This window comes from Venturia canescens, chromosome 3, assembly GCF_019457755.1.
Source record: "Venturia canescens isolate UGA chromosome 3, ASM1945775v1, whole genome shotgun sequence".
Classification (NCBI taxonomy): Eukaryota; Metazoa; Arthropoda; class Insecta; order Hymenoptera; family Ichneumonidae; genus Venturia; species Venturia canescens.
In genome coordinates this window covers 8,049,381-9,202,813 of record NC_057423.1, presented here as the reverse complement: position 1 = coordinate 9,202,813, position 1,153,433 = coordinate 8,049,381, and the positions used below count along the sequence as shown (strand labels likewise).

Sequence of the window (1,153,433 nt, the reverse complement as noted above, 5' to 3'; positions counted from 1 at the left end):
ACGCTCAACATGAGCGAGCCACACCCGATCGCGAGGTGTATATCCCTGCTGGACGGTGGTGCGGTGCGCGCGGTTTGGCCACAGGCTCTCGAATCATCGTCTTGAGGTCGGAGGGTAGTGACGTACGTCAATAATCCGATGATATTCCTCCTCTCGTACCACGCTCCACAATCAACACTACCAAACGTCACGTATTCGTATGTGCGCTATATATTGAGACGTATATACATTAAGGATGGATATTACAACGTACATATACACAAGCAACATAACCCTACACATACCAAGCCCACGTAATGAGGCCTCCGAAGGCATCACGTTTCGAAACAGAGCTCAGAATGATAGCCCTACACGGATCATGTAGTGGGAGGCTGTGCGAGGATCATTACATTCCGACTCGACGAGCTCGGGGCCATTGTGGCGGCGTGCGCTTCGCGAAAGAAAAAATAAAAATGAGAATACTTAGTGTTACGGCGATTCGCAATCGTGAACTTGATCGCATTACTGTCCAATCTTCTTGCCAGCTGATCTCGGTTTTCTAGGGGGTCCAAATCCGCTGTAAATAGGTCACATTTACTCTCTACGGTCTCTGATACACTTCGATTTCGTATCTATCGTTTTGGCTGCGCGCAGGAATCGGATAATCAATTTTATTCTATGAATTATTTTGTTCGGAATTTTGAGAGAACCAAATGACTTTGGTTGCTCGATCAAATGATTCGTTGAATGCGAAAAAATGGAGCGACATCCTCGACGATTGGAAATCGTCGTGAACCACTCGTTGATTCAGTTGACAATGCTTCAGTCGGCATGAAAATAAATTTACGATTTCACTGTCGAAGAAAATCATGATGCTTCGGAGAGCTCGATTAGTATACCGGCCTCCCTATGTGCGTGTTCGTGTGTGCTATAAACGAGACGGAATGAAAAAGAAGGACTCGGAGACTCATGCCGCTGAGAAGCATGAAGAACGGATGAAAAGGGATAGCGGAGCTGAGAAAGCTTCACGTGCATTATCATGCCACCGCTATGTATATACACGTTACGGCCGCGTGCGCGTATTGAGAGGTCACGCTCCGGCAGGTGGCATGCGCGTGATTCAGACGGTCGCCGCCCGAGAGATTCTGAGTTGCATCTTCGTTGGTCGCACACTCCGTAATTTCCGACTATTCCGTACTTTCTTATTACGACAAATTCTCTTATTAATGCGAATTTCGTGCATCAAAATAATGAGAATTTCAACTCTTTTTGGGAATAAATGATCCGAACCTTTGAAACAATTCCGTTCTCTGATTTACAATTGCAGATTTTTTATGCTTCTGTCAGGTACGTTGAGCACACAATTTTTCTTTCATTCGTAGCCAAATCAGCGAAAAAGGAGTTCCGAATATAATTTCATTCGCCGAAGAATGACAACGTGACTGTCCGCAGGACATGATACGAAGAGCTCGTAAATCTCCTTAAATATGCTCACTGTAATATCCGCTCATAATGGTGGCGAGTCTGATATATAATTCTTGATACAGCATATACAAGCGTACACGGGAGTTCATGACGGTAGAGCAAAGCTTTCTGCAGAATGGACTGTGAAATAATCTTGGGGCGTACAGCTGCACACGGCCGCGCGCGCGCGCTTAAGAGTTCTTGTAATGAGCATGCAGCGCGCGCGGTGCGCGGGAGTGCAATCAAACTTCATCTCGTTGCACCGGAGCTTCCTCATCTTTCCTTGAGACTCAGGCTCGACGCTCGGCGGAAAGATGTGCAAAACGTGCTCTGAGGTTTGCAGTGCACTCGCGACGCTCATTTTCATCATTTCTTCACAGAAATTTCAATGGCAGCTCCGTTATTTGTTAATTGAAATGAATCGAAAGGGAAGTAATCCGACGAATTTTACTTCTCGGGTGACGAATTCTTGGTCGGATCGCAAATGCCTCTTTCGGGCGATTATTCTAATTGGGATTTTCACAGTGTGGACAATTATCGCTGGCATTGTTTAAACGGTCGAAACTCAAGTTTTGGGAACTTCAGCTTCGAATCCCGGCAAAAGTTCTTCTCATAATGGGCCCACAAAATGAGCGACGAGGACTCGATTCGAATACCTGAAAAGCCTAATTTGCTCTGACTTTTGAACTCTTTCAAGCTTCTGATCTAATTGCCATTCTTTACGTGCCTACCGTGCGTATGCACCAAGGTCGAGCCTCATTCTCCGCTGAAAAACCTCCTGAAGGTAAGCCTCAATGGTCAGGTTGAGTACGACACGGTTGCAATTGCCCGCGCGCTCACGGATCTTCTCTGTGCTCTCTTCATCCGCTTTTTTCTTATTTTCTTTCCGCCTCTTTCTTCTCTGTACACTCTCATTCCCTCCTGCGGAGTCGGGTGCTGCACAGATACGAGAACACCTTTCGCCTCTCTCATTGCCGGTGTGCACTAGTGCATACTCTTCTTGGAACAATCACGACGTCTCGGAGTACTCGAGAGGCGTCATATGGGAGTTGTTGAGTCCCGTGGAGGCGCAGCTGTGCAGGAGCGCAGCTTGTGCGAGCAATACTATTCTCGTAACAATTGTGCGAGTGCGCTTTTTTCCTGGTGTTTGTCTTATTGTTTCACGCTGGACGTCGTTATCTGATCCATTGATGAGCTTCGTTCATTTTCTTCTTAGAGAAAGATCCAGGAAAACGTGCCTTTGCAAGCTCGAACATGAAATCCCGGATATCCATGACCGATCTTGGGCACTAATGAAAAAGGAACGACCTCGCAAGCCAAAAGACAGAAGACATTTTTTTCTCGTCGGGATGGACCACCGAGACGGAGAAAGGATGGCGCGGAAGATTCATCTTCCTTCGTGACCGAGACACGGGGCTTGACTCCGGATGGTTTCGTTCTTTAACCGAGCAGAATGAGAAAAGATATTATTGTCACCTCACAGCACACGAAAGCCATCTAATATCCAGCAGTTTTGTTTTCACATCTCTGAGATCTTTGATGCAGAGAGAGAGAGAGAAAAAAGAGCAGGTAGGTGCATCGCATCTTTCACCGTAAAATGGCTAATGGTTCTCCTCGAGGAGTCTTCTCGTCGCACATTCACAAGTAGTTGTATCTCGAGATGCCATCTGGCTCGGAACACCGGGACACGCTGGGTGGCGTTTTGCCTTTGAGGAAGATATCCAATTGGCGAATCTAGAGACTGACGTTGGCTGCTGTTGTTGGTAAAACAGAGGGACGACGGGCCGAGTGCTTTTGTGTCTTGTCACGGCTGGATTTTCTCGCTCGTAACTTAGGCGAAGCCAACCCGCAAACTTCTCACCTTGCCGCGGTGACGTGCTTTGTTTGCTCGAAACGAAGAAAGAGAGCGGTTACATACACGACATTACGGGGGATGGGGATGGTGCGAGAGCTCACGTGAGGACGCGCAATTCATATTCCGTGGTGAAGAATTGACGTGAAAAATGCGTTTCATACGGTACGTATGCAGGCAGGCAGGCCACGAGAGATGGAAGCGAGAGGAATACGCGGGACGGCAGCATCCTGGCATCTCATGGTCCGCATATGCGATCCGGAAAAAAATAGTGGACTTCGATGCCCTCGCATAAAGTGCCTTTAAATCGCGTGTGAAACGTGAGTATGGCATTAATTATTTTCCGGCGAGAGAACCGCTCTGACGGTACATACAACTTAATTCCCCCGAAGAGTTGAGCTTCCTTTTGATAAATAGGGGCTAAGAGATCGGGCACGTGAATGTGTATTGGTCAGGTAATCCATAAAATCTTGTATCTCGGGATTTTTTCGTCTAGACGCGAATGCTGCTGCGAAGTGGTTTTAATCATCCCAGTTCCATCATCACCGACGCGTCTTGGGGAACTTTCATTGTGGAACTGAAAAGTGTGGATTCACGTGTACGACCTCGAACTAAGTAAAGTCGCAGAGATCGGCGACCTCTGTCCTTGGACTGGTTGAGGATTTGCGTTTTTTACGGTCTCTGTAACTTTAACGAATCGCTAATCCTACAGTATGGTCACCATTTTTATTACGTTTTCTTCCACATGGTGTGCGGTGCCCGATATTCTTCTCCGGCATAGGAGCCCTCGAGGGCCTCCACGCTTTCATTCTTTCATCTACTTCGCTCTCAATCCTTCTCTGGCTTTCTTTACGTCATCGATATATCTCGCTCTTTTATTTCCGCGGCTCTCGAAGCCCGCGCGCTCACTTACCCACTCACCGATTCAATCCTCTTGTGGTATACACGTATAAAGACGATAAAGCTGGTGCACAGGGCCGTTCCTCTTTCACCTCTTAGAATGGCGAGAGAGAGAGAGAGAGAGAAAGAGAGAGAGAGAGAGAGAGAGCAAGAGAGAGGAAGGGAGTGAGCACAGGCCTCGTGCGAGCCTCTTTGCGGTTAAAGAGAGGAGCACGAGCCAGCTATACATTGGCCGAACGACCGGTATTTAAGTCTTTGTAATCTGGTGAAGTTTTGCGGGGGAGCCAACGCGGTGAGTCATGGCAGGTGGTGCACTCGGCGCGATCGAAGACCGAGGCTCTTCGCGAAAAAATAAGGCAAAAAGAGAGAAAGAGGGAGAGGCTAAATAAAAAAACGGTACACACAAGAGAGTCCGAAACCCGAGGAGGAGCAGGGGAAAGAGGAGAGAAGATTCGGCGACGGAGTTCTCTTCAAAGCCAAGAGCTCGTGCACGAACGAGCGATCGACCGATCACGACGAATGGGCCCTCTCCTGCGTTCCCGTGCAGGACGCGGTGAAATCTCTAGTTAAAAAACGAGCCTGAAAAACAATAACTCCACCCTTCACCCTGCTCCTTCGGCTCATGCGGATCGCGCGCGGTCTCGAGTGTCATCGTTTTTGCCCGTTATACCTCGCGGCCGAGACCCGCCGCCGCCCCGTCCGTTTACCATTTATTAGTTCCTTATTCTTCACCGAGATGATAATTCTCCGAGTCAGCGAGCAAAGCCAATAATTCCAAGGACCGAGAAAAGTAGGTCGGTGGCGTTTAACGTCCGGTCTTTCCTCATCCCTCTTCACCGTGAACACGCACACTGTGCCGTACGATGTCTGACTTTTGGAGACGCACTTTTTTCTATACACATACATTCCCACATAAAACATACACGCGCGTATACGCCTGATGCTCTTGGGCATGGAGGAACGCGAGACGAAGCGCGTCGAGTTGTCGTTCTGCCAATTGATACGAATTCTCCTTCGCAAGCGGACCGAGTCCCTTTTTCTACGTCGACAAAAACGAGAATATAAGCCTCGGATAAGAAGGGAAGGAAACAATTATCCGGTGCAAGAGCAGCTGCAGAAATCAGGAGTAAAATATATCAAGTCGTGAGATGATTTTAGCTTGTAAACAAGACTAAATTTCCAGGGGAAAATCCCGAGCCCAAATTGCACTCGAGTCCCAAAGTTATCATGATTTCTCGCGTCGACTTAAATCCAGAAATACTTTGGACTTATCAAGCTACCTGTCGGTGGGAAGAAAGCGATATTTCTCTGCCACCGTGTAAGGAGTACATAACGTTGTTAACGTCTCGAGTGAAGGAAAGAAAAAAAAAAATACGGACAATCGACGGTGCAGTTTGGTGTATGCGTGCGTCCTTTTTTTCTTTTTCAATAACAAGATCTTACCGCAACGCAACCACATACATGTACGAGAGTAGTTATACGGCGGACCCGCCCGGCGCTTGGCGCAAAATCAAAGGGGAACGTCCGCTTTCTCTTTCTCTCGTTCCTGCTTCTCGCGCGTCCTCGCATGCGAACCTCACTCTGTATTGGCATTACTGTATGGGGTAATGTATCGCATACGCTCACGTAAGGAAAGACGCTATGTACGTATAGATATACGGTAAATATGCAGAGGAGAAGCGCAGAAGGCTCTCCGAAACGCAGCACGCCGGGTTTCAATCAGCCGCAGTCAACGACAACGAGCGAGTCGCAACGGCCGCAATACTATCTGCAATATGGCTAAGGCCGACAGTCCGTTAAAGGCTCGTCGCGCAAACGTGAGACTCACGGCAAGAGTGCAGAAGCGAGGTCGCCGCAATTATTCGACCATTTTTTCTCTCATTACCCGCCGCTGTACCGCGTCCGAGAGGCGCACACACGCACACGACGCTCCGAGATGAAGTGAGAGAACGACGCGCATCGCTACCTTTGAAAGATCACGAGACAAGAGATTCTCAAGGCGGCGGAGAAAGATGAGAAGATGAGCCGCATGCATGACCCCTAGCTATGCAGAGACGCATATAAACAGGGATAAAACATACCTGTATATGTGCAATCGAGCATAAGGAGCAACAGCATCTTGCTGACGCGAATGTTGCATCTCGCCTTTTATTCTATTCTTAGTGCTAGGATTGAACAGGTGGTTGGTGGTTGCACGGACGTCGTTCTCTGGGCTTTGCGATACCGAACGATACCAACACTCGCGTGGATCGCGCAGTGCCAAATCAAGGCGCTTTTCGTCTCACTCGCTGTGCGTGCTTTCACTCTTCATTAATCATCCCCAGTTTCAATTAACCTATCGACAATTATTCCTTATCGGGTTTTCATTAAAGAGCTCGTGCTTGGATCAATCATTCTGTGATGCGCACTCAAATATACATTAATTCAAGTGGGTATGCATTCGACATCGATGGGGGGGGAAACGTGATTCAAACCTAATCACGGGCAATCAATGACAACAGCGAATGCACATTTTCTTATGATTTCGTTTTAATGAGTTGGATTGCTTCAGGATTAGTAATTCAATATACGGATGATTAATTCCCATTTATACGAGCTCAATAGCAGCGTGGGCTTTGGCGAAGGAACTCGGCTCTGTTGATCCACTCTTATTGACATTGTACGGGAACATTGGGAGAGAGAGAGAGAGAGAGGGAAAAAGAAAATAGTGAAATGAAAAATGAGACGAGGCAGAGTCGCGTCTGAGTTTCTTGTCGGAAAAGTTGAGTGACTCGGTTATGTCAGCCTCGTTACGGGTCTTTCAGTCGAGCCTGAGGACTTTAAAAGTCCGGGGGGACGCGAGAATAAGAGAGAAAGCAATGAGCCGGTCCGTGGGGTGCCTGCTAGACGTTTGTTCCGCAAGACTTTGTATGTATTCTTCTTCGTGGTCTTCCCTCGTCGATGCCAAGAGGGGAAGGTGAGTCTCCGAGGCACACCTATAGTAATATCCTACCGGGTGGTCGCACCCAATGCATCGGGCACCGCTACGCCAGCTTAGGAAACTCGCAAACGTGGAATATTTTGCCCACATTGTGGCATTTAGACTATTCCTCAAAAAAAGATACACGGTTGTCATTTCAGAGCTACCAGCGTGAAGAATCTTGCTCATCAAAGTTTTCACTTTGTCGTGTGAACGCCAATTTCGAGAAAGAGAGACATCACAAGGCTCCAGAACCGAGAATAAAGAGATTTTTCCAAAGCGAGGCACACTCGTGGCTTAATTCAAATGTCTGACCTCCCACGAGACAATTAGATTCGCGCGGTTGTCCAAAAGTTGTTCCAACATTTGGACGGGTCATGTATTCATTGTCCGACTAACCGAGTGGACAGAGTTTCGCCAAACGAAGCTTCGTCGTTTCCATGCTTCTTCTCCTACATGCTGACAATCGACTCGACTACACTAGTGCAGACACATGCACGTTTAGCTATAAAGTGCGCCGTACTATGTGGCATAGAATACCAAGAGAATACGACTCACTCGCATTGTGGTATAAACCACAGAGACTTCTGGATCTGGTGCCAGTCATGGGCATAACGCCAAATCGTGTTTCCCATATTTCTCGCTATGCTCTTCTCTCTCGTGCTCTCTTTCTCTCATTCTCTTCACCGCCGTTGTTATGTTGGTCATGTGGAATAACTCGATTCAACAAACACGAATTGTGGGACCAACTCTCAGCGTGTTTCTCTCGTCATTTTCTATCCACGAAGTGCAGTCAAAGCCTCCATTCCTCTTATAGTTGTGTGTACCGCCAATGAAACTAAATTATGTCGAGAGAAGTAGTGATGCTTTACGTGCGCTAGAGGCTGCTCAAACTAAGCGCAGAGTAGCCACGAAACTTGTTTGCTGAAAAATATGTCGCGACCATTCATATAAAAACAAGGGTCCCGAAGCATGAAATATGACGATTTATAAATAAAGGCTCGGATCTGATAGCCCGAGAATCTGCCCCACGTTGAGAGGATTAATAGGGAAAGTCCTTCGACAAAGTCGTAGGACGTTTTACACGATTAGACAAGCACACGTGGGTGAAGAGGAAAGTAGTGAACGATGTTGCTGGAGAAAGGATTCTTGACTTTTGGACCAAGAAAATAACCACAGCAGGGGTTACAACTGATGTTTACACTATTTCGTCGGGACTCTCATTCGAGAGCTGTGACCCGACGAGACATCAACATGTGGGAAACTTTCGTGGATGCTTAAAAGAAAACCAACCCATGGCAGGCGAGGCGCGTAGGGTATTTGGCAGTCTGGCATCGTCGGTTTCTTAATTGTTTTCCTTTCAATCAATAATGCCGAGGGGTTCGCGAAGCAAGAGTCTTTTGATTTCGTTGAACGCCGAGGAATCCGTCGCTCAATGTCAATGAAAACAAACATCCGAAGGAACTTGGGCGTTTTGCATTATTTTTTTCTGCGTGTGGTACGTAAATGGTGGAAGATCCAAAAGCCTTCGGACACGGAGGGCTGCGCAATCGGACATGAGAGGAACGTCACGTTCCTGGAGCCTAAAATAACCAAAAGCATTGCTGAACTCCTGCTCGATTTGGCCACCCGGACGACATCCAAGTACATCCCCCACAGCGCACTGCAACCGTCGTACAGAAGTCTGTCTCAAGAGAGGACTCGAAAGAGTCCGCGAGCGAGAGCGGACATTGGAGAGTGCGGTCACGCTCTGGCCTTCGCAGGCTGGCCTGACAAGCTCTCGATCACGGCGTGAGGTCCCCGTGTCCAGCCTGATATCCTGGAGGATTTCTCCGTCTCGTGTATTGCCACGGCTGCTGCTCCTACTCTGACCAAGCATCGCTTTACTCCTTGTCCACAATGCTGCTGCTGCTGCTGCTGCTGCACAATGACCACGGAGCAGTCGATGTAGGTACCCGATGTGCAGCGTCACGCGCGCGCCATCCTGTCGCCCGTTACTCTTTCACTGCGTGAGGTCTTTTCGTCGACGTCTTCGTGTATTCCTCTTGGTATATAAACTTGCGAGTATGTACGTGAATCCGAACGAAACATCGACGCCGTACTAACCTCCGGTAAACTGACCAAATAAAGGCAAAATCGTTGCTGAATTGACAATGTCTCGATATTTTCAGTAACAACATTCGATCCTGAAGGTAACTCGACTTTCACCGTGCAATGTTATTGCGGACTATTTTCCAGTGAAATTGCTCTACTGAGTGGAAGGTATTTAAGGTCGTCTCACGACGAATTCTATCCTTCGAAGCCTTTGCGCGCGATGGCACTTTCGATTGATTCTGACGCGACGAAAGGTCAAGTAGCGTGGATCGAAGGAGGAATTTTAAAAATTCACAAAAATCAAATATTCCTCGTCTTCCACCGTAACTCCTGGCAAAATTATGAGAAATTTTTGAGCCACGTATACTCCTGGGCTGTTAAAAATGATTTTAATGTGTCGTCCCGGCTCGCACCGAGCCAAAGTGCATCTCGTTATAACATGGAATCTTAGGTGAACGATGCACAAAAGGTTAAAGAGCATAGCGATATAACGATGTGACGACTGTGTGGGAGGACAATATCTGTAGTCTACGTCGAGGCTGTACACACAGTCGTCGCATCGTATCGGTGCACGCATCGCGTGTATACACAATATCTGTGCAGTTGAGACTGCGACGAAGATGACTCTCGGCGCAGCATGACTTCGTATTATTTGGTGCGACCAGGTCGAAAAGCCGTCTGGGCGATGGACCACGCGGTGACGGAGCCACCAAGTCGTTAGCCACCATTCAAAATCACCTTAAGTCGCTATCAAGTAGCGATTATTTTTCTTTCCCGCTGATGCTAGTATAATGATGATTTTTAATTTTCACACACAACTGGCGTGCTGCGTGTGCGAGAGATCACGAAGGATGCTGGGGAGCTTGACGTTTTTACTCTTCATATTTCCCGATGAAAGTTGGCGAGGAAAAAATACCCGGCGACGACGATGTGCAGGGGTCACGTGATACCACGAGTTATTCATAATATCTGCTTATATGCAAATTGCCTTAAAGTATAGACGCTCGACTCTCGTTTTCGACAAAATGCTTGTGATTTTCTCCACAACATCATACCCCATATGTATACACACAGAAATACATTTGATTTCCCATTGAATCCTTATAACTGCGCTCCGAAGAAATACCACCTCCGCGATTCTTCTTCTTCCTTGTTATCGAAAGTGAATAATGATGAGGCTCTCGTTTGTGACTCTTGGCTGTATCTTTGTCGTCCCTTGCGCGCGCGCGTGAACCCACGAACGAAGAAAACCGACGGAGAAATATTTTAATGCGGTAACGGAGCTCACAAAAGACCCGTCGACGAAAAGGAAAAAATAAATGAGAATAAAAAATATATTGGTCTCTTTCCACCGGGCCGTAAAATATACAGGCTCGTAACGGGTTTTACCTACGTTGCATGAACTTCTACTGGACGATGAGTTGTCAAATATTTTTTAGTGTTTTCACGTGATCTCATGAAATATGACGCTTTTATGTTCTCATTCTGGGAACGTATATTAAAAAGTATCGTTTTAAAAATCGGCCGAAAATTCTCATCATATTTTGTAAGAAGCTCTTCCTCGCGGGTTCATCGCGAGTTTAAGCACTGCTCTGGTGGAATTTCGCACTCCCGAGCACACCGAACACAAGCCCTCTATTCATTCCGTCCCGGGCAGCGTTACGTCCGCGGTCCATATAACAAGATGAATCTTTATGCTGCATCCCTCGTGTAGATGATGAGAAACATCGAGCTTGACGATGCCCAGTTGATCCGGCTACGCCGCGTGGGGTGCGAGCACCGAGACAACGCTGGTCTTTCAAACCGTCGGAGAACACTAAACGAAACGTCATACGGATCTTAGTACGAGAAGGCAGCTCGAGAAGAGAATACAGGAACGGACAGACGTCGGCACTGTGCCAACTGGATTGGGTCACGTCGAGGGTTCGTCAGAAACACACGACACAGTCGCTCGCTTCCCCGTGTCGACGCGCCGCGGCTACGCCATTAAGCCTTTCAATTTTAAGGCAGATTTCTGGTAACTGCATAATCCGAACTGTCCACGCTCAAGTTAACGAGTACAAATGTTCTCAAAGCTCTTTTACTTGGTATTGGAATCATAATTGGATTTTACTCCCGGCCAGAAATCGTAACGAGGTCTTTGAATTTAAGGATTCTGGGTTATTGGATCTTTCCCTATACGCTTCCGTATGCTCGGCTCAAAATCCTGATGAAAACTCATTCCAAGCACGTAACTACTTATCGATTGATAATTGGCGAAGGCATAAGATCCGTGAGCAACACAACTCTGGATATCTTGCTTCGATTTGTATGAGCAGTAGGTGCGGAAATGTACGTGAATGGAATTCCATTACGGAACAAAAAGTGTCGGTTCTTTGGGTGTATTCTCGTTGCGGTTCATGGATTAATCCAGTTGCTGCAGCGTTAGAATGAGAATTGAGGATTAAGAAGTTGACATGCTCAATTGTAATTGAACATGGAAATTTCTCCACGTTTTGACAGAACCTCGATGAGCATTCGCGATCAAGACGTTTTGGCAATCTGCCAAAAAACGAAAAACAAAATATTCCCGTTGAAATACGATGCGATGTCACGCCAGCTCACATGCCAACCGTCATTTGTCAAGCCTTTGCCCTCAGCTACCAACTGCATGAACGACACAAGTAAAAGAAGAAACCATAAGATTTTATTTCACTCGGAGAAACTTGATTACGCAATCCCCTCGGACGAAGCACATGACACGGCCGCTCGACCGACGCGTCAAAGAGGCAATTCAAAGGGCGCAATTTCAGGACAATACTACAGCACGTATAGCCGAGATCTCTTCTCGTCGTTGGACAATGCAGCGAGGAGCTCTGGCCTTTCCCTCCCCCCTCCCTCTGGCTCGTCTTCCGTGCACAGATATCCGACGAAATCTCGTGGAACTACTTTCGTTTGTGCCACCTGTGTGCCGCTCTTCAAAGCCGGTTATAAAAAGAGATCGACTCGAGACTTTTTTCCATTAAAAGTAGAGAGGATTTGAGGACGCGCGACTAAATACGAAGAGTGGGACAAATGTATTCGTAAAGGTTTATAGACGTGTTTGGAGAAACACGAAATATATGGGATGGTCGATGAAGAATTGTTCAGCATATTAGAGCGAAGGAAACTAATATCGTGCGTGAGCGTGCTTCCCGCTCGACGGGATTGACGAGCGGCACAGTTCCAAACTTATATTAAGCAAAATATATCACTTGCATAGCAACTACCATTTATACAGGTGGCAATGTCAATATAAATAGTAAGCCTCGAGCAACATATTCGACAGTGAGTCCATGTATACCGAGGAGAAAGACCACCGGCACTGAAACAGGACGACCCATTCCCCCCTGAACGCGCGGATGTGTTTCGAATCTTGAACCGGCTCCTACAGTCGCGCGTGGAACCCGAATAAGTTCAATTCATCCTCAAATCCTATGATTCATCGTGAGATGATACGCGATTCACGGGCTTCCACCTATAGCGCAATGCGATCGCGCCCTGCTCTCGAGATTTCGATGAGATAAAGATATGAAATCGTTATTAATCGAGGGGATTGTCGCAATTCGAGCCTTATCCAAGGAATTATAAAGCTGTATTCACGAGATATTAACCGATATTTTACCTTTTGCAAGTCGTGACTGCACGGAGCGAAGCGAATTTGGAACATCAGCGACTTCCGTAACTGTCAGTTTTTTTGTTGATGACTGATTGAGGAATAAATGAATTTGTCAGTACGTTAAAAATTTATTTTCCTCGAGAATGCAATCGCCACGGTTTAATGAACGTTCGTGTGTATGTGTGTGTGTGTGTGTGTGTGTGCGTGCTGTCGGTGGAGCCAAACACGCATATCCACGTATCAATAACTCGACCGAGAAATTATTTCCGCTGACGAGATTTTACGAGTGCGTGCGAGTCGAAAAAATTGTTCAAAATAAATGTGGCAATTAGGGCCTCCCGGCTGTCGTCCACGGAGATCTCGAAGCGCAATAACATTTTTCCTCTCATTTTTCGGCCCGGTCCACACGCTCTGCTTTGATTAAGTCGTGCGCGAGAACAGCCTCACGGCGCACATAACGTGTGCGTACGTGCGTGATCGAATGTGTCCCCATCTCGTTCGCAAATCTTCGAGTCATCGTGTGTAACTTCGAGGGCGCGTGTACACGGAAGATACCACGTGCCTTTTCGAACGGAAATGAAAAGCACGAGATTTTACACTCACCCGCGATCCCCAAATAATGGTCCGACGAAATAATCAGCCGGTTTCGAAAGTACAGGGAACCAACGAGAATGCTATTCAAAGTAGTCCTCAAACCAGTCTGCTTATAACTTCATCTTCATGAGTGGACAAGTTCTTCCGGTTTTATGTCAATGAAAAAAGTAACGAGGAACGAGATCGTCAATATTTGGGGTAGAAGGACGAACAACGTGTAGAAAATAATGTGTTTGGTGCACTTCATTTGCCCAGTTCGGGCAGGGCTTAATATGTCAAATAAACAAATTTTAGCGAGCGCTCGATATTTCGAAATTTTCAATGTTGTAATATCAGATTGGAGAAAAAAATAAGTTATTCGAAAGTCTTATTTCCGATCGACTATTTAGCAGATTACGTGTTTAACCGAATATTCCTTCGTTGAATTCGTATTTACTCGAAAACATATATTTCGATAGTTTTCATTTCGAATGCAATTTTAACAGACCATACGAATGTCAAACGTTCATATTTTCAACAGATCAGAATGTGGAGTAGGAGAAAATCGAAAGTGAATTTATCGTGCCTATAAAACTTGGGTATGCAGAAAAGCGATGATAAGAAAAGGCGAAAATCAAAATGGCGACGTTTGAAATTGGAGATCACCGGTCTGAGTAAGTGAGTGAGTGAGAAGCGTGTATTTTGAGCTCCGCTGCTCAAAGTTGACTTTTTAACGTTGCGCCATTTTGAGCGTTCGATGGGCGATTGTTACATTCTATTTTCGATGTAAGCGTGCTTCGAACCTTGAAGTTTCTACTTCATTTATTATCGACATTCGAAGCTCTAGTCAAATTGATCTGTCTCCATGTTTTCATTCAAAGTTTATAACAATTCGAGATTTTACCAATTCGAAATTTTAGTAATTCTAACATTTTACGTTGGACGTGAAGGCATTAAAATAGTGTCGCTATCAGTAGTCAGTCGAGTATATAAGCGCGTAGAATTCGCCAGAAATGATCCGAAGCGATAAAAAAAACGATCGATAAAACTCGAAGATCATATGAAAAATTTACGAACCGTCAGCTATTTTGGGGCGGAATCGCGTAGCCGGGAGAATACAGACAGGGTGGAAAGCAATGTAGCGGAGAATTGTTTCGTTGCTTGAACTCCGAGGCGGAATTCCAATAGATGAAACGTGGAACGTCTTTACAGGGGCGAAGAACCGAAGGAAACTTCCTCCTCGAGATGCCTTCGTTCTGCTTTTAGTTGCAAGTATAACTATGTTCGTGTAGCGAACCATTACGTTCTTCGCCCGTTGAATTTCGCTGCTTTCCCCAGTATACTTGAGGAAAAAAGTAGTACCGCGTGCACCGGTTGTGCCAAGAGCAGCGGCAGGAACAGCCGTGTGGCACTCAACCCACACAGGTCTCGGGTTTATTGAAATTCGTGGCGTTAAAAACGTGCCAGCATTCGGTGTTAATGGGAACAACACTCAGCTGATTACAGAGCGGCGGAAAAAGGGATGCTTCGAAGCGCGAAACTGCTCAAGTTAAGGCGCGTTCAGCCGAATATTCACCGAGGCCAACGCGAAGAATGATAGAGTGAAGAGAGAAAAACGACCACACGGTAATATAGACCACCTACCGGTACCCAACGTTAAGTCCTCTCTCTTTCTCTCTCCGACCAATGCCAAGAGGATCCCCCAAGGCGCAACGAAGTTTTAACCAAGCCAGCGGGGTATGCGATGTGCACCAAGCCATTTTTATACTCGCACTGTACTCCTCCCTATCTCGCTTCAACGCCCTCGCCCCTCCGCACTGCCCCAGAACCAATGTATAATAAGACTTGAATCCCTCCAGCGCGTCTGCGGGCTTACCACCAAATAAGTGTCATAATCTCTGTTTAGGTCACCCGCAGCTGCCAAATTAACCAGCCAGCCTAATAAAGTGACTAGTCCAGTGGAAAATCTTCTGCTGGTACGTGGAAACCATCGTCCAATGATTTTCATTAAATGCTTCGTGAGTTGTCTCAATACTTCCCCATGGGTATTTCGGACCCGGCAGAGAAATGCTCGCTTGCACGGTAAACGTACGAAGTGCCTCGAAATTTCAACCGGAGGCTTCCCAACGCCGAAGTTCGCCCATTTTGATGAATCTTTTCAGCAGAATTTTTCAATTATTTAAAGGCGAAAGATCACTTGGGTACTTCATTCAGGCGTTTCTCAATTTCCCAGCGTAAATTGTTCAATGCTCAGGAGTAGTGCGTGAAATCCACCTTAAGCCGTTTTCCGCCGATTTCTCGATATTGATGCTCCATTGAGAAAAGTGTGACAATCGTCCACCGTTCAGTGATCACCTGGTGCCATCATGGCATTGTCCACCTGCACGGAGTATACGTTCTAAGAATGAATGCAAGAGTTTTCAAGATACAGACCTTTGGTACTCCTCCGTTAGTCGAGAGGTATTATGAGAGAGCTTCCGGAAATCTGTATAAATTTCAATGCCTCGTGGAAAAAAGCGCGAAGCTTACTGAGACGGTGGCTGGACGATTGACCGGCACGTCCGTAGTTCATTGTAATCCAGTAGCGAGCACTCGATAGAATGACGCTTGTCACCGGAGGTATCTTACTAGCGGACATTCTAACATTCTTACACGAACTTCACTTACATTTGCAATCTACTGGAGAATACCAGAAGCCTTTGAAAAGCCTTTGGCATAAAGTAGCGTATACAACGGGGTACGAGGACGACAAGTTCATTGATGAGAAAAGGAAGGAAGGCAGTAGGATACAATGGAACAAGCTACGACGTTCGCTCCGGCACGCCTATCGGGTTCGTATACTATCTAGGCAAATCCCGAGTGAAATAGCCCGTTCATTGAGAAGCTTTATACCTCGGAGTGTGTGCACCAATGCTCACGAGCAATTTTCTCTCGAGTCTCCCGCATTGAATCGTCTCGTTGTCGTCGTCGCGGAGGGCATTGGCACAGCGTCGTTCGGGGCTCTCGTGAATTGGCAGGAAGCCCGCACCGCTTAACTCCTAGGCTCTCGGATCGTTCCATCTCGTTCCTCGCCGCCACTTTTTTCTCTCTTGGCTCAATGAGATTATGATCTGAGAGCAGGCCTTCTCGAGCTCTCCCCTTCTCACGAGCAGCCCATGACTCCTCTCTGGAGACTCGATTCTACTACGACAATATTCATTCATCAATTCTTCACGGCTCGTGAGAGTAGCTCGCGCCCCCGAAGCACCGAGTCGACTCGATATTTCACATTCGTAGATCTGAAGCCTTTTCGCACCCGTCGCTCCGCCGATTTGTGGCTGCATCCTCGTTCCTCTCGTCGCGTCGAAGTTTTCTCGAGGCTAAACAACGCAGCGGAAGCTGATGCGGTCGCGGTGGTGCGACGTCTCCATGCCAACTGGGGGGGACCACCTGTCTCGCTCGTGCCTAGGATGTTGCTAACTAATCTCACCCACGAATCTCGCTTCGACACTTCGCTAAGGCTTCAACGATCGATTCCTTCGTCGAGCACATCCAAGTTGAGGATTTTTCCTTTCGCTCAATTCGCTTGAAATACTTGTGCCTCTGCCATGCCAACAAGCTTTCATTTCGCTGTTTATTTCCACCTCCGGATTCGCAGCGAGTAGATGACCATCGGTGTCTGCTATGGGAGAAAGAGAATTCACGAATGCGTGCACCCCGGGGACGCTTGCAAGGAATTCTCTTCATTTATCAGCTTGCAAAAGGTGAAATGCTGCGACCATGGACCAAGCTCCGGATAAACAACTTTTAGACTCGAACACCCGGCCACTTATCGCGCGAACGTTTCTTGTGCTTAGCGCGATTAGCACACCGCTGCTACGAATTCGCGACGCTCTTTCTCGCTCTCATTCGATCTCGCATCGTTTCACGTGTTTTCTTATGCTTTCTCTCTCTCTCTCTCTCTCTCTCGCTGTTAGGAGACACTGCTGCTTGGGTAACTTGACCGGCTAAATAAATTAGTGGCAGCCTCTCGTGTGCGTGTGCGCTCCGTGCCCGCGTTTTATTTTTTATTTATTTTTTTCTTTCACGTGACCGTAGCAAACGCGCTAATGGATTCGCGACTGGCTCACTGTATCTTTCCGTTTCGTTTTATCTCGCATAGCAAGCTATCTGTGTTTTGCTACAGCGCTGCACATCTATATACGTGGAAATATACTATGGCAGCGAGTCCCGTGCATCGATTAATTTCTATGGTCGACGTCAGTTTGCCTGAGCATGCCTTCTCCCCGTGAGCGTGAGAGGGACAGCTACCAAGCCCAGAATCTATCAAGCTTTATCGCGCAACGACACGAAAACCGCCTAACCTTCGGGTTTGGTCCAGTGGTCAGATCCTTCGCAGAGTGGTCAATAATGGCGTGGGTAGGTTGGAAAATGAATTTGTTTTTCGGATCCCGAGAATTCGCATACCTCCGAGGTGCTCACCATTTTTTATATCGTAATTTTGTTTCCATTAACAATGTTAATTAATAAAATGATTCGTAACCGAAAGACTTTGAAGAGTTTGTTCACGATAAGTATGAGCTTGGTTTCTTGAATAATTTACTTTGCCAAAGTATCCATGAAAGCCGTCAAGCGCGCGAGTTAAATTGAACAGAAAGTTTTCCGTGCACCCCGAGGCAGCTTCCGGAGCAGGAAAATCAAGAGAAATTGTAATTAAACAATGAGAAGTCTCATGGAAGTCGTTGAGTCGTGTTTTCTGACATATCTGGCTGGATCGCGTTGGTCCCTAAATGCAAATGACAGAGAGAGGGGAAGTTATCTGCACGCAAAAGCTCATGTTGGCCAACTGGCTTTCGTGGGTTGACTCTCACACGCGCAGGCCGGGTTTGCCGACTGTGACGCGTTGTTCCTCTCATTTCAGAGTTTGTTAACGAGGCGGAGCTGCGCGCGCGAGCGCAGTAGCATGCAGCAGAAATCGAGATGAAATCAGAAGGCGAGCGGAACTGCTGTGCCCACTCGCGAATTATAATTGGTACGTAATTAATGATACCTTCGGTTATTTGACAGGCATTCGACGGCCATGGCGGATGTGTGGTACGCGCGGTTACGCGTTCACTCCGAGAGTATCGCTTCTGCTCGGTTCTACAATCTCGCGCCGTCTCTCTCGTCTCGCCTTGCGGATCGTCCCTCGCAACTTGCACACACGTTAATCGCGGAGAGTCTCTATAGCTATTTTCGGAACTCAATTACCGAAGGTGTTATTAAATGGACGGAGTACGAGGGATAATGTAATGTCGTTTCGGGATAACACGCTGACGAGATGGAGAGAGAGAGGGCGAACGAGAGTGAAAGAGAAATGAGGGGCTCATATACTCGTCGCGTGTCTCCGTTTAATGAAACGTGAAACTTTGCGGACCCGCAGAGAGGTAAATGTATGGCGTGTCGATACGATCGATACACGTCATGCGCGATAAGTGTCCCGCGCGGTTGCTCATGTATGCGAAAGAGCCTGATATTAAAATGCCACTGATCCAATCAGAGATTGATCGTCGTATAAGTGCAACAATAACAGAGTCGTTTATGAGCTTGCAAGTACCAAATTAAAAAATCCTTTTTTTAGCCCCTCGCACCCTGTAATTTGAAATCTTCATTCAGGAAAAACCAGGATTCTTTTTATTTTCAATCATACTTTAAATACAGTTTCAGTCCTTTAATACTATTAGTTATCAACAGAAAAATTTATCACAGGATATATACACCAACAGATATGACACGCTATTGATATTGGCATGAAAAAGACTTTTTTTTCGTTTATTTTTATTTTTTCAAAAAGCGTAATACACATTAGAATAATGTATGGAGATTTAAGGTGGAAGGATTAACACCATCAACTATTGTATAATATAATGTTGTGTATACTCACCTAAAATCGTTTGGTAATTGGTAAATGGCTTAATAAATTTGTTTATGTTTTCTTGTCGGTTGTTGTAGTTTGTTTCGTAAGTTAATGTATGTGTGTCGTGTGAATATGTTTTGCGTGTGCTCGCGTGTGGGTGTGTGTTTTCTCCTATGATCATCCGCACCGTGAACATTATCATCGTCATCATCATCATCATCATCATCGTCGTAATATCACAAATACCATATTAATAGTTAATGAATTATTTAATTTCGTAATGATCAAGATTGCCTTTGCGCCGCCTCAGTGCGGTCCAATTGGCACGATTGTTTTGCGATATTGAACGTCTTACGTTTGCCCTGTACTCATCCTCGTACGCGTTGAGATAGAGATTTTTGAGTATTATTTGATTATCTAGCTCAGACGCTGCGAGAAATCTCTTTGAGCGACTCTGCTGCTGAGCCTCCAGTCCATTCAAAGTAAATTGCTTCGATTTAGCCTCGAGGCTGTTACCTTGATAGATGTGTGCCACTGTGGATTTGGGCCGTATATTGCTCAAGGGTGAATGAACCGAAAGCAATTTCCTATTCTGATAAGCGACGGTCGTTTCCTCCACTGCATTTCGTATTCGCTTTGTACGATGTTTCTTCACTTCATGCTGCTGCTGCTGCTGCTGCTGCTGGTCGTCATTCGTTCCTATCGTCGGTATCTCATTTCCTAAAGCAGACTCTCCGCTGGTTGATATTAACGTGACAGTCGCCCGGGTTGTACTCGATGTTTGATTATCAATCGGTGCAACAATATCCTTCGATTCGATCGTGCTACCAGTTGTCGTGGCACTCTCGACAGCTCCATCCACAATATTCAATTTATTTTCTATGATATGTTTGAAAAATGCGTATATCTCACCGATCGTGAATGTCGTGCCGTTTCTCACGGTGAACTGATCGATGTTCATTCTTCGCATGAGCTCGTCCGTGCCATTTTGCGTCTCGAGTATTGACAACTTTTCGTTCACGTAACCATTGATAAACTCGTAGAATCCCTTGTAATAGCTCTTGGTTCTGTTGCGTTTCTTCTTTTTGTCTTTGGCTGTTCTCATCTTCTTGTCACCGTGAGCATCGTTCTTTCTCCTCTTCGACTCTCTCCGACTGTGCTTCTCGCTCCATCGCAATGATTTGTTGTAGAACTTCATTATCCTCTCAAACTCTCTCTTCAGCTTGGTAAACTCCCGCTGATTCTTAACCTCGACGCTCTGGTGACCGTGACTCGAATTGCTCTTTCTATTCTCCGCAAGATTAACGTTGAAGAAATTTTGACTCATCAGGTTCAAGAGCTCGTGCATGCTCGTATTCGTACCGTTGTTATCCCGCCTTGAATCTATTCGACGGAGCTTGCGATAAACGATTCGCAAAAAGTCGATCATTCGTTCGTCCTTCGATCGTGATTTGTTTTTATGGCCGTTTGGCTTTTTCCGTATGATTGACTCGACCGAGTTATTGCTCGCTGCTATTTTCAACTCCTCATCAATTTTCACATCCACAGCATTGTGGTTCGTCGGAGATTTCGAATCGGTCGAATTGTCGGGTGAATTAGTTGACGAGTTGTTGGGCTCAGCCGTCAGCCTGGAATTTCGTTTTCCACCGGCCCCACGAGCCTTGTTGAACTCTAGGTGCAGCAATTTTTTGCCTATTCTCCGGAAAAACTCAATGAACTTTTTGTAACCCGTCGTTGAATTACTCGCACTTGTATCATCGATGGATCTACGTCGCCGACTCCATCTCAGTCGGGGATGTTGACCTGGAAGACAAGCTGGAAGTTCTTTGGGGCTCCATTTACCACCGATACAAGTTGCACCCGGTGGCCCCTCGCTCAGCACGTAGCCCTTGTCACAGTCGTACATTATTTGTTTGTTGTTCGGAACCTTTTTGACGTAAGGACGATAGTCGTATACACCCATGTTTCCCACGAGTAGAACTTTACCGTTTTGAATATAACCGGGAAAGGGACAGTAAACTTCGATACAATGTGGAATATCACCGGTCCAATTACCGTACCGACACTCGACGTGTGTCGAAGAATTGTCTGGACCACCTCCAACCAGACTGAATCCATCTTTGCACTTAAAAACTGCCTTCATCCCATGATCAGTCTTCGGTGCGATGACCATCCCGTTTTTCGGCGACTTCGGCATCTGCTTGCACCTTGCAGGAGAACACGAGGGAACTATGGACCAGGTACCGTTTCTACAAACTACCGGTGTACTATTCGCAGCGAACTCGTAATTTTTAATGCAGGAAACTAAAAGTTTTTCACCATGTTCGACAACCGTCACGTTATTGATGTGATCCCGCGAGTGACTCGCCACTGTTATCCGGCCTTTTTCGATTTGCGGAACTACGCAGGGCGCCCAGCAATTCGGAAGCGGATAACGCCACTTGCCGTCTGCCTGACAAACCGACGACGTGTTCCCTTCCATCTTCATGTGCTCTTTGCATCGAAAGATTACACTAACCCCTAGTCCAGTGCCTTGAGAAAAGAAAAGAAAGAAGATTCTTTTAGCTTCAGAGCTTCAAACCGCATGACTACAACGAACACTAAATTTGAATGATTCAATGTCCTCGGGAGGAAAAAATGTAAATCACTCTAATGCGGGACTTGGGAGCTCTCATATTTCTTTCCTTCAATCAGCAGGTGTGACAAAATTACCAGATGAAGAGATAAAATGGGAAAAATAAATACGAGTAACGTGGATCTGGTCACCTGGCTCGTTCTCCTCGACCCAGCCGTTGTATAAAATTCCCGGTGAGCCGCAATTTATTTCTTGGCAAGTTGGAGCTTTACCGGACCATTGACGATCCGCACTGCATCTACGTGTCACCTGACCCACTAAGCTATAACCGTAGTTGCATTCGTACGATACTATTGAATTGTAAGCGGTTGAGGTATAAACAGCTTTTCCATGATGTGGATTCTCCGGTTGGGGACATTGAACGGATGTGACCTTTTTGATGGAATTTGAGTGGAACAACAAAAAATAACAGCTAATGAGATAATGCACGATTCGTTTGACTCGATGCGTTTGAACGTGGTTCATTGATTCATACCTGCACACACTGGGGAAGTTCTTTGGGTGACCAGGTACCATCGGCGAGGCAAATTTTTTCGGTTTTTCCAACAAGCTCGTATCCGTCCACGCAGTGATAAGCTACTCGGCATTTATAGATGTAACATTCACCGGCGTGCCATCCGTTGGGAATGTCCGTCGGAGCTCCACAGCTTCTTGGCTCACACTTGATGTCCGGTCCCCACCAACTGGCGGTTTTGTCCATCATCAGACACTTGGCTGTCGGTGTCCCGGTCGTTTGGTAACCGTGGTCACAGAAGTATTGCACAGTTGTATCGAGATCAAAGGACGTTTGATCCACGGATGCGTTGTGTTTTGCATTATTTATTTTTATAGGACTCGAGCAAAATGAAGTTTGCTCATTTTTGCAGGATGGCGTCGTCCCCGTCCATTGCCCGTCGGCTCGGCAATTCCTTTCGGTAAGACCAACCGTGTAGTAACCCGGATCGCAGGTGTAGTGAGCACGATCGCCGAACAATTTACCGGTAAATGTCATTTTTCCGTTGTGGATTTCCTCCAATTCGGGACATTCGCGCTCCGGCTTGATGCATGACATTCCACAGGCACCGTCGCATCGGCACTTTTTCTTCTTGCTCTTGCAATCCTCGTCGGTTGAACATTTTCTCAGACACTTTTGCCCGAGTAGTCCGGCTCTTTCTTCGTCTCTTGGGCACATGGCCGAAGGAGAATTCCGTGGATTTTTGTAAATTCTACCGTCATCGTCGACTTCCGGTCTGCCGTAAGCATTCTCATCGTCGTCGTCCTCGTCCCAATCATCGTCGTCGTCGTCCTCGTTTTCATCAGCTACTGTTGCCTGTTGCTGAAGCTTCGCTTCCGATGATATCATCAGACTAAACGAATAAACCACTAACAACAGTATTACCGCGCTCGGTTTCATGTCAAAAAATTATTCAACTTCCACAAGCGAGTCTCTATCGGATTTCAACTGACTCTTATTTGTTTATTCTCATGAATAATCGTCAATTCGCACCAGACACGAAGCTCACATGGCAAACGTGCGCGATCGCTTCAAGCCGCGTTGTCTTCAAACTTTCTTGTAAATACTTCCGTTTGAAGTGCGATATTTGAATGATAAAATTCCATTTGAAATAATCGTACGAACGAGCGAGTCAATTCGCAAATAGTATTTTTCAAAAATTCATTATTTCAGAAGGTCCGATCAACACCCGGCAATGATCCCGATCACGTCGGGTACACGAGACGAGGATTAATTCCACTCCGTTATTGCTTTCTGGGCGGACTAACGTTTTTGTCCAGACTGCGGGGTTCTCCGAGAGCTTGCGAGGTCTGGAATTCTAGGGGTTGGCAAGCGCAACCCGCTCTGCGCATCGGGGCTGTTCAATACATCTCAAAGTTCGCGCAGCTTCCAGTAGGTGGCGAACAATATATGTTTATAGGCTGCTTGTTTAAAGTAAAGTGCAATGTTCGTGCGGAACGAGGGCACGAGCGGGGTTATTCACTCGGAAAAAGTGTCTGAATTTTTCACCACTTTCGAATGAAAACTGATAGATTCTGGAGGAGAAAGAAATCCGAGTTTCCGGTAGGAGCCTCCTAGAATTCCTCGAATATTAAAACTTCTTTTTGCATCGTTTTTATCCAGACTATTCCGCGTGACGTCTCCCGTCACACAGTCCAGACAAAATCGCTCAGCTAAAGGCAAACCCGAAGGGTTCGAAGCGACGGCGTAGTCAGCCAGCCACTTTGAGGGTGGCATTCACTTCGTCATTCTCGGCAAACAAATGGGAGGAAGTGGAAACATGCGTCGGAGTGAATACGCGGAGAGGAAGTTTGGGCCATTCAAGCGTTTCACCTCCATCCCAGTATCTCCGTATTTGCCTTCCTAAAATAATCAATTTTGCAAAGGCTTTTGCACCGATCGATGAAATGTTTAGCGTCGATATGACTTCTCCGCTAGGTGGAATACACATTTCTCAAGGGACTCGTACAGAATATTATTCACGGTGAAAAGGATACGCGGCTGGAAAGAAAAGCCCTCGAGGTAAGGACGAGCGATCCTATTCCCATGGCGATGCATCTCGCGCGGTTCATTCGCTTTGGAGATACCTCACTCCGATCTCCATGGTGTTTTTTCAATTTAACATTTGCATAACGACGATTTGCATAATAAAGTACCAATTTGCCTACCGGTTGGGAATAAAGTGCATGGGTATGTGTATTGGGGTGGGGAGGGCCACCGGAGAAGCAACGTGAATCGTGCTGCTGCTGTGCGTGGGGTCTTGTTTGTTCTTTGGGAAAGGATCGATTTTCACAGGGCTGCAGAGGAGGCGGAGGAGCGTTTATGCTAAAGTTTAAAGCTGCGATCGCGTTGTTTGGTGCGATGAAGTTCGATCGAGAGCTCGCTCGTCGACTCGGAGGATAAACGTTGATTATTGTATCCACGCATTGAAACGGCTTCGTTGTTAGGATAAGCTCTTGTCTCGACTATTGTCTCCGTAACGATCGTAATCAATTGGTTCACGGTTCAACAACACCGCAGCTGGATGAGCGTAGGCGAGAAAGGCGGGCTGTGAGGGCGATGCACACGCACCTTTTATTCTTATCCCCTCGTTCAATCCTATCGGCTCTCCGGAGCCACAGCAGCTCTCGACGACGACGCTCGAGTGTTGTCTCCTCGATGTCTTCATTTGTCTTATTCAAATGAGGCACCTTGAGCAGGAGGCCTTCGAATTCCTCGCTTAACTTCGTGCTGAGAGAAGTTGAGAAAGCTCTTTTCTCTTATTCCCTCTTACTGCCAGCGAGACCGTTATTCCTGGGCTCCGAAGCCCTTTTGTTCTTCCTCGATCCGAGACCGTGGCATCCGCCAATATGAAAATCGGGAGCCCACAAATAATTTCTCCTCTCTTCGACAACTACTCGACTCGAGCTTCCTCAAATGAAATATCAATCCTCCTTTCGCGTTATTCATTTCGTAGTTTTCACCCTAGTTATATTCCGATATAGTTCCATCTCTCTTCACCCTTGAGATAAATCAATGTTGGATACCGCGCGGATGGAGTTTCGGAGCAGGAAGAGTATCGTGAAATCCGTCGTCGTAGGAGCAACAACACCGACAGCAGGAGAAGTCGTTTTCGCTGGCGGTCTCTGACAGCAGGGCGGTAGTAACTCGGTAGCCAAAAATGGGAGTGGCAGAAAGACAAGAAGACAGGGCTCTCTGGCTCGGCGACATCTCTTCGGCGCCTCTCAGCCGCGCGAATCCGTTGCGATACTAAGGAGACACGTGAGTGGTTCTCAAACTGGTTTTTAAAGAATTTTCAACTTGACGCCCTTTGACGCGAACGACAAAAACATCACCCCGACGAAGTTTGTTTTTTTCGTTATACCAAATGTCCTCGTCCCTCGTCCTCGCAGTCGGACTATCAAAAACTCCTACACCAATTGCATCCCCATAACTTTGAGTTACTCGGTTCTTTCAAAAAATGAGAAACCCTTCGCACAGATCCGATAACAGAAGCGGATGTCTCTTTTATCTCAAGGTCGGTGGGACCTCACGTGCCTGCCCCCTTAACCGCTCTCCGCGTCGATTCTCCAAATATCACGACGTGCCTTCGTCGTTATACGTCTCGGCGTGTAGATAAACATCTTTTCACCCGAGTACTGTGTGCGTATACATTATTTTCTTCTTCGACGTGAGACACGATCAGAGAAGAGAAAATGATTTACGGGCGAATAGACCGGCTCGTTACTGGACCATTATTGACGACTTCCTAAGCCACATCATTCTCTATCTTTCTCTCATTCTCTCTTTTTATTCTACCCATGTACCCCTGACTCTCGAGGCCTATGAGATGACGCGGAAAACCGTGCGAAACGTACCGCCACGAGCCCGCTCATTCTTTCCAGTCCCAATGACATTGCGAAATGTGAGTGATGCGGCAGACTTCGCGTTGTGGGAGCTGACGGCCTTCGTCCAATCAATTTGAAATCTTTGTCGTTAAGACTCGGTGCAACAGCCAGCTGGTGGATCAGAAAAACATCTCACCGTCACTGGTTAACTATAAAATGATGGTAGTCGTGCTTGAACTCGCGCCGCAATCCTAAAACACCGTGCAAATAATATCTCGCGAGAAACTCGAGTTTAAAGCTCGTCAGGGAACGTTTAATTGGTACAGTTTCCAAATGTTAACGCTACAATTGCATGCTTAATGAAGAACCTGCGAGAATATTATGACGACAGTTCACGAAAGAGTTTGAATTTACTTAAAATGCAGTTAAGTTTCTGCAACAATATATATTCGAAAGCGCAGCATCCTATCGCGCACAGTATATTATGTACATTAAACGGAGAAACGGGAGTTCGTACAATTTCGCTTTAAGTAGTTTCGAGTGCCAAGCTCCCCGGGCTTCACGGAGAAGGCATCGACGAGCAAGTTTTCCGTGGCATCCGCGTGTGCTTCGATTATTCTCTCTTCCTCTTCTTTCACTCTCTCGGTGAAGCTTTACACGGGAGAGAAAAGTCCTGTGGAAGTTTGCGCGAAGGGAATTTCACGGCTGCGTATATCTCTCGAGGTCCTTTCGAGTTTCCCTGCGAGGACTTGTCTTCTTGACAACTCCAAGTGTTTCTTGTATCCGAGTTCTTCTCATTTCCGGTTTCTATTCATTTTCTCTACTCCTTAAAGTGTCTACTTTATACTTCACCGAATGAAAGCAAGTTGCACTAGGAGTTTTCACCTTAAAAGTGTTATCGCGCTGCAGACTTTTTGCCACAGTGAATTCGCTTTATTTTCTCGTTTCGTTCGTTCGCCAATAGCCAGGGCTAAAGTCTTTTCCGTTTGTTTTTTATTTTCTCTCGGTTGATTTCGCAACAACGTTGCTCTTCGCTGAAGCTTCGTTGGACAAATGCATCAAGTGCTTCCGCCATTGAAGTGCATCGAGGCTTGATAACTTTGCAGTTCATCGAGCCACGTTTTACACCTCAGCGTAGCACACAGATCCAAAAATCCATTCGGTTTATGTCCCGACGTGAAAGCTTACAGCGTCCGCCTTCGGTTGTCGTCCTCCTCGTCCGGCGACGATTCGCAGACGGCAATTGAATTCACGTTATCATCCATTATGGGTGTCCGGAAAGGATTACGGATTGCGAGCTCCACAAAGGGCCTCGTAATGCTGACGTGCAACGGCGGGAAGCGTGCTGCATTCTGATTCGGCCTTCGCCAATGGAGCATTCAGATGAAAAAAGCTTGAAGCCTTTCAACCTTTTCAATGGCTATCTCCTGAAAGAATTCAAAATTCCCCGCACCCAAAGTGTTACGGGGGCTCGCAGAGCGACGTTGAGGCCACGGCGAGTTGGGAATTTCAGCCAAACCCGAACTCAATGGCTCGACTGTGGTAATCTTCCACTGGCTTTCCACGTTCCTCATATTTTCAGCGCAAATGTCAGTCAACAAAAGAAGCGCACGTGCTCAGAAAACGTGCGGTGAAAGTCCCCCCGGTCGCTTCTGACGCGAAGATTGCCAGTTTTCTTGACCGTCAACGTTCGTGCGCCCTCTCGTGTCAAGTGTGCGCACACTGGGTCACGATACATTTCGTCGCCGCACGGCTGCTCGACTGCTCGCGCGACTCTCTCGAACAACACTCTCCCGCCGCGGCGTGGTGTCCCTCGCAAAACTGGAGCACCGTGAAGTCTCAAGATCATAGTAATTATGAGGCGGCGTGCAAAAGCGAATTCACACACGCCTGCTCACCGCCGCATACGTATACATGCGTGCGCATAAAACGTTTGAGCCCAGTGCAATTAAGCCGTCACACGAGAGTTGCCCGATGAAGAGAGCGCTGTATCGTCAAGCGTTTCGATGCGCTCTCACTTATTCCTCAGAGAAGCTTTGTCCTTTTTATTCTCCACGGTTTTTTACAACCCTTTTTTCATGCCCGTTCGCGCAATTAACGTACGCGATGGCACGCGTGTGACAGCACCAAAATTTGCGATTAATGGATCTCCCGTAATTGACGAACGCGTCTCGCGATTAATATTTCACTGTTTGGACATTCGTTAATAGAAACGGCAGCTCCTCCGATTGCTTCCCACAGGTAAAACGATCCCGTGAACTTTGACGAATACTTTTTATCGGTATCTTCGATTAAGGGGCCAAGTCGTAAATGGAGTACACCAATTGCTCATTTCTCGCCTAATTTACAATCGTTTTTCAACGGAATTTTAAAAAGTACATTTACATCTTAAAATTCGATCCACGAATGCTTTCGGTTCACTACATATACGTCCAGCTTTGAATCATCGCGTACTCGCACACTCCTCGCTTGAAAATAAGCTCGAGGAATAACAATGGAGGAAAACGACGCGACGTGTCAGCTAACACGTTTACTGTCACGACGAATTCAATTTTTTTCTTGTTTTGTTTTGTTTTTTGTTTCTCCACCGCTACCAATCGGAAGACCGGATCACGCCGAGTTCAGTATTTCCGGTTTAAAGTTCCGCATCATTGTCCACTCGTTAATTATCCATTCAGCATTACTTCCTATATATGCGCTCTGCGGGGCTTGTTCGTGCGCGGATGTGACGTCTCAACCGCGGCGCGGATGAGCCCGCGTGTCACGTTAAAGATGTTTGATGCACGATAAGGAATATGCTTATTCGTATTGTGTCATCGAAATATCGCACTTCGTATAAGGTCTTCGCGCGGTGATGCCTCGCGCCACCGGACATTTGGCCAGCACTTGTGAATTCATAATTTCATTTATCATCTGCTCATTTTTTTTTCGTATCACTCTGCAGCTTTCGGTACTGTAACTGCTTAATGATTTATTTTCAATAAATTCGTGTCACCTGCGAAAAGAGAATACGGACGTAGGAAGCACGATGATGATCACTATGTGCAGATTTTTTTAACGACATTTTTAAAGAGCAACGCAAAATTGTACTGTGCACCCAAGCGAGTCTCACTCATTTTTCAAGTTAAACAAACTACTTTTTCTCCACGGAGATATTACTAAGAGAAAGAGAAACTCCGCCAAATTACTTTCTCGGTAAATATTTCAGACAGTGCGTTATAGCGTGGCTCGCACGCCCCCAACATGTTATAAGCGACGGCTGATTATCTACTTTCGAGGGCTCGCGTGTCTCAGACTTCGGCCACTGGCGCGAAAGCCTCCCTCGATTTAACAATCATTTCTTTGCGGACCGGAACATTCATCTGTAACAAAAAAATTTTGACGGAAGAATTTTTGTTTTTTTTTTTGTTTTTTTTATTTTTATTTTATTCAATCATGATGGAGCCAATTTCTGAGGAAAATACATTTTGGTGAACTCCCTTGAAAAAGAATACGAAGAAAAATATTGACGAATCTCTTCTGACTCTGTGATATTTTAAATTGAGAGAGACTTTCGAACACGAGAGCAGAAGAAAATCTTCGCTTCTGATCTTCTCAGACTGTAAAACAAAAAGCAGCTGTCTCGGGTGAATGGAATTTTTCTGTTTTCTTGCGATAACTCGACAGCGGCGGCGTCTTCTGTATCGATATAGAAACAATGTCTCCGGCTGAAAAGACATGCTCACATTCTTACATAAAAGTTCTTTGTAAGGAGAAGTAACGTGTCGTATTTCTCTTCCATTATCGTAGATTTTTCACGATGGCTATGCGTGCGTCAAATGTCTTACAAAATTCTCTGGACATAGCAAAAAAAATGAATATTTATAAAAATGAATTGAAATCGTTTTTTTAAAAAAAAAACAAGTCATCAATTTAACAAAAAAAATCAAGTTTTCGTTTCCTCAAAGCTTCAAGCGATTATTTACACTCAGTAAAAAGGAAGAGAACGAAAAAGATTTTCTGTTCAGGATGATCGTGCACGGTTATAAAATCACTATGGCGCACGCATCGAAAAGCTCGTAAAGTGTGCTCTGCCCGATAACTAAAAGAGAGAAATATATTAAGGTTATAACACACACGAGTAGCAGCGAGGCGATGAAACGGATCGAGGAACGAAGAAAAGATCATCAAATATTTATGAATACGAGAAAGTTAACAGCTCCGGATCATGCAAGCTTTTCGCTTCTGTAAAAACGAGAACGCCAAGTGCCACCAAGTGTGTTTTTGATGATGCTGTTTGTCCCGAAGTGGAAGTTCTCATCAACCATCGTAATTTCGAAGTCAGCTTTATTGGAAAATTGAGATTCGATGCTCGTGATGAAAGAGAGTGAAAAAGTACGAGCACCTGGATCGATTAAAGCGCCACACCGTCCGATACCCGTCCAGCAGCACCTTCGCGAATCGTGCATCCTTTCTGACCAGAGTGAATAAAAGAAAGGATAAAAATCAAGATTCGTACCAGAGAATGTTTTTCTTTGAGAGAAAAAATTTCTCGATCCATATGCAAATGAAATTGAATCCAATTAAAATTGAATAAATCCTTGCTGCCAATTCACATCGATTGTTAAATTTGATAGGGACAGTAGAAATAATTTTGCAATCGCCCAACACCCAGCCCAACACTTGAACCGAACCTGAGTTTTTTTCGCGATGCTTTTATTTCAAAATCGACGACGGCCGCAGTTTTTATACAGCAGAATTTGATCGAATTGAGTAGTAAAGCAACAACCCGATCACCGGATCGATGATATTTCGAGTAAAATAATGATTGGATGAAACCGTGCAACGAAGAAATGTTAAAAATCGCAATTTTTCTGTAACATCGAACCGTTTCTGTTCCTCGAGCCCAAGATAAGTGTGATCGCAGCACATGTGAAAAGCTTAAAACGCACGAGAACAAAAAGCAAAGTGGATTGACACAAATAACAGAGCGTGTTGCCCGGAAGGATATAATATAACCCTGCAAGTGACTCAGCCAAGTTCACATACGTACACAATTGCCAAACAAGTTCATTTCTTTGTGGCAAGCAAGGATTTTACCGTTAAGCACGAGCGAAGCGGTTACGTCCCGAATGTTTCACTAAAATCGAGACAAGGCACTGTCGAAAAAAATGTTCCACATACGAGCGATTATACGCGGTGTAATCACAGGACAATGTACGATGCACAAGCACACCCTGGACCCGAGGGAAGTTCATTCGCTCCCGACCCTAACTCGCGTGTACACATGACCGGGAGACATGCAGAGAAAGAGTTTAATTTTGTCGGTTGGAATCTGTGGACCAATTTCTCTGGATATCAGTTATTATCCGATCGTTTGTGCTCCGAAGCATAAAACCGATGTGTACAGCAATCATATCGTACCTCCATACGTGGATAAGTACACGTATGCATTTTAACTGGGTGAATATCGGTTTGTGAAGTATGGCGAATGAGAACAATAAAAATAACAAGCTCAAGAGAATCGTTAACGCTTTCCTTTGAAGAGAGAGAGACGTTGTTGCATGAATTATGAAGAAAATCATCCACCAGTTGGAGAAATAACCGGGAGCAATTTCTTCGAGTATTTATGTCATTAAAATAACAAGCTATAGTTTTACGTTAAATACACCGTTGCACTAGCTCAACTGAGTTGTTACAATGATGAACGATAGTTTACTTTCAAACGTAGTCCAAGTTATTTGCACAACGTAATTCGCACTATTTGCACCAACTGTTTATTCCAATCATCGCAACAATTAGCCAATAACATATTTTACCTGCTCTCGTTGCTAAATACGATACTTTCGTTTTTTTTTTCAAATTACGAATCGATTGTATAGCGCATCGTTATTGGTCTGTTCAAATTATAAAGTTACGAGTCGTAACTAGGTAGTTTTTTTATTTGAATGCAACAGCACGCAGCTAATTAGTTAATTATTTTCTACAAACTGCTTAACTATGTTAATATAGAAAGAATAATAATTCAAGGAAGATGTTTTTTTCCTTTGAGCCTTTGGAGCCTCTGTCAAGCCAGTTAACTTACAAAACACGTGTTATCCACAAGTGTCATCCGATCCTCCTCCATCCATCTTTTCACTCTCCCTTTTTTTTATCACCTCGTATTACGCGCGTACAAACACATCCCGCATTAGAATTCTCATCGTTGAAATAAGCTGCGAAGGTCTCGAGAAGTCTGTTCGAGTCGTCACACACTTACTGTAGTTTATTTTTCACACACGATCTTTTCCCACATAGCATTTCCGCTTCCGGCTGTAACACACGTGCATCATCGGAGACAACGGCGACCGATGGTGCGTGAACACCTGAGCTCTGTTTTTTCTCACTCCTCTTTTGAATATCGTTTCTAGCACTTGGGAGTGTCGAAATGATTGTAATTTCTTCGAGGCTTTCGGAAGCCTCTACGTGCTTTAAGAATGCAGCAACCTGCGACGAAATAATATTCCTGATGAACTTGAGGTTGACCTATCGCAGCAGCTAGTCAAGAGACACTATTATTTTTTTGCAAACTTTAAATTAGCCATAGATTATGGATTTATATATTATTTCATTGGTATTACGAAAGTCCATGACTTTTCAAGTGTGTGTCGCGATGATTTATGGAACGTAATTTATTATCAAGTTTTTTAATGTCATTCATTCTGATTTCACTCGCATCGTCCAATCAGCCATACTCCTAATACATATGGCAACGCTGTCTCGTTTGCTTACCATTTACCATCGCTTTTGTTTGACTATGGATCGACACAATGTTCGGCCTGACCAGAAACATTTTCTTCAAACGAATTTATTTTTCCTAGCATTCTCTTTCTCGGATAAGAACCCTCAATTCCACTATTCGGTGAAAACAGTTTGATGGTTCACATATTCGAATCCGTTCCGTGTTATTCGAGGTTAATAAGCAGCATTGCCATGTCTACGCAGCCAGAGCGATGGTAGCAGAAGAGGCGACGACACACCACGCAATACTCGACTGAATCGAAGCTTTTTGTTTTAATTATTCGGCAAATCTTTTTTTTTTATTCCAAAATGATCCTTATCATTTTCGTAACATTTGAGAATTTTTTTAAAAAACATATCTAGTCGGGAAAATTTATTCATGGCTCCATCTCTGTTGGAGCGCGGTCTCCATAAGCTGTGTGTTAAATTTCGAAATTTTATCGATTGTCTATTGTTACAACCAGTCGATGATGCGCCCAAAAGTTCGCTGGCGTTTTCCTGTCGATTTTGACCATCAAATAAAAAGATCTCAGGTTTGGGTATCATCTAATAATGAAATTTGCGATAGGTCGAGCTTAAAAGAGTGCGTTTATATGAAATGAAAAAATTGAATCGCGAGTGCGCGCCTAATTAATACGTCGAATATGAAACGCTCTTACGAATTTGCATTCGTCTGCGCGAGAGCTACTGGAATCGAATATGAAAAAGGTTATGCATAATTAATAATACATAACGGGGAGGGGTGGAATCGAATGGATTTGCATCTGCAAGGCACTTGGACAGAATTCATTTACAACTCATATACATATATATGTACTTACGTCCAGATATTATGATGCCTGTATATTAATTAATTGCTGGATCGTGGCGAGGTATGTCGAAAAAATAGCAATAAAGTGCTCTCGGGACTGAAGATACGCGCATTGTCGAAGAGGCGACTCACGACGGAGCAATCAAGAAAAATTTTTTGTTTGCGCGTCGCAGGAGCACATATTTGAGCCACACTATTCGATCGTACGCGCGACCAAGGTCGATCATTATTTCTTTTTGAATATGTATATCCGAGAGCGCCGATTTCTTTAATGTTCTCGTTGCAGTGAGGCCAGATGAATAATGATCTGCCAGCCGATACAAATCGACGTAATTCACCAGTAAGAAAGCACACCGCCGTCCTGCAGAAAGTATCGAAAGAGAATATGCGAGCGAGAGAGATAAAACGGATCAACGATTCTGATTCCAATTAAAAAAAAGTAATACGCCGAGGGTCAGTCGCGGATGGACCCAACGAATCTCCGCGCATCTTTGTGCCCCTCGATCTTCCCTCTCGCATCTTTTGATAGGCCAACAGTCTCTCCCAGAGGATACGTCCCGCAGGGCGATCGGTATACTTTCCTTTCGATCGCTGCGTTATTAGTCATGCGCCCAGGCATAGGATATCGTATTGCGAGAGTCTTTGGAGGCATTCAAAAATTGCATCACCACCAAAAACTAATCAAAGTCTTGTCCGATTCGTTTTCATTTTTAAATACAAATCTTTATCATGCTCTTCTCCATTAACGTGGAATAATGGAAATGAAATATGTTCTGATCCAGAGATAATTAGAATATGAGATAGAAAAATCCGAAAATCAATAAAAAGGAAAGAAAATCAGCCACGATAGTTGCGATCACGCGAATGAATGTTGAAATAGTGTTTTTATTCAGCAATACAGCTCTCGTTATACCCAGCCCTGTAACTGATCGTGATTAACAAGATCTCTCGCATGCCGCGTAGATTTATACAAGGATGTATCCAGAGGCAAAAGGAGCAGCAACAGCAGCAGCAGAACCAGCATTCGGGTTCCTCCTCCTTTGACAATTTATAGCCTTTCGCCCAGTCCCTGGATACCCATTTAATTTCCGTGGATAACGAAAAACAAACTCTCTGCGGTATGCACATATATATACGCGAAAGATAAAGAGCGAGAAAGAAAAATTGAGAAAAAGAAGGAGAGAGAGAGAGAGAGAGAGGGAGAGTGAATGAGAGTCCGAGAGATTCTCGGTTCGGGTTTCCAACGAGGCGTAGGCGTACGTAATAATTCCTCGTGTGGTTCTCCGAGAGCAGCGTGTGCCTCGAACTTAAACGAAGCAAGCGTATATACCGGCACACATGAACACACAGCCGCAAAACCGAGGCGAGTCTCCGAGACTCCGTGTTTATCGTCCGCGTTCGAGCGAGAGAGACGGAGAAAGGTTCAAGTTGGATGGCCTTTTAACCTTATAAGGCAGCTGCACCTGCCGCCCCATGCGAGCTGGGACATTTTTTTCCTTTTATAAGCCCCCCTTCGCTATCGAAAACCGCGCATCAGCCGACGAATCAATGCTCGATTCACTGCAAACCAGACTCTTGCCAATTGCAACATTTTTTACAGTTTCATTGACGATTCCGAAGCAAAACAAACATTTCGAAGAAACTTTCAGACTCGATGCTCCACTCAAATTATTTCATGCGAATCGGAAACTCATTTTTTCTTCTAATCCTCCCATTGATTCTCAATTATCTTTTATCGCCTTGCTCCCAACATTTATTGTCTTCGTGTAACGAAGTAACACCCCGTTTTTAAGCGTGCAGCATTCACAACCCACATTTTACAATTCAATTTGTCTCGTAATCATAAATATACTCTCAACATGTGCGAACAATATAAATATTTTATTGAAGCATTTACCATTATTTTACAAAACATTATTTTATCAAAATGAATAATCGTCATACCCGTTGGAGAAAATTAATTTTCACTACTCTCCACTAATCCGCTGTTTCGATTCTTTCGTTTCCGTTAGTAGAGCTCACCGCTTCAATTGCTACTTCCCACAATAAACAGATTATACTCAGAGCCTTTGAGAAGCAGCACCGTAGAAGATTCGTTTTTTCTCAGTTCTCAATTTGGAACTAGCCTCGCTAAAAACAGGATCTTGTGGGAAAACGCGGATCTAAGAATAGTACAGTACGTGGATGTATATAATACAGAGAAGAAGCGTTGCAGGTGCTCCGTGGGCAAGTTAGCCTGGAACACACAGGGTCAGGGTCAGATTAACCCCGATCAAGTTACTCCGGGCGTGGGAGTGTGCTCGGCAAGCTCCACGCGGAATAATAGGAAACGTATACGTGTATTATAAAAAGAAATGAGTGTGTGTACGTGCGTGCGTGTGCGTTGCGTATGGGGCTGATTGAGGTTAGTAGAAGATCCAGATCTCAAGAATGGATGGATGTTCTTCTCGGTCCACGATCGTTATAAACGCTCTTTCATCGCCTCGATGATTTATCTCGAGATCTCTCATATGTCTCAACGCGATTGGATCCAACGTCCGAGTGGAACGACTGGATCAACAGAGGCCGGTTGGTAGTTCACGTATACTCCGTTCGATCTGGAGCTCTATAACAAAACTTTTCAAATCTTTTCAAGCTCGAATACTTCAAAATGACATTACATCTCGCCTCCTTGTTCCAGGGGATTAAAAATCGATGATTTTGCCAGCATAAAAGACGAGGGCTGGCGAGAAGATGTGCAAAAATTGGTGATAATATTTTAACTTCTCCCACATAACAATTATTATAGCGTAATTTATTAATAGCCCTTCGAAACCGTTACGATGAGGTCTCGACTCAAAAACAGTTTTTATAGGTGCTTAGCATTAAAGTATAACAATAAAAAGAGAATTAATTTGTGATGGTCCAAAGGAATGAGAAAGGGGGGGAGGAGGATTAAAAAAATTATTACGAAGCAAGGAGAGGAAGGAGGAAGATCGAAATGAAGCCTCGGTGGTGTATCCCGCCGAGAAACTCGTCAGATTAATTTCGTTTTATACCCAGCCAACTTATATGTATATTATGTATTCATGCTCGTGTATATACGTTTGTGCATATAACTATAGGAGTTTGAGCTTCCCGAAGCTGCGCTGCGTTCTCTCGCACAAAGTTTCTCATCCTCGGTAAAGCCTCAACACGCCACACTGGCTTCGAAATACCTTCTCGGCTGTGCGCTTTACACGTTTTCTGGCTGAGCCGCTGTTTGATGTTGTACAATTTTTCTTTTTATCCCTCTCCCCCACCCTCCTCCTCTCGGTCTCTATCTTTTTCTCTTAGTGTATATACAAAAGTGATGCTTCTGCTCGTGCTGGGGCTCTCGTACCATCGAATATGACATGACTTGGGGTGGCTTGTACTCCGCGGGCTACGATCTCTATATTTCTCTATATCAATATTATACGTATATACGCGCGTATCTTCAGCGAAGCAAAATCGGATGAAGACTTTATCCCCTTGTGCATGTGTTTGTGTATTCGCTGCCAGAGTGGATCCGGCTTTTTGTATATTTTATGTATTCAAACATGTGTTAAAAGCCTGACGAGCGAGCGGCTTAAATATTGACCGCGTTCTATAAATTCATCTGTCTGTACTTCTCTTAAAATCAACAAATCTCATTGGAACAGAGTTATTCCAATATTTTCTAGTCCATGAATGTACTTTTAAATTATTAAAAAACTTGAACGCATCCAGTTTTCTTTTTACTTCTCTATTTACAGGTTTTTCCTTGCAACGAAGATTATTTTTTCTCTGGTATTTACTAGCTACGAAAACACGATGAAAAATATGTTTGAAGAGAGACGAACAAATCAAATGGTCCATTGGACAAAATATTTACAACGTATTCGACGAATTTTAAATACTAAAATACTTCAGGATCTCCGAGACTGCATATAGAGAGAAAATTTATATTCAATGTCACATACGTTCTCACACAATAGCATTCCTGTCACTTCTACTAAATTTATTCTTTGAGGATTTTTTGTGTGTGTTTTTTTGCTTCTACTGCAGAATTAATCAAAGAATATCGATACGAGGGGTCGTGCGAGAGGCAGACTGACTGCGTGTGCACAAAAATCAAGGAGTGGTGAGAATGAAAGTTTTTTGATTATCGAACAAATCTACTCGCGCAACACGTTTACGAGCTTTGAGTTCATAATTTATGAAATCGTGAAAGTGAATTTCTCAGTGTTGCCAGAAAGTTACACCTGTTGGCTCTCCCTCTCGTGCTGGCGATCGAGCAGATCTGAGATTTATAGTGAAAAAATTAAAATCATTTCGTTGTTTTTACCAATAGATTTCCCTATTTTACAATTCGACAGTTTTATTTATTGATTTTTTCTTTATAAATTCATGTTATAACGACTAACGCTGGAATACCCGACGCACATTAATACGTGTTTTTGAATAAAACCTCGCGGATTTACGTCTATCGAATACATTAATAAAATCCATCCTCAATAATTTTCGGGCAAGCGGAACACCGCGGAATAAATTGCTCCCATCGAACGGAACGAGAAGTGAATTGAAATTCCATGCAAAACACATATTCCACCATTACCTATGTAAAAAACGTAAAATCATTTGAAATTCAACAAAAAATGGATCAGCAATGAATGTACATTGTTTGGGTTTGTTTATAAATAACGAGAATCGAGTCAAACGAGATTTCGAGTATTGAAACAAGGCTACGTTTTGTCATACATTTTGCACAGCGACAAAACAGCGGTTGCAATTTCGACATTTTGAATAAGTAAACTCTCGAATGCCTCTCACGTTCGTGGGACAATATTTTCACAACTGCGCTTCCTATCCGATCAATTTAAGTTATTCCTCTATCCGAAACGTATGAAAATCGATGAGCGTGAATTGTCTAAACATTACGAGAATCAAACCGCACGATATTCAAAGTATCGAAACAACAGGCACGTTGAAATATGACAGAGGTTTTAAAACGTTTTCAACAAAATGAAATATTTCGTAAAATGGTGAAATCCGATAAATCTGAACGCGAATTCCTCCCACGTTAGTTTGGAAATTCAACTGAAATAATAGTACTTTCCATACAATTGTTTGCATCTCATTTTTCATTAGGATCTCGCACGAGAATCGAGAAACCTCGTGTCTTTTTGGAGCAGGTCGCCTATACTGAGGGGGAAAGAGAGCGAGCGAGAGGCTGACCGGGAGGAAGAATCAGAGGAGAATGCAAGGAAGGTTCGAAAAGGCGTGCACCGATTTCGCAATGAGAAAGGAGGTGTGCCTATCGTTGTGGTCCGAAGTGCACGTGGCATATCTATACATGCATTCAGAGAGAAGCTGGCGCCGATAATCTGCTTAAAATTCGAGCAGCTTCGCGTTGGGTCAGGCAGCGCGGAGCGGAGAACACAGTGAGCGTTCTTCTCTCATTCAATCTGGAGTTTCGATCGGTAAGGAGAGTGTATTTCGAGGAGATGTATTGAGAATGTACATAAAACGTGCATATACAGTTGGAATATACCGCGGTAGGTTGCAGAAGCGAATCGCGGCTTGATGCACTCGCGCGAGCTGCCAGCGGCCTTCTTTTGCCCAAGTGTTCTTAATCGGCCGTAAATAATTGCATTTATAACACCTCGATATAGCGTGTACGGCCGGCAAGGGAGCCGCCCCGAAGCCGGTGAAAAAAAATCGCGGATGCGCTCCTCCGCGGTTTGAGATCGCGGGTGCACATCGCAGAAGCTCTTCGCGAGCACGAACAGCGAAAGGTCTTGGCGATATCGCTCTCTCCCCTCGCTCTCTCGGCCCTGCCGGATTTCTCGTTCTCTTTTATAGCGAAGCACATCATCACCGGGGGATAAAACTTTGCCTCAACAAAACCGGAGCCTCGAACACATACGTTGCGAGAAAACGCAGCGAGAAGCGCGCTCCGAAGCGCACCAATACACTCCCATTTATATCGTAAAGCCGTTTATATTTTATACGGACTCTGTGATCGGCAGATAGTTTCGAAATCGTTAAATCACGAGGAACGGCCGAGGAAAAAGAGCGAGAGAGATTCCAGCCGGGCAGTTGGTGCGTTAAAATTAACGGCGTTTGTAATAATACGTGCGGGGAATACGAGGAAGTCTCATCCGGGTCATCTCGGGTTAATCATTTTTTTCTCGTTTTTTCCAACAACTTTTTGCCAGGAAGTCTCTTCGGGCTTTTTTCTCCAGCGACCTTTCTAGATTACTCTAAATTTTGGAAATGAGGAAGCATCGGACGCGCGAGCCCGAAAATATCCTGTCTGAAACGTCGATAATTTCGAATAGCCGAATTTTTATTTCTCCTCATCACAGTCATCGAGATCGTGTCCATATAAAGGTAAAAAACTCAGGACTATCGGGGAGGGGAAGGTCGACAAGAAACGCACCCACCGATCGTAAATAACTTGAAGTTTCTCTCCGCCGTTTCCTTCCTCCCGCGCGCACCCACAGAGAGAGATTGGCGCGCGAAATAAGAGAACAGAAAGTAGGGGTGTGTATCGCGTGCGATTGTTCAGAATGGGTTCTTCTCGCATGTTAGTAAGTATTACGTAGATATAAAGTGTACAAACCACCCACGACATAAAGCTCGTCGAGTTATTATTCGCAGAGAAAAGCCCGCCTGGAACAAGCCCACCGCTCGGCGAGGGACACGAAAGCGAGTCAGCGATGGGCCGGAGACGAAAAAACTTGAGGCACAATGATTCGCGAGTTTATGTAGCTTTTTCTATACAATGAGATACTGCAGGGTCGTTAAATGGCGGAATCGCCAATAACTGTAAAGCCCTTTTTCACCGTACATTAACTCGAAAGGCAAAGCGCTGGATATGCTGAGCAATGGAAAATATACTCGGGAGGAGATGACCGAGAGAGAAGCTTCTGATACTCTCCTGCTTCGCTATACAAGATTCTCTTCCAACTAAAGGGCTCCTTCAGAGAATTTGCCAGCTTGGACCCTGTATAGATTATGGGAAACACCATACCCTCGACGTTTATGGCTGTGGAACTCGCGATCCGGGAGAGGCACTCAATCGCGGATTTGATACAACTTAATCGTGCTTGCCTGATGCTCTCTCCTTTATTTTTCTCTCTCTCTCTCTCTCGCACACTTCTTTTTTCTCAATAGCATCGCGTGAAGGACACGAGGGATAAGGAATATCCGCGCGTTCCTTTTCATCCTTTCGACTACTAACTCTCAGTCCACATTGCTCTCTCTTTTTCTGCTGCTCCTCCTCCTCTGTGCTTTGTCTCTCTTCCACTTTCTTCGTATTTTCCCTCTCGAGATCTTCTTCCTCAACCTCCCTGCCCGGAATCTCTTTCACGGTTCTTCCCGAGGATATATATTTTCCCCCACCTTTATTCCCGGCAACTTCGTGCCGCATGAAACGTGATAAACAATGTGGAGGATCAAACGTTTTAGCGGATTTACGCTTCGAGGGGTAGCAAAACATTTCGCGGTATAAAGTGAGGCAAGAGTGCAATTGTACAGGCTGCAAGTATTTTAAAAAATTGCAGTTAAGCCCTCGAATGAAATAGAATTTTATCGATATATCGATTAATCTTGCTTAATGGAAATTAACGTTATGAAATAATTCTCGAATTAACACGTCGACTTCAGATTTTCACCACCGAAAATATGTACATCGTCACTAATGTTCGCCCTTGCAAAAGTTGAGACCGAAAATACATTTTTCAGACTCAAAGACATTTAAGGCGCTCATAAAGCATAATAATAATTTGTTAAAATTGAAAACTTTGCAGCCGTGGATTAAAGTTGTAAGAAGATTTTTTCAATTCATTACTTTTTCGGTTACTACCGTATCGTAAATTTGTGAGATTATATTGACCTTCCTCGTTGCCTCAAAAGCTGCAGCAGTATTCGTGCAATCGTTCAAACTGCATTCTCAAAAGACGACTACAATTGATCGTAAATTATGTTTAATTTTCCACTTTTATTTCCTCATTTTTTTCATATTGCCAATAAGAAGATATCTTTCATATAGACGTGTAAAATGTAAAGAGGATTTAAGCACGATGAGTGAGATGCGAGCTTTCAGATATGTGGTCAGGACACATTGCTTCAAGCTATAGGTATCTGGGCTCGAACACACTCACGCGCACGTACGGCGGTTCCCTCATTCACGATACCCGAGTGTCTGGCAATACATCGCGATGTATGGCTTCGAAATATTTTTCTCTCATACATGCATCCGTAAGTAGAGGCTCCTACAAAAGATGATTCAGGTGAAAAAAAAAACGTAGGAAAAGATGCACGATTCTGAGGAGACAAGTCGCTGCAGTACGTTGAAGTTTCCAACTTAAGATTCCAACGAGATAAAAGATAAAAAATGTCTTATTCCTCAGTTTTTTATTCCACGATAAAGTAGATTGAAAAAGTGTAAACAACAAATTATGAAGAGAAGAGAATTGGATTTTTCGTTCCTTTCCGACGACCCCGGCAAACCTCAGTGCCGTTTCGTCAGAAATTTCTCTAGAAACAAACGTTGACTGAGCAATCGCGACCGATCAGGCAGGACTGAGACCGAAGATTTAACCCCCAGAGTAATTGGGACTAGTCACAATTTCACAAGTAATTCAATAATCGTCGTCCAAAAAAGCGAATTTCCGGGGACTGTTATCATCCGAATCACGCCATGACTTTTAGAAGACTCTGTACAAGCGCACGAGACCGGAGCTCGAGTATTTGAGTTAGAGAGAGCGAGAGGAGCGAAAGAGCGTAAGAAATGCTGCCGCACGATGCAGATATGGTTTATGTACCGGACCTCATTGTAGAACGCCTTTAACTCTCCCGTACCTCGCGCATTTCTCCATCTCTCTTGAAGCCTCTCTCTCTCTCTCTCTTTCTCTCGTTTGCTCCCCCACATCGTAGCGTGTAGATCACTCGCAGATACTCCTCTCCTTCTAAAGAGTTCTCTGCTCCGCGCTGTACTAATGCTCCAGTTTATAAGGGGTTATCTTCAGTCGCAATCCCCCGCACGCGGCAAGAGGGAGAGAGAAGGGATGCTGGATGTAGCGGAACGTACAACCGACGCAGTGGAATAACATGGGGAGATCGTGCGCCCACGAGACTGCACGTGTGAAAGAACCCCGCGGGATCTGGACCGCGAAAAATGACGTCTTTCATTCAACTTAACTTTAAACGAGTCATGAAATATTTATTCGAATTGAATACAATTTATTAAAGGGTCTTATATCTCACTGTTTGTGCATCGAGGATCGATTAATCATTATTTCTATCTTGAATGTTGCTTTTGACAAGGAGTTGAATGTGCTTTTTGATCAATTTTTTGGAACACTCCAGTGTATACGGTTCGAGAAGTGATTTTGCTTCTCGTTCGCAGTTATCGATCAAAAAATTCGGATTGATACACGAAAAATACAAAAAAAAGTCAGAAAAAAATTATTATTTTAGGGCAGAAGGAAGAATAAGTTTAAAACAAAACCGGCCTTGCTCACCACCGCCGGTAGTAACCAAATAGTTGTGAAAAAGAAGGAAATAGAGCGAGAGAAAGGAACTGTATCGCCGTGCTATATTACTCTTGTGGACGGTAAGCGGTGCCCTTTTAATTACACCTCATTCTAATTTATTGCGAAATCTGCACCGCGGTGGCAATTCGATCAGATAAAACCCACGACCATAAACCACCGCGTCATATAAAACTCGTTTTGTTTCTATCCAGCGAGGTCCGGGCAGGTTCTGGCGGTTCGTTCGCTGTCTCATCGGAGAACATCCATTCGCACAGGCGTGTACAGGATGACTCAAAAAAAGCAAAATTTGTTAATATAGAATCGAGACCCCATTCGACTCTTTCGGATTCGGCTCAGTCCATTTTTATCCTTTCTATTCGACAATTAAAATACAATTCCAGACAAGATTTCCCTTTTCAAATATTTTCACAAAAATGTTCATGCAAACGAAGGATATTTCATAAATAAAAACTCGAGGAACTCAAAGGATAAAGTAATTCAAATTAATTCTCAATGCAGAGCTTTTTCATTGGGTTTTTGACGTCTGGAAAGTGGTTTTTAACAATGCCCTCGGAACGATGACGAATTCGACATGCATTTTAGCGCAAAGCCCAGCAACTGTGCATCAGCCTCTACGTACGATATCCAATACAGATTTAGCACGTCTGTTTATGTACGCGAATCCTCGCGATCCTTGGGCTCCTTCTCCACACACACACACACACACACAAATTTCTCGTTCTCTTTCTTACTCTCCTTCGTACGTTGAACACGAACGCATGTACACATATACACATTGGGTCTCTCTTTGCTCAACGAAAGCCGAGCCCTCGCGATCTTCTCTGTCCTTCGCTGCTTCCCATTCCATCGGGCGTCCGCGAGTTCTCTCTCATCAATCGGTCTCGCTCGTACGACCTTAATCTCGTATATCGGTGTCTCTTTCTCGGGACGTGCGTCCTGCCTGCGGCCGCCCACGCGCCGACCCGACGCTTTCCCCCATACTCATCTCGTAAGACTCTCCACCCGCTGTTCCCCCCTCCCGGCTCCATATTCCTTTTGCCAGTGTGACCAGACTCGCGAGTGCGCCAGCCTCGTCCCTCTCTTTCCTCCTTGAGTGCGCTTTTTCTCTCTCGAGTTGCGTTCTCCTTCCAAAGTACAGAGCGTTTCATAATTATCAAGAAAAGAATTCTTCAATTGTTATTGAGAATTTGATGAGCATTGGGAACGCCAAATTCGTCATAAATTCGAGGTTATTTCGTTCGACTTCCGATGGAAATGCGTTCGGCACACGTTTGCATTGGCCGGTGTTAAAAAGTTGATTTCCATCCCGAAAGTTGTCAGGTTCGTCTGACTTTAATTCCGCCAGAGTAACGAAATGCAATTAGAAAGAACAGAGCATTAAAATTTAAACAGTTCAAGCTCCGGGGTTGAATCGTCCCGAATAATTTGGTGCTTGTCGATCGGGAGCTCGATTTTCATGAATATTTCCGCGCCTGATGCACCGTAAATTCGATCGAGGAGTTCGACCTCCGACGTGGCTCATAACACGTGAGACTATTTACATAGCAGCTTGCTCAGGCACATGAACGACAGTTTTTGTTTTGATGGAGTCTCTCATTAATGGACATATATCGACCAGGTGCGCCCCCGGGTGGGAGGACTCGATTGAACCAGTCACCGAGAGCTTCCATTAATAATTCAAAACTCCCATATGCATCGCTCCCATCTTCTCAGCATTCTCTTCCAACGCCAGCGAACGTTCGACCCTTACTCTTTTGTAGAGCAGCAGTGCCTTGATTTACAAGTGCCTATATTTATGCGGACACGTTCATATACATGTATATACAATGTGCACTTAACAGGTACGTCTTGTACATTTATGAAGTAGACAGCAGCAGATGCACTTTAGAATTCTTTTATTCTCGTCCTCTCCGTCGTACTTTTATCCTTCGTACGTCACGTGAATATTTCATTATCCAACGAGCGTTGATCCGAGAAAGATCAAACACGAATGAGCTTTTGAGCTTTTTTCAGGACTTTCATTGCGATGGAAGCTTTTTAGCAACGATGAATAGATCATTTTCAGGAATTTATTCGCTCGCGTTAGTCGCAATTATTCGAGTTGTCTTGATTCGATTAATGTCATTAAATGATGGCGGAATTTCACTAGATTCGTTGGATCCGAATTCGTTTCGTTCAGTTTGATTTCATTTGCTTTCTTCATTTTTCCGTTTGTTCTTCATTTTTGTGAGAGAACTAGGGTTTTATATTCTGGAGGGTTTAAATGAATGTTTTAGTGCGCAATAACATTGAGCGGGATTAAAGTTACTTTAATAATTCGGTAATTAAAGCTCTTGCTTCTGTTATTTTAATTTCGGAGTTTCACTCGTCTCTCCTCAAGGTAGAGTAGTTTTGCGCCGAGCGATCGGCCATGAGATACTGCACACGGAGAGTCCGGTTTAGATAAGAAAAGAGGACACGGAGCAATTAAATTCATTTGTCAATTATTTAATGAATGTACGCCGCTACGCGTCATCGCATCCTCTCTCTTTCCTGCTCCGGCGATTCATTCCCCGAGATTAAATTTACAATTAAGCTTGAGTACTTTGCTGTCGAGGACCAGTACGGCCTCCGCAGAGGTAGTTAATTGTCGCGAGCCTTCTCTATCCCTTTGTGTCCTCCCAAAGAAAACGAAAATTCCACGATCATGATTAAATTTCGTTCTTCCATCGCCTCCGAAGTGAAAGCCTGTGAAATATCGCTGACGTTGATACTAATTTTTCGCCTTGAATTTGCCCTCGTTTTTCGAATATTATTCCGGACAAACGAGCCTCCAATTATTTTATTTTCAATCGATCAAATTATTTCCGTATTTCATAGTGCAAAGCTTTTTCTCCCCCTCGCGATTATCACACACTCGTAAAAGGGACACACGCTCGAGTCAGCCGGCTCGCTGAAGCTGAAAAAAAAAGAAAACGGAAAAATACTCAGCACGAATCGACACGCCCGCCATAGAGATCTAGTACGCGTCGAGATCGCTGTCGCAAGTCCGTCTACGTGACATCGAGTTTACGAGGGCTCCGAGCACGAAGGAGCGGAGATTTTTTTGTCTCGAGTTGATGATCTTACAGATGGAAACGATCAGTGTCAATGACACTACTTTTTATCGTGTGCGGACAGAATCGATTACCGCACAGTTGTAAGAGGCCATTGAAAGAGATTGTTGTTTTTGAGTAATTGAACACTGCGAAATGTGCGAATGTGATTGAGCCTGCTATCAGAAAAAAGCCTGAAGATAGATAACGAGTAAAAAACGTCTATTCGAGAAGAGTAAAAACGGCAGAATTCTTTAACGAAAAACAAAAAATCTTTTCTCACATTATTTCGTCAAAGAGAACAATTGGCCAAGTAGCCAAGAGTAAGATATCGCTTTCCCGTCCGTGCGAAGGTATTCGAGAAAGCAATCGGAAAATTGCTATAAGAAACTTCTGCGAGCTCGTGTGTGCGTCTGTTTTTTTTTTTTTTGACGAGTCTCGAAAGCGTTCTACCGGGAAACGAGAAAAATCGCTGAACCTGCAAAAATTGTCTACCCGAGAAAATACGTGAGGTTCGGATCCCGGACGTCCTGAGAATCGTTTTCCGCGTGCTGCATGACGTATTATCTTTCTCTCTCTAGCTGTTACAAGCTCGAGCGGTAGCTTCTGAGCTGCTTCTGCTTTTAGTGACTTTTCTGGTGGGATTGGTGAAGACGAGGCAGCACCGGAGCCCGGGAACGTGCTATCACGTTCCTCGGTCTTATGGGGGTCTCGCGAGTCACAGTCTCTCGACTATCTTCACGGCGCCGCGCATCGCTTGCCCCGAGGAATGCAGCACCAACGTTCGTGTACGACCGCACCGGTGTGTGAGTGCGTGTCTCTTCGTATAGTTACGTGCTCGTCCGTTTACGAGGATTCAGTGTTTGCGCGTGTGTACGCCAGGTACTGCAGCACCTGGTCTAAAGAGCTTTGCCTCGAGCACTTTAGTGCATGTGTATAAAAGCGTATGGGCGGGGGGAGGGGGGGGGGGGGAGGCAGGCAGGCAGGTATCGAGGTGCATTAAAAAGGGCGTAACTCCTGATTGGAAGCATTAGTTACTAAGTACCGGATTTTTTTGTAAATCAGAAGTTGTTAATTAGGTATTTGGAATATTAATGAAATGAGTGCACTTAAAATTTCGTTGGTCGTCACGAAAGATCGATTTGGCTCGAGTGAGAGCGCGGGCTGGAGATAATAAAAAAGGATCGCTGCCCCGCGCACAAACGAAAATTCTATATATGCGAAGATGAGACTCGAGCTGGATGAAAGAGCGAACACTACCGGCTCTTGTCTCGTTCCAAGAGCGAAAGATTGCCCGACGCCAAAACCAATAATTGCGTACGAGATTGGCCCGGAGCACGAAGCGCACGGGCGCGCGAACCCAGAACAGAGTATATAGGATGATAAAAAAAATAAGTAGGCGGTCGAAAACAGTTGGTTTCTTGCGCGTCGCTGACCGTATACTGAGTTCTGGTTTGAGGAAGAGCGAGGGAGAGAGAGAGAGAGAGAGAGAGAGAGAGAGTAAAGGGCAATTTGCGGTGTGCCGTGAATGTTTCATTACCGAGGCAAGTCCGCGGGGAGCTACCGAATTTCGAATGAGCTTCTGCACCGACGTCGAACTCATTCTGCCGTCTAGAATTCACAGAGAAAGAGCGGCCGAGGGGTAAGAAGAAACGGGGAAAAGGGAGGGGAGAGTCCGTCAGAAGCCTGTGAAGCTTCGTAATTGAAATTCGCTGGCGTTCACTTTCTCTGTTTCGCGATTCCCTCGCTCTCTTTTTACTTATTTGAGTGCTCGGTTTATATTTACTTGGCTATCCCTGAGGATGAACCGAGACCACAAATCGCTCGAGCAAACGCTTTTGTTTTGGTTGGCCATCGCAATCTGCATCCTTGTCCGTTGCCAATTCCCCTTCCATCTACATATATATTGCAAAGTTAGGAGAGTCAAGCCGCTGAGATGAGGGTGAAGACTACTCAAAGCTTCACAGTGTAGCGGTCAACTTCAACGAAAGCGCTTTTCGACCCTCGCCATTTTCGACACGAGCTGGTCCCCGATTTTTCGACAATGTTCATGGGAATCTCCGCATTATGCTGACCATCGGCCAATCACTGCTCCGCGAATAATTCTCATTTCGAAAAGTATGATCCAGGAGTCCGATTAAACTTTTGATGACCTCCTCCAAGGCGATGATGATGACGACGATTATGTCGAGAGGATTCCTACGTGCGTAATGATCCCGCGGACCCGCTTCTTCACTCCCACAGCGTACTTCGTCCGCAGAGGGATGCTCAAACTTCCTGATGCCAGTTATATCTATAGAGCCAACCAGTAATTCGACCTACGTGGACTATAATATTCGTAAGACATCCGCCAAAGCCGAGTGGCATAGCAACGGTGTATTATGATATATTGTGATATTTAATACGAGGAGGAGAGTGCCTCGAGAATTCGTGTAACCAAGGATTAGGTAAGAGGCTGAAACAGGTAGATCCTGTGAGAGCGGAGATGCAACTGAAGCCATTGCCCCCGTTGCGGAGGCAGCTACGTTTTTCCTTCAGAAGGGGGGGGGTCGTCGTTACATCGTCGAATGTCAGGGATCATTACAAGGATGAAAGGGACAAAGGTGTATCGAGTTTTGATGGATTTTCATGGGGGAGAAGCCGAGAAGAATTATATTCCTGATTGATCAAAGTACTCGCATGGGATTCCTCGACAAACTTTTTCTTCGACTCATTGTCCGCGATCGGACCAAATTCCAGATGCTTTTTTTACGGTTAACCGCTCCACGGATTACCGAGATTCACGGGGCCCAGTTTTTTAGGCTCTCCCTCGCAAGCAGCCTAATCTGTACGGAGTGAAAAAAATCCACCGCAAGACATTGCGTCTTATGTTACATTGCTCTATAAGAAGATTTCAGCCTCGTGGGACACGAGGAAATTTAATGATGGTGGATTCGTGAAAGATCGCTTTGAAATTTCACTACGTGACTCGGGGAAAATTGTTTTCTCGAAACGAGCGTACACTTCGGCGTGCCGCCCTCCGAGAACACGAGCGACCTCGCGCTGCATTTGCGTGCGAACCCTCAGTCAGTAATGACCAAAGTTCACACTGCAAAGAGACCGTCGAAAGATCGTTCCTCGTCAGCGCGACTCCCGCGCTACGACTTCTCAGATTTTCTGTTGGCGCAGAAACTGAGACGGTGCTGAATTGTCATCGACGACAGATGGACGTCGAATGTACAGCACACGTTGCATCTTCGCAAACGACGAGGAAAGTTGGAGGAGTAACGCACACGTGACGTTAAATATGTTCCCTGTTATGTGCGCGTGGCGTTTTGTCTTCGTAACAGAAAACTCTCTCTCTTTTTCCTCTTCTTTTGTTCCAGAAGGGTCTGTTGTATCGAGTATCCAGCCGACGAGTCCTCCCGTCTATAGAAAAAACTCACTGGAATTTCCGTCGTTAACGTTCCCCATCGTTAAATCCCATTCGCCTGCGATCACCGCTTAAAACGAATTCCGACAAAGTTTCGACGAACAAATTTACGCGTGATTATACGAAATAATGCGATGAGGACTCCGGGAGATTGGATAAAAGTGCGTGGTGTTTAAAAAGTGCATATATTGTTCACCACTTATGCATGACTCGTCGTTTATCTTTACTGCGTAACATTTCCTGATGAGCCATGTGAGTGAAGTAATGATCGGGGCAAGGGAGGAATAAAATGAAAGGAGGCGTGGGAGAAAAGCAGGTGGAGGCTGTTGAAGATGAACGCACTTAAATGTGTGAACGTCAGTAAAATACCGAAATTCAAAAGCTAAAAGTTGGAACCATAAAGATTCGGTGCTTATCGCTACTTTTCTGCCCGAGCATTTGTCCTGAGTGGCTGTTTATCTCGTTCGCGAGAGGAGGATGCCTGTGGGGAGGGAAGTGCGAGAAGGAAAAGGCGCGCCAGTAAATGTCCTGTAACCTAACGCTGTCGTGTGAGCGTGTCCTTACGACGGACAGATAGCGCGGAGGGAACGATGAATGGCAAAAAGAGGAGGAGATTTCGTGGTCCGAGGTGCACAGATCTGTGCTGTAGCCTCAACGAAGACAGGAATAAAGGAGAGAAGAAGGAGAAAAATCAAGTGGGAGAAACGGACTCGTTGCCGGCGGTCCGAGTCATCCTCGGAGAGTGTCCTCGTGCTTGCTTCCCGGCTCTCACGTATCCCGCCTTTTTCTCCCTTCTTTTTTTACCTTTGGAAGGATTTCATCGTCGGAGAATCCGAAGCAGGCAGATAGACGAGTGAAAGATACAGAAAAAGATGAGAAAGAAGCTGGGCGAGAGAGAGAGAGAGAGAGAGAGAGCTTTCCACCGGAAAATTTATGCATCCGATATTTTCCTAGGTGTTTTGAATACCAATGTGAATCCTTGCACTCCATTTCCTCTCCGAGTGTGTTGTATCTTTTCCATAAAATCCGATCACGTATCAGAGATGAGAATCACAAGGAAAGAGGAAAACCTGCTACGAAAGAGTATTTGAAAGAGATTGTGTCACAGAGCACATGTGAAGTGCTTATAAATGCAGCGCTATTGTTGTCCCCGCGGTGCGAGAGCGCCGGAAAAGGATCGGGCGATGATGAGCATTGTCGAAGAAAAACACAGCATAATGAACCTCCAACCTGGACGGATAGCCTGAAAATTTCGTATTGACAGCTCGCGCGCTCGTTTTTCCGTGCTCTTTTCAACGCGCGAGACACAATCGCGTACGTTGTTGATTCGCGCGACAGGTGTGCGCGCACACTCGTTGCGAGGAGACGAAACACACTCGCTCCCATAGAGCATGATCTCTCCTCGAGCCAGGCAGAATAACAGCTACAGAAACTTGAGATCGCGCGCACATACGCGCACAGAAATACCTGTGGCGAGGACAGCGAGTGCTTACGGACCATGCGAGGCTGCTTCGAGGGGGATTGAGAGTGGGTGACGAGGCAGAGCTCGGAATAACCGGCGTGTTCTTCGCTATGGTGTTCTTCAAACAGGCCGAAAGAAACAAAAAATTGAGGGTGGAGGGAGAAGAAAATGAGTCTACTAAAATAGAGACGATCGTACAAGAGCTGCGGCGGTGTTGGACTCATCGTCTAGTAGACACATCGTTTTACGATCGATTAAATACATAAATAGCCGATTCATCAGGCCATAGAAGCCTCTCGATGGGACACGGAGTGAGCGCGAGGTCTGTAGACACCACAGCGTAAAACACGACGCTACACCGTTTTAACCTCGGTGTACAAGACATTAAGACAGCGGTGGCGTATAGAATCGAGCAAGAAGAGACTCGAGCCGAGTATATTACCGCAGTGCCCTGCTGGCACATAACGCGCGCCGCTACGTATCCTCATTTGAATATTTTATTGTTACGACTTTTCAATAGCCCCTCCCCCCACGCCCGTACTTTCGACGCTTGTATACGTTCCACGTTCATACGTGTGCGTATACACAGTACGTAGCATTACGCTGATAGGATGTGGAAGTCTTTATGGTCCAACGAGACGGATTCGACTTTCATCGTATTACCGTACTCGTATGGCGAAGAAAAAATACAGGCATGCAAAAAAGAAACACGTTTCTTACGCTCACGCTGCGTATTCGCTTATTATGCACGAACGCGTGAGAAGGACAGACGGAAAACAAGTTGGATCGCGACCAAGTTTGATACTGTTCCATTATCAGATTGCGTGTAGGCGTTACAAGCGCGTGTCTTGTGACGTGGCAACGAGAAAAAAAAAAAAAAAAGCAAAGGAACGAGAGAGCCAGAGCAGAGACAAGACGTGCGAAATATCGTCGTGAGAACTCGCGGATACAATGTTGGAAAAGAAACACCCTGCGGATTCCTGGATAGAGAACTCTGAAGTATGATTTTTATTTTTTTTCACCAAGTTTCCATAGGGCTCGAAGCTATCGCGAGTTGACGAAGCAGAGGGGAGTGAAAAACTGTGTTTTTATCGTTCCGTGATACTGAACCACTCACTGCTTTATGATGCTTCTTTGAGATGACACAAAAACGCCGCCAGAGCCCAACCGTGTCAACTGCCCGCTGCATGCGAGCGCAGCGTCAATGAAAGTGTCAAAGAACTCGATGAGAGACACATTCTAACGCCAGATTTCCACTTCTCGAGGAGGCCCGTGAACAGAGACGCCTGAAAAGGTGTCACTGGAAAAAAAAAAAAAACAGTTTTGTGTCTGCGCTTTGCCAAAAGATGGCAGACAAGAGGAGCGGGGCACTTGAAATAAAAACAAGAAATATGGAAGCACTCGACGATCCGGATGTCCGTTCCAAGGGCTCCTGGCACGCTCGCAGTTCACAACTTCGACGATTTTCAATCCAACAGATTTCCCTTCACGCTGTAACTTGGCTTGGCCAGATTTCGCAACTTTTTTCTCCTTCTCCTTGCGCATCAATGATCTCATTCGAAAATCTGACATTTCCTTCCACTTGAGATAAAACAGTTTCAAATATCCTGGGAATACCAGTCGCGGAGGCGAATGGATGCTGAAAGTTTAGCTATGCAGTGGAAAGCAGCGTATGCGAGAAAAGAGACAAAATGTCTCATTGATCGGGGGCGCACCGTCTGGAAAGCACACCGACGACTCGCTCCTCCGAGACACTTCCTGCCTTCCACCCCCGATATATATTTATCTATTTTTCCTGTGACATCGAAGCAGCACGAGAAAGGAAGAAAAGAAAGAAGAGAGAAAAAAGGAACCCTTGCCTAAACTAACACCGAAGAAAAAGGGCTGTCCTTGGGGAAAGGAATCTCTGGCCTGAATCTAGAACCCATCACCAGATCCAAAACAGATCGTATCCCCAGTATATATAACCGACAGTTCCGTTCCAAGTTTCGAGCACGTAAGAGTCTGTGTGCCATTCATTAAATAGAGAGACAGAGCCGTACGATGCCATCCGCGCCACATCCCTTTCCGTTTCTCTCTTTTCCAATTTACTTTCTCTCCCTCCTTAACTTTCTCTATATCTCTCCCGTTCGTCCGACGTGCCATCAGATTTTTAAGAATTCACGTCTTCTTCCAAGAGGTCTTCTGACACGAGAGTGAGATCGTTCTGATCTGTCGAGTCGGAGGAAAGCTCGTGATAATAATTTCATTGAAAAATAAACTTCCACCTGCGCAAGCTTGCGCGCGTGCGCGTGCCCGGTTGATATCGAATTCCAGGATGGCTCTTGTTCCGTGGGCGGACTACACCCGGCGATGCGGTGCGGTGTTGACCAAGCAAAGCAGCATCGAAGGAGGCTCATCCTCGTCGTTCCCTAAGGCTTCGGAAGACGGTCCGCATGACGAGAGATACGGCGTGCTTCGGCTTGTTACACGCAGTGTATCTATATCGGTACAGCAGGGGGAACTACACCCACGCATGAGGCGAGAGCAACTAAAGAAAGACCACACACGACGGTCTCGCGTCATTTGTTGGACACCGCGCACAGTCATGTTGCGTTGTGTGTGCAGTACGAGAGAGGCAAGAGCCCGGGATGAGCGCCGGGGTAAACGCAGCATTGTACACCTCTTCCTCTTTCGCTGACTCGCGTATTCGCACCGCCCGACGTCTCCCAGCGTGTCGTACCACCATGGACCTGGTGACTTTATGGTCGCGACCTATTGCGCGCGACTCAAATGGCACACGAGCAAACGCCTCTTGGTTGTGTCCCGAGGGGGAGCAGCCGGCAATTCACAATCCGAAGGGAAGAAACGTCCAGTTTGCAGACGGCACGAATCTCTTTGGCCGGAGATTAAGATACGTATTCCGCGCTCTCCGTGCGCTGTTTTCCCCCATGAAGCTTTCGCAGGATCCCGCATCGCTGTTGGAATAAGTCGCTCGTAGATTCATGCCCCTGCCGGAGAGGTTAAAGCAGATAAGCGAGAACGGATGGGCTAGAAATATATTATTCCTGATGCTTGCTGCAGGACAGCCATTCTAATCTGGCCTTTTGCCCAACGTGACAAATCATTGAACACTGAACGATCACGCGAATGGGCGATTCTTGGTGATTTCGAAAAATGCCTGACAGGAAATGTCCGTTGGCTCGTCGCCGGTTTTGTCCGCAACTTTAATCAGGACTTTTGTTAACGTCCGTCGATACAGCAGCGCATTTGTGGTTGTCGATTTGTCTTCCTAGGGCCTGTAGGAGTTCGATCAAAGTCAGCAACGAAGACTAGCACGAAGGACGAAGGGCGCGGGAGCGATACCTTCGACCAACGGATCTCGAGATATAGATCTACAGTCCGGGGAAGAAGCGCAAGGGGGTGAAGCCGGCATTTGTAATCCTCCGCGCGAAAGCAGCGGAGCCAGCTTCTTCTTCTTCTCTTGTGAAAGAGCAGCCCAATTTATATCGCCTTCTAAGGGGCATGGCCGATTAATCCTTATGACAGAGTCGCAAGACCACCCAAGTGAAACTAACACCCTTTGGCTCCTCTCACCCCGCGACGCTACTCGCACGCATCGTAAAAGTCTCTCGCTTTTTCCTCTCCTTCAATCCAATAAAAACGCTTATATACGCTGTATCCGAAGGGAAGATACGAGCGTGCTCTCGCGTGGTCAGCGCTCTAAACATCATCAGAGCCGCGGACAGGGCGCGAGTCAACCTCGGAGTCCGGGGTTTTTAGAAGGCGGTTACAAGAGAGGCAGCTGCCACTCGAACTTCTTTCGTTGACGACGTTTTTTTGCGCTCACTCTCGAAGCCTCTTCGAACGCCTCGATAATATTGGATATGCTCTGTCGTAGGTTTTTATTTTTAAGCAATTTCCAAAGGGCCCTAAATCACTCAGGGGAGATAACGAATTAGTCATTTATTATTTTTTAAACGAAATATATTACGTAAGTGTTTTCTTTTTTCTATTGGAGCTAGCACATGTGGTTGGAGAAAGAGATTTGAAAAAACGTGCCGGGCGTCAAAGAAGGAACGTGACGAGTACGCAGCCGCAAGAATCATAATTCCGGAGCCACGTACCGCGTCATTATGATAATACACTTGCCTGGCAAAAGCTTTTTTCTCATTATCGTCGATATGCGGACGAAGAAATATAAGAGGGAGTTGGACGAGGTGAGGGTGGGCGAGAGGTTGAGGGCGCGCGTGGACCGTCTGCTAATTTGAATATTGAGTTTGCGGGGGTGTCGGTAACCGGGCAGCTGCACAACTCTCATAAACCATAAAACGTCTCTGGAGAGCTCTGGCGCGTGTGTGTAGATACTTCGAAGTGTTCCGGACGGCTGAACGTGGGTGCGACTCATTCGGTACAGCCAAATACCAAAGGAGAAGAGCGCCGAGGAGGAGATGGAAAAAAGGTAAATAAAAAAACGAGAAAATAACGATAGTTCGAGGGAGGGTCGAGATCTCCTTTCGTTGTATTGATAAACCAGCCAAACCCAACATCCGCACTCCAACGAAAAATAACAATATGCATGTGCATGGAAGTAAGGATTGGCAGACATTAACGCCCGGAGATTATTTTTCCTTCGACTGAATTATTTTCTAACGAGTAAATGCCCATGAGACATCGCAACCTTCTTCCGCAACGTCCACAGCCCCGTACAAGAACACGGGGAATCTATCGATTAGCGGAATCGGCAGAAGTTTTTACGAGGTGTATCTAATCGATGCCCCGAGCCTAACGGTGTTAATATTTCCCCATCAAACCTGTTCGAATATTACCAATGTATCCATGCAATACCTATGTTAGTGCGCATTCGCGTACAGAGTTATATACACACGTTGCGTAGTGCCGAGGAGTCGATACGCAGGTCTAAGGTTCTTTCTACATCGCCCCGGGTCAAAGTTCATCCTTTCTCGACAGGCTAAACCTGCACCTACGTCTACTACAGACTCTTGGCACTACACGTGTGCACCTGCTTCTAGTATCATCAGCGAGAGAGAGAGAGAGAGAGAAAGACACTGGGAGGATTGGCTTGCCAGCTAATTTTAGCGGTTCCCTCTCATCGATGGTAAACGCACGCTTGGGCCACATACCGATATCTGTTCTACCTTAATACCAACTACTTATCGTTCGTTATTTATAGACTTCTATCGGAGTTCATTAATATTGAACGAATATTTACAAGCCATGCATATATGTTGTCCTCACGGGTGTAATGATATGCGGCAAAGCTATAAAAGTACGAGGAGTTACGCTTTTGTATATGCGCGGATGGGAGTAGTGCGTGGGAAATAATAAAGCCCTCCCGCATTGTCCGAAAGGAGGATAATGCATGTGCTACCCAGTTACAGCATGTTGAAGCGCATTCCGAAAACGATTATTTAAACTGTCAAATATATACTGACGGTGTTTATGCAAATATTGTTTTTTGTTCGCTCGGCCCCTCGACCGCACGCCACATTCGCCGTTTGCTTCACATTCCAGTTCTTTCATTTGGTTTATTTTTTGTTTTTTTTTTCTCTCAATATTATTATTTTTTATATTTTGAAATCCATGTGTGTCCACGCGGTGCGAGCGCGCAGCGATCATATGGGCTTTGTCGTGCGAGAGAATTCCCGCAAAGCCTCCAATCATTCAACCCGGAACGTAATGAATGGCTGGCATTTACATAGCAAGATGGCGAGTATCTTATTACCAGAGAAGCGCGCTCGCTCGGGAACCCGGCGCGCGCTTTCTCGCAGGGGTGGCTTCGCTCGCTCCGCGTGTTCTGCCTCGCTTCGGCTCGTCCTCGTGGCTATCGAGCAACCAACAAGACCAAGAGAGAACCACGCCGGACCTCGGAGATTCAACGAACAATGCTCGCCAAGGTGGTCGCGATGGTAATGGCTGAACGACGCGCCGCTGAAGACATGATTAACATCCGTTAATAAGATGGATGCGCGTGACGTCCATTGTTAACCGTCTTCTGCGCTTGCTGGACTTTCAATTTTATTCAGGTGGAGCATAAGTTCGCTCGAGCACATCGCCTTTGGAGAGGCTCGCTTTTATTATCGGCGCCTCATTCCAAACTTCTACTATTTGGACGCTTTGTTTTTTACATTAAATACACTTTTTCATTTTACATTGCCCGATTGAACGACGGGAATGCTACTATAAGCAGGGCATCAAAGGATTCTATTTCATTACATAAAAGCTTGAAAAACGCGAAGCCATTTTCCCAAGACTCTGCTAAAGACACCGCGCGCTTGCCTAAGGATCTTATGAAATAGGATTCTCTCCGAAGGAATGGAAGTTCGCCGAGATGCATAACTATCCCGTTGCGTGTGTGGCCAACGGGGATTACGGTAAGATGGAGAGAGACAGAGATACCGGTGTCCTTTTGCCACGGATGAGAATGTTTCGTGTAATTAACCAACGAGAAAAATCATTGAACGCCATATGCCGCGCGCGCAAGCCTTCCTTTAAAGGGTATATGCGTGCACTGAGAGTAGAGAAAGTGCGTGCGTTGTACGAAGATGAGTATTACGTACATGGGTGATTCTATCGGTTACCGAAGCACGTGGGGGGCTTCGAGGTTACTCGAGATACGACTCAATAACCCAAATTGAAAAAAAAAGATTCGCGAAACGATCTTTTGGCTTTTGGATCTTTGTCGAATATCTTGTTGAAATTATTCTTCGAAACTTGGAAAACGTACGAAATTATACGGACTGAGCTGGAAATGCAATCGCCTCGAACTCGTGCCAAGAATCCTGGGGCCTTGGAATTTGAATAAAAATTCGAGCGTCCCAGAGTTGAGAGGAATTTTGAAAAAAGGAAAAATTCATCGAAATTGGCAGGATCGGGCGGCACCGGTTGAGGTCGCTCATTGATGGAACCACCCGTAGAAGAATACATAAATACGTCGGGCACGGTGAAGCCAAAGCACACGGAACGCGCTATCACGGCAACAGCTGCTATGCGAGCTGAGTATCCACGTACTTTACCCGCGCTATCATCGGATCTTGCGGTTTTGCGTGGAACCCCCGAAGGGACTCGTTGGTGCTCGATTCTCGCGTTGGCTCTCGCTGCTCGCCCCGATGCACGAAGCGCCCAGCGCGGAGGAACGCAATTGGGAAAACAAGGTGGAACCGCCTCGAAGAAGAGGCAAAGCCAAATATGCAGGCTCGGGCATGAGGAATTTAAAGGGGGTTTGTACAAAGAGCGATCTGTAATAATAAACCGTTTTTGTGAAATTAGTGCGAGGCCCCGCGCAATAACGAATCTGATACCCGCGGAATTTCGTCCCTCCGTCAATTTGGATGCGATGCGGAGACCCGAGGGACCATCATATCTCGATGGTCACAATGCTTATTGACCAATCTCGAGATGAATAGACCCGCATCATCGTCGCGCAGACCATTGTAAGATGGAAGAGACCGTGGGCCGGAGAAGGGAAGACGTTTGTTGAAGAAACTCGGCTGACGTGTGCGCCCTCATGGGATCTCGTCGCGTGGCATGTTCCCCTAGTTCATTTGCTCGTTTTGGCTCGATCTCAATGGAGGTGCACCTGGCTTTGGTACATTGCGGAGCATTAATTCGGGGACAATAATTCTCCCTTCTCAACGAATTAATCGAAAGAAATTCCAGTGACGAAGGAGAGAGAACGGAACCGCTCGCTTCTGGATCGCCCATCTCCAAAACGCCTGAGTCAGCTACAAAGTTGCAAGATCCTCAAGATATAATTAACTCTTCGGTACCGTGTATGTACGAAATTCCGTGGAAATGACTCCTCAGGATACTTCCAGAAGGCGCGTAAAACCGTATCTCGAAGACCATATCTAGTTTTTTTCATCGCATGTTTGCTGCTCTTCGAGGCAATCGAACAGGACACGGTTTTTCGAGGACTCGCGTAATTTCCTCTTTCCAGCACCGCGTCTCCCCGACTTAAACTCCCGGGCCTGGTCTCGGGCTTATCGATCGGTGGCTCTGTCCATTGACAGTGAAAAATGCGAGGGTGAGTTTGCAATCGAGCTTATGTTAGGCGAAAAGCCAAGTCCTGATTGCCTCGCTGCTCTTTTAGTCTGTGCTCTACCACGAACGCGTTTTACATGCCTTCGATGTAGGTGCACAAACCCTTCGGAGTGTACGCACAGAAAAGAAGCGATCGAAGCACACCCCATACTTGCACGGAGACGACAAGAAAATAAGATATACGAGCCCGATACACGAGGACTGTACAAGCCTCGTTAAGGTTGAACGCACGCCACCTCGTCGCTGTTGTACGCGACTCAGTTGATCGGGGTAATACGTGTACTTACTGGGCTCTTCATACGGTAGAGACGGAGAGAAAAACGTGGCCTTGACCAACGTCAATAGTTACACACTCGGCCGACCACCACCATTTTAAGGTTTTCCATTCTTTGTTTTTCTTCCTTCTTACACACTCAACCGAATTCGGAGCTGCGTCATCAACGATGTTTAACCGTGGACGACGCGCGTACGCGATTCTCAGCGTGTCGACTTTCTGTACTTGCCTCCGAGACTCTGATCGAGCCGGACGTTGGCTGTTGGACCGAATCGTTTCCGCTCAGTCGCAATCGCTTCGACGTGTTCCTTTCTGGCAATGGTACACATGACGAAACACCGACCTCACACCGTCCTGCTTTTTTACGAGTTTTATTATTGCAGATCCATGAGCGTGAGAAAATACTCGCCGAGACGTCTCCCAGACTCCGCCAAGATTTCGCGCCCTGTCATATCATCTCTTCCACGATGTTCGTCATTTGGATGGATGCAGAAAAATATTCTTCCAGTGCTTGCGTGCGTAATCCCTTGACTCGCAGCTTTCAACATTTGTGGGGAGAAACACTCAAAAGTTCTAAAAACCATTGCAAAGATGACGGAAACTGAAATCCAAAATTTTGGGATCGACTTTATTTGAATTGCTCATTTGTAAGCAAACTTCGAAGGTTTTCGTAACACTTTTTTAGTCGATATTCAAATAAATGACGGAATTACATTTATGAAAGAGTTTGCTCCAAGACTCTACGCGAGGGACTGCGCATCCGTTTTTAGAAACAGCCGAAAAATGTTTCTGCAGTAAATAAATAATTACAGCATTTCGGAGGATGTGGCGGGTTCACATTTTTTCGATTTCTTTCCACCGTGACCACTTGGAACTCTGTGTTTTGTTTTTTCATTGGACCGAAAAATTCAGCATTTTTTGCGCCCCCAACACTGACTTTACAATCGCACTCGCGTCCCAACTTATTTAAAAACATTTTCCCTGTTTCTTGCGACTTAGGAAGTGCAGCAAACTGCTGTTCGAGGGCTACGTATTCCACAGGTTATTTATGAGCAATTGAATTTCAGTAGATCATCAAAGGCTCAGGTCCAAAAATGAGTGTCGAAAATCTGCGCGTAAAGGAATGAGAAATTTGAGGGTGGAGTTTCGTGTGCCGCGAGTCGGCGATGGGTAGCGCGAAGGGAGTGAAAAACAGCGAAGGGAAAAAGCAGAAATGACGCGTTCGAATCTCGTGTAGAACGCGCGTGAAAATTGATTGCGCCGCGTGTGGCTCGAAGATCCGAGAGATCGAAGAAATAAATGTGGAGAAGAGAGAGACTTTATTATGGAAAGCTCGTCGAATCGATAATTAGCGTGTCAATTAGCGGTAATACGCCGTATAATTACGTGTGCCGGAGGAGATTGGTGCGAAAGAGATTCGTGTGGCTTGCAGCGGTTCCGCTGCCAACGTCCGTGTATATATTTTCCACAGCGTTCTCAATCGCGCGTATTTTTCATCGTATTCACGTCCGTGTATCGCACGTACGAAGTTTTATTCGCGCGAGATTTTCGGCGTGGAAGACAGACACGCTTGGTGCATGTGTCCCGTGATGAATAAACCGGCGCGCCCGTCCCGAGATATGCAATAACCGTGAATTAATTGAATATACCGCGGTTGTCCGCGAAGTATCGGCCACAAAGATTGCGCCTGTTTTCACCATCTCGAAATGTTGTGAACTCTCCTTCGTACCTCCGATTCGTTTCACGCTTCGAGGACGACGATTTTCTATGATTTTCACGATTTATCAAACGCTGCGAATTTGAGGTACTATTGGGACGGGACGATAAAAACTGAAGAAATGAGAAAAAAAGAATCGCTTTTATTACTGTGAACGAGGCGTTGATTTTTTTTCGTACGTCGTTACTCTGCAATGTTTCTTTGGACTGGTTATTAATTTTTTTCTTTTTATTATTATTCTCGAGAAACTCACAATCAATTTATTACAATGTAAATTGAAAAATTCGCAATATGAACAGAATTATTCACAATTTCTCAATGGCCTTGTGAACTGCAATTAGTGTCACGTCTCACACGTGCTGTATCCTCATCTGTCAATTTGCAATTATAATTTTTCAACTGGCCAGTTTCTCGAGGAACGCGTACACGAGGCATGGTACTGAATCATATTTTATCATCTCCAGAGCAGTTTGGATGGCAGGTTCTCTCTTTTCTCTCTTCCATCAAGATGTTTCATCTCGTATGAAATTTATAACATCTGTGGCGCTTGTTTTGTAACAAGTACAGAGTGCTCGTTGTGAAGGGGGATGGCGCGAGGAATCAAGTACAATGCTGAGGATGCGAGGAAAGCGTACACTAAAGTTAAAGAGAGTAACTCGTTAAAAGATCGAGAAACGAGAAAAGATTTCTCGACATCTGGCCTTCCTGGCGGGATTCACGTGCAACGCGATGAGAGAGAGAGAGAAAGAGTAACGAAAAATTGGGGTGACAGCAGAGCGGGGAATAAAGAATTTGAAAAAAGGAGGCGATCGAGTCAGCAGTTCTTACCGATTTTTAGCCCGATTTCTTCAGCATCCCCTCGACAGACGAGCGAAACGAATTTTTTTGCGATATTAAAAATAATGGTGACATACATTAGTTTTAACGAAGGAGCGAAACGCGAATGTCCGGACACGCGAGCTATTTTTTTGCTAACCGTATTTATGCCCTTGGTCATTTGTTTTCCGTAGCTCTCTCGAGAGCGAAAAAGCAGCGAGCAGAAGTTCGCTGTTATGTGAAACAATGGCGAAGGGATCTTCGAGAAAACGAAGCCCTTATACCCGCCGAAGCTGGGCCTGAAAACATACACACAAGCATTCGTGCACGAAGAAAAAGCGGAGAAAGGACAAGAGCGGAGGTAGGAGAGAAGATTTAAAAAAAAGGAGAGTAAGAAACGCTTTCGCGAGCGCAGAGAAGCGACGACGCGAATTCTCAGGGCGAGAGGAGACTCGCCACCGTCGTGTATTTTTGTATTATTCCTGTGCAACAACCCAGCGAGAAGGCAAAATGCACGCACGAATTTCGCTGCTGCTCCGTGTCGCAATTTCAATTTCAAATTATCCCAATTCCAAAGGGTGTCGCGCGCGCGGGCGCGCGCGCGCGGAATCGAGAGTTTATAGCAGGCGTACCGATCCCTATCGTCGCGTAAGCCACCGCGTCGTCGCATTTTTTGCGACGACCATTACCGAAAAGCAGGCTGCTTCGCCTACTTAAAAGAGAATGCGCGAATTTTCGATGCCGTTTCTTCCTACGCTTTATTCCGAGCCTCCAACATTCTCAAGGCGAGCAAAAAGTTTTCGGCATCCGCGATATTCACGCTCGTACATCGCTGTGTCCGCGCATTTGAATTGACTAACGTTTCATAGTTGCACAGACTGAAAGGCAAAAGGTATGAATATTCCAAGTAGCCCCGTGCCCTTGTGACCTGCCGAATAACAGTGGGCGGTGCTGCCGCTGCGTCTCGGATTTACGAGCGCATTCGATGGGTGGCTAGTTACAGAAAATGACGAAGAGCGAGCTCATTGTCGAAATATTATTCGAAGAATACGGGCTACGACTTTAGTGCTGCTGACTCGAATCAAGAAACATTGAAAGCTATATTACCAGAGGGAATTAGTTGGTCGACCGGTAGGGATAGCAACGGAACTCGTGCGTATAAAAACGAAATGAAAAAGTTAGCGAGGCAACAATGTCCAGAATCGACGGAAGAATTGAGAGCTCTAACCCGTTTTCGCTACCGTCTGCTGAACTTGCCACAAAATTGACGTCGTCGTCGCCACGGGTCACCAAAATCCCTCCTGAAAACAAAACGAAAGGGTTGACTCGCTGCGCGGGGAGCATGCCGCACATTGTCGGATTAAGCGACTCGGCTAATCCCACAATATTTACGGCAACGTGTCTCGCCTCATCTTTCGGTAAACATGGAAATTCGGTGATTCGTTGTTCGTTAATGACAAAGGGGACGAGAGGCCTGAGAGAAAAGGAAGGAGAGAGAAAACAGATGGAAAAAGTGCTTCCCCACGTCGCAGTCTCTTTCTCGCTTCCTCTCTGTCTTAGGACGAAAGACTTTCGAGTGAACGAAAGCCACGACTGAACCACCAAACGAGTGTGACTTTACGACTTTGGTCCAGAAATCTCGTCATAATCCCTTTAGTGCTTTGTGATGAAGACATCATTCCCGAATAAACCTTCGGATAATCCCTCTTCCTGAGCCACCATTTTACGAGCATGTTTTCTCCTCAAGCAAATAAACAACATGTCGCCTGAAGAATAACAACTTTTCTCGAGTATGTGCGCGTCAGTACCGACGCCGAGTGCAGGCGAGAGCGGGACGAGATTGAGTTGTGCCGAGTCGAGAAACTTTTTCCTTAATCCTTTGGGATAAATGGAATTTGGAGATTGACGCCGTTGAATTTTTCCCTGCTTCGGTGTAATATCGTAAAATTTTCGAGGAGCCAGAGGTGTGTCACCAGCGCGCCCGATCAAAGGTCAAAATAGATTTACGGCGAGCCGCGTGCCAGAAGGAACGGGTTGTGGTGATTCGGCTCGCTCCGAAAATCGCACCCGGAAGGAGCAACGCGACACACGTTCCCTCGACAAAGTGTGAGCCGCGCAGAGAAAGGAAAGAGCAAAATAAGCTCCAACAATCGTGTAGTCCCGTCGAGGATGCGGTTTTTCTCCATGGCTTCTGCCTTTTGATATGAAACGAGTAAGAGGGGCTTGATTTATTGCCGTTTGTCGTCTCACCGGAGCGTTTCGGCTTAACCCTTTCCTCGGGATCGCCGTTAAAATGTACTGCTAGTCATCCGCCCGGCGGAAGCCTTTGCCACAGTCGGAAATTTCACCTTCCACACCAAACGAATTCGTACATTTTTACTGGAAATCTCATTTCCAACAGACACAATCTCAGCTTCAAACTTTTCGAATCTCCGCCACTTGCTTCTGAGAAAACAAATCAATTTATAGCTACGCACATTTTATGATCGACTTGTACCCCTCACACGTGTCCATCGAGTTAGAAATTCTTGTAATTATTCTACCAACGTCGCTGGCCTGCTAATAGCGGAAATATAAATCGAGAGGGTCGTGCCCGCGTGGACATAAAATCGTCTTGCACGCCTCGAAACATTTATAATTATGAAATAAAACGTACAGATCGTGTAATAAAAATGGAGCCTCGATCGAGCCCGAATTTTCGCACTTCTTCGTACAGAGAATCGGTTCTCGATCGTCTGAGAATTTATAACTCGTTTTTTTCCTCGCGAGCTTAGACCTCACTAAAATTTATAGAAGAAACGAACAGAGATATTTTTCGGTCATCAAAGAGATTCCTCGGTAGATTTTTATGGGTACGAGGGGAGAGGAACCAGCGAGTCTCTACTATAGGCGAGTAGTAAAATCGTTGAAAAAAATGATGATTTTTCTCCCATTTTTAGTCTTTTAGCCCGCGTCGCCGAAGTTAGTGGCTGCTGTTGATCGTTCGGAACAATACGAAAGTGTGTGCACACGTGCAGGCAGACTGCGAGGTTTAATATTTAGCAGAATGTGGTGGCGCACGAGCCTCCTTACGCCGGCTAATAAAATAGTCTGTTCACTGGGAGGACGCGTTGCGCACGGGGATCAGGTGGAAACGTTAAGGGGGGAGGGCGATAAACTAACGAGAATAGGGAGCGAGCAAATAAACGTTTTAAAGGAAAAGTATCACCGGCGTTTTATCGCTTTAGTCACGTACTTACGCACCGCGTTTAATCTCCCTGCAAGTGCGCATGCATCGCGCTGAGAATAGTGATTCGAAATGGTTTTTCTCATATCGGGACAGTCTCTCCCTCTTTTCACGTCTCCTAAGTATGCGATCTTCTAACAAAGTGTGTGTCAGATTACACTCGTTTATATATAAAGAGTGGCGAAAGTTACTCTGGAAAATAAATTAGGAACAGGAAAGTTCACAGGGAAAATGTTTTCAGTGATTTTTTCCATTAGCCAATTTGTGTAATCCCGAGTAAGCTTAACGCGCCGGAAAATTAACTCTCATTCGTGGAAAGAAAAGGTGTCTCGCGATATCGACTTTTCGCTGTGGAGATTAACCGTCTATCTGGACTTCGGAACGCAGCCTGAATCGTGGGACTCCCTGTAAGAAATGGTTGAATTATTCCCGTGGTCTCGCGCGCGAAACGCAAGAGACCGAGGCCTCCGTATAAAAGCATCTTGGTGAACGTGCGTGTGTATTATATTCCGAGGAAGGGAGAGAGCGAGAGGCGCGACGCTCGTATTTCATCTGAACGCCTCGGGATAAGCTCTCCGTACACTCGCTGCTTTGATGACGGTAGAGAAAACGCACTCATCGAATATCTCGATCGCGCGCGCTGCTTTACAGTGATGGAGAGGCATGGAGCAGCGAGCTTACCGCGTGTGCATAAAGACGTATGGCCAAGATATCTACCGGTATCCTCGCATCTTCGTCTAAATACAGTAATATTCCGAGCTCCGTAAATGCCACTATGGATTTATGAATCGATCGTTTCCCTTTTTTTACGTTTACTTCTGCTCACTCGCATTAACTCACCGTGCTGTTAGCTGCAAATGAGCTTAACGAGTTGTTGCGTAGACTCTTGGAATCGTGGAACGGTCCAATTAACGTAGTTCATGCACGAAACGATTTTATTAAGAAAGCCTTGAAATTTGCACAGAATTTAAATGGCTAGTCGACTGACGCGCCTATCAAATTTCAAAAGGTTCGTCTTATCGATTGTTGAGATAAACGTGCTTAAATATGAAGAAAAATACACAGGGTTATAGGAAATATGCGAAAAAAATCGTTCATCTTTCCATATGACGAATGAACGCTTGTTACGAAGTTTATGAAAAAGTACACATTAACAATGGAGTATATAATGAAGGTTTGGGAACAAATTCGAGTCGATTGTCTTACTAGTAATAAGGATATATTACCTTAAAGATTAAACGAAATTGGTAATGAGCACTCGTGTAACCTCACATTTGCTAATTTAGGCATTTTGTTTCTTCATGGCTGAGCCCATTCCTGTCATAGTCTTCTGTCACACTTTTTTCTTGATCCGTTTCCCTTTGGGTTTTCTCTTTGCGCTCTCTAATGCGATTTTTTACATAAAAAAGGCTTGTAATTTCACTCGCCAAAAGATAAGCTGAAAAAATATATTTACAATTTTGAATGAATAACTCTGACATCTGATTTAGAGTGATAATATCTTTAATTAGGATGTAAAAATCGAACCAATTCAGACACCCATAAAATACGATCCTTCGGACATGATCTACCTTAAGTATTTTTCTATCATAAATCGACATAATCAGCGAGAGTGAAGAGACGAATCAGGTTTTTCGTTGAGTGGATTTGATTGGTTGTTTATCTGAGTGCGAATTGGGATGGGAAGAATTTTGGATTCGTTATTCGAGACGTTTTTACTCAGCAGCGTTTTTTTTCCGGTTCTTTTCAAAAGTTTCTACATAAATTTTGATGTTTATCCTCTGTTTTGGTAGAGCAGGAATAACGGAACGAATTGGCTGCAAGCAAAAGAAATAGCTCAAGCGTGTTTTTGCTTTTAGTTAATTGGTTAATACCGCTCTACGAAGGAAATCAGTATGACGAAGACACAGGGCTTCCGGTTGAGTAGCGCAGAGTCGAATTTTCAAGGTCGAAGTGAACTTTTCAGACGAAAAAGGTCGGCGGAGCTACCGAAATATGTGGAAAAGCGTGAAGCGGAAAAGGCCAAGTTCTTGTTAAAGGTTTCCTGCTCGGTTGATTCGAGCCACAGGAGAGTATGGGAGGCGCGCTGCGTGCAGACACATCTGAAAGGTATAACGGGGCGACTGCGCGCGTAAAACTTGTCATATTTTGGCCACGACATCGTTGTATTTATGGGCCGCAAAAATATGGCCAGAAAACGTTAGGAGGTCGGTAAACACGAAGGTGCGTGTTGCGCATTTCTGAGGATGCACTTTTCTGCGGGGGGTGCTGCGTACATGAGAAAAGGAAATAGAGAAGAGAAAGGACCGGGCTACCAGCACAAATTTTTCACGATCTTCATCTCGATGGCACCTTTCAGTTCGAGCGCCTCTTTTTTCCCATTGGAATGAAAAACACGGGAAGCTTTTCTTGAATTATGACGCGCGATCCTCGCAGGGATCATTCGTAGGCCAAAAGTTGCGTGAAAATCTGAAGAAAAAAAAGAGCGAGGAACCTTCGCGAGGCTTCCTGCGCGGAACCCCCTCGCGCCCTCTCGCCCCCTCGAGGAAGAAGGTAGCCTCGTAAACATACTACGTTTTTTTCTTCCTCTGCTTCCCTCTCATCTTCCTCTTCGTGCTCTTTCCTCGTGAAGCCAGTCGCGATTCATCTCCTGCTTCCACGTCCCAGAGAGTATCCAGAGACCGCAATAAAATTGCATAAGCCCTCAACATTAAAATGATATACAACCTCGGACGAGTTTCGATTGTCGCACCAATGCCCGCTGACAATCCGTAATAATGTGGTCATATTTCCAAATTGCACTGTACGCGACACACACACACTCGTAACAATGCTCTAAGCAACCGACTATCCTGCATAAAAACTCATCCTCGTACGTGTGTCTTTGCGGACTTGACACACACACACACACGCACAAAATACATCGAAGATTTTACTATTACCCGCGAGTACAACTGTAAAGTAATTTTTCCAGTAGTCATAAAACGGCCATTCTCGGGCCGAAACCCTGAAATATTTATGTGTCCAATGATCGGACCAAGGCTAACATTAAACGCTGTTCCATACACTCTTGCACGAACGTAAGTACGTTTTAAGGAAACTCTTGACGACGAAGGATTTTCCAATTTCGAGATTTCTGCCTATCTCGCTCGCAACGTTTTCGAGAACTATTACATTCTCCTCATAATCTATCCTCAAGGACCAGCAAACTCTTCTTCGCTGTACTTCAAAAGGATATAAATGTAACGATTTCCGCTACTCTCAGTTTTATTACGCAAGGGATGAGAATGGAAGGATTCTTCTTCATCTTTTCGTACTCCCTTCAATTGGAAACCCGCTATTACGCAAGTACGTTAAGCTCTTTTTCACGTCGCAATAAAACATCACAAATTGCCCACATTCTCGTGCTCTTTCCGTTTAAAAACTACCTGCTGCAGACAATGTCACTGTGAAGTACTCGCAAATAGATTTGTAAAGAAAAAAATCGACAGTTTACATCGTGCTATTTTGTACAAAGTCTCTTGGAATCTGCAGATTCAATTTCACGAAATGGACACTAAAGTGTAACCGATTGTATCGTTTTATTAAGAATAATGAAATTCTTCGTTGGAACTAGCAAACTTGAGGAAATAGAAATCGAATGTGAGTGGTTCCGGAATTGATAGAGAGGGAATATTTATGAATGAAGTTTAGGAAATTCTTGTTGAATCGCGATTGTGATAAAGTTTATTCGATCCCCACAGAACCTGAATTCCTTTGCTGCATCGCGAGACGAATTTGAACGTGCAACAATTGGTTCGAAGACGGTTGTTTCCAACAAGGGCTACAACGCGTGGTGAGCCATTGTGGGTGAATCCCCCGTGAAAAATGTGGAAAACCCGGGCGAATCATGAGCGGATCGCATCTGCTAACAAGCAGAATGAATTCGTGAGAGAGCGTAACAGCGAAAGAACGAGAATTCCTGAGAATGGTGAGGCTACCGCAGCAGGGCCATGTTTGAGGATCGAGCATGTTTACTTCGCGGTAAAATCGAGGTGTCTCGAAAGGTGCGCGGAAATCGTATGAATGTTGATCCAAAATGCGTGACGGTCCCGGCGATCTCTCGCGTCTTTTCAGAGTTTCGACCGAATCAAATCGTCCCGGCGATCTGCTGCACTTTTCGATGCTGAGATGAAATATTTTACATCGCGAGACCGGAATTATTTCGAATGATTTTGAAAAATTATTCGTACCCTTCGTGCCGAGGATTCAAATCCGCCGAGTACGTCGTACCGAGCGATAAAAAATATCGATAATTATATGCGCGTTCATCAACGATAAAACGACAAGCGAGAGTCAAAACTTCGGCGTGGCTTGTCCTCGATGCATATGCATTCGAATAAGTTTTTCCAGAGCAGCTGCCACAGGACGGAATAAGAAGGTGAAGAACTTTTAACGAAGGAACATTGTAAAATCGAGGACGTGCTGGACAATCCCGTTTTTCATCAGCGTAGGAGAGAAACAGCGAGAAAGAAAAAAGTTGGAAAGAGGCTGAGAGGAAAGGCGAGGGGAAGAGGACTGCTGAAAGTGTCTTGTGGGCGGAGAAGGACGCAAAAGCCGCATCGGTCTCCGTGAAATCGTTGATTCGACGCGGTGAACGATGTTCTATGCGTCGAGGCCTCTGCTGCTCGCGCGCGAGCGCGCGACAGTCTCGACATAAGGGGTACTTCTTAAGTAGCTTTAAAAGTATCGTCCTTAGCTCAAGATTCTCGTATGCCGAGAGAAAAGCCAGTTAAGAAAGAAGAAAAACCAGAGTCTCTTGAGCTTGTAACATAAACTATGGTAGGCTGTGCTAAAACGAGAATGTTGCATGCTCAAAACTTGCAATTTGCGATTACCGGAGTGCCAATAAATTTCTCTAACAAGATCATAAGATTTTAACAAAAATTTGTCCATAAACTTGAAAATTTTGGGGTTTTTTTCGCAGTGAAAGTACGTAACGATTCAAAACAGCTTGGAAAATTCGTAATGTTAATTGAGTTTGAGAAACTCAAGTCGATTCTTGCTCAATCGCTCACAATATCCAATTTTTCATATTATCACAAGGCTTTGGAAACTATCACAATTTAAAGTTTAATCGTCCTATGAATTGCCTATTCCGAGTTACTGAAAATCGAGCGTTTGTGCAAACGCCACATTTACGGAGGAAATTCAACTTTGACATTTCAGAAAATGGTTACCGCGCGTCGTCGCTTAATAAAATCGTAAGAATCGTCAGAAAACTGAGTTTCTTCGCCTTTGCAACGAACTGCAGAAAAAAGTAGTTTCAACTCGAATAAAGCAAAGAAATTGAAACTTCCGTCGCTTCGATATCAGGACACTTTCGACATTCATACGGATGCTCACGTCCCTTTCAACTTTGTAGTCCAGAAAAGGAGACTCTTGTATTTTTAATCTTCCCGAAGTTTTGCTAACGTCACAGACCACACGTCAAATATGAAGCAGAAAACAGATCTAATTCTTTTTGTACAAAAAACGTGCGTACACCGATCGCCCAAAATCCTTTGCATCACGTGTAGTTAAGGCTGCGCGAAGCCTCGATTTTTTAAAAAGCTTCCAACATCCGGTATCATGGAGTTGTTAATATTGACTGAAACCATTTTCACGATTTCTTGTTTCAGAATTCTGCGACCGAGGCCAGCGACTAAACAACATTGCGAATAAGAAACAGAAGGCGAAAAACGTGAGTCAGCTCGAGGGTTAGGTAGAGAGTTCGAGGAAGCCCATTCATTTTGGTGGTAAGCAGGAAAATTAAATGTTGTGTACAAGGATCAGTAAAGCCGGTCGAAAAAACCACCTTAAAGTATCGCGTACACACGTCGTGCACGTCGAAAACGTTGGAAGGTTTGTAACACGGACAATACTTGTCCCAGCTGAATGGATTCTGGACCCCGGACGGGGACGCGCGTTCACGATTTGACTCGCTCGACCCTCTCTCCCAGGGACGAGCGCACTCGCCATACGATTTTTTGTTATCTCTCTCTCTCTCTTTTCCTCGCTCGTACTATTGTCGTCGTTTTTCGTATTGCAGATCGCGCTGAAAATCTCCGCATATACGGTAGCAAACCAGAAGGAAGCCAGTCCACGAAAAGTCAAATGCGAACTCTCCTTAAGTTTTGTACGTGCTGGCACACGTATTACGTGCGTATCCGATCTCCGCAGTCGCAAAAGACATGTACGCCGCTTTTACTTCTCCTTTTTTCCTTCCCTTCCTCGCTTCTTTCCCGTCTATACACTTTTTATCTCTCTCCGATGCTCTCCTTTGTCGAGAACTTTCAGCGGACTTCTTGAATACCAAAATACCCGCGGCAGAGACCATGTTTAGTCTTCCGGCAAATGTTGCAATGCTGTGCTTATGAATACACCGTCGGAGGCTTCTGTCCATTTTCTTGTAAAGGAATAACTTCGACGTCGATATCATGCACGAGCAAAGCACTGGTGAAATTTTTATGTTTCACAGCTGTATCCTCTTCCACACGGTTCTTGTGCCTTTGTTCCTAAAACCGCTGCTTTATTAAGGTAGAAGAAAATATTTTTTAAATGTCTGTCCAACTCGTTGTCCCCGCAGTCGCTGCAAGAGCGTTTGACAATGAAACCTTGATTTCGGCCGGAACAATGACACGAATAGCATGCAAAAGTCAAGAAAATTATTCACTTTGAATCTACAAAAAAGTGTCCCGGAATAATTGTCATTAAATTACTCGAATACCACTTGAATAGTAGCAACAATGATTTTCAAATTCAAGCATCCAATGAAGCAGATAAATAATCACAAGTTCTAAACGCATTTTTAAAAGCTTCCGTGCTTTGACACAAATGATTCGTGACGAATGTCACGCGGAAACCGACTTTTATGTACGGGTTAGAAAAATTTCACGAATATTTTCCGGTGGAGAGGCAAACATTTTCCATGCTCTACGCCCACTCGATTTTATGGGATCGTTTGCGCTCTGAATTTTTGAATATCGTTTCTAAAGTGTTTTCCATCTGTCATTCAGTCGCGTTTCCCCTTCGTATTTCCTCACGATTTTTCCCCATTTTCCTCTCCTTTCTCACTTGGTATCTCGAACAGCAGAATCAAAAGTGTCGTTGACGCGCGATGAGCTACACGTGTGCGTAAATGCACAAGAGCGCGATGACTGTCCTGCCTCTGCGACAGCCCCCAGCGCCTCGCAATAATAAAACACCCCATGGGCCGAGGCGCGCATCGTCTTACAATTGACCATTGTCCGTTATTCCATGGAAAGCTGACTTCAATTAAATTTCCGCACTCGGTTGTGTGTGCCGGCGTGAGCGGGCTCGAAGAAAGTATGAAATACACGTCAGCGCCAGAGAGCGAAGTGCAGCCCAAAGAAAATATGAGCAAAGCTTCGCGCGCGCTCTGTGCTCTTTACCAAAAGAGGTTCTCCGCCCATCGGCGAAGCTCACTTCGACGTCGATTGTTGTTGCACGACTTGCTTTCAAGTCGTGGGAGTGAAGCTGATGAAAAATTCCGTTTGTATGCATAGCAGGCCCAACGTCTTGCGACGAGAACGTTTCAAACGATATTGTGAAAGACACTTTGACGGGGGCAAACGCCGCCTACTATTTGCGACGGAGCAAGCTCGTGAAAACTTGCAGAAATTTATGAAAAAAGGCGAGGAAAAGGAGGCGGGGATGGCGGGTAGTTAAAATTGAGTTTAGAAAAAAAAGCGATCGTTAAACGACTAGAAATATGTTTGACGAAGGCAGCTTCAAGGTTTCCCGAACTTTGCATCGTCCCACGAACAATTAAATCGAACTTCCCTATCCAAGTGGCTCCGAAGATTCTTCGATTCGTAATCCCCCCCAATCAGCCTTTATGAACCCGATGTAAATGTGATTGCATCGCATTTAGACACGTGCGCCGCTCTCCGCGGGAATCACAGAGGTCATTGGCGCGCAGTAGCAGCTGTTGGGGCTGCACAATATCCAGAAGCACGCATACGCGATAATGGCCTGGGATCGTAAACATCGCTTAACACTGTCATAACGATGCAAATTGTGCCAGAGCCTCGCATCGCAAATAACGCCAAATGAGCTCGTGCCCTGAAAAAACATTTTGTCGAGAAAGTGAGATCGCTGAATTTTCACGAATTAATAAAACCAGCGAAGAATCACGCCCCCTCTGGTGCTGGTCCATGAGCAACGGGAAATAAAAAATCGGTTGGAAGCAGTAGCCCAAGGAGTGTATACGACTGGAAAGAGTTTTGGGTGCGGAAGGCTCAGTGTGACTCATTCACACGCCGACAAGGATTTGCCTCCAAGAAAAAAACATATACATACGAAAGAGCTGGATGCTGTAACTAAGAAACGCACCGGGGAACACTCCTTTCAGAAGGAAAATCTCTTTCAAGTCACCGCCTTTTAGTGCTACTGCAATGACGCCGCTCGCGCGCCCTCCGTGCCCTGCTCCGGCCTCGTACACGCCGCACCGCTCTGGCTAACGGTCCGGGCTCTGTGATGAGTCTTTTGTAATTTACGCTGATTTTTTTAATTCTAAAGCTTTGGGGCTGAAGAATTTTGGAAAACCTGCTCGTCGACGATCGCGTGAAATTTTCCGCTTAGTTTCTCAGCAAACATTGAACTCGTTGCGGGAAACAATGCGGAGGGAAAGAAAAGCAGCTCTCTGTTTTAGCAACGCCGAAAAATTAAGGGGAAAAGGATGTTTTAGGTAGCGAATCGATGACCGCGGAACTCAGCAGCTGCGTTTGATCCCAAGTTTCGAGGAAGGGAGCGAGGGAGATGAGTAGAGATTTGGGAAGACCCGAGAGGCAGGTATATACATGACCAGAAACAAGGGAAGCAACCGGAAACAATCGAAAATATTTTTCCTTTTGGAAACGATTGGAGCGGATTACAAGAGTTTCTCTTTCCTTTCGTTCTCTTCTTTTTTTTGAATTTATCGGCGCCGGAAGATGCTCGGCGACTCTCGTACCCTGCCTCGAAAGATCGAAGCATGTAAAACGATATCTGAAGTTCGGAGAAGTGTGGAACGTTTGGGTAGCTAAGAGACTCCGATGGGCGCGCCTTATCGTCAGCATTTATCGGATATTATGAGAAGCGTACATGTGTTTGATCTAAATTAAATGGCGCCGGGCGTAAAACCGGAAACTCAACACTCGATCCCTTTAACGACTTAACGTTACGAGCTCGTGAAATGATAACGAGAAACTCTACACCCCATGTTTGAACGAAAAAACGTACGCGTGCGCGTTAGACTGCTTCGAATTTATTTATGTAATTGGCCCGGGCGCGTGCACGAAAAACCTTTGGCTTTCGGCTCCTCGCACGCCATTTTCTCTTTCACGATAAATATATAAGGACCGAAACTTCATCGGCTGCACAAGACGATGGAGAGAGAAATAAAAAATGAGAGAAAATAAGAGATCAAAAAGTTTTGGTCATTGGACAAGAGCAGAAGCTGCGAACACCCCCGGTGAACGCATCCACCGACGTAAACGACATCTGCAAACGCAAACATGCTCACGCAAAGACTCGGAAAAAAAAGAGATCAAGGACTGAGCTAGAGAGGAAAGTGTGGGCGCTGAAAAATATTACGAGCTGTTACACACTGACACACGCAACTGCATCCATTACGCTACTGTAAATTGTCAGCCCGGATCCTGCTTTGCATGTGGTTCACATAAGATGGAAAAAAGATTTCCTTATGGGCTTTCCCTTCCGACGAAAAAGCTGGCAACGATGAAATCTTAATGAATCTGTTCTAATCGGCGTATTACGAACCCGAATGCATTCGAGGCGGAACACATTTTTCCGGCTGTTTTTGTCAACGTGAAAACGTGCTTTTCGTCATCCATCGTTAATGCGATCAGTAATTTCAGCCTTCACAGCGTTTATTAAATACTTGGAGCCTGGATAAACGTTCGATTGTGCCAATTCTAGTCCAGTCATTACGTCGGAAAATAATTTGAGAAAAAGAATTGTTTTTTCTTTTAATCACCCTCTAATGTGGCGTTTGGCGGCGCTGCGGTCAAATTCACGGGGCGCTAGAGATCGTAATTTTGGTTGAAAATAAAAAACAAAAAAACGAAATTGTAGGTCTAAATACGCTCTGCAAGTGTGATAATAAATATGTTTTCGATATCTATCAAGAGAAAAGAAAAAATATTAAAAAACCAATTTCACTTCCTAAATTTTGGACTATTTCGACCTATATCTCAATAACCATGAACGATAGGTAAAAAAGACATAGAACTTAAATTGTAGGCAATAAGAAAAGCAACAAAAAAGGATTGAATCAAAATTTTTGTATCTCAACGGAGAACCGAGTTATAGTAAAAAAATTGAATTTAACCCTTTTTCGAGATGGCGAAAAATGCGCATAGGAAATCTTGGTCGACAGTTTGAAGTTAAGCTTGTCTAACCCCCGCCCACGTCATATCAAAATTTAGCCTTCTCCGTTCACTTGTATTTGCAAATGTATATAATGACTGGACTATTCTGGAAATCGCGAACATCAAGCCTACAAAGTGACAGCAAAAAATTATTTTTGGGTAGAAAAAAGAACGGTTAACAATTAAAAACGAGAATTGGTTGTTCTGGCGTAAAAAATAGAGGATGAAAAACAAAATTCGATAAAGAAAAAGGCGAAGAGGTTTGATCCTGAATAATAATAAGTACGAGGGTCTCGCAGGTCGCGAATGAAGGACCTGGCACGTATCGAGCAAGACCGAGGCCAGTTATGCGTTTCACTCTCTCCCTGAGGTATGATTGCGAGAGTATAAAACCGCGAATTGCGAGTCAATGATGATAGAGTCGAGAGAATCACGCTAAGACTCTCGCAGCAGAATGAATTAAAACTCTTTCTTTCACTCTTGCTTGGCTTCGAAAGGAAAAAAATGAGAAGAATTGAGGGAGATGAAGAGAGAAAAAACGGAAATAATTCGCGTGAATCGACGGTACGAGGCCGATCTTACAATTGCGTATGCTCCGCATCTTTTATTGCCAGAAGAAACGATTATGACTCGCGTGTGAATGTGAGAAAGAGGCGGGATCCGAAAATCGGGACTGATAATAATACGACGCTTTGTAAAATATTATAGAAAGTGCGAACTTTGTACGATCAATTTTCGTTCTCCTCTATCTCGACGCTGAGGATTATCGATCGTTAAATCAAATTTCTTTCCAAGAGACAATTTGAAAATTGAAATAATCTCCAACAAATGGTGCATACTCGAAGAAGCTGCAAAGTAAATCACCTCGGAAATTTCATACCCCGAAAAACGAAAATCGAATCATCAGTTACGAGTTCCACGATTCGCTCGATGATTTATCCAATTTTACAGTCGAACAAAAATTGCCAGGCGAATTTCTTACGCGTCCAGATCACTCGCACACCAACGACACGCGATGCCAACAACATGCGTGAATCCGCGACCAGCGAATCGTGCGATGTTTCGCTAATTACGAGTGTGCAAGAGGTTTTTACAGGAGGATATCGAAGGGATGAATCGATACGTGGAGGCTGTTTACGTACGGTTTACACACTCGCATATGTACGTATTAAGGAGGGAGGAAAGGCTCGAGAAGATAATGCTTGCGATTACGGGCGGAGACTAATGTGAGAAACACGGTTGTAGGATGTAGGAAGAATCGAGTGTACGTACGCGAGCTGTGTGCACAGAATCGCAGTATTTTCGTGGGTACTTTTTTCCTTTTTATATATTTGAAAAAGAGGCGCGCACGCGAATTCGAGGAAAGGCAGAAAGGCGGAGAGAAATTGTGAAGTAAAAATAAGTGAAAAGGAACGATAAAAAAAGGAAACGAATGAACGACGAATCCGAAAATGAATCGCCTCGCGTGAATCTAGACGCTAATCTTAATCGTGAATCTCGCATCATGCCGGCGTGTGGGCTACGACGGGGGAACGGGTTTAAGAGGGTTGAATGATCATGAAGAAGGACGGGAAGAAAGGAGGAGAAAGAGAGAGGGAGAAAGTCGAGGAAGAAAAAAGATGGACACGCGTCGAGTCGGGCAGAACGCGTGGTTATCGCGTGAGCCACGTGAGACGCTGCGCCTGCTGGTTCGTGACTCAAAAACCCTTTTCTTAACGCTTTTTTTCATCTCTAATTCTCGTTTTCTCAGATGTCTTCTCGGTGTTATCAGTTTGGGGAGAGTTAACGATGTCTAAACAGAGTTAAATAAAGAAGGAGGGGGGGGGGGGGGGGAGGGGGAGAAAAAAGGGAGCTCGCGGTGACACACGTAGCCTGCCAATAAATTGGTTCGTCGTCATCACCGGAGCGGGTCTCTTGCTCGCTTTTCTTGAGCTGCACCAAAATATGACGAAGGAAAAAATGGGACCGGAGGGAAAGAAAAAAAGGAAAGACGCGACGCGTGGCTACGGTAAAACGAGAGCACGCTTCTGCCAGGCGACCGAAAAAATTGGTCTAATAATAGTAAAAACTGGAGTAGCCGGGAATTTGTAGAAGAAAAAGAATCGCGGTCGTTGAACGTGAGACACGAGTGCGTGTTTATACGAACGCTCAACGACGGCGGTGAGAAAGAAAACGCTGACAAAAAAAAAGGAAAATGAAGAAAAAGAGCGCCTGGTCATTTTTACTGGTGAGCCATGAGACCACCGTCCACCGGGCCCCATTTTTTTCATCCTCTTCGTAAAAATGTTCCTTTCAAACGATCGTCAAAGTATAGGATTTTTATTGGCATAAAGAAAGCTCTCTCGTTATGCTTTCAGAGCCCACAAAAAATAGGAAAAGAACGAGAAAGATGGGAGGCCCGAAAGCGCGTTTCCGCGCTGCCTCAACGCCACTGTGCATTCCGAAAAATACAGTTTTACGAACAGCCACATTCTGGGACGCTCCTACTGCGCGATTTTTCATTCGATTTTTGCACCCCAATATAACATTACGAGCGCGTTTCCTTCAAAAATAGTTCGAGCGGCGCGGAGACGTTTCGTTCTCGTGTTTTATTTGGGTGACCGTAATAACGCGGAAACTGTACCGAAAAAGGTCGCGCGAAATATTCACGAGGAAACGGAAACATAGAAAAAGAGAGACGAAAAAAGGAAAGAAAACAAACGGAGCAGGAGCGAGAGCACGCACGTTTTTCGTTTCCCGAAGAAAAATCTGTTCTCGAATCCGCTCCACAAAAACGTTTATGGTGAGCAATGCTTTTCACCGTAAACGCGAGCGTTTTTCGGACCGACAAAAATCATAAAAATACGTTCCCAGAACTTGTTTTTACCATAAAACGCTCTGCTCCCGCCGCTCTCGGGTGTAACGCGCCCAACAAGTATTCTCTATGCTTACATCTATATTTATGCCTGCATAAATACGCTCAGCTCATCATCCCTCGGCCCAAGTTCATCCCCAGATATACCGCCAGTCTGAATTACATTTGCCCGTATTTGTATCAGAGCTCGGCGTAATTATTGGTTTATTGCCACCGGGGCTCCGGCCAAATTGATGTCGAAGGTCGACCTCGTAGACCGACGATGGTCATGTCGCCGCGGTCAAAATCTTCCCTTCGGTACTCCACGCGCACCTTCGCATTTTTCAAATCGCCTGTTTTACCATCTTCCTAACAAAATCATGCTGCTCAGGTATCAGCGTCGTGGCAATGAAACGAAAAAAAAAAAAAACACAATGCGCCAGTGAAATAAATGGCCCGAGAATTCGAACGAATTTCAGCGGACGTCAAACTGATTTTTCTTCGAATGAACACTCCTCTGGATTGGAATTTATTCGAAATTACTTTCTTGTTAAATACAGAGTTTAATACCAAAACGATTGAGGCTCGAGGCTCGTTATTCCGCAGGGATTAAAACGTGAGAAAAAGGAATAATTGACCCTTTACATTCAATCAGTCGGGGCCTGGATTTCTTTTTGTTTTCCTCATTAAAGGAGGATTATTGGACGGAAGTTGAAGAAATAAATATTCGTACTGGTGGAATAAATGGAGTATATAAAATGAGGGTGATTCGAGACTTCGCGCCGGAGTTCAAGCTTACATGGCTGAATGGATTGAACAAACTGCAGCTTGTTATCTCTTTCAGTGAAAGTGTACGAGAGCGAGAGAGAGAGAGAGCGGCGAGGAGGGTTGGACGAAGAGTTGGCGGAGTGCCAAAGACCTTTGCTCGCACCGGAAGCTCAGTCTCTCTCTTTTTCTTCGATACATTAGCCAAGTTTACGACACTTTTCGATAGAAAGCGAAGAGCAGATAGCGCGATAAGGGGCGAGAGAAAAGGGAGCAAGAGAGGCTGAGTTGTACGAGTCCGAATGGGACTAGAAGTTAAGCGAAAGCTCCCGCACAGTTTCGGGCACAAGACAAACTCGAGAATCAATCGAGGCGGAAAGTCACGAGTTCCGGATGCGACGCTGCAGGCATAATTTACGACGAATTCGAGGGAGAAAGAGAAGAGGTAAGGAGGGGCGGGGGGAGAGCAAGAAATCGCGAAATGTGAGATACTGGATGGAGCGTGCTGTTGACTCTTCACTTCGTAATATACAAGTGGCATTGTTGTACATCCCGTTGCGACGTGGATCCTGAAGTGTAAGAAAAATGAGGAGGAGAGAAGAAACGGAAGAGTCGAAAGTCGGCTAGGGTTCGTCGGAGTCCACCCTTTTAGAGAAACGGGCAAAGATCGAGCCTTGTATTGAAACGAGGCATGGCTTCAAACTCTTATTTACAACTGGAGCACTCCGAGTAACGAAGTGAAACCCTCACAAAAGACAGGAGAGAAGAGCGTGGACGACATTTGCGTAGCTCACGCGCGACTTGTGCTCTCGTTTCTTCCAATTGCGCCAATTGCTCTCCATAAAACTGAAGCGTCCAACAAAAGCGTTTATTAAAGAAAGAACGCGACGCGGAGGAGCGACGGAGAGGCGAATAGGAAAAGGGAAAATAAGCACTAAAGGCCAAGAACCCTTCGACGTCACTGTTCAAGCCTCGTCCCCCCATCCATCATATATTTCTTCAAAAGGGTGAACATTTTTAACCCTAGCCTACAATTACGTCGTAAAGACGATATTCGTGCGACAATGCAACGAAGCGTGCTCCAGTTGCATAAAATAATAAAATATCCGAGAGACCCCCATTGGACCTCAGGCTTCCAAGGTTAAAACCCTTTTCCAGAAATCCATTTCGCAGCCCAGCATGACGTCTGCTCGACCGGCCACAGGCCGACAGCCCAAACGCTAAATGTCTCGCCGCTGACGAACGGAAATGACTGTTATACAAATGTGTATCGTACATTTGTGCAGAAAGCCTCGGGGAAATTTCATATTTTCGGGTTGCGGAACCGATTAAGGGTGCTCGCGATCCTCGCTCTTTTCTCACTCAATATTTCATACCTGCTCCAGTTAAACGTCAGGTTTCTACGTTCAACGACCTAACGGGAAGAAAAACGGGCTACTGTTAGACCAGACCTCGACGAATAACAGACACCGTTCCTTGGAAAACTCTTTCTTAAATACACGGACCTTTCCAGACTTACGATCCAAGAAATACTGAAATATTCTCGGCCTTTTTCACTCTACATTTTATCCAGAACTCTCAACTCCAAATATTCTTTGTAACTAGCCAATGACTAATGCATTTATTCGTATTTCGAGATCAACAAATCTTTCCTAGTTTTTTTATCAATTCTTTCGTTCGAGGACACGGAAATTTAATTAATGGCATTATACACCGAGAAAAAAATCGATGAAACAACTAAATGTCTTTGGTTGATATTTTTGTTGCTTGTTCTAACTAACATCCGCTTGCGATAAATAAGGAATTTATTTATCCGAATCACTAATTTTTGTTTAACATTTGTTTATTTCTACTTAATTCACATACACTTTTATCATATATTTATTTGAATATCACGTGTATCTAAACGGTTTTGTTGAGAATGATAAATATTTTGTAAATCGAATCGCACTGGTCAGTTCAATGTAACCCAAAATTTTTTGAAATTTATTATTATCTCAGAAAATATGATTTGTGAAAAATCACGAATAATTTTGATAGGTGGATTTTTTTTTCATGTAGCAACTAAATCTTGTCGATGACGAACCGAATAAATTGTCTATACGAATGTCTACCTCGAAAAAAAGTTTAGCATATTTTATGTATAATTTAGTTGAACGGTTTTGCTTATTTCTTTCATTAACTAACTAAATTTCTGCCCGATGAAATAGTCGATTTTCTTTATTTCAATTGCTAGTACGAAAAACTTTTTTTGTATGTATTCCTAGTTTTCGGATGCACTAACTAACCCAAATATCGTCACCCTCAATTTCGTTAATGCGAATCGCTATTTATTTGAATCGTTATCTAAATATTTTGTCGTGCGTATGGGACTAAATATTTTCATTGAATTGAACGTTTTTCAAGTGTTGCAACCAAATTTTTTCTCAGTGTATTCATTGGAAGCTTGGTTTCTTTATTACGTTTGCTTGATTCTGAAGTCGAAGAGTGAATTTTAATTCGAAAAAGAATTAAATTGAAAACTCTTAAAAAATGTCTCTCCACGAAGATATTTTCCGATGAAATCGACACTAGAGATTTCAGGCGTAACGCAGAAAAGAAAGGTTGGAAAATGTGCGGTTTGTTTGGCTGAAAATGGGAAGGATTTTTACCGCTTTTGCGTAAACAGAAAGGACCTGGTAGGTTTCCACGTCGCTCGCTTCGTTTTTCTGCTCCAGTTATAAATTTTCTTCCGCAATTGGTTTACGGTCCTTCAACCCTTTGGCTGGAAGATGTTACAGTTACGAAAATAGTCCTAAGGATTTTTACGGTTTTCGTTTACGTGCTGGGGGACAGAAAATAATTTATGGTATTGAGCCGTAACGAGAGCGCACGAGCGCGTCTGCTTCTCTCGCTGCGACTGTTACATTTTAAATCGAAATCTCATTGTCGCCATAGTGAGGCGCAAGTGTCGAGAGTAAACGAAGAATTTACGATTGTCCATGCGCCGCTTTTGCGTTCGACGTTTTCTTCCCCAAAATTTCCACCATCCGTTTCGTTTTATATTTTTTTTCTTCTTTCCTCCCCTGGTGCACCTTAAAACGGTGTTACACTTTAGACGAGATGTTTTGTGAACCGGGCCTGTCCGTGGTAATTGTTTTGAGTCGACACCATTTTCTACAGCGAAAATCTTTTACCCGAGTGCCCAAGTTGCTCGCAATTTTTGTATATTTTACGAAGATCCGACCCTCTGCGGGGCTCAAAAAAGAATGACTTTTATATTTTACGTGTCCTCGTGACCGCGGCCGCCGGTCGTAACTGGAGTGAATTCTTTTTCTTCTTCCTCCGCGCCTCGTTTAGCACGCTCTTGTAATGCATATTTTTCGCCCAAAAATACCATCGACCATAAGCATTTCAACGCTTCATTCTTCAAATCTTACCCCCGCCGCATTCACTCGCTGCTGTACGCTTTCAGCATTTACTATTTTTTTTCTAAAGAAAATCCGGCCCCGGAGACCAAAGTAGAGCAACTTTTAACAGTCGAATTTGTATTATTTTACAGCGTTATGAAAAACTGAGACTCTCGCAATTCTTGCTCGTCCTTCGAGATCTCCAAAATCCCATCCGTTATCTCCAGCACGTTTCTCTTTTTATTGCGACATTCATTTTTCCCTATTTCCGAAAAACGATTTTAGAAACGAGGCCAATTGCCAAAGTAGTAAATTTCTAATATTAATCACAAAACTGAATAAATTTGTTTATTTTTCTAATGAAAAGACGAAAAATTGCGAGTTTTCCCATTCCTCTGTTCGCCTCGGATCTTCCTACGTCACATTCGCAGCGCAATATCATTGTCCGAGCGAACTCGTGGCTGCGAATTCACCAACGTCTTGGCTCCGGCCACTTGTTTTCCATTTATTCGCTAAGGTCTGTCGCCGGGCGCTTAATTTATTATTAATTCCGTGACGCGGTTTGCTTGACGAATGGTTAAGGGAATGTCAAGCAAATGCGTTTTTGAGTGGTTCACGCGTACCCTTTTTTCTCTCGGTTACACGCTAGCGCGCACACACAGATTTTTATACACGCGTTTATACCTTCGCATGTGTGAATTAAAGTGAATAAAACCGCAGCGAGATTTCTGGCGCGTTTGTGGCATCAAAACTAAGCGCGTTATCTCCCCTCACGTGTATGCGACGGGCCTTTGGCCCGCACTCTTTACACACCTCTGAGCGCTGCTTCTCCCGCGCCTCCTCGTGCTCTCTCTCGTCTTTGGTGGTCCATCCACGAATATATCTGCCCTTCTTCCCGGTCGCATCAGAAAACGATGAGCGAGCACACAGCCGGAGAAAAAAAGCAAAGGAAAGACGTTGCACGATGTACAATATACGTCCGGCGTAACGATTAAAATTACGATACTTTTATGTTCTCGACTAACTGAAAGTTAATGTGCATCCTGAATGAGATAAAAACGACTCTCATTCCTCTCCCGAGATCGTCAGGCCCCTTTCTTCGGCTCGTCTTCGTAAACGATCCAACATCCTCAAGCGTTTATGGGATTTCTATCAATTTCAGTGCGCAGAGAAAAGTGGGCTAATTATACGATCGTCTTGAAGGAATTTTCTTAAAACCAATCACTTTTTCAGATTACAGAATCGATTGGCGGTTCATTCCATAACTTTTCATAGCTTGGATGTCATTTCCCATAAAAATTTTCACGAACGACAAAACAATCGCTGAATATTTTACAAAAAGGTGGGGCAATGACTTTTTTTCTTTTTTTTTTTAAGAATTAAGATCCACATGCTCCCGTATTTTATTGAATTTTTTGAGTAAAGTTCTGTTTTTCGAATTTGTGGACGATGCACAAAAATCTCGGTGAGTTTGGAGGCAGTTTTTTCCCCACTGACCAGAAGAACGTAGCCTGAGGAAAGGTCTTAAGAAAATTTGTTCACGCTCGAAACATCAACTCGTTTACAGTTAACTTTAGCTGTGAAAGGGTTGAAGAAAGGTAGGGTTAACGGGGGCACTGAGAGGAGTGAGCTTCCGAAAAAATGTGTCAAAATACAGAATCTTCGTTAACTCGACGGTTAAGAGGTCAATTTTTTTCTACAATTTTTTCTTGCGCTTTGCGTGTGCTCGCCCGGTCAGCGGATTCGAGTCAAGGAAACGCGGAATAGCACAGCCTCCGCGTAGCGGTACGCGCCCAGCAATAATCCTCGTTGGATACTAAAAAAAAAGAGATGCTGACCGGCTCGGAGTGAAAAATAATAAAGTCAAAGACGGTACTCCGAAAAAGTTCGAGTAGAGAAAAAACGGCGGAGAAAGTTTTAGGCAAAAAATTTTACAACCGCATCGGACGCTGCTGCGACGCTACGAGCCTGCGTGTCAACTCTTTCGCGCCCGCCTTATTATAACCCTTCTGAAAACTGTTTTCCTCGAGTTTACGGGATTCCTATAGTAAAACACTAAAGTCAACTGTGCGCGAAACGGGACGCAGCGTCGCCCGTAGAGCCCCGAGCAGAGGATAAGCCTTTTTCTCTCCCTCGGACTCGATGCACCGGAGTCAACCCCTTCGTCAACGAAACCCTTTTCGCCCTCATGAAACATTGAATTGAGCGGGGTACACCGTCAATAAAGCAATATTTTGACTTCCGTGTGGTTCACGGTGTTTCTTCGCATTCGCCAACCCTTCCACGGTCCCGTGCAGGCCAAAGATTTTTTGTAAGGGTTAAAAATACATTCGTGGTACACTCGCACCCTCGTAAAACCGCCACTGACTTAATATTTTTACCCTTTTCGGGAAAGGATTAAAAGGAGCAAAGTCGAGGGGAAAAAACGTGGAGCACCGAAAAACTCGCCGATTTTTCAGCCCTCAAAAATACCCCTCGAGTCCTCTTTACTGTTCAGAAATAAATCACTATTTTCGTTTCTCATGCCATCGTACAACCAAACATTTCTTCGCTCAACGGACTGGAAAAAAAACGCGTGAAAAAACAACTACCGTAACTTAGCCCAAAAGTCCAGATTTTTCGAGAATACCAAACGTGCCTCGACCCGACCAGCTATCCGCTTACCTGACCACTTCTGCCAAAGTTAACTGGACAACTTTTTTTTTAGCAACTTTACCGTAAGTTTAACGCTCGACCTTTTTGTCTAGAAAAACTCGGTTTTTCGTATTTCGCGGTGAAACAACTGTATTTTTTGCCCTTGAACATTCATGGAAATTGAAGATTCATTTTAATTCTTTAAACAAAAATTATTTTCTCATGCATAAATTTGTGTTTTGTGTTCCAGTGTAATTATGATGTCTTTTAAGGGCGGATCCTGCTTTAGGAGGCCTAAAAAAAGCGTTTCTAGGGGACTTTTTTTTAGGACAGAAAAAAACAAACGAGTCTAGCGAACTTTTCAGATTATTTTATCAGATATTTGAGCATTGTAAAAAAAAATTTTTAACAGAAAAATATTCAAACCCGACCGATTTTTATGTACGTTTGTACAGCAAGTGCATTTCCTCCTCCGTTCTCGCATCTCTTTTTCCTTAGAAAAATGATGAAAAAATGTTCACGAAGTAAGTTCAGTTGCGGGCTCAAAAATGTCAAATTTTGTTGTTTGGAATATGGAAAAAGTTCATAAATCGCAGAAACGTGGGACAGCGCAGGAAACTTTTTTTTTACATCAATCACAGCTTGGAAGAAGTTTTAAAAAATGATGAAACGATACGAGAGTGCCGAGAAAAACTTTTTTTCCTGTAAGTGACTGCAGAAAAGAGATTTTTAATAGGAAAGATCGAAAAATTTGTTCGCCTCGCTCATGAAATTCGCCAAAGATAAATCCTTTCCTGCGCGTCTGGTTGAAAGGCTCTAAAGTTCCTTTCTAACATAGGCGATGATGCTGGTCGTAAGGTCAGAGCAACGTAACTCAAGAGCAAGCTTCGGTTAAGTGTTCCGAGCTCCAAGAAGATTCTCACGTCTGGTTAACCCTCTGACCCATGCGTGGAAGCGTCGCGTGGGCTGTGGGCTCGTTAAGTTAATACGAGCCTCGCACGACGCACTACCGCGACTCTGGCGCGAGTCACGAGTCATCGGGACTCGCGACTCGCGATTGAGAGACACACACCGCCGTTCGCAATAAAAGTACCGCGATACGGGTCAAGAGAGGGAGAGAGAAAAAGCGCGAGGAGAGTCACGAGAGCAGATACAAATATTTTGCGTCCTTTTATTCCCTCAAATTTTTTCATTTCATTCAAACAACCTTTCTGCAACTTCGGGAAAACATGAACTGGGAGACGGAACATTTTAGATTGGCTAAGCAAAGTGATTCTGTGGCCCTCAAAGGAATTTGCTCATTTTTCGAGTAAAAAATCCTTTTCACTTTTGCTGAGTTCAAATTTTTCGAAACACGAGCACGACTCTTCATCGGTTTTCAAAATTCAGTCTTGAGACTTCGCCGCGTTTAAGTGAATTAGCAACAATTTAATGCCATTGTTCCAAAACTCTTGGAGCCAGACGGATTAAAATATACTTTAAGGTGATTTTTCGTTCCTCGGAATGTATTCTCGCGTCTCCCTCTCGATTCAAAAGAGCCAAGAATCTCTTGGCCCGTGTATTATATTTCCCTTTCCCCTCACATCTCACACACGTTGGATCGGTGATCGCGCGGGATCTTTTAATCTCTTGCGCAGCAAAGGAATAGTTTCGGTGTCATGACTCGACGCAACTACGTTGTCGAGTGCTCGTTGCCGCTGAGGAATATTGAATGAGTATGTACAGCCGAGGGCACACGAACGGGCGCGTTCTCGAGGAGGGTATAGAGCGAGGAATTCACGCCGTAAAGTATCCGTCCGCGGTTGGGATCGCGGGGCATTTATCGAGTCGGTACGCGGCCGCGTGCCGCGAGTTCCGATCGGTATCAGCCCCGTTCGATCTTTCTCCGATCGATGGTCTCTTGTCAAAGCTGCGGAGGGGGAGTGAAAAAATTCGAAAACGAATAAAGGGAAGAAAAAAATGTGGAAAAAGCTTAGCGTGCATACACACAACTACGAAAGTATCAATTTATTTCGAATGCCAGGCGGACGTGGGTCGAAGTAATCGCGGTGGAAAATAAGAAATTGAAGAGACCAACGGTGAGCGAGGAATGGCGTCTCAATCCTCGCAAACCCTACGCGAAAATAAGGAGGCTTTTTGTTCGTTGAATTCTTAAGGGAATGAGACAGAGGACGGAGGAATCGGGCGGCACGTTGAATCGAAATTCGTGTATGACGAGGTCTCTCCGGCGCGCACAAGAAGGGAGCCGCGACAAGCAAAATGTGTGTGAAATGGAATAAGAAGAGGAGAGAAAAAGAGATCCCGTCGTCTACGGGAGTAATTAAAAGCTCGCCGGATCAACGCAGTCTCGAGGAGTTATTTTCAGCTTGGTTCAATTAAAAGACGCGGGCGTGCGCGCGCGCATATGCGGAACGACTCATTGCCATGCCGGAACGAGATGAGTCAGTTCTCTTTAATCTCCGCGTACGCACGCATACGCTCGTACTAATAAATACACATTCACGCGCGCTTACGAGTATGTTTACGTTGACGAGGATTGTACGAGCTTTGCGTGTACTTCGGACCCTTGGGAGATCGTCATCTCTCCTCGGGCCCGAACGTTGACGTCACGGGGTGGCGTCATCGGTCTTTCAAAGCGCTGCGCGCGGCCTCGCAGCATTTCCCACACTCGGTGACCCCGGTAACCCCTTTACTCGAATTTATCAGGAAGTCTCGCCAGCTTTGCTTTCCCCGCGCAGTTCGTCGCGTCATAAACTCCAGAATTCTTGAAAATTATTTTTCTCCAATTATCCGCAAAGTTTCATTGGTGCTCCGCGTGCTGAAACGCTCGAAGGGATGTTTCATAAAAGCGTCTCATTAAAGCACTAAATGCTCCTTGAATTCTTCGCAATATTCCAAAGTCCTCGAAACCCGAGGGGCTCGAATTCAACGCGGCGCTTATAAAAAATAAGTCCCCGAGAACTGCAGAGCGATAATTAGAACAAGGCAATTAATTAAAACGAATGAATTACCAATGAAAAAGCGACCGATCTCGAGCAAAAATCAGGCAATTTCTTGTCTCGAAAAAGTGACAAAAAAAAATGGAAGGCTCGTTCCATAACGAAGTCTAATCCTTCGCGAATCCATTAAGATTTCGCGACACACTTACACGCGCGCGCACAAAAGTAAATCGTAGTCCGTAATTGGAGGTCCATTCTGCAGGCTTCGGAAGATTCGACACGGCCGAGGTGGGCGCCCGCGCTTCGCGGTTCTTCATTCCGAATTCTCGAATCGGGTGAATAGTTTTTCGAGATCGCGTTCGCCAGTGCGCGCTGCTGCTGGTCTCTTATTAGGAAAAAATCCTGGTCGAGCATCATCAAACGTACGCAAGCCGCGGCATCGCAGCTCCACCACCACTCGCGCGGTTATAAATATCAATTATACACTTCGTAATTCCGTGTATTAGCATAATTCACGAAGGGAACAAAAATTTATGTCGACCACCCAGTAGAGGAAGGTTCTACTCCGCGAAATCGAGAAAAAAAGGACAAATGCGAGGAGGGCGAGGAGTAGGAGAGGGCGAGAGAGACGGGGGAGAGAAGAGGACAGAAAAAATGGAGCGCAGGCAAGAGTTTGCGACGAGGACGAACGAAACGAACCAGAAAACTTTCGAGTTCAGGAGCGCATTGCGTAGAGGAATTCAGCGACGAATATAATCAGTGTGTGTCCCCGTAACAAACATAATTACAGTCGGAATCCTCTCCTGGGCGTTTCGATCGTTAAAAAACTCTTAAAACACGAAGATTATATGAATTGGAAATGGAAATTCGCGGTGTGTCACCACGTGCACGCGATGTATTACGATGCCGCCATTATGTCGCGAATTTCTTTTAATTTTTCACGTGTACATCCGCGCGTGTGCGTCTATAATGCGTGTTTTTTCGCTCCAGACACGCCTTATCTGCATAATCATTCGTTAGCGTTTTATTCAAGCGCGTAACACTGATTGTAGGTGGCAAAGTACGCGCCGAAGGGAGAACAGGTGGCAAGAAGATCGATCATTATACTGCGCCGACTATGCGGAGGCACGTGTGTTTCAGAGGATGCATCGAACCGTCTCGCTCTTCCCTCATCAAACGTTCGTACACGATCATTACTTCAATCGTACAAATGCGCGAATTCGCAGCGAGTGCAGCGAATCCCATTGAAGAGAAAACAAAACAAAAGAAACCTGAAAAAACATCGAAATTTTATCTCTCCTGTTTTATTCGAATCTCCGTTGCACTTCGCAAAACGCACCCCGTGGAAAATGCATTCGATAAACACGTTGATGCTGAACGCAGGAAGCTCTCTCAATGGATTAATGTTCGCCAGCGAACAGAATGAAAGGCTCACAATAATGTTTCTTCTATTTTCTACGTGTGTTGGTTAAATAAATCTTACGGTTGCGCACCTCGTCGTTGTGCATGGATTTTCTCTCGTGCGGCGCGAGACGATGATTGTCCTCGTAATTCAATACGCAAGTCATAATATCCAATTAAGCCGAATAGATTCTAATTTGGTCGATAGAGGGCCCCCCGACGCAATCTTTATATGCGGCACCGCGCGCGCGCGCGCGCTGGTGCTGCCGTAATTGAGGGAAGCCGGTGAATGTGCGGGAGATGAAAGTGAGAAGGAATCTTCGAGACTCGACTGATATTATACGTAGCGATACAAAAGGAATGAGAAGTTGGACCGGTTGGATCGAGAAAGTACGCGGGAGATGGGAGACCGGGGAGAAAGGGAGATGGAAAGTGCGCACAGTAGCTGATTATTCTATATTGAAACGAGCCCCCAGAACCCCGATTATTCGCGCGCCCAATCGAAATCGCTAATACCGATGTATTGGCTCTCCCGTGTCAAATTTACTGCTGACAAATCGCATTGTCACTGTAAAATATTTTTTAACCAGTTTTTAAAATCTGCAAAATCGCGGAATCTTTTTCCTTCCCGTCAGTCGAAAGCTCGAATTTTTCGTTGCGAATAACACAAAAAGATTTTTCTCGTCTTCAGGAATTTCGTTTTGACTACGTCGTGATGTGATGTCAAATCGTTGGTTGCGGTACTGAAATTTTCTATCGAATTGAAAAACCGTATGTTTCCGGAAGAACTGTGTGCTCTGTGGAAGGGCTTCGTGGTTTGTACTTTGCGTACGGAAATCCCTGTGGATTAATACGCCCAGATCGACTCTCTTCTGACTCCTCATCCCCAGACATGCAATCTTCCGCAAATTCCATTATACTCTTTCGCTCTGACGAGAGCGTAGGAACGGCCGTTACGAGCAGCATAAACACACTGATTGGGTTTATAAAAATGATTTCGATTGGGAATACGATGCGCGAGAAAAAGAGAAGAGCGCGGGGCGCAGTATGCAAATCATCACGCGGTGCACTTCCCCTCGCGATTTCGTTTCAAATTCGTTATTCGTTGCGCGTGAATGTTTCAATAACCTTTCGGTCAAATATAAGATTGAAAAAGCTTTTTCAATAGTTTCAAAAATATTTTTTGTTTTTCAGCCAAAATCAATTAACCAACGAAAAAGCTCGTTTTGCCTCGGCTCATGGGGGAAAAAACTTTTTTATTTTTTGTGCTGTGAAAAAACTCGAGCATATAGCGAGCCCGGAGAAATGATACGCTGCGAAACTTCAAAAACTAGTAAACCTCGAAGGGAAAATCTCTCGCCCGAAAATGGTTATTCGGAGGCGTTTAAAATAATGTTTTGTCAGCAGATAGATTGAAAAATATTGCAGAATCGCGAGTACATTGCACCGCTTCGGTTGAAGCCTTTTGTTTGATCAATCAAAATATTTGCTCGAGCGTATTCGACGACGCAATAAAAAGAGGTAAATAAATAGAAACGAGAATGCGAAAAAAAGTAAAATCGAGCTCGTCAACACGGAGGATTGAGCAGAAAACGAGTTTGCAATTTCCATACTTCGAGTGTATTTTTCAATGGCACTCTTTTCCATTTTATTTCATCTCGTCTCCTCTCTATATATAGACGGACGGGAGAATTCAAGAAGAGTGATAACCGTTAGCCTCTGGGGAAATTTTTCATCGAAACTCTCCGTTCATTAAACTTTCACTCGATATTTGTCTCTCTGCCTCGCTCCGCCGTTATCTCCTCGCGTATATACCGCGCGGCGCGGTAGGATTAAACTTTTTTGACGTACACGCACGCTGACGTTGAGAAATGATTAGTCTTGTCGTTGAAACCTACCAGGCGGAGCGTCGTTTCCGAAAGAGGCTTTTTTATGGTGGCTCTTTGGGTGCATTGTCTTCGAATTTGGCTGGGATAGAAAAGGGAGGTTTAACGATTTTCTATCTTTTTCTCTCATTTTTCATTATGATGATACATAAAAAGCGAAAGATTGAAGTTCGTACCTGTAATCCCGATGGCTTCACGTGTGCATGCAAAGATCCTTGACAATTAGCATCTCGGGGCAGCGAGAGGGGGGAGTTAAAAGTCCCTTGGATAGTGAAGGGTGCTCGAGCAAATATTGACTGCTTCGGCGACGGGGAATTAAAATAAGAGAACAAAAAGTACGGCAGCCCGATTCAGGGTGGTCGGAGCTCTGACTCTTCGTCAAACAAACCCTCTCCGGGTGCTTTTCCTCTCGTCTCTCTTTCTCTCGCCAAATTATCATATTATTTCTATTAGACAGTTCGCTACCCACAATTAACGCGGTCGACTCACGAAATTAACGAACCGAGACGCTTCTCCCGAGCACCGCGCTTGTCACAGTCCCCTTAATGTTTTTTTCCCCATTTTTTTTCCACCCAGCAGACAAAAAACCTGTTCTCGTCTGGACGTTTGTTGCTCACAAAGCAGACGACTCAAACGTACGTCGCGCACATACGTATAAGCACGCGATAATACGTGCGAGGTTACGAGGGTACGTGTCGGTATAACGCGGAACCCCAAAGACTCGACAAAGTCTCGGGGATGGGCGCGTCTTTTATACGAAAATATATTTTGTTTTCTTTTATTTTGCTTTCTCTCTCGCTCCCCTTAACTTCCGCTAATTAATGCTGTGCGAGGAAGGACCGTGAAGATAATTGGAATTATGCTAGAAGACACCCGCAAAAGAGCCTTAAAGAGCCGCGAGATGAGACGCGCGTGAGAAAAAACGTTTTTCGCTTTTTTGCCCTTTGCCCGAGACGCGACGGATGTAAATGACGTCACGTGGCGGTTTTCCACACTCGGTCATAATTCAATTCGCCGCTGTTCGAACCGAGGAGCTGAAGCCAGAGTGTCTTGTTCCAGCGACGAATGTTGAAGACGCTCGATTATTTCGCGTTCTTTCGAATAACCAAACTTTTACGGATTCAATAACGCGCCGCATTTTTTCGAAACGTCGCAATCAAAGCTCGACGAGAGTATCAAACTTTCCTGAACTTTAAACGCGAACGAATTCCCTTCGTTTTCACTCGGCTGTCCGCCCGACATTGAATGGAGAATTGCAAGAATCATTTTTTCCTCCAACGTCCAACGTTTCGATCGAAAAGCCTCGAGCGATCGTATCAGAGATTGTCAAACCTTCCGACACACGTTACCAATTTATTACTAGTTTACGAATAGAAATTACACACATATAGTTTGTCGAACGAGAGATAAATTGTGAGCTCTTTGATTCATGGATTTGAGCACGTAAATATTCGTATAGAAACGTACGTGCGTGTGTGTGTGCGCGCGCCTATGTTTTTAGAGGATTTGTGATTACGAGCTTTGCGTGGACACAGTATCAGACACATTTATGTAAAAGCGACTGAAAGTAGAAGACAAAAATAAAAATGAAAGAAAAAATAACATTGAAAAAGAGGACAGAAAAGATAGACCCGGGTCGGGAGATTTTTTCGTTTCCCAGGAGCACGTTCGCACTCCGTCAGCCACGCGCGTTTTTCCCATGGTTTTTAACATGCCGACGGTTAGCATAATCGATCCATTCCCATTCAATATTCAACCGGAGACAAGAACGGAGGAACACTTCGATCAAGTTTAACCGCACCTGTACCGAAAGTTCGCACACGCTTCTCGCTTTTTCTCTGCGTCAATAGTTTTTCTCTCTTTCTCTTTCTCTCGCAGATAATCGTAGATTTTCCTCTGGACCGCGAGCGCGGCTCTGAGAGCGGAAATAAATTTTGATGATCCACGATATCGTGAAAAGTTGGCGGGAATTTGCATATCGAGCTGTCGTGACACCTTGTTTTATTACCCCTTTTCGTGGAAGTTAAAAAATAAATCCTACAAAACACGATCATGTAAATGAGAACTCGTGTTACATCACGAGCGGTCGTTCCTTTGACCCTTGCTGACTCGTGGACGCGCGTGGCCTGGCATTTACTTCGAAGCCATTTTCACGAAAGCAGAATACAAAATTCGACAATTAACAAGAAATTGCACGAGAGAAAAATCTAGATTTCAACTCGACGCAGAGCGATTCGAATCGTCCACAAGCTGCTCCCTCGAGCCCCAACTTTCGTTACAATTTCGCAGTATTTTCAGGAGTATTCGGAGCTAAAATAATGACCGACTCTACAAGTCTCTCTCGCCAGCACGATCCCAAATTCCACGAAAATCGAGCTCGTCGTTCATAGACGCGCATAACACAAAGGCGTTTGCTTCAACCCCACCGGATCTCAAAAATATCCTCTTTTTTACAACGCTCAGAGCAGGGAACGGCCTTAAAGTACTGAATAAAATTATTATGATAAAACCCCGATTAATTTGGAGCTCCAGGCAACTCCGGTAGTAGAACGGAGCGTCGAGATCCTTCCTAAGCCTCGTTTGAATAAGGCTTACGAGATAAAATAGATATACATTTGTGTCCCAGTTTATGAGAACGCATATGCACAGAAATGTGCATGTGAATGAAGAATCGGACGTTACTATGGATGGAAAAGATATATTTTCACGAAAGAGCATGTCTCTCGCGTAGTGCGAGTTAAAAAGACGAAAAAATGAGCGTTTAAGGTGGATATTCAGGGACGATCATTAATAATGTCGGATTAAATGGCCGGGAGCATTAAACCCACCGTGAGATACCTAAACAAAATCACCCAATCCTATTTCACGTTTGATACGCACTTGCAGTCGTATAGGACAAAGGAGTCTCTCGAGCGGACGAGCTGGGCATGCATCATTTTGGAATGTCACTGTCATCGTCTTCGTGACGCAGCTTCGTCGCATTTCTTAATCGAAAATAAGATCTCATCGGTTCTGGAACGCGAGATCAGAGATCTTTGGACGGGAAACTACCCTGCCTTAATCTCTCGCATTGGCCGGAATCGATAAATCGTTTTGAATGAAGTGCTGGGCGCAGGGCGAGGGGGCAAAGGATCGAAGAGCGAGATGGGAAAGATTCGGTAAAGATGTTTAAGGGTATTTTGACAAATCGTGATGTTCGAATGTGTCGGGGCTTCGATCATTATTCATATTTTCCAGGTCATTTTTGTCACGATTAACGTCAAAGCCCACTTTTGTACGGTTTCGAAAAACCTGTTGTTGGATATTTGCAGTTATCGTCGCTCGATATAAAGTTTTTTTAATAACACTTGGAAGTTTGGAAAATGATTGTGAGAGCTTTTTGTTTCTTCGATTTTTCAAACATGAGTTGAGCTTTGATCACGCATCGAACAGAGCAGAAAGATGAATTTCGTGGCAAAAGATCGAGCCAATGATTCGAGAAACCCGTAAGCTTACACAGCCGCAAAATGATGGGAAAAAACTTTCTTTTTCTACCTGTAAAGTTGGCGTCTCCAGGTCAGAGCCACCCCTCCGACGTCTGTCGTCTCACTCGTCGAGTCGAATGTCACCCTCCCTGTCCCTCGTGCGAGGAGAGTCGTTCGTGTACCGAGTAGTAAAATTAATTTTGCAAACACTTTATTGTTCGCCGTTTCGTTTTATAGAGGCTCGTGCGAATTACTTTTATGATAGACGAACGAAAGGGAAGAGAGAGAGAGAGAGAGGCGATGTGCATGCGACACGAGACGCCATGAAAATTGAAATCGTTTATTCGTCCGTCGCGTCATCGGCAGCCTAAATTTTCCGTTTTCCCGGAGCACAACGTCACGACAAAGGGCTCTCTTCGTCGAAAATTTTCCCTGTTTGACTGGAAAATTATAACATCGAATAAAAAGTCCAAAGTCAGTGATTTATCTCAATCGAATTTTTCATTAGAAAAATTTTCATCGATTTTACTAAACGTATTGCCATCGAGTCGCCAATAAATATCGACTCGATCCGAAACAAATTTATTACTGACAAAACCTCATAGCAGTGTACGCCGTTGCATAAATTTGGTCCGTCGGGAAAAGTGAAAAAGTGCCTCGAGCAATTTAGCGGTCAAGCAACCGCGTGCAGCTTTATCAGCCTCGTTATAACTGTGTTGTTTCAAAAACGAGATGCCCGAGGCGTAGTTTGGCTAATAATGAGACCGATAAGGCTCCATGTGTAAACTCAGTTCCATGATTTCCTGCGCATTAAAATTACACGATCAGAGAGTGGACCCCCCTGGGGAGGCACGAACCAATATTATCACACAAAAATAGAGAACCACCGGCAATAATAATAAGCATTAAACGACGAAGCAGACGAGAGCGAAAAAAGCATGAAAAAATGAAGAACGAAGCATAAAGATCGCAATCGCGGGAGGCCCATCCTACTATATTAATGAATTCTTAGATGTGTTCGATTCCTGGGAAAACGTGACGCGAATCTATCGAATCTCGTATTACAATTTATAGCACACGATGTTTGCGTTGCGTCTATACACAATGTTTCATTTTTTTCGAAAACGTTTAATTATGCAAATAGAAATAAACCGGGGGAGAAAAAAGTAACGAAAAAGGCGGAATTCCCAGCGGGAAACAGAGTCTGGTTTAATTAACTGCATCGGCATTTGAGATCCGAAGGATTCTCGCGGCTTGATTTCTTCTCGCGAGCCAGCGGTACACCGCGATTAGCACCGGGATCACTGCGAACGGGCTTTCCAAAAGTGCGTGGGTGCGTCCGAGAGTTAACACGGGATCGAGTACGTGTTTTTACATACTTATAGACAATACATGCGCGTGTATACGAAGATCGATGTATCTTCGGTATCGCACATACACCGAGAGCTTCGTCTGTGCGCGTATAAAATCGTGGATACGGGGACTCGCGCGCGCGCGCGCGCGCGCGCAAGGCGAACAGAACGTATCGTGTATCTCGCGTGGATGCGCGCGTGTTCCCAAGGATTCCCATGGTGTGTCCCCCGAGAGAACGCTATCGACGCGATTAGGCACGAGAGTCCTCTGTCAGCGGGGGGGCCATCCCGTATCTCACGCGGAGAGAGAATAAAACAACACGAAGATAGCGAGAAAGATGGCGAACGTATTGCGTTATGGGCAAGGTGTAAAAACCCGAGGTGATTACGGAGCCGCGAGGGAACCTGGATGCCCCCCGCACATCTTACCGACTATTATACGCGTGGGCGTGAATTACTGACAGTCGTACATCCACGTTCTACGAGAAATTCTCCCGGCGTGTGTTCGTCGCCATTTAGCGAAACCTTAGCGTCAATGTTCCGCTTTTTTCGTCTTCTTTATACACGCATTTCTTTTTATTCTTGGCTCGACTCGAATTTGTGCCGCGCGGGGCTCGGAGAAAAGGTCGCGGAGAACTGTTCGCAAGTCAGGAGATATGGTGATTTGGACAATTCTTTAATTTGCTTCTTCATTGATTTTCCAAGTCCGCTGAATGGAGAATCGAAGGAGATTCTTGACGATTCGATTATGACGGATTTTCGATGAATCTTTCTGTTGGATTTTATCCTGTTGGCTTCTACTTTCCATTCAACAATTAAAGCGCATGCACGAGGTACCTTAAGTCCTGGAATTTAGACACAGTTTCAACGGCTAGTCGACTGACACGCATTTCGAAGGGTTCGTCTTATCGGTTATTGAGACAAACGCGCTTAAATATCAAGAAAAATATACAGGATTACAGGGACTGTGCGTAAAAAATCGTTTATCTTTCCATATTACGAATGAACGCTTCTTACGAAATTTTTAATAGCATTGATTATTATAATAACAATAAATAAAAGAAGAGCGACTTGAAGAGCAAGACAAGAGAGTTCACTAATAGCTTCCGAAAAAAACACACGTCATTATATTATCTTTCTGTTCGATAATGTAGAATAAAGATAAAAGATTGATTAATAATATTTCTTCGTGTCCAATTATTATACTGACATTATTTCCTACAAAAGGTTAAACAGGTAATGAAGGTTTTGTCTTACTAGTAATAAAGATATATTACCTTAAAGATTGAACGAAATTGGTAATGCGAGTACTCGTATAACCTCACATTTGCTTATTTCGGTATTTTGTTTCTTCTTGGTTAGCCCATTCCTGTCACAGTCTTCTGTCTTTTTATTAACACTCTTTTCTTTATTCACTTCCCTTTGTGTTTCTCTAAAGTGATTTTTTACATAAAAAACTGTAGTATTTTAGCGAGAGACGAATGAAATTTGGGGTTCAGTCAGTGACGAATCCCCGATTAATTAATCGCTCGTAATTTGCTTCGCCAAAAGATAAGTTGAAAGGATGTATTTACAATTTTGAATGACTAACTTTGACATTAATTTAGAGTGGTAATATCTTTAATTAGGAAGTCAAAATCGACCCAATTTGGACACCCATAAAATACGATTAATATTTAATATACGTATTTAAATACGGTTAATATTTATCCCAGATCCTTTGAAACTTAAATTTTTCTGTCACCGATCGTTTCATTCGTTTAAGTATTTTGTGATTCCTTTGATTGGAATAAATTCTAGGGAATCGGGACTTGGAGCAAAAGGGAATTTTCAGTGAGAAAAGAATCATCGACGAAATGAAAAACGAGTCTCCGTTACAGGCAGGCGTCGTAGTAATCGCGAAAAAAGGTTTCTTGGTCAAGGAGAGAAAGCTCAGCTCAAGGTTTTTTGTCATTAATCGAGAGGGCAACCTGAGATGAAACAAACGAAGTGCAAATTCACGAGGCCGTGAACGGGAACGAAACTTTGCTTCATCGAGCACCGAAAGTACGGATGTATAAGTAACTCGTTCGGACGTGAGAAGCAACGCGATACGTCTGCGCAATCCGTCCTGCCGACGAAATAAAAATGCGTACATAACGATCGGGAAAGAAAAAACGAAATGATGGAAAAAAAGTCATCGCACAGGTTTCGGCTCGATATGCGCTTGTCACGTACCGAGCGGAGTCGGAATCGTGTCAAAAGAAGTCGAATACCTTAACGTGTTAAGTATGCGACCGTATGAAAGTCCCTTCATTCGTGACGATCGCTATTTTCCCTGATTTCGTTATCCATCTTTATGAAAGTCGATATTTTCCTTTATTAAATATAAAATTGTCTTTATCACGTCAATTTTTCGTATGAATTGTTCTTCCGTGATCCAGTTTCCTCCCTATTTTATTTCCGTGTCGATAAAATGTCGATTTCTCAGTGAGAGTCGAAGAATAACAGTTTTTTCGTTTTAATGCAATAAACGAAATTGATGTCGTTGATTGTTGAAATTTCAGGAGATTTCCAACATTGTAAATAATCCTCCGAATAAATCTGACAAACGAGAATCCGTCATTCGTTGGTTTTGACTATTTACGGTGTCCGAAAAGATGAGCCTTTTTGAAGGAGCGAAAAAATGTAAAATTCGCGTGGCACTCGCGCGGTCACTCTGCTCGCGTGCCACGTCTCATGATGTTTCATTATTTTTTGGAGTTTGACAATGCGTAACGGAGAACCCTTTAAAAAATACAGCACAGCATAAAAAGGGTAAATCTGTGAGCGGGTTGAGCTGAAAGCATTTTCGCTGATCACCAATAAAAGGGTTTACTCTTCGACTGGTTAGAGTGGTCGAAGGATCAGTGAAAACCTCCAATCCTTTTGAAGCGCTGGCCACGAGTAGGCAAAGTTCTCGTCACCAAGGGGTTGAAAGTGCTTACAACCCCTTAACAACCCTTGCAGTTTCATTATTCTCAACGGGTTTAGTCGAAAACTCATCGCGTTCGTTGGCGAGAGGAGCGGCAAGAGAAGTAAAAAGTGAAAGTATCTGGGAGAGAATTTTTCGGCGGAGGTTTGTACCGTGCTCCATCAAGATTTTTACAACTCTTTTTACAGTCGCTGGAAAATAGCGAACGTGAGCGTAGGGCTGGGAGGGTTGGAAAAAAATGAAAAATTCGTTTAAAAAAACGGGGAAAAGGAGACGCAACTCTTGCTAAGCAAGGGTTTATGGGTTTCCTTGGAGATTTTTTAAGCGAGCTTTATGGAGCCTTTTTAAAGGCGTGTTTGCGCGACTGCTTTAACCGAGTAGCCCAAGCACGAGTTCCACCCTTTTACAACCCTTGCAAACTTGACCCTTCTAGCTGCATCTTCTTTTTTCTTCTTCCCTTTTTTTACGACTTAATTGCCTTCCTCCGAATGTCCAGCAGAAAATGGCTCTTCGGCCAACCCCTTGAACCGGGGTTTCTCCCCTTTCCGATCAGGTAAAAAAATACACTGCGCGACTCGCAAAAATTTTGCGGTTTCACCAATACTACGTGTTTTATTGCCAACTTGCAACAAGTCTCCTTGGCAGAGCCGACCACTCTTTCCGCTTGTACCCCTTAACGAACATACCGTTTTTCACTCACGAGGCAAAATAGTGGTTTTTATGGTGGCCAAGCCTTTTTACGAGATTCTCGTTGAAGGTCTTTCCTCGTAACGACTGTGTATGCATTCTTTTCTCCAATGACACTTTACCCAAGCATCATTTTTCTCACTTTTTATCTTCATTTTATTTTGACCGTTTGAGGACAACTCAGTGGTCTGCTGATGTTTGAATCTTCAGAACTGTCTTTTCTAATAAAAATAATACAAATTTTTAAAAACCCTCAAATTGCTTGCCAGCATTATTCCAAGAATTTTCAATAATTCTTTATCTCGAAAACCTTCAAAAATCCTCGAAATCCAGATAAGAGCTTTCGATCGCCTCACCTTTCATAATCGTTAAGCGTCATTGACTCTGATTTTCAATATCCAAAGTTTTCGATCCCTCGTTCCCGCGTCATCTATTTTACCTTGTTTGGACAAAACAGAGGAAAGCAGATAACCGAGCACATTGGAAATATTGAGTTTGCATGGATATCGAGTCCGGTGATCCGGCATGGTTGAGTGAAGGGAAACACCGCAGGGCCAAAGGCAGAAAGGAGGCATCGAACCCACACCGTAATCCATCAAATTTACAACCCCACCATTTGCATACCGTTGCATATCCAACTCGAATATATATCCATGTACAAGAGTCTCCCTTACTCTTTTGCAAAGGCTTAAGAATTCGCCAAGGCCGAGCCACCACTGAGTTTTATGATTTAACCCTAATTGAAGAGGTAAGTTTCGCCAGCTTTGGACGATCCGAACCCTCGCAGGGAGGCAGTTATTCAGCAAGAGTTGTAAGACACTCCGTGCCAAATTTTCTTCGCCAAATATACTCTGCAGATGCAAATTGTTGTCGAGTTGACTCCACCACGTGCACGTCGTATAATTTTCTCTCTTTCTTTCTCTCCGTCTCTTTCCCTCTATTTACCGGCGTTTACAACTCCCTTGAAACGTTCGCTAGCGCACAAATTCGTTTGGCATTCCTCCATATTTACGATATATTTCAATGTCAAAGTTCAAATCTATATTCCAGAGTTTAGAGTCACATCGGCGAATAATCATTCGGTTATATTTTCTCTACGCGTCGAAATGGAGGGTGACGTTGTGACACGAACACCCTCCGAGTGAAAGTCTCCAAATTTTCAGCAAGTGGACAAGCGAAGTCCGCCATTTCAATGCATTTGTGCAAGATTTTTTTTCCTCGTAGGACTACTTCTTTTTTTATTCGGAGCTCTGACCATTTTTCCCCCACGAATTTATCTGCTTAATCCGCTCGGCCCGATGTCTCGACCGAGGACCATCTGGAATCGACTAATTTATGAATTAATTGAAATATAAAAGTGTCGCCTGAACTGGAATTATTCTCATGGGGAAAAAAAAAACAAATTCACGAACCTTTGCAAGTTTTTTTTCTTGCAATATTTTTTGCTTTTACTGGAGTTGCCAAATAACTGATTGAACACAAACAAAAATTTATACAACAGGTTTGCATCAAGTTTTATTTTGACTGATTTTGTGAGTTTTTCTACTTCGAACAAAAAGGAAAAAAATTGACTTTATTACCTCAAAACCTACTCTTTCGAGTATGCAAATTTTCAAAGAAATGAATAAATATAATTAGGAAAAAAATTCTTGGAAAAGTCACCGAAATGGGAAATTTCTTCTCAAAATTACGGTGGAACTATTGAGAAAGGTGAATCCAATGAAAAATCTTTAATCTATTGCCTCGATCATTGCACATTATTGTTCCGACCGAGGACTGTGGCCACGCGCCGCTCAACCCTTTTCTCGTAATCCGTACCACGGGTATAACTGTTTCTCCGCAGGCTTAAACCTTTCCAGGGAGATCCCACTGGCGAGGATAATGATGACAGTGCACCGAGGATTAACCCTTTCCGGACTAAACAAGACCTCCTTTTTCGATGGAAATGGAAAGTGAGAAGTACCATTTGCCCATGGGATTGTATCGAAAGGAAAGCATTGAGATTCTTTCGGTTGAACGGAATCATTGATTTATGAAGAAGAGACGACCATTTTGTCTTTTTTATACGAAATAATTGAAACGTCCGATAATAAAAAAAGGAAAACAACGACGATGAAAAACGAGTTTTCGTTCTCAGCGTTAATAATTATGAAAACGAGAATTTGCATCGAGAGTTGATAAATGGAGAAATTGCGATTTTTCAGTCACCTTCTCGAACGTGGATTTGAGAACGCTGGAAAAGTGAATAAATCGAAAAACCTCGACGACCAGGAAAAAGAATGGGAAGAGCTCGAAAGGGTTGGCGGTTCAGGGAAAGGGTTGTCGCGAAGACTCCCCGAGCAGAGGCTTCTTCCGGTGAATAGCACATTTTCGATCCACGTTCGGAGGAAGCCGAATGGTCGATTCCCCCCTCCCTCGAGACTAATGACGGCCAATTAGATGGGTCAACTTTTTCACGCTGAAAAGTACGAGCTATAGGCAGCCTTCGATGTTTTTTCATCTCAGAAATCGTGCTGTTCTCGCGCGTCTGCAGCGAAGGAAAAAACTAGAATTTTTTGCTCTCTTCCCGGGGCCGCGAAAGGGTACGATTTTTTTCTCTATCACGCTCCCGAAACACATTTTTACGATGTTGAGCGCGTAGACGTTTTCCGGAGTCGGGGCTTGAGAGACGCGAAAAAAACGTTCCTCGAACGTTTACGATTGAGCTTTGTGTGCTTTTTTGCAGTTGTCGTTTTATTTGATAAAAAAAAAAAAGAGTAGGAGTGAAGTTTATTTTCTTAAAACGACTAAAAAGACCGGAAAAATACAACGTCGTATGATCTTTGAAGAGTAAACACAATAATACGACATCAGGGCTCCGAGCATAATTTTTTTCCTCTTCGCGCAGTTAAAAATGCGGAGAAAAATGTGCGTCTTTTTTTTTGTTCTCGAACAACAAATCTCGTGTTTAGGGTGAGCCGAGGATGTCAGCGCGAGGGAGTTAAGAATCGTAAAAGACGCAACTGCGTGTCGGCTATTTGTCGAGAAAGACGAGCACAATCGTATGTTTTTTTTCCCAAAAGCCCGTTCTCGAGAAAAACTAAAATCAAGCGAGGAAAAATATACGAAGGCGAAGAAAAATTCGTCCAATAAATCACATCGGATGCGCGCTAAAATTGAACGTACTGCAACGCTTTTGCTTTTTTTTCCTCCAACAATTTCCGCCAGGAGCAAACGCTAGCGGGAATTTTAAAATAGCCTAAAAAACCCGCCTCACTTTGACGTGTCTGCACTGCCTCCAGGAAATTATTCTTTTCCTAGGAAAATATGGAGGAGCACCGTAAAAGCGGTGCACACACGAAATTAATTGCAGGAAGGACGTAAACATGTGTGAGCCTCGTCCTAATAGGAATATTTCGATTCGCGGGGACGCCAGTCGTAAAATTGCCTCGGGTTCGCGAGTCCCCCAATTTATCCCGCTGGCGACGCGTTCCCGATCGTATTTTCCGGCGCGGCGTGCGGACGCGCCGCTGCGTGACTGGCAGAAGAAAAACGATCGATAAAAAATCAAAAGAAGATAAACCCTCGAGGATTTTTACTATTTAACCGTCGCAATCCATCGCGCTTTGTTTACTCGAATTTAACATTTATTCCAAAAGAATTTCTCGCTCCTCACAATAAAAGCAAGATAAAAATGGTCAGAAATGTCCTGTCGCATTTACGCCGCGCACTTCCGCGCCAGGAAACAAAACCACTTAACTCATATATATAAATAAATAAACACATAAAATATATCTCACATCTCTCTATACATATACAACACGTACATACCATAAATACAGCAAATAGTCGGAACATTATATTGCAGTAATTCCTCGCGACAGACACCCGTCTTATCTCGGTGAGATCTCGTCAGCCTCCCGTGGAGCAAGAGCGCTATCAAAATCTACGTCCTCGCACGTTTCACGACTCCGTGTCTCAGTATTAAGCGTTTTGTCATTATTCTTCTCATTCGTGTGGGACACTAGCCCGAGGATACACGTACGAATACACGTAGTCTCGTTTGACGCGGAAGTTTCGTCGTATATCAGAAATTCGTGATCGGCCTTAGTATTTTAAATGTGTATAGTGCTTAACACATGTATGTGTTATTAACGACGATGGAACCCCATGGAGTTTCTCAAAGTATCAAATTTATGCTAATCAACACGTTTCAAATTTCATTATTTTTTCCTTACGTTATTTACGATTGGGACGCATTAGCCGGCACGAAAGGAATCGAACTTTTTTCATTGTTGCTTTTTTCTTCCCCTCTTCCCATTTTCGATGGGAGAGGAAGAAATTCCTGGTCGCTTGTCTCTCTCGCTCGCTCTCTTTGGACGATCGTTTCTTCTCTCTCGGGGAGACGCACTTCAATCTGATTTAAACACACAGTTGGAATCTGTGAAATAGGCAATCGATGGTCCAGACTCCCAATAAAAGTTAAAAAAATTACGAAATAAACGAATTTAAGTGATGCGAAATTATGCTTCCTTATCGAAGATCATGATTGGTTAGCACTTTTGGCCATTAGTTACTCGAATATGGAGAATCTGCTTTCGGGGTTTTTTCTTCGTCGATACTTCAAAATTGGTTTCGTCATTGTCGCTCCTCTACGAGGACGCTAGTTTTAGGAGTTCACTTGAAATGTACTCAGATCCGGAGATAAATAATCTCGGCAAATATTTACAATGCTTACTTTCGCTAAAAGTCGTCCTAAAACTTTTCTTTCAGCATTATTATCAATGAAAAATGATACGGGCGTCAATTTTAGGAAGGGGGAAGGTACAAAAACCGAAAAATATAATTTTGAGAGAATCCTAATGAAATTTCAGTTTATTCGCAACAGCCATCAGTGCAACAGTCCCAAAATCTTTGGCAACGTTTAATATTGATAAAAAATTATATTACGATTAATTTCAAGAATGGTGAAGGCAAAAATACACACAATTTTGTTTCTATGAACGAAATTTCGTTTCTTATCAATTTTAATGCTTAAAAAATAATTAGCCATGCTTTTTAACAAAAGTGAGTATCGTAAATATTTACCATAATCGAAAATTAGAGATTAATAATCGAGATAAACGATCCCAAGTAGGCAACGTTTCCTTTAAGGAAGTTGAGGCATTAGAACGAAAATGATGTCATCGCTTTTAAACCGATAGCATCTTATAAAGTGAAGTGTACAAAAAAATCAGTTAAATTTTCAGACAGTTTAGGAGCGTCGTTGCTGAGAAAAATCAATAACAATTTGGGCCAAATAACACGTTATCTTATGGAAGTCAAGACACATTCAGTGATATCTCTGTTAAAAATGATGCTTAAAATATGAAATTTTTTGGGCAACATGAGTAAGGCTTGCTGAATAATGTCAATTTTTTCAGATTCTGTTTCCCGTGCAGTTTTTTGAGGCCAGGATCGTCACCGTCCGTGTTTTCGACTGAGCTTTCACCAGTTTTTCGTCTTTTTTCCCCAATTCTTCTTCAAAGTATATGCAACATTGCCGAACTGTAAACTGGCCTAACTTTTGAAAGGTTGAAACTTTTGGGCAAAAAAAATGACTGTACGGCCTCAACTTCCTTAAGACTGAGCGGAAAATTGGCTCGTGCATAATGTGACGTTACTTATGCATACACCGAATGGCGAATACGTGCTATCCGTTCGTGAATTTATTAGACTCCGTATTGAGCGATCAAGACATCGCGATGTCCTCGCGTGTGTCTAGTCCACGCTTATATGGATTGAAACGCTGAGTGCGCGCGTGGCAGCCTTAAATGTCGACGGACTGCATATACAGTTGTCATTAAAGGTGAAGGATGAAACTCTTATTTATGACTTAATGAATTGCCTCATTGTGAAAATGTAAATTGAATAACTGGACTTTACTATTGTGACTCGGTAGAGTTCTTTGACTGCGTGCAAGTTTTTTTTTATCGATTTAGTTCTCGTTGCAGAGTTTAACGATTGATTTTGAGAAATTCGAATGAAAAGTTCATCTTCATGGAGGAAAATGACGCGTTTGCAGACGTCCAAAATTTCCGATGACGTTTCTCCGCAATCAGATGATTTTTCTTTCAACAATTCCATCGAGCTCGCGTGACCAACTCGCGTCTATTCTAACCGAATTGTCCGTGAATTTTTATTGAAATCGCGACAAATAAATTGTCTAATGAGCAATGTGAGAGGTGTCACGGCGCACGTAAACTGCTCCGTATTTTATTTATTTATTGCGTTCTCGCGGAAAATCTGCTGTCCGAATCTATGCAGGGCCGGAATCCGCAAATAAGATGGCATTTCTAGACATTTTTTGTATTCGCGAAACCGGTAGAAACGGATTTTAGTTTGATTTTTGGACACTTGGGGCTCCGCATACGATCGCTCGATGACAAGAGTTTCGTGGTCCGTTTGTGTGCGTCATTATAAGCAAAGAAAAAGGAAAATTAGTTGTTGCTCGGTGTGGAAAAAAGTGAGAGAAGAATCCGACTGACTCACGTTTAAATACCGAAAGCGTCGATAATAACTCGGAGTAATGATAGTACGGTCGTGACTACATTTACGCCGAAGCCGATAATTAAATTGAGATAAATGGATCCCCGGCCCCTGGCCTCCGCGGAGCTGCATTCTCGTTTGTCTCCTTCGGAACTGTGGCTGTTGGCATCGACGAAGAAAAGGAGTCGGCGAGGAGAGCGAGAGAGCGGGGGGAGGTCGCGTGTGCGAGAGATGCGCGGGGCTCGCGTGATTCACGCGGCCTGCCGCTCGCTCCAAATAAATTCGTGCGAGTGAGCGAAACAGGTAGTTCTGTACTCCCACTCGAGGTGCGTCCTTCCCCCACGCGGGGGAAGCGCGGTATCACGTGCTGTCGCGGAGAGCGACGGAGAGAGCGAGCGTCGCCGCCGACGGTGGCGCGTCTCTCCTAAGCCTTTCGAATCACGGCGTCCCACGCGACGGTCGTCCGTCCCCCCACTTGGAGCCGGCGCGTATGTGTCTACGGCGATTTACTCGACACACACGCGAGCGGATGATCTCCGTACGTTCCTTCGGTCGGACGCTCTCGCGGAGCGAGAGCTCGATCGCGCGATGGAAGGAGGGAAAAGCGCAGCGGGGAGAAAAGGACGGGAAAAATGTGAGGGAGCGAAAGACGGAGCTGGAGAGAATACGAGAGGGAAAGAGTCGCTTCCCCACCACCCACGAGTCTCGCAGAGCCGTCTCTCTCGCGCGAGCGGCACGCTCAGTCTCGACCACGCACGAGCGAAGGTCACGCCGCGAGTAGGGGGCAAGTGCGGTGGGAGAAAGAGGACGGGGGTCTTGACCAATGAGGGAGCGTCGGTCGCACGCCGGGTCGAATCCCACCGGCTCCATTGGCGGCGAAGCTTCGTCGCTTCTCGCTCGCTCCAAAGCCTCGCGGAGTCCTCGACTCTCTCGCTTTTTTTCTTTCTGTATATCTGTATATACTCCTGGGAGCGGAGACTCTCGCTCTCTTGTTCAGTGTCTCACGAACTAGTGCTGCCGCTGCGCGGCAGAATGCAGACGCGCTTACTCCTTCTCCCCCTTCCCTGTCTGTCTGTCTGTCTGTCTGTCTCTCTCTCTCTCTCTCTCTCTCTCTCTCTCTCTCTCTCTCTCTCTCTCTCTCTCTCTCTCTCTCTCTCTCTCTCTCTCTCTCTCTCTCTCTCTCTCTCTCTCTCTCTCTCTCTCTCTCTCTCTCTCTCTCTCTCTCTCGAGCCTCTTTTTACTTCTTCTTTCACAGCTCCCTCGCACGATCGTCGAGCTCGCTCTAGCGTTTAGAGAGGAGAGCAAGAGCCCGAAAGAAGAGACTCACGCCAACTCTTCTGGGACCTGCCGCCTCGTACGATGTGGCCACTTTTTCTTCTACTATTTTTCTCTTCTTCTTCCTCTTCTATCCGTCCCCCTCGCCACCCCGCGACCTCTCTTCCACGAAGTCGCAGCTTATCCCTCCTCCTAGAGCACGCACACATCCCCGCGCCCGTGGCGACCTTTCCCTTCTCTCGCTCGTGGGCATCCTTCCCAGGGATCACGTCGATGGAATGTTCCAAGGGTTGGAGAAGGGGTGGCTTTCCGGAGTTCGAGCCCATTTTCCTCCCTCCTCTCCTCCGAGACCACCCTCGGACTTTCGTGAGGGAAAAAGGTACAAAAACTTTTCTCTCGATCGCGACCGATCGATTTGCACTAGCGCTAGGGAATCGCGAAGGGTCTTTCAACTACGCGAAGACGAGTGGCGCCACGCGTGGAAAGTGACGCGCCTAAATATTTTCTACGATCTAATCCGACTTTTTGAATCGAATGTATCTCGGACAGCCGAAATTCATCGTCATACGAACGTGCTTGAGATCAAATTTCAATCGAATCCGACGCTTTCGTTCGCAGATTCGTCAGTCTCGTTTATTCGCGATCGATGGACGAAGAAGTCTACAAAAAGCACGTTCGAACAGTGAAATCTCATTTCCAAGGTCGATCATACTTTTCCTCTCTCTGGTGTGACGTCAAGTTTTTCGTGCGTGTCTGCCGGAAAGATTGCAGCGAGCGCGTCAATCGAAGGCGTTTATTACGAACGAGAGAAAAAATTACGATCGGACAATCGCGCTCGATCCCTCGAAACTTTTCGCGTAAGAGAGGCCGGGATAAACGCCGCAATTCCTATTTGTGTTATTGCATACGTCGAAGACGCGTGCCAGAACGAGCAGCGCGTGCGTCACTCGCGTTCCTCGCTGTTCGCTTAAACTTGCGCTATTTTCGATGGAGGCGTGTGACAAGAGACGCACACGCGAGTCCGCGACGTTCGTTCGCTCATACACATGAACACACGCGGGCACACATGCGCGAGCCTAGTTGTGAATTCCTGCGAGATATTGGCGAGTTCGCGTGTCCCCGATACCACGGAATTATCGTCCTACCGTCAGTAGCACACAGAGAAACGCATAAACAACTCGCGCTTCGCTGGCTCGTTCGCTCCAAGGCGAGACTGAGTGCGTCGAGCGCTCGTGCACGCGGCGGGAGAGAGACGATCCCGCAAAAATAGCGCTGGCGCGAGAGAAACAGCGGACGGTGGCTCGCCTCATAATCATTTACCGGCATTACGAAGATAGAGCACGCGACTAGAAACAATTGCTAGCCCGTCGAATGCAGCCACGTTCCATTATTATACGAATCGTGTTGCATAAGCGTTCGAGCGACCGAACCGTTTCTCAAAAAAATCTCCACCGCTTCGAGATACGAATAACAAAATGTTTCTGCACAGCCGAGCCTAGAGTCCCCGAAGCAACGAGCACGGGCGTCCCGTAATCGTCATTATTCAACAAAGTATTTGCCTGATAATCTAGGAACCACGAAAATCATCGAAATAAAAAAATGTTCATATTCCCCCGCTCAAGCCGTCGAGGAACACACTCCAATGAAAAATGAAAGAGTAAGTTGTTGAATCGCCCGGAATCGGGTGCGCGATACGAGCCAAAGGTTTCCGATCCTCCAGGCTGAAAAATCCTTCGGAATCGCCGACACGCATGCCCCAAGGCCCTACGGGGGTTCCTCGCTGTGGCTGCTGCACGACCGCGCGCCGTTTGGGGCCCAGCCGAGCCGACTCACGAGCAGGCACGTCGAGAGCCCCGTGGTGGGAGAGATCGACGGTAGCGACGGTGGGGACGAGCGCGCAGGGCCTCGCTCCGAGGGAGTGGGGATTGGGTCCTTTCTTCAGGGAACCGAGTGCCGGCGTCGGGTCTCCCGACTGTGGTGGGGGCAGCGGTCCACTCCGCTTACAGCCGCGCTCTCTATCTATATTCATATTAATTTATGTCCATAGGCTCGAAGCGTCACGCGCTATCCCCACTCGTGTTGCTCCGCACGTTCCCTCTCCACCGTTCGATAAGCGCGCCTTCAACGTTTCAACCACCGCTTCCACCACCCGAGTGAAATTCCAAGGCTCTCGAGAGCAAACGACCACGCTCCTCTCGCACGCCGAGAGCCACCGCCAAGGGACAGAAATCGTAGCGCTCTCGTACCGCGAGGAGTCAGTCGAGCTCTGGCGCGCTTTGCGAGAGGTCGAACCTCCTTACGAACTTCGAGCGGTCATACGGAGCCTGAGTTTGCCAAAAGAACATTCTGTTTTTACGACGTTCGAATAACCAACTTCGGAGTTTAACGAACGACCCGGAGCACGTCTCCCACTATTAAATCGTCGTTTCGATCGATCCCTGCGACGATCGATCACACACACACCTTGGATTACATTGACTTCAGTGTTGTTTTCTTCGTTATTTTACTCGATACTACAACACTTTTGGGTACACAGTGCTAACCCGGCACCCTCCACTGGATTACACCTGTGAAGTGAACGTTTTTTTGAGTGACCGAGTGCCCTCGGTTTTACCTTCGGGAAAAAGCTCTCGCGCTTTTTCTACTTCGATTTACATTTTTTTCTGTGATTATTGTTGTTGAACTATGGTGACCGGAGTTGGTGCTACGATGCCGACCGGCGGGGTTACCGTCGGTGCAACCCCACCGGCTGCCCACGTGCCTCAAGAGGCTGGACAGCCACCTGCGCAAGCAACCACCAACAATAATTCCAACTCCACCGCGACGACGACCACCACGAGACGATCGGGCGAAAATCGACGGGTCAGTGTCCATTTTTTTCAACTACCAAATGTTCATATTCATTGTTGAAAAAAAAAAATAGAAATGAAAATAATACCGAGAACGAAGAGACGAAATTGGAGCGAGTCTTTCGCATGAAATATTCAGACGTTGGACAACTTTCAAATTCATTGATCCGATCGAACACTTGGCTCGCTTAGTTTCCATTGGAATTTGAAAATTTTACAATCTCCTTACAACTCAACTTTCATTGTTAGCTGATGACTATTTATGAGCTCAACATTCATAATAGATGTTTTTGGAACTCGGCTTTACGTGTATTTGTATATGAAATGTTTGGCGCTCGAGCTAACGACGATATCGAAGTATCGATCGCGTTCGACGATCTTTGAACACGAGCCATCCGAGTAGTCGAGTCAGAAACAAAATTCAACGGCTTTTCCAACGGAATATCGACGACTCGTCTAACTTTATTCTTATTTTATTGTGTTACAGAGCAACAAACCAATCATGGAAAAAAGACGTCGAGCTCGAATCAACAATTGTCTCAATGACTTGAAGACACTGATCCTCGATGCCATGAAAAAAGACGTAAGTTTCTCTACTTCGAATTAGCTTTAGCGAAGCTTTAAATTTCTACGAAATTGGAGTAATTTTATTTGGGAAATGAAACTTTTGAGAAAACTCGTTTCTTTCGCCTCGCAGAAATCGGCACTTTTGGTCCCACGCTTTCATCATTTTTATCGATTTTATTTTACCGCAATTTTTATTCGACGATTACTCATTCCGATGAGCAGTCGTGAAATCCTTGGGTTCTCTCGTTGCATCGATTCGTTTTCGTTGATTGAAAATTCTACTGAAAAATTCGATTCTCGGCACCCTTCGAAAGATGTCATCTCGAACTCTCATTTTCGTATGAATTTTTTCGATCGTTTGGAAAAAAAAAAAAAAAAAAAAAAATGTTCTCCCTTTCGCAAAACGAATGTGCCTCGAGTCTTTGAATATCATTTTAGAGAATTGATTTTTTTTGAGATCTGTCGAAAACACAAGCTCTGACCGTCCGATATAATTTTGTGCCAACAGCCAGCTCGCCATTCAAAATTAGAGAAGGCGGACATTCTGGAGATGACAGTGAAGCATTTGGAGACGTTGCAGCGTCAGCAAGTGGCGTTAGCAGCAGCGACAGATCCGAACGTGTTGAACAAGTTCCGAGCGGGTTTTACGGAATGCGCGAGTGAGGTCGGCAGATTTCCGGGTTTGGATGCATCGGTGAAGCGCAGATTGATGGCACATTTGGCATCGTGTTTGGGTCCGGTCGAGAGTGGCAGCAGTAGTCAGAACGGTCAGACGACGACGGCGGCGGCGGCGGCGACGACGACGACGACGACGACGGCGAGTCAGCAGATCGTGCAGCAGCCGGCTCAGTCGACGACGACGCAGCTCCAAGTGCACATTCTGCCGCAGGTTGACGCGACGCCGCGGATTCAAGTGCAACAATCGAACGGTATTTTCTTCACGAATGCGAATGGGACGGGACTTCAGTTGGTACCGACGAGGCTGCCGAACGGTGACATCGCGCTGGTCTTACCTGCGGGTGCAAAGGCGACGCCAGTCGCTTCACCGTCGTCCTCGCCGGCCCCGACGTCCCCGCTGCCGACGCTGATCCCGATACCCCAGAGAACCGCGTCGACGGCGTCGGCCTCTTCGTCGGCGAGTTCGAGCGCCAGCTCGACTTCGACATCGGCCGCGAGTCCAATCGCCTTCGAAGCGCCACCGGCAGCATTCCGCGAGCAAACAACCGTTTACACGACGACGACGAGCCATCGAGACGTCGCGACGTCCCCGGCGAACGGCTACACGAGCGACCCCGAATTCGACCCGAGAATTTACAGCCCACCGTTGCAAAAACCCCTCGCTCTCGTAATGAGGAAAAGCGTCATGCCCGAAATCGAGGGCAAGCCTTGGAGACCGTGGTAAACAAAAACAAGAAAAACACTTTTTTCTCGTCTCGATGAAACGAGAATTTGAGCAAAAAAGCGTCCCCGATACTCGTGCGGGTGAATAAGTGCAGCTTTTCGTAAAACTTCCAAGAGAGTACCGACGAGACACTTCCGAGGTGCGTGTCTCTCAACATTGCTGGGGAATCGTGCTGTAAATGCAGCCAAACCTCAAAGCTTCCTGTTTTTCCGAGCAGCCCGGCCAGTAACGTCCCCAGGGCTGTGCCTTCGAACAGTGCCTTTGTAAATATATTCGGCGTCGTTACGTTTTCTCTCTTCCTCCGTTATCGAGACTAGAAAACGACTCTTACACTTTGAAGAGGGGAAAAAACGAGAGGAAAGTTCACAAGTCGAATTCGCTATTTTCCATGCGATCCACCGACCTTTTCCCCCCTCCGAATCGTTCCTTTGTACATATACGATGAAGCATTAAGGACGTGAATGTAAATGTGCATATAGAAACAAAAATATATAAATTCATATATTTTTATTTTAAGTGCCTTACGCAACAAGAATCACCGAGGTCTTCCATTTTTTCTTGTAACGTAACAAAAAACGATAATTCAACGATCCTCGATTTACTCTGAGCGTATAAATGCGAATATGCGAAATTAAGTAAACGAGATTTCGTTGAGTTTTCATCGATACGGTATTAGCTTGTAATTTATAGTTATTAAGTGATACGAATGTTGGCAAGAGTGTGATAAAACCCAGAGCCTACCAAGAAGTGAAGAGAAAGAGAATGAGAGAAAAATAAATAATTAAAAAGAGTGTCCTATTTATATTTATGAATGCAAAGATTGAGTTTATTATTCCTCTCTATTGTGAAAAATAGAAACGAAAAACAACCACGCTTACTACTATAGGAGCATCAAAATAAACATTGATCTCTTTATTGAAACTTAAACAACGATTTATTCTTTTATTTCGTACGTTTTTCCCAATCCTCTCGTCCTTCACTGCAAAATGAGACGTCAGCCTCGAAATTTTCCTCGATTTTTCTAAATTCAAGTTTTCTCAGTCGTGGCAATCGTCATCAGGTGTTAATTTTCTTTCGTCTCGAACGAGTGTTCAGAAGTTTTTTCGTCGATTCGAATTCAAGTTTTATCGAATTTTCTAAATACTCAGAAATTTCGGGTTATCTTCGAAGCATTAAAATCTGGATTACACTCGTTTAAAATCGAACCTTGGAGAGTGACTTTTTGGAGTATTTCGATATCAGATACAGAAGAAGGCCCTTTTGCAAAGTGGTGCCATCGGACGGACCTCGCGAAAAGTGTTCGAGCCCTTAGCCTCGGACTTCAACCTCCTGAAAGTCCCTCACTCATATTCCAGACTCGAGATCCTTTCGTGCGAACTCGATCCTTCGCCGTACGGATTGGGCCCAAGAGGGACCGGGACGGCCGAGGATATACCGCCACCTGGCGGAAACCTGCGGAACACCGAAGAGGGCGAGCAGAGCCCTTCGCCGAGTGAATCGGTAGTCGTAGGGTCGGTATCATCGCAGTTCATTTTTTTCCTCGACTTCCTCGGTAGTTACAATGAGAATGAGATGGAAATTAAAAAAAAAAAAAAAAAAAAATCATGAGGCTTTGCACAGCTCTTTTCCAAGTCGACGAACAAGTTTCTTTTGAACCCGACTTTTTTATGGCTACTTGTCTAAATTCTTGATATCATTGTGAAAAAAATCATGTAGTGTTGGATCTGGAGGAGCGAATCAATCGTAAACCGTTTTCCTGATTACTTCCATTCGTTTTTGCTGCTTTGACGTCATCACATCAAAATCTTCCGATTAGTAATGTGAGCTCTCCCTCAAATCTAGGAATGTCAACCGAGCAATGAGATCATTTCTTTCAAATATCCGATGACCCTTCGCCGTTTTTTTCGTTACACAATATCCGTCTCGTCTGTCGAGCGTGTGACACTTTTGCCACTTTCATGACCTTCCTGTACCGCGACGTATAAATTACGCATCGAAATGGATTGCTCGAGCAAATGAAAGTAAAAGTTTTCAACGAAACTGCGCGATTTTCGTTTCGTCAAAGTATTTCGGGTAGAATTCAAATGATTTTCTTTCTAGATTTTCTTTTTCTACTCGTTGCATGAGAAAATATTAAAATTGTAATAAATTCGGTATTTCGTGAGGTTGACAGTGACCAGGCCGGAATTTCTGGCACGTTCTCACGTGATTTATTCTCATTGACAGCAAAAACTATTTTTCTTTCCTTCAGATTAGAAATGCCCCAAGCCTCAAGCACAAAATACAGCAAACTATTCATAGTCGAGTTTTTTTCTGATATTTTTTCATCAATACCAAAGATAGTGAGGGTAAAAAACAGGCTGCAATGAATCTCAACAATTGTGAGGAGTCGAGTTGTGCTCGTCTCGATTGTTACTCGCCTCTTTCTCGGCTTCTACGTTATCGTAGAATTTATCGAGCTTCTCGGGCATTCGTGTCTCGTACAGTTACGTAAAAGAGTGGATAAACTTCTCAACGAGATAGCGACGAGGTCCAAGAGTCTCGTTCTCCGGTCACAAACGTTAACCAGCTCGTACGTTATCCCGGGGACAAAAAATGTGGATCTCGAAAATGAAAGAGAGTGAAAACACTCTCGCTTGAAGGGGTCTTAAATTTTCTCCAATTTCCATTTTCATATTCCTACGATAAATTCTGAAATAAACATCGAAAACCTTCATTTTTACTGCCAGGCTGACGGGATCCTGGATCGGTTTTAAAGAACCTACTTTTTGGACGAAGTTCCGAATCATTCACACGATTTTCGACACTGTATAAAAATCACAGTAAAAAGAAAGAGCAAATTTAAAAAGTGTTGAAAAGTCGTTGAAAAATAAGTGAAAATCGAGAATGTGGATGAATTCAGAGCTAAAGAAAACGAAGAAAAATCATAAAGCCATTGTATTAAAATACAAACAAAACAGCGTAAAAAAAAGCGATTGCGATGCAATCTGGAGCGAGTATCAAATTCGAATCTGTTGCGGAAAGGACGAGTGGGCGACACACACGGGTGTGATATGAGTTGAGCCCATGTACGTCGTTGCGGTCAGCGCACACGTGCTTTTCGTAATGTAATACGAAAAAGTACGTGCGAGTGTACGTGTGCATGAGTAAACACGGTCTCGGTAAATACCTGAGAAACGTACAAGGCAGTCTTTCGAGTTGAATCACGAGTTTCGATTCATCGAACTGTGCTCGAGCTTGTGAGGGGGGTGCCGACGAAAAGTAATTTTTTCCCAGTTTTTTGTTACGATCATTACGTTGTATTACAAAAGCGCTGCGGGATATCACCGAAGTCCGTAAGTGTTCGAGTGTGTCGAGAGGATCGTTTCGATTAAAACGAGTTTTTTTTCTCGTTTCTATTTTTTTTTCTTCATTTTATTGTCTTATTTATTTAATTTTTTTCACATAACGGAGCAGCAAATCCGTCGAGATGTAGGCTGCTCAAGCCCGTCGAAGAACGCAGCGTGATATCTCGCTTCTCGAAAATGTCCGAGGGATGAATGAATAAAATTGTTTTATAAGTACCCGACAGAAAAAAAAAAACAAACAAGAGAAAAGTATGGAAACGAAAATAAAAAGCACGAGCTGATTCGAGATTGGGATTCCTGATGAGCGAGCGACGATCGCGACAACGCGGACAACCGTGCGTGCTCCTCGAAAGATAATCTATCGCACGTACCCAGGTTCAGTACCGTCGAGATCGGATCGCGTATCAAGCTTTTATTAATACCTGTAAGCGTGTTGGTAAATCATGAAATGTGTGAATCGACGAAAAATCTGCGGCTGAGCGTCCATTGATTTTTCGTTTTTATTTATTTCGTGAGACGTTACCAATGGTTCGAGTAACAAATGGATTTTCAATTTCTTTGAAAAATCTCACTTGTGAATAAGCGCTCAAGCGCTTTGGGATTCGAGCCCCAAATATTCGGCGCAATAAATTCAACGACAGGAGCTCTTTTCAACCCGGATCTAATTGACCTTTCACTCCATCGCTCAGACTAATATCGCTTCCCTGAATTCCTCCCTCTAACTGGCCAGCTCAGATGATTATTAATTAGCAAGTTTGGAGTAGCGAATATAGAGTTTGAAAGGAAAGAATTCTGTCTTGAGCTGGGAGTTTTGCGGAGTGGGTTTATCAGCCAATTTGTTGTTCCCATCGACCGAAGTTCGATGGAACGAAATTAAAGTATTTTTGTACGTATTTTTTCCACATTTTTGAAAACGCCTAAAGCCAGAAATCGTCTACTTAAAGTTGATTTAAAAAATCGAAATTTTCGGAGCGAACGACGGAGTTTGCAACAATTTACTTCCAAGTCGTCCCTTTGGCTAATCCCATCGAAAAATATTCTTCCCGAGCCCGGTTCGAGATCCAAGATCAAACCCAACTCCATTCTTTCCTGAAAATCGTCAACCGCTATTTTTGCGCCCAAATTTACTTGGTATTTAATTGAAAAAGTGCAACGCGTGGAAGGAGTAAAAATAAGGCTCGAGCTCAAAAAAGAAGGATTGACAAGAAAGCTACGAGGAATACTCGAAGCGTGAGTTTAATAAGCGCGTTGTTCTTGGCACATAAGCGGTCGCGGTCGCGTGGTTTCAAGGACAAGGCAAGGTTGACACGCGCCGAGCTCTCTGAGACTCGCTCGACCGTTCGGGGGCACTCGAGTGGGGGGTCCACTCGACTCTGGACTGTCTCGGTCTCGTTCATGCTGTGGCGTATGCGAGTAAAGTCAGCCATACGAGAGTGCATGGGTATGTGTCGTCGTCGTCGTCGTCGTCGTCGTCGCCGTCGCCGTCGTCGTCGCGTGTATGCCGTAACGAAGCGTTACGTCGTCGCGCTCTCGTCTAGTCGTCGTACTTCGGTTCTTCGTCCGCGGCCGGGCTCTGGCGATCTTTAAACCGATTCAACACGTGTCCCATTTCTGTCTCGCCTTCCAACTCGTTTATCGACCGCATTTTATAGCTCATTATCCTTAACTGCTCATCATTTATCGATTCGAACAAAACAAAAGAGAAAAATTATAAGAAAATAACAATTCATGCTTCAAATCAGTGGGAAATCATTAAATTTCTTCGCGAATTATTCAATAAACTCCTCAGTTTCTTATTATCCGTATAAACACATTATGCATTCGACGAAAAATTCTTTGAAGTCGAAGAAGCATTAAAATTTCTTTGCCAAAGTTTTTCACAAGCGAACAATCTAGACAATATTTTTATGTAATAAATTCGTAATAACTGTAATACCTTAACGCGATGAATAGCGAAAATAATAATTTCAACAAAAATAAATCATTTCATTCGCCGATTCAAATTCAATGATTTCGTAAATTGAGTTTGGAAAATAGACGCGAAAGGCAAACACATTTGTTTCGGAGACTTTGGGCTCGTGTGCGAGAAAGAAAGAAAAACTGACGGCTATTCCATCGCTGTGATTGGTGTGAAAAATGAATTGATGCCTCTCGACTCAAGCTTGGTTCATGTGTAAATACGCTTGCGAGTGCGAGCACATACACTTGAGAAATAAAATTAGAATTTTATAAATAGAATACATGAATAAGGAGACGCTCCATCACCGTGAAAACGAGGCAAATAAACTCAGCTCATATTGCACCGATGTGCTGACAATGAGAAAGCAAAAAAAAGAGAGAAAGAGAGAATTCACGCGTGTGTCTTTCAGCAAAGCACGGCTGTATATTTTCTCATGCCTCGTGCGTTATACCCGAGTCTTATAATCCCCGTTTACGTGTACGTTAAACGACGATACTGAACCCATGCGCATTGGAAGATACAGAGCATTAAATCCGAGCTTGAAAATGATAATTGTATAAAAGTACGGAGACTTTGGTACACAGTGCTCAAGGCTTTCAAATAAAAAATGGGAAAATAAGGAAGAGAGAGCTCCATGAGACCGAAAACGAGATAACCGAATTTCTGCATTTCCGAAAAATCATTTTCATCACAATTTTTTCGAAGATAATCGTTTCTATGACGAAAAGAGAGTAAATAAGTTTTCACTGCATTTTGGCGATTGGAGTGATCGCCTGCGTTGTTCGAGAGAACAATTAGGAGTTCGGAATTTCCATGTGTCAAAATTAACATGACCCAGTCGCACTTCCGACCTTGGGATGGAAAAAAACAACTTATTACCAGAGCGATAGGAAATCGCAAACGACCAGGAAGTTTCTTCAAGCACAAGTACGAAGATAATACACGACACGGCTGCAAATTTATGGACACGCGTCATTGCGCGTCGGCACTTTGTCGCCTCTGCGTACATGTTCAAGCAGCGTGTGTTGTATACGACGAGTTTATCGAGCGCGAAAAAAAAATCATCTAGTTTAAGGTGAATTTTATAGTCCGTGCCGTTGAAAATGTGCGTAGAAATACAGAATGGTACTGAAGAACGTGACGTGATGACGAGCAATATTTTAATATTCGAACACACAAAACCTGCCAATTTCGTTTCAAAATGCAACCAATTAATTGAGCATAAAATTCTGAAGAAGAAAGTCCCTCGTCATTTTATTGTCCGATTAATCGTTTTTGAAATATTGACTCAAGAGTGCTGGGCCAATCAGAAGTGTCGCTCGACAGGCCGCGGAGTGGGAGAAGGACGCTCGGGCACGTCCGACTCACTGGATAGGCTGACGAAAAATCGACGAAAGCCTCACGATCCACGAATCCGATTTAAAAATGTTCGAGCACTTTTCTTTCAAAAATTCAACGAACTCGCTCTTCCCGAAAAGTCGACGAGCGCGACTTTAGTGACAGCTTGTATAAAATTAAAAAAAAAAAGAAACGAGTATAACCGACTATTCATTCATGAAGGCGGACTGCCACGTAATTCAGGTTAATCGCCCCACAAAACTATGACTGCAATAAAAAGGAATCACGTAGAGCGATTTATTTTCTGTCTTTCCATTTTCCCTCTCCTATAAGTGAGTTTGTAAAAGCGCGTGTATGTAAATCGTTGCAATATGGAAGCGCCGTGCGACTAATACGAATAAAATTATCGTGGACGACTCAACTGCGGAGAAATGATTTTAAACATGCAGTTTCCTTGCGTGGGCATCTCTCGAGAATGACTGCGAAACCGAGTCTTATTTATGAAGAACGTCACAAGGCTTATTACGCACACGTGACTGCGCATCTGGAAATATTTCACACGCTGAACATCGCGTTTGACCTATTTCGTTACTGCTCTAATGAATAAACAATCGAGAAACTTTGAAATTTTTTTCCTCTCGAAAAATAGAGCGCAGGTACGAGAAAATGAACTCGCTACTGGAACTTTTTTGAGTTAAAGTAGTTCGGCTGTTCTATGACTAGTCAAGTTTGCAAATACTTCATGTTGATTTAATTCAAGTCTAAATTATTAATAAAATTAATAAACACTCACATCGAGAATATTTTTGTCACAAGAATGTAATAAAATGCTTTAAAGATATAAAAGATAAAATTTACACTTCAACTTGACTAGTTAATGATTGAGTCGGTACCGGCGACACTTTAAATACACGTAACCTAGTGAAATTTTTTATTGTTTGAAAGAAAGTTTATAAAGGTGTAACGCCACTAAGAAAAAGTCTATCTCAAAAAGAAATTTGATGAAGTTCCCTCGATTCCTGAATTTGCCTGAAGTGCAATCAGCTGTTGCCAGCAGTCCAACGCAGAGACTGACATCCGCTTCCGACACGTCAAAAACTAGAGTTTTTTCATGTTTTCTTTCTCAAAAGCCCCGTAAGATAGTGTTTTTTTTTTTTTTTTTTGAAGAAACGGAATCTGTGATAAGTTTTATTCACGACATAAACTTTTCCGGAGCTCGAACACCGTACAATATTTTCACGATTAATATTTTAAATTGTGTTAAAAATTTTTAATTGCGAATGAAATAATTCAAAATTATGCCCCGTAAGAGGCCCTGGAAGCGTGCTTATCGTTATCAGGGGACCTTAAACTATCATTTACCGCAAAAAAGTGGACTTTCACCGTGTTTTATCGAAGGGCCGAACGAGTTAAAAATCATTCAGGAATTCCGAGCTCTTCGAATAACATCGCAAAATGAAATTTCGTGTTTCTCTCTCTTTCTCACTGGCTCTCGCATTCGTGCTCGACTTTCGGATGACGTGACCACACGCCAATAGTTCCGAGGGTTGGCTACAGGAATAAATATTTTGGAGCTCGTTAACGGCTCGTAAATACGAAGTGCATAATTTTCGAGAGATCTCCAACTCTTCGCAAACTGCCACAAGAGCAAGGAAGAGAGAGAGAGAGGGATAAAGAAAACAGTAAAACGAGGGATCTCGAACCGCGTGCGAGTTAGTTGAGATTTCTCCCCTGTATCGAATCGCACTCTGAAGCTTCCCATCATCGCTAACACGCCAATTCGATCATCTCGTTCGATTCTCGTAAAAACATCCCAACTAATTAAGACCTTTGGCAGGTTCGACAGGAACGAGCTCCTTTTTTCACTGCCCAATAGATCGACGTGCATTTACATTTCGATGCAATAAACAACACAAGGTATTCCTTCTACACAAACGTACGTTTTTTTTTTCAGAAATACCGTACATACGTGATTTTCGAGGTTTTAAATTCAATATTTTTTCCCTTTCCGAGCCCAAATTCAATGTCACTCCAACGCATAATTAATGACCGAATTCCTTGGGAAAAAAGGCACTAAACAGCAAACGAAATCGATTTTTTTATCTCATATTAACTGTCTGGATATGTGGACTATCGTAAAAATAATTGAAGAAAAAAACATTTTTTTTAAATAAGGTCAAGTATCTTCGTACGTCTGCACCAAAATGCGGATTTCTCGACACATTTTTTTACGTATTTAACGAAAGCAGTCGCTCGTATATATCTATACAGAGATAATTCTTCTCGTTCAATCACCGCCTAGTAGGGCCTTCGTATATATATTTAAGATGTAATTAAGACTTAATCACAGCGCCCGTTCTTCGCAGCAGCCCAAATCTCATTGTTATGCATAGAGCGATGCGCATTCTGTGCTCGCCAGCGGACGACTCCAAGCCATAATTATTTTTATCTGGACCATATACGTGTATATATAAGCGTATATCTACACGTAATGGGATTTACATACGCTAATAGACGGAGATATATTATTTTTTTTTATTCTTTTTTTTTTCTGGGACTCAAAGATTTCGACAACTTATCGAGAATGAAAAAATTTATCAGTCGTGGTTATTGGTACGCTGCGAAGAAAATCTTGTCGATTAATCGAAGAAAGTCTCGCTTAATTCGACCAAAGTAGATTCGATTAGAGTATTTTTTTTTCTAATGACAAGTGATTTGGTTCACTTAAAAAAAAATGTTTGGGTCCGACTCAACGGAGTTTTGTTTAAAAACAAATTTTTTTTCTCAGTTCATGAAAAATGTACGGATTAATTACGGAACGGTGGTGTCGAGGAAAATCTTGTGGAATGCAGTTGATTTAAAAATTGCAGTCAATGATGCAGTTTAATCGTAATTGGATCAAAAGAATATTAGGCTCGGACCCATTAGAGTGTTCTTTGGACTTTTTATATTCGATGCTTCGTGCATGTGGCCTCAACGAAATATAATTTTAGACTTTATTACTTCGATAATATGAAAAATCTTCTTACGGTTTTTATTTCGAGGTTGAGATGTTGCTCGTCTTGTATTTTTCTCATTCCCGATCGGGGTAAAAATTGACGAAAAAGAATGGTCTCGTGAAAAATTGCATTTCGGCGAAGATGAGACGCCGTTCTCCACGTCATTAACGCACTACTTGTCGTTTGCTAGAGGGCCCTATGTCCCGATTTTCAACGTGGCAGCGGCTGCTGCGCTTGTGCTTCTGCTGCTGGCGACGTTAAATTACAGGAGGTGACACGGCGTGATTTAAGCCCCGGCTATCATGACTGTAATCATCATATATTGTCCCGGCTGTGAGGACACGTTGAGAGACTCCCGCGGCTTAAATGCCACCGCGTAGGAGCATTTACTTACCTGCGCGCATATTTTTTTCATCCCCTTCTGTTTTTACCGTTTGCTTCGTAAGTTTTTAAACCGCTTTTTTCTTCTCGTATGAGCCCGCATCTTGAAACGTCGCGTTAAACCCTTCCATCAACCGACACGTGTGTGTAATTATCGGGTCATAATTATCGAGCGATTTGTTACTCTGGATATTTGCAAAAAATAAAAAAACACGTCGCTGCGGTAGCAAAAGGCTTCTGAGGAACGAGCACTTCATCGATTACAAATTGAGGATCGATTTATTCATTGTGTCTCCAAAGATTTATAGTCCTCCGTCCTTTCGAACAGAATTTTCATCTGCATTAATACGATTTCTTAATAACGAGGCCGAAAAGAAATTCGAGCTTGATATAAATCAGTGAAAATCGTCATGAAAATTACGATTCTGACGACGATTATTTCTGTTTTCCCCTCCCATTTTTTTATCTGGCAAATTTCGCTAAATTTAAAATCGTAATTTTACCATGGGAAACTTGAAAGTTTGAAAGTATTATCGACGATCCGAGGCACGAAACAATGGAATGAGAAATTCTGCGATCGTGATCGCCAGACCCGATGCGGTTGTTCGTCAAAAAGCCAGCAACGCGGTGGCTTGCAAGCGCGTGGCCAGCGGGTCGTGGGATCCCCCGGATCTGAGGGCCGCGCGCGTCCCTCTAACTCCATAAGGAGCGAGCTTCGGGGATCTCAACGGCAGCCGAAGTGAAGATTTCTTTTTGCCCTCTCTCTCTCGCTCTCGCTCTGTCTCTTCGAGCATGCGAGCAGGAACGCCCGGTAGACCGGTAGCGCAGACACGCAAACCGAACATGGTCCGTCGTCTCGATATTTCGTCCCAAAACGAAAAAAAAACGGCTCTCGACAATCGCTTATACATCTAATCATGTTTTTATTTATTTTTTAAATTTGGGCGTTTTTTGATGAAACGATCAGATCAAAGGATCTAACGATTTTTTTTTAGTGATTTTAGCTGTAAATTTATGCTGATCTCTCGAGAAATAGACTGTCACGAATAATTGAATTTTCTTGAACAAAAGTTTGCAGTTTTCCGCGTGAAATAAAGTGTTGATCATTAAGGTAGATCATGCCCTTAGGATCGTATTTTATGGATGTCTAAATTTGGTCGATTTTTACTTCCTAATTAAACAAATTATCACTCTAAATTAACTTCAGAGTTATTAATTAAAAATTGTAAGAAAATTTTTTCAACTCATCTTTTGGCGAAGGAAATTACGAGCCATTAATTAATCGAGGATCCATCGTTGACTGAACCCCAAATTTCATTCGTCCCTGCGCAAAAATAATATAGTTTTTTATGTAAAAAATCACTTTAGAGAGCGCAAAGGGAAATGGATCAAGAAAAACGTATTAATAAAAAGACTAAAGCCTATGGACAGGAATGGGCCAAGCCAAGAAGAAACAAAATGTCGAAATAAGCAAATGTGAGGTTATGCGAGTGCTCATTAACAATTTCGTTCAATCTTTAACGCAATATAACTGTATTACTAGTAAGACAATCGTCACGAATTTTTTCTCAAACCTTCATTATATGCTTAATTATTATTGTGTAGTTTTTTTACAAACTTCGTAAGAAGCGTTGATTCGTTATGTGGAAAAATAAACGATTTTTTACGCATAGTTCCTATAATCCTGTGTATTTTTCTTCATATTTAAGCACGTTTATCTCAATAACCGATAAGACGAACCCTTTAAAATTTGAAATGCGTGTCAGTCGACTAGCTATTTAAACTCTGTGTAAATTTAAAGACTTTCTTTCGAGAAAATCGTTTCGTGCATGCCTTAAATTTTGTTTTTCAATAATTCGTCGTTCAAATCGCCCAAAGTTCGAAATATTTGTTAATACATAGATTTATAAAAATGAAATTCGCACCAAATTTTCGCTGCATTGAAAAAAGCATTGAAAGTCTCAATTTTTTTAACTCCCTGAATGAAAAATATTGAGTCAAGCAGTTGAAGAAAACGGATGTGAAATACGCGCCGGAAGACGAGCGCAAACGACAAAGGGACATATTTGGTGATTGCCTGATGCCAGTGGCTGTGCTCAAGCCTCCCTCTCTCTCTCTCTTTTCTTCGACACTGCTGTGTAGAACGTCCCACGGTTTAGTGTTGGCTCTCGGAGTAAAAAAAGTGAATAAATATTCGATGAGAAGTGGGAAGGACTACTTTTTAGGCCGCAGCTTATTCGAGATCTCTAACGACATTTACACCGTGGCTACTGCTTTGTAAAAAAAACCTTCTCATCATAAAACGAGAAGGTTTCGAAATGACTTTTTTCGTCTAGTTTCATTTAAATTAGTGCTCACGAGGATATGCCCAACCGTTCGAAATTGCTCAATTTTCTCTCCTTTCCCACGCCGCATTTAATAACTCGAAATGTGCAAACAAAATAAACTCTTCGTTTATTCTATTTTCTCTATAAACAGGCTCTAATTATTCATTGTGAAAATTCGTTTTTGAGAAGCCTCCGTCAAACTGCGATCGACACACTTCGAAACTGACCTTGAACCTCTTGACAAATTTTTATAATTTCCATTAATAAATGATTTTTTAATAAACATTCTTTTTCGATGAACTTCTCAATTGCGCCTAAAATGTGTCTAGTGCTCGTGTATTTTTCAAGTAAAATTAAAGTCTTCGAAGAACAAAGTACCAACGTGAACTCGAGCGTGTGCGAGTTTCGCGGAGGTTTCGATCGTCGATATTTCTCGGGGTTCGCGACGGCTATCGTCGCAGCAAGAGGCAAGGAGGGAGCGGAAGGATCGATAAAAAGTTGAAGGAATGTGAGCGGTGGCGAAGACAAGTCCACGAGAGCGGAGGAGAATCGCGAGCCGGAGGGATGGGAGTCTTTGGGGTTGAGAGCGATTGGAAATCGTTCGAGGGCAGAGGAGAAACCTCGCGCGTGATCTCTCGTCCTCGCGAGCGCACACGCTCACGGGAGTCTGCTTCTGTATCAAATATTGCTTCGAAAGAGCAGCTGCCATTTCTTTGTACTCTTCAGCCCTTTCGTCTGCCCGGAAAGCGTCCGGGGGGAGGGATGACAGTTAATTTCGACATTGGCACTTTATTCGTACCAGTTTTGATGCGATCGATCGCGGTGAGACCAAAATTGGAGCTGGCATCGATCTGCATAATTTTGATCGCTTAGTGATTTCGACCGTTCCTTTCTCGTTGGCATAACTAACGATGCGCTCAGAAATTTCATCAGGAATAACCGTTGAAACCCCGTCGAACATGAGGCTTCAAAGTTTTGCTTCCTGCTCGCTCAGAAAACAGATCAGTTTTCATTGACCGCGTGGAAAGTTCGGTGGAATAATAAATGAAAAAACGACGATAGAAAATAAGCATGAGCTCAGAGACTCCGTATGTTTCCCGTGCGAATTCGCAGCGAGAATAAAGTTCGAAAAAGTAGGTCGAGCGAGCGCGTAGGTTCAGGATGATCGAGAATCCCCCGCGCGCGCGATCGTCGATACATAATAGGATGGCGTTTCAACGATATGGAACGCTCCACAGACACAAACGCTTGGAAACGAGTGCTGTGGCGACAAAACTTTTTTTCTCCCCAATCCGTAGAAAGAAAAGAGTGGGAGCGAGGGGAGCAGCAGCGAAAGATGGAGAAAATGAGTGAGAAAGAGAGAAGGATCGACGCACGTGTGGGTGACAATAAAGCCGACGCGCGAAGCCTTGTACGGCGTTCGATGTGGGTCTCTGTGCAAACATCATTTTTTTTCGCCAACAGAGAGTGTAATGTTCGCGATGTCTGTCTATCAGTCTTTCGCTCTCTGAAAACACAGCCACTCACACATCCGCAAACGCGCGAATATTTATCGAGCTCGTGAGGTCTCCGCGAGCGAGAAACTCGCCTGGCTCGTGGTCGATTTGAACAGGTGGATTTATCGTCACGTAAATAATCCTTGATGGCAATAAAAAGAAAGACGCGCTCGCGTATTATGCATGCGAACACATGTAATATTTGCAATTCGTAATTTCGCCTGATAATTACGTAATTTTTCGTGATTATTAACTGGAAATATCCGGGATGAATCTCATTAATGAAACACGTGCCAAAATTCGTAGTTTTTTATAATATTTTTATTTTTTTATACACACATTTCTTTGGGAATCCATTATCGGGTTACTATGTAACTTGAATTTTCTGTCTGACTGCACTCGATATATCCCTCATTTTTTCGCAGGCGATCGTCTAGTCATCGACACTCGCACATTCGGTCGCTCATTCCTTCCTAACGCACAAACATTATCGATCAATTTCTCAACGTCGGAAGTTATCGCCCGAGCTCAAAATTTATCGTACTCTTGTGCCGAATTCACGTCAATAATTACTTTATTTCACGAATCGTACACTTGCGAACGATCGTAGCCGGTCGCGTTTATCGGGTTGAATAAACTCCGTTTCAAATAACCTCAGAATAAGAGATGATAAAATTTTCATCTTCGGTTTTATCGAGGCGCAGTTATTCGCGATCGTTGATCTACATCGTCGTGCGAGCGGGGCATCGAGTACGTTTGGGAATTCACGCAAGAAGTTTCTTTCGTTGTAATTGAAGAATTTCAACTCATCTTTTGGCGAAGCAAATTACGAACCATTAATTCATCGGGGATCCATCGTTGATTGAACCCCAAATTTCATTCGTCCCTGGCAAAAATACTATAGTTTTTCATGCAAAAAATCACTTTAGAGAGCGCAAAGGGAAAGGGATCAAGAAAAACGTATTAATAAAGAGACTAAAGCCTATGACAGGAGTGGGCCAAGCCAAGAAGAAACAAAATGTCGAAATAAGCAAATGTGAGGTTATGCGAGTGCTCATTAACAATTTCGTTCAATCTTTAACGCAATATATCTGTATTACTAGTAAGACAATCGTCACGAATTTTTTCTCAAACCTTCATTGTATGCTTAATTGTTATTGTGTGCTTTTTTACAAACTTAGTAAGATGCGTTCATTCGTTGTATGGAAAGATAAACGATTTTTTACGCAAAGTCCCTATAATCCTGTGTATTTTTCTTCACATTTAAGCACGTTTATCTCAATAACCGATAAGACGAAGCCTTTAAAATTTGAAATGCGTGTCAGTCGACTAGCCATTTAAACTCTGTGCAAATTTCAAGACTTTCTTAAGAAAATCGTCTCGTGCGTGAACTACCTTAAAAAAGACATCGCAATTTCATTTGATTCTTAATTTAATCGCAAAGTCCTAGAAAATGATCAACCAAATAACAAAATATGGTTTCTTCATTACAAATACGATGTGACATCGCGTGTGAGCGTACCAGAAAATATGCTCGAGCGATCACCAAATACGAAACGTGTCTGAAGAGGGCGAACCCACACTTGACGAGCCCACACTTTTCTTTCATCGCTGCTACACGCAAGAGAAGAAAAAAAATGAAAAGAGGAAAAAGAAAAGGAGCAGCGGGGGGAGAGAGAAAAATGGTCAATGTCTCTATAATGACGTTCGTGGATATTGCACGAGTGTCCATAAAGAGAACGATACAGTAATGATTTGTAATAGGCAGTAGCGGCGGCCAACGGTCCCTCCAATCTCGTCTCTGGATTTGGTCAAATCGCCCGCGTTATATGCTAATATTTGGAGTAGGACGTAGCACTCGCTCGCTCGAGGGGTTCATAAACGTGGTACGGAGGTGTCAACCATTGACAATTCGTCTGCCGTTGAGTGGATGACCATTTTTGTCATCGCTTTCACCTATTTTTATTTTATTTTTAACTGACATATTTTTATCTGTTAATTTTAATAAATTCAGTTTCCGTTTCTTCAGTTTTGCTGGTTCATATTTTTCTGAAATATTTATAATTATTTTTACACTTATTGCCAGAGCGTGCGACATTTCGTCATGAAAATATTTTCACCAAGTATTTTCTCGAACTCATAAGAATATAAATTATCGCGTCGTTCCCAATTGATTTTCTTGCTCAATCACAATTTTTCCATGTGTTTCTTCGAAGCTGGTGAAAACGACGATTCTCTCTCGCCCCAGATGAGGTAACCTCGCGGCCAAATGGATTCGCAACTTCTCGAAAACGACTTGGCGGCGCGCTGCAACTTCTACACTTCGCGATACGACTAGCAATAATTTATTAAGCAGAGAGCAGCGCATTTATTCGCTCCAAGTAAACGCCGAACGTCACTATTCGTTTACCTTTTCGTGAGACAATTTTGCGCACGGTTTAATGAGCCCATAACCTCACAGATTTTATGGATCGTTCATTTTCCTTGGCAACGTCTCAGCTTTTTCCATATAACCGTAGAGTTTCGAGTTCGAAAATAGTTTTTTTACGAGCCCAACGGAACCGGCGATTCTGACTTTGTGCTATTTGCTTGTGTGTGCATGTGCTTCGGACTCTGTCTCGCTGTCGCACATTTGAATGGACGCGGAGTAAATATGACTGGAGCCGCGACCTGTCACTCGCCAAGTCCATTCCATTCGATCTGATAAAACAATTTCCGAATTTACGACCCCACGAATGAGAGTATCGACAAAAAGAGCTCAAATCCGTGACCCTCGTTGTTTTATCCCCGAGCAAAAGCATACTAAATCCTCTGAATGGTCCAACCCCAAAAGCTTCTTCGAAAAACCCTGAAAAATCATATTCCATTCGCCCAATTTCCAACCATCGAACATCGCTCGTCCCCGATGCTGAACGTCGAATAAAAAATCACTATTACATGTCCGCGTAACTCAATGATTTTGCATCCACGAATTCCAGGATGAACGCCCGCGCGAGGGGGAATCCTAAATCGTAGCTGCGTGGCACGTTACGAGCACGATCGAGCCTCAAACTGTTATGTTCACGCGCGATCGCCTTCGGTTATTAATAATGCGTTTTACAAGACAGTTCGGAATGTCCGTATACGATCGTATATCGATTCACTTATGTATACATAAATATACGCGTGTAGAAACGTAGCGCTCGCAGGAGGAGCGCGCGTTCCTGCTGAGATCCCCCCATGAAAGCAAACGAGCCGGCCAATTAAGACATCAAATTCCTTAAACGCGCATATACGCCAAGCAGACGAAGAGAAGCGCCGCGGCGACCGCGTGCGGCAAGAGTCAGGAGCATGCAGTTTTACCCTCTCGTCACGGTTATATCTGTACACATAAAGGTAGAGCGTCGTGCAAGCCTATACGGATGTAGTGCGCACGACGAGATTGTACTTATAAAGCTTTTGCGATGTGAGAGAAATCGCGGAAGAGTTGTGACTGGAGCGGCCTTTCCCGCGGCAAAATCCGCCAAACTTGGAGTTCACAGCTGCCGCTCAGATTTGCCGGTGGATAATTGCCTGAGTTTTCCACAAATGGGTACGGAAGATGAGCAGGAGCGAGTGAGAAACGCGGCAGGGAGGGGGGGGGGGGGGAGCGGACGCGAGGGGGGGAGCTTCTGTCGCGAAGCGTCGGGATGATGGACCATTGTCTCGTAAAGAAGATTGAGAAGTATAAAAAACGTGCTTAATTTCGTTGATTTTCGGGACGACTTTTCGTAGGCTTGTCGCGCGAGGTTTCGTACATTTTTTCCTCATTTTCAATCGGTGCGTTTTAATGAGCTTTCGATGTGCGGAATTATTCGGCTTGGGACATATTTCCGTGTCGTGGTCCGGTGATAAGTAATCTTAGAATATTTATTCCTTAATTCCGAGGGTGAATTTGCACCGGGTATTGCAGTTTTTAATTGGGATTCTCCGGACCGTCGAATTATTACCGTAAATGGATGAATTTTTAGGAGGGATTTTAATGACGAAAAAATGGTGAATGTTGATTTTATGATTTTCGTATGTACATTTTTATTGTTGGATTTTATATTTTTTTTTCGAAAAACGGCTCTCCAGCTCGTGGCCGCAGAGGCAGAACGGCTACGGGGTTCTCGAGAATTTCCAGGGCTTTTTTATCCCCGAGGAATTTAATATTTAATTTATCCTCTTGTTAATTTTAATTGAAAGTTTTTGGCGTCGCCGTAACAAGAAAAAGGTGTCGCGATCGTTGGTTCATGCGACGATTAAATACCTCGGGTATTATACAGGTGGAAGAGAAGCAGCGAGAGAAAGAGCGGTTTCGAAGGAAAAATACGGCGAGCCCGAGGCTTTTGTGTGCTTGTTGCACAGCGGTGGTCCTGATCTTGTAACCCGAGTATCCGCTGCCGCTGTCGTTAAACTCAGTACCATTGATTCGGTACACTTATCGAGCTATTTTTCGTCCTGTTTCCCTCGCGCCCTGCCCTCCCCCCGCGGCCTCCCTTAAGTCGACGAGAGGAGCTCAAAGATGCTGGGGAACGTTGTAAAAATGGTGGAAAAGTGGGCTTGAACGAGAGGGAATGATGGGAGAGAAGAAGACAGAAAAGTTTATCGATTTAAATGGAATTTTGGCCTGGACAAGTCGGATGTTGAGGAGTCAGAACAAGAAAGAGCTCGAGAGGAGAGAAAAACTCGACTGAACGATTTAAGGAGAATCCGATACGGGCGCGAACGACTCTCGTTTCGTCCAAACTGGCGTGTGCACTCTTTTCCCTCTTTTGTCCCTCCGTCCTCCCCTCCTCTCGCTCATTCCTTTTTATTTTTTTCAATTCTTCTTCTCTCGCGCCAGCGGAATATAAAAATATGACCAATTACATGCTGCAAATATGGTGTATCTCACCGACAGTTATTCCAGCCGTCTTTTTATCGGACAGGTGTGCTCAACGCGTTGGCTTTTCGCAACTGATGAATCGACCACCAGAAGTTCGTTACAATTCCCGTTCCTACCCTGAATTCTTTCTCTCTCTCTCTCTCTCTCTCCGTACGAATTTTTCTCTAGATACGCGTGTACCCTGCCGTGCTTTTGTACGAGTGTTTGCGTGTCTGATGATCGCGTTCAACGACAGGGATAATTACGAATCCGAAAGGGAAAAGGCATGCGAGTACTCGAGGATATACAGCTATACCAATTGCACGTCGGTATTACATGGGCTTGGTATGAACTCACGTTTTTACGTCGGGCATCGCATCGAGGGTCGATGCACCCGCTCGTTTAGCAGGATTCAATTTCTTTTTTATATCAACCGAATTCTTTCAAAGTGTTTTTCATCATTTTTCATCTTACAAAGTGTTTTGAAGCGCTTTTTTTTAATCAGTGGGATTAAAAATTTGATTTGACGTGCTGAACTTTGAGTAGAACATTATGGTTTTTAGTATTCTGAGAATTTTCGTTGTTTGAAATATCGAATGATCGTGGCAAATGGATGAAATAATCAGTCCAGCTATTGGAAAGGGGCTCGATGGTAAAAATAATGTTTAACTATCAACAATCACTGCTTAATGCGAGACCACGATATTTCGCCTCGAAGGGATAAATCAAGAGCGTTTGCTAACGGAAAGTGCAGAGTGGAAACGAACGAGAGAGAAAGAGAAAGGAAAACGAGACACGCCTTGAACCACTGACATTGAAAGATGCATGCGAAGCACAATCGTCGAGCTATATTTCAATATTAGTTTAGCCATTGTGCGGAGCCCCCTCGATACCCTCAGCGAACCGCGAGCCCTCGCATCGACGTTATTCGAGGAGCGAGTGCGAGGCCCCTTCATCTGCAATAGGATAATATTTATGCTTGATTACTTGTTAACTCTCGTCCCACTTGTCCTCCAAATGTCAATGCAAATTGGCTCTTTGACAGTGAAAAATAAAAATAACGAATATCACAAATTTCCGGTGATTAAGCAGGACTTGAGGATGATAAATTCGAGGAATAAAAAGCAAATGAATAAATGAAAAACAAATAAAATGAAGGAGGAGGCGAAAAAGAGGAAGAAATAAATCCTGGGAAAAGATACAAACCTTTTATCCAAGATGCAATCGTGCTTTTCTGTTAAATTTTTAGAAGAACTTGCAAAATCATTCAGAGTAAAGGAAACTTTGTGTCAGTATATCGGTTATCTCGTCGACAAAAAGGTTCATTTACGAACTGGCAAACTATAATTTTTCGATACTTTTTTTCTGCAGATGAACAAAATTGAGCCAAATAATTCGTGTAAAAATCTGCGAATAAATGTGCGAGTTTTCTCAACTGTGAAAATAGTCGCGTCACTATTCGCCGCAATTCTGCAAATGAGATCGAATAAATGAGCAGAATGTACGAAGACTGAAAAAAGTGTGAAAAAATTGGAAGCCACTAGGAAAAATTTTGGAGTCAGCATATACCGAGAAAATGTTTTTGCACGCAGCAGTGAAGATAACGAGGCTTCCTGGAGCAGGCTGAAGCACCCAGGAGGGCCATAAAGAGATCGAAGAATCGTCGGTGCCGATCAGTATGGAAAAGAAAAGGTAGAGGAGTAAGATGAGGAGAAGGAAGGAAGGGCGGGGGGGGGGGGAGTGCATCGGGAATGCATTCCCACTCGAATAAGCTCTCGCGGTGGCGTGCGTGAGGAGTGCGCTCGCGGGCGTTCGATGGGACGCGACGCGACGCCGGAGTGTGCTCGAGCGACGCGCGTCGGCCACGAGGAGGCACGAGCCGACACGTGGGACTCTAGGCGGCTCGACGAGACACACTCACCACGCTCGTCCCCACTCTCTCGACGCGAGGATCCTCCATCCTTTTTCCCTCGTTCTTACTTTGCCTGAATTCTCTCATTCTTCGTCGTTTCTTCTTTTCTGCCCTTCCACTTTTCTCATCTTCTTTCCTTCTCCACTCTCGTTTCGTCTCCCTTTTTCTATTTATTTTTCTCTCTACGCGCGCCTCCAGCTTCCCTAGTTTCCGTCTCGCCGTCTCGTCGCGCACACACACAGGAAAACCCCCACGCAACTGAGCTCGAAAGAGCCGGGAGTGTGGGTAGGTGCGCCAGACTCGCGAGGGTGTCTTTCTTCTCGGTCCTCCTCCACTTCCCATTCTTCTTCTGCTCTGCCATATTCGCTCTGTCTGGCTGTGTGAATGCGTGCGCATTTCAATGAGTGTGTTAACTACGAAACCGACAGTCTCACGTTCCCTTTACCAGCCTAAAAGAAGAAAAAAATTCAACTTGGTTTCGTCTTTCTGGCAAATCTACTGCTGCTCCGGAGTCTCCCGCGTGGGAGAAACCCGCTGGCCTGCTCTTCAGCCAAGCAAATCCTGCAGGATAACTCCGATACGGAACTGGCGCCTCAACCTTTCCGACTAGACTATCTCCTTCGTCCCTGTCGCCAAAGTACTTACGTACTTCTAGAAACCAAAAGGAGGAAAAAACTAGACTAAACGACGAACTCGTATACACTCAGATTGGGGATAATCGACCTGCTTTCGAGAAGGCTGGACCGAGGGAAAGTGCACCTCTTGGGTAAATGGAACTTGATGGAAAAGTCATTTAAAGATGAGAAAAAAAATTTCGTTTTCGTTCCTTTTTCAGACCTTTTCCTCGTTCAGAGATTTACACGCGATCCTATTATTATATTTTACAACTATTTTCAACATTTTTTCATCGTGATTTACTCCTTCAATTGCTGCCTGGGTTTTTAAGACTGTCTGTTTTTTCGTCGCTGAGGTATTTTGTAATCGCCTATTCCGAGTACTTTTCGATCCTGTCAGAAACGAATGATCGCCCATCGCGGTTCGTATTTTCAATGAAAATTTGAAAATATTAGCAAATTCGATTAGAATTATTCGCAGAGTTATTCGAAAGCTTTCCCTCGTATTAATACGCGCGTGCGATCAAGTCGCGGAGATAAGGAACGAGGTCTGTCAACGAGCAAAGTCATCCTCGTCATCCTCACTCTCGTTCGTTCCGCGTCTAGAAGTCGAGCGGAGAGAACGACAGTGAAGACATAATAACCGTCGTCACTCGCGCGCCACGGTCTTACCGCACTCCCGTACCCACGCTCTTCCTCGTCCATTCACGGCCCCTCTTTTCCTGGCTACATTTTTTCAACTCCCCCTCCCCCTATTTTTTCTCTCTTCATCCTCCCTCGATACACTCCCTGCACAGGCCGACCGCAGTAATTCCGTAATCATAATACGCCGAATAATACGTCATTATGCGCCCTCCAAGACGACGACGTTTGAATTTTCCCTTTTTTTCGGGTGTGGTCTCGAGATGCGTTGAATTATGGACTTTTTGTGCATGCGCGCCCGTGGAATTACCCTCCCCACGCGGCGGCGGGGAGCGTCTTTTCAGTTTTTTCTTTCTCAAATTTTTCATCACCCCCCGGCATCAGGCTCCGCTTCAAATCATTCAATCTTGTCAGTATCAACGAGAAATCTTGCATGAAATCGAACAACTTTTTGTATCGAAACTATTTTTTATTATTTAGATTTATGAACGTGGAAATAAAGCATTTAACACGGGAATCGGGCACCAGGGCGTTCTCGATCGCCCAAAAGCTAAGATTTTTCCTCCCTCCGTTTTTTCGAGCTCCGAACTTCCCCCTTCCTTTTTTACCTGCCTCGAGAGTGCTTGATTTCTATATAGAGATCGTGAAAGACCTAAACTGATGCGCATTTGGTAAGGAGCAGGAAAACAGATCACTTCGAATAGATCCGGGTTTCGTTTTCTATCTTAGTAAGATTGGAGAAAAACTGTGAACACTCGAACCGGAGTTCTTTGGTTCTTCGTATTATTTTGGTGAGGAAGAGCGAGAGAAAGATTGGAGATCTACGTAGGCTGATAGTGGGAGTTTCACTTACGAGTCGAAAGTCGCAGTTTCTCAATAAGGTTCGTCTGGTTTGAAAAATCGGAGATAAGAAGTTTGAAATTTTGGTGTCCGCACATTCGAGCTTGTATGATCGACGATGGAATCGAGCGCAGGCCAAATTAGTTCGGAAGGTGATTCGCGAATCCATGTTTTTTAAAGTGCGAGGGCGAAAAAAAGGATAAAACGAATGCTGCGAAGGAGTGAAGACATTTTCGAGTTTCTCAGAGCCGAGCTTCCGCTCAACAGGTTCATCGAATAATATATGAGACGAGGGTGTTATTATTATAGTCGGTCGGAGGGTTGATAAAAATTCGGCAAGTGTTCCGCGCCGTGGCAAAAGGCCAATCAAGAAGGCGTATAATCATATCCCAAGCGAAATATGCATGCAGAGCGAGAAACAGTGAGAGTCGATGCGGGCTCGTGTGAGTGGGGCAGCAAGAGAGAGGAAGAAAGAGGGCGAAGAGATTTCTATTCGTCCCAACATCACGAGGGACCGGGCAAGCCGAAAGGGGTTCCGAGAGCCGCGCAAACTAGACGAAATAGCGTCTGAAAATTTAAATTGGCCTAGATTAAGTTTCATCTCCCAACACGTAGCTTCGAGGGAGCAGCGCAGCAGGCTACGCATTATAATATAGAATTTCTGAGACTGGCGAGAGTGTGTCTCTAATACAAAATTAGTAATACACATCGCGAGGACGCAGACGAAAAATAAAAAAATGAGATGGAAAAGAGAGGCTGCGAGGAGGAGCGCGGTAGGAAATTAGTGCGAGGGAGAGCGGGCACACGTAAGCTTGTATATAAATATATAAAGGCGACACTGCGTTGAGGCGAAAACGGAGGGGTTATTATCTAACTCGAGAAGGGGAGGCTGAAAAAAAGCGGGAGGGTAAAGAAAAAAGGGCGATGTTGCGAGCCACCGAAAAATTGCCAACGAAATACCGCGAGAGATTTTTATGGCCTTTGATTGGAGCGCCGGTAGCAAATGTAATTGCCACGAAATATTTAGAATGTCCTGCGCGAACGATGTGGCCAGCGCACACATCGAAAAAATCTCTCCTTCTTTTTAAATACGAAGAGCATCGTGCTCGAGAAGGGCGCGGTGAAGCTTCAAGAAACGGAGAGCAAGAAGAAGACCGGCTGGAAGAAGACTTTGGTTCCGCGCGCGCTGACGCGCCTTCATTCTCGTTCTCGTCGTCCTCTCGTCATATCCTCGGCCGCCAGGGATGTTGCCAAGAAATGCACGCTCGCCTCGTAAGCCCAAAGACGCGCGACAACCTCGGGCGCGAGTCTGTGTTCTTCGCTCCCTTAAACTCTTTTCTACCCAAGCACACTAAACCACCTCCGCGAAACCACTTTTTTCATCGTCTCACGTTTTCACGCTCGAAAATTCAACTCGGGAATGGCTTTTGATCTCACTCCTCCTTACTCCGCACGCTTTTTTCACTTTTTGCGGTAGCCTCTCCTCTCGCACTCCAGAATTTTAACCGCATCAACCATTTCCCGTCTCATAACTTATCTTCAGAAAATACATTTTCCAATAAGATATCGTTTCAATTTCAATTCCCATTCCAACATCTCCCGAAAATTCACTTCTTCCACGCTTTTACCAAAAAATTAACAATCGTCACTTCACCACGCGTGATCATTTTCCAGCCACTCAATCCCAGCGAATTTTATTCTACCGGAGTTACAAAGATGGTCCAAATTAACACCAAAATGTTTTCGAGACCGTTGAATACAAAGAGCGAAGGTATATAAGGGCACGTACTACATAGCCGCATAAAAGCACGATGACGGATCGTGGAGCGAGGGAATCGATGAAAAAATTAATTGGTACGCGATTATACCGCGAGGTGAGAGCCCGAGGGCGGAAGATCGTTTCGAATCTGCTGGCATATTAATGATTACACAGCCTCTGGCGTGGCTAATTCTCATATTGGATGGTCCCGGTGCATCTCCTCTATAAAACATTTTATAAAAGACTGTTACATAATGTATAGGAATATATAAACGTAGATACAGTGTAATGGGACTTGAGATCGCTGTCTATTACAATAGATTATTTTACAGCATGTAAAAATAAAAATATAGAAATGAATGTTTATGATAGATTTCATGGAATGTAAACGAAAAATGTCAATATTTATTCATAAAAATGCAACGTAAATTTTCAATTTCAAAAATCGTCTTTTTTCGTCTGTTTTTCAAATGTCTAAAACGCGACCGCCATATTGGATTCCAGCGTGACGTCACTCCGATGGTAAACAATCTAGATTTTTATCGTGGGCTCTCTGTTTTATTTTGAAATTTTACAAGTTACCATCACGTTTGTGGACTTTTGTTATTTATTTTATTAAAATCGCATATAATGGAGGAAGGTTTTGTGAAAGCAGAAAGTACGAATCTACCAATGACAAATGCGTCGAGGGTGGCGACGAATCCACAATTTTTGTGGCGTTTTTACACTTGCATTATTGCATTCAGGCACAAGACACCAATGATGTACATTCATTGTTTTATTATTTCCTCGCGAAAATTCAAAATCATAAATAAAAAATAGTTCTCAAGAGACTTTTCGGTCTTGTAAAAAAAAGATGAAAATTCCACTGGTTCATTACGATCTCAGGATTAATTTAAAACAGTTTAAAAAAAGGGGCAACCCATTGGTTGCAGCGAAAATTGCGAATCGAGACCCGGCTCGATAGAACGAGAAAAATGGAGGTCGCTCGAGAAAAATAATCTTGGGATAGACATTCGGTCCCGAGGCGGGATTCCTCGAACGGATGGTCCGACTCAAGATCGTTTCCTGTGGCTACTCCGAGTGAAATTTCCCCCGAATCGATAGCGATTTGGCAACGACGATGAAGAGTCTCCTGGAGCGGTGCAAATTCGTTAGTCGAAGGATTGTAGGAGCGAGGACAGATGTTTGTGGTGCACTGTAAAACGATGGCGCTTATGCGGTGACGCGGTACGAAAGTGAGCGAGAAGGAGGAAGAACAGTGAGGAGAGAAAAAAGACAATTCTATGATTTATATTTATGTCTTACCGTTTAATAGCTCCTGTGTGCTGCAGCGGAGAGGCTGCGGTCTCCGGGGAGTCGCAACGAATGTAAAATGAGTGTGGATTATCGCCTCAAGGTTTTTCACTCGTTTCAGCAGCAGCGGCCTCACAATCAGCAGCTTTGCGCGCTCGTATTTAAAAGTCGTCATAAACCGGTGACGAGAGAAAGAGAGAGAAAAAAGGGAAGATCGATATTCACGGGCGATGAATTCCGATGTTTCTGAGCCTTCGGCAATCATTTTTTATTCTATCCGGCAATAGTGCTTTGGAATTCTCTTGGCGAAGTCCGCTTCGTTTGCAGCTTCCGCGCAGTACTTTAAAGTATCGGAAGATCGACGAGTTTTCAACGTGCTCGAAGAGCTCAAGGACGGGGAAGCAGGTGCTTTTACCCGCTCCCTTTAACGTATTCCGAGTACCTTAAACGTGCTCCAGATTCGATGAATCGACGCGCAATCGTTCGAGGGGGAGGAGAAAAAACTTTCACCTTTCGGGGATGCTCGAACCCTTTGCCCAGCATTTGCATCGCGCGGCCACTTTCTCTCGTGTAAGCGAGAGATCCGGGCCCTTTTTCATTCCCGGCGATGAGATCGAGAAAAGCAGGACGCGCGGCATCCGCTCCCAGCCATTATCATACACACTTTTTTCCTTTCAACTTTCAACCCACATCCACTTCAACGAATTTTCGCTCATCCAACGACGACCGCCCTTTTTGACACTCTCCCTCGCACTTGCGAGCGGAAATTGGTTTTATAATCCCTCCGCGCAGGCGGTGCACGAGCCTCTCGTAATCGTTATGGAAAAGAGCACGACGAAATGAGGAAAGCAGGCTGCACATTTAGAAAAAAAGCAGCACACACCGACGTCCTCTCCTCCAGGCCTATTACGTTTTTGTCAATAAAGAGCATTCATCTTCCGCGACCGGGATTCTCTTACAAATCACTTTCCCTGATTGACACTCAATGCTCTCTCGTGTTTTCATCCCGCACTACCTCCCGTCCCGGCTTTTCTTCACCCAGACATCCTCCAGAGACTATAATCATAACAACAATAATGTTTATTATAATAACAATCATAATAACAGCCGCTTTCATCTCATTCTGTTTTTCCCTTGCAGTCTCTTTACCTGCTTCGTTTGCACGCGTACTCCTCACCGAATGCCCGCACGCCTGCACGCGCTCAAACACGTGGAAAAATTTTTCGAGCCTACATTTTCGGTAGTCAAAAAATGCGCAGGAATAAAATCTTGCCCCATGATCTGATGGACGAAATTCCAAAAAAAATCGAGCTGAGAAGAAGTTGCCAAAATTATTTTCTCAACAATGATTTTGTTGAAATAGAAATAGAAATTTGATTAAGGTTCAGTGATTAGGAGGCAAAATATTATGATTATTGATTCGGAGCGAATCTGAGTTAGCGAAGAAACACGAATGAGCAATCGAACAGAGCATAGAGATTATCGTACACAAATGCAATACGATTATTCCAATAAAAGTGTAAATTATAAAGAAACGTTAAGTTTTAGTAGATTACCCGACGAAATCTTGATTAGCTGTAACTCAAGCGAAGGAAAAAATGTAATCCATTAATTCATCTCCATCACTCGTCATTTTGATCGCACAGAGGTTAATTTCGTCACGTTAAGAAATCTTCTTGTTTTTTGGCAGCTCAAGTAGAGCTTTAAAAGACGTAATTACAACACAAAATATGGATATTAGATAAACTGATTGAATATTTCCATGACATAGACTTTACGTTCTTTTTCACCGTTCGTCGGAGAAAAACTGTCTCCGAGTAAACAACCTCCTTCACTTCGTTTGCTCCTTTTTTTCTCTTTTATATCAATATTCATCTATGTATCCGAACTAGTCAAAGACAGTGTGACTTCGAAGAATGAATTCGAAGAATTCGAAGAATGAACCATTGATCAAACAACAAGTTATTCCTTTATTTTTATAACATCTTTTAAACAATGATCGATAATTGACAAAAATAAAACGTGACTTGGAGCAAGTAGCCAGACAGAATGAGAGAGAATTTTTAAAATTTTTCTCCCCTTCACGGAATTTTAATGACTGCGTGAAGAGCGTTTACAGGGAAAATCCCATGCAGAGTAGTTGCTTGTCAACTAGGATTGGAATGGAGGAGCCTTGATCGAGTTCACCCACTCACTTACTCGGTATTCTGCTCGTACTCTTTCTCACACTCGCGGGAGCATTTCTCTTTTTATTGTATTTTCATGGGACCCCGCCGCCGCCGCCGCACAAGAAATAGTTTCACCCCTTTTTTTCCGGCACCGAGGTCGCAGCGATCTTGACGATTCTGTTCGCGATGCCGTTTCGAAAGAGCGGATGGCAGGTGCATCATATGCTCCCTTGTCGTAAATGTGTGTACGGATACATGCGTTGATCCTTGAAAAAGACGCGTGTCCTCATGTACGTACATCTTGTGCGACCTGGTAAACTCGAATTTGTTCACAAGCTTGTTTCAGTCTGATGGTGAGCCTGTCGCAACGTCGATGTTCATTATTCGAACCGAACGATTCAAGGATCGACGGATCGAATCTGATTTTTTTATTGCTCGCTTCGGAGGATGCAAAACGCGTGTAAAACCGAGTGTGGCGTGACGTTTAAACGAGTGTGGTACAAATGTATTATGAGCGAAGAATCTTGTTGGACGATGAGAAAAGAAAAAAAAGATAAATCAGGACGAGGAAGAATGATTTTATTGAGAAATAAATAGTCACTTCGATGCTTGATTTTTTCTTCGGTCGACGAGACACTCGGATCGAGATTTCGATAAAGTTATTACCAGACGAAAAAACATACAAATTTAATGGCCGATCCCAAGGAAGTGCAACGAAACTGGATATTTCGTTAATAACATATTTTAAAGGGCCATTAGGATGGCGACCACACACAACCGCACACCCACGACTAGAAAACGAGAGCACTTTCACTCAACGTCGAATAGAAGTTCGAAGAGTCCAAAGTATCTGATTTGCCCGAAATTGATTGACATGTCGGCTTAATAACACATTTTTTTCTCTCCGAGCAGAATCCACGCTGTAAAACGCCCTCTTCCTTGATGCCCTTTCTCCGTCTGCTTCTGGGCCTAATACAGTCCCGGGCGGCGGCCCCACGGGACGACGCCGCGCCCACAAGATCTGTATCTCTTACCGCTAAATCCGTGTGCGTGCGTGTGGCACACAAGAGCTTGAACCGTCGTCTAATAACTCCTTCAATACTGCCAATTTGCTATGGACTATCTCGCCCTAGTCGAACGATTGTTTTTTCTTTCCTTCCCTTTATTCCCTACGTCAAAAGACCGGCAGTCCATCCTCCCTTCATTGAAGGAGGATTTAAGTTTGTCAGGTTTTAAGGAATAGGCCTATAAAAAACTTACCAATTTTGACCGCAATGCTCCAATTTTGCTTGCGGAGCGTAACACATCTTTTATAATATATTAAAAGGCCATTCCGAGTGCCCTTCCTACTGCGATATTTCCAGCAGAGAAACCAGAGAGACTTTATTTTCGGACTTTCCCATGGAATTTTTCAATGCTGGAACGAAAAAAACCTCAAAACCGTGCAAATCGAATTTTTTTCGATGCGAGAATTGTGAGAAAAAAATGCAGACATTTCGTCGCCCCTTCGAAACTCCTCTTTGCTCATAGACGCAAACGTAAAACAATTTTCCAATCGTCGTTATCGATGCTAGAAGCTCCACGTCGCGGTGGATATAAAAACATGAAAAATCATGTCGCAAAAAGTCATTATTGCCGCGCCCTCATGAAGACAGAATAAAAATAATAACTTTAAAAGCTGAATTTTGATGAATTCGTCCCGCAATAATTACTATTATTTACAAAATAAAATAGCGTAATTACCACCGCTTGAAGAATCATTAAAAAATGATTCTAAATACGAAAGTCGAGGCTCCATCAATTAAGGTGGGTGGCTAGCGACGATACAATGTTGCCGCATGCTAAACCATGTTAAATACGTTAAAAATTTCAAAATGATAAAAATTTAATAAAATTTGGTGAACATATTCTTTAGTGCCAAATTCGACGATACAAATTTTTTATGATTTTTCTTCTGTACAGTTATCGAGTAATTGATCACTAAAGTTCACGTGTGTATAAGAATAGCGTTTCCATATATGTAGGTATACATTCCAGACATAAGAAATCTGCTTGAATGCGTAATTACTCGATAACTAAGTAGAAGAAAATTTTGAAAAAAATTGTGTCTTCGCACTTGATGTTGAAGAACATTATCATCGAATTTCATCAATTTCTTATCATTTTGACGAATGTCGCCACCCTCCTTAAGGTAATAAATCGAAACTACTGTTTCAAAAATAAAAGTACCCTTAATGGCTTTTCATTGGAAAAGCCCGACGATTTGAAGGAGCCTCCGGATGGGCTGAGTGAATGTTTAACAAGAGTCCCCCGTGGCACATGTCACATCCGGTTTCTTCTTCCAAAAAAGTGGATCTGTTTCTTCTCCATATTTAATAGTGCGCAGTAGCGTTGGGAAAGCTAAACGGTTTGTAGGTTTTTCTGATATTATTTTTTCCTCCGTTGCGCGTCAAAAAAGGCGTGTGCGGTGCAATTCGATCAAAGGAGAAAAAGCCGCACCCTCAACTCTTCCGCCCACCCTTGAAAATCTCGTAGTTCCTGTTTCGGATAGAGAATGCAGCAGCGCAGTTGTACGGCGAGTCAGGATGGTCCTGGAAAGAGGAAGAGAGAGAGAGAGAATGCGAGGAGCGAGGGGAGGAGGCATGTGGAGCGGAAAGCATGAACGATTCGCAGCTTGGAGGGGAGAATAACTACTCAAGTACATTATCAGTGTGGTCCGTACAAGAGAGTCCCGATCTTCCATGGCATACGTCCGCCCCACGCGACCTCAATTTATTCGACACCTCCCCTCGCCCTCAGCGTTTTGCGAGGAAAAAACTGCTCTGGTTGTTGTTTCTCAGCCTGTCCGAGGGGCTAACCCCCATCGGTAGACATTTAAGGTACATACGTAAAAATACACTTTTATATCGGGCGCATGTAGCCACGTGCAGAGGCGCATTAAAGTTTATATTGTAGAGAGGAGGGGGCGAAATGCGCGGAGGTTTCGTGGCACCGCGAAGGTAAAAGAGTTATTATGCTAATGGCGAGACCATCCCTAATTACCCATTCGGTGGTCTTTCAGAGCCACGTTGCTCAATCGAAACTTCAAGGGTGAAGGGTGGGCTTGTGCGCGCGGAGCCTTTCCAAGGAAATCAAGTGGCATAACTCCGGCCCGATTTGATGGAAAATCCTTAATTATCTACCGGCTACACAGGTGCACCTGCCAAGACAAGAATTCTCGGGGTTTTTATTTCTTCATTTTGTGTTTTCTTTTATTGCTTTTTTTTATGATTTTTCCTTCTCTCTTTCGCTCCTCGGCCGGATTGTCACGGCTGAATGACTCGGAAATTTCTACGTCTTTTTTATCGCCGTCACAAAGCTCCATTTCACCGCGCTACGGGATACTAAATATTATTCTTGTTTAACCCTAAATTCATTTCTGTGAATGCCATAACCTTCGGTTAAATTAACACACTCGTTCGTAGAAATGGACAAGTTTGTAGTTTTTTTTGTATTCACCAGCGCACGGATTATACGGCGCGTTATTGCAGAGCATCCGAATCGCGGCAGATTGGAATTCGAGATCCTCCGAATCGTGGAATTTCTTTCATCCCGCTCGTTTACCATACTGTCAACTATTCTCGCCCCGCACCAATGCGTGTGCCGTTTAACTTCCTTTCTTTTCGTTTCTCTCATTCCCTGATTCCCCGATGATTTAAGCTTCGCCGGGGAACGAGTGTTTCAAAAAATATTTGCGTCCCAGGAGACTGGAAGAATGCAAAGTATTTCCAACCCTTTCGGTTGCCACGTTTCGTCGTGCTCGGCCTGCTTAAGCTCGCATTTAGTAAAAAAAAAAGGAACAACGATTCAGAACTTTCGAACGTTCTTTCGCCTTATTTTTTCCGCATTCTTGCCGTTTTTTTTTCCCCCCCGTTGCAGCAGCCCGGCAGGGTACGCGCGACGAAATTTCGTCTCCGGGGCGGGTCGTGCGCATTTCCCGTTTCGGTGAGCCTGTTCGGAGCTTCGAGGGGAGTAAATACGCCTCGCGAAAGTTGGCTTGCACCATGTGTTCAAGTGGGGGTTTCCTTGGCGGGCGCCACGTGTTGGTGGTCCCCGAAAACCGGGTTGCTCTGGCAATTTTGGTCGTCCACTGCTCGGAGAAGGAACTCATCGTCTCCGCGTCGTCGGATGCCGACAAAGTGGCATGCAGCAGGCCACGCCGTAGGGAGGGTCGAAGAGGAGGGGGAGAAACTCTGCCCTCGTCCTATTGTCGGGAGCTTCTGCTGGCCCACGGATGAGACGCTGGGCATTGTCATGAGCGCGCAGTGTTCATTTGACACGCGTAATAAGAAATCGCACGAGCGTATTTTCCTTGGAAAGAGAAATAAGCTAAATCCTCTGGAGGATTTGAAATTTTCCAGACTTTTTTTCCAGCTCCGAAGAAAGAAGAAAAAACGCCAACGAATCTCTCCGCGCGGCAATTCGCAATCTCTTCCCTCTTCCACGTACACGTACATTCGAGACAGCAGATTTCTTCTCCCGTTCTCTTTCCTGCGCTTACTTACGAAGCTCTGGATACAGAACAACGAGAGCACGGGGCGAGAGGATGCTATATAATTAAGACTGTCCGCTCTTCTTGCTCCACACAATAAAGCAATCATAATAAAAGCGGAGAATGTTCTTATTTGACTTGCCAGGGTCTCGTGCGCGCATTTCAGCCCGGCGAGAGCTACTCACCGAGGAGGTGCTCTCCTCGCCGTTCTTGCAACATCAGTTGAGTATCTTGTATATGTAGTACGTATATAACGTGCCTTCATGTGCGTATATAAACATATAAACATGAATATGTATAGCTGCATGTAAGAAAGTAAGGAAGACGATGCTGTAGGAGAAGAATTGTGTTGGCTAGCTTGAAGCGTGCCAACTTGGGAGGTCGCGAGTCTCCCGCAGTGGGGGATGCCTCCACCATCCTAAATATGTTATTAGTTCGGTCGTATAACTGCTTCATTTTGAGTGGATGGCCCGAAGGGGATCATCTGCCTGGTTCCCTCTGCCCCTTCGGCTCCGCTCCGTTTTTTCCCCGTCTCTCTTGCTTTTGGGGCGCTTCTGCTGCTGTGCACAAGTCACATGCGATGCTTTCGAAGTCGTCTCGCAGCATCTTTCTTCTCGCTTCTCGCGAAACTCCAAACTTTTGCGAGCCCCGTAGAAAGAGTGAGAGGACCGGAGCTGCTGGGCCCTCCCAGAAGTTCTACCAGGGAGGCCTAGATTGTTTAATCGTCCCCCCCTAATCAATGTCTCGCCCTTCCTACCCCCCTCCTCCCGCCCCTCCCTGTAATTTAGATAAATCGCTATGTGGATAGCGACTGCTGCGGGGAGAAGCATTTTTCTCACAGGAAGCAGCGCACAGGACATCGAAAGTCTTGCCATCAGCGGATTATTGCGCGGCGCAACATCCTCGAAGGGCGTTCTTTCGGGGCCCTGGAACGTCTTAATTTGGTAGCCCTCCAGCTCGAAAAAGCCCGCGCTGCTGTTCATGTTAACTGCATACAAACCTCACTCTCTTCGTTTACTTCCCTCTCGGTCTCTCCCTTCCTCGGGCACTGAGACATCGTGTAAATGGAAATTTGATGGATTTACGTGGATTGAATTATCGGCACGTCATCGCCATTTTTACCTCTTAATGGTATCTTTTATACATGTTTTCATACATACTGCGAAGGACAAAAACGTCGCGGGACCACGACGCGGAAAGCCCACTTCGACGAGGATGAGAATCGGCCAATTTGCTACGCTCGCATTTTATCGTATGTTCAAATGACCCGCTCGCTTTTTGGAGCCTCCGATTTCGAATCTATACATATACACACTCTTTTTCTACCTCCTCGCATCCCCGCTCACTCAGACATTTTGCTCCAGGGACGTCCGTGCGACCGAATAAAAACTACGCGGTTGTATTTCGCTCGGGAACATCGCCTCCAATCGTAAAACTCTCCTACACGCAATATGTATAGACGTATATGCTGCTCTTGATCTCGAAAGATCAAGGCTTTCAAAGCCTTTTGAAACTTTACGTCACATTGATTACAGGCGACCCGTGTGCCGGCTCCTTAATGTCAGTACCTCCTCCTCCTCCTCCTCCTCCTCCTCTTCAATGGCTATTAATTTACATCTTTGTAATGCGAAGGAACGACGAGGTTGCAGGAAAAGGAGCATAAACATTCGCTTAAATTAACGGCTATCTACGCAATAAAGTTTTCCTTAAGGATTGCCCCTTTCTTATTGGCGTTATTGTACGCTTTAATGAAGAGCAAGAACCGTGTAAAAGCTTCAAAAGGGCGGGCAGGATGCAAACGTAAAAGGTCCTGGAATTTTTGCTCGACCATACACATGCGCTCGCGACCTTTCAAAGTTATTTTTAAGAGCTTTTGTACGAGTTTACCGTTGAATCGATTATCGTTAATGGGGAAACTGAAAAAAAAAACGAATTTCTAATCGTCAATCGTTCCACAGTGCTGCAATTCCTGTTGGGATATTTTGTGCACTTTCATTTTGATTTTCTAAGATAGATTTAAAATGAAGAAAAATAAATTGATCTCAACGAAATGTGAACTGAAATTCCGTTTCAGCCCGAATGATTTTCACTTTTTTATTATTTTGTATTTGTTGTAATTGGAGAATTTCTGAATGATTTGGTTGCACAGCACATTGTTCTATTTTCTCATTGCAAGATTGAGAGGGATAATCGCATGGTCAACGAAGATTCGTCTTTCCACAAGATCATCAATTTTTCGGTTCTCGGTTGGTGTGTTCGTTCGGGGCTGGGCGAATAGAAGGAAGAAGAAGGAGAGTCCTGCTTGAAAGTGCGGAGGACCACACATGCGGCAGGAAGGTCCGAAAGCCACGACTTTTATGGAATCCAATTCAATTTCGTATCACGTAATTGCGCATCGCGTGCGCATCTCAGGGGCACACACATATTCGCTTCTCTTCCTCTGCGTACCGTTGTTTTTTTTTTTTTTTTCCATTTTTCATCGGCGGATTCGCTTTCGGAACGTTTCCTCTTTCCTGGCGAGTCCTCTGCGGAGATCCGTGAAATTCCGAGATTGAATGAAGCCGAGCGAGCGGTTTGCGTCTTGAATCGTCAAGTTTATATCTCTGACGAGTCGTTATTATCGTTATTAAATGAGGTTGAATGATAAAAATATCGATGAAAATCAACGCGACGTTAACAACCGCGACCTTTTGAATGTTTTTTCTGCTTGCGCTCGAAAAAATGCAGTTTGATCTTGCGAAATCTCAGATGAGAAAACGAAAGGAGAGAAGCACACCCGAAGTCATTATGCGAGTGTGCGCTTGCCATGTGTGTATATTTATATGGTCTGGAACTGGTGAGTGGTCAGACGCGCACCTGGAGAACGCCTTATCGAGCTTCTTACCTTCCCTTATCTCACTAATCGATCCCAGTTAATTTCCAGCAAAATGAATCGTCCAAAGTATTTAACGCGAACAAAAATGATATCGAAAAATGGGAAAAAAAATAAAAAACAGCAACTACAAATACCTTAAAACTGGACAAGCGTGTGCTCTCGAAAGGAACTCAAGGATCGCCCGCAGACCGCCCAGGATGAGAACAAGAGTTTACCGCGTCGTAGCACACACGAAACTCTCGCGGATCCTGCATGTGCTGCGTATCGTACAAAAGTTTAATCCGCCGCTCTGACCGCCGGCTCTCGAGTGCCAATCGACCAGTACTAAAATGCTAATTGTGGAATCTTCCGATCTTAACTATTACTTTAATATTCATATATATGGACATGCAATCCATGGGTGCGTTCGTACTCCTTTAGTACCCGCATTTTCGACCACAAACAAGAACAAGATTTAGCAAACTTGTTGCGACCTCTGCACGACTTGGACTCGCAGGTTCCTCAGGAGCATTCTTGCCGAGAAACTTTCTCGAATTTCTCCGCGAATGCGATCGAAATCACGAATTTCCCCGAACAGCAAATTATTCCTAAATATTTGATAAAAATTCAAACGTCATTTCCGTTCGATTATATTGTAATATTTTTTAAGTTTTGTTAGATTTATCATCTTTGCCGTCGAGCACAAATGTTTTTACGATTATCCATTCTGGAAGGCCGAAGGTCATTAATTCTGAAATTCTTGAGTGCGCGCTTTCTCTGCCCTTTCTCTCTCGTCCAGCAAGGCACCGATCCCAGGCTGTCTCATTCCCGCAGTCTTTTAACATGTTTCCACTTATAATAACAATCCTAAATGCGTAAATATACTGAAGTAGCTCGGCAAGTGGCGACTCGTCGCGAGGGGTAAGTTTTTTTCTGCTCCGCTGTAGGTCGACCCATGTCCAGTCAGCGGGATCGTCTCGATACCCCTCACTCATGTCTGCTCGAGAATGAGTAGCAATTTGGAAAAAATGCAACTCTCATCCTTTCGAACAGAGTTTTATTCATCGTAGGTCCGGGCTAAACGAGTCTGATGCTCCGGGGCCTCGAGTCATCTTAGGTCGTCTTCGACAGTTAGAAATCACCTGTCCGGAATGGGCATGAGTGTATAAATCATGGACGTACAAGAATTCATGGTTCTATTATACATTTTGTTTGCATTGAAACTCTCGATATTTTCAAGATTTTTTTTCCGTTAAATTTTCCGTTTTCTCAGGCAAGCTTCGTTCTGAAGTCGATCGAAATAATAATTTTGCGAAATTGGAATAATTTTCTTTCTGGCGAGAGCTCGTAGATCGAAAAATTCGTTTCCGTTCCTCGTGCAGTCACTGACCGACCATTTTTTCAATTTTTTTTCTAAATATGGAGTTTGTACCACACGGGACCGTAAAATACGGACTTTAACGGCGGTCAAGTCGATACCGATATGCTAATTAAAGAGAATCTTATACGCTGATACGTATCGAGGTATTTTTTATCGTTAAGATTTCACTCGGTGTATTTTCCCCAAGTATAATTCCCACTATAAACGAGATTATTATTTAACTTGCAAGTTTCGTTTAATGGGATAAGGTATGGTATACGGGAGCGTATAAACAACCTCTTTCTTTTGAGAAAAAAATCTTGCGACCGACGACAATCCACGGGCCCACAAAAAGAGATCATAAAAATACCGAATTAATTTTCGTGCGAAGAAAAAACAGTTTGCGCCCGCGATCCCTCGAGCAGCTACTACGCTCGAGGAGTACGACGCTTTTGTCACTTTCATATAAATTAAGATCCAATTAAGGAAACAGAAAAAAATGGAAACGGAATGGAAAAAGAACAAAATAGACACACAGTTGGCCACGTGTGTCTAGGATTTTCGTTCGACTCGTGATTTATAAAAATAAGAAGAAAAAAAAAACGTTAAATTAAATCCCAAGACATTCCCATCGGCTGTATACAGGAGCCCACTATTTCACGATCTTCGTCGCCGGAGATAGATCGTTGGCCTCACACTTTTCTCTGCAATCTCTATCGATTGGGAGATGAAAATCTCCCACGCAGGAGCACGAAGAAGGATATAATTAAAAGCGATTCTGAGATAAAATAATTATGTGTTTTTACACTATAAGAAATTCCTCTCTAATTTGGTTTTTAGGTTTTTGTATACACTGCGCAATGATTTATTTCTCATGAATATTAATATTTTGACAATATATTCGCCCCTTTTTTTCTAATTGAAACAAAATTCCATCGGAAAAGATATTCTTCTGAGATTGTTGGATTTTTACAATAAAATCGAAATAAATATCATTCCCGGATTATGGTCGTCTAATATTTTCCAGCTTTCGAAAGATTTATTAAAATTATTTATTTCATTTGAAACTCTTTGCGGCTGAAGCCACTGCGGAACTGAACCCCGTCACAAGGACAATAATGGAACAGCGAGACGAATCGCGAGAAAGAAAATGGTCACAGTTGTACCCGTGACGATGTGAAACACGTGGAAAAAAATGCTTGCTATACACTACATTTTTGACCAGCGCCCCCCGATTTCTTCTCATGATTTCTAACGTCCAGCATAACTGACTTTTGTGTACGAAACCAAATCGTGTCACTGAGGAAGAAATTGGCTGGTTTATTAAAAATCTTGTTGGATCAGTAAATTAATCCATAGACACCACACTGGTGCAAATTTGCACGCAGGAAAATAAAAAAAAAAAAACAGCTTTTCAAAATTCCATTCTTCAATTTGGCTATTTTTCCATAATTAAATTTGATTTTTCAATTTTTTAAATCATCGTTATCGATTACTATTGAAATAAAAAGTTTTGAAAAGTCCAAGTGTAAGCTCTGGTTGGATCAACGAATTTTATTTAGTCCGCTACAATTTATTGATCCAACAAAAGTTTCGTTGGAATTTCTTGTCCCAGCATGGAAAAAAAAATTCTAACAGAATCCTCGTTTTTTTGGGAAACTAAAATAACCCTCAAACGTCCTTGCCTATGAAAATACTCTTCATTCGACTAATTACATTTCGCTCTTTTAATCAACGTCCCAAGGTAAAAAAAAAAAATATGTTTTTTCAGTGTAATTCCTGAGGAAAATAAAGGTCGGAAGAGCCACGTCGAGTGAGTAGAGCACACGAAAGAAAACTCGCTCGAGTTCTCGTCTCGTCCGCATGACAACCTCATAATGGTTCTCGTAATTGCTTAATTTCTGTTTTGTCTCCCGTGCCTTGTTTCTTTTGTAGGTGTGTGCGTGTGCACGTATATCCGGTTGTGGAGGTATGCTGTGAAATAGGACACGGTAAAAAGAAAGCGAGCATTTGTGGGCAAAAGTTGCAAGCCCGCGCAAGGGACCGCTTATTAAAAATCTTAAAGACAGTCTCGTTGTCTTTTTCGTTCCCAAATTAGCTAACTTCTACGGAGCCGGAAGGGCTTTTAAATACCGAGAAGATTTTTTCCTTCCTTTCTGTCTCTGCCATTCGCTCCCCGTCGCCAGTACCCACCCGATTGCCTATTATTTCTCTGTTTGCGGTCACGTCGACGCGAAACCGCAGATTATATACGTCGCGCCACAATTTCTCGGTTCTCGAAGCATTCGACGTGCCTAGGAATGAGTCTCTTAAGTGATGAGATGTTTTTCTGCGGCTGTCGAGAACGTTCAATATTAAAGAGACTATTCTCGCTGCGGCAACGATTCAGAACGATTATAATGCGAGCGTTCATTACTCCTCGTCGCAGCTGCTAGCTCGCTTTTTTCTCGCACTTATTCCAAGATAAATTTGGAGCATTGAGCTGTTCGCCACAAAAGACATTTCTCGGGAACGGCTCCCCTTTGCCCTCGCTCTTCTCGCACCCTTTCCGAGGGATTTGTGCCGCCTTGCACGAGAAATGAGATACCTGGAGCACACGTAATCGTTATTGCCCGAACGTAACGAGCCTAAATATTTATTCTCGAAGGGTTAAGCGCCCGCGAACTAAGAGTTTTCGAGTTTACGTGAAAATCCGACCAGAATTATCCTCGCCGTTCTCGTAAGTTCCTCGGTGTGTTACGACGGTTCGGGTTTTTGTCATAATCGTTTGGAAAAACGCGCTGAACCGCTTTTGCCTAAGACCAAATGCGGATTACGACCAACGACGGGTTCCCGCTCGTAGGATCGCCGCCGGGACAATAAAATCTCGAGGTCGTTCAAGCTCGTGTAAGGAAGAAATTTCTTGAGGATTTTTCGAAAATCATCAAATATATTTCCAGCTGGAAAGCACCGGAGGAACGCCTAACGTTTACTTTCAGCAATAAAAATTTGTAGAACTTGATGAAATTCCAATTACTCACCATTGAGGAAAGTGTCAAATGAAAACAAAATTTCGAAAACTCTCAAAATAACTGGGCATTTGAGTTCCGATGACTTTAATTTTCTCTAGTTTCCGAGAGCCATTTGCATATGAAAAATCATCGAAGATTTTACAAACTCGTCGATTATTCCCAAAATTCCTTTCTCAGTTCCTCATACGAATATTCCAAGCAAACACAAAAAATAAACATTCGCCGTCTCGATCCATCCGCGATAAATCATGAAAGCAGAATTATTTTCGAATTGCGAGGGCACGATAAATATGCGAGTGGGGGCAGGTGTATGTGGGTCGAGATGGTTTAAAGGGTGCGAAAGAGTTACGCGAGGTTTATTCTGGCCAGGGTGAAATGAGTGGAACTGTAACTTCTTAATTGCAATACGCGCTCGGGAGAGCTCTATTTCCAAAGGGATGACTACTGTTTAGCGCTTCCGGGTGTATATACGCGGTCCCGTATCTCGTTCTCGCAATCCGATAAATTGTTGGACCCGTCCGAATCTTAATACCGTGGCAAAATCAATTTATCGTGGGTGGCTGGATCTGCGCGGATGGCCGAGGTATAGCGAGCTTGTAATTAAATTGTTACTTCGGGCAGGGACCGCACGCCAATCGACATGGGCGGCCACTGAACACCCACACATTTACTCTCTCCCGTTCTCTCTCCTTCTTTATCTTCCCCTCTCTCGATTTTGCGTATTTATTGGCCTTTTATTCCGAAGCTTGTCCTCTATTAATAACCTAGTGTATTAATGAGTCCCAACAGGCACGGATAAACGCGCCTATATATTTATACAGGCGAGTGCTTTTTTTCACCCCGTGTCTTTGGCGTTTCATGGGATGCGTGGGTGGCGAACATAGCCGTAGGTGTCTCGGAACTCGTGGAAAAAGCATTGCGCGTTGCATTGCGCGAAAGGTATTCGGAAAAAGACGTTTTTTTGCTTCCTCCTCAAGGAGGATCTTTTTTTTTGCAATTCGCACGATTGCACAAAGAATCGCGTTGGAGACCCGTATGGAAATCTCTTCAGAGAAATAATATATTTATCTCCGCATCATAATTATTATGTGTACTTTATTCTCGAGATACGTACTCTCTCTCTGGCGACCAGAACATGTTCTTTCCTTACCTCGCTCTCTCTCGCTCTGCTTCCCTTTCTTGTCCACTCTCTCGTTCCGAGGCTCGAACGACCAGCGGTAAAAGATCACAAAGACGCTCGAGAGAAAAATCCTGCTTCATTTCGTAGCAGACAGTTTTTCCACGATAATTGGCGGCTCTCGATTTACGATCGTGTCCATCGAGAATCGTGAATACCGATGAGTAGCCTTACAAAAAAGCTTCCAGATTATTATTATGCTCGTGCGCGCTCGCACTGGCACAATTTATCAGTCGTCGAGGCCACCGATCCTAACCCAGAGACCACAAAAGCTTCTCCTCCCTCCCCGCTTTGTTACTCTTTTTCTACGGTAATAACATACTCTTCGAATCGTTAGCAAATTAGGGGTGGAAAAATCGATGCTCTCAAATGAACGGGGAGGGTCGCTTTCACTCGATGCATTAGCGCACACATGTTATTTTGTCGTCCTCACCTTTTGACCCACGTGCTCGTAAACCCCGACACGAATGATACGAGTTTTTATTATCTCAATTACGTTTTTATGAAAAACTCGTGTAAATACGTATTTTTTATGGAGTATCTCGTCAAATAATATCAGGAAATTCTTGTTCGATGGCTTACATAATTCCATGAAATATCACACTGAGAAAAAAATTTGGTTGAAACGCTTGAAAAGTGTTGAATTTAACGAAAATATTTTGTCTCGTACGCACGACTAGATATTTAAAAGTAATGATTCAAATAAACAGCGATTTGGATTCACGAAATTGAGGATTATGTGACGATATTTGGGTTACTCTAACGTCATATTTTGTTGCTACGAAAATGTTAGTTAATGCATCCAAAAACTAGGAATACATACAAAACAAAAAGTTTTTTGTACCAACAATTGAACAAAGAAAATCAACTATTTGACCAGGCAGAGATTTAGTTGGTTAGTTAAGAAACAAGCAAATCTGTTTAACTAAATTATACATAAAATACTGAAGCTTCTTTTTAGGTCGACATTTGTATAGACAATTTATTTGGTTCGTCATCGATAAGATTTAGTTAAGCTGCACGAAGAAAAATTCGACTATCAAAATTATTTGTGATTTTTCACAAATCATGTTGGATAATATAATAATAAATTTTAACAAATTTTGGGTTTTATTGAACTGACCAGTATGATTCGATTTACAAAATATTTATCGTTCTCAACAAAACCGTCAAGATACTTCAGTACGTGATACAAATGAAAATTCAGTGATTCGGATAAATGAGCTATTTCTTGTTTATCCCAAGTGGATGTTGGTTAGTTCAATAAAAATATCAACTAAAGACATTATTTGGTTATTACGCAGCGATTTTTGATCTCAGTGCACGGATTTTGTGGATGAGTTTTATGCACAGAAAGCGGAAAGGAAAACCCAAAGTATTTCGTTGTCGAAAGGCTTCCGCAAGGAGCAAAAGTAATTAAGCTTGCTGCGTCAGGTCTCAAGAGCACGCGGGAGGGTTGAGCGAATGAGAGGCGAAGAGGGAACGAATGAGTGCGGAGTTTGGTAGCGCTCTCTTTCTTTTTTCAAAGCATGAGCGCGCGCGGGAGAGAGGAGAGTGAGAGTGTGCTGGCTGTCGTTGGTTTGGTCAGGGGGCAATTTCGCGTTGAAGGGACAAATAATTGGCAATAATGAGCAAGAGGCTGCGGTCGCGAGAGCTTCTCGTTGGCTCTTTTCGCGGCTGGCGAACCCACCGCGTGGACGTATCGTCCAGACAAATTGGACGTTTGCTCTCTTGCTTCCGCCCCCCTCGGTCCATCTTCCTCTCTCACGAGTCGCTTCTTGAAAGGATGTCCTGGTCCAGGATCCGTAACGAAAGAGGGCGAGAAGGGCACATCGGTGCGTTAAAATCCTTTCGGCAAAAGCTTCACGACAGAATCGCGCGCGCGGAAGGATAATGAACGTTGGCACGCGAAAAAATTCGCAACGCGCAATCCTCTCCTGTCTCAATGTCTCCGAGACTTTTCTCCTCGCCCATTCGCCATCCGAGAGAATGGAATCTTTGTATTTTCTCGTGCATTTGTCCCCCCCTCTCTCTCTTCCTCGTTTCCTCCCGACCACCATCAGAGTTCGTCAACTTAATTAGACGTTTCGGTTGAAAACAAGTTCGTCAATTAGTAGATGCGATCTTTGTTTCCTGGGGCTCAACGTGCCTCTTCGTGCGCGCGGTTTTGTCGCAACGTTTCTGCCGAATTTGTCCCATGAACCTGACTAAATGCTCTCTAAAAAGTGCAACTCCAGTTTTTCTCATTCCGGCCTCTTCGCTCTGCTCCTCCTATTTCACAAAAGCAAATCCACAAAAACTGTCCGACCCGAAAGTCTGGGTAATCGAGCAAAAAGACAGGACAATATCGAATTCTCTTCCACGATTAATCGCCTCGAGGAAAAAGTTAACGTGAGCCATTGCGACGAGAGAGCATCGACGAGGAATCCACCTGCCAAAGGCAATAAATGGTGGATCGCCGTCATTCACAAACATCCACACGATCGCTCTCCCTCCCACTCATTTCTCTCTCACTCTACCCTCCATTAATGAAAGGCGAAGTAATTAAGTCAAGGGACACTGGGAGCCGAGGAGCTCGGTAGACCTCCTCAGGACAAATATCGCCGATTATTTTTCATTGGCTCTGCGACGCGGTGCATCGAACTCGCCCGAACACACGCTGAATCCACTTTGATGATTTATTATCGATTCTTCGTATCGTCGCTTTCTTATATATCCGGCTGTCCGTGCGCATGCGCGTACACACGCGAGGGTCGCATTCTTTTTATTCATTTTCAATTCTCCCGGCAAGACAATATTTTCGAGTGAATTAGCAATGGTGATATTTGCAATTAATCTTCCACTCTATCGATGTGCCGATCTTTCGTGCCCAGCTATGTGCAGTTCGACAGATTTCTCAGCTTTTTAGTCGGCCCATTTATTGCCCGATCCGTTGATATGAAAAATATCGAGACCACAGACGCTTCTCATCTGCAGAAACAATAAAAAGAGAAACTTGCGGATTTCGAAATCGAGTTTTTTCATCGGCGATCGACGCTCACGGTCCGGGCCGAAATAAAAAATGGCACGAGCCCGAGAAAATTGAATTTCATACTTTCGATATTGATGATCCTGAGAATTTTGACGCCCAGTAAGAAAACAAATGCGAGCGATCCCAAAGATAATTTGAGCGATCGTCTCACCGCATGCTCAACCCCGGCGTCGATCGCGTCCATTTTTCTTCCATTCCGTTTCGTTCCTAAATCACCTTTCGTTCCAAGTGGTCGCCTTCATTTTAATTCGCGCGGCGCGTCATCACGTGCGCGTCAAGCATCGACAGGAACGATTTAGCCGCTCTGTGCAGCATATCTCGCGCATGCGTCTTCTCTCAAAGGGCATCAAAATTGACACAAAAACTCATTGCGAACCGAGAAGCATCACAGGGCTCAAAACATCATAAAATAAAGGAGCGTAACGCGAGCTCAAAAAAAGCAATTCCATGGAAGTTAATCCGAGGACTCAAACGACTTTGAGCATCAAAAACACCCTCGAATAAAATGATTCATTCATTGGAAACGTTGAGAACAAGAATCGTGAAAGAAAATGACGGAAGGTAACGAGAAACTCTTTGAATGATGACAAGAACCAAGGGAACAGACAATTTTGCAGAAGCTGTTGTGTCATTAAAGAATATTCGACGAAAGAAGAACTCTCCTCACTCACTCTGTCGTTTTAACAGCGCGTCTTTACCCCTCGTCTCCGTATAATTTCGTCGTTAACTGCGCGACCGGTTGAATCGCGGCCTTGTACAAATGTACCTATATCTATAGATGTTAACATAATTTTTCTTCATGCATATACATATATTCATACACTTTTATCCACGCAAGTAACAACATCTCGTCGATACAAACTTTGCGATTCGCTCACGCATCAGGTAGCAGCCACGGGCAGTGATAAAGTGACGGATAAGTATCAATAATGATGAGCGTAATTAGGTGTCAGGGCTACACTTTCGACTCGCGCCACCCAGACGCGCCAATTTTTCCACAAGGTCCATCGATGAGGCGCTCAACACATTTATCACACGAAATTACACAATTTCCGAGGATTACGAAAATCGTTGCGAGTTAAATAGTAGGGGAAATAATATTTTGCTATTTTTCGTGCAAGCCTTCGCGGCTCGTTCGTCCGTCGCCTTTTTTCTTTCATTCGTTTCGTACGCCGAAAATAAGCGAAACGAGCAATCATCGGAAGGTCCTCTGTGATGCTGCGGACGCGGGTTTTTCTTCGACTGTTTTCTCTCTCTCTCTCTCTTTCTGTCTCTCGATAATCGGAATTTATTGGTACCCCGAGAAGGCTTCTTCCTCTTCCATTTACTTCCTGCTTTTTCTTCTACCAACGCGCACCTCTTTTTGCTCGTATGCGTCCTTCCGAACCCAGTGACGCAAGAACTCATGCCTGCACCGTCAAAGACTCTCGCAGCCGGGTCGCTCTTTCTCGCTCTCTTGCACTGTGCTCTGCCAGCCTCAAAGCAGAGGTACTCTTTTTCGTCGTCGTCGCGAGACCCTTTCAGCCTCGTTTAAAGGTTCCTACGCAGGCTTGGAGTACCAGAAAATTGTGGAATTCTTGTGATCAACGAGGGCTAACTTTGCTTCGGGAAAGAGGAGAATCACGATCTCGTGGAATGCCACGAGCAATAAATGTCTTTAGGCCAGCTGCGTGGATTGCTGCCTTTTTCTTCTTGTCACGCCACCTGTACATAAAAACATTTAGAGCTCCATTTGCTCAAGGAACAACATGATTGCTGCCAAATAATTGTTATTCTTTTCTCATTGTTAAAAAAAAGTGCAAAAATATATTTACGGAATGAATAAATGCACTGCGAAAACGTCTTGTCCAACACGATTACACAAACTTTTGGGTCCCATCTGCGCACTTTAGCTGCTGCCAGCGTCTTTTCGCGAAGAGCTTATCCCCTTCGATCATTATTTACGCTTCAGGGGGGATTTCAACATCACGCTTATCTGTATTACGGCTTTTACGCATTTTGTGGATTTCTCGGCTCGAGCTCGATCGACTGATATTCACATGTGGTCTCAAAATGTCGTATCATATATTTCTGAAGCTAAATTGACTTTGAGAGATCGCAGGATGGAATAAAAATGTGTAAAAGTCGAGAAATAAGAATAAATTGTAATTGCAGAGGTTTAGGAAGATCGACTGCAACTGAGGATTGAAGTGCTGGTCTAAAATTCACGTGGGACGTTTCGATAATGAATCACTTTGATTAAAACAACAATTTAAGCAAATAGGAAGGCACGAAACGTACCTTAAACGTCAGCGAGTGTTGCTCCTTAATTTGTTATTTCAGGAAAATTTGGTCTCGCTGAAGAGCAAATTAATTTCGGTGTTCCCCAAAATAATGAAGTCTCCCCCAGCCACAATGGGATTACACGCGTCTTGATGAAGGTTCGCGAAAGCCTCGGGAGTACGAAGCATTATTAGACGCGTGTGCGCGCGGGTTCCTTTCGGCGAATCTGCGAATTAGCGTGGACCAGGAGAGAACGTATCAAGAGAGGAAAAAAATCTTGACAAATTGGTCACCTGGCCGGGTGCGCACGAGCTTTACTCATCGGGAGACACACTCTCAATTAATTCCAGTTTTCTGCTCGCGCACGCGTGGAGCACGCATCCCCGGCTATACGAAATTAGCATCCGGTCGTCAAATTTCGGCCCCGAGGTAACCCAATCCAAGGAGTACGACGCGCAGAGTGAGAAAGACAGGGAAGCGAGCGACAGAGGGACATTAAACTTTTGTTCTTCGTGGCGAAGCCACGAGCCACCGAGTTTTTGACCCCTTGCCACTTCACGCTGTAAGACAATGCAGTCACGCGATTCGTCGTTTCTCCGAAGAGGAATGTTACTGGATTAGACTTTCTGGTGAGTAAAAATGACTTCGGTGAAAGTGGAATCCTCGAGCGTTTTTTCGGGCCCAAAAGGCCAATGGAATTCGATTGTTTTTCCTTCGGTCATCTCTCGGCTCATTAATTTAGTTCCCATCCCGATTGAATTTGTCTCTTCCCATCGATTTTCGCCCTCCCTCGCTCCTCGCCTGTCTCCTCCCCTTCTGTGCATCGTCGATTTAATTCTTGACTGTTACTCACCGACAGGGGGAATTGTGCAACAAGACTTGAAGGGCTGCAGCCAAAGGGACACGCTTAATTAATAGCAAAGTGAATGGAGCACTGGGATGAGAGAGCGCAAAGAAAAGGGGGAGACGAAGAATACAGCGGAGCGAACGGGAACTCGGGAAGGGCAGCCAATCGTAGTATGTGCACTTATGTACAATCTCTGGCGTATGAATAGCAGTGAAAAATATATTCGAAACGTCTGCTCGTTAAAATTTAGGGACGACGTGTCGATTTGACTCGGAGGCTTCTGCATACTCGATCACCTTTTTTAATTTGAACTTTTTTTATTTTCTGCATCTTCGGCCTCCCCCGCCTTGGCTTCGTCCTCGTTTTGTACTGAGCAATTACTTATTTTCTCATTTATTTGTATGCGTGTAGAGACTAGATTACGAAAGTTGATAAAAGTGGATCAGGGACCGTCAAATCGAATTAATAAATCGGTGTTAATTGAAGCAGTTTGTCGTCGCCCGAAGTCCTACTTGCTATTGCGAGTGCGCAGATAAAGCAGGGCCGAAGGAAAGTGATTTTGGCCTGACCCTGCGACCGGGAAGTCTCGTTTCCTTTCGGGAGTCTTCTCATCTTCGGTGCATTTCATTGGCACGTATCCGCATCGCGCGGGCATTATTCCGGAGGCCGTCGAGTCGATAATTGCTCGTGATTGGTATCGATTTCGTGAACTCGTGATGGGAACATCTGCCACGTGCGGAAGAAGCGAGCGCTCGACGTGCGAGCGTTTCCTGGAGCCCCGGATTCCTTCAGGTCCCTGCGAGGAGCAGCTGAGCCCGCGAAACTCTTTGACGAAGGACAAAGACGCGGATAGGAAACTCTCGCGCGGCGATGACCCGGCTGCGAAGCTGCTCGTACGGTGCTGACGTTTGGGCCGAAATTTTGTGGAAAAACGGTCTCGTCCCTCATCGATATTTCGACATTCCGATCGCTCACGTCCAGATATGAGAATTTTCGCTCTCTCAGAGCTCCGTGAAAAACGAGGCTCGCTGCGATCTTTACCTCCAGCGAATCGTCTGATAGTGACACACGTCCGGGTTGTCACAGATCGCACGAGATGGACCTTTTCGACGACTGAAAGTGTGATTCATTGCTGAGCCAGTTTCACTGCGCAGACCACCCAGCTGAAAATCCTTCGCTTTCCTCTCACTCTCGCTCCGACTCTTCAAATATATACACGCTGGCCAAGAAGTGCTCTGTTCTCAGATCGATACGGCGGGCCTTACGTGGGCGCCCACGCTCTGCTTCTCCAACGCACGATCTCTCTCCTTCGCTCTCGTTCCTGCTCTCCTCGCGTCTCGTCTCCTGCTCCGCGCTATCTCGATCATGCAGCCCGATGAAAAGAGACGAAATGAGTCTCGAGCGTGTAGATCCGTAGCTCGTTCTATATTCTCTCTGCCCTCTCTCTCTCTCTCTCTTTTTATTTCAATGCTCCAGAAGAGTTTCGATGTTGTTGCTCGCTACCTCCCGAGCACGGGGGTAAAGCCACCTGGGATGCAATCGCTCTCGGAGATATCGGGATAACTTCTCGTCGGCGGCCGAATTAGAGAACTCGCGAGGCCTTTAATTGAACCTCTGAATAATGATCGTCGATTCAGAGATACGACCTGTCGCGAGGGTGGTCATGATACGTGCATGCGTGTCTGCACACATGCGATTCTACTCGTCGGATTCAACGGGAACTTTGCCTCGAATTGTACGAATATACTCATCGAGTATTGTGAAAACAAATAAATAAATATGTTTTCCAACTGGTTATCCTCCGTAATTAGAAAACTCAGCAACGCTCCGATCATTAGAAACCTCCAGAGCTTTCGACTCCCACGCGCAAGAGCGCTCATTTTTTCACAATTTTTCAGACGAAAACGTAAATCAAAATAGCGAATGTACAAACGAAATAAATCATGCGAACGAACACACTTTTTTTACACCTCTCGTACATCGTACGGTACAGGCTCCATCCTCGGACGTATACGTCGATGATTATTCGATCGGATTTACAGGATATTTATGCCAGTATTAACGATTATGTATCGCCTCGATTGGAGATTACATCGTACGATGATGGTCTATATAAACATATTATCGAAAGCCACCGGGCCCGAATATAATCGTTGTTACCATAAATCATAGAACAGACCAAGGAGAACGATCCCTCGTTCCCGATGCGGTGTAACGTATGAAAGGAGGAAGGATAAAAGTACTGTGGGAGCATTAAATCATTTATATACTCGGGGGAGAAACGCCTTAACTCTGCAGGCTATAAGCACTTTGATATCTAGATCTTGTACGCACAATCTATATCGAAGTATTGAATTGCAAAGAAAAGACGAGGGATAAACGTATGCATCGAATTAAGGTACAAAGTAAGTTGCCAGGAAAGAGCAATACACACAAATAAATAATTCTCAGCGAGAAAATACGTTCATTATAAAATATATACAATCGACCATTCGCGCCGAACACTTTTACTATTTTAACTGGGATTTTCTTTCTTTTACCCAGCACCCCGACACATCCGCTGTAATTTCCACGAAGTGATTGAATATACCCCGAGGAGAAAACGCGTCCAGCGAATAAATATGAATCTGCGAATTCCGCGTGGCACCCATAAAACGAAGCAGAGAGAAAGAATTTAATCGCGGTTCCGTTGCGCGCGGCAGACTCGAAGAAGCGAGCTTCGACTGCCGATGAACCGTCATTGACGATGCCAGCGCACGCGGTGAAAGAAAACCTCGTCAAACTAGTACCGATCTTAATTTAGCTTCTTCCATTATACCTCGCGGGGCATTTTCTCGCATTTTATAATCGTAGCCTGGAACATCTCCGGCGTGCACAACTTTATGCCCATTCATTGAATCCACTATATTTACACGATTAATACTCGCGCGTCTGTGTTTGTTCATTGAATACTTGTGGAAATCGCGCTCCACGATCGCCCCGCGCAGTGATATCTCATATCGTTTGGATCTTGTACATCAATCGATGTCGGCTTTTATATGCGCATGAAACGACTAATGAAAAGCACCATTAGTCCACGACATAAATAGTCTCGGCATTCACGGGGTGTCCGATTTATCGATTTATCAAAACTGCGACAAATTCAAGGAATGCAGCTCTGCTTTTTAGTATTTCAGATTCTGACTTTCCTAGAATCTTTCTATTTTATATTTGGTTGCTTTTTTCGGTTTGAAAGTTTGTTTTGTACAGAGAAATTGAAATGTGTTATACGAGATCTGTGCTTGCTGGGAAATTTGGCGAAAAATGGTGATTTCGCGCTTCCGAATTTCGTTTTTGGAAAGTTCAAGAGTTTCGATTCGAGGATTCAGTTTTTTTTTCCCCATTTTTTTTTTGTTCTATTTGACGTTTCAGCTGAAGCGTCACACCCGGTAGATTCGTGTGCGTGGCTCTGGATGAAACCTCGATGCTCCTAATTACGAAGCGACGTCGATTCTACGATTTTTCTCTTCGAGCATCATCGACGTCTAGTCGCAGTGCGTCCACGTCAGGCGCACGCCCGACTCGTCGCTCGCGTCTCTTCCAGCTAACACGATCGGCCCAACCCGATCTCGGTCTCTCATTCGTCCACGAAGGATTTTCTGATTCTTCATCCCGGGCATTTCTTCTTCCATTGACGTTCGGAATCGGCTCGCATGAAGCGAATACTCGTCGATTTTACACTCGAACGGTTAAATAATGCTGGCTGTGACGAGCGCGCGTGCCTCTCGTCTCGCTACGGCGCCGATTCACCTTCCCTCCTGTGCCGCACAGACTAACGAGAATTTTTCTTCGACATCTGACGCGCGTACGCACTGGAAATTCTGAAATAACAAAAAACTCGGAGCTCCCCTAACCTTGATACAACTCCGCTATGCCGATCGAGCTCGATTTTGTTTTCATGTACTCCAACGTCCGGCAAAATGGAACAGTCAGACAAGAGATTGCTGTTGAAAACATACGCGTTTATTTTATTGCTTGAAAATCATCGAATTTCGGTGCTGATTCAAGTCTCATATTAGATAATTTAATGCAGTACAATGACAAGTAATTATTGAAGTAAATTCGACGTTCTCCGGACCTTTGATGAGGAATTTACCGTCATTTGGGCGAGATCCCAAAATCATGAAACATTTTTTCTCATCAAAGTGCTCAAATCAACGTTTGCTCTTTATATTTTTCTGGATTAAAAAAAAATATTATTTTATTTTAAACTATCGAGAACAAAAAATATTCTGGATCGTAGTAGTATTTGCTTTCTAGTTTACGTAAAAGGGTAAGGTTAGTAAATTAGATAAAGTAATTACACACGAAACATCATAAAAATCTGGATTTGCCATTTGAATTTGTAAATTTGAAACAATTCGAGATAAAGCACAGTTGATAATATACAGAACAACGTTGAGAAAAAAAATAAAATAAAAAGTGTTTCAGGTCGTTCATGCACGAAACGATTTTTTTAAGAAAATCTTGAAATTTACACAGAATTTAAATGGCTAGTCGACTGACACGCGTATCAAATTTCAAAAGGTTCGTCTCATCGATTATTGAGATAAACGTGCTTAAATACGAAGAAAAATACACAGGTTCATAGGAAATATGCGAAAAAAATCGTTCATCTTTCCATATTACGAATGAACGCTTCTTACGAAGTTTATGAGGAAGTACAAAATAACAATTAAGCATACATTGAAGGTCTGGGAAAAAATTCGAGACGATTGTCTCACTAGTAATAAAGATAAATTATGTTAAAGATTCAACGAAATTGGTAACGAGCACTCGCATAACCTCACATTTGCTTATTTCGGCATTTCGTTTCTTCATGGCTGGGCCCATTCGCCTGTCATAGCCTTTTTATGAAAACTTTTTTCTTGATCTCTTTGTGTTTTCCCTTTGCGCTCTCTAACGCGATTTTCGACATAAAAAACTATATTATTTTCGCCAGGGACGTATGAAATTTTGGGTTCAGTCAGTCATCCATCCCCGATTAATTAATGGCTTGTAATTTCATTCGCCAAAAAATAAGATGAAAAAATGTATTTACAATTTCGAATTAATATAACTCTGACATTAACTTAAAGTGACAATATCTTTAATTAGGAAGTAAAAATCAATTAGACACTCATAAAATACGATCATACGGGCATGATCTACCTTAAAAAATTCAACCCCAATTTGGCTTTTTAGTCAATAATTTTTTTTTTTACAAAATCATTAGTTTACGCTCGATTATTTCACGACTGTTTAGCCAATTTTTCATTCTATTCCATACGTTACATTTTATTAATTAAGATGTAACTTTATGGACTCCAGTGGCCCAAGGCCGCTTACAGCCCGGTGTGGTTCGTAAGAAAATAAAATAATTCGCAGCATGACAAAATGTTATGGCGAAAATGTATATTGGTGAGGAATGGCCAACCCATGAATCTTGTTATTATTGATATAATGGGTTCTATAGAAGGGCCCCGGGGGGTAATGCAACATAAGTAATTGCGATTAGATTTATTGAGCCAAGCGTTCAATTCCCCCTTAACGTATTTGGTAACGACTGCATGTGTGTGTGTATACACGAATAAGTAAACATTTGTACGGATAAATTGGTGCTAAGGATCATTTCGATCTGGTCCAATTTCAGCGATAATTTATTAGCTCGCGCTTCCCGCAGTGTACTCGAACGGGTCCCGCTGTGCCGTTAATTGGTAAATTAATCTCCGACGTTGGAAGTTTTGCACCGAGAAATCCTAGTGTTCGCGTGCACGCGCGCTATTCGCCCGAGCGCACGGCACGTGCAAGCATCTCTTAGACACGTACACAGTTTTGGTTTAAGCGCGGGCAGGACGCCGACGCGGACGATCCCGAAGACGCCGACGACGAGCGAAAGGTAGGCCAAGTATTTCGACGAAATTAACTTGTCGCCCGCGAATGTTTCTTTTCTTCATCTTGTCAACTTTTTAGTATTTCATATTTCGTTTTTTATTATTTTTTCATTATATTTATTTGTTTTCTTTATTTCTCTCCATGACAAGTCTGCCACGCTCTCGGTTACCACGTGTCGTCGCCTTGCTCACTATCAATCCTTAGCGGACTCTCGTGCGTCTGTCCGCGAGCCCGGCTCTGAAAACTCTCGAGCGCGTGCGACCACCCGAGAGAAATAAAATTGAAAAAGATTCGAGAAGCTCACGCTCACTCATTTCTCTCTTTCTTTATTCCCTTTCCTTTTTCATCTCCTTCGAGAAACGAGCGATGAAAAACGAATCGCGTTCTTCCCATGTTTATATAGATGTATGCCTGAACCAAGTGAAATTCGTGGTTCTCTCATCTCCCTCCCCCCCCCCCCCTCTCCGCGCCCCCGGGCTCACGGCGACTCTTCTTCCTGCGTCTCGATGCGATTGCGCCAGACACGAACCTGAATTTCTTCGTTCCCTATTAATCATACCTCCTCTCACATTAATCTCTCTCTTTCTCACAAGCCAAGAATCTCTATATTTGCATTCGCGAGAATTTGCCGAGAGTCTCTTTCTTATCCTGGATCGCTGCTTTTTACCTCTCCCAAATGTGTCAAACCTCCTTTTAGTGGTGCTTCGCAGTGGGGCTGGAGAGACAAAATATCGCGAGTTTTGCAACGCGGTAGAAATACGGGTGAGAAAAATCGAGTCGATGAAAACCAACACGTCGAGGTATGAAAAACTTTTTTGACCTCGTCAAGCCCATTCGTAACGAACCATTCGAAGCTTCGAGCATGAGCCATTTATTTTTTATGAAAATCGATAAAAAACAAAATCTCCAGACGCGTTATTAGTTTTTGAAAAATATCGAACTCACGTTTTAATGTTTTTGTCGAATTGAGGTTTTCGATCGAACTGTACGCGATAAATATTCACAATAACGCTCCACTGCGTTTCGTATGAATGAATGTAAATGTATGTACAACCAACACACATATCGGAGGAGCTTCAATTGCATCGGATACGCCTCGTCGAAGATGAATCGTTGCTACGGCGCAAAGTCGTCAACACGCCAAAGAGGATAGAACCGAAGAAGCGCATTTTTTTACTCTCAATTTACCTTTTTTTTCTTCTGTTAAATCGAGTATTGGAGTACGAAGTGGCGAACAAGAAATTCCCTTGTGATCACCCCCGTTGAGACCGAGGGCACTTTAGCGAGAGAATTTATGCGTTTTTGCTGTTACGTACACGAGAACACGACACGTCGATACGTTTCGTGTTACCACCCATTAAATAACACACGACTTTTCAACGTGTGTACGCATACGTTTCGCATACATGCTCTAGAAATCTGTTATAATAAATTCTTGTACAAAACGGCTCATGAGCACGAGATGAGGATATTATGGTATTACCATTTATCAATTAGCCATTAATGTAACGATCAATTTCTCAATGTGATAACTCCGTTGGTAGCGAAGAACCCGGTAGCAAAAAGCTCCGCAATAATCGATAAAGATCTAAGTCAAAGTGCGTGTCGAACTATCACGAAACTTCTGCTCTCTCGATTCAAATAAATGGAGTTTATCGTTTGCATATTTTCTCTGCACGGAGAATGAGGCTTCGTAATAATTTATGGTGTTAAGTACGTAATTTGGATTAGGAAAAGGTACGGAGGGGAGTCGATCGGATTGTTGAGAAGTTGTTGCATGAATAGTGCTTTCAGGTGCGACCCTCGAGGTCATATTAAGGTACGAACGAGGGTACGAACTACGTCGTCAAAGTTGGTTCGAGTTACCATGAAATATGGTGCCTCGAGTGACACGAGTCGGAGGATATCATTTATAAAAATGATTGAAAATAAAAAAAGGACAAAAAAAAGGGTTTTTTGACACTTCCGCAGGTGAGCCAGCCTCGATAATATTAATGGATATTCCTCTTGAGAGAGCTGACCACGAGCCAAGATTAATAGATGTCTCGAATTCTCGGACAATCAACTTCTTCGCGAAACCGACGACACACCTCGAGCCTTCGTGTACCACGTGCATGGCTGTGGCACATGAAAATGTTTTACCGTCTCGTTGACGTACTACTCTGAAAATAAAAAAATTTATACCGAAATGAAAGGCGTACTGGAATTATACTTCGGTGTTAACACGACGCGGGAGTTATGAAAATTGAGACATCAATGGGGCACGGTTTAATGCTGGTGTTTTATCGAACTGCTCGTTAAAAAGGGGTTCGAACTTTTTGTGGGTGGCTGCAGTAAAATATTGCAGATTTCGTTCAGGATTTTGTTTTTTTATACACGATTGCTCACACGTTTTTGTGTAGGTTTTGTTTTCCGGCTGAAAATCCTCGGGCATTCGGGGCTTGGACGTTTCTTTCATGGTAAAAAATCGCATGGAAAAACACGTTTCGCATTTTGCATTATTCGCAAAAAAAAAATTATTTGGGAGCGGAAATTTGGTTGGAAATCACGAAACCACTGGATTCGATTTTTTTAAGCATTCAGCGATGTTTACCGCTGTTAGTGATTCCGATCAGGGCTACCCGGGCTACGGGAGTTTCGGATGATTTTCCACACGATTGAAGCGACGCGAGACGCTTCCTTATCGGGTGTCCCCACCGATTGATTGTATCCATTTATCAGTCATTGATCCGGCGCGAAAGCGTGATAACGTGCACAAATTTCTTCAAATTTTTCACTCGACTATAATTTTGCTCTTTTCTGATACTTCCCTCCGAAAATAATCGGGACGGAAAAATAATAATTCAAATATCAGCACGAACGTTCACGATTACTAAAATTTTGGAGACTCAACCTCAGCACGGCGCTTTGGCTTCGATCTTTCATTGCTCGAACTTTCGTCGTGCACAGGCTCGTTTCATTTCTCACACGATTTTCGGGATTTATCGAGCAAAAAACCTCGACAAGTGTTTCTGACGAATGTTTCTGTCGAATCATATTCCCAAGTTGAAAATTTCCATATTAGATTGACAAAAACTCGTCATCATTAGAGCTTGTTGAGAATTTCACGTTGTGCTCAAAAAAGCCTCGTTGATGCCTCTATTTTCCTTCGTTCTTTATCCGAACGAATTCACTTCATCGTGGAAACTTTTCTGCTGAAAGCTCCTTTCAATCGAGCTTGTTCGAGGAGTCCAAAATGATAAGAGGCAACTTTCGTAAGCAATTGAGAAATTTCTCCAGTTGAACAACAACCGTCCGATCCAAAGGTAAGTACAGTGCCAAAGTTCTTAATATTTTCGTGATTTACAACAAAATACAACGAGGAAAAGAAAACTGATTTTGAGAGAGAATTGAAAAAGTGGGAGAGCTTACGACGGAGGAAAAGACGGTCCGGGTCTGCTGCTTGAGTGAGTTTGCGTTGAGGAAGGCAAGTGAGGACAAAGTTGGAAAGAGAAAAGAGAGATGTTCGGCACGTGCCGCGGGTGTTGTTCTCTCGTCGTGTCGGTTTTTCGACTCTCATGCTCACGAGGATGAAAAAGAGAAAGAGGAGTCTCCCGTAGCGAGGGAGCACGGGGTCGTAGGAAACTATTTCCGCGTGACGCCCCCTCGTCTTATTGCCAAGAAGAAACGCTATACGGGAAATTGTTTCTGCTGATATGTACTCGGGGCGAAGAAAGAGAGGAACGGAGAGCGAGGGAGAGCTCGAAAAGAGAGTTTGCACTGCGGGAGATGCGAGTCGGTTGTCATTGTCGTTGGCTCGCAGCGGGGGGACAAAATTCGTGATCTTTCCTCGCTCCACATGGAAAAGTATCTCACTCTCCGTTTCCTAAAAACGTTTCATCTCCCAGCGATAAAAGAAACTTTAATCGAACGACGAAAAATATCTCCTGAATTTATGTCGTTTGGCGGAGCCAACTTTCCCGTCTACGGGTACAATTTCCTGGAGGAGAATGCTGCAAAAAATCGACATCTCGATCGGGAATTTTTACGTTTTCGCGGATTGCTCGTTGCTACGAAAACTCGCGACAGAAAAATCAACGATTATGCATTTATGGGCTCGTTCTAGCTAATAATCGAAGTTTTTTTCTCAATTGCCCCTTTCCCGCCGCGAGAATATAACGATCGGTGCCAGAAGTTTCCGTCAAACCTCGCTTAAGGGGTCGCGCTCGTCGCTGCAGACGATTCCACAAACCGGCAGGGATATTTGTGAGGATTCTCGGACGCGGTGAAGAAACGAGAAACGAATTCTGCGCCTCGGTGTCCATCGATTCAATGACGACGACAAGATCCCCGGGGGCGGGGAGCGAAGCCAGTGAATCGAAGCGCACTTGCATCCCGCGTATATCTGTACCGATGTATTACGATGAAATGCCAGTGGACAGAAAATGTCGCGAGAGTCGCGAATCCGGATAAAAAGTGGTATTCGTCGAAGAAGCGATCGGCACTCCGTCGTCGCGTCGCCCTCCCCACGACTCTTCGATTCTCCTGGCCTCCTCGTCGTCCACTCTCCGCCCGCGAGCCTCTATATCTGTAGAATTCTGTGGAAGGATAAAAATCGTCGAATGTTGTCAAACCGCAGGTGACACAGAGAGATATTTTTCGAGAGACCCGCGAAACGAATTAGCCACAGAGTCTCCGATCGTGGTAAAAATAACATTAAAAAACCAAACACACCACACATCGTTTTCTCTCGTCGGGTCCGCGCCTATTTCTAGCTCTCCCCCAGAAACTCTCCGTCTTTCTCTCTCCCATCCTCCCGCAGCATCTCAGACAGTCGTGCACTTCTTCCCGCCGCGCCTCCGTCCCCGAGTATCGTGCGGTGTCCACTCCTTTATATATCTCCCGGGTGGCAGGTGCTAGTCTGAAATACGAAAATTTTACCTATGCGCCAGAGTTGTTCAACGAAAGAACCGATAATATACGCGAATAGGTCTTTACTGGATATATGAGAAACTTCGTGATCCCACTGCCCCCGGGGAACTCTCATTCATTATGAGCCACACTATACTCGCCGAGCCACCAGAGATAAACGAGTTACGCTCGCGTACATGAGGCGTTCGATGCGAAGTGTCGGTGTTTGGCTTCGGTCTCGAGAATATCAGAAATTCACGTTTCTCATTTGCACTATTTCAAATCGATTTTCTATGTTTTTTTTTTGTCAATGATGCATCGCTCTTATTCGAAAATATTTGAAGATTTTCGATGATATACCTTCGGAATGATTTCGGAAGAATCCGTGGAATTTATCGAAATTCATTAACGAGATGAAATATTCAGATGCTCGAAAGATGTCTGAGAATAATGGAAGGTGTGAGAAAAATTCAATTGGAGTGGTTGGAATTCGTTCGAACGTACATTGGGAAGAGAGTTTTTAGTAATTTTTATTAAATTGAAAAGTTCGATGTATAATTGGGCATAATTTCATTCCCTGAAACTTTATTTCATTTCGATGCTGCGTCCGCGAAGAATCACGAACGGCAAAAGTTTCAATTGAGAAGTTCTATACCTGGAATACATTTCGGGTTAAAAATGGCACGCACGCAACGGATTCGCGAATGCCAGCAAGTTTCGTGAACTCTCAACGTTTCACAAAAGCCGCGCGATGAATACGATCGCGGCAAATCTGCAGGTGCCTAGTTTCTTGCTCTAAAAGACACTCCGACTGCGCAAAAAAAACGAAAAAAGGAAATGCAGCGGTGGATAGACACGCGTGAAAGAGTGTGATTCTCTCTGCGTTTTCTGCCGTGGTAGATTCGCCCGGCTCGAAATCTCGATTGCCGGTTTCGCACCACTCGCACGAACATCGAGACGCTGCGTTCTTTGCATTTTATTGGCCGCGTAGTCTGGCGAGATTTGATGATTCGGTGTTTGAATTCGAGAGTCAAAATGCGAAATGCGAACGATTAAATTCCGAGGATCGTGAAAGGTAGGCCGATCATTTTTCCAGTGCTCAAAAACTCCGCGCGATTCCTCACTCTCGAAACATTATTTGGATAATTCACAGCGAAATTGACACTGAAATATCGAAATATTATAATTCGAATGATTTGAATAATTCTTTCATTACTTATGAAAGTTCTACGGTCCAATTCGACACTAAATCAAATTTCACGATTAATATATCACACGCAGAGCGAGAAGGGAATCGAAATTCACGAGTAAATATTTGGATTTCTAGGAGCCGTGGCGAAGCACACTCTCCTTTTTTATCATAATCATCATCATCGTCTCATTATTCCGTAATAGAGCTCCAGGTTTTCGGTTTCTTTGTTACAACGATTATCTCTCGAAGAAACTAGAGAATCCTCGGTATGTTTCTCTTTTTCGGAGCATGCTTTTCTTCCCTCTCTCTCTCCTCTCTCTTTCCCTTTCTTTGCCATCCCTTTCTTCCTATCCCCCTCGTCTACGCGAATTTTTCGATTCACCTGTCGAGGAGAAGGCGGCTACGAGAGACTCGTCAGAGGACGCGCGCGGTCGAGCAGACGCACGGACTAGGATGAAACTGTTGAGGAGAGGATTCATCCTAGGCATTTGGTCTACAAACTTTTTGCCAGTCTCGACGGGGCTCTGCGGCGAAAGAGTGAGAGAATTCGAAAAGTAGGAGAGGGTAGAAAAAATATGTGTATATAGATATACAATAAAAAAGTATCTACTAATACGTTTGCGGATCGAGAGAGTCTCGGGAGAGCAGAGAAGACGGTAGGATCACCTGCCGAGAGCGCGCAACACCGCCCTCGTCCTTGGATAATTGCGTCGGTTTCGGGGATGACTAGTTTGAGAGCAGCATCCCAAAAGGAGAATAGAACACACGTGGCTCGCGATCCTAGAACCAATATAACAAGCCGTCTTTTCTCTAGCACGAAACACTCCTTTTTTCTCATTTGGTGTTTCGAGAAATCCACCGGCCCTGGGAGCCAAAGGCGTCGAGCTCGAGTTTTGTACACATTTACGAAATCCCCCGATCTCCCGTAGTCCACGGAGTGTATAAATATATATGTTATGGGTTTGCAGTTTATGCTCGATTATCCGCAATTAAGGGAAGAAAAACGTAGAACTCATGCCTCAGCCTCGCGGTTTTGTGCTCTTGTTTTTCGGGGCAAACTCACAGGTGTAAAAACGCGTCTGTTCGTTGCCCCGAGCTCGCTCAAATTTCCTCGTCACATTTAATCCCAGCCCCCGCAAAATTCGTAATGACCTATGTGAAATTTTTCAGCTTCGTGATCATCGTCATTATATTTCGATCATGTTGTACACTTTGAGAAATCGCGCGAGACTTTTGGCTGACACGTCGATGAATTTATCGACGTCGAGGCTAGAGTGTGTTTGCTTCTGTCGTTTCTATAGAACGTCGATTCATTACGACGCTTGGACCAAGATTTGATAAACACAGTTTTTGTGGAATCACAGGATTTCGAGTCGCATCCAATAAACACGGAAATGCAGACCGAAAGGATCGGGAAATCGGTAATTCCGGAATGGCTTTCAGCTGTGAATCGATCATCCCCGTGAAATTATTCGCCTCAAAGGTTTGCACACTTTTGAAGGCAGCATGGTGTAAATTCTCTCACGGGTTTTTCGCACTACCGTATTACTATGGATCGCAAGCTCGCGTGCAGCTTTGCAAATTCCTGCCACCCTCTCGTTACTCCGACAATCTTCCCTCACGCATTTCGCAGTCTTGTTCTCTCCTCGGAGGGCACTCGGAAGAGGGAGAGATCAAGTTTCTTCTCGTTTTTACCGTTATTACGGGTCTTCCAGGCTCGTTGGGAGTTATCTCCGATAAATTTTGCCCGGCGGTGGTACCGCGTGCGTCAGGATGACGACGACGACGAAGCTTGACGCGGTCCAGCCGGATAATCGAGTGAATGGGCCCTCGGGCGTTACCGAGTGTTTTGAAGCCTCCCGTTTTGCAGGTTTCTCTTCTTACTCTCGCATATGCAGATTCGTAACTCCGGTTTTCTCTGTTGGAAATGTTTCTGGGAGAAGAAGGGAGATTAAAATGAGGAAAACTGCCAAAACAATGTTTAGAATCTCTTTCTCGATTTCAGCTTTTTGGTCCTTTGATCTTCGGCTTCACAAACCACGCGCAACCGTTTCCCTGCGTTCGTTCCCTCCTCTTAATTCTCTCAGCGTGAGGCACGTGCCCAGCGTCAACTCCGAAATTTCCATCGCTGGTTTATAATCCCGAAAAATCCCCGAGCGCTGTGAACCATCGGAGATATGACAAAAGATAAAACAAAACTCTGGCTCTGTGGCTCCCCGATGACTCGTGGGCGTCGTCGCAGACCTTTCTCAAAAATCCGACAGCCAAAGTTGTCCTCGCGTGCGGTCGAGCTGAAAACAGAGGCGAAAATTGTTCGCGCGCTCCTCCGCACGCAGTTGTGCCTTCTCCCTCGGACCTCCTACCGTCAAAAATCCCCGGAGAATTTCCTCCGGTGACTTCCGCCCGCACGCCCGACCATCGCCTGCCACCCTCGTTGCAGAATTTTTCAAAACCAGAACAGAGAGATCCGTTCGTTATTCATTCCATACACAGGCGTGAAAATTATTATTCATCCAATGCAAGGAATCTCGCACTTTTGTCTGGGTGGCCTTTTGTGAGCGCCAAAACTGCATAATTTGTTGTAATAAATTGGCGGATCTCATGGCTTGGAAGAAAATCCACAGCATCCTTCTTCTCGGAGATACAAACCCAAATGAAGCAACAACCTTTGAATAAAATTCCGAAATTGGGGAAAAGCGGGGTAATTCCGGACGCATGGTAAATACGGAGACCGCGATAACTTAATATTCCGAAAGACCCACTTTCACGCACTCACGCGATAGCCCTATCGATGTTTAGTGTGCTCACATTGTTCGAGGGGTGAAGTGATTTATTTTCTTCGAGGTAAGACGGACCATAAAATTTCGTACATTTTGGTATAATTTTTGCCTGTACACATTAAGTTGATGAAACTGCGGGACAAACGGTCTCAATGTTGTTAAAAAAATTAATTTAATATCCTTATTCCATACAAGAATCATTAACGCAATTCAAACTTGGGCTTATCTTACTGTTTTTAAATAATTCATTAATTCGTGAAATTTCGCAGTTTGGGGTAATTTCGGACGTTCTGCTCTTGCCCGATATCGATTGATTTGTTTTCAAATTTCAGTAACGTCGTAAATACATATGAAAGTAAACAGCAACGTATGATATTGAGTGCTTAAATGTAGCAGTGAACGATGTGAAAACAAAAGAGTTATTTTTGCTCGCAAAGTTGCACAAGCGAAAGTACGAGTCGAAAATATATGTTTGCGAAATGTGTAGCAATTTCTGATGCAATCTAGATTCAGCCCAAGGGCTGTCCGTTATTGTCCCGGAGGTTCGGGAAAAATCCGAATTTTCCAGAGTGTTGTTTTTTGCTAAAAGTCCAGCAATTTTTCCATCTACTCGTTAAAATTTATATGTGAAGTCGTAAACAAGATATCAAGAAGTAAAATAGGTCGAAAATTCATTCTATAATTTCATCACGTGGTTGGTTATTAATCAATTTCTCTTAGGCCATTTCCCCCCTCCATGTTCTCTCTCCCCAGCTCGAGCCTTCAACTCATAAATTGAACGCCCAAGAATGAAGATTTTAATGCCAAATAAGTTTCATAAATTTCACTCGCTGACTTGCGTTTCCACCGAAAAATTCGACCGCGTTCACTGCCGGACCATGAGTCTCCATTTTCCCATGACTCCGCCTCAGTCCCACAGGGAGCAGGAAATTTCGGAGTAAAATAAATTTCGTATTCTCCGGAATATGATTTGCGGGATGGCCGAGCTCCTGACGGCTCGGTATAATCGTGTTAGTATAAACGAAAGAGACGTCCGAATGTTTCTCATACACCGAGGTCAGTCAGCGCTGATAGAAGCGACGTACATAACAATACATGCTTACCTATTCATCACTGTGTTTCGTGCTCCCAATAGTTATGCTAATATTGGAGTACTGTGGGCTCGTTTCGAGTCAGTGTTCACCACGAGCCGATACGAGCTTCGGGCAATAATCTTTATCTCTTTCTCTCTCGCATGCAGAGGCTGGACTTCCGCTCGCCCTCGCATAATTACGTGTCTGTATATCTGTACGCGAGCTGGACGAGTGTGAGTACGTCGCACACGCGTGTAAGCTCGCACGTGTTTCATTTGCACGAACGCTCTTGGCGAAGCTGGAAAAAAGCTCGTGCGCGGTCGTTTTGTGCGTGCAAAAGACAGCGTGAAGGCGTAACGACCAAAGATCGAGATCGCCTGGAGCCGCCCCCCCCCCCCCCTGCTGGTATTTCGATCGACGAGAAATCCGTGCGAAATTTCCATCCCTCGTCATCTTTTTGTTCTATTTAATCCGTCTTCGAACGGTCGATCGTCGATCGCGATTCTAGGGAAACACACACATCGAGAGGCTTAATTCTCTACGATAAGGAGAAATATCCTGACTTCTCCTCGCCGCCATATTGTCGTTTATAATTATATCTACCTCGGACACGTTCACGTGGAAGCCGAGACGTCAGGTGGATCCGCGAAAGAGGAAATAAATTGGCTCCCCTGCGCTGGAAAGCAGCAGCCTCGGAAGGGGGACATTCTGACAAACGTCGCAACTGAAATTGTCGCTAATGAACCTACAAAGTAACGAGCTGAGGGTCCGCGTCGCGCGTATGCGCTGTAAAGGAAGAATCCGGGCTAGCCTCTCGCTCCTTCTCACTTCTCCGGCACCGGCTGGTACACATAAAGCCTGATGAAAATGAAGAATCATAAAAGTCTCAACGGGAAGAAGGACATTAAAATCAAGTGAGGGAACATTGTAGCAAACGTAATGGTCGCCCGGGGCTATCGAGACGAGGAATACGATCAAGCAGCAGCAGCAGCATTCGTAAGAAAATAAGAAATCGTCCTTCTGTGCATACTTTTACTCAAATGACTGTTTTTGCTGCGCGAACAATTTTCAGCGTGCTTTTCTGCGTTGCTGAGGAAGAGAGCCTTTGGAACGTAGCGACCGGCGACAAGCCCGTTTCCCTTCGGTCTTTCAAACCTCGCTGCTAAATTTTCCTCCGAATTCTGTCAAATTCGTTCCATGTACTTCGAACCTGCTCGGGACGTTTCGCGTGCTCACAGTATTCGAAAACAGTTCCAAATTTTGTGAGCATTCACTATTTTTTACGATTCTCGAACGCGATCGCAACAAAGCCTGCATTCGAACCACATACATTTTTATGCTCCAACTTTTTTCTTCCGCCAGAAAACATAAAAATCGCCTCGACGATTCCTAGAGAAAGAAAAAAACACGCACGCGTAACGTCACACCATCGAGCCTATAAAGTGTCTCACCACTCGGCAAAATACTATTTCATATATCTTCCCGTGACAACTCGTAAACTGAATTTCGCACTAAAACACACGTATACATAACATTAGACCCATCGGATTGGGGTCATAGTCTACGAGATATAAAAAAGTTTTCAGCGCTGCGAGAACCACGAAGAGAATATTATTTTTTTCTCGCCCGGTTTTCGTCATTTTTTCCCCTTTATTTATCGGCTATAAAAATGTTTTCAATGTATCCTCACTTAATATATGATTAATGTCATCATTATTCATAAATTTATCATACCTATTTTTTTCGCACACGCATCACATTTTTGCGATTAAAATCCGTTGGATCGATGATCCTTTGTACGGTCGTTGAGCCCTCGAAATTTGTGACCTCGTTCCTTGCACATTTTGGAACCAAGCGAAAATCTGTGAAGTTCGTAGTAAATTTGAAAAAATCGTAAATTTTTGCTGCGTCGTACTGCGACGAGATGTCCGCGGGAACGAATAAAGTATTTTTAACGACTCTTAGTAAATTTGGATCTAATTGTATGAAATTTTCATGTACATTGTGAAAAACAAATTATAGATAATAAAAGAAGTCTCCCCCATTAATTTTCGCCCTCATTAAGGTAAATTTTTCATGCTTCCGGTGCACTACGGTTGGCGTGTTTTGGGTGCACATTATCGGAGAGAAAAAACGGTATTTCGAATAACCCGAGGCGCGATGCATGCAGCGTGGCGCGGTCCGAGGGATTTTTTTGAGCGCGATGCGTACGCAGGCTCCGCTTCCCGTTTCGGACTCTGATGTACGCGGGCCATTTTGGACAAGGGCGGATTCGTTTTTCAGTGCGGCGAGTAACAGGAGGGAGGATGAGGATTCTTGCGGAATCGTTGGACGAAAACGTATTTGTAAATTTAGCGTCTCGGCGCAAAGAGCGGCGCGATCTTTTCTCTCGCGGGAGCGCGCGTTTGGTCAAGTTTCGTTCTCTCCCCGAGAAGAACTTACTCTTTCTCCTCGTCTCCCTCTCTTTTCCTCTCGCTCTCGTTCTCTCTCTCTTTTTTCATCGTTTTTTTCGCATAGAAGTATCTCTCGCTGCGAGCTCAGACAGTAAAAGTCCAATGTACTTTAAACGGCCAATTTGGCAGCCGTAAAAACAACATTTATTTATGGCGGTTCGCCCATCGACGTGAAACAAAAAAGGGAACACAAGACGAACATAGAGGGAAAAAAACATCGAGCGAATAACCAATGTCGAAGAAAATTATGCTTCCTAAAAAAGGCGTATTACCGTCCAAGTTGAGCCTTTTTTTAAGAGCCCTCTCGGACTCTCCTGTCCAACTTTTAGCTTTTCTTCCTCCGCGAACGCTTTCGATCTTTTGTCTTTACGAGTTGAAGGATATGGCCAGATACACAGATATACAAACCCATGAGACAGGATCCCTCCAAAAGAGACTAATTTACCAAAACCGCAATTATATTTCTCTTTGATCTTCTTCTATAACTTTTGACAGCTAGCCTCCTCCCTCCTGCTGTCGTGAATTCAATCCTTCGAAAACGCTCACGAAAACCGATTAAAGCCCTGCTCCTTTGATGGGATTTGCATAAAGGTCATAAAAATTCTTTCGGTAGCATAAATATTTGATGTGACATCCTCAAAGTTGATGTTACCACGGCAAATGTTCTGGTACACTTGGATATAATTAGAGAGGCAAATATTCAAGGTGCCAAGATGTTCCGCGTGTGGTGAAGTTATTATTCGGTAGTGTGTAGCATTGGATACGCGCTTGTAAAAAGCTCGTGTCGGTATAGAGAGTTGAAATGAAAAATTGACGTTACACATGCACGGATTCTTTATATTTCTGGTTGATCGTTCGAGAAAAGACCGATCGAGCGTAAACTGCATGAAATTCTCGCGCAGCTGCGCATATACAGACGTGATATAAAGCCACTAACGCTCAACCTTCGGCTCTCTCACTTCACGGTTTTCCCTTTAAAGAGGCCATAAGTTCTCCGTCTCCTGTGTAATATACCGTCATAATCAGCTCGGCAATTAGGTACCTTCGGGATTATTAATTGGCCAACGAAGTTATGCACACGCGAAAATACGTCCGAAGCCGAACGATATCGGAAAAGAGGGAACGGGGAGAAAGAGCGGGGGAAAGAGCGGAGCGAGGGAGGCTCAAGAGAAAGAGTGCAACTGCGCGAGAGCTGGGGAGCTCGTGGGAATTTACCAGCGGCATATGTTCATCCACGAGCCGAAATATTGTCGGTCGAGCGAGAGATTTACAAACGAGATACTCACCGAACCGAGGCTCGTGTACGGGGATTCGTATAAATATTCTATAATAATTAACGTATGGAGAACACAGTTCAGAAATCAATTGGCGCGTGCATCGATCCGAGAATGGAACAAAAATTAATGGGAGAAAAACCGGAAAAATGTAGGATCTCGCCATCGAGAGGTAAATCGAGAAAAACAACGTTGATGGAGAACTTTTTTGCAATCGGGGAAGCGAAATTCATTTGCGATACTAAATAGTTATGATTCGGCTTCGAGTGCAATTTGTTTCGACACGAAGCCACGAGGAATATCGACACGTGGAAAGGGCGTTGATTATTCTAAAAGCGGACTCCCCGATTCCGATTCGCAGCGTTTTTTACGATCGACACTGGGGCACTTTTTCCAGCGGGATCCGTACAAAAGAGAAATAATCGGAGGGAAAAATGTTTGACAATTACGAATGTTTCCCTTTCGCGAAGATAGCGCGTGTGCCGAAGATGGAAGAGGGTCTCGGCGGTGGTAAAAAAACACGAGAGGAATATACGATATCGCATTTGTGCCAAAATTGTTCGTATTACGATTGTACGACCTATAAAATAAGATAATAATGGTTTTGCGGGTTGAGGCCGCGCAGCGATCAATAACTCATGCATTTTTACAGTCCGTACTCGCGAAAGCGGGCCTGATTGGCCCCGTAATATATAGTCGTGCGCGAGCAAAGATCGTCGAGAGTTTTGAGATTGAGGAAGAAAAAAAATCGTTGCACGCCGATGCCTCGAATATTGCGCTTACACCGTCCCACGGACGCGTATGCGTTTGTGCACACACACACACACACACACACACATATTTTTATTGTACGAAGTTGTTCACGGATCTGCTCGATCTCATGACGGCGCCGGACGAGAATCAAGGCCGGAGCAATATAAATTCATCGAGATACCATAAGCACTCGGGGATTTTCATTACTCCGTGACACGAGACCCGAAGCGCGCAGATGCGCGATCAACGCCGCGCTCGAGCGTCCGCAATCCAGATCTTCGAAACTGTCTGCCCGCTCGTCGCTTTGCGGCCCTCCGCTTCGATGGATTTAATTGCGCCTAATTAGTCGCTCGCTCTCTCGTCAGCGAGTCGAAAGTTGCGCAGGCTTCGCCTTCCTTTGCTGTTCATACTCACGAGCCTTCGCGGCACCGCTAAAAGGAGGGAAGTGCGCCGAGAGACTAAATGTTTTCGATATCATATTTCCTCTCTCCGTTTTCCTTCCACTTTCTCCCCCATCCCTGCCCGCAATCGAGAAAATTAGTGAATCTTTTTTCAATCATTTCGAAGATCGAGCTCCCTCGTCGATTTTCTCTGCTTTTGTTATCTCAGAGCTTTTAGAGTAGATCATGACCGAAGGATCGTTTTTTATGCGTGTCCGAATTCGGTCGATTTTTACTTCCTAATTAAAGATATTATCACTTTAAGTTTGTCAGAGTTATTAATTCGAAGGTGTAAGTACGTTTTTTCAACTTATTTTTCGCCGAATGAAATTACAAGCCATTAATTAATCGGGGATCCATCGTTGACTGAACCCCAAATTTCATTCGTGTACTGTAATTTTTTGTGTAAAAAATCGCTTTAGAGAGCGCAAAGGGAAAACACGAAGGGAAATGGATCGAGAAAAAGAATTAATTAAAAGACAGGAATGGGCCGAGCCAAGAAGAAACAAAATGCCGAAATAAGCAAATGTGAGCAAATACGAGTGCTCATTACCAATTTCGTTCAATCTTTAAGGTAATACATCTGTGTTACTAGTAAGGCAATTGTCTTGAATTTTTTTACAAGGCTTTTTGTTATTGTATACGTTTTCATAAACTTCGTATTTTTCTTCATATTTAAGCACGTTTATCTCAATCAAAAGTGTGAATGTGCAGTCGGCTGCACATTCACACTCTGAGTAAATTTCAAGACTTTCCTAAGAAAATCGTTTCGTGCATGATCTACCTTAACGCTTTTATTGTTTTAGAAAAATGTTCAACAAAATCTACCGCCTGACTCGAAGACAAATTGTATTGAACGATTGTTAAATGTAAAGAGTCGAAAGAACGCGAATATGGAACGAGAAAAATAAATCTTCGTGTCAGTGAATTACGGGTTTAATTTCTAAATAATTGATTTACGCGTTTAAACGATTTTTTGACGAGATTAATAGCCGTTTTTTTTTAGAGATCGGTCGCGCATTAACGTGCCCAGTTAAACCTGTTGCCGAAAAAAATATTGGCCCCGCAAGTGCGTGCGCAAACGATAATCGTTGCCAACAGCACGGTGCGGGGAAAAACGGGTGCATCGCGTTGCACCAAAACGGCTGTAAATCATGCAACAATATTACGAAGTAAAGTTACACAAAAAAGGGAGCGGAAGAGCGGAGAGAACGAGCCCTTCTTTATGCGCGGAACATGCGTTGCGCGCTTTGTGCATGCGCGTATAAAGTTGAAGAAAAGTTGGTAGTGAGAGTTCGAAGCCTCGTCGTCGAACCAAGCATTATGCTAATTTCAACAAAGTTTATTAGCACCGTAAATCATCGCCATTGTGAGACTATGCGTACGCAAATATGTACACGTAGTGCGAACCCCTTTTCTTTCAAAATATCCTAAATTACTGGATAACTTTGAAAACGTGGAATAAAATAGCTACACGAATTTTTCATTCAACAAAACTTTCTTTAATGTCGTTTCCAAATGCTAACAAACAGGCGACGAAATTCATTCACTCACTCCCTTTATGAAATAGCTGAAAAGAGTCCCGAAGCCTTTGTGGATGTCAAACGTACAAGGGCATTTTGCAATATCGAAAAATTCATCACCGATGGGGGGTCTTTCGTAAAGTTTCAGCAAGCTGATCACCCAGTTTGTGTTTCAAATATCCCCTTTCGAGATCCATCAAAACCGTGAGTTTCCCCTCGTCTTTTGACTCAAGCAATATACGTTACATCGGCCATATGGCACTCGAGTTTATCGCACGAGACTACCGTCTTACGTGCCCACCTGTCGGACTCTCGGTCTCGTTCACGTGTTTTCTATCAACCTGTGCGCGCCTGAAAATAATACGTGTTGATGCTAACACTATACAGGGGGATTGTTGTGAGCCGATGATGCTGATTTATCGAGGATTTTTGTCGACGAAAAGAGTCGTTGGCCAAGGAACTTTGATCGAGTACTTTTCGGTCGAGTGGGCCTGACGAAAGCATTTTAAGCTGATTATCAGCCGCGGAGTGTCGGCACTTTGTGAAATTTCATGTTCTGAAATTAAGTTTGTTCGTAAAATCATGAAAATTTCAAATTCCCGTGACAAAATGAGATCGACTCGGTTCGTCGGTCATTATTTTTGAATTCGAGTTTTCAAATTTCACTGAAACCAAAATCGTGAGACGTCATTCGAAGGTTTATTCGCGTTGGTTCCCAGCAAACTCGCTTCACGAAGTATTTGTGCAAGAAACTCGGCATGAAAAAGGCCGAAAGCGATCATGAAGAGTCGCGATACTCCGCGTTTCCACGAATATTTGAACCCTCCCGAAAGTAGCGGATCTTGCGGTTTCTCAATTTCTCTCCGTTTCGAAAAAAGGACGAGAAAGAGAGTGAGTAGGACACGAACCGCGTAATGCGCCGTGTTCGGCACACACACACGCCGCTTATTTGCATTTTTTTCGCGAGGTTTCATTAACCTCTGACCTACCACCGAGCCACTACATAAATATATACATGGACATTGGTGTGTCTGCATAGCCTGGGGAGCAGGGTTCGGACACTGAGCGGCGTGCGAGTGTAAGGAAGCGGTGAGTATGTGAAATAAAATGCTGGCCGAATATTCATATCGTACCGACCGTAAATATAACTGGCGACGATAAATTCCCGGATTCGAAAAGCGGTGGCGAATTATAAGTAAACGAATGGGAGGGGAAGAGCGAGATCGGTTAGAAAATTATTTCACCGTGAGAAATTGAATTCGTTGTCCGCGAGAGGAATCCAAGCGGTAACAAAGCATCAAAAAATTCGTTATCGCTTCGTTCAATGACATCTTTTTCTGAACTCAATTCTTTCAGGGATACACTTTTTTTTATTAAATAATGTTCAAAAGATGTTGTAAAATAAAGAAACTTGTTGTTCGACCAATGGTTCATTCTTTGAATTGTGATTATTAATATTATCGATTGGTCTTGACAGTGAAGATGTGTCTTTGACTAGTTCGAGTACATCGATGAAATAGATATAAAAGAGAAAAAAAGGAATGAACGAAGTGAAGAAGGTTGATCACTCGAAGACAGTTTTTCTCCGACGAACCGTGAAAAAGGACGTAAAGTTTGTCATGGAAATATTCAATCAGTTTATCTAATATCGATATTTTGTGTTACAATTACGTCTTCGCTCTTTGAATTTTACGAAATGTGACGAAATTTGTCTCTGTGTGATGAAAATAACGAGTGATGGAGATGAATTAATGGATTGCATTTTTTCCTTCACTTGAATTACAGCTAATCAAGATTTCATCAGGTAATCTACTAAAACTTGACGTTTCTCTATAATTTACATTTTTGTTGGAATAATCGTATTGCATTTGTGTGTGATAATCTCTATGCTCTATTCGATTGCTCACTCGTGTTTCTTCCCTAATTCATTAAAGTACCTGGTCAATAATAATTATCATATCGACAGCCTCAATTCTACAGTCATGTCTCATCGCAATGAATTATCGAATTGTCAAACTGAAGCAAGACACGGTACATCATCGTCTGACACGAGTCTCGTGAAAATTTTCTTCTCGTGTGACATTAGTCTCGCTCCGAATCAATGATAATAATATTTTTCCTCCGAATTACTGGATCCTGATAAAATTCCTATTGCTTTACAGAAATCCAACATTTTCTTGAACCGAAAGGGTTTCATTTTAACACGACGTGTTACGCGATTTCGATACGTACACCGAACAATTATTTCGCAAGAAATTTGCACGTGCGCATGGAGCACGAGGGTAAAATTCACATAAAAATATTCCCCCCGGTATCTCGTGAATATGTTTGCTGCTCATCGAAATGAAAAAGCGAATGTTGAAAAATCGCGCGTATTTTCTACATTTCGTACACGAGAGTTGGACGAAAATTTTCATCGCCGATGAAAAATCGCACGACCCGCGTGCTAAGAGAATCCCCCGCATCCCGTCTCCCTTCTGGCTGCGTGTGTACTCGCGATCTCTCGCACCGAGAGAGGCCCTCCGCGTGGAGCATAAATCTCGAAATTATCATGTCGAGAATTTTATACATCGCGGGTGAACGCGGCGAAAACGCTCGCGGGCGAGGCGATCCCAAGCGTTTATAGAACCACAGGCGCGGGCGCGCGCGCGTGAACGTGAAAGTCGTCTGCGAGGCAATATAAAGCACACGTTGTTCCGTTCCACACTTGTAAATTTATATACAGAGGTGCATATGTGTAAATATATATTAGGCAAAAGTGTGTGGATATTATGTGCGCATGAGAAAAATAATTTATGGTCACCGTGTAGTTACATGCATATACAGACACAGCCTGTATTTGCGTATTAGAGGTGCGTTGTGTGCACATAAATATATAAAAAAGTTTCTATGGGATTGCGCAGTGTTTGCGCCCTGAAAAATGTTTCCACGCGTGTTTTTAGTCGGTCATTTTTCCGCTTCCCTTTCGCTTTGTGTTTCTCGATATTTTTTCGTTATTTCTCTTTGCTTCACGCCTGTCAGATTTATGTGGGAAGAAGCCTTAATATTATGTGGCGTATGGTGTACGAATGCGTGCCAGTTTGAATAAAAATCACGCTCAAAGTTGGAGGTGCCATGTATATGTCGCTGGGGTTGTGTGAATATATATTCACGCATTTATTGGCATGAATATACATAAGAATTTATGGATCGCTGAGCGTTGCGCCTCTCATCGATCGTCGTAAAACGTGCGTGCGTGGTTCTCAGGAGGAGAGGGTGGATCGGATGTTTCTTTGGGGCGATGAAATTGAAGGTCTTTACGTCCATTTCACCTTCCGATTTTTTGCTCAGCTCCCCAGCCACGCGTACAACCCTGTGCAAAGAGCCCTACAATTCCTGACCGCAGTTGCGAATCGTTTCCTTCGCGCATGCCCTTAAGACACAAAAAACGCTAAAACGCGCGGTCGTTAAGGTACTAATGGAGCAAAACCAGGCAGCCGCCATTTCGAAGTGCATTTTCTCGCGCCCCCTCGAACTTAAACGCACTTGCAAATAAATTCGGTTTTTGTGAAACTGGCTGAGGCAACAACTTCGCTGTCATTATTCTACGTCGGGAAATATTATCTTCGATCTCGTTAAATAATGATAATTGCGTGCCTCGTCTGATACGGAGGGGCAAATTGTCCTGTGGAAACTACTGACCTACATAATATCGATGCACATGCGCGTATTGAGAGACGGGAGGGAAGGAAGAGCTGATATTATTTCAAACACGCGATTCGAGGCTCTCGAGAACCTCTTCAGCATGATTATAACCTGTCGAAATTTCGTTAATCGATCGTTGATCTCCGTCCTGTTCAATCGGGCACGAACCTTGTGGAACTCTCTCTTTCTCTCTCTCGCCCTTGCTTTTCTTCTCTCTTGCTCAGAACCAGTTTTACTTGCATTCTTATAGGTGGATGTTTGCTATTTTTTCAGAGGCACAAATCGTGGAATCTCCGATTACACGCGCCGACTCGCTTTTCAGTCTACACTCTTGTGTTGCTGACTTTGGCTACGTTATATCGTCTCACGTCCATATTTCCCCTTCCATGGGCTGATAAAACGTCAAGTCCAGTCGCCAGGTTTCCTCGCGGCTGAGTCTCCGGTTACGCGCTCATTCGCAATGAGCGAAATTCCTTTTGCTCTTCGAATGCACTTCTTTTTTTCCGCCACAGCCTCAAGCCTGTAGCTGCTTTCCTTCGGAATGGAAACCTGTGCTTAGGCGCTTCTCTTCCACTCTTGTTTTCCATTCCACACGGCTGATGCTCGTTCCTGCTTCACGTACAGCCGCATCGGCTCGCAGATAATGGCAACCGAAAGTGATGCTTCTCGTCTGCGCTCTCCCCATGCGCTTGGAGAAGAGCTTTGGAAACTGAGCATTATTGCAACTGGTCTTGCGAAGTACGGAGACGAGAAATTCACGAGGATTTGCTTCGAGTCTTGTGACGTCAATTTTTTTTCACTTTCCAATAATGGAGTTTGGATCGTCCGGACTTAGACGTTGGCCTAAGCCACAGGCAGGCTCTGCTCTTCACCGGATTTCTGTATCCTCCGCATATCCCCTCGGAACTTCATCAGCTGCGAAATTATTTCCCGAGAAAAAATAGTTGACGAGCCTCGTCCACGTACGCCGTAAAGGAATTTTCATTCTTCCGTTCCCCGGGACGAAGCAAGCGATATTCGCCAGGTATTTTATAGGCACGTCTACAGATATATATTGAAGAGGGGCTCCCGAGTCGAGGACGCTGGAAAGACCACCTGTAGTCGGACGAGGGCGCGCTACCACTCGGGCAAACCACCAGCAAACCACAGGACGCGGTAATTACGCCGTATTGCGAGAGAGCCTAAAATTCGCGTGAGCCGGACCACGCGGACGCGGAGAGGCGAGTGCGTTGGAAGAGCGCACGAAGCAGGGGAGAGAGAGTGGAGAGAAAAGTGACGGGTAGGTCGAGAGCGAAACGGTGAAACCGCATAAAAAAGCACTTAAACTAAGGGAGAAAAAGGAAAGACGTTGGGGGCCGAAAGATGGTCATACATGAGTGACGTGATGGAAAAGGAAAGAAGAGAAGGGAGCACAGGCCGCAACAGAAAAAGAGACGAGAATGAAGCCAAAGGAGAAGCAAAGATGCGAGAGGAGAAAGAGAACAGGAAGAAGAGTTTTGCGGGCACGGGTGCACCGAGCGTGACAGTGGGTGCAAGTCCCGAGCACCTGCCCATTCCTGGAGAGCTTCGTCCTCGTCGCTGCCCCGAGACTTCGTGAGTGCTTCACAACATTGTGATTTAAGGGGAAACGAACATTGAGGATGGAGAGGAAGCTCGGAGACGCGAACTAACGGCAGCTTTCCGCTCATTTCCGAGGGCAATTTTCCTGAACGCCTTCATCTACTTTTCTTTCGATGATCCGAGAACCTCACTTTGAAGTATTAATCGGTGCAGCGTAAATCCTTAACTGGGCCAGCACACTTCGGGGTTTGGTTCGACAAAAATCGAAAAAGAGAGGGAACGAAACGAAAACACAAAAAGTTGTATCAGGACGACCTCCATAAAAAGCTACCAACATACGAAAACATTTGCGCAAATATGCGATTCAAGATCCAAGCACTTAAGGTACTGTATGAACAGGAAGAATCATTTCGATATGAAATTATCAAATGGGCTGGTTTAACCACTGAGAAATCGACGGTTTTCTTCAAGTTTGTTCTCCGTATACAAAGTACGCGTTAATGCAAAGCCTCGCGGAGGCAGGAGCCCGGGACTGTATCGGGCAACATTGTCGCCTGAATACTGACGTTAAATTCGGGTTTGAATGCAGCCTCGCCTTTTCGGCGGACGAATTTAGATATCTTTTATATGTAAATTTATAGCAGCTCGAGTGAATAACGGAAAAGTATGTGGTACGTGGCCCGCAGTCGTAAAAGCAGACGAAGTAATGCGATAAAGAGAGAAGCTTCTTCCTCATTTCCTTTTCAATACAGGACACAGAGAAAAGAGTGAAAAAAAGAGCAGAAAAGTCGTCACGTGATCACGGTTATAGTTCTCGGCGTGCTAAAGGCTTTTTCGCAGGATCTTAAGGTCCTCTTATTACAATATAGAGTGTCGACACCTCGGCACTGGATGATGAAACTTCGACACATAAAAATACCCCCTTCAATATCCCCACGTGCATTTATGTCCGTGTACACAAAAGAATACACAATAAAGTCGTAGAAGTGTCGATGTAGATGCATAAGAATATCCGCCGTAATAACGCCATCGTACGTTCGAAAATATATTTACACACATAAAGTGTATCCAAGATGTTTTCTTGCCACTTCCTCAATGAATTATTCCTGGTCCTATCCAGCTACGGATTTGATCACGCCGGATATTAAAGTATTAATGGGATGATATTTATAGTCTCGAGGACAATGTTGTGCTTCAGAAAAGCTATAAAAATGAACAGCGTCGAGAAACTATCCGCGAGCCACCCTCGGGGTCCTGGGATTTAATTTACGAGTCTTCAATCTCCTCCTGAGGCATTGGCTCGTGATGAATACTGGAAATAGCCCTGCTCAAGTGCGATTTCTATCAATCTGCTTCAGGATACACTCCGCCGCACTGAGAACGTGATTCAGTAACGATTTTTCTATCCGCTCATCTCAACGTGATTTTGTTACGTCAATGAGGAGCGATGTATTTTGGAATTTAATGCAAAGAATGAAAATCTTGGATATTTTTCTTATTTCACTCTCAGATAAAATCCTAACGTAAAGTAGGCGCCAGAGGGTTTTTCCACTCTTCGTATGTCGACAGAAAAATTGATACTGTACTCACCTTAGTATCGAATGCTCACCACGAGGAGAGCTCCTGATGGCTTACTCGCTGCAATTTCATCCGAGTAGCAACTCAAAACTGCGATCCAAAATCTTTGGAATGAGCCGAACCGAGGGTCTTAAACGAATGGGCATCAAAAACGAGACTTTTCAAACGATAATGAAATAAAAAAAAACAGACTTTACAGATACCGAAAGTCAGGCCGGCAACTATAAAAATCATCGAAATTTATCAGAGATAAATTATCGGAAATCTGGGAACGAGATCCAAATCACATGATTCCACACGAACAAATAAGTAATCCCACATATTAAAAAGCATCCTGGACCATTCAGCTTCCGAATAATTTCCGTTATCAAGTATTTATCGAGCATTGTCGAATCGTATTGTCTAGGAAAGTCGTTATTCACTTATCTTCATTCCAAAATTCCCCGGCTTCGAGCAATCATAGTTTTAACGTAGCTGGCTCGTCATGAGTAGCGACATTCTCTTTGCTTCGGAATACAACAAGCTGTCGTGAAGCTGGGGGCCCTGAGTTTCCGGAGAGCAAAGGGCTGGGCGCCCACGCGTGAATCGGGATACTTAGCAGCACTTGCCGGTGGTTATTAACGGTTATTACGTTGCGGCGGTTTAACGATTAAAAAGCGGCGAGTATATTTTCTGTTCTTTTTTGTATAGCGTGGCATATAAACCCAGTGCCATGGAAGGAGCGTGGCCGGAGGGATGAAGGGTTACAAGGCGCGATGGGGCTATGATGTTGTTTCGGTTCGGACGTTGGATACATCAGCGAAAGCGATATTCCTGGTGTCCGTGTACTTCTCGGATTCGGGCGCATGTGCTTTGGGCCAGCGAGAATACATGGACGGGCCCTTTGTATAGGCTCTGAGAAAAATTAATCGTGTCGGCAGGGATAAATGAGGCGAAAGGGAGAAGGAAAAGAAAGAAGAAGAATCTCGTTCGAGATGTTACAGCCCACAATCCCTTGTTTCTCAATCATTATGACGCAATAAAGTTTCCGAGTTGATCGTAAGCTTCACAAAACGATGTTTGGACCGCGGCGAGTCTGTCGCATGAAGAATGATGCTGGCGCTTCGAGACACCGGGCGTCGCATTTTCACAACAAACTTTTCCTCGTTAGTTTAAGAGTATGGATCAGTCGACTAACCTCACTTGGAATTTTCGAAATCGAAATTCTTTGAGACAGTTTGATCTATTAAAAAAAGGCTACGTCAGCCTACGCAGAACAATGGCAAAAATCGACTGACAGAGCCTTTTTTTAACCGGTCAAACTGTCTCAAAGAATTTCGATTTCGAAATTTGCAACCATCTCTCTCGCACTCACGGTTGCGATATACCAACTGATCCATCCCCTTAAGGAATGAATTCAGTTTGGACACGGCGCGTCATCGCAGTCTCGGAATAACTGATTTTAAATAATAGTAAAAGTGCGCATGCGAATGGATTGTTGAAATTTCAGCTCGGGTTATCGAACATTTAGTTAAGAATAAAAACTAGAAAAATCGGGAAATTTATACGGGAGCTTACGGAGATCATCGCCGAATTTCTATTCAACAATTCATATACCGAATAATTCTAAATTCTATGAAACATGAAACTTGAATCGACCAGTTAAAAACGTCGAATCTCGAAGCGAAAGGCAAGGTGACTCGTACGTGTGCTTTTACCGAGGCCCGCCGGATTACGACACCGCGGAGCCGGCTCGTGAGTCCAGATTTTTCTGAGTGAGGATCGTTGATAAGTGTTGCCCTCTATAACGAGAAAAAGAACAATGAAAGAAAAGCAGGAGGAAACAATGCGTGGAACAAAAGGCGAGGGACGTGTGAAACGAAACGTCGAGTCACGCGACGTCGAGATCCCCTCTGATCGAATGATCCGACAGGTCTCGATGCTCCGAGAGCTTAGCTCGCACACGCGTATGTGCCAATGGAAACATACATGTTTATAAATATATCGAGGAAAAAGGTTTCGCGTGGGGATGCTCGCAGAAGTGAAGATACAGCGCAATACTAAAGTATGGATCTGGAGTGGCGAGGGAATCAAAGTACGAAAGAAGAAAAAAGTAATACAAAAAGTTCGAGGAGGAAGAGGAGGAAGAAGAAAGAACCAGAGACACGTACCATCGTCGCACGCGAGGCCAGGACCTCGGGGCATTTACGACCAATTGCAAATCCCGCAAAGTAATGACCGTGCACGCGCTTCCTCGCTGCATATACGTGTATACATTCGTCCATCCCTCTCGCTCATTCTCTCTTTTAGTTTTCTCTCTCTCAGTTCCTTACATCGGGACACGCCCACACAGAATGCACGAGGGCATTAGCGTTACAACTGGACCAAAATGTTCTGTAGGAAGTGTGCGAGTGTGCGGATTCTCGTGTACGTGTGTGGAAAATCGGCGTTACGCGGAGTGCTCCGCTTATGCTCTCTTGGTGCCGCGACTTGTTTCTCCTTTTTCCCCTCCCCCTCGCGTCCTTCTCTCGTTTCATCTGTTGGGACGCTCCAGGGCTATCTGGATTCTCGACGCGACGAACTGCTCCTCTTCGAGAAAAGTAGGCGGTGGACAGGCTTAAGGAGAAGAAGAAGAAGATGTGGGGAATGCCGAAGAGTGACTGTACAACCGGGCACGCTTCATCCTCCTCTCCTCCGCCCTCGCTTCAATACTTCCTCGCAGTACTTACTTACGATCGTCCTCGCGTAGTTTTATTCTGTCTGGACGCGTGGGCGAACGGAACAGACACCAGCTTGCTTTCCGCTTTCTGCACGACCCAACGCTCCTCTCGACAACTATTTTTTACCTCCTTTTCCCTTCACGACCCTCGCCCCCTCTCGCCGCGATTACTACCCTCAACAGTCATGCACTTTCGTTCCGACTTTCCCTCCTCTTTCGTTCGAACCATCATTTTTGTCGCGGGGGAGCTTCATCTGATTCCGCATTCGCGAAGCATCGTCTCGCTCGGTCACTCGGGAATCGCCGATTGAGCGGAACGAGAAAACGGGCCTCGGCCAGCTTTGCCTCCGCGGCCTCGAATTTTCGATTACCTCGCGTCATCTCGGTATCATCACTTTTTATTTTTCAACAGCGTTGAAAACATTCGTTTTACAATTCGCTAAAAAATATAATCGTTTTGATATTCGTCGGAGGGGACGACTGCGAAGGAAACAAAAAATTTCTATAAAAATATTTCTCCACTATTTCTTATCGCAGGTTTGCTGCTTCGATCCTTCGATCGATTGCGTTCAATGATTTAAGGTAGATCATGCCCGAAGGATCGTTTTTCATGGATGTCTAATTTGGGTCGATTTTCACTTCCTAATTAAAGATATTATCACTCTCAATTAATGTCAGAGTTGTTAATTCGAAATTGTAAATACATTTTTTAAACTTATTTTTTTGCGAATGAAACTACAAGCCATTAATTAATCGGGGATCCATCACTGACTCAACCCGAAATTTCATTCGCCCCTGGCTAAAATACTATAGTTTTTTGTGTGAAAAATCGCTTCAGAGAGCGCAAAGGGAAAACACAAAGGGAAATGGATCGAGAAAAGTATTAATAAAAAATGGGCCAAGCGAAGATGAAACAAAATGCCGAAATAAGCAAATGTGAGTTTATACGAGTGCTCATTACCAATTTCGTTCAATATCCGTGTTATTAGTAAGGCAATCCTCTTAAATTTTTTTCCAGAGCTTCATTGTTATTGCGCACTTTTTCATAAACTTTGTAAGAAGCGTTTATTCGTTATCTGGAAAGATAAATGATTTATTACGCATAATCGTTTCGTGCACGAACTACCTTAAGCTGTCCATTCATATATGATTACTGATCGAACCTCGAATGAATTTGGTTTTTCATCAAATCATCTCAAAACCCACAGATCATCGATTCCCAAAGTGTTTTTCGGTATTAAATCCCACAATGTCGTACACGCTCGTCCGTGTATCAATGCCTGGGGTGATTTTTCGTGGTCCACCAGTGCGATAAATGCAGTGTGTGCTCGGTATATATAAAGCGGAAAGTAACAGAGAGAAGCCACCTGCTCTGCCACAGGCATGCACAAAAGCCTGGGCTCGCGCGTCCACTTTATTAGCTATTATTATACGCGTGCTTTGGCTTTAACTCTCTTTCGCAAAGCCTCGTAGAGAGAATTTTGCGGATGAAGAGAGCGAGAGAGGGGAACAGAGAAACAGCGATTTACCGGACGACCAGCAGCTTTGCCCTGCGCCGTGTTTAGAAATATTTCACGGGCCATATTTCGTGGGCTTAGCAATCTTTCTTAAAATATATATGCGAACTACGCACTTATGCGCGACTTCTACCGAGTTCATTAATCCCCGAGGTTTAGCCTAAACAAAAAAGGGAACTCGAGAACTTCGGGGACTAAATTTTTCGGGGGTCCCAACGAGAATCACGTTTCCCTTCGACGAACACACACACACACACACACAAGCTTCTTCGAACTTTAGACCAATTTTAATATATATTTTTTTTAACTCCTTCATGTCGTATTTACATACTTCGTGGAAAACAACAGCCAGCAGTGAAATACACACTCAAATTTTCAAACCTTTTTTCTCGTAGAAAAATACGTCTGCTTAACCTGCTTAGTCATAGTCGCTAACGAGAAACTGCCACGAATTCTCTTCGTGGCCGAGGTGTTTTATTGGCGTCGAGAGATTTGAGCCGGTCCTCGTGAAATCCTTGCAACGTTGCAGATTATTTTTTTGTAGAATTCTCTATTACCAATCCAAATAGGCATTCGTCCTAAAGCGATAGTTGAGTTTAATCTCTCCGTCGATATGACTTAGCAAAGTTTCCAGATCTTCAGTCTCGTTTCAATGCAAATGACGCTTCAGCCTCAGCCTTAATGACGCCATGGCGCCTCGAGCCACGATAGGAGCGACTCCGCCCATGATTCGATTCAACGGAATTCCCCGCAGGCTTACGAATCGCTTCTCTCCGATATCAACCAACATTTCCGAGTGTTTCTCCACTCTTTTCAAATCTCGGAAACGGAGACTACTCGGTTTTTTGGAAGAACGTTTAAATCGTTGACAGCAGTGGGTCGATAAACTTCTCGGCTTCCCGAGCAAGTTCACGGCGCCTTGAAGCTTGAAGTCGCATGCGATGGTAGCTGCGATATTAGGGAAACGGACCTTTCGACTGATACCGAGGAAACGAGTCTAATCAACCAGACACCTCGGACCTGCACCGTTCCTCAGGGATTCACGGGGACGTTGGACGACGAGAAAGCATTTACTAATCAGGAGACCGGAAGTACGAGAGGCGCCAGATTTAGAGTCTGCTTCAAAGGCCTTTGAACGGGCTGATAATAATCAGCTAGAAAAAGACTTTTGGAGTTCTGGGATTGGAATAATCTTGCTGAGAAATTGGTCCATACGAACACAGAGTCAGCTGGAAGTAATAAGATTCTATGAAGTTGGTACATCGAGTCATTCCTGTACCTTGATAAAAAGGATTATCTATTTGTGCTATTATTTTCCCTCGTTTTTCTTCCAGGCCACAGTCCTTCGTCGTCTGTCGCTGTACGGAAACAGGAAACGATAATCTACGACAATGGGTTGCACTCCGGCACTGCAGGGTGCCCCAGAGATAGGAGCAATCTGCAAACACGAATTGCCCATTTGGAAATGCTGTTGGGAAAGGGAAGGGGAAGAAAAAGGGAGACGCAGCCAGAGGTCGGGCCTTGTGACCGCTCCTTCCGTCGCACTTTCGTCTCTGGCTGAGGCCACTCGATCTCTATATTCGCTAGAAGCAAAATTAAAGAAAAAAACGGTCAAGGATCTGTGAAATGGCGAAAAACGCGTTGGGAAACTGTGAAATAGTGAAAAATGGCGCGTCTATTCGCCAGGGACGTGATGCGTTCTGCGTCGCACCCCCCAAACGAGAAGAACGTCTTGCAAGTTCATATTAGAAGGGGAAAAAATGTAATCTAAGAGGGTCCGGGGAATGTCTTGGCCTCCGCGATGACGGAACTGTCTGGAAGCATAATACAAAGCACGAGCCTCAACGAGATACCGCATCTTAATCTAAAATTAAATCTCGAGTAAACAAAAGTTTAACTGAGCTGGCACAGGTGATTGTCATCGCGATCGGGACGCCGGCGCTGAGCGTTGGAGTAGCAGAAAGAAACAAGTCCGTTGATCCATATCTCGATCGCAATTTCGCATAAAAATTCCATTAGAAAAATTGTAAAGATAAACCGTTTTGGAGGGGCCGGAGAGAGGGAGAGCGTGAAAGATTTTGTTATTAGAGAGAAGCGTTGTTGAGCTTGTGATTCGAGCCCTGCGGTTATGAGACTCGTAAAAACTAAATTTAAGGTTCCTCGACTGTTTTGGAGCAGGGACGTGGCAGAAGATTTCGTCCGAGAGGGTGAGACATTTTATAAAACAAGGGTGAAAGTTTTTATGCAATAATTGACATCGGTTTCAACGTTTTATTGCACGATCGTCTGGCACGTTTTTTTCCTCGTTATAGCACCTTCTTTTTCCCACGGCTTTTTTCTGGCATTGTGCATCGAACGAGAAATCCCAACCTGTTTCTTCTCTCACTCAACTCCGGGGATTTGGACACCTCCCCATCGATCGAAATCGCGTTGCTTGCGCAATGAATCACTATTAGCAAGTTTCGCAGTCTTTCCAAAAGGGGACTGCGTTCAGTGCTGCTCAGCAAGACGTTTCCTAGGCTGCCGTCAGGATAAAGATCTGAAAAGTTCTGCAACCGAAGCGACGCAAATAGCTACTAATTTCATTTTCAAAGAAACCTGGAATGGATAAAGGCCCGAAAGAGGAACGATCCCTCGGATCGAAAACGTCATTTGCATCTCGTTAATACTAAAACTCGAGCATCCGTAGGCGGAATTTAGTGGCAAGTCTCCTTTCGCTGGTTCACCGAAGGGACACGCTTTTCGGTTCCCCGGAAATTTGCATTTGCAGACAAACGGAATAAAACAGTCGAGCCTTTTTTCATTTTCAAAAGGAAAGCAGACCAACTGAAAGCCCTTTAAATTTTGAGCCTGGCAATTATACTGGTATTTACTGCCGTGGATGCCTCGTGGAACGCCATTGTGCTCTCGCGCCTCCATTTGCATCCCTCATACCGTAGTTCACGCCGCACGTACACCGACTGCGTGTAAGGGATTTTGTGTGTTTATATGTGGAGCTTCTCAAAAGAAGCAGGGAGTGAAAGGGCGAGAGAGAGAGAGAGAGAGAGACAGACAGACAGAGCAGGGCACGACTGTCGATTGTTTTAATGGTCGAGTCGCTCCCGCGGGGCCCTAGCCATAAACTTCATTGTTTAGGCACGCCTTTCTGGCAGCGAAAAAGCCACACTGCGAGGAACAGGAACCAAAGTCTTACTGCGCCCCCGGGGACCCCACACCAAACAACAACGAAAAGAGGACGAGTTAACCACATCGCGAGCGCGAGAGAAATAATCCTTTGGAAATAAGGGTGACGCGATATATATATATATAAATATACGGTGTAGGATGAATAAAACGAGTCGAGTTGCTCCCCCTCCAAAATGATCGTCTTTTAGGATCCATTTACTTCTGAACAAGTTTTTTCCAAGTGACAGTTTAACTCATAAAAGCAGCGATCATCTTAAGAGCTCGGATATTAAGTCGAGCAAAAAAAGTGTTGACGTTTATGGTAAAAACGCGAAATTCATGGGGAAGGGTATGTGAAGCATTTTCTGAATTTTCGATACCCTTCGGACCACCGGGGACGACGGGAATTAGATTTATAAATTCTGGCATGGAAAATTTGCGCTCGAAAAATCTTCACGCGCGTACGAGATGCGTTATGTCGAGAAATAAATACGTTCTTCTTGGCCCTTTTGCCATAATTACTCGAAGCTTTTAATCGCCCCGTGCGCTTCTCCCTCCCTCTCTTTTTCTTTCTGGATATAATCGAAATGATTTAGCGTGGAGTCCTCTCAATGGGGTGCCCGCGTGCAACCCCCCGTCGTGCCAGCCCCGGCCAGTGCGCACGCCGTTGTCCGCGGTGAGATCGAACGGAGCTCTTTCTCTCTTGCTCGTTTGGACCCCGTCCCGCAAATGCGTGATTCGAAGGATGTCGGATATCTTCGACGGTCACCTGTGACTCACCTGCCGCTCGATATGCCGGCTTGGTAACGCCACGCAGAATCCTTAGAAACCGGAGCGAATGAGTTTGTGACGTTTGAATTTCTATATTTATAGATATTTATCGAAACGTGTAAAAGAAATGGGAATGGCGACGTGGGACCAAGACTTTTGTACGAGCTCCAAATTTTCTTGTTCTTCTCTCGTAGCTCCAAGTATTCCACTCCGTATCGAGCGAGCTCGTGAAAAAAAAAACACAATTATAAGAAACGAGAGGGCACTGTAAGAGCCACGTGGACGAAAAAATCTTCGAACAAGTTTCCAAACGGTGGAGAGTAGTCTGCGTCGAGAATCTCTGCAACGAATATCCCATAAGAGCCCGAGACTCGAATATCTCGAATGAATTAACGCCAGTGTTCTTTTATTCATGCGCTCGTCGTTGATGGAGTTGGTTTATATGAGAGATAAACTAGATGAGAAAGATCGAAGGAGTCTGTAGAGACTGAGATCCAAAGGGAGCGAGAGAGAGCGAGATGAGGAGGGAGAATAAAGCCTCGAATCTTTCATGGCGAGGTTGCGGGAGCTCCATCAGTCTGATGGGGGCCCACCTCATTATCGCATAGTCCCTTGATGAGGCATTCGGCCCGCGCAACCTCACGACCGTGTCTCATTCGTCGTTTGATCCATTGTCCATGGGAATTAGTGTCGTTTTGGTCTATCGCGTGCTCCGCTCTCGTCCCTCGCTTTCTCAGACCAAACTGCGTCACAGAACGCCCCCGTTATTTCATTTTTGTCGTATTCATATATTTGCGGAGTATAACGAAGTGGGGTGGAAGAGAGGGACAGCATTTGCTATAGAATTTTCGAATAAACGAACTTTTCGAGACTCGAGGAAAGCTGATTTTTTGTACATTTTTAATGCCTCATTTTTTAATGGTTTTCTTGCGCATAGAAAAAAATTGTTTCGTTCTCTTGGCTGGTTTAGATTTTTGACGAAAAATCTGTCCGTTGGAATTGGAAGTTTGGCTCTAAATCGGTTTGGATTCGATTCGAGCAGTCGAGTCCAATCATGGACGAGAGTTATAATTATAGCGCGCTGCATCAAAATTTTCCATGCCTCCGAGTCTCGCCATTTCTTTTTCACTCTGTCTGGATCTCTGTGAACTTGGCAGTTCATCACTTTAATCGATTTCGCGAACGCTCCTCACCAAAGTAAGAAGAAACGAGCAAAATGCCTACTGCGAGAGGCTCAAGATTGCGAGATGGGCCCCTGATGAATGGGCGAATTATCAATGCGAACCAGCCGGATTAATATCGTTAATGAGCCAATGCTCGCTCCGGCCGATGCAGCGGTTATGAATTGAGCCTGAACAAGAACGATTTATACAGAGTGTCTGCCGGACTCGACTTAAACTCGTTTGAACGAGACTCCGCGTAATCATTCATTGATTATGGCTTTTTATTCATTTACCCATGAACCGTACTCTATAAAATAAATATCACTTGGATTCGAGTTAAAAGGCTATTTGAAATTGCATTTTTTATCACGTTGCGGCCTTTATCAAGTTCCATTTAAAGTGATCGCACTTCAAAAATATTTAAAATGTCACGAATTTTTCTGTTCTTATTTCCATTTATTTGTTGTCGAATAAGTTACTTGGGCGTCTTGGAACTCTGCACGGAGAAAACGAGCCCGAAAAATGCACTAGAAATATAGTATCTCGGGAACAATATTTTGGTATTAGATTGCAGCGTTAATTCGAAGAGCAGCAATAAGAATTTTTCTATCCACCATAGCAAAATGTCCAATACCCATACCTTTTATTCAAAGAACCTCAAGAGTCTTCTTCTCTATAAGCATAGTGAATATGTTTTCAGTCACTTCAAGCATTTATATTGTAAAGCTTAATCGGGTAACCTTGAAAAAAAACTATATGTATGCTAAAATGTTACACGTATTCGGTGATATTTCAAGTGAAAAAAAAATGCAAAATTCAAAAAACACTTCAAAAAACAAAAAACACAAAAAAAAATTGTAATCATTGCCTAAATATTTATAAAATTATTGAAAAATGATATATTTTTCACTATGCAAAACGAATTCGTTTCTTCCCAGTGGATTTGTGCTATGTGCTGGATATTGTACACGTCTTTCCATTTACTTTTGCATTGGTGTAAATTCTTCGATGAAAGTGTTTGATTCGCAACTCATCGATGCCAGTTTGCATTAGTTTTTGTAAAGTTGAGCAGAATCTTTCTCGAGTAAATCGAAATCTTGTGAGAAGCTGATACTTTTTCGTCACAGAAAAATGACTTTTACAGCTCTTCGGTGAGGTTTCGTTGCACAATAGGTCGGAAGATCTGGGAAGAATTGTAAAGGCAAAAAGGGAATCGAAGCATTCCCGTTCTGTCGCATTGTTCGCTGGCACGCGTAAGACAATAGTTTGTAGCAGCTGTCAGAGCTTTTTCCTTGTCAAACCGAGTTTTTCCCAGGTGCAGTCCGTTCGCAGAATCAAAGCGTAAAAGTAAGACAAAAAGCGGAAAAAATCTTAGCACGGTTTTTGACACATGGGCAGGAAGGTCAATTTTTTCTCTCCATTTTTCCTTCCCATTTTTCGTTCCTCTTAGTTGGATTCTCGTGCGTTCGCCGCGTGGCTGTGATTGAAGCGATGAATCGTGAAACGAATTGGCTCGTAGACGAAGGTAGTTCGGTTCTTCTCTTCCATAAAATAGACAGGAGCCGCCTTCGCATTTATGACTTGACGCGATAAAAACAATGGCAAACGCACAATAGAGATCGTAAGCTTGGAATAAGTGCGAAAGTTTTCTTGGGCTAAGACAATGCGCAGGTGGCTGAAAAACAACGCTGCTTTTCTCTTTCTTCAAAGGCCCTATCGCTCCTAGCCCTCGACTTTCGAGTGGAACGAATTTGACATTTGATGTTGCCGCAAAATGAATGGTGGATGCAAACAATATCAAAAAGTCAAAATTACAAGGGCGCGCTAGTGTAAACGAGGAAAACTGAATTCCATGTTGAATCGTGCGCATTCAAATATCTTGCAAGTCGATTTCGATTATTTCGCTTCTTTGAGCTCGGAAAAAAGTACTTCGTTTTTGACCCAATAAAAATCTGTCGAAGTCGAAAAGTCGAAGAAATCGCTTAGGATTCCGGTCGAAAGTACATTTTAACAAAACCCGCTGAGATTGGTTTGAGCGAGAGATTGAATCGAGGAAATGATGCACGGGTGAGCAAAAAAGTGAATTCCAAAAGCTTTGAGTTCGCTTCGGCCGACTCACGGTGCCACGAAACTCAGGAGCGTATACAATAGTGCTCGTGCAAATCAATGTTCCGCAAGTATAAAATAGCGATTCATCCAACAGAAGTGGGAATTTTTTGACTGATTTTTACCCGATTCCCCGTGAAGGAGTTTCTATTCTGAAAAATTGGGGGAAGCGAAGACCCCGCGTGAAGAATGTGGAGAAAATAAGAAAACGAAAGAGTGTTTTTTGCTCGTAGATTCGATCGTGAGAAAAGGAGGAATGAAGGAATTCTCTGTCTCGAAGATCGAATGGCTTTCGGCTGGTCACAGGATCTTAACAGCTTTCCATTGTCGCCGATTAGAGACAAGTGGTTTTATTCCTTCACTCCGCATGTTTACCTACATATACTTTCGAAGCGGGGGCCAGAGTGTGTATCTATATAACGAACCGTCGGCGGAGGCTGTTGGGCCGTGCGGTCCCGGCATATCGGCACCTCCTTTGTGGTCGGAATTCTATCGGGTTGCCGGGGAAGTTTCACTCGAAAATACGCAGCGCGCGAACGTCGATAGATTTTATTTTAATCGGATCTTCGGAGCTGTCGAAGGCGCGACAAAATGTTCCTTTGTCCGAGGGTTTGCGCCAAAGAGGAGACCGCCCGAGAGCCCCGGGTTGCCAATTTTTGCGAGCGTTTTTTTCGCTCGCTACTTTTTCATTCTGTTTTACACGCGCGGTCGCGGGGCAGCCGCGGAAAGCAGCGAGGTGAAAAGTGTGTCTCTCTCGCTGCTGAGTTGTTGCCCCCTTTTTGTGAATTTATTTTTATTATTCGGACTGACACACTCCGACCCTTTTCCGGCGCACACGCCTTTCTTCGCATCCTCCTTTTCCTCCTTTTTATCTTCGTCCTTCGCTCTTCCTCGCTCTAGTGCTCGTTACGCGCTCTTTTTCTACTGCAGTCGGAGCACCGACGCCCGGGAGCGCGAGCGAGAGCGGCGAAAGATTCCACGTCGGTGACCGCATCACTGACTTTTTACGCACGAGCGCGCGTATCGAGCGCCCAAGCCATGACGATTCCACGCGAGAAAACGGTTTCTCCGAGCGCGCGCGGACCCAACGAAAGCAGATTTGCATCTTTTCCTTTTTTCCTTTTTGTCGCTCTTCCTCCCGCGACTCCTCGGTCTCGCTCTCTCCCTCCCTCCCGCCGCTCCGCGTTTATGTTATACAGCGACAACGGTGAGAACTGTGATCGGCATGCAGAATCCACTTTCGCGCGATTCTCCATTTCCTGGCCCCTTTTCAATAACAGCCCCGTTCTTTTCAAGGATTCTGAGTTTTCCCGAGCCACAGAGTAACGTGCGATTGTGGTAAAGAAACTTATTCCGCGAGTGCTGAATACGAAATAAGCTCAGCAAAACAATGGCGGATGCACACACCTCTGCGGAGAGAACTGTGCACTTTTTCATTTCGATTAAAACCTAAATTAGAGGCAAAAGTTTTTGTCGTCAGGTGAGAAAAAACTCGGGCCCGGAATCTCGATCACTCACTAAATTCGCAGCGAGAAGTTCCTCGCTGCAAATTTAGTGAGTATCACGAATCGTGGATACTCCGGCCTCGAGCCGGCAATAATTGTGCGAAGAAATATCCGCTCGGAGTCTCAAGCACGTATGAGCCGTTGTTCGAAAATTGCACCTCGTAGTTCGGCGTTAACTTACACTGCCGAACATTTCTGCTCTAAATACATACACCATAGATATCTGTGGCACAAAGAACACGCTTGCTCGCCGATCGTTCCACAAAATTTAACCCTAAGCATTTCATAATTAATACTTTAGGCCGGCCGCGCGCGGTGTGGGAAACGGTGCTTGCGGTTGGGAGTTTTGCAAGAGTTCCCTGACCGCTTAACCCGGTGCACCGTGAATCTCGAGGGAGTTGCTGTACCCGAAGAGATCGAGAAGCAAAACATCGTCCAAAGTCCTTACGAGGGCGTTCCAGTTTAAGACCTCTCTATTGGGAATTGATTTATCCCCTTTTTTCAATAACTCTGGCTAGGCCGTCACTTGGATTCTTGATAAAGTGAATTAAGGGGGATTCGGAGATGAGAAACTGGGACTGATTGTATTTTAAAGATTGACATTCCGAAAACCCGACATTTACGAATCCTCTTTCTCACGCGCGGTAGCAGCTAGTAATTTCGGAAAAAAACGATCCAAATGTTCCTGGAAATTTGAAAAAATGATGAAAAATTTTCTCTCCGCGAGAGGCGGCCTCCTGCAAAAACTAAAATAATGAGTGCCTGTGGCAAATACGTTTGATTACGAAGACATGTGTTCCGATGCAAAAACCACTGTGAGAATTCGTCTGAATATATGATTTATTTTTTCTTTATCAACCCCCATAATTATTCGGATGCTTCATTATTCGTGGACGCGTACGCGCACATAAAAGCGAAACAAAAAGTGCAGTCGCGTCCACTTGGCGCGATCGCTCTTCGGAAGCCCGCGCGCGCAAGAGCCCCGCTGATGACCGGAGTAAAAGAAAGAGTTGTAGGATATCTTGGCGAGGAGGAATCCCTGGGAGTCGCCCGAGGCCGATTGGGCGGTAGGGAAAGATATAATAAGCAGCGAGAGCGCAGCATCCACCATATATCTATGGAACATACATTCAGAAAGAGAAACATATACAGACATACGAATGTGCACGTTTGGAGCGCCCGCACGTACCTTAATACGAGAGCTACCGTTGGATTTCTCCTCCGCTCTATCCCTAGTCGTGGGGAACGATCCAGAAGTGGTCCAGACTCCTTGAAAGTTGTATCGAAACGAACCTCCGTTGAAACCGTACGCTTATAATCGCTGCGAGAATTCTCAAGTATGCAAAAAAAAAACGATTATTCAGGAGCCGGAGCAACGTAGCGAGAATACGGTCGAAGATATTATCAAAGATCGTAATAGCAGTTTCTATGGGAAAATACAAAGGAAGGATAAAAAATCGCCGAACCGACGACACGTGATGCATAAAAACCTTCCTTCCGATCTCGTAGACTCTCTGGGGATCGAAAATTCCCGAGATTCTCTCTAATTACGATAATCAACGTGGAAGTGAATGACTCCCAAGATTTGGGCAAATGACAGGACGAAACCACTCGTTTGTTCCTCCGCATTCAGCACATTTGTAGAACGAAAAAAACGTGTGCGATTCTACTTTCTTTTTTTTGGCTAGAAACTACTTACAACTGTATTTTTATTTAATTTCGGAGTGTTATTCCATTGAAAGGAGCCGTTAAAACGTGCGGACGAGTACGATATGAAAAAAGGAACGAGACGAAAAAAATGGAAGATAAAACAGTGGAGAATAATGAGATTCGTCCGATAAAGTAAATGATTAATTCGAATCTTTCCTCGTCTCTTCTCCCGTCCCACTCACCCCTCAATTTCGTTCCCCACGCGATATAAAGTGACTAAAAGAATCATAATATCCTTGAATCCAATCAAATATGTGACATCATTTTCACGTGGACAGGAACAAAAGTTTGCTCAGGATACGAGTGAGGCTGGAGCTGGAGCTCGTTGCAAATTCATCTCAGCGATATGCACGCTGTTCAGGGTCTCTCGTCTTGATTATTCCCGTCTGATTCGGGCGGGCTTGTGATCGATCTCGCTTAATAGCTGGGCCTTAACGAACACCACTCTTCTTCAAACTTACGTTTCTCTCCACATACACACTGGCCACTACGCGAATCGCGAGGGGCGGTAATTAACGTTCCGTACGTTTCAATTCCCCAAGAGAGCGAGGGTCGGGCTTAAGGGGAAAGATTGTTGTGTTATGTGCCAGAACTTCAGATGCGCATGAGATGTTAGAGGTGTTAAAATCAGGCATTGTGAGGTTAAATAATCGAAGCCGATTAATCAACGACGAGCCTTTCAATATGACGTCGTGTGAAACGAGGGTTGCTGGGTGTTTAAATATCTGTGATATTACGAGGGCTTGGCATCGATCGCCTTAATTTCCACTCAACGTACGATCTTCGTATTCACATGTGCATTTTCATAGACGATCCTGCTCGTGGAAGAATTGTGGAACCTAAATTCTTGGAGTAGAAAGCCCGATGTATCGTGACTCTTATCTTGAATCAATAGCTTCCTTATTGACGTTGAAAAGAGGCTGACGAAATGTACACAGTGTACGTATTCGTGTGACTATTTGATGGGCAGGTCTCATTTCCCGATAAAAATACTAATAGCGAAGATAGCCTACTGCGGGGGCGTCTCCATTGCTCCCTCTGTCGACGCACTCGAAGCGGAGGCGAGATTTCTCCTGATCTTTGTTCCGATCTTGGCATACCGATGAGCTACTTTTTCTGTAACTTTCCTCCTATTTTTATCGCTATGTCAAAATATCAATCGTTTTGGAAGTTTCACCTGATGGAGTGTCAGTTGACATAATGTATTTGGAAATTCCTGGAATGAATATTATTTTATGAATTAATGAAAAGTTGAATGATGAAACGTGGTTTATTTGGCACTGTCGTGATGATCAGATAAATACAATGATGATAAGTAATATTCAGTTTATAATTGAGAGAGAGATTTACCACAATTTCAGAGGGCGAGATATGCGAGACTCACACGTTGAGATAAAGTTTCAAGATCGAGATTTATACAAACGTGTGAGCTGACAGTTATCCATGTCTCGCACATTACAGTCTAAAACTCAAATTAATTAATGTGAAAAAAGAAACTCACCTCGTTTGAAAGGAATATTATATCAATGAGCCAACACATTCAAAAGTTGGGTTGTTTTTCAAAAGAGTTTCCTTGGTAACCAGGAATCATCTACCTTGTTTCTTTTATTAGGTGTCGATGTTCAGGTTGAGTGTGTATTTGTTAAATATATTTAAAAACACTAGGTAATGATAATCTCTAAATTTGATTTATTATTCAACAACTATTTTGAACAGTTTCACTAAAAACCATCAAGTCACGGCGTTGATGAGACTTTTTATTTTGAAATAAAAATGGGTTTTAAGGGAAAATGATGAGCTGTTGATTTCATGATTTCTGATTTATCTCCAGCCTTATTTTCGTTTGTTCTATTTAAAATCGATAAAGAACCGCGCCGGCTAAATAATATTTACGGTGAATATTTTGTTTGCTTCGCAAACGTCGTCGACTCGGACCGTTAACATTCGGGTTAATTGACGGCGTGGCTGAGTAATCGGCTCGCTGGCGTTCTCGCTGCGCCCACATGTACACGCGCGTTCCATCATATCACAGCTCGCTGCAATTCTTCAGGGTGTTGCACACGCTCGGATATCTCAAGGCGCGCGTTTCTGCTCTACCAGAAGCAAGAAGCAAAGTGAACCAGCAGAGGAGCTGCGAGCTCTGCGGCAATTACAGGACGCAGATCGCGTTCCGGTTAGTGTCACGGTGACGCTTCGAATGTGCCCTCCAAACGTCCGATGTGCCTTCGGTCCGCTCATTAACCCTCGGTCAGTGCATGCGCTTGTAATTTGCTCTCAATTTCTTGTAGATTTTTTAAGATCAGACTTAAAAAAAATTACGAATTAGCAACAGACTTTCGTCGTGTAAACACACTAAATTTTCTAAACATTCCCAACGTCAAACTCGCAACAATTTTTCCTGCACTCGTTTATAGATTTTTTTTTGAATATCAAATTCCACGAATCGGAGCATCGAAAATTCCAACATTAAGAGTAGAAATTTGGAAATATGCTAGAATTATGCAACACCATGATCTGCATACGCATATAAATAGAAATGGCTGCTGCCACATTTTGCTTGACGATTTAACGACAAAAGTATTTTAACTGCTATTATAATATTAAAAATTGATCAATCTCAACAAATAATTTACAAATAATTTTAATAATCGTGAGAATAAACTTTAATCGTTTCTTTGGTCATGAAAAGAGCAAAAAAGTTCAGCTGCTTTTTTGAATCACAAGTAACGCATCATCTTCCCCAAAATATGCACTTTTCGAAGCCAATTTTGTCGTCATGGAAATACGGTTATTGGCTCGTTTTTTATGACTGCAAGTGGGCAGACGGCCTCGATGAACACAAAGCAGGCTGAAGTCAATTAACAGATATATCGTGCACACACTAATTTGGGAGGTTCAATAATGTTATGCAGGAGGGAAGAGAAAGAGAAGAGTCCACTATTTAGTATTCTCCTCCAGATATTCTCTCTATTTTCTCGTCACCACGAAGCTTGACCGTCGGGACGTGCCCACTAGTAAAATAAGCGTAATAATGATCGATGATTCGGTTCGACAGATCGTGCACGAGGTGTGCCCCCAGGTAAGCAATGGAACGTTGACGAGCGGAGGATCGATAGCTCACAATCAAAGAGGCATCACCGCGCCAACTTTTTCTGTACCGAGCGATCTCATTGACGACCTTTTTCTTTGGTGCGCGATACATCGGAGATATCTCGTTGCCCGAGGGAAGTTCGCCTTCCGGGCTACAACCGGATACGCTCGGCCAGTTGGCCTAATAGTCGACGAGTGAGCGGGTGAATGAAAAAATGAAGAAAAGAATAACAAAAAGTAGTCGGAACGTGGTTGAACGGGGTGGGGCGTGATGCACGAAAAAAATCACAGTCAATTTGTATTGAGAACGATTGTAATGGCGCGGAAAATATTCGAGATAAAACTCCGAGACAAAAGAAAAGTTGGGTTTTTATAAAACAATATTCATACGAATTTCGGGGTTTCCGCAACCTCGGAAAGCGTGGAGGAAAGTTAGATAAAACCTGCTGCCGATTTTATACGTTTCGGCTTATCTCTCAGCAGGAACCCAAACCGCCCGAGCAGGCCCGATAACATACCGATATAAAAAATTTATTTTTACAGAGAGAAATTTCAATGTCCCTCGGTCCACGCAACACACGTTTCGGAACTCACGCGTGGCAGAGGATTCACACCGCTCGACTCCGCTGATAGATACCAACGCAGAAACGCTCAGCGACGACGACGTACTTCCGTCCGTCAAAACGAAGGCTCTCTATATCCACGCGCGCTCAACAGTCTCCGACACATACATATTTATCATGAGCATAACATGTATACGAATCGCGCTTACTTTATACATATATATAGCCAAGAGTTTTTCGCGCTGACGCTCGCGATACTATACATGAGTGTATATATACGTATGCAAATACGATAGACGCGAGAGATGGTCGCGATGACTGCGTCATGGACGGTTCCGGCTAGTGGTGCGCAGTTCCTTTTCGGTCCCGTCTAATTTTTTCTTTTTTTTTTTTACTTCTCACCGGCTCTCTCTCTCTCTCACTCTCTGTCCATTTTTTTCTCTTCTGCTCGATCATTTTCTCGAGCTTGCGACTGTACGAGCTACTTAACTATACAGAGTGTCCGGACATTCGAATTTGGCTCGATGCGGAATTCAGATTGTTAAGGTAGACCATGCCCGAAGGCTCGTATTTTATGGGTCTCTAAATTGGGACGATTTTTACTTCCCAATTGAAGATATTGTCAATTGTATTGAAATTGCAAATGCATTTTTTAAACTTATCCTTCGGCGAATGAAATTACAGGCCGTTCGTTAATCGGGGATCCATCACTGACTGAACCCAAAATTTCATTCGTCCCTGGCTAAAATACTATAGTTTTTTATGTGAAAAATCGCATTGGAGAGCGCAAGGGGAAATGGACCAAGAAAAAAGTATGTTAATAAAAAGACAGAAGGCTATGACAGAAATGGGCCAAGCCAAGATGAAACGAAATGCCGAAATAAGCAAGTGTGAGGTTATACGAGTGCTCGTTACAAATTTCGTTCAATCTTTAATGTAATATATCTTTATTACTAGCGAGATAATCGTCTCGAATTTTTTCCCAGATCTTCATTATATGCTTAATTGTTATTGTGTACTTTTTTATAAACTTCGCAAGAAGCTTCCATTCGTTATATGAAAAGATAAACGATTTTTACCGTATAGTTCCTATAACCCTGTGAATTTTTCTTCATATTTAAGCACGTTTATCTAAACAACCAATAAGACGAATCCTTTAAAATTTGATATGAGTTTCAGTCGACTGCTCATTTAAACTCTGTGTAAATTTAAAGATTTTCTTAAGAAAATCGTTTCGTGCACGAGCTACCTAAAATTCTAAAGAGAAATGGATTCGTGAGCTTATTTTTCCTGGGAATTGTTGCCGAAATTTAATTGATTAATGAGACCAATGAAGCTAGGGAACGCCACAACCCTCTGATCGGCTCTTCCCACTGATCGTCATTGATCAAGAAACTCGTCAATGCCTGAAAGCAGATAATTTTGGCTCCAGATATTTTCTTCGGAATTTCATAATCTGACAGCTCGTATTTCGAGCTCGATTTTGGGGACATCCTGTACACGGTAGTATCGAATAATACGACGGCAGTCGTTGGGCCTCATGAGCGAGAGTGTTGCACGTGTACGGTCAAGTACGACGTGTATTTATACGTATATATATCGTTAGTAAATACGTGTAGTAACAGGGCACAAAGCGTGCCACGTTCCGGCGGGCGTGCTTCCTCCGGGTGTCCGCTCCAGTGGGCCAAACCAAGCGACCAGCCCCGAGACCATCTCTCGAGCGGCGCGTCCACGGCGCGATCCCGGCCAGAGACCGAGACTCTCCTCGGGAGACCGCATTGAGATTGCCGCTTGGCGGATCGACTCGCTCCAGTCGCGACGATGTTCGGCCATGGAAGACCGAAAAGTACGAACATTTGTTCAACTCTCTTTTGCGGAAAGCAGAAAAACTTCGATTCAACGTATCGAGTCCTCGATCAGTTCGCATGCTGCGATGCTACAGAACGCATATTTCGAGTAAAGAAGCCTTAAGGGGGAAAGAAAACATAGTAAAACGATTGGCAGCTGAATAAAATAATTGAGCAAGTTAAAAAAGTGTATTTAAAGGTCAATCGAACTCGGCGCACGCATCAATCACCGAATGCATTCATGTAGTCACGAATTTCCAAAGTTCTTTCATATTATCGGGGTCAGTAGCACAAAGATTAACGTATCGAGTATCTTGGCACTGGAATAAAATTTTCTTCCTCCGAATGCATCGTCGTTTTCAAGGAAAAAATCAACATATTCGCTTTGAATTCTGGCTCGAAGATATTTAAGTGCAATGTGAAGAATCTGAGAGGCGCACGTGCGCCGGGTTTCGCTCCCGAGGTCGATGTCGTTGCGACAACGCAGCGCGACGATGCCGAGGAAGATGCATACGAATATCGGCCGATATTATGTCTGGCAAAGTTCTGCCAGATTTAACATATATTTATGAGTATATGACCGTACATGAATATATATTTGCTGGGAATAAGTGCATATTCAATGATTACAGTGATCGTCAACAAAGGCGATACGGATTGGGACAGTACGGGAAGATAAACAAAGTGGATTTTGCCTCTGGCTGGAGGCACTTTCGTTGCCAATAACTGCAACTGCTTTGTTACTGCTCCGATACACGCGTGCGGATAAATTTAGTACGTATATAAACGAGGATCGTTGCTTGGGTCACATACTGACCCCGAGGAACGGATAGCTTCGATGCCCCCTGCACGCAACCGATAACAGACACACAGCGCAGAAGAGCTCGAAAGCCCCTGTTTAAACGCTTGTTTCCATTTCTTTTCTTTTTATCGTGTGCCTTGTGTTGCCGTTTTTTTCTCTCTCTCGCGTTCGTGGCTCAAAGAAACGAACGCGAAGCGCGCCTCTCCGAGGGAGTGAGGTCGAGAGGTCTCGAGAGATATCACGACCGCGAGAGGCACCCACGCAAGTAGCATTTTTTACCGAGTGTTTCCATCACCGCGAGAGCCTCCCCATTATTTTTTCCTTTTTATCCCCCTTTCGCGTCATCTTTCCTTTTTCCCTTCCACGAGACTGGCTCAACGGAATATGAAAGTTCACTTTTTCGTATTAACTCGAGGGATTTGTCGAGCAGCGAAGAGCCTAAGTGTCGTTTTGCCAAGTCGCTTTCCGGTTGACGGAATTTCGATGAAATTTTCGTGTCGGTTTTGTCGGCTATCGATAAAATACGCGGCGATGTACCCCTCAATATCGCCCGATCTCGATGTCCCCGCGAGAGAAGCTCGGAATGATCGTTTTTCTGGGCTGACTTTAACACCACACGCCTTAATCTAATCGCGCTTCTCTTGATATGTCTCTCCTACGTACGCTACTCTCTATAAGAACGTATCTTTTGGAGTATGTTCTTTGAAGAGATAACCTCCGAGCTCTTTGCCGGCATTAAATCTTGGCTCAAGTCTCGGGCCGGTTTATCTGTCGCATCAATAAATCCTCGGAGAATGTCTGGTCAGTCGCGACTGCGGCGTGATCGAGCGGGGAGATCGTTTCGATCAAAGTATCAGGTCCGCTTGATAAAGCTGTTGTTGATTGTATTCGAAAAATTAGAAAATCCTCGTCTCGTGATCGCGAAGAAAATATATATTAAAAAAAAAGATAAAACGCGTTTTTATTTCATCCGATAAGCATAATGACGATCGAGAAACTTCGACATTCCAATCGAATCACGTACACGAATTATACAGAGGCAGACGAATGCACGCCGCTAATTCCAACGAAATTTAGACTCATTACTTAAAACATTCCGAAAGATAAGCATACTCCCTTAAATATATCGCAAGTTAAAGAAATTCGAAGGGACGCAGGTGCTCCCGACTCGTTGAGAGGGCACTCCCCATCCTCGGGAATTATCGGTGTGCCCCACACGTCGCGGAGTAAGCGATTTATCTTCAGGACACGTAAACACTTATTGAGCTTGCACGCTCGATCGTCGTATCGGCGCATTTGCGAGCGCGCGTGCTCGCAAATATACTCGAGTATCGGAGAACCGGCCGCAAATATATTTCTGTCTTTTTCTTTCTCCCTCCCTTTTACCTCCTGCCGGACATTCGTTCGATTCACCAGACCGCGAAGTAGATTATCACGAGTGTGTGTATGTGTGCCTGGCAAGTTCAGGATAAAGAGACTGACATGACTTACGATTCGCAATCGATCACTCGTAATACTAATAAACGCGTGTGTGCACGAGTCATCATATCCAAAGGATGTCTCATCGAATTTTATGCCGAGACAAGATACATCGATATCTCATGGATAACCAACATTTTTATTTCCTTTTTCAAAGTGTATCAAGCTTGCGTTTCTCCTGGGAAAGAAAAATCACCGGAGATCCTTATCGTTGTGTCAATACACCGTTTTTTGATATACTGCTCGAGTTTCAACCTTGTCTGAGTTTTATGCACTTTTTGTAGTACCGAGAGTCGACTGTCCAATGACTAACTGCGATGATTAAGTGAGAATTAACTGGTTAAATAATCGTTTAATCCTTCGTCAGAGTTTACACTTTCTGGAATTGTATTCGATCGATGCGGTCGTTTGTCATCGATTGCTTTGGTTCTCACAGTTTTTCGAAATCCGACATTTTCATTGGATCCCGCGTTGGAATCGTCGATCGGGAAAAACCTGCACAACCATTTCCCACAGTTTCTTCAATTTTCTGTCTTCCACATGACTTTGAGTCGCTTTGTAAAATCACGAAGGAAACCAGCTCGAGGGTTAAAGTCGGTTGACCCTTTTGGGCACCTTCGTTCACCGGAAGATCCACCGGAAGAGATGTTTCTCTATTGGGGTATAAATATGTAATATTCGGAGCACAAAGTTCCTGCTTTCTCGTGGAGGAAGTGTTTATCCGTTGATTCCCCAAGCTGTGCCATTCCGGCGGGGCGAGGCGCGCACTCGGAAGTAGTGGCCAACAGAGTGTGACGGAAGGGCGCGAGGGATAAACCCTCGCTCTCGTTACTTTGTAATTACGAGAATTCGCCGGCTCTTCCGGTGTCGCATTGTCTTCGACTCGCCGCGGCGACGAAGATTTAAACTTTATTTCAAATAGCCGAAACACTTTTTTCCAATTCTTCTCATGAATCAATCCCGCCAGTGGAAAGTTCAAAATGCAATGGAAGCGTTTGACTTTAAACTCTCGTAGGCACGATCACGAAACGGCCAACGTTCCAACTCGATGCATTCTGGGTCGCGACAGACATCCGCTTCTGATTTCCGTATCAGTAAACAGGTGGCCGTTAAAAGTTCCCTTGTCCGTGCGACGGACACCGGCTATTTCCGCTTACTCGTCCATACGCTTCTGCCCTCGTATCTTTCGAAGCTTGTCGAGGCTTTCCCACACGAGATTTGCATTCCCGGATATCCCGGACACTTGTCGTCAAACTTTGACACGGAGGCGCACATCAAATCCGAGGGAAAATCGAACTCTTTTCCGACTCTAAAATAAAATGGGCGAGTGACGTGGAGACATCCCGAAACAATCAAATTTTCACGAGCCTCCGTTGAAATCCATTTAATCCAAAGTTTTTCGATCAAAAAGTCCTGCTCAAACGCTACGGACCCGCCTGCTGCTTTCATGCTGATTATTGAAATGCACGAGTTTTAAGAATTATCGCACGTTTTCGAACCCGACCGCTTGGAAAATAGGTGCGAATAAGAGAAACTTCCCGAGCCTCCAGGACGCACCCTGGAACAAAAAAATGAATTAACGAAAACGAGCAGGCTGCAGCACTTCTTCCACGACAGAATTTTTCGTACACTTCCAAATGAATTCCCGAGAGATGCGACGTCGATAACAGAATTACAAAGGTATGAGAGGATCAAGAATAAAAAGGGGGAATGAATTAAAATTTCACGGAGAAGATACGAGATGGCATAAATAAAAACGTACAATAAACGGGGAGCGATAGTACGGAAAGCGAACACCAACGTACACAGAACAGTTTAGCCAGGGGTGTTACGAGCGTGTACTTTTATTTATAAACGTATAATAAAAGTATGCTTGTATGTTTGTATACATAAATTCATGCGCGTACGTGTATTCCTCAAGTTGCATTCACACGAGCATTTAACTACCCTGCAATTTAATTATCCTCGGCGGTTATCGCGAAATCGTACCTTTCCCTCTTATTTATGAACACTTTAACCGATGGACCGAGCGGCTCCCAACGGAAAATTTATACCCAGCCTTGTGGCTAATTAATATTTGTCGCCATTACGCTCGGACGAGAATCGCTTGTAATCCTCCTCCGTGTTTGCCCGTGATGCCGCGGTGGCTTGGACATTGCCTCTGTTGACTATAATACGATACGCGTTCATAATGCAGATACATTTGCACATTACTAAACTCTGAATCGCATGGAAAAAGTGGAAAGAGGCTTCGTGCGAGCTTCGTTAGTAAAGGCAATATTACAGGCCATTTTTTCTGGGAGATTTTTTAATTCAGGTTGAAGGACACGCGATTTTGAGATAATTTAAAAATTCAAACACTTTCGGAGTTCGTATTCTAGAGAATTTTTAAGGTAGCTCGCCTCTCTGTACCGCATGCTAGTCAAATGAGTGCGAAATTTTCAAAACGCTTTTAAACCAAATTTAACGTACCGATTAAATGTATTTCCAGTAGAACTGCATTGAAGCATATTTTATTATCGTGAAAAAATATTAAAAACGATAGTTTTGCAAAACCATGAACTAATAAATGCAAATTTCTACTATGACACATTTTCACTGATATTTTTCAAAGAGTTATCTGCACTTTCTGACCGATTTTATTGCACCACGTCTCATTTTGTTCCTTAGATCCTCTACGAATCGACCATGTAGTTTTTTTCAACTTAGTCGTTTCACTGTTGCAGCTAATGGTCTATTAAACGAAAAAACTTTTTCATTAATCATTTCTGAAGGAATGAATTTTTTTTTTAAATGTACGAGGTGAATTCGCAGAGGATCGGTTGAGGAACAAAATGAGACATGGTGCAATAAAATCGGTCAAAAAATACAGATAATTCTTTGAAAAATACCAGTGAATATGCGTCGTGGTAGAAATTTGCATTTATTAGTTCATGGTTTTGCAAAACTATCGTTTTTATTATTTTTACATGCTAAAAAGATATGCTATAATATAAATCCACTAACAATACGTTCAATCAGTACGTTAAATATGGTCCAAAAGCATTTTGAAAAATTAAGACTCATTTGACTGGCACGCAGTACAGTTGCCTTAAAAAATTTTTTTTTCATCTCCCTTTTTGAAGCTGTTATTAATGGAATTCCGTCGCAAAGTCAAGAGATTGGAATTTTTCATTACTCAATCGGGACGGGACGAATAAAGCGATGAATTTCAGGACGACTTTGCTTTCGTCCACAGTGTTTCACGATTCCAATCTGAGATTCCTTTATTCTAAAATCAACTCCGAGTGCAGAAAAGTATTGAAACTCACTAACATATAGAAATTGATGAGTAAAATGGAGTCTTTGTGTGAAAATTTCCGGAAAACTTTTCCCATGGCTCCACCAAACTTTCAGCTTCAATTTCAGGCCCTTTTTTCTCCATCGGACGTGTACCGATTTCTGGTTGAAACCACGCGTTACGCCGCAAGCGAATAACGATCGAAGATGATTATCGTTCACCGAATATGAGTTCGGGGAACGCAGGGTGAGGTTGGTACGCGGCTGCTGCTTGCGTAATTGTGGGAATATCGAAGTACGAATCCTCGTGCGGCGTAGTTTTATTTGTTTTTTTTATTTATTGGTGGTTTCTCTCGGTGTGCTTTGCGAAAGAGGAAAATAAGCTCTGGTGTGGTTGCGTGTGCACCCACGCCGGTCTCAATGGCAGACGCGCATCGTGCCAAGCCCCAGGCAGCCTACGTGAGCCCTTTTTGCTCTTCAGCTTTCTCCACATACGTGTTTCCCCCGCGCGCGTGTTTGTGTGTGAATGCACACCATGAGAGGGACCAAAGAGGAAGAGATTCCTGATTCCGCTACGAGGGCGAGCGAAGCTCCCTCCACCCAGAGACTCGTATTTATCCTATTTACATCGATAGCCCTTCGTGAGCGAGGCTCAACCCGAGAGAATCCACGATCCTGGTAGAGATGGGGAAACAACAAAAAAGAACTCGATCGCGTGCCACTCGTGAAAAATACCAAGATAAATTCGTTCCAAAGAACGCCCTCGTGGAAGCGAACGTTTCAAAATCATCGAAAAATATTTATCCATCACCGCGCGAACAACAAATGTTCTCGTCCTCCCACAATATTGCGTCACCAAATCTCCAGTATTTTCCACTCAACCATAAAAACCAAGAAGCTGCACTGTAGTTTCCCAAACCCTTGTAACGCAAACTGCAGAACGCTTCAGGGCAAAAAGTGATTGAACCAACTCGAAATTCTCAATTCCCCAGCAGCCCGAGATCTGCTCCCATCCATTTTATTATCCAAGTTCTCTCTCCCTCGGTGTGTCCCCAGAATCGTATTTTTTCCCTGCATATCCACGCGTTTGTTATACCACGTATTATTATCACGACAGGTTGTTTGTCGTTCGTTCCGAGGTGCGCGGTGTGTACGGAGAGGAAGGTTGGGAGGGGCGAGGGAGAAGAAGCCGGAGAAGAAGAAATGGGCAAAGGTTGGCTGTAGCTTGTGAGCTGAATGTGTGCCACGAGTCAACACGTGGTGAGCGTATGGTTCTTCGTGAATGTTTGACTTTCCCAGACGTACGTGCTCGAGGAAGACCGCGGCTTGGTGCACTCTAGCAGCCTCGTGTATATACAGCAATACACGTATCTTACCTGTGTAGCATTGCTCTACGATGAGACGTGAGCGCTCTAAGATTCCTCAAATGTTGTCTCAGGCGGGTTAGATACGAGTGTATAAAGTTCAACCCTAGATAACGGGACCCTCCCTTGAGATTAAAGTGTTCTCTGCGGCTCTCTCTCTCTCTCTTGAACTTTCTCGAATACGAAACAGCAGCTAGGACACTCGGAGGAGGCAAAATACTTGAAAATAGGTAGAAAGAATGCTCGGTACGTTGCTTTCTTTATTTTTATGTTTTCTCCCGTAATGTCGTCCCTTTTATCCTGGAGAATATTCAGGCGACACCCGACGCTCGCCGTCTGCCGCCCGCCGTATCTCTCGCTTTTCCTTTTTCATCCCAACAATACTCGTTTTTGCTCCATGCGCCTGCTTTTTTCAACGCTCGGATGCCCTTCCCGCAGCTTCAGACTCTTACGCCATCGCGGCCAAGCGCACGCATGTACTCTCAAACAATGCCGAGAGTACAGCATCCACGGTCCCGATAAGAGCATTCTACGTTCCCGCGAAATTCCTGGCGGACGTACGAGCGAGGACGCGGAGCGACCTGTCCGCGGCATTTACCCCGCTCAAAAGCCTTATCTTCGCCGCACCACGTAAGGCACTTTGGAAGAACGCCAGCCTCTCCCTCCCCACCCTCACAGAAATATCTTCGGCAAGAGTCTTGGACGAAAAGCACACGAACGGGGAGAGCGTACTCCGTCGTGCGGGGGCCTTGGGGAATCGAGACACTCAAAATCGCGCAATCGAGAAATTTACTCGAATTTCGATCCACCGAATTCGGTGATTATTTCTTGTGGCTTTCCCCAATTTATAGCGAGACAATGTTTTCTTTTTCGTTTACTAAACATTTCACTTAAATACAGGAATCGTTTTTTTTTTCGCAGCAATATTCATGTGTTGGGAAACGAATACGAGGAGAAATATGAGTTCGAAAGAATTGCGAGCTAACGAGATAAACTGACCGAAGGGGGCAGAATAGTGTGGATAATAAAACGACTCGAAGTTTTTTACAAGGTGGGCTGCCCTCGAGCTCTCGGTCTCATTATAACAGGTGCGACGACGAGTCTCGCGGGTTGTTTGATCGGCTCTTTATTTTCATATTTGCTTTACGTGACGTTCGTGTCTAATACGCTTTGAGTACATTCGCCCCCTCGTCAGGCGTGTTCCTGACGTGGCTCCCCTCCATGAATGCTCGCAGCCAGCAGCAGCCCTCCACGTTTCCACGGAAAGCAAACTCCGCGTCGTTCCCTATTTGATAAAGAAATGCACATAATCGTGGAGCCGAGAAGATCGACAGGCCATTCTCGTGACGTCAAACATTTTGGAGAATCGATCGTGGTGAGGGAGCGAAGGAGTTTCTCGTTTACTCAAGACACTTTTTCCCCTGTTTTCTTTACATTGTTATCGCCTTTTTCAGAGTTACGGTGGAAGCCTAATTTTACATAAATTTTCAAAACTGTCATTTCTGAAAAATTTTAGAGCACTTTCTCGATTTTCTTCCTCGTCTCGCGAGTCCGAATTCATTTCTATAGTTTTCCTGGACACGGAAAGGTGGAAAAAACATTGAGCGCTCGTCGACGTGCCTTCATTGAGGAACTGGAGTTTTACACAATAAACGGGACACAAATAATCAATTCTGGGAACGAATTCGAGATGCCTGAATTAAGGGGGAATTAAGGGGAAAATTGGTTTAATGGAAACACAATAAAATCGCGGGGCCCATGAGGGATATGAGTTTTGAATAAATACGATCTCGCGCGATGGAACTGAACTCTCACGACTCTTGATTCGTTGGTCAGCAGCAGGCTGACCGGCAAGGAGTGCCACTTTTGAATCGTTGAACTCGCGAAAACTCGCGACTCCGCCTCCCGGCTCTCTTCTTTCGTGAGATCGCGAGGCTCACTCGAGGGCAGCTTTCATCGACGAACGTGATTTCGCTTTGTCCGCCTGCACTCTCTGTCCACATTGCACCTGCTTAAACTCGAGAGAAGTTACATCGCTGCGATTCGTGTTTTCACTTACCGCACGCGGCGGCAGCGGCTTGTCCTCGTCTACATGCACGTGCACATGTGCACACAACTATTGGACTGCAACGACGTCAAGGAAGGTCCTGGATTCTCTGGCACGACGATGAAAAATCATGAAGCGATCGGTGCCGCGAGCCAAACCAATCCCCGTTCGCTTGCTGGTTAACGAGAGAAGCTCATTCCCAGAGATTGAAATAAGATGACACGACGCGATCGTTCGAGTCTCGCTCTTGCGACGCGAGGCTCTCGACGAGAGAAATAACGTTTGCAGAAATCAGATATCGATTTCGATCGACGGGCAGCTGCACTGATAGATTCCGGGACCACCGAAATAATTGCCTTTTATTTAACTTTCCAATCACATTTGTTATTCCGTTGTCTCGAAATTTACGAAATAGCAAATTAAATTATAAAAGAACAAGGCACACGCTTTGGTAACGTTTTTGTTTTTCAATGAGTCTTAATTTAATATTTACGAAAATGTGAGTTTAAAATCGATCAAAATCTCGGATCCATCGATCTTTTTTATCTCAAATAATCCCTCGTGGCGCGCAGCACACTTGAAATTTTTATCAGAAAGTACTGAAGTCCCTATCTCATTGAGTTTGTCGATGCGAGCTAAAATCTTAAGCGCGTCCACGATCATTCGAAAAGTGAACGAACTTGAGTCCAATGTGTGGTAAAAAAAATTGAGAAAAATACGTTACTCGGTTGCCCAACATTTTTTCCAATCGTTTCAGCGCAAAAAAGCGTTTTTTATCATGACCTCGCTCTCTGCCTTAATCGCCTCGCTCATTGAGAAAAACATAAACGCGAAGGATTCGTCTCGATGTCAAAGAACTTTTATCTAACCTCTCGTTTTTTACTCGCGCACAGAGCTGGCCATTTTGCTCGCGACTAAGCAAGTGCTTGGGCAGAGCCCTTCGAGGAACTGCAGAGTTTCGCAGAGTCGTCTGGGAGTCTTAGAACATTTTTCCGCGTAATTGGAAAGGTTTATGACTTTTCTGTCCTCGCTTCTTCTTGGCTACTGCGTATATATGCGGCGGGCCACGGGAGGAATGTTTAGATGAGATTTTTTGCGATATCGTCTCGTCCGCGTCTCAGTGAGTTCTTGTCACATTTTGCCCGAGTTTTTTCCAGATATTCCAGCCTATTCGGAGCTCTACCGCGTAATCGTAAAGTGTTGGATAGTGTTCACGACAAAACGCTCGGGCTGAGAGTTAATCCCGGCGATAAAATCGAGCATTTACGACGAATTTCATCCTCCCAACTCCACTTTTATTGTTCCTTGTTCATTCTCTTCTTTGTCGTCAATTTAGCCGAAAATACGCGATCTCACGTTCGTTTGCTTTTGATCAAAGACAGATCCTTCCCTCGGGATACGTGACGGGCATTTATACGCGGTACACTTTTTGAATACTTGTAGAGTAGGGAAGGGGATTCAACATTCCGTACGTTTTCTGGGTAGTTAAAAGCCTCGAGGCAACAAGTGATGCTGCGAATAGATAAGAGGATAACAGAAAATAATTCGATCGTTCTCCCGCAGCAAATATTCGCATTCTCATAATAGCTGCGGAGCAATCGCCTCCTCAATGGACTAGTAATTAAGCGTTTTTCTCGTCTTCTGATAACTCATTAAACTTCTGAGATGAGCAAAATAACTGTTTATTTCGTAGCGATAGACTCGTGAACGTCGTGTGAGGCGAGCTCGCTCTACATTATTTGCAAACGAATTTTTTGGCTCATTGTAATTGCTATGATCGTGACAGGGCCGAAAAGGCTTATAAAGCAACGATTACTCGTTGCAACCACCGAGATCATGATCGATATTATTACAGAGGATGGATCGAAAGGTTGTTTTGAGATCGAAAGAACGCTGCGTGCGGTATACGAGCATTTAAGGTTCGACGCTTTCCTACCCCTTTGTGATTTTCGCTTCATCGATCTTCGTAAGTGTAAGCGCGCGTTTGTGTTTTCATAGCGTATAAATACGTGTGTCGTCGTGCGAATGGAGCCTCGCGATGATTTTGCCATACTCGCGAATCCTCTCCTCGTAATCTTTCGATACCCACACCATATTCTCTCCGGGCATCACAATTTCGAACAATTTAAGATTAGCCACACCGTGATATATACACGGGACCATTCGATATGAGCCACATTAGGCTCCAGGCTCTAATCGTCGTCAACTATCTTCGGTATCTCAATTCGCCATAGGCATCACCGAGAAACATCAATTTTTGTGGCCAATCTCGATTCTCGTCTAACAACCGAATAATCTCATTGCTTGATTTGGAGGCGAAAACTCGTCGCGCAATCCATGCAACGCAGACCACCATGACTCCCGAGAGCCATCTGCTTTTTCATTAAGGTGGAACGGTACGAAATATCAAAAAAGATGGATTTTTATGCTAGTTGGTAAATGCGCGTTCGCAAGTGGGCAAGTTGCTCGCGAAATTTTAACGGGTTCGACCATACCGTTTCTGAGAAAATTGAGTTACTTTTTCACATTGGATCTTATGGAGAAGCTTAAAAAAACGCAAAAAAACATTGAAAAATTACTGTTAAAGAAGGCACTTTTTGATGAAACGAACACAAATATATGAACCAACTGTCAAGATAACTCTCGCCAAATTTGCAGTGATTTAACCGTGTCGTTTATCTGCAATGCGCAAAGGAAAATTAATAAACGAAGTTTGTCTCTCTCTTCTGGCGGACACGCAGCTTCAGACGCGGCAAAAACTGAAAGCAAAACCCTGCATCGCAGCTTTCAAAGCAAACGTTTGATATTTTGGAATATAAAACAATAAGCTTATTTCTACCTTAAAGATTCAAGTGTATCCATTTTTTGTTGTTGATTATTCTCAAAATTTGTGAGTTTCCTCGTAATTTTAAAACGTCAGATCAATTTTTTTAGCCACCGATTGTAAAATGAGGGAAAATACGTAACAACGGTGTGTTTTAAGGAGGACATTCGATGAAGAACGGAGCTGTGTACTTTGCAACCTGCCAATGAGGCCTGTTCCAATGCCGGTTCTCGAGGAACGTTTCGCAGCTTACCGAATGAACGGGAAATGGAACTGGGATTCTGGAAATAAAAAAATTCGTTTAAGATCTTGGGCGAGCAGTGTTTTTGGAAGCCTGAAAAATAGCGCAAGCGTGTTGAAACAGCGGCAGAAGTAAAACCGGCAATTCCGGTGAGGCTATACGAGCAGCGGAAGGTATGAAGTTGATGAATTAATGCAAGTGCAACGTCGTTCGGACGACACGTCCTTTTCCTGCACGGGAAGGAAGTGGGCAAGCGAGAAACAGCTTAAAACAGCTTAAAACAGGAAAACCGCGATATTTGACTGATTGCTCAGGAGAAGGAGAGCGAGGGGAAAAAATGTTAACGCCACGATTCACGAGGATGGGCCACGGAGTGTGGAAGAGGGTCGAGGACAGGCGAGCAGTGTGGTATTGTTAATGAGAGCGCGTGGCGTGACGTCTGCCGCATGGCTTTACTCGCATCTACGTATATACCAAGTTGCAGGCTTTTTAACGTTTGGTAATTAATTCGAATTCTCTCCCTGGCTCGTCCCCTTCTCTCTTTCTCTTTTTGTGCTGCTGTAAAATATTGCTCCTTCGAGTCCATAACGCACGTATTTTATTCTATCGGACCACAGGAATTACGAGCGATAAAACTTGTCGGTTCTCTGCGTTCTAGAACACCTGTACAACGTATCATCAAAAATTATTGTGCCTCTCATCGCGAAAACACAAAGAGAGTCGCACAAATCGGGACGCAAACATTTTTCATACAAACTTTTGAATTTATTTCCAAAATTTGGAAATCCGTCAGCTGCAAAAGTGTTTTTCAATTTTCTTCAGCATCGTAAATGCAAAAGAATCAAGGCGGCTCGAGCGAACCGATAAACACGAAGACTCGAATTCTCGGGAGCTACTAAAGCTTAATCATGCATTCAATATGTTAAGTATCACGAGAGCAGCTACCGTTTTCTTTATCGAGAATAAAAAATGAATCAATGCATTAAAGATAAATGAGTGTCTTATGAGGATGAGATAATGGGGATCGCATATTCCAGGAGCGAAGTATCGTTTACGTATGCAGAGAGAATTGTGTGCCAGAGCAATTCGGAATGATTATTTTTGAAATACTGGAGTGCTGCCCGCATACGCACACAGGTTTTTCTTTATAAACCGATTTGCTTCCACGTACGAATGCACACAGGGAGATAAATTATAAATACGAATATGAGTGCACACAGCGCGAAGATAATCTTAGTCTGACGGGGTATATCGTAAAACGAGAGCAGGCGTTAATGCGCGATCTCGAATCGCAAAAGTAGTATGATAATGCGCACGTGTATGGAGCAGAACGTACTGGCCGCAGCATCCACGAGACTGGTCCACGCACGCGGAGAGTCTTGAGCCGAGACGGTTTCGTGTGACAGAAATCCATACAAATGATACGTAGAGAGGAAGCATTATTGCACCGGGGCATTTACGCGCGTGTGTGCGTGCTGCCTGAGTGTGTATATTCTGACGCATAAAGGTGTTGGCGAGCTTACAGTAATTTGCACGTCACGAGAGACCCATAAACGGCAGCGCCACTGTTAAGATAAGTCCCGGAGGGCTGGAAGCGATAGCGTGCAGCCGTTAAACGATCGTTGTCGTTGTCGCCAGCGACGTACACCCACACGAGCGCGCACACGCACACGGGCGCGGATAAGAAAGAGCCTAAGTACGAACATCATAATATCTTACTTAATGGGCATTGAGCTCGGGAGATGAAATTGAAAAATCGATATCCACCCGCTTGGCAGCGACCTACATTTCAAAATTAACACATAATATGCCTTAATTTATCGGCATTCGTATATCGTATACTTTATCGTACGAGTTTATATGAGACGCAGAATTATGTCGTGTCGTTTATGACCCTAGGATATGTAGGACACGTATGCACAATCCCCATTCACGATTTTCACTCTTGTGATTTGTTCACGCTCCCTCGACATTCGGCAGCTGATAAAAACGAATGTACGTCTTGGTATAGCCTCGTCGGAATATATATCACCCCGATTATATCAACGGCTTCGGCCGCTTTCGATATTTAATTAAGTGATTTCTGACGCTGGCATTAATGGAACACGTCGATTTTACAACGTGGGAAAATTCGATTTTATAAATTTCCTTCAATCGTCTGTGAAATTTTCAGCGCTCATAAAACCCCGTGGAACTTTTAATGCCGGCCGATGAAAAATCATCCGAATTTGCATACTCGTAGAACGAACGCGTTCAAATTTTTATCTCCACAATATTTCTAAAATATACACTTACGCTGCTCGCTTCACCGGAGAACCCAACGTGCATGCGAACCGCGAGAGAAACCGTTGGGACACACGACCTGCATATCGCTCGTGAATGACGTTGCATCGCGTACTGCTGTCGCGGTGGATGCGCCGAGGGATCTCCCGACCGAGGTAATGACTGGAGCTTCCTGTCTTCACCAACGCATGTGCTTAAAACCTTCTCCATGTACACTTGCGCCCCAGAACTCCGATTCAATGTCTATGTACATTGGGAACGCACGACCCTACGCAGGATATCCGACATTCAATCTGATTTCTGGATTATACGCCTCTCGGAGCAACGATAACAAAACATTTCACTGTCTCTTTTTTGTCTCTCTTTCTCTGCTCGTGCTCTTCATCAACCCCCTTTCACTGAGCTTATATCCACAGCGAGACTTTTCACCCCGACTACGAGCCGGGTATCCCGACGTTTCCGGCTTTTTCTCAGGGGCCCAACGATCATAACACGCCTGTACGTCGGTCGCCCTTTCAACGATGCACCCAAACCAAGCGAACGTCCACCGGAAGAGTCTAATCTCGTTTTCCTTGTTTTTTTTTTACTCGTCTGTTATTGGCGCCATTTCCGATTCCGAGATGTAACTTTCCGCCATTGGCTTTTGAACGAAATCGCGATCAACTCTCCACCGTTTCTGTCCGACGACGAGATTTATTTGTTCGTTTTTATGCAGTGATGAATTAACGGTGTGCGAAGGAACGTAGAACTTGTTTGTGGCCGTGGGGGACGAGATATTTTTCAGAGATGACAGAATTCATGTTTTTTAAATGTATAGTTGGCTCCAAAATATAGCAAGATGAAACAATGCTTCGCTTTGACCGGAATTATGCAGATAGGACGTCTCGTTTTGTCTGGTGATCGAGTTAACTCATTAGAATTCCATTTTGCTCACGCATCCGTATAAGAAATAAATAAAACGTACGAAGCGCAACGAGAACATGAAAATCTTGTTTTAGAATTATTGCTCATGGCGAGCGACATGATCTGCCGTTGTCTCGAGTTTTATATGATTGGAAAGAGATCGACGAGCTTCGAAGTCACGTGCATATGATGCTTATCGTGTTTCAATACAGTGTGCCCTAACTCGGTCTCGGGATCCCTTAACTTTTACTCGAATTATGGGATCCTGAGTGACGAACTATTTTCATTTATTTCTCGGTTGCGTTGTTGCCGTTTATTTCAACAGTGAGAGCAGGTTAACAGAATTTGATGACTCGATATTTCATCGACACTAAAACAGGTAGAAAAATGAGTAGCAACGTTTCTGTTGGAAATCTCCCACACTTGTGTGACCGGTTACATCTTCAGTGCGAATTCGCAGACAGCCTGTACGTCTACGTTGTATTCCACACGACCTGTAGTTGCTGAAAGCACGTCACGAGTCCGTTCACGTGCGCAATCCTGGCCAAAGCACGTCCTGTGGCTCGTAGTTGCTCGTCTAGTTTTATCGCCTGCACTTTTTGTGCAGTACCAGGTAAGAATTAAAGCTAGACGAGGTTACGAGATCTTCTGAAAAAAAACTTATTCATATCTGGCTCCAAGCGTCGTTGAACGAGGCAACCGGGCTTTCAGGATTTTTTGGAAGCCTTCGAATCCTCCCGACAATTAAAGCAACGAAGGGAAACGAAGCGTGGAGCAAAGAACGAGAAAGAAAGAGAGCCACGAGTCGAAACAGTCCCCTCCAACTGTGAGTGGAGGGGACTGGCGCACGACGGTCTCGCTCCGCCATCCTATGACGTTTACCCTCCCACAGGGCATTCCATGTCTGAATTCATGATTTTCGTACAGCTACGAACTCATTAATCGAAAAACGTATTTTTGTGCTTCTAAATGTTTAAAGACGTCGACGACTTCTGCGCCTCAAAAACTATTTCATTGATGAATTTCACCTCGTTGAATATGGTATAAATGAAGCATCCATTCAGTTCGGAATGCCTGATACGCGATCGCACAAAAACTCATATTCCAATAAACGTTGATTGAACTCGAAGATTTTCAACGTGCTCAAGAGAGATTCTTCGGTTCGTTCGCGCATTCCTCGTTCCTTCGTTAATCACGAGCGAGAGCCGTTACTGACGTCAAAATCGATTCCTACCGTAAAATAAGATTTAATTGAACCAGCAGTGTGGAGCATCCCTCGGGAGGGTGCAGCATGTATCGAGAGAGCAATTATTTTTATTTATTGACTGGATGGGATGAGTCTCGCGTCTAAGATCCCGTTGAGCAAGTATATAATCCAAGTTTATCCATAAAAATAAATATAAATAGTGAGCCGTCGAGTTGGCTTATTATTGAGAAGTTCTGTCGCGATGTCAAAGAAATAAATAATCGATGGGAGAAAAAAGCGTTCATTACGATCGATACTTTTATAATTCAATTCAGTTCCCAATTAAATTCTCTACGAGCCTCCGATGTGTATATGCGCATTATGATACACATACCCACAGTAGAAATGCGGTTTTATCGATTCATAAATCGCAGTCGTCACGCTCATGCACGAAAAGTCAGTAGCAGAAATACGACGCGACGACGACGGTGTCGACGAAGACGAGCTGTATCGTTTCTGACTTGGTCGTCGGTCAACGTCCCACGAGCTCGGATTCATAATGAAAGTATACGGTGGCTGCCCATGACACGTTCACATGACCCTTTTCCGCGGCGCTCAAAACGCCTGCTCACAGTTCTCATGAAACATTATCCGTGTTCGTGAATGAGATACGTGTCGTTACGATACTTCCGGCGGATAGTTTTGCTCGACACACCAAACATATCAGACCTTACACATGCAACTGTAACGAATTCGAAGGAAACAGGAAATATTCGTCGAGTTTTATTAACATTCGGAATAAGGGATCCGATTCTTTTGTAAATTCGATTATTTATTTTCTATGAAAATTTGCTTTTGAGTTTCATTGATATTTCGAAGGGCGATCCGATTCTTTTGTGAATTCTTTGACTCCCTACGAGAATCTCATTCCGTCCTTCTCGATGCTGAAGTTATTCGGTTTACGTGCATTTTCCGAATGTTTCACCGGTGCTCCAACGACGTTGGATGCGCCCATGATCGGTATTTTCCTCTGACTATCCTCGGCCGGTTGTTACGAGGTTGGACAATTGCCAAATGCGTTGGCTCACCTGGGAGTTGATTGAATGAAAATGGAACATTCGAGGAAACAAAAAACGTGCTTATCGCAACTGGCTTCCATTGAGCGTGCGATAAATTTGCTTCGCTCGGCGAGATCGCTCTATCAAATTCGAGCATTTACGAAACGAGAAACCCCCTCGCTCGTAGCTACTAAAATTCGATGTCCGCGATTCGACAATTGGCATTCCAACGATCGTTGAGAACGAGGCCAACGTGCTGACGGAGCTTTGAGTTTTGAAAACTAAAAGCCAGGTTCACGAATAAGAATTTAAATAAAATGTTTCTAGTCCCAAGCCTAACTATCACAAACGCGGAAATTGCAGAAAATCCCAACAGGATAAAGCCTCGTGTCTGCTCGCCTCCCTGAACTTTCGACCCGGATCGTTCGTCACTTTTTCCCCCTCTCGGCTCTGTCGCCGAGAATCGGAAAACACAAAGAGTTGAAAAAAAGGGAAAGAAAATGTTTGACGATAGTCTCGAGTAGAGCGTTTATTACTCAACGATAAAAAGGAGAGTTCGAGCAATGGAAAATTAACAGTTACGTAGCAGATTCGAGCACAATCGGAGCCGGCCACGCGCGCGAGCAGTTTGTGATTTTAGTCGAGAATGTTTAACTGTGTGTCTGCAAGAGGGATACAAAGTCCGTGGCGATCGTGCTCGAGGAGAGTTCATGCAAGCGTAGTAAATCTCGTTAGCAAGATGAGCTAATGAAGAATTATCGATAAAATTTGACGTGCAGAGACACTTGAAAAAAGAAGACTTTTCACATCTATATGTACGTAGATAGATTTGTGGCTGACGATTTGACGCGGCCGTACTCTTTGTGTGCACTGTTATCGCGCATAATTGTCGTTCCCCCCTGTGGCGCCGTCGGCAAGAGGTCCAAATGCAAGAGTGAGAGAAAGAGCGAAGGAGAAAAAAACGATTAAGAGAGAACGAGAGCGCGAGACTGTGGAACTTGATCAGAGATCACGAGACCCCTGGCCCGCGTGGGTCCGAGAGTGAATAATCGTACATATCTCCTGCATACGTAGCAAGAGAAAAGGAGAAAGGGGCAGAGGGCAGGTACAAATAATAGGGAGATGGAGTACGTGCGGGTAAGTCGTCCGTGACGATCGAATTCCACGGTAATTGGCACATGTCGATTGTAAAAATGAAAAATAAGGGTGATTAGAAGCGACGAATAAAAAATGCTATTTTTCAGATATATACGAAGCGCAGATAGGTTGTTATTCGGAGGATTTTTCATATCGTTCGTGGTGTGTGAAAGATCGGAAAACATTTCAATTCGCACTCTTTTCTGTACGCATTTATTGATAAACACGTACACTGTTTGTGCATCAAAGACATAATCGTAATGTAAGAAACGGCAATTGTTCATAACAAGTTAATCACTGACGCGCAGGGGAGCGCTCGTCGCAACGTCGGCATAATTTTCCACCCGCGATCGCCGCGCGCTTCTCCCTCGAGCCAACAGCAGAGAAAAGGAATTGGCGGATAAGGATAATTATCGAAGGAACGGAGCCGTCTGCGACGTCGTACAGAAGCTCATGTATTCAGGCGCGTATTTAACAACACTTTACCATGACACGTAACTACGCTGGTGGCGCTGGCCTTGCTCGGGATAATATCCGCGAGGCTTGGAATAAAAAGTACAAATTTTTCTCGAAAATAATTATTCTCTAGAGGGAAACAGTGACAAAGAGAATGTTTATAATAAGGTGAATCGTCGCGTTGTTTTTATTGGCATCGTTTACCATCGTGTTTCCATTCGCGATATCAACAAGCCTCGATTTCGCAGATCAACGGTATGCGATCAAAAGTTATCAGAAATTATAACGCCACCGCGCGTATGTATATCACGAATGCTCTCTCTCTCTCTCGGCTGAGAGACACGCCTTCGGGTTATCGAGACACACGCTTTAATAAAGTCAGCATCGTCGAACGCGTCGGGAGATACGATAACGGGAGAACTCGTTTTATCATTTATCTCGCGGTGCTCACAAGCAATACTTTTTTTCCTCACTTCTCTTCTCGTATATTTTTCACTTCTTACCTTTTTCTCTCAACTCAAAGTGTTCTTTCACACCTAACGCAACGAAACTCGCGCGTGTTCGCGAGAAGGTAACGCAACCAGACACATTTATCGGCGCAAAATCGCGATAAACGCACACTGATTATTTGCTAATTCGAACATTGTTCGTTAACCGATCAAACGCTGTCGCACTCTTTTTTCTTACCAAATACGTAATAAATCGATTGATTAGGTCAAAAGTCTGGTTCGTAAGAGAATTGAAAAACAAACGAGCTCCAGTTTGACATTACAGCGTGGAAAGAGTTTTTTATTTCAAGTTTAGTTAAAGTCGTTTCGATATTTTTAATATTGTTATTGCTTAATTTAATCGAGGATTTTGGGCATTCAATTTCATTTCTACACTTTTTAGATCCTCTTCATTTCTTTCTATACAATTTTTTCCTTAAGGCTCCCTGAACACCATTTCCGTTATAATTTTCAATCGCATTTAAAATAGTTCATACACGAACCGATTTTATTAAGAAAATCTTGAAATTTATTCAGAGTTTAAATGGATAATCGACTGACACGCCATCAAATTTTAAACGGTTCGTCTTATTGGTTATTGGGATAAACGTGCTTAAATGTGAAGAAAAATACACAATATAGAGACTATGTGTAAAAAATTGCTTATCTTTTCATATAACGAATGAACGCTTTTTACGAAGTTTATGAAAAAGTACATAATAACAATTAATTATATAACGAAGGTTTGGGGAAAAATTCTAGATGGTTGTCTTATTAGTAACAAAGATATATTACGTTAAAGATTGAACGAAATTGATAATGAGCACTCGCGTATAACCTCACATTTGTTTATTTCGGCATTTTGTTTCTTCTTGGCTTGGCCCGTTCCTGCCACAGCCTTCTGTCTTTTAATTAACACTATTTTCTTGATCCATTTCCCTTTGTGTTTTCCCTTCGCCCTCTCTGATGCGATTTATTACATAAAAAACTATAGAATTTTAGCCAGGGACGAATGAAATTTTGAGTTCGGTCAGTGATGGATCCCCGATTAATGAATGGCTTGTAATTTCATTCGTCAAAGGATAAGTTAAAAAAATGTATCTCGATTGATAATATCTTCAATTGGGAAGTAAAAATCGACCCAATTTAGACACTCATAAAATTCGATCCTTCGGGCATGATCTACCTTAAAACAAGGAGACCAATCAACGATGATTCGTATTTGGACACTATATAGTCGAACGCGAAAATTTCGGTGCTAAAATCTCGAGCATTCGTCCTTAACGTGTAAGATCGAATTGAGCACTTTCTAACAATTTCTCGAGTCGTTTGCTAATGAATGCACAAACATATATTGAGATCGATTGTGTGTATAGTGACGTGGAGAGTATCTTGCTAATTTACAAGAGAGGGGCCACTCTCATCGTCATTTCCGAGCGAGCACGCACTTGTGTCCAAAGCAAATTTGCCTAGTCCGGTCACGCTTCTCGATTGCGAATCACCAGGAACAGCTCACACTTGAATCTCTCGTACAGCAAAAAGTGTAAGAATTTATTCGTAAAAGCGGTACCGACGCACATACCCACATGTGCGTTCGCGCGTGCTCTTCGATATAATTTTTTTCTTTAGCTTTACCGGTCTCATTATTACCGAGACCAGCACGGGACTCGGGTTTACATATGCTTTACAACATGCGTTTACAGTACCGGTGCTGTAGACACGAGTTCTAAGTGGAACCAACATATGCCTCTAACACACGCTCGTGTGTCCAAGTTCTAAGAGCACAGATACAATATGCAAACTCATTTATCCATGGGCTCGAATTCCAAAAGCAGAAGCGATCAATATATTCCAATGAACGAATACATGATCAGTATCAGGTGTGGTAAACAGGTTGTTTCCATTTTTCAACCGCACACGATATGTTGTTCTGCTTTATTTGAACGCTCGCCGTCGAGTTTGCTCCGAACGGGGGACATTACAGTTGAAAATTCAACGTTTCTTAAGGGGGGTACTGCTTTAGAAAGTCTAAATAATTGATTGTATTCGGGAATGTTTATACGACAGAGTTTGTTTCGGTGCAAAGTGACAGCTTCGAAAAATTGTTGCGGTACGCTTAGAACAAGAAAATGCTGGATTTTACTATCATCGAATTGGTTTAGCCAGAAGTTACGAGACATTCGATCTTGATAGATCGTCCAGTTGCGGTTCATCGACGATTTATCTAATGAACCTCTTCAAATAAGAATACATAAAAAAATAGAGCATCGCAGACAATCGAACGTGACGAAGGTACCGATCAAGCGAACACCTAAAACTTCGATCCCCGTGAATGTCATCACGGCTCACATTCTGAGTTTTAGTATTAGTATTCTGACCATCTGGACATTCATGAGATTGCTCTCGTTCCGATCAAACTCCTGGCGGATATTCAACATCCGACTCGTACTTTTTGGCATTTCAATTTCCCAACAACCTCGTGGCAACGTCGAACCTATTATTTTCACCAGCTTGCTTGCTGCGTTTGCGATCTATTCATCAGATATTTATGCCTCCATAACGGACGTAACTATGCAGACAGAAAGCGAAGTGGAATACAACTCTTTGGCCGACCTCGACGAATCGGGATTGATACCAATACTGGAAATATGGTCGATTTAGAATCACTTTCCGCTCTTTCCGAGGGTCCGTTGAAAAAATTGGGGAAAAAAGTTGTAGTCGAGAGCAATTATTTTTGACCTGTTGATTTGGTCACTTCGCCAGATTGCGATCATGTCCAAAGCAAAATCGACGAACGTGCTCAATCTATTAAGACTCATGGGTAAGCTCTCACCATGAAATTTGCTAAATCGTGTTTTTGGAGCGAGAGTTACGCTATAACAGTGGGCAAGAGATCACCATATCGACCGATCTTCGATAAAACAATCATGCGACTTCATTCGACAGGAATTACCAAACGACATATTTCCAGTCATTCCATGTTTTAAAAAAATCCTAAATTTTCTGACATTGAAAAAAGTTTGCTGAATATGGACGCTCTTCGCGTCCAGTTGATGGCCATTAGCATCGTTGGTCTTGCAATGTCTTTTGTCGTTTTTTGTGGAGAATGTATTTATCATCGTATGTACATGAAATCGAGAACACGCCCGTTTCGCGAGGCTGTCTCTCGCGTCGTGTGACTATCGAGAAGCTCACATTCGTCGATATAGAACACGTAATCAACGATGTGAGATCAACGTTTTTGAATTACAAAATAGAAGTGAAATATCATTCAAAGTTTGACCATGGTATAAAAGAAGTGTTTGACTGTCAATTGTTAATTACGTAAATGTAAAGCTGCTACTTTTACTTATTTGTTTAAAAAAATCTGTAACCGCACTTTGTTCAATCATAAATAAACAACGCAAAACAAAAACTCACTGTAAGAATGAAAAAAATGTTCACACTTATTGAATGACAATAATTTTCTAACCTGTTTTCATCCCTTCACGTTTATCGCATAAACATACGATCATGAATTCAAACGAAAGACTGTCAACATTTTGTTTTATCGTTATTCGAATCAAGCTGAATATTTATCCAGGGTTGAATGTACACAGAGTGATATGACAAAGTTTTATTGAAGCCTCAAGAGAATACAATTGCTTAACCCTCTCAGACCGAGACCTATTTCGCGTTGACGGAAAATGATTTCCTTCATAATTTTATCTCAAAATACTTTCTAGTTTCCGAATCCATTGTGACATTTCGGTTTTTTTGTTGGGAAATATGAATTTTGGAATGTTCGCTGCGCGCAGCACCAGGTTCTTGGGGAGCAAAATCAGGAAAATTTACGAATTAATCTAGCACCGAATACCTTAAATACATCATATTAGCTTCCTTTTGAAAGGAAATAACGTTTGGAGTACGAAAAAAAAATGTATACCCACTTTTCTTTTGCGATAACTAAAGCACCTTTTCACACAACGCCAGCTCAACATGAAACGCCGACTTCATATTGATATTTCGATGAGTTAAAGCAGTTTGTATCTTGGTTTAGGAGTATCTAAGGTGCAATCTAACCTTGCTTCATGGAAATAGGCAGTTAGAACCCCGACCTTACTGACCGATGCAGTTTTATTGGGCCTGGAAGCGCGTGTTGCGTAGAAGCAACATACGGTCCGAGAGGGTTAACGTCATTCTATAAAACGAGTGTATGAAAAAATTTATTGTTTCTGAAAAACAATAGTTCTTAATAACCAAATTTTAACGGACCAAAAAACGATTATAATATATTTGCATGGAATTCGCATCGACTCTCAATTTGCGTCGACTCACGCACCTTTGACCTTATCGTTTCCAAAGTGTCAAAACAATGTCGATTCGCAATGAAACAATGGAACATTGTTAATAATTAAGACCGTCAAGCGTATTTTTCTCCGGAAGCATGAAATAGCAACGAAAGTTTGAAGTACATAAATCTGATTAGTTTAAAAAATTTCATAAATTTCCACTGGTACATGCGCTTTTTTGGCAATCGAAAATTCGCTTTTGTTGTTTCGTTGTACGAAAAATGTTTACTTTCTATCATATTTTTCTGAGTAATCGAGTCGACAATCGATCCCAAATTCCCGCGAGAACAAAAAATAGTGAACGAAGAACGGCACTAAATTTTTTGCCGCAAATTCCATGCCTCCAGCCACCACGACAGGATTGCCTCGTTTTTTTAGTCGACAGTGATTTTCCAAAGTTTTTAGAATCGATTTGAGATTTTCCGGCGAGTGTTTACCGCGGCGTTCGGGTGCGTGGCTTGATTCAGCAACAAGAGGGAGTCGACTCGCAGCAACTCCTAGTTCATTCAGGACTGTTTATTTTGTCACGAGATCCTAGAAGAAGTGTAAATTCCTTGAGATCAAGTTGAGATTTGTTGTGCATTTCAATGTGGCGTGTGTGTATTTGAGGAGTGTTGGTATTCCAGTTAAGTAAAGTTGGAAAGCCGGACGCGCGTGAGGGAACTCTGGAACCTCGGAGCCGAGGAGAGAGCTCGCTCCGAGCTTCGAAAGGAGCAGGATCGGGGGAGCGCCACGAGTTTCCAGGATTTTTATCTCCCAGCGAGCCCGCGGGATCGTCTGAGTGTAAATAAATAAACAAATAAACACACACATCTAGAGCATATCGAGCCGCGATATTCGTTTCCTCGAAAGGATGTGAACAATGTTTCACGATATGGAAACGTGCTTTTGTGCAACGGAGGTTGCACGACCGGTGCTTGTATTCGCGCGACACAGCACGTCCGCGGAAGCGAAACACCGCGTGCGCGCTCAGCGCGACGTCGACGGCCCCGTCGCCGGGCTAAGCGTCGATAAATGCGCCGCGTGTACACGTACCGTTTTCCTATAAAACACAATATATTATATTTATCGGTATCGTATATTCCGTGGGCTTGGGATAGAAAAAGAGAATCTGACGGAGAGAGAAACCGGCATCGCGGTACAGGGCGCACGGGAGTTCGTGCGTGCGATATCGCTCCGGCGTTCTCCAGAACGAAACTCTATATATACGTGTGTCGGGACACATAACGAAGCACGAGATGACTACGTGCTGTTAAATGCTCGCAACCAGGATCTTTCGCGTTCTCCACGAACAAGCTCGTTCTCTCCTTTGAACGCGACCTCCACGCCACAATCTCGATGGTTATTGTGATGCTGTGCGTGGTGAATGTTCAACGTAAGAATGACAGCGGAATCACGTTTTTTTTTCAACTCAATTTCGCATTGCTCCCCCTTTTATTACATTCCGCGGGAGCGAGTCCGTATCGCGTGGACGCATCAATGTTCTTGTGGGATTAAAAATATCGAGGGAAAAGAGATAAAAATAAAATAGAAACGCGCGCGCGATTCTGTAGCTGATCGCAACCTCGTGAAACTTACACGTGTCGTACACGGCTCCTTCGAGGCCGAATTGACGTTTTGTGATTTAGTGGAGCGATACAATCGCGGATGACATGCAATTTACTTGTCAGTTTTATTTATTCATTCGTATCTCTCAGGTACTGTTTCTAATCATTTTTTATCGCTCGTCCAACTTCCCAAAATGATCTCAAGAAGTTATGAAAGATTCATTAAAACGTTAGATTTCTTCATTGAGATCCTCTGTTTCAGGACGAATTGTTCGAAAATTTTGTAATCGAAGAGCTCCGAAAATGAACGTCGATAATTACCAAATGGCCGCGTTTCTACCAAGCGTTCGAATAAAGGTCCCAGGAATTGGAGGAACTTCGAAACGAATGAGCTCGAAACATTTGAAAAGAGATTAACGAGAGTAAGAGTGATTGATAGGTCTTCAGATCTACAAACTCGGCTGGAGGAGTCCTCCGCGTACATGTTTGCTCATAGACGAGGCGAATAATCATCGCAGGATCTACGTTCGACGGTGATGGTGAAGTAACACAGAAACACTAATATCCTTCGTACATAATGTAACTCGACGATATGTATATCGGGCGAGCTAATAGAACAAGCTTAAATTCTACTTTCGTGTCATTGACTTCATTGAGAAACATTTGTAAAACGAAGCCTTTACACAAGCTTGCTGGTTACGTTATTAGTAGTCCCCTGTGACTAGAGAATCCGTTCACTTAGCATTCCCTCGACACACACTCGCCCAGGCTCCCTTTATTTTCTCAACTCTCTTATATTCTCACATGCGTATGCTCGTGTGTGCAGCGAACATTCATGCGTGTGTGTACCTTCGTATATGGGATATTACGGTCTCGTTTTACCCACAGTGTATCAATGTCCCGAGTGTGTAGCATTGACAAATGGATTTAGCGTTCCAGCAGTGTGTTTCCTAACGACGTGGTAATCCAGCGTCCACTTAATTTGCGTGCCCTCTCTTTGGAGCTAGCGCTACGTCACGGACGCACGAATACACGTTAAAAACGCAGCGGTATTAAGGAGAAGAGAAGAGGAGAAAAAAAGACGAAAATGGTAAGAGGAATAAGGGAAAAAAGGGAAGAGAAAAAAGGAGGCTGGAGAGAACGAAGGAGGAAGAATCCCCGTGTGTACAGATGCGCAAATCCCCGAGGCGAGTAATTTACTTTTCTCCCGCACGCTGAGACTGTGTGTGAGACATGCAAGAGGATTTTTATATTTTTTTTCTTACTTTATTCCTCCCTCGTGAGCGCGTTTCTCTTTCTCTCTCATTTTGGTCCAGCGACGAGAACGAACGCAGCTGAATTCGCTCTCCCTCGTTTTGCCACGACTTTGGCATCTCCGCGAGAACTTTAATGCTCGCGAAGTGTGTGCTGCGTCTACGTGATGCCGACTCCCTCGCTGCCCGTAATCAGCCACGTCCGAGAGAGCCACAAAAAAAATGGAGGAGCAAGAGGAGGCAAAAATAATAAGAATGAGAAGATTCCTCCGAGATGCTTGAGAACGCGCGGGTGCTCGAGCGTATCAGCGGCTTCGGTGTGACTCCGCTGAAATTACACGCAACATCCGCGCGATACTTTTAGCCAAAGGATTTTACTAGCGGGAACCAACCAGCGCGATTGTAGTTCATTTTTTCTCGTGTTACAATATTTAACGATTTTGTGTTTTTTATTTTTTTAAGCTGGAAGATAAATCACGATCTATAGCTGTTGAAGCGAGTCGTGGGTCCGAAAATTAAAAATCCTTGCAACCAGAAGAACAACCCAAAATGTTAAGGTCCTGCTTTAGGAAGTCAAGAAAATCAGTTGTTTTCGGGAAGGTTTTTAGGACAGACGTAAACAACTCACCATAGCGAACATTTCGGTATGGTTTCAAGAATATCTCAAAAGGACATACTAAATATTGTCTGCAACGAAAATTCCAATTTTCTTTTCCATTTTCATAGACTTTCCTTCCATATGAACCTATAAAAACCCGAAAAAATTGTGAAATTCTTTTAGAGCTTCTTTAAAAGCGTTTTTTTTTCGAAACTCGCTAAAAACATAGAATTTCGCAATTTTTTCCGATTTTCATCGGTTCACATGGAAGGAAAATATATGAAAATGGGAAAAAAATGTGCCTTCGCATTGTACGCAGCTAAGGAACTTCGACAATAAGACTTCGCGCATAAACCATGTGCAAATGAGTATTTCTCAAATATTCAAAAAATCTTTTTGGACTCTTGAAAAATCCTTGAAACCATACGGAAAGGTTCGCAATCGTGAGTTATTTCCGTCTATCCAAAAAGATTCCCGACAACTATCGATTTATTTGACTTTCTAAAGCAGGACCTCCTTAATATTTCTGAAAGCAATATATGATCATTCATCACCGAACGAGCTTCTTGCATGAAATCAAAAAAATAAGTAAATACCCGACACGAAATTTCTCAGAATTGAAAAAAACTGCAACGAATCTGCCAATAAAAACGTTGAAAGGTCAGAAGCACTCGATTTCAAGGATTTTCATAATGTTTAGATTATTTCCTTTCTTTACCACGCCGATATTTTCTCTCCCCCCATACTCATTTATTTCTTTTCTTTTTGAATACCCAATCCTCTGCTAATATCTCGAGGATGTTGACCGTATCTTGGCCTCTCTCCTTTTCGTCCAGGACGTACGCGCCGGGCAAACGAGGATAATATACCTTAGTTAGGTACATACGCGCGCATGTGTATCTCGTATGGGCGAGAGCAGGAGACCGAAAAAACATCAGCATGGCGCACACGAGGGTTTTACCGGTAGCACACGATATGCATATTCGAGCATATACGCGTTTATGTTAATGAAATTCAGAAGCGACGAGAGAGCGTGCGCGGTACACGACGAGAGATGAGGGGCACACGCGCCCGCTCACCCCCCCCTGGCAAAAGGTAGATGATGGAGAGAAACATACCCACACACTCATCCGAATAAATGCACAAGAAAAAGAGAGAAAAAGAAATAGCAAAGGAGAGAGCGAGAGAGAGAGAGAGAACCGCGAGTTCGCTGCGGGAATATAATTTTTTTCTGTGCACGGTGTGCACAGCCAAGAGACGACGATTCTCGTGTTACATGAGGCACATGACGCAGCTTTTATATATATGGATGTACAAGGTATATTCGCATATGTATATAAATGTATATTTACGAATGCGTGTTTATGTATATTCAAAAATATATATTTATATCCCGGGGTCAAGCACATCGGGGATACTTCGTCAAAGTATTAACGATCGGAAGCTTCTCGATGCTCAACGCATGGATACAAACGAATCACTTCGAGGAAAATATAAAATTATGCTTTGATAGCTGTTAATAAAATCCATAAAAAATGAATACCTCGACGACGGTTCTGTAGAAATCTCTGATTTGCTTCTTTTTGTTGCTTTTTCGAAATTCCTGTCTTCGAATGCCAGTTAATTGTTAAAAGTTTGTCACACACCAAAGTTTCCAACCGAATTAATCATCGGTTCTGAACGATTTTCCGTATCTCTGCTTCTACGAATTTGAAAAGTGCTTGATTTCGGGGTTTCTTGTGAAAAGATACTCGGAGGAAAAATAGCGAAGCTCTAAATATTGAGTTCACTCGTGACTCACCCTCGGCAAAGTTTCCATTTATGATTATTCAACGATGATTATTTCGTTTAAAAAATAGTGTGTAGGAAAACATGTAAAAAAGATGTTCGTGAGAGAACGTGTGTGCTGGAAGATAGACACGGAACATTAGTAGCGATATATATTCGAGGGCCATAGAAATACGAGGAGAACAAACACGCAAGTAATCTTCCGGTCAGCGTGCTCTCTTTCTCCTCGCCGATAATATTAATCTTGCCAGCGAGAGTTCTCGTGTAGTGCCACGAGATCTACGACTCGCGGTGTTCGCTGTAACAGTGTAGCGCGGGGAAAAAACTGAAAGGGAGATCCGACAGTGTTTTGAGGTCTGGAAGGGTCACGAGGAAAGGCGCGGATAAAATGGGAGCAGCATCTGAATATTCTAGCATGAAATATTTAAGCACCATGAAGAATCGTTTCCTCGTTATTGCCGGTTATTGCGCAAGATATTCGCAGCTTCCTTCTCGTTGAATCAGAATCATTGATGGCCCTAAAAAGCTTGCCGGACGGCAATAATAAATCACAGAAAATTATGCAATCCTCTTGGTCCACCTGATCTCCCGGCAAAGAAAGTGAAATTGTGCACTCCGGAGAGAAAGAGTCTCATTATTATTACTTCACCGATGCCGATCGTACGCTGCGAATCTCTCTCAAGCCTTGGACTTCAAACCGACTCCCGATCACATCGCGGATTCGAACAAAAGGTTAATAAAGTACGATCCCGATGCTCGATCTTTCGAACCGTGTCCAAATTCTTTTTTGGCCCAATCCAACAGCGATACTCCCCGCTCGATTCTGAGACACGGCCACTCCATTGAGCAGGAGGTATGCGAAGCCGTCCTTTTTTATATGGTGCATGCGGTATAACGTCGAGTGGACCATTCGGTGCACGTGTGGCAATATATGTCGATAAATTTATACAGGGTGCGTCCATAATCACTGGACGTCAATAGCGTTTGAATAACTCGAAATTGAACTCCGAGTCAAGAAGCCATCGCCATCGATTAGGCAAACACCACTGATCGAGGAGACTCATTTAAAAGGGGGCTCAACGAAGACACGAACCGCATTGCAATTCTTACTAAGAATCTCGTCATCTACCGCGGCATTTTCGAGCCCCAGTCGAAGCCACTGTCACTCTCACCGGTCCGGACGGTTTTTTGGATTGAGGAACGAGTTCCAAAGTTCGCCGAAACGTGCGGAAGCCTCGATGAAACTGTACGCCGTCGAGTCGTCCACATTCGAGAAAGGATTTTCTCCGTCCCGTGAAATTTTCGGAAAAAATAGCGTCCCAACGCATTAGAAACTGGGAGCTCTGTTCAGGGCACAACGATCCAATGGCAATCGCAGCCTAGGACCGAATCTTTAAGGTACACCCTATACGTGCTCGCAAATGTATAGATGCAGGGGTGAAGACGCGCGCGAAGGAACGTTCGATCGGTAAAAAGTGATCGGGAGCGATTTATTGCACCTTTCGGACGAGAGAGGGCCACGGTGGACAGAGGCATCGGTCTCTGACTCTTTGCTCGCGGAGAGATATCTTATCTCTGAGACACACCGGCGTGCTATGCACTGTGCGCACACCACGCGGGGATCGGAGGACTTCTCTCGGTGCGCTCCTTACTGTGTTGTAACGTGTATATGTACTCGTATACGCGGTACATCTTGCCCCGTGGGCTTTTCTTTCGTTATTTCTTTCTTTCTTGATACGAGGCAGCGATAAGTATATTCTCTTGGTGCTATCAGATCAAACGTGTGGCGCAAAAACAAAAGCGACCCTCTCGCGACTCCCTCTCTCTCTCCGACTCTTATTTTCGTTGCTTTTTCTCTCGAACTTTCGTTCCTGTCTCGTTGCGGACTCGTAAAAAATATGATAAAATCCAGCAAGTATAATTATACAGGGGCGTATTGATCGCCCGATCGAAAATCCGGGGTGCTCTTCGATCTGGGCTCCGCTCCCGGTCCACAAACGCATGCGCGAAAGAAATAAAATTCAAAAAGAAAAGGAGAGAAAAATCGCGGAATAATGCGACGAGAGCCCAGCTGATCTCTGCTCCGCGTGTATAGTGACGCGGGAAATCACTGATTAATCTCCGAGTCACCGGGGTGCCCCAGAGGCTATCGCGAAAAAGATACGCAACGGTTACTTCATTTTGTGTATACACATGGTGCAAGTTTCGGTCAAGCTTTGCGATAATTCTTCACGCCAGCGATTCCTTCAATGTTGATAAATTTATGACGCAATAAATTTTAAGTGCTTTTCACAATCTCTCGGCCCAATCAAACTTTGTTAATTGCCAACGGATTTCATTGACATTCACCTCGACCCAAATTCTTTTTCATCGCTTCAGAAATCGCGCTCGCGATTAACACTTCGCGAACATCTTCGCGACAAATTCGCCAGCGCGAATAACAGAAAGGGATCGCGGCTGGGGAGAAAAGGTGGAGGAATACGAGACTCGAGGCACTCGCGAGCGCGCTCTCAACGACCCGTGAAAAGGAACGATAAATTAAACCGCCTTATCGCCAATCGTTCATGCGCTCGTCTCCCGGAGACGCGAGAGCGCAGAAGCTTACGCGTCTCTCTTCATTTTTTAACATCCCGCGAAGAAACTCGCTCCGGTTAAAAATATTCTGGTTTCTTTCTGCTTTCCGAGTATCGAATTCGTGACGTTTAATCAATTTTATATCGATCAGGCTCCGAGTACAGATTCGAAAGTCTAGAAACCTCCGAACGAATGAAGCTGCGCAGGTATTTTTCTCATTGCTCCTTCCTGGAAGTTGCGGCCAAACAGCAATGACTTTCGGAATCATCGCCAATCGATTCCCGATCAACCAGGTGTCGCATAGCGTTGATTTCGCGACGAGGATAAAAAGCCGTATCGCATCTGAATCTGCCTCAAAGGACCTCATATTTTACTGCTCCCTCCTTTTCCCTTTTTCTTCTTTCACTCCGTCTAACCCCCTTTTCGAATCATAAAAAGAAACGGACGTATTGGTTTTATGTTCTCTTATTTACGAGGGACCGTAAAGACAACTGGTCGCGCGCAGCAATTCGCCAAGTGCATCGAGAAAAAGGGAAAAAACGAGAGAGAGAGAGAAAGAGACATGGAAAGGGAGCATTGAGACCATCTCTCGCGATTTCCCGTCCCGATGGGCACCTCTTTCGCTGGCGATACGTACCGTATTCCGTAATGGCAAAGAAGCGTGAGATGCGAGAACGATATCAGGCCGGTGGTGTCTCGAGAAGATCGAGAAACCTCGTCGCCCGAGCTCGACTGATCGACCATCGCGTCTCCTCGCGATATAAACGTTCGGTGCGCAGCGAGCTTCGGGTTGTTTTTTATTCCATTGCATTCGTCATTAGCCCGAGAATAGAGATATTATTCGTATGGTGACTACTGTGACATGAATGATTGAATCATCTAGAGAGGCAACTGATAACAGAACTGCGAGCACAAAAATAGTGGATTACAGTGAGATGAATTTATAGTAAAATAATTTTTATGGAATCGTGGACTTTCGCCGCTGACGCAATGTCCATTCGAATTGAATTTCTCAAGTTTTTTTTTTCGACATTCGTAGGAATGAATATTATAAAAAAACAATCTTCACCGGAAGTTTTGTTCTCAGGAAAATTTCTGTATACGAACGTACTTTGCATTCGCGTATAAAAACGCTATGAAAAATATTTTTACAGCCTCGCTCTGCTCGTGCCAGAGAACGTACCCGCCTTCTTCGCCTTTGTCCTTCTTCATCCAAATTTTTATGATACTTTTTTCCGAAAGATCCAAATACGAGGCACACAAAACGTACTCAAGGTTTCTCTTCTTTCTTCGTTCTTGACCGCGAACACGGGGACCAAGAGACACAGAGACCTACATTGAGTCGACCGCAAAAAGTTTCGTGGCACCCGTTGGCTCGGGAAAGGAAAAAAAAGCAAGCAAGAAGTCGTGCGCGCCTTTATAGATCTTGCGATCCCATGAGAGGAACATTCTCGCGAGGCATAAGGGAGACAGAGCGAGCGGGTGTGGGTTTTCGAGGAAGAGCAGTAAAGTCCTTTGGCCGTGTGGCCACAGATTTATGCGTAGTAAAGCTGAACTCCTACTCCCGTCTCTCTTTCTTTCTCCTCCCCTCTTTTCGTCTCTCACGCTCTCTTAATACGGTCCCTGAGTTTCGGCGATCTGTTCCTTATTCCCCTCTCATCCCTCCCGCCGTGCCTCCCCGTGCAGTCAAGTTGAACATTAGTTTAGCCAGCGCGCCAGTACTTACCGATAGTTACCGCAGCATCGTAAATTATTACCCACGCCCGGGGAATTTTAGTGGCCATTCACGACTCGTGCTCGCAAACTTTCGGCGTGAAACGGCGATTCGCGAAATTTGACGGCGATGAAATCCTATTCGGGATTCCATTTTCGGCCAAACAATTCAAACATCTCGGGTTTAACTCGAAGACGAACAGTGTTATATTTTATTGGAGTCTTGGCGCACTGACAAATTTTGTTTCCCTATTTAAAAAATGAGCTTGGGAAGCCTCTTCGATGATAAAGTTGATAATTTTCAGCGGCGAGTTCCAAAAACGCTCATGAACTTGGCTGTAAGACTGCGCGGTGCTCCGCGAAATACTTTTGTTCGCGCGACCAACGACGAAATTTCCCGTAGAAAGGTCGTGTGTGCTTGATAATTCCCTTTCGCTCAATTAATAAAACGTGCTCGATAACATTAGCGAGCCTGAGACCTCTCAGGGGACGAGTACATGCACGAGTTATAAGGTAATTTATCGAACAGGGTTTTCGAACGATTAGTTTATTGCTCGAACGAATTTTCCATTCGTTCATTTAAGCAAAAGGTCGATATTTCTTGAGCATTATTCCTCGGCCATATCGAACCCTCGGACTTCCTTGTGGTGCTTATGTCCTCGATAATTCTCTTGCCCTTAATTAATAAAACGTGTGCGCTAATGTTTATGAGACCGAAGCCCTCGCGCGCTCGAGCAATGCGCGCGTTTGGAATATAATGGGTGGCGGTACCTGAAAGAGGAGGTCGTACTCCCGATAAATCGAATCAGTACAGCCTTCTCCCTACACATGCGCTGGACGAGTAAAAATGCATCCACGTTCCGAGGAACGAGAGAGAGGATGATATTACGTACACGCTGTGTATATAACGATTATATTCCCCTCTATTCCCGCCTGTTGGACCAACTGGATGCTGGAGAACACGATGCCCCACCTGGAGCCCTTTCACCTGGGCGTTTAATCAATAAGAAAATTACGGTTGTGCGGGGAAGCAATTAATATAGTAATTAGAGAGGGTGGCGAGAATGCGCGCTCGATTATACATACATGCCTTGCAATCTCCTGTACACGAACCTCCCATTTTGCCCCTCTTCGTTTTCGCCTCGCGAATGGACAACTTTTCATACCGAAAGAGGCGTTCGCTTCGTAAACTTTGCAAGGACATCAAACCAACACGACTTTTATGTGTTTGTTGTGAAAGTAAGAAGAATCATTATCCGATCCTCGCTTGCATCCTCTTCTTCCAGTTACTTCAGAGCCATGCATTAATTAATTAATTCCAGTGAACACGACCACTCGAGTTTATCGGTTGGGATTGCTCGTCGTTCGCCAGAGGCATCGAAGAAACTTTTAACTTCGGGATGATTCAAGTATGACAGGAACTTTGAATATTTATCTCAAATATTTTCTATCGACTGCAATCCCGTACAATAATTCAGCTAATCCAGGTTCAATAACCCTCAATGAAGCCCCAGAGGATGATTGAGGGATCGTTGGAAGCAGTGAATTCAGTATTCTCATTACTTTCCTTCGCAATAATGATGATATCGAATGACTTGTCATGGCTAGTCAGATCGTCACGCGCGAACTCGCATCTCTAATAAAAATAAAAAACAATCCGAACAAATAAATCTCTACAATTTCATTCAGGATCATAAAAAGTCTCAAGTCACGAAGTGAAGTTAGTGGAATGAAATAGACGCCGTAGATATTACGAGAGGACGTGTGAGAGCATTTTGTACACGAAGAAAAAGACGTGGGCACATTATGAGATAGCACGAGATACGGGCTCGATGTGCACACAGAGAAAAATAGAGTGCGACAAACCGAGCAAGGCAGAGAGAGAGAAGGAGGTTCTGGAGAAAGGAAGAAGTCGAGGAGGAAGAGCGATTGAAAAGACGAAGGGCGTATGGTGAGCAGGAACTTCAAAGATGAGACTGCACACATGCATGCTTGTGCACACAGACGTGGAGAACGGTACAAGGATGTGTGTAACCCGCGGTGGACGTGAGAAGATCCGAGTTCCCACAGGTGTCGTCAGGTATAGAGCACACGAGGAGGAAAAGTAGACACGCGTAATACGTTTCTCAGCACGACCTTCACCGTTGATGCATCCATTCAATGCGAGTATATAAAATGCGCGCAAGAGGTCTCACATCGTCGAGGCCACTCATTATGTCAATGATCCGTTGGTTATAATTATCACGTGATATCTTTATGATGAATAGCGTACGAGGTGTGTAATGATGCGAGTGATCACGGATCTCGATCCCCCGGAGCTCGTTAGAATCTCTGGTCCAAAGTAGTTTTTCACCGATTCACGAAGAATGATTATGGTTGGGACGATGCCAGGAGAATTGACAGATTTCCATTTGGATGATTGTTGAGAACGTTGGAGGAATCCCGTTTCAAATGGGGCCACGATTAAATGCTGACTTTGAAATAGAATTCGAGGTCACGTGGTCAAAGGGATTAAGCATGGAAAGAAGGGAGAGGGAGTTGAATCTAAAATATACTGCGAGAGCATGCTTGTAGCATTTACTATCTGCATTGCAATCGCTTTGGCACTGTATGGACGATAGCATCATTAACCCTACGCGCACGCCTGTTCACCGCGAACCTCTGAATAAGATCTTGTTACGCGATAACACCGAGTCAACCTCCCTCGGTTTCTGTCTCTTTTGCTCTCTCTCTTTTCCCCCCATGCTCGATTAGTGCTTATCTCTCTTTCTCTTTGTCTCGTACTTGGCCGGAATTAAAGTCTCGAATCGCTTCTTCTGCAGCCAGGACAGCGCGACGAGGGGGCCGTAAAAGGACGAAAAGGAAGATGGGGTAGTCCTATACAGGCTTGCACAATAATCGCTAATTAAACGACGGCGAACGCATTTGCGGTTCAACAGCTCGCACACGAGCTTCGAAGATACCCGATCGCGATTACTTTGTTCTCGTTGGGCTAAGGGCGCGACTATAAGACGAGGAGCCAGCCAAACCGTGGAGCGGGAGGCAGAGAAGATAAAAATTCAGCACGCGATTGTAGCTTGCGACGAAATTAATTGGGAAGCCAAACGCAACTAGGCAAACGCGAACCGCCCTCGCGCTACGAATCTACCCAATCTTTTGGTCCCTCGCGAGGCATTTCAGAAGCGTCTTCTTCGAGGACGGATGGCATTCAAGCTTTCGGGAATGTAACGATCGACGGCTACAAAGGTTCGAAAACGTCGGGGAAAAAGAGAGCACGCCTCGAGCCGCACAAACCACTTGGACGAAAGAATCTTTCCGCGACTCTTTCTCTCCCTTTGCCTCTTCACGGAGAGAACTAAACGGTCATATTTAGCGTGAAATTCACTATAAAATTTACTGGATGTACTTGGCTTAAGAGACAAGTTAACGAAAAATATTTATTCCAGTAACGCACTGCTAAATTTTCAATATTTTGCCCAATTTTCAGTTTCATAATAGTAAATATTGCAGATAGTGAAATTTACGGTAAGGTTACTAAAATTTACGAAACGTTTTTGTCACGGTAAAATGTCTTTGCCCTGATGTAGGTCACTCGTTTCCAAGTTTCGTAGCACCCCGAAACGGTGATTTACACACTTCATCGTGACGTCAAAATATACTAAATCCTGCGGTAAAAGTTGCTTCTATAAACAACGAATATTATTTTTTAAGGAAAATTCAATTTCTCTTCCACAATAATGTGGCGAATTGCAGCTCGTCACAGCACTATCGTTGCTGGACGGTAATTTAAACAATTTAATTCTCTCCGTGTTTCTTCTCCCCTGATTTGATTGCTCACATAAGTGAGGGCAAGTAGAAATCGCCGTTTCCATTTGCCCGGAGACATTGAGTACCCGTGAGATTTCTTTGTCGAGAGATACCGGACTCGGAAAAATTCCACGTCCTACAACACCGTACTCTGACAAGTCAGTGGCGTAAATGCGGGAGAGCACGGAGGAAAAAAATCGAGCAAACTGACGCACGTGAGTGCAACTTTTTTCCGTGAAATTGTTGGAATAAAAAACGACGTTGAGCGAGAGATCGCCGTCTGGTCAGAGATGGACGGGGGACACTCGAGGCTATTCAACGTCTTTCCGTATGATGCTCGACACCGTCATGGTCGTCTTGAATCTTTCTTCGTGAAAAATAAGCGAACCTCTTCGAAATGCGCTGACTCGCGCACGCGTGAGCCCGAGTAGCCGCCAATTAAAGGCGTTTACCCGAGCTAAAGGGCAGTTGAACGGTTTGCTGGCTTCGTACCGAGGCTAAAGAGGACTGCGACGATTGCGGGCTGCTTTCTATGTATATGTTGCTTCTGTATATAAATGTACGTAATATATACGTTTAACATTTTCTGTTAGCCGAAGGCGGAATCCCCGAGGAAGAAGAGCTTCCAGCAGCGTTGCACGAAGCAGAAAATTCCCGATCAGTGAATACCCGACGAGTAGCCAATCGGAGGATCATGGGATGGCGCAACCTCCATTCGAATTCCACGACAATGTTTTCATCCTCAGGACGATAAAAAAGTTTTTGTTCTCGCGTTCCCGCGCTTCTTTATCGCCCGGAGAACACAAGCCCGCGTTTAAAACTCTTGAAAAGTGTTGCTCCCGGCTGCTGATGGTGCAATGATGAAACCTCGAGAAGATTTCAGCGTGAACGATGTTCGCCAGCTAAGTTTTGCGGCGAAAGATTACGCGCGCGGCAGAAGCCGCGAAAGCAAGACGCGCTTGCTTCCCGAAGCTTGGCATTTCATGTCCCAGCCAAGTGCCGTTTTTCTTCGTCATGGAAAGGTCGTACAATTTAGCAGAGGCCATTCTACAAGAGCGACAATGATCCTTCCCCCCGCTTTATTGCCATCTCCGTACCAGGATTCCCTTCGCCATACAACCTCGCCCCATCGGCACTTTGGGATTCCACTTGATTACTTCCCGGTGAAAATCGAACAAGACTGTACCCAGCGAAAACTCGCGAGAAACTACACCGCCCGGGAATCTCATCGTTCGATGTCAACCGTAATAATGATGATGGTTATAGACCCGGTCCAGCGCTCAAGATTGCTTGGAAAAAATTGCACTTCTCTCCTCTCGCTGTGCATTGTCGTTGTGGCTTTTGACGCCTCGAGGCAATTGATACCAGCAGCTGGCAACCGCGTAGACGCGGTAATCATTGAGCAAAGATTCTTCTGTTTTCTCTCGTCTGGAAACACTGCAGGTGTTCGATTAATTTCTCGCTAATTGAAAAAAACGAGACGTCTCTCCTCTTGGAGTTTCACAAGTTTGAGGCTAAAGACCAATGGCCGCGAATGGGAAACCAAAACGATGGCTCTGCCAAGTCCAATTGGCCAATTTTTCGTTTTCCATTTTTTTTATAACGTTATAAATAAAAATGTTTAGGTATCACAGTTGCTGCTCTAATCGAAGTTCTGCTACAGCGGAGATTCAAATTCGGTCAAAATGAATTGGAAGTACATCAAAGTTCTGAGGAATCATCGTAGATTTTAACGTTCATTGGAGCATTCTTCCTCAAAATGCGTGATGCAATAATAAAATGAATCTCCAACCAAACAAAACCAATCCATCATCGATCAAGCTAATTTGATTTTTGCAAATTTGTAGTACTTTTCAACGTAAGCGTCGCATCATTGCCTCTTGAAATTTGAGCAGAGTGGAGCGAACCGGATCAGAGAAACGCCATTAGCAAGCATCCGGATGAAAGATAAGGGACCCTTCGCGACGAATCTCCAAGAGAAAAATAAGCATGAAACTGGACGGGGAGTCTCGGAAGAGCGGAGGTCAAGGAGAGAGGACAAAGTTTGGGAGAAGTGGATGACCAAATACGGTGATGAGTGGGGTTCCATCGTGAAGTTTTCTAAGATCATTAGAACGTCTTATAAGTAGTTGTGCATTAAAGCATGTTTTATAAACGTGAAAAAATATTGAAACCAATAGTTTTTCAAAACCATGAACTAATAAATGCAAATTTCTACGATGACCCATTTTCACTGATATTTTTCAAAGAATTATCTGTATTTTTTGACCGACTTTATTGCACCAAGTGTCATTTTGTTCCTCAACTGATCCTCTGCGAATTCATCACGTCAATTTTTTAATAATTCATTCCTACAGAAATTATTGATGAAAAAGTTTTTTCGCTCAATAAACAGTTAGATGCAACAGTGAAACGATTAAATTTAAAAAAAACTACACGGTGGATTGCAAAAAATGTAGATAATTCTTTGAAAAATACCAGCGAAAATGTGTCATAGTGGAAATTTACATTTATCAGTTCATGGTTTTGCAAAACTATCGTTTTTAATATTTTTACATGTTAATAAGATATGCTGCAATACAAATTCACTAACAATACGTTCAATCGGTACGTTGAACTTGGTCTAAAAGTGTTTTGAAAATTGAGCACTCATTTGACTAGTACGCAGTACAGTAGTTACCTTAACAAACTTCATTTATTCGGGTATGACACTGCGAAAAATAATTCTGTGTTGATATCCTTGAACCAGCGTTGTTTAAACACGGATCTTAAAAAGATAAAATGGAGGATACGGAGATTATCGAGAAAATCGAAAATCATCGATGCTGGATATCGGGAGGAAGGGGAAAAAAATAGAGACAAGTTCGAGAGGTATCTTTTGCTGACACGCGAATCGACAGGCGAGGTTACCAGAGAAAGAAATAAGTACAGGAGACCAAGAGAGAGCGAAAGAGAGGCGAATTATTCTGGCGTGTGCAAGCGAAGCTCCACGGAACAGACCCGCCTTGAACTTTGCCTTCGCTCATTCGCGATATGTGCCCAGAATGGCTTGCTGGCAGCTTTGAAGGGAGTGAAGGCGAGAAAGATAGACGATCACGTGAAGAAAATGTCGGTTCTTTCGCTATCTCTTCTCTCCCGGATAATAGTAAGTGCATCGATGCACGAGATATACATAAATAAGTTTGCAGTGCAACAACTTCTATATCAGTCTCTCGATAGCGTGAGTTTCAACCTTGAACCCGTTACCTCGAATCTGTACCATGCCAAAGTATAACGTCTGCTATGAGATTATTTATTTTTCCAGTGCGCGGGGGGTGCAATTATACGCTCAATTCGAACTACCTTTTTAACATCGACGTAACAGTTGTTCTGCAATTTTTGTCCAACTGATTGCATTCGTTATTTCACTGATTCTCATCCTACGAAACGAATGTGGAGTTCACATTTTTTTCTCACGAACAAAGTATCCTTAGACCTCGAAATTTCGACAGGACATTATTTTATTATTCATTACTGTACTCAAATTTTTTAAATCGAAAACTCTTTGTTAATTCGATTACCCCAGATGAACTTTCTTAAAAAGTGTTAACGAATCCATCGTTGGAAAAAATAATAAAGATCATTGCAGTGGATTACACAAATCGAATGAAATTGGTGCTCGAGCTCATCTCCAATTGGCAAAAAATAATAGAATCTATTTAAATCGTAGTTTTACAGCCTCCTTCAAAATAAATGGAAACAACGATGATGATAAACATGGATATTTGTAGAAATAATAATTTCCATATTGAATACACACGAGTATGTAAACCTTGGTGTGGCTATATGAGAGTGCTCGAGGCTGCTTTCCTTTGGCTGGACTCAAGTACAAATAGACCGATAAGTGTACCACCACTATACTCTTGACTTTGAGTACGTCCATGGGGATATAAAACATGTATATAAATTCACTCACACGCCTCTGGCAATATAGCCCACGAAAGGCTCACGTACGTGTTTCAGTAGGAGAGCTACGGTTGCAGGTTGCGGCAAAGGTCGTCGGGAGGCTCGAAGGTGCAGGGTTCCCACACTTCGAGCTCGCAGAGCCTGAAGCGCTGGACCGGCGGGTCAGATTGCCGTGCGCCTCCAGCGCTCGTATATCCTCTAACTTTATGGGCAATGTTACTCGACTCGGAGCACTTTGAGCTTACAAATTTCGTAAGTCACCAAACATCGTAAGGAAACGAAAAAGTTTTTATATGGGAATTGATATTCTTCCTATTGGTGCTGTTCGACAAGTGGCAATAATGGCAAGTTGCTATGAAAGATTTCTCACGAAAGGGCAACGCGATCGATCGTAATTTCGGGGCTGTTTATTGCTGGGAATTCTCGTTGTCGATTGTTTTACCGTCTTCGATGGAGGCCCTTTTACTATCATTACATGATCATAACCAAAATGATTTTTTATGAGTTTTTACGAGTCTATTCGATATAATTTTCTCTTTAAGGAGGAACATCAGCTTTACGTAAAGTGAGATTACGTAAATCCGAATTTGATTGTTTTTATCTAAGTTGTCTGGATTACGTAATCCTTGTTTGCTTTGTTCATACGGAATCAACCCCCAAAAACGTGTCATTTTTTGGGGAATTTATGTGAAATATTAAAAAATGGTAGAATTAAACGACCTCCAATTTTGCACACGCGTTCATTACAGTTCAAACTGTGGAATAGTACTTTTTTTTATAATCCATCAACATTTTTCATTAGTTTTTGAGTATGGAAATGTGGGGCCTGTGGAGTTATTTCCTGTGCGTAGGTGTTAAATATTTCAATTTTGGAAATTATTTACGAAAAAATGGCTGAATGAAACGAATTAAAAATTGGAGAGGCTATAGAAAATATATCCAAAAATGTGTTCTAAAAGTTTCATTAAGCTATCACCATTTTTCTCAAGCTGATGTTCCTCCTTAAATCATTAAATTTTTTGCAATTTTACTGCAACTTCTTGGTTTTGTGTCATACTCGATGAGACTAGCGATATCAAGCGATTGTCAAGACGTTCTAAAATATTGTTAATTTTGGTCTCTCGAATGGAAATGAGAATAATTGTTGAAGCGTTCTTGATTCGTTGAGACTCTGGAGGGGCTTGAGCCCAATATGCAATAAATATAAGCAGCTCAATAACGCAAATTTGTTTATTTCAATAATTCTATTTTCCATCTGCCACGCACTATTTCAGTTGAACTTCGTGTAACAGTGCCTGAAAGTGGCTCGGGGCTCGGCGCGTGCAGGCCGTGATTGTACGTCGATCCTTCTCTCTTGTAGTCCGCACGATCGCAGCATCTCTCTTCGATCGTTCCATACTCGACGCCACTCACCACTACTCATCCCCTCTTTCAAACTCGACATTCTGCCCGCAGTCCACTCTTTTCACCGTGTTGGACTCTTTGCCTCGCTGATGCAGTTCCGCGCTCTCTGCATCTTGCCTCTGCACGAGAGACGAGGAGGAAAGAGAGAGAGAGAGAAAGGGGGGATAAGAACGAGAGATGAAACCGAGAAGCTCTCTGAACCGCCTCCGCTCGATCACGATTCTCAGCAAAGTGAACCCTTGCGAAGCTTTTATTGTTCCTAGCAAATTTTCATTGGCGTAGCGATTGTTAACTACTTGTGATTCCAATCGTCAATGAAACGAGCGCAAAAACCTTTCGAAATCATAACTCAACTAAGGTTCGAACGATTTTAATTTTTTCGCCATTTTTCAAACGACGAAATTCGAGTTGATAGAAACAAAATCGAATTCAGTTCATCTCCAAATCTGCATTTTGTGTGCCCATCAAAACCCTGGATATTCACCAACAATTTATGAAAATTTGAACGACATTAATTGAAGTCTCAAAGACTTGGGATCACTGAACCATGCACCGTGGAATTATCGAGGTTATGCCGCTTCGTCGATAAACATCAAAGCTGTGCGAGGTTAGCGAAATTTCCCCGAAATCACAAAATAGCAGAAGTTAAGAAAAAAATGCGAATCGATTGAGCCTTGAGAATGGAAATAATAACGAAAATCGAATCATGATTAAAAAGTGATCTGCAATAATTAATTAAGGCAATGAGCACATGACTATAAGACAAATAAATCCAATGAAAGTATTACACGTCCCTTCATTACTGGCAATTTAAATATTTTATTAAAATCATCAATTCAAATACCGCAATGTCTTGAGGGTTGGCGCACAGTGTGACACGAGAAATCGTAGCACCAGTAATAAGTTACACATATACGTATATACTTACGCCAGTGTTCCTCTAGGGGGAGACTAGGCGCGTGGCTGGAATGCAGCGCGAGTCTTTGGTTCGTTCGGTCGCGCGAGTGGAACACGAACGCGCGTACCAGAGCGAAAGGCCAATGGGGGAACTGAAACGAGGAGAGCAGCAGTGGAAGAGTGAGGGAGAGAAAGAGAAGGATAAACAGAACGGGCGAGAGTGAGGAAAGGAAGGGAGGGAGGGAGGGGAGTTGCTCGCGGTGTAGTGGCTCTTTGAGCATATAAGCGAGTGGAGGTGGAAAGAGCGCACGGTTCTCCACGCTCCGCGCTCGCGTGAGCCACAAGACGAACGTGGAAGCGCTACGACAAAGAAAGAGGGAGAGAGAGAGAGAGAGAGAGAGAATGAAGATGAAGAAAAAAGATAAAGAAAGAGTTGAGAAGCGAGTTATACGTACTCACTGGTATAGTAGCTTGAGAACGCACCGGGGATCCATGTGCTTCCCACCGTGTGCTCTCCGAGCTCCTGGATCGAGAGGATGCTCGCGAGGTAAAATCGAGAGAAGGGATTTCAGAGTGCGATCATTGCCGTGTCGCATCCACTCTTGAGATCACCTATCTTTCTCCTTTTCCGTTTTATTTTCTTTGCCCTGTTTCTTTGACGTTCTCTCTCGCTTCCTATTTTTTCCTCGTCTTTTATTCCATTATCTTGTGTATATTATTCGCTTTGCGCTTCTCTCTTCACTGGAAGCTGGAGCCACATCCTGTTTCACACAGACGAAGATCGTGGGTACACGAATGTAATGAATGTTTGGTTCATTCGACGCCGTTGAAGGCACAAGATAACTCGTTCGGTTCCCGCAATCACACTTTCACAGAGCGATATCCGGAGCTGGTATCTCCGTGCGGATACCGATATCACAATTATTCGAAGCCTCCCATTGAGCCCTGGAAGCTGATCGATCTCTCGCATGCCCTGGATCACACCCGACTCGACTTATCGATTAATTACGACGCGGAGACCGTGGCTTTTTGTTTTTTATTGAACGATTAAGCGGTCTTCCGGAGCGCAGCATCTGAGAACGGAAACTCCATCTTCTCAGGAAGATTTGTCGGTTGCTGGAACATGATAATGGCGCTCGGTGATTGTAAATAAAAGACTCCTTGATTAGCTGTACAACAGTAGCGTCGCCACCCTCTAATGCGAAGTACAGCGTACTCAATCACGAGACAATCGTATACACGTCCACGCGAGAAAAAAACTCGATGCAGTGAAGCACGTAGAAAGACTCCGAGCTGCTGGTGCGAGAGAGAGAGAGAGAGAGAGAGAAAAAATAGGGACCGACTTAATTACGAGGATATACGAGTCAGCAGGACGTTCGAGAGGATCCTCGAACCCTGTCCAGACCAATGTCCTCCTACATATACATCTTCTAACCAAGTCCCTTCTCGGCCTACTGTGCGGATTGTAAGATCTCGATTTGCATATCCGGAGCTCCATTTCTCTATCTCTTTTTTCTCTCTCGGTCAATCTTTCTCCGCGCGCTCATCCTCGCAGAAACCTCAAGACTCTTCTGTCCCTATCTTCTGATTCTCAGAAAAAACACACACACACACACACACACACGACAGTTACGACGTTCACCAAGGCAATCTCGCCCGCGCGAGGTTCTCATCGAATGTGCCTCCTCGCAAACCGCTGCCGCGATCTTTCTTCCCAACAGCAACAGCACCACCAAGGAAACTCGGAACTGCAGTGGCCGAGGGAACTTTTGCGGTTCGCACCGTTTCCCACACCCATGCATCATTGCAATGACGCTCTGGACCACGCGCTCTTTGGGAGGAAGCGTCTCGAGATGAGAATCTCGCCCCGGTTCCTCGAAGTCTCTGCGAACCTATTTCGACCCCGTTCATGCGCCCGTGTACTAATTTTCGGATAATTGCCCGACAGCCACTTTATAACGATTCTGCGCCTTTCGTACTCACGCGTCAACATTTTCTGACCCCTTCCATAACGCAAACGACGTTACTGCCTTAATAACTAATAAAGGAACAAGGAATGAAAGTACGAACGCGAAGCTAACGTCTTCGAAAAAGACGCAACAGCGGACTAAAAAAATGGTGCGATCGAGAGAAGTGCGAGGGGGAGGGCTAGGTGGAAAGCGCGAATCATGATTTATGCAGTGGTGGCGTAGGACGCAGGGTGTATACAGAATTGTTTATACACGCGGTTATATTATCATTGTTGGCATCTCACAATGGGCCAGTGCGTCAACGAAATGCAATATTATACTCGGCGTATAAGCTTACTCTTTACGAGAGAAAAAATAAGAGAGAGCGAGATGAAACGACACGCCGTGCTGGCTGCTTATCGCGGGTGCGCTTTCGCATAATGTGTCATAAATAGGCGGCTCGCTCGCGCGCGCGCGCGCGCTCTCTTCGCTCCTGCTGATCACAAATGCATACACACGAATCTCAGTACATATACGCTGGCATACCACGTGCTGAAACAATAACCATTGTGGTGGCTGGTACTGTTTATAAATAAGGTTCTTGTAAGCACGCTGTGCGAGAGCACTCCCTTTGAGTAGCATATAGAAAAAAGACTATGCTGCTGTTCCATGCTATCTCATGCAGATATACTGAGCATACTCTGTACACAGACACACGCTCAATGTACGTACATCACATACAAAATCTTCGTTCGTTCTGTTTGCATTACAAGCTCAGAGTGTGCTGGCCAGCGCGAAATTTTTATTTTCTCGTCTCACCATCCCACGCAGATGGTCTTATCATGAAATTCAAAAGAAATTAGTCACGTGTTGATGCGAAATGTTATGGGAAAACGTTGGCACGTTCGTGCAACCCTGGTGATGATTGTTGTCGATTGTTTTTCGTCTTTCGACTCTAAAATGGCGAGTTGATGGAGGGAAAGGTTTATTTATTGGGGTAGGGGTCAATATGTCAAACGACCGAATTGTCGTACGGTCGATATTTCGAAAATAAGTAATTCGAAATTCTTATTTCCGATGGATTGGTTGGTAGAATTAATCTGTCTCCACTTTATCATTCGAAGTTCATAATAACTGAAGATTTGATCTGTTGGAAATTTTAGTTATTTGGACATTTTACCCCCACTCATTTATTGGGTCTGAAGTTGTTTCGTCTCTGTTCTTAAATAATGGAGATTCACATTGATGGGACGAAGGAAGAAAAATTCAGCAGAAACGAGGACGACTTCAGAAGGTGTAAATAAATACTCCAAATGTTTCTTCAGGTCGTTGATCAAACAAAAATATTGACGATTCTCGTACGAGAGGCAGGTTTCCACAGATATTATCCAGGCTAGTTTAACATGTCGTGGGTAGAACTAGAGTCGAAGAAGGGAGGAAGCGAGGATGGGCCGTTTCCTGGGAAAAAAAATGTTTGCAATCTCTCAAAGCGGAACACGAAATGCGGTCTCACGATTACGAAGCGGGTAGAGGCCACGGAGCGGTGAGATCCTCGCGGTTTTCTCTCTCTTTTTATTTTCTCTCTTTCCACCACATTTTGCCGGCCACGTGGGTTCCCGGACGTATGTGGTCGCTGGTCCGTTTCGCGTGGGCTGCACGCTGCTTGAGATTCTCCTCTTCTCTGTCTCCCTCTTTCTCTCGGTCCCATCTTTTAACGGTCGAAGGATTCGTTGTTTGCTGTTAGTGTTCTCGGGTCCATTATTACACACAAAACTACTCGAGCTTCGTCGAAAAGGGAAGAAAAACATGAAGATGAACAGTCTTCGGTGATAAATTCATCAATTCATCGAACTCAAATTAAAATCCCGAGCCTCATTGATGCGCCAACTCGTTCGGCAGTCATCAAACAAACTCTCACGCATTTTCGCAACGAGTTTATCACGATAATAAATGAAAAAATGCGCCAAGATTCATCTCCCATCACTTGGTAGAAAAGTCTCATGTAACACTGGGAGTTTCCCACATAAATAATGGAATTTTCTGACATCACCAGCCAATAATTCTTGCGTTAAGGCTGCAATCAATCTGAAAAATTGATCGTAAAGCTTGCGCGTATGTTCGAGTAATTAACTACGAAAAAAATGTTAGAAGGCTCTTCTCAAAGCGGTTCATAAATAACTATCGACGAAACTGACATAATTACAATGGTTTATGGATAGTATTTTGTCCAGGTATGTCCTAGAGACTGCGGCCAATGACAATAGAGGCGAATACACGAGGATGCTGTGGGAGTTTCATGGATGACCGGAGGATCCTGAGGTTGTAGTTGGTCCGCGGCTGTGTGTGGCACTTGGAAAAGGATGTGCGTATTATAAACCGAACGGGGTATTCTCGAGTCCCGTGGGAGTTGAAATCCTTTCACGGATGTTGAAGCGCGATGCTTTACGAGACGGAGAAAGAGAAAAGAGGGTGTAAAAACTTCGAAGCCCTCGACCTTGTTCCTCCGGCGAAAGGTCAGCCATGAGAACGCCGCGGTGAAGGCGCGCGCATGTAGGAATTATTAGATTTTATCCTACTGCGCGCGGTGCGCTTGGTCTGCTGCACCTTTTCCTCTGAGCGCAACACAACCTGAAGAGAGAGAAATAAAATGAATTTAAAATTAGTATTCGCGCGAGATAGAAGAGGGCGCGTGTGCTCGCGATTCGTATCTTTAACACCCAGACTCGTCAAGGTCCGAGAGTGTGCTCGTTCGACTGTAAAATCCATTCGGGAATCATCACACTCGCCTCGCTTCGGGGTTGAGATTATGATTCAGACGGAGAGTAAAAAAGTCTGAAGGGTCACGCACGCGATCGGGGTGCAAGTTCTCCTTTTCCGAGCACCGATCTCGTGTTATGTTGCAGTATCGCGAATGGAGATGGAAAAAGGAAGCGTGGATGGGGTGACGTCACGTGAACGCGAGGCCTGGAAGAGTATTCCGACGAGCAGAAATCACGACGACGGAGCGCGACATTTATCCCAAATATTGATTCCAACAGCAGGATGACATATGGAGAATTTAATGCTTAAACGCGGAATCTCATAATGTGAACTAATTGAAAAAGAAATTCAAGTTATGGCTGATTCGAAAATATGCAGGGAGTAAGATAAAGATTACATGTTTGTCGAATAAAACAGCCGGCCACCGTCACGCCATCGAGAGAGTTTCGTATGCACGTACCAATCGTAATTTCATGTTTGACTCTCTTTAATTACTTAAGTGCTCTCTGCGTCCTTGTTTCTCGTGTGTACTGGACTATCGAGCGTTAAATTCGTAAAGCCCGAGGCAGAGAAAGCTCCGCTGCGATTCGCTCGACGACAGCTCGTGTGCAGGAGGCAAAGTTTGAGAGCAATGCGACAATTTCGTCGATCGTGATTGCGCACGTGTGTCGCACGCGTATCTTTGCCTCCGCGCTCGTACAGGCCAGTCTCCTCATCGCGGTCGATTTTATCCAGGTGCGGACGCGTACGAACATCTCGAAGGAGCAGTCGTCAAATACTTTTTTCCACGCCAACTGCCGGTGCGCTGCGCGGTTCTCCGACAACGACGTTTCGCCTCTGGGCTTATCATCGAGTGAAAGCGACGATTATATGAAATTTTCTTTAATGCTTAACGCGAATGATTCATTCCGACGAGAATATATCGTCGATTCGCTGCCTCACGAACGTAAAACTGGTCGCGCGGTCGCGATCGAATCGTTACCGCGCGTACAAAAAGATTCATCGATTTTCCTCGTGGCATTGACGAATCCCTCGGTCTGTGTGCTCACGAAATTACGAATGAAATTTATACCTCGTGTTAAACTCGATCGATCCTGACGTTTGCAGGCCCTCGCGGGAGTGCATTGAGGACACTCGCGTTTCTCGGAGTGACGTTGATGAAGACTCGGAGTTAATCTTCGAAAGATCTCTTCGAAGCGGGGCTGTTATATTTTCAAACAATCACGTCGATCGTCGACTCGCTTCATTAAAATCCGCCACGTGGCAAGTTTCTAGAAATTTTCTATCCGAGATTTTTATTTCGAATCGGAGTTCTCGTTCAATTTCTCATTCCATGGGAGAAACTTGTGAATTGATCCCATTGAAAAATTCATTCGAAATTTATTTAAAAGTTGTTACAGCGAAATTAGCACCACCGCAACGACGTGGACGTCAATCTACGGAGAGATCTACGAGAGAGAACGAGAAGGATTCACGTGCGATAGCTCTGTACCTGGAATCCGTACAGGCACGTCGAGATCTGCGAGTTCCGCGCGCCGATCCTTCAATCAATTACTTTTAATGAGTTTCTCTCAATTAATCAAGGCGAGCGGACTAGCCTGGGGGATCTGTCAGGCTGCTTGATCGAACAGCTGCCTCGCTGCTTGGACGTTCGAATAGTTGCGCTCGTCTTTTATCCGGAAAGCAAAACGTGACGTGGATCTTCGAGTGTTCAAGTAACTCGTACAGCCGTGAAAGAATATCGATTTAAAAATGTGGAAAATGAGCTATAAACGGGGGAATTAGCGAAACGCCCGAGTCCTCAATGAGTCAGCACCCCCGCTGTAATACGATCGGCGCAGTTTCCTGGCGTCATCATCTCTCAGTAGAAAAGTCCTCGCAGTGGCTCCGCGTGTGTGATTCTTCGAGCAGCAGCAGCAGCATCGAGAGAACGGCACGCGTTGACTCATGTGCGTGGGCCACGGAATGCTCCGCGAGAACGCTTTTGTACACTCGTCTCCCGTGTATATAAATCGAGGAATAACAAGCAGAAGGACGCGGCTCGTATACAATTTAATACGTGCACCGATGTAACTCGTGCCCTCTGCGAATTCTAACAGTCAATATAAAGAGATAAGTATGTATGGAAACATTGTGGATCTACACGAGAAGAGAGAGAGTCGCGTGTACGCGAATGACGATATGCGCACGTATCGTTTTGTGGGACAACGATAAATCCAAGCGTACGCCAACAAGGCGTTGTAATGACGCCACCTTCCTTTGTACTCGACGAAACGAAGGCTGAAATAATTTCTCGCCTTTCGAGCAGCCTGCTCGCACCACCAAAGGGCGAAAGTCACGGCGATATGCCATGAATGCCAAGATCGCTATGCACATGAGTACGAATATGTAAATGACCACATTAATTTATAGCGTGTGTTCCATTAGATCCTTGGGACCAAGGATTTTTGGAGTAGAATGACACAGTCGGCCAGGACGAGAATAAAAAATATCGGCGAATTGGAGCCCGATAAATTGGGTCGTTCAATCACGAGGAACACCAATCTGAATATTTTTCATTTTTTTTTGTCCTCCATCATATGTCCGATGAACGATGCGAAAATGTCTCGGGATAGCTGAGAGCCTCGCGGCCATTGTCAGACGTGTAATGCAGCAGCATATGCGTACGCGGTTTGCCCTCCGCGACATTGAATACATTAGCGACGAAACGTCGTGATTAACGTCGCGCACAACACAGCGCAGGTTGCCGGAGGCTCAGATTTATACTTTAAACGTAGCGGAGCACAATTCGCTCGAGCGTCCGAGCTTTAATTGCACGAATCTCGAGTCCTGCCTCTGCCGCGCACCGTAAGTGGCAATGGCCGTGAGAAGATATCTTGCGAAATTGCATCCTCCGCGTCTCTACCGATGAGTTATGGGGAGAATTTCCTTCTGTAAATATCATGGGGGGAGGCTCGATCGAATTTAAATTTTCGATAGTGACGTCAAACTCAATTTTTTTGAAATTACCGACGCGGCACTAAGGATTTGTGGGAGCGATTTTTCACTCGACAGATTTCCCAAGAATTTCATACAATCCGATCAAATATGTATTCGCCTCCAGCCAAAGTCTCGACTCTCGATCTCCCAAGCGAACCCCCTTCGGTTCGATCGCGATGGAACGTCCGTGAGACGGTGCACGCAGGGTTGACAGGACACAGGCGCACCTTCCGAGCGCCGCGCGAATTCAACCGGAGTCCAATGTGAGTCAGTTTGTTTCGCTGAAAAACAAAGCACTCTCCGGTGATTGTACGATCGAAGAAGCCTTAGACGATTTCGAATCGAGATTGCTAGTCACGTAGCCGGGGAATAAGCGTGCGGCAGGCACCTCGGCAGAACTCTTTGGTATTACGAGGGTACTGTGTGACGGGACTCGAGAAAGAGAGAGAGAGAGAGAGAGAGAGAGTACCTTACGGACTCTAAACGTCGTCACTCACAGAGAAAGAAAATTCATGCTATTCCCATTCACCGAGCATTCGATATATCGGCAGGGAATAATTTTCTTTTTTTTCACTATCAAATTCGCATCATTATTCATCCCGCAAGATCTTCCTGCGATGAATTATTCTTACTTCATAAAAATTTCATAATAGAATTCGTCCGAAGGATCGAAGTCGTGAAATAATTGCGAATTTTTCGAGCGCACGTTTATCGTAAGCCCAGGTAGGGACGGATGGAAAAAGTGCAAGAGACTCTGATCCCAGACGTTAGCGGTAAATATAAATCCGTCAAGTGGGTTGGGTTATTATCGAATGAATTATCCAAATGATAGCAGCAGAGTCGCGAAGCTCGGCTAACTAATTTTCTCGCTGCCCCTCGCGCAGTGATGAATGATTCGACGAGACACTTCGAGGGGCAGCCTGCTCGTGTGCAGCACTGTGAGAAGATTCCGCGCACGGTGTCGCGAGATCTCGTCGTCGCGGTCGCTCACATTTTGCGCATATCTCGATAATTTCACAAGAGAAACTGAAGCGCGTCGTATACGAGGACAGAAAGAGAGAGAGAGAGCGAGGGATTCCGGAGCGTCACGATAAATCACTGTGATGTAGATGGAATGGCAAGAGTATAAGTAGCGCGGCGGCAGGAGCAGACCGGGTTCATGGGAACCTGTTCCGCGTATGAAGGAGCACGAGGACCCACCGGAGACAGAAAACGGCCGGAGCATGATTTGTCATAGGTATATACGCCTCGCGCCTAATTGTACCGAACACCCCCAATCATCTACCACTTAAAGCCAATTTGGATGATTGAGACTCTGCGTATAATCGAAGCTATCTCAATCATCCAGAAAATACGATTCGTCAAAGAGCTTTCTTCCATGTCTGTAGCGTCTGAGGATGGGCGCGTAGGATTGTAGGATGGGATCTGCAAACACGAGATGATCTAATTATCCTGCTATTACTTTATTGGAAAATCAAATTACTGGCGAGGTCTTTTGCTGCGATGCGGATGCTGGAACTTGTCCCAGGACTGTGTGAGAACTGGGTCCCTCTGTCCAGGGGTTCGTACGTGTGGGAATATGCTCGCCCGGTCACCATTCCAGACGGGAATTTTGATGCATTTATGCCCACGCCGAGTTGAATAAACTCGTTTAAGATGCTCTCCAACGAAGATACAATCTCGCCGACATCTGGATTCAATCTTATCGGATTCTACAAGAGATTCATGAAATATGTGGAAAGATGAAGGAGGAAAAGAAGTTGAGGGATGCGCGAAGGGATGCTGCACATGGCCGAGTAGACTCTTCATCGCAACATTGTGAATTGCTTCATGAACAACCCTCCCGAGAGACAGTCGCTCGTCGGCAACGAGCGATTGTCGTGGGCTCCGACCACTGCGAGAGACAAGGTTCCCATGAGTCTTGTGGACTCTCGTGCTGCTTCTGCTGCTGCTCCTCCCGACGGAACGGAGCCAACTCACAAAGCCCGCGTCTCATTGGTATTCCGCTTGTGTTCAACGGAAGGAGTGTTCTATTTTACGAGATGTTGTATATATGAGCCGGACAAATTGGTCTTTGGGGAATCGCGCGAGTCTTCAGAGGTGGAAAAAGGCGCCGAGCCGTAGGCCTCTTACGGACTGGACTTGATTGCGAAATGAGTGATGAAAGTTAATCGAACGGGGAGCTCCAGCGCTCATTTCGATTCGGGGATCAAAGCTCCATTTTATTCCAAATCCTTCTTCCGGAGCCAGAGCAGTTTTTATTTTTCAATTCGAAAAGTAATAATCGGAATCTGTGCCCATGATGCGTCATTACAGCACCTCGTCGACGGACACTTTCACAAGAACTTCAAAGTAACACGTAATTAGCGCTGCCCGCGTCAGTCTTTTTCTTCTCTACCGGCCTCCCCTCAGCGCGTGTACTTTGCCCTTCTGCGACACTCCGAATACTGCTAATAGGCCTGAGGAAACACGAAGCGGGACACCGACACAGGCGAGGGGGGCTTGAGCAGACGAGTGAGAAAGAGGCAGGAAGAAAGTCGACACAGAGAAAAAGTGTGACTGCTGATAAAACGAGGCGAGTCGGTGCGCTCTCTCGACCTTTTATTTCCTGGTTTTGCTTCTACTCCGTGCCTAATTGGCTCCGATCGCTGCAACACTCCTCGGTTCTTTAACGTCGGCTTTTCCATCGCACGTTAAACACAAACTTTCGACGAGGAATGCCGCAGTTTTTCATTTACCATAACACTCCGCGTCCTGCATTCGTGCTCGTCATTATCCGACAAAATGTTCGGACCAATTGTTCTGCAGGGACAAAAACTTAACGTCGATGCAATGCTCTGAATTAAAAAGTACACGAGCACGCCTCGCACATACGCGCACGCGAATATCCCGACACTCAAGAGGCCAGTAGTTAAATCGTTAAATTGAAGCAAATTAGAATAATCTGCCGGCCGCGTTCGAATGGAAAGAAAATTTTGCAATTTAGTCTCGGTCGATGGGATTCGAACGCTTGGTAACTCCATTCACAAAGCCTGGCCGAGTGAAAGACCGTTATGCATTCATCCCGGTTGTTTCTCCGCCCGAGGGAGCAATTGCGCAATGCTTCGTGTCTTATCTACTCCATGGCTTAATTAACCAAGATCTCAGCAATTAGAGAAATCAATGACGACGAAGATTGTTTGCAGTCTGCATTCGCTCGGGCGAAACGGTTTTCATACGAACGCTTTGTACTTTCATTCCGCGTGGTCCATCACTCAGAATCTCTGAATTATCATATTACCGTATAAAAGATGGCGAAGAATACTCTCGGGCTATTTCCATATAAAGGTAGAGGCCTGCGCGTTGACAAGGGGAAGCGCTCACCGAGAGCTTACCATTCCTCTTCTCGTAAGGAGAAACGCGTTTCATTTCCAGCTCAGCTGGCCCCGTGCACTTGGGAATCGCGCGTACGAAGAGAACCACCGTCAACGAAGGACAGTCACAAAGTGGACGCGGAGGAAGCGAAGAAAGAGCGAAAAAGGCGGATAAGGCTTTCTCGGTGAAAACAGAGCGAATGAAAAACGAAAAAATGTACGACTCGCTTGAGAAGGCCGACACCCATATCGAGAAGGTTTCTCTGACTTTGCGCGAGGTCTATATTTTATCCATGAAGTCGCTGGGTATGTAATAAAGCGGTTGTTATGTATGCGCTGTATCCCAAGTACATTTGCTCACTTGAACGCATATGAGAACCTCCCTTATGCAATATTTATTGTCGTTGCGGTAATTTCCATTTCGGTACCTGAAAAGAGTCACTCGAAGTAAATAAAAATGATGCCGCATTGTTCGAAGCATTCCAGTATATTCGTGGTTCATTTCCTCGCTGAAAAATGAGCCTCTCCCAAGCAGTTTTTGTAATATATCGATGGCGAAGAGTTCATAAAGAAATTTAAGGTGGCGAAAGGGGTATTGAGGATTTTTGTCACTCGAGGAAACGAGCTCGTGAAAAAAGCGTGTGTCAGCTGGCACTCGTTGAATCTTCGAGCCAATGTGGATGCAGAGACCAGAGTCTATGCTGCTTACGTTATAGAACTCCTCGGTAGACGGGGAAAGCGACATATAACGAAGTAACATATCATGTTTCATGGTTGCTACCGGTATACACCCTCGTTATTCGATATCTCAGAAAAAAATATTTCGTCAAGCCCCCCCCCCCCCCCCCAAGGTGCACTTAATGGAATGTTGCGACGGGAAATTCGGTTTGGGTCTAGGGGAATCGTCGTTCCAGCTCGAAGAGCGCTGTGTGGCGATGATTTCGTAACGGTATTGATTGAGTCGTCGACTAGCTCAGCTGAAGTGTCCCAGGACTTGTTCTCTAAAGCATGAGTTTGAGGTAAGTCGTGGCTTCCAGTTGGTTAGTCTCGAGGCTTTTTCTCAAAACCCCCTCGTCGGCTGCCAGTATTTGGGCGATGTCTTACGAAGGACTCCGCACCGAGGAGGAAACTCTGAGTCATTTAATGCCTCGTCCACCCCCAGGACAGCGAAGTAGACCAGCTGCGAGAGTTTATACCAGGTCTACGGCAGGTCGACTCCTCCGCACTTGCTGCGAGGCAACGTCATAACAGCCGGAGGCCTTGTATGTTTATATCCATCTCTTACTTTGTTTTATCTTGCCTCGTGTTCTTTCACGTCGTCATGTCCCTCGCTCCCTTACCGTACCTCGGCCATTCCGCAACGTCTTGGCTACTTCGTTATCCAGCGAAAAATCGGGCGCACCCGCGCACAGCAGCTCGCCTCCTCGCGGTGAGATAAAGTCTGCGGGTGTCCACCCGCTGAATGAGAAGGAGAGAGAGGCCGGTTAAAAATCTCTGTTAGAGACTGAGACCGAGGGAGTTGCTGCAGTAACAAGTGTGCGGAGAAAGGTGAAGAAAGCTGCACCGCATATATATCGGCGGGAAAGAGAGAAAGAACTTTCGGGACCAACGTGCCAGAAAGAGAGAGAAAGAGATGGCTAAGAGGCTGGAGAGATGGATAGAGATACCTGGACTGCGTGGACTACCGTATAACTGGCTACCGTAGCGATGCGATACGTCGACCAACAAGAAGTCCAATTAAGGCTCCCGGCAACGAAGCAACGTTGTACCCTATCCATCGGTATGAAACGACCACCGCTTCTTCTTCTTCTTCTTCTTCTTCTTCTTCTTCTCCTCTGTATGTATTTCGTTACTCTCGCCAGCCCCGAAAATGTCACCGGGCGAATGTGTCTTTACTCATTGTGAACGCGAGGATCGTTAAGATCCCACCTTCGAATCATTGCGATAGGGTGTGTAAAATTCCTCGAAACGTTACGTACTTAATAGCGTTTCTACCTTGAAAAACGATCACTCGTGTGATCGAACAGGCTCGTGGGAAGATTTCGGTGACCTGGTTCCGATCGTTCACGTTTAACTGACAGACTTTACGAGGCTTAGATTTTCACCTGCGGCGCACTTACTCCACCGCCTCGCCACGCGAAGATGTCGGGTAGCAATTTTAGAGGGAACTTTTAACTCGCCTCCGGCACCGATACTACTTACGAAAAACCGAAATGAAGGAACAATTTAAGCCGAGAGATAGCGCACACACGGAGGTTCCTCGAAAGATTGGACGACCGGATCGCTGGATCCTCTTGTGTGCTCAGTATGCAAAGTAGGATTCTCTTCGCTTCACGAAATTGAATTTCACCGGATGATCCAACCGGGTATATGCTTCCCGTCGATCCGAGCTGTGGGCATCCGCGTGGAGTAGGCAAGCTCGAGAAATACGAGGAACTATTAAAGGGTAATGAGCACCCTCGCTTTCGCCTCTCCTATCTACGCTCTAGCAGCCCTCGACCAATTCTCTTCCTCGCAAACGGTAGTTGCCTCTTCTTATCTCGGTTGGTATCGATTTCTCTTGCAGTATTCTCAACCACCGTGCACACTCCGGAGGCTCGCTTGTTTCGGTCCTCAGGCTCCTCGACGATGGAAGAATGAAAATAGTCTCATTCATAGTTTTTTTTGATACTTTAGCTATTCGAGGATCTTCAACGTAGCGAGAAACGATGTTCCAACGACGAGAAAATAAATCGACTCCCTCGCGAGGGGCTGCGGAGTTTATTCCTCCTGCAATAGAAGTCACGTATTATTCGACTGGGCAAGAGTTCCGAATAGATGGAAAAGATATACTCTCCGCGGTGGATTGTAAATAAAATTTCGCTCGAGTCCACCTCTCATTGGCAGTAGACGGCACAAAATGCACAGGTGGCCGGGGTAAAAGTGGTGAATTTGAAGATTCCATTATTCGATGTTGGAGTCTGACACGATCCGATTAATAATTCGAGCACGCACGGAACATCGCAAATATACAATGGCTCGTTGCAAAAAGGCACAGGTGAGGCTTTTCGGTGAACGTCGCCCGTTCTCGGGGCTAAACGGCGATACGTGAAACGGCGAGGGAAGAAGCTTTTGGCATACAGTGACGAAGGGCATACGCGGAAAGAGGGAGAAGAAGAAGGGCCATTGGTGGTACGAAGTTGGCGTCGCGGAGGAACGGGCCCGCGTCGCCGAAGATTGTACCAGTTTTTCATCCGGCCGTTTTGATACCGTACATCAGCTGAGAGAGAGAGAGAGAGAAAAATAAGGGATTTCTCAGCGCGTCCTTCTCGTCCTCGCTTTCTGGCGTTTCTCGCGTATATGCATGAGCCTGCTCGAGTTTCTTTCGCGGTCGCACGCCCGCCGTGCCCATAAAACGAATGGCCGCGCGCCTCTTGCGCTCCGTCTCTCTTTTTCTCCGTATATCTTCGATCCGTTTCTTCCGTGTTTTGTTTTATTTTTCACCGCAAGATCTCGCTGGTACTCCGCTACGTGTACGGCTCTATATGCGCGTTTTTCCATCGGAATCCAGACCGCTCGTACGACTCCACCTTCCAACGCGTTTCTCGGCATCGCCTCGTCTCCGGGACGTCCGGGAGCAGCTCTCAGCGGCTTGTTCCGGGGGAAACAAAAGTTACGGTGCGCGATCGTTTCTCCCTTCTTCGTACTCTTTCCCCTGCTCCCTCCGGTTGTAACGATTTCTTTCGCGAAAATTTGTCTCTCTCGGTAAACTCCACCTCGGCTTCCCGGGAGCAAGGTGTGTCCGCGAAGATCGTGCTCCGCGAGTCTCGAGGGAGTCGTCAACGTCTCGCGAGAAATCGAGACCCGAGGACAAGTTTCAGCCTCTTTCCGAGCTCACTTTCTTTCTTCTTCTCATACTTTTTTCAATTTCCGTTACGATACTTCCTTTCCTAGGAACTTGAAACGCTCCTCTGCCAATAAACGTGCCTTTTTTCATATCGAATAAAAACCTTTCCTCGCGTCGCTCTTAATGAATTATCCGAGTAGCGCCGCATCGAGCCGCGTGACATTTAATATTCCCCATCTTCAGCCAAGAGTAAGAAAATTCACGAAAAACCCGCCCGAGAACTCGAGAGGATCTGCATTCTATTTTCGGAAGCTGACTGATTGATCTAGTCCAACGAGATACCATTGACGTAACAAAGAACAAACCAGAATGCTCTGGCCCGACACCTTTTCTCCGTCTCATTAACACGTTCAGTGTTAATTATGTTTCTCACCGATGCAGTCGCGGTTCTAATTGCCGACAATGGACCCTGCACAAGACCCGGGCTTCGACCGAATACGACGAAACTCTCGAATCTCGTCGGGACGAGAGTTGTAGACACGAATACGTACAGGAACTTTCGGCGAGCGTTCCCAAATCACAAGAGTTCGTAGTCTCTCTTCCTCTTTTTTTCTCTTCTCGCGTCTGCCGCCGCCCCCCAAGACAAGATATAAGTTTCTTACTCTTCGGGCTCATCTCGTCTCCTTAACCCCTCCCGTTTTTCCTCTCGTCTTTTCGAACTCCTTTCTTCTCTTTATTCATCCTAAACGAGATCATCGCGCACGTGTTTACGTGCTAAGCAGCCTAATGGAGGCTGTCTTGTCGCTTCTCCTCACTTTGCTCTATCTCCCCTCCTTTTTTCTCTCTCTCTCTCTCTTACCATCGTTTTTCTTCTTCCCGCTCTGACTAATGCTCTATGGGCTACAAACAGGTTTACCGAATATTTCGAAGAAATACTCTTAGCACGAAGAAAAGAGATGAACGTTCTCTCGCTGCGCGGCGGCCAGTGGAGGAGAAAAAAACATATAAGAGAAGAAATCGTTTTCGATATATGTACCGAACACTCGAGTTTCGATGTGTTACACGCAGAGCGTGTTTTAGTGTACGCGGCAGTAAAAGCTCTGCGCACTCTCTGCCGGCCGTCGGTTTCGCAGAGGATAATTGAAGTAACGAGGCGCGAAAAAAGAGAGCGCGAGAGAGCCTGGATTTCTCGACTTTTCGAGCGAGATCCAAGTGTGCGAGCTAAATCACCGTATCTACGGAGTATAATTTCGAGGGGCAGAGACCGCGTTCACCCTCTTCTCGAGCTTGGAGCACTTCGCGCATTGACCAATAAAAACCTACCCTGCGTAAAGTCCTTTTACGCTACACGGCGTAGCGAGAGATAATAATTTTAGAAATCGCTGAGAATAAAATACGACGATAAGATTGGGGGCATCGTTTCCCAACGGCGCGATTCATCCAACGAGCGATGCAAATTTAATCGCGTCACATAAAATTCTCGCGGATCGAAGCAACCGTTTTCTCTTTTATTTTTCAAGGGACACCGCATATTTTTACGGAAGTTGAATAACGCTCGAAATTAAGAGATCATTTATTTTCAAGCGTGGTACTACTACGTCCATGTGCCAGAACGCATCTTCGAGCCTGTGTACAGCTCGAGTCCCCGGGATAAAGCCAACTTCCCGTCTGCCACTTGCGAACAGACTCGTATATAAACCCTGCGGTGGTTAGTTTTTTTGTTTCTCACTGTAAATATCCGCCCGCCGTATTACGTCGAACTTCTCGCCTCAATCCCACATGCCGGTAAAAAGCTTTACACGTTTCCTCCCTCTCTGCTCATTTTGAATACTCGAATCGGGACAGAAACGCGCGAGTGCAGTTTGTCCTCGTGCAGAAAAGAAATTTCGCTGGGGCAGTATTTTTTTCATTGCCAAGCACGTTACGCTCGTGCCACCTACGCACGTGTCGTAAATGCAAATTCGCGGTGTACTCCTCGCGCCACGCGATTGTGCAGCGTACGCGGTCTGCTCCGCGCGAGCGTGCGAAGAGATCGTGAAACTTCTTCTTTCCTGCCCAGTCCGAGCTCTGTTGCGCACAACGTACATTTATAAATCTCAATGGAATTTTTCTCGCTTTCTATCGCGTACACACTTTTGAGAAAAGTCTTCAAGGGATGAATAAGATCTCGGCGTGCTCGGTAGACCACGGTGTTAAGGGATTAAGGAAGTTGAGGCTGTACAGTCATTTTTTTATCCAAAAGTTATGATCTGTACCTTTCAAAAGTTAGGCCAGTTTACAGTTTGGCAATGTTGCATACACTTTAAAGAAAAGTTGGGGAAAAAAAAGACGAAAAACTGGTGAAAGCTCAGTCGAAAACACGAACGGTGACGATCCTAGCCTCAAAAAACTGCACTGGAAACAGTCAGTTTCCAGTGCAGCATGGGCACTGGCAAGCCTCGTTCATGGTGCCCAAAAAATTGTTGCCAAAAAAAGACGCTCCTAAACTGTCTGAAAATTTAACTGATTTTTTTTACACTTCACTTTATAAGATGCACTCGGTTTAAAAGCGATGATATCATTTTCATTCTAATGCCTCAACTTCCTTAAGGTGTGCTGATGGATTCGTCATCCACTCGCTTTTTTTCCTGACTCTTCGGCGTTGAATCTGCCTATTTCCATGTCACACAGATGTCGTTTATCTTTCCGTTGGAATTCTCTTATCGTCATGAATCACGATGATAGTCAACGATCCATTGACGAGACGTTCGAATTACAGTAGAAATGAAGACATTTGTATATCCAAATGTTTCCAAAGTGAATATCCATTTTTTCCTGAATCCTTATCTGCGTGTTCGGCTCTTTCGAGCACGCTGAGATCGCTCTTGGGGAAAGACGATTAAAAAGCGAGACTTTCCTCGTCCACATTTTTCAGAGGTTTTTTAATTTTTTTCCTCCCCCTCTTCTCCCTCCTCTTGACTACCATTATAAACGAAACACTCTTTCCTCCTGGAGGAACTTGAAGGAGATGCTGCTGCTCTATCTGAGTTTACAGAAAGATCTTCAGGTTCTTGAAAATTACAGCCCCCCCGACGAGAAACCTGGACGAGGTTGCGACGACGAGACAGATAAGACAAAGCTCCTTGTAGACCCTTTCGTGCCTTTGGCTACTGACTTTTCGGCGCCGCATGTTCCATTATGGACGTATCACTAAATCTGTCATTGTTAAGACTCTCGTTCATCCTCGTTCGTCGGAACTCTCGAAATTCTCTTTTTTTCAAGTCTCCCTCGTTCGGCTACCGTGCGCGTTTATGTGGCAGGCTACTAACGCGAGGAAATCACGATCATCTGGCTCGCCTCGGGAGAAAAAATCCTTTCTGTCATTAAGGAGAGAGGAATTAAAAATCATCGGAAACGATTCGATCGTCTTTCGCTGGTATTTCGAGCAATTTTATGTCTCAAATGAAAATAGTTATTGGAATAGCTATTACAAAATATTCTAAAATAAAAACATCCTGTTTCTCGAGGGAATTTCCGAGGAAACGGCGTCATATTGACGAGTCATAACGTCTGCTCGTTTTCGATTTATGCTCCGAGACATTTTGCACTGATACCAGTACTTAAGAATCTGTATTTCTCGTGCCAAGATAAAACAGAGATGCTCCTTTCTCACGGAGAGGTTTTCCTCCCGTTCGTGTTTTGACCAAGATCTTCATGGCAGGTGTCTGCGAAAGCGGCACGTGAATGATCGCAAGGCGCTTTTCCTCGGCGAATATGAGCTCGAAGTCTCTCCTAAACGCCCTGTTTTATACAGTAAGTTTCTCTCGGGCAACCCCGGCAACGTTTTTCCCCTCTAAAGTGTTGTTTCGCGTTTATGTTCTTGACTGAGCGCGAGAGCGAGAGAAAGAGAGAGGGAGTTCTGGTTCTGTTGTGAATTATTTGCGAGAGATGTGCGAGAAAGCCCTAAATCACGCCCAGACACCTCAACAATCGTTGGAAAGTTATATTACCCGTGCAAAGCATTATTTCTCACTGGAACATCGCGCAAGATGCTCAAAGTACGCCTCGCGTTGCACGAACTTCAAAACCTTGTGCGTTCCAAGACTGCTACCAAAGTTGCGGTGTGCAAATTGCTGCCGCGGATTTGAAACAGATGCTTGGCAAACCTGCGAAAGGGAATGTGGAAAATTTAGCCGAGAGGGAAATCGCAGAGATTGGCCCCTGGAGGCGCGCCATGTACTGCGAATCTTTCTCTTAATGATGATTACAATGCAATTGAGAACTTGGATTGGCAGCTGTCTTAACACGCTCTCTCCTCCCATCCCTTTTTTCCTTTATTTTTTCCCTCCTCTCTGCTTGTCGGAGCACAAATGGGCGTGTGAGTGTCCACCTAGCCGCCTATAAATCTTCCAATATTTCGAGCTTTTTACGGCGGCCAAACGATACAGTCAATTGGTATGCAGATGGTATTCATGGTTAGGCGAGCCCTCGTTCGTGAGAGGTCCTGCTTCGATTCGTTGAAGAGACGCGCGGCGTCTCGCGACTGCAGTCCTCTCTCCTTAAAGCCGCAAACTGTGAACGAGAGAAAGAGAGAGAGAGGGGAAAAAGAGAGATGAAGATGGTCGCGAGAAGCGACGCGAGGTCCTTGCCGACAAGGAATCGAAATCGTGAACGTGTCAAATTATTGCTAAGTATCCAACGTCGCCGAAGGGCTTTTATGCAAAGAGGAAGATCTGGTCCTGTGTTCCCCGAAGCTCGGACCGATCAGCGGTATATTAGTGCGCCTACGTACTCGTCTGGCGAGCGAGCCCTCTCCGCGGCGTCATCCCCGCGCAGAGGTGCTCCCGCGAGGGAGACACGCTCCTGAGCGGTGCTGTGTGCAAGCAAGAACAAGAAGTATCGAGAGTGAAAGAAGCGGACAAAAGAGCTTGCCGAAATGGTGAAAAAATGAAAACTTAATCGCAGTCGGGCCTCTCTGTATCATTCGAACATTTGTGCTGGGCTCAAATATGCCTCGATCGTTCGGGAGAATCACGAGAGGTGAGAGTCGGACTTTGAAGCTGGCCGAATGAGAGCCGAATGGGAGATGAAATGAGATACGAAAAAATGGAGTCTGCACGAGAGCATAGAGAAGGAGATTGCATGCACTAAAATCATCCCGAGGATAAAAATATCACGCGGCTCTCGAACCAATAAAGCCAACTTTTTTCCCTCTCTTTTTCTCCCCGTCCTGCCTCTCAATGCTTTTTATTTTGCTTCTTCAATATTCTTCTCTTTGGGGAAGCTCCTGAAGTGTGGTTGATTCGTCCGATTAGCCTCTATTAGCGATGTACCCACTTAGAGGGATGGATTGTTCTCGCGGATTCTCCCTTCCAGTCAGGAGGCAAATAGGTCTCCGGCATCTTCGTGGTTTCTTCCTTCGCCAAGTAGCTGTTTAAAGGATCTCTCACTCCATCTCTTTGATCATATCGCGTGCTAAAAAGATCCTGCGATCCCGGCTCGACGATGGACGCTATAAAATCACCTGGTACTTTTTAACTCTGTAATTGTGTGCGAAAACATTTCTCTACTTTTTTCATCACGCAAATATAACCTACGTTGTAAGAGTTGCTGAAATAACCTCACGCTTGATTAACAAGGAAACGGCATTGTTATAAATCGTCAGAATAACAACCGTCCTCTTTACCGCTCCACTCAAAAACAATGCTGCTCCGAAAAGCTCTACTTTCAAATTTGCAAAAGAATATTATAAGAGTCGCGGGTCATGTTGCAGCAAGTCAACAATTCTACTCTCAGTAAATGTATTCAACGACAGTTCTCCTCTAAAAACACACGTTTGAAGAGCAGAGTTGTTATCGAGTAGAGCTGCGATAAATAGCTGCCAGTTAACGACTTTTTCGGTAGCCACTCTCGATAACAACTGCGCTCCTTAATAACTGCGGATCTACGTAGAGAACGTCTACCCTCCTTAACATATCTATTCCGGTGTGATATTCAATCCCCAATATCTCTACTCACGATGATTTCAGAACATATCTCATCGTGAGAACAGATATTGAAGATCATGGAATAAACGTGAGTAGAGTTGTTATGGATTTTGGAGTAAAGATATTAGAAGCAGGGTTGCTTTCGAGTAGAGGCGTAAAGAGGATGGTTCTGCCAATAAATCGTCTGCAGATTTCAGAGAGAAAACAGTGATTGGAACAACGAAGTGTGGCATTACGGGGTGTCAATGAAACGTATGATCATCGCAAGGTTAAAAATGATCGAATGATGAAAATTCTTTCAGATCAAACTACAGATTCATTCTCTCCGAAAACATTGCAGTTGAATGAATAAAACTCCTCCGATAACATGAATTTCTACTGAACCAATGATTTTTTTTCCTCAGTATAGAAATTGTAAAATCGCGTCGTGATTACAAAAGAACTTCCGCTGCGGTATCATGAATCGTGCGTAAAATGCGTGAAACACTACAATCGAAAACTGGCTACTGCGAGTCTACGTATCTCGGAGCGAAAGACCCCGACACTCCATAAGACTCGCCGGCACATGTCGCGGTGGAGAAAGACGTAAGGCTCTTTAAAGTTTATCATTTTTTGCCAAGTTCGATGCTCGAGCATTTGTAGATACACGGACAATATTATGCGGATAAATTCTACGTGTACAGTAAAAGCGTTTAAAGCCTTGAGTTAGAGCGATGAAATATGGTCTGTCCGAGAAAATAGCCCATTCGTAGCCGATTGCCAATATGTACCAAAGAATTCAGAGTGTGTAGGTACACGTAAGTTTGTTTGCTGTACTATACGGAGAGATCGAGAATCGCTCACAGCGCAAACCTGATATGTTCTCGGGATATACGAGAGAGGACGTGTTCGAGCAGCAGCGTAGCCGCAAGAGTCGAACAATGTTGCTTCGTAATATGCTGGACCATTAGAAGAAAGGTCATCCTGGGAGCGAGTGGTATATGAAATCCTCACAAATGGATATAAGCGTGCTGGATATACGTGTGTACGAGGCAACGAGAAAAAGAATCGTTTATAGCCCGAACGATTTTTCATTCCTCGTGTCGGAGCATGTACCATTTTTTCTTTCTCTCTTTCTCCCATTCCGGCTTTACCGAAACGAGATTGTTCGGATATCGCCAGAGGGCTCCCACACACAAAAATACAAGAGTTCGTACACGCGATGTGGCGGCAGGGCAGGCTGATTGGATCGTAACGACATTGCGGACTATCAGGCCCCAAGATATAATACGATGAAGCGAAAACGTTTGAGAAAAGTTGAGCGAGATGGATAAAAAAAGGGAAAAACGTAAGGCGGAATATCACACGACGTCGGAGGCTCCGATGACGAAGCTCGGACAATTTGTCAGAGCTGCAAGACTAACGAACCCTTCGCGCCCGTTATCCTGCCCTACAGCGAAGAGAAACGATTCCACTCGAAAAAGAATCGAGGTGATGGCTCCTCTCATCTCTCCCCCTTTATATATACATCACGAATTCATCTACGTGTATACATATACGCGTAGCGAGATGCTCTCTCCGCTCTTGTGTGTCCTACAAAAATACTCTTCAACATCCGAAAACCATGAGCACACCGGAGAGCTTGAAAGATGAGCCTCTCTCGATCAGCAAACGTGCGCAAAGTGCGCGCGCGTGCGCGCGGGTAGAGAATGATCGACGTGCGAGAGAAAAAGAAGCGAAAATCCTCGCCCGGCTAGCTAATGAACCCATTCATTGCCGAGGGACTTTTTCACCGACCGAGAGAATGAGGAGAAGAAAAAAATTGCAGGTCCTATTCAGGGCTTTTCTTTCTTCCATTATTTCTATCCTCGCACCTTTCTCGAGCGTTTTATATATACGCCGAGTTTTCGGAAGATCGGGCAGGTACACCATTGTCCAAGCTCTCTTCCCCCTCCCTTGATTTCTGCACTTTCGCACACTCCTCCTTTGTGGGGGCCGAACAATGCGGAAAAATGAGTGGGGTGCGCCATCGCACCGCACGCAGTTCAAAGAGAGCGCGCAATCCACCTGGGATTTGCATAGTTTTTAGCATTTCGACCGTTCCCCCTTAACAGTTTAACTTTAAGGGGTGCAGTACTCTCTCGCGACAAAAGGCAAGTTCTACATCACTTTTACGACGCCGGGGAACGACTCATCGGAGCGAGAGAGATCTTCGCTCCGCTGGTCGCTTCACATCCGCACCTTTTACCTGCCATCTCACACGGTGCGTTGCGGCACGGCGAAACGGAGCACCGGCAAACCAGGCACGCGCGTACCAATAGTTTGAGCCGTGCAATGTATTGAAATAGAGAAGGGATCGCCCGTACCGTTACAAAGAAATTTTAATAAGCTCGGCCAAAGGCATTTCTCGCTCGCGACTCGACAATGGAGCAGTTTGGAAAGCCGCTCATTATTAGCTCCAACTTATATGTATATTCGTGTGCGTGTGGATGTGCGTTGCATATAAGGCTCTGAGGGAATTCCTTGCAGCATTTAAAACTCTTTGACGATGAATTCCTCCCCACTTTTCTTGCCTGAAACATTTTTTTCTCCTCAAAATTCCTCTCAACTCGTACAAATATATGCAAAGAATTCTCTGTCGAACTCAATAAACGCCACGGAAATATTACTTTTTACAACTATCCCACCTTTGGACACAGTCGCTAGCGTGAAAAGGACGCTGATAAATGTGTTTTCGTCAAACATTAAAAGAATAAAACCAGACTTTCAGAGGACAGAAAAGAATATTAAAGGGGTTCCTTTACAATGCACAATAATATTAATTGGGATAAAATTGTACGGTGTTGGAGCTCCGGAAAAGTTTATATCGCGAAGAAAATTTATCACAGATAAAAAAAAAAAACATTACCTCACCGAACTTTTAAAAAAGAAAAGATGAAAAAACTTTAGTTTTTGACGTGTCGAAAGCGGATGTGAGTCGTCTGACTTTGGACTGCTGGTAACAGCTGATTGAACTTCGGGCAAATTTGGGAATCGTGGGAATGTCGTCAAATTTATTTTTGAGACTGGCTCACGTACTTTTATTCGTCCAGTAACTACGCTTTTCCTTAATGAATTAACCACTCCTTTCTCTCGGTGTCATTACACCGATATATAAAATTTCTTTCGCAAAATAAAAATGTTACTTAGGCTAAGTGTATTTAAAGTGTCACCGTTGCCGACTCAATCATTAACTGGTCAAGTTGAAGTGTAAATTTGATCTTTTATGATATTTTTCAAGCATTTCATTACGTTCATGTGATAAAAATATTCTCAATGTGAGTATTTTATTAATTTTATTAATAACTTGAATTTAATCAATATTAAGTAGTTGCTTACTTGACTAGTCATAGAACGGCTGGACTACTTTGAAAGCCCGAGGCGAGTTGTGTGGGATCGAGGGCGCCGTCGAGTTACGAAAGCCGAAGAAAATCACAAAATCCTTCATACCGGGTTATTAATCTCACCTTAACAAGTTCGTTAGCGCAAAGTGGCAGGTGGAATCTTTCCATTTATGTATCCTACTGGATTTAAAAGCGACCATTGAAAAATTTACACTCTCCTGGTCCCATATGCATACGCGTGATAATCTACATACGAAAATATATGCAAAAAAAATAAAAGGTGGGCATGGGCGCGCGTGTGTCAACGTTGGGTGTCGTCCCTCTGTATTAACTCTCGTGTCTTTCGGTGCTGGGCTTTCTAAATGGAAAAAAGATGGGGATTCTTCTCGCGAGAGGCGAAGATTATGAGAATGAAATGCCGCTTTTAAGACGGCAAATGAATGAACGTAAGAGACGCCTTGTAGGGGAGAGCAAAACTCCACGTATTTCTATATATATTTGTATATACGTTGATATACATACGAGTAGTATTATATTCGAAAAATCTCGCGTTGCCTTAGCTGCTCGGCACTCTCCGAAGAAGGCAGGCGTGGAGTTGCTCGCGCGAGTAAATGAGGCATTCATTAGCGCCGATTAAGATGCTCAAGCCGCGTTGCTCCGCGCTTTCTCTCTCTCTCTCTCTTTTCCTCGCTGGCTCTCTCGCCTCGTTGATGACGACGACGACGACGACAACAACTCTGGACCAAGTCGAAAAGGCGTCACACCTCCGAAGAGTCGAACGTGACCGTCGGCTCATTTACTTCGCGCTAAAGAATAAATTTCACACAGCTGCTCTCGAACATGGTATCTGCATCAATTTGGCGAGCTTTAACGCTCCTTTCTCTTCTTTTTTTACCAAATTTATATATCTAAGTGTATGTTTATGCGAGTGAATTTTTTCTTTTGCGAGGGAGTTGGCGCTCGTGGGATTCCCGCTTATCCGATGTATAATGCCGAGAAGTGCGTGAAAACGATCGCATATTCAATCCCGATACTAATCTCGACGACCTCTCTCTTTCTCTCCCCCGAAAAGGAGAAAAGAGAGAGAGAGAGAGAGAGAGAGGATTATCGCGTACTTTCAATAACAACTGAAGACGCAGGTGCGAACGAAAACTGATAAAAATGCAAATGAAGCGAAAAAAATAACGGCGCTGCAATTAATAAAAATGCGTACGTGTCACGGGGAGGATCGTGACGAAAGTTTTCTCACGCGCTTCGCCAAATTTCAAATTACTATTCCATTAATCTTGTGTTAAACGCTCTGCGTATGACGATATTAAAAGTTCAAAAGCGCCCCCCCCCCGATACAAGCTCCCAGCGAGAAAAAAAAATTTCATCCTCGTAACAGCGTGTCACTAACAACCGCGCATACGTCGCGGTGCACCCTCTGCATCGTATATCGATTCTCGCGATGCAAATCTCCTCCTCAAAGCCGAAGACCTCCTCGTGTACGAGGAGAACGTTTCGCCACGCCGGGCCGTATTCTATCGGTGTCCCTGAATTCGTGATGAACGAGCATATCTCGCTTGCATTCGTAATGATCGGAAGCACACGCACACACAAGATCCATTTCACTCTGACCATGTTCGCAAACACTTGGCATCCTTTCTTGCATGTCTCACGAAAAAATTGAACGAGGCATCGGGCGCACTCTCAACCCTGCGTGTATGTATACGCCCGGACTTCTGGCGAGCGATTTTCAGGCACGTAATAAGTCGATAATAACAGTAATGGTGGCGATAAGCGGTGGACTAAACGCCCCTAAACGAGGTCTAATTGCACGGCCTCACCCACCACGAGACTCTCCCCGGCCTAAATGTATATTAAGGCCCTTTTATACAGCAAACGCTGCTTCTTTTACTCCCGTACTTTTTCACGCCCCGCGCGCTCCACCATTCGACAACCGAACGAACATTTCGCTTACAAAATGTATATCCCCCTCCCCCAACCACCGCGCTTTCGACTCAAGTTTCCCAACTACGCGCCCTCCAATATCTTATTAATTCGAGCACCTTCGGCAAATCGATGAAGTTCTCGTACTAGCTATACGAGCCCTTTATTCCCAACGAAACCTGCTCAAATCGAATTCCTCGCGCTCGTGTCTTTACTTTTTACCTTTTTATTCAGTCCATCCTCGTACACGCGATAAAACATATCGCCAAGTGGCTGATTATAGAAATCAACCGGCCGTTTCTTACCGTGAAAAAACACCGATTTCGGGACGAGAAATCCTGCGCTCTTCGAGGCTCGGAGCATATTTGAATTCCTGATCCTTCGTCAATGCCACTATAAAAAACAACCGTTTAGAACTAATAATTGCATGGATCGAAGAATTGAAATCGAACGTACGATCGAGTACAAACTCGGAGGGCGAAACCAACTTTCGGTAGATTTGTTTATCCGTTGCCATGGGCCCATCGATTCGGTGCTTATCCTGGCTGAAATAAACGTTCTTGATTCAAACTTTTTTATATATTTATATTTCCGATTTTATGTTGTTTTCGGCCTCTGCCTCGTAACTAAGAAAACAAAATGATTTTGAATGAATAATTTTGAAAAAATGATGACTAAAGCATCGTCAATTTTTCTTCGATATCAGAAGATTCAAAATTTTGCTAAATTCAAATTATTATAGACGATAAATGTTTTTAAAACGTGCCTAAAAATGATTATTTTTTCAGAAACTTTTGCTGCAATTTCGTCCAATCTATCGATAGTATCGAGGGCTCAAAATCTATCAGCTCGAATATTGACAAATGTCATTCGTCGATTCTCATGGGCGTGACGGTGAAAGGGAAAAAATGCACGTTCCAGTGTGCCAGAGGGCCGAGAGATGTACTCCACGAGCAATGTAATTACGATTATTTACCGGCGCCATAAAAAATGAGCAGAGAGAGTGTTATTTCAAGGAATTGTAGCGCTTGCATTATCGCAAAAAACACAAAAGTATTATTCTGCTCTGATTTTTACTTTTTTCTTTTTTCATTGCAGAAAAATAAATTCTGGTGAATCCGGGACGAAGAGCGTTTGGAGCAGCAGATTCGTAATTTACAAGATAAATTTGTAATTTCGACCGAAAAACAGCACCTACGAATTACAATGTGTTAACGTACGATTACGTGTCTAGTTTTTGCAACATCTGGTCTACCGTCTCGAAGACCTGGCAAAAAAGTGGTGAAAACAATTTCAGCTTCGTTTTTTATATGAAAATTGTATGCCTCCAGATAAAGGAGGTTTGAGCGTTATAGTTTCTCGATTGGTATTTCAACACCTGCCTATAAGAAGGCTGGAGAATTTCGGAGGAGGACACATTGTCGGAAGAGGCAAATTGGCCCTTGCCAAAATCACCTTCTATCGCCATAATACGACGGAGTGATCCTCGTGTCTAAACGAAAAATCGGAAATTACAAAGCAGTGAAAAAAAAATGAAAGAATTTTCATCCCCGATCCGCTTCGTTTTCAAAGCGTTCGCGAAGCGTCGAGGTTTTCGGGCCTGAGATAGGCCGAACCACCGGGCCTTATTATAAACGATTACCTGGTATTACTCGCGTATTTAGGGCTAAACACGCGGTTGTGATCGAGGTGCCCGTGTCTGGAATACGCAAACTTCGAGGAAAAAAGGAGCAAAGCCTTGGGGCCCTTCGACACGTTGCATCTAATTTTCTCTTGTTTGTCCCTTTTGCAGTCAACGTGGCCGTACCACCGCATTGACTGGACAATGATTAGGATATGTGAAACGAGCGTGAGATTACGAGCCATTGATTTTCAATTTAGTCTTGAACGCGCAAAAAGTGTTCACTATTATTTCAATTATGGTTCAACTGGTTTTATCGTGAGTAAAAAATTGAAAGAACAAGATGACGAATTTTTGTTCTTAGCCACTTCAAACTTGGGTTTTGAAATTCTTTAAGTTGTAATGTCAGATTGGAGAGAAATAATTAATTCGAAATTCTCATTTCCGATCGACTATTTAGCAGATTACGTGTTTTACCGTGAATATTCCTTCTTTGAATTCGTATTTACTCGAAAATACATATTTCGATAGTTTTCATTTCGAACGCAATTTTAACAGACCATACGAATGTCAAAAGTTCGTATTTTAAAATTCAAAATGGAGAGCAGTTGTTTTATAGACAGACCAGAATATAGAGTAACAAAAAATCGAAACGTAACTTAGAATAAAACTTAGATATGCGGAATAGCGATGGCTCGAAAAGGCGAAAGTCAAAATGGCCATGTTTGAAATCGGAGATTGTATTTTGAGCTCCGTTGCATTTCTTTATTTTGACCGTTCGACTTTATGGTGTTTCAGTATTTCAACCTCAATAATATTTAGTCCTTTCTTGTTATATTTTCGAAATTGTGAACATTCACAGTATTGCTGATTCTAGTAATTTATGCGAATTTTCGGAAAATCAATATTTTAGTCGTCGTTCTATAGGCGACTGTGACATTCCATTTTCGATGCGTAAACGTGCTTCGATCCTTGTGGTTTCTACTTTATTATTTTCGACGCTCAAAGCTCTAGTTGAATCGATCCTTCATCCCCACTTCAAACTTTTCAAGTAACCTCGAACCAGTTATCGTTATTTTTCTTACTCCTTATTCCGAATGTCCAGCCAGATCTAATAAGGAGCCGAAACTATCAAGAGTTCTCCAAGGCCAGATCAGATAAATTGTCCAAGTCATTCCCAAACATGAGACGCGAGTGACAAGAGAAAAAAAGCGAGACATTTTCTGTCCCGATGTAGCAGTCCGTGTCTATCGGTCACGATGAAAAATGACCAAGTCAGGCATTCGATCTTGAGGATTTTTCTTTCCTCGTACCTGTCGCACATGCTCTGAATCGTCACTCGAAATGGTCAAGGGGTGCGGGCCACGACAAACCCCCCTCCCCAGCTTCTCCTCGTTCCATTGAAAGTCAAAAATTTCTTGGGCGATCCTGAGAGCGAGACATTTAGTGAGGGGCCGACCAAGACGATGATCCAGTCTCGCATGACACGACGACAATATTATCGTCGATATTTCACTACCTTTTCGATAAAGATCGCCCGTCGCGGTCGCCGCTTTCCGGATCCCTTGGCTCGCAAAGGGTCACTTCGAGGGCGTGACTTTGGAGGAGAAAATTCCTGGGCCCTTTTCACCTGTTGGTCCATATCCCCGATCTCACTTAATTTCCCTTTTTTCTCATTTCACTTAGTGCATCTACGTGAATCTGATGCACCGATCGACCTAGACAATGAAAAATTTCTCTAGTAAATGAAGCAGAAGACAAATTCTTTCTATTTTGAGGCTTTCAGCTCTTTTTCTTCACTGTCTTTCAGGATATTCTATTGTATATTCTGGACAATGGATATGCGGGGTGAAAAGCCTCCGGGGAGTAGCGCAAGGTGCCGCATTGTCTCCATTGTCCACGAGCCCGAGTCTTTTTCCTTCGGCTCAGCGTGCGAACAATACTCTCTGGATTTGCACGACTTTTTCTTACCGAGAGCTTTCTGCGAAATCGACAATAGCGAGATTGCTTATTCGAGTGAATGAGCATTTGGAGCCACGAATCGGTTAATTTTCGACCGATAATTTGCCCATCGTCTTCAACGGATTGACAAAATCAACAGTTTCCAAGCCTATTCGATTATATTCAGTGACAAAATCACTTTCATTCGCTCAATTATAATTTTCTCGCTCCCTTCTTCCCGGCTCAAAGACCCCACGGGAGATAAAAGAGAAATTTGGCCGATTCTCGTGCCCCGTAAAGCGCACGGGACGAACTCTTCGTAAATAAAATAACCCTCATTAACGCTAAAAAAAATGAAACCTAATTAAATACTTGAGCCTTGTTTACGCGCGGTGCGTCTGCGACTTATCGCCTTGAGACTAATGTTTACGCGTGAGTAGTTGTTACGGAGTGTATTATATGTAGTGCGTATTATGCATTTTTCTCTAGACGTAGCCGGAGGAAAGAAAGTCTCGCGATCGAAATCGTCGGGAATAAACCAGACCGAGAGAGCAAGAAGAGAGAGAGAGAGAGAGAGAAGAAAAAATGGCCAGGTGCTGGCGAAGGTTCGTCCTCTCGTAAGAGTTGAAATTATACGTCAGTAATGGATTTGTTATAAACTATCGGTAAATCGTTTATCGATACGAGAGTGATGAGAGGAGCGTGCACGCGCAGTTGCGAGAAGATAATCCCAGTCATTTTGGCATGCAATTGTGTGTCGGGTATGGCGCGCGCGCATTGTGTGTGGTAAGCCTGCGTACACATATTTATAAAAGGCATAACGCTCTATGGATCTTTAGAAAAATATTGGAGAGTCGAGCTTTAGAATCCCGTGCAATTTCTTAGATTATTTAATGAGATAGGCTCGTCAGATGAAGCCGATATGAGGGGGCGATAAGGAAAAGGGGGTTTCTTATCACTTTCACGTCGCGTACATCAAGCTCGACATTTACAGTATAACTATACGACGGTTCGAACGTGTTCCACATTGCTGATCGCAGATCACCTGAAATATCAAGTCGAATCGTTAATTTTTTTGTTTTCTTGTGTTTTTTTTTCCGCAGACTCGTGAAAATCTGCAGTTTCTTTCTTCCCTCGTTCGCTTTACTGCCGCCGATCCTATTCCCCTTCAATAGTGACTAACAAGAGAACGAAATAAAAAGTAAAACGTTCGTAAAGTGGTAGTCGTTCCCGGACCGATAAAGGAGCAACAAATTGCAATTGCTCGCCACTATAATATATCGCAGTCAGAGACTCCTATGTTCATATATACATGTGCGCGGTTCGAACATAAAAGTAAAAGGACTCGCTTCTTTGGCTCGCGCGCGCGCTACTATCCATGGACCCGGACAGCAGCTGGTGGATACACTCGACGCTGTGGCGAAGGTCGCCCGATCCGGATTATATGGCCGAGAGTACAAGGGAGAACACCTCCCATATGCAAGTCACGCTAGCTTCGTAAAACTTTATATCGCTCCTTTTCTTCAAGCGCCAATTTTTCTCTTTTTTCCCCCGCGACAATCTCAACATTGTGATAATATCGAGTCTGCTTTCGCATCGCTCGAAAGAGCTTTGGAATTTTTCTTGGCTTCGGAAAAATGTTGGTTGTTGAGTGGCTCAAATGAAAAGTGGACTTCGCTGAGGTATCGGTCGTCGGAGACGTTCCGTACTGTGCGATTCTACGAGCTACCACAAAACTCGGCTCGAGTTTTGTGGCACCTGGGTGAAATAAAGTGGCCGCTCATTGATCAGATTTCTCTGTACGAGGGAAAAGACGAGAAGAAAGTTGAGAAAATCGCACGAGTGAGAAGTCGAGGAAAAAATGACGAAAGAATTTGATCTCGTGTGTCGTAAGAATGTTGTTAGCTTTATAAACATAACGCAGCCCGGCGTTAAATTCCGTAATCGTTAAATTAGCCTCAGGAAAATCATCAGAGAACCATAAGCGCGTAATAAACGTTAAATTTTTTCATAAATAATAATCGTACCAGGAAAATCAAGATCTCAGGCAGGCACGAGCGAGCGAGAGGATCATCGAAGACCATTTTTTCCACGGTGAATGGGATAGTTGCGTGTCGGAATGCGTGCATGCGCGCGCGCTCTCATCTCAAAGCCCATTTTGCGACGCTCAATGCACGCTATGGACATTAACGCAATTAGATCTACGTAATGACCACTTAGGACGATATTTAATATGCTTCGCTGCTGTTGATGCTCGCACGGCGTGTGTGTGCACGTGAGCGTCGCTACGGTGTGGTCGCGACACATAACGAACTCGCCGTGCCTTTTTTCCTCTGGTTTAATGATTTTGTCGTTGCGGATATTAGCGATCCGTTGAATCAAGACTCCGTACCGACTCGAGCCCGGATACGAAATTTTTCAAGAGCATCTTTTCCCCTGGGAAGAATTTTTTAAAATTTATAAATTAGCATCATTGGAGGTTACGAACGGATGGTGTGAATATTTCTACACGAGTTCAGAGCCGGTTATGACGATCGGATCAAAATGAATCTGAGGAGCTCTTTATTGAGCGGTAATTGTACGATGAATAACGAATTATCGACGTCCATATAGTAAAATGGCATGCTGAGACGTGCTCGTTACCCGATTCTAAAGCTCGTGATGAATATTCCGAATGAAATTTCCAAAGGAAGTGCAGGCTGTGATGTCACGAGCAGCAAATGGATTGGGCAATTCGCTTGTTAAGTACGCGTCAATTAAAATATCTCAAGCTCTCGAAAATCTCTTGGGATCCGCCGAAAGGATGAAACAGTAGACGAGTACCGTCAGAAAGCTCATTCATCTCTTTTTTCTCAAGCACCAAAGGAGTCGGATTTATGCTGGAACAAAAACTGGAGATTTAGTAGCGTTTTTTTCTCGAAGGACGAGAGTGAGCCGGGAATTTGAACAAAAGAGAATCATTCTTGAAAATGACGTATCGTTCCGGTCACCCTGCAAGAGAAAGAGTGAGCAGAGATCGGGCTCGCAGCTCGGCCGTATAATAACGAAATTTATTTCTATGTGAAACCGTGCAAGCGCTCTAGTGTCTCTCGTAACTAGGCAATCATAGGCTTTTCTCACGGGGCTTCAAAGCCTCCCAAGAATCACACATTTCGAATTAATAATATCGGCGAGATGAAAAGAAATTCTGCCGGCGTTAGACCTCGGGCGAAGCTCTCTGAAGAAATTTGATGCTGCGTGTTAGTCCGAGGTGTGGGCGAGCGAGAGAGGAAGAAAGAGGAGCTGTAAGAGGCGCGGATCCACCGTAATTAAAGTAGCCTGCCACTAATGACGAGGCGATGAGCTCCGAGTATATACACGCATAGAGTGAACCCTTAAACTGCGACTTTAGTCGTATTGTGAGCGCCATGTATGCGCACATAATATCGTCCGTATTATCCTGCTTCGGTGAGCTCTAATCTCTGCAGCTCTCCGCATATTAACCCGAATGACTCGCTTCCAATTTTTTTCCTCAATGTTCCATCTTATTATTCCACGCAGACGCGACCCTCCTACCCCGTACCGCGGTAATTAGTTCCTAATTATTTTGAGGATGAGTCCAGCATTATTTCGGATCGAGTATAACGAAAGGGAGACTCGACCGAGGGGCGGAGGAACGCACGACCGATTTTTCGAGATAATCCTTCGTGTCATAACGGCCGTTCCGCGATCAGTGTTTTCGCAGAGTTATGCAACGCGCTCGCATTCGAAAGGAGACCTGCGTGCAACGAAGACGGTATTCGGACGGATTCGTGCACACGGGAACCAAGATGTCAAGACTCGTCTTGCTCTCTTTCTATCTCCCGAAGACGAGAAGGGCATGGCACGATCTTCTTTTTTCTCAATCAAGCGAATTTGCTCAGCAAGCAGCTTTGGCTTTATGAATGTGCGTTGGTGGGACTCGTATATACTCATGCAGGAGGGAAACGCGTGCGTTCGGATTTGCCCCCTCCCTCCATCCCTTTCTGTATCTTTCTCTCTCTCTCTCTCTTTCTTCGCATGCTCCTCTCCACAGCTGCTCATAATCCTGAGGAAAGAAGAAGGGAGGTATGCGTCGTATTCTTCTTCTCACTGCTGCGGTGAAAGAGCACAAAATCTTATCGCAGCTCCATCAGCGATCGGAACGAACGATATTTCTAACAGGGGCCCGCGAGAGCCTCTAGTCGGGCCCGTACACCCCGTAAGATCTCTCCGGAAGATAAGACGTCTGCGGTGTCCGCGAGGCCCACACCGGGGGGCCCAACAGATTCCCCCCAGCAGCATTGTGTTTACGTCTTGTGCGTGAGTCTCTCGCCTCACCGATGATCCCTTGCTAGTAATCTTTGTACACAGTCCTCTCTTACGGTCACGCGACGCACACACTCCTCTCAGACAAGCGACCATTCGCCTTCAATCCCATTTTTTCAAATTTCAGACCCAGACCGTTCCTCGCCTTCATTTTCCAATGGGAATGACACGGCTTGTCAAAAATTCGACACATTTAAGGCACACTGACCATTCACCGGACTATTGATCTTCCCCAATCCTGTGCAGACCCGATCGATAATATCGTGTTTATGAATTACTCAATCGTTTGACTGTTCTTTATCGTTGTATTGAAATTTAAATTCCGTTCGCTCCAATCTCCAACGGTTTTGAGAAAAGAATAATGTCAAATTTATTATCGATGGAGGATTTATTATCATTTGTAGGGAAATTAAAAAAATAAGGATTTACTACGTCGCAGCTCAATGTCGATCGTCGTTTTATTGATGGAAATCATTTTTTATTATCAAATGCATTTTGGAATCAATAATATTTTGGAAAAAATTAACACGAGGAAAGATACATTTGAAATCCAAAATAAAAACGATTTCCTTGGTTTGAAGGTTTACTAGAACGGTATTTTTTAAAAAAATAATCCGAAAAATATTACCGATCAATTATTTTCCGATCGCTCATAGGACTTGATGAATAACTCATGAGACGTTCTTTGGAACATCCTCCTAAAATTTGCCTATGTTGGTAAATATTTTGAGGAAGATTTCGAATCTTTAGTGGACTCGTATCCCGACCAAAACCACCAAGAACTCTGCAACTTTTATTTCCTTCGAATTTCAAGACTGTTTGCTGTCAGACAAAAAATTCATGAACGTTGTTGCAGCATGCTTTAACCAAAGAATGCTGAATACCATCGAATCGGGCAACCGGAAGTCCCGAAACATTCAATTCTCATTAAGCATCTACTTATCCTTCGCCTACGATCCATCAGTTCGATCCCTTCGAAGAAGAAGTCACATCGTAGATAAAAATGCTTTCACCCATTACTGAAATTCGTTGTCGATCGTTATGGGAATTGAATTTGATGCCTCAGATACGGAGCATTGAACAATTGACCGGAACCGTTTGCAAGCCAATTTTGCATGCCCAAATCAGAGGCTCTCAATCCCACAACTTTTTCAATAGCTTTTGCTTCAATTTTTTGTATAATCCCCTATTTTGAATTTCAATGAAATCATTTCGATCGAAATCATGTATTTGGCGAACGCGTTCGATACCGGGTGCGTAAATGTGCTCTAAAAAGTCCTGTTTTCGGTCGGCGTCCATTCGTTTTTCATCTGAAGATGTTGGATCTTTGAAAAGCTTTCCTAAAAGCTTGTTTTAATGGTACTTATTCAAAGAGCCCAAGAGAGGCTACTTGGGAAATGAGCAGCTTGTAAATTATCGAGAAATCTCTTGAAGCGATTACAATAATATCTGATTCAAAGGTAAGTACAATGTCAACGTTTCTGTTAGAATGATACCCGTACTCTCATTGCTCATTTCTCAATGCAACAAGAAAAAATCTCGGAGATTGCTATCTGAAAAAAATAGCACGACGATAGTTTTTCTCCAGAGTGAAAGACGAGCGTTCGTGCGAACGATCGATCGTCGGATAACGCGGAGGTTGTTTATCCGACACCATTCGTACATGTACGTTTTTTTTTCTCGTTTTCGAACGCACTGGTCTCATTGACGTAACAGCATCTTCGAGATCAGCGATATGGGGAAGAAAAATCGTTACTGGATTATTTCGAAGCACTCGGTGTATCCTCGCACGCAGGCTCAGACGAATCATCGTAACAGTTTCTTCGTTCCGAGACGAATTTCCAAGGACGAAAATAAAGGAGTTTGACGTGACACACTGAACTGCCAAAATTTCGTTAATTTTTGAAAAACCTTTTGAGACCCAGTGCCATGTGAGCTGGAAATTCAACGAGGGATAATTTCGTGGTACTTTTCAGCGTTTCGTTATTCTAAAAATCACGTGATTCCAATGAGCGTTTGTTACGAAGTCGATTTCGAGAGGGGTGGAGGCCATGCACACAAAAAATCGAGAGCCCGGAAGTCCCGGACAAAGTGGCCTATGGCGAAGCTAGACCGCGCAAATAAGAAGCAGAAGGCGAGAAACATGAGTCAACAAACGAGGGACAGAGAGAGAGTTTGAGAAATGCCATTCATTTTATTGGTGAGAAGGATAATTAAATTTAGTATAACGATCGGTAAAGACGCTCGTAAAAAAATGGCCACCCCTAACCACCGTGCACACGTCGTCCGAGGCGAGTAAGCGTTAATAATTCCAGGGAGTCGCAAGATTCGAGCCTCGTACCAGATTTATGTGTGTATAGAGTTATACCCTGTAAGACGCAATTTAGAGAGTGATAGAGTTTACGATGGGCCATTAAAACGTCGAATTGGTGACAAGGCTCGCACAGTTTCCGCGGCTCGTAGCCGGGGAAATTTTGGTTGCTATCTGTACATTTTGAGTCGGTGTTACGCGTTGGAGATTCCACGATCGTAAAACTATCCTGCAAACGTTAAAGGACGGAAGAATCTCTCGTAAACGAACCCTGCGAGGCGATGGCAATGCTCTGCTTCGGATTCGAAGCTCTTATCGGTCACGTGTGTTCGTGCGACATTCATAAAAGCCGAGAACTTAATTGCGACCAAATGAAATTACAACCGAATGAGAAGAAAAAATATTATATTTTATCGCTCCACCGCTTTAACGCGCGCACCGATCTGGAAACTGTTTTTCCAATACTCTCGTAAACTTTGAAAATTCCCCCCAACCGAGCATATCGTTAAACCGAGTCCGGACGACCGGGACGCGAGGGTGCGAGGTGTCTCGAAAACAAATGTCATCATCAGCAGCGGGTAACTCTCGGCACGCTGGAAAAATAAGGTGCATAATCTTGCGTGAAGAACACGAACAAGACGTTGACGACAAGCTCACAAATAGAATCTTTCCAGTGGGTGCTATAAAAGAGCTTCTCGGTCCCAGGGAAATGGGCACGGAATTTAACAAAGTGTATTTCCGGTTTTTTTCTTTTTTTCTTTTTTTTTTTTTTTTTTTAAATGTGAAACATTCAACCTGCAAGGGCTGTCTTTGTCATCAAACTTTCGTCCTCCATCGCTCCTTGGCAAAAACATGGAGCCATAATCCACCGTGGGCTTTCCCGTGCTCCGTATCGCCAACGATCTCAATCCCTCTTGGTCGCGCGCGCGATTCTCGTGCCAGGACCAAAAAGATCTTAGATAAAGTGTTTGTGTGCGTGTGAGAGCGAGTGAGAGAGCGCGATCGACATTCGCCGGCACTCGCCAAAAGGAAATCTCCTGAGCTCTTGTCGTGTTTCGTTTGAGAAAATACGTTCAGTCGTGAATAGAATGTATTATTGGTCGGTGCATGTAAACACTTATTTATGAAAATATACTCAGGTATATAGTGGAACACGATGGGGGAATGTCGGGCTATTGCTGAACAAAAATTCGCTCGGGAATAGAAGAAATGGAGAAATATCGTCACTTTAAATCAGATTTGAATAAGAAATGTGTGCTATTTTCGAAGTGAAAAAATCTGTGGCACATTCTTTTATCGCTGAAAAAACTGTGATCGCAATGTCGACAAAAAAGGCGATTCGTACGGATGAGAGATAACGAACTTGAATGCAAATCGTGAAATGGCTGAAGCGAAGTATTAAATTTGATTCCGCGCGCAATAGAATTTCGGAAATGCCGAAGTCACCTTTCGTCCGGATACGACAAACTTTCAGTCGCAATGTCCGAATTATTTGTTGAGCGAGAAATTCGATTACTGAAAGTTTCGCCGGTCCGAATGGGCATGAGAATTATATCGATACACAAGTTTATGTACGTACTCTGCAAATATATTCGCATTGACAATGACGAATGGGATTGCAAGAGCAATAAATTCGTTGGTGAATCGGGAGAAGTTGAGAATTTAAAAAGAAATATGAAGCTTGAAATCGATAAAAGTCAGACCACTTTTCGATATATATTCGTTTATACAGAAAGTGACAGGAAGTCAGAACGAAAGAGAAAGAAATACACAGAAATAAAAACGGTCGCTGCTCTTCTTAACCGGATCATATGGGATTTATTTGTTTTGGGGTGATGCAAAAGAAATCGATATTTTTTTTCTCGGAGCTCCAACGGAATTGGTTAGCACATAAAAAAAAGTAATTTTCCCAAAATTTCAGATTTTAAAAAAAATTTAGACAGTGCTCAAGCCACTTTTCGATATTTCTCTGTTTTTTTCTCAAAAATCGCGAAGCAAACATTTTTCTTTGCTCTCAAAGCAGAAAGTGTTTGTGTATAAATCTAATAAAATTTGTATCACTCTCAAAAAAATTTAAAAGCTACCTCGAAATTTTTTTTCTTTTTTCTGTATATTTAGCTATAACCTATGAGATTAAAAAACTTGTGGCTACCGATAACTATTCTTGTCGTCCTTCCAAAAGAAGGGGTGAATGTACTTTGGGTTTGACAATGTACTTGAGAATGTAGTTTTTTGAGAGTGACAAAATATCAATAGATTATGATTATTTCATGACGCAGTAACACAGAAATTTTGAGAAAATTCATTTTCTTGGTGTGCTAACGACTTCCGTTGGAGCTCCGAGAAAAAAAATATCGATTTTTTGCATCACCCTAATTTATATAGGGTAATGTGGGGCAAAATGGACTCGCTCCGAGAAAAAAAATGCTCAAATGACAATTTAAACTAATTTTCACACATGTACAATCAAATTGGAAGAAATTTGAATTTTTGAAAAAAAAATGAAAAAATACAATTTTTCAAGTGCCCACTTTGCCCCGGGTGTCCACTTTGCCCCACATTCCCATATTCGTTGTCCTCTGAAGATTGGATTTACTGTGTAACATCCAAAAAATGGGCACACACCTTGTGTACAAGTGTTGAAGACGAAGATGCCAGCTATGAGTGCGATTTTTGTAAAAAATGAATAAAAAACCTTTTTTCCTTATTCGTACTTTGATTACTATTGTGGTTTTTAAAAATAAGTCAAAAAGGGAATAAATAGTGAGAAAGTAGTTTGGGATCTATTTCGCTCTGAAACTTGAATTTTTTGGGGATGTCACCGTGGAATTCAACAATTTACCATGATTTATGGTCAGGACATGATTTGGAACCGAAAAAAAAATTTTATGCATTTTAGGAAATTTTAGTTTCGGGAAAGTCCATTTTGCCCCGGAATTCAACTTTATGGGGCAAAACGGACACAGTGTCCATTTTGCCCCCATGTGTCCATTTTGCCCCATATTACCCTACTACTTTTATAAATGTAGGAAAAACTGTATGAAATCGTGAAGCAGATATAATAATGCGCATTAGAATAACGAAACGTCGTTTTTTCCGTGGTAAAAAAACCGATAATTGTGAGAAAATTTATTTCGTCAAGAACACTAAAACAGTTTTTTCCCGTATATCCTCGAGAACAGTTCAAATGAGTTCTAATCGTAGAAGCCACTGAAGTGAAATTACGCAAACAATGACATCATGAATAATTCGCCATTTTGAAAATTAGTTATGCCACGTTTTTGATCACCTTGCTGAAGATTCATAAAATATCGATAAAAATTCAAATTTTTGGGGGTATGAGTGTGTTAATGTCTCTTAATGAATTGATCACGTCACCAGCTAGCAATCAGAGAACGTCTGGATCACGTAGCTGCTCGAAATGTGTTTCGTATTCAGAGAAGCTCAATACTAATTTCGAATCGGTTTAATTTTTATTGAATTGGGTTTTCTATTGGGTTAATGATACGTCGTTAATGTTCGATCGAGATACCAAAAATTGCATCAGTCACCACCCTGTCACCGGTATATAAGCTTCGTCGAATGTATCTGATGCTCGTTAATCTTTAAAGGAGTAGTCGGAGGACGACGAAATGATAAAACTGAGCGTCTTATTGGTCATCGTAACCGTTATTGCGGTAAGCATTTTGCAGAATATAGCTTAGTATAACGTTTAATATGAAAAATGATAATCATTTGAAAGATATTGAATGATTTGAGTGGGAAAACGATGTTTGAAGGTTCCGGAATTCGTTGAGGGCTATTTGTTTAATGACGAAATGAAAAAGACGGTTTTGACATGTTGATAAAATCTCCGAAACTATTATCGTTTCGTACGTATCGTACGAATTTTGAGATTTTTAGTGGAACTATTTTTTTTTTGCAAAAAACCATGAAAAAACGTGCTTTTTCGTAGTTTTTGGAAAAATGGCGGGTAGTTTGTCATTTTTGAAAAAATAAAAAAATCGTATGATATGTGCTGTAACCATTTACCTATTGAATTTAAAATCCATTTTTTTTCTCTGTCAACAATTCCAGAGATTTTATCAACAGCGCACATCTCATTTTTTTTGGATTTATCTTCTCCCCCATTTTTCTGTACTAAAACTGAGTAAAATAAAAATAATAATTTTTTTCGTGTATTTTAAGAGTGTATTTTTTACGCCAATACTTTTTATTATTCTTATATTATTATTATAATTAGAGTACAGCCCTTAATAAAAATTTTGATAAAAGCTATTTAATTAAATGAGAACATAGTAAATTCGGCTGTATTTTTATGAAATGGTAAATAATTAATTCAACAAGAGAACAGTTGAATCCGCTATATTTTCAACTAAATTGGTTTCGTCCAATGAACAAAATTTGTTTCTTTTTGTTCATATCAACAGCCGATTTGGAGCAACGAATACATCTATTCACTGATGACATTACTGATAAATCAATATATTTATAGGTTGTTCATGGATGGTATGAAACAAAACGCTCTATAACGAGCGATACCTGCGTTAGAAGTATTCATTGGATCAAATATTCATTCGATCCTACGAAACATTTTTTTAACCATATTTCACGGAAGCAAAAATCTCTGGTAAGTCAGCTTGAATTTTGTATTGAATAAAGCAACTATAATTACTAACTAATTTCCGATTATTCATCAGACGAACTCGGATGTACAAAAAACACTGGGAGAAATCAAAAATTGTATGAGGAACGAACTTTCGGCTCTCATTGCTACAGCAGAGCAAATACAACCGGTGAAAATGTATTACCATGAAATTCGAGAATTTTTTTTTTCGGACGAGCTCATAGCTTGCCCTCAAGAGGTATACGAAATATCTCTCGTATTTCAATCATTCTATTCGCCCTCTCTAAAAAATTCATTACCAAGTTAAATACCATGTCAATGAGTTTCATTTCGTGTTTCACCAGATTGCGTACAAAGTAGCAAGGATTTGTTACTCCAGTTTCGAAGAAGTTACGGCCTTCGCGATCAATTACGGAAATCATCAGAGGCATCCTGAATTGGGCAAGAGTAACTACAGTGTAGAAAATTTCTGTATGACAATTAAAACATTTGTATAGGAAGTTCTTACGCGGACACGGTGTGGGAAATTTCAGATACGATTTTTGAAATCCAAACTGGGTATTGTGCCAGTAAAAGTGAAGCCCATGAAAATTACTATACTTGTGTATATGAAAATGAATGCACATGCGATGGAATTTTCACTTTTATGTATATAAACATGAAAAGTTATTTGCTAATATTAATATACTATTGTATATTAAATTTAATATACACACGCTTAACTTTAATTATCAAATCTATATTCTCCTATATTTTTGTTGTTGATGAATAGCTAAAGATACATCGAAAAAAATATTATTTTATCAATTGATAAATTATTTTTCACTACCCGTGATGGTCATCACAGTTTCTGGTACCTCTAGAATCATTTTATTCGAAGAAAAATTCCTACCTACATGGGGGATTCGTCCGATCTACCTACCTACCTACATATTACTAACTACGCACGCTACCAACTACACTACCATGACATTGATAGATGTAAAGCCAAAAAGGCATTATATAAGTTTTGTGACATAAGAGCATGGATCAGTCGACTAACCTCACCTCGAATTTTCGAAATGAAAATTCTCCGCTGTCGTTTGACTCTGTCAGCGGACACGGAAAGATGGCAAAAATACGCTGACAGGGGCTTTTTTTTATTGATCGAACTGTGTCGAACATATTCAATTTCGAAAATTGCAGCTATCTCTCTCGCACTCACGGTGGTGAGATAGCGATTGCTCCATCACCTTAACTCTTTTAGTCAGCAATGTTTCGTCTGCACCGATTTTTATAAAAATTGGTATCCGAAAGTTTTTGGGGTCGCTAACTACGAATCCGATTACAGATTTTCAAAATTTTCTAAATTAAAAATGGTGGATTTAATGACAGACTACTTGTTTGAAAATCGATCCAATTGGCCTGAAATTTGTTACTTTTACGGGGTCACTATTCATAAATCTGGTATAGATAGTTTTTTATTAAAAAAAAAAAAAACAAACAAACAAATTTAAAAAAAAAATTGGATCAGTGTTCTGTATTCTGCTCTCCGTGGATGATCTTGGGAACTACGAATTTGTATGCAAATTGGAGTAAAAATTGACAGGATTTGTAATTATCAATAACAAAAACGCTAGAGTAATTATTTTTGTGGGCATAGATTCACTTTCTTCTTTTTTTGACCGCCATTTAGAATATTCAGAAAACTAGCATCGAATTCATAATTATGCAGCATCCTCGGAAACTCCCAAGTATTTATTGTTATGAGCGTAGATCCATTTTTGAAGTTACGAATTTTGAAAATTTGACATCGAGTTCAGAAATCGACGAAAATTGCGTTACTATAAAAAAAGTCGGGACTGAAAGGATTAAAAACTTGATTACGAATCCGGCATTAGATTTTTAAAATTCGAAATGACGGTATCAATATGGTGGCAGTCAAATTCTGAAATCTCCTCAATATTTTTAAAACTCTGAACTTAGGGGTTTGCGGTGTAACTAATTACAAAAAAAATGTATGGCAAATCTATTGAAGAGTTCATAATATAATTTTCGACCGTGTATATTAATTTTTGTTTCTTATTCTCGTTTAGCATTTTTGAAAGATCATTGTTGGAACCACAAATCATGCATATCCTGAAATTCAACTTCATATGTATATCATTTCCCAAACACGTGCATATAAATTTCAAAGTTGTACTGTATTTTCAATGTTTCGTTTCCGACAGGTGGATTCATATACAAATGTTGTAATTTCCAATTGACAATATGGGATATTACATCACTAGTTCGAAAAATTCTCAAACCCGTTTTGAATATTGAATATTATGTATTGTAAATTTCATAACATTTTTTACAGTGATAAAACTTGAAAACCTTCGTTACAAACATTGATTCTATTGTCACGTGATTGCCGGAGATGAAAAAGTCTCACTCCTCCAAATTTTTCTCCCAATAAAATGGTGTACGCTTTTTACTCAATTTCCACAAGCACGCACGATTTCTTCTTCACATATCTTCAGACCGAGTGCACCATCGCCACATGTGTGATGTCGCTGACACCACATTTTGACTCTGGACGATTGTAAACGTTTTGATTATCGAATGAAGAATTGAAGCCGTATCGTATTATTGACGCGACACAGAAATCTATTTCGTATTTGAGGCTTGCAATACGAAAATTAAAATACCTCGAAATCAGTCCCTCAACGTATCTATGGGTTTTGAAACTCCGTGTACGAATGTCAACGCGCGCAAGATGCACGATCTCACGGAAGATTGTGCGAAATTCATCGGTTTCCAATGGAGCTTCAGCAACGATGGAGAGCGAGAGAAAAAAGGGGAGTAAAAAACTGGTTCGCTTGCCAACCGGATCATATTTGAATTCATCTGTATTCTCGCGAATAAGAACTTGACTAGGGATACAGTTATATGGAGTGTGGCTCACGAATGATGGAAAAACCTCGGGGAATTGCGAACAGCAAAAATACTTTTTCGTGGCACATGACAAAGTGCATTGCTCGAGATTTAAAGTGTCTCTTTCTCCGTCTGCGAGCCTTGCGGTCTCTCGAATCTTTGAAATATCAATATTTCATGTCAGCAATAAACGAGAGTGATGACGGGGAAAGAATTGAAAAAAGTTGACGTGCTGGACATTTAAAGAGTCGGTGCGACGAGTGAGACGAAATAAAAATTCTTGCTTCGCAAGCAAACGTCATTTTTTCGGCTCCCGTGAAACTTTGAGCTCGAAGCAGATTTGCATTTAAAAACATGCGCGCGATTCTCGTGTTCGGCCTCTCTCGCGGCATCCTTTACCGTCTCGTGCTTTGCTTCCCGGAATTACATACATTATGCGAAACGGACTCACGCATTTTGACCATTTCCGCCATCCGCACTTTCAATTTTTCCTACCGCAGACACTTTCTCGAGCATTTCCGCTCAGCGCAGCACTAAAACGCCGCGCGGCAGCCCTTTAATCACCGATCGTAATGACACACTCTTCGCGACTTTTCGGTTTTTCATCTCTCCCAGTTTCTTCATCCCCGACCAAGCGTCAACGGGTGATTTTTTCTTCAATTTTTTTCAAACGCTCAGTATTCATCCGTTCGATAAATACAATGAGAATAAAAATTCCCTCGAATACGTGCTTAAACCGCGTACAAAATAATGAAAAAATCCAATAAAAGGCTCTCGTTGTTCTCGATCAAAAAACCGAATTCAATGTATCGTCGCATTCCAATGGCTCAGCATTAAGGACGTGCTGCTGGGTTCGAAAGAAGTAGAAATTTCGTTGGAGTTAACGAAAAGTGATAAACTCGAAGCTTGGCAAAAGCCAAGGACTGGAGCTGGTCGCAAGAAATCAAAAAGTCCTCTTACCAAGCTCCGCGATCTAGATTACTATAACAGTGAAACCCGAATCCTTTATTTTTGCCTCGAAAAGTCCGTAGATTCCCGGATTCGAAGGAGGAACATCCCGAGTCGATAGATCCTTGTTCTATGTTGCTTTATATGGGAGCATCCCTCGTTAGTATTCGACCGCCGATGGGTCCCGTATATCGGTCGCAATCTCGGTAAAATATTGCTCCTTCGATGACGGCTCAATCTGTACACGAGAAATTACGATGTTGCTTCTTCCTCTCTCGCTTTCTTGTTAATCTTACAAGAGTTTGAGCATCTTCTTTCCCCGGCTGGTCGCTTCGTGTGCCTCGAAGAAAATAAAGGGAAAGGGAAGGGGGCAGGGAGAGGAGGAGAAAAAAATGTTCGACATCCTCACGAGATTGAGTCTGCCACACGCGTGTGGTCGTTGTGTAGTTTTCTCGCAGTCAGCACATGTACCCACCTATAGTATGAGTGGCAATATGTGTACACTGTAATGATCGTCGTCACGCAAGTAATTTGTCATGTCGCACGGTGGCCCTCAAACCTCTGCACACTCGAGCTGAGAGTGCAAGTGTTCACACGCGTTCCCATCATCGTTTCGCACCGAAGCGGCCTTGTGCTTCTCTTATTAGTTTGTATTTTAATTTTTTCTTGCATTTGAGGATCGAATGGGGACGTGCCTTTCAACGCCGACATTTTTACTCGCGAGGACGTGACAATTTTTCAATTTTTATGGATCCGACGGTCATTCGGATATTGCAAAGATTTCGTATCGTCAGCTTATAATTAGTTCAACATGGAAAGTGTATACTTAAGGACTTATACACTTGCAGTGGGCGAAAAACTTGATTTTCTTGATTATTTTTCACAAGGAAATATATGTTTATCGAAAAACTGTGATTGAAATTCATTAGTACATATGTGCTCATGCTGTTGTACAATTTTTTTCATCAAAAAATTTCTCCAAATGGCGCAACTCCAGCTGTATTCCGGGAGCACCTTTTTTTGAGCATCAGCTGCGGTGGACGTGATAATTGAAAAACTATTGATCAAATCAATGAACCAAATTTATACCACTTATTTATAATAATAATAGCTTGGGCCTGGACGAAGGATTTGTAAAAATTGTGATTTAAAAAAAATAGTGACGCAGTTTTAACGAAGAATTCATTTTTTAAGGTGCTAAATTTTTGGTTTTTTCGTTACATTTTTTTTCCAACAAAATACGAAATCCTTCGTCCAGGCTCTAACTATTATTATAATAAATAAGTGGTATAAATTTGGTTCATTGATTATTATGAATAACTTTTTATGAATGTATAGAAACATTTTCAACAACGAAAGTTTCACAACAAAATTCTTTCAATTTCAATTCAGTAATTTTTCTTTTTTTAATGTTAAAAAACAAAAAACTCGCTTACGATTGTACAGAGAATCACACAGAAAGAAATATGAAATAATTCATCGGTCCAAGAAGCGCGCCGCTGCAGAGATAGAATCCCAAGTCTTATTTTTTCGGCTGAAACCTGCCTCGAAAATAACATCTCTGTTGTCTGAATTCCGTAGTAGCTCAAAGCGAATAAAGCTACGATTTAATTCGAAGGTGTGAGTATCATTAAGAACGATGGGAAATGGCAGGTGAGATGCGTTACGAAAACTTGGGTATGAAAAGATTATACAGTGCCGAGGCACACTTCTGTGACCCCTTCGCACCCAACACACACACAGAAGAAAAATATCTAGCTAGATACGTTTTTTATTTGATTAGTTTTTTCTTTTACACGGGGCAGTGCGCGCGTCGATGTTATTCGAATTGGCACTTTAACGCGCCGATTTTAACACTTTAGCGTCGAATGTATGGCATTATAAAAGCACGAGAAGCGAAATGATGAGAGGAGGAAAAGGAGAGGCCATAACCACGAGTTGAATATAACATTCGCTATTTCTCAGGCATATCTTTGCAATAACTCGGCGCTACGCGGCGTGTCTGTAATTTATGCTAATCGTTACACTCGCTTCTCCCGTATATCCGTGATTGCCACAGCTCTTCACAAACTCTTTCTATAGATATGTCTGTAGATATGTATATGTCATATACAACCTCGTCATTACTGCTAGATACGTCCATCGATCCAATAGTAATAACAGAGCGTTCGAACTAAATACGCAGACGTCGAGATATCCTGCGCGATCTCGAAACGAAATGTCGGGAATGAAAAAAGAGAGAGAGAGAGAGAGAAGGAAAAAACAGGAATTCAATAAAATACGAAATTCCGTTCTCAGGATTTCGAAGGCTCGTCTGCCGAATGTGGAACGAAGTGGCATAGTCAACGACGTCGAAATGATATATTTCATCTCGAATACTGCTAATTTATTTAGATGAAAAAAAAAAAGAAGAAAAAAAAAAACAAAAAATATCAGAGAAATTCGAATCTCTGCTAGGTGAATGTTAATTTGGAATAAGATTCTAATTAAAAAAGTGTAAAAGCCAGATTAACCAGGATGTTGATAATGAAAACAGGTGTCGCTGATAGTTTGATTTGCGGCTGCGATTAGGTGAAACTTTAAGGGGAATATAACTCGGGAATTCGCGTGTTTATGTTTTTGCTTAATAATTCGTATATACTCATCGAAGTCGTCGGTTTTGAGCCCAGAGCTACGAACGCAACACCCCGGAGCGGAAAGTGCGTTAAGCACATAATATCGTTGGAGGTTACAAGACACACGGACTGGTGGATAAAAAAAGAGAAGGAAATAAAAGGGAACAATGTACGAAATTCATAATGGGAGGGGGCGTCCGAGCGGCTTTCGACAAGGCCTGAAACCACTCGTTTCGAGCCGATAAATCCTTGAGAGGAAGAGAGACTGGGAGATACAATGTGTAGAAGAGACGGTGAAGGGTGGAGCGAGATAGCTCTAATGCGGAATATGAAAATGAAATCTATTACAAACGCGCGCGAGCGTTCACTGTTCGCGGATGCGAGGAGCCCCTGAGCACAAAATGTGCTCGAAGCTCTTTCTCTCCTTTCGACTAAGAACTTTAGCCCGGGTCCCATTAAGCAAATTCAAAATTACGCTTGCAAATTTTCTAAATGCAAATCGCTCGGTAGTGCTCGACGTGTGCAAAATCGAATGGCGAACGCTCGCGGTAGCCACCTATATACGGTTGCGGGAAGGCGAGCGCGCTCGCGCGCGCTGCCTCTTTTGTGACTATAAATTTTCGTTTAATTGGATCGGATTATTGTAATTTCGTCGCTTATTTATGGGTGCGCTGTGGCAACTCGCGCAGCGACGTTTTTCGTCTCGAATTTCTCTCCTCTCCCGTACACATTATATATTTATTTTTTTATTATTTTCTTTATCCTTTTATATTCAATGCTTTAGCTTTATTTGTGAATTTTGCGTTTTATTCATTTTTTTGCACTAGCCCAGCGCGCCCTTTTGATTCTTCATTCCGGGGATCATTACGGAGTAAATGGGAACCCGAATACCCTGCATTAAATTATTATTAAGATACATTTTGCGTTTTATCACGGTTATGCAAAAGTCTTGGGGTACGAAAATCGGGATTGCGCATTCGTTACGCGCGCACCGCTTGTTCTTTTTGTTCACCCGACGTACGTGTGCTGCTCACTTCCTCTCTATAAAAGAGACTCGATAAACCGGTATATTTTCTCGTGATTATCAGAGACGCGCGAATTATACCCTTCGCCGTTTAATGAAGCAACTAAAATCTCACCGCGTGCGAAGGAGCCTTGAAACAAGGGCGCGGGGGGTGGGGGGGAATTCGACCGTTTCGTATACGAATGTACCGTCGTATGTTTTATCGCACTAGTCAGCAGCAGCAGGAGCAGCAGCGCCGATTTTACGGAGACGCCTTTTGGAATCTTTGCTGTAAACCGCAATAAGTGTCTTGAATCATTTATTCTAAATTCCGCTCGTATATTTTATTCTGCATGACTAAACAGAGCGAAAACTGCTCGGAAAGCCTTTTATAAGCCATCAATCAATTCGCTGCGCTTTCATTTTTGGCCATTCCCCGATCGCTGAATGAGTGTCCCGTGAATCTCCAGCCCCCGAGCTAACTATCGTCTCGTTCTCTTTCGCTCTCGCCCTTGGGCTGACTTGCAACAATGAACCCGCACCCTTGCCATAAAAGGGCGCTACGGGTACGGGAGGGAAAAAAATCGGAAAAAATCAGCAAGAAAGTTTTAATGACGTTGCTCGTATTTCGACCGTTTATACACAATAAACGTCAACATACTGGGCTTCCACCCTTCTCCCAACTTTTTTGCCCAGTCATTTTTTTATTCGGTTGCATGCGCACGCTCCACTCCAACATTCGATATATTTTTTGTATTATATATTTAACCTCAGCTCGCACATATGCAATATAATACACGATGCATTGTTAATTTCAATATTCGAAATGACTCCGTCCCACGAAACTCATGGCGCACCCTTTTTTCGAGCGATAGTATTCAAATTTCCACCAGGTTATTATCGAACCTAAAAAATACCCACGGAGCGAATCTCCTTTATTTGAGTCTCGTCCCCCGAACCTCCCGAATGACACCACGTGCGGCTATCGTGATATTCAAATTTTATTGTTATCACTCGATCGCTTTGTCCTTGTGCCAGACACTCTTCGAAAGGCTCTCCCTTTCGCTATATATTAAAATTCATGAGGCTGCATCCACGCAGGGCTCCTCGAACTATTTGTCACGCATCCAAGATTTTTTACTGCAACTGTTCTCAATTTACCCAGTGAAAAAATGATCGATGAACAACACTCGTGAATAAATCTTTCCTCTCAAAATCATGTGATTTATCGAAACTATGTGTGAAAAAAATACCGCAGAAGTACGAAGGTAAATAATGTTGGAATTCTCACATTTGAAAGGCTTTCGAGTGAAAAATATAGTTTCAAGAATTGAGAGAAACAGAAGCAAATTTCTGTGTACAAACCCATTGCAATAATCGCAGTATTCGTTGTAATGAAATTCTTCGATACTTCGATCAATGCAACTGAATCGGAGTTGATTCGCCTGAAAGAATAGGTAATAGCTTCCAGCGCGGGGAAATTCTTCGTTTTTTCTTCCCCCCCCCCGGAAATATCGAGCTGAAGTGGGAAGCTTACGAAGTGAAATGAAAAGCGTACAGGAGGGAAATCATCGAAGAATGTGAGATGTTCTTTTCTCGTTTGCACGAGTTCCCGCTTCCTGTATCCCATTGAGATGCTTATGTTACGAGGAGAATGAGCCCCTCAGGCGTTTATCACGGGTCGATGCATCGATTAACCCACCTCACTTTAGCAGCGGCCACGAGAATAGACGAGGATATATTTTTTCTCCGCTCATGAAAGCTCCTTCAATTACTTATACACGCGCCCGATCAAAGGCGCGCGCATAAGCGTCAAATGGTTGTGAGCTACGGACGCGAACTCTATTGCGCAATGTTCTAAGCATCAAAAAAAATCTGTGCTCGCACCTCTGCCGCGAAGTTTGTACGAAAGGAGAGAGAAAAGAAAAGACGAAGGAAGGCATAGATCGACGGGAATAAAAAAGTCGGAGAAGAGAAAGACGAGCTCGAGGTGAAAGAGGCTAAGAATACTCTGCGTTAACCCTCTCGTGAGTCAGCCATTTCAAACTGCGACTATAAGTGAGTGCATTACGAATTTCTTTACCCTCATGAAAGATATTACGAATCGAGTTTCGATAGGCGATACGAAAGATCGGGAATTCACCAGTCAACGACCTTCTCGACTCTTTTTTATGCTTCCGAAGCATCGCGCGTTTGCCGGAAGAATGGAATCTGATTAATCCCATAAGAGCTGGACCACGGATGCTGCGATCTGGGTCGCTCGAGTTCGTGGACCAACATTTTTTTCGTGCAAAATGCTTCGGATCCTGAACGACTTGGAGTAGCTGGACCGACAAAGGCGGACGGATGCTTTATTTATTTAAGGTATGGAAAATATTTAGCGGTCCCTATTGCGAGGAATATCCTAATAATTTTTCTGGGGCTTCATCGTCCAGGGACTCCGAGTCTTCCTGGGTCTTTATCTACTTCTGCTCGGGCTCCGTTTTCTTTTGCTTTTTTTTGTTCAATTCTCCTGAACTATATCACGGACGTGTTTCTTTGATGCTAATAAACCGCGATTTCTTGGATTATTGTCCCGTGGCTGGGCACAACGGAGGGAGAAAAAAGGCAACGCCATCCGACGAGCCGGTCTCTGGGACGCGGAAATATTTTCGTCGCCCCAAAATACCAGGAAGTCTGCAGAGAGAGCTCGGACTCAGAAGGGACTCGGCTTTCGTGATTCCGGCATTTTACGAATTTACATTTTTCGACACAACCGACCCGCTGGAATATTCTCCTCGAACACGCGCCCCCCCTTTTTGCATTAATCCAGTTCTTTTCTCCTCGGGACTAAAACTCGAGGCAAAATTTTCTATCCTACGAGCGATCGCCCTCAACACGAACGCCGGATTTTCGCTCAGCGGAGATCGATCGCGAAGTGACGGAAGCTGCTCCTGAATACGCGTGTATTCGTATAGATATAAAAACTTTCGTGAGCTAAACTCTTACGTTATTAATGATACATTCACGAATCGGTTAAATGGATCGTTAAATTCTCCTAATATTGTGACTGGGCAGAAAGAGCTTGCTAATTTACATAAGAGTTCGTTTGTGCGTCATTGAAAAGGTGCTACCTCTAATTCCGCACCGAGCAGGCATTGTTATTCAAATAAACGCGCGCGATGTTATTTTCGTGATGTTCTCGAAGAGAACGATCGATAAATGGTGAGTGATTTATCATTTATTAATGAGCCTGTGATGCCTCGTGCGGACTGATCCGATTATGAAAACAAATGTGTTCCATTAAAAACAGTACGATTTATTTATTCGCCTGAATAATCACCGATTCATTCGTCAGGTTGACTAAAAAGTTGGATCTCTCTGATATTAGTAATATGAAAATCTGCGAAATTGATCATAATGATCGATCGCGAGAAAAAAATTACTTTCAAAGTCATAAGACTATTAAGGTGTATGGAAATGTTTTTTTTTTTGTCGCGTCAGGTATTATAAAAATACACTGTGAATGGTGAGATATCGCGAAGGGTGATTTCCCATTTGGTAATCCTCGAGTCATACCACACGTGTCAAGGGGGTCACGAGACCCTTTTTTCCTCGCGGTCTCCATCGAGCCGGGACGTTGACTGGGGCCCACCTGCTCAATTTTTTTTACTCGTCACGGAACTTTGTTGTTTTATTTTTTTTCTCAAGAAAACGTTTGATTACACAGAGCTAATGGATCGACGAGGAGGACACAGAAGTTCGGGAATTTTCTGATCCTGCTCGCGGCGCTCTCAAATCTTCGTATTTACATAGCCACGGTTTTTCTATCTTCTCCGGAGCTGAGATTTCACGCTTTTTGGAGTCAACTGTCTCCGCATCAACTCGCCCATCTCAGGGAATTATTTATTATGAAAAAAAAAGCAGCGCGAGCTCGGGTTTCAGTTATCCGAAATGCAGAAGCCTACGAGACTCCCAATAAAAATTTCAGCAGGTAAAATACCACGGGGAAAAAAGAAATAATTTATGTCATAGAAACTTTTGAGTCAAAACAGTTGAACCGCCTCTTTGAAATGTTTCGTCCCGCCCGAATTAATCGAAGATTAGAGTCTTATTATAGGTCTGCAACGAGTAAAAGTTTAGAGAAAATAAGGACTCGATGGAGGAGCGATAGTTATCGAAATTATTGGGCTAAATCCAACGGTTCCGGGGAATCCTTCGTCTCGTCTGTACTTTCGACGTCTTTTATACACATTCGGGAATAAAGATCCGTTCGATCCGTAATACCCTGCTGTTTCGATCCAAAAATAAAGTGGCTACACGTGAAACTATCGTTATTAAAGCTCGTTAATGAGGCATCCGACGTTTTGAAACGCGTGGTCCCCCATATTTTCGTAATGCCACGCGAAGAGACTTTTTTACAAACTGGGCCATAAGGCTACGAGGTTCTCTCGCGTGTATTCTCTCTTCCTAGAATATCTCTGCGGAACTACCTTAACGTATGCGACGTGTGATGTCCCAAGGACCGTTACACTTATCAAATCATCCTCGGGGTACCTCAATTTTCGTAAATCACCATGAAATCTTTAAATTTTGACCTTTTCTGAATGATCATCCTTGAGTGGGGCCATCGCTTCGTCGTTAATTCGCGTTCAATCAAATTACGTAGAACATTTTTTCTTCCAAAAGCATCAAAACGGTAGTTTCATCGACCAACAATAAAATAATCTTGACTGCGAAAAGAATATCGGACTTTGAGATTTTTTTCGATTTTTTTCTTGTCGAGATTTGCCAATCACGTGGGTGAAGTTTACTTACTCTGGGCGCAGCTCTTGACGGCTTATGCAGATGACAGCATGGCCTGCCACGTGATAGGCTCGACTCGGCGACTAGAAGAACTTTCAGAAGCGGTGTGACTAAATAATATAGAAAATAAGGAATTGATTAAAAGTTTTTAAGGTAGATTGGGTCCGAAGGATCGTATTTTATGAGTGTCTATAAACTGACATGAGTCGATTTTCACTTCCTAATTAAAGATATTATCACTTTAAATTAATTTCAGAGTTATTAATTCGAAATTGTGAATACATTTTTTTAACTTATCTTTTGACGAATGAAATTACGAGCCGTTAATTAATCGGGACTGAACCCGATATTTTATTCGTCCCTGGCTGAAATACTACAGTTTTTTATGTAAAAAATCGCATTAGAGAGGGCGAAGGGAAAACACAAAGGGAAATGGATCAAAAAAAATGTTTATAAAAAGACAGAAGGCTGTGACGGGAACGGGCTAAGCCAAAATGAAACAAAATGCCGAAATAAGCAAATGTGAGGTTATACGAATGTTCATTACCAATTTCGTTCAATCTTTAAGGCAATATATCTGTATTACTAGTAAGCACGTTTATCCCAATAACCAATAAATCGAACCCTTTAAAATTTGAAATGCGTGTCAGTCGACTGCCCATTTAAACTCTGTTTAAACTTCAAGATTTTCCTAAGAAAATAGTTTCGTGTATGAACTACCTTAAGCCAGAATAGGCCAGAAATAATGGGAGCCAAAATTTTCGTAATGAAAAACAGCATAAATCGCAAATACTTAAAACAAGTATGAAAATCTTGAGAGCAGAAGAAAAACTTTTGTGACACGCGCATCTGTATCGAAAAAGTGAATTAAGGACTCGCCCCGGCATTGTGTTTTTCTTACTAGCAATCCAGACGCCTTTCCAGTAAGACGTACAGGGGAGACAATGAGGTACCGCAAACCACATAATTGTCCTAGATTATAGGCTCTGGTCGAAAGATCCTGCTGAGCGGTGAGACCCTCGTAGAATCTCTTTGGAAAGTCCTTTCCACTCCCACTATAGTGGGGCGACCAATTTCTTGTGGCTCAGTCAATTACACCTCGCAAGGTGCAAACCCGGAAAATCTTTTATTCTGTGGACGTTTTGTTTTTTGTTTTTTTCTCCGCTCATTCGGTGCTCTCGCTCAGTAATTCTAGGTTGAGTAACCGGGGGCACCAGCCGAGTTACCAGACAGTTTTTCGTCTTCGGACGTACAGCGAGAGCTCCCATTTTCGAAGACCACCGTAATTGAATCGGCTGCTTCAAGGGAATATCTCGGAGGGTTGCGCGAAGCCGAGACCGCACGGAATCACACGTATATACATGAAACTACTTCACAAATGAATGATGGGCGGAAGTGGGTGTTGCGCAAGAGTGGAAGAAGAGGGAAAAAAAGGATGAAAGTGTCGAGTAATAAATATAAAAACGAATCGTTTGCCAGGCTAACCGAGCGCAGAGTATTTATTCAGTTATCCTTTTTTTTTATGGAAACCCAAACGCATGTGGATTTCCGGGTTAAAAAGTACCTCGTAAATCGTCCGCTACTCACGGACATAAGTAATTCCGTATAAGAAGATTTTTTCTCGAGTTTTTCAGGCTGGACCGGCGGTCGTACATTTTTTCGTATGACAAATGGAGAGAAAATGATGCTCTGTTAATGTCGAAGAAAAAAGGGGGCGTCGTAGGTCCGTTTTTCGGTTCCGTCGAAGAAGCTGCGCGCTCTTGAACCTTTCCCCGTAGAACTGGATGGTTTTCGGCAAAAACGCGCTCGACCGGTCCGGCCAACCTTATGAAACTCTACTTTAGCACCCTGTAATTTCCGCTTTGGGGAAAAAGCCTGAATTTCCGTAAATTGCTGATTTTGCTCGAAGACAACCCACCGTCGTGTCTTCGGTTTTGCCATCGCACATACAAAGCGTATTCGAAACTCGTGTCCGCAGTTTTCGAGGAGCAACAGCTTGCAGAGCCCGGAGCAGTTAATTAAAGTGTCACGAGGGGAGAAAACGCTTTTCCGGAATAATTGACAGTTTTGGTGAAGCTCGTAGCGTTTAGCAGAACTGCAATCGTCGCGACGGCTCTTGGATTATGCCCATTTCCCGTGGGATTCCTAAAAACATACAATTTTCTCAATTCTTTCCTTATTTTCTCGCTGTCAATTCTTTACGCCCCCCGCGCTTTCGCTTCAAATCTATGATGAAATTCTCGCTTTCTTTAAAACGATTTTTTTCTCGAGTGCACGCATGGCGTGCGCGTCCAATCATCCGGATTTCGTGCGACCGTTAAATAGACCGAGAACGAATATAGTGTTTTTATGTCCGTGAGAGCCTTCTCCGATTCGAACGACGCCCACGCTCCACGAGCGTGGCGACAATGCTCCCAGCCATCGAGGCGTGGGCTCTGAACGGAAAAAAAAGAATTAACAAAAAAAACGTCCACTCGACGAAGATGCTGCAGTTCCCTGCGACAAATGAACACTTTTTGTACCCCGTATACGCGAGTAGCCTCGTGGCTCATTCGAACTCTCTCTCCTTCGAGAAGAATGTTCACGCGACCACGTGCAGATAATGGCTCTCGTCACCGCTTGACTTTTAATTTGTCTCGCCCCTCTAGACGTACTTCTCTCTTTCACCCTTTTCTTCGTTTTTTCTCATTGAAAGCCCTCGCCTTTTTATAAATCTTTAACCACACTTGGGACGATTTTATGTTCCAGGCGATTTGTCCACGAAAATGTAATATTTATTGCACGGAGACTGCTGCTCGAAAATGATTCACTTTCCACTCTTGATATTCTACGATTTTCATTTGTTTATTATTCTTCCTCAAAAACATTATTTTATCGACATTTTTTCTCTCAATCGTAATTTCTGTTTTTTCTCTCAATTTCATTTTCTCCTGTTAGTTATTAATTCTCCATTCGTCCTAGAATAAGCATTGGAAAGAACTTGAAGAATAAGATTTTTCGAAAGCGAATGCATACTTTCGAATACTAATTGAAGATTCCTCACTCGAAACGCTCCTGCTAATTGATTCCTCAGCTTTTCGAATATCAATTGATTCGAACGCACCGCAGTGAATCGTACATGCGCTCGGGACACAAATTCAAGTACGTCGAGGTACCAAATTTATATGCACGTCAAAAAAAAATGCGTTCGAGATTTCGTGGGCGCCGGTAAAGAATCATCACGATGCGCCGAGACGCAGTGAATCACGGAAACAGGAAACCCTCAAATTGCCCGCGTACTGAAGTATACAATCGGAATCGCCATCAACCAGAAACCAGTAAGGCGACGCGAGAAACCGGAAACCGCGCGAACCATTTTGTGGCGCCAACAAAATTTTCGATACAAAGAAACCGGTTTACCACGTTATTTCGTTTCCGTTACGAATTAAAATGAAAAAAAAAAATGAACTCTCGTTTACGAAGCATTCAACGACTTTGTGTTATCCATTTTTAATAGAAAAAAAACCAAAAAAAAAAAGAACGAAAATTGACTTTGAAGGGAATCGCCCCGTGTGCAGGCGGATTTTTTGGGGTTTTTCGCGATCTCTTATTTTAATTTTGGCTTAACATTGAAAGAAAAAAATGGCAAATCGAACTCTGAAATAGTTATAAATGAATCGAAAAACCCGAGATCGGAGTAATTTTTCCGAGTAAATGGTCGCCGACTTTTTAAATGTGAAAGTCGGTAAAACGAGCGAGGATCAAAGGAAGTAATCTAATATTTTCTTGTGCCTTAGCCGAGGTACGAACCGAGTGAGCGGAGGAATACGAAAAAAAGTAACGTTTTAACGTTTGAGGAACTGGGCTGCTGCACCGGCTGGATCAAACGAGAGAAACACGAGACGGGGATCTTGAAGAAATGTCCCGTTTGACCGCGCGCTCATCCGATTGTTTTCGCCACGCGTATGCATCTCGCAGCTTAATCCTGGCTGGCAGAGGGTGTCGTGAAAGAGGCTCGAGAAACGAAATACCAGAGAAAACATGGGATATCGAATGATGAGTCTCGGCGTGGCTTCCGTCCTGACTAACGCTCTCGAAAAAGGGACGATCGTGCGCAACGATTAGAAAATCGTTATATTATAATAGCCTCACTTTTTTCTGATATTTTTTCAACCTTTTTCTGGAATAATGGTTTGACAGCCGTTTATTGGTGGTCGTCAGCCAACGAGCAGGGAAATTCAATCTTTCGAATACTGGATAAGTGGCCACCCATGAATGAGAACAGTTTGACAGAAACTAATGCATAATTAATCGAAAATTTATACTTCATAAGCAGATTCTTTATAAAATAGGTATAAAAATTCAATTTTTCAGTCGGATGGCTCGCTTCGAAAAACGAGTGAGACGACTAATCCTCTTACCGACTCAGCTGTCATGATTTTTCGTCATCATCGTCGATCGTAGAATTTATCAATATTTTCCTTCTTCGATTAATTCGTTCGTTTTGAAATCCATTTTTTTTCGACGAACGAATACAAAATAAGATGCGTGAGCACCGACGGACCTTCTGATTAATCGATTTATGGGCCTTTCGATGGTAAATGTACAGTAAGTGCACATTAAGTGCACAAACGTTGGTTCTGAAGAATAATCGATAACCGACAATTCTCACGTTGAATGTAATTTATTTTTAAATGACGAGGGTCGACTCTGCAAGAGGGTTAAAGTTTGGGGGAGGACGTTTGACAGGCCGGTAGAAGCGTGTAGTCGAAAAGGTTCGAAGGAAAGGGGGGAGGGGGGAAGCGAGGATTGGAAAAGGAAGCGAGAGGCCTGCGGGTGCGGTGTCATTGTTGATATACAACGCGGTAAGTACGCGATAAGTAGAGCCCATAAATTCTGGCAATCAGACGAGCCGCCTCGCGAACCGGACCGGACGAAATTTATTTATATTTTATTTATACTGCAAACCAGCAGCGAATGTGAAAATATTTCAGAACGAATCATCGAGCCTGAAACGACTCCGCGCTCCTTCGACATTCGCTCCATCTCCATTTTTTTTCTGTTATAGTTTTATAGGAAAAACAACGTTAATAATAAATTCCAGTCGTTCAACGAAGAGCGAAAAGTTTTCTATTTTAGAATCTAGGCTAAATGATTTTGACCATCTCTCAACCAAGCGTACAGAAAACTCAAACGGAGAAAACGAATTAGTTTTGTATTCCGTTGAATATATCATTTTTCAATAATTCTCAAAGTATTTAGCCACCGATTACAAACAGCATAGTTTTTTTTTGAATTTTTCAATTTTTCGTCCCTTGAATTCTAAACAGTGTTAATGTGGATAGCAAAACGAGCATTAATCATCATGTCAAACTAGCACTTACTGATAAGTGGAAATGTGTTGTATAAACATTTGAAGTGACCGAAAATATTTTTTATTATGCTTACAGAGAAAAAGACTCTTGAGTCTTTTGAATAAAAGGTATGGGTTTACTGTGGTATCTTTTTACTATGGTGAATAGAACAATTGTTATTATTGCTCTTCGAATTAATGCTGCAATCCAGTTACTGTCCCCGAGATTCTATATTCCTGGTACTTTCCTCTAGAATTTTCGGCCTCGTTTTCTCCGTACACCGTGCAAACATATCGAATACACTTTCCTTAAGCACCCACGCAGAAGAATTCACGAAGAGCGAATTCGAACGACAAACAAATACCTGGCGAAATAGTGTTTGCGCGACGTGTTGAACGAACTCACATTGACTTTCGTTTTTGCAGTCGTTCCTGTTTTTTTCTATCCATTCTTTTGTAAATTTTTCACTCCAAATTCGTCTTTATAATTTTTCATTGAGCAGAGTTGACTGCATCATTTAGTTGAAGAAAAGCAATAAAATGATCGTTTCTTTTCAATTTTTTAACTTTTCATTATTTTCATTTGTTTTCTCACGTATTCATTTTCACAAGAATATCACGTTCTGCCGAAACAAGACTCGGTGACGGCAAAAAAGAAACTCTTTCGCACGCAATTTTTTCTCTCTTTCTATCTCACTTTGGCTGCTGCAGGTATTTAGAGAACTGACTTACGAGCAGTGGAAAAGAGCGGATGTGGTTATAGCGCTCATCACGTTTCGGTAATTTTCGGTCAGAGAGTTAGAGAGTGAAAGGGAGCGAGGAACAGAACCAGAGATAGAGAGAGAGAGAGAGAGAGAGTTTAGGGTCAGACAAGAAAAGTGAGCCTAAGTGTAAAACGTATATACGAAAGCAGGGGATTCGTGAGGGGCTCCCGTGAACGAGAGCCTTTAGCACCTTTCGATAGACAAAACAAAATAGAATTTAATACCAGTGCAAAGCGTTTAGGAGGGGGAGAGATAAATCGCACAGGTAAGCGCATCAGAAATAGCGAATGTCGAAAGCTCAATTTCACAAGGTCGTAAGTAACAGGATTTATCGAGTGAATTTATGAGAAGCAAAGGCTTTTAAGCCCCATTGGTGGACGTCGATGATCCTATTGAGCGATTTTGAGGTCGAAAGGTGCATCGTTATTGCCGCAGTAATACACACCTCCATTTTTTCTTTCATAATCTCGCACCTTCCGCCTATTATTCCTCGCCCATAAAACCTCCTTCCAGTAAGAACGGAAATGATACGAAAAAAAAGATTCTAATCGATCAGTCATTTATCCAGAGCAGCCTATAAAAGTATTGGTAGTGCCCATCCACATTGTTCCCACGCTCGAGCCAAAACTCAACCGTTCAAGTAACAGTAATACAAAAAAACTGCCAATAAAAACAATCTTGGATTAACATCAACTTAAAAACTCAACAATTTCTAATGAAATTCCATCAACAATATTTCATTTACTTTTTCCTTCCAATCCCCATCTACAAACTCCTCTCTTTTTTTCATCCTGCAGCCCCACTTTTTCCCCATCCCCATGAATATTTCACCACGTCTTGTATATCTCAAGAGGTGTGTATTTAACGTGAAAAAGTCGTCGCCCTCCGCCGGAGTAATATAGCGAGAGTTCATTCATGTCTCAGCACTCACTCTTGGAAAAAAAACGAGTGACAGCGGAAAAAAACGCGAGGAAATATCCCATACAGTGTCCGGTGTCATATACTCCCCTATAACTCTCGGAGTGGATAAAAAAGGAGAGATTGTCTCGCAATTACTACACCCACTGTACAGAGCGGGAGGCATGCGCAGAGAGACTTGAGTGCGTATGTGCATACATGGGATTGTCGTAGTACGTGAGTGTGCCGCGGCAAAAGGGTCCGCGAGTTGAGAGTGCTTCTACAATAATTCAACATCGTTAATCCTGTCGGCACATTAGTAATCCTTAACTTTTATGACCCTGCGGCGTCGTAATATCTCTCCTCATTAATTGCAATTAAGTAAATCCCGAAGGAGCCTGCTTGCTCGGGAATCGTGGACGAGAGGGAAGAGTGCTTGGCGAGTGCAGCATTGATGCATTATATGGGGGTATCGCGTTGCACTTTGGTTTCTCACTCTTTTGTGTATACGTATATTTACATACGTACGTGGCAACGTGGTCTCGCAGGCCAATTTTTTCTTTCAGTAACGCCGACACGTCTCTAGTATAATGCGCAGACCGTACTTCAACGTTTGTGTGTGTGTGTGTGTGCGTGCGTGTGCATTTTTATCTGTTGTGTTTGTGTGTAAATGTGCTTGAGACTGGAGTGAGGAATCTGGTGCGCAATTCCATTGGACTATGACGAACGTGGGCTCGGATCAAAGAAATTTTAAGGTGGACCAATGACGGCGGCGGTTCGATTTCTTGTTGGTAAACATCCGCGAGCACTTTGGGGACTCGTATCGATACGACGCGATTATGAAAACTCGTTTTTCTCTTTTCGTTATCCCCACGAATGGAGGTGGAAAATACTTGGAAAAATAACTATAGAAACGATAATTCCAGCTGAATTTAACTGCTTTCGTAATAGGAACGAACGGCTGATTGCTATTCAAAATTTATCCTCGTTCCAATAACGCAATACGAAAGAAAAGTCTCTTCCGAGAGTCCCCGAGATTACGAGGGAAGCTTTGCCCAGTTTAAACGCTCTCTCACGTCGTTACGCAATCTAAATTTTAAATGAAGCAAATCACGAGAAAAGCACCTCGCCCGGATCACCCGGAGGAATTCCTACTGCCCAATCGCTGATGCTCATCCGCTCTTCACACATAGAACTGTGGCTTCTCGCGAGGACCTTGGTTCCATCTGCTCTGCTTATCTTGACAAGAGAATCGTCATTTTCGACAAGCAACAGAGGCAGAATAATCTGATTTTTTTCATTCTCAAATTATCTTGTTTGGGCTTCTTCTTCTTATTTCCCTATTTTCAATTTGTTTCGTTTGAATAAAAATGAGACTTCATCGTTGTTTCGTTCCTCGTGGAACTTGAGACTCAACGAAATGAAATAAAGTTGCTCGCGAGGCTCGAAATTCTTGGTACGACGTTGAACAGGAAGACAAATTTCAAGCAATTGTAACCGCAAAATCAATTAGAGTGAGCCGTGATACCATGGAATCCTAAAGGATGTGCGAAAACGAACGTCACGCCGGGCTTCTGCCTTAATTGTCGTTTATCGTCAGATCAGGCAAGCAGTTGAATTGTGTACCTGAATGTAGAGACGCCGGAATAGTCGCTGTCAAAGTTATTGATCGAAAATAAAGCAAACACTAAGAAAAAATTATAAATTCCAAAAATTTGTGAACTGAAAATTCGTTTCTCAATAATCGAACTGTTTTCATTCGATCATTCAGAAAATCACATTTATCTTTAAAATTTGAAATGCGTCCCATTAAAACAGTCTGAAATTCAAGACTTTCTTAAGAAAATCGTTTTATGCACGAACTACCTTAAGGGACGATAACTAACGGAAAGTTTTGAACGATTCTTCGTAACGGAGTCGAGCAACTAATCGTCCTAGAAAACCGAAAAAAAGTCGATTTTTCTCACATTTCAGTTCCACTAAATTCCCCAAACAAGCGGAAGCACCTTCCTCCTAATTTTATTTTCCGCAGGGAAAAATCTGCGAAGAAAAATCATCGTACCGTATCCGCCTACCTGAAATCGTGAGTATTTGTTGCAAGTCAATGATTATTAAAAGATGCCAAATAAATGTACTGCTCACCGGTACAAGCCAGAGAGGAGCAGCATTGCTTGGCTTCCACAGCCGAGCAGTTATCCGTTCTCCAAGGGTATGTGACTCGTGGTTACGACTGAGAGAACACCCGAGAGACTCGATAGCTTTGCCGCTTGTTATATTACTCTCGCGTGTGGCTATCACTCTCTCCCTCTTTCTTTCTCTCCCCTGTGGATTGCACGAAGGAGACACAAACTCGATATGTTGAGCGTGCAATAATCCATGGACCATTAGCCACGTCCTCTCTCCCAAGAGAAAGAGTCGAGAGCCCGCCAAGGCACGCACGTGCACATATACAGGGGCGATATACACTCTTTTGCGGTATCGAATATCCCTCACTCTCCTCGAGAGCCAAGAAAATATCTCGGGTCACACGAGATACTCTCGTTGTCGTGGGCTCGCACGTGTTCAGGGTAAATATAACATTCCTTCTCTCTTTTTAGCCCTTTTTCCTATTGAATCAGTATAATCACTTGATAAATTCGCCGACGAAATTCACCAGTTTATTTCAGGTGGATTTCAGACTATTTTCCTCCGAGATATCAACCTCCGAAGCCACCTTTAACTTACTTTTATTTTCAACGAATTTTAAACAACGAAAAAGCGAATTTAGTGAGCACGTTCTTGCACACAGCCGGCTGGAATCATTGAATGTGTAACGATATTTGGGCTCGTGCACGCGAGAACTATCACGGCCAAAGGAGCGCGTCGAGAGTCTCTCGCGCATCGACAAATTGATATTTCTCCGGGCAGTTAGCGAGTTAGCGAATATCGGCGGCGCAGCGTACGCGCTTGCAAATGGCTTTTTTACAAACACACGCACACACGTGCATAAATATACAAATCGAAGTAACTCTTCCACCCTCGCAAGATATATATTAAGGTATTTACGCCGGAGCCTCCGGCTCGGTGAGAACAGCATACCACGCAACTTTTTATCTTCCTTCCTTTTACATACGCAATCCACGTTTTATATACATAGATAGATATTGAAGATTCCACTGGACATTACGCAGGGTTACACCTGCGCGTCGCGGGGCGCTGAGCGCTGACAATTACCTGGCGATCGATGGATCGCCCGGGGTCGAGATCTCAGCACCGTGCTGCAACCGCATGGGATTATGTGCGCGCAACAAACCGCTCGCCGTGCAGCTATGAAGGAGGATAACCGGAGAGGGGGTGCGCGCGCTATTGTCAGAGGAAAAAAGTGGGCTACAGGTACGAGCGGCAAATTGCAGGTAATTGCCGACCATTCATTTGCAAGAGTACACACTCTCTCGGCGATGTTGCCGATTCTCCTCGGGATTCTCTATCTACGCTTGTGTTTTTTCGTGTGAATGTATGCCGAGGGAAGGTGTCCAGAATCATCGATTTTTTGTCGAATTCGTCGAACGGGATGAGTTCGTGTTTGGAGTAGAGTGACACGGTTGTCATGAAAAATTGTAGCGAAAGATGGTGGGATTTCGTTCGGGAATCCTGTGCAGGACAAATGTGCAGACACGTGGGCTCGTTTTATTTTCATTTCCTTCTTTCGTGGTCCCGAAACTTTGGAAGCCAAACCGCGCCTCCCCTCTCTGAATCTCCACTCTTTATATGCTTCGATGAACCCTCCCTCTGCCCCTCACTCCCTCGCGCTGCGCTCGTAGATTTCGTTTTTTGTTACTTGCACGCCCACGAAATTACCGGAGCCTCGGGCAGCCGGAAATTCTCGAACGGGTACGCGGCTGCCGCCGGACATCGATCTTTTATTCGGATTTTTAGCCGGAGTTATTTTAGCCGGACTCGACACTTTTATTAGAACAGTTTCGTAGGTAAAATACACAGAAAATGGAAGATCGAGTTCAAGTCACTCTTCTCGACGCTCCGGCTCTCAAGCAGCTCTTATTATTGCGGACATAGAAATAATGCGACGAATAATTGCTCTCCGGAAACTTGGTATTTTATTTCACTACCTGCTTCGCCCAACGCGATAAATTTTAGTATTTTTCCAACGAGCCAGCTCCAATGGCTTCATCAACGTATTTTTACATTTTCTTGTTCGTGATCGAAATCCCAACGCTGAGAGAGATCCTATAACTACGAACGTTTATTTACGTTCCGCAGGGGCGCGATGCACCGGGCGAGTATCGGATATGAACGTACGTGTCTTTCGACCACGACGAGCCAATACGTCGAGTTTGAAAAAACCACGAAGTTGGTCACAAACTCGTTGAAAGTATACAAAACGTATACCGCACACGATGAACATGTTCTGCGTTATTCAGGGAAGGCGAAAAACAGTTTTGTAATGTACGACACTTGGGCAGAGATCGCGAAACGGGCACTGGCTTTTGAAATCCTTTTAGGAATGAGCGAAGAGCGAGAAAATTTTTGCATTGCGCCCTGAAGCGAGTTCACAGAGTTCTCTGGACTCGACGGAATATCGAGACAACGAGAGGGAGCGAGGGAAAAGACACGAGGAAATCGTGTCCTTGCTCTCCTCCACGAATGCGGTTTAGACTCGCGGTATTGGACTTTGGACGGATAAAGAATCGAAGCACCTTAAAAGGGTCGTCGTCTTATGACGCACACGCAAATGATCGTCGCCAAAAGGGCATGGAGAGCGAAGAACTTTATGGACCTCGATGAATTCTGAATTTAATAAGTTGCCAATTCTCGATTAAGCTCACTATTTTTGTCATATTTTTGACAACAGTTGAAATAAAATGTTGCGAATTCTGAAATATTTAACTTCAATCTCAAGTCTCATTATGTCACGCTCCGGATTGAAAAATGGCAGAACTTTACTTGAGGAGCAATAGCTTGGCCTTTGTACTAGGCAAAAGGCCACCGTTTCGTGCAACTTTGGATTAATCAATTGTGCAGCTGCATAGCGCAAGAATTATTGGAAAAATACCACCCAACGATGATCTGGCTTTCGAGAAAGAAATTTCCGACATTGGAAAAAAGAAAAAAACAAACGGACAGTCTCGGTAAATTTTTAATGACAATCGCTATTTCCTGCTGTTTCTTATCTGTTATCACTCTTTTACTCAGAATCACTTTTCGACGTAACATGAGCGAAAACTTCGCGTGATTGTTGTACCCTTCCTCGTGTTAATGGGCAACGTTACAGCAGTAGATTACTGATGAAGTATCTTGAGAAACGTTCGCTCAATGGAACTGTTGGCATTAAAGTAAATGCTTGAACTTTCGAATTAAACATGCTGACAAGTTATTTTTAGCGATGAAAAGGCTACGACAGGAATGGGCCAAGCCAAGATGAAACAAAACGCTGAAATAAGCAAATGTGAGTTTATACGAGTTTACCAATTTCGTTCAGTCTTTAACGTAATACATCGTTGTTACAAGTAAGACAATCGTTTCGAATTTTTTTCCAGACCTTCGTTACATACTTAATTGTAATTGATTTTGAACAACTCCACAATCGATAATGAGAGCCACTGCAAATATTGACTTTCCATGATCGTTTTCCTTGCTGAAATCACTTAATAATTTGGCAAAACAGAAAAAGTCCTACAAAATGTTTTCGCCCGAGCTACGTCGAGTGGATTTCGTAAAACGCTCGAACTCTGCATGTTCAGTACCGAATCCTTGACGAACGTTCACGGGATGCGACACCATTTGCACGAGCGTTTGTCCATGCCGAGTAGCCTTCGCATCCACGGATCCGAGATGATGCGAGCCTTGAAGGAAAGTACAATTGACAAAAGAATCGAGAGACTGCGGAGGAATCTCTGAAAGGAAATTCGCCGCGAGTCGCGCGCGCTTACACGTCGGTCAAGTGACCCTTGAAGATTTCTGAATAAAACGGTTAGGGCGCGCGACAAAACTGCCTTAAAAACAGTCAATGAAACGCCACTACAAAGTCACTCGGATGCACCTCTTTGCACTTTTCTCAGCTTCGCTTTTCCTCGGTACACTGAATCTCAGCGTGTTACGAGAAGAGGAAAGCGCCATTCACGAGAGATTCCTTGAATGAGCATCGTCTTCATACTTTCGCACCGGAAAAGGGGATCGCCACAGCCAGATAGACCGTCCACTCCAGTGAAAAGTCACCAAAGTTAGCCGCTCCTTTTGCTTTTTTTGTTCGACACTCTGCAACGGAAATGGTACTTGCGATGGTCCGTCGTCGAGAGGAGTCTTCAGAAAGGGAAACTGAAGTGAGAATGCACGGATTTGCCACGGGCAGATGCATTTTTCTTCTCATTTTTTTCCTTACATTTGCCACAATTTTATTTTATTTACAGCTTTCCCTCTTCCAGATTTTCCTCGGAAGTGATAGTAACGAGAAAATTCTCACGTTGTCGCAACTCCTTCAGGATTTTGCCACTTTTTATAAGCGACGATAAAACCGTCGGAAGAAGAAATGAAAAAGCCTCGAGGACTTTGTAATCGAAACGTCTTTTTTATGACAGGGAACGAATCGATCGGACTTTCTGCACAGCCAGGAAATCCCGGCAAAGATTTTCCAAACTCCCTGTCCATGCTCCGCTCAGTCTCTATCAAAGGCATTCCAGAGCCCTCGGTCCTCGAATGGCACACTCAATAACCAAGCAATAAAAACACCAATAACCATTCACACACTCGCGTTAAAGCCGCAAAGAGGAGCCCAAGGCGAAAAGGCCGCATGTTTTTTTCTCTGAAAAGTCCAAACGAACAATTACTTAGCGTATAATGGAAGACGAGGGCCATTCTTCTCGGTGGACATTCGTTTTGTCGTGACTCTCGTAAAAGATACATACACGAATCGTTTTCGATTCCCGCAGCTTTTTCGTTCAATTTTACACACAAAGGTGTTACAAAGTGGCCGAGTTTAAAGTGCAGATGGACGCCATCAGTCAAAAATGAAGTGAAAGCATCAATGAACTCGAAATACCGGAGGCAACGATCTTTCACAAGGTGCGACTTTTCATTGAAATTCACAGGAGCTTCGTAATCGCAGAGCCTCTCAACCGAAATCGACTCGGAGAGTGACAAAACTTGACAAATCTCGTCGCTCGCAGTCACGAGCTATTTGAGAATCTCTGCCCTCTCGGCGACACTGAAAACCAAGTAAATTGGACATAATGGTGAGCCGAGAGACGGCGAGCAGGAATTTTGAATAACGACAAAGGTGGAGCGAAACGACTGAGCGGAGGAGGGACGTTCAAATTTGAGTGCACTCAAGATCGAGTTTTTCCACAATGCCAAGCCAATATGACCCTCCTGAAATGGTAATTTATTAAGTACACTTCGAGAGGCAACGAGCTCGTCGATCCGAAAGCAAATGCTCGGAAAATGATATTTGATTTCGCTCGAAAGACCAATTTGAAAGACTTTGAATTCCAATTGAATTTTCCCATCGCATTAATCGATCTTCCAGGCCATTGATTCAGTTCGATTGGAAAGAAAATATGAAAAAAAGAGAAATAAATGACGCGGAGGAACACGAGAGGAGACGCTTTCGTTGTGCAACGACGAAATTCCAGCTATTAACTCGAACACAGATTTTGCGTGCTGATCTCGAGAGCCTCGTCGCCAAGATTCGAGGGACGGGGGCTTGCGCGGTGTGCAATTCCAATTAAGACGAATCGACGCCAATTATCTCGAATCACGCGAAATATTCGCAATTCTCAGGAGAGTTGGCCGCCTCAGGGAGATAAACTCTCCCGGTCTGCTCTTCCTCCAACTCGAACATTAATCTCTATTAAAGATGTTACTGGGGCACAGGAGATAGAGGGAAAGAGAGAGAAGCTCGTTGTGACCAACGCTCGGTGGTGACAAAGCTATTGGGAAAGGGAGGCCCTCCCGTACCGATATCCGACGTTTGAAATTCTTCGGAACATTCCCTGCGCGAAGCATTGCCATAATCATGTCGACGAGACATTTTCTCTGTACATAAATACATACATATTAAGCCCTCGGCGTGTACGCTCGTGAAAAAGTCCTTCGGTCATTATCAACGTCACCCAATTAAGGCTTTTGAAACAAACATTCATCCCCCTGTTTTGCTTTCTTTCGCCCGATTCCCCTTAACTCTCGAACAGACTGCGACACACGCGACTTCCAATCTTCTACAGTAATCACTATAAATCCAGCTCGCCCAGTTTCTTTAGCCTGTCTCATTATTCTCATTACGAGTTTGATATCAATGTTCTTTGAGATTGTAATTAGCATTAAATTCGCTCAAGTGCGCCGCGCGACGGAGACACTTTTAAATAATAAACGTCTCATTGTCCTTCCTTTTCGCCAATGGCCGCTTACCGCGAGAAAGAGCAAACTGGGTTTCCACCTTGGTGGAGTTCCACCTTGGTGGAGCGACTCGTCGGAACATTCAGCTGGTTCACGACAATGCTTCAAGATTTTTATTCCTACTCATACGGTGGACGAAATATTTGGCTTATATTTGTCACATTTTGGAGCAATTCCAGGACGGTTTGGTGCACCTGCCGGTCTCTCTTTATATATATAAGTTCCCGATGAAGCGAGCGGAATGAAAAATAAAAAGGGACGGAGATCGTGGTTTGCCGAAAGAGAGGAACGGACGAGCGAGCGAGCGAGCGAGTGGTGAGACGACTCGCTGCATGGTGAAGCAGTGTAGTAGGTAGTCCAAGCTCCGAGATGAGACTACTCGTCGCTTGTTCTTATTTGTTTGTTACGGCCTCGTATCTCCGAGGCTAATCGCGTCGTGGACTCCTTCCCCGAGCAGGGGCGTTAAAAAAAAGGGAACCTCGAGTTCGCGAGGGAACGACGAATCTCCATGGAATTTTTCAAGCAGAAGTGGATCTTGATAAAACAAGGGCCTCGACCACGCGTCACTCGCACTTCTAACCTTTTTGTTTATACACGCTTAGAAATATTTGTGCCGCGGTCCCATCGGAAATTCGGTTCGTCCGCCAACACGACTCTGTCAGATCACTACTCGCGATAGCGTATTTGCTTTTTCTGCTTCGAATCCAAAGAAAAACCGTCAACTCGTCACTTAAGTGAAACACGCGAATGCGCTTCTGGGGTGTGTGCAAAACTACTGATCTCTTGCCTCCGTTTTGTGCTTCGGGACATGTTTTTGTACCGTAACATCGAGAGGAGGCAAGTCTGTTGCTGGAGCATTGAAGATAATTGCATGATAATATCTCGAAATGAGACAAATTATGTTTTCATCATTTCACAAGCTCTTGAAAATTATCAACTCAAACAACTAGACAAGAGAAAGCAAAATGTTGAAAGCTCTCCAAGATCTCGCGATTATATTTACTTGATTGTTGATTCGATAAAATAAACAGTAATTTACGTAGGATGATTAAAGTCACTAGCAGGATGTCAATCGTAGACAGTACTTTTCCTTATTATGTTTCGCTCTCAGCTCTTTTTTCAATTCGAAGCATAGACGATCGCGTTGCACTCGCACGATCGAGCGAGTGTTAAAATCCCTCTAAGCTATATTCGCATTACCTTCTCAAGAGGAGTATCAGGTTTCCTCTTTGGTGAAGATGGCGACTCGGAGTTGGATGGGAGAGAACAGTAAAGTGTGTAATAACGTTGTTCCTCAGTTTGATAGAGAACGCGAAGGAATTTCTCGTACGAATTGAAACAACCCCGAAGGATATCAAGAGCACGTTTTCTCTCCCTGGCCCTTTCCTCTTTCTATCTCCCGCCGCTCGCGCGTCCAGACGATCTTTTATATCTTTAATCAGTCATCTTATTCCTCACATTATCCGCAAGACTTGAGATTCTTTTCGCCCAGCAAGAGAAGAGATGAAAAGAAAGCGAAAAGGGGGGGGGGGGCGATGATTGAAAACTCTATCTTCAGCTACGATCGCGGGGCCCATCACGCCACTGTTTTTCGGCTACCGTGCTAACAACAAAGCAGCCTCTTCTTTGCTTATATTTCCTCCGGGATCTTTCATTTCTCGCTTTCCCCTCGACCCTCTAAATAGGGAAAAAAACAATGGGAGCTCGTTAGCCCTTTTATCGAGGATACACGCCACGTCAGACCGTGAAATGCGATCTTACCTGACTTCGCGGTGCTTGTTAAATTTCGCTAAATTTTCGTCCACCGACAGTCCCCAAGAACTCTCCGATTTAACACTGCCGGATTTCATAAAAAGGGCCTGCTTGCCAAGCCGAGTTTAAAAGTACCGAGAGGAAACTCTTCCGAGTGTGAGAGTTTGTCTGGGAAACATGAACGAGGGACCCCCACAAAATTTCTATTCCAATACTGCGACTGTATTCGTAGAAAAGCCATTAAATCGGCTTCCATAACGAGCGCGAAATTCGATCGGTTTTGCGCGTGCGCGCGCGAGATCTTTTCTCTCAACTACTGCCCCTTTCAAAGGCGCACCTTTGGAGCATCAATTCTTACAGATTTTATTCATCCGTCCCTATATTATCAGAGCGGACTGCCCACGCTTGGAACAACAATACGCGCGAAACGCTCAGCAGGCCGTCCGATAAAATTGATTATTTAACGAGAGCGAAAGAGAACGAGAAAGAGAGACAGAGAGAGGGCGGGGTGGGGGGGGGGGGGGAAGAGATAGAAAAAGAGAGAAGCGAGCGAGAGATAGACCGGAGGATATGTGCCGCACGCGGCAGGGGTATATAGAAAGACACGAAGGAAACATGTGCTTCGCCTAACGAGAACACGAAGTAATAAAAAGAGGAAGGATAGAGAGACGAAAGAATTTATTTGGCGATTAGTACGATAAGGTCGAGGCAAAAGAGTCGTTTGCTTTCTCCCTTCTTTCTCTCATTCTTTCTCTCCTCTTTGTATATAAATTTTTTTTAATTCGTTTTCTCTCTCCTTTTCTCCTTTCTGCTTCTGCTGATAGGTGTACCATTGGTCGACGACGTTCCGTTACGAAAGGAGCTCTCTTTCGCTCGCTCTTTCTTCCTCTAACGCGTATTTGCCATGTGGAAGACATCGGGACTGGAACAAACGAGACCGTAAATCCCCGTAGCCTTTTATATACCAGAAGAGAGTTCCGATGAGAGCTTATTCGCTTTTATGTATATGTACATTCACATGTGAAAGAGCGATAAAGGAGAAAAAAGATATTTATACGCAGTCCCGAGGTTCGGCCGGGAACGCTCGATCCTTCCACTCGCCCGATGCCCCGCGTATTCGCCATTCGAGAACTCGCGTCTGATTGATGCAAGCTTCTCAATTGAAATATATATTTATTTATCGCATCTTGGCTCTCCTCGCGTCGCGCGATGCGATTCCCAACTCTCTTGTTCGCGAAACGGAGCTCTCCGCGCCGGGGGATGCCAGTGGCGATGCGTGGCTTCATTTTTTCTCGAATTGTTCCAAGTTTCAGCAAGAACTCGAGCGGCTCTCCTTTCTCCAGTGCTCTACTATAGCTGAGGGTTTATAAAACACATCGAGAGCCACGATGAACGATTATCGTCTCTGTGAAAGGCTGATTAAATAAAAAGCAGAATGGCAATATCGCGACCACAGTTTTCGAGACCGCCGCACAGCACTCGGAAATCAAAGAAACCTCCGCGAGTCCGGGTGTCCGAAGACCGAAGAATTCACTTAGCTGTATCTCTCGCGCGACTCTTCCCGCCAGTCTATGAAGATGTCTAAGTTTATCGTTATTCTCTGGTTCATTGCCTGTGAGAAGAATAACCCGAGAGGCGATTCAGCTCGTGTATCCGAGACGCGCTTCATGAATTAAGACGCGCTCTTAACTTTTTTCTTCGATAGTTATTCGACCGTCAGTCCTGAAAGCAGAAGATATCGGAGAGCGCAAAACTCCTGAGTAACATCTCTCTCCGGCTTCTCATCCTTTTTCTTTTATTACCGCGCTCGGTTTATATGAGTTTATAGACGCGCGTGTGCGATGCTGCCATGTTACAGAAAGCAGCCCGTTCAATCTTCCGCTCGCAGCTACAAGCCAACCACGTGTTTGACGCACGCACATTCTCACGAATGTTCGCGGCGCGCGCGATCAGCCCGAACGAAACGAAAATGAAAAGATTCGTCAAAGTCTCTCACGCCCACGCCCGCATCGCCGGGTAAAACGATGGAAACAACACCTCTCTTTCATTCACCGTTCTCTCCTGACGAGAGAACAAACGTCAGAGAAAAGTTACAAATGTGCGAGCCAAGCCTGCCGGCCGAAAACCTTATCTACCCCCGCCCCGCCCCTCCTTTATCTCGTTTTCTCCCCCGTCTTTGCAACAAGATTGATCGAGCTCCCTGATTGTTTTAGGCCTCCTTGGACACCTATGGTGGCCGGAGAGAAAGAGAGAAACGGACTAACATTCAAAGTCCAATGCGAGGAAGCATAGCGGAGAACGGATAACGAAGACCGCGTGTATACGAAGACGTCCGCCGTGAAGTTGAATGATGGGTGAAGGGTTAATCGTTGTTCATCGTCCTCTCCTTCCTTTTTTCTTCACCGGCTTTCGCTCATTCGGTCTCGCGTTGTTTCAAACCGAGCATTCCGTCGCCTTTCACTCGCCCGTGTATCGAGAGAAAAAGGGAGAGGCGGACGCGAGAATAAGGAACAAAAAACGATCGCGACGAGTGAAGTCAAACTTTTTACATAACTTTACAACGGAATCATTAATAACGTACTTAAAACAATATCAATATTCATTGTTACTAAACAAATACTCGAAATCGCTTGCACACACAAATGCGTACGAAGATATTACAAGCTCCGCTCGCTCAACTTGCAATATCCATTGCCGTTTCGAAAGTTATGATCTCTTGTGCTTCGTCTCAGTTCTCGCGCGGTCGTTTATATTTACGAGTACGATTCATTTTAAATTCATAGACTCTCCGAATAAATTCTCCGGAGGGAAAAGACCCGGCTGGGCTTTACTCGTGCGCACTCAAACAGAAAACCATGAGATCTCATCTGGCAGCGATCAAGAACGGAATAACGATGCAGTCCCCGAGCCCAACTCCCCCCGCAACTTTCCCGAGCAGGCAAAAAGGCTGAGGGAAAAAAGCCTACAGGCAAGCAATTCGTAAACGATCCGTGATACTCGAAAGTGGCAACACTCGATAACAATGCTATTTGGAAACAGGTTAGAATATCGCATTCATTCCCCTGCGTGCACACCCCACAATGGAGATTTTTCTCCCCTACGGGGCGAGACGTTCGCCCCGAGCGCCGTAGCGAGGGGAGCGTTTGCGTATAACACTTTGTAAAACAAGTGTAACGGATTTGGATTAAAAATGTCGGAAGTGATGAAAAAAAAATCAAGCCAAAAATAAGCTAAACTCAGACAATTTGCAGGACGATTAAATTACCGACTCCGGTGTTGAGAGCAGCTGTAAAAACGAAGGAAATCATTAATTGAGAATGAGAAAAACGAGGGCCCGCTCGCCCCATCCCCAAAACAAGTTCCAACGTTTCTAAGCCCACTCGAGAGGTCCGGCAAACTCGAGCAATTTCGCGGTTGACAAATGACCCGAGTATTCAAATACTTGCAACCCCCATTGATCCGCGTTTTATTATTCTTGTCACAAGTCCATTTACCTCGAGTGTTGCCCCGCGAGTTCATTATTTTTTCCCTGTAACCTTTGACATGTGTACGGGCAAGTTGTGAATGACGCTCGTCGGTGATCAACTCTCTTCAGCGTGCGCTGAAAAACTGGGCGAGAAATAATGAAAATAAACAGCATGAGACGCAGTGTGAAGAAGGTCGGGAGCAACGCATTTGCCTTCACAAATTCTGCTACGTTTTCTCGCACGCACCCAGTCCCGGACTCGAATGCTCTTTGAATTCTTCGCCGCCCATGCGTCTCGGTAGCATTCAATGCAGCCTGAATAAGGGAGTGTGCGCAGCCTATGAGAACGGGAAATGTACAATATTGAAGAGAGTCAACCGCTATTCTTCGTCAACGTGCGTGTTGAAGACGCGCAGCTTCGCTGTAGGTTAGGATCGCGTAACAGCTGCCGGCTGAGATTACGCTGCGCGGAAGAAACCACTGACGACGGGGGGTGTCCGGGACGTCATCGCGACAGCAGAACCAGCAGAATAGTAGAAAAGTCCGAGGTTTCTAGGAGCAGGAGCTGAAGAAGAGCAGCAACCCTTCGAGCAGCCTCAGGTGGTCAGATCGTCGACTGTTCGCCCCCTGAACGCTCTGAAAATAACTGAAATACGTTATGCAACGGTGAGCTACATTTCTCCGGGGACATGTGCCTTTTCTCACGACGTGCGAGAACGTTAAAGACAAGAAACGTCCACCACGATTGCATCCCCCTTTGAGCTCGCCATGTGCCACGGCACTTAATTCTCTCCCCTTTCACCGCGGACGTTTGATTTCTTATTCAGATCTCATTGTCACGAGAACGATAAAAATGAAGGTGGTAGCTCACGTGGAAGATTGTCTCGGAGACCCCCGCTGGCTCGGATAAACCCGTTTAATCGAGACCGTCCTTAGTGTCCGCTGCGGAGAGCAAAAGTCTCGCGGTTTTGTTCGGTGCAGAATGCAGTTTGATGAGATGGATTTGCGGGAAGGTGGTGGTGCGCGCGCGCACCGACCAAGAAAATCCGTTATTGGATCTGTGACAAATTCCATTATTTCGATAGTTTAATCGCGATGAAAATTTTTTAGGAGACGAAAAATATTGCGATCGAACAGCAGACTCGTTGTTCGACGTATTCTCTCGTCTCGATTCTCGCCTTTGTTCTCTTCTCCCGATCCGGCCACGGAGAGATTCGCATTCAATCGTGTCGCCGCGACGCTGGGAGAGGGAAACTGCGGGGGGAGTGGGGAGCGCACGATATCTCGATGCAAGAGAGAATTGGAGGTGCCACTGCGTGTTAAGCGTGTCTAGACGCTGTCTCGTCAATCCGTGCTGTGTGAGTCTGGACGTCCACACTTAAAGCAATTGACCAATCGCCGATATAACGAGGGTGTTGCCACGCGGAGAAGAGCGAATAGCGGAAATGAATATTATCCGTCAACGAGGAACAAGCGACAAGAGAAAGCCGAGGGATTCTGACCGCTGGAAATTCTATGAAGCGAGCGGGGAAGGGTGCAAGACACGAAGACTTCCTGCGGGCCCTGGGTACACGAATCGTTTAAACGATGCACAGATCGTCAGCGCAAACGAGGCGAGATTAATCTCAACGCGCCGCCGCAACTATGGAAGCGAATGAATCGCAGCTTTTTTCGGTGCCTTGCCGAAATCGCACGCTTCGGCCGACGCCTCTCTCGGAGATTGGCGTTCGTACGGGCCTTGCTCAAGGATAACGCGGCGGAACACATCGCAACTTCAAGGACGAGTAGAGACAATGGGCTCTTCAGCATTCTGCGAAGATAGACTTCCTCTTTTTTCCTTTCTCCTTTTTTCATTTCTTAACAGTTCGCTTTGTTCCGATGAGGATTGTGAGCGTATGACACATCGATGAAAGGGAAAAAAGATCGTCACGATTCCTGCTGCTACGAGCGTCTGCTCGCTCGAAATTCATTCGTTTCTTCCCTTGGCCAATCCCGTTTTTACAACGCGATAATCCTATCGAATTTTCGTATAAAAAACCTGGCCCCATTTTTCGTAATTCCTTGCGAAAATCTTCGTGCTCATTCGTACTGTGCGGAAACGGAACACGAAGGAGAAGACGCATTCGAAATGTGCTACGTTCACATTGTAAAAAGCAACGATAAAAGGAACAACTCTTTCTTAAAAAATTATTGGAAGTTAATAAAAATAAAATACCAAGAGAAGCGACAGTTCTGTTGGTGAATCTCGGAAAACGAAGTCGTCAAAATATTTTTGTTCGTTCGAAATTGCATTTGAAAATAAAGAATTTATAATTTATTTCGGAATTTGAAAAATTACCGTCCAGTAGCGATAGTGCGGCGACGAGCTGCAATGATATTACAATGGGGAAAAATTTCATAAACATTGCATAAACATTAGTGCATTTCCGCACGAATGTTTCTGCCACGATGCGGCGTTAGTAGGAACATGGCAGGGGTATTTTGTCGCTATATCGGCCTATTTTCCCATTATTTTTATATGCTCAGTCCTTTGTCAAAGTATGTAAATCCCCGATTAAGTGTGCTACGACATTTAAAAATCGCGAAATATTGAAAATTGTGCGTTACAGGAATAAATGTTTTTTTGTTAACTTGTCCCCGCAGTAAAACACATCCGTTAAATTTAACAGTGAATTTCACCTCAAGTATTACCTTCAATTATCTCCGCGTGCAATTATTTAAGCAACAAAGACACAATCGTCGATCGTTTGTGCGCGGATGCGATCGGCAAGTGAAAGGAAAAATATGCAGAATTTTCAGATCTCACGTTCAGTATCGAAGCCCGTCGAGCTCGCGTTCCCACAAACTCTCTCGTGATCGCTTCAGCTCCCTCGCCTCGAAGATATCGCGTCCAACACGCGGCTTAGACAACGCACCATAGCGATAGTTTATGGTTTGTACTTGAGAGAGTCCGCGGGAAAGAGGGAAAAGAAAGGAAGAGAGGGAGGGAAGAGATCGAAGGAGAAACACGATACATTTCTGCAGTACACGAACAGTACAGCGTTACTATAGAACTGTCACAATCCGATATGGTGGCTCGTTTGTAAAATCGCAATAAAACCACTCATCGCATATATTATTTAGCGGTGTAAAGTATTTACTGTTTGCAAGCTTGTTTCCGCGACGCTAGTATCGCGCAATGTGTAAAAAGAAATTAATGCCAAATGAAAAATAGAATAAGGCGGAGTGAGCATTTATGGAAGCAGAATGGCATCCACACGCGACCGCGAATGAGTGCTCGAGAGTCTTTGCTGAAAAGGACGAGGGGAATCGTGACTCTTGGGATTCCGATTAAGCCACGGTGACCACGAATCCGCGCGCTTGGGAATTGAATCTTTGCAGGCAGTTTAACTCCGTTCGTCCGACGAGAGAGGCGAGGCATCGCGCGACTAAGCAAGAAAAATCAAAGTGCTTATACAAAGGAGAGTAGCGGGGCGTATGTAGGCTAGTTTTTCTTAAGAGATCACGTCGTCGCGGCGGTGAACGCAAAATGTTTGAGGACGAGACACGAGTACCAACTTGTTTTCTCGACGTACACTACGTACGCAGTTACTTTTTATTCTACTTGTCTTAATCACTCAACATACTAATTAGCATGGAGCTTGAAAAGCCGTTTTTATACCGAGCTGAATCATCGAGCATCTGGTATTTTTTGTTTATTTTAATCCCAGTTTAACACGGCTCGAAGGACGCATCATCGAAAACTTACAACCCTGTAAACTCGAGCTACGTTTATCACCGCAATTTACAATCGTTAAACTCGTCTGACGGGCGTCGATGTGAGAAAGGGAGACAGAGAAATGGCACTTTGGAATCAAGAACCCTATAAAAGAGAGTATTACCTCTCGAGGGTCTGACTTTCCCGTTGATGTGTGCGACTCGGCCCTCGACGCGAGCAGAGCCCCGCGATACGGTACAGCGCGCATCCGAAATTACTATGATTCCAAGAGGAAGAATTACTTTTCGAGTCCGTCATATATTCGCGCTTCGTGGAACTCGGACTCGAGAGTTACAGTGTCGTAAAGCATCCTTTTTGTGTATCCATCGCTCGTCGCGATTTAGCATATTAAGGTGCATACGAGGCAGAAGAGGAATGGAATCAAAAAATATCTTGCTCGCGTATATAATTGAGGATATGAAAAAAAAAAAAAAAAAAAAAAAAACACGGTTTATTCCTTTCCGAAGTATCGATCTTATGGATCGCTGGCATGGATGCGCATTTACGCAGAGATCGGGCATGACCAATTTGGCGAAAGAATCGAGGGGAAAAGGAGGGAAAGAGGGTAAGTGAGAGGAAGAAAAAGAGATAAATCTTGCGGAGATGTTGCGAGAAAGCACGTTTTCCAATAATGGTACAGAGGAGAGATGAAACGCGCGTACGAGAAGGCGGAAGATGACTCGGAGCCATCGATCAAGAAACGTGCAAGTCCCACGAAGCTGATACGGCAATAACGTAAGTGCATTATATATTTGAAAGAAAAAAGGTTAACAATGTCGTGGAAAAAGTGGCGTGGCGACAAAAGAGACGCAGGATGACAAGCCTCGAGAGTAAAAAATGGAAAAATCGGCTGGCAGGTTTGGTGCGTTCCGTTCTTAGCTCGTGTCCCTCTAGCTGCAATGTGAAGGTGGAACGAAGTGCAGTTCCGAGCGCAAATGTGAAGCGCTCTCGCGCCGGCTTACCCCGAACTCGCTACGGGGAAAGGGGACAAGTAGTCGCGACCAAAGATGGCAATGAGGAAAAAGAAGACTCGGCGGAGGACGCCGCGAAGGAAGAGAATGACGAGGATGTAAGAAGGAGGAAAGGAAGAAGAGAAAGGCCACGAGAGAGAAGGGACTCGCAATCTATACGTTTCCATCTCGTGGCGCGCGCGTGTCCGTCGAGATTCTCATCCGTGCAGCAAGTCGGGCCCCAGCGAGACGGGGCCACCTGCCGGTTAAAGGCACCTATATAGAGATTTCTGGTGGGGGCTCTTTTTCAGAGAGTCTCTTCACTCCTCTCGAGAGCCCGGCGCATTCAACTGTCCCGCTCTCTTTTCCTCGTCTCCCTTGCTCTTTTTCCTTTCTTCTTACTCATATCTCCGTCACTCTTCCACTCTCGATCTTCCCACATTCGCTCTTACCACACTTTGCCCGAACATTCTCGCCTAGCGCCTTCCATCCTTCCGCGATGATCCCCGTGAATAATACGCCGTCAGGTTGAACGAGAAGAGGCGAAGGGAGCTTGGCGAAAAAACGGAAACGCTGCTCAGCGGGGAGGGAAAATTAGTCCCAGGAATCGAATAGCGCAATTTTTTAATTTCTTCCCTCGATAACCTTTTTCCTCGGGTTTCCAGTCGCGGTCCAATCTCCGCAAACTTCACATTCGTCTTTTCAATATTACGCTCCAATAGCACTCCCCGTGCAAAGTCACGTTTCCAAAGTCAAGTTCGCGCAAAGGCTTGCCTGCTGGAAGAGTTTTTGCTTTCTGCTCTCGTGCACTTATTCTCCGGTGCGCGCTCCCAGAGGACCATTTCGTGTGTGCCTCGCAGGCTAACCGGGGAACCCCCGCCAGGATGACCCCCGGGCCACCAGCCGCAGTAAATCGCTCCCTCGCCGCTGCTATATTCTGCTCCTGATGCTCCCGGGGCATCTCGACTTTTTTGCTCTCGGTCCCTAACGGAGGGGGAAAACCGACGTACGCTCGCCCGCGCGCGCGCGCGCGCGGGGCGAGCGAGACCCGTAAATTACGTACTTTGCCAGCATGCAGAAAGGATCGCGCTCGAGTTCATAGGTCAACGTGCAATAATGACGCGAACCGGAGATGATCTATCTCGTAATATCTCACCGGGCAAGGAGGATACGTGACGTCTTTAGACGATGCCAAACCGCGCCACCATGAACTTCTACTATATAACAGTACTATAAAACGTGTGTAGATGTTTTTACGTATCGTGTATAAAATGCTTGTTAGATTTGCTGCATTCCTTCTTGCCTTCAACTTCCATCAGGGAGCAAGACTCGAATAATGACTTCCTGCAACAGAACTGAACTTCTCTACATTGCTTCTTCGATTCACTTCGCTTCAAAATAACACTTCAAAGGATGAAAATCACTATTTTTAAGTATACCATAATCGTGTAAACTTCTCGGATGAGAACTCAATCACGTAGAACATAAAACGATCCTTCTATCAAGGTAGATCATGCCCGGAGGATCGTGTTTTGTGAGTGTCTAAATTCGATCGATTTTTACTCCCTAATTAAAGATCACTTTAAATTTATGTCGGAGTTATTTATTCGAAATTGTAAATACATTTTTTCAACTCATCTTTTGGCGAATGAAATTACAGGCCGTTAATTAATAGGGAATCCGCGTCACTGACTTAATCCGATATTTCATTCGTCGCTGGCGAAAATGCTGTAGTTTTTTACGTAAAAAATCGCATTAGAGGGCGCAAAGGGAAATTGATGAAGAAAAAAGTGTTAATAAAAAGACAAAAGACTATGACGGGAATGGCCTAAGCAAAGGAGAAACAAAATGCCGAAATAAACAAATGTGGGGTTATACGAGTGCTCATTGCCAATTTCGTTCGATCTTTAACCCTACACCTCATGTGCCTTTTTTCATACCCTCAACCTCATGACCGGGGTTTGAACTCACCCCACTCTTTTTTTGTTTATAAATCCGGTCCTGCGATGCTAAACTGACTTTATCCTACACCATTTTCTTCGTTTTTTTATAACGAAAAGAATGATGTACGATAAAACTAATTTCAATTGAATTTATATATCAAAAAATCCGTCGATAATCAGTCGATAATGTGACTTGTTAGGACGGGAGCGTAGTTTGAAGTTCGCGTGGGGTATGCTCACACCCCAGTCATGCGTTCTAGGGTTAACTTAATAAATCTTTATTACTAGTCTCGAATTTTTTCCTAGACCTTCATTACATACTTCATTATTATTCTGTATTTTTTCATAAACTTCGTAAGAAGCGTTCATTCGTTGCATGAAATGATAAACGATTTTTTGAGCATAGTCCTGACAAGCCTGTGCGTTTTTCTTCATATTTAAGCACGTTTATCTCAATAACCAATAAAACGAACCCCTTAAAATTGGAAATGCGTGTCAATCGACTACCTCTTTAAGCTCTGTCTAAATTTCAAGACTTCCTTAAGAAAATCGTATCGTGCATGAACTACCTTAAGTTTACGGATCGTTTGAAACCGTTTGAAACGAATGAAAGAATGTCGATTGATATTTTCGAATCGCCTTTATTTCACGCCTTTATAAGAATCATCGATGGGATAGTAAAGTCCGATCGATATAGACAACGATCGACGTTGCACACGTTCCTAATAAGACATTGGGCTTCGCGGAGCATTGAATCTATATATATACGCGCGAGAGACTTGGTTTTATCGTCGCAGCCGGTGTGCACCCATAACATATGTGCATAAAGGAAACTTGCAGTTTCGAGCCAGATGATCGTTCACACGCGCCTCTCATACATCGCTTTTGCAACCGTATAGAAAACCCCGACGCGAATGAATGAAATCCCGTAAATATTTATGGAACGTACCAGCACCGAGCTCGCGAATCACTCAGAAAAGGAGAGAAAGAGTGAGAAAGATAAAACACGCTGAGCGAGCCGATCAGACGAAGAAGATGAAACGAACGGATGCCGCGTGCGAAATGATTGTTTTGTCGCTGAGATATGAGCAAGAGAGACAAACGTTAAGACTTCTCATGGGCAACGCTTTATATACCATTCGATTACGAGAAACTCATGAAATGCGTTGTGCATCCTCAAGACGATCCCGGGTGGCCCCATCACACGGTTCCGCAGCTATAACGACCAGTCTCTTCTCTGTTAAATTTATTTACTGTTTTCACCTCGGTTTTGTAACCTCGACTGAAACAATAAACTTTTCCTGATGATGCATCTCTTTTTTATTCACGAATTTACACTCGAAATGTTATTGAACGCCTCGACCGCGAAATATAACATTTTTAAGTGTCTCAATGTAGAATATTAGAAAATATATGTTTTTGGCTATCAAAGTAACCGCGAAATTCGAAATATTAATAGCGATAAATCATCGATTATTAACGTAACGAAGCACAGCACCATGAAATTCGTATTTTTTTTCAATAATCGAGAAAATCGCCATTTTGTCACGCCCTTTATACAACGCATTAATTTCTCATCGAAAAACGGCCCATTCTTTTGCTCCCGTAGCCCGTTTTTTAAATTGCACCTTGAGGCGTTAATAATCGAATCTTGAAGACCGGATCCTTTCATGCACGACCTGCATTGTCTTTGGCCTGCACGCCCGAGTGAAATTATTTCACGAGAGGCGTCTCATATTTTCACGTGAAAAATGTCGTCGGTGACTGAGAGCCGTTAAATTGCAAGATTTTTTTTCAACTTTTTACTCGAACCACCAATAACAGGCAGAGGTGCAATTTCGACTTTTCTTAGAGTTTGAGTTGACCGAAATTTTTGATTTTTATACTAAAGCATACCGAGCGAATGTTTAGTCATTTTTTCCACTACGAAATCCCGTTGCTTAAAACAATTATGCAAATCCTTACGAAAGGATAAATACCGAAACAAGATCCGTCCCCTCTGGCGCACGCACACACGAAGTCCTCGGATCTGTGAGTGATCGGGGCTCCAGTATGTAAATTCTCTAATGACGGATCAGTGGATGTTGAGCGTATGTGCGAGTGTACAGGCGTTGCGTCATGCTGCGAGTGGAGAATATCCAAAGAGTGGTTTTGATGAAACCATGACGCGGAGACCGTGTAGAAAAATCGTCCGAAGAACCCTTTTTACTTTGTTGCTTCATAAGTCGCGTAAATCTCATCTATCAATATTATACTCGCTCGTGTGAAAATGTAAACCGACGTGCTGGCGTCTCGTTTGCTGAGCGTTTGCATCATTTATACACCGTGATTTTATTCAAAACTGCGCTTCGACAACGAGTGTAAATTTATTCAACGACGAAAATGAGGAAAAAACGTTCATCTCTACGAGGGAAAATCTGCATAAAAAACCTTTTTTCAACCTAATGAAGCACGGGAAGAATTAATTGAATTCGTGATAAAACTGCGTCGTAAATTCGCTCGAAGAATTTTCTACTAAAAAATACACCCCGAAAGAAAGTACTCCCTGAAAAATTATCCGCCAGAAAAGATTCCTTTTTTCACTTTTTTCATCTCTACTCCCAAGACTCGTTGCACACACGAGTCTGCGTGTGTATTCCATTCGCGATAAGATCTAGTTGCGAGGGTCAGGAATCCACCCGGATACTCGCTTTGGCGAAATGTACACGCGGATGACTTTTCAAGCCAGGAGTACCCGCCCAGGCACACGGACCCGTTCTAGCCAAGTTGTAATTCCAGTAAAGTTTCCCCTCGACGAAAGCCCTTTTTCATTCGATATATTCACCGTTGAACAAAATTTTAGATTCAAAAGCTACCATTGGGATGAAACTTTGGTCGATAGGTTAATTTTCGATCATCAACAATCGCGTTATATTGTCATTCAGCGAAGCGTGTCATTGAGAAGGCTCGATTCAAAGTGAGACCGATTAATCTTTATATCAATCTTATTTATATCGATATGAAAACAGCGAGCGAATTAACGAGATCATTGATCGCTGAGATGCCTGCTTAAGATATTTGCATCACAATGCCACTGCGAAGCTATGCAGCGTCGTTTTATTTGGACTTTTAATGTATACGCACATGTACATTGCACGGGTATGAATAAGCATCGTCTAGACACCTGAACGGTTAAGGAGGGAGTCCCGAGCTCGGAGAAAGGGTCCATAAAGTAGCGATGTGAAAATGTCGTAGCAGAAGAAAAAAAAAGCATTCGAATATAGAAACGATAAGACACGGTGCAAGGAATGATTGCGGTTACCACGTAGTTTTGACTTCGTTAGTACAAATATTTATCTTCATCCCCGTTAGCATTCGCGCGCGCAGAGGGAGCTTCAAAGTTGTAGGATCGAATGATATTTTTTCGGAGGAAAGCCACACAGAGAAAGGGATAAACGAGCATCGATCAAGCCATCGAGATACATAAGTGCATTAATCTTGCTCTCGCGACGTTGAGCTGCCACGATGGAGAGAGAAGGAGAATAAAAATCTTAAGCCTGTAGAGGGGAAACGAAAATATATTCACGTTGTGTATTCTTTGCTTGGTGAATGTTGAGCTGTGGCTTATTTGCGCCTCAGCAAGTGGAGGGGGAGGCCTGAGTCAATATTTAAATATCGCGATTGACTGGCACTATGATTAATTGCTTTTTCGCACGTGGAGCCTCGTGAGAAACTTTTGAGAGGAAGATATTTTCCTGGGCAAAAAGCAGAACAAGTTATTCTCGGCGCATCAAAGAGACCAAAGTCGAAATAAATTGCGAAAATTTCTTGACGATATTTCAATCTATGCTTTTTCGCACGTTAAGCTTTATCGTAACGGAACGTTCTCGTAGCGTAACGCCCCCTTGATGTGAAAATAAACATCGAAAATAATAATCTCCGAAAATGTGAGTACATTTTTCAATATTATTTTACGAAAGAGAAAGGGATTGGATTTTTCTTCTATGCTCTCACAGCAGAGAAAAAATCGCAAACCGATAAAAAGTGGGAATTACGCATGCGGACGTTGACATATGGTACGGAGCCTGGAGAACGGACACTCGAAAGTTTCTTAGCGAAGGAGACACGGCGGGAGGAGGAGGAGGAGGTCCACGGGACTGGGACAAGGAAGAAGGGCTCTGACGTATACATATTTATCGTGTTTTCGTAGCGTTTCGCCAAACCGAGTAGAGCTTAAGAAGCAAACAAAAAATAAATGTGCATCGACAATGTGTACGATGTGCGCGAAAAGAGCTCGGGCTGTCCCTCTCTCTCTCTCGTTTTTGCTGTCGTCAATAACAAATTGCGAAGGTATATAAAAGTACCGGTAGCCCTTCCGATCGAAACTTCAGGGTTGCGCTCGAGTCTCTACAGCCAGTGATTAATTGTAACGACGCCGCTTCTTCGCCCCTCCCCCCTCGCTATCCCTCTCTCTTCCCAAAGAATTTTCGTCTCTATTTTTTACCTCCTGAATATTTGCATCTCAAGGCGGATTGATCGCAGCTTGAAGGAGGCTTGAAAGGGAAGCTGAAGAACATCGTCGTGACGATCGTCCCAGTGATACGCTAACAACAATCTGTATACACAGAGAATACGATCCATTTTAAACATCGGCATACGAAAGGGCGGGACTCCATGAAAACGAAGCTGAAAACGCGACACGAATACACCTTTTGGTTAGACACACTTGTATATATTCATACAGACAGAACTTAAGCCACTCACATTTGAATGGGAGCTCTTGGGCTCGCGCCAACTTCAACGTCCACTGAAAATTTCCATTCCCTCGGAAATTTAACTTTCAAATTGTCTTCGCTCTCTCGTCTCGTCCTCGTGTATACGTTACTCTCGGAGAGACAGCGAAACAGAGCGTCGTGCGGGACGATCGAACCGAAGATACTTCGAATATATATTTGTGAAAGGAAACAAAAATCTAATAAAAATGGCTCGAAAATCTTATCTGCGACGTAGTGCACACAGAAAATCGTGGGTGGTTACTTTTTAAAGAAAAATTGCAATTATGCCGAACGCGGATTGCTTTTTAAACACGATACTAAAAGTAGCAACTCGTAGCATCGATTCGCGTGGGGCTGAAGCTTGCAACTTTGGACTCGAAATGAATGAAACAAATTATTGTAATTCCACCAATTATTTGCAAATGGTTTTTTAGTTCGTTTCTTTCAACTACGAGTCAGCTCGAATTTTTATGTTGTCAAGTCTGTTTCGGGAAGTATAAAAATTTGTAATTTTCAATAAATTTCTACTTATACCAAGTTCCAAAGCGACATGAAAAATAACGAAGCGAAATGAAACAGGCGAGAGGCACTTTTTTTTAAAATCGTGATGGAATGTTTTTGCTTCTCTGTCAGTTCATAGGAACAACCAACACTGATAATCAGTCGGGAAAAGTTGGAAAAGTTCCACAGAATATGGATTTTAAGCGAAAAAACGATCTCCAAGTTTTTGCATTTTTCCGTTTTTCGAGCACAATCGCGGTAACAGTTTTCCAATAATGTGCTCATACGAATGAATTCATTTTCAATACGAATGTGCAGCATTCCCCATAAATTTCGATTCAGAACAAACTCAGGCGATATCTTCGCGTGGCTTCACTTTCAGAAAAGTGACTTATCGAAAATTCGCTAAAACAACACACTCTAAATTGAAGAGAAAAATCGATTTCACGTTCATTACTTTATTTTCACTTTCGACATATCGTCTTCGAAGATACTTTCGTGTCTTCCTAAAACAGACGAATCCCCGTTCACCGTCGACCAAAAGAATTTATCAGCAGATTGAATTCCCATCGATTTATACTGAACAGCGGTGAGACAATATTTCATGAGAACATATTCGGACCATTGGGAGTGCTCCAAAAGCGTATTTTTCATACGTAACAATCGAATAATAAAAATTCTACGTGAGCATAGATCCTTCCTATAGAAGGCTCGATTGTTTTAGTGAAGAAATTTTCATACGGATGATTAAGGAGGTATCTCGAGAGACTGGAGCACACGCGGTCTCGGTTATTTTCGAGATACACATCGCCGCGATCTGGTGGCTTATCTACGCAATATGCCCGTATCGATACAGCATGCATATCCGAGTTATAGAATATCGTATAGAAAAAGTTGTTCTTCTTCTTGGCTCGATGGTACATAAAAAACTGTGGAAACAATGCGACTGCACAACTCACGTCCAAGAAGACAAAGCCTCAGCGATATATGTATTATGGATACGTGACCTACACGTGCATACGTATTTCGGCGTATAAATTTATCGGTGTATGTGTGTGTCCTCCTGGCCGCGTCCGGAAGATGATATCACATATTTTACGATCGTTCCGTGGATACTTTATGCCTCCCCTTTACCCCGCGGCAACCGGCCCGTTCCCGTTCCGTCGGTCATTCTATCTCGCTTCGAGTGTCTCCCTCTTTTTCTCGTCCTTAGGTAGACTCGAGTCTGCCATCCCCTTGGGCTCAACCGGGCCATGGAAGGAAGCATGTATGGGCAAGAACGAGCGTTTTTTTCGATCGCGAACGGGTCGCCAAAGAACCCACAGAATAACGCGTCGCGTTTGCATATACGTAGGTATGTCCTTCGTGATGAAATATCCTTTGCGAAAAAGGGCGCATTCCCGTTGTCCTCGAGGACGGTACTCTTGTCGTTAGTCTTCTCGGCGGAACATCCCGTGACGACGAAAAATCTGCCACGGGTGTTTTGATAGATATTTCAGAAAGCAAGAGTTGTGAGAAACTTTTTTAACATATCTTCTCGTGTATCGAATCGTTTCTGTTGGGAAATGAAATGGAGTGGAGCAGTTTTTTAGCTCTTTTAGTGCGTGGAGAAACTTTTGTGAGCCGTCGGTTTGGAGACTTTTATCGAATTTTTCGACTTTTTGATTCTTTATTTGGTTTTTTGAGATTTTCGTTGACCAAGTTCCCCGTAGTCCATGCTCATTACGGAGGCATGCTCTTCGCTGCTGGATTCGCAAAAACGTGTAAATGGAATAAGACTTCATTCGTGATTACTAATTATCAAGTTCCAAAGAATAATATTGGACTATGAAGTATCGAAAACTTCTTATTCCCCCTACTTCGTCGTCCCACACATTAAAAGGTCCGAAAGTGCTGGCGAACACAGTCCAAGAGACTTTAAGGTCGGAGCCTGGTCTCAAAAATTGATCAATTGAAGTTTTGTGGAGGAAGATTCATTGCGATCGATCGATCGATGAGGTGGACACGTAAATTGAAGAAGAATAAGAAAAAGAAAAAGAGACTGAAGCCTAAAAAAGGGAGGAAAAAGAGAAAAATACTTGAAACAGTCTTTTGTCCGGCCGGAGCTGAAAAAGGCAAGAGAAAAGGCGATCTCACGAGAAAATAAGTCTCTGTGGATAGCCGCTTCTTTCGTGTTTACCGGGAGTATTAAACCACGGCGCAAGTATCGAGAAAACGCGGATCCCCTTCGTCTTTGCGACACGTAAACGCGACGTAGACGAACTGGAATCCTCGGAGATGTTTTGCCTCAAGTTTTCAAGCGACACAGAAGACAATGTATGCGCAGAGTTTTTACAGAATTTTATTTTCCCCGAGTCTTCTCACGAAGTGACTAAATTTTCCCGTTCGCGAAGGGATGCATCCAACTTCACCGCGGCATCATCGAGCGCACATCGAAACTTCACAACTTGATTCGCAGCGCTGCTCCTTTGTCTCTCAACTTTGAAGCAACCATTCGCGTCCGCATATGAAGAGCAGAAGTTGAAGAGCGCGAAAGAAGAAATCTTTGGTCGTCGCCGAAAGGACATAAATCCCATTTTACAGTGCGTAAGCGCCGAGAGAAAAGCGAGAGCGCAGAAGCCAAGTAAAGCCTGCGAGGCACACGTGCGTGCGTCAGTGATGTTTGCCGCGCGAGACAATCTTTCTTGCATATATGAATGAAACTCTTTGACGAGAACGCGCGCCCGGGACTGGACTAGAAGTCTAGAGCGAGCCTAGTATGAAAAAGATGGAAAGAGAGAGACGGAGCGATGATTTTCTCACTCTCCTCTGAAGCCTCTCGCTCTTCGGCGTTCATATATAAATGTGTGTATTTCGTCCATTGGAGACGAAGAGGACGAGAGGGTTCAGCCAGACTTCCCATTTATCGTCGAGGCTCCCGAGCAACTTGTAACGAGTGCACAGTCGCTTCTCGTCCATCCCTTCGTTGGTGTTCTCGTCCGTCATTTTTTCTGGGATCCTTATTTTTTCGATAAATTCCGTAGGAGCGTGTCGATGAAGAGGACGAGAATAAAATAAGAGAAATAATGTTAGAATCGAGATGAAAAAGCAGGTTCAAACGCCAAATTGTCCAATGCAGAGGCGAAGACTGTCAAAGCGAGAGAAGCAAAAAACGTGTGCTAGGAAATACATAATGAACATCATACTTGGCATTCAACGGTAGCCCCTGGACCATTTATCCATACGAGTGCGTATCGGAGTTGAGAAAAAAAAAAAAAAAAGGGGGGAAGAAAAAAGAAACGACTGAGAAGATGAAAAAACGCACCGCAACTTCTGGAATTTATTTCTCGCGTCGCCGCGAGAATACTCAACGAGAATTCTAATGATCCCCCATTCATTTGTCCCCGTGTCTATTGCTTACCATAAAAGTAGACTTAATCATACATTTTTTTGAAAGCAGACGAGGAAAAAAGAGGAACGCATGCGGTCTTTTTACCGCTCGTATATACGCAGGAGTCAAAGAAAGGGGAATTGAAGAGCGAAATAAATTGGTAACGTTGCGTCGTTATTGCTTCGAACAAATTTACATACGCTCACTTCCTACCGAATCGTCCTCTTTGTAAGCACTTTTTTTTTCTTTTTCCTCGTTCAACTTGTCTCTGCTTCGACACGACTCTCCCTCTTTATGTACATCGACAGTTCTAACTTTTGACTCTCTCGCAGTCGTTTATTAAGTTTTTTTTGGCTTCCTCTCGCCTTGCGCTATCACACCATTTTTTCTATTTCAGTCTCCGACTCACGGTTAATGAGCAATGCGTTCCGAATCCTTTGGGCTCCTGAGAACAAATCTTTTATCCATTCGGCAGAACGAGGGAGGGAAAGAGAGAGACTAAAAGTGGCAATTTACTCTCAACTATTTACTGTTTGAATGGCAACGATGATGAATGGTAAATCGCCCGTGTAAAAACGACACTTTCCAGTTTTATCGAACATAAATACCAAGAGAAAATCTTCCGTCGATTGTTAACCTCGCGGGTGGGGATAAAAAGTGTTGGAATTACAAACATTTCGAACAACTAAAATTTTTAGTTATTATGAACTACGAATGGTAATATGGAGATGAATTCGACTAGAGCTTTGAATGACGAAAATAAATAAAGCAGAAACTTCAAGGTTCGAAGCACGTTTGCATCGAAAATGGAATGTAACAGTCGCCCATAGAACGATGGCTGAAATATCGATTTTCCGAAAATTCGACCATCGCTCTTTCGATTAATAAATTTTACTACAGTCAACAATACTGTGAATATTCACAATTTCGAAAATATAATAACGAAGGACTAAATGTTACTGAGGTTGAAATACTGAAAGACCAAAAAATCGAACGCTCAAAATGGCGAAACGTTAGAAAGTCGACCGATCAAAATAAAGAAATGCAACGGAGCTCAAAGACACGCGGCTCACTTACTCAGACTGGTGATCTCCAATTTCAAACATCGCCATTTTGACTTTCGCCTTTTCGAGCTATCGCTATTCTGCATATCCAAATTTACAGGCTCGAGAAATTCACTTTCGATTTTTCGCTACACTATCTATAAACCAACTGCTCTCCATTTTGAATTAGAAAATATGAACTTTGGACATTCGCAGGATAAAATTGTATTCGAAATGAAAACTATCGAAATATATATATTTTCGAGTAAATACGAATTCAAAGAAGAAGAATATTCGTGATAAAACACGTAATCTGCTAAATAGTATATCGGAAATAAGAATTCCGAATTACTTATTTTTCTCCAATCTGACATTACGCAACTTATAAAGAATTTCGAAATATCGACCGTTTTACAATTTGATCGTTCGACATATTCAACTCGCATTTTCCTTTTCTAAGAAATCCCTCACCACGTGTATTCCTCTCCCTTCAAAGCATCAACAATTTAATTACGACCGTTTACTTTCATTCGAAAAAGAAAGTAATTAAATAAATCACTCAGAAAAAAATGTGCTCGAGTGACGAGATATCGCAAAGTGGAGAACGTTTGTTCCCCCAGGCTTCCCGCGACCGTTTCTATCCATCGCAACGAGCCATTTTCGTCGTAAAGACTTCTTTGCTGTATTCTTATAACCCCTCGCGGGGATACAAAATACGAATGAGTTCCGTTTGCACGATCACGCGTTCGGATCGCTTCCACCGAGCTACGCTACGGTGTCAATCTTCTCAACAAAAACACGAACACACGCTGGCAATTAGCACCGAACACGGTGCTCACATTCCAACTTCGATAGGGGAACTCGCAGAAAGAAATGGAAACTCAACTCTTTTCCATCAAACGTATGGGAATCTGAAAGACTCTCTCGGCTCTCCGACCGATTACAATCGAGAGTGTGTTCGCGAATATTTTTTTATTTACAAGTAAATATTTCAGTGGAAAATCCTTCCAATTTGGATGAAATAAAAACATGCGTGTTGGTGAACTAGAAAAAAAGTATCGAAGGAGGACTAAAAAAATGATTTTTCAAGTGTTCAAGCTTGGCTAAGATTACGAAATGTTTTCTGGTGAAATTTTGTGTGCAAAATTTCTGTGAACGCTTTTTCGGTACCACCAGTTTGAAGACCTGTCAAGTTCGACGATGATTTACTGAGAAACCGCAAGTTTGTGAAAGATTCGGATGACACGCCCGAAAAACAGCCAATTGGAGGTTAATAATGAAACTTTGTGGTAAAAATATTCGAATTTATTAATTCAAGGGATTGTTAATAACGACGAAAAAAACTCACTCAGAAAGCAAACCAAAGCGCGTATCGAGCGTTTACGGTCACGGGCTCAAAGTTAAAAAATAAAATCGTTGCGTAGAGAGCAGGGCAGAAGTTTTTCAAGGAGAATAATAGAAGACGATCGGGTGCGCGAAGAGTAGCCCCATTCACAAGATGACCGAATTCCAAGATTCGAAAAAAAAAGAGGAAAAAAACTCGTTCGGCAAGGGATTCTCGGTGAGTTTTTTCCTTCTCTTTGGGAAAGAAAATGGTCCGGTTGAATCGGACGAATGGGGTAAAGCCCGAGGAACGCACAATGGACTCATTGTGGCAGGGATTTTTATAAGAAATTCTCGAGCCTTTCCATTGTGCGAAAATTGGGGTTCGGTGCGCACGCGAGACGAGAGAGGATCTTCGGGACGTGATCGCGGGGGTGGAAAGGATAGCGAAACGAGTTCCTCGACCGTGAAAAAACTAGATATATATTTTTATGAGTCTATATGTTTGAGTTCTTCCCTCGTGTGGGTGGATATGGGATGAAAAAAAAGAGAAAAACCCCAGCAGCTGTACTTGATGGCTTTTTGTCGAGGCTTTTACTGTCCCAAAGACACTTGATTGAATTTTCGTTGGATGAAAACCGTCAAGGATCTACAAAGCTCTTTTCTGAAGCCATAAAACTCTCGATGAAATGCAAATTTTGGTAAAAAACATTTGTGCTCGAAACTGAGATGAAATTTCGGGAAAGATCAACGAATTGTTTTGAATCGAAATTTATTTAACGCATTCGTTCACGACTTCACGAGGAACTCTGTTCTTAAAACTTTTTCCGGCTCTTCGTGAAATCTTTGTTTACCCGAGTCGAGGCAAAAGAACAAAAAAGGGTTTTTCCCGCTTCATTCAACGTCGGGAAAGATCGATATCGAATAATGCGTCAATATTTTCAAACAAGGGTTAACCATCAACCGACGAACAGAGATCGTTTCCCCTTTCAACGCAATTTTTCGACGTGCTCGCACCGAGGGACGATGAAAAGGGATGAAAATCCTTTTTCCACGACGACAAAAGCTGTCCTTTCTTTACGCAGACGATATATAGACGTGTCATTGGACGTTGAACGCGTTATTTCAAACACAAGAAAAAAGTATCCCCGTTCGCCTGATAGATTCGCTCGAGCAGCTCGCGTGTCTTCCCGAAAATCGGAATTCACGAGAGAGCATAAAGGATCGAGATCGAGCGAAGATTCACGTAGTTTTTATTTACCTTCTATTCGACAGAGCTCCGCTGAGTTTCTCAATCCAGATGAATGCATGGCTTTGACCGGACCCTTCTCCGAGATCATTGTGGCCCAATTTTTTCATCTCTTTTTTTTACATCTACCAAAATTTTGGATCAATCTTACGTGGAATTTCCCACGCTCCTAACCAAGAAAAATCTCCGATCTTGACTCACTCTTCTGAAAATCGCGCAGGGATGCCGTCGCGGTCACGCTGCAAGGGTGCTTTCGACGTGGACGAGATTTAAAGCAGTTCGGCCGTTCAATAGAGTACGGTAGAGGTCCACTTTTCTTTGCCCTAAATGACAGTTTAAGGTCCCCTGATAACGAAAGCACAGCTCCGGGGCCTCTTACCGGCCAAAATTTTCAATTATTTCATTTACAATTTTGAGTTTTTAACACGGTACCTTAAGAGAGAACTCACAATATTAATTGTGAAAAAGTTGTACGGTGTTCGAGCTCCGGAAAAGTTTATATCCCGAAGAAAATTTATCACAGATTCCGTTTCTTTAAAAAAAAAAAAAACATTACCTTACGCGTATTTTGAGAAAGGAAACATGAAAAAACTTTAGTTTTTGACGTGTCCGAAGCGGATGTCAGTCAGTACGTTGGACCGCTGGTAACGGCTGATTGAACTTCGGCAAATTCAGGAATCGTGGGAATGTCATCAAATTTATTTTTCAGAGTCACGCTTTTTTTAAAAGAATTGACCATTCCTTTTTCTCGGTGGCGTTACACCGATGTAAACTTTCTTTCGCGCAATAAAATGTACTTAAAGTGTCACCGGTACCGACTCAACCATTAACTGGTCAAGTTGAAGTATAAATTTGGTAATTTATGATATTTTTAAAGCATTTTGTTACATTCTTGTGATAAAAATATTCTCAATGTAAGTGTTTACTAATTTTGTTAACAATTTAGACTTAAAATTAATCAACACAAAGTTAAGTCCGTTTTATAAATGAAATCATCATCGTTGTTGTTCGTACTCCATTATTTGAGTCTCGACACCGCGACGTCGAAGTACATCCTCGTAGATACGGGGATGAAAGTAAAATCGACGGTGCTCAAATCGTTATAGACCGCACTTGTTTTTCCCACCCCTACGATTTTTTAGTCCGCTCTATTCCACCCCAATAAACTAGAGTAAATGTTTTCCCGTTCCGTTTTTATTCTTTCCGTAGCCCTTCGAACTAAGCCTCAAACCCGTCGACCATCTGCTGCTCGTGGATACACTTGGACGCGACGTTGTAAAACGCAAATGCACCAAAAGCCAGCAGCAGAGGGTAGAGGGTGAGAAGAAGAAATTTGCCTTCCCTTTCGTATATGTTTATATATTATTCATTTATGAGCCAGTCTCATTTCGCAACTCGCTGTTAAAATTAATCCCATCGTTACGGACTGCCGTAACTGTCAAAATATACGGCCCTACGCGAACCCCCTTTATGTCCGTAGATAAAATGAGCGCCGGCCACCATCAAACTCTTCTCGTTCGCTGCGAAAAAATCTCAGAAGAAAACTACGAGAGGGGAAAAGTTTAAGGTGGCAAAATCGAGAGGATTTTTAAGCAAATTTTCTAGCTTTGAATCAACAAATTAATTCAATAATTACGCATCTCTGGAAACGGGCAAAAGTCATATGGTTTCAATGTGCATTTTTACGTACGTACTGGAAGTTATCGAATGAAAAAAAAATCGTTTTTCTTTCATTCAGATTCGTAACCAATTTGTTTTTCATCAATATTTATATTTTTCACTTTTCAAACGAAAGCCACCATCAGGCTTCGAAGACGTTAGAGATTTGAATCAATTAAGCATCGAGTTTCGAAGACGATTGTACCTGAACGACGCATCAGCTCCGGATGAGCGAGATTCAAAAGATTTGATGATTTGTCAGTGTAACCCGGTGACATAAATGGAAACAAACGTTTGGAGCTCTGAACATTCCCGCGGATCCGTCCATTTCGTTTTTAACGATTGGTTTAGAGAAGAAGAACATAAACGAATAGAAAGAGGATTCGGATTCGATGAAGGCCTCATACGGGTCATAAACTGCCCTGAATGCCAACGAATTTGTAATATTTTATTGGTCCGACGTATATCAAAGGTATCCAAATGTCCGTGAGAGATCTAGGCAAGAAGTGAAGTTTCTTAAGCTCGAATAATGTCCTCTCGACGCTACGAAACGCGCTCCTTCGTACTTTGTACGCGATATTATACTTTTAATGGCCACGACTTTGTTCTCGAGCGTTCTCTATCAAAGCGGTTATGCCCCCTTGCAACAGTTACATTCGTATGGCGGAGATTTATGCGACGATCACCGTTTGGAATAGTTTTATGATCGGTTCGTAGTTACAATGTCGAGTATCCCTCTTTATCCAACTGAATTTCGAGATCCCGCGAGTGTCAAAATGGATGAAAGTTAACGGGTTGGGACCCGACGAATGTCACGTTCGTTTTTAGAGTTTTTTCATCGCCGCACGTTGAACGTGTCTCTCGTCATGATGTTTACTGAATGATCATTCGTTAGGAATGGAATTTCGCGCGATTATAATCGCCATGGATTGTGCACACGCTCGGAAAAGGGCCAAAGGGCGATGCTGATGAGCCTAATTTTTTCCCACGAGCCTCACAGTTCGTCGCTATAAAATACTGTGACGAAATTCAAACTTTGCAACACTTTTTTTCTGGCTTCTCAAGTAGTTCGTGCCCGAAACGATTTTCTTAAGAAAGTCTTGAAATTTAGACAGAGTTTAAATGCGTTGTCGATTGACACACATTTCCAATTTTAAGGGGTTCGTCTTATTGGTTATTGAGATAAACGTGCTTAAATAAAGAGAAAAATATACAGGATTGAAGGCACGATGCGTAAAAAATTGTTCATCTTTCCATATTACGAATGAACGCTTCTTACGAGGTTTATGAAAAAGTAAACAATAACAATGAAGTATAAAACGAAGGTCTGGGAAAAAGACTGAACGAAATTGGTAAAATGAGCACTCTCGTAACGTCACTTTTCCTTATTTCGGCATTTTTTTTCTTCTTGGCTTGGCCCGTTCCTGTCACAGCCTTCTGTCTTTTTAACGACGCTGAAGTTTGCAACGTTGGAGTTCAACGAAATGAACGAAAAAAAGATTTATAATTCATTATTTTTTTATTTCACGAATTATTGATGTGGCTTGAAATATGACGAATTGGAAATTCGGCAGGGAACAAAATTGGAGATTTACTGAAATTATTTGAGAGTTTTGTTAGACCATTTCGTTGGACTCCAACGTTGGAAACATCAGCGTCATTCTTTTTATTAAGGTAACTCCTATACTGCATTCTAGTCAAACGAGTGCTAAATTTTCAAAACGCTTTTAGACCAAGTTCAACGTACCGATTAAACTTACTGTTAGTAAATATGTATTCAAGCATATTTTATTAACGTGAAAAGATATTTAAAATGATAGTTTTGCAAAACTATCAACTGATGGATGCAAATTTCCATGATGACACATTTTCACAGCTATTTTTCAAAGAATCATCTGTATTTTTTAACCGATTTTATTGCACCAGGTCTCATTTTGTTCCTCAACCGATTCTTCGCGAATTCACCACGTAGATTTTCCTTTAAACTCATTCCTGAGACAAATTATGAATGAAAAACGATGCTGAAGTTTCCAACGTTGGAGTCCAACGAAATGAACGAAAAAAACGTTTGAAATTCACCAATTTTTTATTTCACGAATCGTTGGTGCAGCTTGAAAAACTACGAATCGCAAATTTGGCAGGGAACAAAATAGGAGAATTACTGGAATTATTGGAGAGTTTTTTTAGATCATTTCGTTGGACTCCAACGTTGGAAACTTCAGCGTCATAATGAAAAAGTTTTTTCACTCAATGAACAATTAGCTGCAAAAGTGAAACGATCAAGTTAAAAAAAACAACTACATGGTGGATTCATAGAGGACCAGTTGACGAACAAAATGAGACTTGTTCCAATAAAATCGATGAAAAAACGCAGATGATTCTTTGAAAAATACCAGTGAAAATGTGTCAGCCTGGAAATTTGCATTTGTCAGTTGATGCTTTTGTAAAACTAGCGTTTTTAATATTTTTACATCTTAATAAGATATTCTGTAATAAAAATCCACTGACAATACATTTAATCGGTACGTTAAACTTGATTTAAAAGCGTTTTGAAAATTTAGCACTCATTTGACTAGCATGCAATACATTAACACTTCTTTCTTTATCCATTTCCCTTTGTGCTCTCTAAAGCGATTTTTTACATAAAAAACTGTAGTATTTTAGCCAGGAACGAATGAAATTTGGGTTTAAGTCAGTGATGAATCCCCGATTAATTAATGGCTTGTAATTTCATTCGCCAGAAAATAAATTGAAAAAATTTATTTACAATTTCGAATTAATAACTCTGATATTAATTTAAAGTGATTATATCCTTAATTAGGAAGTCAAAATCGATGGAATTTAGACACCCATAAAATACGATGCTTCGGGCATGATCTACCTTAATTTAGTTCACGTTCATACGATTTCTTCCTTTTTTTTCATTGTAGAATAACGAGCAAGCAAAAAATCATTCTTTACTGTTGCGTGCTTAACCGATCAGAAAACGCATGGTCCGAAGCCTTTTTCCTTGTCGAAAAATGAAGTCGATCATTTTCAACTTTAAAGACATCGAATCCGAACTAAAAAAGTGCCCACCATCGGACTACAAGATTTTGATCGTTGTCTCATTGCTAGTGTGGTAATTGGCTGCTTATGCTACTGGTAAAATTCAATTTATTCCGTGCACTGCTTCCGCTCAATAACTGAGTGACTGACTGAGCTAAGATACTAAATAATTCGTTCATCGAGGATTGACACTTGCTCGATGCTTTGCTCGATGGTGTTTCGTATTATGATTATTGTTTTGGAAACACGAATGAAACAGTCGGACGTCGAGGCAACAATCAGAATTCCGGGACAAACTTGGGCGGTCCCTTTTTGTCGTCGGTTTTAAAAACACGAGAAATGCCTTACCTCGTAGAACCCACTGGGGAGTATTTCTCTCTCTCTCTTTCTCGCTCTCATCTCCCTTTTCTTTTCTTTTCTTCTCGTTGCACCCACTTTGTCACATCTTACATTCTTCTTTCTCTGGCTACTGGACGATTCATTCTCGAGGGTATCGTTACGAACGCCCTCTTTTATGGGCTCAAATCGTACAAGTCCCTTTCATATCACACGAAACGGGAAAATGAACTTTATTAGACGAGAAACGGTTCGAATTGACAGAATCTGTTTTGCTGTTTTCTTTATATTTCACGTGAAACACTTGTGCTGAATAGTGACACTTTACTTCGTATTGATTTATTATTAAATGTAAGTATTTGATCTTTTATTTCTTTATAAGAAACTTCACTTGTGTTGTTCATTTGAGACCGTCAATTTGGTGGTTTACTCTACATAGTTGAGAAATATTTCGTGGAGATGGCAGCAGCTCTTGGACACTGACAGTAACGGCATCTTAGAAGAGTTCGCGAAAACAGTAATATTTAGATTTTACAGGTAAATTTGTGTTTTTTTTTCTAATTCAATTTGTGTCGTACTGAAATTAGTTTAGCCTCATTTAAGTCACTAAGGATCAAGCAGAATTCCACGTGTCGTATTTTGTGCTACGTTTTCACAATTTCACTGGAATCTACGAACAATAACGCGTAGCGTTGACCATCCGACGCTCACTGTTAATTGTCATCGATAAATGGTAAATTTTTACAATGGTTATGTACCGACTGAAAAAATCTTTCCACTCGACTGAGTAAATACGAACTGCTCATCAAATAGCTTCTTCAAATTAGCGCTACGAAAAACTTCTCTATATCGCGTCATTGGAGATTTGTTTGTCACCAATCAACAACTTGAAATTACTCATTGCCAGTTTCATCGTCAGATTCGTCAGTTGTAATCGAACGAAGTGTTGAAGTTTTGAAGTTTTGTAGGCAAGACTTGCCTCACATCGATCGCGATACGCTCATGATGTCAAATTTGTAATCTCGTGATATACAGATTATCGTGAAAAACAGTACTTATATATTGTCTTTCTAAAAAAAACGAAAGATTATTTAGATATCTCACGCAGTATGGTCAGTTTCCAAGTGACTGTGAAGTATCGTGCAGTAATTTTCTCTTAGTTCCTTTGTTATTCTTTGCATGTAAGTTTCGTGATTACGAATTTATAACTAACAAATTATCGTGTATGACTATGGTTTGTTGTGTTCTGAAAATGGGATCGTTTCCTTTGGTTTCTCCAAATTATTGAACATTTGTAAGAAACGTGATGAAACTATGGATTTTTTCAAATGTCACTTTCTATAATTGTCTAAATTTCATATTGAATCGTTTGTATGCATATCGTTGTTTCGACGAATGGATTAATTGTTTGAAATTCTCATTGAAAACTTGTCAATTTTTGACGCAAACTTTTGGTTAATGCAAGTATACTTGTGTGTACATTGTTTGCCTGCACGATTCAGAAATTAATAAATCTTTCGTTGTTGTAAGGGGAAAATAGTTTTCGTTTTCTAATATTCATTTCTGAATCACATTTTTAACCCTCTTATGCTCGTGTAGCTAACCTCAAAGCATGGTAACGTCTTTTGGAGTTTGAACGTCTTTCCTTGGTAATAATGGTATTGCAATGCGAGTTGCAAAGCGTTTTTTTTTCAATTAATACCAGTTTTTCGATTCGGGAATCACTGAAATACTAAAAATATGAAAAATAAAAACAAAATGAAGCAAACACTGATTTTTACAAGCATTATGCAAAGTTTAATGATGCGAGAATCATCCATTATTAAGTTTCAGAAAATTTCTCGACGTCTAGTAATTTCAGTAAAAATGATTTGATCTGTATAATTTGACGGCAGAAATCATAAGTTTCTAGAAATTTCAAACAGAAAACTTTTTGAAAAATGCAAAAACAGGAGTCAAAAAAAGCATAACCCGAACAGATTGAGCGATAAAAGTATTTGAACATTTAAATTTGAAATTCATTAGGAAATACAGGAAGTAAACTTAGCAATGCAGAAAAGGGTTAAAAGTATCTGTTCTCTGGTTAATTTATGTGCAATTTGTTGATAGTTAAATTGCTCTTAGCTATAAATCTAATTGGGCTCAAAAATTTTCCAGAAGATGTCTTGGCTTTTCGGTAAAAAAAAGCATCGGGAATCACCTCCAGAAACACCAGAGGAGCCCAACAATGCTCAATCGGAGGATTATATCATAGTGGAGAAAGAGGAGAATCCCACGCCACTTGGGCCATCGGGGAGTCTTTATCCACAACTCGGTCCAACTCCGTATCCTCCTGCAATAGTGCAGCAACAGAGCCAATCGTCAGAATCTCAAAGTTACATCAGTGGAATTCCTTTCAAGCTTAGCAAAACTCTGAACAGCGATTTTGAAGTCGAAAGGCTTAGGATCGACGAAATAACGTCATTCGTTCATCAAATAATTAACGAAGATTATGATTACGAGTTTAATTTGGAAAGGAGCGTCATCAATGAAATGGACAGTGGTGTCGAATAAGACCATGTATTTCCCGCCATAGTCACAAATAATATAAGAATGATCCAGGCGATATAGATTTCTAAGGAACCATCAAATTGCTTAATCTGTGATGATGCATTTTGACATGGATGAGAACAAAAGCGGAAATAGTAAGCGGAAGAAAGCCCAGCTAACCAGCTGGGCTTTCTTCCGCTTACTATTTGCTTCTCAACAATGCTGTACCAGTGCAATGGAATGATAAAATCAAGATTAATTGAAAAAGAATAAATGAAGAGAATTTGGTGGGATCGAGCTCTTGGCCGTAATGTTGTCATAATACAAGTTGAACTGACATAGTAAAATATAATTAAATTTGTATTCTTTATTTACAATTAATACAAGAATTCTTGTGTTCACGTATTTTAATAAGATGCAGAAGTTTCTTCACTTCGTAATACAGTTATTTTAGTTTTGTATTTTTCATTTATTTTCTTATGAGATCATTCAATTCGATGCATAATTTTTTAAGAAATTACAAAAGTCTCTAATTACCGATTGAAGTAAAACTTGTTTTTAAGGGGAGTAGCCAAAATAGAAATAAACGTTCCTTCGCAATGGAAAATTGTTGAATTACCTAAAAGCGTTGAACTCCTTGAAATATTCTATTTTCTCGTATGTCCCTAACTATATTCAATAATTGCGTAAAATTCGAGAATGTTATTTGCGCTGTGTAGATTGAAGCTTTGTGTGTACATTTTTCCTCATGAGCATAATTTTTCTGCTGCATAATGGAAAAAAAATTCTGATGTTGGTTGAATAAATAATCGTCAAGTATAAGTATACGATTTTTCACCACCTCTAATATTTAAGGAATATTTTTTAAATCATGGAAACACACAGTACAACACAATGAGACCTACGATGATCAAGAACGGTAACCAAGTCTTCAAGAAACTCCAGAAACTGAAATTGTAATCAGAATATTATAATACAGCAATATCTCGTTATATTTGAGAACGTCAAGTGACAAAAATCGGATATTGAAATCATAAAAAAGAATTTTATATGTTTGTAATTTAGAATAGAAAAATATTGTTACCTGACATATTTTCCATGGATGAGCATAAAAAATGCCAATTTGACCATATTCCAGTTAGAAGAACTTTTATAGTTCATTATGTTAAGAGCTGTTGCAACATGAGAGTGACAATTGTCACAACACAAGTTGTGCTGTAATAAATCCATATTTTTTTTGCTACGTCAAAAGTTAATATTTCACCATACCAATAGATTTATATCTAAACGATTGATCTCGAGCCTGATATCAAGAAATAAATGAAACATGGAACATTGCATATGAGTAAATCATCTCAGCATCTTGACAGAAGATATTTGAAACATTTATCGTGGTAAAAGTTCAATTCATGTTCATGAAAGAGTTTGAATAAACCATATCGCCTCAAATTCAGTTTTCTTTGAGGCGATATGGTTTATTTGAACTCTTTCATGAACATGAAGTTAGATTTATGCTGGATCGTTCAAAAGGTTGGACTGAAACAAAGTGTCGCATTATTTTTACCGTTCTAGTTTGATAAATAGCACTAGCTTCTGCAACACCCGAATCCCAACCATCTTGGCCGCCTCTTACATGATTATAATCAAGTTGCCAATATTTTGTGGGTTGTCCAAATGCCATTCTGTCTTCGGACACATGATAGGAGCCAGCAAAATCTCGTATTATACCTGTCGAAGTTGCTATTCCCATGTGACCAATAAATGGGAACAAATATCTAAACGAAGGCAAATTCAGTATAGTTTTTTTATTTTTAAACTTTTTTCTAGCGGAATACGGCGATTTTGGGGTTACACAGAAAGTACGGTTCTGGATTAAAATTTCTCAAACATTTAAAATATTTTCCAGAGAAGAAGCATAATGTATTTTGTAGAATTTTGAAAAAGAAAGGAACGATTCGAAAAATCTAGAAGAATACTGAGTGTCTCGATTTGAAGTTAATTTACTAGTGGAAACAAATTTGGGATCTCGATGCCAAATGGAAAGTCCAATGAAAACTCGTAACTCAAATAAAGAATGGAAGATTGGAGTAATTTTTCTTTTTCAATTGAAGAGGATATCATTTTCGCAGGGTTATGTTTTTTTTTAGGTTAAATACATCGAACATACGTCAGCCCAGGTATCGGAGTCCAAACAATACAGAATGGGAACTTTCTTCTGGCTGGATCTACTTTGAGATCCACAACAGACGGTGAATTTGACATGCTACTTCGCGAAGATCGTGTCAAATAATCATTGTCTTTCATCTTAATCAGCGTTGAAGTTATTTTTGACAGTTCGACCCTTTCGTTCTCAAACACGACCGACGCGACCAAACTTCGTCGCAGAATTCAAACATTTTGCATCATAACCAACCTTAATTTCTATAGTTTTTCTATTGAAATTTCCACTCAAATTCAATTCGTTGACACTCGATGAGTGTTCCCGTGGTCAGTTTGACACCTTTGACACCTGACATTTAATTTTCAAATTCATGAAATCCACAAGCAGCGCACTGTCACAGGCGAGTCATCGTGTGCGCGATCGAAGAGAATGAGTGGGGGAAAACGTGTCCGAGTTTGTCCGAGTCAAACGATTGCTTTGCTACAGCGGAGGAAAGGTCAAAACAGAGACTAACAACATCGGTGGTTATTAAATGTATACGCGATATAATTAAATAAGCGACAAATGTTTCTCAATTCGCCATTTTTACTGAGTCACAGCCTTGTTTTTATCCTCGAATTGTATTATTTATTAACACTCATATTTTATTTCACATATATTCGTTTAATTAAATGCATAGATATGCATATTTTACGGAAGGCGATGCTCCGGTACAAATGTCACTAATAAATATCGGTGTAAAACCGTGTGAATAAGGCGACAGGTTAAATAAATTAACGAGATTTCATAATACACTCGTAGCAAAAATTAATTATAAACTAACTCCCATTAAGAATCGAGCATATTTAAAAATTGAAATTCCATTAAATCCTAAGCATAGAGGGCGTTTTACTCCAAATCGTTAAACATCTCATTTTTTGAAAGCTCATCAGTGACTCTCTCACGATACTTTTTCCATAATCTCCAATTTTATTTCTTTTTAACAGGAACTTGGAAATGGTACACAAACTCCTTCAATTTTTCATTTTTTATTGCAAATTGACAACTATTTTAAAAAAAGCAAAATCATAACGACAAAAAAAGCACAAAATTTCATTTTACTAGAAAAAATTCGATTTTCTTAAATTTTTTTGCAATCAATGCGTCTCCAGGATACATCAACAAACGAAATCGATGAATTTCGTATTACAGGTAATTTACATGCATACGTTCGATCTAAACAGAAAACTGTCTCTCTCGCGTAAGGATGCCCTACAAATGCTTCCCAAACCATAATAGGGATATAACGTAACAAGAGACTCGCTACAGCAGCTAACAAAATTATAACAGCATAGGAGCTTCGGGTTTAGCAAACGCCTAGACAAACTTAGTGTCAGTCGGTGTCCGATAATGTATCGAGTTCAATGCGGTAGGTGAAATTATTAATGACTTTTACAATGGAAACGAAAAAAATAATTTTCAAGTCACTGCATTACAAGTCTTTATGTATTTTCGTGAATATATTTTGACAATAGATTTCAATGGTAAAATGACCTCGCTGCACAGGTTTGAACGAAAATTTGGCGTAAAATTATCTCGAAATATTAAAATTCGGAATAAAAATACTAAAAAATGATGAACCTTTGAAATTGCTACTTTCGAAAGTTATTTCTCTTTCGCAGCGTGAAAAATGTTTGCAGCATTCGAGTAAAAATTGACATTCATGAATTCATTTTTTTTCTTGACCGTCGATTCGTTTTTAATTCAATTTACGAATAAATTTATTAATCCGTGAATATTTTAAACAAATTTTTTTCATTTTTTATTCCATCGGAATTTTATTGTCCATAAATTTCGAGTTATTTATAAAGAACGCTTCGAAAGAAGTTATTTTCAAGGAACCGATAAACGATGATTTTTCTTTATGTTGAAAAAAAGTGATTCTGATCACGTTTTGTTGCTGCTATTATCGAGTGAATTGTGACGTCGTGAGAAACGAGGATATTTGTGGACCTCACAATGGTCGACGTTTGTATCTCGAGCTCGGTGAAAAGGGCATATTGTTCGCGAAGAATGTGTCTCTCGTCAAAAGCTCCCCGAGGCAACATCAAGCAACGAGAATTTACGTGACGAATAGTTCGCACGATCAATGCAGCCTCGAACTCGTCACATGTCCATCGTGCGTCATCACCTTGACCTTCAAAAGCCTTGCACTGTCGCATCATTGCAGCGACGGAGGGATCATGATGGATAGTCCTTGCAGGTACCTGCGTATGAACCTCGGGATAAGTGAAATCGTTAATCGTTTCAAATTATTCGATCGATGAGCCAAAAAATCGGGGGGTTTCGGGAAAGAATCGCAGAACTAAACTCGCAGCGATAAATCTAGGAAAAATCGCCACCGAATAATTTGTACTGGAATATTTCCGACCTCGAAAATTCGTCACCGAGAAAATATGCCAGCGGAAAATTCGCAATCGGAAACCTCGTTGGACGAGCCTGGAACATCTTGAGAGATGTCTTCGCTTTTTTCTAAAATAACGTTTCGAGTATCGAATGGCGGGGAGGCGAATAAAGTTATAACGGGAACAGATTTTTTTCAATTTTTAAATAAACGTCAAAACTCATAAAGGAACAAATTTTCTTTAATTTTCAAATAAATTAAAAAAAAAAAAAATTTGAAAATTCGTTCGCACAGTAAACTTTTATTATCATCGATTCATTTTCCAGCGAGATATTTTTCGGTACGAATTTTCCTGCTACTCGCAGCGACGAAATTGACGTTTTTCAACGTCCTTGCAACATTCTATTGCAATCACTTGTCTTGAGGCGTTGCAATCTCGATCTAAAATTGGCTGAAGAGGAGTGAATTTTTTCCCAGCTTTTCCAAGCGTTTGTAAAAAATGAGCAAATTTTAGATCCGGTTTGACACTCCAATGAAATGCTGCAGGTGCGATTACGTCTGGATCTCGGAGCCACCGTACGAAGACGTTTCAGGGACTCCTTATTGCGGTCTCTATTCGCCAATAACATATCGATCGAGCACGAGAACTCTTTCGATAGCTTTGCTCTACAGCCAAACACATCGGCACGCTTTCACCCTCGAATACACGGCCGAAAGCAAGTGTCACAGGCAACGAATGTTTCAATGTTTACACTAAATCCGATTACTTATTTATTTCTATTGAATCTCGTCAAGTTTTCTATCGAATCTCATTAGCCTTTGCTCAAGCTCCGCCGAGTAAGTTTCGACCTCCGTTTTTCAAATCGCAGGAAATCGAATTCACCTGAAAGGCACCAGCGCAATGCCGAGCGCTAATGCGATTAACAACACGGGCGGTGGCATTTTAATGTCGCCATTTTTCCCGGCACGTTATCCTCGGGATTTGGGCATGGAGTATATCGTCACGTGTCCGACCGAAGCACCGTCGTGCAGGGTTCGAGTTCTTTTTAGCGATTTCCAACTCGCTACCGTCTCCATTATGGAGGTTAGCTCAAAACGACAGATTCTTGAATAAAAAGTTTGCTGTATCGTGCAATTTTTTCCTTAAAAAAAAATTAAGATCAAATATTAAAAGCCCCATAGAAAATCAAGGTCGTAGGAAATCGTTCGGGAAGAAGTTTATCATCGTAAATGATTCACTCAATTTTCCGGCTCGAACGAATATTTCTACTCCAATATTTCGAAAGCCTGACAATTGACAATGACTTTTTAGTTCTACGATTGGAACGGTCAGCGTTTGGATGTGAGCAGCGGTGCAAGATTTCGTCCCCCCGTAATCGTCAGTTCGGGGCCATCGTTGCTGATACGTTTTTACGCGAATGGAGGCACAGGGCTCGGCTACAAGGCCTTTTATTCTTTCGTCCTTGGCCACATGTTCGACAAAACGGTCTCACCGATCACCGATTGCGGTGGTTACGTCGAAAACCTTGGTGGCGCGATCACCATGATGGACATGGTTGGCCAGGGGCTCAAGACTTACGACTGCGTCTGGCTCATCAGACCCCCGAAGAATTTTCTTCATATGAAGACTCACATGTACCTGAAGGTCGTCACTTTTGCGGACATGGGTCGGTTTTTTTCAACGTTTTTCCTACTTTTTCATCTTCATTTAGCTGCGAGGAATCAGCTTCAGAAGTTAACGATTCGATGCAGCATTTGAAAAGAAAAACCCAATTTATAATAAATCCTCTTCCCTTGCAGCCGGAAATACAGAATTAACGATAAAACAAGGCCCAACCTCGGCTCTCCTGCCTCTGGAAGTTTTGCGACATCCGGCGAGTCAATTGCAACCGCCTCGTCTCCGGGAGCACGTCGCGCCCGTCACAAGTGGCTTTCACGTCAGTCTGCGAGGAACGTTCGGACCGACCTCGAGGGTCGCCATTGCTTATGCGGCTTTCAGTTACATGGGTGAGATTAAAAACGAAGTTAATATTCGCTCGAGCTCATTTATCGTCGTGTTAAAAACTAGTTGAAACATCTCCCGAGGCCTTAATTAAGCAAAAGTCACTTTAGATTGCTTCACCGGCTCGGACTTCCTGTGCCAAAACCATCGTTGCATACCCAGCCAGTTGAATTGCGACGGTTTTGATCACTGTGGTGACAACAGTGACGAACCATCAACTTGCTTCCGAGGTAACGATCAATCGACTTGATTTACTACGAAATTCAATATTTTATAGTTGTTCTGGAATGAAAAAATTGAAAATTAGGTTCAGTATTAAGGAGGGTGGCTACACTCGTCAAAATGATAAGAAATTGATCAAATTTCGTGATAATGTTCTTCAACATCAAGTGCGAAGACACCATTTTTTTTCAAAATTTTCTTCTACTTAGTTATCGAGTAATTACGCATTAAAGCAGATTTCTTATGCCCAGAATATATACCTATACATATGGAAACGCTATGCTTATACACTTGAACTTTAGTGATCAATTACTCGATATAACTGTACAGAAGAAAAATCGTAAAAAATTTGTATTGTCAAATTTGGCCCTAAAGAATATGTTCACCAAATTTTATAAAATTCTTATCATTTTGAAATTTTTAATGTAATTAACATGGTTTAGCATGGCAACATTGTATCGTCGTGAAAATCCTGAAACTGACATTGACTAGGAAGTACAACCGAACCCAGACGAATTCGAGCATCAGCGACTGTGTTTTGACACGATGATTCGACACCGTTGATGATCGAATGCATTTGCAAATAAATCGAATTTGCTCGAACATATAATTTCACGTACTTTTCGTCGCCAGATTGGGAGGTTGAGCCCCAGGATCGAAAATGGCACATGAACAAGGCGAATTATTATTTTCCAAAGATCGATCGGTACCCGGATTTGAAAACGGCGACGCTCGTCTTCGTCGCGAGTAGTCTCGGGCTGATTATTCTCATATCAGCGCTGATAATACTGTTGTACAGAATGGGGGCCAGGGCTAGGCAGCAGCGGGAGTTGCAATCACGATTGCAAACGATAAGCGAACTTTTAGGTAAGAGTATTCGCTTATTATGATAAAATCGAAGAAACAAAGGTTTTCCCGAGCGATTTTAATTCCTGAAAAAGCTCTGGCCGATCTCACCGTAACATCGGGTAGTTTTTGACATTGCAGACGGTGCGAGGATCGATGAGATTACCGTTTCGGACGACCCCCCGGTTTACGAAGCACCGCCGGGTTACGACGAAGTTGTCAAGGTTGGAATGGACGGTATTGAGGTCACCAGACGGAGGAAGAGACGCAATTTATTTCGCGAGCCCCGAAGCCGTAGTTCACCGAATCAACGATCGTGAGTCATGAGCATTCGTTGACAATTCAGTTGCGAATATTTCGTCGATTCGAACGTTCTTTTTTTCAATTTTAAACCTGTCATCGTTGTTCTTGATCAGGGCTCAATGCGGATCAGCATTCCGAGGTTTCACTGTAGATTTTTTCGAATTTTTTATCTCCAAAACTCCTCGGTCCTCTAGTTTTTCAAAGTCGAGTACAAAACCAGTGATCGGAAGCTCTTCAGCTCCGAAAGAATCTCTCAATTTTTGCTGCTTTCAAGTCGCGAGCTGGAAGGTCTGCAGACATCATTGGTCGAAGGTGTGAGCACGAGTAGAAGCAGCCAGACGACCCCGATTTCGGAGGACGCGGCTCCAAGGGTGCCGGAGAGTCCACCGCCCCCGTACGTTACGCCGCCCGGAACTATTCCCAGGAATCTCGACATATCGAGCCTCCCGAGGCTCCTTGATTCAGGTAAAATGACTGTTTCGTGCAATATTGTCGAATTTTCCAGTTTTCTCAATGCAAACGTTTTTTCATCCTTTCACTTGAGCAAACCTTACCGAGTTATTGTATTTTGGTCCCTACGAAAAGCGGAGGCAGCCGAAGAAGTAAGCCCGCGTGGTCAGAGGCTTCGAACCGCTTGGTTGCGTACCGGCTTAGAGCATTCCCGTTCATTGCCGGCCGTGGACAAGGCAGAAGCCCCGCCGTTCGGCGGCCCTTCGACGTCGGTGGATGCGGAGGCTCTTGGTGCGTATCTCCAGAACTACGCATCATCGAGACCCCCCATAATGGCCGCAACATCAATAAATCCCTCCGCGGTTCCTCTTCGTTCGATAAACGAAAATCGTCAATCGCCCAATCGCTCAATGTCCCTCGAAGTTAAGTCATCATCATCATCATCATCGGCAACAGCAACATGTGCAAATGATAATTCCTCACAGCCGAACGATTGTCGAGTTGTTTCGACGCTCATGAGGCGCGTCTATGGAGAAAATGCGTGCGTCATTGGGAACGGCAAGGTCAGTCGAATAATCAACGTCCTCGAGGCCGAGGCAGAGAGTCAACGCCAAGGGGCAGGACTCGCGGGGTCGGCAATCGTCGCCGTTGATCGCCAGCGGGGTGACCACGAGGACGTGGAGATCGGACCGAGGGAGAGTTGTGCTTGCGCGGGGGCTTGCGGGTGCGCTGTGAACGAAGGAAGCGCGGATGGCGCTCGTGAGGACGCGGAAAACCATCGGAAACGGCCCAAACGCCGGAAGAAACATCGCTCCCATGATCAGCAGGGTCGTACGTCCAATGACGGGAATAACAATAACAGCGATTCGAACAACAACGCCGATTTGGGTCAGGGCTTCGATATGGAAATCAAGGCGACGGAGAACTTCGTAGAGGATCGAAAAAATGACGAGGGCGAGATGAGCATTCCGAAGAGCGCGATCATCCGACTCCTGGGAAGCTCTCGATCTCATTCTCGTAATTCCCAAACTTGCAGTCTCAACTCGACCACTCATTCGACCGCTTGCTCAACCCCCAACGGCACTTACGGACGTTCTTACTTCCGCGACATCAGCAACCCGCGCAAAGTCTCGGTTTGCTCCAAGGACAGTCGAATGACAGCGCTCTCCTTCGTGAGCTCGACCCACAGCAACGAACGACTTCACGATGACTTTGAAATCGTATCGGAAAAGGCGAGTATCTTGGGCGATGAGAACTCCAGCACTTTGGCCAGCTCGCCCATCGGCACACCCAAATTCTGTGGAATTCTACCTTCGAGTAATAACGGACACAACGGCGAGCACCTCAACAGCCGCCGAAAACGAAGACCCCGAAGCCGCAACCGACGCGCTTCCATTCGCTATTCGAGCTGCGACATTGACAGCCTTCACGAAAGCATTCAGACTCTTGACACGTTCCTGGCAAGACGCGGCCTCAACGTCAACCAAACGGGCAGCCAGTCCGTTGCCGTTATGCTCTTCGGCACACCAGAACACACGAGAACTCGCGTTGCTTCGACTCCCTCGTCGTTTTCCCCGTATCCCCAGGAACCGAACGAAGCTACGGGCTTCATCAACAGCAGCAAAAATTGGCGATCCAGCGATGACGCTTTTTCCAATTGATTCAACTCGATCAATCTACCCGATTGATCAACTGTCTTTTTCGTCTTAATATTCGAATTTAAAATGTAAAATATGTAACTCTGTTTTAATTAGCTAGTAAAGTAATAACGCTGCTCGCGAGCGGAATGAGATCGTGATTTTTTCTATTCAGTTTATCGTCGCAGCAGGTACTTTTTATTTTACTACATTCTCTTGAAGGATTAAACTTTTCAAGAAACTCACCCATCATCCTTTTTCTTTTCCCCCACGAGAGATAAATGAATTGCAACTAATTTTCAAGGGGTCTACGCTAGTTGGAAATTAAGAAAAAACCTCTTGATTACAAGTTTTGAAGACTCTTGAACTCGGGCCTTGTTTCATTTGGGATTGTAAATGCCAAAATCGAGCTCTTTTAAGCACTAATTTTTAATTGACCAAAAAATATCTAGAGATCCCTGCATATTTTCTATTTCGTTGACAAACATCGCAAGTTTCGCGTACAGATTATTTAGATTCAACGAACCTAGTGAACATTATTTCAACAAAGAACTCATCTTGTCAGTTTTCAAATTACGAAACATTTTAGGATCTTCCAAAAAGAACCTTGGACTGCAATAAATGGGAAAACCAATAAATAATTATATATTTTAGTCAATAACCAATCATCTTGAGCGACATTAATTAATCCAATTACGTGATATTTGCATAAAATTTCTTCGAGCAATGCCGACTGCGATGGAGAACTTGAATAATTCCAATTATTTATCCATTCAAATACCACAGCTCGCTTTTCAGGATCTTCATCGATCATAATTATACTTGGCAAGACTTCTTGAGCAGACGTGTTTAAGCAAACTTGGTGATTCTCGACTTGGCTGTTCTGCGCCAATGTTTATTTTATAAATCATCGATAGCTTCATTTCACTAAGTTCGATTCGATCTCTCGCGGAGGTTCCCTGTTAATTTATATAGTAAATTTTTTCAACTAGCACTAAACATCATTCCCTATGTGATCTTCTCGCCTAATTACTCCCACAGTAAGATCGTATCCAGCTTTCACAAGAACCTGTATTATTAATATGACAGAACATTTTTAGAAAGGAGTTTTATATCCATAAAATGCATTATCGAGATATCGTGAGTTGTGGGAATGATAATCCCTGATTGATCATATCCGTATATTCGTAACTAAAGTTGATTTTCTTCTGATGAATCCTTTTTACGTAAACAATTTGGTTGATATTAATTCAAATTTGATGAAAACGTGCCGGGATACTATGCGACTGCCCACCATTAATTATTATTGCCCTTCTGGTCAACGAAGATTCCATGTGGAGCTGGAATTCAGGGCGAGTGAAACCATGGGTAAAAGTTGTGGTTGAATTTTTAAGCTACGACCATGTTATTTTCCGTTTTTTAACATAATAGGTACGCAAATGTTTGCCATATCACGCGATTCTTATGTAAATAATTCATACGAGGCACAGAGAAAAAATTGGGGCAAACGAGATCGGTGATCGTCTGTTCATTTGGCTCGCCATAAATCTCGAGAAAAGTCTGAAAATAATTCCTCGATTCATTCAAGAACTTCACGACTTCGTATTGGAAGTTTCGTAGAGGAAAACACGTTTTGTAATTTATTTTCTTCCCTGTCACATCGATGCTTTCAATGGATTCAACTTTCGTGTCTATTTTATTTTAATTTATCGATAAGAATGTACTGCTGTGTCTTCAGAACCGATAAATCTATAAATAATTAGTCGTCATATCTGACTCCATATTACAACCATTTTGCTAAGCCGCAACTGAGAATCCTCGCGATCGTAGTTAATGCGAAATGGTGTGCATTGATCGTGCGATCTTCTCTTCATTCGTCTCACACTTGGCCTACAAAGTCGAGAATTCACTTCAAGGGAATTATACAGAAATATGAGAACGAATATATCGATTGAAGCATCAAAAAATTTTACGATTCTGTGAAATATTTTCATATTCAGGACTAAACAGGACTAAAAAAACTTCGTAAAAACAGAAATAAATTCGGATTCTGGGACTTGTTTTTTTTTCTGCGATCTGCATCCTTCGTAAAATATCGACAATGTGCTGAAACAGTACACGGCATCCATCCAGAAGCGTCAAACTTCTGTAGCAGCAAAAATTCTAAATAGTTAATGTTATTGTTGTTGCTAGTTGCAAATTCTCACCGGAAGTTGTACAAGAAGTGAAGAGGCTTGTCAAATCCCGCGGATTCGATGTGAATAGCTTGTTATATACCGACCACACAAACTGTGAAAACCAAATTCCAAGTTGAAAGGAATTTCGCATCATTGTACTGGTCCAATGATCAAAAATCCTCGCAGAATCTGTAGTAAAAATCTTATTTATTGCATTTATCTAGTCGCTGCTTTTCTACCGTTGTTATTATGATTTTGTTTCATCCCAAAACACTTTTGGATTTTAGATAATACTTTGTTAAAAAAAAATGAAAATAAAAAAATTATCTCAAACAACTCGAATAGAACTTCGTCCAATGAAAAGAACTACAATTACGCTCACTCAGATCCTGTAAGTTTCAAGTTGAAAGTTTAAAAATTCGGATGTCCAAAATATCGATGTTCGTTATTCAGACGCACTTTGATTACTTGTACGTAACGAAATCCGAACCCTCGATGGGAGCCATTTTAAAAAAATATGGTTCCCATAGAAAATTTAAAAAAATTGACAAACGCTTGATCAATCAATGATCGAGAAAATGACAAAAAAATATTTAAACAAGCACGAGACAACATAAATAGACAAACGCATACTAAAACCTACTAACAAGCCTCGCCGGGTGATCGAAAATCGTGTCGAAACTTCGAAAAAAACCGGATAAATGAAAACTTCAAAAACATTAGTATTCTCATTGAAATAATACGTTACTTCGCTAACGTTGAATTCCAAAGCGAGCAATTAAACCGTTTGAAATCATTGAAATCAGTGTGTTCGTGCGGCCGGTTGCGAGAAGATTTGAAAAACGAATTCCCCTCTGATTTTTTCAACCGACAAGTCGTCAGCCCCGCCGTGGGAATGCTGGATGGATAACGAAACGATTGCTAAAATAAACATTGCGTAAATTTCGCTATCAAATTCATAAATATTCGAGACTTCATTTTCGGATGTTCCGAAACAATGAAAGTGGGAAGGAGCGAACGAAACTTTATTGATAAATGAATCTTCGACCGTTTCGGAGAAACCTCTTTTATAACGTACGACAATATACGTGTGTGCATACATAAAAAGCGTGTGTGAGGCAATTCAGCACGTGGGTGCCTCACGATTTCTTCTCTCCAGTTTTTTAATACTTCTTTCGTAAAGAACGTCTTTGACCTGGTCTGCTTCGTTCATCCACACGAATTTAAGTTCGTCTCCTTTCGCCTGCGCTAGAGACTCGTCCGTTAAATCACACACACACGAATTCTGAACCCCAAATTACATTTTACTTCTTGTAAATACGAAAGAGCTGTTCTGACGTGAAAATACGATGGGACTTGATTCGAATCAATTATCAGGTTTAATATTCCTCCAGTTTTATTCGTTTTGGTGCTAAAAAAATCTTTTATCACGGTCCGAGTAAGTCGACATTGGAGAGTGATCAATGACGAATTTACTCGTGGATTTTTAGTCTCCTCCCCCAGTTTTTATTTCTCCCCCCATTTCAATGTCTCGCAGTCTGCATCATCCGGGAAAAATGGCTTCTTTTATGTTGAATAACTGACTTACGTTAAAATGTGTTTGTATATAATTATTCATGAGACCGAAAAAGAACCTTCGCCCTCCGGCTGAGACCAGAATCTCCCAATTTCTCTTTCTCCGTCTCCGTTTCTTTCGGCGAAATTTGCAACCGCGAAACACGTCACGAATCTGAGCCTTATCAAAATTAATGGACACGTGTCTTGGCTCCGTTCGGTGCTTCTCCATTTTTTCTTCTTTTCTTCCACGTCCCTGTGGATGTAAGTGCAAAAGTGCAGGTGAGAATTCTGCTTGTTTATTGCCGAGTACTCTCTTCGACTTCGCTCACTGATTCTCCAAAAATTGCGTCAGCAGTTAATGAAATTATCGGAAATGAAAAATCCACGAAATTTTTCAACTTCCCGTCGCGTCTTTCCTACGGTGAATGTATTTTTTAATTAACTGAGCAGCTAAAATTCGAGTGAGATATTTCGAAACGCTGAACTCAAATGCTTCGTAAATATATTCAAATTTTTTCGTTTAATACGTAAACGTGGCGCACCGTATCCTTGCGCTCCTTTTCCCCACTTCGCGCGACTGGGACTCTTTGGGCGTGAGTAGAAATTTCATCAGTCTTCACCACCGAGAGCCTGCTGGCCGTGATATTCTACGATTCGAGGTAAAATGTGAGAAATCCCTGAGCGTATCAAGACTTCTAAAGGTTCGAAGAGATTGCGAAGATTCTAGAAAAAGCGAGTCTGCATCGTTGATTTTTTCTTTCACAGAATTGCTCTGCCCGAATGATTCGCGAGGATCTGAAGGGGAAGGACTAAAAACACTCGAGTCTTGGTAAAAAAATATATTTGTCTTTTGATCTCGTACGTTTGCCGAGGTTCTGGACAATCGAAACTCTTCCTTTCGTACCATCACGAGAAATTATTTTTCAGTATTATTTCGTAACGCAATTACGAGAGGGAAATAATCTTGAGGATCCTTAAAATTTACGGTTGAATGACTGGGAGTCATCTTGCTCGGGATGGGCCGCGTTGTATTCGAGAGAGCGGAGGATGGCTTCGGGAACTGGTGGCGCAACTGGGAGATGAGCTCCCTGTGGCTGGAATCCATTCTCGTCGGCGACGTAGCTGACCGAGATTGGGGTACCGTCAGGTGCGGTGTACTGGAAGCTTCCTTGGGCAACGACGGCGGGTTGACCCTCCTCGTTGACGGGTCCAGGTTGTCCACTTTCCTGTACATTAATTCCGTTTTCCGTCTCGTATGCATAGTTGTAAGAACCCTCGGGCGAAATGTCCTGGGATTGGCGAAGAATGGCGACCGGTTCGTGCTCATGTCCACCCCCGAGTTGGGCGGCCGAAGCCACGGCGACCAAAGCCAATGATGCAATCTGCACACGCACAATGACGAAAATGAAATGCTATTGATGCTGTTAATTGGTCAAATATTTCGGGACGAAAAAAACGGGTTTTGCGGGACCGCGGAGCTTTGGGCTTCCGAATCGTCTGAATTGAACGACGAATCGTAGTTCTACTATTTCGATAATTCTGAGGACCATAAACCGAGAGGAAGGCGTTGAATGAGAAACGACGATCTCGAACGGTTTCATTAAATCGGTGACGTAATATCTGAAGCCTTGTAACGATGCCACCGTTTGGAACCTCAGCGCGAGGCCGCGGCAGACGTTACAATTTGTAGAATTTTTTATCTCGAAACTCTTCCCGTATTATTATAACACGTCCCATTAGCATTCGCGGTGGGCACGGAAAAAAATGTTCTGTCAAGCAGAGCGAGAGAATCAAGAATTTCCAGAGAGCCCAAGGTAGTTTTAATATCAAAAAAATCTTCCATTATTTCAGTCTGTTTAACGTTGGTGAATTTACACTCGACAAAAATCACGGTTTTGAGGGTTTTAGTGAAAATGAAATTTTTTATTCGCTCGTCTCATCTAATCCGAGAGATTAAAATCGGAATAAAATTCCTGAAGAGAATCTCAACTCATTTGACGCTTTTTTTTTGAAATTATATCATCGAGCCAACGACGAGAATGATTCAGTCGCGAGGGAATCATTTTCGTCGACGACGCTCCGTCTATTTTTCCATATCTCATAAGAAAATTCTCACAACTTCGTCTGTCTTATTCTAATCAAAGTTCCCTGCTGATTGAAATGGATGGGTCGAGATGCCCTGAACTCTCGTCATTGTTTTTCTTCTCTTCGTTCAACTTTCTATTTTTATTTTTCTACATGGGATATTTATTGAGAATTGTTGAGTCGCACCCAACGCACCTCTTCGAGACATTCGATTATGTGCAAATTACATAATGATACCTTAAATACCAGGTCAAACACGGGTACGCTCGTCGTCGCGAAAGATCGATATCGTCACGTACGTGGCCGGAAGACGAACTGTTACAAATTCTATGCTTTTAGTGTCATCTCGAAAATGGTAAGCCTCGAAAACCTTCCAAGTTTGCTCGTCGAGATCAAATCTGCCCGGCACGAATAATTGCTCCATAAAAAAAAGTTTTTGAGAAACTAAAATTCTATGAAAGTTCGAGTCTTCCGGATCGATGCCGTGTGAAGTTTTATCGCGATGCTAACCCATTTTGTAAAGTTCCGAAAACTTAAAAATTTTCATCATCGCGGCTGATGAAACAATGTTGACCGTGACAGCCCAAAACTGGAAATAACATTTTATTCCGACAAAGAAAATATGGAAATGATGTACAACCTTCGTGTGAATAAATTTCGAATTAATCGTCAGCTACCGGCTCGTACGAGTGAGTCTTCAAGCCACGAATCAATATCAGGACAATCTCGTTATTAATTCACGTATATTGAAACTTGATTAATAGTCTCCGACGTTCGATCTTGCGGTTGTTTGGTTTATATACCAAAACTTTATAGTCATTATGCTGAAAACTTTATCGAAAAGTTTGTTGCATTTTCGCACAATATTTGAGTGTATAAAATCTATTGACTCTGCAACGATTTTTCTCACAACGTGGTTGGTGGGTAAAAAAGCGTTTTTTTAAAATTACGATCCTCATCGTTCGATCATTAAATTTAGTAGCACTCGCAATGTTTTGGATGTACATGAGTTAAAAATATAAAATTCGGTGCGTGATTCAAAATTTTAACTCACGAGGAATTTCATGTTGACGCTTGTACAGGTATCGACTGACTGTTGATGGTTAAAGTGCATCGAAGCCTATTTATATGAAAAACTTTCTCGTCGAATGACATTTTTGGAGGTCCCGGTGACGTCATTATTGCTGGGGGCAGGATCGTCGATTGGCTCTGTTCTGCATCAGACATCTTTGCTATTTTATTCCTATGATGGGACCAGCTTTCCATTTTGTATTTCGCGAGTCTTCTTTCGATCGCGAAAAAAATGGTGTACTTCGAGCATGTAAACAAAAAAGGAAAACAAACGCTCGACACCATAATGGAATCCATTAATTTGTTCTTAAACCGTTTAAATCATTTGACAACCAAACGAATTTTCATGATTAATCATTCCCACGAGCCAAGAGTGATTACGAAGAAGTACTCGTTACGAAATCCAGTTGCTCAACGGCGTAACGTCAAATCTAACGAACAAGAACGAATGCGAATCAATTTCGAGGCTCAATAACGACGTTCGAAAAAAAACTAATTTCGCCCGTCGTAGGACCGCTTCGCAAAAGTCTTCGCGTCAGCGAAGCTCTCTCAGGTCTTCGTACATTCGCGAACCACGTGAACGTGACTTTGAAAATGACAGCCAATTACAGAGCCAGCTCGAAGGGTCACCGCAAACTGTATAACGATAGAAAATATACGTCGGGAAGAATTAAAATCGAAAATTGAAATCTACTAACCGGTTGGCTAGTCGACCCAATCTCACCAACACGAAAACTTTTTTATGTGAAGAATATCTTTGGTCCACAGAGATTATATTATATAACACATACGATTTGGAGAAGATGCTTCGGTAAAGGTCAGAGCTAGGAAATAAATTTTGGCACAGTGGATCTCACTGAATCTTCGCCTTCCCCTCCTCCTCCTCCTCGGCCCCTTTCCTTCGCATTTATAGTTCTATCATCATCACGAACACTGTCAAGCAGATATTGCGTCTATGCTTCGCTAAATTATGGATATCTTGGGGATTTTGAATTTGAGAGAAGGAAAGCCTACTGTGAGCATATGTAATATTCATATTGCGAGGCTATTATCCCCGTGTGTTCTGTGTGTATTTACATGCTCGTGGGTTTCACACCGATGTGAAAATGACCAAACGTCCTGAGAAAAGAGGTGGGAATCCTCTATGGTTTTTTGTATAAATACTCGCCCATCGAATCTCCAGAATCAATCACATTCTCCAGCTTTAATCGGCAAGAGATCGAACACGAATTTTATCAACATGAAGTTCCTCGTGAGTGTTTTTTTCATTTCATCGCTGCGATCGAGTGCCCTGTGGATATTCCAATGTCCGCGATCGGGCTTTCTCGATCTACAGTATTGTCTATTCGTGAACAATTTTATGGTCAACTGCATTCGATATTTCGGTTCCAATCGGTTCTGTCATTTTCTGGCCATTATTTTTTGGTGCTATTTGAAATCCACTTTTTTGCTATTTTTGTTTTGGGGTGAATTTTATTTATATTCGGGTCTCAATAAATTTCACAGGAAATAGTGAATTCGGTGCTTTGTTGCAACTTGAATTCTCAAATAAATAATCCCATAAAAACAGTGATACGCGCACGCAGGATCGTGGATATTCCGGTTGGAAGTTTGAGAACATCGAAATAGTAGTTCCGTCAAGTGGATCTTTAACGTTTTTTTTTAAATTTGCAAGTTTTTACGCTGCTAAATTTTTATTAAACTTTTCAAACATCAGCCAACAGATGGCTCATGCTTTTTTTATCATTCGAAAACTACTTACACCGTTAACCAGTTTCAATAAATTGTCGTAGCATTTAACATTTGGGAATTTGAGTACTCAAAATTCCAGCTCTGAAAATGTAATTTATTTCGATTTTTCAGATCTTAGCTCTGGCTTTCGTCGCTGCAGCTTCCGCTCAGCATCAACAACCCATCGCCATCCTTCGCCAAGCCCAGGACATTTCGCCCGAGGGTTCTTACAACTATGCATACGAGACGGAAAACGGAATTAATGCACAGGAAAGTGGACAACCTGGACCCGTCAACGCAGAGGGTCAAGCCGCCATCGTTGCCCAAGGAAGCTTCCAGTACTCCGCACCTGACGGCACCCCAATCTCGGTCAGCTACGTCGCCGACGAGAACGGATTCCAGCCACAGGGAGCTCATCTCCCAGTTGCGCCACCAGTTCCCGAAGGCATCCTCCGCGCTCTCGAATTCATCAGGTCTCACCCGTCCGAGGAATCCCGTGGCAACAGACCCGGTCCCATTCCTTTCCCTCAACCTAGCCGTCGATTCTAAGTACTGAAACTCTAAAAACGTCTCTTTCTGATTGAACGAAACTATTGATATGTACAAAAAGACATTTTTCACATTTATAAATAAACTGGACATTTCTTGAAACTTTCGTTCATCCTTTGAGAATATCTTTGAAATATCCTGGAGAACGGGACTCGAAAATCCTGGAAAAATGAAATTTTGAGAATGAAGTGTCGAATGGTAAAAAAATTTCATCGAAAAAACATGGACTGGAAGCATTAATCGAGGTGCGCAGTTCTTCGAGGCTCGTTTGAAGTCATCCTTTCGATTTCGTCATTTTTCACGATTTCAAGCCGCTCCAAAATTCATTGATGGATCAATATTATTTTTGGATTCCCATCATCGGTTCGTTCGTGAATATTGCAGAAAATCGAAAGTGAAGAATTTTCGATGAGCGAAATGGCGGACGTTTATTATCGGCGTTAAATAGTCGCGGTGAGATAGAAAAAAGCTTTAAACTGTCAACGATTTATACGATTGAATTGGCACATCGAGCAATTTGCATTTTACGCTAATTTTGCATCTGTAATTTAAAGAAGCTATCTCGATAAAAATATCTCTGATACAGCCTCTTCCAAAAGCTTCGTTCGATGTTGAATAAGGAAAAGTGAATTTTGAGCTGGCTTTTAATTGCCTCGAGGAAGATTCCAAGGGTATCAATGAACCACTTCCAAGCTCGATATCGAAAGAGTTGCAATGGATTTGAGAAAGCTTCGAATCGATTTCATTGTTGAAAAAATCATCACAATATAGAGAGGATGAAAAACTTTCTTATGTCTAACACTCGAAACGATCAGTGAAGCATTATTTCGTAGCTACGAACAGCAAATCTCATAAAATTCGATTTTTGCCTGAGCCTATACTCCGGTGGGCACTAAATATCCTTAATGGCTCGAAAAAACTACTATACGCGATCGCGTGTAATAAACTTACGAGATCCGAGTGTGCAACGTATTTCGTCAAGGCCAGTAAGATGGGTTTTTTTCACCACTTCAACATTCCCAATCTTTTACTGAATCGAATTTGATTAGACGATCCGAAAATAGTCCGGTTCTCGAGGACGAAATTTATAGTGTAAAGACGTCTTATTTTTCACGAAGGAAAGAAGAGACGGAGAAAAAAAGAGAATTCATAATTAGTAAGATTTAATTTATCTCGAGTTCTAGAATTCTGGAAATTTCAATCCAGGAAAGGCTCAGGCGTAGGAATCGTGTACAGTTTCGAATCGAATGATCAATAGCACTGCTTTCTAACTCCCTTATCATTAGCCAATGGTACCTGTACTGAGAAAAAAAATTGTTGATTCAATAACAGTTGATGTTGTTGGAACTTCATTTGACTGCAACGTTTTCGAAGAGAATGAATCTGCAGTTCGATCTAAAACTCTTTTGTTCGTTCAATCATATTTAACCTTGTGATGATCACATATTTCATTGGCACCCCGTAATGCCACATTTCGTTGTCCCGATGACTTTTTTTTCTTAGTGCAAACGCAATGACTCGAATAGTGCATTTCACTGGAGGCCTTAAATGATGAGGCATTATAATAGTTAACTCAAATGAAATGAAATGGAATGTAACAAGTTTGTAGGTATGTTGCTGAAAGGTGTCGGAATATTCGAGTCTTGATGTATCAAATCCGTCAAGCCATGAACACAATGGTAAAAGGAGTTATGGTCTATACGTTTTTCTCAAATATTCTGGCACGCATCCACGTCCATTCACCAAATGGATGTGGCATAGAAAATCGTAAAATTATGGGTTAGCACCCGAGATTTCAAGAGTTTCGTAAATTTTGGATATTCACTCCTCCAATAATTGTCGACTCACGTGTCAAGATTTTTAATGCGATAAGAGCAAAGTAGGATTGCAAGAGTCGAACATTCGATTACACTTGGGTCAGAATTTCATGCTGAATTTGAGAAAAATGTTGGATTATTTATCTTATTTAATTCATCGTTGAAAAATCGAGGCTCGAAATTCTCTATCGAGCCTGAAAAAATCGTACAAAGTTTTGCTCTCTGAATATAAATGATTGAGAATAAAGAAATCGAGTTATGATGATTCTTTTTTCAATGATTCAATACCGTTGAAGCATTTGAAAAGAATATAAAGAGGACGATCAAAAAACAAAGTATAAGACTCGCGAGAAATTTTAACACGTGTGGAATTCAACCCACAGGAATAGTAATATAATATCTTCGTGGTATCTCAACCCTCTTCTTCTCTCGGTCTCTGCTGCTCTTTCACGGTGGTCGTATCCATGTTGCCAGCCATACAATGGTGTGCGAGTATTTCGTAACGAGCGAAACAATGAATTTATGAATTCCTCGCGGCTTACGCATGTCACTTAACGCTTATATACCTCAACAACAATTGTAAATCGTTTTGGGCGAGGGAGAAGGTGCGAGAGAGGGAAATCAGAGATAAATCGAACTGAAGATAAACTACATTTAGTGGCTTTCGGAGAGTATCATTCTCGACAATATAAACGTGAAACGTTTCATATCAAATTCACATTTTAATATCCAAAGCTTGTGACCAAAATTTTCATAATTCATTCATTTTTGAGACGCAACTAAATGCTGAATCAATAATGGAATTAATCTTTTTTTTGACGTTCTAGCAAATTACACATGAAAAATATTCGAAAAAATCGACTGAATTTCAACGAATAAATGATCAAGTTGACAGAGCTGCTTAATCGTGTTCACGAACGAACGATTTTCATTTCAATGGTTGTCAAAGCTTGAGAAAAAATAGTGAATTCGTTTTTGAGGTCAAAACTTTGTTTTCGAATAGAATGACTCATGTATGTATATTAATACACGTTGGATCTGTGCGATAATCCACCCACGGATATTTCAACGTTATATGTACAATTACGTGTAACAAATCGATATTATACTTATATTAAATTTATTGAGAATATCCCTATAGGTCAAATAATTTACAAATCGCTAAAACACTCGCAATTACAACGTGACAGACATTATTACATACATAGTGGGATTCCTGTGACTCGTAACGTGGCTTATTTTATATGTTTACACCGTATATGAAGCAAAGTGGAAAAAAATGCGTGGGTGATTACTTCAGCTCGTCTTCCTACAGAAAAATGTACAAATTTATTATAATATTTCTAACTTGATTACCGTCATCGGGGTTTTTGCAATAGAATGAAGTAGAATTTTCATATTTTCAGAAAATCGATTTGCTGAGCAGGCAGAAGGAAAAAATTTCGATTTATTAAAAAAATGAAGAGACAGAAAAAAATTGGTTAGCATTTATATTCGAAACGGTGAAGAATTTTTCAATTTTTCTCACACAACAGCGAGTTTTTTCAATTTTATTTATCAACGATTCCATTCTTCTGTAACTTCTTGTTTATTTTTGTCAATAAATTTCTAATAGGTCCGATGTCAATCCGCAAACGAATCGCACTGAAAAGGTTGCGTAACGTTCAGAGGACCACTGAGGGCAATGAAATTTACGCAGTATTCTGGATCACTGAGCACAAACTACTCTTAGCTCAGGTGAACTCAAGACAAATCAATGCTTGTGATGAAGAACGCGAAAGGGTGTAACTTACAGGGTGAGAGACTCATGAAGAACTGGGAATCGTGCCTTTCTGCTGGCCAGAACATGACTCGGCTACGAGATGAAGACTTTCCTTGCTGGGATGCTGCGCTGGATAATTGGCCGAGATCAAAACGAGAGGAATAAATAATGAGAAGAACTCGGAATAATTGGAGATTCGATGGGCCCCCCCGTGTTCCTGTCGATGAGAAAGATTCGCCTCGTTGTACGCACCGGGCCCTGTGCAGAGTTGAAAAATAATCTTGGAAATGCTTTTTTTTTCGTTTACGAAAATAGGTTAAAATAGGTTAATAGAAAAGCAAGCAGTGATGGATTTTTGTCCAGAATCGATAGAGGATGAACAAAAGGATCTTTGAGTTTTTTTTAGTGATAAACGACAATATTAAGGAGAAGAGGGAAGATGCGCACGCGAGACGTTGCTAAACAGTGAATCGCTGAAAAAAATGATCATTGATCGTTAATCGATCGTTCGCCATCGTCCTTGCCCCAGGAGAGTGTTCTCGAGACGATCGCGCAGCGAGCCCTCGATTTTTATTTCGTTGGATTTCAGACGAGACGTAAAAGTCCAAGCGCCCATAAGTTCGCGCCTTTAATTGCTCGAGTTCCGCCCTTTTGCTCGTCCGAAGAATTACATTCGAGTAGATGCGGAGATTGGAAGAAATAAAAAGCAATCGGTGAAGTGCTAGGAGGAGAGCTCTCTTGGGAAATCTCGAACAGCACATAACTGGGAGGTTACACCTTTGCCGTTTGCTTCGATCACTTGAGAGCGCGAACGAGCCCAGCTTCGAGTCCTCCTCTTAGAGGAGTATCTCTCCTTTTTTTCTGCCTTTTTCACAACCATCACCCCGCCTCGATACTAATCCCGGAGCAGCATCCCGTTGTACCGCCAAGACAACACACCAGCATCATCATCATCATCATCATCATCGTCGTCATCATCCACATGCAACGAGCGCCACACGTCACGTCTTTGTAGAACACTTTTTAATGTCAGGGGAACTCGGAGAAACCTGAGAGAAAGAAATAAAGAGAAAGAGAGGTGGAATGATACTTTTGTTAGAGATCACACGCAGGATTAACGTCTCATAAACGCGTTTGAAATATCCCACCTTTGTGCTCGACAATAAACAAGCCTTTTCAAACCATTGTAACCGTCCGTAGCCAACTTTTTGACCTTACCTTCGTCATTGTGCAATGAAATGATAGATTATTTATACTATTTTTATTCCCTCTTTATTTTCAAAGTATTTTACTTTATCCACGAAAATCTCAAGTGTCTAGAACTTCAAAATTCCTTTATTCAATTCCGCCATTTTTCTATAATAACACTTGATTTTTCAATTATATAGTTAATGATCGTAATCGATTACTAAGGAATTGTTACCCATAAAAAGTCTCGATGTAAGACTAATTCCATACATTTGTGGAATACAAAGAGTCCAAGTGATAATTTGCACCAGTGTGGTGTCTGCGGGTTGAAACAAAAAAAATAAATATCACTGGATTTCTGTACCTTCCAATGTTGGATCATTGGCAAACTGCATGATTTTTTTTCATTATTGATGTAGGAAACCAGGCAATTCGTCTGCAATCCAAAATCTTTAAATTTCGAAAAATAATAATAGCTGTTAATTGGAATGTAAATTTTCGTCGAGATCAAATAATCGTTCTGCAAAAGTAGAATTATTCAAAATTCGCTTTGTCTGATAATCTCTCAATAGAAAATGTTAATCAACCTCATGTCTAGATTCCGATAGAACCGAAACAACAGGTGATTCTCCAGGGATTAAGGATACCTCAGGAATTTAACAAAAGGGTTTTTGCAACTTTCTGTTTCGATTTCCACAGTTTGAATTTATCGTCTCGTCAATGACAGTAAGAAAGAAGAGAAAGAATTATTGAGACATTTACTGCAGGCTGTGCAGCAGGAAGCTGAAGAGTTGGAGAGAGAATGAGCAGACGAGAAAATAAGAGAGGGAAGTCTGATATCGAATGATCGTCAGCAATAAACTTCCCTGAGAGCAGACCTTGCGTCCAGCAGTTTTTCTCATAGATAATAGAAAACACAATGGCCCTAACGATCTTTATCTTTGGCGCACATCTTGCCTCCATTAACCGAGCGAGATGGACGAATATTATTTTTCTTTCTGTCTCGTGCTCGTTGCACTTCGCATGTTGCTTAAAACGCTACTACCGATTCCACAGTCTCGTTTGTCGTTTCAAATATCTATATTCATCAAAATATGCTTTAGCCCACACACTGCATAACTCGTGTCTAAGCGATAAATCAACCTATTGATTATCCTGTTTTGCAAATAACTCGACGACAAATCATTATACAAGTTCTTAACTCGCCAACAACAATCCTCCGATTTATTCTTCTTCGTATTTCACATGTCCATCCACCACCTCTGCGAATTCAAATTCCATGCGATATTCTCATAGATTCATCATTAAATCAATTCGATCTGCAGCTGTGAACAAATGTTTTTTCCTATCGGTCATTTATAGTCGTTTTAGATCAATTACTATTCCATCTCTGTAATGAAAGAATCGATTTCCATTGGATCTCGACGCACTCATACCTCTCCAGATTTTCTCCCATTTCACAATTTTGGGTGACTCAAATTTTTATTCGAGTTCGTTCGTAGGGTTATTTTGGATGAGCTTGGCATATTTTTGAAGCAAATTCTTTATTTTTGTCTTGAACGAGTCCATGAAAAATTTGATGTTCTTGAGAATTGATTTTCATTCCTTTGTAGTGTAAAAAAAAGAGTTTTCTCGAAAAGGAATAAAACCAAATGAAATTCATGGGCGAGTGAAAAAATGAATATCACCTTGGGTCCAGTGGCAATGAAAAAATATATTTTTCCTTTTATTCATAAAAATCTGTATTCTCTGGAAATTTAAGAAAATGAAAATGGAAAATGGATCGTTGAGTTAGAGCTTAAAGACAAAATAACATTGAATAAGCCCGCTCGCTTTTATTGAATCGGAATTTTCTGAGGAGGGCTATGTCGCAAGGATCATCAGGGCAGAGTCCGCGAAGAAAAGATAGTGAGAAGTTCATCTGCGGTGTGCTGTATGGATCTGGATGGAAGCGGTGAAAGGAATACGCCCTACGATCATCCGTGTCGGATCCTTTCGTGAGATCAGATCATCTTCTCATTCTCTCTCGTCCTTTCTGCAGCAGGCTTTCTACCACCTGAACTAAAATCCTCGTGGGTTACGTTGCTAACTCAATTTTTAATGATCGGTTTGCAATTTGCTTTGAGAATGCACTCTTACAGCGAGAATTGTGGGGCATATTTTCCTGTACGTAAATATGCTGCTCTGCGATTACAGCATTAAATTGATGTTACACACGTCGATATGCACGTAACGAAATTGAACGAGAGGCATTTTTTGGGGAGAAGGAATTAGAGAGTTTACGTGTTCAAAAACATGCGATTTTAACTACCAATAAGTAATATTATTTTTCATAATCGTTGTTTGATTATTATCAAAAATTTTCCAATCCACTATTTCTGTCAATTTCCATTTGAACGGTTAAGCAGTTTCGTCTGTGACATTTTTGTACGATTCTATGTGATTCTCGTACCTTTTGTTGAACCCTTCAAATTGGAGAATCTTTCAAATTTTTTTAGTGCTTTTTTTCCACAGTTTAATCCAGATAATTCATTTGAAAAAAAATCGTTTTTTGGCTCATAATTATACAACTGTGAACCACCAATTTCGAACCAATTCATTACAGACTCTAATAAAATAACGTGATTGATACTGCAAAGTTAAAAAATGATTGCACGTGTTCGGTTCGATCGGAAAAACCAATACAAAAATCATCGTATGCGTGCTTTACGAGTGTGTTTTATTTTTTGTATTTGTAGGTCGGCCAATCAACGTTCATCCCTGCCACGGACGAGTAAGTACTAAAATCTTGTGCTCCGCCTCGGTGCAGTTTACCCCACTTTTGATTACGTGTATGCAACGTACTTCCATGTGTGTATAAGTATCGCAGCGCATTATTGTGCAATACACACGTGTATATTCATTTGTATATATAAATATATTGAGCACCCTTTCCATGCACAAGTCGGTCCTGCGTTTTTCCACTCTTGGGAGGGATTTTCCCCCTCCCTTTTCGACAACGCCTCTCCGAAGTCCCTCGAAGAAGGAAACAGCCAAGCACTCTCGGACTACTATAAATTCGCACAGGGCTCATCCTCAGACCTATACTAAACTCGAGACTCGGTCTTGTCTCAGTGTGTACCTTACGAGAGAAAGGCTGTTTTTTCGTTTTTGTTTTTTTCTCGTCTCATTTTAGTTCGTTTTTTGGAGTAAATCGACGAGGATCCATCATGAAGATCATCGTGAGTGTCTTCGTTTCGTTTTTTCGTGATACGACGAATAAAATGAGAAGGGAAAACGCTTCGTCTTAGTTTGCTCGGGGCGGCGGGGGTGAATCTTTGATCGAATTTTCAATCATTATCAGCGTTTATTTTACTAATTTTTCATTCCGAGGTTGACAAGAGTCTGAAAATGAAAACTAATCGCAGCCTCTCGGTGGCTCAAAGTTATAAAAAGTGAATAAAAAATATTGAATGTACTGTTGCTTAATTGCAATAAATTGATAGAGAATCGCCTGGTTTAAGGGGGCTAGGGGACTCTGTATTTTTTTGATAAATTGAAACTCACAACTTCTGGGAATCGAGTATGTTGCCAAAGTAACGTGATTTTTCTACTTTTAACAACTGTCAATAATCATATTCATAAAATGTGAAATAACTCAGTCACGTTATTTCTGCATCCTCGAGGTTAAGGGTCAAAAAATTGGGAAAAAATGCATTCTTTTAAAATCAGCGTTCATGCTTAATTTAGCTAAGAACAAATGCCACGTTTACTTAAATTCGTCGCTCTCGCGTGTACAGATTGCAGTAGTCTTCGGTCTCGTGACGATAGCTCAGGCCCAGTTCAACAAATTCAACCCTCAGTATAATCCTGACTATTACGGTCGACGGTACGCCATCCTTCGTCAAACTCAGGATGCAGCTCCTGACGGATCTTACGCTTACAGGTATTTATTCTCTCGCATAAAAATTCCCAATAATTCAGCTAAAAATATTTTTCACACTAAGCGCACTTGAAAGTAACTGTAAAACTCGTACGAGCATCCGACACAGATGTGAAGAATCCGTGAAAATAAAATTGAGAAAACTCGTTAAACAAATTCCCTCAAAAACGACAAAAATTTATCGATAAATCAATTTCATATTTTTTTCCAAACTCAAAGAGCATTTGCCACAAAAGTAGACGATTTTCACGCACGAGTGAGCCCATACACCCATTGAATACAAACTACCAATGTTAGTCTCGAATGCAAATGACTTTCGCGTTGATAAATGAGGAAAGATGTGCGATCTGACAAATCGTCGCTCGGCAAATCGCCGAATGATTTATACACGTTTGAAGAAGCAAGGTGAAAGAAACTCAATGAACACAGTCAAACGTTATTACGTCTGTCGAGTGCGAGTTCATTTCTTCATTGATCACTAAAAAGGGGTTGACCAACGATAATTATAATTAAACGCAAGTCATTGGGTGGATCCAGTCCCTTTGTCTCCTGGGTATCGACGCGCACGCGAACAATTCATCAGCGGACGTCGCGACCAGCGAATAAATTAAGTAGCGTGTACATTTTCTCGGGTTTGACATTATTATGGTCGTTCTCGCTTCTTCTTTTTATTTTCGTCGTTTATTTTATTGCATGTACAAAACGTGTTCGACGCTCAATCCCGTGAATTATAAGAAGCTCTCGAGAGTACAAGGAAAATCCCACTAGCAGCCCATCCACGTCTGACGAGCTCGTGTTCAACGACGTACGATGGATAATTAGCTCCGATCTTAATCTCCGAGTGCGCGCGCGTGTATGAATCCAACTCTCGTGTCTGCACTCACAGCTTCTCCTGCGTTATATTATTACAACTCTCTCGACGATCCTCCTGTCATTGCGCAATTTCGTGATTACTATTGACCCATCTACTCGTAACGTAATAATCGGTATAACCGCGGATGCAAGGTGTCATATCCGCACGTTTTTTTATCTCTCACCAATTAGCAAAAAAACAAGACAAAAAGATCTTGAATAGATGAATAAAGAGCTGCGATCTCGTCGATCAAAAGTCCCGAGAGGGTTATTCCTCGTTTATCTTCTACCGTTTTATTCACGAGTTAAATCATAGTCCTGGCAGTAGGCACTCTTCATTTTTTGCGCGGGATTACTCGCGTGTGGATACCAACACGGAAAACTCCTCGGGGTTGTAATCATATGGAATTAAATGACATCCTAATGACACGTTCCTACAAATAATCCATAAATTATCATTTTCTTTCCCTGCTATATAAATAACAGAGTTTTACTGTCTTTTTTCATTTCATTTGAGTTCCATGCTACGGTTTTTTCATGGTTTTTGGTCAAATGTACTTTGAAACTAAGGTTGACGGTGAATCGGAAAATTGGACGCTGAGAATGTCAAGATTTTAGGACGATTTTTGAACAGCGTTCGCCATCGAGCTGTCGAACAAACAATTATCGGGCGGCGGGCCAACGAAGCTTTTTTCTGGTCCGGTTTTTGCATGCTGGTTTCGCAAAATGAGAAGCAACGCAGAAACTACGAAGAACACCTCCCAAAGTTCTTTTTTCTAGGGTAGAAATATTTTGGGAATTGAAATTGTTGAAATTTTTGTGACCGAGTTACAGGTTGACTGCTATTTTGAAAGGCTGCAAATTTGTATTTCTCTTTTCAGAGAAATGAGATAAGGCGAAATTGAAACAATAAAATAAGTCGAACTCGCTATGAGCGCATAACGAAAGCATATCCAAAAATAGCAGAAACACGAATCCCAGTGAGAAAATTCAAATTTTTAAGGCATCTTGTAATCCTCTCATTAATAAGTTTGCAAAAATTTGTTTTTTGGATCTGCATTTGCAAAAATGATAGTCTTTTGCAATAACTATGAAATCGCGTTTACCAGATTGAATTGATGAAACCAAAGAATCAAGTTCGAAAAATTTAGCGTCCCTCTGCTGCAGTGGACCTCGCAGATCCCACAAAAATTTTCGTTCCGCATTAAAACCAAACGAATAATCGCGAACGAATAAAAATGAATGTATCGCGAATAAAGAGTCGGAGGATTAAAAGACGACGAGGTTTACGCTGATGACTAACGCGAGATAATGATTGCAGTTACGACACGGAGAATGGGATATCCGTGGCGGAGCAGGGCTCGCCGAGGAATCTCGGTGGACTTGGACAGGCGGAAGTCGTGAGGGGCCAATACAGCTACACAGCACCTGACGGTACACCGATTCAAGTTACTTACACCGCGGACGAGAATGGTTTTCAAGCTGCTGGTGCTCATCTACCAACGCCGCCGCCAATTCCAGCCGCGATTCAGCGAGCCTTGGCCTACAACGCCGCTCATCCTGAGGAGGATCAGTCGGGTCAGCCGTACAGGAGGTACTGAATAAAGATCGCGGACTCTGAGACGACCCCTTCCCACCAACAACACCAGACTGACTGATAACTGTGCGAGCCGACAGGACGATGGGACGAGCGGGGAAGCGCCAATAATTTTTAAATTAAAAAAATCCTTGAGAAATTCAAATCTCTTTGAAGTAGAAAAGCGAACTGTTAGAAGCGAGTTTAATGAGAGAAAAATTATTTTTCATCGTTGCCTTTTTCAAAACGTAAATATTCGTCGACGAATTGAATTCGCGTGAAAAAATCATGCTTCGAATGTTATTTTTGGCAATGAGAAATCCGGTGAGGGTTCATTCGTTTGTGCACAAGAATAACGATTTTATCATTGTGTCTCGGCCGGGCAGACGTAACGCAGGACCACGATTATCTTTTTTTATTCTATTTACAGTGCCAGTTCCATCCACCGAAACTCTGCTGGCACAGCGGAGTTTCGAGGATTATTTTAAGGATATCTACAACCACAGTCGCAATACAATTTTTTAAGTGACCATAAGTTTCAAGCGTTTCGATGTCTTAATCAATAATTGCCTGTGGGGTAACACAAATAAAGAATTTTCCAAGTAAAAAACCAAGGATTTCAATGATTCTCATTTTTCGACGAAGCAAACATTGGTCTCTGCTAAATTCTATCATTCTTTATTCTAAAACATGTGCAAAGAAATCGACGACTGAAAAAATCTGAGCTCGCTTTGACTCGACGAAACGCGCGACTGTGAGCTTGAAGTATCCTTAAAAATCCTCAAAACAGCTTCTCTCAACACTACGCGATATTATTTTCATCGTTGATAAAAAATAATTGCCTATCTTTCTCTCTAATGTCATCGCGTATGTTAAATTACCTCTCTCTTTGTGCATTACTCACTTTACATCATATTTCTGAGATTCCCACGCGATACATCCTCTCTCTCTCATCCGCCTGCGCATAAAGAAACACTTCACGAGCGTTCGTACACGCCTCTCCTTTCGTTAAATTGCATCGACAGGATCAAAACAGGTGCGAAAAGTTGTGAATTTTTCGTTCAATCTCATGATTTATAACGAAAAATAAAAATGCAAAAAATAAAATAAAAGGCAAAAACGATTGGTTGACAGAGGCGTCGATGGTGCGTGTAACAGAATTACCGATATTTTTATGCAACGAATACGTGAAATTTTCGTCCCTCAGGAAAAGTTCACGATATTTGATAGATCGAATAGGCGCCCGATCGAAAAGCTGTATTAATCATATATATTTAAAGGTTGTTACATAATCAAATTTATTCATTTATTCACATACAATTTCATTGCCTTATAAATATAAATAAATACGTATATATTCCATATCACAAGTGTAATGATAATAAATTAACGAATGATCCATAAATCTTTGTCTTTCTTTTCCAACCTCGCCACTCACGATACGCACTCGAACCCCGATGTTTTTGTGGTCTATTGAAAAAACCTTTTTTAAAAAACAGCAATAACAATCTTCCACAAGTTATCGACGCGAAGTACGTGCCTTCAATTGCATTCGCAGCTAATTAAATCGACGTTTAATAATTAGCTTGAGGCTCTTCCATTAATTATCCTGAATTGCCCTTTTTTTTGACGCTTTTCCTTGTATCTCCGATGATTTCCACATAAATATATAAATAAATATGTGCATTGAAGACACGAAATGTAACTGTAGTAACTACACGTTGTAATTATCCAGCAAAGTGTATAATTTATCCACGAATACCATTATAACTCGAGTCTAATTATCATGGTGATTTCGTGACTCAACATCGATACGTTATCTAATAATATCTTGTGGTATTACGAGCGTGTATGTACGTAAATACAGGCGTATTCGAATTCGAACTAAAGATGGGGATGAGCGCGTGCAAATAATCCCAGGAGCAGGTAAGGCACGAAATTTAAGGTAGAAATGCCAGCTGGATGAATGTTAATGGTAATCGTAATATCATGGTAAAGGTGAGTCCGTCGCGGTGAAAGCAAATCATAAACTGCTCGTCTATAGGACCGTGTTGCGTCATGAAATGAACTCGCCTCGAACATCCCGCGAGTTTGAACTCGAGACGCGGTCTACATAAGCGCGTTCCTCTTATCGAAAGAGGCGAGAAATCCAGCTCGAGTCCGAGTCGCAGCGTGCTGACAATTGTCAATGTTGGATCGAACTGTCGCTGTGACAGTCGTACGTTCAATCCTGCAACTCGGAGCCAGCTCGATCGAAGTTTTCTCAACGATTGAGAAGCCTTTTAACGGAGGAAAAATCGGAGTTTTACTCTGGTGGAAATTCACTCGTCTGAAAGGCTTTTGGCTTGGAGGAATCACAAATGGATGTAGATTTATGCAAATCGACTGCTCGAATAGAATTTCATCAATTAGGTAATTGAAAGTTGCTTGATTTTTCAAAGTCTTTTTATTTCTTTTGTTCGACGCGTGACCGCGATCCCAACTTCCTGCGAAAACATTTTTGCCAAGGTAGAATTGAAATAAAAAAAGTGTCGAATGAATCAGCTCATCTCGAGATTTATTGAACTGTCAGAATTTTTTCATTCACTCGATATTTTGTTTCATTCACGCTCCGCGGAAAGGTCACGGGTTCTTTATTAGCATGATGAATATAGCAGCGAAATTTCTATTTCTCTAATTTACATATTGAAAAAAAAGTCAACACGATCACAACCAATTTGAATGATTTTCATTCCTGTTATTGAACAGAGCCAATCAAGATTCGACATCTCGATGCTATTACTTTTTGTCGAGCCTTCCAATCGACGAGATCATTCTTACGAATAATCGATCTATCGGTACTACATCGAGTTACGAATCACCACAATAAAGAGAAAAAATTCTTAATTAATCTCGATGTTGATTGAATGGAAGAAATTAGAGAGACTTTGAAAGATTTTTACTGGGAAGGTCAGACGTCTGGTGGCTCGATAGATAACATCGAAAATTTCTACGTCTATTCTCTCACCATTTGTCTTATTGACAAATGAGGATGTACAATACACTGCCACTCGTCTATTATTATCCTCGAGGAATGGATCTCGCTTTGGGTGTTCCACACAGCCAAGCATACGAAGAGTGCGAACGAGACAGAAGCAGATGAAATCTTGAGAGATAATGATCGTTTATAAAAGCACACACAATAGCTGCTACGGGTATTTGGCATTTGTATTAGAAATATTGTCGGTATTAAATTTAAACGAGTGAAAAAGAGCGTTATTTTACCTTACAAATGTACAGGGCTAAGCCCTTTCGTTCGCTAACACTCGGTGCACTTGTATCGTCGCGAGGAAGATGCATCGAAGAATTATTCTCACGACCGTAAATCGTTTCGGTACTACAATTCGAGTTCCCACAATTTCTGGTCATAAAATTCCTCATAAAGCAAGCCCCCTCGTCATTTTATACTATTCGGAGTCTCCATCCCTTATAATTGTATCGAAAACTACTTTCATGCACGAAAACAATAGCGAGATGCTTGTAAACATTTTTTAATCCTTCACAGGCTAAATTATAATTCGGGATCAGAACAAAAATTGTGGGCACATTGACACAAGTTTTGAAAATTTCGCGATCATAGCGTCGCACGATTCATGGCCAATTGTATTTTCTTGGATGCAAGGAATGAGAACGAGATCGCAGAGGGAGCGAGCGCGCAGGGAAGGGGAGGAGCGGAGAGTGGGGGAAACCACGTGTTCCAACGACAGTGGCTCATGCGTGAAATTTCCCGGTCACCAAGCAGGGTCAGCGTGGGCATGCTCTACCAGTTCCACACGAGCTCTACTTATCACTTTCCATCCTGGCGATTGTTGCGATACGTACGCGATGTTGCGAGAAAGGTGCGGAAAGGACTCGTGTATCATTCTCATTTTTTTTTTCCTTTTCTTATAAAGTTGCATGATAGTCGAACCGGCAGAAAGAGATAGAGAGAGAAAGGGAGGCTTCGATCCACGAAATAATATGAATTTTGCATACAATCGAGCAACACTTTGGACCACCGGGGGCAGATGAAACTTTTATTTTGCTGCCTCGTCACGGATGAAGATATTTTGGTCAAGGCGTATCGCAGTACAGCGACTCGACATTTTGGCCGATAAAAAAATAGCCCGACGTTCGTTCAACCGATTCATTCATCAAATCTCAAGAAATTTTTGCCAATCGAAGATTTCGCGTTGAGGAATTCGTGAGATGAAATCATCGACTCGTTGCAACCGTCAAACAGTGAAGCGAATCTCCTCATTTTGTTGTATTCGGATTTTATACGCGACTTTTTCTCTCTTCGAAGAAGCTATTCCGATTGATTTAAGCACTGTATCCTGAGGATACATTAAAATGGTATTCCTCGGTGTGCGTGAAAGAGCATAAGTCGTGCGTAGGAAGAGCCTCCAGGACATTACAGCTCAATGGATTATAATGTATGTGCGTACACGCACTCGTGTACTAATGTAAGTACGAAGTGTGTCTCGGTGAGTATAGCGCATGGGAAGCAACGATGCGAAAGACCTCACGATTAAAATTGATATTTCCTGTTCAATGGGGCAACAACACTGTGTTTCATGCAGATCGCGAAGGACTTGCGCACGTATTCGGAACCTCTGAATACGAGAAGATAAACCCTCGTTCTTTCTCGCTGTAGTTACGAAAAATCATTTTTTCCTTTTTTTATCATTCACGCTCTTGGCGAAAGCCATGCAAGATTCTACGGGATATTTCACGATAAAACTACCATTTTTTTACCGACGATTCCCCAAAATTCCAACTCAATCGAACTCGCTTCAAAAGTATGAGTTGAAAAACCCCGAGAAAATATGAAATCACGTTATCAAATTCAAATGAAAACACACGAATGGAAAAAAATGTTAATTTCGTCGGAAATAACCAGCGCGTAGAGTGCACTATCTTAGTTTTATGTGCGCAGCTTCTTCATCGTTTTTTTTTCTAATATTTCTGTTTATTTTGTAACATCAGTCTAAAAATAAATCGCAAATAAATGAGCATAATTCTGTCTCTTAAATTCATCCATTCCCGAATTAAAATATTATACAATTCAATAAAACTGCTTTAGCAACGTTATTAATGGGTTCGTTATCTTTAATGGCGAGTCTCGTGTCGTTCAACTTGAATTTTACAGAGCGCAACCATGACCGTCTCGTAACGCTGGATTACGTCGATCAGTGATGTATTTCTCCGCGCGTGTGTGTGCTTATGAACGCCGTGCGATTCAGTGCACTCTATCACGTAATACGAAAGTGTAAAGTAGATTAGGTTTGTGAGATTGCACAGCCGGAGAGAGTGTTCGGACCATGACCTTCGTATAATCTCTGTAAGATCGTGAGAGATCGTTAACGACTGTTACACATAAATGGATATAAATAGACTGGGCTTGAGCCAATTGCGCCGTATCTGTGGTGTCTCGATGACGAAATTTTTCAACAAAATGTTATTTCGTGGAAAAATCATAACTGTGCAACAATTTTAGGAGTTTTAGTGAATGCACATTTCGAGGAGAAATTTCGAAACTGTTTTCTAACTTCAGATCGCGTTGAAGTGAATCATCGCGGTTAATTGATTCCGCATTTTTAGCAGCCGATGCACTCGCACTTTCGCTTTCAATGTGCTGGAGATAAGTGAGGAAATTCTCGGACTGCGAAAGACGCGAGTTATCTGAGACCGGATCGTTCTATAAAATACTTTCGCTTAAATTCAGAGGCGCAGGAGATTAGCATAAGCAACTGTCGCGAATTAGCATTCGGTAATTAACCGAGGTCTCGAGGTGTTTTTAGAGCGTGTAATTAATGGACGTTTTGAAAACGCACTTTACGCCTCTTCGCACTGCCGCACGAAATCGATTGAGAATCACGTAATATTCTTGACATTATAGGCTTGAAAAAATGGGCAAGAAAAAATGAATGAAAGCTCGGTGACTGTAACAATGAGAAAGAACAAAAGGATGGTGAACATTCCGGACTGGAATCGTAAGCCACGCGTTCCAACTAAAATATCCACACAGTCATAATACGCTCGAATCGTACATAAATTACGTTTGTATATCTGCTCAACACTGTGTAAAACGATGATAAGATTATAGTGGTAATATGACAGGTTGGAGAACGCTCGGATGCCTCATCCATCAACCACGCCTGTGCAGCAGGAGCACTCTGGAACATTGAATTATCGTTTGTTCTGGAGAATTCTCTGGCGATACCTGGAAATCTCTTTCCATAAATTCATCCAAAGGTTCTTGTGGTTTATCGTCGACTATTTTCTTATCCATTTCTCGTGGGTTTATCTCCAATTTTAGTCACGACCAAAATCAAAAAGATGTTTCCAAATATATAAATTTGCTCTATAAAATGTAATAATAATAATAATTATTATAATTACGGAGCGAAAACCGAAACTTTGTGGGCCACGTTCGCGAATGGTCTCAATAATTTTCTACGGTTTCATGGTCCATGTCGCAACTTCGAATGATCTGGAAGATGGGTGTAAAAGTGGTTACGACATTGAAATATTTTTTTCAAGATCCGGAGAAGAGAGAAAAAAGTGTAGCGTCTTCTCCCGACTGGGAGGACGCTTCAATTTCGCAACTCGACCATCAACTGCCAACCGCGATATCGATCGAATATCAGTTCATTTTAATGTATTACAAACAGGGCTATAAAAAATGGAAGATAGATTAACTCCGTCACCCCTGGCCTTTGAAATCGATCTCTTTTTTAATGTCTTTTCTTTTCGTTTCATTGTTACTTAACCTCGTTATGCCGAAGATGGTATGGTACGCAGTTGGATAATATCGAATCTCGACAATTACAAAGTGGAGATAAGTGTTCGTTACGCTACTACTAATAATCGGAGATTTTTTTTTTTCTTACGTTATAAACCTTCTTGAAAGAAGTTTTTACGATGAACAATCATCGTACGAAAATACGTAAACGTCCACTATTTATTTGTTAGAACAAGATAAACTTTAGTACAATTCACTCGCTTCTTCGTGCTCGTGATTCTCGTTAACTTGAAAAATACCGCAGAATTGTCTGGATGTATACAGGGTGCCCCAAATGGAGGTTAAAATTCCTGTAAAAAATGTGAATAAACTGAAAATTACGTGAACAAATCGTGCCCAAAGGATCGTATTTTATGGGTGTCTAAATTGGATCAATTTTTACTTCCTAATTAAAGGTATCATCACTTTAAATTAATGTCAGAGTTATTAATTCGAAAATGTAAATTCATTTTTTCAACTTACCTTCTGGCGAATGAAATTACAAGCCGTTAATTAATTAGGGATCCATCACTGACTGAACCCAAAATTTCATTCATCCCTGGCGAAAATACCATAGTTTTTTATGTAAAAAATTACTTTAGAGAAACACAAAGGAATCAAGAAAAAAGTTTTGATAAAAAGACAGAAGGCTATGACAGGAATGGTCCAAACCAAGAAGAAACAAAATGTCGAAATAAACAAATGTGACGTTATAAGAGTGCTCATTACCAATTTCGTTCAATCTTTAAGGTAATACATCTTTATTACTAGTAAGACAATCGTCTCGAATTTTTTCTCAAACCTTCACCATATACTTCATTGTTATCATAAACTTGGTAAGAAGCGTTCATTTGTTATATGGAAAGATGAACGATTTTTTAAGCCTAGTCCTGATAACTCTGTGTTTTTCTCCATATTTAAACACGTTTATCTCAATAACCAATAAACGAACCCTTTAAAATTCGGAATGCGTGTCGGTCGACTACGCATTCAAACTCTGTGTAAATTTCAGGACTTTTTTAAGAAAATCGTTTCGTGCATGAACTACCTTAATGCAAAATTCTGTTAACGTGAAATGAAATTACAACTTGAGGCTGTTGATTCTTGTGGTTTTGACTGATTCACCACTCTTTGTCGTCTCGTTATCTCTGTTCGATTGCTGGCTGCACAGGCACGAACTCTTAGCTTGCCCGAAGTTTCTGAAGCTCCCTGTACAGACGATAACACACTTGAGAGTAGAGAAACATTGCGTGAAACTGCACGGATGGCACGAATGAGGTAATTGACGGTTTTCGATAATAAGCGATCGATCATGGAGACTGGAAATGCACGCGAGTGTTAGCAAGTTCTTATTCATGGCGTCGGGCTAGCATACCGAAACGTTGATATTGAATTCTCGATTATTCCATTGAAGATCATTGGAACGTGAATATCAAAAGAGATGGTCAAAAATTTCGTGTCATTTTGAGCACAAATGAAGAGCCACATTTGTCGATTTACGATGATTCATGTGCGCACTTAAAAGCTTCAATCATACGATTTTATTATCCCAAATGGAAGGCACAAAAGTCATTTGTAAATTGAAAAAGACGAGCAAACCGACAATGAAAATGGCCGCGGGATCGGAGCGAATTGTTAACATTTAGAAGGATCATCGGAACGTACAATTATTTTTTCGCTTTATACTGCTGTAACAATCGATCGTTAAATTTAAAGCGGTAACGACACGTGCACGTGGAGAGAAAGAAGCAACTCGAGATAAAAGAGTTCCAGATCAAGAGATGAGGATGTGCGCGCGTCAAATCCCGCAATAAAAGTCGAGAATTCCATCCAAGAGTATATCGACATCGTGTACAGTCACTTATTAAAGCCACGAGGTTCTAACCTTTCTTCGCTATTTTATTAGCCATAACGTATAAAGTAAAAAGCGTGGAGTAACATCGTTTAAGTCAGACGGGCGGTTTCCAGCCCCCCTCAGCTGCTCCTTTCAAGACAATGTTTTACACGCGGTTTTCTTTGATCCTGCAACAGTCCAAGAAGCAGGATAAATCGAAGTACAATTCGAAGCTGTCAAAATTGGCAGCTGCGTTATTAAAAATTTCGAATAATTATGCTCAACATATAAAAATGATAATTAAACGGATTTTAAATAAATCCGTTTCTACTCGACCAAATTTCCCCAATTCTGCTCGAATAGTGCGAGCTTTCAATTTGGGAGGCTCGAAGGAATTATTCAACGACTTAATCCAAAAATCTAACAAAGTAAGAAATGAGCTACACTCACCACAGGCACGTTCGCTAGAGACAAACTCCTCGTAAAACTGACAAATAATTAGGATAATTGCCACGAAAGGTTATGGAGCCTCATAATTATCCTGAATGTTCTGGAGCTCCAACGAAAATGAAAACATTACGTTGAACGATCAAATTAACGAAATAGATAGAAAACGAGAAGCAAGAAACGTTGCTTCCAATTTTCCCTCTTCGTGCAACATTCTCAGGTTTCTCCGAATGCTCATTTTTAGCTCAAAATAATCATTTTAAGGAGGGAAAACATTTATTCCATTGCTGACTATTCAAAGTCCACTAACGAATCCACGTTTTAAGAGCTTTTTTCAAGGCGAAAAGGAACTCATAATTGACCTGCAAATATATGTATTCATACAAATTAATGATTCATGCACATCCAATACTGTTTACAAAACCTTCCAATCAGTAAACGCGTAATCTCAAAACTTCCATAACGTCCAATCATTATTTTTTAACGAATCACACAAGGACGAGCCTGCTGCTGCTTAATGTCTTTTTTCTTCCAAATTTCTTTATTAGATGAATGCGTACATTCGCGGTGAAGTGATTATTTTTCGATTGGACACACACTCACAGAAAGCGTCGATTTCCGAGGAGTTTGATCTCATCAATCGATCCAATTTGCTGTTACTTTATTTCGTTTATTTTCAAACCGACGAAAAATTAGCGAAAAGATTCGTTTTTTTCGCAAGTATTTCGCAAGTCCTCCGGTTAACGCGGAATATTTTTTGTGTTAAAAATTAACAGTGAATGCCAGTGCAAGGCCTTGCAGCACACGAGTTTGTGCAATTATCAATGAGAAGTTTATACAATCCGTGTGGATTCTGCCCTCAAGGTTGAAAGTTTACTATGCTGTGGTATTGTGGCATCTTCTGCCTGAAAGTGCTAGTTGATAATAATTATCGGAGTTGTATTTATCCATGGAGATTCGTTGAGTACGATAATCGGTGAACGAAACAATGTTGACGAATTACCATGCTTATTAACCCTGAAAATTTATAGCTTCAATTATATCGTCGTACGACTCGATCTTTCACGATTTCTCCCCCACTCTGTCCTAGCAATGGATTACATATTCCGTGGGTTCACATCACATTATAATAACGAGCTTTCATTTTTCTCCTGCGGTAAGATTTATCGCGAGAGCATAGGAATTTTTAGGCCAATCAGAAAAAAAAATAAAAAGGAAAATCTCGTCGCTGGGAGCGACTTCTTTATTGTCGTTGATTTCAATATTCCATGCTTTTGATTCGTTTTTTCGAATGACTTTTCTCACTCCGAGCTTCGGCGATGTTTCAATTGCATAATAACTTTCTTGTATCGAGAATATTCGGGTTTTTTTTTCATTCCAGCCGGCGAGATGAAAGACATTTTTTTGTACCTCGAGCATTGCGGCGCAAACTGCGTGCAAACACATGTGATATTTTATGATGTTATAATTTTATTCATCGTTCGGCCGCACGATGATGAATATCCACGTAAATATTCCGGACTCACCCACCGTAGCTGGTACACTGCGATGAGTCGGGAACATAAATTCACGCAATTGCACCAAACAATCTGAGAACGAGGAATCTAAGACTTCCAAATTGCCCAGGACAATATGAGAATCTTTCGCAATAAATCATCGGCATCGTAAACGATTTAATGTACTGTAAACAAATTATTGTTCACACTCATTTTATTTTCATCGAATAAACGACTTTTTGCTGATTACATCACTTTTTTCTTCAAACGTTGACTTTTCAATGGACAGAATGTTCAAAAAAGAGTTTATCTCCGGCCTGAAAGAAGACGACAGAGCCAAATAACAGAATTCTTTCAAATCTTTCCTTAATAATTTTGGCCCAATAAAAAAAAAACATCAATTTTCGCATCTCCCTGAAATGTAATGGGACCAAATTAATTACGCATCCCAACGATGCGCTATCATATTCTAAAAAAAAGTTCGCCAATTTGACAAATCTATCAATCAAATATTCAAATCAATCAAATTTTTATTTCTTTTAGGCTCTTTAATTTTTTTAATTCTTATATTGGTTTCGTTATCCCCGAACGTCAGAATGAGCGGGCTGAGAGAAAAATAACGAATAACAAATATCAAAGTTACCAACTCTGCAACGTCGCGGCACCTTCTAATGGTGATCGAACAAAAATGATAATTATCGCGAAGAAAGAAAAAGTGCCATAGGTGCAGTTTGCATTATTCAATCGCCAAAACCCGTGACATTTTCGCGAAACGCTTCAGCGTACGGACCACCTACACGATCTGGACTAGTATAAGCCCCTTAACTGTATAGTCTATTCGTTACTTAACATCTTCAGGAACACATGTCATTCACTCTTTCGTACAATTATATATACAGGATAACTGACATACTTTATGATTTAACTTATGCATGTTAGACACCTTTAACTCTCACTGACAAGAATTTAACAAACGGGCCGCCGTCGGTTCATTCGTTCGCGAGATTTATGGCTGTGTTTGTGAGACATTCACCGTCGCGAGCCACCCACTTTTTCTCCTCTTCCCCTCGGCTTCGCACATGTTCTTTCTTTCGTATGATATTCTCGTGCTAATTGAAAAGACCTCCCAAAATTCGTCTCCGTTTCTTTCAAACAAACGATTTTTTTCGTTATTTTTCTTCGGAGGGAAAACATCGTAAATTGATGACAGGAATAGCAATCGAAGAAAAGTGACATTTTTGGTGTCTTTAACGCGTTGCCGCTTGGACGAGATTCGATAAACGAAGTTTTTTGTCTGAGGGTCTTTAGAGATGGAATAATAGAAATAAAATTATTAAAATTTTCCATTTGGCTTGCATGGAACAATCTTGAAAATCAACTTTGATTTGGGGACATTTTGGAGTTTTTAACAACTCCACTGATCCCTATACTCAGCAGGAATTATTCTGCGAACAAAAAACTAGAGGATAAAATATCCGAACAAGAGTCCCGAAACAGGGAATGAAAAAAATCGCGTGAATCTTCCCGATCGTGCAATTGCGCCTTAATTTTGGGTCTCAGTTTCCAAGAACGTAATTTACTTATTCCGTGAAATTATGAAACACTTGGGTCAACCAGTTTTCAGTGAAATTATGATTTCTTATTGTGCTTTGAAATCTCGGAGCGTGCGATACAAAAATATTTGGAAAAAATCGATTCAACAATCTTTCGCAGAAATAATTTACACAAAAGTTCCTTTCATCGAAACAACTTTGAATATTTTCAAGCCAGAATTGCATTTTTCTTCCAAATCATTTCGAATCCTTCAAACTTCGTCCCAATTCATTGAAAATTTATTTTTTCAAAACTCAGTACTCTCATTTCTAAAATACCCTCCACTTTCGGGTCACGAGTCCTGCTTTCGAAGTCAGCACTTGGACTTTTCAAAACGTTTCTATTTCATCCATGAATGTATGGAATTAATCTTACCACGAGACTTTTTAGGGGTAACAATTCCTTAGTGATCGATAACAATCATTTAAAAAATTGAAAAATCAAGTTTTATTACAGAAAAATTGAATCTTCCTTCGATCTTTGAGGTTTCCCCGAACATTTGAATCCTCAACTCAATGATTTGTGTCCACGATTAAAATTTTTGTTACAAGCCATCGAGGGTAGAGAGAGAGAGAGAGAACAAAACCGCAGAAACATTTTTCATAGGCCTTTTAACCCCGTCCATTTTTTATTCTCGTGAGGTCGAGCAATTAGTCTACCTTTTGACCTACCGCGCAGTGAATACCTGTAAAGATGTGAGGGGTGTACACATAACGAGTGGCTCTCATGCGCTCCCAGCGTAGAATCGTTTCAGGCAAACACACTTATCACAGACACAGGCTCAGGATAATTTCACAGCTCATTGATGCAAGAGGAGAAGAGGGCCCAGCATCGAGAAGTGAGACGAAGGGAGACGAGAAATACGAAGTGATGAGAAAAGTGAGCGACACAATCGCAACGAGTACACACCAACACTCAAAGGGGAATCTTGTCGCGGATGGTACACGTTAGAATGGAAAGGGAGAGAGACGTGGCGAGGGAGGGATCGGGAGGATCTCGAGTTTTTCGTATAAATGCCGGGACGGTTCTTCTCCGAGATGCAGATACGATCTATCTGACGAAAAGCGCCTTCTCGATTTTGGACTCGTCGACATTGAAGCACGAAGTGCTTACGAGATACAAACGAAAATAATCAATTAAAATAACAATTAATATTTAAATCAACCATGAAGTTTGCAGTGAGTGTTTTAGTTTTTTGTCTTACCAACTCGTGGGATTTGTGCAACGTGGATTTACGTGAAGCTCGAACGAGAATGATGAAATGGACTTGTCGAGATCTATCGTTGATTTTCACGCGTTAAAAAAGCTTCGTCCAACCAATAATTGCGGCGTCTGCCATTCAAACTATCGTCGATTCAAACGAACGATCGTTGGACTACCACTTGAATCCATTAGTTTTTATGAATCTCCTTATAAAACTAGTTTCTTCGATATTTTTATGGGAACATCAAAATGATCGAAATTTTTGTATTTTTTATCGTTTATAGATCGCGATTTTGGCCGTGGTAGGATGCGCGTCCGCGCAGTTCGGCAATTACCGTGGCTTCCAGAACCAGAGGCCGTTTACACAGACCCAGAGACCTCAATATCAGCCCCAGCCTCAGCCTCCCCAGTACCAACCGATCCAGCCCCAATATAAGTAAGTTTTAATCGGCGATTTTTTCCGTTTTAATCTTTATCGAAAACGAAATTGTTCAGTTTTTCACTGGAATTAAACTGACACCCAAAAACTCTGATCCGCAGTCCCAGTGGCCCGCCAATCGCAATCCGCAGCCAACAGTCCGACGCCAGTCCCGACGGATCTTACAACTGGAGCTACGAAACTGAGAACGGAATATCCGCATCGGAAACCGGCTCACCGAAATCGACTGCCGAAGGTCCAGCAGAGGTCAGTAGATCAAATTCACATCGAGACGAAAAATCTACGAGAATTGCAGGGCCCCGATCGCGTCAAAAAAGTAGCGCGGACGACGATGCTCAAAACTCGAGACTTCTTCCCTGTTTCGAGTAATAATTCCAAATTCTGAACAAAAAATGTTCAACGAACGAAATCATTCGACTTTTATTCCTCAGCAGTTAATGAACCAGGAAAAAAACGATGTAAATCGTCAGAAGAGATAAATTTTAAGACATTTTTTTACTAAATTTATTCTTCGCTCCTTCAACCCCGATTTTTCTTTCATTCGGATCTACAGACCGTTCGGGGACGCTACTCTTATACAGCCCCCGACGGAACTCCAATAACCGTCGAGTATTACGCCGACGAGACCGGGTTCCACGCGGAGGGTGCTCACATCCCGACGCCGCCCCCAATCCCCGAGGCGATAAGACGCGCTCTGGAAGTACTTCCCCAGACCCGTGAGGAGCCAACGTACCAGCAGCCTCAGCAGCAGCAATATAACCGACCAACTTACAACCAAGGAGCTCCCTTCCGCAGATTTTAAAGAGAGGAAATAGAACGTAAAAACAACGGTTTGAAAATATTCCTCCTCTCGCGAAGACTCACGAGAAACTGGACAATAAACAATTAGCCAAGAATTTTGACGATGAAAAAAGGTAAAATTACATGGAATCAGGACGACGAAAAATCCATGAGAGACCCATCGAACACATGTGTAAATGAATTTACATTTACAATTATTAACCTGTGATTTTATACACGTGTTTTGTACTCCCTTTTGTACTTAATTAATTTTATGATTAATTTTATATTCGAAAGCAACGGAATTATCGTCCGCAATAAATCGAAACTCTTTGCAACTGCTCGTTCCATCATTTTTTTGTTTTCCCTTCATTCTCTCGAAATTTGCTAATTTTTGAAAAATCAACTAATTAGGGAAGTCCTAAAAAAGGACAAGATCTTTCGATAAAATTGATATTCGTTATTGTCTCGTTGTTAGAATTTTCAACTTATTCGATCAATTCTTTGACGCACTTGTCATTATTGCTTTTTTCTCTGCCATGCTGAGTGAGTTTTCTCTCGGATTTATTCGCTTGGCTTCTATTGCTTGTCAATCAAAGCAAATGGTTTCTACCCACGATCGAAGAGATTTCTATTCACACAAGAGAGCGACGAGGGGGGGAGGGAAGACATTTACGACTTTTCCAGCCTTGACGAATTCGTGACTGCGTCGCTTTCTGAAATTGAGTTTCATCGACTTTTCGCTATGGTTTTCCATCCATAGACTCAATTTCGTGGTTCGCGGGTACGAACCATTTTTCATGAAATCCTTAAACATTTTCGTTGATTTTAAACGTGTATCAAAAAACGTGTCAAAAGGTTTAACAATTTTTGGAATTATTAAATCGAAATAAACAGCATTTGAATTCAAGTTATTTTAACTAGAACGAAAACTAATTTCTTCTATTCTTGAAAAAAAAGTAGTTCAAGATGAAAATTGATTTTTACAATTGCTTCAATCAACTTCAATACGACGACACATGAAAAAAAAAAATGCCATGCCTCAATCATAAACCTGAATCTGCTCGTAAAACGTTGCATAATTTTCAGTGCATTTTGTTGCAATCAGACAGAGCATAAAGAAGAACTGCGTAAGATCGTTAGTCAGCATAACTGTTTGTTACATTCAAAAGTTGTATAGGATACTCGGCCTCGTCAGACCTGTCTGGAGAACTTGGTCATCCATTTAGCTCATCTTGTTTCGTGTGAAAATCTTTAGTATCCTATTAAATGTAAATCAATAAATGCAAGAAGAAGAACAGACGACGTGACATTTGTTCCAATTATGGAGTTTGAGATAATAGGAAAAATAATGATAAACAGTGAGAAAATGCAGATGAAAATTCTCGAAGAACAGTAATAATTTCAGTTAATTGATATTTGATGAAAACGAAAATGCTACAATAAAGTTTTTCACAAACAAAATGGATTTTTGTGTACAATTGAAATAACGAAACTTGATCGATGTGTGGCTAGAATATATTCCCAGGTCGACGACTCGAGGAAACGATGAAATTACGTAATTAAAGCAAAAGGATTCTCCCACTAAATAATCTGTGTCAGAAAAGATTATTTGCATTGAGGACTCGTCTTGTGACATAACTGCTGAGGTTATAACACATTTGTGAATGTTTCATCTCGGTTCGAGTAATATTAGTTATACGAGAACGAAACATTCAGAAACTGCAAATCGTTACATCAGTAGATCGAACGAGAATTTACACTCAAAAATTCACCTAGTTGGATTCGTGCTAATATTTTTATCGAGGGTTTTGAATTTCTTCGTTCTGAATTTCTGGCAATCGATTGAAAGGTCCCCGAATTTTATTGAAAATTTATCCTTCCAGCAAGAAAAGCGTCCAACTAAAAGTCAGTCAATACGAAAGTGATTTTTTTAGGCAAACCGATAAGAATTAAATAAAGTCGATGAACATTAATTGTTTTTTAATGAAGTTTCTTTTTTTTAAATTTTTTCAATATTTATTTAATATTTCAAATAATTTTAATATTTTGTATATATTATAATTCATTTATTATTATTATTATTATCATTATTCATTAAATTAATTTAATTTTATAACATAATATAATATAAAATAATAATAAAATTCATAATTTTAATAATAATACATTCAAACAAAGTTCAAAAAACGTTCAAAAAGAAATTAGTGACTGAAAAATCGTGGACATTGCAGTCAACGTAGAAGTGGGTCGAGCGAAATTCAATTGATTATTGAAAAATGAAAAAGCAACTACAATGTTGAAATAAAAACGTGAACCATAAGGAAATAATACGAGGAATTGACGTTCCCAGGTAAAAGCACGTGAATAATTTAATTAAAGTTCCTTCGCCTCGCGTCACGGGCACACTCGTTTTTATCTTCTCGATGATTCACTTTTCCTCTTTCTCTTTTGTTTCTTCGTCTAATTCAACGGGAAAAGGAGACGGATAGCGGTCGTCAGAAAAGGGACAGTGAAACGAGATTTCTGAGTCTCTATATTTGTGTGTGGTGCGAGGCTAGCAGAATTCATCGACGTACGAGTAGCGTTGGGGATGGACTAGTGGCATTTGCAATCTTCCTTATACCCTGCCAGAATGTCTGTAAAGGCAAATCCTTCGACCTCTCCTTTTACATGGTTATAGAGAGACACATCGACTTCTTTTTATGTATAATGTATATCCGAGGGATAAACTGATTATTATGGATACAGAAAAAAGAGTTAGCATTAGAATGGTGATTGAGTGAAAATAACGAGATTAGGAATTAGACGAAGCATGAGGATCGAAAAGATTGTAACGGAGATTCCCAGGAGAGGATACAATTTTGCATGCTCCCTCGGAGACTCGTTTCTCCCACAGATTAAATGTCAGTGCGTAATTCTCAAGCCCGTAATCTCTGCCACTATTTTTTATCCTTTTCAGATCGATGTTCAGCAACGAAAATTCGATTTTGCTCTTCTTTATCGTCGTCCACATCGATCGTGCTCCAAATTTATCTGCCCCATTTTTTATATCTCCTTCTCATGCTTTTTGTTTCTTTTCTTTTTTTCTTGCAATGAACATGATTCGGCTGGAATAGAACAATGGTCGTGTTGATCGGGCTGTGAAATAGAAAATAGATCTCTCGTTTTTATGGTCTGGCTCGCATGGATTGTTGAAATTCCACGACCTTTGATCCCTTTCCCTCTCTCTCGCTCTCTCTGCGATTTATTATTAAACGGCAACTACTCATCTGGCCTCTTTCACTATTCGACGATTCCGGCGAGACCAACACAGACACACACCCACACACGAAACTCCAGAATTGCATTTTTCCTCATGCGGATCCATGCGAAATGAATCTTCGATAATTCATTGTTTTTAGTCCCCTTTTCGATCATTTTTCATTCTGATGTCTCCAAAAAGTGACGAGGAAAAATGGATCTTTACGGGGTCTTTCTACCGAGGGAAAAATAGTCAAAATGTTGGGAAAAAAGTTTCATTCCAACAATTTAGGGGGAATATCAATGCGATAGACTTAAAATTGAGGTTATTTTGGAATTTTTTTTTTTTAACGGCTCCATCAAATTATTCGAAAATTGGTGTACTAATTATTAATCTAATGGAGCATACGAGGAATTTTTATTTTTTATTTTTAGTACATTTTATTGAGCAGAGGAGCGGTGCGAAAATAACGTCTCAAAACAAAAATCCTCGATGGTTAACAGCACAAGCGCCACAGCAAGCAATTGAAATCAAAAATTCAAAAAGATTATTAAATTATAATCGTATAGCTATCGCAGGATCGTAGAAAATTTGAAAATTTTGATTAAAAAAAAATGGCGACCATTTAAAAAAAATCGAATTTAACACAAAAATTTTGCAGTAAATCGTTAATAAAAAAAAGTAAACAGTTTTAAAAAAAGCCCATGATGCGACGATAGCGATAAGTTTTCTGAAGAGAATCCTTTTTGAATGAAGTCGATTGGACAAAATTTGACAGAGTTATGCTGTCAACCAGGTCAAAGAACATGCATTCGAGAAAAACGCGCTTAAAGTTTTGAGAGAATAAATTTCTTACCGATTAGTTTGCTATCCCCCGATCATCTTTTGCACCCAAGCTCTTTTTCACATTGATATTCCCCCTTAATCATGACGTCATTTGATTTGAATAATCAAACTCTTGAACTTCAGTGAAAATTCTTCTTTGTTTCAATTGACTCGAAACTTTTTTTTTTACTTATATTCGAAAATCATAAAAATACAGATTTCAATGAATTTTGATCGAACTTTAAAAAAAAAACAAATCTTCACTCGTTAATTAATTTTTTTGTGTCAAAGAAAAAAAATAGTTTTCGTGAGAATTTAACGATGCGACGTAGGCCTACCTCAAGGAGAACAGGGCGGGGCGGGAAGGTGAAAGTGCTCTACGCATCCTCCTTTATGTTATGCATTTTTTAAATTTAATATACCGGTCAAGGACTCGAGACTGTGCTATGTACCGATTGCCTTCAAAGAGTAGGCGTTAGGAAAACTATATATTTTCAAAGGTTAGTCAAACCTCAGCCGATTAAGGGGGTTCCCGTCGCCCTCCCTCCCGCTTGAATCGTTCGCATAATCCGCATCATGGGCGCATTTCAAATTGACGTGCCAAAGAAAATCAAACACTATTGATGGCCTTTCAACTTGTGTAACGTTTTCTGCCCCACCTTCAAATACGTTGGATTTAGACTCTTCGAGTGTTTGAAACTTTCGTCAAAAACGTTGCGACAAAAATAGTTCGAAACGCCATCACATTTTTAATGGGAATATTTTTCAGGGCATTTGGAAATCATTTAAACGTGGTGATCGAAATTTTTCAAAGTGACATAAAATTTTTTTTTAAATTAAAAAATTTTCCTCAAAATGTTTTTGTTGCTAAATGGAATGCAAAATACGAAACTAAATAACGAAAGTTTTGTTTGGGCTTTCGTTTTTGAAAAATTTCATGTGCATCGATTTATCTTTAAGCGCATTAAAGCGCAAGAAAATCTGTACAACTTTAAAGTCGAAAATGCGCTCCCTTTCGCGCCGCGAAATTAGTAACATTTTTCTCCGACACCAGAGCGCTCGTGCCTGGATGCGGGAAAAGTTAGAAATACCCTGACTGCTCTAGTTCTCATGCTCTCTCCATGATCGTTGAATTTCGCTTGTAATCCGTAGGCGACATAACCAACAAATCGCAATTTTTTCAGTTCCGATCTCGGAGATTTCATTGTCGTTAATTAATAGTAATAATTAGCGAAGTAAAAATGCCAGACCATTTGGGAGACGACATGAGGAAAGTCAAGGGAGAAGAAGAACAGGAAGAAAAAGAGATCAAGTGTAAGTTTTGAAACCGATGCTTTGTCATCAACGTTGACATTACACTTTTTTGTCAATGTTTTATTCTCTGCATTACTCTAATTTTATCATTTTTCAGCGCTTGACGAAGGTGACATCGCTTTACTCAAGACTTATGTGAGTACAAATGAGTAGATAACAAAAAAATTTACGTTTTTCGTATTTTTGTTTTTTAACCTCACTCTTTGTAGTGATCATTGAAGTTGTATTGTTCCATTGCTTTTTCAATTCAGTTTGAATCATTTTGGACACTATAAAATCGTTCGCGCTGAAAATCCATGATAAAAAATGATTTCTCATTTATTTTCTAGAGACATTACAATTTTTTCATTAAATTTTCATGAAATATTTGAGTTATCCCAAAAGTAAGAGATTAAAGCACCAAAGTCATACTTGTTACCTGCTGTATATTTTCTCACCCATCTTTGTAAATATTAATAGAATCCAGCATCTGTTCTGTCATCGAATAAACAGATGTGAAAATAACTTCCATCCCTTGAGTTTTCGTAGACATCTTTCAATTTGCAGATAATTCAAATTTTGATGTGTTTTTTACTCACATCTGATTGTAACTGGGTTATGCTTTTTTTTTATACAATTAATAAATAAATAAAACATGACAATTATATAAAGTAATTAGAGTTGGAAATCAGCTGAAAGTTTTTGAAGGTTCAATCTGAATGAGATTATAAATTTTTTGTAACAAAGTATACGATTTTCGGAAGTATTAAAAAATATCTCTTTCTGAATTGTTCACTGAAATTTCCACACTGAAGTTTGTATTGAGTTTATAATCAATGTATTTGAACCATTAGGGCCAAGGACAATATACAAAAACGATCAAAACGATAGAGGAAGATATACAAACGATAATAAAGCTGGTAAACGAATTGACGGGTATCAAAGAATCTGACACTGGATTAGCTCCGCCAGCACTCTGGGATCTTGCCGCCGATAAGCAAACGCTCCAAAACGAGCAGCCTTTACAAGTAGCAAGATGCACAAAAATAATAAATGCGGATTCAGACGACGCAAAGTACATTATAAATGTCAAACAGTTTGCAAAATTTGTTGTCGATCTTGCGGACTCTGTTGCTCCCACTGACATCGAAGAGGGCATGAGAGTTGGCGTTGATCGCAACAAGTATCAGATCCACATTCCTCTGCCTCCTAAAATTGATTCTACCGTCACAATGATGCAAGTAGAGGAAAAACCTGATGTCACATACAGCGACGTGGGAGGATGCAAAGAACAAATCGAAAAACTTAGAGAAGTCGTAGAAACTCCTCTCCTCCACGTAAGTCAAATTAAATATGTGAAAACATTGAAATATTCGAAACTTCGTAGTTATTTAACAATTTTATCCTTCCGCATGCTCAACTATTCTGCTACAGAAACGAATCTAACTAAATAACTACAAATAGAAGACAGCAAAGTTTTTGTTCACCAAAAAGCATAATTTTCAATTTCCATTAATCATTTCAATTCACTGCACTATGATCAAAATGATGAATGTAAATTTTTTTTGTAATATGGATGCTCCTAGTCATTCGCAATAGTTCTGATTAAAATTTTTTTTCTCTGATATGTTTGGTAAATCCATCAATATTGTTACAGCCCGAAAAATTCGTGAACCTTGGAATCGAGCCACCGAAAGGTGTGTTGCTTTTCGGACCTCCTGGAACTGGCAAAACTTTATGCGCGCGTGCAGTCGCGAACAGAACTGACGCTTGCTTTATCCGTGTTATCGGTTCGGAATTGGTGCAGAAATATGTTGGAGAGGTGAGTACAATTTTGACATTAACAACGTCAATTCTAAGATGGCATTAACAACGTCAACTCATTTATAATTCTGTATTGAAACGTTCAGGGCGCCCGAATGGTAAGAGAATTGTTCGAAATGGCTCGTAGTAAAAAAGCTTGTCTCATTTTCTTCGACGAAATTGACGCCATTGGAGGAGCGAGGTTCGATGATGGTGCAGGCGGTGACAATGAAGTACAGCGTACAATGTTGGAACTTATCAATCAATTAGACGGGTAATTTAATTAATATATGAAAAATAATTTTTATCAATCGTTTTGATCGTATATTTTTTTTCCAAAAGCAAATTTACTATCATCCTTGATGTGAAAGTGAAGTGTATAGAAAAATTGTTTTTATTTACAAAAAATGCGAGGAAATTTTTTACGGCTTTTTCGGCTGTTCAGATTTTGATTTTTGGAATTTCTTTTGTATATCAGTTTGTCACTTTGTCCCAATATTTACTCAAATTCCAATCAATGATATTTCGAGGATTTATAATTTTGACTCTAACGTATTTTTTTCATTAACAAACTGAGATTTCGTTAAGAAAAACTGGACAGTGATGGGATTGTTATTGCCAACTTCAATATTCATCATTGTAACATTGGACCCAATCAGCAAGGTCAAAATTTCGCAATTTTTAAAGTGAAAAACCCTTTTTTGCATTTTCTCGAACCTCCTGTCCATTCTAAAGCGCTTCAATCATCAAATATCTGCAAAATAAACTTTGATATACAAATTTTTTCAGTCATCAAAAAAATGATCTTTGACCTGAGTTAATTTTATCATGAAACGCGTCAACTATTTCTTCCCAACATCCTAGACTTTCCGAATTCGGAATCTAACGAAATGATATTTCGCAGATTCGATCCCCGAGGAAACATCAAAGTTTTGATGGCGACGAACAGACCGGACACTTTGGACCCGGCGTTGATGCGACCAGGACGTCTTGATCGTAAAGTCGAGTTCGGTTTACCGGATTTGGAAGGTCGAACGCACATATTCAAGATCCACGCTCGTCCGATGAGCGTCGAGCGTGACATAAGATTTGAGTTGTTGGCTCGTCTCTGTCCAAACAGCACCGGAGCCGAGATCCGTTCGGTCTGTACCGAGGCTGGAATGTTCGCAATAAGAGCGAGGCGCAAAGTAGCAACGGAGAAAGATTTCCTCGAGGCCGTGAATAAGGTCATCAAATCTTACGCGAAATTCTCTGCTACGCCGAAATATATGACTTACAATTAATCTCCTCTCGATTTGATAGAGAGAAAGGAAAAACAAAGTTCACAGACTTTGCAAACCGTTAATTAGACTTTTTTTCGCTTTTATCTTCCTCGTTTCCGAGGTGCAATTCGCTGATTATCGAATAAAATACATTTTTTTACAGCGACGATTTTGGTCTTGAAAACTTTTTCATTAAATCTCTCGTATCATCTCTCGTAAAACCGAAGGTTTATCGGCCCGTCCGGCTTGTTGATCAGCAACGAACGCCAATCGAGTTTCCCTCCCTCCCAAATGAATTTGTACCTTCGACAGAGCTGCACAAAAGTCAATCGAAAAAAAACTTGTTGACAACAAAAAAATTCATAGTTTTAGTAGCAACTACAATTAACGAATGATCAATTGTCATAGTCTTGCTCATAACATTTCCCTTCTCGACATTTTTTCATGAAAGTAAAATTGAGAAAAAAATTATTTCTGTCATTGAACTTACCTTCAGCAATATTATTTGCATATTCTGCTCCGCCAATCGTCTGGCAATGCAAGATCTCATGCCGTGTCCAAAAGGCAATACGAGATGAGGGTTCACCGGTTTCTTTATGCTCGAATCATCGTTGTCACGCATCCATCTTTCCGGTAGAAAAGAATCGGGCTCAGGAAAATACTCGGGCAATCGGCAAATGATTTGATTCTGCGTTACTACTGCAGTCTGCAACGTTGAAAAAAAAATCGATTTTATGACACGCCTTGCTCAAATAATCGTTGTCAGGAACAGGAACGAATTGCGTATTTCGAAAATCAAACGCTTCGACAAGGTTTGACTGATTACAAGAAGGCTCTGTTAGTGCACCGGGACGAAAAACTTCAATTTCGGAAAATCGAGCCGAAGAAATTGAACAAAGCCTCGTGAGAAAATTCATTTTCTGATTATTTTTTTAATAAAATGAATTTATTCGGAACTTGTTATTTCAGAGAATTTAAAAATTGAAATTTTCTTTGTGTCCCAAATAAATCATTTGGAAGAAAAAACTCACCCCTTTGGGGACGTGATAACCGCTGAGGATTACGTCATTTTGCAAGACACGTCCAACGCCCACGGAAATGGGATTGAGTCTGAAAGTCTCTTTAATCGCTGCCTTCGTGTAACTCGCACTTCGTAGAGCCGTGGAAGTCAGGGAATCTTCAGGATTCGGTAATAAAGCGACAGCTTCTTTAGACAGTTTTTCCTGAGCTTCAAGATTTCGGCCAAGATGATACAGAACGTAGGAGATGCTGTACGATGTCTGAATTTGTGGTCTTCCGTTTAACAATTTTGTCGTTTTTTGTTGTTAAAAGAGTTTGTTTATCGAGAAACCATTTTTTTCAATCATAGATTTTGTCGATTTATTCTGAAAAAAATGTATTTACCGTGTCGATTCCAGCCAGCAACATGTCACATGCCATTCCCACCACGTCTTTCACGTCCAGATTCGGATTTTTCAAATAAGTTTCTAGTAAAGATTCTTTTTCGACTTTCTCACGTTTTTCCAGTAGTTTTAGCTTTTGTGATACCATTTCAACTGCAACTCTAAGGTTTTTGATTTTTACATCGATTTTTTCAAATTCTTGAATTTATTTTACGAACGAATGTAATGAATGTCATTTTCAGGTACTTTTCCATGTACTGCTGGCTGTCGATCATTTTTCTATAAAGTGGCGTATTAAAATAGCGCCACAGCCTTGGTCCATTGTCCAATTTGAGTACGGCACTGTTGCTGATGATTGCGGCCTCGATCAACTTCGAACTTCTCGATCCCTCGGTCATTTCTTCTTTCGAGAAACTGTTGAATCTCTCGTCGAACGCGACGAGACAAGTGACTGCAAAAAGAACTTAAATTTCTTCGATACTTTCGAAATAAATTTTCTGTCCAGAGGAAACTCACGTTCGAGGAAGAGTCGCGAGAGCAATGGCAACAAATCTTCGTGCTTTTGGCGACCGCATAATTCGACGAATTCGCTGACTACTTCGTCGGCGCTCTCGACATAATTGACGATGCAGCGAGGCTTGCTCAGGTCTTTCTGAAATTCTTTTCGAATCCTCCACCACTCTGCCCCATTTCTAAATAATTTAATATTCGAAGATGAATTAATCACGACAATGATCGATAAACCAACTAGAGCGACGAGAAAATTCTCAAAATTTCATTATTCTAAAAAATCTATTGTTATTACGTTGGCAAAAGTCCTCCAGTGTTGTAAACGTTGCTCCTGTCCTTTCTGTACTTCAGAAGAGCCAAATGACTTCGTCTCTCGGGATACGAACCCACCTCCGACTTGTAAACCTCGGCAATGTCGTCAGGCTTGAATACCCAAACCGTAGATTCTCCAGGTACAAATTCTTCTCGGACGAGAGGTCCATATTTCGCAAGTTTTATTGCTCCGGCCACGTGCAGTCGGTCGAAACTGTATTCCCCTGAAATCAGAAAAACTCGTTTAACGAGAATTGGAAAAAAGATTTTTTGCAACGAATACTCAGAAAATTTGAATTATTTTATTCGCTTTGTCAGCATTCGTGACTGTTGAAAATTTTAACGAAATGTTTTTGTCGAGACTTTCTTAAAATTGATTTTTTTAAAATCGTCGAATGAACATTTACATGAATTTTTTATATTCCGTTCCCATTCCCCTTGGAATAATAAATCTTTCAAACTTTTGAACGTCACATGAATCCCAAGAAAGTTTGAAAAATAAATTGAAAAAAAGTTAATTGAGACTTGCCAATGAAGGGAAGATATTTGTGCAAAGTTCCAACGATCGGTAAAGCTTTGGGGCCAGGAATATCCTGAAAAGGGCGTGCCGTATTTGTGGCCTTGGAGTGGCAAAGTCTGAAGGTTTTTTCTCGAAAGATATTTAGATACGAACGAGGATACATTGCGTGAGGACTCTTCTCGCCAGGACTTCACGAAAGGTACTGAAAATCAACGACACATAAAGTCTCGAAATGGGTCGTAGGAAAAGATGAGAAAACGAGATGGAGGCATTCGAGGATAGCAGAAAAGCAGAGACAGCTAAAAGATGAGAAGGCGAGTTTCAGGTACGGAGTATCCCACAGCTTGAGAAGAGGCTAGCAGAGAATGAAGATCGTTGGCTGTGCTGAAACGAAGAGAGGAAAGAAGAGAGGAAAGAGATTCAAATCTCCGAAATGTTTAATGCAGTAGAACGCCACGACGCAAATCGAAACTTCAGAAAAATTTTTACCAGCTCCAGCATCTTTTTGCCATCGCGTTATAAATAAAACATTGAAGAGTCAAAATCTCTTGGCTTTAAGCTTCAGCAATACGAATAAAAACGTAACGTCGTTATTTCTTCACTCCCCATCATTCTGATTAACAATTTTGTTTTTCAAGTTTTGTCACCTCTTTACAAAAACGAGGAAAGAATCAAATTTGTAAATCGATCTGCTCCCCAATTTTTCTGATGAGCTCATCAAGATTTTTTCGAACAAATTAATTCTTTGATGGCAACTCATTAAAAATTGGATTTTCGAACCTTCCACATTTTTATGCTGAAGTTTCAACACTCATTTTGATTGAAAAAAGGAAGAAACGAAAAAAAAAAGGAAAAAAAGTCGTAAAACGTATCGTTTCATTGTACAATTCTTGGTTCAGTAAATTCCGTACTTGAGGCGGTCCGAACTCTATCTCCCTCGTTCTCAATCCTTCCTTATTGCCCCCACCTCACCGCTCTGTTATAACTGTTCTTCGCCTTCTACCAGTTGGAATACAGGCAGAGTTCACTAACGGATCGTTCAGTGCAGACTTTGTAATGTCAGTGAATTTCGAGTGCATCAGTCTTTTCTACGTCGTTGTTTAACCACGATAAAATAAGATTCGAAAAACTTGTCAAAAATTTGTACAATAGTAACAGCAAAATGAGGCTTTTTAGCGCTACGTGCAATTCCACATTACGCCTCGTTGGTAAAACGGTCGTTATTACCGGAGCAAATACGGGAATTGGTAAAGAAACTGCGAGGGATCTTTACAGAAGAGGTATCTCATTTTATAAATTGATTTTAGGCACCCAAATTCTAACACGAATCTTACGACGCGATGAAACCGACTCGACTCTTCCCAGTTGCACAAAATGTACGTCGCATGCGCCAGCGAGGTCTAATCACGCACCGTTCTCTGTACTTTTTGATAACGAAGAGAACGATGTATGACAAGGTTTCGTTGGGCCGATATGCCATGCCGGAAAACCCAAAGAATGAGAAAAAAAATTTGGAAAGCGCTCTCTGTTTTTGCCCTAATTAAAAACTCGATTAAAAATATGCCAAGTGATTAAAAATTTGGAATTCTGCGTGTTCACAACTGATACTACAATTATGTTGAGTGAATCATCATTGATTTGTGACGCAATCAATTGATTGCCAAATTAATTCGAATGTTAGTTTAGACCTTCGATGAATTCGAACAAATTTTATTTATCTTCATTCATAATTGATCGATCTTTAAGATCGGCGCAATAAATTGATTTTTACATTAAGGAGGGTGGATCACGAAATCAAAATAATCAGAATTTGATAGAATTTGGTGATAACATTCTTTGGCATCAAGTATACAAATACAATTTTTTTCAAAATTTTTTACCACATAGTTATCGCATAATTGAGCGTTAAATCGAAATTCTTATGCACGATGTAAACTCTATGCTTATACACGTCAACTTTAGCATTCAATTACTCCAGAGCTATGTGGTAGAAAAATTTTTAAAAATGTATATTGTCTTATATATTTTTAAAGAATACCTTTACCAAATTTTATGAAATTCTTATAATTTTGAAATTCTTAATATTTTCAACATGGTTTAGCATGGCAACATTGTATCGTCGCGATCCGGCCTCCTTAATTTGAATGTTCTTTCGGATCTTGGATGAATTCAAACAAATTTTATTTATCCACGCATTCATGTAAGTTTGATCGAGCGTTAAAATCTCCGTATAAAATGTTCTACAACTTTGTTACATTCTTGACCGTCCATTCTCGTGTCATTGAAAAGCAATAAAAACGTAGATAGTGGTCGAGCGAGTTATTAATGTTGCATAAGCCTTGATTATAATTCTCGAGATTTTCTTTTAGGTGCAAGAGTTATCATGGCCTGTAGAAACATGGAAAAAGCAAATGCAGCAGCCGAGGAAGTGAAGACCGTTCCACCATCCAAGTACAAAAATAATTTTGCTTCCTCAATTAACTGAAATAATATTTATTCAAAGAAATACGTCGAGATGAGCTCTCGTCCAGACGAGCAAAAAACCGTTTCTAAAAAAAGCCCTTCTAACGGTTTTGCAAAAAATTCTATCACAGACCCGAGAGAGAACAGTTCCAAGGAGATCCAGGGGAAGTCGTTACTTGCAAATTGAACCTCGCGAGTTTCGCGAGCGTTCGCGAATGCGCCAAGCATCTCATTGAGAACGAAACGAACATTCACATGCTGATCAACAACGCGGGCGTCATGATGTGCCCTTACGAAAAAACCGAGGACGGTTTCGAGTCCCAATTCCAGACCAATCATCTCGGCCACTTTCTTCTCACGTTGCTTCTGCTCCCGAAACTCCGGAGCTCGACGCCCGGTGTCAAAATTATCAATGTCTCATCGGATGCTCATTATTGTAATGCGGATGAGAATTCTAATCGAGGAAATTCGAGTGGTCGATATAATCAGACGGTTTTCATGACTTTCAGTTGGCACAATCCACTTCGATAACATCAATTTGGAACGATCTTACGGTCCGATAAAAGCCTATGCTCAGAGCAAACTCGCCAATGTTTTGTTCACGAGGGAATTAGCGAGGCGTTTGAAAGGTGAATTGGAGCAAGGACTTACCCTTTTTCGCTTTCTTTCTCTCTCCGAATTGAAAATTATTGCGAAATTCATTTTGCAGACGCCAAGATCGAGGGCATCACAGTTTATTCGCTACATCCAGGGGTCATTGCCACAGAATTAGGGCGGCATATAAATACGACCCTCTTCCCTGGGGTCGGCTTCATGTTCAACAAATTCGTTCGGCCGTGGTCGAAGACTCCGGAACTTGGAGCTCAGACGACACTTTACTGCGCGCTTGACGAAGAGGCTGCCAAGCAGAGCGGATTGTTTTACAAGTTGGTGGCTCTGTTTTAACTGCGAATAAGGAAAATATATATTTACGATCTGTTCTGGAGCGTTCGAACGAATATTTCACATTTTTGGCAATTTCAATTTGAAGATTCGATCCGATCTGATTTTACAAAGATTGCATTACAAGTTTTCTTGCCTAGGGAATGTGCGGTCACGACTCCATCAGGAAAAGCGAGAAACGACGAGCGTGCTTTACGCCTCTGGAACGAGAGTTTGAAATTCGTCGGTCTCGAAGGACACGAAAACCTTGCGGAATTATCGGCTGTCTCGACCCCTCGCGCTTCTTAATCTCGAGAGCTCCTCTAAAGCTTAAGGTAGTGGTCTCAATAAATTCACAATCGCACGTTGAAAAAACTCTGCGAAACGTTCGAAAATTCAAATGTCAAATGTGAAAGGAGGAACGATCTAATTATGGTCGTTCTCACATCTCATGCACGCGCGCTCGTGCTCGTGAATTGATTCGACGAGAAATCAATTGTTCCATTCCAAGTGATCACGATTTAACGTTTGACAATTAAAGATCGACGAATGTGACAAAAAATATCATTTTGTCCATATTGGATGAGTCTTCCGAAGAATTATAAAAATATTCAGAAATTTCGAGAGAAACGCTATGACGAGATTGTTACTTTGGTGTGATACCAAAACTGTATAGAACCTCGACACAAATCCGTCCACTTTATTAAGAACTCCGAAAATTCGTCGGTGCAAAAAAATACTCGCTCACCGACGAAGTGTCAAACTTTTATAATTACTCATGTATTTTTTATACGAAAATGTCTAACTCTTATTTCATTCGTTCTAATACTCGTGTTTGCTCAAAATACTAATTATAAACGGCTCACGTATTTGCGGGATCGTGTGTACCAACCGTCGATAAATCGACGATCATCGTTCGCGACATTTTTATTTTTAATAAAAAAAATAGTCGGAGATTACGAAAGGCAAGTTGATGTCCATGATAATCTTGTATCTTTCACCACTTCGTGAAGAAATACCATCGAGGTCGGGTGCATTACTTTTCTATCAAAGAAGCCAGTATAGAAACACCATCGATATGTGAGTGAACATACAGTTTTCTCTTTCTCCTCGTGTACTTTCTTCAAAAGTTTCATGGCGGCTAGAAAATTGAAAGTTATTATTTGAGACTCGAGATAGCAATTTTGCCTTCGCCAATGCAATTGCTTTGCGAGTGCTGAGTGATTAAATAAACGAATTGAAGGCTTGCATTTGTGTACAGAGAATATCACGATTGTTTTTCGTCGCCTAAATTTATTTTAAAAAAACTCTAGAAAAAAATTTGAAGTTATTGTTAAAAGTTGTTGATTCAAAAGAGCAAAAGTCAATAAAAAAAAGTGGCAAGAAATACAAACGTAAAAATACGTTTGAAGTACAAATAGCGAGACCGCTGATGGATTGCAAGAATTCCCCGTTGATCGCAGGACATGCGAGGTCTTCCTTTCGCTACTGAAAAAATTTAGCCAATTTTTCCAGTGCCTTAAACACAGTCTTGAGGGAAAAATATTTTTTCTCTCACTGCAGCTACGTCATCGAATGAAAAAATTCACCCTTTTAATCCCTTCCAATTTATTTACTTCCGGCTACAAATTAAATATTAGAATGAGGCAGTCTTGTGCGGACCACTTAACATCCAGCCTCGAAAAAAGATAACTATTTTCACCAAAATTTGTGATCCGCAACGACTCGATTTATCTCTTTCGAAAATGATATTTTGGCAGCTTAAAATTTAGCAGCACTCACAGAGGACGTTGCTCTCCAAAAGTATCTTAAAATCTACAATTTCAAAAGAAAATAATCATGTTTTTTTGATTCCGACTGCTTAACACAAAGTTACCTGATCGAATTGAAAGTGATTAAAAATTATATCGAAAAAAAGCTTTAAAAAGTAACTCAGGCAAATTTGATTGCTTCTTTAAATCCAGTTGATTTTAGTAATAGGGGTGAAAGAAACAACATGTTTTCGTTCAGCAGTATATGCAACAGTGAGACTCGCCTCGTCGGTAAAACCGTCGTTATCACCGGTGCGAATGCAGGAATCGGCAAAGAAACTGCCAGGGATCTGTACAGACGTGGTACGTGCATCAAAAATTTGATAAGTGAATTTTTATGGACTCGGAACTTTGGAGAATTGAAAAATCGTTCATATACACGAAAAAATCAACGTCGCCTGTGGTCGGAATTGAATAAAAATCGAATGAGCACGGAATACTAAAAATTCTTTACGAAAAAAATTTTTGGCTCTTTTGTGAAACGTCCAGAAACACGTAAAATTTGAATTTGTAATATTCGTTGTCGCAGCTTATTTTGACGTTTTGTAATGCAAAAATTTCGATCATTGAATAGAATCGTTTTTATTTGTTCTAAGAACTTTTGCTGTTTTTATGCATAACTCAATCGTAAAGTGAAAAAAATGCACCTGACTTTTTTCAGGTGCAAGAGTTATTCTGGCCTGCAGGAACGTCGCGAAAGGAAATCTAGCAATCGACGATATCACGGCTGCATCACCATCAAGGTACGAAATCAACGTTTTCCTCAGCAGCCTAAAGACCACGAAAGATTAGTGCTGGAAAAATGTAGTCTCTGACTTTGTTGCATCGTGTTTTCTGTTTCAGATTTGAGAGAAAGCAATTTCTAGCAGGTCCAGGTGAGCTCGAGGTCTGCGAGCTCGATCTTTCGAGTTTCTCGAGCATTCGTAGCTGTGCCAAAAAACTGCTAGAGAGAGAAAGCAGCATAAACATTTTGATAAACAACGCCGGAGTGGCGACGCGTTATTTTGACAAAACCGAGGACGGTTTTGAGTACCAATTGCAGGTCAATTATCTCGGGCATTTTCTTTTCACGTTGCTTTTGATGCCGATGCTAAAGAGGTCAACGCCCGAGGTGAAGATCATCAATGTCTCATCATACGCCCATTACAGTAATGAGAAGAAAATTCGTGTCCATTGAAATGACGATTTTCGACGACAAACTTTTTCGATAAAATTTTTTTCACTCTTTTTATTAGAGGGATTCGTGAACTTCGATGACATCAATTTCGAGGAGTCATTCACACCTGCGAAAGCCTACAGTCAAAGCAAACTTGGCGCTGTTCTGTTTACAAGGGAATTGGCCAAACGCTTGAAAGGTAATTTTATTTCGTCATCAATCAACGCGACGCGAACACTCAGAATCCGAAGAGAAACGTCGAAACTAAAATGTTTTCAAACGAATTTCGATCTTTCGATTTCAGAAGCAGAGGTCCAGGGAATTTCAGTGTACTGCGTGAATCCAGGCGTCGTCAGAACGGACGCAGCACGTCATTGGCATACAACTTTTTCTCGTGCTGGAGAATTTCTCTTCGATAAAATTACACAACCTTTTATAAAAAGTCCTGAACTCGGGGCTCAGACGATACTGCACTGTGCTCTTGACCAAGAAGCTGCCAAGCAGACTGGACTGTTTTACAGGTTGGTCAATTTGTCTCAATTCATCTGAGAATTTTGTTTTGATAATTTCATGAATTTTCATAGTTTTATCAATAAAGTGAAACATTTTTTCATGTACCACAGCGAAGATTTTTTATTCTTTAGCTATTTGTCGAGTTTGAAACAAAACATTTTGGAAATTGAATGTTCCTCGAGATAAAAGTTTGTCTTTCAAGCATCGTTTCATGAGTTTCATACGGAATGCAGTATACGAAGCGACTCAAATTCAAGTAATTCTTCTCAAAACTGAGAAAAATTTTAAAAGAAGACATAATTTTTTGTGTATTTTGTAGTCGGCTTTAAAAATTTTTTTTTCGGATCCATTTTTGAGTCTCAATACGACGTAATTGCTCAAATTCGATTTATCAATAATTTATGCAAATTTTGACGATTGCTCCAATGATATTTTCTTTTTGTTTTAAGGGAATGTGCTGTCAAGACTCCATCGCGGAATGGAAGAAACAGCGCACTTGCATTCGTGTTCTGGAACTCGAGTTCAAAATTGGTGGGTCTCCACGGCCAGGATAACCTCGCGAAGATGTAAAGCATTTCTTGATAAGAGGACAAACGTTTTTTCTACTGTTATGATGGAATGTATAAAATTTGTTTTTTTACGAAATAAACGAAAAATACTCCGCAAACTCAAAATTCAAAATATTTTATTAACACAACATTCTAAAAGTATCCTTACGACCCCATCGTCATGCAAAAGCAATAAATCAATCAAAATCGTAGATTTTTTTAAGTCAAAATATTTATTACAAATAGAAATGGATATTGAAGAGGATTTTTCCTCTCCTTTTCGATCGGACTCTTCACCTTTATGTCGATGGTATCAAAGACAGTCGGTTATCCAGGAATTGAAGCTGAGAAACTCGTTGGTTTGAATGTAGATGGTGCCACTCGTTAAAATTGAGATTGGTGACATTAAAAAGATCGACGAGATTGAATATTTTAAGTGAAAATAAAAATATAATCGGAATACTATCAAACTTCAATCAATCAATCAAATTCAATATTAAATATTGAATTTCGATTAATATTAATTAATTAAATATCGCATTCAATATAAATATTGAAATGTTGGAAGGAAATAAAAATAAATTGAACCTTTCGCATGTTTTTCGCCTTCGCATCTTCGTGCATAGCAATCGAGAAGGCTCTTATGGCAGGGAAGAGAGATATTATTTGAGAACATAACTATAAAAGGGAGCACCAATTGTTTCGCAAGCGAGCTGCATGGAGCATTCAAATCACCGCCAGTTAAGGGCTCTTACGAATGCGGTTAACAGAAATAAAACACCCTAAGCGATATTTTGCTCTTCACGATATTCCGTCCAAATAACGTGCCTTTTTACATTCATAGGTTTTCTACCACACGAGCGTATAATTAATAATTTCTCTGAGCACTGACAAGGACCGAGCACTTACGCTCTATATTTAAGGGGGTATATTTGAAGTGAAATAATACGAAGGGAAACGCTCGAGTCCTTAAAGCTTTTGTTTAATTTGCTTTCTCTGAATTGTAATTTGTACTTTCGGTAATCGTTCGAGCCGAAATAAAAACGGTTGCAAATGTTTTTTGGTACCGTCTCATTTGAAGTGAATCGTTTGCAATGAATGTAAAAATATTCCATCGAAAACTTGGGAATTATTTCAGTAAAATCTCATGTGATTTATACATTTTAACAGTGAAAATGAACTTCGAAGTTGGGACGTTTTAAGCACAGAAAAAAGTTGAAATACGTTCGAAAATAATGACAAAAAAGTTCTCGAGTTTTATATTGTTTTCAGAATCACTCGCAGGCTTATTTACATGAGAAAAATACACGTTTACGAGCATTACGAAGAAAAGTCATTCGCCTATCTAATACACCGTTACGTTTCACGGGTAAATCCTACGAATTTACAATTTTTCATTATCGTCTCCACCTCCTCCTCCTACAAAACTTTCAGGCGAGTTCGAAGTCAACGAACTTTGATTTGCGAAGGTGGTTTGAAACAGGCTCGGATGACAGAATGAGATTGCTGGCCTATGAGGAAGTGACTTTTGGGTACAGTTACAGTTTCTTCGTTTATTCTCTCCATTTTTCTCTTCTTCTTTTTCTCTCGGGTTCCTCCTTCACTCATCATTTATCGAGGGATATGTTACAGGGTACATTTACAATGTAGCCATTGCCATAAGAGGAGTCGAGCGTGGGATTCGTAGGAAAGGAAACTCGAGCGAATTTCTGGCGATCGAAATCACTTAATTGTTTCATGTTTTAAAATCAGAATACATTTTCTGATTTTACATCAAAAGCGAACAAAAAATGAAGATGAAAATCTCGTTACAGCAAGAATTGCTGATTTTATTTCGCGATAAAAATTTTTGTTTATTCTCGAATTTCATTAAAGCAGAAGCAGTTTCGAACCGGTCAATTGTTCAAGGCAAGGAAGTACCGAAAAGTTAGTCGACTAAAACTTTCATTTCGATTTCTCCCTGCGAATTTTTCCAATTACGATTTCCCCTAGTTCCATTTTCCCTAAAATACTGCTCACTCATTTCCGGGGAGTCGCGATCTCCTAATAAAGATCGATCAATCAGAGTGCTTCGCGAAACGGTGAATCAAATACGTCACAGGAAAAAAATGAAGCGATAATAAATCGAGGCCCTGAATAAATATTTCTTCAGGACCTTGGATTCGACTTTGAAATGAAGTGAGACAGAGAAAACTGCGAAGGCGTTAACGTCGCGACGTAAATGGTTCACGTTGGGCCCCTTTTGCTGCTCTTATGGTCCGCCAATTTATCGGCCCCCGTAAATTTTTTATTTCCCATCTAAAACTTCACGATCCCCACTATTTATTTGTCATTATCGTTTGTGATAAAAATGTTGATGTCACATTTGTTTTTCTATTATTCTGATTTCTTTTTTTCTCTCCTCGAAGCTGTTACTTTCATTAGCATTTTATGTAAGTTCTGTGGTCCATACGCATTTCATGCGACTCTCGAGCTGTGTGTGTGTGTTGGTTTCGCCATCCCTGTTAGCTTCGGTTACGATTAACAACGTCGAGACAGCCAACTCTCATTGACCGAGAATCTCTCGATCAGTTTCAATCGTGCCTTCCAATCGAACTGTCGAATTGTCAAATCCCACAATCCTCGTCCTTACAAACGTGTTTTTAGTGATTTTCAACATTTTTCCAAACTTTCAAGTGCGTGTGTTTCCTGGGACAGGAGAGTGGAGCGATTCGTCTCAAGTTTTCTTATTTATTTTTATTCGTAAAAGAAAATCGATCGATGACAGGTGACTGAGAAAATTTGGAGATTCAATCATGGAATACTGGCTCATTGTTTTGGTGAGTGACGTTCTTCCTGAAAATCTTTCCTCGTCGCGGAATCGAACGAATAAAGTATGAGCTCAGTCAGTCGATTCGAATATAAACTGAGATAAATCGATGACAATGTTTTCAGCGAAGAAATAATGATTCTCAACGTTTTGACCAAGTGATTTTCCAAAGATTCATCGTTGCAATAACTCGAAACGTTTTTCTTCGCGAGTTTAAAAATAATTGAAGAGGCTAATTTTTCAATTAGATCTGGAAAAGCACAAAAAAGTAGGAAGTAACTGAGTGCCCATTACTGCAAGGAAAAACAACTACGAATGTCGTTTTTTGTGAAATTTAATGAATTATTATAGCTGATGAAAAAAAAACATCTGCACACGAGAAACATTGATTGGTCACAGCTCTTTGTTGAGTGCGCTAAAAAACTGTAAAGCTTCGAAATATAATTGGGAGGATAATCATTGAAAAAATAAGATTGACTAACGAAGGAAGCTGCGACGTGGTATGAATTATACAGTCTGCGAGAATTTTAATGACGGGTGGTACATAGCGACATTGAAAATAAATTGAGTGTCACGCAAGTGGTAGAATAATTGGCGCGGTTATTAACCGAGGTTTGTTGAGGGGTGGGGGAAGCGTTAGAATAAAGAGGAGCCGTATGATCGTTGCAACAAACCAAGGTCGTAAACTTAATCGACTCCGGACGCGAGCAATGCCAACGAGAGGGCCTGACAAATGTGTTATTTGCTCTCACGTGTGCGCATGCATATTATCCGAAGATTACATCCGTCGCGTTACCGATTCTCAAGTTTTCTTTTCTTTTTCATTTTATTCTGAGACTATAATTCGAGGGGATAATTTAAGGTAGTTCATACACGAAACGATTTTCTCAAGAAAGTCTTGAAATTTACACAGAGTTTAAAAGGCTAGTCGACACACATTTTGAAGGGTTCATCTTATTAGTTATTCAGATAAACGTGCTTAAATATGAATAAGTATAGGGACTATGCGTAAAAAATCGTTTATCTTTCCACATAACGAACGAACGCTTCTTACGAAGTTCGTGGAAAAGTGGACAATAATAATGAAGTATTTAATGAAGATTTGGGAAAAAATTCGAGACGATTGTCTTACTAGTAATAAAGATATTTTACGTTAAAGGTTGAACGACATTGGTAATGAGCGCTCGCATAACCTCACATTTGCTTATTTCGGCATTTTGTTTCTTCTTGGTTGGCACATTCCTGTCACAGCTTTCTGTCTTTTAATCAACACTTTTTTCTCGATCCCTTTGTGTTTCTTTAAAGTGATTTTTGACATAAAAAACTATAGTATTTTCGCCAGGGACGAATGAAATTTGGGGTTCAGTCAGTGATGGATCCGCGATTAATTCATTCGGCAAAAGATGAGTTGAAAAAATTGATTTACAATGTCGAATTAATTTAAAGTGATTATGTATCTTTAATTAGGATGTAAAAATCGATCCAATTTAGACAACTATAAAATACGATGCCTACGGGCATGATCTACCTTAAGATGAGCAAATTTTCGTAAATATCCGGTGAGTGCAACGCACTACATCCAAGCTGCCGGTGAACTAATGACATTACGATCGCGTTTTACGACTTCAATTGCAAATAAAATACTTCGAGTTGAGCTAATGTCAAAATGATTGCGTCTGCGAAGGATTTTCAGGGAAAATTTATTCTCCCATCCGGAAACTTGGAAGGAGGGGCAGCCAGAGATCCGCAAAGACTGAGAAAAACATTAGGTTTTTTATCGGAATTTTTATCAGCCTGAAAAATCGCCCACGTGACCCACAAATTTGACAGAGATCCGTTTAAATCCCCAATTTAATTCGGTCCTCCTGATGAAATGAAGATTATTCGAAGAGAAATAAAAGGAAAGTTGAAATGTGCTGGACACAGCGCGTCTTAGGGCGGTATCCTCGCGGCGCTTTACGGCTTAGCGAAATAATTTGCATAAAATAACGTCATTTGTGGTGAAAGAGAATATTTTCCTACCAAGACGAGCAATAGTGGCCGGGGGAGAGTTAAAAAAGAGGAGAAACAATTCCGACTTGTATCGTCGTCCTTAATCCTCCCAGGAATCGCAAGAATTTGACGTCCCTGAGGGACCGCGAAAACCCTCGCACTCGTTGAGAGAATCTATTGTTTCCACTTTTTGCGGAGGAATCTTATAAAAAATTATTCATTCCCATTTAACGTTTTTCATCGTTACTCCAAGCAGTTTACGAATCGAATGGAATTATCCTCAAACGAAATGATATTTTTCGAGTAGAAAAAAGCCTCCAAATTTTTCAACAAATATCTTCAATGTACCTCGACGAAACATTGAAAATCAACTGCCCATAAAAACGTGAATATTTTGCAAAATATTTTTGACAAATTCCCCATCTTTTAGTTCTCGCTTTCAGACTTTTTTCTCTCCTCTCTTCATTCATTTTTTTATTTTTTAAATATAAAGGCTCGAGCAGTGCGTGTGGGTTTCGAAAGAGTGTTGAGTTCGCACACATCGCCGTACGCACCTCGATGCACGAACGAAGCCCACACGTAAACGCGCTTGTATCCTTGCACAAACGGAAAGTGACACACCCTTAAGAGCGCCAAAAGGATTGTCCGTTGGGACGCTGTTCTCCCGATACAGTTATACAGCGGCGCTACGTCCAAGTGAAGGAATAAAAGAGCGATGGCGAGAGCGAGAGAGAAAAACTTACTGAAAGTAGCACACGACATACGAGCGAAAATATACTGCCATTGTAGTGAGGCCTCCTGTGCAAGAAACACCATATACCGCATGGCAATATCTGTGCGTAAATAACCAAGCCATAAAACCAAAAGTCATTCATGCCCTTAGCCCTTTTGCAGAGTCAGAAATACGAAAAAAATTCACTTTTGTCTCTGATCCTTTCCCACTCGAAATTCTATCGTCAATGCTTGCTATTTTTTTCACCATCAATCCTGAAATTCATGAACTGATGAATCGATTGAAGACATTTTTCTAGCCGAGAAGCAATTATTATTTGATTCCCATCGACGAGGTTGTTCGAAAATAAAAATTGCTCGTAGCGCTCCTGACAAATTCAATAAACCTGAGCTCAAAGTCTGAAAGACGAGAAAAATGTTAAACTTTTTTTTCACACTGAATTATGGCAGACATTTGTTTATTTAAATATTTTGATTGCTTGACTGCTGCCAAATTTGACGCAGCATGATGATATCGAATCGAAAGGTGGATCAAGAACGAAAATCATCGATCGGCGATCAGAAGTGTTTGGTAAACCACACATTGGACCGGTTGAGAAATCAATGGAGATAGAAATAATAATTCAACTCGATAAAATTTCGATCGATCCGGTACCCCGCAACCGATATAATCGAACGTTCGAAATTCTCTCGAAGCAGAAGGACGCAATGAATCGAATGTTTGCCGAGGGTCAAAGAAATCGAGAATGAATTCCCTCCCGTTAGAAGAATGAGAGTCTGGAATCATAAAATGCGAGCACACAGACACTGCCGCACACCTTTCACAGGCGCCTCTCTCGTTACACTGCTGTTGATCTCGAGGCATCAGAGTAGTGCCTCCTCGGATCGTAAAAGTGAAAGCAATTTGGTGTGTAAAAGGTTTACCTGTGTATTAGTATTTATAGTGGTGAAGTGCGCGTAAATGTGTTATAACGATGTACGCACGTGCGTGTATATGAGCAGTAAACAAAAAAGGTAAAAAAAAGGTATACAAAAAGGTTTGTTGAAAAGGAGCCACAATTATTGAAATTTTCGCTAAAACGTAAAATCTTCGAATTCGAATTGAAAGATTTGACATAAAATCGTTGAGTGTGAAAAAGAATTTATATTTCGGAGGATCAACGATAAAAAAATTGAAGCACAAAATGCACGGAGCATCCAGAAATCGAATTATTGATTTTTGAAATTTCGTTTAGAGTAAAAAAATATTTTATAGCCAATCGAAGTGGATTTTTTCTGTCCAAAATATTTGTTCTTTTATTTACGTTTCATGAATGTGGCAGTTTTAAATACAAATTTACACGCGCGTGAGTCGTTCTGCCTCGAGGGACAACGCATGCTTGTGGCAAAAATCGCGAGCTCTCGCGTCTCGTTCCTTTTGTTTGAGCAGAGAGAATAAAGTACTCAGACTATCGCGAGTATTCTTTCGCATACAGTAACATGTGTAACGAGTCTTGTTCTGTACAACGAGAAATGTACAGATATAGATTTTCTTACGTATGGGCCGTTCCACGGAAGCCTTTGCAACCGGAATTTCATAAAATTTCTCAAACTATAAAAAAAGCGTTGAATTATAATAGTGATTTTTGAAATTCAAATGTCGAGTGAGATAATGCAGTGAAAATTTGGTGCAATAAACTTGCATTGCTTTCTGCACTGCTGAGACCATCAAGGAAATGAAAAATTTTCAAACGAATGCGATTCAGAATTGTCGAAATGTAAGAAAAATTTTGTTCACTGATTTTCCAACTGAAATGAACGTGCACTTAAAAAAATGTGACAGGAAATATCTTTGAAGATTTTGAGCAGGCTTTTTCTGCATAAATAAATTGACACTATTTTCTACAAGCAGCGAAAAATTAAGGCACATTATTTCAAAAACCGAACAGTCACTTTTGCATAGAAAGGCTTTTGTCCATGTATACAGATATGTCGTACGATAGAGAAGAACTCTCGAAGAGGAGGAATCGGGCACGCTCCCACGCGGGGCTTTGCAAATCAAGAGTACAATCTTGCTGGGACAATCTTCGAGGACTTTTTCCTCGCGAGAAGGCTTCACACAATTTTTCCATTTTACTTTCGGTTTTCTTCTGTTATTTTATAATCCCGCTGCGCGCGTCTCTTTCTCTCTCCGCAGCGGGTTCTCCATTCTTTTTCACGATTTAGTGTGCAATCGGAAAAAGGATGGATCGAGAGCTTCCGGTCTCTTTCGTTCTTGCCTCCGAAGATCGCGTGATTTGCCGCAATAATAATTTCAGTCTTTCGAACGCGCATTTCATTATGAAAATGTTTCATGATAAATCATTGATAAATTACGTAATTCACGGGCTCGAGTGATAAAAATGTAAAACGATATAGCATGGATAAAAATGAGTTTCACAAAAAATGGCAAAAAAATGGAAATTCAGTGAAACTTTTATTACCATTGAACCGCGAATCCCGGAAAAGAACTTTTTTCTTGACTCCTTAATGCGTAATTTATTCACGTCACAAGTATTACTGACGCTGAAACATCGGACATTGTGTCATCGAAAAAACATTCAAAACAATCGAGAATTCGATGACGAATGAAAAAATGAAAAACTCGATGCCGCGTGTACGTTTCGATTTTCCTATAAACGTAACTTACGAATCTGTACAATTTAACGGCTCTGACTCACGGAATATTCATCGCAGGAAAAGCGGCGGCGGTATCGTGACGCGATTTTATATTGCAATTCGTCCAACATCAATCGCCGCCTTCGATTAATTACGAATGAAATTGTTGGCGATTCCAAAAACAGTGAGGCGTTTTGAACTCGGTACTTGGCGCGATTAATAGCTCGAATAAAAACGCTCCTCGGCGCTCCGGTCTTCAACACATGCACACGAAAGCGCGCTCTTTATTCGCTCATTTACATGCGCACAAATGCACGGGGGAATTAATCCTTATACGCACACAAATTCCATAGCTCCGGAGAACGGCCTTAATAAGAATAAAAGTTCATTACCGTAAATATTCAAGCGCAATACGTGAAACACTTCGCTCTCGTGATGCGTATTTCATTACGATTAATCTTCAACGAAGCACGCTGTTTTTATTATTATTTATCAATTCTTACCTCAACCGCAGACGCGATAATGAATAAATTAAGAGCTATCGGCGAGTACCGATACGAGAGCACGACGAGAACTGATTTTTGACTCGAAAATCCTCAGGACTATTATCGACCTCAAACAATCGGAATGCGAGCATAAAAACAGGTTGAAAATCGTTCCGAAGGAGGTCGGGATGAAATGAATTATTCGAGAAGACGCATAAATCATTCGAAATTATTCAAAGGACAGTTAAACAGAGAACTGGAGGTTTAATAGCGTGCAAAATTGAGGACGAAACGAACGTGAAAATCGTTCGAACCTTTCGATGAATTTGAAGATGTAAATAATCTATAAAACATGATTTTTTATCGAGAATTTTCTCAAGCTTGAAAAAAATTTGATTTTTTACGAAGCTCAATAAAAATAATTGTCCTTCGATTAATTTTTTTCGTATTGACCACTTGGAAAGAGCGAAGAATTGGGAATGACCGACGAGCTGTCACTGTGACATGTGAAGATGGAATAACTTGAGAATCGTAATTTGAGCCAACGACTTATTCGAATAGAAGGATCGTGACGAGATTCGAAGGAGTCTCGATAAAAGCATTTCGAATAAACCGATGATGGAGATCCCAAGAAGAATTTGAATGTTGTGAAAACCCCCTTAGCGAGTCGCTCTCTCGTTGGCTATAGTCTGAAAGAGCGATAGAAAGTAAAGAAACTGTTCAATATAGAAGCAGGACGTATTATATTCGCGAAGCTAATTGGACGAAATAGATCGTAATTTCTCGGAGCAATTCCCACGTCATCGAACGCCTTGAAACCCGCAGTACGAAACAGACTCGTGAGGATTTCTAAAAAAATTTGGAGAACTTTCATTCGTGACAGAAAATTCGGTTGCGAAGTGGGAAAAGAACCGATTCGATCGCACCGGATCGTGTCTGCCATTAGATGGAACGTGTCTGCTGCTCGGACGAGTCGGGAGTAGCAGCTATCAGTAGAAATTACGCCGCGATGGACAGGTAACAACGTTAGAAAAGGGAGAAGAACAAAGCGATTATCGACGTTCCAATGTCACGCGTCGTGGTCGACTTGACTGGAGACACGTGTCATGAATAAAAATAAGTGTTTTGGAGTGGCTTTGGGAGCTCGAATGTGCTTTGACACGTAACGCACTCGGCTTGTTCTTACTTGGTTTTTTGTTGGTTTTTTTGGTCTCCTGTCTCATTTGAACGAACGTAAACGAGGTTGGACTATCGCAATAATTTGCCTCCCCCACGACGCTGTGTACCTCGCTGGTTCACTTCTGTCGCCCGACTAAACGAGCTGTTAAGATTCGACTTGCCTACTTATAAAATAAGGCCAGAGTTTGAGCAGAGGCCACGGAATTGCGAGTGAGTTTTGATGGCCCGTGGATTTAACACGTTTGTAAATCTTTCTGACACGGAGACCGCCCTTTGTCCACTATACGCCACGTACATTTGCAATCTTTCTGGCGGCTAACGGAGAATGAGAAAATGGCAAAGTACGAGAAACGATAATAACTGCGTCACGTGCAAGTTTGTTGCTATTTATAAAAGCGTGTGTGCGTACATGCACCTTTTCTTGTACGCTTAACGTGCTCGCCTCTCCTGCTGGACTTTCTGCATTTCTCGAGATGCTCCCTCGCGCGGCTCCTCGAACCTTCGATAAATATATATCCTCGTACTACAAAATCTACTTAAAGTAAAACGAGTACAGTAGAAACGGTGTTAACTCTTCGCGTTCAGGATTTCGCAGACTCGAGCATCGGTTCTTTCTCCTTAAAAGCGATTTTGTATCTTCACAGGGAATCCTCACTTCTGCAGCTCTTCGGAGCGACAAAGAAATGGGACGAGCGTGTGTCTTAACGACGGAGTTACTTTGTCGCGACGAATCCGAGGCTTGATCCTGAATTAACAGCATTCAAACCGCACCCGAGTCTCGAGTTTCTACGAAAACCAACTCATTATTTCAATCTACGCGGCGCGGTACTTTTGTCCAACGGGCGCGCGAGCTCTTTCGCTAAAATCACCTTCATAACCTCTGCGGTTATCCACTGTATGTATACGAAGATTTATACCGCGGCGGATATCTTCTGCTTTCCGTATAGACAAAGCTCGTAAAAGCTTCACGTCCCTCGCCTTTATTTCTCTCATTTATATTTTCCTCCTTGTATATTATATATTTCCTCGCGGTCCTTGTTCCTCGGAGGTGAAATAGGTCGAGATTCTGCGGCGGATTACACGCACGGAGAGAGCGAAAATAATGGAAGATTGAGTGCACTCGTGTTCCTCATGCATCATGCCAACTTTTCTTCTTCGTTTTTCTTTTGCCTTCTTATTTTTTTGTTCAATGGATTTTTTCGTCCCGCGGTTCAATCGCTCCGCCGCCGATGCGATTCTCAGCTCGTTGCCCATTTCGTACCGCGCGAGCGCGCGGTCATCTTCTTGCGAGTGACGCTCTGCTCCGGAGACGAAGCGGGAGGCATTGAAGTCACTCGAGCAACAACTTCGTCTATATCTATAATCCGAGTCAAGAGCGAGAGGAGCCAGCAGACTAAGCAGACTCGCGCGGCGGAGGTGGAGACCCACCCGACTCTCCTCCTCGTCGTCGTCGAGTGTGATAGCACTGAGGGAACCGCGAGGAAACTCGCGCTTGTTTTGTCCGATCCTCTCGCAGTCTCGGTATTGCATCCTCGACGAGCTCTTCTCGCCGGAGACTACGAAAAGAGCCTTCCGAACCGACGGCGGAACTCGCGACGCGCAGAGTTCTCATGGTCTCGATTAAATGGTTTTTTTGAAGTTTTTCATCGCGACATTTGACACGTGACATTCGGGGAAATTCTAATGAAAAGGCGAGTTCGAAAATAAAGTGAGACTCGGTGACGTCGAATTGTTTTTTTCTTCGATGAAGCTTTCATTACTCGATTTCGTTCGGTGCGGAACGTCTGTTTGAAACAAAGAAAATTTGACATTTCGACGAAGCCGGACAACGCACGTGAGCGGAAGAGCTCAACATGCTGAGGGCTGCGAGGATTATCGTCGTTTTCAGCGCGACAGTGGTACGATCTTTTTCACGTCAGACTCGTCTATGGGTTTTTTCTTTCCCGAGGGAACTTTGAACTTGGTAGTTTTGTTGAGGGACATAGGAAATCCTCGCGTTTTCGAAATAACGAAAGAGCAATCATTTCGAAATTTAACAGTCCACACTGGAAATAAAACGAGAGTGATTTCTCTGCGAGGATTTCAATGGAGAATTCGAATGCAAACTCGGGCATACGTGAACACACGTGCGCACGTCACGATACCACAGAAAAACGAGTGTGTCTTTCGCCAACAATTAGTCACGCCAAAATGCCGAAGCCGGCAAAAGATCTCCACGCGCTTCTAGTTACTCTATCAGCTCTCAGCTCTCTTTATGTGAGAGTAAAACGAGCCGGTGTCTGCGTCGCCGCGACTCGCTTCGATCGTGTCGAGGGTGAAAGAAACATTTCTATGCATGGATATTCGCATACCGCAGACAGTATTTGTTCAGTTATTCACTTATTTCTTGATATTTATCGTAATTTATACACTATTTATTCATTTGTTTGAACGTTTATTCGTCTTTTTTCTCGTTAATCTTCGTCTCATTAACTCCGTCGTTTTAACGTGCTCGAATTTTTATTTCTTTTCGTCAATTTTCTCCCATTCGTATACCCTCAAGTTCTCCATCAATTAAAAAAAAAATTCAACGGAATTTTCGTTTCCCTTCGCTTTTCGAAGTCGAACCCAAGCCACTGTTAAAATCGTCCTATTATTACGATTTTTCATAAGTTTCATTGAAATTCATCATCCAACATTTAAATGACTTTGCACTCGAAGAGTGACTCCGAGCGTGGTACAATTTTCGATCGAAGCAAGCCGGCAAATCGGGACTCTCTTTCGCTCGATCGTTTATCACTAATTTTCAAAATTCCTCGATCTCCAAATGTTGAACGAATTTCAACGTTTTTGGATGCAGAAATTCATTTTTTAATATGAAACGTCGAATGAAAGTTCGACGAGTATTTCGTTGTTGGAAACTCATCACTGAATTTTCGTAGCTTTCTTGTGAAAAAAAAACGTAGGAAAGTGTTGTTACTTTTTCGAAAAAAAATAGCTGTTCGTTTATATGGCTTTGTGGCGTTACAGAGAGCAGCTCGTGCTCCAGTTTCAGACTTCATACATTTTATGGGATTTTCTATAACTACAGTATCGCCATAATATCGAAACTCTATACAAATGTGTGTTTGTGTGTGTGTGTGCGGAGAAAGATAAATAAAAAAAAATGATACACAGAGAGAATATTGAGATAATAATCGCTGATCTCACTCCCGCACGTTAACACGCGGCGGGAACGCGAATACTCGACAGCAAGAGCAGCGAAAGTTTTAGCGATTAATGATCGGATCGGCGCGCGAGATCGGCAAGGCCCGCGCGCGCGCTCGCCGGGTCGTCGTTTTATTCCGATCAAGACCGCCCGTGATCCAAGTAAGGACAACGCACTCTTACGACCGTAAAACCCGCGCGATCTGTTACACGAACCTGACTACTTTTTTCGCCTCTTTCTTCGTCTTCTTCTCTCTTTCTTTTATATATGATCAAATACGTTGACGTAGTTACGTAAAAAGGCATTTTTATTTCCTCTCGATCGCGGCTGACTCTCCGCTGTGCCATCCGACTCAACTGGAGGAAGCTGCTGCTTTCTTCACTTTCTGCGAACTCAATAGACTGTCTAATCTTTACGTGCCTCATAATCATTAGTCAAAACAAATTTTTTCGTCACTGAATTTGTTTACGAATCATTTATCGCCCTCTTAAGTACTCTGTAAATATTCAAATCAAATCAGTTCAGTGAGCGAAATCCCATTTAATTGAAGGGGAAAATTCTCGCTCAATTATATTTTTTCCATTTTTTTTCTTCCTTTTCAATTCCATTTGAATAAGATTTCAACAGAAAAGAAATCTGTTCGACAAACATTTTTTTCTAGGCGTATCAGTTTCGATTGATAATTTGTAATCATTCATAAATCCAGTGAGAAAATATTCATTATTTTGATTATCAATAACGCTTAGTTGATGCATCCGAAAACTGGGAATACATACAAAAAAAGTTTTTCGTACCAACGATTGAGATAAAGAAAATCAAGTGTTTGATCAGGCGAATAAGCAAATCCGTTAAACTAAATTATACACCAAATATACTGAACTTTTTTTCGAGGTAGACATTTGCATGGACAATTGATTTGATTCGTCATCGATAAGATTTAGTTAAGCCACACGAAGAAAAATCCGACTGTCAGAATTATTTATTATTTTCCACAAATCATGTTGGCCAATATAATAATAATAAATTTCGACAAATTTCGGGTCGTAATGAACTGACCAGTATGATTCGATTTGCTGAATATTTATCATTCTCAACAAAACCGTTTAGATACTTCATCATTTCATATTCAAATAAATATATGATAAAAGTCTATCTGAATTAAGTAGAAATAAACAAATGTTTCGAGTTCTTCGAACAAAAGATTTGGTCTCACTCGTTCAGTCAATTCACATGAACAATAATTTGGCGATTGGGATAAATAAACTATTATTTATCGCAAGCGAATGTTAGTTAGATCAAGCGACAAAAATATTAACTAAAGACATTTAGTTGTTGCAACAATTTTGTTCTCTCAGTATGGAGAAATGTTTTTGGATTTTTTTTCTCTAGAGCGTCGATCGGTCGTCGGTTGAAATATTTCTAGTAAATTATATTTTCGTTGGATAAAATTTCATAAGGAAGATTGGGCCAGTGTTTCGTTTCTGTTTCCCACTATTAAAAGATCCTTGGACAAAATAGTTGTTTTCTGGGACCGTTAATTGACCTCAATTTCGGAGATCGCGATCGTCTGAAACGTCTCGCAAGGAGGTAGATTAAGTAAGTTTCTTCCGGCATGACCTGCTCGACTGTGCGATGACCTGCTCGCTCAAAGGCGCGTTGCATATTTTTCCTTTCGTTAGTCGTTGCTGCTCTTATATGTGCTTTTTAAACATTCAGGCGGTGCGTACGCGTTTGAAAAGGATTGACGTGATTTAGGGCTCGCGTGTGCCAGTAAACGGGCCTTTTGCGGTACGAGGAACGCTCCGGAGTGGCAGCTCGCCACAATCCGAGAAAAAAAATCTCCCCGCGGCACAACCCTTAACCTCGCGATGACCCGGAGTTACTTTTCCACTCATACATACGCGAGATATGATACTTTATTTCTGGAATACTTATCATTTTTATTCTCACGTGCAATAACTGATCTCTTCCTGCATCTCGCGAGGGTTTTTAATCTCTCACGCGCAGCATCCCTCCTCTTTCCTCTCGGTTTATCTCGCGCGCGAGGGTTCGTTTCTCAACCTCCCTTCGTTTTAATGCCGCGCGATTCCTGTGGTTAACCAGCTTGAGAGTTTCCTCTGATAATATCAAAGCTCTCGAGACTTTCTCATGCGCCAACAACTCGTTTTTTCTTTGTTTTCAATCGCGCTCGCAGACTTTGATAGGAATAATATTAGTGAAACTGAAGACTTATGGCGGTCGAATGGAGCCACTGAAATTCGAAAGTCTCCAGTTTTTTCGGGTCTGACGAGATTGTCGATTTTTTAAAATGGGTTTTCGAGTAGGTGGAAATTGGAGAGCAATACTGGCCGATTTGCGCACGGATTGTGAAAACAATCCGTGCGCAATTATCGTTGGAATGAGATTCTCAGGAATCGAGCAGGCACACTCGCTAAATCATTACTCGCGCATATAAGTACGTTTGTGATTCACTCGTTTATACTGTAAAACTTCTGAGATCGTACGCAATATTATTCAACGAAATAAAGTACACGCGAGAGGCTCGATTGCAATGTTAATATTTCTGGATCGTTAGAAAAAAAATCATTTGCGTAACAGCTCCGAGAGTCTGTTGCACCGCGAAAATCGTTATTCGTTATTTTCCTTCCGAAGCACACAAAACTTGATGTTTTTTCATTGAAATCAATAAAAAACGATTTTCGAGATGAACAGATCGAGCTGAAGTTCGAAAAAAACGCTCGTCCGAACGACGGAATCGTGACCTTAACGTTGCGTCCTTTCCTCGGATCAGGCGCAGGTTCAAAAACCTTAATGATCAAATTCGAGCAAATATTCAAGGCCCCGAGGCTAATTATGTTAATTTGCCCGAGGTGATCTTCTCCTGCTACATTCATCCGATGAGACGACCTTAACACTGAAGTGTGCAAGCTATTCCCCCGGCTCGAACGTTGTATCCTCAACAAAACGACGCCGATTTTCACGATCATATTGTTCATTATTCGATTTCTTTAGTGCGGCGTGTTCGATCTTTTATTTACCTACTCCGTCCCATATGCAAAGTAATAGCATCATTGAATGAATTCAACGTGCAGCAACGAGCACCATTGTCGATCGAATCGTGCAATATAGTACGCGCGGATCAAGCTTGCCGCTCACGCACTTCCTATTACGGTTAGATCGCGCGAAGGAGTGGGTTGGAACTTACCTCCGAACATGTGTGTATACGAATTGACGCATGTGTACGTACGCACATACGAGCTTGGCATTACGTACGACTGACTCAGTATTTATTTTTGCTACTTTACTAAGCCGTATTCGCAAACGAGTTTCCTCGGAGGGTTCCCAGGCAACGTTTCGTCGAGCTATTCCAATTTTTAACGATCATTAATAACCCCTTAATCATCAAATTATGTTTTTTATTATGGGAAATAAGGTAATTGGGGAAATGATTGTTAACTTTAATTTTCGATTAATTTGGTCAATTTGGAGCGACGACCAGTTTCGTCGAACGATGGATCGGATGGAATCAATTTTAGTATTAATTAAACGGAACCTGATAAAATCTTCATCATGATTTAATGATGTTTGAACTTCGTAATTATTGTTACCTCAAACTCTCGATGCTATTGCAGTGGACTGACTCGTATGTGAGCAACAACGGAATAATTGTCGTTGGATTATTGAGTCGATTACGTACCGGTATAATTCATCGGTGTAATGATTATTTTTATTATTATTATGAGCTATTCGAGGAGAAACTATTTCTGTGTAACGTGAGAAAAGATTGATTTACGTGACAACTATCCATGGTGGCTCATGCACGAGACGAAACGAATCGAGTTTGTGCAGGGAGAATGAAAATTATTACGGTGAAAGAATCTCTTTGATCGCCGGGGAGGCAGACAGATTCGGGTTTAATCACTCACTCTTCCTCGTAATTACTGTAATTTTATAGGCTTTTTCATAACAATGCTTTTGTGAATTTTCTAACGATATTCCGTCCAAACTCTCGTTCAATGGCGAACAATATTCGTTCGCTTTGTTCGACGAATTAAGAAAAATAACTGTTTTCTATGTGATTGATGTCTCGAAATATGCATTGTGTGTGGCTTACAAAGGATTCGAACAATTGAAATTATAACGAGAAATAAAAACGATCGAACAACTTTTTCGATCGCTGCGCCTTCTTCGACCTTCTCCATTCCCCTTCGTAACGATCGGCACAACCCCATGAAATGAATTTATATTTAAAATATATGTAGTATTGAAAAAATATATTTTATTTTAAACTTTCATTCATACAAATATACGAATCGTGTATTTATTTAATCGATGATTTTGCCAATTTCAGCATATTAATCATACGATATATATTTATTGGGTTGAATATAAATTTTTCATTAATAGTGCTCAGTGCAATGAAAATATAATTTCAGTACGAAAAAAAAGACAGAGCTGTCAATGTACTTGTCCCGAGGCTCTATCGAGTTTCTTCATATTTCATATAATAAACGTATTTCCGATCGATTTTTTATCGTGTGAAATTATATAAAAAATATTAATTCAAAATTGAAAAAAATGTATTTCATGTTTATGAAAAATTCATTATTTTTTAAATATAAATTCTTTTCACGAGGGAAACTTGTTTCCCTGTTGTTTGCACCGTGTATTATTCCATTTTGAAGATGTTTTGATAAAAAAGCTTCTGAAAAATGTTCCTTTTTTAAGGGTCTTTTAATAGTGCGACAACTAAAAACGAGATTCTCACGAAAGAGCGAGAATTGTGCAAATAACAGCGGGGTATTTTACCTCGGCATTCACCTTCACCCGCCCGCGAGGACTGCAGTTATGCTCAACGGCGGTCGCGTAATGAGCGGTAAACATTTTTTTACGTATTTTCTCGTGAGTAGCGAAACAGAGTCGCGGATTATAGGCGAGGGGGAAAGCTACTCGGGAGAATATATTTGCCGAGGTTCTGATAGCATTTCTTTGTAACTTTATGGCTAATAATCTCCAGGATTTTGACAATAAATTGTCTGGCTCGCGCGTTCTTTTGCATCCCGACACTTAATTCAATGTTTTTAATCCGGCCCAATTGGAATCTATTCGTAGAAATAAAAAAAATTCAAACACTTTTTCGGTCTTGATTTTTTTTCACACGCTATTTTTTGCTATTCGGTCTCTAGCCGAAAAACATTAATTTTGTAATGCATCAAGTCTTTTTTTATGAAACAAAAAATGCTTTTTCTACATGACCATTTTTTTTGGAGCGTCTGACGAATAACGTGTGTCGTAGTCAAATGTATTTTTTGTAACGAAAAATCAATGGACACTTCACCTTGAAAATACTTTATTCCGGTCTCATTATCAGGGCCATGGGGGCTGGGATCTATAAAAGGCGAGCAATGCTGAGAGAATATAAAGCAGCACTGTTACGAAGAAAGAAGAAGTGTTTGCAGACTCATCGATCGGAAAAACATTTATTATCGTATGAAGAATCATAGAGCGATGTCTGATGAATAACTAATAGTATTTTGACCTTGGGATACAGCTGGAAAATTTTTATACGTCGATTGTTTAATATTGCACTATTTACATATGATCGTCCATGAGAAAATACCGCATTTGTCTCGACACACGTTTTTAAAAAAGAACGAGCCTTGATACGATTTTTAAATGGAACGACGAGTGTCGTTCAGCGACGTTTTGTACGCTCGGAATTCTCGTTGCATAACCACTGCGCTCATATACAGACACTTCGTGTTTTCAGTACGATTACATAAAAAATATTTGACAAAAAAGAGCCCATGACGTAAGAGCAGGAATCGTAGGACAAAAGATCGCAGACGATACGACACAAGTGGGTCTCTTTGGGGAGTTCCTGTTTTGTCGTTTAAGGCTGAGATAAATTATGAAAAATTACCATTCCACGGAAGCAGCGAACTTGGAAGAAAGGAGGAGAAAGATTTTTACATTTCTTTTATTCATGCAGGAATCTCTCGCGATAAATTCGAAACAACTTTCCCTTTTTTCGGGACTTCCAAATATTTTTCAGCTCGCATTCCATAAACGAGTCAATGATCCTGCCTAAGGACACGATTTCTATTCAAAATTCTACAAATTTTTTTTTTAGAGAGAGCAGGAAGTTCCTGAGTGAAAAAGACGCCATCCTTCGAACAATAAACGCTCCCTTTAGAGACACAAATCGAGGAAAAAATATGGAAAGGAAATATGTCGTATCGAAATCGACGTATCCTCCGGGTCAGCATTTTTATTAGATTTTTCCAATAAAAAAGTCGTTTTAGTTCGAAGCGATGAGGAGTTGAGCCAACGCTTGTTGGAATGAATCATCAAAAGCGTGAAAGTAGCAACGAAGTGAAACAAAAGAAATGTTAGAAAAAGTAGTTTTTCAAGTTTAACGCGAATCTGCGATCTTCAGAGTTAAAAGTTTGTTTTTATCAGCCGTTTTATGCTCTTCGACTGAGGATGTTTCGCTCGGTCTTTCCTCATTTACATCCCGAGCCACGGACTCTCTAGCGCGATCGATTTTGTGTCAGTGGCCGATAAAGAGCTGACCGAACGAAACGAAAGAAATAGTCGTCCATCGGCCCGTGAAAGTGAAGCTGCCCCGTCGTCGTCGTCACTGTCGTCATCATCATTATCCTCGGCGTCACTGCGAGCCTCTTTTGAGGAACTCATTGCCTCGAGAGCTCTATTGAACGGTGCGGCTCAATAGACAATAACCGTAGCGCGACGAGAAACAGTAATTTCAGCCTCCTTTTGTAAACACTTAGCATCGGGTCGAACGAGAGGGCGTAACCTGGACCGTTCACCACTTCATTTTTCCAGACACATTGAAAAAGGATACTGAAAAAGTGTATACGCTCTAAGAATACAAACGAGTGAAGAAAAAGTTGTGAAGAAATCGGCCTTCGGAAAAAACTGGCGGAGAACACCGAGCTCGGTGGATTGCTTTCGGACTCCAATTTTCAAGGGATCCTAAATCCTTTTTTTATTTTCTGCTTCAGTTTGTTCAATCGTTTCATCCGATCAATTTCATCGATTTTTCGTGGAACGATTTTAATCCCTGGAATCAAGACGAAAGCTCGATCAGACTGAAGGAAAACCGTTCAAAATATTCCTTCGGATTTCGAGAAATATGTTTTTCGCATTTTACTCCAATTGCTAAGTTTCGAACGATTACGATCAAACCGCGGAAAGCTCCCATCGAAACCGTATTTGGGCGTGCAGGAACGTTGAACTTGAATGAGAAACCAGAAACGAGAAGCATGCGCATTAATCAAAGTGATAAAAAGTTTCTCGCGATTAATTGAATCACCAAATTCGAAATCTTTGCATATTCGAAGCCTTTCATCCAGATTAGTCACTCAGACACGTTTTCTCATAATTCGTTAGAATAATATTGAGCTGTTCGATCCCACGGTCAATGGCAACGCTCACGCACGGTGAATTTCTCCGTAAAACGTGTCTAACATTAATGTGCACGTGCGCACATATTTCTATTGGTTATAAAGCCTCTCACGATCATCAGGATATGATCCTTAAGCACATAATGGATCTTGGAGCTGCACTGGAACAGGCGAGAGGCTGCTGGCATTCTCAGCTTGTAACATCGAGAACGTCATATAATCGTGGAATAACTCGACGTTGCATTTAATCTTACGATACTTGATGAATATATATGGACGAGGTACAATAAATAAATACTCGGATAAGCCCGAAGGCTTCTCACGATCTTGCGCGCCGGTAGGAAATCATTTTTTCCTATGGTTACAGAGCCGCGGCAATATCGACGCGGCTGTTGTTCCCATTCTCGTTTCCGGGATATGCCCTTCGCTCATTTCCCGCGGAGTGCTTGACGCGCGAGACATGAAATCGATAAAACGCGATTTAATTAACGTCGGGTGAGGCCACCGCTCGCTGTTTCTTCGGATTATGAATGATGCGTTAACCTGAGACTGGCGAATCCTAATTGTATGAATATTTCTCCGCAAATCTCAGAGAAATTTCATTGCTTGCAAAAGAAAAAAAGGAAAAAAATATTACGAGCTTCCTTGTGCCAACGAATCCCGCGCCCACGCGTGCCTGCTCCCTCCGACTTCGATTCTCGTCATCGCAGGAAATAACCGACTCGCGTACGGACTCGCGAGATCGTTACACGATCGCATTAATTCGGGCATTGCTCTCGTCCCAATCTGCTCTTTCGAAGCCTTGCAGAGTTTCGGGCTTCGGAGTGACGCGTGAGTGGGTGCTGATGAAAAATTGGGCTGTTAATGCGTGGAGGTTCCATACTTACTACTTCGTCGAGCCTTTTGTAGATCGTGGAATTTCGGGGGCAGCAACAGGTTGAGGAGACAGAACTTTTGATTGCATTGGCTTGCAAGAAATGAGTGAATGACGTTTCGACTGAAATTCGCAAGGTTCGAGTCCAACGAAATGAACGAAAAGAAAAATCGTAATTTTTCGATTTTTTTCTACTTATTTTTTTGATCGCTGCGTTCGATTGCAACGCTGCAAACTTCACTGTCATTAATGTACTCCTCTCGCATGACCGTATTTTTGCTGGCGCAAATATATGGGACACTCGAAATTTGCACTGATTCCTACCCTCTGAGAAGACGCGGTCATGTACGAAAAGCTTCTGCTTCTCCCATTTTTCCAAACGTTCATATTTCTTTCAAACATTCGGTTATTCTTATCGTCGCTGTGGATTCCTCACATTTTTTCCGATCTGTGAGACAGCATTTATCAAGAATTTATAATTATTCGGTACATGAATTATTGAATAAAAATTCATGAGAAAACGGGGCCGAAAATATAGTATCTGGATTGCAGCATTAGTTCGAAGCGCAGTAATAAGAATTGTTCTATCCACCACAGTAAAAAGACCAATACCTTTTATTCAAAGGACTCGAGAGTCTTTTTCTCTATGTAAAAAATGTTTTCAGTCACTCGAAGTGTCGATATTGTAAAGTAAGCTCGGGCAACCCTGAATAATGTGATAAATGTCCGAAAAAGTCGCACGTTTTCGGTGTACAGTATTCATCATAGAATTTACTGTGCTGACAGTCAAAATTTGTGATCTACAATACATTTCCACTAATGAGTAAGTGCTAGTCCGACACGATGAATAAGACTCGAAAACAAAACTAAATATAGTTCTCACGTGCATCACTTTTTGCTGTCCACATAAAGCCGTTTAGAATTCAAGGAACGAAAAATAGGAAAATTCAAAAACGACTGTGCTGTTTGTAATCGGTGCCTGAATAGTTTGAAAATTCTTGAAAAATGATATATTCCTCACTATACAAAACGAATCCGTTTTCTCCGAGTATAGATTTAACGATTATTGAAGTTTCAATTATTTATTTAACGTTGGATAACCTGAACCGGAATTCCACCAATCCATTCGCATGCACTTTTACTTCAGTGTAATTAAAAATCAGTTATTTGTAGAATATTCGAGTTCGTGAAAGGAATACCTTAATAGGGAATGCTCATTCGATCCCAATTTGTCGGTCCATTTATTTCACGGTGGAATCGCAGTGCTCACCAATTCCGTTCCAGTCTTATTTACATACCTGAAAAGATATAAACGCGTCCTGATTTCTGATCCTAATAAATCTCGGAACCATTGAACAACGAGACAAAGAGATATTCTCGCGACGTTTCCGGATGGGAAATCCCCCATTTTCTCAAGCCCGCAGCATCGGATCGCTAGACACGTCGCGCGATTGTTAAACGAGCGTTTTACGAGTGCGTGGGAAGGATCAGAGGCTTTGCAAGCGCCTCGAAATAACGGTAAGGATCTATGACAATTCTGCAAAGCGAGATCGCGCGCGCGGGAAAGATCGAAGAGACTGCGATCGACGAGTGGGCAGAGGAGCCGGCAGGCCAAGTTGTTGCGAAGAGGCCAGAGCGCAGCAGAGGAATAAACGAATGGGAAAAAGAGCCAAGAGTCTTGGTGAACGCGTGCTGTTTCGCTGCTCAGAGGTCCTGGGAAGTCTGACTTCTGACAGATATAAGTAGTTGCAAGAATGCCCACGCAAGCGGATACATACGAGGGGGGCTTCGAAGATCGGTAGTACACGGACGATAAAAGGCGCTTTAATCGGCTAATCTGGCCACAACGGATTGAAGATTTACGAGAAGAATAAGCGAGCTCGCGCGGTGCACTAAAGTTAACGACACTGAATGAGTATTTTAGCGCCTCGCAAACCGCTCGTTTTCGCTGAGAGATAAACGAAGCCTTGATGTGCAACTAAATCGTATTGTTTTGTTTCCTCAATCATTGTTCCTCTGGCCGTGAAAAAACTTGATGAAATTAGTCGATCTCAGAAATAATCCGGCGACAATTACGTCACCGTTTCCCCCCCGATTAACCGCCGTTACAATTAGCCCCGAATTCCTTCAGCCCGGTTCGCCTTTTCACCAACGATTCCTGCGCCCCCCGCGCGATATTTATCAACAGCACCTTCGGACCCATGCGGCTATACATTAACCAGCGGATAGGCGAGTACGTGCCGAGGCATTCTCTGACGCGGGATCTCTTAATATGGACCGGAGAGACCGGCCACACGAGACTTTCCCAATCCCACGCGTTCACGATCCACGACGACGACGACAACGCCGCGAATTCGTCGAGGAACGACTCGCGCGCTCAAGATGACGAAAACGACGCCGAGGATTTACCGGCTAAGAAAATTGCGAGGGAAGGAGAAAAGGAAGAAGAAGACTGGGAATAAAGGAGAGAAAACTGCCACCGGGGGAAGACGTTGTTGAGTAAGATCGCGCTCGTCGTCTCCCTCGTCATCGAAATATAATGTTACGACGCTTGTGCGTATCTCCGTGTGTGAGTGTCCGTTGAATTCGTACGAAACGCGTTTTTTCTCGTCGGAATAAAAGTCCAGCCCCCTTTCTTTGCTCGGTAAATGCTTTGCCCTCGTAAAGTCTCGCGCAACTCGCCTTTGAGTTCTCGGCGATCCACGTCGTAATCCTTGACGCGACTTTCGTGAAATGATCAATTTTTTATCTCATTTTTCAGATGAAAGAAAATAAAAATAGTTGGCAGGGTAACAAGGTTTTTCTACAAGGTAGTTGAGCTTTGTTATTTTGGATGGAAAATCATTGAATCCGATGGCCTTGTTAAAGGTCGACGAGTTGGAGACACATTTTTTTAGTTTCTCATACGCAACAGCCACGCAAATCCAATGCTGGAACGTTGCATTAGATCAAGTTCGATATTTGAATATTAATTGCGTCAGTATTCGCGCGGCTCGAGACCGCGTGGCAAAGGACGAACGGTTAACTGAGCGACCACGCAATTCGTCTCGCGAGCCGCGTATGCGCGATAGTAACCCAAGGTTGATCGACATCGTAATTTTCGAGGGCCGGCGCCTGCCCACGTTATTTGATACTTGGAAGCGGGAGATTTTGCATATGCGACACGTTTGCTCGGAGCCTGCGTGCATGGGAGTTTATATTGTGCGTTACCTTTTGCACGGATGAGCTTCGATCCGATTTAATAAAAGAATTTCAAGATTTTTGACGACGTAGGAAATGCTCGAAACGGTAAAAGGCGAAAGAAGCTCGGGCATGCGGAGACTCAGAGGATCTTTAACGAATCAATTAATAGATTTATCCAGGCAGGAACGAGCGTATTGAAAAGCGGGGACTCGGATACTGTCTGTTAAGGGGGCGTCCTGTTCTGAAAAGTAAAAAAACCGATTTTCGGAATGTTTTTGTGGATGGACCGAAATAACTCGGCATAGCGAACTTTTCGGTATAGTTTCAAGGATATTTGAAGAGTACAAAAACATTTTTTTATGGGAGAAATACTAATTTGTACATGGTTTATACACTCAAAGTCTGATTGTCGAAGCTTCTCAGCTGCGTGGAATGCGGAGATCGTAATTATCGTCTGTAACAAAAATTCCCATTTTTTTCCATTTTCATATACTTTCCTTCCCCACGAACCTATAAAAAGCCGAAAAAATTGCGAAATTCCATACTTTTAGCGAGTTTTAAAAAAAACGCTTCAACGTGTGCTGTAAACATAGAATTTCGCAATTTTTTCGGCTTCTTATAGGTTCATATGGAAGGAAAATATATGAAAATGGGAAAAAAAATTGGAATTTTCGTTGCAGACAATAATTACGATCTCCACATTGCACGCAGCTGAGAAACTTCGACAATCGGACTTTGCGCATAAACCACGTACAAATTGGTATTTCTCACATAAAAAAATATCCTTGAAACTATACCGGAAAGTTCGCTATGCCGAGTAATTTCCGTCTATCCTAAAAACATTCCCGAAACAGTGGATTTTTTTGACTTTTTAAAGCAGCACCCCCTTTAAATGATTTTGATCGAGTTTGAGAGTTCGATGAATTGTTTGATCGACAATCGGTCAGACGACACGTGACAAATTGATCGACGTCCTCAAAGTCGTGTGACAACACCGAACACCGAACGTACAAAGCTCGCACGCGGATGGAGAAAAATAAAAGAGGAAAAGTTCGAATGTCGAATAGGAGTGAGAAGAGCCTCGCCTCGACCGAGCCCACCTAACGTCACCCCACTGTAATTACCATTCTCAATCCGCACTTTGCTTCATACGCGTTTACACCTCGCGGGAAGACGCGCGATTAACCAAGAATTCGTAACGAGAACGAGACTTTGGAATTAGGTGAATCTCGAGACCGCGGCGCGTCCCTGGTCGAGCCTTAAACGGTTACGGGGAATCAGGCACGACGCGCATTAATCTCTGATTTATTGGCGAATCAACCGCGTGCCTTTCTCAGTCAAGAGCACTCGCGTCTCGTCACTCGAATTTATGCAATCTGGACAATCGATTCCATTTTTCTCTATCTCGCGATCTCCTTCCGTTGCTGTGCTCTTCGCGCTCAACCCACTTGACCCACATACCCAACGAATCGCGTAATTCATCATCACTTTTTCAGACCCTCTGTTTTCCCCCCTTTTTACAGGTTTCGGCGCTTTGCCTTACCGCGGAAGAGATCGAAGCCGAGAGAAGCGGATGGAGCGCCACACCGAACACACAATACCACATTCAAACCGACGAGGGACCCGAAAGATACTTTCGCTTTCAAACACTCAATGGACAGTACCGGAAAGAAAAAAGACTCGAGGATGGCACGGTCATTGGTACCGAAGGATGGCTCGACCCACTCGGATATCTTAGGATCAAAGATTACATCGCTGATCGCGAAGGCTTCAGGATACTCAAGTAATTACGTCATTTGCATACACATGAATTATGGATTCGGGCGTTTTCGTTTAATTTTAAATGTCTTATGTAAGTAAATTGATGATTTTTAAGTACTTTGGTGAGTAGTTGGGCAGTAAATTTCCAGTCACAACAATTCTATGCAACTTCCAATCGAGTTTAAGCGACTTTTCTATATTTCTTGAAAGCAAAATGCACCTGAGAAACTCCGAGGAATTTAAACTCGATAAAATATCGTTAGTGGTAGAAAAATATGAAACGAAGCTTCGGAGATGTGAGAAAAACTGCCGCCAGGATGATGAAGAGCTTCACTCAATTTGATCAGAATTTATCATTTATGCGATTTAACTAACGACCGATTTCGTAGATCGAAAATGGTGTACGTTGGAAAGGATCGCCCAATCGATGACGCAGTAGCGGTAAGCAAAAACGTACCAGCACAGTCCGGAATTTTGGCGAAACCCAGGAGACCGCCAAATCCATTCAGGTATGTATTTTACGTGAATTCAGTTTACGCAAGAGCCACGAAAAATATTTCGGGACTTCCTTTCAGTCGAATAATAGAATTTAACTTTCTCGTTGAACCGATTAAGCAAAATCTCTATCACGAATTCTTTCAACTGTAAATTCCGATAAAACATGATCAAGATATAAAAGTAAAAAAATATTTATCAAGCTTCCTGAAGAACGAATATTTTTGACCGGCGTTCAAAGACACAAACGGACACAAAAATCAAGTTCAGAAGCGAAAGAAATTATACGACGCTGAAGTTTCCGACGTTGGAGTCCAACGAAATGAACGAAAAAAACGTTTGAAATTCACCAATTTTTTATTTCACGAATCGTTGGTGCAGCTTGAAAAACTACGAATCGCAAATTTAGCAGGGAACAAAATAGGAGAATTACTGTAATTATTGGAGAGTTTTTTTCGATCATTTCGTTGAACTCCAACGTTGGAAACTTCAGCGTCATGAAATTATTTGCAAACGGCAGCCCCCATTTTCCAATGAAAAACATTGAAACTGATTTGATTTCTAACGTCAAAAAATGTGCCCCGGCCCACAGGCAACCAGGAATCCAGGACGTGTCGAGCAACAGCTTGGAGTCGAACACGATAAAGCCGTACAGGCTTTACTCGCCGGTAACGAGAAGATACCGAATAGGAACGACGACCTCGAGTCCGCGAACGAATTACTACTCGAGCACGATTGATCCCCGGCCGATATTGTTGGAGGACAGTTACGCGAAGCCGGCAACGAATTATTTGCAGCCGTCGTACGATTTCCAGGCCCCGTACGAGGCGCCTTATCGTAAATCGTTTGCGTACGTGACGGAGCCCTCGGTGGAAATCGAAGCGCCGATTTACGAGTCGAACAGGGATTTGCGAACGAGCCAATCGCTCGACGTCCAAATTTCCCCGGAATCTTCCTACGGTCTTTATCGACACGACAGAAGATCCGCGCCGAAAAATGACCCAGCGAGAGAACCGATCGCCGCTAATTCGACCGGAAGTCGACCCTACCGGGGAGCCACCAATTACTTCACGGCGAATCGTCGAGGAAATCAAGCCTTTTCGAATCCACGATTAACCAGAAATCAACAAATTCACAGTCAGCAAAATCCACCGATCTCACGCGCTAACAAACGCTCCGACCTTCTCCAACCCCCTGTTTTGCCAGCTCAAACTCCCGAATACGAATTCCCCGCTTACGATGGACACCACACAAACGCCGATGGCTTTCAATATTACCTCAAAACTCACTACCACGAGGAAGAGAAAAAACCCGACGACGACAAGAGCATCGGATCTTTCGGGTACGTCGATCCCTTCGGCATCAGAAGAGTCGTTTATTACAAAGCCGATTCCCAAAACGGATTCGTCCACAAACACAACAATCGATACGTCGGACACAATGGAACTCCGTACGATCCTTTGCCACTCAATCCTCAGTGATTCCGCCCTCTCAGCGTCAGTTCTCTTAGAGAAATACGTTTCAATTCAATCATTGAGATAAAACTGCAGCAGTGATTGAACGAGCTCCAAACAGTTTCTTCAGTGCTGATTGACGACGCCGTTTTCTATCGTCAAAACGAAGAAATTTTGTTTGGATTTGAACAAAAAAGTGTTTCTCCGTCGATACTTTTCTCGGGACTTGAAATATTCATGTTTTCGGATATTTGCGGAGTAAAACAAAATGAAATCTTGTTTTGTCAATTTGAGGAATTTAACGAAAAATTTGTCGGATTTTTTAAAAAATGCAACTCGCTGTAGTTTTCTCTCGATAACAATCGAAACGTAGTTCATAAATTTTCATCGTTTAACGATTTCGGAAAATCGTGTTAAACGATCAAGCGAATATTAGTCAAATACAAAATTCCAACGATCTTACCGCACGAAAAGCGTTTAAATCTCGATTGAAGTGCTTCATTTCTACGTACTTAATAATTCACTTATTTTAATATTCGACGTGCCAGTCGATGTAGCTTTACATTTAAAAACAAGAGACTTCGAGGCGGAAGTTGCGAGTTGTGCGTCGGTCGACGAGAGCTCGTGTGAGTGCATGTGTACGGATGGATTTTCTGACTAATTATTGTGTGCGATTTTTATCGATAGTTACGAAACGCTTTTATCATTTATTCACGTACATTCATACAATTTTTGTTTAAAAGAAAGCGATAGTGCCAATTCCTAGCAGAACAGTTAAGGGGGTCCTGCTTTAAAAAGTCAAAAAATCCATTGTTTTCGGGAATAGTTTATGCGCAAAGTCTGATTGCCGAAGTTTCTCAGCTTCGTACAATACAGAGATCGCAATTATTGTCTGCAACAAAATTTTCAAAATTTTTTTCCATTTTCATATATTTTCCTCCCACATGAACCTATAAAACCCGAAAAAATTTCGAAATTCCATGTTTGCAGCACGTTCAAGTGATTTTCTTCTTTAGAAGCGTTTTTTTTTTTCAAACTCGCTAAAAATATAGAATATCGCAATTTTTTCGGCTTTTTATAGGTTCATGTGGACGGAAAATATGTGAAAATGGAATAAAAATTTGGAATTTTCGTTCCAGACGATAATTACGATCCCCGCATTGTACGCAGTTGAGAAACTTCGACAATCAGTTTTTGAGCATAAACCATGTACAAATTAGTATTTCCCCATTAAATAAATGTTTTTGTGCTCTTCAAAAACAGTCGATTTTTTTGACCTTCTAAGAGAGGACCCCCCTTAATTTTGAGGGAATGAAAAATTGGATTTCTCTTCGTCGTTAATTAACACGATCACTCGGCATCCGATAAATCCTCGATGCCGAAATCATGAAATCATTTACTTTCGTAAATGTACGCCAGATCTCCTGCTAGCACTAGAAAGAACAAAACTCATGCTGTCAATTATTTCGTTCATGCGCAGAGGAAAAAATCGATTCTCTGCAAAAAGCCACAATTTTATCGTCAATTAATAGACGGCCTTGGTACCACCCACCCACGCATTTCGTGAATGTAAACATTGAGAGGTTACGACTTAACGAAAAGTATAAATTTTCAAACGCCAGGCAAACAGACGAGAATTCTAAAACGACTGAGATTCGCTATTTTTTCAAAAAATTACAATTTACCCGGTCAAATAGACAATTCGAGGACGAATTATCGTTAAATTATTTTGTATGGAGTCGATTACACTTTGGAGAGAAAATTTTGAAGTTATTTGATCTTTGTCCTTCCCGAGACTCTTGCGATGAGCCATTTTTTCATTAATTTACCTACGAAAATATTATTTGTCTCGTTTTTCGAAAATTATGAATTTTATCGTTACCACGAAATTGGAGAACTGTCTAAAAAATGAAAAATTTTCGTTGTGGAGATGAAAATAGTTATAATTGAGAATATTTAGAATCGAGAAAAAAAGTAGCTGATAATAGTCGTGCGATTAATGGAATTCGAGTGTCTTTTTACGCTCGTTTGGCAATCGATATCTTTTCGAACGATGTTCAACCGACCCTATTTCTCCGGGGCGTCCTCATAAAAATATATGTCTTGAAATAGAATGAAAATGAAGTAAAAAGACGAGGACGTTATAGTCGGTCAAATTCCTCTCACGTTTGGACCCGAAGAAAGAGAAATGTGTGAGGTTTAGATTTTTTGCTCTGTTTTTACGGAGGCAAACGTCACCGGGAGTCTAGCAATGGGACGAGGGCCGAGCACGTTTTTTTCCTTCATTGATAAAGATCATTTTTTATCGAACGTTTCTCGCTGGATTCTTCGGTCATTTACGAAAATAAAAAAGGAGCGAGAAAAAAGGCCCTTAATGGACGGATAATGGTTGAGAAGTAACGGGTCTCCCGATGATCGATTAACCCAAAAATATATATCGCTTTTTTCAAGTCCACGTCCTGCATAACCGATTCGAGGAATTTGACCTTGATTCTTGTTTGTTTTTGCTACGCGCACGAGAACGAAAATCAACGGTATTTGGAGGGACAGTGACAAATATTTTTTGGGCACAAAAATGATTGAGGATATTGGTGGTTTCATAGGCTTTTTGAAACACGAATGGGGCTCTGAAAATTTTTAATCAATTAACACAGCAGGGTCTGAAAGAATCAACTAAAAGTGAGAGATCTCAATGTTTGCAAAAATAATTGTATTTCCTTCGAGTCGAAAAATTACTCGAATTCTACTCGATCGAGTCGAAGTTGTAATCGTCCCAAGATGCCTGGGTCTCGTAGACCCAGTGCGAAAAAAATAGGCAGCGAAAAGGCTCGATGCTCTTGGGCTAATGCAAATAAATGAAAAAAATCAGCACGAACGAAAATTCATCGATTATTTTTCAAGGGTTCGAGTAGATAATTTTTCTTGGATTTTTCTATTAATGAACATCATTCACACGTCGTTAATTCGTTGATTTAATAGTCCAATAATTTTTTTGCTAATTCTAAGATCGAATGTGATGAATGATGATGATAATCATAACAGTAATGATAGTAATAATAATAATGTATTATAGCTATTAGTGCGGTGTCCTAAGCCTGCCTTGCCGATCAAAGTACATTTTTCTCGTTCCTTATAACAATCAATCAAATAATCAAGAATCGACTCAATTAAGAATTTTTCGTTCTATAATAGATAAGATAAAATGTTTTTGAGATCAATGCACTCTGGCCGCAGGGCAGAAACGTGAAATGGTGCCTGTAAATAAAACACTTGATATTCTAACCGTGAAATTATCTGTTATTTCACCTCTCCACCTTTCGTACTTAATAACAAAATCTTCTTCAAGCTTCGAGGAAAAAAGCAAAGTTTTGAGAATTACGAGGATAGCACCGTGCGACGACGGGGAGAAATCTTCCAATTAAAACAAAAATAATAAGCAGATTTTTGTCTTACCTTGTTCGATACCAGCACCCAACCGAAATTCATTCTAAGAGTGCTCGAGATGTTGAAATTGCCAAAAAAAAACCCCTGAATAATGATTTGAGAAAAAAAACTAATAGAAATAACTTCACAAATAAAATTAACGTTCTTGACGCAACGATCGCAAGCACTTGATATTTTTAATTCTATTCTATTCGATTCACCGGTTTGTTTTCAATCATAGATTTTGTTAGCACGATCTTGCTGCAGTCTCTTTTTATTTAGTACCCACTATGCTTTGCAAATCGCAAAAACAGCAATAGGTGGCGCGCAACTTGAATTCCAGATTCGAGAAATACATGACATGGTGACATGGTTCATGGTTCATGGTTCATTATTATGATTTGTGATTGTGTTTGACGGCTCAACATTTAACCAACCATTTGCAGTTTCTGCTGCTTACTGCTTGAAATGTCGCGAATAATAAAACTTTTTACAACGATCAGAAACAATTGGAAAAAATCAGTTGTCGGCGCTGCAGCGTTTACGTATGGAGTCAACTATGGAATCGAATCTTACGAGTACGTTTTACGTTATTTTCATTATATCAGTTTATTTATATTATACTAAGATAGCCGGCTCCTAACCTATAAATATGCTGTTGCTTGAATTTAAAAAACCCATCTACAGTTTATGAAAAAATTCAGGAATGTACCAGATCAGAAAAATAGATAAAATTTGAAACACAATCACAGTTCAGAAAACCAGAGTCCGAGTCATAATTTTCCAAAAATCATAACAAACACGTTGTAAACTACAATAACTATGCGCTACAAACACCTTTAGAATTTCAATAAAATAGTCTACCTGTTGAGTATCAAAGGGAAATATTTGTTAAGGTTTAATTACTCGCAGCATCATCATGTTTTCCTGTTTTTATACGGCTATCAACTAATTTTGGGCGTTCATCGAAGCTACAATAAAATTATTCACAAATGATGTTTTTTCAATTTTATCAGTACTGAACAATTAATGAGAGAATACTGTGAGGAGGCAGCAAAATTTGGAGCTCAACCACTTCGAACAAGTATCCCACCTCGTCACGTAACAGTGATTTTGAATCCAGTTGCAAAAAAAAGGTAATTCAAGTGCGCTGCTAGAATTGCTTCATTCATTTTGTATAGCATAGCTCGATTTTCTTGTAAATCAATATCAATCTCTTTCCCATATTAACATAAATAATGGGTGATTCTTTTTTATTTCATATTATTAATGAAGGAAAGCAAAAAAGTTGTTCGAGAAGTACTGTGAACCTTTGTTGCATCTCGCTGGAATTTCGGTGACCATAATACAGACGGAGAGCGAAGGTCAAGCACGAAGCTTGATTGAAAATCTAGAAACCCCAACAGACGCGATAATCGTTGCTGGTGGAGATGGAACGCTGGCAGACGTTGTCACCGGCTTAATGAGAAAGTATAGCACAAATTTAGGAAATGTTAAAAAATGTCCTATTGGTGTTTTGCCACTGGGACAAACAAACAGACTTGCAGATTCACTTTTTGAAGATTATAACGAATTGGCTGATGTTCATAAGATGGCTGATGCCACAATGGCTGTTGTCAGGGGAGCAACAAAAGCTATTGATGCTGTTGAAGTTCAACCACTCGAAGTAAATATTTTCAGGAAAAAAAGAGATTTTGTGCAGATGAAATCAAAATTCGTTTTAAATAATTATAATTACATAATTCAACAATTCTAAAAATAAATTATTCTATTTAACAGAAAGATCCAGAGAATGACATAAAGCCTGTTTATGCAGTTGGAATAATCGAATGGGGTGCTTGGAGAGATGCAGAATCTCGAGTAAACAAATACTGGTATTGGGGCTACTTGAGGAAGTAGGTTTTCTTGCAATAGCTTCTCGTATCAAAATTCTCCGAAAGCTTATTGAATCAGTATTCAAAGAGTAGCAACAGATACATTCGTTTTTTATTCTTTATTCAGAGAATCCAAATATTTTAGCATTTATTCACGACCGGAAATTCGTTGATTGACAGATACGTAACTTATATTTTCACTGGTTACAAAAAAGACGTCAATTGGGATTGCAATGCAACAGTACGGTATTCTGAACCTTGTCACGGTTGCTCTCGATGTTACAAAGAGTTGCATTCAACTGAGGAAACAAATACTACTAGAAGATGGTGGCAAGCATTTCTTCCAAGAAAAGTAGTGCATGGTATGAACGAATAAAGTATTGCTTTTTGCTAACTGCCACTGCTGTGAAGTTTCCAATAAATCATCATTATTTCAGCCACTGGTCCGGATTACAGTAAAATAGTAAACGATAAGTGTGGTGAGCTGCACGAACTTCCGATATCTGCAACAGAATTGCATTTGACGACGGACAATATAGAAAATGTTGATCCTCACACTCCACCGTCGATAAAATTACAATTAGGTAACAATTTTATGCTTATTCAATTACTGGAATGAACCTAATAGCAAAGTCAACTGCTGGTGCATCCGATACTTGGTTACCTTCGATTGAAATATTAGCGCGAAACCTCCATTTTTTACACATCATCTTTTGGAGCATATGAAAATTTAAGTTCTACATTCACGGAGCCTCGAATAGAGTTTTATCATTTGGGTTTTCAAAATTATATCATTTTTCTATAAATCAATATGCTCCACACTACTCGACCGTTTTTTTCTCCTTATTAAAATATTTTTGGATCCTGTCAAAATTTAACCAGTTACAAACATCAAGACCATTTACATTAATACGTTTTTTGATCGTTACATATTTTTCCACTGGTTGCACTCTAGGGTTATTGTACAGTCATAAAAATCCTCTTATATTAAGTCACATTTGTAGTTATTTGATAAAATCATGATGTTTCCAGGTCCAGAAACAATAAGTTATACTGATTTCATCGCCGAAGGATGGAGACGAGTTCGTGGTGATAATAAACCGACTCTGAATGAAGCTTTGAGGGCGAAACAAATCGAGCTAATTCCCAACAAAGCGGAGAATTTCGTGAGTACAACAAATAATTGATGGAAGTAAACTTTTTTACGATCATGTCGTTAAAATACGAGTTTTTTTGGTATTCACCATTTTTTATGTAGTTGAAATATTTTTTGAAATCCAAAATAGTTATACCGGTAGAAAAATGGACCGATCGTAATCGTCATTTTAATTTTGATTGCTGGTATTTAAGTTCAGCCCAAGCTATATCTTTACACAGTCATAAAAAGAGATAAAAATTTCTTTTTTGTAAGCAACGTGATAATAACTGCAATTTATCGTTACTGTTTTCACATGCAGGGAGACAAAGAACAAATGTTTTCGATCGACAACGACGAGTTCGAGCTGAAGCCTCTCAAAATACGATTACTTTCAAAGGCTGTAACAATATTTTGTTCACAATTAGAAAGTTAGTGTTTATGATAAAAATATAATTATTTTATTGAACCTTCTTTTATAATTTAACTATTTCAACGATCAGCTACGCAACAGACGGAAGAAATAATGTTCGGATTCTCATTTTTACCAATATCCGAATCGTTCGCAGGGCTACTGTTTTGTGGCGTTCGAAAAAAAAACTATACATCACAAATTATCAGTAAATCCTTCATTTATGAAAAAAACGTTCCATTGCCCTTAGTTCGTTTTTGACCTTTCATGCAATAATTATTTCATTATTTTCCGAGAGACTGTTAAGAACACGGGCTCCAGAATAATCGTATTCGGACGAAAAAACTTAAAAGATTATCCTTAGTTATATTCCTTGAAACTAACAATAAATCGAAGAACATTTGGTGAGAATTTGCCATACAGGATATTTTTCCACAGGATTCATTTTAGAACCTCGACTGCATTTAAAATCATTAGCGAATTCTCGAATATTTGATAGGGGCACGTTGATTCGCAGTTTCTCTGGAGAGTGATCGTCCCCCCCCCCCCCCCCCCCCCATCGATAGAAGTTCTGGAGAGCTTGGGCGGAAGTTTTGAGCACTGATTGTTGGCGAAACTGATCCAGAACATTTGTCTCGATGTGTAGTTGAGTCCAGGCAATTGTTTTTCGGGCTTATTTTCCTTTGCCCATTTGTCATACGCGAAGTATGCAGCCTCAACACCTACATTATCGGCAATACCTTCATCTCGAATTCCAAAAGTTAGTAGCTGCGTAGAAAAAAAAAATTACTGAACAGTCCATTTCATCTGAATTACTCGTATCATCATCTCTAATCATAAAATAAAAAATGATTATGGAAATACTTACAGGGAATCCAAACTGTTCGAGCCCGTACGTTTTGTACTGCTTCATGAGACACTGAGTGTGTTCGACGTATGTTTTATTGCTCTGAAAATCCCACCATGGATTGAAATTACCGTTTTTGTCAATATGCCTGTTGGTCTCATCGAGGCTATGCGCCAATTCGTTACCGATAAGAAACCCTAAAGCCCCATAATTCAGAGCTTTCGGTCGATCAATATTGTAAAAATCGTTGGTATAGATTCCGGCGCCTACATCTGTGCAGGTGAAGCAAAAAAGTCAAGCTACAGTTTTCGTCGTTTTGTAAGAAAAATTATTTGGAATAATTTATTTATTAGTTTTATGAGCATCTTTCTATCCGTTTTGTCAATCCTACACGAACTCAAGGCATTTTTTTTTTATAGCTATACCATTTCATTAGCCGAATCAACTGTCGATGAAATCAATAAAATTGGCGATATAAATGAAAATTTGTGAAAGTGAACTGGGAATTAAATTTGTAACATTTTAGCATATCACAAGAAAAAAATTATGAAAATACTGATGTATTAGTTGACTATACAAAAACTTACTTAAGAAATTGGATTCTTGGTTATAGTGGGCATTCGTTTTAACGAAATTCCATTTTTCTATAATATCTCCATGGTTGGGACCTGATAACATGTATGATCGTATGCTATTTCAGGCATATCTACTCTATTCGTTGCCAACAAGGCGCCTGACAATTTCAGTCTATAAGACATAGTCGATTTTTCCATGAACTCTTCGTATGCACCAATATTGTTTTTTATTTTCTCAACTTTTTTGAGAGCACGCTCTTTCGTGTTGTTGCCTAGCCATTCAGCCTGAAAATAATGTCAAATTTAGCCACAAATAGTACTTTTTCCCCTCACTGAATTTGTGAAGAAAGAAGTTTCATTTAGGACTCAATTTCGATCTCAGACGTCCAGTCAAGTCCAGAGTCTCAATTGGTTAGTTTTTCCCATTATTTCTGGACTTTTACCTTTTTAATGAATTCGGTGAATTGTTCCTTTATATTAGTGAACGTCGAATCTTTTACATCACTTTTGTTCAAATACTGCCCATAATACAATACATCGAGAAAGAATGGGAAATCTGAACGAACTTCTTTAACGCATTTTCTCCATTTCGCTTCTTCGTCTACATATCCGTAAACCACTTGTCGAAGCTCTTGCAATCTATGCTCAACGTATCCGCTTAGTCTGTTCAAGCACGTCGTCGTCCTTCGCCACGCTGACCAATAAGCTAAAGTTCTCTTTTGTTTTCCCACTATCCATTTCTCCAAACGTTCAATAATGTCGACATTCATTGGAGTTATTAGTGGTTCACTATTTTATGAAAAAGTTGAAGAATTATTTTTTCATTTTCGAGACGAAATTGGTGAGGGATATTTGTAGCAGTAAAATTAAAATCCCAAATCGTTTTCTATACATTTCTCAAGCTTTTACACGATTTTTAAACAAAACAACTTCTCATTAAATATTAGAAAATATTTTAAAAAATGGATAAAGACAGCATTTTTTATGGTACTAAATAATTTCTCCTCTAAAATTTTGAGTAGCAGAAATATTAATTCAATAAGAAAAAACCCATGAAGAGTCGCCAATCGCTTCGATCGATTGATTATTTTCCTAACCGTTTCCTTCGCCATTAGTTGTTGCCAAGTGGACACAAAGTATGCAAACCGTGATGAGTGTGTGCCACAAAAACATTTTGCTACCAACACAATTTTAATATCGTATTTCCACTTTGGTAAATCACAACGTTAAAGTATCAAACGAATTTGATACTCAAATGAGAATTATTTTATTGGATGACACGCCTTATATACCTGAAACGCGATGTAATAATTTTGAAAAAATTCTTATCGTCTGCATAAATGTCACCTGTTTACACCTCCCACTCTTCTTATAAAAAAAAAATAATCTCTTAATGAATCCTAGTGTATCTCAAATCAATATTCATTAAGAGACTCGGTAGAATCTTGGGACAAGTACATTGACAGCCCTGTCGTCTGCTGGCACGAGGCTTGCCGAGACTATATTATCTCTGAATAAATCGATTTTACAAGTTTTATCAAATTACTTGAAAACTTCCAACATTCAATTTAGTGAAGAACCAGGTCGAAATTCGGTTTTATGTACCAAAAAATTCATTATTCTAGTGCAGTTTGTTTGTTTTTTTCTCATTTTTTAAATTATTTCGATCGATACCATTATCGGTGGCTGAAAATTTTACACGCTTCGTTGCTCCAATTTTCTCGTCTCAAACTTCAATCGTCTTCCCCCAACTTGTTTCGTATTTTAAATTGGTTAATTAAAACCAGTCGTTCTCGCTAGCAGAGGAAAGCAAATAGCAGCTTTTTCGAAAAACGTTATCTGACTAAGAAACAGAAGAACTGTCACTTCGCCTATGACATTGGATCTCTTATTCTTTCTGTGATCGTCTAAAGTTCCTCCGACACGTGCCTCGAGTTAGCTATCATTATTCGGCTAATTTTACATTTTATCGCATTTGTCAGGCTCGCTTGAAATGTAGCTATTGATTTTTAATAGTTTATCGGCTTTTTAATAAACTAACGAACTGATTATAATTGGGATTGTTAGAGAATGTGAAATAAATTTTCAGGAGCTTTTAAAAAGCAAACGTATTTTTATAATCATAAAATCACTTTTTATTTGCATTTAACACGTTTTTTTATATTAACAAAGACGAAAACCGAACCATCAGAGAGTTCGTCAAAAAATTTTATGCGAAATCAGAACTCTGAAGAGAGATGTAGAAATTTTTATTTATAATTACATTTCTCAGTTCTGACTCAAGTGATACGACCCCAGGGGCTACCATACGACGCATCTTTTCACGGGATTCATTTTAGAACCTTTTTTACACTTGAAATCTTTCGCAAATTCTGGCATGTTCGATACGGGAATGTTGATTCTAAGTTTTTCCGGAGAGTGATCATCCACAAGAAGAAAAGTTTTGGAAAATTGAGGATGGAATTTGGAACACTCGGTGCTGGCAAAACCAATCCAAAACAATTGCCTCGGTGTATAGTCGAGTCCCGGCAATTTTTTTTCCGGCCCATTTTCCTTTGCCCATTTGTCATACGCGAAGTATGCAGCCTTAACACCCACGTTATCAGCAATATCTTCATTGCGCGTCTTGAAACTACTCAGCTGGACAGAAAAAATGGATCACTGGCAGTTTAAATAACCTCAGACATTCAATAGGAAACGTCGAATCTTTTCAGAATCCTTAATATTTTAATTCGTAGCCAAACGAGAAAATGAAATTGCTGCAACGCGAGTGACCAACGTCTAATTTGATTTTACTAACTTTTTACAAATTTCTGCTTCCATAACGCACTAGAATTTTGACTCGCAACAGTGAGCAGAGAAAATCAATTTTTATGGGTTACCCGAGCTCGCGTGTTAAGGATCTTTGATTCACTTACGCGGAGTCCAAGCTCATCGGATCCGTATTTTCTGTACTGTTCAACAAGACACTTGATCTTTTCGACAAACGTTTCATTACTCTGAGAATCCCACGATGGATTAAAATTTCCATTTTTGTCTGCATGTCTGTTAGTGTCGTCGAGGCTATGACCCAATTCGTGGCCAACGAGGCTCCCAAAAGCTCCGTAATTTAGGGCTTTCGGTCGATCAGCGTTGTAAAAAACATGGGTATAGGTTATAGCACCAACACCTAAACGAGTGGAACGAACAAAACTCAAGTTCAAGTCAGTCGACGATGAATTCTGATTAAAAACGTTGCTCAAATATTTTCGTTCTACATATTCTCATCCCACAACCAAAAGTTTACAAAATTCCATAAATTATTTGTCATCTGTCAATCAAAATGATTCTCGGATCCAGATCATTTGAGATACTTACGCAAAAACACGAGTTCCTGATAAAAATTCGCCACCGTTTCAACGAAATTCCAGTTACCCGAATTTTTCCCCGCGGAATTTGGTGCTTGACTTTGGATATACGAATACATGAGGAGTTGCAGGACGTCTATTCTATTGTCTGCTAACAAACCGTTTGAAAGTTTCCAGTCAATGAGAGGCGGGTTGGATTTTCCATCGACCATGAATCTTTCGTAAACGCCAAAATTGTTTTTTATCGACTTCACTTTATCAAGAGCATGTTGTTTCGTGGTAGCGTCCAACCAATCAGTCTGCAAAGAGCATACGGACAAATGATTGGATAAAGCAGAGCTGAAATTGTCAATTAAAATTGCCTGGATAATTGACACTCAGCGCCATCCACGTTTTATAGAAAAAATGTTCACCACATTGCTGGTTGACACTCAAAGATAAAAAAATATTTTTATCCAAAGTTTCGAGTTTTTAACGCGTCAGGAAAGTGTGACGTACCTTTTCAATGAGACCAGTAAATGCTTGTGTTATATTTTCGCCTATCTCGGTCGAATCTCTCACAACATTTTCGCTTAAATACTGTCCATAGTACAAAAGGTCGAGAATTAATGGAAATTCCGAATGAACTTGTCGAACGCAACTTCTCCACTTAGTCTCTTCTCTTACGTATCCGAAAACAGTTTTTTGTAGCTTTTTCAATTTATGAACAAAGTATGAGCCCAACTGGTCAACTCTATCTGCCGTCCATCGCCATGTCACCCAAGTGGCTAGAGAGGCCCTCGATTTTCTAGAAATCCATTCGTCCAAACTGCCAATGAGATCGACATCGATTCTCATTTGAACTACAGTGTCATCGTCTCTGTCTGAACTTTCGTTCAAGTGTAAATTCGGATACTTTCTTTTGAGCTCTCCTAAAGTTGTCCGGGTGTACTGACGTTTGAAATCGTAATTCACGTTCTCAGGAAATACAATCTGCAGAAATTCGTTCGAGGTTAGTTTCAATATGCAGTTTTTACTATTGACAACTTCCGGAAGCAACGAGTTGTGGACAATGCGAAAGAAATTGTAAAATTTTTACTGTTTTTTTTTTTTAACAAATTATACAAACACTGCATATTTCGACTCGAATCTTTCAATCGGAGGCACAATTGCGTGCAGCTCGATTCATTTTCTTCGGAAATATAAGCTAGGAATTGATGAACTAATTTATCTGAAGCGTTATAAGCGTGCAATTTTTAGTTTCTGCAGAAGCCTCAGCCGAGTTTCTGCAATAAAAAATTCCGTGCAAGACGAATTTTCGTATCAAATTTCATTGCTCATACGTACTTTCGATAGTTCTATTTCGATGGATAAAACTTCCAGGAGATTTGGTACTTCCGTCGAACTATTGACCCGCAGATGGCCGATGACATCGGTCATGAACAAAAAATAAGCTTTAACCACGTCATTTGATTCGCCTTTCTCGAGATAACCCCATGGAATTGGTGGAGCCTTTATTGACAGCTGGTAAATAAAATTGAGTGTAAAATCTCATTATTTCGTTGGAAGAAAAATGAAAGTATTTTGTGCAAAATTTATTCACACCTGCAAAACTCTGTTCGTAGTGTTGGTTGCATCTAGTTTTTCATTAAAATCGAACAAGTATGAATGCACAGAGCTGTACTTGGACTGCGTCGTATTCAACGGATTCTCGAAAAGTGAGCGCCAGGTATCGACGGTTTCGGTGAGCTCCGACGCACTTTCGTCTTTCCATTCTAATCAATTCAATTGGAAAGATTCGAGCGAATGAAGTTAAATGAAGTACCGAAAATCCAAACGAAATTTTTACAATTTAAAAAGTCAAGAATCTACGAGAAAAAATACCAAAAATCTAGGCATACGGCTCACCGTCTTCCATACAATTTGTGTAAGAGTTTTTGAGATCCGCCACGACCTTGAGTCCCGTTGATTCGTCAATGTCCTCCAGGATAGCTCGAAGACGCGAATCAACCTCGAGCTGGCCGATAGCAGGCGGGTAAGCCATAGAATTTTGGTAGAACTCGAACGCTGGATTGGCGTAATTTCCACAAACGAACTTGTGAAAATCGTCGCAAGGTTCAACCCTGTCGTCCATGTTCCTTAGAATTCTGCTCGCTGAAATATTATTTTGATCAAACATTCTACTTTTTTCTCGAAAAAATATAATCTTTAAGACAACTTCAATGTTGAAATTACACGAAAAATTGCTCTTGAGCGCGCTTGTGCTGGGACTTTCAACTAAATTAAATGCATCCTCCATATTTTCATTCATTAATCAATTTGAGTGAACAATTATTGAATAGGATTTAATTTTCGATGTGATATGATTCAATTCAAAGTTGTAAAATGAAAGTTCCAAGTGCTCCAGGTGAAAATTCATTCTTGTACATTCTCAATCTTTCAATAGGGTATTACACCTTTTTTGAAAACTATTTTCAAGTAATCCTGAGATCGTAATAAACCAGTAGAATTTTTATTTCAATTTTATAAGACCGAAAACTGTCTTAAAAACTATTTTTTATTTATGATTTTCAATTTTCGTTTTTGATAATAAACCAGTAGAATTTTTATTTCAATTTTATAAGACCGAAAACTGTCTTAAAAACTATTTTTTATTTATGATTTTCAGTTTTCGTTTGTGACGTCACACCGTTAGTAAATAATACGATTGTGAAAGACCAAGTAACAAGATTTGTGAAAATAATGAGTTATAATAACTTGTAAAATTTCAAAATAACACAGAGTGCACGACAAGAATCTAGATTGTTTACTATCGGAGTGACGTCACGTTGGAATCCAACATGGCGGATGGCGTTTTAGACATTTGAAAAACAGGTGAAAAAAGACGATTTTTAAAATTGAATTATAAAATTTACATTGCATTTTTATGAATAAATATTGACGTTTCTCGTTTATTTTTTACGAAATCTATCATAATCATGCATTTTTGTGTATTTTTTTACATGGCGTAAAATACCCTATTACTCGTTTGACATGCGTGATGGCAGAATAGGATAAAAAGAAAGGAAATTCAACGAATTGAGAGTTTTAAGTGATGCTTTTTTTTCACTTACCTTCATGAATACATTCTGGTCTTGAACATTCGTCATTCGTAGGTTTCGACTCGCATCTGCATAGTTTCTCCGTTGCGTTCGTATCTACCATTTACATTAAAAGTTCAGTAATTTTCAAGATATTTGCTAAAATATTGTTAATTGAGAATTCGACATATTTCCAAACCAATACAAATTACAAAATATTTCTCGAAGACGATAAACAGGAAAGCATCGGTTGATCGACTTCGCTTACCATTAAGTTCGCCAGTGTTTGTTGCAATGCACACTGAGAGTGTGCAAATTGCGACGAGTTTTTGCAAGAAAAACATTGCAAAGAATGATAATTTTAGCGATTAATCGAAAATTTGCAAATATGACTTTGAATCGTCAAACAATGACAAATAGAAATGAGCACAGTCTGCTCGAATAATGTTCTTTATATAACTGTAATGGACCTCAAAATTCTGATAGAATTTACGAAATCTACATAATTAACACCTGTTCACACTTCGTACTAAATTTTTATGACAATTTTTCGAATAGATCAGTTTTGGTAAAAAGAACAATAAAGTATCTCAAATGAATATTCATGAAAAGATCATTCCTTCGATGTCCATAGTCAATAGACAGGGACGATCAGGGACGAATGAATGATCGTGTTAAATGATGTAGAATAACTAATCTTGAGGTACATTCGTGTACAAAGCAACCCTGGAAATCTGAGAAAGAATAATTATTTTTTAACAACGGTGGGTGGAAGTATGACCGAGTTTCCGGTTGTTTTTCTACGATTAAAAGTGTTCTGAAATGCAGATGTTCTGGAGTAGATTTTTTTATCGAAATAAAAGTATTTGACAGAGTTATTTCAGAAGAGAGAAGTAAAGAATGGAGTCGTTGCACTGCCAACGATACTTGTTTTCCATGACCATTCACCCAACAAAAAATTACGATCAATCTTTGCATCGCCTTTGCACGTTCAAATGTTGAAACATGAATTCGTTCAAAATGGATTCCGATGTTTAAACATTCTTGATCTTTCCGTCTCAAGGGAATGAGCAAATAAATTCGGCTTCGTATAATTTTTTTGCAAATCTACGGTGACTCAGTTTAAAATTGCTCTCTATTTTTAGCACCGAGCTCTGATCATCAGTCGCCCGTCTGGCTGTTATCGCTAAAACGAAAAAAAAATATCGCAGCTATTTAGATAAACGTCACCTGAACTATCAGAGAAATAATTGCTGCGAACAGTTTGATCAAACTCCTTAATGACCAGCGTTGCGAAATTTTAGTGTGAAGGAATCCTCCAAAAGTAAAAAAAGAGCGCAGATTATTAAAAAATTGCGACGCATTTTTATAAAACGACCGTTCGCTATTGTCGTGAGATCGAAGAGGCTCTTTAGAGCTCGAATTCGGTATCTCGAATAATATTCAAACGCACCAAAAATCTTTTAAAGTCTCATAATATCGAAACGTAACTGTGTCTCAAATTCCAGCTGGAAATTCAGTTATAAGTTTTCGGAAGCTTATTCAGATTCAATTGCGATTGAAAAATTTTTCGTCACCCAGAAACTGAATTATGTTTTTAAAAAGTGTTCAAAAAAATCGGTTCCCTGTCTTACCAGGCCTGATTTCTTCGCTTCTCAATTTCCATAATTCCCTCGTTCGTTCCCTAGCGGATTGTGCGACCAGGATTTCGGTCGAAACGACTACAAAAACGACCGATTTTGGTCGTGCGATGAAAAATCTCGCCCTTTTATAGGAGAAAACTCGGAAATGGGTGGGAGAAAACGGAAGCGTTTTTAAACCTTTTGTATGGGTAATGAGCTGAACGTTTGGAGAGAACGCACGTAAATTCGATTGTCAGAATGGTCTAATATTATTTTTAATAAGGAAAAGCAAACATTTATATAATAAATTATAAATTATATTTCTTGAACGTAATTAAAGCAAAATTCACGAAAGTCTACCACATGGTACACCTTGTCGAGGGATTCATTTTAGAATCTGAACTGCACTTGAAATCCGTCGCGAATTCTGGCATATTTGCTAATGCGATATTGAGTGGTAGTTTTTCCAAAGTGTGACTTTCCCTAAAATCACGAGCCCTCAGGTACTGAAGTCGATATACGTGGGCACACTCGCTGTTGGCTTTACTGATCCAGAACATTTGCCTTGGCGTATAAGCCAGTCCAGGCAATCTTTTTTCCAGATTATTTTCTCGCAACCATTTATCGTAGGCGAAGTATGCCAACTTAACACCTACGTTATCGGCAATATGCTCGTTCAAAAGCGTCATACTTTTGAGCTAAAAGACAAGAAAAATCGTTATTACATCGTACGAACTGCTGGAATCCAGTTATCAGTCGACGGAGCAACAAAAATTTGTGCAGCCAAACAAATTTCTGGCAATGCGACAACATTTTTTTAATTTGTGAACCATTTCCATCGATTAATCCTAACAATTACTGGTCAATCAATGGATGAATTACATTTGAACAAACATTTCAGGAAATACGTACAAGAAGAATGAAGAAAAATGTGCATAAATAGAAGTAAGTTATGCTAAAAGTCGATATTTTTTCAGCCTTTTCGACAAGTACAAGTAAAAAAAGCACGAAATACTTACAGGAATTCCTGTCTCAACGAACCCGTAGTTTCGATACTGTTCGACAAAGCACTCGGTGCGCTCGATAAACGTTTCGTTACTTTCGAAATCCCACCATTCTTCGAAAACACCACTTGCGTTATAAAGTCTATTCGAATCGTCAAGACTGTGAGCGAATTGCTGACCGATCTTATAACCAAAAGCTCCATAATTCCAAGCCTTCGGTCCTTTGATATTGTAAAAATTGTCGGTATATAATGCCGCACCAACATCTATAAGAATACAAAGAATATCAAAACTTGAAGCATTCCTTATCTTAATAATTCTCGTATTATAATCCCGAGAATAATCAATAGTTACAGTTTTTTCATTATATCTGTGAAGATATTTGATTCTATAACAATAAGTTTTATGTCACAAATGATTTGAGCATCAAGATTCTGCTCGTACATACGAATCGTTTGAAAACTTACTCAAAATAATGGATTCCTGAATGTATTTAGCAACCGTTTGTACGAAATTCCATTTCGTCTTCTTCTCTTCCTCGGAATTTGACAATCGATCAAACTCCGTTAATAACTTAGTCACATTGACTCTATTTTCCCTTAATAAACCGTCCGACAATTTGAGGTCACAATAAGAAGAGTCAACATTTTCATCGAGCATGAAGCTCTCGTAAACATCAAAATCGTTTTTTATCTTCTCGATTTTTGCGAGAGCGATTTGTTTCACACTGTCATGAAACCCATTAGACTGAAAAAATGGTTGAAACAAAAAATTAAGTAATGAAACAAAAAATAACAATAAAATGAACTTGTGTCTGTAACTCGAGATAAATTCTCATAAAACTTTGTACTTTAAGGGTGCAACAATTCGCAATTTATTATGAAAAAATTGGCCAGTATGAAATTCAACTTTCCAGTTATGTGCAAAAATGTATGAAAACAGAAAAATTCAAAGTGACAATCAAATCTGTTGTTTAGGGCTGACAATTTTATATGCTCAAAAAATAGCCAACTTTTCTAAGTGTGTAACGTTGAGGGTAAATTTCCCAAGCAATAAAAAATGTATCCTTCTTATAGTGAGTTTTATAATCGATTCGTAAATATTACAAACCTTTTCGACAAATCCAATAAATTGTTGTTTCACCTTAGCAAATATCTCAGAGGAATCTTTTACGACATTTGGCTTTATGTATTGTCCATAATACAAAAGATCGAGTAAAAATGGGGATTCCGAATGAACTCGCTCAAGGCATTTTCTCCACCTGGGTTCATCCCCAACATTATTGTAATAATGACGAAAGAGCATTTTCATTTCATGAGTTGTGTACGAATAATGTATGTATTTGACTTCGTTCATCGTCCATCGCCATTTCGTCCAAAAAGCTAAAGCTCTTTTAGGCTTTGTGACAATCCATTCACCCAATTTGCTGATTATGTCTGGATCGATTTTTATTTCGATCACAGAATCAGGGTTTTTTCTTAATTTTGTTTTCCGTAATAACTCTGGATACAGATTGTTCAATCCTTCCAAAGTGGTTCGAGTGTATCGGTGCTTAACGTCACGATTCCCATTTTCCGGAAACACAATCTGAATAAATTCGTTCGATATGATTAAAAACTTACAATCGATGATTTTAGGTACTTTGGTCAGCATTCGAAATTCTTTACAAATTGTAGCTCTAGATTTAATTTTGATCCTTAAAATCAATACCAATGAACATCGTTGCTATTTCAATTTCAAAATTGTTAAGTAATCAAAGCTTTTTCTAGAAAAATTTACTCCAGAAAAAGACAATGAAAAAGTGCGACAAGAAATCAAATTTTTTCCACAAAACCAATTTTTCTGTCTCATTAAACCGTTTTTCATACTTTCGCCAGTTCTATTTCGGTCGTTAGAATTTCTTTCAGGTCAAATTCCTCCAGCTTATCATCGACACCCAGATGATCGAAAAGGTCCATCATGTAGTCCGAATACGCTTGGACTACTCGGTTAGACGTGCCTTCTTTGAGGTGAGCCCAGTGAATTGGCGAAGGTTTAATCACCAGCTAAAAGATAAAATCTCGTATGAGATCGTGTACGTTCAATGAGAAAAAAATTCTGTTCAAAACTCGTTCAAACCTCCAAAGTCTTATTCCCATCGCTGTTTGTCCTTTCAAGAAACTTAAATAAATACGGATTTGCCAAGTGAGGATCGAATAATTCTTCATCCCATTGATCATCGGACAGGGATTTCCACTCCGCGGCAACGTAACCAGTCACATCGAGCGTTGATTCGCTCTGTACATTCAATTCTGGCAAATCAATAGAAATTTTTTTTTTCATAGTTCTCAACTAGACGAAAAATACTGGAGCGAATTACAAAATGTGGATACACGCGCAAGTGGAAACGAAAATAGAATGAAAATAAAACGCCAGTGATGTTTGCATGGTCGAAACGTAACAAGAGTTTCTTCACGTTTCGTTCGTATTTTGAAAACAGTCGGAATATTCAAACACACATTCGATTAGTGGATTTGTAGCAAACATCAAGCGAATAAAATTTTCTTTTATTCTCATCCAAGTGTGCAAACAGAGACAATAGAAAATGCCAATGTTCGTTACTCACCGTCCTCCACACAATTTTCGTAAGAAATTTTCATGTCAGCAAATGCCTTTGGTGCTTTTACTCTGTCGATATCCTGTATGATCCGTTGCAAACGTAAATCCACTTCTAGCTGGCCTTCGACAGGCGGATCGGTGAAGAAATCCAATTCGGACGTGGGGTCCGACGGCAAGTAATTGCCGCAAACGAACTCGTAGAAATCGTCGCAGGGATTCGCCTTGGAATTCATATTCTTCAGGATCCTCGTTGCTGAGATCAACAAACGTTTCAATTTATTGGGTTTTTGTTTAAATCGACAAATTTTTTATTCTCAGTGCGTGATCGAGGACTTTTTTTCAGGCTTTTATTTCGAAACATTCTTCTGAAGAACTCTCATATGGTCTGTTCAGTTTTAGAAATATTACGATACGAATGAAATTCAAGTGCTTGGGGGGAAGCCAGTTTCCTGAATAATAAAATCTTTTTAATACTTGCCGTCGAGACGCTGCCGCCTCTCTGGATTTAAATCATGCATTTTTCCTTAATAAATTTAATATTAAAAAAAGCTGATCAAGATATTCTGCGAATGGAGAGTTGAGAATGAAACATTGACTGGAGAAGTCATACAAAATATAAAATTTTTCAAACTTTCAATTATCAGGTGAAACACACCGTAATATTCGCACCAAATCGCTTTGGCAGTGTGATTGTCAATTTAATAAATAAAACAGTGAAAAGTAAATAGCATTTTGCTCAATATACGAATGAAAAATTTTTAAAATATGCGATCTGAAAATGGCAGTCCATTTCAACCCTACACCAGACAGTATTAAACGTTTTTAATGCCTTTTTTCCCACTTACCTGCATAAATACTTTCAGGCTCAGTATCGCAAGACTGCACTGAGCTGAACTCCGTCAGATTCCGACCTACAATCCGGTTCAAAAGCACACAATTATTTAGTCACATGGATACAAACAGTTGCAATAACTATTTATATTAGGTAATAACATTTCCGAACAAATTTATTGTAAAATATTTTAATTTACTATTCACTGGGGGCAGTTCGATAAAATTTAGCAATAATACTGAGCAATTTCATTTGAAAATATTCGAGTGTTCGGAACGTCCACTAAAAATTCATCCTCAATGAAAAGTTCGAAATTCTGTCGTTTCATTTTTTTCCTCATTCTTTAAAATACATTCGAACCACTAGACTACGATAAAAATTGAATTCGTGATAGTCGAGTCCACAAATATTTTCAGAAAAAACATGTCAACGATCGATGTTCATTGTCAAATATTCTTATTTCATGCTCACCGTCAAGTTGACCAGTGGTTACCGCGATGCCCACAAAAAATGTGAAAATCGCGGTGACTGTTGACCGAGAATCCATTTATTAAAATAACGATGTTTGATAAATCGCAAATTGAAAAAAAAACTTTGAGCTATCGAACAACTCTCCTGCTAGAGTAACGACGACGTATTCGAATGCCACTTTCCGTTCAGAAATTTGCGTTTTATACTTCGACCGAAAACGAAAATCCTGTCAGACTGCACGTTCGCCACATATAGACGTCACCTGTTCATACACGGCACGGATTACGGGAGAATTATTGGATTTCCCTTATGTTAGATATGTACATTTAAAAGTATAATAGTAAATTTTATAAAGATCGCGCTAATACGAATCGCCCAGTGCGGTACTGCGTATCTGCCTTTGTTTAAACGCGTTTTTCTCAAAATCACGATTTTGGACGGCTTGTTGATAAAATCTCCGAAACTATTCAACCGATCCTTACCAAAATTTTACCACATGTTCTTTATGACCGTAGGATATTATACGAATTTTGAAATTTTGAGCGGAAATATTTTTTTTTGCAAAAAAACGATGAAAAATAACGTGCTTTTTCGTAGTTTTTGGAAGAATGACTGCCACTTTGTAATTTTTGAAAAAATCGAAAATCGTATGTTATGCGAAATCTGAAACCATTTTTACTTTTTTTCTCCGATCATCCACTCCAGAGATTTTTTCAGCAGCGCACACCCATCTTTTTTTTGGACCTGTCTTCTCCTCCATTTTTCTGTACGAAAACTGGGTAAAATAAGTTTAAAATTTTATTTTTTATCGTTTATATCGGCCAAAAAATTCGTAAAAATAGTCTTTTTTTTGCCTGTCCAATTAAGGTAGACCCCTTAAACACCGCTGGACTGGGGACGTATCGATTCGAACTCCGGTCTATGGAAATCGGATTGTTTTTAATTCTCCCAGCGACTGCACACATAAACTTGCATTATCTCCGGGAACAATTATCGCTAAAAATTTCCGACTTTTTAAATTTTTTTATCAAGTGTTTTTATAACAATTCTGTTGCTCGATACTCAGACAACGATGAGTTTTACACGGAAAAACAGATTTGTTTTTTTTCAGTAGGATACTATTATTTTTTGAAGAATGTTAAAAGACGTTAGGCGTCGATTGCAAGAGGCACAACATTTATTTCAATTTGGGCTTTCGTCACTTGAATTCTCAACAGCTCAATGAAGATTTCGAAGTACTTTTGAGTGCTATTTTTCATGTAGGTCTGCAATTCAGTAACAAGTGAATATTTATGGAAAATCGTAAATTCTGAGATTACAAAATTTCCATTTTTATCGTGTAAAACTTAAACTGGGACATATTTACTCAGCTCATTTAGGGTTTGGATGTTTCGATCTTTCTTGAAACCCTGTCAAAGCGCAAAATTCCAGTTAATAATTTAAATTTGAAAAAACATTACATTTCGGTACATCGAAAAAAAAACTTGAAAGCGTCTTAGCAATGGATCCATGAAATGAGTTTTTTATCGTTGACTTTAGATGGAGAAATATAAAAAACCATTTTTTTTTCTTCCTCTTAAGACCGCGCTTTCGATAACGATGTTTTGGAGATAAATATACGTCATGAAGGAAACAAATACGTCAAGTATCAAAAGATTGAGGAAAAAAAATTTTATACGAGCTTCTATTCAATCTCGATATTCATACGTAATTAACACAATTTATAGAGTTGATACGATCGTAAGAAACATATGTCTGACTGTATAAATATTCATCAAGTATGATAAAATAATGAACAAACATAAAAATTGCTCTGATGAGCAGAATTTGGTAACTCAATACCGGAGAAGTTTCGTTTCACAATTTGATACGTTCGTGTCTATGTATACAACATCGACACAACATTCCTTTTCATACTTTACAAAACTAATCGTTTATGTAACAGTAACGAAATTAATGCGACGTTCTTAATCGTAGATGAAGTGTAAAAAAAAGTTCGATTCGCCTGATACCATTCTGAATAATAATTTTGTTAGATAAATATTACGAAGAAAGTTCGATAAGAAAAATAGGCCACAAAGCAATTTAGAAACGAAAAAAAATGTCAAAGAACTGAAAAAAGTATGAGGCGAAATAATTTTGAAAAAAGAGTGATCAAGGTATTCCTTTCACGAACCCGAATATTCTAAAAATAACAGTTTTTAAATTACAGCAAAGTAAAAGTGCACGCGAACAGATTGGCGAAATTTCAGGTCAAGTTATAGAACATTCAATGAAGAATTGAAACTTCAAAAATCGTAAAATTTATACAGGAGGAGATTCCATCGTCACTACATTTCTATTCAATAATTCATGTACTAAATAATTCTAAATTCCTGATACAAATTGCCTCACAAATGGAAAAAATGTAAGGAATCTATAGCAACGATAAAAATATAGGGTTACCAAATGCTTAAAAGAGATATTAACGATAAAAGTTGGAAAATGGCAGAAGTAGAAGCTCTTCGTATATAACTGCGACTTCTCACAGGTTAGGTTCATGTTTATTCTTCGTTACATTTTTAAACTCTCATTTGAAACACCACGAAAAATGGCGAAACTTCACCATACGCTACATTTTTTCACATTATTCATTTTAGAATAAGAACTGCATTTGAAATCTCGTGAAAATTCTGGCATATTTGACAGGGGCACGTTGACTCGAAGTTTCGGTGGGGAGTGTTCGGCCAAAAGATACAAATCTCTGAATAATTTTCGTTGGTATTTCGAACAGTGGCTGTTGGCATGAGCGATCCAAAACAATTGCCTCGGTGAATAATCGAGCCCAGGCAATTTTTTCTCAGGCTCGTTTTCTTTCCTCCATTTGTCATACGCGAAGTATGCTGCTGTGACACCGACGTGATCCGCAATGTCGTCATTCCGAGATGCGAAACTATTCAGCTAGACAAAAAAAACGCTTTTGTATCGTACAGTTGACTGCGTTAGGCTCGTTTCAGTTTTTCCATTTTCTTTCGTAATTTCGGAATAAATTTCCACATTTTTTTCAACCACCCCAACTTAAAATACTTACATCAAGACCAAGCTCCTCAATCCCGGATTCTTTGTACCGTTCGACGAGGCACTTAATGCGTTCAACAAACGTCTCATTACTCTGTGAATCCCACCACGGATTAAGGTTACCATTTATGTCCACGTGCCTGTTATGGTCATCGAGACTGTGCGCCAATTCGTGACCCAACACATACCCGAGAGCTCCGTAATTCAGAGCTTTTGGGTGATCGATATTGTAGTAAGGATCGGTATAGACGGTGGCACCAAAAACTGTACGGGCCGACAAACAAATTAAACATCAAAGATCGTTTCACTTTGAACGTAAGTTATTCACAATCGAAAACTTGAGTAACGATTACTGATCGAATTTTAACATTTCAAAATACGAAGATTACGATCAACATTAATTTCATTATTTTCTCTATGTTAATTTAATATCCAACTTTTTTGCGAGTCCACATTTTTCAATTGAGCTAAAACGAGCTCTCGTGCTCTGAAAAACAGAAAAAAAAAATTGAAAATTTTATGAACTTTCTCATTAAATGCTCACCCATTGATAAGTAGAGCTCAAAATATGTGGCATCTTGTAGCAAGAAATTGTCTGTTGGCCTGCTCTCGTCGCTGTCGTTTGTCGACTCACTCAAATGCATTGTAATTTTCGTTATATTTGCTCTATTTTTTGCTAATAAACCGTATGCGAATCGAAAGTCTTCATAAGACGTATTTGATTTTCTGTCGAGCATATACATTTCGTGAGCACCAAGATTGTGTTTTATTTTCCTGATTTTTTCAAGAGCCTGTTCTTTGGTGCCATTCCCCATCCATTCAGCCTGCAAAATAAAGCGTTTTTTCGTAGATTTTTCGTTCAGTATTAAAACTCCCAAGTTGTCCCGCCACTGCGAAAACGCGAATTCAACTCACGAAATATCTTGAAAAGTTTTTCGTTTCCAGTTTATTTGAATAAGCAGAAAAGCGAGAAAAACTGACGAAACTTTAGATAGATTTTTTTTATTGTACAAGTGAACTGATTCCAAACATAAATTGTCGAATATTTGAAAAAAATAGACACCCACTGGCGAGAAAACGTCACCAATGGTGTGGGGAAACTTTTTCAGCGGGCAATAAATTTCTATCGATAAAATTCGACCTATTGGATGAATGATTATTGAATCAGGTGCTACCTTTTCTAAGAACCCGATGAATTGGTCTCTGACGTTGGTGAACATCTCTGTCGTATCTTTTACAAGACTGTCACTCAGATATTGCCCATAGTATAAGACGTCCAGCAAGAACGGATGAGTCTCGCGAACTTTTTGAACGCAGCTCCTCCACTTATCTTTTTTTATCTCACCGTTGTAAAGAGTGTAAAGAAACATTTTCGTGCTATGAGTGACGTATGAATCTAATTCGTTGATTTTGTTTACTGTGCATCGCCATTGGACCCAATTAGCCAAAGCTCTTTTCGATTTTTTCAGCTTCCATTCTTCCAGCTTGAGCAAAACGTCCGCGTCTATGCTCATTTGGACTATTTTATCATCGTCTTCATTTAACATTTCTTTCAAGTGTAATTCCGGATATTTTATTTCGAGTTGCCCTACGCTCATCCTGGTGTAGTGACGATTCATGTCGAAATTCTCGTTCTTCTGAAATACGATCTGCGCACGAATCCATTTCAGATTAGCTAAGATCCAACGACACACAAATTCATTTATAGCGTTCTTAAGTACAACCATTTTTTGTAATCGAGCACATGGAATAGTGAAGAGAAACCAAAAAATCGATGAATTTTATAAATTAATGAACTTTCCTACGTTCCAACGTACCTTAGCCAATTCCAAATCGAACAAAAAAATGTCTTCGATTTCAGCCTCCTCCAAAACATCGTCGACGTCGAGATAATACAAAATTTGAAATATGTAAGCTCTATAAGCTTCAACTTTTTTATTTATTGTGCCATCGTTGAGATAGCTCCAGGGAATTTGCGGATCCAAAATCTCCAGCTGGGAAATTAAGGCTGACATAAGACCTTTCACTTTTGTTTAAAAAAAAACAACACTTTTTGGGCGAAAATATCGCAAACCTCGTAAACCCAATTGGTTATGTTTGTAATGTCTCTGCTTGTCCTGAATTCGAACAAGTATGAACTGACAACGGTACGACTGAAATCCGTCGTATTCCATTGAATTCTTGAATTGTTCTGCCACATGGTAGCAACCTCGAAAGTGTCTTGCTGCGCTTGAAGCCTTTCCTCGCTGTCGTCCTCCCATTCTGATCAATCAAGTCGAAAGATCCAACCATAAAATCCAGAAAAAACCGAAAGAAAGTGGAGTAAAAATGAACAAAGAAAAACGACTGCAATAATGAGTGAAAAGTTCAAAGAAACAAAAATGTTTTCATATCGTATCCGATTTTTCTTGATAATGAGCCAAAGAAAGTCCATCGATTTTAATTCCATTTTGCTGGCCAATGAACGAAACGTACCGCTGATTTTCATACAATCTTCGTAGAGAGGTTGAAGGGCCGGGAAATCCAATGGTACTGAAAACTCGTCGATTTCCTCTATGATTTGAAGCAGACGTGAATCCACTTCTAGCTCGCTCGTCGTAAGTGTACTAGCAAGAAGCTGTGATCCAGGATTCGCAAAATTTCCGCAAGCGAATTCATAAAAGTCGTCGCATGGCTCAACTTCAGAGTTCACGTGGTTCAGGATCCTCGCAGCTGAGATATTTTTTTTAACCATTAATTCGAATGCTGCTGTCAACTTTATCATTACAAAATTTGTTCTGACTACTGAGTCGAATTTGTCAACTTACCTGCACGAATGCATCCTGGCTGCAAACATAAGTCCTCGTTCATAGATTTCTGCGTCGAGTTCGCATCTACGATTCGGTTTAAAACATTCATTTGCCATATTAATTTCGTCAAAGCTGAACCGATCGCGGTAAATTCAAAACTACCGACGTGTAACGTAGGTGTTTTCAGCATTGAAGTGTTCAATCGACATTTTTAGTGGAATTCTGTTTCTTTATACCACAAAATGAACTAATATATTTTGGTAATTTTGCCACTGTAGCTTACTCGAAAGCTTGATGAAAACGTTTGACCGAAGGATTGAATTTTTGTGGAAAAAACGAACGTTCTTCTGGTGAACAACATTTTATGTGTGAGTCTGTCGATGGCTCGTTGCCATTGCTTATTGTAAAATTCGAAACTAATGTCAAAAGAATGTTACAAAAAAATGAAAACTCAATGAATTTTTGGATTTCGTTAACGAGCTGTCGAGTACGGATCTTGGGAAGTGATATAAATGTAAGATCAGCATTCTTGAATCGAATTTAAGGAGCTTCAACATGTCGGGAGACAGAAACTGAGTTTTTAGTGGGAATTTTTCTTGCAGAAGACACAGTGATGAAACAGCAGTCGATTGGATATGCTCACCGTTAAGCCCACTAGCAATTATTGCAAAACACACTAAAAGTGTGCAAATCGTGGTCACTTTTGACCCAGAAGACATTGAATCGAATTGATAATACTCAATGGAACTTAAATTCGTAAAAATGAGTATGCTGAAGTATCGAACACTTATAATTTCGCAATAAGAATTTTGGATACGCAGTACGGTACCGTTATATACTGAGACAAGACAAAGCCTCTATCAACGTGTCGATATTCGCCATAAATATCACCTGTTCACACATTTTGTTCAATTATCAAGAAAAAAGTGTCACAATACCTCATACGATTAACCAGCAACACCGTTGTACAGCTCATCATGGATAATCGTAAACGACTATGAATTGTAGATCGCCACGAGGAGAAATCCTGAGACGAGGATAGAAAATTTGCAATAAAAATAATTTCAGAAAAACATAAAATCAAAATGTACAAAAGTCGCATGTCATTGGGAATAATTGAATGAAAATAATTAAACTTCAACGGTACGAGACTTCATTACAGAAAAACCTGTTACAATTCCGTAACTCGGAGTCGCAAATCTCATAAGAAATCAGTTTGAGACCGTGATCCTGTGTGAAGGCTCTTTTTGGAAACTTTTTTTGTAAACTAAAGTTAAATTTTTAATAAATATTTAGTAAACTAAACTAAAAAAAAAATTAATGAACTAGTATAGTAAATTTAGTAAACTAAAAAAGTAAAAAGAAAACAGCTGCGAAATTCTTAACACATTTATTCACATTTTGAGCCCACTTTACAATCTTTTCAACTCAAAATCGTCGCTCATTGCTGAGATACGAGGCAACTTAGCCACTCATTTTGAAAAAACGTTTTTTTTTCGGTTACCAGAATTGTGGGCGTTCGTGGTAACGGTTCGAAGTGGAAAAAAAAAACACCGAAATTGATGATGAAAGTTCAACGAGTTGGCAAAAATATTTTATTTCTTTTCTAAATTTTATTTTCTTTTCTAATTTTTTTCCAATGGTTTCAGTTGGACATGCACATTATTATTCTTCACAGTATCAGTAAAAAAAAAACAATTATCTTTTCACGGAGAGGATGGAATAGTAATTCTTATTATTATTTTCACCGATAAGCTGGCAAACACATCTATTCGTGGTGAGCGATAAAGTTTGTTTTCTATTTGCGGATCATCGAATTAAAAAAACTCGATACTACACGAGTTTCACTCGTGTAACACAAATTTTTTTTCCATCAATTTATTCTACAAGCTTAACTGGGCACGAAAATTAATCAGAAATTTTTTTGCCCAAAAAATTTTATCAAGTTTTCACAAAGTTGTATTTTTCTCGTAGTCTAGAAATTGCAGGTTGTCACTTAACTCTCGTTACTGCGCGCTATTATTCTGAATTCAATTATTTCCGTGTGTGCATGAATATTACAAAAATTTGGACTCTCGTTATTTTATTTCTATAATGATCATAAGAACCGCAAACGATGATGAAGGGTTTAAAAAATCAATATTTACATTATAACGTTTAGCGCTTTATTACGTTGTTACAAAAAAAAGACGTTCGATTTTTAGAAATAGATAAATTTTCAGCCGAAACGATAACAGTTCAAATCGACTATTTTATTTTTGGTTTTACAAAATTTCGAATATTTTTGGTAAATATTTAGAAGAGCTACCTTTCCGAAAAATGTTGACTGCATTTTTTTTCTGGGCTGCTTTCATCGATTACCTCTAACGATATTCCGTCGAGGGAGGCTTAAGTTGTTATTAATTTCATAAGTTATGGAGTTTTGAAGTTTCTCGAAACATGGCACTTTTACGTGCCCAACGGTACCTCATGCACATCCCAAGATGTTATGAACTCGTACAATAATTTTTGTATATCTGAATGAAAATACGGCAAACTCGACCAATTACACACGATGGCGGGGCTCATTTTGAATTCACTTTGTAAACAAATTTTTATGAAGTACTGGCAAGAAAATATGTCATGCTTAGAACGGGCAACATCGCTCTGGCGACGAATGGATATTTTGCAGGCAAGAATTTGTTCTGATGGATTCTTCCCTTCTTTTATATTCTTTTTTTGATAATTTCAGAAAAGTGGCTTTTCTAAATATTTACCATATTTTTCGAGTAAAAACGCACGACCGAGGAGTGTGCGTTCTTTTCACTCTTTATATCACTGTAGGAGACTAGTAAACGTTCCTAATTGAACATACGTTTTTCCGTGCATCACTAAAGCTTTACAGGCACTTTGAAAAATCCGTCTTCATCGACAGAATTATCATGAAAATTGACATGTTTTTTTTTTATATATAACTTTCGACATTCTTCACTTTTTTCGAAACGATTACAACATCTTTAAAATCTTAAAATTCCTAACGATTCGTATATGTAGGGGAATAATGAAAATCGCGGATATGAGAATAGGACAAAATAAAAGTTTGGAATGCATGCGAAATGAAACATGAAAATAGTAAACTTATTGTAATTACATTATCAAAACAGATGAAAATACTCTCATTTCATCACATCTAATGAGTGGCAACAGTTTTTTAGATTTTTTGGGCAATCTGGAAGAAAAGTATTTCGATCGAGAGCCAAACAAAATTTAAAGCTCGAATAAAAATAATGTTAATATTACTGTGACGTATATGTTTAACAAAAATTTATAAAATTTTTTCTATTATTGCTTTCCTTATGAGTATACGTTCGACTTATCGAAAAGTAACGTTTTCGTTTGTACTTTTCGAAAATAAATTGTGACTTTAGAAGAACGACTATGATTGTTCATCGAGTGATCGAATAACTTTCCACTTTTTTACATAGAATTAATCGATGAGAAGAATATTAAAAAGATTGATATTCTGTCTCTTCCTCGTTTGACCTCCTTATAGTTTTTTTAAGTTTCCCTCAATCCGCAAAACAAGTGCAGATCCAATAACCTTTCAGTTTTCTCTATTCTGCGAGGCACTTGTAATTTAACTCGTGATAAATGCCTCCGTTCATGAAATATGTACACCTTACTAATGTCCTGCGTGGCGACGATATTTGGCGTGGTAATTCGCAGTTTCAATAAAAAATAGACGATTTTTAATTGCTGAAAATCGAATGAGAGTATCGTTTTTTTTTTCAAATGTATGAAAAAAAATCGGTTTCGCCTATTTTTCTCCGAATCAATGCTGGTGGCTGTTCAAATGAAAAATATCGATTCTCACGTTGTTCGAAAAGGAACGATCATCCGATCGTTCTCTCTCCACCGTTGCTCTCTACTTTTGGTATCAAACTCTGACCATCATCCCCTCTCCTCGTTCTCCTTATATAAATACCGGTTCCTATTGCCAACAAGAGGAAACCAATTGCAGCTATCCCATACAACGTCACTTGACCCAGCAACGGAAGTATCAACACGAATTTAACTTGACTCGCTAACGACGACGTCAAATCTGCCTCCTGACTAAACCACAACATTGGCACAAAAGTCCTGGGTACGTTTTTGAATATTCTGTAAACAAGAGCATAAGACATCAAATTTCGTCTCGTCATAAATAACATTTGAATATCGTATCTCAATATTTTGTTCTCATTTCATAATCTTCGCATATGCAATGTTTTGACACGTCTGATGATTTTCATTCACATTGAAGCCAAAAAATACAAGAAATATTGAAATTATATAGATTTTTCAGTGAGATCTCAAATTCCTATATTAGTAAAAAATTACTTACTCAATAAACTTGTCAGGTTGGATGAGCAAATTTAATTGAAGTTTTCCTCGTACTTGCATCGGAATACCGGTTTTCTGAAATTTATTTATTTTATCATACATTACAGGAGCTTATGTTTGATTAACGACTACTCAATCCTATTTCGTAATTTTAATTTTTTACAGTGAAAAACTTGCTCCGTTTATATTTTTAATCTTACCAAGTTTGTTGATAAAAAATAAACGTACCGGTTCAATAGTTATGGAGAATCGATGTTTTTCTTCATGCGGTTCCATGCCATCTATGGCAGATCGATAACTTTCATCAGCCAAATAAAAATGAGGCAAGCTTATGAAAGCCGGTGCTCCAAATTTGCATTTTGATACATTGAATGCACCACTCGGAATGCATTCGATACCATCGCAATAACATTTTCGTGATTCTACTAAAGTTCCGTTATCCAGCATTTCTCTGTTCGAGATATATTCTCTTCCGGTGATACCGGAATGTTCAGTCAAATTGTTAAAAACGAGATTCATTGATCTGGAAGAAATAATGTATGGAAAATTTAAATTCAGCTGATTAACCGAGACAATTATGAATTTTCAGAAACTCTTCAATACTCACGTGCAAACGTCGGGAGCAAAAAACTGAAGAGTTTCAGCATCCTTAACCGGCCCCCAAAGATCCCCTAAACTTCCGCTGATCTCACCACAAGTTGAGCTATGAAATTTCGATTTGTTGCTATAATTCCATTCTTTGAGAACACCGAGATCATGGATATTTCCATGGCCCGTTAACATGTTGAAGGTTCCGTCGTAAGGTGCTGAATTATTTCTCTGTAATAAGAAATAAAAATGACAATATTCAAACAATTTCATAATGTACATATTGCACATAATTGGAAATGCACGTAAAGCGTTTATGGCTACTCACCTGGTAAAACCAACCAAATTTGTCGAATGGAACCAATGATTTATTTAATTTTGTTGCCCATTTTAACATTCTGTCATCGTATCCATTGAATAATAATTCCTCTACGGTTTTTGTAACCGTCAAGTTTTCATGCGCTGCACGCATGCCTGAGTTTATCAACATTTTAATCATATCTATCTTATATCTCATCATATAAGCTATGGTCTGAAAATGAGAAACAAATTGTGGGTCAATTCCTGAAATACAAGTCATACTGGAGAGGAAAATTGTTAATAAACCGATCAACTCAGAAAAACTGAATGGGATAATTAATGATCACTCAGTCAAAATAATACACTTAAAGAGTTTCAAAAGTTTCATTTTTTTCACATCAAACTCCATAAAACGAATATCTTCTAAATTTTCAAAATTCTCTTACTGTAGCGACAGGATTTAAATTTGTAACTTGATCACTCAATGAACCGTTGGACATTGACTCCACAAAATGCCAAACCCTCTTCTGTTGGAATGTGACAGTATTGTTATTGTCGTTCCATACTTGATTCTCCTTAGAATCAACCTCTCTACAAAACACGTTGAAATTTTAATTTTCCTACAGCCTTCACTTCAGATATAAATTCAACATGAAGTTAATATTCGTACTTGAATACGTAAGGACCCATTTCAACAAAATGAGGCTTTATTTTAGACGACACATAGAAATCTTCTGGATTTGTCCAATTAAAGAGATGGAGCTTCAGATACATTGGTAGCGGTGTTTCTTTCCACAGGGAATAACTTTTCGACGTCGGTGTCAGAGTAAGTTGTTGTATAAGTATATTGTGGAATATTGTAGTCCACAGAAGCCCGACTGCTAAGCCTACGACCATAGCCACAAGACCCGTGGCTGACACAATCATTACCGCCGTTAGTCCACGCATTTTTTTTGGTGGTGGTGACGGAGAGCTAGAAATAAAATTTAGTGTTAAATTCTGAGAAAATAAAAGACGTTGATTATTTACTGAAAGCACTATAATTGATTTTTTGGCAAGAGTTTGAATTTTTCTTTCGCTTTTTGTTGCAACGGATTATTGCAGAACTTTTTGCGTATTATTTTTATGATTCATGATAAATGTTCCTAGGTTATGTGAATGCTAATTATTTTGTAAATTATATTTTTGAATATTCAGCAATATTATAATATAATCGATGAAAAACCTCGATTCCAATCACTCTCTTCACTTCTTGATTATTCAAATATATATGTTGTTCATATTTTCAGTCTGTGTAAGTAAAGGAACTACAAAATTTATTACTTAGACAATCGCTAGCTAACCCACGACGGACCTAATTACGAAATATAGAATGAAAAAAAACGTAAACATGTCGAAACACTGACCTCTCATCATAGTCATCGTCTAACCTCGGTGATATCAAAGATTCCGTAGACATGATCAAAATCGATTTCAAATTATTAGAACCACAAAAGAACTTTTGTAGCTCTGTTGAAATAAGAGGGAAAGAAAAGAATTGATAAGTTCTTGATGATCATGCCACTGATATGAATGTGTACTTTGAACGCATTTCGCAGTGAATCACACTACGCGCGAGTGGTGTTTTATATTTATAAGAATTGATGACTTGATAAAAATTCCGAATCGCTCATTTATCAATGGCATAATTTATGTTAAATTTAGTTTAATTGACGATGAGATTGTCACTTGAACATTAACGTGGATGTATTTACGAATGGGAAAAAAATCATGGTAATCACCGGACGATTTCTCGTTATATCCCATTTACGCGGCATATCAGCAATATCAGCTGTCAGCTGTGAACGTACTCGTAGATGACGTAGATTTTGCTTGCAACTGACAATCACGTGGTTTGGTTCACGCAGTTATAGCGGGAAATAATTTAAAAACAAGGAAAAACATTTCGTAGCGAAGCTTGCCAGATTTCTTTGAAATCTGAATTATTTAATAAGCATTCATCGAAAAATCGAACAATAATACAAAACACAAAAAATATTAGTGACAATCTATCGAAATAAAACATTTTATTCTGTAAAATCTAGATTAAGTTACTTCTTCACGATGAGTTTTTCAAGAGAAATTCGTTGAAATATCAATCACCTCGACATTTTTAAGGGGGAAAAATCGTTCGTTTTTTGAATTTTTATTCAATTTCTTACCGATTTATGGGATTTTCGGTTCCGTTTGTTTGCGCTGAAACGGCATCCGGCACCTGACTCGTCATTTTATTTCACAATATATTCGTTCCCAGCACTTTTATTATTGTAAAAAAAAACGAATCGATCCGAAGAATCGTTAAATGAAAAAATATTCAGAGCAGTATTTCAGCCGGCCTGGGCGAGTGCCTGACGATTGTTCAAGCCACAATGAACATCGATCAGCAACTGATCGGATATTGATTCTGTTTATCGAAAGAAACATTTTACAAGCCATTCTTTTTTCTACATTAAAAAAAAGGTGAGGGCAAAGATTAATTGTGTAATGAGGCACGCTTTATCATTCCGATAAAATATACAAAATTTCAATCTGGAAAATTTCTTCTGTAATCGTCTCACACCGTACAGGATTTTCGTACGAAACTGATAAGCCACGATTCGATAAATATGCACGTATATAAACATGAAAATAGATAATCCTTTAGCCTGTGTGATACCAGCATCCCTTTCTTCGTTCGGTCAATCTCTAACTCTCGTTTCATTGCCTGTTGTCACTGTTTAGTGTATTTTTGTCGCTGTCACACTTGCGAAAGGATCGCAATAACAATTATTTTTCCATTTTTATTCCTCGTTCAATTGAAATATTCCTATTTCTTCAAAATATTATCATTATTTTCAGGTGCGTTTGAACGAATTTTTTTCAGCGACGAAATTCAAGAGTTTCAGTCGACCAGGTTTCATTTCCAAGCTAATCGAAACCATCCCAAAGAAATCTTATTTTTGAAACTCAATTGTAATGCTGTTGTAAAAATGAGTTTAAGAGTTTTAAGTTGTACGGTCTATTGCGAAAATCCCTTTAAATTTATTTGCACACCTAATATTAAGGTAAAGATTAATAAAAAAAACTTCAAATATTTTTTAAATGCTACAGATAATACAAATCTATTTTATTGATGATTGTCACATCGAAATGACAGCGAATAGCAGTGACTAACGCGATGGTAGCAGAGGCACTTCGGCAAAAAGCTGTCCACCGGTGAACAGTGTAAATCGAAATCGACACGAGCGATCCTTTCGAAATTTTGCATTTTACTTCCTTGCCCAATTGACCAGGTATCTGCGAGAGCTTATTTCCAATTTTTCATAATTATTCATTTTACAATAACAAATATGTTCGCTCTTTAGGCGAAAATCAATGTTTTCACTTGCAAGTGTCACGAAAAAATGTAAAAAATCGAAAAAAAATCCTCTCGTAGATACCTGGTCAATTGTGTGAGAAAGTACCATGCCAAATATCAACAGGAACAGTCGAGTAGATTTTGATTTACACTGTTCGCCGATGGACAATTTTTTTCTGGAGTGCCTCTGAAAATTTGCTACCATCGATGCTCGGGTTCTAGAAATTCCGGAGATATTGTTCATATTCTGTAACACGATGTGACAATCAATAAAATTGATTTGTTATTGATTTGTTACACCTCATAAATTTGCTAATTCGTTTTTTATTTACAAGCTTACAATATTTTTCCGAAAAAATATATTCGACGACGAATAAAAATGAGACTTTAACGATTCAATGAAAAACGATGAATATTTACTTTAGAAAATAATAATAATACAACAGTATTAAAGACAATTGGGATTATAAAAATTGATAAAAAAGATGGGAAGAGAAACGTAAATAGAGTGTTCGGAAACTACAATGGGCAAACGATGACATAACGATCGGAGGTATTTGCGAGCAGGTGTACGAGCGGATGTGGTGAGATAATAATCCGTCGTGTACATCATGGCTACCTACGAAGTATATAAATAGAGATAAAACGTGATGAATGTGTCAAGTTTAGTGATCCTCGGGACGAAAGTGACGAGTGATTGGGTGCATTCGAGTAAATTGGACATTCGCCAAATCATTGGAACTCGAATCGATACGATCGTGTCGCAAAATCCGGACACGAATATCGACAGCGTTTTCTTCGTGTACCAGCAATCACCAGCAGCATTGTCCGCACAGCCCGTGAGTGGATCTCGAAACGAGTGGGAGCGATGAAGAGAACGCTCAACCGTTTCAAGGGAACTAGCTCAACGAGTTTGTAATAAAAATTCATTCGTTTTGCAGGCACTGTGCAACGTGAGGTGCCGCAGAGGAGCTTTGATTATGCGTCCGGAAAATTTGAATACCGATTGCCACACGTTTATATCACAGCTGAGTATAAATGGAACGAAGTAGACAATGAAATAATGAAAGAATTTACATTTTTCATAAAATTCTCCATTTCTTCGGGATTATTTCGTTTTTGGGGACTTTTTTCAACAATTCTTGTTTGTAGTTGGTAAAATTAAGGGGAACTAACGTAATGCAAGAATTGGCACACATTTAATCGTCATCGTTCCATCATTCGATCATAATTTCATTCAATCGTCATCGCTATTGAGCCAATCGTTGCAACACTGATGAAAAAACTCATTTTCAAGAATATTCTCTTACTGATTCGACGTGAGGCATGTTATTGGCTTGGTTTCAGGTAGCATAGGACTCATTTCCATTATCAGCAACGGAAACACTTAAAAATGAGCGAACAGCCGGTTTGACGTCGAGAAAGGCGCCTTGCAGTACTTATCGGCAAAGGCGACATCAAAAATGACTTTTTATTTCGTAAACTGAACGAGTACGACGTATTTACGTTGGAGAGTCACGTTTTCACCGAAAATTTCAAGGACCACGGGTACAAACGTTATCCAGAATGAGCGCACTTTTCGATCTTCGCACGAAATTCCGATAACGGAAAGTCAGTTTAGCCAGAAGCTTGGATAATTTAACGAGAAATTGGGAATCATTGGAGCGAGGCTGAAGATACGACGATCGAACGTGAATATAAAGCGCGTCGATTAACCGCCCGCCGATTAACGATCGAGAGACCGACAAAACGTTCGGACACTCGCGGTCAAACGTTTATCGCTGATTTCCGAGTGGAACTGCGATCAGAAACAATATTTTCCGATCACGAGTACCCCGCTCAACTCCAAAAGAGAGAAAAAATAAGAAAAACGATAAAAAAAACGCAACGAACGTTTGTGACGGAAAAGCAGCGAGATCGAAGTGACGAGACACGTTCGCGAGTCTTGAGCGATCGAAAGAGACTCAATCATCAAGAATTATTGGCACTTTTGGTAGTGCACTTTTGTGCAAAGTCCAACACACTCTCTGCACACTAAAATGATAGTCCTTAGAATATTTTTCTAGCGAGTTTTATCAATGGATACGTACGTGTTAAAAAAAGAGACTCTCAGTGTGTGTCATCGCTCATTCAAATTAATGTTCGATGCTAAAAGTTGGCTGATAATGAATGTGATGCGTGGACGTTGCTCGAGATAACACGAGGCCTGAAAATGCTCGTATGCTTAAAGATTAAACAATAATCGTCTGGTGGTCGAAGCAGTTACGCGATGTTCGTTGATTCGGAAAACTTTCGTTGCGTTTTTTCAGACCACAGACGCCATTTATGATAGCAAAAGTGTGGGTAAATGATTCATAACTTCGTACTCTTCGTAGTTCAACACGACAAATTTATCGAATGACGTCGTATGAACATTTCTGTTCGTACGAATACGAAATAGTTATTTTCCATCACGATTTCTTATCTTTTTCAATCTTCCATCATTATTACTGCGACGGAAAAATTTTGCATCATCCGGAATTGAGGAAATTAAAGATTTTCATCTTGTCACGTCAACCAATGAAACATTCGTGAGCCATCGAATGGAAAGCTGAATTGTCACGAAGGTTTAAACATCCCATCTAATTGCTTGTGCAATTTTATTTTCAGCAACAATTTTATATGGTACGAGAATGTTCGTTGTTAAGGGGGAATATCAGTGTGAAAAAAAGAGCTTGGGCGCAAAAGAGCTTCTGCATGGTCCAGGGATAGCAGACCAATCGGTAAGAACTTGTTTTATATTTATATTTAAGTTACATCGTCCAATTTTATCCTCTCAAAACTTTAAATGAGTTTTTTTGGAAAGCATGTTTTTTGGCCTGGTTGACAGCATAACTCAGTCAAACTTTGCCCAACCGACTTCATTCGAAAAGGATTCTCTTCAGAAAACTTATCACTATCGTCGCATCGTAGAGATTTTTTCAAATTATTTACTTTTCTTATTAACAATTTACTATAAAATTTTTGTGTTAAATTCGATTTTTTTAAATGGCCCTCATTTTTTTCTAATCAGAATTTTCAAATTTCCTACGATGCTGCGCAATAGCTATGCTATTATAATTTAATAATCTTTTTGAATTATTGATTTCAGATGCTTGCTGTGGCACTTGTGCTTTCAATCGTCGAGAAGTCTCTTTTTGAGAAGCCATTATGCGATCGCTCTGCTTAATAAAATTTAGTAAAAATCATTTAAAATTAAAAATATCCTCGTATACTTTATTGCATCAATAATTAATGCAGAAAATTTCAACTACTTTTTTTCAAAGAGTCGTTTAAAAAAAAAAATTCCGAAAAAATACCTAATTTTTCAGCATGTCACACTGATACTTCTCCTTAAATTCAAAAGAGTTGAGCCTTTATCAATGGAAAGAGAGTCAGAGTTTTGAGTTTTGGGCTTTTTCCATTTATTTGCATCGAACGACCGTTCATTAATTCAGTGAATCATACTAAACGATCGTAAGAATTATTCATTGTCAATTTCCAGTGAGTAATTTATCGTGGTTGGCAAAGATGAATCGATTGATCCATGAAAATCCAAGGACACGTACAATGAATCAAGTGTACTTTACTTTTTATTTATATTTTCATGTACGAAAAGCATTTCCCTCCTTTTTTCGTACTATTGGCTCGAAAATACACACGGAACAGTGGATGCTCCAGTTTCTCATTGTACGGCCTCTCGTCATACTGGACAGGTCTCGCTGTGCTTCCTATTTTTGTACGAAAGAATGTACTTTCCCTACAGTCGACTCCAAAAACTTTAACAATAAATTAACAAAGAAAGAATTTTTTACCCTGCGTAGAAACGGATATTGCGTCGATTTTATCGCTGGCTCTAATGCGACACGCGTGCGAACAAATTTTTACTAATTTATTACCAAATTTGTGATTTTTATGTTCTTATTTTTGGCAATGTCTCGTGACTCGTTGAATCCACTATTAAAATGTTGAGTCAACCAAAATTTAGGAGTTTTTAAACCTTCGAAATAGTTATCAGCTGATTAAAATGCACTTTGAAGAGAAGATAAGAATCCTCGCGAGTTAGCATAAATTGAATCGAAAATAATTCACTGTCGTGAAGAATTTTGCGAGGGTTCCTTTCGGTTCTCGAGCCCAAAAAAATTTCACTCAATTTGATGAATTTTTGAGTGATGAAATGAAAAAAAAAAATTTCATAATCAATCCCTCAGCTGCGTTCAACAGAAAATCCAATTTTTTAAGTTCCATTTTCCCCTGGAACTATCCCATCGGAGCCCTCCTTTGAATGGAATTGAGCACTCCTTTAAATGGAATGTTGACGATTGTTTAGTTGCAAAAAAATGCTAATCGTTACTCGTTCTGTTAGCGACTGTACACTTCATGCACGAGCTTCATTCATTACGTCCGTATAGAAACTGAAGTGTACATAGAAGCGGAGTTGGAACGGACAGAGGCTTTTGTGCTTCGTGTGAATTCGGTGTCAAGAAGGTACAAACATAAAGAGGATCCTTCGAATCAACTATTATTCTCTTAAATACACCGGCTGCCAGTGTGTCAGGAAATGGAAAGTGCGAAATTCGTTTCTTTCGTTGTAAGAAATTATAAGAGGCGAAAATTTTCAATTAAAAATTTACACCATTCGTATAAGTAGAGGCGAGTGCGAACGATTTTTTAAATCCCATCATCTCTTCTGAGAAAAGAATTTTTCCATGAAAAAAAGGTATGAATGATGAAATAAAACCAGTTCCATCGTTCATACTTTTGTTAATTCTTAATCGATTATTAACAGCAGCAACTAAATTTGATTCACACGACAATGAATTTGACTCGTGTACGGCAGTTGGAAAGCTCCTTACAAAGTCTGAATGCTATCATCAAACCCAGCGAAGATGGATCACGAGAAGAAACTGAAGGTTTCACGCTCGAAGAGTATCCGAGACATCGATAAGGTGTGATTTAAAAGATTTTGTAATGTTTAAAAAAAATAGCACTCCGAGGAATTTAATCATATCGTAAAAAGATAATCCAAATTATCGAAGTAATCGATTTGAGTGTTAATAGAGCAGCCGTTACAAGTTGAAATTACAACAGAAATGAAAAAATCGATCGAATCGACTCCCAATGAAATCACATTTAATCGTTCGTCGTCAGCTGCAAAATGGCAAGAAAAATACACTCGTGTAGTGAAAGTTTAAAGATACGTACAGATGACGACTCCCAGTCGCTTTCCAACTCCCCGAAGAAAGTATTTTTTATTTTTTATCGTTTTTTTATTTTTATCATGTATGCACTTGCCAGATAGATTTTTAATCGTTTAATCGTCGATAAGAGTCAACAGAAGATACGATATCGTGCTTCAATATGCAGATATCTTGAGGGTATAAGAATTCGCAGGTTTGTTTTGAATGATCGATTTTTTATTATGGAAGAAATGAAAAATTTTTATTAAAATTTATTTTTATATTGTTTTTCGGATTTTATCATAATTACTGAAACATCGGTGATCAATTGGACGTGAAAAGTAATACGTGCAGAAAAAACCTCGGTTTATCGAATTAAAAACGAAATAAATCGTATCTTGCGATTCAATCCGACAAATTGATACTCCGATTCCTCACAGGAATTCTTGAGTCCTGTTTGAAGACACAAAAGCAACAAATGAACACAATAAATTTCGAATTTCGACTGACCTGAAGAAAACGATTGTTCGTTCGTTTATTTTATCCAATCGCAAATGATTCGTCAATTATTCCATGTGCACTGTTACATTTTGGGTAATTTCACTGATAGAAAAAAAAGTCAAAAAGTCGTCTCAAATGTAGAGAAAAAAGAGTGGAGATAAAAATTTGCCAACTTTCGCACGATTCTTGACGTTTGTCCGGCTGCACGGAAACTGCATGTGTGCAAGTTGCAAGTTCCTGAGCAAACTTTTATTTTACAACACGATGCGCGCTCGTCGAAAAGGCACCGAGTGGCCAGGAAAGTGGGGGAGTTAAAGAGAAACAGAGAGAGGGAGGCGAAAGATGCGATGAAAAAAAGTGAAACGCATGTGAGCAAGCGTTCGTAATGAAAGTTCGCAGCACTCGAGAACACGACACGCACCTTCCCATGCAAAAACCGTAATTTGACCTGGAGCGATTACATTAATTGGTCACGATGAATAAAAGCACTGGAACAATCGATTTTCTTGTCGCCACCGGGTAGTGGTGACTAAAACGAATTTGCAAAGCCGAATAAATTTATCGTCGATCGATCCCGTTCAATTTTTTTATCTTCGCTCATCGAACGTCCTCCAAAGTAGCACTAATTTTGCCTCTATTTTTTATTTTTATCTTCGTTGGTCCAAAGTGCCATATGGCTCGCCAGGGGAGGAGGAAAAACTTTGAGTTCTGGGAAAGCGATATTTTGAGATTATTCCGTATTCCAGGCTGTCATTGATTCGAAGTGGAAATTTCATATCGATTTCGAGATTCATGAATTGCGCATTCGAAGTTAACGAGATCCAAAAATCCTTGATTTTTTAATGCTACGAAAAACACACTTTTCTACTTGGCTCGTTATAACGAAGATTAATTTTTGAAAGAATTCACTTGGAGTATTACCGCTTCGTTAAAAAATGCAGAATAATTCGGAGTAGAAGCATTCCCATGCTTTACTTATTCGGACAGTTTTTTTCCAACAAACTGTGACAGAAAAAGTAATTTCGTTATGACACTCGTTCTGAAGGACCGAGCAATATTCATAAATGAAAAAAAATGAATAAGTTGAAGAGTTATGCTCCAGATTTCATAGTCACGTTGCTACCTTCGAATATGAGACTGAAAAAATATGCACTGAGTGAAGAGCTTCGAAGGTAAAGGCAAAAAGTCCCGGTCGCAATTAACGAAGAAACTTGGAAAGCTTTTTTTAATGAACCTGTGACTGAAACGTGTGGGAGATCTTTTTCTCACAGTATTCAACGACAGAGACTGTCGTGAAGCAAGCGAGGTCAACATTGAAAACGTTGAAGAGCTTGGAAGTTACGTTTCCGGAATAAAAATTTGGAGAATTCAATTTCCGTCGATGTTTGCTCCAATTTCACTCTCTCTTTCATCGTGACGTTTTTGGCTTCGATTCGTAATGGAAAGTGACATGGTATGAAAAATTTTCGTTACGAACGATACAGAAGTTTCAGTTACAAGCTTATCGAATTCTACTCATGATCGTCCCACTCGTTGACCCAAGCATTATCTCAACAATGCACAAAGGCGTTATGCTGCTTCGCTTATTGCGCGAATGAGACTGTTATTTTACAAACAAAAGAGACGAGCAGCACTTTTTTTCCAGCACGTTCGAAGCACCGGGAAGTTTATTCGACGTTTTCAAAACGAAGCTCAAAACTATTTTCGTATCAGTCATAGAAGCGAGTATTTTGTGACCAAAACTTTGGTGAGATCACACATTTTTTACCCTCTCAATCGGACGAAGATCTGAAAAAAACGAAAAAAAAAAAATACCATCTACACCATGAGAAACGAGTCTTCCCTAACGAACTCTCGTAAAGTAATTTTTCGTTCATAAATTTTCAAGAAAATAAAAAATATGAAAAATAATCACACAAAATCAAAAAATTACTCACATTTTTGGAATTAAATTTCGGAAAATAATCACGGAAAAAACTAAAGAGCTAAACAAAATCTTCAAAATTTCGTTGGAATTTCCATTTGCACCAAGTTCTTGATTATTCCAAATGCGCACGGATATTTGGAGCGGCTCAGACCTGATTAAACTTTTCCTGATTTTTTGGGAACCACCGAGCACTAAAGTTTTCGTAAAATTATTTCGATTCACGAAACTTGCTTACGAAAATAATCTTGTTTCAAAAGAATGAAAAATTGGATGTAAAACCAGTTTATTGTTGCAACAATAATATTAGGTGTAACGATTAAAATACGAAAAACCGTGGACAAAGATTGAGATATTATGTCGGATATTAAATTTATAAATAAAATATTTATCAGTCAACCATTTTAGTACACTCTAATTACGTGAAGCCAGCACACAATTATCATTTTTACTTTAAATAATTCATACATTATAAAATATTAATTGCACACAGTATTATTATTTTGTAAACACAATTTTATTTAGAAAAAAAAATATCGTTTGTATGTGTTCAGTCAAAGTTATTGAGCCTCAAACGATTGGCAGAAAAGTCTGTTCAGATATTTACAGTCAAAACTAAATTTTCAGTACGTTCAATTGCTTCCACATTTTTGTTGAGATTCTCTGATCTCGAAATCGAATATCTTAAAATTTTCGAAATTTAAACTTTTCAGTAAAATGCTGCTCGGTTTCTAAATTAATATATTATGATTACGATTTTTCACACATTTTTGTGAACAGCCGGCAAGTAATATTTTTATCATTCATTGATGTACGTCAACTTTTCGAGTTTTTCAAATTTTAATTGAATGAAAGAATTTTTTCACTGTAGGATTTATTTGAAAATTGTATTTTTCTCCACCACTTAAATAATAGAGAATGAGGTTTTTCTTTGGTTTCGTTTTTGTAATGTATAATTCAGACTCTTTACTTTTGTTTATCACATTACGGACGGATTGATTGCTCACGTGACTTTCCATGGGAAGTTTCACTTAATCAGTGTGCTCGTGCTGTTCATATCTTCCTGGAGTTGTGTGCGATCACGAATTCTTGCGCACATCAAACTGTACTCGAGCACTCCGATTCTTACGCTCATTTCTGATATTTCGTTTTTCATTTTCGTTATCGTCTTCTTTATATTTATTAGAGGTGCTGAAAAAACAATTCAATATTTTCATTCGATTTTTAATACTTTTTCATGCAGAAAACTCACTTCCATCTGTCATACTGGATCCCCTCTCGTCCATTTCTCTCTTAATCTGTTCCAATTCTTCTGTCAATTTGTTTAGTGTCCTCGTTCGCTCTGTAACGCCTCCACTCACTTCTTTATACTGTTCTTTCACTTTTGACAATTCTTCCTGAGGAAAAAAATTATTTTAAAGCTCATGAAACTTGTTGGAACAAAACAGGTTTAAAGCCTTTGGATCATAAATCTGCAAAGTTTTTTCCATTCATAATTTGGAAAATTTGTTTTTTTTTTTTTTTTTTTAATAATCCAATACTACGAAAACAGACTAACTTTTGTGAGAAAAAGAAATTGGACACATATGGAATTTCTGCTCACCCTCGCTGTTCTCAGCTCATCCAGCCCAGGCTCGAGTTGCCTGTTCAAGTACATTTCTCTCGTGTTTATTTTATCAATCGTTTGGCCAATATCAGTGTGTAATTTTTCCAATTGTCCTTTCGAACCATTTAGCTCAGAAGCAATGTTCTCACGATGATGTTTCATTTGTTCGAGATGTGCTCGCCAATCGCGAGAATCTAGAATAATTTTGATCGAATTATACATGAAGTAAAATTTAAAAAATGAATGCAATTGTCAAAAATCCTTCCAAATTCAATTACCTGTTCTCACAGTCACTTTTAGTTGAGGAAGAACTCGCTCTAATTCGAGTTTCCACTCTTCCGTGTCTGTTTTCGATTCCAGAATATTGTCAGGCTTTAAAGCATTGTCCTGAATATGAATGTGTAAATAAAATTAGATAATGATGATGAATTTATCTCAAGCATAATTCCAATCGATCTTTACCATTTGTTCTCCGTATAACTTTGTTATGTCGTCAATATGCATCACATCCTCATCCTCTTCATCAAAGTCAGCCATCATTTCTTCTTCAACCTGTTAACATTTTTTATTCATTCAGTAGAATAAAATCTCGGACTACGTGTAAACTCTATTTCGATAATACCTTTTCGAGGATCAATTCAGCGTCATCTTCCTCAATTTCTGGTTCAAGCTCTGGTTCGTCTTCAGGAATTTCCACTCTGGTTCATGGAATCAAAAGTAATTCGTTCATAAATACAATGTATGAAATGAGTGGCTCGGAATACACCTTGACAAATGAATGTATTTTTGAAAGTTTTTGAATATTCTGAATTATATTACTTGCTTTTTCCATTTGAAATCAGACGTTTTTATAGCTTGATCAGCCAAATTATCCAACACGTAAATGGCATGTTCTCCAACACCCTGTTTTAGTTTGTTAGGAGGAAATTCTACCGGGACACCAGCATTTCTCAAATGTTCCAGAATTACCGATATTGTAGAATTTGGATCATCCGACTCTTGAGGATATTCACAATTTTTGCCAGATTTCCTTATCAGCCAGGCAGCCAATGATGTGAACATATAAAATTGATCTCCGGGGTTTGTTGGTATGACAAAATAATGCCTGTAAAATAAATTCACCTGATCAGTATTGAGCTGACAGAAAATATAAACATTCATTGTCACAATGATTACCAAAACTGCTTTGTTTGATAATAAAATGAACTTTTCTGTCAAACAAATTGGTCTGAAAGGAAAGATTCACTCTGGATTTTTGTCCCTGCTATTTTATTTTTTTTCTTCACTAATTATCAGTAAAAAATTACTGCTATTTATTTTTGTATTCTGATTTGGCAAAATTTCATTAAAAAATTGAAAATATTGAATTGAATAAAAAAATACGTACCTATTGATTGGTTTCATTTTTAACTCCTGCACAAATTCGGTATCGTAATTGAGTAATTTTAACTTTTCCAACAAATCTTCCATGCGAATATGCACGACGTAGGAAGCAGAAGGAGCGGAGCCATCCTCGATAATAACTTTCGGCGTTTCGCGATACATTTTTTACAAACTGTTTTTCCACTTGTCGCACATTAATAAACACTTTTAATTTCGTCCCGAATTTCTTGTATGAATAATTCAATTGTATCGACCGTTTACGAACGCAAAGTAAGTGTTATAATACCTCTTCCGCCTCATTTATTAAAAGTTTTCGGACGTTGGATCTTTATTAATAACGTAGAATATTTGAAAAACTTGTAATGAGTCGCACGTCATGAAATATTGACCCGTGATGTTTATCTACGACTGATGGAAATTTCTTCGACATTTGACAGGTGCTTGCGGCCAGCCAGGTGCGCCGAATGAATAGCAGAAAGGTTTGTGGAATTTACGTCCCGTGACATCTACTTTCGAAACATCGAACTAAGCAAAAGCTCGAGTACGACAGTTGGTACGGGAAAACGGTGAACAAAAATAAATGTGTAGAGTACGGTCGTGTTAGAGGCGTCTGTTTGCGTTGCGCGTTTGTATTTGGCAAAGTATGAAAGTATCGCATATTCAGATGCGGTGAAGAGCATTTGTGTTGGAATTGTTGTTGTGCCCGGGAGTCTCAGTACAGTAGAGCAAGTGATGAGAACACCACTTCTGCAGTTACGTGACGTAGAATTAAGATACCGTAAATAAAGTTTTCCCGAATGATAATATTAGTCAAACGAATGACGTACGAAACAGAGTATCATTGATATTAAATAATTGTCAGAATGGGTCTTATTTGCGAGCCTCTGTTGTACGCTTTCGCTCTAGTCGACACCGGAACCATACTCTTCGTACTCGTGTATTTTGTATCCTTTTTCTTCAACATTTTATCCACTTCTCAAGTGAAATTGTGATATTTTTCTACACAGGTGTCGAATTTCATGCAACTGTTGTTATTTTGCTGTTTCGATGTGTTAGTGCAATAGGGATATTTTTCAACGTCATGACCTTGTAATCCGGCGCTTCAAACCGGCCCGCAAAATTTAAATGTATTTTCCCCTGACTACGAACTTTTATAGGTGATAGCACTTTCAGATCTCGAGTGCGATTATTTGAATGCTCAGCAATGTTGTTCGAGTTTAAACAAGGTAATATTTCATGAAAAGTCGAATATTCGTTATATTATTTTGGATTTTTTAAAGAAAATTCGAATGAATTGTGTTTTCCCAGAAAATAATGGTTTATCTTTGCGTCCTCAATGATTTTTTGCCTTTCCAGTGGGTCATGCCAAAAATATTAGCGCACACGTTTCTCAATTTCATGCTTCTGATACATGCAGACTGGTTACTGGCATTGGTAAATTTACCAATGACCATTTGGTTGTGGTATGAATATTGCGCTGTGCCACAAGGCAATTTGGGAATATTCGATCCAACAGAAATACACAACAGGAGACAACTGAAAAAACATACTCGCGATTGTATGATCTACTTAGGATATTATCTCATATTTTTTTTCATTTATCTTTACTGGTAAGTATAACGAAGGATTTTTTTTAACGAATCTGTCTGAGCACAAGAGAATTATACTTAAAAAACCATTCAAAGAGCCGTAAATTTGAAGTTATGAAAAAATGGCTGATTTTCAATATACTTCAAAGCGAATCGAAATTTTTTTCGTTTTTTTTTAAATGGTAAAAAGAAGAGTATAAAAGTAGGAAAACATAAAAGTAGGAAAAGGAATTAATCGATTTTTTTAAATTCCAGCATGATTATCGCATTATTGAGAGGTGACCCGATAAGCAGAGGTGACGACGACTCGGAAGACTTTTAATCATAAAAATGTATAAGATCAAATCTCCACTTTTTGTGATCATTCAATTGTATACGTAAATTTGTGTGATTCGTATGTTAAAGTGTAAATCAAATAACTTATTCTTTACATTTTGTGAATAGTAATTTTGAGTGTTTTGAGAAATAATACTCTTGTCAAATAATCTGGCAGGAATGGAATGATAAAAAAGAACCATCCAATTTGCACGTCAATTTACGCGATATTCATTTTTTTCCATGGTTTTGATATATTTATAAATACGGTCATGTTGCATTGAAAATTTCCAGATTTCTAGTCTCTTCGTTTTTGAACTTCGTATCAGTTATGAAACGGAAGAATTTGTACGATTGAAATAAAAATGGCGCATTGAGAAAATTTGCGGTTGACCCTTTCCTTCCTTCTTGTCGTTTTGATATTTTTTTCAGTTTTTTCCGAACCCATTTTTGAGTGAGTTTTTATGTAAATATAGGATCGTTCCAACCTGTCATGCATTGCGATGATGTTTCAAAAAACTATAGAGTTGATCATTTTCATCGACCGTTGGTAATAAAGAGTCGGTATACAATTATCGAGCGAATTGAATATGTAAAAGAGATAGAATTAAACTGTTGATTGTTCTCTGCTCTGCCATGTACCCTTTTCTAGAAACCCTCGAAAACTTCTCGCGAGCTCCGTGTCCCATTGACGTTTCCTCGTGTCATTTTAGCCAAGAGCCTTCCATTTGATTTTGTAAACAAAATGTTGTAGCGTCGCGAGCAATAACGAAATTTTAAGAAAAAGTTTCGAACGTAAATAATCGTGCGGTACTCGTGAAACACGTACAATCATGTGGAAGTGTCACAAATGCGGAAAACCCGTTTATTTCGGTGCGAAAATTGATAATCAAAAAAAGGAAAAAATGCGCATTATAAGATTATCTGAAAATTTTGACATTGACAATCCAAAGTATTGAATTATTGGCATGTCAAAAACATCATTGTTGTTGATTTTCGCGTTTTTTTTGCTATTCGAATCGGAGTATTGTTCCGACTTGTTTTGTTCGTAAAATTAGAAATAAAAATCGTAATGACAAAGACGGGGTCAATGTACTTGAATTGAGGTTACAGCCTGTAAAATCCCATTTTTGTCCAATCTTTCATGCTTTCAAAGTATGTAATATTTTGCGATTTCAATATCAAGACGTTCCAGTTTTCACGATTTTTGAATGAATTCATTAAGCAATGAATTAATTGTGGAGCAAATGTAAAAGACAGATCAGTTGTAACACCACTTTTGTTTCTAGCGGAACGAAAGCAATCGTTGGGTTACGATTGGCATCCAGAATGTCTGCGCTGCGAAGAGTGTGGCAAACGTTTGAATCCAGGCCAGCATGCAGAGGTATTAGAGCAATGAGATTTTTTCTCATAGATTTTTCAATTGAATAATTAAAATAAATAAAGTATTCATCTTTTCAAAAGATTGCTCTTTGGTAAAAATATTCTCCAATCAAACATTTTCTACATTACTTAAGATATTCAATGACGCTGAAGTTTCCAACGTTGGAGTCCAACGAAATGATCGAAAAAAACTCCAATAATTCCAGTAATTCTCCTATTTTGTTCCCTGCCAAATTTGCGATTCGAAGTTTTTCAAGCTGCACCAACGATTCGTGAAATAAAAAATTGGTGAATTACAAACGTTTTTTTCGTTCATTTCGTTGGACTCCAACGTTGGAAACTTCAGCGTCATAGATATTCAAGTGTAATAAAAAATTCTATATCTCATGCTTGTTGGCATTTTGTCAAGTACTTTTTCTATAATATTGCAAGATTTTGTACTTTTATGAAGTGAGAAATATCATGAGTTTTGTTTTGGAGACATTTTTTATAAAAAATATGCTTCTTATTCATCCAATGGAATTAGTTGAAAAATTAGTAAATCCCGGGAAAGGAAAGGAAAACTAAGGACCCTCGTGCAAGTTCAACTGTTCTCTTCATTGTATTTTTTTTAACAAATATTAAAAATGATTTAACAAATATTTGTTTTAATAGAACTCCCAGCCAGAATTTGTCTAATTTTTAATAACATTTAATTTCTTAACTGCAAGCAAAAATCCAAGTAAATCATTTTAGATTTATTCTGACAAGGTTTCCTTTTTATTCCAATAGCACAAAGGCGTTCCCTATTGTCATGTACCCTGCTACGGAGCTTTGTTTGGACCTCAATTATTTGGTCATGGAACAAGAGTAGAATCTCATACAAGTTTTGGCAAAAAAGAGGTTCGGCCTGCGTTGCCAAGGTGAATATTCTCTCATATTCTATTGCGAATACTGATAATTACAGGAAACGTTGACATTAATATTCAAATTCTGTAGATCTCACTTGGAGACCAAGCTCAAAGTCTTCAATCAGTATTACGAGGGAAAGAGCGGTGGAATAAGAAGTCGAGAAGTCAATGGTCGCTTGATTCTTGAAGGGGCATTAAGAATTTATTGGGGTGTTAGAGGAGTGATACATTTGAAAGAGGACGATGATCAGAGGACTGTTGTTACAGCGAGGAACAGAAACTCGTGTAGGAGAAGCGTTTCAGAGGTGGGTTTTACTTATTTTTTGGTCATCCCAATATTTGTCCAATAAAATGAAAGAAATTTTACATAAACTTGAAAAAATTGACGTCGATTCACAGGAAGCTGAGGACAGTGACGAAGATAAACCTCAGGTGATAGTCAAAGATTTGTCGCCAACGGAGACCCAAACTGAAAGCGAACCCAACTCAGTGCCTGCTTCACCTGATCATTTAAAAAGTCTCACTCTTCCTATGAAACTCGATGTCAAAACTATGGAGTGGGATGAATTGGACGAACTCCTCCAGGTCAGATTAGTTTTCCCAACAGTATTTTTTTTATTTTATTTTATTTTTTTTTTCATTAAAATCTTTTTTGCTGATGAAAATTCTAATTTTTTAGGTGGAACGAAAAGTCGAAGATGGTAATAAATTGTATCAAACGATGCCAGAGAATCTTCCCTCGATAAGTTCACATTCCAGTAACGAAACTCCACCGTTGTCAAGTCAATCGAGTCTGGAGACATGCGACGGACGTGGCAACACAAGCATTAACAGTCCAACCCATCAAACAAAAATATCTGATTCCAGCATAACGAGTACACCGACTCACAGTATAGAAAGTTCCTCGAGCACTGATACGCCCAATTACCAAGGTACACCGAGCAAAAATGGAACGCTGCGACGCGTCGAGTATTTCGATAGTCTTGAAAAAAGTATCGGAAATCGATCTATAAGTCAGGATGACAGTTGGATTGAGAAAGGATTAAATCGTTCCATGTCCGGACCTGATTGCCTGCAGAGGCATCGCGCTGATAGTGATACCGACTCGGTTAATTCCTTACACTTCAGAGAAGACGACAATATGACCATGTCCACTGACAGTGGATTGGAGGTACGTTAAAAAAAATTGAATTCTGGCAAGACATCAGTCAAAAGAGAAGGGGCCGGGTTGAAGTTCCGAACGGTGAGAAATCAGAAGGCTCAAAAGTCCGAAAATCTAGCTGGGACTCGAAATATATAGATATACCGCACTAGCGAGATTTTCGGACTTTTGAGCCTTCTGATTTCTCACCGTTCGGAATTTCAACCCGGCCCCGAGAAGGCGATTCAAATTTTAACGAAAAGGGTCAATGTAATCTAAACATCAATTCATAGTTCATTGAACTTACAATCAGGATGGATAAGTCAAACCAAGTGTTTTGATTTCTTTATTCGAGAAAAATATGCGAAATTTTTATTCAATCAATCTATTACTTTTGGGCTCAATTGGCACTTGGATGACTAATTCCATTTTATTTTTCTTGTTCAGTTGGACGGAGTAGTGCTGCGACGTAAACAAGGTTCAACGGCGATTCGACGTCGTCCGGGTGGGAGAAGACAGTCTCGAAGTCGTCTCCGACGACGTTGTTCGATAAACGGGCATTTTTATAACAGAGAAACGAGCTTTTTTACCCCGCCTCACGGTTCTCAAATGTCCGTTTGGGTAACGAGTCTCGTTAGTACTCAAGAGGTCATAAATCTCATGCTGGACAAGTACAAAGTTGATGCTAAACCGGACAATTTCGCTCTTTTCGTTGTCAGGGACAATGGAGGTAAAATTTTTATGTATTTTTGCAATTATCTTCAATACCAATCTAGTTAATAACTTCGAAGAAATGAGGCAATGCAAGTCAATTCATTTGGCATTCAAGTTAGTTGTTCATTTATTTTTTCTTCAGAACAACGGAGATTGAGAGAAGACGAATATCCGTTGGAAGTTCGAGTAGTTTTGGGACCGCACGAGAACGTAGCGCGGTTATTTCTCGTCGATAAATTGTCGACTCCTGAGATAAGTTCGGACGTAGCACAGTTTTTGAATCTTTCAGTTGCCGAATGCCACGGTATACTCCAACGTTACGTTTACGAGGAAGAGCGACAAATCGTAATGCTGAAAGAAAAGTAAGCCAGTGGGAACAATCATGGATAATTAGACAATGGATCGAAAATTCAAGTTTACTGGTAACACAGAGAACATTGATTTTTTCATTGCAGGTATAAGGAAATGAGACGCAGAATAAAGCAACGAATGGAAGAGCTAAAAGTCCGATTATAGAGGAGCGTTAATCATTCGAACCATTATTTTACGACGATTAACCATTTTTTCATTCTATACGATCATGTTCAAAGAGTAATTTTTCTAAAAATATTTAACAACTTTTTTAAAGTAATTGGAACCGTTAATTCGTTTTTTTAACTTGCTAAATTTTCAGTAAAAATGAAAACAGCAAATCTTTAGTTTTTTTTTATAGAAATCTCAATATACGACAAACTGAGGCATGAAATAATCACGAGATAGTAATTCTACTGTCACACGGTGAAAACATCAAAATATTTGTCTATTTTTAACAGATTTTTATCGTTGCGAAATTCTTTGGTTCGAAAAGCATGACTTGTAAGCTTGGATCTTGTTCTAGATAACTCATTACTTTTTGAGCATCTTCATACTCGACGGATTATTCTCAATGGAAAGCGTGATTTTTATTATTACTAATAATAGGAATACGAGTTTATGTCGAACTGTTATCACTCGAATGCCAAACGCACTAGCGTATATTTTTTCCTACCGAAACATTCAATTAGCGATTTATCATTGTTTTCGAACAAAGTTGCGGCATTTAAAAAAAAAACTCCTTTTTTCTATTAGCACCAGTGCAATTTATATGGAAAAATATCGTTGCTGATCGTAGTTCATTAAGTAGTCGATTGTGGACATTAACGAGATTCTAGAATGAAAAAGACGTAGTTTTTGATAACAAATTTGTGTTTTTTTTAGATTCTAATCCTTTTTTTTTACTGAATACTCGTCCAGTTTAGTGGGATGTACAATGAAATTTTTGTTGTCAATCATTTTTTGTGCTTTGATATTCGTCCAGTTTAGTGGGCAATACAATGAAATTTTTGTTGTTCAATCATTTTTGTGCTTTGATGTTTTTCTCGAAATGATAAAAAAATATAATTTAAGAACTATTGCGCCATGAAATGCGAACATATCATTGTCTTCAATATTGAATCGCACGTTTTATTAAAACTTTTGTTTGATTGAATGTTAAAAAATCAGTGACATACATGTATGAAGTCTCGTTGATGTTCAACGCGTAAATTGTAAGCTAGAAATTTGTTGATCTCGTGTGCTGCTCACTCGCTCACAACACGGACTCGAATAATCATTTTTGTCTCTCTTTTTTTTAAATCATAGTTGTTTGAAAATGATTTGACAATCATGTGGCGGATACGAGATCGTATAATTACTAATAATTTTTTTTATCATAATAATTAACTGTAGAGCATGCTTAGAGTCCCGAATGGATTTTCCTTTGCAAATTGAAGATTTTGCAATTTTGGGATGAGCTTTATTACCGTCAGTCTCCAAGGGAAAAGGATCGTTGAAGATTCCAGCTTGACGTTCTTCCTTTTCTTCGAACGTCAACGTCTGGGTAGTCAAATCCTTGAATAACGTAGCGCCAGTCTGACTTTTCTTATATTTCGCACAATTATCTATTTTTACGTCTGTCAATGTGAGAATCGTAACGAGAATTTACGTTTGTCTTTTCGTCATCGATTTATTATTACGCAGGAGACGATGAATAATAAAACGAAAACTTCACCATGACACGAGTCGCGAACAAAATGTAAACGATATTCTGAAAGTAAATACAAGAAAACGAAAAGTGTTGATCACACGAAACCTGTCAACGAAACAAATAAAAGAAAAAAATAAAAAGATAAATTTACATTTGTAATATACGATCATGTAATTCGAATCTTTTTCTTCGAATCCAGTTATCACGACGAATAAAGTAACACTGTTTCTTCTTTGTAAATCAACTTGTCTCTTCATTCCTAAACTTCGAATTAAATTGTTCTCGATTATCCAATTTTTACTTCCACGATGTTTTTGTTTCGATCTTTTGATTGGGAGCTAAAAATTTCGATGAATTATTCTCATCGTTCGCAATGGGATTCGATGGATCTCCTCGTGCTCCAAAATCGACTTCGGCAGTTTAGGATGACTCCACAAAACTTATACGAGAACCCACTGAAATTCATCAATCAAATCACAATTCCACAAAAGATGTCAATTCAAGTCTTCGAACACGAAGTTCGAATTTCACAGAATTCATTGCAGAAATTCAGATGAGTAAACCAACAAAATTTCAGGGTTCCAGTGCTGAAGAAACTCGACAAATTTATCTTGTAAAGAAATTATTTTCGGTCGACAAATAATTCAAATATTCGGAAACTCACTTCAGAGATCTCCCTCTCCCAACATTCCTATCGATAAGTTACAATTTAAATTATCGCAGGATTACAAAAAACTCACTCAATCTACATTAGAAAAGGAAGGATCTAAACTTACCTTTTGACGAATTGAAAGACTTTGCTCTCACTTTGTCGAGTTGATGAACGTATTAAGGGAAACTTCGTGCAGGTGATTATGAGGGATTACGAAATTATTGGATCGCGATTAAATAAATGAGACTTTACGAATTGAGATTGGACAGAATGTATTTATTTATTTTTCGAATAAGTAGATTAAAGTGGATCAATGCAATGTTATGAGTAGTATGAGTTATTAATCGTCATACGAGTTGCTAGGAACGAGTATGTATACCCACAACACCGACGAGCTCAGTCGCTCTTTCCACGACACTGATATACGTTATAATTTATTTTATGTCTGTTTTTTTTTTTTTTTTTTTTTCATTTTAATTTTTTAGTCGCTAAATAATGTAACGATCACCACAATCTGGCCAGTTTGAAAAAAAAAAATCCTTCGAATTGTTACATTCCCGACGAATCGTCGACATGGATTGGGGCCTGGGCCAAAAAATGGGTTTCAACCTTTTGGCATACGTTATCAAACTCCACTCGAACTCGAAAAATTCATTTATGCAATGTAATGAATTTCTAACTCATTCGCAAAGTTTTCAATCGACTTCTGAGTCAAGTTTCTTTCTTTTGCTTAATTTGAATTCGCGTCGAGTTCGTGTCGAGCTGTCCATCCGATCGGAAATGAATGCCTGCTCAATGGTTTTGTTCGCTTTAAATATTTTCGCTTTTTTCTTACTTCTTTCCCATTCGTAAATCGCCTGTAAATTTATTAGGTTCGATGAACGAGGGAGGAGGCTCTGTGCACCGGCGATGGCTATCGACGATGTTGCGAACTCGGTTATCACAATCTGGCAGAATTGGCCTTACAAAAAATACAATACGCGCTCGCAGCATTATCCGAAAGCCAGCACACCGCCCTTGGCCCTTGGCAAATCCTTCCGTTGCAAATAAAGACGTCAAATTATAGTCGAAAACAAATCATATTTTACGATATACATATATCAATATAGGTGGTGTAGTAGCTTCGTAGGCCTGAAGAGCTTTTCAAACATTCGATTTAACGCCATCAAAATTGTCGCTCTCAAATTTGTTTATTTTCTTCTTTTATTTTTTATCCTTTCTTTCAAGTTCGTCGATGCATCAATTCCATTGACGTTATCCTCGGCGTAGTAACACGAATTTCACGTAATGATGAAAAATAAAATTCCCAATAATTCACTATTTATCAGCATCCTTTTCCATCCATTCAACTTCTTATTTCGAATAATTTTTTCTCAAATGTGTAATTTTTAAATAAGTTGCTCACCATTTACTTCTTCGACATTTTCTTATTCGAAAAGTCAACGAATAATTCTTTAGTAACGTTGCGTTGTTGAAGGGGGTGAAAAGTACACGAGGGAATGCAAAGTGATGATCAAAACTGTCAATTATTGGGAGAATTATTCGAATTAGTCAGCACAAGCGTACACATTGAATTGTTTTATCGTTTTTTTTTGTATTTTTCGTTTTGTTTTTGTTTTTGTTATTTTTTAATATATTTATTCGTTATCTACGACACGTTGACATCGAGTCCTGTTCGTCTTATTTCATTTTTCATTGCGAGATAAAATGATTAAAAAAAGATCGAGGTCGATATCATTTTTACAATGATCCTTCGATGTTTGTTCGGTATATTTTTGTCATACGTTCGCGACGCCTCACTGCATTCTTAAGAGCTACACCCGTTAAAAATCGAAAGGATTAGTCATTTATTTTTTCTTTCGTGTTTTTTTTTTTTTAGTTTTTTCAACTTTATCAATATTTTTATTATTCTTTTGTTAACCGTGCTCGCAATTGCCACATTGCAATTGTTCCTTGAAAACTCATATTGGAAATTGAGTTTCGCATTATTCGTCAAAGTCCTCTCCCCGTTCGAGGAAGTCGAAGAGCTTCGATTCCTCAATTTTTTCATCCCCGTCACGTTTTCTTTTTTATTTTCGTTTTTTTTTTTTGCCATTTTTGAGCCATTTATATTCGGCAAATACAACACATCTCCGCGTCTCCTTAATTTTTTAGTTTGACGAATTGGAATTAAAATTCGCGCTGCGTTCTCGAGGAAGAGTTCGAAAAAAGCAGCGAAATCGCGTTGATGAATCGAAGCGAATATTCGTCCTAAAATTCGATGTTCTCGTTCTCAACAATAACAATTGAATATGAATTAGAAAAATAACATTATATCGTAGACAACAATCGGTTAAATATTGTGTGGTAAGTGTACATGTACGGTTACGCACGTGTTCGTTTGTGTATATACTGTGTAATTATAATAATTATTAACTATTATCATTATCATTATTATTATTATTATTATTATTATTATTATTAGTAGTAATTTACGATTAATTACAGTATTAGTATTATTATTACGCACGGAAACACCATTGGCGCGAGGTGGTTCGCATATTTTATTTGGCATGTGTAATTTATATTTTTGTTTTTTTTTCCCCATAAACCGTTGGTCAATGAATAATAATGAATGAATATATAGCTTACACCGCGATTAAGAGGGATCGGATTTCAGTGAGGACATTCATTTTTTGTACCAGTTTAATATTATTTTATTACATTTGATCTTGAATATTCAAGTGCTTATTATTGAAGTGTTATAGATTGAGAGGTTAAGAAAGAAAAGAGTCTCGCGCGTGATTTTCCCTCATTTGTCTAATTAATTGCGAGAACGTGTTAAAACTCTCGTACTTTCATTTGAAAATTTATTTTTTCCCATCGTCGACATCGGTATGAAAAAATACTTGTGTACAGCTTTGTGTTAAAAACGGGCGAATTATTTATCGTCAATGAAGAATAATAATTGTGAAAATTCGTCGAAAAATTCGCTCCTTTCCATTGCGGTATGCAATAATTATTTATTCGTAATTATATCACCTCGCGTCATTGGACGAATTGTGGACTGTTGCGATCTTTCTTGGTACATAATCTTAGATATTTATTTTTCCGAGGGAACAAAAATTCGGAACTGTTGACTCCACACGACGCTTTAAAATTCAATATTCTTGCTTTACTTATTTATTCATGTTTTTTTTTTTTTTTTTTTTTTAATTTTTACGCTTTTTTCTTCGTTATCCTTTGAAATTAAATATACACACGTATAGCTAACACATTCATATAACTGTTTAAAATCCTATTTTTTTTTTCCTTTTTTTTTACGGCTTGTACGACAGACATCGATTCATATATTTCATATATCATTTTTTTTGCTGTTTTTTTTTTTCATATATATATTTATTCATTTATTTATATTTATCATATAATATAATAATATTTATATTACAGTTAGATTGCTCATTGTCAATTCATCAATTATCACATTTAGTACAAGTTGAAAAATATCTCTAACATCCACGTCACATTGCAATGGCCGTTAAACGCATTTTTATTTAAATACATATATAATAATATTTTTCAACTATTATACATATATATAAATATCATATGATGAACAGGCATACGGTGTTGATTATTCATCGAATCTTTCAAATCGCGGCCCTGCAATATGACTCACCATTATATTTATATATACATCTTATTTATGCATGTATATATATATATAATTATAGGCTATTTCACACATATATGTATATATACAAATATACATATACATATAAGTCTAATAAAGGTACACGATAAAACGATGATAGTACGGCCACGAAGGTTTTTTCTTATTCTTGTTTTTTTTTTTTTTTTCAATTTTTTTTCCTTTAATATTCTTGTGTTTTTTTTTGGCAGAGTGATTGCAAAATTTTTTTTTGTTTTCTTGTTTTATGTGATTGAGTTTATCCTGATTATGCCGAAGATCGTAATTGAAAGAATCGAAAACATTTGTTCTGATGATGTCTAAAGATGATGTAGTAGGAATAATTGAAAAATTTGTGATTTAAAATTGTGAGAGAGAGCAGGGTGGGGGGTATTTGTGTTTCTTCGTTATGTTTTGTTTTTTTTTCTTGTTTGCACTTTGGTTTCCATCACTCATCGTTCTTTGGTCGTACGAAACGCGACTGGCGCGTTTTCTTGTTTTTCTCTACGAGGTTTTTATTTTTTTGTTTCTTTAGTTTATTTTTTCTAACACAACTTCCGATCGTGTCTCGTTGTAAATTATTCTAGAAAGTTCGTTTTTTCTCTTATGTCGGGCTATATTCAACGAAATGGAAAATAACAGAAGAGAAATTGTGGTGTTTTGATGAGGAATCCGTTCAGTAAATTGGTGAATGCAAATGAACGACGATCGAATGGACGTGGGAGCATTTTGCAAACACACTGAATAAGAGAGAAACATTTTTTACTTTCGACACTCTACACAGACAAGGATTATTAAAATGTTTTTATTCGTTTACCTTCTTTTTATTCATTTTTTGTTTGTTTCTTTTTTTTTTTTATTTTTTCGGAGCGTTATTCATCGCTTTTTTTTATTATCTTTCGTAATTTAGAATAGACACCAAGGACATCGAGACTCGAGGAGGATGAAAAGAGAGAGAAAGAGAGATTAAGATTTTTAGCTTTGTTTTAGTTACTTTTTTTTGGTATTTTTTCTTAGATTCATTATCGTTAATTGTAATATTTATCTAATTTATGGTCGGTATCGTACGTGTGGACGGACGTGGACCACATCGCGACGATCGACGGACATCGAGGATTGAGCAAACTGCGTTATTGCACGAAACGCGTTATCTCGAGTTGATTTTGTTATTTTAATATATATATATATTTTTTTTTTTTTTTTTTTTTTTTTCAGTAACGTATCTTCATGATACATTTATTAGAGTGGACATTGAGATGATTTTTTATTTCGAGTTTCTTAGCTCCAACTTGATATTATTTTAGAAAAAAGATTCTCCTTAAACCATGAAAACCTGCAATTTACCAACGACTCAGTGGTATTTCTTAAATTTTTTTGTTTTTCGTGAGCTCACCAATTTCATGAAATTTGTCGCCCCAGTGAAAACAGAAGGGCCCGAAATCTCGCAGCAGCGTCAATGGAATCTAAAATCCTCCATTCGGAGATCACAGAAAACCACACGAAAATATTGACTTAGAAGAAAAATCTCTGGAGGAAACTCGAGATAAAAAGATCGAAGCGCAATCGCTCTAACGAACACGCGTGCTCGTTGTACAGGGACTCGACGCGCGAGCTTGATCGAGGACATATACCGCGTGCTTCCCTCAGATCCTTGTACTTTTTTTCTCCCAAAAAACTAGTATTACATCACAAATAGAATATATATATATATATATATATGTATTGATAGTATCGGAGATAATGCGCAGGAATAGATCGAACGAATGATTGGATCTTTGAACGCGCACATCAGGCGAATATTGAACGCAATATCGAGGCAACGTGTAAGTTTATTTTTCTTCGTTTTTTTTTTTCCTTATAATTTTCACTCTTATAAATTATCTGCACTGCTAGCGAATGTAACAGCGAATGCGTTGTAATAAAAAAATATTCGTTGTTCAAGTTTCGCTCTTGATGCCCCTGTACAACGCAGTACTTGGAAGAAAAAAAAAAAAAAAAAAAGAAAACACGATCAATCGCGAGAGAAAAAAACAGTTATAGATCGAGGAAGAAATGGAGATATTTATAAATCGATTTTTTCTATTTCGAATACACTTGGCCTAAAACTTCGAATATATAATATTCATATTCAATTATATTAGTATTAATTATTATTATTATTATTATTATTATTATTATTATTATTAGTTAATATCCTCGGAACATCGATAAACCAGTTAAAAACATTGTATATGCACCTATCTACCTATACACAATATATATATAGATTTAATGTTTGTATATCGTAACCATACTAATAATCGTTAATTATAATATATATATATATATGCTCGTATATATACTATATATATATATTATATATATACGAATTATGGTAAATAATTATCAATAATTATTTCTTACGCGTATATCACATCTGATCGTTCAGTCAATATAGGAAGACCCTTGCCTCCGCCACGCGCGACCTGCTTACATTGTAAACTCCCTTAAAATCCTTTCGCCTGTACGCATCAACCTCAAGCTTATTCCCTTCTTAATTAATTCTCTTCACTCAATTAGGATTCTCGTGTTTTTGTTTTTTTTTTTTTTCTTTCTTTCTGTTTTGTCGCCTCCTCCGCGCATCATTGCTTACGTAACTCTCTTCCCTTTTCATACTCGTTTAAAATTCATGCGCGCACTACTTTTATATTTTGTGCACTCGTTGAACTCACGACTGAGCTCTAGGACAGACACGCAATTTATCAATTATTTATGCTCGTTTTTATTTATTTTTATTTTTATTTTTTTTTTTATCGTTTTTTCACTTTTTTCTCATTTTTTTCCTTCATCTTTTTGGTAAAAATTTGAAACCACCATCGAATATCAATATTGTTACACTTAATATATATCCTTAAGGTATAAATATAGGAACATTCATTAAATATATTTTCTCCTCGTCGTTTCGTACCAGAGTGGCTCAACAAAATTTTCGCTTTCGGGCTACGGTCTTTCTGCTACTATTCAACATTTTTCGCGCTCTCGAAACATTGTTCCTCCGAGTTTTTATACGATATTCAATAATTTTGATAACACTGAAATGAGAATGTCGAAATAATAAAATTAATAATACTTTTTTGCATTAAAAAAAATTGTTTTTGCGAAATACGTTTAGAAAAAAAGATTATGAAGATTTGGAGTGTTTCGAACGAAATTTACTTTTCAACGATTAACGAGAATTTCGAAACGCAGAAATCCCTCGAAAAAAATGATTTTCTTGAACCTCTCTAATACGAATTTATTTACACTCATGTGCGTATTTTAATTTAATTATGCGTACGCATTACTTGGTGTTGTACAGAGATAATTACTTATATTTATATCGCTCTTTTAAAAAAATGCCCTTTCCAATTTCATAACACCTGTTTCAGGATTTTTGAAGGTTCGACAAAATATGAGAATCTTTCGTTATTTTTTTCGTTATCCGAACAATTCGTTACCGAAAAATTGTACACCGCCGTTGGAAAAATGGGCGAGGAAAAAAAATGACGAATGCACAAAAATAAGTAACGAGCATTCGATATTGTTGGTTATTCGATTGGTTCGTAGATTTCTCGCAAAATGATCACAAAGTGCCAACACTAAAAGGACCGTTTCGATAGCGAAACGTGGATTTTTCTATTTTCTTTTTTGCCCAGAGATATTTAAAAAATAAACGGTAGCGTAAATTGAGGATGATTGGAGAAATTGGACGTCGTGAATCCTCCTACATCACTTTGTCATCGGAGCCGTGACCGAATATGTTATTGAGAGAAAAATCGCATTTTCGAGCGTTATGTTTCAAGGGATCGTGTGTATTTCGTTTTAGTTCTCTCGTCATTGTGTGTCCGCCGTTTTTTCACCTGTTTTTTTTCGACGAAACGATATTCGAGCGAGCATGAAAACCACAAGTATTTGTGTCCGATTGAGTGCTCCGGCAACGCGATACCTTTTCAATCGAAACCCTTGAATTATTTACAATTATAAAAGGTGCACATGAGAGAACGAAAAAAGCTTTTTGCCTTCACTGTCATACAATTGAATGAAAAAAGGCTACAACGTTAAATTTGATCGCATACTATCGAGCAAAAGAGAACGAATGCGGTGCCCACTCTGCCGTTTATTTTTTATACGTCGCACATGCCTCTGTTTCTCTTTGTTCGCGCGTGTCTTGTGTCTTTCAATATAATTTGATTTTCCATCGAACTGTTCAAAAGGAAGTGTTATTCGACGAGGGCAAAAACCGTAAAGCCAGGTGTCATGAAATCGCTTGAATCTGCTGCCATTTAACGATTACGATGCGCGCGCGCGCGCACGCGCGAGAGAATAATTCAATCGTCTCTCGCTCAGAGAGCAAGCTTTTCATAATTGTTTAACCGGAATTCCGAGTTTTTCGTAACCATAACACGGTTTTCGTTGCTTTCTTGAAATCGTGTTTCTTTTTATGGTGGACAAGGCGAGTGAGACGATAGCACGCAAAGAGAAAACGTTTTGTTGAGCTTTTCGTGAGGAAGAAGCTCCGAATGTCGAATAAATAAAATCCGATTGGAGGCTGTGACGAATTTTCAACTCGAATTCGCGTCGAATTACATTCGCAAATATATTGCCACGAAATTGAGAACGTCTTGGGCGAATTTCGACTTTTTTTGGATCACGAGCTTCACCAAAAAGGTAGAGGGAAGTGTAGAGAGTAATGAGAACAAGGAAGAGAAGCGGCGCGGGGATCGCGAGAACGTGCCCCGAGTTTGAAGATGGTCTAATGCTTGATTTAAGTGCGGCACGTGACCGGAAACTCATCGAGTCGGAAGCGGAAAGAACTGGCGTACCTGCAGCCATTTTTCTATCCGTTAAATCCGCGGGGTAACATAAAGAGCCGGCAAAATTATTGGTCGGAAAAAGCTCCTTGAGTTTTTTCATTAAAATCGCGCGACGTAAATATTTGTTAAATTACTTAAACGAATAGAAAAACTAGAATGATTTATTTTCTTGTGTGTGAAATCGCCACGTCGCCGATTGTCCTTCGTTGCACGCGATCTTCTTGTCACTTAATAAACTACACAAACATTTCTTCTTTTTAACGATCTTAATCGAGACGTGTTAAGCCTAATTTTAAAATTACGTTAAATTAGTTTTTGGCCACTCGAACACGCCTGGCCGGTCTCGTAACTTGGAGGGAAACTGAAACATTACGTTCGACGGATTCTTACTCTTTTCTTTTCTTTTCCAGCGTATAAACAAGTCTCTTTCGCATATATATCTATCGACCTTTATACTCGTTAGGTGTGACAAATTTTATCAATTTTTGGCACAAAAGACATCGTCGATAACGTTTCCTTACTTTATTATCAGTATTTTTCATTTTTTTCTCTCTCAAAACGTTACTTTCTTCTTCCCTCTTTACCGCTTATCCCCTTAAATATATGTTATTGTTATTATGTTATTAGTATATTTCCTTCGTTGGCTGTGCGAGACGGCCGGCCGGACGGCACTCAGCGATTATTCGGACCCTTAAACATCTAATTAGCACCTTCTATCAAATTATTTGTTCACCGGTACAAACACTTGGTGTCTTCAGCACGAGAGCACGATAAGTCGATTGTGCGAGTGGAGAAAGCCCAGAGGCGAGCCAAAAACTCTTCAAAAACGAACGCTCTTCAACTCGATCGTTCGAATTTCAAGCAGACCACGCCTCGCTCAAATTTAGTATCGAACAAACTCGTTAATTGCAGTTGCAAATGAAAAGCCAATTGAGAACAAAGGGTGGAAAAAGTTTGAGGCGAAAATCGCAATCGCCAGTCGTGTCTCTCGGCCTATCCGGTGAATCAATGGTACGGACATTCAATGGACAAAGTAAAGCCATTTACAAGAGGAGCATTGACATTAAACACTATTAGTATATAATATAGAATCTACATGTACATTCATCGTTCGTTGCTTACGGTGGAACGTTGAACGATCGCTTTACAGGGGGTATTCGCGACTGTGTATAATGTTTCACATGTATATTTATGAATATTAATAACGCGTACGAACTCAGGTAATGAGATTGCAGAAAAAGAGAGTGAATTTCATTTCCCATTTTGGGGGGCGATGCTTTCGTCGTATTTCAATGGCGAACCGCCTCGAAAATGTCGAACATGTCAAAAGTCCTGTGTGCGTATTTTGCAGACGAACGAACCTTGTTTCGAGATGATTCAGCTTTTCTTTTTTATTTGCCAAATATTCGAGGGGAGATTTCAAAAGAGTAACAAACTATTCGACGTGTTACGAAAAATGACGAATTTTTCGAGTCATCGTTGAAAATCCAAATGCACACTGTCTCATTAGCAACTTTCCGTAATTCCGTTTGCGAGAATGCCCCACTCCCAGGGATACTTCGAATTCAATTATGAAAACTGACGAAAATTCGTGCTGGTATCGATTTTTTAGTGGCAACTGATCGAGCATACAGCATTGTTCGAGTCTGAACCATCTCGATCCATTTAACTGGAGAAAGAGCTTCGATAAATTTTTATCGAATAGTATATTTGTGCGGAGGAAGAGGAAAAACAAAGATAAATTATTGCAATCCACGTAAAGGGATCCGGGATTCAAAGGCACCGGCACGTTTTCCGGAAGTTTGCGATCAAAAATCATCTTTTTCTGCGTAACTTCGTTCTTTCGCATTCTCCTCTTCCCGTATTTCAGTTTGTTACGAATAAAAATTTCATTCCTCGTCGAAGAACGTAACCGTAATCCAGTGTGTCCATTTTCCGGGGCGAGTTCTGCCGTATTTTTTGTGTTTTTTTTTCTAAATTCCTTACGTCCTTATCCCCACGTTCTAATCCTCCGATCTAACACAATTACCATTATTCATTATTTCCGTTTTAATATATTCTTCAATATTTACGTAGATTCGTGTGTACGCAGCCCGTGCGATCGTTACACGAATCGACCAGCTTTTGCGTTGAATGCGTAATTATAATATCACTCGTCGTTCGAGACATAAATATAAGAGAACAATAATAGCTGAAGTGAAAAAACACAGAAATTGTGGGAAAACCATAATTACGAAAAAACAAATTTATATATAACGAAAATTATTAAGAAAATATGAACTTGCTATATCCACAAAATTCGTTGATCCGTATCAGTGGACGAGTATTTCAATAAATTCAATACTCGCCACTCTTATCGCCATGCCCTTAACGAAGAGCTTCATTCTTTGGTATTTCAAGTCCTCTTATCACAAAATTATTCTCACTAGCGCGTATATTCAATACATATACGCGCGTGTATGTGTGTGCGTGTGTGCATGTTTTTTTTTTTTTTTTTTTTTCATTTACAAATAAAACTCGACTCAACGAATTCGTTAAGAATAATTTTTTTTTCTGTTTTTTTTTGAATATTAAAACTCACCTCTTTCGAGACAAGTTACGTCGTGGATCAAACCTTTTCCTGGATCTCGAAACCGTTTGCCCTCAGAAGGAGCGGTGCGATCCCCTCGACAATCGTTTCCTTCCGCGTTCTCCATTTTGTTGTTTCTCTCCTTTTTAATTGACTTCTGATGGATTTTCGTACGCGGATGCAGAATCCTCGGTGTTATTTAAACCGGAAATGAGTGATGTAAAGCTCTCCGAATTTAGCTTCGTTCCGTGGCACCACATTTTGGGGGGTTTTTTTTTTAATATCTGGGATTTGGTGGAGGAAGCTCACGCTGATTAAAATAGTTTTGGGAAAATGAGAATTTGATTTTCCCAGGAAGCGCCGTTCACTAGTCAGGGTCACTCGTTCCAAGCCAGTTGGAAGGAGTTCGGCTCGAATGGGCGATGATCAAGGAGACGAATTCTCAGGCAAACCGTTTTCGTGTTGGCTTAATCGTAACCGGGGAATATGCGGAATTGGGTTTTCACGAGAATTGGCAATTATTTGAATTTGGGACGCTCCGAAATGAGGAATTTGAAAAATAAGCGGCTGTTAAGGCTCGAGTAACGAAAGTGTTGAAAGAATTCGATTGGGCAAGAAAAAAGTAGGCCTCAACAGCGGAAGAGGGAGATTTTGAGTTTGCTTAGCGCTGATGATTGTGATGGATGTGAGTTGTAAGATGTTTGGAAAGATAATCAGCTCGGGCGAAGCATTTACCGCACATTTCACAGTGATAAGGTCGTTCGCCGGTGTGTATCCGAAGGTGTCTCGTCAGATCGCTTTTACCCCCGAAAGCTCGTCCGCAGAAGAGGCAAACGAAGGGCCTTTCGCCGGTGTGCTTGCGAACGTGAAGCTTGAGATTTTCTTTAGAGCGAACACATTTGCCGCAGAAAGGGCAAGCGAAGCGTCTCTCGCGTCGATCATTTTCGTGGTGATGGGCTCTGCTGCTGACGAGACTAATGACGCGCTCGTTGGCTTCGGCGCTTCGCATTTCAAGCTCATCAGCGAGATTCTCAACGTTGGTTTCTTCCACGTCACCGTGCTCGCTCTCAGCTCGAACAGCGCTGGTTCGATTAACAGTGGAAATTGAAGTCCCGAGACCGGAACTGGTCCCGAGATCCATCGCTTGAACTTCCTGCAGATCTGGGTTCTCCTGGACACTGGCAGTTTCCGAGATTGCCTCGTCCCTCGCGTTCTCGCCGAAGCTTTCCCCCCGAGCGACATCCTCCGGATCACCCTGGTTGCTTCCGGTATCCAATTGCGAAGGTTCGCCTGTGCTCGAGACTTGATCGCTTCTTTCCACCCTCGATAGCAACGAGGATATCGAGGATGACGAACCCGTGCTGCTGTTGTTGTTGTTGTTGTTGTTGTTGTTGTTGTTGTTGTTGTTGTTCGCCTGTTCGCCGGTTCCACGCTGCAGACGTTCCAGCGCGTGGTTCAAACGGTGCTTCTTGAAAGACTTGAGATACCGAAACTGCATGCCGCACACGTCGCAAGTGAAAAGCTTGTCAGCCGGCAGCCTTGCCCGATGATTCTGCTCCCGATGTTTCACGTAAGCGGAACGATAGCGATAACGCTGGCCGCATTGCTCACACGTAAAGGGCTTGTCGTCGTTCGGCTGACCAGCGTGTTGCAATAATGCGTGACGTTCCAACAACCAAGCCGAGGGGAAAGTCGCCAAACAAACACCGCAGCGACGAGCCAGGCTCGCCAGACCCGCGAAACCGGCGCTATGAGCCAACAATGGACTTGGACTTGCCGAATGACTTCCTGCGCGCTCCACCAGGGCCCCCCAACCACCCGCGTCCAGACCCAATGCCAACGAAACCTGCGAACATTTGCAGCACATTGTTTTTCGCCTCTTCAGTTTTCATTCGCATTTTATTTCTTTTTTCTTTAGACTTTTTTAAGAAACGAGCGAGATTATGACGTAGGCTCTCGAAAAATTCGGAGACTAATAAAAAATTTGGCAGAATTTTGAAAATTTTTCGGTTAAATTCAGAAGACAAGATTTTTCAGAAATTTCGAACCTTTAATTTTGACTATTTTTCTCTTTTTTCTGTCGAAAACTGTACAAAGTGCACTATGATGAAAAATATATCTGAAAAGGCTTATTGAAAAAATTCCACTGCGAATCTTTTCTATAAACCCAAATAAGTTTAAGATAAACTGTTGAAACGTACGACAAGAGGTGATGAAACATTCCGTACACATCGAAGCAAGATCATCCATAATAAATGACTGATTAATAAACCAAGCGATTAGAAAAATCCAACAGCACTAATTTTTCTACTTTCCATAAAACCCTGCAGCTTTTTTCGCCCCATTCGGTATTCTCAAGCTGCAGAATCTTAATCCCAACATCCCAACACACAAAATTACACGGAAATATAAAATTTATTAAGTATACCAAAACGGTTGGAACGTTCGAAAACTTACCGATTACGATAAACTTGCGATTGGTTCGACAATCACATGGGAAAATGTGGATATGGGAAGGGATAGAAAGTCGAACGTTTCATTTTTGTTAGGCTCCTTGGAAAATACGAAAATGAAGAGAGTCGAGCTATTTTTTGTAATGTTAACACAAACAGTTTGCAGTTTTTATTTCACAAATTGGTAATTTACAACTATGATATGCATTCGTTCTTCTAAGAACTTAAAACAAATGAATATAATGATGATGATAATAATAATAATAATGTTACGTCGTAACCGAGAAATTTCAGTTTTACAGCGAGATACCGCAGCCTTTTTTCAGGATATATTGGATATTGATTTCATTTTTATTCTTCGTGTTTTGTTTCGTTACCAAATGAAAAACGTATATCGCGGCGAACTCGTGTGGGCTGACGCGTTTTGGGGACAAATTTAAAAAGCACGTCGTATTTCCTATCAGAATATTCCTTTCAGGTTACTCCCAAGAGAGAGAGAGAGTGAGAGAGAGAAAGAGAGAGAAAGAGAGAGAGAGAGAGAGGGAGAGAGAAGGAGCGATGAAGAGAGAAAGAGAGAAGCGACGAGAGATACAAATTTTTAGTATCGAAACGAGAAATTTCTCTGGATAATTATACCTTTTTTTCTCTTCTTGTGTGAATGATCCCTCTCACTCTCTCCTCCCCGTTCTCTTTTTCTCTCTCGATATATTTGTATAGATCTAAACCCCAAATAAAATTGACGAGGAGGAATATTCTCTGGGAATGAATATTCGGTATTTCGGGACGAGTTTTTCACTTTTTAGAGTTTTCTTTAGTTCCTCGTTTCCTCTTTTCGATAAATGTAAGACAACGCGTGTGAATTCCCGATTATCTGCAACAGTGAAACGATTCGCGCCTCTTTCTTTTGCGTGTCGTTTTTTCTTCATCGTTTTCTTTTACGAATGCGGCCGTGTTACTGTGAGCAGGGGCGTGATTAATCGTGGCTTTTTTAACGTACACAAAATCAACCATCTCTTCAATTGTTCGTACATGATTCCATCATTCTTTCAAGTATTGATTTTCCATGCAAATAAGATCAAAGTGACGACGGTCGAGTTCGAGTGATTTGAAAAGCTCAATACTTTTCAGCTCTCCCTAACGAATCGGCGACTGTTTTCGTCGCTCATTTTCGCGCGATTCCCTCCAACTTTATTTCATTTTATTTTCACTTTTTTCGAAACATCATCGAACGATTCTTATCTTCGCGATAAATGCGAAGGGGATTTAAAATCACGAACGCGTCCAACAGTTTAAACATTTTTCGATATCTAAGATCAACGAGGTCGAAATCAACGTCGATCCATAGTCGTATAATACAAATGCGATATCGTTTGTCTACCGGGTGTCCCAAAAGTTTAAACAACGTTCAGCAAGCAGCGACGACTCGTCATTCAAGGGCGTTGATTTCGAGTCATTTATCTTTTCGAGTGAAAATCGTCGCTCGAGCTCGTTCGTCACTCGACCGATTGCGTGTGCGTGTGTGTCTGTGGCGATGAAAGTCGAGTGTGCAACTTTTTCGTCATATTTCCTCTTCAGTATTTAGCAACGATTGATGTTTCGAGTAACGATGTTTCCTGGCGAATCGAAGGATCTGTCTTCCGGTAAAAAAGCATGAAATGAAAAAACTTCCGGTATTGTCTGTAATAAAGTTAATAAAAACTGAGCGACGATTATACATTTTATAGACAAAATTCGGTTGTGAGTGTTTGCTTATAACGCCACGAGGTACGCAGGAATATTTCTGATATTCAAAAGACACCTTTTGCTCTTCTGCTTTATTTATTTCTGTTAAAACCGTTTGTTACGTGGATTCAGTTTCTACTTCGTCGCTTGTTCAATCAATGTTTTTCCTTTTCACTATTATTTCAAAGAGACTAAATCGTGCAAGACGATATCTCTCACGGGCGATATAAATTTGGTGTGTTTCAAATTAATAAAACTCAAATCTAACACGGTCTGCTGGAGGTTGGCACAAAACGAAATGAGTTAGTCAGGTGTGTACGTGTGTGTTTCTCTCTCTCTCTCTCTCTCTGTCGCCCTCTCTCTCCTTCTGTCTGTCTGTCTCTCTCTCTCTCTCTCTCATTCTTTCTTTCTCATTCTCTTTATTATTATTTGTGTTTTCAAAAATGTTTCTTTTGCTTATGTTTGGGTTGATCCTGTCGCGCAGGGGCGTTTAAAGTTTTTACGGAGATTGCGCACGCGCGCGTTAATCCTCCGACGAGCGAGACTAGTATGAAAAATATTCCGTTGTTAACACCTTTTAAAAAAGTTATTGCATCTGGATTTACCTATGTTGTATAGGTACACGTTTATCGTAATATTGTACAAATATTGTTGTAAGTCGGTACAAACGTTACTGTAGAAAAACATAACAATTCGTAGGTTTCGTTCTTTCATCATCTTCATTTCTTCACCTTAATTCATCTTCTTTTGCTTATTCATCATTCCGTATCATCTCATCATCAATTTTCTCTTCTCTCTCTCTATTTTTTTTTCTTTTTTTTTTTTTTTACTCTTTTATATCGTTTATGGAAAGCCTATTATTGTTTTTTTTTTATTTTACCATTTTTTTTGTTTCTTTATTCATTCATTTCTGTTAAATATTTGTTTGTAACTACTAATTATGCGAGCATTCTTTCTACAGGGAGGCGCGGGTCAAACTCTCCAACACGCTAGTTAGTTCGTTTGCTTTTTTAATTTAAGGTTTCCTCGCGCTACGGAGATGAGAATTAACAATAATTTGCAGTCGAAATGAACAACGAAAGTCGAAGGAGATCGCGGGGGTGGGCTTGACAAAATCATCCATTCGTCGCCGTACGCAGGATCATTTATCGAATTACGTTGAGAGAATATAATCTGGAAATTTGAAAATTAAAATTCTGCGGGGAAGCTAAAAATGATTTTTACCTCTTAATCGACGTCTTCAATTGACACGCGAACCCCACCGTTATAAGTGTCACGAGAATCTGCATTGTTTGCAATCGTTTCAGGTGTTAGGCCCTCGAATGTGAACGAATTCGTACGATCGACAAAATCCCAAGAAAGATATCCGGTGACGAGTTTCTCAGAAATAAAAACAAGAAACGCACACGCCGCTTTGCAAATCCGTGGTGAAAGAATCGGGACATCATCAGTTTGCGGGTTTCATTGGATAGTTTACATTAGCCTCTTCCAAAGCACTGACCCAACCAGCGAGATCGGCTCGCTATATAAAACGCCTCCATTTTTATATTTCCAAGAACGCAATCCGGCAGTCAACTGAATTTACTTCACGTTCGTTACGAGCTTTGCAATGCTTGTTGAATGAAGATTAAACAGGGAACAAAAAGGATTATGAAATGATCGATTTAGAAATTTCAACTCGACCAGTAGCCAGAAGATTAGTCAGCTCTTTGAGGCTCGTTTGAAAAATTTTGATAAATAGTTACTGCGCTGCTGCTCGTAACACTCGAAAGAGAAACTGATGGAAAAAGAGGGAATAATGAGCGAGGATAAACGACAATTATTCGCAGCAACGATTCCTGCCAATTGTTCGAAATCAAAAAGTTAGTCATTGTTTTAAGTATTTTTTGACGCATTCCTATTTCCGAAGCCGTTGAAGACCTTTACGGCAAAGCTTCCTTCACCGGTTTATGAAATCCTGCTGATAAAAGCGACGTGACGAGGGCTCAAGTTAGAAAAGAACGAAGCTGAAGAGAGTCGGAGAGAGGGAGGGATTAAAGGGCGCGTCGAAGGACTCGAAAGCGCGTTCGAAATACGCGGAGGGTGGCTCGTTCAACCCGGTGACCCGATCTACAAACTTGGAAACGCGTGTTACGTCCCGAGAACTGGGGTAGTAGTGGCGGGCATTACAGCTCTCCACCCTTCGCAGCGAAGAGGGCGAGCTCAAACTCTTTCTCACTCTCCCTGCTCCGCCGTCTCTTTATCTTATACTCCACAATCTCTTTGTCAACGCGCTACTCTTCGGTCCGGTTTCGAAGGGGTAAAAATAGTGGGGATGTTTCGGGGCGTGTACGAGGAGAGGGTGGAACTTTGAGGCAAAGGCGTAGGGCTTTTTTCGTCAGATAAATCGAGAGCGAAATAAGTAGTCGCAGATGCGAGGGAATTCGGGGTCGGGCAAGCATGAAAACGAGAGAGTGTCGAAAAAAGATTACGAGCGACGGAGAAAATTGTTAAAATTCCTTAACGAGGATAAATTCTAACCTCTCATTTCAACCGAAGTCATTTATCCCTTAACTTCCTTGCTCCAAAGCATTTGCCCCCCCAAAAGCTTTGATTTCGGGAATTGAAAACCACGAAGTGGTTGAAAAGGTCATCAGAAGATCGAAGATCGAGTCGAGCTTGCTGAATCGAGAAAACCCCCGATTTTCGAGCCTCCTCAACTGGAGCCGGTCTCACAAGCCCGAAGGATGCGTAGTCGCCGAAACGCATCCGGGCCGGGAGAATTTTTGAGGGATTCGGAAGGGCGAGAATCGAAGATGGACGCCGGTGGAGGCGCGTGGCCAAGAGCCGGAGAACCGAGGAGTGAAAAAAGTCAAGTGCTGGTAGGCGCGTGAGATTGGAAGGGGAGTCGGGGGAGAGATCGAGTGAGAGGGACGGAAGAAATGAGGCAGGAGAGAGAAAGGGAGAGAGTGAAGTGGTGGGGATAGGCGTGCACAGGGGCGTAGGCATAGGCAGAGTTACGTGGGGGAGTCTTCGCTAGGGAATTTCATGGTGGGGATGTCCGGTGCGAGAGAGAGAGAGAGAGAGAGAGAGAGAGAGAGAGAGAGAGAGAGAGAGTGACGAGGGGATCGGTAATGTATCAAACGTGCTTAAGGATAGTGGGGATAGGCGTAGGCGTAAGAATTCCAAGTAGGCAGAGCGAGGAAGCGGTGCAGGGTGAAGAGAAATCTGGTAGGAAAGGCTGCAGAGCAGCGACCAGGAGGAGGGAGGAAACGAGGGTCGGAGGGGGATTTAAAAAAGAAAGTAGGTGGAGGGATGAGAAGAAGGAAGAGGGGAAAAGTCGTATAGGCGTTACCACGACGGGGGGGCAAGAAGGGAAGGGGACATCGGGTAAGGGGCAGCCTAGGTAGGCGTGACTTTGGGCGGTACCAGGTGAGAACACCCCTGACCTCGGGGCGCGTGTCGCCGAATTCATATCGGCCTTTTTCCTTCAGCGAAATCTCTCCTCTGCGCCGGCCGATATAACGATATATATATTTTCAGTACAGACAGCTTTTTCTACTGCGTCTTTCAAACCCCTTTCTCGGCCCTTTAACTCTTTCTCGCTCTCTCCCTTGTTAGCTAGAGATCAATTTTTTTTTCTTATTCCACTGTGTGTATGTGTGTGTGTGTGTGTGTGTGTGCTTTTTTTCTCCCTGTTGAACAGCTTTGTAAAACACGTCGCGTGCGTTTTGACCGATGAATTTAACGTTCTCGCTTTTCTCTGGTGAATTGTGTATTCGCTATTGTGGAGGCGAATCTATAGACTCGTATGCAGAGTTATGTCGCTCCTGTCACTTTGAAATCGGCGTACCACCCTGAGGGATACACCGATTTCTCCGATGCTTTTCTCTCTCACTCTCTTTCTGTTTTCTTTTTTCCTTCAACTATACATAGACACAGTTTTCCTGTGCCTGCACACTTTCATCGCTACTTTTTCGCTTTGTGCCTCGATCTCGTATCGCTCAGGGACGCACGCCGTCGTACACTCTTTTAATCCAGTTTTTTTACTCTTTCCTTCGGCCTCTTTCATGTTGATTTTTCACGAGGAGCTATCAACTTTTTCTACGATTATTGGATAACGTAAATGCTCATTTATCGAGCTCCGGTTAATTGCTGTTTCGTACGCAGTCAATTGGTAGTTTCCCATTTTTTTTCCTTCTCGAGGAGGTCCGAAAATTGACACGCGCCGTAAAAACGTATTTGATCAAAGACTTTTTTCCAGTGGCCATCATTTACGGGCTTGCAGCTTAACGAAGCTATTTTTCATTCGTTTCATTCGAGCTCAACGTACTCTTGGACGAAAAACACTTTACGACCAGCCGCGATTTAAAGTTTCTAGTTTCTTTTGCACCTTCGTTAATTATTAAGCACGTCTAGACGCAGTTTCAAACGGAGATTGGCTTCAACGAGAACACATAAAACAAAGTTTCAAGCACGTACAAGACCTGATGAAAAATATAAACCGCCCTTTCAAGTTATTCAATATTCCTGAAGATTTTTCAGGTATTAGTTTGAAGATAAAAATTGCCATTTACAATTCGACTCATCATCGTGCGTACTTGCCAGCGGAAAAATCACTCCCGACTCTCCCGGATTTCGAAGCCTCTCTGGCTTCGAAAAATGTAAAAAAGTTTTGTTCGACTGAAAAACTAAATATGAGTTTGATAAAAAAGGATTTTCGTGGAGCCGCACGCGTACGTTTGGAAATCGAAAAATATTGTAAAAAGTTCTCTCATCCAAAAATCCTCGCTCCGCGCTTGTAAAAGTCTCATAAATCCAGGCAAAACACGATCTTGAAGCGTAAAATGTACCGACACGGATGAGCGCATGTCATTGTAAGTGTACGCGTATAAGCTCGTCCTAACTCTGCTAATAACGAATTCATGGCCCGGTTTACCGCATTCCATCTCTTTCTCTCTCCCCCTTTCTCCGTTCTGGCTTTTGCAGCTATAGTTTGCTGGGGAGCTCCTCTTATCGAGGGAGAGAGAAAGACTGAGAAGTGCAGAGAGACGAGAGCGAAAAAGGTTAGGGGCTGAGGCTGTTTTGGCTCGACGTTTCCGTACACGAGTGTTGTGCTCATAAAATCTGTCTAACTATATCCGAGCAGGGAAATAGCGCGTGTGACGTCGATTTTGCGGCGTTGCAGTTATTTCGTACGAGTATTGCGTGCTTTTTCTTTTCCGATGCCCCGGCGCCATTTCTACAGTTTCCCTATATCAAAATGGCCCCTCCGTTCCAGCGTTACATCGATTCTCGTGATTTTTATGATTTTTTCCGATCAGGAATCGTTCCAAAGTATAATTTTCCATTCCGACAATGCAGATCCTCGTTTCGACTCGTATCCCTCGTGCACCCTTGTCAAATCCTCGATAATCAAAACCCCGATTTTTCTCTCACGGAATAAAGCAATCCTGAGGAAAGGAGACGTCGAAAAAAATACAAAAATCATGAGAACATGAAGGGTATAGAGAATAAAGAGTACTCGAGTTTCTTGACAAAGCGATTGAAACGTTGAGACGTTTCTCCAAAAAAAGAACCACGAGGTTTGCCCCTATTTCGATCTACCAATAAGTGATACATTGAACGTGAACTTATCGACTCCGGAGCCACGTGTTTTCATCATTGCGAGGCATTGAGGCTATTTCATGTCTTTTTTCTTTTAATTTTATTATTATTTTAAACTGTGTGTACAAGTGTGATTGCTCATCTGTTTTTCCTCGTAACTAATTATTTGTTTAATTGTATTTCGCGTCTCGAGGGAGGATTTATCGACTCGTTATAACCGGGACGAGAGGTGCGCCTGCGAATTTGAATCCGATCGAAGATCTACCGAGCGAACGAGGCTTTTCAGGGTTGTTTGGAGTTCGGAGGAAGCTGGGCCACCGTATCGCGCACAAAAACGTTGTGCGTCAACGCTTTATTTTAGTCCGACGCAGTTTCGAGGCGTTGAAAATTCAAAATTTCGTACCAGGAGCAACGATCGAGAACAAGTCCAAAAGTAAATGAAACGATAATCGAAAATTCCGAACGTATCAAGCTGAATATTTTCATTTGTTTTTATGAATTCCTACGAGCCATTGTTTGGTGTTCACTTCTTATAACCCCTAATATTTTTCGAGTGAAATTCGCACTTTGACTAATTATTTTTACATCCTAAACACGACGAACGTCCACATTTTCATCAGCGAGAGACCAAAATCATTTTTTCTCTCTCTCTCTTTCTCTCTCTCTCTCTCTCTCACAGTCGATGAAAATTTCACTCGAAACTTCCCTGAACGACGTCCCTCTGCGATTAGGGCTCTCGGGGGCGGGTGGGTCATTGGTACGGTTGGGGATGTGCGGTATTACGTGACTTGGAAAATCGTACAAAACGCGCGAAGTACATTATTTAGATATCGGTGAAACAATACAGCGCATTCGTGCCCAATGTACAAACAATAAAGTATATATATATATATATATATATATATATATATAGCCTAGCTAATATTCTCAACGTTATTTTGTTTCTCATTGCACTATATCCTGCCTAAATGTTCATATTATCATAATATCATATAATAATATGTGTACGTGTATTTCTCTCGTCTTGTTGTTAATTTCCCATCGTCTTTTCATTTCCAATTTTATCATTTTTCTCTTTTTTCTTTCTTTCTTCTTCTTTATCTTATTATTTTCTTCATTTAGTGTTTATAATAATGCCTATGCCTCATTTACATAATAATAAATTCTTGTCATAGCTTAAATACTCATATAGGTAATTGTAGTGAGATATATTAACCTCCTATTCACATATTCAACTATATCAATATGCTGGTGTATATAATCGTTCTATGTTATATTTTTTTTTTTTTTTTAATTTATTTTTCATTACTTTTTATTCCTCTTATTAAGTGCTGGGCGTGTTATGTATCGGTATGTAACTGTGTCTCTTTCGTGTCCCTGTGTATGTGTTTGTCCTGTAAGAATTTCTTTGTTTCATTTTTATTATATTATATTTATATATATATATATATATTCCTTATTTTGCTGTTATCACTATATCCCCGATATTCAATAGATATAATAATATATATATATATATATATATTTATATCGTAGAATAATATTTCCTATGTGTGTTGTAAATATTTACAGCGTTCGCGGTTATTCTATTTTTTTTCTCTCACTCTCTCTCTCTCTCTCTCGCTTTCGCTTTCTCTCTCTCTCTCGTTCTAATTCTTTATCGTTATAGTACATGCGCTCGCACACATTCGTTCACGCTCGCTTTTTTCTTTTCACTTATAATTTATAATATATATATATAGATATATACGTATCTATATATATGCCCTCATATATATAGATATATTTATATATTTATATATATATCACACGGTTTTTAAGTACTAAACTATTAAAATACTAGTATAAATATCTCTTGACGTATAATATATATTTTCATATACATATATGAATATATATGTATATATTTATATATTTATATATATATATTTGTTTATTTGTTTATTTATATATGTATAGTGTAGCATATCAAACGGAGCTCAGTGAAATGTCAACGGTTTGTCTCTTCTCTCTTTAAATTCTTCTCTCTTGTGTGTGTGTGTGTGTGTGTGTGTGTGTGTGTGTGTGTGTGTGTGTGTTTGTGTGTGTTGGGTTTTCTTCTCTCTTTTTCTTAGATTTAAAATCCGTAATGTGCACTTCTCGAATTATAACGATGACGCTTTGTATCACGTTACATCAACAGACTGTTGCACCTCGATCATTGCACCGCTGTTCATTGGTTTTTTTGTTGTTTTTTTTTTTTCCATTTCTTTTCTTTTCACCGTTTCATACGTTTATTGCTATTGGATTCATTGCATAGTAGGTTCTCTCGCGTGAACTGATATTTTCTTCTCTTTCGCCTTCTACGATTTATCATTTTTTTATTTCCCCCCCCTCCCCCTTCTGCTTGTCCAATGGTTAACGTTCGTTCAGGACGCTCGTAAAGGAGCAATAAGAAGTCGAAATTTTGAGCTGTTTTTGGGATTTGATGATTTGCATAGGGAACGACGTAAAATGTATCTTGAAAGACATAATTTTCAACAATTTTTGTGTATTTTGTTAAATTTTTGTTGTGGCTTTTGGTGGTTTTGAAACCCCGAACGATCGCTTTCCATTTCATTTAATCGATTACTCATCTCCTCATATTTTCCCCCTTAAATATTAATCTTTATCGTTAAATCTATTTGTGATAACTATTGTTCTGTCTCTCGCGATTCTCTCCCCATTTTAACAGCAACTACTTAACACGTACGTCGCTGTTTCGCCTTTTGCGGTTGTTTCCACAGTGGCTCGTTCAGTGAAACTTGCCAAATTTTTCTACGATTTTATGTATCATTTTCTTTTGAAAGATTTTTTAGCTACTTCGCTCAATCGATTTTCCTTTTTTTTTTTCAGGGACAGCGAAAATCGTCGATCCTGCACGAGCGATTGATGAAGTATAAACGAATTTGGAAAACGAAACGGGACTGGATGCAGTGAACATCGGTTTGGCAAATTTCACTAAACAGTTCATATATTCTTTGTGTCTTTTTTTCACCAGCGTTCATCAACCCGACGACGTTTCAGGGTTTCCAATAACTTCGATGAAATTCCCAATTCTTTACATCTCTGCTTGCTGCACCAATTTTTTTTCACAAATACTCGCTTCTCAATAATTTATTCGTTTATGTTGTTTCTCGAATGATTTCACAATTTTTTTTTCGATTTTTCATAACTCCATCGAACGTTATTAAATTTTTTCTTTCTTCGTGAATTTTCGAGCACACGAGCAGTATATGGATTCGTTCATTTATTCAAATGGAAATCGATAAAACAAACGTCGAATACGAGAGCGCCTGGTAACAATAAATAATTCGATGAATTGAGATTAAAAAATAATGAATTTCGAGAATTTTCAAAGTAGCCTGAAAAAATGGAATTGCCTAATCAAATAAACCGGAAAACTCGAAATTTAACTAATAGAGAAATCGATATTGCAATTGAAACCTTCCGAACCCGTGTATCTCTCGATGTACGAGGGTACAATCACTAGAATCAGCTCATTTTCAACGACGTGGATTATCAGGCTCGGGTTTGAGGGTTTGTGGGAGGGATGCCGACTTCGACAAGTGCATCTTGTATCAGCCAGGCGTCCTACTTGCTCGCGGCTGTGTTTTAAATCGATATACTCTTGTGGCTACAAGTTTCGAGGCCGTGACGAGAGGAATATGCAAGTATAACGATTGATACACTCAGTTAAAGAAAGTAAAGCCAAATTATGGTAAACTGCGTGTAAACAATTGAAGAAATAAAAGAAAAAATGAACTTGGACGATGAAATATTAAAAAATTTCAGTATGCAGACTGGCAGATTTCAATGGCTGACCCGATTTTGCCCCGAACTCTCTACGATTCATCGACTTCTGTTCTGGTCTCGAGTTCCGAGCATTTTTTATCGAAGTTACTAAAAATACGAGAAAAAAAAATCAGCTCAAAATTAGCTGTCTGGCCTTTTCGGTCGGATTTTAAATATCCGAAGCCCAAACGTCGAAGGCAAATGTCGAAGGAGCAAACTTATTCGTTACTCCAACCTCTTCAATAAATTATACTTTTCATTTTTTCCTGCTCCAGTCTCTTGGCACCAGACGATCTAAATTTGACTGTTATTCAATTCATTTGATTCATTATCAAACGAAGAATCGAACGTTTTCTCACAGTCAGGCCTGTATTCGAATCCTCCATTTTGCTTAATTTATTTTAAATAAATTCATCCTCATTCATTATCTAAATACCCTTCAAATTTGCAATACCCAGCATTGTCCTAGACCATGCGCCATAAGCCCAAATCATACATTACCAAAAATAAAAAAATAAACAAAAAAAAAATTAAAGAGATGATCAATGAGTTCAGAGGCTTTGACGTAGCATACAGTTTGATGGGTAGTTCAAAAAAATGTGCTCAATTTATTTTTCACTGTTTCAAAATAGGTGTTTATATTTAATTGCAATAATCATAACATAATAATAATAATAATAATCATAATAATAATGATAATAATAAAATAAGTAATAAGATTACTAATCATAATAACGCGTGTAGATGTAAACGTACTAGCAATAATGTGGGTAAAAATAATAATAACATAATAATAACATGATAATAATAATAATAATAATAACATTAATAATAATTAATAGGTACTGCGTATATTATGCTATTGCGTTAAAATAACGAAATAAATCCTAGCAAACTAGTAGTAGTTATTATTGCATGTATCGTATTCCAGACAATGATATAATAAATTTGAGAATTAATAATAATTTTAATAGTAATAATAATAATAATAATAATAATAATAATAGAATTAACGATAATAAGAGAAACAAAGCACCGTCATCACATCGGGGTAGCGTTTTTCAAAATTTCGATCGATTTGTTTTTCTATTATTTTTTTATTTTTTCTTCAAGTCTCTCTAAGTTTTTTTATACCGGCACCAAATGCGCTACCCTCAAGGAACTTTAGTCCAGAATCGTAACATAGTTTAAGCTACTCGTAAAAGTAATAATAATCGATAACAATAGTATTAAAATGTCTACTTTCGTCTATGAATAGATTTATGCGTACTTAAGACATTCGCATATTGTTTCGTTATTTATTATTTTTTTATTTTTTTGCGATTTTTATTTTTTTGCTTTTCCTCACTCCTTCTAGGATACTATTTCAGTAATTCAGAATAATTATTTTACATGTGAGACGCGCGTTTCCTTTCCTTTCCTGCTGAGAACGAAAGAGGAAAAAAGAGAAAAAAAAATGAACTCTCCCGAAGGAACGAATTGCACTCATGAGCGTATATCTATATATAAAATCATAAAATCGGGACCGACGAGCACACACTCATTCACGTGCACTGCTATTTTCGTGGCAGTCGATACGATTGTAATAATCGTAAAAATTATAACATTAATTATAATTATTCAAATAACTGTAATTATAGAACCGAAATATAATATTTATGATAATAATATTAATAATAATAATAATAATAATAATAATAATGAACAACGATAATTTGAGACAACAAATTATTACGCGAACTGACCAATTATTTTTCAACTTCAAGGCTCTCTTTCTCCCTCACTCTTTCTCTCTTTCCCTATCGCCTCGATTCGTCAAAAGAATTGAGATTAAACACGCGACGAAAAATGAGACGCGCGAGTGTAATTTTAATACTGAACGCGGGAATGATATTATAACAATAGTAATATTATTATTATTATTATTAAATAAAAGGTAAGTATACAATGGCGGAAAAGGGATACGAGACTTGGAGATTTAGTAATTGTCGGTATGTAAAAAATTGTTTTTTTTTTGTCAAAAAAAAAAAAAAATGAAATAATATATCGAGATCTAAAATGAATGAAGAGACAGAAAAAACGATATTTAAGATGAAGCTTTTGTAATGATTAGAAATACGTTATTGTTATTTAGTAATATATTGCAACCGTGGCGCTCTCTTATGTACAATCATCAGGAACAATGGCTCGAAGGAGAAATACTGTTGATTACGATGGGTCCATCGACCCGAACAATAAATTTTTATACGAAAAATGTAAAAATACGAAAAAAAAAACTATCAAAAATTTCGATCGATCAGAAACATGCTTTTCTCATGTTCGGGTTTCTAAAGCGACAGAATTTCTGAGCTTCGGAGCAGTGAATATACATACAAGTAAACGAGTTCGCGTTGATTGAATTTTTGTTTGTATATATCGATAAATTAAACGGACACGTGATTATGTGAATGCGAAAATTCAATGATTCTTTCGACTCGGTGAAAAAATCGAATCGTTTCGTTATCGAATTGAAAGATGGAAAGAAAAACCTTAAATAAATAATGTTGTAGTTGGTTACTTGTGAGATATAATTTAATGAACGAGTGAGAAAGAGGGCGCGATTATATTCTCGCTCGATCTCACGTTGTTTCATCAAACGCTAAATCGTTCGAAGGAAACTTTGCCATTAAACGATTGTACTCTAAGTCAGAGGTGCATTTCGTGGCGCCTAAGCTTAATTTCTCTCTTCTTCTTCTTCTTCTACTTCTTCCTCTATATTCGAAGCATTGCATTTATTGACCGGTTTATATTGCGATTGGAGAAACGATTGAAAAACTTGTGCTCCGAAATGACGAGCGATTATTTCGAGAGCGTTGAATTCGAAAAAAGTTCAATCGTCTGTGAAAACGAGTCGATGATTTTGTTACGAGAAATGAAAGAAAAAATTTCCTTTTTTTAATCCGTACAGCAATGAGCTGAAAAATGAGTTCAAGTTGCCGTACATTTATAAATATGTTGAATCGTGCAAGTTTTTATGTATTTTATACACACTCGGCTAGCCTGGGAGGGTTTTCACGAGTTGTCAAATAAATTAAATTAATTAATACTTCTGGCAATAATGTCCTTCCGAGCGATCGGTCGGAATTGCGTAGATTATACAAATTTTCTTAACTCCCGCCACACCCATCATTGTATATTTTAATTCTTCTAGTCCCATTAAAATTCGTGAACCTCCTTGTGATTCAACCTCAGCGATCGAAACTAAAAAAAAAAGTATAAATAACGTAAAGTATGAATTAATCACGAAATCTCCTTCGAATCGTCAATTTTTTTCTCCCTCATGCATGAGAAACCAATTTGAATAATTTCAATAAGGAACAATCGTACGAAGTTACTACAACTACACCGATGAATCACGACACGAGGCAACATTTTTCAATAAAAATGCCAAATGATCAAACGAGGCCATTCGCAAAAGTGTTTCCATATTTCTATTCGATTTATTCGAATCATTAATTACCACTGATGTTGGCAAATTGGGAGAAGTGAACATAGAATCGTGGATATAAATAGCGAGCACGTGTCATCGACGAAGTAATGATAAAAAAATAAAATAAAATAAAATTAAATTAAATTAAAAAAAAAAAAAAACAAAACAAAACACAAAAGTCACGAATCTTTGAACGTTCCATGTCGCCATCTTCGAGCAGCTGTTCAAACTTTATACTATACTTTAACTACGTACGCGTGTATTATATACATAGGACGTATGGGTAATTTCACTCTAATGAATTCACCCAATTTTGAATAAAAAAGTGTCACAAATGGCGCTCATTCTGATCGGATTTCACTCCTGCTCTTTGCCCTTCGGAATATCTTTGAAAATCTATCGTCTGACAGCTTCGAGGGTTTTTTACAGTCAACAATTTATAAACGCGAGTGAAATGAAATGAACTCGAAAAAAGGTGGTCGAAAATTGGATTCGGACTTAATTAATAGTCTCGGAAATATTTGAATGGCCTTTGCCAGAATTGGGCAAGTGATTTTGGGATGAATAGCCTGTGCACGTAACACGACTCGGTCGTCGGATTACGTAACTCTCGAATATTGGCAATCTTCGTTTCTTTTTTGTTATTTACCTCGATTTATACTGTTGTTTCCATAATGAAGCATGGAAAGAACGAGCCACGCAGCGGTCATTAGTGATTAATAAAATCTCGAAAACGAAGGAAATACGGTTTATCACTCGATTTGAGGGAGGGGCAAGGGAATAGCAAGCTCGTTTAAAAATTTCCCAACTTCGATAGGTTCCCTCATTTTTTATCGCGCTCGAGAAAACCGCAATATCAAAACGAAGGCAAAAAACTTTACGAACAAAAACATAAAATCCTTTTTTTAATTCGTACTCTCTCTCTCTCTCTCTTTCTCTAGGATTGAAAGAACTCTTGAAACACACAAAATTGAACGAAGCTCTTTTTAATCATGTCGAAAATAAATTTGGGCCGCATATTAAAAAAAAAATAAAAATCATTTTCTCGTGCCAGGATAACAGCGAATCCATCACAGCTCGTGCGTTATCACGGATCATTAAAATAATAAAAATCACAATGCCTTTTATTTTCCTTATATTGTTTTTCGAATAAAAACGCCGAGACGTGAGTGCGTGACCTGTCTGATAAATGACGTTTCACTCGATACTCCACCCCTCCCTATTTTTGCTCTCGTTGCAATGGAAATTCACGGCTTTTCCGTCGTTGCAGAGTTTTTTTGTTTTTTCACATCTCGCGTTGAGGGGCCAACTTTAAAAAAGTATTTTTAACACTTTTTTCTGTCTTTTTCGTATCTCCCTCCGAAGAATCGGATGAAAAAATTGAAACTTTGCAGGCTCCTGGGAAAATTTGATACTGCGAAAAACTACTTGCGCTCTCTTTTTGTTTTCGTAAATTCATTTTCCCGCGATTTCAGGGCGCTCAAGAGCTCGGGGCTTACTTTCCGCTGTTCATATTTTTGAGATTCCGTTTGTATGTTTTTCACAAAGTAATTTCTCCGAGTCGAGGACATAGAGACGCGTTTCCTGGCGTCTCGATGCACCAGAAGGCTTGGAATGAATATTTCAACGATCGATCGATTCCTCGGTCTCGTCGGAGAACGCTCTCGCGGCCGAGAGAGCGAGAGGCAGTCAGGAAAAAGTAGCGAAGGGACGAAAAAATAAAGAAATAGACACGGATTCACCGAGGCTGTAGTCTCTCGAAGGCAAATACACGGTCGAGAAAATTCGTCGAGTATAAAAACGCCCGAAGAAAAACACCGCTTATTTTTTCCGTGGAAAATATTTTTCAATTTATTCTATTTGAATTTGGATTGCGTCAAAAATATACTTTATTCTCTGAATCCAAAGGATTGGCTTTTTCATGTTTGAGGATCAGTTGACGATGTTTTTTTTTTTAAACAATTACAAATGTTTTTAATAAATTCTACGAGAAGTTCCAAATTTTAATCAAATTTCGTTAGTATTGTAGCAAAGACATTTATTTCGTCGTCGAACCTTTCTGTGGGAAAATTTCGATATTAAAATTTCGCAATCACAATGAGAAGGATTTGCAATCGAAATTAGCGATTAAAATGTGTTCACGACAAAAATTAAGGTCGAATTATATCGTTCCGATGAATCAGCCAATTACAAAATAAATATTCGTATACAAGTTACAACATAGCATTAAAAAAAAATACTAATAATAATAATATAAACAAACAAACAAACAAAATCGAAAATTCTACGATTATCACATTCGTCATAATTTTGTCCACGTTTAAGTAGAGCAAAAGAAAGAAGGTATTATTCTGAATACTGATTTGCAGATCACTCAAAAAATACGGACGTGTTTGCACATCGAGTGGATTCGAGAAAAATCTTTCACGAGAATCCACGAAGCTGTCTCGATTATTGTTGCAAGAGGAATAAGACGAAGAGCCACGCCTCAGAGATGAAAAATAAAGTGAATCGAAAAAAGTTTATAGATATAAATAATAAAGGCCGGGCGACTCGAGTTTGCCTGATAAAACGTTGTTTTCACCACTCAAACTAAATTTCGATATTCAAAATCTCTCAAGTTTTGTCTGTCGCTCCCTTGTTTTTCATCGATGTTTATACTTTTGCATCATTGACCCTCCGTCGATGACATATTGGCCATACAGTCATGTCCAAAAACGTGTTTAACGATAATAAATAAAATATTCCATTAGTTCTCATTGAAAACTGGAAATTATGGGCAGCATTTTGGAGATAAAAATCGATGAATTAATTTATCAACAAATCGATGGAACCATAAAATTCCATTGAGATTTAGTCGTTGTTTAATTTTCGCTTAATCTCGAACGTTAATTGCTTACTGATTATTCTACTGTCTCGCGGCGGCTACGGTATCGTCAGATGTAGAAATTTATGTGCATTAAAATCCACGTGCTTCGACCGATAAATTTTAATTTTTCGTTACCTTTCGTAGTCGACGTTAAAGTTCTTTTTTCGACAATTTTTCTATCAGAGTGAAGCAATTTTTAGAGCGTAGAGGCTCGATCATGGTCTGAAATTTCGAGAAGTCATACGAAGCCATACACTGCCAGTGTACTCGATGAAAAAAAGTTTCGCAGCAGCAGAGGCGAGAGAACTTTCCTCCAAAATTTTCGTTCCCGATAAAAACCGTCAATTAAAAATTTATGGGCCTAAAATTTCCACTGTAATGATTAGTGTCGAGAGAAAACAAAGTCGTTGATAAAGCAAACGAATAAAATGGGAGTAATAACGAACCCAAATCATCATTGACCTTCGTGGATGCTTATTTCATTGGATTTCAGTACGAAAAAAAAGGTGAATATTGATTTTTCAATCTCAGCCAAATAAACATAATTTCCTGAAGGTTTTAGTTCCCTCTCCTCATTATTCCATCTGAGAAAAGATCAAAAATTTTGTTTTCATCGTCTATCTCATTCCCATGGAGTTTGCATAATAAACGAAGTTTTATCAGTCACCCTGCCACGATATTTCCTAACGTCGTCGTCATATATTTGTTCTCTGATGTCGTCGAGAATTATTTCCCTCCCTCGTATCCCTCACCTTCTTTTTCACCTAATCTCGTTTCTTTCTCTCTTTTTCACTTCCTTCTCCTTTGCACTCGCTCTCTCTCTCTCTCTCCCTCTCGCTCTCTCTCTCACGTTTTCAACTGTATAAAATATTCTCAATCGTATCAACAACAGTCATCGTACATCGCGGTACAACTTTAGTACATTATTACAATAGTTATAGTTATCGTAATCAATATAGTATTCACAGCATTTTATCAAAATCTCTTGAAAAGCACCAACCGTGGCGGCCTCGAATTTCCCTTTTTCATATTTTTTTATCTTCCCCTCTCCCTCCCTCTGTCTCATGTCACATTCCCATCCGCTCGATATTTCTTTCTTTTCTTTTCCTCTCTTCGTTCTCTTTCGACTCTTCGTATTTCGACTTTGCCTAGTTTTTTGTCCTACGTATTTATACATTTATTTAATTCAATAAATATATGCATACGTCAGTAAAAGTCGATTTTTTTTCTATTGCAAATATTCCCAGATTGTACAAATTCTACGTAGCTTTTTAAACACTTCGTCCTTTCGTTTCTACTCTCTCTCTCTCTCTCTCTCTCTCTCTCTCTCTCTCTCTCTCTCTCTCTTCTCTCGCTCTCCTTTCCTGTTTTCACACCCTTTTCTCCGTGGTCCTTAGCGTTTCGTTTGCCTCCCCTCACCACTTTGGGCAATGTCCATACTGTTTTTCATTTTTTTATCAATCTCGTGTCGTCACTTTCTGTCTCAATTCTCATTTTATTCCCTTCATACTCGTTCAATAATTTACCGATATAAGTATGTATAATTAAGCTAAACGTTGTTTTTTTTTCTCGTGTTTTGTTTTCTTTTTTCTTTCCTTTTCCGTTCTTTCTTCACCTTTTTTCTCTCGTCTTAAAGCACTGATTAAACGAGGGAGCTCGTTTTTAACGTGTCCCTCCCCCTGAACACGCGTACACACCACCCAATCCACTAACCAAAATCACAGGACTAACTAGAAATACCTTTCGGCTTCGCCTCGTCGCTATCGGTTCTTCTTTCTTTTTTATCGTTTTTTTCTCGCTTTTGTTTTTTTTTTGTTTTTTGTATATATATATATATTTTTTTTTTTTTCATTTTGTTTTTTAATTCTGTTTTTCTCACTGCTTGATTTTTTCCACGCAACCTCCTTCTCGGCCAAAGTATTGCGGCAAGATGCAATTTGTTTTGCGATCGAACGACGAGAACGAGAGAGTTTGAAAAAAAATGAGTTTCAATGAGACTCTTTGGTGATGGAAAATTTGAAGGTTTTTTTTTTTTTTTTTTTGAAAAAATCATCGGCTGATGACCTCATCAATGATGAATTTTAACGAGAGTAGCAAGAAATGTAAAAAGTAAAATTTTTAATGATATATTTGAAAGGAAAGAAGAAAAAAAATGTTGAAACGATTTGTCAATTCTCTCGGTCTCGCGTGTTTCATTGTTGGCCCGAAAATTGGATCGCCCCCAGGAGAAATTGGGTCCCATTGAGTGGCTACAATGAGTCCGATATCGAGACGGATGCGAGCGGTTTCTCAAACGCGTAATAGCCCAGCGCGCGGATCGCGAGCGTAAGTCGATGATACAATAATAAAGAAATAAAAATGAAGTGTCGTTTGATCGCGAGGTGGATGCTGAGACAGCAATGGTTTGCGTGGCTTTTGGCCGTGAGCCAAATACAGATTCTCCCGCTTGTGTGTGTGTGTGTGTGAGTGTGTCTGGTGTGTATGTGTGTGTGTGTTTGTTTGTGTGTGTCCTCCGGCCACGATGGTACAAAACTCGGGGCGTTGGAACCGTTGGTGGAAAGTCAATAAGTTTTGTATCTCTTGTTTATTATTGGATGATGCCCCGGGTGAAGGAGGATCCGCGATTTCGGAGTCGGAGGGTCAACAACGATGGGGATTAATAATCGAATCCCCGATTAGGATTGAGGAGAAAAGTAGCGGGGAAGAAAAGAAAATAGAAGGCAGGGGGCGGTCGAGGGTGTCTCAATGGTGAGGGGGAGGAGGCTGAGGCGCCTCTTCCTCGGTCTGATCAACCGGACTCGGGGATAAAAATTTCCTCACGTATTTTGGATAATGGGTCTTTTCGTGGGCCTTAAGTATCGTTGAGCGAGAAAAATTCTTGCCGCATAATGTACACCTAAAGGGCCTTTCGCCTGTGTGAACGCGACAATGATCCTTCATATGGTGCCTGAGCTTAAAGGCCTTGCCGCAAAATTCACACTTGAAGGGACGGTCCCCCGTATGTGCCGGCAAATGTGCTATCAATGCACCAACATCGGGATAAGATTTGCCGCAAAATTTACAAAGTACAACACCCGATGTCGGGTCCGAATGTCCAGCTAGCTCAAGGTCCATCGGCTCGACCTGACCAACCGTCGGATAATGTCCCTCTTGTGGCAGATGAATACCGGTATCCAGGCCCAAATGTGCCTGGAGCTGGAGATGAGCCTGTTCGCGGTACTTGAGAGACTCGAGGCTGTGCGACAGGATGTGACGTGTCAGCTTGCTCTGATGTAGGAACGAGGCACCGCAGTACATGCACGCAAACACCCGCTCATCCACACCCATCAACTCCTGCAACCAAACAAACAAGAACGATCAACTTCTTGCTCGAGCCCGGGATTAACAGAAATCAAAAAAAATTATAACTTTCTCTCTCTTTCTCTCTCTCGCTCTCTCTCTCTCTCTCTCTTTCGCTCTCTTGCTCTCTGTCTTTCTATGTGTATATATATATATATATATAAATATAAGTATTTTTGTATCATTATAAATCTTTTCGTGAGTACGTGTCTCTCGCTCTCTCACGCTTCGCAGTCTCTTTTCCCAATTTTTCGTCTCCTCGTGCTTTCCTTAACATCTTTCTCTCGCCTCTTTATTTAACTCACAAAAACAAGGAAAGGTTACCACGTTTCGAGCAATTTGCAACTTTACGATTCTCAAATTGTGAATTTTTTGTTTTTTTGCGGTTTGCATCGTTCGTCTTTCCAATTAATTTTTTTCAGACTCTTGAAAAACGCGTTACTGAGACGGGGAAATAAAAAACTTTAGCCAATTTGACGAGACGTAGGAAAATATGAGGGTGGCAACTCGAATTCGAAGGATCAAATCGTCAGTTCTGTTCAATTTTATCAAAAACATTCGAATTACTTTGAAATTTTGTCACTCTGGAAACAAATGTTATTTTTTTTTCAGCAGATTGCGCGTTTTCGAAAAGACAGCTTGATTTTTTTTCCATTAATTGATTATGAAAGTTAAATAGTTCACATTACCAGATATAAAATTCGGTTTTAATTATCCGATTCGTTGGAAATTAATGGCAATAAGGATTTAATTGAATTCTCTTGTGCTCAGAGATGAAATAACGCTTTTCGAGAATCCTTTCAAAATGAGGAAAGATTTTAATGAGGAACTAATTATCGAATGAAAAATTTGGCACACATTTTGCAATAGTACAATCGGACTTTCAATACTTTTTTGCTGTACTGAACAGTAATTTTGGAAAAAGATGTTCGTATGTAAAATTTTGTGCTAAAAATCCTTGATTCTAAAACCGTTGCTAAGATTCCAGTGCCTCGTTTCAATATTGGCAATTAGGAAAACGAGATTGGGAAAAGAGATTGTAGCAGATGTTCAATGCTCGATTACAACAAAGATTCATCCTAAAGGTTAATAAATTTCTACTGAAGCTTTCGTTCACGCCACAGGTGTGTGATTCAACATTTTATCAATTTCAATACTTTTCATTATTTATCTTTGTTTTCGTGCATAATTCTCTAGATCTAACTATTTGTATGGCTCTAAAGTTTTATTCATTAAAAGTTCATCAATTTTTCTACTTTTTTCTCTCTCCATCGAGTTCCAATGGCAAGTGTAAATTAGAGATAGAGTCGTGTTTTTTCATCTAGGAATCTTTGATTGTATTTTTTTTTTTTTTTTACGAAAAGAGCGTTAAATATCGCTCGAGAAGTTCAAGACACTTTTCAACCGGGAATAATAATTCGACAAATAATAATAATAATTATCGTTACGTATAATTATCATCATCATCATCATCATCATCACAGAAAAAACGGCAGCACAAGAAGTTGACGCTCATTTTTGTTTGGCGCGCCCCCCACCCCCTCTAATACCAAAAACTATATGGAGTGTGTATATAATATAATAACAATAACAATACAAATAACAATAATAAGATAATAAATCATAATATTATTAATAATAATCGTAATAACAGTATTAATAATAATAATCATAAGGATAATAATAAACATAATAATAAAAATGTTAACAATAAGATTAATGTATGTTTGTTGAAAGCGTAAGACCAACGACAGCCGTTCATAAAAAAAACCAATGAATTTGAATAATATTGCTTTTATTGATCAATGAAACATTTCCCTTCGCGAATGTCGACGGAAAACACGAGTGAATCATGGCAACGAGGCAATATATTTATTTTCGAATTTTCTATTTTCCGGACAAATCTTTTTTTCGTACGAAAAAAAAGAGTTCTCCGGAAATAAAAAAAATGGAAGCGCATTACATTGAACATTTGATGAATAACAAAGAGGCTTTCGTGTTTAAATCAACAATCGAGTCGGATATTTGTAACGAAAAACAAATGCGAGCGTGATAAGATTTGAATAAAATAAGAACATTAAATAAAACAATGTTTTCGTTATTTTTTTTTCTCGTCATTTTGACGCACACGTAGGTGGATTATGAAGGTATTTCCAAATGAAAATACACAATCGTATATGTGGTATATATTAATATGAGACGTTTTTTTTTATCTATTCCTTTGAATTTTGTCATTTGAAACAGCATTTAAGGCACGACGATATATATCATATATGCGAGATATGCGCGTATATGGTAATGTAATAAATGTAATAATCGTATATACATGTATAGTTATGTACACAGGATGATTGAGCATCGAGATTTCCATTTACTTTCGTTCTGCTATTGTCATTATCATTACTTAGTAACCAGTCGAAAAGGAACCAAATTTTCATTGATTTTTTTTTTTAATGAATTTGAATTCGAGGACGAATTAGCTTGAAAATAGTTGAGTGAAATTTTTGGAGAAAGCAATTTAAGGATTCGTGAGACATCAGAATATGAAAAATACGATTTTGAAATGCAGCTTTTTAGAACTTTCAATAAAAATGTCTAATTCCAAGTGTCATAATATCGTCATTCGTCACTGTGAAAAAAAAAAAAAATATTTTACATTTTAAGGTCACTGCTAGAACAATATTCTCGATTCTTCAATCACATTGCATACATAACGAATGTAGTATAAAGAACAAAATAAGACAACCATGGCCAAAAACGAAGGTCAACTTCTCGACAGTAAGGCTAGCACAAGACAGAGGCTTTGGCAGAGAAATGTGGGACGAATGGGATGACGGCAGGAAATACGATCCTTCAAAGTGATTTGGACTGATAATGTAACAACGATAGAAAACCGTTCGTTACATTTTACCGAAGATTGATCGAACAATCGTTTGACACACATTTTTCAAGGGAACGATTCATTTCTGAACGCGAGCCAGGAAAATACTCTGTCGAACAGATTATTTGCAAATCAATTGTCTCGGCTGTGTTTTTTCAAAGGAATTGATAAAATGGAGACGATTTTTTAGGATCACTTTTCATGAGCTTTCGGATGGCCATTCCAGACACATACGAACAGTGACCGCTTATGCAATCGTGGAATCACACTGGGAAGGACCTGAGATTCGAGAGAGAGAGAGAGAGAGAGAGAGAGAGAGAGAGAGAGAGAGAGAGAGAGAGAGAGAGAGAAAAAGAAAGAGAGCAAGAGCGAGCAAAAAAGAAAAGCCAGACGGAGCGAGAGAGAAAAATAGATGAACAAACATATATATATATAATTATGGTAAATAGAATACATATATATATATACACGCAAACACATCAAAGTCATGAAGACAGAGAGTGAAAAGTGCAGATTCTCTTATGCGAGAACACACGAGAAAGTAAACTATAGTTAGTGTAGGAAGAAAAAGAGAATAAACGTCAGGACACGTTTGGACAGATGGTCTGGAGGGGCTTTTTCACAGTGAGTAGGGGATAGAAAAATATGTGAATGGTGGAAAACATACGTCATCAAAAGATATTATTTGATTTTCCAACATGCTTGGGCTCTTTAAACCGTTCGTACAATATTCTCATGAAACATCTCATGACGTTTAATTCCAAATACGTTGCTTTATTTTTTCTCACTGTAACACCGTTACTTTGTTGTAATAGCGAATTAATTTTTTTCGTTGTTTCGTCATAATAGATAATAAATCGAATTCTTTTTACCTGTTTTCGTTTCAGAGGAAAAAAAAAGGAAAAAAAAACACTCGAGATTAGAACAGCAAAGCACTCTGGGCACATGCAGCAAGCCCACATGCAGTGTCAATTAATTTTCATGTTGACTTTCAAGAAAGCATTTTTTCTTCGCTTTAAATCGATAGAGACGATTTATTAAGTTTTCAGACAATTGGAAAGGAAAAATTGGATTCCCTCTCGTTGGAATTTGACTCTTTTGCAAAAAGCTTGTTTATTTGGTTGAGCGTACGATAATTATGATAATTATTGTGGCAATGCAATATTTATAGATGTTTTTATTCATATTCACGTATATATACGAAATATCAAGATATAATAATACATTAACGAGAATAAATGTAATAATGAAGTATCGAAAGAATTCATACCGAAAATAGACTCACCGGATCTGGTGGGAGTCTGTAGTCCGTCGATATTTCGCTGCTCGCGCAACGCTCCTCGCTCGGTCTCTCCCAATCTACTTCCTTCTTCAACGACTGCGTGAATATGGAAAAAACAAATGAAAAAAAGAAAAGCCTCCATCAATTAAAGAAAAACAAATTAATGAAAAGTGACGAAGGGTGATCGAGGAAAATAATTATTCAAATTTGATTATTTTCATGCGATACGGAATTTGTAGGGCAGAAAAACATGAGTCATGTGTCCGCCACGGAAACCGATTGGTTTCGCGAAATTGTCAAAAGTTTTGAAAAAATGATGGATCGCCGATCAATCCTCATTTGTACGGATTTGAATCAGGGATTTTTCAAGAAAGTTCATTCTCGTTGATGGACGACGCTTCGTTTAGAGGCTCGACAGAAATTTTCAGGTCGCAAATATTCCCACGATAATTCCAGACTGAAAATCTATTTCCGTATTCGAAAAATCGTACGTAAGAGCAGGCTGAGGCGACGAAAAAGTATGAAGAATGAAGGAGGAAGAGAGTGAAGTACTTACAAGAGGAACTTGTTGAACCGGAGGTAGTCCGGATGGTCCGGCGAGTGGCTCTGTACTGTGGGGGGACGGAAGTCTGCTCTGTGGTAGATTAAGTGGCAAAACACCGGTTGTAGCGGCATTATTGTTACTAAGACTCATGTCGCTTGGTCCGCTATGAACGGATATTGGGCTAAGCGAACCTCTCGTTTCTTCTAAACTGACGGCGTCTTCGGAGTCTCGCCTGGGCCGATCGAGGGCAAGGGGAGCTAGACAGGGGCTGGCGGGTCCAGGAGGTGAGGCTGGACAGTCGGTCATATCGACCGCTTCGATCGTTTCGCTACTCGCTGCAGCAGCGGATGCGGCAAGAGCAGCGGCTTGATGCTGAAGGACCAATTGTTGTTGTTGTTGTTGTTGTTGTTGTTGCTGTTGTATTTGTTGCTGAGGTTGTTCATTACAGTCCATAGGATTAGAGGGATTGTTCGAGGACGATGTTGTGTTTAAGGTCGTCGTCGTCGTCGTTGTTGTTGTCGTAGTCATCGACATTGTGCTCTCTTTCTCCCTTTCTTTATCTTTTTCCCTGTCCCTCTCCCTTTCCCTGTCTCTCCCACTCTCCGAGTTCGTGTGTTGTTGATGGGACAACTGTTGTTGTCCCGTTTGTTGCGGATGTTCATCCCTCGACGAGCATCCCGAATTGATGTTCGTCATGTCCGCCAAGCCCTTGACCTTGAGACTCTCCGCGGTCTTCAACAACGCCGACAATTGGCAGTACTCGACATTAACCTCACCCTTGTACATGAAGTCAACCAGTGTTCGCAATTCCGTAAAACGTACGTCCTTCAGTATCACGATTGGATGTCGATTTGGATGGTCGAGGAATAGGGCTTGAAAGTAGCTGGAGCACGCGGAGAGGACAACCTTGTGAGCTCGTATCGAAGGTCCCTCCGTGCACGCCAGCGTCACGTCAACCAACGATTCCGACTCAAGTAGCTGACTGAACACACCCAGCAAGTTGCTCTGATGATTGTTCCACCTCAGGCAGTAATGCTCACTTCCCATGTCTGAACTGCCCCGGCAAACCCTGCTGTAAATTCGGTTTTTTTCGTTTTTTGCTCTATCTTTGCTTTTTACGGTGCTTTCGACCACAAACGAAAGAAGACTGAGCAAACACTGTTTGATAAATCTTCCTTCGTTTGTGATTAACGCGAGTGTTAGTGGATTTCGACGTTTCGGTTAAATTAGGGGTATCGAGGCAATTCTTTTTTTCTAGATTTTAAACTCGTTGGTTATTTCGAACTTTCATTTACTCGCGTCATTATTTATTCGCGGGCACTGTTCCGTCGGGCTTTTTTTAACACTTTTATTAGTAATTATTTTTTTTTATCACTCGAACGCTCTATTCAACTGGATTCTTCGACCAGTGACGCCGGAATTTTAGAAATTTTTATTAACTCCGCTTCCGATGCTTCCGATCTCTTTGCTCGGCGTGCCCGATTCATTTGGTCGCTCAAGCTGTCGTTGCCTTTGTATCTTATCAATGATCGATGTCAATCTCCAAATAAGAACCTAATTTTATCGATGAACTATCAAGTTTTGAGAGGACGGAGGAGGCGCGGAGGGGGCGCGAAAAAAATCGTTTTTCCAAAAAAATTGAGCGATTATTCAGACTCAGCTTCGTCTCGTGGCCTCTCTCGCTCGTGCGATCTCGATAAGACGGAATTACCGGAATTTCGTCGATCACGTAGTACCACGATTTACCATATGGGCGATCCTATCGTCTTATCTCAACGTTTTTCACTTTATGCGACAATTTATCAGGCACGCAATTCAATATCCACGCGGTGGTCTCCGAAATGCTCTCATTTTCATCGTTACAAATAATCATTTACTTTGCCAATAATGATTAGTAACGACGAAAAAATATTCCTTAGAAACAATAACTTGTATCACGTGCCAAAGGTCGGTCAGAAGGCAAGTCAACTTGAGTGAACTGCCTTAAAATTGATCGAGGAGGTCGGTGCAATCGATTCTATCGATTTTTCATTCAAATTCAATTAAAAAGACAATATCTTGGGATAGTTTGAAACAAAATAAAGTAACTTAAAGTCAAATAAAACTTGCGAACGTTCACATCAAGAATTAGCCCCGTAACGCGTGTTTTCTTCCACCGAGATTTTTCTTCGTGAATTATTAAATCCCCATACTTGATAATAACATAACAGCAGACGAAAACGGACACAAAAGTTGTTTTTTTTTCTTTCAAATTTTATTCCTATGTCTCACGCAGTCTCGTGAATATAACTCTTCGCGAAACTAACCAACACACTTGTGACTAATGATTATTGATTCTCGTTGCACTCGTTCGGCAGACACGTGGCGACGAGGCAAGTCTACCCGTACACGAGCACACGAATACTCGTGTGTGCACGCGGCCGATATGCCATGCAGTCGACGATACGAAATCATCTTTTATTGCTTCTTTTACAGTTTCGACGAGAGCTATTTATTACCAGCCGAGTGAACGTACACTCCGGCGCGGATTTCGTGTGCGTGTGTGCTCGTGTATATGTTTGTGCAGAAATTGCTCTTGTGCGAGAATGGGCTAATCTCGAGATGAGTTCGTGTGTGAACACGTGTCGATTCGTATCGAATCATTAGTGCGAAAATAATACAAAAAAGAGGAGAGATTATTGATACGAAAAAACGTATTAATTGTATGAAATTTTTCGACGATTTTTCACGCTTTCGTCGATGAAACGTGTGCCATTGAAAATTGTTTGGTAATCGTTCAATTTGACTTTGTCATTTTTATTTTTCATGAAAAACGGAGAACGAAATAAAAGAATCCGAGGCTGCAACTTTTAACTGGGATTTTTTTACGACTGCTCGAGAAAATGTCTGTGGAATAAACAAAAGGAGTATGGAAAAGGGTCGTTGATAATTGCCCTTGAGTCTCAATCGTTACCGTCCTTTAAGGTTCTGCATTAAGTTGAGCGTCGAGGAAAAGAAAACGGTGAAAAAACGTCGACCGTTTTTTTTTTAATGCTCGTCGTGGAAGAAGAATTGTCCCCGTGCTTCGTAACCACCAAGATTAAAAAATAGTAATAATAGGTATAATAATAATGGTGATAAGAGAAAAAGTAGACGTACACACTCAACACTGTGGAAATAACAAAGACAAAGGCTAATTAGCGAATCTCGCACGAGTCGGCGGTGCGTTTGTCATTTTTTTCACAAGTTTTTTTTTGCCCGACTGCCTCCACCTTCATTTCTGCTTTTTTCTAGGCTGCTCGTGCGGATCAATTTTTTTTATACTTTTTTTCATCCTGCAAGGCAAAAATATAAATGTTTATGCTTGTTTCGTTCATTGTTGTTAACTTTTCTATATTTTTGGCTCTTCTGATTTTTTTTTATTAATTCTTTTTGTTTTTTAGCCAGCACATGGCTGTGTAGAAATTTCGAATTCTCACCGTACTAATTTACAACCTACCGAGGGCTTTAGTTTCGTACTAATTAAAATAAAAAACATCCAATGTTTTGCAACCGAAAAACCTCGCGTCTAGTCGGTCTCGAACGTCTCCCTCTCTCATTATCATTTCGCCCTGAAATTCTTCCAACTTTTCCATCAGTGATCGATGAGGGAATTGAAATTGGTCCAAGGTTACATCGCGGCCGGTACATTAGAATTTCTCTATATACAAATATACATGCCGGAGCGTAACCTGTTGTTACGAGAGAGCGCGTTGTACCTTTAAATTTTTACGGAGCTTATCGTACTTCGATCTTGCTGAACGAGAAGCGCAGAGTCAGGTCACGAAAGTTGTAAAGTCAAGCCTCGCCACCCTCGTCGCTATTTATGCTTTAAAGTTAAAATGTTAAAATGTCATTAGCGCACGAACCGCACTCGTGCCATTATTCTATCAAATTTAATTGTGCAAACTTCCATCGAGTTATTTGCACCGAGGCTTCTTCGATTCTATCGCTGATTTTAATGACTTTGTATTTGGAACGATTCTTCAGAGTTTTTTTATGGATGGCAGACGACTCAACGACTCTACTGATTATTTATGTTTCTCCTTAGGAACTTCTCACCCAAATGGGGCGAATTTGGTCCAATTATTTTACCACAAATACCTGCAGTGGATTAGTCATTGTTTGTACTTCGATCTCTTTCACGAGCTCCATTCAAACAATCGAATAACAGAGCCCGATTCACTTTTTGTGATTGATCAATAATTTTCAAATAAAATCGATTCATCAGCAGTCGATTAGAGGCTATATTTTTTTATGATTTATCAATGATTGATTATTTAAACCGATATAATTTTTGACATCGAAATAACCGAGGGAAGGTCGATGAGTCTGCTCATCTTTTCAGCTCCCTCTCATCCAACAGCGATGAGTTTAGCCTCGAATATTGTCTAAAAGAAACAGCATTCAGTGCAGTATATAATTAGGGTGATAATTATAACTGCGCTACGGCATATTGATCGAGCGAAACGTTGCGTCTGTGGTGCGAAAATACAACTCCGTTTCTACTATTTCTCTCACGTGTGCGACATCGAAAATTGCTGGTTTACGAAACGCATGGAATTTTATCTGCAAACCGTAAACCCTCCTCCTTACGAATTATCATTAATTGTCCTTAAATAATAAACATTTGCAAAAATAAAACAAAGTTGATATGAAAATGGGAATTACAGTGAACACCGAGTGTTTATGAATGGAGAAAAGCAAGTGAGAACAACGACCCCGCGATACCTTTTCCTAAACCCTTTCATTTAAGGATTTCGACGATTTTTAAAATCCAAGTTTCAAGTTGTGACGAATCAGAGGTTTTTCATATTCTCCTATCAATTTCGCCCGCATCGAGCTCAAAAAGTTTGTCATTTCTCACAAATTTGTTCGCGCACAGATTCACGCGGAAACGGAGTAGAAATAAAATCGTCGGAAATTATCAGCGCGACAAAAATCTCGTTCGTTAATCAACCGCCAGGCCTTTAACGACTCCTAATTATCATCAGTGCGGAAAAAATCGATATTATTCGCACGACCCGAGCCGATTCGGAGGTGAAATAGTTGTCGCGAGTTGCTTACCGGGATATTTTTTCTCCGTGCACCTAATCGTGGTCTCTATATCTTCTCTCCTTCTCTCCTTGACATTCTACGCTGACGTAATCCGCGGATCGCACTAAGGATATATAGCTCGCAGCAGCGTGTGCGGGAGAGAGAGGCCGAGCGAGAGGAGGAAGAGAGAAAGAACAAAAGGGGGGAGATAAAAAGCAGGGGGGAGGAGAGACGTTATTCACCGATCGTCCTCCCAAGACCGATAACGCACGTCTCGCACTCTCGCGTTCGCGAGGCCTAGCAACACACATACATGTATTGATACCTATTTTGTCATGTAATAACGAAGCTCTAGCAGCTGAGTCGACTGTCGTTCCGAGCTACGATATTTTTATTCACATTATTTGCGAGAGCACGAACGACGTTCTCAAAACTTTTAAAAATTCGTGCAACTCTTGAATAATTGGATCGACGGAAAGTTACAAAGAATCGTTTGAAATGGTTGAAAACGATGGTCGAAGGGGCGTGAAATTTTTGGCATTTTGGAAAAAAACTTCATTCGAAAAGGGAGCAAAGTATCGCCGGTCTTTGGGAGGGAAACGAGCTCGCGAAAGCCCGATCGGAGATCATTGGATAATGAGAACGATAAAGCGCGCACGAGAACTATTGAAAAGCGAAAATTTATCGATTTTAATGCAGCATTGGAGGCAAAAATTGCAAAGACGAGAGTGAAAAAGTGCTCGTGAAAATAGACAGAGCCGAGAAAATGAAGATTGGCTGAGCGAACGAGTATTGAAAAACGAGAAGGAGAAAAAGCAGGGAAAAAACGCGGCTGAAAAGTGCGCGTGGAGGTAGATAAAAAACAAATGAAAATACGAACGCGGGCGCACGAAGAAGAAGGAAGAAGGCTATGATAAAAGAAGAATAAGAGGCGCGAATCTCTTCGACGCATCCGAGCTCTATCACATCTATAAACGTAAAAAAACACGCACTCGCACATGCAAGAATAATCGATGCACACACAAAAACACATGTAAAGAAGTTCGCGTATTGGCGTCGGTGGATTGCAATGCGTTGCGACGACGCAGGTTACATAAGCTCCCCCGCCCTCCCGCGTCCGCGGAGCCCTCTACGTCAAGTATGCGTCTATATAGATTCTTCGTAGACACGTGGGAAGACCGGGCTCATTTTACGTCTTCGAGAGTACTCAAATCATAAATATTGACTGAGAAAAGATTCTAATTATAATTTCGAGCATGCACATTTTCCTTGTTTTCTTCTCTTCCTCAACTGTTTTTAACATATTTTCAAACTTATGGACCACTGTTTTCGCACTCGATATTAGAGGAAGCGATTTAAGGGCTTGTATACACTTGTGATGGGCAGAAATCGCGAAAATTTTTTTATTAGATATTCTTCGAGTACAATGTCTGAAGAATATTCTCACCAAATTTCATTAAAATCGGAGCATTAGATTCGTAGCTATCGGTATTTCAAGCGACCGCCCGATGGGCAGGTTATCGCAGAATCGACTTTTTTGAAAAATACCTTTGCGGTGGTCACGATTACTGCAAAACTATTAATCCGATCCATACCGAATTTATACCACTTATTTATTATTATGATAGTCAAGGCCTGGACGAAGGATTTCTTATTTTGTTGGAAAAAAAACATTATAAACAAAAACCAAAAATTTAGCACCTCGAAAAATGAATTTTTTTGGTAAAACTGTCGCCATTTATTTTTAATCGAAATTTTTACAAATCCTTTGCCCAGGCCCAGGCTGTTATTATAATAAATAAGTGGTATAAATTTGGTATGGATCGGATTAATAGTTTTTTAGTTATGATGCTCAAAAAAAGGTGTTACTGGAATACAGCGTTTTGTCATTTTGAAGAATTTGTTGATGGAAAAAATAGTAAAAGCACATGAACATATGTAATAAAGAATGTCCTTCACAGTTTTTCATTAAACATTTATTTTCTTGTCAAAAAAAATCAAGAAAATCACGTTTTTCTGGCCACTGCAAGTTTATATAAGGCCTTAAAAAACTGCGCGTACCATTCTTTTTTTACCTTCGGCAGTGTGGGCATTTTAATGGAAAGTTTATTGCTTCGTGATCGAAGATCAAAGTTTCAGGAAATCGAATACGATTCTCGAAGCTAATTCAAAGCTATTCTTCGATTCATAAACGAAATTTAATGATTTACATTGAAATTATCCGAGGAAATACGACGAGTCGATTGCACTTAAAAGAGTTTCGCTATACTCACGATTTCACGATGCTGTCACATTATTTATGATTTTCATTATAACTTGGAAGAAAAATCCAGAAATCGAAAAGCCTAGGAATCCAACCCATTTCCCAGTACAAATGGTTGGTTCATTAAAACCCGAGAGCTCACGCCTCTCTTCGTTTCTCTTCCATTTTTCTGTAATATTGTTGATGCAGTTGTGGATTATTACAGCGATGTTCTATGCAGTTGAACCGAGAAAAACAAAGACTGTGGTCATTTGCTTCCTTATCGGATTTCGGATCTGTTTCGCGATCCTCGTTTTTCCATTCTGACACGCATGAAACGAGTTTGCGGATGCGTAATGAGGGAAAAAGCAAATATTAGCTTTTGAAACGTCACACGTGCGCCTCGAGAGACTTGGGCGACGCTCGATAGTCCATCGAATGCACTCGCGGCTTCCTATTGTTATTTCTGTATGCAACGACGTGCGTAACGAATAATAGGTCAACTGGAATTGACAGAGTCGTAGCTAATAAAATAATCATAATAGTGCTCGTGACACAAGCCATTTTTTCATTCTTTTCAATAACTCCTCGCGTCGATATGTTTCTATTTTAGGCGCTGTTCGCTGCATCGTATTTTTTCCAATCGCATTGGGAGTGAGGGCAGAAGAGGTTAATATTGAATCGAGCGTGGAGGAGATTTTTCGTGTTAATGAAAAATTGTATTTCGAGCACGCACTCAGCAAACTCCATTAATTTGATCGAAACGAGTTTTTGGGCAAGTACTTTTTTTTACGGAAGAAAAATTGATGGATCGAAAGTCTGGTAAATCGAGACGAATCCTCTACAACTGTGCTAATTGCAAAGGGATTGTTAAACATCCGAAAATAATTCGATCGCCATCGAAAGCGTTGTTCAGCCAGAGCTCAATTTGGATTTCGGTTAGAGTGAAAATGTCGAAAAATGCTGAAGAGAACAATGCTAATTTCGAAACGTGTCGCCCACCGACAGAAGAGAAAAAAGGTGAGATCGAACGAGTTTTATTTTCAGCTCGTACCTCGTTGCTGAACATGCCCACGTCGGCAATATTTCCAATTGCCTTTTGTACTCCGGAGAAGCCCTTCGCACATCCGCGTGTATTATTGTACCGTGCTTTTTGCAAATTCAAACAGGTAATTGTCGCGTTAACAAATGACGTTGTGTCAACGCGTAGCCAATCGTTAATTAGCCGGGTCGGGGCGGGGGGCGCGGGGCTCGAGTTCGGGCGCAATGCCTATAATAACAACACCGCGGAGTAGGTATTTCGCTTCATCGCTGCCATTATTGTGCGGGCACGCACATATTCTGGCGAACGCGCGTCGAGAGGAGCGTTAATTCATACGCGTTTTCTCGTGTCACTGAATTTCACTGTGTGTGTTTACATTCGTTCGTTTATAATACGTAAAATATCGGAGATCGAAGCGCATACCCGGAAATTTGATGCGGCAGGATCGCCGATCGGCGAACTTTGCTGTTCACGTTTTCCCTTTCTGTTTATGCGGACAGGTGAAAAATGCGCATGCAGAGATATTAATTAAAACGAATTTATGCGGGGACTGTGTGAAGCAGCAGCTACCGAAAGCGATCGCACCGAGGGAAATCGTGAAAATTGATTGATCCGGTGCTCGTAAATAGTTAATTAATTTCATTTTATTTTGTCAATTCAGGAGTGATGCCTGATTACGAGAAGAGGCCATTGAGAATATCGCAACGATACGAATTTCTGTAATCAAACAAAATCACATTTCGCTCCTCGATTTACAAACGGTTATTCCCGAATTAATATATCAATATTATCAATTTATATTCTCATTAACGAATATCATAACAATAAACCATTGAATATTGCTTATTTGAGCTACGAAATGAGTTCGATCAAAGTCATCGATGTTTGGCTATTGTCAGCAACGCATATGTCCATGAATACGATTCACTGCGGAATATCGCTGTAATTAACGTTTCCCATATTTATCCTATTTATCACGTGATCGTTTGCCGTTCGTTGTTGAGACTTGTTACAATTAATCGGGCATGCCACATTAGGAAAGCTGGGAGAAGTCGCGTGGGACGGAGCCAGCTCGTGTACAAATGCAGATGAAAACATCTTGGGAGAAATAAGGCGAAAAAACGCGTTCGTTTGTGTTGGAGAACAAGAAAATTCTTGTCGAAAGTTGCAATATGCGGATAATTAACATACGAGAATAAATTAAATAGATTTTTTTTCACGAGGATCGTAAGTGTTGTATTCCAGTTCGCAGATTTTGGTTTTTTTCGGTATATGGTTATTTTATGACTTTTCGAAACATCACGATTTGCAAAATACGTTTGTTTTGAGCTCGGTATGAAAATTCGGTATGAAATTCCAGAGTTGAAGGAATTTTGGTGCGAAATTATATTTTTTGTTCCAAAAATGCTGTTCCCTTTGACGAAATTGAGTTAGTAAACGTTGATCCAACGCGAGTATAACAAATAATGCGAAAATATTTTCAGCTTCCAATTCACTCGATAAAATTATTCGGAAATTCACTTCTACATGTACGGAATGATGTTGAAGTTTGCAACGTCGGAGTCCAACGAAATTATGCAAAAAAACTCTCCAACAATTCCAGTTATTTTTCAATTATGTTCCCTAGCGAATTTCCAAATCGTAGTTTTTCGATCGACACGAATAATTTCGTGATATAAAAAATTGGTGAATTGCACCAACGTTGCAAACTTCAGCGTCGTTGCACGGAACGTATTTTTGTTTGTGAAAGATCAAACCGCACAAAGGCACGCTTACGGTAATTAGAATCGCAGCTGGAACACCCTGTACGTATATTTTTTCCTGCAGCTACCGATCGGACGAGGAAGAGACAGATAAATAGATAGGAAATCGCGATGTAAATAATCAGAGGCAATTAAAATATTAATTGAGAAGCATGCTCGATTCTAGTCAACACGAGATGAGCATACGAGGCCTTAAGCATCGTGTGCATTCACTTCCTACTATTTTCTTCCCCTTTATTTCCTCTTATTTCATCTCCATTTTTTGTTCTTAGTCTCGCAGGTTGTATTATACCACCCCATACAACCTTCAAGAAAGACACTCCAAGAGGAACGCTCTCCTTCGATGTTCCGTTCAATTTCAACGCGTCGTGTGCACTTTGTGTCGAGCAATTCAGAATGGAAGGGAGAAAAGGCACTCAATTAAACGGAAATAAAATGTATATCTGGATGCTGGCTCTCCGGGCAGTTTAATTTATTCACGAACTACCATCTCCACTATTCAAAGTGTCTTTCCACAGGAGAATGTTTGTTTGAACCATTCTTCAAGATCAAGGAGGACAATTTTCAAATCAGATACAGTAGAGCTCTTCGTAATTCGATGAAAATTTGTGGATTCGTTGGATTTCAAGGAATTTTATGCTTTTTTATGTCAACATTCGTGCGATAAGATTTCACAGTGAGGAGAAAAATGAAAAAATGAATTTTCGAGAGTCTCGTTATCGTGGCCACGTGTAAATGCTGCAATGTTATTTAGACATGGAAATTTAGGAATTGTATAATTAAATAAAAGGACGTAAAGCTTCGAGGAAATCCTCGCGATCTGATAAGCGCGTACGGTTTTCTCCCTTTTTCTATCGTCAGAGAAAAGGGTCAAGAAACCTACCACAAACCACTAATTTCTACCGTAAAACAGTATTGACAAAGCAATAAAAATAATTGAGTACGAGGGAAGAAATGAGAAACCTTGCTTTACGGGATTGCCCGTGAGTACGGTAAGAACGAACGAGCGTCGCAATTAGCTGTAAACTTTGAGCTCCTCAAGAATCGTACAAATCACGAGTTCGCATGTATACGAAAAAAAATCACACGTACGCCATATTTGAACAAAAAATCGTTATGTTCTCGAAAGAAAATCCACTTATATGCGCTTTCTCACGGGGATACTCATGTTAATATTTCGTTTGTATTACAGAGCGAACCTTTATCTACGTCTTTGTTTTTATTTAAGCAGCTTGGAACTTTGCCACGACGCAGTCAAGATTCAATGCTCATTTTTTCTCTCTTCAAAAAATTTCTGCTCTAAATATTCATCAGTTACAACAAACGTATCGTATCTAAAGCCAAAGTATCTGATCCACATCTTTGGAAATGGGGACGAAAAATGTTCAGTTTGCTCCAACATTTTCCGAGTTGCTCAGAAATTTTCAAACAATTTCCTTCCCAATGGAAGAGAAATTATAAAAAAACAACTATTTGAGAAGTTTCCATGCTAAAAACTACAACATCAAAATGGATCCAAATCGTTAGCAAGCCTCTTGAACAACAGTGAAAATCGTTGACGGTGAATACATGTGCGTACGTAAATTGGTTCCCTCCTAACTGATCGGCATTCCGTCCAGTTAAGAGTTTGTATTATGCACAAAGATAAAAGACTAATTAGCCTGTCATAAAAGTGTCTAATAATAGTTTGCAAGCAATGAAAAAGGCTAAATTTGTTTGTTTTGATGCGGATAGGCCCATAGGTGAAAATAGGTAGGAAAAGAGAGGCGAAGGATAGAACAAGCGAGGTCTGACTCGAGCGGAGCTGTACCTAGCGGAGTCGTTAAAGTTACGGTCGCGGTTACGGGGTTCTGTCAAGCGTGTAAGACGTCTGTGTGGCCACATTTGAATGTGTGTTGTACGAAGGTACGGAGAGACATAAATAAATATCGTACACACATATAGACGAGGGGGTACGAAATATTGTGGGCGAGTGTTTACGTGCAACAAGAGGCAAAGACCGAGGACGAGACTCCACGAGACTCGTAAAGACGCGACCGATGCAACCACTGCTGTACCGCCATTAAACGGGGCTCTAGGACTCGATGCTGGGAAATCCCGAGCGAGAAAGAGGCATGTAAAGAGAGAGAGAGAGAGAGAGAGAGGGAAAAACAGATGGAATGTGAGAGGGAAAGAAAGACAGGAACTGGTAAAGGGGAAGGAATCCCTACAGCATGTGCTCGTAGGTTGAGTCTATCCGTAGCAAGGTTGTAGGTCGTGTTTACGGAATCCCGCGAGTGTACACAACGTGCTTTTTCTCCCTCTCCTGGTTCTTTCGTATTTCCCTCGCTAGCCGGCCTCGTCACTGATTCATTCGCGTTAGAATCAGAAAAGAGTATCGATGAAGAGGGGAAAAAGGGACGAGGAGGATCCGCGACGACGACGAAAGGTCGACGCTAGTGGAAAAGGCTGAGAGTCGTCAGACACTTTTTTCCTTCGTCCCCCCTCGGTCCGCCTCCATTTTCATCATTTGTTTTTCCTTTTCCTCTTTCTTCTTTGCTGTGATATTTTTTGCTTTCTTCCTTTTTTCTTTTTCCCCTCGTCTGACCTTTTTTGCCGCACTTTTTATCCCACTCGCCAGACAGACTAAGTCTGCCTGGGAGTAGGAGGAGGCGAAAAGGGATGAATCGGAAAGAGAAAGAAGCACAGAGCCATGTGACAAGCCCAAGGCAGAGGGAGCTTTCCACATCGGGCAAAGGAGGAAGCTCGACTCGCTTTTACTCGACACACAAAAAACACAGCAGTCCGGGAAGGGGCTCGTACACTCGACGCTTCCTCGCCCCTATTAACGAACCTCCCTCCACCACTCGCCGTGTACTCGCGTCTACGCATAAGTTTATTCCATTCGCTGCTTAAATACATGAAAGATTCCATCGTAATTCAACGATCTTACAGCCCAAGGTCATTTTTCATACAATTTTTATGAAATAATTATTTCGACATTTGGACAATTCGTTGATTATTAATCGTGAAAATTCTTCCATTCATTTTCATCTTCGACTGTCAATTCAACCAAGACAAAAAGTTCGGCTCCACAAATCAATCTCGATCGATAAATAATTGAAAAAATTGGAAATCTTTTCGCTTCTTCGGGTTACGAATTACTATCGTCGCATCCAATACCAATGATCATTCATTGCCTCGTTCTTTCTTTTTAACTTTTCCTAACAAAACCTCGACATTGCATAACAGTGAGGAAATAATTATCGGATTCAATTGATAGTGATGTCTCGCGAATTAAGGTGCACAGTTAATATGGTTCGGTGTGAGGGGAACAGACACGACACAAAGTGTATTTATATCCAAATGTAACAGCGCATGAGCACATTAAATGTATGAAAATATGAATGTCTCGCTTCTTTTTTCTGTTCATTGTAAGATTAATAATGCACGATTTTCAGAAAGAACGAAGTCTTATCGCGTTTTCAATATAAATGTGCGCACGCGTGAGTGTGTGTGTCCAAATAAATATAACATTGAACATTAAATGTAACGAGTTGTATTATTTTTTGAAGTAATCATTATGAACGATGCAAACAACTCGTGTCGTGAGATAAAAATGTAAGTTTCAATGTGTTCATTTGTTTTCAAAAATTCCGCGGAAATATATCGCAGTTGACACGAATCCAAAAATGATATTCGTTTTATTTCATAATTTCATAATTCGAAATAATAGCAACGAGAATCAAAGATTGTTTGGGATGAATGCAATAATAAAGTATAATAGATTGTATTATTGTCAAATTCAAATCAACTGAGGTCGAAGATTTTTGTGTTTTTGTGTTTTTTTTTTTTCATTTTATATTTTTTTTTTCGTTATAATCCGTATCAACTAATACGAAACGAGCATGCGTGCCTGAATCTTCCTCCTCCAATTAAGCTTTATAGTTACAAAAGTTCGCCGCTCGCTCGAGCTTTCAGCATCAATCACTCGACTAATTAAGAAACGTCACACCGGGGCGCAGAGCTCTCGCGTGGTCGAACGTGGATGGAAACGTTTCGCGTGCTCGTCCGTGAAGTAAAGAGAAGACTGAGAGAGCGGCGGAAAGTAAGAGGGGGAAAGAAAAGTGATCGAAAAGACTCGTGTGCTTGAATGTACGAGTGCAGACAAATATATGTAGCCTGAGTAAACAGTGCACGGCTATCTGACAGGTTGAACAAAAAAATGATAAAATTATTTATCGTTTCTCAGTTCTTAATTATCGATATTAGTGAATAGAGAAATTGACTCAGTTATTTTCAATAATGGGATCTGAATGCTTCGAGTTTTACTGTTCTTCAACGTGATCCTCGTAATTAAAGGTTTTTCAACTCAATGATAATCATTACAAAAAAATGCCACCTGCATCGGGTCAAATGTCGAAATGAACCGACATCGATAAAAAGGGAGCATTTTCACAAGGGATTTGTTACAAAAAATAAAAAAATGGATAAATTGGAAAAAAAAAAACAATTTTCTCCGGTGAGACTCGTTATAAAAGACATCACTCATGGAAATGATATTAATCACCGGATGATTTCCGAAGCCGAAAGTTCTCCTCCATACAAAAGTGCTGCCTACGGAATGATTTTGTTCAAATTTTAATTGAAACCCGCCTGCGGTCGGCTAACGAAGCGTTAATAAGCGGCAATAAAACGGTATGAAAAAAAAAAACGTTGAAACGTTAATAATCGGTGAAAATCTCTCACGTGATGCTGAAAAATTGCGGTTGAATATGGAAACACGTCGGTTTCAAACGAACCGTGATTTCCCCTGCTTTTTAATTAATAATCATGCACTTTTGTGCATAACGATTTCACAAAAAAATTCATTCGTTTCAATGCATTTATTCATGTCCACTGACAGGAATCGTTGTTTTTTTCGTACTCTCAACATTTCATTTAAACTTGAATAAACACTTTACCACAATAATTCTTCTTCAATGAATATTGACAAAATCATGAGTTAAATCCTTTATATTATCGAAGAAATGGGAAATAAAAATTTCAATGCTCTCGATTATCTCTGAATACTGATACGAATGACAAGAATTCCAACTAATTCAATCCCATACTTTGTTCTAATTTGAGTCAAGATCAATCGTTATTTTTTCAATCCTTTATCCCCTACAAATGCATCGTTACGATATTTCTCTCTCTCCTCTCATAATGAAAATTACGAGGAACTGTTATAATATGATTAATATCACTTGGAAGATGGAAACGTTTTTTTTCATCGAGTTCACTACATTCATATTTGGCTTTCATATTCATGTATAAATATAGGTACACACTTGAAGTATCTTCGAGTACAAATACGTACGTCGACTATCTGCAACTATAAAATAAGCACTGCAGATAAACTTCTGCGAGTGCAATATATACATATACGAATAAGAGTACAAATAAATGTGCGTAGACTCGAGCGAACCGAGAGAGAAAAACTTCGAGAAAGAGAGAGAGAGAGAGAGAGAGAGAGAGAGATGCGAGGTGTATTTTCCTCACTCCTCCTTGCCGCTGTTGCGACCTTCGGCAAACGTCAAACGTCTGTGTCGTGTCGCACACAGTAGACAGGGCCGTATCGCTCAGACGCAGCGTTTGCGAATGAACCGGCTGCTTGATGTCCCTCCCACGCAATTACTACTGATCTTCTCTCTCTCTCATTCTCCTTTATAGTATCAAATACATTTGAATTATTTGCATATGAAGATTAAATCGTATTTATGAGAATAGAAAAAAAAAAAATACGAATCATCTGTTGATCGATAAAATTGTACTGATCTCTACTTTTCTGGCCCTTTCGCCTCTGAATGATTTTCCTTCGAGATTCTACTCTGTCACGCAAATGTTGGCCGTCCATTAATTGTGGGATTTCGAACATTGAAATTTATCGAATTCTCATAATTGACTTATGCTCGTCAAAACTTTTCCTGAATTAAGTACTCTGCTAGAAAAGAGTTAAACTATTTGTCAAGTGCCATTGGTTCCCGAAGACTCTATCGAGGCTGAGACGAAGAAGAGTTTCAATTTTCTGCAATTTTGATTGACCGGATTTTTCGGTTCTTCGTGTTGCTCGCGAAACTGATCCAAGTGTCGCCGGGCTACAATATGCGTGGCTTTTAACTCATGAATGTAAATAGGAAATAAGCCTAAAATAATTAGCTCGGGAATTTGTTCTATTTCGCGTTTCACACGCAACTTGATTTTGTCTGTGTTTTGTTTTTATTCGCTCACCAAACCTCGTCCTCTCTCCTATCTGCTCTTCTTTTGCCTGTTCGGCGCATGTGGTACAGCGGGGAATCTCTCGCCACGCGGCGAGAGGAGGGACGATCGCGACGAAGCGCTTATGCGAGAACGATTTTGCCGCCGGGCCACCACTTGACGCTCTTCGAGAGCGACCACCTCATCTCCCGATCTTTCTCCGTCTCCTTCTCTTTCTCTCTGTCTTTCTTCTCATTTCTTTTTCTCTTTATCATTTTTCTCTCTTTCTCTTCTTGCCCGATGCGTCATTTCTCTTCCTCTCCGTTGCTCTTTCTCTCTCTTCGTTCTCTTCCCCTCTCTCTTGAGAGAGAGAGAGAGAGAGGGAGAGAGAGAGAGGGCTCGACGCGCACGTGAGATATTTTCGGATCCGCCGCCGGGCTCCTACGAATCACGCACTCGTCCCGCGTCATTAGAAACACTTTTTTCCTCGTTTTCAACGTTTTTTTTGGTAACTTTTCCCCTCGTCGCTCTCGCGTTCGTCAATTCTCAGTGACCCGGTGAACAACCGAATGATTTATTTCCTCGTTGTTTTTAGAGTTGACGTTAGTAATTGAGGGAGCAAGCGATTTGATATCCGGTCGAACTTTCGTTACGTTACTCGGAGCTTTTTGTTATTCGCGTTTCCGAGACTCCGTGACGTGCTTTTTAAATAGCTCGATTCGAAACGTCACGGACCTCGTGGAGCGTCACCGGTCTCTGTTGACTCGAACTTTTCAAAACGCTTTTATCTACGTTGACTTTTGTCGAGGCACACGCACGATTCGTCCGTTGATGACTCCATTCTACCGATTCTACTTTTGCTCCGCTAATTATTCTCGTAAACTTGGACGTTACGCAGTGACGAGAGTCTCGACGGAGGGAAGCAACATTTTTCGCAATCAACGTGTCGAGCTACTTCCGGGTAAATCGAGCGATAAACAAATGTTCGGAAGCACTTTTTCCTTCGCTCGCTGCTGCTGCTGCGATATCGTGTAATGCGAATGAGGAAATCGTGCACGAGCTTAGAAAGCCTGGCGAGCTAAGAAACAACGCACTTCGCGACTCGTCACGTGCTTTTGCGCGTATATTCGTGTGCATAAAAACGACGAGTACGCCAAGAAAATGTAAGATCCGACTAATTTATTGCGCATAGACTGAAAATGCCACGAGCACGAAATTTATCAACGTTTCTGTTTTTTTTTTTGATCTCTTATTTCTTTGCCCTCAGCCGAAAGACAGAAAAAGAGCACGCGAAATTATTCGTCGCTATAGGTTTTCCCGAAATTTGTCCGCGCGAATAATACCTTAACGTATGTATAAATATGTACATTTGAGCCGAAAGCTTTTCCAACTTCCGGCTCTTCAGGGCACACGCGCTCTCCCGCGAATACCACGCGAGTGCCAACGGATCAAGAGCGAAGAGGGGGCAACATCAAATGTGCGAAGAGAACGGGAGAGGGGCGGACGAAAGGAAATCCGTATGCATTCTCGCGTGCGAAAAATCGGAAAAGCGCGCGCGCGCGCGCGCGCCCCCAACGCCGAGAGCTCGTGCGTTGGCGTGTGATTTTTGGCTCGTGCCTTCCTCGAGACTGCGAGCCGTTTCGATATTGAAAATACGCGAAATATCGGAACAAACGAGCAACTATTTCGCGCGGCTTTTTCCTCGCACACGAGAACGCGCCCTTTTTTCTTACTATTTTCGCACTTTTCAATTTCTTCTTAGTCCAACACTCTTGCATGCTATAAAACAAATTTGACGGTGTCACTCTTCTAGAGCACTCACGTTTTTTGTCTTTTTCCGATGCAAAGCGTTTCTAAGAATTCATGAATTTTATCATTCGACGATAAAGAGGTGTTCGGAAAAATTAATGAGAAAAATATAATCCGCGCGTTCAAACAGATTTCGAACGAATACCCAAAATTATCACTCGATAATCCCTTCAGAATCACGTAAATTCGAAAGTTGCAGGACGATTGCACCGATCCTCGAAAATCTCACTCGTTTCGTCTATTCCTAAATCGTTTTTGTTCTTCCGAAAAATTCTTTGAACGAGAAATCTTGCAATTTGACTTATTACGAATGAAAAATCGTGTTTCAAAACTTTTGCACGCAAGTGCCAAATCAAATAAGCAGGGGATTGAGATCGCAAAATCATGTCCACAATTCGTAGTAGATTTTAGAGCTGCACTGGTGAAAATATGACGAAACTTTGGGTCGTGCACGATCCGAGTAAACATTCGAGTATTGCAGTTTTATGAGAACACTTCCAGCTGTTTTTCCTCTCCGAGTTACTCATAGGACGAGAAGACTTTTCGTCACGATTCGCTTGAATCGTGTCTCGAAAATCCGCTAACGAGTTATAATTTTCGGAGCTAGCACGAAAGCACAGCAGAAAAAGGGGGATTTTTTGGAGTGAGAAAAACACAGCCACAGCCACCGAGAGACTGAAAACCCCGTTGAAACTTTTATCCGCTAAATCACAAGTTCGTATTTTTCTCTGAGGAGCGAGAAGTAGATTAAAAAATGAAAATATTGAATGGCAAGCGGAAAAAAAGTCATGAAGATGCGTGCACTAAACCGACGTCAGAGCACTCGTGCAGAGGAAGGAGGAAGGAGAGAAAAGAGCGTCGTAGACGTTGCTCTCGTCTTTGCTCTCCACGCTGAGACGGTTTTCACGTGTCTCGATGCGTGACGCGCGATATATTGGCGCGTGTACACACTCGAGCTGTCAAAAAGCCACGGACGAATTCGTTCTCCTTAGTTCGGTCTGAGCGAGAGGAGGGAGGGGGGGGGGGGGGGGGGGGCAAAAAACGATAAAGTGCCAAAATAGAACGAAGCGATTTGGACGAATTTGTTTCTTATGTAAAGCGACGATTATTAAAAATTCACGAGATGCACCGATGACGGAAGGAACATCGTTGTAAATGCGTCGAATCCTAAGCTCTTATTAATTTATCATCTTCTTTCATTTATTACGATGCACAATCGTTGCACATCGATGCCTCGTTTGCTCGTCGTCACGCACGATAATACGATGCCAGATTTCTTCATTTTTTCTCAATTATTATCGGAGGATCGTGAGACAGGATGGTACGTCACGTTGCAAAAATAATGAAACAATAGAATTTTAAATACGCATGTTTAGATGGATCGATTTAATCAACTTTGCACACTCGTAGTTTAGCATGATGATTTTTCTCGGTTAAATGATCCTTTAAAACACTTTTCCTCTTGAGATTCCTCGCGTTTTTTTCCGTTCGAACGAAACGTTCGTCATTTCGAGGGTAAATGTCGCGACGAACTTGGCAAACGCGATGAGAATAATCGAAGAATCGTGTTATTATTTGTTTTAAAGCCCGAACGACGATGCAGTTTTCCGGATGGCGTTTGAATTTCATTTGTTTCGTTGTCTTTAAGAGACGAAAATATAAAACGATATTAAGCCGCGCACTCTTGTTATTTAGCTGGGAAAATGTTTTTGCGAGTTACAAGGAGATGGCCACGTTTTAAAATTAGACACCCGCATATCAATATTTACCTTGCTACATGTAAAATGAATAGAGAGAGCCTGCCTGAATCGAACGAAGGAAGGCTCAACCGGCCCACTGTGACGTCGCCGGCCTACTGTCAGCTCAGCGCTCGCTCGGCCCCGCGGTCAACTAACCTACCGTATATACGCCGCGATATTACGAACGCACCATTGATCTGTGCATACTTTTCGCTCTTTTTATAAGCCACGAAAGTACGAAAAAAACTTGAGGATAAATCGTAGTACGAATAAAAAGGATTTAACGCGACAAAATGATTGAATTTTAGGGGTTTTTTGGATTATTTTAAAGTGGCGCCACAGTCGATGCTTTGACTAGCGCAGTAGTCAGGTGTGAAACGCTCACGCACACACGTTTTCTCAACTCCTCTCTCCCTCTCCGTGTGCTTCCCTCTTGCTCATTTCCTCCCTCTTTTCTCCCTCTGTCTCCGTCGCTCTTTCCCCCTCTTTCCTCCACCGCTACGTTTCGATTCCCCTCTCGCGCTTTTACTCCCCCTCAGTTGCGTCGGTGTTCTCCGTAGCTGCTGCGGATCGCGGATCTCTCTCCGCTGAACAAAGGGTGGGAGTGAAACACCAGCGAGATATCGAAGCTCGTTTACGTGCGAAGAGGGGATAAAGGAGGAAGGAAGAGAGGACGAGGGAGTGAGGAACAAGCACGGACAGCTCTCGATACACTTGCTCCTTTTTTCAAATCGACGCGAACGAGATGAAAAACATTGAAAGTGAATAAAAGTCCTTGCAGGTGGGTTCTACAATGTTCGAGGATGATGAACGCCTTGGCGATATTCTTTTCGTTCTTTTCTCCTTCCTCGTTCCCGCGGTGAATCGCGAGAGCCTTTTTTCCGCGAGCGGATCTCTCCGCGACTCGCGCCGAAGATTAAGCGTGACTCGGCGGGGGGCAACAGTGTCGCGCGGCACGCGGATCCGCGGCGTCGAACATTCGGAAATAAAAAACCCGCGCTCGAACTTATCCTCAGTGTTCCGTAACCCAATTTCTTCCTCCCGTTTCCAACGCGAGAATATAAAGTCGACACAAAAAATCGCAATCTCCTCATTCCCGGAAGTGACCGCTTCCATTTGTTCTCAGCACTGAAACCGAGAAACTCCATATTCAGAAGACTTCAAAAATCGATTATAACTCGAAATATTCTCCCTCACATTTTTCTTTATCGCCCAAGCAAAAAAGCCTGCGCCGCAACAACTTTCCACAGCCAAATTTCTCGATATCAAAACACGATCGTCGATCGATTAAATCTCCCAAAAAACGAAAACATTTCCATTCCCCTTATCGCGATGACGGATCAAACCGCGCGGCACGCATCGTCCCGTAACCTCGATGCCCGAGAGCATTTCAGTTTCAACCAAAAAGAGTCGCAAAGCCCAAAGAGCAAATGGCATCAACGCAAAAATTTTCTGTCTCGCCGAAAAAAAGAAAATCAATCAAAAAACAAGAAAAAAAATAGAGTACAATGAAAATCGCATATTCCCGCGAGGTTGTGCGTGTCGCACGCGCGCTACTCAGTAGCTATGCGATGACTCAAGCTCTGGCATTAACTCTCGCGCTCATACGCGCTTCTATATCTGTACATAGGTGCAAATCCATACGTATATACGCACGAATGTCGCGAGCGCGAAGAACGAAAAGGGCTTAAATCGAAGGAAGAAACGCGAGGCGGCTCGTTACTTAGGCCCCTCTCCGTGTCCGGGGCTTTAACAGCGACGTATCCATCGGTATATTTGCGAGGTCTTCGCGACTTTGGAGAGCAGTAGAAAAAGTCTAGAGCCCTAGACGTGTTCGACCAGGTGGTGCGCGGAAGGCCAGCACACGGACGCAACTTCTTATCCGTGTATCCCCCAATATATCGGTTCCCCTTCCCCCCGCGCTGTGCTCCTCGCGCTCTCCCTCTCTCAATAATAGCATTCAGAGTCACATTCGCGTTTGGCTCGAGCTGCGTGAGTGTGCAGCAAAGTATGCACGCGCCAGCAGCGGCGCTCGACTCGGCGAGATGTACCTGTGTCCGTGAGGCCTTCCAGGCCGAACGAGCCCGACTGTTGGTTGCATCGAGCGATCAGAAATGGAATCTTTGCGGCGAATTTCTCGAATTTTTCACCCATTATCTTCCACGCGCGATAAGATCGAGGGTAGAGCTCGTATCGTCGAAATATTACGGCGAATCGATCCCCCCGTCGACTCCCAACGATCGCGTTCTGTTCAAACGAAACGAAATTCTACTGATAAGACCCCTTAATGAGCAGAGTCGGTGAAAGATCTTCCACAATTAAAAAATCACGAGTTCGTTGATTCTGTTGCTTCGATCGATCGATCAAGGATTTCAACACGAAACGAGCTCCCAGTAAAGTTACTAAACACTGGTAAATCGAAAGTTTTTGAGATTTCAGTTTTCCTTTGTTTTTATACTCCCCGCTCGGAAGGTCCCGTGCGCTCGAACACACGAGCGTCTCTCTCCTCGTTATCCACACTTGTATATCTATACGATGAATTCTTAGGTAACGTAAATCGCGAGCGAGCAGCGGCTCTCGTGTCTCTCGCCACATCCGCGAATCGCCTCGTCCCTCTTTTTCTATTCCGTTCCCTTCCTTTTCTTTCCCTCTCCCGGTCTCTAGACCCGCGAACTTGAAGTACGTACGTCAATTGGGAAATCCCCGGCATCGGTGCGTGCACGTGCTGAACGCATATACTCATATAAATATAAACCCGTCTCGGTGTATATGCGGAGGCATTTATATAGAGCTCCGAACACAGTTATATTCCGCGAGGATTTAGTGTACGAAGGTGTACACGAAGCGTGTGCGTGTGGTTCGATCCACACGTGCTAGCAATCGTTCCACAAATATACTTTCCTATCAGCTCGTGAGTGCGGGCGAGTACATACGTATGTATAATCACGCACGGCAACCGCACAGCGTTCGCCTATTGAAACGCGAAAATCTCTTATTTCTATAGTTCGACGTTGTCTTCGAGTGATAAAAAAATATGAATATTATTTATGCTCCGTGCAAGGCCGCTGGGGACTGAATTTTCACGTTTTGTTCGCCGATTACTTCGGTTATTTCCGATCCCGAGACTGCGCAGTCGCAAATTCTCGCCGGTTTTTTCACTTTTTCACACTCCCCCGCAGCGGGACGAGATTCTCGATCCGCGTTCGATTCTCGCTTTGAGCTCGGTTCGAGAGAATAATATTCAGGGCGAACTTTCCGGGGGGTTTCAAGGGCGAGGAAACTGAGAAAAGAGAACGCGTTTGTCGTGCATACCTCGCCAATAATCGAATCGCGTGTCGTATCGCACTTGCACTATCGAAATCGCGTCGCTGCTCTTGCCGGTGCTGCTGCAACGTGTCGACCGTGCACGCGGTCTTAGATAACGCATCGGTTCGTACATTACGTGCAGATGTATATTCATGTGCTCCCTCCCCTAATATACAGCGATGCATGATATACGCGAATGACACGTATAGATTCGTACGAAGGTGGATTGACGTGGTACTAAAAAAAGTGACTCCGTGTGTGCGCGGAGCACACACATTGCGTGGGAAACACGCAGCGCGTCGCAACTACAAATTATTTCTAATGCACCGTCTATGCCCCGCGAGCATGATTTCCCAGCGTATTTGCTAAATTACAAACTACCGGAAATCGGGGGATTATTAAAAGAGAGAGGATAAGAATGATGGAGTTCTGGTGACGTCATCGTTGTCGGACCACAAAGTTGCAGGGGGCCTTCCAAAATTGCACAGTTTTATCAATTCCTCACTAATTTTTCTCCCCACCTTTTCCAGACTCTTCCCTTCACTTCCGTTAATTTGTAATATTCTCGATCCGAGCCTCTACTTCAACTGCGAAGATGCAGCGCGTTGCTCATTGTCTCTCGAGCAAAATGCTTACGCGCGACACGTGCGTAGGCAGCGTAGAATTACGGGGATACCCTCGTCGCTCCGGGCACTCGACGCACACACGCCGTCCCTACTCATACCTGGCAACGATTCAGGCAGTGCTCCAAATTCTCAATCAAAGATCCGCCTTGTTGTAGAAATTCAAGTCGACGCCGATGAACGATGAAAAAATTATAGTTTTTTTAAAAAGCTGTTAAGCATTGGAATTGATTATACACGACGACGCCGAGAGCACTGCTTACAGTGTGAAAATTGCTCAAAATTGTACGTAAAATCTCATCATTCACAGCTTGACGAGAACCGTTTGGAATCGCCCGGACGAAAAACTGTTGTAATTGTAGCTCAATGGCTCACGGAGAAAACGGGGCCGAAAATTATAGAGGAAATTACTAGGAATGTAGGATCTCGGGGACAGTATATACGCACTGGATTGCGCAGCATTAATTCGAAGCGCAGTAATAAGAATTATTCTATCCAGCATAGTAAAAAGACCAATCCCCATACTTTTTATTCAAAAGACTCAAGAGTCTTTTCCTCTATAAGCGTAATAAAAAATGTTTTCAGTCACTTCAAATGTTTGTATTATAAAGTATGCTCGGGCAGCCCTGAAAAAACTATATCCATGATAAAATATCACACTTTTCGATCTAAATTCGTGTATTTATCGTAGAATTTAGTTCTCACGTGCATCCCTTTTTGCTATCCATATAAAGCTGTTTACAATTAAAAGGACGAAAGATGGCAAAATTCAAAAAATACTATGCACTCGATTCGTTTTCAGAGTCCCCTTTGTTGGAAGCTCCGCGACTAATCTGAATTAGTGTACGAATAGTCGTATCATTAAAAGTCCGATTATCGTTGGAATAGAAAAAAATGTGTCTTTGTTTAAATTTGTACGAGGCTGACGCATCTTTCCATTTTCTTACAGCATTAAGAGCGAAAAGGGCTGAGATTTTTTCGAGACTGTATTTTTGTAGTGAAAAAACTATATCTATGGTAAAATATCACACTTATTCGGTGTAAATTCGTGTATTTATCGTAGAATTTAGTTCTCACGTGCATCACTTTTTGCTATCCACATAAAGCTGTTTACAATAAAAAGGACGAAAAATGGCAAAGTTCAAAAAATACCATGCTGTTTGCAACCGGTGCTTAAATACTTTGGAAATTCTTGAAAAATAATATATTCCTCACTGCACAAAACGAATCCGTTTTCTTCGTGCTCTCGTAAAATGCGATGAAGATATACTAAGAATATTGGAATGATGGAATGTGTATTTTGTAACTCGTATGGGCCACAATCGTTGAAATTGTAATCTTCGTATAATACATCTAATCCAACCCGTTACGATTCAATTTCATTTTCTCTATTTTAAAGCGTGTTATCCGTCTACCGGGGCGGTTGAAATCAGCGGAGAGCCAGAATCAGAGTGGAAGAAGTGGAGTCAGCTGGTTGCCGATGCTCGCCTGCTCTGCTCCCTGCTCTCTTGAACACACAATCACGCAGATACATTTACGTACGGTATATCGCGCGTATGTGAAAGATAGAACAATCCGCGTGCCGCTATGCGGCCTTTGAAATTGCATTTACGTGCGTTATTAGGTAACCTGCTCGAGGTATTATAGTGTATTGTACGCAGGAAGGAAGGTGGAAAACAGAGCGGAGGGAACAAAAAAGAAAGAAAGTGTGACAGTGCACATTGGGAACGGTGGAGCGTGTAAGTTTTTTTTATTTTTCTTTTTGCCTTTGTATATGTTTGCTCGACACGATTATATCCGGGGACTAATGAACTTCGATTTTCAATCTAGTGACATCTTTCAACGGGTTTCCATGGGCCGACGAGCCTGATAAATATGTGCGCGAGTAACACGGACTTGAATTTTCAGTTTCGGAGGTTTTGACTCTACATTTCTCAGTGGTACACAGCTGCCGGATAAAAATGTGCGAATCAAATCAACTCCGTTATTACTGGTTTTTATAGAATCGGGCTAAAAGAAATTTCACGAAAATATAATCTCAAATGCAACAATCATCATTAAGATAATGCTTTATATTCACATTTTTTGGAGCTGCTCGGGCTTCATCCACATTTTGATAAGCATATCATTAATTATTTATAGATAACGTTACCAAACGCTCCCAATTACTGTTCACGTTTCTGACAGCTCGAAGATTTTAGTCTTTTAAAATAAAATGAAATCTCAGCCGTAAAAAGCTCTCGGGACGGTTTTGTCATCGCGTTCAGATCAAATAAATCCGCTGCCAATTTCAACTCCACCGGGGGGATAACAATAGGTGGAGCAGGTATTCCGAATTGTGTGTTATTTTGAAATAATGTCTCGACGATTTATATGTAGAGTTGTCCATCATAATCATACGAAGATTACGGTATTCAATTGTTTGGCTTAAGCTGAAAAAATGCAAATATGAGTGAATGCATTAAAAGGTGTTCCTTTCGCATGAGCGTATTTTTTGCTGGCGCAACTTGGGACACTCGAAATTTCGACCTCTGAGAAGTCACGGTTACATAAGAAAAGCTACTGCTTCTGCCATTTATCCAACTTCTATCGATAATGAAGCTGAGGCATTAGAATGAAAATGAGGGAAAATAATGTCATCGCTTTTAAACCGATTGCATCTTATAAAGTGAAGTGTAAAAAAATCAGTTAAATTTTCAGACAGTTTCGGAGCGTCGTTGGTGAGAAAAATCAATAACAATTTGGACCAAATAACATGTAATCTTATGGAAGTCAAGAAACATTCAGCGATATCTCCGTTAAAAATGATGCTAAAAATATAAAATTTTTTGGGCAACATGAGCAAGGCTTGCTGAATAATGTCAATTTTTTTTCAGATTTATTAGGAAATTTGCCGAGATCGTATTAATAATAATCTGTTTCCCGTGCAGTTTTTTGAGGCTATGATCGTCACCGTTCGTGTTTTCGACTGAGCTTTCAGCAGTTTTTCGTCTTTTTTCCCCAATTTTTCTTTAAAGTGTATGCAACATTGTCAAACTGTAAACTGGCCTAACTTTTGAAAGGTACAGATCATAACTTTTTGGTAAAAAAAAAATGACTGTACAGCCTCAACTTCCTTAATATCTCTTTTGAGCATTCGATAACTCTTTATTTTTATCGTCGCTATAGATTTCTCACATTTTTTTCTACTGCGAGACAGTTTTTATCAGGAATTTAGAGTTATCAAGTATATGAATTATTGAATAGAAATTTGGTGATGATGGAACCTCCTTTTTCAAGTCTTAATTCTTTATTAAATGTCCGCGATGACCTGATCCGAAATTTTACCAATCTATTCGCATGCACTTTTACTTTACTGTTATTTAAAATCAGTTATCTGTAGAATATTCGGGTTTGTGAAAGAAATACCTTAATTTTATTGCTTATAGGATTAATTGGAGGTCTTATTACATTTTTTCTTTCGTCGCTCATTATTTAAAATATCGGTTGTTATCGCTACGTATTATGGAACTTATCGAGGCCGTTACTTGGCCAGCTCTCCAGCTGCCCCGGAGATAAAGTTTAATTTTTGTCTTCACACGCTCGTCTCGTAAACATTTGATAAATGTCTTCTTAACTTTGATTTTTTAATTCGAGAAAACATTTGTCACAATTTTATCTCGATAATGCTCCCCGCGCAGTCAATCTTCTCTAAGACCTCTTTGAGACAATATTTAATTATGGACGCGCTCGTTCGCTATGTTCGTTTAAGTTCGGGGGTCAAAAGTCGGGCAAAATAAAGCTCAACCGCGTGCGCTATTATGAACTCTGACGTAACGGCCGACTCCGGTTCGCAAGGGCAAATGCCATTTGCCGTTTTTTTTCTCACGAGACAATCGAGAGACAGTTATTCGAGTGTCTTCGTTTTTCCCTCTCTCCCTTCCTTCCTCCTTCTCCCTCCTTCTCTCTCTCGGTCTCTTGCTCCCACAATTTTACTCCTTTCCCTCTCGGACCCGTAGCAATCCCATTGATCTCGTATCTAACTCTCTAAGCCCGATACAATTTATCGCTGAATGATATCGGCCGCTTAACGGTGCACTCACGATCGTGCTTCGTCGTTTCTCCTTCTCTCATTTTCCCATCGTTATTGCTAGATATACAGGTGAGCTGGGGCAAATCTGAACTATGACTATCGTCGTGGTACAGTCCTTCTTATAATCCTCACGACTATATTAATGCATTGGCCCCCTTGACGATAATATTTCATGGTTCAGGAGAGTTCACGTACAACGAGCTAATTCTTCGGTGTTTCAATTACATTGCAGTCTTTTGAACACAGTTCAAATGGCCAGTTAAATTCGATTCTTCGAATCCTTCCAGGGGATCAAAAAACAATTAAAATAATGCAAGAACCAAAATCTCAAAATTTCGGTTACAAATCGTAATGACTTAGTTGAAGAACTTAAAAAGCTATAAAAATAAATCTCAAGAAAATCGTATTTGATATTAGCTTTGGTGTAAGGGTTGTTTACCTGGTCGCGGTGACTGTTGCCACGCTCTCAAGCATCAGGCCACGGTAGCCAAACATACTTATAACCTTTTATTTTTATCGCCCTCTTCAGCTCGCGATATCGAAGTGTGATCTCTCTTCGTTAAGTTTCCGAGAGTGCTAATTAGGATGCGCAACTCGGTAGAGCTTTTACACCGGCGAGAGACGTTCTCTCGCAGTTGTCGCATTCCTTCCTTTTCGATGACCATTTATGTTAGCCTCTTGCCCATACTGAACTCACAATATTTGTACGTATCGGTCGTTCCGTCTGAGGATAAACAAATATTCATAATTTCTACAGTAATCAAGTTCATTTTTCTTAAGGTAACTCAAGTACCGCACAATCGTTAATTAACGTTCTCGTAACGCAGATATTCAGTGATTTCATCTCACGTTCCTGCGAGATTGTATAATTACCATTGAATGAAACTCTGCTCTATAATAAATTGGGTTTCAATTAATTGGTGGGTAATAAAAATTAAAATGATTCGATTTTTATTGATAAGTTTATTGATAAGCTCTAATACGAGCTTGTCTAGAAATTCACTTTCATTGAATAATAATTAATAAAACTAATTTATTAACCTTTCGATTAAGAAATTGCTATAATCGGCAATACTGTGAATATTCACAATTTCGAAAATATAAAAACGAAAGATCAAATATCAGTGAGGTTGAAATACTGAAACACCAAAAAGTCGAACGGTCGAAATGGCGAAACGTTAAAAAATCGACCGATCAAAATAAAGAGACGCAGCGGAGCTCAAAATACACGTTTCTCACTCGCACTCACTCACTCAGATTGGTAATTTCCAATTTCAAACATCGCCATTTTGACTTTCATCTTTTCGAGCCATCGCTATTCCGCATATCTAAGTTTTATAGGCTCGAAAAATTCACTTTCGATTTTTTGCTTCTCTATATTCTGGTCTGTCTATAAAACAACTACTCTCCACTTTGAATTCGAAAATATGAACGTTTGACATTCGTACGGTCTGTTAAAATTGCATTTGAAATAAAAAATAATATGCTTGATACTCGATCGAGAATAAGAATTTCGAATTGCTCATTTTTCTCCAATCCGATATAAGGACTTTTAAAATTTCGAAACACAACCGTTCTACATTTCGGTTATCCGACATATCGAATCCCACCCAAACTGAGTTTACGAATCTCTTCTTCTAATATCATTTCGATAGTTTTTCCTGTAGAAAATGTTTTTCTTCAAATTTTATTTTCATCATTCCGCTACAAGTTTTTATAGTTTTGTTGTTAGTTTTTTTGCACTTTAGTAAAGAATGTTTGATGAAAATTCGAACGACCGAATGATAAATAGTCTATTCGACACAGAAGGGCCCTCACATGCTTACCTGTGTGCCTGTCCGAGCAAACGCGAACGCGTGAATACGCGTTTGTATTCGTTTATGGAGAGGAAAGCCTCTTTCGGAATTACTCACAAGCGTTCGGTGAGCAAGCTCTCTCTTTCTCTCTCGCTCTCTTCTTCGCATACTCCATTTCTCGATCTATCTATACCGACCCCTCGTTTGTGCGTAAGATTTTTGTATTATAACGGTCTTCGATCTAACGGTGTATTATAACGAGCTCATTCCTATCGGATTCATCGATCTGTCCGCGATCAATTCCAGCGTTTTCCACTTAACATATATACGAATCTATTCGCTTTATAACTAACCATAAAATTGATACGAGGATGCGGAAACAATCGTGCGAGTAAGAAATTGGTTGATGTGAGAACAAGTTATGGCGAAGTCTGTCATTAAAACATTCGATTTTAACGTAATGTTTAAGCGCACGTTTTCACCGGATGCTGAAAACAAGGCGAGGAAAGAAAAACCTCCCAGAAGTTCGGCCTTCGGGTTCCCGGTTCGGTTTCCATCGATTATTTGTTAGTTCCAACGACCCGATCGAGGCTCAGCATCAGTCGAAATCCCCCCCGCCCCGCGTGTTTGTCAAGTCCTAAAAAAAATGTTGACGAGAAAAAGAAAAGGAGTCAACTGCCGGGTGGATGTGAAACAGAAAAATACGAGAGCGCGTCACAGCGTCGGGTAATTCGGAACACGAAGAGAAAGACGGTCGAGAGTACACGAGAGGGAAGACGAAGGGGTGGCAGTTCGACGGGGTGGTTTTCAGTCCGCGGAGGGTCGGAGAGAGAGGGGATTTGAGACGCGCGTGCGAAAGTGTGCAGCGTGGAGAATTCGCGAGGTTGGGCGACGGAGGGCTACCGCGGATCAATCGTGGCCCTCTGTGTGTTCCCATCCCCCGGCTGAGTCGCGCAATCTCCCCCGGAACCCGCTCTCCGCTGGCCTCAACCCCTTTGTCCTTCTAGCCTCGCTGACGACCTATCTCGCCTTCTCTTCATCTCTCACCATCTCTTCTTCCCTGCCCCTTTCGCCCGGTCTCCTTGACGCCGTCTCTTCGTGTGCAGCGTCATTCTCTTTCGCAGCGTTCCAACACGGTGGTAGTTTGCAAGCCCCTTGGACTCGAAGACCGCGTCCGACCACATTCGCAACCACTTGTACCGTCTCGCTGCGTCCTCGTGCTCGCTTTCTCTGTCTCTCGTCCTCACTCGCTCGTTTCATCGTAATCCCGAAGGCGTACACGCAGGCTCGAAGTCCGGATTCACAGAGAAATCGTTCGGAATTTCCGGAGCTGCGAAAGGCACTCGATTCCTTTTCAGAGTCCCCTTTGTTGGAAGCTCCGACTAATCTGAATTAGTGTACGAATAGTCGTCTCATTAAAAGTACGATTGTCGTTGGAATAGAAAAAATGTGTGTTTGTTTTAATTTGTACGAGAGTAGAGCTCGAGGCTGACGCATCTTTCCATTTTCTTACACCGCATTAAGAGCGAAAAGGGCTGAGATTTTTTCAAGACTGTATTTTATCATTACTGACCTCACTTTTTTCGCTGACCTTGCAAGTTTCTTTTCGTAACTCACCGATGCATTATACCTCGAACACAACCCCCTCGAGGAGTATGTAGCACGCTTATATACGCCGAAGCAACCCTCTCGCCATTGTCGTCGAGACACGCGAGCTCTTACATGACGTTTCTCCGGATAGGGAGAGCGAGAGAGAGCCAGAGGTTTTTTCCTCGCTCCACCCTCTTCAGCCCTTTGCTCGAATTCTCCGGCACTCTCCCTACATTTTCAGTCCCATCGAACCACTTCTGCACACTCAACATTTTTATTAAAAGCTGTTACAGTAGGTTAGGGATACGTTGAACTGAAAAATTTGCGTCTCTTTTTCTCTGTAGTAACAAATCGTTTACAGAGAAGAAGAACTTGAGCATTTGTTCGTGTAATTTTAACAACTCTAGAGACTTTAAGTGCTGCGCATATTTCTAGCTCCCCATCAATAATTTCATACTTTATTCCACAACATCAAATTCAATTTATCACATTTTTCACTCCGTTAACTATATCAACTTCTCCCAAAAGAAAAATAACATTGAAAACTTTCAACCCCAACGATTTTACGAAATCTCAAAAAATAAACCAAACTCTTTTCTCCCTTGAGTTGAATCTAACTCTACCGAAGAAATCTGTAAAGAGTGAGAGAGAGAGAGAGAGAGAGGAGAGAGGCAGGGCTGAGGAACGAAACAGATAAAAAGTTGCGAAAGAATCGACCGTAGCGTTTACCACTTTCCTGCGTTTGCTTGTCTCCAAGTATTTTTTATCGCTTGTTTTCTTCCTTTTGGCTGCTCTTATTCTTTTCTCTCCTCTCTCTCTCTCTCTCTCTCCTTCATTCTTTTTATGTTTTGCCTCACAACAGCAGAAGCAGCAGTAACATCGAGGAACCCCCATGGTGAGTACAGCGTCAAGCTGGGTTAGTTTATGGGAACCAGAGTCTACGTAGACATCTCACGATCTAACCTCACCCGACCTCCTCCTACCCTTTGCTCTCCTAGCTATGCTCTAGCCAGCCTAGCCTAGAGCTCTCTTACTCTCTTCCTCCCAATCTATATACACACACACACGCACACACATACACACGTTTACATATATAAATATATCTGCACAAGAATGTATGTGTACATTCGAATGTATGTGTGTTCGTGCTAGAGAGAAGTGCAGCACTCGCACGGTTGCACGGACGTCTGCCTGGTATTGATCCTCGGCTCAGCTACTGGCTACCTTCACCCACTAATAATTCTTGTCAGCCTCCAAAAGACTCGGTGGTGGCCGAGTCGCCCTCACCCCTCGCCGCCCCTCTTTCTTCGTGCCCCTTCGAGTCTCAGAGCTGTCCCCTGATTCGTCTCGATTTCACGTATCCTTGCACGCTCTGCGAGCCTCGATTTCGAATGGCCAGGTGTATTTTTCTCTCTCTCAATTACCCTTTCAATGAATTCATCGTTCCTCTCCGCATTCAGGTGCTTCCAAGCTGAATAATAAACTCGATTTTTCATATCCGAGACTCGTATATATATTGTTCGGTGCTGTAATTAAATCATCTTTTTATTAGCCCGTCGGGGGGGCAGAGGGATGAGATTGACTGGAACGAAAAACGTGATGATGCACAAAATTGTTATCGATGTAAACAATAAGTTGGTTATTGAGTATAAAAGCTCGAGTACCGCTGTGCCTCGTGTCGAGGGTGGTAGTTTCGATCTATTTTTTCCAACATTTTTCCTCCAGCACGTTACAGCTTGGAAAAATTAAATTACAATATTGAGTAGCTCGCCGTGGGTTGTTTATATTGTTATTTTTCCTCCTTTTTTTATTTTCTCGGGAGAGGCTCCTTTACGATACACATGATGAAGTATAGATTCTTGGCGTCCATTCAACGGGTTATAAAATACATATTAATTATTAATTCTCCGAGCCTTTCGCCAGCCCCGTCTTCGTACATATTCTCTTAGCTCGCTCTCGCGCGCGGACGAGTTTTTACGGAGCCCGAGAGGCATCGAGAGCTATACTGCATTATATGGAAGCTTCTTTCGCCCTTCCTCCACTCTCCTTTTCCCTCTTATTCGTGAGAACCAGGAGAGAAATGGAAGTAGCGAAGGCACGTGTGTTCTTTATATATCTATACCTCCCTCTACATCCACACACATGTGTGTGTGTGTGTGTGTGTTTGTGTGGGTAAGTTGGGCGACGGCATCCCTTAACGACGCGTCACGACGCGCCCGAGGACGCCGTGCGAGCTCGGCTCTATATCACGACGTTGCAAAATGTATGCCTCCTGGTGATAAACGGAGCCAAGCCTTACCTATCCTCTCCCCCCCCCCCCCTCCTTGCCTCGCCGCCCTTGCACGCCCTCACAACCTTCTTCCTTTCCTCTTCTTCGCCCTCTTGCCTCTCCACTATTCCAACCTAACACGCACCCCTTCCGCCTTACCCTCTCGCGCTTCTGTCTTTCCTTCTTTCCTACATTTTACACCCTCAAACGCCACTCCAAAAGACGCGTGTGCACCGGTCGATTATTCCTACTTTCTACTGCAGCGGACCTGCCTACGAATTTCTCATTTTTTGGGGTTTTGCAGTTCGTCGGAGTATTGGGAACGGGAGATGGGGAAAATTGTATTGGATCTTGGACTTGATCTAATGGATTGACTTTATCATGATGTTTTGTGATGGCAAATGATTGACAGGCGAGAAAAGTGGGGATTTTAGAATTTTTGGCGATGTCGCTGATGCGTTAAAATTGTGGAACTGAAAGTTTTGTTCGAATTTGTGTACCGTCGGAATTGGGTGATTCGGTAATCACAGTACTTCGGTGGATGAAAGGGAGAAAGAGCTTGAGCTGAGAAAAATGATTGTTCGGAAGTAGTTAACGGAGTGAATGACGCAAGGAAACATTCGAATCTCTTGAGACGAAAAAGGGCGAAGAGTCAAAGTTTTCAGTGGAGTATTTTTTCGCCGATTAATCGTATAAAACGTTTTCCAGGGTGGGAATAACGCTGATTTATTTCAAGCTAAATTAACCATGCGAATTGTCCATGGTTGCTCGCATCGAATAAATTTGCAAGCTCGTTCAGCGTGATAAAAAGGCGAAACTGGAGGAGGGAAGAGGAAGAAGAAGGTGTACGAGCGCACGGCGAATCAGGCTCGATTCCAGTAATCATGAGACATTCGTTTCGATCAGCATGCTCAGGAGGGTCAAGTCTCCCACGACGTTTTCGCCAAAGGATAAAACGCAGCATAGGAGAAGAAGAGATGATGAAAAAAGCATACGTGTATTTTACATAGACGCAAAAAAACAGCGAGATGCTGCGTGGACGCGAGGCAGAGCAGGACGAGAGCACGAGGAGGATTAGAGAGAAAAGGAGAAGAAAAGAATCACCTAGAATTATGGACCAGAGAGACGCGTACTTACGGTGCGTGGCCGATCCGTCCTGCAATTTCCTTAACTTTGCGGAACCGTGAACCGGTTCGTAGCAGCGAAAGAAAGAAAGAGAGAGAGAGAGAGAGAGAGAGAGAGAGACGAAAAAACGAAAGAGGAGGAGGCTGAGCGCAAAGTTCTCGCATCAACATCGCGGCGCAGAATGAGGAACACACATACAAGCACTAATGCTTGGCTCATAGCACTAAAGTAAATGAGAGCAAAAGAGCAGCAGGAGCGCTTTTTCGCAATCGATTCGTTGCGGGATCTCTTCGGCACAACTCTTGAGGAGGTTGAAGAAGCAAAAGGGGATGCTGAGGTAACCTGAGCGCGAATTCCCCACGACAAACTTCGGCATCCGCGCGTTCAGCCGAGGAAATTCCATCGATTATTTGTCCCCGATTGCGTACCGATTTGTAAATGTTGATCGTCTCGCCAAAATCGTGATTCCTGGCTCCCTACGAAAGCGATTTTGCCTTCGTATAATTTTGAAATCGCCGTCAATGTGTTCCACTGATTCCTTCGCACAAAGATCGCGCCACGAATCCAGCCATTTTCATCAGACGGCTTTCACAGTATTGCGGATAATTGCGAGGATGCTTGAGAAATTATTGCGATGCGTGTCCGCCGAGATTCGAGGTCGCTTTTACCACACATGCCCGCCCAAAATCTATCTTTTTCCATAGGGCTTTTTTGTCTCGAAAAATAAAATGTACCTGCTACGGACTAGAGGCGAACTAGGAAGATCCTCGTTCTTTTATTTTCCTCCGCGGCTCTCGTATTTTTTTCTATCTCGCCGTCCCTTTCTCTCGGACTCCGCGGAGACCAGGGACGCGGTTTCGTTCGCGTTTTTGCTACATTTTTAGAACGCAAAAATCACATTATGTCGAGACGTGCTCTCGCACGCATAGTGAGATCGAGGAGAGCGAACATCTCTCGTCGTTTTTCAATCTCTTGACGTACGTACGTGTGCTCACGCGAGTGTGTGCGCGCCTCTGTTATAGCTGGCGACTCTTCAGAAAGGTGCTGCTCTTAGCACACACGATATCGTCTTTTACCTTGGCGCTCGCTCGCACGATGCTTTTTGTCTGCCTGAGTTTATAATAATTACGATCGTCTAGGCACGCAGGCACAAACTCTTCTCCTCGGAGCTAAATCAACGAGAGAGAGAGAAAGAGTCGACGAGAGCCTTCGCTACCGTCTAAATTCTGACTCCCAGGCTTACGTACGCTTCTTACACGTACCGCGGATACATCGAGGATTATAAATATCGGCGAAATTATCCTTTTTTACTTACCGAGTGAGTCACTAAAAACTCAAGAAAGTCATGTTATTTCCATATTAAAAGATGCAGTGGCTCTGCGCAGTTGGCTCGAAACCCAGCCGTAAGACGAGCGACTAATTATGAAATTGCAATGCGAACTCATGAATGTTGGAATAACTGAAATGTTGAGGGAGAACGAAAACGAGGTCGCCGGACGCCGAAATCTCTCGTTTGTCGAAAATCCAATTAAATTATTATACTGAAATTATTGAATGTCTAACAATAGATTATTTATCGATACTCTCGAACATGAAAACTCTTCGTAATTCAATTTCTGCTGCTACACCGAGAAGAAGAATGGAATTCATTCGAAATATCGTTCGTTTGCCTGGAGGAGACTGCCTGATCCGTAAATAATGTAATTTTACAGTAAATCCAGTAAATTATAACTTCGAGTTAAATACTAATGAAAATGAAATAAAAATTCTAGATTCCGAGCGAGGGGATAATAAGAATCCGAAAATCTTGACACAGCGCTTCTTATTAATCGCTCGGTCGTCTTCGTGGAAAAATCCGATTGGCGCAGTACACGTACATTATATGTTTTATTTCGTACTTCGACTCACATTCCAATTTCAATTTTCCACGTCCACTTGCGTAGACGCAGAAAAATCTATGTGTGTGTGTTTATATTTTGTAATGGAGTCGTCGTGGAAAATTATTGGTTGTACTTACGCAATAAAATTTCAAAGTGTCCGCAAATCTCTCCAGGGCTCTCTCTCTCTCGCTGCCCATTTCTCTTCCTCTTTCTCTCCCATCCCCCGGACGTTGCTTCTCTTTCTTTTTTATTCACCGGATAACCCTTTCGGGAAAATTGTTTACAACATTAATAAGATTTATGTATGTACACTCGCTCGTTATCCATCCTCGGCATATTATATATTATCTTTCGTCGGCTTCATGAAAATGAGAACTCACAAAACAGGCGGAAAAGCAGCTTGAGCCATTATCCGAAGCTCCTAGATATTTTATTCCCACTTATTAGAGTCTCATAAAATTTGCTCGATTCTACTGCTTCGTATAACTCAAATAGCCACACAAACGTTTGCCCCCATAGGAATGCTCTTGAAGAAGGAATAATGTTTAAAATTTTCAGTGAAATTTGTCTCTGCATGATTCACGTGTATAAATAATTGAGATTTTTTCCTACTTCGGAGTGAAAAGAATACCAAAAATCACGCAGTTGCTTAAAAGGTCAAACTTTTGTATCTTCTACGCCAGCACGTGCGATAAAAAAAAATCGAAAATTCATATCTGTGCAGGTTTAACTATCAAAAGCGCATTAACTTACATTCGTTTTTTCTCCTGCATTGGATAAAAAATGTTTATTGAAACCAGTGACTTATGGATGCTCACGAATCCTGAGTGTTAAACGTTACGTACAAGGTTTCACAACCTCTAATTCTCATAATTATTATTAAATTGTAAGTGAAATCTCTCGTAAAGTGGACGATCATGTTTCCACAAAGTTTCATTGATCCTTGGAAAAATTTCTGCACTTTGATAAAACGGTGTAAAAGATTATTGGAGTCGCAATTGAATTACGAACTGGTGTAACTTTCACTACGATTCTTAGAAACTTTTGAAAAATCTAATATTTCCGCAGCAAGACTCGAAGTGATCTCAGCTTTTTGATGTTTCATGCCACAAACAATGGAATCTGCAGCTTTTATTCTTTTGGTTCGATTTTCTAGTGTCTTTGTAAATGAAATATTGAAAATTCTCCCTCTCTTTTAAGGGGTCTACCCTAATTAGAGGGGCAAAAAAAGACTATTTTCACGAATTTTTTCGATCGGTAAAATCATAAATATGGATATAAAAAGTTTTAAGCCTAAAAAATACATTCTTGAAATACACAAAAAAGTTTTTTTTATATTTATTTTACTCAATTTTCGTACAGAAAAATGGGGGAGAAGACAGGTCAAAAAAAAGATGAGTGTGCACTGTTGATAAAATCTCTGGAATGGATGATCGAAGAAAAAAAATAAAAATGATTTTAGATTCAATCGGTAAATGGCATAGCGCGTGTCATACGATTCTTGATTTTTTTTAAAATACCAAAATGGCAGCCATTTTTCCAAAAACTAGGAAAAAATACGTTTTTTTCATCGTTTTTTGCAAAAGAAAAATAGTTCCGCTCAAAATTTCAAAATTCGTATGACGTGCGCTACAGCTACAGTCATGATGAAAACGTGGTAAAATTTTGGTAAAGATCGGTTGAATAGTTTCTGAGATTTCATTAACGAGCCGTCGAAAAACGTAATTTTGAGAAAAACGCGTTTAAGCAAAGGCAAGTACGCGATACCGTGCATGGCTGTGCGTATTAGAGCGCGCTCATACAGCCAAGTAAACGTCGCTCAAAAGTACACTTGGAGTGCTCAGATCTTTATAAAATTTTAGTATGATACTTTTGAATACTTCATGCCTTTCGAAAAATGCAATAAAAAGAAAATCATTTTTTTGAAAATTCTAATCAGGGTAGACCCCCTTAACCGGTCACCGCGCGAGCATTTTCAAAGCTCCGGTACAAAATTCTCGAATCTTCAACAAGATTTGAAAAAAAGGTAATTTTTCTTTCGTCTTTTTACGACTATTTTTCTCCTCTCATAATTCTCATTCCACGTGAGGACAGCGAGCACGTACATTGGTTGGTATCGTGCGTGTACGTGCTCTTCGTAGGCCGCGAATAGATAACGAGTCGCGCGGTGCATAACGCGAATGTTCTCGAGTGTATATCGTCGAGTTGGTCCACACACTCACACAACGATGGTCACGTTTTTTTAACGTCTTTCCATCTCGTTAGCGAGTGATAAGGTTCTGACTTTAGAGCGTGTTCAAATCGTTCATTTTAACAGAATTGACGAATTTATAGGAAAAAACTTTTGTGTTTTGTAATTGTTGCCTGGACGTGGAAGATAAACACAGTCGTAAAACTTTGAGGAACAAAAGATTCTACGATTTCTATTTATCCTTCGATATTTGAGGATTTTTTGTTTGTTTTTTTTTCTCAGTCAAAGGCACACGAATGTTTCAAGGATCGCATTTTTTATTTGCAACATTGTTTCGTGTGCAAACTGTTTCTTCGTCCCGTAAACCCTATACCTACCAATTTATATTGCAGATCCTGATTGTCTACGTGCACAACGATTTCTCAACGAGCTAAAGACTCGAGACCCATAAAAGTGGACTTTCCATACGCCTTTCTCGCTGTTTACCTTTGATAAAGGCGTTTTAACCGCTGGTAATCGTAAGGACGCACATTTCACGTTCTCCAGCTCAATTTCCCTCAAGTTACCACCTTTTTCGTGTTAGCAGCTTGCATATATGTTGAATCCTTCTGGCTGCTCGTTAATGAAATTAATTGCTCGTGATCACGAGCGCGTATAGAGCGATCCTGCGTATTAAGGAAACGATGCTGACTGAAGGTGCCAGACAACTCATCCTTTCGTTTCTCAGTGGCTTCGATATGCCAGTTTTCTATTATCGAATCCCCCCTCGACTCGCATTTTCGCCGTAATCTACCAAAAGATTTGGAAATGACGAAAATCGAGATGAATTTTCATTATTTTGATCGATTTCGTTGATTGTGAGTCATTCGTCGAGGACAAATTTCAATTAAATTCAGGACTTCTGTGATTATACAGTCATTTTAACGAGACCGGACGAAGTCCTTTTTCCTCGATATCTTTTTACTTAATTGGAACGAATTGTTCAATTTTAGAGCTCGGATACGTTTTGATTGTACCGAAGTTTCAAATGGCACGCTTTTTCGTTCATGAACCATTCTACTGGTGTGTGATGCACTATTTTCTCTTACCTGCTTCGTCTACTTTATACAGGATGTCCGTCGAGGACACATCGGTTGATGTTTGTAGTGTATTTTATTGAAAAATTAGTGCTGCGGTTAATTCTAACGAGCGGAAATCCATTTCTCATTATTCCGATGGCAAATATTTGTCTGGTTCGGTGTAATTGCAATATCATCGATCGTAAAAGGGCTGACGATCATTCGTGGAAATCCATAATTCGATAGGCGACGTTTGCAAACGCGAAGCAAAGATTCGAGTGAGATATTTTGGGAAAAGATGAAAGAATGTCAATTTCAAAGGAATTTTATATGTTCAATTGAGTTTGTACGATTGCGATCGATGTTTTGAGACATGGAGACGGACACCCTGTATACTTGGGAATAGGCAGTAGCCGAGGCGCGAGAGTGAACGTTTGCGCTTCCGAGAGAGCTAACGAGCGCACCGGAGAACCCAGAGATCTTCGTGGGAACGCGTTTATCCGCTTCGCAACGCTCTCCCTGTCTTTCATTTCGTCTCTCTTTTCCCCCGTTTCAATCTGCACCTTTGCTCCTCTCCTTTCGATATTTCTTCGTCCGTATCGGACGGGGCTCCTCAAAAGAGAGGAAACATGCGCGTGAGCGTTACACGCAAAATTGACGGGACCGAAGAGAGGCAGAGGGCGAAAGAACAAGAGGGAGAGAGAGAGGGAAGAAAAAGAGAGAGAAAGAGGAAAAAAATTATTCGTAACTCTCTTCCACGAACGATCGACGATATAATTATGCGTCGATGTAACAACCACTACTCTCTATCGATCTCTCATCGCGTGTTTGTGTGCGTGTGTTCGTGATTGATGGATGAAAACTTACAGAACAACGAGCACACCGAAATACCAACTCACATCTACTCGTCCACGATTATTATTCCAATCGGAATGCAAGTATTTTTTTGTGATCCCCTGCTCTCCGCGGATCCATGATTATTATAGTCCGTGAGCCCGAAAAAAACACTTCAACTTGGCGTAAATTCCAGAAAAATGAGTATTTAACGTTCTCTGTTTTTTTCCCTCGTCGAATAGCCCCGAGTTTCGAGATTCTCGATTCCCCGAACCCTTCCGACGGGCCGAATCAATCTTCATTAATAAACGAATAATGACCCTGGACCGTCATCACGTCAACTTTCCTGTCCGAATTGAAAAATAATTCTCCCCAATCAATTCTATAAACACGTCGATACAAACATCGAAATAATCATTCCAATAAATCGCGGTGGAAAGGGAGGATTCCATCAGGCTTTATGAGAAAATTTGGAAAACGCGTTTGTTGAAATAGCTCCAGTATGTGGATGAAGAGATAGAATTATTGGACGAAAAACGACGTTGATTGGAAATGCTAAACAAAGAGTTTTATTATTTTTCATTAACTCTTATCGTCTCATCGCACATCGACATGAAAATACAATTTGAAATCGTATATATATATATATTATAAACATAGACATTGTGATTTATTCTGATGGACGCGTATCATGGATGTAAAATCGGCGGTGCACGGATCGTGCCACCGTTTTTTTTCCACGTGATTTTTTTATTGTTCCCTGCTCTCCCAGGGATTCGCACTCTCCGGGCCACTTTTTTCATTCGGTTGATCGTCGACGAGTTTTTGATTCGCGCGTTCGAACGAGGCGCCTGGTGTACTTATCGAGGCATTCGATACATCAGTGAAGCGCGCATACACACATGCGGTCCACGTGCGCGCCGCTGGACCGCGAGATCAATAGAGCCAGAATTATTTTAAATATTTCATTCGCCCTTTTGACCTTTACGATCGATTTATCTGTCATAAAAATGTTTCACATTGTGAGCGATAAAAAATGCGTCTATAATTAAAAAATGGAGGAATATCCATTCGGCGAATTCCACTTTTCACAGGCGAATCACGTTGTACATCGTTCCAATAAGGCAGTGAACAATTAAAAAGGTGGATAAAACGAAAAATGTAGTGGATCGAGTCGGGCTCGAGTTTCCTGATCTCTGCGAAAATCGATGGTCTCGTAGCCCAGAATTATCATGAAGCCTCTAATCGCTTTTACTCGAACCGAATATATTTCCTGGTAGAACGTAGTCTCGCCTTTTTACACTCCCCTTAACACAGTGGATTTCACGAGGGGTGATAAAAGTGAATGTCCTGATAAATATGAAAACATGAAAGGCCTCGGAGAGCTGCCCTATGCTTTTGACCACGGCTGCTTGCAAGCCATTTGTTAGTGTGTATTATGTATAAGGAATATACAAAAGGCTCGAACTCTCTCGTTATGGATAAGCGAATATAATATCGATCGGGAGTCTCGTCGCGGTGATTCGCCACGAAGAAAACCGCCGAAAGATAGACGGAGAGGATCGACATGGCCGTTGGGTTTACCTCTGTGGTTAGGGCACAGAGGTTTGAAGAAAGATGAAAGAGCGCAGGAGGCAACGAGAGAGGGAGAGGAAGAGAGGAAGAGAAAATACTGTTCAGAAGAGTTTGGGGGCGGGTTTCGTACCCCTTCGTGTTTCTAAACATGAGAGAGAGAGAGAGAGAGAGTGAGGCGAAATCTCGGTGCGCCTCGGACGCGCGACGTCTCTCTCTTCGCGTGGTATAAAATTAAAAGCGCTTACCGCGCGGCTTCTCCGCTCTCGTGCTTGCACTCTCTTTTCTTCTTCGTTCCATATTTTCTCTTGCTGCTCTCCTCCTCGCTCCTTCTCCCTTTCTCCCCTTTTCACTCTCTCGATCTCTCTCGCCTAACATTTTCGAGGCTATATACCGTTGCGCTTTGTACGCAGGCAGAGACAAAAAATCTCTCGCGAACGGAGCCTCGCAAGTTTTTCCTTCATCGAATTTAAATGACGTCAAAATGTAGAGAAAGATAAATGTTGCTCCATTGTTTTAGCGTGGCAAAAAGTTTATTTTTCCGCGTGTTCACAAACGTGCGAATATCCAAGAATCGCCAACATCTTTGTTCCAACAGACCTTGAATAATAATCTCAAATGAGACAAATCTGTGCACAAATATTTCTCGTCTCCTACGATGCAATTTTACAGGTTAAAAAAAATTCTCGCTAGCATGATTTTACCACGATCCTGTCCACGCGCTGTGCCATTTTTGCTCCCGTGTACGTGCTTGCACGCGAGACCTCTATAACGTACACAATCACCGGAGACTCATTCGAGCTTTTGCAATCTTTCTCGTTTAATTTTATCGTCTTTTACTCGCCGGTATCGTCTTGTGTGGCGGACACAGCAGCCTCCCGTGCCTAAAATCAATTAGAAAATGCCATTAAGAACATCGAAAAGTGACAAAATCGCTATGACGTTTTATTCTGCGAATTATGAGTTCGATCCTTTGTTGATCAAAAGTAAAGAATAAAAAGAAAAATTCAATTAGATCTTGAAATCAATGAAAAAATTGTTCACCAACAATCTTGACTGACACTCCGAGACATTTCGTAATCAAACTTTTCATCTTTTTATTAAAAAGTCAACAACATAGACTTTGAGCCGCGAGCATGCCGGACTTGAAAATCGACTTCCTGGAATCTGTCCACGTTTTTTCTCCAAGAGTCAATGAAACGGACTTTGATCTGCAATTCTTGCTCTTACCGCAAAAGCCCCTTTGTATACGTGGCAAGGGCGATTGCTGCGTTTGTTTGAAATCGATCAAAAGTCGATGGAAGTTTGCACCGGATAGTTATCCCCGGAGCTCCTTCCTCGCGAGAGCTTTCTCTATTCGACGAGTGTGCAGAGAATAAAAACGACGTCGAAACTCGAGAATAATATTCTTCAAATTCGAGACGTTGCGCCCTTACATTAGCGAGGAATCGAAACACGTAGTTCAGTAAATAATGAACAGAGTTCTCTAGCCTCGCTCACATTTGTATGTGCATCGTCCTCGCGCGATGAGACATATTGGGTGGACGACTGTGTTTGCTCACCTCTGTAAATATCCACTTAACCAAACGTCACGAGTTACCTCAAGCCTTATCTACTTTTACGTGTATTGTTAATACCTCTTCGTGTCTATGTCGTTATATACAAGAATATTGAGAAGGTGTTGGTATGACTTCTGCGGCGAGGACTAGAAGCGTCAATAAATAGCAAACGTAGAAATTTAATATGATCAATATCGTTGAATTTTTATTTATTTATTTATTCATTGATTATTTTGTCCATTGAAAAATGTTGCATTTGAGTTTGAATTGTTGAGGGAATGAAAATAATTTCGAGCCGAACTTTGCGGGGGGAATAAACTTCTATAAACGCCGATTCAGCACTTCCGAAGCGTGGGTTCCAACGAAATTGAGATTTTTCACCGGATTAAAACGTTTAAAAGATGTCGAAGGTTTTTAAATGAGTTTTGCTTTGAGTTGGTACGCGAGCGGGTACACTTTTTTTCAGTGCCGTTGAAAATTTGTGACGCGCGTTAAATGGAACACTTTCACGGGGAGATCCTCGAACAAGTAGATGGGAGAGGAAAAAAGAAAATTAGAAAAACGAGAGAACAACGGGGGTGACAAAATGGGGCGGGCGGACGGGGCGAAGAGTTTCACCTCGGTCGCGTGGGATGTGTCGCCACAGGTATTCTGTTGGGACCCGCTGTCGTGTTGTTTTAATTGAAAAAGATTGTGTTTTCTCCACATGCGCACACAGATACGAGCATTTATATTTGACCGCGTGTGCACGTCGCGCGTATACCGAAATTCGTGCATAAAGACAAAGTTAGCGGAATTTAAAGAGCTCACTGAACCATTGGAGGCAAACGGAAGCGTAAAACAAATTCATTTGATCGTTCGATGTTTCGGGGCACTCGGTGGAAATTCACGTTTTCTCAAAAATATCGTTTATAACCTCGTGCAATCATTTACCCTCGCGATAACAGCCAGAACGACAATGATCAATAACAATAGCGAAGGAGCAAATTCGAAAAATCGTAAGACTCCAGACTTTCTTTCTCTTTCGTGGAAATACGAGAGTCCTCGAGCTCGGCAATAAACTTCTGATAGGGCATAAAAAAACGTTAGGGGTTGAGTAAGGGTAGGTTAGCAACGCAGTGTTTTTATGGATCTAGAACGTACGTACGTAAATATACATGTATATTTGAGAAAGCAGGAGAAAAACACAAAATCATGCGACACGTAATGCGTGCCAACTGCGATATAAAGTACACATGTACACAGGCCTGTGTGTGTGTGTGTGAGTGTGTTTACGTGCGAGTGTATATATCATATGATATATAATTATGCAGGTATTCTATGGATAAATATATATAATCTTCCAAATCGATCTACGTGTGCAGATGTATTTGAACTCACGTGAACGAATTTACGAGGACGCGTTTTTCGCTTTCATTATTTTCACTTAAATTTCGTCGCATTCAATTTAATAATCGAGCCATTTGAGTCGCCTTTGGAATGGTGAATCGGGGATTTTCTCATTTTCAGATAATTATTTATAGATTAAATTCCAGATGGAAGGGGGAGGGGAGGAGAGTCAGGGAAAAGATTGTTGTCATTTTTTCTCGTTGTTACAATAACAATAGTGACATCGATTGAATTCTGTCATATTCTCAGCGGAGAATTCCAGCAAAATTCCAGCATTAAGAGTAAACTCTGCACAGCCCTTCGGCTTCACTAACTTTAATGAAATCCTTCGCTCTTCAGCCTCGAGGGGACGAATAATAAAGTGGAAATTCGACCAATTTTTATTGCTGCGTTATTCTTTCAATTTTGTTTTTCTTTTTTCTTCGTTATTCTTCATTGTAAAACAAATATTTGTATGACTGGTGCAGCAACAGACGCGGAGGACGCGGACGCGATGATAATCTTCTCTCGTTGCGGCGGGCTCGCTAGCTGCTATGCTACGTCGTTACGCAAGAGCGTTACGGAATATATATGCGTGATTGCTAATTGCCAGATCCGACGCGAGGAATCGCGATACGTATCGCCCGACCGGAAGCGCATGGCGAGCACTCCACTTGCTGCTCTCGTCTCTGCTGTATGTTCTCGTGCGTGCACATATACGTATATTCACATATATAGATTCGTGCGGTTGTACCTACGTAGACATTGTTGTGGAGGATAACTCCTGGGAATCCCAGTTTGAGCGATCCACCGAAAACCTATGCATGCATCATTTAGTCTGCACATTAATAATGCCTCGTAAATAAACATTGAAAAAGAGCACTCGTAATGAACGACTAAACGGTGTATTTGTTCGGCGCTCTTTTTCAATTCTTGATACCTTTTTTCGACGTTTTTTCTCTTTTTTTTTCTTCTGATTCAGTGGAATTTAGTACTTTTTCTTTAATGCGCTTTTTTTTAATGTTTTTCGAATTTTTCCGTTTTTTCTTCTCGTAATTCTGTGATGAGTAATTTTTTCGAATTTTTCACATTGATTTGCATTCGTATTGGAAGAAAAGGCAAGATTCAAAGTCGCGATAAAACACGAATATGCAAAAATGTCGACAAACAACGATAAACTTGAGTTTTTATTTAAAAACCATACATTTTTCACGAGCATACAAAGTTGTAACGAATCACGAGGTTCACACCTCAAATGCATCACGGCTTGATGCAATGCCGAGGCCATTTTGGCCGAGATAGGATCTCTCTTTTTCTCTCTCTTTCTCTCGGTTCCTACGCTGGTAATATAATGTGCGTGACAGTAAAAAAAGTGGGGCGAGAATATGGTGGTGTCGAGGTTCCTCACGCGTGTCCTCGCACGCTCAAATTTAGAGGCACGCATGTCCCATCAGTTCTCGAACCGCATCACGATGCATAATTCCGTTTGGACCTTAAGCAACTCGCTTGCCATTACTCGGCTTCTCGATAATTCCCGCCCTCTTTAAAAAAAATCAACGAATCTTTTACCATTTACATTTATTTATATTCGTTCAATATAAATAAAGATGCAAATATTTTACGACATTTATTCCCGTTTTCAATAAAAAAAAAACAACAACAACAACAACAACAAAAAATAAAAATTCACACACGGAGAAAACGGATTCATTTTGTACAGTGAGGAATATATTATTTTTCAAGAATTTTCAAAGTATTTAAGCAACGATTACAAACAGCATAGTATTTTTTTAATTTTCCAACTTTTCGTCCCTTGAATTCTAAACAGCTTTGTGTGGATAGCAAAAAGTGATGCACGTGAGAATTATATTTCGTTTTGTTTTCGAGTGTTATTCTTCGTGTCAGACTAGCACTTTTTTTTCAGGGCTACCCGAGTGTATTTAAAAATAAAAACATTTGAAGTGACTGAAAATATTTTTTACTATGCTTACAGAGAAAAAGACTCGAGAGTCATTTTAATAAAAAGTATGAAGATTGGTCTTTTTACTATGGTGGACAGAACAATTCTTATTACTGCACTTCGAGTTAATGCTGCAATCCAGTACGCATACACTGTCCCCGAGATACTGTATTTCTAGTAATTTCCTCTAGAATTTTCGGCCTCGTTTTCTTCGTGGATTTTCGACCAAAGGAGAAATTGCGAGATGTGTTGGAAGCCCTTATGGACAGTCCCCGGAGGGCATGGTCCCTGGTTTTTATAACATTTATCAATAAATAAGCTCGTGTCCCACATCGAAATGCCAATATATTCAAACGCGCAATATATATCTACGATAAATAGCTGGAGTTTAGATATCTGAGCCTCACGCACTTGGAATTCGCTAATAGGCAGCAGCCAAGAACAATCTCCTATGTTTCTGCTCTCAAACCTGTGGATGCATACATACACAAACGTGGATTATATTCGTGGGCTGTTTCACGAGAGCAGGTGCGTGTGTGTCTTCGTGCGAAGGGGTTGAACAAGATCAGACGTACGTGCTGGATATTTACGAGAGTTCGAGGAGAACGATGTCGGAAAGGGTTTATATAGGCTTTATATATACATACCTACGTACTATACACACGTATATGTACCTTAAGATTTAAACACGTATATACAGATGTACGCACATACGTATATAGTTATAAAAGTTCTGCATACCTACAGGGCGGATGTTCCCCTCGTTGTATCTACTCGAACGATATAATGCCTCGTGCTCTCGAATATAAGACGCGGGACGCATCGAGAGGCGTTCGGATTTACACGACGGGCTTTGAATTTTACGATCCCAACGAGAGCAGATCACTTTTTCTCTCTCTCTCTCTCTCTCTGCTCCTTACCTCGCCTGCCTTTTCCTCGTTTTTGCCCTTATCTTTCCCCCCCCCCCTACCCTTTTTTTCTCGTCTTATTTTTTGTTTTTGTTATTGTTGTTGCTGCTTTTTCTTTGTCTTTTTTATTCCCATATGTTCGCGGATATAGATACGCCGTTCCCGGGTTCCCTTCGCACAGTCTCTTCGAGGATTTTTCGATACGACAGCTCGCTCCCTCTTTACCTGGAGCGCTTCGCACAATCTCTCTTTCTCTTTGTACAATTCATTGCCGTCGAGACTTTGATGAGCAATCAACGAACCGTGATTCGAACGTATCAAATCGAGCGATTTTCGTTCACGGTAATTGCTCGAATTTTAATTGCCAACGCGAGTTGCTCAAACACGGAAACGGCCGGATGAAGATAATCGAACTTCGTCGAATGACAACGAGTTTTTGCTACAAACTCGTGCAAGTTTGGGAAAAAGAGAGCCGGAAAATAGACGGAATTTTCGAAAGCAGTTTTGAATGTTCTGCTACGAAATTTCTTCAAATTCGGAGGACGTTTCGAAACGATCGATTCGAAGATTCTGCGCAAACTTACAGCCACCCTGCGTAGCCTCCACGCAAACGTACGTTTTTAAAAAGGTTCTTATTCCTTTCACGAGTTATTGCGAATCGCGCCTCGCCTTGCCGGAGCTCCTGAGATCGTCACGAAGACTGGCACAGGAGCACAGAAGCAAAACCGTGAGCCCACACGCATTTAAGCCGTTTAAAAGTCCCCGTGCTGCTCGAGGGAACACCAATTTTTCTTTTCCTCTCTTTCACTCTCCAGAAACATCATTATAAAACCCCTGAGTGAAAAACAAAAACGAATTCGGACGATTCGAGGATGCGAATAAGAGGGAGATTTATTCGTTTCGTAGTTGTCGAAATTGTTTTAAGACGCGAATAGCTTCGAATTGCTGTTTTGTTTTTTTCAAACTCGCCGACATTCGGACTTGAGATCACGCACGATAATTTGAACCTGTCTAAAAATACAACGGACGAACATTCGAAATTTCAGCTTTCGAACGCACCTGAATACTTAATTTGAGAAAAAAAGGGTCAGTTTCATTCTTTTTTTGAGGGATGATTGCGTAGTTATGGCGTCACTGCTGTGCTAGCAGCAACGAAAAAAACCTTCGATCAGCTGCCCCGCAATAATAACCAAGAGTGGAGCTCCATTCGTTCGAATGAAAGCAAAATGTTGAGAGTTTACGCACGATTTTTTCACCATTTTAGTCGAAATTTTGATTATTTTATTTTCCTGCTTCAATGAAAATATATTATCTCAGATTGAACTTGAGCCACAATGGAGTTATCATCGCCAACGATGGATAAAAGCAGTGGCATCAATGCATCTTCGTTCATTCAATCTTTCGTTTCAACTTAAAACAATTTGTCTCCATTTTTCGTGGCGTAGCTCGAGTATTCTCAGCGAAATTAGTGCGTAAACTCCGAGCAGATGAAAAAGAAAAAAAAAACAATGAGAGGACAATGGGAGAAGTGACAGAGTACTGAACTGCTTCTGCGTCTTGGTGGCGCAACCACGCATTAGTGTCGGTACTGTGCACCCCCGCGACCATCATTATCTTTCCGTGGATGAGGATTCGTCTTTATAGTAGGGTATATATGGGAGGAATGAGAAGGAGAAAAAAGAGGAGAAGGAGAAGGAAAGAGAGGAATGAAGAAAACGAGACAACAGGAAGGAATATAGCGGAGGCTTCCTCTTCGTTTTCATCGCGTCCTCGGAGGAGAATATCCTCGTGGTAGGTTATTATTATTAAACCTCTTGGCCGCAGCTGCCGTTCTACGACTATACGCGAAGAGGACCCAGAAGGATGTGATGACGAAGCCGAGCCTCGAAAACACAGTTCACAGTGCTCTGCGCTTCAGCCCTACTGTACTTATTAAAGGAACTCTTACGTTTCTGATTGTAAGAGAGTGTCTCAAATATTCTCGATCCTTTTACGAAATCCTCAATTCGCACAAGCCTTTGAGGAAGATCATGCGTTACTTGTGATTCAAAAAAGCAGCTGAACTTTTTTGCTCTTCTGATGATGAAAGAAACGACTAAACTTTATTCTCGCAATTATGTGTAAATTATTTGTTGAGATTGATAAATTTTTAATATAATGATAGCGGTTAAAATACTTTCGTAGTTAAATCGTCAGGCAAAATGCGACAACAGCCGTTTTCTATTTATATATATGTGTACGCATATCTATATTTTAAAACAGCTGGCTCATAGTGTCGTCAAACCTTCCACCGTTTGTGTCGTTATTACTCGTTAACCTCAAATAAGTATTTTTCTTTTTCCATTCGCAAGTGATATTTTCACCGGTAACAAGGCTTACTCAAGACATCATCGATGCCTAAGAACATTCTATTTTCTTATTCTCGTTGTTGACTCTTTAAAGTTGGGAGGATCCTATTTAATTAAATCCAAATCGTCGCACAGGAAGTGTACCTAATTGTTTTCTCGACAATTAGACGGTAGATCCTCTAATAATTTCAGGAATACATGCACGCTGTATATTTCTATCATATTTCCAAATTTCGACTCTTAAAGTTAGAATTTTCGATTTCTATTAGATCCGCGTGAACTTTATTGAATACTGCGTGAATTTCGAGGGAGAAACACAATCGATATTATCCGCATTATAATTTTTTCTAATTAATTGTTGGAGTGTTAATTGCCAAAGTATTAATAGAACCGGTAGGGATAAAAGCCTGCTTCTAACGAATGTCTCGCGAGTGCCTAAGTGCAATAGCACACGCAGCACCCCCCGCTTTTTTATCAGCCCTCTCACCTTTCATTTCCGTGCAGGATATCGCGGAAAGATTTGCAAGAGTCACGAAATTACGCGGAGACACGAGACCGTGGTGAGAGAGAATAGAGAAGGAAAAGCGAGAGGGTAAAAAAGGGTGAGCGGGTGTTATGGTCTTTGGGAGCGAGGATGCTGCGCTCCAACTCCCCCACATTCTTTCTCTTTCCCTCTACAACAATTTCTGCCCCTCTCTCCAACGACATTCGTCTCTCTCTCTCTCTCTCGGAGCGTTAACTCCGCGAAGTAAGGAAAAACTGATGCTATTAAGTCGTGGCAAAAGTTTCGGTCTTTCCCCCGTGCAGGCTCGCTCTTCTTCCTTCCATATTCTTTCGCATTGTGTACACAAATATAGAAGCGAAAGTATTGACCGGCTCGTCGTTAGAAGGCAAAAAGACTCGACTCGGGTAATTTCGCTTGTCAAATTGTTTCGAATAAGCCCTTTTTGGTGCTAGCATCGATACGTGTATGCGGCTCTTGTATATCCATGCCATACCGATAATAACAATAATGAACCGGGTCTCCGGAGCTACGTCAACGTTTGCTGCGTTCACCCTTTTGCTCGCAGAGAGTCCAGCACTCTGGATACTCCGCAAGAGAGAATGAGAGAGGAACAGAGCTCCGCGGAGCTTGCTAGATTAGTTCATTACTCGGCAGCAGGCCAGGGCAACACGGAGAGAGCAGCCTCGTGTCTTCCGTTTTTGCCACGCTGTGGAAATAGATTTGTTGCAAGATCGCGCGGCGTCGTAGACTCGAGCCTCTCCCTTGCTCCGGCTCTTTCCCATTTTCTGATCCATCTCACTCGGTGGCTGCGTTTTCTTGCGTACGAGCGATGCAATATACGTGTTGTAACAACCACACAGGCCTCGGCTTTCTTCGCTTCGTGTCCCCTTCTTCACTCCGCGTTCTCATCTCACGATCTTTCTCTTCGTCTCTCTTGCTCTCTTCCGATCTCAGCCTCCTTCCGTCCTCCTCCCTTGCTCTCCCATGGCTTCTAGGACGACGTCCTCTTTCATCTTAGCACACAAACACATGCCGGGAGCATAGGAAGTGGCTACGGATCTTGGCAAACTCTTATATATTGCCGCTTCTCGCTCGGTTGGCTTTACGCCGATCGGCCTTCCTCAAAATCGCGTTAACGCCGGGTGGTCCAGACTCCGGCTTCTTCTTCTTCTGCTGCAGCTTCCCCGTGCGAATCTCTCCCTTCTTTTTTCCCTCTGCCCCACTCTTCTTCTTTTTCTCTGCGTAAACTTCTCTCTCTCTCTCTCTCTCTCTTGGATTTCGCTTCCGTGGGAGTTTGTGCAGCTTTCAACTTTTTCCTCTGAACTAGTATTAACGATTTTCTTAATACGTGCATTAGAATCTCCACGGGTTATGATTTTTATTACCACACGAAAAAAAAGCGCCTTGAGATTGCGACTTTCAATGATTCCGCTTAAACCACGATCTAGCTTATGGGAAAACGATTGATTGGAAAAAAATCTAGAGTAGGCAAAAAATCGATGAAATGAAAAATCGATGCAATCATTTTTTGCTAGGGAAGAACGAAATTTACGAAATTGCTATTTTAACTACCAATAGAACTCAGCCCCGTTTCTTCTTCTCCACTTTTTCATGGCGCTTCCGGCACGAACTTTGGCGCGAAGAATCATTAAATCATTATAATGGTGTCTGCGAAATTTATTCCCTCGTGGTCTGTAACAATGTAATATACCAAAGAGAATAGTCTAAGATGATAAAACAGTTGATGGATCAATTAAACAGAGTTGAGACATTAAGCTAGTCATTCGAGCTCGAAATTAGTCAGATTTTATATAATTGCGTTTAACATCACGGTGAGCGAGAGCTAGAAAAAAAATATCGTAAAATCTAATCACAATACGAAAGTGGTGTACGCCGTTGAAAAAAGAAAAATCATCGATTATGTTAAGAAATGCATTCCAAAACGATGAGAATGAATGAGGCATTATTATTTCGCAAAATAAAAGAGAATTTTAATTCAGGCATAATCGTTGTTTGAAAAAGTCACTTCTTCCTTTTTGTCTCGTATTCGAACAGCAGCGATCTCGAGCATGACGAGGGGGTTTGGCTGAAGAAACGATCGAACGTGTGTGAACCGATAATTTATCAATTAAGCCATTCCGTGCCCGCCCCGCTGCAATATACGCTCACATATTCGTACACGTGGAAAAGCATCGGAGTGTATGCCCCCTAAAAATAAGAAGGTTATGAACGAGCACGGAAAAAAGGAAAATAATTTTATATCCATAGCTAAAAAGTACGAGTCGCAGGAATTTTGCTCTTTTTCTTTACGCTGATAAACTATCGAGTTGATGGGTTCTCGTAAACGGGGCTGTGCCAGGCTTTATACTCACTCGATCCCTCTCTCTCTCTCTTTCTCTCTGCGAGTGCAGCAACGCTCATGATTGGCGTGCATCAAAAACTCTCGTGCCTTTAACGAACACTTCTATACGTAGCATCGGCGTACAAATAATCGTGCATATCGTCACAAAAAGCTCACACACGCTATAGACACAGCGAGCTTTACTAAGAAAGAGGCTCTACTCGAGTCCCCGAGGTTCATAAAGTTACGCCCTTGTTATCGGGAGCCTCCGATATGCGAAGAGTTCGTCGGGGCTCACTCGTGTGTCCCTTTTACTCTACCGTTGCTCAACCTCCCTTGGTCATTATCTTGGCACTCTTTTTGTTTTGATTTTTATACGCTCTTTTGCCTTTCTTCATCTCTCTCTCTCTCTCTCTCTCTCTCTCTCTCTCTCTCTCTCTCTCTCTTCTCTCTCCCTTCTTCTCGTGGACCAATGGATGCACGATATTACGCGCGTATGTACAGTTACGTGCACCCGTATGCCGATTACGCCGACGTTACACCGTAACGCCGAGCCTGTCTCCGTCTCGCTCGCTCTTTCCGTACAAACTCCGAGTAACAGTGATGGCTTAACGGAGACGCGCGTTACGACTTTGTACTCCTGGCTAAATAAAGGCTGACGTAACGTTGAAAATCCATCGAACTAACGCACGTGTGCTTACCTGAAAGGTATTTTGTGCTTTGAGAGATTGTTTGTTACGATAAGGTCATGGAAGGCCTGAATATAGTCATCGAAATCCAGGCAGCCGGAGTCATCGAGAAGAATGAGAGATGCGAGAGAGAACGTTGGCTCGGAACAGCGTTCGAGATAATAGGGTAACGTTAAATTTTAGTATTTACACGTGGCTGCAGTCGCCGGGGAAGATCCAAGTTATTTGCGGATAAGAATTGCTCCGTTTTTTGTCGTTGTTGTCGTCTCCTCGTTTTTTCTCGTTCTTTTAATCGATCCCGTCTGATGAGGAGACCCGGTGGCGATGAACGTCCTGAAAATGGGCGAGGCGGAGCTCGTTTTCGTCCTGTGGTATCCGGCAAAAGGGTAACGCGGTTATCTGCTCCAACGTTCGATGTGCTTACCAATATTCCCACGGAAGAGGGTGGTTGCGGGCTAGAGAACGAGAGAACGATGCCAGAGAAAAGATAATGTATAGATATACACATTATTTTGAGTACAGGGAGGAAAAAGGGAAGGTTCCTAAGGAAAGGGGCACGAGGAGATGAAGGGGAGGCTCGTTTTTCGCCAAAGTGCTTATCATTATCGATTCGACTCTACTCGTGCACTTCTCGTCGTCCTTTTCCTTTTCCTCTTTCTCTCTTTCGTCCCCGTCTCTTCATCTCCCTCTCTCGCCCTCTCGTTCCCATGAAGGTTGATACGCAAATGAGAACGTATTGGAAGGCTGGTGCACATGGCCTCGCAATTTCATGCCAACGAACGAGCCCTCTGAATTACCGAATCTGCTGGTACCCACAGTACTGCATCCTTTTGATTAAAGAGATTTTACTCGCGTTAGTGAAGAAAAATTAAGGAAAAAATGAACTTCTGTTCTGAGCACAACGTTTTGTCCTCCCACGAAAAGGTCAATTTCGCATTCAAAGCTCACTACGATCGGACAATTGTATTTTTCTTCAATGTCCGATCTCGAAGAGTTATCGCAACGTCTCAAGTGTCTCAAGTTTTTTTGATTATGGAATGATCATCCATGACACGAAGACTCAATCCTTGTTTTTACTTCGTATTTATGAGTATTTTGGAGCTTTCAGGATAAAAATATAATCAAGTTTTATCGTATTTTCCGGCATTTTTCGAAACAATGCTGGACACATATTTTAAATTGAGATTCCATTGAAGATTACTATACCAGGGACCCCGCCAGGATGCAGGACAGAGACAGAAAGGAAGAAAACAGGTGCACGACTCTCTCTCTCTCTCTCTCTCTCTTTTCTGCTTGCTCGCTCACTCTCTCATTGTCGAGGACCAACCGGAAGTAGTAACCTCTCGGTCCATTAATTTTCGTTATGGGACGGCCCGGTAAATGGGGCTCTAGCAGCAAAAGCCATTCGGCCTCTGTCTCTGTGTGTTCTGATGCTATAGAGTATTCTCTGGATCTGGACAAAGTGGTCCAGCGACGTTTACGATTCCGCGCCACACGCGGTGGCTTCCCCTCCGGTCTACGCTCCGGCAAAACTCATCCAGGCTTTCTCCCCGTTTTGTTCAACGGCTTTTCCCCGTCCCTGATACCGAGCGAGAGACAGAACAAGTGAGAGGGACAGACTTTCGCGAGAGTTTACGCGTTTAACGCGTGATTTACAGTCTCGTGAGTGCCAACCTGTGTCGACGAGGAAGGATGACCCAAAAATGCCAAGTGTGCAACGACAGTCCTCGAAACTTCGATTCGTACATCCATTCACATAATAAAACTGAGGAGAACCGAGTTATCTCTGTATTTTATGAATTTTCATAAAATTCCTCGACGCACATCGCGTTCGTTTTATCGAAACCAATACGAAAAATCGCTTCCTCGGAAAAGTCCATCCCTTTGGCGTACACGTGTTTGCTTTTCGCTTAGAATTCTTCTGTTGAATTGATTTTAATCAACTTCTCCATCGCAACTTCGCTTTATGCGTAGCTTGATCGAATCTCAAAGCAAATATCAAATTGGAAATGAGAATATTTGAAATTTTTCACCATCGCGTATGAGAAAACGTGATTTATTAAAAATTCTACAATTTCATAAAAATATCGAATAGACTTGAGTACTAAAAAATATGAGTTTTCAAAAAAGCTCGAAAATTTTGACGCATCTTCGTAACATCGTAAAATAATCGACGAGAATAAGAGCGAAAATTGTATTCGGTTGGAAAAATGAAACAAAACATATCTGACGCGAGTGCGGCATCCGTTGAAAAATTTCTACAGATTCGAGGCTAAATAATGTATATTTGCAAATGAAAAAACCCATGAATATAGAAAATCGTATGATATCAAGTTGAAATATGTGGTGTGTGTATAGGTTCAAATACATGGAAGAATTATGATATCGCTTTATGGCATAATAACAAGTTTATTAACGAGAGATACGATGCGAGAGATCACGCCCTCGAACTCTTCGGACATGACCAGGCTACAAGGTACAAGACTTCTCGCTCACTCCTTCCCCTGCCCCCCTCGTCCTCGCTCGCTCTTACTTTGATTAATTTCATCTCGCGATCGTATATATAGAGAGTTTCTCCCCTCTCCCTTTTCCTAACCCTTCCTTCTCGCGAGAAAGATCGCAGAAAGGTGTAACGAGAGAGAAGCCGCCGAACAGCAATAATACAAGGCGATGTTACAAGACTCGTTCGACAAGCCGAACGAGCAGGCGGCACGCCTCTCTTTCTCTCTCCCTTTCTCCTTCGATATGATACATTTTCTCGGATGCTGTGCGGCTCGTCATTTTTTGTTTCCGCATAGCTCTCGTTCTCTGTCTTTCTCTCATTTGGACTCTTCAGATTTGATTACGTTTATTTTGTCCTTTTCTTTTGCTCTATTTTTTTGACGTTTTACCGATTTCATTGCGTCGATTCCAAAATTTGCATTGAACGAATTCAAAAAAAATATATTGCATCAGTCTAATTTAATGATGAGCCGAAATAAATTGGTCGCATTTCGTGTGATTTTTCACTGGAGCAACGACATCCAAATGTGAAAATATTCTCGAAAGTTTCTCATCGACGCGCGAGGATTATTTTCTGTTTTTAAGTGTTTTTCACATTGTTTTTATTATTCGTTGCAACAAATACTTTCATGCGAGGCTAAAAAAATAATTTTACGTTGCTAACGTAGCGAGTCATTATACTCGATTTTCTTCGTTTCCGATTTTGCGCAGGCCTTGGCGTGAAAATTGCGTGGGAACCGGTAATCCGGTGACCCCGGCAATTCGCATCGTCGCACACACTCGTAAGCCGCGTATATGAGTGTAGCGTGAGGTGTTATATTATATAGCGTATAACTGGTGTGGCAAAGGTTAACCGATCTTTTTAACGCATTCGAACTAAACGCTAGTGTAAAGACCGCGTGTTCCATAAGCGGGCGAGTACTATATACGATACCCGAACTATTTATTAAAAAAAAAAAGAATACGAAAAAGAATGAATAGATAATTGAAAAAAAGAGGAAGAAAAAAAATCATATCGCAAGAGTCTTTATACAGAGAAAGATTACTGCACGAGATCGTACGTCACTTTGTGACGTTTGGAAAAAGCTCGACAATCGTAGGGAAGACATATGCCTTCGTGAAATAAATCGAGCGATGCGTTCGTTATTTATTGATATGGAAGCATTTGTACACTCGTTTTAAAACGCTTCTTTTACCATTGTATTGATCTATTGATCTCAAGCTATTTTTACGAGGAGAAACATCCGGACAGTATCGTTATTTATTCACATGTCGATGCCTATAGAATACTCTACATGGAACGAATTGATACACCGAATCGAACGATTCGAGATTTTCCTATTCGTTAATTAATAACAATTCGTCGGCATCTCCGTGATTTAGGCGTAAGTTTATTCATTTAATTAAATAACTGAGTAATTCAACTATTTCTTAATTGTTGCATTTTCCGCTCGTACGGATTAAGGAGTCTTTAGAATTTTTTTAGAAATTCAGTATTTACGTTGTTAAGCACTGGAAATGAGGCGTGATCGACGATTAGAATTTTGATCGTATCAATTGTCCGATTCCTCCTGAAACTGTTTCTCTCTTTTTTACTCGGTTTTCTCTCACCAATGAAAAAGTATCCGGAGACCTGAATCCAAATCGCGATCCCTTCACTCGCTTTCGCCCCCCCGTCGACCAAACACTCGGCTGCGTAACACGAAAAATATAAATAAACAAATATGAATATATAAAGGTAAAAATTAGATCTTTTATCTCATAAGAGGCGCGAATAGAAAACACGCAGGTGCGATCGAAGCGTGATCGGCGTATACCTGCGGCAATCACGAGAACGCGCTAGGCAAAACTCTCGCTCGCGCGAGTTCTATCTCATTTCGTTGGAGCCTCACTCGCGTTCGAAAGTTCAAGCAGGCGATTCTAATGACGTGGGAAATGCGCGCTAGCCTGTGTTATGTACCCGTAAAGATCGGCTCCCGCAGCTCTCGATGCACCAGCTCGATCGTTTGTACATGTTTTTTCGTTTTCTCCCTCTCTTTGCTTCGTTTCGTTTCCTTTTTTTATTTCTTTCGTTTTTTTTCTCTTTACTTTCATCCCCTTCCCTCGCTACGAACTCGTCTCGAAGTTCTCGCGCGGCCGGCGAGTTTTGCCTCGCTTAATGCGCGATGTTACACTCTCCACTTAATATCATAGCAGCACCGGCAAAAAGTGAGAGATCGAACAAGCCAGCCGGCCATTTCAAAGCACCCGAACGTATATCTATTCGTAAATACATGCATACACACTTTTATATATGAAAGCGAATTCAAGTATATATTTATATATATGTTGGGACGACAAAAATACAAAAATATGTGGCGAATTAGTGGTATTCTTGTCCAATCATCCAATCAACGATAATATTGAAAATTGAGCAATTTCTAGAATATTAGTAAAAACATTCGTCGCTGTTGTTCGACATGAATGTTTTTTGTAGCTTCCTATTTCAGGCAGATATGGAAAGAAATGAAATTTCGTTTAGATATATTAATATTGCTTTGATCTTCGTTGCTTTACTCAGCATTTGTAAGACGTTTTGAATATTCAATATACTCATCGAAGAGCGAATTGAATGACTGAATGATTTAAGGCAAAAAGATTATTTTCTTATAAAAAAAATCGAAATGAATTTGCCGATCTGCGTATTTTCGATGAAAATGCCACGACAGGACAACGTGCATGCGCGAATAGAACGAGTTCGATAGGAGACAGAGACGAGAAAAGCTGCCAAGAGATCGCGACAGAGAAAAGAAACGAGGGTGAAAAAGGGTGCGCTAAACTGTGAAGGGTTGAGAAGAAAGAAGAAAAAAGGTAGGGCGAAAGATAGAGATGCCAAGCTTCCCTCACAAACTCGAGGGTTCTCGCGAGTATACGTTGGTGCAGGTCGGGGAGGGTCACGTGAAATTCGGTCACCATTTTAATATCGATCTGCCCAGGGGGTGGAAGAGAAGAGAAAGAGAATGAGCGAGCAGAGGGGAAACCAAGGAAGCCTCTAGTCTCGCATTCCAAACTCACGCTCGTACGACCCTGTTTATTTCTCGTTTTTCCTTCTTTCCTCCCATCACTGCTCTTATTTTTTACACATGCACGTCCCATTTTATCCCCACTTTCTTCTTACTCTCCACCTGAAAATCCAGGATGCAAATATCTCCTGCACTCTCGTTCTTCTGTTTTTCATTCCCTGCAAAATTTCCAGGCCATTTTTTTTTTCAAGGATAAAAATGTAGTACGAGACACGATTAGATTTAGAGGACCAAGGATAAATAAATCAGGGAAATTGATAGTATAGCGAATGGGCAAAGAAAATACCATTTTTCAATGAAAGTGATTACATGAGATTACTGCACTAGTGAAAAATAATTGAAATAGAAAACTTTGGTTTTGATGGAGCTGCATAAAACTTTTCAAACATTGGAGTCAATTTTCATCAGACACAAAATTATTGCCATTTACATTTCCATTCAGAAAATAACGCGGATCATTTTCGACTGTTCGTGACAGCTGTCAATCTGAACAATTAATCAAACGCTTTCCGAATCCGATTGTCCTTAAATTCGTAGTCCACCCGGAAGTTGGCCGGTTTCAACAGACCGAATTGCGTTATACTCTTAGCGATAATGCTCAGCATTTACGCTTAATATCACAGCAGGAAAATAAAAGTAGGATCCGAGGTTTAACATGTCCCGCGAGAGAGGGAGTGCGAAGGGGATGAAAAAATTGAGATAAATAAAGCACTGATTTAATTCTGGTGCACAGTTTAACCCTCAGTTTAATTTGTCGTAGTCAAGGGAGGTTGAGGGGGGGGGGGGGGGGGACGAGAATACGAAGAACATGATATACAGAAGAGGAAGGGAGAACGTAAAGAAAAAGGGAGCGAGAGAGAGAAAGAAAAAAAGAGGAGTGAAAAGAGAGAATCACGAAGTTTCTGCATTAACGACGGACGACAACGAACTAGACTTACTGTGTAACTACACGAAAAGTGGAAAGAGGTGTACGAGAATACGACGACCAAGTACGCTCGCTAAACTCGCAATTCGCTAGTGAAAACTTTTTCTCCAGCTGCTCGTATACACACAAACGTATCTCGAACGCTGCGAGACAAAAGGTCGTAACTCCCTCGATACAGAGCTCAGAGTTGCGTGAGTCAGAGCCTTTTTCAGCATAGGTTTGAAGGAAAAAATAAAAAAATCTTTTTCTCTTTTCCCTCTCATTCGTTTCTCTGCCGATCGACGATAAAGGTCGACTGGCCTCTTCATTATGCAACACCGCACACCAACCGTACAATTTCTCATATATACGCGGACGTACCGGTAACTTCTCTCCTCGACTCTACACACGGGGTATATATTATATTTATAAATATATAGACGATAGGTAATAATACGAATTATTTCACAAGCTCAACCGTTTTACTTCTGTCATCGATAATTCTTCGGGAGAGACACCTTGACAATGTGATAAGTGGAAACGAGCATTGCCATTCAGACATTCTACTGCTGGCCTGGCGTCGAGCAAGCTTTGCGAAGTCGTCATAATTTCCCAGCTCAAAAGTTATTTATTAAGGTATTAGTTTCGCATGAGCGTATTTTTTGGTGGCGCAAATTGGGACACTCGAGATTTGGACTGATTGCTAACCTCTGAGAAATCGCGCTGGTATTAAGCATTCAATTTTCAAGTTTTAATTCTTTATTAAATGTTCGATAACCTGATTTGAAATTTCGCCAATCTATTCGCACGCACTTTTACTTTACAGTAATTTAAATTCAATTGTTTGTAGAATATTCGGGTTCGTGAAAGGAATACCTTAAGTTTTACGAGAAGTGAATCTCTGCACTGATCCAAACTCGACTTTCGGTCTTGAATTTCCATGTGGAACACAGGCCAAACGAGAAAAAAGCTTCGTCGATAACAACCATTCTTCGGTGTTTTTTTTTATCATCCCGAGTACAAGGATAACAATCGACAAAACGAAAAACGAGGCAGAAAAAACAACACGCTCTGTTTCGAAAACAATTATTTGCGGTCGATCGGTCCCCCGAGATTTTTCGTTCTGGTGCATTCGCTCGGTTTATGTACACTACCGAATGTGTCGGATATTCTGTGTCAAGGGACACCGTTTTTGGCGAGGGGTCAGCGATTTTGACGCTTTACTAGAATTTATAGACTTTTTGCAGTGTACAGAGCCCCCTATTGTCAGGGGGTGGCTTTTTTAATTGGCACCGTATACTGGGACGCCTCGAATACGTAGAAATTCGTTACTTCTTTTCTCCGGTTACACAGGAGGATTTAACCGACTGAAAAAGTGATCGTTGAAACAAAAAATATTCGAAAAATCAATTTTTTATTAAGAAACTTGACAAATTTTTATAAACTAACGTCCAGTAGCGCGTTATGGAGAAAAACTTTAACAAATGCCAGACGATTCGATACCTCTCCGAATAAACTACAACCCCCCCCCCCCCACCCCCCACCGCCCCAAACATTCTAATTTCTTTCTCGTTACAATCGTTATTTTCATAACAATTGTAACAACCCAACACGTATTGCGTTTATCCAAAGGATTATCGGTGGTGTTGAATGTTGTAGGCCGAGGGGATGAAACGAGCGATCCCCTGGAAGAGCCACGGTATAGCTTGGATTATTAATTCTTTACACGCGTCTAACCACCTACGTGTGCTGTTTCTCGGCTATTTCGTTATGCATGCTGGCTGTGTGTTCTCTGCAGTGGGAAGGTTCTCTTGGTCTACGTAAAAATAGAGTAGCCGTACAATGACACACAACGTATGGCTCCTCTTTGTACGTGTATACGTACAGGGACTTTGCGCAAAGTCCAGCAGCGCGTTCTGCTCCCGCCGCCGACGCTTCTCGCTTTCTCTCTATCTTTCTCTGTGCTCATCGCGTACCACTTTACAGTCCATTAATTTGTAATGTTACCATTATCTATTATGGCCTATCAGGGCAAGAGCTCGTCGTCGTACGTACAACACCAGGTAAGCAAGTTATCGCTGTTGGTACTACTCAACGACAACCACATGCACCGACCGTAAGTTTAACAAAACAGGGTATACACACCGACGTGTGCGGCTAAGGTCGCCGAGGAGGATCCTCCCGTTCTCCACACGTTATACGCGCGGTATGCTGATCCGCTCGGAACCCCCCTCTGACTCAACTCTTTCCCTCGTTTATATAACCCACCGCAATTTTAAAGCGACCGCTCCTCCTCCTCATCGGCGGCCTCCTCTTGCTCCTTTCTCGTCCCTCAATTTCGGCCTCGACGATGTGTAAACTGCCGGCAAAACGCCCCTCTTCGCTCACCCCTGCCGAATACCCCGCGGAGTACACAGCCTTCCGTGACGACGAGAAAAAAAGCGTATTAAGGACCGCGACGATACGAGGACTCATTTCACAACGTGCTTGCGCCATTTTTGGCGGCTTTTTTGGCGAATTTCGCCGATGCCATGGTCTCCTACAATTGGCATGGTGCACCACTCAATCCTTTGTCAAATGAATCTCCTCGACGAAGCACACTCAGAGGGATGCTTTTGGGAATTACTCCAGGCCGAGTGCTTTGTCATTTTTGTTTCTCAGGAAGTTCCCATACGTTGAAGTCTTCTCGTAGGTTTGCCTTCAAAACATAATCCATGGGAAAATGGAAGTTGATCGCACCAGTCGACTCAACGTCTTGACCATCGCAGGCCATATAAATTAATTGGTTTCCCTGACTAAGAAGCCAAAGTTGCTAACAACTTTTTCAACGATAGTTGAAAATCGCGCTGCGATTCGTTGCATTTTTTTCAAAAAATTAAAAAAAACGTCTTCGTCTTCGTTATTATGAAAAGAAAAAGAAAATGTCGAGTCTCTGAGTTTCTCGTACGCGTGAGCATGAAAAACGTTACATCGAGTAATCAGCACTGACTGGAGAGCCAGTGGCAAGAGGACGCACGTATTTACTAGTGGCAAAATGAAGCTCACACAGGGTTGACCTTTGTCTCAGGTACAGGAGAGAACGGGCTTCACTATAGCACGTGCCCAACCTGCTTTTATATCTAAATGGTTAATGCACACACACACATGCATCTATGTACGTATAATTCCTTGCTATTTGCCTGTGGAGCACTCAACGAGCTTCACGACTTGGATGCGCGCTGTAAATGTCGTGCGATACACCAACATGCACTCACCGGTACTGTCAATTTGCGAACAAAGTATGAGCCGGACGATACAAAGTTTCGTGCAATATGCACTTTCCCCAACAAACTTATTAGCTAACGCGAACAGTTTACGTTTATACCCGGTACTAACAGGTGGGATAATGAGTGAAATGAAAAATTCTCAGCCTCTCGTACGAGTTAAACTCCAAACAAAAATAAACCACTTTTCATTATTAGTCGCAACGACCTCGTCGACGTTTTCTCGAGTCTTTTGTGAGATAACTCAAATTCGAGTGCACATTTATTGTGTGCGAAGTTACAAAGGCCGTTACGGCAAGAGTATGGATCAGTATAGTAACCTCACTTGGAATTTTCGAAATCGAAATTCTTTGAGAGCGTTTGACCGATTAAAAAAAGGCTCCGTCAGCCTGGGCAGGGCGATGGCAAAAATGGGCTGACAGAGCCTTATTTTAATCGAAGAATTTCGATTTCGAAATTAGCAGCTATTCACGCTCTTAAGGATGAAATCAGACAAAATCTTGGACCTCAGGAACGATGATGTTGACGATTGATTATTTAAAATTTCTAACGAAATATGAGGAAGAGGGATTCGTAACTTTTCCAAAACTTTTCATTTTTAATTCAACCATTTTCACCCTTTGCCGTGAACGATTTACTAGGCATTTTCCCTCGACATGCTCACTTTCGTGGAGCCTTTCCCTCCTTTTTTTTCTCTCCCTTTATATTCGTTCGCGATCCATACGTACACATGCACATTCATATAGATATAGGTTGAAATTTACAAATGGACGTGTATATATACATATACACGTATGGGAGAACAGGACGAGGTCGTTGTACAGCGCACACGCCTCTCGCGCGTCGAGTAAACTCTCTCGTGAGCACCAAGACACGCGGGGGTAATGCTGGGCTCGGCTGATCGGTGGAAATACGTAGGGGAAATCGCATGTTCAGCCCGATAAACGAAATAAAAAGTTGCTCGGTAGTGGCTATATCGAAGGGGGTGGAGAGGAAGCGGAGGAAGAAGGGAATCATCCCTCGCCCCTCTTCACCTTTACGCTTTCTCGTGGATGTAACACAGCTTGGCGAAGGAATATATCGTAGATGAGGGTTGGAGGATGGGGTTGAAAACGCTAAGCCCGCGATGGGGTGGTTGCGAAAGCGCATGCAGCTACCTATAGATATATTTACACGTATGAATTCGTGTGTATGTAATGCCTACGCCGTTGCGGCGAGGTCGACGTGTGTCTGTACATATAGCGTGAGCTGCATCCACACACGCCATATACCAAAGTATAGTAAGCATATGGGCAATTCAGGAACAATTGCTGAAACCGCCCAATTTTTTTTACTACCTTCAGAGTCCCGTGGCACGAGGCAGCGAAGAATTCTACTATAATGCTCTGCTTTATTATATTTGTGGAGTTCGTGAGAGGCAGGAAAATTGAAATGGAACGTTCCTTGAAGCCAGATCATGTTTGTGGAGGATGACTTCAAACGAAACGTTGCATTTGCAACATTTTAAAAAGAAAGCTTGTCTTGAGCACACGGAAAAATAGCAACGTGTCAAAATCGAAAAGCGCGTCTCATATTTATCGAATTTATTTTGTTTTCTTATTGTCAAATCAAAAAGGTACGTCGAAAATAGTTGTATGGATTTAGTTATAAAAATTGGATGGTTGGGCTAGAACGACCCTTGGGTACGTAATGTACCAATCTTTTCCACCTTCGACGTAATACGTGTACACCTGAATAGTGCCGGTGGGTGAGCTGGTTCCTCTCTCTTCCTCTCTCCCCCTGTTTTTCTCTCTCTCTCTCTGTCTCTGTCTTTCTTCCTATACCTGGTGCACGACTAGAGGCTGCCAACTAACTTCTACTTCTTTTTGTCGAACCAGCAGCAGTAGGGCTATACCAAAAGTACATACCGGCAACCCGAGGCACAGAGACTTCACGCGCACAAGGGTCGTCGTTGCGGAAGCAAGAGTGAGAGAGAGGGAGAAGGAAAAAGGAAGCTCAAAAGCACGAGAAAGAGAGAACCCGTGCGATCGATACGCCCGAACTTATTTTGGATTATTTTCAACTCTTCACGCCGGGGGAGGGAACAGGAGAATGCTGCTCGGAGGTTGAGGGAGGAAAAGGTTTCAGCTCACTCTGGCCACGAACCCGGCCACCCCGTTTTTCTCATCGAAGCTTTACCTATGCCTGTACATGTATCGTTATGTTTTTACACGTACAGATATACGTACCGATTTTTCCAACACACCGAACAAATATATCGAAAATCCTCCATTCTTTTCTCTCATTTCTCTCATCATTAATTTTTTTCTTATCTCACACCATTTTTTCTATACAATCCTCATTTGTTGAAATAAGTCTGTATATATTCTTGATACGTCAAGCAATTATTCACATTATAATAAAACAATTTTCGTCATGTCTAGTCGTACGGAGTGTTCCAATAAAAAATTAGTGACGATATCCAAAAAAGAGATTTCAATATTTCATTGAAAAATTTGCGGCGACGAAATAATTCGATTGCAATTTGAAATCTTCAGTTGAAACCTTCAGAAAAACTTGTTCACGGAGCTTCGGTTCGGTCTCCCTCCGATTCGCTTTTCTGTTGTTTTATTCATGTTTTTCGTCTTGGAAAATAATCACGTTCGAGTTTTATTATTGACACGAGATATCTTAGCTAATTGAGAACCAGTTGGACATTCTTACGGTCTTAATAGACACGGTTGAGAAACGAGGGAAGTGATTTTTGTTTCTCGCATGCGAAAATCATTTGGATTGCTGAGGTATTGCGTCGCGTATCCCAATGTTCATTTTACTTTTCATTTTTTTCTTATTAGCTTCTTGCCAGGCGTTATCAAGGCCCACCAAGTGAGACGTATCAACCCACGCAATTAAGAGACACTCCGAGGGTTAGCATCTCCAGATGGATATTTATGGAGGCGATATATACGTGTATAGATGCGAGAGACATAACGAAGTGAATAAATCGTGAGATCGCGAGTGTTCCCAATGGATCGATTATAAATAAGACAGTAATCAGGCAATCAGCGGATCGTCGGAGCGAGGATATGACTTCCGATCCTGGATATAACTCACCCGGGGGATCGGACACATTGCTGAAAAAATGGGTGCTTAACTAACTCAAATCAATTACGGAAAAAGGTATTCAGGAGGGCAGGGAGGATAAAAAATAAAATTGATAAACGGTCCAGACTGGTCCTCAAATTTTAATGAATTCATTAAAGAGATAAATTCTCACGGGCAAATAAAATTTTTCGTAGCAGATTACCGTAATGAAATCTTGGCACGGGAACTGCGCTCGGAATGTGAAAATATTTCGAGAGTTAATTATTTTAAAATAGGCTTTCACGAATACTCGGTTGGACGTCACCCACCAGGCAAAAGTGTTCTCTCCTGGCTCTCGCGCAATTAAACTTTTTTCCACAGCGAAAACGATCGACACGTATTTCGTAATTCAAGATTCGTTAGTTACACATTCGCCGAGTGATATTCGTATTGTGCGAGCGAGGATTGCTATGCGCATTGGATTAATTATTGCGTCGGCGCTGTGTTTTATAACGTGGATCGAGGCCGAAGATGTGGCGCGACGGTTTAACTACTTCGTTGCGTATAAAATGTACACGCTCGCACATGCACACAGGCTCACCCGTATGGGCACAATCCAATGTACACAAACGTCTATACACGTGATTTTACTGGTGGGTGCCGAGGTGTATTAGCCGAATGTACAGGTGCATATTTCCGTATACGAAACGAGTGTAAACGTGTGTGTATTACGTACGAGGATCTCTCAAACGCCTGCACTCGGTTGCTAGGTCCGAGGAATTACGCTCTTCCTGTAACTCCGGAGAACGCGATGCACTGCCGTCTCTCTTCCTCCGCTTCTTCTTCTTCTTCTTCCTCTCCTTTATCTTCTCTTTATTCTTGTCTTCTTTTTTCAATCTTTCTCTCTTTCTCGCTTTTTCGCTGCACCTCACCGCCCCCGCGCTCGCTATCTTAGCAATCTCGTAATTTCTCAGGGAAGTTAATTGCTCACGCACCGCGAAGTGAGCGGTGAATGAAGGAGAGGACGCTAATTCGATCCGTCGGGCCGGAATGAAGTCGCTCCGGAACGCCCGGTGGCTATAAAACGTACGAGAACGAGAGAGATGCCTGTATATATTTAGATATAGCTATAGTATATGTGTGCCTGTGTACAGAGAGAAAGAGAGGGAGAGAGCGAGTCAACGGCAAAACCCGACGGCACGTTCTCGGTCTCCGCAGAAAATCTTCGTGTGTATGCACGACGAGAGCGCCTATATTATTATTCTCTACATTCGGACCTTCGTAATTTTCGTAAATTAGTCCGAGAGAATGGACGATAAGACAAAAAACTATAATGATAAAAAAAATACTGGATCAGAGTTCACGTTCAAGATGAAAATATTTGGAGCGAGAAATGACGGTTGTCTTGCTTCTTTCTTAGGAATAACGATTCTATAAACTCCACATTTTTTCTACCGATCGAGCTTCCAAAGACACTTTTTTCACTCTCAAAACTCTCTCTTTCCAGTTACATTTTCTGGTTGAAGAATCACCTCGGATTCTTATCGAGGGCTGAGAGTTACCGAATAAGATCGCGATCGTTTTGTTTTCCTTCTAATTGATGGCGAAACTCCATATTCATGTATTGCTGGTGAGTAATTACAAATGAAAGTCTGTGTAACTCGCTCGCGTACCAAAATCTCTGGCAATTGAGAACTAACTGTTGCAGGCTGCAAGCTTATTGTCCCGGTCTTACTTGTTCCGCTGATAGAGCGAGCTTCAAATTTCTCTATCAAATGCCCTGGAACATGGTCCCGGATCTTTTGTTTGGAAGCAGAGGAAGAGCCAGGGTAATGGAATCCGTACGCGTCGCGCCGAGAAATCTTGGGAACTCGGTATTGTTGAAAAGTGTTAGCGAACAAGAGTAGAAAGAGAGCAAGAGAAAATAGGATGAGCACGGTGCGTTTACAACTTTTTGCTGAATCGAACGAGAGAGTCTCGAAGAATTGTTCGGGATCGGTGTGCCTTGAATGCGTTTCGTAAAGAACGCCCTAAGAACGGAGAAGAAACGCGAGAGAAGGAGGGAAGATGAGAAAGAAGGGAACGAGAGAAGGTGAGAGGCTGCGAACGGTGTTACGCTTCGTTACGAGCCTCTCAGCGCTGTTATATTATTTATGTACAATAAGCTTTGCACTAAATATACAGGTATACGTTCGAACCTCAATAAGTACATACCTCGAATCGTCGACACGTCATTTCGAGGATTTAAAGATCGGTACAAAAAATCGAGGAGTCGAGATATTTCGCGTTTCCAGAAAATCCTACGCGTCCTCGTTGTTTCACCAGGTTGTTTTTCTGTATAATTTTCACTCTTGTCCTTCTGTTCGGTGTCAAGAGAGCACGCATAGCAACGTCCTTCTCTGTGGTCCAGAGCAGCCGCGCTTCGAAAGCCGTCAGGACCTTCGACAAAAGGTTTTAAACGATCGTTCCACCGGCGCGTTTCCATGGAATCGACAAAAAGCGTCGTAAGATCGTTACGGAAGTATGACCATGGCTGTAGGTACACGTATACACTCTTCGTATTATTACCTCGGAAACTGAAAAGGGCACTTTTGCTTCTTCGATATACCGACAATGGAAGTTTCACCCTTGCAAAAAAATCCTTACGACATATTTCGTGAATTCTTTTACCTCGTCATGCACTCACTATTCTTCAGGCTTATTCTCTCAATTTTTACTCCTGCTCCAAATCCTTAATTATTCTCGTCTCAATAAATTTGTTGTTGCGACAGGAAAAAATCGCTGCTCCGTATCTCAGTCGTTGATTTTCGTTCTAATGAGAATCCCTCGAACGATTATAAAGTACAAACTCTTCCATCCGCACCTATATTATTGCCCACAGCAAATGGTGCAGAGGACAAAGTGACGGAGAAATACTCATCGAATGACCATTCCCCAGCCACCGATTGTCCTGGCCGGTTTTTCTCTCATCGCTTCTTTGGATCACCGAAGCGAGAAGAAGAACGATTCGGACATTGCGGGACAGTCTTCGTTCGGGATGTGTACCTTGGAAGCTCCGTTTTATCGTCACTCCTTCCAATATTGCGTCGGCAATAACTCTCGTCACAAGTATCTTTCGTCGAAACATTCATTTTTGACGCGCGGTTACACTTTTTTAAGCATTCACTCTCTCGCCGGATGTCCAGCATTTATTCGGTTTCTTTCTTCGGTGTGTTATATTGTGACAGGCGTTGTTGAACTTTACTCCAGAAAACCGTTGCTTTTTGATATCAATTACGCGTCTGATAAATTCTATCGCAGAGTTCATCCGGATTTTCGAATTTCCCCTGCACTTCGTCAGCTTCCGGATCGCGGTGCGTTCAATAATTTCCGAGGCTTCCTGATGCACCGGAAATCTACGAAGACGTAAGTGAGCCTTGAAATTTGGAATTCCACTGGAAATATTGGATTTTTTTGAGTATCGAAAGACTTGCGAACGAACCCTCAGAAAAGTTCGTTCGATAAGAGTCCAACGGACTATCGGCAAAGGTTTGCTCAGCGCTTCGAATAATTGATGTCCAAAGTTATTTCCAAGTCGGAAAGCGCGACAGATTTCTTGCTCCGAGAGTGTTTCAAGCTGTGAAATATATTGTTGCAAGAATTATCGCGAGTGTGCACAGAGTGCGCATGGGCGCGCGAGCGCGTCTCTCGCTCTTTCTTTCTCTCATCCATCCTACCGAGTGTATATTCAAGAGCGATGCACTTGCGCTCGCGCGCGAATAACAATTACAGCTGCTCTCGCGCGTCCCGGCGAAGGAACTGGGCTGCAATCTTCGAAGGTCGGGACGCGCCACTGCTTCCTCATTGTGCAGGTACGGCCGCGCGTATACATGTATATAAAGTAGGAAGATCCGAGCACCTTTATTAACTTCACGCCAGCCCACGTAGCAGTAGTGAGACAGCGGAGTGTCTACAACGTTCAATCCAAACCAAAGACTTTACCGTCGGACATTGTCGCTCTCCGCAATCATGATAAGAACACACTTTGCAGAAGCTTCTTTTCGGCCGATGGTGCGCTTGCTACGAAAATTCACTTTAATTCGTAGTCAACAAAAAATTGTGTCTTGTCATTATTTCGGAGTTAAAAGTGCACTGGGGAAACAAAATTTTTCATTCAGTAGCAATTGATGTTGTTGGAAGAATTTTCTTGATTTAACTGCAATGTTTTCTGAGAGAATAATGCATCTGCAGTTTCATCTGAAACTATTTTGTTCGTTTAATCGTGTTTGGCCTTGTGACGATCGCATTGATTTTTTTTCTTAGTACGTCTCAAAGAATGCCAATTTTCTGAGCCTCTTTCCATTCTTTCTCGTCGATTACCTTCCTTTCAACGCACTTCATTCATCTTGGAATACGAAGTAACGAGGAGAAAGCAGAAGAAAAATGTCGCCGACATTTTTTCTTGGGAATTCGTAGAGGCAAAAAAAGAAACTGAACGCGAAGCGAAATTTTCATTACTCCGATTTATTTGTCTCGACGTTGGCGTCCGCGTTCGTCAACGGTATATAAAACCTGGTGGAATATATAATTCGATAAACATCAGAGTCCCCGGATCCTGGGCTTTCGCGATGGGGTAAAGAAAAGACAAGCAGAAAGAGGAAAATGCTTATACTTTATTTCCCTCAACTTTTTTTTCAAGATGATGTCTCCGAGACGCCTGACTCCAGTCTTTTTACTATTTCACAACGACTCTCAGGATTTTTCTTCTTTTTTTCAATGAATTTGTCATACGATAAAGTTATGAATTAAAACTTGGACCACGTGTGAATAAAGCTCTTTTTATAAAAGATAAAATATTCAGTGATAAAACAATTGGAAAAGCGAACAAAATAATTGAATTTTCTCCACTCTGAAAATAAGGGATCATCCTCATTCATTATTCAACGTTGATGTACATATTAATTATTTTTATTATTCATTATTGGAAAGAGAATGGAAGAGAATGCGAAAGAGGCGAAGTACGAAAACGGAGTCGCTGTTAACTCACGTTAATTTCCAAACGAACGAGCCCAAAATATCTTCTGTATCATGAGAAACAGTCAGGCTAGTAGTTATGTACATACCCAAGTACCAAAAATTACTTCTATCCATAACTGTATTTAAGGAAAAGGTTTAACAGTGGAGCCAGTGAACGAACGTTTCACGAACATCTCGAGAGGGACGCGGGATCGTTATTTTAGGGTTTTATCGATATACACCGAGCGCGTCTCGGGGTATACTCAGGGACGGTTAACTAAAATAGATATCTGCCAACATTTTGCTGAAATGTTCTCACCAAACCTTTCGATTGATACAACGATATTTACGGGGATTATACGTCGTCAACTTAAAATATATGTGCATTTACGAAGTCGAACGAGTGGACGAAAAAAAATGCGAATCGAATCCTCATTTGAGGGAACCAGAAAAAATATTTTATTTGCGCCGCTGAGAGTTTGATTTCCTGAAACTGCCCATAAAGTGAGTCAAAAACTGATTGGGAAGAAAGAAAAAATATTTAAATCCATTATAGAATTGGCGTCGAAGAAAAACTGCAAAAACGATTTCGATTGCATTTTTCGAGTTAGAAATATTTATGCGAGCGTTGTAAACGTTAATTATTTATCGATTTATTTTACTTTCTGAATCAGAGACTTTCACGAGTTTCATCAGTCGGATTATAAAGAATGAAACGGACGAAGGAATTCATCGAATTATCGACACAAATGTTCCCTGGCGTCTTTCCCGTGGATTTATTTGATCGAAATGTAGACACAGTGAGGGAAGGATATGCCTCGAAGTTGATATACGAACGTGGAAAAATCAGAGATTCGGAGGGAAGTAACGAAAGGTGCAAAAAAAACAAGAAATTTATAATAATCCAATGGCTACTCACGTGAAATGACGTTTTGCCAATTTTTCTCGTGGTTAAGCAGTCGAGACAGAGGAATTGAAAAAAATGGATGCACACACGCTAGGACGAGATGAAAATGTACCGACGAAGATTGCCGCCGTGAGAACTCAATAATCCTAACGAATTTTCGAATCGGTCACTCAGCATTTCTCGAGAATTGGCGGGAGCAAAATGAGGGGGTTGGAGGGCACAGGGAAAATCCATGGAAAAGAAGAAGAGCAACGTATGATTTCATCAATGGAGAGTTTCGTATACACGCTATTATCAGTTGTGAGTAATCGATGACGTTTCAAATATTCTTCGTGCGCTCTATCTTTCTCTCACTGTTTTTCACCCCCGATCCGCACCACCACCGAGAGGCTCGTGTATCCAATCACGAAAATTTTTCCGGGCACATCCTCGGGGCATCGAGCTCGAACGCTTCCATATCGAATTACGAACTATTTCAAGCTCCGTGCATAAAAAACGGATTTTTTTTTCGTCCTCACTGTCTCACTTTCTCTCTCTCCCTCTGTCTGCCAGCCGCTCTCGCTCTCGCTGGTTCGGTGAATTCTTTTTTTTTTTTTTTTTTTTTTTTCATTTTTTTTCGTTCTCTCTCACTTTGATTTTCCACCGTCAACGAGGCAGCCAACAGCGCATCGTGACGATGGGCAACGATGCCGATGAATTGATAAAAACAATTTTACACTCGATAAAAGTCGTGTGGTACGCGCGTGCATCGATCGAGCCCCGTGATATTGATAAACTACCATATACGCGTACACACTATTTTATACAAAGTATATACGTTTATGTGAAAACGTACGCATTGTAGGAGAGTTACATCACGTTCAATGATTTCAATTCCGATAGAAACATATTAGCTGTATAAAACGTCGAACGAAACTCGTCAGTTTTTCTTCGTAATCCCCCGGACTCCGAAAGCGTTGCGAAGCATCGTGTAAAATATCACAAACGTTGTGATTCATGCCCAATCGAGCGTTCTGTTTTAACTAAACGCTGCAAAAAATAAAATGGTAAAACACACGAGTCGATACTTTTAAAATCCGGAGAAACTCGATATTCCGATAGCGCAAAGACCGAAATTTGATTAGTCAAAAAAACGAATAGATCAAGAATTTAATAAAGCAGTGCTTTTTTTAAGCGAGCCAAATGTCGAAAATGTCAGGAAAATTGATCGAAGGAGTGTCCGATGAGACGAAATTCATTTTTTCCAGAGCGCGCTGCTACTCATCCGAATGAAGAGAAACAAAAAGAATAGCAATGGTTAATTAGGACACTGAAAACAAAAACGTACGTGGAAACAATGACTGCCAATTTTCGTCGGAGTTTTCGAATGAATGTAACGAGCAAATATGAATTTGGGTGGAACGTGATACGAAGATGCAATATCTGGGGATATAACGTCGTACACGTACCTGTAAATAAATGCAGCACATGCACCGGATATACGTACATATTCGAGGTACATGCGCCCTCTGTATAAAACGCATTGCATTCTTGGATCGCCATCGGTATATCTATAAATATATAGGCCCATCGTGAAAGACGGTCTTTCTCTCGGTGGACCAGGGAACGCGAAATGAACTTGGCCTGGGGCTGATGATTCAAGGGTTTTGCAACGGTGTTTACCTATCCGGACGTGTGGGCGTCGCAGCGTGCATCGCGCTGAGAGTGTCAGTGTGCACGTGTATTTGTGGATCGGTGCGGAGGGCGGCACTCTTGGCCATTCTCTCGTCGTGAGCTCCGTGCACGCGCATACTATTCTCCATATCTTGGCATTAGTTGGAGCTATATGTACAGATATAAAGTGCACGCAGGGAGTCTATAGAGTCCTCGCTCGTTCGCGGCTTGGAGGTAAAAAGGCGCTTTTCTTATTACGGGAGACGCAGAACCACGGGGAATCGCCCTTCTCTAAATAACTCCAATTCTACGACGGTATGAGCGAAGAGAAGCGAGGTGCAAAAGCACCGGACCATGGTCCAGCACAACTCCGTTCGGTGTACGTGCGATGACTGCTGGTACAGTGTTAAAAGCCGCTCGTGGGCACACGGTAGCCGTTTCGCACACACCCGCCGGCCATATCGTTCGCTCCTCGCTTCTTTTTCTACACGTATATATTCCAGCTCGTGTGTACCCTTCGCACTCTTGTATTTCAACTCCCTTCGCCTCGCGTGTACACACTTATTCGAGCTCGCGCACACACTCGCGCAGGTGAAGATGGCAAATGGCGCGGGGGAAAAAAGTTATCGTGACGGAGAACACATTTGGAAGAAATTCTATGCGTTCTCGAGGAAATTTAAGGGGACGGAGGAGAGGCGAGGTGGCAGGGCTTCGGGGAGTGAGACGGTGTGAGAAGTGGCCCGAAGAATTTTAAAAAATAGAGAGCCGATTAAAACGAGTAAAAATTTAAAGGAACACTGAAATTTTAAGTTTTGGGAATGTCGAACGTCGTCCATTGGCTCTCGTTCGGGGACATTTTTCTCAAGATTAAATATGTAATTCACCATCGTTATTATCTTCGAATTTGAAATCGATGATAATACGTTTTGTCTCATTTGCAAGTAGGAATACAAAACATTAGAAAAATGTGGTTTAGATACAAAGTTGACTTACGGTTAGTGCGAGATTTCGCGATAGCTTCAGTACGTTTATGTCGAGAGGGAGAAGCAGAGATGGGAGAGAACGAGCGAGCATTCACGTTTATGGATGCTTGGAGCATCTGTTGGTACAAGACGGACGTCCGTGGCATTACGTTACACGACGTTACGACGCATAATGCCTGAATGGCTCGAATGGGATGGGCAAATGAGAGGCCCACACACGGGTTTCTCGCATCATTCAGATAAATTTATCATTTTTTTACATTTCCCTATTGTGTTATGATCATTTAGAATAATTTGAAAATAATTTAATTCGCGTGCGGTAATGAAAATATTATAGCTCGTCGATTATTTTTGTTTGCTTCGATTTTCTGTTCATTGGAAGGTACAGATTTTATCAGAACAGTTGACAAAAATATTTGCTCCCATTTTTTAAAGTAAATCAACACGAAAATTATAACAACTTCTATAATAAAAATAGAAACGCAAAGAGTTTTTCATTTATTTCTATATTCAACTAGTTTTGGTGTCAGAAATGGAATAAATCACCCCTTAAAATGCATCGATCAAGTACGTGAACAATTGAGGGGCTAGCCTTATTAGAATTTTCAAAAAATCGATTTTATTTTTGCATTTTTCGAAAGGGTACATATTCAAAAATATCATACTACAATTTTATAAAGATTTGAACAGTTCAAGTGTACCTTTAAGCGACGTTTACTTGACTGTCGGAGCGGGCAAAAAAACGGGCTTTTTCGTAGTTTTTGGAAAAATGGCTGTCATTTTTAAAAAAATCTAAAATCGTACGATACGCGTTATATCCATTTACCTATTGAATCTAAAACCACTTTTATTTTTATTCTCCAATTATCCATTCCAGAGATTTTATCAACAGCGCACACCCATCTTCTTTTTGGACCTGTCTTCTTCCCCATTTTTCTGTACGAAAACTGAGTAAAATGAATATAAAAAAAAAAACTCTTTTGTGTATTTTAAGAGTGTATTTTTGAGGCCTAACACTTTTTATATCCATATTCATAATTTATACAAGTCAAAACAAATTCGTGAAAATAGTTTGTTTTTTTTGTCCCTCTAATTAGGGTAGACCCCTTAAGAATTGTAAGTCATCGATATACATTTAAATACGGAACGATTTGGCTGGCTGAGACTCACAGATCTAAGAGATGCGGTTGCTCCATCGCTGCAGTCTGTGCAATACTGTTCTTCCCTACTTACCTTCTCGAGTCACCGGTCATTGCCTCTCTTTCTCGTTCTCTTTTTTCATACTACGCATTGCTCCGATGTCCACGCACGCTACATGAAGTCCCCGAGTATTTCTCATGCCCGGAAGTGATTACGCTCAATCGTAATCGGTTAATTTACACGTACGTATACGTGCATACCCACACGCGTGTCCCGCACGATCGACGCAATAACGCCTACGATTTACCATACTCGATTCTTCATTCCCTTTTTGTGCTCTTTCTCACACACAATAATACTGGATCTTGCTCTCCGAGAACCATTTATTTGGAATTCGAAGTTTGGAAAATTTCTGAAGCAGCTATTCGAGGCCTGAAGTTATAAAATACACGAGGAAGGAATTTTTCGAGCAGATCCAAATTTTTCTACTTCCGGATTAAAATTGTGCACAGAAAAATTCAAGATTTTTGACCTCGACGAAGAGCCGCAATCTTGAATTTCCACTCTGTTGAATGTTCAGCATAGTAGACAACGAAGTTGCGTAAATTCAGTGCAATTCGATCGAACAGCAAAAAACGAGTGAGAGCGATCGTCGATCCCTGACCACGTTGAAAAAGAACGAGACAAAAGTGAGCTCGAGAAGATGATGTGGAGCTGAGATGGAAACACTGAGAGACTCGACCAATTCACAAAGGGGTGAAGGAACGCCTGTAGACGAGGCAAATAATCAGGCGTAGCGTGGCCGAGCTGTATACGCTTTTTCGAATTAACACAAGAATACATATATACATGGGATAGTGTGCAGTAGTCGATCTTGAGGGTTGACAAAAACCGAGAAAGAAGTCAGCGATCTAATAAATTTCGTATGGGCTATTTCACAGCAAATCGAAGAATTTGTTTCATGCTTCAATAAAAACTCGAGTATCGATACTCGGAATATATTTCGAAAAAGAAATGAAATAATTCTTGCAAGTGACTCTGGAAGTTGCATTATTTTGTCCAATGGTCATAATTTCTTAGGATTATTACTCGATAAAAAAAAAATGGGAAAACAAAAATATGGATAAAACTTAATTCGATGGCTTGAAATATATATTTCGATATCCTTTTGGCAATTAAAAAATACGTTCAAAAACAGCACGTTGAGCTAGATTATTTCTGTAAATTCGTTCAAACAAAAATGTACTGAATTTGAATGCAATTTGATGATCAACATCACGAAGAATTTAGCATTGATCGAAGAGCCCATACAAAAGTAATGTCGTTTGAAAGTTGTGGCAAACGTTGGTTCGTACCTCGAGTAAATCTCCTCTCGGTGATGAAACACGCAGTGTAAAAGGGAGTAATACAAAAAGTGTGCCAGAACAAACCGAGAAAGAATGACACCGGTGAGCCCGCGATAAATTCTTCGCTCGTATTCACGTGCGATTATAATTCGTCCGGGGGACAAAATCAAGATGTTTCTCCTGCTGTTGCGTTCTTTGCTGAATAAACCCGTTTCTTTTAGTATTGCTCATGGGGGGGGGGGCGAAATAAATAATGGGGGAGAGCTCAATGAGAGCGAGAAACATCTGTAAGCATTCGCATAATTACACGAAACGATTCTCCCTCCTTCGTCTTAAGGTGTAGATCATGCCCGAAGGATCGTATTTTATGGGCGTCTCAATTGGATCGATTTTTACTCCATAATTAATGATATTATCACTTTAAATTAATGTCACAGTTATTATTTCGAAATTGCAAATACATTTTTTCAACTTATCTTTTGGCGAATGAAATTACGAGCTATAGTTTTTTACGTAAAAATTGCATTAGAGAGCGCAAAAGGAAAACACAAAGGAAAATGGATCAAGAAAAAAGTATTAATAAAAAGACAGAAGGCTATGACAAGAATGGCCCAAGCCAAGAAGAAACAAAATACCGAAATAAGCAAAGGTGAGGTTATACGAGTGCTCATTACCAATTTCGTTTAATTTTTAACTAGCAAGACAATCGTCTCTAATTTTTTCCCAGACCTTCACTATGTACTTCATTGTTATTGCGTACTTTTTCATAAACATTGTAAGAAGCGTTCATTCGTTATATGGAAAGATAAACGATTTTTTACGTATAGTTCCTATAATTATGTGCATTTTTCTTCATATTTAAACACGTTTATCTCAACAACCAATGAGACGAAGCCTTTGAAATTTGAAATGCGTGTGAGTCGACTATCCATTTAAACTCTGTGTAAATTCCAAGACTCCCTTAAGACAAAATTGTTTCGTGCCTAAACTACTTTAACTCAAAGTTTTATTCACGAATACGAGTCGAAGAAAAGCGATGGAAATAAAGATCGATAAAAAAATAAGTGCGATATTCTTGTCTGAGTTAACAACGCACGAGAGGCCGCGATAAAAAAGCAAACAACCTTTTACCATTCACGAGTTCGTCCAGTCTGTTGTGCACTTTTGTGTATTGTTAAATTTTTTTTCCCCCCCGAGGCAAAGAAACCCACCGGAGTCTGGATGGAGATAAAGAAGGAGCTTGTATTAGAGTATCATCAGAAGTACATAGTTTCACGTATTACTTGCCCAAGGCACTGTGGAAGAGCGCGTAATACGCGGTCATGGACCGAGCTATAATCTTCTTAGACGTATACGGGGTTACACTTAACAATATTTACAATCAAAAAGGCTCAGCTCCCATCGTCTCAAAAGGAACAATGAATTTCAGTTGCGCTCTTTCGTTCGACGCTCGACTCACACTTGAGCTCTTATTTCCGCCAGCATCCTCAAGAAATTGCAGTAGCTCCGAAGATGCTACTACGCTTGCGGGTAATCTTAAACAAATTATTGCGTTAATGTTGACCGTTCAAGTAAGAGAGATAATCATATTCGAGGATTTTCCTGGTTGTAGAAATACGTTGAGAGAAGAAAGCCACTGAGTAGCTCAGCTCAGGTTTTCCGCTACTATTTTCTTCCTTGTTATGAAGCTTGCCAATAAATGCTGCACGCATTACTGTCTTTACTAACTGTGCTCTCGGCTTCGCCCAACTTTTAGTACACGAAACAATCTTACAATAGCAAAATGCAGCTCTGATTCGAATATCCGAGTGAACCCAACCTCGTCCTCTGGAGCTACGAACACCGCGTCGTCGAAAACACTGCTGGTAATAAGTTTTGGAGCTTCATTCCGAAAGTTATGAGGCTACTGGAAGTCGCGGGAGTTATTTTGGATCGTCGGAAAGGAACGATGTGGATGAACCAGAAACTTTCTCCCTCGATTTTTAATCAATTTTCAAAGTGTTTTTTTGGTAAATGGGCTTCGGGTGGGATCGGATGAAAAATTTGAATGAAATTCAAAAATAAAAAGTTCTCAAAACGTTCGATACTACAGACAAATGGCTCCATTTCGGTTGGGGCACAGCTGAGGGGCTTTCACCTGGAAGTTGTGGAATGCCTGATGCTTTCTTCCGCTAATCAAGAGCGCGAGAATAACGTCGAGGAATATCTGAATGTCGAGAGAAAAGAGGAATTTTGGAATGAGATAAAGTGCCCGGTGCATACGCCGTTTCTTTCATCATCGCTAATGGCGCTCATCAAATCTTTCTGCGTTACCGTCTCTATCTCTTTCTGCTTTAATTCTTAGCTCTCTTTCTCTTTCTCTCTGAGAACGAAAACGTTTCGTAATTGGAAGCGTACGGCAGCGGCTACTTCCGCTTACCAGCGAGCGCTATTTACGAGCCAATAAAACAAAGCGCGAGAGCAAAAAGGCAGAGACGAAGAAGGTGAAAGAGAAATGGGATGCTTGGATCTTTTAAGGAGAGAATGAATAAGCGAGAGACGAAAGAGAGTAGGGCGAAAGGATAGAGAGACAACACGAGACGGATAGAGAGGAGCATACAACTTTGCGTTTTACCGATGCTCCTCTTCCTCGCGGGGCCCTCGTGCACACGCCCCACGGGCATACAATTACGTTAGAATCGACAAACGGATGGACGTTCTGGACCAAAGAGCGTGCGGACTCTCTTCTCGACGACACGTACCCATAAACGTCTTCCTTATGCTTTTTAACGAGTTGCAATTCCACTCGTTCGCAGAGTTCCCCGCATCTTTTTGCTCTCTTTCCTTCTTTCTTTATTTGTCCTGCTCTCTTTCTCTCTCTCTCGCCCTCTCTTCCGCTCTTTCTTCATTTTGTTTTCTCTCTCGCAGTCGTCTTCGGTGTTTCTTCGACGCGACAGAAGGATTTTGCAACCGAGGGCAAAGCCACACAGGACCGGACTCTCGGTGCTCCAGGGCTCCTTATCTTCGTCACTCGGATCGAAAGATCGACAGGATCTCAATGGGCATCGAGAGATCTCTCGTGTGTGCTCTCGATCTTCTCTTCGATCTCTCTTCCCTGTACTTCGAGATACGGATTTTCACGTTGAAGCCCTCTGTCGTTCCTGTCCGTCGTCTCGTTAGAGCCGTCGATGATCCGACAGGGCTTGCTCTTCTTCCTTCCCTTCCCGACTTGTTATCATTCTTCTTCTTCTCTTCTTTGATGACTTTCGAGGCATTACCATAATAATTCGCAAATTATTTAAGCCCCCGCAACAATGCGTCGTTTATTCGAAGAAAAAATGCTCCAATATTACGTACGCGGAGTTGAACAGAGAAATAAAAATTATAATGAAACTACAAAAGTTGAAAGCTCGAATCCGTTGTTTGTTTTTCAATAGAGTTTGTTTGTTTTTCAAAAATTTGGCCATATGAAAATCCTGTAAAATTGACTCTTCGTAAAAAGTATCGCCGGGATAAATCCTGTGTGGCAACGGTTCGATGCAACGAGAGAACACCACTCCACAGAAAAAGAACAAATATCACGTTTTTTTTGCCATCCTAATTCGCATGATGGAAGAGCGAAAAGAATTTGAAGGAAAAAGTAACGTGAAACAAGAATCGTCATTACCGTCGATGTTTCATATTTTCGAGTGGGATGAAAAAAAATGTTGCACACTATGGGAGTGCTGGCAGCGCGTATAACGTTCATTTTACCGAGAAAAACGTTATTGTACGAAGCTGAGGCCAGGGAAAGAGTTCGAGGATAGGATAGACACCGAAAGAGAAAGAAAAAAAGAGGGAGGGGAGGGCTCACGACGAAAAAAATGGCAAAGTACTGTATGGACACGAAGCTGCGTGGATGTTGGGGGCTGCTTTTATATTTTGTTTTTCCGCACGCTGTAGCGCCCTTCGGTACGTACAAAATGCAGCTTATCCATCACTACCCCGCATTTGATACAGCGGTCAGTGTGGCATGTTCGAAGGACACGTAATACGCGTTTCATACATACACAAAAAATCCCCGAGCTTCACCGGGTCTCTCGCAGCCGAGAGAAACTTTTTTACGCCTCTGATAAAAATGAACGAGTGATTAATAAAACAAAAGCAACATCCACATTTGATCGTCAGACCCGAGAGGCTGACCTGAGGCCTGCGAGAATATCTCGTCGGAGGATTTAGCGACCGCTCGCCCAAGTGGCTCATCGAACGAGAGCAATTCACCTCGGTGAAGAAAATGAGTGTTATTATTTAATGACTTGTAGGGTGCTAACTTCCTTCGTGCTCGAAAAAATTCAGTTTGAAAAAAGAAATAATGGTTCCGAACGTCTCGAAATTAAATTTTCAAAAATAATGGCACTGCCTTTCGTAGAACGACGTAATCCTCATGAAGAATCGCTATCAATGAAGATTTCGATGAGCGAAGAAACCATTATTCAAGAACATTTGTCGTTGGCTCATCGCTCAAAGGCTCAACGGATCGGTAATGTTGACGAAAGTGGATAAATACAGATAAATATTTGTAGAATATGAGTGTATGAAAAACTCTCGGACGTGTTTTGCACGTGGAAAATGTACGGTCGGACTGGACGCGAGTCGACAGGCCCGTCAGCGACACTGTGTACACGCCTAAAAGGGTTTTCGTTAGATTTCATTTCACACCCAATTACACGACACAAACGCGGAGCAGGTGGGTGGCACGGGATATATGGGAGAATAAGAGGATAGAGAGAAAGAGAGGGAGAGGGAGAAAGTGAGAGAAGAACGGAGCTGGAGGGAGAGAGAAAGAGAACAGGATGAGCCGAGGCTTACACACGCGTCCCTGCTCGTCCAGCAGAGAGATAACCTTGCATGCACACAGCGAGAATCAGAGGGTGCGAGAGAAAGGTGTGTGTGTGTGTGTGTCTATGTCGCGAGTATAGATGAAGAGAGAATGATGGCGAGCTTAGAGCAAGAGGGAACATTTCTACATGGCGCTAGAAGAGAGAACAGAAAGGAAGGGGTAGCTTTGGAGCTTCGCGTGGTAAAAATATACACAAAATGCTTTTCAGGGAGATTGAGAGGAGGAAGAGCGCATTATGGGGCTCTCTATATATATTTTTCTCGTGTGAGGCCCGCGGTCGGCGTCCTCGCGCTTCAGCACCTGTCGACCCAGGGGCGCGACGTACGAGTTATATCCGCATATGAATACACGATACAGCTATATACACCTGGTCTCGATGCACATCCGTTTTGGCCGCTTATTTTCGCTCGGTTTCTTTGCGCCCTTAGTTGTTCTTTCTTTTCGCTGGGAGCATAATCTTGCATCGACATAGTTCAACTTTTGTTCGTAATTGAGAAGGGTTTAGTACAGATTTTCCTCCAGCACTGGGATGTGGTAATTTTATTTTTTTTATAATTCACGTCGCCGTTTCTCTGTCTCCTATTTTCACTTTTTATATCACGATTTAATCGATCTGATCGATCTTCCTGGCACGGGCTTCAACCCGAAGTTGAAGCATCGTGAAAATTAAACGCTACGACGTAATTTCTTCGTCTTCAATGCCTCGAACATGAGTAGCTGTGGATAAAGCGTGCTTCAAAAGTGTTGAGAATCTGCACAAGGAATTCAAACAGTGAATAATGAGACTCTCACTTTTTTCTTTGCGTTTTCGACGTTCTTCATTCTGCTTTGTTGTAACTGATCGATTTTCCAACGTCGAAGAAAAGGCATTTTCAATATGTAATTACGACGAACCCTTTCGAGAGTCTGCAGAGAAGCTGAAGTATTGACACTCGACGCGCTCCTACTTTCTACTCACTGCCACGATTCTTCTATGTTCTGTGGAATTCTCAAGAGAGCGAACAACAACGCATTTCCTTTGCGAATGCAAACTTAAAGGGAAATCGGTATTCAAAAGAGTCAACCAACATTCGAGCATCTGAGAAATTAAAAATTTTTCAATAATTCATTTCCAATCACGTCGATGATAATGTCGGTTCGACCTTATCTCGTATTATTTTTTTATTATTTTTTTTTTTTATCTAAAACGCCTTGGCGATACACGAACCAACCAAGGCAAAGGAGAAAATGGTTCCTGATTTTATTTCAGAAGAAAAACAAGGAAGAAGGCTGTGGCGCGTTTCGAATAACGCTTGGGCGATTGTGTTGCATTTTGTACCGTCGCGCTTCGCTAGGATCGAGCAAATCTAATTCCTCCCATGAGCAAGACCCTCCTGCATTCTCTGTTTTCCCATCGCTGATCTCGGAATTTCGAGAGACCCTCTCTCTATTCGAGCATCCACGACTCTTGATTTACGTCTTTTTATACCCAGCTCCAAGCTCTTTTATTTTTATCTCTCTCGCTTTCTTTCGCCCGATTCCAGAAGTATATGAGAATTTTTTATCTCCTTCCGATCTGCTCTGACTCGTCCCTTTCACCCCGATTTTCACCGATCGTCGTTTAATTAGTCGATCTTTTGTCCCCGGTATTGGATTTCTCGTTTTTTTCCGTAATTACGTAAAATTCACTACAGTGTCGGATTTTATTCACGATCGAATTAACGATCGATCAGACAAAAATTTGAAGGTTCGTGCCTCCTCTCGTTTCATTGCAAAGGAAGTGCTCCGATGGACTTATTTATTCTAAACTTGTCGAAGATTCAATCAAATGCTTTTTCCGCATCCAAATTGAAGTAGAATCTTTTGTTTTTCAAGCCGTTCCACGTGGTTTGTACTCTCGATTCATTATTCTCCCTTTTTTTTCACGTTCACAACTCCCTGACTTTGGGGATCGCATCGAGCAAGAGTGATTAAAGTTTTTGTGAGTCTGGCGTACACTGGACTTTAGTCGATCGCAATTTTTTTTCGTGCATTTTTCAAAGACACCGTTCTTCTTTCTTGATTCAACATTTAATCTTCTTCCCTGAGTGAACGTATCGCTGCTCTCGTCTATTCGGTCTTCTTGCCGGACAGAAAGAGGAGGCGAGAAAGTGAGGTGAATCTCATGGGAGATGGGGGGACACAGTGTGTTTCCTATAAGACGATCGAAATGTCAGAGGATCCAGCAGCAGAACATTTTACTTTGGGGTAGTTGGAAAAGCTCGGGCATCTCATTTTTTTCGGTTGTAGTCTCTCTCAGGCACTCTTTTCCTCGCTCTCTCGTTCTGTCGTGTCTTTTCTCGCGGGAAATTCGGCCCGGAATGCTTCGGTGTCTCACTATCCCTTAACAATTGTTACGAAACCTCTACCTTAAAAAAACACCAAAAAAATGCACTCCTCGAACCGTAGGACACTCTTCCCAAAATGCGCAAACTTCGATGAACTAAAATAAACGCAGGGATTCAAACCTTTTCAGCAATTCTTCGTGCTTCTCGTCAATAATCATTTTGCACTCACGCAAATTATGAATGATTCGAATTCAGCCGATCACTCAATAATTGCAGAAACAATTAGAACCGAAATATTCGAAGGACGAAGGCCCCTGACATTTTCCTCTCGACTGAAACGCATCCCATGAACCATAAATACTTGTCGAAAACATAAATAGACGTACGTATCGAGTAATCATTCGGTTCTGCACTTGACACGGGCTCGGTATCATCTCGCAATATAACGACGTCGAAATTCTCGAGCATGCAGCGTAGTTGCCCTCTGGAAGCTTCCTGCCTAGAACTGGCTTTCCCAAGTTTTCTTGGCTTGGGTATTATTTGGAGAAATTCAGGCAACGCCCGGACCTCTCGACAGGGTTAACGAACGCTCGCGCCGACTCAGGTACATCTTCTATTTATATATCAATAGAGTGTGTACATGCGCATCTATATACCGATGATATACACGTATATAAAGTGGAAGCGCAGACGTGCTATCTATAGGTTCGCAGAAATTCACCTCTCGACTTCCTTATGCTTCGTGTGTTCGCGTATCCATTGTGTGTTCTTCGCTATATCGATTGCAAAATAATTGTTGACTCACCGGACTAACGAAGCTATGTACGAAACAGAAAGTTCTGCTGAAATTTGTCGATGTATAGATACGTATGGATGGGTAAGGAGGAGATTGTGTCCTGCTATATTTGAGGGAGTTCGGTTGCTCGGAAGTTGACGGGGGAGTGAGTAACTTTTGTCAAATTTAGCACAACGAAATTTTTCATTGTCCCTTAGTTAGAGTTTCGAGACCTCGGGCTCGTGTGTCGTCGCTTACATTTTGTACTGCGACAAAGAAAATGACGAATTCAGCACGAGAATTTTCCTCCATTGATGTATTCCGAGCGTGACCATTGTTTTTTCTTCGTTGCTAGTTTCTTCGATATTTTTTTGTCTCAAAAGCATTATTACGTCAGAGAAAATGAATAAAAAACGGCCTCGCGGGAGGGAATCTGATAGCCGAATCGGAGAAGAGCCCGCTATGGCTCGCGAGCGATCCCGCACTCGCCTGTCACTCCAGCAAGCTGTGTACGCGTTGCCGGAACTTTGCTCTTATTCCCGGAACCCCCGAGAGGCAAAATAAAAACCTAAATGTTTCTGCTGTCGCGGGGTTTTTTGTTCAATGTCAGTTGCATCAGGACTCTCGCGTACTTTTCGCGCGACTATCACACGACACCGCTCGCCTCAGCAGAGCTCCAAGAGACGACCACGCCGCTGCTTCTCTCTCTCAATCTCCCTCCTTTTTCTTTCTTGTTAAATGTATCCAATATCGAGATTCTTGTCTCATCATTTGAAATATAGGTACGCGTGTTTTCTGCGTGTTAAATCTACGGCTACGCTTTCTTCACTTTTCCTGCTACGTGAGAATATCCAGGAAAGAAATAAAACGAAAACGCCAAGATTTAATCCACGACAATTATGCAATCACTGAGAACCGACTGTGGATACCGCGATTCCATGAGTTTCTGGTGAGCTCATTCGTGAATGCAATGATCTGCTACCTGATTTCTGATCAGAATACTGTTCGACCAGTTACTGCAGCGCTTGCGTCGAGAAAAAAAGGAATCCCAAAAAAATATTCCCATTAATTCTTCCCTTTAGGTCGATGTACTAGAAAACATTTTCCTGAGAACCAAACTTTCAAAAGTTCCACGAATGTTGAAAATTTATTTGAAATCCAGTGAAAAAATGACGATTAAACATTGAAATATCATCAACCACGATGACCTAATTTCTAGCAGTAACTTTTGATCGTAGCTTCGAAGAGTGAATGAGAAAAATGAAAGGATGCCGCTCCAGTCTTGCGATTTACAAACGCCCACACGCTCGTGTACAGGGACCAGCATGAGCAGCCAGTTTCTCGTCCATAATCTTTAGCAGTGGTAGGTTGAGGCCAAAGAAGTGTGATAAATCTTTCTCATTTTCCTCGTTCTTATCAAACGTACGTGTTTCCAACGGTTCATCCTGGGCTTTTGGAGTAATAACTATGTAAACTGGATCCCCACGATTCTTGCACTCCTCTTCGTCCCTTTTTACTCTGTGCACAGCTCCCATATGTATCTCACGAATCCTGGCTGGTGTCAGAGCTCTCCTGTGGCATCTGATTTACCCGGAGTATATACGCGCGAGCCCCCTCCGTGCAATCTCACCTCTTTTTCCGAATATCGCTCGACTGTGGAATACGAGAAAATGCGAGAGCGACGACGATGCCGAACGAGAGATATCGAAGCGTGAAATGAAGAAATAGAGAAATCAGCACGAACGAAAACAAGGGAAAGACAAAACGTGCCAAACACTCCGCTCTTGCTGAAAGTCGCTACGCCAGCCTCGATCGAATCGATTCAAAAATCATCACGTTTCTCGTTTTATTTTCAATATCTATTTCCTCCTGCTAAATCTAAACAAAATATCAAAAACTTCAAAATCTAAAAATATTCATTTTAAGTGTCCAAACCTAGTTTCAATGAATCCAATGAATAATTTTCTTAACTTTCACGAGATTAGTGGTGAACATGATTATTTGAACTCATCCATTGAACAGTGACAAATCGTCAAAATTTACCTTCCCCTTCGTGGATCATTTTGGAAGCCTTTAACATAATTTAAGTGCGTTGAATTTTTTAGCTGTCATAAATACTTCAACTCAACTGTCTCGCTAATATCCGGTGCGATGCTGACAAAAAAAATTAAATACCGTAATAAATGCAACATTACCGTGTCCAATGATATTTCAAAAAATCATTGCTGTATCTCACGTGAGCACATGGAGTTCCGCGTTGGTGAGGAGACAAAAACGGGGATTGCCAGTTTAGCGGGAGTTGAAGGAAGGACCGGTGCAACAGACGTTGTAAATTTTATCGCCGGATAACAGAGAACTTGTAGGAAATCCCCATAAAGATGGTTTACTGTACATTTACATGAGGATGGCTTTATGCTCGTGTAAGTGAATCGAACGACTTGGACGATGGGTGCTGTGAGTGCGTTCTAAACTCACGATTTACATGGTCCGCTGTACCATTGCAGTTTTTATCTATTTCCAGACAAATTTAAGCGTCGTAAATTATATTCGCATGTTTATCAATTGAGTGAATTAGTATACCGATGAGAGAAAGCGAAGAGTCGACACGCATGCTGGTGAGATAAAAACGCAATTATCGAAGGACAAATTGGTTCCAAACTGTGTGGCATTTTCACCTTTTGTTCTAGGTTAGGAAAAGGATCGAGGAAATACGAAGGAATAAAAGGTAGTAACGAAGAGAAGCGTGATAGTGGACTTCTGAAATATGCATCGCGAGTCGTCGGGATGGAACGAAAAATACGGTGAAAATGAAGCCGAGAGAGAGAGAGAGAGAGAGGAGTGAGCGAGAATCGAAGGGGTTGCAACGCCCTCCGATTCCTCGAACAATTCTTCTGTTTGTCTCTCAGTTTCACTCTGTGCTGCTGGTGCTGCTGCAGTAGCAAATATCCCTTCTCAGGGCATAGTTGAGAGCTTTCAACAAGAGAATCAACGATATTTAATTACCAATTTTCGTCGAGGTAACATCGACGCTGCAAAGTTTCTCTCTTGCCTGGTACGATCTTTACTGTATACGTTTATATCTCTTTGCAAAAATGTATGTGTATATATTTATGTGTATACACAGCCGACCGGAGAATAAGGACCGGGATGCTAATCTGCTGGATCATAAATCTTCTGTCCAGCTACGAAAAAGCGAGAGGAGGATACGAATAATATGAACACAGATATATGTTAACGCTGGAGAAAAGAGTGAGAAAGATAGCCAACTCCTAAGAGAGCTTCAAAGCCTCTCGAGTTCGAGACAATCACCGAGTGCGAAGCGAGGTTAAGAACTCGACCTGCCTATCTGCCTCTCTCCTTCATCCTCCCTTTCTTATTTCTTCACTCCTCTTAATAAGCTTCCTTCTCCCTTTTTTATTCACCGATGAATTCGTTTTTTTTTCAGCACTCCTTGTTGCTCTCGTCGCTTCCTGTCTGGCAGCCGTCTGGTAGCCTCTGCTGGTAGCAGCTCGAACATTCTTTATGAAGACGAACGATTTATAATGTACCAGAATTTAACACGCTTTTAACTTTTTATTGTTTTATATTGGACGGCCGTTTAGAGTCTTTGTGAACGTTAAAAGAGGATTGACAGGGCGACAAGCACAGTGGGCGACGGTTTCGTATTTTTTTATATTTTCATCGCATATAGCTGTGCAACGATTTATGTTTTTTCAAATTGAACAAGTTTTCAATATTTTTTGCATTCAAGAATATTGCATTTGGAAATTCCTCAATGAAATACTACGTTGTTACGTTGTGAGCGAAATAAATAATTGAATTAGTTTTTAAAAAATATGGGACGGTTATTACGCCTTCGAAATCAATGTGTTACCAAATCAAAGAAAATTTCTTTCAATCGCGATATTCACGCATAACTTTTCATCAGATTCTGATAATGAGGAGTCCAAGGCATAAGACTTTGCCATCGAATGAGAAGAGAATTTGGTTTTTTTTTAACATTAAAATCCTACGAGTGCACGAAGGTTTCTCGAATTTCAGGAGCCCTAAATGTGAACTCTCGATTCATGCGGATCCAGACTCGGAAGGAATCCTCACACGAGTGACGGTGAATGCTCATGCTCTTTGAAGAAAATGCGTTCCTCTCTCATTCCACTTCCTTGCTCACTCTCTCTCTCTCTCTCCCGGTCTCCCTTTCGGATTCTGGCTTCTCAAAGTGCGCAGTTCTATTTCTCTTTGTCGTATATTCCTGAGTGAAGGCCTCCGTAGGGTGTGCAGAGCGTGTAGGAGGGAAGTATTGGTGACGGTATAATTGACGACACTGCTTCTCATGGTTGCGCTACCGGGCGGTTTCTCGCTGTGACGTCCCGACGCTATTGTCCAAACGTCACGCAGCCAGTCGACTGATCATCGCGGGGGTGGAAGAGGGCAACCCACACCTATCCCTGGAGCGCCACTTCAAAGACGCGAGAGAGAGAGAGAGGAGGGAGAGAGAGTCCGTCCGTCCGCAACCATTACTCGTCGTCGGCGTCGCGGCCCTTTGAGGTCTGTCGTCTCTCCTGTGGAGCTCTCGATGCCACAAGGCAGAAATCACCTATATACTGTCAAGAGACTTGGGCGCACATTCACACAAGAAGTCATCTACGAGCACACGTACATACGGGGCTGCTGTCTCGTTTCTTAGTTACTCAGGCTTGAAGCTGCATGTGCTCGTGTGACCGAGATAATTAAACCCACTCCTCGTCATCCGATATATTCGAGGTTCTCACACGGATCTGTGTAGGAAAGAGGGTGTGAGGTTGTAAATGACAAAACTGATCGTCATAGCGGACTAATCGATTCTCAATTACGAGAGTCTCCAATCGGCGGTTCATCGATCGTATACCGTGTTGATAAAAACTATTGAAACCTCTCCTGCTAGTACAATATTTGATGTGTGTGTGTGTGTGTGTGTGTGTGTTTTTTTTCGTGTATATTCATCCTTGTAGTATTCTCGAATGAAGCAACTCCCATAAATCCTTCTAATAACCGAGTACGGTTCATAGCCATGCGTGGATATATAGCTATGCATACGAAGAGGGAGCGATATGTGTATAGGGAACGACAATAACGAAACGTTTTCGACGTAACTATTGTTGGTCGTGTGGCAATAGCAGCGGCATATATCCCAAATCGAAAATGCGGTTCTCGACCGGTACAGAGAGAGAACCGGGCTCTCGTTTGGAGAGGTTTGGGGGTTGGGTGACGGCGGCTCGATATTCGGGGTGCGGTCCCTACACAGAGAGAATGAGACGGAAAACGGTTCGTAGGTCCCGGGGGTTTGCGTGTGAGCCGATCCGATATACATGTATACGTATGGCATATATAACACGTGAAATCAAGAGAGCGAAAGAGAGGAATAAGGAAGCGTGGAGGAGGAAGAGAGATGGGGAGAGAGAGCGAGCGTTAGCGGGTTGAAAATGGAAGGGAACCGAAGGAAAGATCCTTCGGGCTGGCAAAACTGAGAAAGAGAGATCGAGCCCACCGTCTCTCCGTCTCTTTTTCGTGGAGAAAGAGGGAGAGAGTGTGCAGGCTGTGCCTGAGGCAGAGAGGGTTGAAGGCGTGACGAGGAAGAGCGGGTATATAACGGCGAAGCAAGAGGAGCAGAGAAAATCGTGCAGCGACCGAGAGCGGAGAGAGAAGCTCGGGACGGCGGGCGCCGTGAGACTACACGACGTACGGGGGGAGCTGGAGGGTGCGAACGGAATAGCACGGAGGAGGAGGAGGGTGGTTATAGGGAGAACGGTGGGTTGGTGGCCGTGGGCCGTCGACGGTGGCAGTGCAGCGGTGGTAGCGGCAGTAACGGACTGAGAGGACGGTTGGGGTGGGCGCCCGGGGTAGCGTAGGATGCCGACGACGACGACGACGAGGAGGAGAAAGGTGAAGGAGGAGAGAGAGGAAAGAGGGTAGAAAGAGAGAAGAAGAACGGATGAGATGTTCAGTGGATGGAAGCGGGGAGTGGACGGGTGGATGCTTGCACGCGTTGTGCAGTGCGGTTAACGGCGTGTGCGTTGCCGCTGCGCCGACGGCCAACGGGTTCGAAGCGGAGCGGAAGGAGAGAGCTCCGATGGCACCGGCAAAAGCACGAGGGAAGAGTGCGAGCGAGAGAGATCCCAAGCTGGAGCGAGAAACTTTCAACCAGGAGAGAGAGAGAGAGAGATAAAGAGAGAAAGAGAAAGAACGCGAGATAGAAAGAGAGAAGAAGACACACACGGAGTGTGCAGGCAAAGAGGAAAGAGAGATGAGAACAGAGTGTGGTAGGTCCAACTACACGCGCTTGTAAGGGAGATCGCGCACGTGGCGGGATGACAAAGAGAGAAAGAGATCGAGAGAGAGAGAGAGAGGGGCGGATGAGAAGATATATCGAACAGAGGGAATTGGAGGAAACTGCCAAGAGAAGGAGAGAGAGAAAATAGGAGGAAGGACGCGGGCGTCTCGGCTCGGCGTTCTGGCAGACGAACGCATCGATCCCAGGCGGGTCAAGCACGGAATCCCTCTCTCTTCCTCTCTCTTTCTCTCTGCTCCGTCACCCCGCTACTCCTTCTACTCCTCATCCCCCATCGCCTTTCCGCGTCGCCCCTTCAGCTGCTGCTGCTGCTGCTGCTGCTGCTGCCTACGCGAGCCCGAACGACCAGCAACTCCCCCACACTACTTTGGCCCTCACTACCAACAGCATACCGCCTATATACGGATAAAATATGTCTATGTACATGTACTTCTCATACTCACCCTCTCGCTCATGCCAAACTGTGTGCGCGCGGCCCACCTACACCGCTGTGTATGCTTCTCAGAGACGCATATATATACCTTTGCTTCCCCCCCGACCACCCGCTACTACCACGCAATTCCCTCAGCTAGCTCACCCCCGCCAGACAAAGACAAATTACGCTGCATTTTCAGAGCCCCCAAAGAGCCCTCCGCCTTCTTCTTCTTCTTCTTCTTCTTCGTCTTCTTCTTTGCTTCACTCTACCAACAGCTATTCTTTTTCTCTATTCTCTTTCTCACTCCCCTCCTCGACTCCGCCATTGCTCTACCTTTGCTCTTCTTCTATCTCGCTACTGCTTTGGTCCTTCAGACGTAAGACGAACGAGGCAGGTTTTTCGTGCGAACGAAGGTGGTTGCTGGTGCACTAACACCGACAAGTACAGTCCTGAAGAAGCCCCCTCTTCGTTCGCCCTCCTACTTCCAACGCTTTAGTCACTCGCTCTGTGGCCAACTTACCTACCTATCTCTCTCTCATCTCCATTCGTCCTTCCTGCATTACGACGCTCTCCTTCTTCACCTCCTCGAAATGCCTCCAGCGATATGCAACATTAAATGGACGTTGAACCCTCACGCACTTTTTCACGAATTTCTTCAGTTTCCACGTATTCGCCACTGGAAGCCTCATGCTCCCCTCAGTTGTACAGCGTATCTTCAAAAGGAATAAACTCCACTGAAAGCTGCGAGTATCGTTCAACCGAAAGATTCGTCTTCTAACTAATTAACGCTCGTACTTGTTGCAATACCGCTATTATTAGTGAGTCTATACAAGTTTTGAAGTAATTAGTTTATATGTGTATAATTTAATCTACTCTGTATAATTAGTCGCGTAGCGTACATGAGCAGCTGTCTGGTGAAACGAAATTTCAATGTCACGGTGTCGAGGACTTCCGAGTTTCGTTCCACATACGCGTGATACCTATCTCGCTGCTTCTTCTTCTTCTTCTCCTCCTCCTCCTCCCTGGCTCAACAACCCTCGCAACTTCCTGGCTTACCGGGAGGGTGCAAAATTGTGAACGTCTGCTCATACAGCAGGCTCCCCTCGTCACACGAATGAACGGATGTGGCATTCACGCTCCGAGAATGACTGTATAGCGTGTTTTCATCGCTATGAAACGCGCACACCCCGACGACGCACTTTTCACCCTTTCCGAACCCCCCTGTGCTTGATTCCGACTCTCAGTAGTTTATGTATCCCTATATGGGCGTAATTGCCCGTTGAGGATCCTCTTGCGGGTGTCGAAGGAGTAAATACTCCTTGCATCCAAGAGGGAATGAGAAATTGCTTGTATACTTTGTCTATAACCGGGATAAGGGTGCGGTGACTCGGTGGAAAACACCCTCTACGCACTTGGCTCGAGGCTCGAATCTACTTGTCATATCCTGCAAAGGGGTGAAACGATATTAAAAAAAAAAAAAAAAAATAAAAAAAAAATAAAAAAAAAAACATTTCAAACTAAGATAAAGTTATGTGTGGCAGAGGCAAGAAAGAAAAAAATGACTTTATAGGATTGCATGGAAATGAAGTCATCACGTAAAAGAAATACTTACTTCCGTCCGGTGGTTTTTCTTGGCAAACTTCTTTTATTGCGGAATCGAGGAGTTTCCATACCTACGTAGTACGGAAATATTAATGTACCTACACCTTACGACTTACTGAAGTTCTCGAAGTCAAGATCAAGAGAGCACGTTGTACAAACCACCATACCAAAAGACTATAGACACAAAGAAACTTTTGCTTAGGGAATTGTCGAGCGTCCACTCGTGTTCGTTGGGCGACAGTACTTTTCTCCATATTCTATGTCCCGTAACTTGACGCGGAAATTGACTCTTGTTCAGTATTTAAAACTGTTCGTCCCTAGACTGATATCGGATGTAATTGCTCGGTAATTACAAGCAAAAGTTGAAAACATCCAACCACCTGCGACGTTGAAGTAGAAACTTGAGAAAAAGTCGCGTTCAAGTAAAAAGAAGCGGTTTGAAAAATAAGATGAGAATAAATTTTTGAATTTTTTCGTCTTTCATTGCTGACCCAGAAAATAGTATCATAAGAGATACGAAATTTTTATTGTCGACCTCATTTCTCCCTTCGCTGACATGGCCAATTCGGTGGATCCTCCCAATGAAGAGTTTACTGCTCACACGTACGAGAGCAAAAGCACGCTCATCCAGCACGCGGATAGGGAAACTCTTGTCCCGAGTGTATGACAATGACCCAATTCGAAACGCTGTACGTACATCCTTTACCGCTGCAGTGAGTACACATAGTTACTCGGTTGAAATTCTGTGCGAGCATAACAACTTTCGTTGCCAGAAAATTCGCATTCCCTTGCTCTCCTCCTCTCTCTCTCTCTCTCTCGTCAACCCAGATTTTTCGATTGCTCTCCAATATCGAACATGTACATATACACTTCGATTTCTGGGCATTACGAGAATTAAAGCGAGCGAAGCCAAGAGAGGAGTTGGTTGGATTGATGAAAAAAGTGTTCTCCGAGAGAACTGATAAATTCGCAAGCCTCTTTTAATTTCGTGAAGAGTCTCAGTGTCGCTGACCGTGCTAACATTTCTTAAGAGTGTGGAATGGAAAAAAAAGGGTAGCTTCGGTATTTAGTAATCTCGTGCAGTATACGTATTCCAGAACTTTCCTTCCCTTACGACTGTCCTAAGCGAAGAGCAGAGAGAGAAAACAGAGAGTTTCTATACACATTGCCTCGTTCGGTCTCTCGAGCTTCCAGAATCAGCGATAATTAAAGACAGGAACGTTTCCGGGATTGGCCCGTAGCTATCGCTCGGATGTACAGGAGAGCAGTACAGGGGCACGAATATCGGGTTATATACTAATACCAGTGGGTGCTCCGTGCTATGCGGAAAGTGCGGACGACATCGAGGAGCCAGCACCCGAGTATGTACCATAGTCTCGTCCCTCCCACGCTGCCTTTTACCCGCTTCTCGTTCTCTCGTTCTCTTTCTCTTCGTCTCTCGGTATCATACAATTTAGTGCTGGTGGATGAGTGCGTATGCGTGTGACCTTCCATCCTCTACCGAGTTGAATGGCAAAGTATGGGGGCTTGTCTGTGAGTTCGGTTGCTTGGTCGCAAGGGTTGCAGTATAAATGAGAGCTTGCCTATATGTAACACGAATACTAGCATGTATCTAAATATACGATAATATTGAAGCCGTGTTGGTGGAACGCTCTCCACTTTTATCATCCTCTCTCACTCTCTTTCCTTCTCTCGCTCTTCTCTACTAGCTTAACAGGAGTACAAGTACCACGAACGAATCACACGAACGTCGTGGCCACCTCACCAATACATAGAAGGCTCTTCTATTGCTTCTGTACTACTTGATGCAGACTCGTTCGTAGTGTGAGCTTCGGTGCGAGTGCTCGTGATGCTAGAACCTCAAGAAGAAGGTGGGAAGCGGTCGTTGGGTGGTGAAACGAGGGTGGCTTGAGAAGAGGAGGCAGTTGAGACGAAGAGCCGTTTGGCTAGTGTTGGCACACCGACGAACCCAGTGCGAGAAGGAAAAGAAGAAGAAGAAGAAGAAGAAGAAGAAGAAGAAGGATAAGAGAAGCAGACAGTAACGAGGGTGAGTGAGAGAGCCGGTGCGAAATGTCGGTAGGTTGGGACGGTTTTGCACGAACACTGACATTGCTCTGCAAGCAAAAGTAAAGAGGGAGGCAAGAGAGCGAAAGAGGGATTGAGGGACAGAGCGAAAGGATAGGGCAGCTTGAGGATGGCCGGGCCTCTGCTTCGCTCGATAGAGGCGCGTCCCGTCGTCCCATGATTGGAAACCAAATCGCCGCACATCCATCCCCCTTTCCTTCGTCTCTCGTACCCGCGTCCTCCGTCGAGTCCTCCGAACCCTACCCTAGACCCTCTTCTCGTTGCTTCTCCTCATCCTCATTCTCCTTGCGAGTTGCTTTTCCTAGTGTAGGCAACTACCACCCTTGCATCAGAGCAGCCTAGCCACCCTTACGAGCGCCTCAGCAAAGGGAGACGGAGACCGAGAGAATTTCTAGCTTCCACAACCCTATCCCAGGCACACGCTCGCTCGCTCTTTCTCTCTAACCCTCTCCGTGCCATCTTTCCCCTGCAGCTCTCTTTTTCTCTCATTCTTCGTCGTCTATCGGAGATCCAAAGCTCTTCTCTCCTGGCTGCCTATATCCTTCGTCCCCTTCGTCGTTCACTACCTTCCCCGTTCCAGCCTTCTAGTCGACCCACGGGGACGCTAATGTCGAGCTAAGTCCTTAAAACCCCTCAGCCGAAGGCCGCTCTGCCGGCGGCCTCCAACCCGCAGACCGGAATGGCCTCCATAAGTAACCGGGTTTACACACCCAAAGACCCTATTTCTCACCGTGGAAAAACTGCACTACCCGCGTGAAACTCCCCGGCTCTCCTCTGTACCTCTCGGTCCTTTTACTCTCACTCCACAACCTCCTGCTCCTTCTTCCTCCTCTTTTGCTTCTTCTACTCACTGCTCTTTTCGATATTTTTTGCCCCCTTTTTCGCTGCTGCAACTGCTTTCCACCATCCCATTCTCCACTAGTCTTTGGACTAGGATTCTCCAAGTGCCGTCAGGCTTTTCTGGAGAAAAGCTCCGCTCATGGTATCGACGCTGCAAACCCACTCATTCTATTTCCCTCTATCTTGGCTCTATCAGTATGGCTCTCCCAAGAGAAGGATTAGGAGGATGAGAGGCAGCGAGAGAACGAAGAAGCAAAGGGGTTGGGTTGTTACGTTGGTTTCCGTCACTACACGCTCACTTGCGGCTCAGCTTCGAATGTATCTATACAACGCACACGAAATCCCACTCCTTCAACGCTCACAAGCATCCAGCTCAGCATCCACGAGAACGTGGATAATTTCTCTTCGTGGTGAGTGAAACCCTCGGCTCCCACTGCTGCTGTTTCTGTACTGCTTCACAAAACCTCGAGGCCCCCCAAACGGATGGACCGGTGAGATTGTTTCGAGCTCTCTGTGCGAGTGCTCGACTCACCCTATCCAACCAGTCCTTCGCCTTTTATTCACCAACTGTTTTATATAAATGTATATATGTGTAGGGTAGAGCACCTTTAAGCTCAGAATTATCATGCAAAAGTATTTCCTAGCTCGGAATTTTCAGGCGAAGGATCGCGGACTGGGAGACGAAGAAGTGGAAACCTCTCTTTATGCTTTTTTTTTTTTTTAATGCGGATTACACATCTTTATGTGAATCTGCCTCGACCTTCTTCTTCTTCTGCTCTTGATTCACCTGCATTATTTTTTATATCTTTTTTTCTAGATTTATTTCACAAAACCGTAACGAAACTCCATATGCACATCTTTAAATATTCATTTATCATTATTCTGCACTCCAAGAAAAAACCTACGAACCCCTGCTGCAATAAGTTTTTTTTTCCTTCACGAAGAAACTTGGACTTGGATGACGTTGCCACTTTCACTTTCGAACACTTCTTGCTTATGCAGAACAGTAGTGGGAGGCTGAAGAACTTTCTCGAAGCGAAGTAACACCCTTGCGGCAACTGAATAGCGCTACTACGACCTTCACAGCAGGGGTGCAAAAGCCAGCTAGAGCGAGGGAGAACGCGTTGACTTCTCTGACTCTTGCGCGCTACTCGAGACCGAAGGGAAAGTTTGAATCCTGGTGTACTCTACACGCCACCAAACGATAATTGACGATGTGAGAGATACTTCAATTTCAGTTTGGCAACGGGCTCGTGTGTACCAGAACTTTTGATGTCGCATGTTTTTTCCAAATTTTACAAATTATACATTTTCATGCGATACATGTTTCGTAAAATCCCAACTACGTTAACAAGTTTTATGGTCACAATTAGGATTTCAAACATGTCCAACACGATTTCATCAAGTACAAAAAAAAAATCAATGTTCCAAAGAGTTCACTCTCAAAGAGCCACAGAAAGAAACTAAAACCCGGCGAAGTTTAGTGATTCTGAAGTTTTACGAGTTAATACCGAAAGAAGTTCTTCCGCGAAGATTTTGCGGTACTTCCTCCTCCATCAGAGTTCGGAAACTCATCACCGCATATCCGACGAGAATAATTTTTAATCGTTGATTCAATTATCCAACTAATTACCTTAACGTACTTCGCTCTTGGACTTGAGGCTTTGATTGATCCAAGTGATTGCAGACTCGAAAAAGAAATTAAGCGGGCTGACCATGGAAACAAGCATCGGAACAGCTAATAATGCGCAAAAGCAAACGATCGGTGAGCTTGTCGACTTCCTTGAAATGTGAACATTTCATTGGATTCGATGCTGATGATAGAAACTTTCAAAAAGTCATGATTCTTCATGAAATACGGTGTTTCATTCGAGAGCAATAAACAGTACGAAATGTATACTTTAAAATGTGTGTAGCCGATATTTCGCCAGCTCGGCTTTCAAAGTGTCGTTTACAAACTGTACCAGAGTTGCGACGGAACACTTCTTCTTGTCAGGATAGCAACTATAGTGAACATAATATGCATCCTAGGAGGCGTTGGTAGTGGAAAGCTTCAACGTAAAGTTGCCACGAATGGCTGGTGTTGGAGAGTGCCAGTTGTGAATCTGCGACCGAGCGGGGGCAACAGGTATATCGTACATTAGTTGGCAACTCCTGCAAGTGACAAAGCTTCGAAAGTAGCTTTTTAGTTAGCCGAATTCTCGTGTGAAGCTCCGAGGTAGTTTAGAATTCGGTGCTGAAAAAAGAATCGACTGCGAAATTGATTGGAATTTTGAATCGACCATTCACCGACGTGGCTTCCAACTACTGCAATTTAATTTAGAAACATTTTATCGAATGCTGTATTTATAAGTTAATAAACCACAATGAACCCAGAAGTTCTTATTCTCCAGCAAACCGCGTAACCTCCAATTTCAAAAAACCGTTAGTCCCCTCATCTACACTTTTATTTCCTTTTCCCCGACACTCTCTTTAACGAAAGTATGTTTCTATGGCACGAGAAGGGTGTACTGTGCCCTCCAGTCGGGCAAATCTTTTTCGCCCCTGTCGAGATAGAGCGTTCGAGCTAGACCGAGGGCCGTGCACTCTTATCCGAGCGAAGTCACTCATACTTAAGGTGGGTTCGGGTTGTCTGCCAGCTGTAACTGCTAGTACCAGGGCAAAGGGTGGTTAGCACGGAAGGAGGGAGGGTTTTGAGTCAAGGCAGATAGAAGACATGGGCAGACAGGAGAGAAGTGAGAAAGTAGAGTCTCGTTGGATGGGGAACAGATTCGAGTGGAAATATAGCTAAGCTGGAAGGAGGGAGCGAAACGCCGAGAAGAGACGAAGAGAGAGAGCGAGAGGCCGCGTTTACGATTCTTGAATCTCTTGGTGTCAGTGTTGGTAGGGTGGAAAGATCGGAGAGCGTCGCACCCTACGACCGACATACAACCCTCGTTCCGCAGTGTGGAACACGTTGAGGTAGGACCTGGCCTCATTATTATATGGCGGGCAATCCCCTCGCGCGCTGCCGCGCTCGGTTATCGCGAGCCAGAGAGTACATTACAACGGAGCTTGCTTCCTCTCTCCGTATCGCGATACAGTACTGTTTAACACACTAGCTGAATGGGTTGGATAGTCCATCGAGACTCAGCCGAACGGTTTATAGGCTGGTCGTTCCGGAATTTCGAGTGAATCGCGAGTCGAGGATCACTCGATGATGACGCATCAGTCGATCAACTCGAGCGCGCTACTTCACTCTAAAACTCGATGAATATTGGATAAGTGGAGTACGTGTACGCGACTAGGATACAGCTAGCGTGTACCGAGTATTATGTAGACGGGGTGGGCGAAGCTTGTACGAGCACACACACATATGCGGATTAAGCCATCGATATGACCGATGACCAAGCTCAATTTGGTCACGTCGCGATCCACCGTACGAAAGAGGGGGGCAGGAGAAATAATGAATTATGAGAGGATCCATTCTACGACGAGGGGACCAATAATTTCATGCTAACTCTCCGGATCAGCGTAATTGTATTTCATTATTTATCTCTGGTAATAGAAGCATAACTAACTTCCGGAGGTACAGGATCGTCCTGATAGATTAAAAGGATTCTGGAGCATGATTTACATTGAAATAAAGCACTATTCGAAGGGAGTAAAAAGCCATAGGAATCGGAGATTTTCGTGTTGTCGCATAAATATACTTCTTTCCAGCTATAAATCGCTCCCTTTTGCATTACTCCGGTGCAATTGCAGCGCGGCCGAGTGAGAAAGAAAGAAAGAAAGAAAGAAAGAAAGAAAGAAGAAGGAAAGATGCCGATAAAGAAGAGGGAAAAAGTCACGTGTGTAGAGATGCGAGTGGAAAGAGATCCGAGGTGCGAGAGAAAAATTGAAGAGTGGGAAGAGAGAGAGGGGAGAGAAGAGAGGAGCGTGATGTGCGACGGAAGGTGCGCACGGGCGGGGGTGTTTGATGGAAGGTGAACCGAGAGAACTAGAGTGCAACAACGAAGAGTAACCGAGCCAAAAGTGAAGGTCCGTGGATGAGGGAGTAAGAGACGAGATGAAAAAGAAAAACGAAAAAAAAAAAATACGAAAAAAAAAATTCGAAACCCTCCGGTAACGAGACGAGGAACAACGAATTCCAATGCGGAGTGATACATGGCCCTGGCAGGGCGCCAGGGTTTGCGCTGCAAAATTGCGCCACGTCGCTAATGCGACCTGCTGCGATTCCACTCGTCTCTATATACCCATCTGTCCCTTTTTCTATCTCGCTGCGAACTGACGTTGCAATGTACACATTCTCGTGTACGGGCGCAAACTCACACATTTTTACTTTTCTCTTTCTCTCTTGCTCTCTCTCTCTCTCTCTCTCTCTCTCTCTCTCTCTCTCTCTCTCTCTCTCTCTCTCTCCACGCATATGCGCGCACACACGTACTCACTTTTCCACAGATTTCCTGCCATTCAATCTTTCTACGGATCGTTCAGATTGGTAGAACGATTTCCCGTTGATTTCTGCACTTGGTAGCAACTCGATATCGTGTTTGGAAAAGAATGAAAAAAAAGGAAGAAAAGGAGAAAGAAAAAATAAACGAGCGAATAAGAATAAAAATAATACAGTGGCAATCGATAAATATCGTCATGCAAAACTCGTGCCTGGCGCTGGTGCAAATGCCGGGAGCATTTTTGGTACGCGTTATCGGTGGGTAAGCGAGAAGGAGATTAAGATGCCGATAGAGAAAAGAAAGTCATGGGTATGCCGAGGTTATGCTAATGCGGGGTGGTGTGCACTGAAAATCTCTCCACCCGCGGCATCGCTCGAGCACTGTCGCGCCTTCTATCTTACTTCTTCTCTTCTTTCGTCTCCTTCTTCTTCTTCTTCTTCTTTTTCCGCGCAGGGTCCTCTCGTGTTCCTCTCCTCTTCTTCAGGACACGCGTTCCTGACCCGGCGCTGTCACGACTTTAGAACAATGGCGTCGATATACATGTCTCATTTATATACAAACTTATACATATACACGTGCATATCTATATAACTCCCGTGGCGTACTTTACCATTGGCGATACATCGGCTCGCAGAAAACGCTCGAGAACGCGCCCCGAGAGATCTTTTTTCCTCTCGGCTCGATCCTTTTCTCTTCTTGTCTCCCCTTTTCTCTCTCTCTCTCTCTCTCGCACTCTTTCTCTCTTGATCTTTGAGTTGCTACTGTGCTATATAAACTCCCGCTGCCGCCGGGAGGGATAAAATCCCTCGAGGGGAATACCGGCTTAACATTTAACCCGATCGTTCGAGTAGATCGCGATATACGACCTGTCCACTCTACCGTTTCTCTGGAACGTACGCATCGCCGAACGAGCCAAAATCTAAATGTAACGTCGCCCTCGAGAGAACTGGATTATTCATTCTATTCAAATCGATTTTAAAATGTACGTTAATTCTGATAACTTTTCGTATGATTGTTGATTTTTATAGAAAATTTGAGAAACAGCCACTGAGCTGACTGCTTCAAAAAACTTCGACTTATCACTGCAACACGAAGAATTTTTAAAAACTCGGAGCAGGCTTTTCTTATATTCGGAAACAACGCCAAATGACCGTGAGAATGGACTCTTAACCGTCGATTTCAACAGCTACGATCCCCATGCTCATGTTTCTTGAGTTTCGAGTTCTCGATCTCCAGGAAAAAAGGGGGAGGTAAAGCCTTGTCAGCACCCTGTCGATCCTCTTGTTTTTTCGTGTCATCGCATGGTCGTTCGGTTCGACGTGTCCTATTATTTGTGCGAAAGACTCGCATAGACTTAGATATGACGGTGCAGAACGAGTTTTGTTCAGCTTCACGTATCGTATGGTTGTTTAGCCGAAAAAAAGAAGAGACAGCAGGGAGGTAGTGGGGTCGAAAGGTTGGAGAGCGAAAATATAAGTACAGGTTGCTGCTGGCGGGGGATCTGCAGGAAAAGAGTCTTCACGTAGGCCTATATACGTCCGATGCTTGTATAAGCACGCGTACGAAAGAATAAAATAAAAAGACGTAGGAAAAGATAAAAGAAGACGCATAAATGCAGAACGAGCGAAGCTAGAGAGAGTGAGAGGGGAAAAACGTAACTTGCATCGTGTTTGTCTCGTGCAGCCATTTCTTGGCTTCGACATTCTAAGAATACTTGGCCACCCTTTTCTGCACTCCACCCAGTCTTATGCATTTTATTCTTCCTGCATATTCGATCCTATATACTCTCCTATCATTTGTTTTCTTCCAACGATTCGATGCTACCAAAACTTATTTTTCCAAGCACTTGGTCAAATCCGTGGAGTATTGCGACGCTGAAGTTTGCAACGTTAGGATCCAACGAATTTAAGGAAAAAAAAAAAACATTTGTAATTCGCCTATTTTTTATTTCACGAAATCATTGGTGTAGCTTGAAAAACTACGAATTGCAAATTCGGTAGGGAAGAGAACTGGAAAATTACTGGAATTGTTGGAGAGTTTTTTTACATCGTGTTTCGTTCGACTCCGACGTTGCGAACTTCAACGCCATGGAATATTCAACCTCGATCGATCCCACCATTCAGTCATCACTCATTTCAGAATTTGATTATTAAGAAAACTAGTTCAAACATTCAGTTACGCTTCGTCGCTTTCTGGAATACGGAGAATCATCGTGCCATAATTAACATTGGAATACTCTTCTCCAATCAACTAATTAATTTTGCATGGTTTGACAAGTTCGTGGATCAAACGTCGCGTGAACGTACAAGCTCAGCTCATATATTAGCTAATACCAGCTGAAATTCCTACTCTTCATAATCAGAATATAAAAATAAGTATTTTCTTTAAAAAATACGACAAGTACAGCACCAAAAAAGAAACGCAATGGAGTAGAGAAGAAAATAAAAAGTAAAGAAGGAAAATACGTGTTCATAACACGAAATCCGAGGATATGGGAGAGACGAGGGTATCTCTAGCAGCGGCAATTCAATCGTTCGGTAATACAAAATATATACGATATTCAACAATATGTATGTATAGATATACAGAAATATAGATTCATTGGAAGAAACTTATACGAAGGTGCCGGCGATGTAATGGTTCGCGGGAGTTCAAACGATCGTTCTCGAGCTCTCTCCCTCTTCCCCATGCTTAAGGGAGATCGCGCGCGCCTGCGATATATGTAAGAGGGGTAATTTATTAGAGCCGGAGGCACGGGCAGGCGTGCTTATGGTGTATCGTGTGTGAGTGAGCGTCAATGACGAGCGATGGAGCCTGTGTGATGGTGCATCGTTGTAGATGCATCAGGGGAGCCGCCGCCGCCGCCGCCGCCGTCGTGCAATATCGTGAAGAGAGAAAGAGAGAGAGTGGAAGATTTGCACTTGGCAAACGAAGAGGTGAAAAGGATACCGTGCGCCGCGATTCACAAAAGTGAGAAAGAGAGATGGTTTGCGGCGGATCTCGTTGCGTGTAAGAGTTCACGGGTCACGCGAGAATCGTGTGGACCTATCTCGCTCGTATATACACGTATACACTTGGAGCAATGAGTACCAAGATCGTGAATTCAACGTATTTACTACAATTATATATGAATGTTTGCTGTGTACTACGCGTACTTTGTACATAGTGAGAACAACTTCTCTGCTTTAAATCGCTCGAATTTGCATTGAAAAATAGTTCAATTTTATGTCGAACAATAATCTTACAACTGCGGTATAAAGGGAGCAAAAGTATAAAAAATCGTATTTGATTGAGTTACTTTAACGAATGTCCCTGAATTGGCATAGTTCACTCGCATCGATCGCAGTTTTGACTCGACAATGACTGCGCTCAAGATTTGAAAACAAGCATTCGAGTGCGGATTAGAGTGACGAATAGATTGTTTTTTTCTTAGTATACGAACTCGACGAAAATGAGAGTAGTAATCAATCGATGGTGATTAAACAGATACAATGAAAAGAGTAAGAAATAAAAGTTTCTAGTGTACATGGATATTGCAAGCGGTGGGTCTGAGTTCCGTGAGTCAATCGAGATTCGTCGGATTTGTCGACAGGCGAAGCAAGGAGGTCGTGTCGAATGGTTGGACTTGGTTGGATTCGAGCTGACCAAGCCAGGCTTGAGTGAGTAACGAGATGGCGAAGAGAGGAAGAAAAAAGGTGGAAGAAAAATCTCCCCATGACTCGAGCAATGGATGAGTCTGCGTTTGTGTTGTGTTATGTGCGTGTGTGTGTGTGTGTGTGTGTGTTTATGTGTGTCAGTGTACGCGTGTGAGTATAATAGGAGCAGCTCAGAGTGTGGGACACCTGGTGAGTTCACTGGGGCTCTCGGAGACGTTCACACTCGGTGCTCGATTGGTGGTGCGGTGGCTCTACAACCGACCGTATAGTCGACACGTTTCGTTTCCTCGACGTTCGTACATATACCCTCAGCTCGAGCATCGGGCTCACGTCCAACGTGTCTTATCAACCCGTGGTCTTCGTTGCTGCTGCTACTGCTGCGGCTTGATCCACAACCCGCACCTTTTCTATACCTACATTTATACAACACATGTGTAGGTCATACGACGTACCTATATAACCATGACACGTGTGTGCACTCGGTTCCATCATGGTCTCACCCTTTCTGAAGCTCTTCGCCCAGCAGCTCGACATACATACGTGCGCCGAGATACATGTATACGTAAACGTATAAGCTTGTCGACCTGTTTCTCTCATCCCCTTATCACAGACATTTACCCTTCTGCTGCGCGCCTTCCCCACGTAACTCGTCCCCTTGGTGCAGCGCGCGACTGTTATACAAAATCCGCCGGGAAATCCACGAGGTCACAAAACCAGGAAATCATGCAAGGGATTAGAGCGATCCCTGAGGTCCAGGCTACAAAATGTGCGTGCACATGGTGCCCTGGGGCTTCCAATAGTTTGGATTAAACGTTAAATAATATTTAGCCCCGTTACTTTTTTATAATCTGTGACATCCCAGCTTCCTTGTTTCAAAAGATTCTTTGTGCATTTTCGTCTCGAATGTTTTTAGACTTTGGTGAGATCGATGCTGGATGTCTTCGAGAGTTTGCTCCTGGAGTGAAATATTTTGTTGCCTGTTTTTGCGGTACATTGTTTCGTGCAGTGTGTGTGTGGGTGTTAATATCGTTCAACTTATAGCATTATTTACATGTGTTTTTTGACACGACGAATGGCTTATTATTTCTATTGTAGTCAAGCCTTGCTTCTGTGCGCTTGTATATTATTATTTTTGGCCATCGGCCTCGCTTAGTCCAGCTTAGCTTCTGAGTGGAAGAGTTTCTCCGTGGATTTAGCAAACCACACACAATTGCACGAACATCGTGATCGAGTTTTGTTATTCGAATCCTGCAACGTTCCGCATTGAAGACACTGATGCTAACCATCAATTAACATGTAATGTCTGATGCTCCGAGGGATATAATGAACGTTTAGAAAGTCAATGTCAAGGACGGAAATTACGAGATGTGGAAAGTAAGATAGTACAGAGTGCTTGACGGAGGAAAAAATTGAACGAATCAGAGCGAGATAGGAGGGAGACGCGACGCATGGAGGCAGACATTGAAAAGAAGAGACACATACGCAGGAGACAGACGCTGGAACGATACGTTATAGAGAACGGTGAAGGAGAGGAACTACGACTAAGGTGGCTCGCTAATGTCACGCCGCGTTCCAGGAACCCTCTGCACGCTGAAATTAGATTACCGCGAGATTGCTGCCCTCCTCTCTTTGTCTCGCTTCATCTTTTTTTCTCTCTTTTCCTCCGCTGCCACATTACCTCTGTCTTTCGTTCCCCCTTTGCCTCAACCCGAAGCCACTGTCTCTCGCGTCGTCTTCTCGACGACGTCATTCTCTCTCTCTCTCTCTTTCTCCCTTCAACTCCCTCTATCGTGCGCTTCTTCTTGGTTCCTTGACCAGCGAGACTAGCCGCTGTAGATTTTTCAACATATATCTATAGGGACAAAGGGCTACAGTCGTTTCTCGTCTTCGTCTGCTGATTCTCTCATCGACCTCGTCCTCTTCTCATCCTCGTTCTTTCCTGCTCTAATCTACTCATCGACGCAGGAGAGGGAGTGAGCGAGAGAGAGGAAAAAAATGATCTCTCTCTTTCGTCCTGCTAACTTCGTTCCCAGAGAGTAAACCTCCTTTTATTCCTCCTCCATCCTCTTTCCTCTCTTCACTGTACTACACCATACGGCCTCCCCCATCCCTCTTTTGCGTCGCCCGCACAGTTAGCTTCGGTTCTGGCTAAGAGGACCTACCTGCCTTCTTCTCATCTGATTCTTTCCCTCTTACTTTTTATCCCAAGCCATGCAGAAGACACGAAGATCGCTTTTTCTTCGTTCGACCGAGTCGCTCGATCCTTTCGACTGCGTGTGTGTCCATGTGCATGATCCGTGTCCCACGCACCTTGAGACAACTTACCGCGATAATCAGACCTCTGACTCGCGAAGAAGCTTCACGAAACAAACGTCAATGATGTTCCACAATTAATGCTCCATGTTGGACCAACTGGACACGATCGGGGGCTCTAATTCAATGACTTATGGCCTTCTCTCAAGATCCATGTCCAATTTATTCGTGGACATCCCAGCTGGTCAAAAATCCTTCATCCACGGCAGCAGCATCCAGACTCTCTATGTTTATAACCTTTGAATCGTTGCTCGTTTACGTTTAGAACAACGATTCAAAACGAGTTTTCCAGCTCACACCATTCAAACCACTTTTGCTCACAATCTACGACTAAAGAGTAGCAAATAATTTTTGTCATTCCTCTGCATAGTAGATTGTATCGCAGACACTTATCATTAGAATTTTTATAGCAATATCGTGCGATGCAACATCGTATTAACAAAATGTACGAATTTCCTCATCTACGTAATCGAGCAAGAAATAGGCTGACATCACACAGCATCCTTCTGTAAGAGTTAAGAGAGAAAGACACCAAGAAAATAAGAGAAAGCAAATACCAGAGAGTATATTCACGATGGAAACGGGATGACGGGAGATACGCGCACGCCATTTCCGAGAATTCACCTCTCTCGCTCGCTCTCTCTCTCTCTCTCCTTTCAGTTTCTCTTTGAAATCTCTCTCGGTGGTTGATTTTGCTGATGTGTGGAGACGCGAATCCTCGCACGCACGCACGCACGCATAGCTCACGCATCTCATCTCATCTCGTCTCGCGTTGTCCTAGTATTCGAAGCGAGCAAGAAAGAGAGAGAGAGAGAGAGAGAGAGAGAGAGAGCGATGAACGAATATGAGAGCTTTTCTCCGTCTTTCTCGGTGCCTGAGAGCAAAAGCATCATCGGTATATGATCTTAGGAAGATCCGTCGGTAACGGAAGAGAGCGGGTGAGAGCGCGAAATGGGCTCGGTTCTTGCGTTATATATGCGTGTGCGCAGGAGAGTCTGTGGGAAAATAAGTGGGAAACATTATCCATGTCCCTTGCCGTGGGGCTCTGTACCGTCTCCATCTCCTCCAGTGCCAGGAAACATACGCAGCTTCTCCGTTATTCCGTTCTATGTACACACACGGAACTCCCGGGGCCCGAGTGACGCCGGCCGCCGCTGGAAAGTACAATGGGAACGATACAAACCCAACCAAAGAATAGCGAACAAAAGAACTTGGAATAAGGAGAAAGGTTAAGGTGAAAAGTGAGTGAGGTACCGATAAATATACATACGTATAAACCGGATGGCTGGATTGCCGAGTAGATAACATTCGTAAGCGATTGTAGAAGCTCTATTCCAAGAAAAATATAAAGCACCTAATCGAAGGTAGATCTAAATCACGGTTTCGTACTTTGACGTTTTTGTTTTTGACGTTTTTATCGAAATTTAACTGCTTTATGAAAATCTTCGTTCTTATTCATCAAGGTGGATCATTCCCGAAGGATCGTATTTTATGGGTGTCTAAATTGGATCGATTTTTCACTCCCTAATTATAAAGATATTTCACTTTAAATCAATGTCAGTATTAATAAAAAATATTAATAAAAAGACAGAAGGCTATAACAGGAATGCTGGCCCAAGCCAATAAAAAACAAAATGCCGAAATAAGCAAACCCTCGTTATATATTTCATTGTTATATTGTATACTTTCTCATAAACTTCGTAAAAAGCGTTCATTCGTTATTTGGAAAGATAAACGATTCTTTACGTATAGTCCCTATAACTATGTGTATTTTTCTTCATATTTAAACACGTTTATCTCAATAACCAAGAAGATGAACCCTTTAAAATTTGATATGCGTGTCAGTCGACTACCCATTTAAACTCTGTTTTAATTTCAAGACTCTCTTAAGAGAATCGTTTCGTGCATGAACTACCTTAAGCCGGTGATAGGAGTAAATTCTCAAAAAGTCGCATCGAATCTTGTGACTTTTGGTACTTACACAGAAAATTCATCGTTTTATCTTCGTTAATTCCACTGATATGAAATAAAATGTGCGAAAATCGAATATGAAAGAAAAATTATAATTTTCCGAGTGGATAAGACTACATTTCGGATCCCCCAGACGAGATATGAACTAACGTGAGCACACGAGGATTGCTATGTGTCAATACCTAAGAGGCTGACCGTTGGGTTAACGCTTTGTGGTGAAGTTTGCGGTGGGAGCAGCAGAGAATTCAAGATAAGCAATTAATTTTCCTCAGCCGTCTGGAGTGTAACCGCGAGGGCTTTTGAGCGATTCCTCCGACAGATCTCGTCGCGGACTTGGTTCATGCACATCTTAAACCAACGGGAGCAACACCGCACGGTCCAAGAAGCATAAGCAATGAGAAGAGAACAGACAGACAAGTGACCTTCGTGGTTTCGTGGTGCGAACAACAAATACGATGATGAAGAGGAATTCTTTGATGCCGTTTAATACGATAGCGGAGTCTTCAAGCTGGATTGCATTAATTCGACGAAACAATAATTTCATTAGAATCACATGAGAATTGACCTTCCACTGAAAATTCTTGGTACACTCGTTACATCGAATGAACTTTTTATTTTTTGTCAAGAAAAAAGATTGAAAAAAAATCATTCACAAGACCCTGGGCTCGGAACCGCATTAAACTGTTATTTTATTAGATTTTTTATTTTTATCTCAGTGTCGTCCTACTTGAAACTTCATTCAACGAGTATTTTCATTACGAGTCCATTGTGCAATTCACATATGAAAAACAAAATAGAAATATACAATAACGCGTAAATGTACAACGTAAACCGCGGTGGAAGTTGAATAATAATGTTAAAATAATGAGGTGAAACGAGTGTCGAATACGGTGCGATCAAAAAGTATTTTTGACGTTCGAAGGTATGCGTTGCCACACGTTGAGCGTGGCAAGTGATAGCACCGTCGCGTGTTAATATAATCGTCTCGTCCGCCCTGTTATCTTCGTAATTTCGCGTGCGATGCGATCGGCTACGATACGAAATTCCTTGCAAAGGAAAATAAAACGAAGGTTATCCGCAGATCGTACGCCTGATACATAATATCGAATAAGATCAATTGTTTCATTCTGACGCGTAAAAAAGTTAATCCGTGATGCACATTTTATCCCGGTAACGTTTCAATTTTCGCTTTTTCAGGGATTTTTTTAGAGATGCTGAAAAAAGAGAATTTCATGAGAAAAATCTCGATGTAGGAAGCCGAAAATAAACTTGTAATTGGCTCATAAATGTTCACATGAGTTGGGGAGAGAATTTTCTAAAATTTCTTTTCCGAAGTAGTTTGAGGGCCCGATATTGAAGAGCCCAGATGAAACCTTTCCATTGAAACCTGAAGTGGATAAAATTAAATTGAGCCTCAAAAAGCCTACTTTCCACTCGACCTACTCTGGAGGTTGTGAAGGGTTTTCTAAAAGTGTGTTAACTAGTACAAGCCTCTTGAAGGGTTGCATTAACACGAGAAAACTCAAGCGCAGAACTTTCAGTTTATTCGGAAAAATGGGCTGAATGAAAACCAGAAAAATGTTGAAGCGCCCTTCTCGAGTAGTTTCTCATCTCAAAAAAAAAGTGCGTAACCACGCGGGCTAAATATTGAGCGATGGGAAAGAAGCATCGCTAGATTTCAAGGAGTCTGAAAAAGGCAATTGTTTGGATGCACAAGTAGCGCATCCTTTTACGAATTGTACGTATGTACGAGATGGATACAGAGAGTGCAGAGGAGTACAGGAGTGGAGCCGAAAGAGGTTTGGCGAGGCATTAAGGTGGGAGGGAAAGGCTGACGGTCTTCGGGTTTCATCTTACGGGTTACGAGGATCTCTTTTCTCGCTACCGTGCAACTGCTGCCGCGCGCGCCCGCGCACACACACGTACGCACACGCGCACGTAAATTTAACACAAGTTCAACACATCCCATCAGCATTGCAAGACTAGCAGCAGTTGCAAGCTGAAAAGAGGAACGAGCGAGGAGGTTTCTGAAAAGTGGCATCGCATTACACCTCCCGCGTTTCCTCTGTATTTCATATTACTATACTCACGTGTACATTCTCTCTCTATACATGTAGCGCGGCTACAGCATTGGACAGAGCACAAGGAGGCCAAATGCGAACGACGTATATACATAAACTTTGTGGATAGGACGAAAGAGGCGACTTTGCGAGATGTTTCTCGCTCGTCCTGACCGATGTGCATCACGATGCACCCGAATGGAACGCGAGGAAAGGTCATCCTTTATCTCTGACCCGACTCGTATCCGAGCCCTCTCTCTCCCTCCGCCCGGGATCCTGTGCAACCCTGAATTCCTCTTGCGCGTGCAATCATTTACAAAAAACAAAACGTCTCGAATGAGACGAATGAAAAAGTAAATTCATATTAAAGCGAGTCTTCCATCGTGCTGGGATCGAATTTCAAAAGCTGAGTAAATTACTGTAAAAAACATTGTTTGTTTACTGTCTGTACAGAATCTGGAGAACCGCGCGACGTTAGAAAAGTATCCTCAATTTCATACCGGACGTTAACGCTGCAGGGTTTTGTGAATTAAAATCCCGCAACGTCTTCCCCTTTGTATCTTTTTCTCCTGCTCTCTCCTTCCCCCTCCCCCCCACCAACGCCTCTCGCACTCTCGTGAAGCGCCACGATTTATTTGTCTTGTCAAAGATATCTATTTGGAGATCGTAAAAAATATTTGCAAACTGACCCGAGGGGGTAGGGCTTGTGGCTACAGGAGCGATGGGATGGCGTGCATCCAATAATCGTTTCACTCTTGATATACTATATGTGTAAAAGCGACGACGACGAGGACGTCGAGTGGAGAACACCAGTGCAGAGTACGGCACAAGCTATAAATACATGTATAAAGATGACTGCTAACAAGCAAAGAGCCTCAATTCACATTATTTCAGCGATTATTTCATAGGGATCGAGCCCTTCCGACTGCCAGCAAATAAAATATATAATATTATCTATAAATATGTGTATACGAAGAGTGATCCAGCAGGCGTGGAGAGTCGCGAGTAGTTTTAAAACTTCGGTTCCGTATAGCCCAGCACACGGATCCACTTACGCCTCCAAGATTGTTTATAGCGTGCGTGTCATAGGTCACCGTCTTCTGCCCGGGCTCTCTTGCTCATCCGAGACGAGAAGGAAGAACGCGATCTGCCAGCTGAGAGTCGATCGCTGAAAAGGTCGCAAAAAGCTGCTCCGCGTGCACACACCACAGCTCATAGATAACTGCAGCTGCAGCCTCTGGTCCTCGGCCTGACGAACCAACATTCAAAACGCGCGAGTGTATGGATTTTTTAAAGGGGCTAATACGAGTGTTCATGTGAATGCGCTTGTAAATCATTGCTCCGGTCTTTTAATACTGAACGTGAGTAAACCGACGTAGGAAACGTAACGCCAGCTATTTGTCATTGAATTCGACAAAGAAAAGCTTTCAACTGTGTTTTCAAGTTTCCGAACTCATTTCTCCACTCCAAAAGTGATTTTTGCGTCGTCCTCTTTACGAATTGGAAGATATCCTGGGATAAATATATATTAGTGAATTGAAGTACGAATGAGCGTACTCGTACCAATGTGCACAAATTGGCTCGGTCGTACGGGATAAACTGCGCAATACCGAGAGTTTGCAGAACGATACGCTATTAAACGTGGAAAAAAAGAGGAGGAGAGGAGACGTGGAAAATAAAAGAGAGTAAAAACGCTCAACCAGGAAGCTTAAGTGAGGAGCAATGTGCATACACGTGCTGGATACGGTGAAAATGCGTGTACTGTGCTGTCTCATCGCAACACTTCTAATTAGTGACATCTGCTGACCGCGTGCGAGCTAATCGTCGTATATTTTACACCGCGCGCGCGCGCGGCTCTCGAGCCTATATCTAACTAATCGTCCTGCTAAATGGCTGTATAGTAATATTGGCCTGATGGCCGATTAGTTCCCAGGGAAAAGAGAAAAAGAGCACGCGAGGGAGATGCAGGAAGAAAAAAGCGCGAGATACAGATCTGTCGCTCTCCCTCTCGCTTATTTTTTTCTCTCCGTCTCCCTCGATCTTCCTTCTGCGGCGGTGAAACTGCAAGCAAAAGAGATAGATACCGCGAGGATCCTTCCCTCGGATTTCTCTCGACTCGGGTACCAAAGGCGCCATCAAGTGCGCAAGTCTCCCTCGCTCTGCCGAGAAAACCTCTCACTGATTGCGTCCGTGTCTATAATAGAGATTTTAATTCCTGGTAGCAAACCGTTTATTAGAGCCTCGCGATGCGTCACGTACCCACCGTGTCTCCCGAGTTTCTGTAGCAGCAGACAGCGAGGGAGAAACACAGGAGAAGAGAAGCAAAAAAAGCATGCACATCGTGGACGGAGAAAGACCTCACGGTTTGCGCTCCCGCGATGTCCCGAGCCCGCTCACACACGACCGTTTCTACTTTAACTACAAACTTCTACCCTCTCACTCAACGCACGGGGGGAGAATCGAACACGGTGCGAATGATTTTTTTCTCTTAAAAGTAGTCGAAATTCAATTGAGAAACTCGTTATTCGACTACTTTGTCAAAGTACAACGATTTATTTTTTATTCATTTGTAACGATGGAAACATAAAATATGTATTTTGACACGTACATTTTATCCACGAGGGGATGTAAAATGTAGCTCAGTCCATACAATTATCCGTGGCTTGGCACGCAAAGAGAGAAAGCACTTACACCTAAGAAATAAATTGTTTTCGAACAGTGACAATAACAAATACGAAAGGGAAGTAAAATAAAATGGCGAAGGGAAAGAAAATACAAATTAGAGGGTTAGAAATGTGCAAAGCAAATCATAATGGCCCGAGCGCCTATCCAACGCGTTTCCAACAAGCCTACCACATCGCGATAATACAACGTGCCCTGGCCTCTCTCGTTGCGACAAAAAAAAAATCAGTAGAGTAACAAAAAGGTCCTCGTGTCCCCTTATGCGGTATAACATGTAATTTGGCGTTCTCTTGCGAAAATTATTGCTCCCGCGTCCCCCTTTCTTCACTTCTTGGTCGCGATGCGCGATGGGGGTGCCGGCTCGTAAAAAAAAATACACAAATGTACGCTTGTAACAGTTTCGTCTAAACTTTTTCACATTTACATTTTCTCTACTCATTACATGTATTGTATTCGCAACTCGTAGAATTTTTACCTCAGCGAACGATAACGTTGTTTTTTTCCGATAACAACTCGCTTGGCACTTCGATTGAACATTTTTGATAACAGTTTAGCTCGACCTATGATTATAGAAGAATAAAATAAACGCCAATTTTCTATCCATGAAACTTTCTCGTGCACTTTAATCATCCCCTTACTCTGTATTACCGTAGTTTCTACAATTTTTTTGTCCGCTGCACGCGGCCGGTATGGAACAAATAATACAGAAAGCTCGGTATCTACTAAAATTCTTTAAATATATATTCTCACATCGTTTTTCGCTCACGATTTTTCGATAAATGTTAAATTCCTGGTTTATGCATTGCGACGAGTAAACGTTTATGGAAATATGAAAAGAATGCGGGCCGGGGGGTCGAAATACGTTTCGAATCGAATGCCCCGAAAGCACCTGAGTACCCGCGAGGCTCCCATACTTTTGGTGCGTGACCCATCATTACCTCGTTCTCTCTCCCTAACAATGTCGAAGTATTACTCGGCTTCCGTTATTCAACGATGAATATGCACGTTTCTTTCTCCCGAGCCGCCGAATCAGTATACTCCGATTGCTCAGGGCTCTTTCGGGATCGTTCGAAATATTATAATTTATGCAAAATTTTCATGAACTGCGAAATTTTCGCACAGAGAGCATGGAAATTTCGAGGAAGAATAATTGTCATCGAAATAATGCATCAATCATTCGAGGTTTCATAACGGTGGGGATAAAATGTCAGAATTACTAAAATTTCAAACAACTAAAATCTTGAGCTTATAAACTTCGAATGATAATATGGAGACAGAAAGTTGACCGATCAAAATAAAGAAATGCAACGACTTTCGCTTTTTCGTGCCATCGCTATTCTGCATATCTAAGCTTTATAGTTTCGAAAAATTCACTTTCGATTTTTTAAAATTTTTATTGTTAAAATTGCATACGAAATGAAAACTATGGAAACATATATTTTCGAGCAAATGCGAATTCAAAGAAGGAATATTCAGTTGAGCACGTAATCTGCTAAATATTTGATCGGAAATAAGAATCTCGAATTACTTATTTTTCTCCAATCTGATATTACAACTTAAAAAATTTTGATATATCGACCGTTCTATAACAATTTGGTTATTTGACATATTGAACCCCACCCAATAATACGAATTTACGAGCGATTTGTCGTGACGAGAAAATCCAGCTGGAGCTCGTATATATATATTGGTGAAAAATTCGTACGAGAGCAGCACGCAGTGCACGAGTTGATGTGCAATTCGCGCGCATTCAAAGCCTTCTGAATATGTGCAGCGTTGTCGAGTCTAGAAAAAAAGAGCTTCAGAGTTTCGCGATAGCGTTTCATCTCCCTCTCGTTTGCTGTCGTGGATTGCGCGGGTGTTTGAACACACGAAAGACACAGTGGTGGAATAGTGCTTGGCATGGAAGAAGAGTAAATGAATTGCGGCTGCTGAGAGCGCGAGAGGGAGACGATGCGAGAGGGAGAAAGAGAGAGAGATTGAGAGAGAGAGAGAGAGAGAGAGAGAGAGAGAGAAAGAGCGAGAGATAAAGAGAAAGATGGGCAACGCGCACGAAGCGTATCCGCGAAGCATGCAATACCACGCGTATTAAAAGTCGGCTAATTTAAAATCGAGAGAAGATCTGCTCGCGGGTCGGAATCGAGAGAGGCCACTAAAGCGAACGGGCTCGCGAAACCGCCAACAGCACGGGCCCACTAGCTGACTCACGATCTCTCCTACAATGGCGTAAATAACAGTGGGCTTTTCAACTTTATTTTTCCACCATTTTTACCTCCGTCGCTCCATCATTTTTTCTTATTTTTTTTTCTCAATATTAACATCGTTTTTCGCTTTGTCACTTTTCCAGTCCCTGTAAAACGGCTTTCCCAGTTCTTATGAAAACAAAATATAAATTTTCGAGCCCTAAATTTTCAATCGATTTCATGCCTTACAAAAATCCAGGCGTCAAATTGTTTTCGAGCCAAAAATTGTATTTATTTTCTTTCTACGGAATCACCTTTAAATACGAACTTCGAAATTCACTTTTTCCTCATAAATCGATGGAAAAACGACGTGAATAAAAATTCAAAAGTTACGAGAGTCGAACGAACTGAACGCGATAACTTTACACAGACGCGTAGCGCGTATCGCTTTTTAAGCGGCCAATAAAAGTGACATGTTACGATAGTCCGAAATCGAGTAAAATTTATTGCTTTGTTGTTATTTGAACGAGCAATCCATCGAATCGTGTTTATACGTAGTATGAGAACTTTGCTGAAAGTAGATATAATGAGGCGAACAAGGAAAACCTGACAAATTTATCGTTAATTGGATTTATAATTGCAGATCAAACGCTGATATTTCTTCTTTGATTTTGTTAGGCGATGAGAGGGGTTTTGTTTATTCATTAAACGTCAATGAGCAATAAACCTTGTAAAGAGGTACTCGCAGGATTAAAATATAATATGAAATCGCGGTTAATCAATCGGTGACGTATTTATTGATACTCGGTATTGAAATATTTTCTCTCCCCTCAATCACGTTGTCATCTGGATTTACGTGCGATTAAGAGGCAATCCAGCGTTAGAACTTTGTAGTCGAAGAGTCGTTGTTTACCGTGAGAATTTCGTGTAAAGCGTTCTGAGACTCGATCCGGATGAGGGCGGATGAGGGGAAAGGGGCAAAAAGCAGAGGGTGAGAGGAAGATCGAGAGATGTTGAGAATGTTCGCTATGGTTGGCTCGGATGCGCATGATTCGCAGAGATTGAAGAGGGAGAGCCCCTCGCAAGAAATCGTGGCTTTTCTTGCGAAAGTCCGGCGTCGTGCGAGAGAAAACAGTGAATAAAGAGAACGAAAATTAGCATAGCGCATGCGTGTGTATCGCTTGTTCGTCGAGAGAGGCAAAACCAATTGGCGAAATGTAACGCATTCAATTTTTATTGTTCTATGAAGAGAAGAAAATACAGGGGGAAGAGAAAAGGCGAAGCAGCCGAATCAAACCAGAGACAACAAAATCACGAAGTTTGCATACGATAATTATTCCATCATTCGCTCACGCGGAAAATGATCGTTGCGACCGCAAAACAGTGAAGCTATCCGTGAATACGGTACACGAGAGATCGAGCGTATACTCCAATATTTGCAATGTCAAATACCCGTTTTTCCATTGATCGAAAATAATTTGAATTTGATTCAATTCCGGGACGATTTCAACGACAGTCTTTGTGACCAATCGAAACTGAAACTGCTAAAAAACGATGAAAAAGAATGCAGAATTGAATGCAGTTACCAAATATTCCGGCAATAGAAAATCCACGAGAAATCGATGGCCAACGAAGTTCATATTTTTTTAATGATTTTACCATTCGAGTTCCCGAAGAACGGAATGATTTTGTCACTATTTTGGAATAAGGACATTCACCCTGGCAGGCGATAATACAGCGTCCGATCCTCGATATCTCCCGGGTGAGTAAATTCTCGCAACATTGTGGCCGAAGGTAGGAAGGGATCGCCATAAATCATGGTGGCTGGTAAATCGATAGTTCAACTTACCAAGAAGAGAGTGAGCATGTACCCTCTTTAGTTTCGCCCCTCACTCTCCATTAACGATCCTGCAGTAATAGAGCTGTAGTATCGGTAACGTTATTGGTGTCCCCTTAATAACAAACCGTAGCGGGAGGCTCCTTCGCGCCTGGCTTCGCAATAACAGAGAGCACAAGACAAAGTTGAGTTATGATGGCGGGGCAGTGAAGAAGTCAGGACAGAGATGTTCTCCGTAGAGCATCCCTTGGCGGAGCGAAGCCCAGCAAGAAGAGAAGCTTCGATCTCGAATCTTGGCCGATCCTACGGCGTTTTTGTTTTTCACATCTCGACTCCTTTGCTTGGGCATCAATACTAGTGCGCTTCGTGATTTGCTCGAGGCGGCGTGTTCTCAAACGCGTGATCTTTGATCCATTTTAGTAACAATCAAATATTCCGTTCGACCTGCGGAGCCTCATGATCTGTGTACAGATCGTCGTAAATTATTCTCGCTACGAAGCCAGCGATTTATCATTTTCTTTTAAATTCCTTCCCTCACTTTTTTTGGACTGTTTATTTCTCCATTTTTCTTCTCGTTTTTTCGTTTGTTTTCGTAACTTGGAAATTTCCTCGGGCCCTCATTAACGTCAACGATCGCGAGCTAATTCGACACGACGCGAAGGGGTTGAAACGAGAGAAATGAATTGGCCAGCGAATGTACATCGAACGGTGCTGCTCGGGCCGAGGGTCAAACGACAGAGAGGAAATTCTCTTCAAAATTCCAAATGTGAAACGTTACCGAAGCTTCACGCTCTCTCCCCTGCCTTGTCCCTCCCCCGCACTCCCCTCTGTACCTCGGTTAATTCGGTAATCCGAAATTCGTCATACAATAAATCAATTGACGGCCTCGGGAATGCGGATGCTCGTGGCTACACTGCGCGTATGTGCGAAAAGGACGAAGAGGGAGGGGGAGATACATCGGAGGGCAAGAAGAGCGCGTTTATGCTCTCGGCAATTTAATGCCCTGGCGTTAAATTGTCACGAGTCCAGACCAGACTACTCATCAGACTAAACGCGTTACAGATTTTTAATGGCTTGCCAGAATGGAAGGAATGATGTGCGAGCTAAAAAAAAGGAGGTTAAGCAAAAATTGCACAGGAGCGCACGACATTATTATAATTACAAGGCGTGCGTAATGTGAAGGGGCGAGGGGGGAAAAGATTTTCTAAAAAGGAAACACGGATTGAGTAGTGAAATTTCGAGTGTCAAAAAATCATCGAAATTTCTTTTTCGTTCTATTTACCTTTGCATTGAACTTAGCTGTTGTTGAAGGGAAATTTTTCTGTGCGATATTCAATCGAGACAAATGAATTTTGGACTCTCCTTCAAAATTGTTAGATCATGTCCAAAGGATCGTATTGTCAGAGTTATTTATTCAAAATTGTAAACAAATTTTTACAATTTATCTTTTGATGAATGAAATTACAAGCTATTAGTTAAACGGAGATCCATCACTGACTGAACCCCAAATTTCATTCGTCCCTGGCCAAAATACCTACTGTAGTTTTTTATGCAAAAAATCACATTAGAGAAGACAAGGGGAAAACGCAGGGGGAAATGGAGCTAGAAAAAAGTGTTAATAAAAAGACAGAAGGCTATGGCAGGATGGATAGGCCCAAGCCAAGAAGAAACAAAATGCTGAAATAAGCGAATGTGAGGTTATACGAGTGCACATTACCAATTTCGTTCATCCTTTAAGGAAGTTGAGGCTGTACAGTCATTTTTTTTACTCAAAAGATATGACCTGTACCTTTCAAAAGTTAGGCCAGTTTACAGTTTGGCAATGTTGCATACACTTTAAAGAAGAGTTTGGGAAAAAAAACGAAAAACGGGTGAAAGCTCATTCGAAAATACGAACGGTGATGATCCTAGCCTCAAAAAACTGCACGCGAAATAGATTATTATTAATATAATCTCAGCAAATCTCCCAATAAATCTGAAAAAATTGACATTATTCAGCAAGCCTTGCTCATGTTGCCCAAAAAATTTCATATTTTTAGCATCGTTTTTAACGGAGATATCACTGAATGCGTCTTGACTTCCATATAAGATTACATGTTATTTGGCCCAAATTGTTATTGATTTTTCTCAGCAACGACGCTCCTAAACTGTCTGAAAATTTAACTGATTTTTTTTTACACTTCACTCTATAAGATGCAGTCGGTTTAAAAGCGATGACATCATTTTCGTTCTAATGCCTCAACTTCCTTAAGGAAGTTGAAGCGATATATATAGGACATCATACGAAAAATACATTAGATTTTATTATTCCAAAATAATGAATTGAAAATTTACGTGAATCTTCTTGAATAGCGCTTAATTATGTGTGAAAAATTTGAAGAGGTTTCACCGCCTAGTAATCGAGATATTCATTGTCAAAAATGACAAGGTTAAACATGGGCTCTTATGGAAGCTTTCAAAAAATTGTGAACTTCAACAATAAATATCTCAATTTCACGACGGTGAACCATCGGTATATCCCGCCAGAAGTTTAATACTGTCTTAAGCTTTCTGTTTAAAAAATTTTAATGTGCAAAGTTGGAAAATAGTTTTAACATATAAGATACGCTTCAACCTCCTGAACGTAATATATCTTTATTACTATTAAGACAATCGTCTCAAATTTTTCCCCAAACCTTCATTATGTACTTCATTGTTATTGTGTACTTGTTCGTAAACTTCGTAACTAGCACTCATTCGTTATACGGAAAGATAAACGATTTTTTACGCATATAGTCCCTATAACCCTGTATATTTTTCTCCATATAAACACATTTATCTCAACCAATAAGACGAACTTTTTTATATTTGAAATGCCTGTCAGTCGACTACCCATTTAAACTCTGTATAAATTTCAAGATTTTATTAACAAAATCGTTTCGTGCATGAACTACCTTAAGCATAATGAAGCTCGATGCGAATCTCTAATTGCGAAATTTCATTTCCGGGGCAAGGGGCCCAAAAAAAGGAGAATATGGTAGGGAGAGATTGGTGGAAACGGAGCAAACTCTTCATGACAATTTCATCACGTGTGTGTATGTGTGTGTGGGAGAGATCCTTCGAACGCTGGTCGCGAATGCCTGTCAATTAAAATTTCGTTTTAGTTTCAATTCCATTCGTTCGGGGGTGGATCGCTCGGTTAGAGTTTGTCTACACATAGTCTGGGTGTTGTGTACACATGGTATTGTAGCGTTTCCATGGAATAGCAGTGTTTTGAAAACAAAACGAAATATATAATTTGAGACTCTAACAGAAGCAAGAGAGACAGATAGCCAGAGAGGTCTGTCTGCCGGAGCGTGTGCGTGAGACGCGGAGAGAAATGGAACGCGATATGAAATCTCGTCGCGGTTTTGAAATCTATATATCGCGAGAATGATTCTGGGACCAGAAATGAGTGAATACCGCGAGCCTGATCCCTCGACCCCGGCGTACAAACCGCCCTGATATCGAGGGCTTCGACTACGTATTGTTCTCGGTCTCGCGTGGCTTTCGAGAGTACACCAATTTTCCGAATAGCGAGATTCGCGATATGGCTTTGAAAAAACGAGAAGGAAATATCGATTCGTGGAAAAAACTCGAGACCAAACACGCCCTCGGTTCTACGTGAAATAAAACAATTTTTCGCATAGAAAAATAAGTTGGACGGTGTCAAATTTCTCATACGTCAAAAGCAACGTTAAAATACTCTCTCACGCATTTTCTACCCGTTTAAATAAATCGAAAGAATATTCCTTTGAAAAATATTCCGTAAATACGTTCACCTCCCTTATCAATATTTCCGTCATGTCTCTCTTTACCCGCTCGTCTGAAAAAGCATCGAATTCGTCCGCCGTTCGATCATCCTCACGCACGATACTCCATTTTCCGAAACATTTTTAGGAGCGAAAACAAATCGAAGCAACAATAAAAAAAGGAAAGAATAAATAAATGATAGAACAAGAGAGAAAAGATACTTGGAAGAAACGCGACGTTGAGATCGTCAAGTCCCGAATGAATTCGCAATCGTTGAGGCTCCGTGTTGAGTGCGAGAAAGCTTTGCATCCCATATCTATATTTATATGTACACATACACACCTGTATAATCTCGGATATACATAGAGAGGGAGAGGTCACGATCGATACGATCGAATCGACATCACGGTCGAGCGGATTCTCTCGCTCGACAATGAAGAAAAAGCGAGAGATGAGACACTGTGTGGTGTGTAATAAGAATCGTACGTGAAAAAGGAAGATGGAAAGCTCGTGTACAGATATACACGTAAATGTGGTCCGTACTGCAGTGAAAGAATAAGAATCGAATAGTGGTAAGAGACATAAAGACGTCACGTCGGATCACGTTGAAGAGCCAAAGAGAAAGAGAGAGATGAACAAGCTGATCACAGCTCGATCTCGGTATTCTCTCGTCTCTCTCTCTCTCTCTCTCTCTCCGTCTTTCTCTCTTTATCTTTCGCCATGGAGTTTCGCTTCTTCCTCCCTTCAACAAAGGTAAGACACGAATAAAGGATCTTGGCGGAGCACTAGCGAAAGATCGAAAGATCCTCAGCCTCCTCTCTTTTCTCTGCTCGCGGAGAGTCTCGGAGTTGGCGAAGAACGCGCGCGCGGCGTTCTTCGTTTTAGCTCTCGGGGTTTGCTGCGTGCAATGCGAAACGTGACAGTGTCCGCCCTCCCTTCGTCCGCCCTCTTAACAATACCCTCGTCCTTCGCCATGCTGCCGATGTGCGCTTCATCTTTCTGCTTCTCTTTCTCTCTTACTCGTTTTTTGCTCCCTCGTGTCATCGCGGTCTCTCTCTCACTCTGGAAGACCTTCTTGATGCACCCACCGTCAATCGTATCTCTTCTCTACGATTTTTAACTCCCTTTTCACCATCTTTTCCTTTTCCATTTATTTTTTATTCCCCATAAAGTTTATCAACTCTCGGGAATATTAGTCTCTCTCCCCAGCCCGAGATCAAATCAACCTGGAGCAACAGGACTTTTTGGACGAAGTCGAATGTTTTTGTATTACCGTTCCCTAAAGTTCAATTCGTTCATCAGATTTTATCTTTCTCCAGGCGTCTAATGAAATTTCAAATATTACCGCGTTTCGTTCATTTCGCGTAAAAACGTGACGATAATTCGGCTCGCACTCTAAAACGCGATGCACGCGGAGGAAATTCGCTGAGTATTCAAAAAAAAAAAAAGAGTTAAAAGTTGAAGAATTTCTTGACTACAGAGCGCGTGTATCGCGTCTCATATTTCCAATGGGAATAAAATGACCCCTCGATATTATGCGGCACTACTTACGAGAAAGAGAGAAAGAGACTCGGTAAGGGGTGATATGAGAGGCGAACGAGGGAACGTGAACGTGACGACGAGGAGACTCGCCACCAGAGCACGTGCCTGTTAAGTAATAACGAGGGAGGAAAACACCAGAGAAACCGAAGAGGAAAATTTCGTGGAGGAATGAATATGTCCGTAGGTTCAAATTTGTATGAATTTATATTGAGGTAAGCACAATAGAATGTTTCAAGTAGTTTTGGTCGAACCGAATTTCTGGACTGAAGCAAGTGACACTTTTCAAACTGCCCTTAGAAATACTCCGAAGCGATATTTTCTAGGAAATATATTTTTCCCTCTCCTTTCTTTGATACACCGATTTAGGGCGCCAATGTGCTTATGATTTTAAGTATTGACTTTTTAAATTTAATTTTCCAAAGATGTTTTTCTTTTCCTTTAAACAGGGAGAATTTGGAGGGTACGTCGCATGGAAAATGGAAGTGAAATGTGGATTATTGAAGTAAATACGTCGATAATTCCCGTTGAAAAAATAAAAGCATCAAATAACTGAAGCTTACAAATAATCATAATAAGAATTAAGCTGTCAAATATATTTATAATAATTCAATAAATCGCAGTGGCTGCCTCCGCATCTGCTTTTTCAATTACATCCCCAATAATCGGATCACCGTCTGTTTACTAATTCTCCAGGCATAAACTATTTGCGCTGCTTTTCCGTTAATTCGTTGATATAAATTCGATACGTACGATTCTCCACGATCGGGAAAATTTTATCGGATTATGGTCGGTAACAGCTTCGCGTGACTTTTGTCGTATCTCCGTTACTGTAAAAGGGAGCCACCGCGAGCGAGACAGAGAGAGATAGGAAATCATTTGCGAAAAGCACGAATTTTACGAGCTTACGTATTCGTGACATCTACGAGCAATTCTTATCCCACCTGGTAAAGCCACCTATGCAAAGTTATGCTTGTAGAATCGCTCGTTCATTACGGAACATACAAACATGGAAATAAGTACAAAATTCTATAGGTTCGTCCACGCGAAGCATCACTTTTTCATGTAAATAAATATTCCACTGTTTTATTGCGCGATCGTCACTTTTCATGGAGAAAATTTCGTCGCTATAGATGAAGCAAATCGCAGTCAACGTTTGCTTCCCATTCTCAACGTTTGTTCACAAAAACCAAAGAATTTTTCCAATTCCCGAATTGCCCGTGACTGTACATTCATTTTTCTCGAACTATAAAAAAACAAAATTTCGAGCTGCTTTCCCACGTGCGAAAATCATGTGCTTCTTCGTCGAGCATAGAAAATAGTCGGATCGATTTTCCAATGGAATCCAAGAGATGGGAACATGAGAAAATTGTAAGCGAGGAAAATGGTTCTCCGCCGACCATGAAATGTTTATATCTATGGATTACAGATTGCAGGATACGGGACGCTGTGACCAAGAGCGTGTTCCATGAAGGATCTCTGGTGCCTGGCGACCCCTAAATTTGGACCACCCTGTAAGACGTGAGCAAGGCGTATGATGGCGACCTCTAGGCTCGCTATCTTACCTCACGATCCTGATCACGATCACGCACGCACGCGGAACCGCCCACTGCGTCCGCACGATTTCGTCGTCTTCGTCTTCTTCTTCTGCTCCTTCTTACCGTTCTTCTCGCGGTTCTGTCTCTCCTGTTTCCCTTTGCCCGAGTCTTCGGTGCACTGTATATGGTTTCTTCGGGGTCGCTTCCTCGTCCTGTTGCTCCTCGACGTATTTTTTTCTTCTTCTTTGTTTTGCTCTTCGTATCCCTCGCGCTTATTTCTTTCCCCGATTCTTTTATTCCTCATCTTCTTGTTCGTCTTCTTGTGGTCCACGTAGAGATTCTTTACGTCGGGCAACGCGCGATGGACGCACGTGCGTGTGCTGGCTGAGAAAAAAGAAAAATAAACGCGGGAAGGACGGAGCGATAAAGTTTCAGAGAAAGAGAGAGAAAGAGAGACGAGGCTACGAGAAGAAAGAAGGGGAATGAGAAGAACTGCCTTGTTCGCCGCGTTCGTCGTACGTGACCCTTGAAAATACTGTAACACACACATACAGACACATGTCCAGCGATAATCACGCACTCGACCTCTACACTCGATGATCTTGAAACGTAATCGATAAATTGGCCCCCTTCGTCGATCTACCTGCCTGCACACATGCCCTTTCCTCAACAACCATCTCTCCGCGCCCCCAGTACGAAAGTGCGCTTGCGAGCCATTCGAGAAAGCGATCTGTCCTTATTCTTTAACCTTTTTTTTCATCGGCATGATTCCTTCACTTCCTCGATATAGGTAATAGGTATCAATCATGCGGCATTACGAGGCTACTTAATATGTGACGTAGAAACTTTTGAAGCATAATAAAATTTATTTTTATTACTATCATTTTTATGATTATTATTATTGCTAAAATTCGATGGAGCTCGTCTTCCCTCTTATTTTTCGGGTCCGCTTTTCCGCCTTTCGTTGTCACATTCTCGCAAGGACCTCGCTCCCCCGTTCGATTCTTCCAATCGCCCAGGCTGTGTCTCGTTTCTTCAAGCCGGATCGCATAAACCTGGAAAACGTTGGTGAAAACCATATTTTTAATCGTATTGCAATTGCTCAATGAACACTTCGTACTCTCCAACTACCTGTTTTCCAGCTCGACCAGCTCGGTCCATGCAGCTCTCCAGTCAACGTTGCAGTCCAACCAAATGATCTAAAAAAAACTCCCGAATAATTTCAGCAATCTCCAATTTTGTTCCCTGCCGAATTCGCAATTCGTAGTTTTTCAACCTACTCCAATGACTCGTGAAATTAAAAATTGGTGGATTACGAATTCCGTTGGACTCCAACTTTGCAAACTTCAGCGTCATAATTGACAAGAATCCCAATAAATGCAATTAAGTATCTTCAAAACTCTTAGATAATTCTTCGGTTAAATTAATGAGAATAGTACATTATCTGCGTGGAGTTTCGTATCATAATATCCTTTGTACATAGCCAGTATGGTAGTACGCATAAAAGGTATATAACCAGTATAAAGTATACGCCTCCATATATTACTTAATCCAGATTCTAATCCTACGCTTATCTCTACCGCAGAGATTTCCTATCGGTTTCTGTAGCTCTCTCTCTCTCTTTCCCTCTCAGTGATCTTCCTATTCGACTCTTTCTCTCGCTTTCTCACTTCCCTCTTGCACTTTATCGCGTTCGAACGTGCGCATATCTGGCGTTTTTTTCTTAACTTCAAGTCGAACGTCGAGTACATATATACATAGATATTGGTGGACTTGGAAGAGAGTTGGCTCGGATCGAGGATAGTGTAGGAGTGGAATATACGATGGCACTTTACTCGCCGACCCATTCTATACGATTCCTACGCGTTAGCCAGATAGTGCGTAGATCGCAGATAGATACACAGTCCACGTATAGGCATACTAGGCTCGCATTTAATACGCTCGCGTTCGTGTACGTTTGAACATATACTTATGGATATGGAGGTCCGCGATGGGTTGCACACACGTGGAGGGATAACTTAGACGACGAGAGAAAAGCAGGCGCGCGGGGTAGAATCTCGCGCGCGCGCGCGCGCGCGCGCGGAGGATAGGCTGCGGGATCTCTTCCGCCACCTCGACTCTTCATCCGCCGTTTTCAACTTGGAATACTCGAACACACGTACGAGAGAAGCACACGAGATACGATTATTTATACGTCTGTTAAGAGAATACACGTACTTATGGGGATTTCTGATGCTGCTGCCAGTGGCTAACGGTTGGATACTAACATTTTTTCTCCCTGGACCTCCAACGTTTCGAATCCACCGGGCTCCCATCGAGCTCTCTCTTTTCCTCTCACTTACCACCGGGTACAAATGCTCACAGCTCGTGGAGGAAACCTCGCATCCGTGGCGTCAAATGCGTGGGTGAAATTACTCCTGGCGTTACTCTGAACTTGGCTGGCTTTGATAAGATAGAACTCGCACGTGCCTCTCCCATGTAATACGGATGCCAAACGAAGATGAAGAAAAACACGAGCCTCACCCTCCGTCCAATCGCGTACTCGTTCTATTCGTATTACAACTTCAATATTGTTGGTGTTAACCGATTGGGATTACCATATTGAAATTTACGATCGTAGGTTCAAAAGTGCGAACGATTTTTTTTCCTGAGACAATCTCTTTTGATAGAGTTTTCTTTCACCTGGTTTGGCTAAGCAAACAGAATTTTAGTGATACAATTTAGATAAGGAAAAAATAAACACGAGACTCGTTGAAGGTGTTTGGCTCAATAATCTTTCACACAAGCGAATGAAATCTCTTAACAAGCTTGTGTAAAGCAATATGGATACTTGCTGGTTGGTATTCCTATTTTAACACAATTTTCCGATACTCAAGTAGTAGACTCATAAGTGAAAGAAGTCTCGGTATAGACTTATGAAGGTAAATCAACCAAACTACTTGAATATTGAAGGGATTGAAGTTTTCAGTATATTCACAAAGTTACCTTGGTTGGTCGTATGAAATGAGATAATAGTCATATTCTTGACGATATTTAACTGAAATTGACAACCTTTGTAATCATAAATAAATCCAAGAAGTCATCAGGAACAAGAATGTTGTTTTATTTCATTTCATCACACACACACACACACACACACACACACATGCGCAAAATTAACAAGAAAAGAAAACTTACTGAAACAAAACTCATTTCCATTTTCTTTTCTTTCTCTCCATGTTGCCAATCTCAAAATCAGGTAATCACATTAACTTTCTTCAAACATGTTTAATTTCAAAATTTTTATAAATATTTTTTCATTCTTCTTTATTTTCAAGCTTTTTATATTCCCTGCGTCATGTGAATTTCAGTAGCGTTCAATATGCTTTTTTTTTTCCGTTCACCTCACGAACAAATAGTCGTGGCACGAGAACAAGATTCCCCAAAGATTCTTCTCCCGTGGTACCCAAGATGCGGTTGGAAAATGATGACAGTACGGTTTTGACCCCCCAGTGAACTTTCTCGATTATGTCTTCGCGTGTATTATGCGATTTTTACGCTGCCACATGTTGTGAACGAGAGTGAGCGAGGGACAAGCGAAAGAAGAGCGAGCGAGGAAAAGCGAGAAGGAAAGATGTCTTGAAGCGTTTATGTCCATCGCACGTCCGACCTGTCTTTTACGTTCTATATACCAAGGCCCTATCCTTCCGGACGTGTTTGGGTGACGAAGCCACCAAAAGATCCACAGCCACGACGTTGCAAACTTATACTGGGTGCATACGAATGACATTTTTACTTGGAGCTAGTTTCACCAGGAGAGATTCAAGCTTACAGCTCGAATTACCTCGGAGCATGGGAATTGAGCGATGAAAAGAGGAAATGTTTTCCCTCAAAATACGAGATAAAACAAAACGCTTTTCCGACAAACTCACTCGATTTTTCTTCCTTTCGTATCCCCGAAATCTCGAGAACGAATCCAACGAGGACTGTCAAGTGAGAACAAACAGATAATTCTTGTCACAGTGACCTCTCGACAGTCCCAGCCCGATATTTTCAACTCCCCGATCCTCCGTCGCACTTATTCCCAAATGCCACCTTCCAAATGTGTCCAGTTATCGATATTTTCATCGTGAAATCACGGCTGTGCAGAGCGCGAAGAATAATCGTCGAGAATAACGAACACGAAAGAAACTCGAAGTAGAAACATCCACCGAAGATCAGACACGCGAGGGAGATTAGACAACAATTCTTTACTCCCCGGCGGTAGATGTTTGCTTGAGAAGGCGGAGTTTGAGAAACCGGGAAGATACACATTCCACGATCCGGTTTCCCAATACAAATTGCTACTGTTGTTGGAAAACATATTTGTCGTTCTAGCTCGTACGCGCCCACCATCCATGGCCGTATAAACGTGCGTGCGTGTGTGAATACACGTACGCGGGCTTGTGTACATAAAGTGTAGCTTATAGGACGATGTTCACGGAGACGCTCTCGTTAATCGAAGCGAGTCTCGGAGATGTAGATAGTGGGGAAAGAGGAGAGAAAGAGAAGAAAATAGTAATCCGCGTCGGGGAGATGAGAGAGGCAGAAAGTATCCCGCGGTTGCTCACGGCCCGTGCGCGATCTGTCTCTTAGCTGTACGACGTTAAGGAGCGCAAGGAGAGCGGACGGGGCTCTCTTCGATTGGAGCGTCAGAGAAAGAAGGAGCACTCGTTGCAGTTGGCTCCGCGCGGAGCGCAGCGAGTTTTCTCCTCTCCTTTTTCTCTCTTCCTTTTGAAGGAGGCGCACACGGCGCTTGTATTTCCTAACGTCGCGCGCTTTGACCTCACCTGACCCACGGGAAGGGGCGCCTCTCCTCGCAGCAAGGTCTCTCCCCTCGATGAGATCCCCTCGTATCGCATTCGATAGCCTCATACTCCCGGGACACATTTATAGGCTAAGCGATGTAGTCGATGATCTTCTAACGATTATAACCAACGTTTCGGTCTGTCCTAACATAAAAACGGTTTATTACGAACGCCAGTGAACACCTTGGTGCCCGAGCCTCCCGGAAGGACAAATGGGAATGTAAAACCGCAGCTTTTCACATTGACATTTCTGCTCAGGAATCTCGACACGAATTATCAAAAGGACGAAATTATCATGATCGATGTAAAACTGCTCATAACTCGTGAATTGAGTTATGCGTAGTGATTTAATACAGAACGAAAAAAACTTGGGAATGATACCCCGTCGAAGTGCCTCGTCGCGATGACTGTTTCCCCTCCGTCTCGACGAGTGTGGGTGCCAGAGGAAGGTTCGATGGGAAAAGGATGAAAGATATACACAAGATATATAAAGGGATAAAAGCGTGTGTGTTGGAACGCGGCGCGTTGCCTCCGAGGCAGCAACATCAGGAGCGTCTAAGGAGCGTAGTCTATGCCATTGCCGTGTGTGTATCTCGCATCCTCTCCGTGTTCCCTTGGTTCGCTGGACCAGCATTCGAAGAGTAAAAGAGACGCGGTGTGTGTGAGAGCCGTGCGGGGTCATCCACGGTTCATAATTATTGCCTCGTCGTTCTGCACCCACGCTGCATGGACGCTCCTGTCCTCTCTCCTGCCATCTAATTGGATACTCCAAGTGTAGAGGAGTTCGCGCGGCATCCTTCGTCTCCCCGTTCCCCAGTGCTCTCTGGCTCGCTCGTTTCCACAGACACAGCGAGACAAACTCCGCGTATATCGACGTTGAGATGGAAGAGTGCAAGGCGAAGAGAGGCAAGACGGCAATGATACGAGAATCTGTCGCGAGTGCGCGAAACGATGCGGGAGGAGAAGGAGAGCGAGAGCAGAGAGTGAAAAAGGCAGAAGAGACAAGGCAGCATCACTCGCGGTTGCCCTCGTACAACACACTGCCCAGATTTTGCGCGATCCTCCATCGATTTACGAGTTACGATATTATTTCACGTGAATACTGGGAATCCTCGGAGCACTCGCACGAGCATGTAACCAAGTAAATAAATAAATGAATGAAATAAAAAGAGAGGAGAATGAGTGGTATAAAGAAGTAAGAGAATAAGACGAAAAGATGTCGATGGGATGAGAAAGAACATCGAGAGTACAGGACGAATGTGTACGCCTGGTATTCTCGAAGATAGCAACGAATATCGTAAATCCACTCGATCGTGCCTCCTTGTTATCATTATTCCGCTTATTATTATGATTTTATCATATAACGATGATACGTGTAAACGCACACTTATAAAACGCCGCTCTCGTTTGTATAAATCTTCTTCGTTATTAATTAACCACCCGAGGATTATTGCTAATTGGTCCAGGGGGTCATACACTGTCTATACTTTAATCGTTATACTATATTTAATTAGGAGCTGTCCGTTGAGGCAGGGAGAGAGAGAGAGAGAGAGAGCGAAAGCACCACTACGAAGGGCGAGAGCCTCGAACGCGTAGGTAAGCCATCGTTTTTTTCCAACTTCTTTTTTTCTACATTTTACTCGTGTCGTACGTATAGATACAATAAATATATAAAAAAACGTTTCTCACCCGGACGTTGGGCGTGCTGATCCTCGGAGCACTTTGCGAAAACGTATACAATATTTATGTATATGTGTGTGTGTATATTTCCCTCTCGTCTTCACTCCAATGCTCATCTTTACTCTCTTTTCCTCTCGTTCTCTCTCTATACGTGTGTTTATGTATAATGGAACTACGGTGGTGGTATATAGAGTTTACTATATAAGCGCGGTAAGGTAAGCTAAGGTACGAGTAGATCATTAGCCATGATTTGTTGTCGGGCAGGCTGCCCAATGACCTCCGAGGCCTGAGCGTGAACTCTTTCTCCCTTTCTCTCTCTCGCTCTCTTGGTCCTTCTCTTCTGGCTGCTCCAGAGAAGGGAGTACAGAGAGAACGAGATCTCAGACCCGATGATCTCTCGTACAGGCTGCTATATACCACGAGCATCGACTTTTAACGGAGAGAAAGAGGGAGAGAGAGAGAGAGAGCGCGCGAAGAAAGATAAAGAAGAGTTGAGGAGTCTGCGGAGTCTCTCTCGCGATCTCGTTGCGTCCGAGTAGTATAAATTTCGATGAGTCGAACGAGAAAGATGGAGGGACAGAGAGCGAGAGGAACGGAAGAGTGAAAAAAAATTGATCGTGCTCTCGATACAAGTTAGATAAGCGACGGACCATAATTAAGACGTTCCTTTGACGATTTATCGCTCTTATTGTTCGAGAAAATAGAAAATTCTTGTCAAAACTTAAAAGAAACACATGTATATTTCACTGATCGATCGAGCGGATCTCCAATTGAGAAAGGAGATTTTGAATAAAACACGGAAAGTAACTCTCCTCAATGATGTTCCGAGGCGCGCGATGACGAGGAAAATAAATTCTCGAGGCAAAAGAGAATCGTTCGAACCCACACCCGAATAACGGAAATGCATGAAATTGCTGGAGTGCACAACGCTTAGTAGCAGCGTCAATAACAACACAAGTATAAATATATTTGTGCCGCACAGTTGTAAAAGCATAATGGCAAGAAATATTACGCTTTCATTTAAATATTTATCTACGCATCTTCGCCTCTCTTGCGTAACGGTAAATCCGTCACATTATATTCACTCGCGGCGGGCCATCGCAGTTTTATTCTCGCTAAGCACCGCTCTTCGCAAAGGTGTTGAAGCAATTGGACGGAGAATGGGATACGAGCTGAGACTATGTGACGGGGGCAGGCATCGGGTGAGAGGAAGACGAAGTTGAGTCGAACGGGACCGTAGAGAGTGCGTCGGGATTCCGGTTTCTATTCTCTCTCGAATCTTCGTCCTATTTTGTCTCTCATTATGTACGCGCGTTTACTACGCTTGAGTAATCCCGATGATTGTGCGATTGCTCGTTCCCGCTCGTTCGGACCCGAACTGTTGAGCGTCCTACCGGTCCGCTGGGGCGCGCGAACCAAAAGAAACGACGGAATATTTCGACTCTTCTCTTTTCCACTCAATCTTTTAACGTTAACGTTAACGTTTTAACGATTCGAACTAAAAATAAATCGCGCGTTCCATTCGGGGAGGATAATTGTTGAGAAAAGCTGGAGGTTCGAATGAAAAAAGCAGATTGTACGCAGAGCTCGTTACTCATAAGGAGGGAAAAAGAGGCAGCCAATTTGGACGAATTCAATGAGCAAATTCGCTAATTTGTTTATCAGAGAATACGAAATGAGGGGGAAAAATCGGTTGGAAAAAGCCAATCGGGTTTAGTGCACGGGATGGATATCGTGCCTAATTAAATAAACGGTAAAGAAAGGCTGAAGATCACAGGCTGGTAGACGCGCGCGTTTTCTCATGCGAATGAGGCTCGCCCCCTGCGCCGGCTCCGTGTCGTGCCGATTTTACGCGCAACTTCGCGTCTGGATCACGCGGCAAAGTATCCTCAAAAGTCATACAGATATACAAGAGGAAAGTCCATAGTTATACGCGAGTTCTCTCGTGTCTGGATGCAGAAGAGGAAGCTGCTTGAGAGTACGAAGTGGAAGCAGTCCGAGAGAAAGAGAGAAGGAGAAGGTGGGACGAGGGGGGAGAAAGCCAGGAAAAAAAGAGTTCGGGTATACACGGAGAGTACCCTTTTGCTCGCGATACGCGCTCTCGATGCGCGCGCGGGACCGGAGAGAGCGCATACACAGCATCCAAAGGCGCGCTCGCTCTTCAGTTCGCGGGACGCTGATCTGTGACCCGGATCCTCCCTACCTCAACCCCGATGCGCGCTCGTTTGCCTTCTTCTCTTTCCTATTCTCGTTTTTTTCTTCCTTTCTTTTTTTCGTTTCTCCTCCGCCTTCTCTCTTTCTCTCGTCTTAGTATCGCTGGTCCGTTTCTTCTCGTTCTCTCTCCCTCTCTCTCTCTCTCTCTCTGGATCTTTCTCCATCCTTTTTCCTCTGAAACGAGCGCGCACGCGGTCCGGAACGGTGTCTCGTGCACTTGGATAGACAACGTGTGGGCTCCACACTACTTTATACTCGCGGCCTAAGTTTGAGCAAAGTCTCTTTGTACTTGCACGTATAGAATCAACGACCATCCATACTCGTATTGATTATAAATTGCTCGTTTGTGCGAGCACAGCTTTTCTATGCATGTGTACCAACGCGTACGTATATGCGCATGTGTGTATCCACCTTTGTAGGCAAAACCGTGCTGCACGCACGGTGAATAAAAAATTCGAAGGCTTCACCGGGGCTAAAGATGAGAGAGGCTAAGGAGGAGGAGGAGGAGGAGGAGGAGGAGGTGGAGAAGGAAGTCTTACCGAATACGTAATTCTACGGTCAGGGTTCGAGCAATAATCTGGTTCATTCCACGTGCATACTGTTTTACCTCTCCCCTCCCCTCCCGCTCCTTCTTTCTCCTATTTCTTTACTACTTTTACTTCTCGCGCTCTCTCATCCCTCCCTCTTTCTCACTCCATCTGCGCCTCTTTCCCGTATCGCTAAAGAATCTTCCGCGTCTCGAGCGTTCCTAGCTATGCCGAGGATCTCTGTTATACACGCTGCAATCTCATTCGAGCTTATGCTTTCGCTTCTACCTTCGTCTTTTCCTATCGTGTATATACTCGGGCACGGGCTAGCATCGCTTCGCGAGGGCAAACCCTCGGATACTTGTTTTGTTAAGTATCGGTCTCTCCGCGCGAGCATGAATTCCTCGCCAATCCATCGTCCCAGAATCATTTCACAATATCATGAGCAGGAAATCCCTGAGAGAACGAGCGACAGAGAGAGAGAGAGAGAGAGCCTTCTCGCGCATTTTCTCGGTTATTTTCTTCGACGAGTCTCGCAGATGAGAAACGCGGCCGTCGATGGGACGACACGAAGAAACGTGCCGATTTTATTGTTCCGTCGAGATTTTTTCACCGCTTTTTTCGACACGATCATTTTCAGCAAAATATGCGAAACGGTGATCAAGCGCGGGATTCCTCGAGAGATCGCAATTTAATTTCACCACATTTCGTTCGGTACAAATGACGCTGAAAATTATTCTCACGATGATCTATAGCCGGGAGCGAGAATATACGCGATTTTATAACAAGAGGGACGTTGGTCAGAGTTCATCCGGTAATCTGGTTCATTCGATGGGATATTATCGAGCACGACGATGGGACGCTTCGTGCGGAGAAAGACTCCTGTGTATATCGTGCGACGGAATCGACCTCGTACCTCCGACTTCTTCGGACCGGGTTCCCCACGATTGCATCGATCCGGCTAACGAACAAAAGGGCAGAAATTTAACGAACCAACAGTGTCCGATAGGGAGTCTCCGGAGCCCCGGTATTTCCGACACTCTCGCATATTATGCGTGCGTCCCTGATCGAACGGTACAACAACGAGGGATCTCGGCCTCGAGGCAAAATCTCCAACGAAGGGAGGATCATGAGTCACGAGATTAGAGTCGATCCATATTTATACCGGGGGATACGAAAAAAACGGTAATAAAAAAAATAAATAAATAAAATAACAAAAGTGCGGTTTGTTAAAGTCGCACGAAGAGCGAAGAACGTGAGAGTGTTTCGTGACGGTGAATTTCATTTTTCAAAATAAAACTACCATTCCACGGCTCCATTCGATGGGCACCAATTATTTTTTACACTTATCAAAATATTCATAAGTGAAAATAAAAATCAATTCCCTCCACCGTAGCAAACACCGCGTCGATTATTTTTCTCCCCTCGTCCTTTTCCCACAAGCTTATCCAACTGACTAAGCACGCGTATATTAAAAATAATTCTTACTGGGTCTCGGGTATGTATGAAACATGTACCGAGAAGATAAGCCGTGATAAGATGCACTTCGATTCTCTTGTTACCACCAACCGGTCAGAGTTGAGCCCTTATCTTTATAGGCCGATGTGCAATAATTGGCATATCTATAGATATACACACTTGGACCTGCTCGTATATGCGTGTAGGTGCCCATAGGAAAACGAACGTATCTCGAAGTCCGCATCCTCCACCCAAGGTTTTGATAGACGAAGCAACGTTTCTGAATCTGGTTGTACGAGCACAGGATCTTCGTGGTCTGAGAAACATGGCATTTGCTTTAGGATTCTGTACAAGGACGATCGCTAAATGTTTCCTCTCTGGCGTGTAGACCAATAACGAGCAACATCTAATATCCTCGATGAAGGAACGCGACCGGTAGCCCGTCCCATGGCTTTCGGAGTGTATCGATAACAACCCAGGCAAGGAAGAGAGAGCGGCGAGGGGGGGAGCGAGCAGCAGAAGTTGACTATCACGACTCCTTAGATCTCTCGTGCTGTATATGCACAGCACCAAAGCACTAGAGAGCATGTACGGCAAACCGTGAAGTCCTTTCGAGAAGCTATCCTTTGACAACGAGATATCCTTAGTAAAGGTAGACATACGAGTACCCCATTGTCGGTTCCTTATCAAAATTCGCTACCGTGGAGACCACGAGATATGATAAGGTGAAATAATCCGGTCGAGGAAGACGAAGACGTTAGTAAAAGTTCCATTATTTCTCTGCTCGATATTCGAATGGCTATTTCGATAAAATGGCTTCGCAGAATCGCTGGAAGGGGCTTCGTCCGATGAAATAAGGCGGCGATAATTTTCTTTGGTATGATGAGCGAGTAATGAACCGGCACCGCATCTAATACTCCGTGTAAAAAGGTACGAAGAAAATATAGTTTTGGCGATGAGTAAGGAAGGCAAAGGGCGATTGGAAAAGTGGTCGAATGGACGTTACACACTTATCGATTTTGTGGGAATCCGGGAGGCAACCTACTCCGGGAGGTAAGAACGTTGGGAAGGAGTCTGTAGGTACAGCAAGGTTAGCGAATATAGGACGGTTATAAATGAGGCAAGCAATTTCCAAGTTGGCAACTTGACGAAGCCTTGCAGGACTAGCTTCGTGTCGAAATGTATATACTTTTGAAAGGTGTGTGCGAGAGAGCGAGAGAGCGAGAGAGAGAGGAAGGAAGAGAAGCTCCAAGGCGTTTTCGCCCAGGGTTGAACGTCGTCTTTGGACGAGATATACTCTCGGCCCTGATGCTGCAGAACTCGGCGGTTGACGTGCACGGCTAGGTGAAAGCATCAACCCCCGTATTGCTCCGGACGTAGTAATAGGGGCGGAGGGGAAACGTAAACGAGAGATGGGGAATAGAAGATGGAGGAGCAGGTTCGTGGGAGAAGGTTGTGCGACTGACTAGACGAGGTGGGCAATATGGCGGCGATTAATGGCCTTAGTTACCGCCACCCCTAGCGATAGCCTCTCGAAGCATCTCTCTCCCTTCGTCCATCTCCGACAGCCTCCTTTAGGAGGAAACCTGTCTTTCAGTCTCACTCTCTCCAGCAGCGAGAAGGACCAAAGCTCCTATCTGTCCCGCCTGTCCTAAACCACCTGCGATATAGCGCACCATTTGTCTCTGTATTGTGTACATTTAACACTGTATATAGATTTCGTATCTGCAGATGAAACGTCCCAAGACGCTCACAGTGTCAGCTGCTTCTGCTCTTGCTCCGTTTCTATCGATGATTTCTCCGCGTCTGTGTATATACGAGCTATAACTAGCTATATCCATGGACCCCGGGTTTGTGTAAAATTGGCCTGCACGAGCAAAGTCATACAAACGTTCGATTTCCATCAGATTTAATTGCTATTTCGCGAGTGCTCCATCCTGCGGGTTGATCGTTCATATTTTTGGCCCAAACATTAATCGAATTAAGGCAGCGGGTCATTTATTGATAAACTCATTACAAAAAAGCCAATTCCACTTAGCTTTCAAATCAATTTTCATTACGAGTCATCTTCATCGAGGACACGTCTGACATGCAACTCTCCAAGTAATACAGGACGACTCCATTTTCTCATGTCCCTAAAATTCAACGGATAACTGATAACAGCCAACATATGGAATGCAAATGTTTTTTTTTTACTTTTTTTTCGTACTATTCTTCCGACGAGAAACATTATGCACATATTTTTTTTTATTTTCATTCTTCTTCCGTATTGTAGGTTTTTTGGTATTTGCTATTTTTAGGAAAAAATCTCACCGGACCTCGTGTATTATTTTGACAAAAGAAAACGAGCCGACACACAAACGTGGTTCGAGATGCGGAGCCACGAGAGAAACTCGATGACAAAAGACGAAATACGTGGAGAGTATAGGACCCTCGTATTTTACTCGGTATATGTCTAGTCCCCGTAATATACACTCATACCGCCGATTATATTCTCGTACTTTGCGGAGGATCACAATCTCCACCCATAGCTCGTAATAAATATAAAAGTCTGGACGAACTGTGCTCGGCGAGGGGGAGCGAGAGAGAAAAGACGAGAGACGAAATGGCCACAGGGGTAGCAGGGGTCCCTAGTCACTGTTGGATATAGGGTGCCAGTATATTATTTGGCGGGATTCCAGCCGCTCGTGAGGCTCACTCCATGTTTTTCATCTTAGCACTCCGTTTTCGTATTTTATCCATATATACTATACATAGTTATGCTCCTTCAATCTCTGTCCCTCTTCAGCTCCTCTCTCTTACTCTCTGTCTGTCTGTCTCTCTCTCTCTCTCTTACTCTCTGTCTGTCTGTCTCTCTCTCTCTCTCTCTCTCTCTCTCTCTCTCTCTCTCTCTCTCTCTCTCTCTCTCTCTCTCTCTCTCTCTCTCTATCTCGGACCGTCAACGAACAAAAGCCGAATCCACACTTTTTTATTATTATTCTCGATACACATGTGTGAAAGGCTTTGCCTCTTTCGAAATCCCCTCGTGTATCATAGTGCAAAAATGTACGAAATATTGGAATTGAAATAGAAAAATGACTCGCGAAAGGATGAGCCGAAGGAAGCGATTCTCGTTCTCTCTCGAATATTCGGTGCTCGAATTAATGACTCACGGAGCACGAGACAAAGTTTGTGGCTTGCTAATTCTGGCTCACTTTCCACTGTCGAGGAAGAAAAAACTTGAAGAATTTAAACGAGATATATATGTGAATATCGAGGAGTTGGCAGTGCTTGAAAAGAGGGATAAACAGGATTAATATGAAAAATAATTTTTCTAGTTACTCTCAAGAGAACTCAGTCAAGAGTTTATACAGAGTCAACGTGCATTAGTCAAAGTTATGTGCAAGAGTGTATATGGAAGGGTGTTCTTGCTAGTTTTCCGGGTTCACGCGTGACGTGAATCGCTCCTTGCTCCCTTTCTCGCTTCATCCAGCAGTGCGCGCGGGTACAGAAACGTATAAATTTCTATACGCGCGCGCACGTATATCTATGGGCTAAAAAGATATGGAAGGTACCCAAGACATCGAGCCAGAAGCATCACGTCGTGCCGTAAACTCTTGGCGATCTATGCGTACATTTCTCTCAGGAATATATACGTGTATATGTAATGCAGCATGAACAACATGCATACGAAAAGGTGGATCGAGGATAGACGGAGCATAAATACTCGCGGGAGGAGAGTTTCCACGGAGCGAAGCAAGTGCAAAGCACACGCAGCCGCCGCGTCGTATGAATCCGACTCTAAAAATCCCTAAAATTCGCAACCTTCAATTTTCGTAAAACTAAAACAGGCCTTGAGCCAAAATTCTAAGCCGTTTCGTCAGCTCTTCAAACTCGAAGCACGAACCCATCAACCAAACACTTTCAACAAAATTTCTTCAACTCCGAATGAACACGAGAAAATATAAAAAACGAGTGTCGAGTTCGTCAATTTTTAAAAACCCGATCAACTCGAACGACGAAAGTTACTGAAGCCAAGGACAAATCTTCAGGATTACTAATCGACGAAAAAAATCAATCCGAGTTGTTATTTTGCCTCTAACTCGTACAGTAGAAAGGAGTAAAAGCACAGTAGTCAAAGGAAACTCAACCTGGGCGACACACGGTCCAGGTTTCGCTTTATATGGCGGATATACGTACGCGAGAGGTGCGTGGGAACTGGAGCATTCTCCGTGTACACACGGTGAACTGCGACGCTGACTCAAAGCACTAGATAAGCGAATTATATGTACGTATATATGTGTACACATATTTTATAGCAGTTTATGCAATTTACGTTGTGTATAGTATATTGTACAGGATGCAGAGAGTACGCGAAGAGTAAGATGCGGCGGGCACGTGGACTCGTACGAGACACCCTTTCGTTCGATATAAATCACTTGGTAAGCGAAGTACCGAGGATACGGGACAGATTTTCTCATGCTGCGAGATGGGCCCACCGGATGAGCTTTTTTTCTCGGCTCGCGGCTACCGAATAGAGTTTTAGTAGCTGCCCTTAAATCCGTGTCATAAGCTAAAGCTACCTTTACGAATTCAATAAGGCGACAACGAATTCATCGATATCTTTGGTTCCGGATGCTGTTATAGTTGGTAATCAAGAAACGTCAAAATGTATATCGAGAATGAAATAAAACTTGGATGACGATTCCCTGGAATTCTTCGGGACTGAGGAGCCAACACGAATTGGTGCAGAAAAATTGGTGCATCAGAGAATTCGAAAAAAAAACCGTTTACGTCCCCTTTGTTCGCGGCTATTAAAAAAAAGAAGCCACGGAACAAATTTTTACGAGGCTCCACCTTGATGCAACGAGAAAAATGTTGTTTTTTCTTCTTTCCATGTTAAAAAAAAATCAGCTTGCAGCGAGTCAAGGCATATCCGGTAAAGGGGAAAAAAAAGTATATTATATAGGAACGAGCATCAGCAGCAACCTGCGTTATTATGAGCCTCGAAAACATTTATTAACGCGAGAGAGAGGCGAACGTGAGCGGGTGGCGCGAGAGTAAATGCGGGAGGGTGCTGCTTGCACACACGGGCTTACGTTATGCGCACAATCTTCATATCTATATATATACATGAGCTTATGTATGTGTGTATATAAATAGGTAATACCTGTACTTCGGTGTTGGCAAAGCTGTGCGAAGGAAAATGCCGACACCGCGCGCGGCAGATCGTCTTATCGCGATGCACGAAGCGTAATGATAATAAACCACAACCGTTGCTCTGCGAGGGTGGCGGTGGCTGCGGTGGCTCGTCCCATAGACACCAGCGAGAGATTTCTCAAATATATATGTGGATAGATAGATACGTAGACATATATAAGGGACATTCCGCGTGACCTGAAACACTGAATAAAAAATGATTATACTCCAAAAATGTTCAACTCATAAGACTGCCATGTGACAACAATTTTTATACTGTTTTTCTGCCACTGGGTTGAATTTTCTCTTGCACAGATTAGCTCGTAACCAAATAAATGATTTTCTCTAATCTGATCACATGACCATGCATCTGGGACAAAATATCAAAAAAAATGGTCATTCTTTTGTGAGGATGATTTGAAATAGCTGCGACGTCACGAAACCGGGATTTTCACGGATAGCTGAGTGCAGCAGGCCTCGCGATTGCTGCTTCTTTTATTTTAATACTTGGGGTCGAGACGGTACCGCGCATCTCTTGATACAAATGAGTGTCGAAACGTGACAGCAGCCACAGTGCGGATTCGAACGCACGATTGATGCAATGTCCAGGATATTATTGCTCGTCGGAACATTTCGGCACGGTTTACTTCGTCTCAGGACATAAGGGACTCGTCACCTTTCAATCTTCAATGGAGAGCCACCTTAAACGTCTTAATTTGCAGTTCAACAAAACTAATCAAAATTGGCATAAATTTTTATTTATCTCACTGGACTCGTAGTTACAACCGAATTTGAAATTACTTGGTAAACAGAATAAACACTTCAAATATGGAGGAGCGCGTGATGAGAATTCATAAGTATATTCGATGACAGAATTCTGTTTTCAGTCAACTGCCATAGATCGGTCCATTTTAATGGGAGAAGACCGTACGCAGCGAAGTCGTTATTCATTTCGTCTTTACTACCATTTCGCTCGGTCCGATGAGCTGAACAAACGGGCCGGAATAACCGGAGGAAAAAAAAACAGTTTGAATATTCGAAACCGGAGAAACGCTCTTGATTTTTTGGACGAATCTTCCTAAAAGTTGCGAGCCTCACTATCAGTTGGGAAGCCCTCCTTCGGTTTCTGTCACCAGAAATCAGTGTGGCGAACGAGCACGTTGCAGTGTACACACGTACACGTGAACAGTAGATACAGTATAATATAACGTTACGCCGAGAAAAGCAAGAAGGCATATGTGTATATAATCGCGGGAGCAGAGAGCACTTTACCGCGAGAATCTGCGCTTCGTGGCCACATTTGTCACTGATGAGAGCATCTCTTCCCCTCTCCTTCTTTCTCTCTTGCTGCCTAACGTATTACAGGCTGTACACAGCCCGTAATGCACGCTTGTTACACCACATTTTCTATCCTCTTTCGTACACACCTATAAACCAGAGTTCTCTAATGTGTGCTTCAACTGTTTTACACTGCGAGATGAAGCGTTTATACGTAATACTCTTATTATCTTTATTATCGATGTTATATTATTATTATTATTATTATTATTACTGTAACTATGCGGGAGCAGCAATTTTGGTGTAAAATATGCGGCAAGTTCGATGTTGCGAATACGAGAAAAAGAGAGCGAGGAGCGAGGAGATAAAAAGGAGGAAAGGAATGCAAAGGAAAATGCACGTGTTCACGCTGACACGAGTGAGATGCCTATCTTCTCCTATATTTATATATTCATTTGCAATGATAATAATAATAATCGTGGATGCGTACGAAGCAGTAGCTGTGCAGGTATTCTCACATGTTTTGCCATCTCCCCAGCACAGGCAAATTTCATCTATCTCAACGATAGACGGTGCGTTATACGATGCGTTAACAAATGGTTCGGCAAAGCCGCGCTAAAGAGAGGCAGATTTCGCACGTGTCGTACGTTTGTACCTGCACTTTATGGGAAACTGCATAATAACATCGTGCAAAACCCTTCGTCGACGAGCACTTTACTAGTTTCTCAAGGAGAGAGATCATTTAGAATTGTGGATTAAAGTGGACCGTTCAGGCATTTGGGATTTTGCAAAAATTATCATTTCTCTACCCATTTAGAAAGGCTCGACTTTTTTTGAGGACTTCTCCCGAATTTCAAAGACCGGAAAGATCGATTGTCGTCTATGGGACATTAATTTTTTTTATACCATAATAATATAAAAATCTACGTTGATATTCGAAAAGCAAAATCATCGCAACTCTTTATTGACATTAATAAAATGTAGATGCGTCTAAAAGAAAGGCTTTTGATTAAAAATGTATGGAAATGGAACAAACGAATATTACTTTATGTGGATAGAGGGTGAAAAAGAAGCGAGAAGAATCCTAATGATGTAATAATGGTGGGATTATACATATATATATATATGCAGAAGTTCATGTGGAGCGATGGTATAAGCAACAGTTGTCCAAGCCGGAATACCGAGAGGAGGATGGGAGAAGAGAAGCGCCAGAGAAAAAGAGAGAGAAAAATAAAGGGGGGTACGAGAAGGGGGGGGGGGCGATAAAACGAGTGAGTGCAAGAGTTATGCGCATATGTGTAATGGGCAACGCATGAGCGCGAAAAAGAGCTCTCGAGAGGCGAAAAGAAAAAAGAGAAAGAGAGATTGAGGGTGAGAGAGATGCGAATTGAGCGCAAAGCGGCGGGACCCTCTCTCGGTGGCTGCTGCTGCTGCTGCTGCTGCTATGAGAGCTGATCCTGAGAAGGTGGAAATTTATGCGACACCGATAAAATATACACGTGACACTTAACACTCTCGCGCACATTTGTAATGTATTTATTTATCCATATAACATGCCCTATACATCGTTTATTTACGATATTGCTTCTCTCGTCGTAATACGCTGATGGAATTGGTGTGTAAGTGTTTATTTCATTATTATTTTAATAATCGTCATGATTACATCAATTCAAGGTTGTTTGTGGACTTTAAAAATCATTTAAAGGTTGATCATGCCCGAAGGATCGTACTTTATGGGTGTCCAAATTGGATCGATTTTCACTCCCTAATTAAGGATATCATCACTTTTAATTAATGTCAGAGTTATTTATTCGAAATTGTAAATACATTTTTTCAACTTATCTTTTGGGGAATGAAATTACGAGCCATTAATTAATCGGGGAAGCATCACTGACCGAATCCCAAATTTCATTCGTCCCTGGCGAAAATACCATAATTTTTTATGTAAAAAATCGCATTAGAGAGCGCAAAGAGAAAATAACACGGAGGGAAATGGATGAAGAAAAAAGTTTGAATAAAAAGACAGAAAGCCATGACAGAAATGGGCCAAGCCAAGAAGAAACAAAATGCCGAAATAAGCAAATGTGTGGTTACACGAGTGCTCATTACCAATTTCGTTCGATTTTTTATTGTCAGTCGACTACCCATTTAAACTCTGTAAATCTCAAGACTTTCTTAAGAAAAACTTTTTGTGCATGAAGTACCTTAAACTCATTAAGGTAACGAGGAAAAGCTCAGTTTTTGAAAACTCTTTAAAATGTGATTCGAATCGATTTTTACATGAATATGCTTGATCTTCGTATCGTTCACAATCTCCCGGAATCGATTTTTCATACCGATCCCAAAGAGGTTTTTATCGTACTTGGGAAAAACTTATATTCCAACGGGAAAGCGCGTTCAATTACTGTCAGTATAAACCGCAGCAGGCCGCGTCGGTGCATCATGAACGCATCCTTAATATCACGTTTATATAGGCTTATTAGACGGTTCAAAGTCGACGGGGATTTTCCCCGCACATATACAGCCAGCAACGATAGTAGTTATACGTTCGAAATGCGGCGTAGAAATAAGCGCTGTCAAGAAGACGGATAATTACTCACCCACGTGGCCCATTAAGCGCTATACCAACTTCTGTATAACCAGCCTGTAAAGCAACCTGACGCATGAATGTATGGTCATTTCTAGACAAAATTTTGCCTCATTTTTTTTAAGCAAAACAGAATTTTGACATTCTTCGTACGACCTTGAAATATTGACTTTTTTCAAAATGAAGAATCATGCAGCTTCCAGGGAATACGAACGGGACTCCATTTATATGAATCGTCGAAAAATTATTGTCTAAAGAATTATGTGACCGTGGACAGTCGGAAAAGATTGCTTCGAGGTTCCAACAAAACGATAAAAAAACTGAGAAAGAAATGAGCTACTTTCGGTTTCCATAAAAGAGATAAAACTGGCAGCTACCCATGCAGTCACAATCGATTTCGTCTGGAATATCTCACAACACTGAAACGTTTACTCGAAGCGAAACATAAAGTCGCAGAAGGCAAATCAAAGAAGCTTGATTTATGTCGGTAAGAGAGATGAGCCTCGCGTATGTATTCAATTGCGCGAATCCCGCAGTCGTAGTAATAGCATAGCTATTTATTTTACGAAGTACCCAGAGTCTGGCACTCCTAGACTTCGAAATGTATAGCTCCGATGTGTACGTCCGAGAGTTCGGGATTTGATTTCGTGCAGGCATTTTCTGTCCCGGACTCTGAGAATTGAGTGCTCACAGGCATTTATTCTCGTTGCCCTGTGCTTGCGTGAAAAAACTTTATGCATCATCGAAGCGTTGACGCATAACGACTGGAAAGTATCCGGATAAATTAACTTCCTTGCAGCCCTCTCAAGAAACTGCCAAGTAAAAAAGAAACTCTGAACACTTTCGACATATCTCTACACAAAGAAAAATAGTGAAAATGTTCAACAGCTTAAACCGGATCATTTTTTCCTACGAACTTTCAGAAATCCGATTCTTTCACATCCTAATTTCTTAAAACTCTATGCCCTATTTGACTTTTTAACTTTTCCTACTTCCCTGCTCCATTAATTCGGCAAGTTCTCGCCATATAACATTAATTGCCAGGAAAAATCCGTCATGTGACATCAGTGGACAGCAAACGAAAAACAACAATGAATATCGCCTCGTAATAATATTAAATATAGCCACGTATACAGGACCGACGATAGAGCTTCTCGAGTTGGGTTGAAGCAAGTAGTTTACTCACTGGACAGACAGTTTGATAACCGTGGTCAAAGCGCGTTTGAAACTGGTGTGGATCCGGTAACGCGATCGGCAATGCTTTCCAAGCTGTGTCCGAGAGCAGCACTGTACTCATATCTGCATACATGTAAATGTCTATATGAATAATATATGTATGAACAAACGTGGATCTATACATGTAGCAAAGGCAATCATGTAATAATAGCACACAGACAAAGCCGCACAAACGTCGTCCGGGTCACGCTCGCTAGACAGGTAAATACCTACGTTTGGTGAAGCACCAGTAGAGTACGACAGTGCTCAACGGACAGGGGCGAGAGAGAGGGAAAGAAAGGGGAGAAATGCGTTGGAGTCGAGGATATGTGCCCTTACGTTCACTTTACTCACATCAGGGCATGTATATCCTCTCGCACGCGACACATAACTACGTTAGGCTCGTACATAAGTACGCGTACACGTATATATAGGTAAAAAGAAGAAGTAATAGTTGCGTGGACGAGATAGTATAGGAAAGGCCGCGACTGTAAAACACATTTCTGTAAATGTGCACCGATATAAAATAAGGAAAAATGATGATAAAGTCGTGTACAGAGAGTATTTTATTGAACAAAAAGTGTGCGAGCCATCGATATCTGTTTACGGACGCTAACCGACGAGGATATAACTGCACTTTGCAAATGTACAAGCGTATATAATAAGTTCACTGACAATACGAAAAGTATGCTTGCGGGAACATTTTACTGTGCATCGTGTGAGCCAACTTCCTTAAGCGTGACGTACTCGATTTTGCGTCACGATTTGCGTCAAAATAATATCGATCTGTTGAGAAGTTTTTTTCTGTAACGTTGAGCTATTGAGCTCTCCTGTGAGGGAGGTTCATTTTTTTTCGAGCTCACCGAAGACTTTCAGCGAGTATAGATGAAAAATCTTTGAGGAAAAAATGTTTCGTAAAAGTGTTGGAAAAGGAAATTTTTATGCGCACCGATCCAGTAGCCGGAATTTCCAATAGCACACGATCCAATAGAATTTCATCGTTTTTTTACATTCCGGGAATAGAGTGAGTAAAAACTCACATTGTCGCACACGTTTTTTCAATTTTTTTGAGTCAGTTTCATCGATATTATCGCTACTGAAATAACGAATTCTGGTACGAATTAACCATCCGTGCAATTTTCCTTCGATAATCCCGAATTACCGCAGACCCGTAAGATTCTCGAGATGGTTGATTCATCGATGATTTTTCGTGGGAGCTCCTAAAATACAAACACATCGTGTAGACCTTCCTTGCAATAAATATAACGCGCGTTGTATGCGGGAGCTAACGACACCGTTATTAGATGTTTAAGTACGTGAGCTGGCTTTATGCACGAGAGCGGGTTAAAAGCGTAACGACGGTGGGCCAAACTCATAAGTTGCACCTCTTTACGAGGCATCTGCAGCGTAGCCGGAGCATTGGAGAGCGGCGAGAGTGAGAGAGAGCGAACATTATCCTGTGAAAAGGCTCTCGGGAGTGTTGCCCGCGAGTCGTCCGTCCAGAAAGCAAGTTGAAGAGAGTGAGAGAGAGAGAGAGAGAGAAAATGAAGGATAAATAAAATGGGATGCTGGGAGAGATCAGCAGCAAGTGGTTTGCCCGCGGCACTTATAGTACGCGTTGAAAAAAAAAAAAAAAAACAAAACAAAAAAAAACAAACAATAAAACAGAAGAGAAAAAATAATAAACAATGAAAAAAGATGCTGAGTCGTTCTGAATACGCGGGTCTGAGTACGACTGCGGCTGGTGTGGACTCCGGGCATAAAAGTTTCCCCCGGGATGGCCGGTGAGCAGATGCGCACAAGAGAATATAATATACACTCGTATACGTAAGAAAAGACGAAAAGGAAGAGGAAGGAAGAGAAAGAAAGTAAGAGAGAGAGAGAGAGAGAAAGGCGAGGGTGGAATGCAGCGAAAGACGGAGAGCAACACCGATAATACGTCAAGGAGAAGAAGGATAAAGGAGGAAATAAAAAAAAAACACGCGTACACGGGGAGGGAGGTTTTGCAGGGAGTGCGCGTGAGCACTCATTGCAAGAGCGCATTATGATAGGCAGTAATTACCAGCGGCATTAATTAGCCGTTTGATATATGAGTCTAGGGTGGGCTGGTACGGATCATTAGGTCCGCATACGCACTGTGTGTGCCCCGATGTGCCGTGTGTAAAACGCGTTACGTGTAAAACATGTTCAGACATCGAGCGTATCCGCAGTCAAAAATACGTATATATATATATGTATGTATCCAATTAAATACTTTTGCGTATGAGGCGTTCCGTGTCAGATAAACCATCGATTCACTTTTCACTGTGATAATGGCCTTAAAAAGTTTTTCTTTCTCTGGGAGTTACGCAATTTCAGCATCGCGATTTTCAGTGAAACTTTTATAACCACGGAATGGATGCGGAATCGAAAATTCATTACATTATCGAAATCTCTCTTATAATTTATCGAATCATTGATAAAATGGTTGGAGCAATTGCGGTCGGAGGTACCCAATTTTAGGTCGGTTATTTCAGTGAGTTAGCGAGTTCGCGATCTCAGAATGAGTTCCATTATGAATTATTCGACAACGAGAAGCAGGACGTATATTTAGACAGTCCTAGACAGCGCCTGCTCGTTTAAAATTGTTATCTCTTCTCCCCCCCCCATATTTTTTTCTTCCCCAGTGTCTCACCCTCTATCTTGGCTTCTTCATTTTTTGCAAAATGAAGACAGAAAAAATGTGAGAGGAAGGGAGCAAGGAGTTGCGAGGCCACCTCGTCTCAAGCTGTAAACAAGTTGCTGCTGTAGCTGCTGGCTCGTCTCGGCCGGTGGTGCACCCCTCCACCTCGGCGAACATCCCCATAAAGTACGTTTTATCTATCGTAAATCGATGCGCGGCGTATTTCACCGCTAGAGCTTCATACAATGCGGCTCAATTAATGCCAAACTCTTGTACTGATTTATTTCTTAACTCGGCCTCGCTCGCACCCCCTTCGAGTTTCTCTCGTCTCGTCCTTTTCCCACTGCGCGTCCCTCTCGTCTGCTCTCCCCGTCTCACTCACCCTCGCACGTACCCAATATTTTCTCTCGGCTTCTTCTTTATTCTCTCCTCTCACGCACCATCTCGATAATCTCTCGCGCGCCACTCTCTCACATGCTATTCTCGAGTCAAGTGCGTCAGAAATGTGAAGACGGAAATAAGGCGGGCCTCGCGCAGAGGTAAGAAGCCGGTGGAGAAGAAACTCGCAGAATATCGCTCTAAATTCCCAACTCCGATTTTTATGTAGAATTAGGATTTATTCCAGTTAACTGTGATGAGGAGTTTGTGAGGAGAGTTTTGACATATATTTTTGAAAAAAGAACTTTAAGAAAGGCCACGGGATGCGGACACGTCGGCTCGGTTCGGCACTCTGACTGACTCTGACTCATTTTTTAGCATTACAGTCTTATTTATTTTATGATTTTACTGTCGCCGAGTGACTTGAGTGGTGACGGGAAAGTCCTCGGTCGTCCGTTCCCTTTTTTCAATATTCTAATCCTTAAGGTGATCCTTAAGGTTGTTCAGTCGGTAAAAATCCTGCTGCGCGTTTTATTCCGAGTAGGTTGATACTTGAAAGAAAATGTGGGTTACACGCTACTCTCATTTTATCAGAGAACAACGCGTAACTTTTATTTTTCTCAAAAAATCAAGAATGTCCGAGTAAAACGTGCAACCATTTTGTAGCTCTCGCACTCGCGCAAGTCACCTTAATTTACGGCTTCGCTCAAGTGCCACACTCGCTCATGGGTTATTCTCTTAAAACGAACTCTTGTCTCGATAGCTTTACGCCTGAACCGGAATGCATTAGAATTTTCACCGGGATCCCCTGGTCCTGTGAGACATTGATTAGCAGCTCCCATTCTCTCTAACCCCCCCATAGAGACAACGACGATTATTGTTACGTCACTATTCACCTGGGAGAAGGTGCTTCGAGTGTATGGGAAACACACGGACCTCGGAATATGTGTGTATGTACTTACCACCGTACAATATTGCGAATCCTCAAAATATCAGGTTTGATGGCGCAGTCGAAACGTTAGTGGATCTTGTACCTTAAACGTCGTAAGTTCGTATACGTTTGTACTGTTTTCGTGCTTAGGTTTGCTGGTCTCGACGCGGGAAGAAGACGTCATTCGGTGCGCCAGTAGACACGGCGGTGCGGGTGGCACTCGGAAGATTCTGCAGTATCCGGAAGAGCCGAATTCAAGGAGAGTGTCGTAACCGAAGCTTACGTACTTCTCCACATTCACTGTCCATGGATACTGCATCGCGTGCGAAGAAACTGGAGAACAAAGTTGTTTTATACACTCCACGTACTTTCCTGGCTCGCATTTTATTCGCGTTCCTCAAATATCCGCTGAGGCGAATAAATCTTCCCGGAATCCATCGGAGTGCGTCATCATGCGTGTCCGATTAAAATCCACGAGGTGAAACAGAATCGTTTCTTCCGTCATCAGTTTTGTTGAAGTTTTTGGGAATTGAAATGGAGCCTCTTGACATATTTGATGATGGATATGTAACTCGCTCCGGAATGTAAACGAAAATGAAAACGATTTATCGGGGACGATCTTTATTGTCGGGATAATGAATTGGATGAAAAATAATGATCCGGAGCAAAGTTTTTAATTTCATTGAAAAACAGTCCCCATCGGAACTCCGCTCCCAGTGGCCGCTATATCTGTATCGGACTTCCTTGACTAAGATGTCTTTCAAGATATACGTGTTCTATGTATACACTCTTCCCTCTCGAGTTTCCTCGTCTCGTACCAAGGTGAAGTCTCAGAGGACAGAGAAATAGTGGTGTCGGATGAGGAAACAACAAACTTGGACGCGCACCGCGCTAACGACGCCTCTTTGTCATCTTACCGCAATGTCGTTGGTGTTAAAGGCGGGGGACTCGCGAAGGGGAGAAAGCCTTACGCCACGCTTCTCTTCTCGTATTAACTCAACCTATCTCCAGTCCCCCTTGCTCCAAATCTCTATCCATCTCTCTCGTCACTCTCGAGTTACTATAGGAATATTACTGCAGGCTTCAGCACCAATCCTCGCGGTGTCTTGGAAACGTTCAGGACGAAGAGGCTGAAATTTGTGTGGGAAGTGCACGGAAATCAAGGCTTCCAAAAGTGGCATTTTTTGAGCGAGCGAGCCGAAACGGAGCCCCGTTTCGATGAAATGAAATCGAATCGAATGAATTTCAACCTCGCTGAATCGATCCAATCACCATGAAGATGGAAAGCGTATTTTTATTTTAATGCACTGACTGTACGCAGTATATTCGCTCGTAATGACATTACCAGTTCATTTATTCCGATTCCAACGAGAGGCAAATGGAATACATCAAACACGGAGGCAGATTAGGAACGCTGAGGGATGGGAAAATTCCCGTTTCTCTTCATCTTCCCGCAGGTGTCCGCGATCTCTGATATTCCGAACAGTCATTGTTCGGGACTGAGTGAGACGCCTCGCAGCCGTCATGAAAACACACGCACGAATACAGAGCCTTGTCTAGCCTGCTAAACACGTGGCGAAGCTTACTTCACGTAATAATAAGTCACGACTAATAATCTCTCATTCATATACACGTGAGAATATTACATCTATTTGGAACAATGGAGATACGAAGACGGAGGAGAGGCTACAATGCTTCGGCATCTCCACACAGACAATACACGAAAATTAAGGCTCATTTATCTATAAACAAAAGCGTGTGCTTCGTGCACGAAAGCGCTTGTGTATCGGATGCTCAAAAATCCGGGTAAATCACTGATTTTATTGTCGAAACATTTTTCTTGACGTGGAAAAAATGAGGTTAATGAAACCCCCGATAAACCGTAACGACGAAGCAAATGCTGTTTGCATTTTTTCGCCGATTGATCAACAGCCCGAGAGAGATAAAATATTGAATAAATTAGCATACGCGAGAGGGAAAATGGAGCGGTAACTGGTAGCGAGAAACTGATCGCGACCGGATATTAAACCGACCAACAAACAGAGATGCGGTGTGTGCAACAGATACGAGAGTTGCGATCACAAACGTGTTGCTGGGAATGCGTCAATTTTGCGTGAACGATGGATAATTATAGTGTTTCGGAGATAATATTCCAGTGGCTACGTGAATGTAGAGAATTATAATTATCTATCATGCACCACGCAAAATCGACATTTCTGCGTCCACGTGCCGAGTTGTTTCGTCATAAAACAACGCCGTCTGTCCCACGACAGAAACCATGAAAATTAATTAAGCTCGGCTCTGACACAATAAAAAATCATATTCGATTATGAAAAACTCGAAGGCGCAAACGACCGGGGGAGGCCAACGAATTTATCGAAAAAAACATTTGTAATTCACCAGCTAATTCACGAAATCACTGGCAAAATTGTTGAATCACTGCAATTGTTGGAGAGTTTTTTTCCACCATTTTTTTGTTGGACCCGAACATTGCAAACTTCAACGTCACGCAGCCGCGCATGCAATGTCCCCTGATAAGATCATTCAGGCACAAAAAGTCCAAATAACTCGCTCATATTTGCAAATTCTTCTCAAATAATCTCTGTCACGATGAAATCGTTTTAATCCCATAAATCTGTCCGTTAAACTTTCTCCTTACCGAGGGTGTATTGTATGCGTTTCACGAATGCAACAGTCGCCCGAGGTATTCCTCCCGTCTCTTTCTTCACTCGGTATACACTCTTGCTACACCTATAATACACGCACACGGTGTACCGACATAAATATATATATATATTTATGTATGCAGACATATAGATAATGGAGAGCCCCCAAGGTGTCTCGTATCCGCGTCCATCGCTAAACAGCCCGAGCGTGAAATCAGACTAGCTATATACTGATCTTCTGCATTGCATCTCACTCCTTCTCTCTCTCGCAATGTGCCATCTAAAGAAGACTATATACATTAATACCAATATAGAACTTGGTCTTGTCCGGATCCACCGATGGAGCAGGAATGGGTCGGACGGTGTGTGAGCGAAATAAGACAAGAAGAAACAAGAGAGACTACGGCGAGCCTCCCTTGTCGTGCGCACACGATAGAGAATCGAGCGAGGTGTCGGTTTGCCTCGAGTTCCACGAAAATTCACCTTAGAGGGAAGAACGTCGTGAGCTGAGCTGGCCAAAGTTGGCCCTTGATACGAGGAGGAACGCGCAGTTGACGAATGAAAAAGTAAATTTAACGCAGAAACATCCGCGGCGGGTCTCGAAATGAATGATGCTGGGAAAGGGGGAATGGCTGGTCATTTGGGCTTCGAAAAGTCATTGCTCCGAGCCAATTAACGACAGGAAGGAACGATCCTCAAATGTATTGATCCGCGGCGTAGAGGCTGGAATAGTTGTCCGAAATTTGGCCAAAAAGGTTGGAGCACCTGACTAAAATGTATAAACTCGAATATTCAACGCTGGAAGCGTCACGGATCGGCAAAGGTGAACGAGAGACTCGGAGAATCGCGATATGCTTCTGACTCTTCGTCCTTCGTTCTGACGTGTTCAGTGTCACGTTTGCACCAAACGACGCACATGGCGCAGCTGGGAGTCTGCATAGAGGCTCTACGTGCTGCGCTCCGTCTCTCTTCCCACCGCACATACCGATATATCTTCATCTATACACGCTTATATTTGTATTTATATATATGCGCAGTGGTATTGTTGTACGGGAAGGAGCGTGTGTAACGACGGCGCGTTACAATTCCCCGTGTGTACAATTCCGAAGCTCTTGGCATCCTCGCACGATCCCCTGCAGACCCCCATAAACCCTCGGTGTACGCACACGCGCCTTCGTATCCGTATATGTCGTCAGGTGGTTCAGTTGTTTTGGTGAAACGTCAGATCACGATCCACAAAGGGACGTACGAAGTTAAAGAGACGAGGACCGACCGCAGCGAGGGGAACGACCGAATTGTGCACGTCCGCGAGGTGAGCCAGGAGCCCCATAGTTTTCGCAACCGTCTCGCAGCTGTCCGAGGCAGTTCTCAATTCGTGAACTCGACACATGCCTCATTTTGGAAATGGACGCCGAGTTGTACGAGGCTCTTGAGCACACCGTTGCACGGTGAAACAAGGCGATTGTCTTTGTTGAAAAGTTCTGAAGATGGGAGACATCGATGGGGGAAAAATGGGTGGTAAATCATGCAAGTTTCACTGGGGAGATGCGGCGCGAAGGAATCGTGGCGCAAATCGGCGTGGATTTGTTCCGTTCTGTCTGCCGAGGTTGAAATGATAAATCTGTCCAACGTCGATTGCGATACCGGTGCTTTAGTTTAACACCGCGGCCGGATAAGAAATACAGAAGAGATCGAGGAGCTCGGATAAAAAGTGCATATACAGAGTCAAAATAACTCCGCTCAGTTTTCCACGATAAACTTTACTATAAGTAGCTTTCCAGACAAACGGCGATGAAGAAAGTAGTAAAAAAAGGAAAGGCAAAAAAAGCACGGGAGCAGGGTTTGAGTTTGAGTTTATACGTTAGAATACAGTGCGACGTTCACACAACGAGGAGAATCTACCTGTGACAATGTATTCGTGGATCACGGAAAATCCTCCCATCGACACGGATGAACACAAGGAAAAGGAGCAAAAGAAAAGGGCATACGATGTATAGTATTTTTCCGGAATACCTCTTCGCGCCACTCAACCCTGAAGCCAGAGAGAGAGTGTAAGCTCCTCATCCCCGCATCCCTATTTTCCCGCAGCATCATCTCGATCTCCTCGACATTCTCTTTTCTCATCTCGTCCGCTCTCTCGGTTCCTTTTCTCTCATCATGCTCTCCTCCCCCCCCCCCCGCCGTTTTTTCTTTTTTTCTTCGATCTGCGCTCTCTGACTCACTCACTCACTCACTCACTTTCACGCTTCATCCCCCTCTACATGTGGATAACTCTCGCGTGTCTCTTTATCTCTCGTCCCTCTTTTCTTCTCCGGTAAACCCGTAAGCCCCGCGCATCGCTTTCGCCCTCTCGAATCCTCGTCTTCCGTTCTTCCTCTCTCCACCGCTCTCCTCCTCCCCCGTTGGCCTCCGCATCGCCGGCAGTTGGCGCGAAATCGTGGTGCCCGGCTAGCGATATCGGGCTACGTGAGTCGAGCGAATGAACGGGTAAACGAGACGGGGGTGGCGTGCCAGGGGCGGGGGTCGGACGCTCGGGGAGGAAAGGATAGGACGTTAAGGAGGATGAGTTCGTGACGTGAGAGGATAGCTAAAGAAAAAGAGAGAGAGAGAGAGAGAGAGGCAGGCGAAGGAAGAGAGGAAGGAAGGTTGCGAAGACGAGGAGAAGAGAAAGGGGGTTGGTCGAAAGACGGGCGTACAGGGAGCACGTATAAACGCTACTCTCTACCAAGAGATGTAGTGTATCTTCTCTTCGCCTCCTAAGCCCCCTCATCTCTCCCATCCAGAAATACAGGCAGACTGGCCACAGTCGGTGTTGAAGTAATACCCAACCCTCCGAAACAGCAGGGCGTAAACCCAAAGCTATTTTACACCAACATCCGACTGGGCTGCGACCTTCAAGTTGATACAGCGAAGCCTGAACGCGCACACGCGGCCAGGCAAACTGTGCTTGTACATTATCCGCGTATGGGACATTCCGAGTCAAACTAATCTGGATTCGGAAAAATGAATATTTGTTGACGAAGATTCAAACGGAGTCGCTTACCCCAGAAGTCGGGAGGCTTTATTCCCTCGAAGAAAAAGTTCGCGAAGGAATGACATTCGTCCCCAAACCCCAGTAATTTTTTTATTCTCATCAGGATAATTGAGAAATTCCAATATCTTGAGCTTCCGTAAATGCTCCTCTTCGTATCAACCGGAGTATCGTAATTTTCGATAAAAGCACGAATCTCATTATTAATCCAAGGTCTAGGGACTTGATTGAATATTTGTCAAACGTTCAATTGATCCGCGTCAACGGTTCGGTAAATTCGAGACGAAATATCCCGTGTGCAGATGCACAGCTACGTAACTATCATAGTGATGCAACGAGGCTGCTGCTTTGGAGCAAACGCGAAGAGAGAAAGGGCCAACAGAAGGGTGAGCGGGGCACGGGGAGCTAGAGTATAGGGTATAGGGTAGATAACCCGGCATCCTAGTGCCAAGATAACCCGACTTGACCCGCGGGTCCTCCTTGCTGAATAATTACGGGTAAGGCGCGCACCAGCAGCTACGGTGTACCAGCTTCGTCCAATGTATGTGTGTGGATATACATGCGCGCGTATATAGTTTATAACTATAGAGACGCGATAGTGTCGGTCGACTCGCTGTGAGATCCAAAAGGTAGAGTGTACTTTGCACGGGGCTTCAAACTATCCAAAGCTTCAAGCTCAACGAGAAATACCCTGCAGAAAGCCTGAAACTCAAGAGCATTTTTTCCTTTCAACAAAATTCATTTATATTTTATCTACGAAACGGAAGATTTTTCGTTATCGCTGACGCGAAGGGAGTTGCTGGCATTATATTTCAGCGGAGTCGAAGCACTTGTGGGTTCAGAAGAATCGAATGAAAGTTTTGTAGAACGGATGAATCGCTGCTAGGCATTTTGGAGGGCAAGTATAGAGCGGTTGTACGCGTTAATTGGAAATTTCAATATTACGTTTCTCGTGCACATGGTTTTGGGAGGAATGTGCAAAGAGGAGGAGAAAGTATGTGCGCTCCGCTGCTCGCTCACTTTTCGAGATATTATTTCATTTTCATTCAGCACTCTAAGAATCTTTGTTCAATTATTTTCCGAGGTTTTTGCCGCGTCCAAAATAATGGGTTTCTGCTCTATTATCCTTTTCCTTCTCTCGTTGGTAGTTTCTCTGTGCGCTTGGACGTTGCTTAGTTACCGCGGCGGCACGGTGCAAGATCGCACAACGTGAAAAAGAGAGCAGTGGCAAGGGGGTTGAAAACGTGACCGTCTTTCTCTTGGACGCCCATGAGAGCCGACGAGAAAACGTAAGGAGACTGGAAACCACACACACACACAGACCGTTGGCGAGGCTTGTGTGCACATTGACGAGTCGCAAAGTCGAAAGGTTTTGAGCACACGGCTCTGGAGCTTGAAATGTGCGGTTCGTTACGTCCTTTTGTTCATCAGGCTACGCGGGGCGAGTGTTCTATTCGTTCGTCGTACTCTGGCGACCCGGCCCAGCACGCGGCCCGGACCCAAGAGTCACGAACGAACACGCACGCCGAGGATAGATCCTGTGTGTGTGTGTGTGTGTGCAGCCTCCCGCGTACCAGTTTCTCCTTTTTCATCCGTACGTTTACCTCCTTCTCTCTCTCTCTCTCTCCTTCTCGCTCCGCTTCTTCCACCCTTGGCCACCGAAGCATCGTCCATTGCGAGAACGATCGGTCCCTGAGAAAGAGAAAGAGAGCGAGAGAGAAACCCATGCAGAGATAAAAACACACGTGGATGACTTTGCGAGAGCGCGGAGAGCAAAGAGCATCGAGAGAGCGAGCCGAACTGATGCGCGCTTCACGAGGACGCGCGTATCACAGCTCCGTGTGTTGCAATAGCAAGACGAAAAGCGTCATTCGAATAAGCTGGGAGGGAAAGAAAGAGAAAGGGAGAAAAGTACGCGGAGCTGATCGCGTTTGTGTGAACTCCCCCGTCCACAGCCATAGGCCAAAGCACAAACTCTTGTGGTACTCGCACGATCGTGCCACGGGGAGCAGAACGTAGAGCAGAGCACACGATGGAGCCCACTGTGAGTGCAGATCTGCCTTGTGCTCTCTCGCCAACCTCGCTCGCACGACCACGCCAAATCGAAGACAGTGTACGAACTTCTTTCCCTCGCTCTCTCGGAGAGCCCCAGCCTCTTTCCTCCTCTCAGGCTCTCTCCGTAATGCTCGCTGTGCCCGGCACACAATGCTACTTAGACCGGGACCGAGTAGCCGCTGTAAGGCCCACGGCATTACGGAGAATTCGCTCACGGGCACAGAGTTCACGGAGCATCGAGTCCGCCGCACGATCCAGAGAAAAAAGAAGGAGAAAGAACGAGTGAGAGTACATCAAATGCGCGGAGCTTAATCCTCAACGGAACGTGCCTTTTGCCGTTTCTACCGCGGATCCTGATCGTTTTACCTATTCCCATACGTGTAGACCAACGATGCGAATGTCGCGATCGTCCGGAGGTTCCTGATGAGAGGATTGGAGTTCAAATTCACTCAAGTCTTTGGGAATCATCGGAAAATCTGTTCAATCAGCGGAGAATATTCGATTATGTTTGACCCGGTGAAATAATCGAAGAATAATATTTTTATCGCTCTCCCAATCCGACGCTGCAACCAAAACAAAACTCCAAACTTTGGGAACACGATCCGGGGCCCGTGTCAAAAGGTGAAGAGGTCAGAGCTTCTATTATTAAGAATCGCCGGAGCCGCATGTATATTAGATTGAACTAAATATTTCTGTAATGTACATCCTACCCTTCGCTTATAACTTTGACGCACGCTCGTGTTCCGGTTAATTGACGTATCGCGTATTTTTGCGTGTAGAATCCACAGAAAAATAAACTGTTGAATGATATCCTGTCAAATGTTGGATTGACCTCGTTTCGACGATCAAATATCGCCGTTCGCTTTCCCAACAAATCTGCCAATAAATTCAATCCCTCGAATAAATATTCGTGAATGATTTGCAGAGGGATATTTCTTCATTGTTATATACACCGAAAGGGGACTTGATGATTCAACTTTTAATGGGATATCTACGGGCCGTCGTGGCGAACGTGATTTTAACCAAAACGAAAATTCGTTTCGTTCTCGTTGCGCACTCGACTGCCGAGGAGGAAAAAATACGGGAAGACGTCAAAGTAAAAGGAAAACAATCCGCAGGGAAATCTCATTTTACGGGAGTCCCCGTGACTCGATGTGTCTCCGACTAATCGGGAATGCATGAGGCAGGAAAAACGAAAGAGATAAAAAAAAAAAAGGTTCTCTCGTTGCCGGATTCATCGAGAGTTTAACCACACTTTTTTCTTCCTTCTTATTTTAGGCTCCGATTGGATCGATGATATTACAGAAGACGTAAAGATTGCCACGGCGACTATATCACATCAGCGTTGATGCAAACGGGAACTCTGTACACCAAAAGTGGGAGTAACGAGGAAGAAAAGGAAAAGAGAGAGAACGCGAGGGAGAGGGACAAGTGTACAGAGGCAAAGAAGTCTGTACTATCGTTATAACGAGGCCTCGTTTCGTCCGGAAAATATACCCATACCGCTGGATATATAACCGGGTGAGGTTGCCCCGGTAATGAGAGCACCGCAAGAAGAAGATGAGCTACCATTACCGAGCTACTGTACATCCCCAACATTGGTGTGTACCGGTGTATGCCCCTCTTCCCTGCTCTCCTTCTCTCTCTCTCTCTTTCTCTCTGTACCGCCTGCTTCTCTACCATTCCCTAACCCTGACATTAGAGGATCGTCCATCATCCATTAGTCCGTCGTCGAATATCTTTCTTCGCTCGTGATGTTCGTACCTCGTGGTTGGTTTATTGGCATGCGAAATGCTCCCACAATATTCTATGGGCTTTTGTCCATAAATCGATGCGATAGGAAGCTCGGGGGAAAATAAGGAGCGAGCAATTTGAAATCGCTCCGACATCGTTGTTGCCCGACGTTTGAGAGTTCTTCGACTCCGCGTGGATCTTTCGGAGACTGGAGATTAGCCAATAATCATTGGTCATTGTTGTTGTATTCGCGTTGAAGAGATCTATTCGTCTCGAATTGGCTCGTTGGACTGGAATAAGAATTTTTTCGTATGGAATTTATCGACTTGTTCTGGACTGAGATTTTTCAATTCTGACTAATTTAGCTTGCCACGGACACTTGAAATGCGCTTACCGATATTCTCCATCCTTCTATCCTCTGCTCCGAGCTATCAGTATAAATTGCTTTATATCGAATAGTTTGAAGAGGAAACGTATCCTGTCTCGAAGGACTGGGTCCTCAAGCGGTGGCTTCTCCCGGTACAAAAGTTGAGGTAACACGTATGCGCAGAGCTTGGACTCGGGCGAAGGGACTTTGATGTCGACGGATAGGACGGCGGGCAGCAGCAGGAGAAGAAGAGGAACGTCGTCCGGACGTAACGTCGTCGAATCTCCTTGTCGACTTTGATTTTTATTTTTTTATTTTATCCCTCGGAAGAGAGCACACACGGGGGGTCATTATAACGAGGTCTCGTGTCTCGCGACGAGTGGGCTCGGATATGTTTCGTAATGGGAGATGAAGATGGTCTTGCAGGGCTAACACGCTGGGAAATAAGGTGGGAAAGGGGGGGGGGGGGAAGCGGGAGGAGCAGGGAGAGAATAAAGTAGTCGAAAGAGAGGGAGTGAGAGATGGAAGAAAGTCGTGAAAAAAGATGGAGGATGGAAATGAGCCTGGAGGAGAGACGATGAAAAGACTGGGATGGGAGGAAAAGAAAATGAGAATGAGCAAAAGGTACGAGTAGCACGTGCTTGCAAACATTCTGGATCGTGTCCCTTTTCCCTTATTATTTTTCCTTCATCTCTGCGCAGCTCTCTCGCTCTCCCTCCCTCCCTCCTTTTTCTTTCTTCATCCTCTTGCGTCCATACCCACCCATCGGCTGAACCGCCGGCTGATAGGCAAAGTGCGCGAGTTAGCGAGCAGCTCGAGAGTAGTTACCAGAAGAGAAAACTGCGACTACATAAGAAGAGGATATATAGTAGGCATTGAAAGGGAGTGAGAATAAGCCACTGTATAAGACACTTAACCATACCGTTGTACGGAGAAAAGACGTACGGTGTATGTCCTACCGACATGCAGGCATACTAAACATTCTCACACACAAATATACATGTATATATATAAAGCCACAGTGAAATATCTATAGCATATCCGTATGGAAAGGAGCCCCCGTATCTCACTGGTCAGAGCCACTTAATTGACACGCGGCGCGTCCCTAACACGTCGCGACCCCCCAACCAGGTTCCGTATGCTGTCCTGCGCGGCACCGCCACCGGCAAATCTCAACAGAGAAAGAATTCAGAGAGGCAAGACAGTGAGAGAGAGCGAGAGAGAGAGAGAGAGAGAAGGAGAAAAGAAGTATTGAAGCCTCGTACGTATACGTGTGTGCAGCATTCAACGCGGTGAGCCAACATCACGGATCTCCATCTGTCGCGGCTGCCGCCACCAACACACTCCCTAACATTAACGTGCCAACAATATACTGCCAACTGGCATACAATATGTAAAGGTCATTCCCATTGAAGTCGTAAGATTCGATGCTTTGATCCATTTTCTCTTAAACTTTCGTTATCTTCAGACACACATTTCAACGCAAGAGCGTCGGTGATGCTCAAATTCTCGTAGAGTTCTAGAATAACGATGAAAATCAGTCGAGCTACTGGTAGAACGATCCATTATTCGATAACGATGACGATTCGATATGAAAAATGGAAGCGAATGTTCCAGAATTGAAAGAACCTCCCAAAATGGTTATTAGCAAATCTTGCTGGGAAATAGGCAAATTGAACGGCGCTAAAGTTTGCAACTTTCGAGTCCAACGAATCAAAGGAAAAACACATTTGTAATTGTGTAGATTGAAAAACTGCGAATTGCAAATTCGCCAGCGTACGAAATTGAAGAGTTACTGGAATTATTGGAGGATCTTTTATGCAAAGATTTTCTTTCATGCAAATTGAATCCACCATTATACTGAGTTGAAAAAAGTTGGACAATTATTGTTTGTTTATGAAAGTTGAGCTCACCGTTAAAAAATGAAGCTATTTCGGTAAATTAGCCCATAGCTGGTCTCCCTGGTATCGAAATTACTTCGAGGTGCTACATTTGAAATTGTATCTTCACATACGGATTTAGAGTTTACGTTTTAGGATTGACAGAGTGTGCCGGGTTGAAAGCTTACGGAGAACACATACTCGCCATTTCGTTACAATCGTAGAAATTGGAACAGGCTCGTGTGTCCACAAAAGCTTACGTATCGATATATACGTATAAAATCCATACTCTCTCGTGGATACGAATCCGTCGTTGAACGAAGTATATTCTGCCCTGTCTCATACGCTTTATTGACGAGTCTACGTTAGGTTGTATATTAGCCTGGCTGGATCGAAACGTGTGATCAACGGATTGGTGAGAGCGCAACTCGAGACGGTCAAGCAAAAAACCGATTTCCGGAGCAGCGCGTCTATTCAATTGTGGACGTAGTGTGTATAAACGGAAATTGTGATTGGCACGAAAAATATATGAAAATTGACGCGTTCCACGAAGCTATTTTGTAAAGTAAGTGATTAAAAGTCGAAACTAAAATGATGAGAATGAATAAAATAAGTTGATAAAAAAGCCAAAAGCCAAACTATTTTAAAACGAAAGCAGAAGATTATTGAGTGACAATGGATTTTTCTTTTAATTTGACAGCGTTCGGGCTCGGAAAATTTGCTTACGGTCTTCCGAAAATGCATTTCGCAAGAAATATAATCAATCACCCCTATTTACTCAGGGAGCTCGGCGAGCGTCGATCAATTTATGGCCTCTCTCGAGCTTACACACACACACACACACGCGCTTACCCTGAAAAAATAACACTCTCTCAGCACATTTAGCCGACGTTCGAGCCGCAAGAGTTTCTCGACAGTGCTGTGAAGATCGTGCCGCGATGATGCGGAGACGAGCCACGTCGGGGAAAGAGCAAGAGAGCGCATCAGCCTGAGCGCATCAGGAAAGACGAGAAAGGCTCTTCTCTTTAACCGCTGAATGTCAGACAGGAAGGGCTCGCGTTTTCCATCTCTCGCTGATTGTGAGTCTTACTCTGAAGCCTCCCCCTCACCCCTGGCTTTACCTTTCCCCTGGTCTTCCTCGCATTGCTGATTTCGAGAAGGATTGCATACATATTTTCATACATAAATTACGCTTGAATACGCACCTCTGGAAGCTTTATAAAAAAAATAACCAACTGCAAAGGTCTACAAAATGGCCTCTTTCTTCAGAAAACGTTTCGTATATGAATTTATTCATTTGATATTCTGCTCTTAAGTCAGAGCGATAATTTCTTCCTCAATTTGTCTAACGAAGAGCCGCCATCCTCGAGGAAAAAAATGTAAAAGTGAATAAAGTAATTTCGAAGCTCTAGTGAATCTACTTTTCTTTCCAAATGTCATCTCCAAGTGTCACGAACATAATCTATCGAGATTTATTACGTTAGAAAAAGCGTGAAAGACATAAAAAGATATTTATTCTTGGATAGACCTGGCCCGGGGACTCGCAGACTAATTTCAACACGATCGATTACACTTTTATTCGTTTTTCCATTTACGCATACGCTCGGTATCACGGAGAGTATCAAGAAACCCGAGAAGTATATACGCTGTATCGGTGAGAGAAAGATACCTGTCGGAGGGATGCTGCTGGTGCAGGTTATAAAGGCACGAGGCCTGGAATATGCGCTCGCGGATGGGAACGATCGTTGCAACAAAAAGGCGGACAACGCGAAAAGGTATATAAGAAGCTCTCCAAAGAAGAGAGAAAAAACGAAGGAGCAAAAGATAAAGAGAAAGAGGGAGAGAGAGAGAAAAATGCTGAGGAATATGGGAGGGGATAGTTTGCTCTGGATTCCAAACGTGACCCCGCGTGATGACCCGGCGAGAACATCTCCGCGAACATCCCTACCCTCTTCTTTCTCGCTTTTCACATTCGACCAACCTATCTCTCCCGTCGTCGTTCCTCTCCGCAATTATATCCCCCCTCCCCCTACTCTTCCTGCTCGCCCGCGCTTCTTTTGCCCGTTAAAACGAAACCTCGGCAACGTTAACTCTCCGTATACCTTTATACGCTCATCGCCGTTGCGCATATACATACATACCTACTTACAAGGAAGAGAATTATCCGCTACTTTCATACCGCGTCTAATGACAGTTTTGAGAAGTTCGAAATCCAAGTTACTGAGACCACGCCGCCGCTGTTATCCTCGAAACTTTGGGACATTCGACAGTCCTATTCGGACTCAATCGGGCGCTGTACGACGCTCCACTTATTAGTGCTTTACTTGAGGAAAAAATATACATTTTTGAGAAAATTTGAAAAATATTCGTCGTACGCTTATTACTGGTACAAAGCCAAAATGTACTCTGAGAAACTCGAGATGAAGCCCTCAGAAGTATACAGAGCTACCTGTCATTTTGATTTTTTCTTATTTCATTATATATTTTCGAGCATTCTCTAGGATTGGGAATGATCAAGATTATCGCTTTCTATCGTGACTCAGTCAGCTGTGGATTTGTACACAGCCACAAACGCGAAGCACACAATGCTGTGGACTCGCTCCTCGTTCGGAGACGCGGTGATCGTGAAATGAGTGATAACTCCTGCCGCTCGTACTTTTTTATCCTCGGAGCCGAGCACTGCTGGCTCCCAGATCAAAGAGAAGAATTTTAATTTGCTGAATTTACGATAAAACGTGATTTTGCCCTCTGATGATTTTGACATTTCTGTTGAATAATCGTGGTCGTTAATAAATTGTAAAATTGCGTCAATGCTTCGTCAGGAAAATGAGAAATGGGTGAGAATTGAGGTAAAATTATCGAATCACAATAAAGGTGGAACGCCGCTACGTGCATTAGGTTGAAGTCAATTAAAATTCGTCGGATTCAATGAAAGGGACGTTCCAAGTTGAGGGAGATAGGAATGAGCAAAAGACAGGGGAAGAGGAGAAGCAGCGAGCTCGTGATATCACGTTTGAAGCGTAAGACTTTAATTGACTGTAATTTGCGTGGCGGAACGCGATCCCGAAGACTGTAAACAACTCGACGGTCCGAGTGTGCAGAGGAATAAAGCGGTGGTGGAGTCACCGAGCGTTATGTAGGTTCGCGGGTAGAAAATCCTCGAGGTTGCCGACCTTAACTCTCTCGTGTATGCCATGCACTTTGCAATCGTACAACTTCGAGGGACACAGACCTAAAAAATGAGTAATCTTTAGCCAGGCTTGATTTTCAGCTGTTTATATGAAATTCCTTATTTTCGGAGAATATTTGTTTCTCAATTTTCAAACATTTGGAGAAAGCGGAATCCTCGTTCAATATTGCAAAAATCCCCTGGGACTCGCGCCAATTGGAAAACTTTCGAAGTCGATCAAGCGAAAATACGGTTCAGCTGTCACATAAATAATGATCGACGATTGAAATTGTGACAGAAAAATTATCGATAGGCGCGAAGGAAACAGTAAAAACGTCAGAAAGGCGAGGGTGACAATTGCCTCGATTCCCACATTTGCCGCAGACGTACGGAAGTGGCTCACTTAAACGAAGTAGGAAAAGAAAAGGCTGAATAAAATGAGCGGTCAGAGAATAAAGCTCTGAATTCTCTCCAAGTTCCTACAAGTAGCCTTGTCTCTATTATGTTTTTTTAACGACGACAATCTTTGCCTCTAGGTTGTCGGAAGCTTCCCTCTTGAGGTGTCTATTATCGTAAATACTTCATGTTACGTCTCTGCTTTTCCTCACTCGATTCATTCTCTTTGGTCTTTTTTTTTTTTTTTTTACTATTATTTTCAAACTCGCGAGATTTTTTCACGACTTTTTCGACGCCGTAAAACTTGACATTCAACCTAATCCCGCCCACAATGATATTTGTGCTTTATACAAAGTGAATATTTCGTCAAGATCTATTTTTTCGTGTAAAATGAAAATCAAACAAGATTTTGGACGATAAACGGATAAAAATGATTATACGTAAAACTCCGTATCGAATTATTTCCGTGCTAACCACACTCCAACGATCCCGCTTAAGAAATTTCCTCCAGATTTTTTTATTTCGCCGGCCTCCGCTGTGTATATTCGTTGAAAAGTATTCGAAAAATATTTGAACGACTGCCACTTGTTGAGTATGGAGTTAAAACCCGGCGGAGAGGTTCGCAAACTCGACGTGAATAAGTAAAATCCTACTTAATATACCCCGCATACTGAATATATCGAAAAGAACGAGCGATAAGTTTGAAACAGCAGATAATAAAATTTTGCTAAAAAGCACAATTACAAAAATATCCTTACATCGAGTCGCGGCGAAATGTACAAAGTTCGTACGTCAAAAAAACTTTGAATTCCAGTTCGACCGAAAATGTTTATAAATCGAAAGATACGACGAAGTCGATCGATGAAAAGCTTGATGAAGAAAAGGAGCAAGAGGGGGGGGGTCGAAATGAATATCCGATATCGGTTAGAGGTTTGAATCGCTGATACAGATTGCATCTCCTTTTTTTTCGTTTCGTCTCGTGTACCGTAGTAAAAGAATAAAAAAAGCAATATATATAGAAAAGAAAAAAGGAAGAAGAAACGTAAAAATAAGAGTAGAAGTATAAACGAAGAGCAGACGCGAACAAAAAATATATAGTGGACGGTTATAGTATATCCAGACACTGGTTCGTTGCTTCATCCTTTCTCTGTTTCTCGTTCACGAAATACACCACGTAGGGTAGTAATAGCGCATTCGGTGAGCCTGGGAGGGCAAATGGAGCGAGTGAGGGGGTTGGCAAAAGAGAGAACGAGAGAGAGAGAGAGAGTCGAGGGTTTGGTACGCGAGACTGGTCTGGTCGTTTAGCAGAGAAACGAGACGAGACCCATATACGTATATAGAGACGTACGTAAACTGACATCTGTCAAGCAAAAGGGCTCAAAGGATCTCAAGTTTTCGTGTTGAATTGGCTGGCTTGCGTCCCCCTGTTTGCAGGAGCTTTTGCAATATGTATAAGTATATGGTACGAGGGTGAGTGAACGAGTAAAAGAGAAAAAGAGAAAAAGAGAAATGGAGGGTACGGTGGTGAGGTGAGGGAGTGATCGCACGGGGCCAGGTACGCCGTCTGGCCAAAGTCTGCACTTTGGTGGCCGGAGGATTGTGCAGGGGAGGGCTGAACGAAGGGTGCAGAACATTTGAGGGTGGTATATAGCCGAAAGGGGTGGCTGGTGCGGAGCGACGAAACTGCCGTACTCTCGTAAAGTCTAATGCATTTGTTGTCGGGCTGCACCACCTAGGTGAACAAGGAGAGAGAGGTGACGTCAGAGGAGAAGGATAAAGGAAGGGTGCAACGAGAAATAGCGGCGCGGGGGCTACCCTCGTTGCACCTACACCGCGAATTTACGCAGACCTCGTAAAACCGGTATGGATTGACACGTCGACGGGTGCAGTAAACGTTAGCCCACCACCTTCTAGCACCGAGACCAATATATATGTGTATAGCGACAACTGCAAGCTTGCGAAAAGACTTTAGCCACCCTGGATTCACGCGTTGAGGGTTGAGGCTGTTCAGCTATTACGGTGCAGTTTAAAAAGTCGTTAAATTTCGAATAATTACTGGTCGTCCTATTTATTATCAATATTGTTATTATTGCGACTGTTAACACCGTTTTCAGATTATCATCATTTGTATAGTATTGCTTTTATTTGCAGTAGAGACTTGATTTACAATTAGAGCTTGTTTTTTTTTTCTTTTTTTCTTTTTCATTTGTTTCTTTTATCGATGGGTTTAAGGGGCATTACGACGCTGAAGTCTGCAACGTTGTTGCTTCCCAAGGAAATAATGAACGAAAAAAATTATTGTGATCGACCAATTTGTAAATTCACGAAATAATTTTGGTGTAGGCGAGAAAAACATTTTGCCAATTCGGTAGGAAACGAAATTATGGAGAATCACTATGGAATTGTTGGAGAGTTTTTTTAGATCGTTTCGTTGGACCCCGACGTTGAAAACTTCAGCATCGCGAGGACGTTGACTCACAAGAATCTTCAACGGATACTTAATTTTATTTTATTTTCAAATTAGGAAAATTCTTTTTGAAATTGTTTCTACCGACGCATTTGATCTTCGTTTCGTTCTCCCTTGGATTCTTTTTCTCGTGAAATTTGTGTGCTAATAGAGCGTAGAAAAAATGTGAAAATTGGTGAGGCAGAAGCCAAGCGAAGCAGGCTGAGCTCTTGTACAAAAGTAAGTCGTACATTAGATGCGGAGGTTTACTGCGAGCTGTGCGAGGGTATATCGTGGCTATATATCATTCCATGCGAATGTATCATGAGCGAAAACGCATCGGACTCTTTATGGTATTCACTTATATACAGACCGATGATGCGTATGAGGTTGTGTGCGTTCTCGCGTGCACGCCGAAGTTGGAGTTAGGGGTTGTTACGGCGTAGGGTGCGCGAAGCGAGCAAGAGAAATGAAGGAGGAGACGAAGAGAGCAGAGAAGAAAGGATAGCGAATGGGAGCAGAGCGGGATAGCGATGAGGAAAAAGTGGTAGACGAAGAGGGAAAGAGAAAGAGGGTCAGGGGACAATAACAGTGCTGCGTTTTCGGGCAACGACCCCCGTCGCCATCCCTTCGATCCACCAAACGCTAGACAGAGAGAGCAGAAGGATGGAAAGACACAAAACGAAAGAGAGAGAGAGAGAGAGGGAGGGAAAGAGAAATTTGAGTGGGAAGGACACGCGGAAGAGAAAGAGGGATAAAGAGTGCGAGTGAGAACTGAATGATCCTCCACCCACGCCGTTTCGTCTAGCGTCCCGTCGCTTCACTCCCAAACCGAACGAAGAGCCTCCCGGCTGAATTCTCTCGCACACGAACCCGAGCCAACACTACTCCGCGGAGCTCGCAACCCTCCGCAACGACTCAGCCGATGCGTCCTGCACCTTTTTGAGCCTTTAACCCCTTTCTACACACACCGACCCTTGACTGCCTCCCTTTTTCGGTCTCGTATACCATTTCTACATTTCTCCTCGCGCTGCTTACCATTCATCCTCGTATTCGTCAACGACTACCCACCGAGCTGCCTCTAAATTAGTCTCCGCGTCATCCCCCTCCAAACTTTCCTAGCTTACAAATCCTCAGACTCGCGCGCCTTCTCTGTTTACTCAATAACAGAACGCAAATTCAGATTTTATATCATGAAAGAAAAAAATCGACGAATCGCCGGAACAAACGCCTCGAATATCATTCGCGAGGGTTCAGCTCCGTTCGATCGCGACTTACGAAAAAAAAAACGTTTTTCTCTATTCTCAGTTGGAATGTCAAGCTCTCGGATTCGAGGTACGCGCGTGTGACACACGAACGCGAGCCCTGCGGAACTCGGAACCCTCAACGAGTTTCCTCGTCGCGAGGTGTTCGCTCTCGGTGCAAGCACGATCATCGCTTGTTGGCGGAAGAGCGATGCGCGACCGAAAAGAATCGTTTTTTAACTTTTATTTCTACTCGTATACCAGAGTGAAAAGTATCAGTGACAGCGCTTCCCGAGACTATAGGATTTCACACGAATGTGTCGAGGGAGATAGGGGCGGCGGGTGAACGAGACGAGAATGTACAAACCAGATTGAGCCAGTTACTGAATACACGTCCTGCTCGAGTGTAGGTGGTCCTTGCTTTTCGACACTCTCCTATCGCGCGCTATACATCTCAAAACAATATAAACATACTTCATACTTTGTCGTCGTATGGTAATCGATATTCGGGAAAACCGAGAAGAGCACTTCATTTCTTGCTCTATACGCTCGAATCGTTTTGAAATACATTTCCCGTGTAACACATTGGCTCCAAATTGAAGCAGATTGAAATACCGATCAGTGCCTTTGACGGCAATTCAAATCAGTTGAAATTCCAATCTCCCAACCACGCGACCTTTTAATCACAACATTTCTATGAAGTCTTGCGAGGGAAACGATTTTTTCAAATAAAAATCGCACTATCTACCTTCGATCGGCTCCAATTCCATTCAAATTTTCTATTTTAATTTAATGAGCGAATCAGCGTCAAAGGAACAAAGTCCATAAATTTTGCCTGCCCCCCCCCCCCCCCCCCCCCCCAAATAATTGAATCAATCAACTCGTCTCGAGCGTCGTTCGCTTTTTTTCTACTTACAAGGAGATGCTGTAAAATTTTTACGACTTTGAGTAGTCTGTGAACAGCTAGTGAAATCTTGATCGTGTTGTCGTTTCGAAATTTGTATTATTGTCGTATAATTCAATGAGGGTGATTGAATTACTAATTATATGGGTAGCGAGGGATGAATTATTCAATAATTATTTTAAGCGATGAATGAAAATGCTGCGGAAATATTTGACGTTCGAGATTACTTCGTTATTTCATTTGCACATAAACTGGGTGCAGAAGCAGATGAATATTACGTGAGAAACGATTATTATCGAAATTAATTGAATAAGAATTCGAAATTGTCGAATTTTGTTAAAAAGGAGAATTGACGAAATTTCGTAAAATAAAAAATCATCGAATAAAACGTTCATTGAGATTCATTCGATTTTGTGGTTATTTTAGTTTTCATTCCATCAGGGATCGTCACTTCAGTATTAATGAACTCCATAAATAGTGAGAGGAACATAAAGCGGGCGAGATGGAACTCGTGCAACGATTAAAGCGTTGATGCGCGACGAGGGTGAGTCAGTCCACGACTGTTAAGAGCCAGACAAAAGTTCGGCGATATAGGCGGAGTTGAATATTCGGGTTCGTGCGTGAGGACGGGGATAGTCTTGTCTCGGGGGTGGTTCGCAGGGGTGGATCGCTGGCAAGAAAGCACAGACGAGCAGGCAAGCTAAACGGTATTACGGTGGACATGACGTGAGTTGGGAGCTTGAATTTTGTATGTACGCTCGTACACGTGTATTATAACGGATCTATTACGTGACTCGGAGCTTCACCCCCTCCTCGCCCCTTAAAAATAATCCGCGTTATTTCAAGCTTCAGAAGTCTTGGCAAAGCCCATTCCGTCTGCTACGACTGTGCGTATTTCACGTTGAAGCACCGGAGCTTCACATGGCCGAGTGAATAAGCTCGGTATAAATACGTTAGAAGAAGGAAAAGCTCTTGTGGAAAAGCCACGAAAAATGAAGAATATGACATCAGTGCCACGGTAATATTTGGTTAGTTGTTTCGAAAATGGGAACGAGCTATAAACGAATCAGCTTTTGCTGCGAGCGCAATCGATGCTCGATATGTTAAATGCTTGAATTTTTAAAGCCTCTCGAAAAAATTCAGAGTAAAATGGAGTTTGATGAAAATGAAAAATTCAAAGGGCCAGAGTAAGGACAATCGAGATCGAGGTAAGTTCGAGAGGATTTTTTTGTTAATACAATTTAATCGTGCATCTAAAAGAATAGTTTGAATACGTTGTAGTTATATTTTGAAGTCTGAAGGCAGAGTGAAAGGAGGAAAGGAAAAAAAAGAAATTAATTCCAGTAGGATGAACCTTGGGACTTAAAGCCCAAGCAGGTTTATGTCCACCGACTAATCCAACCAATCTACGGAAAACGTTAAGTCCCCGGGCGCTATCTTGATCCGCTCCGGCTCTTCTTCTCTGGCAACACTTTCATTAATTTCTTTCTCATCAGGTGAAGAAAGTTGGTTAATCGGATACAAGGGTGAATCAAGAAAAAAGTGAAATCTTGAAAATCTGGAATTGCGCATCAACAAAATTAGCCCTTCATGGAAAATGAACTTTTGAATTTTTTTTCAAGTATACAAACTGCGACGAGGACAAACGTTTCGAACGGTACGTGAAGCTAAAAAGCTATGTTCGAAAATACCTAAAAGAGCGTCACATTCGACGCGAATGTGGAAAGAGAAAGCCGGAATAAAAACATTTGTAGCTCAACGACAAGAATTGAAACGGACGTGACGACGACGAGGCCGTCAAACGAGAAATATACGCGCGGAGAGGGCGTCAAAGAACGCGGAGGAAAAGGCGAAAGAATATAGCGAGCAAAAGAGAGAGCGAGAAAGCGGAAAGGCCTTCGTTCACCGAAAGTCCTGAGCTGAAATTCTGGTTTCGGGCTGGATAGAGGGCCTGTTTTCGTCCAAGAGGGAATTCAAGAGGAAGTGAGTAAGAGATAGAGAAAGAGAGACGGCCGAGCGAGGAAGGTTGATGGAGGGGTTGTTGGCACGCGGGGAGGTTCGGGGATGGCGCCTGAGACGTCGTTAACGGAAGGTCTCTCTCGGTGTGAACGAACTCGAAGCTCTTTCTCTCTCTTTTTCCCTCTCTCATCCTCGTTCCCCTTTCCCTCTCAACACGCGATATAGCGAAGAAGAAAGCAAGAGAGAGAGAGAGAGAGAGCGAGGAGAAAAGCCCAGACCGAGGCCCAGACGCGAGAGTTGGATGGCCAGACGCACGTGTAATTCGGTGTGCGTAAAGTACATATAGAAACGCGTATAAAAATCCGTATATACAAATATATTAATGGAGGAGGATCGACACACATGCGTCGAGATGTAGAGGCAGAGGGAAGCTTTTCGTAAGTATATAAATCGAGCATATTGCGTATACACGTACGCGCGCGATGGCCCAAGTTGCCAGAAAGGATTCGTGGCGAACGGAAAGGGGTGAAGAAGGCGCCGGGGGGGGGGGGTGGGTTGTTGCCCGATGGCTTAGGATCGCGGAGGAGGTGGATTTTGCCAGGGCCTAGATGCGAAGCAGGCCTGCGGGGAGGTCAGAGCTTCTGGAAGAGGAAGCTTGTGTGTGGGTGACGTTGGGAGCAGTTATAGAAGCCTGTGCCGGGGCCGGGCGGAGGGGCTCGGCGGGTGGAATTGGGGATGAGAGACTCAGCCCGTAAGAGAAGAAGGGAGGGAGCGGAGGTTTGCGCGTCTGGTGGCGCGACTTGACCCCGGTTGACCCGAGAGGCTCGCTCTCTCCCTTTCGCTCCCTCGCGCTTCCCTTTCATCCCTCTCGCTCTTCTTCTTCTCTCTGCTTCGTGTTTCACGTTCGCTCTCCCGCCCCCGCGCGAGCTTTATCCCTCTCGGCTTCCTCCGCGCGACGGATGCCTACTTCCCTTTCCTCAGTGCAACGACGACGACGGAGACGACGACGACGACGACGACGACGTCAACGAAGTCTGCTGCGACTATCTGCCACGACCACTTGAAGCGTCCTCGCGTATTTGTGCAAATTCGTATATATACGTTTGCTCTTACTACCCCTGACTCGACCTCCCACCACTCACTCTTGCTGTCTCGTACAGCCGGTCTCCATGGGTAATTATTGATGTGTCCGCGCCCACCCTCCGCACCCCCGGAACACATAAATACACACGAACGTGTGCATTTACACACATTTCAATTCGGATACAGACACGTTCGAACACCCTCGCGGACGGCGAAGACGACGTCCTCCGATATTCCCGAGCTGACGTTCGATGCGTAGACGCAATCTCTCCTCCTTGCTCTCTACTCTTCATCCCCCTCCGTACAATGCCCTCCGAGGCCTCTTCACCGCGAGCTTCACCGAACACGCATCCGCACCACCTCGCTCTATCGCCTACCTCGTAAACACGTGACTTTCACTCCGGAGAGAAGAAAGCCTTGATGCGCCGAGATTAATGGAAAACGTAGACAAATTCGAGACTCGGTAGACCTCACGGACGAGTCGTAAAAATCGTTAAATCAAGAAAATATGCAAATGAAATATAATTTTGTCATTCCTCCGCGGAAAGGGGATTTGATTGCTTGCAAAATGTGCGTTGAGAGAATTTGTATGATTGTTTCAACGACGGTTTCGCGGATGTTGTATTTTTTTTGTTTTTTTTTGTTTTTTTTCATTCGAGACTCGAACTCGTAGGGGGTGGAAAAATAAAAATGAATGGAGAATCCATGAGGATAAGAGAAAATAAAGAAAAATAATAATAATAAAAAAAAAAGAGCACTAGCCAAGAAAGGTAAGGAGTTATCGATCAGTTCGAGTCCGCAAAATGGGGTTGCCTCGTTAAGAAACTTCGTTACCCATCGACCCGGGCCTCTCTCTTCTACCACATCTCACTCGCTGTGTATACCGCGTATATGGGAACTTTAGTCTTTCTCCTCGATTCAAGTTCCCAAACCACCAGCTCGTTCGATTTAAAATAGCTTCGAAACTCACAACTTCCTTCTCGCGCGGGAGGGCATAAGTGGCGTTGTTACTAGACTCGACTAACATCACTGCCGTAATCCGACAATCCATACCAGCACGTTTATTAAGCGAACTCGTATACCTTCTTACTTCAACACTCTGCAAATGCCTCTTTTCAACTTTCCTTCCGCGTTTTTTTTTTTTTTTTTCCATTCAATCTCTGCGTATGGAATAAAAAATGGGGAGCGAAGAAACGTGTAAACTGCCTATCAAATTCCAGAGGCAATTGCGACGAATGGATATAAGAAACGATTTGCACAATTTGTCAAAACGAGTGCCAGGTTACAACGGGATTGACGAGAATTTGTTTCTTTTTCGTCATATTGTTGAGGAAATTGGACGTCCTAATTCCAAAAACTCCGAGCTTTGCTCGACATGATTGATTAATCTTTGTGAAATTTCGTTTCTCCTTCCTTGCTCAAAGGTGTAATAAAAATGAAATAGTCATTAAAGAAAGCCCCCAAAAACTGACGTCGATCCATCATCCCCAATCAGAATAAAATTCATCTCGGACGAATCATCGCAATTCTCATCCCGCATTGCTGGCAGAGTTGAAGAACTTCTGTTTAGCACCAGCAGGGTGAGAATTTACGAAAAAATCACTCAGCAGCAGTATTTGGCACTGGGTGTATCGTCGGAGGGTAAAAAGGACGAAGAAAAGAGTGGGAGAACGGGGGGGAGAGGGAAAAAATAACTGGAGCTGAAGAACGAGAGGCAGGAGTTGCTCTTTCTCCCTTTCTGCTTCTTTCTGACTCGGACAGGAGCGTCCATTCATCGTGGTGAATGCGACGTTTACATGCATAATGGGAGTCATGGAGTAAAAGGCATTTAACCACGTGGCGTTAACGCCGCGCGCGCGAGGGTAAGAAGAATTATACCACTGTTTAAAAAGAGCAGTCGCCTCTCTTTTTCTCAGAGAAGGCGAGGGAGCGAGAGCGAGAATGGCTGCTGCGCGCACCCTCGACTCTACAACCATGTTAAATAGCCACACCGGCACTCACCCCTTTTCACGAGGGTGCGACCCACTGGCACACTGTTTCCATGCAAATTCTGTTTACTCTTGGTCTCCTTCTCTTTCTCTCGCACTCGCTCTCCTGCTCACTCTTCTCGCCCGTACTCCGCTCCGAACCCTCTCGTTGTTGCACCCCTGTGAGAAGAACCCTGTGCAGAAGAGCTGGAAGGGGCCAAGAGTGCGGGGAGAGATACGCAGAGAGGAAATCTCACACGTGCTGGGTGCGAATGTCCATACTCTCGTATGCCACGGGACAATCCCTTATCCTCCGACCACTTTCCCTTTTTGTTATAAAATTCATTAAATCGGGCCTTAGATGAGCACGTTAGTGACGAAAACTCGTTGGAAACTTGGCTACTTCGAGGCCGTGAAAAATTCTTCATTTTTTCTGTGCCCCCTAGGGCTCGTAAGTTTCTCAACTTATATGCATCATTCGGCGAACTTGCAATTCGCTCGAACAAGTGCAACCGATATAATGAAACGAAGCTCCGACCGACGTAGTTTACTTGTCGAATTATCGAAAATCACGCCTCATAACTCTCAAAATATCCGTGCAAACGCACTTGGTTCGGTGTCTCAAAATTTATGTGAAATAATAATCTCGTAACTTTGACACAGAAGTTACGAAAATCATGAATATTCGGCTTGTTAGACATTTTTTAAATCTTCTTTGGCTATGAATTGTAATGATTCTGGGTTGAAAAATATTGGGCATGGCATGTCCAGGCAATTCGAAGGAGGTGAAAATCCATCATCCCCCTCTCCGTTTAGGAGGATAAAAGGGATACGCCTTTCTCCGTATTTTTGGTTGCATAATCGTGTTGTGCATACGGCACGAGTACAAGTGTGCCAGTGTCGAGAAGAACGGACGAGCCCCGTGGACTGGTGGATTTTCGCGAGGTAAACTCGTCGAGACGACGGCGCGGGGGCTTCGTCGACGAGCGGCGGTGGTGGCGATGGCGGGCCACGTCGGATACGTTTCGGGGGTTGCGTGCGTCGGCTCGGGCTCTGCGTGCTTGCGCGTCTCGACCAAGAGGTGGTTGAACTCCGCAAAAAGCTCAAAGCTGCCCGGTCTCCGTATGCCGCCCTCTTATACCTCAACGTATATCCGAGCAAAGAATATAAAAATAAGAATGGAATGGGGTGTGTTACGTCGAAAGCCTCTCGCGCGTTTCCTATGCTTCTTCAATTGATTTGTGTGTTGTTTATACGCGTTTCTCTGCCATCCAACTCTTTTATTTTCTATTTTCACCAATACATTTTTTCTCCAGTCATATAGCTTTTGTCGGATGCGCACCGGGCGCCCTTTATTTTTATCGATTTTTCTAATATCAACCACTTTTTCAACGGCTCAAACGTCCGCAGTTATTTTCAACGACTCATTGTCCATTAATTCCGCGACAACCTCGCTTCTCTGCTTATTGATTCGTTTAGTATTCATGACCTTGTCTCCCCATTCTCATCGCAGAGTATAGCCACATGTGCTTCGACTTAATTGCCGATTAAAATAATCGATTGGAAAAACGATTTTTTATTTATTTAAATTTCAGTCATTCGGGCTTGGAATGCTCGATGTCCATGAATCTTCCGCATTCGGTTACACACTTTTCACAGCAACGGCAGTTTACTGGTGTGAAGACGTCTTCGAAAATAGGGTCTGATGGACTAACTACTCGAGAACACAGCATCCCAGCGTGATGGAAGAGAAAATAAGAAGGTTCGAGATGCGGCATAGCTCGATGGACGGAAGGAAAATACAAAGGGAGGGAGAGAGAGAGCAAAGATGACGAGGAACGAGAGTGCGATGCGAAAGTCGTCGAACTTGCAAACAGCTCGCTTGGCCAAGCCTCCCATTCTCATTATCTCCTCGTCTTCGATTGCTCCGGTTCACCGAGCCCAAGATACGAGGTGCGAGAAGCAGATATCCACTGATATTTACACATATTGTTTTTATTGCTCCAACTATTCTCAACGTGGAAGGAAGATGGAAGGAAAAACGAGAAAAACACGAACTTGTGTTTGTCAACGAAATCGCTCAATTATCGCGATTTTCTCGGTGCGGTTAATGAAAAAAATGCAAACTTTGATTTTCCAATCACGCCGCTCGTGTCAGTCGACCGCAGCAGCACTAAAGTTGCAGCACCGAAAATATTTAAAATTCAATATTCATGCGCTCACTTTGGTGATCGGTGAAAAGCCTGCTGAGCCTCTCAACGTCTTTAAATTTTTTTGTGAAATTAATAATTCGCATTTTACCCTTTTGGATAATAAAATGCGGTATTTCAGGATCCGCAGTACCGGAGCACGTACCGCCACGTAACAGAACATGTTTTCTCCCAATAAAGTAATTGTCGGGGTTGATAATTCGATGACGATACACGAGTTCATTGTGAAAACTGAGAAGTCATTTGACGAGTGAGGAAAGGCCACGTTCGCCTCGAGTCTCTATTAATCGTCGGAAAATAAGAAAGAGGAAATAAAGTGGATGCGCATCCCTCGGACATGCTTGATACTAGAAGAAAAAATAAAAGTTTCACTCCGTTCTGTAACGAGACATGAACATCCCGTGCTTGACTTCTTTTTCTGAAGATATTAAGCCTCTTCGATAAAACGTGCAGCAAAACTTTTACCCACCGTATGTCTGACAATCACCTCATGTACATCCCCCAATACATAGCAAAGAATCGTGCCGAGCAACTTTCAACCCACCCTTTTTTCTTTGATATGCTCCTTGCAGCACGAAGTTATCAGGAAAAAAAAATCATTTTCAAAGTTTATCAGTCCGAGGAAAAAAAATTAAAGCATTTTTTAGTCTCGATTTGGATATTCGATTCGATACTTCTCGCAAGGGATTTAAGCATGAGCAATCCATTCTTCCCTCTCTCTTTCTCTCTCTTGCTACATTGTCTCATATGTAAACCAAAATTCAACAAGTCATTTATTCAGAATATATAATAACAACAACAACAAGAAGAAGGTTAATCGACTAATAATAAAAAAATTGAAACAGTGGGACAACCTTTTATCATCTCAACCTACTTTAATCGTGCGTCAAGCCCTCGAAACGAGGCTTTTGGTATTCTCAACGACTATCGGTTTCAGTGTACTCGATATTCAATGAGTCGCTATGCACGGGCAGAGTATCAGTTACGCGAAGGCGCCGAGCGAAATTCCGCCACCCCAAAAACCCAGACATAAGACTGTCGTGGTACAATATTTATGAGCAGTCATGTTCGCTCGACACGCAACGATTGATTTCTATCGATCATCGACGTCGGGGTATAGAACGGCTGACTCGAAAGCAGCGGGGTCGTCGAGTTCGGAAAAAAAGTGGGAAATTACTCCAACCGGAATTTGCGAGGATGCGAAGATTTTGCTTGCACCAGAACGTTTCAGATTTCTTGAAAATCCAAATCTTTTGGAATTCCGCAACGCTCAAAAGCAGTGAGCTGGAAATCTTTTTTTTCAGGGTGCGATTCATAACTAATTTTTGCTCTTTTTAACCGTCACTAGAACGACTTTCCAGCACGTCCTAGTGAGGGGAACGCATCGTGTTTTCGTTTAAATGAATCTTACTAAACAATCGAAAGTTTCGTGAAAAATCAGTCGAGGGTCATTCAGTTGAAAAATATAATTCGCAAGAAAAATGTATTTCGAAGTTAAGTTCCAGGGAACTTGGACTGAGACATTGAGAACTGCAGTCCCTGGATCACAAGTGAATTCGTCTTTATCAATTCATTCTCGCTATCGCAGAAATCCTTTCGAGCACGCTCAACTTTTCAATCAAATAAAACTTCTCGAATGAACAGGGGAAAAAAGATTCTTAGCGAGTGCGCTTTACGGAGAATCGAATATTTATAGAAACAACCGCCGCACCCCGCAATTGGCTTGTTGCAAAGGAAATATGAACATCAGTCGGTTGCACATTGATGTCTGCACAGAATCGAGTTGAGAAACAAGCAAACTCGCTCGTAGCTCAACCAGCATATCATCGCATAAGTAGTTATACGCCGGAGGGTACGGCACAACTTAAACGTAGAACATTGCTGTAACAAGGGTGAAAAAGTACGAGATATAAAGCCGCCACATGAATTATTCTAGCGATCGATGAACGAACAATTCGAATGAAAAAAAAAAAAAAAAACAATTTCGAAAGTTTGCGTCAATGTAAAATACTTTTTGCTCCCATAACAAGAAAACAATACGAATTCGAGAATAGCCAGCAGCCTCGCGATTCGGATGAAAGCGTTGTGTAAACAAATTTCAACTCTGCAGCCGCATCATTCGAACCGTTTAAATGTCGAGTCGTTGAAATACTTGTTAGTGCGGTGCATGCAGCTAAAACTGAAGCTCGAGCTGGAAAAGTGAGAAAGTAAGTCCGGTAAATGAACCACCTCGAAATCCATTTTCTTTCGTTCCAACTAGCGAGCCATACGATAAACGACGAGTCGATAAAACCCTTAAATTATGCAGCATCCCCGTCACACTCGTAGAATAATAAATGGTGAAACACACAGTGTAAGACTTGTTATCGGTTGCCGGAGGTGCTACAACGCCGGAGCAGTTAAGGCCTCACGCGGAAGTCGCGAGTTCGTATTCTGTATAAGTCAGAAGTGCGAATAGCGAAACCGAGAGTCTGAAGTGGATTTTGTCGGCACCCTAAAGGGCTTATCTTCGCAAGCTCAGTATCCGAAAACCTCTGCATTTGTGTCGTCGAATTTCCCCACAAAAACCATTCGAAAGATACGTGAATCGTGTGTAGGATGATGCAACACGGCGGAAAACTCTTCGCAACTTTCATTTTTCGGCCGGTAATTCAAACCCGTCGATCATCGTGAACCGCCACTCGACAAATCGAATCTTTCGAAACTCCGACACAGCAAAAAATTCAACGTGTTTTTTCCCAGAAAAATTGACAGAGAGTGCCTAAGAGCCTGACGGTCCCCGTGGACGCGAGCGTCTTCCACAGACTTTCATTCGAGACACGAAACTCGCAAAAACGCACACGCATCCTCTGGTGAAGATTCTCCAGACCGAAGCTCCCTGGATATCTGTATAAAGTTTACGTTCTACACCGACACTTATCCATCGGCATATATATATGTGTGTAGAGTGAAGAGATTACACCGGCTATTTATAAGAGAACGGAGGGTTATGGGAGGTTAGTTGCCGGGCACAGCCTCAGGTAATTGCGTAATGCCACCAATTTGCAGGAGTCTTTTTTTCAACTCGATATATGTATATATAGTAGACGTAGGAAGAGCTCGGCATGCATCATCGGCGGGTATATACGTAGGGAAATCCATATGTATAGTATGAGACTGAGAGTTTATGGGGATAGAGGAAAAGGGAGTACAGAGGAGAGTGAATATACCAAGAGAATGTGGAGAGAAAAGAGGAGTAGATAGAGAGCTCGTTTTACGTTTACACGCCCAGCATGTAACGCTGTGAGCTGCTCTCTTGTGTGACGCAGCAGCCCAATGGCCGCCACTATCATCTCTTCCACTTCTTCACAATACGTGTATGTACATAGTGATATAAACGCATTTGGATTTATTTATATCAAGGATGCAGTACGGTCCAGTTGTGACTTTCTCTTATTTTTCAGCAGTTTTTGTTTGTTCGTATGAGACGATTTGGTAAAATAATTTACTCGTCATCAAAGGAATTTGTTGGATCATTGAAAATTCGTATTTCTTTTTAGTTCAATCGATTCGATTTACTCACTTGGAGTTTTCGAAATCGAAATTCCTCGAGGCAGTTTGGCCGATTAAAAAAGGCTCTGTCAGCCTGCTGCGCAGGGCGATGGCAAAAATGGGCTGACAGAGCCTCTTTTTAAGCGCTCTCGCACTCACGGTTGCGATTTACCGACCGCTCCAGAGGCTCTCAAGGCGTTTTCGCCTGATATAAACTCGAGGGTTTTAGAACGTAAAATGAAAATTGTTTGAATCGATTATGGGGCTTGATGGGAAATGTAAGAAATTTACTCAATCAAGAATATTTCCCATGCGACATCGTGTACGGTACTGCTCATGTAGAAATTTTATAACTATTTCGTTGTTACCCGCAGTGCCAGAGCGCCTGCGTACGCATGTAAACGTGTAATGTGCACGGACGTGTGCGAGGAAACGCACAGGTCGAGCCAGCTCGTGTGGTCGTGCATTCATAAGATAATTGCGTAATCCACTCTTGCACTGTTGAGGCAAAAGCTGGGCCAGGATCACCCCCTTTCCCATGCTCTCGGATGGGGACGCAGGTGCTTCAAACTCACGCAACCCGCCTTGAACGTCGGAGAGCAAAGCTAAAAGGATGAGATTGAGAGAGAAAGAGAAATTGGGATCGAAATATGTTCACGAATTGTTTTTAATTGGAATTAATTTGAAGGATTTTTCACAAACGTTAAAAAAATTTTTTGAATTTTCATCATCCAAAAGGTCTCCGAAGCCGCTCCGATTCCTCCATCCACGATTGTTTCTCGATTATTTTCAAAGGAATCATAAAAACGAGGTTAATTTGAGTAAACTTTCCACAAATATTTTCTTCGTCAAATGCTAATGTGAATCGTGAGCTTTTTGCTTGTGCGAAAAGAAACAAAAACTTAGTTTCACATGTCGATAGATTCATACACAAAATAACAAATGCCTTCAGATGTGATAATGAGGAAGCATGGAGTTGAATAAATTAGCATTTTTTACATGTATACACCTCAGTGGAGTATTTTGAACGAGTCCATTCGCAGCGTGACGTATAAAAAAGCCTCTTTTTTTCTACTGCAAGTGACCTCAAAGCATTTTCTACGCCCACGCATATAAACGAATGTGTGTGCGTGCACATTTATGCTCGTAAACGCATAATAAGAGAGCTTTTTATGTCTCAGCAAACGAAGAGGGATAAGCTTTTTTTATATTCCTCCGGTAGTAAAACTCTCGATAGCATGTATTATAAGTCCAGTGGGAGAGTCTCTCGACAGAGCGCGAGCGAGGGAGGGTTAGTTATTGATAGACTGACGTAAACGAACGTATAATTTATCGGAGCACGCACACAAATTTAAGTCTCGTTGCGATGAACTTTGTCGATAAAAGTTTATAACTATGAATTACGCAAGGTGCGAGAGAAACGGAGAGAAAAGGGTTGCCATTATATCTACTAAACGAATGTCCTCATTGTCATGTTAACGCTCTTCCTATTACATTTTCAAATAAAATTATTTCTGTCCTGACACTTTGGAGGGATGATCTTTTTAAAGAGTCACTTGAGTGGCACTTGCGTGTGTTTTTAACGTCCTTCCCCAAGCTTATAAAACGATCGTCACCCACATATTTGTCCCCTTGGAAATATTTTCTTTTGTCTCAAGAAAAAGTATACGAAGCCCTTCAGTTTTCGCATATTGACTTGGCAATAAAGAAGTACAAGCATCCAGCTGGCAGGAGCGATTGCCAGGAACGAATTGCGCTACACTGACAAGAGTGTCGCAAAGAGAAGAGCGCCGAAAAAATCATTGGCCAGAAATAACAGTGAAAGGGAGATGATTAAAAATAAGCAAAGTTCGGATTTAGCCCGTAAATTGTTGAAATTGGGAGGAAAAGCTCGGCTGCTTCTCAGAGGAGGCCGTGATCCCTGGAAAACGTAGTTGGACCGAGCTGTCTGTCGGAGATCTCTAAGACGTGAACCACGAGAGGAGAGAAAATAAAGAGAGAGAGAGAGAGAGAAGAGAAACTCTCGAGGCTTCGTGTTCAGCGGAGGACGAGGCGTAAGAGATTGCGGGCACGGCGAGGGGGTTGGGAATGAGAAGGGAAGGGAGGGTGGGATGACGCCAGCGAGCCGGACCCGGACCTAGGTGGCGTAACGGAAGAGAAGTGCCGGCGATGTGCTGCTGGAAGTCTCTCTACTGCGTGGAGGAGAGAAGGCACAGCAGCAGCAGCAGCAGCAGCAGACGGCGGTATCGACCGCCCGGACCTGCCCCACGCCACACTCTCCACAAGCGACGAACGACGACGACGACGACGACGACGACGACGACGACGCCACACACACAAAGATATTCACGTACATAAGTAAAAACGAGAGACGCAGGAACATTCGTACTCGCACATAGCCACTGGGAGAGCATTCTGCCGCCTCGTAGTCGTCGTCGTTCGTCTGCCCAAAATATGTTGTATCCATAGATATATGTGGCCTCCAAATATAACGCGTTTCAAGGATCGTAAAAAAGCTCGGCTTTTTGACGCATTCAGTAGCAAATGAACTTTTTCGTAGAAAAAACTTTCTACTGCAATCTTTTTAGTTTAATAAATTTTTAGCTGATCCATCGACCAGTTGATGCGACCAATTGGTATTTGCTTGCCAGGAGCTTTTCATTGTGATGAACTTTTCACTGTGGTATGCTGCGAATTACTTATTTGTCGACAGTTCTCCATGGCAAGTGGAGTTGTGATTTTTAATGGTTCGATCCGGTGACAAATTTGCTGAGATTTCTTTCCCCCAAAGTTTTCCTATAAACGACGAGCCAATAACGATCACGTGGCCCAGCTACGATCGCAGAATCGATCTCTCTGTTTCAACGTACAAATGGCGGACTATTTCGTAATTCAATAAAAAGAGGCGCTTCGCTTGGAGGCTTGTATGGAAATAAGCAAGGGATGAAAGATGGAAATGCGAACGAGAGAGGATTGGAGGAGTCCTCGATGGAAAAGGAGCGTTGGACGATCGCGTATATGCTGCGGCAATATGTGTGCGCGCACGAGTCGACGATGTTTCTGGTGGATGTTTCGAAACGCTTGCGTTCGTCTTCCTTGCACTATATCGAGCTCCTCATTAATAGCCGTTCTCGATTAACTGACGCTGATTTTATTATCGAAATCGAAGCAGGATGAACACGAAAGTGAGGTCAGCGGACGAACCGACGTGTACGCGGCTGTACGTACAGGTTCATGGAGAACGGAAAAGAGCGTTGATCGATCCGCGGAGCTGATTGAATAACTCGATCGGGATATTTCATTCGATTAAGGGGGGAGGGGGGAACAAGCGAGCGAAAGACGAGACCGAGTTGGAAGAGTGATCAAAAATGAGTCGAGATTCGGGCAGATATTTATTAAATCCCAATCGTATCTCGTCTATTGGATCATCGAACGATTTGTACGAGGAGAACTTTGGGTGCATCGCGAAATAAAACGAGACGGATTGAGAAAAATTCATAAATTCGCCCTCGCGACTTTCGTTTCTCTTCGCATGCAGATAAAAAAGGAAACTTTTATCATTGCTTATATTTAAAGAGCGAAAACTCCTGACGCATCTCTCAGTTGAATCCGGTAGGTTTATCGAGTTGATTCAATTATAGAAAGTGTCCGAGGCAATATCTAAATCAGGATCTTCGCATAGAACCGAGGCAACGCGCGCGCAACTGTTTGTGTGCTCCGCCGAGCTCTCACATTTCGTATCTTTATCTGGCACGTACGAACGGCAAAATAGATGAACCGGCGAGGGGAGTTAGTCGAGAGAAGCGAGAGGAGGGCGGACGTATAAAGACATATAGGAGGGAAACGTTGAGAGCGAGTGAAAGAGCGAGCGAGAGATGAAACTGCAAAATCGCTGCCGCGCAACAGCCAGCGTTCGCGTCGTGTTTCTCCACAAAGAGACTTACATTAACGTAAATTATTTGAAAAAGTATTTTTCTCCGACTCTCTAAAAGCTCTCATTCCCTCTTCAACAATAAAAATTAAATAACAACCGCTCGCAATCGATTCAAATCCGAATGAATCGTTGCGAGCGCCTCCGCACGAGTTAAATCCACTTCCAAACTGCGGGACGACGAATTTTCTGTTTTTTTTTTTTTCTTTTTTTCGTGTACCGCAGCTAGAAATATCGCATGCAAAGAACTAGTGCGGATGAACTAATTGGTTCTCCCCCGAAACTCTTCAACCCGATCATCATCGTCGTCGCATCGTTCCAAGAGAGGGCGAAGTTCGATTACTCTGCTTGCAAGTTTCGTGCAACATAATCAGCTCTCGCGCGTTTGACCCAGAACGTTCTGGCTCGGCGCCCGTGTCCAATGGATGTAGAACAAGCCGAATGTATCGAGCACGAGACGCGTATAAAATATGCGACAGGCTGAGCGAAACCATGAAACGATAGATCGTAACTTCAAATATACTGTGTACCCATAGACATCACCGAAGTAACGAAATACATGTAGACGCATATTTATTTAGTGCTGTATATTTATACAGAGGCATGCAGTTAACACGGTTAGGGGTAGTCGAGCAGGTGAAAGAGCGAGACGCGTGATCCTGTGCGCGCCCCGTCGCGCGGCTTGGCACAACCTATAACAACCAGGCCCATATACAACAGCGCGTTTACTACATCGATGTTCTATATAGCTTGGACCATAACGTTGGCTTCTCCATCGTTAAACGACGCGGGCAACGATGCGAGTACAGAGAGAAAGAGCGAGAGAGAGAGAGAGAGAGAGAGAGAAGCAAGAGCGGGGGGCGGGGGAGAAGAGGTAAGGGAGTGAATTGCACACGACGTGTCAGTCTAGTAGCCCGTCTAGACACCTATCCGCGTGTCCAATACACAAACACGCATCTCGACGGTCGTCGTGATCGTCGACGACGACGTCGTCGTCGTCGTCGTCGTCGTCGTCGTCGTTTCCATGCTCTCACGCTCCCGTGCTCCTATCGCCAGCATTATTACACCCTCCCGAACAGGGATGAGGGTTCGAACGGGGGTGGGAGAGGGGAGAGGGGAGCGGGGAGAGGGGAGGGGGGAGGTCTCAAAAGGGATTTTGTACGAGCTGTTGTAACGGAGGCATAAACCGTGAGGTTCGCGCGCGCCACCGATTTACAGGGCTTTTACAAGCCATATATTATTTATTAATCATTATCATAAGCGTAACTCGAGCTTGGGCGTCATGAATCGTCGATAAGACATTTTCGTAAGGGCTTTTTGGGCTCGTTCGGAACGTTCGCTGCTCGAACGCGGGAGCAAGGCTCGGCGCTCTCAATCAACACTCCATTTTGCTTTACGGGCATATTAATTAGCGATCGAGTTGATGCTCTCTCGCGATTAATACTCGTGCAGGCGCGTATCAAACCACCGGAATGGATCGTTATTGCGAATTGCACATTTTTAAATGCGCGAATATACTCACCGGAAACTTTGCTCGTAAGCTAAATTCCGCATGAATAAAACATCGGATAGCTTTTTCCGAGAGAACTCGACAACGATACACGATACGAATAACAAAAGAATAAAAACAAAAATAAATAAATAAAGAAAAACCACAAAATACTCGAACTCTGTAACAAGGAGGGATGAAAAGCTCAAATACAAAGTTATAGCGGAACCAGCAAAATTTAACGAACTCCAAATACCGACTGCCAGCCAACAGCGCCGTGTAATCCACCCCGAAAATCGTGCAAGCCGCAAGCCCCTCCACGCTCGTGTGTATTCCACTGCGAATCACGCCAGCTAAGCTATTTTGTTTAACATATAAATCTCGATACGTATACGAACGCACACTTTTGTGTTGACTTGTAACTGACGGAGAGTCTCAAAGCTCCGCACGATGTAACCGAACAAATACGAGAATTACATGCCTCTCGAGCTCTCTGTGTTTATAGTTGGCCTGGATATAGGAAGAGTTGAGGGAGCAACGCCAGGGAGGGATGAATATGAAGGGTGGAAGGTTAACCGGAGATTTGGCGAGAAAAGACGCAGTCTCTAACCGGTCTAGACGCACCTCACACCCACGCGTCCTATAGGGTGGAGATGAAAACGTCCATTGGCCACCAACACAATCCAGAATTTACTGCGACGAGGCCGTTAATGCCACGCCACGTACCGCTCACAAACATCGTACTCGCGAGAGCAATCTCTCGCGGCCTCTCTCACTCTCCATCTTCCTCGTCCGTTCTCCAGCACACTGCATTTTCCCCTTTTACTATGGCTCGTATATATAGCCTTGCGTTATACTCCCGAGACGGGATACGGGCCGTAAACTCGCGACCCTCCGCCGCCCTGTCTAACCGAGGGCAAGAGGGAAAAACGAGGAGCGGCGAGTTTCGAAAAGGTCTAGGAAAAGCACTCCCGCGGTGGGGCTCCAGAGGATCCCTCCTCGCGTTGCAGCGTCCTGGAAAATGTCTTTTCCTTCTTTTCTCATCTTATACGCTCGCACTCTCTCTCTCCCTCTCTCTGTATCTATATTGGAGGAGACGAGAGGGTTTTGAGCCACGAGAATAATGAAAGGGAGATTAATAAAACCCTTGTTTTTTTCGGCGCCGAGGACCCCGGCGACGCGAAGGAAAGAATCTTCGATATTAGGATAAAGACAAATGTATGCAAAGTGCGTGCCCCCCTCGATAGGAAGCCACTTTTCTCTGGCTGCATTTTCTTGCTCTCCCTATTTTTACGAGTTTCGTCAGCAGGCGTGAAGGGGCCTTGAATTATGTGAGAGCAATCTTAGCGAAGCTAAATATCGTTCTTCGCACGTTTCCAAAGATTTTTTCATCTCCATTTTTCATGGGGATACATATTTCTCCACGTTTTTATCGATGCACCCATTGGCAACACTCACCTTCCCCACAAACTTCGCCACCGCCCTTCTGCTCCACTAACGCGCAGTCGAGGGCGCGAAGGGGAGCGAGAAGCGAGAGGACTCTGAATCCTTCCGGCCATCAAGCTGGTTTATCTCTTGAGGGTAGGTCAGGGATGAGTCTCCCTACGACACAGTTAGGTACAAAGTTGGCTAACTTTGAAATATAGCTCGCCTTCTTCGCCTTGCTATACCATTACGTTCTTCCTCCCCGGGGTCATGCGGCGAGACTTGAAAACAATATCGATCAAATCCAAGCTTGTTTTCGGTATCCAAAAAACTAATGTCTTCCACGTTTGTTCCATCGAGACTTCCGAAACCGCATTGTTCGTTCGCTATATTTTGGTGCGGCTGCTAGATAATTTTTTCAAAATTCGTTACGAAACTACAAAATGCAATGAAAAAAAGTTCATTGTATAAAGAAAATCATGATGATCGACCCAGCAGAATTCAGTTTCCAATGAAAATTCCTCGCTCCAATAAAAAAATGTAAATGGAGAAACGATAAAATCTTTTGTCGACGTCTCCAGTCAACAGCTTCCTTTCCAAGTACATTAATCTTGCACCATTTCTATTCCACGCATACATAAACAAAATAATAAATCCATTGTTTGCTGATAGTTAGTGCGAATATCGGGGGAGGAAATGATTGCATGATTTATGATCCCCAATCGAGACGTTAACAAGGAATATTTTATTGAAGATATCTGGGGCGTACGCGAGGAGTGAAAGGACGACGCCTTCTCGCGAAGGTGCCTCGTGTTTCATTCTCGAAAAGCCACTCGATATTCCTCGCCAGGCAAGAGAGAAAAAGCACGAGAGAGGGGCCGAGAGAAGGAGAAACTTGCTTCTATAAACGAGAGATTGTAATACTTTTTTTCATGGCCGAGTGCACAGCTGATTACATTCACAAACTTCGTGCAACGTCATCCTTCCGCTCCTTCCATCTCTCTCTCTCTCTCACACACACTTTCTCTCCCCCTCTCACTATCTTTAACCCCCCCCCCCCCCGCCCCATGTGTGGACATCGTACGTAATCATCCGTCTCGCTGTTTCGCCCTCTTTCCTCACACATATCCCACCCCTTATTCTCCACCCCCAGTTTTGTAGCTTTATTAAAACGGTATATCGCCGCTGTTTTATCTTATACGTACAGGCTTGCATTTAAAGTTTTGAAATTCAAATGAACCGACCTCGAGGACGGGCGAGGCAAAAGGACGAGGGAGCAGGCAGGTTTTGCTTGACTTCGCTTCTCATCCGCCATTGATATGCGTAATATTGTTTTGCCTATAGCAAAACTATGCAGTATAAACATATACTTTTTGTTTCATCCATGATAATATTCCACCTTAATTTCAGAGCTCGGTAACCTCCTTAGTCCCATCCACGATTCCATTCTCAATATTCTATAGGGGAAAAAAAAAAATGAAGGAATGAGGCATTTTCGATATTGACTGAAATCCGGAGAATGAGAATGTCAATTAGGGCAATTGGAGGAGCGATTTTAATCCAGCGTAGGCTCTCACGTGGAATCAATGATTTTCATTGAGAAAATAACGCGCGACGAATAAACTCGAGAACAATATTTTTCGCGTTAATTCGATGAATCAAAGGGATTTTTCACTGCTGAGGAAGTCTGCTCACCTCCCTCGGACGATATCCCAGACGTCATAACGTTATACAAATATATATTCTGTGTTACAACAAGAATAAACTTTTACGAGCTACCAAGACTTGATTCCGTTTATACGAGAGCATAACGCATTACAAGCCAACTTTTTCCACGTTCATTCTTCTTTTTTTACTCTCACAGTTGTTCGCTAAACTCGAGAGTGAAGAGAGACTACTCCGTGAAACATTGGTCGAACGAGAGCAGAAAAAAATGCTGGAAAGTTGGTCCACGAGACTGGCGGATGCTCGACGCATTCTCGTATAACTATTTTTTATGCCTTATTTCTTGCTCTTTGCTTCCCTCTGTTATAACAAACTGGAAGATCATTTCTTCTTTTTCCTTCACCAATGAATATTCAAAAAGTCTCGTCTCTCCGTTTGTCGATTCATTATCGCGGAATATTATCGCGACTTGCCACTCGCGTATCGTCATTTGTCATCGTTTTCACAATAAAGAATCTCCCTCCACTCGACACGCCCTCTGGTGCATATGCACCGAGACTAATTGGAATTATTTCACCGTATAACGAAAATTGCATTTATACATAAATAAATCTTTTTGACGTCGCGTGTGCAACGTACCTTCTGTGACGAATTTAACGACTTCTCAAGCATCGAGCCAAACGTATTGCAATCGCGAATATTCTCATCTTTCTGGTATCAGTTGACACAAGCCCGTGGAGATTGAATTTTTTTCACTAATTACTTTTTTTTCGCTGCCTCAAAATAAAACGTGCCGGTCCGATGTATTTTTTGAATTTCATCGTCGAGAGAGCGTCGATCACTGTAAGCTATGGAAAATTCCCTTTTTTTCAATCATTCGAGCGTTTTTCTTCATTTCTTAATACTCGGCGTCAATAGTATTGCATTTCCTCGAAAATTCCAGAAATCCAATTTGAATCGACGATTTATTTCGAACCCAAAGCAAATACCGAATCGACGCGCGTAATTCAGTTTTCCGCTTCCAGTGGGTTGATGATTGAAAAAAATGTTATTTTTTCAATTCACATCGAAATATCCTCGCCCTTAAATTATTCGATATTCATTCCTTTGTTTCGGAGCTTCTCTCAACAGCGTGGAAGTGCGTCCAAGTTCCTCAGGAATGTGGAATCGGTGACGAGACACGGAGGGTTGATGTCGAGCGTCGACGAGGCAGTAGAAGAAACGAGACTACGACTCGAGGAATAAATCAATGCTTTGGATCGAAGAGGGCTGCTTTCGGGAGGGGGTGTAAAAGTTCGAAGTAAACGCCCTTCTGAATCCACCGTAACGTTGAGTCCCCGTACAGATAACGTATATACAGGGAAGGGCTTGTGAACCGGAAGTTCGGAAGGACACGTTTTGCGTGGGAGTTGGCGGAGGAGATGGCTGCGAGAGAATTGGACCAGAGGTATACTGCTCTCGAGAACCGGGGATGAGAAAGCGAGCTCGAAGGGGTGGAAAACGGTCTCGAGGTTGACGCAGACACTTGCAAAATTACGAGCTGCCCTCGCATGTCGGTGCACTGCCAGGGATAAAGCAAAGAGAGAGGGAGAAACAAAGTACAAATATAGTAGGCCAGAGTGGACATGATCGGCGAGAGTACCGCGAGAATAGGAAAGAACAAAAGGTCACGATCCTGGTGGGTTTGCTCCCGGAATTCGGGAGGTTGAGCCCGTCTGTGACTAAGCGGTTGAGGCACAGGGAGCAGAGAGATATTGGGTGGTGTTGGTCATAGAAGAGTGATTCGCGAGGGAAAGAGGCCGCAACGGAGATCAAGAGGGCGAGAGACGGAGAGAGAAATAGAGGTGGAGGGAGAGGAGGAAGAATTGGATATCTGCTGGACCACGAGACAGAAATGGTGGAAGAGGGATACGAAGCGGAGAAGGGCGGCGGTTTTCCGGACTAGGGAGGCTGCGACGAGTACTCCGAGACTAACGCGAGACGAGGGAACGCCGGGAGGAGAAGGACACAGAGATGTTTATACGTAGGACCACCCTCATCGACGTTCACACACATAATTCGCACGACGCACCCTTAAATACGTATGCTAGTGGGGAAAGTGAGGAAGCAGGAGGAAACGAAACGAGATGGAGGAGGGTGGAAGAACAGCAGCGGAAACAGTTTGGGATGGACACGGCGGAAATCAACTGCTCTGAATAAAAATGGCCCAACAGACGGAACCTTCGGAGTGCCAAATTCCGAATGGTGCGCCTTTCTTCTGAGAAACGTATATTTGAATATTCATATTTTATCATAAATATAAATAGATTTATTCTTTTTTACATAAACCAGTCGCCTGGTCCATCTCATCATCGACGTTATAACGCACAACTCACACTCATGCACACACACACACACACACACACACACACACACACACACACACACACACACACACACACACACACACATTCAATAATTTTAGACGCCACGTTTTATAAATGCATCGAGAACAAAAGAAAAAAATGGCTTATCTCAATAATTGAGGTCGTTGCTCCAAATTTTTGAGGTGAACGAATGTCTGTAAAAATGTTTCTATTCGTTGATGAATATCCCCTCTATGTATACTGTTTCAAAGAAAACTGAAGTTACCGAACTAATTTTGGAGAAATTAAATGTCGAAGTTGAGTCAAAATGTCATCGCATCGGTTCAACCTTCACACTTTATTCCTTATATCACTCTTGTCAATGGAGAAATTCATTTGAAAAAACGACAGTTCGGATCAGGACGATACATAGAATGATTTTACTGAAAAAAAAAACAGATAGTTTGCTGACTTAAATGACAAGAAATCACCGAAAATATGTGACTGCACCGCGATCATATTCCTTGACAGGAACTCGTTGACGTAATGACCTCCAAAAACGCCAGGCGAAACAAGTGACACGTACACAGAGGCATAGGACTCACTGCATCGAACCCAACAGCTGAGTAGGAAGAAATTACTCAACGTTGCCAAACTTTGTCTTTGCTTCAAGGCAATTTTCAATAACCGAGAATAAATTTTCTATCAACCTTAAGTGATATTAAAATAAATATGTATTTCTGAATAATAATTAATATCATCGTTCACAGGCTTGAAAATTTTCGCATTGTTCATCCGAATTCGGGTGGCGACACCGATGACGCCAGTTATTCATCAGGACGAGCGATATCGGAGGTGTTATGTCGACGGCCCTGGAACGAAAGAGGACGAGTTGACATGATAATTGGCGAGGATCGTTAAAGCCATATTTTTTAAAGATCGCATTTGCTGAGGACCTCGTTACACATAATTTCATTCGATTCAGTTGCATAAATATGTAAAAGTGGCGAGAAGAATGAACAAAGTTTGAAAGTCTGAACAAGCTTTGCCCCGATCTTTTGCCCGCGCTCGACGTAGCGAATATGGCTGAATACCACGGAATTTCTGACGGTCTACCGAAGAGACACGATTAATGAGTGAATGATCCGATTGAAGTACAGTTTACGGAATGCAAGATTTTTCACAAATTCGAGAATCAATAAAAAAGCGAGCAGGTTCGAAGATTTGAGGGAGTCCAAATTCGCACGAATTTCTATGCAAGTGGAGTAAAAACCTCCGCGTACTGTTCGAGTCGGTATAGACGATAGGCCAATCCTCCCCCGTCATATAGCCTCCCTTATATCAGCCTGCTCACACCGATTCCCTCGGTTTGTACGACCTCCAGAACGCATACCTTCATCTCGCTCGAGCCCCTTCGTTTTCCATTGACTCCGTTCTTCCCCAAGCTAGCATAGCTTTTCCTCCCTCTTTCGTGTATTTTTCCTTCTTTTTCTCTTCCTCGTTGCGATCGCTTTGTCCCGCGTTTCTCCGTATTTCTTTTGCAGCCTTGTTCGTTTGGCAACTGCCAGTATAATTCGTGTCTATATATAATACGAATACAGAGTAGCACGCGTGTACCTATGGGGATGGACACGAAGACACCAAACTCGTAAACCTTCCCCTTCATCCCTCTCTCTCTCTACCCTCGGCTCCGTGTTTTCCTTCCTTCCTATTCTTCTTTCGTCTCGTCCTTCGTATGGAATTTTTAACCCCATCCTCGCCTCTCGCTTTCTCTCTCTCTCTCTCTTCTCTCCTTTTTCCGCCGTTCTTTTCTCTCTGTTTTACGATTCCCACTCGTATTACTACTACTAAAAGTTTCGTCGTCGATACGTGTACGTATGAAGCTCGGGAACGAGCAACGAGGGTTGGGACCCACGGACGATCTACCCTGTGCAGGTTTTTTTTCCTCACCGTTGTAGGCAATCCTCGTCCTTCACCCGAGAATCCTCCCCCCGCTGCTCCTCCACTTCCTGCACCGCGTGAGCTCGTCCGCGACCCCCTGCACCGAACCCTCTTCCTCGACGAAACTCCGACACCCACGAATTTCGCCACACGAATGCACCCGGAGAGCTCTTTCTCATCGTCCGTCTGACACGCACGCACGCGACTACCCCTGCCGGCGCAGTCAGCCCTTCTCCCACTCCCCCGAAGCCCCTGGCGGCCATGTAAAATTGTACGTAACGTTCCGGGCCAACGGGAATTTCGTTTGCAAATTTATCGATTACGGAGAAGGAGCAGCCCACGGGTCGCAACGAAGATTACGAATCGAGGGTTGAATCGCGCGGGGCTTGGGCCTCCGAGGCAACGGATTATCAGGGAAAAACGTGCGCGTTCGGGATCGTTATTTTTTGGTGACGTTGAAAAATATTTATTTCGAAATTTTCTCCAGCATCGGCGCACACACACACACACACACACACACACACACACACACACACACACACACACACACACACACACACACACACACACGGGGAAAATCCAATTTCGAGGGATTAAAATTTAACGAGGGAAGAAAGCAGACACCGCGGGCGATGCAGACACTCGCACTTCGGAGGAAACGGGCTTCGTAATAAAATTTAGAACACAAAAAACGCAGACGTACCGCGTGAGAAAATCTAGACGAGGAGGAAGCTGCGCGGAGAGGGGGGAACAGACTGCACCAGCCACAGGAATTCAACTCACCGGCCTCCCGTTACGGGACAGAGCTGCAGGAAAGGGGTTGATTTTACGTGTGTTTTCATGAAATTAATACAGAGTTTAGTTTTGCGACCGTAAACTAGATCCGCAGACGGCAGTAAAACCAGAACGAAATGGCGATGGACGGACCAGACTCCGCGCTCGGGCCGCGTATATATTTTTGTATATCAAACCGTACTTCATACCTATATGCACAGGCTATTCGCCTCAGATTTGATCAGAAAATGTGATAAAATTCCGAGATTGCGATATCCTGCGACTTTACCGAACATTCAAACTTTCATCCCCTCAAATCAACCAACGAATTGGCCAAGAAATAATCGTAAACCAAAACAGAAGAGACCGAGAGCCAGGAACCGCTCCCAGAAAATACTGACAAATCAAAAGGCAATAATCAGAGTGATTTTTCAGCAGTGAAAACGTAGCACCGAAGCAACTTGATTTCCCCATACCAACCGTAACAAAAAATGTCAATCCTGGAGAAGTCAAAAATATTCTTTCCGATGACGACCCACTTCGTATACGAACTGGCTCGTGTAGCTATAACACCGCAGGATTATGTATCGTTGAGCAGTTTCGAGTCTCGTCTACCGTCCGTCGTCGGCGAGCGTCGACCGCGACGACTCGATTAATGGGTCACGAGACGCAACTAACTATAAATTGATAAGAGAACCCAAGCAACGATCTCTCTCGTTTCGTAAGGACGCAGACCAGATACACGAATATATATAGTTATAATTCAAATGTGCATTTCATGTCCGCATATACGTTTATTAAGGTCTATCTCTCGTTTCGTCCGTCCCCATATACATCCAGAAACGTGAAAATCTCACGTCGCCCCTCAACCCCGCGAGGCGCGATGCGCGCCTCGCGTTATATAAGCCATGAAAATTTCCATTCGTGTTATTCGCTCGAATAGATCGGCGCGTCCCGTCTTCCGCTTACGGGGGTTTGAGGCGTTTTATATTATAGCCTTGCTTGAGATAACCAAGGAGAGTTATAATGCCTATTGTTCCCTCACTGTCTGCCATGCCAGACACTCTAATAGCCATTACATCTATGCGCATCGAGCTCTTACCTATATATATATACATACGGTAGAAAGAAATTTCAGGTCTGCTTGTCTCTCAAGGCCGAGAGTAGACGCTCTTCCTCGTAAAACCCATTTTATCGCTTTCAAAAGTGATCACACCGTCAATCGATAACGACATCAATTCAAAGGGTTTATATATATGTTAAAGAGGAGCGTTACGAAGCGTAAAAGCTCGACGCGATACCTCCGCGGTTTGAGTGGAGAAAATATTTTTCGGAGACGCTGCTTTGGAAAAAAGACGAAAAAAGGGGCTTCGCGCGAAGGGACGAAAATGATATTGTGAACCCCCGCGTGTCTCCCTTCGACGAATCGCTTTGCCGGAATTCCCTCTAGTCCCGTTGCTGCGACGGAAATATAATTGACGAGAGAGTAATGGATGAAAATTTTGGAGACGAGAAGCCCCCCCCCCCCCCTCGTTCGGGTTGGTGCACTCTCGAGGGTAATTTAAAGGAAAAATGAAATCGTATACTCGTGACTGAAACACAAGTTCTCGTTAAGAAAAGCTTTTTGGAAAGCAGGCGATTTGTGGAATGGAGAATACGTGAGCCGGGGGATGCGACGACGAGGAAAAGGAGAATTTGAGGAATGCGAGACGAGGATAGGGGGAGGATCCGGAGGAGGCTGTAGGGAATCACCATTACGCTTCGAGAACCAAAGCATTTTCTCATGGGAGACGAGTAGCAAGAGGAGATGAAGAAGCGGAGGAGCAGGAGGAGCAGCCTCTTCTCAGGGACGTTGGTTGCATCCTCCAGAAATATATATTTATACAGAAAGGATAGTGGTCCATCAGGAACGAGACTGTGTTAGGGTCGTGTGGATCGACAGCAGCAGGAAGCCCGTGTAAACCCAAGGAAAGTGAGAAGGGCGTAGGTGAGTCGAATATACGCCGAAAGCCGACGGAGAAAAGGACATTTTGGCTGGTGGCAGTCGCGAGGGAGGCGTACACACACGCGGTGACTGATCCAGAAACCTTTGGTCCCCGGCTCCGGGCGGCGCGCGCGTGTGTACGAACTTGACAGGAGTAAATGGTAGTGGGCTTCGCCGCGATGGTGTTGGCTCCGTGTAGGAAACTCTGTTTCTAGTAGCTCTAGCTGGTGGTGCACGACCTCGCTGGCCGGATGACGAAACGGAGATACCTTATCTGGCGGCGTGCAGCTCGAGCAAAAAGAACCCGATGGAAGGAAAAATGGTGCTGGCGCACGGAGAGCGAGAAGAGCTACCACCGGCGGTCGCTTGCTGTAAGCTTCCCTGCTATATACAACTTTTCAATGTATATAGTCGGATATTTTATATACCTACATGCCGTGTGATGTATATATATATACGTTGGGTAGGATCGAAATAGAAGAGGACACGATCCAGGGGATGGAGAGAGAGAGAGAGAGAGAGAGAGAGAGTTGGTAAGTCGGTCTTCGACGTTGAGTAAACGAGACACACGGAGACACGGCGGTTCGGTCCGCCGAGAAGAAGAGGCTCGTTCGAGATGTAAAAGTGTAAGTACGTGCATTTTTGTGTACACGCGAAATACGAGTACTCATCTGTGTGTGTGCGAGTGTGTGTGTGCGGGACGAATATAAGCGCGTGTGTCCCAGCCAGCGACGCAAAAACCCCTTACGTATATTCCTCCTTCCGCGTATATTCCCTTTTGGCAATTTCTTCCCTGTCCCCGGCCCCCTTCCACGCGCGCCGTTCCTGCCACACAGTTTATCTATCCTTCAATTTCTTGAATCTTTTATACACCGTGACTCGAGCCAAACTATGAAAAAAACTTGAAAAAAATGGCTTTCGGTGGAGTATACAAGGGGAAGGGCTTCTCAGCCTTCGTAAAAATGGTGCTCCCTCGATTGGCATCCATTTTTCTTTTTTCTCGAGTGTGCGGCCAGCCTCCTAACGCGCGATCTCGTTTTCCTCGTCCTTTTCTCTTCTTCCACCTTCTCTTTGACACTTTTCCTCAACGAAGTTGACCTCTTTCTTTTCCTATCTGCTATTTTCCCTTCTGCCCATCCTCCTCCAAATCCCCAGCCCCCTCCTCCGTGTATACGTCGACAACATCCTTTGGGGCAGATAGAACGCCGAGGACGAGAGCCGCCATCTCGACTTTGAGGAAAGGGCCTGCCCGCGTATACACAGATATACCAACGCGAATGAGCTGGAAGGTTCTCAAGCGTTCTTCCGCTAGTAGCCACCCTTCCTCTATCTCGTTCTCGCTCTTGCTCCCTGACGAGGCGCCACCATCAAACCAAACCCCCCACATCTGTACCCCGCAGCTCTGTCTATAGCTCACTATGTATTGCTCACCCTGCCGACTCCCTGGCTGCTTCTCTGCTGGTTTTGCGCTTGTACGTTTGTGTGTCTCCTCGTGCCCTATACATTTCGTCCTTCCTCCCCCACCCCACCGCGCTCTCTCTCACTCGCTTCCCTTCCTTCGACCCTAGACGCGCAACTTTGCGACCGACGGCCGCCACCGCCATCCCTCCACAACGTCGAATCCAACCAACGCCATTGGCAATCACGCTTCGCTATAGTTTCGACTCCTCACAGGCAAAATGGCCACGACGCATCTCGTCAGAGCACAGACTCGATTTTCTTGTTCTCTCTCTCTCTCTCTCTCTCTCTCTTTTGCTTGCTCCGTTGGACTCTCCATCCCCGAGAGTGCTCACTTCTTCGGGCTCTTTTTTCCTTCCCTTTTCTTAATGCACGTGTATCCGCGCTCGACTATTTCCTGTCAAGGTTATTAAGCCTCTCTGCGCTTCATTCGAAAAACGTTGAACTCGTGGATGCAAAGGAGAACGAGCAATAAATTTACGACATGGCACACTTCCAGAGAGAACGCGCTTTTATTTATCGAGATCGAATACATTCCAATCACTTTTTTGTGGCACTTGATCAACCGATCCGTTCCGCGCTCTACATTTTTCTTTATTCTGAATAGATTCAGGGAAATGATTCATGAATACGTAAATTCATGTGTACCACTCGGGTACATTATTTTTCGAATTGACAAAGTTCGTACCGCTCGCGGAGATCGAAGGGCTCGCGAGTGGAAACTTAAATGCAAAAAAAAAACCTCCGCGTCTTTTCCTCGTCCATAAAGATCTTTCTATTCCAAAGTTCGGTCAAGTTGTTGGTTTTTTTTCTTCGTATGAACAAGAACTTCAAGATTGCAGTGCAATCGTTAGAGAGACAAACTCAAAGTTTCACAGACTTTTCTGCACATGAACAATTCATTAGACCGTGATTGAGGGAGTGACTTTTTCACTGCGATTGGAATACATGAGCACACGAGGGAAAAATGAGTTTTTACCACACCTCCGCGGAAAGTTCGGTTTTCTCCCCTGTTTTGCCGGAGGAAAGGGACGCTTTTCATCCTTCTAGATTTGTTGAAGCATGCGCACAACGAATGCAGCCTTACTTCACAGAAAACTCTAGTCCAACAACGAAACTTGTCGATGTCATTTTTTTTCAAACTCAATGACCAACGTCAATGATTGGATGAGAACAGCAATCTCATCATTTAATGTTAACCTAGATGTGAATGAGTGTTCGCTGCTTTGTGTTTCTCAAATTCGTAGAAAACATTCGATACGAGTTCTTCCTTGGATTCCTCTGAATTCGAAGGCATTGGCCACTTCTTGTGGCATCAGGCATCGCCGATTATTCATTGCCAGTAAAATCAAATGCCCGGTACAACATATGCTACCACGAATTCATGGCGTGGAGATCGACGAAGAAAACGACTTCTTTTTCGGAATGTTAAAATGTTTTCGGTCGATGTTAAAAAGTGTAATGCTGATTAACCACGGGATCAACATTAACGAATGTAAACGATTGAAAACTTTTATGAAGAATAAGTTGTGGTAAGAAGCTCCGGTTTGAGATGATCTACTTTCCTCCCTAGTTGCGTAATATATTATTCCTTCGAAAAAGAGTTTCTTGAAAAATGTTACATTTTTTTTCTTTAAAATTGTCGAGGAAGCAAATCCTAAATTTCTCGAGTTAATAAAAAAGTTACTGAAGGTTCGGAATTGAGGAAAATCACTTTTGACGAGTCACACGGTGCTATTGAATTTCCATTCAAATGCCCAAATTTAAGGGCTGGTACGTTTTTTATTAAATACCAACTCTTGTTTGGGGGCACGAAGTAAATAAAATATGAAAATTTGAAAATCATTGCGAGTATACTCTTCAAACGAAACTGGAATTGCTTCCTTCGTCCTTTTTCCTTTTCATTAAATTAAGTAATTATTCTGGTGTAGGGAGTGGAGGATGGTTTCCAGCCTGGCGCTGTGTCGCCTCCCCTGGCTAAGAAAAGTAATTGGAGTGCGTTGAAATTCGTTGAAGAAAATAGTAAAGCGCGAGTCGGAGCGCTGTTCGTCGTTGACGTTTAGAAAAATAAACGTCAAATAAAAGAGAAGAGTCCTTGAAGAATATGTTTCAGTATCCGCCAGGTGAATTTCTAAGTTGCGTCATCCACCCAAGAATGATGATTTCGTGCATTGGTCCACATTAGTAAACGAGCTCAGTCCTAATTCTCTTGGAATTTGAAAATCAGTGCAGCATCCATTTTAATTGTGTTGGGTGGAAAGGATTGATGTCGCGCATCCAGAGAGTGTGTCGGAGTCGAATGAGGAAGATCGGAGGAACAGACAGAGAGTGAGCAAGAGAAAGAGAGTACAAGAAAAGCTCGAACGAGGTTTCGGAAGGACGAAGATAGGGTTGAATCGGCAAGGACGATGGAGAATATACGGACCGACCAAAATGTGTGTCCCGTCTCTCTCTTTCTCTCTCTCTCCCTCGCTCTTCCGCTCTTTCGTGTGTCGGGGTGTAAGAAGGGGGTCTAGGAACTAGCGAGGGCGGATCAATACAATCGCTAATCCGGTGCATTGTGAGGCGAGGCGTGGCGTAGCAAAGAGGCGAGGTGAGGCGGTGGTCTTGCTCTGCCTTCCTCTGTAGACTCACCCCCATCTACCCCCACGGTCGAGGCCGTATGTACACATCTAAAAGGACACATCTGTGTGTGTGTGTGTGTGCGCGCACATACCTACAAATGTATATCTTGAGTTTCAACCCTCGTCGTCGTCGTCGTCGTCGTCGTCGTCGTCCTTCTCCTGCTTCTGCTCCTCCTCGCGCGTCGCCGAACCTCCGACGTTAACCCTCTGGCAAAACCCACCCTGCCACATCCCTCCCTGCGTTCTACAGCGTCTCTTCGGCTACCGCACGTCACTCACCCTGTCCTTTCATCTTTCTTCCTCCTCGCCCTTCCATTTAATCGTTGCTCGCCTCTCTCTTCCTCTCTGGCTGCGCGTGCTTCTCTCTCCTACTATTTCTCTTTCTCTTCCGCTGCATCCAGCCCGATCCTCCGCTTACACCATCCATTTCGATATCTATCTATAGCCCGAGCCGCGTGTACGTTTATACACATAAGACAGAGGGACTTCTTGCGCGCACGAATACACGATCAAAAACGAGAGAAGGTCCGTTCTCTCGGTGTGCTGCTGCTCCTCTCGCGCGGTGTGTCTTGCCGCACTTCCGCTGGCAACGCTTAACCTAGCCTCCTTGACGGAGCAACAACCCCCCGGAGGGTTAGCCTGACGCCACCGAGGGATGTGGGAGGACCGGCGAAGAGCGACGAGGATCCTCTCGCTCCACACACTTTGTACTAGACATCTATCTGTGTATCAAGCATTTTATGGGATACGATGGAACAATACGTGTGTACTGTCTTTTCTTCGCATCCTCGTACTATGTATACTCTTCGCGCATACAACCGCATTTGTTCGTAGATACAAACCGGTGGGATAGCTCAGCTCTTGGACAATCGTACACAAACATGTGCGTGTTACGTACAAACGCGTCTGATTGAACGAAAGCGCGCGAGAAGGATTTATACTCCCACCACAAACCATTGCAATTTCAACGTTTTCCTTTGAGCACCAAACGCTACACGGCGTCCGAAGAAACGTGCGATTTTTATGCCCCTGTTGCGGGAACAAGCAGTCTTTCTTTTCCTTTTTTTCAAACGAAATGGCGGTCTTAAGGAGCCAGGGTGGTTCGGAGCTACAAGAAACTGTGGACATCCATTTCCGGGGATCTTGCGGATATTTCTCGAATGGCTCTGAGCAGTTTATTCCGTTTTTTTTCTCCGTCTTTTTGAAAATAATGGCGTGATGGAGCGATTGATAAAAAGCATTTTCGCGTACCACTTGGTCGTAACTGTTTTCGGCCTCCATTATTTTTCGGTATTTTTGCCGTTGCGTTTTCGATTCGCTGCGAAACGTCTCGCGTGTGCGCTCGTTATTAAACGGCCATATTCAAACGAGAACGTGAAAAGGTTACAAAGCTATTTGTAGGCATCCGATAATACACTTTACAAATGCGAATCGACGATGGGAATGAGAGAAAGAGAGACAGGAAGAGCACACGAGTTGTAACATGCCGCAAAGTATCAGACGAGGAATAACGCGCCAGTGGGAACGAGCTGGATGTACAAAGCGAGGCAAGGATACGCGCATGGGGAAAAAGAGATGGAGAAATAGAGACGGAGAACGGGAGCGCGAGCAAGGGATGACTTATGCCCTGCCGACGCATTACCGCATTTCCCACGGTCCTCTCATCGCGTTCAACACCGCACTGTCTCTTTCCTTCTCCCGCCATCCCTGGCGCTCTTCTCTCATGCTTTTCCAACGAGTATAGCAAAGAGCTTGTACCACAGCGGCAACGCTCCCCGCCAGCTTAGATATAAACTTATGTGGATGAAAATTTATTTACCGCTGTAGCAATGGCGTTTTGTGCGAACCGGGGGGATGAGAAAGGACCATGCGTGTGTACCGCGCGCACGGTGCGCTTGCTAATACACATTTTTACCGAAATGACCTCCGCTCTTCTGCGTCTCTTTCGGTCCGTGTCATTACAAACGATCTCTGATCTTTCTCACTTCATCTCTCCTTCACTCTTTCCACTGCCTCGTTCTCTCGATCGAAAATACTTTCCCGCCTCTTAGTTTCTCCGGACCCTTTTCTCGTGCTGGGCTCTCTTCCGGTTTTTTCACTCCTCCCTTTTGCCCTTCGTGTGTGCTCCTTCGAGACACGAAACAGCACAAATTTGCGGAAAAAACGCGCAAAGTGCAGGGGACGCGTCCGCGTTGCAGCAGCGGAAATCATTTTTTCGATAAATCTCTCCTCCGCTTCACATTTCGTGGAAAATATATTACAACCGAAAGTGAAGATTCCAGCTCCACGAAATATATCATCGAGTCGGAGCTTCGATAATCGAGGACATTCAAGCCTGCGTAAATCTCCAATGAAAACCCCTCAATTCATCGCGAATGCGATCGTTCTGCACAACGAGCACAAGAATTTGAAAAGTGGCTCGCGCTCTATTCACAGCAAGTGCGTTCGTCGTCTGTTTTTCCAGGCGGAAAAGTTCGACGGTCATTCGCTCTCTCCTGGAGCTTGATGCTGTGTTCCAGCCTACGCGCCTTCAGTCTCGTTTCTCACACTGTTTCCTGCTCGACTGCAGAGGCCGAATTCCAACAAGCAAAAGGCCTCGACGCTGATGACTTCACGGCCTCCACCGTTCCGGCTGCGGCCTTCCGTTGCGCGCAGAACTTCAGCGTATACGTTATGTGAACGTATGACATGTTCGGTAATGCTCGTTGTATTAGCGATCTCGCACCTGCACACAAACATCCGGAAGAGAGCCGCAAGAGACCAACCAGCCACCGATGCATCCATCCCGGCCGCAAAACACGGCAAAACTGCGAGCGGGAGAAAGGCAGAGCGATGTGCGTCCCCTGATACATAACCTCCCGCCGAGTATGGGACTTTCGAGTGTGAGAATTTGCATTAACATTGAAAAGTAGTAATTCCGGTGTTATTTATTACTCAGAATGGAACGTACGCATTAGAAACTCGTCGCTCTCTCAAAAACCCTTTTTCGGCTGAGGATTAATGTTTTGAGAATAATTCGAGGACAATCGATAACTCGGGAGCTTCATCATCGAGGGAAATGTTTCCACTTTGTTTTCTCCAATCCTTCGAATTTGTTTTTTCTATTCACCTCCGGCGGAGGGAAGTGTTTGAAAAATTTATCGAAAAAGACGATATTTGTGGGAGGAAAAATATTCCGTTAAAATGATCGAAAAGCGCGCGGGGGTTTCATTGGAGGGAGATTGAGAAAATTCCTCGCAGTTTTGTTTTCGAAAATACCGGAAATTTTAAGTCCTCGGAGATCGTTTCCTCGCCGACCTTTGAATGAACCTGTACGCAATATTTCGTGAGCGATACAAGCGCGTAACAAGACCTTGCCGCGCCAGGCCTGCATTAACCGCTCGGTCATTAATCCTCGATGCGCCCTTAAATCTTCGTGATTGCTTAATAAACATGTACGCCACAGTTTATACGGGATGTGTGACCGAGAAGGAGCTCGAGTCGAATTAATATTTAGGCTCCTTCTCGTAAAATGCTTATGAACGCTCGCACGAGACAAGAAACATGCGTATCCTTCTCGTTTTTTTCATCCTTCAAACGAGAGTATCGAGCAGGCTATTTAATCCTTCGAGATCTCTGCTCTGATTGCGATACAAATTTTCTAATTACCCCTACAAGGAGGCTCGTGCTAATTGTCAGAAGGCGAAGTAATTGCTTACAGAATCTGACAGTTTGCTACGATTTATAGCTAAACAGAAGAGCAACAGCGATGATCCTATTGAAACACTTTTTCATGTCATTTTTCTCGAAAATTCTTGACGAAATGTGTTCCCTAAGTTATGTGTATTTCTAGTGTCACGAGACTCAATCATTAACTAATCAAGTTGGAGTATAAATTTCATCTTTTATGACATTTTCAAAGCATTTTATTACATTCTTGTGATAAAAATGTCCTCAATGGAAGTGTTTATTCATTTTATTAATAATTTAGACTTGCTATCAATGAGCACAAAGAAACTGCGGACTCGACTAGTCATAAAACGGCCGAACCACTTTAAGGAAGTTGAGGCCGTACAGTCATTTTTTTACCCAAAAGTTGTGACCTGTACCTTTCAAAAGTTAGGCCAGTTTACAGTTTGGCAATGTTGCATACACTTTAAGGAAAGTAGGGAAAATGAAAGACGAAAAACTGGTGAAAGCTCAGTCGAAAACACGAACGGTGACGATCCTAGTCTGAAAAAACTGCACGGGGAAACAGATTATAATTAATATAATCTCAGCAAATCTTCTAATAAATCTGAAAAAAAATTGACATTATTCGGCAAGCCTTGCTCATGTTGCCCAAAATATTTCATATTTTTAGCATCATTTTTAACGGAGATATCACTGAATGTGTCTTGACTTTCACAAGATATTACATATGTTATTTGGCCCAAATTGTTATTGATTTTTCTCAGCAACGACGTTCCTAAACTGTCTGAAAATTTAACTGATTTTTTTTTACACTTCACTTTATAACATGCGCAGTCGGTTTAAAAGCGATGACATTATTATTTTCATTCTAATGCCCCAACTTTCTGAATTCGTTGGACTCCAACGCTGCAAACTCGTTGCAACGTGTCGTCCACGAAAATCAAATCGCCGGGTATCTGGACAAAAACTTTAAAAAATCGTTTCAATCGAGTTTGATGGATAAGCGTCGTTTCATAGCATTGAAAAGTAATCGCGTCGTTTTGAGGCTCCCTCAATAAAACGGCGTTTGAACATGTACTTGAAGCTGCGAATATTTATTATTTTCCGCTTCATTCAGGTCCGACCTCAAGTTTTATCATATTCGATATACAGCAGGAGTAGCATGTACTCGGTTTACCGTGAAAATGAGATGAATTATGATGCGAGTAGACGCGGTCCAAGCTTCTCCCTTTCTCTTGGCATCAGAAGTGGAAGAAAGTGCAATAAATTCAGCATATAATGCCCTCGAAAAGTTCGCCACTGAAACGAGAGCTGAAGTACATGCTAAACCGCATATACAGGCTCATATGTAGATCGACGGAGGTATATCTGTAGCCGGAAGAACCTCGCGAACTTGATCCAAGAGGAAAAGGTACGCGAAACAAGCGAGCGGAGGGGGGAGGGGGGGGGGGGGGGGGAGGCTGCATGGAAGAAAAGTAGCGTTTGAGGGCGAAGTGGTGAAGGGGGAAAGGGGGAAAGAGCACGTGGAACACCTTCGCTTATCGAGGGGTGGCTTTCCCGCAACTCCGCCGCCATACAAACGTCTCTCTTGCGCTCTTGTACCGAGTGACACTGTGACCCGCTACCCCCGAAAAAGATATATAAACTCGAGCCAAAGGAAGAGTCGGGAAAAAAAACTGCGGCCGTTTTGACGGTTTTTAATAAATAAGAGTGCATGAAGAAAACGAAGCAAGAGGGTTCAACAATGAAAACTAAGTGGAAAGGAGTTTTTTAATTTTTCGAGTATGTCAAAATGGTGCTTTCGCGTACTGCAAGTACGCTCGTAGAGCTTCCAGAGACAGTCACTCGTCGCTTCGTCAATTATCGACTGATTGCTCCACGCGATTGTAGGAAATGTAATTCTGCAAGATCGAAGGTAATTTGACGAAGGGCGAAATTTTCTGGGACGATGAATACGTACGTGATCGCAGCAACGTCAATATCATAGACGAGTAGAGCAATTCTTTGTGGTAAAAAGTCAAAATTTTCACTGAAATTTTATATTTACGATTTTTTGTCTAGTAAATAAACACGGCCTCGCTGATTTTATTTCACGACGCTGAAGTTTGCAACGTTGGAGTCCAACGAAATGAACGAAAGAAACGTTTTTAATTCACCAATTTTTTATTTCACGAATCGTTGGTGCAGCTTGAAAAACTACGAATCGCAAATTTGGCAGGGAACAAAATAGAAGAATTACTGGAATTATTTAAGAGTTTTTTTCGATCATTTCGTTGGACTCCAACGTTGGAAACTTCAGCGTCATTTTATTTCACCATTTTGAAAATTGGATCAAAAGTTATTTCCCCATGATATTCTTATTCAAAAAGGTTCAAACGAGTATCCTGAATTTTTATCTGTCCTTCGGAAGGAGACTGGCACCGCGGCTGACGTTCAAGCACATGGCTGGGGTCATTCCGACCCCGCGTAACCAGCGCGTTTTCCCCGGACCTGTGACCACGAAGGGTCAACGTTTCGGATAAAGCTTCGAAGGTTCTAAATAAACGTGAACGACGATGTTGGCGATGAAATAAATCTGCTAATTTGAAATGAAATGATTTTTCATAAAAATCCTTTTTCCTCGATATTCCTCATCAGAGCAAAATATTACGAAAACAATAATTTTCAGCATCTCGGTAATGTTGCTACACGAGAATTCCACGAGTGGAGAAAAAATTGAAAAATAAATGCCTGATCGAGAGCCGAACGAGTAGTCGCTAACGAAAATATTAGTTTTTTAAAATACCGAATGTAAATATGCACGCGTACGCATGTAATTCGATAAGCGTGGAAATATTTATCTCAGCAATGTTCCTCTCTCGCTCTCCTCCCTCGTTCTCGCGGCACTCAGACTTCAATTAATTTCGTGGGGTCCTGAGGACCGAACCCGGAGGGGTTTCCAATTTCAAATTTATCCAGCACGAATCGCACGGCTGTTGAAACCGCGCACCGCTACAGAGATGACTCTTTCCGGGGTTCTCCTCGGCCGTGGCTCCGAAGCCTCCTCCCTTCACGGATGAGTGTACACTAGCAAAGCTCTCGGACGATAACCGAGAGAGAGCGAGTCTCGCTCTTTTTGCGCGGAAAGAGTTTTTCGCGTCTATAGGATTCTCCGTGCAATGCACTTGAGCCAGCAGCATCCATCAGAGCTTTTTCCATCCTTCCATTTCCTTTTCGCACGCCGCTTCATGGATATATACGTCACGTTTTTTCTCTGCCTGCCTATTTTTCTCTCCGCGTCCTTGGAATATCGGTGGATGCACGTGGCAATGGAAAAGAAAAAAGCGAGCAAGAGGGGGCAAAAAGATCGAAGCGTATCCGAAGACACGAGCTCGATTTTCCAGCGCAGCACGTTTAAAGATAAATAATTGTCGAGTTTTTTCTAATCCAATTCGAGTCGGAAGAAAAATCGTCTCAGGCGATTCGTGCCTAATGGAATCGGCGACTAGAATCATCGACTTTTATCTCCGCCAGAGCGCTTCCCCGCAGCTAATTACGTTCTCAGTAGATTCGCAGTCGAGTGATATTTTAGCGGTTACCACTGTACACGAAATACGCGATAGGCACAGAGAACGCTCTCGAAGAAGATTGAGCGAGACGAAAAATGTCGATTGAAAAAAAGGAGAATAGAGGGAGGGCGGCGGAGACGGAGAAAAATATATACACGAGCGTGTTACTCGACAGCTGGAGCCAGGAAAAGCATCAGGACGAGGCCGGTAACCGTCGCCATCGTCGTCGTCGACGTCGTCATCAGCGTCGTCACCTCTCTCTCTCTCTCTCGCTCTCGTTAAAAATCAATTATTAGATACGCGAACGCGAGCCAGTGGATCGGGAGACGCGAAGAGACGCGGCGGGGGCGGTGCTGGCTCCCGGTAAACCGGAAATTTCGTCGTTCTCGTGGGATTTTCCATCGCGAGAGGGCGTCGTCTTCCCCGAGCCATTCGCTCAGAATTCTACGAGAATTAGAAGGAACGAAAAAAGCTACGTAAAAAAGACGTAATAAAACACGCGGCAGGACCAAAAAAAATACGCGAATGAGAAAAAGCTCCAAGACCGTTGGATAAAAATGAATTTAAAAAGAGAAAACGAAAAAACGAAAAAGCTCCGCCCGTGCCGAAGGAAAAAGGAGAGACACCGGGGAACTATGGAGTCCGAGTTACGTGTCACGTTCGAGAAAACAAAGAAGGAAAGGAAGAAGAAGAAGAAGAATGGAAGAACGAGAATTAGCCGCGAAATTGGAAATATCCGATTAAAATTAATCCTACAGGGGATGCCCGGAGTAAAAAATTGTCCGCGTACGTCACGTTTCGAATCGAATCACAGCATCGGTGGCTTAAGATATTCCGATATTTTTTCATTCTCCGTATATCCTTTCATCCGATTTCAAAATCGAATAATAATTTAATAAATATATCTTTATATGGGCAAAATAATCTCTAATCATTTTAAAAATGCAGTCTTCCTGTTGATAAAACATAAAAACTAATAATTCATGGCCAACGATCCACCGCGGCAATGACGAATAAACAATGATGGAGAGCCAAAAATAAGCTAACCGAAATCCCTAAAATTTCATCGCCCGCCATTTCGGTTCGAGGTATCCGCACGGAACAAGAGAGAATTATAAAAAATCCTAAAACGATGAGTAATTAGCACAGAAAACCACATTTCGCTCCGGTGGACCAGAATCCTATCGCCGCCGACTTTTTCATGCTCGAGTCAGCGGGCAATGAGAAAAATTGTTCACCGATATTCAGATTTTGTCGTGCAAACATCTGGTCCATGAAAGCACTCGGAGACACGAGAAAAGCTCGGAAACCGCTTAAATCGGTATTCTCCAAGAGTACGACGGCGTTGACACCTTGAAACACAAAAAAGTGCCTAAATATCGAAACAATGTTATTAAAAACGCTATACGATCGTTCGTCGATGTTAACCCTAAAAGCTAAATTTGAGCGGGAATAATTGGAACCATTTCGAGAAGAAGGATTTTGGATAGAAAAACTTCCATTCGACTGAACCCGCGAAGAAAAAGCTTGTAGACGAGAAAAACGAAGAGAAACCATTGCTACGACTGAATAAATTGGCTGCCATGTACAGAGAACGTGTAATTGAATGATCGGTCTCATAAGCACCAATGCATGTTTATAGATATGCGTTTGTAAGTGATAACCCGTTACCTCGGTGATTTCTCCAGTTGCGTGCGAGCTCGAAATGACGATGCGGATACATTACTACGCTTTGTTGTGTATAGATAGGGCGTATGTTATACGTGCGGGTGTTGGCCCACGCACGAGTTTCTCTTTCTTTCTTTCTTTCTTTCTCTCCCTTCTTATTCTTCCTTGGAAAAGCCCACGCGAGTGAGAATCTTAATACGAGGGGACGAGCGACGCGTCAGCTGCGTAAAGAGGTTCGCTTTCCTATCTCGATATATCCTCGCTTCACCTCCTATCCGCCTTTGTAACGCACACTCAATACCCTGCATTATTATATTACTTTATGCATACCGCATATACGATACTTTACTTTGACCGAACGCAAATAAAAACGAGAGCACCGAACCTGCGAAATTGTGAGGCCGAAAATTGTGGAGGAAAGTACCAGGAATACAGCATCTCGGGGACAGTGTATACGGACTGTATTGTAGCATTAAAATTCGAAGAATAAGAATTGTTCTATCCGCCATAGTAAAAAGACCGATGCTCGTACCCTTTATTCAGAAGACTCGAGAGTCTTTTTCTCTGTAAGCATAGTAAAAGATGTTTCTAGTCACTTGGAATGTTCGTAACCCTGAAAAATAGCTATGTTTACGAATTTAGTATGTTGAGAGTGAAAATTTGTGATTTAGGATACATTTCCACTTGTCGATAAGTGCTAGTCTGACATGACGAATGATTCTCGAAAACAAAACGAAATGTAGTTCTGGCGTGCATCACTTTTTGCTATCCACATTAGATTTAGTTTAGATTTCGAGGAACGAAAAATTGGAAGATTGAAAAAATACTGTGCGCCGTTTGTAATCGGTGGCTAAATAGTTTGAAAATTATTGAAAAATTCCTCACCATATCCTCGCTATATAAAACTCTGTAAAATTTTATCGGTTCTAATTTTTCTGACTTTCTTATTCTGCGGGCTTCTATACTCGAGTGAACGAAATTTCGAGACTATCGATCCGCACGCGTAACACGAATCGAGATCTAAAACCACGGCACCAACTTCAGGCAAGTATATTTTGACGTACACGAATTTTCGATAATTATCTTTCGATTGATTAAATTGGAAAATCGAGTCTGAGAAACATTGATTTGACATTCGTTTGAAAAATCCGCCGCCAGGCTTTTTACAACTTCGTTTCATCACTTAATTCCATTGCCACGTATTTCCTGCTCCCATTATATTATGAGACGCTGCTAAAGATTTGGCCACATTAAATTTTACTTGATGGAAAAGAGTGACCGTGTAAAATCTGGCCCCTGCGGGTGACCACCCTTTTTCTGGGTCGGTGGTCGTTGGGTCCATGAAAACTGAGAAAAATTGTTTCTCGCTGAGCGATTGGCACCCCTCCAAGTATTGGCCTTGCCCAAGGCTGCTTGCTTGACTTGAGAGACTACCGTAGACCGACCGCACGCCCATCGCTGTGCATAATTTAAACCATACTACGAAACTTTAGATATTTTTGAATTATTTTAAAACTTGCATCGTTAGAATGCAACGAAATTATGTTTTTCAATCAATAAAGTCAAAGTTTTGAGTTTTTCGAGTTTTAATGACGAAGGCAAACACTAGACGAAAAAGTATGTATTTTGGGGCCTAAAAATACGGCTTTGGGTATCAAATGCAAAATAATTAATAATTTTGATATTCCTTACAACCGGCGAAACGAACTTAAAATCACTCCAACGAAAGTTTAATCGAGTAACCTCATGACTTTGCAGGTCTCGACAGTTGATTATGAAGTTTCGATTCCTGCGGAGAATTCTCAGGGAAATATTTCACGAGCAGTCGGGATCCGATAACTTGGAATCCGATCATCCATTGTTTTTCAGCCGGAGTGTAGGTAAAACGTATTGGACTCCCTTCAAAGACCTCGTCGAGCAACGAATTCTTCAAGAAATCACTGATATTGATAAAAAAAAACCACCCACCCCTACGAATCGAAAAAAGTGCATAAATATGCTGTCAAAAAGTTGCTTTGTTCGCCCCTCCCCTAAAAGAAAGTGCCCAAAAAACCTCGACGCAAAAAATCCCTGATAAAAAACCGCCCCCTTAAAGACGTACCTCACGAAAAACTGCGTTGAAAAAAAAAAAGCACAATTCCTGCGAAAAATTCACGATGCAATAATCGATTGCGAAATGTTGCTCAATAAAAGCAAAATAGCAGGAATAAATGCTGCATGGGAAACAAAGTTGAAACACGTACGTTTACTCTTTCCTCGTTTTTCTGAGATTCCGAAATTTTTTGACAGGTCGATACAACAAGAACGCCCGTCGTAATAATAACGGAAGAAAGGGAGGAACGTTTTTTGCAATATTGTAGTTTTGTTTTGGCTGTACACAGTGGCTGATATTTATTACCTTATCGCCAACTATTGTACTACTTACGATTTACTGTACATTTTACGTGGGATGCGAAAGAGCACATGCATATATATAAATATCCTCCCCCATATCCTTTGTTTGGAACGATAATTGTCCACGCGAGAGCACGCTTCTCTCCACAAACTCTCTCCCTCTCCGCGATCGCTTCACGCGTACTCTGACCATCGGCATGATATTGGGTGTCGGATTCCGCCACACCTCCGCCCATTGTAAATCAATCGACCTGCATGTATAGAGCTCTCGAGTGCTCGGCTCGCAAAATCAACGAATACGACGATAAAACACACTCACGTGATTCAGAAACGAGCTCAATATCTAACAAGAAATTAATCAAATCTTGGAGAAACAAAATCACGAGATTTGTACACTCAAAGAAGTGCAGAAGTATGAAAACAACTGAAAAATTCAAAGTGTGACAAAAATCGGATGGAAAAGGTCGAATGGGATATGAAATAACGTAGGAATGCTTCCGTGTGTATTGCGGACTCGCAAACAAGACGGAGATACTGATTTCTGAACGCAAATTTTGTGGGTTTCTGCAGAAAAGGAAGAACCTCGGATCGCTGCAAGATCCTTAATCTCAAAATCGATAGTTGCGTGCGTATAAACCGAAACGTTAAAAATTTAAAGCTCTCGTAAAATATCAGTGCAACATCGCACAGTCAATCGCGACCTGTGAAATATGTGAATTTTATTTTTTCAGACTGGAACTGCTTCGCATGAAGCGTGTGTGTTTTCAACCATGAACGAGCTTCATCCGAATATTTCACCACTTTTTTTTTAATCAATTAATCATCGATCTCTTATTCGAATTTGAAATAGAACAAAATGAAGAAAAAATCGGATTACCTCGAATGAAGATTTTTTTCTCTGACAACTCCGAGTCGTTCTCGTTTCGATATTCGAAAAAAATTATTTCAGATGACGACTCGATAAGCTTGACGGTCATTTTTCGGGATTACATTCCCCCCAAATTTGAGACAATTTAATATAAAAATGAATGAAGTATTTGATGCAACAGGAAGTATGAAGAGCTGTCGATTCAAAGGAGCGCACTAAATATCCATAAACGTAGGTAGACACACAAACACAAAGTGTGTACTAAGCGCGTAAATAACGAGCAATCATGATGCACCATTGTGCACAGGACGTTTGAAGATTGTCTACGACATACGTCCATAAACGTAAGTATATATACGATTGTCTCGTCGACACCTCACAACGCGATGAGAGACGAGACGAGTGGCAAGTTTATGTGTCGCGCGCGCCTCACGTGTCAAGTTGTCAAGAAACGCCTCTGCGTGCTTGTGTGTCCCGATCGCTTTCGCATACAAACCACAAAACCATAGAAATGCGTTCGATCCTATTATTATTATGAATTTTATCATTATCGATGTTTTGTCACAAAAAAAAAGAAAAATAACACTTCAGTTGCTTGTTTTTTATGTAAATTATTATAATAACACAAAAGCAAACGAATTGGTTCGAAATCGTTCTTAAACTGGCGTACAATTTTATTATTTGGTGTGATATTATTTTGATGTTCACTTATTTTTTGTTTCTCCTCATCCGCATCACACATGTACACGTACGTGCTCGCGGCTGCTGCTGTTATGTTGTGCTTTTTTTCCCCGTATTAAGGAAGGGGGAAAAAATAAAGGAAAGTGGCGCGCTCGCACACGAGAGACGAGAATAAGAGGAACGAGGACGAAGAAACGAGACACGGAACCGATGCCCACGTTCAATGTCCGCGTGTATACGAGCCGCACGTGCTTCGTGAAAGATAAATAAAAAAACTAAACAGAAGTAAAAAAGGCTGCGAAGTCGCAGCATCAGAGTCGAGGGGTGTAAAAAAATTCTGGTAATTTCACCTGCTTCGATTACTTCAACACAATTTTTCGCCTTGGCACGTGCACGCGGAGGGGGAACGAAACCGAAAGAATTTTTCATGTTTTCGATTTTCAATTTTGAGACAAACTTCTCGAGCGCTGGATTTCATTACTATTGAAAATGCTGAAAATTCATTTTTTATGCCATCATTATTCAGCCTCATTTTGTTGTCAAAATAATTCGTCCGTCCATTCGATTGATTTAGAACGGAACGCCTCGTACCTCGTACGAAAGTATACTCTTGACATCGACGACAAAATGGACATATTGTTACGGACGTCTTTTTTTACGATGCAACAAAATGAATGTGCGAGCGAAAAGTTGTGAGGGTTGTGAGTTATCCCAAGAAAATTGATTTATAATCGTTTTGGTAGAGGATTGAAAATACAAGTGTAAAGTACGTTTCATCGTTTATATCATACTGAATTATATAGAACCGCCCCTTAATTCTCTTTCTGTACATACACATAAACATAAAAAGGCATTACATGCTCGCTATACACGTACGAGTACTTGAAGCATCGAAGTTTCTCGTGGAAATTCAGCGAGTACGGCTGGACTATTAAGAAGCACTGAATTATTAAGACTTTTCCTTTTCCTGGTGTACGCTATTTTCTCCCTAGCTTGTGTTTATTTCCGAGAAAAAGAGAAAGACTAAGGGGAGAGATATAAAAAGGGCGCAGATCAGTCTAGCACGTGCGGCACTGTTAGCAAAGATAGAGAAAGAAAATAGCAAAAATATACGTAATTTAGCACTCCATAATTTATATAAAACGCTATGTATACAAAACCAAGTGAACAAAATGTTAAAAAACCTTCATCCCTACTTATCTCATAGTATGCCAACGCTTTTTCCATTCGCAATATTTTCACAAAATATACGTTTATATATATTACCTTATGTTTACTCCTTCGAAGAGCATCAGATGAAATTTTGTTTTTCCGTGTACACCAATCGATATCTGCAAGAATAGAAAAAAAAATTTTATGGGGAAGAATTTTTTTTTCGTTCAGCAAAGTGCATCAGTTTTTCAGCTATACGTACACGAAAAGACGCACGCCCTCATTATCACGATAACACATCTCGGAATCGAGAGCACGAGAATTCGGACATGGAAACCCAAGTAAATTAGATTCACGATGTCTACCTATATATTTATGTACGTTTGCACTACACGCGAAATATCGTGGAACTTTTTCGACAAACATGTTCTCTTGGAACCAACAACTCTCCCACCTACGCGATTCTTCTTTCGAGATATTTAGACTCGGATATTTGCAAACTCGTAAATTGAATGCAATCTTCTTCCCATCGATTCGATGCTCGATCCAAAACGGAATTTGGTAGGAAAGCGACTACTTCAGTGTTTTTGTCAATTGAACATTTTTTATTGATACGGAAAATATTCACGATATCTTGAAGCCCGATTATTTAATGACATTTTTATGATGGAAAAAACGAACACGCGAGTTGCCAGTTTGTTTTAAACTGCATCATATATAGAACTAAACTAAATTTCGAAATCAGTGATAGCGACCATAGTTGAAACTTGTTGTTGAAACATCAACGTACTGTCCTCTTACGACGGCCAATCGTACTAAACTGACGTCCAGCGCTGTCACCGACCTTTTTATGAAGCTCGATGCACTCTTACCAATAAACTGACTCCAGCGCAATGGTGTTTTTTGTTATATGAATGTAACCTCTCATTCTCGTAACGCTCGTAACTTTCAATCATTGATTTGAGCAAATTTTTTTGCTAAATTAGGAATAGTTGACAACTGCAATAAATCGCGGTAAGACAAACGTCAAATCCAAACGACTTCTTTCTACTATAATTAAATAAATTCCATTACTTTGCAGAATTATACTTTCTTTTTGATCATTAAATATTTTTATAACGATGGCATCCAAAAATTCGTGTTTTTCTCCATAAATCTTCAGCATTAGGCTTCATTTTTACCAAAAACTTTGATGTAAAGAGTCGTTCAATTTTTCAGTCATTGAATCACTATGAAAGCCTCTTTTGCTGTACCATCACAAAGCCATTTTCCTTGTCTATTTCAATTGCAATATCATAAGTTGTTTGAAAAACACATTTTTATTAAAGATGGGAACTTGGCATTTGGAGATTGCCAGAATGGCGATATACATAGCCTTTCCAGTGGTCATTTTCCACTGGTTCAATCAACCTGAGAATTTTGAAGATTGGGTAATAAAGACGCGTCGTGAATATTTTCCTCCAGAAAAGATGGAAGATCGAATAATGTGGCAAAACTTCATACAAGAATTTAATGCAAAAAAAGATCAAGAAGAATTATTAGCGATGGAAGCTGCACAGAAAAAGTTTGAAGAAATGGCATCGAAACAGCGTCAGTAGAAAGGAATGAAAAAATGGTTCGTTTGTTACTAAAACCTTATCATTAGCTCAAGGAAACGAGTAATGTTGATTGTACAGAAGTTAATAACCTTGTATACATTTGTAAATTTGTCCAATTGTATTAATAATTAGGGATGGATAATTCTCAATAAAACTCCTTTAATATAATTGAAAAACATAGTATACATAAACCTAATACATTCTACCGCCTTTCAAAGTTTCAAACAGAAGTTCAGAATGTAACAATAATATTACAAAATATTGTTTTTCATTAATTTCCAACAAATATCATAACAATCATGTGAATCGAGTTGAAAAATTCTTTTATGGAAGATTTTTCAACATAATTTATTTCTACAAAGACCTATGAATCCTATGAACAATTGTACATTTAAAATTGTAATATCACAATTAAAAGGAATGGTGTCTATGAGTCCGAAGTATCCATTAACTGATTTTTTGTTGTTGGTGACGAAAGGTCATTGGAACAAGCAAGCCGAAAGTTGCAGCAGCAGCTGCAAGCAAATTGGAGCTGTTTGGGCCCCATAGATCTTCGATGTAGCCAGTGATCAAAGGCGTCATTAAACGAGCAATATTCGAAATACTGTTACTCGATCCAATAATAGAGCCTTTTTGACTCGGCGGACACCGTCTTATGGTCATTTCTGTCATGACTATTCGCAAGAACATGTGAATGGATCTGAGGAGCATGGACCAAACCATAAAAATACTGATGTGTTGGGAGGCTGCAATTCCCAAATAAGCGATGACCATTAGGGTGTAACCATGGAGATTTCGCTCAGTGTAGAAATGATCTTGTTTATAAAATCTTTGATTCACTTTATCAACCATGAGACCGGCTAATACACCTACAAAACTCTGTAACGATATCGTGTAGCCTGCAGCTTTTGGTGTCAAATCAAATCTCTCTCGCAATTTCAAACTGTAGTTGTTGTGGAAGGCACCAGTGGAAAAATCCATTAAAAATTTCAATGCAAATATATCCCAATATATCGGCCAATCTACTGATGCCAAGTCACGAATTGCTTGCATTATTGAACCCTCTTGTTTTCTTTTTTCTGCCTCCCTTGTTGCCGTAGAATTCATGGAGGATTTTGGCGTTGGTAAATCGTTTAGAAAAAAATATACCACAGCTGAAACATGGATAATTCATCTGAGTATTAACAATGAAGATCTTTATCTTTTTCATTTTCTATTTTTTTTTTTTTTTTTTCATTTTCTATCGAGCATCAGTAAATATTCCTTTTTAGTTGTTTTTGTTTAAATTTTTTCAATCAATGTTCTTGTTCTGTTCAATTTTCTTCTAACATGTTATTCTACTTTTTTCTGTATGAGTTTGTCAGGATTCCATGCAGCTCTGTCTATTTTTGGATTTCAATATCGTTGGGAAGTTTATTTTGTGTACCAACCAGCATTGAGGAGAAAAAAAACTCCAACAATATAGCAAATGTAACTGAAGCCATTCTCGAGCTCCGCCAAATTTCCACCAATAGCTGGACCAATGGTAAAACTTACACCAGCTACAGCTTTCAAATAACCAAATACCAAAGTCTGCTGATCTCCTGGAACTCTGTCAGTGATGATGGTTCTAATAAGTACTTGCGTATGTTTGAAGATTCCTAATTTCCAGAACAAATGAATTCATTGTTTTCCCAGTACAATTTTTTATCTTAGGCTATTAAATATTTTCAAGAAAGGAGAATTGTTTTTGTTCAGTACCTAAAATAGCTCTAAAACATAATATGAGCACCAGCGAATCAATCAAACCCAATGCAGTGTAACAACAACTCACTGAAATGAGACTAAAAAATAAAATTTGTTGTCTTCCTATTCTGTCACTCCAGCTGCCCTGGAAGTATGAAAAAAGTGTCCGAAAATGCAAAAATCTTTTTAAAAATGAGAAAATTTAATTTCTTTCACAAACAAAAACAAAATGTAATTAGAATAATTCACACGAATCGATCGCATTTGCTGCAATTAAAAAAAAAACACAACTTACAATTACTGGTCCACTGACCAATTGTGTCAAAGCATAAACAGAAGTCATGCAACCCATTAGAAAATGTGATGCTCCCAATTCTCTGAGACGCGCGGACATCAATGGAATAAAAAGACTGACTGCAAATAAGTCCTTGGAACAAATAAAAAAACAACAGTTGCATCCAGTTGCCCAGAAAATATTCTTGACATATTATGAACAATGTTATTTTTTTCCTTTCAGCGTATCAGACCAATGGAAAAGTTGATACACAACATTTTCATCATTTTGCATAATGATAATTTTCATGTTACTATATATTCAAAAAACTGACAATACGACAAGAATTATATTTCAACAAAAAAATGTTGTAGAATACAATCAATTTTATAAAAAACTATATTTTTCAAGAAAAAAAAATAAATCGTATCACGTAATAGAAAAGTCGATAACGTCATCATGCACTTGAATTCGTTTCGGTCTTATCAGTAATAATAACCTTGAAAGCTATCACAAAATTTACATAGTACGCATAATTTTTGAATATTTAATATCTTGAAAAGTAAAAATGTATGCATTGACAGGTACAATAGTAATAGCATGCTTCCCAATTGAAAATTACAAAATTTCCGATCATTATTTTGAATGACATATGACTGCACATATGATTGCAGAATTTGTAAAAAAAATATAGAGTTGAGGAAGATACAGGAAATGACAGTGAACATTTTTTCGACTTACCAAAAAGGACGCAACGTAGATCCAAAAAATCACAACCTCCATAGTGGACGTTCAATAATTTTTTGTTTATAAAACAATTTTTTCAAATGTTCACATTTTTCAATCATTATTCCGATATAGTTTTCGTGTCATCATGCCAGCTTGAACTTCGGAGCGCGAGTGAAGAATGAAATATGAAATGTGATGATGGCGTAATCATCGTGTCCCCTCGAAGTTCGTCCACATGGCGGGAAAACCGGGAAGGGGAAATATTCCAAAAGCGGGAAAACTCAGTTTCGAGAAGTTAACTTTTCCCGCCAGAAATTGAAGAAACAGAGTTTCTAAAGGAATGGCAGCTGTCGAATATAATTCCTGAATTCTGTGAAAAAAAATTAAATTAACTGCTAAGGCAAGGAAACAAAATCGTTGGTGTTTTCTCCCTTTGCTTTATTTATAAATACTTCTATACTGCTCCAACGATTTTTCATTCAACTAAAAAAAAAAGACATCGGAAAGATTTATTTCAATGACTGCAATCATTGCTATTTTTACTTTTTTTTCATAATCACAAGTATACAACAATTTTTTGTTGAGATTTCAAAGTGATAACTCGAGCAAAAGTACTAGAGTAACGGCTGCTGCACCACCATTCCAAGTTCCAAGTCAAAAAAGGTTACGATTTTAGTGCTGGTATTACGGTATTAGTGAACGCGCGCGTTGACCACCAAAGAACGATTCCGATGTCGTTGTTTTTATGACCATGTATTTACGCGTTTAGTTTTATCAGTTTATGCAAGACTTGTTACGTTTGAAGGAATATAAAATTACGACAGAACGTTATGGAATCGTTATTACCGTCAGAAATGGCGCGATTAGTTTTAGGTGAGTGAAAAAAACACAAAATTCAGTTGCTTCGTTTCGACGCTAACCTCTCGAATCGAATATAAACATCTCATCAAAATTGCTATTCAAATACGCGATTCTTAAAAAATTAAAACTAGTCCGTGAATTCACGACATAGCTCACTTTTCTCTGCAATTTCCCTGTCAAATACAGAGAATTTTTCAATAATCGTGTTCTTTGTCCACAAAAAGAAAAAGTGGGTTTTTATTACTCTGATCTCTTGACACAGCTTTGCTAATAAACGAAACCACGAAATCATCTTGCAACAAAAATAATGGAATGTCGACTTTCAATACATACAGGTTATCTAGAGGAACAAAAATGTGAAGATGCAGCCAGATCTTTTTTGCAGTCGTCTCCGCATCTTCTAGAATGTAGAACCGTCAATTTAAGTGGCAGACGGTTCAGTACTAAAGTGAACGGCTTTACGTTAACAGAAATCTTGGAGAAGTTCTGTGCTGCCAATGCAATGAGTACGAATTCCTATATAATTTATACTAAATTACAACTAAGCCCTATTTTTCCATATTTGATAATTTTATAAGATAAAAATTATATGAAAAACATTCAAAAAGCAATTTCACATTCCTCATTGTTTGAAATTCTTTCACTTCTATTTTTCTTCACATTTCTATGTTTTTTCAGTACAAGAAAGATTAAGCAAAGTGGCAGATTGCGAGCAACTCAAGCACTGCGGTGATTTACTAGAACAGTTGAGGTTTCTGGTTGACGGATCACGAGGACAGCGTTTTGTTGTGAATATTAATGTACCGGTAAATTGAATATAATAAGTAAATAGCGTCATAATTTTTGTTCTGAACATGTTATAAATTCCCTATTTCTTTTTTTTTCAAGTATTATCAATGCCTCATTTTTCAATGATAAAGATTCACTGATTTATTCATTTCATAGACAACTTCCCAAGCTTCCGGCAGTTCGCCAATTCTATCCAGTAGCATGAGGAAACGTCATCACAGTGGAAGTGAAAGAGAACGATCGAAGCGTGCCCAAAAATCTCTCTCGCAATGTTTAGGGAAAAATTCTGAACCTACTTCCAACCAGCGTAAGTAGAGTATACATAATTTTTGTTCAATGCGTATGGGCTTATAATTTCGTGATCGGTTTCCTTAATCACAGATTTTTTAATTGGATTAAATCCGACTTTATTGTATTCAATGCAATGACAGGATTCAGTCTTGAACCGAACTCTATAGAACATAAAAAGTTCAGATGGACTGCACAAAAAAAAATAATTTTACTACAAAATTTGGTCGTTTTTAACCACATTCAAAGATTTTAAGTTAAAAATCATTTTCAATTTATATCCATAATTAAGAGAAGAATTTATAGTAATTTATTTTGTCCCAAATCATTTCGAACTTTAACTCAACAGCCACACAATTATAAATTGTGTTACAGTAAATTGCAACACAGTGGAAACAACGCCGCTGGAAAATTTGCCAGGCCACTCAGGTTCAGAGAAAATGGAAATATCAGAGGTAAAAAGTTTAGAAAAGTCTCAAGAAGTTCCAATTGTAACAAACTATTCCTCAACCATTCCGGAAGCAACAGAACAACAAACTGTGACAGAAAATTTAACAGCATGTGAGAGGATGATGCAGTCGGAATCGTTTCCAGAAAACATTGAAATAAATGCGGGAAATCGTGGAATTAAATGTAAGGAACAATGTTCCACCGCGACTGATACCGAGGAACTTATGCAATACACTAATACCGAAGTGCAAACGACCCCTGACGACGTAGTCGAGTCAGAAACCGAATCGACTTACGAACCAGTAGAGAATCTTAGTGTGAGTTTTTCAACAAATATCTCATTGTTCTGTTCCGTGTTTTTCTGTTGTCCTTTGTACAATTTTAGTTTTCTCGTCGTTGTAAAGGAATCATTATTTTTTCTGTTTTAGTTATTGACAAAGGAATTACTTAATCGCACAGAATTGCAAGAGAGGATAGCTGAAAATATCAATAAAGCGATCCTTCCTTCAGACACATCGTTCAGGGACATCAGCCTTTCGGAATCCATAGGTGGCAGTGGTGGTGGAGAAATGAACACTTCCATTATGACGGAATTAAATAATGCCATAAAATCCGTCGTGACTGCGACCGAAAGTGACCCAGTTTTCGCTCAATTTCTCGATGAAATCATTGGACCCAGTAATAGAAATGACGAAAGCCCTGACGAGGATAACGACCCTCAGCCTCTTGACACTGACGAGTAAATATAACTTTTTATGTAACGTTGCAACTTGCTGATAAATTTCTAAACCCTCAATATTTTAATTCGAAAGTAAAACGCGCAATGATTGCCATTTTAAACGAAGCTTCGAAATTGAATTTGCGATTCAAACTTATCAATCGAAAATTCTGACTACAATATAAAAATTTGTTTTGTTGAGTCTCGACTACAAGATTGTGGGTTTCAAATTTATTCAAATTTGACTATAAAGATTTGTAATTTTCGTTAGAGACAGTCGCGTTCTAGGGTGCGCATAACATTTTTGAGTTTTTTTTTTTTAAATCAAACTTGGAAAATTTGATGAATCGAATATAATTTGATTTGAAGGTTAACAAGCAAGCCTCCCGAAAAATTATTGGAAGCGGCCGGTGCGGATGGCTGTGGTTTTTTCGACAAAATGATCGTTCCGCAATCACCGGCGATGGAAGTCCCGTTAAAGAATCGGTTGCGAAGCTCGACGGGTCAACAATTGACACGAGCGGAAGAAAATCAAACAGTTTCAGAAAAGCCTGTTGTCAAAGACGACGCAGCTGCTCTGGAAGATGTAAATGCAGCAGCGATTCTCAGTATAATAAACGTGAATAATAAAGCGGAAGAGGAGAATGCAGGTATCGCAGTGACGAGTGAAATTTGTGAGCACGAGGTAGAAAATACGATCGCTCGAGTTGAGCAGGAAAATAAAACAAAAGAAATTGCTGATACGAATTCTGGAGAACCTTTAGAAGTAGCAAAACCCATTGAAATGACAAAATCCATGGAATCTGAAAATATTGGAGCGATCGAAAAACCCATGGAAGATGAAGAACCCATCATACCAACAACATCGAACGCTGAAACAAAATCTAAAAGAAAATTGAATGTTCGACGACCGAGGATGTCAAAACCGAGAGAAAAACAAGCCTTGGTTGTCCCTCAGAATCTCATATCCGAAGAAGAAATAATGGCGATGCCAACATTGATAGTATGCTCGAAAGAAGAAATTTCGACGATAATGAATGCCGCGCCGATTACGAACGACGCTTCCGGAGGTTACTGCGCTTCGCAGTTTCTTCCAATAGCGCCAAAACCAGCGGAAATAGCGCCGAAATCGGAACCAATTTATCTTCGGACCGTAACAGTACCGACTAAAATATCGGAAATTCCAAAATTGGGTGGTGATCAAATGCACAATTTACAACCAGTGCAGAGGCCGCCTTGGCCCGAAAGCAATCCCGCAGATCCTCCGGTCACAGTCAACCCCGAGCCTCTCGTTGATCAGAATATTCTTGTTAGAGTGCCGGCGCAGACGGAAAACAATGAACCAGAGAAAATAACGCTTTACGGAAACGAAACGAGCTCAAAAACTGTGCTTGAAAGCCCTATAATTCCGTCACTTCAGGTCGACGATCCACCGACGAGCGTTTCTGGCACAGGATTATCGCCGTATTTGAAGTTCAACAACGACAATCCCAAAGAACCAGCACCTTCCGTGCCCATGTTGAACGTCGACGATGACTCGCAGATCGCCTCGACGTCGCAGGTCGACAATTACGATCACATAACGAAGAGAACTCCTCGATCTCTTCTGAAAAGTCGATCGAAGAACAACCGACTGAGCATGTCAACGCCGAGACGGCGAAGCAGCCACATAAGAGCTTTGGACTTCAACACACCCTCGAAAAGCATTAAAAGTGGGCGACGTATGAGCACGAACGAGAGCTTCGAATATTCCTCGAAAAATACGAGCTTCGAGAAGAAAGTTTGTCGCGCGAGTCTCTTCAAGTCGCCCCCTTTCACTCAAAAACTCAAAAGTCCTTTGAAGGATCGTGGACTCTGTAAAATTCCAATAGCAACGAGAAGTCCAGCGCCGAAGCTCATGGGCGGTTGGGAAAAGTACACGGGGGTTGGAATGATCCTCGGCTGCTCTTCGCCGAGCTCCTCCAGCGGCTCTCCCATCAAAACGCCCACGACTTTAGATCCAACTGTCAAAAGCTGGGACGAAGATCTCCGAAAATCTCTGATACCCGACGAAGAACCAACTACTTCAAAATCCACGAAAAAAACACTCCCGAAAAAGTTAACAACGAGCAACAAACGTCAGGCCAGGAAGAAAAGTATGCCGAGCACTTCGGCACCTGCGATCGACGAAGCTTCCAGCGAATCAGAAGCCGTTCTAGCTCCCAACGTAACTCAAAACTCTGCCATACCTCCGGTTTCCTCGATCATCGGAAGTCAAACGAAACCACGAAGTCTTGGAGAAAAATCAGACAAATTAAACCCGACGAAAAAAATGCCTCAGAACTTGACGAGCATTCCTGAAGTATCACCATGTATCGAAGCGAATTCCGACGCCCGAAACATTTCGATGAATCTCGTAAACGACGACGTTTCTGGTAAAACAACCAAGAAAAAATACGCCAAATTAAAAACCATCACGACGAGTATAACGAGGCTTGAAAGATCGAGTGAAATTATCGGAAACTCGAGCTTGACCATAGAAAAAGTAGGAGAATTTTCGTGTACAGAAAAAAGTCGAACAATGCCAGATATGTTAGAACTCGAAACGCCCCGCAAATTCGAGGGTAGTTTCGGGATCCCACCGACGCCGAGGCTCCTCAGTCCTAGCAGCAACTTGACAACGCCTTTCGCTCAAATAGTCGACGACGTCACGAGGCTTCAGGGTTTCGTCTCAACCCCCGAATTCCCACCGACGCCGAGTATAAACTTGACGCCGAAACAATTGAGCGAGGATGGCACAGAGAAGAAGGACCAGTTTCAAACGGGATCGGAGTATTACGAGCCAAGCTCGAAGCCGAAAGATCCAAGACCCAAAAGAAACAACGATCACAGCAGGCACGACATGAGTCTCCCTTTGCCTGGGATGATGATGGCGATCGCAGCGGAATCTCGTGTCAAAAATATCAGTGTCGAAGTCGCCCAAGGTTTTGAAGCTACGACCTCGAGCAACAGACTTGAAATCACCCAGTTCGAAGTGATCAAAGAAAACTTACCGCGCGAAGAGGCCTTTCGAGAGCTCAAAATTTCAACCTGCCCCAGCGAGATTTCTAACAACGAGAACTTGTCGGTTTCCGTTCAAGAAACCAGCGAAGTATCTCAAATATCCTCGGAAGACGATGCTCACGATACCAAAGACGCGAATAACACGAGCTCAACCCTCGACGATTCTTCGGACAGCGACACGAGCTCCTCGTCGGATTCTTCCTCGACCTGCTCGTCCTCCTCGTCGACGAGCAGCAGCAACACTACGAGTACCTCGCCAAATTTCACACTGAATAAACAATCGCCTAAAGCTCCTGCCTGCAAAATTTACACCGATACGAGCAACGATTCCGCGCAGAAATCCGCCCAGGCTCGCGACAACGTCGTCACCGAGGCTCAAGAAGGAGCAACGAAGAATTCGCATGAGAATGTTGAACTCGTCGATAATTCAACGATCCCAACGGCTCAAAGTTCTCGAGAAAAAAACGAAAATTCACCGACTAAAGTTTTTCCTATTTTGAAAAACGATCAACAGCTCGATGAGTGCATCACCGAAACTCCGGCCAAAGACGAAAGTCTCCTCTCCGAAGCTGTCATTTCCGAAACTCCTAGCAGCTCGAAAGCTGGCATTGAAACGACGAATCTGGAGTCGAAAATTTCCGCCTTCATATCCTCCGAAAGCCAGGCCAACACCGACGAAAATAATTCAACACTCCCTAAAAAAATCATGCCGAAAGTCGTGAGTATTCAACGAATTTTGCCGAACGTTTCAATCGCCATGAAGCCTCCTCCAGCTTCGGATAATCTCTATAACGCCATGCAATCGAGAAATCAATCAAAATCCATTTCGGATGCTAAGCTGAGCAGGCATTTGGAAGAAAAACGTTTGAGGGTCATGGCCATGTTCAAAGAGAAAGAAAAACCGCCTCTTCACAGGCCACGAATAAAGCGCGCGGTCGTTATCGCGAGGGCCAAAAAACATGGGTCGGAAGGTCAAAAATCTTCCGAGACCGAAAAAACGGAAAAAGAGAGATCACCTGAAACTGATAAAATCGAAGAGACCGTAGAAACAGTCAGACCAGAAGTCGGTATAAAAGAAACGACGAATAACGCAGCTGTGAACGAAGTTGAGACCGAAACGAAAAATCTTCGTGTGGAGGATGTCAAAATCGCGAACGAAAACAATGAAGATAATCAAGAAAAAACTCCAACGACGAATGTGGAGGAAGAAAAAGCAAGGCAAAACCTGGACGAGGACAAGTCCGGACTGCCCGAGAAAAAGAGCTTCGACGAGAAGGGAGAAAAATTAATGGCGAGGAAAACGGTGAACGATGAAAAGGAAAGAGCAGCGCAAAGAGAGAACAACAAAAAATTGCATAAAAATCGCAAAGTGCACGACGAAATTTTCGATAATTCCATCGGAGACAAACATTTCAAGGACGAGCTTCCACGTGTGGAGAATGACAACGGTGCAGCAGGGAAAAAAGAAGAGACCAGTAAAAAGAGCCACAAGGATAATAAAAATGACAAAGCAACGGATCAAAAAGACAGTAAAACGCGAAGATCAGTTTCGATTGAACGAACGAGATCGAAGAACGAATGCTGCGTCGAAAAGACTGCTAACCTTCACGAAAATCTTCCTCAAGATTCAGTAAATCAACAAAACGTCGTTAACTCTCAAGTTTTGCCAGATCTATCTCAGAAAAAGTCCGAAGACCTCAAAGAAAAAGACGAGAAGAATGTCGAAAATGGTAAGAAAGAGAAAAAAGAGAGCAACGTTGAGAAAAAGGAGAGAAAAGAAAATGAAGAATCCAGCCCGGCGAGCGTCGACGCGAAAGCAATACCGAAGTCGAAGGTTGATCTCGTCAAGCGTGATTTATTCTCTGACGAGGAATCCAACGATCAGAGAACAACGCGCTCGAAAACAAGACAAACTTCAGACTTTCAGAGAAGCAAAAGCGTCGATCCACTCGTTTCCTCTTCGTCAAGTTTGTCAGAAAAAAATAGCTCCTCGTGTGCGAACGAAGACATGCCGGGTGTTTTGGAGTGTCTGGACCTCGTACCAACGGTCAAAGGCGACACAAACGACGAAGACTTGTTGATCCTTGATTCGACAAATAATTCGAATCATGGCGATTTCAAGTTCGTTTACGATGACAGTGTTCCCACGAAAAGAAGAAAACGAAAGTTCAGCAACTCCGAATTACAAGTCTCCATCCAGGTTGAAACAAAGGACGGCACTCTCCGTTCAAAACTCATGACGGTCACCCCTCTCGAAGAAATATTCAATCTGACACCGCCCCGAAAACGACGAGGAGCCACGAAAGAAGTAAAGCACACGCAGATCAAAAAGAAAGACAATTTGCCTGTGAAAAAAGTCAAAAGTGGCTTCAAGGGCATCCAGGACAAACCTCTCGCCACTTCGTCGCCCGTTGTCAAAGCTGCGGCATCGAAAGTCGCGGCGAAAACTTCAAAATCACCAAAGAAAATTGAGCCACCATCGAACGATGGGAAAAACAAAAAAAGCCATACGAAAATAGATTCGAAACAGCAGGAGCACGGTATGGAATTGAGAAGTTGCAATTCTTCGTTTGCCAAGCATTTCAAGAGTCATGAAGAATGTTCTTGTTGTTCAATTGCAGAGAAACAGAATCCAAAAACCCGCAAAAGAAAAGGATCGCTGTCCAAGGATACCGAGCAGGTAAATCCTTTCTACGATTCATCACAATTGCCAAAAAATTATGTATACAGATTCCATTAGATTCAATAAAATTCATGAAATTTTTTTTCATTTCCGAACAGGTTGACAAGAGGCCACGACGCACGAACCCGAAACTGCTACTCGACAAATTGGATCTGGACAAATTTCTCACGACCGTTCATGGACCAGCCTGAATGCTTCAAACAACAAATATTTCCTGCACCATGAATAAGAATTTTGCAACAGTGAAATGCAATGAAATTTGATATGTTTCTAATATCACCCGGGATTGGTGTGCAAACATTCAATCGAAAAATTGACGAAATCTTTTTCAACATGTTTGTCAAAAAAAAAAACTTTTAAAAAATTCAAATTTATTTTAATCAACCGAACGAAAGTTTTTATTGACCACAGAAGAGATTTAATAGCATTCGAGTGCGAGAAGTTTAACACTGAAAACAAATGCTGTGCATTCTTTGTTAACTGTGACGTTAGTTAGTATTAAGGAAAACGCCTGGTAGCTAGACTGATTGTTGAAAGTGCTGGAAAAATCTGTATATACGTAGCGTGTAATTTCGTCAGTAACAGAGCTTTAAGAAAGCCTAATTTTTTCTTCTTTATAGCCCCAGGCTTTTTGTGTACATACGTTAAAAAAGAAAAGTAATCTTATTTTTCTACTGTCTATGTAAGCAATTGGTTTTCCCATCTTGTGTATTACGGAGCAACGATAGAACAGAGTCAAGATTTTTGTCAGACTGTTTGGAATGAAAAATTTGAAAATTGTATGTGTTAAGAAAATAATCTAAACTCCGAAAGATCACAAAATATTTATTGAAAAAAAATAATAATCAGAATTTTTTCACTACACAATGATTTTGATTCTTGTTTCATCCGCCCATAAGTTGTTCGCTATAGAATTGAGTTCTCGATTAAAAATCAACCGCAGAAATATCAGATTCGTCAACTTTAAATTCTACTACATGGTCTAAATCATTTAAAAATTGTTTCAATCAGGTTCTTTGACTTTTGGAAATAAGTTCATCGAATCATCGGTCGTTTACTTTCACTCCAAACCAAGAAAACACCAAAGGTAATAACTCAAGTACACAATGTATAAATATTTATAGTTTATTTAACATTTCCTTATTAAATCACATTTTGATACAGAATATTGAACTGATTTTCTGTTTGAAATGTTGAAAAAATATATTAATCCATAGGAAAAGAAAAAGGGCAGAAGAATTTTCCTTGTAATAGAATTGACAGCCGCAAATGTTCAACATCTGTCTTTAGCTACTTTGTCAATTTCTTCAACTTGATCCATGAATTTGCGCCATTGCATCATATTCATGGCGATACCTAATTGAGAAAAAAAATCCCATCGATTATCAATTCAATTTGTTATCAATCAACCCATCAGTTTGCATATCTCGGACTCAAAAGGATCAAAGAAAAATAGATATATTAGATTTTTCGAAAACGAACATTAAAAATTTTCAAATTCATTTGATTCGGACATTTCTATTAAATAAAAATTTGGAACTTTTGAAAATAGGAAAATCTTGTATTCTTGATGGAAAATAAAAACAACGCATTCACTCACCCTTCTTTCCAGGTTTTAATTCACCTTCTTTGTCGACATACATCTCTCTGATATCAACATACATTTTGCCCTTGAATTCACGAACGGTTACAAAACGATTGTTGCCAATATCCCATTTATCTTCTTCTTCGTCCTTTGAAGATTTTTTGGATTTTTTGCTGGATTCCGCTTTTTCTGCTTTTGCCGCCTTTTCTACTTTTTCCTTTTTTTCCTCGCGCTTCCTCTTCACAGGTCTCTCTTCCTGCAAATATGAAAAAAAAAAACATGAAATTAATTATTCCATATTTTAATGTACGATCAGAAATTTACAAACTGATAGTCTAACAAAAATCACCTCGCTTTCGCTGTCGTTGCTCGACGACACAAATTCCTTAGTTTTGGGCATTTCGTCGTAAAAAAAAGAAGGATCGTTGAAATTGTGATATCTCCTTAACACTGTCGTCTGGATATTTTTCAGTACTTGAAAACTTCGTTGTATAAGCATTGAACGTAGAAGATAACCGATAAACCGATAATCGTTTTTTTCCCTCTCACTGCAAATCGAATCGTCCAACGGCTGTTGCGTTTGATTGCATTTATTGAATTCAATATTTGAGGTTATAAACAACAGAAAATTCTACCGGCGTGTCACAGATGGCGCATCGGTCGTGTAAATTTAGCGGTAAAATCCTACATCTCCATACATCTACACGTTAATTTAATTTAATGACGCACTTAAATTTCCGTGGTTTTCATTAATTGTTTCAAAATTTAAACAAAGGTATTGTTAGATTATTAATTATAAAATTATAAAATTGCGGTGTACCAAGCATCGATAAAATAAAAATCACAGTGTAGTGGAACTGAACTATTATGCGAGGGTAAAGAAATAAGACATTGCTTTGTAGCGTCGTTGAACGGTAATGATTGAGAAAAAGCATAAAACGATGGCACGCGTCTGCGATAATTTTAACAATCACGTGATTTTTTCCATATCATTCTTTATTAAGTAGAAACATTCGAATATTTATATATAATAATAATAGTCATATAGTGTTTGAATTCGGCTTTTCTTTCGTTAAACATCAACGAATCCTTGAAAATATATGACAACAACATTCGAACATCGTAAATATTTACATAGTATGGGCCTATAATTAACTGCGTCGACAAACCGCAATTCGGAATCCTCGTAAATAACCGCGTTTTCAAACAACGTTTTACCCGTTTTCATTTGAAATATGAAAAAAATAATAAGACAAATATATACAAATATTGATTGATCGGGATAAATTGAGTACGAAAAACAAGGGAGCAGCTATGTTGAACGTAAGTGAAAAAAAGTGTTTTCTCGTTCTACATGAAAAATTTTTTTCTTCGTAAAAAAGCACGACGTTGAAGTACGCTCAATTAATGGGTCGGAAATATAGGTTTATTCGTGTCGCATGAAAATTCAGTCGCATTTTTTTCGGAATCGTTTTTGTTCCTCGTTCTTATATAAATTTATATTTCGTTCGGGGTATTGTCTCGGATACATCGATTGTTGCACACAGATCTCATCTAGTGTGCGACGCTCTATTTGTTATTTGGAAATTCAAAAATAAATACATGTTTATGAGTAGAAAAAAATCTATTCGCGAGGATGTACAAATTTCGTCTAGTTAAATTTTACGGACGTCATGTCAATCACTGTCGTCGGTGCTTCTTTGCACTCGTGTCAAAGGTCTCCGGCTATCCTCGTCCGATCCGTAAATCACTTCCTCATCCGAATCGTTTATCATCGAGAATGCTGGATTGTCCTTTGTTATGGAAGAGTCTGGAGGTTCGCGAAAGAAAAGAACGCGTTAAAACAATTGGTGTTCGAAGAAAAATATTCGTTGTCAAATTGAATAATCACTGCACTCACGTTGTCCGTAAACCTGCTGAATTCCAGGCGAGTACACGTAGGCCATTGTGTACAAATAAAAATTCAGTAACCCATAAAGAGCCATGAATTGTGCTGAAGTTTTGTAGTACGTCGATAGACGCGACGCGAAGCTGTCCTCGAGTACACCAGCGCCGAATTGTCGAGCGGTTACGATTGAACAAACAATGGCTACGATTCCGGCCAGCAGAGTCAGGAATCGTAATCTCAAATCTGTAATTTTCATTTTAATAATTGATTTTTTTAAATCCATCCAACAACATTTTGGCATACTTTGGGGACTATTGCAGTGATCGGAGATAAACATTTACCAAAATATGGCATGGAACGTAGTTCACTGTATGCTCGGAGAATCAGGAGAAACAGATAAGCAATGTAAACACCACCGACCGTGAAGAAAAATACTTTGAAGCCCTGAAAAAAAAACACATTTTTTTCATTTTTCTCTGTCACCGTTTATTGTTATATTTGTATATATCCATATACAAGGCCGACAGTTTTGAAGAGACTGTTAAAAAATACGATTTCAAGCACCCTGTAATCGGTTCAAATTTTATTGTTTTCTCGCACTTATTTAAATTATATTCACAGTAATTCTCGGCAAATGACAGCATCGGTGTCTCATGTCAAGCTATTAGAAAAATTTTAACTGTTTGAAGTTTCATTATTTTTCATCAAAATGGAAGTGAATAGTGAAGAGTGAATAAATAATAAAAAATATCGAAGCAAGTTTTTCGAGCATTTTCAGACATTTCGAGCTCACGCCCGACAACCAGCACGAAGAAAAATTATCACGGTGATTTCCAATTATTCCAATTGGCAAATTGGGTTTCGCCAGTTATTTTTTTCACCACGAACGATTTCGTTTCGAAAACAATGATTAGTCCATTCAGCTTTAGTCATGTGCGCGTTCTAGATTCAGTGTTTGCGATGAATTTCTAGTGATTATAAGATTGTCCATCCGAACGACAGCTTTGACTACTTTTTACTATCCCACTATAGAATTTTTACTGCTTTTATAACAGACTCGCGGTTGTTTCATAAAACCATTCTGCAAATTCATCATCACTGCAGAGTGCGTGAAAGAAATATTTTTTAGAAACGTTCTCACCGATCGAAAGTTAGACTTGTTGAGTAACTAATAAATCACCCTCTAACACGGTCGAACATTTGACGATGAAATTTTTTCTCACGATCACGTCCATCTCTCCGGTGAACCGAGACCCAGAGTGGGGGAAGGGCGACTCGCTGACCGTTGAGAATCCGTATTGTTGTGAAAAGTGACATTCCACGAATAAAAAAAACTTCTTATCGTTTTCCGAGAAGTTCGTGCGGCGTTACTCGAAAAAAATGTGTTTTTCGACGAAATACAGAGACCCTTTAACAAAGGAGCCCTCTTTTTTCGTTTTAAATCGAAAATTTTTTATCGATTTTCAACTTTTTCTCGCGTCTTCGAAAGATCCGTAATCCTGATTTGAATAACGGCAATATTATTTAGTCGTCTCGTTTTCAGTGAAACGTTTTCTTGAGAACTCAAGGCGCTCGCTCGACAGTGATTCTTTCACGTTTTTCCGCACATTTGTCGAGAGACGTTTCATTTTCTGTACAACTTTCGACGATTCTTCTCCTAATATAGATCTCCGGTAATTTACGAGACGAGAGTTCCTCCCGTCTCGTCCACTCACCTCGTACGATACTCTTCTTTTCGTTCCATTTTTTATCTCTCCTTTATATTTTTTATTACTTTTTTCTACCCGAGGTTTGCGCTCGTGTTTTACGGATGTACACAGCCGCACGGTGTAACAACCTTGCTCACCACTTTCGCAGGAAGACTCGACTCAGACGTGATTCCAAGTTCGACAAGTTCGTACCGTTTTACACTTTTGCCTCGGATAGTTCGATAATTGAGCTATTATTTTTGTGACACCGGTGATTTTTTTGCGAATATTCCTCCTTTGTTCCTGCCACTTTTTTCCGATATGATTTTCGCGCGTAAGTAGAGTTTTCATCTTCAATTTTACCACTTTTTTTTGTTGGATTATTCATTACGAGTGTTCGATCAATTCGACGATAACAGTGGCCGAAAAATCGAATTTTTCAATTTTCACCGAAATTCATTCATCCGCTTACGGGGTTTCAATTTTTTCGTTATAAAATGAAATAAAAAAAAGTACTTCCGATTATTTTTCAGTGATTTTCATATGGATTTTCCTCAAATTTCGAGGAGCCACGGGACTTTTTTCCACCATTCAGTGTCCGCATTCAGATTTTCTCGAATTTCACAATTTTGATCCTCCGTCGTCTCTCGATTGTGCTTTGTTATTGTCTTGCAAAGATCCGTCGCAAATAGACTCCGCTCATCCCCAGCCCGAAACGAGAATGTGTCCGGAGGAGCAAACGTTACTGGACGACGATTCTTTGTTCGACTGTTCTACAAACGAGCAACACACTTGTCAAATGAAACTCAAAGTCACGATGCTTACACATTTCGACCTTGATATCCTTTCGGAATATCCTTGTCCGAGCTTGCAAGCCTCTTTGGGTCCAACGCTTTTGCCTGTTTCCGGCAATTGTTCTCGGGTAATTTCACACCTTTTTTTCCTACTTTCGTCGTTCAGCAATTCGTTGACCATTAATTCGACTACCCACAACCGCACGAGTTTAAAAAGTCAATTACACAAAAATCGATCGATCGAATTCTCGACAAGGTCGCGGGCTCAATTCTGTCACTTTTTCAGGGGACATTTTTTTATAACGTGACTCAAATTTCCATTATTTCGTCAGACTTTCGTCAATTTATTTTTATTTTTTCGAAATGAAAAAGACATTTTTTTTTTAGCAACCGTTTTATAAACGAATCACAAAATTTTCAGCGAAGACGAAAAAAACAAAAACAGTTAAAAAAAAATTATTCAAATAATAAAATATTCAAAATATTGGAATACTGAAAACAATTATTATTCATTATGAGCCAATAACGAGTATTTTCCCTGCAGTTTTACAGATGCGATTGGGGAGCAGCAGTTTTGTTCGAATGCCCACCAGAATTGCACTTCAACGCAGAGCTTCAGATTTGCGACTGGCCCTGGCGAGCACAGTGCGATTTTTCTTGGAATACTTGTCCTCGACCATATCCAAAGTGCCCGGTTAATTATCGGGGTACACTTTATTTACCTCATCCAAAAGTGTGTGACAAATTTTACCAATGCGATTGGGGTATTTCGCATCTTCAATCGTGCCCTAAGGGACTCAATTTTAATCCTATACTCAAAATCTGCGATTGGCCGTACAAGGCGAATTGTCGGGAATGCTGAATTTATTCAGACTCTAAAGATACGTACGATAGGTTTACAGAAAAATATTTAAAAGAGAAAAAACCAATTTTATGCATTTTTTTTAATCTCAGTATTGGCAAAATTTTCGTGTGCCGATATCTAATGAATTTGCTGGTCATTTCAACAGCTTTTGTTCTAAAATTTTTCTCCCTTTTTGCTATATAAAAAATTATGAGTCCGGAAAGAGTGGAGAATTTGAAGTATCAAAATCTTACGAAGTTTTTTTATTCATTCGAACTTAGTAATTATTATAGGTCTGTACTTACGTAATAATTTGATGTGTCAACGATGTAGTTGTAAGTTGGATCCTCGAGCTCTGTGCATCGTAACCAAGTTGCCAGAGTGAGAGCAGCTCCCCAAAGAGAACCAACGACGACGATTTTGGGTAGATAAAATGTAAGCAAACGCCTCTCGTTCTGAGATTCAAATATTATTTTGAAAGAAATTTATCAAGAAATTATGATAGTGAATAAAGTTTGAATAATTTTTTATAAATATTTATTCAATGAAGTTGGAAGCATTCAATTTTAAATTCGAATGTTTCAAGGAATATCACGTACCTGTCGAAGCCCATGATAAACGCACAGCCAAAACATGAGAATTGCGCAAAGAAAAGTTGTCTGTAAAATAGCATCGAGCATTCCTGGCACCCATGAATTGACGAGAAACGTCATGGGGAACATTGGATCTGCAGGGAGCACGAAATCACATTGAGCAAAATCCTAACCATATTTTTCTTGAACTTTCGTAATTAATAGTCAAGAATTGATCTTACTGTTGTAAAAAATGAGAAGAGGCAAAAGTATCGAAACCCACTTTTGCTCGATGGACCAATCCTGCATAGGATATTTTCTCAACGAATGACCGAACCAGCACTGAAAAATTGAAAGTTCTTTTGTTAGTATTCGTACATTTTTTTCGAACGACTGTCAAAGAATGGCTACAAAGCGTTGTTTTTACCGTGACGATGAAAGTAGACAAAAGAAAAATGAGCCTAAACCATATTTCGATTTGCGTGAAGGCTGGATTGTAATTTTTAAACTGTAACAAAAATCATCGATCATTTTGTTTTTGTTAAATATTCTACAGACTTTTTGTAGTGAATATTCATTCACGCTTTGCGATTATTGCTTACTGACGTAGAATGTGAGATCACGTATTAAATAACGTTGATGGAAGCTCTCCAGGCCGTGAAAACGCACTGTTATTATGTAGTGACTGTAATCTAATGATCCCAAGTGTGCTACGACGAGCTCCTCGCACGATTCTCTCTCACATTTCAAATGCCTCGTTCTGAAACAATAACAAATATATTAAATCACGAGAATATCGAAACTTGTCAATCAAATCGTTCCTCAATGTTCAAGAAATATTTTTCAATGCTTCCAATTTAAGAAAAAAAAAAACAAAGACTCGAGAAAAGTGATCAGCGTTCACGTCCGTTGTATCTATTTTTTCTATTCTTCCAATTTCTATGATCAAAATCCAAGATACTGAAATAATTATAAGCTCCAAACAGAATTATTGAAAGCTGTAAGTGCCCTTGGGGTTCAGTGTGTCTTAGAGAGAATTTCAGTCCAAGCTCCAAACTTGAATCTTTATGAAAGAAGTTTGAAAAATTTATTTAACAAATTTTACCGATTGTGTCCAGTCTCCGCGGCTAAAACAGGCGAAAGTCTGTCTTCGGGTGTGATGCCATCGATCGTAACACTAACTTGAAAAGTTTTGTCGTATCGCTCGTCTAAAATGGATGTAAAATTTAGTAAAAACGATTCATTTATTTTGAGTTTCAAGCAAAAGCATCGATCGGCAATCACCGTCATTATTCGCCGTCGTGAACTTGGCGATGACCCACAACTGTTGGCTGTAAGTTGAGAGTGCAGGAGTTTTCATAATGAATGGTCCCGTTGCCATTTCGCTGCCATTTACATGAGCTTTTTGCTCGCTCGTCGACGTTATCGGTGGACCTTAAACAGTAGTACGTTTATTGTTGGAGAAATGAGCTTTCTTTTATTTAATTTGAGATAAATAATTACCCGCGAGACCGATGAATACTGCTAATCCAAAGCAAGCGAAAAACGCAACGAATACCATGACGAATTCGCGTTTGTGCATCGAGTACAAACGCATTTGTACTGACCTGATTTTGAAGACGTAATTAATGAGATAAATCAGTTTGAGATTCATTGTGGAATGAATCAAAGTAATAAGATATCGCACGAGAGCAGCGATGGCAATTGGAATTAAGTTTTTGATTAATGGTCAATCTACTTATTGGTCGAATGGACATGAAAACGAGATTTAATTCATGGCAGAACAACAGTTACTCCGAGCTCGACTCTGAGTGCTGAAACGTAGAAGCTAATTTAAAAAACGCGATTTCCGATGGAAATCATCGTAATCGCGTCTCCTCACAGGATTTACTTCAAAAAATAAGAAATTTGAAATCCTCACATATTGTTACGAGTTTTAAAAAAGCGTTTGAAAAATGAAAATTTGGTAGCTCCTTTCTCGAATGTAAAATCTCCAAAGTATTTTCAAATAATTTTCTTCTCACCTTTCGCATCTGTCATGATGATAAGCCGGCGCGATGTATTTGTTGAACTCGCTGAAGAGATCACTGAACTGTGACAGAGCATTTCTAACCTTGAGGTTCCATCCTGCTGATGGCAGGTGATAAGAATAGCCGAGTCCGGATCCTTCCATCCTTGTCCCTCGGCCTGATATTTGTCCTGATCATAATATCAGCAAATGTATTTGTATTTGTCGAAATTTTCGAAAAATAAAACCGTCAAAATAAAACTTTGTTCGCTTTAAAGCTCTGTCAAAAAATCTTGGATGGTCTCGCATTCAAGAGCGATCGATCAAACATTTATTCAACGGTTTTTCATTTGTTTAACATTTTTCACTGATGCAGGCAGTACTAAAATGATTAAGGAACAATGCAAAGTAAAAATAAGTAGAATTTACCTTACAAGTTCGATTTTTGAAATTCAGCTACGTGATTCCACATGAATAATTTGTATCGGACATAAGATTTGAAAGTTTTTCGTCCGTATGACGAATTTTCACGTTTCAATTAATACTTTCGTCGTTTCTATTATTTTTTCGTTTAATACGCAACGTTTAACGTCATTCGTGCGTTAAGGGCGAGATATTGTGCCAGACGAGCTTGTGTCAAGCTCGACGAACCTATAGGACAATCAACGCGTTTTATCCCACATTGCATTATTGATTTTTCACAGACGACCTTCCGCGTCGAATCTACGACGCTTAGACCCCCCCCCCCCCCCCCTCCCCATCCCATGGCCTCGAACATTCAATTCAAATCGTCCTCGATTCTCACGAATTCACTTGTCATCCCTCTTTTCAATGCAACATAAATTAATCACTTTTTCTCTTATTTAAACGAAATTGTTTCAAAAGAAGGAGAATGTTGGAAAGAAATGCTCAAAATAATTCAAAACGGTGACTGAAAACAAAAATTCGATAAAAAGTTACTTCAATCGTCGTAACTTAAAAAATTAATTTTTTAATCGTGCATAAAATGTGTCACACGTATGTACAAATGTTCCTCTAGTTACATACATAATATACACGAATATACTGAAATTGAAGAGAGGGAAAAATATAACAAGAATTTCAATCCCAGTATTTGATTTTTCCGTCCCATCCGGCAGTCGCGAGACGCGACGGCTCGTGGGGGTGCCACAGCGCCGAAATGCACACACCATCGTGTGCTTTCCATTTTTTGTAAAGTTTTGTCGTCTTCCAATCCCATACGTAACATTTACCGTCCGCGTCGCCAGACACCAGATAACTGTAAAACAGAAAAAACTGTTATACGTTTTCGTTCGCGAAAAAGTTGAAAGTTCACTGATCAAATTCTTTTTATTTTCAACGGAACAGTGAATGCTTCTTGATTTCAGGAATGATTTTTTGCCGATCGTGTGCAAATGGATCAAAATGAAAATAAGCTTTATTAAAAGGTTGGAAATTTTGTAAGTTACTTTAGTTTCGCCGCCGTTAAAACAGCAGAATTGATCGAATAAAATGGATATTAAAATGAGATTTATTTTCTGTAAATGACCTCATGTCTGGCGAGAAATCCAAACCGCAAGCGTAACCAGCAACCATGTGTCCAGTAAAAGTTTTCTTTCGATTCATTTTGAAGCGATTTAGGGCTGAGAAGATGACGATTTTATTGTCCATCGATTGACAGGCGAGCCATTTTTGATTTGGAGACGGTGTGACCGCAGGCATCGAGTGCATCGTCGGATCTGCTATGTATTTCATGTCTACCGGTATATCCCTGTGAAAAAACAGCAGTGGAAAGTGAATGGTTGAAATTTTCAACTCTCAGGATCAAGAAAAAGAAAAGGATTAAAGAAAACGTTTAGATTTTTACCATTCCCAGACTCGAAGACTTTTATCGTCCGAAGTCGTGACGAACCTCCGGTTTTCATCGACAAATGTGATAGTATTAACAGCGCCTAAATGACGATCGTACTCTTGAGTTATTTCACCAGATCTTGTATCCCACTGGAATTATTGAACGCATCCACAAATTAATTTTCAATTCGAAAGCGTTTAAAAGTTATAAAATTCCTACAGAATTTCGATTCAATTTACTCACGCAAATAATTTTCTTGTCACTCGTTCCTGCGACGAACAAATGTTGTTTGTCCGTGTCCGGATTGAATTTCACGCAATAAGGAATTTTTCTGCTCGTAAAACGACTTATGCACTCGCCCGTTTCGGTGTCCCATAGCTTCACGTAACGATCGTAACCGGCTGACAAAAAGTTTTTGCCATCGTTGTTGAAACTTATATCCCGAACTGCTTGTCGATGACCGTAGTACGTTCGAACACATCTTCTCTCTTTGTAAACTTCCCATAACTGCAATAAAAAGTGGAATATCATTGTCTCCCATTACTTTATATCGCTATTTTTTGTGGCTGACATGCTCTTCGGTAAAAATACATTTTCCTTTCCAATCTTTTACTTTGGAATATCCAAAACTATGAAATTTTTCCGATCATATTACGAGACGACTGAAATCAACAGCTATGGATAACAGAATAGTGACTCGCTCCTATTTTTTTGAGTTAAACGATAAAAAACCACCATTAATTTGAACGCAAGCAATGAAACAATCGCTCAAATCATTTAATTTCAATAATTGATTCAATTTACAAAAATTTTCGAAATTATGGAAATCTTGGGAATTTATGATTTCGTGATTATTAATTGTATACTTACTTTCACGCGACAATCCATACTGCAAGACAATAATAAATGAGCGGTCTTTGGGAACCATTTGATTTGAGAAATTCCTTTCGTGTGACCTTCCCACGTGTGGATTTGGGCTTTGGGTAAAAAGCATCGCTCAGGTGGTGATTCTGATCGTAAATTGACCCCGACATCTTGGGGGGCGTGTAAGAACGTTCGACCTTGGTAATCCACACTGTCCTTGACTGTAAAAGCACAAAAAAGAAATTCAAACTTCTGATTAAAGTGAAATGTAAAGATATTTTCAAACAATTCTCACTATGCAGAACAGTTTTCTCTTCCAATGGTTTCTCCTCAGTTGTTTTGCCTCTCTTGTTCCTTTTTGCTAAAATTTCTTCCAGCTCGGCTGCCTCTTCGTCACTAGGCTTCATTATTCGTTTTTCGTCTATGTAACCGCCCCAAGGGCCAAGGAAACCTTCTATATCCGCAGCATCGTCATTTTTCTTTCTCTTCCTCTTATCCGCATCCCTTAAAGCCGTACTTTCAAAAACTGTTTTTGCTCCAGTCTCTACTGCTGCTTCCTTTGCTCCTATCAGTGTTTTCCCTTCTTCAGCAGAACCATCGACCGTCGGGTCCAAAGCATAACCTAAATGGTGGTAAATATTCATTGCTTTTCGTTATATAAGTCATTGATATTTAATCTCATGAAAATTTTCATATTCAAATTTGGAGGAGAATAGTAACTATTTGAACAAATAGTAGCTTTTTTGTAACTAATGATTTAAACTACTTTCGAATTGTGCTGTTACAAAAATTTTCTCAACTTTGTTCATTTTTAATATAAAATAAAAGAAAACTTTTACGATTTTATAAAATGTAACATTTGTGAAAAAAAATTTAAGAAAATTTCTTGATTTTAAAAAATGTTATTCAGAAAATCTGAATAAATTGATCACTGCATAAACAAATTTTTTTGCAAATTTATCACTCTGAAACATGCATGTTTGATGAGATTTGTATTAATTCATGATACTACTTACCATAGCTTGCAAATGTTCTTCTTTGATTTTCAAACTGAAATTCGCTGATGTGTGCCTTCTCAACATATCCGGAAAGCATATTTTTTGCTGCTTTCTGTTGCTGAGTTCTAAATGGATTTTCAGGTCCTACATCAGGTGTAAACAGTTCTTCAAATTTGGGATTGTGCATGACTTCTTGACTGGTTGAATCTATGTGGCGCTTACACAGTTCCGAACCCTAGAAAACATCTTCAATGATATATCAATTTTTCTATCATTTTTTTTTAAATCTAAGCTTTTGTTTTGTTGCAAATTACGCTTACATCTGGCCCAGTACTTTCAGCATTTGGTTTTTAGTTAGACTGTTAGACGCTGATGCTTCAATATTATTGCATTACCATGTGGATAAATGACGCTGAAGTTTGCAATGTTGGAGTCCAACGAAATGATGTAAAAAAACCCCCAATGATTCCAGTAATTCTCCAATTTTGTTACCTGTCGAATTTGAAATTCGTAGTTTTTCAAGCTGCATCGATATTTCGTGAAATCAAAAATAATTGGTGAATTACAAATATTTTTTTCCTTCATTTCGTTGGACTCCAACGTTGCAAACTTCAGCGTCGCGTGGATGATACTTACCATAGGGACAACTTCTGGAGCCGCGCATATCTGTAGAGCCAGGGTAGTTACAATTTTTCCGAGAGATCCATCAGTACTCAGATTCTTATTCGAAATGATATTCGGATCTTTCGAATTGTTAACCTCTTTCGTGTTCACTTCGTCGTCCGATTCACCGTTGTCATCACTACTGCCATAATCTCGTAAGGCGAGCATATTCAAAATATTTGGATGTAAAAACTGTGTCGCTGATTATTTATTCATTAATAAGTGATGGAATGGAATGAAAGAATTTTTGACAATAATTGAAAGAAAAGTAGATAAACACAAGTTCGTACGTGTTAGCAAGTGTTAGTACGATTGTACGAACGATACGAACCGCGTCACGCGTGTTTTCCGGTATTTCATCCAGAAGTACTAAAACTTGATCGGTTAAAACCACGGCAGAGCGTAACTAGCGCCAAAATTTTTTGACGTCTCGAACCAAAAAGCTGTGATATAACAAAGGGAAGATAATAAACAAACGAAAGTTTGTCGTCGTAAACGTCGTGAAAAGAGTTCGAAATCCGAACAAAGGAACGACGATTGTGAGATGACGGACAAACAGGATTGTCGAGACGATCGCGACATCCATTTGATATCACAACAGCTTCGATCGATAACAACAGCCAATTCTAACCTGCTCAACAGAAACGAGCCACTTGTAGTATTAACAGATTCGCCAACAATGTCAAAATTCAAAAACAGTCCATCGATGAATTCGATCAACGAAAACAAGAAGAAATCATATCCGTTGGAAGACAGTTGGTTGCCGAACGATTTACCGGGTAAGAATTTGCCGGAAAAAATTTTGTTTGTCATCGACACAGTTCGGGAAGAAGATATTACACCGTTCGAACCTCGAGCTGGTGGCAAATTCTCACCTCTTTACATGATTAAACGTGTAGTGGAAATCTTTGTCAACGCAAAATCTGGAATTCAATCGAAGCACGAGTACGCATTGATGGCGTTAAAATCTGATAGCGTTGCATGGATCAGCGATTTCACCAACAATAGAAAAACCTTTGCAGCGAGTTTGGAAAAAATAGAAGAAGACCGTGTTCCCAAAGAAAACGATTGTTACGATTTGGGTCCAAGCTTCGAAGCTATTTGTCATCGCACCGATATGGCTGAAAATTTATCCTACCCTGATACCATTTCGAGAGTCATCTTCATTTATACTCGTTCTCGGTCTATACCAACTTTTCTAACTGGCAGAACGTACTTGGATAAACTCACTCAAAATTCACACTTTTATCTTGATTGTCTCTACGTTCATGAACCTCTCAGCGCTAGCAACGACTGTCAAACCGTTTACGATCAATTAGGCAATCTGGATATCAACCAAACTTCCTACATCCTGGAAGTTGGCAGAAATCTTGCACCCCTTCATAACAACATGGCAAAATTAATTGCCCATCCGCTACAACGAGCCAAACAAGATGATTCTCCATACAGTGTCTACAATATGGAAAATTCTCAGGATGGTCAAGCCAATGGATAACAAATCAGTGTTGTGTTGAAATAATACATTATTATATTCGAGGACTCGTAACATTGTGTTTTTCTTCTGCTGTATTGTCACATTTTCTTTGTCTAGTTTGTGTACATATGTAAGTACATTAATTAAATAAGAATTCAATTTTTACTTTTGCCTTTTTTCTGAATAGAACTTTTCCTCAAAAATCCTGTAACACTGATGTATTTTTTGCAGGAATTTTGTCCAAGATTGGAATGACGTTGAAGTTTGCAATGTTGAAATGATCTAAAAAAAACTCTCCAACAATTCCAAATGTGAATTACAAATGAATTACAAATGTTTTTTTGTTAAATTGGGTGGACTCCGACGTTGCAAACTTCATTGTTGTAGATCAGATAACAATGGCGAGACTTCCATGGCTGTGAATGCAATAACGTAAAATCCCAAAATTTTCAGAAGTATTCAAAAGTTTCATCCTTGGACAAGAAAACTGTAAAGTTCAAATTTTTTTTGCACTAGTTGCTGTAATCAAGGCTTGAAATGTTTCTCTGATAATCTACTCAAGGGCTTAAGGGGTATTCAGAAGCGTGTTTTGATGAATATTCTAAATCATATTTTATTGACACTAATAGAAAATTTTTTTCAACTAACGAAACAGGGTTATGACATTATATATTCTGATTGTACTTTATTAAAATTGAAGAAAAAAAATTTTGAAAATTTTGAGGAAAAAAACACTGAACATACCTTGTGGAAATCTTGTTAACATACGAGAAATGTTCAATGAGACATTAAAAACAACAAAAATTCCCTACTGCTAAAACAGCTTCGACGCTTTTCTTTATATATAAAATAAGAATTCCAGCTGTTTTCGTTATTTTTCATTTCGAAGCGTTAAATTGCGCCTTCACCTGTGAAATTACGGATGAATGTCCGTAGATGCAGCTAAAACGAAGTCAACATGCTCCTCATTGTACAAAATTCTTTTGTCGATTTAATGTTACTGTCGAAGGTGTTAGGCGGAGGGGCACAGTGCAGATCTGGCAATTTCGTATAACAGTAGCTACTGCACTAATCGAAATAACCACTGCTTATCAGCCAATAACGATGGATTTTATTTCCAATACTAATAATGGGATTTTCGAACGAGTTTTCGCTCTATAAAAGCAACAGCGTACCAGCCACAGAACAGAATACGATAAACGATTTTGTGACACTAAGAATCTCAAATCTTCATCGATGCAATTGTTTTGGAGTCTGACCATTTGGATTCTGGTCATTGGAGTCGTCGGAGTATATTCTCAGGCAAGTGACAATTACCTTAACAAGTTTCAATCTCGCTTGTGGCTTCGTATGAATAAATGATTTTTCGGAAAAACAATGTATTTGTAAACAGATGAAATGCCTTTAATTCATGCACAGAATAATCGTCCCAGAAGAACAACCCTGCCTACAATTGAAATAGTAGAGGATCGAACACAGAGCGGAATAAAACGTGGCCTGGCGGATCAAACAAACGACATAGATGATTTACCCGAATCCAATGGACGACGTATAGTAATTACCATCGAAAAGGGCCACGGAAAAAAGGGATAAGAAGTTTTAGGGGAGAAGTGTCATCAATTTAAAAAAATGTTAAAAGTCTTTTTCGACGGAGCGGAATACAAAAATGCGAAAATGAAAAAATATTTTTATTGCAACGAATAAAATCGCTTGTTGAATTGAGCTCTGAATCTTAATACACCTTCTAAGCTTATCTCTACACTTCCATATCACAGTATCGATGCATAAAAAAAGTAGTAACAAGCGATCGATCTTTTCTACTGCTCGGACAATTGATACGATCTTAATTGCTAGTAAAAACCTCTTTAAAAAATGTTCCATCGGTTAGCTGTATGTACAAAGCCAGAGAGGCTTCGTCAATATTGGCACATTCTTACGCAACTCTTAAATTCGCCACACGACAAGTGTCGACAATGAATTCCCTCATTATTCTAATCGACTCAGAAAACAAGTAAATCTACCTTAATTTACATAAAACTGAAATAAAAATCATCAATATTCTGTCAGTCTTAGCTCAGTTCTCCATTTGATGGAGTTCTAAAAAATAAATATAAGAAATATTGATAAATTTATTTTTTTGAGAAATAAAAATTATTGGAGAAGTAGCGCGTAATAAATAATACGGTTATTATTTAAGAATAATAGCAGGTGGCGGTCGGCATACAATGAGATGATTGAAAAATCATCGATTAATCGATTAATTCATTTGAAATTCCGTATCGAATTTATCTTAATTGAAATGAATTTGTCCGAGACGCAGAACCGATAAACAAAACACGAGTAAGAGCAGCTTATCGCATGAACGCGTCGTCGACGAGGAGGTTTGCAAATGTAATTTTTCAAGTATCGGAACAATATCGGAAATCGTATTCTGAACCGGTTTCGCGTTGGAAACTTCATTTTCCGTGGGATCTTGAGTCGATGTCGTTGACGACGGTGTGACATCGAGCTCCGTAATAATCGCTGTTCCTGGTTCTGGATAACTCGGGGGTTTCCAATCTCCGCATTGGGGAAATCCTCGCGGTACCGGCTCGAAATCCTCGTGCTCACCGACCTTGAATACCAGGCCCATTCCCACTTCGACGTGAAACTCGATGTGGCAGTGGAAAAGCCAGTAGCCTTTCATAGAAAAATCACAGAAAATAAGCAATTGAGAATTGAGCGGAAAATACGGTGCACGATTCAACATTTTTTTTCATTACCAAACATTAAAGTGTGACAAGAAACGACTAAAATTTGAAATACACTTAAAGTTTGTCAGTCTAATAAATTATTTAACGTTAAATTTTCAGATTTTAAACAAATAAAAAATTAACCTGGATTGTAAGCGTGAAACCGAACTATCGTGTAACCGCCATCGGGCACAGTGACAGTGTCCTTGATCGGAGGACGATCCAAGTTTCTTACAATGAGGCCTTCCTCGTCCAATCTCTTGACCGTTTCTACAGTGACGTTTTCGCCAACTCGTCTCATTGCCACCACCCGAAATTGGTGGCCGTGTAAATGGAACGGGTGATTCGCGTCATAAGCAAAACCTTGAGAAATAAAAGGCATTTCGAATAATCATCGTTCGGCTTATACTTCATTTATAACGACCAAATTCATGACGTCAATGCGACGTCAGTGTGACGAGAAATCAACGACATGACCTTTTTATGTCCATTAAGACGATGGATCAGTCGGTAATCACACCTCGAATTTTTGAAATTGAAACTCTTTGACATCGTTCGTCCGATTAAAATAATAAAAATGTCATCGTACGCAGCACGATCGCAAAAATCCGATGACATTTTTATTTTTTCGATCAGACGAACGATGTGGAAAAATTTCCCTTTCAAAATTTGCAGCTATCTCTCTCGCACTCACGTTTGTGATTACCGACTGATCCATCATCTTAATAAACGAATAAACAAAAAAACAAACTTCATTAAAATTTCAATTTAGAATTTTTCTGTGAATGATTTATTCAACGTTAGTTTTATGCTATTTCGAGATTGACGATTCATCATGAAATCATTATTCATTATTTCTTTCTCACGAGAGAAAATCTCAGCAACAAAACTAACGCAAAAAACACTGAGTTGAGTCAAGTGAATTTATTCTCCGCAAATAGTGGCAGCATCGAACAAAATATCTCAATGAAATTTCAACTTACAAAAAGTCATTGAATGTGTTATTTACTTTTAATAAAATTTATATTCATTCGCGTTGTCAACGATTTGTTTGAAAGAGTACAAAGAATTTTGAGGATTTTAAAGCAGTGGGCAATCGCGTAAGTGTTCTTTGATGAATTCTCCTCCGTTTTAAATGAAAAATTATGAATTCTCGCAAACCTGTGTCAATGAGAACAAGCTCCACGACACTGCCAAGTTTCACTTGAAGCACGTGAGTACACGCACAAAATTCATCAACGCAATTGTGCACGGTACTGGCATTGCAGAACTGGTCCGGTAGGATTGAATCCCGTTGTGGTAAAAGAGGGAACGAAGGTAGTTTCATCGAAATATGATTCAATTGAGGCGTAAGCCTTCTGTTCTCGCCTTTGGCCACTAAAACAAAAAATCCATTAGTTAGTTTCATTCAAATGATCAAAATCCTTGGCGTTGACGTTTGTTCATGATCTTTGCCTCGTGCAATATTTATTTCACTTCCTCTGGTTCTTTCAATTGGAGCATTCACTTTTGACATATTTTTTGAATTTTTAATTGCGCAATGTTTAAAATCCTAATTAAATTTTTCTACTTCTCTGTCTCATATTGAAAAAGAATATTGTCAGGAGAAAACGTATTCGTTTTGCTCAATGGGGGACCATTTTTTTTAAATTTCAACAAATTCGGACTCCCATTGCAAGAAGATTCTTGAAAATTCGGCCTTTTCTTCACTTGATTTCTAAACAGCTCTACGTGGATAGAAAAAAAATAATGCACGTCAAAACGATGTTTGTTCTACTTTCGATTTACTTGCGTTTTACTAATATAAAAATTCTATCCGAATCACAACATTTTTCACTGAATTTACAATGAAAGATTCTTGTAGGATGGATTTAAATAAAACCTCTTTTACATATTAAGAAGTACTGGAAAAAAAAAAATTCCAGTACTTCTGAGTATAGAAAAAATATGTACAAGGTTTTATGTAAATCCATCCAACCAATTTTTATTTATAAAATAAACAAGAAACACCTAAAATTCCAACGTTTACACTGCTCATAGATCTTAATGAAATTAAAAATGTATGATATTATTGTTATTTTTAGCATTGACTTTACTATCGTTGTTGGTGCGATGATGTCAAATCTTTGAACTGACAAAATCTCCAGGACTTGGTATTTATTTACCTTGGTGATATCCATAAAGGTTTTGTCGATGAAAATGTGGATTGTCTTTGCCATAAAAATCGTATGCCAGATAAAATTTGTAATCGGGTTCTCGAGTGATTGATTCGTCACTGGGACCGAGCGATCGTAGATGAGGCATACTTATCGTATCGTTGCTTTCTACTCCACGATTTAATGCATTCACTTGCTGTACATGGAAAATAAATTACTCATTATTTTTGGTGAATTTGCTAACGATTTATCATTTAGGGAAGAGCTCTACGCAGGGGACCTGAAAATACGAGATTTTCAGGAATTTTTTTCGAGAAGAAGGAGCAAGTAGAAACATTTGAAACTTTGGAATTCCAAAAGAGAGATACTTTTTGACCAAACGGAACATATGTTTTTTTACTGGTAATGAAATTTGGTTCTTGCAGCCAAATGTACTCAGGAACTGTTGGATCCAATTGCGAAACGATCGGAAAAATGAACTTTCGTTATTTATAATAAGAATAAGAAAAAAGTCTTTTTCTAATAAAATTAGATTCGTTATCCAATGAATTTAACGAGATCAAAAAAATATTTTAAAAAAGTGATAAAATTCATGAATTTTCATTTTTTTGGTAAATAACAGAAAGAACGAGAACACGTTTTTATTACCAATGCACTCGTGTTCATGGGGACTCGCTCATAAGAAACTGTGCCATTGGGATCCGCGTAGTCAGCACCTTCGTATCTCAAAATCGCGACTTGATAGGCGCTCAAAAATCGTTCATCACAATCCATCAATCCGCGAAATCGTATCCAATAGTTATCGATCTCCTGATTCATCTCGACGATAAAATCGAATCTTTCTCCAGCGTAGCTGACCAAAGATTCGGCTAAAGAATAAATTGTAATTGAATTCATCAGCTTTCATAATTTTGGTCCTCTAATTCAATTTTATATTTCTGACAAGACCTCTCGAGTACTTAATGGAGCATATCTTGTCACTGCTTCGAAGAAAGAATTTTTATCGCTACCTTCGATCGGTTCTATGTCGTAGCCATCTGTACTGACAACGTACAGAGTGTGATTGTCGATTGAAACCTCGATCGGGCAATTCAGAAACTCCGCATTGATCAGCCTGAATCTGTACCTCGAGCCCTGAAACAAATAAGCCAATTGACGAATCTGTTTTTTCCGAAATTCAACTTTCCAAATTGAATATTTTCAAAAAGTCAATCTCTGGTACGAAACGAACTGCTCGAATTTTACCTCAGGCCTTCGAGTCATTGATTTTGTGAACATGATAAATGAACATAAAAAATAAATAAAAATGATTGAAGAGTAGACTCGGTCGTCGACGAAAAACATTTTTTTTTCTCTCACAAAGAATTTGAATTTTTTCACTTTTTCAGGTCATTACCTGCTCGACTGAAAAAGTTGCAACGGGCATGACTTTGGTGGCGTTAGTCGCGTCCCAGGCCCTCTCGTACCTTCCAAGGCCGTTGACCAATAAGTTGGGCGCTTTGTTGCCACCGACCGAGTGATGATGGGCGAGGAATTTTTCCGTACCGATCTCGTGGTCCCAATCGAGTATTATCATTTGGTGGTCGTCGAAATCGTACAGATCGCGATGAGGGTCTTTGCTCGGTGGTAGACGAACGACGAGGGCGCCAAAAACACCGTCGCCGCGTTGAAATCCTTTTCGGAAAACATTAAAAGTTCGTTAATTTCTGATAGTTTTTTTACCCAGCTTGCGATTTTCTTATTTCAGCAGGTAAAATTTTTCAACCCCGAGCTTTTAAGAGTGTCCAAGAGCCGGGAGTCCGTTTCGTGGCTTTCGAGCTTTCGGTTTGAGTTTGAAGCGTCCAACGAAAAAACACGAACAAGGCTTGCAGAGAAAGAATTGTGAAAAATCATTTTTTCAATAACTCTGTAATATTTGATTTACCTGAGTGTGAATGCCAGAAGTGGGTACCCGCATTTTCAGCGACGAATTGATATCTGAAGGTGGCCCCAGGCAGAATTGGACACTGAGTGACGTACGGCACGCCGTCCATGTACGGGGTCGCACGATTGTGTTGCCCATGCCAGTGCATCGTGGTACTCTCGGCGAGCATCATATTCGTCACGTCGATTATCAGCCTGTCACCTTGGCACACCTGCAGTCAAAACCACGTCACGAGTACCGTAAATTTCAGTCGAGATTTTGGCTCGTAGGTGCGGCAGAGTCTATTGGTTCTTAGGATTAAAAAGCGTAACCGGAGTAAAATTGAACACAATTCGTTCCATCGAGTCTTCGCTCCGTTTACCGATCAAACGTCATCGAAATGGAATAAATTATTTAAAAAACCAATGAATTCACCGGCCCCTTGGGATAGTCGCGTCTCGAATTCTACGGATTCTTCTAGGGACACGAAAAAAACGATTTTTAATGCTGTTGAACTCGACTGAAGGAAAAAAGATTTATCGGACGAAAAAAAGCGTTCGAAAATAGATTTCAATGCGGTACTGGCGAGGATCCACGTCCTAAATAACCTCCCTCACTCCCAAAATAACAAACGAACAAAATAACCATGATGAATTTAAGAAGGGTGCGTCACGAAATCGAAATAGTAATCAGAGTTTGATCTAATTTCGTGATAACATTCTTTGGCATCAAGCTATACGAATACAATGTTTTTCAAATTTTTTACCACAAGGTTATCGAATAATTGAGCGTTAAATCGAAATTCTCATGCACGAGATGTATAACTACTGTATATATGTAAAATCCATGCTTATACACGTCAACTTTAGTGTTCAATTACTCGAGAGCTATGCGGTAGAAAAATCCAAAAAAATTTATATTGTCTTATATATTAAAATAAAATAAAATAAAATAAAATAAAATTTACCAAATTTTATTTTGAACGTACCAATTCGCAGGAAGAAAAATTGCAGTGTGAGTGTTCTCGAGGCATCTCGAGAAAACAATAAACAATAATTTGTAATGAAGCATTTCAAATCTAGTAATAAAAATCTTTTCAAATGGATATTTCAATTATTCTCCCTATTCCAGTGATTACAAATTCAAGGCTCGTTTCAAATGACAATAATTATTCTCGTGGGTATTTTACCAGGTTATTTCGAGGGAGGTTGTTCAGGCCGGACACCACTGGCGAGGTCACAGCGTTCGCTTTTCAAAAAGTCCTCTTTTGCCTTAATTCTACAGCGCGTTTATAATTTGTGCATGCTCGTGTTTCGGTCGCAATAGTATTTATTTGTTGTCGATGATCCATTGAACGTCATCGGCGCTGGATTATTCCACACGCTGGTTCTTCGCCGCTGCCGCCACGTGTTATTCTTTCTGTGTCACACGCTTTCACTCTCGGTGCACAACATTTCTAGAAAATTATTCCTTTCATGGCAATCGGTCTCGATGCGCGCAGTTTTGTCATCGGCCTTCGCGAGATTATTTTACAGTCGCGCCAACGAATCCCGAAGTTTTAAGCAAAAAGAGAAACCCCGAGTGCCAATTAAAAGGAGCTCCGATAAATTTGAATGATTTTTTAAAAATCGAAGAAATTGAACTCCTTCCATCCGAAAGGAATTTCCCATCGATTCGGTGCCGTCGAATCGTCTTCGGAAGAGGCCTGTAATAAATGAAATTCTTCGCCACACGGAGAGACTTTTATACTAATATTTCGGATAAATTTGCTAGAAAAATTTTCTATGTTTTGTAGCAGCGCTGTTCCGCATCGTCATTCTATTACATTTCACCAAAGTGCGCACAGTAATTTTGATGTCGAATTTTTCAATGTTATTGAGTGTTATTGTTATTTTTATTATTATTATTATTTATTTATTATTTATTATTTTATTATTATATTATTATTTATTATTATTATTAATTTATTATTATTATTATATTAAAGTTATTCAGTGCGGTAAAAAGTAAAATACGAAACTATCCAATTTTTCGTATAGCACAGAGAAACGATTGCTACGTTATCTCTTAAATTTTCATCGAATCATTTCTTTATTTACTGTGCTTTTAATAAAAATTCGATCGGTGTTGATTTTTGATACATGGACTGCGGTATTGGTCCCCAAACTTTAGCATTATTTGACACACTCTGTAGCGATTATTGTTATAACATCGATACGGTCCGACGTTACTACGGAAACATAGTAATTTTTGCTATAAAAGTCTCTCCGTGCACACACCGATGATCTCGATTTATTCAAACGCTGTTCTTGACCTCTGAACAATTTTTTATTCCCCGACCGATAATTGACGCTGGCAAGTCAATTTTTTCGAAGTTTCAATTCGCGCTGCGAGTCCCTTCTCCGGCCATAAATGTCAAGATCCCGGAAGACGATGCAAAGAAATATATTTATGCGAATGAGCATTGAAATAATGATTTTTCACGAGGTATTAAAAATAACACAAACGACTGGACGTCCCATCGAGAGTATTTATTTTGCATAATATTTGCATGATAATTCGATCCGCATGTATGATTATTCGTGACACGCGATTTCAGCATTCTAAACAAATAAGTGCGCTCTTGTCATAAATTCAATTGCCTTGATCCAGCTTCGATCGGTTTGGCCTTGACGGGTGATTCTCGCCGCAGGTGTCTGCTGCTTTTCATACCGGATGTAGAGGAAAATCGTTCTGTCTCGCGATTCCGCTAAACGCGTTTCATTTTCATTTCAATGAGTTACGGCGATTAAATGTTGCAGTAAAAAATAAAGGCTGCTCGAGCGGAGACGAGAACTCCGTGCCTCGACGCGATCGAACGTAACGCACGAGAAAATGAACTGTTCTTCGATAATTATATGACACTTGCGTACGTGTGCAGTTACGTCGATGGATAAAAAAATAAACGCGATGACGAGCCCATTCTCATGCGAGGCGATCCTTAAGTCGCGATTCGAGGAAATTCGATTTTGCTTATTTTCGACGCGGAAGGAAATTTTTCAAAGTGACACGAAACTTCGTCGAATCGTGTTATTCTATTCGATTTTTGAGCCCACTCGAAATCCCTCGTTTCGTCAATTGGAATGATTTTGTTAGTTTGAATTTATTTATTGACGTGAACATTATTCGCACTGACCTCGATCGACGGTCCAGGCATTCGTCGATTGACGACTTGGATCGAACGTTTGACCCCGTCCGCGGGTACACAGTGCGGACGAAAACAATCGGTCGCGTTGAACGGACAGTTGTAACAGGCTTTGCTCATCGCGTAATACGACTCAACCTTAAAAGCGTATTTGCAATCCATCGGTCGCTCTCCATCGACGCATTCGCGCCTGCACGGGTGATCGCGCCAGTCTATCTCGTCAGGTTCGACGAACTCGTTCGTAAAGTCGATTTCGTTCTTCGAATTTATGATCGACGCTACAAACAAAATTCGACAAATTTTCAATCGAAATTCTCACTCGACGGCGTCTTGACGTTCTCGAGAATTATCCGTTAAAAATTCCGTTTTTCGCGGGCACTCGAATTCGGATTATAATCGCTCAAGCAATCGTGCCGTTCGTCACTTCGCGAATCGAGGATTCGATTAATGAAGTGGCCAACCGAACTTTTCTCGTTGCGAAAAGATTTGCATTTTTCATTACGAACTCGAGTGCGCCTGCGACCAGTCGTGTTTTTATTTACTTCGAAAGGTTCACTCACCTGCGAAACAGTTCTCAACGGCCGAAATGATCCCGACGTAAACGACGCTTGTTGCCAACGAAAACATTCTCGGTCTGCAAAGAGGCACAAGAAAATCGATTTTTCCGGTGAGAAATAGCGAGAAACGTCGAAAGTCGTTTCAATTTTCCGACACTCGACAAACATTCGTCGCAGTAAGTGCGCGACCGTATTTGTCACTTATCGCGACGTCTATCGTCAAAGCCAAATTGAAAGAAAAATAATAGAGAACGCTTTATTACGCCACCAGAGCTTTTTCAACTAGTAAATATTTGTTTGTGCTATCGCATGATCAAACGTCGCATCACTGACACGTGACTTGATAAACTTTTACGAGAAAAGTCGACGATTTTTCGAAAATAGTCAAATCGCTGAGCCAGTCAACGACACGTACGTAGAAATTACTCGTCACCCGCCAACCGAGTCGCTCGCATCGTCAAAAAAAAGTCCCCCCCCGCCGGTGAACCCGCGTGTTAGAAAGTCGTCTGAAAATCGATAAGTTTATTCGGGAAAATGTTTTTTTGTTTTTCATTAACCGGAGTCACGCGAAAAATATTAATCATTTTCGAGTGTTGTCACACGCTTTTTTCCCAATCTTGGCCCGTCGACTCGAACGAAGTATCGAATCCTGCGGCAGCTCCGAACGACGCGCGCGCCATCTCGTTTTCCCTCGATATTCAACAGCGCCGCTCGAGCCACCGAACAATTACGTTGGCCGCGATGTTATTTCGACTCGACTAATTAGGGTCGAACGCCCCGAGTCGTCGGTTTGCAACGAAGTTTCTCAAAGCCGGATACGCGCCGAGGAGCTTCGAAAACGGAGGAGCAAGGAGACTCACCTTTGACGATAAAAATAGAGCCTTAAATCCAGCAGTGCACGAGAACGAACAATTTCGAATGTGCACTTGGTTCGCGAAATGAAAAAAAAATTCGGAGCTCTCGTTGTGGGGATGAAAAAAATGAGAATTATCGAAAAATTAGTGACGCGCAATCGACTCTCTTCCGGCAAGAGCTCGAGTGCGCACACCGCGGTGCCGGAAACTTCTCGAGAGAAGTACGAAAAAGCCGGGAATCGAGGAGCCAACCGGGGCTCAAAGGAACGAGTGAAACTGTGGGATTAAATACGTGAAACGATCGCTTCAAACGCACTGGACCGTCGAGAGTGCGAGCGTCTCTCTATACGAGGAATCTACCGGAGGTCGAGTTTGCCCCCAAACGGGAACCCTCGTCCTCTCACTTTGCCCCCGTGGATAAGAGACGCACCCGCGTCGTCCACGCTCCTCCAGATCGAAATAATGGAGGCACGTGACGTTCGAGGATCTTCCCGCTACGTATGACGCGCGTGTCGACCACGAGAATCACGCCCGAGCACCCTCTTCTCTGGCTTTCCCGCAGATCACTTCTACTCGTCACCGGACTTTCCACTATTTTTTTGCCTCGCCACATTTTTACGGGACACTCATCCGCTTCGTTTGATACGGAGCAATTTTTCAGTTACAGGCAACGAAGAACGGAGGGGAAAGAGATTTTTTTGTGTGAATTTCGCTTGCGGAGCTCGAATATGCTTCGAAGCCTCTCAAAGTTGGGGCGAAAACATTTTTTGAATAATACATTTTTATTGAAATTTCGGGCCCCTTTCGAAACGCGTTAATTCCGATGATTTTCATTATCTTCGTGAGTTTACAACAATATTTTCAAAATTATTTTCTCAAGTTAAATACGCACGGAATTTCCCGCCGATAAGTTCATTGAAATATTTTATCCGCGAGTAATTACCTTTTTTCTGTCAATAATTGAACCCTTCCTTCAAATACTCGCCAATAATAAATCCTCCCGACATTTCTGAGGTCGTTACAACGGTTTTAGTCCTTAATAAATCACACGATTGGACTATCGTAATAAAACGATGGAAAAACTGATAAAAACAAATTTTTTGAATTTCTTTACATTCGTCAAAAGATTGCTCACTGCGAAGAGAATATTTTTGCATAAACGAGAATTTTTTTTCGTCTTCATATTTTTTCCGATCGTCTCCCCGCCTATTCGGTCTCCGCGACTGAACGCTTCAACGCCGACGCGAAAAAAAACGTGGTTCAATCCCACATCGAAAATTTGTTGGGGTGCATATAAACGCACGATTCGAGAAGATCGGGACGTCTTTTTTCCTCATTCAACGATGCTGAGGCTGTTATGCAATAATTTATTGGTCTACCTGCAGCAGGACGATAATACTAGCACGCGTCTGGCCGGATTAGGAGATGCATTTTGCCATCCAGACGTTTGACCTTCGTCGATCTCGGAATACCCAAAGGATATTTGAAGATTCCCATCGAGTCACCGGCGGCGGCATCAGCGAAATGAAGATAAATTACGGAAAGTTTAGTTTCGTTTTATTTGCTTATATCCATTCGATTATTTATTTTCACGATTCGAAGAACTTTTCATCCCGCGAAGGAGCTCGAAGAAGCTTCGTGACACTCGAAGCTGCTGTCGGGAACTGAAATCACTTTTCGAACGAACGCGACGAAAAAATACGAAAAAGCAAATTACGATGATTCTTTGTGAGCCTTAACGATTTTATGAATGTCGATATTTGCTTAGTTCGGAGATAAGACTCGTGAATCTTCCTCGACATTGTTTCGATCTGCGTGTAATTTATGTACTTTATATTCACTCACATTTTTCATTCTCGTGTGTATATTTGACACTTTTATGATTTAAACACAAACTCTTGGATACGAAGCTGTGGAGTTGATCAAATTTTTATTTATCCTCGAAAACTGAATAAATGTTGAAACCACAGTATCTTGGATCCGATGATCCAACGTACGAAGTTTCGAATTTTTTTGCCGGCGTCATCCTAACCGTTTCGGCGTTTCACCGGAGTTTTTATCACAGCGGAAATTTCGTTGTTTTTTGACATTTCGATTCTCAGGTCTATTCACATTTTTTGTAACTTTATCTTCCATCAGCTAAAAAAAGTTTATTCTTCTCATAGCGAATCCACCACGTACGTTCGATCGAGATTGAGCGAAAAAAACCTTGAATTACGATATTTTAGGCAATTCATATCCACTTACCGTCTGACTGCACAACTGTCTCGACTACTCGTACATTCGAATCTGTCGCGAGAAACGAACCCCGAGGGCTAGAGTATATGCCCGAAACATGCGTGAAAACGTCTCATCTCAGAAAATGATTATTTTGCAATTTCTAACTCCCGCGGCGTAACAGCAGTTGATCGAACAATTTTGCCAATTCATGTAATTTCACTTCTCTCTTTTCACACTCAACGAGAGATTTTGTATTTACATCGTAGCTCGAGCGACGAAAGGTCAATTCCATCTCGAAATATTCAGGTGAAAAAGAACTTGAGTTTACAGAGATTTTAACGGGATACAGAAGTTCGATTTGGAGGTTATCTTGGTGTTTATTTTTTCACCGGCTATGGAGAATTTATTTCTTTTTCGCTTTATTGTTTTTATATGGTAATTTGATAGTGCGATGTACACAGTGCGGGATGAAATTCTGCAAGTAATATTAAAACCGGTGCGGCGTATTATGTAATTACCCCAACATGACGAAATTTCTCAACTAGCGAAGCAAACAGAATCGAGGGTACGAACGAAATGAGAGTCTTTCACAGGAGTCTCGAAACCTTTATTCAAGGCTGCAAACTTCTCACACTCACACATTACTTTATCCTTTTCTTCTTCCCGTCGTCAATGTCGTTATTTTCTTAGGGAATAAACGGCGTGTACGTGCCAAGTGTTCATAATCATAACGCTAACGCTCACGCGGTTTAGAACATTTTTACGCCCATATTTCGGAACGTTCGAAATAAAAAAACGGTACTCAATCGCAACTTTGAAAACAACTCTCCATTTATTGTTCCTTCGTTCGTAGAAATAACACACAGTTATTCCCAATTTATTTAACCTTTCAAGGACGACTGGGTATGGTCAAAATTCAACCGCACTAGTTTGGTCGGCCACTGCACGCAAAAAATTCATTGACATCGCGCACAAATTTCGTATTAAAAAGGTCGATTTCGACGTAAAAAACTCCGCCCTTAAAAGCTTTAATTTTTAACCTCTTGTTTTAATTTTCATTTCCTGTCAAATTTAATTTCGACAATTTTTTGTCGGATGCAACGCGAATTATTGGTGGACTTCGAATCGTGAATCTCGAAAACGAGCGAAGAAACAGACAAAGTGATTTTTTTCAGGAAAAAATGTTGCTTCTAAAAATATGCCGATCGTTATTTTATGAATAAACATCAACTTCTTACTTCTGTGCTTCCCAACACCCATGACGAATGTAACGGCAATTGAATGAATAATTTTATGAGTTAAGGAAAACCGCTTAGCGTGTGTTAAGACGGAAGAAAAAAAATGCTGCAGGAGAAACAGGATCGGAGAATTTCGAGGAAATTCTTCCATCCTGGAATAGATTTGTTCGATTTGTTCGATTTCTCGTGGGCCAGTCGAGCTGGAACAGAACTCGCCATGGTCGAGCTCCCTCGGATCGATTAGTCTCAGGATGATTAATTGTTTTTGTTGGTAAATAGCCTTGCGACTTATATAGCTCATACCTATATTGCGACCCGGAAGCAGGCTTGATCTTGAAGCCTGAAAAAAAATGACCTCCGCCAATATCAGTGTCAAAAAAGCCAGCGCGGCGAAAATAAAAAAAACGTAACGTCCCAGTATATATTCCCGAACTCGACATCACGTGACGTCCGTTACTGTGAGTCTTTCGGTTAGCGCGAGCAAACGTAGGGAATTCCCAAGAATCCCGGTCGACGAAAATCCACTTTGATTTGACGAGCTGCGTCATTCTCGGTCATTCCTCGTAAAAAAGGGACGCTCGACGACAAACACTTTGAACGTTATTGAGGTATTTTCTGCTATCTTTATTTTTCGGGAATAAAGACAATCGAAAGAACGGAAACGATAGAAATGTAGGAATAATGAGTTACACGGGGGAAACACTTGACAAACGAACACCTTTTTTTAATAAACTCATCATTTATTGCTCATTTTACAGCGTTGAATAATCCATTTCTCGATCGAAGTTTTCTCGTAGTTTTATGCTTCACGCACATGACATATATCATTTAAAAAACATCGAAATTCGCGTACTTTTTCATATACGCAAACGTATAACCTATACAATTTGCTTTTCGACCATCACCACAATATTTAAATTCGCTTTTTAAAATGAGCTTAACGTTTCAAGAATGAGGCAGTCTTGAAAAATGTGCTCAGACGTTCATAACCTGTCGTCTAGAGTGAAGGAACATTCTTCGCCTCGCATTAAAAATCGATGTGTGCTGTTTCTTTATGTACACCGATACACTTTAATCCAAAAATTGAGTAAAATAATTGAATTTACTACATTAAATTATTGAAACAGTTCACGAAAAGAGACGCGAGTCACCGACCCGTTTTTCCAAACTCTCAAGTATCGATGGTATCGAACAACAACAGAAATCGAACAATGAAGCAGATCAAGCATAGACTCTGGATGGAGAGCATGCGCCCTCTACCATACTGAACGAATAGTTTGCTCTTCTCGCACGAGTTTGCTTGCAGAAGAGCTTTGAGAAGAGATAAATTTATTGACGTACTCAAATTTCGCGACGCTAGCAAAGTATCGAATTTATTATCCTCACAAATTACCTTCAAACAAATGTCATTTTTACTAATTATAAAATCACGTTCGATTATCAGCAAATTTAACGACGAACAAACCCCCATTCGAGTAGAAAGTACCAACGTTGAAAAGTCGTTATGCAGGTAAGTTGTGAGCGTTGAGTCTACCCCCCACACAAATAAAAAGATGGACACCCAAGTTTAGATAAATTCATTTATTTATTAAAAATCGAAATTTTTACAACACTGTTCCTGTAATGGCTAATTGTTTTTTATTCACACAGCATCAAAGCATCAATAAAAAATATTTTCACACACCTCGATTTTGTTCTATATTGATAAATTCCCGTTGAACATTGAGTTAGATCATGACATTTTTTAAAATTGTTTCATTGAGACACACAGAATAAAAAAAAGCGACGGAGAGTCAACGACCGGTTTTTCTAGAAACACGAGTTTCAAACGAGATAATCTGATAATGGTAAGTGTACAATTTTTTTCTCATAATTATACCGGAAACTTGGATTATAGTATAGTCAATCAGATACTGATGAGAACAGAAAAGCTCACATACATATCGTACGTAAGTGAAAATGATGCTTCGTGTGCACTCGATACGCGCTTTCATATCGTGCGCAACAGAAGGTGCGAAATATGATTTTTAAAAGTCTTATCATTTATCCGGCGATATAAACAATAATGCATGGAATAAAAAGGTTATAAAAGTCAATTGCTTTTTTGTTTAACTATATTTGAAATAGAGCCTCTGTTGATTCATTTTTTTATTCCGTCTGTCACGAGAAAGCTGTAAAGGCGAACGTCACGTATAGAAGCAATGATTCCAAGGGTCGGAAATTTTAGAAATTTATTACAAATGTTTGATGAACGAGATCAACGTCGGTCGAGGCAGCGGAGAATTTCAAGTTTAATTTTCGACGTCTCTAATCTTCGAACGTGTGTCACGTAGAGCTTAGCGAGCTCGAGCAAAGTTTTCAGCTATATACTGTGTGTACGAATCTGAAGACAGCGGGACTAATTTCTGTGGTAAATCGAGGCATTATCGTTTCGTGTTGCAACACACGATACTTGACGTGCAAAGTTGCGGTAATTCTGAGAGACTGGAGGCGAAAGACCGAATCATTTATTTTATTTATACGTATACGTACGCAGGTATATGTGTGCGACCACGTGATCGTCTCGGAAAACTTGGCTCGTGATGCTCAACGTTTAATGAAGAGCGAATAATCCTTGTACCCATTGCCGCGTGTGTAACGCAACGTGTGTATATCCGTTCTTTCATGCATCACAAAACTTCATTTTTTTATGTTTATAATCTTCTAATACTATCAATCACGATGCAAACTCAAATGCGTTTTATCAAGCAATACGTTTTAATATAACTCGACTCATTATTTAAATTACGATTGAAAAAATGGCAAACATCTGAATTATTCACTCTGTTCGAAAGTAAATCGATCTCTCTGATGAGGCGGAGAGAAATAAAAGTGCATAACTTTATGGAAGGTAAGACAACCCTAAGACCATAAGAATCCACACAATATCATGCGGTTCCCTCTGACGGCAGTTTTTTTTATTAGTTCGAGTACATACTCAATCGACGTTTTTCGTACTAAGCTGTTGATTTTGGAAAATGTTTTGAAGTATCCCTCGTTTTTTTCGGCACAACAATACGTTTTTATTTAGAACAAATATTTTTTTCGGGTCCGTTTGTTTCAGGCAGGGGACTTTTTCGATATGTCACGTGGATATTTCTTGTTCTTCGTTGAGGGCACACTTTTCAAAACATCAATCGTATTAAGAGAATCAATTTTTTCGTTGATCGCTTTTTCCATGCACAAATTTTTCACGTAGTCCTGTTTCGCATCACCAAAGTAAATTCATGAATTAGCGAACAAGGTTTTTATACAAAATTATTGCACGTGAAGAAATAAAGTGAGAATTCCTGGGTTAGCGATCGTTTACGAATGCGAGAAAGTTTTCTATAATTACGAATATGAGCAGTGAAAACCGTGGATGCAAATCAAAATAACCGATTTAGGACATTTTGACATCGAAAGTCCGGTATTAACGGTGCGTACAAGATAAATCTCATGAGATAACAAGATTTGAAGATTCATCTTTACGCGTGAGTGACGTGCGTCGATGGATTTAACCTAGAACGTGAAACTTGTCTGAGATGTGCGCGAAGACGGGGAAAGTTTATGTAGCCGCAGTTGACACGAGTGTTTACAGCGGTATAAACGAATAAACAGCGTATATCGATTAAGCAAAGTTGGTTTATTATATACATGTAAATCGAAAGAAAGGAGGGAAAAGGAACGAGATAACCGCATGCCATATTTTGTAAACACAAACGTTCTCTCAACTCTCGGCATCGCACGCGCACAAGGACGCGAAGGACATTCCCCCATAACGAAACGGTTAAATTGCTCGAATTGCACGTAACGCATTCTTTTTACGCGTACCACTACACACGTATTTACCAATTTTTCACGTGAAGCCTTGCGTCTCTCTTGACCTCAGGCACAGCATTGGAAGACGTAACTACTTAGCTCCGGTTTTTCTTGCGTTTCGATGTTTCTTAGAATGAACATTATAGTAAAAAAAAAAAAAATAAAAAAAATGTATTCATTGATCGTTAATTTTTAAAATATATGTATTTGAGTGTACTTTACAAGTTTACGCAACTCATTTTTTTCTGCGATCTGTTTTATTCTAACATCCTTGAATTGTCTCACCATTGTTGCCGTCACACTGCGCAAACATTCGCAATGATTCATATATAAATGATGCGCATACTCAAATAATGGTTTATGAATATTCTGGGAAAACTGTTTCACTGGAATCTACTGTTTTTTTTAAATGAAGAGCTGCAGAGAAGCAATCACAGATCACCGCAATTTGCACTTCCACCCATACGAATGACCCCGCGATAAAAAAAAAAACCTAATTCATTCCGACTCGAAATTCGAGTTGGAACACGACATGTATTTTCGAATTTGAAAGGATTTTTTAAATGCCTACACTAAATATAGAGACAGAACCAGCAAAACTATCTAAATTTCTGCACCTTTTCCGCTTGCCATAACATGAAGCGCGTTCAAGGAGTCACTATTATTTTATAGTTTTTAGTGCAAATATATGTATAGCGATTGCCTGAAGTTTTGTAGCCATATAAAAACTCACGTCTATGATGAGTTCTTTGGCGCTGTAGACAATTTGGAGGAAATTTCTGCTGGCGCCATCAGTGAAGAAATATTTAAGTTAACATCGAATGAACCCAAAAATCCGTAGTTTCGTAGAATATCGACGGATGATACTGCTCTTGACACGCACAGCTCCTGTTTTTACCGACAGGCCGCTCACCACTTTTGGAACTCATCGAGTTGCCTTTCTTCAATTTCCTTTACCACTGTGGCTAGGAATAGTCCGTTCAATTTCAAAGGTCCGTTTTTATTTTACACTTTCGTCGCCGGTCTTTTTGTGAGGAGACACTGTCTGAAGGAATTTACTCCAAAGATATTTTCGAGTCACTGATGAGTTAAATAAAATATTTCATTAAAGTTAGTAAACTTACTTGCGCGTATCATATTATTGCGGGAAAATCTTTCCCCACATCTCGAGTGCCCAGTTTCCCTCCATATTTTATCTGAAACTGCGCTCTGCGCATTTGCGTCGACCATTTACAAATTACAATTCAAATTTTGCACGTCGTTGACGTGAACACTGCGCGCAGACGAACTTGAAAGGATGCAGGACGTTCAGACAAGTGGTTTTTTTTTATATTAATAAATCTCGTGATTTTTTTATATTTTTGAATCTTTCTTTTCATCATTAATTTTATAAAGAAATGGCAGAATCTCATAATTCATCGTATAGCTCTTCAGGCGATGAAGATAGTGAAAGTTTTATTATATCAAATGATTCAAGCGACGAAGACGACAAAAAGATTGTTATATCGGAAAGCTCAGCCAATGAAACGGACAAGTATGTAATACCTCTATTTATTTAAACGTATAATACCCCTGTAAATCCTCTGTTTATGTTTTTTTTCTCTATTCTTATCCTGAAAGGTGTTGTCATTGAGATTTTCAATGTCGTCAAGTAGGTCAAGATGTACTAATATTTTTCTTTTTTTTTCAGCAATGAGAGCACAAAAACCGAATCTACTAATGGCAGAATCACACCATTGATTCACAAAGCAATTCGTAGAAGCCTTCATCATTTTAAGCAATCGTCCAATGATGAAACAGAGAATTTAAGTACCGAAAATCTCACCAACTCACCTATATTAAAGAGTAAAAGTATGTATGAAGAAGACAATCAAAATATTGACATTTTTTCTCATTCGTTCATGTTGAAAAGAAATTGGCAAAGCTGCTGGAACAAAATTGTACTTTTTCCCATGAAACTTGATTGAGAAAAAAAAGTTTTCATTCAACATTAATAGTTTGTTGTAATATTTAAAAAAAATTATACATTTTCTGCTGCAATAGCAAAATAATCTAAACATAATTGTTTAAAGGGTAACAATTTTTTTGGACAGCTCTATTTGTGAAAAAATAAGTTTCATGCAGTGTATTGACATAATTACTTCAATAAAATTGCACCTTCAATAAAATAAAGGTGATTTATTATGAACCGTATTCATTCACATTAATCTAATACCATTAAACTTTTTACTTGAACTTTTATGCCACTTTTTCTAGCAGTCATTGGTCGACTGAATTTCTTTAAATACAATAATTATTATTTAGATTCGTCACAATCAAAGATCACCCCTCGCAAAGGCTACAGTAATTCTGCAGATTCTTCAGATGAGGAGGAAGATATAAGTACTCGAATGAAAACACACTCAGCTACATCGAGTGAACAGGGTATGCATATGCTATTTCATAAAACAATGAAAATATGAATCACTTTTCACTATGCAAAAAAAATGTATCAGTTACGAGAGTGGGGTGTTCGGTAACTAAAAAATAGATACATCATTTTTGTTAATTACTATTATTTCCAACCTTTATTCATTATAAACCAACTAAAATGAAAAATTCCAATTAATTTTTATTGATAATATATTCGAAAAAGAAATTGATGCCTCAATAAGAAAATTCTCTACCATTTTTGATTCCAGAAACCTCATCAAATCTTGTTGACAGTTGTATCCAGATCCCAGCAAACCACAAGCATTCCAATAAACACTATACTGATTCTGAAACGAATGATTCAGTTGTTAGAGTTCGACCTAAACCCAAACATATACATCATTTGGAAAGTTCAAGTGAAACAGATGATGATTCTCCTGAAAGTCACGTAATCAGTACGGATGAAGACGACGAAGAGGAATCAAAAAATTTGAGTCTCAGTCCTAAACTTGCACAGCGAAAAGCATATCTTGAAGCCCAGTTACATCAGGTTGATAGACAACTAACCAAATCAAAAGTGAGAGCAACCGATTACAAATTGAGATAAAAATTCGAAGAATGTTTTTATTCGATGAAAATATAGTCTTATTCCAATTTTCCCAAGGAATGAAGAGTATGATGGTTGATAATAGAAATCGTCAAGAGTTTCTCCTTGAAGAAAGGAGATATTATCTATTTAATTTCACAATAACTCATGAATTCGTGTTGTTACGAATTTTAGCCAGTGTTTTCCATTTATGTATGATATTTTATTCGTTTTAGATGTTGCTTAATTCTGGAAACCTTGGAGCACTCCACGATAAAGGTGAAAAGATTCGACAGAACATAATAACACAAGAAACGAAGCTGGCTGATATACAAAACCAGCTGCAGTATATTGAAGATAACGCAAAAAAATCGAGTGCAAAATTACTTCGTATGCAAGAAGTTAAAAAGTCGCTTTTCAAAGAGGGAAGTTTAGAAATTGACCCGACGTTTTTAAAACCTACAACGTCGTCTCAACAAATTGATCTCGGTAAAAAGGCCCTCAAAACTTTTCAAAAAGAACAAGAATTGACTGTGGATAGACTCAAAGATCTTCATGGATCTCTATTGTCTCGTCCGGAGGAAACCCAGCTCGCCGACGACCCGAGAGGGCTCAAGGTGAAGCTGATGCCCCATCAAAAGTATGCACTCACATGGCTATTATGGCGAGAGCAACAAAACCCGGCCGGAGGTGTATTGGGTGAGTTGATTAGGAATTCTCAAAAGTTATCGTACTTGACAAAGCACCGTCCCAATTCGTTTACGTGATTTGAATAGAAACTGATCAAGAACTTCGAAATTATGCAAAAAAAATGGCTACTACGAGAAGCTTTCACTGTTCCATGAACATGCATTTTTTGTTCACAGCTGATGACATGGGCTTAGGAAAAACTTTAACGATGATTTCGCTAGTGGTTACTGCAAAGCAGATAAAAGATGCTGCTGATGACAGTGATGAGGAAAACGAAAAGTGGCTATCGAGTGCTCGAACTCAGCGTAAGTAATCTTGCAACTTAATTTTTCGTTTGTTCAGTTCTATGAGTAAGAATCATTATTTTGATCACGTATAGAAAGTAATTAAATATTAGATGATTTATTCGGATTATAGGACATTTGGGCGGAACACTTGTCGTCGCTCCGGCATCGTTAGTGGCTCAGTGGCAGTCGGAAGTAAAAAATCGTTGTAAAAGCAGATTACTTACCGTCGAGCTTTTTCATGGAAATAACCGCGAATCAAATCCGAAACGGTTAGCAAGGAATGATATTGTCGTTACTACATACAATATCATATCCAGAGAGTTTAAAACTTCTGGAGTTCTCTATAAGGTATTCATAGAATGTTATATATCGAAATTGATGCAGGTTATTTACAGCAGATTAATGTAACAATGCAACGTTTCCTTGTGAAGAAGCAAGAGTAGATTTTATAATTTTCGCTGTACGGGGATGATTTCGAGATGATGCAAACATGAAATTTACTCTTCGTTTTCGTGTTTCAGATCCATTGGAAACGTGTGATTCTTGACGAAGCCCACGTAATCCGAAATCACAAGAGTTTAACCTGTGAGGCAGTCTGTGGCATAAGTGCCTCAAAAAGATGGGTTCTCACAGGAACTCCTGTCCACAATAAAGAAATGGACTTGTTTTCTCTGCTCAAATTTTTAAAGTGTTCCCCCTTTGATGATGTTCGCGTGTGGAAGCGATGGGTCGACAACAAAAATGTAGCTGGCTCAGAGAGGTTATCAACAGTGATGAAAAGTATTATGCTACGTCGAACCAAGCAGGAACTGCAAGAGAACGGTTCTCTGGACGTATTACCTGAAAAGTTGATTGAAACAATTGAAGTTAAACTCGATCCTGACGAGCGACTTGTCTACGATAAAGTTCTGGTGTTTTCCAGAACCTTGTTCGCACAATTCCTTGCACAACGAGCCGAAAAGGCCCACATGCAGGAGCTCGGGACTGGAATGTACGATAAACCTTCTTGGCAGATGAACCGTAAGTTTTTGAGAATAATTTTTATTTATGGTTCGATTTAATGTTGAATGGAAGTGTTTGCACTTTTTTCTCCCCCCTACCACATACTTTATTCGTCAAAAATTATATTAATGCATTCTTTGTGCTCAATTTATATTTTTCAGTGATGAATATGAAATTTTATATTCAAAGTTGGTCAAACAAGCAAAACTATTTTTGATTTCCAGATAAAGACACTCAATTCACAAAGGCTCAAAAAAAGCTACTATCGATGCATGCAGACGTCGCTGCCCACGATATTCTTGTTCTTTTGTTACGCTTACGGCAGCTGTGCTGTCATTCTTCATTGATTCACTCCATGCTCGATCGGCAAGACATTGAAGAAAATAGTTTGCATGACATGGAAAATCCGGCAGGGCTGGCTACGCGATTAGCAGACATGTCTCTGCATGACGATGACGGCGAGGACGAAGGCGAGATCGGTGTCGACGAAAGGGTCGCCGAGCACCTATTAACATCGAATAACCCAGTGTTCGATCGGAATCGTCAAAGTTCCAAGGTAATTAATTCGAATCAGCAGAAAGTGAACATTTTCGTTGTTCTATTAAACAATGGAAAAGTGTTTCCTGATTGAATTAATTCAGGTGCTTTTCCGTATTAGCTTTTTCGATTGCAGTGTATTTCCTGTTATACTATGTGTTTCAAAACTCCTCTGGCCACATCCATATCCAATCGTTATTATTTTTTCAATGTTTCAGCTGAAGGTGGTTATGAAAAAAATCAAAGAAATCGTTACGGACAACGACGATAAGCTCATAGTTGTGTCCCAATGGACCAGCGTGCTTGAACTTGTCGCTGATAATCTTAAAGACCTGAAAAAGGTTTCGTACCGAATGTTCACGGGTAAAGTCCCAGTCAAAGATAGACAGGTATGTAGTTGAGACAAAAACTTTTTTTTTAGTTTTATTCCCAAACGGAAACAAAAAAGGCAGACCTTGCAACTATGATCTCGAAAAAGGATGCATTTGCGATCACAAATAAGTAGGTCATTCAAAAGTAGAAAGATATTTAGATAAATCGTCAAGAAAACTCATGGTTGAGAGAATTTCAATGAAAAATTTACGAAATAACAATGAAAACGGGAGAACACCATGAACATAGAAATGTTTTCACGAAGATGAAATCAAATTTTTCACGTGCTAAGAGAGATTCTATTTCATTTTTAAAATATTACAAAATACAGTATTGTATTTTGTATATATTGTAACCGATTTTATGAGCAAAAGTGAAAAAATATTTGAGACAAAAAATGCCATGGTACAGAGGAAGTAAAAAATTAATCTTTTACTGAAAATACTGGGTGCCAATCTTCTATAATTGACGAATAAAAAAGGAAAATCCATAACAGTTTGAGCTTATAGTAACAATGGGGAGGGGCGGAAAAACTCGATATCACGAATAAAAAAAAATGTTGACTCTTCAGAACTGCAGCTCCTGACAGCTCAGATGTTTCACAACACGTGAAAATATTAGCAAGAGAAAACGATAGATTCGAGTCAGAGTCTGGCTTAAAACTAGTAACTAAATAACTAAGTACTAACTAAACATTAAAGATTCGAAACCAACATATTGCTCTCACCAAATAAATAAAAGATTTTTTCAAATTTCAGGGTATCATGGATGACTTCAATTCTCGATATTCGGAAACGAACGTACTCCTCCTGTCGTTGACAGCTGGTGGAGTTGGATTGAATTTAGTCGGAGCCAACCATTTGTTGCTGTTGGATATCCATTGGAATCCACAACTTGAGAATCAGGCGCAAGATCGCATCTATAGATTTGGTCAGAAAAAAGACGTGTACATTTACAAGTAAGCTGAATATTTGTTGAATTTAAGTTATTCTCGACTCATAAAAAACTATCATTTTGATAATGTTTTTTTTTCTTCATTTTCAGATACATATGCTCTGACACGATCGAGGAGCGAATCAAAGCGCTCCAAGAACATAAATTGGCAATTGCGGACAGTCTTCTAAGTGGTAGTGGAAAAGCTGGAGCGTCTAAGCTTTCGCTCGATGAAATGAAAATGCTTTTCGGTATTTAGTTATAAGTAAAGCCTTTGATTCTGTTTCTTAATTCTTATCACGAGACTCTGTGAAGATAATTCGTTTAAACAATGCTAGTTTACTGCCTACGAATTAAAACTATGTATCGTTCCTTTTCTCGTATTTGACATGTAAATAAGTGATAATAAGTATCCTTCGCATTGTTAAATTGAGTATTTATATATTTAATCTTCATTGATATTAGCTTTATTTGTCTCTAGTTATGTTTACACTCTGGGAATTTATGTACTGTCTCGACAGTTTAGACAGTTATTGTTGCTGTGCCACATTCCGTACGAGAAGTAAAAGTACTGAAATAAAAAATGCCAAAATATATAATTAATAAACGTATGATTGAAGAAAAAAAAAATTTTCTACTTATTCAACACTCTCACTCAGTACTTGAATATGTTATATTTGTGAATATTTTTTACTCGATCGCTTTCGTTTGATGAGTATTCTCACAGCCGATAAAAATGGCACCAGTGGAAATATATTTGATGTTCTGCATTATGGGCTGAGCACCTCAAATATTCGCGCGTCGAAAAGTGACAGCTTTGAAGCAAGTTTTCGTGTCACACGTCTGGTCCGTTACTTTTTCTTAAAATTAAGAAATAAACAATACAAAACGTGAGTCAACTTTGACAGCTTAGAGAAATGGCGAGTAACAGAAGTACGCGTGAAGTTTTATTATCACTCGTTGACGATATAGAGCTAATAGCAAAGTAAGTAGACAAACATAACCTTGAAAATGTTTTCTCATAACAATATAAAGACGTGAAATTTAAATGTTTGAATTCGTTTTCTAGGGAAATGATAGAAAACACAATAGCTCAGAAACACCTGAAACTATCGAGCACCGAACATGCCCAATTGACAGATCTCTTAGTGGCCAAAGACAATGAATTGAAAAGTACTTTGAAAAAAGCTGCAGAACAAGCGAAAATAGACCTTAAGATGGAAGCTCTCAAAGCAGAAGTCGAGAAACAAGATCAAGACATACAACAGTTGCAAAGACAGTTAAAAGAAGCTGAGCAAATTTTAGCTACCGCTATTTATCAAGCCAAGCAAAAATTGCAATCTATCGCCAGAGCTAATAAACGTCCTGTACCTTCTGAAGAACTTATCAAATTTGCTCATCGAATTAGCGCTTCTAATGCTGTTTGTGCCCCTCTTACTTGGCAACAAGGGGATCCTAGACGACCTTATCCTACAGGTAAAAATAATTTAGTTCTTTATGCTCAGAACTTGTAATTCAAATTAATAAGATGCAAAGAAATTTCTCACATTTTGATCCAAATGAATTCAAAACGAAAAATTTAAAACTTTATTTTATATTGAAAATACTGAAATTTAACTAGATTCTAAACTGTTTTGTATTGTTACCAAATGTTAATTCTTTTCGATTGCACCATGAACATAATTTTTTTCTCAATTGCACCATGGACACCATTTTTGTAAATGGAATTTACAAGAACTTCAATTATTTTTTTGTCTGAATTGTCACTCGAAGGTTTTTAATTTTTATATATGTGCTTCTTCGATTAAAAACTTAGATTTCAATCCCTTATTTTTTTTGACATTGAGAAATTTGCAATGAAAAACAAACTTACGGAAATACGAGAGCAGGAATGTTTGAATTTTTGCAAAAGCATTGGACTCACGATAAAGATATAAATAAATGAATAATTGTGAGTTATGATGGTCAAAAAATGTTTAATGTCTTTTTGTTGTATAAATTTTGCATTCTCGAAATATGAATTTCCTCAGTTTTGTAGACTGTAAAGCCAATTTACAGAGCTATGATAATTTAACATTGATTGAGAACCTTTTATCTAAACCTGGAGTAAATAATTGAATAATCCGTAAAATAAAAATAATGCATTTTGAAACGCAACAAACAGTTGCGTTTCAAAAATGCACGTTCAATACCATAATTTTATAGGGTTCAGAATTCTGACTCAGAAATCCAACTTTCAACTGATACTGTTTTTTTCCAGATATTGAAATGAGATTAGGCTATTTAGGACGTTTGAGCGATCTTCCCTTAAACGGACAAATGCTTGGATCGCATCCAGGAATAACGTCCGATCTTCACAGAGCTGGACATCCGCCTGGCGGTAAGTGCGAAAAGAGATTCTTAATATCAAAGAATAGCCATACCGTTTTCCCCATTTTGTTTTTTCTGTTTCTTTCAGAACCACCGATATCTCAGGCCAATCAATTTGCATGGCATCCATCTGGTGAAATTCATATGTCAATGGGTGGCCAAGGAAGTGTTGCAATGAACACACATAAACAAGAGAATGAAGACGTTGAAGTTATGTCGACAGACTCGTCAAGCAGTTCTTCAAGCGATTCTCAATAATCTATAGAGCTTTCGATGGAATTTGTAACTCGAATGATCTTTTCGTCCCTCCGAATAACTTCGTATTCACACGATATTTCCGACACAAAAATATTGTATATTTTTTTCTCGTACGATTAAAACTTATTGTCTAATCACAGTCTTCGTCCCGCGAGATCTCTTAGGAATATTTGATCCACGAAGAACCTCCATATTGCAGTTGCCACGTGAAAGTTCGATATTGCAGTCATTCGAGCAGTATTTCTGGTAATAATTTATGTAAAGCCTCGAATTTGAATTGTTTTTCCACGTTCGCCTACAAAAAAGATAAAAATTGATTCTTTTTGTTTCTATTTTCCTTTCAATTTTAACTATTTTTCAAGACTGACCAAAAGTTCATTTTCGTTGAATTTGGATTTTTGAAATTGCACGTTCTTTTCACGAGTAAACGTCAGCCCAAACAATTTACAGTCATTCTCTATTTTACTGATGTCTCTATACAATAAGATTTCTTGCAATCTTAAGCCCGGGAAAGTAAGAGATTGACTGTTGTAACCTGAACTCATGATACGTAGAGCATTCCTGAAAAATAAATGAATAAACTCAAAGTATACGAGAGCATGAATACCACTTTTTCAAGATCATTTGGAATTTTTTTTGTAAGATATTCATTTGACTCGAGGGAAAAAATTTATCATATCAAAATCATTAAGTTTATATGTTTAATATAAAATCTAATTTTACCTTCTGCATGAAGTGAAAAAAAAATTACCTTCTAATGCTCGGTAAATTCCTGAGAGCAGCGCATGCAAAAATGGGTTCTAATTTTCCTATGAGTTTGCACACACGCACATAATTATTTAGGTACCAAGCGAGCGATATCTCCATGGCATTTTTTACTTCCTTCGATTCTCTGGAGGGAAACAAAAAAACAACAATAATAGTAAGAATTACTAGTAATAATAACAAAATGACCAATCTGGATGCTAACTGAATGTACCTGTATTTCTTGGGTAACAACAATCCTCTTTGTAATGCTGTAGCATCACCAAGATACAGTAATATGTAGAGAGCCTCGATCTGTGCTCTCTTGTCGTTAATGCTCAAACAAGCCATGTGATCTTGTAAGTTATGCTTTTCTTCAGGAATTCTTTCTCGTTCGTCGTAAAGAACCAACAAATGTTTTATACATTCTAGTAAATGTTGGTCATTGAACTTTGGCACATACTCCTCAAGAGGTCGATCACACATTCTAGAAAAGGATTGCATATAAATTGAAAATTGGACAATTTTCTTTGTCCAACGCTCATTGCTTCTTGTCAAATATAAGAATTCTGAGTTTGTTATGTGTCCAAATAGGATGTTTTTGGTATTTATTGAAAAAGAAAATTCAGTTGACTCAATAGTCATTGGCAGCTCTTATTGCCCTCTGATATCGCTAAGGCAACTGATGGATTTTCAGAAAGAAGTTTCAACTTCTGGGAATGTCATTTTTAAAAAGGCAAAGTTTTTTTCGTATTAAAAACTCCCATTAAAGTTGTAGACATCAGTGTTTCAAATGTATAAATTTGTGGAGTTTTGGGCTAAAATTCACTTCATAGTTACCTTTCTCCAGCATAAATATGGAATTTAACTATAGGTTCGTAGAGTTCTATACTGATCGGTATATTGAGTCTCTGGATGACTGCATCCTGTCTAATGGCTCTTAGTCTGTCAAAAATGAATTCATAAACCAGAGCCCAGTTTATATCGGCACGAGTGGCAACACTAGAACAGTAAGGTATTTCCATTTAATGTAAAAATTGACTGAAAGGAAACTTTGAATGATGTTGATTAATAACTTTTTGAACAAATATCTTATAGTCATCAAGAGCACAGGTGCTGGTCGAAGTTCACTGATATCTGTCATAGATTTTCCAGCGGAGGGTCGGCTGTAACATTTGACAGTTTTTGCTGGATCAGCTTTTGGTCTTCTTAAATGCTTCGTTCGATCGTCTATCTCCAAAATGTGCAACAAGCCCTCTCGTTCACGGCTACGAAGTAAATGTAAGTCAACAAAAACGTCACCTTTAAAAAACATTTACTGGCAAAAAAGTAAAACGTCCATACAGCCAACGTTCTTTTTCGGAACACATCCCAAAACACGCTCCTTGAAGCATTTCCGTCATTTTTTACGAAGTTTATCAGCGGATATTTAAACTTTCATGGTTTAGTAATCAAATAATGAAGTATGTGTTTATTGGTGTTTATACATTGGCAGATTCGAAAACGAAACCTCTGGTACGCACGAAAAGAAAACAATGGAAAAATAAATAAAGCGGAAGTAGCGCCGCGACTGGCCACTAGTGGTGTTAATGCAAAGTTTGGTTGCATTTCGTCCCGCGCGCGCGACCATACCGTCATGCACGCCAAACCCTCCTTTTCGTCTGACGGAAAGTCGCCAAAGCTCTCGACATTGTTGATCGCCCGTTTCATTCTTTATTATAAATATATAATGATTCCAAAACACTTTTTTCATCGACGCTTTTGCCTTCGGGACGCACAATAACTCAAGCATACGAGAATGTGATTTAAGTTTTTCCCAAAGAATTCGTAGTTTTCCGTAATAGTGTAAAAAAAATCAATAATAACCATGCAAAAATAGGAACGAAGAATCTAGAAGCACTGCTGGGAAATAGCCTCAAAAATATATATATTTCGGACAAAAATCCCAATCGGTAAAAAGTCGTTAAAAATATTACACGAGTACGAATAGTCGCCGTGTCTCCAACGATATGGCTGTCGCTCAAAGAAGTAATATCTCCCTCGATTCTTTCTAGCTCTTTCTTTTTCATTTTATCGTTCTTTTCACTTCCTTCTGCGTGTGTAATATATTATTATTGTATACGTCTCGGTATTCAACATCGAATGTGTATATGTCTGTTTCTCGTTCCGCACACACAAGAGTTTCCCCGAGCGAAGAAGAATAAAAAAAACATTCGACAGATGGCAAAGATCATGTTATGATTGAGGGCTCACATTTTATTTTTATTTTTTCATCGTAATTGAAAGGAGAAGAGTACAGAAAGTAACTATAGTTCGGAAAAAAAGAAAGAAGAAAAACAGTACAGTATATAAATCGTAACAAAAGTGTGGCGCAAACGAGCGGTTATAATTAGACTAGAAAATGTTAAACGGGTTAATTCGGAAGATCGTAAAACGTTGAAATCCATGGTTGCAAAGATTAAAAAAAAAAAACAGATTTTATTCGTGCATCGAGCAGCAGAGCAACTGAGGCGAGAGTGAATGTGTGTACGTGAGTGAGAGAGAAAAGACGAGTGTAAGAGAGGAAGAGATAGAATAGTAACATGGCGTTTGTTTCTCTCGTATGTTCCGAAATATCTATTTGGTCAATTAGCTTTCTACACACGCCCTCGTACAATTCGTGCCGAATATAACGTTAATCGACATAAACGGAAAAAAGTAATTCCAATTAGAATTTTGAAAAAGAAAAAAATATTAATCAAATTCCTCATCGACCGTAACCCGCGAGTGTTACGACTTAAATCGTCCCTATACACATTATAACTATCAACCACGTACATGTATATACATATAAACGCGTTGTGTTTAATACTGGCGTGCTTGGTGAGACGAAATCACGAAATTATGAGGCAATATATCGTAAATTGTGACTCTTGGAATGCTATTTGTTTCGTGAGATCGTAACAAAGATAAGAAACAAAAAAAAGAGGAAGGATTCAATACTGAGAAAAGTTTTGGAAAAATGACTTCTCGCAGCTGCACCAAGTCATACAGTCGAAAGGTGAACACTGTTACACCTGGTAGCATTCAGTTCGACAAACTCTTCAGGGAAAACAGCAACAGACCCTCTGCTGCTAAGTCAGCTGGTACCGTCGGAAAATGGGGTATCACATCATTTACATCCATCCGAAGTACCAGTATCAATGGTAACGTTAAATGATGCTTCATACAATTGATACTGTTAATTTTCTATCTCGCTATCATTTTGTCCACTTTTACCATTCTCTCGACTTGACTAAATATTACTCTCAGGTAATATTTATTGCATTTTTATTGCTTCATAACAATTTTTCCATTTGCAATTTTTCCTTCCTTGGTAACACGTTCAGTCACGTGTCATTACTTCTGATAGTCAATTTTTATGGTTGCTTCCAGTATTTGTAACTCAATTTTATTGTTCATGTCTCACAGCCTACTTGTTTCTATGTATTTTCCATAAGTGCTGCTTGACAATGATGTTTGAATGTGTTTGTCCATGTTGAATTTGGTTCATGCTTCAGAGTCGCTGTTAAAGTGATAAAACCGTGTTGATAAGATATATTATAATAAGTTTCAAACAAATCGAGTACATGCTCGAAAGATAAAGCTTGCTAATTTGATAACACAAGTTTTAAAAACAAAAGTTATTGCAACAATGCAAGTTTTATGAAAAATGTCTCCTTGATATATAATCTTGCATGAATAAGAAATATTTTGTTTTTCTATTTAATTGGTTGCTCATTCTATTTCATTTTACGAGGTTTTGATAGAATGTAAAATAATGTGAAAACCATGGAAGATATTAGTGTGAACACTCGGCAAAACGATCAGGTACATTGTGATCGAAAAATATGATTTCAGGAAGAAGAGACGAGATTGTGAAGTCTTTCGGAGCGAAAAGAGCAAAGTTGGACTACGCGAATCAGAACGCACGCGTAACAACGATAACGGATCCGTTTTCGTTTGAGCCAGACCGGGAGACGAAATCGGAGGCTGCACCGGCTGTGATTCCAAAACCGAAGAAATTTTTCAAAAGTCGAAACGCTCCTAGCGTTGCGACGACTGCGGACCAGCCCAAGCTTCAAGATACGTCAGTTTACAAGCAACAAGTACCTGATACCTCGCAGTACGTTCGTTCACGAGGTCAAAAGCAAAACGCTCATTCACAGCAGACGGTTGGTAAGCACCAGCAATCTCTATCAAAGGGAGTGTCTTCTCACGCGACAGCAGCGTCACGAAAGAGCATTAGTGATGCCCCGATACTCGAGAATAGCTCGAGCGAAGCTTCGAATAACCGGGACGACGGTAAACCGCCGATAGTATTGAGAATATGTAAGGGTACAGCGAGATTGCTATGTCCGGACGTTCAAGAAAATTTGGATTCCGAGCCCGAGACATACAGAATAACAACACCGCATTCGAGTCCGTCGAAAATCGAGCTCGATCGTAAAAGCTTCAGTCCTGAGATTGCTTTGAGACAGGACACCAGAACGAGCAACAGTTCGCGCGCCACCTCTCACCACCAGCAACCAATCGTAACGACTGTTTCTATACCACTGGACAATTCTGATATGAGAAGAACGACACGCAGTCGAGCTAAGAACCTCCAACAACTCGACTTAGGGCTCACCTCTTCGTTGTCCTCCTCCTCCTCCTCCTCTTCTTCATCCTCCTCCGTCTCTTTGGTTAATCCTTCAGCATCCCAGCAACAACCGCAAACACCAACGACCTCACCAGCACCCCCGACCACACCGAATTCTCACAGTTCTGGTCTCTCACTGACTCTACGAAAATCCGTTACCGATTCGAATAACACACTCATATCGCATTATGATATTGTAAAGACTGATTGTACCACGAGTTATTCGAGCAAGCCGACGATAGAGCCTCTCATAGGCCGGGATCAACCTCTACCAACAACTACTCAAGAGCTCATCGACATATTGTCCAGCGACGCTGACAATATGATGATCAGAGGAGAAATTTCGACGTTACCGGTTCAACGCGCGGCAACTCCTCAAGAAGCCATCGATAGCGGACCCGACGACGATGCCGTTCAACATTGCTGCATCGATTTACCAAATGCCGAACCAGTCCTCGAGCCAGTACGAGAGATTCCTCCGATCGAACCTCGACAAGAAACCGAGGTGGAGGAGCCCTCAGAAAAGGAAATGCAAGTCGAAGCTCCCGTGATCCCGGCACCCATGGACGTCGAAACCGCCGCTGCGAAAACACTCGTCGATCAGGATTGGTACTCCGGCAGCGACGACGAAAGCGAAGAAGCCGGAGGTCCCGTCGACAATGATCAACCCACCAATGATCCAAATCCCGTAGAGGAAGAATCACAACCTCTCGAAACATTGTCGATGAATCTCGACGCGAAAAAACCAGCGACCAAAAAAGGCAGCATTTTCAAAAGTCGCTCAACCGGTGCTACCAACGGCAACAAAAGACGAGCCTTGTATAAACACAAATGGTGCGAAAGCGACAAAGAATCTGGAACGCCGGAAAGTACCGGAACTGGCAATGCTACACCCAACACCGCCAGTGGATCTCACAGCAACGCTGGTTCCGTTGCTTTCGAAGAAGAATTCGAAGCCTCGCAACTCACCAGAGTCGTTACTTATCCCGAAACCGACATGGATTTCACCGACCAAACTGAAGCTATTACCAGTATAAGATGTGGCAAAAAAGTCAAAGGAGTAAGTTATTAGATTTGAATTCATCCTTGAAGGAGAGCAGCTTTGCTGTTGTTTAAAAACTGAAAATAACTTCGAAAACTATGCCGCTGAATTGCATTTGTATTGATTATTTATCGTTGACATCTGCAGATATTTTCACACATTTTAACAAGTATTTCTAACTAAAAAATCATTTCTATCGTCTGATCATTTTTCGCATAAATATAAACAAATCATTAGAATCGATACACACCATTTTTTTCGAATTTCAATATCAATATTTTGTTTGGAAACAGTTCGAAGATCTGGGATCGCCTTGACCCTGGATAGCGTTATGGGAACTGTTAAATTTATTTTCAAGTACTTTGTAAATAGAAACTTGCAAAGAAAAAAATCGTCATTGCGAATTAAAAAATTCTGGTTGTATAAAAGTTCAATGACATAAAAAACATCTTTTGTTGCGTCATTAATTCCAGCAGCTAAAATGGCGTAGAAAAGATATTTTTTGACGTTTCCTCAACGAAATGTTAAATTATAATTCATTTTTATTTTTCAGTTCTATACCGTCGTTAAAAATGTAAAGAAAGCCCATCAAATACAGGAGAGCGGTGAATTTCAAGAGTTTAACGACGACGTCGAATATATTCTCGATACGTTGCGGGAAAACAATCCAAACGCCACACGTTGCCTTTCGGCCATTAGGCTTGCTAGTAAATGTATGGCTCCAGCCTTCAGAATGCATGTTCGAGCTCACGGTACGGTGGCCAAATTTTTCAAAGCTCTTCACGACGCGACCAAAGATCAGGTGAATTGAAACGAGAGCAACGGAAATGATGCGATATTTAGTTGGAAATAAAAAATTCAGTATTTCACTTTGACAAATTTCTTAGGTTTACCCAGTCTAATGAATCGAGTTTTATTATTTTTTATTTTTTCACGTCTAATCGGATACGTTCATTTGTTTTGTCAGAGCCTCGGATTATGCACAGCGACGGTAATGTTCGTGCTGAGCCAAGACCGTTTGGCGATGGACTTGGACCGTGATTGTTTGGAATTGATGCTGAGTCTTTTGGAGTCCGATGCGAGTCACAAAGACGCATTGGATGATTGTGGGCTAAGTCGCGTCGAACTTTTGAAAAACAAGGAAAAAGTACGACAATTGTGTGCGGATATACAAGCCCAAGGACACGCGAAACACCTGAATCTCGATAATATAACCGTCGGTCAATTGGCTATGGAGACATTGTTGAGTCTGACGTCAAGACGCGCTGGCGAATGGTTCAAGGAGGAATTGCGAGAACTGGGTGGACTCGAACACATTGTCAAAACAATTAAGGATTGTCATCGTCATATTAACGCGAGCGAAGTTACAAGAGCCGGCTGGTCAGAACCGTTGCTCGACAAACTTCGCAAAGTTGATAGGTGCTTGCGCGTACTCGAAAATGTAAGTATACATTCACCCAAAAAACCGTCAGATTCAAGGCCTAAATTATATTTTAGAGCACAAAATACAACATTTTTCATTTCAACTGACTTTTTATTGCGTTTTAGCTTGACAATTCATAAATAAATGGTTTTGTACGTGTATCATGAATTTTTATCTTCTCAATTCAAAACGAAAAACAGCTGTGCACATTTTGGCTTTGTGAATTCAACTACAGTTGATATAGAACATCAAACACAGTTGTCGAATGTCGCGCCACATTGCAAAGTAAAAAACGTAGAATCGAGCGATGTATTTTTATTTTAATACACCGTAATGTTTTTAAGTTTTCGTATTTCCATCGCGAAATTAGTTACGTCAGATTACAACAAAATATGTTTTCGTTTTTTTGCATTATATAAAAATAATTCGAGATTGTCCCAACAATTTTCGTAGCTTTTGTTGTTTATTACTTAAAATATCGTTAAAATCTACGGTAGAAAGTACACACAAGTAATGGCCTTGACTCAAAAAAAGGCGACTCCGTTGCATGCCACGGATTCAAACTATAGCATTATTAAAAATTACAATAGACTGCTATTAAGAAGATATGACGTCTCGCTTTCATGCGTACAACTGATTTATCTTTCAACGGACTACGAATTTGTTATTAACAGGTGACTCACATGAATGAGGAGAACCAAGTTTATTTGTTAAAATACGGAGACGGGATAATGGTCAGTACACTAGCAAGTCTCTATCATCTTTGTGGCCAAGAAATACCGATTTATCCAACGATTGATCCGGCTGACAAAACATCAACCGGAGCTGTCGTTCGAGAATGCCTTTTCGCTATTATTAAAGTTCTCATCAATTTAACGCATCGCTTTAATCGACAATGTAAGTTGAGCTTCAATATGTGTTGATAAAAATCCACTGGAGTGAGAATTCAATGAATTGTTTATCTTATACAGCTTTCGGGAGCAAATCAGTTGGTGCTCAAACGGGCGTCGTTGATTGCAGTCTTAATCTTTTGCTACGATTGCCCGAGTCGTTGCCGGACGAGAAACGGTTCGATCTGATGATGTTGGCTCTGATACTTCTTATTAATCTCGTCGAACAGTGCGACGACAACAAGAAACTTCTCATCGAATCAAAAGCACCGCCTTATCTCGAGAATTTGTTCGACAGTACGTGCATTTTTTTTCATCGTTTATTCTACTCTTATGTTTCATCTTTCAAACTTAATTCACCCGAGTTCTCTTTTCTTTTTACATCAGCTGATGATAGTGGCGTCGAGGCGCTAATAGAACTATTCTACAAACAAGAAGAACTCGCCCGTGCCGAGGAACAGAAAACCGATGCGATTCTTGATGGGAAAAAAGATTCGGAACAAACCGAAACAGTTTCCACAACCACTAAATCGCAAGAAGAGTTCATTGAAGAAACCGTTACCAAATGTAAAATAATTTATCACTAACCTGCATCATCTTTAGAATGAATAACTTAATTTTAAGTAATACTTAAACTGTTACTGATTCATTCATGGATTTTCGTTACAGTGTTACAGAAAGCTGGTCGTCATATGGAACACACATTGATCGGGGCTTACGTCGTACTTCTTCTCGGATATTTAGTGATGGATAACAAGGTAATTTTTTTCACCGAAATTCCTAATAATTACTAAATGAAATTGGTTAGTTATATATGAAAACAGCTTTTTTCTCGATATTTCGTATTCATTTGCAATTTAATACAAATTCGATTCATGAAACTCTAGGAATATGAATCTGCAGTCCGTAGTATGCTGCCTGAAAACAATTTCGGGACAATGGTGACCGTTTTACAAAAATTCTTCAACTTTATGAACCTTACGGCATCGGTAAGTACTTTGATTCGTCAAAAAAAAGCTTTCACGAACAATTTTCTATCAAATTATTCCATCTTCAAATATTTTGCTATTCCAAAATTGCCAAATAATTTTTTCTCACAAATTTTTTCAAATGTTTCGGCTTTCCCAGTATTCCATCTTGAAAAATCAGATCGACATATTTTTGCCTTTTTTTCTCAAACATATTTCATATCCAAACCCAGAATGAAGCGAGTAGCTGCGGTATTGCTGCAACGGACAAGGTGATCAAGTTCCTAAAGTTATCAGATGCCAGAGCTGAAGAAGAGAAAAACGAGCTGCCGCTGCCGGCATTGGAAGAATCGAGTATAATGCTCGACCTCTCGTCGTCTTGATCGCAACTAGATAAATTTACGTACGAGATGCATCCGCGATGAGAAAAGTAAAAAAATCAGACGCGAAAATAGAGAGCCAAAGCTGCACGTGTCCAACAAAAAAGAAAAGGAGATAAAAAAAAGGCGAAATCCCTTCATCGCAGTGTGGACGGACCTGTTTCATAATGAACACATATTTTGATATATATTTATTCATTTACATAATTTATTGCTGTATTTTTTCATTATTATCCCAATTCTCTTTTCCTCCGCCCAAAAAACTCGATGTATTCGCTCTTGATTACAGCAGACACTTTATCAGCATTAAGTTTTTAGTTTGTTACTTAAGTAGTCGTTCGGAATTATAGAAATACTTTTTAGGCGCGGCTGCAAACCAATTAAACCGAAAGTTTTTTCTCTCACAAGTGCCCAATGACACATGATCAATTGAATGCTCGAGTTTAAGCGAGGGGGGGCACTGAAATCGCGTGATATCACGTTTCATTTCAATGTCTTGCAAAAACGAGAATCCTCCTTCTATCCTTTTTATTTCGCATTGTGTCGTAGCCATTTTTTACGTTCATTTTCAAGCACCCCCGTTTTATTTTCTTTCATTATTGACGATAAGATGCTCCGACAAAGAAGGAATATGCCGCATTGTAAATCAGCAAGTCGAAGATGGAAAATAAAGATACAAGGTTCGAGTATAGCCCATTGGTTAATTCGACATAGTGTTTACGCTGTGCAAGTTTATTTTAATATTAAATTTAAAAATTACACTGTAAGCCTTGTAAATGTAAATTTATAAATTATAATTGTACCTTACATATGAAAGAACCATCAATGTCTTGTGAATTTCCATTTCCCAGAAAACTTTATTTTCATTCCTCTCTGCTTTTACTTTTCAACGTAATTTCCAATATTCATTAAAAATCTTATGCAGTCTCCACAGTAAAACTATTCTGTTCAAATCAGCATAATGCATCCAAAGACGTTTTTCTAAGAAATTTCCTGCGTTAAAAGTTTAACCTCGTGGTTCCTTGCTACAATTTCAACCGCTTAACTGTAAACGCGGTTAGAGTGGAATGAAAAATTATGACCAGGCTTTTTGATACGGATTTCGGTCAACAACGGATGCTATTCATAATCAGGGAGGGCCTGAACAGACCATACAATTTACGATTTTCAAAAGTAATTATGATTGTAATTTTTTCCCATAATTTATCAAGGAATAATAGTGGTACATGTTCTTTTTTTTTAAATCATTTTTATTTTAGGATCTCACAATCTTTTGGTATCAAATTTACGCGTTCATCACTAATAAAGATTTTTTTCGATAGAATTTTTTTAACATTTTGAAATGGGTCGTTTTTTCGTCATGCATCAGTGTTTATTTTTCTCGTATGACCAAAAAGCGCATTCTTATAAAAAAAATTAAAGTAAATGATCTTGAATATTTGAAATGTACAACAAAACCATATCATATTGAAACGTAGGAACGAACATAGCAGTGGTGAAAAACTTTGGCCTGCTTGATCAGCGAATGGATATTGCATTCCTTAAACAAATCGCGTCTTTTTGTACAACCTGCTTCAATATTTCAGCAATCATTCGTTTTGATTCCCATCGTGGGCTGTAAAGCATTCTTGATACCGGGTGGGTGACTAGCTCGTCAGTCTTAGGATTTACATGGTAAATCGACTGAAGCATGACATTTGGTTGCTGGGCCGGAAACGTAGGAGATAATATGAAGTGAACGAGAAAATAGAAATCCTGCTCCTCAAGGAGTATTGTGATGCGAGTGAAATCAGTCGCATCGTACTCGACAACATTGCGTCTTTGAAAAAATAACAGTGTTGATACGAAATTCATTCTCTTTTCGTAACAATCTATTATCGAATCAATCTGTAATTGAAAAATGAAATTATTACTTTACTTATTACTTAAACTTGAGGAGTGTTCTTCAAAGTTTTTAAGTATGCAATTTTCCGAAACTTCAACTCAGTGTCTCCGAAAGACTTGGTTTTATTTTTAATCGCAGATGAGAAAATTGAAAAAAGAAAAATCTTTGAATACTCTCTTACCTTGTCTGAAATCATTTTCTTCATATGCGTTACGTAATCCACGACAGATTGATCCCGTGACAACGGCGGTATGCTCAAGTTCGAAAAACCAGCTTTATTGAAAGTTTCTTCCAAGGTTGTGCTCAAATGAAGTAGAGGTATGCCCTTATTCCAATTTTGCTGTTGATAAGTAATGGTCAACATGGCTGCATCGTTCACTGCATTGTGGCTCCGTCCAGGTAATCGCGAAAAATCCATAGCCAGTTGAATCACGAATCTAACTTCATTCGGGGACTCAGCATCTGGTAGGAGAATTATTTCAACATCTTTGGAACATACATCAGCATTGTCGATCAGCGTTGTATACTGCAAATGCAGGTGTTGTTCATTTCTACTCAATAAATCAATCTGAAAATGAAAGCACGTGCATAAATATAATACAATACTGGAAAAATAACAAAAATGATTGAAAGGAGATTTAAATATTTTCATAACAAAAACTGCCTCAGAATTTCTGTACATTTTTTAAATCGCACGTTTGAGAATTATTTCTGAAAAATTTCCTTCCAATATCTTTCTGTATAAAATAAAAAACCAGGGGAGGATTCGTGTCATCAAACAATTGCTGATACTTTAATAATCCAGTATCCCAAAAAGGAATTATTGCGGGACATTTTCCAAATGATAAACTTCAGTGTGTTTGGCTAACTTGAGGCATGAATTTTTGAACTTTGTTCTCTTACAATGTAATGAAAATGAGTTCAGATCAGATATTGATTTTCTAGTGCAGTTAGTAGAACTTTGTTATGTAAATATTTTTTAATTTTTATGTTGTTTTAACCCTTCGAGTACACACTTTTAGCTCAATTCTCATAAGAACACACGGAAAGTTTATGGGCCACTGGATCCCAGGTATACGAGAAGGGTTAACAGCAAAGTTTTAAATAGTAATAATACTAAGATGAATTGATAAATATCAGGGCTTTTGACTATGACTTTGCAATGTATTTCTTTTAAAATAAATTTTTTTTCCGGTCATCCATTTTTTTAAAATTGTTTTTTGACTTACTTGATGCTGTTTATAGCACAAAGTAAGCTCATTCAAAACGCAGAGGAGACTGTCAGGTTTGATAGCTTCCCAATTAGCAAGACTGGGAATATGTGTTTCGATAGTATCACAATCTGGATTAGCAAGAAACAATTCATCATGAAATTCAAAATCAGGTCCCATTTCAGGACAGTTCGAATTGAACAGAACGGTCCATTGTAGCGTGTGTCTCGCATAGGGAATTGCGAAAGTAAAGCGATCTGCTTTTTTTTTACTGGAGCTCGATACACATCTCAGTTCAATAGGTTTCCGAGTAACTCCTGAAAATTATAATAAAAAAAAAGTTGGTTTAACTGTTTACAAGGTACAGAAAGAACGTTGAAATTTGTCTCACCAAAAGTTTGAGTCTCCAAAACCCTTCTGACGAATTTCTCAAACGCTTCGTCAATGTCAGGTAGATTGATTTGGTTTTGATTCAACATTTTTGTAGTCCGTTTACTGTCGTCGTTTAGATTATCACGAATACCCGGACCATGCGTTGACCATTGATGCGATAATTATTAGAATTTGTTGTGTTTCCACTTAAACAAAAAATAACATTATTGCGCTGTCAAGAAGCGATCTAGCCAGGATCTAGAGTCGCGGCAGCGACTCTGAGACAAGTACATTTATAATAAGATATGCTGCCAGAGACTCTTTACCGGAGCGATAGCGTTTTCTAGCCTAACGTCGTTCTGTTACTTTTAGTTATAGTATAAAATGTAAAACAAACGTGCGTGGCGCGCGTTACCAAAGAGAAAAAAGCGGGTTACACAGATTCGCAATTCCAAGAAAGTTTCATGTTTACATATTTGTCCGCTAGTAGCGCTTCTTTACAATCAATCAAGTCCGTTTTCCCTCCGAATCTCACGCAATACCACTCCATTGTGCCATTGCCATTGTGCACCATTGTGTTTGGTCGAGGGTCAAACGCAGCGACGTGTATTTAATAAAATTCTTCTGTCTATACTTTGAATATAGTGGTTTTTTTGTATCTTTTGTCCGTATATTCACCTTCCTTCAATCGTACATTCGATTGTGAACCTTTGATTGGCACACCGTTTGCAATATTTATCAATTTTCTCCGAGAAAGAAACTTGTGACTCCTATTTCCTGAATAATCAGTTTTCTAGGTTATTTGGAAACTATGAGCGTGAATGAGATTGACAGCTCCGCGGGCAATGGCATCGATCGGAGCACGGACAACCCTGATGCATTTGGATATGGAAAGTGAGTTTATGACATTCACGAGGTCAACGACATTTAATATTGATTACTATTTATCTCGCTCGTCAAAATATTTAACCAACAATGATCCAATTCTACTTTACACATTCGATATGTGCATTATGCAAATTTGTGTAAGGAAACGATATTGCCTTTTTTTTACGTCAGTCGTCGAAGCAGAGAGTATTCAAAGCGTCTATTCAAGTAGCAGCAACAGATTGAATAGGCTGGATCGATATAATTTACGATTCTCTTGAGGGAATTTTCATGCATCTCAATGATACATTGATTATTATCGTTCAAGATTACAAATAATTTTTGAATTCCAACAAAAACTCCATTCCAAGACTAGCTTGTTTTAGACAAGTTGCTTAAACCAACATTTTCTTAGCCTCTTGAAGATCGATATTTCGTTGGTTTTCCAATAGGCAGTCTGAATAAAAGATTATCATGTTAAAAGTTTTTTCATATGAATTATGCTGACACCTGCCATGGAAAAAAAAAATATTCAATATTTCAAATTTTGCAGAAACAGTGTTAGTCCTTTTGGCGGATCGTTGCAAACAGCGCCAACGGAGCGTTATGCAACGCACTACAGAATGAATCATGCAAAGCGTGGCCTTGCTGTGATATTTAATCATGAATTTTTCACTGTCACCCATTTGAAAGCACGAAGCGGCACAAATGTAGATTGCGAAAATCTAGTCAATACGCTCAAGGATCTCGGATTCGAAGTGAATGATTTTCATAATGCTACCCATAAAGATGTTGTCAAAAATTTAGAGCGAAGTATGTATCATATATGCTCATATCTACAGAAATTTATAAAAACTATTCAGTCCAAAAGTTTATAAATCATTGCTTAACATTCATGTCATGAAATACATATTCCGCAAAAATGATTGAATTATATTTTTCATTCAATAATCAACAATATCTGATGTTCTGTTTAGTTGCTGAAATGGACCATTCCAACCACGATTGTTTAATCGTAGCTGTTTTGAGCCATGGAGAGCTCGGTCTATTGTACGCCCATGACACACCGTACAAAGCAGATACTATCTGGTCTCACTTCACAGCGGACAAGTGTCCGTCTTTGGCTGGCAAACCAAAATTATTTTTTATTCAAGCGTGTCAAGGTGATAAACTTGACGGTGGAACAACGATGAAGGATCGTACGGAAACGGATGGTCCAGGAACGACGTCCTTTCGTATTCCGACTCACGCAGATTTTCTCATCGCATATTCTACCATTCCTGGCTTTTATTCATGGCGCAATACAACACGCGGCTCATGGTTCATGCAAGCTCTGTGTCTTGAGCTGCGTGAAAATGGCACTCGTTATGACATATTGACTCTGCTGACTTTCGTATCGCAACGAGTAGCGATTGACTTTGAATCGAACACTCCTGATAATGCAGCGATGCACCAGCAAAAACAAATTCCTTGTATCACTTCGATGCTTACGCGTTTGGTTAAATTCACTCCACCTCCGAAAAACGGAGATGGTCACGGTGCTGTCTAGAATACTTTTTTCGTTTCCATATTGAGAGGTCGATGCAAAGAACAAACATGAACAAACAACGAAAGACTGGAGCGAGTAGTGGGCAAAATAGAATTTTAGTTGCACCAAATATCGACATTTTTGTTTAGACAATCTCAGTGAAAGTTATCAAACAATAAGAATACCGTATTTCTACAAGTATCAAGTTTTTCATTAAACTTGAACGGTTTCGAATATAGTATAAGATAAAGTACTATGTGAAAACATTTTTCTAATCGAATTTTTACATTTCTGAAAAACAAAATTTCACATTGCAATTATTCCATTTGATTTTGCCGTTGTTGGTTTTGTCGAGAACACAACCGTGCCTAAGAAGAGGATAACCGTGGTAATACCTGCATTTATATATCGCATTTATGAGATTATTGCTCAGTGGATCTACGAAGCGGAGTAATTTTACTCCTGACAACGAATCGTCGTTTTTCTCATTTTGGCGACAGCCTATTTCGATACTTATACATACGACAAATTAGACGTGTAATTTTTTTTTTTTTTATAGATAATTATCCAAGCTTTTGAGGCGTCACTTTGATTCGTGGCGACTTGACAAACTTGAGTAATTATATTTCTATCATTCGTGCTCAATCCCTATACGTATTTTTGAATTTATTTCTATGATCTCTAATGCTTTTTATTGGTGATGATCGATTTTTTTTTTATTTTGGCGCTAATTACGTGAAGTTTGGAGGACTATCAATAGTAACATTAATCTTGTGTTCAATGATTTCTCGATCGCACCATCCATAGTGTTTTTTCCCTCTCAATACATTATTCCAACCGTGAACTCAAAATGGTATGAAAAGTTTTGTATGCCTCAAAAAACATGTCTCACTAAAAAACATTGTGATAAAAATCATGGTCGTCGTAAATCGTAGTCGATAGGACCACGTATCGATAAATGTCTAAATACTACTTTATGAAAATATATATATTGGTAAATGTTCAGAGTGCATTAACCGTTGAAAACTGAATAACTATTTGGGACCAGTTATCCGTTGGTTCGATAAGTCCCAGTGCCCAAGAATGTCACAAAATTTTGTAACTTCTATAGTTTTATAATTTTTTTTTGTACCGCAGTAATAATTCGTAAACGCCAAAATTTTTGGATGCAATTTGTATGCTTTTTATATGAATCAATAAAATATGATGTTCAAGAAAAAGGGAAGGTTCGTGGGATTATTGAAGAAGCTTGGGGGGGAAATATGAAATTGAAATGTTTATTTTTTTAATAACCATTCAAATTTGGTCTTGTATGCAAAGTTATTGTTTTTTTTTATCGTTATTACATATACAAAATAGATACAACAATTACAAATTCTTATAATACTGTTAATGAGGCACTTGACCAGGTATATTATACAACACCAAAGGTTCTCGTCTGCGAGATATTTCTGGAGCCGTGAATGGCCGTGGCTTCGGTCTATCCTTCAACTCAAGAGATATCAAGTTCGTGGGATTCAACGTGACGAGATTCATCGAATCCTGATTTTCCTGTGCGTTGTTCGTCGGTAAAACATCGAGCCCTGCATTATGCAGCGAGTGTTGTGACTTACTCATACGCTCTCCAAGGCTCAGCGGAGCTGTTTTGTTTTTGCAAGGTGCAAGAAACTTTTTTAATGATGTTCTCTTCTTTTTGGGCTCGATTACTGCAATAACATCATCGAATTAGAAAAAATTATGATTTCAATGATTTAATTTTTTTCAGTATGTAATACATACGGTTTTCGTTGCTCGAATTAGGATCACGGCTCTGAGAAATCAAATGAAAAAAAAATCATGAGTCATTTTGTCCTAAGTATTGATTATCGTAATTTTTGTTTTTTTGTAGTACTCGACAATGTAGTTTTTACTTGTGCCAGTAATTCTTGTATCGGTTTGAAAGGATTAGAGCGTATCGATGCTCGCGAAGGCGTCATCGACGTCGCAGACAATTTTCTCTGTACACGAGTGATCAAACCATTTTGCGAATGTTTTATGCGATGATCCAATGTCGCAAAGTTCTTCAGTATCATGTCCAACAGCCATCTGTTTGAAATTAAAATCACAATAAGGTCCACGTGTCGAAATAAAAGGACTTTCGCTTCCAATGACTTTCTTATATTTACTTGTAGCCATTTATGATGCCGAGAGTATCATACATCAATTTTTCTCCGGACAAGACACACGAGCACGTTTCAACCCTGGTTGGGCAACGCATGGTATTGGCCAAGCGTTCCACTTCCATATTTTCCACAATATCCAGTTCATCAAGGGCACCGCTTATATCTTGCTTATTAGCTAATCTGAAAAAAAGAAAATTTTGTGTAATTACTCAAGTTTCTTGAAGAAAAAATGTTTGACAGTGTTTAGTTCACTCATGTCGTTTGATAATTATATAAAACCATGAACAGACAAATTAATTTTAGAAAATGATTACATCTGTGCAATTATGAAAAAGACACACATTGTGCAAAGTGTTAGTCAGCATATGATAATATTAATTCTTTTTTAAAATCTCACAATAATATAGGCTTTCCACTAATATGTTCATGAGCGATTAATTCTCCGAATACAATTTTATTTTCTGTTAGACGTGATATGTCGCTAGCATCCACCACATAAATGAGACCATGTACCTAAAAGTTGTTTCGTTCGTTAATCATTGATGGATACATGTCATTAGAAATGAACCATTGTTAGGAACAGTTTGAAGATTCGATGATATTATCTTAGTCAACAGCTAAAATTCGTTTTTTCATGAACAGAAAAAATTTTTCTTACAAATACCCAAAATTGGCAAAATTTGTTTTAAAATGAGTTTTTTGCTTGTTTTCAAAATCTCTTACATCGTTATAATATTTGGGCCAAATTGATCTAATTTGTGAAGCACCGCCAATATCGTAGACCTTAATGAAACAAGATTTATGTTTCAACGATACTGTATGAAACCCCATTGTTGGTAAAACATTCTGACCAGTATCTGTATAGAGATAAAAATAAACAATAAAATGTTACGAATTTTGCTTGCGGTACACTTATGTCGAAACATCGAAAAATAGCAGAATTATGCTTACCATTGGAAATATGATTCAAGATGGATGTTTTACCAGCATTATCCAGACCTACAACGAGCAACACAACAGTCCTGTTTTAAAACAAAAGCACAAAATAAGAGTCATACATATTAGTCGGTATAGAACAATATTAGAAATAATTATTCCGATATAACAATAATGAGATAAAAAAACAGTGCTCGCCTCGGGGTGTAGCTTTTCCGTCGTAATTTTTTTAACAGAGTCCTCATGCAGTTACCCATGACGATGAATATTTCACGTGGATGTATTTATTATAGAAACCATAGAAACTGTATATTAGACCGATATTTTTTCTGTTTTACTAAAATAATAACCACAATAGTCCGACATGTTCGACGAAGATCTGAAGGTTGTTTCCCTTATCTGAAGGCTCTGAAGCCTCCCTCTAAAGCGTATATTAGTTGTACACTCCGTTGGATTCCTAAAAGCAATTGAGTATAGCGGGTAGCAGAAAAAGATTTCACCCCTGCCATCAATTTTGTCGCTAGCATCGTCCTTGTATGAAACTCCGTAATTCCGAGCGGACAGAAATTGAATGTTTTCGTGAAGATTTACTTCATCTACTTCATTTATTTCAGCTATAATAAGTTTTCCGAAGCAACGAAGTACGAGTAAAATTCGGTTTCATCATTTTTCTGCGAAAAAATTAGCGCGCGTACGGAGCGATTTGCGTCTAATCGAAAAAAAATGCAAAAATTCATTATGATTGCTGTGTGAGTCATATTTTCTGCTTATTATTTTTATAACATATAAATAAAATAATTTATAATGACGAAAAACAAATCGTAAAAATCAAACCTTCGTATGCTGAATGCAATTTTTGACAATGTTGCTGCGGCAATAGAACACTTGTTTAAAAGCTACCATACCAAAACAACTGGGAAATTGAGAACCGTCGATCGTCAATGACATTTGTACAAGGATATTTGAGATTCACTGCTCACCCACCAATTGAGCACATGCTGGTGCTGGCTGCGTATCTGTTTTGAAACATAATATTTCGTATTTGAAAAGAAATATTTTTATTTACGATTAATAATATTATTATTAACACTTCGTTAATATTCTTCCACCATTTTTCGTGTGTCCTTTGAATCATTACTAAAATGGTGAGTACTTAATCGATTCATTAATGCATTCATTCACAGATCGATGTACCATTAAATCACATTTTAGGTTAAGCAAAGTTTAGGTTAACAAAGCGTCGTGAGCGAACTACTCCAATTTTATTTACCACAAAGAGCCTGTTTATTATTTATATCGTTTATTACTCACTCATTAGGACATATCAACCTCCTATTTAGTGAAATAATAGTAAAGGCGCGAATCTACCATTCCCAAGATTTTCATGTACAATTATTGAACAATTGTCCCCTCAGTGTCAGGATTCTGTAGACAATAGTAAGCAAGGCGAAGTGACACAGTGTGTAACACAGTGTTGAATGGTGACTGTGTTTTCCTGTTGTAGTTCAAATGTACTTGAACGACACTGTGTCACTTCGTGTTGCTTTCAGGAAGGCTCCTATTGCAATGCAATGTTATCATGCCACATTATTCATTTAGTGAGTTAAATTTTTTTTCATTTTTGTCAATTTTATCTGTATTTTTTCATAATTTCAAAATAAATACTTATTAAATTGGAATAATTGATTATTGTCATTGTACGTGTTGCAGCCAAAAGGAAAGAGCAAAAAATTTATCGATAAAAAGAATTCGGTAACATTTCATCTGGTCCATCGCTCGCAGCAAGATCCGCTAGCAGCGGATGAAACAGCACCACAGAGAGTGCTCGTACCCGTCGGTGATGCTCAGCAGCACAAGCAAGAAAAGAAACCGGTGGATCTGAAAAAACGCAAAGAAGAACAACAAAAATATGGAATATTTTTTGATGACGAATACGATTATTTACAACATCTCAAGGATGTCAAATCTCTACCTGTTGAATGGGAAAGAGTTGAGAATGCCAATCACAAGGAGAAAGAGAAAGATGTTTCTAAAATTAATCTTCCCTCGTCCGTGTTTGCATCTGAAGTCGAGGAACCAGTGGGATTGCTGAACAAAGCAGCTCCTGTCTCTGGACCAAGATTGGATTATGATCCGGATATTGTCGCGGCTATGGATGATGACTTTGATTATGACAATCCCGATAATATGCTTGAGGACAATTTTTTCGAATTAGCAAACGCCAGAGATGCTTCCTTCGATGAGGAAGATGAATACGGTAAAATATAAAAATCGAATTCAAGACATTATCATCGATATTCTTGTTTCAGTGTTTTATCATAAGATACTTTGCACCCTCACTTTAAGCAGTTCATGAAAATAAATTCTCAGATGCGCGAGAGACTGTGATTTTGCACTCTTAAATACGAGTTATCCCAAAAACGACCTCAAAAAACGTTTTTACCGAAAGTTTTTATCATTTGCATTTTGCAAAAAATCACTTTCGCCTCAGACGAAATCGAATGTTTTATTACTCGTGTAAAAATCAAAGGTATATTCTCATTTATTAGATTCCGAATTGGACGAGGAAGATGACGCATCTGATGTTTCTTCAGGAAACATGGCCCTCTCGGATGAAGAGAGAGACGAAGTCTGCAGTTTAAATGGACCTCAGTACTCTTTCAGAGACGAGGAAACAAAATCACGTTTTACAGAATATTCCATGAGCAGTAGCGTAATAAGGAGAAATGAGCAACTGACGCTTTTAGATGACAAATTTGAAAGGGTCGGTACACAAATGATGATTGCTTCTATGTGGGAAAACTTACAAAAATTAACGATTATTTTTTTTTAGTTGTACGCTGGGTATGATGAAAACGAAATTGGATCTCTCGATTGTGAGGATATTGAGGGTTACGTTGCACCAGATTCAGAAATAATGTTACAGTACGCACAAGAGTTCGAGAATCAGCAAAAAGAGGCGGTAACTATCCTAACATTTTCGCACGAAAGTTATTGAATATTCAGTTAAAGCCATTTCTTAGACGATGCAGTATAGACATTGAAAAGCAACTCGGAAGGCTGCCTCGTTTTTTAAACTCTCAAGCACGGTTCATATGCTCTTAAAGCTGAATGTACCGTTATCTGTACGAAATTTTCGAACGAGTCCCAATCTTATTTGTTCAAATTAGTGACACTTATAAATGCGCATTTACACTACAAAATCGTATAAATTTTTCAGACTGAAAACGTAGCAAAACTGATGAAAGATAGATTGAAAATAATTGAAAGAGAAGAACAGAGTTCCGATGACGAGGATAAACTGGAAGAGCTCACCGTTGACCCACGGGAAAGAGAAAAATGGGATTGCGAAAGCGTATTGAGCACGTACAGCAATATTTATAACCATCCAAAGATTATACCCGAACCAAAGGTACGAATTGAAGAGTTGAAATTTGCCTAGTTGGATCGCAACAAAAATTTTATTTCTTTAATAGCATCGGAAAATCATTCGCAATCTCCAATAAAATTGGTGCTGTAAAAAAATAATGTCTTCCAGCACTCAGTTTGATCAATTTGATTATAAATTATTAGGTTATAGAATTTTATTGCTTTTTTTGGTTAAAAAATATTATTGGTCCAGCTGAAGCAAAATCTTTTTCAGGGTCTCGGAAAGATAAGAATAAATCCCCGGACTGGAATACCTCGCGACGTACTCAACAATCAGCCAGGAAAGTTGACTGCCAAGAGTTTAGCCCAATTAGACCGGCAGAACGATCTTGCCAAGCCTCAAGGTGCACAGTCGATAGCAGAAACGATGAAGTCTACTTTGAGCGTTTTGAGCGTAAGGCCAAAGGATGAAACACCAGACGAACGAAAAGAAAGGAAAAAAGCACTGAAAAATTATAGAAAAGAAAGAAGGCTCGAACGTAAAGCTAATATCCAAGCCTTCAAGGAAGAAAAGAAGAGACAGGAAAAAATTATATTGAATAATGCACAAAACATTCAGGGCAACCGTCTTTTATAAAACTAGAGAGTATATTAATTTATCATCGAATTACCCATACAGTTATTCCTCCACATTTGTGTAAAGAAAATGATTACTATACATAAATTGTCAATATTCTATTATCGTATGTCTCAATATATCTCAATTTTACTGCTTTCCAACACAGAAAAAGAGGAAAAGGTAAAGTTCACACTTGTGTACAGATAATTCACATCTGAGGAGATTCAATGTTTTATTTGAACGTGACTGCACGTAACTTTTGTGATGTTTTTCAGATTTTTTAATTTGACTGATGATTTTTTTTTCTTTTAAATCGTCATTAATTCAAATCAGTCAATAAAAATTTTGTTCATTTATCTTTCATCATGTTCGAATACGATATACGTTATTGCTAAATGTTGAAAATACTTCATCGATTTATCCGTGGCAACGATCATCTCCTTCGACAAAATTTCAACTCTATATCTATTAAAGTGATTACTGTACTGTGCATGCGGGTGAGGTGGTTTTCCAATGGTTTTCGAAATATATAAATATTTGTAGGTACCTTAATTTGTAGTTTCTGATATTTCAATGGAAAAGAAAAATTGGACAAATTTTCTCTCAGAAGTAACTTTTTTTTGAGATGCGAAACTTTCGTCTAGTCGTTTCGAGAATTTTCTAGCAGCAAAATTTGACAGATGATTTTGCGCTTGGTTTTAATTTTTCGTAATAAATGAGGAAATTCGAGTCATTTCTGTCGTGAACAGCAATTAAATTGTGGCGCGTTGCACGCTATTCATTAACGAATCGGAGATTTGGAAAATGCCCACGTGAGCGGGCAGCAGCGCCAGTGGGGGAAAAGACAAGTTAGCTTGCAGTCATATGATCGATTCGTGACTGTTGGCTCAGATCGCCGTTCCCTCGGTTCATTGTAAAGATGGCTAGCCAAACGCAGGGTATTCAGCAGCTTTTGGCAGCGGAGAAACGGGCTGCCGAGAAAGTATTGGAAGCAAGAAAACGTGAGTTACATCCACCTTAAAATAATCAATAGCCAATTTTATAAATTCTCCGGATCAGTTCATCAATTTCGCTTGACCCGTTTTTACTCGTCGAATGGGTGTAACCTTATCGTTAACATTGTAGCTCGTGACTTTGCGACGATTAATGTGAGACGTTGAGAGTGATAATCCACACGAAAATTTTGTAGTTTCTAACTTTTTATTTTCGAATTGCGTCCGACAATTTTTTTATACCGTAAGATAAATGATAACGGAAAAAAATCAGTACTAAAGACCATAATTAAAACATTTGTGCCAGAATTCTGTGGTGTCAAAAATTTTGATAAACGTGACGGACTATTATAATGAATATTCTCGCGATCTGAAAATCTCACGCTCTAAGGAGTGTACATCAAAATGATCATGATATTTAAATACTCTATGTATGTTTATATATGCAAGATATTTATAGCTTTGAAGCAAATATTCATCCAACAGACGATTTTGAGTTTTAAAAAAAGGGCTTTCCCCAAATCACGTGACGTCTGCAACGTTATGTTTTGTACATGTCTGTAGATGTGAACATTCGTAACTCTGAGATCATTTCTTTTATAAATCAAATTAATGTCATGGAGCAAAAATTGGAGCACCATTATTTCATTTTTAAGTACAATTTCTATGAAAAATACTGTTTACCGAATAAAAAAACTTACAGGCAAAGCCAAGAGGTTGAAGAAGGCAAAGGAGGAGGCTCAGGAAGAGATCGAACGATACCGGCAGGACCGTGAAAAACAGTTTCGGGAATTCGAGGCTAAGGTAAATATTGCTAATCGAATTTTGGAAAACCGTTAAATTTATGTCACTCTCAAATAGCATAATCCACAAATTTGGAAAATTTACATTTTATAAAATCGACAGATTATTCATTTCTCAAGTTCTTTACACTTGAGAAAATTCTTTACCATTGAGAAAAGCAGTTCAAAAACAGTTTGAGTACATTTTGGGTACTCAAAAAGTTCTGTAGTATAATCTAATTATATTTCACTTAGACAGAATTCTCAGTTATCCAATTTTTCCTATAAATTCTTTATAATTTTGCCCATCGGTTGAAAGAAAATCAAATTTGATTTAATCCTGCCGACATACTTGATCACCAGATGTGTTTACATAAGCAGTATAAAGTGTGTATACTCAATTGAAAAAATCATTTCATTAATTGGATTTAGTTGAACGAATTTCTGCTGTTCCACTCCATTGCATCAAAGATCTTTGGTTCCTCAATCACAAATGAAGAATATTCTTTTTTCATTAAAACTGACAGGTCATTGCATTATTTAAAATAACTAGCAATCAATCATTCTGAATGCATTGTGGATTTCAAGATTGATTTCCATATAAACGACTGAGGACGAGATATTTTTTCAAAGCATTAGAAAAGAATATTAATCAAAGGTTTAATATTGCATAGAGACTCGGAATATTTCATGTATGAAAACATCCGATTGAGTGTACTTGTCTAAAGATTTTCTAGAGAAAGTTGTTCAAAAAATATTAAAAACGTGTTTAGCACATGGGCTCAAAGGAAGATGTGGCTGCCCGCATTGACGCTGATACCAGGGTCAAAATTGAAGAGATGAATCAAGCGGTGGCTGTGCACAAGGATCCGGTAAGAGCAAAAAACATGACTTTACCAAATACCCAAATGTTCTAATAAATCTTAAGCTCATTAACTTGTAATGAAAATTATTTCTTCAGGTAATGCACAAGATATTGGAGCTTGTGTATGACATAAAGCCAGAACTGCACCCCAACTACCGTATCGAAGCCTAAGTAACGAGAAGTATCTCGGAACAAAAAAATCTATTATAAATACTATATCATACATATAAACTTACGTGTACATTAAAATATTATTTCCTCCACACACATATATATATATATATAAATATATGTAAGTAAATCTTACAAACAATATAAATTGTCGTTGGAAAGAAAGAAAAATAGAAAAAAGCACAGTGGAGTTTAACATTCGAAGGTTGAGAGATGACCGATGCAAATTTAGGATCGATCTTAGACAGTGATGCTCTAACTTCTATAAGAATAAATATTCCACCAACACACAGTCACGAACGACAATAAATATTCGAATAAAATGAAAGATGCGTGCACAGAAACGTTAAAAGCTTCGAAAAGTTTGAGAATCGCTGCAGGTACTGTGTGCGTTGTAATCGAGAAAACAAATACGAATAAATAAACGTACAGAATGGTATTATATATAAATATATAAATATATGTTTATATTATATATTGAAAAGGAAGAAAAACAGTAGAGCGTGCTCGTTTCGATCTGCCAAGGCCTAGGCAGCTCGATAACGATTCGCAATATCTTACGTTTAATGAATACATACAAATATATATTCTAGGGTGGTGGCTATACATATATATAAATAATTAGATAAATGTTAGTAGATCTCATTCCATATTTCTGTTACCACGAGGACTAATCCAACGAATTGTATAAAAAAAACAATTTTTCTTCGTGTTTGTACAACCTCTCGGGGTTCCCGGAAAAAGCTCCCAAATTCTTGGAAACCTCGCGACGATGTCGAACCAAAATGCCTCCCCCAATCATCAATGTTTCAAATTTTATTCTATTTTACTTATATTTCGTTTGTTTGTTTGTTTTTTCGACGAGCTACCCACGAGCGTGAGAAATTTATCAGAGTAGCTCTACCTCACACGTGTACACTTTGTCTCTGTAAGCTGGTTGGCTATCTGTACAGTATTAGTGTTCCAAAATAAAATTAAAAAAAAGATTCGAAAAAATGACACGACGAGGGAGGAATATGTTTTTCCTCCTGATCCCCTGCACGAGCACCCAGGATCAATCATTTCGTATTTAGAAACTATTTTGCGGTTCGAAGATGAGCGAAGTTGCATGGAAAGTGAAGATAAATTTTTCCTCTTTTATCGGTGACTGAGAGTCACCAATAATGATAGTGCAATGAAAGATAACGTCATTGAAATACGTTTTTTTTGTGAAACAGATCCGGTTAAAAGGCTAGCACCACTTCAAGCTGACACAGATGATCGTGAGGCGTGGAACAGTTATTGTGGATCACGTGGGAAAATGGAAGAGCTCGGGCCAAAACTCGAAGAATTACTGAAATTTCGTTTTTCTTGAATTTTTGATATTTTTCTATGAAAATGAAAAAGAATTTCAGAATTTTTCACAGCAACTTTTCATCGATTTTCATCTCATTGCTTCCTCCTTACATTTGAATGGAATTTTTTGGGCGAAGGGAAACTGTTGAAATTCTTACCGAAAACGCAAATTCGATCGAAATTGGAGGAGAAAAATTTGTATGCTTGTCGGCTTTTTTACTGGTGTTTTGGCAGGAATTCGAACTTGGGAAGTTTCAGGCTGCTGTGAACGAAGCTTTCTAAGCATATTGAGATTCTTTTTGTACTTGCAGGTTTCAATATGGCTCCCCTGAGGGCTGTGCAAGGTCTTACCTGTTACTTGTCCCAAGTTTCGATAGCGGGCGCTGCGCAGTTGTTCCGGCAATTTTCAGGAAACTCGGGAACCGAGTAGTCCATCGACATCGTTTGGGTTCCCCTTTGTCTGCTCAGCCCAGCTGGTACGAATGTGTCCAATAGATCAACGAAACCAACGAAACTCTGAAAAAAGTCTCGATCGCGACTCGAGCGGAGACCCTGGACGCAAGTTGAATTCCAAATGGAGCTTCTTTCCCTTGCTCCTCGTGAATCGAACGTGACGTCACGAGTCCCGGCTTGAACTTCTTTCAGCAGCGAAGACTCGATGAAGTTCGATGTCTTTTTGGGTCTACGAACTTAAAATTCTCTTTCAAAAATGCTTAACTGCGCTTCACTGAATGTGAAAGCAAAGAAAAAGTCCCAAACTGGAGCTCAGAGTCGACTAATAATAAAAATTATTTTCATAGGGTTTCGTCGATTAATAAATTCTTCATTTGGGACTCAAAGCTCCAGTCTGCGCCTCATGGTTTCACGTCTCACTCTCACATTTACGTCTCATCTCAAAAATTCGAAACGACTATGAAAAAAGGGTTTTTATTCATAAATTCACATTTCAAGAAATCATTTCAATTCTTTGTACAAAAACAAAGTAGCAGCCGACCGTGAAACGACTTTGGGAATGAGTGCGTTTTCGAAAAATGAAGATTTTGAAAACTGCCACTCGATCGACGCTCTCGAAATTTGTCCTGACCTCAAACACCGTGCTCAGATCCGAGCTCGATGATTTTTCGAAAGTCCCAATTTTCGACGTTTTTTGATAATCGATCGCGTCGAAATTCAAAGTTTTCACGAAAGAGGTTAGACATTTTTTCCAAAATTTTCACTATTGACGACGAATTTTTTAAATCCAATTTCTCTGTTAGTTATATGGAGGAAAAATACTGCTGATTTCAACCCTCGTACGAGTATCGACCCTTCATAAATGACGTGATAAATAAATATGTGGATCTAACATGAAGCAAATGTTGCGTAACATTTTCCATCTTGAGAGAGTGGCCTTCGTTAATTTTGGGGTTCTGACGCCTTTCTTTCTGTGTATAAAATAGTACAATTTGTTTGATCTAGCAGGCTGTGGAACGTCGTTGGCCGCGTGAGAGTTTGCCAAGTGAGTGTGATTTGTAGTGGGAGGTGGAGAAGAGGAGCGATCAGCTGTGGACGTTGAGAGTTTGAATTGCTGTTGTGGTGGCAAAGTGCGAAGGAATTTGAGCAGTTATTAATTTCTGAGGCCAAGATGTTCCGTAGATCGAGACACAATATGAAAATAAAATGTTCAGATTCTACGAAAAAAAATAAAATATAATCGCACCCAGTTAAAATCGTCGTTTTCCACGAATTTATGTAGATACGAAAAAATATATAAACAATGTTTCGTATCGGGATGGAAGAAAGAAAGAGAAGAAGAGAAACATGCGCGAAAGAAGTTGACGACCGTTGGAAGGGGCAAGCGGTCTACGGCTGCCTGGCGCGCCGAGCAGGTGGAAGGGGTAAGGATCAGGGTGGGGGTAACGGAGACAATCAGCTGTGAGGGCACCGAGCCGAGGCCGCAGAAGCGGCTTGCCACTCGCAGTCAGCGGTTCCATGCGGTAATTTTATGACAACCTGTGCGCGCGTGTCTTTTTCATTTGTATCCAAATTCCATAGCGATACTCTCGTCGTTATTTTCATATTTAATTACCAGAACAATAAAGTCGATTTTGTAACTTTACGAAGCAGTGAAATACGGATAAATATAGTGGTTTTGTGAGTGAGTGATAAAGATTGGGAACAAAACGTGGGGAGTGTGTGCGGAAGTGAGGAAATGGAAGCTGACGAGACGCGCTCGTTATTATTATTGTCGTATGATTATAAAATCGGCATACTTTACGACATTTTTGAGACATTTTCCGAAAAAACAGTGTCAAATTACGATTTTACGGTTCACTTTTTTTGAGCTGTTATGATAGAGGATAAATCTTCGGTAGCGGATGCTGAACAACCGCGAATTCGGAGTATTCAATAATAATTAAAAAAAATCATTCTCATTTTTTATACGCATACACGGACGAGAGATTCTTTCGGATCGCGATTCACTCTAATAATGAAATAAAAGTTTGTTTTTCTTCCCTTTACCGTGCCATATCTTCCAGCGAGAATATTTCCTCCGTTCTTTTTCTCCTTCACTGTTCTAATTTTTGTTTCAAATTGTACTACTGTAAGAGGTGCTGAATAAGTGTTTTTCTCGTCTGTTACGGTGTGTGACAAACGTGCGACGATGACGACGTAAAACCGGTGACGTTTTTTCCCCTTTTCTTTGTTTCGCTCTTTCCTTTGTTTTTATTTTTTTATTACGCCGCCGAGACGCGCGGCACCGGGCGAACGCGAGACCACGTTGTGTACTGGAAATAACGAAAAAAAGAGAAAAACGACAAGAGGATAAACATGTGGTGTCTTGTGAGTCAGGCCAACTCAGTGATTCTCGAGGTTCAGGTTGATCCACGCGCTATCGGTCAAGAATGTCTCGAAAAGGTTCGTGTACCTCCATTGTTTGGATTTTCATTTTTTTTCTCAACTTTTTTCTCTACAGTGCCTCTGCAGGTTATTCGCTGAAACGTTGTACGTACTTGGATTCTTATTACACTTTGTCATAACACTGTCGCTTGACAGCTTTGCGTAGCGGAGATTTCAATAAGAAAACACAACAAAATCAACAATGGTTTCGTTCAATTCCGAATACCAAGTCTTTCCAAGTGTTTCGAAAGCTTGATGAAACTCATATTTCGTGGACTCGTTCCAAGTTGATGGAAAAGAGCTGTTTGTTGAAAGAGGACTTTGTTTTCGAAAGGCGAAGGTTCTTTTCGATCAAATGACACGTCGGGTCCTAAAAACTTTGAGGTTAAATATAGTTTGTGAAAAAATATCACTCTGACAAAAAATTGCTCAAGAGCATTCGGAAAAAATACAATTATTTTGGCGGTCCTTCAACACGTGAGATCTTCGTGAACCAAGATAATTCACAACGAGTGACATTTCCTTTATGTATTCTTGAAAAACACGATGACGCCTGTCTTGAGAACCGTCAGATTTATAAAATTCTCTTTTTTCGAATGAACACAGAAAATTTTCGAACATTGCTGGCTGATTAATTTCCGATTAGTGTACAAATAAGTATTAATAATGAATTTTACTTGTCCGCGAGAGGTTAAGCGTCGTTGCAAAAAGTGATATTGCTGTTTTCTCCACTTTCTTTATTTCGCGAACGCATATTTCCCTCGTCACGCAGAGGACCTAAAAAACGAAAAAGTTGGTGATCCCAGAACTCGGGAAGCTTGAGACGACGGAAAAAATCTCACGTCCTTCAATCAGCGTCAACTTGGAATAAAAATCTGTTGAGTCACATTCGAATTGAATACCAACTTGAAAACGTTGGAAAGGCGGAGTGATGATCAATTATTCCAAAATGCGCACCAACTTATTTAACGGAAGAGGGAATAACCGTCGTTACATTCAATTTAGTCACTCGCACTATAAAAATAATATAAATCCATCTTGAAAACAGGTAACGACCCGTCGATCACAATGGACTTCATAAACGGCCTGATTTGTTTTTAAAACGTTGAGTTCCTCGACGTGCGCGCATAACGCTTCGGAAAAATTGATGCAGGATCACGTTTGTGGGCGGGCCCCTTTCCAGAACCTGAAACATATTTATCTTCTTTTACTTCGTACCTATACGCACCTATACACAGGTTTTTCTGTTATTCGTGGCGATGTTATCTCTCTTCGCCACGGGAGGGCAGCGCTGTGTGAACTCGAAACTTTGCTTCGGGTCAGAGATCTTTTGAAGAAAAAAAAAATCAATTCAGTTCCGCTCTTACGTATTGCTATTGGCATTTTCGTCGAGATCTTTTTCAACGCTGCATAGGCGATTACGATCGGCGTTTTTTTTGCTTCCGATCATTGGAATAATAACGGTGTATACTGTAAAGCATATAATAATAATGAAATTCTTATGAAAATTTATTTTTATCTGGATTTGAAATACTATCGTACATGTAAACAGAAAGATATGTGTGCTCACGCTTCCAGACGCGGCCAAAGCGCGCTCGTTATCGAACACCTCGATAAAAGAGCTCTAAAGTTGAGAAAAAAGTTATTCTACAACGCACTTACCTAAAACGTACACAGGACAGATCTTGGCCTTGGGAAAAATTATCTGGAAAAAAGACACTTCGCTCGCTGTGTTTTCTAAATATTGACGATGCCATTTATCGTGATATTATTTTATATTTAGCAAATCGAGGTGAATGCGTACGGTACAATTTTTTGTTTATTCGTATTCGGCAAGGTCGCGTTACTTTTTTCTTATTTATTTTCCTTTCTTTTTTTCATTTTACTTTCGTCTATTTTTCTTCGAAACTACGCCCCGAAGTTTGCAACGTTGGAGTCCAACGAATTTAACGATAAAAACATTTGCCATTGAACAATTTTTTATTCCGCGTTGGGGTGTAGGTTGAAAAATTACGAATTGGAAATTTGGTAGGGCACAAAATTGGAGAATTACTCGAATCGTTGGAGAATTTTTTTCAGATCATTTCGTTGGACTACAACGTTACAAACTTCAACGTCGTTTCTTCGAGTGCTTTCTCACTTCCTACAAATTTCGCAGCTTCAACGATTCCGGGACTAAAAGATATTCAACGATTTTTATAATTAATTTGAATTTTTCTTTCTCAATTCTGTTGTTGCTAACAACTGGTTAAAATTTTAGGGTTTTCACTTGTCACGGGTACGAGAAGTAAAATGTAGCGAAATCCCTGAATTTCATGATGTTTACAGTTCGTTTTTTTTCAATATCAACAAATGATTAGTGAAATAATGCAACGAGTTTATTTGCATTGAAGGATTTGGCCTATTACAAATGGCCAAGTTATGTGGCTCAGCTTATTAAGGATTTAAGCTTATTAAGGTTAACCTGTACCTTTCAAAAGCTAGGCCAGTTTACAGTTTGGCAATGTTGCATACACTTTGAAGAAGAGTTGGGAAAAATAAGACGCAAAACTGGTGAAAGCCCAGTTCAAAACACGGATCATTATTAATATAATCTCGGCAAATATCCTAATAAATCTGAAAAAATTGACATTATTCGGCAAGCCTTGCTCATGTTGCCCAAAAAATTTCATATTTTTAGCATTATTTTTAAAGGAGATATTTCTGAATGTGTCTTGACTTCCAAAGGTTACATGTTATTTGGCCCAAATTTTTATTCATTTTTCTCAGCAACGACGCTCCTAAATTGTCTGAAAATTTAACTCATTTTTATTACACTTCACTTTATAAGATGAAATCATTTTCATTCTAATGCCATGACGCTGAAGTTTCCAACGTTGGAGTCCAACGAAATGAACGAAAAAAACGTTTGTAATTCACCAATTTTTTATTTCACGAATCGTTGGTGCAGCTTGAAAAACTACGGATCGCAAATTTGGCAGGGAACAAAATAGGAGAATTACCGGAATTATTGGAGAGTTTTTTCCGATCATTTCGTTGGACTCCGACGTTGGAAACTTCAGCGTCATTCTAATGCCTCAACTTCCTTAAGATTAAAGATTAAAAATACATTTGTACTACTTAAATTCTAGGGTTACCTGAAGTTTAACTTTTAGTAACCTAGAACAGATGCCCTGTTTTTACAGCTTGTGGATACATCGACAAGTTTTTGACACATTCTGTGGAGAGATGATTAGTGAAATGAAAAATTGGAGGAATAAAAAATTTTTTTTCGTTGCTGGAATGCAACGTTGCGAGCTTTCCAGAGGCACGAAAAAATGGATGCTACGCAGTAGATTTTGAATCGATAAGATTATTTCTTTCGAGAGCTTCGAAAATGTGCTTGTCTCACTTTCTCAACAGCCCAGATGTGCGTGTTGTGTTTTTTATGATTTTGAGTGAAACTAAAAATGTCTGGCAGTGCTTTGATCGATACAAATGTCAGAGCACGGTCTGTAAAAGTCTGAATTGACTTGCTGGGGAACTAGACCGTGTATATACAGATGGTTCGGAACTGTAGAAAAGTGAATCTATCAGCTAGGTCAACTAACAAGCCCATGGGTGTTAACGATACGGCGAGACCTCGGGACTCGATCATAACTCACGTGTGCAACAGATGCTACACACGAAACTTTAGAGCCCTTCCGAGCTTTGAAATTTAAGGTCCTCCTGCGAGCTCCTGAATGCCTCTGTACGCGCGTGAGAGTATTTGTATGAAAATAAAATTTCTACGCGCCTGTGCAATGCACTTGTGCCGGTAGCGTCCTCGCTATACAAGGTACTTTGATTTACCCGAGTATGATGAGTCACTCCAGGCGACGGAACTTTGAAATCCCATAACTCGAGTGCTCCCTTTTCCAACGTCGCTTACTTCCTCGTGGGCCAAAAGTTCACTTTTTACGGCGTCGAGCAGCTTCGGTTAAACCGTATTTTGAAAATCCTTTTTTGTTATTATTTATGATACAAAAATGCGTTGATCGGAGGCTCCTCGGTGCTTATTTCCAAAGCTTATTTTTCTGTGTACAAAAATCTTTTATTTTCTTTTTTTTTTTACGAATTAGAACTCGAAGGTGCATGAATTCATTTTTGCATTTCCATCGACAAGACTTGTCATTATAAATGACGAATGGTCGTTAAAATTTTATCATTAACGATAAAACATCAAATTACGGGATGCTGATTCTTCGTAATAGGGAAACAAAAAACTGGCTGCGAGGAGATTGAAGATTGCTGAGATAAATCAAGTTTTGTTGTTAATTACAGAACAATCCCATCCGCTCGTCGGTCCACAGGCTCACGGGGTTTTTGCTTTTTCAATTTCCGCATCTTGATGGAGGCTTAATGATGAGCTCCGACTAAACACGGACTCGACACGTGCTCTCTTATTTTCATCAGTGCAGAAAATCACGAGTTAAGAACAAACGGGATAAATGTTGCTTCAACGTCGAGCAAAAATTACACGAAGTTTGCTTAAGATGTTCGAAAAGCACTTAAGAAATGAACGAGAAAAAGATTCATAATTAATCTTGTTTTTATTTGACGAATCATTGATGTAGGTTGAAAAATAAGGAATTGCAAATTCGGCAGGAAACAAAATTGTGCGTGAAAAGTGATGAATTTTTTTGTCGTTCCGTCGGTTTTCTTCGATTGGTTCGAAAATTTTGAAAAAGTAGGATTCTTCCAAAATGTTTACTTAACTGAATATTTTTTTCCAATTTTTCTTCATTTCCAAAGTTTCTTTTTTCTATTCCATCAATTTTTTATATTATTTTGAAAATAATTAAAAAAAAAAAGTGGAATCCCTTCATAATTTCTTACGTTTTCGAATATCTTTTTCAATCTTCATTTTTTTTTGCACTCGCTACTTATGGAAGAAGCAGTCAAGGTACATCGGACTGAGCTGGGAAAAAGAATTCCACAAATTTTCTTGACAGTCGCCCATTTCACCTCGAAATACATTTTTTTTTGAAAATCGTCACGAAACTACATTTTTTGGTGTCTGAGAGTAAACAGACGAAGCCTTACCAATTCTGAAAAGTACTCGACACCAGCCAAGTGCACACACATATAGAAAGTCTTGCGTCGCGAGTCACAATTAGTACTCGATAAGTTTGCTATCTCATTTCTCATGCATGTACGGTCATACCCACTTAAAATGCAGCACATTTTTTTCACGAGTTTGCGTACAGATTGGCTGACGACTCGAAAACAGGACGGTCATTATTTTTAGTAAACTTTTTGAACTCTTTAACGAGCTTAGCCTCGTTCAAAAACTTGGTTCAAAATAAGGGAAAAAATTCCCTTATTTTTAGTGCACCAATTTTATACCGAATTACACGCCCTCGAGCCAAGCCCACTTTTCGATATCTCGAGAACTAATCGCTCGTTATCGATCAGCGACTCCGTGAGGCATCATCGCGTATTATCCTCCATAACTTAATGGTTCTGCCTCTTCCAGAATGTGCTCTTGAGATAGAGATCCGGGAATAGCTGCAGCGGGCCGAAACCTTCCACTCGGTTTAAAAGAAAAAATAAGTGCCATTAAATTTGACTGTGCAACGCTTGCGTCACGCAGATTTTGACATTTCAATTAAAAAAAAAAAATCCTTCCCCCCTCCCGCTCAGTCATTGTGCAGATTTTGTAGGGACGAATGATTTGGGGCTCCGGATAAATCCATCGATGCGTCATGCGTGGCTTCGATCGAAAGGAGGCCGAGCCCAGACGAAAGCTTAAAAAAATTTAGTAAAAATGATGACCCTCCTTTGGTGTTTTCGATTCGGTGAATTTCGGCGGAAGATTGAAAAACACGTCCAATTGGATGTGTGTGACTGTATATTTATGTAAGGCTAGCTCACCGAGTCGCGTTGACAACACCCGGATAATTGAACTAATCGTTAAATCACACACCACTTTTTCTTGTTCGCGGTCGAGCAGGTTTTTAAAATTTTTATTTTATCAACGTTTACGTGTTTACTTACCGTTTGGAAGAATTCTTATCGAGGGTTTTAACTCTTGCGATTTTGAATTATTCAAAGTTCCAGTAACGAGCTTGTACAACATGAAATACTTTTACACTGTACAAGGTAACACCGAATCACGATTTTTTTCAAAGATTGAGAAAACAATGATAATTTTTAGGATTTTTTGTGGTTGAAATGATTTGAAATACATTTCGTCGCCCGATTGTTGATCGGATGACCAAACACGCGGTCGAAAAATAGGAAGATCGCACTACGAAGTGTGTGTTTGCCTTCGTGTGTTTTTCAGTGGTCAAAAGCCTCGGCCTCTCACGAAGGAAGAGAGAGTAAAAATATTTCGGCGAAAATGTTGAATTTTATTTTCACTGTTTTTTTCGAGTTTAAAGATTTGTTTATTCGAGGTTAACAGTAAATAGAAATCGTGTGTAGTATCGAGGACGCAGACTTCAGCGAAGTCAGCTTATTCCTTTGACCCCTCGGTGGGTCCCCCCTCCGTCAACGTTTCTTCGGCTACGAAGTTGGTGTGTTACGGAAATTAGGTCGAAATTGGCCAGAATTCAATATCACGATTCAATTTGCCGTCTTTGTGCACCGGGGGACTCAATCCTATCAGTGCATCGCTTTCGAGATCTAATTTGCGTTGACAAACGCGCTTCTTGTGAGTGAATAAGCGGTTCCAAGGACGTCTTTCGGCGCCAACGGCGGAACAGTCGAATTTCCGTAGCACTTTTTATTTTCAAATGTATCAAAAAAATGTTGCAGCGAATGTGTTTACACTTAGATTGGAAGGACTTTTCGTCGACGCACGAACCATCGACGCTTCTACTCTGCGTGACTTCGGCTCAACGCGCCATTGCACCAAACCGTAGCAGCGGCCCATCGAGCAACGCATCTAAGTGTTCACTGTGTTTTGTGTTTTGTTCTACTTCTTTCCAGCTTTTTCATCGGGCCCGTATGTTGTTGCTTTTCCAATCAGGCTACCAACGTACATTCTCAACGGTCAACGTATATCGGCCAGCTTTCAGTGTAACGGCGTATTTCCCCAGGAGATTCGTTGTTTTTCCGGTAGGTGGAGTTGTCTGTCGCGGGATGCGTAGCGTTGCGTGTTGCGCATGCGCGTGGCCGAGGCACTATGGGTAGTTGGCTCTGAAGCGAAGAGCGGAGAAATTTCACTTCGCGTTCCACCGTGAATTTCTGCCTACACTCTTTTTCATTTTGTGTTTTTATTTCACTTACGAGCTGAGTCCGTGAGCGTGATAAGTTTTCAGTGCCCTTTATGTTTTATTGTCGCAGCCGTGCTTTCAGGACTTTCGAAGTGCGTGCAGACAAGTGTCTGTATATAAAAACCGATCGTTTCGACCTATCTTTGCCCTTGTTCCCCCCACCAGCCTGTCGGAGCTTATATTTACGCTTCACCTGACGCATCCACCATTGTTATCCTCAAGCCCCGTAGGAGATGCGAGACGCGAGAGGATGGAGGCGCACACGAATGGGTGTTTGAACAGTTAAATTGCTCACCGATCGCTTTGCGACAGTGTGCCCCTGCGTCGCGGTGACCCGTCCGGGAATTTCCATTCGTTTCGGTATTTTTTTCTTCCTTTATTCTCATTTTATTTTTTCCATTTTTCTTTGTGCTTTTTAATTACGTTTCATCGTTTTTTTCTTGTTTTTCTTTCGATCTTTCAAGAGTTCGCTTCTTTGCATGTGCATAGGCGCCGGGTGTTAGATTTTTTGTATCGACAGACTTTCGACACATCCACGCCCTCCCTCCGCCCCAAGCACGATGCAGCGGTGATGTTCATTCCGTTTCATTGTCCGCTCTATGAAGCTGGGCCGCTTTTTTCTTTATCCGTGCCCCTCTCCCCCTTTTTCAAGCCTTTCTACTCTTTTACTCTCTTCTTCGGTGTTTTTTTAGCAGCAAATATTCCCAAATGTTTTTGGCATGATTATAGCGAGCGCGAACGAGAGGGAGGATTAAGTTTATGCCGGTTAGTGGACATTTTGCGGCTGTTTCTGTGTCTCGCTACGAGTTTCGGAATATTTACATTTTAAATTGCTAATATCAATTTTAACCCTAGAACGCATGACTGGGGTGTGAGCACACCCCACGCGAACTTCAAACTACGCTCCCGTCCTAAAAAGCGACATTATCGACTGATTATCGACGGATTTTTTAATATATAGATTCAATTGAAATTATTTTTATCGTACATCATTCTTTTCGTTATAAAAAAACGAAGAAAATGGTGTAGGATAAAGTCAGTTTAGCATCGTAGGATCGGATTTATAAGCAGAAAAAGAGTGGGGTGCGTTCAAACCCCGGTCATGAGGTTGAGGGTATGAAAAAAGGCACATGAGGTGTAGGGTTAAAAGCTATTGATAAAAGTAAAAAATCCGATTGGATTAAGCACCGGTGACTAGCCAGAAATCGTTCATAGAATCTTTTCGAAACGCAGTCACGTGATAACGCCTCTGAACCCGGAAAACTCTGTTTGACACTCATTCGTTGAGTGCCCAGCAGAACAAGATAAGAAAGTCGCGATGACGATGAGGAAATGAAAATGAAATAGTCACATGAATAAACAAGAGGAAGTGAAATTTAATATTTTTCCAGAAAGCATGATCGAAAGCTTTTTCGAAATAAAACGATTCACGTTGGAAGTACACGTCGCTGATTCAAACTAGGATCTAGCTAATTCACATCAATTTTTGTCCTCGTGTCACGACCTGCCGAAACTTTATTCAAATTTAGGATTCACGCTCGCGGTAGCGACTCGCTCCTACTCGTTCGCCGACTTGCTCTCTAAATTTTCGGTATTCAGTATGAATATTAATACACTTGGGTTTCTACTAAACATCCGTGAATTTGTACATGAAAAATGTCTCCTCGTCTTGCCAATCCCGAATGAATGTAATCAAACGGTATTATTTAGTATTTTATTGGAATACAGCATTTTAGGTGAGAAAAAGAGATTTTTATTTTTAAGGAAATAAATGCTCCCGAAAGATTCGAATGGAGCTTTTTTCTAGGTGTTTTTGAGAGGGGAAGTGACGTGAACGTGGCTGGTGAATAATATTCGATGACTTCTAATTTTTTGTAAGTGGAGAATCATTTGGAGTCTCTTACGTCGAATTTTGTGTTAAATAAATAATTAATCGGCACTTTGATAAAAAGGGACCAACATGCTCAATCATTCGAATGAAAAACATAAAAAAGAAGTTTGCAACGTTCGAGTCCGACGAATTTAACGAAAAAAAAAAAAAAAAAAAACATTTGTAATTCATTATTTTTTTATTTGTGGTATAAAATTATTTTTCGAGGTGAATTTTTAAAATAAAAATGTTTGTTAAAAATCAAATTGTATGGTAAAATTAATGCGTTAAATTAAAAAAATGATCGGTTTATTTTATAACAAAATTCATTTAGATAAAAAAATAATTATTTAAGCCTAGTGAAATTTTATTTTACATTGAAATTAAAAATTTGATTCATAGAAATTTATAAATTGAATACAAACGTTGCAAATTTCAACGTCATCCCTAATTGAGGCTTCGTGAAATGAAGCTTTCACCGATAATTCCTATTCCGGTGGTCTACAATAAGTCTCTGTACGGAAACATTTCTCATAAACTTAGCCAACCTTGCTATCCCTTTTTAGAGCTCAGTTTGGCTGCAGCATGGAAGTCTTCAACGGAGAATCTACATTTCGGTCCTTGCCTGGGCCTCAACTTGATTGTGGGCTGCCCTAATAATTTCTCTTCGATATGCACACTCACCAATAGATAAATTTTTGTCCGCGAGTCGAATCGTCTACCAATCACGACGACTCATCGAGGCTCAGCAGAGTGAGGGCATTTGAAACGAATTTACATAAAATCGGATAAAAAATCATATTTTTGTTGTTGCAAAACGCAGCAAAAATTCAATTGTTGCAGTCTTTTTTTCCACTTTAAATAATTTCTAATACAAACTATGAATGTGGAGAATAAAAAAATTTCGTTGTTTTCGTTTCCCATGCTAGGACGCCCAGAACGCCCAACGATTTGGAAATCCTCGACCGATTTCGTAACAGTCAGTCCAATGCAGCGGACATTTTATAACATTTTAAAAATAAAAAAAAAACCGTTTTTTCAGTCCAACGATTATTGCTTATTAAATACCAACGTTTGAAGTACTTCAACTTGCTCTTTATTCTCGAAAAAAACGTTGCTTAAATCCATGTTTATATGCAGTTGTTCTACATAAATCTCCCCCCTTAAACGCAGAAACCAATTTATAATGGAATAGCTGCGACACTGAAAACAAAGCGAGGGTCGACTTTCTTTGAAGCCTGTCAATTCCATTCCAAAGTCCATTTTTTTATGAGTCATTATCGACTCTGAACCAAATTTTGAAGCTCAAGCTCACAAGCTCGATAGGAGAATCCATGTGTTTAAATACGAGACACTCTGTCCTATTTGACTGACTGACTCACTGACTCCTTTCTTTATTTCAGCATTTCCAGCATGATCCCAATTGCTTTTGATCCGGAGAGGATTTTCGTTTTTTGAAATGATTTATAAAAAAACTTTTTACATCCAATCAAGATCGTCTCGCACCCATCACCGTATAACTCCAGGCTTTTCCAAATCGTGTTAGCAGCGTTTGTTCGACTAGATGAAATCCTTCGTAACTAATTACAGAATAAATTATTTTCTCACTTCATGCAGTTTGTCAAAACATTTCTCCAGAGATGTTGAGCTTGTTCAGGAACAAATAACCACCTCAATTGTGTCGAGCTATTCGAGAGAATATTACAAACAGCTCATTAAGGGGTTCTCAAATCATTCGTGATAACAATTGTATAACGAAATTGTGCGAAATTTCCACAAACCTCAAATATTTGCATGGCACTTTCGACCATTCCCCTTGCTACGAATTTCACTTATTGTTAGTTTTGAAAATTTTATCATTTCACCATCATTATTCATGCTCATATACAGTCACTCTGCATATTCATCAAATCGATCCTCGGTCCCCTTTGTCCAACTGTATCACATCTCATTCGCATACAATGGCCTTCGCTTTTATAATTTTATATATACACACATACACATGATTATGCGTGTGTGTGTGTGTGTGCGTCGTGTGCCTATTGTGGACTAGCTCGCGTAATACGCGCGATTCAGCGAAAATATACAACGATACTAAAAAATCTGAAGGTTTTTAAGCACGAACAGGAAATCACCTTCACCTGACTCATCCGGAATTTATGAGTGTTTTCTTTTCGAGTTTTTCCACGTCGAATGTAAAGTGAAAAAAGCTTTCGGTAGTTGAGACACCTTTTACATGCTTTTTCACGATTTATCTTGAATCTTTTATCTTAAAATCGTGGAACTTAACAATGGTCCATTGAATTCATTAACATTTCTTGAGCTCATGCGAATGTAAGCAAAAGCGTGGCTCACTGAGGGGTTAACAGATGATTCTTCATAGCCCCTAGCTCGGTAGCGCTGAGAGAAAAAATTACGGAATAGCTTGCGTACGAATTTCTTCCTTCGTTGCGCCCTTTTTCAACTGTTTTTATGTTTTCTTTGCCTGCCAAATGGAAATGGACCTCGGGCTGAATTTTCGATTTTTATAACGCACGGACTCGGGGTCACGCCTGGAAATTAGCGACTGAAGGACACTTGGATTGAAGGAATTGTCAAGGCGTAAAAAATATCTCGATCGATGTTTGCGCGATCGAATTATCTTATTTAATTGAAGGCGAAACTTAACGATGATTCATTCATTATTCACACGATCACATTCAACGGCGCTTCAGTGGTTTTTAACAATAAAAATAAAAATTATTTTTAAAACGAACTGACGACAAACAGTTGCCCGCTTTCAATTCCTCTGGAGGAGCATTTTCCATTAAAAACCTCGTTTTTGGTGAATTTTCATTATTTTTCGTATGCAGTAATAATCGAGCGTCGAGCTACTTTCGACTCTGTCGAGATCCACGTCAGTGTCTATGAAAATTCCATATAATTTCGTAATTTTTCGTTTACATTATAATTATTTTATTATTAACTTTATAATTCTCTACAGAATTACGATTCATTTGCCTTTTTCGGCAAGGAAGAAAGACCGCGGAAGAGAGAAGGGGAGAAGAAAGCGAAGCGATTGATGCGGCGACGTTTGGCACTCCAAGTTTTCGGGTCGTATAACAATAGCGGGTCAACCCCTATTTGCATGAGACGTCGGTCGACGTCGAGCGTGAGAGTTTTCTCTCTTTCTCCCTCACCTCAAGCCTTTCTCTCCCATTCTTTGTCTTCCCTCTCTCTTTCTCTTCACCGTAGCTTGTCGTCGTTGTTGTTGTTGTCGTCGTCGTCGTCGTCATCGTGACCGTTCGGCTCGCCGTTCGGTGACTCTTGCCCGACCACGTTCTCGTCTGGGACTCTCGCCTCGAAGTCGAGATGACGAGAGCCGCAAACTCCCCTCTTTTTGGCGATTCTAAAAAGCCCTCACAGTGGCACGATACTCGGTGAGTTTTTGTGACTCAAAAAAGCAGAACGAGTCGAGTCGAAACGTCACTTTTTATTTTTTCCTCTGCCCAAACTGCTTAATGAAGAATCTTGTTGTGTCCGACAATGAATTTTTTTTGCGTTGTCAGAAGTCTCAAATGGAATTTCATCTTTCGTTTCAGATGTCAGAAAATTTTTATTTCTCGACTCCATCACCCCACAAAACTTTTGATAAAACGTTTCCATTACTTGACTGCATAAGCTCGAAAACTATTCATATTCCTCGACGTTTGTAGTGAAGTTCTTTACTGTCTTCTATCTTTCTCTTTTTCTTGGAGGATCTTTTATTGTTCTCAATATCTTTAATTGTTTAAATTTTCGCATCATTAGCGGTTCCACGAGCATCACTGCAGTACCAGCGTCTGAGATTTTATTAGATTTTTTAGTGGATTATACGATTGTGCGATTTCGATGTTTTTCTACATGATTTTCGAGATTTTGTATATGATTTTATACGACTCATCACCTGCTTTTGTCACTTATATTGCGTACTTTTGTTTATGCTTGGCTTATTTTTCATTTTATTTTACTTTATTTTCTTATGATTTAGAGTATTTTATTTTATTTTGTTAAATTTCATTAGTAAGTTAGTTGCTCAAAAGTTGATACCGAGGCAAATGTATCTCATGAAATCTCACATCGCTCTCCTCACTTTCTGTTCTATTGCTCGTATATTCGTCGATGTTTAACCCCGCACGTCATGTGCCTTTTTTCATACCCTCAATCTCATGACCGGGGTTTGAACGCACCCCACTCTTTTTCTGCTTATAAATCCGGCCCTGCTACGATGCTAAACTGACTTTATCCTACACCATTTTCTTCGTTTTTTTATAACGAAAAGAATGATGTACGATAAAACTAATTTCAATTGAATTTATATATTAAAAAATCCGTCGATAATCAGTCGATAATGTCGCTTGTTAGGGCGGGAGCGTAGTTTGAAGTTCGCGTGGGGTGTGCTCACACCCCAGTCATGCGTTCTAGGGTCAAATATTATCCGGTCACGGTTAGGAAATGAAGAGCCATTTTCACATCCGTTAATCTCTATGCCAAGAACAATGAGTGCGCGATGGGTCAATGGCTCTGCACCGGGGGGCTCGTGCATCAATCGCGCGAGCACGAGACCGCTCTTCCGACTCTCTTCTCCCGGCTAGTCTGATACATTGATACTCAGCGCGGAAACTCGGTAAAAATGTAGCCAATATTGAGGCCGGCTCTTCCACATTGTCCCTCTATTTTCGTACACTCGTCATGTTGTGATGCATTTTTAAAACAGGGGCGGCTGTAATGAAAAATGGGGATGCTGTTATTGGATGGTCTCGTGAAAATTTGGGAGCTTACATAAACTTTTACGGAGCGAGAATAATTCAATCGATTTCTTCGCATTTCCCAATTCAATCCCATGTTTCAATCGTTGAAGGTTTTTTTTGTACTCTTTTCTTACGTTCCCAACAAGGAGACAATCAATCGGGGAGTCTGTACAGCGACAAAAAACTTTGGAATTAAGGAGTTTCGGTACAGAAGTCTAAATATTAAGAAATTGATGAAATTTGGTGATAATGTTCTTCAACATCAAGTGCGAAAACACAAATTTTTTCAAAATTTTCTTCTACTTAGTTATCGAGTGATTACGCATTAAAGCAGATTTCTTATGCTCGGAATGTATACCTATATATATGGAAACGCTATGCTTATACACGTGAACTTTATTGATCAATTACTCGATAACTGTGTAGAAGAAAAATCTTTAAAAATTTGTATTGTCAGATTTGGCACTAAAAAATGTGTTCACCAAATTTTATAAAATTCTGAACTTTTTGAAATTTTTTATGTTTTTAGCATGGTTTAGCATGGCAACATTGTATCGCCTGTACCGAAACTCCTTAAAGTCGTTGTGTCGAATAATCCACGTTTCATCCCAGCCTCGATGGTTTTATCAGCCGGAAGTACCTTGAGGTAAAGACGACATCCGAAATTCTCGAATGTTAGACGATGTTCATTTTTTTTATAGCACTCGAACTTGCACACGACGAATGTAAATTTGACAGAATTATTAAAAAATTCAAATTCCAGGATGAAAAATGTCAAGTGTTCTTGCATAAAGGAGCGACTACCGTGACGATAAAAACGCTTTTCTCTCCGCTCCTTTTTCCTCCCCCTCCTCTGCCTACGTGGTAATGACCCGGTTGCAAGCTTTCCCCCGTAGCACATGCGTTTTGCACCCTCCTAGAGCGGACAAAAGACGCCGCCTTTTTTCCTCTTCTTCTTCAACCAAGTAGAAATAGAAAAATCTTGGTGAGAGAAGCTCCTTCATGTGCAATGCAAATAGTGTCGCGAGAGCATTATCATCGACTTTCGTCTCCTCCGCATTGCTTATCAACCAATTATCACTTTTTCAGTCCTACATATAACGCATGTGCGTTGAATTATTGCAGTTACTCATTCAAACAGAAGTTCTCGATAACGCACACCTGACAGTTGAAAAAAGACAATTTATAACCGCCAAGAAAAACAATGCTGCAAAGTTTGCACTCGTTTATAACCCAATGAAATTTATTCCAACGAAACAATCACATTCTACAATTCTCCTTCCATTTCGTCCACGCGCACATCTCGTTCAGCAAAAAATGATCCAATAAGTGTCGAGCTGCATCGATTCCTTATTCAAATCTACCGTTGTGAAGAGATCCCTGATCCGATAAACCAATTGAAAGTATGTGTTCTGAAAGACTTGTGCTTTTGAATAATAAATTCGTGTGACGCTGAAGTTTGCAACGTTGGAGTCCAACGAAGTGAGGCAAAAAAACTCTCGAATAATTCCAGTAAAACTTGAATTTTGTTTCCTGCCGAATTTGGAAATTTGTAGTTTCTCAACGTTCACGAATTATTCGTAAAATAATAAATTGGTTGATTACCAATGGTTTTTTCGTTCATTCCGTTCGACTCCAACTTTGCAAACTTCAACGTCATCAGCAAAGTGAGTACGGTCGTGCAGTGAAACGTCAGTCTGGGGGGAGTCTCCTTCGGTGTGAAAAACCCCGACTGCTTGTCTCGGTACTACACTCCCAGGTGAAGTTGTACCCCCTCAAGGGAAAATGACTTTTTGATGACACATTGTACGAGAAAATTTTTAATGATCTCTCTCACACCCCGACGGGTCGTGTCGTGTCTGAGATATGCTCTTGAGATCTGCCAGTCTCCGCAGTGCGTCGAAACGTTCTGATCGTTATTTTTTCAAAATTACTCCGATCGATTGGCGCATCGGAGAGCTCATTGCAAGCAGTGGCTGACGTACAGCAAAGGCTCGATTTTACCCCTTAAAAAGAGAGTATCAATCGAGCCCGTTCCGATCATCGTACTCAATGCGAAAAAGCGAAGAGCTTTTTCAAACGTCGAATGAGCCGTTTTGCTAGTATCGAAAGTGCTTTCACTTGGTTCCAATGTAAATGTTTACAATTGTCAATTTCTTTACACGTTCTCGAGTAATGCGGTGGCGAATCGCACCGCAAGGACTTGCCACCGGGCTTTCAGGCTGATTAAATTTGCTGCTGTAACTACGACGGTCAACTTGGGTTTGAAAATCAACGGAAATTAGTGCTGCTTTGCAAATGAGCACGACTTTATGCCATTTTTATTCCAGTACAAGAGTTCATGGAAATGTCATTATTAACTATAAAACAGGAGCTAAATCTTATTATCTCGTCTTAGAAAATTCCAGACGCAGCAGAATTCTTGTATTTCGATGCGGTTAAACCTCAATTTATTTTTATGAAGCTTCGCTGTCGCTCTAAATCACTTTGAATGTATTTTATACTTAAACTTTTTGCTTTTTCTTATTCCGTTGGAATGGATCGTGCCCGAATACTTTTCCATCTCGTTACCGGTGTAAATTAAAAGTTTTACGCGTCTCCCTTTTATAAATCATTCTTTGTGTCTCGACATCTTGATCGTCAGATTGCATATACATCCGGGAAAAAAGTATTTTCGTCCGCAAGCGGTCGCTCTTGATACTTTTGCTGTTGAAAGTATTGTTATTTTCATTATTGTTATTATTATTATTATTATTATTGTGTTTATTTAACTTGCGCGCTCTCGAGTTGATCAGGGATGAAAAAAAACGAAGGATGGCGCAAAACAATGTTCGAAGCTCTCCGCTTGTTTAGTGGAAAACTTTCATGGTTGAATTCCGGACGGCGAGTTGGCCTCTTGTCTTTTCATGTTATACTGAAGTGTAGGAAACGAAAAAGAGAGAACGCGAAAGGGTGAAAGCACATCCCAACTTTAATTAGGACAAAAGCGACAATGCCACAGCTCGAGTCTTCAAAAGAATTCTACATACGTATATCTATACACGTATAGCGTATACACAAGCAATGGTATAGCTGAGCTCGCGGCGATTCTCGATTTCACCGGCACTTTAATTTAACTTCGACAGTTTTAGAATTTCATAAGTGCCTCTCAAAGCAACGAGAAGATAGCTATGAATCCAACAAAGTGAGAGAGAGGGAGGAAGAGATGAAAATTGACCTGCTTGCAAGGAAATGTTCTCTCGTCGTCTCTTATGGCAAAAGTGTTATAGCAAATACGACTTTGCCTGGAAAAAAAAAAAAAAAATGGAAAAAATGTGACTCGAGATTCTTTTTTATCATTTCTTGTCACTGGTATGTAGCGTCCTATTCAATTTTAAGGAGATGCGAGGTAGAAACACTTTTCAGCATATCGACACACGCACCATTGGCTATGATTCGTATCTGAATATTGAATTTAACTCATTTTTTATTATTTTCAAGTCAATGTGAAAAGTCACATTGCCCTAGTCTCTGGATTGTCCTTAACATTGTCAGTTCGAGTAGGTCTGGAATGCTTCGCATACATTTTGTGTGCTACTTTTCTTGTGCTGGTACGGTTGAGTGAAAGAGTTGGATTGAAGCAACCCTCGATTGCATCCGGCTCGAAAAAAGCCTCCTTGAAATACATACTGGGTAGCTCGTAGGCCGCGATAAAAATGTCTACTATTTTCTTTTTTTGATACTGTATTAATCAATGTCTTGGATTCTCTCATACGAGCTCGTTTTTTCAAGATCTTATTTTACATACGAAGTTCCTTAGCAGATTAACCTTTTAAGGACGAGGATTTTTACGTTTAAATCGACCTTTTTTTACACGAAATTTGTGCACGATATCGATGAATTTTCCAAGTGGAATGCTCGACCAAAATAGAGGTCGATATTTCGATCAGATCCGTTCTTTGAAGGTTAACGATTTGATGAAGCCAACAAAGTTTGTAATTGCATTTGTACAATGTAATTATTGAAAAGTAATTTTATTAGAAGTAGACGAAATATGAATTCGTTCACATAAATTATTTTCCAATTTGGATTAAGCTGTTTATAAAAAACACGAACGCGCAAATAATTTCTTATTGAGAATGCTTATTGAGATGCTTTCATTGACGTAACGTAAAACATTTTATTGGAGAAAAAACATTGGATTCAGCTCACAATTATTGGAAAATTGTTGGCAAAATTAGACGGATTGCGAAATTCTATTTCCTCGTTTGGCAGTTCTTTCTTTCGTTTTATCCTTTTTTTTCTTCTCGTCTCTTTCCCGTATCAGGAGACAATGGAGATGGAAGCTTATCTATGCCCACCGCTATCAAATGTCAATTATAGACGATTACCCTTCTCAGCGACCAGCTGTCTCGTTTCCAATTCCTCCTTACCCATTGCACGTCCGTGGAGTAGTTTCGGCGAACGTTTAAGTTGCTTTAATTGAGTTGCCCTATAGATTATTCACAACGGGTTCTTACGCAATGAAATAAACTTCCTTCTTGATGAGATTGACTTTTGCGGTCGCTTTTGTAATCTTATCCGACATTTACAAAGCTGAAAAATTGATTACGCTTCGGACTCGACTAAACTCTAGCGAACTTCTTTAACAACTGAACAACGATTTCATTTACGATTCGAATCTTCACGAGATCATCGGTACTGAGACATTGGTTGAAAAATCAAAGTTTATTCCCCTTGAACAGTCAATATTGTCAACAACTCTGTAACTGTATTTTACGATTGATAGAGTAACATAAAAAAGAGTTTCGTTGCATTTCAGTGATATAAACATGAAAATTGGGAGAATTTTGAGTATATAAAGCTTCGGGATAATCTTGTAAAGCAAATTTTTCAATGTGCGACACGACTGGCACATGAAAAGCTATTATTTTGTATATATGGATAAATTCGTTTTTTTCTCAGTCAACTTGCTAAACCATGTTAAAGACATTAAGAATTTCAAAATTATAAGAATTTAATAAAATTTGGTAAATGTATTCTTTAAAAATATATATGACAATATATATTTTTTTAGATTTTTCTACTACAGCAATTAGACAGCGCAAAGAGAAAATTCAAAGGGAAATGTATCGAGAAAAAAGTGTTAATAAAAAGACAGAAGAATGGGCCACGTCAAAAGGAGAAACAGAATGCCGAAATAAGCAAATGTGAGGTTACGAGTGCTCATTAACAACTTCGTTAAATCTTTAACGTAAAATATTTTTATTACCAGTAACACAATTGTCTCTCGGTATTTTCTCAGACCTTCGTATACTTTATTGTTATATTGTACGTTTTTCATAAACTTCGCAAGAAACGTTCATTCGTTATATGAAAAGATAAACGATTTTTTACGCATGGACCCTTGTGTATTTTTCTTCATATTTAAGGAGGTTTATCCAATCGAAATAACCAATAAGACGAACCCCTTAAAATTTGAAATGCGCGTCAGTCGACTCCTCATTTAAACTCTGTGTAAATTTCAACACTTTCTTAAGAAAATCGTTTCGTGCGCGAACTACTTTAAAGCCTAATATTTTTTACAGAAAAATTCGTGCTGGTCCCAAAGTTTTTCCATCATTCAGATGTCAAGACGCAAGATTCAATATCAGCTGAAAATCAGCAGACATTTTCTGGACTAAGCTGCGAGAGATTCGCGAGCACTGTGCTAAACTTTTTTTGAAAATTTCCTTTTTTAAACAATTTATTCCACGAATTCGGGCCTGCTATTTCCATTATTCTTTCTGTAACGTTAATTTGATTATTAAACTAAAAAAATGTTATGAGATTTCTCTGCTCGCAGTTGTGTATTTGAGTTTACAGAAATAACTTGGCATGCACCTATGGCTTTGTATGTAAACAGGACGTTTGTCGATGCTCCTTTTGCCAAGAAACCTTATCGAAAATTCACCAAAATTTGCAGCCCGACTCACAACTTCAAGTGTACGGGAAACCGTGCATGTAATTAATTGGATTAATTAAGAAGTTTAAGCATCATGGGCCCGAGTTCGTCAGCCCTCTGAACACAAAATTTTCACTGAATTCTGTCTACCTCTCCCTCCTTTCCGCTCGCCTAACTTTTCTTCAGAACCTCATATCCCTTCTATTTCCTCCACTTCCAATCTTTACCAGCTCCGCTATGTCTGTATATTTGGCGTTTTCCGACGCAGCAACGTCAGCTCGCCTTATCTCACTTGATGGCGCATCAGCCTCATATAATTTTTGTACACCGACCGCCGCATCGATTTTCATCAATAAATATATGTGACATGATAAAAGTTATTTTAAAATCAAAATTATTTATCGTCTTGATTTTGCAATCAAAACGTATGAAAAAAAATGATGGAAAAGCACGTTTTTTAATGGAATTAAGTTTAGGCTTCATACAGCAAAATGGAAACCTACTAAAGGTCACTGCGTCCCAAATTCCACACACATAACAAAATTGCAAAAGAGTTACTAGTGAGTCTCGTTGATATGGTGATTCTCAATTAAAATTCTCAAATTTGGAGCTCAGGCTCGTAACGAGTGGTCATCCCAAAAACCGACGAATCCTTCGATGTTGAGTATTTTTTAATAGTTAAATGTTAAATCACGTTTTTGAGGAGTCGTCGAATAAGCCCAATTTTTCTCGGATTTTAGTATATTTTGCAGTTTTTTTTTCACCATCATTTTTTCAATCGAAACATTCGCATTCGACTCTCCAGTTTCGAGCTAAACTCTCGATTCCAATCCGATTGTCTCAATCGAACGAATCACAAGGACCATCGTGTCGACTGTTTTCATGGCCAATTGTAATTCTCCGTCTTACTGGAATCCTTCCATGGCACCAAGACTAAGTTTTATTGTCTGACAGTTGAACAGCATCGCAGTACACGGTAAATTGACATTCTTGTTCAAACATGACGCTGAAGTTTCCAACGTTGGAGTCCAACGAAATGAACGAAAAAAACGTTTGTAATTCACCAATTTTTTATTTCACGAATCGTTGGTGCAGCTTGAAAAACTACGAATTGTAAATTTGGCAGAGAACAAAATAGGAGAATTACCGGAATTATTGGAGAGTTTTTTTCCATCATTTCGTTGGACTCCAACGTTGGAAACTTCAGCGTAATTGTTCAAACTGTAACCTTTCCATCAATAATTGTGACAATTATGAATTTCATTGCACTCTCGTCTTGAAGATGATTGACAGCCCGAACGGAGGAAATTTCATGAAACTTGGACAATTTATCCCTCGTTCACCTGGTGCACTCAATCCAAATGCAAGTCTGTTTGTTTGCGAATTACAGTGTACGCAGATTGCTTTGGAGTATCTAAACCTTGTATTAGAGTAAATCCAGCAGCCCCGACCCGAGGAGTTGGCTCCGTTGGGAAGTCCCGTCTCGTACTTACTACGATGAGATCGCCGATGCGCTTCTGGTCTACATGCGGGACCCATGTATCCGCGTCAGTATTCTCTCTCCTCTCGCGACATTAGTTATGTTGAGCCTCAGCAAGACGTCGTATCCCTTTATCCATATAATCGGGAAAATCGTATTCAAAGTAGCATTTTAACCTCTCGAGGACGAGGATTTTTACGTCGAAGTGGACCTTTTTTAAGAGCATGGATCAGTCGACTAACCTCACCTCGAATTTTCGAAATGAAAATTCTCCGCTGTCGTTTGACTAATCAAAAAAAGGCTCTGTCAGCGGACGCGGAAAGATGGCAAAAATACGCTGACAGGGGCTTTTTTTTATTGATCAAACCGTATCGCAGATATTCAATTTCGAAAATTGCAGCTATCTCTCTCGCACTCACGGTGGTGATATAGCGACTGATCCATGCTCTTAACACGAAATTTGTGCACAATGTCGATTAATTCTTCAATTTGAGTGGCCGACCAGACTAGTCGCGATTTCGTTCACTCGGATGTTGAAGTGTTACTTTAAACGAGGCTGCAATTGGCTCAAACTTTTATTGGCTCACTACGATCAACGGATGGAATTTTGAAAAAAATTTCATCCCGTGAAAAAAGGACGAACAAGATTTTGACGTCAAACGAAATTCCTCCAACGGGCTTATCGTTCAAAATATTTTGAGCAGGATTAAAAATAAAAGGTTTTCAAGTGGCTCAGTCTGTACAGAATTTACGACAGAACAAGCGATTACATCGTTATTCGTGTCAACGTACAATGCCAGCGAGAGAGGAGAGAAAATAGTAATCTCCTCTGACGAATGGTCTGCATATTGGTGATTAAATGTTATTGGATTATAATGGACGGTTATTAGTGGTTGGGCGAGTGGTCGTACACGTGAATTTTCTCTCCTCCAACCCCCCCCCCCCCCCCCTTTTACGCTTGTGATCTGGTTTTTGTCTCCAGAGGTTTCCTCTTGAGGCCGTCAGATATTTGCTGCAATGCATTTGTACGCTGGTCGACGTGCACGTTGACCCAGAATCGTTTAATCGCCAAACAATAATTATCTGGAAGTGTGAGGAAAAGCTTGATATTTTCTCCGCTATCCTGTTCCCATTGAGAGCACGGATCAGTCGGTGCATCGGAAAACCGGGAGGGCGAGAGAGATGGTTGAAAATTTTGAAAGTTGAATTTTTCGACACTGCTCGCCCCGATCGAAAAAATAAAAATGTCAGCCGATTTTTGGCATGTCGAAGAATTTTGATTTCGAAAATTCCAATAAATTTCTCGAGCACTGCAACGCTCTTTTTTGCAGATTGGAAAAAGTATTTTTTTGTTGTGTAAAAAATGTAAAACACGTCGAGCGTTCCTTGAGATTTTCCTCCACTCGCATGGATTTATACGAAAAAATATCTTGGCGGAGCTATAAAATTTCGTCGGGGAAAAACGACGAAGATAAAAGTCGCAAAATCAATTAGACGCACGTGCAACAGAATTTACGAGGCTCGGCTACTCGTACGTTCTTTTAAAATTGCCCAAATTCAGTTTCACACCCGGAAGCAAAGATGTTGGATAAAAATTGTAATGTTTTGAAACCTCTCGCGCAGATACACGGACCAGTGGCCACCACAATTCTGCTACTGGTGCCTCATTATGGAAGAATCAATAATTCTCCGTCCTTCACCCGTTGACCGTCGGTGAAAAACACACCAAATACGACTTCCTGATTGAGCTGGAGATAAATTTATACCGTTGAGTTCTTTAAAATAAGGGGACCGTGGACGTACAATTTGGTGACGATTCCGGTTACATAATGGATCGGCGATCGACTCCAAAATCAGCGACGGAATAAATGTTGTGCGCACCTATTCGTGAAAAACGAGAGTCCCCTAAATATTTGCTCACGCTGAAGACTATCACGGAAATTTCGCATTCCGTATTCTCCAGTGTTCGTTATCCGATATGGGTCTTTGAAATATTGAAACGTGTACTTCGTCCCTTGAGCTTTTCAGAGGAAATATTGAACTTGGCTCGCTGCGATCATTCTCAATTTCGTATCTTATTAACTCGTGAAAAAATTCATTCGTTAAATACACAAATTACGTGATAAAGAATTCAATCTTGTGCATTATTTCTGGCAAAATGAAGCTTTGAAGTTACGTTGCACATCCTCGTGTACGCGAATATTGGAATTACTTTCGAGTGAAGCCTCACGTTCATTCGCTACGAAATTAATTATTTTTCATTGATGAACGATGCTGAAGCTTGTGCAACGTTGGAGTCTAACGAATTTAACGAAAAAAAAAACATTGGTGATTCACCAATTTTTTATTTCACGAAATCATTGATGTAGGTTGAAAAACTAGGAATTGCTAATTCGGTAGGGAACAAAGTTGTAGAATTCGAATAAGAAAATCGTGAACGTGAGCCACTCGGTTCCATCGCTTGTCTAGCTGCGTTGCTGGGTAAGGAAAAATTGAAAGAATTAATGAGTTTTCGTTGAACTGTTTAACTCCACGATAAAATCGTGTGATCCCTGAAAGTCGCTTTTTCAATAAACGTTTTTATGAAAATTTGGAGGTATGTTGACCGTTTATAAAAAAGAAAATGTAAAGTTACCTGAATTTGAACAAATTTTGTAAGTCTATACGAATATCTCAGACCTTTGGTGTATTTTCTCATGTTTCTCGTTATCGAAATAACGTCGAGAGCTTTCCGGTTTCTTCAAACGTTTGTTTGGTCATTCACGTCCATTAGTCTGTCTCTTTGTGTTTTTGTCCTCAACGCAGAAAGCCTTTTTCTCTGCTTCTGGAAAAAACCTTAATCAGAGATCGTACAATGCTTTTCTTGAAGAGTCGGATGTCGTGAGCGGAAAAAATCTTTCCACAGTCGCGAAAAGATAGCAAAATCGGAAGGAGAATTAATGAGAAACCGGTACTGTACATTAAGGCAAATATCCAACGAGATTTTCACTGTATATGGGGGATTTCACGTCGATTCGCCCTTCACCTCTTCAAAGCACTCGGTACTTTTTCAGATTCTTTCGAGCTATTCGAGGCGATGATGAATTTTCGAAAAAAAATTAACTCAAATTTAAAAATCTGAGCAGATTCACAAAAATCGTTGATTTTATGTGGAAAATTTCGAGCCTCGAGTCAAAGTAGGCGTGAGTTTTCTTCTGTTCGTAAAAAAATTCTATTTTTAAAGGGAAAATACGAAAAAATACACGAAGACTTTTTTTTTCTATCGTAGAACCTTAAATGAGATTGATAAAACAATGAAACCCGAAGTGAATGTAAATAATAAATACAAATTGAAAATGAAAGGCAAATATATGAGATAAAATATAAAAAATCAATGAAAATCACGAAAAAATCAAGTTTTTGTTTTTATTATTGACATCACGAGTCTCATAATCGTAATTTACCACTGAAAACATTGCGTAGCGAAGCTTAAAAAGTTTGCCGAAACAAATATGAAGCACAGTTTTCTCATGCAAAGCGTCAGGGTGCTAGATTATTTTTTTCAAAGAAAAATAAAAATATAAAAACGCGACATAATTCGAGCTATTTAACTGCCACGAGTTTCCTTCCTCTTCGTTGAACTTTTCTCGGCTAAGAGACGCTTAAGGAGTCTGCAGTTAAGCCGTTTCCACGACGATTATGAATGGTCAAAATAGTTGGCTCTCGCTCGGTTTCCTCGACAAAAGTGCATAAAAGATGACCTCACTGGGAATCCGTTTCTTTTTAACCAGGTTCGCCTGTGATAACCACTTCTTTCTCGCTTTCTCTTAAACTCGTAATCCTCGGTATTTTGATGTGCTTATTTTGGCTTACGTTCATGAATATATTTATATTGGTTTGTTTAGAAATGCATGTAACCCCGGTGCTTCGGATGAACGAAATGGAAGCAAAGATAACGCGAATAACTTGATCATTCATCTCCCAGCAGTACAAATATGAAAGCGAGCTTTTCATGTTGAATAATCCAAAAACATATAACGTACAATTAAACGGAGGAAATCTAACCCAAGTGCTAACTTTCCGGTGGCGCATTTATCAACAGAGCCCTGCAGCAGCCGGAACTTTGCGGAACTTTGTCTCCTCGCATTCATACACTTCTGCTGCTTTTACTTGCCCTGAGAGAGTCTTCTTGCTCTCGCTGTGACCGTGGTATTTAGCCCTTTTAGTCTCGTCATTTCCGGTTCCCTTCTCCTAAGTACTTTCCGGACGCATACACATGTCGTTGGAACATATGCAATTTTTTCTGTGAAGTTAGCTAATGTTGGGCCTCTGTATAATGCAATATTTAACTTTAGTTCTTTATTCCGAAGTAACTTTAAAGCAGATCATGCCCGAAGGATCGTATTTTATTGGTGTCTGAATTGGCTCGATTTTTACTCCCTAATTAAAGATATTATCACTTTAAATTAACGTCGAAGTTATTCATTCAAAATTGTAAATACATTTTTTCAACTTATTTATTAGCGAATGAAATTACAAGCCATTAATTAATCGGAGATCCATCACTGACCGAACTCGAAATTTTATTCGACCCTGGATAAGATACCATAGTTTTTTATGTCAAAAATCGCTTTAGAGAACGCACAAGGAAAACACAAAGGGAAATGCATCGAGAAAAAAGTGTTAATAAAAAGACAGAAGGCTATGACAGGAATGGGCTGAGCCAAGGAGAAAGAAAATGCTGAAATAAACGAATGTGAGATTATGTGAGTGCTCACATCACTACCAATTTTGTTTAATCTTCAACGTAATTTATCTTTATTACTAGTAAGACAATCGTCTCGAATTTTTTCCCAAACCTTCATTACATGCTTAATTGTTATTGTGTGCTTTTCATAAACTTCGTAAGACGCGTTCATTCGTTATATGGAAAGATAAACGATTTTTTACGTTTTACACTGGGTGTATTTTCTTCATATTTAAGCACGTTTATCTCAGTAATCAATAAGACGAAGCCTTTTAAATTCGATATGCGTGTCAGTCGACTAGCCATTTAAACTTTGTGTAAATTTCAAGACTTTTAAGAAAATTGTTTCGTGCATGAACTACCTTAAAAAGTTGGAACGAAATTGTTGATTCTCAAGGCGGCAACATCTTGTACATTTTTACAGTAACAGTTTACGATAATTAGCGCCTCCTCTCCATGAAATAGTTGAAAAAATGAATGATGTTCGGACAAAATGAATAATTTTTATATTTCAAAAACGCTCCCTTTCGCCACAGCGCCCTAGGCCTGCTGGGCCTACCAGATTTTCATGTTAAAGTAAGATCGTATGGGTGACAGCTTGGCATAGATCATAAAAGATCAATTCGATGCTCCAAAATCTTGAGAAAATCTTGTTTTCGTATAAATACGATATTCTATTCGTTGGATCCCGAATATTTTTATTCTCCGCAAGATGAGCATTGAAATTGAAGCGTTAGAGAACCTACATACTACTGACGAGAAACGAAATTTTCTGGACACCGAATTTGTACGTGTATACGTACAATCCTCGATTGAACGTTCCGGGAAAGCCCGGAGAATGGGCTCGCATTAATTTTAGACTCCAAGTCTTTGTACCTTAGACTGAATGAAGCCGATGCTGTTTCTCCTTTCCCTCATGTAAGTACAGCCATTCAGTTGGATATATGAAGTACATACGTACAGTACACTCTACAAGGGGCATTAACTTCGGTGAGCTTGTGAGGCCAGACCTCTTTTGAGCTTCGGGCATTAACTCTTCCTCGTGTACTATTCGAGCACGCTTTCCTTTGTGGCTCTCCGAATCCCTGCGTATACCCATGCAGTACCGGTGATTACACGTAAATTTTTTAACGTCTTTTGAGTCGGGGATGACGACAGAGTTACATTGAAATGCTTTTCTTTGGATACGAAAATTTTGTCTCTCATTATTGAGAAAGCGACGAATAGTCGACGCGATCCTTCGTGAAAACTATTCTGACTGTCAATAGCTTTCTCTCAGCAATGTACCACGTTGTCTGTGAAGTTTGATTCGTTGGAGCACAACTTGACAAAAATATAGTCATTGTCGTAGAAATAGTTTATTCGAATATTTATCGTGCAGATTCAATTTTTTTCGTGATACAAAAAAATTGACGAAGAATTTAACATTTTAGATTGAACAATACTGAATTGGAGCGTCCAGAGATCGATCGTCTCGACTCTGTTTGATAAAAAAATCTCCACCCTGATCGATTGATGCTATTGGCGTGTTGGATTAACCACAAGCATTGAAACTAAACTTCATTCATATTGCAAACATAAAAAAATACAAAAAAAAAAAACGAAAATAAAAATAAAAAGAATGCAAAGGTAAAATGAAATGAAAAATAAGAACGAAATGTCGGAATTGGCATTTCGACGACAACGACGAATGTGCAGGCTGAGTGTATTCGAAAGATTTCATTGCAATTTTTTTTTCTCTTTTCATAGAAAAGCCTGCATCAGGCTTCGTAGCGGATACACACTTTGCGTATACACGTGCGAACGCCTTCTTACGCGTATTCATGAATGAACATTAGCAGCGAACGAGATTACTCAAGAATTGCGTGAACCTCCGTAAAGTTAAATTGTGACTTTTTCCCTCCAAGTTTTTCCTTGAATCGAGTGAGCTATAAATAAAGTGTTTTCTGCCTTGGCGCAGAAATGCAAAAATAGTTAACCCCAAGCCTTGGACTCGTGCGAGCTCCTTCAAAGCTTACGCAGGTTCGTATCACAGGGTTTCAAATTCATCATCGATGATGAACTGCCCAGGAAAATCCATTAACTATAAATCTATTTTCGAATATTCTTCTTCGCTGATCTCAACTCGCTGTCGTAAACTATTCAAGGGTTGAGAAATCGGCCACTTTGCACACTCTCCACAAAATCGAGAACCGCAATATTCAAATAGAAAAGTCGTTTTTTTTTCTGTCATCAATGGAGACACGCTCAGTGTGTGTAAAGGTGCGGTTAGAGTGACGAACGCAATTTACATTTTAAATGCATAAATGGTGTACACTTTATTCGAATAGTGTCTCTTTTACTTATTCTCGTGAATGTTCTTTGTCTTCGAAGTGTAATGTATGCTATCGTCATTGCCAATAGAACTTCCACCGTACAGCACAGGTACACCGGAGTTGGCTATTGTTTAGCAAAAAAAAGGTGCGCGGAGTGTCTTTTTGCTGCTAGAAGTTTCTTCCGCTGAACGAAGCGAGAAAAACACCTAGCGGGCGAAACGGCTTCCGTATCTCTCCGTCGTCTCAGCAATTTTTCTTCATTCCTCTTTGGCGGCCTCTCGCCCCCCTGGAACTCAAGTTAGGTGTGTAAACTCAGCGTAGAAATGTATTGAGACTCGTGTAAACGGGAGTGATGGACAAAAAAAGTTGAGGTCTTTTTTCTTAGTCGATAATTAAGGCGTTGAAAATGAAACAAATGATTTATTTGAAATTTTGAGATTTTATATAATTTTATCAACCTCGGCGACCATCCTTCCAATCGTGATGTGAAAAATATTGAGCTTTGAGTCTCGTAACACATTTTAGACTGAAAAAATGAATTTTACCAAGTTTCTGACTAATTTTAGTGAGCTTCAGCCGAATATGCGTTGAAGCAAGTTAAAAGAATTTTTATAAAAAAATCATTTGGTTTCGTTCACTTTTTATATTCGTTCATAAGAAATTTTCGTTATTTGGTCGAATGGGTTGGACCATTTGGAAATTCAACGAAAGTAAAAAAAGTGTTGGTTTCATCGAATGATCGTCCAACGAAATGCATTAAAATTCGTGAAGCTAAAATATTTTCAATACGTTTCGTAAAGTGGCAAATTTTTTTTGACAATCCTTAACTGTTTTGGGTGAATCTTGAAGCTCGAATTATGTGAATTTATACAATAGCATATTCGTAAATAATATTCGTAAACAATTTTATCGATTGTATGGATTTTTGTTACTTTTATTGAGATGAAATTTCTTTCTGTCTGTTAAACTTATTTTCAGGGAAGCAAAGTCGAAAGATCTCCTGGTTGACGACTCCTTTTTCAAGTATTTTTCCTTCGAAATCTCGTCTAACGAGAAAGAAAGAGAGAGTCTTATAGCTACGTATGTGACTATACTCGCTATTTCATGAGTTATATATTTCGTAGCAAACAAAGCCCAACGATCCAGGGGTTATGACAAAAAGAACTGTGCAACTCTGAACTCGGGGAGAGAATCGAGAGCCAGCGGAGGCAACGCAAATACGTGGAATGGTGTGTGGCATTGTACGTATACATGCTGGCACATTTTTTACTGCGACTTGTGTCTGCGTTTGTGTGCTGGATTCTACCACGAACGATCGGGCTCGTTTACAATGTCTCTATCCTATCTGGTTACTCCACAATATACGGATCGTAGTCACACGATGCGAGCCCATTTTTGATCGGAAATATTTATTTTTAAACTCTCAGATAAAATACCACGAACAAAACATTTTTCTCGAATTTAAAAAAAAAAAAAACGCTGCCATCGCATTCTTGCTGCCAGTTTTCAATATTTATAACCTCGTTTTTAACATTTACAGAGATTTCTAATCTTGTATTCAATGTTTTCAAGTCCAACAGCAAATTTATAGTTTTTATACACTCTGACAATATTAAGGTAGCTCATGCACGAAACGACTTTCTTAAGAAAGCCTTTGAATTTACAGAATTTCAATGGGTAGTTGACTGACACGCATTTCAAATTTTAAAGGCTTCGTCTTATTGATTACTGAGATAAACGTGCTTAAATATCAGGAAAATACACCCAGTGTAAAACGTAAAAAATCGTTTATCTTTCCATATAACGAATGAACGCGTCTTACGAAGTTTATGAAAAGCACACGATAACAATTAAGCATATAATGAAGGTTTGAGAAAAAATTCGCGACGATTGTCTTACTAGTAATAAAGATAAATTACGTTGAAAATTAAACAAAATTGGTAGTGATGAGCACTCACATAATCTCACATTCGCTTATTTCAGCAATTTTCTTTCTCCTTGTCTCGACCCATTCCTGTCATAGCCTTCTGTCTTTTTATTAACACTTTTTTCTCGATGCATTTCCCTTTGTGTTTTCCTTTTGCGTTCTCTAAAGCGATTTTTGACACAAAAAACTATGGTATTTTAGCCAGGGTCGAATAAAATTTCGAGTTCGGTCAGTGATGGATCTCCGATTAATTAATGGCTTGTAATTTCATTCGCTAATAAATAAGTTGAAAAAATGTATTTACAATTTTGAATGAATAACTTCGACGTTAATTTAAAGTGATAATATCTTTAATTAGGGAGTAAAAATCGAGCCAATTCAGACACCCATAAAATACGATCCTTTGGGCATGATCTACCTTAATGGTGGTCGTAGAAGTATGAAAATTCTTACAGGTTCTGTGACGATCCTTTCGAAAAAAAATTCAATAAAATTTTTAATCGTTATTTCCTGCAGTAATTCGTAACGACATACACAGAACATTTTGTTTACCGACAAACCAAATTTGTAGATTTTCTTTTCACTAAAATGTACACGCCGAGTCACAAAGGTATAACTTTCTACATGGAAAAGCTCACAGGAGCGTGATGGATGTTCGCGAAGAAGGGATAGCCACGTGAGTGCGCACTGACAGTAAAAACGATATTACATTGACGGGTTTTGGCTCCGGTGGACGCGCCCGTTGACACAGCTTTAATTTGTGAAAAGCAGAGAAGCTAACCGCGTGCGAAAATTCACTAGGCTAGCACTTCCGATGAAATTGGCAGACCGCCGATGAGCTTATCCATCCTCTTCTTCCTTCCATTTCGATCCCGCAAAATCTATATTGCTGTGAGAGTTGTTTTAGCGTATTTTCAGAACGAGAGTACTCCCGGCCAGGCTGCATTTCGTTGTGGTTTTTTCATCCACTGACTTCCACTCTTTCCTCTTTCTGCGCTTACTCCCATTTTTTAAATTCGCTTTTCTTGTTCATTCCCCACCGGTTATTTTGGATATGCTTGCACTTCATTTGTTCGTTCGTGCTCTCTCCACTCGTTTAGACAATCTTGCTGTATAAATTTCGACCGATTTGATACGCTGAAAGCTTCCTTACGAGGAAAAGTGTACTCGAACTAATCGACAAAATTTTAATAACGAGTTTCTCCCAAATCATCATCGATACATCGAGCCATATTCCTACATCAATTTTTTCGTTTTCGTTCATGCTTTCAGGAAAAAAATCAAAAATAATGATAAATTAGCGTTTTCAACGTTTCCTTTGCATTTGGAAAAAAACTTTTTTATATCTCCAAATAAATCTTCAAATCGAATTACGAGATTCACTACTTTCTGCCCTGGTTCGATTCTCGACTCGTTCTTTTTTCTATTTCTCAAATATTTTTTTTTTTTTTTTCAAATTTCGAAAGTTTCTTTATTCCCCAGAAAATTAAAATTATTTTTTCATCCAGAGATATTTCTTGAACGTCGCCATTTATCGAAAAATTGTTACAGTTTAAACACGTGATATAAAAACCGATAAATTGGTCTCGCTATTTCGTTGGATATTATTTTACAAAAATTTTTCACCGAAATCGAAAAGGGTTGAGGCCACGGCTCAGCGGAATCGCGTTGGAATGCCTCGTGCATATGCGACATTCCGTATGCATATTCGCGCAGAGCCATTACGGGACTAGGAGTCAATTTTTTAATTGGCCGAAATGGTTGCCATCCTGTCTGTCAAGCATGGCCATGTGCCGACGTATTCTTTGTGCGAGCACCCTGCAAAGTTTCGATCCACGTCATTCCACAACGTATTCGATGACTCCAAAATTAATGAAAAAAAAAAATTCGACATCTCAGAACAAATAGCGATGGTCACGTGGTTAGTGTGTTGTTCCAACGGTCACTGGAGTAACGCAGCTTCTGGCGATGCGAATACGTGGTTGGTTAATTGCTTAGCTGTGCACTGGCTCGCGCATTAATTGCTGAGCGGGATGCAATTTCTCTGAGCTTCTGACGGTGCCTAGTCAATTAAAGCTCACTAAAATGCTTTTTTTTTTCTCGTAAACGTACGAGACAAAAGTTACGTGAATTGTTGGAAGGCTGCAATGAAAATAATAAAAAAACAGCGAGTCTGCCATACGTTCTGCTTGAACGTCTCTGTCGCTGTACTTAAGATAAGAAGCTCTTTGTCGAGCAGGGTATACGTCGTTTGAAGTAGTTTGAACGGTCAAGTGGAGAGTGTAATGGGAACTTTTGTATGCTGTAAAAAATATTTCGTGCCCCGATTCCCTGGGGTAATGGGAAAAGGAAACGCGTAATAGTAAAAAAAACTCTTAGAAATAATGCGGTTGAATTTTAAGCAGAAATGAACGTGCATTAATGGAAAAAATTAGCGGGAAAATGTGCACGAGCTATAATAATAATAATTATCCGATTTTTAAATAATCGTGAAAAAAAATGAAGCGAAGAATATAATAGTAGTTTTGGTTACTTCAAAACACTTTTTGATAAATTGAAATATCTTCGCGTTTTTTAGTGAGTTGTCAAACTTTGAATTCAGCTGGTCTTTTTGGCTGGTTTATTTCATAATTTTGTCCGGGAGTGTTTAACGAACTGTCATATTCGAAAGTCCTCCTACAATTTAAAAAATGTAACTAATGTATTATTTGATAAAAATTTTTTAATTAACTATAACGCAGATCTGCGAGCTTGAGTTTATTAAATATTACAAGTTTTAACAAAAGAAACGGGCACTTTACCGTGACTCACGAGCATCACCGGCACAAAAAAATGTTCACATTGTCAAGAGCCTCGACGAGCTTGAGAAAACTTGGCACACTATGCTGACAATTCGAGGTGCTTCGTTGCCTATGCATCGATCCTCGGTAATAATGCTTCGGGGCCGGATTCGTTCGAAATTCTTCGGACTTGCCCTTCGCGAGCAGCATGTTACTCCAAAATAACTTTAAATTATAAAAAATGTATACATAAAAAAGAGCTTCTCGTCTTGGAGCCCTTTGGCACACCGTTGCATAGTAAGAGCGCTTCCGAGTCGTTGGTATAAAGTAGCACTCAGCACAAGTTCCTTACTAGTTTAATTTCTAGGATCCTTGGGAGGGCGGAAAGGACCATCGAGGGAACTTGAGCTCCCTTCTCCGACTTGCCATCAAATATTTATTCGATTATTAAAAGGCTAGCATGCAAGAGCTGTATCTTGAAAATATTCATGTCGCTCTCGCAAATGAATTTTTTTAAAAAATCGACAATCTTGAAATGAATTTTACTCGCGAATTTTCCTTATTGGTTCAATCACTTCATTTTTTTTATTGCTCCTTTGACTCTCAAAGACCCATTTGCCTCTTAAGGACCTGAGGTAATTGTATAATAAAGCCCGTTGTTTTTGTTTGAGTATAATTTCATAAGAGCCTCGCAAGCCCTTTCCTCCCTCGGATCGCCGCCAACAAAAAAACGGCCCGAGAGAAAGCCCGTGTCTGGCAATTGTCCATATAAGTGCGGAGTATTCGACTAGAAGAGGGGAAAATATATCCTGCTCGCCTCCTGCGAGCTTCTGATTTAAAAACTTTTTTGCTGTACGAGCCGGGTATAACTGGCCGCCCTGACATTTAACCGCGCGCTTCTTTATTTCCCATTCTTCAGGAATAAATTCTCTCCACCCAGAAATCTAGTAGAGATTCCCACCTTTCGGAGAGTAAACCTCTCACGGGGAGGACATTTTTTTTCAAATTCCCCCTACTCTTGACGAGAAAACTTGGCAACTTTTATTTAAACAGTTTTTAATTGTGACCGGGGCTTAGAAAATCGGGTTCGCAGCGGAGTTTTTCACCGCGTCGAATACCCACGAAAATCCGCAGAATTATTTTCCCTCTCGGGAAATAGTGAAGAATTCCTTTTTTCGACATTCTGACCTGTCTCGGTACGATTCGAGCAGGGGATTATTTCGATTTGCATGAACTCAACAGGAGTTTCGAGCATGCTCTTCCGTCAACAGAGTTCTCTCTTCACGTCAATTGCGAAGAAATGTGTGCAACCCGGCGCTGCGGAAAAAGTTTTATTGCAGTTGCCCGGTCATGTTTGGTCATGCACAGAGGGCTTTTCGAACAATGGAGCATCGATTATAACGGGTCGTAGAGCTGCACTCGTACAAGCTGCACCGGCAATTCGTTGATATCCACCCACATATAAGGTGCATCACACAAGATAGTTCGAAACTCAAATTGTACGAGTTTTACAAATAAAACAGGCATGTAATTCTACTGCGTTACCGAGGCCACAAAACCACTGAAGTTGACCTTTAAAGGACGGGTTTGGTAGAAATATCGACCACTAGTTTGGTCGGGAACTCCACTTGAAAAAATCATCAATATTAATTGATAGAAATTTCGTGTAAAAAAGATCGATTTCAACGTAAAAATCTCCTGGAAAGGTCCTCGAAAGGTTAAAATCGGAAGAGCACCGAGCTTCCTGGTCGTGAACCGTATTGAAACGGTCGCTCATTTCCATATTGCGTTTGAAAATGGAGATGAATCTGAACATGTAAACATTCACGTATCCGTAAGTCAATGTTTACGCGTTGAGTATTTTTCGACGAAGCGGAGAGGCAATATTGCCAAGTTTTCACGTTGCCTGGAATATTCATGAGAGACTCTATCGAGTCTCATGACAAATATATTGACAGCTTTGTCGTGTGCTGGCTCGAGGCTCACCAAGTCCGAAATGATTTCGTAATGGAGCGATCTCGTTTAAATACAAAGGTCAGGGACTGTATCGGTGAAGATTGATTTGAAGGCTAATTGAAAAATTCGATTTCAGTTGAACCCTATAAACCAGTATGGTCAGTGACGTGATTGCTGAGAAAAAACTCTTCGTGAAAACTTGAAAATATTCTTGATTGAAAAATTCATCGGGATCTGTTTTCTGGTGGTCAAAGAGACGAGTTCTGGATTTGCTATGCTGCCATTTTTTTGTACATCGAAATGTCGCCATGGGAGAGGTTCAACTAGCGTTATGAAACCTACTTTGGAGCAATTCGTAAAAAATTGAATTTCACAGTTTCATAATACAAGTAATGTAACTGCTAATAGAGAAAAGTGGAGATAATCCTGATTATTTCTTCCAAATTGAAAAAAAACATTTGATTATTCGAACGGAAATGAATGTTTGGTCTCAGGAAAATAGTTGTTTGTAACGAGCAACGTGAACGTAGCTACCTGGATATGTGTTCGTTACCTTCGGAAATCTCCACCCCAAAACAAGCAAACAAACAAATCCTAAACAAACGAACCCCGAAGGAACGAAAAAGCAAACAGACGGATTTAAAATTAATTGTACAATATTCTTGATATAATAAGATTAATTGTAAATTGAATATGAACATTGTAATTCACCAATTTTTTGTTTCACGAAGTATCGGTGCAGCTTGAAAAACTACGAATTGCAAATTCGACAGATAATTGGAGAGTTACTGGAATAATTGGAGTAAAAAAACTTTTTGCTGAATCCAACCCCAGCTTTTTTCAAAGATGAAATAATCACTTGAGTGTTTTGCCGTTCAATGATTTTTGCTACCACTTGTAACCCTCTCCACATTCGACTGAATTTGGTTTCTTCATGCATCGTTGCGTGAAAAAAATTGAAAAACGAGCCCAATTATTCAATTTTGTTATTCCCCAAGATTTTAATGCCCCAGGCATTTATGCTAATGGTTCAGTAAATCCAAAATAGACCACCCCATACATATAGTATATGGAAGGGATCTGGATATACAAATTCATATCGACGTATAGGGCTGTTACGTAGTAGAGCAAACGAGTCGTGTCGTTGTCGTCGGGTTTCTCGTGGTTGAACGACCCCGTTCTCTAGCATGCATGTAAATGCACACCGAATACGTGTATGTAGGCAGGGAAGAGCTGTAGCAGGGCTATGCAGAAATCGAAGCGCGCGTGTCGCACTTAAAACGTGGTTCACCCTCTCCGAAGCAGAAGAGTCCGCGGTTTTGAGAGCGCAAAGTGCACGTACGTGTTCCTATAATATTGCGCCCATGTATTTGTACGTGTGTTTGTGTCTCAGTGTGCCCGAAGACATATCGACGTTGACGCTTGTATCATCGATGCATACAGGGAAAAAAGCTTACGTCGCTGCTCGGAAAGCAGCGACGTAGAAACAGCCCCTGAATCTAAATTGCTTGAATTTTCAAGGATCGAGGCAATTGTGACCTTCGGACAACGGTCATATGTTATTTTAACAAAAATTGAGAAAAAATTGTGTAAATATGCAGTTCTTATTGAAAAAGCTGCATGAGGTCACCTTCGAGCTACTTTCAGAACCACTACCAATGCTGGACGTCTCTCTTCTTCAGGATATGTGAATTTTAGAGGAAAATCGTTTCGTTGGATACTCACAGTTTTCAAAATATGAAAATGAGAAAGCTTTGAGTGAATTTCAGCTGCTCCGAGCCATCGACTCTTTTGTTGATGTCCCCAAAAATTCACGTTTCCATGCGATGGTTTATTTTTATTTTTTAATTAGGAAAATAATGTCCACAATAATTTCGGTGGTGTCCGAAAAAACAAGAATTTTCGGGGGTTCGCAGTTTGGGAAAATCATTTTTTCATCAAGTTTTACGATCTTCTGAAAAGGGTTCATTTTTTCAACTACATTTGTACGAATACATACGCGGGGGGTAGAACGACAACATGCATACTGTAACGATATCGCCTGTTAATGTTACAGAACGTGAGCAGCTGGGTCGTCAGTCGCCACATTAGGCAGCCACCCAGCGGATGAATCACACATTGGCGCTAAGGGCATATTAAGCACGTGTCTACATGACTATGATTGTGTTTCAACGAATGAAATAAAAAAGATTCTATTGCAAAAACATGACCGATTAATAATCGAATGAGAGAAGGAACGTACAAATTAACGAGCTTTAAAAATCGTGGAAAATAGTAAATTTCGTACGACTCTGAAGTTTCGTAATTCGATAAATTTTGTAAAAAAACATTTGTAATTGGACAGATTTTTATTTCACGAAATCATTTGTGTAGACTGAAAAACTGCGAATTGCACATTCGGAAGGAAACAAAATTGGAGAATTAGTGTTGCAAACCTTCAACGTCATAATTTTTTCGCATGTGAACGAAAAAGACACTCGTTATTAAAAAACGACGATTATCGAGGAACTTGAATTTTTAAAGGGGGTGACACTCGAATACGAGCACAAAAGAGTTGCCGAATGCTATAAATTCTAAATTTTTTAATAGGCACGTGACGTCGTGATTATTCAAGTCAAGAAGTGAATTAGAATGAAGAGACAAAAATTAAGAGAGTAGGAAAACCGGATTCGCGATGAGATTACGTGGGTGATTTATAATGAAGACTTGCACAATGAATTTTCGAAAAATTCCTTTCGATCCATCGTACAGTGACTTAGAACGAATGATTTCTGCAGTACCGAATCGTCTCTAGTCCCACAACTTTGAGTGTTAAGGAGGGGTGGCTAGCGACGATACAATGTTGCCATGCTAAACCATGTTAAATACATTAAACATTTCAAAATTATAAGAATTTAATAAAATTTGGTGAACATATTCTTTAGTGCCAAATTTGTCAATACAAATTTTTTAACATTTTTCTTCTGTACAGCTATCGAATAATTGATCACTAAAGTTCACGTGTATAAGCATAGCGTTTCCACATATATTTCCGGGCATAAGAAATCTGCTTTAATGCGTAATTACTCGATAACTAAGCAGAAGAAAATTTTGATAAAAATTGTGTTTTCGCACTTGATATTGAAGAACATTATCACCAAATTTGATCAATTTTTTATCATTTTGAGGAAGTAGCCACCCTCCTTAAGGCACTCCAACAGTTGATATCGTTTTAGATCAATCAGTAGGCTTTTTCTAATATTTTCTCTTCCCTCGTGGTCTGAAAATCGTTACTCTGGTTTTTGGTTAACTTATTTCGTGCGAGTTTAAAGATAAGACTTGAGACACAAGTCTCGAAAGAGTCGCCTCCATAAGATTCGTCTTTGAAGTTCTAACTTCACTAATTTTTTCCTTCCTCGCGTGGCCGATACGAGTACTTCATACGTGGAATATTAAAAAATTATTTTTTTCTGTCACGCAGGCGTTCGTGACCGAGCCTCGTTAGCCACTTCAATGGTAGACTCGTATGAGTGCGAGTGGAGTTTTCTCTGGTAAACGAAAAAATGGCGAAAAATCGAAAAAAGGAAAAAAAATAATTTAATTCGCAGAGGATATTCGTACTCCCGAGTACAGCAATCCTAAAGACCGAAAAACATGGAAGAACATTTTTTTTTTAAGAGGGAAGGTACCTTGAACGCTAAAACCGTTTTCGTCATCAAAACTATTTTTCTGGATGATTTCAACCTCAGTCACAACCTTTGCCATCGGTTTCATTTACAAAAAATGGAACCACTGCAGTGTGAAAAACCATAAAAAACGGATTATCTCATTTCCCGTTTAACGGCTATGAATTTTTATTCCGTCATTAATTCGACGAACGAATTGTAGAATTTCGATTACAAACGGCTTGCCAAATTTTACACGCTTCATTTGGAAGTCGTTAACGCATGCATTCGGCGATTGAGGACACGATTTCAAAGCTTCCCTTCGGGTGACACGAGACATTTAAGCACGCAGGGGACCAAAATTCGATCCGCAAAACCATAACAGGGTTATTCCACGTTAGCGTGCAAACTGTTTTGTGCTCATTGCGCCCAACATTCACATGTTAATTTATGTGTATGTTTCTGCATCCGTTAAATAAAGTATGCATAGAGAGATAAATGCTTAAATGCTCGGAGCGAGTGAGTCACATTTTTTAATTTCTAAAATCCCAAATTTTACGATTTTTTGATAGCAGCAAGATCGAATACGATAAACACGATCCCATCAATGCTTGCTGAGACGAGAGCTTGAGTTTGAGACTGCAATTTATCATCAGCGTGTAGCTTTTAGATGCAATTATTTCTCCAATTATTACCATTGAGGCGAAAACGCTTGTGCTCCGTCTTCCTAAAAGTCATTTCGTTTAGTAGCTTTGCCATAAGAACAATGTGGCAAACGTTGTAGTTTTCAATAATTAACTCATTGATTCGTGAGCACCTGCAATTGAATATTCACCCACATTATAATGGGAGAATCTCTGCACCGATGTTCGATCGAAAAATGAAGGTTGTGGGCAAATAATCTGAGTTGATTAGATCTTTGGAAAAATTGTACTGTTTGTTGAAGTGTATTTCAAATTGAAAAGCTTAGAAAACCAAAACTACTGTCATAAGTGCATAAAATCAGAATGCCCAAACGTTGGTTTTTTCTGTTAATCCTCATTATTTTAAATGAATATATATATAAAGAATATAATTAAAACTATTATTATATAATTGGGGACTTTCACTTTGCATTTAATTCAATTCAAATCTCATTTATTTATGAAAATATATGAGGAATAAAACTCAGATTATTATTATTGTTATTATTATATAGTTGGGGACATTCACTTTGCATTGAATTCATTGAAATATCATTTATTTATGAAAATACATAAATATGAATATTCAGAAATAATATCGAACTTTCATAAGTTGCTGACGTCACCCACAGTAAAAAGATGTGAGCCCCCCACATGTTTCACCCGCTCTCTAAAGGATTAAGGCACAACTTGACTTTTATTCGACACGTAGAGCTTGACGTATGACCGCCTTTGTGCTATGCATTTCTGAGACCGTATTATTTTAACAACAGACAAGTGTCGTTAACTATTTTTTCCAGAATAATTTACGCAGAATAATTCACGCCCAACAAAATCGGGCCTCTCCGTCTTGCCTCCATCTCTGATAGTTTGGGGAAGGTGCACGTGAAAAGTGCTTGGCTTTGTCAACTCTGCTAAATAATTACACTTCTACGGTAGTTCTAACTCAAAGTTTAGCACCCATTTGGGGTCCCTAAGAATGCGGCGAAACTCCGTAGAGCACTACAAGAAAAGGCATGGGAACTCGTGCTCAGAAATATAGAGAGGAAAACTCTCGAATTCTCAACGCGTATGGGAGCAACAGTTCGAATTCATTGATATTACTCAGGTCACTTCGAACGTTGTCGATTGTGTTTTAACGTTATCATTTGCACCCTCTATGTCTCTCAATATTTGTCCACTTTTTATTTTCTTCTTTTACGAGCAGTTACCTACACGACCATTGTTTAAAATGTGGCGGGGATTCCATATTGTCCGGGTACAACGACGTGGGTGGGAATTTCCTCGTTTTTTCAGTTACCGGCCAAAACGTTTTCATAGTTCAGTAAAGCTTTTTTAACAATGTTTCCCCAATATTAACTTGTCGAAACTCACTAAATTTGTGGCGATTTATTTTTTCCATCTCCTGACTAAAGTCTCCTGTAAACCAACAGATTTTCGGTTTTTCCTGACCGAATCTACGTTTTTACTTTTATTGCGCTAATACAAAAATTAAAACTTGCCAAAAATATCGACAACTTCATAGTTGGTGAGTACTTATCCAAGCACAATAATTGTGTGCTTTCAAGGTGCTGGGAAAAGCCGATTTTTTTATTGTAAAGAACACAATAGAAAAATCCACAACTCGAACAATAATTTAATCGTATTTTCATTAATCGACTAGTTTTTTCGTTATGAAAATAGGAAAAATGTTGTTTCGAGAAAAACGCGTTTAAAGCTTGAGCGCGCTTGGCAAAAATTCGCTACTCTTTTTAATAATTCTATTTATCATTGTAATGCGCTTCGCAAAACGTCGAGGTGGGAAAACGCAAGATGAAGAGACGACTGAACAACACACGTGGCGCAGCCGCTGCGACCCCGGGATTCCTCTGGCTTTATGAGAGAGAACGTATTATTATTTAAACCGTGTTTAATCACCAACTCAATCAGGGAAAATGTGTGAAAAGCCGACTAACCAAGCCGGAAAGTAGAAAGGAAGCGACTCGCGGTTCCTCGACCCTTTGTTCCAACGCACGTCCTCTCCTTAATACTCCTTGAAAAATATCCTAAATACAGGTTCGTCACGTCAAAAATTAGCACGAGCGCCAGACAGCGCCTTAAGTAAGTTCAAATATCAGGAAACATTACACACTTCATTTGTGCTGCATTATTTTACTGATGACACTGAAGTTTCCAACGTTGGAGTCCAACGAAATGATCTAAGAAAAATCTCAAATAATTCCAGTAAATCTCCAATTTTGTTCCCTACCGAATTTCCAATTCGTCATTTTTCAAGCCACATCAATAATTCGTGAAATAAAAAAATAATGAATTATAAATCTTTTTTTCATTCATTTCGTTGAACTCCAACGTTGCAAAGTTCAGCGTCGTTTTTACTGCTGACTTGACGATTACATTTTGCTGGAAAATACGAAATCTTGATGGTGGTATTAAGCTGTATTTATTCATTGGAAAACTCCATGATTGACGTTCGATAATAATTTGCTAAGGGAGGATATGCTGGACAATACTGCGCTGGCCTAACGGCGGAGGAACAAAGCCGTTGATGTCAGATTATGGGATGATGAGTACTTTGCGGGTCACGCTCGTGCAAGCAAAGTTTTCACTTCCGCTAAACGGGTTTTCCAGGGTTATTTTAGTCGTTTTTTTTTTACGTATCTTATTGTAATGAAATCGAAAAAAGGTTAAGTTATTAATAAATGTGACATTTTATGTTTCAGGTAAGATGATTTCGTAGCGTTAAACGAAGCGAGAATACGAAGATGCTGAACGTTAAAATTCAAGGAGTCAAATGCTTCCTATCCTCAATCAAATGACAATAACAGTGGAGACTTTGAAGGTAACAACCGTTCTTTGTTCTTCCCCCCTTGGAGTGATTTTTTATCGCGTTTACTATTTTTTTTTAAACATATTTTTAAAGCAAAACTTGCTGAAAGTATGATGAAAAACATTCAGATCGAAATGTAAAATGTTTACAAAGTTATGGTACTAAACAGGAAGTGCCTCGAGTCAGTTGATAACGTGTTATCAAATCTTCGAACGCGTTTTTCTCAAAACTACATTTTTAGTCGCGGAGAAGGAGCCCACGAAATTTGATCTATCCGGGCAGTCTCAAATTTTGATAGAACATTGTTTTTTTTTTAAATTACGCTTAATTGTGATCTCTTCCCACATTGGTCGGTTTTAATTTTTAATTTTTCTTTCTTTTTCCTCTCCATTCTGTACATCTTTTCTATCGAAAAGCATAAACTTATAACTAGCATAGCTTCGGCAGGGCAGCCTGGGGATTTTCTTCAATTTAAAGTTTCTCGTATCCGCTCTTCCCTTGAGCTTGTATCCGTTTATATCGAACGAATATCTAGGCTAGAATTATGAGGTAAAGTAATAATAGTTGTAATACATGCATGGACGATTTATTCGTTGCAACGAAGTCATCAACTTGCTGGAAAATCGTATACTCGAATGTTTGAATTGTAAACGAAACTCTTTTCGTGATGATGAAAATGTGATGTTGAATTCACTGAATTTTTCAACAAAGATAAATTTTCAATGTTTCTTTAAGCATTGACAACTTTAAATTGAATATGGCGAACTGACTGAATAAATAATAAAGTGGCAATAATGAAACTGGCTCGTTTTATCCCAATGCGAGCAGCGAGGATAAGTGATATTGATGGGCGGAGATGGATTGTAAATTTCGTATAAATGACGCTCCTCATAAATAAAGATTAATGGGTTTTCCAACAGGGAAATAGCGGTCCCCGCATGCGATCATTCGATTTAGAATTTTTTCTTGCAAATTGTTGATCGCGCGGCGTAGCGAATCTAACGATGTACTGAAAATAGCATAAAAGTAATCCCAACTGCGGGATGAAGTTTCACGATTCTCATATTCCGCCAGTGCGTATGGGATTATCACGGTTGGTTCAGGGATCGAGTATGTTATGAGTTTCGCTAGTCAATTACGAAGTTTGGAGACATATTCGAATGGATCTCGGTGCAACCTTCTGCAGTGTATTTTTAATTGAAATGAGAAAGATAAAAATAGTTTTTCGAAGATTACTTGAAAGTCAGTGAAATTCTGTCTTGGGGGAGAACCCCGCAAAGATTTTTGCAACAATCGAGTCGCGATCGAATCATGCTTTCGTCATTAAATTTCGAATTCAAAGTTCACGGTTCTTCTCGTCTTATCTCAGCTTTTCCTATATTTTTCGTTTCATCTTTTAACACGTCTCTTTCGTTTTTCCTCTGGATGTCGTTATTTCCATTCACCGTTTCCTGCTCCGTTTTCCTATCCCTCTTTTTCCCTCGTCCGCACCTGGAGCTCGAGCTCAATTACTTAGGATAAACGCCGAAAAGCATTTTCGGTAGATTTGGGCTCGAGACGACATCATATAAAGGTTGGGAATCCAGCCGCACGGTATCTTCCGCGTTCGCGTTATCCGGTGCTTTTCCTCGATCGAGGCTCCGTATCCGTCCTCCTGAAATCCGACGGTTTTACGATTGCGGGCGAAGAGTTGAAATAATAGGTTGGCCGGATCGCGCGCGCGCGCTCGGCTAAACGAGAACACAAGTTCGAAAACTATATCCACCAAAAGGAATAAGGTAGTGCAGCGAGAGGGAAAGACGGACGTATAAAGGCGAGAGTTCGATCGATGATGGTGAGAACGAAGAAGAGGATGATGAAAAGTTTACACAGGAGAGCGTTCAATGTTCATATTTTCCCCGGAAACTATAAACTTACGCAAGAATAAGTTTCCACCTCTGGTCACAGTTTTCTTTTCTTCCTAATTTTTTCGAGGAATCTTCTCGCTAGTTTCACCTTTCTCCATTCACGAATGCTGCAACTTTTTTCGTTTGTGCACATGCCATTTTGAACTCAACATCAAACTAAACACAATAATGATCGAGCAGGTTCTGGAGCACTTGAAGGGGTTGCTCCAAATACTAGACGGAGTGGTGTACGCTAGACGCGGTGACTTTCCTCTTGGCCCTATTCTGTTTCCTCTCGCCACTTCAAGTTTTCTCCTTACGCGTTAGTCTCGTCTCTGGAAATACTCCAATCCGCTGCGATCACTTTGTCGATTGGTTCGTAACACCTTTGAATTCACTTTTCTCCGTTATTGCTTTTGGCTCCAACCACTTCTCCTTACATTCCTATTATTTTTCGCCCGAATAGCTGTACAATTCCATCTTCCTGTCTACGATACTTTACTTCATGCTGGTCCATTAATCACACAACTCGATCGCACTGTAAACACTGCCTCGACCATTGTCCAGATGGATTTTGCACACCGCACTGAAGATTTTAACCGACAACTTCGAAATACTTGAACATCAGCTCGAGCGAATCAACTTTATTTTCAATGTCCTTGTATTGTTGAATCGAATATGTTTCGGGGTGTTCTAACTAAAATTTCAAAAATATTTTTCACATTTTTAATTGTAATTAGGGATTGAATCAAGGTAGCTCGCGATTTTTGTTATTATGATAATGTTGTATAATTGTTAGATTTTAAGCTATTTACGTTATCATTGTTATCGTATTTTTGTATTCGTGAAAAGACGAAGGAGAGCATCGCTTCGCTATGTTCGAAAGTGATTCGAAGATTGATGGTTTGTTTCATCAGAATATCAAGATTTATGAGCCTTGCTACTTTGAATAATATTGTGCTGAGATTTGCGTTGTGAAACCTCAGTGTTTGAACAACTGACACGGAGCCCTAAGGTGATTGTAAAAGATCATGTTTCATACCCGAAGAATAATTAATTCAAAAAAACCATCATGGCTTGCAAGAGAAATTATGACAGAAAATTTCGTTACGAGAAACAAATGATTTTATTGAATTAATCCAAATTCGCTTGATCCTATTGCTGATTTTCATTAAATAAGAAAATTAGCTGTTGCAGTAAATTCGTAATACTCTCAAATAGTTTGAGAAGCAGTTCGCACGAAACTTCATTTTGCGATGCGAAACTTTCTTGAGTTTCGTTTCGAGTTGTGCTATAGAAAAATATTCAAAAAATGATAATTTTCTTGAAATGTCGAAGAATTCATGACTCTTAAGAGAATGAAAAAAAATATTCGTATAATTCATGATTAAAGAGAAGATTTGCCAATGAAAAGTTGACAACTTTTATTACTTCGACAAAATTTATTTTTCACTGTACTCGAGAAGCCCTGAACGACTGCTGATACGTAACTCGTGCTTCTAGCCAGTGAGGCGTGGTAACCCCCCTCCTTTCTTCGAAGGTATATTGTGAGAGAAAAAAGAGAAAGAATTTGTCGACGATCGTCACCGATGGTGAAGGGACAAAGGAGGGTCGCGTTATTATTTTCATTGTCAAATATTTAGCTAATAAAGGAGTGACGAAAAATATGATGAGCTCCCTAAAAGTAATATCTTTTTATCCTTAATTTGTTTGCACTACTGTTGCCACTTGTGCAAACACCAAAAACTCATTTTTGCTTGGAATTAGGACAGTTTTCAAAATTAATTTCCCGTCTGCAGCTGTTTGTATAAATAGCTGAAATATTATGCTCGTTTCATGTCTCGAGCAGACTATAAACTGTTCCCTTCCTCGAGCAGTCATGCGAGGTGATGAGCTTGGGATACGTAATGATGGATAAGGTCAACTATTTCCAGTGCCATGCACCCTGTGACAAATCGTTCCTGGTAAGTATGCAATTTCCCAAGGAAATCATTTTTCTCCATAAACCAGGTCCTGCGCCAGCTTTTGATGAAGGTGAAAAAACTTCAGGAGCTTGCAAAATGAGCTTGGTAACAAACTTTTTATTCCCACTTGCCTCGACATCTCTTGCCGCGTGCATCTTTCTTGCACTATCAACGTCATTTTTATTCCATGCTAAGGCTGTTCTTGATTAGGTCTGTTAGCGGCGACCCGCGAACGCCTATTCGTCTTGACTCCCTTAAGCCTTTGAGGATTGAAATAGAGCTTTGCTAGGTCCTACCTGAATCCTGTCTCTGCTGTTTTATTCAAATGCGTGTGTCTGGATCTCTAGAGCTTGTGGAGAAACGTTAAAAACTCATCCCAACTGCTCTTTCCAGCTGTATCTTTTGTCCTTTTTGCCGTATCTCATCAAGCTTGTGAACATATTCTAATAAAAGGTTAAAAAATATTTATGACACATTTTGGCTAGCTTTTTTTTTGCATTTTTTTCCTGTTTTCTTCTTCGTTCCGTGAAGTTGTTGCTCTGAAAGGTTGGATGGCATATTCTATAGAATTTAGAGGAATTTTATAAATTAATCCGTTGTACGTTAATTTGGGTGGTACCTCAAAATTCATTTTCTCCAATGTCACTGTTATTGGGTTCTCACAAAAGGCCATACCCCATTTGGTGTGAAATTTTGAACTATTTTGTGGGTCCAGAAGCTCTTCCAACACGTTTAAATGTCGCTTATGACACGCGACTCTTCCCTATCGTTGGAACATTTTGACTCCAATTTAAAATCCCATCGGATAATTTTTTATACAGTTTCCAATGAGCCACCACCTTTTTCACAACATGGTATTGCATCGTGTTTCACATCGAAATTGTATATTTCATAACGCTCTGTGGTATTCAAAGGTAGCATTGTCATTTCTATCTACGAAGGTGGGAGATCAATCTCATTTGAATTTTGGATGTGGAATGCCTTTCTAAAGCTGCTATTGTACCTCCACGGACCTGTACGATGTTCGAGCAGGACTCCCCGAGTGATTAATTATCAACAAAGTAGTATTTTCTTACAATGATAAAATATAAAATGAAAAGTTGTGCTGTCTTCGAAGGTCCTCGTCATTTATTTTGTCCCGTTGAATTTTCTTTTCGATCTTCCTTGAATGCAAAATACCAGTAAACTACCGAATTCATTTATCTTCCCCTCCTCTTGTTTTCGCATTTTATAAAATGGATTCGATCTCGAATCCAAAAGTTATATTCTGACAAAAAGTTTCCAAAATTCGAATAAAACTCCCAGTATCAAAAGAAGCTGCTTCGGTTATAAATCGACGTTTTCATTGCTACTTCGAAAAGAACGTTAAAATCACTATGCTCCAACGTTGCCAAGAAACGTACGTGTACGTACAATATACATCGACTCAATTTCACCGCAAAGGCAATACAGAAACTTGGCATGCGTGATGAAGAAAAAAAGTGTTTCATTCATCAAGAACAATATCGTTCTCATAGACCCTTGTGGAGTAGTATGTGTGTGCCCGTGTGTGTGTGTAGACACTCAAATAAACCTCGCATCCATCATATTGTTTCGAATTCCATCGATACGATTCATCTCATTCATTCAACCGATCTGAAACACACGTCTATCGTATCCATGCATCTTTCCATCCATCCACTTCCCTTCCACCCTTTATCTATTCTATTTCCTAAACGACTTTCTTTTTGTTTGTAAACACCGACTTTTTTCCAGTCTATTATTGAGCGATCCATACACGGAGAGACTTTTATAGCAAAAATTACTATGTTTTTATAGTAACGTCGGACCACATCGATATTATAATAATAATCGCTACGGAGTGTCTCAAATAATGCAAAAGTTTGGGGAACCATTACCACAGTTCATAGTAAATAACGCGCTGTACTATATCAAAAATGAACACCGAGCGAATTTTGATCAAAAACATAGTAAACAATGAAATGATTTGATGAAAATTTAGGAGATAACATAGCAGTCGTTTCTCTGTGCTGTACGAAAAATTGCTTAGTTTCGTATTTTCCCTTTTACCGCACTGAATTTTGCTCAATAACATAGCAAAATTCATACGCCCATCAATTATACGAGGCGTTGTGAGTATAAACATGAAAATTAACTAGTAGCACATAGTAAAATTTCAAGCAATTTGTCCAGTCCAATTAATCAATTTTTAACATTTCGCCAAAGACACGAGTGACATTCGGATATCGATACATCGTTCGATGTAAGAATGTCATAGACCTAAATTTGCCTGTCGTACGTAGTAAAATTTGAGACACCTGCTTTCGGCATCAAAATTATTATGCACTTTGGTGAAATGTAATAGAATGGCGATATAGAACAGCGCTGTTATAAAACATAGCAAATTTTTCTTCGTATTCATCCGAAATATTCGTATAAAAGTCTTTCCGTATAGATTCGATGGACTAGCTCTTTTCCTAATTTATTTCCTAAATTTTGCATTTCAGTGACGCTGAAGTTTGCAACGTTGGAGTCCAACGAAATTATGTAAAAAAACCCTCCAATAATTCCAGTAATTCTCCAATTTCGTTTCCTGCTGAATTTGCAGTTTGAAGTTTTTCAACCTGCACCGATACTTCGTGAAATAAAAAATTGCTGAATTACAAATATTTTTTTCGTTCATTTCGTTGGACTCGTCGATGAACGTTACGGTGTAGTTATTCCAATATTATGCCAAATGACGAAGCCACCACGTGGGGGATGAGCTCGAAATTGGATGATTTGAAATATGTCACTGCATGCTTTGAGACTTTGTAAAAAAAATGGTTCAAGATAAATCCACATGCAGATTTGCATTTGATATCATCCAAGTTTCATTAACTTTGCACATAAATTTTTTCCTTGGATATTTCGAAAGGAATTTTTTCCCATTTCTTTTAGATATTTTGTCCTGAACGCCATTATTTTCGGGTTGAAGTTTCAAACGCAAAAGGAATAAAAAATCTTGAAAGTAGGTTCTAAAAAAATTCCAGTATTTAGAAAATTCCAGAATTTTATAAAATTTGTTTCCCTGAGCCTAGAAGAAGAGCTTTATGAAAAAAATTGCGTGAAATGTTTTAAATAAACGAGAACTGAGTTCCCGCCATCGCCCCCAAGTTTATTACGGATAAAAACGTCGCAAAAAATCCATCAGTTCCCCTCATCTCAGTTCTCGATCGTTCGATTCACCTTGCGGGAATAATGCGCAAAAGGTAGAAGAAAATCCGAGACTCGAGGATGCTGAAATGCAGATGAAAAATGGTTTCTTGATGATCCATCGATGACGCTGCCCGCCCGAGTGCAAAGTTTCTCGTAACGAATAAATTTAGCATTGAGAACTCGATAGAATACGAAACAATGGATCGTCGACTTGGAAGATGACGGTTAGAAATTTACGACGATCTTTCCAGCCTTTGTTTCTTTTTTTCACTTCATTGGAATATATTCATGATTCCTGCGCGTTCGAACGAGCCCATCCCATAATTGTAATCTCAATTTTTCCCCATTATACTTTTTCCCCCTCTAAGGTTTTATAAAGTATTACCCGCAGCCGGTGCATGTCTCTAAGCGGTAACCGAAAACCGAGTATCTGACCGTGCACCCTCCGCTGTCAGAACTTGATTGGAATATCTTTTGCCACGATTTTTTTTCTCTTCATTTTCTCGAAAGACTGATAAATATTTACGTTTTTATATCCTTCAAATCACAAGACCGGTGCGTGCTATGAAAATAAAAAAAATAAACCAGCAAAAAGGCAGACACACACGTGCTGCTTGGGGGTTCTCGAATTTCCCATTCTTCTCTTTCGTCGATGTTAAAAGTCTCGAGACGAATGTGTCGATGTAGTCATTTCTCGTTCTACTGTATTCGCATATAAAACGAGCGGTGAATATGTACACATATAAGGCGTAAACGCTTCAATGATCATCGCTATATTTATATACGTGCTCATGTGTAGGGGTGAATTTTAATTCAAAGATTTTTTTCTTTCATTCCGGTTTTTTTTATGACCGCGTGAGCTAAGTTTTTGCATATCTCGTTCAACTTTTGTTCTCGCCCGATTGGGTGCAAAGTCCCATTTCTTAATACGTTTTTTAACAAAATATCCTCACCGAGCTCGTGAAATTTACGGTCCAAATTTATGTGTAATGTATCGTTGAAGTGGTTCTTACCCCCCCTCGCCGCTCGCTCTCTCTGCAGCTCTCCCCTCCTATCTTGACGCGTTATTTTGATTTTGACCTCCAACATAGCAGCGTTCACCTTGAATTTCATTTTAACCTTCATTTGCATTTATTCTGGGCAATTTTCAAAAGAGGATAAGAAGGAGATTCGTTAAATGTTTTTTGTTTTGTTTCCTTTCAATATCGGAGATCTGGCGTCGAGCTGCTACTTCATTTCTCTTCATTATTTGAATATGTCTCTAATGAGACATCTTTATTCTCGCATCAACTTTGAACGTGTATCGCGAAATTTTATTAGTTTTTTTAGTGTCATGTGAGCTGGTAGGAAATATCGCATGTCGAAGACGTTTAAACACTTTTTTTTTGGTTCTTTTTCCATTTTGTTAGGTAATTGTATCTCGGGACTGTCATTGCGAGGGTTTGAAAAAACGAGAAAGTCAACAACCTGTGCGGACGGGGGTGGTGGTCTCGCTAAAAAATCGACGAATTGCGAATTAGTGACCAATTGTTATCATAATTTTATAAAATCACTGAAGATCATATTTTTCATCGCATAAATGATAATTTTTGAGCACACCCATTAAAATATCACTTTCACTGAGGCAGGCAGGCATCACACAGTATTTTTCGGGATTATTTAACGAACTGCAGAAGAGATACAATTTTCTGAATACCAAAAATTGTCTGATTTTAAGGAGGGTGGCTAGCGACGATACAATCTTGCCATTCTAAACCATGTTAAATACATTGAAAATTTCAAAATGATAAGAATTTAATAAAATTTGGTGAACATATTCTTTAGTGACAAATTTGACAATACAAATTTTTTAAGATTTTTCTTCTGTACAGTTATCGAGTAATTGATCACTAAAGTTCACGCGTACAAGCATAGCGTTTCCACATATATTTCCGGGCATAAGAAATCTGCTTTAATGCGTAATTACTCGATAATAACTAAGCAGAAGAAAATTTTGAAAAAAATTGTGTCTTCGCACTTGATGTTGAAGAACATTATCACCAAATTTGATCAATTTCTTATCATTTTGACGAATGTAGCCACCCCCCTTAATTGCAAAATACCTGAAAGGTTTCCTTCCTTGAATTCTTCACTCAAAGTGGAAAACCCATTCGACTCCGTTTGGTTCGATTATCACAGAACTCAATGGTCTCGAGAACGAAGCCGCGTGGCGCGCGGTATATGGAACACCGAAACCCCATTTTCTCGTGTGCACGATTCCTGCTTTTTATAACTTTTTCTTGCGTTTAGAAATGCGCTTCGAAAAAAACTGGCCTTAAGGTAGATTTTGATCCAGTGAAAATAGTATTCACAGCGAGAAAACGAATGCAATTCGAGTGCAGCAATGATACATGAAAGTCAATGTTAAACGAAATCATCACGAGCTCGCCTATCGGCAACTGCATCATTGAATCATCGCTTTTTAAGACACCTTGTATATCCATGCATTGGTGATACGTGCGCGAGGGGTCGTGACGAGTGAGGGATTTCCCGAGGCAAAGTCTGAGTTTCGTATATCTCATTGCGATGAGCCAGCATTCGTTTTCAAGCACTACGGAAACTTCATTAATTGTTGGCTCATTATTAAAAATAATCAACCGAAAATAATAATGAAAAAACTATTCCTTAATTTTCAGTCTTCCTGATAAATAAATAATTGGCACAAAAATTCCTTGTCAAATTCATAAGGTTCGTCCATTCTTGTTGAAACTACTCTCAAAATAGGACAGAATTCAAATGAGCCAAGTGGGACATGAGTATCGAGCAATGTCACCGATCATTCGAGTCAAAGAAACAAAAGAACGTACAAAAAATTTCGACGTTTGCATATTTTAAAGTGTACAAGTCTTCGAGTTTTTAAAATGCTTGTTTCAGTACCAAAGTCAGGGACGCAGGCATAAAGTCGCGTCGAAAAAATGATGAAGAGCATTGCCTCATTTGGCCGGCTCAGGTTATCTTGTTACGCCCACGCATCCACAACGAGTTTAACTCAACTTGTCTAGTCTGTATACCCATATACGTACACTTTTGCACTGAATATATCTGTATGCGATTCTTGTACTTTGTACAGTCGTATACCTCAACGAGAAACTGGCTTGGCACGTTCGAGCGCGTGCCTCGTGGACTTTGGACCTCACCACGAGTGTGTCACATTATCTCTCGCCCTCTCTCCTTCTATCTTCCTCATTTTCATCTCATTATCTTACTCTGTCTCACAGATGAATTGTTTCCCACTGTTGGACGAACTAAACTTGCTTGAGACTCTTTATATTTTCGACGCTCTCGATCCCTCGCCCAAACTAAATTTTTCCTACTCTTCCCTTTAAACGGAAGAGATTTTCTTCGTTTAAACGAGAATCTAAAAATCTAAAAATTTGTACAATCTCCGAAAAAATGTTGGATTCGGAATACAAACTGGAACGAAGGCGCGTTGCTGAAATTCATTTTAGAGAAATTTGAAAGATACTCGACAACTTTCGTCCCATTTTCTGTGGGCGAAATGTTTGAGATATTCAAACATTCGTGTTCCATATCGCATTTAACTGATTTGATAAAATCTATGAACAATTTTCAGGCCCGGAAAGTAGTCCGTGCGTATCTGCTTAACATCCACATACGATGGATTCGTAACGATGTTACTTGAGGTCAACCCTGCGGTTATTATTGGTACTTTTGTAAGAAGTCACGAGTTTCAGGTTTGAGTGAACAATTTTGCATGTTCCTGGTCATTATTCAAGGGTGAAAAACTCTTTCAATTATGTAATGCTGGGCTATCGTTGAGCTGAATCTAAGTTCTTCCTTGGGTACGATCATTTTCTGTTCCATTGATGAAAAACGTGAATATTCATCAAGATTTGACACAATTGACAGGAAAATTCATGTAAATTTCGCTTATAGAGTTCATTTAGTAAACCCTCTTCATCAACGTACGACTTTGTGGCTCTTTTTCCACGCATCTCATTCAAGATTTTCCTGGCATTGCACACAAAAGCTATGGAAAGCCATGGAAAACTTAATTCTGCAATTTGTTCATTGAATTCCGGATTTTTTTGATTTTTCATCTTCCTCGAGAAATCTTGATTAGAAGGATTCACTATGCTTCGCGGTCCCGCATCGCTGTACGAATATGGGCCTACTTGGAGCACGCGCAGATGCTCTCCATTATTTGCGTCGCCTGCTGGTCATCGTAAAGTTCGAGGGTGCCATATCTTCCCAGTTTCCTTTTTCCAACGATTATCTCATGAGTCATCTTTGGTCAACGTAGGCCATTTCTACTTCTTCGTTTTACGACACAGTGCCATTTGAGAATGCACGAACGTAAGCCATCATTTGTTGAAACGTCCTTTGCTCTTCCTCGCTTCTCAAGGGCTCTGCCGTTCGATAAATGTTGGTCCTGCATTTCACTACTCGTCACAATGCTCACAGTTTTCCTTCTAGTCATAACCGAGTCCTTTGGGGGAATGGTTTAGTGCTGTTGTTTGATAAGGATACTTGCGTATTACGACGGCGATGTTAAGGAGTGAAAAATAAAAATTTTAACGAAGCATTTCACGAAGGAATTGAAAAATCTTAACAAATATTGTCTGGTTTATATCATTTTGGTGAAAAAGTGAAAATCATCGACTTCCTATAAACGGAATTCCTATTGAATTCGCAGCTTTAACAGAGCTCTGCAGATCCCAGAGCTAGCAAAGTTTTGATGGTTTCTTGAAAGTGTTTTGTTGCCAAAGTTGTAATTACCCAATGTTGAGTAATCAATTTAACGACTCATATCTACGGGAAGTGATAAAGTCGGTGAATCCAGTGACCGCATACCATTACGTCAAAGTATTTTTATTGTTAGACGCACAGTTCGAGTTCCAGGATGGCCTCTTTATCGTGATGGTTTATTCTCGTTGCCGCAAAATCTTTAGCTTTTGATACCCTCAGAAAAAAATTACCTTTATCGACTCTCTCTATCCGTAAAACTTTGGAGCTAAGCTGAAAGGCTCTGTCCAAACTCCGATCCTAAAACAAAGCTCTGAAAGGATAAACTTAAACTCTGTGGATCATAAAATTCATCGATACACGTTAGCCAACAGTCGAGGCTCATGTAACGCTTGTGAAGGTAGTTCATGCACGAAACGATTTTCTTAAGAAAGTCTTGAAATTTACACACAGTTTCAATGGCTAGTCGACTGACGCGCATTTCAAATTTTGAAGGCTTCGTCTTGTTGGTTATTTAGATAAACGTGCTTAAATATGAAGAAAAATACACAAGAGTGTGAAAAATACACAACCCTTTTTACGAAATTTACAAAAGTACACAATAACAATGAAGAATAAAAACAAATGTTTGGAAAAATTTCGAGACGATTGTCTTGAAATTTGACGAAATTTGATTGTTTTGAAATGAGTACTCGTAACCGCACATTTGCTTATTCCGGCATTTTGTTTCTTTTTGGTTTGGCCCATTCCTGTCACAGCCTTCTGTCTTTTTATTAACACTTTTCTCTCGATCCATTTCCTTTGTGGTTACCCTTTGCACTCTCTAGTGCGATTTTTTACATAAAAAACTATTTTAGCTTGGGACGAATAAAATTTGGGGTTCGGTCAGTGATGGATCGCCAGTTAATTAGTGGCTTGTAATTTCATTAGCCAAAAAAAAAGTTGAAAACATGTATTAACCATTTCGAATTAATAACTCTGATATTAATTTAGAGTGAAAATATTTTCAATCGGGAAGTAAAAATCGAGCCAATTAGACACCCATAAAATACGATTCTACGGGCATGCTCTACCTTAAAGGAAATGTTATTATAAGTTAGAAGCCCCCGAGTACCAACGCGATGAACAAGCAACAGGAAAAGTGGACGTGAAAAAAATTTGAGGGGTTGAAGTTCGCTGATTGTTGGGTCGATAAAGTGAAAAGATTAAGGAGCGTCGTTTTGAAGTCACATTAGCCGCCTAACCGCAAGAAAATGCCAGGGAAGCACTTGGCGACGACGATAAATCTAGAGATGGACGAACGCATTTGTATCACATGAACTATGAACGCAAGATCAATTTTTTGAATTTGTCACTCTACTTTTTCCTCTATTTCAAGTTCTATGATGACCGATGTCAAACTAAGGCATTCTGTTTCACTCTGTACTTTCCTCAGTTGCTGATATTTCATGTATGTTTAATGAGATCATGCCCACCACACGAGCGTTGAACAACTGAATTTTTTGTCATGATAAGGGATTGGTGCTATTATATTCTCTCAAAATTTATAGATTTAAAAATTAACATAACTAATCAATTAGTCCGTTGTAATTATCAATTATATAAAAAAAATATCATTATTAGTAAAAATTTGACTAGTTAACTTTTTCATTTGGCAACTTTATTGTTGGTGGAGAGATATATCTACCTTGCCAACGGTAAACTGATGGCTTGTCGCTCACATATGACTTGATACACATAACCAACAATTTGTTTGAATTTGAGGTTACGTCATTATTTGTGATTACAAATATTTTTGTTATCACAATATTTGTATAAATATGAACAAAAAACATTTTTCTATTAATTATACCGAGAAAGTATACACGCCTGTACAGTACCGATACACTAATGTAAGCACGTCACAACTAAACACGATATACGTCGATATACATATATATATAAACAGCTGATAGAGCGGTGTTGCCGATGTCGTACCGAACCTAGTATTCAACGATTCATCGTGAGCGATAATCGTAGTTAATTTATGATTTCATTCTTAAAGTTTCGGTGACCTGATATTTTTATAACGCCATTAACAAGATAAATGTTCAACGAATACGTATATGATTTAATTTTTTTTTTTTTCCAGCATTTACGATCCCTTAAATTTAATTGAAAAATCACGATCCATTTACTGCCACTACGATGTCCAATTTTTACTTATTTTCTTGCTTAAATGTTCGGTAACCTCCCCTCAATTTTTTTACCGTAATTTTCGAACATTTTTCTATGCTGTGTAAAAAAATCAGATTTTTTTTGCAGATTTTAAAATAGTGGCCATGATCTCATTAAAAAATCCATCTCTAATCTTGCCAACAGTCTTATTGCAGCTTTACTTTGATAGAGGATTGCACCCAATTCATTTTTTTTGTGCATCCGCCTAATTTAAAAAAATTTTCGTTATTTTCACTACACCATTCCGGTCGTAAACTCCCTCTGTGCTAATTTGTTTAATCCTTTTCTCTAAGTATGTGTGGTTGAAAGAATAATTAATTCTTTGCTCGTTTAGTATTTGGTGAGAGCAGCGCGTTCTTGTGCAAAAAAACGTTAACGGGCTTTGTGTTGAAGCGTCTTTTTTCTTCTCTACCTTTCCTCTTCTTTCTGTCATCCTTCTTCAATTCCGCATGCTCATGCGACACCCTTGCTCGGGAGGTTTTTTTGCCCGTGGCAAATCGCACAGCCGTGATTTCCGCGGTTAAATCGCCCGGAAGCGTGAACGACATTCCAAGGGGTAATTCTGAATTTCATTAACTTTGTTTCTTTCTTCGTCTCCAACATTCGCAGACTTATGACTTTTCTACTTTATGGGCTGCTATCATTCCCACCCGTTTTTCAAGCATATGGCCAACATTTTTGTGGAATAACCTACTTTCTCGATTTTTCTAAACCACGTACGAGGTCCGCGAGATTAATCTCAAGGTGACTCAAAATCTAATGAGCAAATGATCAATTGTCCTGTCGCAGAACTTTTCAATCGTTTCGTTTTTGCCAGTATTTTTTTTCTCCTATACTCGTGAAGGTTTCAAATATACGAGTAAGAAAATGTCATCAAGATGACATGAGAATATCGACTGAGAATATCGACAAGGTACTTTAAATTGAAAAAGAGATTTTGCCTCAAAGCGAGAACCAAAATAGTACGAAAGCTTCGTTGGAGAATGAATTGATTGCTTCGTGTCAAATCAAAGGTACGGAAGATCCGTTTCAAAATAGATTTTGGAAGCCAGTGAGACAAAATATTCATTTGCTGAATTCCCAGGGAACCGTCATTCCGGTTAATCGACCATTGAATTTCGTATTCAACGAATTTATCGACCAATCAATAAACATAGTTCCACACTTTCAACGTACCTTTCTCAACAACTTCTCTTCGACTCTAAATTTAATTATCACGAGTTCTTGCGATAATTCCGGTAAGAGAAGTTGCCCGAATTAATCGAGCATGTGCCGCAGGCGCAGTTTAGGTTATTGGAAAACTGCTGAACACTCCACGCAAATAGTAACATGAACATGAACTGTAATAAAGCACGAGAATTTTTGCTCGTTGGTGTTCGACCCCGGACTCATCAAGCTTGAGGTCAACGCGATTATTTGAGCAGCTTCACTCACGACTCTCCAAGATACAAAAATCCATTGGAATTCTCTGCTCTATGGGCAGGCCCACAAAGTGGAAACGAATTGAGAAGTTTCCTTTTTCGTAAGTCAGCACAAATTAATGAATTGGCAGGTAATAAAGCAAGTGACTCGCGTACCGATTCATACGGTCGATCCGAAATTGAGATTTACGGAGGTTAATCCGAAATTAATGGCAATGGAAGATTCCTCACGAGACAATGGAAGCTCTGTAATATCGTACATGCGCGACTGTTGCTCCGACCTTCTTTCAAATCTGATACTAATCCAGAAAGGAGTCTACGTCGAACTGGGGCGGTTTAACAAAGCGATAAATTCCGAAGCCCCGAGGACGCGTATGCGGATAAAACGATATCTGGCGAGAAATCAATAGGCGCGGTGGCGGCTCGGCGCCAAGAATTGAAAAGAGGAAAAATCGCACGAGCCCTGGCGCGCTCTTGGTACGCGAATATGCCGATTATTTATGACCTCACAGCAAAGATCTCAATATTGGTCACCATTTTTATTTTCGTCTTTCCAACGCTCTTCATTCGTGGGACACGATTATTTGAGGATTGAAAATCGAGTCTTCCCGGATAAGTTTTCTCGGGGACGAAAGGGCCTTAATATCCGCACCGTTCTGAACTCGATATCGACTGAACCGCGTTGGCCCGATGCGAGTCGTCCGTTTTGCTGTTTCCGTCATCCGCGTAGTCGGAATGACGCTCCAGCGGGGTATTTTTCATCAGAACGTAAAGTTATTTCTCCAGGTGAATATTTCATAGAATTTGTCAAAGAAATCGGAGCGAGTGGAATTTTTTTGGCATTGCACGCTTCACTTTCACTCTGTTCTCAAATTTCCTTCTTTTTCGTTCCCCCCTTGCGTTTTCCTTCTCGCTCCAACCCAATTCTATCCCATCGCATTGGGGTTACAGCTTTTCGTTATGCGATCGGATATCTGCTATCGGTTCGCGTTCGTGATAGCCTCGCCGTCTATTTGTATATATTCCCGTATCCGCTATCCTACAGGCGACTGATAGTACAAAAAGATTGAACTGGATTGCGAACGGGTAGCAGCGAATATATCGAAAGGGCTCGTCTACTTTCGGCTTACGTGTATGTCCGCCAGCGCGCATGGGGATATCATGTACGTGTATGGGGGAATCCGTGCCAACTGAGTGCACTCTAAAAATTCACATTTTTTATTCGGCTTAAATGTCATCGTCGCTCTCACTCAGCTTCCTGCTGTAAAAACTTGATGTACTTTGTAAATAAAGCTCGATAATGTTTTTCAAATTTTTTTGTCCGAGGTTACTTCCGCTATATTATCGTATTGATCTGTCGTAGGAAAGATTGTCTTTGAACCCACTCGTGAATCGAGATATCGCCACTGTTGAAGCGCGTGTTTATTTGGAAATGAATTTGTCGAATGAGAAGAAAAACGTAGTCGTACTCACGAGATCGCTGGATCGAGTCCTGCTCGCAAATTACTTTTTGAACTGTTATTTCTATATTTGATTTTTATTACAGCTGTCGACCGTGCAGCTGTGATGAGCGTGGTATAAAAATAAGGCGAAATTTCGTTGAAGCATTTTTTTCCATATGTCGGTATTTTTGTCGTAAACGTTTTAATCTTATGGAAAAAAGCCAGTGATCCATTGAACGAACAATATTTGCTAGAGCACATTTACGTGAATTAACCTTGGACGTCCGTACGCTGCGTATCTTATAAATACAGCCTTCTAACACGCAAGTGAAATTTTTATTTCTTCTACAAGGAAACAGAAATCTTTCATGTTCGATATAATGATGCATGTATGAGATAATATGAACAATCAAATCAGCACGAAAAAGCATGGAATGATAAATTTTCGATTTATCGCAATCTGCTCATCAGTCCAGGAATTCGCTAAATTGATTACGAGTCTTCTAAAGCGAGACCCGTTCAAGTGAATCATTCATCGGATTTCGTTAATGAATAAAAATAGTAGAAAAATCCTCGACTTTTTCGTTAAGTGTATTCAGTAAAAAAAATCGTGTTGCGAAATGAACGCACGGAACATTCACGAGAATAAAATGGAAGGCTTCTCCGTTGAGAATTTTCGTGGAAAAATATTCTTAATTAGGTCTCTGCGGATTCTGTCCAGCTGTAGAATATTTTATCATCGATTTAAGAGCCCAAAAGTGATGCAAGACTTCATATTATCTCATTTGTACGTTGTTTCGCGTATACTCGCTTTGACTATTTTCCACTATCTCCCCCTCGTCGCTCGACCTGTGCGGTTGCAACCAACTTCGGCCCACCGCTTGCATCGAGCCAATCTCGGGGCCGATTGAAAATTGATTGATTTTGGAAAATCGGAGGAATTCTCGTGTGCGTTTGTGTTATATTTCAAAGAAATAGTTTGCAAGTCCCTCGACCACGAATTCTAGAGCTGCTATATCCATTGTTGAAGTAAAAAGTGATGGAGAAATAGGAAGAGGCCAAAAGTGGTGTGTCGGTAAACGGAAAAGAGTCTTCGCCTTTGCGGAGATTCTCGCCAGGCGAGAAACACAACGGAAAGTGGAATAGGAAGGAAGAGGCCTGCGAGACGAGAAGAAAGACACTTCCGTATACATTGCCGTGATTGGCCGATTCGAGGGCGCCCGGAGGAACGGAACAAAGAGGAAGAGCAAAGTGACAGAAGCATCCCGCGCTTAAGCCCATGTCTGACTCTTTTGTCTATATCTACCATTTTCATCGTCTCCCTGGAACCTGGAACGAAAGAGAATTCGAGTAATAGTATACACGTTTGGGTGTGTTCTTAAGAGTCTGTAAAGGGTGTGAGGAGAAAATGCAACGAAGAGAAGAGTACGGGGGGAAAAAAGTGGAAGGACAACAGAGAGAGAGAGAGAGAGAGAGAGAGAGAGAGAGAGAGAGAGAGAGAGAGAGAACAGTTTTCGCCTGAGCGACTAGACACAAAGCGTTAGTTGTTCTCTTCCAGCCAGCAGACGTTTTTTTCCACTTTTTCCTTTTCCCTTTCACTTTTTGTGAAACTTGAACACATTTTTTTTTCTTTCTCTCCTTTGTGTCACGATGCTGCCAAAGGAGATATATCTTAGCACTAGAGTTAGTCCCTTTGCGAGGAGGAATATACGACGAGACGACGAAAGACGCATAGTGCTTCTTCGCCCGGAGCACCCAATATTTCCTATTTTCCGTTTTTTCACTCCACGTGGACATACACGCACGCATTTATGTATATGCCCTTTCGCCATGTTTCCTTTCTTCGTCGCCACTCGTCTTAATGTTCCATGTTAAGAAACGAATATTAAATCCTTACGCGGAGGGAACGGGGCTGGGAAGTACCAAGGCTCGTTTTTTGGTATTGAAATTTTCCAAGTCCTGCTACACCGAGGTATTACCACTTTCGGAATTTTTCTTTTCTCATCTGCTAAATAAACCTTTCGAGAGTATCAACAGTCGAATGCATCAGAAGCCATAACGGTGGTGTATAAAAAAGAATTATTTCATTTCTAGACGATTTCGCGGGGACCTCCCGCAATACGCTGCACTTTGAGAAAAATTCCTCTGACCAAGACCACCAACCAATTTAAGAAATCGATCAAACTTCATATTGGATTTGAAAATTGTGATCGATTATGAGAGTCGTTTGAAATGATGGGAAAGTCCGAAACGAATTCTGACAGTGTAAAATGAATTAGCGCAACTTTTTTGTGAATCGGAATGCAGGAAGGCGTTTTCTCAGGTCGCCATTTTCGTAGTTCCGGAAGTAAGGCCATACACAGACGAATAAAGGAAAATACTAAAATAAAATCTTTTCAAATGCTTCAACACTTTGATTTATTTCTGAGCTCATTTGGCTTTCAAATAATCCCACCGTGCAATCTTGATCATCTCCAAGAGCCTCAAGTCTTTCAACGCGCGGCTCGAGCTTTCGAGTTCTCGAAAAGAATATCGAACAAGTTTTTCAATTGCTACGATTTCGTTATTGAGCTTCGGTGTAACGAGACTTGCGACAACGACGAAAGAAAGTTCAAAAGTACGAGAAAAGCTTCGAGTGTACCAACAGAAAATCGAAGAATTTACGCTATTTTCTCGGAAGACCCGTCCCGAGAAGCTTTGCGCAAATTTATCGGAAGCGCATTTGTTGGTTTCTATGGCTACCACGCGGACGAGCGAAATTGCCAGCACAGTACAGAGAATAAAAGAGACAGAAAAAAAGAGAAGTATCGGACCTCGTGCAAGAATCCCGATCCTTTCATCGATAAAACTCTCCAGTCTTTCGAGTCCACTTTACCGTTACTTCAAACTTCAACATTAGACAAGTAATTCTCGCCCTTCTCGTCCAATGGTTCTCTCATTCAAGGGGATTTAACGCACCTTTGCACCCTTTACGTGCCTCGAACCCGTCAAAAGAAATCTCTTTTGAAAGGCAGAAACTAATTAGGGATTTTAGGATACAAGCTCGTAGCGGTTGCCATTCGTAACGGGCAGACATGAAAATTTTACTTAATTCTTACCTCAATAATTAACATCCGACAAAATATAATTACCGAAATGGCCAATAATTGATCATAACTAAACAAATTCACCCAAATCCATATCAAATTAGCGTATAAACTTGAGACAAGTTTCACACAGTTCAAATACAGGCAAGTCCTTTAAAGATTTAAGCAAAATATTTACAAGTGAGCTCCCACCTCGAAACTGCTCCGAATTTTTTGGAGCAGTCGCTATAGTCATTCGTGTATATAAATAGTCTGAATACTGGCTATAAGATCGTGATGATGCTGCGTGAAATTGGAGCGGCAGATTTTTGTCGCACGATCATATTCATGGAATTCTGAAAGCACATTTTTAGTAGCAGTCAAGATCGAATCAGTTGGTCAGATTTAAATGCACAATTTTTCTCTGATGAGCACCCTGAGGTTCGAAATCATGGCGAATATATTCTGCGGAACGGTAATAGCCGCGGTATAAAATGCATGCAGATACAGTAATTCGAGGTAGCCGTGCATCCCGGCTATAAAATTTATCCGTTACTCCGAAATTACGCCAAGAATTTTACAAAAATAGTTAAATTAAATGCTCGCTATTTATGATTTTTATTTATCCTTCTCAGTTTACGCCACGTTGGAAATGGGACGCTAAAATAGGCTCATCAATTTCATGATTTTTTTTGTCGTTAAGAAATGGGGTATAAAATATTTAATGGTCATATGATGGCAGCTTTCCATGGGAAAAAACGTATTAAGCTACGTTTTGCAATTTTGCAATGCTCGTAAACGATTAACGTTCGTATCATGATAGAAGGCTGCACACCAAATTTTTCTACTCTATTTTACCTGCTGCACGAGTGCAATTCGTACCTGGCCAGATGCCCGTTGCCCGCGTTAAAATATGAATGTTGGGAAGGTTATCTCGATTTTCAATTTCCTGATACTAATTCCGCGATGAAATTCTCATTTTTCGATAATTGGTAAACATTGATTATGGACGTGAGCGTCGATTGTGGAGAATTGAAAATGTGCGATATTGTTTTGGCCGAAGTCTGTCGAGAAGAGGCTCCGGAACTTAACAAAATTGAAAACCAGCGGAATCAAATGGGAAGGAAAAAATGAGGAAGAGAATGATGAGAAAAAAGCTCACCCAGCAAAAAAATTTAACACGTCTCTCCACTGACAACTTTCAACTTCCTTCATTGTTAACGTTCTGATTTTTTTCCTTCTATTTTTACATGCTTCTCAGCCGCAGGATCGTACCTTTTGTACAATTGCGAGTGAAGGGAGCGACCTCGGAGAACGTGCCTCGAGAAAATTCGGAGTTTTCATTCCACGTGTGATTTATCCTAGCACGCATTCAAATGTCCGGAGCCTCCGGAAAATGAGATTTCACTCTCGCTGCTGCGAATTGTTTCAATAATATTCATTCCCTACGGTTAATCACTGGGCAGTTTAATTTTTTTATGACACGACTGAAAACTGCACTCTCTTACCAATCGATATTTCCAGCCTCCATTTCTTGCGGCAGAAACTCGAGATATCCCCCACATCTTCGTCTTGACCCACCGAGCGACTCAATGTGCTCTTGTTCATCGCTTTTTTTCGATAATGTCACTGGGGAAAATGGCCTCCTGGTTTATTCTTGCCTCACCGAGTCCATGTTGATTTTATCGTTTGCATCTACTGCACTCAGGGCCTGCATGCATTTCCACGCAACTGCGCTGTCAGCGCAAGTTCCTGCCAAGACGCGTTTGTGGCGTTTTCAATAACTCGTTTCCTCGGAGATGGAACAGCATAAATATCCTCATTGTTTATATTGGACCTCTTGAAAAATGAGTTACATTTCCATCGAACTTGCTACACTTTTTCTCCAAGTGTTGATTCCAGTTGAGCTCGAGGTGGACCTCGAGCCGCTTGCCAGTGTTTCGGTCAACGCGAAATCATCAAACCTTGCAGTCAACGGCCTGCCTGGCAGCGTACTGTGTGACTCGTCAACGAGTGCTTCAGGCGCACCGTGTATCGACGTCGTCTCTTTTATCACCTCGTACGAGGTGCCATCAAAGGTCCTCTCGATGTCGGAGGAGGCTCCCGACCGCACCCCTTAACAGTTACTTGGCCCTTGACCTTGCCCACTAGGTTGACGACTATTTTCCATTACTTACCCGAATCTCAATCAAGTCTTTCTGTGACTAAATTTATTGAAAACAATTTCCCTTTGCTTACTGCTCTTCCATATTCACGATTCATGAAGAATTAACCTGAGTTATCGCGGACGTATAAACGACCAGCTGGCACTGTGACATTTCGGAGCAGATAGAATAACTTCGGTCATAATTCAACTAAAGCTCTCCCCACCTGCGCGTAACGTCATGGCGAACCAATCAGAATCGCGGAAAAGCGATCACAACGAACTGGTTTATATAGAAGGATTATTGAAGATTTTTATTATCCAGAATCCACATAAGGATTCGTTCCATCCCGGAGATAAAATATGATGCGTAATCAAAGTTTCGTGTGCAGGGGTAAATGCATTTTTATGGATAAACGTGCGGTTGCGTCGTGCGTGCATTATCCCTGTGATTTCTCGCTTCGTCGTCCTTCGCACTGCCCCCCCGTCTTGATGAAATGTAATTTAATTTCGCTGCAATTCCATACGAGATCATTCGTAAGTGCGAATATCGTGAAATATATTTCTTTTTGTTCATTTTTTTCGATAAATCTATTTCGTCACAGCTCAGACAAAAAATGTTCATCCCCAGCAGTTCACTGCTCTGCTACGATCCAATTATATGTCGCAGAATATAATCGAGTAGCAATTATTTGTTAAGGTACATCCACATCGACAGTCGTAATTAAGTTATTAAACGAGGAGATTGTACACGTGAACTCGAGGAGAGGTCAAGCAGCGTAAAAAAGATGAAGTCGCTCCGCTCAATAGATTTTTCCTGGACTCTGTTCTGCAGAAAATTCGTATGCAATCTGGTCGTGTTCTCACTATTGTATTATGGTCCTCCCATCTCTCTCTCTCTTTCTATCTCTTGAACTCTCCTCCTCTTTCCTTTTTTTCATAATCATATTCTCTCGTCCACTTTCGCTTATCACATTCTCCAGCACATCTTTTTCTTCTCATACTCTTTTCCATACTTGCTCCCTATTTTACGCGGATATTTCGCTCTCGGAGCACGTAATCGGAAAATTTTTAGTCCACTTAACGTTTATCCCACGAACTAAATTAAACCTGTTCTCGAAAGCGAGCGAGCGAGGAAACCCACACCGAGAATTCACCCACGCTTCTTTCGGGCAGCCGTCGAGAGCACCTCGTTGTCTCGATATACCACTTTCGGGATATATCAAGAGCCGCCGCGGTGGTTCGTATGTATATAAAGAGTGATACACGCTTGGAGACTAGCTTTAACCTTTTTTCTGTGAATTTCGGTACTCCACGGAATAATTCCCTCAATTTTTTGTATAAACATCTTGCTGCAAAGAGAAATAATTAAATGGGAAATCAAATTGACGAACGCGTTATGTTTGGTTTGACAAAATACTCATTTCAATATGATCCGATAATAAAATAATTTGAATATTTATTGAGACGATATAGAAATTTCGATAATTGAGATTTTTCTGGAATTTTGTTGGAAGAAAAACTGTAAATTGTCATTGCCACGGAAAAATTGATTGGCAAGTCCGATTTCGAATTTGAATTTGTTTGACAAGAGAATTTCAAGAATTTGAGAAATTCGGCGCATCCCAGAATCGAAGTTATGAAAATGCCAGGATTTTTAATTCAAGGGATTCGTGGCCGTCCTACCGCCAACCCCGAGTTCACCTACCCGATCATTACGAATAAGTACGTACTCGTTCAGTCTAACTGCATCATGAAACACCTTTCCACGAAGCCGAAAGTTCAGAGGCAGAAATGATGAGAGAAAACTTCCATTCGAAACGAGCTCTGACGAGTGGCTGAGGAGCGAATTTTTGCAGAATACTGAGCCATGCGAGGTGGTGCACGAATTACGATGATATCCCATGAAACAATATTTCGAGAGGCGGTGCTTATTTGATAATTATTTTCGCACATGGAAGCGAAGCTAGTATGGAATGATTTGCGTGATCCTCGCAACATAACATTCGTGTCAAGCTGATTCAGGAAATCCAAAGGTGGCGGTGCGTTGCGTAAATATGACCGGACGCTGCAAACAAACAGACTAACATGGGAATTAATACCGAATAATCAGCGATCTTGGAAATTGAACGATTTTGCATGTTAAGATTACTCGGTAGTCCAACGAGCGACGATATCAGTGAATGCAAAAGTACTATACAAAAATATTGAGGCTAATGCAACGAAAAATTTTCTCTTTCTTACCAGTTGAAAACAAAATTTCAAACGGATTCAAATTTATGAAAACGAAACGATTCAAAAGTTGACAAACACAAAATTGTGAATAAAATCTGAAAGGCAAGGAACACGAAAAAAAAATCTTTTTCAATGCAGATCAGCAGTTATTATTCAAACTCTTAAAATTCGAACCATTCGCATCAAGATTTGAATGTCTAATAAAAAAAAAGCATTGGTAAATTTGTCTCGCCAAATGCGATCAACGAAAATGTGTTGAAATTTAACAAATTTAGTTAACCTTGAACACGTAATAGTTGATCTAATAAAACCGATTTGGTTAATGTAACAGTTTTATTAATACGAATTCCTTCGTATTTTTCCAATCCAATCAAATTTCGGTTTTCACAATCAATTTTTCCAACTTGTACACTCCCGTCCAAAAGTTTGAGCTCACCCGTCGAAATTTCAACCTACACTTAAAGTTTGATAACTCAATCAAAAAATAACCGAATCGAATTCAACAAATGCCACTTTAAAGAGGACAAATTAAGCTTCAATTTGCCATCCCGTAATATTTTTTATAATTTTTTTTTTTAGCCGGTACGCTCTTTAGGACAGCGCTGTTTTTCGACAAATTTTTGGCCTTCTTAAACAGGCTGCCTATCTAGTAGAAATTTTTTCCTTTACTTTTCTCCATGACAGCTTTGAAGGGGATAGAAAAAGCTTCAATTTTGTTTTTTAGAAAATATCATACGATTTTTTTTCGCAAAGTTATCCTAATTTTAGCTAAAAACGAGGAATTTGAAAAATTGTTGTGTATCTCAAAAACTTTGGGGGTTCAGAAGAAATGTCAAAGGGGTAAAAAGTTGTGTCATTTTATAATAAACTCGCTGTAATTATTTTAGATTTTTTCGTTGAAATTTTTTTTTTTCGATCTTTCTGGTCGGGACCCGACTGACAGAAGCGATTTATCTCGAGAACGATGGGGTTTGCGATAAAATTTCAAGAAAGAAGATAGATTCAGATTGTAATTTTAAACTGATTGACATTTTTCAAATTTTTTTATTGATGTTTTTTTAGAATAAGCGAGGTGCTTCTTTCAGATTTTATCGCAATCACCATGTTATGTAAATAAAAAAAAATAGTTCAACAAATCGCTCACCTTGTTTACACCTGTTTCTCATCGAAAAAGCCACCTTTAGCTTTGAGAACTGCGTTGACGAGTCGTGGCATGCGCTCGATCAATTGGTCGATTATAGCTGGATCCAGATTCACCCAAGCGTCTTCAAGCTTTCGCCACAAATCACCGGCAGAGGAAGGGCAAATCGTTCTAATTTTCCGATCAAGCTCCTCCCACAAAAGCTCGATCGGATTTAGATCAGGAGATTGTGGTGGCCAAGTCATGTTAACAATCACTCCATTTTTTTCCTTGGTTTCTAAATATCCTCGACAAAGGCGGGAACTATGTTTGGGATCGTTGTCTTGTTGCATTACAAATTCGCGGCCGATGGTCCTGAGACCTGACGGAATTGCATGCCTGATCAGGATTTGATGGTATTGCTCTTTTTTCATGATCCCTTCAACTTTTATTAAATCGCCGGGACCGTGTCCAGAAAAGCAGCCCCATACCATGACCGAACCACCTCCATGTTTCACGGTAGGCAGTAAACATTGAGGTGCCATTTTCTCCGAGCACGTTCTCCTGACGTAGACTCGTCGTTGAGAACCAAAAATTAAAAATTTCGACTCGTCCGTCCACAGTACCTTTTTCCATTGGTCTATTGTCCATCCTCTGTGTTTCAGCGCCCACTGATATCTTTTTTTTTTATTTACTGGACGCAGAAGCGGTTTTTTTACCGCAACGCAACCCCTCAGTCCAGCACTCAGCAATCGTCGCTTTATTGTTGTCACCGATACCGGAGTTTTCCTGGTGTTCGCGATTTTTGCCCTGATTTCGCTGGCCGTCAATCTCCGATTTCTCTTACTCATGAGAACGACGTGCTTGTCTTCTTGTGAAGTCGTTACCTTCGGCCGGCCTGAACGATGAGCATCGATATAGGAGCCCGTTTTTTTAAATCGTTGAACAGTTGTTCGAACTCCGCAGTACGATATTTTCAGCTCTTTTGCGATTTTTCGGAGCGACATTCGCCTATGATATAATAAAATTATACCGCTGCGTTTTTCAACAGGAATCTCTTTTTTTCGAGACATTATTTCGCGATTTTATTGCCAATTTTGGATCGGATTTCTATAGAAAGCGGAGTTGCTGAATTTTATGCACACGTACTCACACGTTCGAAGTTTTCACAAAACTGATCTGCTTTCTGACACCGTTAAGCATATTTCACAAAGAATGTAAACAATGCCGAGATCCGATACCTTGACCTGCAGAAGAATGTTTACATCGATATAAGTTACTTCACCGTTCAAAATAATAAGTATCGGAGCTTGTCGTTCTTTGCGCGTCCCGGCATTGTTTACATTTTTGTAGAGAAATATGCTCAACGTTTCCAAGAAGCAAATCTGTTTTATGAATATTTCGAATCGTGTGTACAATGAATAAAATTCACCAACACTATTTTCCATAAAAATCCGATTGAAAATTATCACTAAAATCACAAAAAGAATGGACTCCTGCAGAAAAATGCAGTAACATATTTTTATTAAATAATGGGCGAACGTCGCTACAAAAAATTCTCGAAAAAATTAGTATTTTACATAACAGAGTTCGAACAACACTTTAGCGACTTGAAAAAACCAATTCCTACGATGGTCATCGTCCAGGCCGGTCAAAAGTGACTACGTAACCGGAAGATAAAAACATTATTCTCGTGAGCAAGAGAATCGAAGATTGGCAGCCAGTGAACTTGAAGCAAAATTCATTGACATCAGCAATATCTCGATATCAATGTTGACCATAAAGGAAGATTGCTGGAGGCTGAACTGTGGGAGTGCGATACTGTAAAAAAAAACCGCTACTGCGTCCAGTCAATGAAAAAAAAGGTACCGATGGGTACTGAAACATTGAGGATGGACAGTGAATCACTGAAGGAATGTTCTGTGGACGGATGATGTAAATTTTGAGTTATTGGTTCTCAATGACAAGTTCGCGTCAGAAGAACGTGCTCTCGAAAAAAATGGAGTGATTCTCAACAAGTTTTGGCCACCACAATCTCCTAACCCAAATCCAATCGTGTGCTCTTCCTCTGCCAGTGATTTGTGGCGAAAGCTTGAAGACCAACGAATGCCACGAATCGTCAATACAGTCCTCAAAGCCAGAGGTGGCTGCTTTTTCTATGAGAAACAGGTGTAAACAAGGTAAGCGATTTGTTGAACTATTTTTTTTTATTTACATAACATGGTGATTGCGATAAAATCTGAAAGAAGCACCTCGCTTATTCTAGAAAAACATCAATAAAAAAATTTGAAAAATGTCAATCAGTTTAAAATTACAATCTGAATCTATCTTCTCTCTTGAAATTTTATCGCAAACCCCATCGTTCTCGAGATAAATCGCTTCTGTCAGTCGGGTCCCGACCAGAAAGATCGAAAAAAAAAATTTCAACGAAAAAATCTAAAATAATTACAGCAAGTTTATTATAAAATGACACAACTTTTTACTCCTTTGACATTTCTTCTGAACCCCCAAAGTTTTTGAGATACACAACAATTTTTCAAATTCCTCGTTTTTAGCTAAAATTAGGATAACTTTGCGAAAAAAAATCGTATGGTATTTTTTAAAAAACAAAATTGAAGCTTTTTCTATCCCCTTCAAAGCTGTCATGGAGAAAAGTAGAGGAAAAAATTTCTACTAGATAGGCAGCCTGTTTAAGAAGGCCAAAAATTTGTCGAAAAACAGCGCTGTCCTAACAAGCGTACCGGCTAAAAAAAAAATTATAAAAAATATTACGGGATCGCAAATTGAAGCTTAATTTGTCCTCTTTAAAGTGGCATTTGTTAAATTCAATTCGGTTATTTTTTGATTGAGCTATCAAACTTTAAGTGTAGGTAGAAATTTCGACGGGTGAGCTCAAACTTTTGGACGGGAGTGTACATTGATTGATGAAAAATTGAAATTGAAAATGGAAATGTGAAAATTTTTACGACATTCCAGCGAGATATCGAAAGCATCGCAAACACTTTCTAATAAAATTATAAAAAACTACTCAACTCCCATGCATCGTACATGTCAATTGTAAATTACAACACGATTACCAGAGGCTTGTACCAGGATCATCGAATTAGGTGCGGAGATTCCGATCGAATAATTTCCCATCGGTGGCCTATTTATCATGCAAACATTTAACCAGAGCCTCGAAACATCCTGCTGGACTAGGATAAGTCGCAGTTAATTTGAATTTTACGTTCTGGTATGTTGGATCGTGGCTTCGATGATCCGTGGACGCATAATTTGCCAAACAATCACGAGTAATGGTAATTATCAGCCTGTACGGGAAGCGTCTGTGGCACGATTGATCGCAGCTAATTCGCTCATCCTGAATCCTAATTCGCTAGTTTTTTTGCTGCGTTTGAATTCAATACCTCAAACTGCATCCGTTCAATTGTGATTTTTCCTTGATGAGAAATGTTGATTGAATTTCAAAATGATCGTTGCTCCGTGGCCAGGATTGTGAATAATAATTCAATTTTTTATTTTCAATGGCTTTGCTACATCCTGCGGGTATTTACGAGGCCACATTCAATCGTTTTGTCCCATCCCTCTCCACTGAACTAACCTTCGTATTACTGTGCCTCAATTGTATTGTTCACGGTCGCATCTCCTCAATGCATTTATGAATCCAATTTGGACGAGGATCAAAAGTAGTGGCAGGAAACCCGCCTGCTGTTAAAATAGAAATTTTTAAACGAAATTCACTACGAGAACGAGCATTATATTTTTACTGAGTTAATTAGCTCCGTCGAAAACGCGTCACCCAATGGAATCTCGACCGCTCCCAAGGCTCATTCTCCACGGTGCACGTATCGCTCTGTGGTTTTAAAGAACATTTATTCAAGCACAAACTGCACGAGAATCTGAAATACCGGCTGCTACTCTTAGTAAATTGCTTTCATAAAGACTGGCGCACGCGGATAAATCTAAAAAAAACCTGCGTCTGTCGCGAGTGCAGTTCGAGCACGTATCCTAAAGTTTTATATTTAGCAACTTCGTCGCGTCAACGCATATGTCGAAATGATTTTATGTCTGATTCGGTAGCTTCGTGGACACGTCACTAATTGATTAGAACCGCGTGATACCCATGTGCGCGGACGTGGTTACTATTCGAGCTAATGTTTTACGAAATAATAGTGTGCTTAACAAATTTTTTAAGGTTTGCCTGCCAATGTAATAAACGGAGAATGGAATATTTATGAGAAAAGTATTCTGGGTGGAATAGAAGCTTGGGTAACATGGAGAAACGTTATCTGCGAAGATTCTCTTAAGGAAGTTCATCTGATACGGAGTTAATCGTGAGAAAAATTATGGCGACTTGAAAATATTGCGTTCGTGCGTTATAATCGGTGTTCAAACGTTTAGCATCATTGAAACATGGCAAAAACGTCTGAAAAAAACATTTTTTTCTCAATTCCGTCAATATTTTTGCACCCGTCCAAAAGGGGCTGATTGATCTGACGATTCCGTTAGGGATGACTTCTCATGTAGTTGAAAACACGTGGACAAAATGAACATCAGTATAAGCACCGTGACTCATCTGCGTGCTGTAATTCTACTTCTTTTTACTGTTTGATTGGGTAAATAAATGAAAATGTAGTTAACTTATACGTAACCAATCGATATTTTCTTCCACAGTCTTAACGAAGTATAAAGACTCTCTGAATTAGTTTCCTCGTTTTCCGATACTGTGAACACAACTTTTTCTTCAAATATTTTATTGCTATTTCCCTTTTACTTTGCAAAATGGTTTTTCTCCAGTGACAGATTTCCCATATTTCAATATTCTGACGTCGTAATTTTCTTGCAAACGCCCTCCCACACACCGAGTCGTACGTCGTACAGGAACGCGTTCAATGCAGTTACTCAATACGAAATAAAGGAGGGGCACAAAAATGGGTCATCGTTAAATTAGTATAGCTGCAAAATCGTTTTAATGGTAAAACCGATAATGGCTCGAGCTATTAATACCGAAGTTGAAACATTGCTTTTGTTTCCTTTATCCTGCTGATGCATAAATTGAGCTGTATTCGGAATCGAAAAGATTATTATTATGTCGGATAATAGATTAGCGCCTCCTGCATTCGACATCATTTTTTGTAACGCTGTTGGAAATAGTGAAAAATAAATTCGCGAATATCAAATGCCTTGGAAGATTGGAGAATATGAGCAGACTGCGCGAGTCCATGAAGAAAAGAGTTTCACGATGTTTTCTTAATACTCGTTTCTCTAATCGGAGTCGTTCGATTCGAATTTATCACGAATGATGTTCAAACCTCAAGAATTTTTCGACCGACTGTTTATACTCACAAGCCAATCATGTATTTTACAATAAATTCAGAAAAGTGCATAACTGTTGACGATTCGCAACGGAGTGTGCAGGAGATTGAAAATCCACCACTGGAAAAAAATGATTTTTCATTTTATTTCGTTCTGAACGTCCTTCAAAAAATTCATGGAGCCATAGAGCGTCCTCTGGATGAAATATTGCGAAAAAAACTTTGCCAATTAATCGAAAAGCGTTTTCAAGAGCTACTGTGGAGCTTGTATCAACGCTAAAAGCTCCTCGCCCGTTCGAACTCATGCACCATTCCTCTCTGACTTTCACGGCTTATGCAAATACACGTGACAATGCGCAACGCTTAAAAAACACCGATTGGAAAATTGGTTTATGTGGAATAAATGAAAAAAAAAGTTGGAAGGAAAAAGAAACAATTATTCGGGCTCGCTCGGTTTTATGAAATACCACGTAGCAGATGAATGTACTCAGAGGTATGGATTTCCAATCCGTGTCTGTTGAAATAACAAAAAAATTAATTGGTTAAATCTAAATATTGATGGCAGAACAAAAATCACCGAGTTACCAATGTTCAATTAAGTTTGTTCATTTTATATATTTTTTGCTCACGGCTTCATATTGATTTCCGTCTCATCGTGTAAATGGGGACGCAAGGCTCGTCGGTAAATATTTTGACACTCTCGATTCGAGTTATTTGCACGAATGAGCTTATCCGACTGGTTGTAATCCGGCTACGTTGTCTAAAAAACCTCGCGTCACGGTCAGTAGATTATCACACGACAGCTCTGAAACTTTTACCAACTTTTTCTTATACATTCGATTTCGGAGAATTCAATCGGTTTCAACGAGATCACATAAGTTTTATTTCCAGGCTTAACCATCCGCAAATTAAACGAAACGAATGTGACCATGGGGTGATTATGTTTCATAAAAAATCGTCAAAAATGCTTTCTTTGGTTCTGCCAAAATTCACGATGGAAAAACGAAATGTATTCTTTTCGTCCCTACAAGAGTAGGTTCATTGTTACACATTCGATATTTCCCAAGGCAAAAAATGTTCCACTGCAAAAGGAGTACGTGACTTGAAATTTGCTCGGTTCGTCCGTTCATCAATCCGTGCTGTGCTCGTACGAAAACGTTGTTATCCTCCATGAAGGGACCAATCAGGCTCAGAAATTGCTCGTTCCCTGTGGAAATCATGTCTTATTACAATTCTCTTGAGATTCGAGATAAAAAAAGCATTTGCCTCATTTTTTCGCATAATACAAAACACCCGAGCTATATGATGAGCCTCGTCGTCTGTTTCTGGATAAATCGAGTACACAGCATATTATCGGAAAAGCTGGCGTAATCTATCCAATCGCTTGGCCTTATTCCAAGGATAACGAAACGAGCTTTTTCAATCCAACAAGAAATTCTGCTCGCATTCATACCAGAAGAAATAAGAAAAAAGTAAAAATAAGAAATATCCTTTATATACGGACGCATGGCTTGTGACACACGTAATTTAGTTTATCGGACAAAATCATTTAAGATTATGCAGAAATGCAGTAAAATAGTGAGACCGTGCACGATCGTAGCCCCGATTCGATCCCTGAAGAACTTTATGCGGCTTTTGTTCTACTCTCCAGCTGCTCGGAGCCCACCGTCAATATTAGGACGCATATACCAGATAAGACTTTTATCTGAAGTGTTATCTCGACTATCCCGATGCAGCGGGATGTGCCGATGCATCAGGTCAAGCAATCGAAGATCGTTGAGATTTGAATGTCAGTGTCGAATCGAGTAGCCTACAGAAAATTGCTGGGCTACGTTCTACAGATACTGGGCTGTGTTTCATGGATGATGTAGCAAAATAGATGCAGGCTCGGTGACTCGGTTTACAACCTTTACTGCGAGCTGTCACTGCAAGAGTGTGTGGTGTTTGCTGTCAACGATACTCGAACTCTGCTCATGGATATTGTGCTAAGCGAAAAAGTGGGAGCGTGTAAATGTGTGCAATTTAAAATCCTCGAGACTCTGCTGGTTCTTACGAAGATGAAAAACATATAAATTGTTCAAATTTTTATCGATCAACTAGAAAGGTCTGAACGCGAGTAATGCCGACCCATTTTTTTGGGTTCAGTGTTGGTGGGAAGTCTGGACTTCCAGCTTTTTTATCAGAGCCAATATCGAGTTGCCAGCAACGTGTACGAGGAGTGTGAAAAATATTTTCGACGTTGCGAAAATGATGGAAGGGGCTGGATAGCGGTAGATGGCTCGGTGGTCGCCCTTTTCCCGCGTTGCATTCATTTTCAAACTTTCTATGACAGCTTCTATATTTAAATATACTGGGGAGCGAAAACAATTGTTTGTGGAAATAAATTCATTTCGTTCCATGGTAAATTAGTGTGGTTTCAACCATTTGTTTGTTCGAAGGCTTGGGAAAAAGCGAAATTCGAGAATCGCCCAACAAAATATTTTTCTCGGTGTAAACAATCGCAGTGGCCAATGGTTTTAATAATATTTTTCATTGTGGAATAATTTTTTTTTAAGAAATCGATCGGAAACTTATTCACAACATGTGCAACGGTCGTTTGCTCACTCACTGGTTTTTCCAAATTTATTTCTATATATGTTACATACAAGAACGTGGTACAGAAGCACCACAGTAATCTTGAGCGTACCTCCGTGATATAATATATCTCTGTATATAAGCATTTCAAACCATTTTGTTCAGCCGTGACCCCGATTTCTCTCAATTTTTTGGGAATTTTTTCCTAAAGTAGTATCCACTGAAATGTCTGACTCATTTTTTAAATTTATATCTCACGTATTTCGAGAGTTCAAATTTAAAAAATCACATTTCACGATGTTCAGGAACGTCCGAATGCCTGTTTCTCTGGAATGATTGTCTTGTCGAAAAATGTCCGTACGTTGATTTTTTTGCTTTCGTTTATCCTTTGAAAAAAGGATATCTGAGAGCGAGTTTGCTCCCGGAGACTCTTTACAGGAGCCATTGAGTTTCCAACTGTTTTCGAAAACTTTAAAAATTCCTTTTTTCACCAATAAAATAATTACAGTAGTTCCAACGATACTGCAGGTTCGCGTATTTTTTATTTTCTTTCGTCTATGAATAATTTAGCGTTGTCAAGGTTTTTCGGTACTTGAAATAAAAGTGCGATCGCCTTGAGCCATTGCCGTTTGTTTAAAAATAATCATAACTTTTCAAATAAGCGAGATAAAAATGTAAAAATTGGTCTGGAAGTTGCTTTTATTGGATACTATTTAATACTACAAATCTCCGGAAATTTAAAAGAGCTCGGGGTCACACGGTTGAACGAAATGTCGTAAAATGCCTCATGTACGTACGTATTTTTTTTTCTGCCGGTCGTATGTCATCTAATATATACGAGTGGAAATGTGGAAAAGATTGGTAGAATGGGAGAACGGAAGAAAAAAGGAAAGAGGAAATGAAAGAAATGACAAGAGAGCTACGACGGCGGGAGTGAAAGAGGAAAAGTTCTCATCCAGAATCCAAGCAGAAGAGCTCGTGTCACCACTTCACGAGAACCGCATTGGGGAAAGGAACGACATGAGCTCTTCTATTCAACCAATAAATTCTCCCTTGAATTATTCATCTTTGTACGAAAAATATACTGATATATTTGACGAGATCTGAAACATACACCGATCGATTATTTCGTAACGTTCCTTCGATCAACTCCAATCACTTCGCTGTATAGTTACAGAAATCATTCGAACCAATATCAACATTCGATACCAGACATTCCTGTCGGATAAATAAGCTCGCCGTACGTTTCTTACTTGTACAGTGAAAAGAGGAATTTCTTTGAAAAGTGATACCTCGATTAGTGGATTCGTGGCTTTCTAAGTTCGAATTTCTGCCGCATCGGAAATCCAGTAGCCGCCTAATGCTGTCTAGCTAATAGCACAATTTTATTAGTTTTGAACAGAACTCGTTAAAAAATTGTTTCGAGCTTGAGGAAAAAATTCGTTTGTTCAAATACCAAGGAACATTCCATCCAAGTAATTGGCTCGTAACAAATCAATGATTCGTGATATCATTGAATGGCATTTAATCGATGAAGAACTTTCTTCAAAACTATTATCTCGACAAGAAGCGCTCGCACTGCATTCAAATCAATTTTATTGTTATTGTTTTAATAAACATTCGTTGCATCACGTGGAATAAGGTCAATTCGAATAAATTGAAATTTAGTACCAAAATCGTGGCACAGTCGTCTCAAAGACATAACTTCCGATGATCATGAGCAACGGGTCATTAACTGAACGTAGCGTGACTGTTTGCGCAGCGAGAATCATCCAAGCTCATTCGGTTCTCGGCAATTAAATATTTCTCTTGAAATTTTTTTGAAACAATTTTTTTTCTTTAATTTAGCCTCGTCGATCAACAAGCTTTGTCAATACTCCGAAACTACGAGTATAAAGAAACAGTCAAATTTATAAAAGCAACAAATATTTCGAAAAAATACAAAAGCTTTTCAGGACAGTGGCGAGTTATCCTATCGCGCATCTTTATTACCGTGTTTTGAATATGCGCGACCAGAACACTTTTTCCGCTGTTGGCTTACCCAGTCAACATTTTCGTGAATACTTTTTCTTGTGGAGCTTTCTCTCTTGTCGTGGTAAAACGAGAAAATACTCTGTTAGATAACAAACACTGTTAGGGCAATGCCTTGAGGGAAACAGTACGAGCAAGTGGTCGTAGAATTGTTATGTTTTTTTCCCCGGAGATGTGCAGTGTATGTACTACATGGATGGTATGGAAGAGTCAGATGATATGATAATTACTCGAATATTCTGAATGAAAGAAGCATTAAAAAAATTTTACCACGACTATAAACTTATTTTTGTGCATGATGAAAATGTTGACATTTTTCTTCAGTGTATACGATTGGAATTCATTTTTTTAAACCTTCCCAAACCCCGAGATATTTTTAACGACGTGCCTTAAACCCGAGTGGCAGCTACAATAAACGAAACTGACAGTTTCCATGAGATTAAAACTTAATTAAAATTTTATAAAATTTCAGTCGAATGAGATTTATTTTTTAAAAATGAAGCACTTGAAATTGGGCTTGAGAAAATCGCTGACTACACGCCCGACGTTTAATCGATAGGTTGCGTGACCACTGAGGGGTTAAAATCCTGAGTTAGTGCATGAGAAACTACTCTTATACTTATACGTCGAGTAATATGGAATCGAAGGAGGAACAAGTAGCGGCTTCGGGTCAAATACCTCATGGGATGGATTAGCAGTGAATTTTTCATTGCGCAGAACGTTTCTGAGAGCGAAACGATAAAAAAAATTCACTGCTAATCCACCTCTTAAAAATGACGGACCTCGAGCCGCTGCTGATTTTATCTTTATTCATTCCAGCCACAATATCAACGAAAATGGACTCGAGTATTGAACTCGAGTGGGTTGAAATATAGAATTACCATTGTCGAATAAATCTGATGATTATTGTTAAAATGAACCCCTTTTTGTTCAAGTAAATTTATGATTTTTGAAATACGATAGAAATTTGATCCGGAGCAAGACTAAACTCACACGAGAAAAGACTTTCTACGAGACTCGTGTGAAACGATGATGTCTTGCTCCAGTTTGAGAATTTTATAATTGATTGATGAGACATAAGTAGAGATGAATCGAGGTAATCGATATGATGGTTTTGAGGAGGAATTTCATTACGAGGTTAATTGAATTAGAGAAAAACATGAGCGAGCAATCAAATAGAGAATAGAGTTTATCACACACAAATACGATAAAATAGCTCCAATAGAAATGTAGATTATAAAGAAAGGACAAGTTTTATTAGATTACCTGACAAAATCTTGATTAAATCTAATTCAATTAAATGAAAAAATGTGATCCATTGACAGCTTAATACAATTTTTAGAGTGAAGACGTAATTATGACACAAAATATCGATATTAAATGCACTGATTTAATATCTCGATGACGCAAATTTGACGTCCTTTTTCACCGTTCGTCGGAAAAAACTATCTCCGGACTAGTCAAAGGCAGTGTGACTGTCTCCGCTGTCAACACCCAAATCGATAATGTCAATGCTCAATTGAAGGAATGAATAATTTATCAAAAAATACAAGTTTCTTTATTTTATAACATCTTTTAAAAAATTATAGTTCGTAGATTTATCTGGAATGTGAAGCAAAGTAAAATAACTGAAATTACAAAAAAGCATTGTATTTTTCGATAGAGCATTCGTTCGATGTTCAACTTTACCATCAGATTAGTTTTCGTGCCTGACGTTAAATAAACGAGTTGAACTCTCATCCATTTCAGTCCTCCTCTCATGCCGCTTCACTTTCGCGTGTTTCGTATTTTATCCGCGGATACACCAAATCAGCTCGGGCCAGTCAAGTCGCACGTAACATCGTGTGCACTTTTCTACGTAAAGTGAAACTTTTTCGTTTACGAATCCCTATACCAGCGTGGCACTCGATCTCTCACGTTGCCAGCAGTAGCATTTAATGAGAACGATAAAAAGCCATGCTTCTCGCATAATATATGTATCCGCATAGAACGAGCAGGTAATAGCGCTTGCCACCCCATATATTTTTGGGCCCGTAGAGCTCACGAGGAAATTTTAGTGACGAAAATTATTAATATTAGCTCAGGGAGAATGATCGATCGATAGTTACAAGGTTTCTTTGACGAAGGCATAGGATTTCAAAATTACCAACAAGCCCTGAAAAAGCATTTGAAATCGATTCGAATAACGATAAAAGTTGAGCAAAATATGCCAATATTGAGTTAAATATGAATACTTCATTCTGGATTATAATATTTTTTGATGATTTATTTTGTCAGCTCTGAACTTGCATTGTAAAATTCTTCTGTTATTGCAAATAAAATGAATTTTGCGATGCCGGGTTATTGGACTGCACGATCAATCTTATGTCACTTCTTCCTTACTTTACCGATTTCCATACGTTCCGATGAGACCTCCCACGACAGCAATGCAGTTCTGATGCATTATAATTATATAATTAATTACTTAATTAATTTTTGAATGCTCTGTCGGATTTTCACGAGGGCCAAAGGAAATTGGGGGTCGATATAAGCTGCCGTATGTTCACTCAATTTCAGATGATCAACGCAGCATCCCAATGATGTGGAAAGACTGCCTTCTCTGAGTTATCGATGCCTGACACATCGATAAATAGTGCATCAACTGATAAGTACGAGCCCACTCATCAGTGTGGGCTACTTATTCAAGTACGTGGAAGTCACACATCCGCTGCAGTTTCCGAAAAGAAATTATACAAAAACGTACAAATATTTTGCAACTTTCCAATTTTTCTTTCTCTATCAAACCGCCTGAAGCAAAATATTCGAGGACGTGAAATGTAATGCTTTGCTTCTCTTCATTTTTTAAATGATTTCGAGAGAGATTATGCAAAGCTTTCATTTCAACTTGTAAAATGAAGTTGCTATCGTTCTATGAGAGTGCCATCAACTCGGCAGTGTCAGCTACAGTTAATGTTATTTTCCTGAAAAATCGTTCTAATTATTTTACAGTCAACATTGACCTTCGCCCTTTATTTTTTATTTACCTGGTTTATTAAATTTTCTTTTTAGATTTTCCATTTAAACGCAAAAGAGACTCTGAAAGAAATTTCCAAAGTGAATAAAAATATGATATTTCTCCGCAGGTACCGCACCCCGTTCTGTAGTGTTTTCTATGAATAGATATAAAATGTATAGACACGTATCGTGTGCACGTTGTAAGTACTTAAGTGCGAAAAAAATAAAGTGGGAAAAAAGATTTTAAAGCCGAGGGACAGGGTTAAAAAGCATAGACAGTAAGGGAGCTTAGAAAAGGATGCCCCGCGCGATGGAAGAACAAGAAAAGGGTGGTGTAGAAGCGGAAAAAGAGTTTGCGAGAGTGAGTGAAAAGGCTTTCGCGGTTTTTCACTGAGGCGCTTTTGCGCGACCGCGTATCGAGCTTTTCGAGCAACCGCACGAATCGCGGTGCACTTAAGAAACTTTCCGAGAGATGAAATATCTTCGTGCTGACTTTGCTCGTTCCCCTTCAGATTCTTTCCTTCCTACATAGGATCGGCCTCGCTGGATCCGGAGTCTCGATACGTCACAGATATTATATCGTTCGCAGAGAGCTAAGCGAAAGTTTCGAAGATGAACGATGGCCTGGGAGTGAGAGTAATTTACAGCACGGCGTCATGAAGCTCCTGACGATATGAGGCTTCAACGGAATAATCATTTTTGTTCGAAATTTGAAAAATCATCACGGCCCCATTGTGATTCAGAGCTTAAACAGAATGTCACAGTGTTGAAAATGGTCGAGATTTCGCCAATTAGAGAAGACTGGCAAAATATTTGCCTCCTCAGATTAACGGGAACAACTCCGTCGACTTTTAACTCCGAGAAGCGTTTATGTCTTTCGGTGTCCTTTCTCGAAAGAAAAAAACGACGAATGCCAAGTCACAAATGAACCGAGTGCAACCGCGTCTCGTTCGCACGTTAGGTTTTTGTGTGCTTTCTAGGACTAACACGGTCGGACGATTTCGCACTTTTGTTCCGGCAAAATTGAATCAACCCGATAGTGCGAAAGACGGCTCAAGGCTCTCACGGTTAGAGCTGCAGGGCTCCGCGGTAGTCGCATTAACGCTGTTCCAGTGAATTGTTAGAGACCGAGTCACCGGAATGGATGTCACCGTATAAAATGGATTTTTTTTTCGTTTTTTCTCAAACTCATTGTATATGTACGTAAACTTTTCTGTATTTCTGAGAAATGAGCGTCTCCACGATTGCCCGAGTTTGAAGTTTTCCCTTTTCCACCCCGTTAACAAAAGCTTGTCTAATTATTACTACGCTCGCCCGTAATTATGTCTTTCTTATACAAACACACCGAGACGGAGATGTTTGCTCGCGTTTATCTCCGTAGAAATCAGCACAGAAAATAGAGAAACTGAAAGAAAAAAAATGTGAACGTTGCGTCCAAGTATGTCGATTACCATGCTCAAAGTATTGTTTGAAAAACCAAAGTCATGCGCCTTCTTTGCGCTGATGAGCAGGGATTCAATGAAAATATGCAACAAGTCCCAGCTCGAGTCCCAACATTCGAAAATTTCGGTTCTTCCTCTCGATCGTACAATTCTCGAAATTTTTTCTGAGCATTCACATTCTCAAAATCTTCGACGAAAGTGGAATTCATTTCGTAATTCCATTAGAACACGTGAGTTAATTCAATGGTATTTGAAATGTTAGGAGAAATAATATTTTCTATACGCGGCGACGAAAAGTAGGAAAACTTAAACTTAGGTTTACGCGAGCCGTGAATAAATGCAAGTTTTGCTTTCATAGGTGCGCGCATTCAAAAACAAGATTTCAGAAGAGCGTTTGTAGGGGCAAAACTTTGGTGTTAACACCGCTCGCGTTCGTATAATTACAAGTTCTCTTGGCTTCCGTTGATTTACGTAATTTTTCTTTGCGACGTTTCGAATATTGCTTGATTAACTCATAGATTTTTCTCTCAGCCGTGACCCTGATAATTCTCCACGTTTTTGAAATTGTTTCATCAAATATTGTCCACCGAAAAACATACTCGATAAAATTTTCAATTTTTTATCTCCCGTCTCACTCCCGCTACTATTTTTCGAAACTAAATGTGTTTTTTCGTCGTTTCGTGTATACACGGGCGCAATATATACCCGTTTCTCTTGTGTTTCGCATAAACTTGGCCTAAAGGGAATGGTGGATATTTCCGTCTCTTCGACTTTCCTCTCGACATCCCTTTTCCACGACTGCACGTTACAACCTGCCTTTTTCATTTTCTTTTTCATCATTTTTTTTCTTCATTTTTCTCTTTGCTCCTCCTTCATGCTTTTCCGCGTCTTTTCCTCCGTCACAGCCATACATTTTATACGTTTTCTATATCTACGGAGAATATACCAGAAAGCGCAGAGAAAGTTTAAAGAGTAAATATAGACAGTAAGATTTCGAGGATGAAACTTTTTATCCACTTTATTTAAACTCATCGTTGATCAGATATTAACCCTCGAACTTATTTCAACGAGGTAATTAGCTACCCCACAAAAATGTCAAGATTCCTTCCCGGAGCGACTCTTAAAACTGTTCCATCCGTTTTATAGAGTTTGCAGTATCAAATGTTTGACATGCAACTTTCATACACCATCCGCTTCGTTATTAAAAATTAAATAAAATCGTTGATAATTAAATTTTATTACCGCACAAGAGGAATATTCCATGGAAACGGGAAGATTGTGCAATTACTTATCCCAGCGTGGGGTTTACGTTGGAAAAAATGGATTGTGGGGTTCTAAGGTTAGTTGTAGGATGAGGTGAAACGAGGGAGAATATTGCCTCATCATTCAAGACTTTATTTTTCAACGGTACAAAGGGTTGCAATGTTTCAAAAATTGAAGACTCGATTGTTGTTTGAGTTGCTGCTTTCAGATGTGATTTTCGAATACGATGATTCGAAAATTTGAGTTTTCTCCGAAATTTTGACGAAACTAAACTCTAAAAAAATCGCAGACTACAGCTAGCGTGATTCAAGCACAAAAATGAGCTTGGAATCTCATTTGAGATGCCCCACAAGAAAATATAAATTATTACTTCCTATTCGGGGTTCAAAAACGCACATTTTTGTGCATGCAGTCAGTCGAGAGTTGAAAATAGAAATTCTCATTAGCAAGGTACAGTGCAACTTTTGAGATTGTCTGTACGGGGTAAGAGTGAATTTTTTCTGTGCGGGCTCTCTTGTCAGCTTTCTGCTTCTCACGACACACAGCATCTGAAGGAAAGAAAGACAATTCCAGTCTCTCGGGCTTTCCTTTATCCATCGTGCGATAGCTCAAGGTGTAACGCTGCTACGTGTCGAATATGTTCAGCCAAGCTCGAGCTTATCGAGCCAAAAGAGCTGGCTCTACACTGGATATATACTCCGGGATATAGTACCCTCACCATTTCCGTTCTCTTTCGGAACAAAAATGCCACATTGTCGAACAACTTTCATGCTAGATATGTGTTGAAAGAAAGAGGAGTTGGGAAGGTGAGAAAGTGTAAGGGAGAGAAAGGGAGGCAAGAGTGATTGCTAGGTTTTAAAAATTGATAACTTTTTGAGGAGTTAACAAATCTAGGGGACGACTTGTTGCAGATTCGATTCGTTTCTAACGACTCAAATCTTTTATAGGCAGTATAAAATCGCAGTACAAACCAATGATTCTCATAGGAAAGTCTAGACACTGTCGGATGAGTGTCACGTAATGTTTCACTCAGCGTTTTGTCGACATTTCGCAAACCATACAATTTGCATCATCAGAGCTCGAAGCTCCGTTATCGATTTGCTTATATCTGCCTATCTTCAGAATTCAAGACGTTAACCACTGCATTTCCAACTACTTTAGGAGTGTAAGACCTTAATTCTTCATACAGGCCTTACGATGCTTTCGTCTTCGATTCATCAATTCTTTGTAAGATTCAGGTGGAGCCTTGGCTGAATTCTGATTATTTTTTATTCATTATGTTATGACCCCAATACGGAAGCCGGTCAGTGCACTTTGTCAACAAGAAACCTGGTAAGACAAGAAGGTCTGGAAGCCTTTGAAAAAGCCTCATTGGAACTTGGCAAAACATAAACGCTGCTAAAAACACTTGTTTCATGATTACAATTGCGTGCCCCATCGTAGTTAACTCAATTTCAGATTTTAGATGATTCCTGTCATCAATTCCCACTGGAAAAATGTTCTCAACTACACTCGGAATCGATCCGACTTACTTTTTAATCTTCGTCTTTGAATTTGGCTTGCCTAAGTTCTCGAAATAATAATAAAATCTTGGAATGTACTTAGATTAATAGAAAAAAATGAAATAAAGGGAAAAAATCGTAAATGAACTTGAAAAAATATTGGCCTGAAATGACAGCCCAATAGATAAGGTGTACAAATAGAAAACATCAGTACAAACTATAAATTTTGAAATATGACTAATTATTATTATATATTTTGGCTTCCCCTGCCTTAACAATTCCCGCGTGGGTCCGTCGTCACATTCCGAACTGGAGTCTGGCTAAACCACCTTGGCTTGTTGTACCTCGGCTTATACCCCCAGTCTCGTTGTTTTGTGAAAATCCCTTGGAGAAAATCCACATTTGCACTCGTAAAAGTCTGTCATCAATATCTTGAACTTCATGTATGTTGGCAGCAGCCTCGTGTGACTGGAAATCCGTAGAGAGAATTCACGCTCAAATCCTACCAACCCCAGTTCTTTCTATGGCTGCCCTCACAGTTTTCTACACGGAACATTGAAGATTAAACACTCAAAAGAAGCGCATGCTCAACGATTTTCGAAACCCCTCAATTCCTGTTAATTCTACAATATAATTGTTGCACTTTGGCTTTCTATCAGTTACTGCTGAATTCGAATTTACATATGGATTTTCCAAGTTCAAGATAGCACATTCCAAACGACGTTGAAGTTTGCAACGTTGGAGTCCAACTCTCAAATAATTCTAATAAATCTCCAATTTTCTTCCCTGCCGAATTTCCAATTCATAATTTTTTAAGCCACATCAACAATTCGTGAAATGAAAAAATAACTAATTATAAATCTTTTTTTCGTTCATTTCGTTGAACTCCAACGTTGCAAACTTCAACGTCGTCATTCCAAACGATGATTTAAGGAGGATGAGGGAGGCAAAACCTCCCTCATCCTCCTTAAATACTAGTATCTCCTTAAATAATAGGTTCAGAAGATTTTCCCTTCGGACCTTTAATGTAGATCGAGACACACAACTTCGATTCATTTCATTTTTCCACAAAATTCATTCCTACAGAGATATGTCTCGAAAAAAATCGATTTTACAATTACAACAATTTGCTAAAACGCAGTAAGGATATTTACACAAAAATTTAACTGCACGTTCCCACAGGTCCGAAAATGTACAACTGGTGTTGTTGCGTTTAGAAATATAAGTTGCTGTCCGGATGTGTATAAGGCAACGAGCGTGGTTTTCTTAATGGCAAATCCTTTGGGTTCAGTATTGCTGCGAGGAGCATAGTGATAAGGTGTTCTGTACGGAGACTGGGTCGTGTGCATTCCGCAGCTATAGCAGGGGGAGTCGTTCCCTTGAGAAATACTTCTCAATGCAAATGGCATTGCGCCTGTTATTGAGCGAAAAAGGTGGCTTTTTGATGTTGTGGAAGTATTTGCCGGAAATATTAGCGCGGCATATACACGGGGACGAAATGCGCTGTGCAGGAGAATGAAGTTACTCAAGTGTCGTTGGTGGAGGTGTCTTCTTATGCGGAAATTTCACACGCGCGGGCTTATCGCCTCCGCAATGCTCTCTCGCGCCTCTTGGGCAATTCGTGGTCCTTATCTTCCTCGTCTGTGGCACTAAAGACTCTTTTGCGTATTTTTAAGCACCTCACGAGATACGTCTTGCCGATGCTAGTGCCCAAAGACACGATACGAGAACGAAAAAAAGCTTGAATCCCAAAATGGATCAGATACCTCTACAGTAAATATAATTGAACGAGCTACGAGGTTGAAAGCTTCCATGGGAATTAGAAAAAAGGTAATGGAAAGAAGTGGAACGTAGTGGAGCAGGAAAACTGGTCCGTAGCTTCAGTGATCACTTGAGCAGCCGCCGAAGACAACACTCGGTTGGGTGACCGCTCGGCTCTGCTCGCGCTCCTGCATCGAGGTTTCCACTATTTCCTGCAGCTCTTTTGCAAGTGCGATACAGTTGTGCATTAGGAAAGAACGCTATCGACGACACTCTTGGGGCTTTCCAGGGACATCGAAATTAATGGAACGGAGTAAAGTTATAGGACGAGCTTGTGGAACCTCGTGAGAGTATGTAACGCAGAGACAATAAGACAAAAAATGTAACTGGAAATATTGTGTATTTACTTTATAAATCCCTTAAGGAGCGTCATATTTTAACGATGCTGATGAATCGTACGAGTTTTTCCTCAGTAAGACGATTTTACAATGAGGAAATATAAGTTCAATTCTAACATGAAGCCGGAGATGCGATGGTCGTCGAAGACCCCGCAAACTCGTGGAACTGGACAAAAACGTCAGGTTCCTGGCGCTGGATTAACAGTAAAAAAACTCAATTCTCTCTTTCACGAAACAGATCATCGAGCTCGAGGGTGTTGATATAAGAAGACGAAGCTTTCATTCAATTTAAAAAATGATCATTTTTATATACAAAATACAATTTGCGTTGCATGTATTGATTTAGTGACAAAAATTCTGGTAGCCCAAATTCGAGAACCTCGATTAAACGACTCGATGAACGAAAGAAATCCGACGAGATCCGTTGAAATATTTTGTCCTGTGTGAAAAGCTTCAATACGAAGAGTGTGGCGGAAAGAAAACGCTTCGTTTCTTCAATAAAGACTCGGCGCGGTTTACGCGTCGCAGATCCCCCGTTCGACATCTCCGTTTTGGCTCAGAATCGAAGCCATAAAATAACTCGTATGGCCACGAGGAATGAAAAACATTGAGTGCATCAATCACGCTCATCAAATCCTGTCTCCTGACAATGTTTTTGCAGCGATGCCTTATTCTCAAAGAAGCACATTTGGAATGATTTAATGTGAGCCCAAACGTTTGTCCGTAAACATGTGTCAGGTATTTGAGTCTATAGCGTGAGTAAAAAGATGGACATGACTTCTGCATACGCAAGTTCACGTCATTATTTGTTCGGTATACAAACTGTCTGGGTAGCCGCAAGATCTGTTGCCCCGACACATTCAGGATATGTTAGCGAGAAGGAAACTTTGTTAATCTCCGGATGGTTCCAACTATTGCATTCCTAATAACACTCGCTGTAGCTAAGGCAGTTTTGGAGTTGTGGGGAACGAGGACTCTGCTGGGCCGAAAGGTTGTACACATTTGTCTCTGGGTCACACGTATATGCCTTGAAGCCGCCTGTATACGCTCGTCCATAGTTTCACCTAATTACACGAAAGCACGACACTTCTAACATGTTCATATATAATGAAATCCGTCAATCATATAGCATCCTCATAAGTGACATCCGAAACGAAAGGCCAAAGTCCAGAGTCATAAATATCATTTACCCCTTCGATATGCTTTGTAATGCTTTGTTTTTTATACCAATTTATATTAGCCAGTTCGGCGGCATAATGCAAAGAAATATTATATTAAGGGCGGGGCCGTATTTTTTGGACGCATAAATATGGGGCACTCGTTTATCAAGGGAAATTTGCACTGATTCTTAACCTCTGAGAAGTCGCGGTTATACGAAAAGCTTTTGCCATTTTTCCAACTTTTATCGATAATATCTCTCTTCGACATTCGATAACCCTTTGTTTTGTGGGTTTTTGGAATTTGTGATATTCGGTATATGAATTATTGAAGATAAATGTGTGACGATGGAACCTCCGTAAGCTCCCGTATAAATTTTACAATTTTTGAACTTTTAATTCTTTATTAACTGTTCGATAACCCGACCTGAATTTTGTCAATCAATTCCCGTGCACTTTAACTCAGTGTTAATTAAAATCGGTTTTTTGAAGAGAGTTCGGGTTCGTGTAAGGAATACCTTAAGCAGAAACGGGGCCTTTTTCATCTGATTGAATATCTACTAGGCAATGGTACATCGAATGAAAAAACATCAAGCTCTTGAGAATAGTGCACAGCAATTATTATTCCCCCCGTAGCATGAATGCCATTTGCGTCACATCCTGTATCGTACTTTGAAGCTGTTCACAACGCGCAAGATGTTGGGTCGTCGTCATCTTGTTCTCGCCCTTTATTTGCATATAACCATAGGAACAAAGGCGCCTGCTTCTACAGCTTGAGGCTGTGGAGACTTTATCATTTCGCTGGCTTGTCGAATGTTCCCATCTCTAAATCAAACTGTACGAACACTGGTGTAGATTGAGTTTCGTCAAAAGAACGAACGGAGCTAATAAACAAAAAAGTGGCACATTTCTCAAAGTTTAGTTAAATCCACCGAGGAAAAGTGACCCTCTGGCCTCTCCTTGCTTCATTTCCCAATGGAAGAATTCGTTCTGGCACTTTTTTTCCTGTGGACCAGCTCATTCTTCAACGGTATTTAAAATCTTTATTTCCAAAGAGCCTGGAAAACAGCAAGATTTTCAAAGCCCGTTTTTCAACGATTCACTGATAAGACGAAAAACTTGTAAGACTCACGGAACATGTGACACTCTCGTAAGCTATACAGCCTATTTTATGCTTTACCGGAAACCAGCATCTTAGCAGTGAACACTGTAAAAGAGCCTTCGAAGTTCGCACCTTGCCAAAGTGATGACTGATCGAAAAGCAATATAGAAAAAAGGAAACTGTGCCGGTCCTTTTGACTTGTAAATTCGGCCCCGTTTCAACAACGCCTAACCCGAGACAGCCGCGGCAAAGGTATTTCCCTCAATCTATGTTCCCTCGCCACGAGCATGTGCATTATGCTCTTTCTGAGCGTACGCGGTCCATGCAGATTTGCCCTAGCGTCACAAATCTGTCAGACGTGTACTAGCCAAAGTAAATATAGCTATTTATTGTGTGCTCTTCACAGGCAACCTACCAAGATTCTACGAACACAACGGAGCAGCGATGGTGGTTTTGATACTCGGTTGTATATGAGTTTGCCGAACGCGAGAGAGATCCTCTGGCTCCTCCTCTTGCTACAGGTGTTTCAACTTCCCTAAGCTTTCTCGCCCGGGTAAACACGACTATATTCTCGACTCGTTTACTACCTGCTTTCACACGGAGTAGCCAGCACAAGCAGCCCAGCAATTGCGACATCGAGACGAAATTGTTCAGCCGCCTTGTCGGTGTTAACCAAAAATAACAGTTCCAACCGAGAGGCTATTTGTATTAGTTCCAATAAGGAAGAGCTTGGAGAAGCTGCAAGAACGACTTGAAATTACACTTACCTTAAAGCTCCTGATCACACTTATCTACAGATCCGAAGATCCAGCTCTCCCTTCAAAGAATCATCAGGGATCTTTCTCACCAAAAGTCAAAGCCTTCAACTTCCTTTCGTCATGCCCAAACGCTTTCTTCGGGCAGGGGATTTAAATCGCTCTGGAGAACCGTATTTTATACCCTTTTGCCGATCTTCCAGCCCATTTATGCGGATCGGATATAGCTTTTCCAAGATTCTATCTCTCGTGCATGAAAAAAGCAATGATTCACGAGCTCGAATATGAAGATCCCTCAATCCCTTTTGCTCTTCGGGAAACTCTTTTTCTTTAAATGGACATTGTTTTGTCGATACGCCAAGATAACCACCTGTAAGAACAGAAGATGAAGAAGTCATTTTTTATTGTGTTCACGGTGTCCCTCTGGCGGAGACCATTGCAAACAGATTCGATTGCCAGGAAACGTTTCATGTTTGTTAAGGAAGTTGAGGCTGTACAGTCATTTTTTTTACCCAAAAGTTATGACCTGTACCTTTCAAAAATTAGGCCAGTTTACAGTTTGACAATGTTGCATACACTTTAAAGAAAAGTTGGGGAAAAAAAGACGAAAAACTGGTGAAAGCTCAATCGAAAACACGAACGGTGACGATCCTAGTCTCAAAAAACTGCACGGAAAACAGACTATTATTAATATAATCTCAGCAAATCTCCTAATAAATCTGAAAAAAATTGACATTATTCGGCAAGCCTTGCTCATGTTGCCCAAAAAATTTCATATTTTTAGCATCATTTTTAACGGAGATATCACTGAATGTGTCTTGACTTCCATAAGATTACATGTTATTTGGCCCGAATTGTTATTGATTTTTCTCAGCAACGGCGCTCCTAAACTGTCTGAAAATTTAACTGATTTTTTTTTACACTTCACTTTATAAGATGCAATCGGTTTAAAAGCGATGACATAATTTTCATTCTAATGCCTCAACTTTCTTAAGCTTGCTCATGAAAGTATTTCTGTGTCTTCTCAGAAACGCTGATGGAAAACAGGCCCAAAAAATATTACTCGAGTCAGACGTACGCATCATTTAAGGCGTTTATCGAGAGTCCGAATTCTAGAGTTTTCATTATTCCAATATTTTGTGTGCCTGCTAATATTAGTATAAATTTAAGGTACGCAGTGTTAAACGCTTACTCACTCAGCAAAATATCGTCGCGGGCGATCATGGGGATTTTCTTTAATGGCTGTTGTTGCTTCCACTGGAAAGCCCTTCGTAGAAACGTCGGCAAGCTTTATTCTTGCAGGACGATAATCCTTTATTCGAGTCAACGAGCCGGAAGCTTTACTAATAACAGAAAACTCTTTCTCAATCTCTCGACCCCCAATGCATCCCCCTTTCCAGCATCTTTTTTAATCCCTTCTGATTGAACTTTCGATGCACTTGACCCTTACGTACCCACCCTTTGAATGAAAGTTCTTGACGAGAAATGAAGCTCCGGCTCGTTTTGAAAATGAACGAAGAACCCTCAATTTATGAGTTCAACGCATAAGAATCTAGCTCATCGATCCTGTTGTTCCCTCATAATTTACTGTCGACTATGCAATTTAAAAAAAAAACACAAAAAACACAAAAAATTGGATTCTCAAGAAGCTATTCTTTTTTTCTAAATCTGCGCACCGATTTTATATGATACTTTGAATAACGGGGCCATAAAATGTGTCTGAAAATTTAGTTATTTTCCTCTCCCTCTAGGTAAAGAGAAGTTGATACCCGAACTAGAAATTAATCGAGGTTAGTTAGCTCATTGTTAAGATTATTTCTTGGGGATCATTACTGGGGATTCAATTGTGTGAAAAACGAGTTATCTTCACCTCAGAATCATTTTATTTTTTCATTACATTTGGAATAATTTTTTTTATAACCTTTAGTAATGAATCGCTCATTTGAGGTAAGTTTCGAGAGAATAGATCGAATTACTTATTCTTATAAATCATCATCGTGCGTTTGTTTTTTGGACTACATGAGTAACACGTAAGGTTTCACTGAGACTACTGTCCAGGTGACATAAAACATAAATGTACTTGTCTCCATATTTTCTCCGCTACTGCAGTTTCTTTCACTAATTTAGACGAGAAACTGTGATATCTACAAACACAATGCTGTAATGTGTTTATACGCTCGAGTCTATTCCACTCTTGCAAACGTATGTAAATATATTTTCCATGAATACACTAGAATCGTGAAGCTTTATTCGACTTTTTAAAAATTATTATTATTATTTTTATTTATTTTAATATGCACGTTAAAGTCTACGCATTAAAGCGAATGTAGGGTTGGTTTTTGAAAAAATATGCATAATATTTATCAACTCGTGTATGGGAGCAGTGGCGCATTTTTATCAGGAAGAGTTTTCCCGTTTGCCCTCGGTGGATTACTTTCGATGGAATGGGTACGGCGAGTGAAATTTGTCTGGAACGTTGGACCGTGATCTCTGACGGAGGGAGAGGAAACACGACGCTGAAGTTTCCAACGTTGGAGTCCAACGAAATGAACGAAAAAAACGTTTGTAATTCACCAATTTTTTATTTCACGAATCGTTGGTGCAGCTTGAAAAACTACGAATCGCAAATTTGGCAGGGAACAAAATAGGAGAATTACTGGAATTATTGGAGAGTTTTTTTTCGATCATTTCGTTGGACTCCAACGTTGGAAACTTCAGCGTCATGAGGAAACTTTTTTTACCAACATATGTATACACTCCATTGGTAAAGTACGATTGGGTCCAACACACCGACTTATTCAAATGCATTCGTGTTAAAAAATGCACGTATCTTGACTACGTAAGCTTTGACCGGAAGACAAAATATCCGGGAAAATATATCTTCAAGATAAATAATCACAAACTGGTATGACATAGTTTCATTGAAATACAAAGGAAAATGGTAATATTTTTCTATTGAAAGAAAAGTGTATTGGTTTTATCGGAACTTTTGGTCATATTTTGAAATACGAAAATAGTTATCGCTCGCCTATGTCAGCTGTCCTTTCATTTTCGACTGGTTATCGAATTATTATCTGTGTCGTTAGTAATTTAATTGCATAACGGCTGTTGCATTCATTTTAATTTAAATTGCTGTCGCTTGCACTTTTCATTTCGTCCAAAATATTCATGTTTGATAATTGAGATGATGTGATAATAAGTTTTCTCGATATGAACGTTCCATTGACTCCTCGAGCGTTGCTCGTCACGTGTGTGCTTTCCCACAATTATTGATTATTGCAGTTCCTCGTTATAACCGATAGTCGTTAGACTGATGGAACAACTGCTTCAATCAGAAGTTCGTTGTTCATCGGAAACTCCTTCTGTATAATCGTAAACGCGGTGGTGAACGCTTTATTATGTTTCAATCACCGTGTAAGTGCTGGTTAAATGGACAAACGTGAATTGAAAAATGTTCAAATCTCTTTACAGCCAACCTTTCAACTCTTCCAAAATCCAAATTGTTCTCTTCCTGGTTTATCTCTAATCTGACTTCTCTGACTCCATGTGGCTTATCTCACTTCATTTGCTTTCATAAAATTTGGGATTCAAAAATATTTGACACTAAATAAATGCAGGATGAGACTCGAACGATTTGAAATGTAAATGAAGTAAGCTCGAAACTATTGCAATTCGTTTCGTTGAACGACCGCAGTAATTCTTGCGAGTTTGGAATTTTGAGGTTGGCCAGAACTTTGATGAATGCGCTCAAAAAAATATTTTTCGTATTTCGAAAGAAATTTTATAAAGAATTTGTCTGGAGGAAAAAAATAATAAAAAGACTTCGCGCCAACAGATTTTTACTCGGCCCTTCGTTCATGGAAGTGGTTTAAAAAAACTAAAGTTTGAAAATTATTCCAATAAATGTTTGACTCGGGGTCAGCTCTCAGAATCCATAAGAAAAATTATCACATTTTCCACTCGAAACGTAAACATAATAAATGTGGCAGTACTCTCCTCACTGCTCTCTGCGACTCTACTTCCATCGCTTTCATCCGCTTGCTCGGACATCTTTGCTCTAAAATTATGATCTCCAGAGTCCAATATTTCTGCTGTTATGATGACATCTTAAATCATAAATATTAAAATATTTATACAATAGAGCAGAGATTTTATGGCAATTTAATATGGAGATGTTCAGAGCGGAATTGTCGCTACTTAGAGCAGCAAAAGTACGATCGCTTTCATAAAAAAATTGCTTTTAGGCATTTTTTTAGATACACAGGAAAGTTATTTTAAACGAGTAGAGCTTTTTATTCTTGCAACAAAATTATAATTATTAGTCAATTATGAAAGGATTAAAAATGCATCAATTTATGAGAAAAATAGAAAATTCTCATGGTCTTTCTGCGAGTCTAATGCATCCTGCACCCATCGTGTATTCTCCGAATGATGATTATTCACTGCAATAAGCATGAAAGAAGTTATTTTACGTAAGGAAATACAGCAAATGTTTTACTTTTCTCAGTGCATACACAAAACTGGTTTTGTGGTGTTTATACATGTGAAGAGGTTGCGAATGAGAGGAGAAAGAGAAAGGAATGAGGAGAGAGGAAAATTTGCCAGCTGATCAAGGACGATTTTGCCACGTCGAATCGGTTCAAACCTTTCGATGAGCATCTTCGTTCGACCGTTCCAAGGAAACAACATTATCATTGGAATTATTTTAGCTCAGAATGTGTTTTGCGGCATGTTCGTACATCATACCTTGCTCGTGTGAGAAAATCGGCTTCAAACTGCATTTTGAAATCGATAGAATCGTGCAAATTTCTGACGAAGTCTGGATTTAAAAATTCACAAAAATTTAATAAACATCCTGCTTTATAAATGCACAAGGGTCACAGAATATGTTAACGAATTTTTTTTAAGAGGATTTGTGTTTTTCTTATTATAAAGGAAACCAGAAATTAAGTAGCCAATTACAAGTCAGAAATGTGGAAATGGAAGAAAACAGGATTCTACATCAACATTTCGTTTTGACGTTACGCAGTAAAAATACCAGCAGAGTTTTAAAATCTTATCGCGTGCCTTTTCCATCCGTACATTATTCGGAATGAAAAATTCTTCGGAAGCCATTTTGAATCAGTCTGTAACGACGTCGCAACAAAAATTAACGTCGATAGTTCGAAAACGCAACTATTTGAGATCGATTTTCAGGGGAAAATAGCACCTAAAAACACCGCTTCTCGCTGCTCGAATTTCAGAATGTGAAAATTGGAGTTTCCCTTTTATTAATCGGATTAAAAAGTAGCAACACGCTGAGGGACCGACGCGATGGTTTTGCGACTCCAGCAATCCTCCAAGTTAAAAAGCAGCCTCGGGCAAGGCCAAATGTTCGGTTGCACGACCGATTGGCTATGCACAAACTTGCTCATCAACCGCTGGATGCTGGGAGGCAGTTTTCACTTAATTTATGATGATACCAGACTATTGAATCTCAGTGAAAATGGAAGCATCTATCTACTGAGGTTTGAAGAGTCTCGTAAGAATATTAGAGGAAATACTGGGAAAGGGGAAAACTTGGGCTTAAATAATGGGATCAGCTCGGAGAACTCGCAGGAGTAAACGCTCCGACAATGAAAAATGGAATGAATAAATTAGCAGTTACTCATGCAGAAGATTTATGGCGAAAGATCAATACTTCTGACTATTTTGATTGCATGTAAAGTACGACAAATTTCCCCTCAAAATTTGCATTCGCCTCCCTCATGGCTCGAGAATATTCGAGAACATTGAAATGTTCGATTTTCCAAAACTCCATCATAAAATCTTCAATTTCTTATGCGGAGCGACGTGCGAAATATTTCGTCGCACCAGCTATTTTCCCTTTGCGAATGTTGTCACAGTCCTTGAAATAATGCTGTTCGTTTATTTGAATTCTCTCATGTATCGCAGTGTAGCTGGGAGAATTTGTTGAAAGAGAGACGGCAAGATCCTCTGCGACTGAATTTATATGTTCGATTCACCGGAACGTTACGGTCGATGGAGTTCCACCTCGAGAATATCTTTTTCTCAAAATATATAGTACGGACAGCGACACGTACGTTATATATCGGAAACGAATTCTACGTGTCGGTTTCATTCCTGATTTCGTCCGCGGTCGTTCGTTTTCTCTTGAGCTCTAACATTCGAATCATGATCCTTCCTCGAACGACACGAAATTCCGCGATGACAAGGACGAGGACGATTGAGATTGTGCTGCTCTACGGTATTCGTCATTCACAGTTTCACGCAAAAGGAATTTTTCAAACAGCAGATTCAAGAACGTCGTTCGTACGTGCATTCTAACAATTTCCTTTTCCGAATCAGTCGAATCCCCGATGGAAAATAACCGTGATTTTCATTATATGATGACGACGTCTCGAGGTCACATGGTTAAATTCTCAACTGTCATATGCGATTGTGTGCTTCCAATTATAATTTTATTCTTGATGGCCTAATCACTTGGTATCGCCCCCGTAACCCGGAAGCTGATTTTTGAAAAAAAATTCGTACTTATCCGGGGCCCTGATGTGACCTCAACTATCACAAAATCGGACGTACGCTACACCATTTCGCTACTGTACTTTTTGCATTAAAAAATGCATCAAACTTCGTAAGTTTAGCCGAGTCAAAGTCGATTGACGTTTGATATTTCGGGTCAGCGGGACCCAAAAGTGGTCTGCGAGACCGGAGTCTGCGTGCTCCCAAAAAAACGCGACTCCTTTCGTTCTCGTTCCAGTCGATCGAGGTGGTTCATTGACGCCGACTCTAGAGACGTATTTTGTCCGATTTCGACGGATACTAAAACTAGGTTTCACTGAAACCGCAAGGGTGAGATTGAGCAATCGCCCAAGCCTCTCTGGTGGCTGCGCCGAAACATGCACGCACACAGCAACGCGAAGGGATGAATTGGATACTCGGTTCTTTAAGCAGAACGGAAAAGAACAAGTTTACTGCAGCGACATGTAGGAAGGAGGGAAGCGTGGGGGAGGGGGCAGAGAATAAAAATTTAAAGAAAATGTGCTGGAAGATCCTCGAGTTGGCTGGCAACAAAGGGAATAAAAAATAATAAGAATCCAGACGTTATAAGCGAGCATCTTAAGCAGTATTTTATCCCGCAGTGGCGAGCTTATTTCAAACGTCTTTCATAGTTAATGAGAATTGCAGAAACCGCAACCGTGAAATCATAGACTTTTCCAGACGAGAAGTCAAGAAACAATTCAGCTCTAAGTGAAAAAAAAATAGAGAAACGTACACGGACTTCGCTTCTTATAATTCTGATATCCCGACGTGCAACCACTAATTACCTCAGCTCCGAAAGGAGGCAGATAAAACGGAAGCTTGGAAATGAGACGTATAGAAATGGGAAGTTACAGCTGGACGGTGTATAAGAGAAAAGCGACGAGAGATGAAGCGAGCCGAGAAGGTTTGATGGACGAGTCTGATGGTAATTGAGTCAGGTACATTTGAAGATACTCTCGCAACGTCTTACGTCTGTATATGTCAAGACTCGAGGTTGTCTGAGCTTTTATACGGAGGACTGTACCCCGTGTCTTTGACTTCTTCTCGGAACGAATGGCAGTCGTCGATTTCACGAATAAAAAAAGAGAAAAGTTCGTAAATTCAGATGTGAATGTTGAGTTGAAATAGTAAATGAGATTTTGTGTCGGTGCGATGGAATCGTAATCAGAATTTCTGAAAACATGTTTACCATGATTTCTAGTGAAACGTGACTCAACGCTATTTACTCAGCGAATTAAAATCTTTCACTAAGATAAAAATCTTGACGATTGGAGTGAAAAGATAAAACTTGTTCTTCTTATCAATATCACTAATTTTAGCGCGTCTGCAGGATTTTTTTTTTATTTTCGTTTGCGATTTCCCGTTGTAAGCATCTTTACAGTCATTTTGAATTTGATGTTTTCGGAACCGAGCAAACTCAAAAATTATCGGATGCCGAGTTTCATTTACTCGAATAACATTCGCTGAATTGGTTTTTTACAATTGATCGGCCATTTTGATTCGTCGAAATATGACTCGACGTTCGAAACCAGCTCCCCAAAAACCCCTGAATTATCAGAACTCACTAAAATAAAATTCCACTCAGTTTTGAATTGTTCAAATATAAAATCAGGTCTGGAATCGGTGAACTCGAAAATATTGGTACCGAAATTTTGATTTCTTGTGAATGAACCCAACCGCAGTTTTTCAACGATAAGTTTCATCGCGCCTTACTCCGGAGCAGGACTTGAGGAAAATAGATTGATGAAAAACAAGGCATCGGACGTCACAGCAATTTTATTCTGATCATGATCGATTGCCAACTTTTTTCATCTATTATCATTGCTCGCGGTGGATTAATGGGCGCGTGTCTTGATTTATTGGCGAGAACGATCAATAATTCTTGGAGTTTAATTAACGAAACCAAAAAGTCAAGCGATTATAGCCAAGGGAGTTTTTCTTCTTTGAAATAAAGGCTCCGACTGCCAGCGCCGGTGGGAGAACAATAAATTATCGTACATATTGTACATACCGGGTGCACCGATAACTCTGTCCAGTAGAAACATGACTATTTAAGGTGCAACGATATCTTTACTAGAGGAAATTATTGGTCCACTCTGTATACGTCATCGATACCACTCCCGCATTTTTCCGGTTTCCCCCCCTTTTTTGCTTTTTCGTCCGTTCGCAACGCCGAAATGAAGAATCAGCGCGAACTGCAAATGAAAGCCTGCGGGGCTGGTCGGCAACATTTATCTTACATAGGATTTCAATAAATAATGTAAACCGAAGTCCGCGTCGAATGTTGATAACTTCCGCTAAAGATTTTTCATAACTTGGAAAAAAATGTTGAATGCCGATCTGCATGAATTTACCTTGAAAGGATTTTAAATGGCGAAGATTTTCCAATCGGTCCACGCAGTTTTATCTCTGGCCTCGCAAAAAATGAGAACTGTATACGAACGCGTATTCGGTCCCTCGAAATATTCTCTGCGGGGAAACCGTTCAGAGCGAATCCATTGAAGAGTGCAACGCGGATCCGCGTACCCACATTCTTGCTAGAAAATGCTTGTGAACGGAAAAGCTTTTCGCACGTCCCATCAGCCCCTCTCTCGAACTTTACGAAGAAAAACCTCGAGGAAAACAGTTTTCCATCTCCATCCAAGGTTCGAATATTACTTCTCCTTTTCCATTTTACTTCGCCGTGTGCCTTTCGATCGCTCCTCATTCTTTGTATCTGTGATACCCCGAATTTTCAATATTCTGAGATCCTGTATTTAAGAATGTACAATTTCACCAAAAAGCAATATTTAGCCGAGTTTTTCCACTGCTGCATATTCGAAAGCGTAACATTTCCGAATGACGCGCGTTCGGAGTATTTCGTGTATAGGCTCGTAGAAAATATTTTTTTCTCGCCTCTATAGTTCTTCGCAGCCCTTCCAGCCAGGAGGATCAGCCTCCTCCGCTGGACGCAGTAACGAAGAAAATAGTTTCAACGCCGTAACTGTCGAGAGTGGCAAAAACTATTTCCCATGCCCTGCCTTCCTTCGTATCCTCGAAACTTTAATATTTATTCGATGAACATTTAGTAGGCCACTGATCCTCGAGTGCTCCGTCAACACAATAGTAGTGGCTCTTACCGCATTCATCCACGATGCTTGACCATTTCTTCCTTCCTCTCGATCCCTCCCAGTTGCCCATCTCGCTATTTATCTGATCTGCGGCCCGATCCGTTTTCCATTTCCACTCGTCTCACTCAGCCGACAAACCACTATTCGGAACTGCATGACATTCCGTCAATTCCATTGACGAAATATGATTGCCACAATTGCCACAATATTGATGGAAGAGTTTCGAAATTTATTTTCCAGTTCTTTTTCTTCATCAAATGCTGTTTGGCAGGACATGGGTCAACTTTTCGTTCGTTTATTGCCTGAAACATTTTTGCTTTTGGATCAGACCGTTTCGTAGGTTCTAATTCAAGTCAAACGAAGCTTTTTTTTCATCGTTTAATGTTGGGTAGCTCTGAGGTGAATCCCAGTTCCATCTCCGGGGTTAAAATACTTCTTAGATTGTAAATAAAAAAAGGAAGGAAAGGACAAATCAGAGAGGATAATACTCGGAGATAATGACTTTTCGGAGTTCAAGAACAATATTTCACTCGCGCTCTCTCCATCCGTTCTTATACGAAGGGGACGTATGTTATGGGGGTTCCACTGCAATGGGATTCCCCTATCGCTAACTTTTGAAACTATAGCGGGTAATTTATTGCGACGATTTGTCGAATACAAACGGAGTTGTTGCTCTGTTTTGGCCGGAGGGGAAATCGGTCGGAGGTAGTTTCTTCCTATTAATTCACCGCCGCATCGAGTTATACACACGTTTTGCAAATGAACAGGTTTCTGCGGATAAGACTTAATGGCAAAAATTTCCACCGATGGCCCTTCTTCAGAACTCGGCTAGAAACGTGACTCGGAATTCAAATGAGTTTTCACAAAATATCGCGGGCAAAAGCATTCCGCATTTTTTTTTTTTTTTCTTAACGTAAAATCTCTGTGATAGGGACGCAAAAACGGGTCAGAATATAAATTTATGAATGAAGGGATGAAAATAATGTGTTTCCGATTATCCGTCACGATGGATTACTTTGATAGGGAAATAGATTGCTCGCTGTCCAGTTTGAATCTAATTTAGCCACTCAAAAAACATTAATTTTCATATTTTCCATTTCTCTTTTTATATTTTCAGGCCTGCAATTGTTTGGGGATAAGCAAAGAATGTGATTACTTCGGCCTCAAATACCAGAACGCGAAAGGCGAAGAGTTATGGCTGAATCTGAGGAACCCGATCGATCGACAAACCGGAGGAGTGACGCCACTCCGATTTGCACTGAGGGTCAAATTTTGGGTGCCGCCTCATCTGTTGCTCCAAGAGGCTACACGGTAAGTACTACGACCTCGACAAAAAGTCTACAGAAAAAATTACCTTCATAAAAAACCGAGCTAGCAAAATCCTCTCGTTTCCATAAAATCTTCCAACACGTTACAGAAGAACCCTGCTAGAAATTTCTGCATAAGCAGTTATGTCCGTTGTCACAGCGATGATTTTTGTACACGCACCGTGAGATTAGAAAACGAAAATCTTTTCCGCCTCTCACATCAATGCATGACTTTCCTAACATCACTATTGTAACCCACTAATGCACGTTTTCTCTAATGTTAAAATTAATTTAAACTCGGTTCATCCTATCTCGAAACAATATGAAAAAAATTGAACGTTTCCGAGTTTTTTTTCGAAATTTTCCAAAATTCATTTCTTCAATGATCAACTCATTACAGCATTTTAGAGAATACTGTAATTTTACGTATTTTTTATATATTTTTTTGAATTATGTAATTCGTTTTTAATTGTGTGACATTGAAGTTTGCAACTTTCGGGTCCAACAAAGTGATCTAAAAAAAATATTTAACTATTCTAGTATTTTTGTATCTTGACGAATTTCTAATTCATAGTTTTTCAATCTACACGAATTATTTTGTGAAATATAAAATTGAGGAATTACAAAAGTTTTTCTCGTTACATTCGTTGTACTCCAACCTTAGAAACTTCAGCGTCGTTTGAATCAGTGGGTGTAGCCAACTTTAAACTTTAATCAGTACTTACAAAAATCCATAATAACAATATCATACGATTGTGATATTTTTCATGTAATTTCGTCCTTAATGTTATTTTACGTGGAATTGTTGTTTTAATTCGCATTATTGTTTCTTATTCCAACTGGTTTATATTTGAATTTTTGTAAATGGGAGCTACCCTATGTATCTCAGGTGTTGATGTAATAGTTTCGTCAGTAAGGTTATAAATGGCCGAGTAAGCTTTTATTCGCTTTCGCGTTTGGCTAAAGCATCCGACCAGTGATATTGAATTCCACACGAACAATTTGCCATTGTGTGGGTGAGCACGTACCTCTGAGTATATTATGTGTTCTGGTAATATCGCGACAGCAGAATTTTCTTGAGGAAGGAATTGCGGAACTGAAAAATATCTTTTTACTCGAACTTAAACTACTGGACGTCAGCGTCTTACACACCGCAAAGGAAGATGTGTGCAGTAGGGTGATGAATATAAAATCGTAATTTTTTTTTTCGATCAACTTTGGGAGCTTTTAGTATTGGCTAAAAAAGTAACTTGCAAAATTTGAGTTTCATAAAAAAATGTTCAGAGGTTGTTCAAGAGGCTTTTATATTTTTTTCAAATTATTCAAATTATTACATTGATAAGTGGTCGCTGCAACATAATTCATTGACGATTTGCAAAAGATATTGTAATTAATTTGGCTAATTCGAAATATTGGTTCGTTCACATATCGTCGTATCAATTTCATCATATATCACGTATAAATGACGTATTATAGATAGCAGACCAGGGAAAATAATAAACATTACGTTTACAAGTGTTAAATTCATAATAAGCGATAGGAAAAGTTATTTTATTTTTTTCAAACGTCCCAAATTTTTCAACAAGTGCCTTTTTTCAGCTCAAGAAAAAAACAACTTGAACTGGTCTACGCGGACGATAACTTTTTTTCAAAGATCTAAATTTAATAAAAAAATGAATTAAACTGTTGTTTCGAATTTCTATACATTTTCATTATTCTCGAATGTTACAAATTACAAAAATCTTGCTTCTTCAATCTGAAAATGAGAAACTGTTCATCGCAGGGTTGGTTCTACCCTGCATGAAAATTTTTTTTCATGTTCTTATCGAGCTCTTCATTGTTTTAAGTCACATTTTGCTTTTTTTTTCATCCAAACCTGTGAAGTGTTTGGAAGTGAAACTGCAGAATCACCCCTTAATGGGTGTTACTTCGCAGGGTTGCTCTTTTATTTATAATCCTCTTTCATGACCAGACATTTGTGACAGAATGTCTAGTTTGCTTAGTAACGTAATAACAACAATAAATTTGCAAAACCATGAGCTGACGAATGCAAATTTCTGTGACAGCACATTCTCATCACCATTCTCTAGAGCCTTAGAATTGAGGAAGTTCCGGTACGACACAGAATACGGTCCACGAAGTGTCATACAATCGCTACAAATTAGTTACGATCCACTTTGAATTTGAAACGTTTGGCATCGTTGGTTGAGAAGAACGTTGTTGCAACTCCATCGTTATCCTCATTGCTATCTTTTTTATCCTCCTTTATTGTTATTGAATTTTTATTAAAACGTTAAACTCTGCGGCGTTCGAAAGTGGCAAAAACCGCTTTTTCATTATCATCTTTCTCAAATTGTCCCATATTTTTGCAGAAAAGAAAAAAATGTATCATTATAATTACAGCTGCGACCAATTAAAATTTTCTATCAAAATTTAAATATAAAAATTGAATAATAGTGTCAAAAGACGAAGAGAGCGGGGAGTGGAGCACGGAGAGAGGAAGCGAGAGCGAGCACAGCGGATATTTCGACTCTTTATACGTCATACGATCTCGCTCCATCATTAAAGTGAACCACAGAACTGCCGTAGCCGATGGCATGTTCCTACGCTAAGTTTATACACAAAATAATAGCCAACATGGCGTGAGCCTCTTATCCACGTAACCTACATCACCTTAATTTGATAAACTACCATAAAGGCCTCGATCTACGTATATACACCGCACTGTCTGCTCCTCCCTTTCTAATTTCCTTTATGCTCATTGTGTTGGTTTGGACTGACTCGGTGCATTTTACGAAGACTCACGCAACCTCTCAGAATGGGTATAACCCCAAATTTGCTCGTGCACTTGCCTCGGGCCGCAGGCTATATGTTTTGGGTGGAGACTTTGGAAGGAAATTTCCTGAGTCTCTGAGACATGAGCAGCTAGGGGACTCGTGAATAACGAGGAATCCCCAAGAAGCTTCCGAAAGATCGAGAGAGAAATTTGAAAGGAACACTTCCCTTGGCCCTCTCTCTCGACTCTCTTTCGCTTTCGAGGGCGCCCGAGAGACAGAGTTCATTAGCGACGGAGAGTCTAGCATAACTCAAGATTCAAGAGTTGGCCGTTTGTGAATAATCCTTCGCGGCTTCCAGGACCCCGGAACAGATAGGACGTAAGGGCTCGAAGACATGTTTCGAGAATTTGCTGAACTATGGGAGTTCGTGCCCCTGCGACGTTGTTTTAAAAGGAGGAAGTACGCAGGAAACGTGACTCGAAGTGATTTTCAATCTCGAGTATATTTCGTTATTTCCTCTCGAGTACGTTTTCTTACCCCTTTTTTTCTATCCCTTTTCAGTGTAAATATCTGTCGCTTGTTTCTCTTGACAAGAATTCATTCTGTCATGGCAAGATAAATCAAAGAAGCTTCCGTACAATTACAACTTTGCGGGGAAATATTCCAATGTACTTGCCGAAGACGATTTAGACTCGGAGAATATAATGTTTTTTAAAAATTTGTGAAACTTTTTTTCGAATTGTTCTGTTGAAATTATTTACAGTTGGTTTCATACATTTTTTAAATGGAAGTTCTCATCTCTTGCACCAACAAAATTTTCCTGCGTCCTGCATCTCGTCTTGTCACTCTGATAACATTGAGAAAAGATCGACAATGGGCATTCCCAGGGCAGCAATTCGTTTAAGGTGTCGTTTGGATCCTGATTAGAATTCGTCAACTCATTCGTCGTCCCTGCGCGGAAGCTTATTCTGGCCCTGAAAGAATTAACCACGACCTTCCATTAAGGACCTACGAAGGCAAATAAATCGGAGCTTTTTTAAGCAGCAGCATTCGAGCCTCATCGAAATTTGAACAATCTCAAAAATGTTCAATTATTTATTGTCAAGAGACCCTTCTTGATGGAACGTTTTCGCTTCGACTTCATTTGCTCGATCGGGAACAAAAAGTATTTAACAATAATTGTCTGGATTGCTCAATCAATAGTGCGCCACGCTAAACGTAAACTCCGGCCCCAAATAGGCATTTTTTCCACAAGTAAGTAGCTCGCAGCGTTCCTATTTAGGGAGTCAGCGAGAGTAAGCGATTTTCTATTTGTATTCCGCACTTCGTCTCTACGGACGACCGCAGAGTGTTCCGGCTACGGCGATGTATAAACTCCCAATTGCCAGCACCCGCCGGATGACGCGTGTTTGCTAAACGCTTGACTCTGCGTTATGCTGTGGCAAAAGTGAGGAGCAAGGGAAAAATTCCTGACAAGAACTCGGACACTCAAGTAGGCCCTTCCTGTGAATTTTCGGCTTTGAAAAAAGTCTCGATAAGGTTCTCGTGACGTCATGTTCAGTCCGCATCCGAGCGGAGGGCAAAAATCCTATTCGTTAAATCATCATTTCAGTTTTTTCGTTCATCCAAGTCAGAATTGTTAATAGAAACCTCTAAACTCACAATTTGTTATCTCGACTGATGCGATCGATAATTATACTTCATTTGTATTTTTGTCCAAAAATCAATTCATTTTTATGTCCATTTGAAACCATCAAAATGTGCAGTAAAATATGAACTTTGAAATTGCACGAGCGATTGAAGATGAAATCGAAAAATCAGCTGATCGTGCTGGTCAAACGCACAACTCCCGGCTTTTTGCCCGTGCAGGCAGTCGGGAGTTGAAAAATAGTCGAGAGCTAAAAAAGCTCGATGAATATGCCGAAGGCATAATCCTTACGTGTGACAGTGAAAAGTTCTCTTGCTCGATCTTCCTCGAGGAGGATTAACTTCTGGAAAGAAGCTTTCTGGCCTAATTGCTCCTGATGCTGACACGGTTCTGGTACTTTGTAGCAAACGCTTAAAGCAATCATTGTGTCGCACGTATATACATACGTTGCGTTAAAAAGTGCTTCAGTTTCCTTGTTCGTACTACGCCCCTCAGCTTCAAAACTTCGTTAGTGACAAGAAAGAAAAATTAATGAATAAAAAACTTCGTGAAGTCCATGACGGGTCTCCGGTGTCAGCAATGAAACGACAAAAAGCCTTTTCGGTGTCTTCCTCGTCAAATATCTGTATACATATACACAGTGTGGCCTCAGGATACTGGATTATTCTTCGAAGAACATTTCGCTGTTTTATAACTTCCTCCGTAACGCTCCAAGGCTTCGTCCGTCCTCGTTATCGCGGTGATTCGCTTTCGTATATTGTTCGCTACTTCGTATTTTATTGCTTTCTTAGATAAATAGAATCAATGCGTTCCTTCGTTGAAGGTTTGTCCTCAATACAGCCTGGGGAATATTCCTTTATTAAAAATCTTCAAATGCAAATTGAAACTTACTGATAATTGAATTTTTTTAAATATTCAATTCAGGTTGTTAGAAACAGTGAGGAGTTCTTTAAAAATTCTCAGACAATATTCAAACGCATTTGAAATTCGAACAATTTTTTTTTGGAGCAAACTCTTTTTTTGTTTGTATTCGATGTTTTGAGGTTTTTGTTGTCTGGAAATTGTTAGCTTTTCGTACACTTGAAATTCTAGTCTCGCAGTAGCGAATCAGTGACACGATTATGTCAATTACATTGTATAAAATTTTACTTTGTTTTATTAAATTATTGCTGAGAACTTTGTTCAGGGGTCAGAGAACGTTTGCTCCTAATTTGGTTACATATTTTTTGACGTTTCTGCAAGCATTCTCCACTCAAGAATTACAACACGCAGCTCATAATGACTCAGGGTTTGTGCAGTCGCGGGCAAATTCAACTGAAAATAGCATTTCCGTATTATTAAAGCTGAGGTGAAACGATAGATTAATTAACACCGGTTAATGTTTCTCTGATGAGGAAGCGTTTAACGAACCCGAAGGGTTTGCTCGGGCAAGTCGAACAGAGGAAAGCAACGGAATACGAGACGAAATTTTAATGGAAATTGGCTAACGCTAAAACACCAACGAATTTGACTGCGTCATGGTGTGGAACGAAGGTTCTGGAAAAACTCATGGCTCTTCTGCTAACTTGGAAAAATAATGAAATTCGTCATCTGAATGGAAGAACAATGAAATGAAGCGAGCCTTGAAGGCCAATATAACGTTTTGTTATAACAAGTTTATTCTTTTAATTTTATTATTTTTTCTTTTTGCCTCGTATTTCCTTTCAACGAATGTAAACGTTTATTCGGGTAATTTCATCATCGGCTTTTTCTGAAATATAAACAAAATTGAATTTATCATTAAATTAATGATTAATTTATTTTGTCATTGAACGCGAGTTATTTAGACTTTGAGGCAAAATAATAATGTGTGAGTTGCTGAAGGCAAACCTCACGATGAAATGAAAAGGCTTGATTGTTTTATAGAATATACGCGGACTTCGCCGGCCCGTGGCGGCCAAAACCAAAAAGTCAAAGAAAAATTGACTATATTTGTGAGTAGACTCTCGAATCATTTGCGTGGGACTTCAGATTAATTTTCATCAATTTTTCTTAAGTTTGTTGTTTTGCGATCTCCCGTACAATTATAGAAACACCAAACACTAAAATAAATGGGAAAATTCTCAAAAATCCGTAAATTCGTGCACAAAGTCTGACCCTTTTGTCTGCCTGTACACGGTGGGACTGGGAAACTCTACTGAATGTCCAATCGAATTATTTGTCCTGTCAATCGTTGTGAAAATTGATGAGACCATTTAGAATCGCTCGGCACGTGTCGTTTTTTTTGTCACCTATTTACTTGTTTTCTTTGTAAACGTATGTTTATTTCTCACTTTTAATTGCGTTCGTTTATCTAGTGCCGAGCCAAGAAAATACAATTTCCACTGGCCAACGTGCCGGAATGCAACTGCACAAGATAAAATTGCTCGTAACTTTTATCCACAGCGATATTTATTCGTTCGTATATTCTATATTTTGGTACGTGACTTTTCTGCAGGGTGGATAGACTTGGATACAGCATCTTGGCTGTTGACATAGCTTGATATGGAAGTCATATTCGTATCGCCAACCCTGCGCGACTCCATTATCGGTATATTGCATGACACTATACTGTGAAAAATCAATCCTCGTCCCGAGACTTCAACAGCCATCATTGTCAAGAGTTTGTACTTTCTGAAAGGATATTACAATATTTTGTAGGAAATGAATATTAAATTGCATGGAATTTCGATCAAATGTTGAACCAGAATTAACACTGATCCCGTCATCGATGTATTTTTGCTCGTGAAATTTTTAGTTACGATATCGTGTGACGTGGAAAAAATAACTTGCAGGAAAACTGACGTTTCATGTAGCAATATTTTTCAGTTTTGTCATCCCTTGGCCCATAATTCCCTTGAGCTGCTATGTAAATATTAACTGACAGCGATGGCTGTGAAAACGTTGTACCGGATCTGTTTGTTATTACGATTTTACTCATTTGATAAACGCAGAGGGTGCTCATGTGAATTTTACGTGCGTTGCTTATTTTATCAGCACCAGTGTGTGTTTACAGGATATGATTTATCAGGAGCTGCATATTTCACATTCTGCTTGATCCAATGGTTTTTCATCCTTCAAAATTCGTATGATTTAGTTAAATTTTTATGTCGTAGCGTAAAATTTCTTCAAAAAAACTCGAATTTTTTAAAAAAATCTTAGAATTTTTTTTTTTAATTTGAAAATTTATAAATAATCTTTCTTCTACCCAGATAAGTTATTTACCTACTACACTGATAAAAAAAATTCTTGATTCAATAACAATTGGTGTTATTGGAAGAGTTTTCTTCATTTTACTGCAATGTTTTCGGAGAGAATGAATCTGCAGTCTGATCTAAAACTCTTCTGTTCGTTCAATCATTTTCAAGCTTGTGATGATCGTATATTTCGTTGGCACCCCGTAACGCTCCATTTCGTTGTTCCAATGACTTTTTTTTCTTGGTCTAATAATTCTATCGGACAAAACATCGAATAGTTGCATTAGGCCACGTTTCATTTGGGTCATTTGTGGTTGATTTTTTTTTTTTTTTTTTTCAAGTTCATTCCTGTGTTAGACTCTGGATGAAATTGGTGAATAATATTTTCAACAATGCAAAATAAAATTGAATCCTCTCGAAATTCCGATCACGAAAATCAAATATCTGTTTTATAGGCAAAGCAATCAGACTTCTGATGCAACTCGAAATTGGCAGGGCTTTCCACCCTTTCGACTGGCAGCGTGTACTTGAATGATTTTTTTCACAATTACGCTAGATAGAGTTTCGAGTATAGTCAAAAGGTACAACGGACTTTTTGGAAGGCAAAAAAGATCTATAACAATGAGAAATATAGCAACGACGAATTTATTTCAAATTACAGAAATATCCGGCCTCGTTGACACGCTTTCCCTTACAGCCACTTTCGGTTCTTGTAACTTCTATAAGAGAAGTTTTCATATCCATCATTTGATATATTCTGGGGACGTTGAGAGCTGTCTCACTAACGAAGATGAGTTCCCACGTACCCACACTCGAAGATACGATTTCTGATAGAAATGGTTCATAAACCAATCATTTCGAAGTTTTGTCTTTTTCTACATACACTTTTTTTTAACCCCTTAGAAAAAAGGCAATTCGAATCAAAAAAACATTGGAAACATAAATTTACTCGTACATGTGAAACAATTACGACGCTGAAGTTTCCAACGTTGGAGTCCAACGAAATGAACGAAAAAAACGTTTGAAATCCACCAATTTTTTATTTCACGAATCGTTGGTGCAGCTTGAAAAATTACGAATCGCAAATTTGGCAGGGAACAAAATAGGAGAATTACCGGAATTATTGGAGAGTTTTTTTCGATCATTTCGTTGGACTCCAACGTTGGAAACTTCAGCGTCATAAAAAATTGAATTTCGAGTTCGAAAATAAAATTCGTGTAAACACTGAACACACAAAGTGGTGAACCTTCATTTGTTTCATAAAAATGTCTCGTTTTACTACAAGATCGTCTGAACGCAGTTTCATCCCGCATCTCTAAATATTATTATTTGACTAGCGCAACGTAGCGAGGCTGTTGACTTGTACAACTTTGCAAATTAATTACTTATCAGGAGGAAAGCTTATTGAAATCCGATGAAGGGCTTTCCGACTCGGAATTCAGGCCCGAACTTTAGTTCGGAGTAGGGACCATTTATAAGGAGACGATCGACTTGTGTGTGTATACGGACAGGGGGAAATGCGTTTCGGACTGTAGGAAGCTCGACAAGGTGCGAGAAGCATTCGAAACCGCAACCACAGTTCCCTACCGAGTCGAGTCGAGAGATCCGGAGACTTCCTCGTTCCCGATACTCGCTCTTATCCCTTGCTATCACTAGTAAATTTCTCCTCGCAGGTTTCATGCAAAGTGCCACCCTCTTGTGATGCAACTTATGCGAGGAATTCGCATATTTGAGTTTGCCAACATGATCCTGTAACTTTACAACTCGACAAATAATCTTTGAATAATTTGACGCCCACCAAAAGTTTTTACCCTCATTGCGATTCTAATCCGAACGCCGGATCTGACATTTTACTTCGTTGAACTACATTTCACGTACTTCATTTTATTAAACTACCTTGAATATCCGACTTCAAAGAATCATCGAAAAACGCGTTTCAGTTGACGTCTTTTGATGATATCAGACACTAATTTAAGCACTTTTCGAGAGCGATTTTAACTCTCAAATCCCGGCTGTCTGAAGCTTAAAATAATGTAATTACATAAAATAATGACGCAGAGTTGTTTCTATTACACCGAAAAAACGAGGCTGAAAATTCAAGAAAAAAAGACACAAGAGTCAAGTAATTAAAAGACTCAAGAGTCTTTTTCTCTATAAGCATAGTAAAAAATCTTTTCAGTCACTTCAAATGTTCATATTGTTAAGCATGCTCGGTGAAACCTGAAAAAAAAAAAACGATACGTATGGTAAAATGTCACACGTATCATTCGGTGTATATTCGTGTATTTATTGTAGAATTTACTGTGCTGACAGTCAAAATTTGTGATTTACGATACATTTCCACTTATCAGTAATTGCTAATCTGACATGATGAATGACACTCGAAAACAAAACGAATAATTCTCGCGTGCATCACTTTAGAATTCGAGGGACGAAAAATAGCAAAATTCAAAAAATACTATGCTCTTTGTAATCGGTGGCTAAATACTTTGAAAATTCTTGAAAAATCATATATTCTTCACTATACAAAACGAATCTGTTTTCTCCGTGTATATAAAGCACGAAAGAAATTATTTAGAACGATTTAATGGACCCAAAAAATGGTACCTCTGTTCGAGACGAATTGGGGCGATTTGTTGAAAAAAGTATCAAGTTTCATTGGCCTTCTTATATTATACAGTTACGTAATCGTTATAAAGTTAAGAATTAATGATGAGCTTGCAAAGTCCTCGAGGTCCAGTACCGCAGCACAAATGCAATCGTGAAAATCTCTAAATCACATATATTCACGTATCGAAAATTCGACACGGGCAGTATTAATGAAATATCTCGCGAGCTCAAGCCACCACTGGACCATTATAATTAAGTCATAACTGGCCAAAAGGTCGGTACTCGTCTCTCTAATTCCAATATACGCGCAGAATGGATTAATCAAATGAGATTAAAACGACGAAGCCATGCACATTCGTGAAACGGTAGTCATATTCGGATGCTCACCATTTTCATTTTACTATAGCTGCGTCAACACAAAAGTTATGAGTTTAGTCGAAAAATTAGCGGTGGTCAACTTTCGTCCAATATTTAGCGATTTAATTGCATTTGCTGGGAATCATCGACCAATTTGTGGGTTTTAAACGATAATTTAAAAGTTTCGTAAAATCGAGTTTTTGGAGGATTGCGTAAAGGAGAAATTCCCTGTTCGGAGTCACAGTTTGCAGTTACGTAAGAAAACGTTTCTTCGTCCAAATTCATGTGACAATTGAGGGGAAATCTCATTGAATAGTGACCCAATTTTTTTAGATTTTTTGTACGAAAACAATTTTTTCCCCCAATCTGGGAAAACGACGTTCGTACTTCACAAGTTTTCACTTGACTTGTAAGCTTCCTCCACTAAGTGGAGTCGTATCTACAGGATTTATTTTCTCGCTACTATATGATTGAATTTTCAAAATTGGAACGTCTGGACTCACGTCCGAAAACGGCGCCGACCCATTGTCGCAGAATCGAGAACTGAAAAACAGCGAACACCAAAATGGGTGCACAAAAAGCTCCACACTTTTCTGTTAGTATACGAGCTCTCAAGGATAGAGATTGCTGGTCAACAAGATTTATACTATTCATATGCACAGACTCGAATTCTTCAACTTCTATTCCAACCACGAACCCATCGCCAGGAGGAGGTTAAGGGGCGAGTAGATTTAGGACTGCGGTTTTCACTGTGCTTTTCGTTGCTTCTTTTCGGGAATCAAAGAATCTTGACAAAAAGGTTGATATCATTTTCATATACGAATAGTTACTGCAATTTATTTGACGCATTTATTCAAAAACTAGAAAATTAACTGCCATCTTTCGGATGCGTGTTTGTGTACATTCTCCGAGCCCCAGTTTTTGGAAGCACTGAAATTTCAAATAGTAAGGACTGTAATCGTGTTTTGATTTTTCTAACTTCCTCCAAACTGCCCTCGCATCCTGATGCGTTACTCAATGCTATAAAATTTGTCGATTCGTTATATTCTTTAAGGTGCAAAACATGACACGAAGGCGTGAAAAAGTTGATATTCCTCATGGAACATCAACGTAATTTTGATCGAGGAGAGTTTGTTGTTCGTTTTGTAGTTAATTCATACAATTGTTTGGGTTTAGGGTTGAGAGGTTCGGGAAAGTTTTCATACTACCCGTCGCGTAATTGAATAAATAATTAGAAGCAGACAGCGTCGTAGCGTAATGTGAGTATCCCCGTTTGCTATTGATCAAGAAGTGACGTATAAGCACGTTAAGGTATTAAGCTATCTTGCCGAAACAGCCAAGGAGTCTGTCGGAGCGACTATATTGCTCAGGGTCTTTGACCTTCCGCCTCTATCTCTCTATCATCCTCCCTTCCTCACTCCTTTTGCTTTGGTCAGTTTACCGGGAAATTGTGGTACGTGCAATTAACCAAACGACGCTGCAACCTCAATGCTCCATTTACGTATGTGATCCTCGTGCACCCACGTACATATGATCGTGTACGATCCTCTGGAACTTCATGACGTAGACGTGCAATTCGGGCTACCAATTTTCGTGAGGAATTTAAAAAATTGGAAAATTATTATTCGATCTTAATCAACCCTTCGTCTTTGCGGCCCTGGAAATCAGGTTATTTGAAAACTGAGTTTGATTTCCGGTGCCGATGAGACGGAGAGTTGATCATGATTGAATAACGATTTTTTCATTTTGAAAATTAGTCACTAAATTTGTTCATCGAGGTTCTTGCAAAAAGCTCGATTTCCGGGGCCAGTGAAATGAAGATTTGATCGTGTTTGAATGAATTTTCTTCTTTTTTACATTGACTCATGAGTCGAAGCTTCAAAATGTTTTCGAACGATCGATTCCTGTTCGTTGAACATGGAGATCCTCATCGAGCACTGGGATTTTTGAATTCACTCAGACTCTAATTATTTTTATGTTTAAAAATATTTGTCATGAAACTCGGGAGACTTCTCACTGGCTAGCAAGCGATTTGAATTGTTTTTATCAAATTGTGTCACACGTACGACTGTGGGAAAGAAAATGAGGAAAAATAGAACGATTACGGTGAAAAAAGTCCCGATCGATGAACGCGGTAAAGAAAAATGTTGGAAAATAATTATTCTTTTAGCGCACATTATTTCCTAGAATGTGAACTATTTTAAGGAGTAAACAAACTGAGTTCACAAAATCGAGTTTTCAGTTATGAATAACTGAGGAGTAAATATCGGGCAAATTGAATTTAGCGAGCGCACACACCAAAATTATTTCTTTTGATCAATCTTTTTTATGAGACTCGCTGCTCTCCCTCTCTAGAGGATGAAAAGTTAATTTTTCCGCATTTGGAATGCGAAACGCGAGCAAACTAATTTGGTCCAAGTTCTCCATGGGTCGCTTGCATCGTGTACAGAAGCTTCTTTCTCTCCTGGCTTTTTCACTGTCATAACCAGAGCCACACAGTAGCAATGGGAAACGATCTAGGATAAGCTTGGAAAGCCAACTTGAAAATTATACTTCCGGAGGATAATTTCAACCTCTGCACCTCGGTTCATCGCTTTTCTTTAATCTCTCACTCACCTTTTAACTAACATAGAACTAGAGAAATAAAACAATAAAGCGGAGTATGTGAAAGTGTAACTGATTTAAGGTAGATCACGCCCATACAATCGTATTTTATGAGTGTCTAAATTCGGTCGGTTTCTACTTCTTAATTAAAGATATTATCACTCTACAATGATGTCAGAGTTATTAATTCGAAATTGTAAATACATTTTTTCAACTTATTTTTTAGCGAATGAAATTACAAGCCATTAGTTAAACGGGGATCCACCACTGACTGAACCCGAAAGTTCTTTATGTAAAAAATCGCTTTGGAGAGGACAAAGGGAAAACATAAATGGAAATGGATCAAGAATAAAGTATTAATAAAAAGACAGAAGGTTATGATAGGAATAGGCCGAGGCAAGAAGAAACAAAATGCCAAAATAAGCAAATGTGAGGTTACGAGTGCCAAAACTGCTGCTTTCTGTAAAGAGTCAAGATCGAAAATACAATTTTGTTTATAGACTCTGACAGTGTGTACAGCATCCGCAGAATATTTTTAGACGAATCTTTTATGTTTTGTTCGTAGACAATAACTTCAGCTTCGAATTGCCGTTTTTAAAATTCTTTTGGTCTATTATTGATCACAGTTAGCCCAATGAAAGCAGAAAGTGCAGTTTTCTTTTCGTCAGTCTGTAACTCGATATCGAATAGTATAATACACAGAGCTATGAAACCGTTTTGAAAGGTTCAGAGTGTTCTTTTGGCGCGGCCTCCAGTCGATAATTAAACGAAAAATAAATTTTTGTAACCCCCTCGTTCGAAATCGAAGCTCCAGAATAGCAAATTTTTCAATTTCTCATAATATTCCATGGCACACTTTGGAAAAACATGAAATTCTCCAATTTTTTCGGCTCACGTCATCAACGAATAACTACGCGTTTTTGAATTCGTCAAAAGTAAATTGTTTACCCGAAACCGCTGTTGCTGTTCAGCCAGTCACGTGATTCTGACGTCCTCCGCGTAGCTTCATCTCACTAATTTCTTGCATATTCGGTTTCGCGAAACCGGCGGAAGACAAAGCTAGAAACTGCTGTTATGTATCTCGTAATGAGAATGCACTTCGCTCCACTTACGTGTATTGAATTGTTAATCGTCACACGCGACGATGATAGTGAGGCAAATTACGTTCGAGGGTGCAATTAGCTTGACGTTTGTACGTCCACGATACACGCTCGGAATCTTCAAAGTATTAAATATCCCGCTTCGTATACAAATTAGAGAGGTTTGTCTTCAACTATTAACGTCTAAGTACTAACAACCGTTGGCATAGTCGACGATGTGTATGACTTCATTTGCAGTACGTTCGAAACAAAACGTAAAATAAACCTTGAAAAACGTACGCTGATTAATAATAAAAAATCATTTTTATGTTGAATCAACGAATCGTTCGATTCATCATGCCCGTCGAAGAGGAAAACAATTCCCAGAATTACGTGGTACTTGCAAAAATGCATAAAATAAGATCAACAAACTCGTCAGTGAGGTATGAGTAATTTGAAGTTCACTCGATTTTTTTTAAAGCCTGACTTCTGAACATTGACCGTTCAAGAGCTGTGGTGAAAGTTCAACGAGAATTTGTTATAAAAATAAGACATCGGAGCCTGCCAGCAGGCTTTTGAATGCAGATAAGTGCCAGGGGAAGCGAAACACTCCCATAAAAATTGGATATTTTTTCGTTTGAAAATTACAAAATTTGATTATTTATATTTGTTTTGATCATCATTAAAGTTTGATTATTTTTTTTATATTCGTTAACAGAATTTTTTTTTTTAATAATATAATGTACAGAGCGGGGATTAGAGTATCCCATTAGCATGGGAAAAGTACTGACGTGGTTAAGAGAATGTTTGTGTCGAATGTCACTGTTTCTAGTGTTTCTCAGCGACACGATGTTTCCATCGCTCACTTGGAATGGGACGAGTGGATTTTCTCAGTTTCAAAAAAAGTTTGAATTCCCAAAAAAATGCTGGTTTCATTACGCGATGCATTTCCACTACATTTTTCGAGTCGAATAATTGAATTTTATAATTTCCTAACAAAAGAGAGGCCAATGTGAAAACGATGTTTTTCACATTGGCCAAACTCTGACTTGTGCAAGTACGATTTGATTTGAAGACGATTCAGTCTCTAATGACCTATACTTGAATGTTAACGAAGAGAAGAGTTCAATGACAGTTTGGGCAATCTAATTTAATTCGAAATCGCGCGTTCGCTAAACTCAGCCATTTCATTATTCACGGACGGGGTGGTTACGTCCATCGCAGAAGCTTTATAACCTTTATTGTCGGTTTATATGCATTCCTATGTACCCAGATATGATAAAGGACATGCATATATGTAAACCATTTAGTGAACGAGACCTCCAAAGTCTTCGTTCCCGGTTGTACGCGCTGTTTTGTATACGAACAATGAGTTTATATGGCACGTATTCAACGTCACTTTTATATCCTCAAAAATTTGTCTCCTTGTTTTTAATGCTTCACGCTTTTTTTCGTGTAAAAATTAATCAGATAGGTGGTTCGTGATTTTTTGGTTTCTATACTTTTTCCGTTTCCACAGACTTCGAGCTTTGCCTCTTTAGATTTTGGCTCGCTTCACTTCAGAATTATGGCTCCTAAATAATTGGTATCAACTTTATGCACTTTCGAGATCTCGTTACTGGTTGGTGCTCTTAATTTTTTTCGACATTTCATTAAATTTATCAAATTTTTAACGTTCGTTCGGAGTAGATGGATTTTTATTGTAGAAACTCCAATTATTTGAACTCAAAGGAATTTGATAATGATAATTCGACGATAATTATTTTTTGTCTCACGAATGAATACCTCAACGTAATATTACAATTCGAACTTGCTAATGATGAGTACGAAAAAGAAAGAAAAACATTTTCAGACTTTTTTTTATTGAAAAAAAAAATCACGAGACATTCTTTAATGGGAATCGTTGAACTGACAAAAAAGTAAGGCAGAAGCCAGAAAAGTACCGACCGATCGACGCTTTTTTTCGTCCCAGGCAACAAAATTTTCTACAGACGAGCTGCTCTAAATGAACCGTAAATCGCGAAATTCGATTCGTTTATAACAACATAAAATTCTTGACAAGCGGAAACGTGGTAGACGCTCGTGGAATGGAAGTTTCGACGCGGTTGCTGCTCTTCTAAATTTCTCGTTCGTCTCTATCGCCCTCGTACGTATAGCACAAAGCACACGGCTGCGAGAACGCTTTTATTGAATAATCGATTATTGAATCCACGGAATGCATGCACCCAAGATCGCACACATTACCTACCGATCTTTTCAGATCCGTTGAAAATTCAGGTAAAATAAAGAGTATTTTTGAATATAAAATTCAAAGCGAAAATTCCTATGCTTGGGCAATAGAATATTGAGAGAGCATCAATATTTCTTATGAACGTGAACTTGAATAGTTTTAAAAAACTTTGTGAGTCTGACAACGTTGGAACGGGGTATTTAAACAAAAAAAGAACCAGTAATCTCCCAATAGGATTTTCCATATTTTTGTTAAATAATAAAATTTTAAAATCTATTTTGTCATTTTTTTCATCATTAACAAGATGGAATTTGTATATTTAAATTTACATTTTCCATATGACAGAAATTTGACATCATCCAAGCATCATTATTAAATTGCCGTGAGTTTAAATAGCCTTGGCTCCTACAAAAAAGTCAAACAGCAGCCTCATTCTCGATAAAAATCACCGTGTTCTTGATAACCTTAAAATCTTTCGAAGGTCCTTGAATTTCACTCGTTCTCCAAAAGTTATGGAAAATTGTTTAAATTATGTCATAATCTTCGATTTTTTACAATTTTTTTCACCTTTTTTTCAATACAATCGTAGATTTCAACGTAAATTTATAAAGTGAAAGATTTTTAAAATAACGTCGATTTTTTCCATTTTTCTTCACTTTGGAATGAGATCAATAAGATCAATCGAATTTATAGCAACGCGTTGATAAATGAATAATACAGCCCCGATGTAATCACATTATGAGTTAATCAGCCGAAAGTATTTAATGCACTCCCGTGTCATGTGGCGTCAAAGCGGTAATTCCATTACCGTGCTATTCACGTCTGCTCACCAAAGAAAATATATTTTGTTGATTTCACATTGACTAGTTGAAAGTGCATGATGAACAGCATAAAATTAAAATCAGTTACTCTCATTCGGGATTCATGTTCCTCGAGTCATGTCAGCCTGAATCTAGAGGGGTGCAAAGCACAAGGACAAAAATTCATCCTGCGATGAAAGTTGAAAAAATGGCTGAATCGAAAAACCTTGAAATACGTTTCCCGTTGTTTTGTAAGTGGAACGACTTCAAGTTTTGAAATTCGCGTAAAAAAATGTTGCGAATTAAAATGTTGATTTATCGCGAACGTAAAAGCGATCTGGAATGCCCCATGTGTTTTAGTACCCCCTTTATAATGCACTGTACGTCTTTGTAGTAGAGTTACCGTCTTCTTTGTTTTCGGCTAATGCCCACTCCCTAAACTTCCTCTCGTATTACGAAAGTTTTGGCTGGAACAAGGACTGGCAAGGGAGGACCTTATACGATCACAAAGTTTTATGTGACGACGACGGAAACAAGAGCGAGAGAAATGATTCTCTTGCACGGTCACTTTAACGGATGATTCTCTCTCACGGTCATTGGATCACTTGTCAATGAAGTCTCTCTCTCTTTCTCTCCTTCTTACACACTCCCGAAACAGCTTGAGTCGTTGATTTTTGGGCAATTTTTTAATCAGACTTGAGGGTCGTTTATCAAATTTCATTTTTCGCTCACCATTTAATTATCGGAGCCTCGATCGAGTTTCCGGAGATCTCTCAAAAATGGATGTCAGGATAACTGAGGAAAGCATTATCGAGAAAAAAGAACAAATGAGAGCTTTGGATGGAACAAAAAAATCAAAAAAATTATCGAAATTTGAATTTTTGACAGAGGTGAATGCAAAGTAGTAAAAGAAAAATAATAGAAAAAAAAACTTCGTTCACCGTCAGCCATGCATTGGTGAAAGCTTTCTTGGGCAAGTGTACAAAAATTCATTGAGGCGGATGCGTTAGTATTTGGGAAATGGTGTCGAAAAATAGTGTTTCGAGAAAAATTCGATTAAAGTTTCAAGCAGAGAATAAAACGTAGGAATTTGTTTTTTTTTCCTCCCACTTATATAGAATCGTCGATTCCAGTTCCATAAAACAAAGATCCTCCTGCAGCTGGGATGTCCGAAGCATCCTTTTGTTCCTGTCTGGGACGAATTCCTGCTTCCCAAACCCACGTACCCCCTTAAGGTGATCTATAGTCCGTTAACGAAACGCGTGAGTGCGAGAAAGAGAGAAATGGATGAAAAGTAAATAAACGGTTTTTCTCGGAGACGTTCGAGGCTCCAAAGGAAGCGAGACTTACACCTCGTATACTCCGATAATAGGAGAAACTCGTGTAATTCTTATTTTTCTCGAAAATTCAACACTGCAAGAGAATGCAAGAAAAAAATGCCCGAAATTGAGGTATTTCGAGGTCCCCCGTCTCCCCCCTTAATGACATTGCAGAATCGATTGAAATTCTGTTCCAATTTACGAATAATGTAGCCAAGGAAAAAGATACTTCGTGAATCACTGTTCGGGGCTTCCATACACCGCTGTAATTGAAGAGTATAAAAATAATTTGATTTTTATTCATCTAACTTAATGACTCTTCTGACACTTTGATTACAGGCATCAATTCTACTTGCACTCGCGTCTCGAGCTTATGGAAGGAAGGCTGAGAGTATCAGACTGGATGTCAGTCCCGAGACTCGTTGTCTTGATAGCTCAGGCTGATGCGGGTGATTACGACGCTCTGTCACCGCCACACGCTATTTATTCACAATGCTGTCAGATCCAACCCTCCGAGCCTTGCGAACCTAAGCCTCAGGACTTTTTGCATCGAATCGTTCAACAGCAAAAGGAAATAAAAGTGAGTGTCTCATTGCTTAATTTTTCATTGAATAATTTCAACTATTTTTGCACAAATATTTCGTACTTATTCCACGTTGGAATGGAAAAAAAATAGTATTCAAAATGGCATTTCAACTTTCAGGGGATGAAAGCATCGACAGCCGAATATTGGTTGTTGAAAGAAGTCTCAAATCTCGAGACGTTTGGGCAGGAAATGTTTCACAGTAAATTCGGTGCCAATGGAGTTTCCATGATCGGCGTCGGACCCCATGGCATAACGGTCTATCGAGGCCAGGGCGAAGAAACACAAAAGTTTGTTGAATTTGCATATTTTCGTGTTATTTTTCAAAAGTATAATACGCGAGAATGGCAATTCTGAATTCTTGCCTAATTCTTGAAAATTATGCTCTGAATATTAATCGTCGAATATTTTGTAATTTTTATTTTTATTATCCGGAATATTTTCTTGCAGTATCCCATACACGGCTATACAGAGTGCAACGTCACAGCGGAGGATGTTCCACCTCATTTATCTTTCACTCGACGGGGAGGAGACATCGCTCGATTTCAAATTGGACTCTAGTCAATCGGCTAGCGGATTATATCGTGCCATCACCGAAAAACACGCGTTTTATAGCTGCGAGACTGTCAGAAGCGCTGTTACAGCTCAGTTTATCCGAGATCTTAAGGTACTTGCAGTACAAGAGAGCAGATAGATTGGAAAAAAAATAAGAATTAACTGGAAACATTAAGAAATAATGATGGAAGCTCGAATGTCCAAATGATGGTTAAATATTAGTTTGTTCGATGATTTTCAGGGTACGATAATATCGATATTCAACGAAGATTCGACGCTTGGGAAAAAATATGTTTTCGACATTCGTCGTACGTGCAGGGAAGTTTACGACAACGCCCGACGAGCACTTTATTGCGAAGCGGCTAATATTACAATGCCCGAGGAGAGCGCTCTCGTTCAGAGGCACGACTGTGGAGATTGCGAAAATCCCAAATGCAAGGTGAAGATAGAATTTTCATTTGTGCAAAGGATCGTTCAACCGAAGCATTTTTTCTGAACCTTTTTTCAAAAATCGGTGTTCCATTCTGTTTCATAGTCAACAAAAGTCAGAATTGTTGGCAAGGAATTGATGAAAGTTGACAAATGTCATCACAAGATAGAAGTAAACGCAATTCAAATTCATCTTTATTTCACTTCAATTGAAATGTCAATTCTTTCTGCAGCTCGTCGCATTCCAAAATGTTTAATTGCAACGCTTTTTTGCGCAATAGAAAACGATTCGTTGGGTTTCTATAGACGTTTTTTTGTTGGATTTTATTTTCTTCTGGGATCAATATACTGACATATTGGTGTGGCCAATAAACACAATAAATCATTCCGAATGGGTCGATAGAAGCCATTGACGGCAGTACATAAATTTATTGGAGCAATGAAAAAAATTCAGGAAATCCATTGGAGGGTTTAATCGAAGTTTTTCGTAGTAGAAGAACATAGTTTTTGAAAATTATCCAAAATTTCGGTGGGGGAGCTTCGTGGGGAAAGGATCGTTTAATTATAATAATTACTGAATTTTATTTCGTTTTTTTTTTTTGCAAATATCAAGAAAATATGACCTTGAAAACCACTATTTTCTGGTTGGAACGCAAGTTTTTGGAGCAAAGGTTCATAATTTCAGAATCTTCTATAAGGCATCCGCAAACATTCAGCATATAGTTTGATATTCCACTCTATTCTTTTCTTATCAATTATCTTTTTCGACGATACCGTATCGCAGACTTCTTCTCAATTGAAAAAGAATGTAAATATTCTCCGGAATGGAAAATTCCACTTAAATTTCGAAAACTATTTCAGGAGATAAAACATGATGATGCAAAAAGAAATATTATTTCGTTCTTTAGTTTTTTATAATCTTTTGTAAGGGAGATATTTGTAAATCAAAAAATTTTAGACAATCGAGATGGGAACGAGAACATTTTTTTGTTATTTTCTCACCGAAAGCCACAAAATTTGTTGTCGTACGATTGAATAAATGTGTTATCAGTGAAAATAACTCGTTCATTTTGTTTTTTTAAATTTTCAACAGGAATCTCGAGCATGCTTGGCAAAATTACTGGACGCGATGCTGTGTCGAATCTGCATGGACCGCAGTTTGGACACGGCACTTTTTCCATGCGGACACGCCGTCGCGTGTCTCGAGTGTGCGAGACGTTGCGAGCGTTGTCCGCTCTGCCGGGCCGACATCGATCATTGCAGAACAATTTATTTGCCGATCGAACTCACTCATGTGGATAAAATTGATCTCAAGCTGAGCGGCGTCGACAACACCGAGACAAATTTCTCGAGCCAGCAACCTGACGGCGAATTTATCGGCAGAGATAATATCTTAGAAAACGATACGTCGGTAAATCATAACGATATTTGAGAACGAAGGATCAGCCGAAAATTCGGCTTTTTACTAAACTTTTTGCGAATATTTACTTGTCGTATCGAGAGATCGTATTATTGAAACTCTCGTCGATTTAATCCTTAAATTGCACTTCCTCAGGAAGGCATTTTTTCTAATAATCATTTGAATGTGATTTTATTTTTGTTTATCCCAAAAAAACTGTTGAATCAAATGTTATTTTTATCTTTTTTCTAATGAAAAATTTTCTAATTTCTGTTTTTTTTTGTTTTATAAACAATTTGATTCAGAGATCAAAGTAACTAGGATTTTTCATGAAAAAATGTTAATTACGTTAAGCATAATATGAATTATGAAAAGAACTAAAGATCGGTACGTCTAGAATCATAGAATTTATATTTTTCTGTGAGGTTCGTCGAAGCTCTAAAACACAAGACGAGGATTCTTCGGTTGATAATAAATTTCGTACTTTATAGATCGTCTCGACAAATAGACGCGATGAATTTCCAGTGTGCTGTGATGAAATTGGCTGTCAAATCGCCAAAAAACTGGAAATCTTCGCGTAAAACAAGAAAAAGGGGATTTTCGTGGTTAAGACTAACGGAGATGTTGGAATGAGGCTATTGAGTGAGGCGCGCGGACAAACGTTTCGCGAAGGAAGCAAAATAAAAATAAACTTTCATCAATCATAATTTATATTTTACAAGAAAAAATATCAGTGGAATAGTTTTTGATCGAGAATACTTTGCATATGATTTAAATTCACGTAAAGTACATAGTCCCATTAAAAAATTGTTCGTATAAAAAATGCAGAATATTCCGTATTTTCGTCGTGTGGGAAGTCGTGAGTTAAAACAAACTGCCCAAAGGTCACTTTTTTCAGAAGCGAACAGCAAAAAAAAGAAACAAGTGGTCCATTCACTTTTTATTTCATTGACTCGGGTCAATCGATCATATCAAAATTTTGCAACATTTATTTTTATCATTGTCCCCTTGTAAGCGGTCTAAATCAACCGCAACCTCCAAAGGGCAGCGGGTCGGAAGTTTTAATCATAATGCTTGACCTCACACTGCGCACATATGGGCCATTCGACGTCCATTTCATTCACGATTCGTTCTAACAATTTATACTATAATCTTTGCCCATTTCCATTTATCGGCCAAGAGTTAATCCCGTTAACTCGTTCTCCATCGCGCGATCGAATGAAATGGCACTGTAACAAGCCAAAAGGTTTGATAAAAAAGGACGCAGAAATGAAAATATTTTGCTGACCTCATTGGTCGTCTATAAAAAAACATTTGCCTATCGAAGCCTCGTGAATAATTTCATCGGAAATGGAATTACGATTGGATGAAATTTTAGCGAGACTGAATTAAATGTACGTTGAATTTTCTTCGCATGAGGACATTCGTTATTCATCAATAAGCGCACGCAGCCTCGTTCTGGCAACATCACAATATCTCCGTTCGTACAGGATGTTTCATTGAAAAAAAATCTTCGATGCTTATCATTATTTTTCATACAAACATAATATTCCTTGTTATTAATACTGTGATTGTGATTATCACGATTTTTCAGCGATTATTCAAACGATAAAAAAAAATAATAATAAATTCGAATCCGCTAGTGCTCGATGAAAGAATTGGTCATATCGTAACGTCGAATATCAAAAAATGTCGTAACGACTGTTCTCTCTCTCTCTCTCTCTTTCTCTCTTCACGAAACGCCCTGTACATAAAGTCGAGAAAAAAAGGAAAACATTACTGTAGTATCTGTTCATATGTACATATAGAAAAGATAACGTTGTAGCAGGGTCAAATGGGTAAATGTTATAGGTGCTTAAAACGTCGTAATATTATTTATGCCGATTTCGCTATGCGGCGAATTAAAAAAAAAAATTGAAAAGTAAAATTTAACGAAAAAAAATATATGTATACATTGATAAAGTTTTTTCTTTAACTCAATAACTCAAATTTTCTATTCTCGAAATAAACGCGTGTGTTTATCTTGCCATGAGTCAGAGACGGAGCAGCCCGTTGAACGAATTGACTCTTCGATCTCGGGAATAAGAATAGAAAAAAAAGTTTAATAAAGGCATCTTATTAGAGATGAGCAATTTCATTGATTTAGGAATAAGAATATTCTTACATTCGCTAATAATTTTTTATTACTATTCAGTTTCCAATAATTCATTTTATTGTTTCATGAAAGTTTATGGCTGCTGCTCCGATAGTATTGTACGTAACTTCTCTCGCGTAGAGAACAACGGAAAAAAGCATTAAAACTTCGTGCAGTTAAAATTGGGAACCGGAATTCAGCAGGAGTTTGTCAAAAATCGACACTTCCACAGTATTTTGACGTCTGTCAAACGTTGCTCAAAAATCATTTTTTAATGCTCGATTCTGATTGTTGTTAATGAAACATTCATGTTTTGGCACCGAATAAACACATGCGTTACTGATGAAAAAAAATATTTACGATCGATTATAAATTACGAAAAGGATAATAATGAAGATTTTTATTCAAATAACGACTGATCGCAATTTTTTTCAAGGACGACGTACCGATGCGAAGGATTGTTCATGTCCAAAATATCTCGCGATATCGTGAATTTTTCGAGCCCAATATTATGGCGAAAAAACTAATAATACCGTTGAAATGAGAGTGCGACGGCGTTAAAATTATTCAAATACACGAAAATCGTTATAGTCATTCATCAATGCAAAAGGTAAACGTAGTTCTTAATTTTATTCATAGGTTACAAACGTAAATACGATATAAATGATAAAAATGATAACGAGAGATTTAACAGAGTTGGATTCACATACAGATTGGATTTGACATTGTGCATCATACCAGTAAAACTGAAAATAACCGTCATCGACGGGACGTGGAATTTTTATCAAAACATCATCCTTCGCGTACATAATTTTTCTAGCTTGAAGTGTGATTCGAAAGAAAAAACTGTTCATATCCCACTTCGAATTTTCTTACGAAAAGAATTTTATCTGTAATTATCAACTGAGGTCATAAAAATGATTTTCACGAAGAACAACATTCTAAAGAGCAGTTGGACTTTTGTATATATTTAGATCGTAAAATTCTGCAATCGAAATATTCGTAAGTTCTCAACGAATTTCACTTTGTGGTAGAGAAAACATGAACGTAAACTTATCCAACAATAAACTGCGAAAAGTAATTTCATCTGCGGTCATGAAAAACCTTTTCAAAGCTTTTTTTCATAGTTCATTCAACGAGTCGATCACTCGACGTCGAAAGATTCCATCGTCGGAGTTTAATGAGGAAATACAAACCTTCCACAAAGTATTAATTTCATCAACTGAAAATTGATTTTGCATGAATTTGTTACAAGCACTGAAAAATAAAGGTAGCAAATATCGAGGAATTTGAATAAAAAAATAAAAATGTAACATTTCAATGCAACGCTGCATCCGACAGCTCTATCATCGTATAATCCATAAGAATTTATTTTCCATAGTGCTACGTGAAAAAGTCATAGCCCAAGCCTGATTAAGCGTTATTTCAAGGGACACTCGTACCGCAAGCATCTACGATTGCAAAATTTTCGCTACAAGAATGGTGGCCTGAGAAAAAACTAAAATTAAAAAAAAAAAAAAACAAGAAAATCTTTATACCCTTGTTGCGTGTCTATTCAATAATTTTAAGACCTATATCGATAATAAGATTGGTACGAAAAAGAAGAAAACGAAGAGGAAGAAAAGGAAGATGAAAATGAATGAAACGATTATCGAATTAAGATTTCTTGTGATTATATCTCTGTATATAAAGCGTACACTAAATAATTATTACCGTAGACGGTAGTTAGAGCTCCGTATCGTAGCGAAATAAGTCGCGTGGTATCTCTAAACTGAAAAAATTGTCGTTTGCAAAGAGTATTTTTAAAGTATTTCCAATTATTTTTTAGTAATCCACATCAAAGCTCCCATCGATGGATGCTATGAATGAAATTAGAAAGAGAGAAAGAAAGAGAAAGGGAGGGAAAGAGTGAAAAAAATGTTTAATAATCGAATGGAATGATCGTTAAAAACGTAATGCATAGAGTATCTTATACATATGCCATGTGATTAAATATCGTCAAACATTGAAAAAAAAAAACGATACCGTGTTGTTCAATCTAACCTTCTCTTACCTTATCCTTCGAAAAATTTATTAAAAGAATATTTTCGTGAAGATATTCAATCGATTTTGGAGATATTAATGCATTTCTAGATGTCAAGCACAGTTTTAAGTCCTTTAAATGTTTTTGAGCAACGAAGACATCGAATGAACTGAGACGATCTTTGTAAGTGTAGTTTTTTGTATTTTCAACCATTTTCAAAGTCAAACTTAAAAATGTTCCTTCGAATTTACATTTTTTGCCTCGATTGTCATTTGATGATTGACTTGACTTCATTCAATTTTCTGGGGACAACAAGTAAGTATAATTTCAATCCTTTATTCTATGTTTTTCATCTTTTCACGACTTTATTCAATTATAAGCGTAGAGTCGACTATTAATCTATTTTTTTTTTTCACATAGCTTGGTAGTCCGATTTCAAATGTCTGAAAAAGTATTTTTGATTTTCACCAATTTTCTTCTGCTTTTTGTTTCTTTGAGTTCCAAATGTACTCTCCGAAATCTCACTCGATTTTTTCAATCTGATCTATGAGAAAGGAAAATATTTCTTTTTTTAAATTTAAAAACGTCATTATTACGTTTTTTTGAAACTTTTCTCCAACATGAAAATATGAAAAAAATTATGTTAATAAAACTACATTTTTACGTACGGGGCACATTTTATGCTGGAAAGAAGATTAAGGTAGCTAGTCACCTTGCTCCTAGGGTTCACGTCACAAAAAAACTATAAGAGGGCCTTGCATCAATAATGATCGATGTTATAATTGAAATGAAAAACAAGATTTTTATATTCGATGCACTTTAGTCATAATTATAAAAAAAATAGTTATTGCTCGAATAATATTTAAGTATCCACATCATCGTCAAATCGAGCATTTAAAAGTTCGCGGTATTTCTGATGTACCATCATATGATCATCTGAGCGGTATAGATGCGCGCGCACAGATCCGAGATATTTCATTGGTCGGGGACGCCGCCACTATTACGATACTCGCGGACATGTTCATCGTGCTGCATTGTGGGTAATGTGTATATGCCAAATTTTCCAAGATGGTGGTCGAGTTGAGCCAAAGTCGGCGGGGCCTGTGTGCACCTTCGTAAAGAAAAAGCATGTATAAGCCGTAGTGTTATATATCGAGAGACATTTTTTTACTGGCCAAAAAATTGCAATACTTATTAACGCGTTAAAAAAAAAAATAAACATCTCGATCACAGTATTTCGTGGACGGCGGCACAGTGAAAAAGCGAATTCCAAGAAGTACCCGGTTGTGCGTGTGTGTGTGCGTGCTCGTTCGTGTTCCTTTCTCTCTCTGTCTTTCTCCCTGCGGAGGAGTCGGATAACACGGCAGTGTAATAAATATTTTTTCTCTCTTTTGGGTTCCGTGTAAATATGAATACGTTTGTGTGGAGAGATGTGACGGAGGTGACACCCCGAAGTTCTGTGTCGTGCACGTATGGCAGAGACTAGACATTTTTCATCCCGCGATAAGGAGGGACAAGGACGGGGAGACAAATTTTAATCTCTTCTCTTTTCTCTCGTTTTTTTTTTTACTTTTATCGCCGTATTGAACGCGGGCGGCGGATATAACGATTACCAAAAAGTTTTTACATCTTTTTACTTCACCCTGATCCTCCCTACTCTCCCTCCTGGTTCCTCTATACACCCGTGGGTCGGTCGAAACGTGATCATGCTGTGGATCAACGCGTCTCTCACCTGACAAAAATCGCTAAAAAAGGAAATACATCGACGTGTAACAAGAGGAAGGAGAACAAGATATTTGTTCGGTGTTTTTTATTCTTTTAACGTGAGTTTTGTTACGATAATAAAACGTGTGCTCGTCTCGGCTTAGGTGTGCATGCCTTCTTTCACTGCATGCGTGTGTATGCGTTTCGCGACGTTCGTGCGGGGGTTTCGTCGGACGTGTCCCGTTTATACCCGCGTATTTCGGGTACAGCTCGTTCGCGAGATCCCCCCGAGTTTTTTCGCCCTCCAAACTACTCGCGTCGTCTCGTTTTTAATTCCACAATCCTTTTCTTCTTATATTCTACATAAAACAAGCACCCGTCGCGTTTCTCATCGTTTTTAGCCTTTTAACCCTATCCGCAAGTGCGGGAATGTTACCGATAACCCCTCGAGTGTGACCTCGCTATAACGCCTTACCGTAACCTATGACCTTTTTTCTTCAATTTTTTTCTTGTTCTATATTTCTCCATATTTTACTTTTGAATGTAAAGTGTCCAAAAAAATGTCGCAACGACATTTTTTAGCACTCCTATACATCTTTTGATTTCAACACTTTCTGGCAGCTGTGTTTTTAGCTAAAAACTTTTTGCACTCAATTTGTAGACGCGTTCCCCGCATTTCATTATATACGCGTTATTGCGTGCTTCTAATTTGTTTAAGGCAGATGCGATGAGACAACCATCTTGACATCTCCTACTCCTCTTCAAGTACTATACGCATATGTCAAATTTCTGATATTGAAAGGCCAATGTTCCAAGCTCCGGAAACTTCTTGTTGCAGAACATGTTCCAGTTCGTTGTCTTGTTAGGATAGGTTATGCTCAAAATAACCAGTAAATGATTCATTTTATTCAACATATTGGACCCAAATTACGTTGCATCATTGACTAAGTAAAAAGCTTTAATTTGCTACACCAAATCGATGCATGACGTATGTAACCTCTTCACGAATTAACAATTTGCATGTGAATTGTAAAATAAAAATCTTTAATGGTTGCAAAGCTGATGCAATTCCGACTTGAATTTTTCCATGCTATCGGGAATCTGATTACAAAATAAGGATGACACAGGAGCTGGCAATGTCGGAGTCTAGTGAAATGAATGAACAAAACATTTGTAATTCTTCAATTTCTATTTTCACGCATCATTTGTGTAGGTTGAAAAACTACGAATTGCATATTAAGGAGGGAACAAAATAGGAGAGTCATGAGTGTGTTTTTTTTGTTCACTGCGTTGGACTCCAACGTTGCACACTTCAGTGTCATAAATAAAGTGGGCTCTGGAAATATAAATGAAATAATTATTGTGTTTTTACCGCATCTTTTTGCCCTTGTGGCTTTCTGTATATTCTATTCGATTGACTTATTAGTTTATTCACCAATGAATCACCAAAAAAGAAGAAACACCGTTAGAACATACTAAAATTTGCATACAATGGAACAATTGTTAGAGCATCAATATCGATTCAAACACTGTTGGAAACAATTCATGCCAGGATTTGTCTTAAACGGAACGCATTCTGGCCTATCCTCTTATCGACTTACTGTTGCTCATTTTTTCAACACTAATCACTCTTGTGTTGCTCAAAAGTAAAAACTCAGCAATATTCTTAGCAAAGAAATAAACATGTTTTCGTATTCCCAGGGTTTCTCGAAGGAGGAGACTTGGCTTGAACAGAGGGATCTCTCTCGAAGGAGAGAGAACAAAAGAAGTAAAACGTAAAGCAAAAAAGGAGAGGCCCTTCCGTGGACGTTAACACCGATGTTTTCGTGACATGATGGAAAGCAAGCTTTACGTGAAGAACGAGCCAGGACTTGAGGGCCAACCTCCGCTAGGAAATTCGCAATCGAGTCAATTACTGAACGAGGAGGGACGTTCGATCGGTGGTCAGCGTATATGTTTCATATGTGGAACGCTAAGTCACAGCGAACAATATTGGCTTCGTGTAAAGCCAAGTCCTGGAGGACCACCGAACGAGCCCTATTTTCCATTTCTCGAGTCGCACGAACCGCCGATCGGTTATCGGGGCGAAGGTGCGAGAAACGGAGCTGTCAAAGCTTGCAGCCTCTGCTACGCACTTCTGTTGCAACAATGGGAGAGTTACGAGAGGGATGTGAGGCCTCACAGCCAACGAATTTATTGGCTGAAGCGTTGTGACGGTGGCCCATTTACGGGTGCAGAAATGGCGTTGCAGGGTGAATACGCGGCCCAAGTTCTTGGTCTGACCAACGACCAACAGCACCAGCAACAGCAACAACAGCAGCAACAACAACCTTTGCAAACGCGTCAGGACAGTCGTTCGGTCGGTTTGTCACCGAGATTACCACCAAATTCTCCCTCGCCTCGTGTCGAACAATCTCGACCACCTTCAAATTCCATGGAGTTACCGAGACCTCATTCAAACACCGCTGACACCTCCTCGAGACACGTCGAACAAGTTCGACTGACCATGGAATCTCCTCATCAAAGACTACAATCGCCTCATCAACGTCTTCAAAGTCCACGCCAACTTACCGATGAGACGAGAATCGCTAACGAGGCTGCTCTCGATCTCAGACACGCGCCTCGGACCTCGCCCGCGCCTCAGTCTGACTTACAACCTCAACCTCAAGGTCTCAAAACCTATCAATTCTGCTTTATCTATTTTCATTATCTCGATTGTCAAACGAATTTGCTTCCCGGCTTTCCATTAGTCTCGTATCACGTGATAAACTCCATTATTGTTTGTGATCTTTCGCCAGATATTTCACAGTACAGTGAGCATCTTGGTACTTGACTATTTGGCAAAAATCGATACGCTTCCTCGCCCCCTTAATTTCCTCACAAAAGACCATCCGGAAGCGTCATCCTGATGACAATAATTTTGTTAAGGGTCACGTAAAAATAGGAATAGCTGAAATCGTTCCGAATGCTTCAATTCAATCGATCACAGACGATTGTGCAAGTTTCATCTTCATTAGAAGGCACGAATCGGTCAAAGGTTAATAACGTTCAATGCACGGTCTTTGTACAATCAGTAGTAGAGAGGCCAACTTTTCTTTTCAAAACGAAATTGTTTATAACTTTTTTTTTTCATTCACGCCGGCTAATCTGCTTCTCTCTTTGTTTCGAAACACAAGTCCACTTAGTTTGAATAACAATACACGAAGTTATCGAAAAACAATTGTCAAAGCTCATGAATAATCTGAAATACGTGTATGGCCAATAGCGCAATTTATAGTAAAATACGTGATTGCGAAGTTTGCATCGCCGGAAGTAACTAAAATTCATTCATTATTGTCCATTGAAATTATTCTGCTCAGTGTTCCACCTTTTTTGTTGCCGTAGCTTGAGGACTTGAGAATAATTCAGCACCAGAATACTTATTTTGAGGAGTAGAGAAATAGGAAAAATAAATGACGTGCATCCAAATGAATCTTCAAAATGCTTCAATTCTTCAATGCTTCTTCAAAGATCTTCAAATTTTATTTTACAATTTTCAAAAACAGGTAGAATCAGGATTCTAGTGAAAAGTTCTAGTACGACTGGCTTCGTAAATTCGTGTTCGTTTCGAATCGCTGCTATAAGTTAATGAAAATCGAATTTTGCATTTATAAGCTTCGTAAATTGGTCAAGTAAATAATGTTTTTCCTCGTACAAACGATTATTTGGCGAGCATTACTTCGGTATGGTTTGGGCACGTGTTTGTATTCATTTGGGTTGACTTTAATCCATTTTCCAAGATCAGTGCTTGGAGGACTAACCACACCCATTTTTTAATTTGTCTCTGAAAACGATCATCGGCTTCCAAATTTTCGTTGGTACATTCGAATAATTATTTTCGCATTTTTATTTATAGACGAGTGGAATATGTTTTTATAAAATTCACACAATCAGTTCGCAGACTTCTCAGAAAACTGTTTGAGGTTTTTGCATCGAAGATGCACCCCAGTGCGTTCGTAAGAGTTTTTATGGGTTTTGAGATATTTGAACGTCGAGATTCAACGGTATGAAATTATCATGTTACACAACACCGTTATAGCGTAGACTCGACAGAGGGCTTTCACCGATCCAATTATAAAACAATAATCTATTAGATTCGCTAATGAAGCGAAGGATAGTCGTGTGAACTTCATTCTGCTCTCCCCTGGTGTTGGCCCTCGTCGTTTACGGTCATCATAAACAATTTTTTTCATCAATCTGATCCTCTTTGTCATTGTTCGATTCTTCTCTTATTCTTTCGCATTCCAGTGATCAATTGCAATTTAATCAAATGCAATTGCAATTACATTTCCAATGGTCGATTGCTTTTGCCATTATAACATAAATGAAAAAAATGAATTGGGTGAGACATTACAAAAAAAATGTCTCACTGTTTCTCAGTGCATCATTCGCAGAGCGGATGATAATTTTGCCAAGTTTCTCGTGGCGTTGACCAACTAAAATTTAGTCCAAAATATGACCATCCGCATCGGTCTGGTTTCTCATCGTTTTTTCGTGGCCTCGACTCAAAGAACGGAAGAGTGTGAAGTTATTTTACGAGGCGAAATCTTGAAAAAAACGAAAGAGCTTGAGAAATGAATCTTTTGTCTCCAGGCGTTGTGTGCCATTGATTTGCCTGGATATTCTCCCATGAAAATATATTCCTGTCTTTGATAAAAAAAAAAAAATGATACGAAACATTAAATAAACGGTTGAAATCGATGATTTTATGTCAGGTTGATTGACCTCTCGTTCCGTGAAGATATAAATTCGAAACTCCGCTCAGACGTAAATATGAATCTATTTGGGGATACGTACAAACGTGGAGGCGTACATCTTTCTAATTATTAGGTTGACCTGTCGAGTTTAATTGGACCTTTATCGCAGGTCGAGAGGTCGTTCTTAAGACGTCATTACCAGGCTTTCAATGAAACGCTGTTTGTTTTTAAAATATATATTCGCTACAGAATTTCGAGTTCCGACTTGTTGCTCGGTCATCGACGAAAGCGACTTTTACATTTGCCCGTTATTTCCCGTACTGCACCAGGGACTGGAAATTCGAATTACTCTCCAACGAGAGAATCGATTTCGTTAGATCGATTTTTCCAAATTCGAATCCACCGTAAATTCAAAGCTACAAACTTGAGCAAGATCGTGCTTTCAAACTGGACAAAATTCCGAGCGTTATTCCAATGTTTTTTTAATCTTTCCTTCGTGTTCAATTCGTCATTTTCATTTTGCCTCAAAATATTGAGAAAATAAAAAAATGCAAAAGAGCTTAAATACTCAAATCGCATCACTCCGATCGATGCCCGTGCGTAATACCAATCACAAACGTTTATTTCGTTGGAAAAATTTCTATTAAACGGCATTGTGTATGTCGATATTCATATGACGACATGGGTTGATGTACACATACAGCAATACGTTGAATCATGATTGTACACAGAGCACGGATGCTGATTCCACAAGGAATATCTCACTCTAACCGGTTAAGAGAGTTGGCACTAGAGCTTATTTATCTCGTTGTAAACAATCGAATCTCAACGATATATTTACGTTGGCCTTAGTCCTTTTTCCCCCGTTCCGATAATGTAAAACGGTTTAGTGATTAAAGGTTAACAGTTGAAAGCGATAAGAAGAGAGTGGAAATGACTGAAAGTTCTAACCAATTCATTTAACGTCCGTAACCGCACACGAGTCCGTCTTTCCGTCCAGATCAGACCGTTTCAACGGAGGTCAACTCTGCGGTCTCCATTTTTTATCTTTTTCTTCCATTGCTGCTTTTTTCCGTAATATACTACGTACGATCGGATAGCCTTCGAAATTTGCCTCCGCGTCGAACCCCTCGCGCTTCATCGATCCGATAAACTCCATTTAACTCTTTCTCTCTTCCTCCTATATCGTAATCTTGATACAAGTCAATCATAGTACGTAATCCCTAAGTGTGCGGCAAATCTACTGAGAAAACGAGAAATGCTAAATTCTCAACTACTACCGACCGCGTGGCGATAAACAAACGGGGGATAATGGGGAAAAAAGTATGAGAGAGAGAGAGAGAGAGAGAATCATGCATGGAAAGAGAAAGAAGATGAAACAAAAAATAATGAGCTCTCGAGAAACTAGGCCACGTGCAGCTCAATGATATAGTCTTCGAGACGTGCTGTTGAGTGTAAGACATTTTCGATGAAACTCCGTGCCAATCGTCAACGCCACTCTATTTTTTAGTGGCCTTTTTTTGAGTTACCCGAATCCGGATTCGGCTCTTTGACTGTTTCCGGTGGCTTAGTGTAATTCTCGTACTTTAGTCTCATGGCTTATTTGACATTGGATATTAATTTCCGGCTTCATTAATCTTTCTTTTTTACAGCCATTTATACTGGAGGATCTTCGTCCAGTGTGGTCACTGATATATTGGATCTATCAATGCCCGATAAAAATTCCGTTACCGAAGTATGTTACGTTTGTGGAGACGAATTCAAGAGAGGCTCTCTAAGTCACATCGCGGCGAAACCACTGCCAACACAACCCAATCCTTCCGCAAGCCCACCACCTTTTTTCCCCTCTTTGATGCTTCATCCACGACCCAGCAGAAGTCGGCCAATGGACAGTGCTGGTCGAGTGCAGGTGAATATTTCATGCATTTTTGTTGCATTGACATTTTTTTTCTCTAATTTTTCTTTTTATTTATTTGCGGCCATTTTTTCTTAATCCAATCGATATTTTATGATTTTTTAATTAAAATTTGAGTGCGAACATTCGTTATCAGTGCCATTGGAAAACTAAAAATAAAGTCAAAAAAGGACCGTAGTTGCAGAATTTTCATTCGGGCTCTGTATCGCGTAGCTACCGAAAGTTACTTAATAGTCACCGACTCAATAAATCTACAGGATTGACACCTACTTGAGAATTGGAATCGAGCACAGGTTTTTAAAAATAGAAGCAGCGAGAAATCAATGAAAAATCTGGTGAAATAAATGTTGAAACGTTCTTTAGAGAAGGCGTGAGAGATTATCTTCGGCTCGTACATGCGTAGATGATTTAACTCGGTTAAAATGCGTCGGTTCAAAGTGCAGAATTACGGCCTCTTTGTGTACGAAATGTGGCAAAGCTCGCTAGAATGATGGATTTTTTTTTGTCTTCCCAAATATTTTGATATAAATTAATTGATGAATGATTGAATAATGAATTGTTTCAGGCGTGCTCGGCGTGTCAAAATCATTTGTTGCTGCAATGGAAAGCATACGCCAGACAAGGTATACCTCACGGTGAAAGAAACTATACATTACGAAAGCGTCAAGCACCAACGATGGACACAACTACCTTCATATGTTATACGTGCGCATTGGAATATCCCTCGTCCAGTATTAGACTGCTTTATTGTTGTCCAAATCCCGAGAAGGAAGCTTACTTTCCATTCATATGTTCACTGCGACCTCCGCCGGGAGCTAGTCCTATAAGTCCTCAGGGAATGGTGCAAGTTTGTTCCATATGTTACAAAGCTATTCCGCAGAAGCAACAGGTCTTTGGCGGTGAGAATAACGAACCTCAGACAGCTGCACAGTCCGTTGATTTTCGTCAGCAAGGTCAGCCTCGAATTCACATTTCATTTATCAAATAATCACCTTTTCCCAATTAAGACCAGCGTGAAGTTTGTTTTCTTGGATCGATTACGTTTGTGGGTTTAGTACTTTTGAATATGGTTGAATTTGTTCTTCTACCTTCAGATTTTTAGTACGGATTGATCATGAAAAATGATTTATAACAATGCTTTATTTGAGGACACGTTGGCGTAGAGTTTCTAGATAAAAAGAAAAAGACAGAAATGATTTAATTGTATTTGGGTTTCCAACAGGTCCTTCTCCAAGACCGGCAGTCGCAAAATCACCGGCAAATTCGTCCGGCAGCGATATACGCTTCAAACCGTACGATTTAAACAAGTCTACCGTGGTTGCAAGTAAGCCACGAAGTGCCAATGTTAAGGTTCAAAGTTCGGCTCAACGAAATTCACCGAGCAACGGTCCAGCGGAAAATGGTACCGTGGCACTCGGACAAAATTATAGGTGCTATATTTGTGAGCGGCTTTATCCGCGAACCCATATGGAATGGTAAGTTTTCATGATACTTCATTGTTTTTATGCAACCGACGAGAATTTTCATTAAATTGTTGCACATTAAAATAAGCAAATATGTCATTTTTTCAAAATTTCATATCTGAAAAATTGTTGGTGTTCTTTCAAAAAATCAGCAAGTTATTTTGATTTTTGAAAATAAATATTTCCATTTGAAAGTAATAACAAATGCGGATAATTTGATGACAAATTTAAAAAGTCAAAAGTTCTTCCGAAAAAGGAATGGATGAAACTTCAAGGTAAATATATTTTCACGTGACTTCGTTGCTTATTATTTTCCAGGTTATCTACGAGTCCCGAAGGAATGAATTCTCATGCCATGCACTTTCCATGCTTAAGAGGGATGGCGCGTACTTCGGAAAACGCTTGTATGGATAGTCACGGCCGTGTTTTGGCATGCACACATTGTGTCAATCACTTGGCACAGCAGTGGGAAAACATGGACGCGGAACGTGTTCCATTGGAACGCCGAAGGTAATTCTCTCCATAATCAAGTCAAATTGAAACATACTAATGGTTGATTCGAAACATGTTGCCATAAATGATTTAGCGAACGTAAAAAGTAATTTTTTTTTCTATGAGCGCGTGCTTATCAGGATGATTCGAAAAAATTGATTTTTCATTCGAAAATCTCAAAATCAGTAATTGCAGTAACGTCGAATAAGATTCTGGTTGAAATCTGAGCCATTAATATTAATATTTGGGAGTTGCTCATCCAGATGTTCTATTTTCTATTTGAATGGCATGGGGAAAACATAGTTTGCTACTTTTTCATGTCTTAAATCGTGAAAAAATGAGAGAGTTAATTTTTCACATACTATCGTAATTTGTATAGCATCATCGATTATTTCCGTTTCCCGACAGGCCCAAAGACGTTCATATCAACTATTGAATTTGCAGATACGATATCCCTAGTCCGCACCCAAATGGCGACGTGAATCGATCGATCGCGACACCACCAAGTTCTGGCTCGGATCGTACCTTTGGAAGTAATCCAGGGACATCGAGTAGTTCGATATATTGTTTCTTGTGCGGTTTACACAGCGATTTGACGCTGGCACGTGTCTTGTACGGTCGACCGCAAGGTCGCAATGCCCCATTTTTTCCCGAATTATTGCGGCATCAGTCACCACCTAATGCAGAACAATTACGGGATGATGGTTCAGCTCTAGTTTGCACATTTTGTTACCACTCGTTATTGGCGCAATGGCGTCGATTCGAGTCATTAACGACTGGACAGCAGGTCAACGCGGCCGAGCGTCAATATAACACACACGATTATTGGTGTTACGTTTGCGGCATAACGACTTATCGGAAACGAGCGAGAGCTTTACCAGTCAAAGATTTTCCGTTTTTGAGGTATCATCGACAACCGGAAAAAAGCCTCCTGCTCGAAAATGGCGACTTTGCTGTTGTCTGCCTCGACTGTTACGAAACGCTACGAACACAAAGCCTCGAATACGAAAGATGGGGATTGCCCGTTGAGAAACGAGAGTACAACTGGATCGTTCAGCCACCACCTCCAGAAGACAGCCCTGACGCTGCGATTGCTCGATTACCGTCCGGCGAACGATCTGAAAAGGTGGTGAGTGATTGTTTCAAGAAATACTTTCTTCCTAATCACTGTTTTTCTCTTTCTCGTTCCATGGTCATTAATTTACACAAAAATTTCTATTTCGAATCGTTGATCGGTTTTCTGCTTTGTCTCTTCTGAGTTGTCTCTTCTATTAACTTTTCTTTTGATCTTTCGATATTCTTTTCGTATGTTTTCACTCGTGAACGTTTCTTTTTCTTCATCTTCGAACCCTCAATTGTGTAACTTTTTATGTAGAGATGATAGGCAATATTAAGGACAGAGTTTTTGATGGTTGGAAAACTTTATTTCGTATTCTGTAGGACGATTCTATATTTAGTGTGATTTTTCAAAAATAGTCTACAATTTTTCGTGATTTTGTAAATCTAGAGCCATTGCAGCGCCTCTGAGACAAGTAAATTTATGTTATAACCAGTCGCTGCCATAGAGTTTAGCGTTTCCAACTGTTTTCGAAAATTTTCAAAATTCGTTTCTTTAATAATTAGATAATTACAGTAGTTTAGTGAGTTTTGCAAGTTGACGCATTTTTTATTTTCAAATTATCTGCAGAAATATTGTTTTTTTGTAAGGCCAATAAAATAATTTTTCACTTCCTGTGAAATCGGTCATATTTGTAAATAATTTGCTGACGTTTGCCGTTTTTTTAAATATTTTTTTTTTCAGGTACCACCAACGCTGACCGTCAGACCAGCACGAAAAAATTGTTCACCCAAAGCACCCGAGAAAAAGATGACCACCAAGACTCCGGACAAAGACCAAGGTAAGTGTCAACGATACTCGGTCTTTTATCTTCTAATATTGCGTCTACAAAATTTATCTCCGAAAACCGTAAGTTCTTTTACACGCCTTTCAATGTGTTCTATAATTGTGTAAATTTTCGAATCTTTCATCTATCTGTCAAAGGAAGTAAAAAATATTCAAGCTCCGAATCTGCACAATATATACGAATTGTACATTCCGAATTTCAAATCTTCGGTAGCATGTTTTAAGACATCTGAAAGCTTTCAAACTTTATACGATTTTTTTCCACATTCGTTGTGTACACCGCAATACTAATTAATACTAAGTGCTGCGTGCCGATTTGATATCTGAGTTCTCTACGAACAAAATATTACACATGTAAATGAAACGGTTTTTTAGGCTTGTTATACCATATCAGTGCAATGTAAAAAATGAGCTATCGAACATTTGACACGTTTTTTTTCATTCTTTGGGCTCAGTCGACTGCTCTTAAATTTAGGAAGATTTTGGATTCATAAGACAATTGAACGTAACCTCAAAAATATGTTCACTTCGTTTTTGTAACTCAATTAATCCACAGTTGTTTTTGCGCTGCTCTCATAGCGTTTCCAGGAACGAATGAAATTTGATTTCTCTACTCGTGGACCACAATAAATTTTTGCATGGTTTTATGCAACAACAAACTTTCCATTTGCGTGGCTTTCCCGTTGCGAAATTCTATGAGATAACGATTCAAATGTGCGAACTCACCGAGTTGGAAATGGTGGGGCATCAATTTTGAAATTCTCTTATTTTAGATGTTCTAGTTTCAATCCGATGCGAATCCAATAATTCAGAACCGATTCAGTGAAAAATGTACTGCACGTCGTTGCTTTCTGGACGAAAACTCGATGTTTGCGAAAATTTACATACTGATTCTGCATTGAGATAATTATCCCCTGCCATAAGAGAAAACCACTCTGATTTTTTGTCCGGCAATCTCCGGCCAAGTTCGCTCCACGAGTTAGGGCTTGGGATCTAGACCAAACGAAGCATTCCGGAATAAAATTCAATGAAATTTTCACTGTCGCCCACAGCAATTAAAAATCATTTTTCATCTTGCAAATTTGGCTTCTAAAGGCAAAAAAATTGATTAGCTGAGTTCCTGACGAAAACAAAAGTGACCCCGCACACGTACTCACATTTTTAAATCGAATTTGGTGAATGGATTCGCCTCACGATTATCCTGGTCGTCATAGGACCTTTCTAATTGAACCGGAGTAGCAAAATCTGAATTAACTGATAATTTCTCGTCAGTCAAGGTCTTCTTATCGCTTATTCAATTTGTATCTCGCTCTCTATTATTTCTCTCGCTTCTCTGCCTCGCAAAAAATCGTAAAGACCAGTTGAATCGAATCACGAAGCAAACAGCGAACGTCGTTTACTTTACTCTTTTTTTATTTATTTGCAAAAGCAACTGCTGTTTCTTCATGTCGACAATAAAAATCCCTTTCTGCCCGACCGTGGTGAAGATGGGAGAGTCGAAGGTTTGACGCTTTACGTGTGTACATGAAAGTTCGTCTATCGCTCAGTAGATCAAACATTTTTTTGGCCAATTTTTCACACAATGGATGAATCGATTTCTCTTCACTATAACGGTGCCATAGACTCAATTTTCATATCAGAGGGTACGAGTACTAATGGATTTGTAATTTTTTACAACACGAATAGAGATTTGTAACAAGTTACATGTTTCAGTCTCTTCCAGGCAACGTTTTTTAACACGCCACCTGAGTTCGGCTCATTCCGAGGGATGGAAATCGTTTTTTTAAATCCTCCTCCTCGCATTGTACCGACGAAATGAACTCTTGAGAGTTTTATCTGGGAAATACTTTAGGTGGCACTTCCACTTTTTTTCCTCAATTAAAAAGGAGCACGGAATGAGGAGCGTGAAAAAAAATATTTCACGATTCTGAATTGGCCGGAGTTTCCTTTTTATTATATTACACTTTTCCTTTTTCGTCATTTCTCGCTTACGTAAATGCACATATATACAGGGCATTTACATATATTCGTATATACTCACTTAAGGTTCTCGACAACACTCGAACAGTTGGAGAAAAATCTTCAAGAGTCTAATATTTGCCAGAGTCAAAGTTATCCTCCCATATTTCAACGTTATCTCCGCCCTACAGCCAGCAAGAGAAGGAGGACGAGAGAGAGAGCAATTCTCTAGAGGCAACTTTTGTCGGAGTTGAAATATCTTCCGATCGCTAAAAACGTGGAAAAAAAGTTTCGAGCGAATGCTGAATTTTTCAAACTGTTTTTCAACAGCTAATCATTACAGCTAACAACATTAATTTTCATTAGACACTTGACCTCTTTTCGTACAGACTTTGCAGGAGTTTTAAAATTTGAAAAATATCATGAATTTCGAGCACGAAGTTAACACTTTCTGCGACAGTCACGTTCAGTTTTTTTATGCTGGTTCGTACTCAACGGATCTTGAGCACCATGTTTTTAGCTGAAAATCGAGATGGATTTTCGAACCGTGCCTCAAAATCTCAATTTCTTCTTCAATTAATGAGAATCCACTTGAATTATAGAGACCCTCGATAGTGCTGACATCATGAAACATTCGGAGCAGGCCGGTGTAGCAAAGTGACCATCGAGATTATCTAGCCCCGAAAACAAATTTCATTTCCCAAGGAATCGAATTCACAACGATGAATAATTAATTTTCAATTATTCACTCGTATCTGTAAAACGATTAAACGAGTTGGAAATGAGTTTCTTCCGGAAGCGGCCGTACTCGTGCAAGTTTCGGGTTTTATTTTTACGGTGCAAGAGGTAAGAGAGATTGGTTGGGGGATGAAAACTTCCTTCCACTCGAATGATCCTGAAACGCGCGGTGGGTGAAGAGGAGAAGAACGTTTTTTACCCCTTATCCCCCTGGTCTCTGTATTTTCTCGAGTACTCCCTCGCAACTCAAGTGTGACGAGTCTGTGTATACGTACGCACTTGGACAAAGACCAGGAAGACTCGAGGATTCGAGTATGGGAGGGAGAAAAAACGAAAAAAAAATATATATATATATATATATCAAATACAAGGGGATGAAAAAAAACGAATATCGACGGGGTGAAAGTGCGATGGGGCGTGGAGAAATTCTCGAAAAGGGAATAAAAAAAATGTCGACGTACAAAAGGATATATTCTGACGATTTCGACGACCAAGCATCTTCACAAGAGTGCCCTTATGCCGGTGGATTTGCATCTGAGCGAATCTCATTCAACCCTTTTTTTCATTCTTTTTTCCCTTTCTGATCTTTCCTCGCAGACTTCTCCCATGCACTTTATCCTCGACTTATTAATTTCTGTCTCCTCTCTCCTCCTCGACTTACGATAATGGAATATTCTCTTATCCGGAGCATTAAAAAGCTTTCGCGACAAAAAAAGATCCCTCGCAGGAGTGGAGCAATCGTTTTTCTATCGAGAATCGTATTCAAAGACTCTGCCTTACGGAGGAATCTTGTCGCTTTTTTCTACCCTTGGACTTAATCCTACGAATCTTTTCAGAGTCATAGCTCTTTTCCATATTTTCATTTTAACCTGTTTTATTTATTTTTTTTTCTTTTTTTTTTTTTTTATCATCATCACAGTTTTAATTGAATCGAGAGTAAAGTTTTCGAAAATGGTTGCAACAGCATTTCAGCACAAAGTAAACGTGAACGATTTTGAGCTTGCCAATCCAGAGTTCGTGATAATAAAATGAACGTAAATAACTCAAATTATGAAGATGATAAACTTCTTGAAATAGAAAAAAATGGATTCTAGATAAATCGTGGGAGATATTGAGCCACAATTAAATTAGACTTGAAAAATCGTATCACGTCATTTCATATAAAAAAAATCTTTTTCATTTTTAAAATATTGACAATGTTAATCGATTCATTTTCCTACATTTTTGTGATGAAAGTTAGAAAGTAAAATAAACTGTGCGTTGACATTCGTCGATGTTTCAATTGCTTTGAGAGTCATCAGAGTTTGTACTTCAGTAAATACTCCGAAATTGATATTTTGTAAAAAAAAAAAAACAAATCGGCAATCTTCGAAAAAATGTGAAGATAAAAAAATTCTGAAGATATTCCCCTGTCGAGGCACGATTCGACATAATGATTTGAAAAAATCTAATACAATCGGGGTCACTGGCTACGTGAATCGGTGTGGAATGGCTTCCACGTACATGAGCTTGCCCATGTGTGCAGGGGCGACACTTTTAGATTAGGACGTTGAAGAGAATAGTGTGCGAGGGAGAGTACAGGCAAGCCGTAACGACACAGCATCGGGTAGCCTGGAATGCCCGCAGCGTGACACCGCATTGCGCCCACTTACCAACCCGTCCCCGACACCTAAATTCGAATTAGGGAGAAACTCGCCTCCGACGCTCTCTCGTCAACTGCCCCAGCTCCTGCACATTTCCCCAAAAACAAGACTGTAGAACGTCCCCCGAGTCCCTTTCCACACTCCCTAAAGTCCAACCTTCGCTTTGTCGTTTCAATCCCTCCCTTCGGTGTTCCGACCACGCCGGGGCTACCCTCTTGCCAAGTTCTCAGTCCGGCGGCATCGATCGAAGGACCCCTAATTTCATAAAATGAATTTTTGGATTTCAAGCCTTTTTCGAAATCTTATTTGCCTTTTTGCGAAGATTTTTTTCAATATTTTTCCAAATCGGTGACAATGCTGAGGAGAATCTTATCGTTTCAGAGCTTTCGGAATATTCGCATGGCCATTAAGGTAGTTCATGCACGAAACGATCACGCCCGTATCAAATTTTAAATTGGGAAAAAATTCGAGACGATTGTCTTGCTAGTAATAAAGATTGAACGAATTTGGTAAAATGAGCACTCGTAACCTCACGTTTTCTTATTTCGGCATTTTGTTTCTTCTTGGCTTGGCCCACTCCTGTCGCAGCCTTAATCCATTGCTTCTCGAAAGCGATTTTTTTTCATAAAAAACTAAACTGAATCCCCGATTAATGAATGGCCTGTAATTTCATTCGCCAAAAGATAAGTTGGAAAAATTTGTTTACAATTTCGAATTAATAACTCTGACATTAATTTAGAGTGATAATATCTTTGATTAGGAAGTTAAAATCGAGCCAATTTAGACACCCATAAAATACGATCCTGCAGGCATGATCTACCTTAAGGTGACATGATTCAAGCCATGCCGAACCATGCACACGTCGTAGTTCTTAGACCGATGAACCACGATCGACCTGACAACGTAAATTGGCACCGAACTGCTCGCTTCCTTCCTCTTCTCCTTTGAGAATCGATATCAAAACGTCATCAAGGGTGCTCCCTTGCCGGGGCCTACGCGACCACCGGAAGCCCCTGCGAGGTTTCATCTTCACCTTCTCAAACTGCTGAGCCACTTTACTTGCCATCAGTGAAGATTCGCTTCAGGCCATTTTTTCGCACTCTTCCCCTTCGCCCTTCCCGCATTTGTCCACCGGAAATGAGTTCTCTAGAGAATATCGCATGGTGAGTGTTCTTTGTGATGTAAGAGTTTTCCACCGTCGGTTAATGATGAGATTAAATATTGAAAAAGCGTTTTGAAACATTGAAAATTTTATAAAGCAGAAAAAGTAACGTTTATGGAAAAACCAAGTTCTTTGTGACGGAAAAAATTATTCGTCCTGGTAATTTATTGCTGGAATTTTGCAATAAATTCAAATTTCGTGCCTTCGTTTTTTCTTCCCAAGCTCATTATTAGCGGATATTAAGCCTGAGCTACTTCCGGTGCAAATCTCCAATCCTATCGCAGTCTCAACTTCTCGCAATCTTCAGTCATCACAGCGGGACTATTTTGTTCGAATTTTAAGCATACTTTGGCCTCTCGAAACGGGAGAACTTTCTGTTTATAGTTAGACGCTAGCGAATTTTAAATTCTTCCGTTTACATTTGGACTCAACGGCTCCGCTAATCTACGCATAACTTTAGGAAACTCACTTAACCAATGCAACCCTCCAGTTTAGGGTTTAGCCACTACCATGCGCCGAAAGCCTGCTCGTTGCTTAAATTACCACGGCCAAAAAGCAGCCGTGCCTCCAAGAGTGACTTTGGCAGGTGGCTCATGGGAAGTTCACCTCAAATGCACAGATACAGAAACTGCGCGGTTGCTACGAAACAATAAAGTTGAGAAAACAACTGCATGCTACCGCGTGGTATTTCGCACTGCTTTTATGCTACGAATTTCGCACTCACGGTGGCGGCATACCGACTGACCCATGTCCTGGAGGAGCCTCGGAAAAAATACTCATTTTTTATAGGATTATGAAAAGCTGCCAAGACTTCGGATTCGAAAAAGTTTGCAATGACGTTGAAATTTGCAATGTTGGGTTCCGACGAAATTTGTGACAACAGATATTTGTCATTGTCCAATTTTTTATTTCACGAATCATTTGTGCAGGTTGAAACACTACGAATGACAAATTAGGAAGAAATTGGAGAGTGGCAAATTAGGACAAAGTAGGAAAAAGTTGGACGAATTGTTGTTTTTTTTTTGTTTTTCGTTCATTTCGTTGCACTCCAACGTTGCGAGGTGTCATTCGTTCGATGTGTACCATGAAATGAAAAGAAAAAAATGTATAAAGCGACATAAAAATTGAGTTTTCAATATCTGCTTTTAAAACTGTCGCCATCTTTGATTAAATGATTTGACCTGTTTCTAGATCACACGATCTTTTCGTGGCCTCCGGAGGGTAAAATGTTCCAAGTTTATTTTTCAAGATAATTATAGTACACTAAACTCTGGCAAAATTTTCATTCAGAATAATTCTACAGAAAAGTCAATTAGCATTTTCATATTCTTGTTGGAAATCGAGATTTTTCGTGATACCAAAGATTTCGTATTTCATGGCATTTCGTTTCGATGAAATAACATCTGACTCACGATACCTCGGATCGTGATTACGGGTGAAAGAAGTATCGCCCTCAACTCCCTTTTTCGAGGCTGCCGTGTATGATTTTAATTAATTGGAACTTTTCCGTTTCACGATAACGAAGAGAGATATAAAGAGAAAACGATCGGTTGGCGTGAGAACAATTTCATCAAATGCCTCTCGTGCGATATTTACATTTTCATACCTCGAAGGGTAATACTTAACACAGTGCAATCTCGTTCAGTATACACAAGGTTTTTCATGCGCACTCGCATCAGCTTTTCGTTCTTTTCAAAATTTTGGCCAAATATTTCTATTCCTTTCAAACATTATTTGTCAAGTTCACTTTGAATCCTGTCCGAATGCATTTCTGGCAATGATGCGATTCGCAACAATGACGAAGGAGGTGGAGCGAATGAGAAAATGAAATATAATTCCTGGGAAGTGATCGAGGCCACGAAATCTAAACAGCCTCCATGTCACAAGTAGTTTTTATCAAATAATACACTTCTCCAGGAAGCTCTCAATTTCCAAAATTTCTTCCCTTCACCGTTGAACTATCGTCCAAAAATTTGAACATTTTTTTAGCCTTTCAACAGATTATCACGAAAATTGGTAAACGATCGTTTCTTAGCAGGCTCATAATCAGAATGTGACCATAAATTTCTGCTCGCACCAGTTTCGGTTGGAAAAAATGACCCACCCCACTGTTTAGAATAAAACCTGCACCAAAGTATCGATGACGATAGTGAATTGAGGGTTGAGAAAAACTGACATTTTCATCTAGCCAGTTAAGGTTAGGTAGCATGGAAACGAAATGGCTCGTACATAAAATGACACTCGGCAGTCTGGAGTCTCCGGGACTTCACAGTACTCCACCACGAGCGAGAATAGCATCCCCTTTGGTGTCCCGGTGTTAATAATTAACCACCGGCTGAGCCGAGTCGCGGAGCTTCGAGCTAGCCAAGCTTACCAGCCACTATGCCGCTCAACTATCACGGTCTGTTTCACTCCAACTGCCTTGCGCAAATACCCTCTGGCTCGGATTCCTCTTCCTCTTTGCCCCTCTTTTTTGCACTCCATGTATACAAGGCTTTATTGAAATAATAATATGCTACCAGCTATTTTCCTACAGTCGAGTGAAACAACTCCGACACAGCGAAATACAGAATTTCACGGATTCTCCTCTCGTTATTTGCTTCTTTATGAATTAAAAATTAATAGTCCGAACCTCAGAAAATTTTCATGCTCACTGAATTTATTTTTTGTGCGTCAAACCCGGTGTGACAATTTGAGTTTTCCATTTTTTCTAATCAAATTTACTCCAAGTCGATTTCAAAGTTTAGTGTCTGTATTTTGCACCGAACGAATGTTTTCCGAATATTTCCAAATTGAGAAATCAGCCACTTGGTTGCAAAATGTGATGGAAATAGACGATGCAACGTTCGAGTCCAACGAATTGAACGAAAAAAGCATTTGTAATTCACTCATTTTTTATTTCACGAAATCATTGGTGTAGATTGAAAAACTGTGAAGAAAATTCGAGAATAACTGGAATTGTTGGAGAGTTCTTTAACTTGTCGGAGTTCATTTCGTTGGGCTCCGACGCTGCAAGCTTCAACATCATTGAAAACAGGCGGTCGAAAAAGATCGTGGAATTGAAAATTTATTGAAATATACCACGAGAAAAAGGGGCCACTGAAAACCAATGGGTTATTGACCATGCTGCATTTTGTTAAGCCTAAAATACTGAATTTCAAAGGCAGCCCAAGAAAAAGCTCATTTCGCATTTTATACTCCGAGGCTGCGCACAGTTTAATTGTTGTTCGCTGTAATCGTCAGAAATGAGAATTCCTGCGTTTTCTCAGTATCAGCATCCATGACGGGGCATACAGAGAAGACAAACGGAAGCAACGGACTGATTTTTTCCAGCTCTCATCGTTATACGTCCCGGGGAACGTGCCTCTCCATATACCGTCGCGATAACGTGTCGAGTTTTGTATTAATAAAAATGCGAGAAAGGGTGGCTCGGCTTTCGTGATAAAAATAATGTGGCTTATTAGGCGAACGACGGTGCAGCGGCGAGGGGGGGGGGGGGGGGGGGGGAGGAGGAGATACCCGGTGTTACACGCGTCACGGAGCACAAAACGTTGCGGGCAAAAGATAGTGTGGGATCTTCGTAGAGCGTGTAGAAATGGTCGTGTGTTGGCACATTCCCTGGTTCCGAAAAAGAATGAAGGGGATTGTTGAAGCGAGTAACACAGCGGCGGTGGCGATTCCACGCTCACATTGATTGCTCACACGAGTAAGGGCGTAATTTCAGCGAATTGGTCGATGAAAGGAGCCTCGGTGCGACCATTTCGAATTGAGCAGTTGACACATACGTGCGGGGAGCTTGTACGCGTCGGCGGAGGCTCGGACTCGGTGAACAGCCAGCCAGACTCGCAGTAGGGGTGGAAAATGTTCTCTGTCGCCGGCAGCACGCATTGATTTTGTACGACAGACAGGGACTGCCTGCCTTCCAATTCGTGTGTGTTTATACACAGTGGAAAAATGTGTCAGGGTATTTTTGGCGGCGCGTTATCTCCGCCGCCCGTTCACCAAACCCTAATAGCACACCCGACGCAGTGCAAACTTTTGTTGTGGCTCGCCGCCGCCGCATCGACGAGGGGGAACCCCCCTCAACGTATCATCAATAAAACCGATTGATTTTGCGCTGACATCCTCATGACTTGTGCCAACTGATCGTAAAAATGCGTTTGTTACCAGGAAAATATGGATTTCGGTGGACTGAAACAACTTTCGTTGGGTTCCAACCACTTTTTTTCGTTTGACCACATTTCTTAATGGAAATCAAATCGTGTTAAGGCCTTATGTGCACTTGGAGCGGGCGAAAAAACGGGATTTTTTTTTTTTTATTTATTTATTTATTTATTTATTTTTTTTTTAATAAGAAAATAAATGTTTATTCAAAAAGTGTGAACGATTTTTTAAAACTCGAATATCAATAATTAACTCGATGGTAGCAGAGGCACTTTGGAAAAAGATTGCCCACCGGTGAACAGTGTAAATCGAAATTTACTCGACCGATCCTTTCGAAATTTGGGGCATGGTACTTCCTCACACAATTGACCAGGCTTTTCCCAATTTTTCATAATTATTAATCTTACAATAACAAACAGGCTCATTTTATAGGCGAAAATCAGTGTTTTCACTTCCAAGTGTCACGAAAAAATGCACAAAGTCGAAAAAAAAAATGCTCTCGTAAATACCTCTGGTCTGTTGTGTACGGAAGTACCATGCCAAAATTTCAAAAGAATCGGTCGAGTACACTTCGATTTATACTGTTCATCGATCGATAACTTTTTTCCGAAGCGCCTCTGAAGATTTGCTACCATCGAGTTAATTATTGATTTTCAGATTTTCAAAATTCCGGAAATATCGTTCATACACTGTAATACGATGTCACAATAAAAAAAAATTGATTTTTTATTTCCTGCAGGGTGTGAAAATATTCTTAAAATTGGGCCTTTTTTCGACCGAGTAGACGTCACCCCGCCCTTAAGAGCACACATTTCCCATATAACGGGCTTCCTCGGACTCGATCGTGTTTCACGTAACGCAATTAATTCCATTCGAATGACATTATTTAGACTCAAATAAGATCGATAGACTCCTTATGACCTGTATATCGTATCCGGAACTAATGAACGGTGATGAGTAGCGACCGACATAATTTCAACCCCAATCAAGTTCATCAGACTAAAATTGAATTGATTCCCCTTCAGTGGTAATATCACCCGAATAAGTTGGTCGTTCATCCGCGTAAAATCCATCCGCGATCGAAGCAAAATAAAATTTGTTTGTAGAAAAAAGAATGGTCAGAAATTTTGGTCGATTCGAGTTTATCCGATTTTTCTTTGAATTTTTTCGTCGAGCGAGTTAGTCGTAACGGCGGCGCGAGGTCCGAGGCAGCAGGCCACACATCGAGTCGTAGGAAAGAGTGTGCGACGCGGCTTGCTGCGCTCTCGTCGCTTAGCCACGGCAAAGCGAAGAGAGCACGCGTGCCCAGCGCCAGATGTTCGGCGCGAGAGCGAGCGAGACGGTTGCACAGCCCGAGGGGACCCTTGGGGATTCTCTACACGAGTTAAGTATATTAGTAAGCTCACCCCGTAGCGAGAAGAGGGGCTTGTGCAACGGAGAAATACACGCTCGATCATCGACTCGAGGGAGAAGTCGAGAGAGAAAGAGAGAGGGACAAACGGAAAGAGAAAACTCCGACGAACGAGAGGAAGTCAGAGAGCGTCGATGATGGCGTTGGCGTCGTTGCTTGTGACGAAAATGAGAGCAGCCACAGGGTGAGGACAGCTGCCGTCTTTCGCTCCGTTTTTTTTCTGTTTAATCTTGAGGCGGCGAGCAGCAGCCTCCGGAGCAGCGAACAGATGGACCGTGTCCTCGGGATCGAAGGAGCTCTCATTCCCGAAAGATCCGACTCGAGCATCGTTCGATGCATTTTTTTAAATCCGTTAAAAACATTACTTTCTCGTCAGCCATTCGATCGGTGTATCTCCGGAGACGTTGATTAGAGGACAGCGGAAGTGAAGAAATAAAAATCGAAGTTGTCGAGACGCACCGGGCGGCGTCGCGAGGCGCAATTCGTTAAATAATTCAAGCCGATTTCGTCCCTCGTAACTCGAAAAATCGAGGATGGAGAAACTGGCCGGTGAAGCTTTAGAAATAGTACTCACCCCGTAGGGCAGAAATAACGCGTGTCTCGAACCCACACGCACGAGCAATTCCACTCCAAGAGCGGCGGATTTGGCGCGAGAGGGGCCGGGGTGAGGGGGGGGGGGAGCCGGGGGATGCGAAAAGAGGAAGAGAGCGGACGCAATGGTGGGGCTGGCGGAGCGTGGTTCAGGGGAGTTTCAGTCGAGTGTCAAGCGTCGAGAGCACCGGATCTCACTTCGCTCGGGCCGCGAAGTCTCGGGCGCACGCGCAAATAATATCGCGCTCGCCGATGACAAGCTTTGCAAACTCGCGACTCGGTGAATAAGTGTGTGGGGGTGTGACGGAGATTAAGAAAGAGGAGGAGGAGGAGGAGGAGGGTTGAAAAAGTGAGCGGAAGAGGGAGAAATAAAGAGATTTTATCTCCGCGAAAAGCCGTTTGACGGTTGCGCGTGCGCTACACGCTATACGCCGATCATCCTCGCCAACCTTCACCCTCCAACTCTTCACGTAACCCTCTCTTCCTCATCCGCGGCACCCTACTTATTCGCCCTCTTCGCACTACGGGAATAGAAAAACATTTTTTTTCCTCCCTCGGTGCCAACTCGTCGATTCCTCTTGCCGCGTTCGTTATCGCTTGACCAAACAATACCCAGAGTAGTAAAGCCATTCACCAAAGTTCGCGATGTAAAACAATTAAATTGAAGACAGTACTGGGAGCGATCTCTAAACTCTCAAAAGCGATAAAATCATCACGCTTTGCGACAACGGTGACGAACCGATCGTCGTTGTTTCGCGACGAAAAGTGTTAATTAAGTTCGAGCTTAAGGAATTCATTTTCTTTGGAAATAACAGTGAGCTTTGAAGCTTCAGTGAGTGCATGCGGTGCGTTTTAGTCGACTCGAGAGTTCATTGGTTGAGTGACAAACTGAATCTGAGGTTGGGGATCACGTTAATTTAGGATTTGGTAAAGAGAATTCTACTACTCCAAATTCGTTTCTCATCTTCATATAATTTCTGTAGAAAATTACACGAAATCGTGACTCGTCGAGTTTTAAGTATTGGAAAATAAATTCGCTCCTCGTGCATGGGAGCTGAAATTCATTTCGACGATATAAGATTCGAGTCCTCGGGGATGAAGACGCTGATTGGAGCAATTCTGCTTCTAAATCTCAAACATAATGCGATTGGAATCGAATTTTTGCTCACTGAACGAAGACGTTTTAGTTTCCTGATTACTTCTTTGGCTCATTTAATGAGAAGCATTATTTTTCAAGGGCATTCGTTGAATGATAATTTTTGCAAAGTAATTGGCTGAATATTTATGTCAATTTTTGTATTTTTTTAGTTCAATTTTGAGCATTTTATTTAGTTAATAAATAATAGAAATACTCGAAAATCGGTGACTTTGTTTATCGATTTCGATTGCTATTCTGTAAAATCTGTAAAATCGTTGACGCTTTCTTGCCTCCGACTCCAGTGCGACCAAGTACTTGAAACCGTCATTCGAGTAAACAACTGTGAGTCTAGTGAGTTGAAGTGACGAGGCCGGCGGGCTTTCCGAACCGAAAAAATAAAAAGTATCGAAATTCATTCGTCATGTACAAAAACTACAAAACAATTATCCTCGTTCGCGTATTGTAGTTTTCGATTCCGTTGCGTGACATTGGTGCGTTCAAACTCGACGTGGATAATCGATATTGCGTCTCTGCCTCACCGGGAAGAGAGAAAAACAATCGAGATATAAGCAAGTGCGAGGAAACATCAAAAATGGATTTTCGAGCTCCGCATCCACTCGCTCATCCGGCACACGCTACACATCCGTATTATTATCCAGGTACATAATACTTAACACGTTGATTAACAGTAATTCATTGTTTCCGCTTCAGGGAGTTGATTTTGTTGAATTTTTCATCTGCAGAACGCGAAGAACATTCAAATAGTAATTTAAGAAATTACGTTTATTAATTCGATACCACAAAAGTCATTTTACTTCGGGTTCTATTTATCGATGTAGTCGATCAAAACTGTCACCTTCCAATTACCATTCGAATGATCTAAATCAATATGAATATTTGTAAAAGATTTAAAAAAAAAAAAAAAAAACCAACATTAGGGAGGTTCATGTTCTGTGAAAACATCCAAGTGGGTGTAAAAATGATAAACAGCACGCAATCAAGAATCTTTTGCAATGAAAAAAATCAAACACATACGAGTTTTATTGAAAGAAGCTCCGTCACTGGTAAGCTGTGGATTTAATACAAAAAAAAACCCATTTTGTTGAGAATAGTCGTTTTATTCGTGTGTATCTTGTCAATTGACAGTTCGTTGTCGTTGGGTATTGAATACTCGTTTGCAAAGTTGCCTGCACGGAGAAAACGAGGCCGAAAATTCTAAAGCAAAGTACTAGGAATATTATAGTATCTTGGGGACAGTACATACGTCCTGGATTGCGAAAAGCAGTAATAACAATTGTTCTATCCACCATAGTAAAAAGACCAATACCCATAACCTTTTATTCAAAAGACTCAAGAGTCTTTTTCTCTATAAGCGTAGTAAAAAATCTTTTCAGTCACTCCAAGTGTTTGTATTGTAAAGTATGCTCGGGCAGCACTGAACAAAAAAAAAACATATGCATGGTAAAGTGTCACACGTATTCGTATATTCGTGTATTTATCATAGAGTTTGCTATGCTGACGGTAAAAATTTGTGATTTACGATACATTTCCACTTGTCAGCAAGTGCTAGTCTGGCGCGATGAATGACACTCGAAAACAAAACGAAATATAGTTCTCGCGTGCATCATTTTTTACTATTCACATAAAGCTGTTTAGAATTCAAGGGACGAATAAAAATAGCAAAATTAAAAAAATACTGCGCTCTTTGTAATCGGTGGTTGAGTACTTTGAAAATTCTTGAAAAATAATATATTCCTTACTATACAAAACGAAAAACGAATCCATTTTCTTCGGGTGGGGCATTGCAAATATTATCAATTCGTACTGGATTTCTGCAACTTTCGGTGTCGTCTCGCCAAAGTTTTCATTCATTCATGACTTCGTGTTCTCTGTAGATGATAAAATCGTGACTCGTAGTTATCATACTTATGTGATTTATATAAAAATACAGTATGTATTAGAGGAGTAAAGAAGTGAAAGAGCGAACGAAACGCCCTGAGGGATTCATTCCCTTACAATCTGATAACGGAGAATATCGAGTGTCGTGAGCTCGAGCTCTCGCGAATCTTCATCCAACGTGTCTTCGCCCCGCTCAATAATCGCCCTACGACCTGCCCTTAATAAGCTAAGCTTGGAAAATATGTCCCGCCCAAATAGGATTGTTGAAAAGGTCAATTTTCCAACTTTATATCACCGCATTATTGGATGATTTTCTGAGGTTTTCGAGATTCTACAGGTTGCTGTTGATTATTCGATGCTTTTGATATTTTCGTGCTCCATTTCATCGTAGTTTTTATTAGTCAAAGAATAATTCTTTCTAATGATTACTATTTTTTAATCTTGGAAATAAACTTCTTATTGGGCTTCTTTCAAATCGATTTCGCATCTCATTCTATCAATTAAAACTCCCTTCGTAAATTATGTCGTTCTATTGATAAAACCAGTTTTTAACAAGTTTGCAAAATGGCATTCGTTCAAGAAAGAAAATACAAATTTCGACTCCCAATTTTCCCTTCTTTTAACTATTTATTGAAATATCTTTGCTCCGGCTATAAGCCGGATTTTTCACAGTCAGCACTGAAGTTTTTGTCAGCACAGGCACAGCTGAGTGACGAGAAAACTGGGGTTGCAGTGATAAAATAAAAAACGTTGAATAAAAGAATTCCAATGAACGTCCGACATTGAAACAATTCAATAATATCGTTGAAAAAAAACAAACTTGGCCAAGTGATACTCGGAAATGTGATCGAAGGCGATGTCACTGTTGACAAATTCGAAAAAGTTCGATTATCTTGAAAACCGTGTTACTCTGACAAAACATTAATTACAATTTTCTAAACACGCTCGGTGTGCCACCCAGCCGCAGTTGAAGGGATCCATTATGAACGCGAGCACGTGTATAGTCATACACGAAGTTGCTATCCAGAGACGCAATGCTCTCTCACGAGAAATTAATTTGGTCGCGCGTTAACCGTCCAGGAGCCCGGGGCTCGCGTCTGCCATGCACGTAAGGAGCCCACTCTGCAAATTTACTTGCGCCACTCGAGTAGTTGCTTCGCCGTTATAAAAACTTCGTAAAGATTAAAACCCTTGGTCCTCCTGCTTCACAGTTTTTAATGAGATACGCTCTACATTTTGGTTCGCTTATTTTTTAAATTTTCTCCTCGGAGTGTCGAGGGCTATGAAAACTTGGGCTTTCCATCATTTTTTTCACGATTCATTGCCTCGGTACGAGAAACGCCGAGTGATAATAAACCGTAAGCTGCGCAAGATGTCGAATGATTGATTGTGGCCGGAAAAGACGTCGTGTAAGATAACTGACCGAGCGTTTAATTAGCGCGATCCCCCACGCTTCTCATTTGAATAATCATTTACATTTTTAATCCTCTCGACGATCATTGCCGAGCCACGTACGCTTTCAATACCTGACGATAAATCTACGACGTTTCGCAATCGCCAATAATCGATGATGCACTCAATTACGACGAATGGCGATCGTTAAAAAGGGAAACTGATGAAAAAGAAGATGAAAAAATTTATAAAAAAACGAGTGAAAAAAAAGCGTTTTTTTCACAATCACGTTTTTGTACACTCTCCCTCGACCGATGCTCCCACGTACAATTCTCTCGTAACGAGATTTAATTGCCTGTCCTCGCGAGCGAGATCCCGCTTTGTATGTGTGTCGTAAATCTGTCCTGACGATGAATATGTTGCGAGAAATGTCACGCTCACAATCGTGAGACTAGAAATTGCCCCGGCAATTACTATACGGACTCGTACAAACGAACACCGATGCTAAAGCTGTGCTCGTGTACGTAGAAATCCCCTGCACGAGTGCAACTCATCATTTTTCCCAAAATCATTGCGACAGCCGTCAAGTAAGTAGAATAAAATAAGCAGCATTTTTCAAATCATGGTGACCGTGTTGCTGTCTCATTGAAACAGTTTACAATATTTTTCGGTGGTAAATAAAAATGGTAATTAAGGACTGACCTAATTCTTGGTGCTCCAATGAATGAATGTCGATTCTGGACACCGTTGGTTTTTACCGAGACTCACCGAACGATATTTCGTGAGTATAAAAGAAATGAAAGAATTCATAGTTTTAAGGCACTTTGCACGAAATCGTTGAAGCTTTGAAATTGGCTGAATCGGAAGAACGAATAAGTGTGAGTTTTCCTTTTTTCTTTTTTTTTTTGAGCGTACAAGGATTTCGTATTCGATAAGCATGGAACGAGGAAGGACGAAGTTTTCCAGTTGAGTAGAAGAAAAGCTTTTATCATTCTGGCAAAATAGTGTTCGCGCGAAACGAGTGCGACACGAAAATGAGAACGGCTTCGAGGACGTAGTAAAACGTTCAACGGAGAGGAACCCTGAGCCAGAGAGCGGAAGCCGTTTCGTAACCATGCCAAGAAATAATAGCCAGCTCCGACCACCAGGGCTGCTCTCCCTTCTCTCTCTCTCTCGCGGGCGCGTTCTCTTTTAGTACCTTCCCGTTTTCACCCCCACAATTCACTAAATTCGCCGACGAGTATTTGCAGCACTTCTTTTTCTCTTTCTCGATCAAAAGACACGAACCGTTTTACATGGAATTTCCTTTGGCCCTCCAAACGCTCAGAACGTTTTCAACCTCCCGTTTGAATTTCTGGTTTTTTTTTCTACCTCCGCGCTCTTTTCATCTGCCTCGGTACGCGGGTGGTCACGATAAAGAGCCAAATACCCAGACGAAACAGAGTTTTCATGTTTTTGAACACGAACGCAAGCCTTCCCCCGTTCCTCTTTCGTCACAGCTAGCGTCAGTATTCAACAAGTGTTTCTCTGATAACTGTAAGCGTCATCATTCATCCGTAGTCCTCCGAAACGATAAATTCACTCGAGTTACACCTACGCCCACATTCCCAGTCGTTTTTCTCTCGTGCATACGCCTAAAAAACCGCGCTCATTCATCAGCCGTATTATTAAATATATTTACGTAAAAATGATCCCAAAAGAATTAAAAAAAACGCAATTACTCAAATCCTGAATCAATTCAGCTCGCTTTGTCATTCGTACTTTAGAGTTGACGTGCGGAGGGTGAACGATCCTCAAGGAGGTCAGAAAAATTGAAGCAAACTTTGGAGACCAACTCGTGTCTTGAACAGCCGTAAAAATGCTTTTCCGCACTTTTCTAAAATCACTCAACAAGCAGGGTCGTTTAGACCCCCAAGTGAGTGATTAGGGTCGACTCTGAGTAGTGATATTTTGTTGGCTTTTTCCGTCGTGTTACACCAGCTGAAGATGAAGGTGGAAAAAAACTGAAAATAACACTATCAAACGTTTGATCGTATATTGAAAAAAAAGCAATAGAAACTCTTGTTTTAGTAAAGAGAAAAAATATGAGAGCATCGAGATATCATTCATTGCACACGCAACTTTCTCTAGTTGACAAAAAGTTAAAAGTTCTTATTACTATTTCTTTTGAATATAATCAATTTTACGCATATTCATTCTAATATTATTACAAATCAATCAACAATTTGAACATAAATTGTACACAAACGTGGCAGCGATCGGTCTGGCCAACCGATCCGAAGTCCGAGGTCTGAGCCTCGATAAAGGTGAGTTCAAAAGTTCATAAGAGTCGAGAATCATAACCACTAAATCTTGTTACATTTAAACTGGTTCAAATAAATTCGGTTTTTTTGCCTTTTAAAGGTTCTTTCCCAAAATCTTATTATTTCATCAAATTTAATCGACAAAAACGAACTTCGTGAAGCAAACAAAATGTTTTGAAATTAATTTTATGGTTAAGAATCACTCGCCTAAAAATTCATCCTAAAAAGTGTTAGTGATAAATATAAATGACCGAAACACGATAGTAAATAATGTGACAAAAATACTGTTATCTTTACTACGTTTAATATCGTTTGGCTTCCCCGGTTGAGCTGTAGCAAATAAAAGTCGTACAGGAATAAATCTTTTATTAGTCAAGTAAGTTCATTAAAGCGTGTAATGTCTCCGGGAGATATGACGGATGATGCAGTCCGCCGTCGGAGTCTGCCCTCCTCTCGCCTGTTCGCTCCTCGCTCTCTTTCCTCCTCCGGAATGATAAAAGAGAAGAGAAGATGGATTTATTATTTTTCTCGGAAGTCTCGACTCCATTAGTGTCTTGAGCTTCGTGATGTCATGCTCGCGCGCGCGCGCGCCGCCGCATTTTATCGCCGTCGAATCAAGGGACTCGCCGGGGCTATTGGTTACGTGGAAATGAAAAGAAGGGAAGGAGTTTATCGCACTCTCCGCGCGCGGGGTTAAATCCAGTTTGATCGAGAGATTCGCGCGTTTCTGTGGCATCTGCTCACTCGTTAATTAGCCAATTTGCTCGGGCGGTGTTTCCTCTTTCATTCAGCACCGTCACGTTCGAAAAATGAGAATGTTTTTTTGTAACAAGGAAACTCGATGATTGAGGGAGTTTTAAAATTCGCTGGAAGAAATGAGCGGGACTGGGAAGAAGATAATAAAAGTATGTAAACAAAATAATTGGGAGCGAGGAGAGCGACGATTCGAAGCGTTTGCTCAATTGATTTTACGGACAGAGCCGCGGGCAAGTATTCCGCAAGGATTGCACGGCTCGCGAGCCATGATAACAATGCGAATAGCGGAGGTAGGAGGAAAAAAGGGTCACGTACATGCCTGCTGTTCGAGGAATACTTTTCTAACCAATGCGACTATGTAGAGAGTACGCTACTACAACAGAACGAGAAACCGGTGTCCATCCTTTCTACGGCTTTCTCTCCTCTCTCGGACTCTCTCAACCCGCTGCGAAGAAGCACGGCGTCGCGAGCCACACGGTGCGACCGTAACGAAGTGGAACGGTCAGTAAAAACGAGCCGGAGACAATTAGGAAAGAGCAGGAAGGGCGAGACAGAAAACCTGTACAACGGACGGCGAAAATAAGGGGAAAAAGATAAAGAAGAAGGAAGAAGAAGAAGAGGAGGAGAATAAAAGAGGAAAAAATACGAGGAAGGCCGAGCATCGGCGTGTACAAACCGCGTCCGCGCCTACTCCCTGATAAAGTCCATTACGGAGTATTCTCCTCTCGCTCCTTTTCTCCTCGTCCTCCCTCCCTTCCTGTCTCTCTTCCCTTTTTTTCCATTTTCCACCTCCTCGACCGTTCTCTCGTCCTTCTCGTTGCTTTCAACACGCGCCCATGAGGCCTATCGAATTCTCATTTTGTTTCGTTTCCCCTACAATAATCTTTTTCTTTATACATGACACAGCAGCCTCGTATTTATTTATTTACATTTATTTTCGCTGAGAGTCCGGCGCTTGCGGACGCGGCCGCGCGTTTTGCTTCTCAGCTACCTGCCCGAGCGTCAACTCGTATTTCTCATTCAGACTCATTCCCCTGTCCCTCTGGCGTTGCTTTTTTGCCTCATTCCTCGCTCTCCGCACTCCCTCTCTCTCCTGGTCATTTTCATTCTTCAAATCTCTCCGACATCGTCTTCGGGCTCCTCCGCTCACTCACCCTCTTCTTTCCAGCATCTCTCCGTGTCTTTTTCATTCAGACTTAACCAACAGTCGCGTCGTCTCACTCACACTCCTTCTCATTCCTTCTTTCCGCCAGCCACTAAATAATTGCGAGCTCCCACAGCCCGGTAGCCAACGTTACTTTTTCGTCTTCCTGTCCCCATGCGGTCGCAATGCTCTCTCGCGACAAAGGGCTGTTTCAACAACCCTTTGTGTTCTCGTCCAGAACCCTTGCTGCATCCCGAACCATGTTTTTTTCCAACTTCTTTTATCTCCTCCATTCTTTTCGTACTCGTACGCTTTCTAACTTATCTCTCTTTCGCTTTGCACACCTCAAGATCCTACGATACCGCCTGCTCCATTCTATGATTGCTCAGCTCTCCTGGATCCTGCACAACTTTTACTGGGGAAACAAACTTTCGAATCTCCGGACTATCGATTCATGCAGAAAAATCTTTCTTTCGTTTTACACAAATTTATGGACTCGTTGCTCGGTTTCGAAATTCGAAAGACTCGAGAATAACGGAAAATGTAGAAAATTTTGATTCCGTAACGAGGAAATGGTTTCTGCTGCCTCCTAATTACGCTACACCGATTACGATGATGGTTTCGCGAGTTGAAAGATCGTGATTTAAGCCTTCGTCGTCACCGGGGGTCAAAATGACCCCAAGAACAAAACTTCTATCCATAAATTCCAAATTATTGGTGCCTGAAGAAGCTGCTGAAACCTTTGCTATGATTTTATTAGTAAAAAATGGTTTTTTTCTCAAACGTGGTCTCAATGCTTATTTCTTTTCGCCATTTTGAAAATCGAATAAACATGTTTTCCAATGATATTCTTATTCGGAAAGGTTCAAACTAACATCCTGAATTTTTGTGTGTCGTTCGGAACGATACTGGTGGCAACGCGGCTTAACCATCGCTGTTTTGGATGTTCTACGAAACTTTCGTATCTTGTTTTGGTGAAAATTCAATAAAAAGATTAACGATTTATTTCGATCTCCAAAATAAAAAATTCATCAGTAATTATCAGTTTCAGAGTGTAGCATTGAAAAATTAACCTTGAAAGCCGTCACATTTCGTGCCGAGCACGTGACAATCAGAAGCAAGCGCGCAAGCGTTTAAAAGAATATTGCACTGGAGCAAGGCCGGGGAGCGTTGCCTCAATTTTTCATGACACGCGGCTATAGCGACGTTTAGAACTTTAGGCGCGTGTGATGGAGGGTTGAAAGGCTCTCGTTTGATTTCCGGATTAAGCATGTAGGCTGCCTCCCCTTGTCTTCCTCAGCTTGTTTTCGTAGCTCAGGTCGTTTTTCCTCCAGTCACTTTTTGCTCCTGCGCGCTGCACAAAGACCGGGAGGGGGGTAGATCATATCGTGGATCCGGTTGGCAAAAGGGTGCTTCGCGGGACAGAATGTTCGGATCAGTTTTTTTATTCCTTCCAACGATAAACATGAGATTTCAATGGAAACTAAGGACTACGCGACTCCGGAACGTTCGAATGACAAATTTTTAAATCTAACCTCTGTAATAATCGCTGAAAGAAACTCGTATATACTTTTTCCCTTCAATTTCGATTCTTGACATGGCTTCGTGAAAAAAAAACCTGAGAAATGAAATTTTAATTCGAACATAAGCATTACCGAGACAATACTAACTGTGGACGTAATCTTAAGAGCTGCCCCGTTCGTGAATTCATTCGTAAGAGATTTAATGGTTAACCGATAATCGCGCACAGTCGTAAAGTCTCTCGGAATTGAGAGGGGCGGGGGGCGGGCTGGCGAGCGAGCGCTCGCACACCAAGGCAAAGACGCGTGTGCGTGCGTGCGTAGGCGACACACGAAACCAAAGGCTACAGCGCTTTGGGGGTGGTTCAAATCGCCATGAATTGCCGGTACATTAAGCAAACCGACGACAAGGCTCCTCGCTGCCTCGCCCAGTCGTCTTCTTACACACGCAGAGACTCGCGCAAACGCGCACACACATGCACCAATTTCTCCTTTCATTTCTCGTTCTAGTTCCGTTATTATTCCTTCCAACGTGTTTCCGCCCTCAACGCCATCCATTACGGTAAAACTCGGCAGTTATTGTTATTATTATCATCGGGAATGAGCCGGAGCTGAGTGAGAGACGCGCGACGGGAGCTAGTGAGGCAGAGAGGCGAAGAGGTTGCCGCTTCATAAAAGACCCTCGTCCCACGAACAAGCCGTGGCAAACAATACCGGAAGTGGTGCTTTACTGCCCCTTGGGAGTACGGATCACAGAGCACGAACATTGCCGCCAGACACGGTGTCTGGCTTCCGGTTATCTTGCGGACATAACACCAGCACCATCGGGCATACGACATTGTCAGCTGGCACACACGAACACACTCTCCTCAACGGATATTGTGTATGGAACAAACCACTCTCGTTCAAAGTACACTCATGAATCACTAATGTCTCTTTCTTCTCGGCCCTTTTCCCTATTCGTCTTCTCCTCATCCGCGCTGCTCAAATTCATCTCAAACATTAGATTTTTCTTCTCATTTTTCGTACGAAACTACGAAAAATATAGCTTCTCGCAATTCAGCAGCTCGCGAGGTGATTTTGACAAACGAGCTCACTTGATCAGAGCTGCTGTGACTCGTGCGCTCGGGAAAACCCATGGATACTGTTACGGTTTCCCACTCTCGCACGTGCATGCATTCGTCTTATTAAAACGAAGATCCTTATGTTCCCTGACAACGAGCGTCCTTTGTAACAAAGACGATAAAAGTCTGAGAAGACGTACGAACCTCGAGCAATACGCATCTTGTTGTACTTCTTTCATAGAATACAAAACGCCCCAAACTAAAAACTAATTTGAATATTTATTTCGGCCGCAACGTGACGATACGTTGAAAATTTAGCCGAACGTTGAAACAATCGTGGACCTCGTTTTTGAGCTTTTTCAGCGCGAACTTTTCCGCGCAATCGTCAATGGTCAATGCTGATATCGCTGCCGATCTTCACAAGCGGCTAATGGCCCGATGAATCACCGGAGCTGTCATATTCTCGGGGCAAAACCGAGCGATCTCGTGTCCGAGACCTCTTCCATGCTCGTGTCCGTTGGAACGTGTAACTCGCGCTGAATTTCCGGGAGGTTTTGCTCTCTACCAAACTCGGATCTCCGCTCCTGCTAGTTCCGCGCGGTGTTGCTTTGCCTGCACCGATTAATATGCGCAGACGTACTCTGCAGGCTAACTTTGACGGTGGATCGAGACTTTGGGAAAGGGGGTCGTCGTTTGTAGCCTCGCTCTGGAAATTATACTAGCCGGTACAACCGACGAACTATCTTTGTTTCCTGAAGGATTAATAGGACACGTACGAAGTACGGGTGCCCTGCAAATTGGTGGTGGCAATCATGAATAGTCGATTATAGCAACTCGTAGAAAACGAATTTGAATTCAGAGACAAAAAGTGATTGATTTCTTGACTCGAGGTGGCATTTTAAATCCGTCGCAGTCGCAATTTTATTGATCTTTCGAGTTAACCGTCCTTTTGTCTTCGATTCAGAGGAGCTGAAAAAAAAAAACTCGCAATATGAATTAAATATGACACACAATTCCTGCTCTTTCTCTTTTCTTCTACGCTCTATCTTCGAGCTCGATACAACGCAAAAGTCTCCCCTTCGATTTCGATCAATACACCCGCCGCCCGCGCGAGCCACCGTATTTCTTTCACCCCTCGAACGCTCGTGGCATCCTCTCCTGCGAACCCTCTCGCAGTCCTTCGTGCCGCAGCACCGTTAGGCTTGCGTACGTCTGTGTGCAAGCCACGCGTGTGCGACGGTGCGTGTGCAAATATATGCGTGTAGTCAGGAATACCCTCGTCCACGAGCACCAAAGGTCAGAGGGAAGGAGCCGAGGTAGAGGGTGGTGAATGTCGGAAAAAAGAAATGCTCGGTTGGCTTGAGTTTTTTAGCAGTATGCAAGAAAACGAATAATTATTTGGAAAAAAATGTTTTCATTTGACGAATCTTTAGGTTGAAAAACTACGAATTGTCAAATTGGGGAGGAAACAAAATTGGAGAATAGAAAATTGTTTTTTTTTTAATTTATTTCCTTCGATTCCAGTACTGCGGATTTCACCCCCCACAGAAACGGTCCTGGTAGAAAAAACTGAAGCTTCCGGGGGGGAGGGAATCGGGAAACGACACTTTTGCCACCCCCGTAATAATTCGCTGATTGAACAAACGAGCTTATGCCTTCTAGTGGGATGAAAGAAAGGGGGGCTGGGAAAACCTAATTTCGCGAAAGTCGTAAATCACGAGGTTCTCGAGCAAGGAGCACCTGCACAAGGGACTTTCTTTTATGCCGACTCTGTTGCGCTATATGTCCACACAGGCCAATACGAGACGCGGTAGGAGCCTCCTCCTACGTTTTTTCGCTGCTCGGAGCTTTGCTCGTTCTCCAAAAGGTTGCAGCTTCTTCACGCGCGGCGCGCCTGCTTTTTTCGTCGCCATCACAGGCTTCTTTCCCCCCCTGAAATCTCGCGGAGTCCTCCTCCGTGCCCGAGTAACTCTCACGTCCGCACCCTTCCACAAAACGTCTCCCTCCCTTTTATAACGTAGCTCGTGAACTTCGACCCTCGCACGAAGCCGTGCTTAAGGCCCGGCACACCGCGCTCCGGAGCAAGCGTGGCTTATTCTCGTAAGCGCACACTTCTTTCTCACCCTTCGTTCTCCTTAATATATGTACATCCTCACACACACGCGCGACATTTTCAACAGTTTGTGTGCGTGTGCGTGCGCGTGTGTGTGTGTGTGTGTCGAATATTTTACTGCTAACACGGAACAGGTCTTAAACGATAAGATTTTACCTTTGAAATTCGTAGTATTACGCCCTTAAGCTTGAGGGCTATCGATATATAAATATTTCCTACACATTCGAGCTACGTTAAGCCTCGTACGAAAGTCGTAAAGAGTAAAGTATTAGTTCTCAGTTTTCACGGATTTTCTTATGAGCCAGCAAGCCGCAAAGTTCCCGCTTACCGCCTGGAGGAACTTGTCTTTCCACCCTCCGCATCTCTTCGGCTTTTCCTCTCCTCACCTCCCCTTTCTTGTTCCTTTTCCCACTGCTTATCAGGGCTCGTAGCTCGATATACTTTTTACGAGATTAAACTTAGCGCTTCTTCGAACCGTTTCACTTCCTTCCTTTCTGCTCTTCCGGAAATCTTGAAAACATTTAAAACGCCTAACGCTGAAAATCAATGAAAGTTGTTCCAATCATTCAAACGATTTGCTCATTTAAGTTGAGCACATATTTCCTGTACAACAGTATATTAATATTAGCGAATGGCGGGTGGGGTTCAATATGTCGAATAACTGAATTGTAGAACGGTCGATATTTCGAAATTTTTAAAGTTGTCATATCAGTTTGGAGAAAAATAAGTAATTCGAAATTCTTATTCCCGATCGACTATTCAGCAGATTGCGTGTTTAATCAAAAATTCCTTCTTTGAATTCATATTTACCCGAAAATATATATTTCAATAGTTTTCATTTCGAATGCCATTTTAACAGACCATCCGAATGTCAAAAGTTCATAATTTCGAATTCAAAATGGAGAGTAATTGTTTTACAGACAGACCAGAATATAGAGTAGCAAAAAATCGAAAGTGAATTTTTCGAGCCTATAAAACTTAGATATATGCAGAATAGCGATAGCTCGAAAAGGCGAAAGTCAAAATGGCGATGTTTAAAATTGGAGATCACCGGTCTGAGTAAGTGAGTGAGTGAGACGCGTGTATTGGAGCTCCGCTGCATTTCTTTATTTTGATCGATCGACTTTCTAATGTTTCGCTATTTTGACCGTTCGACTTTTTGGTGTTTCAGTATTTCAACCTGAGTAATATTTGATCTTTCGTTATTATATTTTCAAAATTGTGAATTTTCACAGTATCGCTGACCGTAGTAATTTATGAATCGAAAGAGTGATAGTTGAATTTTCGAAAAATCGATATTTTAATCACCGTCCTGTGGGCGATTGTTACATTCTATTTTCGATGTAAACGTTCTTCGAACCCTGCAGTTTCTGCTTTATTTATTTTCGGCATTCAAAGCTCTAGTCGAATCTATCCGTCTCCATATTATCATTCGAAGTTTATAAATTCGAGATTTTAGCTGTTCGAAATTTTAGTCATTCCAACATTTGATCCCCACCCGCGAATGGCATTTAATGTTAATATACATCAAAGTTAGAATCCCATCGCATGTCCATTCATTTTCATATACACAAGTATAGTAATTTTTATGGACTACACTTTTACTGGCACAATACTCAGTATACGCGTATACATTAATTTTCGTACAGAATTTCTTGGAGCGATATCATCGGTCAAAGTGAGTTCATAAATATTCGCTCAATAAAAACCAATAAAAAGAATCCTCATTTACGAATCGACGAAACTTTGATATTCCATGATTACTGCAGTGACTGACAACAGCATTTTGTATATAAGCGAGTCTGAGGAACAATCATAAAATCATTACGAAGTGTGGCGAATACAGACACGTGAAGTGAGTTTGATAAATGTGATAATGAGAGTGCGAAGGAGCCTAAGTATCGTTGGAGGGAAAACAACTTCCTCCTCACTTTTTCTCTGCTGTTTTTTTTTTCTTCTTTTATTTTTTCATCGTCCTTTCACCTTTATATTTATTACACTCCATTCTCATAATAAAGCACATGTGCGGGGAAGTAGCAGCCAGCGAGCGATCTCTGGGCTCGTTCCGTTATAAATTGCTCTCGCTTTACATGATCGCACAATTTATGGCTAATTCGTAATCATTAGAGTCACGCGAGCCCGCTACGGGGTACGCTCGGATCGCATGCTGACTTCTCTTTTCGCTCAAAGGGCTCTCTCGGCCTCGCTTCCCTTTTCCCCCTTCGCTCTGCTCGTGAGCTGATACTACGAGGCATCAGATCGCGCCTCTGCAATACTGATAGAGACGATAACTGTGTATGCGTAGGTACGGCTATCGGCGCGAACGAGACGGTAGCCCAGACAGCAAATATAGTCGAACGTGGCGGCGCAGCTAAAGTCACGGATGTCCGGCTGCGTTGAATATTCAGGGCTTTTCGGTGGCAACCAAAGTGACGAATGCTTCAATCGAATGTTTCAAATTGTTCTAGAATCACTTAGACTCGCGGATTCTCAGGGAATGCCGAGAGCGAAATTTTACAACGGGGAAGAAAAATATTCGCCTCCCTTGCGACTGTTTCCGCAATGAAATTGTTCGCCTCCCATCAATACACGTCGAGGATTAAGGGCCCGGTGGAGTCCTTGCAAATGTTACACAGCTTTGTACCATCCGACCTTCCTTCATCCCATTCCAAGGGGTTTTATGACCGCGGGGTTATTTAAATCGGCAAGTGAGGAGCTATCAAAAACTGCGAAAATAATGTTCGGATTCTTCCAGTGTGACGATAAAGCTTCGCGCACGAGCAAACCTCTGTGTCTAAAAAAGAAACGAAAGACGAGAGCGCTCCGCAAAGACTTTTATCGCTCGGCCATGCTATTTCCGCTCGATACACGATAGCATGACGTCTTGCATGGGAAGAGAGGGACTGCGACGACGAGGGAACGAAACCTGCTGCACCCGGAGGCACTGCGTGCCTGCTTTCTCGCTCCAACCCCCCTCGCCCCTTCTGCTTCGTCGTTTCTTTCGCTTTCGAGCAAAATGGCTCTGTATTTTGTTTCTCCCAATGTCTTTTCCTCGACATCACTCCACACCACAATTGCCATTTTCACCCTGTTTATGTACGTATAAAAGTAAGACATCGAGCCCTCTTACAATGATTCTTTTTCGCAGTGAACGATCTCGGAAAAACTAAACCAAATAGAATGAACACACGGCTTACGTTTTTATTTTTTTCATTGCGTTTCTCTTTCACTAGCTACCGCCCTTTGCCAGTTGTAAATAGATCTTGAAAATTCTTCTGCAGAATATTTTACTGACACTCCAATTTGCATGAGATATTTATACAGGAATGTGCAAGGTGGAGGAAATTTAGTCGAAAATCTCGGGATTTCAAAGTCTGAAAAAGTATGCGCTCTGTTGACGAATTCTACTTTTTGGGGGCTAAGATTTTGCGTTCACAGTAAATTCCGCAGCTTATGACGGTTGAACCGATCCCAACGGATAAATAATCTGAAAAAAAAAAAATCGTGTTTGAAATTTTTTTATCATTAGTCGATTAACCATGCTGTTGTTATTATTGCATATTATGAATAAATGGGTTGTTCGTTCGATATTCAATTTTTTGGTTCATACATATATGCAACATATCGAAATATTATTGATCTTCCCTTGACAACAGCTCGCAGCTGAACATCGGTTGAATACAGTTGATTAGGAATCAGAGGTTCATTAAAATTAATTTGATCTTATTCGTTATTTATTCAATCTAAAATGATAATATAATTATCATAATTTAATTATTGAAAGTAAAATGGATTATTTATGAAAACCATACTATCACAATGGGATGAGTCAAGCAAATAAATATTCATCCAATTCATAATTAACTTTATGAGTTAAACGAGTTGAATGATGCTTACATTCTCGAATCGGAATTCGTTAATTTATTTACCAAAAATCGGCTATCAGCGATTTTTGTAATTTCATCAAAAACTTTGCATGAATGCAGTAATTACATTCGGATATAAAAAATATTGGTAAATAATATCCAAAACCTGTGGCCTCGATTGATCGCCTTAATTTGTTTCTCATGATTCTTTTCACGGATAATCGCACGATTGAACGACCGACCCTCCAAACCTTTTTCTTTATCGTTTCTTTCATAACTATCAAATAATTAATCCTAATAATTTCCTTGTTGAGTTTCCACTAATTATATATATTTCTTTAAACAAGCTGAAGACAGAGAATAAAAAGATGTAAACATGAATCGAATTACACTTTGGATTCCTTTTCATCCCGCGGCATTGTTTACATATTGGTCGCATATAAAATTATATGCTGCTTATAACCAAAGCCCACAGAACCAGGTAAAATCACTCGGTTCGTTAAACAGATCGAAAAGCTACCGTCGCAATAGTGTCGGAGGAGAAAAACGAAATTTGATATGGTGAAATCGAGCAAAGTCTGAGGGCTAATCGCAATGAGATTTCTCTAGTGCAGACGCCGGCTCGTGTGTGCCAAAAGAGTATCATCATGACCCGAAAAATTCCGAGTTCGCATCGAGGACGCTCCGATGGCGACAGAAGGGGGAAAGGTATGGGATAAAATTGCGGTGACTCGAGCTTTTCTGGCGTTGCTTGTGTCGAATGTCAACGCTTCGCCCCAACGAGGTTCTTGACTTTTTATCCGTCTCTCAATTCTTCGATTCGTTCACGCGAGTGCGTGTGTGTGGGTACATTTTTCTAAACACGTATATGGACAATCGTGCATCTTGAGTTTGCATCGGAGGGCACGTGAAGAGCGCGCCGGGTCAAGATTCGCTTCGCCGGGTATGCGAGTCGAAAAAACGTTTAGAAGCGACACCAAGGGACACGGGACAATTTTTCAAGATCGCTGCTGCGAATAATAAAATTATGAAGCACGAATTGAAGCTCTTTAGGAAATGCCATTAAGGCATTTTTCCATTTCGATCTCATTCTGTCTAATTCATCGATCTTAGGCTCAAATTTCGTCCAAAATTCAAAGTCGATTTCAACGTGAAAATTCTCCTCCTGAGAAGGCTACAGTTAAGCCAGACACTTTGACGCAAAGCGTGTTTGTAATCAGTTTTTCTCAGCCCATCGAAAAAAATATGGCCGCCTACGTCGACCGGGTTTCCCAGTTTCCCTCGGCCTCATAAAGTCACGTGCGCGATGAGCTCAATGAAACAGGGCCGTTAAACCTGTTGCGGTAAGCACAAAGGACGATGAACGAATGAAGTTTTTTCGAGTGATGTAGAAAGAAGTGAATTGCCCATCGAAACTGCTTTTCTGGACTTGGCCCACAAACATCGATATTACAGATCTCGGAGGTATCGATTCAGCCACGATTTTCTCAGTTACTGAGAATACGAAGTGTTTTAGTGAAGCTGCCACTCGATCCTCGTGATCTTGTCACCGAGTCTCGACCTCCCTGAAAATCGTACTGGCACATTTTCGTCTCAATACTTCTCAGTGATTCCTCGTCCACTTTGCTCTCTTCGAGACCCTGGCGTCGTCTTGACACTTGACACGAGCCCGGAGTCTCGTGAAAATGTGCCCTCGCATTTATCAGCCTGTGTGTACACGCGAAGAGCCTCGGCAAGCGGGGTATCCCGTCAGGGCGTTGCCTCCGCAGGCGATGGATAAAGGCATCGAAGGAAAGGGGCAAGCTTCGACGAAGGATTTTCCTGCCGGAGTAGACGCGATACCCCTGCACCGCTGGGCCGTTAGATAAGAGAAATCGAAACTTCCCTTTTCTCTCTTTGCTATCTGCCTTCCCGTCGATCTCATCGAGTCTCTGCCTCCCGGTGACATCGTGAAACTGCAGATAACGTTACGTGCTTGGAATAAGAAAATAAAGAGCTCGGGAAACCCGCCCCCGTGCCGCCGCCTCCGACGCCTTCGCGTCTCCACATTTTAATCTTCTTATTCACCATAAAAATCGACAGCGCATCACTAACGTTACGTAGTTCATGACACAATCGGAAATTCACTCACTCGTACATGCAACACGGACGAATATCGATTGATAATCGATTATAAAACTGACATCGAATGTCGTCGATGGACACTTTTTTCCTGTCCAATGGGGCGCTAAATTCTGACTAGAACTGCGTTGAAGGATAAGTGGGTTAATATGGAGTAATGACGTTGTTATTTTGCGATTTTTTTCATGAGCTTGACTCGTAAACGGTGGATGGAATTCAGTTGAGTAGCAAATGCAAATATTTGATGATTTGAAACGACGTTTGAATATGCTTTTTTCTTTTTGTTGCTTGCATTCGAAAAGTTGAGTGACGATGATTAAATGGTTTTATTTTTCTGTAAACGACAATCCATAGTTTTAGTGTTTTTTCTTTTCCCTCATTTTGAAATGGTTCACAGCTCAAGTTGTATTTTTACGGTTTTTCACGTACGTTTTAGTGTATATTGAAACGTTTCAGTGCTCGAATAACCCACCGACAGTAACGTGCACATTTTTTCGATGAATTTGCATTTAAAAATGTACGTATGCTTCCCATATAGTGAGGAATGGGATTTTCATCGTGAAGTATAGCCGACATTAGGACCTTGTGATCGTCGAACGAAAGTCCCGAGGGTCCATCATCGGGACAGATCCTAGCCTCGTGGCTAAGTGTCATGAAATATTCATGAGAGCCAGACCGCCGAATCTCCATTGGCTATACCCAAATCTTCGGAATCGAGATGTGCCATGGAAGACTTTTTTACAGATCGCTTCAAAATGTGCATTCTGCCGTACCAAGAGAGCCCAAAATTTGATGAAGTTGAAATCAACAAATTGTGTAAAAAAAATTCCAACAATTCCAGTTATTCACCAATTTTGTTCCCTACGGAATTTAGTTTTTCAACCTACGCTAATTATTTCGTGAAGTAAAAAATTGGTAAATTACAAATGTTTTTTTCGCTTAATTCGTTGGATTCCAACGTTTGGAGACTTAAGCGTCGTGAAATTCGAGTGTCGCCAACTCTTAAATTATATTCACAACTCAAATCCTCTCCGGGTTCGAATTATTTGAATATATCTGAACATTAAACAGTAGCATCCAAAGTTCAAAAATGTACGAACGCTCAAATTTTTCTATTAATTTATCATCATATTTTTTCATCATTAAGAACGCGAAGAAGAAGAAATTTCTTTTATAAGAAATTTTCACGATTTACTCATAAATTGAGTCACTGGCCATCCAACAAAAAGTTGTTCGATCTACCAAACGTCGTCCAACTAAATGAATGCAGTTCGACGAACAAATGTTTCCATGAGAAAAGTTTTCAAAGCTAAAATTATCTTCAACTCCAAAGCGCAAACGCATGATCGCTAACGTACGATTTGGCATACAGAATTTTTCACATACCCACTCATTAAAATTGTCGATTTGACGCTTTCAATGGAAAAGAGGCATGCCAAGCATGCAAACGAATTAGATCGCAAGCGTTCATCCGTATACGCGTAAGTCCTCTCATTTGTGAGCTTGCCCACACGTTACCTGCTCTCGCAGTTTAATCCGACAAAGTACAAGCCCATGGGCTTGTATTTTGTCGTTTTTGTACCTCGTAAATGTTGGCACCTACCATAACTGTGTGTACGTACGTGTTGAAGCCCCGACTCGAGATTTTCTTCGGTGCATACACGTCTGGCAATCTTGAGTCTGAATCATTGGTCCGATACGTATAAACTGTGGACGAGCACTTCGCGTGATCATCAAGTAACAACCCACGCACCCATCGTCCGTGCTCTTGCATAAATGCTTCTCTCTCTGCTCAAACTGCACGTGTATTATTTATATATATAAACATACGTACGTACATACGTTCGAGCCTTGATCGTGGCAGCAACTATTCACTGTTTATATTATGTACGATAGTCGTGAAGATACACACAACACGAATGGCACTATCTATTAGAACTTGTGCTGCACGAGATACGAAGGGTGTTGAAAAAATGGCTCCGCAGTCGATTAAATTTCAAAATTGTGGCAATCTTCTCGTACGATTTTCGAATCTCAATTCAACGAAAATCTTCCTACGAAATTTGTCCGTTCAAATCACTTATTTGTATGGGAGAAACGAGTGGTAGAAAAAAAATGAGTAAAGCTGAAATACTGTCGTATCCCTCCACGAAATACTGTCAACGATTGAAAAAGTAAATTTCCTCAATACTTGCAAGTAAATACTCGCAGGGTACGCCGTGCGTGCGTGGAGATCCAGCGATTTATTTTCGTGCAGTTTATATGGAAATTCACGAGTTTTATATGATTGAACGTAGGCGTTGGGGTTTACACACTCGTGATTTTATGCTCGTGTCACAGCATTGAATGAGTTTTATCCTGTCGATGGTATTTCCACACCGCGTCAATATTCCACGTGACGTGTTTTCTGGATTCGAACAAATCGAAGGTCTCTGGAAAAACTGATATTTCATATTCGAATCATTAGCTCAGTCAATCCATTTGCGTCGTTCACGAGTCTCCAATCGAAATGGCAACTTTTCGTGTGCAATTTATTGTACAGCTCTCGTCTACAGTATTTACGAGGACTGATATATTCACTAGCGCAAAGGAATATCAAATATACTTGGCTGTACAACTACAGGCTGATAGCTGGAAACGTGCTCGTGGAATACATCAACAGGATTTGGAGCTCGATCTGTGGATAGTATTTTCGTCGGAGCTGAAAAAGGGCCGATGTCTCTGTATCACTCTCCGTCCTCCTTCTTTCTCTCCCTGCTGCCTCGTTGCTTCAATATTCAAAACACGTACGTTTCCCGTGGCAATTCCATCTATGTGGAGCTCCAGAAGTGTAAATTCTCCTCTGACCGCTAAAAGGGCCGAGTGTGGAGCTCCCTCCGTGCTAGAACTCCGGATATACAGCTTTCCTCGTGCACCGGGATCCAATCTCAATCCTGCGGATCTCTTATAATTCAATGCAGTCGCGTCACGAGTTGTTTGAAAAAATACATATAAATGTAAATATATTTCTCACCGGTGCGTATATGCCAAGAATTAAGTTAAATATCTTTCTCATATTTTTCGCACCTCTTTTACGTATATTTACGGACAATAAATCCGCTCGTGATTTCCGTGTGGGAGAGCGTGCATTTTGTGAAACGTAATCGGCTTGCTTATTTGTAAGCGGAGCGAGCGAGCTTCGTGGCGTTCGAAGAGAGCTGCGACTTGAAATTTTTTGCTGTGCGGACTGTTTATGTGAAAACTATTTCTCGATGAATTCACTGTACTCGATCCCGCGAATGGGAGCGAGCATTAAGGCATTTTCAAGCGTTCATGCGTACTCATTTTTCATTGCTGTGCGATCGAAGCAGACTGGAGGATTCGGTTCAATCGCAGTGCTGCGAAATGCAGCTTATCCAAAATCGATTCAAAGGAATAGAATCCCGAGCCGGACGAAGCACTTTTTTCCTGACGTTCCATGCAAACTTTTTCCCCAGCCCTACGTTACATCAGGGACCAAATTTTCAGCACGATTATCCCACCGGAAAAGCATTATTCGTACGCCTCTGTTGTCGTTTGAATTTCATACATCCGACTCAACAGTTGTTGCTTCTTGTCCTGTCAGCCACATTCCGAGGTTGCCCAATGACGAAGCTCTTCGCTGCGGCGAAACAACTTTATACAATTTCTCAGCCAACAGTGCCACTTTTATTAATGCAGTTCTGTCACAAAATTGACTCAATTATATAGTTTCTTCAAAATATAATCACACACAAAACATTCCTCGCTTTTACAGCGCTCGCTCGAGCTTACTTTAGTCTCCTTGAACGATAATTTCGTTGGGAAATTATTAACGAGAGATTGATTAAACTGTTTGTCCTAACTTTTCTCTTTCCCCCTTAACGTTGCTCTCCACTCTCATTATACAAACGACGTTATCAGAAAATAGATTCTCCTACAATATTAATAGACTCGTACAAAAATATCATTTGTAACTAAAAATTGAGTCTGTCCCTTACTTTTATTTGTCCATTAAAAAACGTGCAAGCCCTACGGCCAGAAAGGCCCGTGAGTATACACACAGTTAATATATAAATATGCATCTTCTGTGCAAACGACACGGAGGAGGATGTAGGGACTGGAGCACAGGCCGTTTGTTTCCCAACAGGCAATTGGCGTCGTTTGACATGCTTGGCACCAATTGGCACTCGTTGACCTCGCAGCGCGCGTTGTCATGACTCCGCGAGTCATCGGCTTACCCAGCTCGTTAAACTTGCCCCATGCCCTCATCGCCTCCTCCTCCCTCCGCGCTCGTATAATTGTGTCACATACTACATTCGTACGTCACACAATGGAAGGATTCATGTGAGCAATTCACATGGAGCCATCAAAATATATACACATTTTCTCAATTGTGCTTGTCGAGGGTTATCCAGCAGTGATTGGCCACACGCAACAAAATAGGAGATATTTAAAAACCGACAGAATTCCAACTCATCAAAGGCCCAGGCTCGTTGACACTGTGGCCACTGATCAGCATCCAGCATCGGCGTTAATTCTGTTGAGCTTAATGCATTATGGGAATCGAATTTTTCGGGCTTATCAACTCTCGAAGGTTTGGGTCATTTAGGAGGAAGTGACCGAATCATTGATATCGTATTATTTGCTTTTTTTTTTGTTTTTGAAACTTTTAATGAAAAGGTTCGATTTTGTGGTCACGAAATGTTTTAACTTGAAATTTCCAACTTTATTTTTTTGTACTTGATTTCTTTTGTAATCGGTGAAACTGCGTGAAAAAATTTCGAATCCTAAAACTCGAGGTGAATTAATGGATTTTTAGAAAATATTTCGTTAAGGTTCCTTCGTTTTGATAAGAAAAAAAAACAGTTTGACCAACAGAAACTCATCGAATAACCCACGCAAAGCCTCAACGATCTTTAAACATAAAGAATGCATTTTCGTCGTTCCTGATGTAAGCTTTTTGTCAAAAAAAAAATTGCACTTCTAATAAAAGCATAATTTTTTAAATTCTTCGTCCCACGAAGAATCTCTGTGTTTTGCATTCCACCTGGCCATGCCGAAAATTATGCCGAGTTCTCGTACCGAAATATTGCTCTTGAGAAAATTGCCATGGACTAATTAATCCATTCAAGATACTTCAAAACCCTTATTAAGCATCAGTTTGACCTTCGCAAACGTAAATATGAATGAAAATTGATTTGGTATAATTAGCGTTCGATATACAAATAATACATTGGAGAGTTGAAGGAGCCTTCGTTTCAATGTTTTAATGGTACATGCAAGCGTGCACACAATTGGCTATAAGAAAGCGGTTCAAAGATTCATTTGACTCGCGAAGTGAGGATGAACGGGGCAGGGGAGGCTTTTACTCGGAGCTCTTTTTGCTTCCTCTTTATCTTTTTCTTCTTCGCTCGTCAGCGGCCTCCGTTTCGCTCAACTTGCACGGGATTCACTAAATTGATTCGGGCCATCGAGTAAAGGCGCTATCGTGACCCTCGTTACGGTCGTCGACGCGAGAAATTCTTCGGCACGTCCTTCACTACCCCACTCTCTTTCACTCTCGAGGCTCAAAGCAGAACACGCCGCGCCGACGAGAACCGATCGATGCGCCACTTTTCTCTCCGATCTCGTCGCGCATCATCTCCCTCTCGTCCTCCTCGTTGTTGTCGTCAACCACTTGAGAATTGACTCCGCTTATTAATTTTCATTGTCGTGCGTGTATTCCCTCGAATTACATCTACGGAATAACGAATTCGTTGAGAATGATATTGTCGCATGAATTATTTACCAACTGAGAGAATATCACTGGGACAAAAAAGCCGAAACGATCTTTGAGAATCTTTCATATAATCGATTTTATTTCAAACGTGTAATCCGATTTGAAAAACCGCTTTTGCGTGCTCAGAGCTCGGAACAATCGCGCTTCATTCATTTATTGATTTTCATTATAATATTCGTAACTTTGGAAGTTAATTTAAAAAAATATTTGAACCTTTTGGAATAGTTTTGAAGCTTAACGCATTAATTGAGTACTTTCCTGAAAATTCATTCGTTTAATTATATTGCAAATGAGTCGTGATAATATCTTCCTCGCTAACTATTAACCGGAAATAATGCCAGTATCGTGGCACGCGTATTTTAAAAACGAAATGTAAAAGAAGAGAAGCAAACGCCGCGTGCTTCCTCGGCTTACTCGTTCCCAGGAATCGTCGCCTTTGCACGTTCCGTTTCGATTCGGGAGAGGGTGAATCTCTCTCCCGTTACCATGGAAACCCGACGAGCTTGGGAGCGGGGCCGAGGGAAGAGGGCGAGAGAGGAAGAGAAAAAGAAAGCTGAGCACCCCCAGCATCGATGATACCGAAAGCTCGAAAGGGATGGAACGAGAGCCTTTTTTGTTCATCTCGATCTCTCTTCACCGCTCTTCCTCACCTTCTCTCTTGTTACTGCAGCTACGTAAAAGTTTATACTGGGGCACGGTCCACAGACTCGCAACGCGGCTTCTCTCTTCCGACGATCCGGGCTTTCGAGCGGTTTTTATCATCCCTTGCCGCCCGCCGAACTCACCATGCATATATCCTTGTTTGACGTTTGATTCCACCAAAGTCCTGGCACACTCCATACGCTTTACATATATCCGGTGTGTTTAACGAGCGAAATAAATTCGTCTGCCGTTTTTTTCTTCTCATATCTCTGATACGGACGAAATCAAACGGGGATTTATTGACGAAGAAGGCTTTTTTAAAACTGTGCTTTTTCGAGAATTACCACGTAGCGGTGGAAAATTTGCTTACTTTTAGTTCCTCTTAATGATGTTGAATCAAATGAAACCTTCTGCCATTCGTTAATAAACACAAACTTTTTTAATACGTGGATATATTCGCAGACTCGATCACACTGTTTTTATCCCCATTGTAGAAGAGTACACGCGCGCGTCTACAAAAAAGGCTTCTTTACGGAGGGTCACTAAAAACAATTAAAATTTCGCGTACGAGCTGTTTCCGAATCTCTTTTTAAATACCATGCCACAATTGAGAAAATAATAAAATGAAAATCTTTAAAAAACAGTTAAAAAGTGCTTACACTTTAACTCGGACAAAATTAGCATGCATCGAAGTTAACTCAAATCGTCACGGATTAGGCTCAATTATATTAAACCATGCACTACGAATCAGACTTGAAAATACTCGCGATATGAAATTCCACGCCTTCGTACACGGTGGCCCGAAGCGTTTAATTTCGTCGGCGTTTATCACACGCTGTGACCGATTAGGTCGGGTTGCAGTAATGCTGCGAAAAAATGTGATGCCGCCCGACCCGGTCCGTCACCTTACGCGCAACGGTTTCGTTACAGATGTACGAGCGACACTGGAAATGTGACGCGGCCTGGTATGCGCGGACCTTGACTGGTTAGCTGAAAGAATTTTTTTCAGTTTTCAAGCCCCAGAACGACTGCAAGAAAATTGTTCTTCAAAAAGCACAATAATTAGGATCTCGGGGTTCTCTCGAGGTCGCTCAAACCATTACGAAAATTGTTCTCCGCAGGTCGCAGAGCCATGTAAAAAGTATTTCATCAAAATCCCAAAAAACGATTGTGCACTTACTTCCGTGGGGATCCACCGAACACTGAAAAAATGACGAAAGTTTGTACAAACATGACCCTGCGAAATTGAAGCCACTGACTGCTGTTCCAATTTTCAAAATTGTCCGCGAAGCAGTAACGAGTTCGAGTCACTCAACATACACGAGCAAATCAATCTCGTTCAACTCATATCGCTCAATTAAGCTGATTTCTCGGCGGAATTAACGACTTTCCGTCAAGCCCCTTTTTCGCTCCTGCGAAAACGAATATTATATACACCCAAGAGATCGAAATGCTCGAATTTATATATTCAAACATATCGATTACGACCACAGACGAATCCCGCTACGTTTCCACGTACCTGAGACTCGAACGCGACCTCAGCGAGGCGAAAAGAACGAGAGGCAAAGAGGGGGATGGAAGAGTTCACCGAGCTTCAGATATGGAACTTCGTGGAAGCGTCGAGTTTACATCAAAGGCCGAGTATAAATCAATTACCGACGACAAAGTGGCCGGGACGAGAGGCTTGATGTGGGAGGCCGATATATGGGCGCTGAAGCGTGAACTCCTCCGTATATATAGATCTGATACGCGTTTGCCGTTCAACACACGCGCGCGCATACGTTTCATCGTGTCTAGCACAAACAAGGCTTCTCTCCGCGTCAATATATACGGTTAATCGTAGCGAATAGCGCCCCTTTGATTCTCAGCGATCTTTACCTGCCTCGCGAGTCCTCCGTGTGGGTGTTCAATGCGTATCGATGAAGCGTGAACACATCTGACTGCGTTTATTTGTCCGGGTGTGTGTGTGCAATGCCAGGAGAATTGTCAGAGGAGTTTCGCATTAGCCTCGCGTGTCACAGCCAACTCGATTATCGACAGCTCCGCCATGTCGATGGCGCATATTGACAGCCTCGGAAAGCATCCCTCTCGCGTGTATTGACGCACTCCGTAACACTCGCCCTGGTGTACTCTCTTCGCCCATTCGTCATCATTTACGATTTCCTACTTTTTTCAATCAAAATTTTAATGCTCTTTCGCACAGATAAAGCGGTTGGTGCACTGTGCAGAGTTTAGGCTTGCTTGTGAGGTTCAATCCTTGCCGGCTGCGGAGAAAATTCAAAATTTCTTCGATCGCTCAGTCCTCGTAGCAGAGACATTATTAGATGTGGTAAAAAAGATGATTTTAGGGAGATAAAATATATTTATGAGGGCTGTCAACAACGGCCAAATTCATCGTGGCTTCAGCTCATTATTTTAAGGTCTTTCTTCTTTTGTTTATTTTCACCTGCACGTATGAACTGAAAAGGCAGATAAATACACATTTAACGAAGAAAAAGTGGCCCTGTTTCAACGTGCTTTGGCACGCTCGCATCACCGGCGCAAGCAAACGGGAAAAATCGAAGTGAGCTATTGGACTTTCTCGAAAAAATGCCGTCCGATCAATTGCGCCTGGAGCATCCTCGAAAGATACTTGGAATTTTACCAAAAAAGTAGGGAATACTCTATCCGTTAAGCCGCACGATTCTTATCAGCGAACAAATTTGAAGTTATCGCAACGAGATGCCGCGATGATAAAATACCCTGAGAACAGAACAATGATTCTTCGTGTTGAACTAGAATTTCGAATAGAAAATGAATTCGGTCTGGGAATGAAAACAATTTACGATTTCGCTTTGAATTCCATTTTTCTTTTTCTTCCTTTTTGGCTTGGCTTGGCGAAGGAACATGCACGATAGAATGCTGAAATAGTGTGCTGTACGTGTGTGGTTACAATGCCAGAGTTTTATCGATCTACCCCCAGGGGGTTAAGTGATATCGTGACACACGAGTCGAGCGTTCGCGAGACTCTGACCTAACTGCACATTTCGCATACAGCCATTAAGACAAACGTGCACTTTGCACTCGGTTGGCTCCCTCTCGCCTCCTCTCACTGCGTAACAATCACATGTATACCGAGCTAAGAACACTTAATTTTTATGTGTGCATGTGTGCATAAATATATAAATATACACATACTCATCTTCGTGATAAAATCGTCCGCATTACGTAGAATTGCGACGTTATATGTGGCACCACCTCGACATTTTGTCGAATCCATGCAGCGTCATGCATTCTCAGAACACTCATTTCCCTCAATAATTCACCCGGAGCGATGTTTTAATTCATTTTTTCGCGCTCTCTTTTTCCACACTTTCTTTTTTCCTCAAGTCGATTATCTTCAGTTTATTACCAATTGCCGGAGTGACATAAACATCTGTTGGCTTTAAATGGGCATTTGTATTCGCTACTAAAACTCGTTGACCTCGACGGAATAAGCACTTGACGAATACCTTCGAGACAAACTGATTTTTTTGTGAATGAAAAATTTGTTTTTTTCTTTCCTCTACAACGGTATTCAATAATTGTTTTCTCCACACGAAGCAAAACTTGCAAATAAAATTTTATCGAAGTTCGGCTCTTGGTAAAAAAGAATAAAAAGAGCCATCTTATCATCGAACGTTGACATTTATTAACAAATTTAACTCTCCGTGGTCATCAGGGGTCAAAATGACCTCGAGAGCATCTTTAAAATCTAGAATTTCTAAACTATTGACGCCCGAGGAAACTGGTTGAACAATTGCCAGGATTATGATTTTTTTTAAAGAAAAAATGGTATTTCTTAAACATGGCATCGTTGTTAATTTTTATTTCGACATTTTGAAAATTGCATAAAATTTTTTCCCATGACATTCTTATTCGTTTAAACTTGGCTGGGGTCATTCCGACCCCGTGTGACCACGGAGGCTTAAAAATGTTACCAAGCAGGAAAACTTCACCTACTAAATTTTGTATATTTTTGGCTCTGAGCATTCTCGTTTCTACAGCACAACGATTTTGCATTAAATATTGTGTCATGCAGCAGCGAATGCAGGAGTATTCAAAATCTTTATCGTTGGAGTACGGAAAACTGAGTTTGAATATTTTTAGGAAAATAGAGAACGATTCCTCGTTTTCAATCGAGAAAACACGTCGCTTCTCTGACATCATTTAGCAGGTTTAATATTTCATCCGCTTCCGATAAATTCGTACTCGATAGACTCCATTGAAATAAATCTTCTTTTTATTCCCATGGGATTCTCATGTAGAAAATTAATTCGCGAATTTACGAGCCCTCGATAAATTGCTCGCGGCTCGATGCACGTCTGCCTGCCCCTGCCTGTCTGTTGTGACAGATGCCAGCAATGTGCGCCGATCACGAAACATAAACAAGCCCTCGCTTTCGTCTCTATATTTAGGTTCTAGAATCAAAAGCTTATCCGCGAGGTTATATGTGCTCATATATTAATAGCGCGGGCTTCGATTCTGCTTGAAACGCGTGTCGAATGAATGCGTTTGCAGCTTCCGCTCGGATATTCCGTAATTATGCAAAGCAAACCATCATATTATTATCCTCGAAAGATGATTCGTTTATTACACCAATTATGCCAAAAATGAAAGAAAAAAAAAGAAAAATAAAATAATTTTTCAACCATAAACGCTTCTCTGACCTCAAAATTTATTTATTTGTTACAGGTACGTAAAGAAAAAATGCTTTTTCATGAAAACGGGTTCGAGGCAATCTGGTTAACTGGTAAGTTATAACGAATCCTTCCAATTAGTCCGGTCGTGCTCTCCAGTTGCAGGAATTCAAATTGAAATGGATTTTAAAAAAAAGCAGGGAAATATCGGCTTCGTACGATCGAGTTATCACGACTCGTACGTTACCAGGACGTTGAACGATATTCTGTCCACGTACCGTGATTTTACACGCTCTTATCTCTGGCCGTGCTTCACATAATAACGTTCTTCAAATCATGGTAGAGAGAAAATAAAAGGAAGTGAAAACGAAACGAAAATCGTTTGTACATTTTGAAGCAGGCGGCGTGATGATTCGTGGGTAATTAATGAATCACATGTGATTGGATGAACTGCAATTTTTGCATTTTGAAAACTCCCCCGCCATCCTGGTGATTTTGGGAGCAAGTAATGCCCTTGAGAGCAGTCTTGATAGGGTGAAGTCATGAAAATTTTGGTTTTTACGTTCCACGAACACAAGTACCGTAATCGCAATGATATTTCCTCCTCATACCAGGGACTTAAACTCGAAAATCAGAAAAATGAGATGATACCTGAAAAAAAAAAAAAAAATGAATTTTCAGACGGATTTGAGACGAAGTGAGAATTTGCCTCATTTTAAGATCCCTGCTCAAAAAGAAAGTAGAAAAAAGGGGGAAAAGAGGTTTTTCGTAGCGCTATATAAAGCGAGAGGGTAAGTTCTATCGCTCGCACCGTCGCCCCCGTAATCGCGGTTAATTAACGAGCTGGTGGTAACGAGGCTGCCGATTGCTATGCTCCATACTGCGCGCTGTCGCCTCGACCCGTCGACTCCGATTATTCCGGATGTACCTCTCTGCTTCCGGCTCACTGACCTGTTCGTTTGTCATCATCCCACCCGCTGATCCGCCATATCATCTTTCACGAAAATATTCTTCTTTTCTTTCGACAAAATTTCGCCTATGCTTCCTTCCCTAAATTTCCAAAAAATGGGAGAATGTACAGGAATTAATTGATATGCGAATGCTCATTGGATCCTCACTCGTTTCTGCTCTTCCGCCTGAACAATGATTTTCAACGCTTTGGTTTCAACAATTGAAATTAATGGAAATTCATTTTTATTTACTCGTAACATTATAATAGTTAGACAAATTATTGAAATTTGGGCTTCCGAGCCATTCTTCGGGGATTTTGCGAAGAAGATTTATGTGACCACAAATGAAATGTTTGTTTACATTTTTTTTGCAATCTTCGCAGCGTGCCCTCAAAGTAGAAGTATTGAAGAATGTTCAGAAATTTTATCAGATTTCATCCCCGCAAATTACGTGTTCCGAATGTTCAAAAACGTGCAGAGTATTTATGCTCGATGTTGGGTTATTTTTCTTCATTTCTGAGCTCAAAGTTGTGGCCATTGGGCGGCGACGGTTTGGCTTGTATTGGAAAATGCAACCTCCTTAACGTCAGGCAATCAATGCCCCTCCGACGGTATAATTTTGTTTTCCTGTGAGCCGCGTAAAACGTGAAATTGTTCTTTTTACTGGTTATTGATAACGAGAATCGATGCAGAAAAAATATTAACGAACGTAGGTTTAGGGCGTTTCGAGCAAGCCTCCGGAATCACGAAGGGCCTTTTCTCGTACAATCACGATCCGGCAAGAAGCAATGAAAGCTTGTAGCCTGTGTAAGTGGGTATATTTGTATGTGCTTTTCAACCCGTCGACGAAGTTGAAAAAGTTTTGCCTTCCGAGACGTCTCGTTGGCGGTATCGATCCGTTCGGCTCTCAAGAAAATACAGCCAACTCGCGCGACTCCGACTCGCTTTATAGTTACTCTCCTCCCGACCTTTTGGTAATCATTGCCGTTGTTGACGACCGCGGCAACACTTATTCAGTTCTGACGTATACTCGCATGCGCTAAATCGACTTCTCATTTCGCGTTTCTCACTCGGTCTTTCTCTTTCTTTGCTATCGATATTACCTGAAATTCTCAATCGCGAAAAACAAAAGTTTTTCGCAGTTAAAACACCGGCTTCGAGCCAACACGTGCTGACTGAGCTCGATGCAATCGTGGAAAACGAAGCCCGCCAGACCATCGACATGCAGCTGTTTTCAAGCTTCCAATTTAAATTTACAGCCACAAGTCGTAAATGTTTTTCCATTTTTTTTTCTCTAAATCTCACCATTTTTCATGATGATTCTGACTGAAAATGAAATTTGAAAAAAAAGCATCCGTGAACTTCCACTTCCCCAGATACTAATTCAGCCTGACGCAAACTTTGTCCGACCTTTTTTGTTTTCACTTTTGTGAATTCGGACAAGTGACAGATTTGAGGAATGAGCGGTCGTGAGAGCAGTCTTACGAGCTTATTAGTCGACGAACAAGTCAGAAAAAAACTCCTGATCTGACACTTTTCATATCGAATGATGACGTGGAAACCGGGTCGCTCTAATTATTTGAAAATTCTATCCATTAGCCCTGAGAGTTGGATGTTGACGGATATCAAAGCAATGGTTCCGGAAGTTTTGGAGCTTATCTGAATAAATTAGACTCAAAAGTTCTCAGGACCTCGGTCTAACGAACTGTTTTTGTGCTCGAACGTTTCCCTCGTCGTCGATCTTAATTAATTTTTTTGTCAGGCGTCGAATGAAGTTATCTCTCGCGTAGAAGTAAAATGTCGCGCACTCATTAATCCATCAAATAATTACTAGTTACGTCAAAGCTTCGGTTTTGTCACGAGGAACTGAGTTCAAAGGTTTCAATTATTCAGTTTTTCCTTTGGGAAAAAAACTCCGAGACCAACGGAATGAACGAAAAAAACATTTTTGCATCTCCAATTTTTGATTTAACGAATAATTCGTGAAGGTAGAAAATCTACGAATTGGAGATTAGGGCGAGAACAAAATTGGAGAGTTTCAAATGGTTTTTTCCTTCGCTTCGTCGAACTCAAACGCTGTTAACTTCAGCTCCACGAAGGCCGAAGGGCCAAGCATCCCTGAGCGACTTCTGAATTCGTTTCCCGTCTCAAATATTTCACCAAAGATATCTGAGGAAAGTGGTTTCGCGCGTGAAGATTTATGTGTTTACGAAAGAAATTGGGGGCCTCCCCGGAGACATATTGCCCTGCGCTTTCCTCAAGCATAATCTGAGCGTCCCTGAATCGGAGGGTGAAAAAGGATGTTACAAATTACTGCGTCGAGATATTTCTACACTCATATCCGGGCATGCTACATCAAGGAAAAGATTTTTTTTCTTCACAATGAAGTGTCGAAGCTAAAATCTTAGCATTGTTTCAGCCTCTAAATTATGAGCAATGAGCGAACTTATTTTCTTCTAGTTTCCATACAATTATGGTGTGTAATTTGTCAAGTGCGAAGACTGCAATTTGCCCCAAGATCGTGCGGACACGAGTACGGAAATTCTTTTTTGAAGATGAGAGTGACAAGATCGATCCAAAAAATGAAGAAAAAATTGGGAAAAAATAGTTTTACGAGGGAAACCAACGAATTAACACTTCGATAACAAAAAAGTACTTGTTCGAAAGTAATGTTGAGCGTGGTACAGAAATAGTTTGAATTCCAAAAGACAGTTTGATAATCCAAATTTCAATGAATATTGTCACAACTAAATACGTTTATTTACCTTGTAGAAAGAGATAGGAAAAGGAGGGTAAGTTAGCTGCAAAAAGAAGTGAATCCGAGTAAATTCCGCGGCGGACTTGTCGCCTGCAAGGAAATTGAAGTCTCAGTCTCTCGCCACTTTTCTCTTCCTCCTTCCATCCGTCGGAGGTGAACTTTCGTAATGAAGGCGTCGTCGTTGAAATGTTTACTCAGTAGATTTGCCGAGAGAGCGAAGGCGCCTATAGGAAGGATGAAACCACGATGGGAAAACCTCACAGAACCTTGGAGCCGTCTAGATACCGAATAGTCGTCGTTTTGTTGTCCTTCCCCTGAGATTTTCCTGAGGGAGAGCACAGAATCCCAAAGGGTTTTGCAAGTCGGCCGAGCGTATGAAACGTCGCATCAACTTAGTTAAGGAAAGAGCCGCGTGAATGAAGGACGAGGAAAGGTGTACCGGATTTACGAATAATACAACCTTGGCATTCAAACATTTCGCCAAAGTCTTTGCATGCATATTCATTGGCTTTAACCGCGTTTGATTAAAGATATTCAACTTTGCTTTCAACCATAGCCGATCAAATATTATGCAAACTTAAATACAATCCGCGTCAAGAATTCCTCTTCCTGTTGTGACCCGATTTTTCCCTTTGGTCGCCACGTTTTATCCCGAAACGTTCAGTCCCGAAAAATTATTCTCCGCGATTTCGTCCATTAGTGTATTTTTAACTGAGTCGCTTTCTCAACGAAAATTTGAAAAAGAGCCTGACTCATTGGGACAGTGCTATTGGAATATGAGCAAAAATAATCCATCAGCATAGTAATGAAACTTGATATTGAACGACGCACATGAGAGTGTGCTCGCAGTCATATAAGTTTGTTTATAAAACGAATATATACAGATGAAGAAAGAGGTCGAGACACGAGGCCCTTTGTCGTTCGAGTTAGAGTCACTTTTTCGACCACTGCAACGGTCGGTTATTCGATAGATCTCTTAGAGTAAAGTTCATTGAATAAAATATATAATTGCTCTGCTTAAACTTTGTGCCATTCGTTTCGAAAGCTGCTTCCATAGTCCAATAAGTACTCAGGTACTTATGAACGAATGATATTGACTCTGAGGATCTTTTAATGCTTTGTTCCAAATTTCGTGGTGACTGGTGGCTCCAACCCCCAGAAAATGAGCTTTTGCACTCACAGTAGTTACGATAAACCTACAGCTGAATGCGAGCTGTATTTTCTGTCGTCTATCGCTCTCATTATTATTTTGTTATAACCGGAAGTGGACAGAACCGTGTGCCATCGTGAGTCGCGAAAATCGCTAGTGCGAATGAGAATGAGAAGGGCTCGGGGATTCGAAAATATTGCCAAATCCATTTCCAAAATTTCTCGCTTGATCGATCCTGAAACAAAGTCCCCCGAATTGGAGATCAATTTTGTGTTGTACTTTTATGTCTTCCCCAACAGCTCTTCACAAGTGCTACCATTGCAGAGTCAGTCGATAAAAATAAGTTTTTCATGATTAAATTTTTTTACCATTTTTCGCCACGTTTTCATTTTCTTATTTTTGTCTCCTCTTTGGAGTCGATCTGTAAAGAAACGACGATGTTAAAAAGGCGCTTTAGCGAGTCTTTTATGGGGATCGAATCTTCGACATAATTTTTATCTTCGAGATGAAGAAGCGTAAAAAAAATCTTTGAATGTTGGATGTACATCCATAGAACTCAACGTTTTTCTACTTTCCGCTACCAAGCCGGTTGAACGAGGCTACTTCCTCTTATCGCGAGCCACTGAGTGAAAGAAATGGCGGGCAAAGGCTCGTGCCCTTTGTCGCCCTGAGCGCGTGCTCACTCTTTCTTATTCTTTATCATTCAACAGGCACATGGCAGTGTCGTTTCTAACCAACCTCGCAATTATTTCGTACTCGTCGTTCCTTTTCACTTATATTTATGCCCAGAAAATAAACGAACGCTTTGAAGAGAGTTTAAAAGTTTTCATCATCAAACTTCTACAGGATTCAGTCGAATCGATACCGAATCGATATGTCGGTGAACTTGCAAAGTTCATTGCTACGATTCCTACAAAATTAAACTCGAGTCGATGCGGCACGATCACCGTAGAACATAAGATAAGTGCTCGCATCATTTTATTTCGATTTTCTCGTAATTTACCTTAATTTTTTTCATTCTTTCCCGCTACACGTCACACTGGTGAATTCCACTTTGAAGAACTTCACGCAACTGCCAACTTTGACATATTTACTCGATTATTCAAAGACTTTCGCATTATCAGTTTTTTTTGGATCGATATAAAACACGTTAAGGGCTAAAAACAACATTTTACAACATTTTATGGAATGGAGAACTGAGCTCTTCCATTAGAAAGCCCATCACCAACTTCTTACAGATTTCACTTCAAATCCCCCAGTCAAACAAAATTTGGTTTTTTTTTACAGAAAGTAACAAACGAAAAAAGTGTTTTCCCTCATGAATATGATGACAGATTCAATAACTTCAAAGCCCCACGCGTCGTTGATGCTTGAAATGAATTTTCAATAATTTGCCCAGTCCTCGGAGAGTTGAAAACGAACCATCAATGAAGGGTTAATTTATCTACCCCCAATTCCCAGTCGATCTCATAGATTACAGCGAACTCGAAGCATCGCTTGAAGTTCAGTTTGAGAATGTGTGTTGGATGTTCGATCTAGCCTGACTCGGCTTACACAATTTCGCATAAATCGAGCATCATAGATTTCCTGAGTTACCGGCGTGTGTATTATCGATGCTCAGTTCACATAAATGAATTACACGTATGTGAATGCATATGCATATTTGATCCAGAATCCATTGAGATCATAACTGTATATAAAGGGGGCTGCTACGGGTTTGCGAGTATTCGTGGTGGATCGCGGTGCATGCGCGTGCAGCACCGTCGTCCTATAATGGAGGGTTGCGAAACTTGCGCTCTTCTCTCCTCGCCTCGTTGCGTGCGACAAGCCTTCCAGAGCTAACTACCCATTACCATATACAGATAGTCGCGCGACAGCGTGCACACCTCGGTAATGCGAGACCGTCAATTAATTATACTTACCAATTCCGGCTATATCGCGAATCGTCATTTCAACTTGCCAAGGGTACTTTAATACTTTACAACGCTCTCCACGGCGTATCCAAGCTGATTTACTACGCAGAAGCTTCTATAATTAATATATACTCGTACAATGTTAATTCGAGCTCAATTTATGTCGACACAGTGATTACTTAGGTTCATTCAATGGCATTATGTACCCTGTCTACCGAATACTCGTCACATTCAGTTTCGTTATCCAAATATTTGGCCACTCGAGCTTCACCTTTTTCAATTATAACAATTTTGTTATTTATACCGATTCAATTATGGAAACATTCTCGTTGTTATTGAGATTAATTAGCATCCGTACAAGGAAACAATCCTTAGAATGTAAGTCTGAAAATGACTTCGTGTAACAAAATAAATTTAGCTTTGGGGGGGAGTTCGATTCTTTTAACAAATGGAACTTGGTGGAGTTACAATTGAAACTGTACACGCTGTTTTATAGATTTGTATGAAATATTGTTACGGTTTTCACCTCTTGCATGTGCATGTATTTGTCTTATTACTAAAATGAAGATCTTATGGTCCTTGAGAACCATTTCTATCATAGAATATAAAACGCCCCAAGGTGAAAACTAGTTTGACTATTTCGCCCACTCCGTAACAATATTGTTAATGACAATAATTAAAAAAATGGATTCACCTGTTTTAGATTTGTCTGAAAAATAATAATTGAACGAATTCGACGATATTTCTAGAGAACTGAATTTTCCCTCGGGTGCGTAGAAAATGTTGACAACGATTTTTGAGATTTTTTCCCGTTTTTCGAATGACAGTATAAAACGAAAAGGAAAATATCCATGAAAATGTTTCCAGAGTTTCGAAAATTTAGATATCTTGAAAAATTGTTACTTTTGGAGAAATAAAATAAGAATTGGGTCGCAGGTGTCAATATTTCTTACATAAGAGATTTTTCTTGAAATGAAAATGAAAAAAGTGAAAAATAATGAATGATGCCACGATAGCGCGCAGGGTAGAATCCCTCATATTCGTATTTGTACTCACGAACCTCAACATATTTGTGTGAGCATGTGAGCGGGGTTTCGTCAGGGGTCACCGAGCATGGTTTCCGGTTGTAACTGCAGTCTCCACAGGCCAAGAATTGTCACGTCCCATTCGCTTTTCGGGACGAAGAATTTACAGACAAAGTTTCGAGGTGTATGATGCACGAATGTGCGAACAGGCGTGCCTGAAGTTCGCAACGATGGAGAATCGCATTCGATGCATACTCGCTCATTAGCTTCCTCGCTTCCAACCACACGCTATGTTTTCGGTGATTCGAAACATTTTCGCAAAGCATTTGGGAGGATCGCTTTGACACTGAGACTTCAATGAAGTTCTGCCACGTGCCACTACAAATTGAGAATCATCTTGCTGTATTTTTTTGATGAATATCGGATTTCTCATTTCGTAGAGTAAAACCGCACTGTAAAAGCCTCAAAAAATACCTTTTTTCATCATTTTTTCCCCATGAACGGGAAGATAATAAAATAATAAGAAAAATATTGAAAAATGACGACAAAGAGCCACTCTTGCGAGACTTGTTGCATCCAGGTGCTCTAATTTACACAGTCTAACTATGCTGCACTGGGGTATTTTACAGCATGTAAGAAAAAATATAAAAATTCATGTTTATGATTGACTTGGTAAAAAGTAAACGAGAAACGTCGATATTTATTCATAGAAGTGCAATGTAAATTTTATAACTCAATTTTTAAAATCGTCTTTTTTCATCCGTCTTTCAAACGTCTGAAACGCCATCGGCCATATTGGATTTCAACGTGACGTCACTCCGATAGTAAACGATCTAGATTTTGATGGTGCGCTCTGGGTTATTTGGAAATTTTACAAGTTATTATCACAATTGTAGACTTTTATCATTTATTTCATTAAAATCGCACCATGCAAGACGGTTTTGTGAAAGCAGAAAGTGCAAATATACCAATGATAAATACGTCGATGCTAGTGATGAATTCACAATTTTTGTGGCGTTTTTACACTTGTATTACTTCATTCAGGCACAAAACACCAATGATATACGTTATAACTCATCATTTTCACAAATCTTGTTATACTTCCTCTTTCGCATTCGTATCGTTTACTAACGGAGTGACGTCACGAACCGAAACAGTATGGCGACTAGCGTCTCCGCGTAAAAATTCAAAATCATAAATAAAAAATAGTTTTTAAGAGACTTTTCGCGGTCTTGTAAAATTAAAATTATCATTCCACTGGTTCATTACGATCTCAGAATTAATTTAAAACAGTTTTCAACAAAAGTTTTATATCGTTAATCCAGAATAATAAAATGAGAGCAATTAATCTAAACACTTTGCTATTTTTCCACTGCACACTAGAAATTTGAACGGCGGAACTTTGAATTGGCAACAAACTGTCATGGATGCAGGGACGAACGATCGATCCGAAAAAGTATTTTGACATTGCCACATCGTAGGAGATGCTTCGTAACTATCCCGCCAGAAAAAACGCTTCGTGCAGTTATAATGTAGAACTGCACTTAAGAGTGAGCTCGTTAAATCATTTAATTAGTATGCATGCATGGACATTCCACGGCGCTGTAAGAAAGCTCTTTCTCGGTTTTCCATTCTTTGCAGAATTTCTTTGGCTCCTCACGCTCGTTCGCTCCCGCATGCCGTTCAGTTCTCATTTTCTGGGCGGCATAGACTCGAATGTTCGTTGGAGCGATTGCCGTAAAACGTTCACTGAAGCGAACCGGACGACTCGAAAGTGGTTTCTCGTCGAAGAACCAAAATAACTTCCTCTCTGCTGACTAAATCCTTAAACCCTCCTCAACAATACACATTACCGTGATATTCCAATCCAAAAGCCCTCCTGCAATCTGCAGTAGCGAGAAATCTCGTATCGGATTTTGCATTTCAGTGTTCATTATGCAAAGTCACCAAGCCTCCTCCACACTTTCGCTTTAACAAAACGTTAAAAAACAGTTTCGGTATTAAAACTGTTCTCTTTTATCGCTTTCCCAACACTTGCATTTGCGTCGGACACTTTTGGATGATAATTTTGGACAATAGCATGTAAAATTTCCAATGACTTTTCAGTGGAAGGAAATCAACATGTTTCTCGATCTAATGAATTTTTTTTTGGCAGGGTGAAAGTTTTATTTTACGGAATGAAAAAAAAATGCGGGAGCTATTGAAAGCACTACGGAATTATAGCGAACTGCAACGAAGTACAGAAGAATCGATAATCGCCCAAATAACTCTGGGAGTTCGCTAAAAGTTTGATAATGAAAATGAAAAATAAAATTTCCGTTCGTATGGATCGAATAGATTCGTACTAGCTATGAAATAAACGAAATGGAAAAACTGAAACGAAAAGGAGCATCGAACGAAGAGGAGTCAACAAATATTGAAGGTTCAAGTAAAACGGCATAGCCAGCCACATTCTGCCTCCTCGCGTCTGGAATACTTCGATGTGTATGTCGTTGAAAGTTTGCGTGTGTTCTGCGGTGCGTTCGATGAGCCACGACGCAATCGGGCTCGGTGCTCCGGGCGGATCAGAGAGCTTTTGACTGTTTGCGCGAGAGCCAACTTTCACGAGACTATAATTGAAATGAAATCGTTGCGGGATTCGGAAAAGGAGGAGAAAAAAAATTCGCGGTTGTGCACGATGTTGGGGCTTTTGCTGCAGTCGAAACGTTCCTATAGCGCCGGTTGACACTAAGTGAGAGAAAGGGAGAAAGAAAAACGTGTATGAGAGTTTCGCGCAGGCGTGGCCCGCCACCAACGCTCCAAAATACGCTGTTAACTCGGCGACCCGACGTGCAAAAATGTTGATTAAATCAATAAAGCTCTTTCCCTCGTATATACCCTCGGAATATTGTCCCCGCCCGCGGTCCAACTGTTCTCACAATTACTTCGGCAAAACCCCCATTCGAGAGTTATTACTTTTTCGGCTCGCACTCTTTGAAACTTTGATCCTGAATATAATCTCGATCTCTAAATACCTTCGCTCCCTTCGGATTTCCATTAATTGTACGAGGAACTTGACGCCAATTTTGTATTTCAAAAGCTGAAAGCTCTTTGAATATTCGGACATTCCTCGTGCGGCTTTCCATACGAATTATCAGCGACCACGTTTTTATTTATTTAGGCACTTTCCACTTTCACAGCTAGTTCAATTCTTTACTCTACGATCAACCGTCCTTGGATTATACGACGATAAAAAATCATCTGAAAGTTGGAGCAGCTGTGTTCCTGCATTCAGGAAAGAAAATCTGATTTTCAAAAAAATTCGACAAATGAAAAAAAGAAAATCGTACGAGAATTCCGGGTGACTAAATAGCTCAAAATTTTCGGGGTTTTGGGAGAAAAAGAAGCCGTGCAAATGCCTTAAACGTGTGTGGGTGTTGAAGAAATCGCAAAATCTCGAGGTTGTTTCTATTTCTTCACAATTCCAGCGCTTAATGAGAAACTTTCAGGAAAAACTTATTCACAAAACGCTATCGTCCATCCGTTGCTCGTTTCTTTTGAGCACCGAGGGTGAAGCGGCGCGTTTATATGCAAACGCAGAGTGGCTTGATACGCGCGGAGCGTCGAAGGAAAGAAAACAAAGTGTGGCGAAATGCTAACTTGAGAGAAACGCAATTGGGGCTTGCCCGAAGTAGGCATGCGAAAGGTCTGCGCTTTTTTCAGTTTTCTGCCTGCGCCCCTCTCGCTTTCACGCTTTGCTATTCTCCAAGTAAGCGCCGCATTTGAGGGATGAAAGGAATGACAATTAGCGCACCCCAATGCGAGCAGTCGTCGCGCTAATTCAAAGCTTTTTTTACGTGCCATTAAGCACGGAATTCACTCTTGTCCCGCCGATGGTGAAAAAAATTCGAAAGAAAAACGAGTTCCAAGAGCTAAACCTGTGGAAAATCACGTCGTTGATAAGCCTATCAAAAGTGATGCGAGGATCGCTTCAATTCATTTTTTACCAGCATAAACGTACTGAAAATCACTTGGATTTTTTGTACTGAAAAAGAAAAAAAAATAAATAAAACAACTTTCAATTCCAAACAGAAATTTTTGCGCAAATTCAAAAGCACGCTAATTCCTGTAGATCGAAAAATCTTACGAAAAAATTGACGCTGCCTTTTGCAGCGTACTGTACTTGAAATTGAACGATTTCCCCTTTTTTTGAACTTGGAGCAATCGCCATTGAATAACACAAAATTGCTGAAACGTTGAGCAATTAAATCATCAGAAATAACGAAATTTTTTCATTAATTTAGCCGACGGTACAATTCCGAGTGACTTACAAGCCTCCTTTCGATAAAACTCGGCTTAACGCCCATTGAGAGCGCTTTCTTCGTTGAAATAATAATATCATTGATCGCAGTGTCGACTCATGCATATATTACAGTACTGCAGAGGTTTGACACGAGTGAGGGCCGGTCGATCGAACTCCCTTAAGGAAATATGCTTCCGAAGTTATGCAAACAACCAAAGATACCAGCAGAAGAGGGGAAGCAAATCGAAGACGGTCCCTATGTAGTCAGATTTGTTACTCAGAAAAAACTAATCAAGAAAAATACTGGAACACGAATTGCAAAGTGACTACACCACGTTTGAGAATGATTTTTATCATTCGTTTCTATTTCAGTCTCTCTAACCTCATAAAAATTCGATAATAACGAGACTCACGATCTTTGGAGCTCCGTATATTTCAATCCTCTGTAAACGCTTGCAGATACACCACCGAACATATGCTGGTCGCATATTCGCGTATGGCGAGGACGTGAAACGTCGCACCCACTTGGAAAAAAAAATCCAAAACCTAAGCGTATCTCTTCGCTCCCTCGGGTATTTGTAAAACATCTGTCAACGTTATTGTGAAAGAAGAAAAAAAACGATACGTTCCTCGCAAATGGTAGTTTTATACGCCGGGGAAGTAAAATTAATTCCACATGTAACATTAAAATTGCATGAAAGTTGGAAGCAATTTTGTACTACAGCGTATACCTACGAACTGTCAGTTACATTGATAGCCGCACATACGAGCTCATTTTACCAAGGCAGACACAACGCGTCCATCTACGCGTGTGTACGTTTTTGCGGTTGACTCGTTTCGTCGGACTCTACACGAATTTTCTATCGCCCTGGGCAGCAGCACGGAGATCGCGGTATGGGAAATGAGACTTTTCATCGTGCTGGGAGCGAGCCTGCGATAGAAACATCGAACGCTGCTGTGCGCGACGTGCCGGCTACAGAAACGTACCGATGAAAAAAGGGGGGAAAAAGAAAAAGAAAAACGACGAGGGAGCGGGAGGTGCGAGAGATTGGCGGAATCGTGTTCTCGTAGCTGTTTCAGCAAAAGGGGATTTTATAGCGTACCCCTCTAGGAATTAATGAGCGAACGTGTTTTCACAACGCTCCGCTCAACCTCCCACCCCGAGCCTTTTCTCCTGCTCCGTTGCACTCCAACCCTTTGACCATCTCGCTTCATCCTCTCGTTGTCGCACACCGTCATGCCCGTGCAGCTTTTTACGAAGCCCACAGCACACGAGAGTGCGGTCGAGATTTCATTTGACTATTTACCTCGAAATTTATTCCTTCGCGAGGTCCAAAAGAGAGTTCGAGTTTGGAGTGCCGGCGTGAGCGGCCTGGCTCAGGGGAGTCCAACTCAAATCGTGAATTGGCTCATCCACGCGCCCACGCAAAACCCCGCACGCGACTGAAGTGAGGGGCGCCCTGGGAGTTTTGAATTTCATCGGCCACGCAGCCATCCACTACAATTTTATATTTTTTATGGAAAAATTGCCTGTGCCTTTGTATGACTGTATTTAGAGAGCGCAATGCACCGAGTCCGAGCGAAGGCATTTGACATGTCGATGGAAAATACAAAAAAAATTCATTCCCGTTGCTACAACCAATTTTGTATTTTTTCCGTCCTCTTCTCCCACGCCGTTGGCTCCTGTTTTTTTTTGCTGTCCCGGATAGGAGCTCGTGATCGAATCTGTTGATTTTATTCCCTGCTTCCGTTGACCGAGGGACGAATATATGATCGAATTCTCCGTGATCGTTTTCTGCCTGTATGAATACTGACGGTTGAACAATCAATCGTTTTTCATGCAATTCATAAAAGTGGAGCGATTTCCAGGAATTATGATTGAGGCTCGCATATTTTTTTGGTATTTTGAATGAATAAGTTGTTTAGTTTATTACGATCGGTCAAATGATTTTGTTTTTGAACTGATCGATCATTCGTTTCGTTAGTAATGCTCCATTACGTAATGACATAGAACTTGAACAATTATGAAAAACGACCTAAATACGCTCGCGAATGATGCTCTGATTTGTCAAAAAAAATTGGAAAATTCTCAAACTCACTGTCTTTTAATGTCCGATGAAAAAAAAAATAATTTTTTTACCATTTCCACTTTCCTTCCTCGTCCTTTTCCCTCGAGGTTTCCTTTCCACTTCTTTCTCGCGACGCGAGCATGAGCTTTTCATATCATTCGTGACAGAGGAAAAAAGAAGGAGAGAACGCGCAGAATATAGCAAAGATTACCAGAGACCGAGGGCCGATGGTAGCGAAAGATAGTAGCTGAAGCACAGTAGCTCCAGAGCTCGAACAAAACGTTATTAAATCTCGGATTCCCATCACGTGCTTCGATCTAACAAATTTATATGGAAATTCTACGGCCCCGAACACTTCGAATGATTTGCGCCAACGTGAAATTTCTTCGGTAGAACATATTTTTTACTTTTATATTAACTCATTTTATTTATGATCTCGACTTTTGAAGGGAATATCTTTTCTCACGGGGCCCTTGCATTGCAAATGGATGGCACAGCGTTCCGCTGACTCGAATAGTACAAAAATCTGAGGGATCAAAGCGTCATGTTTTCACATTCATCCTCAAATATCGAAATAATATTTTCAAATATAAAATGAATATTTAAATATGCTAAAAAAAGGTCGCATAACTTCGATGATCAACACGCAAAATTGCATGAAGAAACCAAAAAACAAATTGAGCTACCAACCAAAATCGTTGATGGAAAAAAAATTTCTCAGACTGCTCCAAGCTTATATGAACTGAAAATACTCTCCACGTGGTAACTGCGAACCGAATTCGAGGAATCAATTTCCGCAGGTTGTGGTACCGAATTTTTTGTTTTTTATTGCCTACAATTCAGAAAAATATCGAAACATTAATTTTGAAATGACCGTACGTAAATCCGAATTCGTATATATTAAAAAAGTAACTGGGCTACGTTGGACATTATAAATGGCATAAACGATAATAATAAAAGTAAACAAACGGTTTTACTATACGAAGAAACTCGAATCCATAAGCGTATAAAGAAATCAGAAAATTTAATATCACGCGGTTCTGTTGAGCGAGAACGGTGCTTTGTAGTTTGTGCATCAAGTGAATGTGACGGTTTCAGGATAGACCACCGACAAAGTCGAAAGATATGCGGACAATGAAATGGGGCATGTGCCTCTGTGAGACACAAGCCACTTTGGGTCTCTCTTTTTTTCGAGAGCATCCGTCAGCATATTGGTGTATAATCTAAAGAATGGGCGCGATATATGCACGAGGAAAGTGGGGGTCGATCGCATAAAGTTTTCTATCTCCCTTTTTTTATCGCGCTGCAGGTACTGCGATCGTTCGTCAAAGTGGTTCAACGATCCTTTGCCACGAGCGATTGCTGCTTGTACGTGTGTGCCTCGCTTCGTGCCCAGCCTGTGCTCTCGTACTTTTCAAAGAAAACCCTTTCATATTGCAATGTCTATGCAGCATTTCACGAGATTTCTTTTTTCTTCGTACCCCAATGCCTCTCGTTTCATGGAAATTTTTCAAATATTTTTGACCCTGAGGGCCAAATCTACTGGCCCATTGAATTTTCTCGATTTATATTGTCCCTGAAAAAAGCTCTGAAGATCCTTCGTTTTCCCTTTTATGGGTTGTACCTTGATTATGGAATCGAAGGCACAATTCGTCGTTTTAAATAGTGTCGATAAAAGAATCGTTTATTCTTACTTAGTTTGAATCTGAACACATTCAACTTTGGCAACAATCAGTAGAATTTGTCAGAGTTAATTGGGTTTGTAGAGAAATTAATTTTTTAATTTTTTTTTTTTTTCATAAATAATTGGGAAATTCATTTGCTTCGTGAAGCAGTGTCAATTTTGAATCTTTTTTGCTACGCGATATTGCCTCACGATCCTCAAATAGTTACATGGTTAAACGAGAGATTAATTTCCTCAAATTTATAGTTATTCGAATCAAATTTTTCCGAGTGTAAGAAGCTTACGTAGACGAAGGATAACCACACGTAGAGTGGCCTATCATGTCGAGACTCTTGGGAATTGAATGACCGGCTTTCAGCACGCGGCGGTGGCCAATCGATACTTTCTTCCCTACCACTTCAGGGGTTGGAACGTTTCTCGTCGCCCCCTCTCTCTTCCTGTTTCCTTATTTATCATTATTTCTTTACGTATTTGCTTATTACATAAACTCCATAGTTGAAAATCACGCAAAATGTGTGCCTCAAAGTCGCGACGCTGTAAAAATACAAGCTGGTCGGTTCCTCCCATCCTGTCACCTTTTTCTAGAATAAAAACTCAATTGATTCCCAGTAAAAAAAGTAAAATATTTTTTCCACGCAACAAAACCGAAATCGTATTATGTTTTTCAGACAATTTGACTCTTCAATTTCGTTCGATTGCCAAAAACAGTTCGATCTACGATCCAAGTATTTGGCACCATAAAACGAGTGCAAGTTTTTCAATTTTTCATGCGTCAAGAGACTCAACTTTCTTATTGCTCTACCGATTAAATAGGCAATAAAAAAAATTCGGGAACGACAAAATACCGATTCACTAGCAACTCGGTACGAGGTTCTTTGCAATCCTAATCCTAACTAATATTATAAATGTGTTTTGTGCGTTGAAAGTGTGCTTGTTCGTTTGTCCTTCGTTCACACCCAAACTAAGCAACCAATCTACTTGACTTTTGGGTAACATAGGCTACTTTCGGTCCTAGAAACAAAAATCAAATTCCCAAGGAAGATTTGTAGAAATATTCGTAAAATAGTCCCATCAAACCAACCAAACGACTCGATTTTTGGCATAGAAATATTTGAAAAAACGGAGAGTGACATTGGCTCCATTTGACTCGCCATTTGGTCACGACAGATCATCGAGTTCCCAGGGGAGATTTACACGAATATTCGTATTTTTACAATAAAAATACGAGCCTCCTTAAATAGTGCACTATTCTCTATTCCCGCACGTTTTTTTTTTTTTTTTTTTAACCTAAAACTATGAATTCGCCCCTCAACGTGCCTTAAATCTGTAAAACCTATTCGTTGTTACAGCAAAACATTGCTGCGAAGAGAGTGCAGTTGGTACGATTTCATAAAAGTGCGTTACTTTCGTAAATTTAGGGAAAGACGAAGTCTCGTGGAGGAAAATTGGTGCTGCTTTGAATGGTAGCAGAACCATTGGTGGGGTTTGTTTCAGCGCGGAGAAAAGAGTATACGGTATGCCTTTAGGATCAACGTTCACAAAGTAGGGGTGAGAGTCGGGGTCACGGTGATGGCGAATTACGCCTATGTGAGAGACGAGCTCTTTCGCTCATGGGATCGCGCATCGCGCAGCCATTCCAAAAGCCATATTCGACCACTATGGAAACCCCGAACCTCTTCTCGGCTCGCCTACTCTTGTGTACGTTCATGCCTGTATGTGTGTGCGTGTGCGGAGGCACGAACACCAAAACGAAACGTATATTTGAGGTTACGGGGGATCAGGGGTTGAAGCTGGGACCGCGGCGACGGGGCCACGAGTCGTTTATATGGTGATTCAATGGGGGTGCTTGGCAAAATGTCAAGGGACTCGTAAGGGTGGCTCTCTGTTTCTATCTCTCTTTCGAATTTTGGCTACCCCTGGAACTCCCTCCATATAATACAGGCCGCACTGGCATAACCTGAAACCCTCAAACTCTCCCCGAATCACCCGCCGCCGCCGCCGCCTCTCTACGTGCCGCTTATTCGTTCGTGAATTTCACGACCAGTTTCCTTCCTCCATTTCTCGTAGTACGCTATCCTTTGCCTTTGTACATTGTACAACGCTCTCGCTTTCTCTCTTTTTCTGCATATACGGATCCGAATAACACCCATACGCGAGGATCCGTATTACTCGGCTTCTCGTTTCCTGCCCGGTGATATAAACATTTCCCCAAAGCTATATGTAACTTCGTGCTTATATTTGTACAAGTGCAGCCATGTATGTGCGTGTATTTACAGAACGACGGGCAAAGCGGATCAACCCTTTCTCTTCGGAAACCGGTCGTTCGGGATTCCTCCTGGCCACGTCGATTGCTACCAATTTTTTAGTGTTAAATATTTCTCACATTCATTTCCCGTCTCGTTTCGTCGTACATGGAATCGAAAGAATCATCGAAGAATCATTGAAATACGAATTGCGAAGACTTTTTTTGCGTGACTAGAACTGGAGCGATTTTACCGTGGCGCGGATTTTCGATGAATTGATGCCAAGTGATAATTGTGTTATTTTCTTTCGAACAGTTTTTGTGACTCGATGACGAGTAGTTGTGCCGTTCTGGAGAGCCGAGAATGCGTTCATTCGAAGCCTCTAGTTGATTATTAAATTCGAAGAAAATTTAATTACAACGTATCCGTTGGAACGAGAGTCTCTAAAAATCGCAGCTTTTCTTTTTTTCATAAAACTTCGTGGCACACCGGAAATCAGAAGATGCTCGCAGATTCGTTTTCCATGAAATTTCAGTTAGCACGTATTTTAAAGTCTCCGAAGAATTCTTGTTTTGCCTCGGGAATTACGTTTCTCGTAAATTTTCAATTTTGGTCGCATGACCCAGCGGAAAATTATTGACGAAAAAAATCCACCAAGAAATTTTCAAACTGATTCCCCGATCATCGATCATTGTTTCGTTGCTCTTTTCTTATTTCATCGTCACGGTTTTTACGAGCTCCGCATTACTAGCTGAGGGAAGTTTTCCAAGTGTGAGTGACCTTGAAGCTCGGTTGATGTCTCCTTTCGAAGAGAGATCTGATGCAAATGTACAAAATGATCCTTCAACTCTCGAAGTGATACCGCGCGAGCGTCCTACGTCCTGTGTTTTTATTGGATGAGAATAATTAATAATACAATGGACGAACAACGTGAGTGAATCGGCGATGCGTAGGGGGATGAATAAAGAGCTATGAAATTGTCCTTCCGAGCAAACGAGCCCGTGAGAGTCGAAACACAATGAGCGCATATAATGGGGAGAGCCGGCCATAAAATAGGAGATCAGGCCATACTGCGGACTTCTCATCGTTCAGCTAATGAACAAGAGCCCCCTCAATCGCAGTTGCTTCTCTCCGATCTCGAAACATATAAAATATAGGTGTCATTGATTGTTCGGTATTCTCACTTGTAGTCGAGTCAGAAAATTCTTCGTGCTGAAAGAAGAGCGAGAAACCGAAGGGATTTGTTCGAGTGACTTTCTAAGAATTTTTTGACGTCCAATAATCTCATTCGATCTTTCTTTTACGACGTTTCGATACGAGTCCAATTATCGAGTTTTCTTTATGCGATTTTGGCAGAAACTTCTTGTTCGACTTTCTTTTTTAGACTGAGGACAAAGTTGCAGTCAGAATTATTCGAGTCGAGATTGTATTCATACGAAAACGTTGTTTCTCGACTCAGGAAACCCAAAGGCACGGGTTTTTTGCGTTAGCGCTCGAAAACAATTACGTCGACTCGTTTTTTATGCGAAATTTTGCAATTTTGCAAATCCATTAGTTTGCCGTTGGCCGTTAAATCGAAATAATTGAAAAAAATCGAGCATTGAGATTGTTGGCAACAACCAACGATTAAGCTTACACGATCGCAAGTTTGACTTTCCCCGCCCTCAAAGTTGTCCCTCAATTCCCAATTTTCTTAAATTTTACCATGATTCAACTTTTTGCATATTTACCAAAATAAATAATGTATTCGCACCATAATAATAATTTCAAGACACCCAACGTTTAGTCTTCCAGAAAAAATAATGAAAGAAAATGATCCAAGGGGAAAAAAGGCAATAAAAATTCTCGTTACTCCTCAACGAGAAGCCAAACGGTCGTTACTGTGCACATAATGGGTCCGTAGCATTTTGACGTGGCCATATAATTGAATCTTTTTTACGGAAGAATTCCCTTTATGTTTTAGTAATTACGAGTGTTTTCCGGGACACGAGAAATGTAATGCGCTGCACGATCCGATGAGACGTTTTCCTTCAGGAAATAAAGAAAGCGATGAGTGGGAATAAAAGGCTGAGATATTGTTCGTCGTGGGAGGAAATACCGGAGGGCAGGATCGTTAGCAAAGATTTATAATGTCTTTTTGACATATACATTGTCATGTGCGTCATAACATTCATATATTTACCACTCTAAAGGCTCTTTTTATTGTTACTTTTTTATAATACCCGGAGGGCTTCCAAAACTCGCTCATAAAGTTTACCTCGGCGATGCTGACTTTTCTCTTTTTCGCGCTTGTCAAATATGTTTATAGACGTAGATATATTTTGCGTGTGTATATACATTACGTGTAACTTTATCGTATGTACGGGATCCGATGCGTCTGGTAACGGGGTTTTCTCTTCCTTCGAACTCTCTACCCACCCTTCGAAAGGGGCGAAGCTATTTGCCAAGCCCAACGCGTAGCAACCTCTCACCGAACTCGGGGCGAAATGAGATTTTTCAAAAACGAGTCAACATTTTATTCTGTTTGCGAATTTCTTCCGTTTCCGCATTACCTCCGATTCAAAAATCCTTTTTACTTCAAATTTTTTCACTCTAAACGAAATTCGTTTCGAGGAATTCCATTTTTCCCTCACATCGAAACGATTGCTTTTCAAGAGAGAGAAAATTTGAAAATTCCATTTCTCTAACTTTTCGAATAACTTCACAGCACTTTGTTTAAAAAGGTTCACTTCAATTGTTTAATTCGTAAACCCAACAGAAAAAAGAAACTTGAAACCATTCTTTTCTGTTAATGATTTTCGAAATATTTTCAAATTCCAAAATTCTTACTTTCGTTTAACCAACTCCAGGACCGCTCCACCGCCATCTGCATTGCTAACAAAGATCCTCGTCATCAAAATACAAAAAAAAAAACATCCGAAAACATTTTCTTTGCATATACTTTCGAGATAATCTCAAATAATCGACTATTGTCAGGAATATTTATCAAAAAATTGAGTGCATTTCTCAATTATGAGGGAAAACAATAAGAAAATACGTTGAGTTTGAATAAAAAATACAATATTTTCCCAGCCATCTCATTTTACCCCGTTCTCTTCCGTGTAGATATGCACATAAATATAGATACGTGAAGATCGATAGAAAAAGAACCCGGAGGGAGCATCCGTCTCCGAAGCAGAAAGTGCCTCGGGACTCTTGCATATAATGCTTGCATATTGCCGGAAATTTATGACGCCCTCGATCCTCCGAGGGTGTGAAGCTATTTTTTCGTATTCTCTTTTTTTTTCTTACCGTTGTTTTTTATGCCTCGATCTCCTTCAGACAGCAACGCACACGCATTGTCAACCTCATTGTTCGCGGTTCTTTTGTTTACCGGGATAATATACATCAGCAGTTTTCGTCGATTATCCCCGATTCGCACATCCTCAGTCGATACTCCGAGGAAGTTTTTCCGCCGGGAAGGCTCCATTGTTTCGCGTCTGGTTGAGATAAATATTTTTCATGGCATTCCAGCCAATTCGGGAAATGACGAAGCATTTTAAAAATTGGCATCTAAAATGCTGGATTAATTTTTCCACGTTTTCCCAAGCCTGAGCTTCTACTTGGACTCTCCGCGCTCGTTCTTTCGATTTCTGTGCTGGCCCACGAGGCGAATTCATGCGAATTTCCTAAAATTTTTTATCTACGCGCTTCCGGGTGTTTACGTATTTGCGTAATAGCGTAAAACGGTGGGTAAACCGAATTCGATATTCCAGATGGAAAATTCCGCTGGCGAGAATCGATCGGTGCGAAGTGTTGGAGCCGCTCAGAGTTTTCATCCGATGAAACTTGCCTTCTCCAACTTCCGTGCTTCTGAAATCCGATTTATTATAGCCCGCCTGAATTTGCCAATGTCCCGCGGTGGGCCGTGCGAAAGATTGAGGAAAATCCCTAAAGAGATTTTCACTTTATGAGATTATATATTGGAAGCGCTCGTACACGTTCAACGGTTAAAACAATTTGGCGTAAAAACAGGGCTAGTGACGTAATCCTCGAAGAGGTCGGAAACGAGATTGAAAGGCATCTGAGTAAGTGTTGAAGAAGGGGACTCCGAAGGCAGCAGACTCCTACGTATACGGACACACTGCACACCTTCAGACCTCCGCGCACACACACACACACGTACATATTTGGCACACAAAAACGTGGATACTCAGCTCGTGTCTCTTAGCTCTGTGGTGTTACCATGGTAACAGACTGTAAGCTGCTTAAAATCCACCCCCGAACCACCTCGTCACCCTTTGAAGGCCCGTACGACCCGGGGGCATCTCCAACCCTCGGACGCCTGTGTTATACACGCGTCACGGGGAGTCAACTCTCTCACTCCCCATTTTTCCCCCTCCGTCGAATATTAAACTCCGCGTTGCTGCTTTTATTTTTTCCTTCTTTCTCTCTTTCGCACTCCCCTGTTTCTTATACACGTTGTGTACACGTAGAATTTCTGATGAGCCATGTTACGCATGCTGCAATCGTTGCTTTCACTTCTTTTTAAGCCTCGAAAGTCCTATTTCTAATTCTCCCGCTCCTTTTTTCATTCCTTGCTTTCTACCTTTCCTCGACATGCAAACCTTTGTTCAACGTCCGCAAACTGGTTATAATCCACGTACTTTTATCTCACGGGGAATAAAATCCCGCTGCCTGTTTCGGCTAAAAATCTCTTCATTACGGGGAGATACTTTTTTCGCGAAGAAAAGGAATAAATGAAACCTTACCACGGACGGTTTCCAACGTCCGTCTTAATCCTCTCTCGTGTTACTGCCTTAGTTATCAAGAAAAATGGTTGTACCGACACTTTTTTTCATCTCGACTCTGAACATGATGACATGTGTCTGGATCGCATGAAAATTTAAGCAGAAAGTTCCCTCTCATTGTTAGACTCGCTATTTTAGCATCGCTCTCTAATTCGTGTTACGATAACTTCGAAGTTTCTTAATTTCGTAAAACATCTGACGTAGCGGGAGACGTCGCAGTGCCTTAATGCCAAATATTTAATAAAATAGCTTTCGAACGTAAAACCCAAGAGACCGAGCTTTTTACCCTCACTAAATTATTCGCCGCTGTTAGTAGCGAGTTTTTGCTCTCGGAGTCGCACAAAAAACTTGGCTCTTTTGGGATTGAAGGGTTAAAAGAAGTGAATGGAAGCCCAAATGATGTGCACGTTTCCAACGAACGGGGGAGCTCTCGTATCTGACGAATAAGCCTCAAATCGATTCGCCGGTCAAGCAAATTGGCTAAACGTTCACGCAGGAAACCAATTTCCTTTGACTTTTCGTACAGAATTTTTGCTGATTCCTCTCCTCGTATTATCGAATATTCTGAATAACGTTAATTTTTCTTCATCGTCCTCCATTGACAGCGGATTTTCTTTACGGTTGAATATTTTCCTTGCTGTAGGTTTTGTTGTTTTGTTTTTTCCCGCCATATTCGGCGATCGTCGCCGAGCATCGTGCTCCGGAAATCAAAAGCCCAGCAGCATCTATTCTCATCTTTGCTCTTTTGTACGAAACACCTTCTGTCAAACTTAAGGAAGTTCATCTGGTAATCGAATTAACAAAGAGATTTCGATATTAAAATCTAATAGGCAGTAATGAATTTGCAGTCTCTCGCAGATTTCAGTGGTTTTCCCGCCTTTGTATATGAAATTTGCACAAACTTTCATAAGTGATAGAAAAATATGTGAAGAATGTGTTTACAGCTTCGTTAAATCCACTCGATACTTATAAAGTTCGCAATTAATGATAATTAATTAAACACATTTCTCATACCTCAACGCCGAAGATCTCTAAAATCTTAGATTCAAAAAAATGTTTCATCTCTCAAGCGTGCGAGGACGACGTCGAGAAATAAAATGAAAGAGAAGAATAGCAAGGACGCTGAGACGAAACTCCCGATCGAAATGAAATATCACGTGAGATTTCAATGGAGGAGGATACGTCGAGATGCGACAAGAAACAGGAAAAGTGAAGCTAAGCGCTGAAAAAACACGCTCGTGCACTTTCACTGATGAGGTATTTAATAAATAGCACACGAGCGAAGTAAACGAAAACAAGCGTCACGCGCTTTTCTTGGGATTCAAGAACCTCTTTTTTTTTGTTCCCAGAGGTTTGTAGAAATTTCACGACTCGCTGTAATCCCGCGTGAATCGCGTGGCTTTATTCAAACCGTCGCAGCAGATTACGATTTTCTACTTTTTATTTCCATCACGGATTTTATCGGCTTACCTCTAGAAAATTGTGAAATTATTTAAGGAAGATCATGCGATACTTGTGATACAAAAAAGCAACTCAACTTTTTTGCTCTTTTCATGATCAAAGAAACGATTAAAACTTATTCTCGCAATTATTAAAATTATGTCTAACTTATTTGTTGAGATTAATACATTTTTAATAAAATGATAGCGGTTAAAATACTTTCGTAGTAAAATCGTCGAGCAAAATGTAACAACAACCATTTTCTTTTTATATGCGTATGCATATCTATATTTTAAACCAGCTGGCTCATGGTGTTGTCAAACCTTCCACCGTTTATGCCCTTATTACTCGTTACCCTCAATTAAGTGTTCAAAGTTGGGAGGATCCTATTTCATTAGATATCCAAACGGTGGTCAGACAGGAAGTGTGCCTATGCCACAAGGGCCTGTGCACAACCCTTCGAAAAATGTGATTTTCGTTGATTGCTTTCTCGACAACTGGACGGTGAATCCTATAATAATTCCGAAAATACACTTCAACTCCCAAAGCTGGAATTTTCGATTTCCATTAGATTCGCGTGAACTTCCTTGATATTTACGATCTCGTCTTAAGGGCACTGACTGCAAGGGGAAAAAATCACTTAGTGAGTTACGTAATTTTCGAGCGAATTGTTGTTTTTCTGTATTGTATTTGTCATACCCGAAGAGAGGGGGAGAGAAAAAGGAAAATCTTTCATGCGGTCTACCATTTTCCTCGAGCCCTTGGGAAAGCTAAAGTGTTAAGGGGGTGAACCATACATATATTTCCAAGTATCAAGCTCTGCTCGAGCTCCTTCTATTCGCAGTGACCGGGAGTCTACGTATCCGGCTCCGCGCTTACGAGGCTGATACATGACCTGGAAGCAATTGTTTCTAACCCCGGGGGGATACCAAGCGTAAGACGATGAATCGAATCGAATAGACGATTCGGCTAAGCGTCCATCGCTATTGCGACGTAAAAAATAACCGTCACAACTCCACGTGTCGTTCACAGGAACGGAGTATGCCGCGTTTCAATTTATAAAAAAATGCGTCGATCAGTGGCCAGTTAACTTCGTAGTGGGCTCGTATTTTTCAGGACACGCGCCTTAAGCCCTCGAAAATTCGGATTCTTTTATATTTTTCGTAACCCAAAAGAAAATAATTGTAATGCGTAATTGAATAGTGAATAAAAATTAAATGCAGGAAGCTGGATGTTCAAAATTTTCAGTTTTTCGACAAGAACATTAAATTTTCCTCTTTTTCTTAAAAACATAAAATTTTATAGTAAATCTTACTTCTTTACCTCCACTGAGTGAGCCAATTCGTTAATTTCAAAGAAAATTTACAATTTCCGAAAAAAAATCGTTCATTTTATTGAATATCAAGTCCTGGAGTGTAACGATCAAATAAAACGATGATCCACGAACATCGATACCAACGAATAGCACGAATGAGAGCGATCGAGCGTCTTCTAAACGTTTCTTTTCGACGTTTGTGTTACAGGTCTTCAGCCAGCAAACACCAAAGCCCAACCGACGACAATCGGCAAATCTCACAGACCTAGTTCGGGTGTATTACCACCGGGTCACACACCCGGTCCCGGGCCAGGTGGTCAACAGAATAGTAGAAGTTTCGCGGCAGCACTGCGGAATCTGGCCAAGCAAGCGGGACCGGCTCCTCAAGAGGAGGAGCCCCGCGCGAGTCCAAAAAATCGGGCGCCACCTCCTCTCGTAAGAGGCCCCTCACCTGCCAAGGTGAGTTCGCACGGAAAATCTTGACCTTGTGCCACGACCTTTCCAACCCGACGATGAACTTTTAAGCATTCTCAAATAAAAAAAAATTAAAAAACGACAAAGACTCGAGCTTCTAGTCCCGTACAAAGATACCGGTTTTTCACGGATCGTTGCATCTCGAATGTTCTCTTTGGGTCGCCGTAAACACTCCGTTTCTCGATCACATGTTCTCATGACATTATCCTCGACCTCTGATGCAACATTTTTTTAAAGGTTCACCGACTAACGGGGACCCGTCAAACGAATAAAAGTGGTACCAGTTTATTGGGCAGCTGCCTGAAAATTTTTCCACCATTCGTTTCATTCGTAATTTCGAATCAAACAATTATTCTCACGCGTGTCGATGTTATTAAAATTTGATGAATTTCTATTGTTTTAAATTTTTCATGCTTTTCGATCTCCCGCTTTCATAAAAAAGAAAAAAGTTTGTTTTACCGAGTAAATATAAATTAATGAAAGAAAATTGAATTCAAGAATTTCTCTGTAACAATGAGGACCGAAAATTTGAGCAAATAGTTTTGATAATTCGGACAATCAATGCTCGAATATCATAATATTTTTCAACGAAAAAAAACGTCTGAAGCGAATAAGATACGCGTGTTATGAGTATGACGTTGAAGTTTGCAGCGTTAGAGTCCCACGAAATGATTTTTTAAAATACTCTCAATTTTTACAAATGTTTTTTTCGTTAAATTCGTTGGACTCCAGCGTTACAAACTTCAGCGTCGTTTATAAATACGATTGAATTGGCTGTAGGTTAGGGATCCTCCTTCCTTTTTTATTCAATAACTTGACCCATCGAAGACTGCGCACCCCTCAACCGTTGGTGACCCCGCGGGAGATTTTCTTACTGGTATGATGTCCACTGTTTTTGATTCAGTGCATAAAACATTTGAATTTATTTTCCCACGGTAATTATCACTTATGGACGTTTTTATAGCTTGAAAACCAAGAGCCAAAGGTTATTGATGCTAAAAATTTGAATCTCATTGTTACTGTTCCATTCGCAGTCGTCACTTAAAATAAACTACTTTTCCAATTAACAATTCACGATAACCAGGAAAATTGAATAATGTTTTCTCCTTTTTTTAACTAGACCAATAATATTCGTTTAAAGTTCAGATTTCTATAAGCTGTCAAAGTCAATCCAACACAACGAATCAATGAAATTTTTATCGTTTAAAAAAGCACCGAATCAAAAGTGTTTGATGTGAAATCGAATCTTCGTTTCTATTTTAACTATTTAACCAACAAAACTGATGAGAGCAAAAATAACGTTAGCCATCGAGCAATATTGAAAATACAAAAGTGAAAAATTCTTGTATCGGACCTGAACGGAAATCTGACACCCATTCGGTATTTATTTTCCTATCAGAGATCAATTTTCACTACCCTCGTTATCGAAAGCATCCTTTGCTGGGCCTCGTGCAATGCGACGAGTCATAAATTATCGCACAATGTACAAATTCATCAATTTTGATAAAACAAAGTTTATTTGGTTAAAAATTTTCTTTTCTCTGTAATAATAATATATGGAAATTGGGCAAGTTCCACTTTCTTTATGCAAATAAGGAACATCTGAATATGAAAGTAACCAACTTCAGTACATATTGCCTAACAGAGGCAGTGAGAAAATATTTGCCAGACTCGAGATGAGAGGTCACTTCGGTCTCAAAGTTTCCTTCCCTCTCGCTCTTTCTGCTCGTGATTGCACAGTGTAAAGAGTTCCTCTTTCTTTCCACGGCGCGTTGCACCCTCAATCTCCTCTAAATGAAAAATGTAGTTCATTCTGGCGTGAAGGGAGGGCAGCTCACTTGCGATAATCGGAAGATCAAAGAGCACTGGAGATGTTCTCGCACGAGTAAACTCTCCGCTTCTTTCTTCCTCATACCTATTCATTTTACTTCCTTCAATCACGTTTCCGACTCTTCTTTTTTTTATTCCCTCGTTTCATCACGATTTAAAGATATACGTGAAATTTGGATTCTCAGCAAAAAGGTCGATACGAGCCATTGCTATTGTCACGACAATTTCACAAGCTCGCACAGCCCCACAGTTTTTCAATTTTATCAATTTCTTTATAAAAATAATGACAACTTATTTGAAGAGATATTTGAGCGGAATAATACATTGAACGTTGTCTTATTTTCAGGAACGTACCACCCACGAGCGTCGTCCCGAAGAAATGTCGTCAATGTATACGACAACGAGGCCAGCGGAAAACAGCAAACACAGTGTGACAGCTGCAGCTTCCGAATTACTAGCTCGTTCTGGCTTTCAACCCTATCGGCCCGAACATCATCCGGCACATGCACCACCCGCTTTCGCTCTCGATCCTGCGGCCTACAGCCCTTATCATCATGGTCTCTATCCACCACCACATCTCCAACACGCTTATAGGTAAAAGCTCTTGCAAACTGCATTCTCTTCGTCACAAAACATACGACATGCTCCACCTGTGACGATTTTCAGAATCCCAAACAGCAAAAAGCTCTCACCGAGCCCTCAATAATGTCGATAAATCGTTAATAAGAAATTAGAAAAATGTGTCTAATTAACAGTTCACAATGAATCTTGGGATTCTTTAGTTTGTTGAAAATTTAACGAAGAATGCTGAATAATGAAGTCTCCAGAAAATTATTTCGAAAAATTTTATTGAATATCATTGTATGGTTTTGTTGGAATAACATGGATTCGTTTATTTTCTCGGATACGATTGAACTATTCGATCTCTCTCAACATTCAGTTTTTCCATTTTTCCTGGGAGCGGAGCCAAAAATCATTTATTCAATGGGGAAATTTCCAAAAATTATCATTCTCTAATGTGTTTACAGATTAGAGGAACACTTGTACTTGGAGAGATGTGGTATGTTGAGACCTCCTTTGTTTCCGGGACTGCCATCGTATCCACTCTACGGATTACGATACAGCCCCGACATGCTGCCACCGGCTTCCCTCGGACTCATGTCGCCGGTTATGCATGAACGGTGGGTCGTCTTCTCTCAACAGATTTTCATTATTGCCAATGGACTCGTACTATTCCAATTTGTTATAAAACCACAGATCTTTTTATCTGTGCATTCGTTGACCAAAAGTAATAGGAGTGAAGTATCGAGCATGAAAAATGGATAAACAGAAAAAAAATATTGGAAAGAAAGAAAGTAGATAAGAGTCTCAGCGAATGGAGTGGAAAAATTCAAAGCGACGGTGCTGAATACTTATGGAAGTATTTCAACCTTGAAATTTTAATATTTATATGGCGGCTTACAGTAATACCATGATTGTTGCATTTCTATTCAATAATATTCCACTGAATGTCTTTAAATGTCTGATATAAACTGTCTCACGCACGAAAAAAAATGTAAAGAACCAAAGAGCAATAATACATTTTTATCGAAAGCCAGCTATGCATTGGCAGCCATTTTTATTAAGACTGAACACAAAATTTTTCGATTTACAAAATCAGGGTAGAAATAACGAAAACTAAAAAAAAATCCTCAAACGTCGTTTCCCATTTATCTTTTGGTACAACAATCGTTATAACGAATCCATTGTCAACCGAAGAGGAAGCTTTTTTTCAATCCCATTTCTTTTATTTACATCTATGAACGTTACATAAATCGAATCGTCAGAATTGAATTTAGCGTTAAGTCACTGAAAGGAACGATTTATATCGTAGGAAAAACACGGAATACATTGTGTCATTTTTCTTATATTTTATTCTTATTTCAATTCAAAGATTGAAGCTCGAGGAGGAACACAGACTGCGACAAGCTCGCGAACAAGCTGCATTGAGGGAAGAGGAGGAGAGGAGAAGAGTCGCAAGAAACTCAGCACCCACGGGTCCTGCTGCCGCACCCGCTCCCACTTCAGCCGATACTGCAGGTGAGCGAGTCGCTCCACCCCCCACTGCCTTCCATTGAACGAAAAAAATAAAAAATACAATGTGTCATGCTTCAGCACGAGGTTTACCAGAACCGATTAATTGCATTAAGTTTACCGAATACGTTATTCAGTACTTTTTTAATTCTAACACCGAAATATTGATTTTTTTCTTCGTTTCTTTTATCACATTCTTCTTTATTTTCTTTCGACTCCGTTGCAAAATAATTCCAATGAAAAGTATGGAGTTGATAAAGATAAAATTATTTATCACCGCGTCACTGACATGTGGTACTTTTCTAATCTCTGCATCGTGAAAATCATTTTCAATTTCAAGTTTGAAAAAAAATCGCAAATCGATAAAGAGAAAGAGAGAAAGAATTATCAAGTAGAAATTGTATACAAAGTCGCTACTAAACTATTATAAATTTTCGAGTCTCTGGTAAACCTCGTTCAATCATCGTAGAAAAGTCATAGTCACTGCGCAGTCAAAACTTAACGTTTTGAAAGCTCCTAACGTGCTGGAATACAAAATAGTAAAAAAATCTAGTTGAAAAACCATAGATGCTGAAAATTTTCTACTATTGAGTAAAAAAATTGACAAAAGAAACCACTGAATTATGATTGCCCCGAAACTATGAAATTTGTGCGATTTATTCTTCCTCGTCTGCATCATCATGTAAATTTTTATCGAGGCAAAAGAGTTGTTTTAAAAGAATAAATAACAGGGAGTACGATGAAAGAATCTGTGACTCGATCACAAGATTCGACGGCTCCGCTAATTGGCTCGTTACAATTGTTTATTATTTGTTTTGTTTATCATCGGAACCGATATGCCAAGCGATCGTTTTCTCCTGCGACCAAAACAAGAACTCACCTATCGAAAAGCATAACTAGAAAACCAGAAGAAACGAAAAAAAACAAAAAAAAGTATTAAACTTGGAAATTCTGCGTTTTTTTTTCTTCACACCGCGTATAGCGTTCATTCGGTAAAACGGTCCCGCTGTTTTCCTAGGTGGCGCAAGTGGACCACCGAACACCAAGAAAATCTTGAAATAAACCCGAGTGCGGACAGAAAAAAAACGTACGAAAGAGAAAAAAAATACGAATTGAATCGATGGGGGAAAAAATTGAAAAAAAAAAAATAAAAGGAACGAGAGAAAAAAAACAACAAACATACTACGCTTTTAATCTTACTATAGAGATAATGAAAGTTATAGTCATAGTTAATCGTTTCTTATGAAGTTAGGTTTAATATTTTTTAGATAAGTGCATACGAGGATCGAGCTAGCAGCACGTCGCGTTCGCTCTTCATCTCTTCCGTTGGCTTTCTTGTGAAGTTACGACATTATTTGGGCATCAGATTATACATTTATATATGCGCCCGTTCGATAACGAATATTTAATTTCTTAGAAAATGGGCGGGAAGATGGAATACGAAGCGACAATAATCATTCGTCTAGAATCGATCCTCGTTAAGATCGATGTTTTAGCTAAAGAAGAAAAGGAAAATCGAATTCAACAAATTTGGCCCTTTTTAATCTAAAGGGAAACTGTAACGTTTGTCCCACACGATGCCCGAGACTTAAGCGAGAAGTAAAGCGATTTTTGAACGAATTGAAACCGCATGAGATTGAAATTGAATCGAAACGAAGAAAGAAAAATATACTAGACACGACCAATAGCCTCGACTCGATCTGCTAGCTTCGTATTTCCGAATCAACCTAACATCGAGACAAAAGTGCCATTTTTTCAATCAACGCAAATCAATATCTTTTTCTCTCTATCTAATTTTCGTCATCAACGATTCACACACATTTTTTGTTGATTCTATTGAAACGGATAAAAGTTTCATTACCCAAGTGAATGTACAACATTACTGAAAGCACATTAATTAGATAAAAATTTTACTATTAATTACGTCTTAATCGGTGCAACTTAAACATAAGAGTGCATGACACCTAAGAGTGGTCTGGTTTATTTTTATTTTTTTATTCCATTTACAACTTTTCTCATCGATGAAACAGAAAATTTTGATTCAACCAAAATCTAGAGTCGCGGTAGCGACTCTAAAACAAGTACATTTATGTATGACGAGTCGATTCCAGAGAGTCTTTGCAGGAGCGAGAGTGTTTTTCAGCTGTTTTCGATAACACTCAAAATTTATTTCTCCAATAATTAAATATTCATTACTTTCATAAAATTCCCTCGTAATCGAATCATGTTTATCGTGCTGTCATGCCACCTGCGAGAAGTTGTCCCTCCATGACTTCTGACTTTTTATTAATCTTTACGATACTCTTGTCATGTACCCAATTTTATTCATACGAGTAGTTTGTCTCATTTCTTCGTGAAATCGTTTTATTATTGAGTATGATTTGAAGGGAAAAAAAGTGAAATTAATACAATTACCACTATAGGTTTTTGCACTCTTGGGTTGGTTCCCGCAACTGTTTTAGAAATTCGCATTGATCGATCAACGTCGACGAAGAAAACAGACAATGAAAAAAAAAAAAAGAAAAGAAAACGAATTAACTTTTTTTGTCTCATAAGTAGCAAAAATACCTCTGCCCCTTAACACACTGACTGAATCTACCAATGTACATAACTTTGTCACACATGTTCATTCGTCAAAATTATACCATTTTTATATAATTTATTATGTAAACATGTATATTTGGACTTTGATTGAAAATAAACATTGCAAAAAAAAAACGAAAAATAAAAATACGATCCAAAATTCTGATCGACTTGGTATTCTTCACCCTCGAATCGTTTTCTGAAACAGTTTTGGGGAAGATTCGGCAATTTACCGATCACGTTCGTTCTATCGATGCATCATTAATTCCATCGTTTCATCAACTTTGTTGTTATCACAAGCAAATGAAATAGTCAGATTATGAGATTGCGATCGCTCCGGTATTTCGTCCGTCATTCTTTTCTGTTCAACTCAATTATTATTTTTTATGGTTTCATTATATTCTTTTCGAATAATTATAAATTAATATGCAGACCAGATCGATTTGCATTTATTCAAGTAATCATCCCCAATACTCTGTAATTGATCGTACGTATAGTGTTATTTAAGAATCTAGAAGGTAAGTCATGCCCGTTGAATAAAAATTTCAAACTATTGAGTATACAAGTCCGTCCTGTATGTCGAACTCGCCCCCGAATAGCTGCCAAAAAATTAAATCGGCATAAAAAACTGTAGGCGAACGACCTGTCACTTGAAATTTACTGTTTATTGAAATTCTTACATTCGCATATGCTACACTATTAAAAACTCTACATAAATGGCTTTCAGTCTATAAATATGCATCGAGAATAGGTGCAGAATTTTTTTGAAACTTCGATTCATTGGATTACTAAAACAGTATCGAAATCGTTCACATCCAAAATTCGTAAAGCATGCTCATAACAATGAAGAAACATCTGTAAAAGCAAGTCGTTCCCCTACCAATAAAAAAAAAAAAAAAAAAAAAAAAAAACAACAAATCATCAGAATTGCGACATCCCTCAAGAGAATAATATTCACCAATGTGAGCACACAAAGTTTGCGATGCCATACAAGAGTATAAAAAGTAGATGAAGCGATGAAAAAATATATACATAAAAAGAAAAAATCGTGGAAACTCGAAGTATGAATATTTTCACGACGAATGTCGTAATTCTGGCAGACAGTCATCCGCATGAATATTGTCCCTAATGAAAAAAAAGAACGTTTATTAGTAGTGGAGCATTACCAAGCACTATGTTCGAAATTTGTTTCAGCTAGGAAGCCGACCATAGCGACTCAATTGCACAACGAGAGGGAACGAGGAGACCGAGATCGTACAAACCCGGGGGGAGTTACCAGTGGGAGCAGCAACAACAACAACAACAATAACAACGTAATTGAGAACAGCATGAAGAGTTCGCACAACCAATCGCGAAAGGACGATCAAAATTCCGTGCTATCAGCCTCGCCCTCCGATCAACAGCAACAACAGCAGCAGCAGCAGCAAGGCGCGTTGTATCATTCGCGATTAACACCATTTACGAGTCCAGTCGGTGGATTGGGTTCGTCGCACGGGTCAATATGTTCAGTCAGTTCGTCACCAATGCCACCTCCTCCGCCATCAATCGTCAATAACTTACCACCGAGTTTAAACCTCGGATCGACGGGAGTTTTGAGCAGCGCTCCCATTGGCCCACCACCAATACCCTCTATAACTCCCTTAAATCCCGGAGTCATGCCTGTACAAACATCCCCGAGTCCACAAACACTGGGTCTACCTCTGGGACCAATGATCCCTAATCTCCATCTTCCTTCGGTGCAATCGAGTACCGGCCTATCTAGTCAGCATGTCGGAGGAATATTGGGTAACCCGATACTTTCCCCAACGACAACGAGCAGTCCAGTATATCAACCTCATCAACCCGCCTTGATCCATCAGCCGATCCAGCCTTCTCACCTTACGAATAACGGTTGCACAACAACGACCAACTCATTGCTGAGCAGTGCGACGATGACGACTCACGCGACCCACACTCTCACAACGCCGGGGGCAGCCCCCTCGCTCCCAAACTCGGTCAATCACACAGCCAACATCCACAAGTCACCTTCGATTTCGCATCCGCTACAAATAATACCGCGAAGCAAGGAACCTATGACAACAACGAGCTGCGCTATCCTCCAACAAATGACGACGTCCAGTGTCATGAGCGTAACAGCGATGACAACGACTACGGCTTCGAGCGCAGCTCCCTCGGTGCCCCATCATCCGGCTTTCGTAAGACCCTTTGAGGATTCCTTTCGTTCAACCGCAAAACCACAACCGTGGCCAATAGTCAATAATCATAATCAAAATGCCGTTAATCAAATAAATAATCAGGAGACTATGATTAAGACCAGTGTCAACAATAATCATCCGATATCCGGACAACCTTTGCAAGATAATGATTCCATCGATGGCCCCAAAATTACGACGAATCATCAACAAACGAACAACATGAGCTCATATTCCTCCGCGGGCTTTCATCATTCACACATTCCGGTCTCTCACGTCTCGAACCTCTACAAACCGCCCCAATTCTCTTGTTCCTCGACCCCACTTCCGGTCCAACCGTCTACGAAGCTCAATATTCCATTGGTCAGTACAACTGGAAATTGTTCGAATCTGACAACCAACAGCATTGGACTCATCAATGGGAATAATAACAATAACAAGACGCTTAGCTCCCACTCGATAAGCGATTTACAACAGTCGTCAGCCGTCGCGAGAAACGATCTGTTAACGACCTCCAATGAGCATGCGATCACGAACACCGCTACGACGACCACCACCGCAGCGACTACCATGACCACGACGACCACGACAACTTCGACTACGACAACAACATCAACCTCAAGCGTCAATTATTGCTCCACGAATAACCTCACCGCCGCCTTACCCCCCAGACCCGTAAACTCAAATTACAAAAGTATCATGGACGTTGTTCGAGAAAACAATAAAATCAGCGTGAACAATGAAAAAGCCAGAATGGATATGCTCGCTCGACGTCAATCTCCGTTGGTCTTCGTCAATCGCGATAATCCAAATCATGAAAAAACATTAACACTGCCACAAACAGTCCAAGAAACGAGCATCAATGCTTCGTCCAAAATCGATATAAATACGAGCAACGAGACAGAGGAAAAAATAAAAATCGAATCAAGAACACAGAACGAACAGAATAGCGTAGCATCCGCGTTACCCTATGATACCCTATTCAAGTTAGGCCGCAATGATCCATTGCCTAAAAGTCTTGAAACGTCGCAAATCATTCATAATATCAAGTCCGAAGAGATATTACGTACTTGTCAAAACGTTTCCAACGTTCTTCTGCAAATCCCCAAATATCAAGAGCAATTATTGAACTTCTCAAGTCTCAACGACGCCAATAAAAGCCCTTTTTGTTACACCGATAAGTGCAATAATCTCACTGAGATCACCGTCAAATGTGAACCGGCTCTCCTCAACGTACCAGATTTTGGAAAAAATTTAGTCAATCAGGATCCCACCAAAACTGACGACTTGTCCTCGTTTGCGGTGCCAGAAAAACCAAAAATCTTGACATCCAGCCTCGATCTAGCCGAGAGAAGACGGAAACGAAAAAGAGAACGGAATTCCGGTTTGGCTTATAGTTCCGATTCCGAGAGCGATGATGACTCCAAAGACATCGATATTTGGATAACCAAAGGTCCACCTGCTAAGCCCCGGTACTCGGAACAAAAACTCGCATTCCTCGCCATGTTTGGACTCACCACTCTCAGTACGAGGAACGGTAAGAAAATCTTCCTATTGTCAAATGAATTTTGTCTAATGTTTCGAAATACGTCTTAAGCCCGTTGGAAGCCTTGAATGAAAAAAAATAATTGAATTTTTTGTCCTAAGAAATTTTTTCAAATTTTAATACATGATTTCAGAGATCGAATTGTACAAAGTCGAAAAAAGATACAAACTGCACCCGGACCCACCAGATTCTCCGGTCGATTCCGAGGAGACGGTTGAGTCGGTTTTGCCGATACCTCGTGAGCATCCCGACGTTTTGTTACAAACCTCGGATTTTACACCGAAAGTTGGTTTTTTAAAAACCATTGGTCTCGACGTAATGCCACCAAAAAAACGAGACGGTAATTACTATGGACGCTCGAAGCATTTAAACGATTTTGTTTTTTCCTGTCAGTTTAACGATGCATGAATTTGTTTGTCTCATCTCCTTTCCAGAGGCCGAAGAGTGCTGGCAATACGTGCTGAAAGATCGCAAAAAAAGAAAAAGTACGAACACGGTGACAGCTTACTGCGAAAAAATAGCTAAAGTCTATTCGACGAATCCACCAACTTCGCCGAGACCTCCGCAAAAAATGCGGCTTTTAGACCGAGTCAGAGTGAAACAAACGTCCGAACGACCGCCTCCGTTACCGCCACTTGTTCCTAATTTTATGACGAATTATTATTCAACTCTACCGATGCTCGGAGAAAACGGGTTTAGACAACAGTGTAAACTTCTTGATATACGGGAAAACGGAGACAGTCTGGGTGAAGAGAGGAACGAAAAATCTCGGTGGGATGGTATAGAGGACATTATGCTCGCATACTTCGAATATTCCAAAGGTACAAATTGTTACTCAAAAAATACCGAAGATAATTGTACATGAATCTATATACAATTGTCTATGGAATCGCCCCAATGGATCTGCGTCAACCCTCGCCTTGAACAGCACCTGAAAATAGCTAAAATAAGCCTTGTTGCTTGTAGGAAATCAATCCCAAATTCTTATGTTTTTAGAATCTTTGTGTACTATCAAAAATCAAATGAAAGTAAGGAGTGGATTTTTCGATATTTTTTATTTTCCACAAGTTAATTAATCGTTGATGAATCATTTTGAATCAGAAAGCTTCAAAGAATTGATTTATCGCGAACTACTTTTTCGCTGTTCGCTTCATTTGACTTCCATGCTCGACATTTTTTGCTTAGAATTTTTCTTCTTCAATCGTCAAAAACATTTTCGTTTTCTAAAAAGAATTTTCTTCGATTCAACAACAAATAAATTATTGTTCAAACGTCAATCGAATGAATGTGAATGTCCTTGTTGTGGGCCTGCTCTAAATTTTCTTTAAATCGTTTCAGAAAAATTAACGGAGAAAAAAATTCTGACGAGCCAAATGTCAAAGTTGGCTGCCCGGTCAAACTGTCTGCGTTCAGAGGCGATGAACTTGGAGAGAACGAGGTACGAACTCGCCTCGACGAGAACGGCACTCGACGCTGAAAAACGGATGCTAAGCGAAAAAATCGACAGAATAAACGCTCTCGTTAGAAATCTAAGATAGCGATGCGTGACGCACAACACGGAAACTCATACGTCTGTGATATTATCCACGGGTTAAGGGCCGTTGGCACCGGCTAAACAAGTGGCGAAACGATTGTACTTATCGAATTTAGCATGAGTAAAAGTTTATCGATGAGAACGGGAAAGAAAACGAACGGCAATGCTGGGAGGTGAGGAGAAACAACGGGGAATTGACGAGATAAAATAATAGCAAAACGTACAACGCGGTATTCCGATATCCAATGTTTCATAATTTCATTACCCCAAACAAAAATTATATTTAAAACGGTCTAGCTCCCAATAGGCTTAAAGCTATATATCCACATTGAAGAATTTGATTTTCTCGAAACAAAGAAAAAAAACGAATTGAAAAAAACTATTGATAGTTCTCTCATTTCGATACAGCTTAAAAAGCATTCATAAAATACGCGAATCAAGAGTCACGCGACTGAGGAAAGGTATTGAATTGTAATTAAATGAAAATAAAGCATAAAATCATATCATTAAGGCGAGTTAACTATGCGAACACATGTGTACAGAGTGGAATTGTATAAAAGATTGGAAAAGTCCGAAAGAAAGAAGGGAAAAAAAGCCCCGGAATTAAAAAATGGATTTCTCGATAAACTGTGAATAATTTATACGAAATTAGTCATTCAGTTTCGACTGACGGCTCTTATACCCAGCGTATATTACATACATATAAATTATCGCGAGCGCTCAAACAGACAGATACACGCGCTCATACGAAAATGCATTATATGCTATTTGTAAGGAGAAATTTTATTCCCTGAAATAGGTGAAGCATCATGTAACTTATTTTATTCTCAGTAATGTCGAACTTACTGTGCAAATTAATCGAAATGACTCGTCTACGTAATTCCTAATGTCGAAATGATGAAAAACAAACACTACAACAATGGACGATGACTAATGCTTGACGAAAGAAAATGTACGTTGATGGATCGAATATGAGATATTGATTAATACAATTATTCGTTTACACACGCGTTACGAATGATTAAATATCATTTACAAAGTGTGTAAACTATAATTGATAATATCTCGAGCAGTTTGTATTTCGAATATACTTTTGTACCTCAGATAAAAATAGATCGTAAAAATATCGCGTATCCAGCTGAGCTCGAAAAACACATGTAAAGGCTTGGGATTTCTTTAGGGGATCGCGAGCACGGAGAATCGAAGTCGGGAAATTAATCCCGATAACGAAAGAAAAAATAAAGAAAACACGTGTATTCTATGAATTATATGTACATCGATCGAAATAATAATTGCCGGCCAGTGATTGATCGAAGTGTCAAAATAACGGTGAGAATGAGGTACTCAGTTGAATGAAATTAATTGATGAAAAACAATAAACACATAAAGAAACTTTGCATGAGAGGACATTCCACGTGAAAAATGATAAAAAATGAAGAAAATATTATTCGACTGTCACAGAACATTCCACATTTTACATCGTGTCGAATTCAAAATCGAATGGTGAATCCTTGTTTCACGAGCATCAAAGTACCGACCAAAAAAGAAATATTGTAAAACAAACTAGGAGTTTATTTTGGCACGTAGAGGCATTTCGTGGTTGAACGTTTTTTTTTTAATTGTCTCGTTCCTTTGATCTCGATGCTTTCTTTTTAAAATGTTTCAAATTCTCTGATCAACGCGTCGATAATTTTCATTCTCGTGATAAAATTCAAAGGAATTTTTACCATTTTTTTGTTCATTGAGTGCCTAACATTATCCTACATTTGTAAATATCATTATTTTTATGTATCGTATTATTGATAAGAGAACCGCAAATGTCTGCAGGTCTCAGGCTGGCCAGCACGAGAGTCTACGAGTAAAATGTGAAGAAAGAATCTCAAGTTCATTTTGTTTTCTTTCTTCCCCCACTTTCCTATTTCAAATCCACTTCTTGCAACATCGCGTTTTAGAGTTCGAACTCATTTTTGTATCGTGCATCACGATTCCAATTTTTGACTTTGTCAAATTTTCGTCTCTGCAAAATAGTATGGATTTCTATCCACACTATTTTTGGGATTTTTTTTTCAAAATTCCTATTAATTAAACTGTCACGAGAAATGCATCACTGGCTTCCACGAACCTTTTTGTTTAGCAGAAAATTATAGTTCGCATTTCTCACTTGTTTGTGATGCAAATAAATCGATTGCCGGTTTTTCCAATTCTTCAACAACGTTATAAATTCCTTATTTCATACGAGCCTCAAATTTTTTGAGTTATATCATTAAATTGTGAACTCACGCCTCCTACTCTTTATATCCACGTTTTGTGGATTTTATAAAGCACATAACCGCAAAAAAAACTGCTCTTAACTCTTTATTTTCAATGTGCGATTGTTGTTCGTTCAAATTTTAATAGCCGCGTGGGCGCGAGCACTCACAGTCTGTGATGCCTCGAAAAATATTTCCATAGTTGGTTTGAACATCCTAATTTCACTTGCTACAAACTCTTCGACATATTTTGACGTCACCCAACACAATTCTGAAACGCTCACGATTTACGCAAAATCTCTTTTAAGGCCGTTTTCTCCGACGCGGTTCAAACTCAGTTCAATTTTTTTCATATAGTTTCGAAATAGGATGAACCGATTTCAAACTCAGATTAACGTTGGAGAAAACTGGCATTAATTGACAAGTATTTTCCACTTTCGATTTCCAAGTTTATCAAGTGTTTTTTAATAACCCTCAGGAAGTTCAATTTTCATTTGAATCATAAATATAAGAACCAAGGAACTCCACTCACTTTCAAAAGAAACGTTCGTCTTGAAAATACTTTGCCCGAAATAAATATATGGAAAATGTTTTTCGGAATAGGAACGAGTACTCACCGCTCGAGTCAGAGGCTGCTCGGACTTTGGAAACAAAGTTTCCGAGCCGTCAGCGGCATCAAGATTCATCGGAATGACAACAGATGTCGTGTAGAGTGTTCCAATCGATACGAAAAACGGCGAGCGTCGCGCCGAGCGTTTTCATCGTTGTAAACTCGGAAGTGCGTGTTTCTTGCTTTTTTTGCAAAAGATTATTCAACACTGCGGTAAAAAAAAAGAAAGACAGACCGCGGTGATCTTAAACGTAGAAAAAGTTGATCGACCGTATGTGATAAGAGACTGTTTTTTTTTTCCATGAAAAAGTTTACATCGTGGAGTGACAGCATGGAGGAAGAAGAGAATTCGGAGCGAGTATTTTTTAGAATTTCAATGTACTGTCAACGAGTCTTCGTTTTACGAGGGGTCACTTTTCTTGTTCCATTCGTGGAATAATCATTGTTCGTTAATTATAATTTAGAGTTGCACATTCAGTGAAGCTATTTTGGTGGATTTTTTGAGATTTATAGGTCAAGGTATTACGTCCGAGAGAAGGGCGGTCAGGAGGGGGAGGGGAGGGGAGGGTTGCGAACCATACACTTGAGACTCGATAATCGTAGCTCAGAACTGATGCGACTGAAATCTTCGGAAAATTCATTTTCCAATGATTCGATTTTTTTCTCATTCTCGTCTTCTTCCTCTCCTGTTAAGTTTATCCGTGGAATTGTTCCTTATATTTGCATAAAATGCTTTTTAACATTATCTTCAAAATTGCTTTATCAAACATGTAAAAAAAAACTTGACTAATGAATCAAAAAAAATTGGCCGATGGTGACTCATGGAATGAAAAAGCGAGCAATTTTTCCTAATTTAAACGATTTTCCAAAATTTTTACGCAACTATTGAACATTGCATGTTTTCATAAAACTCGTGTACGTTGTTTCCGGTTGTTGAAGATACAAAAACACATTCAGAAAATTAAGGAGAAACTAGAAGAAAAATTATTACTTGGCTGGTCAGACGTCAATTATCGTGTGAATAAAAGCAGCAATGAAGTTAATTTTCTAACAGAACCAGACGTCACATTTTGCGAGAATCTTGGCAGAAAATTTACTGTCGTTTCAAAGAAGATCAACAAAACTTTGAGATCATATTTCCAGCTTGAGAATGCTACGCAAAAAGGACAAGTTTCTGCCAACTCAATAAATTTCATAATCCTCGCAAATAAAGAGGAAAAAAAATAAATTTTACAAAAATCGCTTCGTTTTTCCTCCACAGCAAGTTTCGATTGTTTTTTTCCTCAAAATTTTCTATAAAATATAAACACGTGAATGCGGTCGGTAAAATTAAAGATGTGAATATTCAAAAGTGTTTAAATTAATTTTTTAATTCAACTATTAATAAATTAATAACTATTTCATTAATTTATTTTATTATATTATATTATTTTATATTATCTATTATTATTAATTATTTAATTAAATTCAAACAAAAAAATTGATAATAAAGAGAAAACCGACACGCTCGTTACCACACTTACGTCGAAGACAACGAAAACTTTGACATTTCACTCGAATTAAAATTGTACGAGGCTAAAAGAAACTCCAAGTCACAAACTATTCCAACCCAAAGGGGGGATCGTGCATGGAAAATGTGAAAACGCTCATTGTCTTGCCTTTCAAACACGCAAAGAAAGAATGAAAATGTTTTATTTAAAGTTTTACCCCAGTCGTGTACACACTGGCGCTATTCGGTCGGTATTATGTGACATCGATTGTCACACAATCGATAATCAGCTCCGAGTGTAAACTATTATGGATGGCACACTCGATGAAGAAAATTCACACGTTTAAGAAATATTTGATCACCCACTTCTTCGACAGTATTCGACTTTTAATCGTACTCGTATCGATCCAAACCAACTTTTATTTCCCAACTCGAGTGTAAAAAAAAAATATTTTTATGCCCAGTTCGCTGTGGCTTTTGGAGGCTGGCGATGTAATTTTTTTGGTTTTTTACAAAAATTGTGAAAATGAAGCCAAAATTGACGTTTTGAGAGCTGTGACTCTGGAAGGAACGTCGTCGTCAAAAGAACCCAACGAAAGCGTGGTTTCCAGGAATCGTGAGAACACGAATTCCGGAAACGTAAACATACGTTTTTCAGCACAATCGTAATTTTCTCTAAAAACTTACTAACACCAATAGAGAAAAAAAAATTCTTTTCAGAGACTCAGAAATCTTGGCCAGTGAAATTCTCGCATTTCTGAGACTTTTCGAACGAAAATCTCCGAGTTTAGAGCTCGAGTGAATTCACCTCCACGTTCGTCTGCGTACAAAACATGATCGAATAACCCATTTTTTCCCCCAAGCGCCGAGACGCCGTATCGATACCCAAGTTCCCACGGTTTTCATATATTCTTAGAGACGCAGTTGTAGCGAGAGTTCAGATCTCGCGTATGGAGTGGAAAAAAAGTTCAGCAACGGCGCTTATTCTGTAAACCCTCTGAAGTAAAGAAAAAAAACCCAAGCCGCGTGTAACACAAAATCCGATAATGCGCTTTAGTTATATCTAATCTGATCACAAAAACATTAAAACTGTGATACGCAACGTCTTTCTGCAACGTCATCGCGAACACTGGATAGAAGATTAGATTTCATGACAACAACGTTCAGGTACGATAATTCCGTCGAAAGCATCGAACATGCACATTCTTCTTCTTCTTCTTTTCCTTACTTGCTATCTCCCTCCAGTAATCCAGGGAATGTGCCATAACATGCACATTACTCCATAATGTGCACGAAAAATAACGGAAAAAAAATGGGGGAGTACGTGAGACAGTGGAGAGTCTGTAATCCTCAGAAGCATTGCTATTTGGGTTTCCTCAAAACCATGAAAAACTAATGGGGGAAAAAAAAAAAAAAGAAAAACAATTTTTATTTCTCTAATTGAGAAAAAATTTTGTTTGTGTCCGTTGCTGCGACTAATTTACCGTTCGACTTTGAGTCTTGATCGAAAAATAAAATTCAAAATTTTCAATCATTCGAAGTGCCAAGTGCGTGCCGACCAATGGCAGTTTCCAATTATTCGTTAATTCAGTTTTGCTCGCCTCTGAATAGGTAACTGTCCGGAATTGAAGTACTTGTAGAATCGAACGATGAAATTCGTCACTCTAAATGCCTGAAGCGTTGACAAGAATATTAAGGAGGTTGGGTACAAAAGTCTAAATATAATTAGAAATTTATCAAATTTGGTCATAATGTTCTTCAACATCAAGTGCGAATACACAATTTTTTTCAAAATTTACTTCTGCTCAGTTATCGAGTAATTACGCATTAAAGCAGGTTTCTTATGCCCGGAATGTATACCTATGTATGTGGAAACGCTATGCTTGTACACGTGAACTTTAGTGATCAATTGCTCGATAACTGTAGAGAAGAAAAATCTTAAAAAATGTGTATTGTCAAATTTGGCACTAAAGAATTCGTTCGCTAAATTTTATGAAATTCTTATAATTTTGAAATTTTTAATGTATTTAACGTGGTTTAGCATGGCAACATTGTATCGTCGCTATCCACCCTCCTTAAGGAAAAAACGTTGTTTCAAAAGTCCGGTGATAATGACGGAGAATAGTACGAATTTTGATAAATTGCCAACAATGACATTTAGTAATGGTTTTATTAGTATTTATTTACCCAATCGAGTGGAGCATAATGAGATTTCACCGTCTGCGGTAATTTCTTGTTTACTCGTATCTCGGGCTCCTTTCGCATTGAACAATCACCTCGCTCACAGGATAAAGTACGTTTGAGCAAATAGAAAAGAACAAATGAAAAAGAACAATGAGCTGTGTCACAATAGCTCTTACAATGTGAATCAATATTGGTGCTATCGTGATTAAAAAGCAAGGCGGTAGATGCTGCAATAATGATAGATTACTTCTAGCTGAATCATTTCCTTTGCCTGACGCGCAGAAACGAGACATCGAGGTTCTCCACGAGCTCGATAATTCTGATGATGGAAAATACCTTCTCATCGTTTTCTCGCCTTCGTCGTTTTTATCTATGCTATAAAATCGTTAATTTTGCTATCGTTGAACGAATCATTAAAAAAATAGACGAAAATAGCGATGAGAAATTAGAGACGCGGAGGGAACCCGGCGATGTAGCATTGGCCAATGAAAAAAAAATCGAATAACATTTTTTATACGTCAACGAAATTCGATTTCATTTTAATGAAACTGCAGAAACTCACTGTAAGATTAGAAAGGATGTTGTCACGTTTGGAACAAAGTGCTAATTTTTGGAGCTTAAGTTAGAGCCCGTAGGATCGTATTTTGCGGATGTCGATATTGGATCGATTTTAACTTTTTAATTATAGATATTGTCACTCTAAATTAATGTCAGAGTTATTAATTCGAAGTTGTAAATAAATTTTTTCAACTTATCTTTTGGCGGATGAAATTACAAGCCATTGATCAATCGGAGATCCGTCACTGACCGAACCCCAAATTTCAATCGTCCCAGGCTAAAATACATAGTTTTTGTTAAAAATCGCATTGGAGAGCGCGAAGGGTAAACACAAGGGAAATGGATCGAGAAAAAGTTGAATAAAAAGACAGAAGGCTATGACAGGAATGGCTCAAGCCAAGAAGAAACGAAATGCCGAAGTAAGCAAACGTGAAGTTACACGAGTGCTCATTATCAATTTCGTTCAATCTTTAACGCAATATTACTAGTAAGCCAGTCGCCTCGAATTTTTTCCCAAACCTTCATTACATAGTTCATCGTCATTGTGTACTTTTTCATAAACTTCGTAGAAGCGTTAATTCGTTATATGAGAAGATAAACGATTTTTACGCATGTAAACATCGTAAAATGATTTAACACGATTTAACACGTTTGTCTAAATAACCAATAAGACGAAGCCTATAAAATTTGATACGCGTGTCAGTCGACTACGCATTTAAACTCCGTCCTTAATGAAAACAAGCGCGTCACTTCCCAAAGTGGAGATAAACGAAGAAACGCGTGAACGAAAGCCGCGCCAGCACCGTGAATATCTTCCACATAAGATAACGAGTTATGAAAAATAGAGTTCAGGGTCACTCGAGTACTAGGCACGAATCGTTCAGAAAATGTCCTGGAAAAAAAAACGATTTGACCACATATCCTGTCATTATGCGGTAGAACTTCCCATTCTATTCTTACTATTTGTTTTTTATTACAAATATTTAACGTTGTTATGATTCATGATCGCGCCCTGCTATGTACGCTGCATCGAGTCGCCTGTGCGCGCGCGTGTGCTAAGCGTTTATTTGTAAACATGCGTGTGTGCGCTCTCGCTCGTTATTTTCTCGTCGAGCAAAGCTTATAATTAGGAATCCACCGGCATCGGCTCGTCGTCGCTCAACGCAACAAGGGACGAGAGAGAGAGAGAGAGAGAGAGCGACGAAAACGGAGAAGGGCCAGTAGTGATTCGGCAAAAATATTTTCGTCGTTTTTTTTTATCGATTTCTCCTTCGTTCGCATCCTTTTGAGAAAACTAAGAGAAAAAACTTGTTCGGTTATTACTGAGGCAGAATTCATTAACCATTACCGCGTTGGCTCATGCTCGAAATAAACCGCAAAATTATTTCTATCGCTCACAACGAGGATCGCTCATAAAAAGATTTTTTAATCGCTTATCATCGGAGTTAATAAAAATGTCGAAATGTCAACGATGAAAATTCACACAGTAAAACATCGATATAAACTTGAAATGCCATTTTACAAATCGCTACGTGCATTACGTAATTTTTCACATTCGCAAAGACTGACCTCGAAAAACTCTTCCGTTTTTCCCTCTTTTCCCGCGCGTAGAAAAACCGAGGCACAAGCTACCGGCGATTCAGCGTTGCGCAGTGCGCGGGAATGAGACATTTTCTAGTCAGGTATACTACGAGCCACGAGACTGCGATTCCAGGCTCTCTGTTCTCTGTTCCTCAGTGTGGCATCAGCCATCGGAACGAACGGACGTTATTCGACCTCCTTTTCGTTTCGAAACTTCAAACGTGATTTTGCGCTGTCGGTCTCTACCGTCGAAACGTATTTTTACATTCGTCTGCTCCTTGTGACGTCGATCTAATTTAATCCAAACGTGATAACAGTGCTTTTTTACTTTGAGGAATATTTAACAGGTATTTTGAGCTCTCGACTCAGTTCGACCACTCCGCGTTTCGCACGTGTCGTTACATTTGATAGACTCGAACGAACCGCTTCTCGAATATCATTTTTCCAATTTTGGAGCTACTCAACAAGAGTAGCTCCATTCCGATAACATTCGTGAACGCTAACTTCGATCGGAATGCACTTTTTACACAAAAACATGATTCTCAAGTCCCAAGAAATCGATGAAGAACCCAAATGGTGTGATTTTTTTTGTACAACTGCCCAGATATTTTCACTCAAACTTTGGAATACTCGAGTTAATAGCGAGCATGATAAACGTCATGCTCGGCATAGCTCATGAATTTGTTCGCAAAAAATGGAAAATAGCTAATGAACGTTGGAGTCTAACGAAATGATGTCAAAAACTCTCCAACAATTCGAGGAATTCTCGAATTTCGTTCCCCACCGAATCAACGATTTCGCGGACTAAAAGATTATCGAATAACAAATGTTTTTTTCGTTAAATTCGTTGGACTGCAACGTTGAAAACTTCAGCGTCGTAACGAACATTGCTGACAGTCAGAATCTCATTTCTACTGAATTCCATTTTTTTTTCATTTTCATTCCCGTGAAAATTTTGTTTTATTTTTCGATTTTACAAATAAAATCCGGAATTGTCATAGCTATCGGTGCCGATTGAAATCTAACTCGATTTACGTGCCAGGCTGTTTCGAATCGACCGTACTATTCGCTCGTTCGTCGTCGTATATCTCGTCGGGTGTTTTTAATCTTAAAAGAATACTTGAGCAAACGTGAAAGTCACACGGACGTGGATTAATCGATTGTGTTTCTTACTTCGTTGGAGTATCATTAATAATGAATCTTCCGACGTTGTGCAATTCCCATTGCGTTGAGATGTGCAATGTGAAATTGCGTGAAAAGGTGCACTCGCGAGTTCTCAATGTGTGGATTCGTTTATTGAACACAATTTTGTCGTGACTAAACTTTTGAAAATTTATATAAGTGGCGATGATTTGCAGGATATTTTTTTGAACCGTGTCAAACGTTGTGAAATCTCAATGATTTATTCGTCTGGATTTTAGCCTCGAAGTATCGAAAATTATTATCGAGGATGACATTTTTCCTCGAGACGCGATTTCAATAAAATTGTGTGTATCGTCCATGCCGAAAATACAAATGTGACGTCCCCGCTGCTCGCGCACATAACGCGAATCTACGTTCGTCCAGAGCCTGTGAATAATTCGAGATATTTTGTATAAAGAATCTACGAATATTTCGAGCTCTCTGAATTTATAGAAACGACGATTGACACCGTGAATCGTAACATTTACGATTCACGAATGGCCAATCGTTACGAAAATGAAAGCAAATATACTCGCAACGTCCTCGCCGGAAGCAGGTTCTGGAACTCAACGTAATTATATGTTTATTTTGAAAAAACCTTTACAATTCCTCCTCGCTCCAAGAATTGATATTTTCATTTCTTCCCGTAACGCCTGAGTCGTGAGATTTAATGACTTGGCATCAGAGCTCTGCCACCTTTCGTGTTGTAAATTATTTTTCAATTTATCAGTCGTTAAAACTACGAGCAAGTCCGTCACGCAACCTTTCATATTCCACACACTTTATAATCGTCGAACTGATCGCTTCGCCGGCCACTGTTTTGTTGCGCTTCAATGATCCATTCATGCTCTTTCACGTGCATTTTCAAATTTACTAACTCCTCTTTCAGATATGAAAATCGTTATAACCCTGAGAAACACATGTTGCGGAGGTGGAAATACACGATTCGGGATCAAACTTTTCATCACAACTCATTCTTAAGGGGTCTACTCTATTAGAATTTTCGAAAAATCGATATTTTTATTCCATTTTTCGAAAGTATACATATTTAAAAGTATCATAGTGGAATTTTATAGAGATCTGAGCAGTCCAAGTGTACTTTTCAGCGACGTTTACTCGGCTGTCTGAACGCCCTGGTACGCACCGCCCGCTGCGGGACCGCGTACCTGCCTTTGCTTAAGGAGGTTGAAGCGTATCTTGTGTTAAAACTATTTTCCAACTTTGCACATAAAAATTTTTAAAACAGAAAGCTTAAGACAGTATTAAACTTCTGGCGGGATATGCCGATGGTTCACCGTCGTGAAATTGAGATATTTATTGTTGAAGTTTGCAATTTTTTGAAAGCTTCCATAAGAGCCCATGTTTAACCTTGTCATTTTCGACAATGAATATCTCGATTACTAGGCGGTGAGACCTTTTCAAATTTTTCACACATAATTAAGCGCAATTCAAGAAGATTCACGTAAATTTTCAATTCATTATTTTGGAATAATAAAATCTAATGTATTTTTCGTATGATGTCCTGTATATATTGCTTCAACTTCCTTAAACGCGATAAAATCTCCGAAACTATTCAACCGATCCTTACAAAAATTTTACCACATGTTCTTTACGACTGTAGGCGCAGCGCGAATCATACGAATTTTCAAATTCTGTGCGGAACTATTTTGTTTTTGCAAAAAACGATGAAAAAATCGTGTTTTTTCGTAGTTTTTGGAAAAATGGTCGGGGTTTTGTGATTTTTGAAAAAATCGAAAATCGTATGATATGCGCTTTTACCTATTGAATCCAAAACCACTTTTTTTTCTCCGATTATCCGTGCCAGAGATTTTATCAACAGCGCACACCCAATTTTTTTGGACCTGCCCTCTCCCCCATTTTTCTGTACGAAAACTGAGTAAAATAAGTATGAAAAAATGTTTTCGTGTACTTTAAGAGCGTATTATTTAGGCCTGACACTTTTTGTATCCATTTTTATAATTTATACCGGTCAAACGAATTCGTGAAAATAGTATTTTTTCACCCGTCTAAATAACGTGGACCCGATAACTGAACAAAGTTTTTTACACTCCAATCGAAAGTGTTAATCACTTTTATTTCTGGGTCACTGATCATCGTCGACTAAGTTTTAATTTGAAAACTTTTAAACCGCACTCGATGCTACTTTGACCTGCGGAACGCTGAAGGATTTTTTCCACCCTCGCGAACTTTATTTTACTCCAAATTTGATAAATCGCCGCGCAGGATTTTACTGTGCATTTATAGTTTTTCTATATACAACAAACTCCGTCGTAAGGCTTCCCAATGAAACTGCCGGAACTTGAAAAACGTCGTGCTCGTACTTTGAAACGTTTGTACGAAAATGTGAAAATATTTTTTTCTACCCCAAAGCAAATTTCTCCCGCCAATACAAAGGAATTTTGACAGAAGAAACTTTTAGGAAGTGCGACACAGATTCATTTTTTTGGCGCTACTCGAGCGGCTTTTTCTTCTACGAGATCGTAAGATGAACGAAGATATTGATGTGACAAGCCGAATAATTACGCGGGTCAATTCTTACCAGTTGAGCGGTCGAAGTACTCCGAATTTTTTCTCTCCCTGAAATGACGCATACTTCGGTGATCATTAAATGAAAGAAATAAACCGAGTAATAAAACAGACAAAATAGACAAATTTTTGCAATTATTGAATTGGTCTTCGCGCCACTCGAACCAGTCCAAAAGATTCGTATGAGGAATAATTTCCCTCAAATCAGGTCAATATAAGCACGAAACTGTAGCACGATTTATGATTTATAAAATACGAGTTCTTATCGCCTCTTTTCAGTCACTATATTAACTTGCGACCCCGATTAAACGTAGTTACGCAACAGATAGAAATTCAATGTCAACACCGCAGCATGCAAATGAGCGAAAAAAATGATTCTTCAAAAATATTCGATTCCCATTCGCGGATAATAATTTTCCAAATTCCAAGCTCATCTCGTGTCCGCTGAGGAAGAATTCCAGTCTAATGAAAATACTAAAATCGATCGGAGCACGTCGCTGCGAGCGAAGAGACGGAGAAAAGGAAGAGTGGAAGCAGAGAAGAAAATTCGGTGTTCTTAAGGAGTTTCGGTACAGAAGTCAAAATATTAAGAAATTGATCAAATTTGGTGATAATGTTCTTCAACATCAAGTGCGAAAACTCAAATTTTTTCAAAATTTTCTTCTACTTAGTTATCGAGTAATTACGCATTAAAGCAGATTTCTCATGCCCGGAATGTATACCTATATATATGGAAACGCTATGCTTATACACGTAAACTTTAGTGATCAATTACTCGATAACTGTGTAGAAGAAAAATCTTAAAAAATTTGTGTCGTCAAATTTGGCACTAAAGAATATGTTCGCCAAATTTTATAAAATTCTGAACTTTTTGAATTTTTTAATTTTTTTAGCATGGATTAGCATGGCAACATTGTATCGCCTGTACCGAAACTTCTTAAGATTTTCAGTCCCCTCGGGACTCGAGATTCAGTCCCATTTCGACTTAAACTATCATCGCAGACGCTGTATTTGATCGCTGCTTCTTAGACGAGCAGTTTATGCAAGTTTTTATAAGGAATAGAATAATTGTGAGTAAAAGAACGACCTTTGCGAGTACCTACGTAAACATCGATGATGAAATCATTAAATTTTTTGCCACTATTTCCATCGCCGCCGACTCGTATAAATGACTCTCAATTGTTATGGTCATTACTGCTGACTCAACTATTATTCTACGATCATTTTCATTCTCCGTAAGTCACGAGGGCACCCATTCGAATCGAGAAAGGGACTTGACCCTGACCCTTCTGTGCTGACCAGCAATACCCTTGAATGGCTGCCCAACTACATGCTCGGTCTTCCTACAGTAATCACTCTTTGTGTTCCACGTTGAAACACTATTTCAGAGGCACATTCTATACCAATATTCGTAATAAATTATAGAATAAATTAGGCTCACCGCGGAGCCAGGAATGCTTTTTATTATTCTCATAAACTCTTGGGAATAATTTCCAATAATTTTATGACAAGGGTTCATCAATATAATGCAGAATAAAAAATAACAACGTTTGATCGAGGTAAACAGGTTTTGAAATTGTGTAGATACAAAGGTTAAGCAGAAACTCGCTAAAAGTATAGAATTTCGCAACTTTTTCGGGTTTTTATAGGTTCAAATGGAAGGGAAGTGGGTGAAAATGGAAAAAAAATTTGGAGTTTTCGTTACAGACAATAATTACGATCTCCACATTGAACGCAGCTGGGAAACTTCGACGATGAGACTTTGCGCATAAACCGTGTACAAATAAGTATTTCTCACACATTGAAAAAATATTTTTGTACTCTTGAAATATCCCTAAGACCTCGAGCACTCTATTTTATAGAGTTTCATAGAAAATGTTATTTCTATACTTTGGTCGATTGATTTTTGTACGTTTATTTGGTTTGTAACGAAAAAAACGAGGCAAAAAAATATTTTCCGAATCCTCTCAAATCGAAATGCCTCTTCAAAGTGATCCGGAACGATTTTTTTCATATGTTTTGACACCACGTTTCTCGACAAACAAGAAATTCATTTTAACAAAATTGTGAGGTCATTTTTTCTATGAAATTTCTTTTTGTAGTTCTAGGCCAAAAGGCAATAAAGAGGACGTCGGTAAATTTTTTTATAGCCTCGATTGAGGACGAACCCATTCGGAGGGCGATCGGTCCTTTTATTTTGAACAAGGTCATTCCTTTCGAAGGACCGGAAATTCCGGTTTTTCTCACAATTGATGACGCTTTCGGTCAACCTCCAAGAGGTCGGAGCAATTCTTCTAACCAATCTATTTATTCGATAAGACTGACTCCAAGCTGCCTCGCTGGATTTAGATTCGATTGAATAGACCAACGTGTATCAAATTTTTTATCTTCACAACACGCCGATCCTCTTCTCCGCAGCGAGTATCCACTTTTTGGATATTTCCGGAAGGATTTTAGTAACGAATTTATAAAATTTTAAAAATTGCTCCTTAAAACGCTTCGCGTCGAAGATTATTGTTGGAACGAGTTTCAAGCTTCGTAACGCGCAAATCTGACGAATATAATTTCCGTCAAAGTACATCGATTGACTGGTTTCGTCGACGAGTTTACAAAAAATTGCCCTGGCGAATCTAGCACCGCGTCGTGTACGTAAAAACTTGAAAAATTCCAATTTTCATAAACTCGTAACACAACAAAAAATGACACAACCTTGGCATTATGATGGCGCCGGATACGATCGTTTTCGAAAGATTTCGATAAAGTTCCGAGTTGAAAAACTAGGCCCAAGGTTTGGGGACGGAATCGTGAGTCTCGAGTGCCCTCAGGACCAAATTGTTGTGTGTCTTTCGCTAAATAATTTTCTCGTACCCCTTTTGGCAGGAAGACTGAAAAAAAAGTCTGCCAATAAACCGGTTTATCCCAGGTGGATCTAAATCTGTTCCGAGTATAGAAATAAACTTGGTAATTTTATTCCTTGAACTTGTTGGCACGAGGTTGTAACGGAGTGATAAAAATCAGCGAAAGTCATGCAAAAGTTTTAACGCACTCATTCCGAGTACCAATAGTTCAAGTTGGAACGAAATAAAAAATAGATTCGATTCTTAGAATCACTTTTCATCGATCGCTAGAAAAAATATCGACCAACTATTTCTGACTTATTGCTAAATCCACAAAATGTCTAGAGCGAAAAAAAGATTGGCTGGCGAGAAAAATTTCGATGTGTCATCCACTCGGTAGAATTTCGTTGTATAACCGACTGCTTATAACGATATCGCAGTGAATAATTGCCTTGTTCGGATATCGACAAGGTTACGATCAGTCAAACGCAAACGAATGGTAAGCTTTAACGCCACGGTATGATATTTTTATTCAATTCGCATCGATGGTTTGAAGAATTATCGAAAGTTGTAAGTCTTAAGGTTTACCGGCCACACTTGTGATGGCCGGAAAAGTGGGAAATTTTTTTATTAGATATTTTTTAATTAAGTACAATGTCTGAAGAATATTCTCACCAAATTTCATAAAGATCGGAGCGTTGGAATCGTAGTTATTGGGTATTTCAACCGACCGCCCGGTGCGCGCGGTCGTCTGATACTTGAATCTTTGAACGCGATTATCTCCGAATCGTCTTTTTCGAAAAATACCTTTGCGGTGGACACGATTACTAAAAAACTATTAATTCGATCCATACGAAATTTGTACCACTTATTTATTATAATAATCGCTAGGGACGAAGGATTTCGTATTTTGTTGGAAAAACAAAAATTGTAAAAAGAAAAAACGAAAATTTAGCACCTCAGAGAATGAACTTTTTGTTAAAACTGTCGCCAGGTTTTTTAATCAAAATTCTTACAAATCCTTCGTCCAGGCCCAGGCTATTATTGTAATAAATAAGTGGTATAAATTTCGTATGGATCGGATTAAGGAGTTTCGGTACAAAAGTCTGAATATTAAGAAATTGATGAAATTTGGTGATAATGTTGTTCAACATCAAGTGCAAAAACACACATTTTTTCAAAATTTTCTTCCACTTAGTTATCGAGTAATTACGCATTAAAGCAGATTTCTTATGCCCGGAAATATATGCGAAAACGCTATGCTTATACACGTGAACTTTAGTAATCAATTACTCGATAACAGTGTAGAAAAAAAATCTTAAAAAATTTGTATTGTCAAATTTGGCACTAAAGAATATATGTTCACCAAATTTTATAAAATTCTGAGCTTTCTGATATTTTTTAGGTTTTTAGCACGGTTTAGCATGGCAACATTGTATCGCCTGTACCGAAACTCCTTAATAGTTTTTTAATTATCGTGTCCACCGTAACTGATGCTCAAAAAAAGGTGCTGCTGAACTACAGCTGGAGTTGCGCCATTTTGAGAAATTTTTTCATGCAAAAAATTGTACAAGTACATGAACATGCGTTTACTAATTAATCGTTCACATTTTTTCAATAAACATTTATTTTCTTGGCGAAAAAAAATGACGAAAATGACGTTTTTTCGGCCGCTCCAAAAGTATAAGGCCTTAACACTCGTTTGATCACTGGAACGCGTTAATTTTCCGTGGAACGAGCTCAAACAATTTTTTTGAAACTGCAATCTTTAGTGCTCGCTGTTGCATGAACGGTTGAAGAATTTATGACGTTGTAATTAGATTAATAAAAGGCTTGTAAGTACTAAATAATCGCTTGCACTCGCAAGCCTTTTATTGGCATGACTTTGCGCGTCCAAGTAATATGGAAAGATGGTGAAGAAAAAGGATTGAAAAATCGATCATTTTGCATAATCGCGTCGACGCCAGTCACTGGCGCGCTCGCCTTCCCGTCCGACAACGAGCAACGCACGTTTTCTAGTTTTAAGGTTTTCACGGCCGTAGCGTCGCTACGAAGGTTCGAAGCTTCCGCATAGTTGCAGGGTCTTGCCTCATATTGAAATATCAAACGATATGCATCGAGAAGGCTTTCACTTTTGTGATAGTTCCTCCATTTTATTTCTTATTTTGCACCGAGTGAGTCACCCATCAAGATTTTCAAGTTATTCTTCCGTTCGTTCGTAGGCTAATGAAGCTTTATTACATTCGCTGACTCGTGCTTAACGAGGGCCAATTGAAATGTCTCGAATATGCCAGCATTCTCAAAGGCTCAATTTCTTCGCTCAACTTTAACAATGTTTTTTATTCGTTTGTTACAGAAGTGAAAACTTGAGTCCAGTCCCATCGTTGTTGGGCAAATTAATCATTGAGATTCAATGGTATTGAAATCTTTTGCGATGCGAAAAACTGGAGACCAAAAACACGACGTCGAGGAGGATTCTGATGTCGTTTACAAGGACGTCGTTATCGTCGGTGAGCAATCAGATTTTTCCATTGATAGCCTGAAGAAACGTGAGATTTAAATTCAGCATTTTTGTCACATTAAAAAGCCAATTTGCAGTGGAATCGATCACTGCAATCCCAGCACTGTCGTGGCTCTTCGTCGTTGGAATTAACCCTAGAACGCATGACTGGGGTGTGAGCACACCCCACGCGAACTTCAAACTACGCTCCCGTCCTAACAAGCGACATTATCGACTGATTATCGACGGATTTTTTTATATATAAATTCAATTGAAATTAGTTTTATCGTACATCATTCTTTTCGTTATAAAAAAACGAAGAAAATGGTGTAGGATAAAGTCAGTTTAGCATCGTAGGACCGGATTTATAAGCAGAAAAGGAGGTGGGGTGCGTTCAAACCCCGGTCATGAGGTTGAGGGTATGAAAAAAGGCACATGAGGTGTAGGGTTAAAACGTTTTTTCTCCACAGGCAACGGACCTGGTGCCATTTGCCTCTCGTACATGCTGGCTGGAAATTGGCCTTATTACGAGGGCGAGCCCCATCCGACTGATGAGATGCTGACGACTCGCTTGAATTACGTGACTCCGAGTTTACGTCGCGAGTCCGAATTCGAAAAGGAGCAAATCCAAAACGGCTACGAAATGAATAGCCGACGCTGTTGTAAAATAACGAAGAAACGACAAGGCACGTGTCTCGCTCGGAGCTCACGAAGCACACTCGCGACCCTGGCCTTCGGGGTTGAAGGACGCGGCGGTGGCAAACCTCTAGCCCTGCTCATGGACCAGCTGCAGCATCCCTGCGTTGACATTGGTCTCGATTTACCGTCCCTCGTCACTTGGTCTCCCGGGCACAAAATCATCGACCACGTCGTCTTGGGCAAAGGACCACCGGGGGGCTCGTGGCAGGTACGAAAACAGTTACGAATGGAAAAAAAAATCATTAAGATTTTGGCTTGTCTTTGGCGAGTTTGTGACCAAGCGAATCACGCGAATTACGCATAGAAAACTCAAAGTACTTTAGCCATTTTTTTCGTTTTTATTTACTGATAATAATATCAAGAGTACGCCAAAAGATTGTTCAATGCTCTCCTCTTTCCTGATATAAGAAAATTAACGAAAAATCATTCGATTGGTAAAATAAAACTCTGAACATTTTTTCTTTTAGAGAGAAATATTTTTTTAGATAAATTTAAAGAGAGAAGAAAAGTTAGAGAGAAATACCAAAAAATACACGCGTCCAGGCGAACAAATGTCAAGTTTATTTCACCTCGAAAGTGTCTCATTTTGATTACCAAAAATTTCAAATCACCCAAGCCATTCAAGTGTTCACTACTGATTTCGAATCTTCAAAAACTTTTTCAGGCCATGGATCCCGCTGTTTTAACAATCAGCCTGAGTCGTTGGATGTCTCTGCCGAGCGTGGGAATCAAAGAATGGTGCAAGCTAATGGACCCGGAAGAGATACAGAAATCTGTGATTATACCGAACGCTGTAAGGAACGGTCGTCACAGGCACAGAGCAGGCGGTGAAGAAGTGTCGGATCATACAGGTGGTAGCAGAGTGCCAGTTGGAACAGTCGCTGCTTACTACGAGGATTACGTGAGGTTTCAAGGATTGGAGAAGTATTTCAAGTGGTTAGTCGTCGCCCCACTGTCCATGGGCATTTGGCTTCGGGTGTTTTTTATTCGTTTTTTTTTTTCAATATTTCTCCCTGAAACCACGTAGAAGCTCCCCCAATGCACTCTTTTCACCCTTCTTCAGTTACGTATGTGGAGATGATCCGTCTTAAGATCGGTTGGTTGCTCTCGATGTGTACAGCGGGAGGACGGTGACCTCGGTCAGACCCATACAAGGATCCAGGAATATCGAGGACGAGTATGGCTGGATCGTCAGGGGCTACGAGAACGACAGTGGCAAACGTTTCGTCTATAAATCTAAACGAGTCGTCCTCGCTACGGGCACTATGGATTCACCGAATCGTCTCGATCTACCAGGAGAGGAGTCCAGACCCACTTGGATAACTCACGATCTTTATGAACTTGAGAACAAACTCGATCGTCTCGCCAGGGAAAATTGTGAGTTTATTTACTAATCGTGTCACTTCACTTTCCCAATTTTTTTACCTCAACGACGGTGGTGCGCAGCACCGAACAAAGCATGTGACGAAACAGACGCAACTCCTTGGCAGCAGTTCTACTTTTCAAATTAGATTATTACTCGGAAAATATCCCATTCATTCCGAAATGTAGACCGTGATGAAGACAGTTGTTCCTGGAAAATATTCTTTCTTGAAGTTACTCATTTAATATAACGGTGGCGAATGGAAATTGCTCCAGAACGGTCTCAAAAAAATACAGGTTATGCTGAAATAATAATAAATAATTTTATTATTTATTATAATTAAAAAAAAAGTAAATAGACAATTTTCATGTGCGACTGCTTCATAAATATTGAGACTAATTCTCAATTCCCATTGTTAAAAATATCTTAATAATGGAAAAAGGAAAATATCCCATTCATTCCAAAATGTAATGAACCGTGATGAAGACAGTTCTGCAAAATATTCTTTTTTGAAGTTACTAATTTAATATAACAGTGGCGAATGGAAATCGCTCCAGAGCGGTCTCAAAAAAGACAGGTTATGCTAAAATTATAGTACATAATTTTATTATTTATTATAATTAAAAAAATTGTGAATATTATAATTATTAATTATTATTATAATTTAAAAAAAGCAAATAGATAATAAATGATAATTTTTCATGACTGCTCCATAAATATTGAGACTAATTCTCAATTACCATTGTTAAAAATATCTTAATGTGTTAAAAATAGTTGGTGTTCGAATCACCTAGTTTACATGTTGAAAAAATCATCATTGGAAAAAGCACCTACCAAAAAAATTTTCAAAAAATTATATGCGGAAACTTCACTCTTCGTGCAACTGATCATCGTCACTAGAGATTGCTATCAATTGATAAAAATGATAGCAAATCGATCTCGTCGTCTGTAAACCTGGGTCTCCAACTTTTGGCTTCATTGTGCAAAAAGTGTACGAAAAAATTGAATTTTTGAGAATTTTCCAATTGGTACTTCAAATATTTCAAATAGTAGAATGAATTTTTTCAGATTTTTTGAGTACATTAAGGGGGTAAAATAAAGGGGAAATATTGGGATAGAATTTGGGTCATATTTCATACAGCTTGAATCCCTAACGACGCGAATAAGCAATTTTTTCTTGTGTCTTTATCTAGTGAGCTGTTCGATGATCGATGAAAGTGAAAATTCAACGAAGCTCGAGGTTAAACCAATTTTGGTTGTCGGAGCCGGTTTGAGCGCGGCCGACGCGATAATGGCAGCGCGTTGTCGGGGGATCCCGGTCCTGCACGTATTTCGTGATGGATCCGATGATCGGAGTCGTAAAAAGAGTACGAACCACTCTGGTACGAGTAATTACGACAGGCTGCAGTGGTTGCCAGCTTCCGTATATCCGGAATATCACAAAGTTTATGAAATGATGGCGGATTCTGGAACCAAGTATCCCCTGTACAAAGCTCTTCCGGGTTACTCGGTCGTTGATCTCGGAACCAACGGGAACGCAACGTTTGGACCTCAGGAAAGGAGGGTCACTCTTTGCTCACCAAAAGGACAGTTGAAAAACTACCGCGTCTCGGTCGTTGCTATTTTAATCGGTAATTTTTTACTTTCCTTTAAGAAGGGGTTCTGCTTCAGAAAATCAAAAAAATCTATTGTTTTCGGGAATGTTTTTAGGATAGACGGAAATAACTCAGCATAGCGAACTTTTCGGTACTGTTTCAGGGATATTTCAAGAGTACAAAAACACTTTTTCAATACGAGAAATACTTATATTTGTACACGCTTTTTGCGCAAAGTCTCATTGTCGAAGTTTATCAGCTGCGTTCAATGTGGAGATCGCAATTATTGTCTGCAACGAAAACTCCAAATTTTTTTCCATTTTCACGTATTTTCCTTCTATTTGAACCTATGAAAACCCGAAAAAATTGCGAAATTCTATATTTTTAGGGAGTTTGAAAAAAAAACGTTTCTAAAGAAGAAGAAGAAGATGGATTCAACGTGCTGCAAATATAGAATTTCGCAATTTTTTCGAGTTTTTATAGGTTCATATGAAAGAAAAATATACGAAAATGGAAAAAAATTCGGAATTTTCGTTGCAGCTTCGTTGTGAAAACATTTTATCGTTTCCATTTGCTCGTATTTCACTGTTAGCTGCGTGTCTCAAAACTTTTTCCATTTTCTTTTGTTTCAGGCTCAAAACCCGATTTGTCATATTTGGGTGAATACGCCACGAGATTGGGAAAAATAGTTAACAAGCCGATAGACAGTAAAGCAAATGCAATCGAGGCGGACGATTTCACGTACGAAGTTACGCGTTCACCTCGCAAGGGCCTTTACGCCCTTGGACCTATAGTCGGTGATAATTTTGTGCGCTTTCTTCTCGGCGGTGCATTTGGAATTCTCGCACACATTTTGAATACTTCGGAAACGTGAAATCATCCCAGCAACGAGATATAAGATTTCAAATAATCCCTTGCAAAATTCCAATTTTTATATCTATTTATTTCTTTATTATGTAAATGTCGATGGAGTTGTACGTTAAATTTGCTCAAATGGTACGCGCTCTGTGTAAGCGTTCGGGACGCAAGAGGATAAGAAAAAAACACGAATTATACAGAATTTTTTTTCCAAATGTTTCAATCTAATTCGACTGCTATCTCGGGAACTTTTTTTTTAACATAGTTTAAAAAAAAAAAAAACGAACGATTGTTCAACTCTTTCATGCACGGTGTCGCGTTAGTACCTCATTCCCGATGGTTTATCAGCTTTAAATTATCACTTTTTAGATATTTTTCCATCACTTAGTTTTTGTATGATCTTCAGACACGAACTCACCGTCGTGTGACCCCCGAAACTTGCTTACCTTTTTATTCTAGACAAATGAGAAATAGTGTATTTTTGAAAAAACAACTCGTGCCTGGTTAAACTTTGTTTTAAAGTGTAACAATTTGATGTACAATCATGCTTTGAGGGTCGCTTAGTATAAACTCGACGTCAAATTTTCAAATTTGAAATCAGTGGACTTTTGAAAATCCGATTTCAGATTCGTAATGAACCGAAAACCACGTAGCCACGTATTTGTTGAAATAATTGTTCGAATAGAAAAATCCATGCATGAGAGGGTTGAATGATGGAGAAATAATTTCTCTTGAATGCAATCGTTGATGTAAATCCTTGTAGATTTTTACAATGGATTTTTGTACGACGTAGACTTGGATGTACACTTGGAACGAGTGTCAACTGGAATTTGATATGCGTTCGAAAGGTGCGGGATTGACAATTGTTGAAATGATTTCTCAACATCGTGCCTTCGGATCGGCGAGCATTTCTTGAACATATATTTTTTTATATTGTCGTTAAACAGTCGTGAATTTATCGAGCCGGACATGTTGTAAAAATAATTTTTGATAAAGTATGAGACGTGAGTGGCCTACATTGTATTCAGACAGCACTTAAAGGGCATAAGATCTGTGATACATAATGCGATTTGCTAAAATCATCATTGAATATATTTGTAATATCCTGTAAAAAAATTTATTGAAATTAAATCATTTACAAGTGCAATTGATGTAACATTCGTTCAAAGGTGAAAAATTCTGAAAACTCAGCTTTTTTCAGTGTCTACTCGGATGTTCATTCTTATATATGTCCCCCAAAGATAGTAACCAACCTTTTCCAGCTCCCATTGCACTCATCACATTTTCATTTCTCACGTTTTATTCGAACTTATTTTTTACTTTACAAAATAATTACAGATTTGTATTTGTTTTTAAATATAATGTTTTTTTCATGATTTGTAAACATTTTTCTGGATTGTTGTGTTGACATTATTTACGGTTGGTTTCGTCATTTTTTTTATGGAATATTTTTTACACTTTTCGTGTTATAATCAAGAAACAAGGGATCATCAATGTACTTGTCCCAACCTTTTTTCCTCAGGGGTGCTTTTGAGGTTTTTCAAAATTTTCCCACAATCGAGAAAAAAGTAAGGAAATTTGATATTTCTCCTCGAAAGTTGTTCGCAGCAAGGTTCGAACAATCTTATGGAATTGGCAGCGATTCGCAGCCTTCAGTTGTTTCCTACCTCTATTTAGTGATCTAACACCGGCTCAGGAATCTTAACAAATCAACTTTTTATATCAGTTTCCAAGAAGTATCTGTATAGAACTCTATAATTCTGTTGTAGTAGACAAAACCCTGCTGAAAATATACCTGAAACTACGGTCAGTTAGTGCACAAACAGTGGACAGGGATTTTTGAAATCTTTGAAACGAAGATCGCATGGACATTGGAGAACTGGAGAAAATTCTGTCTTCTCTTCTATCACTTCTCTAATCCTGGAGAAATTTCTATTAATGCTGCTAACTACAACGATCTTCGTCCCTAGAAATAGGAATTCTGACCAAAAGGAAGCATGATGAAAACGATTTTCTCGTGATTGAGAATCGAGTCATTATAATTTATAATCATTCAACAATTGTACATTAAACGGTAAACATTAATTTGATACATACATAATAATTTCAAGAACACAGTTTCAAACAGATATTCTAGCTAGTCGATTTTCTAATGTCAGAGGCTTGTGGGCGAATTGCGACGAATGCAATTGCGCGCATTGTAAGCGTCGTGACACCAGTTTTAGCCTAACAGTGATGTAGATTTTACAATTCATCGAACAAATCACATGTGATGATTTGTGTTAACGTTTTATTTAAATTAGGTCGCCGAACGTTAATTTACGATCCAAGACTAATCACTTGGCCAAATTTTTCTTAAATATTCATGATTATTTTTTCGTCTTGTATTCTCCGTAGTAGTATTAAATCAATCGAATGTAAGGAAGTTCCAAGGAATTTGGACTCTCGCCGTTAAGTTTTGAAAACAATAAATAAAAAACTAAGAAATATTATTGATGCTGCAAGTATTAGGATGCAGTACATTTTTCTACTGGTTTTTTGGTATGAATCGGCTTTTTTAAGTTGCTTATAACCTTCTTGTACTTGACCCTGAGTCTGCTCGATATTGTAATCGATACGGTCAAGTATGCTGCCCTGATCGTGCACCATTGTAGCTAGATCCTAGAAGAGTTTAAAAACCATCATTTATTCGCAGTGTCTCCGGATTGGACATTTTTGCAATATCTGAACAGTAGGCTTTTCGGTTTTTTCATTTCCTGCCTACGATATATTGATTTCTCCAGAAAAAAACGTGTGCATGTGCGTGTACATGTGGGTATGCGGGCTGGTGACAGTGCCAAAAAAATTTCTTTTGGGAAAAAACTGTTTAGCCAGAAGAGTGTCACTGAATCTCAATACAATCATGCAAATTCGTTACTTTGGCGATTTACATATGAAACGAGACTGCATTGAAGCACATTAAAATATTCTACAGTGACATGGCTTACCTTGAAAATATGATTGAGGTCCGATATACTTCTAACAATATGGCCAACCTCTTGCTCTCGTTCCATAGCTTGTCTCGTGGCTTCCTCAGTCTCTTCGATTTGTAAGAGTACAGATTTTTGTGTTTGCGCTCCGCTTTGCCAAAAGTTTTCATCGCTTTGGCTGAAGGAAGGTTCGGTCAGCCAAGAATCCGTATCCGCACTTAGCATGAGGTTTCCATTGTCCGTGAAAAATTGTCTATTTCTCTCCTCACGAGAATTCATTTCTGGAAAAACATTGGTAAGTGGAAAGGTGAACTTGATTGAATTTGAGGTCACGATTTAAACAAACAGAAATTGAGTTTTGTTGACGTACGTTGCAGGTAATTGCTCTGCGCCGTTCTATACAGAATGCTCAAGTCTTGCAGGGCTGACGAAAGAGCTAAAACAGCGCTCATGCCCAACTGACGTTCCGCTGCTCTTGTCTCGTGTCTTGCCGAAGATTTGATCGTCTGTACTTGGCGATAACCATTGGAGAAAGCTCGTCCTATTTCCCGTGTCAGTTTTTCCATCTGCCGTTCTTCCTGTAATTTTTGACATTTAAAATTGTATATTTAAAGAAACAGAATCATCAGCAGCTGTTGACACCAACCATCCATAATTGATTATGCCAATGTCTTTAGACAGCAGTTGTTGTTTTAAAAACAAATAAAAGCAAACAAACATGTATAGAAAAACAGTTAAAAACCTGAGATGTGTCGTCCAATGTCGGCCTTGTAAGTTGTTTTGCATGAAGCTCCGTTAAAGTATCGAGCTTGGTTCGTAAGCGGCTAAGAATGTACTGAGTTTCTTCTAATGCGTCTATCCAAACAGGAGGTTCTGAATCTCCCAAGTTTATTCCTTTAAGCTCCACGTTATCCGATGCTGCATTTTCTCCACTAACCAATGCCATACGATCCGACAGATTCTAATATATGATCAAATACTCAAAACTGAGGTTCTCCAGAACAATAAATATATGCTGACATAGTTGCTGAATTTTGAAATCCACAAAACTTGATATCATAATGAGTGATTCACTTGTCGAGTTATAATAACCCGACTTTAAAAGATTTCAGTATTTTTCGAAAACTATCATGTTTGAACTCTCACTGGCATTTTTAAAATTATTGAAAGGTTTACCTGTTCGGCGTATATGTGTTTGCTTTGAAGTGCATTGTTTCTCATGAGAATGAAAGGTTCTGTCAAATTTCTTGTAGCCATGGTCGGTCTTTGACTTCAAAATCATTTATTTGACACTCTCTATTTTCGGATTCTTGAGAGCACTTATTACGGAAACGAGCTTTTCGATAGAAGCTCACAATACGCACCGTGCACTACACCACCACAGTCCACACAGTGTTGTTTGTTACGATGACACCGGGCTTATGAAGAACCCTTCAGAATGTAAAGGATAGAAATTGGTGGGACAGATCAGGTTGGTAGCATTGCAATGCAATAAAACGGGCGGGTCTTTATTTACACGCTCTCTTATTTCCGTGTAAACGTAGTTAATATTTAGTTGCAGGACTTCTTATCACTTCGGTGTCAACGGAGTCAGAGAGACTGTGATGCTCGTTTTCTCCAATGCTAATCTAAGTTTGAGCTCAGTTTAATTTTTCCATATACTTCCAACATGAAACGAACAGAGTTTAAATTTAGGTTAACAGTGGAGAAAACTGACGTACAAATAGATATCTACCGTTTAATCGCATATAATGTACTGGCAATAAATATCGAGACGCACCCATATGATAATATTTTGAACCCCTGACAGTAAAAGATAAATAAATTTGGATATATGAATCAAATACTTTTTATTATAACATTTGATAGTGTTCTTCTTTCAAAAGTTATTGAATTTCTTTTCTCGAAAGTTGACAATTTCGTCTACTTTTCAGATTCTTGCATTATCTCACAGCCTCGAGCATACCAACCAATTCGGCTCCGGAATCGTTATCCATACGCAGTTTTCGTATATTGATCAATATGTTTATTTCTGCGCCAATTTCATATTCTTTTGGTCCCACGATCCTGTTGCAACAATTGTTCATTTTCTCCGCGTCTGATAATATTTTACAACCGAATGTCGTTTATCTAAAATTTAAATAAATCGATCGCTACATCGAGTCTTGTAAACCAAACAATATTCAAATTCATATTGTCAATTCTCATATTTATTCATCAAAATTATTAGTCATCGTAAGATCGATTGCTTGGCCACCACGCACCCACGTTTTTCTCATTTTTAATTACTAAAATATAACAATTTTTATAAAAGCACGTACGATTACACTTCACATGAAATAAAATCTTAGAAAGTTCTCTGAACACCAACAGACACTTTAACGTTCAAAAACTGCACGTGCAAATTCGCAAAAGTGGGACCAAGCCAAAGACATTTTGCCATCTATTTGCTCGATAAGAATTTGCTCACATTTAGGGGGGGTAAATTACTTTTCAAATATTTGATTATTCCTGAGATGATAGAACTACTCTCGAAATTTTTTCGAAATTCTCATCTTTTGGAAGTAAAATCCAAAACGTTTTTAATTATTATACTTTTGTTTGCGCCCAAGAGTGTGTGGGTGGGAAAATGTTTTTGCATTCTCAAAGTGCGTTCCACTGCTTGAGCTCCTCAAAACTTATACATGTTCCGCTGAACTCAGTTACATTTCAAAAATTGCCGTGGGTTATTGGACGTGAGTAAAATAACGTATTGCAATATTTTTATTATCATCTGTAAGAATAATTATAATATTATGAGAAAAGAATTGTAAGCATTATAAATATATAATACAGATCACACGTTTTTTCCCTAGCGTGTTTCTCACAAGATGCTTCGACATCTTTCAATCGAGGACGAATGAATGACAGCCTTATTGACGAACCGTTGACCGATAAATCCAGAATACAGTAAACACCTTAAAGTTAAAATATATAAAGAATAAAACAAATCGAACACAAAAGTAGCGAGTACATTTTATAACAAATAATGAAAAATAATAAAACAAAACAAAAAAACACATCTAGAATACGGTTAAAGTTCCTTGTTAAACAGCCAAGCTTAAGGTAGTCTACAAATTTACAAAGAATGCACGGCGTCTTTTTAGCTGTTTACGATCATTTTTCATGGGTTATTTTGAAATCGTCATCCCCCTAATGCGAGATTATCAAGTTTTCAGTATTCCAATAGAGCAGCATTCATTTTCCAAGAGTTTTTGATTGCATTTCAACAGCAAAATATACGCTTAAAACAAGAATAGTAATCAAATTTGCTGAATTTTCAATCGTGAACGAAAAAGGCACATTGGCAGATCGAAATAATACAGAGAGAAAAAATAAAAAACTGTCAGCCAAGAAGTTGGCGGACGCATGTATTTACGTTCATTCAAATTCGCTAGAGACCAATTCAGAAAAACTCGTCAAAATGCTCAACTGCATAACGCTGCGATTCTTCAGACCATGATGTAAAAGAATATTTTGAATCTTACTTCATTCAAAAAAATAAAAAAAGTTTTTCAATATTTTTGACGTGGAGCTTTGGAATACTTAGTTACAAGAAGGGAAAAGAAATTCGATCATTCAGTTCAGTTTTCGAAATAGTTGCCATTGACTTTTCTTTACGGCCAATCGGAACGTTACTTTGGCGATTATTCAACGTGTTTTTATCAAATAAAAAATTATATAAAATTATATTCGCAGAGTTTTCACACGTTATCGAGGAATGTTAACTAAAATCGAAAGATCAATAACAATCAAAATTCTCGCATGACCGCTTATTCTCTTCGCCGTAATCTTACCGTCGTTGCCGATCCTTGAATACTCTGTGGGCCAATGGAGAAACATTTCGTATACTATTGTTTTCGGCATGTCTTTTTTTTACATCTGCGGCAACTGATCGATGGGTGTTGCAAAGGCGAAGTCTTCAGGGAAAAGCTTGATGGCGTGTGGATACATCAGTTTGTATGATTGTCTGATCGTGACATCTGCTACACCAGCAATATCACCGATCTCTTTCTGCGATCTTTTGTCTTCCGAAGCCTGGAATTAATTGAATTATTGAATATTGGGAACCTTCAATATCAAATTTTGGATGATTTCTCTACGAGAGTGAAAATTTGTCTTCGGAATTCTCAGGAATTTATTTGGAGTAAGAAAAATTAATTTTTGAACTCTTTGTTGAAGATTTCGTACGAAAATGTGTTAACAAACCCAAGCAATAAAAGTGTGGATATTTAGAAATTTTCATCATTCACGGAAATGTGGATTAAGAGTATTCAAGTACAATTAAATATCGATACACAGCACCTGTGAAGCCATATAAATAGCTGCAGCAGCTACGGAAATCGGAGATCTGCCAGGTACGATATCAATCTCGACGGCTTTTCTTGCAATGTGAGTGGCGGCTCTCTGTACCATATTAGGTAGGCCCAAATTTGAGCAAAAACGTGACATAAAGTCGCCAGTCGTGATGAGGTCAACACTCGTTTCGAGAGCCTTGAGTATCAGTTTGAAACATCGGCCGATTTCTTTTTTACTGATTTTACTGATTGCACAAATTTCTTTGAAGGTTCGAGGTACGCCCTCTTGACGGCATGCTATGTAGAGACAAGCGGACGATATCGCATCGTTTGCCCGTCCTTTCAAGTTTTTCCCGTCGTGTACCTGTTTGAACAATATGTTTGCCCGATCGACGATTGTTTTTGGCAAGTTTATACGATCGGCCATCCCAGTTATTTCACGGAACGCATTAACCAAGGCTCTGTCGGAACTGTTCATCTAAGGAGGAAGAAAAACATTTTCGTTATCTTTGGAGATGCTCTTTGAGAAATATTGAGAAATTCGGGAACTTGAATTTGTTAAGGGGAGAGTCTGCCATTTTGTTTTAAAAAGTAGAATCAGTAAGGAACTAACTGTGCGTCTGTTTTGATACTTGGATGCGCCAAAAGCATCAAAAGAAGCTGCTCCTGTTCCTGGGCCAATCATAGTAGATAAATCAGAGCCATTGAGAAGTGGATTTTCTGGGCCTCCCACTCGAGAAGGATCAACACCTGCTTTCTCATTGCTAAATGTTCGCCATTCTGATCCAACATCGATGACTCTAAAAATTGAAAATCAAAATAAAGAGAAACTCAACTTGACATAGTGCATTAACAGGAAAGTCAGCATAAGACCTGCTGCACTCTTATGTACGCAAACATGTAGATTTTATGAAATCATTATTTGAATGTAAATGACTTAGTAAAGTGAATGTTTCATAAGGATCGTGGTCATATTCATACCTGTCCCCCACGACTAATCCACACTCTGAACAAATCTGGTCACCCGCTCTGTAATCCTCTATCAAATGTGCTTCCGGATGAGCGTAGCAGCAAACTTTATTGGTATCGTGCCTTCAAAGTTTTAAATTTGCATTATAAAAAAAAATTTCAACAAATATAAGGAAAAGACCTTATTTGATTACATGTCATTTCTATCGTGGCAACTGTCAGATATTTCTAGTCTCCGAGAACTTTTTCAATTTTGAATTTCAATGATGCGATAGGATAATGCAGTTTCGTCTCTTATCAAAATTTTGTGCTACAATGTTTCAAGATTGAACAGCATTTGAAATATTTAATGGAAAAAATATTCTTGTGATACTATATCGCACAGTCATTTCCACCATATCGAGCTATTTTATATACTAAAATTTCGAATAAATGAAATTGTCAATATTTTGTAAAAAGAATATTTTTTTCCAAGTATCATCTATTTTTTTCACTTCTCATTGGGAACTAATTTACACAAATTGAGATGATCATGAAAGTTAATAGAAATTTTTATTTGTTGCTCTTCCATGGGCGGGATGAAGTATGCATAAAACGTTGGAAGAATAGTTATTAATCATTTGTGGCATAAATAATCAATGTTGTTGATAGCTGTATTCGACAGAAGCTGCATCAGATGGAAGGTAACTCATGTAACCTAAAAATCGAAATGGCGCGATGCAATAAACTCTCAAAATATAAACAAATAAAAATGGTTGCTTGCTGCTAAGGTATGTATAGCCGAATCATGGATCACGAAAAGCGTCGTTACGATAACAACTACAATGATCCGATCGCTTTTTTAATCGACTTGAAATAACCTCTTATGTTCCTTGATACAGGTTATCGCGACAAAACATTCCCATTTTTTATTCCACGCTTGACACATACGCACACCTATGGACTTCAACATACACGAATCAAATAAGAAATAAATGTCATTCAATTCACCTCGACGAACTAGCCATATTTTCGTTTATTCGTCAGTCCAAGTGCCCACTGCCCAAGTGTTTTGCTACTGAATATAACGTGCAGACTGCGACCTGCGACTGACTGCGCACAATGTAAGATTTTCGTTCGTTTATTGCTGGTGTCTTGCGTCCTCTTTCAACACAACTATCGAGTTCCTTCTCATCCTCTATAGCTTGATTTTATATTTCTAATGGAAGTGGTGCAGGCCAATAGGATTTTGATTTTCCATTGTTGTAACTTATATTTCAGTAACACCACGAATAAACTAATGCAGATCTGTAAACTTCGAGGTTTGTGAGTGGTAGGGGGAGTGTTACCGTTAGTCGTTAGTGATAATTTTGATATATACAGTTATACTGGACCGGGCACTCGATTATTTATTCTGCAATAAGTTGGATAGAGAGAAGTAACAAATTATCTCTCACACACACTGGGGTACAGACGGTGTCGAAAGTATGAGAAACTTCGAGTTTAACAGAAATCGTGTAAAATATTCTATCCATTTTTTTCAATCGTGAAAAAATTGTAAAAAACATGGGTTCAAAAAGTTTGGTCCCAAATTTTTCTTTGGACTGTACTGATTACGTGTGCTTGTGCATGGAGGTTCCCTTACGATTTCGCAAATCCTAAAACAGGAATAAAAAAAGGAAACGTCCCAATTGAAAGTTAATTAAATGCACAAGTGAAACCCAAATTGAATCGCTGAGACTTATTTCACTTATTGATTACACACTAGATGTGACGTCGCATAAAAGTTTCATATTAGAACTTTGAGTCCCCAATGAAGTATATTTTTTGATCCTATATTTGAACCAAGTGAGAAAAAGGCCCATTTCAGGCATAATTTGAGTCTCACTTGAGGCTGAATTAGCAATCAGGGGTTGATTAGCAAGAAGACAGTCTGTCCTATACTTTGAAACGAAGATTATAAAATTTGTCCCGGAGTCTATATGTAAAGAGTTGGTTACAGCAATCAGGCCGTGCACATGTAATATCACGTATACACCTTTTTGCGCTGGTTTTCTTTTATGTCCTCTTTGCGTTATCAGATTTTAAAAAAAAAACGAGGGTGACAAAGTCTCCCGACTGCTGGCGAGAAACTTCGTGTACAAAATTTTAACCATCTGCTGGTGAATATCAACACATATCTTCGGTTGAAAATCAAAGCGACACCTATAACTGAAGCGGCTCAAGGCCGAAATATTCAAGTCCACTGTCCACTGTGTGTGTACCACGAGAAACGATTTTTGGGTGTGCGTAATGAAACTTATTAAATAAAAAAAAATTAAATAACCAAAATGTCAAATTCAAAAAGTGCACATGTATTTTAAAGTACACGGTCTTTAATTTTCGCCGGATTACGATGATTTTATTGGAAGAATTGTTCCAATCAAAGCACTCGGTTCGAATGAATAACCTGAAATACGTAGCTCGCATGTATTCGTCCTTGCTATTGGAAGTGATGTCTTAAAATTAATAAACAAATAATTGAAAGAAAAAAGACAATAAGGATGAGCAATTTACGATGTAATTTTCATCAGCTTCCGATGAATTTGCGATAAAGAACAATATTATATTTAAAAAAAACATGAGATATGCGTACCAAAGGTCTGCTATTGTCCCTTATTTGTATAGTAGGGACCAGCATTATTTTCATTGCGTTCAGCAATCAACGACCTTCTATACAAACTTTAGTCACGGAGACCCATAAACATCTACGGAATTTTCAGGTTTGAATTTTTATTTTAAATTATTGTATAATTTATGAAAAAATGCTCAACAAAATTTCATACAGATATAACAATAGTTTATTTCCGACTTACGTTGTGTTTTGTTAATACGAAATTCAAGGGGGGAAGCGAAAAATGAAAATTCAAAATTAGAGAAAAGCGAATTTATTTTCAAACGTGATAGAAAATCATGCATTTTGAAAAAATGAAACGAAATAATTCATCGATGAAGAAATTCAATCAAATCTTGAATTCAATAAGGAAATTTAAAAAATACAAGTATAATCAGCAGAAACAATAATAAAAATGCTCCTGTAGAATATGAATTTAAAAAATCTAATAATGAAATGGTCTATTAAAGTACATTCCAATCGAGTGTCGTGTCTTTATTGAATCATTATTGATAGAATTTCTTAATTTAAAAATCGTGCAATTTCAGGAAAACTTGAAAGATGTGGAGGAGAAGCGTCTTGTGACAGATTCAAAATATCTAGCGCTGCTTGGTTTAGATGGTCAAGCTGGAACAACGACAGCACCGTCGAAGGCTCAAAACGTGACGGTTGTCACCCTTTTGAGGCCTGGGAGTGAGCAGCATATTTATGGTTTCCTCAGGAACATTACGCACTACTTACCCAACAATAATATAGCAGTTTTTGGGGTTGGCTTGAGTGATTACGCATCTCAAACGGTCAGAACCGTTTGCAATTCTAGCAGATGTAATGTGATTCAATTGGATTTAAGTCCCTTCCCTGCGCATGCAGAAGATGATAGATTGCACGTCTATCGACCTCTAGTCATTCAGGTATTTGGATAATCCATCTAGATTCAAATCAATTCCTTATTCATACCAATCAATTAGTCCAAATAGTAAAAATGTTACGACAGCAACATCATTTAGAAAAAATAGGCTCTCTGTATCTATATGCAATGAATATGGAAAAAGACCGACGACATATCAGTACAACTTTTATCTCGATGACCTAGAAATATGTAAAGGGGAGCAAGATCCAGTTTTGCAATCTAATCAACGTTTGCCTAAATCAGGTTCGCATGAGACGCAGCCATTAAATGTCTATTATCTTATTCATGTGAATATTTTTTTTCGTGTATGTATTTGAACTCGTTTAATGAATTTATGTAATGAATTTTCAACACATTTGGGGGTTGATTATTAAATTGTGGGAAAAAGGACAGATTTCAATTATAAATGAAACCAAGTTGACTTTAAAATCACTGGCTCTTTGACTGGCCGCTTCGATTGAAATAAACATGATTAAATCGACTCGGTGCTTCATTTTAAAGCGTCCAACTTGAGTTGAAACATTCAAAGCGTTGGCTCGTACCCTTACGAAGAATATTTCCACAGCTAAAGAACAATTGATTGAAGATTAATATGATAATAATGAACGTTTAATAGTGTAAGGTTTTCTGCAAAAAGGAAACAAACTTCGAGAGTACTGGTGTAGTTTGTATCTAACGATAGTGATAAAAACGAGCATCTTTTTAGCTGCGTTGGAATTTTTTCAAGTTTGCAAAATTATTCACGAGCGACATAGATAAATATACTTGAACACGTGGAGCCACTCGGGAATACGCCCCTTGTAAAGTATTTCTAGGTCATTTAATTTACAGCATCGTTTTTTACATTAATCTTGTAGCATTGGAAGAAATCGAATTTAAAATTACAACTGAATTCACGAACATTTTAAAAGATTCAGAAGAAATTTTGAATTTTTAAGTAAAATAATGATAACTCAGTGTAATTCCCATTTCAAAGTTCTGCGAACGAGACATCTCGATGTGTCGTTAGTGGCATTGAAAAATCATTATTGTGATTTATTATTTTATTTCTTGGTTGAATTATGTTCGATAGCTAAATTTATTTAATAAGTACTATTTCGAGCAATAATTTGGCGAATGAAAATTTTTTCTCTCTATAAATACCCGAAAATTAATTCCAACATTTTTATATCGCACTAACTCAGCTCTGGTTGAAAATTAATTTTCGAAAACGATAGTTAAAAGTACACAATTCCAGTATGAACTTATTCAACTATTTATTCTTCCCCAGACAGCTTTAAATACATTAGGAAACATACTGTACATGGATTCGAATGTACGCCTGAACTCGTCGGATGTGGTTAAATATCTCTCACCAAAGTCAGGAGTATTGACATGGCCAACAAAGCACGCCATAAGTTCGCTAACTCATCCAAAGATGTATGAGTATTTTCACGTACCGGCTGAGAGCTTCTTTTTTCTTCCCTTTGTAAGGGCATCGCACATTGTTTTACGGAATACCAGAGAAATTCGTAATAACGTTATGTTGCCGTGGGTACAATGTGCTCTGACACGAGATTGCATATGTCCTATTGGTTCGTGCACTGACCTTTCTTTTTAAATCACTTCACACGAGATTTTATTCGCTAATAATATTTTTTGCTTGCCTTTTGAGCTTTCAACATTAAAATATTTATATAAGCATAGAAAATGAAATTTTGAATTTGAAGGGATTTCGAAATGTGGTGAAAGAAATTGGAATATTTTTCCTTTATGTGAAAAATGACAAAGGTGATGGTTTTTAACAGGTGCACAGTCAGCAGGTTGTCGTTTCAACAAAAGACCGCAATATCGTTACTCAGGCTGTCACGCTTACGACACTTCGGCATTAAACATTATCCTCGGATTGTATTTCAACTACGATGATTCTTGCTACGTTCATCAAGAGCGAGAAACTTATTTCACAAAAATACAATCGGACGAAGTTACGGAAGAGTACCTGATGATTGCGAGGCAGAACAACGCCACTGAGTCTAACGTCAAAACTTTGATGTCGATGGAACGCTGAATCGAACGAAATTTCAAAGACGAAATATATATCACGACATACCTTTTTACAAATGTATTACGTTCACGATATCACATTTGTGAACAAGCACAATTTCATTTAAGATTTAAATTAGAGATAATAAATTGTCAGAGAACGCACGAATCTCTCTTATTTGTTTCCAATGGAATTTTTTTTTAAATCATCGACGAGGACACAGAGGAAGGCTGGTAGAGAGGAAAAATCGCTTGAAAAAGCTTTCATTGAGTGCTAATAAAAATTATATAAACAAGACTCGTCCAAAATGAAATAACAGCTTGTGAGATTTGGTAGAAATATTTTCTGAAATTTTCACCGACTGTGTTCGGGAATCTTGGCAGGCTGATAACTAACCACCTGAGCTGAACACAGTGACAAGTCGACGATTCGATTTTTGATTCTTAATTGTTTATCGCACATGCGAAGAATCATGGATTTGTATGTGCGTGGACGTATAAAAATATGTGCTTTTTGATAGAATTTTAAAAAAGTTGATGAAAAGATTGACGTACGTCGAAATTAAATAACCAAAAAGGCCTTGCCTTCTCGATATTCTCGGGCAAACTCTGTAATTCGAGAAACGAATCTTTTTACATAATTCAAGGTAAATACCACACAGTTCTTCTTCACTCGACCGGGAACACAGGAAATTACATTTTTTAACGGAAACGTATACATCGTAGTGTTAAAAATATTTGGAAAGTTAGAATTGCCATGGGAAAGCATTGGCACGTGAGTAAACGTTGATAAAAGATAAACAAAGAAAAATCGATAAGTTCAACTTGACTGGTGAGAACGCTCGTCAACCCCTTCGACAGTTCAGCTTATCACGATGACGGAAAATCGTCAGATGCTGGATCAGGGCTAACCGGCTTTCCAGTGATGGCCCATGACAGCGATATCGACGGTTGGCAATTGAGGCAGCTCGATTTAGCGTCTCGAGATTTTGATCGCACCGGCAAAACCACTCGAACTATCAGAACACGTGGAAATCATGATTTTCAAGAATACGAGACGCCGACCAATGCACGGGAAAACGATTCTTTCCACTTTCCACCAAGGTAATCTCATTCCCGAGGAAAAATTCTATTTTGTTTATTGAGCACTCACAATGATAATCACTTTCTGAGCTTTATTTATGAAATTCTTATAAATTCAGTGAATTTTCTTATCAACAGGACTCGATTAACGCGCTCCGGACCAGCTGTACGATCCCACGATTCAACAAGATGCCCGGGAACGTTTGAGCCGAATAAATTTGCTGCACCAAGATCCATAATCGAAGCGAATTGCGGGGATTTCGAGGTTCTCAACGGCCATCTTTCATCCTTATCGATCACTGAGAAGCCCAAACATTACAATCGTTCTCGCGACCGTCACGATGGGCATTACACTTATCGTTGTCAGCCCTTGGCCTCACCCCCGACACCCTCTACACTGTTATCGTCGAGGGCCAATTCCAAATCGTCCGTTAGAGTAGTTTCTTGCACTATTGGGGATCCTCGAAGTTTTGGGGATTCGAACGGTCCTGGAGAACAACCGGAAATTCAGAGGTTTGTGATTGACGAGCAGCTCGGTTTTCGATTCAAAGTGATCCAATGAAATCGATTTCGTGAAAAATTTGGATATTTATAAAATCTTAAATTTCTTACAAGTTAAAAGCGACAGTTTATTAAGCTTTGAGTAAATTCAGAGGCTAATTTTGAACGACGATTTTCACCAGAAATTAATTTCCGTTTTTTATTTTCAATTAGATACGCTCTGAACGGAACGAAAGTCGTAGAGTTTTCGGCCTCGAGCACCAATCTTTCGGGGAACGAAACGTCGAGGAGTCAAATGTCTCAGGCGAAGAAGCGAGCCTGGGAGGAATGGGTGAAAAGGAAAAGAGCCGAAGAGTTGCGAAGAAAGGAAGAAGTGCGAAAACTCGAGCTCGAACAACAGGAGGAGGAAAATCGTTTGGTGAAAGAGCGCGAAGAACGCGAACGTCGCGAACGCGAAAGTTTTTTACAATGGAATGAAAGAAAGAGGAAGGAAGAGGCGAGCAAACGGGAGAATATGGAACGCGAATTGGAGTTTGAGAGGAGGTTGAAGGAAGTCGAGGACAAGGCAATCGTCGCAAAAACGATTTACCTTCGGCAGTGGGCACGAAAAAAAGAGGAGCAGCAAAAAGGTATAAAATTGTAAAACTTGATAATTTCGAAGACGTTCATTAAGAGAGGTCGAACGAATTTTGAACAATTGAATGAGAAATTAGGGTATTTGGGGTTTGAAGTATTCCAAATTTTTCATTTTATTCCATCGCTCACACAAATTTCAGATTAATGAGAGCCAAATCGATGCTGACGATTAGCTAAATTAAAAATTTCTTTACCATTTTGGTCTCTCGGTCGAATGAATTTTTGCATTAAAAATTTTTCCAAAATTATAATAACGAAAATGTGTATTTGAACGAATATTACAGCATTGCAAAGAAAGCAAGAATTAAGGAAGAAGCGAGACGAAGAGGAGCGAAAAAGGCGTCTCGAAGCGAGTCAAAAGGCGTACGTGAAGTGGAAAGAAATATCGAAGAATCGACCGAAACCAGCGACTCAGGGGCTCTTACGTAAGTGCCAAATCCATGATATTTCTTTTAATGTTGCTGTAGACAAATATTCAAGTTTTCTCTTCTTGCTCATGTGTAGCCCATCAGAAAGCGAAACCTTCTTATATTAATCCAAATCCTTGGGTGGCGGATGACGTCGAGCCCGAAGAAACGACGAAGAAACAATCATTAGAAGAAATTAAGAAAACACTAATTACTGCAACCAAAAGCGATTCCAAAAAAAGTATTCTTTCAAAATCGTAAATTTCGAAAGTTCCTCGACCGTTTTAATCCCCTTTCAATGCTTCGTTCGAATTAAAAAAAAAAGGAACATAATGCAATTGCAATAAAACTCTCACAAACGATAATAATGATTTAAAAAATCATTTTATACATTGATCGAAAAAAATATAAGTTCAAGACATATATCAAAGAAAAATGTACTCGAATTCGCCATTTAATTTTATTTACGTTTTTGACGATTAACGAAATAAAGGAAATACTAAAAACTTCATGAATTTGCCAAATACTTCATTTTCGGACACAATTATTCATGTTTTAATCGAATTATCTATAAATTATCGGAAATTCAGCACTGCTAAGGTATAGAGTTGAGCGAATGTTAGTTATTCAGTGAATATTAGTTCTTCACAACTGTCGATGGTCGAAAATTCTTCGGTTTTGTTTTCTATAAACTAATATTAAATCGTTCCTTCAAATTGACATTCCTACCAAGCTAATTTGTGGATTAAAAAAACCTTTTAGGAAATTCATATTCAGATGTATTATTTTATCTGTAGTTTTCTGAATAAACAATTAATTCTAACTGGAGTCCCAAAGAATTTCAGAATTTTCGGTATGAAGAATTTTTTTTAGAATCGAACTCATCCATCAGACTTGAACAAAATACCAATAATGGGAAAAATTTCAAGTAAAAATCAATCTTCGTGGTGACTGGACAATTAAATTTCAATATCGGGTTCACTCACTAATTGCAAAGTAGCGCGTTCCATTTTCTGCACGGCCTTGAGAAAATAAACTAAAATCGATGGCCAAAGTACTATTTTTCCTCTCAAGTAAATGCAAATTCTCAATACTGCGATAAAAGTTATTTTTGGTGGAAAAATTAGCTGCATTTTATGACCAACAAACAGATCGATACTGACTCAGCTGTTGTAAATGCCAGAGCAATGTGTTCGAATTCCGAAACTGCGAATTCAATCACATTACGCTCGAATCGGATCAATAAAATCACTTTGTAAAATGGATGATCGATTATTTTTGTCATTTTTCGATTATAGAAGTACGTAGAGACGATCGACCAAGGGGTTATCAATTCTATATTTTTTATTCGAAATGGTTTCTTCGTTGGCAAAAAAATATCCAACTAATTCGCATCGCCATTGAGTGACGGTACAGTACTTAAGTGTAGTTACCAAATAATAAAATAATCCAATTTTCGTTCACATTTGATTTGCTTTTGCGATACTTTCCTCCTCTTCTTGAAGCTTCTGTATGTCCGTTTTGTTCATAAAGTAGTACGATGGCTGTCGTGATTTCTGAAATCACCAGTAAAAAATGCATTGAAAAATAAGATTTTTATAATTATCTTAAAGTCGTTCGATAGCAAAATCCGACTTCTTACGGAAATTTTGAAAAAAATATATGTCGCGCAGAAAAAACTATCGACTCGATTAAAAAAAAAAACGTAGTTCTACCGTATAGTTTTTCAAATATTCCAAGTTAATTTCTCCATCTGTTTCTCCATCCGAACACATGGTAATCGTCCAAAAAAATGTGTATCGAAATAACTCGAGAACGATTCTTAAGATTTTTATTTTAAAAAACACAGTGTTAGAGTATCTTCTGAAGAAAAAATTGAAAAAAAAACAACATAATCTACCGTCTATTTTGTGAGACAAAAATTACTGTAACAAAAATCGTACGAGAATTTTGAGTGGGAGTATTTCAAATTCGCGACGTGGCAACGCTGTCGCGTGAGACAAGCCATGATTATCACTATACTTTAGGACGCTGCGCTCGTTTCAGATAGCTGCCTGTGTACAGTGTTGCCGCGACTCACGTGCTTCTGAGCATTCATTTGTATGCTCGTATATATGCATACGACACGAAGAGGTATTCTACTAACAGGGGCGTACGAAAATGAAAAAATGTAAAAATTGCAAAATCACGAGAAACTATGAAACTTTAGTAAAATATCGTAACCCTATATTGTTTTACTGATCATTAACGATAATTTGAATGATTTTTGGAAGACATTTCACAACGAATAATGTTCACACAGGGCGAGGGCTATTTTTATACGGCACTCAGCTATCGAACTACCTTAAACGACATTTGAACGAAAAATTAAAGTGAACAGAGAACGCAGCAAAGGAATATTCGTTTCGTGGCTTACGAGATCTTTGTGCACTCGTTTTGCTCCGGATTTGATTAACATTCCACTGAGAATTTCGACTGATGGTACCCCCATCGCGTAGTGGAGAGCAGTTCTTTCGAGCTATGGAAAAACATTTTTATGAGAATTTGTAGAGAAATTTTATAGAATCATAAAATATAAAATCTCTCATTTTCTGCAAGATTTCCATAAAAAATTTGGCATCGCATTAAAGTTCGTGGGATCGAAGATCTTTTCAATTTTTCGACTATTTCGTTCATAAATAGAAGCTCACGTTGTCACCGGTCCGCAGTGCATCGGGATAATTCTTTGCAATAAACTCGACGATATTTGCGTGCTCTCCGAGTACTGCGATGTGGAGGGCGCACCGGCTAACGATATTTTTTCCCACCGCTAGAAGCGTACTGCCCGAGCCATTTTGCTGGAATATTTCCTTCACAGTTTCAAAATCCCCAGCGCGAATAGCACTGTGAAGTTTTTCTCTCTGAGCCTGGAAACATTTTTAAACTCTCAATTAAAAATAGCGTCGAATAAAAATAATTTTAAGGGAAAATCGATCGAAGCTCACGGAAAAGTGGTTTATTGACTGTAGAAATTGTACAGTGGCCTCGCGGTTTCTCTCGGCAGCAACGTCGACGATATTAATTCCAGCATCTTCGGCGTCCAGAATATGATCGTAGCCTTCGAGCAGAAGCTCGACCAACTTTTCGGTTTCACCCCTCGCCGCGAGATAAACGACCCACCGATCAATGTCCTCGACGTTTTCACGAATGTTTGAGTCTTCTGCGACATCACGAGCTGTGCGGTAAAGTTCGTCCCGGAAGCCAACGTTTATCTGGGTCTCCTGAAGCATGTTGAATAATCCATCGGTCGGATGAGTTCGGACTGCGGTAAAGTGCAGCATGCTCTGACCGTGCTCGTCCTAGAAAAGGTTAATTGATTTTTAGCAACTAGAAAAGTTTCATGCTGACTCGAGCTTCCGGAAGCCTTCAACGCCTTCGACTCATCCTAATTTTCAATTATTTCTAACTCAAGGAAAAACGAAATTTCCAAAATTTAAGGGATCTACTCCAATTAATTACCCTTAAAATATACGAATTTTTTTTTTAATATTCATAGAGGAGAATTTACATTCATGGAGAGGAAGACGGGTCCAAAAAAAGATGATATAAAATTAAACAATCTATTAAATTTACTAATTATAATTATATATAGAGAAATATAAATAATTAAAAATTGAAAATAAAAAAAGAGAAATAAAATTTAAAAGAAATTACAAAATTTTTAAAACTGTATAAAAAAAATAGCGCGTATCATGCGATTTCAGGTTTTTTCAAAAATGCCGGTCTTTTTTCCAAAAAATGCGAAAAAGCACGTTTCTTTCGTTTTTTGCGAAAAAATAAAAGTTCCACTAAAAATTTCAAAATTCGTATGATATGCGCTACAGCTGTGGTCATAAAATTTCATCAAAAAAAATCTCATCAAATTTCGAATCAAAATCGAACCGAAAAGTTATTCGAAAACACAGATTCATCCATGACGTTCAATAAAAATTAATCTTTATTCGAGGAATTTGCAATCGATTATTTGTTACCCTGTTCGAGTTGTTGAACGTTGATTCGGGGCCCTCGGATTCCGGACTTTTCGGATAGCCTGCATCGTCGTCGAAGACATCGATAGCAGGATCGTTGAGCTCGACCTGTTTACGATTGGGTATGATGAGGACGTTAGATTCCTGGGAACAAAATCGATCGTGAGAATTCGGACGTTTTCCGTCGTTGTCTCCCCCCCCCCCCCCCGCCCATATTTTCTAGTTTTTTAGATGCACGAATAATTCGTTTTGAAAGATTGAGGCACGAACTTGCCTCTTTAGAGTCGGTGGATTTGTTTTTGCTGGCAAAATTGTACAAGTACGTTGCGAGATAAGTGACAGGATCGTTGGGTCGCGTGTGGGCGACTTCGGTGAGGCCTTTTATCAGGGGATCGCCGAGAGCTGCAAGGGAAAGTCACGCACGTAAATAGATTGAAAAAAAAAAGAAGAGAAAAACAAGAAAATGTACTGTGAAGAAGCGTCGATGAAAAAGCGACTCACAAGAAGCCAAGTAGCGGCCTTCCTCGGTGCGAAAAATGGGTACGTCAGTGGCCCCGTTATCTGAAAAATCAAAACGAATTCGTTGGACTTTCAACGACACCTTCACATAACCTCCAGCCCTCGTACAATTTGCTCTCCCTTTTTTCAACAACGCACACCCACACAAAGCACAAATTTCTTGCGAAGAATAAAAACACACACAAGTTTTCAAAAACTTTGTCAAAATAAAAAGCGTGATCGAGTCAGCCTCCTGTGGGCACGAAACTTTTCACGCGACACACACGCACACACACCCGAGTATTTTCAATCGTATGATTAGTACAATAATGTAACGTCAACATGACTATATACAAGGTTGGAAAGATATGTGCTATCGTCACTTTCGTGTGGACATCGATTCGTGCATGGACACACAAAGCTTTAGCGAAAATTCGTAATGCTTTGTCGCCATATACCGCTCCCGAGGTGAATTAAACATGGAAACAAAAATCATGGTTTACTGGCCAATTATACTCGTAGCCGGATATCGACCAATGAAACTCCGCGAAACGAGAAAATCAACGTTCCTTAAAAATCTCAACAGCTCATTGATAATGTTTAAATAAAAATGGCGTCAAAACATCGAATGCTTCATAATTTCATGAAAAATAACGAAAAACCAAAGAATATATATAACAACGAAGAGAAAAATAAAGAAATAATGTTTCGTCTACTAACCCACAGCGCTTAATGTCCAGTGGTCGAATCCGGCGGCTAATCCAACATTGCTCAGAGATACTCGCTTTATTGTTCGCCGTTAAACCGGTTTTTTTATCATTTCTCATTGTACTATTATAATCGTCAATAATTTATTGAGCTTTACGAAAATCGACGCGTTCACACATCTTTCCAACGCGAGGGCGGGAAGGCAAACGAAAACTAGGATTTAAGCTACTTCGGGAATTTCAGTTGTAATAAAAAAAGGTTATAATGAATATAAACATTCTCGTATATGGTAAAGTCGGTTGAAAAATCATGAAATTAAATTAGTAGCTGTATTGGCTGCAGTATCACAGAAATGTTCTCTCGAATAAACGTATCCGGAGCGCACGGTCCAGAGTTTCGTTATCGTTATAGTGTTTTGATCGTTATCGTTTGATGAGAGTTTAATTCGAAGCTTCGAACTCCGAGGATTAATCTCGTGGCGATAGTGTGGAGTTGGTCGATCTCGCGATTTCTTCTCGTGGTTTCGTCGAAGGAATCGTGAAAATTGTGGTGTCTCGGGGGGTATTTTGGATTATTGTTTTCATACGTAAGGCTAAATCGATGAGTATTTTGAGTTGTTTTTCAGGCCGTGGAGCCCCGGGAGAGAGAGGATCGTTTTCGAAACATGCTGGCAATGAGAGTGGCTATTTTCATGGAGCTAGTGAGCATTAGTTCTTTCTCGAGGCTTAAAATATTGAGAAGGGCACGAGAAAAGTCTTGGAGGGTTTGTAATTCGGTGATACTGAGGCACTGTTGATTTCCGATTTTGACGGTGTCACTCCGCATGGTTTCCCTCACCCGGAGACCCCGTACGACGCACAGATGACGCAGGTTTTCAGATTCTTTGGATAAACCGGGGAGCTTGACGATGAGATTGAATCTCATGCTGTTGCCGATTGCGGAGGGCCGTGCGCTCAAGAAGCCCAATCTTTCGTCGCGCTTGAACGTCAATTTTTCGTCGAAGGTCGTAATTATTCGTGCCATTTTGACGTAAGCACGACCAATGTGTCCAGGTCGAGATTCGTCGGTGCAGCAGATGACTCTGATGTGGTCTTGGACGTTAACCCAGACAGCGACGTCGCCGGAGGCCGCGACGTAAACGCCACGCCCGTAGGGCCAGTGTTTCCCGTGTAGACGGCGCTCGTCGCTGATTTCTGTTTCTGTGATTGGCAACAGTAGACCGGCAGCTGCCAACTGCGCTCTTACCTCGCTCGGTCGGTCCAAAACTTCGTTCAAAGTGTAATAAGTTCCCGGCTCGTCCTCGCTCGAGCCCTCGGCCATAATGTCGCCGATTTCCGTAGTCAAAAGCTCCTCGGTTATTTGTCTTTCGGTTTCTTCCAATTGATTGATCGTTAGGTTCAGGGGCAGAGGAAAATCCTCGAGATTTCGACAGCAGTCGATGACTCCCGCCAAAATGTATTTGCACTGGGGGTCGAGATCGTACGACTCCACAATCGCCCTCGTCTCTTCGGCGTTCGCGAGATCGTCGGTCGTCAAAATCTCCTCGAAAAAACACGGCAACGGATGTTCGCCCAACTCTCCGGTCGTCGTGACGCAGTGCAAATCGCGTATGAACGGATCGAACAACTCTCCGAAGACGTAATAACTCTCGTAGTCCGGCGCAACGATCGTACTCGTCAAATCGTCGTCCATGTTACCGTTCGTCGAAGACCTATTGCTCCCGTTGCTATTTATACTGCTCGCTGTTCTCGGCTTATTCGTGCTATTGTATTTCCTCAACGACGGCCAAATAACGTCAAACAGATTGTGATCCATGCGCGTAACTCGGTGCTTAAGACGATCAAATACGGCTCTTTTGAGAAAACGACCAAGATGTGTACCGTTGCTCGTTGTCGGCGTACTCGTCACCGATCCCCGCCGCGCGTTGGCCAACAGACGAAAACATCTTTCGAGGGTCGCCAGTGTTTCCGGCTCGTTTATGTCCCGACGCGACGAGTATAGATCTCCGCCCGGAACTGCACACTCGTCCGATTAAAAATCCCATTGAGTCAAACTTCCGAGATATTATCATTCGGCATTGCAACGCGCATTTATCCAAAAGCTTTTCGACAACCGAGAACGTCATTTTTCAAACGTGCCCCAGTGACCAATACATAGTGCTTTGTGACAACTGTGACGACTACACGCAAAGGATGTTCGAACAAACATTTCGGAGGGCCAAATCGCCTGTTCTAAATTTAAGGCGTGAGATCGAGTTGTCTCTCGAGAGGCTCCACGAACAATGAAGAATTCGCGGAGAAAAACGTACGAAATTTTTTTAATTTAATGAACAAACTCTGAGACGACAATCGACCAAAAGCGTGACACGCTCAACTCGCGTTTCTTTACTCGGATAATTTTGATTGTCAACTGAAATGGAACTGATACGAAATTTTAGTGTTGAATTGACTATTTTTCATTCGCATTTTATGTGCGTTGAATATGCCGGAAAAGGTTTTTGTGAATCAAAACGATTGTGATTTCCGTTGAAAATATTTTTGCGCAGTATTCCGGGGGTCAAGATCGCGTGAATGAAAAGTGCGTGAAGCGTCGGTGCGACGTGAGGACGAGAAAAAAACGAGAATCTACCTTTGTCGGTGAGCATTTCATCGGCGAGTTTTTCACGAGCTCCGAAATCTCGCAAAAGTCGTTTGTGGGAGAGATCGCTCTGGTTGTCCTTGTAGTAATCGGCCTTTTGTCCGAACTGCTCGAGTCCGATGACATTCCGAAGAAAGAGGAATTAGCAACGGCGCCTGAATCGATTGTTCAATGAGTTCGAAGAGTACTCACGTTGTCTTGGACCAGAGGATTCGCGGCGAGATGAAGCAAGAGATTATAATAGTGACCGTTGTCAGCTAAGGTCGCGGCGTAGTGCAGTGGCGTCCGGCCGTCGATATCGAGCGCGTGTGTCGTTTCTGGAAATCTACCAGCGAGATACCTGAGAGCAAATGCGAACATGTTCGATTATTTATCGAGTGGTTTCACCGCTTCCTTTCCACTCGAATTTCCACCCAAAATTCCCATCCGATTAATCGACGAACCTGATGATCGCAGTGTGTCCAAAAATCACTGCAACGTGAAGTGGCGTTGCCCCGTGTGGGGAGGAGCCATCGCGAGCGATGGCGAATTTGCGCCTGTCAAGTGAGCTCTGCAGGTCCCTCAGGTTGCCTTCCCTCGCGGCCATGTGGACGGCGTGAATTTTTCCCTGCAATAACGTCGCTCATGAAACGATGCTTCGGACACGAGAATTCCGAGAAGCTGAAACAATTTTTTTTTTTTATCATTTTTCTCACTATGTAAGCCGGCACGTTATCGATGAAAGCCTGGAGCTCGGGATTACTCGATTGCCTTCCAACGAGCCTTCGTCCCTCGCCGTTAAGCACGAGCGCAGCCAGTTGTTCCATGTTACCGTTCTCCAGCAAATCTTCGACTTCCAAATCCACTGCCATGCTCCCTTCGTTGAGCTCCGCTTCTGGCGACTCGGCGTGTTCTCCAACGATAACCTGCCAGCGATAAATGCCTGTTTCTCCGTCTCTCTTCCTCCAATGTCAGCCTCATTTTGTTCGAGTTTAAATGTGCGCATGAACCTCACAGATCGATATTTACTTGGCATTAATCATGCGTGTTTAAGCACCTTGCTCATATGTCTGTGTCCGGTCAAACGTATCGATCGATGGGGCTCCCATTCCGCGTGAAAAAACTATCGTTACGACACGTGGAAAAATATATCGCGAATCGCCCTCGGCGGAGCTTTCTTCGCTTACGTGTACCTCATTGGAACGAAATCGACGCCGATTGGGGGAGGGAATTCCTCCACGATTTTCAGTACACACTTTATTCGTAGCTGGTTTTATAGGATTTTAACCCTCCGTGGTCAACAGGGGTCTAAATGACCCGAAGGCCAACTCTAATCTAGAATTTTCAAGTTATCGGCGCCCGAGGACTTTTTTAGAGTAAAAAATCGTTTCTCAAACGTGGCCTCGTTGATTTTTTTTCGACATTTTGAAAATTTGACAACATTTTTTTTTTCACGATATTCTTATTCGGAAAGGTCCAAACTGAAAAACTGAAATTTTGTTTCAGTTTTGACTCTTTTTAAGTAACAAAAATCGTTTCTCAAACGTGGCCTCGTTGATTTTTTTTCGACATTTTGAAAATTTCATAACATTTCTTTTCTCACGATATTTTTATTCGAGAAGATCCAAATTAATATCCTCAATTTTTATTTGAGTTTTGACTCTTTTTAAGTAAAAAAAATCGTTTCTCAAACGTGGCCTCGTTGATTTTATTTCGACTATTTGAAAATTGGTGAAATTTTTTTCTCACGATATTCTTATTCGGAAAAGTTCAAACTAATATCTTGAATTTTTATTTGAGTTTTGACTCTTTTGAGTAAAAAAAATCGTTTCTCAAACGTGGCCTCGTTGATTTTATTTCGACTATTTGAAAATTGGAGAAATTTTTTTCTCACGATATCCTTATTCGGAAAGGTTCAAACTAATATCTTGAATTTTTATTTGAATTTTGACTCTTTTGAGTAAAAAAAATCGTTTCTCAAACGTGGCCTCGTTGATTTTACTTCGACATTTTGAAAATTGGATAAAATTTTTTTTCCACCATCTTCTCATTCGGAAAGATTCAAACTGATATCCTGAATTTTTTTGTGTCCTTCAGCACGATACCGGCAATGCGGCAAGCGTTTAAACTTCGCTTGGGTCATTTCGAGCCTGTGTGACCAGGGCGTTTTTCCTGGAATGTGTGACCACGGAGAGTCAATCTACGACTGTGTTTTCATTGAAACTCTTTGAGCCGGATAGAAACTCGAAAGTATTTTTCATCAACAAAATGAGAATTTGAGCCAACCTGATCCTCGTCTTTGGTCGATTCCTCGAGACCGGAGTCCCCGGTGCTCGGTTCGTTGCGTTCCTCCTCTTCGACGTTCGTGTCTGCGGGTTCCTCGGCGTTGTTTTCTTCGTCATTCAACGAGTCTGGCTCGTCGTCGTGCCCCTGAAGTTCTGCGGGTTTTTTATCTTCCGGGGAATCCGGGGGAGCCTGTTCCTCGGCTTCGGGGACGACGACGAGTTCGTCGTCCGAGGTATTTCCGTCGTTTTCTGGAGGCCCTTCCTCCGGAGCGGGTTCTTCCGGGGCCGTGAATTCTTCCGTTTCGACGACGAGGGTCTCGACTTCCGGTGGTCTTGGAACCTCGAGCTCCAGAGCGTCGTCAGCTTTTTTAATCTGTTCCACCAAATCGTCCTTAGCTTCCTCACTTCTGGTAATCTGAAAGTTTCAATCTTGTCCCCCCCTTTTCTCGTATTTTCTTCTACACCAAAAGCAATTTGGCTCCGCGCGACTCTCAGCACCGAAAAGGAAAATTTGGAAAATCGTCAAAACATGAAGAAAACCAACGAACGTTTCTTTTCTCTTTTGTATTTTTCTTCGTTTCTTCATCGATACGAGAAGTGCATATTCAACACACACACACACACACACACACACACGCACACACACACCAGTGGAAAATAAGAATTAAAAACTTTCTCATAGCTTACAACAACAAAATCGCGAAAGCTCATCTTCAGTCGTTATTCCACCAATGAAATAAGCAGCACATTAAAGCCATAAATCATTCCTTTTTTTCTCACACGCAATATACGATGTTGCATGCACTAAATTACCCCCAAATCTTCAGCACCAACGTCTCCATTTTTCGGCGCAACTTCCGGGCTCCCGAAAGCCCTGTCAATGTCCACCATGCTGCGAACTTTTTTAGGAGCTCTGTTCAGGGCTTCGTCCGACTCGAGGATTCTCCAGTCCCAATTTTTCGGATACGAGCCGGAGACTCGTGGTGCTTCCGGCACGACGACGAGGTTCGTCAAGTCTATTTCGTTCGAACGGTGTTTGTAGTGCGGGGGCGACCTTTGTTTCTGTAGTCACAGGACAAATCCCCCTTTGACAATCTTTCACAATCCCGATGAGGCTTTAACGATCCTTTTAAATAACAAAAAAAACGACAAATACGTTATCCAATTTATTCTCGTCGGCTCCGTGCTCGACCAGAAGATCGTAAGTGGCTCCCTCGTCTTTAGCGATTGCGGCGTAGTGGAGAGGAGTCCTCCCGTCGTTGTCCTGGAGACTCAACGCTGCGGGATACTTGTCGATTATTTCCCGGGCGATTTCCGTGTACCCGAGACCGGCAGCCTTGAGAACAAACGAATTATTGAGCACCTTCGACACCTGCGTGGAAAAAACGCTTTCGTTTTGTGTATAAAATCCTTCATTAAATATCAATTGATGTTATTGCAAGAGTTTTCTTCATTTAACTGCCATGTTTTTCGAGAGAATGTACCTGCAGTTTGATCTAAAACTATTTTATCCCTATTTAACCTTGTGATGACGACATATTTCATTGGCACCCTGCAATGCCACATTTCGATGTTCCAATTACTTTTTTTTCTCAGTGTAGTGAGGAATGTATTATTTTTCAAGAATTTTTGAAGTATTTACACACCGATTACAAAGAGCATAGCTTTTTATTGGATTTTGCTGTATTTTTCGTCCCTTGAATAACAAACAGCTTTATGTGGATAGCAAAATGTGATGCACGTGAGAAATATATTTCGTTTTGTTTTCGAGTGTTATCCATCGTGTCAGTCTAGCACTCACCGGTGAGTGGAAATCACAAATCTCGACTGTCAGGACGGTAAATTCTATGATTAATACACACGAATGTACACCGAATACGTGGGACATTTTAACACACGTGTAGTTTTTTTCAGGTTTCACCGAGCATACTTTACAATCGAGAGTAAAGAAAAAATAAAAAAAATACGTCAACTTGCAATATTCTCTGAAATACTATAATTAATAAATTATTAGAGGAAGAAATTTTGAAAATTTTCTAGAGATAAATACTCTGGAGTCTTTTGAATAAAGGGTTATGGGTATTGGTCTTTTTACTATGATGGATTGAACAATTTTTATTACTGCTCTTCGAGTTAATGCTGCAATCCAGTACGTATGTACTGTCCTCGAGATACAATATTCTTAGTGCTTTCCTCTAGAATTTTCGGCCTCGTTTTCTCCGTGTACGAATAGAAAAATTTTGCCAATTTTTTGAAAATATCGACACGATTATTGATGGCGAAAGATCACGGAGAGACTTTTATACGAATATTTCGGATGAATTTGCTAGAAAAATTTGCTATGCTTTGTAGCAGCGCTGTTCTATATCGTCATTCTATTACATTTCACCAAAGTGCATAGTAATTTTGATGCCGAAAGCAGTTATCTCAAATTTTACTGTGTACGACAGGCAAAATTTAGGTCTGCGACATTCTTACATCGAACGATCTGTCGATATCCGAATGTCACTCGTGTCTTTGGCGAAATGTTAAAAATTGGTGAATTGGACTGGACAAATTGCTTGAAATTTTACTATGCGCCACTGGTTAATTTTCATGCTTATACGGAGCAACGCCTCGTATAATTGGTGGGCGCATGAATTTTGCTATGTTATTGAGCAAAATTCAGTGCGGTAAAAGGGAAAATACGAAACTATGCAATTTTTCGTATAGCACAGAGAAAGGACTGCTTTTTTATCTCCTAAATTTTCATCAAATCATTTCATTATTTGCTATGTTTTTGATCAAATTTCGCTCGGTGTTTATTTTTGATATAGTACGGCGCGTTATTTACTATGAACTGTGGTGATGGTTCCCCAAACTTTTGCATTATTTGACACACTCCGTAGCGATTATTATTATAATATCGATGTGGTCCGACGTTACTATAAAAACATAGTAATTTTTGCTATAAAAGTCTCTCCGTGATCACTTTCCGGAGTACGAAATCAAAGAGCATGATTGCAGCGATGGAAAGAAGGCTCTGAAGAGTTCAAAGTGTTTTCTACGAGCTGAGAAAAGGGGGGAAAGTTCTGATCTACCTTGTGAAGGACATTCAATCCATTGACGTCTTTGCTGCACAGTATTATCGGCGAGACAGGACTCGCGATTTTTTTCTTGAATCCTTCGAGATCGTTTTTGATGACGGCGCTGTGGATCGTTTTTATAGAATCCTGGAACGTTTGTAACGGTTTTTTTTAGATCTCTAGTCGTCGCAATGGCCTAACGAGGCTTGATTTTTGTTTACCATTATAAAGGGGGTTGCTTCCAAAAATTTTCGTACTCTCGGATTATTGCTCGTTTCCACTCGCAGCTTTGAACCATGACCTTCCCATAACACTTGCTGCAACTTGCTGATGTCACGATTGTGGATCCATATTCTTATATTGGAAGGTTTGAAGTCGAGATCTGGAAGAATGCAAAAGTTTGCTTGTTTTTTTTTTAGTTTTATTGCTTCGTTTAGTCATTATCATGAGTGAAAGAAATTTTACTTTAGTTCCTAAAATTTTAATATTTTTAATACCAAATGTTCAATATTTTAATGATCAAAAAGTATTTCAATTTTAGTCATGATAAGGGAAATGAGACTGTAAAATAGGGAGAGAAAAATTTCCCCAGTTTGGAGCTACTGCAGCAACTTTTGGGTATTTTCACAACGACATGAGCCACGTTCACATTCATCCACCCAAAAATCATAAAAAATAAGAAATTCTGAAAGAATTTGATTTTCTTTTAATTATTAAAAATTGGGAAGAATGGAAAATAGAATTTTCGAAATTTCCGAAAAATTTTCAAGCCCGGAGGTCAGTCCTAACAGCGGTTCGGAAAACGCCAGGTTTTCGGAGGTTGCACTCGAGTCGATGATTCGAAAGTGTCCTTTTTTTGTTCTGCACTGTAATATGAACATGAAAAAGTGTTGCTGAGACTTTTTTTAGAAAATGTTGACCTAGTTGACCTAGAAAATGTTCGGTCCAATGCATTTTGTCTCTATTTTCAACCGCGTCGTTGCGCTCCTCGATAGAGTGACGAGCATTTCTCAACTTCGATGAGCGATAGTCCGTCAGGGTTAGAAAATCCGATCGATGAACGACGCCAGACTTTTTCAATCGAAGCCTTCGACCTCGTCGTTGAGCCTACTCGGCTGGCGCGTACAAATTCGTAGTAATAAATGCGTAATTAATTAATGGGTCCTAATGGACGATGACATTACCTCAACGATCCCGCATTTCGCATCGAGTATCATTTTTCGAACAATATCGAGCGGGAATAAACGTGGAGAAACATTGCGTGTGTGTGTGTGTGTGTGTCGAGCGGCCACGTACACTGGGCGAATAATATTCCATTCTGAAATTTGTTTGAACAACAAACTGGCGTGTTCCCAGTCGGTGTGCTGCCGATAATAAATTTTCGAGGAGTTCCTTCTGCGTAAATGTTTGTAACGCACGCTCACGACGGATTTTGAGCGACGTGGACTGTTGGCACGGCGTGTTTGGCTGGATAAATTACACGTCAGCTTTGCGTAAACGCAGCGAAAGAAGCGATTGGAAGAGAATTTTCAAGCTGCCGTTAATCGATCAACGCTGCAGTTTAAAAAAATCGAAAAAACTTTAAAAAACTTAACGAATTGATTTTTCCTCCAAACAACTCCGCGTCCGAAGCTGCCAAATTAGTCCGATCAGGTTAGTAAAAAGGTTCGTCGCAGAGACACACGCGAGCTGACCCGAGATTAACGATATTTGTGAGCGAAAATTGCAATGTAATGATGAGTTAAGCTTGGCAACGCAACTTTTTACGGGCCTCTTTTCACCCGTTTCCATTTACGTACCAGAATTTTATCGCACACGTGGCGTTCAGAGCTGAAGCGTATTTTTCGGGATCGTTAAGCCTAATTTCCGACGCGATCCATTTTTATTCCGATCGTAAAGCGTGCAACGGCTCGAAAACGCCTCCACTTTTCTCGTCGGCATATGAATGTTCCTCCAACACAAAATAATTGAGTTCGATTTTGCACTAGTTTCTTTGGCTTTCAATAACGAAGAGAAGAGTTTATAACCAAGTCGCATTTCGTTGCCTCTAAATAATAAAAAGTTTATAATAACGTCAGAAAGCTTTGACTGCATGAGGGTGAAAAATTGTTTGTTGAAAACTGCTCGACTCCACACTGTACTTGAGCCTCGGTGAATAAAACATTTTGCAAAAAACATTGAAAACTCGTTTAAATTGCCAAAGTTGGAAACGATCGAGTGAGCCTCGGTTCGATAAAAAATCAAAGTTCCACGAGCTTTTTCGACTTTTTTCGTGTTTTTCGCCGTTAAGGTAGTTCATGCCTGGGAAAAAATTCGAGACGGTTGTCTCGCTAGTAATAAAGAAATATTACGTTGAAGGTTTAACGAAATTCGCTTATTTCCGCATTTTGTTTCTTCTTGGCTCGGCCCATTCCTGTCACAGCCTTCCGTCTTTTTATTAACCCTTTTTCTTGATCCATTTCCCTTCGTGTTTTCCCTTTGTCCTCTCTAGAGCAATTTTCGAGGTAAAAAACTGCAGTATTTTCGCCAGGGACGAGTGAAATTTGGTTTTCAGTCAGCGATGAATCCTCGATTAATAAATGGCTTGTGATTTCATTTGCCAAAAAAATAAGTTGAAGAAATGTATTTACAATTTCGAATTAATAACTCTGACATTAATTTAAAGTGATTACGTCCTTAATTAGGGAGTAAAAAATCGAGTCAATTTAGACAGCCATAAAATACGATCCTTCGGGCATGACGCACCTTAATTTTTGTCAGACGTGAAAAATTGTACGTCGTAATCGTTGGACGCACGACCGAGGATGTTTCTACAAAGTTTTTTCAGTAACCACAGAAAATTGCTGTTTCTCCAAAGGTCTGGAACGGTTGACCGTTGAGCGAATAACCTTTTCGCAGGGCAATTCGGTTCGCTCGTGTTCTATCCCCTTCTTTCGCGATTCTTCGCTCCCCCGCGCAGTCTTTCTCTTTCTTTGACATCGTGAGCAAGCCGCCAAGTCAGAACGTATGACTTATTTAGATATTATCGATTGGCCAGAATCATGAGAAACTGGGCTATAAGTGTTACGACGCTGTGTGTCCGTCAGCGTGAAACTTCGTCCACGGTGAGCAGCCGGGCTCGATTCTTCGCGTAGCTAAATAACGGCCACCATTAGCCAGTACGACGAAGGACAAATTTCAACGGCGAGGCCATCGCGCCGAAAGACCACGCGGGCGACATCGTCGCTCGAAAATCATTCGCAGAAGACTTCTCGGGGTGGAAGAAACTAAAGTATTCATGTCTCGGGACATTTTCGTCGTGAGTCATGGGCAAAAACGAAATAATAACTCCCGACGAATGAATGCCTGGAAGTGTCATTTCTATTGAGTCTTTCCAGATCGCCGATGCCAATGATAAGTCGTTGCACAAGCGCGAAGTTGCAAAGGTGAAAGAAAAGAGGGACGCTCCAATCGGAGTTCGAATCGCATGGCACGATAAGAAAATATCGCGGTTATTCCCCATTATTCTGAGGCCTTTAAACGCTCGATTGAAACCGATTGAAACTCACATTCCTTGCTGTTACTGCCTTTGCGCCGGGCCATCGTTTCCCCTTCCGGTAATTCGATCTCGTTGTTGTGGCTGAGATAATAAGCAGCGGGGTTTCCCCGCTTATCGCAGACGCTCGAGTCGCAGCCTCCTTCGATGAGCAGCTCCCAAATTGCGTCCGGATCTTTGCAAGCCGAGCAGTAATGGAGGGCCGTTCTTCCCTCCTTAAAAACGAAAAAGATTTCTCCTGAGCAATGGAACTTTACTGACTTTCACTTTACTGATTCTTTCAAGAAGCTTCAACGCAAGAAAAGATTATAAATAATCGTAGAATTAAATTGAAGTTGCGTGGAACGTCAAACCGTGAAATTCGGACGCGTTAGCCACGAGAATTAGCGACTTCGCACCTCACCCCACGACTTCCAAGTCCGCGACTCGAATGAACTCTTATCAATCAACGGATATCCGGGCTTTAAGGATATTAACAGGAATTTCACCCTCTTACGACGCCTCAGCTCCGAATATAGCTTTAAGCACGAAACCCAGCGAGCGAGCGCCGGCAGAACAGGTGGTTCACACGTTAGCCATTAGAACGAGAGTCACGCGATCGCAGGATTTAAGACAAGGGACAAAGGAGAAAAATTTCTCTGGGAAATGACGCCTTGTGCTCGGATTTCCATATTGTTAAACGGAGATAATTGAATTTGATAAATTACTGTCCAGTGACGATAGTCCGGTGACGAGCTGCATCGCGATATTATTATGGGAAAGAAATTTAATTTTCATATGAAAAAATAATATTCACTGTGTACAGTAGAAACTTTTACTGGAGGATTTAGTAAATTTTTACCTCACGGTGAATTTTAGCGCGATGCACTGTCAAAATTACCGTACGAATGTTCGTGCGAGGATGCGGCTACACTGGGGACATGGTAGGGCTGTCTTGTCACTGTATCGGCCTATTTCCCCATTATTTTTATATGCTCAGCCCTTTACTCGATGGACAAGTGATTGGACAACAGTCCAGCTCAGTTCTTTCTGTATTTTTCGATTTTTTTTGTTGAAAAAGCTTTTTTCTAACAGAAGGACGCTTGCGCCCACTTTGGTTAAATGCTCGAAATTCGTCATACGAAAAATGAGATTTATGTGAATTTATTCGGATTTTTAAATTTGGGGGCTAAACATTTTTTTTTCGAAAAATTATATTCGAATGAAATTGCGCCGGAAAAACCTTAAAAATTTGGTGCTTTTCAGAAGTAGTACTAAAAAAAATAGTCATAAAAAATTGCGGACTAAATCGGAGGGGTTGAGTCTTCGTCACTTATTAAAATAAGTGTTTTTCTTTTTCCATTCCCAAGTGATTTTCACCGGTAAAAAGGCTTTCTCAAGCCTCCATTGATGTCTAAAAACATTATATTTTCTCATTCTCGTTTTTGGCTCTTTAAAGCTGGCTTTCCCAAACCAACACCGATATCTAAAAACATTATATTTTCATTTTCTTATTCTAGTTTTTGGCTCTTTAAAGTTGGGAGGATCCGATTTAAGGAGTTTCGGTACAGGCGATACAATGTTGCCATGCTAAACCATGCTAAAAACATAAAAAATTTCAAAAAGTTCAGAATTTTATAAAATTTGGTGAACATATTCTTTAGTGCCAAATTTGACAATGCAAATTTTTTAAGATTTTTCTTCTACACAGTTATCGAGTAATTGATCACTAAAGTTCACGTGTATAAGCATACCGTTTCCACATATATTTCCGGGCATAAGAAACCTGCTTTAATGCGTAATTACTCGATAACTAAGCATAGAAGAAAATTTTGAAAAAATTTGGGTTTTCGCACTCGACGTTGAAGAACGTTATCACCAAATTTGATAAATTTCTTAATATTTAGACTTCTGTACCGAAGCTCCTTAATTAAATCCAACTGGTCGCTCAGGAAGTGTGTCTGCCACAAGTCCCTTAAAAAATGTGATTTTCGCGAGCTGTTTTCTCGACAACGAGACCGTAGATCCTATAATAATTTCGAGAATACACGCACGCTGTATATTTCTAGAAAATTTCCAAATTTCAGCTCTCAAAATCGTAATTTTTCATTTCCATTAAATTCTCGTGAGCTTCCTTAATGAGGAAGAGAAAATCGAGCCAATTTAGACACCCATAAAATACGACCCCACGGGCATAATCTGCCTTAGTTTCCTCCGCGTTGATTTTTCGTATTTTTTGTACCCACCCGGTCTTTCTGTTGGAGCGAGGTTGGATAAGTGTGAATGAACCATTCGACGATGTCCTGGTGATCGTTGTAAACGGCCTTGTGGATCAAGGGTGTTCCAGAGCTGTCTTTAGCCAGGGCGAGCTTCTTCTTCGGCTCGTCGGCCACGAGTTTTTGTACTTCTGGTAACGAGCCCCTCGTCACGGCGTCGTGAATTTGGCTGATTTTCGTCTAAAACCACGTCCGCGTTTTTACCTCCCGGTCTCTCGTTAGCTCCGGTGATTCCAATTCCAAAGTGAAAACAAAAAGTACTCAAAAGGGAAAAAGTTAGAAAAATTTGTGAAAACGAACCAAGAAGTTGGGTAGAGCCTTGAGAAAGACTCGAGTCCTGAGATCGGGCGAGTGTTCACCGAGCAAGCGAGCTCCTCGACCCTCCAGCACGACATTTTCGAGTTTCTCAAGTTCCCCGCGGGTCAGCCACTGTTTCACCGTTGCCGGGTTCATCTGCGGACCTGGCAATTTTCTCCTTTTACCTCTTTTTTTAGAGTCGCCGAATCGCTGCAGCACTTGCTGTCTCGTGTACGCGCACATTACTTATTTTCGATTATTCATTAAATAAACTCCGCGAGTGAAGTTCAACGATGAATTTCCGTACAGAAAAAAATTGCTCGAGCAAATGTGATCGTTTAAATCGAACAACGACGTCGATGTCGCCAATGAAACAATAAAAGTGCAAGATTTCCTCTTGCCGATACCAGCGATACGTTAGAATCACGATGAGTCAACAGCGCAATGCTCGAAATGCACGTTGCGTGTCAAGCGGAGAAAAACAAACTAAAAAAAAGGCTGCTCGAGTGTTCCTACGTCGCGGAATGTCAAAGTGGATCATCAAAGTTCAACAATCAACTTTTCTTTCGCTATGCCGATTTTCTTTTAAAAATTCAAACAAAATCATTATGACGTGCAACTAATTGCAGTTCCTGCGAATTTTTCCGTCCGTAGACACGTGTGCCCATGTATTTTTTATCGAACCCGTTGAAACGCGAAGCGAATCTATCGTAGAAGAAAAAAAATGAATAAATTACCTTTTTTATCGTAACACCGTCACATTCGGTCAGCGACCGAGGCATTCGCCTCAATAATTTTTAATCGTCGTTAGAAAAACCTCAAAGCATTCGCGTCTCGTTTTTCTTTAATAATAATAATAATAATAATAATAAGCGACGAATGAGATCTCCCCCGATAGATCCTCGCGTCGAACGATCTATGCGAGCACTCGTATGTGTTTCCCGAGTAAGAGATACACGTGAAATGAAGCCGGTGTAATAGGAGCCGTGTCTCTTTGGACCCCCCGCACCTGCGCAACTTTCCGACACTTTCAGTGTCACACGCGTTTACGACACAGCTTTGTACAGCGCGCTGCGAGGGAGCACAGTAGCATGTGGAAGAAAATAATGGAAAAATATGGACACGCGCCTCGCCCCGTGGTATGTCGGTCATGTGGAGCAAAAGCGTTTGTATCGAGGCTCGAATTTGAGTCTCGAAAATAACGTTTCAAAAGATCGACGATGGGGACGCAAATTAGATCGTGCCCGAAGGATCGCATTTTATGGCTGTCTAAATTGACTCGATTTTTTACTCCCTAATTAAGGATATAATCACTTTAAATTAATGTCAGAGCTATTAATACGAAATTGTAAATACATTTTTCAACTTAGTTTTTTGGCGAATGAAATTACAAGCCATTTGTTAATCGAGGATTCATCGCTGACTGAAAACCAAATTTCACTCGTCCCTGGCGAAATACTGCAGTTAAATCGCATTAGAGAGCGCAGGGAGAACACAAAAGGAAGTGCATCGAGAAAAAAGTGTTAATAAAAAGACAGAAGGCTGTGACAGAAATGGGCCAAGCGAAGGAGAAACAAAATTCCGAAATAAACAAATGTGAGGTCAGACGAGTGCTCGTTACCAATTTCGTTCAATCTTCAACGTAATATTTCTTTATTACCAGTGAGACAATCGTTTCGAAACTTTTTCCAGATCTTCGTTATATGCTTAATTGTTATTGTGTACGTTTTTCAAAAACTTTGAAAGAAGCGTTCATTCGTTATGTGGGAAGATGAACGATTTTTTACGCATGTACCCCTGCGTATTTTTCTTCATATTTAAGCACGTTTATCTAAACAACCAATAAGACGAAGCCTTTAAAATTTGATACGCGTGTCAGTCGACTAGCCATTTAAACTTTGCGTGAATTTCAAGACTTTCTTAAGGATTCAACGTCGATGGGAACGTCGGAGAAAAATTCGGATGGAAAACCACGCTCGCGAGTTTTTTTCGTATCGCCTGAGCTCGTACAATGTTTTTTCAATCGATTTATTGGTGTTCTTGGAAAAGACATTCCACCAGGCTCGCGCATTTTCGAGCCGCAATTTTCCCCCCGCCCGCAGTAACTTCGCGATTTTTCGTTATCCGCGACGTAAAAGAAACGAAGTTTTAAAGAAGTTGGAAAATTCGTTGAAACTTTGAATAAAAAATGAACTTTTAAATTTCATCGTTCCAACCAAATGAGTATCGAACCACGAATTCATAATGGACGAAGACACGGGAACTTTGACAGCTGAAATAATTAGAAGCAGCTAGATTCCTCAGAGCTCGTCCTCCCGCCAACGTTTTCCTAACTTCACCTCCCTGCTTGCTTCCTCCTCGTCAGGAAACACTTCCGGTCGATATTCTTCCTGGTCGTCCAGTGCAATGACACACAGCGACGACGCGTTCCACCTACACGATGATACTTTTATACGAATATTTCGGATGAATTTGCTAGAAAAATTTGCTAGCAGCGCTGTTCTATATCACCATTCTATTACATTTCACCAAAGTGCATAGTAATTTTGATGCCGAAAGCAGTTATCTCAAATTTTACTGTGTACGACAGGCAAAATTTAGGTCTGCGACATTCTTACATCGAACGATGTGTCGATATCCGAACGTCACTCGTGTCTTTGGCGAAATGTTAAAAATTGGTGAATTGGACTGGACAAATGGCTTGAAATTTTACTATGCGCCACTGGTTAATTTTCATGCTTGTACGGAGCAACGCCTCGTATAATTGGTGGGCGCATGGATTTTGCTGTGTTATTGAGCAAAATTCAGTGCGGTAAAAGGGAAAATACGAAACTATGCAATTTTTCGTATAGCACAGAGAAACGACTGCTTTTTTATCTCCTAAATTTTCATCAAATCATTTCATTATTTGCTATGTTTTTGATCAAATTTCGTTCGGTGTTTATTTTTGATATAGCACAGCGTGTTATTTACTATGAACTGTGGTAATGGTTCCCCAAACTTTTGCATTATTTGACACACTCCGTAGCGATTATTATTATAATATCGATGTGGTCCGACGTTACTATAAAAACATAGTAATTTTTGCTATAAAAGTCCCTCCGTGTACGAAACGCTGCTTTCCCACAAGCCCATCAAAGCTTTTCCCCACGATTTTTCCTCCCACCCTTCCCTCGATTTTTTCACTCGAAATGACGTTTGACGAAGTGAATCGGCACTGCGACGATCGTCATTCGAATAAAATCACGTTATACAAGAGCTGACTAAATTCTTTGCAACAGTCAACACCGCGAGCGAGAACTTTTGCATTTCCTCCTCTTCCTAGAACGCTGCATTCCTTCAAGAAATTTTAACAACGAGAGAGAATAATTGCACAATCGAGTGGCGTTCTATAGTAAGAAGGGAATGTGTACCTTCAACGTGGCCCTGTCCAGCACTCCAATCCAATCTATTATTCAACGAGCCTACACTCGTCACGCCTCCTCGTACTGTACAACAACAGAGAGTATAAAAGTCGACGAAAGAGCAGGGGGGTTGTACGACACCCCGAAAAGTGGACTCCGCTCGAGGTTTCATAAGCTTTTCATCAATTATACAAAAGCTTTTCCATTGTAATGAGCCTCGTGGAACCCACATTTCGTGATTCGATGGAACCTCGTTGTTTATTCCAAATATTTTATTCGAAGAGTTAAAGTAGTTCGGCCGTTCTACAACTAGTCGAGTTCACATTTATGTTGATTTAATTCAAGTCTAAATTATTAAGAAAAATGAATAAAAACTTACACTGAAAATATTTTTATTACGAGAATGTAGTAAAATGCTTTAAGAATATCATAAAAGATCAAATTTATATTTCAATAATTAATTATTGAGTGACACTCGAAATACGCATAATCTAGGAAACATTTTTACTGTGCGGAAGAAAGTTTATATCGGTGTATTTGCACCGAGAAAAAGGAATGGTCAATTGGTTGAAAAAAGCGAAGCTACTGGACGAAGCACGCGGGTCAGTCTCAAAAATAAATTTGCTTTCGACGCGTCAAAAACTAAAGTTTTTTCATCTTTTCTTTCTCAAAAGCCCCTTAAGGTAATGTTTTTTTCAAAGAAACGAAATCTGCGATTAATTTTCCGAAGCTCGAACACCGTACAATTTTTAGCCAATTAATATTATTGTGAGTTCTCTCTAAGAGGCCCCGGAACTGTGCTCATCGTTATCAGGGGACCTTAAACTATCATTTACCGGAAAAAAGTGGACCTTCACCGTACTTTATCGAACGGCCGTAACCCTCGGCGTTGAGGGATGTTTACGAGGGGAAACTGTAACGAAGAAAGAACTGCAATGCCGCTGAAGCTTGCAACGTTAAAACTTCGACTTCCACCCTTAATACGTGGTCCACCCTTCGTCGAGGTGAAATTTCCCATGCCCCTATTCCTCGATGATTTGGCCAGCCCAAAATAGCTCTCGCCAGCGACGTCAACGAGCTCCTCTAATTATTATTTAATTAATACGTTTTTTCATGGCTGTGTGAATAAAAATTGCTGTTATAAATATAGGCGAGTTACCAACAGACGAAACTGCGGACTCGTGTGGCTTTCATATTTCATTTATCAAGTCCTCGGAAATGGGTCACGGGTACAGGGGAGGGTGGGGCGAGACGGAACAGCCGGACGAAGCGAAACACTCCGGCCCCCCGAAAAAGTGGAAATTCTACGATAAAAAGTCAGGAGCTCGATGCTCGATAAAAAAATCGATTTTATCCTGAAAATTCTTCATTTTACCGAAATCTATAAATTCGCTCTTGCAGCAGAAGCTCATTGAAAAAGCTATGTTTATCGTAAAATCGTACCTTTCAGAAAAAATCATAAAAAATAATGTCTGCGTGAAAAACTAAAAAAATTTGACCATCTTTCTCAGATACGTTTAAGCAATAACAAAAAAGCAAAGAAATTGGGATTTTCCGATGAGGGAAAAGCATTCTAAATCGTTTTGCTTTGCGTCACTCTCCCCCCCACTTGGGAGCACTAGCCAAGCTAATTATTCCCGATTCATCGTTTCTGGTGTCCAGTAATTTCGGAATTCGAATTGCGCCACTCGATTAGCCAACGTTGGGGGGTGCGTCATCGTCAGCGAAAATGCGGCGACTGCCTCGAAAGTATTCTTTCGAAGTTCAGTTCCCCTCCGAATTCCGTTTGATTATCGCTTGGACCGGCGTCAAGAAAGGAGCGAAGATGAGCAGCGAGCCGCTCTTCGTGCTTTCGACCTTCCTCGTCCTCCTTTGCTCAGCCCGTGAGTCCACTCCGCTGTATAATTTAACGAGCAAATAAATTCATTTCGATAAATCGTTCGATCAGAAAGGAGCCTCAACCGGACGGATTTGGAGTGCACCGGCCGAGCTCACTGGAACGTCCTCTTGACGGCGTATTACCCGGATTACGAGAGCGACGATGAGTCCGATTACCTCGACGCGAGAGGAAAAGAACTGTGTACGCTGCAGGTGGGCAATCACGTTTGCACGTTCATTTTTCTTGCATAATAGAAGCTGGTGGCTGACGATGACGTCACGCGTCGCTTGTCACCGCAAGTCAATTCGTTCCTTCTCATTTTTCTCGCACTTCCGTAAATCAGAGTCAATTTTCTATCTTCGTGCGAATCCGAGAAGCGTAAGTGGCGAGAAATAATGTTGAGAATTTTTTTTCCAGGACTTTATCGATGCTCGGACGAACTTCGTCACGGTCGGCATGGATTTGCTGCCGGAAATTCCCTACGGGACCGAGTTGTGCTCGCCCGAGTTGAACGCACATTTCGGAATGCGGATTCCCATGCAGGTACTCGGCGCGAAATAAATCAACTTTTGACGTAGAGAATTTGGGGGAGTGCGATCGACAAAAATTGATTTTAAATGTCAAGTCTATTTTTTAAATTCATTTCAAATTTTGAGAATTCATTTCATTTCATTTAAGAAAAGCGAGGATTCGAAAGAATTTTCCCGACTGCCAAAAGTTCATTGACGTGAAAAAGAAGAAAAAAAAAGAAAAAAATCTTCTCGTAGATTGACGGCGTGACACATTTTTCAAAAATGAAATCCAAATTCCAGTGAGTCCATCGAATCGTTCGATTTTTTGCATTATTATTTTTTTTCGATTTTTTTTCAATCGAAAACATTCGAATTTCCGATTTCTCACACTCATTGACAAAAATATCGAGTCCATGGACAGTATAAAAGCTCCCATGAAAATGTCACATTTTTGGGTTTCAGGTAAGAGATCATGGACCGAATTTGCGTGGCAAAGGGTTCTCGAGGCTGGATATTTGTGTGAGAAGCGAAGGGGACAGTTACGACATTGCTGTCAACAGGGAAATCAGCGTTTACCTGTAGACCCAGTTCCTCCAAATAAGACAAATTTTCGATGATTATTTTTTATTACAATTTCATTTTACTATTATTATTTAATTATAACGAATGATATTTTATTAATATTATATTTAATAATCTCAATTATAATTAATAATAATAATAATTTTTATTTTTATCATCGTTAATTTATTATATATATAATAAAATAAAATATATTATAATTATGATTAAATTATAACTTAAAAAATATTTTTTAAAACTAACATTCAACAATGACTAGGCAATAAAAATTGGAACAATTTTGCACCAACTTTGGCCTCTCGTTCTTCGAGTTTTTGGCACAAAAAAAAACTTTCGACGTTGTGAAAAAATCCTCGACGAGGCAGTTCGTGGTGAAATTTTCCGGAAAATTCCTTCACACGCTCCTCAATTGCTGCTCCAATGCGGCCACGATTTTAGCGACTCGTAAAATGTGGTGCCCGGACAGAGAGTCGAGGAGGTTTGTCGATGTCCGTACAAAACGTAAGAGGAATTTATTTCTCCCAGAGAAACGCCGTACGCGATGAGGTCTTTGGTGCTCTTGATCGCTGCCGGCTGAGGCTCCCGTTCTACAATGAAAAAAATGGATTACTATTTTCCGTCAACGTGCAGCTCCGCTTTGCCAGGGCACGACTCACCCTCGAAAGTTCCTATCACACAAATTCCGATACTTTTTCCGTTGTAATCTTTCGAGTGTGCTCCCCTGACGTCCCAGCCACGACCTTCGTAAACGTTGCCATCCTCGCCAACCAAAAAATTGTAACCGATGTCGTCCCAGTGTTTGGTGTCCATGTGGTAATTCTTGGATCATAGAAAAAATGTTTTTTTTTTCCATTTCGTAAAATTATAGTGACAGAAAAATTGTCGTTTTTTTTTAATACCGGAAATGGGATCTAATTTTCTTGACACTTCGAGGAAAATCTCAAAAATCGAGCTCGAAAGAGATTTTTTCGAGGATAACGAGTCCAAATTTCTCGTCTCTGTTTCTCGGCATAAAATAAAATTTAAAAAATCGAATTCTGTTACTCATTCGCCTCTCGATCATTTTGCTTTTAGACAATTTTCAACGCGCATTGAGGAAAGCACGACTTTAGGACCCTTCCCAGCGATTTTTCTCTTCCCTGCTTCCCATTTCGCCTCGGATGTTTCGCTCACGACGCAAAGCACGGATGTTTGAAAAAAATGGGAAAAAAATGAGATTTTTCGAGCCCCTTTCGATGTTTTTCTTTCTCCCGTCCCACTCGTGTCTCGGAAATTTTGCCCACATATTTCCAAGCCCGAATATAACGAGAAAATGAATAAAAAATAAGACTTTTTTAATCTAAAATTCTTCAATGAAATTTTTAATAACAGAGCACAACAATGTCGCAAACTTGCTCGCGTTTGACTCATTACCAAGTGATCATGAAATATTTAAGTAGATTGAAGGTTCTCTTCATGATTTTCTTCAAATATGCAATAGCTGATTGCATAGAATTGTGTGCAGCAGGCTGAGTGGGTCAAGCATTGGAATATACGACGTCGAAGAGAGACTGGAATTCTCTAGTCCAGCACTTGAACCGACCATGACTCACTTTGTTGTGCACTAACGCAAGTTTGAGGGAGTGAGTATTGCGGTCGAGGGGTTATCGGACGCAAGGAGCGTGCATAATGATTCGCGATTATGGTAGTTCATGCACGAAACGATTTCATTAAGAAAGTCTTGAAATTAACGCAGAGTTTAAATGGCTAGTCGACTGACACGCGTATCAAACTTTAAAGGCTTCGTCTTATTGGTTATTTAGATAAACGTGCTTAAATACGAAGAAAAATACACAGGGGTACATGCGTAAAAAATCGTTCATCTTCCCACATAACGAATGAACGCTTCTTACAAAGTTTTTGAAAAACGTACACAATAACAACTAAGCATATAACGAAGATCTGGAAAAAATTTCGAGACGATTGTCTCACTGGTAATAAAAAAATATTACGTGGAAGATTGAACGAAATTGGTAATGAGCACTCGTCTGACCTCACATTTGCTTATTTCGGAATTTTGTTTCTTCTTCGCTTGGCCCATTTCTGTCACAGCCTTCTGTCTTTTATTAACACTTTTTTCTCGATCCATTTACTTTTGTGTTTTCCCTTTGCCCTCTCTGAAGCGATTTTTTACATAAAAAACTGGTATTTTAGCCAGGAACGAATGAAATTTGGGGTTCGGTCAGTGACGAATCCTCGATTAATTAATCGCTTGTAATTTCATTAGTCAATTTTGTTCATTCCTCGTCCGATGTACTCGTCACTTTTGCATTTATTTGACAACGTTTTGTTCCTTGAACCAAAGATTTAGAAGGTTCATTCTTTTAATTCATTACGTTTGAAATAGTTTTTTTTAAATAACCTCTAGTAACGAATTGCTCGTTTGAAGCAAATTTCGAGAGAACAGATCGAACAACTTCTTATAAATAATCGTGCATTTGTTTTTTGGACTACGCGTTTCTTAGCCAAAAAGTAAGTTGAAAAAACGTATTTACAGTTTTGAATTGATAACTCTGTCATTAATTCAGAGTGTTAATATTTTTAATTAGGAAGTTAAAATCGAGGCAATTTGGCCACCCATAAAATACGATCCTACGGGCAAGATCTTTTAAATCCCGTGTTCTTTCATGGACGGGGAATCTGAACGTGCGATTTTCTCGAGGAATCCTTGTTATCCTTTTCGCTGGTTAAGTCGACGGAGAAAATGTGAATAAATCAGGCTAATGATTCTCAACGTTTCCCAACCTCCTCAGACCTCGTTACAATGCTTTATTTTCCTATGATTGCGATAATGGATATGACGCGTCGACTTATTGATCGGTGAAGATCGCGCGCGTTGGTGAGTGAACGCAAACATTACCTGGAAGCTCCTAACTCGCGCCTCGCAAACTGCCTGCGAGGTGCAACCGTCGGTAGCGGAATGATGCACGACGACGAAAGGCGGTGGCCTCTCTTTCAGGGCTTCCGGAGCTTTCCGCGGCGATCTCGCACCCCATTGCGCTCTGGTGATTATGCTCGGGGGAACTTGATTGAAAATATTATAGATTATTCAACGATTTTGGACTTTTTCGAAATTTATTCTTGCCAGCTTACCAGCCTCGATGGAAAAGACGAACAGGAGCATCGATAGCGCTACCTTAAAACCGAACATTTCGAATCCTGAGTTGAAACGACACTGAGCGACTCTTCCGAGCTCTTTTTCGCCTTCGATTAGATAATGTCCAGCCAAAAAGTGAAAAACTTAAATCGCATGAGCAGCTCGACCACGGCCGGGGTCCCCGCGTCTCTTTCTCCCTGCTCCCACAATTCTCGCATTTACCGAGAGTTCTTATCGTCTCGGTCGAGGTTTCCTTGCAACTTTTCTTGCTTTTCTGCCCGTCGATCTTTTCGGCGAATCGGCGATACGAGGACGGCTGTAAAACTGCGACGAAACTCGCCGGTCGTTTGACCAACACGGACGAAATGTGACGAGGACTAAGGTCACGGGGGGAGCGCTGATTTCGTCAGTTTGGTGTAGCGCAGCGCGAAATTTACAGTTGAATAAATATTCCGTTGAGTAAAGGAAAAAAACGAAAGCGCGAGCGACGTTCGTCGAACTGTTTCGCATGTATTTTTCACCCACTTTACATAAGCAGATACAGCTTTATTCGGAGAAGAGTTTATATATCACGACGCTCAAGTTTGCAACGTTCCATTCCAACGAAATCAACGAAATAACATTTGCAATTGACCAATTTTTTATCTCCCGAATCATCGGCGTAGACTGAAAAACTACCAATCCCAAATTAGCCAGGCTAAGGTGGTTCCTCCACGAGACAGTTAAATTAGGAAATTATTTAAATTTGGCATACGTACTGTTTAACATGTGAACAACACCTCTATAAAATTTTAACAAGTTGGACCATGCATAGGCGAACAGCACATTGTTAATTCTACCGCTGGTACTAAAATTAGAAAGTTTATAAAAAACGAGGAGGAGCTAGAGCAGGATGTCACAGATATTGTGAAAAAAATCAAGTTTTTGATTTTTGAATTTGTTTTTTTGTTTTGTGTGTTCACAATTGATTTGTGAAAAAAAACAATTGACCATCTACTTTGACAGAAGTCTCGAGAAGTCCGAAGGTTTAGGCTGCATACGATATATTTTGCAAGCGAACAAGCGAGTGTCGTCTGTACAGGCAACCTTTAAGGAGGTTGAAGCGTATCTTATGTTAAAACTATTTTCCAACTTTGCACATAAAAATTTTTAAAACAGAAAGCTTAAGACAGTATTAAACTTCTGGCGGGATATGCCGATGATTCACCGTCGTCAAATTGAGATATTTAATTGTTGAAGTTTGCAATTTTTCGAAAGCTTCCATAAGAGCCCGTGTTTAACCTTGTCATATTTTCGACAATGAATATCTCGATTACTAGGCGGTGAAACCTCTTCAAATTTTTCACACATAATAAGCCCTATTCAAGAAGATTCGCGTAAATTTTCAATTAATTATTTTGGAATAATAAAATCTAATGTATTTTTCCGATATGATAGTTCCGTCAAAAAATTTACTCGCGATGTCAGATCGAAAATACTTTTAGAATAAATTTAACGAAAGAAAATGATATTTTTACTTTGTCTGCTGGCACCGAGTAGGCTCTTTACAAAGTTATTGATTACGATCCGAACGAATTATCAACCCTTTTAAGGAAGTTGAGGCTGTACAGTCATTTTTTTTACCCAAAAGTGATGACCTGTACCTTTCAAAAGTTAGGCCAGTTTACAGTTTGGCAATGTTGCATACACTTTAAAGAAAAGTTGGGGAAAAAAAGACGAAAAACTGGTGAAAGCTCAGTCGAAAACACGAACAGTGACGATCCTAGCCTCAAAAAACTGCACGGAAAACAGATTATTATTAATATAATCTCAGCAAATCTCCTAATAAATCTGAAAAAATTGACATTATTCGGCAAGCCTTGCTCATGTTGCCCACAAAATTTCATATTTTTAGCATCATTTTTAACGGAGATATCGCTGAATGTGTCTTGACTTCCATAAGATTACATGTTATTTGGCCCAAATTGTTATTGATTTTTCTCAGCAACGACGCTCCTAAACTGTCTGAAAATTTAACTGATTTTTTTTTACACTTCACTTTATAAGATGCAATCGGTTTAAAAGCGGTGACATCATTTTCATTCTAATGCCTCAACTTCCTTAATATGCAGAGGGTACATAACTTTTGGTTGGGGCTGTCGCAGCAGAGGATCAACCTTAAAGAATTGGAGAATTACTGGAATTGTTGGAGAGTTTTTTAAAATCATTTCGTTGGAGTCCAACGTCGCAAAGTTCCGGCGTCGTAGTTTATCATCGACACTGTTCACTCTCAATACTCGGACGGTTCGTATAATTTATTTGAACGACGACAATCAAGATAATTGATATTTTTCCTCGAAGAGGATACACACAGGCTTTACAAATTTGTCTAATTAGAAGAATGATTCTATCGATTTTAATCGTCCGTTAGACGCCTCGAATCGCTGTCGGAGCATTTCGGAAGTGTGGAATTCTGATAAAGCGGTATCGGGTGATCGGTCCAGCCGGGCATGCCCTTAACCCAATCGTAAAACTTTTCGCCAGGACACATCGTCTCACGTGCTTGCTTGTGACCAATTATTTTGTAATATTTACTTATTTTTCCCAGCTTTACACCGTACGAGATTAGCGAATCGAGGGCCTCGAGAGCTGGCGTGTTCGGTATGAAATCTGCAACGGAACGAAGCGCCGCCGGGTTCTTAGGTTTTTGCTGTTGCGGAACACTGGTTTTGGCTCGTCCAATTTTTTGGGGATTTTTCGCGAAGATTTCGGAAAGAATTTTGTTTGGGAAGTAGAAATTACAGCGACGTCGAGTTTTGATGAGGTCGAAGTTTAAAAATGAAGAAAAGTGTGCGAGGAAATGGTGAAGGGAAACGAATTTTTTGAGGGCGATCAGTTTTTTTCCTCACAGTTGTCAATCGCTACAAAAAAGTTGAGGGGGGGATGGGAAAAATGCGAGGCAGCAAGGACTGAGAATTTTTCCGGTAAACGTCAAAATTTATATTAATTGAAATACTGGACTGTGAATTAAAATGTAGAGCTGGACTCGAGTGGCTTGGTCTTTTCGTTTTGAATAAAAATTTTTTGGATAATACGTACGAGTGAAGTCACCGATAACGGAAATACCGATGCTGTGGAAATTGTATCCGGGAGCATGAGCACCCACGTGGTCCCAAGAACGACCTTCGTAAACGTTGCCGTCTTCGCCAATGACGAAATTGTAACCGATATCGATCCAGCCTCGATCGTCCATGTGTAAATTTTGATAGGAACGAACGACTTCGGCACAGTCAGCTAACTCGTAGCAGAAATGGTGAATACCACCGTGGTGGATAACGACGTAAGGGGCAGGAATATATCGGAGCGTTTCGTAGGGCAATTTGGGCTGACGAGCTCCCCATTCTGCTCGGCTTATGATGTTCGGACTGTCTTTATTGAGAAGGGAAAAAAAATTGGGGTCAAAATCGTGAAAACGTTCGAATTTACAGACAATAGGGGGTCAAAACATTGGGGGACCGAAAGATCGCGAAATTTCGAAGCGAAAAGTCCTCAGCCATTTTTCTCTGCGACGAAGCCTTAAAAAGATATTAATTAATTAGCGAAAGCCAATCGAATGCGCGAAGGAGAACGGGAGCGGCTTGCGTGGCGCGCGGGGAGAACGCAGGCCACTCCGACTCCGCATCGTCGCACCTCTGATTGGCCAGCACTCAATAAATTACATCTCAACGCCGGAACGTCAAGACGAAAAATTACTAAAAATCTTGAGAATTTCACGATTGTCGCTTACTTCACGAATCTAGTGTTTTAGGACACCCGCTATAGAGTCCAATCAAAATATGATTCGTTGTCACCTTCCCAGGATCCTTTTGTCTTGTACTACCGGTTATTAAAACGATTCATAGGTTATACAACGTTTCGTGATTTTATCGATGTTTATAATTGACAAGTGTCGTTTTTTTACACGAACGCGTAATTCTACGAATTTTTATAAGTGATGTAAAATATTAATACGACTTCAGTTCACTTCCAATCAAGGTTTTTTATTCAATATGCGACCCTTCGATCTACCTGACGGGTGAGGTTGTTAAAATTAGAGAAAAAGACTAAAACGTGACCGATGATCTCATTTTTTATTAAACTGAATATAAAAATCCTTACTTCTGGAGCAATCAGTTCGAACGGCCAGAGGTGATGAAGCACCGATTTTAAACACGAATGAATAAAACAACACAACAATCGACGACGCCAACGTACAAAGATTGAATGATACTTTGCTCATTATTATCGTTTGTTCGCTCGAAAACAAGCGTCAAGTACGACTGAATGAATATAACGAATGAGCGAGTCTTTTTAAACGACGAACTCGATTAACATCGGGACTTCCCTACTGGCAAACTGTATTAGGAATCAAATTGATGTTTCTTGCTGCCGAAAATGCAAAAAGTGTCACTCGCTCTGCTCGCCCGGCTGTTCGAACGATCGTGCTCAGCTGCAAGTGCACTCATTAACGTACGGTTCAATTTTTCAAGTTTTGTCGTATCTGAGGTGCGAGATAAAACCCGGAAAATCGATCACGTTGACAAGGAATCTTTTCAAGCAATTCTTTGTATTGATATGATCGGAGTTATCGTGCGGACGTGTTTCTATTTTTTTTTTAAACCGTACGGCGATCATAATATGATAAACATGAAGGAGTTTATTTTCACGGTATATTAGAAAATTGAAAATAAAATCATTATTTTCGATTAATGTGTAAACACCCAATTTGACATCACTAGAAAAACCGGGTTGCTATCTCTGGGGCAAAGAAATAAAAATTCGTAAATAACAATCGATAACAATCGAATAGTTTTGTTATTTAATTTAAAGTGAAATTTGTTGGATAATTGGGGCGATTTAGAGATTTGAGTATAAATTTTTTGTTGCAAATTTTGTTAAAAAATCAATACAATTGCCTCTATGTTGCCTGAGATCCCTGAGATGCAGAAATTTCGGATGTTCATCTAGGATTAAAAATGTGAGGTCGCAGTGCTGGTGAGTGGCAGGTTCCAGGCTTCCCGCAGTTGACAAATCCCGAATGCCAAAGCTTTCAATTCACTATTCATCAATTGGATAAAAAATAAATAACTTTGTATTCATACAAATAATCCAAAATGTTTACATTTGGTTTTTCGCGAAGTGATCACGAAGAAGGTAAATCGAAAAACAATGAATTATCATCGTCAACGAACATCCCTCATGGAAGATTTTGAGGTTAGGGAATTCTTCTTTGTCGCGCGGGACCATTTGAAAACTTGGTTTCATTTTACAGATCAAAAAATAGAAGATTCGAGTGGACAACTCAGTTGGTTTCCAGCTTCAGAAATTAAGCCGACCACCGAACAAATAAAGAGTGAATATAGGAATGAAGATTACACAGAATTTCTCGTCCACAATAAAAAAATCAAGACAATACGCTCGGAAAATCTTGTTTTAAATTTGAGCAACGAAGACCACGAGAATATTTTGAAAGCAGAGTCACAACATTCCGATTTGCTGCCTGCCATCTATGAGGGTATTTATTTTTAAGGTCGTTAAGAAAATTCAGATGAATATGAAAGACAAGTGAAAAAAGCGAATATCAAATTTGTTTACCAGGTGGTTTAAAAATTTGGGAATGCAGTTACGACCTTGCAAAATATTTACTAGAAAATTGCATAGATTTGGAAAACAAGAAAGTTTTGGATTTGGGATGCGGTGCTGGAGTCCTTGGCATCTTGACACTTCTTAAAGGGTCGAACATTGATTTTCAGGATTATGTATTAAACAGATTTTTACTTTTAATTGAAATTTAATCTAAAATTCCTCTTCTCATCAATTTCAAAAATTCACCAAGTAAAGGAATACACTAGCTACATCAAAAAATGTTTATTTTCACAGAATGCAGAAGTCATAAAAATACTGACGATACCAAATGTTTTATTGAATCTTGATGAAGGCCAAAAAATAAGCCAAAAATGCAAATTCTATTGTGGTGATTGGGAATCATTTGCCGACTTATCTTCAAACAGAAATTCCAAGGAGGAAGACAAATACGATTTCATAATCACTAGCGAAACGATTTACAATCCTGCGAATCAAGGAAAATTATACAAAGTTTTGAAAAAAACATTGAAACAAAATGGAATTGGGTTTGTAGAATTATGAATTTTTATTGTCACTTTACTCAGTTCTATAATTGATTTTCTGTCAATTGCTGTTAATAGACAATTTGGTAAGAAGCATTCTTCAAAATTTGCTATTCGATGCTCGCAGGATGTATAAAATATAGTTTTTCAAAAACTACTAATAACTGTACACCCCTGAGAATATGCAACTATAACAAGTTTTCTACATGCATCACGAAATATTTTCAAGTTCCCACATCTCGCTTCATATCAAGGAAAATATAGCAGAAGAACTTGTTCTTGATACATCATTTGGCTCATGATCAACATGGGTCTGAATTTCTTTATGATTATAGATACGTAGCAGGGAAAACATATTATTTTGGTGTTGGCGGAGGAATGAGACAATTTGAGACTTTAGTCAAAGAGGATAATTTTTTCGATGTTGAAATTGTATGGAAAAGTACAGAAGGTAAATTAACATAACAAATTAGAATCAAGTGAAATGTATATTAAATTGAAACTTTGTTTATGTTACTTGAAAAACTAAATAACTTTATGTTATTTCAGGCTTGCAGAGAGAAATAATGAAACTGACGAGACGCAAAACCCAATGAACATGGCTATGATTTTTTTTTACTTTTGAAAAATAAAAATTTCCTTAACCGCTGTAAAAAAACCTACGTAAAATCTATCTATAAAGCTGTATTATCAGTTATGGTGATAATCTCTCGAACACCCATCCGTTTTCACCTTGATGGACCAAAATATTGTCAATTTTCTCTCCTTTCTTGGGTCGTCTGAAACGAATTCTATCGTGTAATCGATCGCTCTGGCCTTGCCAGAACTCAACGGTATTTGGAATCACGATGTATCCGCCCCTGAAAAATCATGAATTTGATTATTACCTCGCTAATTCGGCGATTCATTTCAATAAAATTCTCTTTTGTAGTCAATTTCCATAAAAGCGTTTCTTCGTACTAAGTTTTTTTGGATCATTTTTTGAGTAAGCGATTAGCTAGTTAATTCAAATTTCTTTTTTCCTTTCACTCACCAGCATTCGGGTCTATCAACTTTGCCATCTGTAAAACGTGCTAATAATTCTCGTTCTCTGACCATGAGTGAATCCCTTCCAGCAATTACTGCACTTTGCTTACTCGCATGAGCACCAATTTGACTGGGAAATGGTCTGGACTCAAAGTACTTATCCGAATCTTCGGCAGACGTTTTTTCTACTCGTCCCTCTATGCGGACCGTCCGGCGCAAAGGCTCCCAAAAAAAAGTCAACGCTGCATTTGGATTGGCACTCTGAAATATACAAAATATCATGACTCAATTTTTTTAATTTCAAACGTTGACAAAAATTGCATCGGGGTCCGATGTGATAATCAATTTTCAATTTGATTAGTTATGAAATTTTATTCAATTGAAGTCTTTCCTAATGACAAAATTATTCAAAAAATGTGCCACTAATGTCACCAGTTCTTATCTCTGTTGTAAAAGAAAAATGAAATTTCAGAATAATTCATGTTGATAACTAGAAAAATGTCATTAGCGTTATTGATGGTGTGATAATTTGTTGAAAAACAACATAGAGAAATTGCGCAGCTCATAATCTTGGAATAAATTATCATTTGAATCAACTACTATAAGAATTTATTCAGTGCCAGTTCTACTTTACATCCGTAATGATGAAATTCTTTTTACCTCACAATGTCGTAAGTACTGATTGATTTTTTTATCCACTTACAAGTTCGCGACCTTTTCGACTCTCGTAATTCGTATAAAATTTGAATCCCTCGGAGCTAAATCCCTTGAGCAGAACTGGCCTGACAGATGGTAAGCCGTCTCTAGAAAAGCATTGATTTTTATTATTATTATTTCAATATCGTGATCCGTGCGTATCGATATTTTTTTTTAACGGAACAATTACTTTGTCGCGGTGCCAAGGCACATAGCGTTAGGCTCTTGAATGCCGGGTGTTTTGCTCGCAACATCGAACCATTCTTTGAATTGTCCAAACGGTTCTTTACTGATCAGCTGGTCCTCCGTAAACGTTTCACTCTTATCTTTGTACTTGATTCGCATCGCTGAGTTTGCACGAAAAATGTGTCGAGTTCTTCATTAAAGCTCGTCAAATAAACGATAACAAGTCGTAATAAAATGAATAAAATAACGATAATTTACCTCCGAGGTCTGTACTGAAAGCCGCAGTTGTCGAAGACATTTTAAGAGCAAAGATTTTCCAACAGATAGAATTATGCTCAGGGACACAATTCAACAACGATCGTAGTTGCGATAAAAACTTCAGGGCCATGTAATAATGTGAGCGTGTTGGAAATAAAATAGTTGAGCGCAAATAATTGTTTAATGGTCACATTGATTCTGATAGTGTTCCTTTTCTATTATTCTATCAACAAACAAAAATTATTTGATTTCAACTTTTTCACTCAGTAGAAAAAAGGTTTCACTGATTTTTTATTATCATTCACTAATATCTTTGTACACGATCGTTTACAAATACAATAATGAACAGTTGCCGTCACTCTCCTTTGTTTATTTAAATTTCACTCAATGTTAAAACGTTTTATTTTTTAGGGTTTCATAAATTGATGTAGAAAGTGACCAATGATCTAGTTTCCACTGTACACTGAGATTGTAAAACCGAGATCTCTTGAATTCTGATTATTCCGTCTGCGCATTTGATAACCGTTGCACCAATCTTTCGAACCATTCTGACCTCCGTTGTTTTAACCTCAAATTAGCGCGTGATTCTGCTGAGGTTCGAAAGTATCGGTCATTTTGAACGAAAGAATTGAAATATAGATGGAAATTTCCGATTGAAGAATAAACTTCGAAAATTCTTCATACTTGATTTATTCATTAACTCTGCACGTAATTTATTAATCGCTAATGTCGAAATGATAATCGAAAAAGTATATAAAATACGATGTGAATTTTGATTTTGCGGAATTTTGGCTTTTCCCCATGGTAAATGAGCACCGAATCGAAATTCATTCATTTTGCTGGATAAAAATGAAACACACGGATAATAGAATCGATACAAAAGTGCTTTATTACACAAAGTCAAGACTACGAATCAGTGACTCGTAGTGAACAACTGATTGATAATAAATATAAATTATCGAGGTCAAATAAAACGGAACAAAATGTAACTCGAATTCAAACTTAATTAATGGCTCCGGATAAATTGAGAATTTAATTCTCATTTATGGTTGAAGATGTTTTAGTAATTGCAAACTTTGGAATCTCAAACTACTTTTTCCAACCATAATTTCACTTGATCGATGTCGGAAACACTGCCTTCTGCAAAATCAACTTTATTAACAAGATGAGAGAATTCAAAATCTTTGCCCTGTTTTCCGACAAACGAATTTGCAGACGTCGAGTCAGTTGCTTCGAGCTGATTCATTTTAGTAAGACGTAATAAATTTATTTCTTTTTCTAATAAGGTTTGAACTATTCCACAACCCTTTGCCATTGTTTGATCCTGTTTGTTGCATAATATCAAAACACTGATGTCTTTTTGCATAACCTCGTCCGACAGCAGCGTATATAAGAACCTGTACAAATAATATTCACTCAGTATTTTTTCCTACCAATTAATTTCAGCATCATCTTCTATTTTCTTTTCTGTCATACTTACTCGGCAGCATCTCTGATGTCTTTTGACAAAGTTACAGAATCGATTACATAAATAAGGCCTCTGGCTGAATTTTTATACTTGTCAAAAAATTTGTATCTCAACCGCTCATGGCCGGGAATATCAACAATTTGCAAGGTTTTCTGCAAATGGTCATTCATTATTTTTCCCACATTTTTTACATGAAATCAAGCTTACAGAAAAGTTTCGATATTATAAAACATGTCTAAAAAAAAAAAACCAAAAGAAACAAATTGAGAAAATGGTTGAAAAGATTATTCACAAAATAAAAAAACATTCGTTAATAACAAATTCGAAAATTAAAAATTTTTAATGCGACCGTAGTATCTTACAAAATATTTCTAAGGAAACCTAATATTTTAATTGAAAATACAGCTCCCCAACTTACATCATTGATGACAATGTTGCCCACATTCTCTTTGACAGAAGTGTGAGTTCTGATTGACTTAGAACTGAACAACTTTGTGTACAGTACAGTTTTGCCTGCGTCACTGAGACCAGTAAGAAGGATATTTTTTCCAACAGATTTTCTTCGTCTCCATATAAGAAAAATAGCTACAAAAAAATGAAGGGAAAATTGAGCACTTTTTAGAATTATTATTCATATTAAAATGTTATAACGGTGAGAAGACTATTTTTGAACAATTGAGAAAGAAAAATATGTGAAATCCAAAGATTCTCGAGTAATGATAATTGTTAACAACAAGTGAGCATTTATAGACAAAAAACGAGAGAATCCCATTCAAATTTTTCAACTCATCATTTTTTTTTCGAAACTTTCGAAACGTGAAAGAAATGAAGATTTAGGATTAACCTCAAAATTATAAAATTACCTAATGTCACTAAAACTGCAACAAAAGCAGCGATTATTCCAAACAATTGACTTTCGTCCGTATTTCTGATCACTGGTTCACGTTGTTTATTCATTTTTACAAATTTTGTTCTATTTCAAATCCGAAATCTCGATGTAAACATGTGGAAAAGTGTACATCAGGATATAGTTGGATTCGAAAACGTCACCAATACACGACCTCAAATGGAATAGAAAAGAGGGCTCTGTTCTGTGAATATGTTTTTTAACAGCGGTTGATGGTAACTGAGCTCTCTGTTTCAACAATTGTTGGTAAAGAAAGAATTATTAAAATTGTGTCAAAGAATAGTCAATAAAAGCAAGGTGTACGATCAAACATAGGCCAGTGTTACCAAGATTTGGAATCGAACAAACATAAAAAGAAATTGAAGCTATCTGCACAAAAAACCAAGTGTTAATATTTTTATCGATGACACAATCGTATCAATAACGTGTTAAATTATTTCCAATTAATCGAAACATTCTAGAGTTCGATCGAATTTCGAAAGTGTGATTCCTTATTTACACGATATTGTTGTTTCACGCATTTGTTAGGTTAACCACATCGGCACTTTTGAGTCATCATAACAGTACCTGATTTTTGTAATGGGCGTTGTAAATAAATTATCATTCCGTTTTCGAGTTGTTTAAAAAAAATAAAACCTGATCTCACGATCCGGCCATTTTTTTATAAAGAGGCGTCAAATTAAGCAATTTTCGAAAAAATGTTGATCAATTAATATATTTAACTTCCCCGTAACTGTACAATTCGTGAGCTTTACCAAATTGTGTGAGATATTTTCTCTGCGATGTTTTATCAAAATAGACTCCTCTTCCTTCCCTTTGACCGGCTCATTGTCGAGACTTCGGTCTCATCGGTTGGCGTCAGAGCGAACCACAAACCACAAAAATTTGTCTACGAATTCGACGTAAATAGGTTAGTTTCCATCGTATTGTTTACGTTTTTGATATCGACATTAACCACCAGATAGCTGAAAAGTGGACGCGGTGGGAACAATTTCTCGTCAGTGTTCGATTTACTGGTTATTTGAATATATAAGAAATTCACTTCCAGTATCGACGAGGGGATTGGAGCAACGATCGATCAGTTGCTCGAGTGCGAGAGAGATTGCTGAAAAGCAGATGAGTACAATACTCATCTCTTAATCCGTCAATAGTCGCGCTATAACTAAATTCGCCAACGGATAATTGACGGATTGAATGAACTCAAACTTTCAGCAGGCAAAATCCCCTTTTTTGATATTTGCAAATAAAAATTTTCAAAACGTAGATTTGAAGTAGTACTCGGTATCTAATATTTTACTGGGATGGAAAATGAATGATTTTTGTATTAAATCGAGTTCGATTTTTTATCGCATTTTTATAAACCAAAGTTATTTTTAACGTTGCCGAATGGACGCGGGTAAAAAATAATCGTCAATACCTTTTAAGATTTTTTAATACGTCCAGTTTTAATATGCAGTACATTTTAACCTATTCGGTCGTTTTGAAAAACAGAAAAATTAGACGAGAATTGTGTCAAATTATGTTTCTAGGTCTCTAGGCGTCGTAGCTGTTCTTCAATGTTCTTATTTTGGCTAGCTCACTTCTGTGTCGTCCGTGTCCGTGAGGCTACCCTGGACACTGGTTTTCTTCAATGTGTTACGTATATGTTTGCTGTTAGTATCGATACAAGCCACCAGATAGCGAATATGTGGGAATCGTGAAGAAAAGAAGTTTCTCGTTAGTGGTTAGTTTGTTGGTTATTTGAATATATTCAAAGAATTGACATTCATTTTCAATGGGGGGCTTGAAGGTACGACGAGTTGTGAAGCTAATCTATTCGTTGACTGAAAGCTTGGCGCCAATACATGTACAGATATACATATGGTTAAACCACAGAGTAATGAGCGTAGGTGTTCCTCTCAAAGTAGCCTAATAAGCCCCTCTTTCTTTTGACATTTTACAAACAACGAATTCCGAAACGATAAGCTCGAGATCGAGCCTGTTATCAGCGCATTTTGATTTATAAATATATACGCGTGTTTACCTATGATTTTCCTCTACAATTAAAAAAATAGGTTAGAAAAGTAAATTTATATTTGTATTCGCAATTTTGTGGTTATGTAGAAATTAGACACATTTTTCTAATAAGCGGATTGATTCTGGATACCCAGAAGTAGAAACTGAGACTGTACTTTCTGTGGATACTATTTCAAAAATAAAGAAATTTCAGTTCATGATATTCGCTAGCGTTACTCCTTTGGAGGATGCCGAAAAGTTTTTCGATATAGCGCTGGTCCTCTGGTCAGAGCCAAAGCAAATCGTATATCGCCCCATTGATCGTATCGTGAATTGATAAAGAGGGAACTCCAATATGAAGCAGTCCGAAAATGCGAATAGTTCGCAGTGGATTTTTTTTGTATATAAATTTATTGATGTTTCTATTAATATTATTTTCATACAATCAATTGTTAGTAGGATAAAAATGAACAAAAATGGAAATAAATACGAATGCGTATAAGTTTTTCCACTGAATATTCGTTAGTTCTCATGTTCACCGTCATCTTCGACGAGGACGCCACTGGACCGATCATGGAACTCGTTTACACTATGGGATTATTTGGGTTATAAAAAATATTTATTTCAGAAAATCTTTTTGGCGAAATTATAAAAACAAGCAGCGAATCATTATTGCGATCATCAGCTGGGTGAAGATTTATCAAAAGCTATATTTACAGCCAACTTTGTTGAATCTTGTTTTTCCAATTAGTATTTACATACTTGACATATATTTCATTTGTTTCATATACATCTCGGGTACAGAGTCACACAGTGTTTAATATGACGATCTCGGGGATTATAACTATTATGAACATGAGACAGTGGTTGTTATTCAATATTATCACAAAAGTCCTTTATTAGTAAAAAAAATAGCACAGCATTGTAATTTGATACATATTGTGTCATCCTTACCAACTAAACGTTTCACATTTTTTCATACTTTTGGTCAATCCCAGTCAGCTTATGATTTCACATTTAACAAAACTCAATGACGAAAAAAAATATACCAATGTCGTTGTACATCACAATCAAACGTGCATTGGGAATTGAATGATGGATACTGAGATCCATATTGTAATAAAAACAAAAATTGTGTTCTCGCAGTAACTACAATATAAAAAAATGCAAATAAAAATAAATCAATAGCACTGAAATGCAAAATATTAAAAAGCAGTTAAATCAAAATCATTCAATGGCAATTTTTTCATCATTCATGTCAGTTCGAGTATCAACTGATTTCAATCACTTTAACAAAAACTGAAAATACCATGACATTTTGGTGCTTTACAGTTCATATTTTTTTTTTTCATTATTAGTTGAGCAGCGGTCGAATGAATAACAAGTTGTTGTTGCCCAACGTAATGTTTTTCTTTAACAAGATTTTCAACCCAATTTTTCATAAATGGTTAAATAACTACAATTGTAATAGAATTCCTCATCAAGAGCCTTGGACGGTCTCATGCTGGAGAATGGATTTTTTCCAGTCCAAAATATTTCATTCTTCTTTTTAAGCACAGAATTAATGCTTTTTTGATTGTCCTTGGACTGCTCCTCATTGACTGCAGTCATAATAAAAGGGCATTTTGATTTAACCAATGTTTTGAAAGTCTGAAGCCAAGTTTTATCAACAAGAATAGGGGGGTTTGGGATTATCAAATCAAATGCAACGACATAATCAGGTTTAGTGAACCATTTGCTAGCAGCAAAATTTGCATACGAGTTTTGTATATAACGAATATTCACAGTACATCCGCTATGATATTGGGTCTCACTTTTGTTTAAAAGATCTGAACAGAAATAGAAGATCGTGAGCTCCTGGATAGATTCGTCCCGTTCCATGAAATACTTTATAAAAAAATCATGATACAAGACTTCGTCATCAGCCTCAACAACGTGAATTGTCATACAGCGTAATTCAGAACGGGATAACTTTTTCAGTGCGTATAGAAAGGTTTCAGCTCTTGTTAATCTCTCTGAATATAAGGCGACACAGGCTTCTGCAGATGTTGGATATTCTAGGGAAAGAAATTCTGACATATGGAGGCCAACAGCTTGGTCCATATTTTGTGGAATGTACTTCTTGATGTAGGGAGCAAAACATAGCTTCTTGACCATCGCATTGTTTGTTTCAAAATGGAGTCTAGACACTTTGCATTTTGCCAAATGTTCCTTGTCCTTTGGATGTTTTATGCAAAAACTTGTGTCCGGGCACTCTTGACAGTCGGTCAATTTTGAGGGGTCTGTTTCGTGACAAGTTTGGCACGATCTTGGAAATGCCAACATCTCAAATTCTCCAAGAGAAAGCGTGCGTCCTAATTTTTCTATTATTAAAGCAATCAAAAGTTCTCTGTGCTTCATCCAAGCCTTATCTTCCCAGCTCTTATTTATCCCATAAATCGTATCGGTTCCTTTCATCAAAGTTTTAAGCACCGGACAGATTTCTTTGTGTCGGGGCCAATGGTCTGACTGATGGAGCTTGCTACAATAAGCAATCATTCTGCAACCACTACATCTTTGTAATTTTATTCCTTCACCATACACTTGGCACATGCCACAAACATTAGAATAATAATGAAAGTGCTTTGTCGGGTCATCTAGTAATTCCTGTGCTTCGTTCATTTTCCGAGTAATTATAGACTGTTTAACGAGTGTTCAGAATTACTGTATTGATCGCTTTGCTAAGAAACGTGTGATGCAAACTGGAAAGCGTAAAAGAAAATACAATTGATGTACTTAAATGGTTCGAGAATGTTCAAGACAATATTCAACGTCGGTTGTTTTCTTGATTATCAGATATGATCACTATCAACTTACCTGTTTTTCTCCTGAAATCTCCTTCAAATTAGTTCTTTGTTCGCAGAGTTGCTTGCCGTTGTCTTTTTTACGTGTTTCGACAGAATGGACAGAATCGAGCGTCGTGTACGAGATGCAAGAGGAACGAAGGGGGGGAGAGTAGTTTGAGCGAGGCGAACGATCCTAACAATGTCTTACGGCTGAATTATCGAAAATTACTTGCGAACAACGTCAAAATTGTGCGTTTATCTTCTACACTTCTATCACGAGCCGCAAAAATCAAGCTAACTAAATTGACGACCGTTTAGATATCGGAAATGATGAAATTTCGATGGAACGGTATACGCGCCTTTTCTTCAAGAACTAAGGTTTTTTTTTTCGTTTCTCGGTTGCCAGCTCGTTTGAGGGCGTTCCAATCGCCCTCGTATAAACACATCGAACAACATAAACGTTGAGTCTTGTATAGTATTCGAAACAATAGCAAATTGTAATTGAAAAAAAATCGAAAAATTTCATATATTTGGGTAATTTTTTTTTTTTTTTTTAATAATACTTCTGAATTCGATGCGAATACGTTATAGGTTACATTTTTAATGTCGACATTAAACCATGAACAGTGGGAATAATTTCTCGACGGTAAGGATTTCTCGACGGAATATGTAAGGAATTCAGTTCAAATATTCACGGAGGATTGAACAGCAGCAGCGCCGATATGATAAAGGTTATACTTATCAGTTGCACGAGTGCGAAAGGGATGGCTGAAAGGCAAATCTGTTTTAGCTTTTCTCTGGTGCGAAAACGGAAGAGCATGTACAATTTATTATTAAGAAATCTGTTGAATACTCATCTCTCCAATGAGAACTCAAACTTTCGAAGGGAGTCCCCTCTTTTTTGATATGTACAAATAACAACTTTTTTTCAAAACTTAGATTTAAAGTGAGACTCATCAGTTTCTCTAATATCTCACTGGGATGAAAAAACAATTTTTATTGTATCAAATCAAGTTCAATTTTTGATCGGATTCCTGACAAATAAAGTTATCTTGTACGCGCTCTTTCATAGTATTTACTCGGTCGTTTTGAAAAACGGAGAAGTTAAGACGAGAATCGTGTCAAATTGTGTGTCTAGTCTACTCTCAAGGCATCGTAGCTGTTCTTCAATGTTGTTATGTATATGTTTGCTATTAGTATCAGTATAAACCACCAGATGGCGAATTTGTGAAAATCGTGAAAAAAATTCTCGTTAGTGGTTGGTTTGCTGATCATTTGAATATATACTAGAAATTGACATATATTTTCAATGGGGAGCTTGACAGTACGATGAGTTGTGAATGCTGGTATAGTCGCTGAGGGCGAATGAACTCGTTGTGACAGAAAGCTTGGCGCCAAGACACGTGTACACACAAATATGGTTGACGAACCACTGAATCACGAGTGTAGGTGTTCCTCTCAAAGTGCCTAAAGCTCCTCTTTCTTTTGACATATTTTGCAAACAACGAATTTCGAAACCAGCATAGGATCGAGTTCACGCCCATTGTCCGTGCATTTTATATTTCATAAAAGTAAAGACGTATTTATCCATGATTTTCCGCTACAATTTAAAAAATAGGTTAGAACAATCAATTCATTTTTGTATTTGCAGTTTTATGGGGTGAAACGTTGCGGTTTTGTAGAAAATATAATGTACATTTTTCTAATAATCTAAATTTATGTTGTCATATCTATGAGTGACGACATGTGTATTCGATCGTATGGCTAATTGAAGTAGGAACTTCAGTATGAAGCAGTTTGAAAATACGAATAGTTCACAGTCGATTTTTTTGTATATAAATTTATTGATGTTTCTATTATTATTATTTTCATACAATCAATTGTTAGTAGGATAAAAATGAAGGAAAATGGAAATAAATACGAATGCGTATATAAGGTCAAGTTTTTCCACTGCATATTCGTTAGTTCTCATGTTCACCGCCATCTTCGACGAGGACGCCACTGGACCGATCACGGAACTCGTTTACACTATGGGATTATTTGGGTTATAAAAAGTATTTATTACAGAAAATCTTTTTGGCAGAACTATAAAAACAAGCAGCGAATCATTATTGCGATCATCAGCTGGGTGAAGATTTATCAAAAGCTATATTTACAGCCAACTTTGTTAAATCTTGTTTTTCCAATTAGTATTTACATACTTGACATATATTTCATTTGTTTCATATACATCTCAGGTACAGAGTCAAACATAGTGTTTAATATGACGATCTCGAGGATTATAACTATTATGAACATGAAACAGTGGTTGTTATTCAATATTATTACAAAAATACTTTATTAGTAAAAAATAGCACAGCATTGTAATTTGATACACATTATGTCATCCTTACCAACTAAACGTTTCACATTTTTTCATACTTTTGGTCAATCCCAGTCAGCTTACAATTCCACATTCATTTTATGTGGCTGGAGTACGAATTTTCTTGATTTGAAAACTACAACGAAGTGCTTAACAAAACTTAATGGCAAAAAAAAATATAACAATGTCGTTGTACATTGCAATCAAGAGTGCATTGGCAATTAAATGATGGATATTAAGATCCTTATTGTAATAAAAACAAAAATTGTCCTCACAGAAATTATGGTATAAAATAATTCAAATAAAAATAAATCAGTAGCACTGAAACGCAAAATGTTAAAAAGCAGTAAAATCAAAATCTTTCAATATTTTTTCATTCAATGGCAATTTTTTGATCATTTGTGTCAGTTCGAGTATCAACTGATTTCAATCACTTTAACAAAAACTTAGAAAATACCATGACATTTTGGTGCTTTACAGTTCATATTTTTTTTTTCATTATTAGTTGAGCACCGGTCGAATGAATAACAAGTTATTGTTGCCCAACGTAATGTTTTTGTTTAACAAGATTTTCAACCCAATTTTTCATAAATGGTTAAATAACTACAATTGTAATAGAATTCCTCATCAAGAGCCTTAGACGGTCTCATGCTGGAGAATGGATTTTTTCCAGTCCAAAATATTTCATTCTCCTTCTTAAGCATAGAATTAATGCTTTTTTGATTATGCTTGGACTGCTCCTCACTAAATGAAGTCATAATGAAAGTGCATTTTGTTTTAACCAATGTTTTGAAAGCCTGAAGCCAAGTTTCATCAACAAGATCATCATGGTTTAGGATTATCACATTAAATGCAACGACATAATCAGGTTTAGTGAACCATTTGCTAGCAGCAAAATTTGCATACGAGTCTTGCATATAACAAACATTTACTGTGCAATCACTAGGATTTCGTACCTGATATTTGACCCATTTGACTGAAAAATCAGAACAGAAAGTGACGATTGTCAGCTCTTGAACAGATTCATCCTTTTCAGCGAAATGTTTTATAAAAAAATCACTAAAGAGTACATCAACATCATCCCAAATGTGAATTGTCATACAGCATATTTTAGAACGAGATAATTTTTTCAGTGCGTATAGAAAGGTTTGAACTCTTGTTGATTTCTCAGAAAATATGGCGGTTACTGCAGGTGATGTATACACATAGATGCCGATAGCTCGATCCATAATTTTTGGAATTACATTGTTGGTACGGAGACAAACAAAACACTGCCTCTTGACTAATGCATTGTTCATTTCAAAACGGAGTCTAGACGCTCTGCATTTTGCCAAATGTTCCTTGTCCTTTGGATGTTTCATGCAAAAACTTGTGTCCGGACACTCTTGACAATCAGTCAATTTTGAGGTGTCTGTTTCGTGACAAATGTGGCATGATCTTGGAAATATCACCATCTTTTTTTCCCTATTTGAAAGGTTGCGTTTCAATTTTTCTGTTATTAAGTCAAATGAAAGTTTTCTGTGTTTTGCCCAAGCCCACGCATTTTCCCAGCTCTCATCTGTTTCATGAATCGTATCAGTTCCTTTCATCAAAGTTTCGAGCAGTGGACAGATTTCTTTGTGTCGGGGCCAATCGTATGACTGATGTAGCTTGCTACAATAAGCCATCATTTTGCAACCGTCACACCTTATTAATTTTATTGCTTCACCATACGCTTGACACAAGCCACAAACATTAGAATAATAATGAAAGTTTGTTGTCCAGTGATCTAGTAATTCCTGTGCTTCGTCCATTTTTCGAGTTATTATAGACTGTTTCACGATTGTTGAGAATTACTTTATTGATCGCTTTGCTAAGAAACGTGGTGAAAACTGGAAAGCATAAAAGAAAATACTGCAATTATACTTAAATCGTTCGAGAACATTCAATACAGTATTAAACGTCAGTTGTTTTTTAATTATCAGATATGATCACTATTAACCCTTCGAGTGCACACTTATTGCGTCATCCATATGCTTATGGGGTCAAAACGACCCAGTGTGCACTTTAAGGGTTAACTTACCGTTTTTTCCGGAAGTCTCCTTCGAATTAGTCCTTTGTCCGCAGAGTTGCTTTCCGTTGTCTTTTTCACGGATTCTGACTGATTTGAGTTTCGAGCATGAGTCGGAAGGGGGGAGTAGCTTGGGCAGGGGAAGCGATCCTAGCTGTGTCTTGCGACAGAATAATCAAAAATTATTTGTGAATAACGTCAAAATAATAAGATTATCCTCTACACTACTATCAGAAACCGCCAAAATCAAGCTAGCTAAATCCATCGACTGTCTGGATACCGGAAATTAAAAATTTCAGTAGTACGGCATACGCGCCTTTTCTTCAAGACACTGCGGTATTTTGGTTCCCCAGTTGCCAGCCATTTTGGCGAGGGCGTTTCAAGCGCGCCCGTCCCGTAAACACAATCCAACGACTGGATTTCTTATTTCCTTGGCACAGTCTTCGAAACAATAGAAAATTGTAAATAGAAAAAATCAAAAAATGTCATATATTATTCGGTTGCGCTGCCATGACTCTAGATTTAAATTTCAAATGAACTATATTTTTTACATTTTAACAAGTTTATTATACAAAAAAACTTGCTTGTGTTGCGAACAAGTAAGTAACAGTGGTGTTGTTCCAGAGGTGACAGTAACGTTCAATTTTTCTTTCCGACACCCCCCGCATCAAGAGACCTGGAGTTCAAATCGAAGTGATAAGAAGCATGCGGATCGAATGCTGCAACAAGAACTGTAGCAAATGGCAACTGACCAATGAGTACAATGATCTGAGTGACGTACTAGACATGTGGTTTTGCCACATGAATTCAGGTAAATCAACTTTTTTGCATTTTTATCTCACGTTTAATGGATTCGAACGAATGAATACAGCCTAAAATACAATTTCATCAATGCAGTAACAAGCATTTTTTTACAACTGCCCTCTTCAATTATTTTTTTCCTCTACTTGCCAATCCAAATTTTGCATCCTGCAACTCACCTCAAATGGTTATTCCCGAACGACTGGCAAACTAAATGATCATCAATAAATACCATATTGGTTTGACTGTTTGGGCACAAATGAAAGGTTTTCCGTTGTGGCCAGCCATGGTTGATAACTGTCCGAATTCATCCACATGGTATAAAGTACAGAGACCATCGTCAGTTTTGGTAAATTACTATGTATTCTATTTTTATGGCTCATTTTATTGATTTTTCACAACATTTATACTATTGATTCAATCAAAAAAGTATTTTTATTTAAAAAAAGCTTTTGAGCTAAAGATCACGGTGTAAATTTTTTAATTTAATTGTATTTGTGAAGATAATTTTATTCATTTTGAATTATCAGAAAAAGTATCATGTTTGGTTTTTTGGTTCGAATAAAAACGAGCATGCATGGATGCGGGACTGTCAATTGAAAGCGTACAAAAAAAATTCTTGCAAGTTGTTTGTAACAAAGGTAATTTCCATGATACGATAACAAGTGATTCTGTTGAATTGACCATATTTTTGTTTGAATTGAGGTTTTTCTGAATATACGACACCCGCAGTGTTGCAGACGAAACATAGAAGCATCGATTACAAGATGAGATTGGATGAAGCCTGTCATTTGGCAGATGCAGTAGTACCCTTGAGCATTTCCCAGTGATTGGAAGAATGGTTTGCTCGAGTGGCTCGTCAAAATCAACCTCTAAAAACATCAAAAGCCAATAACTGTCCGAACTCTACCAGAAGTCTTGTTCTGAAGAGGAATGTTGTAACTCAAAAAAAGAGGATCGGAAAGGAAAAGAGTAATTGAAAGTTCAAAATTGCTGACGTAGGCTTAAGTGGTGGTCTGCAATGATCGTCACGTGTCCAATCCTCAAAACGCACGAACATGTTCCCAAGTTTAAAGAACAACCGGTAAGCGTTTTATATTCCATTTTAAAAAACATGTGGATCTTTTCTGATTTTTAAATTCTGAATTCAATTCATTTATGAAACCACCAAAGATGACGATTCAAAACTCTCGTTTAGACAAGGTTAGGTGCCTCGTAAAATGATAAAAATTTGAAAACTGAGTTTTCAAGCGTCTGAATAGTACTTGGAGTCGATACAAGTACCGAAGCCAGGTCCATTTCTTTAAGTTATAACATCACGTAGGTGCATCGAATTGCGAAACAGTTAATGCATTTTTATTCGAAGAACGATTTGCAGGGATCAAACGAAAGTCCGGGAACCCCACCGAATATAACCTCATCGATTTTCAACTCGTTAGTCGCACAGAGGAGTGCAGTCTGAAGCTTGGTGTCGTGGCATTGCGATAGACTGAGCAAGTTGATTTTCCAGTTTTTTATTCACTCAAAAATAATAAGGGTGACTTTTAACAATCAATAACATTTCACGTATGAGATTGATAACTGAATTAATTGTTATACACACTTTTTGCTTGGACACACTTGATGTTTGGAGGAAAACCTGTATCAACGTTTTTACCGACCACGAAATGGACAGACTGTAAAATATATACATTCAACTGGATCGCCGTACTCGTCGAAAAGAAGGGAACTCGCAGTATTCTTTTTTTAAACGCTGTTACTGATGAACCGAAGAAATGTTAGAGAAAAAAAATGTTCTTTGTAGAAAGCAAATTACTTCAAAAAAATTTTATAGCACAGCATTTTGTCGTTCGTCTAACTAGAGACGAACAAAGTAGAATATTTTCATGCCAATCATTTTCTCGAATAACAAGTGAATTTCAACAACATGAAAAAATGTGATTAAAGATCCTAAAAAAGTTTTTGTACATGGAGGAGCATAATGCACTAATAATCATAATAAAAATCCAGCAATATAGTTGCGTAGACTCCTGTAACCAGGTCGACTTGGGGTCAAAGTTTTATAACGAATCAAAAAACAAGTTAGAATTTCGTAATCGACGAATGCCGAAAATAAAAAAAAATGTAGCAAGATTTCAACGAAAATAAAACAAACCGCCGTAAGGAATGGTCGAATCGAGTGATGTTTAATCGCACGCAGAATTATTATAATGGGAAAGATTCCGCGTAATCATAAATGGTAAATGGGACGGGCGCAATGAGCGATGAACTCTCGTCAGTGAATGTTTTTTTTTCGTTCTTTGAGCGTCGAGTACGAAAAATTCATTACGATAATTCTGATAATTAGGTCGTCGTCGTAATAAATACTCATGTCCATGGAATTTTGCAATTCTCGTGATACTTCGATGATATTCGTATGAAAAAATTTCGAAAAAAAAATTCAGACTAAACGAAAACGTGCAGTGGACGTAGTTTTGAAAAAATCAATTTTTTCCAAATTCCTTCGTTTTTGTAATTGATAATTGAAAAAAACCGGAGGGGTGACTTTTCTGCAAGGAAATTTTGAAAAATCCTGTTCCACTATTCGAAAAATCGAGAAAATCTTGCGACGTTTTCCTCGTCGAAAGAAATGGGCTAAGAAATGTTTTATCACAGGCAATTTTATTAATATTCAAGTCAGAAATTATTCTAAAGGAAAAAAATCCTGAAGAAATGACATTTCGAGTAGCGAATTGTTCCTGCCTTAAGTACAACGAACGCAAATTTTCGAATTCTCTAATAGCGCTCTGTATCGAAAGACATAACGTGGTTACGAGAGCGCATACATTTTTTTCGCGATTGCGAATCGCTTATGCTAATGACATATACGGTTCGGTGGGGTCATCAGGTTCGCGGTGACGTCAGCGGATGCGGTGACCCGCGGGAGCGCCACAATCGTGCTAACGCACAATCGAATGTCCCATTTCGCCGCGTATTAAATCAAATCGATTCCAGTATTCATGCCTCAATTTTTATCGAATTATCTCCCCATCGATTCACCACAAAACTCATTCAAAATCAGTCTCGAATATTTTCCATTATTCCCGTTTCCAGTTTCGAAAAATTTTCCAAACAACACGCTCGAATTTCACGACAAACAAATATCAAAGGAACAACGCAAGTCGAAAATTTCTCAGGCAAAAAAATCTCGGATTTCACGAACCGCGTCCCAATTGATCAGTATCTCGAGACCGGTCCATCGGGAACGAAAACGCCAGAGGACTTTTCTCTCCAGAATACCAGAACCCATTCGATCCACCAATTTTCCAAAGTCACTTTTAGGACACCCTGTATATCGATATTTTAAAATGCAAGATAATCCTCGTACGGCTTTCGTGATTCCTTTGAATCACGAAAGAGTACGAAAAAATAAAACAGCTCCCCCTTAAATTAAGGGGACAGTCCCTTCTTTTACTCCGTTGCCCTCTGCTTTGATGAAACTTGAATAAATAAATATGCGATGAAGGATGCGTCGGAGGTGAAAAGCGCAGAGAACTTTTCTTTCCCAAATGGCAACAGCTGTTAGCTCCATTAATTTGAGCCGTGACTTTTGGGACACCCTGTACATGTATTTTCGTTCGTAAGATTGTATCCATATATGTACGCATATGTATCCTTGTTATCACCCTCTCATGGCAGGCAAGCCGATCGTGTTGCTAACCGCGACTCGGGCGGGTTATCTCGACGCCCTTCGCTCCTTTCTGTATGTTGCAATGGCTACTTTTGCTACGAAGCCGACGGCGAGATCGACTCGTAAGAGATTTTTTCGTTTTTCGGTTTGCGCAGCTCAGCCGGGCTCGGGGAAAATCGTCTGTAATTTGCAAACGAATTCGAGTCGAACGAGAGGAGACAAAATATTTTTATTTCTTTCGAACGGTTACTAATTACATTTTGTTTGTGGGCGAATGTGCAATTGCACGGTGCGCGTACTTTCCCTCTGTCGCTTTTCAACCCCTCGGGGATCGTGTAATTCAATTCTCAAACATGGGCGCGGCACTCGGGGACTTGCTCGCTGTTGACAAAACAAACTGAAATCCCAAGAGAGAGGTCTTCTGTTGGATGGGCTTAAAACGATCGTATTAAGGATCGGTATTATCGAAATCGAATAAGTTGAGACTCGAAATGCATTTTTTTCGTGATGGCATTAATATGTTCAGGGAATTTTGGTGCTTTTTCAATTATTTGCGATAATCGAGGGGGTCTTTTCTTGTCCCTCGTATCTCCAGCACCTCCGTTTTAATCGTGCGACAATGCTGAATTTCCATTTCAGAATGAATTTTCTAACATTTTTGCAAATATGATCATTCGAAAATAATAAACGAGCAGCCATTGAAATTGCATTATTTACGTATTTCAACTTTCTCTCGCGTTCGTCACAGGAAAACAAACGTTCGGTTCAAGATTATCTCGTAAAAGAACGATTTCAAGACGAGCTGGGCTCGGGTCGGTTTATCTTCGGTTCAAGCTCTTTAGACATTCCTCTGTTGATATAGTTTCTAGGAGAGAAAAAAGCATAATTCTTTCTTCGTATTCGAATTTTCCTAATTTTTTTTCACCTAGACAATTTTCTATTTGTTTTCGATGGTTGGAGCGGTTTCGTTGTAATATGTGTGCGCGAACTCGAGCCGTGTTTGATAATCGTGACTCGCTGATCTTTCTTCCTTTCAATGTTAATTCACCCGACAATCAGAAGTCAAAGTATTGCATGCGCTTGAACGACGATTTTTAAGCGATGACTCACTGTTCTTTTTAGGAAAATAATTTTTATGATTCAATTGTTACTAGCAGTCTTGAGAGCTCGAAATTAAAAGTTCAAAATTATCACTATTCCGTCAGGATACGACAATGTCAAAAAAAATGTTCAATCATGATCCAGAGGCAAAGAATTGTCGACAACGAATTTTTAGTGAGAAAAGTATTTCGAAATTTTTTTCTCCGGTGTTTACGAGATTTCAATGAAACAGTGCGACAGCCAATAGCGTGCGGCGGTACGAGGCAGTGGGCGTGGCCCCCTCCACGCAGCACATTTGGTCCCTGGCTTATCGCGAATATCTCTCGAACGACGAATTTGTGAGAAAAACGATCAAGAACTTTTGCCTTCCGAGTGACGCGTTCCACCAAGAAAACTCTCGGACACGAAATTACCCACACGATGTACCGCGATAAGCAACGGAGAGCGAGAGTATGCTCATGCATACTCAACGGTTTGTCAGAGTGCGCGGTACGCACGCGTGATTTGCCTTCGTTTCGACAATCGACGACCCTTGAGCCCATCGAAATTCAAATATTTCACTCGTACTTCGTGTCCTCCTTGATCAAAGTCTTTTATATGTGTCGAAATACGACAGAAACGATCGATGCTAACGATTAGGATCGATATAGAAAATACAGAAAATCGTTGCCCCATCGTGAATCCAGCAGAAACGGTTTTCTATTTGAGGTTATGTGGCCCTGTCAGCACTTCGGATCAATAGTTTTTTCGATCGGCTCTTTGGCTAAACTCCCGAAAAAAAACGCCGTGAGGAGCTTTTTCGCCGGAAATTTTCTGCTCGACAATTGCTTCTACGAACTTTCGCTCTATTTTCGAGCGTTTCATCGCTGTGCGCGAGGGAAGAAAGTTTTATGCGAATTTGGAATATCCTTAATTTGAGTTTTGTTAAAGAATAAAATAGTCACGAAACAGCGCGTTCATGGAGCACAAATTTACGTCGTATGAAAAACCTTTGTCAATTCGTATCTGATGGGACGATCCACGGCACTCGTAAAACTCGGCAGTAAATGATTACAACGAAAATCAAAAAATAAACGAAAAAAAATCCGTTTTGTTCAATGAAACTGTCGTTACGTGGAATAATTATTCAAAAAGAAGCGGCGACGAAGGGGAAAGAAGAAAGAAGCGAACCTACAAGACGGAAGAGAAAAAAGGTTAGTAAAATACGCGTGAACGTTCGACGTTCCCTCTCATCGATAAAGATCGAAAAGACTCGTCCCAAAAGTTTCGAAAATAGTATGGAAAAAGTATAAATAGAGGGCCTCGGTCGATTTCGTTCGAGATAGCCCATGTATATGCATAACTGCTTATATTTACTTAACTGCATACAAAGGTCAGTCCTAGAGCCACAAGTCACGACACTTTCCAATTCTCGCAGCAATATATACACACACACGCGCGGATGCACGAATATACATTTCTCGATATATTCAATGCTCTCTCATAATACACGAAATTAGTATAAAATATTCATGGTGTTTAAAATTTCGTTTCAAACACGGTGCGTGAATAAACGAACGTATTTCTTTTCCATTATTTTTTATTCTTTTTTGAAATATTGTTATGATCCCCGAATCTAGAATATACGTGAGAATATCCAGTTGTGAGAGACGCTCGAGCTTCGGTGTTGAGCGTAAGGAATTCTCATTTTTATCTCCATTCTCGATGTTTTCGCCTCTTTTCTGCCTTTTTTTTCTTTTCTTTATCATATAAATGGTCAACAGGTGCAATACCAATTGTAGAGTGTTTTTACGGATATGGTGGCGACACCGTCGCACACTTTTGTCGCGAGGTCGAAAGAACAATTACGCGTTTATTCATCGTTTCTATCTTGACACTTTCGATTCGTGTTACTTTTTTGGAAAACTTAAAACTGTGAATTTTAAATTCTGATTTTATTGTAAAAGTACGCGTGAGTGGTGTTAATTTTGTTATTTTTTCACCAAACGGATTCACGACGTTTTGACCAACTTTTCGACACTTTTATTGAGACTCGGCATCTGAAATTTCGAACTTTATTTTTATTTCAAATAGTAGGCCATTCTCAAGTTCTTTACTTTCCTTTTTCGAGACGAGAGTCCCGAGGTCATTACTTCGAGACTTATTTCGAGCGAAAAGTTAAGGGCGAAAGATTGCACAAAAGAAAGATGACGCTGAAAGAGGTTAGGTCGGAGAAGGGTGCGCGAGGAGGGGGAAGTGAGAAAGAGGGACGCAAAAAACGGATTCATGTTTCAACGGACGACACGTTCGTGCTAATTGCAACGTGGCAAGCGATTAATGCATCTTGGGTAAAATGGCGACAAAAGCAGATTCATACGAAGGGACATCGAAAAATTAGTATGTGAACAATGATTGAAGGGGTGTGTAGAAAATGTGAAACAAATTTTCGTGTTCGAATTTTATTCGCGTTCGGTTTTTCGTGTCAAAGATCTCGATTTGTAATCGTGTTGACGCTCGATTGACGAGTGAAAGAGAAAAAGAATCTAAAAATATCGGGAGATGTTGAGAATAAAAAATGAAAAGTGGCGATACCCCGAGAAATAAGTGTTCATCGGAAGATTTATAAATTTAGAAATATACGAACGTCGAGACAGAAGTTTCGGGACGAAATAATGTTT

General features: G+C 40.9%; 56 protein-coding genes and 7 long non-coding RNA genes across 110 annotated transcripts; 34 read left to right on the top strand and 29 right to left on the bottom strand.

Annotated features, from left to right (window-relative positions):
• Positions 1-19,087: 19,087 nt before the first annotated feature.
• Hasp (Hig-anchoring scaffold protein) lies at positions 19,088-23,728 on the bottom strand. The gene is made up of 3 exons (XM_043414239.1): positions 22,444-23,728; positions 22,100-22,340; positions 19,088-21,865 (listed from the first exon to the last, which is right to left on the bottom strand). The coding sequence occupies exons 1-3, from the start codon at positions 23,359-23,361 to the stop codon at positions 19,599-19,601; spliced, it is 3,426 nt and encodes a 1,141-aa protein (XP_043270174.1). The 5' UTR covers positions 23,362-23,728; the 3' UTR covers positions 19,088-19,598.
• An 86,160-nt stretch (positions 23,729-109,888) lies between these two features.
• LOC122407795 (protein hairy-like) lies at positions 109,889-113,672 on the top strand. Its single transcript, XM_043414217.1, has 3 exons — positions 109,889-110,789; positions 111,264-111,359; positions 111,852-113,672. Exons 1-3 carry the CDS (start codon positions 110,613-110,615, stop codon positions 112,743-112,745), a joined length of 1,167 nt encoding a protein of 388 aa, XP_043270152.1. The 5' UTR covers positions 109,889-110,612; the 3' UTR covers positions 112,746-113,672.
• A 178,675-nt stretch (positions 113,673-292,347) lies between these two features.
• LOC122407613 (uncharacterized) lies at positions 292,348-295,420 on the top strand. Its single transcript, XM_043413944.1, has 4 exons — positions 292,348-292,419; positions 293,238-293,372; positions 293,443-293,607; positions 293,714-295,420. The coding sequence occupies exons 1-4, from the start codon at positions 292,375-292,377 to the stop codon at positions 293,864-293,866; spliced, it is 498 nt and encodes a 165-aa protein (XP_043269879.1). The 5' UTR covers positions 292,348-292,374; the 3' UTR covers positions 293,867-295,420.
• A 55,609-nt stretch (positions 295,421-351,029) lies between these two features.
• On the top strand, positions 351,030-353,501 carry LOC122407768 (uncharacterized). Of its 5 annotated transcripts, none has more exons than XM_043414181.1 (2): positions 351,030-351,262; positions 352,311-353,501. In XM_043414181.1, the coding sequence occupies exons 1-2, from the start codon at positions 351,260-351,262 to the stop codon at positions 352,701-352,703; spliced, it is 396 nt and encodes a 131-aa protein (XP_043270116.1). In that variant the 5' UTR covers positions 351,030-351,259; the 3' UTR covers positions 352,704-353,501. The 5 variants fall into 5 exon arrangements, with proteins under 5 accessions (XP_043270116.1, XP_043270115.1, XP_043270118.1 ...); XM_043414180.1 differs by having other exon boundaries at positions 352,308-353,501; XM_043414183.1 differs by having other exon boundaries at positions 351,030-351,331.
• LOC122407767 (transmembrane protein 222) lies at positions 353,027-355,273 on the bottom strand. Its single transcript, XM_043414179.1, has 4 exons — positions 354,847-355,273; positions 354,244-354,454; positions 353,764-353,894; positions 353,027-353,627 (listed from the first exon to the last, which is right to left on the bottom strand). The coding sequence occupies exons 1-4, from the start codon at positions 354,981-354,983 to the stop codon at positions 353,549-353,551; spliced, it is 558 nt and encodes a 185-aa protein (XP_043270114.1). The 5' UTR covers positions 354,984-355,273; the 3' UTR covers positions 353,027-353,548.
• A 905-nt stretch (positions 355,274-356,178) lies between these two features.
• On the top strand, positions 356,179-362,928 carry Culd (CUB and LDLa domain). Of its 2 annotated transcripts, none has more exons than XM_043414150.1 (11): positions 356,179-356,248; positions 356,758-357,082; positions 357,770-357,939; positions 358,093-358,307; positions 358,536-358,890; positions 359,024-359,230; positions 359,336-359,455; positions 360,081-360,314; positions 360,435-360,609; positions 360,871-361,061; positions 361,182-362,928. In XM_043414150.1, the coding sequence occupies exons 1-11, from the start codon at positions 356,230-356,232 to the stop codon at positions 362,705-362,707; spliced, it is 3,537 nt and encodes a 1,178-aa protein (XP_043270085.1). In that variant the 5' UTR covers positions 356,179-356,229; the 3' UTR covers positions 362,708-362,928. The 2 variants fall into 2 exon arrangements, with proteins under 2 accessions (XP_043270085.1, XP_043270084.1); XM_043414149.1 differs by having other exon boundaries at positions 360,420-360,609.
• Positions 362,929-367,241: 4,313 nt separating this feature from the next.
• Positions 367,242-369,586, bottom strand: LOC122407540 (endocuticle structural glycoprotein SgAbd-8-like). Its single transcript, XM_043413830.1, has 2 exons — positions 369,557-369,586; positions 367,242-367,799 (listed from the first exon to the last, which is right to left on the bottom strand). Exons 1-2 carry the CDS (start codon positions 369,566-369,568, stop codon positions 367,392-367,394), a joined length of 420 nt encoding a protein of 139 aa, XP_043269765.1. The 5' UTR covers positions 369,569-369,586; the 3' UTR covers positions 367,242-367,391.
• Positions 369,587-370,756: 1,170 nt separating this feature from the next.
• LOC122407552 (endocuticle structural glycoprotein SgAbd-8-like) lies at positions 370,757-371,949 on the top strand. The gene is made up of 2 exons (XM_043413854.1): positions 370,757-370,825; positions 371,437-371,949. The coding sequence occupies exons 1-2, from the start codon at positions 370,814-370,816 to the stop codon at positions 371,851-371,853; spliced, it is 429 nt and encodes a 142-aa protein (XP_043269789.1). The 5' UTR covers positions 370,757-370,813; the 3' UTR covers positions 371,854-371,949.
• Positions 371,950-379,685: 7,736 nt separating this feature from the next.
• Positions 379,686-384,375, top strand: LOC122407827 (endocuticle structural glycoprotein SgAbd-1-like). The gene is made up of 3 exons (XM_043414265.1): positions 379,686-379,841; positions 380,400-380,545; positions 382,716-384,375. Exons 1-3 carry the CDS (start codon positions 379,830-379,832, stop codon positions 382,993-382,995), a joined length of 438 nt encoding a protein of 145 aa, XP_043270200.1. The 5' UTR covers positions 379,686-379,829; the 3' UTR covers positions 382,996-384,375.
• An 11,816-nt stretch (positions 384,376-396,191) lies between these two features.
• Positions 396,192-397,905, top strand: LOC122407484 (endocuticle structural glycoprotein SgAbd-2-like). Its single transcript, XM_043413728.1, has 4 exons — positions 396,192-396,323; positions 396,633-396,784; positions 396,889-397,033; positions 397,341-397,905. Exons 1-4 carry the CDS (start codon positions 396,312-396,314, stop codon positions 397,587-397,589), a joined length of 558 nt encoding a protein of 185 aa, XP_043269663.1. The 5' UTR covers positions 396,192-396,311; the 3' UTR covers positions 397,590-397,905.
• A 4,847-nt stretch (positions 397,906-402,752) lies between these two features.
• Rpt1 (26S proteasome regulatory subunit Rpt1) lies at positions 402,753-406,163 on the top strand. Its single transcript, XM_043413659.1, has 6 exons — positions 402,753-402,950; positions 403,048-403,085; positions 403,784-404,266; positions 404,587-404,751; positions 404,840-405,006; positions 405,637-406,163. The coding sequence occupies exons 1-6, from the start codon at positions 402,878-402,880 to the stop codon at positions 406,013-406,015; spliced, it is 1,305 nt and encodes a 434-aa protein (XP_043269594.1). The 5' UTR covers positions 402,753-402,877; the 3' UTR covers positions 406,016-406,163.
• dib (Cytochrome P450 302a1, mitochondrial) lies at positions 406,069-448,019 on the bottom strand. 3 transcript variants are annotated; one of them, XM_043413655.1, is made up of 9 exons: positions 447,823-448,019; positions 408,749-408,941; positions 408,203-408,443; positions 407,914-408,089; positions 407,644-407,848; positions 407,399-407,558; positions 407,026-407,274; positions 406,485-406,700; positions 406,069-406,308 (listed from the first exon to the last, which is right to left on the bottom strand). In XM_043413655.1, exons 2-9 carry the CDS (start codon positions 408,900-408,902, stop codon positions 406,201-406,203), a joined length of 1,509 nt encoding a protein of 502 aa, XP_043269590.1. In that variant the 5' UTR covers positions 408,903-408,941; positions 447,823-448,019; the 3' UTR covers positions 406,069-406,200. The 3 variants fall into 3 exon arrangements, with proteins under 3 accessions (XP_043269590.1, XP_043269591.1, XP_043269589.1); XM_043413656.1 differs by lacking the exon at positions 447,823-448,019 and adding an exon at positions 411,854-411,869; XM_043413654.1 differs by lacking the exon at positions 447,823-448,019 and adding an exon at positions 409,651-409,782.
• Positions 409,743-416,277, top strand: LOC122407973 (uncharacterized). The gene is made up of 12 exons (XM_043414462.1): positions 409,743-410,019; positions 411,109-411,190; positions 411,334-411,638; positions 411,712-411,831; positions 411,912-412,128; positions 412,285-412,427; positions 414,052-414,237; positions 414,596-414,677; positions 414,778-415,082; positions 415,170-415,289; positions 415,395-415,611; positions 416,053-416,277. Exons 1-12 carry the CDS (start codon positions 409,902-409,904, stop codon positions 416,171-416,173), a joined length of 2,016 nt encoding a protein of 671 aa, XP_043270397.1. The 5' UTR covers positions 409,743-409,901; the 3' UTR covers positions 416,174-416,277.
• Positions 418,746-447,651, top strand: LOC122407446 (uncharacterized). Of its 2 annotated transcripts, none has more exons than XM_043413658.1 (4): positions 418,746-418,970; positions 442,183-442,442; positions 442,810-442,929; positions 443,508-447,651. In XM_043413658.1, exons 1-4 carry the CDS (start codon positions 418,947-418,949, stop codon positions 444,394-444,396), a joined length of 1,293 nt encoding a protein of 430 aa, XP_043269593.1. In that variant the 5' UTR covers positions 418,746-418,946; the 3' UTR covers positions 444,397-447,651. The 2 variants fall into 2 exon arrangements, with proteins under 2 accessions (XP_043269593.1, XP_043269592.1); XM_043413657.1 differs by lacking the exon at positions 418,746-418,970 and adding an exon at positions 427,430-427,883.
• Positions 448,020-448,196: 177 nt separating the features above from the next.
• Positions 448,197-451,270, top strand: Mulk (acylglycerol kinase-like protein Mulk). Its single transcript, XM_043413715.1, has 8 exons — positions 448,197-448,370; positions 448,809-448,928; positions 449,068-449,458; positions 449,572-449,687; positions 449,847-450,028; positions 450,104-450,250; positions 450,699-450,832; positions 451,124-451,270. Exons 1-8 carry the CDS (start codon positions 448,261-448,263, stop codon positions 451,235-451,237), a joined length of 1,314 nt encoding a protein of 437 aa, XP_043269650.1. The 5' UTR covers positions 448,197-448,260; the 3' UTR covers positions 451,238-451,270.
• A 5,183-nt stretch (positions 451,271-456,453) lies between these two features.
• On the bottom strand, positions 456,454-459,165 carry LOC122407972 (membrane metallo-endopeptidase-like 1). The gene is made up of 5 exons (XM_043414460.1): positions 459,075-459,165; positions 457,870-458,115; positions 457,567-457,736; positions 457,309-457,485; positions 456,454-456,954 (listed from the first exon to the last, which is right to left on the bottom strand). Exons 1-5 carry the CDS (start codon positions 459,163-459,165, stop codon positions 456,454-456,456), a joined length of 1,185 nt encoding a protein of 394 aa, XP_043270395.1.
• A 1,854-nt stretch (positions 459,166-461,019) lies between these two features.
• Positions 461,020-465,644, bottom strand: LOC122407971 (neprilysin-2-like). The gene is made up of 9 exons (XM_043414459.1): positions 465,569-465,644; positions 465,111-465,176; positions 464,273-464,518; positions 463,786-463,958; positions 463,536-463,712; positions 462,778-463,254; positions 462,135-462,414; positions 461,683-461,933; positions 461,020-461,361 (listed from the first exon to the last, which is right to left on the bottom strand). The coding sequence occupies exons 1-9, from the start codon at positions 465,642-465,644 to the stop codon at positions 461,020-461,022; spliced, it is 2,088 nt and encodes a 695-aa protein (XP_043270394.1).
• A 2,483-nt stretch (positions 465,645-468,127) lies between these two features.
• On the bottom strand, positions 468,128-471,001 carry LOC122407659 (neprilysin-2-like). The gene is made up of 6 exons (XM_043414000.1): positions 470,700-471,001; positions 470,443-470,619; positions 469,801-470,274; positions 469,170-469,449; positions 468,639-468,889; positions 468,128-468,508 (listed from the first exon to the last, which is right to left on the bottom strand). The coding sequence occupies exons 1-6, from the start codon at positions 470,823-470,825 to the stop codon at positions 468,170-468,172; spliced, it is 1,647 nt and encodes a 548-aa protein (XP_043269935.1). The 5' UTR covers positions 470,826-471,001; the 3' UTR covers positions 468,128-468,169.
• A 1,788-nt stretch (positions 471,002-472,789) lies between these two features.
• Positions 472,790-485,970, bottom strand: LOC122407668 (protein croquemort-like). Of its 5 annotated transcripts, none has more exons than XM_043414025.1 (8): positions 485,749-485,970; positions 477,335-477,637; positions 477,111-477,255; positions 476,693-476,896; positions 476,384-476,595; positions 476,005-476,299; positions 475,778-475,851; positions 472,790-475,554 (listed from the first exon to the last, which is right to left on the bottom strand). In XM_043414025.1, the coding sequence occupies exons 2-8, from the start codon at positions 477,610-477,612 to the stop codon at positions 475,287-475,289; spliced, it is 1,476 nt and encodes a 491-aa protein (XP_043269960.1). In that variant the 5' UTR covers positions 477,613-477,637; positions 485,749-485,970; the 3' UTR covers positions 472,790-475,286. The 5 variants fall into 5 exon arrangements, with proteins under 5 accessions (XP_043269960.1, XP_043269958.1, XP_043269957.1 ...); XM_043414023.1 differs by lacking the exon at positions 485,749-485,970 and adding an exon at positions 481,351-481,484; XM_043414022.1 differs by lacking the exon at positions 485,749-485,970 and adding an exon at positions 478,866-479,086.
• Positions 480,676-483,281, top strand: LOC122407672 (uncharacterized). Its single transcript, XR_006260250.1, has 3 exons — positions 480,676-480,879; positions 480,982-482,802; positions 483,171-483,281. It is a non-coding gene; the product is annotated as an uncharacterized lncRNA (long non-coding RNA).
• Positions 485,971-487,932: 1,962 nt separating the features above from the next.
• Positions 487,933-491,117, bottom strand: IFT57 (intraflagellar transport 57). The gene is made up of 8 exons (XM_043414027.1): positions 490,657-491,117; positions 490,093-490,374; positions 489,892-489,967; positions 489,732-489,821; positions 489,548-489,656; positions 489,267-489,463; positions 488,916-489,060; positions 487,933-488,854 (listed from the first exon to the last, which is right to left on the bottom strand). The coding sequence occupies exons 1-8, from the start codon at positions 490,812-490,814 to the stop codon at positions 488,691-488,693; spliced, it is 1,221 nt and encodes a 406-aa protein (XP_043269962.1). The 5' UTR covers positions 490,815-491,117; the 3' UTR covers positions 487,933-488,690.
• Positions 491,118-491,251: 134 nt separating this feature from the next.
• On the top strand, positions 491,252-492,938 carry cnir (cornichon-like protein). The gene is made up of 4 exons (XM_043414029.1): positions 491,252-491,596; positions 491,810-491,878; positions 492,009-492,262; positions 492,497-492,938. Exons 1-4 carry the CDS (start codon positions 491,516-491,518, stop codon positions 492,561-492,563), a joined length of 471 nt encoding a protein of 156 aa, XP_043269964.1. The 5' UTR covers positions 491,252-491,515; the 3' UTR covers positions 492,564-492,938.
• A 127-nt stretch (positions 492,939-493,065) lies between these two features.
• Rassf (Ras association family member) lies at positions 493,066-498,968 on the top strand. Its single transcript, XM_043414021.1, has 9 exons — positions 493,066-493,429; positions 493,846-493,940; positions 494,711-494,841; positions 494,918-495,134; positions 495,229-495,414; positions 495,509-496,000; positions 496,418-496,700; positions 496,827-497,046; positions 497,140-498,968. The coding sequence occupies exons 1-9, from the start codon at positions 493,390-493,392 to the stop codon at positions 497,198-497,200; spliced, it is 1,725 nt and encodes a 574-aa protein (XP_043269956.1). The 5' UTR covers positions 493,066-493,389; the 3' UTR covers positions 497,201-498,968.
• A 667-nt stretch (positions 498,969-499,635) lies between these two features.
• On the bottom strand, positions 499,636-558,421 carry LOC122407666 (zinc finger protein 628-like). Of its 4 annotated transcripts, none has more exons than XM_043414017.1 (5): positions 558,309-558,421; positions 538,422-539,481; positions 537,854-537,961; positions 510,464-512,297; positions 499,636-509,898 (listed from the first exon to the last, which is right to left on the bottom strand). In XM_043414017.1, the coding sequence occupies exons 2-4, from the start codon at positions 539,454-539,456 to the stop codon at positions 511,113-511,115; spliced, it is 2,328 nt and encodes a 775-aa protein (XP_043269952.1). In that variant the 5' UTR covers positions 539,457-539,481; positions 558,309-558,421; the 3' UTR covers positions 499,636-509,898; positions 510,464-511,112. The 4 variants fall into 4 exon arrangements, with proteins under 4 accessions (XP_043269952.1, XP_043269954.1, XP_043269953.1 ...); XM_043414019.1 differs by having other exon boundaries at positions 537,869-537,961; XM_043414018.1 differs by having other exon boundaries at positions 499,636-512,297.
• A 15,494-nt stretch (positions 558,422-573,915) lies between these two features.
• Positions 573,916-575,103, top strand: LOC122408337 (uncharacterized). 2 transcript variants are annotated; one of them, XR_006260460.1, is made up of 2 exons: positions 573,916-574,750; positions 574,832-575,103. It is a non-coding gene; the product is annotated as an uncharacterized lncRNA (long non-coding RNA). The 2 variants fall into 2 exon arrangements; XR_006260461.1 differs by having other exon boundaries at positions 573,916-574,759.
• A 6,034-nt stretch (positions 575,104-581,137) lies between these two features.
• On the bottom strand, positions 581,138-581,531 carry LOC122408336 (uncharacterized). The gene is made up of 2 exons (XR_006260459.1): positions 581,299-581,531; positions 581,138-581,194 (listed from the first exon to the last, which is right to left on the bottom strand). It is a non-coding gene; the product is annotated as an uncharacterized lncRNA (long non-coding RNA).
• A 22,358-nt stretch (positions 581,532-603,889) lies between these two features.
• LOC122408334 (uncharacterized) lies at positions 603,890-607,213 on the top strand. Its single transcript, XR_006260457.1, has 4 exons — positions 603,890-604,123; positions 604,838-605,162; positions 606,574-606,696; positions 606,775-607,213. It is a non-coding gene; the product is annotated as an uncharacterized lncRNA (long non-coding RNA).
• A 3,831-nt stretch (positions 607,214-611,044) lies between these two features.
• LOC122408333 (uncharacterized) lies at positions 611,045-627,828 on the top strand. 2 transcript variants are annotated; one of them, XR_006260456.1, is made up of 4 exons: positions 611,045-611,268; positions 626,717-627,081; positions 627,154-627,353; positions 627,475-627,828. It is a non-coding gene; the product is annotated as an uncharacterized lncRNA (long non-coding RNA). The 2 variants fall into 2 exon arrangements; XR_006260455.1 differs by having other exon boundaries at positions 627,154-627,828.
• Positions 627,829-664,122: 36,294 nt separating this feature from the next.
• LOC122408335 (uncharacterized) lies at positions 664,123-753,602 on the bottom strand. Its single transcript, XR_006260458.1, has 5 exons — positions 752,734-753,602; positions 752,586-752,650; positions 679,131-679,365; positions 664,408-664,475; positions 664,123-664,331 (listed from the first exon to the last, which is right to left on the bottom strand). It is a non-coding gene; the product is annotated as an uncharacterized lncRNA (long non-coding RNA).
• Positions 753,603-754,211: 609 nt separating this feature from the next.
• Positions 754,212-756,986, bottom strand: LOC122408328 (major facilitator superfamily domain-containing protein 9-like). The gene is made up of 5 exons (XM_043415044.1): positions 756,810-756,986; positions 756,090-756,221; positions 755,810-755,939; positions 755,500-755,709; positions 754,212-755,223 (listed from the first exon to the last, which is right to left on the bottom strand). The coding sequence occupies exons 1-5, from the start codon at positions 756,849-756,851 to the stop codon at positions 754,517-754,519; spliced, it is 1,221 nt and encodes a 406-aa protein (XP_043270979.1). The 5' UTR covers positions 756,852-756,986; the 3' UTR covers positions 754,212-754,516.
• Positions 756,987-757,462: 476 nt separating this feature from the next.
• On the top strand, positions 757,463-767,225 carry LOC122408324 (uncharacterized). Its single transcript, XM_043415035.1, has 9 exons — positions 757,463-757,670; positions 757,994-758,164; positions 758,337-758,464; positions 758,604-758,754; positions 759,111-759,502; positions 759,614-759,924; positions 760,273-765,485; positions 765,567-765,625; positions 765,727-767,225. Exons 1-9 carry the CDS (start codon positions 757,628-757,630, stop codon positions 765,817-765,819), a joined length of 6,561 nt encoding a protein of 2,186 aa, XP_043270970.1. The 5' UTR covers positions 757,463-757,627; the 3' UTR covers positions 765,820-767,225.
• On the bottom strand, positions 766,738-767,843 carry Ssb-c31a (single stranded-binding protein c31A). Its single transcript, XM_043415047.1, has 3 exons — positions 767,563-767,843; positions 767,229-767,469; positions 766,738-766,984 (listed from the first exon to the last, which is right to left on the bottom strand). Exons 1-3 carry the CDS (start codon positions 767,710-767,712, stop codon positions 766,902-766,904), a joined length of 474 nt encoding a protein of 157 aa, XP_043270982.1. The 5' UTR covers positions 767,713-767,843; the 3' UTR covers positions 766,738-766,901.
• A 345-nt stretch (positions 767,844-768,188) lies between these two features.
• On the bottom strand, positions 768,189-775,663 carry LOC122408327 (transmembrane protein 181). 2 transcript variants are annotated; one of them, XM_043415042.1, is made up of 13 exons: positions 775,437-775,663; positions 775,024-775,198; positions 774,503-774,606; positions 774,284-774,433; positions 774,105-774,207; positions 773,606-773,759; positions 773,427-773,507; positions 773,242-773,341; positions 773,027-773,154; positions 772,733-772,882; positions 769,443-769,545; positions 769,114-769,344; positions 768,189-769,023 (listed from the first exon to the last, which is right to left on the bottom strand). In XM_043415042.1, the coding sequence occupies exons 2-13, from the start codon at positions 775,170-775,172 to the stop codon at positions 768,890-768,892; spliced, it is 1,587 nt and encodes a 528-aa protein (XP_043270977.1). In that variant the 5' UTR covers positions 775,173-775,198; positions 775,437-775,663; the 3' UTR covers positions 768,189-768,889. The 2 variants fall into 2 exon arrangements, with proteins under 2 accessions (XP_043270977.1, XP_043270978.1); XM_043415043.1 differs by lacking the exons at positions 774,503-774,606; positions 775,437-775,663 and having other exon boundaries at positions 775,024-775,150.
• On the top strand, positions 770,992-772,739 carry LOC122408331 (peritrophin-1-like). The gene is made up of 3 exons (XM_043415046.1): positions 770,992-771,123; positions 771,323-771,711; positions 772,128-772,739. Exons 1-3 carry the CDS (start codon positions 771,111-771,113, stop codon positions 772,443-772,445), a joined length of 720 nt encoding a protein of 239 aa, XP_043270981.1. The 5' UTR covers positions 770,992-771,110; the 3' UTR covers positions 772,446-772,739.
• Positions 775,664-775,978: 315 nt separating the features above from the next.
• Positions 775,979-779,692, bottom strand: LOC122408326 (pre-mRNA-processing factor 17). 3 transcript variants are annotated; one of them, XM_043415040.1, is made up of 9 exons: positions 779,358-779,486; positions 779,042-779,213; positions 778,740-778,956; positions 778,019-778,345; positions 777,730-777,944; positions 777,103-777,366; positions 776,875-777,008; positions 776,557-776,778; positions 775,979-776,286 (listed from the first exon to the last, which is right to left on the bottom strand). In XM_043415040.1, exons 3-9 carry the CDS (start codon positions 778,906-778,908, stop codon positions 776,109-776,111), a joined length of 1,509 nt encoding a protein of 502 aa, XP_043270975.1. In that variant the 5' UTR covers positions 778,909-778,956; positions 779,042-779,213; positions 779,358-779,486; the 3' UTR covers positions 775,979-776,108. The 3 variants fall into 3 exon arrangements, with proteins under 3 accessions (XP_043270975.1, XP_043270974.1, XP_043270976.1); XM_043415039.1 differs by lacking the exon at positions 779,042-779,213 and having other exon boundaries at positions 779,358-779,692; XM_043415041.1 differs by lacking the exon at positions 779,042-779,213 and having other exon boundaries at positions 778,740-778,967; positions 779,358-779,480.
• A 101-nt stretch (positions 779,693-779,793) lies between these two features.
• LOC122408330 (BRISC and BRCA1-A complex member 1-like) lies at positions 779,794-781,023 on the top strand. The gene has a single exon (XM_043415045.1). It carries the CDS (start codon positions 779,929-779,931, stop codon positions 780,877-780,879), a length of 951 nt encoding a protein of 316 aa, XP_043270980.1. The 5' UTR covers positions 779,794-779,928; the 3' UTR covers positions 780,880-781,023.
• A 1,502-nt stretch (positions 781,024-782,525) lies between these two features.
• LOC122408325 (laccase-1-like) lies at positions 782,526-793,925 on the bottom strand. 2 transcript variants are annotated; one of them, XM_043415037.1, is made up of 11 exons: positions 793,624-793,925; positions 791,394-791,467; positions 790,825-791,111; positions 787,671-787,881; positions 787,143-787,420; positions 786,757-786,880; positions 786,395-786,615; positions 785,756-785,942; positions 784,752-784,967; positions 783,735-783,953; positions 782,526-783,537 (listed from the first exon to the last, which is right to left on the bottom strand). In XM_043415037.1, exons 2-11 carry the CDS (start codon positions 791,458-791,460, stop codon positions 783,149-783,151), a joined length of 2,199 nt encoding a protein of 732 aa, XP_043270972.1. In that variant the 5' UTR covers positions 791,461-791,467; positions 793,624-793,925; the 3' UTR covers positions 782,526-783,148. The 2 variants fall into 2 exon arrangements, with proteins under 2 accessions (XP_043270972.1, XP_043270973.1); XM_043415038.1 differs by lacking the exon at positions 793,624-793,925 and adding an exon at positions 792,251-792,513.
• A 6,553-nt stretch (positions 793,926-800,478) lies between these two features.
• LOC122408192 (transcription termination factor 2-like) lies at positions 800,479-806,991 on the top strand. The gene is made up of 12 exons (XM_043414835.1): positions 800,479-801,076; positions 801,233-801,393; positions 801,847-801,966; positions 802,224-802,531; positions 802,777-803,239; positions 803,407-803,535; positions 803,648-803,865; positions 804,039-804,537; positions 804,744-805,075; positions 805,275-805,445; positions 806,187-806,386; positions 806,473-806,991. Exons 1-12 carry the CDS (start codon positions 800,940-800,942, stop codon positions 806,618-806,620), a joined length of 2,886 nt encoding a protein of 961 aa, XP_043270770.1. The 5' UTR covers positions 800,479-800,939; the 3' UTR covers positions 806,621-806,991.
• On the bottom strand, positions 806,813-807,170 carry LOC122408201 (uncharacterized). The gene is made up of 2 exons (XR_006260388.1): positions 807,056-807,170; positions 806,813-806,932 (listed from the first exon to the last, which is right to left on the bottom strand). It is a non-coding gene; the product is annotated as an uncharacterized lncRNA (long non-coding RNA).
• A 37-nt stretch (positions 807,171-807,207) lies between these two features.
• Positions 807,208-809,131, top strand: MED4 (mediator complex subunit 4). 2 transcript variants are annotated; one of them, XM_043414850.1, is made up of 4 exons: positions 807,208-807,346; positions 807,431-807,837; positions 808,622-808,741; positions 808,820-809,131. In XM_043414850.1, the coding sequence occupies exons 1-4, from the start codon at positions 807,279-807,281 to the stop codon at positions 808,987-808,989; spliced, it is 765 nt and encodes a 254-aa protein (XP_043270785.1). In that variant the 5' UTR covers positions 807,208-807,278; the 3' UTR covers positions 808,990-809,131. The 2 variants fall into 2 exon arrangements, with proteins under 2 accessions (XP_043270785.1, XP_043270784.1); XM_043414849.1 differs by having other exon boundaries at positions 808,622-809,131.
• On the bottom strand, positions 809,066-811,320 carry LOC122408197 (germinal-center associated nuclear protein). The gene is made up of 7 exons (XM_043414847.1): positions 811,078-811,320; positions 810,810-811,001; positions 810,574-810,735; positions 809,969-810,220; positions 809,741-809,881; positions 809,358-809,550; positions 809,066-809,284 (listed from the first exon to the last, which is right to left on the bottom strand). The coding sequence occupies exons 1-7, from the start codon at positions 811,134-811,136 to the stop codon at positions 809,216-809,218; spliced, it is 1,068 nt and encodes a 355-aa protein (XP_043270782.1). The 5' UTR covers positions 811,137-811,320; the 3' UTR covers positions 809,066-809,215.
• Positions 811,321-811,903: 583 nt separating this feature from the next.
• Positions 811,904-819,916, top strand: wapl (wings apart-like). Its single transcript, XM_043414834.1, has 10 exons — positions 811,904-812,918; positions 813,613-815,453; positions 815,989-816,237; positions 816,403-816,876; positions 817,533-817,755; positions 817,830-818,045; positions 818,136-818,315; positions 818,418-818,506; positions 818,636-818,737; positions 818,950-819,916. The coding sequence occupies exons 1-10, from the start codon at positions 812,735-812,737 to the stop codon at positions 819,097-819,099; spliced, it is 3,708 nt and encodes a 1,235-aa protein (XP_043270769.1). The 5' UTR covers positions 811,904-812,734; the 3' UTR covers positions 819,100-819,916.
• On the bottom strand, positions 819,808-823,053 carry LOC122408194 (BRISC and BRCA1-A complex member 2-like). 4 transcript variants are annotated; one of them, XM_043414841.1, is made up of 5 exons: positions 823,037-823,053; positions 822,584-822,770; positions 822,211-822,509; positions 821,163-821,549; positions 819,808-820,983 (listed from the first exon to the last, which is right to left on the bottom strand). In XM_043414841.1, exons 2-5 carry the CDS (start codon positions 822,669-822,671, stop codon positions 820,615-820,617), a joined length of 1,143 nt encoding a protein of 380 aa, XP_043270776.1. In that variant the 5' UTR covers positions 822,672-822,770; positions 823,037-823,053; the 3' UTR covers positions 819,808-820,614. The 4 variants fall into 4 exon arrangements, with proteins under 4 accessions (XP_043270776.1, XP_043270774.1, XP_043270775.1 ...); XM_043414839.1 differs by lacking the exon at positions 823,037-823,053 and adding an exon at positions 822,891-823,024; XM_043414840.1 differs by lacking the exon at positions 823,037-823,053 and adding an exon at positions 822,980-822,997.
• Positions 823,054-823,131: 78 nt separating this feature from the next.
• On the top strand, positions 823,132-826,179 carry LOC122408198 (caspase-1-like). Its single transcript, XM_043414848.1, has 3 exons — positions 823,132-823,458; positions 823,985-824,244; positions 824,409-826,179. The coding sequence occupies exons 1-3, from the start codon at positions 823,376-823,378 to the stop codon at positions 824,978-824,980; spliced, it is 915 nt and encodes a 304-aa protein (XP_043270783.1). The 5' UTR covers positions 823,132-823,375; the 3' UTR covers positions 824,981-826,179.
• Positions 826,180-826,220: 41 nt separating this feature from the next.
• LOC122408196 (ADP-ribosylation factor-like protein 13B) lies at positions 826,221-829,020 on the bottom strand. 4 transcript variants are annotated; one of them, XM_043414843.1, is made up of 9 exons: positions 828,892-829,020; positions 828,256-828,514; positions 828,073-828,143; positions 827,845-827,978; positions 827,519-827,634; positions 827,125-827,301; positions 826,870-827,044; positions 826,739-826,769; positions 826,221-826,665 (listed from the first exon to the last, which is right to left on the bottom strand). In XM_043414843.1, the coding sequence occupies exons 2-9, from the start codon at positions 828,312-828,314 to the stop codon at positions 826,349-826,351; spliced, it is 1,080 nt and encodes a 359-aa protein (XP_043270778.1). In that variant the 5' UTR covers positions 828,315-828,514; positions 828,892-829,020; the 3' UTR covers positions 826,221-826,348. The 4 variants fall into 4 exon arrangements, with proteins under 4 accessions (XP_043270778.1, XP_043270780.1, XP_043270777.1 ...); XM_043414845.1 differs by having other exon boundaries at positions 828,256-828,766; positions 828,892-828,994; XM_043414842.1 differs by lacking the exon at positions 828,892-829,020 and having other exon boundaries at positions 828,256-828,878.
• Positions 829,021-829,056: 36 nt separating this feature from the next.
• On the top strand, positions 829,057-832,167 carry LTV1 (LTV1 ribosome biogenesis factor). Its single transcript, XM_043414836.1, has 6 exons — positions 829,057-829,202; positions 829,768-830,314; positions 830,607-830,821; positions 830,891-831,019; positions 831,278-831,469; positions 831,701-832,167. The coding sequence occupies exons 1-6, from the start codon at positions 829,200-829,202 to the stop codon at positions 832,061-832,063; spliced, it is 1,449 nt and encodes a 482-aa protein (XP_043270771.1). The 5' UTR covers positions 829,057-829,199; the 3' UTR covers positions 832,064-832,167.
• Positions 832,168-832,890: 723 nt separating this feature from the next.
• Positions 832,891-835,854, top strand: Vha13 (V-type proton ATPase subunit Vha13). Its single transcript, XM_043414851.1, has 4 exons — positions 832,891-833,046; positions 833,741-833,841; positions 834,593-834,691; positions 834,781-835,854. The coding sequence occupies exons 1-4, from the start codon at positions 832,965-832,967 to the stop codon at positions 834,853-834,855; spliced, it is 357 nt and encodes a 118-aa protein (XP_043270786.1). The 5' UTR covers positions 832,891-832,964; the 3' UTR covers positions 834,856-835,854.
• Positions 835,855-838,117: 2,263 nt separating this feature from the next.
• dnr1 (defense repressor 1) lies at positions 838,118-965,657 on the top strand. 2 transcript variants are annotated; one of them, XM_043413943.1, is made up of 8 exons: positions 880,080-880,484; positions 881,105-881,223; positions 939,710-939,903; positions 958,878-959,118; positions 959,242-959,411; positions 959,572-959,788; positions 959,918-960,115; positions 961,199-965,657. In XM_043413943.1, exons 2-8 carry the CDS (start codon positions 881,176-881,178, stop codon positions 961,535-961,537), a joined length of 1,407 nt encoding a protein of 468 aa, XP_043269878.1. In that variant the 5' UTR covers positions 880,080-880,484; positions 881,105-881,175; the 3' UTR covers positions 961,538-965,657. The 2 variants fall into 2 exon arrangements, with proteins under 2 accessions (XP_043269877.1, XP_043269878.1); XM_043413942.1 differs by lacking the exons at positions 880,080-880,484; positions 881,105-881,223 and adding an exon at positions 838,118-839,088.
• Positions 965,658-966,717: 1,060 nt separating this feature from the next.
• On the top strand, positions 966,718-1,059,671 carry LOC122407482 (uncharacterized). Of its 3 annotated transcripts, none has more exons than XM_043413727.1 (16): positions 966,718-967,484; positions 969,067-970,034; positions 973,754-974,010; positions 974,582-974,969; positions 975,239-975,491; positions 975,798-975,989; positions 976,416-977,097; positions 977,773-977,869; positions 1,045,765-1,046,015; positions 1,048,207-1,048,454; positions 1,048,889-1,049,041; positions 1,049,794-1,049,939; positions 1,053,711-1,056,245; positions 1,056,388-1,056,594; positions 1,056,689-1,057,075; positions 1,057,593-1,059,671. In XM_043413727.1, the coding sequence occupies exons 2-16, from the start codon at positions 969,197-969,199 to the stop codon at positions 1,057,790-1,057,792; spliced, it is 6,834 nt and encodes a 2,277-aa protein (XP_043269662.1). In that variant the 5' UTR covers positions 966,718-967,484; positions 969,067-969,196; the 3' UTR covers positions 1,057,793-1,059,671. The 3 variants fall into 3 exon arrangements, with proteins under 3 accessions (XP_043269662.1, XP_043269660.1, XP_043269661.1); XM_043413725.1 differs by having other exon boundaries at positions 976,416-977,100; XM_043413726.1 differs by lacking the exon at positions 966,718-967,484 and adding an exon at positions 968,296-968,313 and having other exon boundaries at positions 976,416-977,100.
• A 1,106-nt stretch (positions 1,059,672-1,060,777) lies between these two features.
• Positions 1,060,778-1,081,187, top strand: LOC122408274 (oxidative stress-induced growth inhibitor 2-like). 4 transcript variants are annotated; one of them, XM_043414965.1, is made up of 7 exons: positions 1,060,778-1,061,001; positions 1,075,382-1,075,535; positions 1,075,996-1,076,432; positions 1,076,889-1,077,160; positions 1,077,345-1,077,601; positions 1,078,781-1,079,218; positions 1,079,815-1,081,187. In XM_043414965.1, exons 2-7 carry the CDS (start codon positions 1,075,439-1,075,441, stop codon positions 1,080,054-1,080,056), a joined length of 1,743 nt encoding a protein of 580 aa, XP_043270900.1. In that variant the 5' UTR covers positions 1,060,778-1,061,001; positions 1,075,382-1,075,438; the 3' UTR covers positions 1,080,057-1,081,187. The 4 variants fall into 4 exon arrangements, with proteins under 4 accessions (XP_043270900.1, XP_043270901.1, XP_043270898.1 ...); XM_043414966.1 differs by lacking the exon at positions 1,060,778-1,061,001 and adding an exon at positions 1,062,707-1,063,303; XM_043414963.1 differs by lacking the exon at positions 1,060,778-1,061,001 and adding an exon at positions 1,066,592-1,066,806.
• An 874-nt stretch (positions 1,081,188-1,082,061) lies between these two features.
• Positions 1,082,062-1,084,695, bottom strand: Syx16 (syntaxin 16). The gene is made up of 5 exons (XM_043414975.1): positions 1,084,186-1,084,695; positions 1,083,752-1,083,970; positions 1,083,380-1,083,587; positions 1,083,028-1,083,290; positions 1,082,062-1,082,701 (listed from the first exon to the last, which is right to left on the bottom strand). The coding sequence occupies exons 1-5, from the start codon at positions 1,084,264-1,084,266 to the stop codon at positions 1,082,492-1,082,494; spliced, it is 981 nt and encodes a 326-aa protein (XP_043270910.1). The 5' UTR covers positions 1,084,267-1,084,695; the 3' UTR covers positions 1,082,062-1,082,491.
• Positions 1,084,696-1,085,754: 1,059 nt separating this feature from the next.
• On the bottom strand, positions 1,085,755-1,089,443 carry TfIIB (transcription factor IIB). 3 transcript variants are annotated; one of them, XM_043414974.1, is made up of 6 exons: positions 1,089,306-1,089,443; positions 1,088,328-1,088,438; positions 1,087,960-1,088,146; positions 1,087,354-1,087,824; positions 1,086,846-1,087,086; positions 1,085,755-1,085,966 (listed from the first exon to the last, which is right to left on the bottom strand). In XM_043414974.1, exons 1-5 carry the CDS (start codon positions 1,089,320-1,089,322, stop codon positions 1,086,925-1,086,927), a joined length of 948 nt encoding a protein of 315 aa, XP_043270909.1. In that variant the 5' UTR covers positions 1,089,323-1,089,443; the 3' UTR covers positions 1,085,755-1,085,966; positions 1,086,846-1,086,924. The 3 variants fall into 3 exon arrangements, with proteins under 3 accessions (XP_043270909.1, XP_043270907.1, XP_043270908.1); XM_043414972.1 differs by lacking the exon at positions 1,089,306-1,089,443 and adding an exon at positions 1,089,176-1,089,284; XM_043414973.1 differs by lacking the exon at positions 1,089,306-1,089,443 and adding an exon at positions 1,089,176-1,089,285 and having other exon boundaries at positions 1,085,755-1,087,086.
• A 66-nt stretch (positions 1,089,444-1,089,509) lies between these two features.
• LOC122408276 (uncharacterized) lies at positions 1,089,510-1,094,044 on the top strand. 3 transcript variants are annotated; one of them, XM_043414971.1, is made up of 5 exons: positions 1,089,510-1,089,616; positions 1,090,962-1,091,056; positions 1,091,496-1,091,744; positions 1,093,128-1,093,431; positions 1,093,645-1,094,044. In XM_043414971.1, the coding sequence occupies exons 1-5, from the start codon at positions 1,089,517-1,089,519 to the stop codon at positions 1,093,902-1,093,904; spliced, it is 1,008 nt and encodes a 335-aa protein (XP_043270906.1). In that variant the 5' UTR covers positions 1,089,510-1,089,516; the 3' UTR covers positions 1,093,905-1,094,044. The 3 variants fall into 3 exon arrangements, with proteins under 3 accessions (XP_043270906.1, XP_043270904.1, XP_043270905.1); XM_043414969.1 differs by having other exon boundaries at positions 1,091,496-1,091,858; XM_043414970.1 differs by lacking the exon at positions 1,089,510-1,089,616 and having other exon boundaries at positions 1,090,536-1,091,056; positions 1,091,496-1,091,858.
• A 134-nt stretch (positions 1,094,045-1,094,178) lies between these two features.
• On the top strand, positions 1,094,179-1,097,771 carry LOC122408275 (trichohyalin-like). The gene is made up of 6 exons (XM_043414968.1): positions 1,094,179-1,094,526; positions 1,094,606-1,094,983; positions 1,095,101-1,095,475; positions 1,095,677-1,096,092; positions 1,096,384-1,096,524; positions 1,096,604-1,097,771. The coding sequence occupies exons 2-6, from the start codon at positions 1,094,805-1,094,807 to the stop codon at positions 1,096,765-1,096,767; spliced, it is 1,275 nt and encodes a 424-aa protein (XP_043270903.1). The 5' UTR covers positions 1,094,179-1,094,526; positions 1,094,606-1,094,804; the 3' UTR covers positions 1,096,768-1,097,771.
• A 61-nt stretch (positions 1,097,772-1,097,832) lies between these two features.
• Positions 1,097,833-1,116,742, bottom strand: LOC122408273 (serine/threonine-protein phosphatase 6 regulatory ankyrin repeat subunit B-like). Of its 3 annotated transcripts, none has more exons than XM_043414960.1 (21): positions 1,116,510-1,116,742; positions 1,115,776-1,115,936; positions 1,115,446-1,115,655; positions 1,113,234-1,113,435; positions 1,109,907-1,110,067; positions 1,109,701-1,109,832; positions 1,107,777-1,107,956; positions 1,107,434-1,107,682; positions 1,106,622-1,107,035; positions 1,105,052-1,105,261; positions 1,104,800-1,104,963; positions 1,104,549-1,104,696; positions 1,104,348-1,104,462; positions 1,103,600-1,103,734; positions 1,101,015-1,101,074; positions 1,100,788-1,100,915; positions 1,100,517-1,100,657; positions 1,099,491-1,099,844; positions 1,099,197-1,099,412; positions 1,098,923-1,099,024; positions 1,097,833-1,098,062 (listed from the first exon to the last, which is right to left on the bottom strand). In XM_043414960.1, the coding sequence occupies exons 2-21, from the start codon at positions 1,115,926-1,115,928 to the stop codon at positions 1,097,967-1,097,969; spliced, it is 3,570 nt and encodes a 1,189-aa protein (XP_043270895.1). In that variant the 5' UTR covers positions 1,115,929-1,115,936; positions 1,116,510-1,116,742; the 3' UTR covers positions 1,097,833-1,097,966. The 3 variants fall into 3 exon arrangements, with proteins under 3 accessions (XP_043270895.1, XP_043270896.1, XP_043270897.1); XM_043414961.1 differs by having other exon boundaries at positions 1,106,622-1,106,993; XM_043414962.1 differs by lacking the exon at positions 1,103,600-1,103,734.
• Positions 1,116,743-1,120,878: 4,136 nt separating this feature from the next.
• Positions 1,120,879-1,122,277, top strand: LOC122408281 (uncharacterized). The gene is made up of 4 exons (XM_043414977.1): positions 1,120,879-1,121,059; positions 1,121,125-1,121,267; positions 1,121,473-1,121,598; positions 1,122,030-1,122,277. The coding sequence occupies exons 1-4, from the start codon at positions 1,120,906-1,120,908 to the stop codon at positions 1,122,147-1,122,149; spliced, it is 543 nt and encodes a 180-aa protein (XP_043270912.1). The 5' UTR covers positions 1,120,879-1,120,905; the 3' UTR covers positions 1,122,150-1,122,277.
• Positions 1,122,278-1,122,386: 109 nt separating this feature from the next.
• Positions 1,122,387-1,125,630, bottom strand: LOC122408280 (peptidoglycan-recognition protein SC2-like). Its single transcript, XM_043414976.1, has 4 exons — positions 1,125,282-1,125,630; positions 1,125,049-1,125,212; positions 1,122,806-1,122,968; positions 1,122,387-1,122,736 (listed from the first exon to the last, which is right to left on the bottom strand). The coding sequence occupies exons 1-4, from the start codon at positions 1,125,337-1,125,339 to the stop codon at positions 1,122,555-1,122,557; spliced, it is 567 nt and encodes a 188-aa protein (XP_043270911.1). The 5' UTR covers positions 1,125,340-1,125,630; the 3' UTR covers positions 1,122,387-1,122,554.
• A 1,934-nt stretch (positions 1,125,631-1,127,564) lies between these two features.
• Positions 1,127,565-1,129,609, bottom strand: LOC122407582 (peptidoglycan-recognition protein SC1a-like). Its single transcript, XM_043413902.1, has 3 exons — positions 1,129,423-1,129,609; positions 1,128,364-1,128,693; positions 1,127,565-1,127,934 (listed from the first exon to the last, which is right to left on the bottom strand). The coding sequence occupies exons 1-3, from the start codon at positions 1,129,541-1,129,543 to the stop codon at positions 1,127,681-1,127,683; spliced, it is 705 nt and encodes a 234-aa protein (XP_043269837.1). The 5' UTR covers positions 1,129,544-1,129,609; the 3' UTR covers positions 1,127,565-1,127,680.
• Positions 1,129,133-1,132,089, top strand: LOC122407578 (histidine protein methyltransferase 1 homolog). 4 transcript variants are annotated; one of them, XM_043413897.1, is made up of 7 exons: positions 1,129,133-1,129,339; positions 1,130,272-1,130,457; positions 1,130,576-1,130,818; positions 1,130,902-1,131,062; positions 1,131,184-1,131,434; positions 1,131,767-1,131,882; positions 1,131,981-1,132,089. In XM_043413897.1, the coding sequence occupies exons 2-7, from the start codon at positions 1,130,418-1,130,420 to the stop codon at positions 1,132,025-1,132,027; spliced, it is 858 nt and encodes a 285-aa protein (XP_043269832.1). In that variant the 5' UTR covers positions 1,129,133-1,129,339; positions 1,130,272-1,130,417; the 3' UTR covers positions 1,132,028-1,132,089. The 4 variants fall into 4 exon arrangements, with proteins under 4 accessions (XP_043269832.1, XP_043269834.1, XP_043269833.1 ...); XM_043413899.1 differs by lacking the exon at positions 1,129,133-1,129,339 and adding an exon at positions 1,129,702-1,129,773; XM_043413898.1 differs by lacking the exon at positions 1,129,133-1,129,339 and adding an exon at positions 1,129,806-1,129,971.
• Positions 1,131,431-1,134,323, bottom strand: LOC122407580 (pyridoxine/pyridoxamine 5'-phosphate oxidase-like). Its single transcript, XM_043413900.1, has 5 exons — positions 1,133,598-1,134,323; positions 1,133,344-1,133,500; positions 1,133,161-1,133,260; positions 1,132,465-1,132,718; positions 1,131,431-1,132,291 (listed from the first exon to the last, which is right to left on the bottom strand). The coding sequence occupies exons 1-5, from the start codon at positions 1,133,725-1,133,727 to the stop codon at positions 1,132,126-1,132,128; spliced, it is 807 nt and encodes a 268-aa protein (XP_043269835.1). The 5' UTR covers positions 1,133,728-1,134,323; the 3' UTR covers positions 1,131,431-1,132,125.
• Positions 1,134,324-1,134,460: 137 nt separating this feature from the next.
• SrpRbeta (signal recognition particle receptor beta) lies at positions 1,134,461-1,136,145 on the bottom strand. The gene is made up of 4 exons (XM_043413901.1): positions 1,135,929-1,136,145; positions 1,135,484-1,135,650; positions 1,135,078-1,135,217; positions 1,134,461-1,134,994 (listed from the first exon to the last, which is right to left on the bottom strand). The coding sequence occupies exons 1-4, from the start codon at positions 1,136,020-1,136,022 to the stop codon at positions 1,134,682-1,134,684; spliced, it is 714 nt and encodes a 237-aa protein (XP_043269836.1). The 5' UTR covers positions 1,136,023-1,136,145; the 3' UTR covers positions 1,134,461-1,134,681.
• Positions 1,136,146-1,138,834: 2,689 nt separating this feature from the next.
• On the bottom strand, positions 1,138,835-1,141,163 carry LOC122407577 (uncharacterized). Of its 2 annotated transcripts, XM_043413895.1 has the most exons (3): positions 1,140,824-1,141,163; positions 1,139,782-1,140,708; positions 1,138,835-1,139,568 (listed from the first exon to the last, which is right to left on the bottom strand). In XM_043413895.1, the coding sequence occupies exons 2-3, from the start codon at positions 1,140,626-1,140,628 to the stop codon at positions 1,139,393-1,139,395; spliced, it is 1,023 nt and encodes a 340-aa protein (XP_043269830.1). In that variant the 5' UTR covers positions 1,140,629-1,140,708; positions 1,140,824-1,141,163; the 3' UTR covers positions 1,138,835-1,139,392. The 2 variants fall into 2 exon arrangements, with proteins under 2 accessions (XP_043269830.1, XP_043269829.1); XM_043413894.1 differs by having other exon boundaries at positions 1,138,835-1,140,708.
• A 4,402-nt stretch (positions 1,141,164-1,145,565) lies between these two features.
• LOC122407583 (uncharacterized) lies at positions 1,145,566-1,148,182 on the top strand. Of its 4 annotated transcripts, XR_006260223.1 has the most exons (5): positions 1,145,566-1,145,665; positions 1,145,829-1,146,015; positions 1,146,272-1,146,354; positions 1,146,738-1,147,089; positions 1,147,384-1,148,182. XR_006260223.1 is itself a non-coding variant. In XM_043413904.1 (4 exons), the coding sequence occupies exons 1-4, from the start codon at positions 1,145,910-1,145,912 to the stop codon at positions 1,146,774-1,146,776; spliced, it is 339 nt and encodes a 112-aa protein (XP_043269839.1). In that variant the 5' UTR covers positions 1,145,696-1,145,909; the 3' UTR covers positions 1,146,777-1,148,182. The 4 variants fall into 4 exon arrangements, 1 of the variants encoding a protein (XP_043269839.1); XR_006260222.1 differs by lacking the exon at positions 1,145,566-1,145,665 and having other exon boundaries at positions 1,145,671-1,146,015; XR_006260224.1 differs by lacking the exon at positions 1,145,566-1,145,665 and having other exon boundaries at positions 1,145,696-1,146,015; positions 1,146,746-1,147,089.
• Positions 1,148,183-1,153,433: the final 5,251 nt, after the last annotated feature.

Excerpts from the sequence above, each read along its gene's own strand:
- Hasp (XM_043414239.1), bottom strand. The coding sequence starts at position 23,361 with ATGAAACCGAGCGCGGTAATACTGTTGTTAGTGGTTTATTCGTTTAGT. Across the intron at positions 22,341-22,443 it reads AACTTCCCCAGTGTGTGCAG|GTCACATCCGTTCAATGTCC; the intron begins GTATGAATCAAT and ends TCCATCAAAAAG. Across the intron at positions 21,866-22,099 it reads GGTCGAGGAGAACGAGCCAG|GCACTGGACTAGGGGTTAGT; the intron begins GTGACCAGATCC and ends TCTTTTCTCAAG.
- LOC122407795 (XM_043414217.1), top strand. The coding sequence starts at position 110,613 with ATGGTGACCGGAGTTGGTGCTACGATGCCGACCGGCGGGGTTACCGTC. Across the intron at positions 110,790-111,263 it reads GATCGGGCGAAAATCGACGG|AGCAACAAACCAATCATGGA; the intron begins GTCAGTGTCCAT and ends ATTGTGTTACAG. Across the intron at positions 111,360-111,851 it reads TCGATGCCATGAAAAAAGAC|CCAGCTCGCCATTCAAAATT; the intron begins GTAAGTTTCTCT and ends TTGTGCCAACAG.
- LOC122407613 (XM_043413944.1), top strand. The coding sequence starts at position 292,375 with ATGATAAAACTGAGCGTCTTATTGGTCATCGTAACCGTTATTGCG. Across the intron at positions 292,420-293,237 it reads TCATCGTAACCGTTATTGCG|GTTGTTCATGGATGGTATGA; the intron begins GTAAGCATTTTG and ends ATATATTTATAG. Across the intron at positions 293,373-293,442 it reads CACGGAAGCAAAAATCTCTG|ACGAACTCGGATGTACAAAA; the intron begins GTAAGTCAGCTT and ends ATTATTCATCAG.
- LOC122407767 (XM_043414179.1), bottom strand. The coding sequence starts at position 354,983 with ATGAAAGACAATGATTATTTGACACGATCTTCGCGAAGTAGCATGTCA. Across the intron at positions 353,895-354,243 it reads CTATTTATCAAACTAGAACG|CACAACTTGTGTTGTGACAA; the intron begins GTAAAAATAATG and ends GATTTATTACAG. Across the intron at positions 353,628-353,763 it reads ATCCATGGAAAATATGTCAG|TTTCTGGAGTTTCTTGAAGA; the intron begins GTAACAATATTT and ends TTACAATTTCAG.
- Culd (XM_043414149.1), top strand. Across the intron at positions 359,456-360,080 it reads ACCATCAACTTGCTTCCGAG|ATTGGGAGGTTGAGCCCCAG; the intron begins GTAACGATCAAT and ends TTTCGTCGCCAG. Across the intron at positions 361,062-361,181 it reads CCCGAGGCTCCTTGATTCAG|CGGAGGCAGCCGAAGAAGTA; the intron begins GTAAAATGACTG and ends CCCTACGAAAAG.
- LOC122407827 (XM_043414265.1), top strand. Across the intron at positions 380,546-382,715 it reads GACGGATCTTACGCTTACAG|TTACGACACGGAGAATGGGA; the intron begins GTATTTATTCTC and ends TAATGATTGCAG.
- LOC122407484 (XM_043413728.1), top strand. Across the intron at positions 396,785-396,888 it reads CCGATCCAGCCCCAATATAA|TCCCAGTGGCCCGCCAATCG; the intron begins GTAAGTTTTAAT and ends TCTGATCCGCAG. Across the intron at positions 397,034-397,340 it reads CTGCCGAAGGTCCAGCAGAG|ACCGTTCGGGGACGCTACTC; the intron begins GTCAGTAGATCA and ends TCGGATCTACAG.
- Rpt1 (XM_043413659.1), top strand. The coding sequence starts at position 402,878 with ATGCCAGACCATTTGGGAGACGACATGAGGAAAGTCAAGGGAGAAGAA. Across the intron at positions 402,951-403,047 it reads GGAAGAAAAAGAGATCAAGT|CGCTTGACGAAGGTGACATC; the intron begins GTAAGTTTTGAA and ends ATCATTTTTCAG. Across the intron at positions 404,267-404,586 it reads TAGAAACTCCTCTCCTCCAC|CCCGAAAAATTCGTGAACCT; the intron begins GTAAGTCAAATT and ends ATATTGTTACAG.
- dib (XM_043413655.1), bottom strand. The coding sequence starts at position 408,902 with ATGTATCCTCGTTCGTATCTAAATATCTTTCGAGAAAAAACCTTCAGA. Across the intron at positions 407,559-407,643 it reads AGCCAGCAGTACATGGAAAA|AGTTGCAGTTGAAATGGTAT; the intron begins GTACCTGAAAAT and ends CAAAAACCTTAG. Across the intron at positions 406,309-406,484 it reads TGCAAATAATATTGCTGAAG|CTCTGTCGAAGGTACAAATT; the intron begins GTAAGTTCAATG and ends ACTTTTGTGCAG.
- LOC122407973 (XM_043414462.1), top strand. The coding sequence starts at position 409,902 with ATGAGGCTTTTTAGCGCTACGTGCAATTCCACATTACGCCTCGTTGGT. Across the intron at positions 411,832-411,911 it reads ATTAGCGAGGCGTTTGAAAG|ACGCCAAGATCGAGGGCATC; the intron begins GTGAATTGGAGC and ends TTCATTTTGCAG. Across the intron at positions 415,290-415,394 it reads ATTGGCCAAACGCTTGAAAG|AAGCAGAGGTCCAGGGAATT; the intron begins GTAATTTTATTT and ends TTTCGATTTCAG.
- LOC122407446 (XM_043413657.1), top strand. The coding sequence starts at position 427,839 with ATGCTGAGGGCTGCGAGGATTATCGTCGTTTTCAGCGCGACAGTG. Across the intron at positions 427,884-442,182 it reads TCGTTTTCAGCGCGACAGTG|GTTTCGGCGCTTTGCCTTAC; the intron begins GTACGATCTTTT and ends CCCTTTTTACAG. Across the intron at positions 442,930-443,507 it reads AGACCGCCAAATCCATTCAG|GCAACCAGGAATCCAGGACG; the intron begins GTATGTATTTTA and ends CCCGGCCCACAG.
- Mulk (XM_043413715.1), top strand. The coding sequence starts at position 448,261 with ATGTCGCGAATAATAAAACTTTTTACAACGATCAGAAACAATTGGAAA. Across the intron at positions 448,371-448,808 it reads TATGGAATCGAATCTTACGA|TACTGAACAATTAATGAGAG; the intron begins GTACGTTTTACG and ends CAATTTTATCAG. Across the intron at positions 448,929-449,067 it reads AATCCAGTTGCAAAAAAAAG|GAAAGCAAAAAAGTTGTTCG; the intron begins GTAATTCAAGTG and ends TTATTAATGAAG.
- LOC122407972 (XM_043414460.1), bottom strand. The coding sequence starts at position 459,165 with ATGGTAGATACGAACGCAACGGAGAAACTATGCAGATGCGAGTCGAAA. Across the intron at positions 458,116-459,074 it reads ACCAGAATGTATTCATGAAG|CGAGCAGAATTCTAAGGAAC; the intron begins GTAAGTGAAAAA and ends ATAATATTTCAG. Across the intron at positions 456,955-457,308 it reads TCGAAATAGAACTATCGAAA|ATTGTATTTCCTGAGAACGT; the intron begins GTACGTATGAGC and ends GAATTTCTGCAG.
- LOC122407971 (XM_043414459.1), bottom strand. The coding sequence starts at position 465,644 with ATGGATTCTCGGTCAACAGTCACCGCGATTTTCACATTTTTTGTGGGC. Across the intron at positions 465,177-465,568 it reads AACCACTGGTCAACTTGACG|GTCGGAATCTGACGGAGTTC; the intron begins GTGAGCATGAAA and ends ACCGGATTGTAG. Across the intron at positions 463,959-464,272 it reads CGAAAATTGTGTGGAGGACG|AATTGAATGTACAGAGCGAA; the intron begins GTGAGTAACGAA and ends TTGATTTGCCAG.
- LOC122407659 (XM_043414000.1), bottom strand. The coding sequence starts at position 470,825 with ATGTGGCAGAACAATTCAAGAATTCAATGGAATACGACGGATTTCAGT. Across the intron at positions 470,620-470,699 it reads TAACCAATTGGGTTTACGAG|CTGGAGATTTTGGATCCGCA; the intron begins GTTTGCGATATT and ends TTAATTTCCCAG. Across the intron at positions 470,275-470,442 it reads TCGATTTGGAATTGGCTAAG|ATCGTATTTCAGAAGAACGA; the intron begins GTACGTTGGAAC and ends ATTCGTGCGCAG.
- LOC122407668 (XM_043414022.1), bottom strand. The coding sequence starts at position 478,930 with ATGACGAGTCAGGTGCCGGATGCCGTTTCAGCGCAAACAAACGGAACC. Across the intron at positions 477,256-477,334 it reads ATGGGTCCTTACGTATTCAA|AGAGGTTGATTCTAAGGAGA; the intron begins GTACGAATATTA and ends CGTGTTTTGTAG. Across the intron at positions 475,852-476,004 it reads TCTCCATAACTATTGAACCG|AAAACCGGTATTCCGATGCA; the intron begins GTACGTTTATTT and ends AATAAATTTCAG.
- IFT57 (XM_043414027.1), bottom strand. The coding sequence starts at position 490,814 with ATGTATCGCGAAACGCCGAAAGTTATTATCGAGGATGGCTCCGCTCCT. Across the intron at positions 489,464-489,547 it reads AAAAGTGACTGTGAGAACAG|ATTCTCGCGATTGGCGAGCA; the intron begins GTAATTGAATTT and ends AAATTATTCTAG. Across the intron at positions 488,855-488,915 it reads ATCCAGTATGACAGATGGAA|CACCTCTAATAAATATAAAG; the intron begins GTGAGTTTTCTG and ends TTGTTTTTTCAG.
- cnir (XM_043414029.1), top strand. The coding sequence starts at position 491,516 with ATGGGTCTTATTTGCGAGCCTCTGTTGTACGCTTTCGCTCTAGTCGAC. Across the intron at positions 491,879-492,008 it reads GTTGTTCGAGTTTAAACAAG|TGGGTCATGCCAAAAATATT; the intron begins GTAATATTTCAT and ends TTGCCTTTCCAG. Across the intron at positions 492,263-492,496 it reads TTTTTCATTTATCTTTACTG|CATGATTATCGCATTATTGA; the intron begins GTAAGTATAACG and ends TTTAAATTCCAG.
- Rassf (XM_043414021.1), top strand. The coding sequence starts at position 493,390 with ATGTGGAAGTGTCACAAATGCGGAAAACCCGTTTATTTCG. Across the intron at positions 493,941-494,710 it reads ATCCAGGCCAGCATGCAGAG|CACAAAGGCGTTCCCTATTG; the intron begins GTATTAGAGCAA and ends TTATTCCAATAG. Across the intron at positions 495,135-495,228 it reads GTAGGAGAAGCGTTTCAGAG|GAAGCTGAGGACAGTGACGA; the intron begins GTGGGTTTTACT and ends GTCGATTCACAG.
- LOC122407666 (XM_043414018.1), bottom strand. The coding sequence starts at position 539,456 with ATGGGAAGTGAGCATTACTGCCTGAGGTGGAACAATCATCAGAGCAAC. Across the intron at positions 537,962-538,421 it reads CGGTTCAACAAGTTCCTCTT|TCGTTGAAGAAGGAAGTAGA; the intron begins GTAAGTACTTCA and ends ATATTCACGCAG. Across the intron at positions 512,298-537,853 it reads ATCCGGTGAGTCTATTTTCG|GTTTCGTTGGCATTGGGTCT; the intron begins GTATGAATTCTT and ends AAATGTTCGCAG.
- LOC122408328 (XM_043415044.1), bottom strand. The coding sequence starts at position 756,851 with ATGGAGGTTGTGATTTTTTGGATCTACGTTGCGTCCTTTTTG. Across the intron at positions 756,222-756,809 it reads TCTACGTTGCGTCCTTTTTG|GACTTATTTGCAGTCAGTCT; the intron begins GTAAGTCGAAAA and ends ATTTGTTCCAAG. Across the intron at positions 755,224-755,499 it reads TTTTTTTCTCCTCAATGCTG|CTGTGGTATATTTTTTTCTA; the intron begins GTTGGTACACAA and ends TCCATGTTTCAG.
- LOC122408324 (XM_043415035.1), top strand. The coding sequence starts at position 757,628 with ATGGAATCGTTATTACCGTCAGAAATGGCGCGATTAGTTTTAG. Across the intron at positions 757,671-757,993 it reads AATGGCGCGATTAGTTTTAG|GTTATCTAGAGGAACAAAAA; the intron begins GTGAGTGAAAAA and ends CAATACATACAG. Across the intron at positions 765,486-765,566 it reads TTCGAAACAGCAGGAGCACG|AGAAACAGAATCCAAAAACC; the intron begins GTATGGAATTGA and ends GTTCAATTGCAG.
- Ssb-c31a (XM_043415047.1), bottom strand. The coding sequence starts at position 767,712 with ATGCTTATACAACGAAGTTTTCAAGTACTGAAAAATATCCAGACGACA. Across the intron at positions 767,470-767,562 it reads GCAACGACAGCGAAAGCGAG|GAAGAGAGACCTGTGAAGAG; the intron begins GTGATTTTTGTT and ends TCATATTTGCAG. Across the intron at positions 766,985-767,228 it reads ATTAAAACCTGGAAAGAAGG|GTATCGCCATGAATATGATG; the intron begins GTGAGTGAATGC and ends TTTCTCAATTAG.
- LOC122408331 (XM_043415046.1), top strand. Across the intron at positions 771,712-772,127 it reads TTTCCGGCAATTGTTCTCGG|TTTTACAGATGCGATTGGGG; the intron begins GTAATTTCACAC and ends TTTTCCCTGCAG.
- LOC122408327 (XM_043415042.1), bottom strand. The coding sequence starts at position 775,172 with ATGGAAGGATCCGGACTCGGCTATTCTTATCACCTGCCATCAGCAGGA. Across the intron at positions 773,508-773,605 it reads TACGTGATCTCACATTCTAC|TTTAAAAATTACAATCCAGC; the intron begins GTCAGTAAGCAA and ends TTTTTGTTACAG. Across the intron at positions 773,155-773,241 it reads TCTTCTCATTTTTTACAACA|ATCCAATGTTCCCCATGACG; the intron begins GTAAGATCAATT and ends TGCTCCCTGCAG.
- LOC122408326 (XM_043415039.1), bottom strand. The coding sequence starts at position 779,552 with ATGCTCGCCTTACGAGATTATGGCAGTAGTGATGACAACGGTGAATCG. Across the intron at positions 778,957-779,357 it reads CTCCAGAAGTTGTCCCTATG|GGTTCGGAACTGTGTAAGCG; the intron begins GTAAGTATCATC and ends GATGTTTTCTAG. Across the intron at positions 778,346-778,739 it reads AAGAACATTTGCAAGCTATG|GTTATGCTTTGGACCCGACG; the intron begins GTAAGTAGTATC and ends ACCACCATTTAG.
- LOC122408330 (XM_043415045.1), top strand. The coding sequence starts at position 779,929 with ATGACGGACAAACAGGATTGTCGAGACGATCGCGACATCCATTTGATA.
- LOC122408325 (XM_043415037.1), bottom strand. The coding sequence starts at position 791,460 with ATGTTTTCGTTGGCAACAAGCGTCGTTTACGTCGGGATCATTTCGGCC. Across the intron at positions 787,421-787,670 it reads CTTCTGGCATTCACACTCAG|GATTTCAACGCGGCGACGGT; the intron begins GTAAATCAAATA and ends TTTTCCGAAAAG. Across the intron at positions 784,968-785,755 it reads CCTTTATGGATATCACCAAG|TGGCCAAAGGCGAGAACAGA; the intron begins GTAAATAAATAC and ends TTTTTGTTTTAG.
- LOC122408192 (XM_043414835.1), top strand. The coding sequence starts at position 800,940 with ATGGCAGAATCTCATAATTCATCGTATAGCTCTTCAGGCGATGAAGAT. Across the intron at positions 801,967-802,223 it reads AGCTACATCGAGTGAACAGG|AAACCTCATCAAATCTTGTT; the intron begins GTATGCATATGC and ends TTTTGATTCCAG. Across the intron at positions 802,532-802,776 it reads GACAACTAACCAAATCAAAA|ATGTTGCTTAATTCTGGAAA; the intron begins GTGAGAGCAACC and ends TATTCGTTTTAG.
- MED4 (XM_043414849.1), top strand. The coding sequence starts at position 807,279 with ATGGCGAGTAACAGAAGTACGCGTGAAGTTTTATTATCACTCGTTGAC. Across the intron at positions 807,347-807,430 it reads GATATAGAGCTAATAGCAAA|GGAAATGATAGAAAACACAA; the intron begins GTAAGTAGACAA and ends TTCGTTTTCTAG. Across the intron at positions 807,838-808,621 it reads TAGACGACCTTATCCTACAG|ATATTGAAATGAGATTAGGC; the intron begins GTAAAAATAATT and ends GTTTTTTTCCAG.
- LOC122408197 (XM_043414847.1), bottom strand. The coding sequence starts at position 811,136 with ATGACGGAAATGCTTCAAGGAGCGTGTTTTGGGATGTGTTCCGAAAAA. Across the intron at positions 810,736-810,809 it reads ATAAGATATTTGTTCAAAAA|TGTTGCCACTCGTGCCGATA; the intron begins GTTATTAATCAA and ends TTACTGTTCTAG. Across the intron at positions 809,285-809,357 it reads TCAACGAAAATGAACTTTTG|GCGAACGTGGAAAAACAATT; the intron begins GTCAGTCTTGAA and ends TCTTTTTTGTAG.
- wapl (XM_043414834.1), top strand. The coding sequence starts at position 812,735 with ATGACTTCTCGCAGCTGCACCAAGTCATACAGTCGAAAGGTGAACACT. Across the intron at positions 815,454-815,988 it reads GTGGCAAAAAAGTCAAAGGA|TTCTATACCGTCGTTAAAAA; the intron begins GTAAGTTATTAG and ends TTTATTTTTCAG. Across the intron at positions 816,238-816,402 it reads ACGACGCGACCAAAGATCAG|AGCCTCGGATTATGCACAGC; the intron begins GTGAATTGAAAC and ends TTGTTTTGTCAG.
- LOC122408194 (XM_043414841.1), bottom strand. The coding sequence starts at position 822,671 with ATGTTGAATCAAAACCAAATCAATCTACCTGACATTGACGAAGCGTTT. Across the intron at positions 821,550-822,210 it reads TGTGCTATAAACAGCATCAA|ATTGATTTATTGAGTAGAAA; the intron begins GTAAGTCAAAAA and ends TTTCATTTTCAG. Across the intron at positions 820,984-821,162 it reads AGAAAATGATTTCAGACAAG|ATTGATTCGATAATAGATTG; the intron begins GTAAGAGAGTAT and ends TTTCAATTACAG.
- LOC122408198 (XM_043414848.1), top strand. The coding sequence starts at position 823,376 with ATGAGCGTGAATGAGATTGACAGCTCCGCGGGCAATGGCATCGATCGG. Across the intron at positions 823,459-823,984 it reads GATGCATTTGGATATGGAAA|AAACAGTGTTAGTCCTTTTG; the intron begins GTGAGTTTATGA and ends CAAATTTTGCAG. Across the intron at positions 824,245-824,408 it reads TGTCAAAAATTTAGAGCGAA|TTGCTGAAATGGACCATTCC; the intron begins GTATGTATCATA and ends TGTTCTGTTTAG.
- LOC122408196 (XM_043414843.1), bottom strand. The coding sequence starts at position 828,314 with ATGGGTAACTGCATGAGGACTCTGTTAAAAAAATTACGACGGAAAAGC. Across the intron at positions 828,144-828,255 it reads CGGAAAAGCTACACCCCGAG|GACTGTTGTGTTGCTCGTTG; the intron begins GCGAGCACTGTT and ends GTTTTAAAACAG. Across the intron at positions 826,666-826,738 it reads TAATTCGAGCAACGAAAACC|TAATCGAGCCCAAAAAGAAG; the intron begins GTATGTATTACA and ends ATGTTATTGCAG.
- LTV1 (XM_043414836.1), top strand. Across the intron at positions 830,822-830,890 it reads TAGATGACAAATTTGAAAGG|TTGTACGCTGGGTATGATGA; the intron begins GTCGGTACACAA and ends ATTTTTTTTTAG. Across the intron at positions 831,470-831,700 it reads AGATTATACCCGAACCAAAG|GGTCTCGGAAAGATAAGAAT; the intron begins GTACGAATTGAA and ends AATCTTTTTCAG.
- Vha13 (XM_043414851.1), top strand. The coding sequence starts at position 832,965 with ATGGCTAGCCAAACGCAGGGTATTCAGCAGCTTTTGGCAGCGGAGAAA. Across the intron at positions 833,047-833,740 it reads AGTATTGGAAGCAAGAAAAC|GCAAAGCCAAGAGGTTGAAG; the intron begins GTGAGTTACATC and ends AAAAACTTACAG. Across the intron at positions 834,692-834,780 it reads TGGCTGTGCACAAGGATCCG|GTAATGCACAAGATATTGGA; the intron begins GTAAGAGCAAAA and ends TTATTTCTTCAG.
- dnr1 (XM_043413942.1), top strand. The coding sequence starts at position 839,002 with ATGTGGTGTCTTGTGAGTCAGGCCAACTCAGTGATTCTCGAGGTTCAG. Across the intron at positions 939,904-958,877 it reads TTGCTCCAAGAGGCTACACG|GCATCAATTCTACTTGCACT; the intron begins GTAAGTACTACG and ends CTTTGATTACAG. Across the intron at positions 960,116-961,198 it reads GCGAAAATCCCAAATGCAAG|GAATCTCGAGCATGCTTGGC; the intron begins GTGAAGATAGAA and ends AATTTTCAACAG.
- LOC122407482 (XM_043413725.1), top strand. The coding sequence starts at position 969,197 with ATGATGGAAAGCAAGCTTTACGTGAAGAACGAGCCAGGACTTGAGGGC. Across the intron at positions 974,011-974,581 it reads ACAGTGCTGGTCGAGTGCAG|GCGTGCTCGGCGTGTCAAAA; the intron begins GTGAATATTTCA and ends GAATTGTTTCAG. Across the intron at positions 1,048,455-1,048,888 it reads CATCTCCAACACGCTTATAG|ATTAGAGGAACACTTGTACT; the intron begins GTAAAAGCTCTT and ends ATGTGTTTACAG.
- LOC122408274 (XM_043414965.1), top strand. The coding sequence starts at position 1,075,439 with ATGGTATTGAAATCTTTTGCGATGCGAAAAACTGGAGACCAAAAACAC. Across the intron at positions 1,075,536-1,075,995 it reads CAAGGACGTCGTTATCGTCG|GCAACGGACCTGGTGCCATT; the intron begins GTGAGCAATCAG and ends TTTTCTCCACAG. Across the intron at positions 1,077,161-1,077,344 it reads TTGGAGAAGTATTTCAAGTG|CGGGAGGACGGTGACCTCGG; the intron begins GTTAGTCGTCGC and ends CGATGTGTACAG.
- Syx16 (XM_043414975.1), bottom strand. The coding sequence starts at position 1,084,266 with ATGGCTACAAGAAATTTGACAGAACCTTTCATTCTCATGAGAAACAAT. Across the intron at positions 1,083,588-1,083,751 it reads CATTGGACGACACATCTCAG|GAAGAACGGCAGATGGAAAA; the intron begins GTTTTTAACTGT and ends CAAAAATTACAG. Across the intron at positions 1,083,291-1,083,379 it reads GCAGAGCAATTACCTGCAAC|AAATGAATTCTCGTGAGGAG; the intron begins GTACGTCAACAA and ends ATGTTTTTCCAG.
- TfIIB (XM_043414973.1), bottom strand. The coding sequence starts at position 1,089,267 with ATGTTGAAGTCCATAGGTGTGCGTATGTGTCAAGCGTGGAATAAAAAA. Across the intron at positions 1,088,439-1,089,175 it reads TGTATCAAGGAACATAAGAG|GCACGATACCAATAAAGTTT; the intron begins GTTATTTCAAGT and ends AAAACTTTGAAG. Across the intron at positions 1,088,147-1,088,327 it reads GGATTAGTCGTGGGGGACAG|AGTCATCGATGTTGGATCAG; the intron begins GTATGAATATGA and ends TTCAATTTTTAG.
- LOC122408276 (XM_043414969.1), top strand. The coding sequence starts at position 1,089,517 with ATGGAAGTGGTGCAGGCCAATAGGATTTTGATTTTCCATTGTTGTAAC. Across the intron at positions 1,091,859-1,093,127 it reads ATCGACCTCTAGTCATTCAG|ACAGCTTTAAATACATTAGG; the intron begins GTATTTGGATAA and ends ATTCTTCCCCAG. Across the intron at positions 1,093,432-1,093,644 it reads AGATTGCATATGTCCTATTG|GTGCACAGTCAGCAGGTTGT; the intron begins GTTCGTGCACTG and ends GGTTTTTAACAG.
- LOC122408275 (XM_043414968.1), top strand. The coding sequence starts at position 1,094,805 with ATGGCCCATGACAGCGATATCGACGGTTGGCAATTGAGGCAGCTCGAT. Across the intron at positions 1,095,476-1,095,676 it reads GAACAACCGGAAATTCAGAG|ATACGCTCTGAACGGAACGA; the intron begins GTTTGTGATTGA and ends ATTTTCAATTAG. Across the intron at positions 1,096,525-1,096,603 it reads AGCGACTCAGGGGCTCTTAC|CCCATCAGAAAGCGAAACCT; the intron begins GTAAGTGCCAAA and ends GCTCATGTGTAG.
- LOC122408273 (XM_043414960.1), bottom strand. The coding sequence starts at position 1,115,928 with ATGAACCCGGCAACGGTGAAACAGTGGCTGACCCGCGGGGAACTTGAG. Across the intron at positions 1,107,683-1,107,776 it reads ACGAGAATAAATTGGATAAC|AAACAAAGGTCGCCCCCGCA; the intron begins GTATTTGTCGTT and ends CTGTGACTACAG. Across the intron at positions 1,100,658-1,100,787 it reads AATCCACCGACTCTAAAGAG|GAATCTAACGTCCTCATCAT; the intron begins GCAAGTTCGTGC and ends TTTTGTTCCCAG.
- LOC122408281 (XM_043414977.1), top strand. The coding sequence starts at position 1,120,906 with ATGCGGCGACTGCCTCGAAAGTATTCTTTCGAAGTTCAGTTCCCCTCC. Across the intron at positions 1,121,268-1,121,472 it reads AAGAACTGTGTACGCTGCAG|GACTTTATCGATGCTCGGAC; the intron begins GTGGGCAATCAC and ends TTTTTTTTCCAG. Across the intron at positions 1,121,599-1,122,029 it reads GAATGCGGATTCCCATGCAG|GTAAGAGATCATGGACCGAA; the intron begins GTACTCGGCGCG and ends TTTGGGTTTCAG.
- LOC122408280 (XM_043414976.1), bottom strand. The coding sequence starts at position 1,125,339 with ATGTTCGGTTTTAAGGTAGCGCTATCGATGCTCCTGTTCGTCTTTTCC. Across the intron at positions 1,125,213-1,125,281 it reads CGTCTTTTCCATCGAGGCTG|TTCCCCCGAGCATAATCACC; the intron begins GTAAGCTGGCAA and ends TTTTCAATCAAG. Across the intron at positions 1,122,969-1,125,048 it reads CGCGAGTTAGGAGCTTCCAG|AATTACCACATGGACACCAA; the intron begins GTAATGTTTGCG and ends CTATGATCCAAG.
- LOC122407582 (XM_043413902.1), bottom strand. The coding sequence starts at position 1,129,543 with ATGAGCAAAGTATCATTCAATCTTTGTACGTTGGCGTCGTCGATTGTT. Across the intron at positions 1,128,694-1,129,422 it reads TCGAACTGATTGCTCCAGAA|ACAGTCCGAACATCATAAGC; the intron begins GTAAGGATTTTT and ends TTCTCAATAAAG. Across the intron at positions 1,127,935-1,128,363 it reads CGTTATCGGTGACTTCACTC|ATTTCATACCGAACACGCCA; the intron begins GTACGTATTATC and ends GTTCCGTTGCAG.
- LOC122407578 (XM_043413897.1), top strand. The coding sequence starts at position 1,130,418 with ATGTTTACATTTGGTTTTTCGCGAAGTGATCACGAAGAAG. Across the intron at positions 1,131,063-1,131,183 it reads ACATTGATTTTCAGGATTAT|AATGCAGAAGTCATAAAAAT; the intron begins GTATTAAACAGA and ends TTATTTTCACAG. Across the intron at positions 1,131,883-1,131,980 it reads TGTATGGAAAAGTACAGAAG|GCTTGCAGAGAGAAATAATG; the intron begins GTAAATTAACAT and ends ATGTTATTTCAG.
- LOC122407580 (XM_043413900.1), bottom strand. The coding sequence starts at position 1,133,727 with ATGGCCCTGAAGTTTTTATCGCAACTACGATCGTTGTTGAATTGTGTC. Across the intron at positions 1,133,501-1,133,597 it reads TTTCAGTACAGACCTCGGAG|CGATGCGAATCAAGTACAAA; the intron begins GTAAATTATCGT and ends GTGCAAACTCAG. Across the intron at positions 1,132,292-1,132,464 it reads GTTGATAGACCCGAATGCTG|GGGCGGATACATCGTGATTC; the intron begins GTGAGTGAAAGG and ends ATGATTTTTCAG.
- SrpRbeta (XM_043413901.1), bottom strand. The coding sequence starts at position 1,136,022 with ATGAATAAACAACGTGAACCAGTGATCAGAAATACGGACGAAAGTCAA. Across the intron at positions 1,135,218-1,135,483 it reads GCAACATTGTCATCAATGAT|AAAACCTTGCAAATTGTTGA; the intron begins GTAAGTTGGGGA and ends GACCATTTGCAG. Across the intron at positions 1,134,995-1,135,077 it reads GACATCAGAGATGCTGCCGA|GTTCTTATATACGCTGCTGT; the intron begins GTAAGTATGACA and ends TTATTTGTACAG.
- LOC122407577 (XM_043413894.1), bottom strand. The coding sequence starts at position 1,140,628 with ATGAACGAAGCACAGGAATTACTAGATGACCCGACAAAGCACTTTCAT.
- LOC122407583 (XM_043413904.1), top strand. The coding sequence starts at position 1,145,910 with ATGCGGATCGAATGCTGCAACAAGAACTGTAGCAAATGGCAACTGACC. Across the intron at positions 1,146,355-1,146,535 it reads AGAGACCATCGTCAGTTTTG|AAAAAGTATCATGTTTGGTT; the intron begins GTAAATTACTAT and ends TTGAATTATCAG. Across the intron at positions 1,146,647-1,146,737 it reads GCAAGTTGTTTGTAACAAAG|TGTTGCAGACGAAACATAGA; the intron begins GTAATTTCCATG and ends CGACACCCGCAG.